Here is a 979,341-nt window from a genome sequence, read left to right on the forward strand (position 1 = left end):
CATCTAATCCCATCAGCATGGCAACATTTTGATTGTTTCAGATAGGACTGGAACCCATCTTGCACTTGGAGTAACATTTTTTGAAATCCCCCCAGCTCCAGCTTTTGCATAAGACCCTTCCCAAAGACCAACTTTTTGACCAAGCTTTTGGCTACGCATCCAGCTTACAATTTGCTTTCCCTTACACCTCTTGGAATATTTATCCAAGTTATAACCAGCATATACAACATTAGTAATAAGAAAAACTGGGTATTAAGAGACAAAGCTGAAGAGTGAAGAAAATAATTATTATTTTCCTTTACATGATTGGGGTGAAATTTCTCACATTGAAATATTTTTTGAAACGATCAACAGAAAAGGCTTTGTAAAGTCTCATAGATTTCTTAATTACCCAACAAGAAACAATTTAAACCTTAATTCTTCCACCAAATAGAACTGCCAGTTATATTTCCCAGTCTTAATTCCTTATTGTATTTTACCACAACATTAAGAATTTCATTTGCACCTGAATTTCAAGTTGTGCTATGAGCTGGCAAATGGGTTTTGGATTTACAAACCTTACCTTGCTAACAAGGATCTTTGAGCATGATCTATCAATGTTAAAATAATACTTTCATTTGATTACAAGACCTACTAAATGACACAAATTATTGTATATTCTGATTGATGAAAATGTCCTCTATAACTCAAGAGGTTAATGAATTCATAGAAAACCAATTTGAGACAGGCCATTCTAATGTAGACATTACTCACAAAGATTGGCATCTGTTCGGCACAACAGTTACAAAATGCATTTCTCTGTCACACAGCCTAATCCTATTGCAAAACTATGGTAAGCACTTTTCAGTCTTGCAATAATCCTTTCTCCCCACAGCCTAAGGCATGAGAGTGACATTAACATTCTCAGAGGGACAATCCTCTGAATGAAGTCAGCTGAAAGTGAAATCCACAAACCTGTGGTCTTGAGCCCAATGCTTAATCAATTGAACGATTCAGTTCCAATCATTTCCAGCAGGAATTACCAATTAAGGCCAATTAAAAAAATAGGGATCCCCCACTTATTCGATGAACTCCAACCTGAGGTAAAATTGCAGAGACAACAAAGTTCTGGTGAACATTTCTTCCATCAAAAGTAATGGAACTCGAGTCATCTGCACTGTCTAGGTCAACACCCCAACAGTTCCTTACCATTCAATGGCATCATAACAAAGAATAAACAGGTAGCAATCAACTCCAGCAGAAAGATAAAGTTTGCTTATCAACAGTTACATCCTGAACAGTTCCTGTTAACTTGGTTTTGAGGAACTGGAAGTAACAATTTTCTGTCCCTGCATATTATAATGCCTTTCAGACAATGACTGGAAACAGATTAAGGAGCAGAAAATACTATTTATAGCCTCGTATTTGCCAATCAATATTGGTGAGCACAAGATACAAACAAGTATAAGACAATCTAGATTTAGTTCACACAGCAAGAAACGGTGACAACTCTTTCATCATTTTCTGATATGTAATTTATTTAATTCAGTTTTATGTTGTTTCATGTCTCCTTTTTTTTAGCTTCATATCTTGTTCTGAAGCTCGCTCACTGACTCCTTATACTGAAGGTTGTGTTTCTAGTCACTTTTGTTTTACTCATTAACCCTTTGCTTGAAATACAAGTGGATACACATTCAGGCAACAGTCTACAGCCTATTCTTAGTTTGTTCTTGCAACGTTAGGGGAAAAAGACATTTCTGATGGCTGCTATGATCTGGAACATGGTGTTTGAGAGAGTTACAAAAGTTACAAAAGTTGATTCAATTGTATCTTCCAAAAGGGATTTGGACATACATCTGAAGAGGAAGAAGCATTATGGATATTAGAAAAGGGCAGGAGGACAAAACTAATTGGATGATTCTTTCAAAAAGCTAGCACAGGGAGAGTAGACAGAATGGCCTCTTTCAGTGTTGGAAAACTCTATGATTTGAAAGAAGGTTAGATGTTAAAGTGAGGCCCCCTTGCCCTCTGGGTGGAATTCAGATTCCAGTGAACTAATCTGTGCACAAATTAGCTGACTTGTTTTAGAATATTGTAAAACACTTCTAAAGATATACACTTAGCCATAAATCAGTTCCGGTTCCCCTGAAATTGAAGGGGAAAGAGCTGCCAGTAATAAATAGTAAAGGAAAAGAATTCCAGCCTGCATCAGATTATTTTTTCCACTCTGCAGAAAGCCAATTGGCTGAGTAAGTTAAAACTTTATCGAATTACTTCTGGTTTTATTTTCTTTATGCCGGTGAATACCAACAGAGGCCAGCAGTGTTTCTGTTCTACCACAGCTAAGGTATTAGCTGACTGCATGCTATCTATTGAATGCTTCATTGAATACTTCAAATATAACCTCCTTTAATATAAAATTGTTACAAAATAACCAAGTTTATGCTTCGTCAATCAACTCTATCATTTTTTGAGAGTTTACTATGCTGACCATTCGCTTTCGAAATCTGCTCAGAAATCCTGAGGAGAGGGCAGGAGTAAAGTGCTCAGTGCAGACTTGGTGGGGAAATGTTACCCCAAACTGACTGCCAGGAAATTGAAGGGATAGAACATAACAGCAAAAGAATTAGGAGCAGGAGTTGACCATTGACCCCCCCGCTGGCTTCAGTATTCAACATAATCTGTTCATTTACCTCAGCACCACCAATTTTCCAATATTACTGGATGACAAGCTCAATAGCCCTGAAGAGTGAATCAGATAAAGGCAGCATTGTGGAAAAAGGACATTAAAATATAAGCTTAGGCCAGAAAGCTTGAACAACATATCTCTGGCTATCCAATAAGAATGACAAGCTGAAACTGATAATCAGTGTGTGCAGATGTAGATCAAAATGCAAGGCAGGGAACAATCATGTAGCCTATAAATAATTCTGGCACATTTGCCATCAATTTAATGCCTTTTATCAAAGGCAAGGACTTCATTCCCTTCATAAACAGTTGTTTAGTGACGCCTGGAAATGATTTTCACGGTGAGTGCACAATACTTAGTGTCATTAGATACCTCTTTCATGATGCATGTGTCTGATTAATTTGAATAGGATGGCCAGATCCAAGGCTCAAATTCGGTTGAACAGGTGGGTGGGGGGTAATTGTGTTTGAGACCATGACTGAGCTTTAGAACTCTGTTGTCTAACACGTGACTGCAACAAGAATGAGTTAAATAATTCTTTTAAAGGTAAAGGAAAGCTATTGGAGATCTTCCAGAAAAGTCTATGGGGCTTGTGCCATTTCCACCATGTGCAAACTTTGCCCTTCCTGCTACTTCATAGGATCGTGCTGGTCATCTATCACTTCTTGTTCCGGAGGTTAATTAGCACCACTGACTGTGGCTCATAAAGGGGAAGTGAAGTGTTGCTTAAAACCTTGTTGAAGTAGATGTCACAGCAAATGCAAGGATGTATATAGAGCAACACGAAAGGTGCTGCAGGAACTCAGCGGGTCAGGCAGACAGAATGAAGGGAAATGGATAGTCCACATTTCCGGCTGAGATCCTTCATCAGGACTGGAAAGAGGGGAGATAGCCAGTATAAAAAGGTGGAGGGAAGGGGCGGACCAAGAGCTGGCGGGTGATAGGTGGATCCAGGTGAGGGGGTGATAGGCAGATGAGGGTGGGAATGGTGTCAGAAGCTGGGAGGTGATAGGTAGAAGTGACAAAGGGCTGAAGATGATGGAATTTGACAGGAGAGGATGGTGGAGCGTGGAATAAAGAGAGGAAGGTGGGGAGGGGCACTGTTGGGAGGAGTGTGTGGGTGATAGGGAGAGGGTGGGGGACGGGAAAGACATAGGGTGATGGGGGCCAGTTGGATCAGGAGGAGAGAGAAAAAAGAAAAAACAGAAAAATAGAGGGAAACAGGACAGAGCGGGAGCGGTTACCGCAAGTTTGAGAATTCAATATTCCTACCGCCAGGATGGAGACTGCCCAGGCTGAATATGAGGTGCTGTTCCTCTAATTTTTGTTTGGCCTCGACCTGGCAGTGGAGGAGGCTGAGGAAGACATGACAGTGTGAGAATGTCAAGTGGAATTGAAATAGCTGACCACCAGCTCCAACACCATTCCCACCCCCGCCTGGATCCACCTATCACATGTTAGTTCTTGCTCCACCCCTCCACCTTTTTGTACCCACTATCTCCCCTCTTTCTTTCCAGTCCAGATGGAGGGTCTCGACCCGAAATGTCGACTCCCTCCATAGATGCTGCCTGACCCGCTGAGTTCCTCCAGCACCTTTTGTGTTGTTCCAGATTCCAGCATGTTCATTCTTTTAGGTCTCCAATGTACATAGAGCCAGCTCTATAGTTTTAATGATATAATACAGAGAGGTTGGTCAGTGAGAAAGAGATGTGCAAACTAATGGTAGTTTATGCGCAAGATGTGAAGGCAGTGGGAAGCTGGATGATCAAGACCAAGCTCCTGGCTAAAACTTCAATGAACTCACACAGGTAGTCAAGGTCAGTGTGTGCATCCTCAGATGTTACAGCTCACTGAGTGCACCCCTTGCCTCTGGTGTAGTTCCATGTGCCACACTACTCTCACCCATCCATCAACGAGCTCTAGCAATCAATCATCCTGCCTAACAGTTAAATGCTCCAGGACACATTCTTGGCTTCCCACCTACCCCTCACAGCCTGGACACACTGACAACACATAACCAGGACAGGCATGCTGCCTGAACAGATTGAGCAATTCCTCTTTTGTAGTTAAAGGTGGCCAACTCAATGAGCTGGCAGGGGAGAGACAGGATGGGCGAGCTCTCCATCAGATCCCTATGGAGGAGAGAGTACTGCCTTCACTTCAAGGAACCATGACTACGACCTTGTTCAGTGGAACGTCCAAATCCATTGAAGGTGGTGATAACCTCAAACCTCTTGCAATCTATTCCTGCATTGAACCATCTCCATTGAACCATCTCTTCTGATTTGCAAAATACTGATGGTGGAAGCAGCTCCCTCTTCCCTCCCCACTCCACCTTTCTCCTTTCAGGAGTAATCAGCCTCAAGCCATTGGTAGCCAGGGTGGTGGGGGGAAAGGGTGGACCACATGTCAGGTCCCTAAACCTCTGGACTCGGAGGAGGACAGCGATGCATGAAACTCCGGGAAAAGTCAGACATTATCAAACACTGAGCAAGAATGACTGCTACACAGCATGTCAAAGAGCATGAAGTCCAGAAGCAACAGGATACATGGCCCTGTGCAAAACTCTGGGCCCATTCTTTACAACATGTGCTTACCTCCACTATCACACCCTTGAAATCCAGGAAGATGAGGTGTCCCCTGACAGAGTTTACAGTTCAATCTACAGTGCACACAGCTCTGATCAAACATCCAGCGGGGAGGAGGGTTAGAATGTGCAACCACATCCCTGGATATTACAGGCAAAAGATGCCACTTGGTCCATCCATCTGATCAGCAACAGATCATTAGGGTTGCTGAGGCAGTCCTCAGGGAAGTGGCAGTTGTTTAGTGCAGTACAAATCTGCTGTCCTCTGGTCAGGCTGACCACATTTTGCTTCTACTCCTGCCTCCCTATCAATACCCTTGCTCATCATACTATCAGCCCAGGCTGAAACAGTGCAGTTTGTTGCTGAATTACCTTTTCCCTCACAACGGCCAGGTTCCGCATCACGTACTATATTTCCTTAATCTATATGTACTGTCCTCTGCAATCATCATTGTGGGATTTCTGGGTTTCAGATATGGGTTCTGAGCCACATACTGAGAGGAGAACCAGTATCACTTAGTAGCCAGCCTTTGACTTTCCACAATGGGTCAACTGTAGAGGACATAGAGGACTACATAGAATGAAGTAACCATGACTACTGCCAGGCTAATGACCATGGTTGCACATCAGTTGCAGGTTGGAGAATTAAATCCCATTCTATTCTTGAAGGTTGGCTTGAACCATAGGCAAGGTATTGTGTGTGCACTGTCTAGATTCATGTTCAATGGATGGCTTGTCCTTCCAGTAAACTATCTGGCTACACATCAAACAATCATAACATGACATTGAGTAAAGTGTGAAGCTTATTCCTGGACCCAAGCTTATTTATGATGATATAATAAGAGTCAATACTTACAAACAAAAGGCTTCATTTTGAAACCCACTTTTATCCAGAGGTTTAAATGTATATCTGTACAGTATGTATTTATAATGGACAAAGGAGACGAGAATCCAGCTTAGAAATAAATATTTCCATCTCAGACTTTCCTAATGTGCTGAATCAAACTGTTGTCAGCAACACAGCCTGGCATAAAGGGATGCCCTTCCCCAATGATTGCAGAGAAGAGCTCACTATGACAGTGACTAATCTGCACTGGGGATTGTAAGCCTTGCAAGCATGAGGGAGCTTGGCTTTTACTGGCTGTAGATTTCTGAAATAAATATTTAAACAGACTCTTTTGCCAAACTCTTTCTGCTGTCAGAATTAATTGTCAGGTGCTGATATTCTTCTAATCCAACAGTTGACCATGTGCAAAGTGTGACTCATGGTCTCTTCACTGTTACTGATATTGTGATCCTTGAAAATGAGTAGCAACAGCAAAGGAGCAGGAATCATTGGCTGTCGATTTCTGGCAGGCAGCGAAATATGGGGCATGTTGAAATCGACAAAATGGCACATTAGGGGAAGAAACATTTTGAAGCATTGACAGTCAGCATTTCTGTCCTGAACATGGTAACCTGCCAGACGTCTCATCCAAGAATGAATATGTTAAAAACTGGTTTGAAAATTTGCTTCTGCAAACAAGTTTCTGTTTTTTCCATCACTGGAATTCACAGCATCAGTTTTTATAAGATAGCTTTATTAGTCACATGTACATCGAAACACACAGTGAAATGCATCTTTTTTGCATAGAGTGCTCTGGGGGCAGCCCACAGGTGTTGCCACGCTTCTGGCACCAACAAAGCATGCCCACAGCTTCCTAACCTGTATGTCTTTGGAATGTGGGAGGAAACCAGAGCACCCGGAGAAAACCCATGCAGACACGGGGAGAACGTACAAACTCCTTACAGACAGTGGCCAGAATTGAACCCGGGTCGCTGGCACTGTAAAGCTTTATGCTAACCGCTACACTACTGTGCCTGCCCTCATGTGTATATTTGCTTATGTGTATATTTGCTGATGTTTTATGTTTAATGAACTTACTGGAAAACAAAGAGTGGGAAATAAATGGGTCCTTTTCAGGCAGCTAGGTTGTGACTGATGGTGGGGAGGCTGCAGGGACCATGCGTGTTCACATACTCTATCAATAATTTGGTAGAGGGGTCCAGATAAGGATGCAAAGAGGCTTCAAGAAGATGGAAACAAGCTAAGTGAGTGAGCAGCGACATGGCAAATGGAGTACAATGTGGAAAAATGTGAGATCCACTTTGAACCATAGAATCATAGAACCATAGAACAATATGGCACAATACAGGCCCTTCGGCCCACCATGTTGTGCCGCCCTTCAAACCACACCTATGACTATCTAACCACTTCCTCCCACATATCCCTCTGACTTAAATTCCTCCATATGCTTATCTAACAATCTCTTGAACTTGTCCGATGTATCAGCCTCCACCACCACCCAAGACAGTGCATTTCATGCACCAACCACTCTCTGGGTGAAAAACCTCCCTCTGACATCATCCTTGAACTTCCCACCCAATACCTTAAAGCCATGTCCTCTTGTTTTGAGCATTGATGCCCCGGGAAAGAGGCGCTGGCTGTCCACTTTATCTATTCCTCTCAATATCTTGTATACCTCTATCATGTCTCCCCTCATCCTCCTTCTCTCCAATGAGAACAGCCTGGCTCCTTTAGTCTCTCCTCATAATCCATACTCTCTAATCCAGGCAGCATCCTAGTAAATCTTCTCTGCACCCTTTCCAATGCCTCCACATCCTTCCTATAATGAGGCGACCAGAACTGGACACAGTACTCTTAAGTGTGGCCGAACCAGAGTTGTGTAAAACTGCATCATCACTTCGCGGCTCTTAAACTTGATCCCCCGACTTATGAAAGCTAACATCCCATAAGCTTTCTTAACTACCCTATCCACTTGTGAGGAGACTTTCAGTGATCTGTGGATTTGAACCCCCAGATCCCTCTGCTCCCTACACTGCCCAGAATCCTGCCATTTACCTTGTACTCCGCCTTGGAGTTTGTCCTTCCAAAGTGTACGACCTCACACTTCTCTGGACTGAACTCCATCTGCCACTTGTCAGCCCAGTTCTGCATCCTATCAATATCCCTCTGCAAGCTTTGACAGCCCTCCACACTATCCACAACATCACCAATCTTTGTGTCATCTGCAAACTTGCTAACCCAGCCTTCCACCCCCTCATCTAAGTCGTTAATAAATATCACAAAAAGTAGAGGTCCCAGAGCTGATCCCTGCGGGACACCACTAGTCACAGGCCTCCAATCCAAATGCACTCCCTCCACCACAACCCTCTGCTTTCTACAGGCAAGCCAATTTTGAATCCACACGGCCAAGCTTCCCCGGATCCCTTGGCCTCTGACCTTCTGAAGAAGCCTACCATGCAGAACCTTGTCAAACGCCTTACTAAAATCCATGTAGACCACATCCACTGCACTACCCTCATCAATATTCCTGGTCACCTCCTCAAAGAACCCTATCAGGCTTGTGAGGCAAGATCTTCCCTTCACAAAGCCATGCTGGCTGTCCCTAATCAATCCATAATTTTCTAAATGCTCATAGATCCTATCTCTTAGAATCTTTTCCAACAGCTTACCCACCACAGACGTAAGGCTCACTGGTCTGTAATTCCCAGGACTATCCCTACTACCTTTTTTGAATAAGGGGACAACATTTGCCACCCTCCAATCCTCCGGTACCATCCCCATTGACAATGAGGACTCAAAGATCCTAACCAACCGTTCAGCAATCTCCTCCCTTGCCTCACGAAGCAGCCTGGGGAATATTCCGTCAGGCCCTGGGTACTTATCTGTCCTAATATTTTCTAACAACTCCAACACATCCTCTTTCTTAATATCTACATACTCTAGAATATTACCCTCACCTACACTGTCCTCAGCATCATCAAGACCCCTCTCCTTGGTGAATACTGAACAGAAGTATCCATTGAGAACCTCACCCACTTCCACAGCTTCCAGGCACATTTTCCCACCTTTGTCTTTAATCGGACCTACCTTTACTCTCGTCATCCTTCTGTTCTTTACATACGAGAAAAAAGCCTTGGGATTCTCCTTAACCCTACTCGCCAGAGCCTTTTCATGTCCCCTTCTCACTTTCCTCAGGCCTTTCTTATACTCTTTTCTTATGTTCTTCTGCACAAGTCCTGTCCGATCCTTGCTGCTTACACCTTATGTATGCTGCCTTCTTCTTCATAACTAGTTGTTCCACCTCTCTTGTCACCCACATTCCTTCTCTGCCTCACAGGGACAAATTTATCCCTAACATCCTGCAAAAGATCCCTGAACATTGACCGCATCTTCATAGTACATTTCCCTTCAAAAATGTCACCCCAATTTACACTCCCAAGTTCTCGCCCTATAGCCTCATAATTCGCCTTTCCCCAGTTAAATATCTTCCTCTCCTCTTTGCTCCTATCCCTGTCCATGACAATTCTAAAGGTTATGCAGCAATGGTCACTGTCCCCCAAATGCTCACTGACCGATAGATGTCACCTGACCAGGTTCATTACCTAAAACTAGATCTAATATGGCATTCCCTCTAGTCGGCCTGTCAACATACTGCGTCAGGAATCCGTCTTGGACACACTTAACAAACTGCACCCCATCTAAACCTTTGGCACTAAGTAGGTGCCAATGAATATTTGTGTGTTGAAGTCTCCCATTATAATAACCCTGTTAATTTTGCATCGCTCCAAAAACTGCCTCCCAATCTGCTCCTCAGTATCCCTACTGCTACCGGGGGGCCTATAGAATACTCGCAGGAGGGTAACTGCCCCTTTCTTATTCCTAACTTCCACCCATATTGACTATAGATAGGATCCTTCTACATTATCTACCCTTTCTGCAGCTCTAACTGTGTCCCTGACCAGTATCGCCACCCCTCCTCCTCTTCTGCACCCCTCCCTATCCCTTTTAAAACACTGAAAACCAGGAATATTCAATATCCATTCCTGACCTGATGTCAGCCATGTCTCTGTAATAGCCACAATATCATAGTCCCATGTACTTATCCTAGCTCTCAGTTCATCTCCCTTATTCCTGATGCTTCTTGCATTCAAGTAAATGCACTTTAGCCCATCCACCTTACCACTTTTGTCGCCTGTACTCTGCTTCTCCTTCCTCAAAGCCTCTCTACCTCTCAGATCTGACTTTTCCCCATCCCCTTCTTCCTCTGACCTACTCCTCCGGTTCCCTTCCCCCTCGCAATCTAGTTTAAACCCTCCTGAACCACCCAAGCAAACCTGGCCGCAAGGATATTGGACCCCCTCAAGTTCGGGTGTAACCCATCCTCTCTGTACAGGTCCCACCTTCCCCAGAAGAGATCCCAATGATCCAAAAATCTAAAACCCTCCCTCCTGCACCAACTTCTCAGCCACGTATTTATCTGTCATCTTCTCCTATTCCTACCTTCACTATCGCGTGGCACTGGCAGCAATCCCGAGATCGCTACCTTCGAGGTCCTGTCCTTCAGCCTTCTGCCTAGCTCGCTAAACTCACTTTTCAGGACCTCATCCCTCTTCCTACCTATGTCGTTGGTACCAACATGAACCATGACTTCTGGCTGTTCTCCCTCCCGCTCTAGAATCCTGTGGACTCGATCAGTGACATCCCGGACCCTGGCACCTGGGAGGCAACAAACCATCCGGTATTCATGCTCACTGCCACAGAACCTCCTATCTGTTTCCCTGACTATCGAGTCCCCTATCACTGCCGTCTTCATCTTCTCCTCCCTTCCTTTCTTAGCAGCAGGACCAGTCCCAATGCCATAGACCTGGCTACTGTTGCTAGGCCCTGGCAGGTCATCTCCCTCAACACCCTCCAAAGCGGAAAACCTGTTACTGAAGGGAACAGTCTCCGGGGTCCTCTGCTCTATCTGCCTGTTTGTTTTCTTTTTCCTTTTCCCTCCCCTGACAGTCACCCTTCTATCTACTTCCTGGACTCCAGAAGTACCTGCTCTAAGGGGAGTGACTGTCTCCTTATGTACAATATCTGCATAACTCTCTCCCTCCCTGATGCTGTGCAGTGTTTGAAGCTGCAACTCCACCTCATCCATTGTGAGCCGAAGTTCCTCCAGCCTCAAGCACTTACTGCAGATGTGGCCATCGTGGACTGCAGTTAGGTCCACGAGTTCCCAAATCAAGCAGCTGCCGCATATCACCATGTCCTCCATCTGAACTAATTCCTTTTCTTTCCCCCTAGTTTTTCCTACTTAAATATTTATCACAGATAACAGGTAAACCTTACCTTTACCTACCTACCAGCTACTCACCTGCCTTGCCCCTTTACGCTGAAGCCCCTTAAGCCAAATCCCGACCACTCTGCTCCCCCTCACTCAGCTGCCCGCTCCAACCCTGTCCGCTGGATATGGTGGTTTGCATTTTAAACTGCCCGTGCCTTACCTGCCGACAGCATGCGCCTGTGCAGTCCAGCCCCCACTCTTTGTTGAAAAAAATCAAAATACTAAATATTTTTTAATTGGTAAAGGATTGGGAAACATTGATACTCAAAGGGGACCTGTGTGTCCTTAAGGTCACTGGAAGCTTGCATACAGGGCAGCAACAATTTTACTAAGTGTTATACCAAGGCAAATGGTACGTTGACTTTTATTGTAAGAGGATTTGAGTACAAGAGTATAGGTGCCCTTACCTGAAAGAGGATATACATACTACGGAGGAAGCTCAGCAAAGGTTTCACCTGACCAGTTCCTGGGGAGGATGCTCTGCTGTCTGAGGAGAGATTAAGTAAGCTAGGCACTATTTTTTAGAGTTTAAGTGACCTCACTGAAAACATACGAAGTTTTTTTACAGGGCTCAGCAGGTTGTGCTCAGCAGGTTGATACAGGGAGGAATTTTCTCTAGCTAAAGAGTCTAGAACCAGGGGTCATAGTTTCAGAATATGAGAGACGTCATTTAGGACTGAAGTGAGGGGAATTTTTTTCATCCGGAGGGAAGTGAATCTTTGGAATTCTCTACCCTGGAGGACTGTAAAGGCTCAGACTCAGTCATTGATTGCATGCAAAACAGAGATTGATAGATTTCTGGATCTTCAAGGAATCAAGGGATATGGAGGACGGGGCAGAAAAATGGTGTTGAGGAAGAAGATCGGCTATGATATTGATCAGTGGTGAGGAGCACATGGCTGATTGCTGCTCCTCCTCCTCATGGACTAATGTTATGAATGTGCCAAAACCATAACTGACCCAAGAGTAAAGCCCACCTAAAATCACATATTTTATTAACAGGCAACCTTCTTGTCTGTCACAATCACTCAAGAGTCTAAGGCATGACTATTTGAAAGCATTACTTTTAAATGAGCAGCGAGAATGAAAGATGTAATGAGAAGGATCATTCTATCCATTAATTATTCCAACTTATCTCCATAATCATTTTCTCCTTTGGTTTAGCTATCATGAAGGTCCCTTGTACCAACTCACCATTTAGTTGTGAAGCTTCAGCTATGACTGCCAGTGGATTGAAGTAACAACTGGAGCTGTAAGCATTTGATCCAATGAGTTATCTGGTCCAGAGAAAATTAGGAAAAAAATTGGCATTTAAATTTAAACTCGGAATACGTAATGAAGATGATGACTTTGTATGATAGTGTAAGATGGGTGATAAGTGGCAGCTTGCTTTGCATCTCCCTCATTTTTCTATTGACATCATATAAAGAAACAGACTGCTGACTCCATCCCCCATTTTACAGCAATGGGCAAAGTGCTACCTTGAGTGTTATCCCCTAGCTGGCATGAATCATCTTTCAATCTTAATAAGATTGAAATTTTAAGGTGATTGGTGGAAGGTATAAGGGGGATGTCAGAGGTAAGTTTTTTTTACACAGAGAGTGGTAGGTACATGGAACGCACTGCTGGCAGAGGTTGTGGGGGTAGATACATTAGGAACATCTAAGAGACTCTTAGATAGACACATGAATGATAGAGAAATGGAGGGCTATGTGGGAGGGAAGGGTTAGATATTAGAACAGGATAAAATGTCGGCACAACATTGTGGGCCGAAGGGCCTGCACTGTGCTGTAGTGTTCTATGTTCTTACACCATATATCTACATTATTTAAGAGTTAGATGAGGTATTGCAATTGCATTTCAACACCCTCCCATATACAAATTCACTTGAAGGGAAACAACATTATCATTGTAACTCGCAAAGAATGGGAAAAAGCAATTTTGTCCATGTGGATTTGTTCTTTTTAGCAGATTGTGTGGAATTTCTGTTTGCCTCAGAATGCTGACTCAGGGTGGAGGGGTGGTGTGGTGTTTTGTGTACGTGCATGCATGCATACATATACTTAGCTCAGCCACATAAGTACTGTGGCTTAAAGAGCAGTAGCCAAGGAATGGAGTCTGGGTATCCTGCAGTTAGTGATTCACTTCTTAAACACTCCAGAACCTTTCCTTATCTACAAGGCATAAGTCAGGAGGCTAATGAAACACACCCCACTTGCCTATAGCCAAGAGTGTAGTTCCAACAACTCCTAAGAAACTGAGCACCACCTTTCATCAGCCATTCTTTCTCTCCAGCACTGGCACACAACCCAGACTGCTTCAATAGCATCTCCCAAACCCACAATCTCGACCATAAAGAATGACATGGGCAGCAGGTGCTTGGAAATGCCACCATCCGCACTTTTCCCTCCAAAGTCACACACTATCCTGACTTAGAAATATATTGCCAGTCCTTCATCATTGCTAGGTCTAAATCCTGAAACTCCCTACTCAACAGTACTGTGGGAGCACCTTTACCATAAGGATTGCGCAATTAGGGATGGGCAATAAATGCTGGTCTTGTTGGCAATCCTCAAACTGTGAAAAGTGAATAAATCAAAAAAAAGATTTACCAGAAGGTGCAGAATAAGTTCCCTCGTATCCATGAAATCATTTATCTCTCTGGCCAGGTTGCTGGGCAAAGATGGGGTAAAGGAGTGTTTCTTACAGGGATGGTTAGTTATTTTTCTATTTCATTAAGGATCCTGAAGGACTTTGGCAGAGGAAAGCAGAACTGGATCTGATGATGAAATTTTAACCAGATCTGGCAATGAATAGTTAAACCAATCACGCCCTTTCTATATTTACACTATTTTTACAAGGCACTGGGGAAAAAGCTGTACTTTTGTGTGACATATGCATTTAAGACGGTCAAGCGAGCATTTAATAAAAGCTGGACTTATTTCTGACAACCAGGGAAGTGATTACACTATTAAAAGTTAGGAGATGCAGCACGGCAAACACACAATAAGGAAAGAGCCACTGCTAAGCTCTAAGGTTTCAAACGTAAAAAGTAATTTTTTGGAAGAAGTTCATAGTCAAAGCTACATTCCTCCAGCTGAGTCAGTAGGTTGTAGGATCAAGTCCCATCCCATACTGAAACTTTCAGTGCAGTACTGAGGGAGTGCTGCAATATAAATCAAAGCTCTATTTACTCTCTCAGGTGACTACAAAAGAGCCCATAGCATGGTTTTGAAGAAGAGTATGTGAGTTATTCTCTAGTGCCCCGATGAAAAGTTATCCACCAATTTATAGGATTACAGCAGATTATTTTCTCATTAATGTTACTGAATGTGGGAGTTGGCTGGAAAAATATCTACTCTGTTTCCACCAGTACCACAGTGACCATCCCTCAGAAAGTGCTTCAGAGGCTGAAAGGTACTTTGGGAGATTCTGAAAGGAACAAGAAAGGCTCAATATAAATGCAAATCTTGTTGTTACAGGCAGAAGAAATTTAGCACCATTATCAGTATGAAAATTGGACTTTCATTAGGATCCTCAGACCACTGGGTCTGATCTGAGGAAATGGTGTAATGGTGTTGGCATTGAGCCCGATGAACACCAGATCTTAGAGATTGAGGAGAAACCATATAATATTGACAGAACTAAAGGCAACATTTTATCAAGCCAGACAGTGGACAGGAAACAATTGGGTTAGGGCAGCCCTAGATTATAATACATTTGATATTCTAATGGTTGATATATCCTACATGCAAATTTTAATATATATATAAAAATCTGAGGGTTTTAATAAATATAATTGATGGGGGCATTATCTGTGGTGGTAATGGCTGTTGTAATAACCAGAGCAAAATCACATACATTTATTTGCTGTCCATTATTCAACTGGATTGTATCTAAGTGCCACAATGTTTACTGGCAAGCTAATTAGGAGCTTAATTGAATCTCATTAGATTCAATGACAGGTTCTGGCATTGACCACTGATAGTATTTAATTGAAGTTATATGTACAACCATCAGCAATCCTAAAACCGGTGAGAAAATAACCTTCTGAGGATTCCAAAACAGCAGGGAACATAAAGATGATGACTGAAAGACAATCCACAAAACCTTTCTTGCACAACGTTAAGATTCTTTTGCCAAAATGCTGCTGAGAATAAAAAGTGAAGCTGAGAAGAAAGATTGACAAGGAAGATATGAGAACTGAGAAATTACAGCTATTGGGATTTTCTCGTCAGGAAAGAGAAAGCTTAAAAAAGGGCTAATAGAGGTCTTTAACATTATGAAAAGATTGAGAATGGTAGATATGGAGAAAATGTTTCCACACATGGGAGCATCCAAAATTAGTTGCCACAATACAACGTCATTGCTAATAAATCCAAGTGGGAAATCAAGAGAAATGTCTTTATCTGGAAAGGTTAGAAAAGGAAACTTGGTACCTCAGGAAATGGAAGAGGAAAATGGATTGGTTGGTTTTAAATGGAATCTAGGTGAGAGGTAAAAAGGTGAGGTGTGTAAGATATAAAAAGAAATAGAAACCAACAGAAATCTGCAGAAATCTAAGGACTTGCCAACCCTCTACATTGGAAGAAAGTAAATCTGGTGGGGAGGCACCAAAGGATGTGGGGCTGAGTGGGGGCTGGTCCAGTGAGAATATTTAAAAGTGATGCCAGGTGTGTTCATTGTTCTGTCTTTGTGCATAATTAAATTCCGTATGTTATCTAAATAGGAGGTACAGTCAGGCTTGTTTGCGTAGGGAGACAAAAGAGACTGCAGATGCTGGAATTCGAAGCAACAAACAATCTGCTGGAGGAACTCAGCAGGTTGAGCAGCATCTGTGAGGGGAAAGGAATTAGTCCTGATGCAGAGTTTCAACTTGAAACATTGGCATTTCCTTTCCCCCCACAGATAATGCTTGACCCACTGAGTCATCCAGCAGATTGTTCGTTGTTTGCATATTCAATGGCCTGGAAGTTCTATTGAATGTAATGATGTTTATGTGAGCTACATGTTTGAATTTAACCAGGAAATTGACTGCTCAAGGTTGTCAGATAGCCTTCAAACCGATCATGCTCATTGGCATTCAAAAATGTGGAGAGTGTCTCGTACATAGCACATATGGGTAGCAGTTCCACTGAATCCAATGGCACATACACACTTGTAAAATGCATGTGTGGAAGCTGGCTGCCATACTGAGTGTGACGCCTGCTTCAGCAGATCTTAAAGGAAACATGCCTGACTAGGTCTGAGGTTATAGGGTCTGATGCTTGGAGTCATCTCTAGGTAGGTAGGTCCTCTTTAAATTACTTCTGACACCTCTCTGCAGGTATCAATCAGAATGTCCATGACAGCTTACTGACATGGACTCCCCATCACCATTGGCTGATCACAACTCCCACCTTTCTCCGATTGTTCCCTTCACCTTGAGCTGCATTTTTCACATGTGACTTTAGTTCAGTGAATAATGATTACAAGTTGCTGAAGTAAGTAATTATGTCATTGTTTAGTAATAGCCTTCAAGCATTGTACCATGAAGACTTACATATATAGAATTATACAATTAGAAAACTGCCAAAAATTAAAACCTCATTTTCACAAAGAAGCCTTCATAAGAAAAATATGTTCATAAGTTTTTGACAGAAACTCTCAATACCTATTCACTTGAAGAACTGACCACTTCAATTTGCTTTTCCTTATTGCTGCAGATTACATTGAGTAGTTCAGCAGCATGTTTCACTCTACTGTAATAAGTCATAGAGTTATACAGCAAGGAAACAGGCCCTTTAGCCCAACTGGGCCATGCCAACCAAGATGCCCCAACCAAGTTAGTCCCATTTGCTAGCATTTGGCAATCTGTGTTTCGAATGCACTTGGTATCAACTTTGCTTTGTACTCTAACTACAGAGAACATTAAGGTACTTGGGCCTGAAAGATTGAATTGATTTGCCTGCAGCTTCCTAAAGTCTCTTTCTCTCCATCCATGGGCCTTGAAGAATTGAACAACCACAAAGGTTTCCTTATTGCAAAGTCCCCCTTCAATCAGTCATTTTGCCTCATATCCCACAGAGTCCCTCCGCACTACCTATTTGCTGCATCTGCCATTCTCTATCAATATTCCAATGTCAGACAGAAGTCAGTCATAGAGTTCTAAAGCACAGAAACAGGCCCTTCAGCCCATCACTTTCATGCTGGCTTTTTGTCCATCTACATTAATCCTATTTGCCCGCACTTGGTCCGTATCCTTCTGTGCCTTGATTACTTAGGTGCCTATTTAAATGCCTCAGCAACATAGTTTTTGTATCTGACTCCAGCACCTCCCCTGGCAGTGAGTTCCAGATAACAGTCACCTTTAATTACTTTCCTCTCACCTTAAAATTACATCCTCTTGTTTTTGATACCCTTACCATGGGAAAAAAGATTCTAACCATCCACCCTATAATTTTATATACCTCTATCAGGTCACTCCTCAGCCTCCTTTACTCAAGGGAAAACAAGTTCAGCTCATCCAATTTCTCCCCAAAACCTCCAATCCATGTAACACCCTGATGAATTTCCTCTGCACTTTCTCTGGTGCAACCATATCCTTCTGAAAGTGTGGTGACCAGAACTGCACACAATACTCCAAGTGTGGCCGAACCAGTATTTTGTGAAGTTGCAACACAGTGTCCCAACTTTTACATTCTATGCCCCAACCTCTGAAGGCAAGCATGCCCCATGCCTTATTCACCACCTTATCTACCTGTGTTCCCACTTTCAGGATAGAAATGGAGAATTAAAATTAACCCTGGTATCAGTGAGATGTATTTCCTCAATGTTAGCATGAAGAAGTGGTTTGGATTGCACAGATAGTATACAGGTAGTATTATGAGTATTGAGCCAGGATGTAAACCCTTAAGCATTGCTTTTCAGCATTAACTAGACATTGGTACAGGGCCTGGACTGTCACATCCACTAGCATGGAAGAAAGTATGCTCACTGCTTCTTGATTTATATTTTACACTGTAACTTCAATGACACATAGTGCTATTTTGACAATTTGTGAGAACAGTTAGCTGCAGCTTTACATATTCATAGTTAGGTCCTGAATTCTGTGAAGATCTCTTTATATGTCTCCTAACAGCACCTTTGAACTAATCAACATCTCTGTCCTAAAAATGAAAGGTGCAACTGAGAGGTGGGAAGTTGTTCGCATATTGGCAGAACATGTACTTTGTTTCTATCAAACCAGGGAACAGAACCAGGCAGAAATCCAAATGCTGAGTGAATCTGCCTCAGTTTGATTTGCCCAGGTTACCTTAATTGTAAACGTATTCTGCGGATATGCACATCTGTGCTTCAACTGTAACTGATATATAGAGCAATTCTCTCTGTTTCCCCTTTTCTCATAGATGTATTGCACTGGATAAGGTTCTCCTTGAGGAAACACTGGGAAAAGAAGCCCTCCAAAATAAATAGTTGTCTCTAGTGTTGAAAAAGATCCAAAGTGCATTACTCACAGATAGAATGCATTACACCTATATCTAAATATGCAAATTAATGTCAGTAGCAAGATAATTAATTCCATCACACAGGTCATTCAGTGTTCCCAGATATAATGGACATCAATAGCCAGTCACAATCTGGTCTTTCAGGACGTTTTCTTCAGGGGATTTAACCTGCTTTGGCTGCAACAGATATTCATTCCTTGCAAATTTGATTCTTTGCCAATCTATTACAGTTTCATAGATGAAAGAGGAGGATGAAAGAAGGAACTTCAGGGATATTCAATTGTACAAGAGGCAAAGTGATAGCCTTCACCTATGGAGACATGTTTACCGAACCAGGTGCATCTAAAATAAAAGAAAAAAAAAACAGAAAAAAATAGAAAATGTTGAAAATGCTCAGCAGTTCAGCCAGAATCTGTGGAGAAAGAAATAGAGTTAATGGTTTAGATCAATTATCTTTCGTTGCAACAAAACATGCATGCTTTAAGGCAGGGGGAAGCAGAAAGGTTGGAAAGACAAAGGGAATATCCGTGACATTCACTCACCACCTTCGATGAGATTCCACCTCCAGGCACATCTTCCCCTCCTCTTCTCTTTCACCAATTGAAAGCTTTGTTCCCTGGTTAATTTTTCCATCTCCAGCTATACCACTCCTCTTCTCACAGCACTTTTCCATACAAGGACAGAAGAGGCAATACCTGTCCTTTTACCTCTTGCTTTCCTGGGTCATTAAGAGTCCTTCACTTGCACTTCTTTCAATTTGGAACTCATGATGTGGTCTCCTCTGCATTGGAGAAACTAGTTGCTGATTGGGTGACTGCTTTGCACAGTATCTCAGTTCAGTCCACAAGGATGATCCTGAGCTTCCATTTGCCGGCCACTCTAATTTTCCATTCCATTCCCACTTTGACATATCTCTCTATGGCCTGCTGTATTACTTCAACCTTTCTGCACATGATCCATATCTCTCCATTCCCTGCATATTCATGTGCCTATCTAAAAGCCTCTTCAATGCCACTATTGTATCTGCTTCCACTACCATCCCTGGCAGCATGTTCCAGGCATCCATGACTCTCTGTGTAAAAAAACTTGCCCCGCACATCCCCTTTAAACTTTCCCCCTCTAACCTTAAAGCCATGCCCTCCAGTAAATTGGTAAATTGGTTTATTATTGTCATATGTACGAAGGTATTGTGAAAAACTTGCCTTGCCTACCATTCATACAGATCAATTCATTACAGTGCATTGAGGTAGTACAAGGTAAAACAATAACAGAATGCAGAATAAAGTGTTACAGTTACAGATAAAGTGCAGTGCAGGTAGACAATAAGGTGCAAGGTCAATACGAAGTCAAGAGTCCAGCTTATTGTCCTATGGAACCATTCAACAGTCCAATAACAGCGGAATAAGAAGCTGTCCTTGAGCCTGGTGGTACATGTTTTCAGGTTTTTTGCATCTTCTGCCTGACGGGAGAATGTCCGGGTGAGTGGGGTCTTTGATTATATGGTTCCTTTACCGAGGCAGCAAGAAATGTAGACACAGTCCATGGAGGGGAGGCTGGTTTCCATAGTGTGCTGAGCTGTGTCCACAACTCTCTGCAGTTTTTGCGGTCATGGGCAGAGCAGTTGCCATACCAAGCTGTGATGCATTGGGATAGGATACTTTCTATGGTGTATCAATAAAAATTGGTGAGGGTCAAAGAGGACATGCCAAATTTCTTTAGTATCCTGTATTTGACATTCCTACACTGGGAAAAAGACTCTGGTTGTCTTACCCTATCTATAATTTTATAAACTTCCATTCGGTCTCGCCTCATCCTCTGACACTCCAGAGAAAACAGTCCAAGTTTGTCCAACCTCTCCTTACAGCTAATACCCTCTAATCCAAGAAGCATCCTGGTAAACCTCTTCTGAACCCTATCTAAAGCCACCACATCCTTCCTTTGGTGGCTTCCTATCCTTCCACAAATCTGATTGAGATTTTTGAGGCGGTATCGAAAAAAATTAATGAAGGTGGGCAGTAGACGTAGTATATACTTTAGCAAGCTTTATGACAAAGTTATGCACCGTAGGCTGGTCCAGAAGGTTAAAGCACATGAGATCTGAGGTGTATTGGCAAACTGGATTCAAAATTGGCTTGGAGACAGAGGGTAGTGGTGGAGGGTTGTTTTTCTGACTGGAAATCTATAACCAGTAGTGTACTGCAAGGATTGGTGCTGGGGCCTTTGCTGTTTGTAATATGACTTAGATGAAAATGTAGATGGTCCTATTAGCAATTTTGCTGGTGACCTGAAAACTGATGAAGTCAGAGTTAGTGAAGAAGATTACCTGAGGATAAAGTGGGACACAGTTCAGCTGAAAAGTTGGGTGGAGCAGTGGCAAATGGAACTTAATTTAGAAAAGTGTGAGGTAATACATTGTATGACATCAAATACTGGCAGGACATTACAGTAAATGGCAGGGACCTTAGGGGTGTTGAAATACAGAGAGACTTTGTGCTGCAAGTTCATAGTTCCCTGAAAATGGCAACACAAGTGGATAGGGTAGTGAAACAACACACAAAACGCTAGACGGACTCAACCGGTCAGGCAAGCTCTACGGAGGGAAATAGTTGATGTTATGGGTCGAGACCCTTCATCTGGACTGAAAGGAAGAGAGGAGATAGCCAGAAGAAAGGGGTGGAGCAAGAGCTGGCAGGTGATAGGTGGATCCAGGTGAGGGGGTTGATAAGCAGATGAGGGAGGGGTGAGACTGGGAATGATGTCAGAAACTGGGAGGTGATGGGTGGAAGTGACAAAGGACTGAAGGTGATGGAATCTGATAGGAGAGGAAGGTGGAGCGTGGAACAAAGGGAGGGAGGTGGGGAGGGGAACCAGTGGGAGGTGTGTGTGGGTGATGGGCAGAGGGCGAGGGTGGGGGAGAGGGAAAATGGTGTTGGGGGCCAGTTGGATCAGGAGGAGAGACAGAAAAGAAAAAAAGGGATAAAGGGGCAGAGGGGGAGCAGTTACTGGAAGTGTGTGAATTCAATGTTCATGCTGCCAGGTTGGAGACTGCCCAGGTGTAATATGAGGTGCTGTTCCTCTAATTTGTGTTTAGCCTCAGCCTGGCAGTGGAGGAGGCCGTGGACAGACATGTCGGTGTGGGCTAGTGAAAAAGGCATTCGGCATGCTTACCTTCATTGGCTGAGGCACTGAGTCTAAGGGTTGGGATGTAATGTTGCAGTTGCACAAAACATTGGTTAGGCTGCGTTTGGAATGTTGTGTACAGTTCTGTTCGCCACACACTATGGTAGCATTAGAAAAGGGACAGAAGAGATTCACCAGGATGTTGCCTGGAACGGAGTTCTTTAAATACAAGGAGAGATTGGATAAACTGGGATTGTTCTCACTGGAACATAGGAGGCTGAGAGATGACCTTACAATGGATTATAACATCATGAGCCACAAAACAACAAATTTCATGGCGTATAAGTCAGTGATAATAAACCTGATTCTGATTCTGATAGGACAGATAGTCAGAATCTTTTTCCCAGGTCAGGGGAGTCAAAAGCTAGGAGGCAGAGGTTAAAGGTGAGAAGGGAGAAATTTAAAGGAGATCTGAGGGGAAAGTTTTTCAGACAGAAGGTGGTGTTTATATTGGAATGAGCTTCCAGAAGAGGTGGTAGAAGCACTCACAATTACAATATTTAAAAGGCATTTGGATGGGTACATGGATAGAAAAGGCATGGAGGAATACGAGCCTAATGCAGGCAAATTGGATTAGTGTGTAAGGCATTACGGTCCGCATGGACATGTTGAGGATAAGGGCTTGTTTCTGTGATGACTCCATGGCTCTATGACATCAATATCACTTGGATTCTCTTGGTCTCCACCCTATCACTTCTATTATCTCAACTCCTCCCCTTCTCTCCCGCTTAAGACACATTTGTTCTCTCACTTTTCCAGTTTTGTTGAAAGACTGTCAACCTGAAACCTTGACCCTGTTTCCCTCTCTAAAGATGCTGCCTGATTTGCTAAGTATCTCCAGCATTCAGTATTTTTACTTCATATGCACAGCATGTACAGATTCAGGATTTTACATCCACAAGAGAACTAATTTCACAAGCTTTGGCTTCGTCTCTGGGCGATCCCATCACATCATCTGCTGTATACTGACTGGCTGGCAGACAACCTCTGTCAAAAGGATTGCATTCTAACTGTCACATCCTGCCTCTCATCATAGCCCCAACAAAGATAGAAGCCCAGGGCTGACTGTAACCTTCAGACTTGTGACTCTCTCATGCCCAGGGACATCCCAGAACTAAGATCACATAGCTCTGTCAGAAGAGGCAGGAAAATGCAATTTATAGCTAGAATTACTGAATGAACTTCAATACTGAGGTGGGGATGAGATTATAACAGAATTCAGAGAGTCCCATCATAAAATGGATAACCACACCTGAGGGGGATTCTGAATCCTCCACTCATCCAGCATTTGGAGTTAAGCCAATGCACTTCTCTTCTGAGACACAGTGGTGTTGGATGGCCAGTAAGTCTTTCCACACACTCAGTTAGAACAACACTGACTATCCTTGGTGTAAATCAGATGCAGTGCCAGCCATCACACATAAACATCCAACATAAACGTTACATGAAAAAGAGCAGGAAACCAACAACCTGAATGCTCTGCCCAGCACAAATCACCAACAGCAACAGACAGACCCAGAGAACTGGGGGCTTTCCTCTCCTAACAAAGGTCCTAAACACTGGGCTTCCTCTGTTACTTTGCTCATGGCTTCTGTTAACCCAGGTAGTGCCAGGTTAATGCCAGATGGTGATGTTTGAAGTGAGATACTGAAGCTTTGATCCACAGGGCAAGTAGTTTCAAAAGTTTACCAAAGCCTGTTCCAGTGAAACGAGAATTAATGATGGCGTCGAGGTGCCCCAGTGTTTCCAAACAGAAAGAGAAAATATTAAAACAAATACGTTGATCACAAAATAATTGATAAAGCCATGGCGCACATCTTTAGATCATTATGTTACTGCAAATATAATTATTGCCCTTCTGTCCTATAGTGTCCACACTCCAAAGAAAGCCACAGGCATTTTAATGCAGCATATAATGAGAAGCTAATCAAAAAACTGCTCGAAATCTGAAATAAAAGAGAGTCAGAATCAGAATCAGGTCTATTATCACTGACATATGTCATGCAATTTGTTGTTTTGCGGCAACAGTACAGTGCAAGACATAAAGACGTAAAAAAGTACTATAAGTTACAAAAATAAATAAATAGTACTTAGTTTTGGACTCAGCATAGCTGCTCACTCCAGACCTCATTGCATGCTACATGCAGCAAGACCTACACAGAAAGAGGGAATCTAACCACCCACTCTTGACATTCAACAGCATTGGCATCATTGAGTCCCCTACCATCAACTTCCTGGGGATCATCAATTTATCAGAAACTCATCTGGACCAGCCACATAAACACCTCTCCCTGACACCCCAAAGCTTTTCCACAATTTACAAGGCACAAGTCAAAGTGTGATTAAATACTCTCTACTTGCCTGGATGAATGCAGCACCAGCAACACTCAAGAGGTTCAACACTATTCAGTATAAAGCAGCCCACTTATTTCCTCCCCTCCACCCCCAACAACCCCTCCTCCACACTACCCTAAGCATTCACAGAACTGTGGGAGCATCTTCTGCTTCAAGCTCAGGTTCCCACTTGTTTTAAGAAGACCACCATCATCCCGGTACCGAAGAAAAGCAAGGTAACATGCCTCGATGACTACCAACCAGTGGCTCTGACATCCACCACCATGAAGTGCTTTGAGAGGTTGGTCATGGCACGCATCAATTCCAGCCTCCCAGACAACCTGGACCCATTGCAATTTGCCTATCGCCAAAACAGGTCTACAGTGGATGCCATCTCCCTGGCCCTGCACTCAGCTCTGGAGCATCTGGACAGTAAAGGCACCTACGTTAGACTATTGTTTATTGACTACAGCTCTACCTTTAATACAATAATCCCAAGTAAGCTTGTCACCAAACTCCGAGACCTAGGACTCAACACCTCCCTCTGTAACTGGATCCTTGACTTTCTAACAAACAGACCATAATCAGTGAGGACAGGTAGCAATACCTCCAGCATGATTATTCTCAACACTGGTGCCCCACAAGACTGCATCCTCAGCCCTCTACTCTATTCCCTATACACTCATGACTGTGTGGCCAGATTCTGCTCTAACTCCATCTACAAGTTTGCAGATGATACCACCGTCATAGGCCATATCTTAAACAGTGATGAGTCGGAGTACAGGAAGGAGATAGAGAGCTTAGTGGAATGGTGTCATGACAACAACCTTGCCCTCAATGTCAACAAAACAAAACAGCTGGTCATTGACTTAGGAAAGGGGGCAGTGTACATGCACCTGTCTACATCAATGGTGCTGAGATCGAGAGGGTTGAGATCTTCGAGTTCCTGGGAGCGAATATCACCAACAGCCTGTCCTGGTCAAATCACGTAGAAGCCACGGCCAAGAAAGCTCACCAGCGCCTCTACTTCCTCGGGAGGCTAAAGAAATTTGGTTTGTCCCCTTTGACTCTCACCAACTTTTACAGAAGCATCATAGAAAGCATCCTATCTGGATGTATCACGGCTTGGTACGGCAACTGCTCTGCCCAGGACTGCAGGAAACTGCAGAGAGTTGTGGACATAGCCCAGCACATTACGGACACCAGCCTCCCCTCCTTGGACTCTGTCTTTACCTCTCGCTGTCTTGGTGTAGCAGCCAGCATAATCAAAGACCCCACCCACCCGGGACATTCTGTCTTCTCTCATCTTCCATCAGGTAGAAGATACAGGAGCCTGAAGGCACGTGCCACCAGACTTAAGGACAGCTTCTACTCCACTGTGATAAGACTATTGAACAGTTCCCTTATACAATGAGATGGACTATGACCTCATGATCTATCTTGTTGTGACCTTGCATCTTATTGCACTGCACTTTCTCCGTAGCTGTGACACTTTACTCTGTACTGTTATTGTTTTTACCTGTACTATATCAATGCACTCTGTACTGACTCAATGTAACTGCACTGTGTAATGAATTGACCTGTATCATCGGTTTGTAAGACAAGTTTTTCACTGTACCTCGGTACAAATGACAATAATAAACCAATACCAATACCAATACCAATACCACCAGAAGGACTGCAACAGTTCCAGAAGGTGGTTCACCACCACTTTCTCAGGGACAGTTAGGGACAGGCCATTAATGCTGGCCTTTCCAGCATTATCCATATTCCCTTAATAATGTTTTTTGTGGAAGGATAACAAGTTTGATAAAGTATTTCAATGAAAATTGTAGTTGTAAATGTATTTCTCAAAGGATAATTCAATTAAATTAGTTTGAAAGTTGACAGAAGTATAGCATTACAGGAACAGTTAGTTACAGTATGTGTAAAGCTAGCTAATACTGGGAAGAGAAGAAAACTGTTGAAAGTCAGCAATAACCTCAAGCGATAACACATCATAGATGTTCTCGAGAAATGTCCCAAGCACTCAAGGTGATAACCTACTTTTTAACAGAGAAGGTTCATATTCACATCACAAAGTGGCAGCATTTAATTTGGAAAATATTATATGGAATATAGACAATATACTTACTTGTGTGTTATGTAATCCATTATCTTTCAAAGCAGATGGAACTTTTGTCAATTAACTTTGCACCAAACCCATTAGTTTTCAAAGGAAGGGTTAGATTAAACCTTTTTTAATCATTGTGCATATGATAATGTGGGTTCTGGTGACGTGTTGAGTCAGAAGCCCATTTTACACCATGATTGTTCTGCTCAAGACCAATTTCACTCCAGTATGTCATGGTGCATGGAATCATGCATAGTGAGACAATGTTAATGTTGTGGTGATGTTTCTGGTGCTCTTACAAAGAAGAGGAGGGTCAACAAATGCTTCTCCTATGCCATGATTATGAAGCCCATCAGGGTTTGCTCACTCTGTCCGCATATTCAACCTAACTGGAGCTGGAACTGCATAGTGTGGGGTATTTTTCATTTATTTATTTTCAGGATCTGGATGCTGCCGGCAAGGTCAATATTTATTGTCCAATAATTGTCTCGTGAAGATGGTGATGAGCTGCCTCCAGAAGGTGCTTCCATAGTGATGCATTGGTCTGAGACTCAGGAGGTTTATCTTACCTCTCCAACCATGGTGCTGGTAGGGGCTCCTTCACGTTGTTTGATGAACAAGTGGGTGCAGACCTGGGTGCAGTCTTTCAGCAGGGTGAAACATGACTCCATCCTGTGAGCGATGGCCCCGAAACTTTTGTTGTCGACTTCTGAATGATCCATGAACTTATGAACACTACCTCATTATGCCTTTTATTTGCACTATTTATTTATTTTTGTAATTTATAGTTTTTTATGTCTTGCACTGTATTGCTGCGACAAAACAACAAATTTCACGTCATAAGTCTGTGATAATAAATCTGATTCTGATGACCTCACCTTACATTCTGTGACCTCGCCTCCCATTCCATGACCTCACCTCTCCTTCCATGACCTCGTCTCCTATTCCGTGACCTCATCTCCCGTTCCATGACCTCACCTCACATTCCAAGACCTTGCCTCACAGTACGTGACCTGAATGTACAGTATATTGTGTGTTGGACTGGTACCAAGGAACATTCCAACAGTGAGTCACCACATTTTACTGGATGGACTCCAGTTTACTTTACAGCTTGCTTGTACTCAAACAATATCTTTCACACCTGAGTGTGAGGAAGACCATGTACATTGCAGCTGGAAAAGGAAGTGACTGGGCCCTTCAACTAGGAGGTTCCTACTCCTCGTTTAATTCCTTTTAAAGTTTGTGGCACATTTCTGCATCAAACTATTTTTATTTGTTCACTGACAGGATGTGGATGTTGCTGGCAATGCCAGCATTTTTTGCCCATCCCTAACTACGACTCATTTAAGAAGCTGGTTAAAAGTTAACCACATTGGGGGTTCTGCAGTCACATTGCAGGCCAAACTGGGTAAGGAAAGCACGTTCCCCATTACCTCCCCTGAAGATCATTGGTTTCACCCTTCCCATCATGGAGACTAAATTTATTTTAAATTCCAGATTTACTTAAATTGTTTAATGGGATTTGAATTCATGGTTCTGGGTTAATGGCACAGACCTCTGATTGCTGATCCACTAACTCCACCATTCCACTACTGTGCTCACCATGACCTGCTATGGTTATTTGCTTGGTACAGCAGTCAAGGTGCAGAATGCCATCTGTTTCGTTTGACTGCTATTGGTGTTTTTACCTTTGCAGGTCAACAGGTACCTCCCACATCTTCTCATAAAGCCTTTGGTTGATCCAGCCTGAATTCATCAACTGCAACACATCCATTCTGCAGCCTTTCCACCTTCTTCCAGGAGTAATGACATCATGGGTACACCCATATATTGGGGTAGTTGGCAGAGCACTGCTCCAACAGTTCACAATACAAGCGATGCATAACTGTTCAGTATTTACAATTGTTACGGACTCAGTGAAAGTCCCTTTAAGATAGAGAGTGTGTGTGTATGTGTGTGTGGGGCATGTTTACATCAATAGAAGATAAAGGACGTAATGACGTTGTTGGAGAAGTCAGAAGAAGAAGAAGAGAGAGAGAGAGAAGGGAGAGAGACACCAGCCTGCTAGTTTTCTCTATCGATGGATGAGAAACAATAACTGTGTCTGCCACTGAAATCCATGTATGGAAGTTGGAAGTAATCCAGTGGAGTTCACTTTGTTGCTGACCTGTAGAAGGAAACAGGTATTTGTGTGTGGACGACCACGATTCAGATGCTTTTCGGGGTGAGGAAGTCACTACTGAGTAAATGCTTAAGTGTCGTTGGGGTTCCATCGTGGAACATTTGGATTTCGTATTTACTCTCCCTATGTTCTCTACATCTACGTCTTATCTTCTGACAACGGTGGTTGTTGAAGAAGCCCTTGCTCATGTTTCACCTTATGGCTTGTGGAACTGAACTTCAAGAACCATTCCGGAACTTGGAGTTTGGGACTTTGTCACACACACACGAAGAGTTTAGTTTTGGGGTTAACGTTTGAGGTTTAACATTTTTGAATTCTAACATACTAACATTTTTACTTTTATTTTACGTATTATCATCAGTAGTAATTAATAAAATAGTTTTTAACATTGAATCATGCTCAGTGTGTTTCTTTTGTTGCTGGTTCGTGACAAAATTGGGGGCTCGTCCGGGATAGTTCCCAAGGTTAACGAGATTTGTCCGGGATCCAATCCAAAGATTAACGAGTGTCGTCCGGGATCGTTCCCCAGATTGATGAGATTCGTTCGGGATTAAATCCAAAGATTTTTGAGGGAGGTCTGATAAATTCTTTTTAATTGGCTTGTGTGTGTGGAAACGAGCAGCAATGGATATTAAGGCATTTTTGGAGTCACCAACCCAAAAGGGATTGGAGGTGGCGAAAAAGGATGATCTGATAAAGATTGCTACAAGGCTAAACCTTACAGAAGTAAAGCAGTCTATGAGAAAGGCAGATATTCAGAGACTGATAGCTGGCCATTATGTGGAAAAGAAAGTGTTTGAGAAGGAAGTGTTAAAACAGTTTCCTGGCAGTGAAATAGCAATTTCTGAGGCACAGGTGCAGCTGGCAAAGATAGAGGCTGAACGAGAGCAAAATAAATTAGAAGCTGAACGAGAGCAAAAGAGATTAGTGGCCGAACAAAAGAAATTAGAGGCCGAACAAAAGATAACTCGGATGAAGTTAGAGGCTGAACGGGAACGAGAGATAACTCGGATGAAGTTAGAGGCTGAACAGGAACGGGAACTAGTTCGGTTAAAGTTTGAGGCAGAGGAGAAGGAAAAACAGAGGCAGCATGAGTTACAAATGAAGCGAAAGAGTTTGGAATCTGATTCTGATGATGGTTTTTCAGCCAGCAGGGAGGTTCGATTAGTCCCTCCTTTTGAAGAAGATCAGGTTGATCAGTATTTCCAACATTTTGAAAAGGTTGCTGTGAGTTCAAACTGGCCAAGGAAAGGATGGGCTCTTATGGTACAGAGTGTGATTAGAGGTAAAGCTCAAAAAGCTTATTCTGCTTTGTCTGCTGAGGATGCAGCTGATTATACCAAGGTAAAACAAGCTATATTGAAGGCCTATGAATTGGTACCTGAAGCTTATAGACAAAAATTTAGAGACTTGAGGAAATCTGCAGATCAGACTTATATGGAATTTGCCAATGGAAAGAGAATATGTTTTGAACGATGGTACATGGCTAAAAATGTAGATGGGGATTTTGATAAATTGAAAGAATTGATATTAGTGGAGGACTTTAAAAGATGTGTTCCAGCTGAATTAACAACATATTTAAATGAAAAGGCAGTGGAAACTTTACAAGAAACTGCTAGGTTGGCAGATGATTATGCTTTAACCCATAAATCCAAATGGGGACGACCTAAAACCTTTCAAAAGAGTTACAAAGACAATCCAGGTAAACCGGAGATTAAATTGGGAGGTAATAAAAAAGGGAAGGATGAAAAGAAGCCAGGGCTGGAGAAAACTGTTGAGCGTACTTGTTATTACTGTAAGAAACCTGGCCATGTGATATCTAATTGTGCCCTTTTAAAGAAAAGGAAGGAAGCTGTGCCCAATGCTTGCTTTCAGGCAATTAAAAATCAAAAAGGTTTAGGAGATGCTGTTAAAGATCAGTCCTTGCAAGAGGTAAAAGCGGAAAAGTTGGAGGAGGTGAGAAAGGAATTCCGTTCTTATGTATCAGAGGGTTTTGTTTCACTGAATGATGAGTCACCCCAGGTGCCAGTGAAAATTCTTAGAGATACTGGGGCTTGCCAATCTCTCTTGCTGGACAGTGTTTTAAATTTTGGTGAAGAAAGTGACACTGGTGAGGTAAATCTAATACGAGGCGTTACAGATGACACCATGTCTGTCCCTTTACACAGGGTGATTTTAAAGTCAAAGTTCGTAGAAGGACCAGTCGAGATAGGGATAAGACCTAGTTTGCCAGTGGAAGGAGTTTCTTTGTTATTGGGAAATGACCTTGCGGATGGAGAAATTGTTCCTGTGGTACGGTTAACAACCAAACCAAGGATTGATGAGTCTGAGAATGATCCAGATGTTTACCCATCATGTGCGGTGACTCGAGCTAGAGCTAGAGAATTAGCCAAGACAGACAGTCCGGTGCAGTCTGATGTGGTTCCTTGTGGCAGTCCTAAACAGGAAGAAAATTATGATGCCTTATCTGAGACTTTTCTGTCTTCACTGGAGGATCAACATCCTTATAGTGAGCCTGAATTTAAAGATTTGTCTTTGTCAAGGAAGGATTTTATGGTGGAACAGACAAAGGACCCTGAGTTGACAGATTTGAAAGAAAAAGCACTCTCATGTGAGGAGATTGAAAAAGTGCCAATTGGATATTATGTCAAAAATGGAGTGTTAATGAGGAAATGGAGACCTCCTCATGTTCCTGTTACTGAGGAATGGGAAATTATTCATCAGGTTGTTGTTCCAAAAGTTTATAGGGATGGGATTTTAAACCTGGCCCATAGTATGCCTTTGGGTGGTCATTTTGGTGTGAATAAAACTGTAGGGAAGATCTTGAAACAATTCTATTGGCCTGGTTTGAGAAAAGATGTGGTGATGTTTTGTCGAACCTGTCACACATGCCAGATGGTAGGTAAACCAAATCAAAAACCCCCTGTGGCTCCGTTGAAACCAATTCCTGCTTTTGGTGAACCATTTTCGAAGGTGATTGTGGACTGTGTTGGCCCATTACCAAAGTCTAAGACTGGAAATCAGTATGTGTTAACCATTATGTGTGCAACTTCTAGATTTCCAGAGGCAATACCCCTTAGAAATATTAAGGCCAAGACGGTGTCAAAGGCTCTTGTAAAATTTTTTACCTTGTTTGGTTTGCCAAAAGAAATCCAATCTGATCAAGGTAGTAATTTTATGTCAAATTTTTTTCAACAAATGGTCTATGAGCTGGGAGCAAAGCAGATTGTATCATCTGCATATCACCCAGAATCTCAAGGAGCTGTGGAGAGATTTCATTCTACTCTCAAAAATATGCTGAAGACTTATTGCTTTGAAAACACAAATGATTGGGACGAAGGTATCCATTTACTTTTGTTTGCCGTTAGAGAATCGATCCAGGAGTCAATAGGATTTAGTCCGTTTGAGCTTGTATTTGGACATAGGGTGAGAGGACCTTTGGAGTTGTTAAGAGAGCAATGGGTTAATGAAGAAGTGCACTTGAGTCTGTTGGACTATGTCCAAAAATTTAAAACACGGTTGGAGAGAGTCTGCCAGCTAGCGAGAGAGAATTCGAAAACTAGCCAGATAAGAATGAAGACATATTTTGATAGACGTGCTCGGCCTAGGACATTCGCAGTGGGGCAAAAGGTGTTGGTATTTTTCCCTAGCCAAAATAATCCCTTGCAATCTCGTTTTTCTGGACCCTATGTTATTGAATCTCGAGTGACTGATTTAACATATATAATCAAAACACCAGATAGACGCAAGAAAACACAACTCTGTCATGTAAACATGCTAAAGCCTTATTATGAGAGGGATTCAGTTGTGGCCTTGGTGGATGAGGTAAAGGTTGTTTCTAGAATGCCTGATGTTGATGTTGAGGAAGGCCAATTTAGACCAAATATTGTTCCATCAAAACTAAAAAAACCAAAATATCATGGAGAACCTTGAAACGAAGTTGGACCATTTACAAGTTTCACAAAAACAACAGATGAGATAATTAATTTTAAAATTTAAAAATCTGTTCCCAGGTGTTCCAAACAGAACATCGATAATTACCCATGATGTTGATGTTGGGGATGCAAAACCAATCAAACAACACCCATTTCGAATGAATGTGGAAAAAAGTAAACTTGTTGATCAGGAGATAAAATACATGTTGGAAAATGATATTATTAGACATTCTACTTCAAATTGGAGTTCGCCCTGTGTTATTGTACCTAAACCTGATGGAACTGTTAGATTTTGCACAGATTACAGGAAAGTGAATGCTGTAGCAATGTCAGATGCTTACCCTATTCCTAGGGTGGATGATTGCATAGATAGAGTGGGAAAGGCAAAATTTCTTACAAAGATTGACCTATTAAAAGGGTACTGGTGTGTTCCATTAACAGATAGAGGAAGGGAGATTTCAGCCTTTGTAACCCCTTCTGGATGGTATGAATACAATGTTTTGCCATTTGGAATGAAAAATGCTCCGGCAACATTTCAAAGAATGATTAATTCAGTGATTCATGGGTTAAAACATACAGATGCCTACATTGACGACTTAGTGACTGGGAATGATACTTGGGAAGATCACATCTCTGTGTTAGAAAGGTTGTTTGAAAGACTTTCCAAGGCTAACCTTAGAGTTAACTTGGCTAAAAGTGAATTTGGCCATGCCACTGTGACGTATCTTGGTTATGTTGTAGGTCAAGGCAAGCAAGCTCCTGTTCGGGCAAAAGTTCAAGCAATATCTGAGTTCCCTATTCCCACAGGTACGAGGACTGTTAGAAGATTTTTGGGAATGGTTGGATATTATCGAAAATTTTGTAAAAATTTTGCTGATATTGCTCTTCCCCTAACTAATCTTCTGAAGAAGGGAGTAAAGTTTGTTTGGACAGATTCTTGTCAAGAAGCATTTGAGAAGCTGAAAGCCATTTTATGCTACCATCCTGTGCTTAAAACACCTGACTTTGAAAAGCCATTTTCATTAGCAGTAGATGCCAGTGATGAAGCTGCAGGAGCTGTGTTGTTGCAGAAGGGTGACCTTGATGAAATTGACCATCCTGTAGCTTACTTTTCAAAGAAATTTAATGAACATCAAAAGAATTATTCCACCATAGAGAAAGAATTACTGTCGCTTGTTTTAGCCATGCAACATTTCAGTGTATATGTTTGCACTGCTCAGAAGCCATTGACTGTATATACAGATCATAACCCATTGGTGTTTCTGAGCCGAGTCAAAAACAAGAACAGAAGGCTGTTAAATTGGAGTTTAATTTTGCAAGAGTTTGATCTCATGATAACTCACATTAAAGGCAAAGATAATGTGATTGCTGATGGTCTTTCCTGATGTTAAATGGGAAACATGTATCTGTACTAATCTGATATTCTGTAGTTGTGTAGCATGATAATTATTAACATTACTAACTGTATGCGCGGTTAAATTTTTCTTGGGAAAAATTCTTTTTAGGTGGGAGGTGTTACGGACTCAGTGAAAGTCCCTTTAAGATAGAGAGTGTGTGTGTATGTGTGTGTGGGGCGTGTTTACATCAATAGAAGATAAAGGACGTAATGACGTTGTTGGAGAAGTCAGAAGAAGAAGAAGAGAGAGAAGGGAGAGAGACACCAGCCTGCTAGTTTTCTCTATCGATGGATGAGAAACAATAACTGTGTCTGCCACTGAAATCCATGTATGGAAGTTGGAAGTAATCCAGTGGAGTTCACCTTGTTGCTGACCTGTAGAAGGAAACAGGTACTTGTGTGTGGATGACCACGATTCGGATGCTTTTCGGGGTGAGGAAGTCACTACCGAGTAAACGCTGAAGTGTCGTTGGGGTTCCATCGTGGAACATTTGGATTTCGTATTTACTCTCCCTATGTTCTCTACATCTACGTCTTATCTTCTGACAACGGTGGTTGTTGAAGAAACCCTTGCTCATGTTTCACTTTATGGCTTGCGGAACTGAACTTTAAGAACCATTCCGGAACTTGGAGTTTGGGACTTTGTCACACACACACACACACAAAGAGTTTAGTTTTGGGGTTAACGTTCGAGGTTTAACATTTTTGAATTCTAACATACTAACATTTTTACTTTTATTTTACGTATTATCATAAGTAGTAATTAATAAAATAGTTTTTAACACTGAATCATGCTCAGTGTGTTTCTTTTGTTGCTGGTTCGTGACACAATGAAAGCTCACTGTTTTTTCTTAAAAAGAAACTCCATGTAAAATCCACCACAAATATTCATCTTTTGTGCAGATTGGTTCTGTTTGTTACAGGACTGTGTAGAGGCACCAGAGAAGGAGCAAATGTGATATGAAAGGATGATACCACAATGGAGAGGTGATCAAGTAAGACTGATCTGGCTGGGTTTCTTTGACCTAGACAATAAGAGATTTGACAGATTTAGATGGGGTTCAGCAGGGAAGCCTCAGATAATGCTTCCAACTCTGGGAGAACTCTAAACTGGATTATAAATATAAGCCAGCTACAATAAAGCCAATTAGAATCTCAAGGGAAACTTCTTTAACAACAAGTGGTAAGAATTCTGGGACCCACTTCCATGGGAGGTATTTATCGTGAATAGCATTCTCACATGTAGGGTCTGGATAACCATGAGGGAGATAGGAACAGAAGCAAATGTTAGCAAATCCAGATTTTTTAAAATCTGCTGGAAATCTGAAATAAATATCAAAAATGCTACAGATGCTCAGCTGATCAAGCAGCATCTATGGAAGGAGAAACAGAGTTAATATTTCAGGTCAAAGACCTTTTGCCAGTTCTGATTATAGGTCATTGACTTCTAATTTTAACTTTGTTTCACTTTCTATTGTTGCTGCCTGGTCTGCAGAGTGTTTCTAGTATTCACTGTTTCTTTATTTCTGATAACAAAATTAGAACAGTCTCCTCCTGAGCACAGACACTAACACAAACCAGTTGGGTTGAATGGCCTCTTTTGTGCCAAGCACTTGATGTACTTTGACACCTTTGAAGGTGGTGCATGGAATATATAGAGATTCCAAACAAGAATGTGAGCAGAGAACTGATACACGGCCATCACACAGCCAAATGGGTGAACCTTGGAAATGTACTTCTCTACCTGCTATTTCCTGAAACCCTGGAAGCAAGGGATGAAGATTGCAGGGGCTGTGACTCTAACTTTGTGCGGTAGTGCAGGCTGCATGCTGGTGAGTCAGCAACCCAGGTTCACTCTTTCCTGATGTTTGGTTCCATTGTCTTTGATGAGGAAAGATATAAAATTCCCTGAGGGGCTTGCTATTGTCCCCTTGATGCCATAACACAAAGTGATCTGCCCTTGCTACTTAGTGAACATTTTGAAGCTGATTGAGCCAGAATCAGCACTTAGTTGAATTAGTGTGACTGGCGTATACTTTGCAGAGAAGGAGAGTTTGCAAGTGTTCAGCAAATGATGGAAGCCTGCAGCAGTTCAGGCAGCATCTCTGAAGAGGGAAATAGGGTCAACATTTCAGACGAAAGCAAAAAGCAAAGTGCTGGAGGTACTCAGTGGGTCAAGCAACATCTGTGGAGGTAAAGGAATACTTGACGTTTCAGGTCGAGACCCTGCATCAGGACTGAATGTGTAGAGGGGAGGAAGCCAGTTTAAAGAGGTGAGAGGGAGGGGTGAGGCAGGAGCTGACAAGCAACGGGTGGATCCAGGTGAGGAGAGGTTGTTCGGCAAATGGAGCCAGGTGGGGGGGGAAGGTGGAGAGTGTGTGTGACAGGGGCTGGGAGGTGATGTGCAGATGAGAAAGGGCTGCTATCACCTCCCAGCCTCTGTCCCTATCTCCACCTCCACCCCCCCCCCCCCCCCACCCTCACCGCCACCCCACCTGGCTCCATCTGCCCATGAACCCCTCCTCTAGACCTGAAACGTCGACGATCCCTTTCCCTCCACAGGCGCTGCTTGACCCACTGAGTTCCTCCAGCAGCTTGTTTTCTGCTCCAGATTCCAGCACCTGCAGTCTCTTATGTCTCTATTTCAGGTCAAAGACCCTTCATCAGAACTGTTCAAAACTGTGAACGTTTAGAATAGTTTAAGAGAAAGCACTTTGCTTGCAAGATATTTTGCAAAGGTATCTACAGTATGTAATTCATGGCGTGGTACATTACACTTTCCTTTTGTTTTAGGAGCTTATAGGAATGAACCAAAATGGATGTATTCATGATTGATTGCTAAAATCTTACAACTACCCCAGTGCTAATATATCACTACCTGTGTGGAAATATGTCTGTAAATCGTGCTGTGAAAGTGACTATTATTATGTGAACCCATGTAATCTGATCCAAACATGGCATTAATTTGTAAATGAAGAATATGGATATAAGGAAGGTCCATGCCATTACTGTATCTCTCTGTGAATATCTAAAAAGCAAGGCCATGCTGACCTCAGCCTTCCCAAAATTGACCATCCTTGGCCAAGCATTGGCCAATCTTCATTTCACATATTTTTCTCGTGACACTCAGCCGGTCTATGTCAACTGTTGGAGCATTCCCAGCATTCCCATCCCCACACTAATTTCCCTCGTAGCAACATTCGACCGGTCAAGAAGCAGGGCTGGCCTGTCAGACATACAGCACGAACAGGCCAGTGATGGTGCATTCGCTTTGCTGCCCGGCATTCTGCTGGAGTGACCCTGGCAGGGAGATATTGGAGGGCTTCAGCAGGCTCTGGTGTCGATGGTCACTCTATGGGGAGCCTTGGTGGAGGAGGTGGCAGGAGAGACAAGCTGAATCCACAGGCACACATTAAGGCATTGGGAGCAGGTGGCCACGATGGTTTGGTTTTGCGGACCCAGAAATACTGGCAGAAGTTGTTCAGTGACCTCACTAAAGTAGTCAAGGTGAGTGAACACAACCCCAACTGCCTTATCCCATTAACCATACCACCAGTCCCAGGCACTGCCCAATCCCATTTTTCCCATTATTGAGCGATCCAATACCAGAGGGCATGCATTTACAGTGAGAGGAGGTAGGTTGAGAACAGACGTGGGAGGTACATTTTTTACTGAGAGAGTGGTGGATGCCTGGAATGCGTTGCCAGATAGGATGGTGGAGGCAAGTTCATTGGGGGCTTTTAAGAGGGGCTTGGATGGGCACATGAATGAGAGGAAAATGGAGGGATATGGGCATTCTGTTGGTAGGAGGGAATAGCTATGTCGGCACAACATTGTGGGCCAAAGGGCCTGTTCTGTGCTGTACTGTTCTATGTTCTATGTTCTAAAGGACAGTCAAAGGTTTTCAGGAACCATTTTACTCATTGTCTGGTAATCAGATAATCACCAGCTGATGGAGGAAACCATATGGTCCACTGTACATGTTCCACACATCTGTAATGTCTTATGCAATGCAATATATACACCTCCCATCCCTGCAGAAGCCATGTGATCTCCTGGCAGAAAGAAATCACCCTTGTAACCATAGTGCACTGGCACTATGAGTCCCATTTATTCACTCTTTGGGATCTGGCCATTGCTGGGAAGGCTCACATTTATTGCCCTTGAATTGAGAGCCCTGCCATGACATTTCAGAGTATGTAGACCACAATTGGGCCGAAGTGGGTAAGGTTGGCAGTTTTTGAACTCTGGAGGGAGGAAGCACTCTGGAGGGATTGGAAGGACCGTGAGGTAGGTTTCCTGATACTTTGCACACTAACATCTACCATTACAATTCCTGCCTTTTCCAAAGATGTTATCCATTGTGTTTAGGGCATGGTAAAGCTACCGCACATATCATCCAAGCTGATTTCTGTGCTTCCAACACACTTGTGCTCTGTGACTCTATGTGCAGAACTTTTATCTGCTTCCACTCTGTTCTTCTGTTCTCACATTTATCTAGTGTGGACTTCTTCCACCCATCCCCAGCCACATTCCCAGCACCCATCGCACCATAAGCCCAACGTGCCCATTTATCTCTCAGCTCCCATTTACCTCTGCTGCAAAAGGTGACCACAAAACTCTTCAAGTCTCTGTTAGTCGTAGGTGTGCCCTGGGCATCTGCACTGTTCCTTCTGCACAAATCTTTCAGAAACAAGTTGACAATCCTAATGTTTTCTGTTCTGTTTGGTTTGGCAGGATGACTAAGGTCACCTCAGAGGTTGCAATCCTTAAGATTCTGCTTCTTAACTTTGAACTTGGCTTCCTTAAATCAATGGCACTTGAGTAACAACATACATTCAAGATTCCAGATAAAGGCTGCAAGATAATCCATCATTTCCCAGTATTTTTGTCAGTCATGATTTCCCCATTAAACAATGTTGGACAATTCCCTGTGTGAGTGACGTGATAAATATCAGAGGAAAATTTTCTCTTGTATTCCTGTTAGTGACACTGTTAAACAGTGAACGTGGCTGTTCTCAACTCTCCGTTGGACAGACTGGAATGCACTGGGAGAATTTCCTGATCTCTGTGTTGCTGTCATAACAGAATGGCAAGGGTTCCTTTAATCCCTTGCACTCACATCTTCATGAGCACAGTGGAGGGATTTGCTCTGGTTTTAATTCATTACACTCTTCAGTACAGAGGGGAAATTTCCTCTCCTGTTTCCAACAAGATGGTAACATTATTTTCAGAAGAAATTTTTACTAAAAATAACGTTCGGAAAAAAATCTGCCAGGAAAGCTGTGAAGGATTTGTCCTCATTTGCATTTCAATATTTGAAGAATAATTTATTACTGATTAATATCATAGTTTGTTCTTCAACTTTCATTTTATAACATGTTAAATATCCTGATTTAATCTATATACATTTATTTGAGGGGATTATGAAGTATTAATTCCTTCAAGCTTTCTCATTGATAACTGAAATTGTCCAAATCTATTAAAGGTACCTGATCAGTTACATTGTATGTGCTATCACATGACATTAGATTGCATTTAGAACATAGAACACTATGGCACAGTACAGGCCCTTCAGCCCACAATGTTGTGCCAACATTTTACCCTGCTCTAAGATTTATCTAACCCTTCCCTCCCACATAGCCCCCTTTTTCTATTATTCATGTGTCTATGAGTCTCTTTAATGTCCCTAATGTATCTGCCCCCACATCTGCCAGCAGTGTGTTCCATGCAGCCACCAACCTCTGTGTAAAAAACCTTACCCCTGACACCCCCCTTATATCTTCCTCCAATCACCTTAAAATTAAGTCCCCTCATGTTAGCCATTGTCGCCCTGGGAAAGAGAAAAGCCCTAGCTCACTCAACCTATCCTCATAAGACATGCTCTCCAATCCAGGCAACATCCTGGTAAATCTCCTCTGCACTCTCTCTAAAGCTTCTACATTCTTCCTATAATGAGGCGAGCAGAACTGAACAGAATTCTCCAAGTGTGGTCTAACCAGAATACTATAGAGCTGCAACAACACCTCGCGGCTCTCTAACTCAATACCTAGATTAATGAAGGTCAACACAACATACACCTTCTTAACAACCCTATTGACCTGCGCAGCAACCTTGAGGGATCTGTGGACATGGACCCCAAGATCCCTCTGTTCCTCTACACTGCTAAGAGTCCTACCATTAACCTTGTATTCCGCCTTCGAATTCAATCGCCTGAAGTGTTGGCACCGGAAGCGTGATGACACTTTTGTGGGCTGCCCGCAGAACATTCTACGCAAAGATGCATTTCACTGTGTGTTTCGATGTGACTAATAAAGAAATCTTATCTCTTATGAAATTTATTTTATTTTAATATCTTAGATTTTGAAATATTTAGGAAAGAACTAAAACCTACATTCGTTATATGAGCTTTTTAGGGTCATGGCATATGGTTTGCACAACAGTAATTATAGCTTGGTACATGATTCAAAACTCACGGAATCATAGAAATGTACAGCACAGAAACAGGCCCTTTCAGCGCATCTTGTCCATGGGAACTGTGATGCCTATCCATGTTAATCCCATTTGCTCTCTTTAGACCCATAACCCTCTACTCCTTTCCTATCCAAGCACCTGTCCAAACACTTTCTAAACATTATAATAGAAGCTGCCTCCTCTGGCAGCTTACATGGCCCCTTTTGGCCCGACCAATTTCTCTCTTAAATTTTCTCTTATATCTCCTATAAACTTTAATTGTCTCGTTTGATAATAATTTCCTATAGCTGACATATGATTCCTTCTTCTCCCTGATCAAACCTGCAACAAAGTGCAATATTTCAGTGTATGTTATATCAATTCAATTTACTTCCTGGATATGGTTGGAGAAGTTACAACTAGTAATCCTGGATTAGCAACTCAGTGATTTCCATATTAAACTACTGTTAAATTACTGTAGTTTTACCACAAAATGATGGCGAATAGCAATGCATTTGACTCCTTCTGGAGGGAAGTGCCTCTGTGGGTAAAGCAAACACTCAGATAATGCAAAGGACAGCACAAAACACATTACAGGACAGAGTAAATAAGCTTCAATAAGGTTGAAAGGTTTAATCACTTTTAACGCAAATTATCGGGAGTGCACCCTTTCTGTAATTTTTATTTAGGCAAATTCTGGGGATTGACACAAGGGACTGCAGATGCTGGAATCTGGAGCAAAAATCAAATTGCTGGAGGAACTCAATGGGTCAGGCAGCATCTGTGGAGGAAACAGAATGGTGGATGTTTTAGGTCAAGAGCCTACATCACGACAGAACCCTGCATCGTGACCCAAAACATCGACCATTCCTTTCCCTCCACAGATGCTGCCTGACCCATTGAGTTCCTCCAGCAGTTTGTTGTTTGCCCTGTGGATTGATGATGGTTTGCTTTGTGAAGTCCCTAAATACCTAAACCTTTCTACTCCAGGGCTCAATGGTACTGATAAGACTAACATTTGAATTCACAGACTCTGCCACAGATGGCGTTGAAGGTGCTTGGCGGTGTGGGACAGGTGGTTAGTTTGGCAAGTGGTGCTCTGGGCTTCAGTGTACTCTTTATGAATGAACTCACAATTTTCAAAGCCAGCAAGAATGCTCCCTCTCCTGCAAGTCACTGGGAAAGTTACATTTTTTTGAGGAAGCTTTGTGAACATCCTTGAATCTGTTGCTGTGAAAGAGCTCAGAGAGACATTGTTGAAGCAAAGGTTCAGAAGAATGGTACTGGGAATACAAGGGTCAACCATGAGCAGAAGTTGCACATGTTAGGTTTGTCTCCCTGGAACAGAAAAGTTTAGGGAATGATTGATTTGAGGTGAATAGTATGATCAAAAAAATTTGATTCAGTACTTTGAGAACCACCATTTCCTATTTTAAGCAAGTCCTGAACAAGAAGGCACGGTGCAGAAATGTAAGTGGAAATGTGGAAGTCTCTTTCTCAAAATGCTACTGGGCTGAGCAACAGTTTATAATTTTGAATTGAGGTTGATAGATTTTTATAAGCAAGAGCATAAAAGGGTATTGAAGACTTGGACGGTTAAAAGGTTTCATAACAAAGCAAAAGCCTGCAGGTGTAGGAAATCTGAAATCAAAAGAGAATGCTGGAAATACTCAACAAGTCAAGCAGCATCCAATGACAAAGAAACAGAGTTAACCACTCAGCTCTAATGAAAAGCCATTGACTTGAAATGTTAACTCTGCTTTTCTTTGAGCAGATGCTGCCTGTCTTGCTGAATGAATCTAGCACTTTCGGCTGTTACTGTGTTAGAAATTGCTAATGGTCTTAAAGCCAGTGCCAGAGTCCTCTCCCTGAGTGTAACATAGAGAAAAAGGTCAAAAGATGAGGTGTTGGCTTCAAGCAGCGAGGCAAGAGGCCAGTTTGTGCAGTTGATAGTTACAGAAAACATAGATCCACAGGAAACAGGAACAAGAGTAGGGCATTCAGCTCTTCTAGCCTGCTCTGCCATTCAGTACAATCACAACTAATCATCTGTCTCAATGGTAGAAGGAAAGGTAACAACTTAAAACTCCTAAGCCAGGCCACTGAAGTTTCAAAGCATCCGGTTCAATAATGTTTATTTAAAATAAGTAAGAAAGACCAACTACTTTTTTCTTGACAGTGTAATCGTTCTTTGAAAGTATTACTTTACTTCAGCGAAGTGTTTCATATTTGATTAAAGCCCCTTCTTCAGGATCCTTCGTCATTGTCTGAGAACCTCCCAACAGAGTACTCCTTCCTCAACAGGTCCTCCTTCCTTGACAAAAGGCCTTCCCCCATGTGCCTCCCCTTCACTGGGAAGTACAAACAGGTTACATCCTCTCCCCTTCCTCAACAGAAGGGCTCCCTCTAGAGCGAGCTTCATGTGCCTCAGCTGGATTTACCTCTCCAACAGGAGGATTCTTTGTGTGTAGAGCTTTCCTTCAGTAAAACAACCCTTCCTTGGCAGCTTGAAGATTTCCATTCTTCATACCATCTGTAAGTTAAAAACTTTCCCAGCGATTTTGTCAAACATCGAATATCAATTCTTTGATCCATTTATTTACCAGTCAAAGATTTGGGAAAATGTGATTATATTACAACTTCAATCTTAATCTTAAGTGCATATTCAAATCATTATTTCATGCTTTTTAAAATGTTTCAAATATTAGTTGAATATTTTCCTTTTTCCTCTTGGTTTTCTGTCTCTGAGAACTCCTCAATGTAATTGGCTACTCAGCTAAGTGGATCTTTTGCTGCTGGGTGCCATGAATCCTTCTGAAATGAAACTTGGCTGCAACGGGAGTGATCATGTTGATTGCTGGATTATTCTGTATCCATTTTCAAGATCAACAGTAAACTCCATTGCTTCACTTCAGCTGCAGAGTTTCGGCCAATGATGTTCAAAAAGCCAAAGAAAAAGAATGCAGCTGGATAGATCTTATTTCTTCCATGTATAAAGACACAGAAGGAGGACATTCAGCCAGTGTGCCCATGCCGGCTCCCAAGAAGCAGTCCCATTAGTCTCATTCCCCTTCTCCTTATTTCCCTGCAACCCTGCAATTTATTGTCTGTCTCATTCATCCATCATATTTTTTGCCACTGATCCACATTAAGGGGCAACCAATTAATCTACCAGCACGACTTCGGCATGTGGGAGGAAACTGGGGCACCTGAGGGAAATCCACGCAGTCACAGAGAGAATGGGCAAACTCCACTCGGACAGCACTGGAGGTCACAATTGAACCTGTGCCCCTGAAGCTGTGAGGCAGCAGCAACAACTCTTTAAAATCTTTGGCGTTAGGTTTTTTTTTGTAATAAAGGAATGCAGCAGCAGTATGACCGTGCCACTTTAAATAGTGCAGTGAGTCATACAGAAGCTGGAAATATTGTTAGACTGCTTGCTACATGCTCCATGTCAATGTGCTTCACATTAAATGATTCACACCCAGAGTCCACACCTTGTCTCACAGCTCAAGTGAAAGCAGGTGTGGAAGAACAGTAGCCCATGTCTTCAAGTGACTGTAATGCATTACTTTGCCGTGGCTGCCTGTGTCAGAGAGTTCAATTACTGCTCCAGGTAACATGTAAGCATGCAACAGGTACATTTGCAAAGCAAAGCAGGCATCTGGTTATGGGGACGTTGGCCTGGTTAATATCAAATTATTTTCTACATCTTGGACTGAAAGTATTTAAACTCGAAACATACCAGATAACAATGGAGGTACTTTCTGGTGAGGTCTATGGCACCTCTTCAATTGTGATTTCTTTCTCTCCCATTGCCAATGAATGAGTGGGGGGGGGGGGGGGTGCTGAGACACAGTGAGTCATTCAAGTTTTACTCAATGCAAAGCCAGCCCACCCTTTCAGAAGCCAGCAAATTGCTTTTTCTCATTTATTTTCCTGCCTTTCTCAATACTTTTAATTTTTATTGACATATCGACTTCATTAAAGGCAAATTTGCAAGTAACGTTTTTGAAGGAATGAACGTGACAGCTGTCTTCAGTTAGTTCCTCCCATGTGAATACCAATTAAGCTGCAATTAATTCTAAGTTAAACCAAAGGAACTGGGTCCACAAACTGTTCACCTCAGTCTATGGGTGTTTTGCATACAAGAAGCGCACAGTAGGTTGAGTAGGTTGGTTGATGTTTTAGGTTTTTAATTTGAGGATTTTAACTATTTGCAGCCTTGAGTATCAGGACCCACCTCACTCTCCTTCTCTGTGAAATCAGATCAGTGTAAAACTGGAACTCACCCACCTTTGCTCATTTTCTGCATGATGTTAATAATTAAAGTTAGCTCAGATTCTTTTGCTCTGTATCTTCAATGAATTTTCTTCATGTTTTACAAATGATTTAAATCTTGTGCTGTTCATTGTGTTTCCTGCATTCCCAGTGCCCTGGTAACCAAATACCCATTTTACATAAAAGGCCATTCTCCAATTGTACAGTTAAAAAGTGCTGACAGGGAATGTTGTGAGGCAAATCAGTGCCTGGTGTAAATGGATAGAACTCCACTTCTGTGGCTCTGAGATGTACTCTGTTCTTCTGTCAAATCTCTTCCATTACAGGTTTTCACTTATAATGTTCCTGTCATACTTCCTGTTTCTATCACATGCCTGTTCCTAGGAAATAAAGAACAGGAGGAGTCTTTCAGTCCTGCTGCACCACCCACAGATGATCTGCTCCTCAGTTCAATCTACCTGCATCCGCTCCACCCAGAGAATGAAAATCTTTTTGTCTCAACTCTGACAGATATTCGTGGCATCTGGTGTCTTTGGGGTGGGGGGCTGAGGTAGTTGAGGCAAGAGGTGAACATCTCAGCTGACCTCTGTTGTACTCAGTAATTGTGGAGCTTTGTGATTCCTTCACCATTCACCTTTTAATACCTCAGCAGCTAATCTTTATGCCCTCACTCATCCTGCCTACCTGGTGACTCTGCCCAACTCTGTCAGTACCGCCAGCTTAGACCTTTGTTGGTCTACACTACAGCTTTAATACATCAGAAACACAAACCTTACTGACTCATATTACAGAATTTCTCCTAATTAGATAGCAATATAATTGAATCATATTTAGCAGGCAGGCAAATTAACTGCTCATTTTATTTCCACCAGGGCAAAATATGAATGAATTATGATACAGCACTAGGCTAGACCTGAACCCAAAGGCTCACAATGAGGGGTTGATAGCTCGTAGGTTAATCTAAAATCCTCAGTATCCTTAGTTATTTGTTTCACAATTACGATTATAACAATTAATTTTACATAACAAACTCTAATTAGCTATTATCCTGGAAAGCAATTAAGGTGACACACTTGTACAAAGCAAATGTGCCTATCATTCCTGTCAGCTAACACTTGAGAATTTTTGCAGGCACAATTGTCAATGGCAGCATTTACTACCAATCCTTCTTTTGGAGAATTACGTCCAGCAGTTTGTTTCCCTCATCTGGTATTAGATTCGTTGGTCTATAGTTACCCGATTCATCCTCCTGAGGTAAAGATGATCATTGGCTACTCTCCAGCCCTATGGAAAAGCTTGAATGTTTAAGGAGGATTTTGGCCAGATCCTTAGTCTTCTAGTCGATGACTCCTTTCAACAAATGTAGGGGACATTTTATGAGGGATTGGTAACCAATTCGTGTTACACCAAATATGTTTCTGAATCAGTAGTTTTTTCTAGTTTTCTCTACTAATTGTCCTGTGTGCTGCCCCAGTAAACATATATTCTCGATTCCAGAATTACTTGCAAAAAATAAAGAATGCAAAAAGCTTTCATAATTCCTCTGAAATGTTTAAATGTTTATGAATAGATAACAAATGGTTCTACATTATCTTTTTTTTTCCTTTTTATGAACTTATTATAAACCTTACCATTTCCTTTGGTATCATTCATCAGTTTTCTTTTCTTCTTGCCTTGCAATCACCCCTTTCACCCCTGCTTTACCTCAGGATTCTGTATTATATAACTCCCATTTTATCACAGGGCTTCCTTTGCAGCTTCATTTTCTTTGTGGACTCTTTCTGTAACGGTGAGGTTGTAACCTCTGATGCTGTTAGTTTTTAATACTGTTACTTTCTACTCCATATATCTCTTATTCTCACCTTTCCAATTTCTGATCTGAATACCTGTTTGATAAAAATGGTTTATATTGTTGTCTTGCCAATATCCACTTACATTTTCACATTCAACTTAATTATTATTGAGCAGTTCTCCGATTAAAACAACATTTGAAATGTGCAGCAAAGGTCCTTCTCTATGCATGTCATTGTCCTTGAAAGTAGACAGAGCTACAGATGTTTAAATGGTGAACTCAGGAACCAGAGCAAGAAGACGCACACCCACCAGACTCCCACTCACTCTTCAGTAAAGCCTTGCAGGCATTCAATGCATTTGATTCTTCCACGGTGAATTAATCAACAGAAATCATCAGTTAGTGGTCTGTCAAATGCATGTGGATCACAAAGGAGAACTGCAGCGATGTTCACAGGTACTATTAAACACAATATTGATCATCTTTACTGTAGTTAACTGCTGTTTGGGAGCTTGACTGCTGTTGGTAGTTTGAAATACTACCTCAATATGGCAAGATGATATACAATAACCATGGGAATTGCATCTGCGTGATACATGCATCCGAGTTTCAAAAGGGTAGACTTGTTCTCCAAGGGTTCATTGATCTCTTTTAAATAGTCCAGTACAATTGATTAGTGCAAAACCATTGAGCAGCAGTAGGTTCAAATGGAATATTGTATTGCTCCAAAGAATCTATCACATTGGTACTATCAATCATTCCCTTATGCATTCAGTGGTAAAATTGGTCACTCTATTCCTCTGTGATTGCTGCCTGGTGGGACTTAAGATGAAGTTTTTGACCTTGCTGAATGACACAACAGTCAATTCATCAATATCTCCATTGTGAGGAAACTGCCTGGTCCACTGAAACCCACTGTTATAGGCTGGAAGGAGCCATAACAAAAAGATAATAACAGTGGTTACCTTGGCTGCCATTTTGGTAATAGTGTCCTTTGGTTGAGGTGAACTGCAAGCCCCAGGAAGTAAGGGAACCATGTCCACAGTAAACCTGAGCCTCAAAGTCAGAACCGTCCAGTCCTTATTGGGTAGCTGGACTTGAGCCTGTCATAAAATGGTGCATTATCTTAAAAAGTGTAAGTCTGTTCCAATCTGGGCTACATACTATTCAGTCAGAACCTCAAAGACCAATAATGCCTGTTCTTTCTGTATGGTAGGGTAACTTTAACATTGTCCAGCTGGCGATATCAGTGCGACAGGGGTTGACAATGGCGGCTTGGCAGACGTCGTGGCATTCCTGCTTTTCTACGCCTGGATTCCAGGTTAAGTAGAGGAATGTCAGTAGTGACAAGTAGGGCCTAAATGAATGTGAAATTATGTCATTAACACAGGAGCATAATTTTAACTTTAAGAACTCTGGACACCTACATAAATCAAAACATCCAGTGAGAGGAGATGAAGTAGTAAAAGAGACTGGGATAAGATTTGTACTTAACTTCTATATCAAGATTTCTTCTGCACCTCCCCATCCACTTGACTAAACATTTACTCCCTGTACAGTAGGTGCCTCATAGCTACGATATGCACGATCCAGAAAATGCACTGCAGCAACTCACCAAAGATTCAATGGCACTATTTCCTAAACCTGTGCCTCTATTAACAAGGAAAGCAAAAACAGCAGATGCACAGGACCATTACTATTTCCAAGTTTGCCTCAAGGTTGCATTAAACCCAACTTTTAAATTCTTGCTGTCCGTAGAATCAGAATCAGAATAAGAATCAGAATCAGGTTTATTATCACTGACTTTTATGTTGTGAAATATGTTGTTTTGTGGCAGCAGTACAGTGCAAGGCATAAAAATCACTGTAAATTACAATGTAAGTAAATAATGAAATAAAAAGGAATAACAAAGTAGTGTTCATGGGTTCATGGACCAGTCAAAAGCCTGATGGCAGAGGGAAAGAAGCTGTTCCTAAATCGCTGAGTGTAGGTCTTCAGGCTCCTGTACCTCCTACCCAATGGTAGTAATGAGAAGAGGGCATATCCCAGATGGTGAGAGTCCTCAGTGATGGATGCCGCCTTCCTGAGCCACTGTCTCTTGAAGATGTCCTTGATGGTGGGGAGAGTTGCGCCCATGATGGAGCTGGCTGAGTCTACAACTCTCTGCAGCCTCTTGCGATCCTATACATTGGAGCCTCCATACCAGGCGGTGATGCAACCAGTCAGAATGCTCTCCACTGTACATCTGTAGAAAGTTACAAGAGTCTTTGGTGACATACCAAATCTCCTCAAACTCTTAATGAACTAAAGCCCCTGGCGTGCCTTCTTCGTGATTGCATCAATGTGTTGGGCCCAGGACAGATCCTCCGAGATGTTGACACTCAGGAACTTGAAGCTGTTCACCCTTTCCACCGCTGACTCCTCAATGAGGACTGATGTGTGTTCTCCCGACTTCCCCTTCCTGAAGTCCACAACCAATTCCTTAGTCTTGCTGACTTTGAGTGCAAGGTTGTTGTTGCGACACCACTAAACTAGCTGAAATAACTCACTCTTGTAAGCCTCCTCATCACCATCTGAGATTTTACCAACAACAGTGGTGTCATCTGCTAATTTACAGATGGGGTTTGAGCTGAACTTAGCCACACAGTCACGAGTGTAGAGAGAGCAGAGCAGTGGGCTAAGCATGCATCCTTTAGGTGCGCCTGTGTTGATTGTCAGCAAAGGGGAGATGTTATTACCGATCTGCACTGACTATGGTATCCCGATAAAGAAGTGGAGGATCCAGTTGAAGAGTGAGGTACAAAGGCCCAGGTTTTGAAGCTTGTTGATTAATACTGAGGGGTTGATAGTATTGAACGCTGAGCTGTTATTGATGAACAGCAGCCTGACATATGTTTTGCTGTTGTCTAGGTGTCTAAAGTAGAATGGAGAGCCAGTGAGATTACATCTGCTATAGACCTGTCCGTTCATCATTCAATGTTGCTGACTCCAGTCCCAGTGACACTGAGGGAGTGTGGCAGTTGGAGAAGGTTACTTCCTATCACCCTCGCACAGCCTCCCTTCCCAATCCCAGCCCAGTTTGACCCACAGAATCTGCAATTCCACTGATTCCAGGGATGACATTACAGGCAGGAGTTGAGAATTGTTCAAGAGGGAGAAGATGGAAACAATTAAAGGCAGGCATCACCATGAGGGGGCCAAAAATACTGGAAAACTGCTGAACTGCATTAAGCATCATTATGACCTTTCTATAATAGTTGCCATTAGAACCATAGAACCATAGAACAATACAGCACAATACAGGCCCTTCGGCCCACCATGTTGTGCCGCCCTTCAAACCACACCTAAGACTATCTAACCCCTTCCTCCCACATATCCCTCCATCTTAAATTCCTCCATATGCTTATCTAACAATCTCTTAAACTTGTCCAATGTATCAGCCTCCACCACCACCCCAGGCAGCGCATTCCATGCACCAACCACTCTCTGGGTGAAAAAACCTCCCTCTGACATTCTCCACCTGAACTTCCACCCATTACCTTAAAGCCATGTCCTCTCGTTTTGAGCACTGGTGCCCTGGGAAAGAGGCGCTGGCTGCCCACTTTATCTATTCCTCTCAATATCTTGTATACCTCTATCATGTCTCCCCTCATCCTCCTCCTCCTCCAATGAGAACAGCCCTCACTCCTTTAGTCTCTCCTCATAATACATACTCTCTAATCCAGGCAGCATCCTGGTAAATCTCCTCTGCACCCTTTCCAACACCTCCACATCCTTTCTATAATGAGGCGACCAGAACTGGATACAGTACTCTAAGTGTGGCCTAACCAGAGTTTTGTAAAGCTGCATCATCATTTCTCGGCTCTTAAACTTGATCCCCCGACTTACGAAAGCTAACATCCCATAAACTTTCTTAACTACCCTACCTACCTGTGAGGCGACTTTCAGTGATCTGTGGATATGAATCCCCAGATCCCTCTGCTCCTCCACACTGCCCAGAATCCTGCCATTCACCTTGTACTCTGCTTTGGAGTTTGTACTTCCAAAGTGTACGACCTCACACTTCTCTGGATTGAACTCCATCTGTCACTTGTCAGCCCAGCTCTGCATCCTATCAATATCCCTCTGCAAGCTTTGACAGCCCTCCACACTATCTACAACACCACCGATCTTTGTGTCATCTGCAAACTTGCTAACTCAGCCTTCCACCCCCTCATCTAAATCATTAATAAATATCACAAAAAGTAGAGATTCCAGAACTGATCCCTGTGGGACACCACTAGTCACAGGCCTCCAATCCAAATGCACTCCCTCCACCACAACCCTCTGCTTTCTACAGGCAAGTCAATTCTGAATCCACACAGCCAAGCCTCTCTGGATCCCTTGGCCTCTGACCTTCTGAAGAAGCTTACCATGCAGAACCTTGTCAAACGCTTTACTAAAATCCATGTAGACCACATCTACTGCACTACCCTCATCAATCTTCCTGGTCACCTCCTCAAAGAACCCTATCAGGCTTGTGAGGCAAGATCTTCCCTTCACAAAGCCATGCTGGCTGTCCCTAATCAGTCCTTCATTCTCTGAATTCTCATAGATCCTATCTCTTAGAATCTTTTCTAACAGCTTACCCACCACAGGCATAAGGCTCACCGGCCTGTAATTCCCTAGACTATCCCTACTACCTTTCTTGAATAAGGGGACAACATTTGCCACCCTCCAATCCTCCGGTACCATCCCCGTGGACAACAAGGACTCAAAGATCTTAACCAACGGTTCAGCAATCTCCTCCCTCACCTCACGAAGCAGCCTGGGGAATATTCCGTCAGGGCCCGGGGACTGATCTGTCCTAACATTTTCTAACAACTGCAACACATCCTCTCTCTTAATATCTACATACTCTAGAACATTACCCTCAACAACACTGTCCTCAGCATCATCAAGAGCCCTCACCTTGGTGAATACTGAAGAGAAGTTTTCATTGAGAACCTCACCCACTTCCACAGCTTCCAGGCACATCCTCCCACCTTTGTCTTTAATCGGACCTACTTTTACCCTAGCCATCCTTCTGCTCTTCACGTATGAGAAAAGAGCCTTGGGATCCTCCTTAACCCTACTCGCCAAAGCCTTTTCATGTCCCCTTCTCACTCTCCTCAGCCCTTTCTTAAGTTCCTTCCTTGCTACTCTATATTCCTCACAAGCCCTGTCTGATCCTTGCTGCTTACAACTTATGTATGCTGCCTTCTTCTTCCTAACTAGTTGTTCCACCTCTCTCGTCACCCACGGTTCCTTCACCCTACCATTCCTTCTCTGCCTCACAGGGACAAATTTATCCCTAACATTCTGCAAAAGATCCCTGAACATCGACCACATCTCCATAGTACATTTCCCTTCAAGAACTTCACCCCAATTTACACTCCCAAGTTCTTACCTTATAGCCTCATAATTCACCTTTCCCCAATTAAATATCTTTGCCCCCCCCTTTGCTCCTATCCCTGTCCATGACAATTCTAAAGGTTATGGAGCAGTGGTCACTGTCCCCCAAATGCTCACCCACTGATAGATCTGTCACCTGTCCCGGTTCGTTACCTAAAACTAGATCTAATATGGCATTCCCTTAAGTCTGCCTGTCAACATACTGTGTCAGGAATCCGTCCTGGACACACCTAACAAACTGAGCCCCGTCTAAACCCTTGGCACTAAGTAGGTGCCAATCAATATTTGGAAAGTTGACGTCTCCCATTATAATAACACTGTTATTTTCACATCTTTCCAAAAACTGCCTCCCAATCTGCTCCTCACTATCCCTACTGCTACCAGGGGGCCTATAGAATACTCCCAGGATGGTAACTGCTCCTTTTGTGTTCCTAACTTCCACCCATATTGACTCTAGAGAGGATCCTTCTACATTATCTACCCTTTCTGCAGCTCTGTTTCCCTGACCAGTATCGCCACCCCTCCTCCTCTTCTGCACCCCCCCATCCCTTTTAAAACACTGAAAACCAGGAATATTCAATATCCATTCCTGCCCTGATGTCAGCAATGTCTCTGTAATAGCCACAATATCATAGTCTCATGTACTTATCCAAGCTCTCAGTTCATCTCCCTTATTCCTGATGCTTCTTGCATTTAAGTAAATGCACTTTAGCCCATCTACCTTACTACTTTTATAGCCTGTACTCTGCTTCTCCTTCCTCAAAGCCTCTCTACCTGTCATTAAGGAATTATACTGCAAGCACTAAGTGACAACTTGGCCTGAGGGATACTTCTAGGTAGCTACCAGCCACTCTGCTAGTGAGGCAAGTTCTTGCATAATCATTTACCTTCAAATACCACTGAACAGAGTGAGTTAAGTGCACAGATAATAAGTGTAAGGTTAATTTATTCTTTCTCCTACTGACACACGTCACTGCCTAGCCTCCTCCCTTAAAGAACAAGCAAAAAAAAAGATTGCATTTGATCAAAGACTGAAGGACTTTGGTCAATCCTCCTGATTTTTTCCTTTTGTTTTGATCCTGATTTTTCAGCTCTCATAGTTGATCAGTTTACATCTGCAGGGATGATCATTTCTTTCTCTGGCTTGATATCATACTCTTTCAAATTCTTTGGAGAATAATAGACTTGGCTGCTGGAAATCTCAACTCTGTAAACTAAAGTCAGAGGAATACAAATGAGCGGTGTTTCCTCTGGGCTGTCTTATTTTGTCCTCAGGCCATGAAGCTTGCAACAAAAGTGTCTCGAAACATTAAGTATTTGAATACATCACCAATTTCTTCAGAATGCACTGGACTTTAAACGTTCTAAAGTACGAATGAACAAGGCTTCCTTCAAAATATTCTTGAATTTCAGGTAATGTGTGAAATAGACATTTGATAAACAGCAAAATAACTACTAAATTTAATAAACAGCAAGATCACTTTGAGTTGGAGTCACATTCTGATGCGACATTCTATTAAGCACCATTAAAATTATTGGATGCTCCCTGGTAACATCTGGCTGGGCTGGATGTGCACCCACTTCTTGGTTAAGAAGTACCTCCCCCTTCCAACATACCCTATCCCCCACACCCCCAAGATACTTGACCTTGCGTTCAGGCTGACATTACGTTCAGTTTGGACTAGGCACCCTTGGAAGGGACTTTAAACTGAGATCCCTGGTGATGTCCTGACAGGTGGACATCAAACACCACAGCAGAGGAAAGGGAAGATCCCCCTAGTGTCCTGGAAGTACTTATCTTTCAAACAGTATTATCAAAAATAGGTTATCTTGTCTTTGCAACTTCAGGGAGCTTGCTAAGCACACAGCTGCCATGTTTTCTGCAATGAAATGGTGATTTTATGTTTAACTTTCCATGATACCTTATGGGGTATCCTCAGTCAATGAAAGGTGCAGAATGAATGCGACCTGTTCTTTAATTGAAACCTTTGATGGGCTTTGATCAACATAAACTTGCCTTGCCATAGAAAGCATCCTATCCGTATGCATCACAGCTTGGAATGGCAACTGCTCTGCCCGGGACCGCAAGAAACTGCGGAGGGCTGTGGACACAGCTCAGCACATCACGGAAACCAGCCTCCCCTCCATAGACTCTGTCTATACTTCTCACTGCCTTGGTAAAGTAGCCAGCATAATCCAAGACCCCACCCACCTGGACATTTTCTCTTCTCACCTCTCCCATAAGGCAGAAGGTACAAAAGCCTGAAAGCACATATCACCAGGCTCAAGGACAGTTTCTATCCCACTGTTATAAGACTATTGAATGGTTCCCTAGTAAGATAAAATGGAGTCTTGACCTCACAATCTACCTCGTTATGACCTTGCACCTTATTGTCTACCTGCACTGCACTTTCTCTGTAGCTGTGACCCTTTACTCTGCATTCTGTATTTTTTTACCCTGTACTACCCCAATGAGTCATGTCATGAATTGATCTGTATGAACGGTTTACAAGACAAGTCTCTCACTGTTGAAAAACACTATGATATTGGAGGAACACAGCAGGCCAGGCAGCATCCGTGGAGAAAAACTTAACAAATCTTGTTAAGCTTTTCTGCACAGATGCTGCCTGGCCTGCTGAGTTCCTCCAGCATCATAGTGTTTTTCATCTAGATTCCAGCACCTTCAGTCCTTCATTTCTCAAGTTTTTCACTGTACATTGGTACAAGTGACAAATAATAAACCAATTCAATTAAATTCAATTCATTTACCTTTCATGAAAAAAATTTACCCAGTTGCGCATCAGCAGGAAGACAGCCAGTCCAGTGCATTCAAGAGAAATTGATGATGTATTCAAATACTTAAAATTTCTTGACACGTTCATTTATTAGCAGCTTGTTCACAGAATTTGTAGACCCACACAGTTGAGAGTGTGGCTATTCAGTTCATCAGGTGGCATGTGGGCCTTTGAAACAACTAAGAAGTTAGGGACACCTTTGAGGCTGGTTTTCTGTGTGAAAATTGTCTAATAGTTTTGCTTTTGTATCAGTGTAACAATTGAAAAAATGAATTTGTCCTGCCAACATGGTATGTTTCTCTATCACGTGACAAAGGATTATTTCAATCCAGTCTTGCTTTCCAACCTCACTGAACCATCCCACTGGTTTTCCACAATGCATGCATTTCCAGTAGTTTCTTCACATAGCTGTTCTCAGGCTATTCTATGACAGGCTCCCAGTCTCAGTCTGAAAGTCACAAGTTTGCTCCCAAAGCAGAAAAGCTGTAAATGATGAACAAAAATGATAAAAGGTAACAAATAAAATCAATTAAAACATATTAAAGCATTAAGAAATAATTTGAAAATCATTAAGATGATTAAAATATAAACAATTTTAACCGGGCCAAGGGGGCCCATTCCAATGATGGGGCACATTTCTAACACCAGGTCTCGCTGGCGTAGAATGAGAGACACAGATACCCCAGGGTAATCCCAGTGAATCCCAGTGAGATGGGAACTCTGTGCCCATCTCCATATGGAGTCCTGGAACGGAGCATAGCATCAGATGTGCTGCCAGCTACTGTTTAACTAGTGCTAGAGATCCACAGGTAGGACACCCAGAGACCAACTGAGAAATGAACATCTGAATCCGATGGTTCTGATGGGAACTACCAATCAACAACATCTGTCCCTCCATCCCAGTGATATATGAGTATCTCTGTTTCTTCCGCATCACTCCCTCCCTTGTTAGAATGACCTACTAGTCTGAAACATGACACTTTCCAACTAAGGGCGAACGGACTCAGCACGGTCTCACCATCATTTCAATAAGCCCACGAAGGGAGAAATACTCCTGAGGGCACATACCACCAGGCTCAAGGACAGCTTCTATCCCACAGTGATAAGACTATTGAACCCTTATATGATGAGATGGACTTCTGACCTATCTACCTTGTTTGACCTTGCACCTTATTGTCCACCTGCAGTGAACTTCCCTGTAGCTGCAACACTTTACTCTGCATCCTGTTATTGTTTTTACCCTGTACTACCTCAATGCACTCTGTACTACCTCAGTGCACTGTGTAATGAATTGATCTGTACGAACGGTATGCAAGACAAGTTTTTCACTGTACCTCGGTACAGGTGACAATAATAAACCAATACCAATATTGCAGCACTCTAGGAGATACATACTCTGGACAAAGAGGAGAAGGAGACAATGACCCTGAACGTAATGAATCAGGGGCTGATGTAGCTGTGAAAGGACATCCTGTGACATTGCACCTTTCCCTGCAGAGCACCAGGAGAGATATTGGTATCAGGATTGTACATGAGAACACCCGGCACTTGTAAGCTGCAGTCAGGGGGAAAGAAAGTCTTATGAAAAGCCTCACTGCAGGATGACAGTCCTGGAGGAATCAGAGGACGACCACCAGGGAAGGCGTACAGAGGATTAGTGAGTACGTACAAGGAGATGCTTGCCGCATGGTCCAGCCTATCAGCATGAATGCAGATGATGAGCAGCAGCAGGGAGCAGTCTGCCTCCAGTCACATGGAGCCAGAATTCCACCACTCCTCCTCTGGAGGTGATGCCCATGTCTGTGCCAGGCACCACTCATTCGGCAATGTGGGTCCTGACACTTTGGGTTTCTAATTTCACAAAGGCACAGGCCAAGGAGTGTCAGGATGAGTTCGCCAGAACTCTCCAAGCTGTGAGCCAGCATGAGGTTGGTCTTCAGGCTCCACCCCTCCCTCTCAGGTTTTCATACTGGCTACCTCCCCTCTTTCTTTTGGTCCAGATGAAGGGTCTTGACCTGAGACATCGACTGTCCATTTCCCATCACAGATGCTGGCTGACCCACTGAGTTCCTCCAGCGCTTTGTGTGTTGCTCCAGATTCCAACATCTGCACTCTTGTGTCTCTATTTTTATTGCAGTTGTCCTAACTGGAAGGCTTTTCTTATATTTAGCCATTTGTAAGTTTCATTTATGGTTTATGTGAAGTAAAGCAGTTATGCCTAAGCTTCAAATTCCCTGTGAAATTGTGCAGAACGGTGAGTGGCAATGTTTAATAACTAAACTATTGTGCAGCATTTCTTGACTGTGACATGCTTACATAAAGTAGAGTGATACCAATGATCTGAAACTCAGAAGCAAAGTCACTTACTTACCTCACAGTAAAATATAAGTCTGTACCTCAGCTTTGAAGGAAGCCTAGTGACATGGGTCTCCACAGTTCCCACTGATGGGAAGGCCACTCTGGCTTCAATTGTCCATGATCCCAAAGGTTACCTTCACTCACTGGCTTTAATACTTTGGGTCAAATTCCTAGCCTCTGTTTTTGATGGACATGAAGGCTTCTAACAGGTATGACTGCATGTAGTATGCCCATTAATCACAGTGTAATGTAACAGACTCAAACCTCAGTACAATAGGAGAAAGAGTTGCCCTTATCATCCCATTTAAGGAGAGTAAAGATTCCACATGGTCCATTTGCAGAAACCTCAGCACTGAAACACTGTAATTATGGGGATCAGCCCTTTGATTTGATGACCTATGCTTCACATAGTGGCTTCACTTCCAACCCTGTTTCAATATTACACCTCTCAGAAGTGAGGGATTGTGTACCTCCATACTAGGAGGCTCATTGAGGGATCACCTGTAAACTCAGCCTTTGGAACACAAAGTTTGACTGCCTCTCAGGTGCGACAGAAAAATTGAAACTCAAGAAGAAGGCCAATACTTCAGTACTGCTTAGACGTTGCCTCTCATATTAAATAATCTATATGCCATTATTCAAATTACTGAAAGGATCAGTATTTGCATATAATACTTCAGCATGTTATTAATTTAATAGCACATTACAAGACACTTTATTGGTTGCCCTCTTACCTGTGAAGTTGACCCTGCTGACACATCTATTGACTCAGTTGACTCCAAACTTCTAAGCAATATACTTAATTGAAACCATTGAGGATGATTAATAGGAGGAGCTTGAGCTGTTTGACAGGAGGGTTTTGACCCTGTCTGAGGTGTTATTTCAAAAAAGCTTAAGCGATGCGTCCGAGCTTTTGTGAACGTGGTCCAGTGTCATTTGCAACCATCACAGAGAGAATATGAAAATAAAAAGAAATCTGCAGCTGTTGGAAATCTGAAATAAAACCAGAAAATGCTGCAATTTCAGCAGGTAAGGCAGCATCTGTGGAAAGGGAAACAATTAATGTTTCAGATCCAGGGCCCTTCATCAGAACTAGGAAAATGTTTCCAGCAGGTCAGACCAGACCGAGTAATTTCCTTCCCTGAAGGACATTAGTGAACCAGATGGATTTTTAATGACAATCTGCTAGGTTCATGATTATCATTATTGACTAACTTTTTTTTTAAATTCCAGATTTATTTCATTACTTGATTAAATTAATACTTGCCAACGTGAGCTGTGAACTCATGTGTCTCAATAAATAGTCCAGAAGTCTGTTTCTGTTATTGTTTTACCTTGTACTATCTCAATGCACTGTTGTAATGAATTCATATGTATGAACAGTATGCAAGGAGAAGTTTTTCACTGTACCTCAGTACATGTGACAATAATAAACCAATTTACCAATTATTTTACCAATTCAGTCCAATAACTTAACCACTATGAAACACCTACTTTATTCTCCCTGCATTTCCATTAACTCCCCACAGACTCTACCACTCACCTTCAGACTGGGAGCATTTACAGTGGCCAATTAACCCACCGACCCACATGTTTTTGGGATGTGGGAGGAAACCCGGACAGAACACATGTGGTCAGAGGGAATATATGCAAACTCCGCACAAACAGCACCGAAGGTCAGGATTGAGCTTGGGCTGCTCGAGCTGTGAGGCAGCAGGTCTTCCAACTTCATCACTGTGAGCTCCTCAATAGTCTCCAACAGCTTGTTCAGACAGGGGCTCCCTTCTACAACATCTGCCATTCAATCCTTCCACTGGCATCTCCACTGTGCATTGTTGCTATCAGCTCCCCGGTCCTCCCACTCCCCTTCCTCTTACGGTTCCTGTTGTCCTTCCACTAGCTGGAGGCAGCTGCCAATGAAGAGGTAGGAGACCATGTCTGCTGAGCACTGGAGGACTCCCTCATTGTTGTGTAGCAGCAACATTTCAGTTGGAAGTAGTCAGTGTCAGTTTCTACCAAGCTCCTTGTGCAACTGTGCCTTCCATTTTACCAGCAGTCATATACAGTGGCTGGAGAACAAACAGGAGCAAGAAGCCAGATAAGGAGGGCTTAGCCCTTAGCTCTAAGGGAGTTTGGTCCCTGAATAATGTGAGGCAGCTGTGAGCTCCCAGAATATCTTGTGATGACCATGTAGAGTGACCTCTCACGCTCCACCATAACTTCAACATTGAGTAAGTGAAGCGCTCCAGGTTTGAAAGCATGACATGGGTGCAGCGTAAACAGTGTTAACCCGGGCAATCTCACCATTCTGCCAAGTCCTCATGAAGGCACTGTCTCATCTCCTGCACTTATCCAATGGGAGTGGAAGTCCAGTGAACCACCCCGATGTTGTGATGAGCAACAAATTGTGAGATATGGTCGAGGTCAACTGAGGATACTCAGAATGGTCGTAAATATAGGAAGAAGACACAAAGGACTGCAAATGTTGGAACCTGGAGCAACAAGCAACATGCGAGAGGAACTCAGTGAGTCAGGCAGCATCTGTGGAGGGAAATGGGCAGTTGACATTTTGAGTTGTGACCCTTCATCTGGACTCTCTATTTCCCTCCACAGATGCTGCCTGACCCACTGAGTTCCTCCAGCAGCTCATTCGTTACTCCTGAATATAGGAAATTGGACTTGAGTGGGAGAGTGAGTGGTGGAGGTGCAAGCCTGTGTGACAATGATCAGTAAACCTCAGCCCCCCATTGACACTGCTCCACAGAGAAATTGGTATTTGAGTGTGAGTCACTGTCCATGTTTGCTGGATGAGGGCTAAAGTTGTGAGATCTCCTGTGCCGCCTACCTCAGGGTATCTATTTGTTGTGACAGCTCTTCAGATGCAGCAGTTCTACATTTTCCAACCAGAACAATGGGAGCACCAAGTAAGTGCCTGTTGAAAGTCGCTTCTCAGTTATTTAGTAGCAGTGGATGTCAGCCGAAGTGTTAGTGTTTAGGATAAACAGGCAGCCTGCAGGGTGTTCTACAGCTGAGGGTAAAAGTTGAAAGGGACAGTGGGAATTGCCAGCACAGTGGCACAGCTGACAGAGCTGCTGTCACCATGCCGGGTTCTCACACTGCTTCAGTGTCATGGGTTTAATGACACGATTTCCCTGTAACCGAATGGATTTTTCCCTCGGTGCTCCAGTCTCCTCCCACATCCCAAAGATGTGAGGGTTGGTAGGTTAATTGGCATCTGTGGATTTCCCATAGTGTGCACATAAGTGGTAGAATCTGGGAAGTGTTGAAGGAAATATGAGAAGAATGGTTACAGAGAAAATTAGTGAGGAATGGAATGGAATAGCTCTGTGGAAATATGGATATATAGTAGCCCTTTAATTGAAGAGAATCTGGCTGGGTCAGGAGTAACCAATGGCAGGAGAGCTCCAGGAAAACATAACTGCATCTTCCTGGCAATGTTAAAGAATGGGTCTGTAGAGGAACTGGCATCATTGGGACTGTATCTAGTGAGACTCGGGAATGGTTGTTACTCCATTGCACTCCAGGAAAAGTCAATATTCAATCACATAGTGCTGACAAATGCAGTGCTCAGCAATTGAATCTCTTGGGCACTAAGAGCCGGCTGAGTAAATTGTGTCTGAACTGCACTCTACCCAGATCCATGGTTCAAAGGCCAATATTCTAAGTCCACTGCCTCGTGTACTTTATCAGCAGATCGGCAGTGTAAAAGTTCATGTAAATTAACAAAATGACTTGTGTGTCATTCACTCTCAAGCACTCTTGCACTATTTTCATGTGAACATAATGCTTCAAAACATGTCAATAAAGAGCATCAGAAATCACCTTTATCTGGTATTGTCATTTGATTTGGTTATTATTAAGTCAACAAAAATGTTATACTGATGTTTCAATATAATAACAATAAAGAAAAAAATAACAAAGCTGCCAAAAGGGGGCCATCATTTGCTGGCCTACCCCCCATTCTACAACTGTGACCCCTTAGCCACAAGAAACATGCACACTGCATCCAGCTTGTCAAGCTCTGTAAAAAATTTGTAACTTTCAGAGAAATCACCTCTCCTTCTTCTGAAATGTGGAGAATATAGTCCCAGAATACTCAATCTCTCTTCATCAGGAACAGCATATCCTTTTTCAGGTAAGGAGACCAACATTGTACACAATACTCCAGGTGTGGTCTCTTCAAGGCCCAATGCAAATGCAACAAGACATCTCTGCACCTGTACTCAAATCCTCTTAGAATATAAAGGCCAACACACCACTTGCCTTCCTGATTACAAGCTGCACCTGGATTTTAGCTTTCAGTAATTTGTTTACAAGGAGCTGTAACTCCCTTTGAACATCAACATTTGCTGAGCAGTCACCATTTGAAAAATTCTGTTTGTTTCGTGCACTTAAGTGAATGATGTCACGTTTTTCCATTTTACATTCTTTTTGCTGTGTTTTCACCCACTCATTCATCTTGTCCATATCCCTTCAAAGCCTCTTTACAATTCTGCTCCCTGGTCACAATCCCAACTGGTTTTGTATCAGCAGCAAACTTAAAAACATTAAGTACCTCTTTAGCTCAGGGACAATTAGGGAGTCTTGCAATGCTCACATTCTTTGAATGAATAACTAAATAGCACTTGGCCTTGGGGGTTTCAAAATGGCATCAGTCCTCTAATTAACTTATTCAAGGAGCCCACTGACTGTCGGAGGCAGACAATCCTGGGTGCTTAAGACTCACAAGCTGTCAATTTGGCAACTCCAGTCATAGCCGATTGGGAAAATTGTCCCAGGCTCTGCCTCACCATTCATTTCATTGTCAAAATAACAGGTGGGAAGAAGCAAATTTCACCCCTCTTCTGTCTCTCTCTCTTCCCCCCACCCCCTTCTCTCTCTATCCCTCACTATTTCTCCCGTTTTCACGCCCACTCTTGATATGAATCAAACCCTTCATCACATGCCATTTGTGAAGTGCTCCAGGCTTTTACTGCAAATGAGGTACCGTTTCCAAGCTCTGTATCTGATTCAAGGAATTTGGGGAAAATTAACATTTTTGCCAATAGATTGATGATGAACATTAATAAAACAACATGCCAAATTGTTTTTTTGTGGAATAACATACAAAGCTAATTTAGCTTTGGATTGAAGGTATATTTCTATCTACTGACAAGATAACAGGAGTCTTTTGTAGAATTTCTGGTTGTGGTTACTGACAAATAAAAGTAGAGCTGCCTGATGCCATGGACACCATCACGGACACCAGCCTCCCCTCCTTGGACTCTATCTTTACCTCTCGTTGTCTTGGTGTAGCAGCCAGCATAATCAAAGACCCCACCAACCTGGGACATTCTCTCTTCTCTCCTCTTCCATCGGGTAGAAGATACAGGAGCCTGAGGGCACGTACCACCAGACTTAAGGACAGCTTCTACTCCACTGTGATAAGACTATTGAATGGTTTCCTTATACAATAAGATGGACTATGACCTCACGATCTATCTTGTTGTGACCTTGCACCTTATTGCACTGCACTTTCTCTGAAGCTGTGACACTTTACTCTGTACTGTTATTGTTTTTACCTGTACTACTTCAATGCACTCTGTACTAACTCAATGTAACTGCACTGTGTAATGAATTGACCCGTACGATCGGTTTGTAAGACAAGCCTTTCACTGTACCTCGGTACAAGTGACAATAATAAACCAATACCAATACCAATACCAGGATCTTTGACTCCAGTCCCAGGATATTTGAGCCAATCAAAGAAGGGAGCTCCTCCCCTGGGAAGTATATGTGGAGCTCAGCTGCAAATTGCTCCCCATCATCCATGGCCTCCATGGACTTGATATCACACAAGTCTCTGATCCTTTATTCACTGGCCGTCCAACTGAAGAACACTGACTGAAGTGAAATTTAGTCCCCTTATCTCCAATGAAACAAGATCAAATACTGCAAGTAGGAGGCAAGGTTCTGCCTATGACCTTGGTTAAAGAAAGAATCGCATTAAAGCACAACCTTCTGATAAAATGATAGGTCCTTCTGGTATATTTTTGTTCCTGTGGAGGAGTGTTCGATCCCCACTTAGCATGATTGAGACCAGGGGAATCAAAACTGCATACTGCATTCCTGAAAGTGGTCTTCAAGCCAAATAAAGAGATAGCTTGTGGTCCCTGACAAAAAGTGTCCTCAAGTAATCCTTTACCATGAAAAGAAGGAAGGAGCAGACTTGTTTGAACAAGGTGAAACTTATTTAAATTATCCTGAGATATCTGGTTGGACTTAGAACATAGAACAGTACAGCAGAGCACAGGCCATTCAGCCCACAATGTTGTGCCAACCTACCAAATGCCCATATCCCTCCATTTTCCTCTCATTCATGTGCCTATCCAAGCCCTTCTTAAAATCCCCCAATGAGTTTGCCTCCACCACCCTATTAGGAAACACAGTCCAGGCATCCACCACTCTCTCAGTAAAAAACGTACCCTCCACGTCTATTCTGAACCTACCCCCTCTCACCTTAAATGCATGTCCTCTGGTAAAGGAAGAAAAGAAATTAGACTTGCATCAATTGCAGCATTCTACTTTATATAAAGAAATAAAAATATTAAAGTTGCTTTACAGAGTTGAGAACAGTACAAGACTTGAGATTTCTCGTTATGCTAAAGCCAAAAGAACACAAAGTGGAACAAATCACAAAGGTGTAATTTTTGAAACTATCTTTAAACACACTGATAAAAGAAAAATGCAGCAAATCACAGAGTGCAATCTTTATTGCTTCTCAAGCAACAGGCGACTACTATAAATGTTAAAACGTCTGGTAATTCATATCTTTGCAATTAATGGAGGGAAACTTGAGGTAGCTCTGATAAAACCATATTCTTCAAAGCTGCAAGTAATTGCAATTTTCGTATGCAGTAGAAAATCACAACTGATGCCAATCGATTGTCTCAATTTTCCTTTCTGTTTTGCTCAGTCAATTTATAAGGGTTACCTTGGCATAGTGGTTCTGTTACTAGACAAGTATAGCTTCATGGTAAAGGGTAAGAGGCTTAGAGGTGATCTGAGGAGGAATTTTTCACCCAGAGGGTGGTTGGAACCTGGAATACACAGCCTGAGGGGCTGGTGGAGGAGAGACTTCACAACAATTTAGAAGTACCTGGACAAGCACATGAATTGCCAAGGCATAGATGGCTATGAATTAAATGCTGGAAAATGGGATTTATTACAGATTTGTGCTTTATGGTTAGCATAGACATGGTCATCCAAGGGCCTGTTCTCAGCTGCATGACTCTCTGACTTTGACTCTCTATGACTCTGATCAAACGATTGGTCTAAAAACATGAGTTCAAATTCTACCACAGCCGCTGAGAATAAATAAATCTGTAATGTGAAGTCAGCCTCCAGTTATGGTGATAATGAAACCTCAGGGCTGTGACAAAACCCCAATTTGTTCATTAATACCCATCAAGTGAGTAAATCTGACCTCTTTACCTGGTCTGCCCTGAATGTGACTCCACATCCACCAATCTGCTTATTTTGCAGGCACAGTAGTGTAGCAGTTAGCGTAACACTATTACAGCGCCTGCGACCCAGGTTCAACTCTGGCCGCTGTCTGTAAGGAGTTTGTATGTTCTCCCCGTGACTGTGTGGGTTTTCTCCGGGTGCTCTGGTTTCCTCCCACATTCCAAAGGCGTATGGGTTAGGAAGTTGTGGGCATGCTATGTTGGCGCCAGAAGTGTGGCGACACTTGTGGGCTGCCCCCAGCACATTCTACGTAAAAGATGCATTTTGCTGTGTGTTTCGATGTACATGTGACTAATAAAGCTATCTTATCTTATTTTGTAATGCCCACTAAATTGTCCATCAATAATTTATAAACTCTAGATGCTGGAACTTTGAATTAAGTAATGGAGAATGCTGCAAACACTCAGCAGGTCAGGCTTCATCAGTTCTGAGGAAGCGGCTTTGACCTGAAGTATTAACACTGGTTCTCTCTCCGCGGCTGCTGCCTGGCCTGCTGAGTATCTCCAGCAATTTTGTTTTATTTACTCCAAATTGGTCAGTCCATTCAAAGATACTTGAGGATGGGAAATAAATACTGATCTTGCTGTTTGATCCCATGCTTTATGAATGAATGAATGAATGAATTGCTTTCTCCCTTAAGCTGAAGGGGCAAAAAAAAACCTGACTCAAAGCCAACAGCTGAGTTAAGAGCTGATCTGCAGAATAACATGTAAAACAGTTTCTTGGCAGTTGAAAACTAATCTAGGAATTGTGGAGGGGCCTATCACAACATACGTATGTGCTGCCATCTCCTACTTTTCTTTGGCATTGAGTGTGTGGTAAGACAATGGATTATCCTTCATGTGCATCGGCATGGTGACAACATCTCTCATTTCCACAGGCTAAAGTAGCCAATTTCAAGGGCATGATAGTGGGATTCCAAAAGGACTTAGGGGCCCACCGTTAAACGTACACAGAATGCTCACTAAGGACATGTGTCCTCTGCAGAGTGACAGTCTGAGGATGAGGAAATGAGAGATGGTGAAAATGTAAGGGAACTGAACAGTTTTGAAAGGACAGAAGGAGATGTCAAGGAAGTTCCACAGGGTTGGGGATGGAGATGGCCAGCATGTGGTGGCTGTGGGAACAACTTTCAACATTGACAAGGAAGAGGCAAGAAGGCAGCAGTAAGTGCGCTCCATGAACTTTTAATCGTCGGGGGTAAATGGCAGAGGAAATTACTGAGACAGGCAAAGTTACTGAAAGAATTTGAAAAGATTTGAAATTGAGAATGGGGATCTTGGAGCTATGTCACTGCAATGTGGTGTAATCAGGCACTTTCAGCAACTGCTTAACTCATGGTCAACCAAAACTGACTGAAAATTTTATCCCAGCTTGCTGTAGAGAATCCATGGGATACATGCTGAGCTTCTCAAATAGGCTGTAAGCTGAAAGGAAACCCTGAAGTACTTGCTTGCATAAATATGTTTCTCTTCTGGACCTCTGCTCTGTGGTAATGTAACCAGTAGAAGTATGTCAAATAGCAAGATAGCTCTGGTGCATCTGCTTCCATCCATAATAGGCTTTAGATGTGGTGAATGTCAGAATTATCACTGGGCTGAGACTCATTCATCAACCTTCCAGAATGCTGATAAGCTCAAACATTTTCCCCATCAAAACATCTTTGATGTACAAACATTAACACAACAAACGCTCCTTTAACAGTCAGTTCATGGTCCTGTGGCAGGCAAACAGGATAAAGGTGTTACAAAAGGGGGTGCTTGCATCAATCAAATTGTCATTCATGCAGTTGTTTGATTATAAGTAAGAAGAGTTCAGGACAAACTTTGATAACTTGTAAGGGAACTGTGGACAAAATTGATCACCTGTACAGAGTACGAGAGAGGTGTAGGAGTATATACCCTAAATTAAAATCACGGATTAACGCTATATATGATACAGAATACAGAGATTATATTGGTATACAAGCGTTTGTAATATTTTAACATTATACCTTCAGTAATCTCGTATAGCACCTTATGATTTACAACATATTATTTGTAGCATGTGTATGTATTATTTGCTCAGTCTTGGTCAACCTTTTACAAGATTTCTGGTGTGCCACTCTGTGAGTCTGAACTAATTTTGCCCATGCTCATGAAAGAGAAACCTGTCTACAGCCGCGGGACAATGGAACCTTGTGAGGAAAGAGGGAAGAAAATGTATAATTTTGAAAGTATAAGGATAAACCCACTCGGAATGAGCTGGAAGATAAAGAGGAAGGAGGCAGAGGTGACAGAGAGGACAATGCAAATTGGAGTGAGATGGATGACCACCATTAATAAGGTCTTTAAAATGGGCCTGATTTCCTTTCTCTTTGTAAACCTTTTGTAATTCTCCTTTTGAAAACTAGGAAATCTCAGCGCATTTAATAACAACCTTTTTTTCCTGATATTCTGCCACTCAAAACATGTTTAGTTTTTTGCTTCTGATTCCGAACAGTGTTATGTCAGCCACAAGATGGCTGGGTGGTTAAATATATCTGTCATGCTAATTATATTTAATTTGTGGGAGCCGACCTGAATAATTTCTTTGGTAAAAATGGAAATCAATTCTAATGCCTCTTTAACATGCAAAGCCATGATAATTAAATCACCCAGTACAATTTTTAAAACTGCTTTCTATATTGAATCACTTCATAGATTGAAACTTTACTAAAAAATATCACTGGTGTCGATACTGCATATCCGAATGTTAAAATCTGTTTTTCCTCAAATACCATGCAAACTAAAAGATTAATTTGTACTGAAAATCTGTTGGTTTGGACTGAAAATCTCATGACTAAGTTTGTATAGAAATAATACAAGGCAATTTTCCTGGAATACTCAACTGGTCTTCTGTCTCTCCCACCAGATTACTTGGTTTTGAATGGTGTAGAAAATGTTTATTGGATGACACCCGGTGTCACATCTCTGTGGGAAAGGCTGCGTGGACCAGAGGGTTCTTACCTAGCCATCATTACTTGCCTTTTCTGTGCGGGAAAGGAAATACTTGAGGTACACAGAATTATGAAGGACACAGACAGGATAAACAGTGAGACACTTTCCCTTTGGATAAGGTTTCTATACCCAGAGGACAAAAGTTTAAGGTAGCCATTGGAAGATTCAGAGAGAATTTGAGGAAGATGTTTTCTATTCAGAGGATGTTTAAAATCTGGAATGCACTTATCTGAGATGTTGCTGAAAGAAGAGTCTCTCACAACGTTTAAGAAGTATTTAAATGAACACTTCAAATGCCATGGCACAGAAAGCTATGGGTTGAGTACTGGGAAACAGGGTTAGTACATGACGACCAGCAGGGACATGACAGCTGTAGGTCCTGATTCTGTGCTGTATGACTTCCTTTCTTTTTTCCCAGGAGTTCAGAACCATTTCTGTTTACTTCAGATCTCCACAAGAGGCTGGACTTAGGAGTTGCACAGTTCAGAAGGAGGAAGGTTGCAGGGCTGGAGGTTTCAGAAACAGGGAGTGAATGAGCCCACGAAAGGATAAGATAAGACAAGATTTCCTCATTAGTCACATGTACATCAAAACACACAGTGAAATGCATCTTTTGTGTAGAGTGCTCTGGGGGCAGCCCACAAGTGTTGCCATGCTTCTGGCGCCAACATAGCATGCCCACAACTCCTAACCCGTACGTATTTGGAATGTGGGAGGAAACCGGAGCGCCCGGAGGAAACCCACGCAGACACGGGGAGAACGTACAAACTCCTTACAGACAGTGGCCGGAATTGAACCCAGGTCGTTGGCGCTGTAATGGTGTAACGCTAACCGCTACACCACCATGAACAGTGAAGTGAGTACTTTAACTTTTGGGCAATGGAGCAGCAGGAGTTAATCTGCATCAGCAAGAACAAAGGTAATGGCTGAGAGGAGATGTGGTGAAAGACAGGACTTTGCAGCTAACCTTTAGATGATCTGACTTTTCAGAGAGTGCAAGATGAATGGAAAATGGTAAAATGCTCAGCCAGAACTGGCAAAACCATAAATGATGGCATCATCAGTTGATGGGCTGTGCTGGGGCAGAGCATTGCAAGACCAATCTCATCTCATGTGTTTCCTAATAGAATCTCGAGATGTGGCTGCTACTGTTAAATGCCACCAATGGAAACAAATTCTCGAAGCAGAGTTCAATGTGGATATAATACAAAATGACACAGCTAGTGTATGGAGGACAGGATGAATTCTTAACCCATGATGTTTGTGAGTAAGGTGGTCAGTAACTAGGAGATATAGTTGGGTTAAGTGACAAAAGAACCAGAGGGAAAATACAGAGATACTTTTATTCAGAGAATTGTTGTGATACAGAATTCGGTAGTCAAGGTGCGAAGGAATCAGTAGTAATTTTCAAAAGAGAAGGGACTGAATACTTGAAAAGAAAAGATGTGTAAAGGGCAATTGAAAATGAGCTAGGGAATGGGGCCAAATCGGATCGTTCTTTCAAAGAACTAGCAAGGAAACAATAGGTCAAATGGTCTTCTTCTATGCTGCTGATCCAGGACACAAATTTCCGAGATCCTCTGCCAATGGACAGAAGACTGTGGGCTGTATTTCTCACTGTCTGGCCTTGATAATGAAAAGCTACAAGGTCTTTGATAGCCGAACAGAGGCAAAGGCCAATAATGGGTGTTGCAGACTGGGTCAAGACAGGAGCAGAAGAAACCAGAGGCGGGAAAGAGAAAGGATGCAAAAAAATTAAGAAGACCCGTACGACACAATGTCCAGGAGGCCACAGGCCTTTAGGAAGGAGGGAATGGCAAGTGAAAAAGATCTGCATGAATAGAGCAAAACAGATAAAAATAACATGTTTGTTCAGCATTGCAATTACAAAACATTAGTACCTCATTAATGCAAGTACTAAATGCACTTGTCCCATTATTATTTATTGCATATATTTTTAGACTGTCTTACATGGTGCCTTTTATATTCGCAACCTTGCATTTTATCATTGTTTGACTTACCATGTTGGACTAGCCTGCAGTTAAATTGGGTTAGAGGATAAGTATATTGAACAAATCTAAATATCAGTGTGCTGTTACCAGCTGAAATAAGTACTCTGAGGAATTATTTTACCAAGTTTACTTAAAGTGCAAAGGCAAGCAAAAATGTAGTCGAGCAATGTTTGCAAATTGGTGAAAATTTTTACACTGTCACTGTTAGGTCATTTGCATTCATTTAGAGAGGCTGTTTCAGAAATGGACCTGAATCCCAAATCAACAGAAGGCAAGAAAATTGACTTAAATTGTATATACAATATAAAACTGCAACACAGCACAAAGACCTATTAGCATTTAACTTTTAGAGATGGTTTGCCACTACTTAGGCTTCGAAGTGAAATAATATAAAAAAGCTTTGGCAAATTAATGAGAGCTATGCTTCAAAGTAGATCAAAAAAAACGTTGAACAGTATCCAGGAGGAACAGTGTGAGCCATAAGGGAAATACTTAACAGGCAAAGTGGGCTCTAATAAGCACTCTAAACTGTGGTGTTACTGGCAGAAGGCTAAGTAATAATGGCTCAGAATTTGCATTTGCAATGGGGTGAAACTATGCTTGCTATCATTACAGTATAAAGCTGACAACAATTTCTGGCTCTGTGCATGTAAATTTAAATGTGGAAATCTGAAAGTTGCTGTCTTAAATCCCAGTGTGTTGGTGTAGACAGAACACAGAATCATTGATTTGACATGAACTTCAAATTTTTATGCATTTTTTCACTGTAAAATCTACTGAAAACGTTGTACCTTATTGAACGAAGTATAATCACATTTTTAATGGTATGTTATAACTTTATTAATGTCGAGCAACCTCTCTACCCTGAAAGAAAGCTGTTTTTACACATTTGGTCAGTCATTTTCCCAGAATGACATTTAATAAATCTATGATTTTAGAAAATAATTAGAATTAATTTGTCCTTTTATAAAATCATAGAAGATACGTGGCACAGGTGGCAGCCATTTGGCTGACCATGTCTATACGTGTCAAAAAAGCTATCCAGCCTCATCCTACCTGTAGGATGGTTCTCCATTTTTAAGGTCTGTTTAAATTTCTGCCTTAATTCCATGTGTATGTCCAAATCTTTGCTTTTCAAAGGATGTTTTTTTTAAAAAATACAAGAAAAAGTGATGTTTACAGTCAGTTTTTCTGTAAATGGAAATAATTCAATCTGATTGTAGCATGGAATTCTTGATAATATCCCTGTTCATGGTCATTACAGGTCTAAGGTAGAAGCTGTCAGACTGGAAGTCACATCAGAAAAGAGGAAATCCAACCAATAGATTTCATACAATATAGAACAGTACAGCACTGGACAGACCATTCAGCCCATGATGTTGTATTGGTGTTGGTATTGGTTTATTATTGTCACTTGTACCGAGGTACAGTGAAAAACTTGTCTTGCATACCGATCGTACAGGTCAATTCATTACACAGTGCAGTTACATCAAGTTAGTACAGAGTGCATTCATGTAGTACAGGTAAAAACAATAACAGTACAGAGTAAAGTGTCTCAGCTACAGAGAAAGTGCAGTGCAATAAGGTGCAAGGTCACAACAAGGTAGATCGTGAGGTCAGAGTCCATCTCATCGTATAAGGGAACCGTTCAATAGTCTTATCACAGTGGGGTAGAAGCTGTCCTTAAGCCTGGTGGTACGTGCCCTCAGGCTCCTGTATCTTCAACATGATGGAAGAGGAGAGAAAAGAGAATGACTCGGGTGGGTGGGATGCTGATCTTGATGCCAATTTATACTAAATGTCCTCCTCCTGTGTATCATCCATATTCTTCCATTCCCTTCATAATCATGTGTCTATCTAAAAGCCTCTTAAACGCCACCAAACAGCCTGCTTCCACTTCTATCCTTGGTAACCCAATCCAGGCACCTACCACTGTCTGCATAAAAAACTTGCCCCTCACAATGCCGTTAAACTTCCCCCCTCTACCTTAAAAGCGTGTTCTCTGCTATTTTACATTTCCATCCTGGGGAAAAGATTCTGACTGTCTACCCTATCTATATCTTGATCAGGTCTCCCCTCAGCCTCTGACACTCTAGAGAGCACAACCCAAGTTTGTCTAGTCTTTCCTTATAGCTCATACCCTTTAATCGAGGCTGCATCCTGGTGAACCTCTTCTGCACCCTTCCGACAGTTTCCACGTCCTTCCTATAATGGGGTGACCAGAACTGCAGAACTCCAAGTGAGGTCTGACTAAAGTTTTATATAGCTGCAGCACGACTCCCTTACTCTTATACTCAACAACCCTACCAATGAAGGCAAGCATGCCATATGCCTTCTTTACTACCTTATCCACTTGTGTAGCCACTTTCAGTGTGGAACACCACTGGTCACAGACCTCCAGCCAGAAAATTTCTGTGTGGAACTTTCATTAAGTTTCCCTGTTAAACTTTCTTGGTAGTCAGCTGTCAGCCAGTTTTAAAAGAACCTCAGACAGTACCACCTACATGACAGCACAAGGAGTAGGTCATTCAACCCTTTCAGTCTGTTCCAACATTCAACGAGATCATGACAGATCTTCCACCTTAACCCCATCCCCCTGCCCTATCCCCATATCACTTGATTCCTTTAATATCTATAAATCAATCAATCTCAGTTTTAAAAGCAATCAATAAATGAGCCTTCACAGCACTCCAGGGTAGAGAATTCTAAAGATTCACTGTCCTTTGAATGAAGTCATTTCTCTTCATGTCAGTTCAAAATGGCCTCCCCTTTCTCCAGGAGAAATATCTATCATGTTGAGTCACCTGAAGATTCTGCACGTTTCAATGTGATTTCCCAACATCCTTCTGAACTCTACAAAATACAGGCTTGGCCTACTCAGTCTCTCCTCATACAAAAGACCTGTCATCCACCTGTTTTAAGAAGACCACTATCATCCCGGTACCGAAGAAAAGCAAAGTAACATGCCTCAATGACTACCGACCAGTGGCTCTGACATCCACCATCATGAAGTGCTTTGAGAGGTTGGTCATGGCACACATCAACTCCAGTCTACCAGACAATCTTGAAACACTGCAATTCGCCTATCGCCAAAACAGGTCCACAGCGGACGCCATCTCCCTGGCCCTACACTCAGCTCTGGAGCACCTGGAGAGTAAAGACACCTACATCAGACTATTGTTTATTGACTACAGCTCTGCCTTCAATACTATAATCCCAAGCAAACTTGTCACCAAACTCCGAGACCTAGGACTCAACACCTCGGTCTGTAACTGGATCCTTGACTTTCTAACCAACAGACCTCAATCAGTGAGGATAGGCAGCAATACCTCCGGCATGATTATTCTCAACACTGGTGCTCCACAAGGCTGTGTCCTCAGCCCTCTACTCTACTCCCTATACACTCATGACTGTGTGGCCAGATTCTGCTCTAACTCCATCTACAAGTTTGCAGATGATACCACCATTATAGGACATATCTCAAACAGCAATGAGTCGGAGTACAGGAAGGAGACAGAGAGCTTAGTGGAATGGTGTCATGACAACAACCTTTCCCCCAGTGTCAACAAAATGAAAGAGCTGGTCATTGACTTCAGGAAAGAGGGCGGTGTACATGCACCTATCTACATCAACGGTGCTGAGGTCGAGAGGGTTGAGAGCTTCAAGTTCCTGGGAATGAACATCACCAACAGCCTGTCCTGGTCAAATCACGTAGATGCCATGGCCAAGAAAGCTCACCAGCGCCTCTACTTCCTCAGGAGGCTAAAGAAATTTGGTTTGTTCCCTTTGACTCTCACCAACTTCTATAAGTGCATGATAAAAAGCATCCTATCTGGATGTATCACAGCTTGGTACGGCAACTGCAGAGAATTGTGGACACAGCCCAACGCATCATGGACATCAGTCTCCCCTCCTTGGACTCTGTCTTTACCTCTCACTGTCTTGGTGAAGCAGCCAGCATAATCAAAGACCCCACCCACCTGGCTCATTCTCTCTTCTCTCCTCTCCTATCGGGTAGAAAATACAGGAGCCTGAGGGCACGTACCACCAGACTTAAGGACAGCTTCTACCCCACTGTGATAAGACTATTGAACAGTTCCCTTATACGACAAGATGGACTCTGACCTCATGATCTACCTTGTTGTGACATTGCACCTTATTGCACTGCACTTTCTCTGTAGCTGTGACACTTTACTCTGTACTGTTACTGTTTTTACCTGTACTACATCAATGCACTCTGTACTATCTTAATGCATTGTGTACTAACTCAGTGTAACTACACTGTGTAATGAATTGACCTGTACGATCGGTATGCAAGACAAGTTTTTCACTGTACCTCGGTACAAGTGACAATAATAAACCAATACCAATCCCAATCCCAGAAACAAGTTTGTGGAATCTTCTCTGCACTCCCACTACAGCAAGTATATGAAAATTATAAAAAAAAATTGCAGATGCAGGAAATCTGAAATAAAAACAGAAAATGCTCGAAATACTTTGCAGGTCAGGCAGCATCTGTGGAAAAAGAAACAGATCTCCTTTTAGATCTGAGACTGGGAAAGAAAGATTAAAAAAAAGTCATTTTAAATTGTGGAGGAGGTGGTGGTAAGAATGGATAAGACTAAAGGAATATTTGTGACCCTGGTCATGGTTTAATGGAAGCAGTTAGAAGTTGATTATGACACAAAAGATTCTGCAGATGCTGGAATCTGGAGCAAAACACAAAAAATGCTGGAGGAACTCAGCAGGTCAGGCAGCATCTATGGAGGGAAATAAACAGTCGACTGTTTATTTCTCTCTATAGATGCTGCCTGCCTTGTGGAAGTTGATTATGCTTCTTTATCTGTCTTATATGTTGCCGATAGTAAGGCTATGGGGCAAACATGATTTCCCTTTCATAAATCCATGTTGACTCTGCTGAATCATATTATCATTTTCTAAGTATCTTGATACCATGGCCTTTTTCAAACTGCTGATACAGCATTTCCCTGTTTTTTCTCTCCTTCTTTTCTTTAATAAAGGAGTCTTATCTGACACCCTCAACCTATAGGTAATAATGATGAGTAGGGGTGTTCTGTGTTCTGTGTTCTGAAACTAATACAAACAGCACTGCTTGGAAAGGTTATGTTCAAGATAGTGGTAATGATCTTTTTATTCCTTTGGTAATTTCAAAGTTGCCACTTACAGCACTCTGAGGTTTCCCTTTATGCTGGGTAGAAACAGCTGTGATTGACAACTAATGACAATAATTCAGCTTCAGTTCTCAGCCTCCTGCATCAGAGTTGTTCAGATGATAATAGAAGCCACAGTTAGCATTAAATTGCCAGAGCTGCAAAGTTTGAACTGGGTGAAATCACTTGGGGCACAACTTCTGCCACACTGGAACCCTGGCACCAGACACCAAGGCTAAACACGGCAGCTTTGTGAAATTCATATGGAGTTTTGATCAACTTGTTCCACTTGCCAAAAGAATGGCGATATCAGAGAATAAAACTACACCTGAAAATCATAATCCTTGGGACCATTTCAAAACAATGCCATAATAAAACATGGTTCTGTTTTAATTCTCCTCTTTAGAAACAGATGAATTTTCAGGCCCTTGTGGGCGAAGTTCTAGGGAAAGCAGGCTGTGAATTGTTGCCAGCATTGGGTTTGTGCCACATCAGTCAATCCAGTCTACTGCTGGAGCATGTAAACAGTGGGCAACTGTTGAGTAATCTAATTATACTGAGAGATGGCTCAGGAGAAATGTCTTTATTGCTTTCTTTGGTATGACTCAAGGAGAATAATAAAGTTTAGAATCACTGGGGACAATTTGTTACAGCAGAGCCACAGCACACACTGCAAAAGCCAGCAATGCTTTGCAAAATATTGCGTCTCTCTGGGAAAAGAAGCAACACCTCACATCCAGCTTCTTCTTGTTCTTGCATAATTTAAAGGCATGGCTCCATTACTCCAGTCTGTCAAACAAAGTAATCCATGAACAGGAAGGCAATTCATGATTTTATGAATTTATTTCTACCATAAAAGAATCAAAAGTGTGACAGAAGTGGTCAAGTAATACATGACTAATATTTTCTTAGAGAAGCCCAACCTCTGGTGTATTCTGTGTTTATGAAGCACTACAGAACAGTGCTTTTAATGGAATATGATGACAGAGACAAGAGCAGGAACGTATGCAGACGAGTCAGATGAGAAAGGGTAAAAACTGTTCCTGTGTGTGTGTGTGTGTGTGTGTGTGTGTGTGTGTGTGTGTGTGTGTGTGTGTGTGTGTGTGTGTGTGTGTGTGTGTGTGTGTGTGGCATTAATACCACCACAGATCTGTGGGGCCAAAACAGCATGTTTCATCATTGACTATGGCAATGGCACACTCACTCAAGACCAAATTGCAAGGGCCCAAGCTGAAGAGCTTTCTGTTGATGCTGGCTGGGCCTCAACAGAATTCTTCCCAATACCTGCAAATGATTGTGGGTTCCATATTGCTGGCTCAGCCCCTGAAAATAAGGAGCCACATTAATTTTAAAGAAGGTGGCAGTAAGATTGCAAATGTTGTCCACCACTGGACATACTGTCCTCCTCGATCTTCCACAACTGTCTACCATTATTAATCTCCCATATCAACGAAATGGGCGGTATCACTTGCCAAAAAACAACTACCTCTTGCTCCTTTGCTGTATTAAAATGTCCCAATGTACTCTGAAGGAGCTTAATTGGATGGATTAACGCCGAACCAACAGCTTGGTCACAAACAGAAGATTATGGACAGTAATTTTACTGAGGAAAGGGAGGCAGAGGGTGGAAAAGTTTGGGTTGTCCAGTATTTAGAGGGGTGGTACCTGAAGACAGCAGTGGTGCGAGAAAAGAATTTTGGATGACAAGAGGCTGGAGATGCACAATGTGATCCTGGAGAAAATATAGGTTCATAGTCCTTCACTGTGCAAATTTGAAGATCAGCAATAACTGGTTGGCACATTTGAGGCACAAGTCATGCAGCATGCACCCAGGCTAAAGAGATTCACCTCCACAGACCCATTTAAAAAAAAACCTGAGATTTGCCATTATTTGATAGATAATGGAAATTATTACAAAGTGCAAGGATAATCATCTAAATAATCCAGATAATCGTTTGTCAAAGAATTCGACTGACTAAATGCAGTAAGATTGGGAAAAGCCAAGATACTACAGGGAAAAGATTTCAGCATTTGCACCTCACACACTGGAATAAGAAAGGACCAAAGTGGCATCTGAATCCTCAATGCTGAAACAAATCATGGCCAAAGATAGTTACAGCGGCAGCGGACAGCTGTGTTGGAACAAAGAAAATTGTCATTCACCAAACAATTAGGCTAACTCAGATTCAAATATGTCAATTAGCTGTTCACAAAACTGCACAGCAGGAGGTCCAGTGGTGAAATACATTGCTACTGTAATGAGGCATGAAGCTAGAAAACAAGGGCTCATCGACGGCCGCCAAAGCAAGCTCCCATCTGGTGAAGGAGTTGAGCAGGAACAAGTTGTTCCCCCACAGGAAATGTTGGGAGCACTGCAGTTGCCAATGTCCTGGGAGGTGGCATGAGCAGAGACCTGATACAAACCATTATTAAGCCATCTTGGGTTGATGAAACTTCAGGAATGAAGGAAAAGGCAAACCAAGCTGTGCACTAAAGTAACTGGAAATGTGAGAGAGCCTTAAAGGGAACTTACAGCACAAGTTTCAGCATAATCTCTTCAACAATGGAGAGAAAAAAATATTGCTTTAATGCAGACACAGTAGTGTAGTGGTTAGTGTAACGTTATTACAGAGCCAGCGACCTAGGTTCAATTCTGGCCACTGTCTGTAAGGAGTTTGTACGTTCTCCCTGTGTCTGCCTGGGTTTCATCTGGGTGCTCCAGTTTCCTCCCACATTCCAAAGACGTACTGGTTAGGAAGTTGTGGGCATGCTATGTTGGTGCCAGAAGCGTGGCAACACTTGCGGGCTGCCCCCAGAACACCCTACGCAAAAGATGTATTTCACTGTGTGTTTTGATGTACATGTGACTAATAAAGATATCTTATCTTATCTTAATTGTAGGACATCCCACATTCAATGAAGTATTTCTGAAATGTTGCAAGGTGAGAAACACTGCATCAAATCTGCATGCGGACGGGAGCCATAAACAGTTGGTGACAACGGTGAACATAGAACATAGAACAGTACAGCACAGGAACAGGCCCTTCAGCCCATGAAGTCTGTGCTGAACACGATGCCAAATTAAACTAATCCCTAGAGCAACAAACACTCTGCTGGAGGAACTCAGTGGGTGAAGCAGCATCTGTGGAAGGAAAGGAATTGTCAGGTCGAAACCCTGCATCAGGACTGAGAGTAGAGAGGCAAGATCTCTCCACTCTTAGTCCTGATGCAGGGTTTCGACCCGAAACGTCGACAATTTCTTTCTTCCCACAGATGGTGCTCAACCCGCTGAGTTCCTCCAGCAGAGTGTTTGTTGCTCCAGATTCCAGCATCTGCAGTCTCCTGTGTCTCCATTAAACTAATCCCTTCTGCCTGCACAAAATTTATATCTGTCCATTCTCTGCATATTTATGTGTCTACCTAAAAGCCTCTTAAACACTACTATAGTATCTGTTTCCACCACAAGCCCTGTTCCAGACACCTAACTTGATCTGTGTAAAAAAACTTGCCCTGTGCATTTAACTTTCCTCCTCTGATTTTAAATGCATGTCCCCTGGTATTTGACATTTCTACCCTGGGTAAAAGATTCTGACTGTCTACCCTATCTATGCCTCTCATAATTTTATAAACTTCTATCAGGTGTCCCCTCAGCCTCTGACAATCCAGAGAAAACAACCCAAATTTGTTCAGCTTCTCCTTATACCACATACCCTCTAATCCAGGCAGCATCCTGGTAAACCCCTTCTGCATCCTCTCCAAGGCCTCCATATCCTTCCCATAATGCGGCGACCAGAACTGTGCACAATACTCAAGTGCAACCTAACCAAAGTTTTGTAAAGCTCAACATGACTTCCTGACTCTTATACTCAATGATCCGACCAATGAATGCAAGCATGCCATACGCTTTCCTTACCACCCTATCAATAGCTGATTTTCACAGATTAGATGACTCTCACTGACACACTTTCTTCTCAAGGTGACACACAGCTGGATACAATAGGAACTAACCTGAAGGCTGCAGCATGAGGTGGGAGCAGCCACACTGGCATGCCCTAATGTCTCCTGGTGTTAATGCTGGCCATTTCTAAGACACTCTTTCTTATAGCCCTGGTCAGCTGCGGAGTTGAAGTGGGAATTGTTGTCCTCACATTTAATCCTCCATTTTGCCTTCCACCTCCTCATCAACCTCCAACCTATGGACAGCTTAACAAAGTATCTCTTTCACACCCTCAGCACTACCTTCCCCTTGTGCATTTTTCCTTTCAGAGTTCTAAGACTTGCCGGCTGGCCTGGCAGTGGTGGACAAAAAAACAGGAATGGCGAAGATGCAAAACTATGTAACTTCAGTAGGTGGGTGGGTGCCACTTGAGGGCAACATGACAGTGCTGCAGTTAGTGTTGCTGCCTTATGACTGCAGGGTTTGATCCTGACCTCAGGTGCTATCTTGTGTGGAGTTTTCACTCTCTCCCACTGGGTGCTTCCAAAGGGTGTGCTTATTGACTCCCCAAATTAGTCCTTGATGCAGATTAATGGCAGCAGAATCAGAGGGCTTTGATGGACATGTGAGAGAGAAAACATTTGCAGAGGCATAGGGAGATAAATGGAGGGGAAAGGGGACCAATGGGATTATCTTGCTGGGACCTACCATAGACATGAAAAACACAATGATGCTGGAGGAACTCAACAGGCCAGGCAGCATCCGTAGAGAAAAGCAGGCAGTCAATGTTTCAGGTCAGGACCCTTCTTCAGGATTCTGCTTTTCTCCACAGATGCTGCCTGCCCTGCTGAGTTCCTCCAGCATCATAGATTTTCATCTAGATTCCAGCATCTGCTGTCCTTTGTTTCTCCACTACCATAGACATGTTGGGAAACAACAAGTTTCAGCATAATCTCTTCAAAAATGGAGAGAAAAAAGTATTGCTTTAATGCAGACACAGTAGTGTAGTGGTTAGTGTAACGTTATTACAGAGTCAGCGACCTAGGTTCAATTCCAGCCACTGTCTGTAAGGAGTTTGTACGTTCTCCCCGTGTCTGCGTGGGTTTCCTCCGGGTGCTCCAGTTTCCTCCCACATTCCAAAGACATACAGGTTAGGAAGTTGTGGGCATGCTATGTTGGTGCTGGAAGCGTGGCAACACTTGTGGGCTGCCCAGAACACTCTATGCAACACTCTATGCTGGGTTCTTTCTGTGTTGCAATAACTAAAAAGTCAATTTCACATTCATAAAAGCAGCTCTGACACCAGATGCTTCTTTTGAGAATAGCACAGAGTTGGGATTTGAGCATGGCAAGGCACTGGGCACAAGTGGTCTACAAGTGTTTGCTCCCCAAAGAGCTAAAACTGACACAGATCCTGATGCAGATAAATCAGTTAATGATATTTTGGGGCTAGACGGGAGAAAAATGGTCCTTCTTTGTGCATTGGGAACTCTGCCAGAAAGGCTGCATGCAGGGACATTACAACACTGCTGGTCACGAATAACAAACAGGAACATGTAATGCATAAAATAGCACGTGTTATGCCATCAAATTTCTACTCCCTATTTTTCAAGAACTAAGTGACCTCCAATATCTTTCTGGCACAATATGCCTTGCACGTCTGTACATTGGAATTGATTTGCCAACAACATGCCCATTTGGCAAGTTTATTAATTCTTCATGTTTTGTACTGCATCCCTTCTCCGTATTAACTACAGTGACCTGGCATTGATCCTTGGGTATATAACTTACCAACATTTACCCCCCCTTCCCATGCACAATCACAACTTTTTTTGTTTTCTGTCTCTTGATTCTCTACTCTGAGACCTCTAACATGGAAAGAAAACCTGTTGGTTGGCCAGAGACTCCAAAACCAGCACAAACATCCCCTGGCAAAAGGCTTTTCGCAAAACCAAAAGGTCATTTTTGTTTCCATATCAATTCTGTTAATTCTTCGAAGAATTCAATTAGCTTGCTTAACTGTGAGCTTCCCTTTTAAAATTTTTGCTGATTATCTTTTTTCCAATTTCTACATGTTTTCTGTTACCTGTTATCAATGGTGCATTTGCCAACGGTAACATTAAACTCTTTGGTTTATGACTGCATGGATTTGTCCTTTCTCTCTTTTTATCTATGGAATCACTTTAACTATCTGCCAGTTCTCTGGAAATTCACCAACTTCTGTTCACTTTTAAGATGTGTGTAATAGTGCCCTGCTTTCTCATCCTGTCCTTTTCATTCCTGTTGAATTGAAAAAACATACATCCCTTGATGACCATATTTCTAGTCTGATTTTCCTTGAATTAATATGTCTATGAGCCGGTTTCCTACTTTTGAAAAAACATATATAAAAATAGGAGCAGTAGGAAGCCACGAGCCCAACACTGTTGTTCACTGCACACCTGTTGGTGTAGTGAACAACAGTCTTGGGCTGGTGGCCATCCAATTTTCATATCACTCGATTCCTTAGCGTCAATGACCCTATCCACCTCAGTCTATTGATTGACCACAAACATGCTCAAAAGAGAAATATAAAGATGCACAATCTTTTGAGCAAAGAAATTTCTCCTCCTCCATTTCACAGATAACAGCACCTAGCATTGAATATTACAAGGTGAAAAACAGGCAGCGTCCCTACCGATCTCCGGGAACCGCTGGTCCATGACCGCTCAAAGTGAGGAAGGGGCTTTCAGCTTGGTACTGAGAGCCTCGAGTCTTTGTACCAGGACCACACAGAGACTGCATAAACATCAAAAGGACTGCGCCGAAGGATCCAATACCCCCTACTACTTTTCAATTGTTCTCTCAAACTATATCATGTTTAAACTTGGGAAAAATTAGGAGTGGTACTGTTGATCCTTCGCTTAAATTTGAGGAAGTTTGGAGTCCATTTATTCAATATTTTCACATGATATAGATCCCCTTATAATAACCTTTCAAGTTAGAGGAACGGAGTTGATGACGTAATATGGCTCTGTTTCTACTAAGAAATTTTAATCCAGTTTTTTTTTCTGTTTTTTATAATTTTTTTTTTCTTTAGCTTAGTTTGGTTTGATATATTGTTTATAATTTTTCTTATTGTTTTGGGGATTTTTTTTCTTTTTTTTATATTTTATAATAAATCTTTTTCTTTTATATTATATTCATTCACTAACAGATCATTGGATCTACAGATTTTTTTATACTCTATTGTTCTTTATGATTATCCATGTCATGATTGTTCTCTTGATCTCTTTGTATTGCATGTATAAACATTGATATATTAATCTGTATTAATTTGAAAACTAATAAAAAGATTGAAAAAGAAAAGAAGGACTGCGCCACCTGATGAACTACCCACCACCAATGGCAGAGTGTGCAGGTCCCACACTGGCCTCATTGTTTACTTCAGAATGCACAAAAGCAGTGCGGAATTAAGTTATCCTCAACCACAGGGTGTGGCCGGGGATAACAACCACTCAACAGCTACTTGGTCAATCCCACTCAGAAGCTTGCTTGTCTCAGTGAGATCACCTCTTTAAGCCCCAGCAAACTCGATCTCTTTTCACGGGACAATTTACTGGTCCCAGTTTCAACCTACTGAATCAGTACTGCACTAAATCCATTGCTAGAAGTTGTTGTCTGAGGAACGGAGACCAAAACTGCACACATTACAGAAAATGATCCATTTATTCTTACTTTCTTTCCTGGATCCAACTTCTTTCCATGCTAATATATTACCCCAATTCCATTTACCCTTATTTTATGCATTTTCTTTAGCACCTTAATAAATGCCTTTTCGAAATCCAGATATATTGCTTCCTGGTTATGACATATGGTTAACAATATACTACATACTGGTTCCTTCTTATCTACACTGCATTTACAAGGTGAAAAAAACATCATCAGTTACATAAATGTGTTGCTCTTTCATAAAAACACACAGATTCTGCTAAATTATAGATGTTCTAAGCCCCCTATCACCATACCCTTATTCACACACTCCAAGATTTCTCCAACAACAGAAATCAAGCTAGCTGGCCAAGCATTCCCCATTTTCTCTCTCATCTTTATACAGGAAGTCCCCGAGTTATGAACGGGTTCCATTTTTGAGACTGTTCGTAACCCGATTTTGTGTGTAACTCGGAACAGTGTCCGCGCATGCGCACTTGGCCCGGGGATCGTGGCAGCGCATGTCCCCGGCCACACATGCGCACTTGGCCCGGGGTCCCCCAGTCGCGCATGCGCACTTGGCCCGGGGACCATGAAGGTCAGTTCGTAAGTACGGACATTCGTAAGTCGGGCGTTCGTAAGTCGGGGACTTCCTGTATTTTTTGATAATTTAATTTGGTGTTTTATTCCTTTTTTTAAAAAAACATCTTTCCTAACCTCTTCTTATTCCTTTTTGTCATTCCTGCCCATGTTATTTTTCCACAGTGTGCAGCTTTTACATTACCCTCAGCTTTTCCCTTATTTCTTTATTCATCCATCAGTTACAAAATGGACTTGCTGGACCCCACAGAGGCTTTGCCATCCCTTGGTTAAACTGCATTTAGAGTAACATCAACAGTTCTAGTCTCCATCTTATAATAAATTATTCAGGGATACTGGGTACTGTACCAATAGCATAATAGATAACTCCTCTGCACTATTTTGAAAAAGTGCTATGGAATCTTTTGCATCCACCTGGAGTATATAGACTGGGTGTCATTTGAACATCTCCTCCACAAGATGAGAGCTCCAACAGCAGAGTTCAGAGTGTCAGCATGGGAAACTTGTTCAAGTTATGAGGTGAGTCTTGAATCCATAACATTGAGATGTAGAAACAAGAGTGAGAGCACTAAGCCACAGTTGTCAAACACCAGAACTTGATGAGGCAATGAAAGAGTGCATCACCTTCGAAAGTGGTTTCCATTGTACTTCAGGATTAAAACATCCTGCAATTCCTTGATGTTTATTACTTGTGATTTCTGTGAAAGTTATTGTTTTTGGTTTGGATTTTAAGGCATTATGTAAAGTCTATAGGGGTTAAGAGAAAGAGACAGGCATTTTCTAAAAGCTATATAGTTTGTTTTACTTCAGTGAGCAGTCATTATTTGGAGCATGAAATTTGTAGAAGTGTAAATCATAAAAAGTCCTGATGATTAGATTATATAATGATAACTTTCAGGCCATCTCATGCTATTTATCAATACAGATATATATTGGCAATATTGATAATCTTACGTCAAGAATGGATCATTGAACCATATCAATGTGCAACTATTTCAAGATATAATAAAAGAGCAATAATTAACCATAAGGCCCATCAGGCCTGATATGGCAATCAGTAAGGTCACATCTGATCCATTCTTGGCCTCAGTCTGCTTTCTTGCCTGTTTTCTACAACCCTCAGCTCCTCCATGGATCAAAAATTTATCTCAGCCTTGATTCGTTCAGTGGCTCTGCCTGCACAGCTCTCTGGCTAGAGAATTCCAAGATGCAAATCCCTCCCTCATCCCCCATCTTCTAGAGATGAAAAGCACGATGACGCTGGAGGAACTCAGCAGGCCAGGCAGCACCTGTGGAGAAAAGCAGGCAGTCATCGTTTTGGGTCAGGACTCTTCTTCAGGACTGAAGACAGGAAAAAGGGAAACCCAATATATAGGAGGGAAAAGCAGAGCAGTGATAAGTGGACAAAAGAGGGGAGGTGGGGTGGGCACAAAGTGGTGATAGGTAGATGCAGGTAAGAGATAGTGATAGGCAGGTGTCGGGAAGGAGGGGAGAGCAGATACACTGGGGGAGGTAAGGAGGAAAAAAGGGTAGAAGACAAAGAGAGAGGCTAGGAAAAGGAAGAAAAGAAGAGGCATAGTTGGGAGAAGGTGTGGGGGTGGAAGGTTGAGGGGATTACTTGAAGTGGGAGAATTCAATGTTCATGCCGTTAGGCTACAAGGTTCCATGACAGAAAATGAGGTGCTGTTCCTCCAGTTTGTGCTTGGACTTCTCCTGGAAGTGGAGGAGGCCGAGGACTGACATATCTGTGATGGAGTGGGAAGGAGAATTGAAGTGACTGGCAACGGGGAGATGCAGATCGCGGTTATGGACAGAGCGCAGGTGTTCTGCGAAACGGTCACCTAGTCTGCGTTTGGTCTCACCAGTGTAGAGGAGGCCACACTTGGAGCACTGAATGCAGTAGATGATATTAAGGGAGGTGCAGGTGAATCTCTGTCTCACCTGGAAGGACTGTTTGGGTCCCTGCATGGAGGTGATGGAGGTGGTGCAGGGGCAGGTGTTGCACCTATGGCGGGGGCAGTGGAAAGTCCCCAGGGTGGGTGCAGGATGGGTGAGGAGGGAGGAGTGAACTAGGGAGTTGCCGAGAGGGCGGTCCCTGTGAAAGGCAGAAAGGGGATGGGAGGGCAGGGGAAGATATGCTTGGTGGTGGGGTCCCGTTGGAGATGGCAGAAGTGGCAGAAAATGATGTGTTGGATATGTAGGCTGGTGGGATGAAATGTAAGGACAAGGGGGACCCTATCCCTGTTGGGACTGGAAGGGGTGGGGGTGAGAGCAGAGGTGCAGGAAATGGCAGAGATGTGAGTGCGAGCTCTCTCGACCACAGTAAGGGGGAAGGCACGGTTCGGATTGAAGTTGGACATCTGGCCTCTTCTACATTGGCGAGACCAAACGCAGACCAGGTGACCATTTCACAGAACACCTGTGCTCTGTCCGTAACCGCGATCTGCATCTCCCCGTTGCCAGTCACTTCAGCTCCCCCTCCCACACTATCACAAATATGTCAGTCCTTGGCCTCCTCCACTGCCAGGAGAAGTCCAACACATACTGGAGGAACAGCACCTCATTTTCCATCATGGAAACTTGCAGCCCAATGGCATGAACATTTATTTCTCCCACTTTAAGTAATCCCCTCAACCACCCCTCCCCCAACCATGCTTCTTCTTTTATTCCCTTTCCTAGCCTCTCTCTCTTTTTTCTACCCTTTTTTCCTCCTTACCTTTGACCCATCCCCAGTGCATCTGTTCCCTCCTCCTCCCCCACACCTGCCTATCACTATCTTTTACCTGCATCTACCTATCACCACCTTGTGCCCACCCCACCTCCCCTCTTTTGTCCACCGATCACTGCTCTGCTTTGCCCTCCTATATACTGGGCTTCCCCTTTTCCCATCTCCAGTCCTGAAGAAGGGTCCTGACCCAAAACATTGACCGCCTGCTTTTCTCCACGGATGTTGCCTGGCCTGCTGAGTTCCTCCAGCTTCAAAGTGTTTCTCATCTCGATATTCCAGCAGCTGCAGTCCTTTGTTTTTATAGAGATTCTGTAATCTCTATTCTGAAATAGAATAATAACACTTGGAGGATTTGATGGATGTTTGTCAGCCAGGCAACTTCTAATACAGTAAACAGCAGATGTTCACTGGAGTTGAGAAAAAAATGAGTGGTCATCTTATTGAAATATACAAGATCTTGATATGAATTGACTGGATATTTTGTTGCTTCTTCCAGCTGGATATTCTAGGTCAATGAAATACAGCCTCAGAAGAAGGCATTGGCTATTTACGATTGAGAGGAAGAGCTGCAATTCATTGGAACTCTCTATCCCATGGACTCTGGATGTTCAGTTGTTGAGTATACTCAGGACTGAGATTGATTGGTTCCTAATGTCGGAAAATCTGAGGATGTAGGGAGCATGTGGCAAAGTAGATGAAGCACAGGATCAGCTATGACCTTACGGACTGATGGTGGGGTGAATGGTTACTTTTCTTTCATTCTTATTTCTTAAAGGTTCCAATGACCAGTGGGCCCAAATGGACTGGGACTCTTTACTCTGGAAAATAAAGAGAATCTGTGGGGTGACTTGATAGAGGGAATGGGTCTGCTAAGAAAGACATATTTCCACTTGCAGTGAAATCTGAAAGAAGGTCTATTGATAGAAGTATGAGATAGTCATCAATATATCTCATAGGGAATCTGGAGGAGTACTTTATCTCAAGTGGTGAGAGAATAGAACTCACCAACGAGGAGCCGTTGAGAGAAAAACTTGAAGATTTGCACTCCAGAACTAGACGTACTTCTAGGCAAGCTGTTCTAGTTCAGTTGTAACACTTGCCATTGAATTAACAAACGTGCAAAGTTGTCTGGCATGCCTGTCCAAAAGATGTAGCACAAATATAATCTGACTAATTACCATTCAATTGATCCAGTCTCAGCCATCAGCAAAGTGATGGAAGCCATCATCAACAGTGTAATCTAGCTCAGCAATAACCTACTCACCAATATCTACTTTGGCTTTTGTCAGGTCCTCTCAGCTCCGGACCTCATCACAGACTTGGTCCAGATATGGTCAAGAGATGAGTTCCAAAGATGAGGTTAGAATGACAACCCTTGACATCAAAACAACAGTTTATTGAGGAGCCCTGGTAAAACTGATATCAATGGGCTTCATGGGGAAAACACTCCAATGTTCAGAGCTATAACTCACACAGAAAAAATCCTTGCATCTTTTGGTGAGCAATTATCTCTCTCATAGGACACTGGCACAAAATTTCCTCAGGTCTGTGTCCCTCACCCGACTATCTTCAGCTGTTTATCATCGATCATAAGGTCAGTAGAAGGGAGGTCCACTAATGACATGGTAGCGTAGCGGTTAGAATAACGCTATTACAGTGCCAGCGACCCGGGTTCAACTCCCGCTGCTGTCTGTAAGGAGTTTGTACGTTCTCCCCGTGTCTGCGTGGGTTTCCTCCGGGTGCTCCGGTTTCCTCCCACATTCCAAGGATGTACGGGTTAGGAAGTCGTGGGCATGCTATGTTGGTACCGGAAGCGTGGCGACACTTGCGGGCTGCCCCCAGAACACTCAATGCAAAAAGATGCATTTCACTGTGTGTTTCGATGTACGTGACTAATAAAGATATCTTATCTTATGTTTAATTCCATTCCCAACTTCTCAGATAATGAAGCACCAGTGCCTTCACGTGGCAAAACTTGATTAGTGGATTTAAATAAGTGGCAAGTAACATTCACACCACACAGTTGCCAGGCAAATAGGTAATAACCACCTCTAACCAGAGAGAGGTTAACCACAACACCTTTTTTCTCCTTTTCCAAAGGTGGTTTATTTAGTGATTACTGAACACATTACTACAATATTACAACACTTCATGATACACATTATTTACAGTTTCAAATGATAACACTGTCATCAAGATCCAGAACGCACGCGAGCCCGAGGCACCCAGTGGTCCTGGGAATCCCCCATTGTACCCGTGGAACTGCAGCACCTTGACATTCAGTGACGTTACATTGCTGAATGTTCCACATTAGACCAGAAACACCTCTGGACCAGCAACATGAATACACTGGCTACAACAGAAGGTCAGGGATGGGAAAACTCCAGCAAGTGGCTCAATGTTTGAAACAATCCACGCCACACATTAGGACCAGAAGAGAATAATCTCCACTTGCCTGGATGATTGGAACTCCAATATCGCTCAAGAAGCTCAGCATCATTGAAGTTGAAGCAGCCAGCTTGAATGGCAAGCCCATCAAGCACCCTAATCATTCATCCCCTCCAAGAAAATCTACAAAATACACTGCAGTGACTTGCCCAGGCTACTCCAACCAGCCCCTCCCAAACACTCAGCCTCTCTCACCAAGGATCTTCATCATCTGATTCTAAATCCTGGAACCACCTGCCTGGTCCTCACTTCCTCTGGTGTTGGAGGCACTTCTTCCTGAGGCTTCCCAGTGAACAGGACCATGTATTCAGCTTCTCCCTAATGGGGACAGGACCTAGTGATATGGAATGGGAGCAGGGCTGAGCTTTGAGAGGCAGCTACAACACCTTGAAATCCTCCCAGTCTCAGCAGCTTCAGACAGAACAACAACGCAGCGCTGAAAGTAAAAGTGCAGCAGCAAATTGTCACCGGTACAAGTTGGGCATATAGGGTTTGAGAGGCCTCTGATTTGCAGAGATCATTAGGATGAGGGTTGCTATGGAGACAAGAGTGAATCTCAGCAAGGTACCCTCCTCCCACTCACCACCAACACCAAAGTGTATTTAAACCTCCCATAATGAGAACATGAGGAGGACACTTGGTTAATGCTTTTACATAGAAAGGTTATCTATGCTCTTTGTTATCCACATGAAGCCCATGCACCTATTCCTTGCAGATAACAAGGACAAAATGCACATAGACCTCCAAAACACAGTTGATAAGAGTGCCACATGATGTACATGATGAAGACTGAAGGCCAGAAAGTAGAGAAACAAAGGACTGCAGATGCTGGAATCTAGATTCACCTATCTAGAGATTCACCTGCACCTCCCTTAATATCATCCACTGCATTCGGTGCTCCAAGTGTGGCCTCCTCTACATGGGCAGACTAGGTGACCGTTTCGTAGAACACCTGCGCTCTGTCCATAACCGCGATCTACATCTCCCCGTTGCCAGTCACTTCAACTCTCCCTCCCACTCCATCACAGATATGTCAGTCCTCGGCCTCCTCCACTGCCAGGAGAATTCCAAGCGCAAACTGGAGGAACAGCACCTCATTTTCTGTCTTGGAACCTTGCAGCCTAACAGCATGAACATTGAATTCCTCCACTAAGTAATCCCCTCAACCACCCCCACCATGCCTCTTCTTTTCTTCCCTTTCCTAGCCTCTCTCTTTTTTTTCTACCCATTTTTCCTCCTTACCTTTGACCCATCCCCTGGTGCATCTGTTCTCTCCTCCTCCCCCACACCTGCCTATCATTAACTCTTACCTGCATCCACCTAATCAGCCTATGCTTCTCCAAATGCCCATAAACCCTGTCTCTAAGAATCTTCTCCAGTAATTTGCCCACCACTGAAGTAAGACTCACTGGTCTGTAATTCCCAGGGTTATCCTTACTCCCTTTCTGAAACAAAGGAACAACATTTGCCACCCTCCGATCATCCAGCACTACTCCTGTGGGCAGTAAGGATACAAAGATCTTACTTTTCAGCTTCCTACCTAGCTCCTTATATTCCCTCTTCAGCACATCATCTCTTTTCCTACCTATGTCATTGGTACCAATATTCGGAGTGGGAGCTTTGAAAAGAGGTGAGTCTCTATGCCTGGGCTTGTGAGTTTCACCTTGCAGAGTCTAAATGAGGTATATTTGCAAATTGTTAATAGCTGATTGGCTAATTAACAACAGCAAATAAAAGGAAGGTGGTTATAAGCAGAGCAGCCATTCTGTGATGGGTTCAGTGAGAGGTGCTTGAGGCTAAAGTAAGTCTCTGGTAAGTTTCTTTCTTGCTTTGGTGTTTCCTTCAGTGCCAGGACAGAGTATTAGAATGGCTCTAGGCTCAGTGGTGTGTTCATCGTGTGAGATGTGGGAGTTTTGGAAGACATCCAGTCTCCCTGATAATGACATCTGCATGAGGTGCCTCCAGCTGCAGCTCCTTTGAGGCACTGTTAGGGAACTGGATGTGCAGCTGGATGACCTTTTCCCTCCTGTGGGATAATGAGCTCATAGATAAGAGCTACAGGGAGGCAGTCACTCCTAAGCTGCAGGAGGCAGGTAGCTGGGTGACTGTCAGGAGAAGGATGGAGAATAGCCAGGGAGTGCAGAGTACCACTGTGGCTGTTCTCCTCAATAACAGGGATACTGCTTTGGATACTGTTTTGGGGGGATGATCTACCAGGGGAAAGCTGCAGTGACCAGGTCTCTGGCACTAGGTCTGGTTGTGTGGTAGGGAAGGGGGAGAAGAGGAGAAAGGTAGTGATAGGGGATTCCATAGTAAGGGGAGCAGACAGGAGATTCTGTGGGGATTGTGAAGGATATTGCAATTGTGAATGATCTTGATGAGACTACACCTGGAGTGCTGTATACAGTTTTGGCTATGGAGGGAGTAAAGTGCAGATTCATTGGATTTCAGGGATGGCAGGTTTGCTGTATGAGGGAAATTCTGGATGGTATGTTGCCTCTTGGGTGCTAGGGTCAGGGAAGAATCTGATCAGGTCCACAGCATTCTGAAGGGGGACAGTGAACAGGCAGGGGTTGTGGTATGTATTGGTACTAATGACATAAGTAGGAAAGGAGATGAGGTTCTGAAGAGGGAATATAGGGAACTAGGTAGGAAGCTGAAAAGCAAGACCTCCAGGGTAGTAATCTCTGGATTGCTGCCTGTACCATGTGCCAGTGAGGGTAAGAATAGGTTGACTTGGCAGATGAATGTGTGGGTCAGGATTTGGTGCAGGGGACAGGGCTTCAGATTTGTTGATCATTGGGATTCCTTCTGGGGAAGGTATGACCTATACAAAAGGGACGGGGTTTCTCCTGAACTGAAGAGGGATCAATATTCTTGCAGGCAGGTTTGCTGGAGCTGTCAGTGACCAGTTGGTCATGGTGAAATTTATAAAACACTGATTCAGCCACATTTGGGAGAACTTTCAATTCTGGGCACCACACTTCAGGAAAGACATGAAGGCTTGAGAGGGGTGCAGTAGATTCCAGGGATGAGGGACTTTAGTTATGTGAACTAGGAAAACTGGGGTTGTTCTCCTTGGAATGGTGGCAATTGCAAGAAATTCACGAAGGGTATAAAGAGAACTGTTCCCATTGACAGATAGTTCAAGAACAAGGGCATATAGAATGAAAGTGGTTGGCAAAGAAGCCAAAAAGTGACATGAGCATCTTTTCTACACTGAGTATAGCAGGTGGGAGGATGACATTAAGGAGAGTAATTGAGGCAAATCCATTTATAATTAAAAAAGAGCTGGATAGGTATGTGAAAGGAAAGAATTGGAGAGCTATGGGGAGAGGGCAGGGGAATGGGACTAGCCTAATTGGTTTTCCACAGACTGAGAGTGAGATGGTCAGCATGAAAGGTTAATGGTGTGTGATCACATGAAAATGTGCATCAGCAGAGGAATACAAGAGTGGGCTGGCTAAGGGAGTGGTCGCATGGAGAGAGAAACTGTTGGGTTCATGCCCCAGACTAAGGCACAATGTGATTCAGGGCAGCAATGTGTAAGAGGGAGTGCTGAACTGAGAGGGCATTCCCACAGTGGGCAAATGACCACCACCTGTGTTGCAATTATTCTGATTCTGTATAGGTGCTTCTTAACTTCTTGGGGTAATTAAGGATGGGCAATAAATACTGACCTTGCTACCTATGTCCACTTCTTAAATAGAAGAACAAGAGGGCTGCACTTAAGGGAAATCAGCACAAGTACAGGAAAGATAGAGGCCAATGATGAGAGTGTAATGTTAACAGATGTGGAGCATAAATATTGGCAAGTGCCAGTTGGAATAAATTTTATTCCATTAATTCCACATAAGAAAGGAAATGGTATTTTCAGTCCAGGAATAACAATATAATAAACATATTACACTTCACACCCACCAGAATAAATTTTGCCTTTTCATGACTTCAGCTTGGGACATGTTTTATTCACCTCTATTAATACAAGTAAAATAAAATGACACCTAATGAGTGATGCAAAACAAATAACTTTGACATTTGTGCAAAAATTCAACTACTTTTTTAAACTACATTTTCCCTTTCCACTGCAAGCAAATTAATTTTCTGTCAAGGGGAGCTTGTCCTCACCATCAGAGGAAAACCCTGAGAGGTGGTGGGGCTCACAGTGAGGGGACTGCTGGTGAAATTACACAGGAGTGTTTTCAGACAAATTCCTGGCAGAATTCCATGCCACTGTATCCTTGATGTGAGGAATACAACAAGTTACCCTGCTGTTGTTATAACCAGCAACTCTCTCAACAAACTAGATCAGAAAACAATAATTTGCTATATTAATAAAATGGGGGAAAATAATGATTTTTCTGAGTGACTTAAAATCACCATATTTTCATTAGCAGGCCACTAAATGTATGTAAACCTAAAAATGTGAAGCTGGAGTGGCCCATGCCTGCTCTACCATTTAATAAGATCTTTTATGATCCTTTACTTCAGACTACAACCTGCCATGCAGGTTGATAGGGTTAAGAAGGCATATGAGTGTTGGCCTTCATTAGTCGGGGTACTGCGAGGTGATGTTGCAGCTCTGTAGAACTCTGGTCAGACCACATTTGGAGTATTGTGTTCAGTTCTGGTAGCCTCATAATAGAAAGGATGTGGAAGCTTTAGAGAGGGTGCAGAGGAGATTTACCAGGATGTTGCCTGGATTGGCGAGCATGTCTTATGAGGATAGGTTGAGCAAGCTAGGGCTTTTCTCTTTGGAGAGAAGGAGGGTTAGAGGTGTACAAGATAAGAGGCATAGATCGAGTGGATAGTCAGACTTTTTCCCCAGGGTGACAATGGCTAACACGAGGGGACATAATTTTAAGGTGATTGGAGGAAGGTATAAGGGGGATGTCAGGGGTAAGTTTTTTTTTTACAGTGGTGGGTGTGTGGAATGCACTGCCGGCAGAGGTTGTGGGGGTAGATACATTAGGGACATTTAAGAGACTCTTAGACACATGAATGATAGACAAATAGAGGGTTATGTGGAAGGGTTAGATAGATCTAAGAGCAGGATAAAATGTCGGCACAACATTGTGGGCTGAAGGGCTTGTACTGTGCTGCAGTGTTCTATGTTCTATCCCCATCTATGTCCTAAACTTCACCTGCCTCAGCCTTTCTTGTACACAACCAGACGTTCTTAGTCCTCTGTGGCAGAGGATTTCAAAGATTTCACAGCAATCCGTGAAAGAAATTTCTCCTCATCTCAGTCTAAAAAGTCATGGTGCCTCATGCTTGTACTCTCTCCAACCAAAAGAACCAGCCTCTCATTTTCTTATTGGAAATAATTGCAATTCCGATCATGAAGAGGGTTCAATGGCACAGCCACTTTTGCCACAAAATTCCACACGGAATCGTTTCCAAAGGATCACCTCTCATTCTTTACAAATCCAATGACCAGAAACCCATCATACTTGATCTATCCTCATTTGCTAACTCCCTCACCCCAAGAATCAGTCCAGTAAATCCACGCTGCATCCTTCCCAAGGTCTGAACTTCCTACTCATCTTTCTGTAGATTTGGAGACCTAATTGGTACGCACTGTACTCCTGTTGTAGTTTCACCAAAGTTGTTTCATTGGTCATAAAGAATGTTAGTGACTGGAGAAGGAACATACTTCTGGCACATGAATAAAGATTCCTTTCACTTTAGAAAGGATGTCAAAATGTAGGAAAGAGTGAAACAAGAACAAAGTGCTGGAAACACTCAGCAAGTGAGGCAGCATCTGTGGAGAGAGAAACAGTTGATATTTCAGCATAATAACTGTCAGAAGTGAGTTTGATTAAGGATTTTTGATTTGAAATATTGATTTTCTTTGTACTGATGATACCTAACCTCTAGTGTTTCTTGCATACTGTTTTTATTTCAGATTTCCAGAATCTGCAGATTTTTGCTCTTTGATTGCTATGGGAAAGAATATATTAGCAATTTATGAGAATGTGATCAGAAATTAAGTTGTATGGAAAGGAAGGAGAAGCTGGAATTTCACTCCAAGCAAAAGGTTTTCCAGAGGGATTTAAGATCGTTAACATCATGAAGGGCTTTGGGAGAGAAGTTGGAGAGAAACTGTTAACACTGAAGAAAGGTCAGTAACCAAAGGATACAGAATGAAAATAATTGAGTAAAAGCAGGGGGAAAATAAGATTTTTTGAACTCAGTTATGATTGGTAAGACATTGTCTGAAAGGTTAGCAAAAGTAGATTCTATGGTAACCTTCCCACTGAACTCAGTCTGGGAATTGTTTACGTAGCAATGGTTTTATATCTACTTGAAGCGAAAGGTAATGTGCACAATCAAGCCTGTCTGTGTGCAGGTAATGTGCACAATTCGTGCCTAATTAAGGGCATTTTTTTATACCATGAATCCGGTGAAAGGGGTACAATAATGAAGTGGTAATGAAACTGGACTAAGCAATCCACACTTAATGATATTGAAACTTGCATCAGCACATTGTAATTATGAACTCTGGGTCATTGATAAGAGAATGTGGCAGGTGTCTCGAAGACTTGACTCTTTTTCAAATGTTTCCCCCTGAAATTGGAGCTTTTTCTGGATCCATCATTGTAAATTGGAAGACCATGGTAACTCCGAGGAACTGGTTGCAATACCCATTCACATTATTTTCACCAAGTACTCTGCTGATTTTCTGCCTCAATTACACTAGAAGCCCCCACAGAATTCCACTGAGCTCACTCAGCATATACTCCAGATAAAAACGCCCAAGGGTCGAACTCCAGAAAAGACAAGTGCCACTCTGAATTAAGCCCTAGGAAATGTGATATGCTAGTTTTGGAGTAACACTTCCATTGCTTTTGTATTCTCTTACCTTGCCCACTGGAAGTAATTGGGTGCTGTGGCATTGTGAACTGAATACTCTTCTTGGTACCAAAGCAGAGTAGGGAAGTTATGACTTGACTGTCACTCATGGCTGGCTGACAGTTTTCTTACCTCAGAATTGGATGGATTTGGGTTTGGTTGCAGTTCCAGAGACTTGAGTACAAAATCTATTCTCATCTTGGCTTAGGTAGTACTGTACTGTCATAGGTCCTGTCTTCCAAATGAAACTTTAAACCAAGACAGATTTGAAAAATCCCGAAGCACTATTAAAGAAAGCAGAAGACTCTTCAGTCTCCCAGTTGATATTTATCCAATAGCAACCAATATCAGATTATCTGAATGTTATTACATTGCTGTGGATATATTGACAGGTGCATTTCAACACAGACTACAGATTAAAAGTATTATAATATATTTGGGGATATCCTGAGTGTACATGATAAACTCAATGTCTGCTTTTAACTGTACACCACTCTGATCTGATCATTGTCAAATAACTGCATTCTGTACTCATTGATGCATGGCCCATTCCTTACAGATTTCTCTCCCTTGCAAAAATACTGGAACAGGAAAGAAATATATTGTAATTGGGCTTTTGAAGTGAAAAAGACAGTGCTTTATGCAGCAGATTAAAAAGGAGTAATATTCAGATGAAAATAAAAAATTAATAAACATTCCATTTGAGGAAAGTTGGGTTGTAAGCCTCAGTTCAGTGCATTCCAAGAGGTTACATCACATTACTGTTTCAAGTTGATAGGGTGGTAAAGAAGGCATATGGCATGCTTACCTTTATTAGTCGAAACATTGACTAGAACCAGAGGGTACAGCGTCAGAATAAAAGTGCATCCCTTCAGAACAGAGATAAGGAGGAATTTCCTCTGCCAGAAGGTGGTGAATCTGTGGAATTCATTTGCCACATACGGCTGTGGAGGCCAAGTCATTGGGTATATTTAAAGTGGAGGTTGATAGGGTCTTGATTAGTGGAGGGCAGTCAAAGGTTATGGGGAGAAGGCAGGAGAATGGGGTTGAGAGGGGAAAAATAAATCAGCCACTATCAAATGGTGGAGTAACTCAATGGGCCAAATGGCCTAATTCTGCTCCTATATCTTATGGTCATGAGTTCGAGTCAGGAAGTTACGTAACAGCTTTGTAAAACTCGGGTTAAGTCACATCTGGAGTATTGCATTCAGTTCTGGTTGGCCCATTTTAGGAAGGATGCAGAGGGTTCGGGGAAGATTTACCAGGATGCTGCCTGGATTAGAGAGTATGTGTTATAAGAAGAGGTTGGACTAACTAGGATTGTTTTCTCTGGAGCACCAGAGCCTGAGGGGAGACCTGATGGAATGTTATAAAATTGAGACACATAGATAAACAGCCTGTATCTTTTTCCCAGGGTTGAAATGCCTAATACTAGAGTACATGTATTTAAGGTGAGAGGGGAAAAGTTCAAAGGAGATGAGTGGGGCAAGTTTTTTTTTTGAGTGGTGGGTGCCTAGAATGTGATCCCAGGAGTGGCAGTTGAGGCAGATACAACAGATGCATTTATGAGGCTCTTGGAAAGGCACATGAATATGCGGAGAATGGAGGGATATGGATCACGTGCAGGCAAAAGGAATTAGGTGTCAGCTTAATTAGTTCCTGTGTTGTACTGTTCTATGTTCCATGTTACCTCCTAACTTCCATTATTCTAGCCCTACATCCACGCGTCTGGGCACGCACACCTGATCTTTCAGCCAGATAGAATTATCCAGCTGAATTATTTAGCAACCTCCAATATTTCCATTAGTGATTAAAAATGAAGTGCTCAAAAAAATTTAGGAAAACACAATTTTGTTTTATTCCCTGAAGATACAGCTTGTCACAATGTCCTGGAGATTAGTCTTTAGTTGAATAATCCAAGAGTGCTGTAAACCTTGTGTCTTTGCCAGGAGTTGCACTGTGTATGTCAGGCTTTTGGCCACACCAGCCCAGCAGTGGCTGCTGTATGCAGGAACAGATTACTCTTAACAGTCATTAAAGATGGTTTATACTTCAAATTTGTTTTGCCAATAATAATGACTAATTCAGTCTGTTTCTCTTGCTAAAATCCCTTGACAATATATTCCTCCATAAAACAATAAAACTAAATCTGATATGGTGACTTTATAGCTGGTGATGTCACCTTAATTACTAGCTGAGTTCTATTAAGTCTTTATATTGTATCTATTTCATATTCAACCTCAATTATTCCATTTAGAAATAATATTGTTCCTGGTAAATAGTCCTTACTGGCGATAGAGCCAAGGTTATGATTTGAGGCCCAGTTGAACTCCAACTGTACATCTCAAAGACTCTGGACTTGTTCATACTTTTAGCCCCTTGGTGTCGTTACATTCATTCCAATGAATTGTTTCTTTCATGGCAAGGAGCCTCAAGTTCTAATTGTTGGGAGCAAGGATAGACAGTCCACATGCCAGCAGCCCACAACTGCTGCTGGAACACTCATCTGTGCCTTTGACCTCTGGATTAATCGGTATGAATGTTCTGCATGGCTTCCCAGGTTGCATCCTTCACATTCTACCTGGTTCTGAATCTGATTCACCAATCCCCTCTATACCTGAGGATCTACCTTCCTGAACCAGCCATTCCTTGATACTGAAGTTGCCATCTGCTCTCGCTTGCTTGGTCCTTCTAAATCTCTCGGACACACAAGAGACTGCAGATGCTGCAGCAAACAACCTGCTGGAGGAACTCAGCAGGTTAAACAGTATCTGTCAGGGGAAAGAAATTCCCAACCTTTTGGGACAAAACCCTGCATCAGGGCTCAGCAGATGGTGCTCAACCAGATGAGTTCCTCCAGCAGATTATTTGTTGCTCTTTCTGAATCTCTCCTTCCTCTTTCAACCTCTTAATATACTTTGCCTTGTCTTTGGCAGCCAATGCGTCAACTGCATAGGGGCAGAGTTCAGGAGTTCTCCCTATAATGCTATTTCTCTTCCCTCCTGTAAAATGTTCTTTAAAACTTGCCATTTTGACCAAGTTTGGTTCTTCTGTCCTATCTGTCATGTTATTTTCTCAGATGACACTCTAAGCATTTTAAGATGTACGATGTTAAAGGTGCTATGTAAATGTAAGCTGCTGTACTTTTTTGGTAACCCTCTCCTTCAGACATTTCAAGTGTTCGGTGACAAAAGGTGAGGTGAGAAAGCAATTTCTCAGCAATCCCCTCCTTTAAACTGACAGGGACCTCAGCTGCTCAGTCATTGATCTGAAACATCAACTCTGTTTTTCTCTATAGCCAGGTATTGCCAGCACTTTGCATTTATTTTAGTTACTTCCACTGGCTGCCTCTATTGAACAGAGAATTGACATAGTTAAGATGCCTCAAGTGAACCTCCAACAACTAACACCAGTGCAGAGCCAGTGTTAAAGCTGTGTCGTGGAGGGGTCTTTACAGCAGTCCATTGCTGTTGTTTCTGGAACACTTCTTAGCTGCCAAGATTTGCTACATCTCTTTCCACACTAATCACCAGATTTTCTGCAGCCTGCCTTATCAACAATATGTTGGGACAAATTGACTAACGTCTGATGGGTTCAGGGCAGAGGAAACAGTGGCCCATGGGTTTGGGGTCAGCCTTAGTGATAACTGAACTCAATGTATTGCTGTTCTGATCAGTCAGAGTCAGTGATTAGGTGACACCAGGTAGCACTGGGTGGATGTTTTTTTTCCTGAGCTGAGTGGCAACATCTGAAAGTGGGTGGAGGCTGGGATGGTGAAAAGGCTGGTGAGGGGAAGGCAGAAGGGTGTAATGGGGTGAGTCAAGGTGCGGAGAGCTGAGAAAGAACAACAGCCAGTTCTCTCTCCATGGACTCATTCTTTCGCCTGACCAGTGGTGATACTTCCCCCATTCACCCCACCCTGTCACACCTTGACCCAAGGGACTTACTCCTTCCAGATGACACGGGACTCCAGCTAGCCGGGCAGATCTGCTGAGTGCCAGAAGAGTACTGAGGAAGTCTGACACTCCCATCCATCAACTTGGCCACTGGCTCTCCAGTCAGAGTGGGAGGTGAGGATGGTGCAGATGTCCATCAATCGTACATAAGCTCTCTCACACACAAAGCCTGGCAGGAAGCTTATCAGAAATGTCAAAATGCATTCAGGAGTCCAGCGCTTAACTTGGATGGGTCCAAAATCCAACTCTTGCAGTCCTAATCAACAGGCAAGTTCTGACTGAAATTTCACCTCTCAGCACAGCTGGTAATCACTCAACCCCTGAATGCACTGGAAGCTCAGAGTTCCAGCTGGCAATCTGAGACCACGGCAATCATGGCTATGAATATCGACATCTGAAGGGGCTTTGGGGAGTCACGATTCCCAGTAATCTGTCCTCCAATTATTCAGATTTGTTCGGTGTTTTCCAGAGTTGTGGCAGTAGCGCAGCAGGGCACAAGTCAGCTGACCTCTCAAAGGGAGGCACCGCTTTTGTCCCCAGTACTCCCAATTCACCAGACTGCTGCTGTTATGTACCAGCAACAAAAGAAACACACCAAGTAATGTACAAGTGTTAGAAACTATTTTATTAATAACTACTTATAATAAGAAATAAAAATAAAAATGTTAGATCTTAAACATTAACCCCAAAACTAAACTCGAAGTGTGTGTGTGTGGCAAATTCCCAAACTCCAATTCCAGGAATAGTTCTCAAAGTTCAGTTCAGCAAGCTATAAGGTGAAACGTGAGCAAAGGCTTTTGCAAAAACTGCCGTTGACTGAAGAGAAGATGTAGAGAAAAAATAGAGAAGTTATGAAATCCAAACATTCCACAATGGAACCCATATGACACCTCAGTCTCCAAAGGTCTCTACTGCTTTGTTCTGAAGTATCTGCCACCCTGAAAGGCACTCGAATCATGGCTGCTCACAGAAATACCTTCTTCCTTCTACAGGTTAACGACAAAGTGGACTCCACTGGATTATTCCAAAAATCCATACATGGATTGTAGTGACAGACACTGTTATTGTTTTTCATCCATCAGTACAGAGACCAGGCAGGGTGTCCCCCTCCCTTTCTCTTCTCTGAATGCCTGCTCCAAAATGTCAGCATGTCCTTATCTCCTGTTGTTGTCGTAATCACGCAGCGCACGTTATGACTTAAGGGACATTCACCAAATAGTAACCTAATCCGTAACACTGCTCATGTTGAGATGGTGCATTCCAGTACTGGGAGTCCTTGGATCAGAGCTGCTCAACAGTGTCCATGCCATCAATAGCCTTCTCTAGTGCAAATGGACATTCCTGCCCCAGTGCAGCTGCCGCCAGAATGGGAGCACTGTATAATAGCAATAAGAAAGTGTGTGGATGGCAGGTGCAAGTGTGCACAGGGATGACTAGTCAACAATTATAAAGCTTGTCTTAATTGCAAGTGTTAATATATAATGACCTTAAACATTCCTAAACATTGTTTAGGCCACAGCTAAAGTTGCAGAAAGGTTTTGGGGAGCCAAAGTTTAGTTAGAATATCCTGTCTCAGTTGTGCTTTTCCAGCAACAGCTGATCCAGTTAAGCTTCTGGGACCTTCAGAGTGTGGATGATGGCAAAGCTGGTGACAATAATGCAGTTCAGAAGTGGTTGAATGTTATTGGAGATCATCAATGCATGGGATTTCTGTGGTACAACATTTATCAGTCCTGCAACCTCAATGATGTTCAGATCTGGCTGCTTGTGGATATGAGCTGTTTCATCCCCTGAGCTCTGATGCTGTGCAGACTTAATTCTGGAAACAGTCCAACACAGCCCTGAAGCACGTGTAGAAATGGCCTCTTTGTCAGATCCTCCCCTTCAGCAGAACAACTGCAGCCATGGGTTGTGCTCATGTACAGCTGGGCAGCACATGGAGATTGGTCCTGCCTGGTGTGTATTGGAGTGTGCCTCCAGATCAGCCTTGCATGAGCAATAATGACCTACAGTACATGTCAGGTAGCTACCTGGTTCTCGTTGGACGTTCACTCCAGAGGAGTAAGCAGCAAGTTTTAGGTGAAAGTGGTCACCACTAACCATTGGTGTGAATGGATCATGTGTGATCCCTGGGTGTCTCATGTTGACTAGTAGGAACTTGAGAGTGTTGTCTCAGATCACATGGGATGAAGCCAATACGCACTACATGCTCCAACTAGGTATGACACAACCTTTGGATTCAGCAATGTCTTCTGCAACCTTAGTCAGCATTTCCAGCATCTTCAGCTTGTATTTCCAATTTATGCCCTTTGCAATATTTCCCTTTTGTAATTTCAAATATTAATTATGCTTCTCCAATCTTGACCTCCCCAGACTGATTGTTCAAACACTATCCTGATGGAAGGTCATTGAAATGAAAGGTTAACTCTGACTCCCTCAGCTGATGCTGCCTAACCTGCATTTGCTGGCTTATGTTTCAGCTTTCTAGCATCTACAATATTTTATACTTGATCAGATAATTCCCTCATTGTTCTCAGAAATATTGTCATGGGATCTTCTATGTGCATCTGATTCAAATAGCAATACTTCTGTCAGTTCACGAGTCACTTGGGGCTGCACTGGACTGATGGCCAAGGTTATCAGCAGATATAGGACAGCAGCTCTTCCAACATCTGCTAGCCATTCATCAAGATCATGGCTGATCTTTTTTATTGCCATCTACCAACATGATTACCTGAATGTTCAGAAATCTGCATGTCTGCAGTTTATGGCAAAACCAGCCTCCTCTCCATGGACTTTCTCTGTACTTCTCGCTGCCTGGGTAAAGCAGCCAGCATAATCAAAGACCCAATCCACCCCAGACAGTCTCTTCTCCCCCTCCCATCGAGCAGAAGATACACATACCACCAGGCTCAAGGACAGCTTCTATCCTGCTGTTATAAGACTATTAAATGGTTTCCTTGTACAGTAAGATGGACTCTTGACTGCACAATCTACCTCATTGTGACCTTGCACCTTACTGTCTACCTGCACTGCACTCCCTCTGCAGCTGTGGCACTTTATTCTACATTCCGTTATTGTTTTCCCTTGTACTACCTCAATGCACTGTTGTAATGAATTGATATGTATGGATGGTATGCAAGAAGTTTTTCACCATACATGTGACGATAATAAACCAATTTGCCCTCCCAGGGGAGAGAATTCCAAAGGTTCACCACTCCTTGAGTGAAGAAATTTCTCCTCAACTCAGTACTAAACTGCCTATCCCCTGTTCTCAAAATGTGCCACCTGACACAAGACTCCTCAGTCAGGGAAAAGCATCCTCCCTGTGCCTAACCGCAAACTTCTTGAGCAGGACACATCTTTTTCAAAAAAAAATTTTAGTTATGCAGCATAGTAACAGGCCCTTCCGGCCCAACGAGACCACACTGCCCAATTACATCGGATTGACAGGCTCTGCCTCTAAAATTCAACACTAGATTATTTCTAAAAGGCAGATACAAGACTTCCATATTACAACCTGTACAAGTGACATTCGGGGAGTATTCATGGATGATGGATTTGTCTAGGAGGGGGCTTGACTATTTTGGCTGTAACAGGCACTTTGTCATTTTATTGCTGGGGTCCTGGCACAGACTGCAGGTTACATGTTTAGACTCTGAAATTGTAGAGTACAAATCAAATGCCACTTTGTTCAACTGTGCTCCTCCATCTATCTCACAAAGACAGACACAATCAGTAATAGATGACACAAACAAACAACAACTTCTATCAGCACTGGGTGACAATAGACTGATGGCACAAGCCTTTAAGAACATAATCTTGCTGCTAAGTGAGATGGAGCAATTGGTACTTGCTCTTGATGTCTGCTTTACTCGTACCAGGTATGAGTTGGCAGGTCATTTAATATTGTCAGTGTGCAAAGTGTCGAGACTGACAAGGTTGGTAAAGTCAGACAACTGTGGATACCTACAATGAATGGAATGTGAAAAGACATTTGAGAACATGAGTTACATAGGTAAGCTAAAGGATGGATGGGTAAATGCAGAAGAGATGCATTAATAAGTAGTGCAAAATAGAAATAAGGCTCCAAATGTTTAATTCCCCAAAATTTGGAAAATTATGCACATGACATCAATTTTTATCAGTAAAAGCAGAAAGAAATATTGGAATTTTGTTTAGTACAATATCAAGAGATTTTTGAATATTAAGGGCATCAAGGGATACAGGGTTGGTACTGAAAAGTGACACAGAGGTCAAAGATCAGCTCCTACCAAAATGGTGGAGCAGGCACTGAATGGTCTACTCCTGCTCCTATTTCTTATGTTCTTGTGTACAAACACCCTCCTGGTAATTCTCAAGCAATTTCTGTTTCAGTGGTGCAGTGTTTTTCCTTCAGAAATTAGAAAAACAGGTGATCTTAAGGGGACATAAGGGGTAGATGCTGAGAGGGTTTCCCCAATGGGAGTGTCTCAAATGAAGGGAAATAGTTGCACGATATGAGAGCAGTCATTTAAAACTGAAATGAGGTGGAATTTCTTCTTGCAGAGGGTGGTGAACCTTTGGATTCTTAGCCCCAGAGGTATTTCAAGAGGGAGGTGGATACATTTTTGAAAGATTGGAGAACTGAGGACGATGTGGATCTGGCACAGGAGTTGAGGCCAGCATAGATCAGGCATGATTCTATTGAAATGTGGGGCTGGCTTGAGGGGTCAGATGGCCTACTCCTGCTCCTATTTTTTCTTGTGTTTCGGCAAAAGTACAAATAGAGCAGGATTAGAATCAGAGTTGTGTTGTACAGCACGGAAATGGGTCCTTTTGGCCCATTGTGTCTATACCAACCATATCTATAATAGTCCCACATCCTTCTATGCTCATTCAAGTACCTGTCAAGATGCCTCTTAAATGTTGTTACTGTTTCTGTCTTCTTCATTTCTTCTGGCGCCTCATTCCAGATTTCACTCTTTGAAAAATTTACCCCTCAGATCCTCTTAAATCTCCTCCTTCTCACCTTAAGCCTATGTCCTATAGTTCTAGACACCCCTACCATGGGGTAAATAGTTAGTGTTTATTTCCCATCTATGCCTCTCATAATGTTATATACCTCCATGTTACCTGTCTCCTTCCCTCCAGGGAAAACAGACCTGTCCAACCTCTTCTGATAACTGAAGCCCTCCAATCCAGGCAACATGCTTGTGAATCTTTTCTGCACCCTCTCTGGTTTAATCACATCCTTCCTATAGTGTGGTGACCAGATTAGTTGATTTGTTGAGTGAAAAAGATGGGTACAGGTATAATGACCTGACTATCATCCTGTTGTTCTGTAAGATCCTATGATACAATAAGTACATAACAAACTTAAAATATTTTCAACCAGAAATGCACACAGTTGGACAAATATTAAAGCACTGTTTTCAAACAGCTATTCAAACAAAATTCCATGAGGAAGAGTTTGCTGTGTGTAGATGTTAGGACATAGAACAGTATACACAGTACGGGCCCTTTGGCCCACGATGTTGTACCAACCTATATAAACCAACTCCATGATCAGTCTATCCCTTCCCTCCTACACAGCCCATAGCCCTCCATTTTTCTTACATCCATGTGCCTAAGAGTCTTTTAAATTTCCCTATTGTATCAGCCTCTGCCACCACTCTTGGCAGTGCATTCCAGGCACCCACCACCCTGTGTTTTTAATAAAAAAAAAACCTACCTCTGACATGTCCCTTAAACTTTCCTCCACTCACCTTAAACAGATGTCCTCTGGTATTGGCCATTGCTGCCCTGGGGAAAAAGGTGCTGGCTGTCCACTCTATCTATGCCTCTCATCATGTTATACGCCTCTATCAAGTTGCCTCTCAACTGCCTACGCTCCAAAGAGAAAAGGCCTAGCTCACTCAACCTTTCCTCATAAGACATGTTCTCTAATCCAGGCAGCATCCTGGTAAATCTCCTCTGCACCCTCTCTAAAGCTTCCACATCCTTCCTACAATGAGGCAACCAGAACTTGACGTAGTACTCCAAGTGTGGTCGAACCAGAGTTATAGAGCTGCAACATTACTTTGTGGCTCTTGAACTCAATCCCCCAACTAATGAAGGCCAGCACACCATACACCTTACCACCTTATCAACTTGCACGGCAACTTTGAGGGATCTATGGACTTGAACCCCAAGATCCCTCTGTTCCTCCACACTGATAAGAACCCTACCATTAACCTTGTACTCTGCCTTCAAATTTGTTCTTCCAAAGTGTATCACTTCACTTTTTTTTTGGATTGAACTCCATCTGCCACTTCTCTACATCCTGTATATATCCCATTGCAAAAGACGACAACCCTCTACACTATCCACAACACCAACCTTTGTGTCATCTGTATCTTTACTAACCCACCCTTCTACTTCCTCATCCAAGTCATTTATAAAAATCACAAAGAGCAGGGGTCCCAGAGCAGATCCCTGTGGAACACCACTAGTCACTGACCTCCAGGCAGAATACTCTCCATCTACTACCACCCTCTGCCTTCTATGGGCAAGCCAATTCCAAATCCATGCAGCCATGTTTCGATAGATCCCATGCCTCATGACTTTCTGGATGAGCCTACCATGGGGAACCTTGTCAAATGCCTTACTCAACTCCATATATACCACATCCACCACTCTACCTTCATCAATCTGTTTTGCCGCCACCTCAAAAAAAAAAACTCAAATAGGCTTGAGGCACAACCTGCCCCTCACAAAGCCATGTTGACCATCCCTAATAAGAGTATGCCTCTCCAAATGCTTGTAAATTTTGTCCCTAACAATCCTCTCCAATAGTTTGCCCACCACTGACATAAAACTCACTGGTCTATAATTCCCAGGATTATCCCTTTCATCTTTCTTGAAAAATGGAACAATAGTTGTCATCCTCCAATACTCTGGTACCACTCCTGTGGCCAAGGTGAACAGAAAGGTCATTGTCAACACCCCAACAATCTCTTCCCTCCCTTCCCGTGGTAACCTGGGGGCAGGCACGGTAGTGTAGCAGTTAGCATAACGCTATTACAGAGCCAGTGACCTGGGTTCAATTTCGGCCACTGTAAGAGTTTGTACATTCTCCCTGTGTCTGTGTGGGTTTCCTCCGGGTGCTCCGGTTTCTCCCCTCATTCCAAAGATGTATGGGTTAGGAAGTTGTGGGCATGTTATGTTAGCACTGGAAGCGTGGTGACACTTGCGGGCTGCCCCGAGAACACTACACAAAAATGCATTTCACTGTTTCGATGTACATGTGACTAATAAAGATATCTTATTTTCTGTCCGGCTCCAGTGACTTATCTATCCTAATGTTTTTCAGAAGATCCAACACTGCCTCTTTCTTAACCTTGACGTGCTCCTGCACATTAGCCTGTTCTACACTGACCTCACATTCACCAAAGTCCCTCTCCCTGGTGAACACTGAAGCAAAGTATTCATTAAGGACCTCCTCTACCTCTTCCACCTCCAGGCACGTATTTCCCCCTTTATTCCTGAGCAGTCCTACCCTCACCCTAGTCATCCTCCTGCTCTTCATCTACGTGTAGAATGCCTTAGGGTTTTTCTTAATTCTATTCGCCAAGACCTTCTCATGTCCCCTTCTAGCTCTCCTAAGTCCCTTTAAGCTCCTTCCTGGCTACCTTATTGTCAAGAGCCCTGCCTGATTTTTTGCTTCCTAAACCTTAAATATGCTTCCTTCCTCTTCTTGACTAAACCTTCCACCTCTCTTGTCAGCCATGGTTCGTTCACCCTACCATTCTTTCCCTACCTCAGTGAGACAAACCTATCCAGCAACCCATGCAAGTGGTCCCTAAACAACCTCCACATTTCTGCAGTACATTTTCCTGAGAACATCTGCTCCCAATTTACGTTCCCAAGTTCCTGCCTAATACCATCATTAAACTGATTCTGGCAGGGGGATGGAAACCAGGATGTTAGGTTACAAGATGCTAAGGTAAGGGAGGAAGCTTATAGAAACAAGTCCAATGAGGATGGCAAGAAGGACAGGCAGGTGAGAAGTCAGGATAATTTGCTGAATAATAGAAGTACAACAAATCAGGATGTTAGGATACAGAATGTTAGGATAGGGGATGAGGTATATAGGAATATGTCTAAGATAGTATGTAGTGACGATGGTAAGAAGGATAGACAGGTGGAAAGTCAGGATAATCTGCTGAACAATAGAAGTACAACAAAATCAATAGCAGATACTGGACTAAAATACTATATTTAAATGCATGTAGCATTGGGAATAAAGTAGATGACCTAGTGGCACAACTACAGGTTAATAAATACAACATTGTGGTAATCACCGAGTCATGGCTTTATGATGGATGTGATTGGGAACTGAATGTCCAGGGGTACACAGTGTATAGGAAGGATAGGCGGGTAGGCAGAGGGGGAGGTGTGGCCATGATGGTTAGTAATGATATAAAATCAGTAGAAAGGAAGGACATTGGGTCAGAGGAGGTGGAATCCTTATGGGTGGAGCTAAGAAATAGCAAGAGTAAAAGGACAATATTAGCGGTCATATATAGGCCCCCTAATAGCAGTCAGCAAGTGGACGATAAGTTGCAGTTTGAGATAGAAAAAGCATGCCAGAGTGACAATGTGAAGATAATTATGGGGGATTTTAACATGAAGGTGGACTGGGAAATCCAGCAAGGCAGTAGGACTCAGGAGAGTGAGTTTGTGGAATGTCTAAGGGACGTTTTTCTAGAGCAACTTGTTGAAGAGCCCACCAGGGGATCAGCTGTTTTGGATTGGGTGCTGTGTAATGAACCGCAGGTGATTAGGGAACTAAAAGTAAAGGAACCACTGGGAACCAGTGATCACAATATGATTGAGTTCAGTTTCAAGTTTGAGAAGGAGAAGCTGATAACTGGTGTATCAATATTTCAGTGGAACAAAGGAAATTACAATGGTATGAGAGAAGAGTTGGCCCAAATTGATTGGAAGAGTAAGCTGGCTGGAGGGACGGCGGAGGAGAAATGGAAGGAATTTCTACAGGAAATAAGGAAATTGCAGGATAGATATATTCCAAGAAAAAAAGTTTTTGAATGGAAAAAAAGGCACAAATGTGGATAACGAGAGAGGTGAAGGCTAAAATAAAAGCAAAAGGGGCAGCGTACAAAGAAGCAAAAATTAGTGGGAAAACAGAAGACTGGGAAGCTTTTTAAAAACCTGCAGAGAGAAACTAAGAAGGTCATTAGGAAAGAAAAGATGAATTATGAAAGGAAGTTGGCGGATAACATTCGAAAGGATACTAAGAGTTTTTTAAATACATGAGTAAAAGAGAGACACGGGTTGATATAGGACCAATTGATAACGGTGCAGGAGGTATTGTAATGGACGATAGAGAGATGGCAGTGGAATTGAATGAATATTTTGCATCGGTCTTCACCATGGAGGACATCAGCAGTGTGCCGGTTAGTCAGGAGTCTCACGAAATGGAACTGAGTTCAGTTAAGATTACTAGGGAGAAGGTGCTAGGAAAACTAAATGGGCTAAAGACTGATAAGTCTCCCGGACTGGATGAGGTGCATCCCCGGGTTCTGAAGGAGGTGGCTTTAGAGATAGCGGAGGCATTGGCGATAATTTTCCAGGAATTGATAGATTCCGGCATGGTTCCGGAGGACTGGAGGGTCGCAAATGTAGTTCCGTTGTATAAGAAAGGTGGGAGGCAGCATAAAGGAAATTACAGACCTATTAGTCTGACGTCAGTGGTGGGAAAATTATTGGAATCTATCCTCAAGGATGGGGTTACGGAATACCTAGAGGCGCAAGGCAAGATAGGTCCTAGCCAACATGGTTTTGTGATGGGAAGATCCTGCCTGACCAACCTATTGGAGTTTTTTTGAAGAAATCACAGGTAGGGTGGATAAGGGAGAGGTGGTGGATGTGTATTTAGACTTTCAAAAGGCCTTTGATAAGGTGCCTCAAGAGACTGATTAATAAGATGAGAGGTCATGGAATTACGGGTAGGATAGCAGAATGGGTGGAGCATTGGCTGGTTGGCAGGAAGCAAAGAGTGGAAATAAAAGGATCTCGTTCTGGTTGGTTACCGGTTACTAATGGTGTGCCGCAGGGGTCGGTGTTGGGACCGCTCTTTTTTAGCTTGTACACCAACGATTTGGATAATGGTTTTGTGGCTAAGTTTGCGGATGACGCCAAGATAGGTGGAGGAGTAGGAGGTATTGAGGAGATAGGGACCTAGACAGTTTAGGAGAATGGGCAAGGAAATGGCAGATGAGATTCAATGTTGAGAAATGTGCAGTTGTACACTTTGGAAGCAGAAATAAGCAGGCAGATTATTATCTAGAAGGAGAGAAAATTCAAAGTACGGAAGTAAAGGGACTTGGGGGTACTCGTGCAGGATACCTTAAAGGTTAACCACCAGGTCGGATCGGTGGTAAAGAAAGCGAATGCTATGTTGGCATTCATTTCGAGAGGTATAGTGTATAAAAGTAAGGAAGTGTTGATGAGGCTCTACAGGGCACTAGTGAGGCCTCATTTGGAATATTGTGCGCAGTTTTGGGCCCCACATCTTAGGAAGGATGTGCTGACGTTGGAGAGGGTTCAGAGGAGATTTACGAGGATGATTCCAGGAATGAAAGGGCTTGCGTATGATGAGCGTTTGTCGGCTCTTGGACTGTACTCACTGGAGTACAGAAGAATGAGAGGGAACCTCATAGCGATATTTAAAATATTGATAGGAAAGGACAGAGTAGATGTGGCTAGGTTGTTTCCCTTGGTGAGTGAGTCCAGGACAAGAGGGCACAATCTTAGAATTAGAGGGCACAGTTTCAAAACAGAGATGAGGAGAAATTTCTTTAGCCAGAGGGTGGTGAAAAGAGGAGATAGATATCTAAATAGTCAGGGTATCAAGGGATATGGGGATAAGGCTGGAAATTGGGATTAGAATAGTTTTTTTTCTCCCCATTCCCCATTTCTTTTTCCCTTTTCCTTGGAGCAGACTTGATGGGCCAAATGGCCTGCTTCTGCCCCCTTGTCTTGTGATCTTGTGATCATAATTTGCCCTCCCCCAATTAAGTACTTTCCATATTGTCTGCTCCAATCCCTGTCCATGGCTACGTTAAAGGTCAGGGAGTTGTGGTCACTATCTCCAAAATGCTCGCCCACCGAGAGGTCTGTCACCTGACCAGGTTCATTGTCCAGTACTGGATTCAGTATGGCCTCTCTTCTGGTTGGCCTATCCACATACTGTGTCAGGAATCCTTCCTAGACACGCTTAACAAATTCTGCCCCATCTAAACCTTTTACACTAAGGACGTGCCAATCAATATCAAGGAAGTTGAAGTCACCCATGACAACAACCCTGTTATCTTTGCACCTTTCCAAAATATGCTTGCTTTTCTGCTCCTCAGTGTCCCAGTTGCTATTGGGGGAGCCTATGGAAATGTTCCCAACAGAGTGATCGCTCCCTTCCTGTTTCTGACTTCCACCCACACTGACTCAGTGGACAATCCCTCCAGGACGTCCTCCCTTTCTGCAGCTGTGATACAATCCCTGATTAGCAATGCCACTCTTTTACCTCCTTCCCTATTCCTCTTGAAACATCTAAACCCTGGAACATCATGCAGCCAATCCAGCCCTTGTGACAGTCAAGCCTCTAATGGCCACGACATTGTAATTCCACGTACTGATCCATGCTAAGTTCATCACCCTTATTCTTAATATTACTCCCATTAAACAGATTTCAACCCATCCAACTGACTGCATTTATGCCCTATCCCCTGCCTATCCTTCCCAACAGCCTCTCTGAACAATGCATTTACCTTTATACCAACTGCTCCCTCATCTGACCTAATGCTCTGGTTCTCATCCGCCTGCCAACCTAGTTTAAACCTGCCCACAAGGACATTGGTCCCTCTCGAGTTCGGGTGTAACCTATCCCTTTTCTACAGGTCGTACCTTCTGCAGAAGAGATCCCAAATATGTATCCTTTATTATATAAAGATAAGATATCTTAGTCACATGTACATCGAAACACAGTGAAATACATCATTTTGCGTAGTGTTCTGGGGGCAGCCTGCAAGTGTTGCCACACTTCTGGTGCCAATGTAGCATGCCCACAACTTCCTAACCCGTACGTCTTTGAAATGTGAGAGGAAACCCACGCAGACACGGAAAACGTACAAACTCCTTACAGACAGCAGCCGGAATTGAACCCGGGTCGCTGGAGCTGTAATAGCATTACGCTAACCGCTACACTACCTAGTAGTGATCAAGTTGTGTCCTTTATTATCATATAAAATAATAACCAACAATCAGCACTTGTGTTTAATGCTGTCCAGGACGTAAGTATTAGTCACGTTTTGAAAAACACAAAAAATGAAAACACGCAATAGCTTTTGTAATGGTGAGGTTACCTAATTTTGTAGGTGGGTTGGGTAATTGAATAATTGTGAGGTTTCAACATATGCACAGCCAAAATTATTTAAAGATCACAAATGTAATTTGAAGATGTTTTCCATTCTGTGCATACTGTTTGTTTTAACAAACATGAACCATGATCATTTTAAGCCATTTGATTCTGAACACCGTTTAATGGCAGAACTGGGGCTTAATTGGCATTGAGATCAACGTAGTTGAAATCATCAGTGCTTTCCTCTGACTGAAGGAAGAAAATACTTCTGACCATCTCTGGCTGGATCACGTTATCCACCACCACCATTACTTCTCCGTAATCTACCTCAATATGGACTGTAATTTCACTTTTACCCCTCCCCAAAAATCAGTAGCTTTCTTCAAATGATGTCCTCTTCAGATGCTTGCCTCCAGAATTTCTGAAGGCTCCATCCTTGTTCCCTCACCAACACTCTGTGCTTTTCATAATTGCATCTTTTGGACAACAGATACATGAAAAGCCACAAGCCAACATATGCCGATGACCTCTATTCACTGATCCTCTCCACTGGATCTGTGCTCTCACACGGTCTCTAATTAAATACTGAAAAAATCCTGCACTGACATCATCGATCTTATCCACTTCCTTGGCTGCTCACTCATTTCCTTCTGCAGATCTCACGCACACCATAGTGCGGAGCTGCCACTTCCCAGACTCTAGAGCTTTCCTCTATATATTTAGTTGCAGAGATTTGTGTGGATCTTGCTTGTAGTTTGCAAACCCTCTGCCTATTCCCCTTAGCTCCTCAGCTTCAAAAGCTTTCTCAAAACCAGATCTCAAATGTGGGAAGGATGCACAGGGAAGAGAAGGGACATTGCCGCAAGAACCGCAGATAGAAAGTTGGAGAGAGATTTCTAGCTGGAAGAGAGGCTTGTGTTGCAGGGTGCTTTATATAACATGAGGGTAAACTAAATGAAAATGTTTTCAAATGTAGATACTGCTGCATTGTAGGAATTTTGAGTAGATAATCAGTTTTGGTGATAGTGTGGGATAAACGTTGGATCAACAATCACCCCCCCCCCCCCACACACTTTTGTGAGATCTCTTCAGCATACTTGAGAATAGAAGGAGTATTCTTGCAGGAAAATAGAATGCAAGTGCAGGGGAGGGGCTGGGAGGAGGGAAGCCTTGCAGCATGAACCGGACATGCAAGGGTGAAAAGCGAAGTGACCACATGGAGTTAATGGAGGAGGGAGAGGGAGAATGACAGCTAAAATCATGAGGTGAACTGTTCTAGCAGGAAAGAGGGGCGGCATAGTGGCACAGCTGCTTCCTCACAGCATCAGAGGCCTGATCTCCAGTGCTGTTTGTATGGAGTTTGCACATTCTCCCTGTGACAGTCTGGTCTCCGCCCAAGGATGTGCAGGTTGGTAGGTTAATCAGACACCATAAATTACCTCAAGTGTATGGGTGATGGTGGAGTCCAGGGGAGTTGATGAGGATGTGGAGGGAATAAAACAATAGGAATGATGCAGGATTAATGTAAATGGGTGGTTATTGGTCAGCATAGACTCGGTGGGCTGAAGGGCCTGTTTCCATGCTGTATCTCTCTATGACCCTTTGAATGTGATTGACAAATAGGATGCATCCTGGTTCATAGAGTGAGGATCGGAAACACTGGAATCACTTTAAGAAATACTTGGATGTGAAGTATGGAGGATGTCTTACAGCATTAAAGGAACTCTAAAGACAGCTTATTGTCAGTCGTACTGTGAAGATTTGCTCAACAGATGAGCTGAGATTTAAATGTCTTGTTGCATCTAAGTTTCTTTTCGAATCTCATGACTTAACCTTCAAAGCCGATACAGTTCCTTAGCATATTGTATTTTAGCAATTTTCCAGAAAGTTCACTTCAATATACTTCCCACAGCTATTTTGAATTGTAAATATAAAATCATTAATGCAATCAAACATCCTCAGGCAGCAGGGAATTTGAAATGTGGGTTGTAGTTCCTCCTCTGACTGGAAATGCACCTTCTTCCTGAAATGACTATCTTTTAAAAGATTGGGAACCCAGTGTGCTCCCGCTCCGTGCGAGGCCAGTGGGAACCCAGTGTGCTCCCGCTCCGTGCGAGGCCAGTGGGAACCCAGTGTGCTCCCGCTCCGTGCGAGGCCAGTGGGAACAGTGAAGAATATTCTTCCTGTTAAGGGATAGGTATTGATAGTTTTAGGCAATAGGTGTTCATTTTTGGGCAAGGAAAAGTCTTCTCTGGAAGCCAATAGTCATGGATGTACCTGCTGAGTTAAACTTGCTGAAGACAATAGTGAAGAATGAGAAAACATCTGAATAAGCTTAGATGCTTCTGCAGGAATGTCTATGTGATCTGCTCTTCAGGGGTCTACTACTTGTTCCTTCTTACTCTCCTTCCCACAGGGCTAGCACTAACTGTTTCACCTGCTTGTGATTTCTAGCCTTTATAGCAGGGTCTGGTGTGATTTGTTGGTGCACACATCTCCTCACATCATTACTCTGACCATCTTTGCAATACCCTTTTGAGTTGTCCAAAGGCCCTGCTTTGATGCCATAGGAACTTCATCGGCCAGAGCTCCAGGTGAGTCTTGGATCTTGATGCAGCCACACCAGTTTTCATTCAACTGTGCTGATGTGATTGCTTGTCAAAGTATTAATGAGTCATTGAAGTTTCCTGGGCTGCAAAGGTGTGTGGGTGGGATAATGAGCACAGACTGCATACTCATGTAAAGGTGGATGTTGGGGAGTGAGAAGTTCATTCTCATGTTTGAGCGCAGTTAATGGTGGCCACTCATGGAAGCTCCAAATATCTATGAAAGTTGACTACCCCCATTTGATTTGGAGCACTGGTTGATAAATTCCAGTGTTTAACTGAACAGACTATGCAATTCTTTATTCTATTAATACCTCCTTTCCTTTGACAACAACCCCTGACTCCTTCACTCATTAATCTCATGCCTACGATTCCCAAATCTGTCCCCAACTCTCCAGCTCCCCCATCACAGCCCAGTCTTGGCCCTGCCCCAACTTCCAAAGTCTCCACACAGTCTAACTGGCTCCAATGTCCTCCCTACCCCAACCCCTCATCACCAAGGTATAGAAGGTTCAGACCAAGTGCTGATACGTGGAATATATAGGTAGGTAATTGATGGACATGGTGGTTCAAAGGGCCTGTTTCTGTGCTGTATAACTCTATGCCTCTCTAATTAATGAAAATTTCAAATATGTGCAACCTGTTTTCATTGTGAGAAAACCTAAACTATTACACCAACTATTGCATATGGTCTGTACATGTTGCATTGCACTATTCAATACGACTGCTCAGCAAGCTCTCTGATGTTTTCTTAGTTTTAAGAAAGTAGTTTATGATTTTGCCTAAAAATTAGGTCACTCTGCACCCTATTTCATGCACCACAGACTTTTGTCAGCACTTTGACTGCTGTTTGCAATGACAACATTGATAAGGAGATGAAACCTGCTGCAATGTGAATTGAATGGTCTTATGCATGTTGCACAAGTGCAATAAAGTATACTGCAAGTGCAATCCTGGCCTGATATCTGCTCAGGAAAACTGAGCCATATAGATGCACTGAATACATGGTGTAACGTTGGGTCAGAACAACAGAGAACGACCAACCTGCTCCTCCTGCCCTCAATCTTTTCTCTTTAAGGGATCTTCGGTTATTCACAGACTCAGTGGGAAGAGGAGGGGCACAGAACTACAACGCATGGTGGAGGCAGCCACAGTGATCCACAAATAGAGATTTTGTGCCCAGACCAGACCTGAGCACCTAGCAGTACATGCGAGAGAAAGGTCGAGAGATCATTTCCAAACATATGCTTTACACTTTGGCCATTATGCAGGGTGGGGGCTCATCCATTGCCCAGCAATAGTTGGAGGCAGAAGGGGAGACGAGCGCCAGGCCAGGTGGGTAACAGGTGACTGCACTATTGCAGTGGTGGTGATGGGACAATGAATGTCTTCACCTCATTCATCTTCTCCCCCCTCCTCTTTCAGCAGTCTCAACTGATCAATCCTTCTGCAATATGCTGCCAGACAACCCCATTCTGCCCCATCTCCCCGCATAATATTACTCTAACTTCAGGAGCAATAACACTGCAATTTTACAGTTCACCGTATTCTGTCCACACGTGATGCTGAGATTCCAGTTCCTGAGACTGTAATTCTCTAACTTGCAATCCATCATCTGTGTTCAGCACCTGCTTTATAGGGATGAAGCTCATTATAGACTCAAAACTGATCTCTTGATTTCAACAATTTCAGTGGCTGAACTTATTACCAATGACATCTTATCTTGTTCCTTTGCCTGTCCCATTATCACTTCATTATTGACTTGAGGTGTTTCAATGCCCCTGGTTATGTTGTACCTCCACTCCTCAACCAAGAGTGGCGTCTGTGATTCAGAGGGATCTTTCCTCGGCTGCTTTTCTGTAACTTGAGTAAACTTTTTTCCCCAGGTTTGCAATCACTTCCAACAGAGGTTGCAGTCAATGAGCACTTACTATTAAGAAGTGCCAGTCAAGCTCTCTATTCCCTGTGAATGTTTGCCACTGATGCTGGTTGTGTGTGAATGTCAAGACATAGCATCATACAGATATACAGCATGGAAACAGGCCCTTTAGCCCAACTCATCCATACTGACCAAGGTGCCCAACTGAAACTGTCCCGTTTGTCTGCATTTGGCCCACATTGCTCTAATACTTTCCTGCACAACATTGTGGGCTGAAGGGTCTGTTCTGTGCTGTACTGTTCTATGTTTATCCACGTACCTGTCCAAATGTCTTCTAAACATTGTAATTGCACCCACCTCTGCCATTTCCTCTGGCAGCTTGTTCCATATGCCCAGCACCCTCTGGAAAAACTTGCCACTCTGATCCCCTTCAAATCTTTCCCCTCTCACACTAAACCTATGCCCTCTAGTTTGAGACTTCCCTATTCTGAGAAAAGGACTGTGACCATGCACCTTATCGCTGCCCCTCATGATTTTATAATCCTCTAAGCTCACACCTCAGCCTCCTTCGCTCCAGGGAAAACAGTCCCGGCCTATCCAGTCTCTCCTTATAACTCAAGCCTCCAGTCTTGGCAAGATCCTTGTGAATCTTTTCTGCACCCTCTCAGCTTAATCACATCCTCCCTATCGTATGGCGACCGGAACTGCACACAATACCCCAAGTGTGGTCTCAGCAACATCTTGTACAACTGTAATATGATGTCTCAACTCTTGTACTCAGTGCCCCAAGCATGTCATATGCTGCCTTTACCAGCCTGTCTACCTATATCGCCACTTTCAGGGAACTATGTACTTGGATCACTAGCTTTCTCTGTTCTACAACACTCCCTTGGGCCCTGCCATTTACTGTGAAAGAGCTGCCCTGGTTTAACTTCTCAAAATGCATCACTTCTCACTTGTCGGAGTTAAATGCCATCTGCCATTCTTTGCTCACTTTCCCAGTTGATCCAGATCTTATTGTAACTTTAGTCAGCCTTCTTCACAATCCACTCCCCCATCAATTTGGGGCTATCCATAAACTTACTAGTCATGCCACCTATATTCTCATTCAAATATAACAAACAACAGAGATCCCAGCACCAATCCCCATGCATACCACTGGTTACAGGTTTCCAATCTAAAAAAATAACCCTCCACTACCATCCTGACTCCTTCCAACAGGCCAATTTTGTATCCGATTGGCTAGATCACCTTGGATCCCATCTGTTCTAACCTTCTGGTCCAGCCTACCATGTGGGACCTTGTCAAAGGTCTTGCTAAAGTCCATGTAGATAATGTTCACCACCTTGCCCTCATCAATCCTCATGGTCACCTCTTCAAAAAAAAAAAACTCCATTTGAGTTTTTCCTGAGACACTATTTCCCCCACACTAAACTACAGTGACTATCCCTAATCAGTCCTTGCCTTTCCAAATTCAGATAGATCCTGTGTCTCAGAATCCCCTCCAGTAATTTTCCCATCACTGATGTAAGGCTCACCAGTCTGTAGTTCCCTGGCTTGCCCTTGCAGCCCTTCTTAAATAAAGGCACATTAGCCATCGTCCACTCACCCATGGCTAATGAAGATATAAAAATCGCTGCTAGGGCCCCAGCAATTTTTTTGCCTTGCTTTCCGCAACATCCTAGGATACACTTGGTCAGGCCCCAGGGATATATCCACCTCTATGTGCTTCAAGACTGCCAGCACTTTTTTCGTTATGTCGATACATTTCAGGATATCACTGTTCTCTTCCCTGAACTCATTAGCTACCATAACCTTCTTTGTGAACTGTGCTGGGTCAGTTGATGCAGATCCTTGCACATTGCAATTCTAAAGCACATTCACCAGTACAGTCAAAGTTCAACCTATCCTATCAAAGCATTCACTTAAAAGATTTCTGTAGACTCCATTTCTCTTGAGAAGCTCCTCGGTGTTCTATATTTTCTAAGTAGAGGCTCTCAGTTCTCTCATCTTTCAGTCTCTTATTTTGCATATTCCATAATGCCTCAACTTTTTTAACAGAGCAACTGCACAGCTATGCAAAAGGAGGTTCTTTGTACGTTTAACATAAATTAATTGCTTTTCAATTCTATCATTGAAGGAACAAACAACAATAATTAGTTGCACTATAGTTCAATTTAGACCATTACTCATTGAGACTGGATGCCATTGTTTGTCAAAGCTGTGAGACTAAGTGCATCTTGATATCTGGTGCCCACAAATATCTGGTGATAGACATCACATTGCTAAACAATACTAGAATGAGTAATCTAGAAACTATTTTTTCCAACTCAATAATTCAGCTGTTGGTAATATAAGCCATTGGTTCTTAACATTGTATGACCCTTACATACATACATTTACTATGAATGATAACCCTATGTATATCCAGCAGTAAAATTACTGCCTGGCAAACATACCCAACCTACTCTTGGTCAGATTTCACTTAGTAGCACTAATTAATTAATGCCAGATCAAATAAATGAATTGTAAGGCACAAAGATGATTGTTTATAATACTTCCAAGAAAAAACTTGCTGAAATCACACAACCCATATCATTGAAATCCAACATTGCTGAAATGTTGACATTGTTTCAATCCTGACAACCACCTCGTGACTTTATTCTCCAATCCAGGGCAGCAGTCAGATGCAGCCATTTAGGTTTCAATGACTGACTCAATTGAGATGACTATTCGAATGTAGTAATATCCATAGTATAAGAAGCCTAACATCACTGTGCTGTCACCCCACCAGCAGGGAGGAAAAGAAACTGAAGGCTAAATTGCAATGAATAGCCTTGATATAGTAGTTTGCTGGAGTGTCAATAACCAGAGGGGCCAGAGTTATCCTACAAAGACACTGGGGCATTATTGGAAAAGCCCCTTGAGAAAGTGGAGATGAGTCATTCAGATTGGCCACTTTATTCCAAAGGATGTGGAGTTTCCTCAGTGCTGTTGAGTTTGCTTTTATCAGGGCAGGTGAAGTGTATTCCATCATGCTCCGGGCTGAGGCTTGTAGACAATGGAAAGCTTTGGAGAATCGGGAAAGGAGCCACTCACTGCAGAATGTTCAGCCTCTGACTTGTTCCTGTAACCTCAGCACTTATGAGGCTGGCAGGATGCTGATGTGGAATTTGATACTGCAATGTAGTTGAACCATAGGAACAGGCAATTGGACACCTTTGTTGTTGATCATTCTTGCCTGTCACATTCAAAGTGCAATGTTACTTACCACTTATCAGCTGTCTGAACATTCTCTGTGCTTTGTTGCTGGGCGTAAAGTGATTGATTATCTGAAGTGTTTTGGACTGGAAATAAATACTTCATCTTCAGCAAAGTTTCCCACTTCTGACCTTATGACAGAAAGAAATTCATTCTTGAAGCAGCTGATTGTAACCAGGACATTGCCCCTAGAAGCTCCTGTGGTGATGGGCTAGAGCTGAGATGATTGGTTTCCACAGAATCTTTCTTTATTTTATGTTTGACTCCAGCCAATCAAGGGTCTACCCTCAATGCTCATTGAATTTGGTTTCATTGGTAGTCACTGTCATTGGCAGTCTCTTGTGTCTCCAAATTGTTTGTTACTGTCAAATGCTGCCTCATTATTGAGGGTGGGCCATCTCTCCTGACATCTAGAAATCAATTCTTTTGCCAATATTTGATCCAAAGCTGGATCCAAATGGAGAATCTAAACTAAAAGTGGAGGAGTGGGTTATTGTTGAATAAGTACCATTTGATTGCAGTGTTGAAAACCCCTTCCATGATTTTACTTATGATTGAGATTAGACTGCCTGGGATGTAATTAGCCAGATTAGAGTCATCCCGATTGTAGTGCATACCTTGGTAATTTTCCATGTTTGCAGATAGATGACAGGTGTTGATCTACAGGAACAGTCCAGCGAGAGGCAAAGTTAGTTCTATAAGTCTGCAGCGCTAAACCCAAGATGCTGTTGTGGCCCCTTGCTTTTTGCTCTGTCTGGTGCACTCAACCATTTCTTTACATCGCATGGATAGAATCTAACTGACTGAAGGCTATCTGTCCTGTGATGCAGTAAGGGCGAGCCAGGGATGTTGGGGGCGAGATGTCAAGATTAGCTGTATACCTTGTATTCCTACTTGAAGGTGGCTGCAAATGCTTTAGTCATCGTTTTAACCCAATTGGTAAAAGCAACAGAAGCTTGGAGGATACTGTTTCTCTTGTGCAGCAGGTTGTTATGATATGGAATGCAGTGACAAAAAGGTGAGTGAAAGCAAAATCATTGCTATGTTTTAAAACGGAATTGGATCTCCACTCAAATAGAAAACAGCTCCAGGGCTGTGGGGAAAGAAATGATTATTGGACAGCTATTTTAAAAAGTCATCATAAAGACAAGACCAAATGGCTTCAGCTTGTGTTGTATAATTCTGTGGTTCTATTCAGTCTCACTAACATAAGAGATTCTAAAAAGATACAAATGAATTTCTGCTGACGTTTGTCTTGCGTGTGTTTCCACAGCACCTTATTATGTTGTCAAAATATCACAACAAATTACTCCCACAAACAGCAGGAGATGACTAATCAGCTAATCACCTTTTTCTATGGGGGTGTTGGTAAAAGGAAAAATCATTGCTTTTGAAGTGCTGACAGGCCTCGGCTGCTCTGTAAATTCTACCATTGAATGTACTTTTCAGCAGAATAACACCTCATTTTAAGGATGGGTCCACTCTCCATCCTCCAATGGTGAGTTGTGCCTTTACATTTAGAATTATGCATCTCTCTCTCTCTCCACCTTAGAGTCATTCACATACAGAACCAAAACAGGCCCTTTGGCCCACAACACTAACCTCAAGCACCTATTTGTGCTAATCCCAGGTGTGTGGTTTTTTTTAAATTCTCCCACATTCCCATCAACTTCTACCACCAACCTACACAGTGGGGGCAACTGAGTGGCCAATTAACCTCATAACCTGCCCTTCTTTGGATTGTGTGATGAAATCTGGAGGAACCCCACATGGTCACAGGGAGAATTCCACACAGGTCAGGATTAAATCCAGGTCTCTGGAGCTAAGAGTTGTCCTCAATGCAGGGAATTTCCGTTTAGTTCCACTCCCATGGTTTTGCAAATGCTCCTATTTCAAGTATTTATTGGCTTCCCTTTTTGAAGCTATCATTTAATCTATTTCTGCCAGTCTTTCAGTCAGTGTGATCCAGATCGCAATGTTGCTAAGAATCAGTCAAAAGTAATTCAGGGCAGAAGAATCTTTCTTTGTTTTTCACTTCCTAAAATATGAATTGAGGGCAAAAGGCAGCACCTGTCCTTTTCTTCTCAGACTCTCCTTTGGAATCAAAACTGACTTGCTTCCCTCTATTTTAGTGGGTTTTACAGTAATCAATGAGGCTCATTTGCAATTCTTCCTCAAATGGGCTACAAAGTACCTAATGGTGCGTGCTAGTTATCAATAGTTCAGGAGGTGAGCATCTGTGTGTGCTAGCACATAGACATGTAATCCACCCAATCAACTCCCATCATTGTTCAATTAGGAGAGCCATTTGGTGAGAATGGAATGAGGTCTGGCTGCAGTGCATGTCTCCCATGTCCAATCAAATGTCTTAACCCATGGGACCAAGGTAGATGGATAGACAAAAGATGTAAATCAGCTTGATTGCATTAAATGATTGGTAGAGACAAGAGTCTGAATGACTGACTTCAATTTCTACATTCATATGATTTTCTTATATTTAAAAAAAAGATTAAAAATATTACCAGCTGCAGCAGCACAAAGCTGGGATCAAATTGTTCAATTCCATAATTTCTCTGGCTCACTCAACAAGCAGTTATAGAGTGACTGAGATAATCTGTCAGCAGTCAGGATTCATTTTGAATCTCATCAATGTATCCTGTACTTTCACATTGCAACCTTCAGAACCTGCACTGTATATATTCTTAATTAACCAGTATATTCCTGGCTGAATATTACAAGCTGAAATACATTATCCATATTCAAATTATGCCAAAATATGGAACTCCATAGAGCTTTCTATATCCATTTCTACAGCCCACATATTGACACGAGTCAAGTTTCCAAAGCCAGTTCTGAGATCACAGCAACTAAGCGGAACACAAGACTTACCACTTTCATAGCTTTGGCACACCCTGGAGGGTATTACCACCAATAAATGGAGTTTGATCCTCAATTCCCATTCTTTGCAGGTAATCATACCAGTCAACAGGAGGGTCACACAAACACTTCTGAACTAGACAACCAACAAATTAGGTTTTACAGTTCCTGAATCTGGAATAAAATCTGATGAGGTCAAGGGTACTTCTGCTCTCCCTTGAATAATGATGATAGGATCTTACATTCATCTAAAGACCATATGGGGGTCCCTACTGAGTATTGTGGCTTGGAGATTCTATTTGATAGTCCTGGATTCTCACTGAAATTACTCAGGTATCCATTTCATCAAGCAAAGGTTTACTGAATATTTGGCACAAATTGGATTCAGTGTAACCTGAATTTCTGCAGTCTTTGAAATACATTGCATTGGATTAAAGTCTTGATTGGTTTGACTAATCCACTAGTTTGACTCCTCAGAAGCCTTGGCCCATGACCACTCAAAGTGGACAAGGGGGTACTGGGGATGGTATTGAAAAGCAGAAAACATGCATCAGGAGCACACAGATGCCCTGCATGAACAGTGTGGGAGTGTCCCACCTCACAAAACACTCACCTACCCTTCCCATTGGCCACCTCCTGCCCTATCTGTGGAATGGTTTCCACATAGGCCTCGGCAGCCACATGAGAACTCTCAGAACTGAAGTGGAAACACGTCATCCCTCATCCTCAGGGAATTGCCTGAGCAGAAAAATCATAATAGTGAGTTTCCTCTGTCTGTAGCCATTGACAAACTTCAAGAAGCAGCTAAAAATTGAGGTATGATTTATGGGCACAAGGATGCTAAAAGATACTTCAATCTATCTGGAAAATAGTTCCATATATTTTTATAAAGAATTTTTTTTCTTTTGAATTCAGATTGGCATTGATACCATGATCTAAAATGCTCTTTTTTTTGCTATAAAGTCATTCCCTCTTTTTAATTAAACTGCCAAGTTACCACTCAAATATATCAAGCAATATTTTTTTAGTGTTTTGACACAATGCCCAATTGCACTTTTATCACAACAGATTCTGCATTTGCCAAAATCTACAAGACTTCCAGCATACTTTTTTTCATAACAGGTGTAGTTTGGACCAGAATGCGCAATTACTCCCAAAGCAGATTCTCTGACCCCTCATCTTCAAAGAGGCCACTTACAAAAACACAATGTTCCCTCAGTACCTCAAACCTGGGCTATTCAGAACTGAGACAGAGATCCACAATTTTCTGCTTAGGTCTACAGTTATTGACACTGAACCAAGCTATCACTGAAGTGTAGTTTTCACAAGTCTTCAAGTGTGACAAAGAAACTCACAATCAAAGTGCTTCTTTGTCTGGTCCATATCGATGCAGGGAGAAAAAGGTTGTGGTCCTGCAGGCAGATTTTAGGGAGTTAAGAATCAGGTTAGGGAAAGAGGTGTGTAGATTACCACCAGACACGTACACCAGTACCAAAATAGGAGGATAGTGTGGATGAATCAAGTGCTGGAAGAACTCAGCCACTCAGGTAGTACCTGTGTAGGCAAAAGGATGGTTGATGTTTTGGGTCAAGGCCCTGCATCAAGACTGAGAGTGTAGAGGGAAGATAGCCAGTAGATAGAAGTGATAAGAAGGGGTGATTTAGAGGCTGGTAGGCGACAGGTGGAACCTGTTAAGAAGGAATGATGAGAGATGGAACCAGGTGAGGAAGGTAATAAGTCCTGGTAACGAGGAGGAGGGGAAGGGGTGGAAAAGGTGAACAAAGGGGGAGAGACTGTGGCTGGACTGGTGGGAAAGGAACAAACGAGGCATGGATAACCTGGAAGTGGAAAATGTAATATTCTTATCATTGGGGTACCCAAGCAGAATATGAAGTGTTGCTCTTCTATTTTGTGTTTGGCCTTACTGTGGCAGTGGAGAAGGTCGAAAACAGACAGCCAGGTGGGGGAATAAGAAGGGAGTTGAGGTGATGTGCAACCAAAAGCTCAAGATGGCTGTTGTGAATTGCATAAAGGTGCTCTGCAAAAAAAAACTTACTTTGTCTACGTTTGGTCTCACCGATGCCGGGGAGTCCACACCAAGAGCACCAAATGCAGTAGACGGGACTGGAGGAGTGCACATGAATTTAGGACAACACTTCATATTCCACTTGGGTAGCCTGCAACCCAATGGTGTGTACACTGAATTTTCCAACTTCAGGTGACCCACACTTCCTGTGTCCCAATCCACCCAGGGGCTCTCTCCCTTTGTTCACCTTTTTCACCCCTCCACCCCCCCCCCTCCTTATTATCAAGACATTACCTACCCCCACCTGGTTCCATCTTCCCATCATCCCTCCCTAGTCTGGTTCCACCTAACACCTTTGTTTCAACACTTCCCCTCCCCATCACCCTCCTCCGCCTGGTTCAATCTGCCTATTAAACCCCCTCCCCCTCACCTGGATCCACCATTCACCCACCAGCCCCTGTCCCACCCCTCCACCTCTCCCTATCTTCCCTCTACACTCTCTGATGCACGGTCTCCACCCAAAACATTAACTATCCCTTTACCTCCACAGATGCTGCTTGACCGGTTGAGTTCTACCAGAAGTTCGCTTTTTTGCTCCAGGTTCCAGCATTTGCAGTCTCTTGTGTCTCCTGGTACGATTGAATGCTTGGTTTGAGAGAGTGAGCTGGAGGGAGGTTTCTAGGGCAGTGGGACTGGTTTTGGGAAAAGACTGGACCTGTTCAGACTGGAAAGTTTGTGCCTCAACAGGACTGGATTCACTATCCTTATGCATTGATTCGCTGGTGCTGTTGGAAAGCATCTAAACCAACTTGGCAGGAGTATGGGAAGCTGAGCACAAGTTCAGAAAGGAAAAAAAAGCAGAGATGGAACTGCAAAACAAAATTAATGAGAAAGTTTGGAAGCCTGAGAAGGCAAAGAATAGTAGGTATGTAAAAAGGAGTTCTTTGTGCTTATTGATAAGTATCAAAGTAAAGAGTATGGTGACTGAAGCAGGAGGTGCACATCGACAATTACTGTAACACAGCATACAGGACTGGTCTCTGAATGTTCCTGGTTGCAGGTTTTTCAGACAAAATAGAGTTAAAGAAGGAAGTATGGGGCACAATTGGGTAATGAAGCAATCGTAGCTGAGAGAAGGGATTATATGTTGGAAAGATCAGGCTCTGAGTTGAACTAAAGAAGGTGTAGTGTGAAGGGTCATGGCTGTCATGTGACAGTGACAACACTGACCCCTTTGGTCGGATGACAACATTACTCATCAGGTTGGAAGACACCACTGTCAATCAAGGTTTGTCTCCACCCCACCCCTCAAGTGCACACCTGAACAATTGGCTCATTTAAACACCTTTGTCTTTGCTGGGACCAAGCCATTGGCCCTTTTGAATGACCTGGGCTGGACTCCCCAGCCCTCCAGCAGTATAAAAAGTGCCGCATGCTTGGTTCTCTGTCTCTCCGAGGATGTTGAGGTAAGCTGTGCACTACTTAAGGGTAATTAGTTAAGGATTCCGGGGACCAAAGACCCGATACTTGCACTGAGTCAAGGAGAGTGACAGGGTTGTATTGTTTGTTCCTTGATTTGTTTGTACCCAGTTTGTTGCGTGTATGCGCATCTCACCTCGTTGCTATTTCCCCCACATTCGCGATCACCCATGTATGTGTGTGCAAGTGTGTATTGCCCCTGTTATCTTGTCCCGCATTTTTCTTTGTGAATAAACCATCTTTAAACTCCAAAGACTGTCCTGAGTCCTTGCCCTTTAAGACCTCAAAGAACCTTTACTCACAACAAATAGAGAAAGCTAGTAGCAGGTATGATAGGCAGGTGATAGAGAAGGGACATGCTCAGACAATTTGAGATGTGTCTATTTTAATGGAAGGAGTATTGTGAACAAGGCGGATGAGCTTAGAGCTTGGATCAATACTTGGAGCTATGATGTGCTGGCCATTACGGAGACTTGGATGGCTCAGGGACTGGAATGGTTGCTTCAAGTGCCGGGTGTTAGATGTTTCAGAAAGGACGAGGAGGGAGGCAAATGAGGTGGGGGAGTGGCACTGTTGATTTATAGATAGTGTCACGGCTGCAGAAAAGGTGGACGTCGTGAAGGGACTGTCTATGGAGTCTCTGTGGTTGGAGGTTAGGAATAGGAAGGGGTCAATAACTTTACTGGGTGTTTTTTATAGGCCGCCCAATAGTAACAGGGATATTGAGAAGCAGATAGGGAAGCAGATCCTAGAAAGGTGTGAGAATAACAGAGTTGTTGTGATGGGGGATTTTAATTTCCCAAATATCGATTGGCATCTCCAGACAGTGAGGGGTTTAGACGGGGTGGAGTTTGTGTGTTCAGGAAGGATTCTTGACATACGTAGATAGACCTACGAGAGGAGAGGCTGTGTTTGATTTGGTATTGGGAAATGAACCTGGTCAGGTGTCAGATCTCAATGGGTGAACATTTTGGTGATAGTGATCATCATTCTATCTCCTTTACGTTAGCACTAGAGAGAGATGGGAACAGACAGACTAGAAAGGTGTTTAGTTGGAGTAAAGGGAATTATGAGGATCTCAGGCAGGAAATTAGAAGATTAAATTGGGGACAGATTTTCTCAGGGAAAAGTACGGAAGAAATGTGGCAAATATTCAGGGGGTATTTGTGTGGCATTCTGCATAGGCATGCTCCAATGAGATGGGAGTCACAAGAGGATACAGGAACCATGGTGTACAAAGGCTATAATAAATCTAGTCAAAAGGGAAAGAAAAGCTTACAAAAGGTTCAGAGAGCGAGGTAATGTTAGAGATCTGGAAGAGTATAAGGCTAACAGGAAGGAGCTTAAGAAGGAGATTAGGAGAGCCAGAAGGGGGCATGAGAAGGCCTTGGTGGGCAGGATTAAGGAAAACCCCAAGGCATTCTACAAGTATGTGAAGAGCAAGAGGATAAGATGCGAATAGGGCCTATCAAGTGCAGCAGTGGGAAAGTGTGTATGGATCTGGAAGAAATAGCAGAGGTACTTAGTGAACACTGACGTGAAGTATTCATTACGGATAAAGATCTGGGGGATTGTAGTGGGGACTTGCAGTGGGCTGAAAAGCTTGAGCATGTAGATATTAGGAAAGAGGAGGTGCTGAAAGTTTTGGAAAGCATCAAGTTGGATAAGTCACCAGGACGGGATGAGATGTGCCCCAGGCTGCTGTGGGAGGCGAGGGAAGAGATTTCAGAGCCTCTGATGATGATCTTTGCATCGTCAATGGAGATGGGAGAGGTTCCAGAAGATTGGAGGGTTGTGGATGTTGTTCCCTTATTCAAGAAAGGGAGTAGGGATAGCCCAGGAAATTATAGACTGGTGAGTCTTACCTCAGTGGTTGGTAAGCTAATGGAGAAGATCCTGAGAGGCAGGATTTATGAACATTTGGAGAGGTATAATATGATTAGGAATAGCCAGCAGGCTTTGTCAAGGGCAGGTCCTGCCTTACGAGCCTGATTGAATTTTTTGAGGATGTGACTAAACACATCGATGAAGGGAGAGCAGTAGATGTAGTGTATATGGATTTCAGCAAGACGTTTGATAAGATACCCCATGCGAGGCTTATGGAGAAGGTGAGGAGACATGGAATCCAAGGGGACATTGCAGTGTGGATCCAGAACTGGTTGGCCTACAGAAGGCAAAGAGTGGTTGTTGAAGGGTCGTACTCTGAGTGGAGGTCGGTGACCAGTGGTGTACTTCTGGGATCTGTCCTGGGACCCTTGCTCTTTGTGATTTTTATAAACAACCTGGATGAGGAAGTGGAGGGGTGGGTTAGTAAGTTTGCGAATGACACAAAGGTTGGGGGTGTTGTGGATAGTTTGGAGGGCTGTCAGAAGTTACAGAGGGTCATAGATAGGATGCAGAGTTGGGCTGAGAAGTGGCAGATGCAGTTCAACCCAGATAAGTGTGAAGTGGTTCATTTTGGTAGGTCAAATATGATGGCAGAATATAGTCTTAATGGTAGGACTCTTGGCAGTGTGGAGGATCAGAGGGATCTTGGGGTCTGAGTCCATAGGACGCTCAAAGCGGCTGCGCAGGTTGACTCTGTGTTTAAGAAGGCATATGGTGTATTGTCCTTCAATCGGTGAATTGAATTTAGGAGCTGAGAGGTCTTGTTGCAGCTATGTAGGTTCCTGGTCAGGCCCCACTTGGAGTACTGTGCTCAATTCTAGTCACCTCACTACAGGAAGGATGTGGAAGCCATGGAAAGGTTGCAGAGGAGATTTACAAGGATGCTGCCTGGAATGCAGAGCATGCCTTATGAAAGCAGGTTGAGGGAACCCAGCCTTTTCTCCTTTTAGTGACGGAGGATGAGGGGGGACCTGATAAAGGTATCTAAGATGACGAGAGGTATTGATCAGGTAGATAGTCAGAGGCTTTTCCCCAGGGCTGAAATGGTGGCAACAAGAGGACGTAGGTTTAAGGTGCGGGGAGTAGGTATAGAAGACATGTCAGGGGTAAGTTTTTTTACTCAGAGTGGTGAGTGTGTGGAATGGGCTGCTGGCAGCGGTGGTGGAGGCGGATACGATAGGGTCTTTCAAGAGACTGTTGGATAGGTACACGGAGCTGAGAAATATAGAGGGCTATGGGTAAGCCTAGTAATTTTTAGGGTAGGGACACGTTCGGCACAGCTTTGTGGGCTGAAAGGCCTGAATTGTGCTGTAGTTTTTCTATGTTTCTAGAAGGAAAAGGGGTCACAAGGGGGAGGAAGAGCTAATTTGTTGGCACATTTCTGATGAGTACAAAAGCACCAGGGCAAAATAGTGGAGATTTCAAAGGAATAAAGGACACAATTCCAAACTGAACGTATTTGGACAGAATTCTCATATCGGGACTTTCTTTCAGCATAGAAGCTGGCCATTTGTCCATAGAGTTAACACTGACGCTCAGAACATTCCATCAGTCCCATTCCCCCTATTTATTTCTCTGTAACTTCTCCCATCAACTCCCTCCTGATATTCCCACCAACCAACTCCACTAGAAGTAATTTACCAACTAACTTACTTACAATTCTTTGGGAGGTGGGAAGAAACTGGAGTACCCAGAGGAAACCCATACAGTCACAGGGAGAACAGGAAAACTCCACACACAGAGCACCAGATGTCAGAGTCGAACCCAGGTGACTGGAGCTGTGAGGCAGATGCACAACCTTACAGTATGTAGCAGACACAATAACGGGGAGCAATTCTGGAATGAGTTTGGTTAATGAAACTGGGCAGGTGGAAGTCATGGAGGATTTAGTGGTGGAGGTCATAACACAGTTAGACTTAACACAACTATGAAAATGGCAAAAATAAAATAGTAAAGGTCCTAACTTGAGAGAGAACCAATTTTATAAGACTGAGATAATGCTTTAACAGAGGTGGATTAGAAACGGCTACTTGAAGTAAATTAGTTTCTGTACTATGGGGGCCATTCAAATAGGAGATTCAAGGGGTTCGGGGTAAACATGTTCCCACCAAGAGAGAGGATGGGATTTCCAAATCTAGAGCCTCCTGGATGACAAGATGCATAGAGGGTAGGATAAGACAAAAGAAGCTTATATCAGACCCTGAGAGCTTAATGCTGCTGAAATCCTGGAAGAATGTCGAAAGTGTAGGGCTGAAATTAGAAGAGAAATTAAGAAAGCAAAGAGAGGGCATGGAAAAAATACTGGTAAGTAAAATCAAATAAAATATAGCTATGTCTTATGATTACCTAATGAGCAAATGGATAACTATGGAAAGTGTAGGCCCTGTTAGGGACTAAGAGGTAGTCTGTGTGTGAGAGAAGATGCTGATAAAGTTCTTAATGAAGTTGATAAGTCACCAGGCCCAGACGAAATCTCTCGCAGGCTTAAAAGCAGCAAAGGAGGAAATTGCAGAGACTCCGTTCATCATCTTTCAATCCCTTCTGTCTATGGGAGTGATGCAGGAGGATTGCCAATAGCTAACATTGTACTAATGTTTAAAAGGGGAGGAAAGGCTAAATCAAGTCATAACAGGCCACTTGGTTTAATGACAGTGGTGGGAAAATGATCAGAATCAATTTCAAGGAACAGGATAAACCTTCATTTAGAAAGGCACAGATTATTCAAGGGCAGATTTATTAATAGCCTGATCAACGTCACGGAGTTTTTTTTTGAGGAACCAATAGGAGGCTCAGTGAAAAATTGTGTTTGATGTGGTCAACACAGACTTTACCAAGGTGTTTGGCAAGGTCACACATGGGTCATATGTACAGTTTAAAGACAAAAGAACCACCATTATTTATGACCACTTTTTAAGGGCATCTCAAAGTAGCTTATAGCCAATGAATACTTTGAAGTATAATAACTTATATGGTGGAAGTAACCAATTTCCACATAGCAAGATCCCACAAACAAATTGAGTCAATGACCAGACCACCTACTTCTAAGGTGATGCTGCTGGAGGTTAGAAGTTTGACTTCTCTTAGCATAAAGAATGCAATGAGATAAATATCTGAAACACAGGTTTCCTTGAGATAATTATTTCAGGAACAGATAGCCAATTAAACCTTTCAAATGAAAGATGATCCTTCCTTGGAATTCAACATTAGAAGCTTCACAGGCTTCAGACAGTGGATCAAAGTGTCCTTCTGAAAGATCAAAAATTCTCTGGTGATTATAAGGTTTTTCCAAAGTGGTAGAAAATAATAACGTCCAGTCTACAGATATCACACAAAAATCCATACATATCTGCTTATTTTTCAAAGGGCAGTGGAAGCAGAATCTCTGAATATTTTTCAGGCAGAGGTAGGTAGATCCTTGACAAGCAAGAGTGTGAAAGTGAACTGAGGTAGGTGAGTTGAGTTTACAATCACATAACCCATGATCTTATCAAATGGCAGGACAGGTTTCAGAGGCTGAGTGGACGACTACGGCTCCTAATTCATAGAAGGATTGGTAAATGGTTTTGATTACACTTCACAATTCAGGTTCGCCCATTAAGGAAGTGAATAACTCAGGGTTTATCCTGATGTTCAAAACTTTGTCTGAAGTTGCCAACCATCTAAAATTATTTGATTGTGATGTTATAAATGAAATAAAATTTAAATAAGCACACATATCATTCAGAGAAATTTTGCTAATTGATTTTGAATGAGAGAAATTCTCATGTGGCACTTAAATTTCAATCTGATAAGGAAGTGAACAGGAGAGCAAGAGGTGTAAGAACGTATATTTATAGCATATCATTCACAATCTCAGGGCATGGCAAAGAGTTTTGCAACTAATAAAGCACGTGGAAGTGTGGTCACCGTGTACTGTGAGAAAGGTCAGTGTTCCTGCTTCCTCACTTGTAGATCTGTGAGTAAAATCCCGTTTTGAAGTTGGGTTTTAGTAGCCTGTTAAATAAAAAATAATGAGCTTAGAATGACCGTCAGCAAAGAACCTGGGTTGTGTAATTGTGTGTGCAGAGATCACCTCCAACTCCGGTCACAGTGATCTGTTGCTGACTACATTTAAGCTCAATGTCTCAGAACCTGCGGCTCCCTTGTGTAATGCAGTGCAATGCTCCTTAATCACATTATGAAAGTTGGACATACATTATGGGTCACTTGTGAAAACGGTGAAACTCCAATGCACAAAGAGAACTGCAGTTCTGATTTGATTTGCATTTTAACATGGGATAAACATCACTCTGAAGCTGCAGCAGAAGTCTATTGATTTTAAGGAACACTGAGGTTATTAAAAGAAGCAAGGCAAGGACATTTAATAGTACATCCGTGGAAATCAATAACTAAATTGCCATACATCCAAAGTGACTATTTCTTCAAACTGAACTCAATGTTTGGTGCACTGCACTGTATATTTCTACCATATCATAAGGACCATATTTTGATGATTAGGCTTTACATTGTTAGTGCATTAGTTAACGTGAGTGCAAAATAAGAATTCACAGCTGCATTCAATTGCACATGAAGAATTTGATAGGAAATCTATTAACTGACATGTTCCCATGATACTTGAAGCACATAAAACTTTGAGTTATTGAAGTAATTGTTACAATTCAGCACTCCATCTGGAACCTTCACACAAGTTTCTAATACATGTCCCTGCAATGCAAAGCTCCTCTTGGGAGCACTAATTTGTTCCATTTACCTTGCAGTGCACACTTTGGGCCAATCTTCGAGGTTTCTGGATCATCACTTGGTAGAGACTTTGGCGGTGCCATCCGGAGGGCCAGTCCATTCTGGGGAACAATCAGTGGAAACAAATATAGTCACTACCTGACAAGCCTGGCCTGAAGAGCCCACAAAGAACTGGTGATACAAGAGTCTGCAGATGGTGGAATCTGGAGCAAAAAAAACAATCTGCTGGAGGAATTCAGCAGGTCGAGCGGCATCTGTGGGGGGGGGGGGGGGGGGAGGGGGAAGGAATTGTCTACGTTTTGGGTCAAAACCTTGCATCCGGATTAGCTGTTTGTTGCACAAAACCCAAGCTATGGGTGGCTTTTAGTAGACAAAATTCTTTATACATTGCAAGGGGGAAAGTTGTCTGTAATGTTTGATGCTTTGAGTCTTTAAGATTTGTGTGCTTTCTCTAAAAAGGGATGACTTAATATAGGGGCTTTTAGCTTATGAGAGGGTGTATGTAGAGAAGATGCTTCTACTTGCAAGATGGATCAAAGCCAAGGTCAGAAATGCTGTAAAATTCCGATAATTTGGCATTCGATTGGCAATCCTGATGTTTCAGCTCACTCACTGGTCCAGAGTGTGAGCCAGGGTCCAGAGTGTGTAAGGGGGGAGCAGCCAGAGCCGGTGGTCTGAAGTGGGGCAGGGTGCGGAGTTCTGTCTGCGGGTATATTGTCCGCTCCCTTAAACCCAGTAGGTTCACTGGAAATGTTACTGTACTGCTCTGTAAACGTGAAAAAACTGAACTAAAAGTGTCCAGGTATCATTAAGAGCAACATCCAGAAAACCTGCTGGAATGGTACTATCAAAGATAAGATATTTATTTGTTAGTCACTTGTACATCGAAACACACAGTGAAATGTGTCTTTTTGCGTTACTGAGAATGTGCTGGGGGCAGCCCGCAAGTCTCAATGGTGCTGGATTATCAGAGCTGTACTGTATAAAATAGTTGAAATGGGATTTCAGGAATAACTTTATCCAAAGCTTGATTAAACTGAGGTGAACGGCATGGATAGATTTAAAGGGAAGCTGGAGAGAAGAGGGAGAAGGGAACAGGAGGATATGCTGTGTGGATAAGAAGTAGAGTGCAAGGTGACTTGTGTGGAACAGGAGCACCACCATTGAATAAACAGTCTATTCCTGTGAAATAAATCTATGCAGCGATGCCACTAGAATAAAGCCCGTCTGGGAACAGTTTTAGCTACACATGCTTCACTACATACCTGCCATACCTGAGTAAGTACACACTCTGCACAATGGTTCAAAGGAAATCTCAAAACCATTGCAAAAGAAGTTATAAAATTCTGACAGTTTCACCAATCAAAGTAACATATTATTATTGCCAAAAAAATGGAGTGCAAGCTACTTTTTATGCTGCTTGCTGTTGAAATTATTCACATAGTTGAACCTTAAATTAAACAAGCAAATGAAAGACAATCTGGTTTAGAATGCATGCAGCCAGTTTAAATCCCAAATCTAGTTTTATAAAGCAAACAAAGTAAAAAGACTATAATATCAGAAACTACAAACACAGGGGGAGAGGGGAAGCATTTATAGTTGTCAACAGTTAGAGGAATCATGGTGCATCCAAGTCTGCACGTGGCTCAGGTTTCAGGTACAACATGGTGAGGATTTGATGCACTCAATGGCATTCTCCTCCAAGTGTCTGCTCTTCCCCAGCTGTTCCTTTAAACCAGTACACCAGCAACAATTTGCCAATAGCATTACATCAATTTATTTATGCTAATGATGTCATATTAGTCCCACAATGTGATTCCTCCAAAACTATGGAAAAGGTCATTGAAAACAATCTGCACACCTTGGAGGACTTTTTCCAAACATGATGCTTGAAACAAAAAGCAGCTAAAGCATCTGTTTCCTTTATTAGCCTTATAGGTTCTCAGGTCATGAAAACAAGAAATATAATGTTTTGTGGAACCAAAGTGAAACTGAATTATTGGCAGCTCCTCGAAACTGTTGTCAAATACACAGTGAAAACAGCAAACATGGAGAAGCTTGCTGGAATGTCCTGGGGAAGTGATGCTCCTGCCCTTTACTGATCCTTGTATTCTCGACAACTGCACTTCATTCTAGTGCCAAAGCCCCTCCCACCTGACACATTTATGGGAATGCCACCATAAAAGTGAGAAGAGATGTTTTAAAGTCACACTGCTTCTATGGCTGTAGTGTTATTGCCAATCATTGCCTACACACCGGGAAAGGATCCAACATTACTTCAAGAATCCAAGAAGATTGTGGATGTATAAAATCAAATGGGACCTAACTCAAGGAAACCCATCTGGTCACAAGCACTTGAAATTTCATTGAATTTGATGTCACAAACCAATGGTGTGAAATCTGCTCTGTAGCATCAGTGTCCACCAAACATTTGGTCAAAGATCTGAGCATCAACCTCTGGGTTTCCAATTGTGTGAATCATGTGCATTTGGGATATGCAGGATGATTTGAAAAATTGAAAAATTGGGCCATTGTGGATTTTCTGAACTGTATATATGGTGAGGTACAGTCAGAGGCATATTACAAGCTTCTGTCCTGAACTTGCAGGGACTGAACCAATCCACAGGGCTGACCATCAGATTTCAATGTGCAAGTTTAACATGCTCTTGCTTCATCTTGCATACAAAAGCAGAAGGTAGACTAAATTCTGGGTTCCTATGCTTAAAGTATGCCAAAGGCCTTGGAGAGGAGACAGAAGAGGTCTATGGAATGGTACTGGACCTTAGAAACTAGGATGGAGTTCTTCCAGTAAATATGGTGGGAAGAAGTGCAGATGAGGGATCTGTGGCTTGAAGTGGATACTGGTCCCTAGTTTGTCCTGTGAAATGGAGGAAGAGGAGGAGGAAGGGAAGGGAAGAGTCAGAGATGGAACATGTGAAGCTGAGGGTGGGGAGAAGCTGGCAGCAAGTTGATGAAATATTGTTGTTGTTCGGGGGAAGAGACTCTACAAACTCCCCACTTCTCCACCTCAAGAAGTCCACAACCCCGTCCCCACATTCTCCCACCCCCACCACATGTACAACCCACACCCTGTACCTCCAACCTTTCCCTGCTCTGATGAAAGACCTTTGGTCTGAAAAGTTAACTGTTTCTCTCTCCACAGATGCTGTCTGGCCTGCTGTGTGTTTCCAGCACGCCGTCATTACTTCAGATTTCTAGTAACTGCAACAATTTACTTTTGCATCCTTTTTCACAAACTTGCCTCTGAGCTCAATGCATTACATGGCTTGCCTGGATATTATCTATCTCCCAGCAACCTCTACCAGTAAGAAAGAGAACAGCAGTAATGCCACAATAAACTCCTTGTAACTGTCACACCATCCTGACTTGAAAATAAACTGCCAGTGTCGAATCAACGTCCTGGAATTCCCTGAATTGTAATGTCATGGGAGCAACAGCTCCACCAAGACAGAAGCATTTCAGCGAGACCCACTACCCGCTTCTCAATACTGTCAGGGATGGGTGATAAAACCTGGCCTGCAAAGTTGGGCTAATGTTACAAACTTCCCATGACAATGGAAAGCAGATTCTATTTCCTCAAATTTGACTTGCTGTCAACACACTTTGGCTGCTGTAAGCTCCCCCTGTGGGTGCATGGTAGGAGAATGGGGTTGGAGTGTCAATGTGAGAGACAAAAGGTTGCAGAGAAGTAAGTGGGGGAAGGGGAATGATGGAATTACTTTGGGAGCTGATGCAGACTCAATGGGCTGAATGGCTTCCTAAGGAAACAGGAGAAATATGAGAAAACAGTCCATGTCATTTGATTAGACTGTGATGTGTGGACAACCCTAGAATGTGGTGCCCAAGACTGTAATATCATATAAATGGTATTTGATCCTTCAGGTGATTGAAACAAACTGAGCAGAGCAAAGGGCCACTATCAGAAATGATGCATTTGCTTACTAGTTTGAAAATGATCATGGGATGTGAGATCTTTTACTTTTTTAAACCATATTAATGTCTCAGTCACCTGAACATCTTGATGTTAAGCCATTTTACAAGAAATCTCTGCCTGCATTCCACTTCCTCAAAAGCTTATGATGATTCAAGCTCTGAACATAGGAGGAGCAGCTGCTGGGTCTGTTTGATACTCAAGGGCATAATGCCTGTCTGCTGTTGATAGTCTGAGCTATGTCTCAGGTCTGTGCATTAATCCTGTCATACTTCAGTATAAGCGGTACACAACACAGGACCCACATCACAGCTGAAGGATTATGTCACCTGACCTCATGATGAAAACCAAGTCAACCCAGCAAAATGGCAGATACCTACTGGAAATACTGTGGAAAGGAACGGTGTCACAGCATAAAGAAACAGTGACCCAAGAAGGGATTTGTTTCTGGTTCTGAAAAACGTACCCAGTTGAAGATTACCAACAGAAAGCTTTAGGGTAAATGGTGAGGCAGCTTCTCCACATTGAAGAGAATCAGTTGGAAGGTGTGACAGCAAACAAGGCTGCGGACCAGACAGCTCAAATGTCTTCACCTGAGAGCACGCCACTGTTGTAAAGTGACAAATTTGTGGAAAGGTTCTGGAAGTGGATCACAAAGTGGAATTGTTCTCAATGCTCTGTGTCTGGATATCATTCTCACAGTACTCCCACACTGTTAAGGATGGAGGTTTAAATCCCACGTCCCACATTTAAATCCCACAAATGTCAAAGCCAGGAACTTTAAGCATCTTTTCCACCATGTCAGGCTGCCAGCTGCACACCGGAGTGCATGACAATGATTATCAGGGACTTGTTTGATCAAATTAGCCAAGTCTGAGCTCAGAAATCATTCTCTTTGGCTTCCCTTGAAATGACAAAGTTAAGTAGAGCTCACGCTGAAAGCCAGGAAGCTACAAGTAGTCTCCTGCTGGGGCTGACCTTTAGTTTGATAATAAAGTTAGGCAATTGGCGATGGAGGATTTAAGAACATAAGAAATAGGAGCAGGAGTAGGCCATCTGGCCCGTCGAGCCTGCTCCAGCATTCAATAAGATCATGGCTGATCTGATCATGGAATCAGTGGGGTAGAAGCTGTCCTTGAACCTAGTGGTATGTGTTCTCAAGCTTTTGTATCTGAGTGAATCTGCTTCTTTCACCCATCCAGGCAGTATGATATCTACATTTGTTTACTTGTTTAATAATTCATCCAACAGTGACCATAGCATTGTGGTGGGGTTATTAAAAACCCATTCAGCAAATTATTACATCAGCAAGCCAACTGAGGTTCAAAGACAACCCTGAGGAAGTTGGCAATCAGGATCTAAGCTGCCAGGAAACTCCTGTTGGGTATGAGGGAGAGAAGTGAATGTTTACATCGAGTGTACTCATGCACTAAAACAAAATACATTTGTTAGGGTATTTATCCATTATCACCAAAGCATATCAAAGCTATTGAGTGTGTTTTTTCAGAAGTTTGATATCAAGAAAATGTTCTCAGGCTGAGCAATCATACACTGCAAGATGATCACCCAGTGACATGCTACATTCATCACACTGGTAATTATGGACATAATGAAAGGAGATATTCTGAAAAAAAACAACCCACACAGATGATGGGTCTAGCATATTTTGGGGAGATGTTAGATTAATTGCCATATCTTCTGTGTTCAGTTGCGTTCATATTGTGTTCAGTTCTGGTCACCTCATTATAGGAAGGATGTTGAAGCTTTAGAGAGGGTGCAGAGGAGATTTACCAGCATGTTGCCTGGATTGGAGAGCATGTCTTATGAGGATAGGTTGAGTGAGCTAGGGCTTTTCTCTTTGGAGAGAAGGAGGATGTGAGGTGACTTGATAGAGGTGTACAAGATGATAAGAGGCATAGATCGAGTGGACAGTCAGAGACTTTTTCCCAGGGCAACAACAGCTAACACCAGGGGACGTAATTTTAAGGTGATTGGAGAAAGATATAAGGGCGATGTCAGGGGTAAGTTTTTTACACAGAGTGGTGGGTGCGTGGAATGCACTGCTGGCAGAGGTTGTGGGGGCAGATACATTAAGGACATTTAAGAGACTCTTAGATAGACACATGAATGATAGAAAAATGGAGACTATGTGGGAAGGAAGGGTTAGATAGATCCTAGAGCAGGATAAAATGTCGGCACAACATTGTGGGCCAAAGGGCCCGTACTGTGCTGTAATGTTCTATGTTCTATGTTCTCCTGAATATTGTCAGCAGTGAAATCCGATGCATTGATAATCAGGAGCGATGCATGAAAGGTGAATCCTCACAACATTTTGAAAGCCAATGCACTCAGTGAACCTTCCACAAGACCAGCAAGGAAATACACAAGGCTCAAAATAATATATGGAGAGCCATAGAGCATCTTTCAAGTTCTTGCCTATCTTAAGCAGGAGAACAATAAATCCTTGCAAAATAAACAGATCAGTAGATATTTTCACTCACTTACAACATTTTGACAATGGTTTTGCTGACCTCTGTAAAGGTTAAAGGAAGAGAAGGTTCAGGGCCATATTTTCTCTGTTTGTTTCCAACCCATGTAACAAACACTACATGGAAGTTTAGAATCACAGAAACAACTTAGAATGAATCCAATCAGCCACTTTAATTCTGCCATCCTACTGAAGAGCAATTTAAGTTGTCCCATTCTCCTGCTTTTTGCCGGTGGCCAATATATTCATTAATTTATAGTCATAGTGAGATACAGCACAGAAAGAGGCCCTTCAGCCCACCAAGTCCACACCAACCATCAACCACCCATTTACAATAATTCTGCATTAATCCAGATTCTAGCAGTCGACTACACACTAGGGGCAATTGACAGCGGCCAGTAAATCTACCAACCCGCAGGAAACCCACATGGTCACAGGGAAAACATGCAAACTCCAGAAAGACAGCACCAAGGGTCAGGATTGAACCCAGGCCACTGAAGCCATGAGGCAGCAGCTTCTGTGAGCTGTGCCACTGTGCCAACCAGCACTCAAAAAAATTAAAACAGAAAATGCTGGATATACTCAGCAGGTCAGGCCACATCTGTGGGAAGGGAAATAGAGTTAATGTTTTAAATTGGAGACCCTTTGTCAGAACTGGGAAGGAGACAAAAGAAGCTCACTAAGCTGCAGAGAGGGTAGGGTGGGGGATGTCTCTGGGTGACCATAGGGATAAGATGTAAGAGAAAAGAATGCAGGAGGTGTGAAATGCAGAGCAGGAAGACATGCCCACTAGGTTGGGCTGGGCATGTCCTCCACTTTCAGAGAAACAATAAAAATGGGGAAAAAGAAGCTGAGTTAATAACACAGAGGGATGACTGATGGAGACAGAAATCAAGGTACCGGAAGTTGTAGAATTCTATATTGAGTCCAGAAGGCTGCAACGTGCACAGACAGAAGATGAAGTACTAATCCTCAAGCTTGTGTTGAGCTTCATTGCAATAGTGCAGGAGGCCACAGACTGACAGGCGGCACAGTGGTGCAGCCAGTAGAGCCGCTGCCTCACTGCTCCAGAAACCAGGGTTCAATCCCGACCTCAGGTGCTGTCTGTGTGGAGCTTCCACGTCCTTCCTGTGACTAGGTGGAAGAAGATAGGGAGAATAAAAATTGGGATGAACGTGGGATGATCGTAAATGGGTAATTGACTGGTCGGCCTGCTTCCATGCTGTATCTCTCTGTGATAAGTCAGGGTGGGAGTAGGATGGGCAATTAAAGTAGCAGGTAACAGGAAGATCAGGTTCGGCCCTGCGGACTGAACCTAGGTGCTTCACAAAGCAGTCATCCGATCTGCATTTTGTTTCTCTCCACAGAATGCAGTAAATTGGAAGAAGTGCAATTGAATCTCTGCTTCACCTGGACTGACTGTTTGAGCCCCTGGGTGGAGGGAAGGGGAGCAGTGAAAGAACGGGTGTTGTATTGCCTGCTGTTGCAAGGGAAAGTGCCTTAAGAAGGGAGGGGTTGATTGGAATGGAAGAGTGAAGCAGGGAGTTGTGAAGGGAATGACCCCAGCAAAATGCTGAAAGGGAAGGAGAAGGGAAGGTGTCTGTGGTGCTGGAATCTCCTTGAAGGTGACAGAAATTGCGGACAATGATCCATTAAATGAGGTGGGGTGGAATGCAAGGGGAACACTATCCTTCTTCTGTCCCAAAGGAGAGCAGAGGCACAGGAAATGGATGAGATGTGATCAAGGGCTTTGCCAACAATTGTAGAAGAGAAGCAACAGTTTAGGAAGAAGGAAGACATTTCAGAGGCACCTGTACAGAAAGTCTCATCATCGGAGAAAATACAATGCAGATAGAGTCATAGAGTAATACAGCCCGGAAACAGGCCCTTCGACCCAACTCGTCTATGCCAACCAAGATGCCCATCCATGCTAGTCTCATTTGCTCGAAATTGGTCCATAACCCTCTAAACATTTCCTATCCAAGTACCTGTCCAAATGTCTTTTAAATATTGTTATTGTACCTGCCCCAACCATTTCTCTGGCAGCTCATTCCATACATACAACATCCTCTGTGTGAAAGTGTTGCACCTCAGGTTCCTATTAAATATTTCCCCTCACACCTGAAACCTATGCCCTCTCGTTCTTGATTTTCCAACCCTGGGAAAAGGACCGTGTGTATTCACCCTGTCTATGCCTCTCATGATTTTATACACTTCTTTTAGGTCACACCTCTGTCTCTGATGCTCTAAGGAATAAAGTCCTAGCCTGCCCAACCTCTCCCTATGACTCAGGCCCTCAATAGAGGAACTGAGAGGATGGAATAGTGTCCTTACAGGAAGAAGGTGGGACAAAGAGTAGTCAAAATAGATGTGTGAATCATGTAATGGATGTAATAGCTCACCTATCTCCTGAGCTGGAGACAGAGAGATCCAAGAAAGGAAGGGAAGAGTCAGAAATTGACCACGTGAAAGTGAGGGCAGGGTGGAAATTAGCAGAAAAACTAATGAATTGTCAAGTTCTATACAATTGCAGGAGGCAATACCAATGCAGTCAGTGATATACTGGACAAATAGCTCAGGAAGTGGGCCTGGTAGGACTTAAACAAAAACCCTTCCACGTATCCCACGAAAGGATAGACATAAGGTCACTCCAGCTTTACCCTATCAGAGATATCATCCTCCTCTACCCTCCCTGCAGCTTAACAAGCTTCTCTTGTCTCCTTGTCACCCTGAAGGGTGTTTGACCTGAAGCATTAACTCTATCTTTCCCCTGATGTAGACTGACCTGCTGAATATTTCTCGCATTTTATATTTTTATTTTAGATTTCCAGTTTCTGCACATTTTATATTCATTTATTCATATCTGCTTTCACCAATCTCCCTGGCACTACAATCAAGACCATAACAGCTTTCAACATGTGATAAATGTTTCCCTTTCCTTCCCATCCATTGGTCAATAATCTTAAATCTGTATCCTTTCCTACCAAGAGACACTGTTTCTCCCTGTCAAAATCCTTTATAATTTTGAACCCTTTTATTAAATTTCTCTTATATCTTGTGCTCTAGACCAAACTATTACAATTTCTCTTGTCTCCCCAACTCATGGTCCCTTATCTACGGTACCATTCAATAAATAACCTCTGTACCTTCTCTTGGGATTGATCTCTCGGACCAAATGTCCACAACATGTGATAGAGCAGCCCATTGATGTGCTGACACAACACATCTGCAGTCTTGTTCTCTCTGGAGGAGCCCTGTGATATGGTGCTAAGTCATTCTTCAGCAATACAATAGTCTGCTGTATACCATACAATTTCCTGATAGTCAGGCTTAACCCTTTCCACTCACTACACCAGAACAGAAGAGAGAGAGACAGGACGACATAAACATATCATTTCTGGCCAGATTATTTGTCAATAGCCCATCTGAATACAAAACTAGTAAGCACCACCTTGATGTCTATTTAACAAAGGTCCCAACCTTTCTCCACTTACATCACAATGTCTGCTTTGTCATAACACAAAACAAAACCCAACACACCACAATTTCCTCAAGCCTGATTTATAAATCCAGGGATGCCAAATTGCATCAAAATACCAAATAGCACTCTTTATGCATTCCCTGAATGTCTGATTTCCATGTTCCTTTATAGTTCCCAGTGCTCTGATTCAATGTGTCCTCAGAGGTTGCAACGTTGCTGATAAAATGATGTTGAGCTTCAGTAGTAGAGACTGCAGGTAGCATTTGGAGGACAACTATCAATAGCTCTTTCTCTGCGACGTTGACGATTGCATTGGTGCTGCTTCCCACACCCGTGCTGAGCTTGTCAATTTCATCAACTTTGCCTCCAACTTCCACCCAACCCTCAAATTTACTTGGTCCATCTCCGACACCTCTCTCCTCTTTCTGGATCTCTCTGTCTCCATCTCCGGAGACAGATGAACCCCAGACATCTTTTACAAACCCACTGACTCCCACAGTTACCTTGACTACACCCACCCAGTCACGAGCAAGAATGCCATCCCCTTCTCCCAGTTCCTCTGCCTCCGTTGAATTTGTTCCCATGATGAGGCTTTCCACTCCAGGGCACCTGAGCTGTCCTCCTTTTTCAGTAACCTGGGTTTCCCTTCCATCACCATGTCTGGCCTCACCCCATCCCCCCCAACATAACATGGTGGGCCAAAGGGCCTGTACTGTGCTGTAATGTTCTATAACAGGGACAGGTTCCCCTTGTCCTCACCTACCACCCCGTGAGCCTCCACATCCAATACATCATTCTCCCCAACTTTCGCCACATTCAATGGGATCCCACTAACAGGCACATCTTCCCCTCCCCCCTTCCACTTTCCACAGGGACTGCTCTGTTCACAACTCCTATGTCCACTTGCTCCTCTCCACTGATGACCCTCCAGGCACTTATCCCTGCAACCACACCAAGTGCTACACATGTCCCTACACCTCCTCCCTCACCACCATTCAGGGCCCTGGCCAGTCCTTCCAGGTGAGGCAGCACTTCACCTGTGAATCTGAGGGGGTCATTTATTGCAACCGGTGCTCCCTGTGTAGCCTCCTGTACAGGTGAGACCCAACGCAGATTGGGTGACTGCTTCATTGAGCACCTTCACTCCATCCGCCGCAAAAGCAAGGTTCTCCTGGTGGCCAGCCACTTCAATTCCATATCCCACTCCCATACTGACATGTCTATCCATGGCCTCCTCCACTGCCATGTTGAGGCCAGACGCAGGTTAGAGGAACAACACCTCATCTTCTGCCTTGGTAGTCTCCAATCTGACGACCTCAACATTGATTTCTCTAACTTCCAGTAACCCCTCCCCTCTTTTCCCCCACTTTTTCTTTCCCTTTCACCCCTTCTTTGTCTTCCCTCATTCCTGTGGCCCCCTCCCCCTTCTCTTTTCCCTTCCCCCACCCTCATGACCTGCCCATCTATTCCCCGCCTCCTTCCCTTTATTCCATGGTCCACTGCCCTCTCCTACCGGATTCCTTCTTCTTCAGCCTTTGCCTCTTCTACCTATCACCTCTCAGCTTCTTATATCTCCCCATCCCCCACCCACCTACCTCCGCCCCCTCACCTGGACTCACCTATCACCTGCCAGCCTGTGCTCCTCCCTTCCCCCAACCTTCTTATTCCTGCTTCTGCCCTCTTCTTTCTGGTCCTGATGGAGGATCTTGACCCGAAACATCAACTGTTCATTTCCCTCCGTAGATGCTGCCCGACCTGCTGAGTTCCTCCAGCACTTTTTGTGTGTGTTGCTCCAGATTCCAGCATCTGCACAATCTCTTGTGTATCGATAGCTCTGATTTAGAACATAGAACTTAGAACAGTACAGCCCTTCAGCCCACGATGTTGTGCCAACCTATATAAACCTTATCCACATTCAACCTATCCCCCTCTCTACCACCTCTTATAATATGAATAAGCCTATCATGGGGAACCTTGTCAAACGCCTTGCTAAAATCCATGTATACCACATCCACCACACCACCTTCATCAATGTGTCTTGTCACTTACTCCAAAAAACTCTATTAGGCTCATGAGTCACGACCTGTCCTTCACAAAGCCATGTTGACTATCTCAACTAAGGCTATGCTTCTCCAAATGCTCATAAATCCTGTCCCTAAGAATCCTCTCTAACAGTTTGCCCACCACTGATGTTAGACTCACTGGTCTATAATTCCTGGGAATATCCCTTTTACCATTGTTCTCTTGCTCCAACACTGCTTCTTTCTTAACCTCGACATGCTCTAACACATTTGTCTATTCTATGCTAACCTCACATTCATCTAAGTCCCTCTGCCTGGTGAACACCGAAGCAAAATGTTCATTTAGGACCTCCCCTACCTCCTTCACCTCCAGACACATTTTTCCCCTCTTATTCCTCGCCCTCACACACGCATAGAACACCTTAAGGTTTTCCTTTACCCGACTTACCAAGGCCTTCTCATGTCCCCTTCTAGTTCTCCTAAGTCCCCTCTTAAGCTCCTTCCTGGTTACCTTATAACTCTCAAGAACCCTATTTGATTTTTGCTTCCTAAACCTTAAATATGCTTCCTGCTTCCTCTTGATTAAACCTTCCACCTCTTTTGCTAACCATGGTTCCTTCACCCCACCATCCTTTCCTTGTCTCAGTGAGACAAACCTATCCAGAACCCCATGTGAGTGGTCCCTAAGCAACCTCCACATTTCTGCTGTGTATTTACCAGAGAACATCTGTTCCCAGTTTACGCTCCCAAGTTCTTGCCTAATACCATCGTAATTTTCCCTCCCCCAATTAAATACTTTCCCATAATGTCTTCTCCTATCTTTGTCCATGGCTATGCTAAAGGTCAGGGAGTTGTTGTCACTATCTCTGAAATGCTCACCCACTGAGAGGTCTGTCACCTGACCAGGTTCATTGCCGAGTACCAAATCCGGCATGGCCCCTCCTCTAGTTGGCCTGTCTACACACTATATCAGGAATCCTTCCTGTACACACCTAACAAATTCTTCCCCATCTAAACATTTTGCACTAAGAAGGCACCAATCAATATTAGGGAAGTTGAATTCACCCATGACAGCAACCCTGTTATCTTTGCACCTTTCCAAAATCTGCCTAGTTGTCTGCTCCTCAGTGTCCCAGTGGCTATTTGGGGCCTGTAGAATCCTCTCAATAGAGTGATCGCTCCCTTCCTGTTTCTGATTTCCATCCACACTGACTCAGTGGATGATCCTTCTATGTTGTCTTCCCTTCCTACGGATGTGATATTATCCCTGATTAGCAATGCCACCCACCCCCCCAACCAACCCTTCTACACCCTTCCCTGTCCCTGTTGAAACATCTAAACCCCAGAACCTCAAGCAGCTACTCCTGCCCTTGCGACAGCCAAGTCTCTGTAATGGCCTCAACATCATAGTTCCATGTACTGATCCATGCTCTAAGTTCATCACCTTTATTCTTAACACTTCTCTCAGTAGGGTAAACACATTTCAACCCATCTATGGATTTATGACTGAATATTCTCTTCAGCAGTTAGATTAGCCTAAACTGACCAGATGAGTGGAGCGCAGTTACAGGTACAGCCATTCAGCCCAGAGTACCATACTGTTTCTTTGAAAGAATAAATAATCCCACTTGACCCCACAGACTCACTGTGCTGAATATTCCTGGCCCAGACTGCCCAGAATTGTCACCTGGGGCTCCCTGTGTCAGTATTTACCTACTCCAGACCTGGAGGGTTTACCTTGCTAACTTTTCTTTTAAAACAGTTAAAAATAAAGTAGATAATCATTTTTTTATTTAAGTTTTTAGAAATGAAAATAATAAAATGTTGTGTTGAGATACCTAAACATATTAAAAATTAAAAACATTTAATAATTCATAAAGGAACTTACCTTCTCCATTGTTTGATATCCTCAGGCCTACTATCCCCAGCGGGGACCAGGTCAAACCTGATGCAGGATCCAAGAGGAGATTCTTCAGTGTTAACACTGGCAATCTCACCAAGATGAAGCTCCTTTGCTGGACTCCAGTTTCGGGGCACATTGATGGATGCATCATTGTTCAGTAAGTTCAGGACTTCTCTGTCTGACAACTCATGCATGGAAACCCTGGAACTTACTACCAGTTAAAGGGCTGATTGCCAGTTCACCTTGGGGCTACCTCCGGGATGTGGCCCATATATTTCTCCCCTTGAGTATTTATCCAAATCTCCCTCAAAAGTCATGATTGAATCTGCTTCTATCATGTTTTATGCATTTTAGATCTTGCTGTATGAAATCATTTTCCTTATCTCACTTCTGGCTTTTTTGCCAATTACTTTAAATCCATGTCCCTTGGTTATCAACTCCTTTGTCAGTGAAAACTATTCCTCTTTATATATTTTGTTGAACCTCGGGTAATTCTGATGCTTTTGTTAAATCCTCCAGTTATCTTCTGTGCTGTAAGAAGAACAACCCCAGCTTCCTCAGACCCTCTGCCTACCTCATCCCCAAATCCAACATTCCAGTTAATCTCCTCTGTGTTCCCTCCGCAACACTGAGATCCTTCAGAATCTGTGGTGCATAGAATTGGATGTTTAAAGATTCAAGCTCTCACAGTGCAAAATATAGTTGGTCAACCCGTTCCTCATTTATTTTTTTAGCTATTGTAGGCTTTCATACAACTCTACTACTCCTCCACATGAATCCATATGATGCTGCAGGCTCCACATAGAGGTGTGATTTGCACTGGAAAACTCCCCCACTGGTATATCCGTCAGAGGCTTCACGTGTCAATTCACTGTAATGCCACTTGTGTGGGTGCGGCAGTGGCACAGTTCGTCGAGCCGCATCCTCACAGGGCTAAGATGCAGGTTCAATCCTGATCTCGGGTGCTGTCTGTTTGGAGTTTTTACATTCTCCCTGTGACTGCATGGGTTTTCTTTGTGTGCTCCGGTTTCCTCCCACATCCCCAAAGATTTACTGGCTGGTAGGTTAATTGGCCACTGTAAATGACTCTTAGTGTGTAGATGAGTGGTAAAATCTGGGGAGTATTGACAAGAACGTAGGGAAAATAAACCTCACTCAGTGTAGGTTGACAGCCAGTGTGGACTCGGTGGGGCAAAAGACTTGTTTCCTTACTGTATCTTTCTATGACTCTATGACTCTAAAACCTTTCTTTGCAAAGTGCAGCCAACAGAAAAGTGGTCCCATGGGATCATGCATCAAAGTATTCCCCAGGTCTGCTTCTCTCATTGTCTTACAATACCTATTCTGTTGGCAGAACCACACCCAGTTGATGAGATAAATGCTTGGCTCAGAAACATCCATTCCAAAATGGATTCTTAAAAATGAGTTTGACTGAAAAGTTCTACTTTTTTTTAAGAAAAGCAACATAACCTCAACAATGAAAGATAGAAAGAGTTCCTATTTGATGAAATAAAAACTGAAATTGCTGGAAGCATTCAGCATGTCAGGCAGCAAATGTGGAAGGAAAAACAGATAACATATCTATTCATTTGAATCATGTCTATTGATTTGATTTATTTCATGTCCAGACAGCTCTGAACAGTTACTGCTCAGCAAAGACCTTGGGCTGAGGTGCTCCTTTATCTGATCCTGATCACTGTAGGGTTATCCAGGTTACAGGTCCATGCCAATTGAGGGATGAAAAAGAGTAGAATGGCTGCCTCTTTCATAGAGTAGAACTTGAGAGCAGTCAAACAACGAGCTGCAGGCACCTCATGTAGAACTCTTATGCATTAAATATAATTCAGTGCGAAGCCTGAGCTTGATGCAAAGGATCAACAAAATCGATCAACATCTTGGAACTGCGAACACAATGAAGTGTCCGAACAAGGTGGACTTTGCATAGCAATGCAAGGGAATTGTTGGTTAACAAATAGTGAAAAAACATGAAATGTGGCTCCATTCTCAGAAATTGGGGTTACTATCATTGGGGAGGAGGTACAGGAGCCTGAAGACCCACACTCAATGATTCAGAAACAGCTCCTTCCGCTCCGCCATCAGATTTCTGAATGGTCCATGAACCCACAAACACTATCTCGTTATCCCTTTTATTGGCACTATTTATTTATTTTTGTAATTTATAGTAATTTTATGTCCTTGCACTGTACTGCTGCCACAAAACAACAAATTTCACATCATCTGAGTCAGTAATAATAAATCTGATTCTGATAACACTTCATGTTCAGTTTAATCAAAGTGCTGCAGAAAAACATCCACTTTATGGTATGTCAGATTTGATGATTAATACACATAACTACATTGAAACAGGTCCATCTGATCTATGCCACCACTTATGCCTCTTTCCACCCTTCTTCAATAAAGCTTACCTGCATACTTCTCTATTCCCATTTTGTCCATGCACAGACCCGGCACTTAAGTGTAATTGCTTGGGAGTGCCACATTCTTGCCACTCTCTGAAATCCTCCCTGAATTCCCTGTTGGGACTTATTAGTGGTCAGCTTATATTTACAACTCCATCTTTGTACACATCTTATCTATGTCTTCCCTACAAAATTGCTTCATCATTTTAAAGACCACTCTTTTTCTCACATCAGGCTTCCATTTCCTGGAGAAATGAACTACAGCCTGTTTGGCATTTTCTGAGATGTGTTAATTCCCAATTTTGGGAGTATCCTTTTTGCACTTTGTTCACTGTTTCTAGATCCTTTTTGTAATAAGGAGACCAGACTGAGCACAGAACAATTGTGGATTTACCCAAGGATATGCATAAGTTTAGCATAATTCCTCTGCTTTTAAATTCAGTCCAATGGAATACGAATTTTAAACCTATTATTTACTTTAGGTTTTAAGACTGTCTTGATAGAACTGCTTTAACTTTCTGAAGTGACGCTTCCAAAGGTTAGACAAGATTGGAGTTCTCTGATAGTATTACCCACGGAAGTCACCGAGAACATCATTACCATCTATATGGCAAAGTCAACCTTGGGTCATGGGATACCACTCTCAATCTCACAACAGATATGTCACGGAAGCTGGACTTTATTAATGAAAGCTGGTAAGTGGAAGAGGAATGAATGCAGAATGGTGTAGTAGTGGTTGTTTGTGCTTTAGTCATGAATTTAGTTCTATTGTTGGAAACTGCATTGGATGTGTGGAACTACTGAGTGATCACAATGTTATAAATATTTTAAAATATTGAATAAGTTGAATAGGAAGATTAAAAATGGGCAGCACCTTTATCACCAAGTTGGAAAGTTATGGGTTCACTCCAGAAAACATGACAGCGTGGTGTCGGACCAGTTCAATGATAAGGTGGTGGATTCACACCCATTATGAAGTCTCAGTTTGACTAGGTGGAAGATGATATCTGGATTGCAGAAGTTAATTATAAGGGGAGGTTCGATAAGCAGAAGTTGTATTCCCTTCAGTGTAGATGTCAGGGCAATGATTTGATCAAAGTTTTCCAAACTTTCAGGAGAGCAGTTATGAAAAGTAGCCCTCCCCCCACCTCCAGTAGGGTATCCAGAAGTAAGGGACAAGCCTAAGTAGTGGTGAAAAAACACTTGTACACAAATGGTGTAGAAATTTGGCACCTTCTTCTGAAAACCGTAATTGATGCTAAGTTAATGGCTAATTTTAAATATGAGACAAATAGATTTTTTCTAAACAAAGGAATCCTGGGACATGGGAACAGCTGTTGCATGGAGTGAGGTCAGATCATATCAGCTATGATTTCAATTCATGGCAGAAATTTGCACTCCATTTCCAGCTCCAGCTCCAACCTCCAGAATGCAGCAGACTGAACACAGCTGCCAGCACACTGACTGCACACAGGTCCTCCTACACTCCTGGCCATCAGTCACCCAGTGCTTCTGACTCAAGGGCCTAAATAGTCCTAAATGCAGGAGTATGTCTGATAGCCCACTGATACAAAAGGAACATGCTGAAGAAGTGGACTTCTGAAATAAACACATAATGCTAGAAATGCTCAGCAAGACATGCTGTGTGGAGAGAGAGAGAGAGAGAGAGAGAGAGAGAGTGAGAGTGAGTGAGAGAGAGAGAGAGAGAGAGTGAGAGAGAGAGAGAGAGAGACTGACTCAATGTATCAGGTCAATGATAACCTGTCATCAGAACTGAGAGAAATTAACAGATGCAGAGAAAGGGAGGCCAAAATAGTGCAAGGGCAACAGGGTGAACAGAAGAAAAGATAGTACTGACAAAAAGGAGGATGTTGCAAGGCAAAGAAATTGATAATGGTTCAGGTACCCTATCTGGAGTACGCGTAAATGGCAGTGGAAGAATTATTACCTGTAAGGTGTGACTTTGTTAGGACCAATTGAAAGATGTGCTGTTTTTATTGGGTTCACATTGGGCTTCATTGGAACAGCAGACTGAAGACAGAGGGGTGGCAATGGGAGGAAGACGACTGGAAGTTCAGGATCACAGTTGTAATGTGAATAGAGGTGTTCTGCAAAACACCCGAAATCTGCATTTAATTCTTCAATATGGACAGCACCACATCCTGAGTATCCTGCACTAAATTAAAAAGTACATAAATTGCAATTTACCTGGGAGAGTTCGGATACCTGGACCATGGGAAGGTAGGAAGTAAAAGGGTTAATGTTACACCTCCTGCATTTGCAAAGGGCATCAAAAGAGAGAGAGAGAGAGAGAGAGAGTACAGTATTGAAGTAGAGGATCAGCCATGATTACACTGAATGGAAGAGCAAGCTTAAAAGGCCAAATAGTCCACTCCTACTCCTACTCTTCTGTGTTTCATAAACAAATACAGATAATGTTTCTTTAACCATAGAATTTGCACATACAGACCTATCATGCGCTGGGAGAGTCTTGATCTAATTAGATTTTATTCTTAACTTCTGACTTTCCACTTGATGAATTCTACTTTGTAGATGCCCCTAACAAGTAGAGTGATGAGCTTTTGTTCTTCCTCAGACACAAGCCTCTGGTGTGAGGTGTGTTATGGAACACATGTCACACAGAGTTTAACTGCACCATGTGAAGAACATCAGATGGAAACACCTACTGTATTCTGTGTGTAGAGACCTTTGCACTGCTGCGAGACTTCAGCAAGTGCCCCAGACAGCTGTCTCCCCCTGCATTACAAGCTGGTCAAAACTGGCCTTTATTGTATTTTAACTCTGTGGATCTCAAACTGGCACTGTCAGGGGGAAAACATTAAGTAATATTGTATCTGTACATGAGGCTTGTCTGCTTCAGTTGCACTTGATCTTGTATAATGCTTATTGGCAATGGTTGGAAATGCTTGCTGTGGAGCAGCTAACGGCATAGATCAAAATAGGTAATAATAGGTGAGAGAAAAGGATTTTCACAGCTTCAGGGTGTCCCAAAACACTTCGCAGCCAATTAAGTAGTTCTGAACTAAGTACTTCATATGTTCCACATTTTTCACTGTTTCCCATCTATTTTCATCATAGATCTAACAAAACTTATTTTCATGGCCATATCACTTTCTGTAGCTTCTTCCAGTATTTTCATACACATAGGAGCAGGGGTTGGCTGTACAACCCCTCCAGTATGTTCTACAACTCAATAAGATTTATTAATGATTTGATCTTGGTCTCAGCTCCACTTTCTTGTCTGTCCTTCAGTCTTTGACTTTCCCATGTCTGTCTATATCGGCCTTGAATAATATTCAATGACTCTGCCTTCGCAGCTCTCTGAAGTGGACAACTCAAAAAAGTTCATGAGGCTCTGGAAGAAGCAATGCCTCCTCCTCTCTATCTTAAATGGGTGACCCTATTCTGAAATAAAATCAGAAAATGTTGGAAATACTTAGCAGGTCAGGCTGCACCTGTAGGAAAGGAAACAGTCAACGTTTCAGGTTGGAGACCCTTCATCAGAATGCTAGGATTTTCAGGATCCTACTCTAACAGTGTTCCTCCTGGTTCGAGATTCCTCCACAAGAGGAAATCTCTCACCGCCCATCTCAGAGTCTTCTATGATTAAACAGAATCAGAAGCAGGTTTATTATCACTGTCTTATATGACGTGAAATTTGGTGTTTTGCGGCAGCGGTATAGTGCAAAGACATAAAAAAAACAATAAATTACAAAATAAATAAATAGTGGAAAAAAAGGAACAATGAGGTAGTGTTCATGGGTTCATGGACCGCTCAGAAATCTGATGGCGGAGGGGAAGAAGCTGCTCCTGAAGTACTGAGTTTGTGTCTTCAGGATCCTGTACCTCCTCCCTGATGGTAGTAATTGGAAGAGGGCATGTCCCAGATGGTGAGGATCCTTAATGATGGATGCCACCTTCTTGAAGATGTCCTCGATGGTGGGGAGGGTTGTGCCCGTGATGGAGCTGGCTGAGTCTACAAGCCTCTGCAGTCTCTTGCGATCCTGCACATTGGAGCCTCCATACCAGGCTGTGATACAACCAGAGTGCTCTCCACCGTACTACTGTAGAAATTTGCAAGAGTCTTTGGTGACTTACCAAATCTCCTCAAATTAATAATGAAGTAGAGCCGCTGGCATGCCTTCTTTGTGATTGCATCAAAGTTTTGGGCCCAGGACAGATTCTGAGAGATGTTGACACCCAGGAACTTAAAGCTGCTCACCCTTTCTACCACTGACCCTTCAATGAGCACTGGTGCATGTTCTCCCAACCCTGAAGTTCACAATCAATTCCTTGGTCTTGCTGATGTTGAGTGCGAGGTTGTTGTTGCGACACCACTCAACCAGCTGATCTATCTCATTCCTGTACGCCTCCTCATTGCCATCTGAGATTTTACCAACAACAGTGGTGTCATCTGCAAATTTATAAATGGTGCTTGAGCTGTGCCCAGCCACACATTTATGTGTAGAGACTGTAGAGCAGTGGGCTAAGCACACATCCTTGAAGTATGCCTGTGTTAATTGTCAGCAAGAAGGAGATGTTATTACCGATCCGCGCTGACTGTGGTCTCCCAACGAGGAAGTCAAGAATCCAGTTGCAGAGGGAGGTATAGAGGCCCAGGTTTAGAAGCCTGGTGATTAATACTGAAGGGATAATGATATTGAATGCTGAGCTGTAATCAATAAACAGCAGCTGACGTATGTTTTGCTGTAATCTGTGTGCTCCAAAGCAGAGTGGGAGAGTCAGTGAGATTGCGTCCACTATAGACCTGTTGTGGTGGTAGGCAAATTGCAACAGGTACAGGTCCTTGGCTCAGGCAGGAGTTTATTCTAGCCATGCGCAACCTCTCAAAGAACTTCATCACAGTAGATGTGAGTGCTACCAAGCGATAGTCATTGAGGCAGCTCACCCTGCTCTTCTTGGGCACCAGAATGATTGCTGCCTTTGAAGCAGGTGAGAACCTCAGACCACAGCAGTGAGAGGTTGAAGATGTCCTTGAACATTCCAGCCAGTTGGTCGGCACAGGTTTTCAGTACCAAGCCAGGTACACCGTTGGGGCCTGATGCCTTGTGAGAGTTCACCCTCTTGAAGGATGTTCTGACATCAGCCTCTGAGACAGAGATCACAGGGATTTACACAAGTGTAGTGTTATCCTTTCAAAGTGTGCATAAAAGGCATTGAGCTCATCAGGGAGTGAAGCATCACTGCCATTTATGCTGTAAGGTTTCACCTTGCAGGAAGTGATGGCATGCAAACCCTGCCACAGCTGTTGTATGTCGGATTGTGTCTCTAATTTCACATGGAATTGCCTTTTCGCTCTCACGATGGGCTGCTGTAGGTCATACCTGGACTTCTTGTAGGATTGAACGCCACAGACCTAGCCCTCAGCAGACTGTGAACCTCCTGGTTCATCCAGGGCTTCTGGTTTGGGAAAACCTGACATGTTGTCGAAGGCACACACTCATCCATGTGGGTCTTGATGAAGTCGGTGACAGCTGTGGTATATCCATTCAGATAAGAACATAGAACATAGAAAAAACTACAGCGCAATTCAGGCCCTTCGACCCACAAAGCTGTGCCGAACATGTCCCTACCTTAGAAATTACTAGGCTTACCCATAGCCCTCTATTTTTCTCAGTTTCATGTACCTATCCAACAGTCTCTTAAAAGACCCTACCGTATCCGCCTCCACCACCATTGCTGGCAGCCCATTCCACACACTCACCACTCTCTGAGTAAAAAACTTACCCCTGACATCTCCTCTATACCTACTCCCCTGCACCTTAAACCTATGTCCTCTTGTGGCCACCAATTCAGCCCTGGGGAAAAGCCTCTGACTATCTACTCGATCAATACATCTCATCATCTTAGATACCTCTATCAGGTCCCCCCTCATCCTCCGTCGCTCCAAGGAGAAAAGGCTGGGTTCCCTCGACCTGCTTTCATAAGGCATGCTCCGCATTCCAGGCAGCATCCTTGTAAATCTCCTCTGCACCCTTTCTATGTCTTCCACATCCTTCCTGTAGTGACCAGGGACATATATAGCTGCAACAATACCTCTCGGCTCCTAAATTCAATTCCCCGATTGATGAAGGACAATGTACCATATGCCTTCTTAAACACAGAGTCAACCTGCGCAGCCGCTTTGAGTGTCCTATGGACTCGGACCCCAAGATCCTTCTGATCCTCCACACTGCCAAGAGTCCTACCATTAAGACTATATTCTGCCATCATATTTGACCTACCAAAATGAACCACTTCACACTTATCTGGGTTGAACTGCATCTGCCACTTCTCAGCCCTACTTTGCATCCTATCTACATCCCTCTGTAACCTCTGACAGCCCTCCAAACTATCCACAACACCCCCAACCTTCGTGTCATCCGCAAACTTGCTAAGATGAATCAAAGATGAAGAAGAAGGTCAACTATCGTTCTTCTAAGCTCCAATGAATTCAGGTTCAATTGTTCCTTATAAGTCAACAAACTTAGTCAACCTTCTCTGAACTGCCCCCAGTGCATGTACATCCCATCATAAGTAAGGAGACCAAAACTGTACAGAATATTCCAGGTGTGGTGTTGCCAATAGTTTTAGCAGGACTTTCCTACTTCTGCACTTACTTTCACTTTCATTTTATAATTTCGGAAAGTGACTCTGCTTGTCTTGTCCTATTTACATCTCCTCTGGACTAATCTTTTGTTTTTTATTCCATTTCCACTTCTTTCATTTGCCATTTTATCATTTAATCTCTCCTGCCTTCCACCTTCCCGTCTGTGCACTCTTCCTCTTTCCTTTACCTTCTAATTTCCAACTGATTCATCTCTCATCGTCTCCCATGCTAATGAAGCATCATGGACCTTAAACATTGACTTGACAAATCTCTCTGGGAGGCACATCTTTATTTCAGCTTTCCAGCATCTAGAGTATTTTATTTTTGTATTTTTGAATAACTTGAAAATGTTGGTTTAGCAATCAATATTGACCTAATTACAGTCCTGCTCTTCTTCAGAAAGTGTCATGGAATTTTCTTTTTACATTCAGCTGATGCAGATAGAGAGGACCTTTGTTTAAATGTTCATCCAAACCCTGGCAGCCCCCAGCTGTGCAGCACTTCCTGGGTACTGCACTGGAGTGTAAACCTGGATTTTGTGCTTGAAACTCTGGAGTGGGCCTTGAGCCCAGAGGTGAGAGTGATTATCCACTGAGCCAAAGCTCCCAACAGTGTGAAATTTAATTAATTATGAAGCCACAGTATGAAGTACTTTTATCTGAAGGGACATATCCCATGTGTCATTTCTGTGTGGGAGTATTAAAACGACAGATGATTTTTTTTGCACACTTTAACATTCTGTAGCATTCCTAATCTAAATATGGCAATGGATTTTTCAAATTAGCAATCAGATGTTTGTTTCAATATACTAAGGGAAGCTTACACAGCTGCCAGCATCACTTAACAATAAGGGAATGATTTTGTTAGCTTGACTGGAGTGGAGCTGCTGGATTAATTCATGCCATATTGACAACAATAAACAAAAAATAAATTTGGTGCATTCTAACAATTAACTGTCACAAGAGGCTGTTTCTCATTCTTGTTACAGAAGATATAGACTTGATCAGTATCTGAATTTATTTATCAGGGGTAAATTGAGCCAAGCAATAATTGTTATAGAATCTTCAACTCCTATAGAACAGATGGAGGGCACTTGGCCCATCGTTCACAGGCTAACTCCCTGAAAGAGCTATCCAATGAGTTCAATGCCCTTGCTCTTTTTCCATAACCCTGCAAACACTAGTGATGTAAGTATATATTTATTTCCCTCAAAACATATTAATTAATCTGCTTCCATCACCCTCATTAGGACATCACACCCAGCTCAAAACAACAGGCATAAAACAGCTTACACCTGCTTCTTCGTCCTCAATGATTTTAAGCCTGCATCCTTTGGTTTCTGTCTCTCCTGCCAATGCAGTGCTGAAGAGGTGTTTTAATGTATTGGATGTTGTAAAGCTACTTTTGTCTATTAATAAGTACATTTTAGTTATACAAATATAATGAATGGGGAGGTGAGGTCCATGGCAACATTTCCCTAAAATGAAACAGTAAGAGCCCCATTCATGTGAAAGGAGAACATGGATTTAGTGGCAACCAGTAGCCAGCGCAGACCATTCAACCCCTTGTCTTTTGTGTCATTCAATATGCTCATGCCTGATCTGTGTCTCAACTCCTTCCCTCCATAGATGCTGCCTGACCTGCTGAGTTCCTCCAGCACTTTGTGTGTGTTGCTCCTTCTCCTCACCTTGGTTCTGTACCTCTCAAATATCTATCCTTCTCACTTGTGGAAGTTGCACGACCCCACACCACACCTTTATGGGGGACAGATTTCCAGTGATCAGGACTCAGAACTGGCATTTTCATTTATGTGTTTCATTGCATTTCTTGTCTGAGCTCATTTTACTTCACTGATACAGTATTTATGCTGCATTAACCGAGGGCATGTTATCCGCCTTCCATTATGTAAACCAGCCGATATCCATACAAATTGAAATAACCCAAAATGAAAATTGTGTGATATCTCTAACAGTTGTCGATTCACTGTCACCATTTTTCATTTCCTCACAAAGTCAAAATTCCAACCACACTAGGTTGCATCTTAGCTAAAATGTTTTATTTTTATCACATAGAGTACTGAGTGCCTCAGCATTTCAAAATGACAGGTAGAACATTTGCTATTCCTCTTGCACAGCTGCATTGATGTGACACAGGTGCAGAGATTTCACCATTCAAAAGAGCTTCTCTGGGCTTTATTCAAGAGTAATTTTCATTACGATTATGCCAGTAAAATAAAACAAGAAAATGCCTGTCTTATTTTCTTCCGTGTACATATGTGAAATGGAATGCTCTGTCTCTAGAATTATTATAAAGGACACTTCCCACACAACTCCAGTGTAGTATCATTCTCCTCCACAACATCACAGACCCCTCTGATTAATAGTAGCCAGCTTTCAGCAATGCAAGCATAATTTTCCCACCTGTAATGATTCATTACCCTTCCACTCAGCTTTACAATTGTATCTTCAGCAGAAGCAAATGTCACAACCAAGCCAAATATTAGATAACAAAATGGGGCCACAGAGCTCAACTGCCAGCAAGTTGCTTTCATGCCTGTTTAAAATTCACATCGTAGCATGTTAGAGGAATGCCCCACCATGGCACCGGGCCTTGGTCATGGCGACAGTGGTGGGAGGTGCAGGGCAAGTTGGTGAAGAGTTTGGATAGCAGGGGCAAATCACCTCCCTCCCACCAGTTGTTGAACTGCAGTTTCAGCTGCTCCATTTTACCGTAATTCTGAGTGGAGAATTGGAACAATTGGTATTCCTTGTTTTGTGAGAGAAGTGGCTCAGAAAGACTTTCCAACTTGGGTAGAGGATGAACACTTCCTAGCACCGGTAGAGTTGCCAACTTCGGCTAAATATTTCTTGGAGGTTGTGTCACATGATCATCCTCCTTCAATCACATCCACCCCAATCAAACAGTCTTTCTTTTCCCATTTATTGTTTTTTGAAAAACAAATCTATTTGAGTTACTAACAAAGAATCCCATAATAAAAGAAACAGGCAGATCTCCAAAATGATGAAGATGCAGCAATGTTACACATGATGGAATGATTTCATTACACTGCTGGTCACATCCGCCTTATACATTTTACATGTGATTAAGGCATTTGGTAAACAAAATGGCAAAATAAATAAGTGTTCTATCCAATCATACGAGCCCCTGTTAATGGGACATTAATGAGTTGTCAATTAATGCAAGTAACACATGTGACGCAGTGAATAAACAGAGCTGGCTGCGGTCCCTCTTAATTTAAAACAAATACTGATCCTGGCCTAAAAATGCAATGAACTTCAGATTCTGGAAATCTGCAATAACAACAAAAATGCTGGAAATGCTCAGCTGGTTAGGCAGCACTTGTAGGAAGAGAAATAAAGTTAACGTTTCAGATTGATGACTTTTCATCAGAACTAGGAAAAGTTAGAAACAAAATATACTCTTCACTTCAGAGGGGGAAGGGTGGAGAAGACAAAGGGAAGGTCTGCGACAGGGTGGGGATCGAGGGAGACTGAACAGCAGGTGATGGAGAAGGTGGTGAAGCCTTGTTATTTTCAGGGTTGTTCTCCCCAGGTTGTAGGAGGCTGAGGGGAGACCTGATAGAGGTTTTAAAATTACGAGAGGCATAGATAGGGTAATCTTTTCCCCATGGTAAAAACGTCAAATAGCAGAGGACATGCTTTTAAGGTTAGAGGGAGGGAAGTTTAAAGGTGATGAGAGGGGCAAGATTTTTATGCAGAGAGTGATCGGTGCCTGGAATGCAGTAGTGGAAGCAGGCAGTTTGGTAGAGTTTAAGAGACTTTTAGATAGACACATAAATATGAAGGGAATGGAGGGATATGGACGATAAATAGGAAGAGGACATTTAGTATAAATTGGCATCAAGATTGACACGATATCATGGGCCAAATGGCCTGTCCAGTGCTGTGCTGTTCTATGTTCTATGTAGGTGTTTCGTCTGCCAGAGATGTGGATAGGACATGAGCGAGGACAGGAGAGCAAAGAAACGAAAACCAATGCTGAAACGCTGAGATACAAAACATTACAGTTGTTGGAAATCTGAAATGAAGGAGAATACTGGAGATACCCAGCTAGTAAAGCAGCATCTGTGGGGAGAGAAAAACAGAAATAGCATTCATGATAAACTTTAAACAAAACTGAACAGTTCTGATACAAATTGGAAAGGTGGATTGTCTGAAATAGTTGAATTCAATCCTGAGTCTTGAAAGATGTAAAGTACCTAGTCAGAAGATGAGGGTCTGCTCCTTGAGCTTGCATTGGGCTTTGTGGAACACTGAAAGACCCTAAAAGCAGAGTCAGATGGGAGTGGGATGGAGCATTAAAGTGACAGGCAGTGGAAACTCAGGGTCAATTTTGCAGACTGAACAGACGAAGCAATGGCCCAATCTGCGTTTGCTTTTCCAATGTATAGGTGACCATAATTTGAGCACAATATGCAGCACACTAAATTGGAAGAAGTGCAAGCGAATCACTACTTCACCTGCAAGGATTTTTCGGGTCACTGGATAGTGGGAAGGGACATGGTAGAAGGCATTGACACCTGTCATCTACAGAAGATAAGATTTCTTTATTAGCCACATGTACATCGAAACACACAGTGAAATGCATCTTTTGCGTAGAATGTTCTGGGGGCAGCCCACAAGTGTTGCCACGCTTCTGGCGCCAACAGAGCATGCGCACAACTTCCTAACTCGTACGTCTTTGGAATGTGGGAAGAAACCAGAGTACCCGGAGGAGACCCACGCAGATACAGGGAGAATGTACAAACTCCGTACAGACAGCAGCCGGAATTGAACCCAGGTCGCTGGTGCCGTAATAGCGTTACACTAACCGCTACACATACATGATGCCACTGCCACTCACAGCTTCCACTCTGCAGCCTTTCGGCATTCCAAAGGAATTGTTCCCTCTGCGACTGTAACTCACTGTTTTACTCCACCTTACTGTTGCACCTCCACTGACACCTACTCCCCCTTCTCACAGATTTACATAGAAAGAGATTCCCAGAGCACTTTACAAGAAGAAGAAATGAAGAACAAAGGGCAATAAATAAAGGCATGGTTGAGAAGCTGAGTTTAGGGTTCTCTGAATGTGTCAAAGGAGATGGTTAAGATTAAATGGCAAATAGCAATGCTAGAAAGAATGGTTTCCAAACTTGGACAACAGGAGCAAGAATCAGGAAGTGGACCAGAATAACAGGAAGTTTTAGGTTGAGATTGATATGAGCAGTAGGTGTTCTGAACTTCAGTGAGCACAGAAAGCCTGGATTTATTGAATTTCATGCAAGTGTGCAGGCTGACACGGGAAGGAATCAATTAAGAAGGCAACAAGGGAATGACTAAAGTATTCAGTGTCAAGGGGAATGAAGCCTGAGCACAAACAGAGATTATTTGGGTGGAACAGGGGCAACTTAAACCAGTGTTTGAATTTCAGCTCACAATCAGGCTGAACTATAGGTGCAGTCACCGCTTCTACAAGGCAGAGAGAGAACGATGGCGATGGAACCAGAGGCAGATATGTTCTGGCAAGAGTTGAGCATGGTGACATCGGATGTGAACTGTTTTGATATTTGTTGGAAGGCAGATTACATAGCAACTGTATGCAGTAATGATAAAGAAGTGGAGCTTGATATTATCTGCAAGATTTTCAAAAGTAGACTCACGTTTGTGGATCTGGCTGTGGAGGAAGTGTGCAGAGCTCTTAGTTGTGGAAGCAGGCCTGGAGGAGTTGTGTTTGGACTGTCCTGGGCTGTGAGGTGCAGCTGTATTTAGGCAAGTGGCTGAGTTAATTTCACTCACTTCTCAGAAACCTCAAAGGTGTTTTCTTAGTAGTTATCCTTCAGCATTCCCATTCACCTGGGCACATTCTCATACTTTGGTCCATCACAAGGTTCAAACAGCAAGAAAGACTTTTACCTGGATACATTCATGCCCAAAGATCAGAAGCTTCCTTCCTTGAGCATACGTTCTGTCCTTTTGAGAGGAAAACAGCAGCACTGTCAAGCATTCATCGTCATGGTAGCATATACTCCTCAGCCATTGCTTATGCCTTTAACGAGCATGGAATATAACAATTTATCAGAGGATTGACCTGTGCCCAATTTCCACAGGAGTTGGTTTCCTCACGATAGTCACAGGTGCCTTTTTTAGGCATTCTAATCAGATAGGCCCCTGCGGTTCCTCATACTCGTGGAAGAATCCCAAACACTGCCTTAATCATAATGAGCTCAACAGGTGTCAGGCCTGAAAAATCTCAAGTAGACGCAGTATTCACTAATCAAAAGCAGGGAGGGAAGGTTATTTGGTTTGAAAAGAACACTCCTGTGGTGTCACTGTTACTTATCCCCCCCAACTCCTCCCTCACCCCCATCAAAAAAGCCACCGTCATCCCACAGGCTATTCTAACCCACTTCCAGAACTCTTCTCAGGGACACAAAGTCTTCACCCTGACAGTCCATGGCAGATACTCAACTTCCATCTGGTTAGGGAGCTCCTTTCCACCTGTTTCAGTCGAAGGCCCCTCTCCTGCTCTTGCATGTGAATATAAGAGATCCATGGCACAGCCCAGAGAAAATGCTGAGGGGTGTCCTGGTCAAGGTTTACCCCCCATTTGTGAAACCCATTGTGCATTCACGAGCTGTCAGATTTCCCTGCATCATGACAGTGACAGGTTTTAAATAGCTGCCTTGGAGTGGGCATGTGAATCTGATTCGATCTGATTTTAGTCGAGGGATCAGTCTTGACCAGAACACTCTAGACTGTGCCATGGATCTCTTACATTGCTCTGAAACGTAAGTGAAGTTCTTCCTTTTCTTTCTCTCGGTTGTAAAACTGGAATGACCAGACAATTTGCATGGCTGCTTTGCTCTTGAATAAAGCAGTGATGGATAGGATAAACAAGGTTAAAGTGAGTGGACAGGAAAATGAAACTGAGGTTACAGCCAGGTCTTATTAAATGCCGTCACAGGGTTGAAGGGCAGAGTGGTCTACTCCCAGCCCTAATTCATAATCATTATTTGCCTCTTCATCTGGGCATCTCATTCCCCACCTCAAGCAGTAGACTGAGCTCCTCTGCACCTTTAGATTTTTGCTCTTTCTTTCCTTCAAATAAGACCACGTCCACTAGAGTCTGGTGTCTTGGATTTTGCACATCATTGGATTTTGGCCAGTGTGAAGCTGTTCCTGAATCAGCTGCAGCACAGCAGCCAGAGAACTTGACCCGACACGTTACCATGGAGTGGGGAAGGATGGGAATCAGAATGTCCACAACCTGCTGTAAGGGTCTCACTGTTGCTGAAAGGCCTCTGACTGCCACAAACATTCTTGGCAGTGGAGACAGACAGTGGAGATGGTTTTTAGGCACTAACATTTGTGGTAAAGTAGGATCATTTCCACCGGTAGAGCCGATGCCAAGGAAAACAAAGCAAGGCTGTCTCATGGAGTACCCCTGGTTTGCAAACTCCTGGAGACAGAGCTGAGCTGCAGTGGCAGTGCCTGCTTTCCTCCTCGGTACAAGATCACAACTGAAGAAAGCCACACCAAGTCAAGAAAACTAAGAGTGTGTCCCAGAAATATCAGACCTTAAAAAAGAATGGGAACATCATCAGGCTTAATGCAAGCTGGAAGCCAACAGAGCTCTGAAAGGTATTAAGAATGGTGCTAAAAACTCTGTTAGCATCCTGGACCATTCCACATTCCACATTTCTGCCTCTGTTTCCCCAAGCTCAAGCTATGCACTGAGCCAAGCACCCTTTAGCCTTAACAAATTAAGGTTTTACTGAAACTAGTTTATAATGAGTAGTAGCGTGGGTAGAATGTACTGCCATAAGTGTTTGCTCCTTTTTAATATTGCTCAAAGATATTATTTAGGCAAGTCATAATTGTACTTTAGGATAATTATTTGTTCACAATTATCAAGAGAAATTACACTATTTGCACAGCATCAGTAGCCTTTTGTTTTGCTGCTTTCTAAGGCAATTAACAGCGGTAGAACAACAAACAAAATATTGTTTGTTGAAGGGAGTTTATTGAAGGGCAGAGCACGCAGTACAAATGGACAACATGGTCCACAGAGTTTTTCAGGGTACACTCACACTTACACACACAACAATTTGTGAACTACTTGTATTCAGCAAATAAAGATGCCAGTCTTTAAAGGAATGAACGTAAGTGCAGTTGGATGTTCCTAAAAGCCATAACCATCAATCAGGAAGGAATTTCAAACCTATTCAGAATAAAAAAATAAACACATATTTGAAAATGGAAACGGGTTTGCAAGAGCAGGATACTTACAAAAATATTCAGCACATTTACAGCAGCCATTAAAATAAGATTTACCAGGAGAGGGATCCATTAAGCTAGGTTTTACACTGGCCCAGTGAACCGAGAGGCTGGTGTACCAATGGAATTATCTTAATGGGAGTGAAAAGCATATCTTAATTGCAAAGCTATTCGTAGAATGGTAATTTGCTGAATTTTGAAAGGTCAATAATGGTGCAATAACTTCATTACTTGCTCATATACTTGAAAACAAATACTGTACATCAATGTCTGTGCAAACCGTGTGGATATCAGACTACCATCGAAACAGTGCCTTGTTGTTTGCTATCGATTAAGATACCTTAAGGATTAAACCTTGCATTCTAAAGCAAGGACTTTCTAAAATATTTTTGTGTCCTAAATTAACAGGTGTTCCACTCATCTTCTTAAGATTTCTTTATTAGTCACATGTACATCAAAATACACAGTGAAATGCATCTTTTCGCGTAGTGTCCTGGGGGCAGCCCGCAAGTGTTGCCACACTTCCGGCGCCAACATAGCATGCCCACAACTTCCTAACCCGTACATCTTTGGAATGTGGGAGGAAACCGGAGCACCCGGAGGAAACCCACACAGACACGGGGAGAACGTACAAACTCCTTACAGACAGCAGCGGGAATTGAACCCAGTTCGCTGGCGCTATAAAGCGTTACACTAATTGCTACACTACCGTACCTAAGGAAAATTTCTTGTTCTATTTTCTGGTCCCCAGATGTGGGTGAGACAGGAGAACCCGCATTCATTGTCCCCACCCAGCTGATTCTTGAGCAAAAATGGTTAAGAGACAATCAGATGAGGTGTCAACCCTGGCTACATGGTGGCAGTCCAGTCCTGGCTCGGAAGGACTGGACTGCCACTACATGTAGTGGCATCCTCTACATTGGTGAGACCAAACGCAGAGTAGGTGACTGTTTCGCAGAACACCTGCACTCCGTCCGTAACCACGATCTGCATCTGCCCGTTGCCAGTCACTTCAACTCCCCCTCCCACACTATCACTGATATGTCAGTCCTCGGCCTCCTCCACTGCCAGGAGAATTCCAAGCCCAAACTGGAGGAACAGCACCTCATTTTCCATCTTGGAACCTTGCAGTCTAGCAGGATGAATATTGACTTCTCCCACTTTAAGTAATCCCCACACCCCTTCCCCACAACTCCCCTCCCCCCACCATGCTTCTTCTCTTCTTCCCTTTCCTAGCCCATCTCTCTTTTTTCTATGCCCTTTTTTTCCCCTTTTCCTCTCTCTCCTTACCTTTAACCCATCCCCCAGTGGATCTGCTCTCCCCTCCTCCCCCACACCTGCCTATCACTATCTCTTACTTGCATCTACCTATAACCATCTTGTGCCCACCCCACCTCCCCTCTTTTGTCCACCTGTCTCTGCTCTGCTTTTTTCTCCTAGATATTAGGCTTCCCCTTTTCCTATCTTCAGTCCTGATGCAAGGTCCTGACCTGAAAAGTTGACTGCCTGCTTTTCTCCAGGGATGCTGCCTGGCCTGCTGAGTTCCTCCAGCATCATCGTGTTTTTCATTTGGAAGGACTTTACTTACCTCCCACTGTAAACACATAATCTAGACTGAAACTATGCAGCAGCAAGGGAACTGAGCATTGTCGTTGATTTTGTTATTTAAGCAACAGATCGAATGTATGCAAAAGGTCCCATGACACCATTAGAAGAATAGCAGGAGATTTCTTCCAGTGTACTGGTGAACACTTATCCCTGTGGCATCACTGAAACAGATTAACTGTTTATATTTTTCCATTATTTTTTTCAGTAGCGAGGCCAGTATTTATTGCTCAGCCCTAATTTCCCTAAAGAAGGTGATGACACCTTTTTCATCTGCTGCAGCCCTTCTGGTGAAGGTGTTCCCAGAATGCTATTGGGGAGAGAGTTCTAGAATGTAGACCCAGCAACGATGAAGGACTGCTGGTATACCTCAAAGTCAGGGCAGTGGACAAAGTTGGAAGGGAACCTGCAGGTGGTGGTGTTTCCATGCATCCACTGCCCTTGTCTTCCTTGTGCGAAAGATGCTGTTGGAATAGACACTGCAGTGGAAGGATGAATGTTTCAGCTGATTGATGGGTTGCAATGACTATCTCAGAAAAGAGTCAGATCACTTACCATCGATATTCAATGATATTATCATAACCAAGTTCCTCACCATCAACATCCTGAGAGTCACCATCAGCCAGGATCAGGTACCTTAATACTGTAGAGACAAGAGACCACAGATTCTGGAATCTAGAGCAACAAATAATCTGCTGGAGGAACTCAGCAGGTCAGGCAGCATCTGTTGGTGGGGGATGGAATTGTTGACATTTCGGGTCTAAACCCGGCATCAGGACTGATGCAATGGTACATTAATATTGTAGCTGCTAAAGTAAATCAATGGCTGGGTAACTTGCAGTGAGTGACTCATCTCCTGACATCCCAAGGCCTTTCAACCATCTAGAAGTCACAAGGCATAAGTGAAGGAATACTCTCCACTTGACTGCATGAGTCCAGCTCCAAAAACTCTCAATAAGCTCAACACCATCCAGGGCAAAGGAGCCCTTGTGATAGGCACCCCATACATCACCTTAAGCTTTCATTTCCTCTGTCAGTGGCACACAGTTGCTGTAGTGAGCACCATTTACTAGGCTATTCCAACAGTGTGATCTCCACCACAAAGAAGAACAAGACCAGCAGATGTATGAGAACTTCACTACCTGCAGGTTCCCCTCCAAGCTGCACACCCTCTTGATTTGGAAGTACCGGTCTGTCACTGGGTCTAAGTCCTGGAACTCCCTCCTCAAGAGCACTGTGGGAGTAACTTCACCAGTAGGAAAGACTGCCATGGTTCAAGAAAGTGGCTCTCCGCCACCTTCTCAAGAGAAGCTAGGGATCAGCAATAAATGCTGGCCTTGCCAGTAATTCCTACAAGTGATTTTTTTTTAAATTTAGCTTTCTTTGGTCAGCTCTGATATAGAATAACTGGTTGCCTGAAAACTGTAAGATCTGAATTTTATTTACATCATCTGCCACGAAAATTATCACACTTTCTGAGTCCTGAGTGGAGACAACCACTTCATTTGGTTGCTGAAGAACAATATAATTCTCGCAACTGTAGAACAAGGCTCAGAATTGTGGGCTGGTCAGTCATTGTTCTTGGGGAGCAGGAGTGTATACTTATGTTATTCTTCTCCTCTCCTTGTTTGCAGATCTCAACACTCAACTGAACTGTTGACTCTCTTTCTCAGTCCACATATACTGCCTGATGCGCTGAGTGCTTCCAGTGTATTCTGTTTTTGTTTCTACTCTACTTTGCACCTTCTGTATTCAATCCCACATTTTTTCCTCTTTTATTCTGTGGGAAACAAGCCTAAATAATCATTAAAAGGAGAAAATCCTTTGTCTTGCTCACTGTTTTCGAAATAACTTATAATGAGTTGCCTTTTCTCTCTCTGCCAACTCTGCAGATGTTGATTAACTTCCAAACATTGTCTTCTGTTTCCCTGCTTATCTTGAGTGGTTATTTATTTAATTATTGCAATTTGTTGCTGACTCATCAAAACTATGGGATTATCTTTTAGCCACAGTCATTATTGCTCAGTGGGAGTCACTTGGCCAGCTCTGAAAGATCCTGTGGCAAAAAACTCTAGGTCTCAAAAGATAGTCCCTTTCGTCCAGCCACAACGGCTATGTTGCAATTAACACAGTGAAACATTCCATTACACTTCACAGAAACATTATTGGATGGAATTTGACACTGACTCGTAAAAGGAGACACGAGAACAGATGTTAAGAATATAAGGCAGGCTTTACGGGGCATCTTGATAAAGGAGAGGAAGGTGGAGATGTTTCATGAGGGAGGTGCTTCATGTCTAGCAAAGGAATTTTCTAATTTGTGGATAACAATGGATTGCTTTATCTTGCACACTCAACTTGCAATCTTAAATCTGCACGAAATTTATTGACATAAGAAGAAGCCATTAGGAATGTCTTCCTGCATAAATCAACTGTCCTTGAAAATTCTAACATAAGTGGGCCTCATTAACGTCGATACTCAAGGAGGTCTAGTCATTCAATGTTTCTCTCCAATGCAAGTTCTTCTGATCTGGTATTGCTGACATTGGTTTGAATCTCAATGTGAACAATGTTATTTGAATTTCCAGAATGGAAAGGTAAAATTAAATTGAAATCAGTGAAAAGTGTGAAGTATTTCTCCATGTTTCAGATTCAACTTGCGGTCAGAAACCCAAATAAAGAGGCCATGAACAATGGTGGACATTGGAAACAGTGTAGCATGGCATGGCTCCCTTCAATCAGAACCAATAGGACCTGGATTAAATGGGCCTGATTTGCATTTGATGGAAAACCAAAAGATATCTGTGCCTGGAACTTTCATTTAGCACTGACTGTGTCCTGGCTGAATTCAATGATTACTGCATATTTCTATACAGCAACTGAGTTTTTACAGAAAGCAATGAACTTCAAAATACTCAGAAGACCAATCAAGCTATAGTACGGACAAGATAGAGAATCTATGATGTGAATTGTACTTATGTTGATTATTTATCCAAAAAAACAGGGAGTTCCATGGTAAGTCAATATTTAATTCTGATTTCAAGAGCAGATACCCAAGAAAAGAACTTGATGTAAATAATTTATTTATATTTATATCTGAACAACACAGTGCACAATGTGGGCAACTCATCCCTCTTTCTCTTTGGCTTTCCTTCAGGATTAAGAATGGCTTGCTTTCCCTCCACTACTATGGGTTCTGGGTGAGTGATGAGGGCTATGGGGTTTCCACAGGTTCTGTCATAAGTGAGACAGGAGGTACCTGATGTGGCAGGCAGGTGAGTAATTTGTGAGGTGGTACATTCCCTCTATTTATGTTGGGCTTCTGTGATGCATGAATTTAAGGTTCATGTCCTGATTTCAAATGCTCCTTCTCCACCTTGAGTGTTCATGGGTCTGGGATTCCAAGGAGTAAGTTGGAATGTTACAATTTTTCCAAAGTGATTTTCAAAAAAGTGCTTGTAACTTTTCCTCTGCCCAGCCGGTAATCTCTTTCCCTGACAGAGCTCAGAATAGAGCATTTGCTTCAAGTGTCTGGTGTCTAACATAGGGATGACGTGACCTGCACAATTAGACAAATCATCAGCAGCAACATTGCATCACATTGTGCCTTCAAACAGTAAAATGCCCCAAGGCACTCCCAAATATTAACACTGCTGTGAAATGTTGAATGATCAGATGCAATCAAAACTACAATAAAATATACACAAAGATAAAGCAGCTGTTATCTTAATGTCATTGATCTCCATCAAAGAGCCCTGATGTCATGAGACTTCTTTGACAGCTGAAGATTACGTGCCTCATTGATAGAGCACTGAGGCTTTCGATAAGTGACAAGAAGTAAAGGCCACAAATTTAAGATGATTTCCAAAAGGTGCAGAGGGAGGAGAAGAGAATTCTCTTCTCAGAGCAATTTGTTACAACCTAGGATGCTCCAGCCAGGATGTTAACTTCCAGAACAGAGTTTAGAAAATGGAGCAAGGTATTTAATTTCAACCCAGAGAGCAGATGAGACGGACAAATTGTCAAGCTTTTTCCTTGAGATGGGAGAGATGCAAGTGGTCCAACAGACTCAATCAGCATTGTACAATTCTATTATTCTATGAAAAGCTTCACAGAATTAATAATAAAGCATAAGTTCCAAATTAAAGATGTGCTTGCTTCATTGAGAGAAAAACAAGTACAATGGACTAAATACAACCTGCATTAGGGCATACAAGGGCTACCTTCAGTATGGACAAGGGAGTCAGCATGAAAGCAATCCCTCCAGTGTTAGAACTAAACTGGTCTCTCCAGTGTACCAACCAAACTGGTCCATCTAGGACAACTCGCACCAGAGTCAGCATCATCACTGGACTGGTCCCTCCAGCGTCAGTAATTGACTTGTCCCTAGAGTGTCAGGACTGGACTGGTCCCACCAAAGTTTGTACCAGACTGGTCCCTCCCCAGTGATAACAATTGACTAATCCCTCCAATGTAAGCGCAGACATGTCCCTCAAGTGTCAGAACTAGACAGGTCCCTCAAGTTTCAGAACCAGACTGGTCCCTCAAGGTTCAGTAATCGACTCAATCCTCCAGTGTTAGCAGTAGACTGAACCCTCCCATGTCAGTAAAAGACTTGTCCATCCCAAGTCAGTCCTAGACAAATTCCTCCAATGTAATGCAAGACTAGACCCTCCAGTGTAAGCACTGGATTAGTCCTGGCAATGTGAATGCTAGACTGGTCCCCCCAGTGGTAGTACTAGACAGGTACATTCAGTTTAGGAAAAGACTGGTCACTCTAATGATAGTGATTGACCTCTCCCATACGTATCAATACTAGACTAGTCCTCTCCACCCCCAGTTTCAATTTTAAATGTGTCTCTCCAGTTTAAGCTCTAGACTGGTTCTCCCTAGTATCATGACAGGACTGATCCCTCTAGTGTTGATGCTAGAGTGGTCACATTAGTGTCACAAAAAGATCAATGCCCCCAGTGTTACCATTAGACTGTCCCTCCTGACTCATTTCTAGATTAAACCCTCCAATCTCAGTGCTAGCCTGGACCCTCCAGTGTCAGTACTATTCTGGTTCCACCAGAGCCAGTAGTAAATGGATCATTCCACCACTCCTAGAGTAGTCTCTCCAGGGTCAGAACTAGATGGGTTCCTCTAGTGCTAGTCCTTCCAGTATTTCTATTAGATCAGTGTATGTACTAAACTACAATGTCGCACTGTATTGCTCTTTCCGGGGTAAGTACAAGACAGGTAGCCTTGGTATCATTACTCTACTGGTCACTCTAATGTCAGTACTAAAGTAAATCTTCCACTAACAACACAAGACTACTGCAGCATCAGAACTAGATTGGGAACTCTGCTACCATTAGTTCCTGGGTGTCAACATCTCCGAGAATCTATCTTGGGCCTAACACATTGATGCAATCACAACGAAGGCATGCCAGCAGCTCTACTTCATTTGGAGTTTGAGGAGATTTGGTATCTCATCAAAGACTCTTGCAAATTTCTACAGATGTACGGTGGAGACCATTCTGACTGGTTGCATCACTGCCTGGTATGGAGGCTCCAATGCGCAGGATTGAAAGAGGCTGCAGAGAGTTGTAGACTCAGCCAGCTCCATCATGGGTACAACCCTCCCCACCATCGAGGACATCTTCAAGAGGCGGTGCCTGAAGAAGGCGGCATTAAGGACCCTTATCATCAGAGACATGCCCTCTAATGTCAGTTCAAGATGGTCAACTCCAGTGTCCTGTTTCTTCTTCATGCAGATCTTGTACAAGAAACAGCAGGTTAGCAAACAGTTATAGGCAGTAAGTAGAAAGACAAATGCACAGTATAAGCCTTTATTGAGACCACAGATGAAGTACTATGTACAGTTTTGGTCTTCCTGTTTAAGGAAGGATTCAAGGTTATGCTTTGGAAGCCATGCAAAGGGGAGTCACTATTGTCACGAACCAGCAACAAAAGAAACACACTGAGCATGATTCAGTGTTAAAAACTATTTTATTAATCTCTACTTATAATAATGCGTAAAATAAAAGTAAAAATGTTAGTATGTTAGAATTCAAAAATGTTAAACCTTGAACGTTAACCCCTAAAACTAAACTCGTCGTGTGTGTGTGTGACAAAGTCCCAAACTCCAAGTTCCGGAATGGTTCTTAAAGTTCAGTTCCGCAAGCCATAAGGTGAAACATGAGCAAGGGCTTCTTCAATAACCACTGTTGTCTGAAGATAAGACGTAGACGTAGAGAAACATAGAGAGAGTAAATACGAAATCCAAATGTTCCACGATGGAACCCCAGCGACACTTCAGTGTTTACTCGGTAGTGATTTCCTCACCCCGAAAAGCATCCGAATCGTGGTCGTCCACACACAAATACCTGTTTCCTTCTACAGGTCAGCAACAAAGTGAACTCCACTGGATTACTTCCAACTTCCATACATGGATTTCAGTGGCAGACACAGTTATTGTTTCTCATCCATCGATAGAGAAAACTAGCAGGCTGGTGTCTCTCTCCCTTCTCTCTCTCTCTCCTTCTTCTTCTTCTTCTAACTTCTTCAGCAACGTCATTACGTCCTTTATCTTCTATTGATGTAAGCACGCCCCACACACACACACACACACACACACACACACACACACAAAACACACACACTCTATCTTAAAGGGACATTCACTGAGTCCGTAACACCATACTCATTCTTGGAATGGAGGATTGTCTTGTGAGGTAAAAAATTGAGTATATTGGACCTATACTCTCAGCAGAAAACTTTCCCACTGATGCCACTCCTGTGCTAGTACCATTACAGTGTACCCAAAAAAAGAGGGAGGCCATTTGGCCCATTGATCCTATAATGGCTTTTAGAGCAATCTCCACTAATTTTCCCTGTAACCTACACTCCACACATTCCCACAAACCCCCACCAGATTCTACCATTCATCTGACACTAGAGGCAACTTTACAGTGGCCAATTAGCCATGTTTTTGGGATGTAGGACGTCAGGATTGAACCCAGGTTGCTGGAGCTATAAGGCAGTAGCTCTAATAGCTGTGCCACTGTTCTGCCCAGAATTGGTCCAACAACCCAGTGGGTGAGGATTGCTGGATTGTTGAGGAGGGGTGTAAGTTAATTTGGCAGGACAATGGGGCACAGACAATAGCAGGGGGTGAGAAACAGACAAATGCAAATCAAAGAATCTGTTATTGCAGTAACGAGGGAGAAGGGGTAGGTTCAGAAGAGATATGAGTGCTAAATTTTTTACTCAAGAGAGTGGTGGATGCCCGGAATGCATCGCCTGATAGGGTGGTGGAGGCAAATTCATTGGGGGCTTTTAAGAGGGGCTTGGATGGGCACATGAATGCCCATGAGGAAATGGAGGGATATGGGCATTCTGTAGATACGAGGGATTAGCTATGTTGGCACAACATTGTGGGCTGAAGGGCCTGTTCTGTGTTGTACTATTCTATGTTCTATGAAAAGAGTCAGGAAGGTTCTTCATTTGAGGCCATATGGATGAAGATTAGAGATAAAAGGGGGTGATTACATTGTTGGCCACCAAACTGTCAGCAGGATAAAAAAGAGCAGATATGTAGGCAAATCACAGAGAAGTGTAAAAAATAATAGTTATGTTCAGCAGTTTCAACTTGCCTCAGTATTTACTTGGAATGAATTCGTGTCAAGGGCTTAGAGGGGAGCAGAAGCTTTAAAGTACCATCAGGAGAGCTTTTTGAGCCAATGCATAGATGGTCCCATGAGAGAAGGGGCAACAAGGACTTAATCTTACGGAAAGTATCTGAAGTGCCAGTTGCAGGAGCACTGCAGAGATAAGGACCTTAACTGTCGCAGTTGTTATGGAGAAGAAGGGTAGATCAGAAATTCAAGTCCTGAATTGGGGGGCCAAGGCCAGTTTCAATAATATAAGATAGGACCTGACAAAAAATGGACTGGGAGCAACTGCTTGCAACCAGTGGAGTCATTCAAAGATGTGGTAGTGAAAGTTCAGGGGCAAAATGTTTTAGTAATGGTGAAAAGTAAAGCCAAGGAACCCTCGATGTCAAGGGGTACTGAAGGTTGGACAAGAAGAAAGGCAACATATGGCATGTTTAGAGAAATAAAAGCAGGAGTGGCTTTCTAGGAGTACAGAATGTGCCTGTGGGAACTTAAAAAAAGTAATTAGGAAGGTGAAGAGGAAGCATGAAATAGCACTGGCAGGCGAGGTTAAGGAAAACCCCAAGGCATTTAATAAATATATTAAGAGCAAGAGGTTAACCAGGGAAAGAATAAGGATCATAAACAATCAGGAGGTGCAAGGAGCCAGAGGACAAAGGTAAGGTTTTGAACAAATACATCTTATCTGTATTCGGTGTGGAGAAGGATATTGTAGTTGGAGAATTTAGGGAGGTTGACTATAGAATTCTAGAATTCCATCAACAAGCTAACATCAAACAGGAGGTATTTGATGTCTTAGCAGGCTTAACGGTGGATTAATCTCAAGGGCCTGATGAGATGAATGCCAGGCTGCTATGGGAAGCAAGGGAAGAGATTTCTGGGGCTCTGACAGAAATCTTCAAATCTCCTCTGGCCACAGAAAAGGTGGCTGGAAAACAGCAACTTGTGGTACCATTGTTCAGAAAGCATAGAAGAATAAAGCAGGCAATTACAGGCCAATGAATCAATCAGTGATAGGGACATCACTGGATAAAGTTCTGGAGGACAGAAGGACAGGCACTTGGAGAGGAATAGTTTGATCAGCAATAGTCAGCATGGCTTTCTAAAGGGCATTCCTGTCTGACCACTTGCCCACCCTGTGTTAATCATAGACAGACCCACCCTGTGTCTGTCATAGACTGGCCCACCCTGTGTCAGTCCGGCATTGGCCGACCCTGTGTCAGTCTGGGACTGGCTCACCCTGCGTCAGTCCGGAACTGGCCCACCCTGTGTCTGTTGTCAACCTTAAGATATTATTTCAGGTTGGGAACCCTTTATCTGGACTGGAAAGAGAGAAAGCAAGTTAGTTTCAATTTGCTGGGAGTTGCAGGAGGACTGGATAGGACAGAGTAACTATCTCTGATAGTTTGAGGGCAGGTTTCTCATTGTTTGCAGAGTTCTTTGCTTCATGGACTAACGGGTCAGTTAAAGAGCAAGAAAACTAAAAATCTATCCTGACAAATGCTCTTCAATCTAAAATGTTTCCCTTTCCACAGTTGCTGCCTGACCTGCTGAATGTTGCAGTATTTTCTATTTTTATTTCAGATTTCCAGCATCTATAGTTTTTTTTAAATTCTCAAACAAAGGGACATGTTGAAACTGTAAATTGCAGGTCAGAGCTGTTACTGAAACCTGACATCAAAAAAGGAGAATGCTGGAAATGCCCAGGTGGTCAGGCAACATCTGTTGGCAGGGTCTAGGTTAATGGAAAAAGTCTGCCATTTTAAGATGTGGAAATCCATGCAGCCTTCTGAATGCAAACGACTTTGCAAAACAGCTGTGCTGTAATGTAATAAGTATTCTCCATTATGACTAAATTGTTCGTATCAGAAGTCAAAAGCAACATATTGATTACCATGTTCTTGTAGAATATATCATTGTCTGGATCCGCTGTGGTACGCTATTGAGAATTCTGATTCCGGCAACAGGATACCAACCTATTTCTGGCTGTTTTACCTCAGCATTTATAAAATGTGTTACAAATTCATTAAGATGAACTATATAAGGAATAGTAAAAGCTGCACAAGAACTTGCTTATAAAATATGTTCCTGTCCCCAAATTTAAGAAAAGGACAATGACAAACAATTTTTCACCCAGTGACACTGCCAGGTTATCCTTATTTTTAGACATCCTGCAGAAACCACATAGCCACAAATGTTATAAGGGCCCTAACCAATATTGTGCATCTGCCAGTTTGATTTAGATGATGGCTGACACAGGGCAGGCATCATAGGACTGCAGGTTGCACTTTCCAGTCTTTTGCCCTCTGCTTTGCTTTGCACTGTGAAGAATTATGAACCTGTTCAGACCACATCGAATTGTGACGGTAATCACTTCTAATGGACTATGCTTACATGATGCCACAGAAATATAGACATCATGCTGTTCAGGTAATACATCTTTCTTATTGTCTTGAAATAGTACCCCATTTAACAAGAATGCTCATATCCATCTAGATCTAGTTGACACTTCATACATCACCTAGGTGTGTTATTTCTCTGCCATTAGAAAACAACAGATCAGTAAAAAAGCCAATTGAAAAGAAAAATAATTGGGTTTTTTTACCTCTGCAGGGTATAGGTAGCAGAAATTGATTCAATCACTTTCAAAAGAGAATAAAATAACAACAAGAAGTGCTGGAAGAATCCAGCTAGTCAAGCAGCATTTGTGGAAACAGAAACCTGTTAATGTTTTGGGTAAGTGGCCCTTCCACAACACTTCCTCAGAACTGGGAGAACAGTTTTCAAAGCAGAGCTGGGGGGGGGTGGAGTGAGGTGTAAGACAAAAGACTACATGAAGACAGGTTGAGACAGATGAGGCGATAAGGAGCCTGACTGCTAGCGAGGTGTTTTAAAGAAAGGTGGTGAGAAAGTGTCATAAGCAGGATAATGGGAAATGATGAGAGAGCACAGTGAGAGAATTGGATAGATACTTGAAGAGAAAGAGCATTGCAATAGATCTGATGAAGGGTCTCGGCCCGAAACATTGACTGTTTATTTCCCTCCATAGGTGCTGCCTGACCCACTGAGTTCCTCCAGCGCTTTGTGTGTGTTGCTCCAGATTCCAGCATCTGCAGAATCTCTTGTGTCTCTGCAATAGATCTAATTGAATTGCCCTTTCAAAGAGCATGAACACAATGATGGGCTAAATGGCCTTATTCTGTACTGTATGATTCAATGGATATCATAATTTGTATTTCCTTGTGGGCTGGAATAATCAAACATTGGTGTCTGGCTCTTGAAAAATAATTGCTGTAGAATGATTTATGTTGTTCTGAGACATGGATGTAACCACCAGTTACAGAATTTTGTGAAGAACTTAACACATGTAATCAAACATTGTCAGACTGAGCAGGGATGAATTCAGCACTATCAAGTTGCAGGCACAGCCTTCAGTGATTTTAAAATCAGTTTATAAAACAGGCAGTTTGGATTTGTTTCCATTGATTCAACTAAGTGTAACAAGGGCTGCTAGTGTGACGATACGTTCAGCAATAATTACTCCAATATCTGAAGGAAACTCATCACATTGGAGAGTTGTGTAATCTTCCAAAATAATATTGTAATTTAGAACATCGAAATACATGCTGCAGCTCCTCCTGTTCATCTGCCATCGATGGGCAAACTGCACCCCATTCTGGATTTAGTTTAGAACCCAAAATAAAATTCAACAATACTCTCATTCAAAATCATTGAACTCAGCAAAAAAATAGGGATTGAATTATGGAAAACACCACATAGTCCTAGTATCATATCTGGAGCTATGTAATTACTTTGTGCCATCTGAGTGGAAGGTGAATGCATCTGCAGGGGAGCACCCATGGCCATGGTGTCATTATCACCATTCAAACCAACTGAGATAATCTGCCCAGCATTGAGTTTGGAGCACTTCACCATTTGTATGTAATCTTTACAAACCTCTTTATTCTTCAAATGTTTGCATTTGTATTCCCCAAGAATTTAGTTTGTCTCGAAATGTCTAATTCCAGACTTTCTATCTTTGTTGGCAGCAGACACATATCCAAAATATATTGTTGATAATACAAAGGCTTTAGAATAAGTTTTCATGAAGTTCATCATTCTGAAATATTTCCACTCTTACAGTGCAGTCTTTAAGTAGACATGACAGCTAAACAGGAGATATTAAGATATCACCATAAAGGTGCCTTGTAAACCAATATACTTTGTGACATAGAATTAACATCCAATTAGTAAAAGATCTGAAGAGGTCAATTGGTTGTCACTTAAAGGTGTAATTTATCCCTTTTCTAATTATCTTTGACTGCTGTGATGAAAGAAGTATGTTTCGAGAAGGATTAGATGTCAAGGATCCTAGTTTCAAGGAGATTAGTTGCAATGCTGTTAAGATTAGAGCTTCAGCAAGTGGTCAGAAAAGTCATTATACTCAGGGTTAAGAAGAAGGCAGTTACATAATATTGAATCCTAGCGAGAGTTGTTTAATAAAATAAAGTAGTGATTTATATGGAAAATTAGATTATTTTGATATGGACAGGATTAAATTAGACTAGCTAGAAAATTATGAGGATTGGATTCTTAGAGTGAAGTGATTTTCATGGTTAGTGAGATTAAAGGAATGATTTTAAAGGGGGCAAAATACTTTCATGTGTTTAATGTTTTTCACAGCCACAGGTTGTCTCAAGGTGATGCACAGCCACTGAGTATCTTTGAAATGCTATCACTGTGATAATATGGGAAACACGGCAGCCAATTTGCACTCAGCAGGCTCCCACAAACAGCAATGTGCTAACAACCAGATCATCTATTTTTGTGATGCTGATTGAAAGACAAATATTGGCCTGGAGACTGAGCATAGCTTCACTGCTCTTCTTCACAGTGTTACTGTGGAATCTGGAGAAAAAAACAAACTGCTAAAGGAACTCAGCAGATCAGACAGCATCTTTGGAGGGAAATGGACAGTTGACCCACAGTTGCCGTGGGAGCTTTTGCATTCACCTTGGAGGACAAACAGGGCTTTGGTTTGAAGTCTCATCAAGAAGATGGCAACACTAGCAGTTCACCACACACCCAGCACTACAAGGTGATGCTGGCCTTCATTGAGCTCAATCCTCTTAGGTGGATATTCAACCTACAGCTTTGCCTCTGAAGCACAAATGCTCCCATTGAACCCAACAAACATGAATAATTCTAGCTAAAAAAAATAAAAGTAATTCTGCCTAGCTGGTTATGGATAGCCTTCTGGCTCCACAATACAACTATGTAAAAATTTGAAACTTGCATTCTATTGGCATCCCTATATATCTCTTTAAGAACTGTTACTGTGCCTGAAAAACTAAATGCAGTATGCACCAAGTGTTTCAATGCAGAGCAACCACACATCATATGGTGCCTTGAGGAACCCCACTTTAAACATGTAAAATAGGTGCTCCATCATCCAATATCTGGAACTATTTGCCCAGTTGCACAGGAAGGACAGCAAAGCAGCTGAATAACAAGAGATGTCCCTGCATATAAAGTTTCTGAGAGCTCACTTGAATGCAGGGACCACCTAGTAAGATACTCAAAGGATATTCCTAGCATAGGCAGTGGCACATTGGGGATAATTAATCAGAAGGCCACCAGAATTGTTTTCGTACAAGGAGTATCTGCTAATTCGTCCTTCTTAAGTAGATGTCAGCAGACACACCATCCCTACATGGAAAATATAACTCTCACAATAAGCACTGGTAGTAAATCACATTGAACAGATACAACAATGCATTGAAAGCTTGGATGTACTTAGACATGACAGTACATGCAGGTGATATAAATAAAAGCACACCACTTTCACTTTGAACTGTTTCCAGACCAAACTGAAAATACAGTGACCTGGTTTATTTTCTAGTGCCACTATCATATGACACAGAATCAGATAAACATTACATGAAAAGACCATTTGTTCTACTGTTTGAGTTCCATGTGAATCTCTTCCCATTCCAGCTGTTCATTTTAACTTATTTGGAATTCCCTTCCTCAAAGGACAGTGGAAGGAGAGTTCTTGAATATATTTAAGACAGAGATAAATAGATTCTTGATAAGAAAAGGGTTGAAGATTTACCGCGGGCAGGCAGGAATGCAAAGTTGAGGTTACAATCAGATCTGCCATGACCTTACTGAATAGCCGAACAACTCAAGTTACCAAGTGATCTACACCTCTTCTTAATTCGGATGTTCACTTGTTCATATTCCTTTCTTCTTGTATGTTTAACCAGCTCCCCTTAAATGCTATTGCCTCAATACTTAAAAGCTTGAAAGCACGTACCACCAGACTCAAGGACAGCTTCTATTGTGCTGTTATCAGACTCTTGAACGGACCTCTCAGACACTAAAGGTAAATGCTTGATCTTCCACTCCACCTCATCGTAGCCCTTGCACTTTATTTGTTTACCTGCACTGCTCTTAGCTACAACATTATACTCTGCATTCTGCTTTCTTTTTACTACCTCAATGTACTTATCTGACTGCATGGTCTGACTGGATGGCATGCAAACAAAACTCTTTCTCTGTATCTCGGTACATGTGACAATAATAAACCAATACTAATACCAATAGCAAGCTCCACTCTCTAGGTCAGGAAGTTTCTCCTGATCTCCAATTTGGATTTATCAGCAACTATTAGACTTCTGAGACATGTTGATTGATGAATGCTTTTTCCCACTCTTAACCTGGTTCAGTCACGGCACTTTTCCATTGAGCTCCACTTACAGTGTTTGGAGGGCTATGGATACTCATTCCTAAAGCATTTTCACAACAGACAATGAAACCATTCTTCTTTTCATGGTGTCCCACACATCAGGGGTCCAAACTAGGTTAGTGTGGTAGGTTAGTGGCCTTACAGCCAACTGGTAGTCACATCATGTAATGCACTGTATTTATTACAATAGGTAATTATTTAGACTGCATGAAAATTACAGAACATCCCACCATTAAGGGAGCACTCACTCCCCATCTTAGGTGAGCTACTGTCATCATGGATTAGAACATAGAACGTAGAAAAGCTACAGCACAATTCAGGCCCTTTGGCCCACAAAGCTGTGCCGAACATGTCCCTACCCTAGAAATTACTAAGCTTACCCATAGCCCTGTATTTTACTCAGCTCCATGTACCTATCTAATAGTCTCTTGAAAGACCCTATCGTATCAGCCTCCACCACAATTTCCTGCAGCCCATTCCACACATTCACCACTCTCTGAGTAAAAAACTTACCCCTGACATCTCCTCTATATCTACTCCCCAGCACCTTAAACCTATGTCCTCTTGTGGCCACCATTTCAGCCCTGGGGAAAAGCCTCTGACTATCTACCCTATCAATACCTCTCATCATCTTATACACCTCTATCAGGTCCCCCCTCATCCTCCATCTCTCCAAGGAGAAAAGGCCGAGTTCCCTCAACCTGCTTTCATAAGGCATGCTCCGCATTCCAGGCAGCATCCTTGTAAATCTCCTCTGCACCCTCTCTATGGCTTCCACATCTTTCCTGTAGTGAGGCGACCAGAACTGAGCACAGTACTCCAAGTGGGGTCTGACCAGGGACCTATATAGCCGAAACAATACCTCACGGCTCCTAGTTTCAATTCCCCGATTGATGAAGGACAATACACCATATGCCTTCTTAACCACAGAGTCAACCTGCGCAGCTGCCTTGAGCATCCTATGGACTCAGACCCCAAGATCCCTCTGATCCTCCACACTGCCAAAAGTCCTACCATTAATACTATATTCCGCCAACATATTTGACCTACCAAAAAGAACCACTTCACACTTATTTGGGTTGAACTGCATCTGCCACTTCTCAGCCCAACTCTGCATCCTATCTATGACCCTCTGTAACTTCTGACAGCCCTCCAAACTATCCACAACACCCCCAACCTTTGTGTCATCCGCAAACTTACTAACCCACCCCTCCACTTCCTCATCCAGGTCGTTTATAAAAATCACAAATAGTAAGGGTCCCAGTACAGATCCCAGAGGTACACCACTGGTCACCGACCTCCACTCAGAATACGACCCTTCAGCAACCACTCTTTGCCTTCTGTGGGCCAGCCAGTTCTGGATCCACACTGCAATGTCCCCTTGGACCCTATGTCTCCTCACCTTCTCCATAAGCCTCGCATGGGGTACCTTATCAAACGCCTTGCTGAAATCCATATACACTACATCTACTGCTCTCCCTTCATCGATGTGCTTAGTCACATCCTCAAAAAATTCAATCAGGCTTATAAGGCAGGACTTGCCCTTAACAAAGCCATGCTGACTATTCCTAATCATATTATACCTCTCCAAATGTTCATAAATCCTGCCTCTCAGGATCTTCTTCATCAGCTTACCAACCACTGAGGTAAGGCTCACCGGTCTATAATTTCTTGGGCTATCCTTACTCCCTTTCTTGAATAAGAGAACAACATCCGCAACCCTCCAATCTTCTGGAACCTCTCCCGTCTCCATGGACGACACAAAGATCATCGTCAGAGGCTCCGCAATCTCCTCCCTCGCCTCCCACAGCAACCTCGGGTACATCTCATCCGGTCCCGGCAACTTACCTAACTTGATGCTTTCCAAAAGTTTCAGCACCACCTCTTTTCCAATATCTACATGTTCAAGCTTTTCAGGCCGCTGCAAGTCCCCACTACAATCTCCCAGATCTTTTGCCATGGTGAATACTGACGTAAAGTATTCATTAAATACCTCCACTATTACTTCCAGATCCATACACACTTTCCCACTGCTGTACTTGATAGGCCTTATTCTTTCGCATTTCATCCTCTTACTCTTCACATACTTGTAGAACGCCTTGGGGTTTTCCTTAATCCTGCCCGCCAAGGCCTTTTCATGTCCCCTTCTGGCTCTCCTAACCTCTTTCTTAAGTTCTTTCCTTTTAGCCTTGTACTCCTCCAGATCTCTAACATTACCTAGCTCTCTGTACCTTTTGTATGCTTTTCTTTTCCTTTTGACTAGATTTATTATAGCCTTCATACACCATGGTTCCTGTATCCTATCACGACTCCCCTGTCTCATCGGAACATCTCTATGCAGACCTCCACACAAATATCCCCTGAATATTTGCCACATATCTTCCGTACTTTTCCCAGAGAACAGCTATTCCCAATTTAATCTTCCAATTTCCTGCCTGAGAGCCTCATAATTCCCTTTACTCCAAGTAAACATCTTTCTAGCCTGTCTGTTCCTATCGCTCTCCAGTGCTAACATAAAGGAGATAGAATTATGATCACTATCACCAAAATGTTCACCCACTGAGAGATCTGACACCTGATCAGGTTCATTAGCCAGTATCAAATCAAGCACAGCCTCTCCTCTTGTAGGTCTATCTACATACTGTGTCAAGAAACTTTCCTGAACACACCTGACAAACTCCACCCCATCTAAACCCCTCACTGTCTGGAGATGCCAATCAATGTTTGGGAAATTAAAATCCCCTATCACAACAACTCTGTTATTCTCACACCTTTCTAGGATCTGCTTCCCTATCTGCTCCTCAGATAGGGAAGCAGATCCCTATTATACACTATCCCTCCTCAGATTATGACTCTCATTGCAATAATTTTGAAAACTTATAGAGTTATAGAGTTATATAGCACAGAAACAGGCCCTTCAGCCCAACTCATCCATGCCGACCAATGCGCCTGCCTAAGCTAGTACCATCTGCCTGCGTTTGGCTCATATCCCTCAAACCTTTCCTGTCCAAATGTTTTCTAAATGTCATAATTGAACCCACCTCTGCCACTTCCTCTGGCAGCTCATTCCATATACCCACCAGCCTCTGTGATGAAACCTTACCCCTCTCACCTTAAATCTATGCCCTCTAGTTTTAGAGCACTTAGACTTTTGCAGTCACTAGTCCAGACTGGTTCATGGACCCACAACCTATCGGTGCAACTGCAAGAACACTACTCACTGAGCCACAGCTGACTCCATGAAACACTAGCCTGCCAAGAGCTATCTTTCCACTTCATCCTTCTCTGGCAAATGTTGAATGAAGGGTGGGACCAGGTCTGCTCTTTGGAGATCCTGTGCTGACCTGGTCAGTGTGTGGTCGCATGTATCAGGGAGATGCATGAAGTTGTATCGGCATGCATCTCCATTTACTAATTTTCTTTGGCTTGGGAAAGGTAAATAGAGTGAGGGCCTCTCTCACTGCCAGCCACATGAGGTCTTTGTGCTTGTTTGTGACCTCACAGTGTCACCATTGAAAGCTTAGGATTGAAGGCAAAGCATCTACCACCTCCTTATTGCTATGGGACTGGAGTCTCTTCCTGCCCTCAATGGTTACAACAGTAATGCATTTACCCTGGCCATGCAGAGTACTGATGAGGGATTTTCAGAAAATGACAACAAAGTCCTCATTCTGCAGTGAATTGCCCTAATTTTAGGTTGCAAGATTAAAGCAATCTTAATGTAACTACTGACGCGTAGAGCCACTTTATTTTTTCTCTCCCTCTGATTCCTGTGTTAAGCTCACAACTGCTCCAGTAATCACTTCACAAACAATCCCACAAGAAATGACTTCATGTGAATGACCATTTCCCCTCTCCTGACTACAGTTAGAACAGCACAAGGGCAGGCCCTTCAGCCCACGATGTCTGCACTGATCATGATGCCAAATTAAACCAAGTGTCTTCTGCCTGTACATGATCCCTATTCCTCCATTCCCTGCATATTCACATGTCTACCTAAAGCCTCTTAAACGGCACTATTGTATCTGCTTCCACCACTACCCCGGCAGCCTGTTCCAGGCACCTACCACTCCCTGTGTAAAAAACCTGCCCCACACATCTCCTTTAAAGTTTTCTCCTCTCACCTTAAATGCATGTCCTCTAGTATTTGTCATTTCTACTTTGGGAAAAAGATTCTGACAATCTATCCTATCTATGCCTCTCATAATTTTGATAATTAACCCACAGTCTCCGACATTCCAGGAAAAACAATCCAAGTTTGTCCAACTTCTCCTTTTAGCTCATACCCTCTAATCCAGGCAGCATCCCGGTATAAACCTCTTCTGCACCCAATCCAAAACCTCCACATCCTTTCTATAATGGGGCGACACAATATTCCAAGTGCAGCTGAAGCAAAATGGATACACAAAAAATTCTGCAGATGCTGGAATCTGGAACAATACACAAAAAGCGCTGGAGAAACTCAGCAGGTCAGGCAGCATCTATGGAGGGAAATAAACAGTCAACGTTTCAGGCCGAGACCCTTCATCAGGACTGGGAAGAAAGAGGGCAGAAGCCAGAATAAGAAGGTGGGGGGAGGGGGAGGAGCACATGCAGGCAGGGGATAGGTGAGCCCAGGTGATCGGCGAGTCCAGGTGAGAGGGGGGTGGTAGGTGGGTGGAGGAGGGGGGAAGATGTAATATGCTGAAAGGTGATAGGTAGAAGAGGCAGAGCTGAAGAAGAAGGAATTCGATAGGATGGGCTCTGGACCATGGAATAAAGGATGGAGGAGGGGAGGAGAGGAGATGGGCAGGTCATCAACATGGGGGAAGGGAGCTACAGGAATAAGGGAAGACAAAGGAGTGGGGGGGTAAGTAAAAGAAGGAGTGGGGTTACTGGAAGTTAGAGAAGTCGATGCTGAGGCCATCAGGTTGCAGACTCCCAAGGCAGAATATGAGGTGTTGTTCCTCCAACCTGCGCCTGGCCTCAATGTGGCAGTAGAGGAGGCCATGGACAGACATGTCAGTATGGGAGTGGGATGTGGAATTGAAGTGGGTGGCCACCGGGAGGGTGGAGTGAAGGTGATCGGCGAAGCGGTCACCCAATCTGCACTGGATCTCACCAACGTACAGGAGGCCGCACTGGAAGCACAGGATGCAATAACTGACACCCTTGGACTCACAGGTGAAGCACTGTCTCACCTGGAAGGATGTGCCTGGAAGTTCTCCCCAACTTCCGCCACCTCCAATGGGATCCTACCACCAGGCACATCTTCCCCTCACCCCCTCTCTCCGCTTTCTGAAGGGACCGTTCTCTCCGAGACTCCCTTGTCCAATCATCCCTCTCCACTGATAACCCGGAGTGGAGGTTATCCTCCAGTCACTGGCGCTTATGCCTGCAACCGCACCAAGTGCTACACCTGTCCCTACACCTCCTCCCTCACCAGCATTTAGGGTCGCGGACAATTCTTCCAGGTGAGGCAGCGTTTTACCTGTGAGTCTGAGGGCGTCACTTATTGCATCTGGTGCTCCCGGTGCGGCCTCCTGTACATAGGTGAGACCCGACGCAGGTTGGGTGACCGCTTCGTCGGGCACCTTCGCTCTGTCTGCCGCAACAGCCAGGACCTCCTGGTGGCCACCCATTTCAATTCCACATCCCACTCCCATACTGACATGTCTATTCGTGGCCTCCTCTGCTGCCACGTTGAGGCCAGATACAGGTTGGAGGAACAATACCTCATATTCCATGTTGGGAGTCTTCAACCTGACTCTAACTTCTTGTAACCCCACCCCTTCTTTTACTTCTCACTCGCCCCCCCCCCCCACTCCTTTGTCTTCCCTTATTCCTGTGGCTCCATTCCCCCACCTTGATGACCTGCCCATCTCCTCCTCTCCCCTCCTCCATCCTTTATTCCATGGTCCACTGCCCTCTCCTACTGGATTCCTTCTTCTTCAGCTCTTTGCCTCTTCTACCTATCACCTCTCAGCTTATTACATCTCCTCCCCCTCCCCCACCCACCTACCTTCCCCCACTCACCTGGACTCGCCTATCCCCTGCCTGCGTGTGCTCTTCCCCCTCCCCCCACCTTCTTATTCTGGCTTCTGCCCTCTTCCTTTCCAGTCCTGATGTAAGGTCTCGGCCCAAAACATCGACGGCTTCTTTCCCTCCGTGGATGCTGCCTGACCTGCTGAGTTCCTCCAGCACTTTGTGTGTATTGCAGCCTAACCAAACTTTTATATAGCTCCTGGCCTTCCTTACTCAATGCCCCAGCCAATGAAGGCAAGCATGCCATACACCTTCTTTACCACCCTATCTACTTACGTGGCCACTTTCAGGGAGCTATGGATTTAGATCCCAAGATCCCTCTGTACATCATTGCTGTTAAGGTTCCTGCCATTAATGTATACTTTCCCCTTACATTTGTCCTACCAAAGCGCAACACCTCACACTTGCCTGGATTAAACTCCATCTGCTATTTCTCCACCCATATATATCTGTAACTAATCTATATCCTGCTGCATCCTTGACAACCCTCTTCACTGTCCATAAACTCCGCCAATCTTTGTGTCATCTGCAAACTTACTAACTCACCCATCTATATTTTCATCCAAGTCATTTACATATATATAAAAAACAAACAACAGAAGTCCCAGCACTGATCCCTGTGGAACACCACTGGTTACAGACCTCCAGAATAACACCCTTCCACTATGACCCTCCATCTTCTCTGGGCAAGCAGTTCTGAATCCAAACTACCAAGTCACCATGGATCCCATGCATCTTAATCTTCCGGATCAGTCACTGTCTCACTAACTTCTCTCGGAAAGTGATTATTTCTCTCCTTATTGCAATAACCAGCTGACAGGTCTTACATCTAACGTAAGACCCCACTGTCATTAACAATAGAACCTGCAGTTCCCCTTTCATCAAACACTGCTCTCCCATTTCCCCTCTCCTCTTGGCTTTAACTTTCAGTCCTTCCCCACCTTTTCTGTCTCAGCTGTTACTACTATTTAAACATGATAGTGTCATAATTTTAACTTACATTTCAGGCAATCAAGGATAATTCCAGAAGTTACAATGGGATTTATTTTAGATGAGGAAACAAGAACCTTTAAATCTCCCACCACCTGCTCTCTGCTGTTGATCCAAGTTAATCCCATGCCATGTTTACATAAACAAATCCTGTATGGGCATTTCAAAGAACTCAGAAATAAAGAGCATCTATTTAACAATAAAATTGTGAAGAGATGCTCCTTAGATAATCAAAAACTGCAGGAGGTCAGACACCTGACTCCACCTGCTTCCCCTTTCTCTCCGTCACGTCTCTGTTCTGTCACTTACAACCACTAGCCTGTATTCAAGACTTCTAAAGTTTACTTCTCTCGAAACATGGTGGGAAGAGCAAACACAATTTTCCAGCCAGTTACGAGAATACATCACAGTCAGCCTTCCAGGCCTGTTAAAATCGGTTCAATCAACCACTTTTCCTATCAGCCCTCCTCACCTATATCCACCCATCGCTTGCCAGCTCCTGCTCCACCCCTTCCCCTCACCTCCTTATACTGGCTATCTCCCCTCTATCTTTCAATCCAGATGAAGGGTCTCGACCCGAAGCATCAACTATCCATTGCCCTCCGCAGATGCTGCCTGACCCGTTGAGTTCCTCCAGCAATCCTCCGCATTCCAGCATCCGCAGTCTCTTGTGTAATCACATTTCCTGCAGGTATTGCTACATTGCAGAACAACAATCAAACTGCTGGAGGAACTCAGCGGGTGGAGCATCATCTATGAGAGGAAAGGAACTGTCAACCATTCAGGTCGAGACCCTGCATCAGGAGTGAGAGTGGAGAGGCGAGACAAAGAGAGAGAGGGAAAAAATATATATGGAGAGGCAGATGCCTCTCTTTGTCTCTCACTCTGCCTCCATCTATCATTCACCTGCCACTGTCTCCCAACTCCACCCCTTCTCCCTCCCCTACCTGGCACAACCTGCCCGTCATCTCACACCCCTCTTCAGTCCACCAATCATCTCAGAATTCTGTCTTACCACTCCCCTTCCCCTCTTTATACTGGCCATCTCCCCTCTCCACTCTTGGTCCTGATGCAGGGCTATGACCCAAAACATCAACTATTCCTTTCCTCCCATAGATGCTCCAGATTTCAGCATCTGCAGTCTCTTGTGGCTATATTGCAGAATTTCATAGCACAATGTTGGAAGGGTTAAATAGGGTGGGGGCAGGTCTGCTTTTCCCCGTCTATGCCAGCTAAAAGACAAATTAATTGAGACATTTGGAATAATCGAGGATTGTTTGCTCTTAGGTGGATGTACACAAGACCGTGACGCCAGGTTGAGGGAGAATAGGGGAGCTATCTTTCATGTCCGGATGAATAATCAACAACACTCAAACAGATTATTTGGTCAGTATCACAATCCTGCTTGTGGGAGCTTACTGTGTGCAAATTGGGTTCCATGTTTCCTTCACTTCAACCGTGACCACACTTCACAAAACACTTCCTTGGCTATAAGGATGTCCCTAGGTTATGAAAACCACCAAGTAAGCACAAATCTTTATTTTTGCTGAGGTTTCCTGCATGGTATTTGTGGAATGTATCGTCGGGGAAATGGTGTCTGTATGAAAAGTGCCACGTCAATGTAACGCAGTGACCAATGAGGTTACAGTCAGATCAGCCATAATTTTATGAAGTGGCAGAGCCAATTCAAGGTGCCAACTCCTGCTCCTGGATGAAAAACACAATGATGCTGGAGGAACTCAGCAGTCCAGGCAGCATCCCTGGAGGAAAGCAGGCAGTCAATGTTTCGGGTCAGGACCCTTCTTCAGGACTCAGGATAGGCAAAGGGGAAGCCTAATATATGGGAGGCAAAAGCAGAGCAGTGACAGGTGGACAAAAGAGGGGAGGCAGGGTGGGCGCAAGGTGGTGATAGGCAGATGCAGGTAAGAGATGGTGACAGGCAGGTGCAGGGGAGGAGGGGAGAGCAGGCCCACCAGGGGATGGGTCAAAGGTAAGGAGAGAAAAGGGGAAAAAAAAGGGGGTAGAAAAAAGAGAGATAGGCTGGGAAAGGGAAGAAGGTGAGGCAGAGATTCATTTGCACCTCCCTTAATATCATCTTTGCAGTCGGTGCTCTAAGTGTGGCCTCCTCTACATTGGTGAAACCAAACACTGACTGGGTGACCGTTTCACAGAACACCTGCGCTCCGTCCATATCCGCGATCTGCATCTCCCCGTTGCCAGTCACTTCAACTCCCCCTCCCACACTATCACAGATATGTCAGTCCTCGGCCTCCTCCACTGCCAGGAGAATTCCAAGCACAAACTGGAGGAACAGCACCTCCTTTTCCGTCTTGGAACCTTGCAGCTTAGCAGGATGAACATTGAATTCTCCCACTTGAGGTAATCCCCACCCCCTTCCCCACAACCACCCGCCCACCACGCTTCTTCTCTTCTTCCCTTTCCCTGCCTATCTCTCTTTTTTCTATCCCTTTTTTTGCCCCTTTCTCTCCTTACCTTTGACCCATTCCCCAGTGGATCTGCTCTCTCCTCCCCTGCACCTGCCTATCACTATCTCATACCTGCATCTACCTATCACCATCTTGTGGCCACCCCACCTCCCCTCTTTTGACCACCTATCACTGCTCTACTTTTCCCTCCTATATATTAGGCTTCCCCTTTTCGTATCTTCAGTCCTTCAGGGTCCTGACCCGACACGTCGACGGCCTGCTTTTCTCCAGGGATGCTGCCTGGCCTGCTGAGTTCCTCCAGCATCATCGTGTTTTTCACCTGGATTCCAGCATCAGCAGTCCTTTGTTTCTCTTGCTCCTGAATGATCGTCTGACCATATCCCCACTTAGTCCAAGCCCATTAAATGCTCATCTTCAATAGAGATAAGGTAGCTGTGCCTGAAGCAGAAGCACCTTGTGTCTAAGTTGCTGGCACAATGCTGAACTTTCTTTGCACTCATCTCTTCCATCTGCTGCTCCACAATCCAATGGCCCACATTGGCACTGCGCTCAGTTCTTGCTACTGCCAACTTTATGCAGTGCAAAACAAAATTTTAAAATGTCAGATCGATGGCGTCATTTGCACAGCTTGTCCTTCTGTTCACAAACTGATAGTAAATTGGTTGGGGGGGGAATGGAGAAGGCTGTTCAGAGTGAAGAGGATCACAATGCTGAGTGTAAATCTACAAAGACAATCATTAATCCTCACCAGTCACTCACAGTTGCCATTGTTCTATAAGCAGATGATACCTCTGAGCATCTAGAGTGTGCTCACATAACTCACTGCAAGTCAAATAATGTTATTCATTGAGAAGGCCAGCACTGAATGCAGGTTACAGGTCTAATCTACTAATGTGCATGCAAAAGCATGAGATGAAAAGGATGTCCCCTGACTTTTCAAGCCAAACACTTTGGCTCCTTGGAAAATATCAAAGAAAGAAACTTGCTTTATAACATTATAAAATCATTCACTAATAATGAATCATTTTATCATGAGAGGCCAGTTGATATATCAGTAAAGACAGTCATTTTGCACATAAAATTTTAAGATGTATCATTTGTAGAAAAAATAGTGAGTGATAGGTAAAGAATACCTGGACTATGGCCGGGAGTCCCAGGATTTGATCATCACAATACAGTAAATGGCAGGACACTTCAGAGTATTAATGCTCAGAGGGATGTTGGGGTGCAAGTCCATAGTTCCCTGGAAGTGGCAACACAAGTAGATAGGGTGATATGACATGCTTGCCTTTATTGGTTGGGGCACTGAGTATTAAAGTCGGGAAGTCATGTTGCAGCTGTATAAAATTTTGGTTAGGTCACGTTTGGAGTATTGTGTGCAGTTCTGATCACCACATTGCAGGAAGGATGTGGAGGCTTTGGAAAGGATGCAAAAGAAATTTATCAGGATGTTGCCTGGATTAGAGGGTATAAACTATCAGGAGAGGTTGGACGAACTTGGATTGTTTTCTCTGGAGCGTTGGAGGCTGAGGGGAGACCTGATAGATGTTTAGAAAATTATGAGAGGCATAGATAGGGTAAGTGGTCAAAGTCATTATCCCAGGGTGGAAATGTCATATATTAGAAGGCATAGTTTTAAGGTGAGAAGTGGAAAGTTTAAAGGAGATGTGCGAGGCAAGTTTTTCACAACAAAAGCCAATATGATGGCATTGTTTAAAAGGCATTTAGACAGACACATGAATATGCAGGACATGGACCATGTTCAGGCAGATAGGATCAACTTAAATTAGCATCATGGTCACCACAGACATTGTGCGTTGACGGGCCTGTTCCTGAGCTGTATTGTTCTATATTTTATCTGCACACCATTCCCCGAAAAGAGCAAACTTAGTCCTTCTAAGAATTTTGCTTTCTGTTTGCTCCCACAATCATCACACCCACACCATGCCACCCGCTCAATGCCCCCACAATTCCAGGAAAAATGTGGAGAGATTACCCTAGTATGGATTCATTAATTTGGCTTATTTCAAAATTCTCCAGATCCAATGTTTGTCCCACTGAGGCAGGATAAGGATGGTAGAGTGAAGGAACCATGGTTGACAAGAGATGTAGAATATTTTGTCAAAAGGAAGAAAGATGCTTACTTAAGGTTTAGAAAACAAGGATCAGACAGGGCTCTGGAGAGTTACAAGGTGGCCAGGAGGAAGCTTACGAATGGAATTAGGAGAGCTATAAAGGGGCATAAGAAGGCCTTGGCAAGTACGATTAAGGAAAACCCCAAGATGTTCTACATATATGTGAAAAATAAGAGGATGACTAGGGTGAGGGTAGGACCGATCAGGGATAAAAGAGGAAATGTGCCTGGAATCAGAAGAGGTAGCGGAGGTCCTTAATGAATACTTTGCTTCAGTATTCACCAGTGAGAGAGACTTCCATGTTTGTAAAGATGACGTACGACAGGCTGATAGGCTAGAGCATGTCGACATGAAGAAAGAGGATGTGCTGGAACCTTTGAAAAACATTATGATCGATAAGTCACCAGGGCTGGATGGGATATATCCAAGGTTATTACAGGAAGTGAGGGAAGAGATTGCTGCTCCTTTGATTGGAGGGTGGCAAATGTTGTTGCTTTGTTCAAGAAAGGGAGTAGGGATGATCCTGGGAATTACAGACCAGTGAGCCTTATTTCAGTGGTGGGCTTATTAATGGAGAAGATTCTTAGAGACAGGATTTATGAGCATTTGGAGAAGCATAGGGTGATTAGGGATAGTCAGCATGGCTTTGTGAGGGGCAGGTTGTGCCTCACGAGCCTGACTGAATTCTTTGAGGATGTGACAAAACACATTGATGAAAGTAGAGCAGTGGATATGATGTACATAGATTTTAGTAAGGCATTTGATAAGGTTTCTCATGGAAGGCTTATTCAGAAAGTTGGGAGGCATGGGATCCAGGGATGCTTAGCTGTGTAGATTCAGAAATGGCTTGCCCATAGAAGACAGAGGGTGGTTATAGGTGGAACGTATTCTGCCTGGAGGTCGGTGACCAGTGGTTTTGGGCAGGGATCTGTTCTGGGACCTTTGCTCTTTCATGATTTTTATTAATGACTTGGATGAGGATATGGAAGGGTGGGTTAGTAAGTTTGCTGATGACACGAAGGTTGGTGGTGTTGTGGATAGTGTAGAAGTTTGCTGTAGGTTACAATAGGACATTGATAGGATGCAGAGTTGGTCTGAGAAGTGGCAGATGGAGTTCAACCCGGAAAAGTGTGAAGTGATACACTTTGGAAGATCAAATCTGAAGGCAGAAAACAAGGTTAATGGCAGGACTCTTAGCAGTGTGGAGGAACAGAGGGATCTTGGGGTCCACGTCCATAGATCCCTCAAGGTTGCCATGCAGGTTGATAGGGTTGTTAAGAAGGTGTATGGTGTGTTGGCCTTCATTAGGGTATTGAGTTCAAGAGAGCAAGATAATGCTGTAGCTGTATAGAACTCTGGTCAGACCACACTTGGAATATTGTGTTCAGTTCTGGTCGCCTCATTATAGGAAGGATGTGGAAGCTTTAGAGAGGGTGCAGAGGAGATTTACCAGGATGCTGCCCAGATTGGAGAGCTTGTCTTATGAGGATTGGTTGAGCAATCTAGGAGAATGAGAGGTGACTTGATAGAGGTGTACGAGATGATAAGAGGCATAGATTGAGTGGACAGTCAGAGACATATTTCCAGGGCGAAGATAGCTAACACAAGAGGGCATAATTTTGAGGTGATTGAAGGAAGGTATAGGGGGATGTCAGAGGTAAGCTTTTTTACACAGAGTGTCGTGGGTGTGAGGAACACACTGCCAGCAGAGGTGGTGAAGGAAGCTACATTAGGAACATTTAAGAGATTCTTAGGCACATAAATGATAGAAAAATGGTGGGCTATGTGGGAGGGAAGGGTTAGATAGATCTTAAAGCAGGATAAAATGACGGCACGACATCGTGGGCCGAATGGTTGTACTGTGCTGTAATGTTCTATGTTCTATGTTCGAGAGTGGTTCCACTCAGTTCCCAGGTAGCAAATGTAACAAAGGGAAAGAGAAACTCCCCCTTCTGTATATGTTAGCATAAATAACTTGACTTCTGCTGTACTGTGTAGTTTGAGATGTGATCTTTAAAAAAAGCATATGATCTTTAAAGAAATGTCCATGAGTAAATAGAACACCCATTTTTGCTTCCAGACAAGAACTCTATGCACAATATTCTTTTGTTCAAGTCAAGTCAAGTTGACTTTATTGTCATGTGCACAAGTACAGTGAGGCACAGGTACCATGAAAAACTTGCTTGCAGCATCATTACAGGCACATAGATTCAGACAAAGTCAAAGTTGAGTTTATTGTCACATGCACAAGTACATGTATGCACAGGTACAAAGAAAAGCTTACCTGCAACACACAGAAAATAAGTTAAACATAAATTATATCAGACAGTGAATAAAAAAGACTGTGCAAAATAACATTAGTGCAAAATAAACACAATCAGAGACAAGTTCATGGTGGGGGAAGAGGTGATCCATAGTGTTCGTCTCTCTATTTCATTCTTCCATGTGAGATGCTGATTTTACAGTAAGTAGAAAGGCCAGTGGAAAATTGAGAATTTTAACTGAAAACTCCTCACATTGGATAAATAATCAACAGGGTTTGTTACTAATTGGGTGGTAGATGCAGCCAATCAGATAATTGAACTAAAGGTCTCTGATATTTATTTCAATGATATTAATCCTAATCAGTTAAAAAAATTATAGATCTTTCTGAATGTTGTTACAATTTGTCTCCAGAGCAGAAGGAATCAGTGGATTTGGAATTATATAATAACCTTCATGTTCCACAACTCTGTTCAAAGAGAATATGGTCTGCTTATGTTTTATGGACCAAGGATTAAAGGTAGTTTTTGAATATTCTGACTTGAAAAAGCTTGTAAATGACAAAGGCGATAGTGAATGAAAGTTGATGCACTGAGTTACGATTTCAGTACTTTTTCTTGGCAACGATTAAATGCAGTCTGATCTCTGAGACTCACTGGCAAAGGCCACACATTCCCAGGATGAAGACAACCTCCGCAATGCATTGCAAAGATCTGTACAATTAAATCATATGTTAATATGGTTTAAAGCAGACAGTTTTTTCAATTTTAAAGGTAAAACATTGCACAGGGTGTCAGTGCATTACCCACTTCTACTTTATTATTTAGGAGGAAGAGGCATTACCAAGCCTGATTTGCAAGTCTGGCACTGTGAGAAATAATTGCCTTTCTCAAGGCTTGATATTGTTGGAATTCTGGCCAATGCTGAGTAGCCTGTCATCTCGCCAGACTCATACTTAACTAACTGAAGTTGTGCCAAAGCTCACTGGCATAATTGCCATGAGTCAGAATAATGATCAAACTCCCGTTGAGTGAAATAAATATAAAATTCTAAATTTCTCAAGGCCCATTTCGATGTCTCACATTTTAAAATTTGGATAATGATCTTGACCTGTGGTTGCAAGCCACAGAGGTTTTCACTAGTGGTGGTATAGCATTGCAGCAGATCAGAGAGACCAGTTTCTGGTCACCTGGTTTTTGGTTCAATCTGGACCTCTCTAACACAAAGGGCACCTCAAGACAACAAGATCACTGATATTCTAAAATGGTGGCGTCCCCACTTCTTGCTTGCATAGTACTATCGCAGAGGCGTAGCTAATCCTTATCTTTACTGACCAGATAGAGTCAGCAAGTTCTTGATATTCACTTGTTGAAAAACTCCTCAGTGACTACCACCAACTATGCAAAGCAAGAGTAATGAAATCTTGTGCAATTAAACAGGACTTAGGTGTGATTAGACCTGCAATACTGGCTGCATTTTTAATCTCTGGGCAAAAGGGAGAATGATTGTCTTGGAGGCAATACAACAAAGTTCACTGGTTGATTCTAGGGAACATCAGGTTGTCCTAACTTCATTTGAAACATTACTCTGATTCTCTCTCCACAGAAGTTACTGAGCCTGATGAATATTTCCAGTATTTTCTGGTTTTGTTTCAGTTTTCTAGCACCTCTTACTTTTCTTTTGCTTTTTGACTGACAATGTGGGGACTGAAAGATTGTTTACCCTGCAGGAGAATTTAGAAACAGAGGGCATAGTTTCAGAATAAGGGATCAGGCTTGTTAAGACTAAGGTGAAGAGAAAGTTTGTTCCAAAAGGTTGAGAATCCTTGACAGTTTCTACCCTAGAGGGCTGTGGATGCTCAGTTATTAAGCTTATTCAAAGCTGGACTCTTAAAGGCATTAAGAGAGCGTGGATAAGGATCAGCCATGATTCTATTGAGCAGGAGAATAGAATTGAGGGGCTTTAAACCCCCTTCTGCTCATGTTCCTTTACATTCTTACATCTCTGACTCCTTTGCCTGTCACTGAAATCTGTGTTGTCCAGTTGCCAAGTCTTTTGCCACTGGAAATGATTTTTCCTCACTCACTCTATAAAAACAAATCATTATTTTGAACTCTTTTATCAAATGTTCTCCTGCCTCTGCTCCATAAAGAACAAACCCAGCTTCTCCAAGTACCTCATTCTTGGAGCCATTCCAGCTTACTTCTTGCACTCTCTCCAAGGCCTTGACATCCTTTAAGAGCAATACCCAGAATAGATACAAACTACCATCTGAGGGCTGTTTTCTAAAGATTTAGCATAACTCCCTTTCATGTTACTCTTTTCCTCAGTTAAAGCCAAGGGAGCACATTTCTGATGCCAAAAATGCTTCCCAGATCGTTCTGCCTAGTTCAAAGGTCTGTGTGTATGTCCTTCAAGGTCTCTTTGTTTTTGCGCCCCTATAAAACATACCATTTAAGTCATATTGTTTCTCCTCCTTCTTTGTGATTTCACTAGCGCTGGGTCTGCCCTGCCTGGCTGGCCTATGTTTACCTGGAATTGTGTTATGGCTTTCCCCACTCTTTACTGTATTTCTGCAATTTTGTATCATCTGCAAACTTTGACATTCTCCCATATATACCCAGGTCATTAATGTGTACCAAGAAGAATACCACTCAGTGCTCTGGGGAGCATTACTGCATACTTCACCACCACTCTCCCCCTTAACCAATTTTGCATCTGGACTGATGGTATTCATTGAATCTTAAGTGCTCTATTTTTACTAACTGTTCTATCAAGTGGTGCCTTTTGAAAGTCCATTTTATTTTATTCATTCAAGGGATGTAGGCTTTGCAAGCTGAACTGGCATTTAATTGCCCATCCCTAAATGCCCTTGAGATTTAAGATTTAAGATATCTTTATTAGTCACATGTACACTGAAACACACAGTGAAATGCATCTTTTTGCATTACTGAGGGTGTGTTGGGGGCAGCCCACAAGTGTCGCCACACTTCCGGCGCCAACATAGCATGCCCATGGCTGAGAAGGTGGTGGTGAGCTGCTTTCTTGAACTTCTGCAATCCTTGAGGTGTGAATAGACCCACAATGCTTAGGAAGGGAGTTCCAGGATTTTGGCCCAGAAACCATGAAAGAACAGCAATATATTTCCAAGTCAGGATGGTGTGAGGCTTCAAGCGCCAATTCCAGATGTTGATGTCCCTGTGCTTTTGCTGCCCTTGTCCTTCAAGCTAGTAGAGATCATGGGTTTGGAAGGTGCTGTCTGAGGTGAGTGAATGGTTGTGGATGGGGTGCCTATCAAGCAGGCTACTGTGTCCTGAATGGTGCTGAGCTTCTTGAGTGTTGTTGAAGCTTCACTCATCCAGGCAAGTGGAGAGTATTCCATCACACTCCTGGCTTGAGCCTTGTAGATGGAAGACAGGCTTTGGGGAATTAAGAGGCGAGTTACTCACCGCAGGATCCATAACATCTGACATGTTCTTGTAGCCATATTTTGTAAAGGTTACTCCAGTTCAGTTTCTGGTCAGTGGTAACCCCAGGATATTGTTAGTGGGGGATTTAGTGATGGTAATGCCATTGAAGGTTAGGGGGTGATAGCTGGATTTCCTCTTGTTGGATATTGTCATTACCTGGCATTTGTGTGGCGCAAATGTTACTTGCCACCTATCAGCCAAGGCCTGGATATTGTCCAGGTCTTGCTGCATTTGGTTGTAGACTGCTTCATTATCTGAGGAGTCACAAATTGTGTTGAAAATTGTGGAATCGTCAGCGAACATCCGTACTTCTGACCTTACGATTGAAGGAAGGTCATTGCTGAAGCAGCTGGGACACCAACCTGAGGAACTCCTACAGAGATGTTCGCTGGCTGAGATGATTGACCTCCAACTAGCATAACCATCTTCCTTTGTACAGGTATGATTCCAATCAATGGAAGGATTTCCCCCGATTCCCATTAACTCCAGTTTAGCCAAGTTTCTTTGATGCCATACTCAATCAAATGCTGTCTTAATGTCAGGGGCAGTTCCTCCCACTTCACCCCTTGTCCATGTTTGGACCAAGGCTGTAATAAGGTCAGGAGCTGAGTGACTTTGGTGGAACCCAATCTGAGCTTCTGTGAGCAGGTTGTTGCTGAGCAAGTGCCACTAGCTAGCACTGCCAATTAGCCCTTCCATCAGTTTGCTGATGATCGAGAGTAGACCAATGGGACAGTAATTAGCCAGGTTGGCTTTGTCGTGCTTCTTGCGACAGGACATACCTGGGCAATTTTCCACATTGTCACATAGGTGCCAGGTTTATACTGGAACAGTTAGGCCAAGGGCATGGCAAGTTCTGGAGCATGTCTTCAGTACAATTGCCAGAATGCTGTCAGGACTGACAGCTATTGCTGTATCCAATGTCTTTAGCCATTTCTTGATATCACGTGGAGTGAATTAAATTGGCTGAAGATTGGGGACCATGCTGGGGACCACTGCAGGAGGCTGAGATGGATCATCCACTCAGCACTTGAAGATTCTTGCAAATGCTGCAGCCTTCTCTTTTGTGCTGATATACTTCAATGAAGCTGCCCTCATCAACCACCTCCATTACTTGATGAAAAAGACTTGAACACTGGACAAACATGATTCATTTTCAATTGTTCTGTGATTTTCAATTGACTTTCAGCATCTCAAACCATTCTGAATGCCAATTCATTTTGACCCATATTATTATCCCTAAAAGCCTCCCTACAATAACCTCAGTAGTTTCAGATTTCTCCTTCTACCTTAGTAAAACAGGGGGGGGGGGGGGGGGGGGGGTAACACTAATAATGTTTGGAACATCTGAATTGCATCTGAACATTCTATACTTCATTCCTTCCGCAATTTAGGACATATCCCATCTGGACTGCTGAACTCTTCATTTCCTCTTTTGATTTGTATTTATCCAAAGCAGTATTAGTATTATGTTTTCCAGTACTGACTCATTGGCAGCAACTTTGTCTGCAGTGAAGACAAATGCAAGGTACTCGTTTCATACCTCAGGCTTCTGTCTCTACAGAAAATATTTCCTTTTCAGTCCCTTGTCAGCTTAGCCTTCGTTTAATACCCTTTTATTATTTATATGTTTATAACAGTCTTCCATTGTTTCTTACTAATCTATTCGCATATGTTCTCTTTGTCCTACTTATTCCGTGTTAGATTTCCTCTGTAGTTCCTTTATTCAGCATAGTTCTCTGCTTTATTATGCACCTTACATTTGTCATAAGCCTCCTTTCCCTGTCTGATTTATCCTCTATATACTAAATGCCCAGGGAGTTCTAGCTTTGGATGACCTTCCTTTCCTCCTCATGGGACTATGCCTACTTCACACCTGAACCATATCCTGTTTGAAAGACTCCACCTCGTTCATTTACTGCTTTGACTACCAAATTTTGATTCTTGTTCATTCAGGCCAGGTCCCTTTCTCAGCTCACTAACAACACTTCAATTGCCGCATCTCATTGTTGAATCTGTCAGCTTCATTAGTGAAGCTTCAGTAAAGGGATAAGGGACGTAGTCTAGTTTTTGCTTGCACCAGTGTTTCCTATCTTTCCGTTCTTATTAGTAAATCACATAAATCAACAGTCAAACTTCATTTCTGACCAGATATACCTCATCATTAAAATAACCCAATTAAATGATGGGATATTGCTTTGTAAAATTCTCTGAACATGAGGACTTTTTTTCTTTTAAAAATAAATAAGAAATTCATGAAAGCAACATGTGGTAATTAAGGAATTAACTCAAACAGATAGCCCTGAAGTGTTGCTGAGACCAAGAAATGTCATGAGAATGCAATGAATAGAAAACGGAGATGGTGATGCTAAGTAGAAGAGAGCCAGATGCCTAGAGGGATTATCGTTAAAAAGGTTTCCTTGGTAGGTGGTCCCATCCTATTATATTAAGTTGAAAATGGAAAGTTTAAACAGTAAATGTCACTTGCACCCCTGCAATGATGCATGGAGACATCTAATTGTATCAGCAATGGTTCATTTGTGTCATTCCCATCTCTGTGTCAGGAGGTTATAAGTTGACTTGAGTTCAGACTCAAGGCTGACACTCAATACCAAAATGGTACTGCAGTCATGGAGTCTTATGGCATGGAAGTAGGCCTCTTGATGCACCAACTCTACATCAACCACCAGGCACCCACTTACACTCATCCCATTTTATTCTCCCCACATTCCCACCAAGTTCCCCCAGATTCTATCACTTAACTTACCTTCACCTGGGGAAATGTTGAACAGTGGTCAATTAATCTACTTTGGCAGTCACTGGGAGAATGTGCAAACTCCACACAGAAAGTGCTGGAAGTCAGGATTGAACCGGGATCACTGGAGCTGTGAAATACCATTTCTATCAGCTGTGCCACTGTGCTGGGCTGTGTCTTAGATCAATGGTTTTCAACCTTTTTCATGCTGCGGCCCCCCAGAACATGTCCTTGTTAGATGGCGGACCCCCAAAGCCCACAAAATCAAACAATCGATACTCCTTGCATATGACACTTAAATTACTGTACATGGACCCTATTGAAATAGTGACTATTTCAATCACCGATAATTACCAGCGGTGTCTTTCAGAGTTCAGTTCAATGTGAAGGTTGTGCCTGTTTTGCCCTGCAGAGCTTGTCCAAACGTGGTGGTATGTGCGACAAATATACGTGTATGTCATCCTCAATATTCAGTCTTGATCTGTATTTGGTTTTCATGGCAGTGACTGTTTTGCACAAGTAAGTGGTTGCAAATGGTAACAGAACATTGACGGCTTTGTTGGATAGCAGTGGATACTCCTGGGAACATGCTATCCAGAATGACAACAGTGACATTCGGTTGAACTGCAAGCACAAAGTCCTGTCAGATGACAGTTCAGCCAATTCTTCTTGTTCACGTCCAGTTAAATCAGTAAGCATGCATTCAAATGGATTTTGAATCCAATCAAACATGCTTGTGTCATGCTCGCAGCCTGGCTTTGATAAAGTTAATGATTTTAATGCACATGGAAAACACATCCACAAGATTTTCATCCATATCCTTTGCAGCCAAAGCCTCACGGTGAATCATGCAGTGGGTTGCTGCTACATGTGGAGCTACTTCTTTCACTCATGCGACTAGACCCGACTTCGGTCCCGTCATTGCGGCAGCACCATCCATACATACTGCAATACACTGTGTCCACGCCAATACCAATTGTACAAAAAAAGTGTCGAGCACACAGAAAAGTTCTTCACCAGTTGTACGCCCTGGGAGCGCCTTGCAAAACAAAAAGTCTTCCAAAGCCTCTCCTTCCCAGCAATATCGAACATAAACCAACAACTGCGCAGCACTGGCAACATCAGTACTTTCATCGAGCTGAATCGCAAATCTGACTTGCTGAAGATGTGCTATCAGCTGGCTCTGTATATCTTCCGCCATATCGCCAATTCTTCTGCTTACTGTGTTATCAGACAGTGGAATGGCATTCAGTTTTTGTCTGGATTCTTTTCCCAGTACAACTTCGCACATATCTACTGCTGCAGGCAGTGTAAGCTCTTCTCCAATTGTGTGAGGCTTTCTGGAACATGCTATTCATAATGCTACCAAATATGATGCATGAACAGACTTCTCATTTACAGTGGTGCAGGCTGTCATTTTGCCTTTCTGCTTGAGGTACGGCTTCTTTTGCCGCTCAAAATATTCCTTCGGCTTACTGGCAATACCTGGATGCACAGTTGTTAAATGGCGCTTGAATTTCGCTGGTTTCATTGCATCGTTGGACAGTGTTTGCAAACACACAACACAGAGAGGTTGGTCCGCATTTATCCCCACTGTGATGAAGCCATATGAAATGTATTCTGGATCGTACTTGTGTTGTTTTCTCTTTTGGTCCCCCTTATCCCCTTTGTCATCAGAATCTTCTGGTTTCTGGTCAGCTTTTCTCTTCAGAAATTTCTCCATACTCAGCAATACACGCTGGACAGTTTAATTACTATTACTGATAAACAAAATTATCAGAACTAATCTAAATTTTACACGCTTGTGCACTTTTTGTTTAACAGTGACGTCACTGTGGCGTAAATGCACGGTAAGTAAGCAATATTATTAAGGCACACCAACAACGTCACTCAGTCTCGCTAACAATACAGTGTACAACAGAATAGTAGTGAGTAGTGAACACTACTGACTACTCTGACTACACAAATCGAATATTAAGCGGCAGCTTACCAGAAGGGGACGCTGTCTAAGTCTCTAAGATTGTCGCCTATAACAGATAGAATAGATATGGCCGATTTTCTGAATAGTGGAAAACTGGAGCAAGCAAATAAGCTATGTCTTTGTAACAGGTCCCTTTTCCATTTTTTTCTTGGCTTGCTTGCAGACCCCCGGCAACCCGCCGAGGACCCTCATGGGTCCACTGACCACAGGTTGAAAACCTCTGTTTTAGATGAAATACAACAGACAGCCCATGAGGCCTTCTCCAACATTTCTCGATTTCTTGATTTCCTGGGTGTCAATAAACTGCACACATTGACAGATGTGCCGGAGAACAAAGGAGTTTCTAGGACATTGGCAACCATTTTAATCATGAGGAGATCAACAGGGAAAAATCTGGATTCAACAACTGTACAAGGAGAGCAGCGGAAGGAAGAGCAGGAAGGGAAGGAGTAGTCAACATCTGAGGAGACGGACGCAGTTACTTCTAGCGAAGGCTCCCAAAATTTTGCTCAATTGAGCTGATTATGACAGTGAAAGTATTTCCAAAGGTAAATAGAATAAAGTTATTTCCTCTGGTGAGGGTATCCAGAACAAGAGATTTGAGCTGGATTGGCCACAGATGCTGCCTGGAAGGGCACTAGAACTCTGCAATCTTCTCTCCCAGAAAGCTGCCAAGACCAGAGGCCAACTGTCGGCAAGGATAGTGCATTGTGGAACCAAGACTCATTATTTATATCTAAGCACTGATCAACAATGATCTAATTTAGCCAGGTACTCCTATTCCTACATTGCGTCAATCTGTGGAGGAGCGTGCACTGAATGAGATGACCCCAGAAAACAGCTGCTTGGCAATTCTGCACGCAGGGTTCTTTACCAGTCAATAACTGGGCTACACTGCCAGCCAGATCTTCACCTATACTCATCTCCTTAGAACATTGACCGCCTGCTTTTCTCTATGGATTCTGCCTAGTCTGCTGAGTTCCTCCAGCATCGTAGTGTTTTTCATCTAGATTCCAGTGTCTGCAGTCCTTTGTTTCTTTAAATTCAAAAGGGAATTTAGGAAATATGTCGTACGTAGAGTGCAGAGAGATCATGGAGTTCTAGCACTATGTGGAGCAGGGATATGTTTAAAGTAGAAAGGCAAAGCAAAAGAAATAGTAAATTGTGCTGCTAAAGTGAGCTGAAGAGGGGCAAGAGGAGGCTGGCTCGAGAGCACTGACACCATCATAAATCGGGTGATCTACATGAGCAGCTTCACAGACAGCAAAAAACAGCAAAGGATTCACAGCACAGCAACACGTCAGTTGTCCCTTCTGTCCATGCTGACAGCCCATAATGGCTGCCCCGCCCCTCCATCTCATTCTATCCCATCTTCAATGACTTCCTCCCACCTACACTCAATGGAAAATATCATTGCTAAGCTTCTCAACAGCACCCTGCGGTAGTGACTACTACATTCTTACTACTTTCTGGGTGAAGAACTTGAATCTAAGCATCACAGCAGACCCTGAAGATGTAATCTGCACTAACCTTGAGAATAATAATATCAGGCAAGCAGATCTATACTCAAGTAGCCTTCTGTGACAGGGTCTATGTTTTTCTTTTCTACAATCCAGATGTCCAAAAGATGAATGAGTTAACTAGGTCCACCTAATTTTGTTATATTTTTCGGTGGATGGCTATGTCACACTATGATTGTCTCATATCATTGTGGGATGATCTGTCACAGAGTCATACAGTGGTACAGCACAGCAATGGGCCCTACCACTCACCCCATACATGTTGACCTTTTTACCCATCTGTACTAATCCCATTTGCCCACATTAGGACTGTATCCTTCTATGTTTTACCTACTTAAGTATCTGTCTAAATGCCTCTTAAATATAGTAATTGTATCTGATTCCACCATCTCCTCTGGCAGTGCATTCTAGATATCAACCAGTCTGTGTAAAACAAAACCCTCAGATCAACCCTCTAAGCTCCTTTCTCTCACCTTAAACCTAAGCCCTCTTGTTTTTGATCCCCTTTGGTGGGAGAAAGATTCTGATTATCTACCTTATCTATGTCTTTCATAATCTTATATACTTCTGTCAGGTCACCATTCAGCCTCCTTCTCTCTTGGGAAAACAAGCAGAGCCAATCCAATCTCTCCCCATAACTAAAGGCCTCCAATACAGGCAACATCACAGTGAATCTCCTCTGCACTCTTTCCAGTGCAGTTAGTAATATAACCAAAGTTATGCAGAAAAAGTTTCATTGGTTAGATTGGCCATTGGAGAATGACAGATTGTACAGCTGGGGAATTGGATGTTCACTGTTCTGCTTAATTGGAGGCCTCAATTAGCTTTGAATATCTGAAGGACTGAGACCAAAGCTCTGCAGTCCTGCCAGATTCAGTCATGAATGAAAGGAGAAGGCTCCAGAGACATCCCAACCTTAACGATAGAGGAGCCCAGCAAGTGAATGCCAAAGGCAAGGCTGAAACATTTTCAACAATCTTTAGCCAGAAGTGTTGAGTGCACAATCCACTGCAGCTTCCTCCTGAGATCCCCAGCATCACAGAAGATCATCTTTAGCCAACATAATTCATGTGATAACAAGAAACAGCTGTGAGCAGTGCATTCAGCAAAGGCTTTTGACCAGACAGCATCTCCATTGTGCTCCTGAATTAGCCATATATCTGGCCAATTTTCCTTCACTTCTGGAATTCAGCTCTTTGGTCCATTCCTGAGATGAGGTTTGGAGCTGAATGGTCCTATCAAAACTCAAACTGGACATGGGTAAGCAAGTTCCATCTCTTGCACTGTTGACGATAACTTCCATCACTTTGCTAATGACTGAGAGTTGACTGATTGGGTGGTAATTATCTGGATCTGCTTTGTCCTGCTATTTGTTATCAGGACAAACCTGGGCGATTTTCCGCATGTGTGAGGTGCAGAGTGATTACCCTTGACATCATTTGACTGGATATCTCACTAGGGCAGCAGATGTCAATGTCAAATTGTCCAAGTAAGATAAGATAAGATCTTTATTAGTCACATGTACATCAAAACACAGTGAAATGCATTTTTTGCGTGGTGTTCTGGGGGGGCAGCCCGCAAGTGTCGCCACACTTCCAGTGCCAACGTAGCATGCCCACAACTTCCTAACCTGTACGTCTTTGGAATGTGGGAGGAAACCGGAGCACCCGGAGGAAACCCACGCAGACACGGGGAGAACATACGGCCCCTCCATCTCTCCCTGCACCATGAGCCCCTCCCCTCTGGCTCTCTGCTTTCCATCCTCTCTACGTTCTGTCCTTCCACCTCACCTTGCTCCTTACCTAGGACTCGCCAGATATTTTGTGCCATCACTGAGCAGCCTGCCCTCAGTGGGTGGCTGGTGGTGGGAGAGCCTTGGGTCAGAGGTGAGCACAGTGCCAATCACAGGGACAGCAGGGCACAGGAGCAGGCCCACTGAGAGAGTGGACCGGCCTGGTGCAAACCCTTCCATCTCAGTTTTCTCCCCTTCACACATACTTTCCCATCCCTCATAGTTCCCTAGACCCTCCCCCACACTTCAGCTGCCATCCGTTCAGCCCAAGAACCATTCTGGCACCTTGCAGTAACCTGGACTGGGCCAGGAGACTGGATCACTACACCATTCCCAGCCCCAGTCCTGCCCTCATTCTCAACCCCTCCCACACGCCCCCCTCCAGCCCCTACTTTCCACCATGCCCCCAGTCCTGCCCCAGACATACTTCTGCCCTCAGTCATGAACCTATTCCTGCCCCCAACCCAGCTATCTCATATCCTTACTCTCTGCTCCACTCCCGGTCCCACTGCTGCCTCCTATACCAGTCCCAGTCCTGTTACTACTCCTGACCCTATTCCTGACTGATGCCTGTCCCTCGTTCCTAACTCCCACTCCTGCCCCCTTGGCTGCCCCACTCCCAGCTTCACGACACTGATCAGGAAACCAGTTTTCAACAATGTTGATGAAGGGGTAAATACTTATGGAACTGTTGGGAAGAACTCCCTGTCTCTATTAATGGCTGGCTGGTACTTTGACAACCGCCTTAGACAGCAGACAAAGCCGGAGCTTAGTTGCGCACCTAAAACACCAGTCAGTATCCCAAAGCAGGGTAAAGAGGAAGTGATGAAGCAGATCAGCTGAACCTTAACTGGTTCTCTCTACACAGATCCTGCTGAGGATTTCTAGCACTTCCTATTTTTTACTTAATATTTGTTACATTATTCCTGGTGCAGAACTGTCCAATGCTCACTCACAGATAAGGAACTTATTTTTTCAGCCATCTTGCAGAACAAACTATTACAGAACACTGGATGGGGACATCTTTAAAAGCTGCAGCTGTTCAGCAAAATATATGCAAAATCTACAGCCCTTGGCTGTGAAATAGAATATAAGCAAACAGCTTGACAGATCAGCAAGTGAGATGCTGAAATGTTTTGTGTTGCACAGGGTTTTTGGAGAATGGCTCAATGTGCTTGGAGTTTTGTCATCAAGCTGCTAAAATCCATCGTGATGGAGATTTTGCCAGTGACCTACCATGAAACTACCTCTGGGAGCAGTGGAAAACCATTGGCTCTGCCAGTTTGGCTACCTACTCACTAAATCCAAGACTGCATTTGTGCCCGTCCCAAATGATGCTGGGTGATTTTGCAAAACCAAAAAGGCTAATGTCCTTTCAACATGAATATTTTAAACTCTGCAGACTATGGCAATAGGCACACCTTTCAGTTCTGGCTCTACCATGTTCTGGGAAATAAGACTGGTCTTCCCAGCGATGCACAGAGCTTTGGTGTGCTCACGAATCTGAAGGTGAACCTTTCTACATATCAAACTTCAAGTATAAATTCCAGTAAGGTTACAAATAAAAATGATATTCCCTCTCTACAGATGCTGCCAGTCCTGTTGAGTATTTCCATCATTTTCCACTTTTATTTCATATTTCTATCATCTGCAGTTTTTTGGCTTTTGGATTCCAGTAAAATTATTCTTGGTTTATGTACCACTCAAAAATTCTCAGCAGAAAGCAACCTTAAAATTACGGAACAGTGATGCTGCATGGAACATGGACACTTAACATCATGCCTGGAATTCAATCAAGCCCAAAGCAATGGCATAGTCTTTCCTGGTGCAAAGACATCCTAGAAATACATAAAAACACAGGGTATACGATCCAACATTATGGCGGGCCTTGACTGAACCGGAGCATAAATCCTCATATACCCCAGGGGATATAGGTAAAAGAATGAATAACCATTGGAGATTTGTCTCCAACCAATAGGATTATGGTAGGTCCTCCACTGCGAGACACTTTCCTGTCCAGTCCCTGTATCTCCTGATTCCATTTGAGTCATTAAGTAATTTAGGTTTAAATACTATCAACAACTGAGGATTCTCCATCTTCTTGTAAAGGATATCTCAGATTCAAAACCCTTTGTAAAAATATTTTTCATGAGGTCAGTTCTAAATGGCCTCCAACTTACCTTGAGGCTAACCTCTTCAATTAGAGGAAACAGCTTCTCAGCAGTTACATTGTCATACCCTCCTGAACCTTAAATTTCTAAGAGATTATCTCTTTTTCTTCGAACCTCCAGTCAGGTCTCCAGTCAGCGTAGGTCCAGCCTATCCAATTCTCCGAGGATGGCTTCCACATGCTATGAATAAATTTGGTTTTCTGTTTGTGATGTTAATAAATGCCAAAGAATAATAATGGCTTATTAATAAGGCACCCTAACTATGTACATCTTACTCCAACAGATTCCTTGATGTTAATGTTACTGTTGTAAAGTTAGTACATGACATAACTCCCTTATTCAGTAAGCATATAACATGCTCATATACTTAAATGCACTATACTAGTGAACTTATATTGCACCAGCTTAAAAGCAGGTATATCTTTATTTATGTTTCAGTATGACATAGAAAGAAGCAATTTCAGCCCATTTAGTCTATGGCGGCTAACAGAGAAATCCTATTCCTCCACTAACTTTCCCATAACCAATTATTCTATCAACTCCCTTAGATTCTTCCATTCTGCTACATCTAGGGGTAACTCACAGTGGCCATTTAATCTACCAACCCCCAAGTCATTATGGTGTGAAGGAAACCAGAGCTCCTAGGAAAATCCATGTGGTCACAGGTTGAACGTGCAAACTCCACACAAACAGCACCAGAAGTCGGAACTGAACCTGAGTCATCGGAGCTGTGAATCAGCAGCTCTATGAACTGTGTTACTGTGCTGCCCATTGCCTATCCTTCATAAGATATGGAGACCAAAATTGATTACAGTTCTCTCTGTGCTCCCATCAAAGCTTCCTCGGTCTTATGTTCTAATACCCTTTATGAAAGCCCTTCTAATCTAATCTTTCTTTACGTCTCTTTACATACTCTTTACATAGCTAATTTTAGATTGACTTCACCCTCACTACATTGTTTCTCCTTCTCATAGAATTATGGCATGACAGGATAATCCAGCACAGAAATGCGGCATTTGACCCATAATGCCTGTGCTGGCTCTTTGAAAGAGCTACCAACTAAAGCCACTTTCCTGATCTTTTCTGGCAGACTAGCAAATTTTTCTCTCTGTATTTATCCAATTGCCTTTATAAAGTCAGCCATTAAATGAACTTACATCATCCTTTCAAATTTTGCATTCCAGAATTACCTGAAATTTGTTTTCAATGTTTACTGACACTTCTCTAGAAACAGCCCCATCTTATTCCTTCTATGCACTACTAACTAGTGATGTATAGACTTAGAATAATTGCTGTTTTTTTGTATTCAAAGCTATTTACAAAGGCAAGGATTCTGTATACATATTAAAAATCAACTAAACTTGTCCTGCTACATTCAAAGCTCAGTGCACATGCTCACTCAGGCGTCTTTGTTCTTGCAATCCCTTCAAAATTTCCCCTCCTCTTTCTTCCTACCAAAATAAATAACCTCACTCTCTTCTGGATTAAATTTGCTCAGCTATTCTCTTCATCTGTCCTTCTATGGCTTCCTGAAGAACCTTGCCATTCCTCTCATTGTTCATATTTCTGAGTTTCATATTTTCTGCAATGTCTGTGGTTATGCCCGGAAAGCGCAAATTCTATTTATCAAATATATCAAAAGAAGCAGTGGTCATGATGATGAAAACAGTTGCATTTTCAGTGAGCGGGAGCCGGGACGGAACGAATGGCAGGAGTTTTTAAAAGAGGTGAGTCACTGTGCTTGGTGTTCATTTTCAGTGAGTGTGATCCTTAAAGAGGCACATTTGCATATCATTAGTAATAATTGGCTAATTAGCAAATCGGCAGCAGCCAATAAAAAGAAGCTAGGGTTAAGCGGAGTGGCCATTGTGCGAGTGGCTCAGTGTTAGAGTGGGGAGTGAGACTTTGGTTCAAGAAGCTTGGGTGAGAAAAGGCTGAGTAAGTGACCTAGGTGGCGGAGTGAGAGCAGCTCTTTAAAAAGAAAGGTTTCAGTAAGAAGGCACAGGTAAGAACAGATAAGGTCTTCATTTTGTTGTCTGTAAATCCTTAGTCCTTGATTCAGTATAGGCAGGGGTGCAGTTAGGGCAGTGGAATGCTCCTCCTGTAAGATGTGTGATGTCAGGGAACCTCACAGTCTTCCTGATGAGATGAGATGATGAGATTTCTTTATTAGTCACATGTACATCAAAACACACAGTGAAATGCATCTTTTGTGTAGAGTGTTCTGGGGGCAGCCCGCAATTGTCACCACGCTTCTGGCGCCAACATAGCATGCCCACAACTTCCTAACCCATACATCTTTGGAATGTGGGAGGAAACCGGAGCACCCGGAGGAAACCCACGTAGACATGCTACATCTGCAGCGTGCACCCAGCTGCAGCTCCTGACTGACCAGGTTAAGGAAATGGAGCTGGAGCTGGATGTACTCAGGACCATCCGGAAAGCTGCAAACCTCACAGATGAGATTTTTACCAAGATGGTCACACCCAGGGTACAGGCTTCAGATAGATGGGTGACCACCAGGAGAAATAAGTGGTCAGTGCAGGGTTCCCCTGTGGCCATACCCCTCAGCAACAAGTATACACCTTTGGATACTGCTGGGGGGCTGACCTATCACGACACAGCAGCAGCAGCCAGGTCAGTGGCACTGTGGCCATCTCTGCGGCTCAGCAGGGAGGGGTAAAGTCAGGCAGGGCAATAGTGATTGGAGACTCGATAGTTAGGGGGACAGACAGGAGATTCTGTGGCCATGAAAGAGACAGCAGGATGGTGTGTTGCCTCCCAGGTGCGAGGGTCGAGGATGTCTCAGAGCAGCTGCAGAATATTCTCAACGGGAAGGGTGAGCAGCCAGAGGTCATGGTGCACGTTGGCACCAATGACATAGGTAGAAAAGGGGAAGAGGTCCTGCGCAGTGAGTATAGGGAGTTAGGAAAGGGGCTGAAGAGCAGGACCTCCAAGGTGGTAATCTCTGGATTACTCCTGATGCCAAGTGCTAGACAGGGCAGGAATAGAACAGATGAATGAGTGGCTGAGATACTGGTGCAGGGGACAGGATTTCAGGTTCTTGGGTCATTGGAACCTCTTCTGGGGCAGGGACGACCTGTACAAGAAGGACAAGTTGCACCTCAACTGGAGGGGAACCATTATCCTGGCCAGGAGGTTTCTGGTGTTACTCGGGAGGGTTTAAACTAGTTTGGTAGGGGGATGGGAATCAGAGCACCGGGTCAGAAAGTGGAGGGATTAAGAGGCAGGTAGATGTCAGGGCCAGTAAAAACAGGCAAGAGCAAAGTAATAGACATGTTGGGACAGACAGTTTGAAGTGTGTAAATTTGAATGCTAGGCGTATTATGGATAAGGGTGATGAATTTGGAGCATGGATCAGTACTGGGAACTATGATGTTGTGGCCATTACAGAGGCTTGGTTGAGAGAGGGACAGGAATGGGTGCTTAATGTTCCAGGGTTTTGATGTTTTAGAAAAGATAGAGAGGGAGATAAAAGGTGGGTGGGGGGGTGGGGGGAGCTGCACTACATAATCAGTTAATCAAGAAAGTTTGGATGCATGAGGTCAGTGGAGAATTGGCTGCGTGGATCCAGAACTGGCTTGCCCATAGAAGAAAAGAAGACAAAGGGTGGTGGTTGAAGAGACTTATTCAGGCTGGAGGCCTGTGAGTAGTGGTGTTCCACAGGGACCTGTGCTGGGACCTCTGCTGTTTGTAATGTACATAAATGACCTGGATGAGTATGTTGATGGGTGGGTTAGTAAGTTTGCAGACGATACCAAGATTGGTGGAATTGTGAATAGTGTAGAAGACTGGCGATGGATACAGCGTGATATAGATCAGTTGCAGATGTGGGCAGAGAAATGGCAGATGGTGTTTAACCCAGATAAATATGAGGTGTTGCACCTTGGTAGGACTCATGTCTAGAGGCAGTACACTCTTAAGGGCAAGAGTCTTAACAGTGTTGAAGAGCAGAGAGACCTTGGGGTGCAAGTCCATGACTCATTGAAAGTGGCTACACAGGTAGACAGGGTGGTTAAGAAGGCTTATGGAATGCTTGCATTTATTAATTGAGGTATTGAGTATAGGAGTCAAGAAGTTATGATGCATCTCTATAGAACTCTGGTTAGGCCGCATGTAGAGTATTGCGTGCAATTCTGGTCACCTCACTATAGGAAGGATGTCGAGGCTTTAGAGAAGGTGCAGAGGAGGTTTCCTAGGATGCTGCCTGGATTAGAGGGCATGTGCTATCAGGAGAGGCTGGACAAACTTGGGCTCTTTTCTCTGGAGCAGCGGAGGCTGAGGGGTGATCTGTTGGATAAAATTATGAGGGGCATAGATAGGGTGGACAAGCAATATTTTTCTCCCATTAATGAGTGATCCAATACCAGAGGGCATGCAATTAAGGTGAGAGGGGGTAGGTTCAGAACAGACATGAGGGGTACTTTTTTTTACTGAGAGAGTGGTGGATGCCTGGAATGCATTGCCTGATAGGGTGGTGTAGGCAAATTTATTGGGGCTTTTAAGAGGGGCTTGGATGGGACATGAATGCTAGGAAAATAGAGGGATATGGGCATTCTGTAGGTAGGAAGGAATAGCTATGTCGGCACAACACTGTGGGCCGAATGCCCTGTTCTGTGCTGTATTGTTCTACGTTCTATGTACTAATAAGGGACAATATCACAGCTGCAATCAAAGGGGACATAATGAAGAGCTCATCCACTGAGTATCTTCAGGTAGAACTCAAAAATAAGAAAGGTGGAACCACTCTGATGGGATTATACTACAGAAGACATTAAGGAACAGATATGCAGACAGATTAGGGAAAGCTAATAGGGTTGTTATTGTGGGGGACTTCAACTTCCCTAATATAAACTGGGACCTCCTTAGTGGAAGAGGTTTAGACGGGGCAGAATTTGCATCCAGAAGGGTTTCTTAAATCAATATGTCGATAGTCCAACAAGAGGAGGGATCGTGCTGGACCTGGTGTTGGATAACGAGCCTGGCCAGGTGACCGACATTTCAGTGGGAGAACAGTTAGGGAACAGTGACCACAACTCCTTAAGTTTTAAGATAGCTAAGGAGATGTGCGGGGCAAGTTTATTTACACAGAGAGTAATGGGTGCCTGGAACGCACTACCTGGGGTGATGGTGAGGGCAAATACGATAGGGGCATTCAAGAAGCTCTTAGATAGGCACATAAATGTGACAGAAATGGTAGGATGTGGACATTGTGTAAGCAGAAGGGATTAGTTTAGTTGGGCATTTCATTACTTATGTAATTGGTTTGCCACAACATCGTGGGCCGAAGGGCCTGTTCCTGTGCTGTACTGTCCTATATTCTATATTCCATGTTCTAATTCTCAAACTGATAAACAGCTGCTCATCTATTTTGTATCTGCTCTGCATCTGTCTCCTTAATACCCATGGCTTCAAATTTTTTTAGATACACAAGCGGCATTTTATCCAATGTCTTTTTTATGTCCACAACACACATCACCTACCCACATACCTCATCAGCCCTCTCTGTCACTTCATCAAAGTCCTTCTGATGTTTATTTAATCCTTCAATCTGACTGGTTACGAAGAAACGCCATTGTTTCTCTGCTCTCTCCGTCCTCCGTTGCTCATCTATCCCTTTCATTACTAGGTCACTTCCAGCAACTTGTAAAGGCAAAACAAAAATAAATGTGCACAAACGCATTTAATGAGAACACAAAACCGCAAGCCACTGATTTATTTGGAGGAGCATAAATTCTACCAACACCCCCTCCTGTTCCTGATATAATGTTTCAAGTTGATCAGAATCTGGAAAAGTTAGAAATACACAGAACTTAGAGATGCAGAGAGGGAAGGGAAAAGAGGAAAGAACAAAACAGAAGGTATATGATGAGGTGGAAGACAGGAAAGATTAAGAAAAAAAGGGTTGATAAAACAAGGTAACAAAAGCCTGGAGGAAGTGAAAATGCATAATGATAATCTGAAATTACCCAAAGAATGCTGAAGGAATGCTGGAAGTCTGAAATAAAATTGCTGGAAGTCCTCATTATCTGTAATTGTTGAACTTAATGTTGAGCCCAGAAGGTTATAATGGTGCCTGTTCAGAAGATGAGATGCTGTTTCCTGAGCTTATGTTGAGCTTTATTTGAACAATGTAAGAAGCCAAGGGCAGAAAGGTCAGAGAGTCAAATGAATAATTAAAGTGACAAACAACTGGAAGGTCATGGTAACGCTTACAGACTGGACAGTTCCCATAAAGCAGTCACTCAATCTGTGCTCAGTTTCCTTGATGCGGAGGAGACCACACCATGAGCACTAAATGCAGAACACCAAATTGGAAATAATTTAACCAAATAGCTTTTTCATGTAGAAAGAAAGTTTGGGTCCTGGAATGTTACAAAAGGAAGAGGTAAAGAGGCAGATATATCTCCTGTTGTTGCATGTGTAGGTGCCCTGAGAAGATTGGGTATGGATGGATGTGGAGGAATGAACTACACCATTACAGAGGGAACAATCCCTTTGGAATACTGAAAGGGGAGGAGAGGAGATTATGTGTCTGGCTGGAGGTGTTGGAAATTGTGATGGGCGATCTGCTGACTGTGGAGGGGTGGGCTGTAAGGACAAGCGGAATCCGTTCTTGGTTCCGTGAGTCGGGAGAAGCAGAAATGCTGGGAATGAGTCACCCTGATTTATTTGAGGAAAACATACCTTTAAACCATATGGACAACCTTTGAAAGTAAAACCAGAATGACATAACCTGGTTTATGCAAAGGTGGGGAGATCACAATGACCCACTCTGATCATACTAGGGCTATATAGACCTACTCTAATGTTTATCAGAATTATACAGACCCTAGTGGCCCATCCATTTAAGTATGAGAACATAGAACAGTAGCTTAGCTAATTTCAGCTGTCACGTCCCTTCTTTCCGATTATAAATATTTGCTCTCAAGTGTTTGCTCTGAAGGAATTTTGCCTTTGTAATTTTCACCATTGAAGATGATCTCTGCATTTTGTGTACTGAGAAATACTGATGTGGTAGAAAGAAATACTGAGCTGGCATTATTAATATAACTAATTAGAGCAAATATTTTGTCACATCTTTATGCCTCATGATATTGTTGTTGTCCCTCCTTTCAGGAGAGCACTCCTACAATTAAGATGCCTGTTCCCTATATATATGTATATATATAAAATATTCAACCTAGAGGCTGAATGAAGCTAAATGGAGATGAATAGCCTCAATCAAGAGGTGACAGAAACTCTAAAAGAGCCAAGAAGCAGATTAATGAAGAGCAAACAGTTAATCTTACAAATAGATCCTCCAGCTACAAAGCAAAAGCAAATTTCTTTCAAAATTAATCATGTTTGATTTTCCCTTTAGTTTCAGATATGCCGAAATGCAGGAATAAATTTTATCCAAGGTAAGGCCAGAGCTAAATGCAAATGCACTCCGCAGTGTTGTGCAATGTAGCACCAAAGTGACCCAATTAGAGATCAGTTTCCGTAATGGCCACTCAGTGAAGTTGATCATTCAGTATATGTAATGCAGTGCTTAGTGTGTCTGCCATTTTATTATTAATGGTGGGGAATTAACTTTCTTTACGTAAAAGATAGGTGACTTTCACATTTGGTGGTTAAAACAAATGTGTTACAGAAATCACATGATGAAATAACAACTTATTACACTGTCTCCATGATGCAATTCAGGTCAAAGGTATCACCTTCATCATCAAAAGCGATGGCATTCGTGACATGAAAATTATTGTGGGATGGAATCTTCAAAGGAGATGAATCTTCAAGAAGCTGACAAAACTCAGAACAGATAACTGCAACATCACTTCAAAGGTTTCATGTAATATACAAACTTAGGCAAAACGACACTCACCAATCATTACTGGCAGAAAATCAGCATTTTTTCAATTGGCACTGAGGCTGCAGGAATCACAAGCAAAACTGCATTTACTGCCCATTCCCTATCACCCAGGTTGTCAGTCATTTCCTTTGAACAGCCATGTTGAAGGTACTCCCACACCATGATAAGTTTGGTGTTCTGGGATTTTGATGCAGCACTGATGAAGGATTGGTGAGTTACTTCCAAGTCCCACTGGCGTTTGACTGGAAGTGGAACTTTGAGGTGGCCCCACGTGCTTAGTGCCCTTGATCCTTATGAGTGAGAGTTTGAGAGGTGCACCAAAGAACCTTTGGTGAGTTGCTGCAAAGCACCTTGTGGATGGCTCTCCCTGTTGCCCCTGTGTGCTGGTAGTATGGGGACTAAAGTTTAAGGTGGAGGATGGGCTGCTGGTCCAACGGGCTATTTTGTCCTGGGTAACATTAAGTCCCTTCAGTGTTGCTGAAGTTCTAATCATACAGGCAATTAGAATGATACAGCATGAAATGCTAATCACATGAATGATGTCATCAGTTAATAGCATTAAAGTATATTTTCAAAGCACTGCAGAGTGCTTTCTGTTGTTCTGCTATATATATTTACAGGTTAAATTAATAACAGATGGTAATGCTCCATTTTCATTATGCTCCTTCATCCTTAAATTCTGTTTTGTTCTCCTGCGCACGTCAATGCCTGCAAGTCCTTCTGGTCTACTTATTACTTTCTTGCCCCCTTCCTATCCTTTTCTGATTTCCTTACCTGAATAATATGTGCACTTTGTCTGCATGGAAATTGCTGTACTACTGAGCAATCTGTAATGCATTGTTCAGTGAGGGCCAGGACCAAAAGGCAAAGTATGCAAGAGACCCCTGAGTCGCCCACTTGGGTATAGTGAGAAATATCAAAAGCTGGGATAAAAGGGGGACTGAACTAATTCTGAAACATTGTTTACTGCATCCTTCGTTCACAGAATAAATACAGTTTATGATGATTGGTAGACAAAGAGCACCATAGAGGAACATAAAGTTCCTTTATTTGAAGAGGCTTAAAACTTTGAGCCCATTCCATCTTTCACACAGACATCATGGCACTGCAGGAGCCAGCAAAGCTTCTTGGAACTTTCAAGGACGTGGTGAAGGAGAATCAAATTATCATGTAACGTTATAGCTTGTAGTGTTCATATATTTACATTTATCTGGAAGGAAGGTGATTTATTTTGCGGACCAAAAGAGTCTCATATATCAAACTAATGCAGTAACTGTGAACAATTTGTCCTTCATGCTGTGACTGGACACTGTCAGCTGAGGTTTATCACCTTCATCCATTGAGAAATAAGGGAGAATTAGTCAGATGTCAGGCACTTTTCACTCCTTTTGATACACCGTGTCAGAAATCAACCTACATTTATTAGAGTATTATTGATTACAGCCAGGGAAATTACACAGAGAAAGATAACCTTTCGAAAAGCAGACAGATCAGCACTCGAAAGTCTCCAGGTGGAGATGCAACGAATTGGAACCTGAAAGCACCCAGAGGCAGTGAGCATGACTCTCCTGAGAATATTGAAGGGAAAAATGCCTACACTGTCATTACCCATGACATCGCTGGTTTCCCTAGATGTTGAGAATATATGAATCTGTCGGTGTGCTAGATTTCAAAGTCAAAAATACTGAAAAGATTTCCAAGTTGGGAAGAAAAAAAAGGGAGGAAAAAGTGAAAGAATTTGAGTTGAATTAGTTCTATTATTCCAGTTCCAAGTCTGCACTGTGTGTGCTGTCAAAGCTCTGCTGTGCTTTTTAATATTTACATTTTGCAGACCATTTATAATCACAATAAATCTGTATTTAATTTGATATAATGTGCAATGTACACAAAATACACATAGATAAGTGGGGTAGGTTGAAGTGCACACACTTGCAATATAGAGTCTTAGGTGAAAACAAATGGCATTGAGTTGAAGACCCTATTCATCTAGAGAGGCTATGTTTTATTTATTGGTTTCAGTGATATTTATACTTCAACCTTCTCACGTCTGTATCAAAGGGTGTTTCATCAAGCTTGTCTGTTTAAAGTGGTGTGAATGGGTTTTTAAATGGGAGTCAGCCAGTAAAATTATTTAATTTACAGATATATTATGAGACAAAGGGAATGTAGGGATAGTGCAGATGTGAGAACTGGTACAATACAAACCCAGCAGGGAATCATAATATTCGAAAATAATATTTCTAATCAAATGAGGGACATTATCATAAGCAATAGATATTCACCCTTGATTTAGTTCAGTGCTCAGTCTAGATAATGGAATGGTGACACTAAAAGCAAAGTATTAGCCTCTTACAGTTTCCTACTTAAAATCATTCAAATTAAGCATAATTCCTGGCTCTAAATGACTGAGGTTTCTGTTTTAACTCGATTATTTGTCAAAGATAAATTAGAGGCATTTACTAACTCAATTCTTTGCCACAAAATCAGATTGTTATGGCAAAGGTAAACACAAAAAAACAATGATGCGCTGCCGTACACCCTATGGTATGAATATAACTCCTTTTTCATCTTATTCCTTTTCACTCCTCTCTCACTTTCTTATGTTCTCTCCCATTCTTTCTATTTTGCCTATGTCGAAATCACAGCATTGAATTATTGGAAAGCAAAGACAGTGCCATGGTTATTACTGTTGAACTGTACAGCTAGGAAAATGCCCCAAAGGATGCCACAGGGGATCCTTTTACTCTGCCAAGACAACATATCCAATTGTTTATCGTGCCAGATGCCATGTCCAATCAATGTTAAAGAGACCACTGCTGACTGCACTAGAGATGCAGCTCTACAAAACTCTGATTAGACCACACTTAGAATACTGTGTCCAGTTCTGGTCATCTCATTATAGGAAGGATGTGGAAGTATTGGAAAGGGTACAGAGGAGATTTACCAGGATGCTGCCTGGTTTGGAGAGTATGCATTATGAGGAGAGACTAAGGGAGCTAGGGCTTTACTCTTTGGAGAGAAGGAGGATGAGAGGAGACATGATAGAGGTACACAAAATATTAAGAGGAATAGATAGAGTAGACAGCCAGTGCCTCTTTCCCAGGGCACCAATGCTCAATACAAGAGGGCATGGCTTTAAACTAATAGGTGGGAAGTTCAAGGGAGATATCAGAGGAAGGTTTTTTACCCAGAGAGTGGTTGGGGCATGGAATGCGCTGCCTGGGGCAGTGGTGGAGGCAGGCACATTGGTCAAATTCAAGAGATTGCTAGGTTTTATCGGTATTGGTATTGGTATTGGTTTATTATTGTCACTTGTACTGAGGTACAGTGAAAAACTTGTCTTACAAACGGATCTTACAGGTCAATTCATTACACAGTGTAGTTACATCAAGTTAGTACAGAGTGCATTGATGTAGTACAGGTAAAAAAAATAACAGTACAGAGTAAAGTGTCACAGCTACGGAGGAAGTTAAAGTGGAGGGATATGTGGGGGGAAGGGTTTAGATAGTTTTTAGGCGAGGTTTAATGGCCAGCACAACATTGTGGGCTGAAGGTCCTGTATTGTGCTGTACTTTCTATGACTCTATGATTCTAGAGAATGGAATGAGGGATTGCCCAGACCTTTGGTAGGAGAATGAATAATTCTGCACTGGAATTATTTGTCTTCAAACACTCTTTATCTCAAGTCATCTTTGGCTATGCTTCTGCTTTTTGTAGGTTTTTTAATGCAATGATTGCCATTAATTTTTAAACAACATGTGAATATTTGGCTGAAGTTCATGGCTGCATCAAATCCTGAATAGAAATCAACCAAAAAAAAGGTGCAATGAAAATTGGCTGTTGTTTGGGCAAAGGAGGTGAGATGAGTGAGTGTGATTGAAGTGTGATAGCACTCATGTTCTTAGTCCTCCAGAAGCAGTACCACCTTTTATTTGATTTTACATCTTTGGCTAGTCATAAATATGTGTATAATAATGATTTTGGATGGTCCCTTAGGAATATATAATGTCAAGCAACAATAAGTATAAATCTGGAATGTCTTGAAAGAACCATGTTTCATGTGAAAAGTCACTGAAGAATCACTTTGTCCTTTCTAATATATAACCACTAAAAATGCATTGTATATAATTTATATCTACCAGCAATAGCAAAGTTCTTCCAATAACATATGTTCCTATTCCTTTGTGAATATGTTTCATTGTTTCATTTTGTTCTCTGCTGTATGTACCTGACACAGGAGTCACTTTCAGTTACCTGGGGTCATTTTCATTCATTGGTATTTTAGAGATCTGTCATTCCAAACTACCTAGGGTATGTGTCCAGTCATCTCTACATTACACATAATAGCTTCAGTTGTTTTACTCTTGGCCATTGTGCTTTTTCATAGTTCTAGGACAGGAGATGTGAAAGTATACAGAGCCTATGAATATAATATTTCATTCCAACCTTGGAAAAGTCGACTGAATACTTTTTTTTTGCTGACAACAAGTATATAAATAGAGTCTTGATAAAACTTGGCTCAGTTTTGCAAAAATGTGATGAAAGTTTGGAAGGATAGAAATGTAGTGTGATTGTGAGAAGAATGTTCAGATTTCCAGCACCCTCAATGCCTTGCTTTTACAAAATGCTCACACATTTTGAACCAAATATTGACTCTGCCATCTGCATTTTACTTTGCACAAGTGTTACTCACTGACCAGCCACAAGCTTACTGACCAACTTTGGCTCCCAGTCCAGCAATGCTTTTGTTTTTAATATTCTCATCTATGTTTCCAAATCCCCACATGACTGCATCCCTCTAATGTTCTCCAGCCTCACAGCCCCTTGCAACTCACCTGTAAAAATACAGCATATCTTTTCTCCACTGTTCAACTTCTTGCATATCCTGGATTTCACTTCTCTGTAAGTGGTATTGCACTGATGACTTTAAAAAACCAAAACTCTAGAATTCCCCAATTAGACTTACATCTCTCTCCCTACAACTTCCTATTCTCTTTCTTTTTCTTAAAGTTCTTGGAGCAAATATCAGATTAATATAGCCTTGTATTTGGTCCTTGTCAAATTTTGTCTTAAGATGTTCCTTGAGACATTTTACCAAAAACAAAATCATCATCAAAGATCCCCACCATCCGGACCATGCCATCTTCTTGCAACTACCATCGGGCAGGAGGTACAGAAGCCTGAAGTCCCACACCACCAAATTCAAGAACAGCTACTTCCCTTCAGCTATTCACTTCTTGAACCAACCTGCACAACCCTAATCACTCCCTCAGTATTGCAATATTATGACCACATTGACCACTTTGCACCTCAATGGACTTTTTTTTGTTCTAATTGTGTTCTTTCTTGTAGAATTTTGTGTAATTTATGTTTGGATTAGGTTTTTCTAATGAATGTTGTGTCTCTAATGCTATGTGCCTGTGATGCTGCTGCAAGTAAGTTTTTCATTGCACCTGTGCATACACGTACTTGTGCATATGACAATAAACTCAACTTTGAATAATCCAGTCACTGCTAAAATAAAAGGCTTGACTTGATATTATTGTGAATTGAACCAGCTTTTGCTGGAGTATTTCAAATGAGAATGGGTATTATCCAGTTGTTTAAAGCATGCACAAATAATGTAGAAATAAATAATTTAATGCATTTTGATTTTGAGTTGAAATTGTGGAAGGCATTAATACAAAACACAAGAAGCATCAAGGCAGGCCAGGGTCTGGAAGAATTTGATTGCCCATGCAATGCTGAACATGTAATTGAATTCAGAGGAATGCCACATCCAACCATGTTATGACTGCCTATTTCCACATATCTAAGAGCATCAATTCCAGTCCTCCTCAACTCATCTGCTTCCGGACTCTGCAATGCCTGGATCTAGTTTTCAGCCCACACTCCCTTGATCAACAGAAACAGTTGCTTTGATCAACAGAAACAGTTCTTTTCCATAGACCCTATCATTTTCCTTTAATATCTTTAAACTAAATCTCCTTAATCTCCTAAATTCCCAAGAAAACAGTCCTGGTTTTGTGCAAATCTGTCCTCATAATTTAACACTTATGAGTTCTGGTATCAGTGCATCTTAACGAAGGTTTAAGGGATTAGAGGGTGATTCAGATAAAATTTTGGTTTTAGCAGACCCCCAACAGTAATTCAAAATGCTTTGCAAATACAATTGTTATATTATAAATCTGACTTCAAATATTTTTCTGTCTTCGCCTGGTTTCAGAACAGATTGTTTTATATTTCACTTTAAAGTGTCAGATTACTTGCAGTTTCCCACATTTGAAGCTTCCTGATAAAAAGGTGTTGCTATCTCTGTATTCATTGTTTAAAGAATTCTTGATACTCCATCATAGGGAGTATTTTTTCACAAAAAATTGCTGCTACATTCATCACTGGTCTCAGATTCTTTGGGAAGTAATAGAACACTATAAGGAAAGTGTGCAATGATTATAAACACTGAACAGATGTCTTGATAGCAATATTACTAAAAAGAGTGACCCAGGTCAAGAGAGCTGTTAAAAATAGCAAAGTACTCAGGACCATTTATAGAAGGAGAGAATTGAACATCAAGAGATTAAGTTAAGCCTCTTGGTTCATCAAAATTTGGAGAATAGTGTATAATTCTGGTCTCCATGTTAGACACACTGGAAAAGGCACAAAAAAAGATTAAAATCATTGAAAGATACAGTATGGAAACAGGCCCTTTGGCCTATTGGGTCCGCACCGACCATCGAGCACCCATTTTTACACGAATCTTACCCTAATCCATTTTATTCTTCCCCCAAATTCTACCATTCACCTACACGTGAGGAGCAAATTACAATGCCTTTATTAACCTACCAACCCGCACATTTATTAGAATGTGGGATGAAACCGGAATGCAGGGAGGGAGAGCATGCAAACTCCACACAGATAACAGGAGAGGTCAGGAGTGAACCCAGGTCACTCGAGCTGTGAGGCAACAGTTCTACTAGTTGTGTCACTAAGTTGCTGGATTAAATACAATGATTCCAAATCATGAAAGATTGAATGAGCTGGGACCCTTTCTCTTAAAAACAGATTGATGGGTGACCTGTTAGAGGTTTCCAACTCCATGAAAGACTTTGATAGGTTTAGATATAAAGACATTATTTTTACTTAAGAACAGGACCAGAACCAGAGCCAGGTAATCAGTAGTAAATGCAACAGGAGATATACCAGTAGGAATGTGAGAATTGATGTGTAGTTGAGGTGAGTAGCCTTAATGCATTGAAGCAGAAGGTAAATGTACATGGGGGAGAAAGGTTTCGGAATTTCTTTGTTGGGCTTAAATGAAAAGGAGTAGGAGGAAAAGTCACATGGAACATGAACTTCAACAGAAACCTGTTGGATTGAATGGTCTCTACTTTTTGTGCAAAGGCTTTATCCTGGATCAACTGAACTGCATTTTACCTGACTCTCAAAGGATCAATATTATGACTGTTGAGAGCAGGAAGGTTTCAGGTTTGATCTCTGATTTATCCCAAGTTAGCAAACCATTGACATACAGTAAAGCCTCTTGGATTGAAAAAAAGAAATGTTCCCATTGGTTAGGAGGGAAAACAGTGCAATTATATTAAGTTTCCTAATAGACAGCAGATTTAGACAACAGGCCCTGTCTCTGATTGAACATGTTCCATGTCTTCGAGGGTGCCTTGTGTCTGAGAAAGCTGTCGGCAATAATCAGGTGGTTCCATACTGGAGAGGAGGTGAGAGAGCTAATGAGTGACATCCCATTGGAAAGAAAACTACACACAGAAATCGAAAGGTGCAAAGGTAATTACTGCACTAACTCCAGCAGTGACCAAGTAATATCATTCTAATGTGTCAATGTGCCTTGCAAGGTTCCTGCTGAAGAGATTTTGAAACTTGCTCCACGACCGACCTGTCCCTCACACGACATTAGATTCATGAAAACCATAGCCACCTCTCCATACAAAATGACCCACACAAAATGCTTGGACACAAGAGTGGCATTGACAAGGTTCTGTTGAAGATTGATTCTCCCTATTTATAGAGGTCTATGAGTGAATGAAGGTGACCTTGCAGGATGGGGGTGAATATCTGGATTTAGCATTGAACCAGACATGAAAAACAACTGTGTCTCACTGGCCACAGCTTTGGCATCTTCTCCATACTTCTCAGCTGAGGATGGATGGCAGACAGTTCAACATCAGAAACTGTCGACACAAAAGGCACTTCATCCAGCTCACTGTCTTGGATCTTCTCTTTTCAGGTGATTCTGCAACCACTTCAAAATCAACTGATGAACTGCAGATCATGGTGAACAAATTTTCTGATGTATCCGCCAAGTCCAACCATAAAAATCCGAATCAAGAAAACAGTTGACAAATCACAAGATATCAACATCCCGTGCAAAATGTACATCAATAATAAAGCCCTAGATTACAAAGTCACTTCTGCTATTTTGGGCCAACTGTCACCAATTCAGTTAGGTTGACAGAAAACCTGCTTGGAAAATCGCTACTCTATAGGAAGGATGTGGTAGCAATAGAGAGAGTACAGATGAGATTCACCAGGATGTTGCCTGGAAAGGGGGGCTGGAGTAATAAGAAGTGATTGAATAGGCTGGGCTTATTCTCACTGGAATGTAGGAGGCTGAGAGTTGACTTCATAGAGGTTTATATAATTATGAGGAGTATGGATGGAGTAGATAGAGTATTTTCCCTAGGGTGGGGAGTCTAAAATGGAAAGGTATAGGTTTAAAGTGAGGGGCAAAATTTAAAGGGGATCTGAGAGGCAAGTTTTTCATGCAGAGAGTGGTGGTTATACAGAACAAGCTGCCAGAGGGATGGTGGAGGCAGATACAATTACAATGTTTAAAAGGCATTTGGACAGGTACTTGTTTAGAAAAAGAGTAGAGGGATCCAGGCCTAATGCAGGCAAATGGGAGTATTATAGATAGGAATCACAGTCGGCATGGACGAGTTAGGTCAAGGGGCACGTTTCTGTGCTGTACAATTCTATGGCTCAATTAATCAGCAAAGCCTCTTCCATACATGGTAAACTTGCCTCATATATCTGACCCTGAGTGCAGAGACGTCTGCCCATCAGACTGAGATCCTCAGCAACCTTCTTCATGAAAAACACACAGAGAATCTGCCAGAAATAGTAAACAACAAGAGGCCTCAAATGAATGAGGAGCTCAAAGAAATTGGCACTGGTAAAAATAATTAGCATTGGAGAGATTAACAAATCAGAAGATTAAGAACATATTAACCTGCATCTCAAGATTTTGAAAGAGCAAATGATGGAGATAATGGTACATCTTACAGTATTTCATAGATCCTAGAATAGTTCCCACAGACCGAAAGGTAGCAAATGCAACCCCACTAACTAAAAATGAGAGAGCGAGTAAAAGTAGGGGATTACAGATGAAGTAGCCTAATGTCAGTAGTAAGGAAAACGTTGGAAGTCTATAATTATGGAAGTGGTAAGAGGGCAGTTAGAAAATGTGAACACAATTTGCCAGCATCAACGTGGATTCAATTTCACAAATCTGTTGAATTTTTGTGACATCATATGTAATAGAATAAGATAAGGAGGAACCAGTGGATGTGATGTATGTGAACTCCAACCAGTGCCATGCAAGAGGTTATAAAACAAAATTATAGCACATGAGAATTGGGGCTAATATTTTGGCAAGAGTTGAGAACTGGCCAATGGACACAAAACAGATGTTTGGAATAAACAAATCACATTGTGCGAAGAAATTGTTACAAGTGGGTGTTGCAAGGATCAGTGCTGGGAGCTCAGTTACCCACAACTCATATCAGTGATTTGGATGAGGGCACCAAGAAAGATATATCCAAGGTTCCTGTGTGGCAGTTATGAGTCAGGCAGACGATGCAGAGAGACTAGAGGGAACCTCCCTCGGCTAAGTAAACTTTATGCCTTCTTGTTTAGAAGTCTGTGAAGTTATACCAACTGTCACAACCCTAATCACCACAGTTTAGCAACACTGTGACCACTTTGATCCCTTTGCACTAAAATGAACTTTGTTTGTTTTTATTCCAATTGTGTTCTTTCTTGTAGAAATTGTGTATAATATGTTTTTCTTGTGAATGCTGTTTATATGCTGCTATGTGCCTGTGATGCTGCTGCAAGTTTTTCATTGCACTTGTGCATAAATGTACTTGTGCATATGACAATAAACTAGACTTTGACTTTGAAATAATAACTGATATATTGATGGAAGGAAGAAAGAAAAGAGTGGAAGGAGGAAAAGACAAAGAAGGGAAAAAGAGAGGAAGGAAAGAAGAAAAGAAAGATACACCGTTTTTCATGATCTAAGGGTGCCCCAAAGTGTTTTACAAACTTAGCCAGTATTTTTGAAGTGGAGTTACTGCTGTATATAGGTATTGTAGCATTCTATTTGTGCGCAGGAAGCTTCCACAAACAGCCGTGTGGAAATAATTAATTGTAGGACATTGCGTTCTTGCAGGACATTGCTCAAGGGCAAATATTGTCGAGTGCAACAACAGGGATCCTAGATAGGAGAATAAAACTTTTATCAGGCTTGGTGAAATGGTAATACAAGCAAATTAAGAAAGTGAAAGATGGAACAAGTTAGTGTTGAATGGTTTTTCATACTTCTATTAGATTGATGTAATCACATGCCTTAAAGGCATTATTTGTGTACTTACAGAGAAGTGAACTGAGTATTTGAAATATGCAGTTAAAAATTTAGCAATTTATATTGAGTCACTGAACTAAAAACTCATAGCAGCTCTGTGATTTAACTACAGAACTCAATGCCATAGAGTTAGCCAGGCACATTTAAAATTGCTGCTTTATTATCACTCAAAGAGCATTGAAGAGAGCAGCCTGCAGGCTACTCATCACTGGAGAGACATTAGACACAGCTCAAACAATCTAACAAAAAATGGATGGCCTGAGAAGAGACCACTGAACCCTCCCGTCCCCAATTTTCCACAGATCATGCCTAATCTGTTCTGTCATGTAGACCACCCGATCAATCTCAGTCCCTGACGTAACCTTCTGCCAAGTTTCCACTTGCAATTTATTGATAAGGTGACTCGATGCCTTGTTTGGCTTTTTCGGCTGCATCTTTAAGTTGGAACATTGGCACAGGAGTAGCCCAGTTAGCCCATCAAGCTTGCTCTGCCAAATCTGAGCGATTGAATGGAGGTGGCTTCTCTGAAACATGGCTTAACAGAAGTATAACAACACCATTTTTATTTAGGTTGCATCTTTAAAGTAGCAAAATGAACCACAATGCTTCACCGAAACATTTACAAACAAGACCTGACCCAGCCACTGTTCTAGAACTGTGGGGGCACAGGGTTAAGATAAGGGGCAGGCCATTAAGGACTGAAATAAGAAGAATTTTTTTTCAAATGGTGCTAAATCTTTGGAATTCTCTTCCCTGAAGCGTTGTCGAGACTCAATCACTGATTTTATTCAATACTCAACATATTCAACATTACAGGAATTGAGGGATATGGAGATAGGGCAGGAAAATTATGCTGAGTTAGATTAGACATGAACTTATTGAATGGTAGGGCAGGCTCAAAAGGTCAAATGGTTGACCCCTGTCCTACTTCTCATGTTTTTATGTTGTTACCCTATTCATATTTCAACAATTCCTCTCCTTTTCAATGTTCCTATCCCAGTCTATATTAGAATATTTTAATTACCCTATCATCACAAATCTCTACCTCTTCTACCATTCTGTAACTTTCCTCCTTAATCTTTTTCCCACTGTTAACTACCTTTAATACACTCTCAGTAATGCAATTTCCCCTCTATTGTTCCTTAATTACAACCAAATAAAGTTCACTATATCAATCCCATCTATACCATAATAGATTCACTTCCCAATGTTGTCACATTGGGGTTTTTTGCCCTTTGATAATAACCAGCAGTCAAAAATATTGTCCTAATCTTCTGCTATTTTATTTTATGTTGGCAAATGCTATCTAATCAGGAACTAAACAGGGTAGAGGAATGCAGATGTATTATTTTTTGGGACCTTTTTGTGCTTAATTGACCGTGATAAACGGCACTTCAGCAGAACACATTCCCTGTACAGAGAGACGTGCATTTGCATAATGCCTCTCCCATCTGCAGGATGTTCAAAGTTGATTTGTAGTTAATAGAGCATTTTTTGTACTATTACGATAAAAAATACATGGCAAACAACTGGACACAGCAAGATGCCATGAACAACAATTTGGCAGTTATCTGGTGATTAAATAGTTGAGGAATAAGTATGGTCAGGATACCAGGGGAAACTCTCTGGTCTTCTTCAAAACATTGCCATGCAAAGTTTTTCATCAACTTTATAGGGCAGACAGATGCTTGGTTTAGGATTTGCTAAACCTGATAGCATTGACCTGGAGCAACAGCTTGGATTACATGCTCAAGTACCTGGATTGGGTCTGTGAGCTCAGAATCCAGCGACTGAGAGATGATGGTGTCACGCTGAGATGTACTGGTATCTTTAGTGTTAATCCTGTTCAGGTCTAATATGGTGATCTTCACACCTTGTGCAGGGGACGACACACAAATTTCACTCCACTAGTTCTTTTGGTAGGGGAGCCATTACCCTAATGCTTGGATGGTAAGAATCAGCTGGAACAGAAGACAAAAAGGAAAGTCTAGCAGAATCCCACACCCCTTTCAGAACCTACAGGAGTTTCCATGAAAACGAAAATCCAAAAAGTTCTGTTGGCTTCATGTCTACAGGCTGGAATTTGAAGGAGTGCAGGTTATGCTTCTATTGTATAGAAAGTGTGGTTACAACTCCTTTAATGAACTGCATTCAGTTCGAGGGCTGTCCACATAAGTAAAGGTATATATTCACCTTGGAAGTGATGCAGTATAAAACTAGCAGAATGATACAGTATGAAAAGGGTTAAATAACAAAGCCAGTTTGCAGAAACTAGGCTTTCACTACCTTGTGTATAGAAGATTTTGGAGTGACTTAATTGGAGTCTTGAAGGTGATTGAAAGATTTGATATGGTAGGCAAAGAGAAACTCATTTAGTGCTATTAACCAAAGACTAATCCCTTTTGTCCAGAACAAAAGAGCACTGTCCTAAAATTAGAGTTAGGCAGCTCACTGGCAACTCCAGCAATGTGTCTTACAAAAGTAGTGGAAACTGGGAACATTTCTGCCCACCCAAAAGCCATATCAGGTGGGGACAATAAATTGAAAATTTCAAAATTAGGGCTGTTGATTTTCCTAGTTGCAGAACCAAATTGGCAGTGGGAGTTATGGTAAGGATTAAATGCAGTCCAACTGATTATTGAAGTGGGTTTAATGTGCTGGTTGGCTTGCGCCTCCATTTCTGTGGTAATAGATGATAAGACTGAATAAAGGATTTCACAATCCACTTCTAAAGGCAAAAAAAAATCTCACAGGAAATTCCTGCGAGAAATCTGGGCTTCACACTGTTTACAAGGTTCCTTGCTCCAGGAGGTGGAATCCCACAATAGTCTCAGGATCATGGACGCCTAGGGAATGATTAGCTTTGGGCTACAGTGGGAAATGGGTTGATATTGATTTCAATGGGAAATAGATTAAAGAGAAGTGCGAAATGAGTGGCTGAATTGATGTTGCTTATTTTGTGCCATTGCCCAACATCAACACCAGGAGTGGAATAGTGGCGTCTGGTGCTCCCTGTGTGGAGTTTGCACATTCTCTCTGTAACTGCGTGGGTTTCCTTTGGGTGTTCTGGTTTATTTCCCACAAAAACATTGGTTGGTTAACTGGCCACTCTGAAATTGCCCGCAGTGTGTAGGTGGGTAAAGAGAATAAAATAGGATTAGTATAGGATTGGTGTAAAACTGAGTGCTTGATGGTCAGTGTGGACTCGATGGGACGAAGGACCTAATGCCGTGCTGTATAACTCTATGACTGTAAGAATCTTACAGCCTGCAAGGAAGCCATTCTGCCCATCATGTCTTCCTGTACCAGTTCTTCAAGCGATAAGATTAGACAAGATAAGATATCTTTATTAGTCACATGTACATCAAAACACACAGTGAAATGCATCTTTTGCGTTAAGGGTTCTGTGGGCAGCCCGCAAGTGTCGCCACACTTCCGGCGCCAACATAACATGCTCACAACTTCCAAACCCGTACATCTTTGGAATGTGGGAAGAAACTGGAGCACCTGAAGGAAACCCACGCAGCCATGGGGAGAACGTACAAACTCCTTACAGACAGCAGCCGGAATTGAACCCAGGTCGCTGGCACTGTAATAACATTATGCCAACTGCTACACTACCATGCCCAATCAAGCCCATGCTCCCCTCAAAAAAATTCGCACTTTTAATAACTAAGACTCTAAAATCTAGATAAGCAGCAGCTTTGGTCAAATTAAATGGCATTAAGCTTATCAGCAGTCCAAGGACCTGAGCATTTCTCCATCCCCCCCTTAATCAATTGTAGGATTTGCTGATTTCTTCAATAAAGTATTAATGATGAGCAACAGTCTGGAAAGCAGCAACAAGCAAATTCTATTAAGAATAAAATATAATTTTAAAATGATGAGGTTAATTGTAGACTAAATTATTCAAGATAACTTGTCATAAAATCATTGGAATCATTAAGTGAAATATGACTGAAATTAATCAATGTTAACTGAATACTTTGAAGAAAAATTCTGGTTCTCATCTCCTTCCTGCTTGTTTTCTGCCAGTGACTGCAATGAAGAGTGCAAAAGACTTCCGACGGATGGATGAATCAATAACAGCCGGACTACACAATCACCCAAAGTTAAAATTATGTCTGGTATTATTTTAAAGAAATACTAACATCGAGAGGATTTTCCTGCTGAGTTAGGCAGGTTCTCCAGCATTAAATGGGCAGGCCAGCATGAAGAAATGGGCTGGGACCCAGCCTCCTGCATCTTGCTCACTTTGCAGATGTGAAATACACTCAATGCCAAAATCTCCAGGCCAGTCAGGAAAGGGGGAGGGTTTCTAAAGACGTAAAATTTCGGAGAATGTATAGCATGGAAACAGATCATTAATCCCAGCTGGTTTAGATTGGTGTTTATACTCCATATTAGCCTTGTCCCTTTCCTTACTAAATCCCTTATTCTGTTCCCTTCCATGTGCTAATCGCTCTTCTTCATCACATCTATGTTTTACCCTTGCAATGCTTCTTGTGGTGCTGAATTCCAAATTCAAACATTGACATCCAGGCTACAACATTTAGCTCAATTTTTTTAACGCAACAGCAAAGATAGGGGATTGTGAGGGGAATCCAATGGAGGGAGACAGGTTTGTGGCATGACTTATGCCAGATGCCTTGTTGGTGTTGGGTGGGTGCTACCACAGGATTGCCTCCACCCTTGGAAATACCCAAAGTGGGGAGATTGTGAACCAATCACAAAGCAACGCGGATGATGCCAAAATTACCATTATGGAGCTCAGGGCTCCAGCTAACACTCTCCCTTAACCTTGCACAGTAGAATATGCACTTTGCACTGAGACGGCGATTTACTTATACTCAAGGGACTCACATCTCATTAAGTGAGAGCATTTTCCAGATTTTTACATGGATGAAAGATAGTGTCCATCTACACACACAGACCAAGGAAGTCCACAGGTATTTGATGTTAAGGCATGCTTGCAGATGCTGTTGAAACCAATGATATGCTTATTCTTCACTTACCAGCTAAACAAACTCAGAACCAATGAGGCAAAACAGGGCTATCATTTAAAATTAGCTGACACATTACCACATCATTTGGCAGTGGGTTATCAGTCTAAAAGTAACAAATTGAGAACTACAGAACTGCATCAGTTAGCCTTCTAAACTGAGACACCATATGTAGCATTTGCAGCTATGGCCTAATACCACAGTTTCAATCATTAGTAATACCGAGATACCGAATCTTGTGTCAGTAAATTCAACCAAAGAACACAGCTACTGAATGTGCATCCTTGTCCATATTCAACTTCTCCAACTCAAACCACCATCTCTGTGGTCATCCAAGTGCTACCCAAAGCCACAGAGATAGAATTTCAAGTTTTGAATAGCTCCTTGTTGGTTGCTTAAACGGGTCTTTCTCATCTAAGATGGTCATAATCATAGAGTCATAGAATCATACAGCACGCAAACAGGCCCTTCGGCCCAGCTGGTCCATGGCAACCAAGATTCCCATCTAAGCTAGTCCCATTTGCCCACGTTTGGCCCATATCCCTCTAAACCTTTCCTATCCATGTACCTGTCCAAGTACCCTTTAAATGTTGTTAATGTACCTGCCTCAACCACTTCCTCTGGCAGCTCATTCCATATACTGACCACTCTCTGGGCGAAAAAGTTACTCTCAGGTTCCTATTAAATCTCTCCCCTCTCACATTAAGCCCTCTAATTCTTGATTCCTCAACCCTGGGAAAAAGACTGTGTCCATTCACTCTATCTGTGCCCCTCATAATTTTATAGTCCTCTATAAGATCACCCCTTATTCTCCTGCACTGTAATGATAACAGTCCCAACCTGCTCAATCTCTCTCTGTAACTCATGCCCTCCAGTCCTGGCAACATCCTCATAAATCTCCTCTGCACTCTTTCCAGTTTAATGGCATCTTTCCTATAGCGGAGTAACCAAAATTAAACACAATATTCCAAATGCAGCCTCACCAACGTCTTGTACAACTGCAACATAACATCCTAACTTCTATACTCAAAGTGCCAACTGATGAAAGCCAGAGTGCCAAAAGCCTTCTTCACCACCCTGTCTACCTACGATGCCACTTTCAAGGAACCATGTACTTGTACTCCTGGGTCCCTCTGTTCTACAACTCTCCCCAGGGCCCTACCATTCACTGTGAAAGTCCTACCGTAATTTGTCTTCCCAAAATGCAACACCTCACACCTCACACTACATTTGCCAGTCCTCAGCCCACTTACCTAACTGATCGAGATCCCTCTGTAAATTCTAATAACCATCTTCACTGTCAACGACACCACCTAGTTTAGTGTCGGCTGCAAACTTACTAACCATGTCTTGTACATTTTCATCCAAATCATTGATATAGATGACAAATAGCAATGGGCCCAGCACCAACCCCTGGGGAACATCACTAGTCATGGGCCTCCAGTCTGAAAAACAACCTTCCACCATCTCCTCTGCTTCCTACAATCAAGTCAATTGTGTATCCAATTAGCTAGCTCTCCCCAGATTCCAAGAGATCTAACTTTCCATAGCAGCCTTCCATATGGAACCTTATCAAAGGCCTTATTGAAATCTATATAGACCACATCTACTACCCTGCCCTCATCGACCTTCTTGGCTACTTCTTCAAGACAACTCAATCAAATTCATGAGCCATGATCTCCCACACACAAAGCTGTGCTGACTATCCCTGATCAACCCCCGTCTTTCCAAATGCTTGTATATCTTATCCCTCAGAATCCCCTCCAATAACTTACCTACCACAGATGTTAGGGTTACTGGTCTTTAGCTTGCAGGTTTTTCTTTACAGCCCTTCTTAAATAAAGGCAGAGCATTAGCCACCCTCCAGTCTTCTGGCACTTCATCCATCGTTAATGATGATGCATGGATCTCAGCCAGGGTTCCCGCGATTTCTTCCCATAGTGTTCTTGGATATATCCGATCAAGCCCTGGAAATTTATCTATATATGTTTTAAGACATCCAATACCTGCTTTGCTGTAATGCAGACTATCCTCAAGACCTCCCCATTAACTATCTCAAGGTCCAAAGTTTTCATGTCCTTTTCCACAGTAAAAAGAGAGGAGAGATACTGATTGAGGACCTCGTCCATCTCCTGCAACTCCACACAGACATATCCAATTTGGTCTTCAAGGGGCCCTATTCTCTCTCTAGTTAATCTTCTTCTCTCAATATAAAATCTCTTCGGATTCTCCATAATCTTCTCTACCAAAATGATCTCATGCCCCCTTTTTGTCCTTCTGATTTCCTTCTTGAGTATACTCCTGCATCTCCTATACTCTTCCCAGTATTCACTTGATCCCAGCTGCCTGTACCTGACCTATGCCTCCTTCTTTTTCCTGACCATGATGTCCATGATCAATCCGCTAATCTTGACCTGGAGTCTCAGTGGATTTGCAAGTTGACTAGGAGTGCGACCAGCATGGAAGCCCTCATTCTCATCTGATTCGCACTAAAACCATTGGTTCAGATTCCGGATTCTACAAACCTCCCCCTGAAGTGGGTGACGTGATCATGTAGGCAAATCCTTGACTGAATTCTGTTGGCTGCTGTTACCAGTCTATTTTGCTTACTGGAGTGCATTCAAATTGTTACAGGCACTGGCTGGTGTGCCTGGTGCCAAATGACTGTCTGAACTTCAAAGCTCAGCACAAGCTAATTGCACTCAGACAAGTAGGCATTGCTTTAGGAACATTGTCTATCTGAGAGAGAGGGTGCGGAGTGGGGCAAGCATTTGGAAGGAACAGGAGGAGAAGGGATAAAGGGTTCTCACCAAGGATTTATAACACTTAGGAATCTCTGAAGCTTCCTTAGGCTACTAATTCCATAACAGTATTACCATTCCAGTAAATGGGGTGTGTTGATCCACCCCAGTGTAGCTTTTCAGACTTAATTCATTTGTTAAACCAAAGATATCACGGAGGGATGCAAAAGATCCCATGACACCTTTTACAAACAATAGCAACTTTGCCAGATTGTTTGCAGTGGGGTTTTAAATTTCTAATCGATTTATTAGTCAGTGTAAGCTTCATTAGTATTAGTGGATCCTCAGACAAAAGAAGTCAGTACAGCCAGTATCCATTAACTAACATCAAGGAAACAGATTATCACTATGTAGCGTGTTGGAGCTTGCTGTGTGTCCTAGATTGCAGCAACAACTGCACTTCAAATTTGCTTCATCAGCTGCAAAACACTTCTGGACATTTGTTGGTTATCAACCCTTTTCCTTTCAGTTCCTCCAGCAGTTTCTCTGTAACAGAGGTCAACTTCACACATAACTTAAAGAAAAACTTTCCAGTTTGACAATCTCATTGCATATTAGAGCCTTGACCAGATAATTGATCATCAGTCTGTGAGCTTGGGGGTGGGAGTTATTGGGGATGCAAGAGGAAAAATAGGATTAGCAGAGCCGTATGACTCTAATGGATGGAACATTATAGGCGGATATTGATTTCCTCGTGTGCAAGCCCAGGAAATGTCAAACCAGAACATTTTCCATAACATTCCTCCACAATGACAAGATGAGAATCAGTGGTGGTGATGGAAAGAAGAAAACTATATAAAGCCTGATACGTTAAACAAGATCTTCTTGTTCCAAAACCTTAGGCATTGTACAAAGTGGACCATGAACCTTTTTGTTTTTACTGTGGTTCATTAACCCCAGGACCAATTTAAATGAACACTACTGCTTGAATGGGTAAATGGGAAGTCGGACCAAGCCATTATTTCATTAAGAAAGCCAGCTCAGGCAGGATGGGCCAAATAAGTATCTCTCTGCTGTGAAGCTCTTCTAGACACCATTTGATTGGATGGATTAGTGTCATGGCCAGGAACAAAAACCGGCTGGTTCTGCAAAGGACGGAGGACCATCTTCTGCCAGTCTCTTTCAACACACTATCTCAGTTAAGCGCCTGTTTAAAAAACACACACATACACCATTTTCCCTTTGGATTATGAATGACGTGACAAGGTCATTAATCACTGCCTCAAACAAAGAGATAAATATAGTTTTATGTTTCTTGCCACAAATCGTAGATGAATTATGTTACTTTTCACTCCCAGTGCTTGAGGAGGTAATGTTGTTAAGTTATCAATGGTTTTGTCCATTAATTCTACACTGATGCCATGACAAAAGATCTCTCTGCCTTTTTTTCCGTCTCCCTTAAACTCCAGATATGTCACCTTACACCCTTTATAGCTGATTTCCTTTTCACTTCTAATATGGAAATACATCATTGCCAGATCCAAACTGGAGGCAATAATGGCAGGACTCATGAACCACTTTCCACTTGTTGCTCTCTACTTCAACTAGCAAAGATGAACTTCTGTGCCGTCTTCTGAAACTAAACTCTAGCTGAAACATCCTTCATTTTGAAAGCTTCAAGATTCTGGAAACACATTTATCAGTTCTTTTAAACCTATTATTCTGCTTTCCAATATGGGTTCAACTTACAACTGGAGGGTTTGAAACAGCTGTTACACAGAATACAAATGTACCATTGACATCTGATTTTCTGGGGCTAATTTATTATCATAATTTGGTGAAGATTTATTCATGCAGGGTATAGAGCAGAACTAATGACTTTAAAATAGCATGTAGGTGAAATTTAAAGGTTGCAGAATACTGAAGGGATGTTGCTCGGTTGTAAAGACCCTTTAAGGAAGAGTTTAGAAGATAATTTGATGCGTTGGCTGCTCTTACTAAAGCTGAAGGGAGGGAAGTAGTCAACAAAAAATTCAAAGAGGAGATACTTGCCCAACTGTTCCAATACTTCCACTCTGTTCCTGTCTCCTCCAATCTTTCATCATCTCACTGCATCATCAGAATCTCCTTTCCATGTTTATCCAGATTCTCTCAATAAAGTCAAGGAAAGGAGAGGGAATTTAAAGTGCGAGTGGGTGACAGATAGGAAAGGTGTTTAACAGGTAGATGTTGAGATGTCTTCACTAGTGGAAGAGTCATGAACTGGGATTATAGCTACAAAATAAGGGGCTGGTCATTTAAATTGAGGTATTTAGAATATCTTCTCTCAAAAGGTAGTGAATCTCTGGAATTCTCTGCCCCCGAGGGTGGTGGAGGCTAGATCATTGGGTATATTTAAGGGGGAGATAGACAATTGTTTCAAAGATCGAGGAATTGAGGGTTATGGGGAACTAGCACAGGAGTTGAGGCCAGCAGATATCAGACATGATCATATGGAATGATGGGGTAGGCTCACAGGGCCTGGTGCCCTACTCCTTCTCCTACTTTTTGGTACTCTTGTTCTTTGGACTTTATCCACCTTCTGACTTGAATATTTGAATCAAATTTATGTTATATTTTCAATTACCTTAACTTCATAAGGTGTAGTTTTGTCACGAAAAGAAGCTGATAGGCCTATCAAATTTATACCAGCGATCTGAAAATCTCATCCCATTAAATACATGCTCTGTTATTAAATACTGCACTTAATCGTGCCAATTTCCCCCCTTAAATATTTATATGATTCCCTTTTAAAGAATCCTCCTGAACATTCCTCCACCGCCTTGTTAAACACATTCCAGATTAATGTTACACTAGTAATCCAGAGGCCAGAATTAATAATCCAAAGACCTAATCTCAAATCCCATCACCACAAACGTGACGTTTAAACTCAGGTCATCATCTGGAATTTGTAATAAGTGGAAAACACCAATTTGTCTTAGTAATGATGACGAGTGGATTGTTGTGAAATCTCATCTGGTTCACTAATGTTCTTCAGGGGAGAAAGTCTGATATCCTTACCTCCTTGGGTCTATTTGTGACTTCAGACCCAGCCCATGTGGTTGTCTCATTAATGCTCTTTGAAATGGCCTGGTAAACCATTCAATTCAATGGCAATATCACTAGCCTTGTCAACAACCCCACAATTTAAAAAATGAATAACAGAAAGATAAAATAAATCCTTAAAAAAGAAAATACCCTCTTTTGACTGCATCCAAAACTCTGCTTCCTAATTAACACTGTCCCAGGCAACCATCACCTCTGTATTTGCTGACGCACACCGGCTCCTGGTTGATCTATGGGGATTGTGCCTTCCTTATCTCTGTAAATATCCCGTGGTCTTGCAGCTCTTTAAGTTCCCAACAGCTCTCCAGTCCAGGTTTCTTGCACACCTCTGATTTTCTTTGTTCACCACTGGCATCCATCACTTCATTTTCCTGAGTGCCATGCTCTAGAGATCTCTGATTTTCTTTGCACCACATTTGACAGTTCTGCTTTAAACATCTCTAAACTCTGGACATGCCATTCCTAAACCCTGCTGCATCTCTATTTCTCTTTCATCCTTTAAGATTCTTCATAAAATCTATAACTTTGAGCAAGGTTTCAATCATTTGCTCTAATAGCTCCTTTCATGGTTGACTGTCAAGTGTTGTTTGAGAACAATGCTGTGACACGCCTTGGAGGATTTTACTGCATTAAAGTTGCTGGATAGATGCAAGTTGTCCTTGCTACATCACCACACCCAGGTGTTCCTACTGCCCTGCACTGGATAACCTGGTCCGTATCCCCATCACAGCCTCCAGCATTGTTAATCTCTTGCTTTTTCTCTTTGAAGCTAAAGGGCTTTAAAGAATGGGTGGGGGGAATAAAAAGGCTGGATCCATAAATGTAATGCAGGATAAATCAATTTGAAAAAAGGTAATAAAGTAATCCCGTGTCATCTTTATTGTGGCAATACATTACAATGCATGATATGCAAATATGCACAGGGGAATAATACTTCCAAGGGAAGAAATAATCCCTAATGCCAGTTTTGAGTAAAAGAGTGAGTCACAATTGACTTTACATCCATTAGAAAACAAAAATCCACCTCCTAATTCTCCCTTGTTAAGTTGATTTTGGTCCCAGCTATCATTTTTATAACAAATTGTTTGTTATGGCTTTGAATACAAACACGCAGGACACAGAAACCAACCAATGGAGGGAGCACAGCCTCATTATTCAACTTGTGCTCTCCTCTTCAACCTCACACAGATGTAGCTACATTGAAAAGGTTATTAATTCAGTTAGTTCTGGCATCATCTTACAGAAAGCACTCCTAACTGGTTCTTACACAATGACGTGAATTAGGTTACGGTTTATATGGCTCATTTGATTCAGGAGGACTGATTAAATTTCTTCTCTTCTAAAGGGCTGCAGAAAGAGTTTAAGGGCATGTATTTTCTAACCAGATTCTTTTGAAATATTATATATTATAAAATTATAATATATAATATTTCAAAAAATTATATATTATAATTTTTATTCCGATGTTACAATAGAGAACATTATGGAAGGCTATCTAAAAATCAACAATGTAGTGATTTTTAAAGCATGAGTCTAAAAATTTTCAAAATAGTTTGAAATAATCCAAGTGAACCTTATTTGATCATTTCATTTTGTTTTTCACATTAAATGATATGGACATTTGCAGATGTATGTATCATACAAGAGAGAACATACAGCTTCGTAAGAATTTGAGAAATGAAGGCTTGAACTGCCAGAATATAATGAGTTTTGTTAATTCATATAACACATGGAGATATTGTGGGTTTAATGAGCATGATTGATAATGTGTCTATTAGACTCAGAGATTAGTGATAGCGGAAATCTCAGCTATCCTGGCAAGCAACGTCTGTGTGAAATGAGATTGTGAGAGTTTGCATCAATCAAATGGAGTCTGTAGAAGCCACTGGTAACAGTATTATATCAAATCTATGTTTCCTTTGCTTCTTATCATTAAGTTCATTTCAGTTGTGCCCCTCTAAAAAGGAGATAGTTTTGTTTCCTCATGGTCATGTTATGAGCTATTTCAGCAAAAGGTTTTACTTTTGGAGCATTTAAAAAATAGAAGCAGGAGTGGGCCATTCGGTCCCTTGTTCCTTCTCAACTGTTTTGTAAAATCATGGCTGTTCCTTTAGCTCAGCGCCACTTCCCTGCATTAACTCCATATTCCCTGATCCCCTAAATATCCAGAATCTGTTGACCTCTTTCAACTTCACTACATTTCTGTGAGCCAAAACACCCTAAATTCTTGCACTTAATTGAACATTTGCAGGAAAAATTGAAACCAAAGACCTTGCCTCCTGTATCGGGTGCAACACTTTGCTGACACTGGTTTGGCAGCAGTGGTGTGAGGAGACATTCAGTGTAGTTTCTGGAGCTCTGCAATCAACGCCCTCAAATCCCTAGTGGAGGGCGATACAAAGGTTCATATATGCAAGAGCTGGGCTTGGGAGAGGCATTCATCACTTCTGAAAGTAACAGTGTGATATCAAACTGGCCAACATGTCACATACAAAATAGTTGAGGTGCCTAGCAACCTCACAGCCACACTCTCCCCAGTCCCTCTTTTCACTCATTTAACTAATATAATACTCTGAAATTGTTAAAGGTACATGCAATCTGAAATCATGACCAAGGAATTGAAATTGCTGTTCAGTTCTGAGACTGAGTGTAGTAAGAATCCTGAAATTTCGGCCAGAGTGCAAGGAACAATTTCTGGGATCAAATGAGTGTGTGCGTGGGGGAAGGGTGACCTGGGTGCTAGGTAACTAAGGTATTGTCTCTGCAGACATGAGCCTGCAGTGCCCGAGGCAATGGCCACGTGATGGGTCGACCTGGACAAAGGATCAACCCCAGGAAGGGGCAGATAGAAGTGACCAGGGTATAAAAGAGTGACCACACCAGTGGTGAGGTCACTTGAATTTGGGCTCACCACAGCTTAGGTTGCGACTGACGCTGTGGACCGATTGGAACGGGGCGCTGCAGTTAAACAGGCTCAGGCGCGCTTCCAAGATAAGTACCACCTGTTGTAACTTAGCAATAAAGTGTGTTGTGTGCAGCATTGCATGTGCAAGGCTTATTTCTATTGAATCTGTGAACAATCCTGCTTAACTTTGGCACAACACTGAGGCTGTTAGATTTTGTAGGTATCAGTGGTGACGGGGTAAAGGCAACTAAATGGAGTTGAAGTACAGATCTGACAAGATCTAACTGAACAGTGAAGTGATCTGAAGGGCTGAACAGCTCAGTCCTGCTCCTAATTTTCATTATCTTTTCCTTCAGGCAGAGTCGGCTATTATCGAGCTGTTAAAAGTATTTTCAGATAAGCCTAATCTTAATTCACCCATTGTTCATTTGTGCTCCATTTCTGAGAAGTAACAGGATATCCATGTGTACTTGGGTGTTGATTCTTTTCCTCTTTCTATGGAGGCCATTTGTATCCTGACACAGGCACAACAGGGTAAGTAGCCTCCATCTGTGCTGTTAGTATCCATGATTAGTGGATGCTAACAGCACTGTTAGTGGACAATGAAGAAGGTTATCCAAAATTACAGGGGATCTTGATCAGCTGAGTAAGTGGGCCAAGGAATGGCAAATGGAGTTTAATTGGAGGAAGTGCAAGATGTTGCATTTTGGAAAGTCAAATCCAGATAGGACTTTCACAGTGAACAGCAGGGCCCTGGGGAGTGTTGCAGAACGGAGGGACCTTGGAGTACAAGTATATGGTTTCTTGAAAGTGGAGTCACAGGTAGACAGGGTGGTGAAGAAGGCATTTGACATGCTGGCCTTCATCAGTCAGGGCATTGAGTATAAAAGCTGGGAGGTCACCGTGCAGTTGTACAGGATGCTGGTGAGGCCGCACTTGGAGTATTGTGTTCAGTTTTGGTTGCCCTGCTATAGAAAAGATGTTATTAAACAGGAAAAAGTGCAGAAAAGATTTACAAGGATGTTGCCAGGACTTGAGGGATTGAGTTATAGGGAGAGGTTGGACAGGCTAGGACTTCATTCCTTGGAGCATAGGAGACTGAGAGGTGATCTCACAGAGGCGTATGAAATCATGAGGGGCATGGATAGGGTGAATGCACTCAGTCTTTTTCCTAGGGAGGGGGAATCAAGAACTAGAGGGCATAGGTTCAAGTTGAGAGGGGAAAGACTTATAGGAACTTGAGAGGCAACTTTTTTACACAAAGGGTGGTATCTATATGGAATGAGCTGCCAGAGGAAGTGGTTGAGGCAGGTACAATAACAACTTTTAAAGGGCAGTTGGACAGGTACATGGATTGGAAAGGTTTAAAAGGTTATGGGACAAACGCTGTCAAATGGGACTAGCTTGGATGGGGCATCTTGGTCGGCATGGACCAGTTGGGCCGAAGGGCCTGTTTCCATGCTATATAACACTATGAACTCTATGAACACCATTGCAAATGTTGTAATGTAATTGTATGGTAGAAAGGAAAGGGTTTATAGTACCTTTATGGTACTTAGATCCTAAATATTTGCTGGAATGCTTATCAGAAAATTAGTCAGGGAGGATCAAAAGTAATTCTCCAACTGCTTAAGACAGAAAACAGGCCAGGTTCCACTCCCATCCACTCCTGATTCCTATTACCAACTGCATATAGCAAATCACTTGGCACCCAAGCACGCAAGTGAAAACTAACCATAAGTATGTCAATGTAAAGAAACCAGAACAATTCTTCATTTCCTACCACAGCAGATATGGGAACAGGGAAATGCAACTTCCAAGTTGGGACAAAGGTGCCTTGTTAAGGTAAAGTTCAAGTTCAAGTTACTTTATTGTCATTCACCCATGCTATAAAAACACATGGCGGAACGAAATGTCGTTTCCCCCAGACTCTCACAACAGAGGACATACGTAGAACAGAAGACATACAATAAACACAAACAAAAATCAAAAAAACAAAAAAAAATAGTGCAAGTACAAATAGTGCAAAAAACAGTATATACAAAATACAAATTTAGTGCAGAGTTAGTGCAAAACCAAGTTGGACAAGAGAAATACAAGCTCAGTGTGTTGTACTCATTGTATAAACATGTTTAGCAGCAGCCAAAGTTCTTATATTCCATTGTGCAAACCAGAGCTTTTGACGCGGCATTTGTCTACCAGGGTATTCAGGAGCCTGACAGCCTGGGGGAAATATCTGTTGTGCAATCTAGTAGTTCTGGACCGGATGCTCCGGTACCGCTTGCCAGACGGCAGTGGGACTAATAGGTCATGGGAGGAATGAGAAGGGTCGTCTATAATTCTATAAACCTTACGTGTGCATCGTGTATTGTAAATATCCAAGATGGAGGGAAGAGGTACTCCAATGATCGTTTTCGCTGTACTAGCAATTCTCTGCAAAGACTTACGGTCAAGAGATGTTACAGTTACTGTACCAGGCAGAGATGCAGCTGGTCAGGACACTCTCAATGGTCCCTGTAGAATGTAGTGAGGGTGGGGGAGGGCAGGTTTGCTCTTTTCAGCCACCGTAAAAAGTGGAGACGCTGCTGTGCCTTCTTGTCAAGGGAAGAGATGTTAGTTGACCAGGACAGGTCGTCTGCTATATGTATTCCCAAGAACTTACAACAGCTGACTCTCTGTACAATGATTCTATTGATGCACAGGGGTAGGTGGTCAGCCTGAGCCTTTCTAAAATCCACAATCATCTCTCTTGTTTTGTCCACGTTCAAGGAGAGATTGTTGACTGAGCACCAATCCTCCAGCCTCGCCACCTCCTCTCTGTAAGCTGTTTCATCATTCCTGCTGATGAGGCCCACCACTGTTGTATCATCAGCAAACTTGATGATATGGTTGGAGCTTGAGTTGGCAGAACAGTCATGGGTCAGCAGTGTGAACAGCAGTGGACTGAGCACGCAGCCCTGGGGGGCTCCAGTGCTCAGCCTGGTGATTTTTGAGATGGTATTTCCAATACGAACTGACTGTGGCCTTTCAGAGAGGAAGTCCAGAATCCAATTGCAGGTGGAGGTGCTAAGGCCCAGTAGATGTAGCTTCCTTATGAGGTTCTGTGGGATGATAATGTTAAAGGCAGAACTGAAGTCTATAAAGAGCATTCTAACATAAGTGTCCTTTTGATCTAGGTGAGACAAAGCCAGGTGGAGGGCAAAGGACACTGTATCTTCAGTTGACCAATTGGGGCGGTATGCAAACTGAAAGGGGTCCAGTAAGGGAGGGAGAGTGGTTTGATGTGTTGCAAGACTAACCTCTCGAAGCACTTCATGATGACTGAAGTCAGTGCCATGGGGCGGTAGTCATTTAAACAGGTTACAGGCATCTTTTTAGGCACTGGTATAATGGTGGTAGATTTGAAACATGCGGGGACAACTGCTTGGCTCAAAGAAACATTAAAGATGTAGGTGAATACATCTGCCAGCTGGTCTGCACAGTCCCTGAGCACACAGCCAGGTATGCTATCAGGTCCCGCTGATTTCCGAGGGTCATAATATCTTCCTTACACTAGCTGAGGACAGACAAAGTACCTGGTCATTGAGCGGTGGAGGTGTCTTGCTTGCAGGTTCATTGTTAAGTACATCAAACCGAGCATAAAAGTCTTTCAGTGCATCTGGGAGGGAGGCGTCAAATCAAATAAGTTGAAACTCCACATGAACAGCACTGTATGTGTGTGAGAGAGAGAGAGAGAGAGAGAGAGAGAGAGAGAGAGAGAAACACACACACCCTAATCAATCATTCTCTTCAACAAACTACTTTCAAAATCTTCAATATTTTTATGGGTCATATGTATTTATTGGGAATAAGTGCTGCTTTTTGCCCCAAGTTAGTATGTCAACTTTTGTTTTCTGTTGGAAATGTTTCCCAAGGCATCTCTCAACCATGTTATCAAGCAAACAAAAATGCATATTCAGACAAGTGACCAAGAGTTTGTTCAAAGAGGGTGAATTTAAGAGGATACTTATAGGAGGAGAGAGAGGAGTAGAGAGATATAAGGTGTGGGGACCAAGGGGGAGGGGGAGGAATTCCAAAGTACGGGGACTAGGCAACTGAGCAGGTGGACTGGAGGAGATGACCAAGGGATAGAGCTGGAAGGCTTGGAACAAATCAGGACGAGAATTTTAAAACAGAGCTATTGCTGGATTGGGAGTTCATGTGGGTCAGTGAACACAGGAGTGTTGAATGAGCAAGCTTAGAAACACAGAAAATAGAACCAGGAATAGGCCATTCAGTCCTTGTAACCTGCTTCATCGTTCTATACTGTCATGGCTGACCCTTTGTCTCAATGCCATATCTGCACTCTCTCCCCAAAGTCTTTCCCAAAAGGCAGCTTGTTCCTTCTAAAGAATTCCTCTCAATTCATCTAGTTACAAAGTTGAATAAATATAAATATGCACTACAGCATCAGCAAAATTAACAGGTTACATTAAAAAAGTACAACCTGAAATCAGCAAGTCTATCAATTTTGCGACATTGCCTGTTTTAACTGACTATTTATTCAATTAAAACTTTTTCTTTGTTTAATGAGCATGATACTATTTTGGGATATTTACATTTTTATGAAAGAACTTACATCCCAGTACGAATCAACATTGACAGCTTTACAACAGAGACCTGTGCATAAATATTTGCTTTGACTGCAGCACATCACTGAGAACTGTATCAATCTTTATTTATGCCATGACGTTGTTCGTGCCTTGAGTCTGCTTGGGGTTTTAGCACAATAACTTGCTCGGTCATTAAAAACAATGTGCATGGCTCTTAATGAACTGTTTCCAATTCTTCCAGCAAGTGAAAAGATGCTCGATATAAAATATTCCCTTTGGCTGCCATTAGCTAATGAATCTCATAAACTCAGACCAAAGTATCTCAAGTTCTTTTTAAGTGTGTATCTGGAACTGGATGTTATTCGCTTTAATTTCAGTAAGTTTCCCATTTTAAGTGTGAAAGTCCCTCAGCCTACCACTCAAATCATCTGCTTTGCATTATTCATACACTAATAGCCTGCAGGCAACATAAGAATTGAAAGGAAAGAAAAGAGCAAGTAAGGTAGATAATTAAGGTAACGTCCCCTGCAGCACCAAACACGTCAAGAAATGAGGGTCTCCCTCTCCTTAGTTCACAAATGACCGATCAAGAATCCACATTCACACAGTAAAATGAATAGTTGACTATTTTTCAAAGTGTCGCTTTGTCTGCTCAAGATTGGCCATTTCCTAAATGATGAAAGATATAGTATCAACATCAATACTTCCAAATGAGGGGTAAGAAGATAGTTACTGTAATTGTAGTTAAAAAACAAAGAATGACCTTTCCATTGCCCAATTGATCAGCTTCTAATGTTCAATATCAACCTGTAAAATAGACTTCTTACTCAATTTAATGGAACTGCAGCTGCTACCATTTCAATCCACTCCTATGACAATGGATATTATTAAGGGAGATACAATTATGTCAAGGTAATGTCAGTTAATTTTTTTATAAATACAGACATTGTGCTGATGCAGACCCTATTCAATTCCTAAGCCTGTTGTTACAAATCCTGAGTTATTGAAGAAATACCATATATACAGATACTGCAGAAACTGTGTCTGTGCTAATATGTAACTGGTGTCACTGTACAGACTGTCATTTCTATACATTATTGTAGACCCAGTATCATTGTGTAATTGATAATTACACAGAGTCTGTGTCACTGCATAATATCCGACACTGTGTAACGTCACAGTACAGACCTGCTTTATTACAGAGCCTGTGTTACTGGGAAGTCTATCTTTACAGACCCTATTTAATAAGTGCCTGTGTCACTGTGTAATCTGTCATTACAGGGCCTGCTTTATTGCATAACCTGCGACACTGAATAACCTCACATTATAGACCCTGCTTTATTACAGAGCTAGTGTCACAGTGTGACCTGTCATTACAGATTATGTGTCCCCACAGGACATGTGTTTTTCCTCAACACAACCTTCAGGCACACAGCCTCTACCTTTTAGGGCAGCAGATATAGAGAAGGGCAGCAGATGTGGAGAAACCGGCATGTTTGCATTCAAGTCACACATGTCCTTGACTGGTCCTTCATTAGCACGGGTTTTAAATCCTGGAACCTCCTCCCCCACAGCACTACAGGAGCACCTTAATCCGGGGAACTGCATCAGTTCAAGAAGGCAGCTCACTACCACATTCTCAAGGGCACTTAGGGGACGGGCAAGCCCTGTTGCTGGGCATCTACTGGCTCTGGATCTTGTTCCCAGCAGGTTTGATGTGATTTCATGATGACATCATTGTTCTTCTCTGCATTGCCCTCATGTTAATCACTGAACCCCAATCAGTGCATTTACCACAGGCTCCACTGGTCTCAAGAAGTGTTTTTGCTGCTTATAGTTTAAAATATCAATTGGCCAGATCTGGACAGGGTAGGAGGCGGTAAAGCACAGCACCCAACACCTACCAGCACCCTGACCCCACCCCACATCACTCAAATTCACAAGTCTGATTTCTATCAGGGACACATTAAAATCAAGACCACTGCATGAGAGCAGTTATTACTTTTTTATATTAAAAATGGGTCCCCAGGCAACAAGAAGTAATCACAAACGAATGTCTGACGGTTTCAGACTTATTTTAGGAGAGGTGCCCATTTATCTCCTTGCTAACTTATTGCAGTTTATGTAAGCATTACACCAGACTAAGATTAGACATATATCATACAGGAAAATTGAATCAGAAAGGAATAAATTCTGTCAGACTGAAATAATTGCATTACTTGATAAAATAGGTGGCCAATATAGCCAAGGACTGAGGAGTGGAATGCAATCAGAAAGGGAAGCAAAACAAGAACAAACCACACTGCAGCAGCAATGGAGTAGCATGCAGAATGATAGACCACAAAGCAAATTCTGTCACAGCAAATTTGGACAGTAGTTTGTTTCATGATGTGAGCATTCGATATACATTGAGCATTGCAGAACCAATTACAGAACTCTGATGCATGACATTTTTAATGATAAGGAATCTGAAGTTAATTCTTATGTTAAAAGCCTTCGCATGCCCCAGTATCGTTTGATCAACTTTGTATGGAAAACTGAGTAAAAGAACTATAATGCACCAGATTTTGTAGGCACAGGGAATCTTACAATGTGCCCTTCTTAATTACATTTGTACCTGTAGAGTTAAGTTTTTTGTTTTATTGGAACGGTTTAAGTGTATCTGGTGATAAGGAGTATGGCGAAGGCAACAGAGCATCTGTGAACAACAGGGCCAAGATTCTATGTCCTCAAACAATGAAGTTTGAGAAATAAACAGAGCAAAAATTAACAAGCATGGATTAGAGTAGGCAAATTCAATAGCACATTAGGTATAGAAAGCAAAATAGAAAGCAGGAAAGAAAGATTGGATGATGAGGGAAAAAGAGAGAAGAATAAAAGGAAAGTTTTTTCCCTCAATTATCATTTATAAATCCATCAAGAATATTTAAAAAGCTGAATTGATATCTCATTTATTTGCTCACTTTCAGGGTGGGAGAGATGGTTTGAAAGTCATCAACAATTGTTACATAATTAGAATGGCATTAACACCATTGTTTACTAGACATAACATTCTTCAATGGATTTAATGGGTAAGTAATGTGCAAATATAGGAACGTCATCAAACCTATGGGGTAGCTAAGTGTCGGATGCTGTTATTATGAAGCTAATAGTGCAACAGTGTTAATTAGCCAGCAACCTGAGGAGATCCCTAGTTCACAGTATTTGTTGACATGTCTTTGACCTGAAATGTTAAATCCATAGATGTTGCCTGATCTGATGAGTGTTTCCAGGATATTCTGTTTGTATTTTTGGATTTCTGCAGTTATTTGGATTTTCAGTAGCTCTTTAAAAGAGCCAGCAAAGGCATTACCAGCTGGCCTCCACCTGTGCTGTATTACTGTATGGTTTCACAACTTAAATTCCGCAACAAAAATTTTCAATGAAAACGAAACTACAGACATAATTTTTTTAAAAGTCTGCTTGAAGTCACTGTACCAGAGTCTTATTCCAACAGTTTGACTTATTTCTTCTTTTTCCTACAAAGATTTACTCGAAATTAATGGAAAAGCTTGGACCTGAAGTTCCATGCCCTTTACAAGATATCCAAGTTCACAGCATTATTACCTGCTTTCCCTTAAAGTGGAGGACTGGATGCCGTGACATGCCAGCCATCATGATGTGGGACGCTCTTGAGGGGCAGGCTGATTTTCTCCTGCCTGCCACACCATTTGTCACTGAACATCCTTGGTTGTGGTTCAGTTGCTTTTTCATCAGATTATTATGGGTTTAAGCCCATTCCCAGAGCTGAGGACCAGATGCCATTCCAGTGCAGTACTAAGTGGAGGTTGTACTGTTAGTGATCTCACCTTCTGGATGAGATATTAAGGAAAGATCTTAGGACATTATTCTGGAGAGAAACCGAGAAATCCTTCCTGGTAACCAAGCAAATATTTATCCTTCAATTAAGAGGACAAAAAACAAATTATGTTCTCATTATCACTTTGCTGTTTATAGGGGCTTGATTTGCTCAAACCAACTGCCTCTTTGTCAAAGAGACTATTCTTCAGAAGTACTTGATTGACTTGCATGGTTTAGGGTCACCCTTGGTAATGATTGGTGCCAGAGAAATGCCAATCATTCCCTTCCTCTGTGAACAAGTCTTGCAGTGGTGAATCTGACCAGGAGGTGTGAGCGGTGATAGTTCGGACCTTCCACTGATTGGTAAGCTGCCCAAACTCACCAATACCTTTGAAGTCCACTCCTACCTGGTGCAGGCCTGAGTATACTCTGCCACTGGGAAATCAGCTCCCAGTTGTTCTGTGAATCTCAACCTAGTGCAGGGCCTCCCTGAGTGAAAGTGATAGCCTCTCCACCCAGAGGTTCCTGCACAGAATGATTAACCCTCATCCTCAGGATTTCTGGATGTCAAAACTGTCATGGACATTGAACATCTGTGAAGGTTTCTGATGTTGACATTCAAAACACTTAAGATCTATCAAAAATATAAATATGTGATTATTTCTAAAAATTTTAAATATTAATAAAGCAAGTAAAAATGCAAGGAAACAGTTAAAAAGAATTAAATGCATTCAAATCTACTTAACAAAGTGGAGAAGTGGAAATTACCCTACCCCTACAGATGCTTCTTCCAGTTGACTTCACTGGGACCACAGGACACTGAAGTTAATTTTGGACCAATTCAAAGGAGCACGCTTCCTAGCTTAAGTTTGTGCTCTCTCAGAGTGTACCACAAATACTCAAGGATGGATAATCAGCTGAAGCATAATCATAGAGTTACAGACACAGGCCCTTCAGCCCATCTCATCCATGGTAATAAAGGTGCCTTCCTGAGCTTGTCCCATTTGTCTTCATTTGGCCCATAACCCACTAAACATTTCCTATCCATGTACCTGTCCAAATATATTTTAAACATTCTAATTGTACCTGCCTCTACAACTTCCTCTGGCAACTCGTTCCATATACCCACCACCTTCTATGTGAGAGAGAAACAAAGGACTGCAGATGCTGAAATCTAGATGAAAAACATGATGATGCTGGAAGAACTCAGCAGGCCAGGCAGCATCTGTAGAGAAAAGCAGGTTGTCAACGTTTTGGGTCAGGACCCTTCTTCAGGACTGAAGATAGGAAAAGGGGAAGCCCAATATATAGGAGGGAAAAGCAGAGCAGTGATAGGTGGACAAAAGAGGAGAGGCGGGGTTTTTGTCCACCTATCACTGCTCTGCTTTTCCCTCCTATATATTGGGCTTCCCCTTTTTCTATCTTCAGTCCTGAAGAAGGGTCCTGACCAGAAATGTTGACCACCTGCTTTTCTCCACGGATGCTGCCTGGCCTGTTGAGTTCCTCCAGCGTCATCATGTTTTTTACCCTCTATGTGAAAAACTTGTTCCTCAGGTACCATTTAAACCTTTCACCTCTCACCTTAAATCTATGCCCTCCAGTTTTAGGTTCCCCTACCTTGGGAAAAAGACTGAGACCACCCATGTTGTCTAAGCTCTTCATGATTTTATAAACCATTCTCAGATCACTCCTCAGCCTCCTTCGCTTCAAGCCTATCCAGTCTCTCCTTATAACTCAAGCCCTCCAGTCCTGGCAACATCCTTGTGAATCTTTTCTGCACCCTCTCTAGCTTAATCACTTCCTTCCTATCAGATGGCAACTGGAATTGCACACAATATTCCAGTTGAGGTCTCGTCAATGTCCCGTACAGCTGTAACATGACGTCCTAACACTTTTACTCAAAGCCCCGGATGATGAAGGCATGTGTGTTATATGCTTTCTTCACCACCGCATCAACCTGTGTCACCACTTTCAGGTTACTATGTACTTGTACCCCTAGTTCTCTCTGTTCTACAACACTGCCCAGGCCCATGCTATTCACTGTGTGTGTCCTGATTTAACTTCTGAGGATGCGGTACGGTAGTGTAGCTGTTAGCGTAACACTATTACGGCACCAGCGACCCGGGTTCAATTCCCGCTGCTGTCTGTAAGGAGTTTGTACGTTCTCCCCCTGTGTCTGTGTGGGTATCCTCCAGGTGCTCTGGTTTCCTCCCACATTCCAAAGACGCACAGGTTAGGAGCTGTGGGCATGCTATGTTGGCGCCGGAAGAGTAGCGACACTTGCGGGCTGCCCCAGCACATTCTCAGAAACGCCTAAAGATGCATTTCACTGTGTGTTTCGATGTACATGTGACTAATAAATAAATACCTTATCCTCTATCTTACTTTACACATGTGAGCTAAATTCTATCAGTCATTCCCTTGCCCATTTTCCCAGTTGATCTACATCTTGTTGTAACCTTACTCAACACTGTCCACTACACCACCAATTTTTGTGTGATCCGCAAACTTACTAATCATGCCACCTGCATTTTCATTAAATCATTAATATATATGACAAACAACAGGGGAACATGCACCGATCCTCCAGTCTGAAAAACAACCCTCCACTCTCACCCCCTGCCTCAGTCCTGAGCTGATCCTTCATTTGGGAGTCCCAAACATCCACCCAGTTTCATAGATAAAAGATGCAGCTCCAAGTGGAACTTCCTGCTGCTAGTCAGAAGACCCAGGACAAACACAGTGCAGCATGGGACAGGCAGAAGATGTAATGAGCCGCAGCAAGGTGGGATGAATATCATTAGAAATGGAGGGACCAGATAAATGGCAAAAATGACAAGTACACTGTGCTCCATCTCTTGAGCTAATTTACAGATGGAAATATGTCACTTTTTTTTGTTGTGATACATTCAAATTTAGCCGGTTTTTAAATCCATTTAGTTTTACGATGTCTTTATCCTGAAAATGCTTTCAAGAGAACTTTATGAATCAGTAAAGATGAACAGGTGGAATAGGTGGCAGTGGAAATAGTTACCATTGTTAAACTAGATTATTAGACTTCTTCACACACTCTTTGGCTGGCTTTTGTGTCTTCTACATCAGCAAGAATGGGTAATAATAAAAAAATTCATTGGTGTCCCTGTTAGGGTTAGTGTGAAGATAATGCCTTTGTCCATTTGTGGAACAATAAAGACTGCAACGCCAGGAAATCTGCTGGTTAATGCTCACTTACCAGTTTCACCTTCAATACATTTATCTAAAGGTTTATAGCCAGAACGGTGCCTGATGGAGCTCCAGCCCTTCCATCTTTTGATCTTCATCTCAGGCAGTCCCTCAGAATTGAGGATGATTTGTCCCCATTGTTGTTCCTTGCATCCTGAGGTGGCAGCTGAGGCCAGTTTGGGAACTGCAGACTCTACCACAGATGGGGCAAAAAGTGTTTGTCAGAGTGGGAAGGTGGGTGGCTTGTTGGGTAGCATGCTCCCTCCACTGCTTACTCAGTGCTTCTGTGCACTCCTGATGCATGGCTGCATGGTTCTCAATCCCATCCAGACCCTTCCCTTTCCACTTTCAGCAGTCATGGGGACGTAATATTTCTTCAAGGAGGCTTTGAGCACATCCTGCATCTTTCTCTCTGTCCCAACTGGAAATCTCCTTCTGTAACAGAGCTTGGAATAGAGTATCCGTTTCAGGAGTCTGATGTCAGACGTATAAGCAGTGTGGCCTGCTCATTGTAGCTGACTGAGAAAAATTAGGGCCTTAATGTTGGGGATGTTGGTCTGGCAGTGGGCACTGATGTTTGATTGAAGGGAAGAGCAAACCAACACCATCTTCTGATATTTTGGACAGGTATGCTAGCAGAAGCAAAAGGAGAAAGACTCTTTGCCAGGCAGAACCCTAGTTGTGAAATATGTTGCCTATGTTGTCTCAGCGCCAAGTTGCTTTCTCACTCACTTCGGTATATGTTCTGTTGCAAGGGAAAGAAAGCCAAGCACTACTGTTAGCAGCATTCTCAATGCAAACTGAGAGGAACATTAACAAGACCAATAAGTCCAGCACAAGAGTCGGCATTGTAAAGGCAAACAGTCAATACATGTAGGGAGCAAACTGCCAAAAGCTTGAAGAATGCAAGAAAAATCAACAGCCCTACGGAAGTTAGTCAATGGCAAGGCACAAATAGTCTGCACTTTAAAAGCAGGTGCTGAGATATTTGGCTGCATTGTGCCAATGGTTTTGGAGCTACAGGTATTGATTTGGTTGCGGTTTTGTTTGTGAAACGTGAGTGCACCTTTTACACATTACTCACCTGATTCAGCAAATTGAGTCATGTAGAGCCCTAAGCTTCACATGCAGACTAGAAGTTTGTGAAACAGGCTTTTGGTGACATCAGTTCTTCTGCAATACTGACTTGAAAGCCACCACTATCAAATGGTCAAATAGGATGACAACAATCCAGCTAAAAAGATATCAAACACAATGATTTAACAGCATGAAAAACCTCTACTTCTTTGGCCCATCCCACTTGCGCCATTTAAAGTGGTCCGTAATGGGGTTTGATGAAGGGGTCACTAGATTTGAGTCAAAGAGTGATGCAACATCATAATGAGCCCTTTGGCCCACTAAGTCTGTGCCAACCATCAAGCTCCCTGATTATACAAATCAGTGTTTGATTTACAGAACACAAGATATCTGTGCTGGTGAGAAAAGAAGAAAGAGGAGGAGGAGAGCTCAGGACCTGAAGACTTCCAAGGATCTTCCATTGATATTCCAAAAGTACATCTTATATGCTGTTGATCGAGTAATAATGTGCCTGGAGCTAAGGTTCTGTCAGGGGGTGGACACTGAGGCATGCCATCTGCTATAGGGACAGCTGCAGCAATAAAGTTGCGGCAATTAAGGTCAAAATAGCCCTCAGTGCCTTCATTTCTGGTTCCTTCCAGACAGCTGCAGCAGATGTAAGTCGCAATCTCCAATTCGCATTGCACCATTGAATAAATGGGGTGATGGAGGCTATCTATTCAAGGTGCACTCAGTCATTCTGCTGGGATATAAAGAGCAGCAGACAGTGCCAGCACATGGCTTTGCTGAAGTGTGGGGTACTCCTTACTGCAGGTTGCCAGCCGTGCCCACCATGTTAGGCCAATGTGTTATCTGAATCCAGTTAAAGCATCAATAACATAGCAGCGCACTGTTACAATGAGAGATATGAAGCCATTGGAGACACAACAGAGATCACCACTGGAGATACCAAGCAGAGTGTGATACCTGAACCAATTTGGAGGCATGATCCAGAATACTCCACTCACCTTACCATCACTTGGTTTTACCCTCACTATTATGGGGATACACACTAATACTTCTCAATGACCTTGTCCATAGCTATGAAAGATCAAAGCAGGAAGAGGTGATCAGAAGCCCTCTCTAGATATGCAGTAATCTCCTTTCCATTCAACCAAGAAGCTTGGCACCAATGTAGCTCATATCTGCATGTGACAAAGCCTAGCGAACATTCCAGCATGGGCCGACAAGTGACAAGTACTATCAAGCCACCTAAGTTCTTCTGCAAGAGAGGGTTCATAAATTCCCTTCTGACATTCAATGTTGTTGCAACCAACAAATCACACACCATCCACAACTTGGCCAGAAACTTATTTGGTCTAGATATATATGAAGGTATTCCCACAGCGCCATCAGGTTCAGAGCTGCAGGATGGTACCTCAGGGTATAAGTATTCTGCAGTGCGGGACCCAGCACTTGCCTCACTAAAGCCTTTTGGCCAATTGACAAGACACACCAAGAGAGCAATGGAACATTTCACATATGCCTGGATAAGTGCAACTGCAAAATTACTGAAGAAGCTTGACAAAATTCTGGATGAAACACAGAATGTTAGCTCTGTCACTGCTAGCATATTGTGAGGGTGTACCCTACACAAAATGCCCAGTAGCAACTCACCAGAGGTTCTTCAAAAGCATCTGAAAGGTCTGTGGCCTATACTACCATAGAAGCAATTCCTACTGGCCAGTATGGCACCAAGTCACATACTCTCCTGACTTGGAAGTACAGTACCATTCCTCTTCATTCTTTCTGTGTCACCTCCGTGCTGCTCTGTACCTGGGAATACCTTCACCACCAGCACTCCAGCACACAGAACGGTGGCTCCTCACAACTCTCCAATGGGCAGCTAGGATCGGCATTACATGCCAATCTGTCAATGATGCAAAAATTAAAGAAACAAATGCTCTATTCCACAACAGTCCCCAGCTTGCTTGAACACAATTTGTGAATGCAGGGCCACATCCAATCAACGACCAAGTCCCATACCCATGTATATAATCACAACAAAAAAAAACAAACCTCGACATTTACACTGTGCTCTGCAAGTGATTGCAGCCACATTAGTAGAAGGCTGACCTTCTGTGTAACTCTGCATAACTCCATAACTTGCAGTACACTTAGTTCAAGTTATTGAACTTGAGTTTTATTCACCCTAACAGTAACTGTGCGGATATATTCACTATGGCAGGCACAGTAGTGTAGTGGTTAATGTAACGCTCTACAGCACCAGCGACCTGGGTTTAATTCCAGCTGCTGTCTTTAAAAAGTTTGTATGTTCTCCCTGTGTCTGCGTGGGGTTTCCTCTGGGTGCTCCGGTTTTCTTGCACATTCCAAAGATGTACAGGTTAGGAAGCTGTGAGCATGCTACATTGGCGCCGGAAGCATGGCGATACTTGCAGGCTGCCCCCAGAAGACTCCACGCAAAAGAAGATGCATTTCACTGTGTGTTTTGATGTATATGTGACTAATAAAGATATCTTATCTTATCTTATTTACCCCGGCAGTTTCCCCTTATGAATGTGTATAACATAGATTTTCTTCTTCCCAACTGAGAGTTTCCTTCTGGATGGGAGTATAAGCTGAAAAATTGCTGTAGTTCAGCACCTGCCTCCAGATATGGAGGTAATTGAATATGTTCTTATATCAGACCTGTGCATGAATTTGCAATGGCAATCACCACAGGTTTAGAAATGTTACTTGCTGCTGCTCTCTGCACTTAAATCTGTTTTGATCCCAGACTCCTTCTTATAACCGAGGTTACCTTGCCATAGATAGCATGAGTCAACTTGCTCTTCAAGACTTCCGCTGCTTCTCTACAGCCTTCACTTGCAAGAAGTTTCCCTGTCTGTATCTATATAGCGCCTACTGGATCTCATTGCCAACAAGTTTTTCCTCAATCATCAACTCTGCTACTCATCAACCTTTCACATTTCTTTCACCTAACGTTTCCCTTTGCTCCTTCATGGCTTCTAGTTTCTGATTATTTGGAAAATATTCCAATTTGCCGTTCGTGGATCCAATATCCATTACCTCACATTTGCTAAAAGTGACCTCCTGTGTAACATTCCTTATTGTATCTGAGCATTTAATCTGAGCCATCAGGAATGCAGCATGGTTCATGTTGGTTTTCATCAGATGTTAGACCAAAGATCAGGCCTACAGATTCTTTGGCTTAAATAGACAATTCTGAAAGAAATTCAAGGAGTTAATTTACCAGCCTGAATGTTTTGAATTCTTCAGCCATGTTTTCCCAGTCATTGAGACCTCATTGACTGCTACAGAGAAACTCCTGGGACAGCTGAAGTTCTTTTCGCGATGATTCTTTCTCACCAGAATACTGCTTCTGCTTTTTTTAATCAGACATATATACATATAGCACCTCAATGGTGCTTCAAGCTCTGACACCTGTTATCACACCACGTTATGTAAAATATTCACACACTCAGCTTCATTAACAAACAGTTGGACACTGGAAATATTTTAAGTGGTTTATTGGCTGCTTGTAAAGCATTAATGGATTATTATTACAGGTGGACTATGATTGACTGGATGGTTTCAGATCCAACTAATGATATCTCAGAAATCACAGCCTGGAAATTGGATCACATACTGCATATTTATCAGACAAAGGAAGTGTACAGAATAACAACGTGTTGCATTTCTATAGGATCTTGCTATTGTAAAGTGTCCCAGGATGCTTCAGAGGAGAGTAACCAATAAAGGCATGCATTCAAGACTCATCTCTTTGACCAAGTTTTTAATCATTTCTCCAAATATCTTGTGTGTCTTGATGTTAAATTTATTTGATAATTTCTCTTGTTAAGCACCATGGGGTGGTTTACAATGTTAAGGATGCTACAAAAATGCAGTTTCTTGTTGTATGTATTTCTCATTGTTGGAAGCTGGACTAGCATCTTTTGCCAGAACTGCTCAACAACATTGCAAGGTCATCACAGTTCAGCTCATCATCTGCCTTTAACCCTTACTATAAAAGAGTAACTATTTCTGCCAGTCATACAGATGGGAGAGCACATTCTTAGCAAAAGATCAGAAGCTAAAAATACACCTGAAGGAGAATTCTGAGTTGCAATTGGTGCAGTTGACATAACAAGTTATACTATGGCTTCTGTCTGATACTTGGATATAAGCATTGAAAGCTTTTAATAACTGAGGGAATGCACAGCAGGTCAATGCATTTTTTTTAAATCTGAATACTATTTCAATTTAACAAGCTCTGATATAAACATTTCTCACAATAAACATTGAAGATATGTCACAGATAGCTTCCAAATGTGATTTCCAGTGATAACTCACTTTCTCAATATGTAAGTTGTGATTAATACTATCAGCGACAGCACTTGCAGTATTAATCATGGATTTGTCCCCAAATGCAGGACAAATTCAATCCCACTAATTACCATCCCATCAGTCTACTTTCAATCATCAGCAAAGTGATAGAAAGTGAGAGAAAGTGTCAAGAGGCAATTACTCATCAATAAGTTGCTGGCTGGTTCTTAATCTGAATTCCTCAGAGACCATTTGGCTCCAGACCTCACAACTTAATCTAAATATGGAAAAAAAGAACTGAATTCTACAGTTGAATTGAGACTCACTATCTTTAATATTGATGTGATATTTGGCTGAGTGTGGCATCAAAGAGCCCAAGCAAAATTAAAGTCAATGTGCATCACTCAGAAAACACTCCAGTGGTTGCAGTCATACCTTGCACAAAGGAAGATGGTTGTGGCTGTTGATATATATTTAGCATCCTAGCTTCAGGACAGCATTCAAGTTCCTCTTCATCAATGACCACCCTATTATTCACTATGATTGTATTTTTCAGGCCCATTTGCAACTCTTCAGCTAACACAACAGTCCATGCCTTAATGCAGCAAGTCCTGGGAAACCATCCAGGCAGGGGCTGACAAGCAGCAAGTAATACTCATGCCACACAAATGTCAGGAAATGTCCATCCCAACCAGAGTCTAACTAACTTCTCTTGATGCCTTGAGGTGCACAGTTCTCACACTTGACAAGCACTCTATTCAGCATTAAATCATAACTTCCCTGCCAGCACAGTACTTCTGCAGTGCATAACATGTCCTGCGGAAACTCACCCAGTATTCTTCAGCAGCACTGCCCAAACCCATGACATCAACAACTGAAAAGAATCATAGCAGCAGGCACATGGGAACACCACCCACTCCAGTTTCTGCTCCATGCACCATCCTGGTATGGAAATATATCAATGGGTAATCATCATTGAGTCAAAATTCTGGACCTTGCTAAATTAAGATAAGATCAGATCAGATCAGATCTTTATTAGTCACATGTACATCAAAACACACAGTGAAATACATCTTTTGCGTAGTGATTTTGGGGGGCAGCCCACAAGTGTCGCCACGCTTCCGGCGCCAACATAGCATGCCCACAACTTACTAACCTGTACGTCTTTGGAATGTGGGAGGAAACCGGAGCACCCAGAGGAAACCCACACAGACACGGGCAGAACGTACAAACTCCTTACAGACAGTAGCCAGATTTGAACCTGGGTCTCTGGCACTGTAAAGCATTATGCTAACCGCTATTAGCATCATCCAGTAGGCCAGCATTTATTGTACATCCCCAAATACTTTTGAAATGAGTGGTTTTGGATGAGTCTAGAGTTACGTATAGGCAGTCTAGATGAGGGCAGCAGATTTCTTCTGCCAGAAAAAATATTAGTGAACTAAATGGATTTTTTTTTGCAATCCAGTAGGTCTGTGGTTTTAGTTACTAATGACTAAATTTTCTTTAATCTAGATTACTAATCTGAATGCATTTTCCACAGTTGCCATGGTGTGAGTGTTTCTGGATTGTTTGTCAAAGCCTCATATACTTAAACCTATAACTTAACCACTACATCATGAGCACAACCCTTCAAAGCAGCTCTTTGGAAGATCCTTCACCACATTTCCCTATAAGGTTCACTATTATCTTCCTGAAGACAATTAGAGATTGGCAATAAATGCAGATCGAGCTGGCAATGCCCCATGAATTAATTTTAAAAATGAGCTGACCATGGACTGACTGAAGAAACCAATTGTTGACGGGCATAGGAAAACAATAGCTTCAACCTGAGAGGGTAAAGAACATTATATTATCACAAGTAAGTGACCTCCACGTTAATTCAAAGATGAACCCAACTTGAAACAGCTTTGAGTTCTGATCAGAAGCCATCAACTTGAAATGTTAACTCTCCTGCCAGACCAGCTGAGTATCTCCAACGTTTTCAGTTTTTGTTTCAGATTTTCAGCATCTGCAGTCTTTTTCTCATCACCCGGAACAAGGTTGTTCAATAAGTTGGCCACTGATGACTAAATGGTAATTAAATGTGGCTGATTGAATTTCCAGAAGTGAACATGAATTATAGAGTGTATCATTGGACAAGTCATCACAATATTCATATTCAGATGGCAGCTACTTGCGAACATTAACTTTCTGTGAGATTATTAGTAAAGCAGTAAGATGAAAAGTAATGTGTGAGTGCTATTTGATCTCTTTGGAAGACCTTGCTCCTTGATTATGCAAAGATGTAGAAGCTTATTAACAAAATATGCACATATTAAGTATATTTACATGTAATGGGAGAGCAACTGCAAGGCATTTTCTACTGGATTTAATGCACCTGGCTGAAGCAATTTTGCCATGATCACATTTGTTTGTAAGTCAACAACTTCTATCAGTCACTCCTGTCCTCAAAGTCAGCTCAATGAAGTTAGGCTTAGGGAGTGAGCAACAAGATGGTCATTGTTGACTCTGTTCTGATTGTTACTCTGAATAAGGTGCCCCCATCATTCAGAAGAAATGGACACTTGCTTTACTAACGGAAGATTTCTTTCTTTATCTACTTTTCTAGTGTATGGGCCTTCCTTTGGCAAATAATTGAGGCAGGCCATTTGCATGCTCTGGCTGAAGTATGTATTGTCCACAAAATGTTTAGATTGGTAGATGAAGACCAACAGGTATGGAAGCTCAACATAGAAGATTTTGCTCTCAATCTTCTTTAGTAACTTATGTTCATTTCTTTTATGTAATGCTAATAGTCTAAATGCTTGCTTAGATTGTTAGGAGTAATGAGCACCATGAGACAGGGAAGCGGGGTGACCTTTGAAATGGATTAAAACAACCAGCAAGAGACAAGGAACACAGCAAGTGAGGTGAGGGGTGGAGGTGAGTTAGAGATGGCAGCAATGGCTTATAGCAGCCTTTGGGAGACAAACGACAGTAAGGGTGGCCTCAGGGAGAAAAACACACAAGAAGATCTGCTAATTGGGCATGTTGCACTGTGACTCAGTCTTCGGGGATTTAGCAGCATATTACAAGCCACCATTCTCAAGGACAACTGCAAGACACCATTTGGACAGAGTGCAGTGTTGCCCTGACAACCACCTCAAAGTGCGTTATTGTTGCTGTAGAACATAAAAACTATTTTGCATTCAGAGTATGGAATAACAGAGGAGAAGTTCTGACATATCCATCGATTCATAGCTCAAACAGATTTCTCTCTGCTATCATGGAAATTTTCTAGGATTTTGTTTCTGGATTCCTGAATTTTTTGCTTGTCATTATTTCCACAGTGGCTCAGTAACTTCCAAATATGCCCATGAAACATGAGCAGTTAGAATGCTGCACTGTCTTTCGCAGCCAGAAGCCACGCCAAGTCTTTGCCAAGAGCTTAAAAATTATCACTTTACTCCAGTCTGACTCACGTACAAAAAGAAAGGCTTTCTCTTCCAAATCTCCGAGCCAGGCTGTTTGAAAATTGTCTGCTGTGAATGCACCTGCTATCTGCCACAAAGAAACATCTGTTTTACAACTGTGCAGTCCCTTAGCGTGTCCGCAAGTAGGGTTAATTACAAGACACAGGCTGATAATTCCAAAGTTCTTGTTTCCACGGTAAAATTATTGTTAAGATGCTGCATATTTGAAATTTAAACAGAGAATGCTGGAAATACCCAGCAGGTCAGATAGTGTTGGTGGAGAGAAAAATAGAATAAAAGATCAATGACTTCCATAAAATAAAGCAAAAAGGGAAGATCTATGGTAGGATGGAAGGCAGGAAAGATTCAATGATCATAGGGAAGGTGGAGCAAGGCAAAAGTGGAGGAGAATGGATGTAAAGAAGAGAAACATGGGTCAAGAGACAGCGCAAGTCGCAACAGCAGAATCATTACCAATGATTGCTGTCTCAAAAATTGGGAGGAATTTAACACTGAGTCCAAAAGAACTCAGAATGACAAAAACCTCAGGTACTGTACAGTGAGGTTATAATGAACATCATGGGAGAGGTCAGAGTGAAAATGGGGAGGCGAATTCCCACAGGGGTCATAGTGAGAGTGGGGAGGTGAATGCACTCTACTGGTACATGATTGGAAGCTCAGGATCACACAGACTGCATGAATCTGATCAGAAGAATTGGTCAGCCAGTCTGCACTTGGTTTCCCCAATATATATAGGAAATTATATTGTAGACAGCAAATATGTGAATACACATTGTTATATCAAATGGAGAAGAATTGAATGACTGCTTCACCTGGAAAGAGGGTGTGAGGCTGATTGGCACAAGGGTATTGCTGAGCGTGATGGAAGGGTGGACTAGGACGTCACAGAGGGAATTGTGAAGGTGTGTATGGTGGTGGAAATGCGGAGGATGATCTTGGATGTGCATGTGGGATAGGTAGATACTTGATGGCCAACATGGAAATGTTGGGCCAAAGGGCTTGTTTCTGTGCTGTATGACTCCACAGCTCTATGACTGTTGGTTGATCAGTTTGATGGGATGGAGAATATGGATAATAAGATCCTTGTGTTGAAGGGATGAAGGGATAGGTGGAGAACATGGCATAGAGTCTAAGAAACTGATAGATGGGATAGAAACCTTACTAGAGAAAGAGTGGGGAGAAATATAGTTGAGGTCACTGTGGGAGTCAGTGGGATTAATGAAGACACAGAGCTAAGACCAATGTCCAGAAATTAATACAGAGATATTAGGGAAATGTAACCAAAACTCATAGGCAGAGAATTTGAGAGTATGGGTGCAGACAAAATTAGAAACTGAAGAAATGTTCCATTCTAAACAGCACTGCTACAATCTATTCTGTTTCTTTTTTCAAATCCTGGGTGTTATTGGTAAGGCCACCATTTATTGCCCATCCCTCAACACCCTCAAATAAATGGTGGTGAGCTTCCTTGAATGGCCACATTCATTCTAGTGAAGGTGTTCCTCCAGTGCTGTTGCTCGGGGTGTTCCAGGATTCAGAGCAGTGATGATAAGATAAGATAAGATAAGATAAGATAAGATAAGATAAGATAAGATAAGATAAGATTTGATAAGATTTCTTTATTAGTGACATGCACATCAAAACGCACAGTGAAATATATCTTTTGCATAGAGTGTTCTGGGGGCAGCCCACAAGTGTCTCCACACTTCCGGCACCAACATAGCATGCCCACAACTTCCTAAGGACTGAAGGACTGGTGGCAAACTTTCAGGTCAGGAATGTGTGCAATTTGGTGGGGAATTCGCAAAAGGCAGTGTTCTCATGTGAATGCTATTGGCACAGAAACAGGCCCTTTGGCCCATCATTTCCATGCTGACCATCAAGTATCTACCTATCCTGTATGCATATTCCAGATCATCCTCCATATTTCCACCACCATATACACCTTCACCCTTCCCTCTATAGGAACTTATTGTGTACATGGCACATGTTGCAGGGAATGTGAGGTAGGCATGGACAGTGTGCAAATTGGGCTGTTTTGACCAGGGTGGTCATAAAGCCATAAAGTCATACAACATAGTGGTGTCAGTCTCAGGATTTGCTGAATCATGGTGGCCAGTGGTAACAGCCGCTTCTTGTTTAATACCCCAGCCCACTGAGTCTACACTGACCATTTACATTAATTGCATTTTATTTTCCCCACATTCTCATCAACTCCCCCCAGATTCTACTGCTCAGCTACACACTACTGGCAGTTCACAGTGGTCAATTAACCTACGAAACCACAAATCTTTGGCACATGGAGGGAAGGGGGACAGCCATAGGAATCCCACGGGAGAATGTGCAAGCTGCACACAGGCAGCAAGGTCAGGATTGAACATGGGTCAATGGAACTGTGTGACAGCAGCTCTACTTGCAATGACACTGTCATTGGCTTCAGAGTTTTGAACGTTGTTGGATGTGCATTCATCTGGGTAAGTTGAGAGTATTACATCATGCTCCTAACTTGTGCTTTGTATATTGTGGAGAAGCACTGGGATGCCAGAAGGTGAGTCATTCATCGCAGGATACCTTGCCGCTGACCCACTCTTCTAGGGTTTTCCTGACTGGTCCAGTTGAGTTTCTGGTCAATGGTGATCCTCACCTGAGAAGGTTGATGGTGGGGGACTTGATGATGGTAATGCTATTGACTGTCAAGGGCGGTTAGACTCTCCCTTGTTGGAGATGATTATTATATGGCACTTCTGTGGTGTAAATGTTACTTGCCACTAATCAGCCCATGCCTGAAATTTGTCTATGTCTTGCTACATTCATGGCTTACTTGCTGAGGAAATGTGATTGGAATTGAACATTGTGCGATCATCGGTGAACATTTCTGACTGCACGATGGAAGGAAAGTCAGTGATGAAGCAACTTAAGATGGTTGGCCCTAGGATACAGACCTGCAGTGATGTCGTGAGTCTGGGATGATTGACCTTTATCAGCCATAAGCACCTTCCTTCGTGCCAGGTATGACACTGACCAATGGAGCATTTTCCCCTTGATGATCATTGGCCTCAGTCTCCCTCGGGCCCCTCGACTCCACAGTCAATTGCATACTGCCTTGTGCTCAAAGGCAACCACGTGCAACTCACCTCTAGAATTCAGCTCTTAGGTCCATGTTTGGACTCAGGCTGTGATGAGATCTCAAGCCTGATGTCCTGGAGAAACCAGTGAGCAGGTTATTGCTGACCAATTCCCACCTAATAGCACTGTCAATGGCACCTCCTGAGGAGGTGCAGGATTAATAAACTATAACTGTATTCATATCTTAAGACAGATGAGAATTATGGCTGCTCAAAATACTGATTCAAAAAGTGTCCTTCAGGCCAGAACAGCCATACCACTGCTTTCCTGGGCTGGGTGCTGTGTGGTAATTGCTGTGTTTGGAACTTAACTGGATTCCCATTATGTTTGACTATGGAGATGATGGTCAATCTTAACGGGAAATGGGAAGGCTGTCTCAAACAGTGAAGGTGATACCTGCCTTTGACTCACCCGATTGCAAAACGATTAGCTGAACCTGGGGTGTGAGGCTGCTCTTTGTCCATCTGCAGTAGCCCTTTGTCCGTTTCCTGATCAACCGAGAACTCCAGCGCCTGACCCATTAAAGTGTGCGTGACAATGTTTGTATAGATTACTGTCTGCCCCCCGTGTACCTCGGAGAACCCCGCCGCGGACTCTGCCTGAGAGTCAGGAGGTTTCTCCCTAGCGATATATTGCTAAATAAACGCGTTTGAATTAACCTGTGGTACTGTGTGATTTACAGCAGACGGAAGTGGGACTTCAAAATCAGGTTAACACTCCAGGCATGCTGCTGATGATTGAGAATAGAGTGCTTGGGCAGTGATTAGCTGGGTTGGATTGTCCTGCTTTTTGTGAAAAGGACAACTTGGGCAATCTTCCACAGGGTCAGATAGATCCCAGTTTTGCAAATGTGTTCTAGAACAGTTTGGTTAGAGGCACAGCTAATTCAGGAGCAAAGGGCTTCAGTGTGACTGCTGTGACATGGTATGATCCCATAGCCTTTGCTGTATCCATTGTTCCCAGCCATTTCATCATATCAGATTGGCTAGGTTAGCTTCTCTGGTGGTGGGGACCTCAGGAGAAGCTGAGGTGGATCACCCACTTGGTATTTCTAGCTGAAAGTGGTTGTGAATGTTCAACATTGTCTTTGGTATCCACATTCTGGGGTCCCCTATTGCTGAGGATTGGGATGTTGTTCTTCCTGTTAGCTTCAGTTGTCTATTAACATTCAAGGCCAGATGTGGCAAGATCGCAGAGCTTCGATCTGATCCATTGGTTGTGAGATGGCTTTGCCTATTGCATGCTGCTCTGATGTTTAGCACTGTGATGTGTACTCCTGAAATGCAGCTTCACCAGGCTGCCACCTTGTTTTTAGGTGTGCCCAGTGGTGCTCCTGACATGCCCTCCTGAGGCTCCATTGACCCTCTTGCTCAATAGTAACCGTAGAATGAGAGAGATGCCAGGCCATGAGATCACAGATTGTGGTGGTGTAAATTTCTGCTGCTGCTGCTGCTCTACTGTGCTACCTGGATACAATTTTGAGCTGCCAGATCTTGAACGACTCTGCTGTGGTCACCTCTACCAATGCCGTCATGGTCAGAAGCACATGCCACAAGTGGATTGGTGAAGATGCGGTCAAGTAGCGTTATTTCTCATGTGGTCACTCACTACCTGCCACATACCCAATGTGGTAGCTGCATCCTTCAGGACTCAGCCAGCTCAATCAGTGTTGGGTCTCGGACACTGAAGTCCCCCACCCAGAGCAGATTATGTGCCCTTGCTACTTTCAGGGTGTTTCGCAATTGTTGTTCAGTGTGGAGGAGCACTGATTCATCGGCTGAGGAAAGAAGGCAGGTGGTAATCAGGAGGTGGCTTCCTTGCCCATGTCTGACCTGATGTCATGAGACAATGCTGAGGAGTCCAAGGGACATTCCCTCCTTCCTGCATATCACAGTACCACCCCCCTAGTGGGTCTGTTCTGGGACAAGGTAAACCCGGGAGTCTGGCATATTGCCTGCAAAGTACAATTCTCTGAGGATGACTTCAGTTTGATGAGTCTGTGAGATGGATCTCCTAATTTAGAAACTAGACATTGTGAGAAGGACTTTACAAAATCAGTTTTGCCATGTTTGAATTCGGTGCTGGGATCAATGCCAGATGACCCATCTGGTCACATTGGAGCATCTGAGTGGCTTGGTGGGCCATTTTAGAAGGTATATATAAATCAACCACATTGGTGGGTCAGGGGTCAGTTACAGACCAGCCTAGATAAAGATTAGTGAAATAGATGAGATTTTCATAACAAGCTGATGGTTTATTGTTACTAGAATCAATATTAGATTCTTTTCTTTCACAATTTTCAGAATATTAATTGAACTCAAATTCCACGTCTGTTATGATGGGATTTGAAGACAGTCTTTGAATTGTTAGCCCAGGCATATAAATTATTGGACCAGTAACTTAACTGCTGCGTCAGCACAGATGAATTTCATAATATTAATATTTATGCTGGAAAAAGCTGAGTTAGGAGTTAAATAGGACCACAACTAAGAATAATCCACCTATTCCATCTGCTTCTAAATCCGCCCACCAAATTCATGTACCCTTCCACTGGTGGGCATAATCGGATTGGTTCATTCGGTGAATGGTGATTACTGACAAAATCTGCATCATATAACGTCATTTCAAACAGAGGTTTGCAATTCTCATTGGGAGCAAATCCTGTGCTCAACCACTTCAAAGTTCCTGAAGGTTCAACCCAAAAGCACATCAATGACCATCTAATGGTTTGGGACATCCTGAAGTCATGAAAGACAATGTAACCTCTACTATGTTTGTTACAGACCACAGAAGTAAATATATATACCCAATGTTGGTACAGCAGCTCCATTAGGTAATTAAAAGACCATAACTTGATTCCCTTAGTTGTTGTGTCATGTTATCCATTGATCAGTTTCCTATATGGACCACAATATCCTTGCATTGAATCAGCAGGACATACCAAGCTTGCTGATCTCGTCTGACTATTGGCCAGATATGCAGTTGGTCTTCACTCCCCTAGTTTAGAGAGAGTGGAGATTGGGAAGTAATTACCAAGCACTCTCCTGAGATACATGATGAACGATGTGGGTGATTTGGGTTCAGTTGTAGCACCACCAGTGTAGGAATCTGCCAAAGTGCACAGTTATGGATCTCACACCTATAATGGCCCATTGGATAGAGTATCAGCCGTTAATGAGTGAGACAATACCACAGCAAAATCTAACAATACTGAGAAAGAGAGAAGAGGGTAATAACAAGATAAGAGTAAGGATTTAAATGTATTGAATTCCATGGGCCTCTTAAGGTTGAATCTGGCCCACAGAATTAACATGTATCCATTCATTTATCTCAATGAGATAATTATTCATACTCGCAAAGGTAGCAAAGTTTTCTTGAGCCCCATTTCATGATTCCTGTCCCTAACCTACATCCTACTGGCACGTTGCCACTCTTCATAAACCGCAACCGTGGTATTGCCCTGGTGAATTAGCAAATTAAATGCTTCAGAAGAATCAGTGGATAGTCTATGCTGCATTCGTAAATAGTAGTCAAGATTGATTGGGAGGGAGTATAGAGCTATTCCCAGACCCCATAATCCCAGCAAAAAGTCACATTAAAAGAAAATGCAAGTTGGAAAAGCAGAGAAAATACTTGAGTTTGAGCTGCAAGATTAGAACCAAATGCATGTGCTCACATTCATAAAAGAACATTTTCAGCCGATAATAGGAAATTCATCTTCATATCAAAATGGTGAGTGTATTAATAAAATTACCACATGGAATAATGAAGGTAATATTTCTTGAATTGTTTATGAAATATTTGGATTCCATAACTGACATGAACATTGCATCTACAGGAGTGAATTAAGATAGGCCAAAATGGCTTTTCTCATCTTTAAGTGTGACATTCCACTTATTTTGTTCTGCCTCTTATACCTCAAAGTTACATGGTCCTATGTGATTAGGTTTACCCTTTCGAGCAATTATTGGCTCTAACTAGGTGGAGAGTTGCTGTTCCTTCTTACTCTCCAGTGACCCCTGGTGGGAAATGAATGTATGCATGTGGGCAGGTGAAAAGGCAATGTTTCGGTATTGATGCTTCCTAGAATGCATAAATGGGCTGCCACACAAAGAATAATTTCTTAGTTAATGTACTGAGAACTAATAGAATCCATGGGACTGGATGGCAACAATCAGATAAGGATGAGTACAAACAGAAACAAATGCACCAGAACAAAGAGAGACTTGGATATCTGTTCCAGTATAATAATTAACTGGTAACTATCCAAATGTTCCTTTGAAGCAATTGCCTTCATTGATCATACTGATTAATTATTTTGTACTATCCTGCTTAATAATATCCTTATTTTGTTCACAATGCAGAAAAGTTTGTTGCAGCATATGAAGAGTTAACACATAATGAGGGATATCTTGGGATCTATGCAAAGTGTTCTTCAAAAGCACTTGATTGTTAACCTATATGCTCATACACTGCACTCTTATTTATCATTTTGCTTTTAGTATCATTGCCCTTGAAAATGGATTCATAGCAGTGCTATTAATTACCCACAACAATAAATGACTCACAGGGCAACTCTTTCAAGATCCGGCACTGAGCACATTCTGTAAGATTTGGGTAATCTGAAGTCAAACCAATAGTGTGGCAAAAGATCGGACATGGCAGAAAGGAATAAGATGCATTGTAAACAAATTGCTGGATTAGCATTATCTCCAATTGCAAGCGTTGAAATTGCAGCCCACATCTTTCTCAATATTGCTGTCAGTGTGTAGGAGCAAATGCAATTGTTAATGCCTTGGCCCTTTCTGATGGAAGAGCCATCCTTGCTCCAAGTATTCTTCTTAAGAATAAATCTATGAAATACAAAAGCAAAATACTGCAGATGTTGGTAATCCAAAATAAAAGTCAAAAATGCTGGTAGTATTCTGCCGGTCAGGCAGTATTGAGGGAGAGAAAAGTGGTTACTGATTCGGGTCAATGACCTTACTTCAGAACTGGAGGGGACATGATGGATTTTAACCAAGTGCAGAGCAAGAGAGGAGGAAAACCATGTTCTGTTTCTTTTCTTGTCCTATTGCCATCACTTTCTGCCATGTACCGTCATTCCTTTTGTTAGTTAACCTCTCCTCTCTTCCCCGTCCCAGACTTCCCATTTCACTCTTTCATCTTCTCAGTTCCCTTGCCTCAAATCTTCCCTCAGTCATGTTGGACTTCTAACTTCTTCCAGTACTGGTGGAATATCAATGCCTTGAAATGTTGATTTCATTTCTCTCTCAACAGATGCTGCCTAATCTGCATTCTCAATTTTTATGTTGCTGGTAGGTTTATTTTGGGATGTATTCTATTAAGTTGCATCAGGATCCATATTTCCATATTTCCTAAAGACAAAGAAAGAGGCCATTTGGCTCATTGAGTATATGCCCACTCACAGAGCAATCTTAGCTCCCTATAAACGTTCATTTTAACTTATTCTCCCCACATTCCCATCAGTTCCCCCAGATTCCACCACCCACCCATTCTAGGGGCCATTCATAGTGGCTGATTAACTTACCCACCCACAGGTCTTTGGGAAGTGGGTGAAAGCTGGTCACCTGGAGGAAGCCCAAGTGATCATAAGATGATCATGCAAACTCTATACAGACAACACCCAAAGTCAGGATTAAATTCAGATCATTGGCAATGTGAGGCAGCAGTTGTATTAGCTACAACACTATGCTGTACCATGACCAGAAATGCAAATGATTCCATGCCATTTGGCCACTATAAGCGTCAGGAGGATTGGGTAGACCTTATGAAGTTACTGGCTGAGAACCATGCAATGACTCACAGCTGTCCAAACCTTTCCTATCCATGTACCTGTCACCATGTACTTATTGGATTCCCCCAAATAGTAAAACTCCGATAATATAGCTCCCAAATGTTCAGAAATCCTGATGGTCTGGCATCTGGCTCACTCATTAGTCTGGAATGTGAGTCAGGGGTCTACAGTGCAAGTAGGTTGTGTGGCCAAATTCGGAGATCCAGAGTGCAGCTGTGACTGGGCTCCAGACTGTGGCTGAGTATGCATGCAAAAAAAAAGTGAAACATAACTATATATAGATAGAAATAAGAGTAAAATATAATAGTCCAGAAAATCTGCTAGTCCAGCACTGCCAAAGTTCCAAGGGTGCTGGATTATTGGAGTTTTAAAGTAGTTGGACTGGGGAACCTCTCCACTGAACCCATGCCAGGGAAAATGAGTCCTTTATTTCAATGGAAAAGAGTGGCTCTGAGAAATAAGGGTAAATATAAAGCAATTTACATTTAACTACATTACATGAGTTTTCTTTACTGTTTTAATGTTTTAAAAGTATTTTTACATGCCTTGTTACAGACTCAGTGAAAGTCCCTTTAAGATAGAGAGTGTGTGTGTATGTGTGTGTGGGGCATGCTTACGTCAATAGAAGATAAAAGACGTAATGACGTTGTTGAAGAAGTTAGAAGAAGAAGGAGAGAGTGAGAGAGAGAGAGAGAGAGAAGGGAGAGAGATACCAGCCTGCTAGTTTTCTCTATCGATGGATGAGAAACAATAACTGTGTCTGCCACTGAAATCCATGTATGGAAGTTGGAAGTAATCCGGTGGAGTTCACTTTGTTGCTGACCTGTAGAAGGAAACAGGTATTTGTGTGTGGACGACCACGATTCGGATGCTTTTCGGGGTGAGGAAGTCACTACCGAGTAAACACTGAAGTGTCGTTTGGGTTCCATCGTGGAACATTTGGATTTCGTATTTACTCTCTCTATGTTTCTCTACGTCTACGTCTTATCTTCAGACAACGGTGGTTGTTGAAGAAGCCCTTGCTCATGTTTCACCTTATGGCTTGCGGAACTGAACTTTAAGAACCATTCCGGAACTGGGAGTTTGGGACTTTGCCACACACACACACAAAGAGTTTAGTTTTGGGGTTAACGTTCAAGGTTTAACATTTTTGAATTCTAACATACTAACATTTTTACTTTTATTTTACGTATTATCATAAGTAGTGATTAATAAAATAGTTTTTAACACTGAATCATGCTCAGTGTGTTTCTTTTGTTGCTGGTTCGTGACAGCCTTTAAATATTTTAATTGTTTTAATCTCTTTTTAATAAAATCACACTTTTAATTTTTCAACTACTTAATTGTTTTTTGGAAAACAGAGAGATGACAAAGCATTCAAAGCCCTTGGCAGGCTTTGCCAACTGTTGAAGATTTCATGGCTGGAGGTTGTTCCGGCTCTCTGAAAGCATTCGGGTGCACAAGGCTCTAATGCAATGCAGGGCCCTGTCCTTAGGTTCACAGTGGAATGAATAGAAATGACAGAAGCATGTTGGTATTCTGCCCAGGAGACTGTATACAAATATTAGACAGAGTAGGGGATTAACACACTGGACCATGTAGGTATTCAGAAGGTGGAGGTATTAAATGTCTTTGAACGCACAAGGATAGATAAACCTATAGGGCCAGATAATGTAATTGAGAATCTTAAGCTTGTGGACATTATTTTTTTTAACAAGACCTCCATTAAATATGGAATGTTCAGAGCCTGCCATTTGTAATTCAGGCTGAGATGAGGGTAATTTACATGTGCATCATTACCAACCCTCAGGATCTTTCATGACACTGGTAGTAAATCTCTTGGAACGATGGATTTCTGAACCCTTCTTTATTACCTTGATCTTGGTAAAAGGGAGCAATAGTAGTGTCTCAATCTGTGCCCGACAAAAAAAATTCTCTGGAGGAGAAACATCCAATAGGTCAGTGTGTCCCAATATAATGAGATTTTAATGTACAGTAATAGAGCCAAGTCCCTTCTACCTGTGTTTGAGATAAGATTCACAATAAGCAGCCAATCCAGTCTCCAAACCAGGCCAGTATCATCATTGGCTGAAAGACCTTATAATAAGGAAATGTAGTGGGTAAGAGAGAGGTGAAGGATGGAGGTGAGAATGCAGAGCGTTATGGATATAGAAATAATTTGTGATCTAGAAATGACGACAGTTCTTTTCAGCTATATATGACCTATTTCTCAACATGACATGCAACCTGGATACTCTTATCCCATAAAATTGGAAAAAAAAGAACATGAAGGAAAAGGAAATTCAATGAAAACGTGGACTGAAGTGGTACTCTACGGGTGACTTGTGCCAATCAGTTCCAATGTCGCGCAGAAGAAAGTTGTCTTACAAACCAATCGTACAGGTCAATTCATTACATAGTGCAGTTACGTTGAGTTAGTACAAAGTGAATTGATGTAGTACAGGTAAAAACAGTAACAGTACAGAGTAAAGTGTCACAGCTACAGAGAAAGTGCAGTGCAATAAGGTGCAAGGTCACAATAAGGTAGATGGTGAGGTCATAGTCCATCTCATTGTATAAAGGAACCGTTCAATGGTCTTATCACAGTGGGGTAAAAGTTGTCCTTGAGTCTGATGGTACATGCCCTCGGGCACCTGTACCTTCTACCCGATGGAAGAGTAGAGAGAATGTCCTGTGTGGGTGGGGTCTTTGATTATGCTGGCTGCTTAATTGATTAATTTGATTAATTGCCCACTGTAAATTACCCCCAGTGTGTTGGTGAGTGATAGAATCTGAGAGGTGTTGATGGGAATGTAAGAAGAGTAAAATGTGATGAGTGTTAGATTGCTGTAAATGGATGCTTGATGTTCAGATAGTGAGCTGAAGGGAAGTACCTCAGACATGATATCCTGTAGAAGAAAGGTCCTGCAGAAGAGAGAATCTGCAGAAGGGAGTCCTGCTGAAGATAAGTCCCACACCAGAGAAGAGCCCCTGTTGAAAAGAGCCCTTGCAAAAGAGAGGTCCGCGAGAAGAGAGATATAGCAGAAGAGAGATCATGCAGTGGGGAGCAGTCATGTTGAAGAGAGGTTCTATAGAAGACAGTCTTGAAGAAAAGAAAGCCTGTAAAAGAGAAATTATACAGAACATAGGTCCTGCAGACAAGAGGCACTACAGGTGCTTTGGAAGAGATATCCTGCAGAAGTGTGGTCCTTCACAAGAGAGAGCTTGCAGGAGACAGGTCTTACAGAAGAGACACGCCACAAAGGGGAGATATTGCAGAGTAAGGTCCTGCAGAATGTAGGTTCTATTGGAAAGATGTCATACAAATAAAAGGTCCCACATAAGATAGATTCAGAAGGTGAGCTGTGAAGAGGTCATACAGAAGGTAGAATGCTTGGAGGAGAATTCCTGCAGAAGGAGAACTCCTGCCAGTTCTCTCCATCTGGCCAGTGTTATGAAAGGGAGATCACGCAAAAGGGAGGTCCTGTAGACAAGAGGCACTGGATGAAAGGTCCTGTGGAAAAGAGTTACTAAAGAAGAGAAATCTTAGTAACTCAGTTATGCAGAAAAATATTCCAATGAAAGAGAGGTCCAGCAGACTCTGCAAAAGGAATATGCTGCCAGAATAGAGATATCTCAAAAGAGAGGTACTGCAGAAGAGACGACCAGCAGAAGAATGGTTCTGTAGAAAAGGGGAGCTGTGGAAGAAAGGTCCCAATGAGGAGAGATCATACAAAATGGAGATCTGCAGAACAGATCCTTAGAGATGGCATTTCAAAGAGATATCACGTAGTAGGGAGATTATGTAGAAGAAAGATCTTGTTGGAAAGAGATCAGATTTCATAGAAAAGTATTCCTATGGAATAGAGCCAGTCCTGAAGGACAATGATTCTGAGAGGACAACTCCTCATGAAGCATCATCCTACAGAGGAGAGAGTCTAGAGAAAAGAGATCAGTCCTATAGAAGTGACATTCTCCAGGAAAGCTCCTGCAAAAGGTAGGATCTGTGACAATGAGGTTAGTCAGAACAGTGATCCTTTAGAAAATCGGTCTGCCACAGGAAAGATCCTATTGGCGGGAGATCCTGTAGGAGAGCGGTCCTGTAGGAGCAAGAACCATTGGAGAAAGGTCTTTAAGGAAAGAGTCCTGTAAGAGAAAGGCCCTGCAAGAGAGAGACCCTGCCTCCAAACCTACAATCACACAACTGCATTCACTTGCTTACAAATTTACGGGGATTATTGCTTTTTTATCTGATTAATCAAATCACATACAGACATTAACCCCATAATTTTACCCAACTTTAATGGTAGACAAGTCTGCAAACTGCCCTTGACTGCAGCCGCAGACTCCCAATAGCCCCACTGGACCCATCAGTTGCATCGCCTGGAAGTGAAGGTACTTGGGATTGTGCATTCTGTTACCACAGATACCATAATGTTTGGAGGAGTGGAAACAATTCAAGAAGCTAGCACCATCAGATCTATTCCTCTTTCTTACATCCCACTTCCCTCTATCCCACAATTTCTTCAGAGTTACCCGATGCAGATAATTTAAACCTACAACTTTTCTACTTCCTCTCCTTACATCATGGCCAGACCCTTATATCTTTCTCGTGTCAGTTCTGTAGAACAATCAGGTGCCCAGGCTGATGTGTTTTTAGACTCAGTGGAAGACAGCGTCAGTTCTCTCCATCCGGCCAGTTCTTCTGTTTTGTGACTTGATCTCTAGCTGTTGCTGACATGATCAGTTGTGCAGGCACTATGTTGGCCAAGAGGTTTGCATTTCTCTTTATTCGAATACTCGCATGAGTGGACATTGCTGGGAGTTGAGTCTTTAAGCTGAATTTTTATTGAGAATGGTGACTTAAAACATCATGATCTTAGCCTGTGCTCAGAGTGGCAGTATAGAATCATCTGACAACCTCTCATAGGGAACGTTGAGTGCTGGCAAGGGGAAGTAGTAATGATGTCACTGAGAAGACAGCTTCCTAAGTTGTAGCAAAACTTATGGTGAAGGAGATTGCAGGGTGCTGAGAAAAGGGCTGGTCTTATTTTGTGGAACAGAAACCACAGAAAAACAATGACCTACTTCCATGGCAGAATAGTCTGTGTCTTGGAAGCCAAAATTTTGCAAGCACTTGAATACCCAAGAGATTACTCTTCATTCTTGATAACAGAGGAATTTCCATATAATGCCAATGAAGCCTTGATGAGTTGCTGACATCCATTTTGCAAATGGTACACAAGCAATTAATGGGTCGATGGCAGATAGCAATAAATCCTGGGGTAGCTAGAATTGACAGCTATGGGTCCTTCTTTGTCCTGAATGAATTCAAGCTTCATCAGTGCACTTATAGAGGCAAATATAACAGTCAAAACATTGCAGCTGTAGCAAACTCTTATCACAATCCTCATTTGTGCCTTGAAGAAGTTGGAAAGTCAAGGGTAGGGAAACAGTTATCAGTCAGAAAATTAATCAGGACTTGTGCTTGGAAATCTTGGCACAAGATGTGTGCTCTCTACCACTCCTTAAAGCTTTAAGGTGACAACCTGGCACATCCACATTGGCACCTGCTGGTCTCTATTTAAAGAAATGAAGATGAATCTCCCTCCTTGAGTGGAGCATCTCCATGAAGTTGTGAGTGTAGTAATGAGCTGAACACTGAGATAATGGGAATAGATCACTGTTTCCAGAAATAACTGGAGGCTAAGTTCAGGAGAACAACAACCTTCTGCTCTGCAAGAAGAGCCAACCAGAAACCAGGCAGAGTTGTGAGTCTGTGATTCTACCTGCAGAAGGTGGCAGATCTACGACCAGGAACTTTGAAAAGCATAGCCTCGGATACGTTGCCTGACAGATGAGTGTTGCCCCTGGAAGATTCTTGGGCTTTCCTGGTTCACCAGTGAAGAGATCTTCTCCCTCTTCTGAAAGGGAGCCTTATCTTTGGGAACAGTTTCCTTTCTCAAAGCTACAACTAAAGCCCCCATTTATTCACAGTATAAGTCTTCAGCACAACAATTAGCAGCAATCTTCTCAACCTTCTCAGCTCCAAAGTGTAGACCAGCTCTCCTCCAAACCCCAAAGAACTTGGTGCTTGCATAACATGTGAGGATCTTCAACCTACAGTACAGACTTGGCTTCCTGAGCAGCTGTTTGTATGTTTCTCACATATATGTATCCCTACTTCATGAAGCCAACATTGGATTCTCTGTGTAGCATGGAAACAAGCAATTCAGTTTCACTGGTAGCACAAAGTACACATTAATGTGCCAGCTGCCATCACAAAATTGAGACCCACAACACAAGAAACATGAGTCGTGCAGAAGAATTTCTACATTTTTGAAATCCTAAGTTCATACAACACTGAAGGAAGCTGACAACTATTGTACCTGTGTCAATTCTTTGAAAAGGTTTTCCAATCTTGGTCTTAACTATTGCCCTACAAAGGTTTCTTTTCAGGTATATCCAATTCCTTTTGTGAAGAAAGATTGAATCTGCTTCAGCTACCCTTTCAAGGCAGTACATTTCAGAGCACAACTCACTGAGTGAAACAATCTCTTTTCTCCCCTGGCATTTTGCCAATTGTCTTAAGTCTGTATCCTCTGGTTCTTGACCCTAATGCCACAGGAAACACTTCCTCTATTAAAATGCCTCGTAATTTTGAACACCCATAGTAAATCTCCCCTTAACCTTCTCTACTCCAAGGAGAACAATCCCAGTATCTCTGTCCTCCTAACTTAACTGAAGTCCCACACCCCCAAATAACATTCGACTAAATATTTTCTAAGCTTTCTCTGTAGTTTTGACATCCATTTGCACTCAACTTTCAAAACAATATCCCAAGCTTCTTATTTATAATGCTTCTATGTACTAATGAAGATATTGCTTTGGTCCCTTGTTATTGTTCGGCAATGCATCTGCATCATAACTTCAGCCTGGATTTAGCACAGGGTGCCCCCTTGATAAAAGAAGGTGAGGCTTACACCAGGGATGGGTTCCGGAGGTACTGCTGAAAGTGTTGATTAGCGTACATTAATGAGGGTGCATGGGATATGGTGGACAGCACTCAATCTTTCTCAATGGTATTCAGTTCTTTATGAGTAAAGATGGAGCCCTTGTCCATTTTGAGTCCTATCCCAATTTGCGCTTAACCTTGGTTGTGTACTGTGACGGTAAACTTGGGCAATTAATTAATTGTTGCCCACCATTTTCTATTTCTGCTTTCATAGAGCTAAGGTATTATATCCATGTTGTGTTGCTCTATGACTATTATTATTCTCACTTGAATCAATTGGCAATCGTGGCCAGCTCTATGAAAAAACACTAATTCCTTCTTTTCCCAGTGTGTACCCAAATTTCATAGAAGGGATAGTCTTCACAAGGATTCAATGGCTAAACAGTGGATTCTCCCCACCCTGACACGACGTTGAACTTGCCGCCACAAAAAAAGCTATTAATGGTGTTCAGCAATAGAAAAGGCCATGGCCTATGAGTGTATTATACAGATCTAACACAATCTCCTTACTCTTATATTCTATGGCTCAACCAATGAAGAAAAGTATCCCAAAAGCCTTCCTAACCACTTTGCTTATCTATATTGAAACAAGCACTCCAAGGTCCCTCTGTTCATCTGTACTGAAACAAAAATTAGCATGCACCAGAATGTGGTTAAGAGAGGAGCTGAAAAATTTTAAACAATCTTCCAACTTTTAAAAAGAAACCGTAAAAATCATAGAACTTTTAAAAGTTCTTCTGTGATAGAGACTCTCCACATTTGTAAAATCATTTTTTCAGCACCGAAGAGGTTGTTTAGCTACCATTGAAGGTAGTTATATCTTATTCAAAGAACATAATATTTTCTGCTTTTTGCAACTGGAATCGTGCTTAAAAGTCCTCATTACATCTCCTGTGCCGTATTGATTGCTCCCACAAAGAATGCATCAGCACACTCTGTAGAAGAGTGGATACCACTAATAGCAACTTCCCAATTTTTGCATTTAACTGTGCATCTACCAAGGTTACTGATTTTTGAAGGTGATTGGAGGAAGGTATAAGGGGGATGTCAGAGGTAAGTTTTTTACAGAGAGAGCGGTGGGTGCATGGAACACACTGCCGACAGAGTTTGTGAGGGCAGATACATTAGGGACATTTAAGAGACTCTTAGATAGCCACATGAATGATGGAGAAATGGAGGGCTATGTGGGAGGGAAGGGTTAGATTGATATTACAGCAGGATAAAATGTTGGTATAACATTGTGGGCTGAAGGGCCTGTACTGTGCCGTAATGTTCTATGTTCTAAGCACTAACAGTTTTGCAGTCATTACAATTGAAAATTCTGGCTCAATGGTTATCTGCCACACTTATTCTGGAAATATAATATCCATGACTTGATGAGGAAATGCACTGCTTCCTTTAGAATGCCACAACAAAGGCCTTGGAGGTCCCAGACTGCAGTGTTGGTCCTTAAAGGGTTAATTAAACTAGTCAGGACTGCACTGAAGCTACTGCACTACTGGGAAAATATGTATTATTTTAGCTATCTAAGCAGATACACATTTGTGCATTTGATTCTATTAAGGATATTATCAGTGCCAGAGGATGATGATATCTGCTCACATTTGTGCTTAGTGGTTATAAAGACTCCTTCATTTCATTTCAATGCTGAGTGAGAACATTTCACTCTGCCATGCAGCTTCTGACAGAAAGGTGGATCATGAGAGAAAGGGACACTACATTAATGATTCACAATAGCAACCTAAGGCTGAACTCATTAAAGTACTGCAGCCCTTTGATTTTGGTGTAGGTTCATATACAAGAAGGTAATCCGTTTTCTTTAATCTTTACTGGATAAGAAACATTTTTACGGGGCCAGAAAAGGGAGTCATCACATGGTGGTGTAAAAAGAATGACTTGTGCCTTCATTAACATGGTGAGAATTTTAAATCCTACATCTCCCATTGCTCACTGTGACAGATAATTGGTGTCTCATTCCTCATAACATATGTACTTGAGAGGTATAATAAATATTATAGGGGAACATTTAATATTATTCTGAATGTGGCCTTCGCATAGTGAATTTCCAATTACTAGGGAATGTTTAATGGAATAAGTGTAGCAAGGAAGGGATATCATAAAATTAAACATTTATAATTTTCCTGTACTTCAGAACTACACATATCTGCCCACCTGACCCATTGTTCCTCCAGCAACTCAGAATTAATCGGGCAAATTCAATCACATTGCATCTAATACACTCTCACTAATAAGAATCACTCTTTGCACAGACAGTCTTCATCTTTCTGCCTGAAAAGCAGACTCTAACCCTTACAGATGTAAGAGATGTTGCAGTGAAGTTATTGACTTTTTTTTGGAGAAGTTACTCTACCTAAAAGATGTTTTTTCAGGGATGGGAGTAAGAATGCCTTGGTTAAACAACCACAGCTCTGAATATAATGATTTAATGACTGAAAACTGTTAATTCTTAAGAAGTTTCCTGTATCTCTGAAAGACAAGTAAAATTTGCCACCTTTAATATTCACCCCCAGCTTAATGTAATGTCAGCCACTTTAGTTCTTTATGTAAATGAGTTTTCCTCTTAATCAAGAAGATCACAGGGTTTCCCAGTCATCACTTTCTCAATGTAGAACACAACAAATCATCTCCCCAACAAATCACCTGCCAGTTTTCATTTCAGCTTGGTAATTTATACTTTCTGTAATTAAAACAAAACTTTAAAATGTTTCCAAAGGTTGCAAATGGCTGCAAAAAGCATTACTTATCATCGGACTCAACTGCCAACTATTGTTAGCTAATAGTGTTGCCAATTCTTCATTGTCAGACCTGAAATCTCCTAATGAGATGGCTACATCATCATTGTTGGTGCTGATCACATGCTCTCATTCTTATCATTTCCATGTGGTACAACTGTCTGAACACTTAAAAACTAAACATAGGCACCCTGGAAGAAAGCCAATTAAAATGAAAGTGCAGGAAACTTAAAAATAAATAATATATTATTGACTAAAGAGCAAGGTCCAATGTTGGTGGCATCTGTAATTGGTGTTAATACTGTCATCCCACATTCATGATGGGCAACTCCAGAGCAGTGTTGCACCTTTGAAGGTCAAACAAATGCCTTGTTCCTCTCTCATGGGGATGGAAAACATCCCTCGCATTAAGAGGTCAGTGGCAGTTATCCCTGGTGTTCAGGCCAACATTCATCATAAGTTGCAGAACAGCATTTTATCTTGCAACTAGGCATGTTACAGCCTTCAAAGAATCAATACTGAATTCAACTATTTCAGATAACCTGCCTATCCATTTTGTGTCAGAATTGGCCAGTTCTCTTGGAGGATCATCTACCTACAAGATCTGATGAAAGTTCTCTGATCTGAAACATTAACTCTCCTTCTCTTCCCACAAATGCACCCTGACTTGCTGAGTACTTCCAGTATTTTCTGTTCTTGTTTTAGATTTCCAGCATTTGCATTTTTTTAAAAATTTCACTTACCTATAAGATTAACCGTAGAAACATAGAACCATAGAACCATAGAACAATACAGCACAATACAGGCCCTTCAGCCCACCATGTTGTGCCGACCTTTAAACCACGCCTAAGACTATCTAACCTCTTCCTCCCACATATCCCCCTATTTTAAATTCCTCCATATGTTTATCTAACAATCTCTTGAATTTTACCAATGTACCTGCCTCCACCACCACCCTAGGCAGCGCATTCCATGCACCAACCACTCCCTGGATAAAAAAACCTGGCTCTGATATCTTCCTTGAACTTCCCACCCATTACCTTAAAGCCATGCCCTCTTGTATTGAGCATTGGTGCCCTGGGAAAGAGGCACTGGCTGTCTACTCTATCTATTCTTAACTCAGTTTTTTTCCCATCCACAGCAGCTATCTGACCTGACCTTTTATTTCAGGTTCCAGAAACTGCAAAGTTCTGTTTCTCACAGCTCCAGCACTGACTTTTTTTTTCTCTCCCCTGTCCTCAATCGTCTCCTTCTATATACTTCCCTTCCAGGGATATCAGCTTTGATTAACAAGCCATCACCACTGTGTCTGAGCCGGCACCTACGTTATTTGCATCATTCAGTTTTTCTGTGCCAAAGTCACCATATTATTGTCTCAAATGGATGTGCTCTTTTTTCACACAAACACATCATCAACACTCATAAGTTTAGTTATTAGTTTGAAATATTCCTGCTGATTTTTTTCCAATTAATATTACCAGCTCAGCTAAACAGATGGGCCTTGATTTTATTCCCATTGTCCCTTTAGCCAATGGGAAGAAGAGAAATGGAATGGGTGTTAGTATTGGAATCAAGATACTCTATGATCTTATGCACTTTCCATCTTTCCACAGATACCAAAATCGTTGTAAAAACCATTTTGATTGTCATTGTAAGCTCATCTTTTGTGAGACTTCCATTGAACTCCTGCTGTGGAACTACACAAGCCAATACCAGGCATCATTACTGAGGGTAAATATTACACAAAGTCACTGAAATTTAAAAAAAAGCAACCAATGTTGAAAATCTGAAACAAAAATGAAACATGCAGGAAAAACTCAGTGGATAAAGCAGCATCTGTGACCTGAAACAGTGACTCTGTATCTCTCTCCACAGATGCTGCATGAGTTATTTCTGTCTTTGTTAGGAAATCATGGTTAGGCTGACTTAGGCTGGCATGATGCTGCAGCCAGTGGAGCTGCTGCCTCACAGCTCCAGTAATCCAGGTTCGATCCTGACTTCAGGTACTGTCTATGTGGAGTTTGTATGTTCTCCTTGTGACTGTGTGGGTTTCCCCAGTTGCTCCAGTTGCCTCCCGCATCCCAAAGACTCGGTAGCCCGAAGGCCTGTTTCTACGCTAGGTAACTCTATGACTCTATAACTGAGTTTTCCCATCCATAGCTTATGGAACAGTGTGGGGCAATTCGTTATGTATGTAAAACAGCACAGAAACAACTGTAAGCATTTCAGTGTCTGGAACCTGTTCCATTAGTCAATTAGAACATCGCTCATCTGTATCTCAATTCTATCTACTTGCCTTGCCTTCAAATTCTTCAGCCTTTTAAAAGACTATCCATCTCAGTTCTGAAATACTTAATGAATCCCCAACCGTAACAGTTTTTAGATGAATGTCCTTTATAGCCTGGGTCTAATTTTAAGGTTATTCTACCCCCACCCCCATGCCAGTTCTGGACCTGCCCATCACAGGAAGCAGCTTCCTCATGTTTTGTATAGAATTGGGCCAAGCATCTTATTTCTGGGAAATCTTAACTACAGTCTCCATAATTTGCAGGCACAGTAGTGTAGTGGTTAGCGTAACACTTTACAGCGCCAGTGACCCGGGTTCAATTCCCACCGCTGTCTGTAAGGAGTTTGTACGTTCTCCCTGTATCTGCGTGGGTTTCCTCCTGGTGTTTTAGTTTCCTGCCACATCCCAAAGATGTACGGATTAGGAAGTTGTGGGCATGCTATGTTGGTGCCAGAAATGTAGGGACACTTGTGGGCTGCCCCCAGAACACTCTACGCAAAAGATGCATTTCACTGTGTGTTTCGATGTACATGTGACTAATAAAGATACCTTATCTCATCTTATCTTAAATCTGTTACTCAACAGACAACAGTAAAATCAGACGGAGTGAAAACAATCTCAATTAAATATACAAAGGATGCAATTTTTTCCTTGGATTGGAAGCACTGAATGTGCAATACAGCAGTATGTGTGCATTGTGTTCCTCTTCGAAAGCAGAGGCTAATATATCATGGCTAGCAGAACTGATCTGAGGACATATTTCTGGAGGAACCTATGATAATCAATGTTGAGAGTCCAGAGACTCCAACAGCAGTTCCTGGCTCATACTTTCCTCTGTCTATTAATTGTACTGTAAAGATCAACTTCTGTGAAGAATACTGCAGTGTAAGTATAAAGTAATTGATTGTTTATGTTGCTCTGAGAATATTGGGGTCCAAGAAGAAAAAGTTTGTGAAAAGCAAAAGGAAGAGCTTCTTTGAACATTAATACAATTGCTAGTTTTTGTAAATTAATTGATTCATACTTGAGAATATTCACAGGACTGGAAGGAAAAAGCAGAGGAGTGGGATTAATTGTATAGATATTTCAAAGAGCAGGCACATGCATGGTGGGCTCTGGCACTGCTGCATTCTATGAATGCTCTTTTAAATGCCAGTTATGAGCAATTCATGAAGAATTACAGCGGGATTAATGGAGAGGAGGGAGGAATGGAGAGAATCAATGAGATTTGAGCCGGCATTAATGAATATAAACAACACAGAGATTTTGTAGTATTACCACAGGAGCACTCATGTACAGTGATAGTTCGAGTGACAGAAACAAATACACTGAAATAAAGCACCTGATTAACATGGTAATGCCAACGTATAGAAAAAAGCACCAGATTGGGGACCGCTAGCATTTCTATTTCCTTTTTAATCAGCGTTTGTATTCAATACAGAACAGCTGTAAATTCTGGCCAATTAGTTTTGCACATGTGTATTGGATCCTGCCAGCTGGGACTGAAGTAATCCAGGACAATATCTGCACAGCATTATTCAGGTTCTCAGATCGGGTCAGTACCTAAAGTGACACTATTTGAGAGAAACAAGGTGGAAGTGAGCTTTTTAAAACTGGTTGGTGTCAGGACTGAACAATGGATGCTCCTGTATAATGAGATCAGCCATCCTATAGACTGTCAATTATGATTCAACAGGTCATGGCAGAGTAGGATAGATATAGTCACTAAGGTTCAGATCTTCATTTTAGTCTTCATGACAATGTCATCTGTTCTTGAGGAAAATACAAATCACGACTAATGCACTGAAATGTTTAGAGGGATATGGGCCAAAAACGGGCAAATAGGACTAGGTTAGATGGGCAACTTGGTTGGCATGGACCAGTTGGGCCGAAGGGCTTGTTCCCATGCTATGTGACTCTATGGCACAAAGATGACTGGACAGCACAGTGGAAGAGCTGGTAGTGTTGATGCCCCACAGCTTGACTGACCTGGGTTCAATCCCGACCTCTGCTATTACATGCATGGAGTTTGCATGTTCTCCCAGTGACTATGTGATTTTCCCCTGGGTGCTCTGGTTTCCTCCCACATGCCAGAGTTCTGCAGGTTAATAGGTTAATGTACCACTGTCAATTGCCCCTAGTGTGTGGATGAGTGGTCAAATCTGGGGAGAGTTGATGGGAATGTGCGGAGAATATATTACAGGAAAAATTAGCTGGAGAATGAAATTGCTCAGTGAACTGGCATGGAATCAATGGACTGAATGGCTTCCTTCTTTGTCATTTGAAAGTAAGGAATAATATTGTAAATCTGCAAAATAAACAACCATAAACTTCAAACCTATATTTCTCTTTCATATCATCGACCTGTTTGCTGAATATTTTCAGCGTTTACTTCAGATTTTCTGCATTCATATTTTTATGACTTTTAATGTCAAATCAACTCTCTGAGCAAAATGAAAAGCAACACTATAAAATTAAAGTCAGTTTTCCGTAGCTGAATTTACTTTTATTCTTTTCATCGCAGGCCCTATTGACATGAATTTGGTCTGATTATGTTTGGTGTTGATGTAGTTTGCTGGAACTCCTCTGTTTGATGTTTACACCTCATCATAAGCTCTATTCACATCTGCAAGGATGAATAACTCTGTCAACTGCTCAGTCTAGTTTTCAGATGGAACTCAACAGGCTGAGGAGGGGATTTCTTTTCTAAGCTATGTTCTAGGGCATTCTAATCCATTCCTATAGGAATTTAGCTTTTCTATGGATTCACTTTAAAGAAGAAGACACTTTGGGGATGGATTAAATTAAAGGAGGAGGAAGCTGTTACAGATCTCACAGTACAATTTCAATACAATTGTATTTTCGACTGTGAATCTTTTGAATTTATAGTACATTCTTTTTAGTAGAATGCAGTACAATCCTCAGTCAATAACTTGTTTAACAGAACTTGATTCATGTTTTTGATCCTAGTTCGCCTGGTGAGAAAACACAGCAGGCCTGGAGGTTCAATACAAAATTCTTTGGAAATGGCAGGACAAGTTGATAATGTATAAGGCATCCTAATCTTTATAAGTCAAGGCTAAGGAACTTTGACCAAAGAGGAAAAGCAAGTACCAAATGTGTGCAATGCTTGTTAGAAAGCCCAGACTTAGCACACAATATTGGGTATCATTGATGATTATTACCATGAGGGAGGAATTCATCTTTGGTTACAATTGCTGGATGTGTGGGAAAGTATCATTCACTGGTCACACTCATGCTCCTATTTTCAGTTCTAATGATTTTACTGAACATTTTACAGATGGCGCACACTGCAGCAACTTGCCAAAGCTTCTTCGGCAGCACCTCTTATACCTGTGAGCTCTAATACCGAGAAGGGCAAGGGCAGCAGATGCACTGACAGATAACCTGAGTATTAAAGGTGGTGGATGGGATGCCAATCAAGTTGGCTGCTTTGCCTCAAAGGATGTTCAGCTTTCTAAGGGTTGTTGGTGCAAGTGGAAAGTGTTTGATCACATTCTTGACTTGTGCCTTGTAGATGATTGAAAGACTTTGGAGAATCAGGTGGTGAGTCGCTCTGCAGATTATCCAGCCCCTGGCCTCTCTTGTGGCCATGGTATTTATGTGGCTGATCATAAGAATCTGGTCAGCAGTGACCCTCTCAAGGATGTTGATGGTGAGGGGCTGAGCAATTGCAATGCCAAAGAGAAAATGTCAGGCTCTCCCTTGTTGGAGATGGTCATTGCTGAGTAATTGTGTGGCATGAACATTGTCTGCCACTTATCCACCAGTGCCAGGAATGTTGTCCAGAACTTGCTACATGTAGGCATGGGCTGCTTCATTTACCAAAAAACTGTAAATAAAATTCAACGTTGCACAATCATCAGTGAACATTCCCACTTCTGACCTGATGAAGAAGGAAAATCATTGATGAAGTAAGTGAAAATGACATTGTCCTGAGGCACTCATATAGGGCTGAGTGATTGACCTCCAACAACCAGAAGCATCTTCCATTGTGTGAGGTACGACCCCAGCCAGTGGGGAACTCACCCTTCAAAAATAAGATGAAGACCTGTTTTCCTAATAAATAATGATTTACATAATGTGAGCAGTTTTGCTTTAAATTATTTTCAGGATAAAGGTAATACTATCAGGGCCTGTTTGTTGTCCATCCTCATTGTCCTAGAGATGCAGGTCAGTCTGAGGAAGTAAAGGGTTAAGAAACTGTGACTGACTGTAACTATACATATAGCTGATGTAAAAATACCTCGCAAGCAAGAGCACGCAAGCTACTGATTCATGGAAAAGTGATAATTACTGTGTCCGGAACCTTGGTTGCAGACCAGTTATGCCAGACAATAAGGGTGGTGGGTGCAATAAACGAGTGGGAAGCTTGTTTTAAACAATGAGGGTGATACCTGTCTTTGAACCTCTTGATTGTAAATCAATTATATTGGACAATGGGTGCGATGTCTGCCTTTGGATCTCTGAGGCCTGAACGAAACTCGTGGAGCCAAATTCATTAAGTGTGCGTGACAATATCTGTATAAATTTCTGTCTCCTCCTCTGGACTGTGGAGACCTCCGATAAAGACTCTACATGAGAGTCTGAGGAGAATTCTCCTGCAGTATACTGCTAATAAATGCGTTTTAACAGAATTAATCTGTGGCACTGTGTTACTTTGCAGCAGACAGCAGTGGGAACTTAAAATCGGGACAACAAGTCCTCCACTTAAACTGCAGCAGTCCTTGTGGTGATGGTGCTCTCCCAAAAGAATAGTTCTGCAAGTGTGTATTCATCAATGGACTCTTTCTTAAGAACAAATATTCGAGTTCTGTATGTTATTTCTACCTTACAGAGGAGGTAACTGGAAAGACCATTGCTTTCCTTTTCTCAGGCAGTGTCACTCACCTTTCCCTGTCGCACATATGCAAGCACAAGCAAACACTCACTGAGGATAACTTCCCCCACTCTCCTTCATAATATAGTTGCGGGATCTTTTGCATCCAGCCAAGAGAGCAGGTAAGGCTTCAGTGTGATGGTTCATCTCAAAGCACCGCTGACGGTTCAGCACTCCCTCTAACACTTCCGTAGACAGTCAGCCAGGGTCTTTGTGCACCATTCTCTGAAAATGATCTATACTTTTCTGAACCATTGCTCATATTTCCATTTACAGAACCAAATAGATAAAATATCATGTTATTTTATCTTGGAGTTAGCCTGTACAATAATTTCTTTGACTCATTGGTGCAAAGTACCCAGTTGCTGAGGGCAGCAAAGATTGTGCTGCTACAACAAGGCAGAAACATTGTTGCACCCTGGCAGTGTTAAGTAAGCAATAAACCATTTCACATGTGTATTGCCCTCTGAAATTTGGCACTAATAAATGACCATCTGTCCTTCAGGTTTAGTTTTACCTTTAAAATATTGGTAGGGCACTTCCATTGTACATGGCAATAAGATAGCAGTGTAAATCAAAATAAGGGAATTATTATTTGCACCTATCATAATGGAAAACACACTTGTAAGTATCTGGTTTCCAATGGCAGGCAATAGGGTATTTACTGCATTAGTTATTATCGTCAGTTGCAGGTGCATTCTTATGCAGCAGATTGGGTTGAAAACACTGCTCAATCAATGAGAAGAAACAAACATGAATAAAATAGCCCAGGTCCTTTCTGGGTTAGCTGCCATAAATAAAAGACAAAGAATATAATCAAACCAAAGCCTTGCCAAATTCAACAATGCAGCCAAGGAACTAGCAAACAGCTAGAGCAGTGCAACATTGAAGAATATACCATACATGTTCAACTGCCATACCCATGCAAATATGAATATACATTTGGATGCAAAATGTCTGAATACTTACACTAAAAATATTTGCATTCACCATTACATGTAACTACATCAATAGTTTTGTTCTCCATTGCAGTGTTTTTTAAGGAATTGTTGTGAAGCAAACCACATGGATATTTTATGTTATTTACTTTTTTTTCTAATGAGGCAATCTCATAAATTGGGTAGAGTTATAATAATCTGATCATGTCATCTGTTATACAGGAGAATACCTGCAATATCAGCAACTACATTCTCCAGTGTAGCACTGAACTTAGAATAACATGCAAAGGTCAGTAGAAAACCTGACCCTATTGTGCAACTGATAATGCATGCGATCTTCTGATGTTAAATAACTTCAAACAACAGAATGAATGTCCTATTTATAGAGCTGTTTACTTACAAGGGTTCTTTGCTTCAGTGAAGCTACTGGCCATTTGAGTATACTGTCAGATCCATAAACATAACCTTCAGCTCAATATGTATTCACAATTTATGCTTCATATTATAAGAATGTTACATTATAAAATCAGATTGCATGTTTACTTACATCTGTTTAGATTTTAATAATCTCCATTCAGCCCTTAAAATCACGATTCACTATTATAAACTGTGTTAACTATAAGAAATTGGAATGCTTATATTTTCACATTCAAATGATTACAATGTCTTTGCAATCATATTTGTCTTGTGCTTTTTATCAGTCTGGCTAACCCTTGCAGCAGGTAGCTCTTTTGAATCCTTTGCAAGTGTCATTAGCAACTGGAAGATTATCATGCCGGCTTTCTTTCTTGCCATTGACATCATATGGCACTGATCCAAATTTATGTATGATCCTGATATCAGTAAAATCAGCATGATGCTAGAAGCACTTAAACATTGACCACACAGATTACAACAAGTATAAAAACACATAGGACTAGATTAATAATGTAAGTGCCAGAAAAAGAGGGATAAGCTGGAAATTTACTGCAAATCAGTTGTTGTCTGGAAAGACAGGCAGGTTAATGGCTTAACCCAAACCATTCAACTACTGATCAGTCTAAGGCACTCTGAACATTTCTTTATGTGATTTTTGTATGGTTTAGCATCACCTGTATATTTGACTGTGTATAAATGCTTGAACCAAATGCATACGTATTTATTTGTCAAAGTAGGTCACTTAATGAAATCAAAATAAAATGTATAAATTTAATGTTGGCCAGGGATGGTTTTCTAACACAAAGAAATGCAATTTCTTGCTCCACTTCAACTTCACCAGAAGTGCATTAGAAAATCCCAACCTTAGCATTGAGAGAGATAGTAGGTAAGGAGATGATAAACAAATTCACCTTGACAGTTGTTTGAGACATTGGATTCAAGAAAGGTCAATTGATTTCATGCAACAGTGTAAAATGCATGATTAGAAATCAAAGGGAATAAAATAGTCTGAGATTTAAGGCAGGCTGCCATCATACACAACTACACTGGATTTACTTAACCAGATGCTAAAAGTGGACAACACATATGGTACTGCAGTTGCCTCATGGATTCAGTGATCCGGGTTCAATCCTGACCTCCAGAGCTGCCTGTGTGGAGTCTGTACATTCTCCCTGTGACCATGCGGGCTCCCTGGAGTTTTCTGGTTTCCTCCCAAAAACATGTGTTTTGTTAGGTTAATTGGTTACTGAAAATTATCCTTTCTGTAGCTGGGAGGTAGGGAATCAGGCTGGAATTAATGTACAAGTGAGAAACAGTAGGTTACAGGGAAATAAATGGGGGAATATAATTGATGGGTTGCATAGAGTGCTGGCAGAATAAGTTCCTTTCATGTGGTGAGAAAATATGAAACAGATCAGCCAGTACCAGGTAACAGGATGACACATGTGAACTGCTGGGCCCGCAATGTCAAAAAAATAATTTCAGGAAAGCATGTGCTCCACTGTGACACCCAGTTGAGGCCTGAAAGTGGGTCCTAAGAGAAAGTGCTCAGGTGTCAACATTGATTACAAGGCATTCTATTGGCTCTTAGGCACTTATAGATGTACCAAGAATATGAAAAGAGCTGCGTAAACACAAATTGGTTCTTTCCATCATGGTAGGCTCCAACCTGCTCATTAAAGCTACATTAAAGAAGGTATAATATACCCATATTAAAACGATTCAAGGGTCATTCACAATTGTTGAGTTGAATAGGTAGACACAATTCCGGATTGCATAAAGAGAATTTCACAATGCATGCTTGTTTAAGGTGGTGTGTCATTATTTACATCAGTGCAGAGGGCATAATGGAACAATGAGTGCCTATAGTTACATATGTGCATATATTAAATATTATTGCTCATATTGATTAGGGATGAACAAGCACATACTCTTGGAAGACAATTTTAAAAATTTACCACACTTTACTGAAATCAACAGTCCTTATACTGAATTAATTCTCTATGAGCAGTAAGCAAAACTAAAGGAATTACCTTTGATGTAAAAATGTTTAAACATTGCTCCTTTGGAGTGTTGTTTGCATTGATGCAGTAACTCTAAGTAGCGCTAAGAGAGATCAGTTACACCATCCCAGAATCTCCCCGCATATACTAAGGCTATCCAGCCCATCCATCATGCCTGTGGCAGCTCTTTGAAGGAGTTATCCAATTGGCCGCAATTTCCTCATGTCCGTGCAGATTAATACTTCACAGATAGTTACCTAATTCACCATTGAAAGCTAATGCTCAATCTGCTTTGTCCACTTAAACCCTTAAACCAGTAAATGGGAACAAAGATCAATTGGCCATTCAGCCCTTCGAGCAGATTCTATCATTTGCTTAGATCACGGCCAATATGTATCTTAACTCCTAACACTTTGGTTCCCCAACTCTCAATACCCCTGACTGACTAAAAGCTGTCGATCTCAGTTTTGAGATTTTCAATTGAACCCCAGTTCTACAATTTATAGGGAAGAGAATTCCAGATTTGCGGTACTATGAGAAGGAGTGCTTCCTGTCATCACCACAAAAACCTTAGCTCTAACTTTAAGGTGTTGCCTCCTTCTTCTGGACCCTGTTACCAAAGGAAAGAATTTCTATCTGCCCTATCAACTCCCTTATTCTTCATACATGCCTTAATTGGGTACTTCCTACTCTTTTAAACACAAGAAAATAACTGCATTAATCTATGCAATCTAGCTTCATAATTTAATCCTTCTAGTCTAGTTTCAAACTGATACATCCCACTCCAAGATTAAATCTCCTTCTATGAGGAGTTAATTCAATTTTCCTGCCTTCCTTTACCATTTACTTGAACAGCTTAATTTTGGAAATAAACAACAACGTGGTGCAGTTGATATTAAACACAAATTTACTTACACTATTGATCTAATAACTTCATGCGAGGCATTGCCTGCTCAAAGACACATATCGGCTTGATGTGCAGTCATGGACAGCGAGGAAATGAGTTCCAGATGACTGAATCATCTCTGCCACACTGAAACTAACAATCATCCATATCTATATAAAAAAAGGTTTATTTATCTGACAATAGTGGCACTAAATGACATAGTAAAATAAAAATCGACTTAGAATCTCTCTTGTTAAAAAGAATGTTGCCAGTGATGAGAAACATGACGTTACTGATCAGAGGTTTAGAATTATGTCTGCTGTGTGCGATATAAGCATTTGCAAAGTCACATCTGGAACTTTGCAAGTTTCTCACCTTGCTGATACTGAAAAAAGGCAGCAATTTTGTTTGTGTTTGTTGGAGTATTTTCCTTCTTGCAATGATTGGTGGCTGTCAGTTTGAATTTTTAGCTATTAGAATTTATATTCAGTGTGGTATCACAGATGCATGATCAAATGCACACAAGTAAACATATGCATGAACTGTTTAAGAGGATGATTGAAGTCTGATCTGTCAGCCACAGGCTGAGTTATGCTTTGAGCCCAAGTGAGGGTATGACCCCTTTAAGAAACTCCCTTTTAAAAATGATAGCTCCAGAGATATGAGTAACCATAGCCTTTCTCTAGCAAAGTGTTCACAGAAAAGAGGAGACTGAAAGAAGCTGGGTGAGCAGAGAGAGAGGAGAAATATTTGGTTTTGGATTGTTTAAGGACCATTGCTCGGAAAGGAAAGGAGGCTCTGAGGAGCTGGAATTCCGTAACATCATTTAATGTGCACATCTTCATTAATGGACAATTTCAAGAATGATTCACCTGTTTTTTTTTAAATACACCATAAATCATTTTGTAACTCAGTAGTTCAAAATGACATTTCACCGCCACACAAGACATTTGGTCCTGATTAGATCCATTCATTATTTAACAAGCACTGCTCAGCAGAAACCTTGCATTGGGATTATGGTGTTCGCAATGCAGTTCAGTGAATTGTGTGCAACATCGGGACAGCTTATAATCAAAATTTCATTTGCTGAATGTTTGAAGGTTGGACACAACCTGTAACATTAGCAAACATCTATCATGTTCAACATTTATCAAACAAGTGCACAAATCTAATTTTTACAAGGAAGGCCAGTATGGTAAATAAAAACTCTTTTTATGTTTCAGACATGGTGCCCTTTAACCTTTGTATATGTGCTGACAGTGGCTCAGGGGCACCACTTTCCTCCCTGATTCAGAAGGTTGTGGGTTTAAGCCCCACACTGGAGACATAAGCACATCATCTAAGCAAGCACTCCTGAACTGAAGAAGTGCTGTAATGTCAAATGTGGTTTCATTCCAACGACATGTTAAACTGCAGCCTTGTCTGTCTTCTCGGGTAAATGTAGGAGCAGGAGATGTTTATGTAATCAATACTTATTCCTTCACCAACATCACTAAAAAAAATCTGGTCAATGGGAGCTTGCTATGCATAAACTGGCTGGTGTACTTCATACAACAGTAACAACTCATAAGATGTAATTCATTGATTGTGAAGTGTATTATACATCCTGAGCATGAGGAATGCTGTGTATAAATAATGAAAGCATTAATGATTCAGTATGGAGGAAAGCTATTCATACCATGGTGCCTTTTTGACAGCCATCTAATAATTCTCATTCCCCTGTTCTTTCCCCTGGTCTTTCCCCTTTCAAATTAAATTAAATTATTATTTTTTAAAATTTTATTTACAGCGTGGTAACAGCCCCTTCCGGCCCAACGAGTCCGCGCCGCCCATTTTAAACCCAATTGACCTACCCGTACGTCTTTGCAATGTGGGAGGAAACCAGAGTACCCGGAGGAAACCCACACAGACATGGGAGAATGTACAAACTCCTTACAGACAATGATGGGAATTGAACCCCGATCGCTGGTGCTGTAATAGCGTCACGCTAACTGCTACGCTACCGTGCTGTTCAGCTTTTCCCTCTAGTAGATCATTGTTAAATCTACTTCCACCAACTCTTCAGGCAGTGTATTTCTTCTCAGAATAACCCCCTGTATAAAAAAATTATCCTCATATCCCCTTTGATTCTGTTACCATTACAATAAATCAATGCCCTCTGGTTACCAATATCTGTCAGTACCAAGTGACTCTATCAAAACCCTTCCTGACTTTTGAACATCTTTATTAAATCTCCCCTTAACATTTTCTAATCTAATGAAAATAACCACAGCTTCTTTAGTCTTTTGACCTAAATGAAGTATTTCATCCTTGGTATCAGTCTCCTAGATTTCCTCAGCACCCACTCTAAAACCTCAGTGGTCTTCCAAAACCATAATGTATATGTATTTGTCGTGATATTTCAAATGGGTCTTAAACAGTATTTCATAAAGATCCAGCATAATTCAAGGCTTCTGTGCCCCGTGATAAAGAAAAGAGACCCAAATATGTTTTTAACAGCATTTTTCAACTTGTCCTTCAGCTACAAAGATTTGTGCCAAAATGCCACCCAGCTCCCTCTGTTCCTGAATCCCCTTTATCCCTTAGTACAACGTCAAAGTTATTGCAAGGATAATAGTAACTCAGTCATTGTCCTTCAGGCTTGATGTCAGCTATATCAGTTTCAGACTGTGATGCTCCTAGATAACTCTTTACAAATAGTTTCAAGTTGCAGTCTAAGACAGTATGGGTCTCCATGGAAAGAATGTTCTGCTTCACAGATAACAGAAGTGAATGTAATGCACTGCCAATTAAACATGATTTTTAAAATAGCTGCTTAACAGTTTTACATGAACACTGTATTGTATTACTGAACATGGCAGTTTTTGCAACAGAGAAAAGGTTGTCAGCTGCTGAGAAAGTGTTAAATGATGCTATTAGGGGCCAGGGCTGATAGCTTGCTTTTCTTCTCATCCCTTTTAACAAAATAATACTGTATAAAGGCCTACTCCAAACTAACATTTATAAAGAAATTGTGGGCATCTGATATTTTGTTTCAGTGAAAATCAATGAAAAATTCAACCCCTTTTTCATTAAAAATGAGGCAAATGTGTGATCATAAATTTCTGACAATGACAAATATGATCCAAAGGAGAGGTGAAGAATGAAACCTGACCCATAGGCTTTTGCTTGGGTTGACACTGCAGCATTTATCTCACTCCCATCAGAGCATTCACAAGAGACCACCAAAGTTAGAACAGAACTTGAAACTCAAAATTGGTTCAGTCAGCTTGAGCATGGTTTGATTGAAGGGGACAGGAATTTATATGTCTCTGATCATCTGATCTTTGCTCCAGCATTCTCCAAACATTTAGAAGTACAATTATTATACCTCCCTGCTATGAGTTTCCTTCTGTAGTATGTTGGTGATATTGTAGGTCATAGGAGATCAATGCAGGGATGAGTTTGTTCAGGTTCATGATGCTAGACCATACACCTTGATACCAACCTGGCAGGAGAGGGCAGTGAATCGATTATTCACCGAGGGCTTGATGAATTGGACAAAGAGTTAGAATGATTCGGAAACTTCAGGTTGAATCAGAAATCACCTTGAATTGGTTAGTCAAGGAGTTTCACTCTCCTGAAAGATTCAATATATTGGGGCAAGGGATGACTGTTAAAGGATCTGAAACTATTCGATTGGATGGATCTACAGGTGGGAAGTCCAAATGTTGGGGTCAGATAAAGAAGGAATCTAATGAAGAGGAGGAAGAATATGGTTATTCAGATTGCTGATCACTGAGATGCCTTTATGTGGATATAAACATGCAGGTGAGAGAGAAAGGAAGGTGAGGGTGGCCACACAGCTTGGATGAGATGAAATTCAAAACACATGCAGATGCTGGAAATCTGAAATAAAAACAGAAACTGCTAGAAACACTCTGCAGGTCAGGCAGCACTGATGGACAGAGAAACAGAGTTCAACGTTTCAGGTGCCAGACTGTGATGAAGGGTCCTCAGCCTGAAACATTCACTCTTTCTCTTTCTACAGATGCTCCCTACCTTGAATGGAATGAACTTGGACGGGAAGAGTACCATGGGAGCATAAATCTCTGGGCTGAATTCTAGACACTTCCTCGTAATATAGGTAGAACTGGCAAAGCTAAATGTTAACTACCAATCTACATGGAGAACTGTAATCCATTAATCCCGTTGAAATAAATGTTCTTGTCCACGAGGATCATATAAGCGGTGACGTGCAATAGGGAAGTCTCACAAAGAGGGGATATGAAGGGTACTATATGTCGAAGAAACCGAGGGAAAACAAGTTTGATATGAAAACTCACCTTGAGGAGATTTAGGTTAACCTAAGGAGGGTGAGGAGTGCGACACGCTGGGTACGAGCAGTGATCTGCGTTACCGTCTCACCCAACAGTTACAGCAATGTGACACCTGACACCGAGAAACAACTTGAACAAAGTTTAAAGCCAGATCCCAAGGGGCGATACCACCACCTCCCCTCCACACACACATATATATAGTGTCTGTGTGTGTGTTCTTTCCAGGCAGCGGTTTATTTGGAGATGTTTTCTCAAAGTGTGTCCTCTTTTGAATAATTTAAGAATTCACATGAAACCGAGTACAGGCTTGATGCTACATGACCAGAATGAAAACAGAAGTGACAAGATGCTGGTAAGGAGGGAGAAGGCGGGGGGTGGGGGTGGGGGAGACGGTGTTTGCCAGCCCTGAACTTGGTTCAGATGCAAGGGGAAGGCTGGAGACCAGGGTGACTGAGATTTAACAGTTGACCTCCCCAGATTACTGTCAGGGCTCGTACCCTGCGACGTCTGGGGAACTGACCCCAATGGCTGCTGCCGCCGCTGAATTTGCGGAAGGGCTGGAAGCTTCGCGCTGGCCACTGACAGCGGCGGCTCCCCAGCGGGCAAAGTACGCGGTGCCCGCGAACACAGCACACCACATCAGACAGCCCTCTCCTCCTCCCCGCCCGCCCGCCACCGCTCACAGTCAAAACCACTCCGTGAGCTCCTTCCTATTAATCCGATCCCCTGTGAGCCGATCAAAGATCCGTGTCAGTGCCGGTGTCACCCTCCATATTCACTGACATTTCGACGGACCATTCCGGAGGCTTTAATCGGTGACTGCAAAGAAATACCCGGCCGCGTTAGAGGGCCGTCAACGGGGCATCTCAGCAGAAACAGGGCAAGACCGCCCCTTACTCCTTATGGCTGTGTTCTCCTGCGCTAAAATATCTGTGTCACCGTGTTCCAGAAAATAACTAGCGGTGCCATCCGCCTTTGGAAGGGGGCGGTGAGCGCCTTCTAACCCTTCCCTTGGCATGAGAGTGCCCGTGTTCCGCTGCCTGCCCGCCGAGTGCCTTTGATCCCAGGGAGACGGTGGCACTGGCTGCCTGCGTGCCGTGTGGGCGCCCGCCCCATCTGCTACTTTGCCGGGGTGGGATTCTGTCGATGCCATCCACACCGAGGGGACGAGCATCTGAACCGCCCCCCCCCCACCCGCTCGAAAATTCTATCATAAACATCCCTCCATCCGCTCCAGCATCGCCGTCGTTATCGAAGGGTCCATCTCGTCACCCCTGTGCCGCCGATGCACAATGTTAAACTTCCTCAGCCGCGCAGATGGTGAGTTCCAGCGGGTCCACTCTCACTCATCGCTGCACCTCGTCACTCTTTCTTTCCTTAACCCTGGCAAGAGTGAGACCCCCCCCCCCCCCCCCCACACACACACACACACAACTCCCTTCTTGTGTCTTTTAGCGACAGACCTTCAGCTTCTGAATCCTTTCCAACCTTAGGCCGTCTGTCCGGCTCCTGAGAAGTTGTGGGTGAACACCTGCCACCACCACACATCCCCCCACCCCCCGCACAACCAACCACCCCCGTCCCCGGGGAGCCGGGCACCGGAGAACTGCCACTGCACCAACCTGACAGTCCCTCAAACAAAAACCCAACAAATTCAGCCCTGGGAGGGATTAACACATGGTAGAGCAGAGCGGGGGAGGGGGGGACGTTTATTTTGTGTGTGTATCTCCCCCTCCCGGAGCCCGCAGGCTCAGGCCCTGCTGCTGTCTGCGGGCTCCGAAGGCGGTGTGGAATTGCCCTCAGAGACGCGCTCGCACACGTTAATACGGGTCCGATCCGACCGAGTTGTGACGTGCGAACGCAGCCGCATCTTGGAGCCAGCTCTCCTCTCTCTGTACTGTACCAGACTCCGCCACTCTTAACATATTTCCACCCGCCACTCCCCCGCCCCCTCCTCTTCACCAGCCAAGGATTTTTTCCTCCATGTCATCTCGGGAGAGTCCGCCAGTGATCTGAATCTATTTCCGCAGCGAGCGAAGATCTCAGCCGCTTCCTCTCGCCTCTTTTTTTATTATTTCGCAATCTTGTGTTTTTCCCCCCTCAACATAATCCGCTTCACAAAACAAAAAAAAACCCCGCTACTCCATCGGACTGGTTTTTTTTAACGGTTCTACTTGCGGGAGAGCGAGAGGGAGAGACACATTCCCCGTACAAATGCATCCTGGAGTTTAATGGCTTTCAGAAGAACCGGTTCCAATTGTTGATTGTTTTTTTAGGGGTAAAATGGGAAGAGTTAGATTCGAGGAATGGAAATCTTCCCACTCCACACTGGGTATATGTGCTAGCATTGTGAAGAAGTAGGCACAGTTTTCGGATTGGAAGGTAAGAGGCAAGCTGCTTGCTCTTTCTCGCTCTTTAGCGTAAGACCTCACCGCGGGTCGTAGGCTTGTATGTACCATATATATCCGATATCCGCTTCAGTCGGTGACAGCAACCATTCTTAAATCTTTGCCAGTCAGTCGGGCCGGCCTCGGTAACCGTCCCTTTCAGATATTTTGCTTAAAAGTAAAACGCCTGGAGACAAATGATCCTGGCAGATTCAAAAACAATTAAGTTGTCCTGAGCGGGATGGCGGGTGGGAAATGTTAGATGAGAAACGTGTTTGTAGAGGAAGTTGAGATGGAAGTGAGCCAGTGCGAGAGTCTCAGCATCCAGAACAACTTGTGCAGACAGCGGGGCTCTGGCGCCGACTATGTCTTACACGGCTGCTGCTATTAAACTTGTGGGAACGGCTTCACTGGACACCTGCGCTGCTTTTTTTAAATTGTCCAAATACAGAAACCTCTCTTGAGCCTTTACTCGGCTGCACCTGAACACTGTGTGCACGTTAACCGAACGCGTTACAGGACAAAGTTTTCTCTCTTTTTTTTTGGGGGGGGGGGTAAAAGAACTGATTTTAGTTGGATACCCTGACTTCCCTGAACACGAGTAGAAGATTGCGGATGCTCCTCCGTTTCGGTCCCGCTTGCCAGCCTGTGTCGGGCTCCGCTGGATAATGCAGAGTGGAGATGTGTTTGCCACTCTGCTGTAACATCTTCTGTTCGACCGGCTGTGACTCACGGGGAGACTGCAGCTCTGCATCACGTCTACTTAGAATTTGGGCGCTAAACTACGAACCCTGAAAAGCTGCGTTTAAAGAGGTCTCCAATCGCACGGGGCCAGAGACGCATTTCTCGAGCCTGTTTTCTTTTTGTTAAACAAAAGTGTCATTTTAATCAGATGCATTTGAACTTTTGTCACAGAGCTAAAATGAACAAAGGCAGGACAAGGATTTGCAGCAATATTTGCAGCTCTGTAAAATCCTGAAGTGTATTATTATTGAATTCCTAACTGTAAGCTTTTAAACTCCAGCACCATTGACCCGTGCAATGTCCCTGTATCCAGCTCTTTCCACTTGCTTAAGTGAAGGCTACATTCACATCGCTGAGATTCAATCGATGTTAACAGGTTTAATAAAAATTAATATATGAACTGTTAATTTAGGCGAATAGCAAGGAATATTATGAGAACATTGTGACAATCTTGGAGTTTTTTAAGCGTCCTTGTAGTACGATGCGATTCTTATTCCAAGCTAAATGTTTTTTTTTCGCAATGACCAATTTAACCCCTGGACACGTCTTCAATTCAATCATCAGTTCAGGTAGAATGCTCCGGGCCTCCCAGCCTCATTTGATATTCAAGAAGATGCGCCTTGTTTACACATTATGGGTCCCACCGGATGACGTGAATTGGAATGTAAAGACTTATCACTAAGAGAATATAAAGTTCATTCTGACGCATTGCAAAGTACCTCACAGAACCGTGGGGTTAACCGTAAGGAAGAATTAAGTGGGGGGATGCACGCAGCAAGATGGACTGAGAAAGGTAAACCGCGTGAAAGGGTATCTTAACTACAAGTCGTCCTGCTAAGCATGACATTTAAGATGCTGACTAATTTGTCTAACTTTCAGGTGTGCAATCTGGTTCATACATCGGAGATTCTTTGATTCCCGCCTGGAAAGTAAGCACCCAGCACAGTTATCTCAGAAATAGCCGGCACAATATTATCATATCTTTATAATACCGTGGACGTGCTGGGAATATTAAAAAGTACATCACTGGTACTTGAGAAAAGGTGATTTTAAAAAAGACATTATGAAATGCATAAAACAGAAACGGGAGCATCTGGTTCAAACCAGCACAACCTTCCAGTTGAAGGCATCTTCTTGTCGTCAATTTTTTGGGTCTGGGGTGCCTTTTCTTTAGAACAACCCGTGCACCAATGCCTGCATGCTGACCCTTTTGCACTGCGCTTTCGGAGTTCAGTGCAGTGAGTAACCAGAGAAGTCCCACCACGGACACCCACGTGCACCGGCCGATCCGTGCAATGCTTAGGAGTTTTAGAATTTCCCTTAAGTTGCAGAAACAAAAGTTTAATTATATAGTGGAGCTGTCGTATCAATCTCAGTGCAGGGCAGACTTGGGAACAAGGGTTTGTGTGCAGATACAACGAATGCATGTAGATTGCTTCCGATAATCCCATCTCCAGCCTTAAAAGTAAATGCTAAACACTTAATCAGCGGCGTGTTTTAAATCCAGTCTACATGATGGCTATGTGGAAAAGAATCACTTCATTAGATGTGGCTATTGATCGGCGAGGGATGATTATAGTATTCCACGCATTATTTTAGAACAATATGTGCTTAACTTTCTGAGTTATCATTCTAATTTGCTTTATTTGGTGAACGACAAACTTGGTGACAGAGTGGTGGTGTTGCTTTAGATATCTGAAGGAGACGGGCTCTGGTGCTGTGTAATTACCGACCTCAGCTCCCTCACTTGGCACTGACACTGGGATAACATCCGCGTGGCGGCGATGTTTTCTCAGCCATCAAACAAAAACCTCAGTGTAAAATTCAAGCCGTTGTATCAGTGATAGCCCAACTCTTAATGGTGAAATGATCACGCGGGACCGTTGATCACCGGCCGCCAACGACGAGCCCGCGGTGGACTTGCCGAGCTGTTACTTGCATTCTAACCTTCTTCCCTTCCCCAGGCCAAATGACATAGGATGAGGGCCTTTGGTGACCTGGTGACTTATGTGTTTGCAACCCATCTCCTGGTTATGGTTGGATCTAACGTTGCCGAGGACCTGTGCTCCGCCTTCGTGAAAGGAGTCATTTACGGATCGTATTCGCTCAACGAATTATTTCCTCAAAACTCCACCAACTGCACCTGGACTTTGGAAAACCCAGATCCGACCAAATACACCATCTACCTGAAATTTTCTAAGCGGGATCACGACTGCTCTAGCTTTTCCCTATGGGCGTACCAATTCGACCACTACTCCCCTGAGAAGATCCGGGACCTATTGAGAAACGCCAAATCTGTCGTTCACCTGTGCCAGGCGAGGGGTATGTTTGTATTTTTGGAGTTTGACAAGAACTTCGTCCAGTTGCGCCGCCTGGTCTGGCCCGACGTGACGGCGGGGAACCCCCGCGGGAAAGGGCAGAGCGATAGGCCAGCTTTCGAGTTCCTGGTCTTGAACAAGGTGAGCCCCAGCGAGTTCGGCTGCCAGGTACTCTGCGGCTGGTTGGAGAGTTGCCTGAGAGCCGGGGGCCACGACAGAGGAGGAGGAGGAGACGGCAAGAAGGAGTCGGAGGCGGGCTCATGCGGGGTGATGGACGCCAAGTGCAATTGTCAGCAAGATGTGATGACGGGGGTGGACGGGCTCGATATGGTACTACCTCTCAATGCAGACACCGAGGGCTGTCTCTCCGCCCGCCTCCACACCTCTCACACATGCAACCTGACCGAGGGCAAGCGAGCGCCCAGAAAAGGTAGGCGTCCTTATTTTACCCCATTGCATTGGAACTTTCTGTCCCCAAACACTGGAGGTACCAGTTATTACACGCCCCAGTTAATTGGTGTTCTAATTCTTATAAATACTGCACATAATTATTAGGGTTACAACTATTGTGGATATGTTGAAGAGTATGAGTGTTTAGATTTAGAATCTCTCTCAAGCAATAAACTTGAGAAAAGGTTAAATATAGTTGTTAGATTTCTGAAATGAACAGGGCAAGTTTGTTTTTCTGAACTTACTTATTGTCTTTTTTTGTTTTTTTGTAAAGAGACTGTTTTATTCCCCAAATCTCTTCAAATTCATTTGTCTCTTGGAATGTGCAAGTTTATTTATTTTACATATCAGAACAAAGCCAGAAATCCCAGCAGGTCCCCGTGGGCTTCTAAGGATGTGTAAAAGAAAACCCGTAAAGAAAATAAAAACCACGGTGCTCATATTAAACGTGACAGGTAGGAGAAACACAGGGACTGGGAGATGATGCATGTTACCAGTGGGGTGGAAAGAATTTCAGATTGTGAATATGCCTATTAATGAGGGCGGACGAGGATCCAAGACATTCAATGTACTCTCACATCATCTCAACTTGGTGCCATGAATGCTGTCCTGTGTTGTCCTTATGGAGGGAGTTACTGAAATATAAGACGCATATATATGGGCAATAGATAAAATTATGCCTTTGGAAGTTATATTAATTGGTAATGTTGTCTCTATACTGCTTCCCTCCTTGTTCCAATGAATTTTTACTGTATCAGATACCAATGGGGAGCCCATTGCCCAGAATATCTAAAGTTGGGGTTAATCTGGGTACAAAATTTCTAACTCTCTATATCCAGCCTAGCATAGGTTGGCTTGACAGCTCAATGAAGAAGTTGTTACCTTACCGGGGTCCTGGTAAGCACTCAGCAACATTAATTAACTTGACACAAAAAATTCTTCTACATTGTATGTTACTTCTGGGATTTTCTCAATGCAAAAAGGCTGTCAGTTCGGAATAACCCACTGTCTTGCCATTGGTAAACAGCTACTGCTCAATTAAATAATTCATCACTGTTTTGCGAAGGAGCCTATTCCCATGTTTGCTGTTAGCTCATATATTATCACAGAAGACCCCCGATCATTCCTATTGAAAATTGAGAACTTATTATCTGGCTCGATTAATTATGTAACAGCCTGGGCAGCCGTGAAGGGGGAAAAAAATCCTTATTTTCCAACGTCGTAAAACCGACTGATGAACCTGTGAGCTGCCACTGTGAAAGAACAATGAGTTGCAAAGGCAGGACTGTAGTCGCTGGAGATTAACCTGTCCGCGTGCTTTATATAATGATTGGAGTTTGTAGCCCACGGGATGATCTTTGAGCAATCGCTCCGGCCTTGCTAAGTGCCTGTTCATCCAGCCGCCTTTCTCTACATGAAGAACAATTTCCATTAAAAAAAAGGGGGAAGTTAAAATGATAAAGTAGCACTTTTGGCATATGATAGAAAAGATAAAAAGGAAAAGCGAAATGATCCCTTGTATTTCTAGAAATGGGTGTTGATTCGATTTAACGGCGAAAACAGATAGCTGGGTGCTTGTCATAACCTGCTCTGCACGGAGAAGTAGGGTGCAGCCCACGGGAGGCCAGCCCAGAGCTTGCTGATGGTTTCTTAAATCAGGGTGTTTAACATTACCGTATTACTGTTAATAAGTTGCTGCAGTGAACGAGAGCGCAAACACTGGCGGGCGCCTGAACGTGAGCCAGCCTTTGCAAAGAAAGAAGAGGCGCAGTCGGCCGTGATACAAAAGGTTCTGCCCCTCCTGACCATCTCGCCGGAAACGTGGAGGCTCTTTCGGGTGTTTTGTGTTTGACGCTCGCTTGCTTCGTTAGCCACGCCACAGGCAGAGCATGCCGACTGAGAGAGAGCAAGTGGAGGGGAGGGAATAAATGAGCGGGCTGCCTCGTCTGTTGGAGGTGATAAACCTCCCCTCCACCACCAGTGGAACAGGAAATCAGGTCACCGGATAAAGAGCAAGGAATCGGGTTCCAAAGGGCTGACAGAGGGACAATGGCCCGAATGGCTTCCTTCAGTCCCGTTAAATTCTGAGCCCGCCAAAGTGCGCGGCGTCGCAAGAATAAGGGGAGCAGCAGAGTGTACGGCGCGGGCTCCTGTTGGGAATACAATGCTCTAGCCCCGTCACCGCTGCCGACTTCCGCAGCTGTGCGCGGCTCGAGATGCGGTGCACCTTATGCAGCGAATGAACCATCCCACTACTCCCGAAATGTCTGTAAATGTTACAGTGGTGTAGAAACAGGGTGATTTGTGATCACAACTCTTCTACCAGTTAAAAAAAAGGTCCTCGAGTTATTTTCACAAGGAAGGGCGATAAATAGTTGCCGAATAGATGTCCAGGGCCTTGGAGAAAGAGCAAAGGGTGGCACTAATTGGGCAGTTGTTGCAATGAGGCGGAACAGCTCAGCTGGCGGATGGTATTCGCCCGTGTCCACAGCAGACAAGCCGAGCTGCCTCCGTCCCACACACCGCGGACGGACGCATTCGTGTGACATTTGCGCCCTCTGCAGCACGTCCGCAGAACAAGCCTCCCTCCCTGGGCACAGCGGGGCAATGTTCCGCACTCGTACACCCAGCAGACCGGTTCCGTGACTCCGTGCTGACATGGTACCGAACCATCCTTGCAACGCATCTCGATTAGAGCAAAACATTCCCGACGCCAAAGGCCACGTCTAAAGTAAAATGACAGGCAGCGAATGGATAAAGTGTAGCGATGAATCGAGCGAAATTAACGCGCTCAGAAAATCCCAGACCGGCTTTTGGCATTTTATGTTGCTATTGCAATCTTGGCATTTACAGGTTATATAAACTGTAGTGGCAACAATTTAACATCTATGCAATTGTGCTGTGCTATGACAGAGAAACAGCCGTACTATCTGATGTTCAGCAGTTTCCTTTCCTTGACGTTTCGGTGTAACAGCTCAAGCGAGGGATGTGTTTGGTAATGTAGGTAGCGGTGAAAATAAATTACATTCAACACCGGTACACTGTTCCGCCTTGATATCACCCCTCAATGTAGGATCTGAACCGCGAACCACTCGCTTTACAGTGTGCCTAGCAATAAAAACTAAACTCTGTGTGTCCCCTCACCCAGCTTCACTCTCAAGGTCGCGCGTGTGTATGTGTGTGTGTGTGTGTTTGCTGTGTGGGCTGCACAGAACTCTTCTCCAAGGCCCTCCATCTGTGTGTGTGTGTGTGTGTGTGTGTGTGTGTGTGTGTGTGTGTGTGTGTGTTCAGCAGAGAACTCTTCTCCCAAGGATCTAAACGGTTAGCGTGTTAATAATCCGCGCAGCAGCACCGGAAAACCATATTGGAATTATTTGGAATTATACTGCACAATGTGTTTAGTCTACGGCGTGTGAGATGGCTTTTCCTGTTAACCGATTCTCAGTGCATCTAATGGCCAAATTGTGGCAGAGCTGCTTGTTGACACTACTCCACTGATATATGGATAGAATTAGAACATAGTAACCCAAGACCAGAGTACATTGGAATGTGGGTGCAATTAAAATAACGGGAAACATATACAAATTAATTTGTTATTTGTATGAAAAAACATTTGGCTCATAGGTTTCACCTTTATCAGATCCCAACACTAATCTTGTATGACTTGGATGCTGAGCAGAAATGGATTATGTCTATTGCACAGTGCAATAAATTATAGCCACATTGTTTAATCTCATTTACTCCAAATTTGGTGCAGCAGATGAGATTGAGAGCAGTACATCAGGTGTCTTGTCTCAAAGTACTGCCTCTGTTCCTCTTCCTAGCCAGCAATGTCATTCGTTTAACACCAGTACAATTTAATTTTGAATGCACCTTGCAACAAAGCATAATGCTCAGGTTAACAGTCTGACTGTGGACCACCCCTCCCCCCCCCCCCCCCCACCCCCCACCACACACCCACACACACAACACACTGACACACACACACACACACACACACACACACACAGAGAAACCACTCAAGGTCAAACACCAGTGGTACTTGAAATGGTTTTAGATTTGTTGCATGGAATAATGTAAGCTGATGCTAGTGATTCACCAAATACTTTCCTCGTTAGAGAGACAACCCTGCCCAAGAGGGTTATCTGAGTGAAGTGCACCTATCCATCATGGTCGACAATTTCCCACCTCGCAGAGAGCTATCATGGAGAAAGATGTGAACCCAGCTCCAGAAGGTAAATATTTGGGTAGGCAATGATTGAAAGAAAAACTAAGAGATTTATATTTCTTTAAACTTGTTCTTATTGGAGACGACCCACTTAAAAACATCAGAAATAGGAGCAGGAGCAGGCTGTTTGGACCCTCAAGTATGTGGTTCCATTGAACAAAATCATGGCTGATTGGTTATGTCACACACTACTTTCCTTCCCATATCCCTTGATTCCTGGAACTGTCCTGAAATCCATCTATCTCTGGTTTGAATGCAACTAATGACTGGGCTTCTGCAGCTCTCTGGGTTAGGGAATTGCGAAAATTCACCACCCTCTGAATGAAGAAGTTTCTCTTCATCTCTGATCCCTCTTTTGAGACTGTGCCCCCTGCATCTAGGCTCCCCAACCAGGGGAAACATCCTTCCCTTGTCTGCCCTGTCAAGCCCTTGAAGAATGTGGGTATATTTCAATGAGAGGGCAGCAGCACAATTTCACAGTGTAAGCTGTCACTGGCGATTTACCAAACACATTTTTTCCACTCCACGTTAGAGAGACAACCCTGCCCAAGAGGGTTGTTTAGGTGAAGTGCGCCTATCCAAAAATGGTCGACAATTTCCCACCTCACAGAGAGCTATCATGGAGAAAGATGTGAGACCAACTCCAGGAGATAAATATTTGGGTAAGCATCAATTGAAGTAAAAACTAAGATAATTATATTTTTTTAGGCTTGCTCTTATTAGACATGACACACTTAAAAACTCTTGAGACGAGGGGCCTAACCTGCTCATTCTCTCCTCATACAACAGATCCATCAACCTCAGCACTCCTCACATTACCCAAAATATTTGAAGATAGTTCTGTGTTTACATTTCAAGCACAGTGAAGGCTGGCAATATAACTTGAGCCTGCTGGTCCCATATTGCACACTACATGTTTATGACAGCAATATAACAAGGCCCTTAAACTTCTACATTACTTGGTCAAACTCACATGAGCACCATCTCATTACCAAAGTCAAACTACTCTTTATGGGTGTTTCTCCCAAAGTACAGTTAAGACAGAAAAGTTGTTGAAGGTAATTGCCACTAAAAAAAACAACAAATCATAGAGTTAATCTTATTTTACAAGTTAGAATCATTCTCCTTAAGGCACTTAAAGTGCTCTGCAGCTCAAAAAACCTTGCTGCAAAACAACTTGTCTTCACCTGGCTGATAGGAAGGAGGTTAACACTTCATTTTGAGGAGATATAAACGTTAGAGGAGATTTTAATACATTCTAACAACTGGACTTCTTGAGTTCACAGGCACCAGGTAGAAAATTCGAGCAGAAAATGCTGGAAAAACTCAGCAGATCAGGCAGCATCTGCGGAAAGAGAAACAGAAGGCTCACAGACCCCAAAACATTAACTGTTTTTCTTTCCAGCAATGGTGCCTGACTTACTGAGTTTTCCAGTATTTTCTGTTTTTATTTCAGATTTCCAGCATATGCAGTTTTTTTTTTGATTTTCGTGAGGCATTTGAGCTTGTTGTTGTAGTGGATCTATACTCCAATTCTCTTCCTCATGTGTGTTCCAAGTACTTGTCCATTACAAAATCTCTCTCAGTCTTGAAATTTTCAGTTAACTAAGTATCTGCCTCTAAGTCCTCCTTATTTATGTTTTAGTCACTAAAAGGCTTCCTAACGTTTGGAGCTGAAATGAGTTCTGGCCATGAGCATGTACAACTGATGCAACACTCATTTGCATTCCATTCTATTTGAGATAAAAACAAATACACATGTACAATAAGCACTCTGATTATCATTTGTGCTTAGATTTTAGTCTTTTGTGCAGCTGGATATTTAAATCTCCCCACAGCTGCTAGTCTTCCACCATAAAGAAAGTGATCAATTTGTCTTTCTTGGATCCAAGGACAATGACCTCACACTTCTCCCTGTTAAACAACACCTGGCATAGTTTTTCCCACTCAGTCTGTATCACTTTATAGCTTCTTGTTTGAACCTATTAAACTTACTAAGCCTTCCTACTTATTGTCATCAGAAAACTTGGATATAGAACTATTTAAATATCTATTTAATAGATAAGATAAGATATCTTTATTAGTCACATGTACATTGAAACACACAGTGAAGTGCATCTTTTTATGCTGAGTGTTCTGGGGGCAGCCTGCAAATGTCGCCACACTTCCGGTGCCAACATAGCATGCCCACAACTTCCTAACCCGTAAGGCTTTGGAATGTGGGAGGAAACCGGAGCACCCGGAGGAAACCCTCGCAGACACAGGGAGAACGTACAAACTCCTTACAGACAGCAGCCAGAATTGAATCTGGGTCGCTGGCGCTGTAATAGCGTTACGCTAACCACTAATCACACAGAAGTCTTGGGAATGACACTTCTCACATTCTGTCATAAAAGAATATAATTTTATCACTTCCCTCTAACTATGATTTCCAAATCACTGACTAATTTATGTCACAAAGTCACTTTCAATTCTGTGTGCATATGTTTTTTCCAATAATCTCATGTGAAACTTGAATGCATTTTGGGCATTCAGGTAAGCTCCATCTACAGAGACTTCCGAACCACCCTCCTTGTGATATCTGACAAAATCCAGGTCTGACCTACCTATCAGATCCATGCTGTCTTTTTTTTTGGTCAACTGATATGTGTTTGAGAACCTGTTCACTTTGCCTCTGATGGATTTGAGTAACTTCCTGATCTTAGATTAGCTGGACAACAAGTATATGGTATCTATTCTGTCCTTTTCTATATATTCGTCTGGCATCTGTAATGAATCTATTTTTTACTCATACAGGGTTGAAACTGCCTGGTCCTGGATATTATCCTACACTAAGCACCGTTTTTAAAATGTAGTAAATCTACTTGGTTCTTCCTCTTGACCTTTAGGATTTTTTTGTATATCTGGTATTTTGTTCTGTACCTCTTTCATGAAAACATATGGATCTGCACTTTCTCTATTGGCAATTCTCTTTTTCATCTGCAGTGGTCTTTAATGGACCTGCATTTCCACTCTTTATTTTAATTTACATTTAAAAACTTATGGTGTTATTTTTGAGAGCACATGCAGAATTTTGCACGTATTTATTTCACACAATGAATTACTTGTGCTTGGCTTCTTTTGCTTTTAACTGTTACCCAATTGACTGGATTTCCTCACATTTGTTTTTCAGTTTTCTTTTGGTGTGATACCATCTCAACAATGGCTGTGAGGGCATTGCCTCTTGGGAACAAATACTTGCTTTGTTTCATGCCAAAGAGCTCTTTGAAAACTTACCAACATCTGTCTATGGATTCACACAGTGGCTGCCTACTGTTGTCAATCAACTTCTCGTTCCTCTGAAGTTTGTTTTATTCTGAATTTAAAACCATGGTTTGAGACTCTCCCTTCTCCTTGCAAACATCATATCATCCTTAACCACCAGATTGTTAATTAATTCTGGCTCCATACTCATTACTAAATCAAGTATGGTTTGTTCAATTTGTTCATTTGTTTGTTTATCTGTTCTGGAAATTGTCCTGAAAACATCCCAGAAATTCATTGTCTTTGCCACTGGAGCTCTATTATTTCTCTTAGTCAATGTGAAAATTATAAACTCCCATTATGATTACATTATTTTTATCACACACCTTCCTCATTTCCATATTTGCTTATCTCCCATCAACATCAGTACTAACAGGAGAATTGCAATCTATCGAAGCAGAGACCTACATTCTTCTCTGTTTTTTAATGCCAACCTTAATATTTCCAGTGGAGACACAAGAGACTGCAGATGCTGGAAATCTGGAGCAACAAACAAAACACTGGAGGAGCTCAGTGGGTCAAGCAGCATCGATGGGGGGAAATGGACAGTCAACGTATCGGGTCGAGACCCTTCAACAGGAGCCCTGATGTGTCGACTGTCCATTTCCTTCCATAGATGCTTCCTGACCCGTTGAGTTCCTCCAGCGTTTTGTTTGTTGCTCTTAATATTTCCACTGTCAGTTCATCTTTACTGAAATCCCTACTTTCTACAGCTGTAAATATGTCTTTTCTCAATATTACTACACCCCCTCCTTTTTCAATTCTTTAGTCCTTTCTAAAGATCCTATTGCCTGGAATACTTACTTATTCATTAAACCCGGTATCATTAATTTTCTGTCTACTGGCTTCTTGATATAGTGCTTCTTCTGATACAGTGAATGTTTTATGTGGAAAACATGATTTCAATATAAAGTGGTTGCACAGTCATAACAATTTATCATTTAGTGGTTATATAAATGTGAATATTATTGATTTTAGACAAGGTCAATTCCTTTTGTGAGCAGCTAGGTTTTCCAGCTAAAAGCTTGCCTTAAAGAATGTGTTGCAATCAGAAATCCCTTGAGAAATCTAACTTACAAAACATTATGGCCACTGCTAAAATCTATCATATTTTACTACCTTTTTACAGATTGTGTTTTGAATGTTTCTTGTTGAACAGCAAGAGCCGATGATGTTAATGGGGTTACGGCTTAAAAGCATTGCTCAGTCCTCAAAGGCGAGGTAACTCAATCAGTGTGCATAATTAATACTGACGAGTTAATGAAAGCACATCTACTGGTCTTCATTTATCCTCTGCCAACTTTGGTCATTTCTTAGGTTGCCTCAATTCTCCAGGCTAATAGGGAATAGGTAGCTATGGTTACTCTTTCTGATTGCTACCCACCAAATCTTGTACGGTATGCATCTGTGAACATTAGGTGAGGCAGCCAAGGTATTCTTGTCAAGTATAACAAATAAAGAACTTGCATTTATGAAGGATTTTCCAGTGTTTCAGTTCAACTCAAGGTGTTTTGCATAAAATTAAGGACATCTTGAAATTTTGGTGCTATGTGGTCATCATGTAGGTCATTGGTTGATGTTCTGTTACTAAGGGACAATGAATTCATTAATTTCAATTGGGAAACCAGCCAACATACAGAATGAGCCATGTGGCATGACACTCCAAAGACAAGATTTGTCGGCTGGATGTAAATTCTCCCTTCTACCTCTTCTATTTCACTACTGAACTGAAAGAGCTATACTGCATTTACCCACTACACTTTTACATCTGAAGCACAAACCAGAACTGCTTTTATAACCTCAGTGCATTCCAAATACTTTGCAGCTAGTAAACTAACTGAATTATAGATCTTGTTGGAATGGCGGAAACTTAGGAGATAATTTGCATGCAATAAGCTTCCACAGACAGCACTGTGATAATGATAATGATATGGTGATCTGAATCTCTTTAGTAATGTCAGTTGAAGGATAAATTCCAGCCAAGGTACCAAGACAAATTTTCCTATCACCTCTTTTGATCTTTTATGTCCACCCAAGAGGACAGATAGGGCCTTGTTTAAACTTACCACCCAAAGCATGGTACCCCCATTAATGTAGCATTTCCTCACTACTCCATTGGCTTTTGTAGTATAACTTAAACCAACAACCTTCTGACATTCCCACTGACTCTACATTGGCTAATCAACTGGACTTGAAAAACAATCGCCATTTCTTGCATATCTGTCTTATCTGCATGCACACAAAGCAGGACCTGGTGGAAGAGTGCCCATTACTGTGATGTTCGTTATGATAGTTTAATCTTGTTATAGCTTTACTTGAAGAGTTTGAAAGTTCCAGGGAATGCTGGTGGGAGACCAAGGGGACCAAGATCGTGATTGACAATGAGATCACATGATCCAGCAACAAAGATACCAATTGAGATCTGCACCTCCACCAGGAAGTTAGTGGAAAGCACTACTGGCATCATCTGATCAGTTAAGTGGTTCACTATTGGGCTCCAAGCCTATGATGCATCTGACACAATTTTTGAGCCAGAAGATCGTTCAGCAATATCACCTGTATTCCTTTCCCTATTTTAAATTTTAAATTTTTATTTACAGCGTGGTAGCAGACCCTTCCGGCCCAACGAGTCCGCGCCGCCCATTTTAAACCCAAGTTAACCTACCCGTACATCTTTGCAATGTGGAAGGAAACCAGAGTACCCAGAGGAAACCCACGCAGACATGGGAGAACGTACAAACTCCTTACAGACAGCGACGGGAATCGAACCCCGATCGCTGGCGCTGTAATAGCGTCACGCTAACCGTCCAATTGCTTCCTCTTGCATCTTACCAATAGGGTGAATATCCCATTGGGTGTAACTGCAGGAATAGCATCGGCTGACAAAACACTGAGAGGTTCTGGGCCAAGTTTAAACATTAGGCTCTGCCACTTCCTCCTCATGCATCCAGACAAACAGAAGATGTTTTCCAGCATTTGCAGCAAACCACACTTAGAAAACATAGCTCCAGGTTGCAAGATGTTATAATGCGTTATAAAGAAGTCATCCTACTGCAGGATCATGTAATGCAGATGCACCCTTCATACTTGTGCTAATTCTGTGAAAGAGCTCACTAATTAGTTCCATTGCCTTGCACATTCCCTGAAGTCATGCAGCTTTTTTTCTCCATTACCCTTTCAGGCTGTGCATTCCAGATGCATAATATAAATTCACTGCATCTCACCCTAGAACCTTATGCCAATTAATTTAGGTCTATGTCCTCTAGTTACTGATTATCCTCCCAGTGGAAACAGTGTTTCCCTATCCATTCTATTAAAACCTTTTGCAGTGTTGTATTATTTGTCTAATGTGGAGGAATAAATACATGTATTAACAAGGAGCTGAAGATTCAGAAGTATACCGATGGAGGTAAACTCTGACCTCATCCTCACCCTCACCAAACGTCCAGAATCTCCATGATCTTTTTCTAATGAAGACAAAGGCTTAGCATTACTTCCCGTCATTGCCTCATGGAGACATATTGTCCTGTTAGACATCTTCACATGGAGATGTTGAAAAATGATATATGCCAAAACAGAAGAATAAGCCAAAAGCTAATTCCTTGAGTATATGCGGGTATCCATGTTTCTTGGTTTTGTGATATAAATTAAATGGGTCACATGGTCAGAAAGTTGACAAGTCATGTTTAAATGATGTCCAGGAGTTACAGGTAAAAAGATGAACAAATGGCAGAACTGGTGAAGCTCCTCCCTCACACCTGCAGTGACTCAGTTCAACCCTGACCACCAGTGCTGTTTGTGCGGAGGCTGAACACTTTTCCTGTGACCACATGGGTTTCCTTCTGGTACAGTGGTTTCCTCCCATATTCCAAAGGCATGTAGGTTGGTAAATTGTTTTGTTATTGTCACACTTAACGAGGTACAGTGAAAACCTTGTCTTGCATACCATCCATACAGATCATTTCATTACAACAGTGAATTGCGGTAGTACAAGGTAAACAATAACAGAATGCAGAATAAATTGTTACAGCTACAGAGAAAATGCAGTGCAGGCAGACAATAAGGTGCAAGGCCATAACGAGGTAGATTGTGGCATCAAGAATCCACTTTATTGTGCTAGGGGACTGATCAATAGTCTTATAACAGCGGGATAGAAGCTGTCCTTGAGCCTGCTGGTACGTGCTTTCAGGCTTTTGTATCTCCTGCTTGATAGGAGGGGGAGAAGAGAGAATGTCCAGGGTGGGTAGGGTCTTTGATTATGTTGGCTGCTTTACCGAGGCAGTGAGAAGTGTACATCGAGTCCATGGAGAGAAGGCTGGTTTCTGTCATTTGCTGAGCCATGTCAACAACTCTCTGCAGTTTCTTGCTGTCACAGGCAGAGCAGTTGCGGTACCAGGCCCTGATGCACCCGAATAGGATGCTTTCTACAGTGCATCAATAAAAATTGGTGAGCATCAAAGGGGACATGCCAAATTTCTTTAGCCTCCTGAGTAAGTAGAGGTGCTGGTGAGATTTCTTGGCCATGGCATCTACGTGATTTGACCAGGGCAGGCTATTGGTGATGTTCACTCCTAGGAAATTGAAGCTCTCAAACCTCTCGACCTCAGCACCGTTGATGTAAACAGGAGCATGTATACTGCCCCCCTTCCTGAAGTCAATGACCAACTCTTTTGTTTTGCTGACATTGAGGGAAAGGTTGTTGTCATGACACCATGTCACTAAGCTCTCTATCTCCTTTCTGTACTGCGACTCATCATTATTTGTGATACGGCAGTAGATAGGGGGCTGAGGACATAGCATTGTAGGGCATCAGTGTTGAGAATAATCGAGGTGGGGGTGTTGCTTCCTATTCTTACTGATTAGAGTCATAGAGTCTTAGAGTACTACAGCACAGAAACAGGCCCTTTAGCCCATCTAGTCCATGCCAACCTGACCTTCTGTCTTGTCCCATCTACCTGCACCCAGACCACAGCCCTCCAACCCCCGCCCCAACCCGTGTACCTACCCAAACTTCTCTTAAATGTTACAATTGAACCCGCATCTACCACTCCCACTGGCAGCTCATTCCACACTCACACCACCCTCTGAGTGAAGAAGTTTCCCCTTAGGTTCCCCTTAAATATTTACCCTTTCACACTAAACATATGGCCTCTAGTTCTAGTCTCACCCAACCTGAGGGGAAAAAGCCTGCATGCATTCATTCTATCCATACCCTTCATAATTTTGTAAACCTCTATAAGATCTCCCCTCATTCTCCTGCACTCCAGGAAATAAAGTCCTAACCTATTCAACCTTTCCTTGTAACTCAGGTCCTCAAGTCCTGGCAACATCCTTGCAAATTTTCTCTGTACTCTTTCAAGCTTATTGATATCTTTCTTGTAGGTGGGTGACCAGAACTGCACACAATATTCTAAATTTGGCTTTACCAACGTCTTGTACAACTTCAACATAACATCCCAATTCCTGTACTCAATGCCCTGATTTATGAAGGCCAAAGTGCCAAAAGCTCTCTTTACGACTCCATCTACCTGTGATGCCACTTTCAAGAAATATGGATCTGTACTCCCAGGTCCTTTTGTTCTACAGCACTCTTCAGAGCCCTACCATTTACCCTGGTTTGTCCTCCCAAAGTGCATCACCTCACACTTGTCTGCATTAAATGCCATCTGCCATTTTTCAGCCCATTTTCCTCGCTGGTCAAGATTATGTTACCAGCTTTGATAGCCTTTCTTGCTGTCCACTACGCCCCCAATCTTGGCGTCATCTGCAAATTTGCTGATCCAGTTTACCACATTTATCATCTATATTAATGATTTAGATGATAAACAACAACGGACACAGCACCGATCCCTGCGGCACACCACTAGTCACAGGCCTCCAGTCAGAGAGACAACCATCTACTACCACTCTCTGGCTTCTCCCACTAGGCCAATATTGAATCCAATTGACTACTTCATCCTGAATGCCAGGCGACTTCATCTTCTGGAGCAGCCTCCCATGCGGGACTTTATCAAAAGCCTTGCTAAAGTCCATGTAGACAACATCCACTGCCTTTCCCTTATCGACCTTCTTGGTAACCTCCTCGAAAAACTCTATAACTTTGGTTAGACATGACCTGCCACACACAAAGCCATGTTGACTATCCCTAATCAGACCCTGTCTATCCAAATACTTATATATCCTGTCCCTTAGATACCTTCCAATAATTTACCTATGACTGACATCAGGCTCACTGGCCTATAATTTCCTGGCTCATTCTTAGAGCCTTTCTTGAACAACAGTAGCTATCCTCCAGCCCTCCGGCACCTCACCTGTGACTAAAGATGTTTTAAATATCTCTGCCAGGGCCCCTGCAATTTCTGCACAAGCCTCCCACAAGGTCCGAGGGGACACTTTGTCAGGCCCTGGGGATTTATCCACCTTCATTCACCTCAAGACAGCCAGCACCACTCTCCGTAATCCAGATATGGTCCATCACCTCACTACCCTTTTGTCTAAATTCTATAGTCTCTGTGTCTGTCTCCAGAGTAAATACGGATGCAAAAAATTCACTTACGATCTCCCCCATCTCTTTTAGCTCCATGCATAGATGACCACGCTGATCTTCAAGAGGACCAATTTTGTCCCTTGCTACCCTTTTGCTCTTAGTATAGCTATAGAAACCCTTGGGATTGCGGTCTGTGGGTCAGGAAGTTAAGGATCCAATTACAAAGGGAGGTATTGAGTCCCAGGTCTAGGAGTTTGGAGATGAGTTTGCTTGGAATTATGGTATTGAAGACAGAACTGTAGTCAATGAACAATAGTCTAATGCAGGTGTCTTTACTGTCCAGATGCTCCAGAAATGAGTGTAGGACCAGGGGGATGGTATCTGCCATAGACCTGTTTCAGCAGTAGGCAAATTGCAGTGGGTCGAGGTCATCTGGAAGGCTGGTATTAATATGTTCTGTGACCAGCCTCTCGAAGCACTTCATGCTGGTTAATGTCAGAGCCACCGGGCGATAGTCATTAAGGCACGTTACCTTGTTCTTCTTTGGTACTGGGATGATAGTGGTCTTCTTAAAGCAAGTGGAAAGCTCAGATTGAAGCAGGGAGAGATTAAATATGTCTGCAAATACCCCCACCAGCTGATTTGCACAGGATCTGAGGACACAGCCAGGGACACCATCCAGGCCAGAAGCATTCTGTGGGTTCACCCTCTGGAAGACTGATCTTACGTCTGCAATGGTGACTGTGGGTTCAGGTGCATTGGAGGCTGTCAGGGCGCGTGGTGACATTCCAATCCCTTAGAATGCATTAAACTCATCAGGAAGGGATGTACTGTTGTTGGCGATGGTGCACGACTTCGTTTTGTAGCCCATTATCACATGTAAGCCTTGGTACATTACTTGGTCACTGTAAACTATGGATGAATAGTAGAACCCATTGGGACTTGATGGGAATATGGGGAGAATAAAATGGGATTAGTGTAAATTGGTGTTTCATGGCTGGCATGGACTTGGTGGACTGAAGGACACATTTTCAAGCTGTATGACTGTGACTCTAACATGTTCTGCCTCATTGATAGTTCAGAGTAAAATCAATTGCAGTGCAACATTGTGTAATGTGTAGATTGAAGTTATCAGCATCATTATCACAGTTCTTGTGAAGCTCAGCAATTTTCCTCTGAACCATCTCATGTCTGGGTTGGAGACAAGGCAATGATTATTTGCTCTTTCACCTGCATCCAAGCTGCTCTCCTTTTCTTCATTGTCCCTGACTTCCAGAAACACTTAACAACCATTAACAATAAAACAATTACAATTTTAAAATTATGAATATATTTGAAAACGCAAAAGCGGGATGACCAAACACACAACAATTTTATTTTAAAGAGTAACTTAATGGACTTGGATTTAATGGAAATCCAAAGCAGATTGTGCAGAGGAGTCCAATAAGCTCTTGTTCCATTGTGCAATGGCAGGGCGCAGATGGGAAATTGTCATCTGAACTTGCTGAAATCTGTGTCATAGCTTCTGTTGCTTAATAGGTAAACACAGTTGCCAATGTGTTCATGGAAATGTGACAAAAATAGCGATGAAACAAAGTGCCAGTTAATCATTGAGGAATAAATATTGGTCAGACAATTGCAATTACTTTCATCCTATAGGATTTTTTGGCATCTTTTAGATGAAGCCTTGTTTTAACATTTCATCCAAGAGACAACTGACTCCACATTGCAAAACATTGAAAAGCAGCTAATATTATGTATTCAGCTCTCTGGAATGGGATTTAAATCCATGAACTTCAGATCCAAAGCTCAGAGTGCTAAACTAAGAAAAGAAATCCATTCAGTCCCTTCATCAGTGAACATAATCATTTATTTCAAAAAATGAAGGTAGAAATCCAAAAATTATTCAGACACAAACTGAAGAAGAACAGCATTAAAAGTTGCACCCAGCGAGTTCCAAACTTCACTCTAACATTAGAGGGAGGCAATGAGCAAGATCAAGCACATCTCCACTCAGAAGGGGTTTTGCTTCTAAGTCCTGTCATAATTTTGATTTACTACTTTACAGATTTGTAGATATTAGTAGTGTTGTTAACCTCCTTATTTTGTGTGGGTTACTTCCTAAAGAAAACATCCACAATAAATTGATACAATTATGTATTAAATATAATGCACAGGAGTTTAATCTACTATGCATTATCTCGAATACTTCTCACAATTCAGTAAATGCTTTCAAATGAAGTTATGCATTTTTACCTTAGACATTACTTTGGAATGGCTCTCATGCACTGCATACATGAATTACAATTGGATAGCCCTGTGTACACAGCTGCATCTCAACAATAACATGCATTTAACATTGCAAAATTGACAACAGAAGATACCAGAACAGTTGTGAAATGGGTCTTAATGGAGGAGAGTACAGGTCAAGGAAACAGAGAAGCCATGAAAGGATTTGAAACCAAATAAAATTGAAACATCTTTGGACTGGAAGACAATTTGGAGTGCACAGAGTGGGAAAGCAGAATCTAGATAGGTACATATAATTCCAAGATGTTGAAACAAAGAAAGGGGGAAATCAACCCTTTTGCCTTTGTTTATTGTTTCCACCAGTGGTTTAATTTCTGCTTTTTGTCTATTTTTCTGTGCACACCCATCTAATATTCCTGAGAATACACAGATTTCCAGGAACACCATGATTAACTGTTTATCCTCGCAGCTGTAGCTGACGTTAGTCACTGGTTGCACAGTGATTAATAACGTGGACTCAAATGATGCCACTTCTGTAACATTTGTGTTAAAAATAAACTCTCCCTTTTGCCAGTGAGATGAAGTTTATCATATAAAGTCTATAGCTGATAATATTCTTTACAACTGGCATTTGCTCAAAGCAGATTTTACAACATTTTGTTTGGGTAATCTAAATAGATAGATATCGAGTGCAATTACAGTCTGGTTAAATTCATGCCCACATTGAGGTTCTTTTCCCCTAAGTTTCCATTAAAAACTTCCTAGTTTATAAGTGCCATAAACCAATTGAATCTGGCAACATTTTAAGAATTGTTTTTAAATCTTTTGCTTTAAAAGATAGTTTTTCCTTCATTTAAGCATAATTAGGTGCAGTTAAAAATATATTTATCACAAAAGGCTGAATGTACAGTCACTTCACCACCTGCAGGTAAACTGACCTTAGATTACTGACAATGAATCTTTAAGACTATGGAAAACCATTTGTTGCTTGCATTGGAGTAGAATGGTAAACAGAAGCCCATTAATGTTTTTGAACCCAAAAGGAATGTCTACATTTTTGTCTCTTCAAAAGCCTGGAAACTCAGTGGAGTTTGCCAATATTCCCAATGACAATATATGCAGTGAAGGAGCATGGCCAAATTTATGGGTTAAGCCAATTTCTAGCACATTTTTTTAACTAGCACAAAAATCGGGAAAACTGAAGTTGCACTGGTGCTCAAAATACAGTCCTGTTTTGTACAAGTCATTGCATCATTGCATCAATTTCAGGCACATTGTGCCCAAAAGCAGCTAGTTTACCTATCTGCACATCTTTGGAATGGAGAAAAAACTGGAGCGCTCAGGGGAAACCCATGCAGTCACAAGAGAATGTATAAACTCCACAGATAACACCCAAGGTCAGGATTGAACCAGGGTCCCTGGTGCTGTGAGACAGCAACAATAATTGCTGTGCCACTTTGACGTAGGATGGCTTATGAAACTAGAGGGTATTTTTACCACAGAATTGATAGTGTAGTCAAGTGAAGGTAGGAAACTGCTTTCTCTATCTTATGAATATGATAAGGGTTTGCATTAAAATGTATCAGTTTTAAATTCAAACTTATAGACAACATTGCTTTGCCCACTGTTGTGATACAGCCATCATCACATCCATTTTAAATAAGTGAAGATCTCTATCGAAATAATGAACAGAGAATTCTAAATAGGTGTCCATTAATACCACCATTTTGAAAGCAAGTGAACAGAAACTTGTCAAGTGACAAAGAGGCTGTGAAACAAATTCTCAGTATGGGGTCATTCAAGAGTGAATGACCTCCCATGTATCCCAAATACTCCCAATTATTCTTTATATATCTTATAACCTGTCAGCTGTTGCTCAGTGAAGAACACTCTTGCCTCTGCATTGGATTACTGTTGGTTCAGGTCCCAAATAAGATGCTGCAGTAATAATTTAGTGCTGAACTGTTGTGGGAATCATCTTCCTATTGTGATAATCCATCCTCCTTCTAAGGCAGATGGAAATTTCGAAGAAGAGCAGGGGAGTTAATCCTGTTATCCTGGCCAATATTGCTTCCTCAATCAACATTGATAAAAATGCTTTCATCAATTCATTTATTTTATTGGTTTTAGTGGGAGCATGTCAAATGTATGTGACTTAGCATCAAAAAGTACCTCAGTGGCATCAGGACAATGCAGTTTGCTTAATCCACAACTAAAACATTCATTTTCCACTGCCACCCGACCCCGCCCCCACCAATGCGCATTGGCTAGAATGTGAACCACCTACAAATTGCAGTGCTGCAACTTACCAAGGCTTCTATAGCAGCACCTCGAAAGCTAACTAGAAGGACAAGGGCAACAGGAGTACATGAAAACTCCATCGCCTGTAAAGTCACACGCTATGCTGACTTTAAAACATACTGATGCTGTTCCTTTATTGCTGTCCTTTATACTGGAACTCCCTGCCCAATAGCACCATGGGAATACCTTCACCACATACTGTATATAGCAGTTGTTCAAGGAGATGGCTCAACACCCTATTCTCAAAGATAGTTTGGAAAGCATGAATATATAAAAGTGTGACATTAACTGTAATATGTTTGTGCATCCTGCAGATTATGTATTTTCTATTCATTCACATTTCTACCTCAATAACCTCTCTCTGGACTAGATTGGATTGGACGTACAGATTTGGCTGTTAATTTTAACTACAATTTGTTTATGGCAGTTTTTCCCAGTTTGGGGATTCTTTGAGATTGCCTTGGCATTGTCTACTTCATAAGTCTGCTAATATCAGCAGTGTTCTTGTTTGTGCTTATTTATTTTCTTATGACAGACAAAAAAGACATTTGGCCCATTGTACCTATGCTGGCTCTCAGAGCATTCCCAATTTATTTCACTGTAATCTAATCTAACACATGCCCATTCACACACCCCTGATTCTCTCACCAGCCATCCATACAAGGAGCAATTTACAATCTACCAACCAGCATGTGTTTGAGATGTGGGAGGAAACTGGAGTGCCAAGGGGAACCCACATAGTCACAACGAGAACATGCAAACTCCACACAGGCAGCATGATATTACAGGACTGAACGCGGATCGCTGGAGCTGTGAGGCAGCTGCACTACCTGCAGTGCCACTGTATCTTTTTTCAAGAGCTGGTCTTATTCCGAGGACATCATAGAATAAGCATAACTCCAAACTGAATTACTACTCCAGAAAAGAGACTGAATTAGACCACCAGGGCTTTGCCTGTATTCCTTTGAGGGGGACCTACTCTCATTCATAGAATTGATTAGATAGATAGTGAGAGACTACTTACAAGACTGAGGAGTCATAATAAGGGGTTTACCCTGTGTTTGCATTAAAACATACTTTCTGATAAGAACCTTCTCTCTTCCCAAAAAAACTGTTCAAACCGAGGGTTAAACGAAAATTTAACAATTAAGAGTGATGGAATTTGGTTGGGTCATGTTATAAAGGGTGATAGAACCAAGCAATATGAAAACATTGAGGTTCAGGTCTGATGTGGTCTAAATTAATATCACTACTGATGCATGGGTTGAATTATTATGGGAAGGGGAAAAGGTAACAGTACCTCAACCCTATTCAGCCATTCATTAAGATCATGATCCATGTACCTACTTTTGCCCCATAGTACTTTGAGACATTTGATTAGTAAAAAGCTTTCAATCTCTGATTAAAAGTTTAAACTGAACTTGCCAATTATGGGAGAAAGTCCTGAATTTCACTAACCTGTGGCTATAGAAGTATTTTCTAACTTCAGTCCTGAGAGGCCTAGCTCAGTTTTTCGAATGCATCACAAGTGTCGAACCTGGAAGCATGGTAAATAATTAAAACAGAAACAGGATATGTTGGGAATGCTCAGCAGGACAGGCAACAACTGTGGAGAGAGAAACAGAGTCAATGTTTCATGTCAAGGACCTTTTATCAGAACCTGACGAGTATTCCCAGTATTTTCTGGTTTTATTTCAGATTTTCAGCATCTGCAGTTTTTTTTTGCTTTTCAATTTCTCCCAATCGTTGTCTTTATTTACCCTAATGGTCATTGATTAACATCTTGGAAACTTTGTTTAATCACCCCGTAACATCCTAATTTCCCTAGAGTACAGTCCTATTTTGTGTTGTTTCTCCTCATAGTTTAATGCTTGGAATCCAGTTGTCATCCTGGTAAATATATGCTGCACTCCCTCCAAGGCCAAATATCCTTTGGAAGATGCAGCATTCCAGATGTGATCCATTTAAGGACTTTGCTCTTTGGATCGCCACAGCTTCTACCTTTTCACCAACTAAAGGCGTACTTAGTTCTATCCTTTTGGATCTATTTACTTATAAGGAAATCCCTTTTCACAGTTTTTTTTTCCTTTTGCTTAATCTACTGAGTCTTTTTTAAAATATAAATTTATGCATCAATTTGCACTACTTCGTATGCTACCTGCCTTTGTGCCCCGCATCTCTCTCAAGCTTTGTTGTTAACTGTGAGAAAAGTTGAGGCTGTCTGGAATAAGGAAGTATTTTCCACTTCTTGTCCCTTTTTCTACTTCTCATGTTTTTTTCACTTATTTTAAGCCATCACATTTACAATCTCCACTAATTCTCTTAGGACATAGGTTTTGAGTGTCGGCTATAAATTAATAAAATAATGTAAATGAATTGTCTGACTATCCATTGCTCTGCTTACACTTCCAGTGTCTGCTGTCTGCTATTTCTGCTGCAGAGCAATGGGACTCCCACACTGGAAATTTGGATCTTACCAGCTTTCAAGCACTGGAAATGCATAGAGGTGATACGGATAGATAGGAGGCGCATGTTCTGAAACATTTTCAATAAAATTGATAAGCTTTTGATTATTTTTAAAAATATTTTTCAAGATATAGGAAACCTTGATAGGGCAAGGTCAGTTTTTATTTTGTAGTGTAACTGCTCTTGAGGAGGTAGTGGTGAGTCTAGCAACTAAAGGTCAAATTGGTGAATGGAGTCCCTCAGTTCTATTGACTATGGAGTCCAGGATTTTGATCCAGTGACAAACTAGGTGCTATGAAATCTGGTCAAGTTATAGGATGTCACTTGGAGACAGATCTGGAAATGGTAATGAGCTCTTACATTTTCTGTTCTCATTTCTCGAGATGATGGAGGTTGTGAGCTTGAGGGTTGCTGAGGAAGGCTTGATGAGTTGCAATGCATCTTATGGAGACAACCCACAGGAATCACAATGTACCTGTTGGTAGACAGAGTAAATGCTCAGCATTCCAAGTAGGCTGCTTCATCCCAGATGATGTTGAGCTCCTTGAGTGTTGTTAGAACTGGACTCATCCAGGGAAGTGCAGTGTATTCACCCAACAGATGATGACGAGTGTTTGCAAACTCAAGAGTTGAAGCATTTGTTGCAAATGTGTTGTGTCAAGCAATATTTTTCAAACAGGAGAATGCGTAAACTACTCATTTGATGCTGCAAGATTATGAAAAGGCAGTTTTAAATGGTGCAAAGTAATGATGAAAAATGCAGGTCAGAAAAGTAATTTATAAAAACAGCTCTACTGGATCAATTCCAATTTCTTTTTTATCTTATAACATTTTTAAGGCTCAATGTATTTTCCTTTCTGGCAGAATAATACAGTTCATTTTTGAGTTGTTTAAAGGATTGAATTGATAGCTATGATCTCATGACTTCTCTCTAGAGAGAAGCTATTGGATAGCCTTCATTATGGGAAGCACTGAACCATGCCAAGGTTTCTTCCCAAAGTAACACAGAGTCACTTTTATCAATTGCAGCAGTCTTGTGCTTGTACCAGCTGCATTACATTTAAGATCCAACATAAGCTCATTATCAACATTTTAATATTTTGTCAATTTAGACTTTATCATGAAGTAACCTCAAATTTTATGTAACATAGATATTTAATGTGCTCAGTTATATTTATGATTGGTCCTTTGTAATCGTTCACAGCATACCCCACAATTGCCACAGAGTCAGAAACAGCCTTATTTCAATTAGTTATGTTATTTCATTTGATAGTTAAAGTTTCACATTGAATCCTTCTACATTAACATCAATGAGACATCCCCAGCCCCATCATCCCTGCCACTTCTTTTGTCTCCTTTTCAGTTCTGATGAAGGGTCTCCAACCTAGAACGTTGACTCTGTTTCTCTTCTCACAGACGTGGCCTGACCAGCTGAGGGCTTCCAGCATTTTCTGTTTTTGCTTCAGATTTCCAGCACCTGCAGTTTCTTTTATGAGTTTCAACATTAATGTCTCCACTTGGTATGGAAAGGTTAATAGGAGCACTCCAAGGAAATTAATCAAATATTTTGACAATTAGAACTAAATTCAAGGAAACAAATTCAGTAATTGCTTCAGATATTGAAAAAACTTTTTGAATCATCAGTTTAAAGTACGTTTAAGAGTTTAGTTCCAATAGACACAAGGAAAATACTATTGAAATGTCAAGAATGTACCAACCCAGCATAAAATGTTAGGGAGATTGTTTTCATGCAGCCCATAATGGTACGTCTTCCCAATTGTGATCAATTATTTTGTCTAACCTGGTGCTGAAGTAGCTGTCAGCAGTGTTGCTATATCACTGACACATCATTATTATCTTTGTGCTTGAGTGTACTGGTAATGCTTGGCTGAGCTAAGAAGATTAGCATATGAAGAAGTATGATTGGATATGGTCCATGACTGCTCTTATCAAGAGATCTTGGTTATAAGTGGATGCCTTCTTAAAATTGATCATTCTTGTCATAGGTGTCCCAGATCATAACTATCTTTTTTGTGTACCAGTTGTCAGTTATTGGGCATTTTATAACCTAAGCTGTCACCACACAACTGCCTGAAAATAGGCTCAAATATGCTTTCTTATTCCCTGCTGTTTCCTTCAGTCTGAAAGTTCTGTGACAATCAAACACCACACCCCACCATCCAGATACCTTCTTCACCACTGTGGGCACTAGTTCACATCCACACACTCCATAACCGTATGCCTTTGCTTTACTCACAACATTTTTCTGACCTTGCTTTTTTCAAAAGCCTGAATGCACATACCTCCAGGCTCAAGGACAGCTTCTATCCTGCTGTTATAAGACTGTTGAACTGTCCCCTAGTACGATAAAATGGACTATTGACCTCACAATCTACCTCATTATGGCCTTGCAGCTTATTGTCTACCTGCACTGCACTTTCTATGTAACTGTAACATTTTATTCTGCATTCTGTAATTTTTTTCCCTTGTACTACCTCAATGCCCTGTTGTAATGAAATGGTCTGTATGGATGGCATGCAAAACAAAGTTTTTCACTGTACCTCGGTACATCTGACAATAATAAACCAATTACCAACTTTTCAAACAACAACCAACTCTCCAGCACTCTGATAACTTCATTGTGTTGTGTTCCTAGCCTCATTGTTGGGCAAAGAGAGCACAGGTGTAAAAAAATGATGTACAATTGTCCCCTTAAAGTGGAACTTGAGGTACATTAAAGAGTGTGAAATCATCGTTACGTTGGAACAAAGGAGTATAGTCACAAGGCATGGGGAGGGAGGGGGAAAACTTCAGAGCTTTTATCCAAGTTTAGGGACAGAAAAGCCCTTTTATTGATTTAAGGGCAGAACACCCATGTTACCCGACTTAGGGACAGAAAACCTGTGGTATTCCGAATTAGGGGCAGAAATTCTCTATACTCAACGAGGACAGAAAGCCAGTATTACCCAATTTAGAGCCTAAAATAATCCATTATTCTGATGTGAAGGCATGAGGGGCACATTATCCCAAATTGGAGCAGAAAGTCTATGTGTGTAATGCTGGAAACGCTCAGTAGGTGAGAATTATGTAGAAACTACAGGACTGAAGCAAATCATTTGACCCATCTAGATTTTGTCAGTTCAAAATCAAAAACCTGCAGATACTGAAAATTTACAGTAAATTGCAGACAGTATCCATGGAGAGAGACACAGAGTTAATGTTTCAAGTAAATGACCTTTCATTAGAACTGAGTGAAACCTGCTGAGAATGTCTTGTATTTTCTGTTGGCCTTCAGCCTTTATCCTGCCTGAGAGCTTCCTTTCAGCTTATGTCACCTCATATCAGTAAGCGTGTTGGTTTTAGTGGCAGAACTCCACAATCCTGGTTTACAGTGAACAAAAGCCACATTGGCCCAGTTTAGGGATTAGAGAACTCATTATTATGATTTAAGAGGCAGAGAACCCATGTTATTCCAGTTAGGGGGTCAGAGAGCCTCCATTATGCTGTTTCACAGGACAGTGAGTCCAGTTGAGAGGACAGGAAGCCTGTAATTCTGATTTAGGGGCTGAGAGGCTCATGTTATCCAGTTTGGGGGCACAAAGCCCATGGTATTGCAATGGAGAGATCAGAAGCCTTGTGTTACCCAATATAGGAATCAGGAGGTTTATTTTATTCCAATGTAAAGATCAGAAACCTCATGCTATCCCATTATAGAGTGCAGGAAGATTGTTTAATTCTGATATAGGGATTTGGAAGTTTGTGTTATCCTGAAACAGAGGACAGAAATCTCCTTGTTTGGGAAGAGAAAACCTCTATTCTGATTTAAGGGTAGAACACACGTTACCTGACTTAGGGACAGAAGACCTGTGGTGTTCCAAATTAGGGGCAGGAAGTTTGTATACCCAACAAGGGCAGAAAGCCATCTGATTTAGAGTATAAGATATCCATTCTTCTGATTTGGAGGCATAAAGGGCACATTATCCTGAATTAGGGCAGTAAGTCCACGTGCATAATGCTGGAAACACCAGGCAGGTGAGGCAGCACCTCTGGAAAGAGAAACAGTTAATTTTTTAGGTTCATTTCAGATTCCCAGCAACAGCAGTTTGTTTCATTTTCAAGCCCATTTTATACTAGTTGAGGGATAGAAAGACTGTGTTGTAATGACATAGAGGCATAAAGTCTGCCTTATCCTGTTTTAGGGGCAGAAAATCTGAATTTTTGCAATTTATGGACCAAAACCTTTTGGTATTCTGATGACTGTTCCTTTCACAAAATGTCTCATAAGTCTCTGAAGTAGCCAATGACCAAATTATATACCACTACTGTGTTCAAGAGGCACAGTAGTGTAGCGGTTAGCATTACACTTTACAGCGCCAGCGACCCAGGTTCAAATCTGGCCACTGTCTATAAGGAGTTTGTATGTTCTCCCCGTGTCTGCGTGGGTTTCCTCCGAGTGCTCTGGTTTCCTCCCACATTCCAAAGACGTACGGGTTAGGAAGTTGTGGGCATGCTATGTTGGCACTGGATGCATGGCAACACTTGCAGGCTGCTCCCAGAACATTATGCAAAAAGATGTATTTCACTCTGTGTTTCGATGTACATGTGACTAATAAAGATAAAGATATAAAATTAAATTTTGCAATACAGATGTTAACCCCTTCTTTCCTTCCTTGAATTTCATTGCATTTTTCTCACTCTCCCACTGATTGATTGTGGCAGCAGATTGGCAGGGGCTGGATGTGGGTGTGATGTTGGGGGTGGCAGAGATAATGGGGCAGAATGAAAACTGTTGTTACAAAGTTTAAGAATGCTGCTCGTGTTTCCCCATCTCCTGAACCACTGACCTAAGCTGTGCTTCAGTGAGGAACAGGCAAGGCAGTGCATAACATTGCACTTCTCATCGAAGGGAGGTAGAATTAATCATAGGACAGGGGTTCAGCACTTCCTGATATTCACTTACCAATAGGTATTGTTTATAACCGGTTAGAAAAATCTTCGTCTTCATGACACCAACACATTTGTAAAACATGAAAGAAAAAAGGATTTATTCAGAGTAAATAATTGTGTTGTTTCCCCAGAATATCCTGCATTAGGTTACAAAATACATTATTTCCAACACAGAAATAGGCCATTCAGCCCACCTATTCTGGTGTTTGAGCATCCTCCTATCCCTCTTCACATCACCCTATTGGTATATCATTCTATTCCTTTATCACCCGTGTGTTTAACAGTCTTTCCTCTGAAACAATTTATACAAGTCACGTCTACTATTCTGTTGTAGCAGCTTCTACAGAAGGTAGAGGACTGGATGCAACTAATAAAATAAAGTCTTTAAATTATTCAATAAGATTGATAATTTAAAGAGAAAAGCGAATCCCTTTTTTTTAAATAAGCATTTTAGTGGGTAATTGTTTATCCAGCCACTGACCACAGGTGATCATTTTCAATTCAAATTAAAGATAATTACTTTGGGCAAAACTCTCTCTGAAATAAACATGATTTGATGAAGGATAAACCAGGATAAAACAGTGGGAGCACCCACAGTAGGGCCATAGCTGGGAAACAAGTTACAGTTCCTGCTCCTGTGAACAGATGTGCATTTGAACCACTCTTCATAGTGTATTTGTAAAACATAATTATCTTTATGCTATTTAAAGTGAGCGCACCCCTCATTTCAATAATTCATGTGATAAATTGGTGAAAGAACTAATTGGAACTTGTACTGCAGGATCTTTCAAAGTCCTTGAAGGCTGTACTTTCCTCAAGCCAACTTGACCTACCAACATCACCCTGTACCTCATCCATCAAGGTATTGGGTGGGAAGTTCAAGGGTGATGTCAGAGGGAGGTTTTTCACCCAGAGGGTGGTTGGTGCATGGAATGAGCTGCCTGGGGTGGTGGTGGAGGCTGATACGTTGAACAAGTTCAAGAGATTGTTAGATAAGCATATGGTGGAATTTAAGTTAGAGGGATATGTGGGAGGAAGGGGTTAGATAGTCATAGGTGTGGTTTGAAGGTCGGCACAACATGGTGGGCCGAAGGCCCTGTATTGTGCTGTATTGTTCTATGGTTCTATGGTTGTACCCCCACAGTCCTCTATATATCTTGACTACAAGTGCCCAAAAGTCAGAATCAGGTTTATTATCACTGACATAAGTTGTGACATCTGTTGTTTTGCGGCAGCAGTACAGTGCAAGGCATAAAAATTACTAAGTTACCAACAAACAAATAAATAAATAGATATATAGATAGGTAGACAGTGCAAAAGAGGAATAACAACGTAAAGTTCATGGGTTCATAGATTGTTCAGAAGTCTGATGGCGGAGGGGAAGAAACTGTTCCTGAAATGTTGAGTGTGGGTCTTCAGGCCCCTGTACCTCCTCCCTAATGGTAGTAATGAGAAGAAGGCTTGTCCCAGATGGTGAGAGTGCTTAATGACGCCTTCTTGAGGCGCCGCCTCTTGAAAATATCCTCGATGGTGGGGAGGGTTATGTCTGTGATGGAGATGGCTGAGTCTACAACCCTCTGCAGACTTTTTCAATCCGGTGCATTGGAGACTCCATACCAGGCAGTGATGCAAGCAGTCAGAATGCTCTCCACCATACATCTATAGAAATTTGCAGGAGTCTTTAGTGACATTCCAAATCTCCTCAAACTTCTAATGAAGTAGAGCCACTGGTGGGCCTTCTTTGTGATTACATTGATGTGTTGGACCAGGATAGATCTTCTGAGATATTGATGCTCAGGAACTTGAAGCCGCTCATCCTTTCCACCGCTGATCCCTCAATGAGGTCTGGTGTGTGTTCTCCTGACTTCCCCTTCCTGAAGTCCACAATTTCTTGGTCTTGCTGGAGTCTCAGCCTTGAATGTATTCAGTTAGTGAGCATCCACACCCCACCAGGTAGAAAATTCCTAAGATTTGCATTTCTCTGATTAACAGAATTTCTGATGTCAGTCCTAAATAGCTGACCTCAGCTCTATGATCTCCATCCTGAGGAAAACAACTTCATACAGCATCTTAATTGGTTATGGTTCTCTTACCCTGATGTCAAGCTGTGGTATTCTCACTGCAGGTTTGGTGGGATCTCCACATCTGCTTCTGTCAAGCAAACCTCCTTCATGGTTTTCCTGAGATGGCAGAAGTTTGTCTGATGTGGGACATCCCCCTCTGTCATCACATGATATGATCACCACTGCCTTCTGCCACCTCTGACCATCCTTGCCATGTCCTCGACTCTGAATGGTCCAGGACATGGACAAAAGGCACATTACCATAGCAGGTCTTTGGCACCTCTGCCGTGGTAGTGTGCCTTTTTCCTGCTGGCCGCTTACAGTTGTCTTCTTACACATTTTTGAACTTCTGGTTCCTGCTTTAGGAATTATCTATGCAATCACCACAACTTCTCTATGTCAGTAATTCTCGACCTATTTATTCAATCTCTCCTCATTGGACAAAATAACAATCAATCAAATGAATCAATGCTGCACCACTTCCCAATATACCTTCATCAGTGCAAACCAAAACTGCACGCAATATCCTATGCGGTGCATCATTATCTTTGTTTCATTAACTTATTGAGATATTGCAGGATAAACAGTTATTCAAAATAACAATCAAAGGTACTTCTTTTATAAAATAATGTACATTGTGCAAAGGGGTATTTCTCTACTGTTTGCCAACCACCGGCAGGCAGCTTTTCCTCAGAGATCAACGGTTTCTGGAATGTTCCACCCTCTATAGCAAGTAGTTGGAAAACATGGCACAACTCTTAAAGTGGTGCCAAGAAAATACTATGAACCTGACATATTGAAAATGAAAAACAAAAGAAATAAAACAAATATCCAAATGACTCTCTGGCCTCTTATATGTTTTACTATAAGAACATAACATACGAAATAGGAGCAGGAGTCGACCATCTGGCCTGTCGAACCTGCTTCGCCATTCAATAAGATCGTGGCTGATCTGCTGTCCACCTACCTGCCTTTTCCTCATAACCCTTAATCCCTTACTATGCAAAAATCTATCTAATTGCGTCTTAAATATATTTCATGAGGTAGCCTCTACTGCTTCCCTGGGCCGAAAATTCCACAGATTCACTACTCTCTGGGAAAAGCAGTTTCTCCTCATCTCCATCCTAAATCTATCCCCCTGAATCGTGAGGCCATGTCCCCTAGTTCTAGTCTTACCTACAGTGAAAATGATCTTCCTGCTTCTACCTTATATATCTCTTTCATAATTTTATATGTTTCTATAAGAGTACCTCTCATTCCTCTATTCCTCTGAATTCAGCGGGGACTCAATCTCTCCTCATAGGATAACCCCCTCATCTCTGGAATCAACATGGTGAATCTCCTTTGCACCACCTCCAAAGCCAGTATATCTTTCCTCAAGTAAAGAGATCAGAATAGCATGCAGTACTCCAGGTGCGGCCTCACCAGTACCCTGAACAGTTCCAACATAACCTCCCTGCTCTTAAATTCAATCCCTCTAGCACTGAAGGCCAACATCCCATTTGCCTTCTTGATAACCTGTTGCATCTGCAAACCAATCTTTTGCGATTCATGCACAAGCTCTCCCAAGTCCCTCTGCACAACAGCATGCTGCAATCTTTCACCATTTAAATAATAATCTGAGCTTCTATTTTTCCTTCCAAAGTGGATGACCTCTCATTTACCAACATTGTAGTCCATCTGCTAGACCCTTGCCCACTTGCTTAACCTATCTATATCTCTCTGCAGACTCTCTGCATCCTCTGCACAATTTGCTTTTCCGCTCAATTTAGTGTCATCATTAGTGTCAAACCTTAGACATGCTACACTCAGTCCCCTCTCCCAATCGTGAACAGTTGTGTATCGTGAACAGTTGTGGGCCCAGCACGGACCCCTACGGCACCCTGCTCACTACTGATTGCCAACCAGAGAAACACCCATTTATCCCAACTCTCTGCCTTCTATTGATTAATCAATCCTCTATCCATGCTAATACATTACCCCCAACTCCATGCATCCTTATGGATAAGTCTTTTATGCAGCACCTTATTGAATGCCTTCTGGAAATCCAAGTATACAACATCCACCTGTTCCCCCCTGTCCACTGCGCTCATTATATCCTCAAAGAACTCCAATAAGTTTGTCGAACAGAACCTGTCCTTCCTGAATCCATGCTGTGTCTGCCTGATGGAACCACTTCTATCCAGATGTCTTGCTATTTCTTCCTTAATGATAGCTTCAAGCATTTTCCCAACTACAGACATTAAGCTAACTGACCTATAGTTACCTGCCTTTTGCCTACATCCTTTTCTAAACAGTGGCCTGCCATTTGCTATCTTCCAATCTGCCAGGACCTGCCCAGGGTCCAGAGAATTTTGGTAAATTATCACAAACACCTCTACTATAACTTCTGCCTTCTTGGGCATGGAGAAATGGCACAGAAGAGGAGTTTAGGCCAAGATAGATCAGCCATTATGATATTAAATAACAGGCAGGCTTGAAGGGCCCAATGGCCTATTCCTGTTCCTATTTTCAACTGTTCAGCACTGGTCGATACCCCTTCGCCTGCGCTATTGCGGAAGGCTCAGATGCTCAGTTGGGGTCTGATGTGATGAATTGGCCTTGTTCAGCAGTTCCCTGAACACTTTCACCACATTGTCTGTGTCTCCATTCCGAGGGAAAGTGGGATCGTGCAGTCCCATGATCAAACCTCCAGTCCTTTTGAGAATCTCAACTGTTGTCTGCAGAGAACTGCAGCCAGTATTCACGATCATGGGAAGTCATATCTGGAAAACTGTCCTTTGATTTTAAGTTTGACAATCAATGAATGGGTGTTTTGAAGAAGTCTCTCTCCCAGAAATTTGAAAAACAATCTACTATCACCATATACACTTTCCCATCCAGGTGAAACATCTGCCTGACATTTTGTTTCTTTTCTGGAGATCTGCTGGTCTGCCATTTCGAAATTCTGTCGCTGAATTCTTTGTTCATCTCCGCTCAGTAGATATGTCCTGTAGAGGCAATTATTTATGCCTGATATTTGATCATGTCTTTTTGTCATAGCTTGGGAACAATTATATATTTGTTTGTAAAGATCAGGTCACCTTGAGTGTCCAGTTCATCTCTCCTGTGGAAGTATGGTCTCAGAACACAATGTATTTCTTTCCATCATGTCTGAATCACTCACTTCAAGCACTGCAGTGCCTCATCTTGTCTGGCATCAATGGCTGAGAGATTGGAATGTGTCTGACTATATTAATCTTCCATCAGTATAAAAAAGGAAGAGAGAGGTCAAAGTTAATATACGTCCCATTGTGAATGAGGCTGAGGAAATAATTATCGGAACAAGGCAATGACAAAGTGATTAAACAGATATTTTCTATCAGTCATTATGGTTGAAGAAAACTGCTATTAATACTGAATAATGCTTGGGAGGAATTAAGCACCAACACCATCACTAGAGAATTAGTTATGGAAAAAATAATGGGGCTAAAGAGAGATGATTCCTAAGACCTGAATGTTTGCATCCAATGATCTTAAAAGAAATGGCTACAGAGATAATGGATGCAGTGGCTGTAATCTTTTGTAAAATCCTTAGATTCCTGAGAAGTACCAAATGAATGGAAAACTGCCAATATGATATCCTTATTCAAAAAGAGTGAGCTGGTTGGCTCACAATTATTGTAAAAATACCACAATCCACTATTAAAGAAGTAATAGTAGAACATTTGGAAAGTCATAACCTGGCCAAGCAGAGTCAAAATGGCTTCATGAAGGGGAAATTGTGTCTTACAAATCTACTATAGAGTCCTTCAAGGAAATATCAGCCAGAATGGATAGAGGGGAACCAGTAAGTGCCATATATTTGGATTTCCAAGAATATTTGACAAGGCACGGCACTAAAAGTTACTTTGCAAGATATGGGCTCGTGGTGTTATTCAGTTTGGAATAAAGAATGATAAAATTATTATTTAAATGAAGAAAGGTTGCAGAAAGCTGCAGCACAAAGGGTGTTGGGTTCCTGTACACGGAACACAGAAAGCTAACATACAGATAGTCAGGAAGGCGAATGGAATGCTGGTTTTTATTTTAAAAGGGTTGGAGTATAAAATTAGGGAACTGTACATAGCACTAGCAAGGCCACTTCCAGAGTATTGTGAACACTTTTGGTTCCCCTGCTTAAGGAAGGATATTATTTTATTGCAGGAGGTTCAGAAGAGGTTCACTAGGATAATCCCAGATATGCAGGGATTGTATTACATGGAAAGATTGAACAAGCTAGATCTGTCCTCATTGGAATTTAGAGAGGTGATCTTATTGAAACAACACAAGATTCCTGAGGCATCTGCTGGGAGGATGTTTCCTCTTCGCAGGAGAGTCTAGGACCAGAGGGCATAGTCTCAGAATAAGGGGAGCCACTATTTAAGATGAATGAAGAAGAATTTCTTCTCTCAAAAGATTGTAAGTCTTTGGAATTCCTTGCCCCAGAAACCTGTGGAGGCAGAATCTTTGAATATTCAAAGCTGAGATTGATTTTTAATTAAGAATGGAATCAAGAGTTATGAGGAGAAGAAAGGTCAGTGGATGTGAGAAAAGTTGGATCAGATATGATCTTATTGAATGATGGAGCAGACATTTATGATCTTATGGAATAGTGAATTCTTCTTATTGAGACCTTCTCACCTAAACCTATGCAGCACACTGAAAAATGTTACTCAGATCTGGCAAAACACCTTTCATAAAAATCAAATCCTTCTGATAAAGGACCTTTGACTTGAAATCTGAACTCTGTTTCTCTCTCCACAGATGTTGCTTTACCCACTGAGTATTTCCAACATGTTCTACTTTTAAAACATCTATCATCACTAGGATAATCCCAGATATGCAGGGATTGTATTATATGGAAAGGTTGAACAAACTAGATGTTATTTTTACCAGGATGTTGCCTGGATTGGAGAACATGTCTTATGAGGATAGGTTGAGCGAGCTATAGAGAGAAGGAGGATGAGAGGTGACGATAGAGGTGTACAAGATGATAAGAGGCATAGATCGAGTGGGCAGTCAGAGACTTTTTCCCAGAGCAACAATGGCTAACACAAGGGCACATAATTTTAAGGTGATTGGAGGAAGGTATAAGGGAGATGTCAGGGGTTTGTTCTTTTAAACAGAGAGTGGTGGGTGCGTGGAACGCACTGCCTGCAGAGGTTCTGGGGGCAGATACATTAAGGACATATAAGAAACTCTTAGATAGACACATGAATGATAGAAAAATGGGGAGCTATGTGGGAGGGAAGGGTTAGATAGATCTTAGAACAGGGTAAAATGTCGGCACAACATTGTGGGCCGAAGGGCCTGTACTGTGCTGCAGTGTTCTATGTTCTATCTTCATTGAGTTATGGCTTCTCTATAGAACTCCATTAATATTCCTTGGGTCGAGGCAGATTCTCAGTTTTCTCAGCACAAAACAAGCTAGATACCCCAAGGGTAGGTGTGGCTACTGAGACTATTATCTCTGCAGCTCAGCTTTGTTTCTGCATGAAAGCCACTGGAACATGCTTTGGTGGGCACAATACTGACTGCTTCCTCTCATCTAGGAACAGATGATTTTTACCCTGTATTTCCTTGCTCCGTAAAAGATATCTGCAAATTTCACGTTTCAATGTCAGGATTAATATCAGCAATCTTTATGATCCTGCCGTGGTATGCATTTTCCAGTCCTATCTCCTGTGCTGTTATATTTCCACGTAGAGATATGGTATCTTTCTAATCTACAACAATGAAATCACATCACATCCCTCTGGATTCATTAGGTTCAGAAAATTCATAGAACACCTCCCACTCAGCTTCACTGTAGCTTTCTTGCACATCAGCAGCACATAACTTGTTGGTTTCATTGCACCAACTCAAGATCAATGGTTTGTTGTAGGAGGACATTTCAACTCATCTCACGTAACAACACTGCACCACAGCTTATGTTCCTTCCACAGAACTGACCTCTTTCAGCATAAGCTACATTGCTTTCAAGTGGTATTCTGAATCTGACCCTGTCTGTGTATGGATCATCTCATCCCCTCCATTTACTTTCATTGTCTACTTGATCATGCAGTATCTGTGGAAATGATATCCCAATCCACTTCCTGCAAACTGTTTTGCACATTCAGGGCATCTGTTTGCAGCCGCTCATTTTACCATCCACCATACTTGCAATCACTAAATTCTTCTTTCCCTCCACTGCCCTTGGGTTGGGCTTCACTGCTTCTGTTGGTCAACCAGAAGTTCCAGCTTGGCCTTGGATGGTTCCACAGCTTTCCACATCCATGTCCTTCTCATGAATCAACCCCAGTAGGCCAGACTCTTGGATTCTACAAGCCTGCAGAGGTTGTGGGGGCAGATACATTAAGGACATTTTAGAGACTATTAGATAGACACATGAATGATAGAGAAATGGGGAGCTATCTGGGAGGCAAGGGTTAGATAGATCTTAGAGCAGGATAAAATGTTGGCACAACATTGTGGGCCAACGGTTCTGTACTGTGCTGTAGTATTCTATGTTCTATGTTCTATATTTCTGCCTCTGATGAGCAAGCCCTTTAAATCAACAAAACTGTGGTCATCTGCTTTAGCTCCATGAAGTATCAGGGAATTTTCCACGCCCTGGTTCAGAATAACAGTCAACTATTTCACTTCAAGTTAGGTTGCAATGTGCTTGTAATGCATTCAGTCTCCAAGGTCTCATTTCAGGCTATGTGTTAAGCTACAATTCTCTTCCCTTACAATCAATGAGATACAAGGACATCCTTCCTCATGTGCTCTGGTTTATCCACCATAGCCAACTCAATAGACAATGTAAACTCTTCCCTCTACGATCTCCAGTCTTAAGGAAAGTTACCTGTCTGAAAATCCAGTAATCAGGCATCATTAATTGTTCCATCATATACTACCTCTATAGAATCACACAGCCAACCATTTCTCAGCACACATCCATGTGATCTCTCCAATGGTACTGGTATTGGTTTACTATTGTCACTTGTACCGAGGTACAGTGAAAAACTTGTCTTGCATACCTATCATACAGGTCAATTCATTACACAGTGCAGTTAAGTGTATTGATGTCGTGCAGGTAAAAACAATAACAGTACAGAGTAAAGTGTCACAGCCACAGAGAAAGTGCAGTGCAATAAGGTGCAAGGTCACAACAAGGTAGATCGTGAGGTCAGAGTCCATCTCTTCGTATAAGGGAACCATTCAATAGTCTTATCACAGTGGGGTAGAAGTTATCCTTAAGTCTGGTGGTACGTGCCCTCAGGCTCCTGTATCTTCTACCTGATGGAAGAGGAGAGAAGAGAGAATGACCCGGGTGGGTGGGGTCTTTGATTATGCTGGCTGCTTCACCAAGACAGCGAGAGGTAAAGACAGAGTCCAAGGAGGGGAGGCTGGTGTCCGTGATGCACTGGGCTGTGTCCACAACTCTCTGCAGTTTCTTGCAGTCCTGCGCAGAGCAATTGGCATACTAGGCCATGATGCATCCAGATAGGATGCTTTCTATGGTGCATCGATAAAAGTTGGTGAGTGTCAAAGGGGACAAACCAAATTTCTTTAGCCTCCTGAGGAAGTAGAGGTGCTGGTGAGCTTTCTTGGCCGTGGCATCTACGTGATTTGACCAGGACAGGCTGTTGGTGATGTTCACTCCCAGGAACTTGAAGCTCTCAACCCTCTTGACCTCAGCACCGTTGATGTAGACAGATGCATGTACACCGCCCCCTTTCCTAAAGTCAATGACCAGCTCTTTTGTTTTGTTGACATGGAGGGAAAGGTTGTTGTCATGACACCATTCCACTAAGCTCTCTATCTCCTTCCTGTACTCCAACTTATCACTGTTCCTGCCTGGTATTTGATGGTCAGGCATGGCATTCACATTTTATAATTCCATCAATCAGCACTTCTGACATAAAACCAGAAATGCTGGAAGAATTGAGCCAGTCAAGCAGCATCAGTGGAAAGAGAAACCAAAAACAGAAACCAGAGCTCTGATGAAGGGTCTTTGACCTGAAACATCAACTGGTTTCTCTTTCCACAGATGCTGCTTGACCGGCTGAGTTCTTCCAGCAATTCTGATTTTGTTTTAGATTGCAACATCTTCAGTTTTATTTGTTTTCTAGCACTTCTGACACAATAGCTTGGTATTTCTCTCATTCATTCATGAGGATACTAGAAGATAGTTGTTCTTTCTTAAGTTAACAGAGAAAGGCACTTCACTTATAAAGAACATACAAGCAGCATTTTTTTCCAGTATTACCTTCTTGTATTGCACTGTGACCCAGCTCACACTGAAAAATGGGATGATAGCGAAGTGAAAATTAAAAGCAGTGGGGAACTCTTTCACCCAACAGGGTGCTATGATCAGGAATGTGGGGACTAGAAGCAGCATTTCTGTCTGTCTACTACCACACAGGCAGATAGCTTTGCCCAGAGATAGAGAAGGTGTTTCTGGAATAAGACTATAAGACATAGGAGCAGAATTAGGCCATTCAGCCCATCGAGTCTGCTCCACTATTTGATCATGGCTGATTTATTTTTCCCTCTCAACCCCATTCTCCTGCCTTCTCCCCATAACCTTTGACACCCTTACTAATCAAGAACCTATCAACCTCCGCTTTAAATATACTCAATGACTTGGCCTCCACAGCAATGTATTCCACAGATTCACCACCCTCTGGCTAAAGAAATTCCTCCTCATCACAGTTCTAAAGGGACGTCCTTTAGCCTAAACTTTGGTGCAGGATATATGCAGGGAATAATTGATCACATGGCACAATTCTTAAAGTGGTATCAACCCAATATTACATAAGCCTCTGACATTACAGGTATAAACTTACCAAAGCCTTATAACGTCATGTGAATATTTCCTCACTCTTATTCCCTAACCCTCTTGTATAAAGGCTTTCCTAATTTGTCTTGATAATTGCTTGCTTTACCTGCTTGTTTAATTTCATTTTCATAAACCAGTACACCAAAATCTTTCTGTAAGATTTTGCCAATCATGAAACCTGTTTTCAACCTTTTAGTATTACACCATGGCCCAGCTCACACTGAAGAATGGGATGATAGTGAGATGAAAATTAAAAGCAGCGGGGAATTCTTTCACCCAACGGGGCGCTATGATCAGGAATGCAGGGACTAGAAAAGAATTGAAGTCAGATTCACCAATAATTTTCCAAAGAGAATTGTATACTGAAGAGGAAAAAAGTTGCTGAGCTAAGATGTACTGTACACCAGGGGAGAGGACTAATCAGATTATTTTTTAATAAAACAAGTGAAATAGGATGAATGTTCTCCTCTTGCTCTGTTTCTTACTTCTATGAAAGTCGGAGGCTGTGGTTTAACAGGCTGACATCAAACGAAGTGTCTGGTAGAGACAAAACCCTTAAAATGTGCCATCCTTGCATTTTTGCCTCTCAATCACACAATTTTGAGAAACTAAATGTGAACCAGTCACACTGTCTTTAGCTGGGATAGAGTTCTGCTGTAATTTAGTCTATGTGGAAACCAAGTTCTTATTCTATGTTATTGATTTTCTGTCACTCACACCCGTTTTCTCAAATATATTTGGCTTGACTTAACTGGGACTGAGCCTGCTACCATGCAGCTGTTATTTGATTTGCTTTTGTTATTGCTATATCCAATAAAACTATGTTTTTAACTCAAAATGATTTACAGTGGAAATATGCTGAACTACCTTGACAGTAAACTGTTCAAGAATATTTGCTGTAAAAAAAACATGTAAATCTGAGAAACTAGCTACCATCAGGCAAAATTATGCTATTATTAATCGAAGTGGCCAATTTCATCCATACAGGGAAAAGATTTTACCAGTGGATATCTTTGCATAAATTAAACTGAAACAAAGAAGTATAGTTCAAAATTTTATACTTTACCATCTATTTTTGCTTTTTTGTGGCTATTTCACTGAGGATCTTGCTTCATGGAATCTAGAGCTTTGAAGAAACGATTTAAGTCACTACCCCACTCCCACTCTGACCTTTCCGTTTGTGGCCTCCTGCATTGTTACAACATGCCCAATGTAGGCTCAAGGAACAACACCTCATTTTTCATCTGGACACAATGCGGCCTGTAGTGTTCAATAATGAATCCTCCAACTTCAGATAACTTGCTCTTTCTTTCTGTTTGTATCAGGACTGGTCACTAGTGCTTGCCATTCCTCCCCACTATTTTTGCTGTCATTTGTATAGTCCAGCCTGCTCAGCACATCCCAGTAGGCCACACTGTACAAGATTGCCCAGACTTCACAACATTAGCAACACATTACAGAGACAAAGGAGCTTAACTGTTCATTCACTGGCTATATCATTTCACCGTGTTACACGTTCCTTTTGTTCCACCTCCCACCCCTCCACCCCACCATTTCTGATACTTGGAGTAATTTGCTTTCTTTCAATCTTGATTCTGATGAAGGGCCTTCAACCTGAAACATTAAATATTTATCTTTCCACAGGTGCTGTCTGACCAGCTGAATTTTTCCAGCATTTTGGTATTGGTATTGGTATTGGTTTATTATTGTCACTTGCACCGAGGTACAGTGAAAAACTTGTCTTGCATACCGTTCGTACGGATCAATTCATTACTAAGTGCACTGAAGTAGTATGGAGTGCATTGAGGCAGTACAGGGTAAAAACAATAACAGAATACAGAGTAAAGTGTCACAGCTACAGGGAAGTGCATTTTCTGTTTTTATTTCAGGTTTCCAGCATCTGCAGTTTTTTTTTGATTTTCGCAATGCTCTAGGAAGCATATGGAATATCAATCACCAAACATGCATTTAAAATGTTACTGCACATAGTAAAAAGGTTAATAACACCTCAGTATTGCCCTTTCCAATGAGTTTGCTTCACTAAGGCTCCTGGGTTGCTGGATTTCCTGATTCTGCCGATGTGAAAGAAAGAAATTAACATCAGTTCATAAACCAAATCCAGGGTTGACAGCTTTGCTCTTCACCACACATTTCCTTGGTGGTTTGCAGGTTAATTGGCCACTGTAAATTACCGCTAGTGTGTAGGTGAGTGTTGAACCTGGGGGGAGTTGAATGGAAAGTGGGGAGAACAGATTACAGTGAAAATTAATGAGGGAGTGGGAATGCTCTGACCAGAGTATATTGTTGCCAGTGCAAGCTTAAGCAGTAAGAGACTTCCTGATAGAAATAATGTCACTGCCTGGCTTCCACAAACTAAGAAATCAGATCAGGGACTGCCTCTCACTTTACAATGCCACTTAACCAAAAATGTACAACTGAATCTGGTATATTGGTAAAATATTAGAGAGAAAAGGAAGGATAGCAATTTCAGATGAATAGAATTGTAAGAAAGAGACATAAACAAATTTAAAGTAGGAATGGTAGATGGATGTTTGCAATGGCAACAGGACAATGGACAAAGGAAGAAGGAACATGCGTTGTTATCGCAACTTTTATAACCTCAGGATGACCTCAAAGTGATTTTTGACCAGACTGTAGGAAAGGAAACTGCAAACCTGCCACAGCAAGCATCTCTCCCTCCCCAAAATACAAAATGGAGATGGGCAGAGAATTTGTTTTCTTGATACTTACTTTGGGATAAATAATATCCAGGGCACAGTATAATGTCCTTGTTCTTTGATATAATGAGCTCTTTTACTTCCACATGAGAGACCATTTTATGTCATGTCCCAAAGGCAACGCCTCCAGTCATGAAGTGCTCTCTCACTGGAGTATCAGTCTGGATTTTTATGTTCACATCTCTGGTGTGGGATTTAAACCCACACATTATGATTCAGAGGTGAGAATACCCCCTCCTACTGAGACCTAGTGGAACTGAGCTGACCTTCCTTACATGCTCTATTGCACCATCACAGTCACATAGCAGCCAGTGCACCAATTTCCTCATTCGAGATTGGTGCAGTAAGTCATTCAGTGCATCCTAGAAGCCAAGTTGGAATATTATAATGAGTGACCTCTTATAATGGGATTAGGATGGATAGAAATATAAGAATGTATAAATCAGGTGCAGCAGTTTGCCACTCTCAGATTTAATAAGATCATAATTGATCCAATTGTAACCCCAGCTTGGCATTCCTCATTTTATCCTGATTCCTACACCCGTACAGTATGCCTACAGCCTAAAATTGCAGGTAATGGCAATCAAGTCTTCATTCCAAATCTTGTTCAGAAAGATAACTTTCACTTTAACCTAAGCGTTATCTCTCATGGATGAACATCTTTCTTGTCATATCTTATTAAATTACACAGACTGTCCCTGGGTTGCAAAGGCCCGAATTATGGGCACCCCCGCATATGAACGAGCTCCCAGAACATTATTAAATTCAAAAGCCTGAGGTATGTACGTACATTCATTCATACGAAAAGCAGAACTAGTTTTCACACTCTCTGCAGTTTTAGTGATTATCCTTTTTTATCCATCTTATGTGCTTTTGATGCCATTCATTACAACACTGTGGAGGTAGGGTTACCATACTGTGTGATTTTTGTGTATTTTATGACTTATGGACAAAGTTGAACTTTGTATGCCTGTAAAAATGTAACCTGGGGGATGGCCTGTATTTGCTGAGGCTGCTTTGACTAGTTCACAAATGCACAAGGGGGATGTTTCCACCCTGGTTCAACGATTGCTTACTTCTTGTGTTATAAGATGCAGATATCCAGGGACAAGAAGCAGGAGAGAAAAATACCTGTCTATCAATGAGTACAAGGCTGTGTGCTGAACTCCTGGCCCCCTCAGGCTTAATATAAGTTAGATGGTGCACATCGGAAAAGCTCCTGACTCACAGCACCTATTTAAATCAGACACCATAAAGAGGCTTTTATTAAAACATTTTGCATCACCATTTCTTGCCACTTAGGGCATGCCGTAATCAGTGCTCCACATATGATCTCTGACTTGTGCTGTATCATTCTATGATCAGTACCTCTCTCCTGCATGGCACAACGGTGCTGCACAGGAGCAGCGTCAATTGTTCAATTGCTTAGAGGGATCAGAATGGAATTTCCCAGATATTTTAACCCACAAAACAACCTTGACCTCAATGTCAACAAAACAAAAGAGCAGGTCATTGACTTCAGGAAAGGAGGTGGTGTACATGCACCTGTCTACATCAATGGTGCTGAGGTCGAGAGGGTTGACAGCTTCAAGTTCCTGGGAGTGAACATCACCAACAGCCTGTCATGGTCAAATCACGTAGATGCCACGGCCAAGAAAGCTCACCAGCGCCTCTACTTCCTCAGGAGGCTAAAGAAATTTGGTTTTTCCCCTTTGACTCTCATTAACTTTTACTGATGCGCCATAGAAAACATCCTATCTGGATGTATCACGGCTTGGTATGGCAACTGCTCTGCCCAGGACCGCAAGAAACTGCAGAGAGTTGTGGACACAGCCCAACGCATTACAGACACCAGCCTCCCCTCCTTGGACTCTGTCTTTACCTCTCGCCGTCTTGGTGAAGCAGCCAGCATAATCAAAGACCCCACCCACCCAGGACATTCTCTCTTCTCTCCTCTTCCATCAGGTAGAAGATACAGGAGACTGAAGGCACATACCACCAGGCTTAAGGACAGCTTCTACCCCACTGTGATAAGACCATATAATAAGATGGACTATGACCTCACGATCTACCTTTTTGTGACCTCGCACCCTATTGCACTGCACTTTCTCTGTAGCTGTGACACTTTACTCTGTACTGTTATTGTTTTTACCTGTACTACCTCAATGCACTCTGTACTGACTCAATGTAACTGCACTGTGTAATGAAATGACCTGTACGATCGGTATGCAAGACAAGGTTTTTCACTGTAACCTCAGTACAAGTGACAATAATAAATCAATACCAATACCAATACCTTTTGTGCTTTAACATACATAGGGCAAGTGACTGAGCATGCAGGCCACAACATTGTCTCATAAAATTATGATGGCCAATCTACCACTTGTGTGCCTCCCTTGGGATTTCTTCCCTCTTTAACCAAATATTTCCACATCATAGATTTTTTATAGATAAAATACCTTATGAAGATGGCTGGGCAGTTCCTAGGCCCAAACACCTTTAGCTGTTTCAACAATGACCTTCTATCATATGATAAGTGCGGGGATGTTTACTGATGATCGCACAATGTTCAATTCCACTCACAACTCTGTAAGTGAAGTAATTCATGCCTGCATGCAGCAAGACTTAGACCACAATCAGACATTGGCTGAAAAGTGGCAAGAAACGTTCACACCATGGAAGTGCCAAACAATAAACCATCTTCAACAAGAGAGAATTTAATTACCTACGCTTGACATTCAATGGTATTACCATCACTGAGTCCATCACCAATAACATTCTATGAGTTAATGTTATAGTCACTATTAACTATAAATTCAACTAAACCACTACATAAATACCATCGCTATGAAATCAGATCATAGGCTAGGTATCCTGGAATTAGTAGTGCACCTCTTGATACCTCAAGGCCTTTCCAGCATCTAGCAGGCATAAATCAGGAGGATGATGGAGTATTCTCCACTTGCCTGGATGTGTGCAGCTTCAGCAGGCAAGAAGCTCAACATCATCCAGAACAAAGAAGCATATTTGATTGGCAACCCATCAACCACCCTAAACATGCATCCCCTCTGCCATCAGGACATAGTAGCTGCAGTATGTAACATCTGCAAAATGATCTGCAGTTTCTCACCCAGACTACTCTGACAGCACTTCCCGAATGCACAATCATTACCACCAAGAAGGCAAGGGGGAAGCAGGTGCATGGGAACACCACTACCTGCAGGTTCCCCTCCAATTCATATACTATACTGATTTGGGAATGTATTGCAGGTCCTTCATTGTTACCAAGTCTAAATACTGGAATTCCCTGTCAAATATAATCGGGGAGTACTTTCACTCTTACGACTGCAGTAGTTTTAGAAGATGGCTCATCATTACCTTCTCATCTGTAATTTAGGGAGAGGCAATAGAGTAGAGACCATGATCGTGCAGGTGACACAATTGCTTTGGCACTGCATCACTGAAAAAACGAATGCTTGTTAATCATGCCTGATCTGTCTGGAGGAGAATAACTAGAGGGAGATAAATCAAGACAGCAGAGAGAATAAAAATCTGCTGGAACTGTGAGAGACAGAACACAGCAGTTACTGGAAATCTGAAGTTAAAGAAAACAGAATGCTTGAAATACTCAGCAGGTCAAATGGCATCTGTGGAAAGAGAAAACACAGAGCTAATAATGTCACAGGTGGATGATTTTACATCGAACATAGAACAGTACAGAATAGGAACAGGCCTTTCAACCCATCATATTGGTCCCAACTATGATACCAATCTAATTAATCCCATCTGCCTGTAAATAGTCTGTATCCCTCTCTTAAACGGCTTGTTCGCATGTCTGTCTAAACATCTCTTAAATGTTGCTGGTATATCTGCTTCTAACACCTCCCCTGGCAGTGCATTCCAGGCACCTAGCACTCTCTGTGTAAAAACAGTTGCCTCACAAATCTCACTTAAGCCTTCTCCCTCTCACCTTAAGCCTATACCCTCTAGTATTTGACATTTCTACCCCTGGTAAAAAAAAGACTGAGTATCAGCCCTGTCTATGCCTCTGATAATTTTATAAGCTTCTATCAGGTCACCCCTCAGCATCCGACGGTCCAGCAAAAGCAATCCAAGTTTGACCAACTTCTCCTTATAGCTAATACACTCCAATCCAGGCAAAATCACGGTGAACCACTTCTGCATCCTCTCCAAAGCCTCCACATCTTTTCTGTAGTGTGGTAACTAAAACTGGCCAGTTCTGACACAACAAAGGAAGACATATCTGAAATTGTTGCATTCAGTATTGAATCCCAAGGACTGCAACATGACCAGATGAAAGAGAAAGTTGGAACAGTGTAAGAGATCAAAGGCAGATAGCTCAGAGAAGGAGTGGGGTTAAAATGGCAGGCGACTAGAAGCTCAGGGTCAGTCCTTGTAGACTGAACAGAGATGTTCTGCAGAGGAGTCACCCTATCTGTGTGGACTGTTTGAATCTTTTGGTGGTGCGAAGGGACAAGGTTAGAAGGACAGGTATTACACCTCCTGCAATTTCCTGGGAATGTGCAATGAGAAGGGGAATGGTTGGTGGAAGAGTGGACCAGCGAGTTACAGAAGGAATGGTCCCTTCTTAATGCCAAAAGGGAAGGGGAGGGGGAAGATTTGTCCGATTTTATTCCAGGATTTTGTTAATCTTAATCTTGGAATCAAACCTTGAGGTTATAATGCAACTGTGTCTACAACAGATGACTGAAGGAAAAATGCCATGGAAGGTCTAATCATAACAATTGAATAATAAATTATTTGAGATGCAGGTTTAGGCTCCCTTTTGGTAAGAAACACACAGTGTATTGAAAAATCATTCTTGCATTATCTCAACTTAAATTTCCTTTTAATTTTTTTTTGTTTGCTGCTGTATTGAAAAATCAACATATTAATTCACTGGGCCATACCTATAATACTGCCTCATCAAAATATCCAAGTACAAGGCATGTTATCACAGTTTCTTAGGAACAGTTATCAAATGCAGTGAATATGCTTTTCACATCATCCCTATCTGATTAGCAGAATCCAAACTAATTAAATGCATCACACCTAAAGAAGTTTTTGTACAATCATTTCATTCTGGAGTACATTGAAAAGTCCAGGTGCATCATTATTAAAAGCTGAACTATTTATGAGGTGTCAACAGTTTCACCTGTGAATCAGAAAGGTGAGGGTTCAAAAATGAGAAAAATAGCAGCTTGTGCTGAAAATGTAGAATAAAAACAGAAAAGGGTTAGCTTGTATCTGTGGAGAGAGAAACAGAGTTAATGTTTCAGATCAATGATCTTTTGGCTAATGAGGATTTCAACCTGAAATATTAACTCTGCTTCTCTCCTCACAGATGCTGCCTGACCTGATGAATATTTCCAACCATTGTACAGTTTTTATTTAAGTCAGACAAAAGGGATTAGTGTGGATGGACAAAACAGTAGGCAGGGATGTGATAGGCTGAAGGGCCCATTTCTATGCCATACAACTGAGCGAATCATAGCATGGAAACACAGAGTCATACACCATTTAGCCCACTATGTCCACACCGACCAGTCGACACACATCCGTATTAATCCTATCTTCCAGTACTTGGCCCGTAGCCTTCCATGCCTAGGTGATTTAAGTACTCGTCTAGACACTTCTTAAACATTGTCAGTCCTCTAGTTTTATTCACATGTCTCCGAAATTAAGTGAGGGATCAAATTTCATGTGCACATTCAAGAAAAACAGTTCACAACAGGACTGAGGGAGTACTGCACTGTCAAAGGTGCACTCTTTCAGATGGGAACAAAAAGAAAACTTGCACTTCTGTCATATGTTTCATAACTTCAGAACATCTTAAATGTTTCATAGCCAATAAAGAACTTCCAAATGCAGTTATTGTTGAAATGTAGGAAGCCTAGAGCCACACTTCCACAAATAGAAATGTGAATGTGACCAATGTTTTAGCAGTTGGCAGTGGGATATATATTTTAAGCTGTTGGGGATAATGGCATTGCTTTTCACTGAAATAGTGCTGTGGGTTATTTACTTCTATCTGAGAGAGCACTTCAGCATCTCACCTGGAAGAAAGCTCCTCCAACTGTGCAGCTCACACTTGGTTGAAGGCTGGACCATCAGCTAAACCACTTGTGCTCAAGTCTCTGAAGTAAATTTCAATACAGATCAGAAGGAAGAGTTCTACTCAGTGATTCTAAAGATGCACCAGAACAATTAGCGTAACACTATTACAGCACCAGCGACCCGGGTTCAAATCTGACCACTGTCTGTAAGGAGTTTGTACGTTCTCACTGTGTGCCTGTGTGGGTTTCCTCCAGGTGCTCCAGTTTCTTCCCACATTCCAAAGACGTAAGGGGTTAGAAAGATGTGGGCATGCTATGTTGGTGCCGGAAGTGTGGTGACACTTGTGGGCTGCCCCCAGAACACTCGACACAAAAGACGCATGAAGATATCTTGTATCTTATAACCTGTACCTACATCTCCCAAAGCACTTTAGAAAAACAATATCAAACAAAACTTATGGAATTTAGCATGGATCTATCTAAAGACATTTTGAGGAGATGGCCAAATATTTGGTCAAGGTGGTGTACATTACACAAAGGAAGATTGGTGAGGGATTTTGGGAGTCTAGGACTTTGCCAGTTGAAGACTTGATCATTAATAGTAGAGTAAATAAATTCCAGAATAGGGGAAGCCACTAGAATTGGAGAAGGAAGATATTTTCAAGAGTTGTAGGACTTGACAAGACCACTAGCCTTTGGAGGGAGAAATCACGGAGGGTTTTGAAAATAAGGATGCGACTCAAGATGTTACTTAACTGGGAGACAGTATGGATCAGGAAACACTGGAGTTACTTGGTGCTTAGTTGGAAAGACATAGCAGAATTTTGGGTAACATCAAATTTAGAACAATACTGGGTGTCCCAAGAACGCATGGGAATAAGAGTGGAAGTAATGAAGGCCTGGACAAGTGTTTCAGCAGCAGATGAGTATAGGCAATGTTATGGAAGTGGAAGTTGGCAATCACAGTAGTAGTGCAGGTACTGTATGTGGTGAGATGCTCACCATAGGGTCTGTTTCAGTCTTCTAAATGCTTAGTTGAAGGAAATTTCTGCACATCCAACAGTGGACTGTAGGCAAGTATCTTATAATGAAAAGGCTAAAGTGGGGGTATGAATGATATGTAACAGGGTGTTTTTGGCATGCATATGGAAAATTAAGGTTTGGTTTTGGTACAACATTACTGAGGCACAGCATGGAGTTGAGAAATAGACATTAAATGGAGGCTGTGTTGAAGATGAACGTACCATGGCATTATTTAGCAAAGGAGTTCAATCCAAGTGGGGTGATTAACAGCCATTACCTTAAAATGGTCTTGGTCATTGACACTTTGCAGTTTGTGGAGTCAATGCTTTGTGCAGACCTTTGTGCTCACGTTATGTGTCCCTACTTCAAAATTATTAAAACGGCTGTAAAGCACTTCTCAATATTTTGAGATCATGAAAGACGTTACATAAATGCAAGTTCTCCTGATGTCAAAACAAGGTATTCTTACCTGTGTCAAGCATTGATTAAATATTATAGCACTCTACTCTCCTTGGAATGTTGGAATGTGTTCCAAAAGGGCAAAAATAATAATGCTATATTGTAGGGCTTTAGATATTCAAAGAGTGACAGGGAGAAATGATCAATGGCCTTTAACTGTTTTGGAATAACATCATACAGATATGATTAAGTTGTTTTGACTTGTAGTGCAAGGACAGAACTATAAGAGTCATTTAAAATTAAGCAGCCACAAAGAAGAATAGAGATTCCATTCTTTCTCAAGGTGGAAGAGGGTATAAGTAGAAAAAGACAAATACAAACTGAGCTGTATCAATGAAAACACAAATTGGAAATTGTTTTAGGCGTTAACTAAGAAAGATAGAATTTCATATATGTAAACCTATAGACAGGAGCACGAGTGGACCACTCAGCCCTTGAGATTGCTTTACCATTTAATAAGATCATGGCTGATTTGATTGTAACCTCAATTCCACATTCCCATCACACTGTGGCAACCTTCCATGCCCTTGCTTATCAAGATTCTATTTATTTCTGCTTTAAAAATATTCGAAGACTCTGCTTCCATTGCCTATTGCCATGGCCAAAGAGACACAACCCTCTGAAAGAAAAAAAATCACTTAATGTCTGTCTGAAGTGGGTAACCCCTTTTTCTAAACAGTGACTCCTGGTTCCAGTTCCTCACACAAGGTTAAGCATTCTCTCTGCATACATCCTGTCAAGACCCCTTGGGATCTTAAATATTTAAATCAAGTCCCCTCCCACTCTTCTGAACTAAGTCCAATCTTTTCTGACCATTCCAGTTGTCAGTCCAGTAAACCTTCTATGAACTGTTTCTAATGCATTACATTCTTTCTTAGATAAGAAGACCAATACAAGACAATAAATACAATACTGTACGCAGCACTCCAACTGTGGTCTCATCAATACCATATATAATTGAAGCTTAACCATTTAGTTCTGTCTTCAATTCTTCTTGCAATAAATGATGACATTCATTTTCCTACCCATTTGGAGTATTATCAAACCAGGCTTTAGCCCATTATGCCACCTCTGTTTCTCAAAGCTTTGGAATCTCTCACATTCTAGATAACATTAATTTTATTTTTCCTACCAAATTGGACAGTTTCCCATTTCCCACATTATGCTCCAATTGCTGGATTTTTGCCCACCAACTGAAGCTATCTAAATCCCTTTCTAGCCACCTTATATCCTCCTTACAACTTATTTTCCCACATATCTTTGCATGATGAGCAAGTAACACAACTGTGCCTTCAACCAAGTCATCTGTATAAATTGTAAAAGGCTGAACCATCACTGATTGTGCTTGCTAATCAGAAAAATACATATTTATGACAATTCACTTTCCTGCTAGCCAGTTAATCTTTCATCCAACATCCTACGCAATGCCAATATGTTACCTCCCACACCATGACTTTTATTTTCCACAATTACCCGTTATACAGCACCTTATCAAGTGGGTCTTTCATGAGGTCTTGTGCTTTGCCACAACTGATCTACTTTATGAAGTGAAGTTATGGCAGGATAGATGTCACCTGAAAAGTCTGAATTGTGGAACAAGATAATCATTCCGCTTTGGAGAAGACCATGCAGATCTTTGTTCCAATTAGATCTGTTCTTCATTGGTGAAGCTGGGATTAAATTGGAAAATACAAGAAGCCCGTCCCCTAACACTGTGAAAGAACTGATGCCTGATTTAGGTTCAGCAAATCTGGGATCTGGCGAGTCACCAGATCTGGAGAGAAAAATCAAAGATTTTGGAATTTAAATGAGAATATATTCAGTGGGTGTGGCTTTAGTTTCCCAAGGTTTGTGGAGCCCAGCAAGGAAAGGGAGGCAGGAGTTACAGTGTGAACCTACTTTCAATTCCATTCAGAAGATGGCTGAACTGATGAAGTGCCTTGCCAACTGCTCAGTTATCCACTTTCAGACCATCTCCCCATGCTGCTGGGACCAAGGAAGCTCCCAGCCTTTGCATTGATGGACAGTACACACCATTCAGTGATCCAGCTCCACTAACAGTGAGATGCTTTGAGCAAAACGAGACCATGGCTGTTTTCAGGGTATCTGACTCACCTGGGACAGTGGAGTGGATGTGGGAAGGCAGGGTAAGGAATTTTGTAAATATTTTGTGTCTGGAAGAATGAAGCTGGATCCATTGATGGCGATGCCATTGAAAATCAAGTGGAGATCATTAGATCTTTCTGGAGAAGGTCACTGGCTCACATATGTGTGGTGCAAATGTTGCCACATTCGCCACAGTCTGAATGTTGTCAAGATCTGAGGAAGGTTGCAAGTGCTTGTCTGGCCTTTTCTATACACATGCTTGGCTCTGATGGTATGATGGTAGAGGATGTTGATATAGGAAGCATGATCAGTAAATTCATAGATGACATGAAGATTGGTGGGGTTGTTGACAGTGTGCAGAGTAGTCTACAGGATGATACTGATGTGTTGGTGAAACGGCAGATGGAGCTTAATCCTGTTAAATGTGAGGTGATGAATTTTGGGAGTACTAATGAGGCTAGGACATACATCATGAACGGTATGGTCCTAGGGAGTATCAAGGAACAGGGTAACCTTGGTATACATGTCCAAAGGCCCTTGAAGGTGGCAGAGCAAGTAGATAACATGGTTACGAAGACCTATGTGATACTGGCCTTTATTAGTCAGGGCACTGAGTTCAAGGGTAGTGAGGTTATGCTCCAACTTTACGAAACATTGGTCAGACCTCAGCTGGAGTATTGTGTGCAGTTCTGGTCACCATGCTATAGAAAACATATGCTAGCACTGGAGAGGGTGCAGAGCAGATTCACTAGGATCTTGCTTGAGATAAAGCATTTCAGTTATGAGAGGAGACTGAAGAGGCGAGCCCTGTTGTCCCTGGAGGGGAGGAGGAGGTTAAGAGGGGACATGATTAGATACATAAAATTATGAAAGGTATAGATGGGGTGGACTACAGGAATCTTCTCCCCTTGTGGGAGGTGAATAAAACTAAAGGACGTAGATTTAGTCTAAGGGGTAAGAGATTTAGAGGGGATCTGAGGGGGATCTTTTCCCACCCAGAGAGTGGCCAGTACCTGGAATGCAATGTCCGAGAGAGTGGTGGAAGCAGAGTCACTGACAGCATTTAAGAGCACTTAAATCACCAAGGTGTAGAAGTCTACGGGTCAAATGCTGGAAGATGGGTTTAATATGGATGGGTGCTACTGGTCAGCATGGACGTGATAGGCCAAATGGTCTGTTTCCATGCCGTATGACTCAATGACCTTGGAGATGTCCCCAAGCTAATGATGGAACTTCATATCCAAAAGACATTGGGGTTGGTAACTCTAACTGACACTGTCACTGATAGATACATAGACGATGTATAGATCCAACAAAGAAGTAGCCATGTAGTTTTATCCTTCATGTTGGCACTCTCACTGCTCTCTGTCTCTGTCCAGTACTTGGCCAACTTGGTCAGAATTGGTTCTAGCAAGCCTTCTTCCAAGTAGTAAACATGAGAAATGCTGATTCATTAGCTGAGGAAGTTTTATTACCTCATTTCACCAGATACTGTGAGATTTCCTAGGGATGAGGGAAACTGTGGAGGACACCTGGAGTCATTCCTTCTCAAATGTATACCACTGAGTGTCAGGACACACCCAGAGGAGGAGTCTCAAGTAAGTAAAAGTATATAGATGGTAAATTTTATTGAGTCATATTGCTGCTTGACCAGTTACGGAAATATATTTGCTCTTATTTGTCCCGGATTAATTTATTTTCTAGTCTGTTCCTACAAAAGAACTATTCAATCCATTCTTTCAAACAGTCATGGTTTCAATCATATCTCCCAGAGCCATCCAGTTTTACAAATATTGTAACTTTATTGGAGTTTATTTGACTTCCTTGATCCAGCAACAACTTAACAATGGAAAAAGGGAAGACTACCTACCAATAAGTTTGATCCGATAAAAACAATTAGCTCGTCAACAATGAGCAATTGTGTATCATTATGATTAATAATGGATATCCTAATTTAGATTGTGGGTTACTCAAACATCACACACTGGAGTAAGGTAAACAGGTAATTGATTTATTTAAATCAAAATACAAAGCAAATTCAGTAAAATGTGTTAAAGTGCATGGCTATTGTTATTACACTCCTTTACTAATCGCTGTAAGAGCAGGTCAGGAACTGGGGTTTCATAAGATTAATAAACTGAAACTATATACTGAATGTCATCCACCAAAGAAGTGAACAGTCTCCAACATTAACCATTCCTCCACATTCTATTGCAGCCCACTCATTTTTCTAATAGTGGGAGAGAATTCCCTCAGGGTTCTCCTGATATTCCATTGTAATGTTGACAAAAGATCAATGCAACTATTGCCACTAAGATATAAATTGTGCTTGCAACATTTCTCCATGATATTTTAGAGTCATACTGCATGGAAAGAGGCCCTTGACCCACTTTATCTGTCATCGTCATTGAGTACTTATCTATGCTAATCCCATTTCCCAGCAACTGGCGCAGAGCTTTCTATGCCTTGGTGTTTCACTTGTTCATCTCAATATTCCTAAATCTTGTGAGAGTACTTGCCTCTATCTTCCTCTCAGGAAGTGGTTTCAATCACCCTTTGGGTGAAAAAATTCTTTATCAAATCCTCTCTAAATCTCCTACCCCTTACCTTGAACCTATGTCCCTTGGTCTAGAAACTGTTAATGGGAAAGGTTTTTCACTATTTATCCTATCAAGACCCCTCATTATTTTGTATACCTCAATCAAGTCCCCTCTCAGTCTTTTCCCTTTCAAGGAAGACAAACCCAGCCTATCCAGTCTCTGCTCATTGCTTAAAATGCACCATCCTAGACAATATCCTGGTGAATCGCTTCTGCAGCCTCTCCAGAGAAATCACATCCTTCTTATGATGAGGTGACAGTGCTGCAGCTGTGGTTTAATAAAATTGCACCGTAAGCTCCCTGCTAATGAAAACAAGCATCCTGTATGTCCTCTTCACCACCTTCTCTACCTGTGCTGCCGTCTTCAGTGATCCTTGGACTTCTACACCAAGGCCCCTCTGTTCCTCAGAACTCTCTGGGGTCCTTCAGGCAAAAGTACAGAATTGGGAAAACCCTGTAGAGATTACGGACAACTCCAAGCCTGTCCTTTCATGCACCTTAATTTCAATCAATCATTCCACCGTGGACAATATTGCTTTCAGCTGCAACCTGGTATTCTTTAAATCTCTCACCACCCTTCCCAGTGCATTCACATTCTCTCTCTGTTTCTTTCATATTAAAGCCGCTATATAAATACAAATTGTTATTGTTGAATGTATTAAGCAGTCTTTTATTTGACTCTATGCTTTTCTGTCTGTACCTTCTGTTACGATATTTAGCTATAATTTCCTTATCACTATATATTGCTGCCAATATTGGTCTCAGCACGTGCTGAATGAATGCTTTTGTCCCATGCTTATAAAGTAGCACTGCAGTCCAATAGCAGTTGCAGAATCGTAACTATATCCCCTAGTGTCAATGTCAATAGCTTTCAGTACCCTGTCTTTAATGGCACTGTGCTGAATATAGGCACTTCTTCATAATGAGAAATGAACAACTGCAGAGAGACCACCTTCTGGGTGCTCCCTTGTGGCATGGAGCCGACTGGAGGGAACATTGGCAGAGTCCTGTTATGTCCACCATCTGTTCATTGCAGACTAGAATATGAGGGGTGAGCAAGTCCAAAGGCTGCAAAGAAAAATAAATCAAGTATTAAGTGCAACGCTAAAGCAGAATTGTATCTACTTGAGATGAAGAAATAAATTACCTGGCTACCAGTCAGAATTCAATCATTGACCAGTTGAAATTATTAAGTATGACACTATCAGAGTCTCTTAAATTCAAGATGGTTTTTACTTCACTTGGCACCTTTTGAAAGCTTTTAAATATATACCGATTCAATCCCAGTACAGCTACCAAAAGGTTCTGAAAGTTATTTTTGGTGATTTAAAATCAGGCTTCTCACAGAGGCTAATTAGAAGTCCTTAATTTTGTGATAATCCAGCAGAAATGAATTTAACAAAATTGCACTATTAACATTTTAGAAGCTTGGCAATGTCTTTTTTAACAAAAGGATTTTTAAAAATAATTTTGTCTTCTGAAGCATTTGCTTATGGAAGGCTTTTCCTTCTGCTGTACAATTATTAGTTTGAGTGGACATTTGAAAGAAAAGCAGTTCTCAAAACATACACAATTTAGAGTGCAATTTGCTCCTGGATACCCAACTACACCCAATGTAAAAACATGAACCAATCTTCTTCAGAGACAGGGTGAGCACAAACTATCTTGAATTTGTAAAACACCTTTCATAACCTCTGGCATCCCATTGTGTGTTATCACCAGTGAAGTATGTTTTTGAAGTGTAGTTGTTTATATAATGCAGAAATGAAGCTATTAATTTGCACTCAGCAAGATTTTGCAAATAGCACCATGGTAAAAGCCAAGTAATCCATTTTAGTGATAGAAGCAATGGGATAAGCATTGGTCCATGCCATTGGGGAATTAGATCATAAGTTATAATGGCATGGAAACTGGGCTAACAAGGGGTATGTGGTTCTGGAAGGAGGTTGCTGGAGCTCTGAGAGTGGAGTGACTGACAGGCAAAGTGAGTGTGAGAGATGTGCGTGTCATGGTGATGAGTAACTGTAAGAATCAAACAATTCCAGATCCAGCAGTATTGCCGAGATGCGCAACCACTTGTTAGTAAATCTGTAATAATCTTATAATATCTTATGAGATTATCAACCTCCACATGAAATGGAGGACAGCTTTTCAGGAGCCATTGGGTGTTTAGGGAGATGCATGCTTCACTGGTGGACCCGTTGTTCCACAACAAAATTGTAAATGGAATTAAAAACATAAGATTGAAGCAATGACCGTGAAGAGAATCATGCTTAGACCTGGCAAGGCGTGTCAAATCCTCTCAGGCCTCAGAGCTGTGAAAAGCCAGAGCTGATGAGTGGGTAGCAAACAGCACTGCTCCTTCGAGGCAGGCAACCAGAAACAAAAGGAAGAAAGATCAGTGACGGTATATAATGTGACAAACAGCATGAATAGCAGAAGGAGAACCATGCAGCTTATGGGAAGGAATGTAACAAATGCAAGTCTTCGTAGTGCAGCAGAAGGCAGATGAGGAACAAGGAGTCTGGCAAAAGGACAAATGCAGTTCACAATGTCACATAAGCTGACTACAGTCCCTGTGATGTGAGGGAGAGTATGATGCAAAGTCATAAGGTTGAACCCAGCCAAAGAGGACATGGAACAAGTGAACAGAGCACTGGTGGCCCAACACTCAGCACAGACCTTTGCTACAATGGAAGTAGAAGGAAGGAGGAGAGCTACAGTTCCAAATAGAGAGTGTGCAACACGCAATATCATTTCCAAGAAGTTGTCAAGGAAGCATGAAGAGACAAGAAAAGTGCCATAAACATGTGTATGGGTGTTGTACTATTGGGAAAATGCAAACTGACAACGAGGAACCCATTGAATGGAAAGTACAAAGCAAATTTTATTGAACTTGAGCATAGCTGTGTGCTAATCCTTGGTCATCATGCAACCCAATAAGTGTAACTGATGATAGTACGGACAGGGAACAGCTATTTATCAACAGCCCACAAATCACTGTGCTGGCTAGGAATGACAACAGGTGAAAGACTTTGTATGAAAGTGTGTGGAGATCTAGAATATCTTTTTGAAAATGGAATGTCTCAGGAATGTTGTTTTCTAAGAGACACAAATGCATGGTAGTGTAGCGGTTAGTGTAACGCTTACAGCACCAGCGACCTGGGTTCAATTCCGGCTGCTGTCTGTAAGGAGTTTGTGCATTCTCCCCGTGTCTGCGTGGGTTTCCTCCGGGTTCTCCAGTTTCCTCCCACATTCCAAAGACGTACGGGTTAGGAAGTTGTGGGCATGCTATGTTGGCGCCGGAAACGTGTCGACACCTGCGGGCCGCCCGCCGAACACTCTACGCAAAAAGATGTATTTCACTGTGTGTTTCGATGTACATGTGACTAATAAAGAAATCTTATCTTAACTTGTGCTGAAATCTTATGCTGACTATTCAGCAGTTTATATTAAGAAGTTTAAATTGCACAGAAATTAATTCATATAAATTGTTGTTTACGGACAAACTCTGAAACAAAGATCAAAGGATGGGTGTAAGAGGTGGATGGCTTCTCATGGTATTACTGTCATTTCCAGGACAGAGAGTTGCCAGGATGGAGGGTAACCACATACAGATTTGTAAGTAGGTCAGAAATAATTTTGTAATACAAGTCACTAAGAACCCACAGAACGTGACGAGGATCACATTATTTAAAGTATGAACAATTACTGGAGACATTAAGGATAACAAATATATGCGCATAATAACAGAACAAAATAAAGCAAAGAAAGAGATTTCTTGACTGGAATCATTACAGTGAAATGGAGAGCTGGTCAACTGTTTTTTTCCAAGAATTCACACATACCTAATCATAAGGACACAAAAGGTGCAAGAGATAATTGTGGCAAAGCCACCTACAGAGGAGCTGTCATAGGTGAAAAAAGGCAGTTTTAATAATCAGCCCCAACAGAGGTTGCAAGCAGAGATAACACTGATTCGGATTGATCAGTACCCCAGGTGTCAGAACAAAAAATTATACAGGAGAGTGCAATACAGCACAGAAACATTAACTCTGTTTCTACCTCCAGAAATGTTGCCTGACCTCCTGAGTATACATAATGTTTTAACATCCGCTGTATTTTGGTCTTGTGACAAGCAGATTTGTGTTTGGAAAATTCACAAATGGCTGCTTATTGACTTGAAGGTCAAATTGGTTCACTCATTTAGTGATATCTGGAAATCTTATTTTAGACCATACAACACACACATTTGTCACCTCAGTACACAGAATTTAATTGTGTAAACAGGTGTAGATTCTTATACTGATGCAGACCTGGCATAAGTATTCACACTGTTGCAGAGCTGCATTACTATTCACATTGATGCATTGCTGGAGTAGATTCTCACTCTAAGTGCCAGTGAACTGAAACAGAACTAATGTAAATATTCATACCAAAATATTTGTGCTGGCATAGGGCTGGGCAATATTCACATTTGTACATTGCTGTGGAATATATCTGCAAAAAGTTAACATAATTCACATTGCTATGGTCCTAGTTTCAACATTCTGACTCATAAAGCATTAGAGTAAATATTTATACAGATGCAGCCCTGGTCTTTTTATTTATGCATTTTTTGAAATGCAGCTGTTGTTGACATGGCTAGTATTTATTGCTTATTTCTAATTGCTCTTGAGGTGACAACAAGCCACCAACTTGAACTACTGCAGTCCTTCCAGTGAAGATGTTCCCACAGTTCTGCTGGGGAGGGAGTTCCAGGATCTGGATCCAATGACAATGAAGGAATGGCGATATATTTCCGTGTCAGTATGGTGTGAGACTTGGAAGGGTACTATTGGTATCGCTATGTGCCTGAAGCCCTAGTCCTTCTTGGTTATGAAAGTCTTGGTTTTGGGAGGTGGTGTGTGGTTGCCTGGGTGAGCAGCACTGCATTATACTGTATCTGTATGCCAATATGCATAATGATACAGTGGTAACATAAATATTCCCAAAGTGCACATGAAATATTCATTGGTACAGTGCAAATGTAAATATTCATAGTATAATGTAGTATAAATACTCACACTGTTGCAGTGCTAGTGTAAATACTCACACCAATACAACACCAATGCATAACATCACATTTACATTATCCTCTCATAACAATATTTTCATGAATTTTGTTCAACTCTCCAGGAAGCTAGTACAGAACGTTTAGTACTTGCTCAAGTTTAGGTACAGAGTATAAATCATCTGAGTGGCATATTTCACACAATTACAAGTGTAACCACATTTCAAAGGTACTTAATTGGCAAAGCTTTTGGGAGATTCTGAAGCTGAGCCATAAAAGCAAATCTTTGTCTCCTCAAATATTTTTTTAAAGGAAAGGAATTGCAGCACTATGGGGAAAACGCAGGTGAATCGGGACTAATTGGGCAGCTTTTTCAATGAACTGGCACCTTTATGATGCTATAAGATTCTCTGAAGTACTACGGTTGCTTCTATTAACACTTTCACCCATCACACTTGATTGAGTTGAAATAAATCCCTTTTTTTCATTCATGCGAAGGATGTGGGCTTTACAGACTGAAATAGCAATTAATTGCCCATCACTAATTGCCTTGAAAAGGTGATGGTGAGCTGCCTTCTTGAGGTGTGGGTGTACCTACAATGCTGTTAAGGAGGGAGTTCTGGAATTTTGTCCCAGTGAAGGTGAAGGAACAGCGATATATTTCCAAGTCAAGATGGTTTGTGACTTGGATGGCAACTTCCAGGTGGTAGTATTCCCATGCTTTTTCTGCCCTCGCCCTTCTAGCTGGTAGACATCATGGGTTTGGAAGGTCCTGTCCAAGGAGTCTTGGTGAGTTACTGCAGTGCATCCTGTAGATGGTACAAACTGCTGCTACAGTGCCTTGGTGGTGGAGTGAGTGATTGTGGTTGTGTGGTTGTGGATGGGGTGCCTGCTATTGGTATTGGTTTATTATTGTCACTTGTACCAAGGTACAGTGAAAAGCTTGTCTTACAAACTGATCATACAGGTCAATTCATTACACAGTGCAGGTACATTGCGTTAGTACAGAGTGCATTGATGTAGTACAGGTAAATACAATAACTGTAGAGTAAAGTGTCACAGCTACAGAGAAAGTGCAGTGCAATAAGGTGCAAGGTCACAACAAAATAGGTCATGAGGTCATAGTCCATCTCATCATATAAGGGAACCATTCAATAGTCTTATCACAGTGGGGTAGAAACTGTCCTTAAGTCTGGTGGTACGTGCCCTCAGGCTCCTGTATCTTCTACCTGATGGAAGAGGAGAGAAGAGAGAATGTCCCAGGTGGGTGGGGTAATGTCCCGGGTAAGCAGGCTGTAATGTCCTGCATGGCGTTGAGCTTCTTGAGTGTTATTGAAGCTGTGCCTATCCAAGTAGAGAGTATTCCATCATGCTCCTGACTTGAGCCTTGTAGGTAGTGGACAAGCTTTGAGGAGTTAGGAAGTGAGTTACTTGCCACAGGATTCCAGCTTCTGATCTGCTCTTGTAGCCTCACTGTGTATATGGCTTCAGTAGCTCAGTTTCTGGTCAGTGGTAACCCCAAGATATTGATGGTGGGGGATTCAGTGATGGTAATGCCACTGAATGTCAGACAGTGATAGATGAGTTTTCTCTTGTTGGATATCATCATTGCCTGGCACTTGTGTGGCTCGAACGTTACTTGCCACCTATCTCTACCCATGCCTGGATATTGCCCAGGTCTTGCTGCATTTGGTTGTGGGCTGCTTCATTATCTGAGGAGTTGCGACTGGTGCTGAACATGGTGCAATCGTCAGCAAACATCCCTACTTCTGACCTTACAACTGAAAGAAGGTCACTGATGAAGCAGCTGAACATGATTGGGCCTGGGACACTACCCTGAGGAACTCCTGCAGAGATGTCCTGTAGCTTTTAGCCATTTCTTGATATCACGTGGAGTGAATTAAGTTGGCTAAAGACTGGCATCTATCATATTGGGGACCACTGAAGACAGCCAAGGTGGATCACCCGCTCTGCACTACTTGCTGAACGTTCGTGCAAATGCTTCAGCTTTCTCTTTTGCACTGATATAGTGAGCTCCCCTTCATTGAGAATGGGGATATTTGTGGAGCCTCTTCCTTTAGTGCGTTGTTTAACTGTTTGCCAACATTCACAACTGCATGTAGCAGAACGACAGAAAGATCTGGTCCATTGGTTGCAAGATTGTTTAGCTCTATCTATTGCATGCTGTTTGGCATGCAAGTAGTCCTGTCTTGTAGCTGCATCAGGTTGATTCCTCATTCTGAGGTATACCTGCTGCTGCTCCTGGCATGCCCTCATGCACTCTTCATCGAACTGGGTTTGATTCCCTGGTTTAGTGATGATGGTAGAGCGGGGGAATATGCCAGGCCATGAGGTTGCAGATTGTGTTTGAGTACAATTTTGCTGCTGATGGCCCTCAGTGCCTCATGGATACCCAGTCCTGAGTTGCTGGAGCTGTACAATATATCCTTTGGTCCATAGTGAGGAATACAAGGGAAGATTGCAAGAATTACTATGTCAGCACAAGCAGCAATGATATAATTGGTCTTGTTTTAATAATTGTGTTCAAAATGTAGAATGGCTGAGAGATTATAAATGGGTGAGAGCTCTCTTATCTAGCAGTGAGTAGGCAATGGGGTGAGCTTATGGTGTCTTTTAAATTATATATGTCTCTGTTAGTGTAGACTTGGAAGAGTTTCCTTGTGAGAGAGCCAAAACTATGGACTTTAAGTGAGAGATTTCACTCATAATTCCAGTATTCAAGGAAAACTTTACTCTCAGTGTGACAATGAGGAAATCGCTACCACAAGCAGTTGCTAAGGCAAATAGCCAAGGTACACTTAAGAGCCAGACAGGCAAATACATAAAGGAGAAAGAAGTAAAAAGTTATGTAGAGTGGGTGAGAGGAAACGAGGTACGAGAATGCTATTCCCGGTGTCTATATGGGTAGAGCAGAGTCTATATGAGTAGAACTCAGGAATAGGAAGGGTGCAATCACTCTCTTGGGGGTGTACTATAGACCTCCCAATAGCTACCAGGACACTGAGGAACGGATATGCAAACAGTTTAGGGAAATGTGTAAAAATTACAGTGTTGTGGTCATGGGAGACTTCAACTTCCCTGATATAAATTGGGACCTTTTTGGTGCAAGGGGGTTAGATGGGGCAGAATTTGTTAGGTGTATCCAAGAGGGGTTCCTAAATCAATATGTTGACAGTCCAACAAGGGGAGTGGCTATTCTGGACCTGGTGTTGGATAATGAGCCTGGCCAGGTGACTCACTGATCAGTGGGTGAGCAATTGGGGAACAGTGACCACAGCTCATTAACTTTCAGGATAGCTATAGATAAGGACAGGTATGGGGCTAGCAGGAGGGTTTTAAATTGGAGCAGGGTTAATTATGAAGGCATAAGGCAGGAACTAGGTAGAGTAAACAGGGAACACCTTTTTGCTGGCAAGTCCACGTCGAACATATGAAAAGTGTTTAAGGATTAAATACACAGGGTACAGGACAGGTATGTCCCGATTGGAAGGAAGGACATGAATGGGAAAATAAGGGAACCTTGGATGTGATGAACCAGAGAAGTGACGAACTTAGTCAAGAAGAAAAAGGACAAGTATGTAGAGCTTCGGAAGTTAGGATCAGACAGAGCACATGAGGACTATAAAGAAGCTAGAAATGAACTCAAGATAGGAATTAGGAAAGCCAGGAGGGTCCATGAAAAGTCCTTAGCAAGTAGGATTAAGGAGAATCCAAAAGCATTCTAAAACTACGTCAGGAATTAGAGGATAACAAGGGAAAGGGTAGGGTGAGGTTCTGAATGAGTATTTCTCTTCAGTATTTACCCAGTAAAGGGACATGCAGGACGCAGAAATTGGAACTGAGGGCGGAAACATGTTAGGCAATTAGAGGTCAAGGAGGACATCGTGTTAGGTCTCCTAAATGGTATTAAGGTGGATTAGTCCCCAGGGCTCGTTGGGATATACCTCAGGTTACTGAGGGAGGCGAGAGAGAAAATTGCCGGGACCTTGACCAGTATCTTTGACCACGGGTGAGGTCCCGGAGGACTGGCGAGTGGCTAATGTGGTTCCTCTATTTAAGAAAGGAACAAGGGAAAATCCAGGGAACTATAGACCGGTGAGTCTCACTTCAGTTGTAGGGAAATTGATGGAGAAAATTTTTAGAGATAGGATATACGAGCATCTGGAATCCAATGGCTTGATTAGGGAAAGCCAGCATGGCTTTGTGCGGGGCAAGTCATGTCTCACTAACCTGGTTGAGTTTTTTGACAAAGTGATGACAGAGGTTGATGAAGGTAGAGCTGTGGATGTCATCTAGATGGACTTCAGTAAGGCATTTGACAAGGTCCCACATCATCGGTTAATCAAGAAAGTTTGGATGGTCAGTGGAGAATTGGCTGTGTGGATCCAGAACTGGCTTGCTCGTAGAAGACAGAGGGTGGTGGTTGGAGGCACCCCAAGGTCTCTCTGCTCTTCAATACTGTTAAGGGTCTTGCCCTTAAGATTGCACTGCCAGGGAGACTCGGGCTGGAGGCCTATGAGTAGTGGTGTTCCGCAGGGATCTGTGCTGGGACCTCTGCTGTTTGTGATGTACATAAATGACCTGGATGAGTATGTTGATGGATGGGTTAGTAAATTTGCAGACGATACCAAGATTGGTGGAGTTGTGAATAGTGTAGAAAACTGGCAACGGGTACAGGATATAGACCAGTTGCAGATGTGGGCAGAGAAATGGCAGATGGAGTTTAACCTGGATAAATGTGAGGTGTTGCACCTTGGTAGGACTAATGTCAAGAGGCAGTACACTCTTAAGGGCAAGACCTTTAACAGTGTTGAAGAGCAGAGAAACCTTGGGGTGCAAGTCCATGACTCATTGAAAGTGGCTACACAGGTAGACAGGGTGGTTAAGAAGGCTTATGGAATGCTTGCATTTATTAATTGAGGTATTGAGTATAGGAGTCAAGAAGTTATGATGCATCTCTTTAGAACTCTGGTTAGGCCACATTTAAAGTATTGCGTGCAATTCTGGTCACCTCACTATAGGAAGGATATCGAGGCTTTAGAGAAGGTGCAGAGGAAGTTTTCTAGGATGCTGCCTGGGTTAGAGGGCATGTGCTATCAGGAGAGGCTGGACAAATTTGGGGTCTTTTCTCTGGAGCAGCAGAGGCTGAGGGGTGATCTGTTGGAAGTGTATAAAATTATGAGGGGCATAAACAGAGTGGACAAGCAATATCTTTTTCCCATTATTGAGCGATCCAATACCAGAGGGCATGCATTTAAGGTGAGAGGGGGTACGTACAGAACAGACGTGAGAGGTATGTTTTTTACTGAGAGAGTGGTGGATGCCTGGAATACATTGCCTGATAGGATGGTGGAGGAAAATTCATTGGGGGCTTTTAAGAGGGGCTTGGATGGGCACATGAATGAAAGGAAAATAGAGGGATATGGGCATTCTGTAGGTAGGAGGGAATAGCTATGTCGGCACAACACAGTGGGCCGAAGAACCTGTTCTGTGCTGTACTGTTCTATGTTCTATAGGTTCTAATGCTCTTGTGAAGCAGAGACACATTGTCTGAGTGGGCTGAATCACCTGTTTCCATGCTGTAAATCCAATGCAATTCACGAGCATTGAAGTTGCTGAGGAAATTACAAAACAATGATGTCCTGATTTTGTGAGATCTGGTCGTGTTCCATTTGCAGAGTACAAAATCTATCTGGAATACCACTTCTGTTGACAGGCTGAAGTTATCTTTACTTTTCAGAAGTGAATTTCAACCTGTGCATGCAATGAATATTATGTTCATTTTATACAACAAATTGAAAAAGAATGGAAATAAATGTAAGACATTTGTGAGTTGCAATATTGTGGAAATTACAGATTCCACAACATCAGGCCTCTGTTGCAAAGGCTGCATTGTCTGACTGCCCCCTGTTCCAGGTTCTCTGATCTCCCTCTTGGCAACTCCCAAAGCATGCCATTCTGACTCTAGATCCCAGACTCACCTGTTTCTGCAAAAGAGCCCACAAATCAAATCAATTACTTCTCTGGGTTAGGGAAGCGAGCTGTAATGCCCCAACTGATGTGTATTGAAGAAAAGGATTGGACACGACTTCACATGTTCTTAGAAAGTATGAAGGTGTTCAAGCAAGTTTTCACCCCAGAGCTGAATATATCAACAGATTTTTCGCAAATTGCTGCATTAAATAAATTAAACATTACTTTCTGTAATTGTATCTGTCTTCTCTGCAGCTCAGCCACAGTTACTTGAACTTCATTCCACCATTTGGGTAGTGCTTTAAATACCTTACAATTACATTTTGTTTTGTTCACCCTCAATTTATTACAAATGTACTCTACAACCATTTAAGTACTTCTGATGTATGGTCATTTTGTAATATAGGAAACACAGAAAGCCAAAAATAAAAGCATTGGGATTGATGACTAGATCATCTCTTTTAGGTGTTGCTTAATCTGGACTATTAACCTAGATAACCACAAGAAGTTCTCTGCTTTTCTTTAAATGTCTTCCAATGGGGCAAATGGAGCCTTCACTGAAAATGAATTTGAAAGTGTATACCTCTAGTACCTCCAATAGGGCAGCACCACCTTGTACTACACTGAACTATCAGTGCAGATTAATTACTCAACTCCCTGGGTGGTCCTCAAATCCCAGACCTGAGGCAGGATCACAACGACTGAGTTGACATGAATCATCACACGGTAGAGATGTTAATCCTTTTTAATGTCATATCTGGGTTGAATGTGGCTGCCAAGGTACTGGAGAACACAATTATTACCATTTTCTTTTAAGCAAAGTCTTAATTTCTTTTTATTGTACAAGGTAATAGTTCATTTTCCTTAAGAGCAATTAGACAAGAAAAGTCTGTTGATGATGGCTATGGCTTACATGTCATTATCAGAGTAAAATGGTATATTGTACTAAAATTGTTGTCCAATGTATCAAACAGTAAATATTTACTAACTCTTCACCTGTGTTTAGAGGTCCCTTTCATGATCAATACAAATAGTTAATCACTTCTTTGCAGCTCCATAATTTTATGTTACATGCCAGCATGTCCTATGAACCACTGTTCCACTTCCCTTCTCCATGTTTATGTGATCAGTCCACATAACAATGTAAACTATGTAAAGTGCAAGGGCAATACTAGTCATTTTTCATTTGAATACATTCATAAGAGGAACGGATTGCATTGGGCAAATGCCAAGAGTGAAGATCAGCATTCAGAGGAGATTAATGAAAGCCTGTGGCTTATTGACTCTGAAGGCTGCTATCTTCAGTGAGGATTCTCTTTAAGATCACATTTGGAGCTCACATGGATTACGAAGGTTGTTATCAAAAATGTTAAATATTTTGCTTGAAATTCTCAATCAAATCCCCTCCTAATTACCTAATGTATATTTCAAAAGATTCCTTCAAATCACCCAGAATGTGCCTCCTCACTGAACTTATTAAAAGAAAATGAACAGGAAGCCTTCAGATTGTAATAAAGGTGTAGATGGTTTAATCATATTGTCTAGGAAAGAAATTTGTCTTCCTGGGTCTGCCTTGTGACACTAACCTTGCTCCAACATGGTTGACTCTTAATTGTCATATGAAGTGGCCTAATAAATCACTCGGCTGGACCAACTAGGAAAGGACAATAGATCTCAGCCTTGCAAATGACATCCACTGTCCCTTGGATGATTAGTACATCACATCCCATGATTGTTCCAGACCTCTTCACTACCTATGCTTTTCCGCTGCTTTACTACTCCTTCATCTGGACTTCCCTCCAGAATTGCAGGCAAGTGGAATCTAAAGGATTCACTCTCTTCACATCTCAAGGCTGAGATGACTTGTCAACAATCCTCTTAGTACTGTTAATTTTTCCAGTCTCAATTAAAGGAAAATAACATATTCAAAAAGATAATAAGGAACAAAAAAACTGTTCATATGGAGTAAAAGTTGAAAGTCGAGGACTCTGAGTGATAGCCTCATGCCTTTGCATGACTGCACTAAGTAATAGTTATTTGGGCACTAAGTGGTAACCTGGGCACAATTTCCATTAGTTAGCTTGAACACATGAAAGATTGTGGTGAGCCATGAATCAGGCACGTGGAGCTAACATAGAATCCTGCAGAATAAAGGACTGTGCTCAGAGTTGTAATTTACCTCAGTGCCTGTGCACGCGTGTGTGTGTGTGGACGAGCACGCACGCACGTGTGTGTATGTTGCATATGCACATATTTGTGTGCAATTCATGTGGTGCAAACATGCGTCAGACTCACATTGGTGAAGTCTATGTAAAAAATGTGTTTCTATGAGAAAAACAGAGAGATTGGGTTTTGGGCAAATTAGGTAATTGAGATAAAGGGAAAGAATGGACCTAGTAAAACAAATTTAACATAATCCTCTACCTAGGTTCACATGCGGGAGATACAGAAAAGGTTAATCTTGATTTCCCTGCCTTGCCATTTTGAGTTGCCCTTCTCTGATGTTAGCAACAAGCATTATTAACAAAGGCCTCAGACTGTCCATGTTTCACGTATAGAGGTTGCAGCCCCTGCTTGCATATTTGAAAGGGCTGCTCCTCAAGTTCTGGTTGTACTTCAGCACAACACTCCTGATTTTTGTGCACTGGGTGCAGGGCGAGGGGTGAACCGGTTGGGAGAGCTCCTCATTGGTCTGCTCCTGGGCCCGACTAAGGTGGTTATTCACAGGTTCAAGCCGACTGCCTGCCCCTCTTCCAAGGATACGTTCATGCCCCAGTGTCACTGGAGTGAGAGTATGTGGTGTCCACTGGCTCCTTAGAGGCCTTCTCGGACCAATGGGTGCTGCAGGAGGATGATCACATTTTAATCTGATGTTTTATTTGCATTGCAAAGACTGAACTGAGAATAATGTAATAAATGTCTTCTTGAAAAAGAAAACACAAGGTAAATTGCCATGTCAGTTCTGGTTGGTGAGCAGAAGATGTCCTGCTTGTAAAAGGATCAATTTGTTTAATTCACAACACAAACAATGTTAATTACATGTTTAAATAAGAGGGCCACACTTCACCACCAAATGAAAGGCAGCAAAAACTACCAACTATAACCTTGTAGCCACCATTACCCAGATCTTGCTGGTCCAGTCTTCCACCTGTGAATCTACTGTTGCTTTTATTGTGAAATTTTACCTTTTTGTGTTGCCTTAGATGGTACTGTGCCATTAATGAAGGATTGAGGCAATGTTAGTGTGAATTTTCAGTGCCACATGGGCTGTCGTTATGGCAGTGAACCTTGGCAAGGAAAGCTTAGAGTGTGCAGAACACAGGGTGCCTTCAAGGAGTCAGCAGTCCAAAATGCTTTGCTTCCTTAAGAAGACATGTGGAAATTTGACATCCCATAACAATGATGTGGGTTTTATTCTGTGCATATTGTCTGGGCCTGAGGTGAATGACAGTCTCTTCTTGATGATCATCAGCATATTCTATTGGGCTACACTAGTTCTTGAATCAGTCGTGGGAGAGGATACTGGATAAGGGACTGCATCAGACATTCCTTCGGAATATGAGACCTTTTTTTGGTGAAAATGAATTGTTAAATAAGCTGACTCCGAAGGTTACAGAGAGGCTCTGCAGAACACCGACATCATTGCCATCAATTAATGTCTCAGTAGAGTCCTTCAACAGGCAATAGCCTCCTAGTCTGCATATTTAGGGAACTTATTGCCTCTTACAGATGAGCAAATGCAGTGTCTAAAATTGGTAGGTTTTGTTAAAACTAGCAATGGGACCTGCTAATTGATTGGCTACAGCCACCCCATTGCTATACTGCTATGTTTTATGCCCAATGAAATGTGCAAGGCACAGTAGTTTCTAATACATATCTACCATAGCACCCTGTATACATTCTGCCATGTTATTATCTAAATATGCCAGGATCCCAGTTGGAAACCCTTGTGAATACTTTTTCTTGAGACACAGAATGGTCCCTTTCCTGGACAAACTAAATGATTCAACATGGCATGAACAAACTAAAAGGAAATAAAACACAGCCCAATGGTTCTGCCTGTCAGCCATGCCAGAACATGGACTGGAATTTTAAGCCCTGGAGCAGCTGAATGGGGCTGCTTGTTCTACATTGAATTCAGCTCGGATCTGTTATATAAGCTCAGCTGAAAACTGGATCTTCTCCAGTATTCAAATCAGGGTTGGTGAAGGCACAGAGCAAGACACACAGTCTCAGTGCTCCACAGCTTGAATGGAGCCATTAATGCATAGAAGTGCAGTGAGCTCCAGACGAGTGCACAAAGGATCTAGTTCTGAATGAAAATCACTGCAACTCTCAGAATGATTCATTATTACGATGCATCACTTCTTTGAGCAAATTTTCTATTCTCAAACCATTTTAAGTATAGCATTGAAAACTCCGTTCAATTTTCCTTCCCATTCCCTCCTCATTGTACCTTCTGAAGGAGCCGACTCTGCCTCCGAAATGACCGTTCTTTATGTACGAGCACTGTGAGGAGGCTCATCGTTGTTGTCACACGCACTCCCTCTCTGCCCCCACCAAACCCCTCCCCGCGCCCCACCCCCACAACTTCCCCAGCTCAATATCTCAATAACCAGGCACAATTACATTGAAAAGGGAATTTTCAGGATGGCAGTCACAATGGTCTTCAGGCCCCTGTAATTTTTTCTGCACATATTTGTCAAATTCCCTTGTATCACTGAATCAATGCTCACTAGCCCATCAGACAGTGCTTCCCAAATAACAACTCCTCAATGTTTCAGAGAAATCATCTTCCCTCTGATGATTTGCTATTTATTGCAAGTGTTTTTCATCCTGCCAGTGGGAAACGTTTCTCTTTATTTACTCTGTTAAAGCCATTGATGGCTTTGAATATTGCTATTAAATCAATTCTTCAGCGAAGGTGAACAATTCCAGTTTCTCCATCTATTCACATAATTGAAATCCCTCATCTCAGGCACTAGCTTCAGAAATCTCCACTGACTCTCTATGAGGAGCCTAGAACTTAGTGAAGATGCCTCTATCTGGGGCCTAAACAATGATTCTTACAGGTTTAGAATAACTTCTTTGCACTTCTTCCATGTATTCCATGAAGGACACTTCAATGTGAAAGTGAGAAATTAGGATTTTGAGTTGTTTAAATTTGAAATCAAATTCAATTAATTGGCTGCAGGCTAGGATTTGTAAATGGAGAGTAGTGGATACTTGGCAGTGACTACAAGGCAGCAGTCCAAGAGACTTGGATAAATTCATCAAGCACAACAGCGAATCTATCCACCGCACTTCAAATCTAATTACAGATGTGGAGTCGTATGAATGTCATCAGCAGAGGGACCATGATTGTGTGGGGTGGGGTGGAGAGGTGTTTCTATAATTAGCTGGAACTTTTAAAGGAAAGAAAGGTGTTGCTTGAACAAGTTTATGTGTGATGATAACAATTATAAATCAGTCGGGTCTAAGGTTGGAAAGTAGGTGAGGAAAAGGTCAGAGGATGAGGGAAGAGGTCTGGGGAATGGATGTAGGGAAACAGCAATGCTTTGTTGCTGCCACTGAAATGCCCCATATTGCTTAGTACTTCACCAGAAGATAAGTAATGGGGAAAAGGAAACAATTCATCTAAAAAGTGAATTGCTATGTTGCTGCAACGTGGGAGGCAGGCTGCTGGCGATGAGTGGTGCTGAAGCATTCACCTCCAAAGGAATGCATTCAGTTCTTATCAGATTAAACCAAGGAGAAGAATGCCAATAAGGATCCTTTGGTGGACTGGATCACAGTTCTTCTGCCAAAGAGCTAATGAATCATCCAGGCACAAAATGGGGACAATCTTCCCTTATATCTTAAGCAAACAATGTCCCATTCATAACTCCATGACTTTCATGCCACATTTCCATCCCTGGTGCATACATTGCCTGAATATGACAGAGAAACTGGCCCGAGGTGCTTAAGAGCATCTCCTAAAGCTAGGTTCCTTTGAGGGTTATATTGAAGGAAAAATTTAGAACACACTGATGTGTTGTAGAACATAGCACAGTACAGCACAGGAACAGGCCCTTCGGTCCACAATGTTATGCCAAACTAATTAAACTAGTAATTAAACATCTAACTGAACTAGTTCCTTCTGCCACACAATGTCCATATCCCTCCATTCTTTGCATATTCATATGCTTATCTAAGTGCCTCTTAAAAGCCTCTATTGTATTTGCCTCCACTACCACCCCTGGCAGTGCATTCCAGGCACCCACCACACTCTGTGTAACCAAGAACTTGCCCCACACATGTCCTTTGAACTTATCCCTCTCACTTTAAATGCATGCTCTCTAGTATTAGGCATTTTGACCCTGGAAAAAGATATCACTGTCTATCTATGCCTCTCAATCTTATAAACTTCTATCAGGTCTCCCCCTCAGCCTCCAGAGAAAACAACCCAAGTTTGTCCAACCTCGCCTCACAGCACATGCCCTCTAATCCAGGCAGTATCCTGGTAAACCTCTTCTGCACCCTCTCCAAAACCTCCACATCCTTCCTGTAATGGGGTGTCTAGAATTAAATGCAATACTCCAGATGTGGTCTAACCAGGGTTTTATGAAGCTGCAACACAACTCCCTGACTCTTGAACTCAATCCCTTGACTAATGACAGCAAGCAAGCCATGTATAAATCAACTGTGGCCACATTCAACCAACCCAAAAGCAAAGTATTGCAGATGCTGGGAATCTGAAATAAAACATGAAATGCCATAAGTACTCAGCACGTCAGATAGCATCTGAGGAAGCAGATGTTTCCGTCTCCATAGGTGTTGCCTGACTTGCTGAGTATTAACAATATTTTCTGTTCTTGTTCTCCCTCTGTGAAATTCCAGATGTGGTTGGGTTAATAAGAGGAAGGCAGCCGATGATAATGTTATGTTACTGAATCCAGAGACCTTTCAAACCCTGCCACAGCAGTTGGGAAGTTTCTATTCAGTCCTTTAAATAACATCTCAAATAAAAGCTAGCATCAGCAAAAGTAACCATGAAACTCTCAGGCTGACATACAAATTCATTTGAGTGTCTAATATAGTTTCAGGAAGGCCCTCACCCGAGTTACCCAGTCCCACAGCCATGGTTGGACCCTACCACCCTCAAGAATGAATTGACAGGCCACCCAGTTGTATCAAATGAAAATGCCAAACGTAATCAGAATAAAACTTTGATAGACTACCCAGCCTCAACTTGGGCACTGGATTCAGACACTCTAAAGGCACTCCCAGCCCAGCCAATCCTGAAAGGTCCATAACATGGACATCTGTGGATAGTGTCCAGGTCAGGAGACAGACTAATTAAGCAGCAAAAACCGAGCTGTTGAAGGAACTCAGCGGGTCAGGCAGCATGGTGTCATAGAGCAATACAGCACAGCTACAGGCCTTTGGCCCAACTGACCACGGTGCCCACCCAACCAGTCCTAATTTCCTGCATTCGGCCCATGTCCTTCTAAGCCCCACCCTTCCACATACCTATCCAAATGCTTCTTAAATGATACCATTTTACCTGCCTCAACCACCTCATCTGGCAGCTCATTCCGTATACTCACCATCCTCTGCATGAAAAAGTTGCCCCTCACGTCTCTTTTAAATCTTTCCCCTCTTACCCTAAATTTATATCCACTAGTTTTGGACTCCCCTACCCTGGTAAAAAGACTGTTACCATCCACCTTAATCCACGAATAACAAGGGTCCCAACACCGACCCCTGTGGTACACCACTAGTTACAAGTCTCCATTCCAAGAAACAACTTTCAACCACCACCCTCTGCTTCTTACCTTCAAGCTGATTTTGAATTCACCTAACTAGCTCTCCCTGGACTCTATGGGATCGAAACTTCCAGACCAGCCTACCATGTAGGACCTTGTTGATGGCCTTGCTAAAGTCCAAATGGACAACATCGATTGCCCTCCCCTTTTGTCAAACACGACTTTCCATGCACAAAGTCATGCTAACTCCTCCAAGTCAGACTCTACCTATCCAAATCCTGGTAGATCCAGTCCCTCAGAACTCCCTCCAGTAGCTTCCCCACTACTGATGTCAGGCTGACTGGCTTGTCCTTGCTACCCTTCTTAAACAACAGAACAACATTAGCCACTTCCCAAAGACTGGAAGGTGGCTAACAGTGAAGCAAATATCTCCTCAAGGGCCTCCTCAATTTCCTCTCTAGCCTCCCATAAAGTCCGAGGATGCACCTGCTCTCTCCCTACCCACTCTTTTAATATGTCTATAGAACCTCTTGGGATTTTCGATAATATTACCTGACAGATCCATCTCATACCTTCTTTTTGCCCTCCTGATTTCCTCTTAAGTATATTCTTAATCTTTTTAGAGTCATCAAGGGATTCACTTGTCTCCAACCTCCTAAACCCAATGTGTACTTGCTTCTTTTTCTTGACCCAAGCTCCAATATCTCTCATCAGCCAGGGTTCCCTAAACTTGCCATATTTACCCTTCACCCTAACAGGAACATGCTGCCACTGGACTCTTGATATCACACTCTTAAATACCAAGCTTACTTGCCATTTGTTCCTTTCCCTTCAAATAATCTTACCCAATCAACCTCTGTTCGATCTTGCCTAATTCCCCCCAAAATTAGCCCTGCTCCAGTTCAGGATCCTAACCTGTGGACCTGTCCAATCCCTTTCCATCGCTATCTTATAACTGATAGAATTATGGCCACTCAAGCCAAAGTGCTCCCTGACTGCCACTTCTGTTACTTGTCCTGCCTCATTCCCTCAGAGGAGGTCCAGTATTGCACCCTCCTGATTAAGGCCCTCTCTGTATTGACTCAAGAAACTTTCCTGGACACATTTTACAAATTTCACCCCATCCAGGACCTTAACAAACTGAGTGGCCCAGTCAATACCAGGGAAATTAAAATCTCCCACTAATACAACCTGATTATTCTTAAACTATGAGCAATTTCTCTACACACCTGCTCCTAATGTTCCCACTGACTTTTGGAGGGTCTATTTGAGGTACCCTCCCCTTCTTGCTTCTAAGTTCTACTCATATGGCTTCACTGGATAATCACCCAAGAACATCATTTCTAAGCACTGCTGTTGTGCCCTCCCTTATCAAAAAGGCAACACCCTGTCCTCATTTACCTGTACCTCTATCATGCCTGTAGAACACTGAGCTGTCAGTCCTGCCCTTCTCTCAGCCATGTTTCTGTTATGGCTATAACATCCCAGTCCTCAGAACCAATCCACACTTTGAGCATCTGTGGACATTTTGGGTCAAGTCCAGATGAAGGGTCTCATCCTGAGATGTCTACTGTCCACTTCCCTCCACAGATGCTGCCTGATTCACTGAGTTCCTCCAACAGCTCATATTTTGCTCTAGATTCCAGCATCTGCAGTACCTTGTGTCTCAAATTAAGTGGCAACCTGTCTTAGACATACAGAATCATGCATTTCAGACAACACCACAAACCATCATCTCTGTTCCACCAGGAATGGCAGCACTGTGCTATACAGTCCAGAGGGAAAGTTTCTGGGAGTGCTCATCAATGCTTCTGAAAGTCATAGCATCAAAACATTGGCAAGGAAAGCTCCCTTATCACCTGCCACAGTCTTTAAACTGATGAGTCAGTGGTCTTGTATGTTGATCAACACTTAGAAGAAGCATCAAAGGAAGAAAATGCACAGAACATACTTTAGGTGGGGGCTTCAGTGTCCATCACCAAGACTGCCTGGTAGTGCCATCACTGATTGAGCTAGCCAAGTCCTGAAGGATATGTTTCCAGGGTGGTTCTGCGGCAAGTAGTGAGTTAACAGCATGAGTGATAAACCTCTTGACCTCGTCCTTACCGATTTACCTGCGGCAGATGCATCAATAAATGATCGGAAGTATAGAACTGACCATGACACAGTCCTTAGGGAGATAATGTCAAACCTTCACACCAAGGATACTCTCTGCCATGTTGTGCCAAGTGGGATAGACTTAGAATGGATCGGGCAGCTCAAAGCTGGGCCGGACTGCCAGGAGCAGCAGGAATGTACTCCACCAAAGTCTAGAAACCTCACAGCCTGGCATATTCCTCCCTCTACCATTGCCATCAAGTTGGGGATAATCCCTTGTTAAACAGTGTAAAAAGGAATGACACCAGGCACATCGAAAAATGACAGGCCAACCCAATGCTAAACAATGGAAGCAGCATGCAGTGCAAGTAGCTAAGTGATCCATAACCAACAGATTGAATCACAGTCCTGCCACATTTATGATTGAAGATGGACAACTATACAGTCAAAGTCAAATTTATTGTCATATGCACAAGTGCAATGAAAAACTTACTTGCAGCAGCATCAGATGCACATAGCATCAGATACCAAACATTCACAAGAAAAACATAAATTATGCTAAATTATACAATAAAGTACACAATCTGAACAAAAAAATGTCCATTGTAGTGCAAAGTGGTACAGCTAACAGAAGGAGGAAACTCCAAGAACCTCTCCATCCTCAATTATTGCAAAGGCCAGCACCTGAACACAAAAGGCAAAGCTAAAGTGTTTACAACCATACTCAGTGAAAAATGCCATCTTAGCATTGTCCTGAGGTTGTAATCATCACCAAAGCCAGTCAATTTGAATTATTCCAGGTGATTCTGGCTAATGGCTGATCACACCACACACAGCAAAGTTTGAGAGCCTCATAAGCATCTCAACTGCAACACTAAGGACATGTGCTCAGTTAACAATTGATTGAATTGATTGTACTCCAACTAACCACTTAGTTAGTTTATTCCAGATGATGACAACTTGCTTAAGTTTGTATATTTGGGTTACCAACCTTTTTACCAGTGGAAGCTATTTCTCCCTATATATACTTTCAAAGCACCCATCATTTTTATATAATCAGTCATTTTGCTTGTTATACTTCCTGCAGGGCCCAGCTGACCTGCCATTTTTTTCTGTGACAGACTTAAATGGATCAATTAAACTATATTCATTATAACTCTCCTGTGCAGACTCAACCCAGTAGACAATTCCCCAAACTTAAATGTGCCTTTGACCAGCTGCCAAGGCTATTGCATTGGAATAATTGACTCTTGGATTTAACAATAACTGATTGTCATACTTATAATTAAATCAATCACGCAGCATACATATATTACAAATGCATGATTTGGTACCTCCCTCAGGCCTATAATTCTTGGAAACCAACAAAATAAACCTTGCAGCATTTGGATCTATTAATGTTCAATTGTTAGAGCTGGCAGTCAAATGTGTTGTAAATTATGTGCGTGCAGAAAAGTCTCTGTATTTATTCAGCACTGATCATGATCTTTGGATATTATGAACTACTTTACAGTCAAAGCAGCATATTTGAACCCTATAATATAAAAATGGAGCAGCTAATTTGTAAATAGCAATTTCTCAAGGGAAAAAACAATCATGACCAGATTATTTTAAAATCTTTATTGTGGGATATATGTTGCTCAGTCTATTGGGAAAACTTTCCTATGCACCTAGACCTTGTGATTCTGCAATGGGATATAGATAGATTGAGTAACTGGGTGAAAGCCTGGCTAATGGAGTTTAATTTGAGGAAGTGTGAGGTCATGCACATTGGTAAGAGAAAGCAAAAGGTGGATTATTATCGAAATGGAGAAAAACTGCAAATTAGTGAAGTTCAAAGGAATCTAAGCTCTCCAGTACATGAATCACAAGAAGTTAGCAGGCAGGGTCAACCAGTAGTTAGGAAGGCAAATGCTATGTTGGCTTTGGAGTTTAAGAACAGGGAGGTTTTGTTAGAGTTATACAGATTGTTGGTGAGGCCACACTTGGAATAGTCTGCACTGTTTTGATCCCCTTACCCAAAAAAGAATTTAATAGCATTGGAAGCAATCCAAAGGAGATGCATCAATCAGGCTAGTTCCTGGGATGTAAGAGTTGTCCTGTCAGGCAAGGTCAGTCAGTTTAGGTCTGTATTCCTTGGGGTGACCTTCTTCAAACATATGAGATCCTAAGTGTAGATATTAAGATGTTTCTTATCATGAGAGTGACGAACAAGGGGTCATAGCCACAAAATAAGATCAGGTCATTTAAAACTGAGGGGCATAGAAATTTTTTCTCTCAGAGTGTAGTGAATCATTGGAATTCTCAGCCTTGGGATCAGATCATTAAAAATCTTTAAGGTGCAGACGGATAAATATTTGAAATTGAGGAATTGAGGGTTATGGGGAACTAGCACAGAAAAGGAGTTGAGGCTGGCATAGATCAGCCATCATCATACTGAATGGCAAGGCAGGCTTGAGGGACTCGATCTATTTCTACTCCTATTTTCTTGCGCTCTTGTTCTTCAAAATAATGAGATTTTTTAAGCATATTTGATAGGGGTAAACAGGATGTCAGCTTAACAGCTCATCTGGGACGGTAACACATCCTTAGTACCACAGTTAATTGATGTTCCAGGTTTTTGGGCTCAAATCTCTGGGGGTAATTTCTGGACCTGTAACCTTTTGACTCATTAGAAAGAGCGTTTCTGGTTGAATTGAGGCTGACACCTAAACTGCTTACTATTTCTGGGTATGGAGTGGCCTGGGCAGTGGCCCTTAAACTTTGGAGAATGCTTCCATAGTAAGTCAAAAGGCCAGAGCTACTGTTCTTGTCTGCAGGAAACTGTTGTCCGCAATCAATTCTTGGCCCATCACCATAGGTTTTGTCTCCTCCACCACCATGAATGCCAAAATTGGACAGGTCAATTCCCAAAATCCATCCATCATTCATGTGCATCTTTGGAAATGCACCTGTTTTTAGAAACCTACCAATTAAGAAACAGTTCTGTAGAGTTTCTGTCCCAATAATCGTGGAACAACCTCAAACCATGCAACAATGGCCCTTTGCTTTCCTGCCTTAACTTTGATCTGAAAGCATAACCAGGAGGAAAGCAAACCCTCGCTGACAACATTAACTGATAACATTGCAGGCTGGCCTGATATTTGCTTTTCTTCTTCTAGCACCCATTTCTGACTTGAAATGGCTTTCTGTTAGGCTTACAACAGTCTCCAAGACATTCCTTTCTGTGCCAGTGTTTAAGGCAGCAGTGGTTTTGTAGGGCAGGCACAATAGTGTAGCAGTTAGCGTAACGCTATTACAGCGCCAGCAACCCGGGTTCAATTCCAGCCGCTGTCTGTAAGGACTTTGTACGTTCTCCTTGTGTTTGCGTGGGTTTCCTCTGAGTGCTCCAGGCTCCAGTTTCCTCCCACATTCCAAAGACATACTGGTTAGGAAGTTGTGGACGTGCTATGTTGGCGCCAGAAGCGTGGTGACACTTGCGGGCTGCCCCCAGAACACTCTATGCAAAAGATGCATTTCACTGTGTGTTTCGATGTACATGTGACTAATAAATATATCTTATCTTACTTATTCATTTTTTGGGGACCTGGATGTCACTGGCATGGATTACATTTACTGCCCATCCTTAGCTGCCATTGAGAAGGCAGTGGGGAGCCACCTTATTCAGTTCTTCTGGTGAAGCTGCTCCCATTGTGGTGTTGAGGAGGGAGTTACAGGATGTGGACCCAGCAATGATGAAGAACCGACAGTATATTTTTATCAGGCCAATATGCAACCTGGAGGGGAACCACAGGTGATGCTGTTCCCATGCACATGCTGCCTTTATCATTTTTAAAGATAGAGGCTACAGGTTTGAGAGGTATTGTGGGAGTAGCCTGGGTGAGTAATTGCTGAGCATTGTGTAGATGGTACACACTGTGGTCACTATGCGCCAGTGTGGAGGGAATGAATGTTTTGAGTGATGGATGGGGTGCCAATCAAGTGGGCTGCTTTGTCTGGATGTTCAGATTCTTGAGAGGAGTTGGTGCTGCACTCATCCAGTACCTGTGAAGTGTCTTATTATTTCCATTGACCTCTTCACAAGGACAAAGCAACCGGAAATGACTTAAAGTGTGGTCCTTAAACTGATATCCAGAATGATTGGGAAAACCCACTTATATATGTGTTACACCTTTTCTGCCTTGAGGACGTTTATGCTGTTTCTCTCAATTACTCCATACTGCAGTGAATTCCACATTATCATCATTTCCTATTTAAATAGGTTTCTCCTGATTTTCTATTTGGATTTATCAGTGACCGGCTCATCTGTATGAACATTCAATGCTGGATTCCCCAAGAGTGGCAATGCCCTCTTTGCCCCTATTGTATTGAATCCCTTCATAATTTTATACATCTCTAAGTCACTCCTCAAACTTCTCAAGTTCCCATTTTCCTCACATTGAATCATTGCTGAAGGACTATTTTCCTCCATCAGAAAATTCTCTTTTGACAATTAGCTGTGTGTCAGATATTAATTTGCAAAAAATACAAGTCTTTGAAGCAGAGCAGGCTATTTGGCCCTTCAGTACAGTACTATCATTAGTGATTAATCCTGTATTACAAATCCACTTTCCAGCAGGATCCCCATTTCCCTTGATTCTATTTGTCCCCAGAAGCCTTATTAATCTCAGCTCTAAATAAACTCATCTACTGACCATCCACAGCACTGAGGTAGAGAATTCCAAAGATTTAGACCTGCTGTTCAAAGAAATTCTCACCTGTCCAAAATGGTTAGTTCCTTTTCCTGAGACAGTGTACCCTCAATTTGGAATCTCCACAAGACACATCCTCTCAATCCCCTTCATGGGTCTTCATGAAGTGACTTGTCGTTTTCTTAAACTCCAGTGACTACTGGCCAAATTTCTAATTCTATATTTTTTTGTTGATAATCTTTTATATATACTAGCTATTGGTTTGGAATATGAACTCACATAAGACATTCTCCAAAACATTTATATGTTAAACAAAACACTCATCTTTGGATATGTTGCCAAGATGCTAGTTTATAGATGAGTCCACATGATGAAATATGAGGGTATTGCCATCAAGGACAATCCTGGTCTGCCCATCAGGCAGACACTTTTTCTTTGAAGTAGCCTTCAGGGATGAAAATCCCACTACTTTAGAGGAACCACAGTCAATTTTAACATTTAATTGCCTCCCAAATGGCATTGGTTAACTCATGAGATTATAGGGATTAAATCTGTCAGGATCATATCAGCCAACAGGGCCATCCAAGGTAATGTAATGCAGTATTATACAGCTTATTACTCAATTGGAAAGAAGAGGAGGATAAAAAAAAACATGACTTCCTGAGACCAGGGGAGATTTTGAGCTTCATTTCCTAGCCATGTACATGCTTTTGATGATTAAATTTTATTTTTATGTACAAATAAAATCAACTATGTAATAATGTTACTTCTTCATGACTCATTACCAGCTATCATATAGAATTAAGGATATATCTTTAAAAGCCTACCATTCTCATCTAGTACATTCAGATGTAAGCCTTCATGACATTTAGAATTTGGGTAGATGAGTCTTACTCACAAGTTGACAAAGGGATGACTAATGGTTAAATTCTGTCATCCTGAACAGTGTCATAAGCACTACACCAAAGAAAACACTGTTTTTCTCCAGATGCATAATGATCTTAATAATTTATGCTCTGCCTGATAACAAGGAAAATAGCTTTTCTGTATCTTTAATATTGATGAATTTCTCCACCAAGCCAACCAGAAAATTAGCCTTGTTCATCATTCTAGTTAGCAGGGAGTAACAAAGTATGGAATAGTAAACCTATGCCAGTGATTTGGTTATGTTATCTTCTAAATATCAAAATGTATTATATTAATAAAAAATCAAATGCACATAATATAGTACATTCAAGTTAGCATGTTCATCACAAGCCATATTATTCCATTTGCTTAATACTAGTGTATACAACCCATGAGCAACACTTCATGGGGTTTCAACACAAATTCCAATGTGTTCAATGGTGGGAGGGCCTTGGACTGTGGCTGTTCCCCATAAGATATTTTGCAGTGACAGCCACCAGCTTTAACTCATCCCTCAGCACATGGTCTTGGATCTTACAAACATGCCATTTTGCAGCACTCAGTCATGGTCTACGCTTTGCTCTGGAAGACCAGTGACTTTTAGACAGACCAGCTTTAATGAACAATTTACTACTAGATTCCTTGTTATTTCTGAATTGATTGCATATTATTAGACCTGATTAGGGAGCAGCTTGTATGGTTTCACTGATAAAGGCAGGCACATCCAATTATCCAGCATTCTGAATACTACACCGAAGTATCAGATTGTGCTCAAGGCTTCAAGTTTTGTGTGAGGACAATATTTCCACTTTGTTGTTGATTAAGAATTTTGTTTACCTAACTTTAATGACCTGTCCACCAGCACATCAAAACCTCATTGATTTATCCCATTTAAAATCATACTTTTTAATGACTGTTCCTTTCCGTACACTTGTACCATTTCCCAGTCACTATCTCCCATGTCCTTGTTGAGCTACATTAGCTCCCAGACCAGAACCACATCCATTTCAAAATCCTCATTCTAAAGTTCAAGTCCTTCCTTCATTGCACTTCTCCAATTTCTGACAGTTCAATTCCACAACCTCTGCTTTTCTTTAAATTAGTCCCTCGTCATTGACAGATTTTCATTACTCCATCATTGGGATTAAACTCTGGAATACTTTCACTAAATTCCATGTTTTTACCAGCATTCACATCAAAAGTTTAAGTCACCAGCCCTAATATCTCATTATATGCAGGTGTCATATATTTTACGTAATTGTAAATGTGATGTCCCTTGTCCCAATAAAGATGGGATTTAATTACAATTTATTAATTCCAAACAGTATTATTTCAGCTTATTTGTCTTCAAATTGCATTTGCACATTGTGCTTCCCTGACCACATCTTCCTGCACTCTTTCATTACCCTAATCATGATTTGTCAAATCACCTGCATCAAATCATCAATAGTTTTATTGTCACTCATAAATCCAGAGCACCACATATGTTGTAAATTAGATCAGCTTCAACAGTGATCACAATGGGAAACTACCTCCTATATTTCCAGACCGAGGAATTCATCTTTAAATCTTTATCCTTGGCTCTCTGGTCTTTAACCATCTGTCTGTCTATATGCCCACATCGCCCTCAATTTCATGGGTCATTAACTTTGCCGTGAGCTTCATCATGTCGCAGCTGATCAATTGCCTTCTGAAAATCCACACAAACCACCATATCCATCTTTATCGTTGTTCTCCTCTTTGCTATACTCAGGAAATCTGACCAAATTGGTGAAGCATTATTGACCTTTTAGACATCCACTCCACACTGGTGGACTTGGATTACTATTCGTTTCTCCAGGTATTTTGTGCACCACTTTTCTATATTCCGAGCTCTTCAGGGGCAGGATTTGAATGGGAATGGTGCCCGGGAGTTGGGAATGGGTAGGAGGGTGTGGAGGAGGCCAACAACCTACTAATCTCTCACTGGAATCGCTACTGAAACTCTGCACAACTTCTACAAGATATTACAAACAGTGTTGCCATGGTGATTCTATCACTGCAGTTTATCAACAATTCAGGAGAGCATATAATTGCCAGCTTTATTGCCAGTCAAGAAATATTAAGACAGCTAAAATTCCCTCATTCCAGCTTTTTGCCCATCTGTCCCTAAATAAGTTCTTCAAATTCAGCCTCGTTGACCGAGTTTCTTTCCGAATATCTTGTCGTGCATTGCAGCGTCACTTCATTTGATTTTACTCCTGAGAATTATTGTTGATCACAGTAAAAGATGCTATGTATGTTTTTTTTTCCTGGTTGGAGTAGAAGGAGCAGACAGTTGGGGGCTGAAACATAGACCATTATAAAACTAGCACGTGAGGATTATCATTGTGGGTTTAGAGGGGAAAAAGAAGCCAATTGGGGATTGGAGCAAGGATCCACAATGTGGTGAAGTGAATCTAGTCAATGCGGATGCAATGAAAATTGAAAAGAATTGCAAAAACTGGAATCACACTAAAGGTGACAGGATGGAATTTTTGCCTTGTTTTTCATGTTTCCTTCTGACATAGGAGGAGACCATTGAGCCCTTTGAGCCTTTGCTGGCTCTCAAACCATTCCTATCAGTCTCATTTCCCCACTTCTCAGAATCAGTTTTATTATCACTGACTTATATGTCATGAAATTTGTTGTTTTGTGGCAGCAGTACAGTGCATGACATAAAATTACGATAAATTACTAAATAAATAAATAATGCAAAAATAAAGGAATAACGAGGTAGTGTTCATGGACCGTTCAGAAATTTGATGGTGCAGGGGAAGAAACTGTTCCTAAATCACTGAGTGTGGGTCTTCAGGCTCCTGTACCTCCTCTCTGATGTTAGTAATGAGAAAAGGGCATGTCCCAGATGGTGAGGGTCCTTAGTGACGGATGCCGCCTTCTTGAGGCACCACCTCTTGAAGATGTCCTCGATGGTGGGGAAAGTTGTGCCCATGTTGGAGCTGACTATGTCTACAACCCTCTGCAGCCTCTTTCAATCCAGTGCATTGGAGCCTTCATACCAGGCTATGATGCAGCCAGTCAGGATGTTCTCCACTATACATCTATAGAAATTTGCAAGAGTCTTTGGTGACATACCGAATCTCCTCAAATTCCTAACAAAGTAGAGCCACTGGCATGCCTTCCCCGTGATTGCATCAATGTGTTGAGCCCAGGATAGATCCTCCGAGATGTTGACACCCAGGAACTTGAAGCTGCTCACCCTTTCCACCACTGACCCCTCAATGAGGACTGGTGTGTGTTCTCCTGACTTCCCCTTCCTGAAGTCCACAATCAATTCTTTGGTCTTGATGACACTGAGTGCAAGATTGTTGTTGTGACACCACTCAACCAGTCAATGTATCATCACCATCTGAGATTCTATCAACAACAGTAGTGTCATTGGCGAATTTATAGATGGCGTTTGAGCTGTGCTTGGCCACACAGTCACATCAATTTTAACACATCATGGGCAGAAGGTCAGTGAATGCCCAAAGAAAAGGCTCTGTGTTTCTCTGGACTTATAGTTCATCACCTACTGAAGAAGTGATTTGAAATTGGGAGAACTTCTGTGCAAATTTTCCATTACAATGCACCATCCACCTATTGTATGTTCCAATCTAAAGCTATAAATGGAAGGCCATGCTTAGATCCTAAATGAAGCAGAAGCTGGTGAAGAAATGTATCTTATTTTAAAAAAGAGAATAAATGGGTAGTATTAAATGGGTCTTATTTCCACTTTCCCCAATATTCAGTTTCATTGGTGTCCAGATGAATTTCTAGCCCATTAAATATAAGGGTCTTTACTCCAAATTTTAAAGAGCCTGTTATAATTTATATGTAAAATGGTGTAAGACTTGATAAAAGATTAATATTACATGAACATTTAATAAAAATGAATGATAAATGCACTGCAGTATACAACTGTAAAATGCTGCCACTCCAATACAACTGGGTAAATTGACATAATGTAATGACACTGTGGGTGTTATGTCATTGAAGAAAACATTTTATAAAAAGGCCATTTCTTTTAATGGAAGGTCACCTACTGGTGGCTTTAAATGAAACCAATTAGGCAATTGCATAAATGAAATAATGCTTTTGGCAGGCATGCTTGTTATCATTTAATGATGCTTCTGGTAGCAGGAGAGGTGAAGAATCAAGATCATCCCTTTCCATTTCCTCAAATGTTTTTTTTTAATAAATCGAATTGGACTCAGGGTACCCACAGTTAATCATGATTTCTCAGTGACCACAGACACTGGCAACTCTAATAAGTGAGCAATTGAAATTTTAATCTTGATTGCAACAAGAATAGTAGTTAAGCAGAGAATTACCAAACCAATCCAATCGTTACGATGAATCTGACCGTCAGTCTTGAACAGTGTGCTGACATTATAAATGCTTAGGTGCGATTTATGAGGGAGGAAATTACTCCCAACAATGTGGATAAATTATAAATAAACCTTCAGTTTATAAATTAATATAATACTATGCCATTGCAATGCTGATGTCACCAGCTGTCAATTCCACCCATCACTCCACACCCCATTTGCAAAGAGTCATATTCCCAGGAGGCGGGAGGCTCCCGGAAGGCAAGTCATTTCCCATCCTAAATTAACCCAAACAACATGGTGCAATCAACTGGCCTTCAGGAACAACTTGGGGAACATCAAAATGATCCTCAAATTTCTCTTATTATGTGTAACTACACTAGTATTTCATGATAGACTTATAATCAATTTGAAGTAGTGGTGACCAATGGAAAAATCTGTGAAGTAATTCCCAGTGAGAGGTGTGTGAACGGGAAGGGGTGCTACATCTGCTTTATTGTTGGATAATAGTAAGACCAATTGAGTTTTTATGAAGACCAGCTTTTTTGATGACATTTTTGATGCATGCTACAAATTACTAAAGCTATAATTTTGACTCTTGGTCAGTGAGTAGCAAAGTGATTTAAGAATGAAGCAGGGGTATTTAAATCCCTGAGGCTCTTTTAACTTCCAATGGCCAACCAACTGCCCAAAATGGATGGGTAATTGAAGAAAAGTGACACACAATCTGGTAAATTTCTGCTTTCATCACCAGCTGTGTCTCACACGTTAGTTCTTTTGGAATTTTAAATCCATTTGTATGTTTTAAGTCATTCACCTGACAGTTCACAAACATTAAAAAGTCATGTGGTTTGGGATAAGATCTAGGGTCATCATATTCAACAAGTTATAGTTTAATATCTCTCTGGATAAGCTTTACTGTTTTAAACAGTTCCGTTCACTACATCCTCCCCCTTTGAAACTACTTATTGCTCCTTTCCTGCTCGTTCACAAACTTTTCCTTTTTAAACACAACGGTCTCTCTTTCCCTGAAGCCGAAGCCATCCTAATGCTTGGCTTCAGATAAGAATCTGACTGCAAGCACCTCCTACCATGACTATAAACATCTCCTACCATGACTGTATACATCACCATGCAACTCAGAGGCTAAACTACTAGAGTTTAGATTAAGGCACAGAGATTACGGTATAAAATATCTTGATTTGTGGCTAATAGTTTAACCAGCCCACCTCTGCATTGGTGAAGTATTTACTATAATAAATAGACTGAGTTATATTTAGTTAGTTAATGCTGTGTCCCTCATAGATGAATGTTTATTAATTATTTAATGAACAAATGAAGGTAGGCAGGGTAATTATCAAGTACATTTAATTTCCCATACACATTATTTTTGATGGATATTCAGAGGGCATTTGCTTAGCAAAACTGAGACTTACAGAATAAAAGGGACAAGAAATTGGCTTAAGAACAGAAATCAAATTCATAAGAAACACCTGCTTTCAGACTGGATGATGGTAGACAATGGGGATCTGCGTGGGTCAGTGCTGGGACCATTTTTTATTACATATGTTCATGACTGTGTGGGGTGGATTATTTTAATTTAAATAAATTAAATTTTGCAGTGTATTAAAGAGTTTACAAACATTATTGGTATTGGTATTGGTTTATTATTGATACTTGTACCGAGGTACAGTGAAAAACTTGTCTTACAAACTGACCGTACAGGTCAATTCATTACATAGTGCAGTTACATCAAGTTAGTACAGAGCACATTGATGTAGTACAGGTAAAAAAAAACAATAACAGTACAGAGTAAAGTGTCACAGCTACAGAGAAAGTGCAGTGCAATAAGGTGCAAGGTCACAACAAGGTAGATCGTGAGGTCATGAGGTCATAGGTCATAGTCCATCTCATTGTATAAGGGAACTGTTCAATAGTCTTATCACAGTGGGGTAGAAGCTGTCCTTAAGTCTGGTGGTACGTGCCCTCAGGCTCCTGTATCTTCTACCTGATGGAAGAGTAGAGAAGAGAGAATGTCCCGGTGGGTGGGGTCTTTGATTATGCTGGCTGCTTCACCAAGACAACGAGAGATAAAGACAGAGTCCAAGGAGGGGAGGCTGGTGTCCGTGATGCGCTGGGCTGTGTCCACAACTCTCTGCAGCTTCTTGCGGTCTTGGGCAGAGCAGTTGCCATACCAAGCCGTGATACATCCTGATAGGATGCTTTCTATGGTGCATCGGTAAAAGTTCGTGAACCATTAAACCCATATCTCAGCCCTGAATGACCAACCCAATATGATGAAATCTCTACTTTGTGACTTTTGATTCTGGAACTTCTAGCCAGCCTCAGAAGAATTCTGTATCTTTCAATGAGACCACTCCTTTGGGCACTGTTGAACTACTTACAGTAGGAAAAGCCTCTATTTCACATATTGTACTAAAGCAGAGCATGCAAGAGATATTCAGGTTCAGGATTGGGTCCAAAGTTGCAGGATTGCATGAGCATGGAGCATTTGGTGGAGAGGGGGGGAGCGCAGCTGGGTGGCTCATAGTTGAGAAGGGAGTGACGACTGGAGAAAGTTTAGCCATTGTTGATTAATGGCAATGGAGCCTGTGTGCTTGCCCAGTCAAGGTTTAGGGTGTGGAGGGTTGGTGAGGAGGGGCAGTTGGCAGTGGAAAGGAGTAAGTGGTGTATTAGTCAATTTGCAACTTCAGTTGGTAGTCAGGGATGATAAGATCAGTGGAGGGTGGGGGTGCAGTTGCTTATGTCAATTATTGAGTCCTAAGGCAGCCAGGGAGTTAGGGTTGGGTCAGGTGAAGGCCCAAGTGCTTGGGATTGGTGTGGATCAGTACCATTGTTGGAGGAGGGGGCTGGAGACAACAAGAAAATAATTTAAGCAGACCTAACTGAAAAAGGTTTTCAGCACTGACTGGAACTTATTCAGGAAAGACCCCACGAATTGTACAATCGCAGTGTTATCCAAGTGCTATGAAAACCAGGTTGGATTACAATGACATACTAACTGAATTAATCTCTTGTGGCAACACTAACGAAACATTCAACTGGACACAAAAACAGCTCACCTACACAAAAGCATGTCTCGTGATTGGAGGTGTTTTGTGAACTTCCACGGGTGCAGTAATTTGACCCGGAAAACTACATGATCTTATTGTTCTCAATGAAACATCAACATTTGTAAGCATAGGTCTGAAAAGGCAATTCAATTTCACTGAATTTTCAGGTAATTGAAAGTCATCACTTTTTTCACCGAAAAATAGATTTTCGGGGCTAGAGAGCAAATTCTGCAGTAATTGTGTCAATACATTATTAAAAACCTATTCACATTTCATTCAAAAAGCAGTATTTATAGTAAACTTTACATGTTGAAGAGTGCATAAAAATATTGAAGTATATGTCAATTCTAGTTATAGCAGCTGCACAGAGTGTAAAAGTACAACAAAAAATAACAACTTTGGGTTTTTTTGTGATAATTAGGCATGAGTAAAGACTGAAAGTTGCTGTCAGTTTTGCACAGTACTGACGACAATCACTCACAACATCACCCTTTGCACAAATCACATGACATTACCTTTATCTGTGCTCAAAATGACTGCAGTACTATCTAGGCTTCAACAGTGAATTCAATTCATAAGTAGTTAGTTGATTGCAGAGCACCTTGAGAACATCCTGATAAAAGGTAGAAATGCAATTTCCTTCTTTAGAATTTTCTTTAAGAGCGAACCTATTTGAAACCAGTGTGAGCAGAAAATTTGGTAATAATTAGGCCCTCTTCTTGAACTGCAGCAAAGTATTGTACCATAGTATTTAAATGTATTTAAACCAATAAACGTAGCTCCATGGAATTGGATAAGTGCTTCAGTGGTGTATTCTCTCATCAATACAAGAGAAACATCTTTTGCTGGATACATGCTAAAACAACATGGTCACTTATACTGCAAGCACTGGATCTCCAACTCTAATGGGAAATATCAAGTCTAAATTTAAATACTTTAAGTGCATAGGTCTCTGTGATAAGTGTCCTTTGTTGCTATGACTACTTGGTGGGTTTTGCCTATGTAGCATGTGATCTTTTTGCATTCTCAATCTGCTATTGGTTTCTTTATTTTCACACCTTTTGTAGCAAAATATACTGATTGATGAGACATGCTGAGAATGTGGAGGTAGCTGATTCATGGAGAGAGTAGAGAAATTGAACATTGAGCCTTTGGGGCAAATGGGAAAGGGAAGAAAGTACAGATGCAATAACAAATTCTCTACCACAAAATTCATGTCTCCTAATGGTATCATGCAAAAGTAAATTTCTCTTTAGCATCAATAATGGCTCAGTTGTTTATATTCTTATTCTAAATCAATACATTGTGGATACAAGTCCAATTTAGGCACTAGAAAGCAGACAGCCCTCTAGGGTAACCACAAAAGATCCATTGGCAACATTTTGAAGAAGCCCTTTTGACCTGGCCAAAACTTATCCTTTCTTCAATCACATTAAAATACAGATTATATATTCATTATCACATTACTGCTCCATTGGCTACAGCATGTTTAATATTCCAAAAGTTATCAACATTTATTTCAAAGATACTTCATTGGCTTAATGGTGTTTTGGGATATTATGAAAGGTGTTAAGTTATTCTGCTGGAATTTTCCTGGTGGATTTTTTTTCTACTCTTCACCCTCCAAGTTTTATAACTAATTGTGGAGTAGCAAGTTTACCTTTGCCAGTCTACAATAAATTCCCTAATTACACAATTAGTGTTATTTTTCTAGGAACCTAAACAGTCCTTCCAGCTGAAGCAGCAATTCAATTGCACTTCTCTCAGACCAGTGTACTGCATTTGGTGTTCACAATGTGAACGCCCCCACACAAGAGAAACCAACTACAGGCAGTCAGGCCCTATCCAAGTTATAAATGCCCGACTTATGGACACCCATACATATGAACACACTCCCATTATGTTATTAAATTCGTACATCCATACATTTGTTCCTACGAATGGCAGAACTAGTTTCCCCTTTCTCTCTCAACTTTCAGTAATTGCACTTTATCAGTCTTGTGTGCTTTTGATGCCATTCATGATAATACTGTGAAGATATGGTTATCTTATTGAATGGTTTTTGTGTATTATCCTACTTATGGACAAATTCAACATATTGACATCTATAAAATAAAACATTCATAACCCAGGGACAGTCTGTAACTGCATTAGGAAACACCTGCAATCAATCTACAAGAGTGATTCAGAGCAATCTTTTTCCTGACACCTTATTTCTCCATCCCACTCTGACCTCTGTCTATGAGTTCCTGCACTGTTATAATAATTCCAAAGTAAGCTTGACAAACAACAACTCATCCTCACTGGTCATTTTGCAGCATTCAAGACTCAAAATCTTGAATTCTACAATTTCAGTTAACTTGCTTTTTATGTCTGTACCTGAACTGGCCATTTCTGCTATTTATAATCCATCTGTGATATTGCTTCAGTCTTTCAATGTCCATTAGCACTCCTTGATCTGTTGGGCATGTCCTGCAGCCCTGCATTTCACACATTTCTATGTTTCTTTGTCTGTATTATCACTCTTTAACTGCCCTCATCTCATCGATTTTGTTATATGTTTTAGCTCTCTCAAAACTACCTGCATTAATTGATTGACTGGACAACCTTTACAACTTATCCACACAGCAACCCTGACCTCTCCCAATTATAGATACTCACTTTGTCATGTCCATCATCCCCACCCCCACGTTTTAAAACCAACTTGTTTTCCCTGTTTCCCAGTTCTGACAAAGGGTCTTTGACCTGAAATGTTAACTCTGTTTATTTTTCTACAGATGCTGCATAAACCACCAAATGTTCCCAGCATTTCTGTTTTTAATTCTTTCTTCTGTATGTTATCATGTCTCTATATTATGTCAGGGTCACCACAACTAAATCAAACAAAGCGTTGCCCTGGTTTCCCTGATGCACAGCGGCACAAAGCAATCACATACTTCAGTCAGTAATTGTTGCCGTCTCTCAGGCAGATACAATTTATCACTTGAAATCCTCTGTTAATATAATGTCCACGTTTTCAGATAAATTTATCCTTTCAAATTGTATTCTCTGCATTCTGTTTTGATATTGTGTAGATTTTTTCCATTTTCCTTTCGTTCAAATCTGTTAGTAGCCAAGTTCATTTTTACCATTAAATGTAGATAAGGAGAAACTGCTTCCACTGACAGGAGGGTCAGTGTCAAGGCCACAGATTTATGCTAATTAATAAATAAACTATAAGGACGTAAGGTTATTTTTTTTCCCTGAAATGGACTGTATTATAATCTGGGGGCAAAAGCAGATTCAAAAGTGAACTGAAGGACTTCTCAGTAAGGAAGGATTTGGAAGGTTGAAGGTACAAGCAGTGAGTTGGACTAAGGGATGGGATAAGGTGAAAGTCAAAGTCGAGTTTATTATCATATGCACTAGTATATGTACGCATAGGTGCAATTAAAAACTTACTTGCGTCAGCACCACAGGCACATAGCATCCATCATAGCATCATAGCAGGCTGCAAACTAGCGTGATCTCATGCCTTTATGGCATGGTGCCTACTACTTCAGGGCGGTATGGGCTGTGGGTGCTCCACTGGCACAGTGGGCGCTACACTGGCACAATGGGTACTACACTGACATAGTGGGTGCTGCACTGGCACGGTGGGTGCTACACTGGCACAGTGCGGACAGTGTTGTTATGTCAGCACAATGAGATCAGGGTGTGATTTAAACTTATTAAGGTGGTCACTGATTCGTTGTAGCTGACAAATGGTTCCAGGATGTCATTTGGAGGTGAATTTCTTCCACTACTTCTCTCAGTCTGCAGCTTCAACCTCAGCAGAAATACAAATTCACATGCCTAATTTGGACAGAGCCAAAGAAATCTCATTAGGGAGGGTGAGGTCTCTGAGGAGATTCCTTACCCACTCTTCACTGCCCTTTAGTTAAGCACCACATAAATCAAGCATTATTATTTCAGCAGTACACATTTGCTCATGGCAAAACTCAACCACTTTGGTAAATATTTCATTAAAAAACCTATAATTAATTATGCAGACAAAATATAACCTTGTCATATTATAGCAAAACATAGTCAAAATCTTTACACAAGTTATTGTCCAATCAAAAATTGATGAAGGAGAATGAAATTACAACTGATCAAAGTGGTAATGAATTGATCAAATTGATAGTTGTACCTCTGGTAACCATGTAGCAGAAACTACAGAGGAACTGTCGTACTGTAGAAACTGACAGAGAACTAATACAACGCTATCCCGTTGCCCAGAAAGGTTTCAGACTGGCAACAAATCAGTGACTGTATTCGTTTTGAAGAGGTTAGAGGACAGATGGGTTTTTAAATCAAAAAATTTGAAATTCAATGTCATTTGCTTCTCCTGGTAAGCAGGCATCCAGGATATCAATCGGGTAGAAGAAACTAGTCACTCAATACAAATAGAACTGGCTGTCGCTGCCAGATTCGTACAGGCAAAATAAAACGTCCATCTCAAAATCCCCACCTGGAAAAGATTTTTGGGATATTCCAAGCACAAATAAGGTAGTCACCTCCATATTACTGGTTTGCTTTGATATAGCCAATACCAACTGTATTGGCTAATATCACAGAACCAAGAAGCCTGACTGATAAGCCTTATGGTCATTGCCCAACACCAATGCTGAAAATGCTTACATGAACATGATGCCAGATGGTGCAAAATTGTTCTACACAATTCCACATTGATGGCGTGAGCCTTTCCCTGACACTGCTCAATACCACTCTCCCCTCCAATTGAAATCACAACCACCTGCCCTCTGTTATCATCACCTTCTTTTCCAGTCAGACTCTCACTCCTGGCCACCTCATTCCTGACCTCTCCTCACCATCTGATTTCCTCCTTTTGGTCAACAACATCTTCCAACCACCATCACCCTCAATCACTTTCCACCATTGTCCAGTTAACTCCTTTATCCACTTTCCATTTCTCCAGCCACCCAGGCTTTCTACCCTTCGTCCCCTCCACAAATATCAGGGCACCTGCTGGAGCCCTTTAAGGACCTGCCCAAAGACACCTCTACTGACCACGGAGGCCAGTAGTCCAGAAACAGACCTTAGGGCACAAGAGAGACACAAGAGACTTCAGATGCTGGAATCTGGACCAACAAACAAGACGCTGGAGGAATTCAGCAGGGCAGGCAGCATCTGTGGAGGGATTGGGCAGTCGACATTTTGGGTCAAGGCCCTTCATCTGGACTGAAAGATACAGGAGAGAAAGCCAGTATAAAAGGTGAAGGTAAGGGGAGGAGCAAGAGCTGGCAAGCGATATTGGATCCAGGTGAGGAGGGGTGATAGATGGAGGAGGGAAGAATGAGAGTAGTGCCAGAGGCTGGGAGGTGATAGGTGAAGGCAACAAAGGGCTGCAGATGGGCTACAGGGCACAGCACACCCATGCCAGTACCATTGCTCCAGAAAAAATTCCTCCCATTCAAACACTCTGTTTCTCACATGGCTATCTAGTTTTTCCTGAAAAGATTCTAAAACATAGAACATAGAACATTACACCACAGTGCAGACCCTTTGGCCCATGATGTCGTGCCAACATTTTATCCTGCTCTAAGATCTATCTAACCCTTCCCTCCCACATAGCCCCCCACTTCTCTATCATTCATGTGGCTATCAAAGAGTCTCTTAAATGTCCCTAATATGTCTGCCCCCACAGCCTCTGCCGGCAGTGCGTTCCATGCACCCACCACTCTCTGTGTGAAAAACTTACCTCTGACATCCCCTGGAAATTACAATTTTCACCCTGGGAAAAAGTCTCTGACTGTCCAAACAATCTATGCCTCTTATCATCTTGTACACCTCTATCAAGTCATCTCTAAAATTCCATATAATCCCCTCAACTATTTTTTTTATTTTCAGGACTTGCTGTTTGCTAACTTACTGTTCTGAAAAAAACCTGGTTGTTTCATAGTGACTGTCTCTCTGCCTTTTCTCCCATGTTCATCACAACCACAGAGAGAAATAAAAGATCAGGATAGCCAAAGCACAGTGTCAACCAAAAATCTTCCTCACTGCCCTTCAAAGCAATCCGCCTAGCCGGGAAAAATGACCCAAGGTATGGGGACTAACCCTGGGTCAGGGACATAAAGCAGCAGTTCTCTTTGGGATCAAACTGAACCGTGACGTTGGGCTCAGAAGGTTGAATGATTCAGCAGTCGGACCAATATACACTGAGAATTTTGAAGAGTGAGATGGTAACCTCACAGAAACAGAAGGGTGCTTATAAAGCTGATGATGAGGGGTTGTGCACTTTGTAAGACTACCTAGAGCAGGGGACAGAGTTTCAGAATAAATATTCACCCATTTAATTCAGAGTTGAGGAATCATAGAAATGTTCAGCACAGAAATAAGCCCTTTCGGCACACCTTGTCCATGCCAACTGTGATGCCCATCTGAACTAATCCCATTTGTCTGCCTCAGGCCCATGCCCCTCTATGCCTTTCCTATCCAAGTACCTGTCCAAATGCCTTTTAAATGTTGAAATTATATCTGCCTCTACCATCTCATTTGGCAGCTCATTCCAAATAACCACCACCTTCTGTGTAGAAAAACTTGCTATTCAGATCTCCCCCTCACCTAAACTTGCGCCCTCTAGTTCTCGACTCCCCTGCCCTGGGTAAAAGACTCTGACTCTCTATCCTATCTGTGCCCCTCATAACTTTACCAACCTCAACGAGGTCATCCTCCTACGTTCCAGTGAGAATAAAGCCTATTCTAAGCCTATCCAATCTCTCCTTAGAACTTCAGCCTTCCATTCCAGGAAACATCCTGGTGAATCTCTTCTGCACTCTCCCTATTGCTACCACAACCTTCCTGTGGTGTGACAACCAGATCTGTACACAGTATCCAAGTACAGTCTAACCAAGGTTTTGTACAGCTGCAAGATGATATCCCAACACTTACACTCAATACCTCTGCCTATGAAGGAAAGCATACCAAATGCCTTCTTCACCATCTTATCCTTTGGTGTCGCCACTTTCGTGGAGCTATGGCCTTGCATGCTAAGGTCCATATGTACATCAACGCTCCTAAAGTTCCTGCCATTTACTCTCTATGTCCTACCAGAATTTGGCTTCCCAATGTGCATCCTCTCACACTTGTCAGGATGAAATTCCATCTGCCATCATCCAGCCAAGCTTTCCAGCTGATCTATGTCCTGCTATAAGCTTCTTCCCTATCTAAAACTCCACCAATTTCTTTTCTCAGACCGCCATGAACTTTGCACCCTCTATCCCAGAGAGCTGTGGAGGCTGATAGATTTTTGAATTAGAGGATAGTTGAGAGCTATAGGGAACAAGCAGGAAGTGGAGTTGAGGCCAAGATCAGATCAGCCATGATCTTATTGAATGGTGGAATAGGTTCCTATCTTGTGGGTGCACCACTTGGCTCCATTGTAAGCCAAATTGTTTTTTGGACTGAATACCTATGACAAATGTAAATTTGGAAGAAACTTTATGAATGGTACAACCAATTTCCAACTGGGCAAGCTACCAGTTTTTATCTTTAATTGCAAAACTGCTGGAGTTAGTCAACAGGTCCAGCAGTATCTGTGGAGGGAAATGGACAGTTGATGTTTCAGGTTGAGACCAGCTGAGATTCCAGCATCTGCAGTCTCTTGTGTCTCCATTTGTCCTTAATTGCCCTTGTGATTTCTTGCTTATGAACTCACACCAATGAGAGGCTCTATGCAAAAAGCATAGAGGATGTCAGTTGTGGGTAAATTATTGGAAGGTATTGAGGGACAGGATGTATAAGTATTTGGATAGACAGGGCCCGATTAGGGATAGTCAACATGGCTTTGTGTGTGGCAGGTCAAGTCTAACCAATCTAATAGAGTTTTTCAAGGCGGTTACCAGGAAGGTTGTTGAAAGGAAGGTGGTGGACGTGGTCTACATGCACCTTAGCAAGGCCTTTGACAAAGGCCTGCATGGGAGGCTGCTCCAGAAGGTTAAGTTGCTTGGCATTCAGGATGAAGTAGTCGATTGGATTCAACATTGGCTCAGCAGAAAAAGCCAGAGTGGTAGTAGATGGTTATCTCTCTGATAGGAGGCCTGTGACTAGCGGTGTGCCACAGGGATCGGTGCTGGGTCTATTGTTGTTTATCATCTATATTAATGATTTAGATGATTTGCAGATGACACCAAGATTGGGGATGTAGTGGACAGTGAGGAAGACTATCAAAGCTTGCAAAGTGATCTGGATCAGCTGGGAAAATGGGCTGAAAAATGGCAGATGGAATTTAATGCAGACAAGTGTGAGGTGTTGCACTTTGGGAGGACAAACCATGTAAGACTTACACAGTGAATGGTAGGGCTCTGAGGTGTGCGGTAGAACAAAGGGACCTGGGAATACAGATCCATAGTTCCTTGAAAGTGGCATCACGGGTAGATAGGGTCGTAAAGAGAGTTTTTGGTACATTGGCCTTCATAAATCAGGGCATTGAGTACAGGAGTTGGGATGTTATGTTGAAGTTGTATAAGACAATGATGAGGCCAAATTTAGAGTATTGTGTGCAGCTGGTCACCTACATACAGGAAAAATATCAATAAGCTTGAAAGAGTGCAGAGAAAATTTACACAGATGTTGCTGGGACTTGAGGACCTGAGTTACAGGGATAGGTTGAATAGGTTAGTACTTTATTCCCTGGAGTGCAGGAGAATGGGGGGAGGTCTTATAGAAGTATAGAAAATTATGAGGGGTATAGATAGGGTGAATGCATGCAGGCCTTTTCCCCTCAGGTTGGGTGAGACTAGAACTAGAGGTCATAGATTTAGGGTGAAAGGTGAAATATTTAAGGGGAATCTGAGGAGGAACTACTTCACTCGGAGGATGGTGTGGGTGTGGAATGAGCTGCCAGCTGAAGTGGTGGATGTGGGTACAGTTGTAACATTTAAGAGAAGTTTGGAAAGGTACATGAATGAGAGAGGTATGGAGGGCTATGGTCCGGGTGCAGGTAGATGGGACTAGGCAGAAAACCAGGCTGGCATGGTCTAGATGGGCTGAAGAGCCTGTTTCTGTGCTGTAGTGCTCTATGACTTTGAGCAGGTTGTTGTAAATTGTACCCTCTGCTATTAGGCAGTGGGAAAGCATAGCAAAAAATAAAGTTTCAGGCAGACATTAGCAGTCTCTCCAGAATTCTATAGAACTTTGCTGCACTTTCTTTTTGCATCAGTGGTAAATGTGAAATACAACTGAGGCATAAAGTCATTGAACTGAGACAGCACTGGAAGTCATGGGAATAAGCCAGAAGCCACTTCACAGATATAATTTCACAGGCAATGGCATGATGCAAAGTTTAAAAGTCCCCAGTCAGTCTATGATTTTAAATCTTTTTCAGCTGGCTTGTTTGACAGTTATTCACCACTCAGACCAGCAATTGTAGCCTTGTTGACCCCTTGCAATGCAACACATTACTGGAACTATGGAAGAACAAAGAGGCCAACTTGAAGAGATCACTTGCATTCCTGCCTCATTGCTTGACAAAGGAAGAAAACAAAGAATAATGTGTAGCTGAAATACAACTAAATCTAATTTAGATCATCAGAAATGTTAAATGAGCTGAAATGGTCAAATTGCAACAAAACACAAGGGTGTAAATGAGCTAAATTACAAGATTTTTCAATTATTACACAACACAGGGAACAAAGGAAATTAGATGATTGGATATGTAAATTACAATCCAGCTGCTATTGATCCAAAGCAAGCTAAATATATAGGAAGCAAAAAATATAGATGAATGGTAAACAAGACACAAGTTAAATATTTAACTCCAGCCTACGTGGTTCAGCATGTTAAGGTCCAGCTGAGTGAGACAGCACTCACCTGATTCCATTCTTGTCTGCCCAATCATACCCAGTTAATGACATGCTGGCTTTTCTCTGGACACTTTCTCTGGTGTCCCAAAGCTTCCCATTTCTCTCATATGTCACACCAGATTGTATAACCACTTGTCTGACATGATGAACAGAAATTCCCTCCCCATATATATTGAAGTCTTTGGTTTCAGTCCTTGCCACAGAATTCATTCCCTAGGCATCATCTCCATCCGTGTCCCTGGCATATGCCCGAAATAGCCTGAATGCCCAAAGGGCATTGAGTATAGGAGCTGGGAAGTTATGTTGCAGTTATATAGGACAGTCAGGCCGCACTTGGAGTATTGTGTACAGTTTTGGTTGCCTTATTAAGCTAGAAAGAGTACAGAAAGGATTTACCAGGATGTTGCCTGGATTTGGGGACCTGAGTTATAAGGAGAGGTTGTGTAGACTAGGACTTTATTCCCTTGAATGTAGGAGATTGAGGGATGACCTGATAGAGGTATATAAGGTCACAAAGGGCAATAGACAGGGTGAAAGCACATAGTCTTTTTCCCAGGGAGGGGGTGCTAAAAACAAAAGAGGGCATGGGTTTAAGAGGCGAGAGATTTAAAAGGGACATCAGGGGCAGCTTCTTCATTCAAAGGGTGGTGTGTATTTGGAATGAGCTGCCAGAAATAGTGGTTGAGATAGGCGTATTAGCAACTTTAAAAGCCCATCTAGATAAGTACATGGATAGGAGAGGTTTAGAGGGCTATGGGCTAAATGCAGGCAGATGGGACTAGCTCGCTGGGCAATACAGTCAGATTGGACGCGTTGGGCCAAAGGGCCTGTTTCCATGCTGTAAGACTCTATGACTTTAAATGGAACAAGGATGTTTTGTGTCATTTGATTTAAGTGTCATTTCACACACAAGCTTGGGACCACATATCCAAGAATATGCTGTATTGCCTGACTCTGCTCTTGCTTTAGATAATATACTGCTAATATCTTTAGACTTAACTACTACAATACATTCCGGCCAGCATTTTTTCATTCTACCATGTTTAAATGAGCTCATTTGTAACTTTGCTGCCCATATACTAATTTAGACAAATTCACTGCACCCATCCTATGTACTTCTGCCCTTCAGCTTCTGATACTCCAAAGAAAACAATCCAAACAGTCCTTGTAAGATATTTATTAAGATATTTACTGTGTTTATTACTCACATGTACATCGAAACACAAGGTGAAATACATCTCTTTGCATTACTGAGAATGTGCTGGGGGGCAGCCCCCAAATGTCGCCACGCTTCCAGCACCACCGTAGCATGCCCACAGCGGTACGTCTTTGGAATATGGGAGGAAACCAGAGCACCCGGAGGAAACCCACGCAGACACGGGGAGAACGTACAAACTCCTAACAGACAGGGGCTGAATTAAACCCGGGTCGCTGGCGCTGTAATAGTGTTACGCTAACTGCTGCACTCCAGAAGTGAATTTCCTCTGCACCCTCTCCAAAGCCTTCACATCCTTCCTACAGTGTGGCAACCAGAACTGCATACAATAGAGTTGCAACATGACATCCTAACTTCCATGCTCAATTCCCCAATGGATGAAGGCAAACATGCTGTATGCCTTCTTACTGCCCTGTCCACTTTCAGGGAGCAATGGACTTACACCACAAGATCTCTCTGTACGTCAATGATTCTAAGAGTCTTGCCATTTACTGTATACTTTCCTCTTGCATTTGACCTCCCAAAATGCATCGCCTCCCAGATTAAATTCCACCTACTATTTCTCCACCCAAATGTCCAACTTATCTATATCCTACTGTATCCTGTGAGAAATGTCCTCGCTCTCCACAACTCCACCAATTTTCATGTCATCTGCAAACTTAGTAATCAGAACATAATGGCAGCATTCATTTCTGTAGTCATTGCCACAGTTCCACCAGCTTTGCCACGGCTTAGCAATTAGCCCACGAGATTGCAGCCACTCAGACCAAGGTGGTGCAACCTGAAGCCAGACATTCCAGGACTTGAGATGCTTGGCTTCTGTAGCTTCCTCCACTGCAAGTCAGCAGCCTTTTCCATCCACACTACAAGTACTGGCATTGGGGAACACTGAGTAAGTCAAGGCATGCAGAAAACAAGCCCTAAGGCAATGCCTTTTTGTGATCATTGTTATTTCTATCCAATTTTATGGTTTGATTCCTAAACCTGGTCTGGTATGCCTACTTGTATTTGCTTATACCTTGCTAAGTAGGTGCTGTGCTGGTCATTAATGGAGGGAGGATGAAGTATGAAGCAGCTGATGTGTTTACAGATGTCACAGTTGGATGAGTTGTTCACTACCAGCCTGGTCAGATGGATTGTCCAGGTTGTTTCTTCCATTCTTTTTCTTCCTCATCCTCCTATCCTGCAGCTGTTGACAAGATGGCTGGTGGCAAGGGCTGACTTCTTGCGATGCCAACGTTGTGCTGGAAACAGATCATAACTCTTGCATCCCTCTTTGCAGAGTACCGCAGTGCTCCTAAGAGCAGCCAAGGTAGTAGAAGCATCAGAAAACACTGCTCTATCAAATTTTGTGGGGAAGTCATTCATTACACATTTGCTGTCCACGTGTGTATTGGCTACTGATCAGAAACATAAGGCATTTGTTACAGTGGTGTAGATGGTACAGTGGAGTCCACAGCAGTTGCCAGTAGAATTCTGTTTAGGTGCAGTACATTGATTTATCCAATATCCACTGAGTAACATGCATCCTGCACCATGTCGGAAGTTTGCAATCCTCACAAAGCTTCGTGGTCATTCCATCTGCTGCCCTTGGTAATGGAACTGATTGCCTTTGTGAGGAAGGCAGACAACTGGATAGTACAAACATCTCCAGCAGCCTAGTTTAAGAACACACTCACCTTCACAAAACACTACAATATGGTCCTTGCCCTTCTGTGATGTTGCACTTGCAGCTATAGTTGATGGCCAATTTTAGTGAGGATGCTCTCATCAAACCATAGAACTATATAGCACAAAACAGGACGATTAAACATCTTGCATGATATTTCTCAGTGAGGTTCAGGTCAAAGGACTGTTCCCCAAATTCTGAGTGAATATAACTTCCTCCTGAGAGCCTTCTTTCTTCTCCCTTTAGCAGTACATCCTTTTTTTGGCTGATATCCTTGTCGTGCTGCACTCCAATGGGAATGTATACTCATGTACCCACATCTGGCAGCAACTTGGTTGTTAAGAAGCCTCAACAATCAGATCACAGTATTTATGCACCAGACACACCATTCCTTGAAGACCTCAGTAACTTTTAAGTGTCTAGAGAGCACCAAGTGCGTACAGAATTGAACGTAGCAGCAGCCAGTGAAAATCATTCAGCTAGAGATTGATGGCCCTCATCAACAGTACTGGTGAGGTTGCCCTCCAGGTTGTTGAACACATCGGGGTGGAAAGGGTGAGCAGTTTCAAGTTCCTGGGCATCAGCGTCTCAGAGGATCTATTCTGGGCCCAACAAATTAATGCAATCATGAAGAAGACACGCCAGCGGCACTGCTTGTTAGGAGTTTGAGGAGATTTAGTTTGTCACCAAAGACTCTTGCAAATTTCTATAGATGTATGGTGGAGAGCATTCTGACTGGTTGCATCACAGGATTGCAAGAGGCTGCATAGGGTTGTAGGCTAAGCCAGCTCCATCACAGGCACTCCCTGCCATCAAGGACATCTTTAAGAGGTGGTGCCTCAAGAAGGTGGCATCCATCACTAAGGACCCTCATCATCGGGGACATGCCCTCTTCTCGTTACTACCATCGGGGAGGAGGTGCAGGAGCCTGAAGACCCACACTCAGCGATTTAGGAGCAGCTTCTTCCCCTCCGCCATCAGATTTCTGAACGGTCCATGAACGCTACCTTGTTATTCCTTTCTTTTGCGCTATTCATTTACTTTGTAATTTATAATAATTTTATGTCTTTGCACTGGACTGTTGTGGCAAAACAACAAATTTCACAACATATAAGTCAGTGATAATGAACCTGATTCTGATTCTGTCTGTGGTTAAGAAGAGATAATATCTACAATGCAGAATTTCAAAATGGAAACATTCACTTCCAATCAGCCTGCATCTAACAAGTTCTATCTGGGCAAGCACCGATATCCTTACTTCTATGCTGGTTGGCATGACTTGCATCACAAATGTGGCTGTGCGCATCAGATACCATATTGGAACCAATTTGGCAACCTTGGTGTCCAAAGGACATGTACTGCAAAACCAGATTTTGGGACCAAAGTTTTTCTTAGGGAGTTGTGAGATTAAAATGCCATTGGTGAACACTGGGACTTCACCAGAATATTTCTGATGAATTACAAAAAGTTCTTTCAAAAGATTCAATCATCTGCACATTCAAGAGAAAGAGCCACCAGAACAGCTTGTGCTCTGAAACCACTTTGTTCCCAATTGTCTGCAGCAGTTCTCAGTTTAAAATGGATTTGCCTGGGGTCACCTTTCACAATGCAGTTATAACAATGAAACTACTTTTCAATCAATTTAAAAGAAAGCAAGCCTTATGTTTATATTGCACTTTTATAACCTCAGAATGCCCCAATGCATTTTACCACTAATGACCTGCTTTGAACTACAGTCACTATTGTAACATAGGAAAGTAGAAGGCAAATTGTGCATAGCAAGTTCCAAAAAACAGCAGTAAAATAAACACCAGAGCTCTCCTGATTATTTTAAAATCAACACCGTGGAATCTGTTAAATGGCGTCCTGGTTTTCCCTCTCTTGTTATTTCAAAAATAAACTCTTTTTCTAATATATATATATATATACACACACACATATATATGTACACATATATTTTAAAAAAACAAAGTGCAAAACTCTTTACTTTTTTAGTGTCATTTGGTTAATACATTCAGTAATTTTAACACTTTTCTTAAACCGCAGCACCATTGCCACTCATGTGGTCCCCTGGGGTGATACACCCTTTTCGTTGAGGGTTTTCCCTCTCATTCAAAGGACAGGAACTACCTTGCTCTAAAATGGACTTTGATTTTATTGTTCTAATTGTGTTCTTTCTTGCAAAAGTTGGCTATAATTTATGTTTAATTTTATCTTTTTTTGGAATGCTGCTTATATGATGCTATGTGCCTGTGATGCTGCAAATAAGTTTTTCATTGCACCTGCACATACGTGTACTTGTGCATATGACAGTGACAATAAATTCAACTTTGATAATATCAGGTTAGATCTAGAGTCCACAATAAAAGTAAACCGTAACACCTATGCCTTGTGGTGAATAAATGTGTCTAAACATGAATTTGTGGAAGAAAATCTTGCATCAATATTAAAACCTTTCAGTATCTCTGGATGTCCCAAGGGTTTCATGGCCACTTAAAAACATCTAAACTGTCTTCAAGTGTAGAGTGACATGAAGCATACCTTGCAACGTGACCCATTCAAAATGCTTTTCCTTAGAGTCAATTTTTGTTTGATGCACCTTGAAGTCCTTGGGAGTTTTTTTTTCTTACAAATGCTGCATAAATGGAAGTAGTTGTTTTCGAGCCAGTTGGTTCTTTTAATACAATAAATCTTAAGTAGCATTTGCTGTTCCTTGGTATTTTTTGAATTGCATTTGCACCTTTCAACATCACAGGATGGTCCAAAGGGCTTCACAATAACTCAAGTACTTTTCCAGTTTTTCCCTTAGCTATACTACATCTGTTTTGTCTGAGACTTTAGCAGTTTCCTCTTCTTTGGCAATACTGGTTCAGATGGGATACAAGTCGGATTGTTGAGGGAAATTATAGTGGAGATTGCAGATGAGCTTGCATAATCATCCAGTTCTCCCTCCCTAGATATGAATGGTGGTGAAAACTGGAAGGTGGAGAGGGGTGTGGTAGGCAAACTATTAGAAAATGGCAAATGTGACATTCTTGTTCAACAAGGGTTTAAGGACATGCCCAGTAACTATATACTGATCAGTTTCACCTCACTAGTGGAAACAATTTAGAAGCAAATATCAGAAAAAATATTAGTTAGTACTTGAGGAAAGTTTGAGTTGATAAAGGAGAGCCAGCACAGATTTATTAAGTGAATAGCCTGGTAATTTTTTTGAGGTAACACCATGGAAGGCTGATAAAAGGGAATTCATTAGATACCATCTACATGGATTTTTAAAGGACATTTGACAAAGTCCCTCATAAAAACAGATGATCAAATTGAGGCACATAGAATGAAAATTTCAAAGACTATATGGACTAGAAATTGACTTACAAGCAGAAAGCAGAGAATTGTGGTAAATAATGGTATTGGTATTGGTTTATTATTGTCACTTGTACTGAGGTACAGTGAAAAGCTTGTCTTACAAACCAATCGTACAGGTCAATTCATTACACAGTGCAGTTACATTGAGTTAGTACAGAGTGCATTGAAGTAGTACAGGTAAAAACAATAACAGTACAGAGTAAAGTGTCACAACTACAGACAAAGTGCAGTGCAATAAGGTGCAAGGTCACAACAAGATAGATCGTGAGGTCATAGTCCATCTCATTGTATAAGGGAGCCGTTCAATAGTCTTATCACAGTGGGGTAGAAGCTGTCCTTAAGTCTGGTGGTACGTGCCCTCAGGCTCCTGTATCTTCTACCTGATGGAAGAGGAGAGAAGAGAGAATGTCCGGGGTGGGTGGGATCTTTGATTATGCTGGCTGCTTCACCAAGACAACGAGAGGTAAAGACAGAGTCCAAGGAGGGGAAGCTGGTGTCCGTGATGCACTGGGCTGTGTCCACAACTCTCTGCAGCTTCTTGCGGTCCTGGGCAGAGCAGTTGCCGTACCAAGCTGTGATACATAGGATGCTTTCAATGGTGCATTGGTAAAAGCCGGTGAGAGTCAAAGGGAACAAACCAAATTTCTTTAGCCTCCTGAGGAAGTAAAGGCACTGGTGAGCTTTCTTGGCCATGGCATCTACGTGATTTGACCAGGACAGGCTGTTGGTGATTTTCACTCCCAGGAACTTGAAGCTCTCAACCCTCTTGACCTCGGCACCATTGATGTAAACAGGTTCATGTACACGGCCCCCTTTCCTGAAGTCAATGACCTGCTCTTTTGTTTTAATGACACTGAGGGAAAGGTTGTTGTCATAACACCATTCCACTAAGCTCTCTATCTCCTTCCTGTACTCCGACTCATCGCTGTTGGAGATACGGCCTACAACGGTGGTATCATCTGCAAACTTGTAGATGGAGTTAGAGCAGAATCTGGCCACACAGTCATGAGTGTATAGAGAGTAGAGTAAAGGGCTGAGGATGCAGCCTTGTGGGGCACCAATGTTGAGAATAATCGAGCCGGAGGTATTGCTGCCTATCCTCACTGTTTGCAGTCTGTTTGTTAGAAAGTCAAGGATCCAGTTACAGAGGGAGGTGTTGAGTCCTAGGTCTCGGAGTTTGCTGACAAGCTTGCTTGGGATTATTATATGGAAGGCAGAGCTGTAGTCAATAAACAATAGTCTAACGTATGTGTCTTTACTGTCCAGATGCTCCAGAGCTGAACATAGGGCCAGGGAGATGGCATCCTCTGTAGACCTGTTTCACCGATAGGCAAATTGCAATGGGTCCAGGTTGACTGGTAGGCTGGAGTTGATGCGTGCCATGACCAACCTCTCAAAGCACTTCACGATGGTGGATGTCAGAGCCACTGGTCGGTAGTCATTGAGGCATGTTACCTTGCTTTTCTTTGGTACCAGGATGATAGTGGTCTTCTTAAAACAGGAGGGAACCTGAGATTGAAGCAGGGAGAGGTTGAATATGTCCGCAAATACTTTTGCCAGCTGATCAGCACAAGATCTGAGCACACGGCCTGGGACACCATCTGGGCCAGGTGCTTTCCTCGTGTTCACTCTTCTGAAGACTGATCTTACATCCTCCACTGTGATCACAGGTTCAGCTGCATCGGTGGCTGTCAGGGTGGATGGTGACAATTCACTTCCCTTTTGTTCAAAACGCGCATAGAATGCGTTAAGTTCATCAGGAAGGGATGCGCTGCTGTTAGCTATGAAGCCCAACTTCGTCTTGTAGCCTGTTACGACATGTAAGCCCTGCCATAACTGGCGGCTGGTCAGGGACTCTATTTTGAGTTGGTATTGCCCCTTGGTGTTCCTCCAGGTGAATTGCCAAAACCATGATTTTTTTTTTACACAATAATGACTTGGATATGGTTGTGCTGGGAACTTTTCAAATTTATAAATGACAGAGATCTTGGAGATAGTGAAGAGGATGGTAATAGATTGCAAGAGGACACAGATGGGCTAACTAAATGAGCAGATAAATGTCAGATGAAATTTAATATCGATTGTGGAGTGATACATGTTTCAAGAAAAGCAAGGGAGAGACAATATAGGGTAAATGGCAGGTTTTAAACTGTGTGCAAGAACAGAGGGATCTGGGTACATATGTTTTCATCTTGAAAGTTAGCATGGGATCCTGGGTTTTATGAATGGAGGCAGAGTTCAAAAGCAGGGAGACTATATTGAACCAGTAATAAACATTGTGTGGATCACAATTGGAAATATTACATCCAATTTTGGTCATTATATTTTAGGACCTTCACATCTTTCCTACAGGGCAAAGAAAATGTTAACTGAAATGATTCCAGGGATATGAAAGTTCAGCTAAGGTTAGATTAGAGAAGATGGGATTGTTCTCCTTGGAAGGTTGAAAGGAGATTGGAAAGAGTAAGATGCTGTGTTTCCTTCAGTAGATGAATCGAGATCCAGAGAACACAGATTTAAAGTGAGAGGCACAAAGCACTGGCAGAACTGGAAATTTCACACACAGATTTGGTGTGATCTGGGATGCACCCTCTGCAAGGGTAATGGAAATAATCCGATCTTTCCAATGCAAGTTGGATAGCACCTGGGAGCTATGGGGAAGATGTGGGGGAAATGTAAGAAGAGGGATTTCTCCACAAAGAGTCAACATGGACTCCATGGACTGAACGGTATACAATCCCTTGACTGATTATCTCCCATGCCAATGGCCTACTGGCTGTGCATCATGGGCTGAATTTCTAGGGGAATACAATGCTAACAACAATTGCCCATCCATAATTGCCCTCAAAGGTGGTGGTGAGCTGCCTTGAACTGCTGCAATCCCTCTGGCTCTCAGCCTCTCAGCTAATGATTTAGATCCAGCAATGCTTCATTTTTGTGGAACAGGCAGAGTCACTCTTCAGACACAGCATCCAAAACCAGGCACTTACTGCTCTGTCCCTGTCACCCTCCCACCAGAGAACCTCCAACCCCAGCCCAGAGGCAGGACGTGTCTGCAGATCTTGCAGCCTCAGGGGTGTTTGGTCCTCAATTGATGTCAGATGAATTAATCCAGATTAAACCCAAACCAAAAACCAACAAATACTTCAGGCAAGGCAGACTGATATGTCCTGCTGGCTTGTCTTCCTTCAAGATTCCTCCATGATGAAAAGAGCCACCATTGTAGACCTGAAATTGATACTCTCCATGGAGCCATAGAAATGCACAGATTGATTTACCTTTGAGAGAATATTCTTGCTTTCAACTTGATGTTCTTCAGAAGTTATCCACAGCCTACATTTTCAACGCTCCTTTAATTGAGTAAAATATTCCAGGGCGATCAAGCATGGAACCATGCCACATTAGGACAAGTGACCAAAAGCTCACTCACAGGAGGTAGGTATTAAGGAGAGGAGAGATATAGAGTGTACGGCACCTGTATGCAGTAACATTATGTACTGCTAGATTCTGACAGTTCTATCCCTGGAAATAAATGTTTAAGAAATTTTGGGAGTATAGTTTCCAAGAATGGACAGAGGAGAATTTTTTTACTCATTCAAGGGATGTGGTCTTCGCAGGCTGAGCCAGCATTTAATTGCCCATCCCTAACTGCCCTAGAGAAGGTGATGATGAGCTGACTTCTTGAACTGCTGCAGTCCTTGAAGTGCTGTTAAGAAGAGAGTTACAGGATTTTGGCCCAGTGACAATGAATGAACTACGATTATATTCCAGGTCAGGGTGGGGTGTGGCTTGGAGGGCAACTTCTAGGTAATGGTGTTCTCATGCTTTTGCTGTCCTTGTCCTTCTAGCTGGTAGAGGTTTTGGGGTTGGAAAATGCTGCCTAAGGAATCTTAGTGAGTCTGCCACAGTGCATCCTGCAGCTGCTACAAACTGTTGCTACTGTGTGCTGGTGGTAGAGTGAATGAGTGGTTGCGAAGGGGGTGCCTATCAAGCAGGCCACTATGTCCTAAATAGTATCAAGATTCTTGAATGGTAACAGAGTTTTTGCCCAAGAAATTTGATAAAGAGTAAATCACTAAATGGTAATAGGACAGAAGGAGGCTGTTAGGTCTACTAAGCAGGAACCTAAACAGGTCAACTAGAGGTTCACATGCACCTCCTCCAACCTCGTCTACTGCATTCAGTGCTCTCAATGTAGCCTCCTCTACATTGGCAAGACCAAGCATAGACTAAGGAATCATTTTGTGGAGCACCTACCCTCTATCTGCAATGGACATTTTGAGCTCCCAGTGGTTTGCCATTTTAACTACCCTTCCCATTCCAACACCAACCTGTCTGTCCTCGGCCTTCTCCATTGTCAGGGTGAAGCCAAATGCAAAGTAGAGGAACAGCACCTCATATTTTGCCTGGAGAGTCTACAGCCCGATGATATGAACACGGAATTTTCCAATTTCAGATCACCTACCTCCATGTTCCTTTCACCTTCCTTCTGATCCACCCAGGTTCTCTCGTCCTCCTTTTCCAAACCCTCAGCCTCCCATTGCCAGGTTCCCCTCTCCCACTTCGTTCCATGTGCCTATCACCCACACACTTGATTTCCTGTGTCTCCTATCCCCTCCCTCAACTGCTTCCATCTGTCTATCACCCCTCCCTTATCTGGTTCCACTTATCAATTTCCTCACATGTCGGATTCCAGCATCTGCAGCTTTTTGTGTATCCACTTATCACCTTCCAGCCTCTGTCTCTCCCTCCCCTCTCCCCTCCCCTTCCCTTCCACCACCTGGCTCCATCCGCCCCCTTTTTTTCTCTCCTCATCTGTTTCTATCCATCACCCACCAACCGATGTCTCCAGACCCCACCACTCCCCATCCCCCACCTGGCTCCATCTACCCAACATCTCCCTCCTCACCTGGTTTCACCTATCCATGTTCATGCCATTAGGCTGCAAGGTTCCAAGATGGAGAATGAAGTGTTGTTCCTCCAGTTTGTTTTCAAGTGGGAGAATTCAATGTTCATGCCGTTTGGGAGAATCCAATGTTCATGCCGTTAGGCTACAAGTTTCCAAGAGTCCTGAAGAAGGGTCCTGACCCGAAACGTTGACCGCCTGCTTTTCTCCACGGATGCTGCCTGGCCTGCTGAGTTCCTCCAGCATCATAGTGCTTTTCATCCAGATTCCAACATCTGCAGTTCTTTGTTTCTCCTGTTCCATCTATCGCCTGCCAGCCCTGCCTCACCCCCCCCCCCCCCATCTCACCTCCTCATACTGGCTATCTCCCCTCTACATTCTCAGTCCTGATGAAGGGTCTCGACCTGAAACATCAACCATCCTTCTACCTCCACAGAAGCTGCCTGACCCACTAAGTTCCTCCAGCAGTTTGTTTTTTGCTCCAGATTACGACATCTGCTGTCCCTTGTGTTTCCTGTTAAATTCGTAGTAGATTTGTAAGAGTAACCTAGCTAGTTCCATCCCCCTTACCTGTCCTTCATTATCCTGCAGATACTTTCCTATCAGATACTAACTTCCCTCAATTGCTGCCTCTGTTCAGAAGAGCAGGAGGCACCAGCTTGGCAAGGAGAAGAAATTCTGGATCCTGCATCCCTGAATTTGGCAGATGGATTTCACCCACTGGGTATGGATGGATCACTCATTCACACAATTACTTTTCAAATACACACTTTTATTTGTTCTCTGAAGGACCTATGTACAAAATTTAACTAAAGGTGGCAGAACTGGATTGTAACTGGGATACAGTGGGTTCTCTGCAGTTTTGGTCATCATCTGTCCTTGGCCAACAGGAAGATGGGAAAATGGGAAAACGCCAGTGGCAATTTAGGGCTCCGATTTCAGCACCAGTGTCAACATTGCGGGAATATTTTGGGGTTCCACCTACAAGTTGGCAAAGCAGAATAATTCTCCTTATTATTTCTTTAGTATGTACATTACCACTGCATTCTCACAGGCAAGTAGCGATGGGTAATAAATGCTGGCCGGGTCAGTAATGCCAAGATCCCGTAAATGAATATTTAATAAGCCAAAAATATTTTAGAGTGTATTCCAAAAAAAACACTAGCTTCTTAAATGGTTAGTGTAGCTGTAGTACAAGTTGTTAAGGCCGACCTGTTTGTTTCAGTGTCTTCACAGATTTCTTATGCATAAATCTTCGAGGCAAAATTAGTGTTTGAAGTACAGAACATAATACCCATCACTTTGCTATAAAATGGATATAAATGTGAGAAGGTGCAAGAAAAACTCAAGGGTGAAAGCAGAACTGAAAGGTTATAACAATCAAGAAAGAGACTGCAGAATGGGGCTCTTACCTTCTGAAAGGGGAAGGCTTAGAAGTCACTCGATAGTGGTTTAAACGTCTTTAAAATTCTAAAATGGTCTTCATAGGATGGATGGAGAGATAACAATTCCATGTGGAAACTAGAGGTCACAATGATAGTCTCTCACAAACCCAAAAGGAATTTTGGAGAGATTTCTTTACCTAGAAAGTGATGACGATGTAGAAATCAGCACCACAGTGAGTGGCTGGGGCAATTAGCAGAGGTTCATTTAAGAGGAAGCCACATAAGCACATGGCAAAGAAAAACGTACAAGACTTTGTTCACAAGGTTAAAAGAAGAAACATGCATGGAGGATAAACACCACCAATGACTGGATAGACTAAATGTTGTAAAATTCCATTCAATCTTAAAGAATTATTGAGTGACTTCCAGCAACATAATCACAGTGAAATTTTAACACACCCAGCCCTGTAAGATCTGTGCTGCCAGAGGGTTAAGATGTCAAGGGTTCACACCAGGTTGCCAATATGTTCATGCTCTCCTGCCTTTAATAGTAGTCCTGAGCTGGCAGAAGCAATTGTAATCATTTTATGCCTTAGGAAAGAGTGAAGACGTGTTGAGAAAGGCCACTCCAGTGTGTAATTTAATCAATAATTTACACCCTTGGTATGTGTGTGTCATTTTAATCAAGGCACAACTGAGACCTCCATGGAGTTCGCTAAGATTTAAAATCAAGGCTAAGCTTGAATCAGCAAGGAGTGGTTGCCATCCATGAACGAACACAACACTTAAAATGAAATACAGCTACATCTTAACTGCAGTTAGATTAGGTAAGATTTTTTTTTAAAAGGCACAATGATTAAGGGACAGAGAATTGGTCATTGATCCTCATGTAACTGGTGAAATAAATTATAAGAACTGCAAGTCAAATCGAATGAGGGCAGCCTCATGAAAGCAGACATCAGCAGGATGATTCTCCAAGGAACAATCTATTTTAGCCAAGTCCTATTAAAGTTATACAGTTATCATATTAGGCTGGTGATCTAGAAGTTAGAAGTTCAAATCACTCTCTGCCAAGTTATTCAGAATTCAATAAATGTGCTGATTGTTCTGGATGGAGCTAGGATCAAGTAACTACTAAAATGTTAGTATAAATGTCATTGGTTTCTTTTTATGTAAGAATATGTATCACCCCCTTCCAAGTTTGTCTGTGGCTCAATTGAGCATTTTAGTCATAAGTTGACAAACACCATATCAAAAAAACTAAATGGAAGATTCTGAAATCTTACAAGGCTACAACAAAGAGGCAATTTTGGGAAGTCGCACGTCACAAAAAAACAAGTGGATATCTGAAGTTCCCTGGCTGCTGAGATAAGAGGTCAATTAGAAAATTCAGAAGTGGGACTGATGAAATTTTATTAAGATAACATAAGATATCTTTATGTACATCAAAACACACAGTGAAATGCACCTTTTGCATAGAGTGTTCTGGGGGCAGCCCACAAGTGTCGCCACGCTTCTGGTGCCAACATAGCATGCCCACAACTTCCTAACCCGTACGTCTTTGGAATGTGGAAGGAGAACGGAGCACCCGGAGGAAACCCATGCAGACACGGGGAGAACATACAGAGTCCTTACAGACTGCGACTGGAATTGAACCCAGGTCACTGACACTGTAATAGCGTTACGCTAACCGCTGCACTACCGCACAGGCAAGAGTATTGAGGGTTGAAGAATCATGATCTAATTAAATGGAAGAAAAGTCTTGAGAAACTAAATGGGCTATCCTTGCTCTGTACTTCATAGAAACCAATAGTGAAAAAAATGACGTTTTATTCCAAAAAAAATACTTTGGCTCCCATAAGCAACAGCAGCTGCAATTCATTTAGCACCTTTAAAAAGCCCCAAGGCACCTTTGGTGAATATTATCAAACTATTTTTAATCAAGCTATGCAAGGAGATATTAGAACAGGAAAAAAGTAGTGGATTTTAAGGATTTTTAAGGACACACAGCTTCACAAACAATTTCACAGAACTTCAGTGAATTGAATTAAAACACCAGTAGATGATCTCATCGCAAAATCTCGATGACATGATTAGCAGTAAACCAATTACCTAAACTTATAATTAAGTTTAAACTAGAGGCCAAAGCTAAATTGGTTTTATAGATCATAAGTTAATATTATCTGCTGCTAAATAAATAATTCATTAGCAATGTGAAATTATACAAAATTAAATGAGACTGAATTACTGCACTCACTTGATAACATTAGAAAGGAGCTATCTGAGAACAATATTATACCTCCCTGAAGCACCACAGCAAGGAGTAATTAGAAAGTAGTATGGAGCCCATACCCTCACTCTGTGGTTGAAGTATTTCACGGACTGTTACTGAATCAGATTGACAAGGTAGATCTTGAGGTTCACTTACTCCCCTGCCTTGCCAACTTTTGGGCTCTGGGTTTGGGTGTGGACCTTGCCTCAGTGCTCCACAGTATCTTCATTTCAATCGCTGCATTTTGTGAAATCTTGCCAGATCCTTTCCCACTGGGATTGCAATTAATCAGTTCTGTAACTTTCTCTTGCAGTGGAAGAGAATGATCCTGAGCTATTAGCTTTGCAACCCACATCTTATCCACTTCTACTGGCCTAGTACTGCCCACCTTCGCTCCTTTCTAAAGCGCATAGTGATGATACTCTCTTCTGCCCTGAAGGTTTTATGCAGGTTCCAGCTGGCCTACTCCCTATCCTCCATGTTCAAACTCCAAATGACCAAAAATTCTCCTGCAGGTATCCTATCCAACAGTACATTCCACATTTGTTCTCTCCATCCTTGTGACAACTTATTGATGAGAACATTACATTTAAAGCTTTTCTCTTTGACAATGAACTCCACCTTGTAATTGTCCCTCTTATCACAACAGTCACATTCATTTCCATTTCCCTTCTGTACAGTAAGTAGCCTCCTGAACAGGTCTCACCCTCTTGCAGCAAGTTGATGACCACCTTGGATGTACTCTTTGAAACTTGCTCCTTCATCTTCATGTTTATTTGCAGGTTTGTAGGGAAGGGATTTGAATGTAACATACCAGACCTGGAAAATAAATAATAGTGATTTTGTTTTAACTTCAAATTAAACATATAAAAAGCAAAGGCACAGTTATGCATAACAATTGTGTAAATAGATAGCAAGGATGGAGAATTCCTGGTGCAGAAAAGTGATGTTGAAGACCACAGTTAATTTACTGGAAATAAGCTGAACTGATGCAGAAATAGAGAGCAAAACTCATACATGAGTCAAAAGCAAATGTAGCATTGAAAGAATTTATAATTTTATGATGGTATTGGATATATAATTGGCAAAATAGTGTAAAAATGTTGCAGAATGGTGGAGAGAGTAAACCAATAACAAGTAGTATATAAAGCAATATATTACGATCAAATAACAGTAACAAAAAGTATTTCCAGTCAGGAGAAAGCAGAGGAGGCTAGCAGTGGAGAATAAAATGCAAAGATGTAACTGGTAAGATGTGACTGAAGCAGCAGACTATATAAATGCTTAAGGGTTCTTCACAGGTTGACAGCAAGAGAATATGTAATTACCTCACTGTCATCTCCTCACTTGGTTTCAGCAAACTTTTTCAGTTCCTTGTTAGAATACATCAAATTACTCCCGTCTCAACCAGAGTTTGATTTGTTTGGGTGTAAATAATTGCTAATCACATGGTTTCTTACATCACTTGAAGATGTGTTGCATTCTTACTTAACTTTCTAAAATCCCCAATATGATTTCACATAATTTTACATATCCTGGAACAAGTGAAATTAAAGAACTAATCGACTTATTTGGCATTTACCTTGAATCTTATATAATTGAGAACTGCCAATGAAGTATTTGTGGTGTTGTCAATATAATGAAGGAAATGTAACATCCTATTTACACAGGAAAATGCAACAAATGAGTGAGATAAATGACCATATAATCTGTTTTTGTGATGTTGGTTGAGAAATATCAGCTATGACATTGGAGAACCTTCATAAAACAACACCATGGGATATTCTATGTCTGCACAAGAGGGGAGGCAAGGTCTTAATTTAAACATCTCATCCAAATGATAGTCCAATACTCATTCAGCATTGAAGTGATGAGAAATTACAGAACTGTTGGGACAATGCAGCCCATCAGGACTCTGCCAGTGCTGGTTCTTCAACTGGATCTATCTGCACAAATCATATCTTATTGATCCATTTCCCCTTAAATTTGTTCATCTTTGCCTCATTTGAAGATCATGGCTGAGTTACAGATTACTTTGGATCCATATCCAAGCACATTACATGGGCTATGCATGTAAATGTCAGCAAATAGAGTAAAGGACCAGACTAATTTTCCTTTATTTACGCAAAGGGAAAGATGATTAGGGCAAGAACTATTGAATGCACACATTCTAACATGCTATGTTTTAGATATATGCTTTGCCTGCAACGAAGACTTGAGATAATTAGTCTTCTACTATCATTGATGAAAAATCTGTCTTCCCAATTGTGTTCCTCTTGCCTGTCTAAATAGAGGAAAGGTAAAGATTGGAGGCTTTCCGAGGCAAGCAAAGCCTATCCTGCTGCTGATATCACCTACAATTTTGCTGCTATCAAAGCTTTACAGAAAAAAAGGAGTGAACGTTCACAGATTCTTTAATTAAATGTGTGTTACATTCACAACAACACATCTTCATGTCTTCAAGAAGTTTTTCCAAGGACACTCCATTTTTGAAAGTGTTAAACTCGGCATTTAGTCATTTATTGTAAAGTGAAGTAACATGAATTTAAAGCATTACCACAAATAACTGCGATGTAGTTTGTATAGCAATCTCCAGAAAAAAAAACACATTAGGGAGGGCACCCCTCCTTACCTCCCCCTATCAATATACGTTATGATTTTCCTTGTCTAGGTCCTTGTCAGAAATATAAATAAAATAGTAAAAATCAGCTGATTTCACTGGAAACTGAACTGTGAGCAAAATGAATTTTGAAGTGCATGATTCCTTATCCATATTTTGTTGCTATTCTCATAAAAGCTTTAGTGAATCAAAATTGCATAATTATGTACACTAATTGCTGAATTAAGAAAACTTTCACATCTCTAATCTGTTCACATCTTATAAAATGAACCGAGTTCCTGCACATGAAGCACTGATGTTAAAAATGCAAGTGTGATATAGAAAGTGTGATTGATATAAACTTTGTAACTGTTATACTGTATCTCAGAAGTTCTCACTACATCTTTTAAATTTAAATGAAGCACAACTAAGGGTGCAGTACTGGAACAGCCTTATGCTTATTTATTCTCCAATTCCCACTCTGCCATATCCAGTCCCAGCTTACAAAGCAGCACCACTGACCCTGTATTGGTGTGTGACTGAAGGAATGGGTAGAAAGAGGAATGTGACTTGAAAGATGATCTCCTTTGCAAATAATCAGTGATGTTTTTTGTGCGTGGAAAAAAAAAAACAGGCTTGCAAAGTTAAACTCCAAACTACTCCTAAACCACCATCCCTCCACCACCACCGCTCCCCCCAAACCATTTTTGGAGGTATTCAGCAACTTCTGTCTTCTTGTCACTGACTCAGTAATCAATAGAAAGTTTTGGCTTTTTAACCGAGACTTCTCAAAACTTTCTAATGTTGCTCAGGCTGAGGGCAGTGAACAGAGACTAGAAGGATGCTCGAGAAATTGGATTTTCTTGCAGTTCTTTTATGGTGCCTCATTCCCAATATATTGGGAAGGACTTCTCACATCCAGCGTTCTTCCGGGAGAGTGTTGTCCCTGATAACTATCTCTTGTGTTCTTGCCCCTCCTGTATCCTCAATCTCCAACCTTGGGCATATTGGAGAAGAACAACCCTCTTACCTTCTCATTGCAGGTCATCAACACTATTCATTTAGCTGAATGTCCCAGCCATGGTTGGTGTAAAGCTGAGGCGCCAGATACACTTCACATCTGGCCCATCAGCTCAACATGACTGAACTCTGTCCCTGAAATTGTCTATGTGGAGTCTGCATGTTCTCCCTGTGACCACAGGTGTACTTATTCCATTTTTCTCATGATGTAGGAGGTCCATCGTCTGTGCCAGTTCTCAGACAATCCCATCAATCCCATTCCCCCACCCATTCTTTCTCACATGCCCATTAACTCTCCACTGATTCACTTACACTAGGGCAATTTACAGTAGTCCATTAACCTACCAGAATATCTTTGGGAAGTGGGAGGAAACTGGAGCAATGAGGGAAACTCACATGGTCATAGGGAGAACATGCAGACTCCACATAGACAGCACAGAATGTCAGGATTGAAGTCGGGTCACTGGAGCGGAGGCTGCAGTTCTACTGGCTGCAACACTTCTTGGCAGAAGAATAGGAGACAGCACGTTCCTGTCTAGTGTTGCAAAATACAGGTGTGCAAAGTCAGGAAAGCATTAACCTACTCAGTGCTGTGAGCAAGTTCTGTGGAACCCCTGGTTGAAGAGAGTGCAATCCAGATTGATGACTCATAATTACAGTTGATGAACAGATCAGTGATGGAGTGTCAGCCTTGCTTAGTTCCAGCACTCTCACTGCTGAGTCAGACCCATATATTTTTAAAGTCATGCTCCAGTGTGTTCTGCAACTGTTTGTACGTTGAATAAGATGTTAAAATGCAGTTGTTCTGCAAGGATGGGGAGATGTGAAAAGACCCAGCCCCATATTTGAAGAGAAAGGACTTTCTGATTCTTGACCAATATCCTTTCCTCAGATATACCAGATTAAAATGGTATTAGACTCATTTGCTGTTTATTCCATCTGGATTTGCAAAAAAAAACTGCCTGCTGTGCTTGCCTGGAATGATTAAAGTTCAAAAATAATTACTTGGCGGTGATGGGCCATGGGATACTATGTACATGCAAATTCTTTTCTTTATTTCATCCATTGTTATTAAATTCCTGTGTCGATTTTTATAGGAAGGGCGTTAATCCACTTAAAGCAAACTAGTTAACAGAGGTTTTAAAATATGAGAGCAGACTGAGAAATGTCACACAGTCACAAAGCATTTGCTTGCTCATGTCACTGCCAGTAATTTCCAAGCTCTAGTGCTGGATGCAGAACCAACTGTGGTTTCCTTTCATCTTTATGTTATAAAAAGCTGTACCACACTTTCTATTAATAATTATCTCCAAAATGTTGAATAACTTTGGGAACTTGCTCTATGTCAAATTGGCTGCTGCCTTCCTATCTCATCCCCCACCACACTGCAAAGCAACTGCCCTTCAAATGTTTGAGACTTCTTGAAGAATATAAACCATTTCTTAATGATTAGAGGTCTCCAAAATGTTGCCAGCTGATAATTTAGTCAAATGCATAGTGCCAAATTATTGAAAAGCAAAAAAATTGCAGATGCTGGTAATCAAATAAAAGCAGAACATGCTGGAAATACTCTGTAAATCAGGCAGCGTCTGTGAAGAGAGAAACGGATGATCTTCCATCAGAGGCATCTCCTGACATTAAGTTGCTGTTTATTCTTATTTTAATGTGCTGGTGAGAATTCTGATGTCAAAATTCATTGTGGGCTACATTATTATCTGGACAGAATGTCATTGGCTGCCTGTTGGGGCAGGCACAGTAGTGTAGCAGTTAGCATAACGCTAACACAGAGCCAGTGATGCGGGTTCAATTCCGGCCACTGTCTGCATGGGTTTCCTCCGGATGCTCCGGTTTCCTCCCACATTCTAAAGACGTACAGGTTAGGAAGTTGTGGGCATGCTATGTTGGCACCGGAAGCCTGGCAACACTTGCGGGCTGCCCCCAGAACATTCTACGCAAAGACGCATTTCACTGTTTGTTTTGATGTACATGTGACTAATAAAGAAATCTTATCTTATCTTGTACAACTTACTGGGAGTTCACTTCCATTGAAGCCAAATGAACTGAGCATCGGACAAAGAGCATAATAACAAAATAGCACGTTACCATTTGATTTGAGCAACTGACCAAGGAAATTTCAAATCCCGTAATTTTACTGGAAGATTGTATGCATTACAATTAACATAATGAGAAAACAATCTGAATTAACTTGCAATGATACAGAATCACATGTTAATCATTATGATAGTCACACAATTTGTGTAAATAGTGTTTTTCCATCCAATCCAGCTGTGAGGTATACAAGTGTGGGACTGCAATATGCATTCCTCTAATGAGGCTCCTCATGTAATTGTAGATTGTATGACTGTCCTCTCTGATTGGAAGGGCAACCATGAACTAAGCAGATTAAAAAAAGAAAACAGAAGCAAACTAGTTGTGATTACCTCCTTACATTTGTTTCCATTGACTTCAGTGAAAGTGAATGTGCAGGGGTATTGGTAGTGGCTTATTATTGTCATTTGTACCAAGGTACAGTGAAAAACTTGTCTTGCATACCATTCAGACAGATCAATTCATTACATAGTGCAGATACATTGAGGTAGTACAGGTAAAAACAATAACAGAGTACAGAGTAAAGTGTCATAGCTACAGGGAAGTGCATTGCAGGTAGACAATAAGGTGCAAGGTCCCATCAAGATAGATTGTGAGGTCAAGAGTCCATCTCATCGTATAAGGGAACCATTCAATAGTGTTATCACAGTAGGACAGAAGCTGTCCTTGAGCCTGGTGGTATGTGCCCTCAGGCTTCTGTATCTTCTGCCTGATGAGAGAAGAGAGAATGACCCGGCTGGGTGGAGTCTTTGATTATGTTGGGGTAGGCACAATTGGCACTGGAAACCATTGCATGTGCTTCATGTGAAGTACCAAAGATGAATCTTTACTCCACAACCCCCCACCCAAGGTATCTCATCCATCGCACATGGAATTCTCTGTACACACAGGTCCTTACTTTGAGAAAGTATCTGGGCAAGTAATTAAGAGGATTCTAAATTACACTTAAAATATCAAAACGTCATCAACCATGGAACCATAGAACAATACAGCACAATACAGGCCCTTTGGCCCACCATGTTGTGCCAAAAACCAAAATCAAAGATTGTTCATCAAATTTATTCAGTGATTGGAAAAATGGAAACATGAAGTTCGGTGACTGATGATCCTGTTCATTTGTTGGGTTGGAAGAACACCTCACCCTTATTAAAATGGGCATTGCTATTCTACCTGTGGATCATATAATGTGAAAAAAATTCTATTCCTATTAAAGATTCACTCAGAAAAGTACCTGTAGCATAATTCTGTGTGTATATGCTATGTGCTGCTGTATTACAACGGGGATTGCTTTACTGCAATAATGGCAATTATTTTCTCTCAACCACAGACTGAATCCCAATAATTGTGGAAATGTACAACACTGTACTTTGTTGAAACAGGCTGGCTGATCAAAAAGCCATGCCAATTTTATAATTGGTTAATAGGCAGACCCCTGTCTTTGTATGAGGATCACAAACCACTTGAGAATATAAAATCAAAGGGGAAATCAGCAAGTAAAACTCATTGGGAAAAAAAAACTACAGATACTGGAAGTTTAAAATAAAAGAAACAGAAAATGCTGGAAACACTCAGTAGGCCAGGAAGCATATGTGGAAGGAGAGACAGTTAACTTTTCAGGTCTTAGGGCCTTTGTCAGAACCGGGAAAGGGAGATAAAAAGAAAGTAATTTTAAGTTGTAGGGAAAGTGGATAGGACAAAGGGAATATCTCTGATTGGGGAAGGCCAGATCAAATTGGTTAATTAGACAGTGATCATTCTGTCTGTGTTATGTGTTGCTAATAATAGGGCTGTGAGACATGCACAGCAGGTCAGGCTGTATTCATGGAGAGAGAAAAATTGAGCCCAAAATCACAGATGAATGACTGACAGAAATGGCTAGTTCTGATACAGACAGACAGAAAGTGCTAGTTAGTAACAGTTGGAGAATTTGATATCGAGTCTAGAAGGCCCTGATGGAAGATGAAGTGTTATTTGTTTGTGTTTGTTCCATAAGGCAGTCAGATAACCTGCATTTGGTTTCCCCAGTACAGAGGAGAACACTGAATGTGGTAGACTAATGTTCATGGAAGCCCTTACCTACTGTGAGCAAGTCATAACAGACAATCTACTTATGCAATCTAACAAATACCTAAAGCTAGTAGGAAAGTTAATTATTGCTAACAATGTGAATTTTGACAAAGAATGGCTGCATCTCGTATTCCAGAAATGCATATTTATTGTATTGTAGACAAATTTCAAAAACAGGGCCACAATCATTAGAGGGTGCAAGTTTTAATTATTTTTGATTCTACTCAGGTTTTGCATTTTGCAAATTGAGATATCTTCCATCAATCAATGCGCATAGGCAGTTCTTTTAGCGTACTTTTAAGATCAATATTTAAAACATACTGATTGGTGCAAGAATCAGATTAATTAAAAGATTCTCCAAGAAAGGCAAAAATTGGGCTTAACTGGCAAAACTCGTAACAGTGATTTATATTGATTTTTGAGCATGGTTAGCTTTGGGGTGGGACGAGTTGCTATTGGGAAGATTTTTTCAAAATATGTGCAAAAGGTGGAGAAAACTTGGCTTGGACTTGCTGTAATTTGCCCTTGAAATGCTGAGACTTGTTTGTTTAGCTGTCTTTGTGCAAATTGAACCAAGGAAACTGTTGGGAACCTCAGAGCATGGTTTGTGATATGCTTAGATTTTAGAACAAAAATATGTAATTTTAAGAATTAGGCTAACAAAGGAAGTAGCATTAATAGTTTGAAATAGTCATTATTTTTTGCTGGAAGGCAATATCAATGGAATGGGAGCAAAGGTAAGTCAATGCGTTAGCTGTAAAATGGCAGAAGGAACTCCAATGTTCCCATTACAAAACTCTAATAATCCAGATGAATTAGCAAATTTTCCTGACTATTAGATGTTATCCCTATTAATACCCCAACACATTTTAATCCACATGTTTTTTCAGGTGTCACACAATATTATAATAAATTTCCCTGGGTAAGTTTAAAGGGAAAACTCTGGTTAGACCACACTTGAAGTACTGTGTCCAGTTCTGTTCGCTTCATTATAGGAAGGATGTGGAAGCGTTGGAAAGGATGCAGAGGAGATTTACCAGGATGCTGCCTGGTTAGGAGAATATGGATTACGAGGAGAGACTAAGGGAGCTAAGTAGGGCTTTACTCTTTGGAGAGGAGGAGGATGAGGGGAGACATGATAGACGTATACAAGATATTAAGAGGAATAGATAGAGTAGGCAGCCAGCACCTCTTTCCCAGGGCACCAATGCTCAATACAAGAGGGCTTGGCTTTAAAGTAATGGGTGGGAAGTTCAAGGGAGATTTCAGAGGGAGGTTTTTTACCCAGGAAGTTGTTGGCGCATGAAATGCGCTGCCTGGGATGGTGGTGGAGGCAGGTACGTTGGTCAAATTCAAGAGATTGTTAGATAAGCATATGGAGGAATTTAAAATAGGGGGATATGTGGGAGGAAGGGGTTAGATAGTCTTAGATGTGGTTTAAAGGTCAGCACAACATGGTGGCCGAAGGGCCTGTATTGTGCTGTACTGTTCTATGGTTCTATGGGAATGTGGGAGACTGGGTCAGTGGGAAGAGAGCATGGGAACCCAGGACCCTAGGGAGTGAAAAAGGAGTGCAGGAACCCGGAGCCCTGATGAGTGGAAGGGAGCGCAGGAAGACAGGGCTGTGATGAGTGGATGGGAATGCGGGAACCTGGACCCCATGAATCAGAAGGGAGCAAATGGGACTAGTTTGATGAGGGCACCATGGTCAGCATGGGTGAGTTGGGCTGAAGGGCCTGCTTCCATTCTGTATGATTCTGTGACAATATCCATTACATGCAATTAAAGTATTGTTGAAACTTGTGGTCATTATTATAATGTAGAAAACTCAGTGGCCAATATTATCACAGGAAGATCCCACAAAGCAAAATGGTAAGATCAGAGCCCCATCAGTGACTTTGGTAAAAGGAAAAACAATTCTCAAGACACTTGGAGGGAGACACCTGCTCTCTCCAACACACAAGGAGATGACCTACTCTTCTGGGGCAGGCAGTGGGGGGGGTTGTGGTTGGAGGGTGGGCGAAGGGAAACATCTGACTTTCCCTGTGGCACAAAGGGATGAAATGCCCTGCTTTCCCCGGAGCACCAGGGAGGGAATGCCTCACTCTTGCCCAAGCTATTTAAAATATCCAACTAAGAGGCTGGTGAGGCATTGCTTCATTGCCTCATCTAAAAGACAATATCTCTGACAACGTAGCACACTCTCATAACTGCAGTGAAATAGTAAGTCAAATTTTGCATCTCTGCATTGATAACCTTGAAACTGCTGACCTGGATACATGAGCACAAACAGTATGTTATGCACTATATGAAGATGTCCTTGATATCATATTAGACTTTCTAATTTACATCATTGATTGGCATTCAAATGTTGTTGAATTTAAGGGCAGGTGTCAAGTCTAATGAATTTGGCGAGGATTTAAAATCTGCAAATGTACTGTACAGTGCAAAATAAAGTTCAACCCCAATGCATACACATTATTGCACGCTGGAAGAACAAGTGAGCAGCATACATAATGCCTGTTGCTGAATTACATTAAGGATGAAACAAAGATCTGGGGGATTTTATTAGGTTTGGCACTTAATGCACCCTATAATTTTGGAGCAGTAATCAACATGGTAAATTATATAGTGTACTATATATTGCTACATCATGAAAGAATAAATTCGAGAATCCAATAATGGAACAGTGTTCCAAACAGACTTGGTCACAAGAGATACAATCAAGCACTGGAAGTAAGCCAAAGAATCAAAAATTTGGTCTCCTAATTCATAGGATGGAATTATATGGAAAGTTTCTCAAACCAAAGGTTTTATAAACCACAGATCTGGTATTATGTAATGAGAACAGGTTAATTGAAGGTCTGGGAGTTAAGGGGTCTTTCAGGACAGCAAGCATAATACAATTGAATTTTATATAAAGATCGAAAGCGGTTTAATCTGAAACCAGGGTCTTAAGTCGCACAAAGCAAACTATGAAGTCATGAGGCATGATGTATCTAAGGTAGATTGGGCAACTACTTTCAAAGTATGACAGTAAACAAGCAAACACTAACATTTAAAGAACTGATATTAGTTTACAAATCACATTATATCCCTTTAAGGCACAAAAACCCAACAGGAAAAGTTGACTATCAATAGCTATCAAATAAACATGTATATAAAGGCTGTAAAGATAGGGATAGACCAAAGGAAAAGGCATATAAAGATTCCCGACAATTCATTAAAAGTGCACCAGGACATTGCTCAGGAAAGGGAAAGTAGAATGAGTATAGTCTACCAAGAACCAAAAGCAGATAGTGAATGCTTCTTTAGAAATGTAGAAGGAAAGATAAGATATCTTTATTAGTCGCATGTACATCGAAACACACAGTGAAATGCATATTTTGCGTAGAGTATTCTGGAGGCAGCCTGCAAGTGTCACCACGCTTCCAGAGCCAACATAACATGCCCACAACTTCCTAACCCATACGTCTTTGGAATGTGGGAGGAAACCAGAGCACCCGGAAGAAATCCACGCAGTCATGGGGAGAACATACAAACTCCTTACAGACAGCGGCCAGAATTGAACCCGGGTCACTGGCATTACACTAACCACTACACTACCATGAGATTAGCAGGTAAAGGTAGATTCTATACAGTATCAGATAAGATAAATTATACCAGGAATAAAGAAATGACAGAGAAATCAAACAAATATTTTATGCCTGTCTTCACGGAAGACACAGAAACATCCTGGAAATAATGGAGAACTACAGATCTTGTGTCAATGAGGAGTCTGAAGAAATTAGCATGAGTAAAAATTATTATTGGAGTATTTAGAGGGACTGAAAAATGACAAATCTCCAGGATCTGATGACCTCCACCCTAGAGTTTTGAAGGAGATGGCTGTGGAGATAATGGATACATTAGCTGTCATCTTCCAGACTTCCAGAGATTCTCACTGTTTCCCACAGATTGTAAGGTAACAAGGAGAAAGAAAGAAAGCAGAGAACAATTGACCAATTAGACTGACATCAGTAGTAGGGAAAGTGTTAAAGTCTATTATTATGGAAGTGGTAACAAGGCCCTCAGAAAATAATAATAGGATTGGGCAGATTCAACATGCATTTATCAAAAGCATAGCCACTTTGACAACTCCTGTTTTAAATCAGAGAACAGGTAAGGGCAAATCAGGTCATGTGTATTTGGACTTTCAGAAGAACTTTCAGGTTGTTGAGGGGTCGTATTCTGAGGGGAGGTTGGTGACTCATGGTGTACATCAGGGATCTGTACTGGGACCCTTACTATTTGTGATTTTTATAAATGACCTGGATGAGGAAGTGGAGGGGTGGGTTAGTAAGTTTGCGGATGACACGAAGATTGGGGGTGTTGTGGATAGTTTGGAGGGCTGTCAGAGGTTACAGAGGGATATAGATAGGATGCAGAGTTGGGCTGAGAAGTGGCAGATGCAGTTCAACCCAGATAAGTGTGAAGTGGTTCATTTTGGTAGGTCAAATATGTCGGTGGAATATAGTATTAATGGTAGGACTCTTGGCAGTGTGGAGGATCAGAGGGATCTTGGGGTCCGAGTCCATAGGATGCTCAAAGTGGCGGCACAGGTTGACTCTGTGGTTAAGAAGGCATACGGTGTATTGTGGTTCATCAATCGGGGAATTGAACTTAGGAGCCGGGAGGTATTGTTGCAGCTATATAAGTCCCTGGTCAGACCCCACTTGGAGTATTGTGCTCAGTTCTGGTCACCTCACTACAGGAAAGATGTGGAAACCATAGAGAGGGTGCAGAGGAGATTTACAAGGATGCTGCCTGGGATGCAGAGCATGCCTTATGAAAGCAGGTTGAGGGAACTCGGCCTTTTCTCCTTGGAGAGATGGAGGATGAGGGGGGGACCTGATAGAGGTGTATAAGATGATGAGAGGTATTGATCGGGTAAATAGTCTGAGGCTTTTCCCCAGGGCTGAATTGGTGGCCACAAGAGGACATAGGTTTAAGGTGCTGGGGAGTAGATATAGAGGAGATGTTAGGGGTAAGTTTTTTACTCAGAGAGTGGTGAGTGCGTGGAATGGGCTGCCGGAAATGGTGGTGGAGGCTGATACGATAGGGTCTTTCAAGAGACTGTTAGATCGGTATATGGAGCTGAGTAAAATAGAGGGCTATGGGTAAGCCTAGTAATTTCTAGGGTAGGGACATGTTTGGCACAGCTTTGTGGGCCGAAGGGCCTGAATTGTGCTGTAATTGTTCTATGTTCTATGTTCTAAGATCTTCAATAAGGTGCCACACCACAAATTAGTAGACAAAATTGTAGCACATGGGATCAGTGTAAAATGGTTTGAGGATTAATTCATAGCAGAAAACTATGCAAGAATAAATGTTTTTTTTCTGGGCTGGGAGACTGTGACAAGTTGGGTGCTGCAAGGATTGGAATAGGGGCCTTAACATTTTCAATCTATGTCAATGATCTGGATGAGTGATCAAGTAAAAGATACTCAAATTTGCTTATGATACCAACCTGGGAGGCAGTTCAGGCTGTGAAGAGGATGCAGATCAGCTTCACAGAGATATGAACAGCTTAAATAAATGGGCAAGGACGTGGCAGGTGGAATATAATGTGGAAAAATGGAGGGTGATTCACCTTTACCACAAAAAAATAGAAAGTTGGACTATTCTTTTTTAAATGATGAGTCCTTGAAAGAAGTTGATATTCAGTTGTCACTCGATCTTTGTGAATAAGGAGGGATATACTTGTGCTAAAGCAAGTGCAGTTAAAGGTTCACCAGATTGATTCCTGGGACAGAGGCAAGGAGCAAATGAGGAGAGATTAAACTCACTAGGCCCAGTGTGCTCAAAGAAAGGGAGGTAATCTCATGGAAATAAAATTTCTTGCTGAACTTGACAGGGTAGATACAGGAATGATGTTTCCCCTGGCTGGGATATTTAGAACCAGGGAATCAAAGTCTCAAAATAAGTGGTCAACCATTCAGGACCGAGATAAAAAGTAAGTTCTTCAGCCAGAGGCTCATGAATTATCTTTCGCTGTCCAAGGGAGCTTGGAGACTTAGTCACCAAGTATACTCGAAACAGAGATGAGGAGATTTTTTTAGCTATTAAGGGAATTAAGGGATATGGGATTAATGCAAGAAAGTGGCGTTAAAGTAAAAGATCAGCCATGATCTCCTTGAATGGTGGAGCAGGTACAAGAGGCCAAATGGCCCGCTCCTGTTTCCATTTCTTATGTTATGAGATTAGCCTTGAAATGAGATATCTTGAAAGGATCTAAATGAGGTGTAAAGTATTAAATGCAGAAAAGATAAATCTAGAATATAATTCCACAAAAGTAGGAAGATACTAGAAATACATTATACTTACTGCATGAAAGCAAGCCATTTACACGTCAGGTCATCCCAGCATTTTGTACTGCATTCAAGCTCCTCCCATGTTACTCAATCTCACCTAACAACATGTTCATGTTCTCTATTTGGTCATATCTATGATTTCCTTAAAAACACTTGTGCTGTTCACATTAAGCAGCTTTGTGTTTGCAAGTTCCATAATTAACCCACTCTTTAAAGACAGAAATTTCTCACAAATTCCTTTTTGGAATTATCAAGAACTATTATTTTTTTGCCCCAAAGTATTGGATTCCACCCCATCTTCTGTACATTAACCCTGTGAAGCCACTTTATAATTTTATTAAGACGTTGAAAGAGTCATCGCAATTCCAGATATAAAGCTCCAGCCTGTTCAATCTTTTCTGAAAGCTGGAACCTTATAATTCTTTAAAAAAGAAATCACTTTTCCTCCAGTGCCTCTGAACTTTTTTGGAATATTGGAACCACAAATGAGCACAACATTCTCAAGTCTGGGTCTAAATATGATTTCATAAAAATCTTATTACAATTAATTTGAATTCTGGTCCTCTAAAAATGAACTGTTTTGTTTAGTTTGCATTTTTAATGTCTTTACCAACTGGTGTCGCTACCTTTTATGATTTGGACTGACTTTTGAGTGACACAGTCAAAAGTATTTTGTTGACTACCATTTACATTATTGCTCACTCACCACCTCCTCTCAGATTTTCATCCACCAAGTTCTTTCTCTTTCTGTTTTCATTTTCTGAAAGTTTGTTGAAGCCACACCACAAAGTGTGTACTTTGCCAACAACTTTGTTTTTCAGTGATCACCTTTTGAATGATAAGTATGGCAGGAAGCCTCACTACTGACATGGACTGTTGCCTTTCATTATAGAGTCATAGATTCATTCAGCAGGGAAACAGGCTATTCGACCCAACTCATCCATGCTGACCAGTGGACACACTTCTTTATAAATCCCATTTCCCAGCACTTGGTCTATAGCCTTCTATGCCTAAGCAATTCAAATCTTCATCTAGACACTTCTTAAGTGCCGTCAGCAGCCCAGTTTCAACCACTCTTTCAGTGTACTGTATACCAGGTACTTACCACTTTATGGGTGGAGAAATTCCCCCAGAAGTCTTTTCCCCCTTACCCTAATTATACATCCTCTCATTTTACCTCTCTCTAATATGGGGAAAGGTTTCCTGCAGATGATTCCCATCTTTACCCCTCAAAATTTTATATATCTCAATCTTGTCCCCACTTAACCTCCTCTACTCTAGGGAAAACAGACTTTTCTCCAGTCTTTCTTCATAACTGAACTGCTCCATCCCAGACAATATCTTGTTAAGTCTCCTCTGCACCCTTTCTAGCACCAATAAATTCTTCCCATAGCATGGTGATCAGAACTGCATGCTGTATCCAGCTGAGGTCTGACCGAGGTTTTATAAAGTTAGAGCATAACCTCTCTACTTTTGTATTCAGTGCCTTGACTAATGAAAGCCAGTAACCCATAAGCCTTCCTAACCATATTATCTACCTGTGTTGCTACCTTCAATGATCTATGGACCTATACTCCAAGGTCTTTCTGTTCCTCACTGCTCCCTAACAGTCCCTACCATTCATGATGCATGTCTTAGCCTAATTAGTACTCTCAAAATGCATCACCTCACATTAAACTCCATCTGCCAACTTTCAGCCCACTTCACCAACACATTGATATCACTTTGCAGCCTAAGACTACCCTCCACACTATCAACAACTCCACTAATCTTTGTGTCATCCCCAAACCTACTGATCATGTCTCCCACATCCAAGACGTACACGTATATTTTAATCAACAAGGATCCCAGCCCCAGTCCTTGTGGATACTACCCATCACAGGCATCCAATCCCAGAAACAACTCTCTACCATCACCATTTTTGGCAGGGTAGTTTTCATTACAACCGGTCTTGCTCTCCACAATCTGTATAGCTCTCGAAACCACCTCTGCAGCTTCTGAAAAATGAAACCCAGAGATACACTACAGTGGAGTACTCCAAGTACTATTCAGGCAAAGAAAACCCATCAGTCACTGTCAACTATTTTATCCAGCACTGAACAGCAATTGTATGTCATCTCGTCACAGGCACTGCAAATATTTTCACAGTTGTGGAATCCATTTACTGCTAATGAATATTTCATTATCCATCCAGTTAAAAACATCGATCCTGGACCTTTTATACCAGTGTTATTAATGTGGACATGACCATTCACCTACAAGAGGTTTGAGTACGGTGCTTCCAAGACTAGGACCTTCTGACTATCAGGATTCCAAGTATCCTCTGGGGAAAGTGATGGGAGGCTGAAAGGACAGAATAAAAGATCTCACCTCTCCATCTTCAGCCAAGCACCAGCAGGAATCAAGGATGCCAATGAAAATGTTGCTGATAATCTGATACAGAGCACAAAGAGGAAAGCCAGTCATGCTTCCCCAAGGTAAACAAAATGAGTGGAGGAGGAAAATGCTGGAAGCACCCCCTCTAATGTCATTAATACATCTGTTTCAGTCCAACCACCCAAAGCAGCTGTGGAAATCCCAGGGCAAAATATAGTGCAGTGACCTGACAAAACTAGTTTCCACAACTCTTAATCATCCAGAAGTGAAGTGCAGGGGCTTAGAATCCTGCCCAGGAGTCAAGAGCGTTGGTTTAGAGCCCTGTATGGTGTTTACAGATCAGATGAGTAGCCAGCCAATGCTAAAACCAACAGATTAAACTCTAGCTTGTGAAGTATATATTTTGTCAGAGTAGGGATTTGACTGAGCACCCAATGCAATTTCAGTTCGGTTATTACTTCAGAGCCATCTCTAAGCAATGGCTTTGGGACATTGTTCAGATGATGTACTGTTTCCGTGTGTACAGTGATCAAGCAGCATTGTGATACCTCTGTTCATACCCAGTCCATGTGTGGCAGTTTCAGTAGAGTTATCCAGAAGTGGTCAATACAAGTTGGTTTCTGATATCTATCGGCTGTCGAAGCAGCAGTCCCAATGGAAAGAGAAAGATTAACATTTGTATTGTACTTTAACATCTCAAAGCACTGTATAACCAATTTAAGAAATTTTGGAGGGTTGTCAGTATTTTAGTACAGGAAATATTGCAATTAATTTGCACATAGCAAATTCTCTCAAAAGCGAAGTAATAACGATGAGATACATGATAATGTCAAGACATTTGGCTTAGTGTTGTTGATTGAGGAAAAAATATTGGCCAGGACACTGGGGATAACTCTACTGCTCTTCAAAATGGTGCCATGAGATCTTTTACATCCAACTAAGGGAGCAGATAGCACCTCAGTTTAGCACCTCATCCAAAAGACAGAAGAGTGAAGCACTTGCTTGGTATTGAACAGTTGGCCTATGTCTTTAGATTTCTTTGTTCAAGTCTCTGGAGTGGAACATGAATCCCTATCTGTCTGACTCAGCAGCGAGTGTGCTGCCATATAAGCTTCAGCCGACACTAGTCCAGAACGGAATCAAACTTCAGGCACATTGAGAGTGGCTGCATTGGTTCATCCTGTTGCCTTCAACATTTTGTCTCTTGGTTTTATCAAGGAAGGACCACCCTTCACACTACTATAGCAAAATACATTCACAACAGTGAATTACCTCCAGTGGAGAGGTAATTCTTTGATGGGCATACAGCTATAATTTGAACCTATCATTACACCTGAGATTAAAACCAAACCAACCCATTGCCTTTCTAAAATAAAACAATATTGAAGAAAAATTAATTTCTATAAATGAAATTAAACCTCTCTCTTTTTATTAAATTAGTTAATGGATCCTTTATGACTGATCAGTTCAGAGCTTTGTGAACATTAAAACTCATTGATGATGGCTTTTTTATGATTGGCCACCAGAATCTGATTCTCCTCAGTGCTACACAGTTTCTGACCTTATTTAATTCATCAGTTCCTAGATTTCACTTTGATAAGAACAGGTTGTATATGATATGTGTTTATATGTAGCCTTTTAACCTACATGCTGGTACCACAAGTTCAAAAGCTATCATTGAATTCTTTCACTTCTGGGCGTCTCAATTCATTTTATTCCTTTTCACATCAAGAGAAAATTTGCAAAACAAGACCACCATCTCCTATGATCTGAAATCAGTGCCTTTGTATGACGGCAAACATTAGCCATGTACCATAGGATTAACCACTTTAAGCACACTGGAAATATCGACCATAACCATAACATTCTGGTTAAAACTATTACAGTAATGACAATTAAAATGAAACACTAAAAGTTAGCAATACAATTAGCTGTATAAGCAATTACAGAACACAGATTAATCTACAAGTTTCAGGTTTACATTTTCACCTATTTGGTTGGCTATTTTCAACGGATAGCCAGTAGACAAAATTCTAGCCACAAGGCATGATGCAATGACCGATTTGTATCATATAAATATCTGGAAGGATCTTTCTTGAACCCTACAGGAGTCAGAGATCCTTAATCAATGGACACCAAGCACACACAGTTCTGGGCAGGGCCACATTTCCTTCAACCACCCGTCAGTGGGTGCCAGCAGTGAACTCCTCAAAGATGAAGGAATGTTGTAAGTCTGCTTATGGCAGGACCCATCAGCTGAGGATAGAAGGAAACCTGCAACCAGAAGAGAAATTTTTGCTGGAATAAAACCAGAAAATGCCAGAGATACACAGCAGATCAGGCAGTAGCTGTGGACAGGAAAAATGGAGTCAATATTTCAGATGGATGACCATTTATCAGTTTTGGTCTCTGTATGCTTGAAAGGATATTTTGGAGGTTTGCTGGATTGATTTATGGAAAGGGAGTTATCCTATAAGGACAGGTTGGCAAAGAACACCCTCTTTTCACAGGAGTTCAAAAAAAAGATATGATTGCTTTGGGGCATACAAGATACCGAGAGGGATTCATAGGGTAGATGTCAAGACATCAGGGTAGATGCTCCCACTAGCTGGAGAGTCTAGAATTTGGAGGCTATGCTATCGGGATAAGGATCCAATCATTTTGAACTGAGATACAGAGGAATTTCTTTACTTGCATGATTGCATATCTTCAGAATCTTCTGTATCAAGGAGCTGAGTTTACTAGAATCCAGGCTGTGATCAATAGATTATTGGACAAAGGATTTGGAACCTAACAGCACCGTGGATTTAAGACATGGGTTCACTATGTTCTTATTGAATGATGAAGCAAACTTGAAGGTTCCTATGACCCTTTACTGATGTTATTTCTTAAGTTCTTATTAATCCATGTCTATTTGCCTATTTAACTTGACGCAGAACATTTGGGCTGGACTTAATTGATCAAATTACCATCCAAGACTGATATTCCTGCAATAGCAAACCTCTATTTCAGTTTAAAAACAGAGCAATTTATATAATTTTTCTACTCCTCTATCAGAGGCTGCCAGCAGACGGCAAGAATGATGTTTACATCTGACCACAAGCATACATGAAGGAAAATCAGACTGGATTTGAAGTATAACAATGGCAGTGTAAAGAACAATTCTGGTACACTTCAAGCAGTGAATGTTCCAATTAGCAAAATCCAACCTTCAATATTTGCTCCAAAATGTCACCTAAAATTCAAATATTTATCATACTTTTGTATGTAAATGCAGGTGAGGCAACTGCATGGATTTGCCAGGCTGTACTCGACACCCTGACACTAAAGCAACCGAACAGTTATGGCCATGGCTCACAGTGTAGTCTAGGATGTGGCAGAGGGAAGCACAGGAAAGCAATAGGCTCAAAACTCCAACCCTTTATAGCACCACAATTTACAGGAGTGGGTGGCAAAAGAATGGCTAGCAGTGATCCCCAAGCAACCAGAGAGATGACAGTTCACACTGGGACAACAAGCAGAACAAGTGCCCTTGTGTAATTTTATCTTCTAACCCATGTTTCGAGGATCACAGATGATTTCTTTCTATTTAGTTGCATAACCCATAAAACCCTGTCCAACAAACATGAACATTCCTCCACTGTTCTCCCAGAAATAAATACAAGTACAGCTGTCACAATCTCAAACAGAACATCAGTGTGCCCAACAGCATTGGGAAATGTCAGAGACATTTCAATATTTTCACCATTTTGCAGGTTAGCAATTGACCTGTATGCCAGCTCTGTGGACAGACCAACACAAACAAATTCAGCTGAGTTTAGAGATTAAAAGAATGAGTAGATTTGAACTACTTTGAACAAAAATATAGTTCCTGGCAGTTAGCCAAAGTTTGGAAGATGGGTCCTTTGTATTTATTGCAGTTCCACTGCAGCTCATATACTGCTGTCAGATTATTGCTTCAGGAATGAGAGCCCAGTACCATGCCTTATCCAAGCAGGCATTCCACATTCTGTGCCCTACAAAATCTGTTGCATAAAAGGCTGGATTTTACCTTTCCCAGTGGAAATACAATAGGGTAGGACTTCCATCTGCTCAACATTGCCAGAAGTGCACTCTGTTTATGTGGCAGTGTTTCTTTTTGTACAAAGGACACGTCTTCATCAGTTGATGTGCTTCCAAGATAAGGAAACTTTTGCTTTAGAACATAGAACAGTACACACTGTACAGGCCCTTCGGCCCACGATGTTGTACCGACCTATATAAACCAACTCTACGATCAATCTAACCCTTCCCTCCTATGCAGCGTCCATTTTTCTTACATCCACGTGTCTATCTAAGAGCCTTTTAAATTGCCATATTATATCAGCCCCTACCACCACCTCGGCAGTGTGTTCCAGGCACCTACCATTCTCTGTGTAAAAAACCTACCTCTGACATCTCCCCAAACTTTCCTCCACTCTCCTTAAATGGATATCCTCTGGTATTGACCATTGCCACCCTCGGAAAAAGACTGTCCACTCTGTCTATGCCTCTCATAATCTTATATGCCTCTCTCAAATCACCTCTCATCCTCCGTCACTCCAGAGAAAAAAGCCCTAGTCCTCTCAACCTTTCCTCAAAAAACATGTTCTCTAATCCAGGCAGCATCCTGGTAAATCTGCTCTGTACCCTCTCTAAACCTTCCACATCCTTCCTATAATGAGGTGATCAGAACTGAACACAATACTCTAAGTGTGGTCTAACCAGAGTTCTATAGAGCTGCAACATTACCTCACGGCTCTTGAACTAGATCCCCCAACTAATGAATGCCAGCACACCATATGTCTCTTAACTACCCTATCAAAGTGGCAACTTTGAGGGATCGATGGACTTGGACCCTAAGATCCCTCTGTTCCTCCACACTGCTAGGAATCCTGCCATTAACCTTGTACTACACCTTTGAATTCGTTCTTCTAAAGTATATAACTGCACACTTTTCTGGATTAAGCTCCATCTGCAACTTCTCTGCCCAACTCTGTATCCTGTCTATAACCCATTGTAACCTACGACAACCTTCTACACTATCCACAACACCCCCAACCTTCATATCATCTGCAAATTTCCTCATCCAAGTTATTTATAAAAATCACAAAGAACAGGGGTCCCAGAACAGATCCCTGCGGAACACCACTAGTCACCAACCTCCAGGCAAAATACACTCCACTTACTACCACCCTCTGCTTTCTGTGGGCAAGCCAATTCTGAATCCATGCAGCCAAGTCAATATGGATCCCATGCCTCATCACTTTCTGGATGAGCCTACCATGGGGAACCTTGTCAAGCACCTTACTAAAGTCCACATACACCACATCCACCACTCTACCTTCATCAATTTGTTTTGTCACCTCCTCAGAAAACTCAGTTAGGCTCGTGAGGCACAACCTGCCCCTTACAAACCATGCTGACTATCCGTAATAAGCCTACGGTCCTCCAACTGCTCATAAATCCTGTCCTTAAGAATCCTCTCCAATAGTTTTCCCACCACTGACATAAGACTCACTGGTCCATACTTTCCAGGATTATCCCCATTACCTTTCTTAAACAAGGGAACAACATTTGCCATCCTCTAATCCTCTGCTACCACTCCTGTGGCCAGGGAGGATGCAAATATCATCATCAATGCCCCCACCAATCTTATCTCTCACTTCCTCTAGTAACCTGGGGTATATCCCATCCGGCCCCAGTGACTTATCTATCCTAATGATTTTTCTTAAGAAGTTTCAACACTACCACTTTTTTAACCTTGATATGCTCCAGCACATTATCCTGTTCTACGCTGACCTCACATTCATCAAAGTCCCCCTCCCTGGTGAACAATGAAGCAAAGTATTCATTAAGGACCTTCCCTACCACCTCTGCCTCCAGGCACATGTTTCCCCCTTTATCGCTGAGCAGTCCTACCCTCACCCTTGTCATCCTCCTGTTCTTCACATATGTGTAGAATGTCGTGGGGTTTTCCTTAATCCTACTCACCAAGGCCTTCTCATGTCCCCTTCAAGCTGTCCTAAGTCCTTCCTTAAGCTCCTTCCTGGTTACCTTATAATTCTCAAGAGCCCTGTCTGAATTTTGCTTCCTAAATTATAAGTATGCTTCCTTCTTTCTCTTGACTAAATATTCCACCTCTCGTCAACCATGGTTCCTTCACTCTACCATCCTTTCCCTGTCTCAGTGGGAGAAACCTATCCAGAACTCCATGCAAGTGGTCCCTGAACAACCAACACATTTCTGTTGTGCATTTCCCTGAGAACATCTGTTTCCAATTTACGCTCCCAAATTCCTAATACAATCGTAATGAACCCTCCTCTAATTAAAAACTTTCCCATGTCATCTGCTCCGATCCTTGTCCATGGCTATGCTAAAGGTCGGGGAGTTGTGGTCACTATCTCCGAAATACTCGCCCACCGAGAGGTCTGTCACCTGACCAAGTTCATTGCATAGTACTAGATGCAGTATGGCATCTCCTCGAGTCGGCCAGTCCACATACTGTGTCAGGAATCCTTCCTGGACACACCTAACAAATTCTGCCCATCCAAACCTTTTGCACTAAGGAGATGCTGATTACAGTACAGCACAGAACAGGCCCTTCGGCCCGCAATGTTGTGCCGATCTAACTAAATTAGTAATCAAATGCGGAACTAAACTAATCCTTTCTGTCCAAATATCCAGATGCTTACATTTCCTGCACATTCATGTACCTGTCTAAGAGTGGAAATCACCCATGACAACAACCCTGTTATTTGTGCACCTTTCCAAAATCTGTCTACTTATCTGCTCCTCGGTGTCCTGGTGGCTATTGGGGAGCCCATAGAATACTCCCAACAAAGTGATTACTCCCTTCTGGTTTCTGACTTCCACCCACACTGACTCAGCAGATGATCCCTCCACGACATCCTCCCGTTCTGTAGCTGTGATATTTTCCCTGATTAGCACTTCCATTTCCTGCACCCCCCCCCCTTACCTCCTTCCCTATCCCTTTTCAAACATCTAAACCCTGTAACATCAAGCAGCCAATCCTGCCCTTGTGACAGCCAAATCTCTGTAAAGGCCACAACATCGTAATTCCACATGCTGATCCATGCTCTAAATTCATCGCCTTTATTCTTAATCTCACATTAAAATAAACACATTTTAACCCATCCAACTGACTATGTTTATACCCTATCCACTGCCTATCCTACCTCAGTCTCTCCGCACAAAACATCTACCTTTACACCGACTGATCCGTCATCTAACCTAACACTCTGGTTCCCATCCCCCTGCCAACCTAGTTTAAACCCTCCCCAACAGCTCTAGCAAACCTAGCCACAAGGACATTGGTCCCTCTCGAGTTCTCGTGCAACCAGTCCCTTTTGTATAGGTCGTACCTTCCCCAGAAGAGATCCCAATGATCCACAAATCTGAAACCCTGCCTCCTGCACCAACTTTTCAGCCATGCATTCATTCCATATCTTCCTATTCTTACCTTCCCTGGCACATGGCACAGGCAGCAATCCAGAAATTACTACCCTTGCTTCTTAGCTACCTTCCTTACTCCTTATATTCCCGCTTCAGGACCTCATCCCTTATCCTATCTATGTCATTGGTACCAATGTGTACCACGACTCCTGGCTGCTCCCCCGCCCCCTTAAGAATGTCGTGGACTCGATCCGAGATGTCTCTGACACTGGAACCTGGGAGGAAACATACAATCCAGGAGTCTTGTTCTCTTCCACAGAATCTCCTGTCTGTTCCACTAACCAATGAATCCCTTATGGCTATTGCTGCCTCCTTCTCCCCACTACCCATCTGAGCCACAGAGCCAAACTCAGTGCCAGAGACCTGGCTGCTGTGGCTTTCCTCTGGTAGGTCATCCAACAGTATCCAAAGCGGTATACTTGTTATTGAGGGGAATGGCCACAGGAATACCCTTCACTGACTGCCTTTTCCCTTTCCCTTTCCCTTTCTTGATGGTCAGTCAGCTACCTGCATCCTGCAACCTAGGCGTGACTGCCTCCCTGCAAGTCCTCTCTGCCAACCCCTCAGCCTCCCGAATGATCTGCTGTTCATCCAGCTCCAATTCTTTAATGCAGTCTGTAAGGAGCTGCAGCTGGATGCAGGTGTAGTCATCAGGGACACTGGAGGTCTCCCTGACTTCCCACTTTACTACTTTAACCTCTTTACTAGAGGTTAAATAGATGTACTGTAGGTGCTCTAAGGAACAGATACATGAGAGGGAGGGAAAGAGAGGAGCAATGGGGCAGTATATGAACAGGAGGGTGGGCCAAAAGTCTGCAAGTCTTCGGAAGCACCTGATTGTTTTGGCAGAAATGTAAGAGCAACCAGCTCTTAAAAAATACACAAGAGGACGCTTTGTACTGGGGAACTCGGGTACTGCTATCTCAGCTAACATCAGCAGCAGTACAAGGCTTGAAACCACCTAATGCTCCAAGTAGGTTGCCAAGCTCAGAGTCACGATGACACACACAAAATCTGAATAAAGTGCCTAAGTTATCAACACCTACCATTCCGAAAAGAGTACAGATAAAGAAATTCTTCCATGCTCAAGAGGAAGTCTATTCCATTCCATTGTACCCAGGACCAAGGATAGTGATGTTTGCTTGAAAAGGGAAAGAAGTTAATGCATGCATTTGGAAGTTTTACAAACTGCAGTATCTGGCTAAACTCGGGGACATAGCCTCAAGATTTGGAGGAGTAGATTTGGGATGGAGATGAGGAGGAACTGCTTTTCCTTGAGAGTAGTGAATCTGAGGGATTCTCTGCCCGAGGAAGCAGTAGGGGCTGCCTCATTAAATCTATTTAAGACACAGTTAGATAGATTTGTGCATAGTGGGGGAATTAAGGGTTATGGGGAAAAGGCAGGTAGGTGGATTTGAGTCCATGGCCAGATCAGCCATGATCTTGTTGAATGGTGGAGCAGGCTCGATGGGCCAGATGGCCTACATCTGCTCTTATTTTTTATGTTTAAAATGAATCAGCGTGCTAAATCAGGTACATTTCTCAATTGTATTTTCTTTGCAAAGGATAATACTGCTCATTTCTATCCAGGAGTAAAGTGCCTACAATTAAACCACTATGTGTACTCAAGGAGCAAGTCGTTTACAGACACTCTGAGGGAAGGAAAGTTGCTTATGAAGTCGAAGCAGAGCTTCTTTGAAGAGGAGAAACAGGCCTCCACATTGTGGTGGCAATCTCAGGAAGAATCCTCTCCATGAGGACGGTCTTGATAAAGTGATGGAGGGTAGTTTCAGGAGGCAATGAAGGAAGATTATGGGGAGACATTAATCTTATTCACCCATGTTCATTCGCATATGAAAAGGGGTGATATCATTGCCATATCATCCAGTGGAAAATACTTGAAACAGTTTCAGGTGGAAATAGAAGGATGAGTTAGTTGTAGATTGGGGCTGAATGCTACACTGCTTTATTTCTCTGCACAAACATCTTGCACTTACATAAGGCTTTGAATAGAGCCACATAACCCAAGGCACTTCAATGATCTGATACTGAACCCCTTGAGATATTAGGTCAGGTGATCAAAGAGATAAGGTACAAGGAGAATCTTGATTAGGTAGAGAGGTGGAGTAGTTTAAAGAGGGAACTCTACAGACTTAAGGGATAGGCATCAAACACTTCCCATTCAGTCTAACAGCCAATAGAGCTGCTTCCTCACAGCTCCTGTGAACCAGGTACAATCTTCCCTTTGGATACTGTCTGTGTGGAGTTTACACATTCTCCCTGTGACTGCATGGGTTTCTTCCAGGTGTTCCGGTTTCCTCCCTCATCCCAAAGATATGCGGGTTGGTAGGTTAACTAGATACTGCAAATTACTCCTTGCGTGTGTAGGTCAGTAGTAGAATGAGGGTCAGTTGATGGGAATATGGGGAGAATCAAGTGGGATTGGTGTAAATAAGTGCTTTAGGGTCAGTATGTAGTTTATGGGCCAAAGGACCTTTTTTTGTGCTTTTTGACTCTATGAACTAATTCTTGCAATGAAAATACATGGTTTTAGCAGAAAAAACAAGAAGCAAAATGTAGAATATGACCTAAGTAGATTAATTAATAGGGGTCTTAATTAAAAAAGATTGTGTGTGACTAACTGTGTAGTAGTATCTTACTGGTCACTCTCCAGGTATCTTGCTGATCTTTGACCAATGTGTTCAAAACAATCCCCTTTGGAAATCCTACTCCTGCTGCATAGCCGTCATTTTACATGTCATTGTCTAAAAAGGACAACAGAACCAATATGGACTGCCCTTGTGAAATTTGGTTGATTAATCAGATTCATAGGTTAATATCTATTACTCCTTGGTTCAAATTCACATCTTTTTCTTGATGTTCACTCATATAATTACACAAACTCCATTGATACAATGTTGTATATTGCTGCACTCATACTCTAAAATCAATAGCACATTACCCAGCCAGTCATAAGAATGCAATGAAATGAAGTAACACAAATAACATACAGCCATGTAGAGAAAATGACAGCATAAATTACAGGAACATTTTAAATGAATCACAAATCTTTTCCCATGGAGCAGCCCTTCAAGGTTAGACCACACATTTGTACATTAATACTTAATCATATCAGGGGCTCAGAAAGGATAGGTGATGTATTTTTCTCATTAGAGATATTAATTTGTTCACAGATTTTTTTTTTGCATACTGCTGGAAGAGAATGAACTGAGACACCAGGGGACAAACTCAAGTGTTGAAAAGAAAATTGATTGCAGAGGCTAAACAGGAAACAATGTGAATGTGGCATTATGTCAGAGCATGTGGTTATTAAGGATTCAGGGTTATGTATTACAAGTTAAAAAGATGAAAAGATAAAACCTTATGCCTACCAAATACCATAGGCATGGTAAGATTTTACCTTCCATCTCAAGACTCAAACTTGTCTTTCAGGTCCAAAGGTTTCAAAACATCCAAACAGCTGTGGCAGATACTTGCTCTGGGGGAGGAAACACAAGAGAAAATTGAGGCAATTGTAATTTGAACATTTGGTATAGGGGATTAGGCTATGCATAGCTTACTTTATACTTGAATGAAGCAAAAGATGGCAGGAAATCACAAATCTGGATGATCCCTTTTGCAAAAGTCACCATGCCAACCTCTCTAATTTCCTGTGTTGTCACAAGATACAGTTTGCAATGTATTAAGTAAAATTAAGTTCTTTTATGAAAATGTTGAACTTTTTTTAAAAAAACATAGTTCTCAAACCCTGCATTGATGCATTTGGTGACATGTATTATTCAGCACTTTCATCAAGTGAGGAAAGAAGTCAATTATAACACTAATCAGATACTGAGCCTATTTCAGGCATGTACAGTATAGGGCATCCAAAGATTAATAGAGGTTTTTTATTATTAATAGGAAGATTATCATAGACATTTTAAGTCACTGATTAAAATTATTAGATTATCAAAGATTCAATCTGGCTACATGATGATGCACTGCTGCATTTATTGTGCAAGTTTGAAAATTTGCGCTATCACTTGTCCATTCACTAACTGGTTAATACTTTGCAAGGCTTTGCATTACATTTGCTTTAAATATCCCTTGTGTTTGCAATATTGGAGTACTTGTCTGGGTTTTGGCCTTGCGGCAGGATCAACACCTTTGCCTCAAAACCACGTCTGTGTCGAAGGCCCACTCCAGAATCAAACCTGCAAATTCGGAGCATTTACCCTTTCAAGCTTGCCCAGCCATTTAATAAGATTGTGGTTCATCTGATTGTAATCTCAACTCCACATTCCCATCTACTTTTGGTAGCGTTTCTTCCCACAACCATCCTATGCTTATCAAGAATCTGTCTAGCTCTGCTTTAAAAATATTGAAGGACTCTGCTTCCACCACCCTTTGAGGAAGGGAGTTCCAAAGATTCTCAATCCTCCGAGTGGAAATATTTCTCTTCATCTCTGTCTTAAATGGATGACCCCTTTTTTTTAAACAATTATCTCTCGCTCTAGATTGTCCCACAAGAGGAAACATTGCACATCTGCCCTTAAGATTGAAACAGATACAATCTGGATTGGAGGACTTGAGTCCTAGGGAGACTGGATTGGAGGGCTTGAGTTGCAAGGAAAGATTGGATAAGCAGGGTCTGTTTTGCAAAGGAAAGCTGAGAAATGACCTGATAGAGGTATATAAAATTACGAGAGGCACGGATAGAGTAGATAGCCGCTGTTCCCCATGGTAGAGGTGTAGGTTTAAGGTGAGAAGGAAGAGGTTTAAAGGGGATCTGAGGGGTAAATTCATCACACAAAGAGTAGTTGGTATCTGGAATGAGCTGCCAGAGGAGGTGGTGGAGGCAGGAACAGTAATAACATTTAAGAGGCAGCTGAACAGGTACCTGAATAAGCAAGGCAGAGAAGGATATGGAATTAATGCAGGCAAGTGGGACTAGTATAAATAGACATGATAGCACAGACACCGTGGGCTGAAAGGCCCATTTCTATGCTGTACACCTCTATGAATCTATGATCTGAACATGGGATCTTAGCTGAGCTGAAACTTCAGTGGAATATTGAGGGAGCACTGTACTGTCAGAAATGCTGTTTATTAGGTGCAGGGTTTTGACCTGAAATGGCAACAATTCCTCCCCTCCCCCCCCCCCCCCCCCCCGAATGATGCTGCTCAAGACACCACCCCAAGTTCCTCCAATAGATTATTGCTCCAGATTCCAGCAACTGCAGTCTCTTGTGTCTCCATAATACTGTCCACTGAAGTGCAAGCAAATAACTCTGACGCCTGGTTGCCATTAGTCCCAATGTACCGACACCACTAAAAATCAGGTTATGGGAATGAAAATATTTGATCCCACTAATGAAATGGCAGCCCAGTTCACATTGCCACCTGTTTATACATTGCCCATACCTTCTGCCCCATGTTTACCACTGTGCCCAAACGATATCAATGGAAAGGAAAATTAAGTATTATTGAAGAGGATTGCTGCTTTTAATGGCCTGTGTCACTTTACTGGCAAGGACCAACATCATCACCCCAACCAATCTATCCCTATCTTACCCCCATTTATGCAAACTTGCTGTACAAAAACAGTGACATTTCAAGATGCCACACTATTCTGAAACAAGAAACTGGCGTAAGCCAGGCAACCCACCATTCAATTAGATGTATTCACTTTAAACACCATCCATTCATTCCATTACTACTCATGCCCTAGCACAATGAAATGCACTAACCAGTTTTGGAATTGTATCAGCCCAAGATTTCAGCAGCTTTCTATTACCTTTTGAAGAGATTCCATGAAGAACAAGTTCTAATATTATTATACCTTTATGTTCCGGATCTTCCTGAAAGAAACAATTTTTTCTCATTTATTTGATCAAATCCATTAATCTTAAATATTTTAATTAGACTATCCCTTGCTATGGAAGGAGTGCAGCAAAGGACTGATTCCTGGAGTAGCAGGACTGACAAATGAAGAGAGAATGGGGTGATGAGACTTTTATTTGCTGGAGTTTAGAAGAATGAGAGACAATCTCATAGAAAATTACAAAATTCTGATAGGACTGGACAGATTAGATGCAGGATGTTCCCTATAGCAGGGAGTCCAGAACCAGAGGCCTCAGTCTAAGAATAAGCGATAAGCCATTTAGGACTGAGTGAGGAGAATTTTTTCACCTAGAGTGTGTGAACCTGTTAAATTCTCTACCACAAAAAGGAGTTGAAGGCAAGATATATCTGACTCCTTCTTGAATGTAATTAATGACTTGACTTCAACTCCTTGAGCAACCAAGGGATATGGAGAGGAAGCAGGAACATGGAATTGAATTTTGATGATTAGTCATAATGATACTGAATGGTAGAGCAGACTCGAAGGGCTGAATTGCCTACTCCTGCTCCTAACTTCTGTATTTCTATGCTTAATCTTTCATACTGCGTGGAATTCAAGCTGAGTCTTTGCAATCCTACTACTATTCAAAATTATATGAATTCTTTTAAAGTGCTTTGGCATGTCCTATAGTTCTTAATGGCACTATTTATTTGCAATGTATTTCATGGAATATTTCTTGGATCATTTCATATGTATTTCTTCCCCATACAATTTTATAAACACAATTTATATGCAAAGAGAAAATGAAATAAAACTGTATTGAACTATGAAGCTAGAAAAATAATTAGTACCCCAATAAAAAATATCAAAGTAGGCTGATGTTCAGCCTCTGCCTGACCCTGGAAAAAACACAAGTACTCCTACCTGCAGACTAAAACAGCAACATCATAACCCCTCATTTTATAACTACCAGAGCAAACCACACGCAAGTAGAAGATGTCATCTGAGAAGGGAGTGTGCAAGGAGTCCAGTGCTTGCACTGCAGGATTATTACGAAAGCTGAAAATGTTCCCCCTTGAGCCATTTGACCAATGATTTGCCTGTGACTTGAATGAAATGGACTAATTCAAAATATGATCAAAATTACCATGATGCTTATCTAACATATACATATATTAGAAGAGAAATTGGAATGCTGTATTGTTTTTTTGAAATATGCTAAATTCCAACAGTCCCTTGCTCGATCTTCACAGAGATTTGTCCCCGTGTTCAATTAATGGGGAATTTTTCTTATTTTATGCCCCCAAATTGAATACTTAACGCAGACATTAGGTCCATGAATAATAAAGTGGGATCCTACTTTTGAGGTTATGGTTCAGCTATACAGGGCATTGGCGAGACCAGATCTGGAATTCTTCAGGTATACTACAGGTACTACAGCTACCTTTATTTAAAGAAGCAATTCAGAAAAGGCTTACTAGCTTACAATTCAGAAAAGGGCTCATGGAATTGGGGGGCGGGTATTAACATGGATAGAAAACTGGTTGGCGGATAGGAAACAAAGGGTAGGGGTGAATGGATGTTTCTCAGAATGGCAGGCCGTGACTAGTGGGGTGCCACAGGGCTCGGTGCTGGGACCGCAGCTGTTTACGATCTATGTCGATGATTTAGATGAAGGCATTGTGAATAACATTAGCAAGTTTGCTGATGATACAAAGTTGGGTGGCAGTGTGACATGATGAGATGAGGAAAAATTTCTTTAGCCAGAGGGTGGTGAATTTGTGGAACTCCTTGCCACATACAGCAGTGGAGGCCAGATCAGTGGGGGCGTTCAAAGAGGAGATAGATAGATATCTAAGTAGTCAGGATATCAAGGGATATGGGGACAAGGCCGGAAATTGGGATTAGAATAGTTTTTTTTCTTCTTCTTCTTCTTCCCCCATTCCCCATTTCTCATTTCTATTTCCCTTTCCTTGGAGCAGACTCGATGGGCCGAATGGCCTGCTTCTGCTCCCTTGTCTTGTGATCTTGTGATCTTGTGATGTGTAGAGGAAGTTAGGAGAATTCAAGGTGATTTGGATAGGTTGGGTAAGTGGGCAGATTCTTGGCAGATGAAGTTTAATGTGGATAAGTGTGAAGTTATCCACTTTGGGAGCAGGAACAGGAAGGCGGATTATTATCTGAATGGTGTGGAGTTAGGTAAAGGGGAAATACAAAGGGATCTAGGAGTCCTTGTTCATCAGTCACTGAAAGTGAATGAGCAAGTGCAGCAGGCAGTGATGAAGGCTAATGGAATGTTGGCCTGTATTACAAGAGGAATTGAGTATAAAAGCAAAGAGATTCTTTTGCATTTGTACAGAGCCCTGGTGAGACCACTCCTGGAGTATTGTGTACAGTTTTGGTCTCCAGGGTTAAGGAAGGATATCCTGGCTATAGAGGGCGTGCAGCGTAGGTTTACGAGGTTAATTCCGGGGATGTCGGGACTGTCTTATGCTGAGAGGTTGGAGAGACTGGGATTGTACACGCTGGAATTGAGAAGATTGAGAGGGGATCTGATTGAAACATACAGGATTATTAAGGGATTGGACAAGATAGAGACAGGAAATATGTTCCAGATGTTGAGGAAGTCCAGGACCTGGGGCATGATTTAAGAATATGGGCTAGGCCATTTAGGACAGAGGTGAGGAAAAACTTCTTCTCCCAGAGGGTTGTGAATTTGTGGAAGGCACTGCCTCAGAGGGCAGTGGAGGCCAATTCTCTGGGCACTTTCAAGAAGGAGCTAGATAGGTTTCTTATAGATAGGGGAATCAAGGGATATGGGGACAAGGCAGGAACAGGATATTGATTGTTGAGGATCAGCCATGATCTCAAAATGGTGGTGCAGACTCGAAGGGCCGAATGGTCTACTTCTGCTCCTATTGTCTATTGTTATAGACGAATACCTGGAATAGGCAGGTGTTATATAAAAAAAATTGGGCAAGCTAGGCTTTTATCCACTGGAGTTTAGGACAATGGGAGGTGACTTGATTCGAAACATACATGATCCTGAGTGGTCTTGATGGTGGTTGAGTGTGGAAGCCATGGAGAAGATATTTCTTCTTGTGCATGAACTTATAACTTGGGAACAATATTTAAAGATACAGGGATTCCCATGGAATAGATGAGATTAATTTTTTTAAGGTCATGAGCTTTTGGTACTCTCTTCCTCAAAGATTGTTGGAAAGATTTAAAAGCAGCCCGAGGGGCAACTTTCTCCACACAGAGGGTGGCCTGAAGATGGAACAAGCTGCCAGAGGAAGTAATAGAGCCAGGTACAATTACAAAATTTAAAAGACATTTGGACATGTATGTGGATAGAAAAGGTTTAGAGGGATATGGGCCAAACACAGGTAAATGGGACTAGCTCAGTGAGGCAACTTGGTTGGCATGGACGAGTTGGGCCAAAGGGCCTGTTTTCCGTGCTGTATAGCTCTATGACTCTAAGTGGTGGAAGCAGAGTCTTTGAGTATTTTGGGTGAGAGGAAGATAGATTCTTGATAAGCAAAGGAATAAAAGGTATGGAGGTAGCAGTGATGTGGAATTGAGGTTATAATCAGATTAGCCATAATCTTATTGAATGGCAGAGCAAGCCTGAGAAGCCAAGTAGCCTACTCCTGCTCCTAATTCACATCATTGTGTGTTCCCAACTGCTACTGGTTAGTGATTAGCCAGACAGGAACAGGGCCTCTAGGATAATTCAATGGTCCCATCTGTGGATATGAAGAACAGATAAATTCAAAAAAACTTCCTGAAATATAGTAGAACTCACCCAAGGATACACAGGTCACTCCGCCTGGTGCACCTTCAATCATGCAATCTGCCCTGGTTCAGAATCTTTAATACCCTTGTCAACAAAAATTCTTCCATCACAGTTTTGGGAACACACAACTGACTTTATCCCCGACAACTTTTGCCGAGAAAAGTTGTTGATTTCCCTTGCACTTTGCGTGCAGAATTCCCACCATCATACTCAAGCAGACTTGCTTTAATTTTAAGGTTATGCCCCCTTGCTTTGGGTTCTCCCATAAGAGCAAATGGTTTCTATCAACACCATCAAACTGTTTGATCACAAGTCGTTAATCATCCACTTTCAAGGCAGTAAAAGTTTCCTCTATGAAATTGGTCTTTGTAATTTACCTACTTATCTTATTTTAGCCATCAGGTAAAACTGCCATTGTACCTGCTCCAGACCACTATACGCTTCAGCTGCAGTGTTTCCTACTGGACCATACAAACTGAGGCACACAGCATTGAGATACACTTATGGGCAGCTGCTTGCTAAGTAGAGACTGCATTGATTTTTGAACCTGGCCGAAAATCTGCCAGTGGAGGTACACCAAGAATAGGTACCATTGATCTCCAAGCCTCTTGGTTTGGGTGCATGCTTGACACTCAAATTATCCCCAACTAATTACCAGGCTATAACATCAGCCTCAGCTGCCAGTAATGGGTAACCAGAATGTAAAAATTCTGCCCCTGCACATAAACCCATGTACAAATCTGAAAGAAATCAAAAGTAAATTTGAAAATACAACTTGCTGCCAAATGAGCAAATGAAGCTCATCAGATTGCCTTTAATTAGTCTATTTGTATGTAACATCTTCCATGGGATTAATAAATGTAGCACAAAACTGTTCACATAGAAGATGGATTTTGTGCAATTTGTGCTTTTCCATATTCATCAACTACATAAACTAACATTAAAGGGTAACTGCACCCATCTGAATAGATACATAATATTAAATGCTATAAAAATGATAGCTATGCTCTTCTATGCAAATCAATTAAAATGTATTCTGGGGAAAATCCAATGATTTACTCCCATTTATGACCATAAACCTGTCAAATTCTGTCTTTTTAAATAAACTAAGCCAAGATTTTCTTTAATGGGTTTCACTCAACACGAGAACACAAAATGTAGAGCTCCCATTGGAAAGAAGTGACAAAATAAAACACCGCTGGACTACTGGCTACCACTTACCTCAGTACATTAATTTGTTCTGTTTCACATTAATAGGAAAATGTGCAGTTGCATTTATGTCCTTAGAACATCACAATGGACTTTAGACTGTTTCAATGTCAGAATATGTAACAGATTTGCACACAGGATTATCTCATGAAAGTGGTACTAATTTCTTTTCAAAGTGTTGAGAATGAGGCAAATAATGACAGGCCTAGGGATAACTCCTCTGCTTCTTTAAAAGAGTGCTATGTGATTTTTTTTCCAGCCACCTGAGAGAACAGGCAGGTTCTGGGACTAGCATCTAAGACTTGTGAGACAGTGGCTATACTGCTTGAATTAAGGGCTAAAGGTCTGTCAAGTGAGAACTGAGGTTCATAACCTTTGGGTTTGGTAATGAACAAGCTGCGCATCAAGTTACGAATAACACCAATGGTGTTCTACAGATTTGCTCATCTTCATTTTGAGGTATTTTCAGTTCTTGGTTCTCCCTTGCAACCACATTAAAAGAATAATCCAAGGAAGCTCACACAACTCATGTCGCAATGCTTGCTGGTTTCTTAGATAAGAAATGAAAGAGTTCTGAGAGTTTGCAATTGTCTAGTCCATAAACATCAGTTCCATTTTAAGTCTTAATCTGCAAATTCTCATTCAAACATTCAGGATATTCTACCCCTACATTTTCTCAAACTATTATCAAATTGAAAGCCAAGACAAGACAGCAAGTTACTGGAGACACTGTTTCACTTCTACAATTCCAATCTGGAGCACAGTTTTTTTTTAATGAGTCACTGGAACATTATAATAACAGGTTAACTCGTTATCAGATTTGTCACTTTTGACAGACTGGAGACTCTGCCAAAGTTCACTTGAAAAAAATTCAACTCAGTATGGAAAGCGACCAATACTATACACAGTACCCCATTGAGATCTTCCCAATGCCCAATGTAACTGAAACATAACATCTCATTTTTGTATTCAATTACCCTGGCAATAAACAATACCATTTCCCAATTATTCGCAGTATCTGCATACAAGCCTTTTGTAAACCATGCACCAGGGCACCCAGACACCTGAAATCTCTCACCATTTAGATAATATGCTTTGTTTATATTTTTGTCTGTCAAAATGGGCAACTTCACTTTTTCACCCCATTATACTACATTTATCAGATCTTTGCCCACTCACTTAACCTATCTACATACCTCTTCAGCCTCATGTCCTCTTCACCACTTTCCTATCTATCTTTGTGTCATCAGCAAATTTAGCAACCGGTTTAATTGCTGTTTTACATAACAATATAGTATTCTGTTATTTTCATTGTTGAGACCAACTTTGCATTTTTTAAACCATTTAATTTTTGAATTTAATTGTAACTGGTTTAAAAAGCTCTGGTTTAATTGAGACTTTTCTCACACTGATCACACACACTCAGTGATAAGCACATGATCAAATATATGCTGCCATACATACTTACCTGTGAACTCCCCATTGTTCTATTTTCTAATACTGAAATGCTGCAAGTGAGATTCCACCCTAGCTCTGCTTTGTAATTCTTTGGTTATAACCACCATGAGACCCCATTTGATACAGCCCTGATTCTCAATGTCCATGATGGCTTTATATTCAAGGGGTATGGTGAGTCAATGGGTATTGCAGAAAGCAGGCCAAGACTGGATCAGCTATGATCTTGTGGAATGGCAGAGCAGGCTCAAGTGGGCAGCTGACCTGCCCCTGCTTTTATGTTCTCATCCAAACATATGTCCAAATCATTTCAGTCACTGAGTATATACCTACTTTAATCCCGCATTTTGCTGCGTCAATCTCACTATTTCCATCACTGTTACAGGAAAATCATTCTTAATGGTGTGTAGATTGTATATTGGATTCTCTATGTTGCATTTTTATAAGGCAACCCTTACAATGTAGCTGCTCTGGCATTTCTCATTTCCTTGGACACAGAAGGAGACCATTCAGCCCATTGAGTCTATGCTGGCTATTAGAGCATTTCCATCAATCACACTCTCCCATTTATTTTTCTGCAATCTATTCTGTTTGGCTGCTCGCCACTCGATGTCATAACCATATTGAAAGAGAAGGATGGCTCACCATCGCATTCTTGCGGCCATCCTTATGGGAATTGTGGACTGGGATCCAAGAATGTCCAACATGAGTTGACAGTCAGTGACTATCAGAGCATTTTAGCCCATAAGCAAGCAGTTAATAGCTGTATCCAAATTCATCTGAATATCCTGGTCATTAACTTTCACTTCAATTTTAAAATTGCTTCTTTTTCCAATACATCCATCAGTGGCATACATACTGTTAAACTGTGCTCTTCAGATTACATTGTAAATGAAGCCACTCCTTTATGGCTTTTTGTAGTCAATGTACCCTTTATTTTAAGAACCTACTTGGCTGACCTTCTCATTTCCCATCTGGACTCAGGCCTCACACACCTAAGCTACATGCCCCTTTTAGAGTTTAAGTATTTTGTTGCCCTGTATGGCTTGGTGACAGTGATCTATATCACAATGGGAGCAGCACTGATGACTGGGACTTAATGTTCGAACTCCTAGTGTCACTGCTGTGATATCATACACTGCTTTATCACTGACATTTTGCAGAGTTCACAACTCTTTGCAGTTTTTCAAAGCCATTTCCATGAATGTAGCTATTTTACAGGCACACTCAAACATTAAATCTTACAAATTAAATGATTTAGATCAAATTTTTTTATTAAACAGTACACAAACTTATCCTTCAGTAATCCATTTGAGAAGACCACCAAGTTACAATTTGGCTTCTGATACAGAGTCATTTTCTCTGATCTCTGAAAGTGCTAGATGAAAACACTTCAAAAAAAGCTATCAAAAAATGTATGTTCTCAGAATATATATGGCACTTGCTGTGGCAACATTTATCAATCCCGAATTGACCTTGAACTGAGACATTTGAGTCAACTATATTGGTGGGTCGGGAGTTATCTATAGGTCAGCGAAGGAAGGGACAGCAGATTTCCTTCCCTGAATGGATTTACACAACAATATAGTATTCTGTTATTTTCATTGTTGAGACGAACTTTGCATTTTTTAAACCATTTAATTTTTGAATTTAAATTCCCCAGCTGCCTTGTTGGGAATTGAATTTGTTTCTCTGGATCTCTGGTCCAGAACTCCAGCTGGTAAACCAAAAACTTAATCACGACATCACTATATCACATCACACAAAAAACATTTGGTCTTGCATCAGGAGATTTGCTTAAGTGGCATACGAATCCAAGTCTCTCCATTAGTAAAATCAGTTTTTAACTGGAATGGGTCCATATTGCCATCTTACATCATTGTTGTTTTAATAATTGCAAAGCTTAACTCAATGATCCTGGACACCAGCCTTCAGTTCTCCCATGCACAAGTCCAAATTCAAGTCTGGTCACTTCCTGTCTGAAGTTACTGTGACTCACTCAACCATTGTGAATGCACAGCTGTTCAAAGCATTTACTGCTTGAGCAATTTGGGGCCATTGTGTGTTCTTAATGCAGCAATGTGCAAAGTAATTGGCGAAAACATGGAGAACTGTAAATGGTGTACCTGGTTCATTCCAGGATCTTCTCAGGCTGGGGACATATGCATTACATACACATGATAAAATACATCATATTTACTTGCTAAGTGAAGGAGCAGACAGAAGTCTTATTCAAAAGGCAATCTCCAACAGTATGGTGTTCCCTCAGTATTTCACTGGATTCTTCAGTCAGAATGTTCATGCTTAGCTTTCCAGAGCAGTTCTCATCTCATGATCTTCTCTCAGAGGCAAGGGTGCTGAACCATAGCTTGGAATGAAATTGCCATTCCTTTGATGAGACCACCAATCATCTGCTTCACTTAAAATTAAATGTACTCTCACATAACTTTGCTAAAAATATATTGGTGGGTTGTGACGAAGAGCCAAGAATTACAGAAAAGAACGTGACCAGAGTGAAAATGAGGAGATTGTGCAAATTCAACAATGAAGCAAATCATGATCTCAGAAGAAAAGGAGATAAGAAGCTAAAGAGGTCTCTCGTCATTTCTAAATCAAAAGGAGAGAACAGACTGGAGCAGGATGTAATTACAAGGTTTAAAAAGCATTTGGACAGGTACTTAGATAGGAAAGGCATAGAGGGATATGAGCTAATGCAGGCAAATAGGATTAACATAGATAGGCATCACGGCTGGCATGGATGAGCTGGGCGAAAAGAGCCCATTTCTGTGCTATATGATTCTACAAGAATGCAAGATTTCGTGGAAGGTCAACGACCTGATGTATTAACTCTTTTTCACTCTCCACAGATGATGCTGGACTCCCAAGTACTTTCTAGCAATTGTTAACCATAGGGCAGAAAATCCTTTCTAAGACTAAACGGAATAAAGACTTGCATTCCTATTGTTTCTTTGATGACCTCAGAATATCAAAGGCTATAGAAGGACTTGGGGAGTGCAATGACTGTGGACTATTAAAATGTGGGACCAAATCAAAACACAGGACAATAAGAATATGAGAAATGGGAACAAGTGCAGGCTATCTGGCCCTTTGAACCTACTCTGCCAGCTATTTCACTGTTCTGTCCCCGTGTCTCTTTAATATGAAGAAATCCATTGTTGTTTGTTCATAAATGAGCCCAATGACAGAGTCTCCACAATTCCCAGGGCTACAGAATACCAAAGATTCACTGCCCTCTGATTGAAGAACTTCCTCCTCATCTCAGTCATAAATGGCCTCCCCCTTTTTTTATATATATATAAAAGACTGTGACTCCTGATTCTAGTCTCATCAGTCAAGGGAAGCTTCCTCCCTGCATCCAGCCTTTTGAGCCCTGTAAGAATTTTGTAGGTTTCAATAAGACCTCCCTTCTTTCATAGAGTCATAGAACAGCACAGCACAATACAGGCCCTTTGGCTCACAATGTTGTGCCGACCTTTAAACCTTGTCTAAGACTATATAACCCCTTCCTCCCACATATCCCCCTATTTTAAATTCCTCCAATATGCTTATCTAGTAATCTCCCGAATTTGACCAATGTACCTGCCTCAACCACCGCCCCAGGCAGTGCATTCCATGCCTGAACCACTCTCTGGGTAAAAAACCTTCCTCTGATATCTTCCTTGAACTTCCCACCTATTACTTTAAAGCCACGCCCTCTTGTATTGAGCATTGGTGCCCTGGGAAAGAGGCGATGGCTGTCCACTCTATCTATTCCTCTTAATATTTTGTACACCTCTATCATGTCTCCTTTCATCCTCCTTCTCTCCAAAGAGTCAAGATCCCTTAGTCTCTCCTCATAATGCATACTCTCTAAACCGGGCAGCATCCTGGTAAATCTCCTCTCCACCCTTTCCAACGCCTCCACATCCTTCCCATAATGAGGTGACTAGAACTGGACACAGTACTCCAAGTGTGGTCTAACCAGAGTTTTCTAGAGCTGCATCATTACCTCGCAGCTCTTAAACTCGATCCCACGACTTATGAAAGCTATCACCCCATTAGCTTTCTTAACTACCCGATCCACCTGTGAGGCAACTTTCAGGGATCTGTGGATATGAACCCCCAGATCCCTCTGCTCCTCCATACTACCCAGAATCCTGCCATTAACTTTGTACTTTGCCTTGGAGTTTGTCCTTCCAAAGTGTACCACCTCACACTTCTCTGGATTGAACTCCATCTGCCACTTGTCAGCCCAGCTCTGCATCCTATCAATATCCCTCTGTAATCTTTGCAAATCCTCCACACTATCCACAACACTACCGACCTTTGTGTCATCTTCAAACTTGCCAACCCACCCTTCTACCCCCTCATCCAAGTCATTAATAAAAATCACAAAAGTAGAGGTTCCAGAACCAATCCTTGTGGGACACCTCTAGGCACAGCCCTCCAATCTGAATGCACTCCCTCCACCACAACCCTCTGCTTTCTACAGGCAAGCCAATTCTGAATCTACACGGCCAAGCTTCCCTGGATCCCATGCCCTTCTGACCTTCTGAAGAAGCCTACCATGTGGAACCTTGTCAAATGCTTTACTAAAATCCATGTAGGCCACATCTACTGCACTACCCTCATCAATCTGTGTGGTCATCTCCTCAAAGAACTCTATCAGGCTTGTGAGACATGATTTGCCCTTCACAAAACCATGCTGGCTATCCCTGATCAGACCGTGATTCTCTAAATGCCCATAGATCCTATCTCTAAGAATCCTTTCCAACAGCTTGCCGACCACAGACGTAAGGCTCACTGGTCTATAATTCTCTGGACTATCCCTACTACCTTTTTTGAATAAGGGGACAACATTTGCCACCCTCCAGTCTTCCAGTACCATTCCTGTGGACGAGGACTCAAAGATCCTAGCCAAAGGCTCAGCAATCTCCTCCCTCACCTCACGGAGCAGCCTGGGGAATATTCCATTAGGCCCCAGGGACTTATTTGTTTAATATTTTCTAACAGCTCCAACGCATCCTCTCTCTTGATATCTACATGCTCTAGAACATTAACCTTACCAACACTGTCCTCAGCGTCATCAAGGCCCCTCTCCTTGGTGAATACTGAAGAGAAGTATTCATTGAGAACCTCACCCACTTCCACAGCTTCCAGGCACCATTTTCCCACCTTTATCCCTAATCCGTCCTACCTTTACTCCCATCATCCTTCTGCTCTTCACATAAGTGAAAAATGCCTTGGGGTTTTCCTTAACCCTACTCACCAAGGCTTTTTCATGTCCCCTTCTTGCTCTCCTCAGCCCCTTCTCAAGTTCCTTCCTTGCTACCCTGTATTCCTCAAGAGCCCTATCTGATCCTTGCTGCCTAAACCTTATGTATGCTGTCTTCTTCCTCCTAACTGGATGTTCCACCTCTCTTATCAACCATGGTTCCTTCACCCTGCCATTCTTTCTCTGCCTCACTGGGACAAATTTATCCCTAACTTCCTGCAAGAGATCCCTGAACAACGACCACATCTCCATATTACATTTCCCTTCAAAAATGTCATCCCAATTCGCATTCGCCTTATAGCCTTATAATTTGCCCTTCCCCAATTAAATATTTTCCTGTCCTCTTTGCTCCTATCCTTGTCCATGACAATGCTAAAGGTTAGGGAGCAGTGGTCACTTTCTCCCAAATGCTCACCCACCGAGAGATCTGTCACCTGACCCAGTTCATTACCTAATACTAAATCTAATATAGCATTCCCTCAAGTTGGCCCGTCAACGTACTGTGATAGGAATCTGTCCTGGGCATGCTTAACAAACTCTGCCCTGTCTAAACCTTTGGTACTAAGCAGGTGCCAATCAATACTTGGGAAGTTGAAGTCTCCCATGATAACAACCCTGTTATTTTTGCACCTTTCTAAAATCTGCCTCCCAATCTGCTCCTCAATATCCTTGCTGCTACCAGGGGGCCTATAGAATACTCCCTGTAGAGTAACTGCTCCTTTCTTGTTCCTAACTTCCACCCATACTGACCCTAGAGAGGATCCTACTACATTATCCACCATTTCTGCAGCATTTTGTTCCAGTCTACTGACTCTCTCTTCATATGCAAACTCACCACCTCTGGAACCAGTCGAATGAATCTTTGCTGCACTTTCTCCAAGGCAAGTATATTATTTCTTGGGTAGGGAGACAAACATAGTAAACAGTATTCCAGGTGCAGTCTCACCAAAGCTTTGTATCATTACAGTCCAACAATGACATCTCCCCCCTCCCCCAACTTGGTCTTCCCTCATTCCTGTAGCTCCCTCCTGCCTTCTCTTTCCCCTTCCCTGACCTCATGACCTGCCCATCTATTCCCCACCTCCTTCCCTTTATTCCATGGTCAATTGCCCTCTCCTTTCAGATTCCTTCTTCTTCAGCCCTTTGCCTCTTCTACCCATCACCTCTCAGCTTCTTACATCACTCCCTTTCATCCCCCTCCCCCACCCACCTACCTTCCCCCCTCACCTGAACTCATCTATCACCTGCCAGCCTGTGCTCCTCCTCCACCTCCCTGGACCTTCTTATTCTGGCTCCTTCCCTCTTCCTTTCCAATCCTGATGAAGGGTCTCGACCCGAAACGTCGACTGTTTATTTCCCTCCACAGATGCTGCCTGACCTGTTGAGTTCCCCCAGCACCTTGTGTGTATTGAACTATACACTACCATCAGTTAGCATCACAAAACTGTTCCACAGAAGTGATAGCAGTTAAAACAATTTTATCAAGACATGTAAAGAGATAAAATACTGAGACAAAATGAGACATTCACATGCCCAACATATTTTCAGTGTCCCACAGTAGTCAGCATTCCTCTGCTGCAGCCATTGTTTCCTTTGGGAATGGGAATTATAATTGAAAGTTGGGTCAAGGAAGTGATATTAAGGTTTTTAGTACAGCTATATTTAGGGAAAGGTAGCTTTCACGTGGCTAAGAACAAAAGTTTGTGCTGATGTGGATTGGATGAGGTTGAGTGGAATGCAGCCTACATGTGGCATAGGCATCTGATAAGTTAAATGGCCAGTGCCTGTGCTGTATATTCCATGTAATTTCATGTAAAGTTATAAGAAACATTCAATTTAAAAGGAGCTGAAGTTGCATCAAAAGCAACATTGGGTGAAATTTTGTCCTCTGTTTTATGCACTAAATGCACAATGTGGTAACATGCAGAGCAAAACTGCAAAATCTGGTAAAATGGGAGTTGTTACAGAAATCCCCAGAACTGAAGCCATTTCTGGTGCTGTCAAACAAATGTGGCATTCTGATACATTGTCTTCAGTAGCCCCACTATAAACATGAACCTCGGTTTGCACAGTGAACTCCTGTTCTGAATCTGAAACAAAAACAGAAAATGTTGGAAGCATTCAACAGGTCAGGTAGCATCTATGGAAAGAGAAACAGATTTAATAGTTCAGGTCAAAGACCCTTTGTTAGAACCGGGAAAGAGAGAAGAAAGTCTTCAATCTGAAACGTTATCACTGTGTCTCTTTCGACTCTGGTTGTTCCTAGCACTCTCCACTTTTATTTCAAAATATGTACCAATGTTAATAATTTAATTTTGCAATTTAACCAAAAAATGAATTTCAAAATCAAAAAGGGGCATGATGATTACTGAGCTTTAATATGCATCAGTTGCAATGATTGGAGGAGTTCTATCAATTAACACATGGAGGGAATCTCACAGTCAACACTATTTAAGAATTAGGATGACATCTATTCTTTTGCACTGAACTTTGGGCATCACTGGAGCATAAAAGTTTTGTGTGGATGTGGAGGTACATCTGCCTTTATGAAACTTTAGATAGCTAGGGTCTATAAAAAGAAGTCTCTGTCTTCACTAGAGAAATAAAATAGAAGGCATAAATCGGGCAAGCTACAAGAAGGATCCCTTTTCATCAGAAAGCCATTGAAACAAAGTTGTTTAGATGTTGAGGAAGAATGCTTAAAAATGTGAATGGACCCAGCTTTGATGAATGAATGAGTTATTCCTTTGTGGCCTGGGATGAAAAGCAATGGGGAATGAAGAAGGAAAAATGCAAACAAGTTGGCATTAAAGGCCATCGTCCTATTGTCTTGCAAAGCTTGAAGGCTGTGAATCTTTTCTTTCCTTGGCTATTCCTAAAAGCATAAAATTTATATCTCAAGACTCCTTCGTGTACTATTCCAGATCTAACTGCTAGTTTTTATTGCTAGCTTGGAAGCAATGGACTCTATCAATAGTGTGAAGTTTACATTGTCTTCCATATCTTATCTCAAAGATACATTTTAAAATTATACTCGTCAAAAGTTCTTAAATGAGTTATTAAGAGTAATTATAGAACTAAGCTGTTATATTTGGGATACTGTAAAATCAAATACTGAAAGAATCTATTCAGCTTTGATCAACTTTATTTTCTAAAACAACTAGTTTTTAAATATTTCACTTAAATTTATGCATAATTTAGGCTTTCTCCTAATTACAATTTTTTTAAACAAACAGTAATTTAGCATCTACAAAGGTGTCCAGTGGACAATATCTTCCATTTTCCAGGTTGCAAGGACATTTCAAATGTCCCAATGAACAACTAACAATGAGATAAAAACAGAAAATGCTGGAAACACTTATCACATCAGGCAGCATCTGTGGAGAGAAAAATAGAGTTAATGTTTCAAGTTGAAGACCCTTTGTTAGAACTCAGATGCTGATGCACTGAGTATACTGCACATGGTGCAAGTTTGCAGAACGTATGTTGGTAATTATGTGCAGTGCTGACGAGATGCCACACTGCCCTCAATGCACTTTTGTAATGAAATGGTCTGTATGGAGGGCATGCAAAACAAGTTTTTCACTGTACAGGTACACTGTATTGGTATTGGTATTGGTTTATTATTGTCACTTGTACCGAGGTACAGTGAAAAGCTTGTCTTACAAACCGATCGTACAGGTCAATTCATTACACGGTGCAGTTACATTGAGTTAGTATAAAGTGCGTTAACGTAGTACAGGTAAAAACAGTAAGAGTACAGAGTAAAGTCTCACAGCTACAGAGAAATTGCAGTGCAATAAGGTGCAAGGTCACAACAAGGTAGATCGTGAGGTCATAGTCCATCACATTGCGTAAGGGAACCGTTCAATAGTCTTATCACAGTGGGGTAGAAGCTGTCCTTAAGTCTGGTGGTACGTGCCCTCAGGCACCTGTATCTTCTACCTGATGGAAGAGGAGAGAAGAGAGAATGTCCCGGGTGGGTGGGGTCTTTGATTATGCTGACTGCTACACCAAGACAACGAGAGGTAAAGACAGTCCAAGGAGGGAAGGCTGGTGTCCGTGATACACTGGGCTGTGTCCACAACTCTCTGCAGCTTCTTTCAGTCCTGGGCAGAGCAGTTGCCATACCAAGCCGTGATACATCCAGGTAGGATGCTTTCTATGGTGCATTGGTAAAAGTTGGTGAGACTCAAAGGACAAACCAAATTTCTTTAGCCTCCTGAGGAAGTAGAGGTGCTGGTGAGCTTTCTTGGCCGTGGCATCTACGTGATTTGACCAGGACAGGCTGTTGGTGATGTTCACACCCAGGAACTTGAAGCTCTCAACCCTCTCGACCTCAGCACCATTGATGTAGACAGGTGTATGTACACCGCTCCCTTTCCTGAAGTCAATGACCTGCTCTTTTGTTTTGTTGACATTGAGGGAAAGGTTGTTGTCATGACACCATTCCACTAAGCTCTCTATCTTCTCCCTGTACTCCAACTCATTGCTGTTGGAGATACGGCCTACAACGGTGGTATCATCTGCAAACTTGTAGATGGAGTTAGAGCAGATTCTGGCCACACAGTCGTGAGTGTATAGGGAGTAGAGTAGAGGGCTGAGGATGCAGCCTCGTGGGGCACCAGTGTTGAGAATGATCGTACAGGTGGTATTGCTGCCTATCCTCACTGATTGAGGTCTGTTTGTTAGAAAGTCAAGGATCCAGTTACAGAGGGAGGTGTTGAGTCCTAGGTCTCGGAGTTTGCTGACAAGCTTGCTTGGGATTATTGTATGGAAGGCAGAGCTGTAGTCAATAAACAATAGTCTAACGTATGTGTCTTTACTGTCCAGATGCTCCAGAGCTGAACATAGGGCCAGGGAGATGGCATCTGCTGTAGACCTGTTTCAGTGATAGGCAAATTGCAATGGGTGCAGGTTGTCTGGTAGGCTGGAGTTGATGCGAGCCATGACCAACTTCTCAAAGCACTTCACGATGGTGGATGTCAGAGCCACTGGTCAGTAGTCATTGAGGCATGTTACCTTGCTTTTCTTTGGTATCGGGATGATAGTGGTCTTCTTAAAACAGGAGGGAACCTGAGATTGAAGCAGGGAGAGGTTGAATATGTCCGCAAATACTTCTGCCAGCTGGTCAGCACAAGATCTGAGCACGCGGCCCGGGACACCATCTGGGCCAGGTGCTTTCCTCGTGTTCACTCTCCGGAAGACTGATCTTACGTCCTCCACATGTGATAATAATAAATGAACTTACCAATTGGGCTCCATGACCAGTTCCTGTCCATTGGTGGACAATACCATGCCTTAGTGAAATGATTGACCAGGCAATCCTGACTGACCACATGAAGGTGCTAGAGTTGAAGCTGGACACACTCAGGATCATCTGAGATGCTGAGAGTATCATATATGGGAGTTTTAGCGAGATGGTCACACCTAAGGTACAGGCAAAAAGTAGTTGGGGTGACCACCAGGAAAGGAAAAAGGAGTAGGCAGAGAGTGCAGGATTCCTCTGTGGCCATTCCCCTTGAAAACAAGTATACTGTTTTGGATACTATTGAGGGGGATGACTGTTCAGGAGAAAGCAGCAGTAGCCAGCTCTGTGGCACCAGGACTGGCTCTGAGGTTCACAGGGAAGGGTGAAGGCAGACAGGACTCTAGTGATAGGGGAGTCAATAGTTAGTGGGGCAGACAGGAGATTCGGTAAGCTGCAAAGTGGACTCTGGAATGGTGTATTGCCTCCCTGGTGCCAGGGTCCAGGCTGCAGGGCATTCTCAAGGGGGAGAGTGAGCAGTCAGAAATCATTGTGCATGTTGGTAGAGAAAGGGATGAGGTCCTGTGGAGTGAATATAGGGAGCTTGGGAAGAAGTTAAAACGCAAGACCTCAAGGGCAGAAATCTCTAGGTTTACTTCCAGTGCTACATGCTAGTGAGGGTAAGAATGGGACGATATTGCAAATGAATGCATGGCTGAAAAATTGGTGTAGGGGGGCAGGGATTCAGATTTTTGGACCATTGGGATCTCTTCTGGGGCAGAGATGACTTGTACGATAAGAATGGGTTACACCTGAACTGGAGGGGGACCAATATCTGGCAGGCTGGTTTGTTGGTGGGTTTAAGCTAGATTAGTGTGGGGGAGGGGGGGATCCCAAGCATCAGGGAGGCAAATGAGAGGCTGGAAAGTGATGCAGAAGTCAGTGACAGCGAGTTGAATAGGCAATGACAGGTAGGAGAATGACAGGGAAAGCCTATTGGATCAAGTTGCGTTTATTTCAATGCAAGAGGTCTGACAGGTAAGACGGATGAACTAAGGACTTGGATAGCTACATGGGACTGGGACATATAGCCATTACAGAAACATGGCTAATTGACGGATAGGACTGGCAGCTTAATGTTTTGGGGTACAGGTGCTTTTGGCAAGATAGAGGTGAAGGAAAGAAAGGTGGGGGAAATTGCATTTTTGAAGGGGAGTATCACAGCAGTGATCACAGATGGAATTACTGAAGGATCATCCAGTGAGGCTTTATGGGCGGAGCTGAGAAATAAGAAGGGAATGATCACATTATTGGGATTGTACTACAGGCTCCTAAATAGTCAACAGAAATTAGAAGAACAAATTGACTAATTAACAGCAGCCAATAAGAAATAGTTAGGGTCAAGTAGTGGCCATTTTGGTGTAGGTCAGTGTTAGAGTGGAAAGCTGAGGCTTTGGCTCGGGATGGAACGAGTTCTGGTAAGCTTTCTTTCTTATTGCACAGTTAGAGCAGTAGGGAATGGCAGTCAGGGCAGTGGAATGCTCCTCTTGCAGGATATGGGAACTCCTGCAATGTGCATCTGGCTGCTGCTCCTTGCAAACCATGTTAGGGAACTCCAGCAGGAGCTGGAAGAACTCCAGATCATTCAGAAAGCTGAGGGATTGATTGAGAGGACAGACAGGGAGGCAGTCACACCTAGGATGCAGGTAGCTGGATGACTATCAGGAGAAGGAAAGGGAAGAGACAGTCAGTGCAGGGTATCCCTGTGGCTGTTCCCCTCAATAAAAAGTATACCACTTTGGATACTGTTGGGGGTATGAGCTACCAGCAACAGCAGAGACCTGAAAGCAACATCAGCCGGGTCTCTGGCACTTAGTCTGGCTCTGTGACTCAGAAAGGAAGTGGGAAGAAGAGGAGAGTGACAGTGATTCAGGATTCATTGGTTAGGAGAACAAATAGGAGATTCTGTGGAGGAGAACATGACTCCTGAATGGTACGTTGCCTCTCTAAATAATCTTAAGGTGATTGGAATTTTAAGGGGCATAATTTTAAGATGACTGGAGGAAGGTATGGGGGAGGGGGAATGTCAGGGGAAATTTTAGTTTATTTTTTACAGAGTGGTGGGTGTGTGGAATGGACTGCTGGCAGAGGTGATGGAGGCAGATACATTGGGAACATTTGAGACTCTTAGATAGCGCTTGTCATGAACCAGCAACAAAAGAAACACACTGAGCATGATTCAGTGATTAAAAACTATTTTAATCACTACTTATGATGATACGTAAAATAAAAGTAAAAATGTTAGAATTCAAAAATGTTAAACCTTGAACGTTAACCCCAAAAACTAAACTCTTCATGTGTGTGTGACAAAGTCCCAAACTCCAAGTTCCGGAATGGTTCTTAAAGTTCAGTTCCGCAAGCCATAAGGTGAAACATGAGCAAGGGCTTCTTCAACAACCACCGTTGTCTGAAGATAAGATGTAGACGTAGAGAAACATAGAGTAAATACGAAATCCAAATGTTCCACGATGGAACCCAAGCGACACTTCAGTGTTTACTCAGTAGTGACTTCCTCACCCCAAAAAGCATCCGAATCGTGGTCGTCCACACACAACTACCTGTTTCCTTCTACAGGTCAGCAACAAAGTGAACTCCACTGGATTACTTCCAACTTCCATACATGGATTTCAGTGGCAAACAGTTATTGTTTCTCATCCATCGATAGAGAAAACTAGCAGGCTGATTTCTCTCTCTCTCTCTCTCTCCTTCTTCTGACTTCTCCAACAATGTCATTACATCCTTTATCTTCTATTGATGTAAGCACGCCCCACACACACAAATACACACACTCTCTATCTTAAAGGGACTTTCACTGAGTCTGTAACACGCTCTATTTTTCTATCATTCATGTGGCTATGTTAGATAGTTAGATAGATCTTGGAGCAGGATAAAATGTTGACACAACATCGTGGGCTGAAGGGCCTGTACTGTGCTGTAATGTTGTTGTATTGTGTCAGCCTCTACCACCACCACTGGCAGTGCGTTCCAGGCACCCACCACTCTGTGTGCATATATTTAAAAAAAACACCTCTGACATCTACCCTAAACTTTCCTCCACTCACCTTAAACTGATGTCCTCTGGTATTGGCCATTGCTGCCCTGAGAAAAAGGTGCTGGCTGTCAACTCTAGGTATGCCTCTCATAATCTTGTACACATCTATCAAGTCACCTCTCATCCTCTGTCACTCCCAAAAGAAAAGCCCCAGCTCACTCGACCTTTTCTCATAAGATATATTCTTTAATCCAGGAAGCATCCTCTTAAATTTCCTTTGCACCCTCTAAAGCTTCCACATCCTTCTTATAATGAGGTAACCAGAACTGAATACAATACTCCAAGTGTGATCTAACCAGAGCTTGAGCTGCAATGTTACCTCGTGGCTCCTGAACTCAATCCCACGACTAACGAAAGTCAGCACACCATACACTTTCTTCTAACTCGTGTGGCAATTTTGAAGGATCTATGAACTCTGACCCCAAGATGCCTCTGTTCCTCCACATTGCTAAGAATCCTGCCATTAACCTTGTACTATGCCTTCAAGTTCTATCTTCTAAAGTGTATCACTTCATACTTCTCTGGACTGAACTTGATCTGCCACTTCTCCGCCCAGCCCTCCATCCTGTCTATATCTCATTGTAACCTACGACAACCTTCTACACTATCCACAACACCACCAACCTTTGTGTCATCTGCATAAGATAATAAGAGGCATAGATAGGGTGAATGCAGTCAGTCTTTTTCCCAGGGTTGGGGAATTGAGAACTAAAGGGCATACATTTAAGGTGAGAGGGGAAAGATTTAACAGGAACTTCTTTTTTGTTTTACACAGAGGAGGAGGTTGTGGTTTAAGAGAAAATACAGTGATGAGAGACTGCCTCTGGTCATTCAAGACCCTAGTTACTGTAGTCATTCACTTTCAGTAGAGAGCCTGTATGTACCTGCACACAACAAGGCTCAAAGTTGGGCAAAGGCTTAGATGGCATTCTCACCATACAAATGCCCAGCAATGATCATCTCCAACAAGAGAGTCAAACCAACTACCACTGAATGCCATACCATCAATAACCTGAGGCTGGTCATTGACCAGGCACTGACCTGGACCAGGTACACAATTAATGTGGTTGCTTGAACATGCCAAAGTCAATGGCAAGGGACTCTCCCCAAACTCCTCAAAGCCTTTCCACCATCTCGAAAGGTACAAGTCAGGAGTACTATAGCTGACTGTTCACTGGCCCAGGACAGTAAGCTCCAACAATAGTCAAGAAGTTGAATTTCATTAAAAAGGAATCAGCCCACTAGACTGGCACCCCATCTCCCACTGTAAACTTTCACTAACATGTTATGTTCTGTAACCTTCTGTTACAGATTATCTCTCTTTTGTTAAATCAAGACAACAAATCATCAATACAAAAAATATACAAAACCTGATTGGAAAATCATTCAGTTGGTATTTTACTCCCATTTTCAAAATCTTACCATAGCTGGCAAGCAGTGCAAGGTAGTGGTGAGCCACTTCCTGAACTGCTACAGTCCTTCTGGTACAAGTACTCTCATGTTGCTGTTAGCTAGTGAGTTCCAGGATCTAGACTCGGGGATGATGAAGAATGGCGATATATTTCCAGGATAAAATAGTGTGCAACTTGGAGGATAACCTACAGGTGTTCCTGTGTGTCTGTTGCCACCTTGTCTTTGGTGGTAGAAGTTGTGGGGTAGGAGATGCTGTCAGGGTGGGAAAAAACTGCAGTGCCCTTGATGGTCTAGCTGAGAAGCAAGTGATTGGGTGCCAGTCATTTGAGCTGTTTGGTCCTTGATGGTATTGAGCTTCTAGCATGTTGTTGGAGCTGCACTCAGCATCAGATTTATTATCACTGACATGTGTCGTGAAATTTGTTGTTTTGCAGCAGCAATACAGTGTAAGACATAAAAATTACTCTAAATTACCAAAAAAACAAAAAAAAAATAGTGCAAAAGAGGAAATAACAAGATTGAGTCCAAAGACAGTTCAGAAATCTGATGGCGGATGGGAAGAAACTGTTCCTAAAACTCTGATGCTGGAGGAACTCAAGAGGCCAGGCAGCATCTGTGGAGAAAAGTAGGCGGTCAATGTTTCGGGTCAGGACCCTTCTTCAGCACTGAAGGTAAGAAAAGGGGAAGCCCAATATATAGGAGACTAAACGCAGACTAGGTGACTGTTTTGCAAAACACCTGCACTCTGTCCGTAACCGCGATCTGCATCTCCCCATTGCCAGTCACTTCAACTCCCCCTCCCACACTATCACAGATATGTCAGTCCTCGGCCTCCTCCACTGCCAGGAGAATTCTAGGCACAAACTGGAGGAACAGCACCTCATTTTCTGCCTTGGAACCTTGCAACTTAACGGCATGAACACTGAATTCTCCCACTTTAAGTAATCCCCTCAACCCTGCCCCCCCCCCCCCAACCATGCTTCTTTTCTTCCCTTTTCTAGCGTTTCTCTTTTTTCTACCCCTCCTTTTTCTTACTCTCCTTAACTTTAACCCATCCTCCAGTGAATCTGTTCTCCCCTCCTCCCCCACACCTGCCTATCACTATCTTTTACCTACATCTACCTATCACCACCTTGTGCCCACCCCGCCTCCCCTCTTTTGTCCACCCATCACTGCTCTGCTTTTCCCTCCTATATATTGGGCTTCCCCTTTTCTTATCTTCAGTCCTGAAGAAGGGTCCTGACCCAAAACATTGACCGCCTGCTTTTCTCCATGGATGCTGCCTGGCCTGCTGAGTCCCTCCAGCATCATACTGTTTTTCATCTGCATATTCCAGCATCTGTTTCTCTACTGTTCCTGAAACATTGAGTGTGGGTCTTCAGGCTCCTATACCTCCTCCCTGATGGTAGCAATGAGGAGAGGGCATGTCCCGGATGGTGAGGGTCCTTAATGATGGATGCTGCCTTCTTGAGGCACATTCAGGCAAGCAGAGAATATTCCACGAGTCTTCTGACTTGTGCCCTGTAGATGTGGAAAGGTTTTGGGACTGCACCACAGTCTTTATTGGCATCTTTTGAGCATTGGCATATTGGCTACCCTTACCCCTGGGCTTGCTACAGGGGTAAGAGTAGCCGTATGCCAATGTCAGAAGATGCCAATACATGCCTGTTGACTCATCATTACAAAATCCTCTATCTCAATTATCCTGTACTCCAGATGAAATACATGTATCTGAGCTGCAACTGAATGAGTGTCCACTTGTGTCATGGAGTGTCTCCTTCTCTGCTCTTCGTGCTCAAGGCATGGAAAACTGCCTGGTAAAAGTTCTTGACTATTTGGTAGGAGAAAGGACAGGGTGATAGTGAGGTGAGCAAGATACAAACGTTACAAATTAATGTTGCAGAGTGAGGCAAAAGTGGGACATGAGAAGAGGGAATTTTTTTCCAATAATATCTAATTTCTCAGGTGCTTAAATTTGCTACAAATTGGCCAAAACAGCACAAAGCTCAGGTCTGGGGAAAATTAGAGTTAAGAATCCCATTGTTATTGTTCATAATAATTTAATGCCTGAAGCACTCAAATTCACACACCAGCAGGGAAGTTAATCCAAGGTCATTTCTGGTGTAAGAATAGATTTCCCCCTGCACTTTTAAATTAAGTACAATTTTAACCCAGGACAGAAAAATGAGGAACCATCCTGAACATATTAATCCAAATACCAAAACAAAAGCTAACTGATATTCAAGTAACCAGTATTGCAAATATGATTTGGCTGCATAAGTGCCCTATAATGTATAAACTAAATAAGGAATGGTAATATTTGCTGCAGATTTATACATTAGGTTTTCCATTACAGCTGTCAATTTGATTCATTAATGCACTTAGAGTGATCATACAGGACAATGCTTTCCCCCTTGTGTTACAATTTAAAGGAAAATGGTACCCAAGTGCACGTTGTGAAAGGCAATAATTCATGCACATCTAGCACATGTATCTCTTGTGTATTGCATTGTTAATACTTATTAATTATGCTACAGAGCATGAGAGTTATAAACGCATTGTGATGTAGGAGCTAATATGTTGCCACATCAGTGCTCCATTGAATTTAAAGGATCATAAAGTACAGTGTATAATGGTCTCTGACCTAAACCCACTACAACATTTAAGTATTTGGTTGTCTAGCAGAGCTTTAGCAATTTTGCAGTAGAGGCGGTCGAGATGTGGTTTGATAAAGTTGCACAAAATCATTACGGGTCCAGAATGGGCAAATGTTTCTCATTGGTAAGTGTCAGAAGACGCAGGTTTAAAATGATTGCTAAAATTCCTTCCTCTTATTTTAGACCTATACCCTCTTGTGTTTGACACCTCTACCATGAGAATAAGATTCTGACTATCTAGCCTCTCAAACTTTTATATCAGACCACCACATCATCAATTTAATGGGCTGAATGTCCTCTTTCTGTGCAGTAACAATTCAGATTCAGCAATATTTTCTCCAAGTTGTAGAATCTTTGAACTGAGCAAGACCAATCTTCTTCTGCTTGTACGTAAAGCAATTATCTAATAAGTCCTGCATCTCTTGCAATTTTTATTTAACTTCCTGTTGAAAAGTACTCTCAATTGTTTCCACCACCTTTTCACAAAGTCCTTTCCAGATTATAACAACATACTGCATAATAGCAAATGTTTTCCCCTCCAGGATATATTTAACAATTATCTTAACTACAGCAAGTCTGGTTGCTGGGACATCAACCGGATATGGAAAGAGGTGTTGTATAAAATCAATTGTGAACTTACTGAATTGAGAGGTGAACTCAAGGGGCCAAGTGGTCGACTCCTGCTTCTATTTCTAATGTTCTTTCTAACCTTCTAGTCAGTGACAGTAGTTTCTCCCTAATTATTCTAGACAAACCTTTCATAACTTTGAACTATTTTTTTAAAACTTCCCTGTTCTAAGAAGAGCCACATCCCTAGTAGGAACCTGACCAGTTTCCTTTACCTTTTTGTTTTCCTTCACAAGAAGAGTAATTATAGGATGTACTGCAGATGCGTCTCCCTCAAACTAATCTTCTGGATACACCTGTTTGCGATGTATAACTCAGTACACGTACAAGGTTATACCACAAAATTGAGCTGTCCTTCCTCTGAATTAACTAACATAATTCAACCTCCAGCTCATTCCCCACATCCTTTAAAATTCCTCCGCTTCAACCAACAGCCCAGTTTCTCTTTGCAACAATTGATGGAGTCTACTTCAATAGTAGCAGCACTCTAGGGTTAGAGTTCAGCTTTATTTTTCCTTCATTGATTGACAGGTTGACTACCAACATATCAAAAGTGTTCGGTTGGCAAATAATATCTATACATTCGACTCTCACAGTCACCCGTCAACCAATTTAGTCCCATATTTCTTCAGAGCTTTTCCTCCAAAGCCGGAAGCAATCTCCATATGACAGATTTAGCAGACACAAGCTTCTGTCAAGAGATGTTCATATCAACCTTGTAGAGCTGGTTGAAAAATTAGTCAATTAATCATGACAAGTTTAAATTATTTCTATGTTGTACTAGCATTTGTTTGGGATATCTTTAAAAAAAATCAAGTGCACCTGAAAAACAAAGTAGCTTACAAGGAGATTTCAGCCTCATTTTCAAACATATGAGAATTTCTCAACTTGTTTTGGTGCAGAAACTGTTTTCACTGGCAGAACGGTCAGTATCCAAAGGGCAGAAATTAAGATAATTGGCAAAAGAACCAGAGGGGAGAATATCTTTTAATACAGCATTGTTTTATTGGCACAACGTGTTGTGATAGCAAATTCAATCGTAATAATTAAAAGGAAAATAGATAAAGACTTAAAGTCTTGTGAGTCAGACCAATTAGTTGGTTCTTCCCGAGAGCTAGCACAGGCACAAGCAGCTGAATAGCCGCCTTCTATGCCATAACATTCTATAATAATATTTAGCACACCTCTTTTCCCTCCAAGAAATCATCTGGAAATCAAATTGTGAAATAAGTTCCTGATATTAATATCCGTCAAAGAGAATACCTACTTTCTTTCTAAAAAATTTATCTGAAGGCATTTGTTTTATTTTCCTGAAATGGCTATGACAAAGTATGCTGACGTGGAGGTCAGTTTTATCTAGGGGAATCTGCTGCAATGTCTGACCCCATTTCCTGAAACACGTGTGATACAGGGATACATTAAATAAATTCATTATCTTGTCACTCTCATTGGCATGGAAAGAGCCAGGACAAGCTAAGTGAGATGTGCATAAATGCAACTATTTATTGTAAAAAAAACTATTTATTTTAGAAAGAATTATATAGAAATTAAGGCACTGATACAAGTCTATGATGGTGATATTGCTTCACGCAAGCTTTCTCCCACCCATCTTCGTCTCACTGTTAGCACATCCTTCAATTCCATTCTTATCCAGCTTCCCTTCAGATTCATCCAAAGCTATCTACCTCAGCCGTATTTTGTAATTGAGAAGTCCCACATTCTCTCCACTCTCTGGATGAAGCCAGAGTTTGCTCTTTCATGATTAAGTAATCAAGGGCAAGTATTGCAAGATATCAACTTTATTTTAATAAATATAACTCTATGCATAAAATTTAGAAATACTAAAAGAATAGTTCTGATACCAATCATTAAAAAGATACACAAGGGAATGGCAAATGATAAACTCTTGGCTGCTACTTTGATGCTAATCTTCTGCTTTGGAACTTTTCAAATGTCAGGAAATGTTTTATATTACTCCACAACATTAATATTGTTGGTCGAATATTTGATCAGTTAGGTCTTCTTAAACAAAATTAATTATGGTGTGAACAGGCATATGCTTTGTACAAATAGCAGCGGTACCATCTAATCTCATTTTAAAATGCCAAGCAAAAACACATTGTTTTCAAGGTGCTTTTAATACAGTAGCATTTGGAAAGAATAATTCTGAATGAATTAGTGTAACTACACTGACTGAACTACCCGACCATGAACATATACGGAGATAATTACAAGGATGGCAGAATTCCAAAGAAAAGAGGAACAATAATTTCATTCCCACATATTTTTTAAAAAATCACCAGACTGTAAAAATATGATTAATTGGCAGTCTACCTTGCATGTCATATTTTGGTATATAGAGCTGCATTGAATTTGTAATAATACTGATAAGAAATTGTGAAAGGACTATCCATTAGTGTGCGTTCTGCAGAGGCTCCAGATGCAATATTGTGCTCCATTTAGCAAAATCAAACCAATCAGTGATCCAGTCTAAACATTTTAGTTTGAAGATAAGAATTGTTCAGTCATTTTGAGCTTCATGCATTCACATAACAAATACAGTATTGTATTTGAAGACTTGTTTTTCATTTTTGTATAGATCCATCCCAAGCAAGGATTTTTCTTATACATTATTGAAAATCCTCTGCAGGACACTCATTTACTCACAGCTAAACTTGCTGTTTGTTACAATTTCTGACTAGGATTTTCTGCCAAATCTTCAGTGTAAATAGCTCTGTTAACATTTCCCAAGGCACTTTGAGATGTAATATGTCATTCGAGGAACAAGTTCTTACATCCCTTCAACAACTCCAAGTCATAATTCATATAACAACCATTTGTCAGTGAACTTTTGTATCAAGTCAAATGTTCGTTCCAACACTTTTCAGATATGACATTACTTTGCATATTTATTTTCCTTATCAAAATAGTTATGTGTGCCATTCAAAACTGATCATTGAGTCCAAGGAGTCCACAGTAATTTTGATATTTCCATAAGAGTTGTTGCCAATTTTATTGCCATGCCCTTCCACTGCTTTCTACTTCTTGCTTATTGAGCTTCCTCTCAATGTATATCAGCCATTTCCTTCAATTTCCTCTTCTGATAGTACATTCCCCATCCTGTTTACTCTCTAGGGAAAGAAATTACTCCTGATTTCAACATTATTGTGACTATCATACATTTATGACTTCTATCTTTGGACATACTCTTCTCTACATCTACCCCATCAACCCTTTTTAAATCATAAAGACTTTGTTCAGGCTCTGTTTTCAAGAGCCTGTTCTACGTGATAAGACCCAAGTATTGTATGGAACAAGAACATTACAATCAACGTAGTTCAATACTATCAATGCAACAGCAGTCATTGGGATAAGAATGCATCACCATCATGCAATAAATCTACCAAATTGCTGTCAGTTTTCTGGAAAGAAACATCTTAGAGCCACCAAAATTAGGACCAAGATAAAACTCCAGTAACTTTGACATGAAAAATAATTAACAACTTTTCGTTCGTCAGTCAACATTGGCAACAAAGTCGGGCAGCAATGCCGACAACAGCGCATCCCTTCCCAATGAGCTTATCGCATTCTATGCACATTTTGAACAGAAGGGAATTGGAATTTCACCACCCACCTTGACAGCCTCCAATACACCTAAACCTGCAGTCACCGTTGCGGACTCAAGATCGGTCTTCCAGAGAGTGAACCCGTGGAAAACATCTGGCCCAGATGGTGTCCCTGACTGTATCCTTAGATCCTGTACAGATCAGCCTGCGGGGGTATTTGCAGACATTTTTAATCTCTCCCTGCTTCAATCTGAGGTACCTACCTGCTTTAAGAAGACCATTATCATCCAGGTACCTAAGAAAAACAATATAACGTGCCTTAATGACTGTCGCCTGGTGGCTCTGATATCCACCATCATGAAGCGCTTCGAGAGGCTGGTCATGGCACGCATTAACTCCAGCCTCCTAGACAACCTTGGCCCACTGCAATTTGCCTACCACTGAAACAGGCAGATGCCATCTCCCTCATTCTACACTATCTCTGGAGGTAGACAGCAAAGACATCAACATTAGACTATTGTTTATTGACTACAGCTCTGCCTTCAATACTGTAATTCCATGCAGACTCCGAGACTTGGGACTCAACACCTCCCTCTGTAACTGGATCTTTGACTTTCTGACCAATAGACGGCAAAGAGTAAGGATAGGCAGCAACACGTCCACTACAATTATCCTCAACACTGGTGCCCCACAAGGCTCTGTCCTCAGCCCCTACTCTACTTCCTATACACTCACGACTGTGTGGCCAGTTTCTGCTCTAATTCCATCTACAAGTTTATAGGTGATACCACCGTAGTAGGCCGCATCTCAAATAACAATGAGTCGGAGTACAGGAAGGAGATGGAGAGCCTAGTGACATGGTGTCATGACAATAACTTTTCCCTCAATGTCAGCAAAACAAAAGAGCTGGTCATTGACTTCAGGAAGGGGGGCAGTGCGCATGCTCCTGAGGTCAAGAGGGTTGAGAGCTTCAAGTTTCTAGGTGTGAACGTCACCAATAGCCTGTCCTGATCCAACCACGTTGACACCATGGCCAAGAAAGCTCACCAGCGCCTCTACTTCCTCAGGAGGCTAAAGATATTTGGCATGTCCCCAAACACCCTCACCAATTTTTAATCGATGCCCCATAGAAAGCATCCTATCCAGATGCATTGCATCACAGTTTGTTGTTTTTCAAAAACAAGTTTATTACAAGTACTACAACAAAACACTATAAATAACAACAATAATTAACAACAACTAAATTAAAATATTCCCATCTTCATCTAGGATGCAGTTTATACCCTGTGGTGTCCAACAGTCCCAGAACACCTCCATAGTGCCCATGGACACCGCATGCTCTTTTCCCAAGGATACCTGGGCATGGACGTAACCCCAGAAGATTGCCAGGCAATCAGCTCAGGTGGAGCCTTCAGCTGCCTGCTTCTAGGACCCACGGATAGCTAACTTGGCCAACCCCAGGAGCTAGTTTACCAGGACCACCTCCTCCTGCCCCCTTCCGCACGGGGAGACTGAATATGAAGAGGGTGGGGCTAAAATGCAACCAGAAGGAGAGGAGCAGCACCTTCAGATAGGCAAATAGGGGCTGCAGCCTTGCACATTCCATGTACATATGGTACACTGTCTCCTCCGGCCCACAGAAGTAATAAGCAGCTGGGAGATCCATGTACAGGCTTATAAGCTAGTTGCAGGGCACCGCTCTTTGCAGCACCCTCCACCCCAGGTCCCTGATGTGCAAGGGCAGTACCCCGGAATAGCGGGACCTCCACTGGGACTTCACAGCTTGGTATAGCAACTGCTCTGCTTGTGACTGCAAGAAACTGCAGAGAGTTGTGGACACAGCTCAGCACATCACGGAAACCAACCTTCCCTCCATGGACTCTCGTCTATACTTCCCGCCTCCTCGGTAAAGCAGCCATCATAATCAAAGACCCCACCCACCCTGGGCATTCTCTCTTCTCCCCCTTCCCATCAGGCAGAAGATACAAAAGCCTGAAGGCATGTACCAACATGCTCAAGGGCAGCTTCTATCTGCTGTAATAAGACTATTGAACGGTTCCCTAGTACGATAAGATGGACTCATGAACTCAGAATCTACCTTATGACCTTGCACCTTACTGTTTACCTGCACTGTACTCTCTCTGTAACTGTAACACTTTATTTTGCACTCTTATTGTTTTATCTTGTACTACTTCAATGCACTGTTGTAATGAATTGATCTGTGTGAACGGTATCCAATACAAATTTTTCACGGTACCTCCGTACATGTGATAATAATAAACCTATTTACCAAATTGGGGCTTAATTACTTAAACAACAATAGCATCATTGGAGCACATATTTAATTTGCAGATATAACCTTCTATTTTTCTACAAATTTGACAAGTTTTATTCTTTTTGCAGCTGTATTGAAAGTATAGTAAAGTAGGAAGGAGGACAAAGTAATTGGTAGACTGTTCCCAGTCTTTCTGTTCAGGCTGTACCAGAAAGTTAATGGATCAGGTTTGGAATACAGAGGGCATAAACCTGGCAATTCATCAACACTTCTAAAATGGCAGCAGCTTGGCCCCACTGAATTTGCCTTATAATCGGCAGTGTGATGCCAACGCTCTATTAGCTGTACAGATGAATTTCCAGACATGCGTACTACTTTTTCAGGAACAAGCCCATTAGCTTTCTGGTACAGCCCGAGCAGAAAGACCCTTTGCTCACCAAGTGCTTGGGGAGGTTCTAGGGAAAGTGGCTACGGACAAGAGAGGGTTACTGATCAGAAGGTGGTAACATGCAGGGCCAGCATAAGACATTAGTGGCTAGTAACGGAGGCTGGGCATGGATTATTAGCTTTTCAGGAGAGGTAGGGGAAGCAAATGGAGAGCAATACAGCACAATACAGGCCCTTCAGCCCACCGTAAACCAGGCCAGCAAGTCAGTAATTAACATTAAAAAAAGGTAGCAGAATCAGGTTTCCAGCACTCAGCTGGGCCTGTTGAGGAAGGCATCCTTTAACTTGCACAGCTGCACTCTTAGCAGTGCTATAAAAATCTGCTTAAGCTGCAACAGATATGTGATATGCACACATTAGAGCAACATGACCCAATTTTTCCAACAATGTTTCCAGCAAGCATTGCACAAGGAATAACTTAATTGCATGGATATCCAATGAAAGAAACAACTCATCTGTACAGAAGTGATTCATGATGGGAAGATTGCAGTCTAATTTCTGGAGTGGTGTGTTTCAACCAGATTCTAATTTGGTAAACTTCCACTCAGGAAGCTGAATTTCGTAGAGGCAATACTGAAGGAGACAGGGAAAATTAGTCAGGAATGGGATTGCACTGCAAGTTGGCAATAGAAACAATGGTCCAAAATGGCCTCCTTCTATGTCAGTAAGAAATATGGAGATGCATAATTCAGTTTTTAGGAAATTGTGTCTCAGACACCTGGGTTCACACTTGTTTATCCATAGCAAATTTTCTCCCACATTCTCACATCATATGCTCATATTTCATGTTGCTTAAAGAGATCCCTGACTGTCTGTAATTTACCAATTACATTTAACATTAACTGAATCAATCAAGTCATGTTTAAAAAAAAATTGCTTATACTCCTTCCAAACACAAGAGAGGAATAGCTACCAATTTAAAAGTCAGAATCTGAACTAATCAAGTGCTTCAAAAATTTCCTGATTATCACAATCCTAATAATGAGGTTTGGTTATGGAATAAAAACATCATAGTTCACAAGAACATAAACATACCATCATAAATCAGGTCTATAACAACACTGAGGCATTACTTTCAAAATAACATGATTAAATATTGCCATAAAACTGTAACTTTTTGTACCCTCACTAATACATTTAGTTTAAGGCCTTGGGTCTTTGTGAAGCCTAAAGTTTGATTTTCTTCCCTATACCAACTGAAGAGGATCAATAATTACAACTGTGAAGGCCAGCCTAACCTAACTTGATTTGAGCATGTGGAGAACGTGGGGTCTGAACGTGGGCGGTCTGAGCAGGTGCAAACTCTAAACAATCCCATCATTCTTCTGTGTGGCTCCTCCATTGGAACAATCTGAAAAGCTTTTAGGTGGTGTCATTTTGCAAGTAATTTGAAACAGGATGGATCCCAAATTGTTTTCTTTTTGAAGGAATGTCAACATATCATAGTAAAATTATGTTCAACCACTTCAGAAGGAGTGTGAGAGGTAAGGTGAGAGATTTGAAGACATGCAGATTCCTTGCTTGTACTGACAATGTAGGAATCACAATTGCCACTACAATTTAGTTTTCAGGGTAAAGAAGTATTTATAATTGTCAATGTTTCAAAATAAGCTGAAATGTAAACTTTAAAATATTTTCCTGACAAAAACTTCAAATCTACCTATGCTGCCACCTTCAGGGATCCTCGGACTTGTACATCAAGGTCCTTCTATTCCTTCATACCTCCTCAGGCCCAACCATTAATTGTATCTGTTCTGGTCTGATAAGTACTCCCAAAATGCATCACTTCATGCTTATCAGGATTAAATTTTATCTGGCGTCCCTTTGCCCATCTTATCAATTCTTCTATATCATCCTGTAGCCTAAATACTAGCCTCCTTTCTGTGGACAACACCTCCAATTTTGCATTTTCTGTAAAATAACTGATCATACTTTCTATATTTGCTATATTTGCATCTATATTGTTCCAGCACTGATCCCTGTGGTATATCATTGATCACAGGCTTCCAAATGCAAAAACATTCCTCCTTTATCACAGTCTCCTTCCTGAAACCAAGACAGTATTGGATTCCACTTGCCCTGGATCCCATGAGCTTTAATCTTTTGGACCAGCCACTGATGTGGTACCTTGTCAATGGCCTTACTGAAGCCCATGTTGATGATGTCAACTGCACTGCCTTCATTGACACCTGTTGTGAACACTTTAAAAAAATTCAATCAGATTGGTCAGCCAGAATCTTCCCATAGCAAACCCATGTAGACTATCTTTGATTAACCCCTGCTTTTCTGTGTGCAGATTAATTCTGTCCCTCTATTTTTTTTCCAATAATGTCCCTACTCATATGTCTGTAATTACATTGCTTATCCCTTCTGACCTTCTTGAATAAAGGTACCACAACTGCTGTCATCTAGTCATCTCGCACCTCACCCATGATCAGCAAAGATATAAACATCTTTGTCCAGGCCCCAGCAATGTATTCCCTTCTCATTAGGCCCAAGAAGTTTATCCATCTTTAACCCTACTGTAACATCTAATGCCTTTTCCCTTTTATTGGTAACAATGAGAGTTTAGGGAATTAGGTGCAAAGTTAAAGGACAGGACCTCCAAGGTTGCAATCTCAGGATGGCTACCAGTGCCATGTGCTAGTGAGGCTAGAAATAGGAGGATCATACAGCTAAATACGTGGCTAAGGAGTTGGTGCAGGAGGGAGGGCTTCAGGTTTCTGGATAATTGGGCTTTGTTCCAGGGAAGGTGGGATCTGTTCCGAAGGGACGGTTTACACCTGAACTGGAAGGGGACTAACATACTTGTGGGTAGGTTTGCTAGTGCTGCTCCGGTGGGTTTAAACTAGATTTGCAGGGGGAGGGGAACCAGAGTGTTAGAGAAGAAAGTGAGGAGGAAAATGATCATGCGAGTTCTGCAGGTATGGACAGAAATCAAAGGTTTGTACATGATAGTAATGTTCTCAGGTGCATCTATTTCAATGCAAGGATTATTGTAGGTAAGGCGGATGAGCTTAGGGCATGGATCGGCACGTGGGATTACGATGTTATTGCTATTAGTGAGACATGGTTGCAGGAGAGGCAGGACTGGCAGCTTAATGTTCCGGGCTTCTGTTGCTTCAGACGTGATAGAGGGGGAGGGATGAAAGGGGGAGGAGTGGCATTACTGGTCAGGGAACAGATCACAGCTGTGCATAGACAGGACAGCCCGGAGGGCTCGTCTACAGAGGCCATATGGGTGGAGCTGAGGAGCAGGAAAGGTGTGGCCACACTAATAGGGTTGTATTATAGACCGCCCAATAGTCAGAGAGAATTGAAGGAACATATCTGTAGGGAGATAGCAGACCGATGTAAGAAACAGAAAGTTGTAATAGTAGGGGATTTTAACTTTCCACATATTGACTGGGACTCCCACACTGCGAAAGGGTTGGATGGCTTGGAATTTGTCAAATGTGTTCAGGAAAGTTTTCTAAATCGATATATAGAGGTACCAACGAGAGAGAATGCAATACTTGATCTCCTATTAGGGAACCAGGCAGGTCAGGTGACAAAAGTATGTGTAGGTGAGCATTTTGGGTCCAGTGACCATAATGCAATTAGTTTCAAGATAATTATGGATAAGGATAGGTCTGGTCCTCGAGTGGAGGTTCTAAATTGGAGAAAGGCCAATTTTGTGGAAATGAGAAAGGATCTAGGTAGGGTGGATTGGGATAAGTTATTTTCTGGCAAGGATGTGCTCAGTGAATGGAAAGCCTTCAAAGACGAAATTTTGAGAGTGCAGATTTTGTATGTTCCTCTCAGGATTAAAAGCAAGGGTAACAAGCAGAGGGAACCTTGGTTTTCAAGGGATATTGGTGAGCTGGTTAAGAAAAAGAGAGAGGTGTATAACAGGTATAGGCAACCAGGAACGGATGAGGTACTTGAAGAGTATAGGAAATGTAAGAAAATACTAAAAAACGAAATCAGGAAGGCAAAAAGAAGACATGAGGCTGCTTTGGTAGATAATGTGAAGGTAAACCCAAAGGGTTTCAACAGGTATATTAAGAGCAAAAGGATAATAAGAGACAGAATTGGTCCCCTAGTAGATCAGTGTGGTTGTATATGCGTGGAGCCTCAGGAGATGGGGGAGGTCTTAAACAGTTTTTTTGCATCAGTATTTACTCAGGAAATTGGCATCGTGGATATGGAAGGAAGGGAAACAAGCACTAGTGTCATGGAACATATAGAGATTAAAAAGGAGGAGGTACTTGATGCTTTACAGTGAATAAAGGTAGATAAATCCCCAGGGCCTGACAAGATATTTCCTCGGACCTTAAGAGAGACTAGTGTAGAAATTGCAGGGTCCCTGGCAGATATATTTAAAATGTCCTTAGCCACGGGAGCAGTGCCAGAGGACTGGAGGATAGCTCATGTTGTTCCATTGTTTAAGAAAGGCTCGAAGAGTAAACCGGGTAAATACTGGCTAGTGAGCCTGACATCAGTAGTGGGTAAATTATTGGAAGGTGTTGTGAGAGATAGGACATATAAGTATTTGGACAGCCAAGGGTTGATTAAGGATAGTCAGCATGGCTTTGTGCGTGGTAGATCGTGTTTAACGAATCTTGTGGAGTTTTTTGAGGAGGTCACTAAGAAAGTAGATGAAGGTAAGGCTGTGGATGTTGTCTACATGGACTTTAGTAAGGCCTTTGACAAGGTCCCACATGGGACATTAGTTCAGAAAGTTCAGTCAATGGGTATCCATGGAAAGGTTGTAAACTGGATTCGAAATTGGCTGAGTGGGAGAAGACAGAGAGTGGTTGTGGATGGTTGTTTCTCAGATTGGAGGCCTGTGACTAGTGGTGTGCCTCAGGGATCTGTGTTGGGGCCATTGTTGTTTGTTGTATATATCAATGATCTAGACGATAATGTGGTAAATTGGATTAGTAAATTTGCGGATTACACTAAGATTGGAAGTGTAGTGGACAGTGAGGAAGGCTTTCAAAGCTTGCAGAGGGATCTGGACCAAATGGAACTTAATGCAGACAAGTGTGAGGTGTTGCATTTTGGAAGGACAAATCAAGGGAGGACATACACAGTAAATGGTAGGGCACTGAGGAATGCGGAGGAACAAAGGGATTTTGGGAGTTCAGATACATAATTCCTTGAAAGTAGAGTCACAGGTAGACAGGGTTGTAAAAAAGGCTTTTGACATCCTGGCATTTATAAATCAAAGTATTGTGTATAGGAGTTGGAATGTTTTGGTGAGGTTGTATAAGTCATTGGTGAGACCAAATTTAGAATATTGTGTGCAGTTCTGTTGGCCAAACTACAGGAAGGATGTCAGTAAGATTGAAAGAGTGCAGAGGAGATTTACAAGAATGTTGCCAGGTCTTCAGGAGTTGAGTTATAAGGAAAGATTGAGCATGTTAGGACTTTATTCCTTGGAGTGGAGAAGAATGAGGGGAGATATGATAGAGGTTTATAAAATGATGAGGGGCATAGACAGGGTTAATGCAAGTAGGCTCTTTCCACCTAGATTAGGAGAGATAAGTATGAGAGGACATGGCTTTAGGGTGAAAGGGGAAAGGTTTAGGGGGAACATTAGACAGAACTTCTTCACTCAAAGAGTGGTGGGAGTGTGGAACGGGCTGCCATCTGATGTGGTAAATGCGGGCTCGCTCTTAACTTTTAAGAGTAAATAGGATAGATACATGAACGAGAGAGGTCTGGAGGGTTATGGGCTGGGGGCAGGCAAATGGGACTAGCCGAATAATGTTTTGGCACAGACTAGAAGGGCCGAATGGCCTGTTTTCTGTGCTGTAGTTTTTCTATGGTTCTATGGTAACTTGTTCTGGACTTTTACCATCCTCTTTCCTGAATTCTCCAGCTGCAATATCCTTCTTCTTGGTGAATACAGATGAAAAGTATTCATTTAAGACCTCACTAAGGTCCTCCTGTTCCAAACACGCATTGCCTGTTTGGTCCCTAATGGAGCCTTCCCATTCCCTGGTTACCCTCTTGCTCTTAATGTACTTATAAAATGCTGTGTGATTTTTCTTAATCTTGTCTACATGTGATATTTCATGTCCCTCTTTGAGCTCCTAATTTATTTTTTATGTAATCCCTTACACTTTTTATATTTCCTGAAGGGCATCCCCTGTTTTCAGTTCCCTGTACCTACCATTTGTTTTTTTTTCCCTTTATCCAACCCATGATATCCCTCGACATCCAGGGTTCTTTGGACTTATTATCCTTGCCTTTCACAATTATGAGAACATATTGGCCCTGAGCTTTCATGATTTCACATTTGAATGTCAAGTACTAGACATTTAAGGTGAGAGGAGGAAAATTTAAAGGAGATGTGCGGGACAAGTTTTTTTTTACACAGGAATGGGCTGCCAGAGGTAGTGGTGGAAACAGATCCAATAGTGGTGTTTAAGAGGCTGTTGGACACATGAATTTGGTATTGGTATTGGTTTATTATAGTCACTTGTACCGAGGTACAGTGAAAACCTTGTCTTACAAACCGATCGTACAGGTCAATTCATTACATAGTGCAGTTACATTGAGTTAGTACAGAGTGCATTGATGTAGTACAGGTAAAAACAATAACAGTACAGAGTAAAGTGTCACAGATACAGAGAAAGTGCAGTGCAATAAGGTGCAAGGTCGCAACAAGGTAGATCGTGAGGTCATAGTCCATCTCATTGAATATGCAGGGAATGGAAGGATATGGACTATGTGCAGGCAGAAAAGATTTAGTTTAATTCAGCATCATGTTAGGCACAGACATTGTGAGTTGAAAGGCTTGTTTCTGTGCTGTACTGTTCTAAGTTCTGTGTTCAATGTTCTCTGAATGATTCCCACTTGTTGGATGTAAACTTCCCGTTGCACCCAGTCAACTTTTGCCAGGTCCTGTGTTACGATATTGAAATCAGCCTCCCCCCACTTCAGAATTTCCAGTCCATCCTTGCCTCTTTCCATATGTACATTGAAATTGAGTTTTGCATATTATCTCCAACATGGTCTTCCACTGATACTCGATTTGACTCAACTGACAGAAAGAGAAAGGTAGAAGTAAATCATTACAGCGAGAGTGAGCAATTTTTTTGGGTTAATCTGAGAACGTAACATCAGAAATACAAGAATAAGCCATTTGACTCCATGAGACTTGTCCACCACTTGATAAGATCAAGACCAATTTGGTCCTCAGATCTACTTTCCCACCTGATTTCCATATCCCTTGATTATCTTAGTGTCTAAAAATCTATTAATCTCAGTTTTAAATCCACTCAATAACTGAGCATCCACTGCCTTCTGTGATGGAGCATTCCAGAGATTTCTTCTGGGAGGAGTAATTTCTTATGGGAGAATTAATTTCTCCTCACCTTAGTCTAAAATTACCAGCCCCTTCTCCTGACATGCAGTCTGGACTCACCAACCCAAGGAAATGGTACCTGGGCAAATATGATGTCAGTCCCTTTCTGAACCTTATGTAGAACATAGAATGGTACAGCACAGTACAGGCCTTTCGGCCCACAACATTGCGCCGACATTTTATCCTACTCTAAGATCTATCCAACCCGTCCCTCCAGCATAGCCCTCCATATAGCTCATTCTTCTGAATCCCATGCGTATTGGCTGATTTTGCTCAAATCTCTCCTCTAGAAGAAAGCCATCTCTTCTCAGGAATTAATCTATGCTGCACCAGTTCCAAGTAAGGCATTAGGAATAGAAACTAGAACTGCAAGCTAGAACTATATATAATTTCAGCAAGACCTCATTGATTTTCTGCTCCAATCGCTCACAATAAAAACAATGCATCATTTGTCTAATTGCTTGTTTTACCTGCATGTTTACATTAGGCATTTCATGAACCAACAGACCCAAATCCCTCTTTATATCAACATTGAGTAGTTCTTCATTTTTTTTATATGTTCTATTTATTTATTCTTCCTACATGTGCACTGCCTTGCATTATTCTCTATTCTACCTTCTTTCCAACTCAATTGACAGGCTCTTCACACCATACCACACTTTCCCTCCTAGCTTTGTATCATCAGCAAACCTGGATGATTTGTACTCAAAAGTAAAAAAAATATTTGCTTAGACTAACAGTTATGCAATTACACAGTGCCCTTTACAGCCTTAGGATGTCTGAAAAAGCTTTACAGCAGTGAGGAGCTTATGAAATGCCGTCATTGTTATAATCCCTCAAAAACTGCAAGCAATATCCACACAGCAAGGATCTGCAAACAGCAATGAGATCATCAGATTATTTTTTTTGTGTGGCATTGGCTGGGAGAATAAATATTGTCCAGAACCCCAGCTGGAGCTCCCCAACCATGATATTATTTTACATCTACACAGTGCAGACAGCATCTCTGTTTAACATATCCTCTGAAAGACCATGCAGATGTTTGTGTAGCAGTGGTATCTCCCTGCAGTGTGTATTTGTTTGTATTTGGTGAACTAATCAATAAACACTGTCTCTGGGGACCTCTTAAGAACATGATTCCAGATTATCTTACTTCCACCACCAACATGCAGTCGTCTATTGGAGCCAAGAAACTCCTGTCTTGCTTTTCTCTCTTACTCAAATAGTCTAGCGTGGTCTGCTAATGCTGTTTCATGAAGTCCCACAATGATCATAATCTTCTCTTGCAAAGTTCCCAAATCATGTGCTGTGTCGTATTCAGGATGTGATATTGTTTCAAGTTATTGCAGGATCTCAGCCTGTGAACTTAAGAGGGGCCCCTTAAAGGGAGGTAAACACAACCCAAGCAGCAGAGTGCTGGAAGGACTCAGCAGGTCAAGCAGCGTTTGTGGAAGCAAAAGGTGTAAATCGACATATCAGTACTGGGAGGAACAGGAAAGATTGCCAGTAAAAGAAGAGCAGCACGAAGTGGGGTGGGATAAAGGCTGATAGATAGATCCAGATGGGAGGGGATGATGGGCAGAGGTAACCAGGTGGAGGAGGGGAACGGGATGGATGAAGAAAGGGAAGAGAAAACTACGTAAATGTAGAGAAATAAATGTAGAGACAGACATATCCCAGTTGTATTATTTGTATATATTATGAATAAGGAATATATTTGAAGTGAAAAAGTAAGAGCCTCAGGTTTGCATCTCATTTTGAGACACACTATTACTGGCCATAGAGGGTATATCCTTGTTTTATTTTATCATTTGCTTTTCCTTCACCCTCCCACTTTCAAATTTTTGCTCCTGTAAAGACACTGACTCTCATTGGGTTACTGTTCCATGTATCAGGTAGTCTACAAGGATGCCCTACCGTGGTGGATGAGCCAGTCTGCCGCCGAATTGGGAGAAGGGACATCGCACCTGATCCTCATCCTGCCCACACATGCCACTGAGAACAAGAGACGCTAGATGGAGGTCAAAGGCCGGGATACTCTGACTTTAGGTGATCAAGGCTGATCCAATCCTGTAAACAGATGAAGTGATTTGATAGCATAAACATAAATAAATTATTTTCTGCGATAGGAGAGTCTCGAAGATGGGGCATATTCTTTAAATCATATCACAGGAACAGTCCCTTCGGCCCACTGTGTCCACATCAACCATCCACCACTCATTTTACATTAATCCTTCACTAACCCAATGTTTTTTCTCATTTCCATCAACTCTTCCCAGATTCTATCACTAGATAGGTGTTTGTGGGAGCAGAGCACCATGGGTGTGGTTCTCTGAAAGTGGAAGATTCAATGTTCACGTCACTGGGCTGTATACATCTCATGTTCTGCTTGGGTAGCTTACAACCCAATGGTATGAACAGATTCCAGATTCAGACTCCAGCATCTGCAGTCTATTTTGTCATCACAATACAAGCAGCACTCTTCCGCCAACTGCAACATGCTGATACTTCTGGAATGGCTGCTGCAATGATGGGAAGAGAGTGTTCCTGGGGTCTCAGAGAGGGATCTGGACTAGTTTGAGGAGAACCGTTCCCTTCCCCACAACCCCCCCCCCCACTTCACCACTCCAACTGCAATAGTGAGCAACAAATTAAGATGGGGCAGAGATTAGCGGAAACCTGGTGTAATCCTGAGGCTAGGGAAATGGGATCTACCTTAACCTCGCCTTACATGGGCTAAGCATCCCAGGCATTCTTGTGAGCCTGTATTTGAGGTTGCAGGAGGTCACAGATCCGAGTGGGGACTTAGTGAATTGTAGCCTTTCCCCAGAGAAGTGTAGATTTGAGTATGCATTCCTGGGTGATTAAGGTATTGGGTCATGAATCCATCTATTCTCTTTTCGTGTGCCTTCCATATTGCCTGTGGTGCTTTTATCCCTATGATGATCCCTATGCTATCCAGTAAGGGAAATGTTTAGTGGAAGTCCATTTGGAGTGCAGCAAAGTCATTGAGGATACGAGGAAGGCTCAGTCTATGCATGAGCAGTGTGTAGATTAAGCAGTGAGGCTGCAGAATGCCATGGAGCAGCTTGGCAAAATATGTAGTCTGAACATTTGTCCTTTCTATTGGAGAAACAATTAGAAAAAGCAGGTTGTTTTGCCAATAAATAATAACTGTCATTTTTCAGGTGAGGGTGAACATCAATATTTTTGACATCATTTGGACGGAGTCTTGCACTTAGAACCCTGTTTCTTGCACCAACAAAATTCCCACTGGAAAGTATAGGGTCAAGTTACCCACTGTGCAGGAATCAATTTCCCCTACTCCAGGTTACATCAAATTTCAGCTGCATGGCTCAGATTTTTTCTTGTGAAAAGAAATCTACAAGTTAGGATTGGTTTATTATTGTCACATGTACTGAAGTACAGTGCAAAACTTGACTTGCTTACCATTCATACAGATTAATTCATTACAACAGTGCATTGAAGTAAGGTAAAACAATATCAGAGTGCAGAATAAAGTGTTACAGTTACAGAGAATGTGCAGTGCAGGTGGACAATAAGGTGCAAGATCATAACAAGGTCGATAGTGAGGTCCAGAGTCCATCTTAACATACTAGGGAACGGTTCAATGGTCTTATAACAGCAGGATAGAAACTGTCCTTGAGCCTGGTGGTACGTGCTTTCAGGCTTTTGTATCTTCTGCCCAATGGGAGGGGGGAGAAGAGAGAATGTCTGAGGTGGGTGGGGTCTTTGATTATGAGGCAATGAAAAGTGTAGACAGAGTCCATGGAGGGAAGGCAGGTTCCACGATGTGCTAAGCTGTGACCACAACTCTTTGTTGTCACAGGCAGAGCAGTTGCCATACCAACCCATGATGCATCCAGATAAGATGCTTTCTATGGTGCATTGATTAAAAATTGGTGAATGTCAAAGGGAACATGTCAAATTTCTTTAGCTTCCTGAGGAAGTAGAGGTGCTGGTGAGCTTTCTTGGCTATGGCGTCAACGTGGTTGGATCAGGACAGGCTACTGGTGATGTTCACTCCTGGGAACTTGAAGCTCTCAATGCTTTCAACTGCAGCACCATTGATGTAAACAGGAGCATGTGCACCGCCCCTTTTCCTGAAGTCAATGACCAGCTCTTTTGTTTTGCTGATATTGAGGGAAAGGCTGTTGTCATGACACCATGTCACTAGGCTCTCCATCTCCTTCCTGTACTTAGACTCATCATTATTTAAGATATGGCCCACTACAGTGGTATCATCTACAAACTTGCAGATGGAGTTAGAGCAGAATCTGGTCACACAGTCATAAGTATATAGGGAATAGAGTAGGGGGCTGAGGACTCAGCCTTGCGAGGCACCAGTGTTGTGGATAATCGTGCTGGAGGTGTTGCTGCCTATCCTTACTGATTGAGGTCTGTTGGTCAGGAAGTCAAGGACCTAGTAGCAAAGGGAGGTTTTGAGTCCCAGGTCTCGGAGTTTGGACATGATACCAACCTGGTACCTCAGATTGAAGAAGGGAGAGGTTAAAAATGTCTGCAAATACCCCCACCAGCTGATCTGCACAGGATCTAAGGACACGGCTAGGGACACCATCTGGGCCAGATGCTTTACGCAGGTTCACTCTCTGGAAGACTGACCTTGCATCCACAATAGTGACTGTGGGTTCAGGTGCATTCAGAGTGGTGACATTCCAATCCCCTTCTATTCAAAATGTGCATAGAATGCGTTAAGCTCATCAGTAAGGGATGTGCTGTTATCAGCGATGCTGCCTGACTTTGTTTTGTAGCCTGTAATAGCATGTAAGGAAACACTATTGAAGGACTGCCAGTATGTTTGTAAATTGCTGGGGTAGATTCTTTGTGTAAAAGGTGGAATTACAAGTCGCAACCTGTTATATATCTCCCTCCCTATTTTTATTTCCAGTGACTTTTTTGGGGAGGAGATTGAGGCAGCGAGATAAGGTGATGAGTCCAAGATGATCAGATACTTGCTTGCTTACTTATTACAATGTGGAAGAAATTCATTCAGCCCATCAGGATCCATGCTGGTATTGGCTGTTTTCCACTCTTGGACCTAGTCAACACCTTCTTCAAGAGAATTAATTCTGACTTCAAATACAGAATGCAAAGTAAACCCTTTGATGTCTTCATCCAAATTCTTGAAGCACACAAGTACTCTGAGCAATTATCATATAAAGAAATATACGGTATTATGCATTTCCCTTAAGACTTCTATAGAATTCCAGTCATGCACCATTGTTGATGTCATACCATGGCCTATCAAGTGATTGCTACTATGGGGACCCTAAAAGTGAGACCATTCTTTCAAAGTATGAGATGCCATATTGCTGCCTCCTGGTTCCAGGATCCTGGGGGACACCCTGACTTTGAGTGCTGTCTCTCTGGAGTTTGCACCTTCTCTCCGTGATTCCATGGGTACCCCCTGCAGTCTCCAGTTTTCTCCCACATCCCAAAGATGATCCCACATCCCTTGTGATCCCAAGGATGTGCTAGTAGGTTAATTGGCCACTGTAAATTACATCTTAATGCAGGTAAATGGCATAAGAATCAAAGGAGTGATGATGGTCATATGAGAGAGAATAAGTTGCAGGGCTATCGGGAAATAAAGAGGGAGCGAGGGATTGTTCTGTTGGGAGCTGGCATGAACCCAGTGGACTGAGTGACCTCCTTCTAGGTCACATTAAGAAAGTAAGCAGGCAAATGAGCACTTGTCAGTGAAAGTAGTCAATGAATCATACATTCTCCAGCACAACAGAAAACAAGGAGCATAATTAGTTAAAATTTACACTCTTAACCACCCCAAGAATAAACAATTTAACTATTGCATTATTTCTTGCTGAAGACAAATCCACAAGCCTTTAGTATGTAAAAATAAAGATAACAGTTCGAACACTCAAAGTTAAATTGGATCCTACGTACAACGAGGAAAAATATACTGTACTGTCCCATTATGTCTAGAATGTCTTCTTCAATAATGCAACATCATTCAGCATTTAGAATATTCTGAATGGTTCCTGGGAAATATTATAAATATTAAAAATACTTTAGTTCTTTTTAGTGCATCCCTCACACTTTATATAAAGTCCACTCACCAATCATTGTATCCTTCAAATGCTCCCTTTACAATGACTTAACTTCCAGCCTTCTCTGAGCAATGCCAGAGGAGAACTGTTAGTTTTACATCTATTTATATTCATCCTAATAGATTTCTTCAAAGGCATGTGGATCTATTTTTTTTCACCTAAACAAATGTCATCTGCATGAATCTTTGATACCACTGTTTCTACTTTGTTTGCATTTTAAAGTATTTTTTTGTTTAAGTATGCTAATAACTTCAGCTGGGAAAAGAGCCACTCAGTTCCTGGGCCCAGGCACTGTGAGGGGATTGAATTAACAGACAGTAGACCCTATAATGTTCCCAGCCTTACATTAATCACTTTGATTCAGCTCACATTAATTAAACTTTATCGAACTGTTGGTCTTAGACACTCCGCCAAATTAGCTCTTCAAACATTTCACCAGTGTTTACAATTCAAAGCAAATTATCTTTTTTTTCAAAAAAAAGTATATATAAACAGATGGTGTTACCCAAATAGCTTTTAATATCAATAATAATTCTGGTTAACAGTAATTTTTGAAAAAATGGTTGTTTTAATAAATAATCTTGATAGCGTTTTCTGCCAGTCCTCTTCACAATTAGTGTTCACAAGTCTACGTGAGAATAAAAATATTCATCTGAAATTATCCTGGAGGAGAAAAGCAGAGGGCCACAGCTGGCCGGGATAAGATTGGCAGGAATCCTCTTTGCAGATCTATCTGGATCGCACCAATCTTCAGATCAATCGATTGGATGGCCACCTCCCAAGGCATTTCCCATATACAAGACTGGAATTTGTTGAGGAAATTGCTGGATTTAATCATTTTTCAGGACTTGGGCATCAACAGCTAGGTCAGTGTTTGTTGCCCATCCCTGACTGCCAGCCAATAAGCTTGAGAGTCATCCACACTAATGAGGTTTTAGAACCAAATAGTAGTTTTGTGGTCATTATTATCTATGAATGTATTTTTATAAATTCTACACCTGTGATGGTGGGATTTGAACTTGGGTTTCTGGATTATTGGTGCAGTATCGTAACCACTACACCATGACTTTACCCTTGTCCTTGCTCTTATCAGTGCATAGAAAAGTCAGCAAGTTGGGGCAAGAAAGATGTCCTTCATAAGTTGCGACACCACAGGAGGTAGGAAGAATTGTTTTGCTCCTCTTTTGGTCTTGTAAAAACAAGAGTCTGTCTTCTTCTCTTCATGAGTTTCATGAAGTAGCAGCATTTCCAGCATTAAAATGAATTAAACCTGCTGCAGAAAGCAAGGGCTGATACTAATCGGGTCATTTTAAGGAGGAAAATTATGTTCCTCTACTCCACTCAAATTCTGTGGCCAGAAAATCTCTTTCTCAAGCAGCAGCTCCTTCAGCATCCCCCGGATGGTAAAGTGTCCCCTGAAAAGGGCAGAACAATTTAAACTTGATCTTGGCCCACTTATCACTGACACTGCTCCATGTCAGCTGCACAACCTTGCAAAATTACCAGTAGAATACAAAACAAGGAAATTGAATATGTATAACCAGAATGGGCCACATTTTGCTGAAGCAGCTCTTCAGGATCGGCAGAAAAGAGACAGATGACCAGATCATATCACAGAACCAATTCCCAAAGATCATCTGTCTTTAGTCGTTGAATGCAGGATAAATATTGGCAAGGGAAACTTTCTCAGCTTTTGTTTTGGCAGGATCTTTTACATTTATTTCGGAGAGTAAACAGAGCTTTGGTTTAACATCTCATCCTAGAGACTGAACCTTCAACATTGTTTTAGTGTCATCAGCCAAGTCAAAATAACGGAGTGAGAGATGATAACTTAGTTTCTTCTTTTCTTGTCAACTTATTCCTTCTCTTCTCTGCTGGAGGCATTGTGCTCCGAGATAACATTTAGGAGCCTTGTGCCTTCCATGCTTTGAGCAACCATTGTATGTGTGAGCCCCCATTGTACGTCTGAGCCCCAGCTGCCAGTGTTGCTGAATAGAATGACATCACGTCACGTATTGAATAGATATCCTCCTACTTTCTTTGAGACATTCTGTTCTCCAATTAAACATTCCACTGATAGGTTAATAAACTCTGACATTTATCCCAGTTGTAAATGGCTCATCGGCTGTTTCAGAAGCATTAAACAGTCATTATTGGAAACGCTTTTAAGTGAGCTGTTAGTTCCTGTTGCTATTAACCACTTCACATTCTCAGAAATCACTTTTCTCAATGGCTTGTATTTGTATGTTTTCATTATTGATTCCCTAATCTAGCAAAACACAAGCATTCTGCATATATTCCCCCAGAAAGATAAGAAATATAGCCCTGCAATTATGTGTGTAAATCTTCCTGAATGGTAGCATCCTTACAGCAATGGAAGGTTATTCCAATGTGCCGATAGTCTTAATTAATGATGCCAATATCTACAAAAAATGCTGGAAAAGCTTAACAGGTCAGGCAGCATCTATGGAAAGAGAAACAGTTAAAGTTTAGGATAAACTTATACAGACCTAATACACCCTATATTCACCCCAATACAGACATTGCCTTTTTTCCATACGTTGCCCTCCCCCAAATTCTCTACCACCCAGACCAACTTGCTTTTTCTCTTCCTTAGTTCTCATGAAGGGCCTTTGACCAGAAACATTAACTGTTTCTCTTACCACAGATGCTGAGTTTTTCCAGCATTTTCTGTTTGTATTTCAGATTTGCAGTATCTGTGCTTTTTTTTTGCCCAATTTTCATGTCAATAGCTACATGTTGGCCCACTGCTAGAATCAGAATCAGGTTTATTATCGTGAATAAACATATGTCGTGAAATTTGTTTTTTTGCGGCAGCAGTACAGTGCAAGACATAGAATTACTATAAGTTATGAAAATAAATAAATAGTGCAAAAGAAGAATAACGAGGTAGTGTTCATAGACCATACAGAAATCTGATGGAGGAGGGGAGAAAGTTGTTCCTGAATCATTGAGTGTGGGTCTTCAGGCTCTTGTACCTCCTCCCCAATGGTTGTAATGTGAAGAGGGCATGTCCCGGGTGGTGAGGTCCTTAATGATGTATGCCACCTTCTTGAGGCATCGCCTCTTGAAGATATCCTCGATGGCGGGGAGGGTTGTGCCCATCATGGAGCTGGCTGAGTCTACAGCCCTCTGCAATTTTTTTTTGATCCTGTACATTGGAGCCTCTATATCAGGTGGTGATGCAACCAGTCAGAATGCTCTCTACTGTACATCTGTAGAAATTGACATACCAAATCTCCTCAAACTAGTAGAGCCACTAGCATGCCGCCTTCATGATTTCATCAGTGTGCTTGGCCCGAGATAGATCCTCTGAGATGTTGATGCCCGGGAACTTGAAGCTGCTCACCCTTTCAACCGCTGACCCCTCGATGAAGACTGATGTGTGTTCTCCTGACTTCCCCTTCCTGAAGTCCACAATCAATTCCTTGGTCTTGCTGACACTGAGTGTGAGGTTGTTGTTGTGACACTACTCAATCAGCTGATCTATCTCATTCTTGTATGCCTCCTCATTGTCATCTGAGATTCTGCCAACAATAGTGGTGTCACCGATGAATTTATAGATGACGTTTGAGCTGTGCCTAGCCACACAGTCATTAGTGTAGAGAGAGTAGAGCAGTGGGCCAAGCACACATCCATGAGGTGCGCCTGTGTCGATTGTCAGCGACAAACAGATGTTACTACTAATCCGCACTGACTGTGGTCTCCCGATAAGGAAGTCGAGGATCCAGTTCCAGAGGGAGGTACAGAGGCCCAGGTTAGATCACTAGAAAAGTCTAGCAAGGATTTCCCTCATGGAAACTTGTGAAAATTTCAGGTGTGGTAACTCTAGGAATGAATTATGCTCAGGAATTTCTGAAAATGTATAATTTGTCATGAACTTATGCAATCAGAGTCCCGAGGAAGCTGTCTGGTCATGCCCTTGCCGGCTTTACGAAACAACATTCCAGATCTTTTCCTCTTAAACCTGTGTCTTCTGATAACCAAATCTTCTGTTACTTGAAATAGTTTCTCTAAATGTACTCCACTAAAACCTTTACTGATCTCGGAAATTTCCATCAAATTTCCTCCGAACTTCCTCATTTCCAGTGCTAGCTTTTCCACTGAAGCTGTCTTTTCCAGTCAGCTTTCTTTGTCCTTTTTACCATACATTTTATATTCTACATTTTAAAGTCTTATCCATTTTTAATTTGACACTGCTCTTGTTAGTTGACATGGTTTGTTTCAATATGATAGAAGTATGACATAAATATGGTGTCCAGCATTCATAGTTTCACTTCATAAGCAATATTTAGTATTATGATAAGCAATCAGTATGTTCTAAGGGAATTATTTCTATGTACAGCCCATGACACTCTTTCTGATCAATTCAGTATTAATTTTGGCACACTAACCATCAGGATAGCTACCTAGTCTACAGAACCTGATATATGTTCTAATAGGTTCTGATTTCTGGCCTAGCTCCTGCAGGAACTGCAGGTCTAATTTCCATGTTGACAGCAATGTTCTGTATAAGTGCAGAGAATGCTTAATGATTTGTCTAATGAGATCCTTAGGGTTGGAATGATGGCAGTAAAGCTTGTGTTAAGCATGAATGTGTTGCAGAATGATCATTGTAGCAAAAGTATTGATGGATTTGATGCTGCGATAAAATGAAATATGTGTCTGGTGCCCTTTCCTGAACAAGTGTCGAACGTGAAGACTGTGTGACTCATTCTTGATGTTAAGTACATCCATCAATCTCACATTTACCCTGTGCATGCTTCACATCCAGATCTCTCCAGATTTGGTGGCCTTTTAGATGAACAGCAACCAACTATCAAGGGGCTTAAGTTAATTGTACACTGAGAAATTACACCTTTACTTGAACTTGCCACATTTCCTTATACACTATGTAAGTGACCTTTTTATTTTGCCATACTCCACTCATTGTGTGGGTTTGTGAATAGTGTTTGGAACTAATGTAATCTGGAGTAATAAATGGCTAATCCCTGAATATTGATAAAGTTGACTAGTGGCACACTGTGGCTTAAAAGACCAATCCTGAAACTCAGTTAATAAGAGCCCAATAGATTCTACTACAAATGTTTCCTCTGTTCACAACTGCAATGTCAACCAGTCAGTCAAGCATTTGGATTATACTTCAGCCACTTAATATAATGGTAAAGATTACTTTCATAAGGGCAAATAGGACTAAAACAGAACTTTGGAAGAACTCAACAGACCACGCAGGCAAAAGGTGAAAGTCAACATTTTGGGTCAAGACCCTGCGTCAGGACTGAGAGGGAAGAGAAAACATAGACAATATGTAGCAGTACAAGGGGAGCTGGATAGAGCTTGACAAATGATAGGTGGAACCAGATGGGGAGGGGATTATAGGCAGATGGAACCAGGTGGGGAGAGGGAGATGGGAGACATGAACAAAGGGAGAAGAAAACAAAATGGATGGATGAATGTGTGGGGGAAGAGAATGCAAGGAGTCTGGATTACCTGAAATTGGAAAATTCAATGATCATACAATTGATTTGTAAACTGTGAATCCAAGCAGAATATAAGATGTTGAACTTTCAATTTGCTTTTGGCTTTTCTGTAGCAATAGAGAAGGCTGAGGACCGACAGGCCGGTGTGGTCTTCACATTCGACACTTGTCCATCTGCCCGTCAACCCCTCCCCTTTCATCTGGTTCCACTTATCACCAACCAGCCTCTATCCACCCCACCCCCACCCCTTGTACTTCGAACATAAACAGCATAGAACAGGCCCTTTGGCCCATGATGTCTGTGCCAAGCATGATGCCAAATTAAACTAATCCCTTCTGCCTGCACATGATCCATATCCCTTCATCTCTGCATATTCATGTGGCTATCTAAGAGCCTCTTGAACACCACTGTATATTGGCTCCCTTTCCTATTTCATCTCATTCCTTGTGCAGGGTCTTGACCCAAAACTTGCCTCCACAGATGCTGCTTAACTTGCTGAGTTCTTCTAGTGTTTTGCTTTTTGTTCCAGATTCCAGTATCTGCAGTCTCTTTTGCCCATTAGGACTAAGTTCTTTTTCCTTTCATGTCAGTGAGCTAATGAACCAGTTTCACTTTATGTGTACTTCACTGTTAAATGACCCTTTTCTTCAACTTGATTATGAAGCTAGTAGATCTGGTGTTTTTTAAACCAGTGAAGGATATTGTAAAAATAAATTTAATCGAAACATGCCTTTTTTATATATCCATGAATAAAATTCTTCCATTCTAATGATTCCATATATTCCAATCTCCAAACAGACAAGTTCCTATTAATTCAGGCTCTGACCCAACAATTGCTCACATTTGCTTCTCAATTAAAACTCCTCATGTAGCTGATTGTATGTCCATTCAGGTGAAGCATTATTGATGGTTCCTTTTGAAGAGTAATCATTAATGTGCAAGAAATTGTTATGTGTTGGAAAAAGTTTTCTTCAACTATGAGCTAATTTTTCCAAGAACTTTTGAAGGATTGGAATAATACCGCCCTACTTCAAAGAGGACCAACAATCTAATTATCAGTGGTAAAGATTATATGTTTGAGCCTCAATCCAGAGGCTTGTGTCCAGGGAATAAGGAAGTGCTGCACTATCCCAGTTGCACTGTCAGATGGGATGCTAATTGAGGCTCCATCTGCTCTCCCTCTTGGATGTAAAAAATACCATGGCAATATTTCAAAGAAGAGCATGAAGGCTATTCCTGGTAGTTCAACCAATAATTATTCCTTAATCAGTATCCTAGAGTTATACAGCATGCAAACAAGCCATTCAGTCCAACTTGTCCATTGCCGACCAAGATGCCCATCCAAGCTAGTACCATTTGCCAGTGTTTGGCCCCTAAGCTTCTAAATCTTTCCTATTGATGTACCTGTCCAACCGTCTTTTAAAAGTTGTTATTGTACCTGCCTCAACCACTTCATCTGGCAGCTGAAACAGATTATTTGGTTACTACATGTTGTTTATTGGAACTTGTATGCAGATTGATTGCATCTGTGCCTACAGAGATTCTCATTCATAAATATTGCAGTGGCTGTAAAGCACAGGGGTTGCCCTGAAATCATAAAAGGCACTATATAAATGTAAGTAATATTGTTCAAAGCTTTAGATATTTTTCAGAAATAATTAAAACGTTTAACAATGGCAGTCAACTAGAAATGTCGGCCCCTATATTGGCAGTGCAATGTTTTCTGAGAGGGGACAGAGTTTTGGAGGAATACCAGGACTTCAACTCCCAAATTTTGGTGATTTGCATTAAGTAAGAAGTTAAAACTTACATTTGGCAGGCTCCCCTTCCAAAAATCAGCCAGAATGATGGGTATGGTTTTCAGTTGGGCATGGAGCAGTTGAGAGCTGCCCCCAGAACCTCATACAAGGACCCTGCAGGTGCATTGGGGCAGGTGGATAGGGGTTTTCTCTGTTCCCATGGGGGTCTGACTGCAGAGTATTTCAGATCAGGGCAAAGGAATCATTGGATTGTGTGTGGGCTGGGTGGGGGTTCAGGTTGCATGATGGTCTGGTCTGATGGCAGTGAAGTGAAGGTGGATGGGGTTTAGGGGTGTCAGGGAATGCATCCCTCCTTCCCTGACCCATGACCTCTTCCTTGAAAGCATTCTTCTTTCCCCCACAGCTGTCCTTCCACTTCCTAAATCGATGGGCTTCCCAAGGATCAGGAAACCCATCCTATCTGGATCAGACCAGGAAGAGAAGTTAAATGTGAGCTTGCAATCTCATTATTCTTTTAATTGTCCATCTCCCCTTCTGAAAGCAAATTGGATGCCTGCTCCTTGACCCATTGCATCTCCCCAACTCCTCCATTCAATCCATAAATGGGTTGGCTGTTGGAAAAGCCAGTGTATGTGATATAAGTAGCAGAAGCACCGGTTAATGGCACACATGCAATCTATTACCACACTGCTGTTGACTTAAATGTTGAAAAATGTTAAATATTTTGGCATGTCTTCTTGTCTCCATGTACTTTTACAATCTCTCTTCGTCTTCATCTCTTACTGGAGAAATTGGTATGTACCTGATCTTCAGGAGCAGAAGTGGTACAGCACAATTTAACAGTGGGAAAGCTTCTGCACAGGTACTCACCCCACTGCTAAGCTGGTGTTAGACTTCTCAAGTGGTCAGGCTAAATCTGATTTAGTCCCTGTTACTACGTAAGTTATGGATGTCAAAAAAGCCACATCAAATTTCAGAATTTGGGCCACTCCTGTTCATTATTGCAGAGCATTGGGTTAACTTTTTCTTTACCTTTAAGTCAGTCATCATCTGGAGCCAGGAAGATTAGAAGTGCTCCTCCACCTCCACAGAATTCATAACCATCACCTCCCTCAGTAAAGTGGTTTCTGATAAGGCTCTTGGGCCAGTGTCCATCATTATCAGGCCTCTCAGCTCGGGCAGCATTCAAGATAGAAACTTGCCCAAAACAAAATCTATTCTAGAATCTCTTGACCTGGAGATGCTTGTGTTTTTGTTGTAAGCCAAGATTTATTTGGCTGCAATGTCTAAATGATTGAGATACTTGTGGTTGATTGAAATGATTCTTATTAACAAAACTGAGGCAACTAGTGTTTCCATTATACTTTGTTTGATTTTCTTGGCACATCTTCAGAAGTTATATGGTCAAAGTTCATCTTGGGACTTCACAAATTATAGAGCTTGCCCTATGTACATAGTCAATGGAGCTTTATCTTGTACAGGATGTAACATGGAGGAGGCATCAGATGAATATTCCTTTAACCAATCCTGAAAATGTGACATGGTTTATGTGACATAAGCATCAAAAGCACCAGCTGATGGCACATGTGTAATCTACTGCCATCTACTGTTGTGATAAATGCTCATGTTGGCATGAAGAGTTCTTACTTCAGGGACCTATACTTGAAGTTGGTTCAGCTGGTGGCAATAAGAAGGAAAGATCTGTATTTATGTTGTGTTTTTCACAACTGCAAGATGCCACAAAGAGCTTTACATCCAATTAAGTTATTTGTAAAGAACATGCACTGTTTTAATATGGGAGATATTGCAACCAATTTGAACTGAGCAAAATCCAACAAAAGCCAAAGGGACATGGGCCAGATAACTTGTTCTGCTGATGTTGGCCAAGGGGTAAATATTGATCAGTGTGGTGGAGAGAAATAGCCTCCTGTTCTTTGTATTAGTGTAATATGTAAGAAGAGGCAGAGCCTTGGTTAAAAGTGATGTGGAGAATACGGCACCTTTAACAGGCCAGCACTCCTTAAGTACTGACAGAAATGCCAACTGAGATTATGTCCTCAAGTTTCTAAATGAGGTGGGCTTCTTCTCAATATTACTGTAAGAAATCCTGATAATATATCCAATTCAAATTTCTTATGAATATATATCCACTGCAATAGGATCCAGAACTTAACTTGGTGTATCTTAAGAAATGTTGACAAGGAAAACAGAAATGTCCTGTGTTCATTCAACTGATGCAGTGGAGAATATTTTTCTAAATTGACCTTTAGACATATTGTTGGAAGAGAAGGGGCTTCATGCTACATGTTACCCTGCCATTATCCAGGAATGCATGTTAGAAAATACAGACACTCACTGTTATTGGTATTGGTTTATTATTGTCACTTGTACCAAGGTACAGTGAAAGACTTGTCTTGTACACCGTTTGTACAGATCAATTCATTACACAGTGCATTGAGGTAGTACAGAATGCATTGAGCTAATACAGGGTAAAAACAATAACAGAATACAGAGTAAAGTGTCACAGCTACAAGGAAGTGCATTGCAGGTAGACAATAATGTGCAAGGTCAAACAAGGTAAATTGTGAGGTCAAGAGTCCATCTCATCGTATAAGAGAACCATTCAGTAGTCTTATCACCGTGGGATAGAAGCTGTCCTTGAGCCTAGCGGTGTGTGTCCTCAGGCTCCTGTATCTTCTGCCTGATGGGAGAGAAGAGAGAATGACCCGGGTAGGTGAGGTCTTTGATTATGCTGGCTGCTTCACCAAGCAGCGAGAGGTATAGACAGAGTCCACGGAGGGGAGGCTGGTTTCCATGATGTGCTGGGCTGTGTCCACAGCTCTCTGCAGTTTCTTGCAATCCTGGGCAAAGCAGTTGCTGTACTAAGCTGTGATGCGTCCAGATAGGATGCTTTCTATGGTGCATCAATAAAAATAGGTGATTGTCAAATTTCTTTAGCCTCCTGAGGAAGTAGAGGCGCTGGTGAGCTTTCTTGGTCATGGCATCTATGTGGTTGCACCAAGACAGGCTATTGGTGATGTTCATTCCCGGGAACTTGAAGCTCTCAACCCTCTAGACCTCAGCACCATTAATGTACACAGGTGCATGTACACCACCCCCTTTCCTGAAGTCAATAACCAGCTCTTCTGTTTTGCTGTCATTGAGGGAAAGGTTGTTGTCATGACACCATGTCACTAAGCTCTTTATCTCCTTCCTGTACTCTGATTATCGTTATTTGAGATACGGCCTACTACGGTGGTATCATCTACAAACTTATAGATGGAGTTAGAGCAGAATCTGGCCATGCAGTCATGACTATATATGGAATAGAGTAGAGGGCTGAGGACACAGCCTTGTAGGGCACCAGTGTTGAGAATAATCATGGTGTGGGTGTTGCTGCCTATCCTCACTGATTGAGATCTGTTGGTAAGTCAAGGATCTAGCTGCAGAGAGAGGTGTTGAGTCCCAGGTCTTGAAGTTTGGTGATGAGTTTGCTTGTAATTATAGTATTGAAGGCAGAGCTGTAATTAATAAACAATTGTCTAACGTGGGTGTCTTTACTGTGCAGATGCTCCAGAGCTGAGTGTAGGGCCAGGGAGATGGTGTCCACTGTAGACCTGTTTCAGCAGTAGGCAAATTACTGATTTTCACCACTATAATTAATTTCTTCTGGAACAGTAGAAGAAAAAAACATCAAATTAAAATTATTTAAGCAAAACCTCGTTGATTACTAAAAATAGGTCAGGGAAGATAAGAATTGTCTCACATTTGGAAGGAGGGATCCAGTGACTGAAAGTGTAGGAAGGGGAGCTGATGTTAGGCAATATGGAGAAGTATACAGGGAATGAATATTGAATAAAGAAGACCAGCATCTGCTGAAACTAAACAGCAGCTGGGAAGAATTACCTCAGTAAATTATCACATTAGCTCGCCGTGCACAGCAAAAAAAAACATTAAAACAAAGAAAGAACTGGCAACAAATATTGGAGAAGCAGCTTTTTCTGGACTGGAACTAGAAAGCTCCAAGAAGACCCAACAAAATGTATCCGATTTTCTTGTGTTTGCAATAGTGAAATGATCAGAAGTGCTAAGTTTTCAGCAGTTGACCATTTTACCTGGACAGCACCAATTGGAGTGCAGGTAGATTTTCTTGCACTAATCCATGGATATTGATTGGATTTTTTTGCATTACAGTTCACAAAATGGGAGAATGCAGACTGAAAGCAATCTAGGCAGTTTGGCACTGTTTTCGGGTATCTCTCTGGAAAAATGTCACATTTTCCTCTTCTGCGAAAGGCTGCAATAAAGTGTGGTGCAGATTGTAGCTCAGCTCAGGCTAGAACACAAAATGGACAACTGGAAGCTGTCTCCAAAGGTTTCTGTGTGCCATTGTAGGCAATTCAGAGTTGCAGGAAATGCAGTCCTACTTGGAAATGAGCAAAAGTGGATCCAGAGCCTAAACTAAAAGGGAACCAAGGCAGGGTGTCTCATGAAAGTAAGGAAAAGGAGAGTCTATTGACAGGGGTTGTGAGGGGGTGGAATCCCAGCAAGTTTAGACTTGGCAGTCAGTCTTGAATTGCAATGGAAAGTCAATGAAGCTCAAGAGGGAAAGCAAATAAAACTGCAGATGCTGGAATCCAAAACAAAAACAGAAATGCGGGATGCACTCAGCCAGTCTCGCAGCATCTGTGGAAGTGTCAACATTCCAGGTCAGCGACCCTTCCTCAGGACTTCAGGGGAAGGGTTGGTGGGTGGGGGGGGAGGGGGGATGGAGTGGAGGGGTTAGAGATGTTAAAGCAGAGCTGGGGTTAGGACTGAGGTGTAAAACTCAAGACTATTTAGAGATAGGTTAAGATAGATCAGGTGATAAGAAGCATGAATACTGACCATTAGCAAGACATTTTAAAGAAAAGGGTGAGAAAGGAACATAAGTAAGATATTAGGAAATGATGAGAGAGTTCACCTGAAGCTGGAAAATTCAATGTTCATTCCAGAAGGTTGCAAAGTGCCCAGACAGAAGATAAGATGTTGTTTTTCTTTATATTATTGGGCCTCACTTTGGCCGTGGAGGAGTCTACAGACAGACAGGTTAGAAAAGAAGGGGGTTTGAGAATTAAAGTGCCACGCAACAGGAAGCTCAGATCACCCATGGGCTGAGTGCAGGTGCTTCACAAAGCAATCACCCAATCTGCCTTTCATTTCTCAGTGTTGCAGAGACCACATTGTGAACAACAAATGCAGTACACTAGATTGGAAGAAGTTCATTGAATGGCTGCTTTGCCTAGAATGATTATTTTGACCCCTGGATGGTGGGAAGGGAAGAGGTGAATGGATGGGGTATTGCATGTTCCCCAGCTGCATGGCATGGTTCTCTTGATGGGGAGTTAGGGATGAGGTTTGGAAGAGCAGACCAAGGATTCATGAAATGATCAGTCCCTGCAAAATGCAGAAAGAGGAGGAGAGGCGAAGATGTGACTGGTGGGATCACGTTTTAGCTGGCAGAAATCAAGAGCTAACTTTCTTGAGAATCCATAATGTCATAGTGTCTGGATGTGTGGAGCTGTCTGCTGGAGAGACCTACATGAAGGCAAAAAATGAAGTTTCAGGAAAGGGTAAAGATAATGAAGGGTGACAATAGAGAGAAGTGCTTCACTGAAAGGCTCCTCGTCCCCCAGGAGTTTGAACTCACAAAGTGCAGGACTGAGCAGGTCTTTGAGCTTTTTGTCTGCATCTGCTGCCCTTGTCCTTCTTTGTGATAGAGGTCATGGGTCTAGGAATAGCTGAGGTGATTAACTGCAGTGCACTTTGTAGTTGGTTCACACCGCAGCCATGGTGCACTGGTGATGGAGGGAATAAATATTTAGGATGTTGGTAGGGGTACCAGTCAACCAGAAGTTTTGTGTTGGATGGTGTCAAGCTTCTTATGTGGAAGCTGCACTCATTTAGCTTGTCTCTTTGCCTTCCTTAATGTCTTTATTTCTGGGATTTAACATTTTCCCCTCAAATTATTGGTCAGAATGACCTCAGAGCTATAGCTGCTGCAGGCCCCACTTCCAGCAGAGTTACACTGGTGAAGAGGGAGCAGCTCCACTGAAGTTCTCTGATGGTTGACAAAGTGGGATGGGATGGTGGCTGCTACACTAGTGCATGATGCAGTCAAATTGTGTGGCAGTGCATTGGTAACGAGACTTCATTGTCTTCGGATCAACGTCACTGTCTCCAGATCAGATGACGAACTTAGAAGAAGTGCAGAGGAACAAGAATTGGGAGTAGCACTGATGGCAGTACCACTGATAGCCGTATGCCACATCAGCCTATCCTGTTGACAAACTGCTGACAGTGATGTAAAGCATGGTGACAATGAATGGATGGTCCATGTAACATCTCTGGTCTTACCCCATCCTTATTTCTATCAAAGCCAGTGAAGATAAAGATGGTGAGAGGAGTAGACCAGGCTGACAATTCATTTACACCAGCTTTACGTTGGGACACAAAGCCAAAATTAGCCAAGAACAACAAAATCTGGAAAGATGCCTTGCACCTGTGGCATTTTGTGGCCACGATGTGTGATGTCTGCAAGGAAACATGGCTTTTTGAATAGGTGCTCTTAAACCTACAACCTCTGTCACCTTAAAAAGAATGAGGAAAGCAGGTGCCAAGGTGCACACCAATATTTTGTTGTTCCTTCATCATCGCTGGGTCAAAATCCTCATCTTTCTTGCCTCTCAGCACTGCAGGGATCCCTACCTGCCACTACACAAAAACTTGCTGCAAGGACAGTTCTCAAGCTTTATTTTCATCAATACTGACTTCCCTCTCGATGCCAAGCTGTCAGAGGCAGCAGAGATCAGTGTTTATAGAATGAAACAACATGACACTGTGCTGATTAGCTCCTTCCTGTTGTGGGACAGATTCTCCTGTACAAAGCGTGCAACTGTTGCCAAGTGTAAGACAACTTGCCTTAATGTGTCTGATGATCACACAAGGAAGCAGTAGGTTCATCATGGCTTTTGAGGGTGTGAGCGACTGGCCAAAGACGGTGGAACTGGAGAAAGAAATGAAGGATTGTACAGTGACAAAGCCAGGATCCTACTGGTAAAGCTGATGCAAGTATAATGGAGAATATTATCTCAGTGAATGCTGCTGTCATCAGTATAGATTATTCTATTGTTATATATGACTGCAGTCATATACTAGAGAAAATACTGCAAACACTTAACCCACTGAGCTACCTCTCACTAATCCAATCTAACAACATACTGTGCCTGAGCAGAACCTGCAAGGGCAAAACTCCTTTCACTAATTTCTTCCATCAACATCTCCACATTTGAATGTGAAAACCTCGGGGCCCTGTCAGACAATTACTTGCAACCAGTGACTAGAGGGTGAAAGCTATAATTTTTAAATTTGCAGATGACATAAAACTTGGCAGTATTGTGGATTGTGAGAATAGTGATAAATTGCAACAGGATATTAATGAGCTGTCATGTAGCAGATGAATAGGCAGTCACGTGGCAGATGAATTTTAATGCAGGGAAATGTGAGGTGATGCATTTTGAAAGGAAGAATGAAGAGATGCAACATAGAATAAAGGATACTGTTCTAAAAGGGGTGCAGGAGTAGAGGGACCTGAAGGTACAGGTGTTTACGTCATTGAAAATGGCAGGGGCAGGTCGAGAAAATGGTTAATAAAGCATGTGGAATTCTGGTTATATCAATAGAGGCATAGAGTTTAAAAGCAAGTAAGGTATTCTGCATTGTCATAAAACACTGGTCCCACCTCATCTGTAGTCATGTGTTCAGTTCTGGACACTGTGTTATAGGAAAGACACTTAGGCATCAAAGAAGGTCCAGAAAAGATGTTCAAGAATGGTTCCTGGAATGAGGAACTACAAGGGCAGATGAGAGAAGCTGGGACTGTTTTCTTTGGAGAAGAAAATGTTGAAGGGTGATTTAATAAACATATATAAAATGGTAGGGGTCTAGACAGTGTGGAAATGGGAGGTTGTTCCAGTTGGTGGAGGGGTAAAGGGCTAAAATAAAGGGGAAGAGAATTAACATAGCATTGATTGGAATCGGAAATGCACTGCCAGTAGATGTGGTGGAAGCAGCTTCCATTCTTGGCCTTCAAGAGGGAGTTAGATTAAGAAATGGTGAAGAAAAAATTGCAAGGTTACAGAGAAAGGCTGTGGTTTAGGGTAGAACTAATGAGTTTCTCTGGGAGAGATCCAGCATAGACACAATAGCCAAAGTGCCTCATTCCTATGCTGTATCCATTCTACGATTCAGTGCTACACCTGCAGCAGTCACATCAAACACTTTGGATCCTTTAGGGATATAGATTACATACCAACATCTGATCTCTGTAGCTGCCTCAGGAAAGCAGCCAACATAATCAATGACCCCTCTCAACCTGGATGTTTTCTTTTCTCCCCCTTTCCATTGGGCAGAAGATACAAAAGTTTGAAAACGCACACCACCAGGCTCAAGGACAGCTTTTACCCTCTTGAAAGGACCACTTGTATGATTAAGATGAACTCTAAACCTCAAAATCTACTTCGTCATGGCCCTTGCACCTTATTGTCTCCCTGTGATGCACTTTCTCTGTAACTGTAACACTATATTCTGCATTATTATTGCTTTTCCCTTGTACTACATTAATGTACTTGTGTTTTGGAATGATCTGTATGGATGACTTGCAAAACTTGAGATAGACTGGGGGACGGGGGCCAGAGGGAAAAGTGGGAGTAGTTACCGGAAGTTTGAGAATTCGATGTTCATGCCTATAACTGGCGGTTGAAAGCATGGATCCAGCAGAGGATGAAGTGGGGGAGAGATCCGTGGCAGGTCATGGCATGAACATTGAATTCTCAAACTTCTGGTAACCGCTCCCCATCTGTCCCCTTTTCTCCTTTCTCTCTCTCCCTGATCCACCTGGGCCCCCATCACCCTATCTTTTTTCCCTCTCCCCCACCCTCTCTCTCTGCCCATCACCCACACACACCTCCCACTAGTTCCCCTCCCCACCTCCCTCCCTTTGTTCCACGATCCACCTTCCTCTCCTATCAGATTCCATCATCTTCAGCCCTTTGTCACTTCCACCCATCACCTCCCAGCTTTTGACATAATTCCCACTCTCCCCCCTCCCTCATCTGCCTATCATCCCTCTCACCTCGATCCACCAATCATCTGCCAGCTCTTGTTCCACCCCTTCCCACCACCTTTTTATACCGGCTATCTCCCCTCTATCTTTCAGTTCAGATGAAGGGTCTCAACCCGAAACATCGACTATCCATTTCCCCCCCATAGATGCTGCCTGACCCACTGAGTTCCTCCAGCATCTCTTGTGGAGAGAGAAAAGTGTTGAGTTATCAAGAAAGATAATTTGTTGAGGATGGCTGAGAGATCTTCCTTGAGGATTAGGCTGAGGATGTATGTTGGGGATTAGGGCAATGGTCAAGTCAGTGGCTGGGTTGGGGAGGTGATTGTACCAAGGAATTGGAAATATTGCAAGGTCAGGACCTAGGCTTTAGCAGGACATGGCATTGGAGAGACTTTAGAGGCGTGAGGAGACTGTAGCATTGGGGATTGGAGATCTGGGGGATTGGAAATCTGAGGGATTGCAGGGAATATCAGGAATCAAAATGTCTAGGCCATGGAGCATTGGGACCTTGGAGGTTCAGAGAGCTGAAAGATTCGAGTCTGCGCTTCATGGGGATGGGAGTGAGATTAAGGAGGATGAGGTTCATACTCCAAAGGATCAAAGGAAAGTAAGGGATTTATATTGAGGGGTTCCAATCCAGCACTACATTACTAAAGCATAGCTGTCCAGATCAGAATCCCACACAACTTAATCCAAGTTCTCCTGTACTATTCCAAGGGAAGCATTAAATAGGAAACTGCTTGACCCTGAGTACAGCTGAGATGGAAAATAGGTCAGGAACACATGACTGACCTCTGCCAGAAGGTGCCCTGATGAAATTTCAGAGAGATACAAAACAACCTGGAAATGGTTGCTCTCACCTTTCACTTCTATTTCAGTTGTATAATAATGAAAGGTAACAACTCTGTGCATCTGAATCCTTACACTATCTTCTTTCTCCATTATAGTTCACTTTTAAAATCAAAGAATACTGTGAAGTTTTAATCAAACAAACTCCAAAACATTTTGACACAAGGGACTGCAGATGCTGGAATCTGGAGCAATAAACAAGCTGCCGGAGGAACTCAACATATCAGTTCGCATCTGTGGAGGGAAATGGATAGTGGATGTTTCAGGTCCAGATGAAGGAAACTTTGACTGTGTATTTCCCCCACAGATGCTGCCTGGCCCACTGAGTTCCTCCAGCAGCTCGTTTTTGGCTCCAAAACATGTTGGCTGTCAGGAAATGTTAGTGTTTAATAAGTAACATCAGACTAGCATCAGAGAGAGACTGAGCAAGTGGCATTGGATGGATAATGAGAAGATTGCTTTGCCTCACATTCCAAAATATCACAAACAAAATGCTGATTGGTTGCACTTCTGAAATCATCCTTCGTGTTGATGGTAATTGGAATGCTACATATTCTCACACCAGTATGAGAAAGGAACATTGAATATTGAAGGAAGCAGTCATAGTTGCCCAAGAACACTTCACAAAACACTAAAGTCCAGGATTACAGTGCTGCTGTAGAAAAATGGCAAACCAGTAATGCCAAATATGTGATCTATTGCCCAGTGCTGTCAGGCCTGACTGACCTGAACTTTTCCTTACTGCTGATAAACAACATTTGTCCTCTTTTCCTACTGCTTATAAAACAAAGGTGATGTACCTTTTGCACAGTGTTCATTTGCTGCCTTCTCATTGACATTTTATCACATATTTCTGATTAACATTCAACATTATCATCCACCGGAAAGTGGGTTTTAACAGCAATAATGTGCACACCTTCACTTTTTAAAGTGGTAGTCAACCACTTGTAGCTTTGTGGAGAGTCAAGCGCTGATGTACTTGACTTGTTCAATGAGCCAGAGGAAGTGGTGTACACAGTACTTTGCCTTTATCATCTCTCTGTCTTGGTGCATTAGTACTGGTTGCACTGGACTGCAGCACAATCAGGAGCAAGAGCAGAGGTTCTGGGATCAACAAGCATCATGGACACACAGATTGGCCAGGATTGTGAACTTGGAGTCATTAACTTAAATAGCATGGTGCCCTGGACTTCCACGTAGGTCCCAAACTCTTTTGGAATTGCAAGGTTTTTGCACTTTGAAATTTCAGCTCATCTTGACCACAAACGTGAAATTCCTCATGGTCGCTGTTGTGTATCCGAGAACTTTCATTGTCTTTTCCCCCTCGGGCAAACTGCTGCACCACTGGCAGGGGTAGAACTTGGGGTATTGATATCGGTTTATTATTGTCACTTGTACCAAGTACAGTGAAAAACTTGTCTTGCATACCGATCATACAGGTCAATACATTACACAGAGCAGTTACATTGAGTTAGTACAGAGTGCATTGAGGTAGTACAGGTAAAAAGCAATAACAGTGCAGAGTGAAATGTCACAGCTACAGAGAAAGTGCAGTGCAATAAGGTGCAAGGTCGCAATAAGGTGCAAGCTCACAACAAGGTAGATCGTGAGGTCAGTCCATCTCATCGTATAAGGGAACTGTTCAATCGTCTTATCACAGTGGGGTAGAAGCTGTCCTTTAGCCAGGTGATACGTGCCCTCAGGCTCCTGTATCTTCTACCTGATGGAAGAGGAGAAAAGAGAGAATGACCTGGGTGGGTGGGGTCTTTGATTATGCTGGCTGCTTTGCCAAGGCAGCGAAAGGTAGAGACAGAGTCCAAGGAGGGGAGGCTGGTTTCTGTGACGCCCTGGGCTGTGTCCACAACTCTCTGCAGTTTCTTGCGGTCCTGGGCAGAGCAGTTGCCATACCAAGCCATGATGCATCCAGATAGGATGCTTTCTGTGGTGCATCGGTAAAAGTTGGTGAGTGTCAAAGGGGACATACCAAATTTCTTTAGCCTCTTGAGGAAGTAAAGGCGCACAAGTGATAGCCATTCTTTCCTTGACTCTACATTCCTATCTGAGCTCCTTGTTGCATTGAAGATACATGGAGCCATTTGGAGTCAAGAAGAAATTCCATCAATGTTGGAATGTATCAGTACAAGTACAGTGAGGCTCTCGTGAGCATGGCTATGGTCTGCTCAGCAAGCTGGGCATCATGAGGGCAGTCTTTGTTAGTCGACCTGCAGCAGGTGCAGCAGCATCTGGAGGAGATTGAGGAAGGGGTTAACAGCACAAGACAATGAACTAAACTGTTCTCTGAATGTGCTGCAGAGATCCTTTAAAGCCTAGAAATTCTGCTGAGGATCATATTCTGCCAGCTTTGCTCCCAGGCAGAGAGGCACTTGTTCTGTCAATGGCCAGACTTTGGCACAATTAACCTTGAGTTTCAAATGGCGAGCTAACATGGTGACTTAGTATCAGGCCATGAGTGTCTGCATCAAAGTGGAAGCCATTCTAGTTCTATGTGATGGTCAACAGTATAACCTTTGCCTAGTGTATATCAGAACTTTTATAGGTCAGTCATGATTAGGGAATTACATCAATCAAGGCATTCAATTAATTAGTTGGGCCGTAACATGTAGAAGATTGCCAATGCAACTGTGACAGTGTTTCTTTCTGTGAGTTGAGGGATGAATACTGGCCCAGGCATCAGAATGCCCTTCAAAATAATGCCATTTACATCCAATAAGAGGACAGATGGTGGCCAGTTTATCCTCCCATCTGAAAGATAGCATCTTGTTTCTCCCTCATTGCTGGTCTCTCCACAACCTTTCAAGATGACAGAGTGGATGGAAGGCTTTAGAAAAAGGAGTGACCTGAAACATTGCTTGGTCCTAGCATCAGTGATAAGACATATTCCTTAATATCCTCAATTACTTTAAGTGGAAACAACTTGAAGAGGGCATATTAGCAGAAGCATTTGAAAAGCATATGAAGAAAACATTGCATTGCATCATCAGTGAGCAGCTCATGGGAAACACCTGTTGAATTATTGATTACCTGATGGACAGTCAGAGGAATATAAATATTTTAACAAAAGACAAAGAAAGGTACTTCCTGAAGACTGCAGTGATGTGGTAGCAAGCAGTGAGAAAAGCTGCCACATCCAGGACAAGGGAGGGTGCTTCACTGGTTTGCTCTGCAAGGGATTTCCATTTCATAAACACATCTGACTTTTTCAATTAAGTAAATACTGGGTTGGGCCAGTAACTGTACCAGAATTTGTTAGCAGCAATGCAGTTTGAAGCTTTCATCGCTCTGTTGTTAGCAAAATACTGAATTTATTAGACTTTTCTGTTTTAGATATAAATGGCTTTAAACAAATATAAGTTTGCTCTGCATAGCAATACCATTCAAAATAGACTCTAAAACCTCTTGAATCACTGCACAGGAACTTCAATCTGTGATCTTGGTAAATTCCACAAGGGGTCATGGTTACAAAATAAGGGGCTGGTCACTGAAAACTTAGGTGTGTAGAAATTACTTATCTCAGAGGATGGTGAATCTCTGGAATTCTCTGTCCACAAGGATGGTGGAGGCCAGATCATTAGGTATATTTAAGGAGGAGGTAGATACAGATTTGAAAGATTGAGGAATTAAGGTGGGGATCTGGCACAGAAGAGGAGCTGAGGCCAGCATAGATCATATTGAATAGCAAGGCAGGCTTGAGGGTCCTGGTGGCCTACTCCTGCTCCTAATTTTTTTGTCTTCTTGTGTCCAATGTGGTCAGTTTTTTATTGTTTGGAACATTGAAGTGTGACAGATCTTATCTTTCTATTATAGTTCTAGCATTAATGGATAGTTCCATGAAGGTTATATTTAACTAGGGACATCCATTATTCAGGTGGCTTCTAAGAACTCACCAGTACGATTCATTATTTTATTAATAGATATCACCAGGCATTCCTATAAATGACCTTCAACTTTTAAGATGCAGTCTGAAATACTTGAAATAACACAGAAGGAGGCCATTTATCCAGTGTCTACATTGGCTGCCAAGGGAACGATCCAATAAGTCCTATTCCCCCTCATTTCCCAATACTCCCACAGCTTTTTCTCTTTCACCCTTGCTCATCAACTCCTCTTTTACTCTTTTTGCCATGAACCTTCACTAATGGGTAATTTACACTAACTAACTAACTGAGCAAAATATCATTTTGATGTGGGTGGAGACGCGAGATTCTGCAGATGCTGGAATCTGGAGCAAAATGCTGGAGGAACTCAGCAGGTCAGGCAGCATCTATTGAGGGAAATAAACAGTCGCCATCTTGGGTCGAGAGCCTTCATCAGGACTCTCGGACACCTCCCCTTACTTATCCCTCAACCAGAACCCCACCAAGGAGCATTAGGCCATTGTCTCCTGCACTATCACTGACCTCATTACCTCTGGAAATCTTCCCTCTACAACCTCCAAACTCATAGTTCCCCCACCCCGAACTGCCTGTTTCTACCTCCTACAAACCTAACTGCCCCAGTAGGCCCATTGTTTCTGCCTGCTCCTACCCCACCAAACTTGTGTCCTCATATCTTGACTCCATTTTGTCCCCCTTGGTGCAATTCCTTCCCACCAACATCCATGGCACTTCGCATTTCAATTCCCCGGCCCTGCCTGCCTCATTTTCACCATGGACGTCTTTAAAACAAAGGTCCTGATGAAGGGTCTCAACCCGAAACGTCAACTGTTTATTACCCTCCACAGATGCTGCCTGACCTGCTGGGTTCCTCCAGCATTTTATGTGTGTTGGTGTGGGTGGAAACTGGAGTTTTCAGAGAAAACGCATTGGGTTATTGGGAGAAGTTGGCATCACCCAAGATCAGAATTGACCCCAGTCCTGGAGCTGTGAGGCAGCAGCACCAGTTGCCAATGTGGGTAGGCATAGCAACTAAATATTATGGTAAAATACATACTGTTGAATTGTTCTTGCCCATGCGTGACTCCAGATCCACCAATGTGGTTGACCCTTAATTGTTTCCTCAGTTTGATAGCAATTTGGGACAGACAAAAGTGTTGATGTTGTTCACACCCATAAACAAAAAAAAATTCAAACATGATGCAAAAGGAAGGGTGCATTCCAAGTTCTTCTGAGATGTGGCTCAATAAAATAACATCGGCTGCAAACCTCCTATTCCTGAGCTTCACACTTTGGAAGAGAATATGTACAGCATGGATATGGGAAAACAAGTAGATATTTGAGTGTCTAAAGCAACACCGCTCAATTAAGGAAGCCTTAGAGAAAGCAGAGGCTACAATGCTGCCACAATATTAGTATACACCTGAGAGGGAGGTCAACTATTGGTTATGGAAGGCATCGGACACAATGAATTGTAGCAAACAGAGGCAACAACCCTGCCACTGCAAGCAGTTTGATATTGTCACTTTCTTCCAGCAAACTTTGCAATTGAGCACTACTAACTTTGTTTGGGCACACTTACAATCACAGAACTGCTGTTTACCATTGTTGATTTTTCTAAATCAAAGCACTTCTTGTGTTTTATTTGCTTTTTGAACATAGGAAATGTCATTTTCTGCACAATGCATAGAGAACAATTGAGTAAAAGCACAGAGAGCTTTAAAATCTTCCACGAGATAAGCTGTGCAGAGCTAATGATGAATGTATTAAATGGGGTCAGACTTTGAGCTCACTGTTGTAATCTGTACATGATCGCACAATGACGTGAAACTGAGACTGGCAGCTGTTATTTCACAGATTGCTGGCCAAGAGAACAACTAACAATATCCAGTGATTTGTGAAAGCATGCATGATCAATTTTCATCAAGATCACATGCAACCATTCCCCAAGTGATCTCCACCTTAAATTTTTGACTGCATTGTTTTATCAGTATAGAATTTCTGAATGACATGTTGCATATCACCAGTTCTTTTGTCTATTCCCTTCTCTAAGTGACAAGCAAATTTACCCTCCAGAATACTTTGATCATCATGAATTCCAGCCAGTCTGCAGATCTGCCATTTCTTGCATGTTCTCCTTTGTAACATGTAATATTTTATTGGATGATCACAATGATTTAAACAATGGTATTTTTGTTGCATTTTTTTTACAAGATGAACTCTTGAACTCGCAATCTACCTCACTGTGACCTTTGCACTTTATTTGTCCAGCTGCACTGCACTTTCTCTGTAACTGGAACACTGTATTCTGCATTCTGTTTTCTTTTTACCACCTTGATGTAATTATGTATGGCATGATCTGTCTGGATGGCATGCAAAACTAAAGCTTTTCACTGTATCTCAGGATGTGACAATACTAAACCAATGTCAATTAACAATACCACTTCTATTTTATTGGTACAGCAAATACTCTGTGGTTAGATTTCCATTTTTGCCACCTGGTCACAGGGATGGCCCAACTTTACAGAACCCATCTGGTTACTCTCCTGAAGGTTTTGTGAAGAGTTTGTGATTTGCCACAGCAGAGCATCGTTCATGCAGAGTAGCCAAAAATCTAATCCCATCTCTTTTGCAAGAAAATCAGAACTCCAGAGTTTGCTGGAGCAGAGAACATGAAAATTAGGAGCAGGGGTAGACCGCTTGACCATTCAAGCCTGCACCATCATTTAATGATATCATGGATGGTCTGATTTTAATCTCAACCCTGCATTCCCTTTAACTTTCAATACTCTTCACCACCTTGCTTATCAAAAACCTACCTACCTCTGTCTTTAAAAAAAATTCAAGACACTGCTTCCACCATCCTTTGAGGAAGAGAGTTCTAAAGACTCACAACCCTCTTAGAGAGAAAAAAAATACTATTTCTTTGCCTTGAATGGGTGACCCATTATTTTTAAACAATGACCTCTAGTTTGAGATTCTACCATAAGGTGAAAAATGGACTCGGCATACACCCTGTCATATACTACGTTAGCTAAAAATGTTTCCACAACCCATACCTCAAAAATATTCTTCATCATTTCTTTCTTGAAATGCAAACACATGATTAGGGCATCTGGCCTTCTAGTGATCCACAATCGACCTTTTTAACCACTGAAATTTAAGGAACTGTAAGAAGAACAGTGAATTAAAGGAAAATTAGATATAACATGAGAAATAAAGGTAGAGAAGGAAAGAACCGGAAACATAAATATCTCAAAAACCTGAAAATAAAGAAAAAACTGCAGATGCTGAAAATCTGAAATAAAAACACAAAATGTTTGAAAGACTGCATCTGTGGGAAAAGTAACAGAGCTAATGTTTCAGGTCAAAAACTTCATTATAGCTGGGAAGGAGACAAAAGAAGTTTGTTAAGCTGTAGGGAGGGTGTCTCTGATGAGGTAAGACTGTGGTGACTTGATTTCTGTCTGTATCAGATGTCCACTTGTGATATTTGCTCAGCGTTGATTTTATTTTTCCCCTTTTTTTCCTCTGGGAGTGGAGGATATGCCCAGCCAGACCTGCCAGGCATGTCTTCCTGCTCTGCATTTTGCAACTCCTACATTATTTTTCTATGTTCCTACTCTCTAACTGCTCCCATTCGCTCCACTGACCAGATAATCTTGTTTATAGCTTATCTTCATGGTCACCCTGATTTCACTCTATCAGAGACATCTCCCCCCACCCACCCTCCCTGCAGTTTAACAAACTTGTCTCCTTCTGGCGAAGGGTCTTTGACCTGAAACGTTAATTCTGTTTCTCTTCCCACAGATTCTCTTCCAGCATTTTCTGTTTTTATCTTAAAAATCTGGTCTGTGAACTAAATACCCAACTGCAATTTTATGTGTATAATTCGGATTTTGGATTCCTCTGAATGCACAGTGGTGAAATTGTGTCCTTTATTTGTTGTTATTGTTCTGGTGTCATTAATGCACCATTGTCTTTTCAGAGTGATGCATGATCTTGGTTTTCTGCTGGCATTGTCAGAAAATGTTGTATTTTCCAACTTTTTTGACTGTTGGCTCCCAGGTGTTTAACACAGATGTCAGCCATATACTATGTATAAAACTGACAGACTGTAGCACCAGATGGTTAAATATGTTTGACGTCTTAACTTATTGCAACACTGAAATACAAAAGGAAAATGTGAGATCTTTATTTAATGGGCGAGTGTTGCGGCAGATTTAGGGTAGGTATGCGTAAAAAAAAGCAGCACTTTATTATAGAGATCATTAATAAAATGTATGAATATGGTATATATTATTTAACAATCACTGTAGGGAACACAATTATTTGGCTCCCTACAGCACAGTGTTATGTTTCAAAATTGGCTCTGGTGTTCCATATAAGTGTCCAGACAGTGTTAACTTTATCAACTAGGCAACAGTGGACATGTGCATGCCTTCACTTAACATTTGGGTCATTATCAGTATTTGATCCATGCAGAAAAAAATTAAAATACAGCAGATGCTGGAAATATGAAACTGAAATAGAAAATGCTACAAATATTCAACTAATTATGCAGCATCTGTGGAGAGAAGAAACAGGTCAACATTTCAGATTTTGAACTTGAGAGGAAAAGAAGTTTTAAGATGTGGAAGTTTTAAAAGGAGGGAAGATCTGTGATAGGGTGTAATGAAGAGGAGATTACTTTCATTCAAACAACTAGGGTTGTTTGCTCTGGAACAGCAGAGGCTGAGGGGAGACCTGATAGAAGTTTATAAAATTATGAGAGGTACAGATAAAGGAGACAGCCGGTATCTATTTCCCAGGGCTGAAATGTCTAACACTAGAGGGCATGCATTTAAGGTGAGAGGGAGAAAGTTTGAAGGAGATATGCAGGGCAAGTTTTTTTCACACAGAACATAGAACAGTACAGCACAGAACAGGCCCTCCAGCCCACAATGCTGTGCCAACATAGCTATTCCCTCCTACCTACAGAATGCCCATATCCCTCTATTTTCCTCTCATTCATGCGCCCATCCAAGCCCCTCTTAAAAGCCCCCAATGAATTTGTCTCCACACCCTATCAGGCAATGAATTCCAGGCATCCACCACTCTCTCAGTGAGAAATGTACCCCTCAGAGATTGGTGGAATGCGCTGCCAGGGTGGGGAGTGGAGGCAGATATGAAAAAGGTGTTTAAGAGGTTCTTAGATAGGCACATGAATATGCAGAGAATGGAGGGATATGGTCCATGTGCAGGCAGAAGGGATTAGTTGAATTAGGTGTCATTAGCTTAATTAGCCAGAAGGCCTGTTCCTGGGCTGTACTGTTCTATGTTCTAAAGTGACCTTGTCATTTACTCTCTCCTCCTTGTCATCTCTCTTCTTTCTTTCCTCCTTTCCTCTGCATCTTAAAACGTATTTATTTCTACTTTTTTTTAGCTGTGATGAAAGGTTATTGGCTTTAGGTGTTAATGGTTTTTCTCCCTCTTGCTGAGCATGTCCAGCAATTTTTTGTTGTTATTTTGATCAATGTGTATCCCATAATACTGAGAATTATATACTGATTAAGGAAAGGCTCTGCAGGGAATTGAATTGTTCTCTTTCCTGTTGTGAAATTTATGGTCTGTCATGCGAAGAATCCACCTTTTATGAGCATGTTATAAACAGCACGGTACTAAATTCCACAATGGAGGATTAACCCCTGACAGGTGTGTGGAGATGGTATTGATATTGGTTTATTATTGTCACTTGTACCGAGGTTGTCTTACAAAGCAATCGTACAGGTCAATTCATTACACAGTGCAGTTACATTGTGTTAGTACAGAGTGTATTGATGTAGTACAGGTAAAAACAATAGTAAAGTGTCACAGCTACAGAGAAAGTGCTCAATAAGGTGCAAGGTCACAACAAGATAGATCGTGAGGTCATAGGTCATAGTCCATAGTCAATAGTCTTATCACAGTGGGATAGAAGCTGTCCTTAAGTCTGGTGGTACGTGCCCTCAGACTCCTGTATCTTCTACCCAATGGAAGAGGAGAGAAGAGAGAATGTCCCGGGTGGGTGGGGTCTTTGATTATGCTGGCTGCTTCACCAAGACAACGAGAGGTAAAGACAGAGTCCAAGGATCCATGCAGAAAAAAAATTAAAATACAGCAGATGCTGGAAATATGAAACTGAAATAGAAAATGCTACAAATATTCAACTAATTATGCAGCATCTGTGGAGAGGAGAAACAGGTCAACATTTCAGATTTCGAATCTGAGAGGAAAAGAAGTTTTAAGATGTGGAAGTTTTAAAAGGAGGGAAGATCTGTAATAGGGTGTAATGAAGAGGAGATTACTTTTATTCAAACAACTAGGGTTGTTTGCTCTGGAACAGCAGAGGCTGAGGGGAGACCTGATAGAAGTTTATAAAATTATGAGAGGTACAGTTAGAGGAGACAGCCGGTATCTAATAGTGTATAATAGTTTATTTATATACACAAAAACATAAAAATTAGGAGCAGGAATAGACCACTCAGCTCCTCAATACTACTCACCATTGAATGAGATGCTTTCACATCGACCCTGGTAAACTTTCACCCATTTGCTTATCGAGGAGGTGCAATGTGGTGATGCAGCGGTTAGTGCTGCTGTCTCATAGCTCCAGAGACCCAGGTTCATTGCTGCTCTCTGGAGCTGACTTTATGAAGTTTGCACCTTCTCCCTGTGACCATGTGGATTTCCCTTGGGTGCTCTGGTTTCCTTCTACATTCCAAAGGGATCTTGATCAGTAAGTTGGCTACTTTTAAATTAGCCCTTACTGTAAGTTAGAGTTGATGGGCCTGTGAGAGAGAATAAGTTGCAGGGATACAGGGGAAAAGGGGAGGGAATGGGACTGATGGGATTGCCCTGCCGGAAGCCTGCATGAACCTGATGGGCTTAATGGCCTTCTTTTGCACAGAAATAAGTAAATATAAATTTCTATCTACCTACCTCCCTCCCTAAAATTATACAAATACTCTGCATCCTCTGCCTTTTGAGGAAGAGACTTCTAAAGGTACGTAATCCTCTAAGAGAAAAGATGGTTCCTCAAATCTGTGCTAAGTGGGTGATTTGTTTTTTTTAAACAATGACCCCTAGTTCTAGATTCACCCACTAGAGAAAACATGTTCTTTACATCCAACCTGTCAACACTCCTCAGGATCTTGTATGTTTCAATCAAATCTCCTCTCTCTCTCTTCTAAGCTCCAACAGATATAAGCCTAGCCTGTCCAACCTTTCCTTGTAAGATAACCTGCCCATTCCAGGTATCACTCCAGTAAACCTTCTCTGGACTGCTTCTCAGTGCATTAATATGTTCAATCATGAAGTTTGCTATGGTCTATTAAATGGCATTATGTTCATTTCGGACAGAACAAATGATGTGATATTACACATGTGGCCTCACCAATGCCCTATAGAGTTGAAGCATAACCTCCTTACTTTATCTTGGCAATAAATAATACATTTTGTTAGCTTCCCTTACTATTAGCCATACCTGCATAACAGCCTTTTGTAAATCATACACTTGGACACCCAGATCACTCTGCATCTCAGTTCTGCAAACTTTCACAGTTCTGCAATCTCTCACCATTTAGATAATATACTTTTTTTATTTCCCCTGCCAAAATGGACAATTTCATGTTTTTGCTTGATACACTCCATTTGTCAAATATTTCCCCACACTTAATTCATCTGTACCCTTTCATAGTCTCCTCATCTTCCCTTCACAAATTAGTTTCTTACCGCATCTTTGCATCATCGGCAAATTTAGCAATAATGCCTTTGGAGCCTTCATCCAAGTCATTTATATAAATTGTAAAAAATTGAGACCCTGCACTGATCCATGTGTCACATCATTTGTTACATCTTGCCAGCCAGACAAAGTCCCAATTATACATGCTCTTTCCATCCTATTAGCGAGCCAATCTTGCATCCACACCACTATCTTACCTTCTACATCGAGAGCCTTTTTTCTCCCCATAATAACCCTTGATACTTCTCACCAATATTTGTGAATGATTCACGCCAAATTATCTGTTTCATTGTGAAGCTTGCCATAGACTGTTAAATAGCAGTCTGTTCATTTCTGACAGAACAATTGAGCAAGCTTGCCTAAAAGCAGTTTAAATGGAATGAGTGTTAGAATAGAATAATGCCAAATACATCTAAATATCTTTCTCTTACCTAACAGTATTTCACACAATGTAAATAAGCCTGGCTTAATTTACTTATTCTAGCCTAATGGTGCATCATCCAAAACTTACTTGCTGCAAACTCCTTCTAAACTGCCTTGCCTCCTGAAGTGAAGCACATTTTTCTTGCTGGAAATCTTCAGGAGAACACAACATCCGTGGTGAGAGGAATAGAGTTCATCAGAACCTTTCGCTCTGCTTCTTTATTTCCACACTCTGAAAATGAGAAAAGCCTTAACGTTTCTATCTCTCCTTTGTACCATAATCAGACTGTCAACTCCACATGACCCTGCCTTGGATGACTATCTTTGATAACACCTTCAAGTATAAATAATCCTTTCATGGCCAAAACGTACCACCACATCAAAGGATTCATGTTTGACAGATAACTTTAATGAAAAATTTGTGCTCCATCCGGAGCTAATATTTTAATCACTCTGTCCTTGCCAAAAAAAAATAGCTGGAAGAATAAGGTAAAATTCAAGAGGAATGTTTTGAAGGCTCAAAATAATAAAATGTTCTCTGGTTGGACAAATATAGCTTTTTTTCAATTCGTTCATGGGATGTGGGCATCATGCATAGGCCAGCAATTATTGGACATTGTTAACTGTACCTGTGAAGCTGGTGATGTGCTCCTGTCTTTCTGCTGAAGGAGCTCCCACAGGAGTTAAGCAGAGATTTTGAACATTTGGACCAAGTGACCATGAATGAACAAACAGTAACGTATTTCAAAATCAACATGATACGTCACTTGGAGGTGTTGTTCCCACGTACCTGTTGCCCTTGCCCCTCATGATTTTAAGAGGTCACAGGTTTGGGAAGAGGTAATCTCGGTGAATTGCAACAGTGCACCCTGTAGAGGGTTCATACCGGAGCCATAGTACCCCAGAGGTTGCAGTAATATAGTTACCTCGATTATCAGATTAAGTGCTGTACTTGAACGTTAGCAGTTGCCTTGAAGTCTTGAGGGACTGCAGCATTGTCAGTAGCAGGAATGCCACTAACTGAAATAATATTTAATTAAATGTGTTCTACCGGGAAAATCAACTTTTCGCCACAAAATCAACAAAGCTTGCATTTGTTCAAATCCTTTCACTTTGGTGTTTCACTTAGAGAATGCTAAAAATAGATACCAAACCAAAGAAGCACTTTTTAGGACCAGTGATCAGAGAGTTAAGGAGATTGTTGAATGAGGCAGCAGAGATGAAGGTGGTGAGGGGGCAGGGGAGAGGAGTGGATTGTGACGATTCAGGGGAGAGGTTGGTGGCTCAAAGAGGAAATACCAAGGATTGGCAACACAGTCAATGTCTAAGAAGGAATTCCATGCTGTGCAGATACTTGCTACAATCTCAGAGCATGCCACGAATACATTTTTAAAAGTTGTAGTTTTGTATAATGCTGCCAATCTTTCTTGCATTATTGATATTGAAATTAATAGACTGAAAACCAGGTGACAAAGAACAGAAGAAACAGAGGAGAAGGCCATTTGTTCCTTAATCCCAGCACACCATTCCATAAGATCATGGCTGACCTTTATTACTTAGCCCCACTTTCCTGCACTAACCCCATACCCCTTGATTCTATTACTATTAAAAATTGATAAATTTTTGCATGTGGACAGTAATTGAGCCTCCACAGCCCTGCTGGGTAGAGATTTCCAAAGAATAGCTATCCTCTGGTGAAGACATTTCTTCTCATCTCAGTCCTGAATGGCCAAGCCCTTATGTTGAGACCGTGACCCATAATTTTTGACTCCCCAGGCAGGAGAAACACAGTCCTTGTATTTACCCTCTCTCGCCCTATAAGATTACCTAGCATTCTTCCAATGTTTAGGCCCAGTCTGCTCTATCTCCTCTCAAAAGACAATCTTGCCATGCCAGGAATCAACCTGGTGAATTTATGTTTTATTTCCTTCAAGCTAGGGTAGTCATTTGTCAATCAGATGTGTGTCCATTTATTTTTGTATCACCAGATCATGCTTTTAAGATTTGATTGAAAGGCAAATAATATGTATGTGAACAGAATGGAAAATTATCAGGTTTAAGTCGCACAATGACGCAGCTAGTGTAGTCCCTGCCTCGCCACACCAGAGACCCAGGTTTAATCCTGACCTTGCATGCTGTCTGTGTGGAGTTTGTTGTTCTCCCCGAAATCACATGGGTTTCCTCTAGGTGCTTCAGCTTCCTCCACGTCCCAAACATATGTAGGTTCATTAGCCTCTGTACGATGTCCTTCATGTTCTGGTGAGTGATAGAATGTGGCGGGAGTTAATGAGAATGTGGGGAGAATTAAAAATTTATGATTAATGTACAATTGGTGTAAATGGGTGGTTGATGGTTGGTATGGCAGGTGGACCAAAGAGCCTGTTTCCATGCTGTACCTCTCTATAATTCAGACATTGAGCTTTTTTTAACCAGACAGGACTTTGATTTCTGATCAATAACTGTACATACTAAAAAAAGGAAGTTGGCCCCTTGTCTTTTTTATTTAATCTTAGTTCTGTTTTACTAAGCCATATATTTAATGTTTTGATGTAAAATCTTCCCCCCATTTTTTGAGAGAACACAACAATCAATTTTAAATTGATAGAGTGCTACTGTTCCTGTTCTATGTATATAAAATCTATTTTGACCAATGCATTTCAGTTTAAAATGCTAAAGTTATAGTGAAAAAATAAATAATATTCATGCTTGAATCACAGTATGTACAATGTAGAGCAGAAGTAATGTAAGATGTATTCAATAAAATCTTACAACCTCACTGCAGGGTGCATGGTGCTAGACACCTTAAATAGATGAATCTTTGCAAAACATAATCCTTCTACAGAACAAGCTTTGCTTTTCCTTTAGAGAAGATTGCGTTTATTTTTATGATGCCCCTTTTAGATGACTTTAGTACTCTGCTGCAACTGGGTTTATGATTTTATTTTGACATTTTAATTGTCTTGCCTCTGGTGCAATTATGTTGGAATTAATTGTATGCGTATAATTAAAAGCACTTGGAATCTGAAGAGAAAGTACAGTGCTTCAAACCAAGCCAGTCCCTGAGAGAATGAGACTTTGCAGTGAAGTGCATGAGACACACCAAAGGTTGAGGCCAAATTTTTACAGGAATCTTCACCTCAAGGCTATAATATGATCTAGGTGCAGAGGCTGCAGTTTAACATAGCCTTACTGGAACACAAATTCCCCACAGAAGGAGATAAAAATGGTTGTAATTTTAACACCCCACAGCATTTACTGTTTTCTCTCAATCAACATCTTTCGATGCAAATTGATTGTGGATTGTAGAAGAATAATCACCTTAGGGAAAGGAAAAATAATGTCATAAGGGATTTTTTGTGTTTTCGTTTTTATCATTGTGAGGTTCTGATTATGTGGAAACTGCTTTAGAGTCGCTGAAAGGAAAGGATTATATGGAAACGGATCATTTGTCCTGTACAGAGCCAAAGAACATAAGTATAGAAGCAGCAAGCCTGGAGAAAGTTTGGAAATTGGAGGCAATTTTTTTCTCTCCCTCTGCACAGAAGAAGCCGGATAGACACACAGATACAGCAGTTTATACAGTGTTAATTAACACCCCTTGCCCGAAAACCTTGCATTACACCATTTGTTGTGGGGATTTGGGAGAGCCTGGAAAGCTACCATTTATCCTCTGTCCCTAGATAACTGAGGCACATGGATTTAATTACATAGAACAGTTGTACACTCACTTGTAAAACCCTGGCAAGTGTGGCACCAAATCAGCAAATCCCTAGTTTAAAGAAGCACTGGCAATAGGGGCAGTAACAAGTGGCTGCAGCTGAATCAGAGATGAGGTGAGGTGAATATTTTATGCCGTGAGTTATGGACTGGAATGTGTTGCCTGGAAGGATGCTGGAAGTAGATTCCACCTGAATATTGGAAAGGCAAAAAGAAAAAAAATACTTGAAGGATTGAAAATTTGCAGGGCAATGAGAAGATGAAGTTCCTACAAAGAGCTGGCATACGACAGCTGATTAAATAGCCTGCATTGCTGGTATAAAATTATGAACCATATGTCCAGGGAACTGGTTACTCTTCTTCGCTACCATTTCATCACTAAGCCCTTTCTCATCTTCTTGACACCAGGTGTTGCAAGGGTTGAACATATTGGTGGTAAAGCTGGTCATAAAATGGCAGTGATGGCAATCACATGATGCAGTAGAACTGCTCTACTCCCCACGTCTCAATTGTACATTTATCTCTCTTTGTAAGAGGAATCAGTCAGTGAGTGGGCCCTATCAAAAGAGACCATGCTCTTATTGCTTCTAGACTCAATGATCCTTGAAGGAGCTGCAGCAATTCACAGCAAGGATAATCAACTCATTTTCCACGCGTGTTGCGGTAATGGCTGGATCGTGCTGATGGCTCCCCAGCAGCTTTATGGAGAACTGCTGTTTAGTTGCATTGTACATTCTCGACTTACACGCCTGTGCATTGCAGTGCAGAACTAGGCAATGCAAGTATATTCCTCTGTAAAATAAGAGAAACTGCATCTGACCAACCACTTCACTGCTGGATGCACCAAAGTCAAGCAGATGAATACAGCTGACATCTGGTCCCTTAGCTTTACACCAGCTGGAGCTGACACATCTGGCACAGCCCCAATCATTTGAATGGAGTCACCAGCCTTCACTAATAAGATTAGTGAATTGAAAGGGTTTTTTTTAACTTTTAAGTAATTTGCATAAGTTCAATGTGGATTTAAATTAATTTATTTTAAATTACTTTACCAATATATGTTCTAATTTTGTTGAACATTTGTTAACTGTTGCTCAATATCTCTGATCACCAGCAGTATTTAGAAACAGTGCAAGGGTCTTTGTCAGCATAGTAGACCACTGTGGTGAGTAATGAGCTGGATGGTGAGGACGGCTAGTTGCATTGTGCATGGTGCGTTCTGGACCCGAGTGGCCATACGCTGCAGCATTAGGGAATGCAGGTATAACCCTCTGTAAATTAGGTGGCCCCACATCTGACCATCCACTCTGCTGCTGGTTGCGCCACTGAGTCCAGAAATTTAAAAGATAACTGGGAGCCATGAGGCCATAAAAGGTGTCTGATGACATTGCATCCCACCAGAAGTGAACACAAGGTGCCAGCCATGTCTAGTGCCATCTGGGCTACATGTACCCTTGTGGCTGTGGGCAATATGGTTCCACCATGTACTAGAGCTAATCATAGTACTTCTTGTCAGCTGCTTGAATAGGGAACTCGCTACTTCATGTACAAGTGGAAGGCCATAGGATATAGGAGCTGAATTGGGCCATTCAGTCCATCGAGTCTGCTCCATCATTCAATCATGGCTGATTTTTATTAACCCCATTCTCCTGCCTTCTCCCCATAGCCCCTAGCCCCTTTACAAATCAAAGCAAAAGGCAATGAGAAATTTAAAGGGAAGCTTAAGGAACACACAAAAGAGATAGCAATAATAGGATATGCTAGGAAGGCAGGAAGAGGAACATAAACAGGAATAGGCCAGAGAGTCTCTCGAGCCTGCTCCACCATAAATAAATCATGGCTGATCTGATCATGGCCACAACTCCATCCTCCACATTGTTCCCATAATCATAGAACATAGAACAGTACAGCACAGAACAGGCCCTTCGGCCCACAATGTTGTGCCGACATAGCTAATCCCTTCTACCTACAGAATGCCCATATCCCTCCATTTTCCTCTCATTCATGTGCCCATCCAAGCCCCTCTTAAATCCTTGACTTTCCTGCCATCCAAAAATCTGTCTATTCTCAGCTCTGAATATTTTCAAAGATTTGGTCTCCACAGCTCTCCTTGATGGAGAATTTCAAAGATTTATGACCCTCTGAGAGAACAATTCCTCCTCACCTCTTATCTCTTCATTCTGAAACTGTACCCCTGAGTTCTGGATTCTCAGAACACTTCAATATCTACCTTGTAAAACCCCTTCAACATTTTAAATATTTCAGTAATTTCCTTTCTCATTCTTCAAAATTTCAATGAGTTCAAAGTCACCCTAACTTACTCAACCTTTCTTTGTAAACCAATCTCTTCAACCCAGGAAATTCAACCCTCATTAAACTTCTCTGAATTGCCCTCAATGTAAGTATGTCCCTCCTTAAGTAATGACACCGAAACTGTATACAAAGCTTCAGGAATGATACAACTATATAAAACATTGATTGGATCACATCTGAAGTACCATGTGCACTTCTGATTGCCATGCATTAGGAGAGATTTGATTGCACTGGAGAGGGTGCAAAGATTTACCAGGATATTTCCCGGGACTAAATGCTTCAGTTATGCAGAGAGACTGCATAGGTTGGGTTTGTTTTCCTTGAAGGGGAGAAAGCTGAGGGGGGACCTGATAGAGGTGTACAAAATTATGAGGGGCATCGATAGGGTAAATAATAGGATAGATAAATAGTGGGAAACGTTTCCCCACAGCAGACATATCTAAAACTAGAGAGCATAGTATTAGGTAAGAAGTTTAGAGGAGATCTGAGGAGGAATATTTTCACTCAGAAAGTGTCATGGAGCTGTGCAGAAAAGAAGCAGGCTCAATTTATCCATGTTGAGCATGATGCCCAATCATATAATCCCATTTTCCTGCATTTGGCCTGTATCCCTCTACTCCTTTCCTATCTAAGTACCTGTCCAAATGCCTTTTAAGCATTGGGTAGTTGGAACCTGGAATGTACAGCCTGAGGGGATGGTGAAGGCAAGTATTCCCAAAACAATTAAGAAGAATGTAGAAGAGCACTTGAATCGTCAAGACATTAGAGGCTGTGAACCAAGTGCTGGTAAATGGGATTAGTATATATGGGTATTTGATAGTCGGCATGGTGGGCTGAAGGACTTGTTTATATGCTATATGACTATATAACATCCTGTACAATTTTATCAAGACTTACCTGCTTTTATATAGGATTCACTGTGCTGTAAAATGCTTGCTCAAGTTGTGATATACATTAATGACGTGGATGTGAATGTAGGAGGTACAATCAGTAATTTGGCAGATGATACAGAAATGGGTGGTGTCATAGATGGTGAAGAAGGTTGTCTAACGCTACAGCACAATATAGTCAGATGGAAAGTTGGGCAGAGCAATGGCAAATGGAGCTTAATCCTGACAAGTGTAAAGTGATGAATATCAGGACGTACAAACATACACAGTAAATGGGAGGGTCCGAGAGAGTGTTGATGAAATGATAGGGCCCGAGAGAGCGAGGGGAATTTTTTCACACAGTGGGTGGTTGAGGTCAAGAATGTGCTACCTGAAGAGGTGGTGGAGGCAGATTCTCCCACAACATTTAAGAAACATCTAGACAAGCAGTTGAATCACCAAGACATAGAAGGCTAAGGACCTAGTGCAGGTAAATGGGATTAATGTGGACATGGTCAGTAGAAGGGCTGGTTTCTGTGCTATGTGACTCTTCAACTCTATGACTATATCACTCATGAAACATAAGCACCAGCCTTAGTTGGTTGGCCAGTTATGCCTTGTTGCTCTACTGTAAATTCAATGAAATTATATGTAATCAAGAAAGCAAATGGTCACTGAACAGAGCATCTTCCCAATCATTTACTGGAGTAACACTCACTGGCAATGGCTCCCTGACAATAGTAGCAGTTTTACTTCCCTTTTCTAATTTAGATTAAAAGTAAAAAAGTTTGGAAGTAACAGCTGTAGCATTTGTTGGCACACTATCTCATGGTCCCCACTGATATTTCAGGAACAGCCTATACCTGACTGTTCCAGAAGCTTGCTTTGCCATAACAGTGTCCTGTACAAGCAGAGATACCATTCCAAGCATCAAGTCATTGACAAGTAATCAGAATAAAATACATTTCCACCAGAGGAATTATCTTTCATTTACTTCACTGGAACAGATGATGTCTGAGAGTTGGGCAATGTGTAGCACTTTTGCTCTGTCTTAGAATGTTGTGGGTTTGAAGCACTAGAGACTTATGGACATAATCTAGGCAGACACTATAATACAATATGGAGTAGAATATTTCACTATTTTAAAGGCTATTCTTCAGATGAGACATAAAAGTGAGGGCCTATCTGCTCTGGGTGGGTTTAAGAGTTCCAGTAGAAGAACAACAGGGGTGTTCTGGTGTCCTGAACCATAATCTTTTGTTTCCACTCTGTGAATTCTGTGCAATTACATACAATTAAGCAAAAGGAATGATGGAACATCATTCCAAACATGTAAACGCCTTATCAAGCAATTGCTCAGAAGTGGATGGTGGCTCCAAATTAATGCCAGCAGTTGAGATAAGAATGATAGCAGAAATGAATAAAAAACTAATACCTGAGGGGGTAAATCGCCATTACCAGATGGCTTCCAGCCCAGAATTATAAAGGGATTAAATAAGAAATGGAGACAAATAGAGGAAATTGTTGACAGGTACTCAAATTGGCAAGATGTGACAAATGGAGTTCTGGAAAGATCAGTGCTGGGATCACGAGTTACCACCATCCTTATGAACATCTAAGATGATGAGACAGAAAGCCATTTATTCATGTTTGCAAATGACAAAAAGAAAGGCAGCTTTGTAAGCAGCTTAGATAGAAGCATTAAATTATAAGAAGAGATTAAAGGATTGTGCTTGTGGGCAGAATAGCAGAAAATAATGTAGTCAAATAATAGATCATCCTCTTTAGAGCCCAACAGGATAGAACAGAGTCCTCTCTAAATGGTGAAAAACTGAAAGCAGTAATGATCCACAGAGACTCAGAGATCCATGTACATTGATTGTTATTAGCTTATGGACAAGTACAAACAGAGGCCCATTGAACACTGACCTTTACATCTAGATTAGAATTAAGAGGACAGAAGATGGGCTCCAAATGTGAAGTTCAACCAAAGCTTGGGTACTGGGCAGCCCCGGGGACACCACCTCCAGAAGATTATTGTCTTTGGAAGCAGCAAATACAGATTTAGCAGAATGATACCTGGACCCCAAGAGTTAAGTTACTGGGAAAGATTACCAAAACCAGGAATATATTCCCTGGAAATTAGAAAGTTAAAAGATGATTGAATCAAAATTTTCAGCACGTTATGGTGTTTTAACAGGATAGATAGAGACAGAGTTTTGGATAAGAAACATGATTTACAGATTAGAAATAAAAACTTAACATGTTGAATACTCAGTTGATCAGGCAACATTTATGGAGAGAGTAGCAAAATTAATGCTTGAGTTTGGTGAACTTTCATCAGAATTAGAAATAGTTAAATATAAAACAAGGTGCAGAACAAAGAAAAGGAGGCACGGGTGTGGAAACAAAGAGAACAGAAAGGTCCATGACACAGGTCAGAAAGCAGGATAGATCAAGTGACAATAAGGCTGGTAATTCAGGGTGGAAGGAGATGGTAAATTGGTTCACGTGTACCAAGCTACAGTGAAAAGTTTTGTCTTGCATGCCAGTCATAAAGATCATTTCATCGCAACAATACATCCAGGTAGTACAAGGGAAAAGCAAAAACAGAATGCAGAATATAGTGTTATAGTTACAGAGAAAGTGCAGTGCAGACAGACAATAAGATGCAAGGCCATGATGAGGTAGATGACGAGATAGATTGTGAGGTCAAGAGTCCATTTTATCGTACAAGAGGTTAGTTCAGTAGTCTTATAACAGTGAGATAAAAGCTGTCCTTGAGCCTGGTGGTACATGCTATCAGGCTTTTGTATCTTCTGCCTGATAGCAGAGGGCAGAAGAAAGAATGTCTGGGGTGGGAGGGGTTTTTGATTATGTTGGCTACCTTTCAGAGACAGCAAGAAGTGTAGACAGTGTCCCTGGAGCAGAGGCTGGTTTTCATGATATTTTGAGCTGTGTCCACAGCTCTCTGCAGTTTCTTGTGGTCTTGGGCAGAGCAATTACTGAGCCATGAAGCATCTGGATAGGATGCTTTCTATGGTATATCTATAAAAATTAGTGAGGGTTGAAGGGGACATACCGAATTTCTTTAGCCTTCTGAGGAAGTAGAGGTGCTGGTGCGCTTTCTTGTCCATGTTGCCTACGTGGTTGGACCAGGACAGGCTATTGGTGAAGTTTATTCCAAGGCACTTGAAGCTCACAACCCTCTCGACTTCAACACCATTGATGTAAACAGGAGCATGTGCACTGCCCCCCCTTCCTGAAGTCAATGACCAGCTCTTTTGTTTTGCTGACATTGAGGGAAAGGTTGTTGTCGTGACACTATGTCACGATGCTCTCTATTTCCTTCCTGTACTCTGACTCATCATTATTTGATATTCTCCCACTACTTTGTCATCTGCAAACTTGTAGATGAAGTTAGAGCAGAATCCAGCCACACAGTCATGAGTGTATAGGGATTAAAGTAGGGGCTGAGGACACAGGCTTGTGGGGCACCAGTGCTGAGAATAATCGTGGCAGAAGTGTTGCTGCCTATTCTTACTGATTTCAGTCTGTTGGTCAGGAAGTCAAGGATCCAGTTATAAAGGGAGGTGTTGCTTCCCAGGTCTCAAAGTTTGGAGATGAGTTTGCTTGGAATTATAGCACTGAAGGCGGAGCTGTAGTCAATAAACAGTGGTCTGAAAGTAGCTGTCTTTATTATCCAGATGTTCCAGAGATAAGTGTAAGACCAGGGAGATGACATACACTGTGGACCTGTTTCGGCAGTTGCAATGAGTCGGGTTTGCCTGGGAGGCTGGTATTGATGTGTGCCATGACCAGCCTCTCAAAGCCCTTCATGATGGTGGGCGTAGATAATTTTAAGTAATAAGGAGAAGAGGTATAACTATTTAAAATTGCCAGAGGAATGTGAATGACTGCTTAAAATCTGAAATAAAAATTCCAGAAATGCTAATTAACTGAGACTGATGAACTCATTGTTGAGACTTGAAGGCCTGGTGGAAGATGAGAAATGCTTCCTGGAGCTTACATTAAGTTTGGTGGAACAGTGGAACAGTTTGCCAGCACAGCAAACTGTTTATCTGTTGAGGAAAAGATTATTTGAGGATCAAGACCTCTGGCCTGGCACAAAACCAATAGTTTATCCATCCTCTTAGTGCTTCTGAGACTCGGATACCTAAAGCAGACACCTCAAGGCACTGGAAAGGTATCAGCAATGTTGCCTCCACAATTTCACTGGAAGGATGAGCAAACTACCCTTAGAGTCTTCTCCCAGGCCAACATTCCTAGCATTTGAGTCCATATTTAAACCCAGTGGCTTCATTGGGTTGGCCACATTCTTCCCATGCCCATCACCTGACTCCCGAAACAGTCTATCCATTCCAAATTCTGTCATGGCCTTATAGGAAGAGGAAAAGGTTCAAGGATGTACTCAAAGACTCTGAAGAAATGCAACATTCCCACTAACTCCTTGGAATCCCCAGCTCCTGACTGCTCAGATTGGAGAAGGACGATTTGAGGTGGTATTGAGAACTTCAAGTCCATGCATTGGGAGGACACAGAGGCTGTGCACTGCCTCACAAACTACTGACCCATCTTTTCCATCAGGCAACTGCTAACCCTTCTGTGGAAGGATTTGTGGTTCCTACATTGGCTTCATTAGCTATTTCAGAACCCACAAAACAAGTGGAAGCAAGTCATCCTTAATCTCATAGGATTGCTCAGAAGGAAAAGAAGTAGGAAGAGTGGGCAGGGAAATCAGGATGGAATGAGACAGAGTTGAAGTTGCAGTTGACTAGAAGCTCACAATCATCCTTGCAGATTGAGGAAAGCATTCTACAAAGTGGCTGCCTTAGGTTTCACTATTCATGGGAGACCACATTTTGAGCTGAAGTGGCAGTACACTAAACTGAAGAAACTTTTAAGATAGTTGATGTGGAAAGGCTGTTTGATGTCCTTGACAGTGGGAAGAGAGGGGATAAAAATGCAGAAGTTGTATCTCCAACACTTGAATGTAAAGGCCCCATGAGAAGGGGAGTACCTATGAATGGAGATGGAAGTGTGAACTAGTGTGCTCATAATGCAGAAAAAGGAGTGGAAAGCATGCATCTGAAGGTGGCATTGTGTTGGAGGTATTGAATCTTGCAGAGGATAATTTGTTGAAGGAGGTGACGTTGAAAGTGAGGATGAGGGGAATCCTTTGCTGGTTCTGGGAGTGGACATGCAGGAAGTGGACTTGCTCATAGGACTTGTCAAATATGGTGAAGGGGAACTCACAATTCAGGAACAAGGAAGATATGTTGAAGCAGTGGTATGGAAGGGAGCTCATCGAAACAGATAGTAATCTGGGATGTGACCAGCTGCAGCTTTCTGCACAGAACTGAAGTGGAAAGACAGGATTTTCACCCACATCACAACTGTCAACTAATTTGGAGCAATCCTTCAACATTTTTGACAGTGTGAACTTGCAGGACTATACATTTTTAAAAGCTCCTTGAGTCAATTGTGAAGGAAGGGTTTTGGAAACTGAGATGGCTTACTGAATTTAGAACCCAATCCATTCTTCAGGGAGAGATGGAGTAGTTGATAACTGGGTCTGGAAAGATACTGATGGTGATATGCAAAGCATGAGGGATCAGAAATGTCTTCTGTAGTTTTACTGATGCCCACCAATATCAACTTCAAATAAACAAAAATGCCCGCTCTGCCCTCAAAATATTTTCAGAGCTGCATAAGTTCTAGTTGTTCTAAAAAGATATACAAATGTTCTTCCATTTGTATGATCACATTTAATAAATTCATCAAATGATATACATTCGGGATGCTTGTTATTTAAAGAAAATTAATGATAATTTTGGAAGCTAGATTAGTACAGTTGAAAGAAGACATTCGTTGAGAAAGAGCTGAATTGTTTCATGAAGACTGGACTCCCCAATAGTTTTTGACCCCATCTAGCCTATCCTGTCACTGAATCTAACTAGTTACATCTATCTTTTGTGTAGAGGTTTTTGACAGGAATACTCCAGATTTTCCTACATTTTCACTATCCATTCAGTGTTGGTTGATTTCCACAAACAATGCTTGTGGAATTGTGAAACAAAGGCCGTTTAGAAATTATCACCATCGAGATAATATCTGATTATTCTTCCCTGTTATTTTGACTTGAAAAATCTTTGATGTTTTGATAAGCAATAAAATGAGCCTTCTGTTCATCCTATGTATCATCTGTATAGCGAACACCAGTATATCAGTTCACATTCATTTCAAAATGATTGAATGGTGTCCATTAAGTCATGGTGTCTTTTGGGTACCATCAACAGTATGTTATCGTCAGGAGAGCTCATCTATGTACAGCCTGGTCCTCTCTCACTCAATGATAAAGGAGCTGGTAAGCTCACTGCTAGGTCTATCACCACTGGCAAACATACTAGACAAATTGAAACATGCACAATGCAACAAAAGAAACTGAATAAAATTCATCTGGTTTACAAATCTCAGAGCTTGAGGGGAAAAAATCAGGTTTAAAATACTGTGATGAATTTGGCATAATATTAAATTAATACTACATTAAAATGCTGATAATTTGGCTTGATTGTTGGCTTAATTTGATTGTTCAGAAATCCTGTTGTTCCATATCTGCCTCATTCATCATTTACTGTGCCCCATTAAATCTCTGAGACTTAAATTTTTGAAATGTAAAATTTTCCTCTAATCATACAGGATTATGAATGGAATACGTTTGTTCATTCTCAACTTAGCCTCTGTTTGGTAGAATGACATAGCATTGAAATGCCCTCAAGTTGGCACCAATCTCGTCAGTTTGTACTGAGCTGGTTGGAAATTGTCTCTCTGAGAATGGAGTTAAGTAGCATCAAATTATTTGAGCTGATTTGAGAAAGTTCTAACCACACAACTCACACCTCCACCCCACCAAGACCATAACTGGCTGCCCTTTTCCCTCAGCCCTGACAGTACATGAAGCTGGACACACGAGCTACCTGCAGGGCAAACACCCAATCCCAGTATGACAATTATCTCTTCATTACCACTAACATTTACCAAGAGTACGATGAAATGACATATTTTGCTTAAAGCTGACTTAAGTTTTAATTTTTTCGTCCTAAGTTTTCAACATGGGCTTGAGCACCCGTATAGTTTGCAGACCATGAACATTAGAGAGTGGTTGGGAAAACAGAAAATGCTGAAAATGCAGCATATACGGAAAGAGACACTGTTAAAGTTTCAGGTCAAGGTCTCTTCATTAGAACTGGAACATGGAGAAACAAGATAGTATAGGTAGCAGGGAAGGTGTGGGTAAAACAAAGGGGAATATCTGTGATAGAGTGACGCCAGGTTACCTAACCTGGTAGGTATGGGGCAGTCAAGCTCTAGATTAAGCTTCTCTTTGTGAGTGATATGTTGTTAATGGTACAGCTGCAGGACATGACCACCAGGCCAGACAATGCGAAAAAAAAGGGAAAGCTGAGCCAAAATGATGGCAGACAAAAATGGCCAAATCTCACGGAAAGAGAAAGAGTGAACTATCTAAAGCTGGAGAATTCAATATCAAGTTCTGCAGGCTGAAGTCCCCTGGACCTGAAACATCAACTGTTTCTCATTCCACAGATGCTGCCTGATGTGCTAAGTGTTTCTAACATTTTCTGTTTTGATTTCAGATTTTCAGCATCTGCATTTCGATTTTCAGAAACTGGAAGTGTCCTATTGCATTTGTTGAAGTTCCTCCTTGTTCAGCAATGTCTAAACTTTAACATTCTCAATCTTGTTTTCACAATCCTCTGCGCTGTCATCTCTTGTCATTAGTAGATTTATGCATTCTACTAATTCAGGCACCTTGGGCATTTCCAATTTTAATTGTTCCACTTTTGAAGGCTGTGCCTTCAGCTGTCAAGGTCCTGCCCATTGGTTTGACAATGCTCCCAGGAAACTTTTGAGCCTCTTTACAAAATACTAGATAATAGAAATAATTGTTGTTTTTGAGAACATATCTCAAGGAATTTTATTTTAATTCATTTATAGGAGGGGAATCACAGGTAAGAACAGCATTTATTACCCATCCCTACATGCTTATTATCATCTTTACATATCATTATTCTCTCATAAAGTTTCCCTGAGAAAACATTACCTAATTAAACTCTGAAGCCTCATCCACCCCTACTGTATACTTACTACTGGAAGTGGATTATGATGTCATTTTACATGATTGCCTAGACTATTTGAGCACTTTTATTGACTGGCATTTCTTTGTGTGTCTGTCACAGTCCAACTCACTTCATTATGAATGGGAAATGTAATCTGACATCTCTTTCACCAGATAGATCTTTTATGAAGAGACCATTGAAAACGCACCAGTTCCTGTCACATAAGTGCGTATTAACACCTAATTAAATAACAGTCCTAATTGGATAACAGTCCATAGTACCGATTCATCTTCCAACATCTTTAGTTAGAAGCAAAGCAACAGGAAGAGATCCTTCAGCCCCTGGAGCCCATTCTGCCATTCAATTAGAAATGGCTAATTTAATTCTTAATTCTGTCCACCTACTAAAGAATTGCTTTGATGTGCCTTAATTCATTTGCATAATGAAAAACTAGCAAATGTGCTTTATACTGTTTATTGACCCTTTTTTTGGGGGGGAGAGAAAATTCCAGATTTTTTTTATCCGTTGTGTGGGAATGGTGTTTCATTTCAGAACAGGTGAACTCCAATTTTATGGTTATGCTTCTTCGTTCTGGACTCATCCACCAGAAGAAGTAGTTTACCTTTTGTATTAAATCCTTCATCATCTTGCACATTGTGGTTAGATCGCACCTTCATTTTATATATTTGATGGACACCAACCCTGATATTTTTTGTCAAATTAGCCTCAGTGTTGTAAATGCAAATGAAACCTATTCAAATGAACAACAAAGGAGGCATAAACTATACAAATACATAGTTTGCCTTTTCATTCCTTGTTAAGTACATTTCAGTCTCTGTCCATATGTCTCCCACCAAGATCTGTGCATATTTACACGTGACAGAAATCCCTAATTTAGATTAGGAACCAAAAGCAGAAGAATATTCTGCTGTAGCCAAGTTTATGCCAAGAACTTCTGATTTACTGTAATCCTACTCACATTTTTTAACAACCCTTCTATCTCAGGGCACATGTAGATTATCATGCTTAACATGGAAATATTTATCTACATTGTTATATTTTAATAAATAGTAAATCATACCGATATTTTAAAAAAATGGAAAGATGATAATTGTTTTAACTCTGTTCTAATTCTCCTAATTCTAACTCTTCCTTGAATAGAAAATAAAATGGAGATTGTTGTCAGGTTTAAAATAAGCATAGCTTGTAGTAACCACACAAAATGTTCATTTTAATAGATAAGCCTAGCAATGTTGCAAAATATCATTGCCTCGGAAATACCATTGTAGTTAATGCTAAGCTATTGCATTTTGCTATTGTTTTTGCTCAATGAGGGCCACTACTTGGAATGTTCCATAGTCACCTTCTCTGCTCCATCACTTCACAGTGCAAAGCAATAGCCAGCATTTCTTCCTGCCTCACTTTTTCTCTTTAACAAAGAGGTAAACTAAAACACAGCACTTAAAGACATGTTGAAGTAATCTGCTTTCTCACTGCAGTATAAATAAAAGGGGGAGTTAAATCTAGCGCACGTTATATGAAAAGTTGTGCCATGGTATTTTCATTAATTAGACATCCAATTCTATCTGTTTCTATACCATTACACACAAAAGAACATAAGAAAAGAGGCCCTTCAAGCCTGCTCTGCCATTCAGTATGATCATGGCTGATCTATGCTGGCCTCAACTCCTCTTCTGTGCCTATTCCCCATAGTCCTCAATTCCTAAATTTTTCAAATATTTGTCCATCTCCATCTTAAATATTTCTAATGATTCAACTTCCACCATCCTCTAGGACAGAGAATTCCAGAGATTCACTCTGAGAGAAGGTATTTCTTTTCACCTCAGTTTTAAATAACCAGCCCCTTATCTCGTAACAATGTTCCCTTGTTTGTGACTCATCCATTACTGAAAATATCTCATTATCTACCCCTTCATCTCAAAACCCCTTCAGAACTTATATGTTTGAATAAGGTCACCTCTAATTATTCTAAACTCCAAAGAATACAGACCCAAACTGTCTAGCCTCCCTTGTTACGTTTTCTTTCAGGGAGATAACCCACCTCAAGGCAACAACCACAAGTGAAAAAGAGCAAAAGGGAATGTGAGATAAAATAGTTCAGTTGCACTAAAGTCCTCTCTTTCTCCTTCATTTTGCCTCAAATGTAAAAATGCCATTTGTTTGCATTTAAAATATAGGCAGGAGATTTATGCATGGCCTTGATTTTAAGGTGGATTTATGGTGGGTGAGTGGTGGGAGGCAGTCTAGAATTGAATTGGAATAGCTATTGCGATTTTACAATCATTTGTGTATACAACAAATTCAGTATACTGCTTCCTGTGAATATATTTGTGGCTATTAAGATAAGATAAGATATCTTTATTAGTCACATATACATTGAAACACACAGTGAAATGCATCTTTTGCGTAGTGTTCTGGGGGCAGCCCACAAGTGTTGCCACGCTTCCAGCGCCAACATAGCATGCTCACAACTTCCTAACCTGTACATCTTAGGAATGCGGAAGGAAACTGGAGCACCCAGAGGAAACCTACGCAAACACGGGGAGAATGTACAAACTCCTTACAGACAGTGGCCGGAATTGAATTCGGGTCGCTGGCACTGCAAAGCGTTACGCTGACCACTACACTACCGTGCCTGCCATGGTTCTGGTTTTGTCCACAAGTCAAAACATTATCTCCCCTCTTAAAACCCTAACATGAGTTTAGGTTTTGAAAGCCTGTAAACAGGTGGAGTAGTGGAAAAGGTTTCAGAAGTTTGAGGAACTAAGAAAGAAAGATTTGATGTAGAAAAGGATGCAATTTGAACAGAGATAGATTTTGGAGCTTGAACTACAGAAAGTGATGGGATTGGAGTGGAAAGTTCAGTGAAATTAATTGCTCTCCTATCAGTTTGTTATATTTTGGCATTATTATTAGTCAAATGCCACATAAGGGTAAATCAGGGCAGATGATCAAACTCCTGGCCAAAGAGGTGAGAGGAAGAGAATGGAAGAGGCTTTGGAAAGGATTCTAGAGCTTACATCCCTAGGTAGTTAAAGCCATTGGCAAGGGTGAAGGAATAGATTTGAGAACAATGATAAGAGTTATAATATTTGGAGTTGCCAGTCTGAAAGTCAGTGCTAAGTCGAACTTGGTATTATTTAGGATATGGATGGGAGATTTATGCATGACCTTGAATTTAAGGTGGGTGAAAGGCAGGCTAGAATTGCACTGAAAAAGACTGTTGTAACTTTACAGCCATAACGTCAGCGCATATAAAAAGAATTCAGTATACTTCAGGGTGTTCATGATCCTGCCTCTACTGTGACATTGTTTACTATATGAATTATATCTCCTCAAAGCACTTGTGATTTCTATCTTAAACTAAGTTTAGCCATCATCCCCAAAACTATGATTTGGTTCTTGTCAAAATGTATTGATATATAAAAAATCTGAGTCCTAATTCCATTCCAGCACTTCCATATTTCATGAGAACAGGATAGGAAGCAGGACATCGACCCAATTCCAGAAGATGGGGTGGCAACTTGAATGTTTTATGTGATTGGGAACCACTGATTTAAACTGTTTTATAGATGTTGGGAAACCTATCAAGTGAAAGGAAAAGGTTTTGCCCTTAAAACAAGGCTTGGAAGCCAGAAGGAGCAGGATTGCATCTTACTAGCCCCAGGTACCTCTACAAACGAAATTCCTATTCACACAAAAGAGCTCTTTGGGCCTGGATTACAAAAAGTACCTGCTCCATCCTGGGGCCTGTCCCAGGTCCTCCCAGTACAGCTGGAAACCATTCTGTCACTCAGGCCACCCTCCTGTTGAAGATAAAGATGTTCAATGTAGAGTTAAAACTCTACAGTTTCAGGGAAAATCACTATACAAAGCTCCACAGCTGGCCTTCTTGTCCCACCACTGTACTGTCCAGGCCTGTATTTTTAAAGCTGTTCCAGTACTATAGTCAGCATAAGGGATTTGATATCAAGCATGCAGGATAGGAGAAGTGGTGGTTTAAATCTGCAAAGAGTTGTGGACACAGCTCAGCACATCACAGAAACCAACCTCCCTTTCAATGGACTCTTGTCTATACCTCTCACTGCCTCAGTAAAGCAGCCAGCATAATCAAAGACTCCCCCCTCCCATCATGCAGAAGATACAAAAGCCTGAAAGTACATACCAACAGGCCCAAGGACAGCTTCTATCCCCCTGTTATGACTATAGAATAGTCCCCTAGTATGACAAGGTGGACTCTTGACCTCATAACCTACCTCATTATGATCTTGCATCTTATTGTCTACCTGCACTGCACTTTCTCTGCAGTTGTTGCACTTTATTCTGCATTCTGTATTGTTTTCCCTTGTATTACCTCAATGCACTGTGTAATGAATTGATCTGTATGAACGGTATGCAAGACAAGTTTTTCACTCTACCTCGGTACAAGTGACAATAATAAACCAATTCCAATTCTAAATCTGGTGTACACTGGGCTAATCTTTGCTTGTTTGGTGTTTGGTTGTGGGTATGGATGTAAGGGGTAAGATGAAAGATTATTTCAAAGAAATGAGAAAACATGCTTTGGTATCTTTGCTCATTCCTTCTGAACTCAGGTAATATACCTGCTGCTGAAGGTAAAGCCAGGAGTGGAAAGGTGTTTTCAGCTGAGATGCTCCTTGTGAATCAGTTGGCCTTTGGGGGCTTACACTTGAGCCCCTTGTAAGTAAGGGCATGGGGTTGTTACAACACACAGCAGCTCGATAGAGTTAAGGTACAGGTCAACTGAACACAGGGGTTGAAAACCAGAAAAAAAAATTGCAAATGTTGGAATTCTGAAATAAAAACAGAAAATGCTAGAAACTCACAGCAAATCAGGCAGCATCTGTGGAAAAAGAAATAGAGTTAACGTTTCAGGCCGGAGATCCTGAAGAGGTGGTTTCCTCTGCACTGGACAAATCAAATGCAGATTAGTTGATCACTTTGTGAAACACCTGCCTTCAGTGTACAGGAGTAACCATGAGCTTCCTGCTGCCTGCCACTTTAATTCTTCATTGTGCTCCCACCCTGATCTGTGCATCTCTGGCCTTTTTGCATCATTACAACAAGCCCTAATGCAAGATTGAGGAAAAGCACCTCCTCTTCAATCTGGGCATGCTGTAGCCTTCCAGATTAAATGTTGAATACTCCAACTTCAGGTAACTTGATCTTTCTTTCTGACTATATCAGGAGTGACCATTTCTGCCGGTCATCCATCTGTGATTTTAGCTCATTTTTTTCTTTCTCTGTTAGTACAGCCTAACCTGCATGGCATGTACCATCACCCAACTGTTAACAACACATAACACAGACAAAGCAGCATAAACTGCCTCTAACTGCCTAATGAACCCATTTGGTCACACCCTATCAGAGATATTTCCTTTGTTTTGCCCATCTTCTTTGCACAGATGCTGCCTGACCTGCTGAGTATTTCCATTATTTACTGTTTTTAAGCCCAGGGGCTGACTGGCCTCCTATTCCTGTCCAACTTTCAGTTGCCTGAGTGAGAAGGTTGCTGCTGCAGTTCCACTAACCCAGCATAAATTGCTCAACTTCAGGAGAGGAGAGAAAACCAAGAAAATAAATCCTTCAACTTTCATTCCCTATTGATCACCCTGTGTACTCTACCCTGACTGGGTGGCAACTTAGTCCCAGGGGTCAGCTGGCACACAAGTGGAACTTGACTGCAATGCTTGCATTAAATTCTGCATTTAATACTCAGTGTGTATCTGCCTGCATGCACTTATTTTCTCAGAACCTCTGTTTCTGGAAGCAGCAGCAGTCAACAATGTTGTCAAGCAGACACCAAAATGAGATACTTAAGCAGCTCCTGACAGAAGCATTGTATTCAATGAACTGGCATTAACCAGAATACTTGGTGGGCACCAAATGGAGCACCTATTTTATTTGAGAGGGTCGGGATTAAATGATTACCTCCAGGACTGATTCAGTCTGCTTGTTTATGGCAGAGTGATCTCCAAACGACAAATACTAGCAGTTGATGGATCCACAATTTGCCACTTGTGAGGGTGGCTGTGTTCATGTGTAGTTGCTCTGAGTGCAACTGTCACTCATTCACATCTCAGCCTCTAGTTCTTTATAACTTGGGACTGTGGCCATTGGCAACAGACACCTCCTGAATCCACATGCAGGTTTTTCTCAATTATCCTTTGAAATGTTCTGATTCTGAAGAAAATGAGCATTGGTATTGGTATTGGTTTATTAATGTCACTTGTACCGAGGTACAGTGAAAACCTTGTCTTGCATACCGATCGTGCAGATCAATTCATTACACAGTGCAGTTACATTGAGTTAGTATAGAGTGCATTGAGGTAGTACAGGTAAAAACAATAACAGTACAGAGTAAAGTGTCACAGCTACAGAGGAAGTGCAGTGCAGGTAGACAATAAGGTGCAAGGTCATAAGGTAGATCGTGAGGTCATAGTCCATCTCATCGTATAAGGGAACTGTTCAATAGCCTTATCACAGTGGGATAGAAGCTGTCCTTAAGCCTGGTGGTATGTGCCCTCAGGCTCCTGTATCTTTTACCTGATGGAAGAGGTATTGTAATACATTGTAATACAGGTAGAATCTGAAAAGACGTGTAACTTGAAGTAAAGCAGAGGCAGATTTTGTGTGAGTATTAAATCAGGATTGCAAACCAATATACAGGTTTGTTAAAATAAAACTGAAAGTACTGAAAACACTTAGCAGTTCAGGTAGCATCTGTGGAAAGAGAAAGAGGGTTAGTGTTTCAGGTCAGAGACTTTATATCTGAACCAGGAAAGAGAGAAAGGAAGTTAGTTTGAAGTTACAGGAAGGGTGAGAGATGGATGCATAAGCCACGAGGAATATGTCTGGTAGGATAAAGTCTGGGTTGTTGTGGGATAAACTGTTAATGGATAAACTGTTAATGAAGCACTCTGATTGAAAGGTTAATGAGGGAAGTTAGAGAGAGAAAAAAAGAAATATGTAAAAGATGTGAAATGTAGATCAGAACTGTAGGAAATGCCCTGTATATATGGGAGTGGTAGTAGAGATAGAAAAAACTGAGTTAGTGTTACAGATAGATGGCTGACAGCAGAAATGGCTAATTCTGAAACAAACAGAAGAAACAAGTTACCCAAAATAGTTAAAATTGATATTGAATTGTAAGCTTACTGAATTAAGAAACAGAATTAATATACACCGCATGTTGGTCTTAAATACAAAACCATAATCCATATATTGCATTATTATTCTGCAGTGCAATACAAGGAATGCATTAGTACTCAAAATCATTTTTAGTTTAGGAAGTTTTGTGACACTTATTTGGTTTCCTCCCGGCTGCTGGGGTGATGCAGTGGCAAGGTTGGTAAAGCTGATGTCTCACAGGTCCAGTGATCCAGGTTCAATCTTGATGTCAGGCTGTCTGTGCAGAGTTTGAACCTCCCTGTAACTGCATGGGTTTCCCCTATAGATGCAGGAGCTTCCTCCCACATCCCAGAAACGTGCGGGTTGGTAGGTTAATTGGCAGATTTAAGTTACCCTACTGAGTAGGTGAGTGGTAACATCTTAGGGGGGTTGATAGGAATGTGGAGAGAATAAAATGGGATTAACGTAAGATTAGTCTAAATAGGTGCCTGATGGCTGCTATGGACTCAGTGGGCTGAAGGGCCTGTATCCCTGCTGTACGACTCCAATACTCCATGACTAATGTTGTCTGGCCTGTGGAGTACTTGCACCATTTTCTGCCTTTATTTCAAATTTCTAGCACTAGAGTATTTTGCTTTAGATAAATATACAGATGGATGTCAAAGCAAGACCTAATTACAGATTCTTGCAATTGCATGTGTCATTTTGCCTGTTGACAGTACGTTGTCATTATTGCTGAATAGCGTAACTGAGGCTATGTTTAAGCTTGCTGAAGAGGTAGTATGTTAAATACTGTGGGCAAAAGCAAAATACTGCCTGATGTTCAGAATTTGCAACAAAAATAGAAAAGAAAATGTTCAGCAGGGAGAAAGGAACAAAATTACATTTTAGGAATAACCCTCCTTCAAAATGCAAAGCATTCACTGTAACAGAAAGCTAAAATGTCTTCCCCACAATGACTGGGGCCTTCAAGACTAATCAATGGAATTTTATTCCTGGTGATATCAAGGGTATGAAGCAAATAAGTGGATATGGAGTTCAGGTGCACATCAACTGAATTCTAATTGAATGTGAAAGAGTCTTTAAGGGAGCTGAAAGGGCTCCTCCTGTTGCTATGTGCCTTTGCTCATAGTTGAAAGCTTGCCCACATGTGACTGAGGCAGTATTTTTGTTAATATTCTTGTTGTTAGCCTTTGAGGTTTCGTATTGCTTCTGAATTGAGGTCAAAGTCTCCTCCTGGACATGAATTTCATGTCCAGCAGTAACCAAGACATTCTTTTCTGCTGTTGAGACTATTTGTTAACTGAGGTGGATTAGATCCAGATGCCACCTGTGACTAGCATGTGGTACTGCAACCTGTATTGTGATCATGGAACTCAGTCAGACTTCAGATAATCACTGCTCTGAGAGTACTCTGAAGACTTTGCATATTGTTCCAGTTGTTCTACTTTGTAGTGTAACTATCTAATTGGGCTGTACTAACTAAATTTTGGAACACAGATCCAATACTAATCTGTCATGAAAAAAATCAAACCAAAGCACTCCCATATCTTCTTCACTGTTGTTATATAAGTTCAGGTTTGCTGTATGCTCCTTTAGTTCAGCAATGTTTCCACATATTTTCACAACAAAACCTAACTACAAAAACTACATAAAAGTAATAAATACACATTGCTACCTGACTTGAGTGGGTTATCTAGCTCGACAATACTAATTTCCAAAGTTTTCATATGTTTTCCATTTCCCACCTCTCACATCTGCTTCCCTTTTCCTCTACAACTTCCACAAATCTCTCAATAAACTCCTCCTTCCTTCCTTCCACTTCATCCCAGAACAGAGTCCATCAGCTTAATCAGACAGAATCCTTGTTGGATTCCGTTAAACAGTAGGCACTACACCACTGAGAGTGAATGATTGCTGGAATGCCAAACTAGCTTTTTTTGTCTAAAGAACACTCATCCAGATGTTCCACCTGAACTCCAAATTATAAACTACTTACAGCGTGGAAGGAGATTGTTCAGCCCAATTAATCCATGGTAGTGCTCACATCCCATACTAGCCTTCCTCCATTCTACATCATCTCACCTCTTTTTATTCCTTTTTCCCTCATCAACTTACTTCACTTCCCTGTGAATGTGTTTAAGCTGTCCACTGCAAATGGAAACTTGTTTGCTTCGATCATTTAATAATCCTGTAGAACTCTTTTCTTTTAAAAAAAAGAAGTCCCAGAAAACCCTTTTTTTTCTTGAAAGGCATAACCTCTCTTTTAGGGTATCATTATAGTCAATCTTTAGATTTTTGTGTTTTCTCGAACTCCCTTCCATAACCAGAGACCAGAAACATTCACACTGCTCCAAGTGCCTTCTAAAAAAGGTTCTCTGCTCTTAATTCTAATTTCTGTGGAAATTAATCTCAGCATGTGTTTTACTTCTACTTTTTTTGTGGTTTTATCAATCTGTTGAGTGACTTTGGTCCTCTAACCCTACTTAGTCCTGAAATCCTGCTGCTGTATGAATGTCAACTCTTGGGGGCCACATTTAAAACTTTTTAACACATGTTACCACAGAGTCCTCTGTGGAGGTAGAACCTCAAACTTCAAATCATGAAAACCATTGACTGTGAAAATGAAGCATACTATTTGGTGAGTTCTCATGCCCTCCTACAGACATTTTATACAACAAGAGAAGCAAAAAATCTTCAGAAAGCAGATATTAGGTATTATGGAATCCGCAGGCACCATTTAAACAAGCTTGAATCAAATTGTTGAAAATGTCCTGAAGTCTCAGAGACAACCAAACTATGGGGAAACTCCTTTCATCTTCCCAAAGGATATCAGCCAAAGTCCCAGAAGAGTACAGCAAATGGCACCAGTAACTTTAGCTCCTTACATCTTTGTTTTTGGACCACAATGTTTTCTTTATTCCTAAGCCTTGTTAATTTCCTACTGTTAGTTTCTTTCTCTGGGATCTTGAATAGTTTTCTACAGAACAGGTGAACATGAAAAGGTATGAAGAGCTTTTTAGGTCCAACTTTTTCTGGGGGCTTTTCACACAAAAGCAAAGGTGACAAGAAGGAGGCATAAACTCTATTCCTCTGACAATTGTCTGGTTACATTTTATTTTGGCTCAACCTACAACAAATTGGGAACAGCATTTGATCTGCCAATAAAATCAGGAGACAAACTAACTGAAGAGCAAACTAAGGCTTAAGGTGGGTCACTGTGGATTATGGATAGGATTTCTGGAGGGCAGAGGCATGTGTGCACAAGCAATTCAAACAAACCTTCTAATCTTTTAGATAAATCTGAAGTAGTGAGCTTCCCTGGTGCTCCAGTGGACTTTGCCTGCTAGGTCTGAGCCATGATCGTTGGAGCATGCTTAGGCTCCCAGCAACATTTCTGTAGCTGAGAGAGTAGAATATGTGCTGTAAGATGTAAATGAAAGCTTCAACCTTCTGCAACAAAAGGACCAAACAACATGAAATTGGATTAAGACTCCACATGAAAGCTTCTCCATGGCCCACTTTCTGATCAGGTAAACTTTTGGAACTAATTGAATGCAAAAGAGAACACTATAACTTTCTCTTCCTGCATTGGGCAGGAGTAAGCATTTACTATTGATTCCCAGAACTTACCACCATCATCCAAAGGATAGACCAGGAAGCAGTGTTATGTAGCATAGTCATGAGGAAAATCTACCAAGGGCCCAGATAGCATCTGTCAACCTATATTACTGGCTCAAGGACAGCTTCTATGATAAGACTATTGAATGGTTCCCTTATACGATGAGATGGACTCTGACCTCACAGTCTACCTTGTTGTGACCTTGCACCTTATTGTCTACCTGCACTGCACTTCCTCTGTAGCTGTGACACTCTGTACTGTTATTGTTTTTACCTGTACTACCTCAATGCACTCTGTACTAACTCAGTGTAACTGCACTGTGTAATGAATTAATCTGTACGATCAGTATGCAAGACAAGTTTTTCACTGTAACTCAGTACAAGTGACAGTAATGAACCAATACCAATGAAATTTGTCTGCATTTGATGTGAAGAATTGGTCTGTGGCAGTTCTGGAATAATGGGGCAATGGGAGAGAAATCCCAGTTGGAGTGGTAGATTTCCTCATCCAAACTTTCCCTTCTTTTGGATTGTGGATCTGTCTCATTTCAGGTAGGATCAATGTCACGAACCAGCAACAAAAGAAACACACTGAGCATGATTTAGTGTTAAAAACTATTTTATTAATCACTATTTATGATAATACGTAAAATAAAAGTAAAAATGTTAGTATGTTAGAATTCAAAAATGTTAAACCTCGAACGTTAACCCCAAAACTAAACTCGTCGTGTGTGTGTGTGTGACAAAGTCCCAAACTCCAAGTTCCGGAATGGTTCTTAAAGTTCAGTTCCGCAAGCCATAAGGTGAAACATGAGCAAGAGCTTCTTCAACAACCACCGTTGTCTGAAGATAAGACGTAGACGTAGAGAAACAGAGAGAGAGTACATACGAAATCCAAATGTTCCACGATGGAACTCAAACGACACTTCAGTGTTTACTCGGTAGTGACTTCCTCACCCCGAAAAGCATCCGAATCGTGGTCGTCCACACACAAATACCTGTTTCCTTCTACAGGTCAGCAACAAAGTGAACTCCACCGGATTACTTCCAATTTCCATACATGGATTTCAGTGGCAGACACAGTTATTGTTTCTCATCCACCGATAGAGAACACTAGCAGGCTGGTGTCTCTCTCCCTTCTCTCTCTCTCTCTCTCTCTCCTTCTTCTTCTTCTTCTAACTTCTTCAACAACGTCATTACGTCCTTTATCTTCTATTGACATAAGCACGCCCCACACACACATACACACACACACTCTCTCTCTTAAAGGGACTTTCACTGAGTCCGTAACATCAAGTATAGTAAATGAATTCTTTCCTTAAAGGACATTAATGTGACCTGAAGAGAGCACTCTGCAAATTTTATCATGGGGCACACCAGGCACAGAAGCTGCAATACAATTCAGGAATTCTGAACAGCTCATATATGACAGGATATTGTTGTGGAAAGCAAAACCAGGTGCTTTGATGCCTGCAACAGAAAGTGGCACAATGTTGGACCAGAAGTAACCAATTATAAACTTAGTTCCCAAAGGCTAGATGTATTCACACAATTACAGTAAGGATTTTAATATGGGTTAATGAAAATGTGAACTAATTGTACATGGTATTTTTAAGCTATTGTATCATGGAAATGATGAACTGGCCATGGGATAATGTCATCTGATGGTCTCTTTATAGACCAGCAATGGATTGTGAGCAGTGCTACCAATAGTGATGGAGTTACAAGGATGTTGATTACTCCATTGGTGACCTGTATAGGAGTGGAATCAGAGAAAAGTGCACCAAGTGAAGGGTTAGAAGTGAGCTTGACCAATGTGTGCACATTACAATCATGCTATCATTTATAAAGTGAATGAAATGTCTCCATGGTTTTTTCTGCTGTTTTATTGTTACTGCCCAATGAGGTAAAGGTTTGTGCGAAGTAGCTCAATGTGTGCTTCTGACCCATTCTTGCAGGTTGCAATGATGTGCAGGTTCAACCTAAGCCACCTCTTTGACCACTGCAGCCTCCCTCCCCCTTTCACAGTCACAGCAAACCACAGCCACTAGTATGAGTGCCTCAGAATGTAAAGGTTGTAAGGAGAATGGACAAGTGACAGGATTGCATAATAAAATGGGAGTGATGAGACAAAGGAACTGGTGGCATGTGATGGCAAAGCTTCTGCTGACTTCTGAGGTGCATTCATTCAATGTCTGGACAGTCAAATTTTCTGCAGACGAATTGAGAATGGCAACTACCTTGTCTTGTCTTCTATTAATAGTGGTGGTAAATTTTGTTGACTGTCCCCAGCAATTTTGGCAAAGTTTATCTGCACTTCTCAATCAAGCATTCTTTCCTTAGCCTTTCTGCTCTCTGTGGCTCCAATGGTACTTCCTCTGGACTGCTCTGTTGGATCTGCACTTTCTCTTCCCATTGGTTGGAGGAACTCCAACCACTACTGGTCATCAAAAGTCCTGTAATAATCCAGTTATTCCGCTACCACTCACGACGACAGTCCTTAAGTCAGCAAAGAGTAGCCTAGAAATTGGATTAGAGAAAATCTATTTGTGCTTGGTTTTTTGTACATGAGTAATAGCTAATATGTGATTTGGAGCATATTTTTGCAGTACTTGTGTACATTTCCTGGTGAAGTCCTGCCTGTCTCATGAAGAAATTGAACTGAGCTCTTCCAGAATTCACCTAATACAATGTCAATTCCCAGTCACGTCTTGTACATGTAATCAACATGTACATTGCTTAATAGTGGAAAACAGACCATTGTGCTGGAGAGGGTAGAGAGGAGATTCACTAGAATGTTGCCTGAGATGGAACAGTTCAGCTATAAGGAGGGACTGGATAGACAGTGTTTGTCTTCTTTGGAATGGAGGAGGTTGAAGGGTGAAGATGAGCAATTGAGTTGTTCAAAACACAATCCCAAGGTGGATATAAGAGATGGGGGTCAGTGTGGAAAGGAAGCAGAGAGGGAAGTTCTCTAGCACCTGGTCCTGATGGACTTGCTGCCTCTGGGCCAAGATGCACTGACTGAGATTAGGAAGAAAGATGTGAGGTGTACAGTCAGAATGTTGACCGAAAAGAAGAAGGGCAAGGAAGGCTGATGTACAGTCCCAAAAAATAATCATTGGAGTAAATCAAATGTAGATCTTTATTTCAAGGAAGGTGAAATGTGCTTCTACTGTATTAAAGCCTTGGTTGTGCCTCACTGGAGATTGGTTGTCAGTGCCCCTCCTCAGGAAGGATGCATTAGCCGCACAGAGACTCCAGCACAGGTTCATCTGAATGATATAGGAGCAGGTCACATAAACTTAGATTTTATTTACTTGAATATAGAAGGTGGAGGAGTGATTTAATTGAGGTATTTAAATAATAAAAGCATTTGATAGAATAGTTTTAGCAGAGCAATTTGCACCGATGACAATTGCAGAAGTGGATGTTATTTTACAGTTAAAACTAGGTCAACCAAGAGTAAAAACTATCAAGAAACTTCTTCATCCAAAGAGAAAGTGCAGATGTGGATTTCTCTCCCTTAAGTGAAATTCTGAGAGATTTTGCTTAAGGCGCAAGCATCCAGGGATATGGGACAGAAGTATGTAGATGGAGTTGAGGTTTTTATTGGTCATGATCTAACTGAATAATGGAAGAAGCTTCAAGGCCTGATTGATGTACTCCTGTTTCCATGTTTTATCACTGCCTTTACATGGCAGTTATATCACAAGATACATGCAATATAAGACAAAAAGACCTTAACACTCAAACCATAGTACATCTTGCATCAAGTTGGGAATAAATGGAATTAAGTTTCTGCGTTGGAACCTTATCTTTAAGTTATTTTAATAGATAATAAAATTAAATACCAATATCCAACCGGGAAGTATCTCAGTCCACTTCTATTGAAACACAAGCTAGCACTTCAGATCAAATAATCTATTTGTTCCAATTAGTTGATGATGCTCAAACTCAACCAGTTATAGGTTAGTGACTTGTGGGTTTGTTTCTCAGTTTTAGTGAAATACCGAATCCTTTAATAAACCCTAGCTGGGAAGTTTGGGATTTGTTTGCCTCAAAAAACACAGATGTCTGTGCGATTTGGTGTGGTAAAGAATCCATTGATACCATGACATCAGCCAATGAGTTTGCAGTGGGACAGTAGTCATGACACTCTACATGTAGTTTACACAGACTTCAGGAAGGCTTTTGACAAGGCGCCACATGGGAAGCTGGTCCAACAGGTTAGAGTGCATAAGATCCAAGGAAAGTTGGCAAATTGGACCCAAAATTGGCTTGGTCATAAGAGACAGGGTGTTGATATTGTGCTTGAAAGCCTGTTCACCACAGTGCTTAGTACTAGGACCCTAGCGGTTTGGTACACACATTAACAATTTGAATATGAATGTAGAAGGTATGATTATTAAGTTTGCAAATGAGAAAAAAATTGGTGTTTTTGATAGTGAAGAGTATAGTCTAAGGCTACAGATCAATATTGATCAGTTGGTAAGGTGGGTAGAATAATGGAAGGTGGAACTTAATCCTGATAAATGTGAAGTATGTACTTTCGGAGGACTAATAAGTGTATGACACATCCAATATCATAATATACAGTCATACAGCACTAAAACAGACCCTTCACCCACCATGTTCATGCACAGTACCTATGTATACTGATCCCATCTGCCAGCACTTGGTCCATGGTGTTTTTGACTGAGCATTTCAAGTACTTGTCAAAATACTTATTAAATGAGAGTATCTGCCTCCACTCTGCTCTCTTCCCCCACCTCTCAGGCAGAGTGTTCCAGATTCTGAAGCCCCTCTGGGTGAAACAGTTCTTCCTCAGATTCCCTCTAAACCTCTTATACCTTACCCTAAATCTACACCCTCTAGTTTTAGACACCTCTGCTGTGTGGAAGCATTTACTACTCTCTACCCGATCTATGCCCCTCATAATTTTTATACCTCGATCAGGTCCCCCCTCTCTCCTCATAACTGGAACGCTCCATCCCAGGCAACATTCTAGTCAATCTCCTCTGTACCCTCTCCAGTATAATCACATCCTTCCTGGAGTGTGGCAACCAAAAGCTGCACTTCAACCTAACCAAAGGTTTATAATATAACATAACCCCCCTGGCCTTGTATTCTGGGCCTTGTTAATGAAGGCAAATATCCCATATGCCTTCTTCACCATCTTATCGAGCCGTGCTGTCACCTTCAGGGATCTTTGGACTTGTATGTTAAGATCCCTCTGTTCCCCAAAACCCCATTGGGTACTACCCAGGACAAAGGAGGCTATGGACCAAATGCTGGCAAATGAGATTACTATACATGGGCACTTGATGGTCTACATGGACATGATAGGCCAAAGGGCCTGTTTCTGTGCTGTATGACCACATGTTATGATAATGAATCAAAGGACTGTAAGTTATGACCTGTGTCATGACACACATTTCAACAAAAGTTGAAATCAGTAAAATCTGCAGGATTTAAAGTGTTCCCTCCTACTACCTGCCCCTCCCTCCTACACAACCCCAGTTATCCAGTTAATTTTTATAAATTGAAAGTTGTCACTTGTAATTTTTCTTTCTGTTAAACTTAATTGCCAGCAGCTCTTGATGTAGATGGAGGCTTCTGTGAACTGATGATGGTACTTCACAGACCCCTGGATCAGTGGCCTGATGCTGCTGCTAATCATTAGGGCTGGATCACCTGCATCCATGGGGCAGCTCCAGGCTCAAGAGAGTCTCCCCCAGTAAACCCATGCAGTATTAACACTCTCCATCTACCCCCACTTTTTATATTCACTCCCTGTCAGATCTCACTGAGGTGTTGAAATCACTTCAACAATGAATGTCATTGTTGCTGCCTGAACAATGAATGGGTGTGTAAAATGCACAGGTCAGGTTGTAACATCTTAAATTTAGAAAATGATAATAACACTTTATCAAAACAAGAATTTCCCAAAAGCCTGATTTTTCAGGTGACGTTTGATTTACCATAATCATTATCATTAGACAACATATAATGCACCTAAAGTGAGTGAAATCCAATTTTAACGTAGAATATAGAACAGTACAGCACAATACAGGCCCTTCAGCCCACAATGTTGTGCCAACCTTTAAACCTCGCCTAATACTATCTAACCCCTTCCTCCCACATATCCCTCTGTTTTAAATTCCTCCATATGCTTATCTAGTAATCTCTTGAATTTGACCAATGTATCTGCCTCCACCACCACCCCAGACAGCGCATTCCATGCCCCAACCACTCTCTGAGTAAAAAAAAACCTTCCTCTGATATCTCCCTTGAACTTCCCACCCATTACTTTAAAGCCATGCCCTCTTATATTGAGCATTGGTGCCCTGGGAAAGAGGCGCTGGCTTTCCACTCTATCTATTCCTCTTAATATTTTGTACACCTCTATCATGTCTCCTCTCATCCTCTTTCTCTCCAATGAGTAAAGCCCTAGCTCCCTTAGTCTCTCCTCATAATACAGACTCTCTAAACCAGGCAGCATCCTGGTAAATCTCCTCTGCACCTTTTCCAACACTCCCACATCCTTCCTATAATAAGGTGACCAGAACGGGACACAGTACTCTAAGTGTGGTCTAACCAGAGTTTTGTAGAGCTGCATCATTACCTTGCAGCTCTTAAACTCAATCCCTCGACTTATGAAAGCTAACACCCCATAAGCTTCCTTAACTACCCTATCCACCTGTGAGGCAACTTTCAGGGATCTGTAGATATGGACTCCCAGATCCCTCTGCTCCTCCACACTACCAAGAATCCTGCAATTAACTTTGTATTCTGCCTTGGAGTTTGTCCTTCCAAAGTGTACCACCTCACACTTCTCTGGATTGAATTCCATCTGCCACTTCTCAGCCCAGCTCTGCATCCTATCAATGTCCCTCTGCAATCTTTGACAATCCTCTACACTATCCACATCACCACCAACCTTTGTGTCATCTGCAAACTTGCCAACCCACCCTTCTACCCCCTCATCCAAATCATTAATAAAAATCACAAAAAGCAGAGGTCCCAGAACCTATCCTTGTGCGACACCTCTAGTCACCTCCCTCCAATCTGAATGCACTCCCTCCACCACAACCCTCTGCTTTCTACAGGCAAGCCAATTCTGAATCCACACGGCCAAGCTTCCCTGGATCCCATGCCCTCTGACCTTCTGAAGAAGCCTACCATGTGGAACCTTGTCAAATGCCTTACTAAAATCCATGTAGACCACATCTACTACACTACCCTCATCAATCTGTCTGGTCACCTCCTCAAAGAACACTATCAGGCTTGTGAGACATGATTGCCCTTCACAAAGCCATGCTGGCTGTCCCTGATCAGATCATGATTCTATAAATGCCCATAGATCCTACCTCTAAGAATCCTTTCCAGCAGCTTGCCCACTACGCACGTAAGGCTCACTGGTCTATAATTCCCTGGACTATACCTACTACCTTTTTTGAATAAGGGGACAACATTTGCCACCGTCCAATCCTCCGGTACCATTCCTGTGGACAACGAGGACTCAAAGATCCTAGCCAAAGACTCAGCAATCTCCTCCCTCGCCTCACGGAGCAGCCTGGGGTATATTCCGTCAGGCCCTGGGGACTTATCTGTCCTGATATTTTCTAACAGCTTCAACACATCCTCTCTCTTGATATCAACATGCTCTAGAACATTAACCTTACCAACACTGTCCTCAGCGTCAGCAAGGCCCCTCTCCTTGGTGAACACTAAAGAGAAGTATTAATTGAGGACCTCACCCACTTCCACAGCTTCCAGGCACATCTTCCCACCTTTGTCTCTAATTGGCCCTACCTTTACTCCCGTCATCCTTCTGCTCTTCACATAAGTGAAAAATGTCTTGGGGTTTTCCTTAACCCTACTCGCCAAGGCTTTTTCATGTTTCGTTCTTGCTCTCCTCAGCCCCTTCTTAAGTTCCTTCCTTGCTACCCTATATTCCTCAAGAGCCCTATCTGATCCTTGCTGCCTACACCTTATGTATGCTGCTGCCTTCCTCCTAACTAGATGTCCCACCTCTCCTGTCAACCACGGTTCCTTCACCCTGCCATTCTTTCTCTGCCTCACCAGGACAAATTAATCCCTAACATTGTGCAAGAGATCCCTGAACAACGACCACATCTCCATAGTACATTTCCCTTCAAAAATGTCATCCCAGTTCACACTCGCAAGTTCTAGCCTTATAGCCTCATAACTTGCCCTTCCCCAATTAAATATCTTCCCGTCCTCTTTGCTCCTATCCTTGTCTATCACAATGCTAAATGTTAGGGAGCGGTGGTCACCGTCCCCCAAATGCTCACCCACTGAGAGATCTGTCACCTGACCTGGTTCATTACCTAATACTAGATCTAATATGGCATTCCCGATAGTTGGCCTGTCAACATACTGTGAAAGGTATTCGTCCTGGACACACTTAACAAACCCTGCCCCATCTAAACCTTTAGTACTGAGCAGGTGCCAATCAATATTTGGGAAGTTGAAGTCTCCCATGATAACAACCCTGTTATTTTTGCACCTTTCCAAAATCTGCCTCCCGATCTGCTCCTCAGTATTTTTGCTGCTATCAGGGGGCATATAGAATACTCCTAGTAGAGTAACTGCTCCTTTCTTGTTCCTAACTTCCACCCATACTGACTCTAGAGAAGATCCTGCTACAGGATCCACCCTTTCTGCTGCTGTAATAGTATCCCTGACCAGTAACGCCACCCGTCCTCCTCTTCTCCCCCCCTTCCTATCCCTTTTAAAACACTGAAATCCAGGAATGTTCAGTATCCATTCCTGCCCTGGTAACAGCCAAGTCTCTGCAAGAGCCACAATATCATAGTTCCATGTATTTATCCAAGCTCTCAGTTCATCACCCTTATTCCTGATGCTTCTTACATTTAAGTAAAGGCACATTAGTCCTTACTACTTTTATACCCTATACTCTGCTTCTCCTTCCTCAAAGCCTCTCTATATGCTAGATCTGGCTTTACTCCATGCACTTCTTCCACTGACCTATCCCTCCCATTCCCATCCCCCTTGCAAACTAGTTTAAACCCTCCCAAACCACACTAGCAAACCTGCCTGCAAGGATATTGGTCCCCCTCAAGTTCAGGTGTAACTCATCCAATCTGTACAGGTCCCACCTTCCCCAGAAGAGTTCCCAATGATCCAAAAACCTAAAACCTTGCCCCCTGCACCAACTCCTCAGCCACGCATTCATCTGCCATCTCCTCCTATTCTTACCTATCATGTGGCACTGGCAGCAATCCTGAGATTGCCACCCTTGAGGTTCTGCTCTTCAGCCTTCTGCCTAGCTTCCTAAACTCACTTTTCAGGACCTAGTCCCTCTTTCTACCTATGTTGTTGGCACCAACATGTACCTTGACTTCTGGCTGCTTTCCCTCCTGCACAAGAATGTTTTTCAGGCAAGAATCCTCTTGCAGTGGATATTCATGAGGAGAAATTCTTCACTCAGAGGATGGGGAATCTTTAGAATTCTCTACATTGTAGGAGTGTGGAGGCTCAGCCATTTATTACATTCAAACAGAGACTTATGGTTTTCTGGATATTATGGGAATCAAAAGAAATGGGGATAGGGCAAGAAGATAGTACTTTCTCCCTTATTTCACCATATGGATCATAGCAATTCAAGAACGTGGCTCTCCACCAGGGACATTTGGGGCAATAATTGTTGGCTTTGCCAACGATGTTCATATCCTATTAAAAAATTAAATACACAACTCATTGCAGAAATCCACTCGTATTTCTTGTGATTTCAGTTCAGACCAGAAACACACTGGAACCAACCATCATAACTAAGCATGGGTTTCCTCATTCAGCATTTCTATTTCTCTTTCATTGTTTTGAGAAGTGGATAAAGTTACATGTAAGAGGAATTTCTGTTTGCTTGTTGAGAGGATTTTACTCCTCAGCTCCCGCATACGAGAAATCTTCTTTCAACATCTAAGTCAAGAAACTACAGTCCAGCATACAGATACCAATTACATATATTTTTAGAAGAATGGATGGGATAGGCAATGTTCCCAACTGTCTCATGACATGGGGTGCAATTTTAACCTTGCCTACCCAGTGGGAAAATGACAAAATTGAGTGGAATGTTGGTTTTAAACTCCATTGAAATGAATATTGGACAAGGCATAGAGCTGTCTGATAAGATGGACTTTTTACCCAGCCAAAAACAAACTGCTGGAGGAACTCAACGGGTCAGGCAGCATCTGTGGAGGCAAAAGGACGGTCGACATTTTGGGTCAGGACCCTGCATCAGAGTTCTGCCAGCAGTTTTTTTTTGCTCCAGGTTACAACACCTGCCGTCTGTTGTGTTCCCACCCAGCAAGTACAGTTAAAATGACTTTCATTTGTTTGACTGTTCACCAGTAAGATGTTTATTCTAGGCTCCTGTGGGACATATTCAATTTACTTAGTCTCTTTGTGATTCTGTCACCTTCTATTTCACCCATGATTAAGCAGCATCTTATAATTATAAGCCAAACAACCTGTACCTGAGAGGTGTTCAGGTTCCAAGATCCTGTAGATCGTTTGACAAAAGAAAACATTGGCTCAGATACCCTTTAATTTCTTGGACACATATAGCAACAACTTAATTAGAGCAAGAGGAATTATTTTATTTACCATAGCCTATTGTATTTAGGGTGAGCTCTCAGTTAGTAATCCATTTTCAGTGGCTGACCCCAAATGTTAACAGACTTCATTGGATATAATTCTGCAAGTCGTTTAAGGGTTTAATATTACAAGAGGTTGCTTACTTTTCATGCCCTGCATGATTCATAAAGCAGTTTTAACTGCACACAAAGGCATCTTCTTCCATGCAGATAATAACTTCTCTCAGTGTGCTCCAACATACCAGAACTAATTGCATGACCTCTGCTCCCAATGAGAGGCCTCCCCACATATGCTTAAACACCAAGATCTTTATACTTAGCTTTCAAATTTAATTTTGAAAGCTCTGTATTGCATTTGAATGCATTCAAGCTATCTGTACAACAGGGAAGCACAATGAAAACAAGAATGAAAGCAAAGTTAGAATGAAAATGAGGTTACAGTCACTAAGGAACACAGAAATTATCCATATGGAAACAAACTTTTCACTGGGACAAAGAAGCTGGGAAAGAGTTCCGGTAGAGCTAGCCAAAGCTTTTGCAAAATAAAATGTGTAAATTTAAAGACATTTCCAATACAGCAATAGTGGATTTTTCTCTGCAGGAAGAAGAAAAGTGCTCAACCGGATACTGCGGATGCAGAATCCATCATAGCTTTTAGAATGGAAATGAGTAAATACTTGAAAGGGGATTAAAAAGGTATAGAATCCCTAAGATAAGATTTCTTTATTAGTCACATGTACATCGAAACACACAATGAAATGCATCTTTGCGTAGAATGTTCTGGGGCAGCCTGCAAGTGTTGCCATGCTTCCTAACCCATACATTTTTGGAATGTGGGAGGAAACCGAAGAACCCGGAGGAAACCCACGCAGTCACGGGGAGAACGTACAAACTCCTTACAGACAGCGGTCGGAATTGAACCTGGGTTGCTGGCTCTGTAATAGCGTTACGCTAAATGCTACGCTACTGTGCCTGAGAAAATGAGGCTAAGTGGCCTCCTCCATAGGAGTGATATTGCTTTTCAACGGTGGAGGTGTAAGACTGGAAGAGAGAGTTTGAGTGGGAATTCGGTGATAAGTTTTGAATGATATTTGGGTTACATATTCAGGTTTTTGAGAATCAGAAAGGGAACATCAGACTTAAACTTGTAGTGAGGTTGCTATACGCTGTATTGTTTAAATACAAGATGAAGCTATGTTGGTGGAGGGACATATAGGGATCAGGCATTTGCCAAAGCTTTACATAATTTATACTAAAAAAAACACAACCTACTGTGTACCACTTGAGCTGTGAGCAGCAACAGTTTGAGATTGACTCAAATCAGGAATTTGGTTCAGAACAGACTGACATTTTTACTGACCTTTCAAACTAAAGTCAAGGAGATGCTAACTGAGTGGAGAGAATGAGTTCGGCAGGACAAGTTATGACAGAAAAGTGCAGAATTTTCATTAATTCAGTATTTCATTAAGTCAGTAGACAGAATATTGGGGACATAATAATGTAGTGAAGAAGGGCAAATGTACATGGAAGGGGGATAAGTATAAGTGCAGCAAAGTGTTGTCAAATTTTAAGAACTAAGTGAGCAAGGTACAGGAGAGAGAAAGATGTAAACTTGTAGAAAATTGTAAATAGTATGAGGGGAAGAATGGTGCTGACTAAAGACAAAAAAAAACATATAAAGGGAAATAAAAAGAAATGGACTGCAGAGCTGATACACAAATGTGCAAAGTATTGGCAATGAAGCTGAGAGTCTGGAGGTATTACTAGGAATGAAGAGCCATGATGTTGCCTTGAAGGCAATGACCTAGAAATCCTATTGCTTTTGTGCACTCAGTTTTATCAAAATGTCAGTTTGGTTTAAGTTAAGCTTGAACTGTCTGTGAAGCTTTCTCCCACCTCCAAAATGTTCAAAGTCTGCTCTGTCATTCACAAAGCCTGCTCTATAATTTACAGTAGTTTGGACCTCACAGTATAATTCCACAGCTTGGGGAGTTTCCCTTAAAACCAACACTGGTTCTCGCTGTGGGCTCACTTTAACACACCTTTTCAGGCCTGCTTCACTTTCTAACCCAATTTCCCTGCAGCCAGGGAAAGACTGGGGATGGTATTCCTGTCTATTTTCTGTTCCAGAGAAAAAGGGGGAAAAGGAAGCATAGCATGCAATTAAAGCAATAAAAAAGTAAGTTTATTATTGATGATGCTATTCAGACAAACCTGCTGGGCTGAGCTAAAAATTGATAAGCAGATTATTAACGTATTCTAGCTGCCAAATACTGTGAAGAAAATTAGGGATGATATTTCTGCTCCAATTCCGATGGGACTGTGCTAATAATATTACAGTAATGATAGAGTTTAATCTCAAATTTACAGTGTTCACTTGTTTACATTCATCCCTACAGCAGAGAATGTGATCATGGATTTTAAACTGACAATTTGTCCAGTAATGAGGACGTTGTCTACATTGTTATGGGGCCCACTCTGTGTGGCAGTCTGCTATATAAGATGCTTTATTTGTGGAGAAATCTATGCAAATTCAAGCAGAGAGCGGCCTGTACTTGAGTACAGAAGGTGCTTGCCAGATTTTCAGATATCAATGTCAAGAATGCAGAATTATTGCTTAAGTCAAGAATGAAATGTACAACGTTAATATTGATTACCGTGAAAAGCATTAGCTGCTATTCTTCCTCTCCTTGTGAGCAATCTTTGAATCAATTCCAATCAAAATTAATTCATTCCATTTGGTTTCTGCCTCATTTAAGCTGTGAGGATGTAGAACCACAGCATATTGACATTGATGTGATCTTTGGTTCCCACACAGATGCCCTGGGAACTGTGCACCTATTTCTTGTGATTCATATGGCAGAGTTGTCATGATTATTTATATTACACTTCTCTTGGTCCTCTGTCCCAGCAACAGCAGCTCTTTTACTCGCCTGTCATACTGTTAATTCAGGGACTGCATTCAAACGGAACCTCATCTGAATTCAGTAATTGAGTTGGAGACAGCTTTCTGAACTTTTGCCCCATGGCTTAATATAAATACAAGAATTTATGTTTTCTGTGGAAATATACCACCCCGTGCTGCACGAAAGTCAAACCCACCACAGCTACTTCAATTTTCTGCAATGGGCACAAACTCCAGAATAGTTACATAGTTTCATATCTGTACTTCTACTTTTACAGTCTGCATCTATAGTTTTTAAGGTGGCAGAGGGAAATTTTATTTCCATACTTCAACTAGTGTTAAGCTGCTACATAAATTTTAATTGTCTTCATTCATATTGAGTCATAAGGTGTAAAACCAAATACCAGCTCTGATACACATTTGAATCACTATTAGGATTTCCTTTGAAGAGTGTTGTGCGTTTTTTAAAATTGCAATGAGTTCAGTTTTTCCGGGGGGGTAGGGTGGCATTTTTATAATAGCATATAGGTTAGGTGAACAAGGTGGCAAGACTATTTTTAAAAAAAAGTATACAGGATCCTTGGTTTTATAAAGGATCCTCAGTTTTATATAAACTCCTTGACCATGTTTATATAAACCCCATCAGATTCAGATTAGTTTATTGTCATATACACAAGGTTGCATTGAAATTCCTTACGTGTAGTTCACCGAGTAAATAGTACACATGGTAATAATAAATACAGCAACGAGTGGAAAACAATTGAATGGTGCAAAGATTGAGGTGCAAAAAAAATTGCAAAAGTGACAATAATGGAAGAGGTAGAATTAAGAGTCCGAGAATATGGCAGCATCACCGGGAAGGGGATGTGAAAGAGGTGATTGATTCAGAAGTCTGATAGCTGTGGGGAAGAAGCTGTTCTTTAGTCTGGTTGTCCAGGCTTTCAAGACCCTGTATCTTCTCCCAGAAGGTAGAAAAAGGAATGGCCAAGGTAGCAGGCATAACCATAACTAAAGGCATAGAGTACCACAGCAAGGCAATTATGCAAAGCAATTTTTTTTTAAAGAAAAAGGAATTGATTAGTCCAGAGATGCAATTCATGCATGAAAGCAACTGAACCTGGGGCAGATTGCTCTAGCAATCATTTCCAAGTGAAATTGCATTTGTTGGGGAATTGGACCAGGCACTAATCACGTTAACATGGCTGACAACTGTCTGGCATCAGGCACACACGTAATAGCTCTATCACTTACCCAATGCCCATTTCCGACTTCCTGATGCAAGTTAAAGCTCCAAGGTGTAACCTATGACTGTCGTTGAACAGCCACAGAGAACATCAAGCACATAGTGCTGAAGGGCCCAATGAGACCTCCATTCTGATTTTGATGTTTTGATTACAACATCTGCTTGATTCGTGCTCCAATGGTCAATACATTTTCCATTTTCCCTACTCCATCTTTGTTGTCCGCCTTTTCATTATAATGCCGTCATCGCATCATCCTGCAGACCCTGCCTCATCCTGCATCCTGCTGCATCCTGCATGCAGCTCCACTTGAACAGTGGATTGAGTGGGGAGACGCTGCATACCACAAAGGTCACATTGTCCCACCCTGCTCTATGTTTTTCCTTGATTCCCCAGCAGCCTCTGATGCAGCAGGTCAGTGGCAGCTGTGGAAATGGGACCTGTGCCTAAGGACACAAAACAATTATTATTAGGGCAGGCACGGTAGTGTAGTGGTTAGCATAACACTATTACAGCGCCAGCTACCCGGTTTCAGTTCCAGCTGCTATCTGTAAGGAGTTTGTACGTTCTCCCTGTATCTACTTGGGTTTCCTCCGGGTGCTCCGGTTTCCTCCCACATTCCAAAGACATACAGGTTAGGAAGTTGTGGGCTTGCTATGTTGGCACCAGAAGCATGGCGACACTTGTGGGCTGCCTGCAGAACACTCTATGCATAAGATGTATTTCACTGTGTGTTTTGATGTACATGTGACTAATAAAGATATCTTATCTTATATTTTATCATAAAAGTCTGACAATCTTCCTTGCTTTCAGCTGGGCAAAGATACAAAGGTGATGGTGGATCTCTGCAGGTCCCAAGCAGAATTGTTCAGGTCCCATCATTCTGGGTGTAGTGCTTTTCCAAACAAGCCATTTTCGTGAGTTTCTGTGGAAACATTGATCCATTAGCTTTGGGACACTGATGGCTTAGCACCCCCAAGAAAAAGGTAAAACCAAAATTCAAGGTTATTGTGTACAAATCAGGACAAAACAGCAAAGGAATGATGTCAAGGCCTTGGGGAAGGTAAAGAGGAGATTTACCAGCATGGCTCCGGCATCAAGCTATTTTACTGATTTGAACCTTGGAATGCTCTTTTTAGAGCAGATATGATGAAAGGAATATTTAATAGTGTCTAAAATTTCAAAGGTTTTGAGAGAGAAAATAACAATTTGTTTCAAATGGCAAAAAGCCAGCAAACTAAGGACACAACTTTACGGTAAGGTTAGGAAAATAAAAAGAATTTTCTTTTGATGTGGAATGCATAGTTTGGGAGAGTGGGGAAAGTACATTCAACAGAAACTTGCGAAAGGTTGTTAGAAAGGGAAACACTTGCAGAGAGCAACAGTGAAAGATTGTACTTTTTTTGGACTAGAGGGTTGGGTAGAGTGGAATTCTCCAGGGGTCAGTACTAGGACTATGTAGCAGCTAGCTACACACTATGAAATGAAGACACAGAGTCGCTGGTTTCAAAATCAGAGGTCGAATGCAGACCCGGGGCGCAGTGCGCCTTTAATAGCTGAAAACTTCCCACGCTACAGTTCCCGCGCTGACGTCACGCATGGGTCACCTGACCTTCCCGCGCGCGGGCTTTCCCAGCCCAACGCTGGGGAAGAAGGAGGGCCCCTCGCCATCTTGGATAGGGGCCTCCGACGACGTCACGATGTCGGGAGCCGGTTCGAATGCCGGTGCAGTGAGTCGCTACAACTACTGCTTTTTTTAAAAAGCAGTTGCAGACTGTCACAGACATCAGATCTGTCTTCCGGAGACCAAACCTGAGGAGAGCATCTGGCCCAGATTGAGTCTCTGGCCATGTCCTTGGATCCTGCACAGATTAGCTGGCATGGTTATTTGCTGACATTTTTAACCTCTCCCTACTTCAGTCTGAGGTTCCCACCTGCTTTAAGAAGGCCACTATCATCTCTGTACCAAAAAAAAGTAACGTGCCTTAATGACTATCGCCTGGTGGCTCTGCAATCCACCATCATGAAGTACTTTGAGAGGCTGGTCATGGCACACATCAACTCCAGCTCCCCAGGCAACCTTGACCCACTGCAAATTGTCCACTGCCAAAACAGGTCTATGGCAGATGCCATCTCCCTGGCCCTACACTCATCTCTGGAGCATCTGGATAATAAAGGCACCTATGTCAGATGACTATTTATTGACTACAGCTCCACCTTCTATACCATAATTCCAAGCAAACTCATCTCTAAACTCCTAGAACTGGGATCCTTTGCAACTGGATCCTTGACTTCCTGACCAACAGACTGCAATCAGTAAGGATAAGCAGCAAAACTTTCGCCACAATTATCCTCAACACTGGTACCCCACAAAGCTGCATCCGCAGCCCCTTACTTTGCTCCCTATATAGTCACAAGTGCGTGGTCAGATTCTGCTCTAATTCCATCTACAAGTTTGCAGATAACACCACCATAGTGGGACGAATCTCAGATAATGATGAGTCAGAGTACAAGAAGGAGATAGCGAGCCTAGTGGCATGGTGTCACAACAACCTTTCCCTCAATGTTAGCAAAACAAAAGAGCTGGTCATTGACCTCGGGAAGGGGGTGGTGGGGGGAGGGTGGTGCACATGCTCCTGTTTACATCAATGGTGTTGAGGTCGAGAGGGTTGTGAGCTTCAAGTTCCTTGGAGTAAACTTCACCAATAGCCTTTCCAGGTCCAACCACGTAGGCAGCATGGACAAGAAAGCACACCAGCACCTCTCCTTCCTCAGGAGGCTAAAGAAATTCAGCATGTCCCTGTTGACACTCACCAATTTTTGTAGGTGCACAATAGGAAGTATTCTATCCAGATGCATCATGGCTTGGTATAGCAACTGCTCTGCCCAAGGCCGTGAGAAACTTCAAAGAGTTGTAGACACAGCTCAGCACATCATGAAAAACAGCCTCCCCTCCATGGACTCTGCCTACACCTCTCGCAGTCTCAGTAAAGCAGCCAGCATAATCAAAGACCCACCCCCCCCCCACCACCACCCCAGATGCTCTCTCTTCTACGCCCTCCCATTGGGCAGAGGATACAAAAGCTTGAAAGCACGTACTACTCGGCTCAAGGACAGTTTCTATCCTGCTGTCACAAGACTATTCAACGGACCTCTTGTGTGATCAGATAAGATAAGATAAGATTTCTTTATTAGTCACATGTACATCAAAACACGCAGTGAAATGCATCTTTTTGCGTAGAGTGTTCTGAGGGCAGCCCGCAATTGTCACCACACTTCCGGCGCCAACATAGCATGCCCACAGCTCATAACCCATATGTCTTTGGAATGTGAGATGGACTTTTGACCTTACAATCTACCTCATTAAGGCCTTGCACCTTACTGTCTACCTGCACTGCACCTTTTCTGTAACTGTAACATTTTATTCTGCATTCTGTTATTGTTTTACCTTGTACTAGCTCAGTGCACTGTTGCAATGAATTGATCTGTATGAACAGTATGCAAGGCAAGTTTTTCACTGTACCTCAGTACATATGACAACAATAAACAAATTTACCTTAAGCTGGACTTATCAACTTGGCTGTAAAGCACCATTTCGAAACTTCCAAGCACAAAACATTTTGAGGTGTAATGAGATGAGAGGGAAATAGTAACAGATGTCAACGAGATATAAGCAGGCTGGTGAAATGGGCATTTAGGTGACAAATGAAGCATAATGCTGAGAAACAGAAGAGACAATATAAACCAAAGAACAAAATTCCAAAAAGGGTACAAGAACCAAGCGATCTGAGGCTACGTGCACATTGTTTGTTGAAAATGGCAAGGCAGGTTGAGAAAAAGAGCAAATAAGTATCCAGGATAGAACCATAGAACAGTACAGCACAATACAGGCCCTTCGGCCCACTGCGTTGTGCCGACCTTTAAACCACACCTAAGACTATCTAACCCCTTCCTCCCACATATCCCCCTATTTTAAATTCCTCCATATGCTTATCTAACAATCTCTTGAATTTGACCAATGTACCTGCCTCTACCACAACCCCAGGCAGCGCATTCCATGCGCCAACCACTCACAGGATCATGCACAATAAACTAAATAAAACATAATTGATTAGTCCAGATGAAGGGTCTCGACCTGAAACGCCGACTGTCCATTTCCCTATATAGATGCTGCCTGACCAGTTGAGCTCCTCTAGCTTTTTGTGTGTTGTTATATTAAACACAGGTTCAGCCACAACTGGAGTACTCTGGAATGCACTACCAGGGATAGTAATGGAAAAGATTCACATACAGTGTACAGAAGGGAACCTGGTAAGCATCTGAATTGGAAAAATATAGGGAACCGGCAGAAAGAGTGAGATTAGCTGGATTGCTCTTATTTAGAGCCAGTATGGACTGAGTGGGCTCTTCTCTGCTGTGTGACCATTCTGTGATTCCACGTGGTAAGAGCAGGACAAAAACTAACAGGATAATTCTTCACAGGCAGATGCCAGTGTACCATGGTGTAGGTTTCAGTAAGTGGCAGAGAGCATGTAAGGCAGACTAGAATTGTTGGCTGGCCATTGAGTTTTGTGGTCAGTTCAAGATTGCATGTGACACTATAAGAGTTGTCTTCCTATTGAATGTTTGGGTTTAATATTGAATTAAAATGCAGCTTTGAGCTGTGAGAAAGTTCTCAAGGCCGGGTTAATCATGAAATGAAACTTGGGAACAGAAACAGAAAAGCTATTTAATGTGGGAGGAAGGGGTTAGATAGTCATAGGTGTGGTTTGAAGGGGAGCACAACATGGTGGGCCGAAGGGCCTGTATTGTGCCATATTGTTCTATGGTTCTATGTGAGATAGGAATATAGAAAGTTGGTATGTTCTTTGAATCAGGGATACAAAATAGAAAATCTCTGACTAATGAATTGCATATGTTGTCCGGCGCAGTAACAAGCCAGATGGACCAAATGCATTACATTGGTGTTTACACTCCACCTCTCACACTATTCAACTTATTAATAGTTCCTTCTATTCATTGCACCCTACTGTAGATATCTGGATTTTCTTAAAATGTCTCTAAGCTACGTATGAATTTAAGAAATAGAGGCAGGGTAGGTCCTATTGTCTCCTTGTACCTGCTCCTTCATATATAGCTGATATTTTTCTTTGGCACCACTTACCTGCAAGGAATTACAGGCTCGTTAGTTCAACAGCTATTATTGGCAAGATGCTAGAGTCAATAAATCAAACAGAAAATAGCTGATCATTCAGGAAAGTTGAATATAATTAAACCTAGTCAACAAGGTTATATGAAAAGTAAATCCTGTTTGACAAATTTGCTTAAATTCTTTGAGGATTTAACAGAGTTGACAGAGGGGAGCCTGTAGATGTAGTGTATTTGGATTTCTAAAAGACATTTGACAAGGTGTCACATAGGAAGCTGATGCATAAATTATAAGTAAGAAATTTTCAGAGTAAGTGTGTTAGAATGGATTGAAAACTGGCTGTCTTATAGAAAACAAAGAGTCAGAATAAATGGGTCCTTTTCAAACTGGAAGGAGGTAACTAGTGGAGTACCCCAGGGATTGGTTCTTGGCCCACAATTGTTCACTGTTTACATTAATGACCTGGAGGAAGGAACAGTACATAATGTTTCCAATGGTATGAAAATAGGTAGAAGGGCATATTATGATAAGGAAACTATGATTCTTAAATAAGATGTAGATAAAGTGGGCAAAAGACTGGTAAATGGAGTTTAATGTGAGGAAGAGTGAGGTCATGCACTTTGATAAGAGAAATCAAAAGTGGGTGAAATTCAGAGGGATCCAGGTGTTCTACTGCATGAATCACAAAAAGCTGGCAGGCAGGTCCAACAGGAGGAGAAGGCAAATGGCAAAATAAGGAGGTTTTGCTGCAATTGTACGGGGTGTTGGTGGGTCTCATATGGGATACTGTGCACAGTTTTGATCCCCTGACCTTAAAAAGATATAGTAACATTGGAGGCCATACAAAGTAGATTCACCAGGCTAATTTCTGAGATGAGCAACCGATAGAGACTAAATAGTTTGGGCCTGTATTCCTTGGAGTTTAGAAGAAAGAGGTGTGACCTTATTCAAACACACAAAATTGGAAGGGCCTTTACAGTGTTGAGATGTTTTCACTAGTGGAAGAGTCTCAAACAAGGTGATGTAACTACAATATAAGGAGCTGATCATTTAAAACTGAGGTGCTTAGAAATTACTCCTCACAGAGGGAATGAATCTCTGGAATTTCCTGTCTTAGTGGGTGGTGGAAGATGGATTATCAGAAGTATTTAAAGTGGAGGTGGATAAATATTTGATAGATTGAGGAATAGAGGAGTATGAGAATGGCACAGGAGAGAAGTTGAGGCCAGCACATAGATCAGCCATGATCAAACCAAATGGTGGGGCAGACTTGAAGTGCCTGATGGCCTACTCCCACTCCTATTTTCTTGTGTTCTTACTATTTACAAAATACTCAATTTTTCTGTTTTTTTCTACTGAAGTAAATGACTTCCCATTTTCTGCATTATATTCTATCTGCCTTCTCCTTGCCTATTCACTAAACCTGTATATATTCCCTCCACCCCTACCCCCACCCAAAGTCATACTGCATCCTCCTCACAACGCACACTGCCGCCCAGCTTTGTATCATCACCAATCTTGGGTGTATTTCACCTGGTCCCCTCATCCAATTCTTTGATATAGATTGCAAGCAGCTAGTGTCCCAGAACTGATTGGTGTGGCACCCAATTCCAACTTAATAATTTATTCCTACCCTCTGTTTTAAGTCCTTTATTTGGTCTTCAACCAATGCCAGTATATTGCCCTAATACTGTGTACGCTAATTTTGTTTAACAATCTCTTGTGCAACACCTTACCAAAGGGAATCTGTAGGTGCAAATATATCAACTGATTCACTCTTATATATTCTGCTAGGTATCACGTTAAAAAAATCCAACAAGATTTTCTTTTAGAAGATCCAGATTGACTTTGTCCTACCTATTATCATTTTTCAAATGCCTTGTTACCACTTCCTTAATAGCATTTCTAGCACTTTCTCTGCTACTGATATCAGGCTTCTCTAACGTGAAAGAAAATCAAACAACTGCAGATGCTGGAAATCTGAAATAAAAACAGAAAATACTGGAAACACTCAGCAGATCAGGCAACATCTGTGGAGAGTCAAACAGAGTTAACGTTTTATGTCCAGGACACTTCATCAGGTCTATCGTTCTCTGTGTTCTCTCTCCTTCCTTTCTTAATTAATTGGTTACATTTACCACCTACCAATTCTAGAATCTGTGGAATTTTGGGTGATGACAGCCAATGGATCTAACATCTTCATGGACACCTTCTTCAAAACCCATGCATGCAGGTCATTAGTTCCTAAGGATTTATCAGCTTTCAAAACCTTCAAACCTCAAATTTCTTCAATACTAGTTTTTACTTTACTAATACCAGTTTAAAGCTTTACAGCCACTCAAAATAGAAAGAGGGCCTTTGGCCCACCCTGTCCACACTGACCATCAATCATCCATTTACACTAATCCCATCTTATTTTCCCCTCATTTCTATCATCTCTTCCTCCCAGATTCTAACACTCACCAACACACTATGGTAAATTTACAATGGCCAATTAACCTGGCAACCCACATGTCCTTAAGATGTGTGATGAATTTGGAGCATCTGGAGTACATCTATGGCATCACAGGAAGAACATGTAAACTCCACATATGCAGCACCTGAGGTTAAGATTGAACCTGGGTCTCTGGAACTGTGAGTCATCAGCTCTACTAGCTGAGCCACTGTGCTGCTCCCGTTTCTTCAAGCTCCTCTCTAACCCTAGACTTGTAGCCTTCTATTATTTTCAAGAGATTTTTGTGTCTTCTTCTGTGAAGAATGGCACAAAAGATTTGCTCAAAGCTCTGTATTCCTCAATATAATTTCTCCTGTCTCAGGTTGTAAGGAAGCTGCATTAACTATTGCTTGCTCTTTCCTAGAGAGGCTCTTATCAATAGAGTCTCTTATAATCTGCCTTTATGTTTCTGCTGGACCACTGTTGTATCCTTTTTTTTTCCTTATCAATGCCTTGGTCTCCCTTGGCCAAATTTTGACGTTTTCAGGCTTACTCCTGAATTCAGAGTTTCAGGCTTACTTCTTTTTGGCAATATTATCAGCCTTTTCCTTTGCTCTAACACTGTTTTATTTTTTCTTGATTTCTTCAGCTACCTGCTTGTGGTAGTGAATGCCACAATCTCACCCCTTTCTAGGTAAAATAGTTTTTCTTGAATCCCATATTGTATTCGTTAGTAGCTCTCTTATCTTTATGACTTCTAGGTTTTGGAAGAAATGAGATGTAAAACAATATAACAAACCAAGAATTATTAAATATAATGCAAGGAAAAAAAGTAGTGACAACTGTAAGGCAAGCAAGATTCAGCTATGCAGTTAAAAGCAGAGCCTGTTCACCATATATCTTCCATCACCTGGTTGATGATCTAGTGGCGCAGTTCACTTGCCTAGTATAGAAATCTGTACCAATGACATAGATGTGGGTCCAAGTGTACTGTATCCAAATTTGCATTGCAAAGGAAGAAAATGTTAGACCTGATTTCAGAGAGAGCCCACTTGCATCTGAGGTTTGTGGGTTCATTCCCCCTTCCAATCATGGCTGACACAAAGACAGTGTGTATAACAGAGGGGGTGATTCACTGTCAGGTGTATGGTCTTTTGGTTAAGACATTGAACCCTATTTTACCTCTCAGCTATATGTAAAAATTTATTAAAAAGTAGCAGGTAAGTCCTCCCAATATCAAAAGGTGCAGAAAGTTGGAGGAGGATAGGAAGGAAAGGGCACCAAGGTCAAGGACACAAGGTAAGTCATTTGTATTTCAGATTAGATGTTGTTCTAGGGGTGGAAACTGGATTGGAGACATGAAAACATGGAGTTGAAAGAAAAGTGGATATATATTTCCAACAAGATATTCAAGGTCCAGGGAGATGAAAAAGGAGTTGAAGGTGGGCCAAAGGAGTGAAGGGGTGACTTTTGAGGAGTTTGATGACACCAGACTTTAAGGGGAGGGGGGCAATAGGTGAGAAGAAAGAAACAATAACAACATTGACTACAATGGGGAACAGAAAGGGAAGTCAGATCCTTGACAATTTGGTGGGAATTGCTTCAAGGAAACGGGTGATGCATCTGTCTTCTGATTCTGCCCCCTTCCAGTCCTGATGAAGGGTCTCGACCTGAACCATCAACTGTTTATTTCCTTCTATAGATGCTGCCTGACCTGCTGAGTTCTTCCAGCATTTTGTGTGTGTTGCTCCAGATTCCAGCATCTACAGAGTCTCCAGGTGATGGATCTCATGGGCAAGATGGGCTCAGAGAGGGATGAGGGAATGAGAAGGTTTAAGGGGCAGGACAGTTTAAGCCTGGTGATGGGACACTTCGCTTGGTAGGAAGAGAGCTTACAGATTTTTTTAATCTTAATAAAGTTTGTGAGTACCCTTCCTGAAACTGCTGATAGAGTTGGTGGAGGTTTGCGAAGGGGAGATGCTTAAAAGGATATTTATCAATAGAGGATGTTTGCTAAAGGTTGTTCTTACCCTTTCAGATGGTGACAACAATAAGCAGTTTTGTCAGAGGAGAGCAGAGCTTTGTTGGACAGATTTGGTGATGGAAGTTGGATCATTTGGGGAATGCCTGTAATTTACCTCCTAAAACAAATGCAGTTTTGGTCAGTGCCAGACCCACTCATCTACAGTAGCTGTTCAGAAGTCAATGAATGGGGTGGGGGGTGGTTAGTGTAGGGGTAGTAGAAGTGGGATTTGGGAGACCACTATCTAAGATGGTTCAAGTCATAGAGTAAGGAAGAGGTTGGGGAAGGGTCTGGAGGTGACTATATCTGGGGGAGGCAGGTTCAAGGTTTTATGCTGAGGCAGAGAAGAAAAAAAATATTTTTAGTTGTGTGAGTTCCTTGCTGGGTCACTTCTGGCATGATCTTCTCACCAGGGACAAATGATCATGTTCAAAGGAGGGTCTGCAGTTATTACAATCAGCTCAGAAGATAATTGATTAAGTCTTCCAAATCAGTTCTAAATTCACTTCACCCTCTGGACTTGGGTGTACAAACAGGGGTCCATATATCAGAAATGAGAATTAGGACCAGAGAGCATACAATGACACTGAAGGCAGAGGAGAAGATTATTAGCAACAGCACTATTATGGCAGGATAACAGAGTTATTGCAAGTGATTTAGGGAGTTTTCCACCCCATTGTTCCATCTTAGGATGGAGTAAGGAAATGTGGGTGATAGGGAATAGAAGCAAATGATCAGAATTGGCCACAGCTGTGAATGAGAACATGGGTGTAGGGAAGTCCTGTGAGATGGCAACGTTTAGTGGATTAGTGTGAATATAGTTCAGAGAGCTAGTATGGAGGGAGAGGTGTAGAGAGGATGTAAAACCAATGAAATGAGAATAGATAAGGCAAAATGAGTTGATATTTCATATGATTCACAATGTGACCTAATACAGAAAACACTATATGAGAAAGTGCATCGAGGGTGGGCAGTGAATTGTTATAATGCTGACATGTATACTGGGAAAAAGTATATCAGAAGCTCTTCTATAGATGCACAAAAGACAGGCCATCTATCTCAGACTACAAATTATAAATTAGGGTTATTAAGAAATATAACCAGCAGAAATTGTGGGATAAATCATTGTGTTCCTTGTTTAATTTTCATTATCTGTTATGAACTGTGACAATGTTCCCATAGACCTCAAACCAGCTTGGTTTGGCCTGAGAACTGTGATATGCAGTCTGAATATTCAGTGTTGCATTAGTTCCTCACACATTTTGTCTGGTATAGTTCTGGAATTGACTTTCTCTATGTATATATGCAAATTTACATTTGTCACTTCCACTTGATTATCTTAAATTGCATACTCACAGAAGATCAACAAATCTCAACAGTAGAAATAGCACAACTTTATTTAGGTCAAACATAAAGAAAATGAATAAGACTAACTTCCATAACAATGTGAGCAGGCCATTCAATTCCTCAGGCCTATTCTGCCATTTTATAATTTTATGATCTCCAATTGTAAGATTTGGGAATGGTGATAAATGTGAAAAATAAACCAGGGGAAAGATTAGGGAACAGGTGACAAGATTGATGAGGGCAGAGTGCAAAACAAGTGATGGAAACAAAGAACATCATTGACTATACAGCCAGTGAAATAAAGCACACATTTCAAGAAGTGATTCTTGGAATCTACTGAACACTGGAGTTGTCCCTCCTGAGCTATCATGTACAGTTAAGATCAATGGAGACGCATTTTGGGTCGAAACCCTGCATCAGTTTTGACCCAAAATGTCAACAATTCCTTTCTCCCCACTGATGTTGCTGGAGCTGCTGAGTTCCTCCAACAGATTGATTGTCGCTCCAGTCAAGATCAATGTTGTGTAGGAATTTTGTCCATATGTTGGAAAGGGTTCCGCAATAGGTAACCTAACTTTTGGCTGCGATTAAGAATCAGAACTTTGACCAGAAACTGAGAAGATGCACTCTGTAGATGGCAGGGCTCAGAGTCAGTCTCATTAAAACATGCAATATAATAATAAATATATTTTTTTTAATATTATCAGTCTTTATAACAGGGCTTAACCAAAAAGATAGAAGATTAGGGGCGACCTAATTGGAGCCTAATTTGTATTGATATATTCAGGCTGAAGAACCGCAGAGAGTCTGGCTGTGGTGCATGAACTGCAACAGGAATGCAATAGGTTCCTGACCCTCATTAACCGTTGATAGTCCAGTGATCTACTCCAGTTCTGATTTTCCTTTATTCTTGTTCATTAACTCATTACAAACCTCATGATGAAAACTTGGATATTTGCAAGGGTAAAAAAATTCCTCCTTGAAATATAATTAGTATGAAGGGCATGAAGACAATGAGAAGAGATATAAATATTAGAACTTGCATCATCTAGTGCCTGTCAAACCATAAAATATCCAAAGCAGTTTTAGAGTTATGTAATTGCAGCAGCAAATTTGTGCACAGCCAGGTTCCACAAACAACCATTAAACTAGTCTGATTTCTGGTGTTAGTTGAGGTGTGTAAAAACCAGCGTGTCATCAGGACTCTGCTGCTTCTCTTTGAATAGGACCATGGCACTTTTTGATCATGAAATGGCAAATCAGGGCTTGGTTTAGTATCTCAGGCAGCTTCTCTAAGTTCAGCACTCTCTCAGAGCTGTGTCATAATCTTAGCCTATTTTATGTACTCGAGGCTTTGGAATGGAGAATGAGGAGGCAAAGTCCTGATTCAGATAGGAAACATGCTACTCTTGTTGGACGTAATAATATCTTTTTGGAGCTTTCTGTCTTTCTTGAATTAAGACAGAAAGCTCCAACAAGATATTATTACCCCTAACTTTTGCAAGCAATGTCAGTGTGTAATGCTTATAGTAATATTTTAGCACTGAATTTAATCCCACAAGCCCAGCAAGAAGGGGAGTAGGGTTATAAAATTTGTACCTAAGGACAATTTACAACCCATTTGAAGTTACACACTGTTGAGTTCAATGCAACGGAAAATTGAACATCATATGTCTGAAATGTGCACGTGTCCTATGCTGCAGCCGCAGAGAGAAAACAAAATAAGTAATTGACAAAATTAAATTCTCCCCTACCCTTGACATTCAATGGCATTACCTGCCAAATCCCCAATGATCAACACCCTGGGATTGCCATTGACCAGAAACTCAACCTCTGTCAGGAACAAAAATACCATGATTGCAAGAGAAGGTCAGAGGCTGGGTATCTTGTAATGAGTGACTCACCTCCTGACATGGCAAAGCCTTTCCACCATCTACAAGGCCTTCACTTGCCTGGAAGAGTCTAGCTCCAAAAAGAGTCAAGAAGCAAGACACCATCCAGGACAAAACAGCTCATCTGAATGAGGCCCCATCCAACATCCTAAATATTCATTCCCTCTCATAGCTATGCACCGTGGCCATAGTCATAGAGTCAAGCAGCACAGAAGTGGGCCCTTTAGCCCACCACATGCATGCTAACTATCAAATACCTATCCATACTACTCCCACTTACCAGCACTTGGTCCATAGACTACTATACTTTAATGACTTAAGTGTTCATCTAAATACTTCTTAAATGTTGTGAGTACCTACCTCCACCACCTTCTCAGGCAGAGCATTGCGGATTGCAGTCACCCTCTGGGTGAAAGAAACTGTTTCTCAGATCTCCTCTAAACTTCTGACTCCCCACCTTAAACCTATACCTTATTTACTCTCTACTCTACCTATGCTTCTCATAATTTTGTACATATCTATCAGATTCCCTCCTAAGTCCCCTCTGTTCCAAGAAAAACAAACCCAGCATATCCAATCTCTCCTCATAACAGGTGAATCTCCTCTGTATCCTCTCCAGTGCAATCACATCCTTCCTCTCATGTGGCAACCAGAACTGCACACAGTATACCAACTGTAGCCTAACCGATGTTTTAAAAAGTCATAACAAGACATTCCTGCTCTTATACACTATGTCCTGGCTAATATATGCCTTCTTCACCATCCTATCTACCTGTGCTACCAATGTCAGGAATCTTTAGACTTGTACCCCAAGGTCTCTTTGCCCCTCAATACTCTCTAGGGCCCTAACACTCATGGTATTTGTCCTTCCCTTATCAGATCGGCCCCCTGTCCTCTTCAAAATGCATCACCTCACACTTACCTACAAAATGCATTGCAAATATTTGCCTTAGTTACTCCAGCAACACTAACCCAACCTCTGACCTTTACCACCAAAGAGGAAAAGAGCTTGAGGAAATCCACCACCTGCAGGCTCCCCTCCAAGTCACACATCATTCTGACTTGGAAATACGTCACCATTTCTTCATTGCTGTTGGGTCTAAATCCTGTAACTCCCTGCCCAACGACTCTATGAGTGTAAATTTACCATAGGACAGCAGTGGTTTAAGAAGGCAGCTCACCACCACTTCCTCAAGAACAATTAGGGATGGGCAATAAATGCTGGTCTTACCATCAATGCCCACATCCCAAAAATGAGTAAAAAGATTACAGCATTAAACATCCATGGCAACATGAATACTTCTACTTCTATAGCATGGCCCAACTCCATCTCTGTCTCAGCTTACCTGCAGAAACCCTCATCCATGACTTTGCCAAATCTCTGCAAGCTTTGACTGTTTCTTTGCGCATCCAGCTGGTCTCCACCGCAAACCTTCAATAAATTTTACTCCTAATGCCTTAATTCAAACAAGACCAATTAATTCATCTCCTCTGCACTTGCTGAACAACACAGTCTCAATTTCAAAAAAACTCTCATCACTGTTGTCAAGTCCCTCTGTGGCCTCAATTTTTCTTATATCCACCAACCCTATGAAGCTTTGGGATATCTGTTCTCTTCCAGGGCATGTTTTGTATCCCCAGTTTTAATGGCTTGTCCATTGGTAGCCAAGGTTCAAGTGTCCTTCAACCTCTCTGCCTTTCCACCTCTCTCCCTTCCTTGAAGACATTCCTTAAAATGACTGCCCTATTATCTCCTGTTGCAAGTCAGTGTCAAATCTTGTCTGGCATTATTTTATTGCATTGAAGGTGTTATAAAAATACATATTGCTGTTGTACATTCCTCGAGGCTCTGTCATATTAATAAGGCAAGAATGCCAAATAACATAAAATCCAGTAACATATCGGACAGTAAAATAGGAGAAGACAGCAGAGTCTGCCATAAAAACACCTCTGGCTGCTGTTGTGGCTCTAGAAACCTTTGAATGGCTGAGGAGTTAAGCCGCAATAAGGGATCTCATATTTTCAGTTATTTTTCCATTATAAAAACCATATAGAAATTCCACACAAGCCATTAAAATCAAGCTCAGAATCCTTTCGACCACTCCACTCAGTGCAGTAAAACCATGATGTACTGCTGTTGTAAATTAGGCCCATAAATGAAAAAAGGGAAACTGTGAAGAGCCAGATTTAAAATGGATAATGAACTTAAATGGGCAGTAATTAATGTAAGAATTAGTTAATATTCAGTGTTATGATTATATATTTAAAATGAAGATACTCATGATTTAATTTTGAAATGTAGTTTATCATATTAAAATCTATCAGCAGGCTTCATTGTTGCAGCTTAAATTATGTTGAAGTCCTGTGCTATTTCATGAGAAAATTCATGTAAGGTATCAACATTCAACAATACCTTATTCAACCCAAGGGTGATGGGGTTTCTCCCCATTAAATGTCACATTTAATTAGCTAGGAAATAACAACCATGCAGCAAAGAATTAGCCATTGAAATTCTGGTGCATTGCAATGAAGAAATTATTAAACAAAATCCAAGCACTCAGTATTGGGGATGATATTATGCTATCAATTGGTCCTTTGACAATGGAGATTGGTTAATGTACAGAAAACGGAGAGTTGAAATCAAGAAGGTAGAGGTCTTTTGAAGAACACTAAGGTAGGTAAGTCTCGGGGACCTGATGGGATTTATCCCAGGTCATTGAAAGAGGCAAAAAGCAGGTTGCTGGCGCTTTGACAGAGATCTTTGTATCCTCTCTAGCCACAGGGGAGGTCCCAGAAAACTCAAAAACAGCCAACGTTGTTCCTTTGTTTAAGAAGGCAATAGGGACAAACCAGGAAATTATAGGCCTTACATCAGTGGTAGGGAAATTATTGGAGAAGATTCTTAAGGATAGGATTTGTGCATCTCTGGAAAAGCATGGGCTCATTAGGGATAGTCAACATGGATTTGTGTGGGGCAGGTCATGTCTTACATGGCTGATTTTGAGGAAGCGACAAAGGATCAGAGTGAAGGGCAGTGGATGTTGTATACGTGGACTTTAGCAAAGCATTTGACAAGATCCCTCATGGTATACTGATCCAGAAGGTTAAGGCATATGGGATGCACTGAGATTTGGTAAGTTCGATTCAAAATTAGCTTGGCCTTAGAAGACAAGATGATAATGGTGAAACGATGTTACTATGACTGGAGGTCTGTGACCAGTGATGTTCTGCAGGGGTCAGCGCTGAGACCTTAATGTTTTATATATATAAATTAAACAATTTGGATGAAAAGGTAGGTGGGCTGATTAGTAAGTTTGCAGTTGACACAAAAGTTGGTGGAGTTGTGGACAGTGAGGAAGATTGTCGAGGATACAATTAGATATAGATCAGTTGGAAATTTGGGCAGAGAAACGATGGATAGAGTTTAATCCAGACAAGCGTGAGAAGTTGAACTTTGGAAGGTCAAATGTAAAAGGAATGTATACAATAAATGACAGGGCCCTTGGGAGCATTGATGTGCAGAGGGATCTTGGGGTGCAAGTCTATAGCTGCCTGAAAGTGGTAACACAAGTAGAAAGGATGGTAAATAAGATGTATAATATACTTGCCTTTATCAGTTAGGGTATTGAGTATAAAAGTTGGGAAGTCATTTAGCAGCTGTATAAAACTTTGGTTAGGCCACATTTGGAGTATCGTGTGCAGTTCTGGTTACCACGTTACAGGAAAGATGTGGAGGATTTGGAGAGGGTGCAAAAGAGGTTCATCAGGATGTTGCCTGGATTAGAGAGTATTAGCTATAAGGAGAGGTTGGATAAACTTGAATTGTTTTCTCTGAAGTGTTGGAGGCTGAGGAGTGAAATTATGAGAGGCATAGATCAGGTCGATGGTCAGAGTCTTTATCCCAAACTGGAAATGTCAAATACTAGAGGGCGTAGATTTTAAGTGAGAGGGGAAAGTTCAAAGCAGATTTGCAAGGCAAGTCTTTTACAGAGGGTGCTACAGAGGTGCCTGGATTGTGCTGCCAGGAGAGGCGGGGGAAGCAGAAATAATAGCGACGTTTAAGTGGCAGTTAGACAGGCACATGAACAGGCAGGGAATTGAGGGATTATAGACCATGTGCAGGCAGGTGGCATTAGTTTAAATTGGCATCATAGTTGGCACAGATGTTGTGGGCTGAAGGGCCTGTTCCTGTGCTATACTGTTCTCTGTTCTATGTTCTGTGAAATAAATGTGTCATTTTGGGATTTGGAGGCCGTGATTATTGGTTGCCACAGGGATCATTGCTGTGATCCATGCCTGTTCACAATCTATATCAATGAATTAAACAAGAGGGTCAAGTGTATCTGCTGATGATACAAACCTGGGTGGCTGATCAGGAGAATATAAACAGGTTCATTGAATGGGTAAGACCAGGACAATTGGATAATAATGCAGGAAAATTTGAGGTCATCCACTTTGGTGCCAAATATAAAGAGTGGAGTACTTTTTAAATGGTGCAAGGTTGGAGTTCATAGAATGGTGTTGGAGTTCAAAGGATCTGGGAGCCCTTGTCCACGAACCAATGAAAATTAACATGCAGGTTGAGCATCTTAAAAGAAATGGCAACATACCACTTACCTTCTTAATTCAGGTTAAGAAGGCAAGTGGTATGTCGCCTTTTATTTTAAGAGATTTGAGTGCAAGAAGAGAGGAGTTTTGCTCCAATTATACGGGACCCTGGTGAGACCACACCTGGAATATTGTGTAATGGCCTGGTCTCCCTACCAAAGGAAGGTAATACCTGTGATACAGGGAGTGCAACAAAGATTTGCCAGAATTATTTCTGGGATACGGCCATTGTCCTACGAGTAGAGATTAAATAGACTGGAAGTTTGCCATCAAGAATTTCAAAGAATAAGAGGTAACCTCATTGAAATTCAGGGACTGACAGGGGAGATGTGGAGTTGATGTTTCCTTTGGCTGAGATATCCAGAACCAGGATCGTAGTTAGTAAATGAAGGGTCAGTCATGCAGGTCAGAGATGAGAAGTAATTTCTTCATCCAAACAATGGTGAATCTTTAAAACCATCTACCCGAGCAGCTCCGTCACCAAATATTTTCAAGACAGGGATCAATATATTTTTAGATATTAAGGGAATCAAGAGATTATGGGGTTAGTACAAGAAAATAATGTGGAGGAAAATGTTCAACCTTATTGAATAAGGGAACAGGCATGAGGGGCCAAATGGCCTGCTCCTGCTCTTATTCCTTATGTTCTTAAGCCGTGCTCGGACCAGCAAACCAATGAAAGTTTCAGTCTTCGGGCTGCAACTGCAGATTTCAGGGACTTTGTAGCTGAAAATCCCTGCCCAGGACTCAGAGCAGGTGTGGGCTGGGAAGCAGTGGTCGGGTGAGTAGAGAGGGCCAATGGCCGTAAGCAGAGGATCAGGAACTAGGGTTAGGTCAACAAGCAGATTAGTGGCTGAGGTGAGATATTAGGGCCAGATGAGTGGCAATTAGGTAAGAGGTAAGTGGATGCCAGAGAGGATATGTAGGGTGAGTTCAGTGAACGGTGTGTGGCCTCTAATGTAAACTTGGACATAGTGGATGGTGAGGCAGGGAGGTCTGAGAGCTGGAGACAAAATTGGGGGAACAGAAATGAGATCGATGGTCAGGAGGGACACCAGAAGTTTGAAACTGAGATTGGTTTGTGGGTGGTAGATCAGTGGGTTGGAAGGATTGTAGGTCAAGTGGGGTTGAAGGATGACAGGCAAGTCTGAGACGTACTTTCGTAGAGACCCAATCTAGTGCTTTGTTGTGAAGATCTAGCTCCCCTCCAATTGCCCAATGTTAGTCACTCCCAGGACATTTTCTGAGCAATGGTTCAAAAAGGAGCTTTGTGCATGGAATGGCATTATTGCATAATCACAGCAGATGGGCAAGCATATCTCTTAATTACAAATTATAACCAACACTGCCCAATTGAATTTCTGGAGCAGTGTGATTTGACCCATACATGGATGCAATTGCATTCCACTCTGGGGGAACAAAAATCCATTGTCTGATGCCTTCCATTGAGAAAAACAGCATTCAAATTTATGGGCCTAATTCTGTCCAAAGTGAGAGAGTGAACAGCTGAGCACATGCAATTGCATGGTCTGACCACTTAATGCTGCTGTTGAGCAGCCCAAGTTTATCTAACTTAGTGACCATGCTGGTGCACTTCAGAAGAGGGTCAAGTTCCATTGGGCTTGATACTGCTTGATACTTGTTCCCCCAACAGAATCACAGCCCACATTTCCAATACATACCTGGTCCAAATCCGGAGGGTCAATCCCAATGACCTGAAGTGAAACACATCTAATGAGCATTGATAAACCTCTACTGAGAGCAAGAAACTGTCTCAACTATGTCAACTGTACCTTGTTTTCTCAAAGTTTTCAAATCTATTGGACAATCAGAAACATTCTAAAAATGAATGAATTAATTTAAAAACATTAAAGGTCACTGAAATGTGCAAAAGAAAATTCACTAAAAGCACCTGAAAGCACATAAATAATTGAAAATTTTAAACCAGAGTGATATAATTAAACTCTCCACCCTTCATCTGAATCACTGCAATCCTCACTGGAAATAATGGGAGCCTCAACACTGTTCAGATTCAGATTCAGATTAGTTTGTTGTCATATCACCAGGGTGCAATGAAATTCCTCACTCGCGTGAAGCTCACAGAGTAAACAATATACATGGTAGTAATAATTACAACAAATACAGTGACGAGTGCAAAAAGAACAAATAATGCAAAGTAGTGTACTGCAAATTGAGGTGGTGCACAAATAAATAACAGAAGGAGCAGAATTAAGGGTTCAAGAATGTGGCAGCACCACTGGGAAGGGGATGTGAAAGAGAAGATTGGTTCAGAAATCTGATAGCGGGGGGAAGAAACTGTTCTTAAGTCTGGTCATTTGGGCTTTCAAGCTCCTGTATCTTCTCTACGAAGGTAGAAGAGATCCAATGTGGGGCAGGATTTGAGAGAGACTTCAGTGTAATGAAGTAGAATATGAGCTAAACAGAACTCTACTGCCAGATATCATGTTTAAATGTCTAGGCACCAGCAATTCTAACCAGCTAATATTTACGTAAAATTGCAATTTTTGATATTTTTTGTGGTCATGAAAGTTCTCTTGATCATGCCCATCTCAATGTTTTCTCCATGTGATATCCTTCTTCCTGAAAGTTTCTTCAGGCTTTGGCCTTCTGTAGGTCTTCAGCAGATACAACTAAGTAATTCACCTTTTGGCATCTCCCGGATAACGTGCCTGCTTTTAACTTCCGCCATCAGGTATATTCGGTCTACTTGACTTTCCTGATTGTTATCAGTATAAGACTTACTAAATGTGTGCCCAACTGTCCATTTTGTCCTTCAGAGGAAAAATGTATCATCCTTACCTGGTCAGATCTATATATGACCCAACGATGTGGTTGACTCTGGAATACCCTCTGAAATGGCCCAGCGAGCCACTCAGTTGTATCATTACCACCATATTCAAACAGAGAAGGAATAAAACCAAATGAACCATCTGGCATTGAACTATACCTCAAATTCAGACCAAACAAAGTCACTCCAAGCCCGCTTGACCTTTCAAAGTTCTCCTCACAAATATCTGGGGACTAGTGTCTAAATTGAGAGAATCATCCACACATATTGGTCAAGTAACAGCCTGGCAGGATCATACCCTGAAGACAATGTGCCATTGACTTCTCTATCACAATTCCTAAGTACATCCTGTCCCACCATTAGGACAGACCCACTAGAGTGGATGGCACAGTGGTATTCAGGTTGGAAGGAGTCGCCCTGAGAGTCCTCAGCATTGACTTTGACAAAGTCTCACAGCACCAGGTCAATGATGAAGAAGGAAAGCTCCTCCTGATTACCACCAACCATCCTCCCTCAGATGATGAATCAGTGCTCCTCCATGTTGAACACTTGGAAGAAGCACTGAAAGTAGCAAAGGCACAGAACGTACTCTGGGTGGGGGAACTGCAATGTCCCTCACCAAGAGTAGTTCGGCAGCATCATCACTAACCAGTCTGGTCAAGTTCTGAATGACAAAGCTGCCTGACTAGGTCTGTAGGAGGTGGTTAGTGAATCAACACAAGGAATGAGCCTTCTGGTCCTTATCCTTTCTAGTCTACCTGGCCATGACATCTTTTATGGAAGTAACCATCACACAGTCCTAGTGAAGTCCCATCTTCACAGTGAAGATACCCTCCATAATATTATGTTTCCTACAATTGTGCTAAATGAGATATAATCGGAACAGATCTGGAATTTCAAAACTAGGCATTCATGAGCAACAGCAGAACATCAGCCGCAATAGAAATGGGCACTATCGTAATGCGTGACATTGTAGTACAGTTTATCTCTCACTCTACCACAATTATCAAGCCAAGGGATCAACCTGGTTTAGTGAGGAGTGCAGAAAGGCATGCCAGGAGCAGCATCGAGCAAAGCTAAAAATGATGAGGTGCCAGTCCAATGAAGCTGCAGCAGAGGATGACCTATGTGCTAAGACAGCAGAAACAGCATGCAAAAAGCAGAACTAGATTTCACAACCCACAGATCAACTCAAAGCTCTACCACAATTGGTTGTGAATGGCAGTGGACAATTAAACTGCTCACAGGAGGTGGAAGTTCCAGTAACATCCATAAAGGTGGTGGGGCCCAATGTTAGTGCTGAAGCATTCACAGTCATGTTCAGCCAGAAGTGGGAAGTGGGTGATCCATCTTGGCTTCCTCCTGAGATAGCCACCATCATAGAAACCAGTCTCCAGTACTCTTAGCTGTTTCTTAAAATTACTACTGGGTACAGCAAAAACTATAGGACCAGATAACATCCCAGCTGTTGTACTGAAGGCCTGTGCTCCAGAACTAGCTGCACTTCTCATCAAGCTGCTCCAGTACAGTTACAACATTGGCATCTATCCAAAATGTGGAAAATTGCCCAGGTAGGATACATATGTCCAGCTAATTACCTCCTAATCTGTCTGCTCTTAACCATCGGCAAAGTGACAGAGGCTGTCATCAGTAGTGCATCAAGTGGCATTTATTCATCTGTTTAGCAAAGCCGAGTTTGGGTTTCGCCAGGATCACTTGGCTCCAGGCCTCATCACACCAAAGTTCTGAGCATGGACCGAAAAACTGGATTCCAGAGGTACAGTGAACTCAAAGGGAAATACTCCAATGGTTGGAGTCAGATTTCATACAAAGGAAGATGGTATGGTTGCAGGAAATCAATCATATCAGCCCCAATACATCACTGCAGGAATTCCTCAGGGCCAACCATCTTCAGCTGCTTCATTAATGACCTTCCTTCATTCATAAAGTTAGCATTAAAGAATATTGCATAATATTCAATTTCAATGACAACACCTCAGCAAATGAAGCAGCCTGTGCCTACATACAGCAAGATGAAGACAACTTTCAAGCTTTGGCTGATGAGTGGCAGATAGTGTTTGGGCTACAAAACTACAGGAAATAACCATCTCCAACAAGAGAGAGTCTAACAACCTACCCCTGATATTCAGTGGTGTAACCTTTGTTGCAATCCTCATCATCCACATCCTGAGGTCACTATTGACCAGAAACTCAACTGCACCAGTTACATAAATACAGTGGCAATAAGAACAGGTCAAAGGCTGGCTATCCTGCAATGAGTGACTCACCTCCTAACCACCCTAGGCCTTCCTATCATTTACAAGACACAAGTCAGGAGCATGGTAGAATATTCTTAACTTGCCTGAATAAATGCAGCTCCAGCAACACTCATGCAGCTTAACGCTATCCAGGACAAAGCAGCCTGCTTGATTGGCATCCATCCACTACCCTCCAACACTGGCGCATTATGTACCATCTCCAAAATGCACTACAGTTATTTATCCAGACTACTCCAACAACACCTCCCAAATCTATGTTCCCTCCCACGAAGAGCAGCAAGTGTATGGAAATACCACCATCTGCAGGTTTCCCTTCATGTTGCACACTATTCCAACTGAGAAACACAGCACCAGTCCTTTGTCACCACTGGGTCTAAATCCTGGGACTTGCTACCCAGCAGCGCTGTGGAAGTACCTTTACCAGGAGGACTGCAGTAGTTTAAGGCAGCAGCTCATCACTATCCTCTCAAGGGCAATTAGAAATGTGAAATAGATGTTGGCCTTGCAGTGGTGGGCAAGCTATTGGAGAGGATTTTTAAGGACAGGATTTACGAGCATTTGGAGAAGCACTGTCTTATTAGGGATAGTCAGAATGGCTTGTGAGGGGCAGGTTGTGCCTCACGAGCCTAATTGAGTTTTTTGAGGAGGTAACAAAACAAATTGATGAAGGTAGAGCAGTGAATGTGGTGTATATGGACTTTAGTAAGGTGTTTGACAAGGTTCCCCATAGTAGGCTCATCCAGAAAGTGATGAGGCATGGAATCCATGGAGACTTGGCTGCATGGATTCAGGATTGGCTTGCCCACAGAGGCAGAGGGTGGTAGTAGATGGAGACTATTCTACCTGGAGGTCAGTGACAAATGGTATTCCACAGGAATCTGTTCTGGGACCCCTGTTCTTTGTGATTTTTATAAATAATTTGGATGAGAAAGTGGAGGGATAGGTTAGTAAGTTTGCAGATGACATGAAGGTTGGTGGTGTTGTGGATAGTGTAGAAGGTTGTTGTAGGCTACAACAGGATATAGACAGGATGTAGAGCAGGGCGGAGAAATGGCAGATGGAGTTCAATCCGGAAAAGTGTGAAGTGATACATTTTGAAAGAACGAACTTGAAGGTGGAGTACAAGGTTAATGGCAGGACTCTTAGCAGTGTGGAGGAACAGAGGGATCTTGGGGTCTACATCCATAGATCCGTCAAAGTTGCCGCTCAAGTTGATAGGGCGGTTCAGAAGGCTTTTGGTGTGCTGGCCTTCATTAGTCGGGGGATTGAGTTCAAGAGCCACGAGGTAATGCTGCAGCTCTATAAAACTCTGGTCAGGCCACACTTGGAGTATTGTGTTCAGTTCTGGTCGCCTCATTATAGGAAGGATGTGGAAGCTTTAGAGAGGGTGCAGAGGAGATTTACCAGGATGCTGCCTGGATTAGAGAACATATCTTATGAGGAAAGGTTGAGCAAGCTAGGGGCGGTGCAGGATGAGAGGTGACTTGATAGAAGTGTAAAAGATTATGAGAGGCATAGATCGAGTGGACAGCCAGCACCTTTTTCCCAGGGTGACAATGGCCAATACCAGAGAACATCAGTTTAAGGTCAGAGGAGGAAAGTTTAGGGGAGATGTGAGTGGTAAGTTTTTTTACACAGAGAGTGGTGGGTGCCTGGAATGCACTGCCGGGGGTGGTGGTAGAGGCTGATAAAACAGGGACATTTAAAAGACTTGTAGATAGGCACATAGATGTATGAAAAATGGAGAGTTTTAGGCTGTGTAGGAGGGAAGGGTCAGATTGATCATGGAGTAGGTGTTTATATAGGTCGGCACAACATCATGCTGTACTGTTCTATGTTCTATGTTCTATTTGCCAACACCACTCACACCTTCTGAAGTCAGCTGGTGGCCTTCCTAATCCCCACACTGGGATTCATTTTGGAATCATGCTCACTTCACCTGAAAGCACGTGTTGGCCTCCTTCACCTTTCTTTGAGACTTTATGCTCATTTGTATAGCTTCTCCATTCCAGTTAATTCCACTTTACCCCCCCCCCCCCCCCCCCATTTATCTTGAGCCTGCTTCTGTGAGCTGGGCAGCACTCCTGACCCATAACCAACCTAACCCTGCTGTTGAAGGAGAATAAAATTGATTTGATTCATTCTAATAGCCCCTTTTCCTTCCACCTCCTCATTTCATGCCCATTTACCCACGAGTTCCCCTCCTCTCAACAGCGTGATCTTGCTTTCCTACTCCCTTCTTCCCCCACTCCACACCCTTCTGTTCCTTTCTGATCTCTCTTCCTGTCTTTACACTTGCCACAATTTTCCACCTCTCTCACCTTTCTCATCCCCTTTCCTCCTCTTCATTTATCTCCCTGTCCCTGTTCCCAATCCATCCACTTTTTTCTCTTAATCCTTCCTTCTTACTTTCATTCTCCCTGCTCCCCTTCCATTCAAACCTAATCCTTCTGCTCTCCATTTCCTTCCATTCCATTTCCTCCTGCATGTAACCTAATTGTCCCTCAGATTTCTGACCCAGATTGTCCTGAAGGTTGCTCTGGTTTTCACTGTCCATTCCCAATGTAATGGCTAGTAACATGTTAAAAAAAAGTGCAATTCAATTTTATGACAAAAATAATCAGGCATCAAGCTGATTATTAGTTCTGAATAAGTCATGAATCATTGCAGGCCTACGTAACATTTTTAGATTACAAGAAAAGGCATCAATTGATTTGTTAGCCCATTTATTTTTGGTTCTAATATTACTGATCTGAAGTATACAGAAATGACAGCAGTGGCATTTTCTTTGATTGGAAAACCAAGGTAAAATAGTTCAAGGTTCATTGTGTAGGAGGGCCACTCACGTGGCAAGATAGAAATGAGTGGAAGGGAAGATGTATTAAACTTCTCTCTGCAATTTAATAAGAGAAAGAGAGAGAAGTTCATAAAAATAATTGGCAAAAGAATGCAGGGGAGTAATGAGTTGGTTTTATTATGCAGCAGTTTCAATAATTTGCACTGCGTTATGTAAAAGGATGCTGAAATAGATTCAATAGTAACATTTAAAGTGACATTGGATGTGGGATTGGAAGGGAGAAATTGCTGGGCTTTGAGGAAAGATCAGCAGACACCAAAGCGTCAGTACAGACACGATGGACCGAATGGTCTCTTTCTGTGCTCTTCATTCTTAAAGCATTCTTAGTTGAAATGATAACACCAATTAAGTATGGGAATGGAATTGCTTTTTGAGGCATTATTTTCTTCTTCTATCCAGTCCCACTCATTCGGAAGAAAGAATGAGTGTTTATCTGGTTACTCTCACAACATAAGGATACACCAAAAGATCTTGTAGCCATGTCTGTGGGGAAAGCCACAACTGATTCACACACAGCTATGTCCCAGAAACATTGATGAAATAAATGACAGCTAATTTGTTGTTGCTGATGTTGGCAGAGATAAGTGTTAGATTATAGAATTGCTTATATCCACTTGAGAGGACTTAATTATTTTTCTGATTGTGATTTTTCCACAATAATGGTGCTATTAAAGTTGTTAATGATATTGTCTCTAAAAGGTAGTACCTCTAATAGTGTGATATTGCATTGGTACATTTCTGCATGATTTAGCCCAGTGCTTTTTTATTTGATTCTCCAAGACGGGTGAAAGGACTTCTTGGGACAACAGTTTAAAAGAACTGACTGACTGGCCTTTCCCTTTCTCTAATATTCCTACCTTCATACTCCAGTGGAGACAAAGGGATGTTCAACCTTTCAGGTCGAGACTCTGCATCAGGGTCTCGACTAAGAAACATCGGCCATCCCGTTGCCTCCACAGATGCTGCCTGACCCACTGAGTTCCTCCAGCAGTTTGTTTTTTGCTCCAGATTACATCATCTGCAGTCTCTTGTGTCTTCATACTCCAGTGATTTGTTAACTCAGATCAGGTCCTCAAGTCTCTGTAATGGAAATTCAACCCACAAGTATCTGATCTAGGGTCTAGAATGCTGCCACTGAGCCATGACTGCAAGTTATTCACAGTACTGCAGTCACGCATTGCTAAAGGGAAGAGTTTGGCAAAGATATAACAGAAACTAACATTCCCAGCGGCAGCTTTAACAATGTGAAAAGCCTGAGGAAATAGTGAAGCTAGTAATGCCAACAATTTGGATTTGAATAGCAAATTTCACGTAACAAGAGATTCTAAGTTGCTTCTAAGGAAGGAAAATGGGGTAGGTTTAGGAAGGGAATTCCAAAGTTTAGGGCCCAGGCAGCTGAAGACAAGGTTGCCAAAGATGAATTTGGAGATTAAATGTGGAGATGTCCAAGAAGAGACATTGAAGGACTAGGAAGTCAGGGCAGGTAGCTATTTGTTTCACTTGTGCTCTGGAGACTGCTTTTGAAAAATTGAAATCATCATTTTCATTGTCATGTTGAAGGACAAGGAGGAGTTCTGGCTGCAGTAATTTAGCTGTTCAGTTGTGATTGGAATAGAAGTTGTCCGCACTGAGGCATGCAATCTGAAGGAAGTTGATGAATGTTGGCCTGGAAATGGCTGTATCTGCACTATTTGAGAGCTAACAGTGCATTACTTGAAGCTTTTCAAGAGAATTCTCACTTGATTATTAACCCTGAACATTAGTTGTTTTTCCTGTGCATGTATCACTCCTCTAAGGTCAGAATGATCATTAACCAAAGTAGGCCCTTCAGATTCTCAAGCCCATTCTGTATCTCAATTAAATGCCAACTAATATGTATGTAAACTCCATCTTGGTTCTGTAACCCCTAATACTTTTTCCTTTATGCTGTATGGCCACTTTAAACTTTCAACACCATCAAACTTTTCTTCTATTTCCATTATGACAGGTAGAAAATAGCCAGCTTGACCAGTAGGCTTGCTGCAGACCATGCTAATTAGGGCAACATCATGACCACCAAATCCCTTCCACCCCTGCCTGAACCCTGACCCTCCCTTGTCCCACCTCCCCTCTTCCCCTCCCCACTCCCACCCCTCTACCTATATGATCTCCAGGCAGACAAAAAGAAGAATCAAACCGAGCTAATGAGAGAAAATTAACCTGGAATAATACTGTTTGGCCTCATCAAGCAAACAAGTCAGGACAAGGAGATCACACAGACCATAAGAGCACTTATCATCTATGTGATACAACAGCTGCCCTAGTCAGGAACCCACAGGAGGGTGTTATAGAGTCAGATGCACTGCACCACGGGCACAGCTTGGAGCAGAAGAACCAGGTAACATCTTGTCTATTCCTACACCTACACAGTTTATATACGTCAATCTGCAATCTGCATTCAGTACTAAGGAGTAGAAAATCTAATCAAAAATAAAGCAGTGTGAAGACCCACACTAGAAAGAGTTCCCAAAGCATGAGAAGTTCATAAAGAAGTTCATTGGATGATACAACTTCGGACTTTAGAGGGTCAAATGAGAGATGAAGGCAGAGAGCCTCGGATAATCTTGCTCTTGCCCTCTTCATTTACTGACACTTAGGTATATGCAAAAGTATTGCACACCGTCATTTCCAGTGCAAGTGCGAACTGGCAGAGACCTTCGAAGCAGCACTTGGAAGTGTTCTTCCTCTGTAGATAGGGCAAATGCAACCTGGACTGGTTGGTGACTCAGACAGTTCACACTTGGCAGCACCAACTCCAACTACTCTGGAACATCCATATGCCAGAAGATTGTGAGGAACGAGTAGGTTGCAGAGGGCATCACAGATTTTGGATATAGAGGAGTGATGCCAGAGAAGGGGCAGGACACCAGTCCAGAGGTGCAGCCTTTACCCATCCTCAGCTGCTTTACCTAGAATTTGGATCTCACTGGGTTTGCACGTAAACGAAGACGGCTCTCTGAACAGCAGGAATCCTTGCAAAATATTCTGTTGTTCCAAGCTAGTAGCTTGGTGGTGTTGCCAATTAAATGCAGCACATGATAAAATACACCAGACAATGACTTTGGCTAACAGTTATACTTCTTTATTAATCAAATAACTCAAAGATTTACGATGTAGTTTCAAACAATTACTTAACATCAGATACACAACTCTTCAGTCTACTTTCACAACTTCCAAAACCCAGTACTGGTATTTAGATACCAGCTGTTCGAGATGAACCTGGCCAGGGTTCAATGCGGCAAGTTCTTCCCTGAGCCCCTGACTCAGGATCTTCTCCTCCAAGCGTTGGTCTGAGTGATTTCTCCCGATGCCTTCAACAATCCTTTTATATGACTTTTCTTCCAATCTCCTAAAGGCTTTCTTTGTTCTTCCCATACAGTCCTGTTGTTCTTCACTTCTCCTTCCTTCACATCTGTTCTCTTCTGATAACATTTAATTACTCATCCTCCTATAGATCCTGAAAGTTTGTTGGTCATATATCCACTCCCTTATCCAGATATGTTTCTTCAGCCCCTTCAGATTCCTGTTGGTGCCAATCCACAATTACCTCAACCATTTGGTTCCTTAAGTGTCTGTTTATGCTTTGCAATTTATCAGACTGTTCATTCTACAAGTTATCCGTTTCCAAGACATTCCAATTTGCTTGTTCTGTCCTGCAGGTAGTCTACAGTGGGATAGTTTACAGGCTGTAAAGCTGTCTCAGCTATGTTCACACAATGATATTGAGCAGGTGTCGATTAATGACCTTCCTTTACTCTGCTTCGTTGTTCAGTAGTCCCAGCATCTCTTTCTAGTCAGCAGAGTGTCCTCCCAGAGCCTGATGGGATACTTGGCATCTCTCCCTGGCTGCCACAGAGGCAAGAATATTATTTGCCTGAACTACTCCTAGTAGTGGTGAATGACACATTCTAAATGGTCAAATATCATGGGATCCAACTTAAGGAGGTGAATTTATGGTGGATAGCCAGCACATGAAACCATTCACAGAGAAACACAATATACCAGCTCCAAGGAGTCACAAGCAATGTTTGAACACTGGCTAGGTTGAGATAAATTGTTTGCAATGTTATTTGAGCTTTGTCCAGTGAATTCATTCAGGAATGTATAAAAACATTTAACGGCACAGTGATCGATTTCTGCTATTGTTAGTTTCAGTGGAAAGACTGCAGGAAATGTTTTGAGTCAGTTGCTTAGTTACTTATGGAAATTAGGGGTTTTTACCGGAGCAATTTGATCCACCTGGCTCTGTTGTAATGGCTGCTTGATTGAGCCTTAATTCCAGGCTAGCAGCTAATTCAGCATTGGTAACAAACAGTACTTGAATATGGTTCATCTCTCAAATATGCCCCCCCACCCCTCCCCCATCTTCTCAAAACTGCATATATGAACTTAATCAGTTTTCCTCCTCTACAGAACTCAAAGGTCCCCAAATTCCTCTGTGACTGTGACCACACTGTACTATTCTTCCTTATTAACAATCTGCAGCCTTTGACAATCCCCCTCCTTCCTTGTCCTGCTCAGTGGGCTCTTCATGTACTTCCACCATATGATCAAGGGCCCTGGCATGTCAATATGTATTCCAGTACCTTAGCCATACACTTGAAATGGCAACTGTCTCTTTTCCATACAATACAACACCTTCATCCTGTTTCTAATGAATGCACTACAAGGAGCCTTAGAAGCCAATCAGTGCCTCGTGTGTAGAATTGTTTTTGTTAATTCGCCATTTTCCAGGCCTGAATCCAAGTCCAACGGGCATGAGTCACATTCCCCCCACCCCGCAACATTCCCACTGAAAACCTCTGGAGAACTCTGCACACATTTCTCTCACGCAGAAAGGATTCAAAAGACCAGGAACCATGGGAGCTAAAACATTAACCTGAGTGTTGATGCAGAAGGAACAGAGGAGAAGCAGCAATTTGGACTCAAAAACATGAGATGAAGTAAATTGTTGAAGGCCATTTGAGTATAATGAAGAAAGAGCACAGAGTGATGTAAAAATGAGAAAAATAGCTTTAAAAATATATATTAAAGAATATATTTGAAAAGGTGCCACATAAAGTAATTGTCCATTATCCTAAAGTGAGAGTGGAATGGAAATATAGTGAGCCATAGTAAGCAGAACAACCAGAGTAGGAAGCCCCTATACAAAGCAAGGTTCAGAGTAGGAAACGTCAATCCGGCAAGAGTTAGCATGCAAAAGTATACAAGGATCCACCACTCTATTCCAAAGGGGGTGGGCAATAAATCCTGTCACCTCAGTAACAACTAAATCCTGAAGAAAGATAAAAGTAAACGCTGTGGGGAAATAAAAAGCTAACTATTAGATACTATTAAATCTATAAATTATGATTGCGCTGTGCATGATCACATACTGGTGAGAATTAAGATTGGGGGTAGTGATTGATCAAGCCATGAATATGCGAGGCATTGGTCATCAACCCAGAAAAGTGTGAAGTGATACACTTTGGAAGATTGAATTTGAAGGCAGAATACAAGGTTAATGGCAGGACTCTTTGCAGTGCGGAGGAACAGAGGGATCTTGGGGTCCACGTCCATAGGTCCCTCAAGGTTTCCACGCAGGTCCATAGGGATGTTAAGAAGGCATATGGTGTGTTGGCCTTCATTAGTTGGGGTATTGACTTCAAGAGCCACAAGGTAATGTTGCAGCTCTATAGAACTCTGGTTAGACCACACATGGAGTATTGTGTTCAGTTCTGGTTACCTCATTAGAGGAGGGATGTGGAAGCTTTAGAGAGGGTGCAGAGGAGATTTACCAAGATGCTGCCTGGATTGGAGAGCATGTCTTATGAGGATAGGTTGAGTGAGTTAGGGCTTTTCTCTTTGGAGAGAAGGAGGATGAGAGGTGACTTGATAGAGGTGTACAAGGTGATAAGAGGCATTGATCAAGCGGGCAGTCAGAGACTTTTTCCCAGGGAGAAAATGGCTAACATGAGGGGGCATAATTTTAAGGGGATTGGAGGAAGGTATAAGGAGGATGTCAGAGGTAAGTTTTTTACACAGAGAGTGGTGGGTACGTGGAACGCACTGCCGGCAGAGGTTTTGGGGGCAGATACATTAGGGACACTTTAGAGACTGTTAGATAGCCACATGAATGATAGAGAAATGGCAGGGAAGGGTTAGTTAGATCTTAGATCAGGATAAAATGTCGGCACAACATTGTGGGCTGAAGGGCCTGTACTGTGCTGTAGTGTTCTATGTTCTGTGTTCTATTAAATATTTAGTTGTCCAGCCAAGGTGTTAAGTTAAAATATGAAGCATCTCTTGTAGACCTTACATGAAACTGTGCATCTGTTCTAGTCATTTTACATCAAAAAGAATGTTGATATAGTTGAACAGGTGCCACAGAGAATACCATGAATAATTCCTGAACTCAGCACATTTAGTATGCTGTAGATTGTTATTCAGATTGATTGACAGAATGTTGGGAATTCATACAAAACCACCAATAATTAGATAATGAGGAAAGTTGACAGGTTAGATTTGAGCAGGCTTAAAGCTTGGAAAAACATTGGTTGGAAATAAATTAAAAGAGGCCCACAAGATGGGCTGAAATCACTTTGCATCACCTGGCAATAACATTGCAGTAAACTCCAACCTTGGCATCTGCTCACACCAAATCATGGCTGGTGACTGTTTGGATTGAACTGCGTGTCCAAAGACCTGCTTGTCTCAGATGGATAGGGTTATTATTGTTTGGTCTGAGTCTGGTATCCTGCAGCTATGCCTGCTCAGTGTTAATGTAACCATGGTTCAAAATCACCACCTCTTCTCTCAATGAGGAATGGCAATGAGCCAGCTGGCACACTCTGTCAGTTGTTCACTCAAGATCAAAGTTCACCTCAAAGTGTGACTCTTGCTGTCATCACTTTGGAACAGAACCAATCCAGGTTATTTGCAAGCTGCAGAAGGAGATTCTCTGATCAGATGAACTTCAAAACAATAGTGATTTCAAGGGGCATGTGATGTACCATAAAATTGACAGCTCAGATGCTAGCTTTAAATAAGCACCCCCGCCCCCCCCCCCCACCACCACCATCATCATACTCTGTCTGCGTATCATTTTATTCCCTTCCCAATCACATGGCTTCTCCTGATGCCTCTCGCTTTGGAAAGCACTGTTCTGATGTTCAATAATAGAAACTGAAACCGTTGGAGATAAAAAGCAGAACTGAAAAGGGTACTTAGGTCAAATCCTTTAGTCAAAATGGATAAGACAGGGAGTTAGTGCCTGAAATGTTTAGCTGTCATCTCTCTCTTCAGATGCCAAAGCTGCTCTTTGTCTTCAACATTTTCCATTTTCACTTTTCTAGGTTTAGTCAGTATTTTTTAGTTAAGACCTTCTGTTATCTCCAGAGGTCCGATCCTAGAATGTCAGCACATTTAACATCATGAAATCCGTTTCTCTAGTTGACAAGAAAAGATAGAGGCTTAGAAATTCAGTTGCCCAGTACATGTTTGTTTGTGCTGTCCAGTGGATATTGAGTGTAAAATCGATTGTGAAATGCAATTGAGAGTTTAGAACTCTCAGAGATCTTCGATCCAAGTCCACCTCCATGTCCATGATGTGCCCATGCACAGAATGTGCAAGTGTGATGTTAATCTACAAGGAACATCCAAATAACACCTCCTGAAGTTGAATTACAGGCATGGAATTAACAATTGGGGTTGACCACACACTGAAAAGCAGCTCTTTAAACCCAGTGAGGAGCCCTGCTAAAGGGATTATCACTCAGTTGCAGCCTTACTGGGGAGTCAAAGGGGTGAAAGGTTACCATGGGAATATGGAGTTGACACTACTGATCATATGGGATCACAGAATCGGACCAGCCCACCATCCCTATCTATGCTTATCCCATTTGCCAGCATTAGGCCCATATCCCTCTACTCCTTTCCTATTTGAATACCTGTCCAAATGCCTTTTAAACATTGGACTTATATCTGCCTTTACTGCCTTCTCTGGCAGCTCGTTCCAGATAAACCCAGACCATCCAGATCTTTAAATTTCTCATATCTCACCTTAAATCTGTGCCCTCTAGTTCTAGACTCTCCTGCCCTGAGAAAAATATGCCCCTCATAATTTTATTAACCTTTATAAGGTCACCCCTCAGCCTCCTATGTTCCAGTGAGAATAAGCCCAGCCTCTCCAATCTCTCCTTATAATGACAGCCCTCCATTCCAGGCAACATCCTGGTGAATCCCTTCCATACTTTCTCCATTGCTACCACATCCTTCCTGTAGTGTAGTGACCAGAACCATACGTAATACTCCAAGTGCAGTCTAACCAATGTTTTGTGCAAGTGCAACATGACTTCCCAACTCTTATACTCAATACCTCAGCCTATGAAGGCAAGCATACCAAATGCCTTCTTCACTATCCTATCCACCTGTGACTCCACTTCCAGTGAGCTATGGACTCGCACCCCAAGATCCCTCTGTATATCAATGCTCCTGAGGTCCCTGGCATATACTTTGTATGACCTACCAGAATTTGACTTCCAAAAGTGCATTACCTCACACCTGTCTGGATTTAATCCTATCTACCACCACTCCACCCAACTTTCTAGTTGATCTATGTCACTCTTTATCTTTAGGCAAACTTCCTTGTTATCTACGACTCTGCCAATTCTTCTGTTGTCTGCAAACTTACCAATCAGACAACAGATCTCATTGAATGGCAGAGCACACACAAGAGGCTGCTGCTAATTTGTGTGATGGTTTCATTCCATGGGGCAGAGGGTTGCATGGAACATAGGGCAAACAGCACAGTGTAGGAACAGGCCCTTCGGCCCACCATATCTGTGCCAAAAACGACAGCAATCTATACTGGCCCCATGTGCCTATACATAGTCCATATCCTTCTATTCCCTGCGTGCTCATGTGTCTGTCTAAATTCCCCTCAAATGTTGCTATCATATCTGCTTCTACCACCTCCCCTGACAGTGTGTTTAGGCACCTACGATTCTCTGTATAAAAAAAGTTGCCTCGCGCATCTCCTTTAAAATTTTTCCCTCTCTCAAGTTGAAGTCAAAGTCAAGGTTGAGTTTATTGTCATATGCACCATTGTATGTATGCATAGGTACAATGAAAAGCTTCTCTGCAGCAGGATCACAGGCACATAGTATCATATAAGCAGCATTCACAAGAAAGACATAAATTAAATGTGAAACCCATGCCCACCGGTATTTGACATTTCCACCCTGGGAAAAAGACTCTGACCATCTACCCTGTGTCGATGCCTCTCATAATATTATATACTTTTGTCATGTCACCCCTCAGAGAAAGCAATCCAAGTTCGCCAACCTCCCCTTATATCTAATTCTTTACAATCCAGAGAGAAACTGTGTGGCAGGTCTGGATGCGCATCGAGGAGAAGGTTGTTTATGTTGCTACACATCTTGGGATCTTTAGTAGTGGTCTTGTAGGGCCTTGAGAAGCAGGAGGAGACCGGTAAAAGTCAAGTAACTTGCCCAAGGAGACCAGAAGATGAGGGGCAGAAGGACTCTGGCTTGGAGGGCCCATGCCCCAAGGTCTATCAGGATCCATGCTTCTCTCTTCATTTGCCTGAGGAGCAATACATCCAGAAGCTAAGGATTTCTAAGACAGCATGGACAGAGATCTGAACCTTCTGCAGGCAGTGGTCCTGAGCCAGATACTTCATTACTTGGACTATAGCAACATGTCAAAGATTCCCTGCCACAGTAGCAAAGCCATTAAGCCATTCCATCAGCTCAAAGGTTGAAGTCTAGATTGCAGGAAAATGTTCGCCAAAGCTTTGAAGATCCTGAAGAATTCCATCTATTTGCCTCTATATGTAGAGTCCCAAATACACCAGTCAATGCTCTACCTTGTTCAGCATGAAGCAGCAACTACACTGCCAAACCCTTGAATCATTCTGAACTTTCACTGTTTTCCAACACTGATGCAAGATGTTTAGTGTTTAGCAATTTTTATTTGAATGACAGCAACTTGAGAAAGCTTCCTCCATATCACAAAGAGAAGGCTTGACCTTCACTACCAATAAAGGCAAGAGCAGCTGTTACTTGTATTGTTTTGATCAAGGCAGACTCCAAGTCAAACAAATTTCTCATCTATAAATACATCTTTTCTCCCTGTGCACTTATTATGTTGGAACTGCTCTCAGAGTTCCCTCGCCTTATTGTTCCAGCAGCAGCTAAAGAACTTACTTATACTGAAGGCAGCATTTGCCCCATTGGTCCCTGCCAGCTCCCAGCAGAGCAATCCCATCCATTCCATTTCCTTTCTTCTTACTTCCCTGATGCCCTGCAACTTATTTTCTCTCACATGGCCATTAATTCCCTTTTGATTTTGTTTTTGCCAGTTACCTATACTAGGTCAAACCTATACTACCTAAACTATAGTCAATTAACATAACAGCACATTTTTGGGATGTGGGAGGAAGATGGGACACCTGGCAGAAATGCAGGGAGAACATGCAAATTCCACACAGACAGAACCCAAAGTCAGGATTGAACTCAATGGCAGAAGGATGAACACCAAATGCTCATCACACCTTGATGACCACAACTCATGAGTGATCACAAACAAAGAAGAGCTCAACTTGTCAGGTGGCATGGTTTCCATGTTGCCATCTCAGGGTCACCTGTACAAACCAAAATACCAAATGTTTTTGTCTATAAATCAATAGCAACTGGAACATGCACCTGGAATGTAGAGCTGAGGGTGTAGTCACAGTGTGGGGATAAGGCAAGAGCAGCACACTTGGAGGTTATATGCCGATGGAGGTGGGAGATGAGATGGTGGTGGTATCTGAGTAATTATGGTGGGTATGGGCTTACCATTATACCCTGAATGATCCTCAACTCACACCACTGGCCAATGGCTCCTTGACAGCTGATGAAATGATCGCCAGTGCTGCCTTCTCCAATGTGCAAAGGATCTGGGTGTGGTCAGGACCCCACAGGTTCACTGCAGTCAAGCTCCAACCTCCTGCAAGAGAAGGGAAGAGAGTTGGTCAGTGAGCTGGAGTGTGTGTGTGATGTGCCTGCTGACATTGTATGTGTAGGTTATCAGGTGTATGTGTGTGCGGTGAAAAGTGTGTGATTAGAGTCACAGTTGTGTTGATCAGACACGAGGGATCATTGAACTTCTCATGACAATGGGACAAAGACCTTCAGGTCTCACTGTGAGTGATAATCCTTTTGGCCGTCTCCTTCCACAGTGCTTCACTTTTGCTTTGGGGTTTCTTGATTCCCCTCTTCTACTGGAGTTGATGAAATAGGATCCTGCATCCAGTGCATGTACTGCCCTGACTTCTGTGGATGCTCTCCAAACTGCGCAGTGACTTCTAGTCCCGGCTGCTTCAACACTCACCTCCACATTAAGAGGTAGAGGCAGGACATCAGTTGGCACGGGTTGGCTTCAGCAAGTGTGCTGGACTCCTGAAATGGTTCACACTAATGGGGAAAACATGGCAATTGGTGCCTCCAAAGGAAGCAAAGCACTGAGGACACTGGGACAAACTGGCAGGAGTCTCCAATAGGATCTTTGTTTTAATTAGCTTGTCAGTTGTTAGTCCAGGGAATGTCATCTTTATCATGACTTAGTTTCTGGTAAGGATATCGATCAGTTGGAAATTTGGGTGGAAAAATAGCAGATGGAGTTTAATCTGAACATGTGTGAGGTGTTACACTTTGGGAGGTCAAATGCAAGAGGAGAGTATACAGTAAATGGCAGGGCACTTGGAGCATTCATGTACACAGGGATCTTGGGGTGCAAGTCCATGGCTCCCTGAAAATTGCAATACAAGTGGATAGGGTGGTAAAGAAGACATACAGCAGGCTTGCCTTCATTGGTTGAGGCATTTAAGGCAAATCTATACTAATATATGAGGGGAAAGGAATAATCATAAAGAGACCTATGTGCAATTCAGTGGAAACATTCTTCCAGAGAGTGATAAGTGCATGGACCTTGCCACCACAAAGCATAGCTCTGGGGAATGGTAGAGGTTCATTAACTTGGAAACAGGAATGAGAAAGGAATAGAAAGTTATGGGATTAGAATGAAATGAACAGTCGTAGCAGGAGGCCTGTGAAGTGTATAAACACTGGTATAGAACAGTCAAATGAGCAGTTTCAGTACTGTAAATTCTATGTAAGAGACCCATCACACTTAATGTTACGTAAATGTGTCTTTTTGAGGTATGTCCATGTTACGCATTGTTGAAATTTACAGCTTTACAATCTGCTGCAATAATCTGTCACTTTCCTGGTCAGGAATGTTCGATTAACATTTTCAGTTTTAGTTTTATTAAAAAGAAAAGGCTGACAATATTCAACAGGTCAGACAGCACCTGTGGAGAGAGAAACAGAGTTAATGTGTCAGATCAATGACCTTTAATCAGCTTTATTTTTCATTGATTTGTTTCTGTCAAGGGCAATGCTTGCAGAGCCGAATGGCAAATGCCCTTTTCTGTGTTCCTCAGTCAGAGATTTTGTAGGGGAATTGACTTCGAAAACACAAGGAGGAAGACCCCAACGCCATTTAAACCAGTGATAACATCATAACAAACGTGTAATTTGACTGGAATAAAAGTACAACATTCTGTACCTGTTTTATTCATACCTTGTCATTAATTTCAGTAAAAATGCATAAGATACAAATGTGAATGTGTGAATTGTGCAATCATGGAGCTTTCATAAACCTCTATTCTGTCCTTAGAATTTGGATTGATGGCAGAGCATACAATAAAAAGTCAGCGACCTCGATCAGTTCATGAGAGAAAGGTCCCTCAGGAACAAGCTGATGCTGGTAAAATTATGTCACATACTGGTAATTAATTCAATAGTCTATACCTGTCTTCATTTGATCAACTTAACAAACCCACTGCATGTCTCCATAAATCTTTTTTTTCTTTTAATTGTGCAGCTGATGTTTCTTGTATATTAACTGTTTTCTTTATGATCAGTCACCTCAAAGTGTCCAGAGATACCTTCAAATCAGTAGCTATGCAATAATTGGCAATGATATTTTGGAAGCATAGAATTAGTACTCAAAAAACTCCAAATCATTGCATGGAAATATTAAATTATTATTTACGTGTGTTTCCTCGAGTTTTGAACATACAATACCCCAAAATGATGCATGAACCTAGTTTGCTGAAATTTGAAACTAATGTTTGTATGAGAGTTTGTCATGGCTTGGAGTCACTGTTTGCAGAGCTCTTTTCTTGGCTCTAGACATCTAGGGAAACCCTTGCTCTTCACAGTGTGGGGAAATTTTAACCTAGCCTGTGTGTCAGGAAATACACAGGATCAGGTGCAACACTGGTGTTACTTGCACCCGATTTTACTTACACTGTAAAACCAATTTATCCCATGGGTTTCCTGCATGGGATTAGGTTAATATTAACCCCAAGATCTCTGTAGCCATTCATGTCGTCACTTTGTGTTTACTGTTACAGAACTAGAATGTGCATGCCACCAGAGCTTCCATAGGACTTGTAGAAGAACGTTTAAGATTTCAAGACAACATTCACGCCTGCTTCAATTGAAGCAATTGTAATTAACATAGATATTGTTCTTCATTTAAAAAGCTTTACAAACTCTCATATTTTCCACCTCTGATGAAAATACAAGTCTGTTCACAGTGCTAACATTTCACCTATCTCCTCTTATTAAACATGGTTTGGGGGTAAAACTGCCATCATTCCTTGACTGATGGAAATGAGCAGCTTCCCAAACTCTTACATGTTGGAGGCAAGAGAAAAGGCTGTTTTATTTTTATATTCTTAGACTGTACAAAAGGTTTTCTTCAGCCTATTTCCTCATCATTTACTAACATGGAATTTTATGTTCAATATTATTTTTAAAAAGAACACATTCAAACTATCACAAGCTCAAGCACATGGCAATGATTATGTCTGAACTGTGGAGATGTTTCAGTGTTTCAAGGTTAGCATTTAGTGGACTAATGGTAGGCAATGCCCTTCTTTCCCATTACGTTCAGGCTTCATGGGTAGCCTGGCACTTGAGATCCATTCTTAATTTGGAAGGTGTGCTTCTGAAAAAATTGTCAGGCCATTGGAGTTCAGAGTTAAGAGGAAGGATTGGGTTGGAAGAGAAAGAGCAGAAGAGGGGACTGATGAAGTTAGCTGACCAGAATGAAGGTGCACCCTTCCAGCCAATCAGTCAAGGAGTGACATACACAACTGTGCTGAAGAAGCCTTCAGTTCAGTTTGGCCATCACCCTACCTGTTGAAAGTCAGACTACGGTAAGTAGCTGCTCCAACGTACTGAGTATCAGGATATTCAAACGCAATTGAGTATTTTCATTTATCTTTACTTTTGCATGCTTTCTGCATTTAAACTCTCATTTCATCACGTTTGTGCTTCTAAATATGTTGGCAGAGGCCCGGAGTAAGTGGACAGTTTCGCTGCAAGGGGCCATTGCACTAGTTCAGTATCAGTGTGTAACTGCAGTTGGTGTTCATTGTAATTTTTGCTTTTTTTTGTCCAATGAATCTGATCAACAGCACCATTCATGTATATATAAAAGTATATCAAAATCACTGCTGCACTCTCTCTAATCTGTCTCAGCATTAAACTATAATTTAGAGCTATTGAAAAGCTAAAAACGCAGATGCTGGAAATCTGAAATAAAAACAGAAAATACAAGAGATGCTCAATAAGTCAGGCAACATCTGATGGGAGAGAAACTTGATTCATGTTTCAAGTTGATAACTTTGCATTACAACAGATGAAAGCTCATTGATTTCAAATGGTATCCATGTTTTTTGTTCTTTCCACAAATGTGGCCTGGCCTGAGTATCTCCAAAATTTCCTGTTTTTTTATTTTATAATTTTAAAAAGTGGCCTATTTTGGCTTTAATTATATAATGCAAAGTCATTTTTACAAACATTAAAAAATATTTTAGGTTTGCAATTACGACATGAGGGAACATTTTAAATTGAGTGGGAAGTTATATTCTGTCATTTCTGTCTGTATTAATGTGTGCTATCTTTTTGTTCTGTTTATTATAATAAAATAACTTAAGCATTTAGAAAAAAGGTTATTGAAGGCTTAGGTATAAGAAATTACTCTACTGAGGAGTAATTCAGACTGCATTTCATTACTAAGGATCTCTGGATGTGTCAGTATTTAAATAAAATTCAAAGCCCCAATCAAACCAGAAACAGATATGCAATTATTGGAATTGCCAATCTAGTAGATAACATTAGAAAAATGAAGTCATCGTCTTTATTTCTCGCAACATTACTCGTTACCTGTGTGTTGACTTCACTTAAGCACAAGCACAAAGTAAATGCTTTAGTGTGTCTTACAGACTGTACGTCAGTTGGAAGAGGGTTTCATTTCCTCTTTTCTGATAACTTCCCTGACTATTTCAGCAGGTTGTTTGCCATTTTGATTAAATTGCTGCAAGCACAGATATATGCAGGGGCGAGAGGCTTTAATTCAGCTGGATAATACAACAGCAGCACCAGAGTTTTATGAAAGACCGAAGAACCTTTTAAGAGGACCTGTGCTAAAGCAATCAGAGAGAGTGAGGGCTCTGGACACACTTAGATTGCTGATGGTAGTTTCCAGCTACCACTTCTATTTATTAAAAAAAGACTCCAGTTTGTTCAACTCCTTGCCGTTTGGTAGCACAACAGTAGAATGTTGAAGATAAGCTACTCCCCTTCCTCCTTTTTTCCCCACTCCACTCCAATTAAATTATGTTTCAGTATTGTTTGTTTGCTTCCATTTTTCTTAAAGGAAGAAATATCTTTGCTGCCTTTGATTAATTGTTTTTCCAAAAAAATAATTCTTTCTTTTCTGCTCATTAAATACATAAGAACTTAAAAACATAATAAAATTGGAGAAGGAGTAGGTCTCTCGGCCCCTCAAGCCTGCCGCTTTCCATCCAATATGATCATCTTATCTGCCCCAGGCCTCTCCTTTTCTTCTGTGCTAGTTCCCCAGAGCCCTCAATTCCTTGATCTTTCAAGACCTCCAATAATCTATTAGACCTCATATAACCACTGCCCCCCCCCCGATAGAGAATTCCAGAAACTCGCCGCCTTCTGCAGGACGAAGTTACAACCACATCAGTTTTAAATGACCTCCCCCTAATTTTGTATCCACATCCCCTTGTTCGAAATATGTTGAAACCCTTTGTCGAAACATATCATCTATCCTGTTATGCACCCTCAAGATCTGATAAGTTTCCATAAGATCACCCTTCATTTTCCTAAACTCTGAAAAATGTCCATCCAAATTCTTTAACTGCTAATGATAGGACAACCCCTTCACCTCAGGAATTTGCTGAGTGAATCTCTTTGGGAATGCTTTTCTTACGTGAGAGGACCAAAACTGTGCACAGTACTCCAGTACCTGTACAATTGTAACAATACTTCCCTATTTCTAAACTCCAACCCTCTTTCAATAAAGGCCAATATGCCATTTCACTTCTTAACCACTTAATCATGCATAAGAACACCCAGATCTTTCGGTATTCACTCATCTATAATTGTTCTCCATTTAGATAATAGTCTGACTTTAGAATCCTCTTACCCAAGTACATGACTCACTCTTGCCATTAACCAAGTTTTCGCCCACTCATTCAACCTATCTATTATCCTGCTGCAGAGTCCAAATATCCTCCCTCCTTTCTTCATGTTGTTGGCAACCTTACACTCAGTCCCCTCGTCCAGATCTTTTATATAACTCATAAATAATTGAGGATCAAGAATTGATCCTTGGGCTACTCCACTGGTTACGTCCTTCCAGCCTGAAGAAAGAACCATTTGTTCCAACTTCAATGCAATGACCAAGTATACTTAGTTATGATTTAACTAAGAATGTATTGTGGAGATCTAATGCATTGAAACAAAAATCTTCAAATTAAAATAGAAATGCAAAATGCTGGATATAACAGAGGATCCCTCAGCATCTGTGAAGAGAGAAGACTGCTGTCAGATCAGAGCCATACGTTTAGTGGCAATAGCAGTTCCAAGTGGAACAGGCAGCAATTACCCATTTGGATGCAAGGATTTTGAGGACTTCTGTAGATGTATAGCCAAAGGCAGAAATCCCTAACATTCAGCAATTGTTGGCCATACATTACAATATGCTCTACTGCTGGACCCACTGGGGAAACCATGGGCAGAGCTCTGTCTTCCTAAGGTTTCCCAGCTTTCATGCTGGGAATTAGCTCTTAGATCCAGCACTGGGTTAGACCTAACACAGGATGCAAACCCCCATGCATTTCAATGTGGATTGTAGGGATGTGGAAAATTATCCTTGCTAAATTATTGTTCTTTTTAATTCTTTGTGTTTTGTTTTATATTTTTAATGATTTAAAAATGTTATAGTTGATTTTATTTTTTAAATGTCACAGTAATTCAGAAGCATTTATGAGAAACCTAACAGCTTTGATAGGCTGCAAAGCTTGAAGGTTGTCAAAGTCTTTTGGGGCGGGGCTTCCCCAGTGCATTGCTTGGGGCCCAATCAGTGCTCAGGCCTCGTCACTGGAATCCAGGATGCTTCAGGCCAGCAAGGTAGTCTCTCCACATTTGGAGCAGGTGAATTCAAGCATCAGGTGATGCAGGCAATGATTATGGGTGGCAGGTCTCTCTTTCAGATGCTGACTGACTTGCTTTACATAGCAAGCATCTGGATCATAGAACCAGATGTTGGTCAATTAGACCCTTGAACTGATCAGTGACCTAACTCTATTTATCCATATTTTCCTCATTTCCTTAATATGGTTAATAAATAAATTTCTGATTTAAAATCAACAATTAATCCAGCATCAATTTCCATTTGGAGAAGAGAGTTCCAAATTAACTTTTGCATACAGAAGTGTTTCCTAATTTTACTCCTGATTTGCTTGGACCTAATTTTTAGACCTACACTGCAATAACAACAGAAGTAGTGTATCTCTATCCACCCTATTATTTCCCTGTGATACAGGTATATATTTAAAAAAACAAATCACATCACTTTTAAAGTTTCTAAACACCATAGCATACTACCATAGTCTCTGTGACCTATCCTCTCAATTTAACCCTTGCATTCTAGGTATCATTCTAGTTAATCTATACTACAATCCCCCTAAGACCAATATGTTCGTCCACATCTGTGTACACAGAGCAACTTTCTGGGTGTGAGGCACTGACCTAACTCAAGCCCCAGCTGTACCATTGTTTAGCTTGGGCTGTGAAACCATAGGGAGGTTGCTGCTAACTGGTCATTTGTGCTGCACAATCCATTCATACAAAAATTACACTTCCCTGTTTGAATAATACAACAGTGAAAGAGATTGGATATTAGAAACAGAAGCCTTGGAAATATGTTATCTTCAGTAAAAACACGTGTTTTCTTTTTATGGAGATCCTAGGCATAAAGTGATCTTATTGATGGAAGTGGCAGTCGTGGGGAGCATTCTATAGTTATTATTATGTCCCTCAGGTTTTGTTTCATCATTTTCAAAGATAACCACAGTACAAAATGTAAGACAATTTGTAATCTTGTAATTAATGTGTCAGTGCATTTGAAAACAATTTAGATTTTTATGATTCATAACACATACTCAGTGGATAGATAATAATGAACAACATAGATACAACTTTCATTAAATGTTAGTGAGACTCACCTTTTGTCCCTTGGAGATGTCATTGTCGCTTGTCTCCTGACCTCTGTTAATTTTGTCACAGCCTTACCTCTCAAGTGCAAATGGGCTTTCCAATCTAAAAGACTTGGGGTTCCAGACCTGGCATGGATGGTACTTTGGCACCGAAACAAGGAAAAGAATAAAGTGCAAGTCTGAAGTTAGGACCCCATCCGATTCAGAAATACAACGTTGGGAGATCCCATCAACTCCTCTCCCTACTCTTCCTCATGCTGCCCCCACTTGGACTTATCACAGTACACAGTGTGATTTCACAGCACAGAGAAAATGAGTTCAGTAAAGCAATTCCACTAAATTTCCAAGGGCAGCTTATAAGCTTACTAGAGAAGTTTGTTTCCATCTCGGAAATGTGGCTGATTTCTACCCAAGCCCCAAGACATTTCAAATTTATCTACAGGAGCTAAAAACAATCATTCCAGCAAGGAGCCATTGATCAGGAGCCACCTGTTACAGGGCTCAGGACTGAGACTCACAGCACGATATAGGCTGAACTTTACACATGATTATCATTCCAAACCAGTTTCTGAGATCGATAGGAATTCTTAACAGCTGTTGCTTTCAATTTCCTCTTGATTATGGTTTCTATTTGCGACACAAGATTGTAAATCATCTCTGTCTTGTTTATTCTTAGAACTATTGTATTATTTAATGGCCTGCTGCTATTTAATAATTGGTCTGTCACTCTTTGTATACAGGAGACCCTGTTACAGACGAATGGACCCAGTGGAGTATGTGTTCAGTAACATGTGGTCAAGGGTCGCAGGTGCGAACCAGAGCTTGTGTATCATCTTACGGGATACTGTGCACCGTGCCTTTAAGAGAATCAAGGGTTTGCAATAACACTGTCCTCTGTCCAGGTAGTGTTAGTAATGGATGAGTAAAAGTATGGATGTTTAATTCTATGACTAGCTATAGACAAGAAGACCAAAAATCATTCACACATTCTTGCATTTTGCTCCTGCTACCATTTGTTTTTATTCCGTATGATTAAATGTTTAGACATTTTACCTGTATAAGCTTAAAGCAGTGTGGAAATCGAAAACCTTTTAAATTGGTGTCACAATGACTTGCTTTTGACTGACATGATGTGGTACAACCCACACTCTGTGTGCGGCTAGGTCATATCAATTCTTTCAATTAGACCTGTCAGCAGATCACACTGTTTAGGCTAAAACATCAGGTAAATTGGAGTATGCCTTGTCATTATGCTGCCATCAGTTTGTACAGATGCCTGTTCAGCAGTATTTATTTATTTATTTATTTATTTATTTCTGCACCTTTCTGTAGAATCTGAACTGTTTACATTCTGATTTTTCTGAAAACTAGCTGGCATGCAAATAGGGCATTGTTGTTTGATAGAAATTGTTTGAATATTTTAAAATGACTTGGTGTTTTGTTCAAGATCGTCCATAATTACTCCAGCCACTTCATCACAGTGAAACTAACAGTGTTGAGGGAAAAAAAATGAAAAATCTGCACTGCAAGGATAATATATATTTAATGGCAATGGATCCTGTGAATTGCCAGAGCATGTTAGCATTTGATTAGGATTCTTAGCACTAGAATAGAATAAATCAAACCTAATTTGCATTCCTACCAAATGCAGGAAAGGTCTGTTATATAACTGCAAAACAATTCAATTCAGGTCTTCTTTCTCCTCCTCACACTCTGGCACTGTAATGTACCAGTCATGTAAGCTGACAAACATTCATTGACTTCAGGGTTGGGTTACAAAACACACAATATTAGGCAGATGAGGGTGAGGACTGGCAGGGGCTGCGGCTGTTCTTGGCAGATTTGGCCAGGTAAATGACTTCCATTCCAATGTCCTCACGGGCACGATAACACCACAAAAATATTGCACAATTGGATGTGCTCTGGCAGAAGGAGTGTTTGCTGGTGAGGCGTACAGCTCATCAGCCTCCTGTCCTCAAGGAAATGGCCAAACTCTCAGTTTCTGCATTGTTCTATATTACTGTTTGAGGCTACTAAGTGGTTCATTAAACTCCCTTTAGAGGACAGCTCAGAGCCGAACATGATGGGCATCTCACTTCTACTGTTGCACACAATACCAAGGAGTAAATGGCAGTAGTGTTGATAGGGTCTGTGGCCACTATTAAAAACTAATTCTCTGGCGTTTGCCACTGTCCTTGCTTTATATCACAGTTTATTTAAGCAATAAAAGGGCTGACTCTGGTTCCAGGGAACAGACTGTGGTGAGTCGGATTGAAAGATTTGACTGTCAGGTTAAGTCCTTCAAACTTAACCGCTTTGATTCAGTTCCTACTACAAGGCACAGGGATGTTCCTTGTTGCTAGTCCATTACTGCTTCAGCCATTCTTACCTGATAGATAAAGTTGAAAACTAACATCCAAATCAAACTCTCCTCTCCAGTAGCACAGTGCTCTAACTGTGGTTGACTTGGCTAGAGGCACTCAGTGCTGGTAAAGTGTAAGACGAATGGCAAGCTTACCCATGGGCTCAGCTGGGCCAAAGGTCAGAGGATCCAGGCTTCACCCTTGGTCTACCTCAGGTAGGACAACAGGGATGCTATGATTGTCATTCTCTGGGATTGAAGAGTAATGCAATGGGAAATTATCCAGTTTTTTGGCTGCCTCCAGTGATCCCTTCTGGAAAATCGATGGAAAACTGGATCAGACTCAGGTGTGCAACTCACTGTTGAATAACCTGCAAGCAATCAGCTTCCAGAAACACACCCCTTGAGTAAGATACACCTATGGTACACCAACACATTCAACACGGGAAAAGCCAGGTGATTCAAAGGCCTGGAACTCCTATTTAAACACCCCCAATGTTTTCTTATTTTTGATATTTGTGGCTTAATACCCTAAATTCCCCTGTATTTTACCACTATCATGTTTCCTTCAGGCAATAATAATGTTTGATCTCAGCAGAATGGAAATAAATAATGATTGACTAGCACTGAGTCACATGTTGGCACCCTGTGAGGATCTCAGCTAATGACGCAACCATGTCACCCAACCCTGGCACAACACTTTCCAGCAAATCTGAAGTACTAGTGCACTTAGGATTATGCCACTCAGCTGTCACATATCAAGCAGTGATTAATATTGTTTTGGTGGATCAGTGATACCACCAGGAACAGGGGCGGAGAGCTAAGTGCAGTGCCAGACTTTATCTTCTATCTCTGCCATGTCAGTCTGATGCAGCTACTGCAGGTTAAGATGCAGTCAGCTCTCTCCAGGCTGTTAGTTATTAACACATGAATTATTTTTTTTTCCATGGAGTTTCTCTCAAAAACCTCCAAGCAATACATCACTAATTTGGAATCCCCTTCAGAGATCCATCTCTTCTGATGACACAGAAGTGTGTGGGATTTACAGCATCATCTGCATCCTGCTCTAACGGTGCTTGATGCTGGCAGTGGTGCAGTATGAAATTTTTGAATCTACATGTTTATATAAAATATTACATTTTTTATCTATTGTTATCCTTCAGGAAGGCGTGAAATATGCAAAACTTGACCTGCTTCTCCATTTTTTTTAGCTGTTTCATATTAAGGAAAATTCCTTACTTTAATAACTATGTCAATTGCTATCCTGTCAGGAAATAAAAATAAATTTTAATTCAATTTTAATGCATAGAAAGTCTCTCAGAGCTCGCTCACCTTGTTAGATTCCCCAATTATGCACAGATGGGAATTCAAATCCCAACATGGCAGCATGTGAATTCAAATAATTATGTTATCTAAACAGAAAAGAAATGCTAGCCTCAGTTGTGATAACCATGGAATTACCAAATTGATATAAAAAAATCCCATTTGATTCACTGACGTCCTTCAGGAAATCTGGCATCCTTCTCCTATATTGCTGGTGTGGACTCCTGACCCACCAATGTCATTGACTCTTAAATCACAAGCAATTAAGGATGGCCAATAATGCTGGTGATGTCAGAAAATGTCCCTATGAACAAATAGATAAAAAGTTTAAAATTGCAAAATGTTTCATGTCATTACATAGTAATCATGAGCTTAATTTTTATTGAGATTCTGTTAACTTGTTTCTTCCTCGTTATCTCCTCAACCAATACACATTTCCTGTCTTACTCCTTGGCCTCCCCAAAACTGTTCCCCAACCAGGGAGGTAGATGAGGATCTGCTCTCCCATATGTTGCTCCGTCTTTCCCTGTGGGGAACTGCTTCATACCCTTATAGCTCGATGTAAGATTACCCTGTTGGGAAGTCATTCGTCAAGCCTGTGAGGTGGGACTGTTGTCAATCTCTAACACACGTTCACATGCGCTACCCCACTTCTTGCTAATGTCACCACTTACAATGTCATGTTACAAATTTCTGTCCCTTTTTTGATAAAAATCATTTTATCAGCTTCTGCAAAGCATTAATCATTGTGTAAGTAAATGACTGTATACTATTTTATATTCATTCTTTGTGTTTTTTGGATTGACAGTAAAATCACAGATTTTTTTGATAAAACTACCTACGCTAAGAATTTTGGTTTCCCACTCCCTGACTCTTCCAGGAGTACATCAGGGTGTGCCTGCCGAACTTCCCCAGCACTCCTCATCCTTCCTCCCTGCAATTGGGAGATTGCAGTCCCTCACCATTTCCCCTTTGGCAAAGAGCTGTTAACAGTGGTGTGTGGCATAAGGGAACAACATTCCCCGCACCCAGTGCCCACAGACACCACTCACAACTAATCCCTCCCCCTCCCGTGATCCCACCTCATCCCTCTCCTGCTTCCACTCATACCCTATAAGGTCTTGGGAAGCATAAGATATTCATCTCATCTTTCAAGCTAATTATGATTGTTGTGTCTAACCTCTGCTTTTACAAAACTGCCTTTACTCTTTTGCAGTGCATGGCGTCTGGGAAGACTGGTCACCCTGGAGTTTATGCTCATTTACTTGTGGCAGAGGCCAAAGGACAAGGTCTAGGTCGTGCATTTCTCCTCAGTACGGTGGGCGCTCATGTGATGGGCCAGAGTCGCAACAAAGATGTGCAACATTGCTTTGTGCCCAGGTTAGTACAACACATAGTCATAAAATAGCTTGTCAATGCTCTGTTATACCATAGACCCTGTCCACTCATCCCTCAAACCCATGCAGCCATTCAGGCAGGTCACAGTTGATCCATATCTTCACTCCATGCAAATGCCTTTGTTCCATTACCTTCTGTACCCTAGCCTAACTAAAATTTATCAAGTTTGAAGTGATCAGTTGAAATCCAAAGCATCAACTGCTTTTCAGTGAGAGGGTTTCTGATTCATGAACAGCTCCACCCTAATTTTAAAGTAATCCTTTCTTGCTTCCTGTAACAATAATTTTCTTTAGGTTATTGAAGAAGTTTGCGATTAATGTCGCAGTTAAAGACCCATAATTCATTGCCCTGTAAAGTTAGTGAGTAAAGCTTTGGCCTCACTCCTCAGGAGTGGAGTGGAGCTGGTGATAACTGGTGGAAACTGGCTGATGTTTGAGAGCTGGCATTTAATCAAGCTACTACAAAGTGAAGTGTTATAAAGATACCTAAAAGGACAATACCGAAAGTCACCTTCTGTAACAATGCAACTTGCCATCATTCAATAGCACTTTCTTCATAGGCCGAGACATTGAGTACGAGGGTTGGGACATCATCATATTGCAGCTGCACAAAGCATTGCTTGGACCACACTTGAAGTATTGTGTACAGTTCTGGTTGCCACACCACAGGAAGGAAGTGGTAGCAATCGAGAGAGTGCAGAGAAGATTCACCAGGATATAGCCTGCAATGGAGGGCTATAGTTATAAGGAGAGATTGGATTGGCTGGGTTTATTCTCACTGGAACAGAGGAGGCTGAGGGGTGACCCTCATGAGGGGCATAGATAAGGACAGATGGTCAGAGTCTACTTTTCCTAGGGGAGGGGAGTCTAGAACGAGAGGTACAGCTTTAAGATAAAGATATCTGAGGGGTAAGTTTTTCCACACAGAGGGTGATGGTTATATGGAACAAGTTGCCAGATATGGTAGAGGAAGCTACAATTACCGACATTTAAAAAGCATGTGGACAGGTACTTAGATAGGAAATGCATAGAGGGATGTGGGCCTAATGCAGGCAAATGGGATTGGCGTAGACAAGCATTACAGTCAGCATGGATGAGGTGGGCTGAAAGGGCCTGTTTCTGTGATTCATAAAATCCATCCCTGATTATACAGGTGTCACAGTTGGCGAGCATACACAACCCATAGTTGGCCGGGGCGGGGGTTACTTAACTATAGGTAAAAGTTTAATAAAATTCATTGGCTTACTAGTTCATTTTATCATTTTATAGGGCAATTTTTAAAAAATGGCTATTTATGTAGTGCTCGACATGGACCTTTCAGAGTGTCTCAAAGCACTTTAAAATCAACAAACCATATTTGAATTATTGCCAGCCTTGTAAGGAATGCAGCAGCCAATTTGGCAAACAGAAAGCTCCCTCAAACAGCAATGGGACAAAGACCAGATAGTCAGATTTTTTTGTAATGTTGATTGAGGGATCAGCATTGGCCTAAAGTATTTGGGATAATTTCCGTACTTTCTATAAAGTAGCACCATGAAATATTCTACATCCATCTGAGCAGGTGTCAAACAAGAACCTTCTTACATTGAACATCAGTTTCGTTGGGCTTGAATTGTATAAGGACTGAACTGTAAAGTGCTGGCCTGGTCCCTCCTCTAAATACCATTACTGAGCCAGTTGAATATTCACAACAGTACACAGCTTTGTAATCACCTTAACAGACATCAGCTGTTATAATTTCCAAGTTTTAAAATGTTAATAATTGCACTTCAACTGTCCATTAAATGGGCAACTGTTTATTTTTAAACATTAACTCTCTAGTTCTAGATACTCCTATAAAAGGAAACATCCCCTCCACATTTACCCTATCAAGGCCCTTTAAGATTTTATATATTTCAATCGTCACCTCTCATTCTTCTAAATACATAACTTTGCCAAATCCCAGTGAAACAAAGAACTGATGATTCTTTACATGGAGTAACCCAAAGCCACAGCATTGCATCTTTGATCATTGAAGTGCCATCCAGGTCTAAAGGAAAGATTCAGCAGGAATGGTCATTATCAGGATGGTACAATAGATTGGAATTTACCTCTCTTGCAGGGAGTCACTGCACAACAAACTTTACCAGAATATCAGGTCTTTTTAATGATCTATCTTGATAGACATTTATTTCCTCTGATGATACTCTCAAGGGCCCCAATTTGCTGAGTTTCACAGGAAAAAACAAACCACTGAAGGAACTCAGTGGGTCAGGCAGCATTTGTAGAGGGAAATGGACCCTTCATCTGGACTGCATCAGCTGAGTTTCACAGTTTGCTGTGTCAGTACTTAATACCATGGGTTGAATTTCCAAAGGTGAGGGGAGGCGTCAATAGCTATTTTGACCACTGCATCTTCAGCGCAAGATAGACAGGAACCCAAAATATGAGCTTTGAGGCGTCATCTCTATCTTAAATTGGTGACCCCTTATCTTTAAACAGTGACCTCTAGTTCTAGATTCTCCCGTAAGAGGAACCATCCCCCCTGGATCCACCCTGTCAAGGCCACTCCGGATTTCATATATTTCAATTGTCACCTCTCACTTTTCTAACTCTAGCGGATACAAGCCCAGCCAGTTCAATCTTTCCTTGTAAGATATCCAAGGCATACCAGGTATTAGTTTAGTTAACCTTCTCTGAACTGCTTCCGTTGCATTAACATCCTTCCTTAAATAGAGACCAATATGATACACAGTGATCCAGATGTTGTCTCACCAATGTCCGATATAACCGAGGTGTAACCTTTCTACTTTTGTATGTACAGCTGTGACTGTATTGTGCATTCATCATATGACTGTTAGAAAAATTTCCTAGCTCAGTGGTGTATGAGGCAGTCAGTTTGCTTTATGCCCATGCCAACGCTATATTTTACTCCCCCTCCCAGTGATTTACTCTCTTACTTTGTTAATAATTGTATGAGTTTCATTTATTTTGTTTCCTTCTGCTGTGATTGATTAATTAATCACACTTCCATTGGAATATATCAGGCCATTTCCCATTCTGTCCTTTGATTTGCAAAGTAGATTCCACTAGCACCCAATGTCAAACTTGCTGGAAGTGCTTGGGAAGTCAGCCAGCAAGTGAGTACCCAGCATGAGCCTCCCATTTTAGTTTCCCTGACTGCTACTGACTGGCCTGCTGTTCATTTCCTGCTGTTCTTCCAATATTCTCAGTTTCATTTTTTATCTGAGGCTGGTGCTAATTAACCATGCTCTTCTATACCACATGATGGCACTTGTGGCTTTAAATGTGATAAAATATCTCAAGATATCAAGGAGTTTCAGAAAGAATAAGAAGAAATAAGGGGGCCGATGATCCACCATTAAGATAGCTTTTAATGAGGGGTAAAGTGGTAGCAAGATTTAGGAATTTCAGAGGTTCATCTCAAAGGTGCTAGAATGATGAAAACTGAACCAGAAATGGAAGCTGGCAGAGATCTTGGAGGATAGTAGGGCTGGAGGATATGGGGAAAGGTGTGACCACAGATGGGATTTGTGAGCAGAAATATAAATTTTGAAAAAGGACGTGTTGCTGGTTTAGGAATCAGTGTACAACAAACTGCTGGGGTGAGTTACAATGTGCACAGCAGAGTTTTAGATGAGCTCACATTTACAGAAGGGTAAGAAAACCACATGCAAAATGCCACCTCTCCAACTGGTGCTTCAGAATCCACACTTTAAATGCATTTAATATTATGTTTCCAAGTCAGCAGCCAATAACCAGCTCAAAGAGCACTTGGTACACTTTGGAAATGGCTGTGCTTCTACTGTTTGTGAAGTGAACTGGCAGCATCAAGTGGTGGAACTGGGTTTTGCACCAAGTGTACTGAATCAGTGCAGAAGTGTACCAGAATCACACAGGACAAAAGGCGGCCACTCAGCCCATTGTGCCTGTGACAGCTGCCTGACAGAGCACTCCAAATCCATGACATTCCCCCAACAGACCTGCAATTTCTTCCTTTTAAAGTATTGATTCCATTCCTTGGAATATTACCGTCAGATCTGTTCCCACCATCTTTTGGGTTGTGCATCCAAAATCATTGCAACTTGCCACTTATCCTCCTGGATTTATATTTGCCAGTTAATTATCTTAAATTCATATAATTCAGTTACCAATCTCCAGCCTGTGGAAATGCCTTCTCCCTGTCTATTCATCCAAGGCCCATACAATTTTGAACAACTCAATTTCTCTGCAAGCTTTTACAAAACTGAAGTCCCATTATCATTCTAAGCTGAATCAGAAGTCTTGGGCTCTATGTGTTTCCAACGGTAGTAAAGAAACTCAGTCCTGGCTGGATGGATTTATGCAACAGGTATTGTTTAAAGGGAAGGATGGTTTCTTTTTCAACTGTTCATATGGCCACAGTAGATCAAAAACATTTAAATAGTGGTGCTGATGAGAGGATGAGTCAATTTGCTGACTGATTTTGTTGATTCTGTTTGCAAAGGAACAGATTTAACATCAGCAATGATGATCATTAACTGGATATGTTTATGCTGTTGAATCATCTGAGCATTTAGAAGAGATTCAGGCAAAGTTCAAAGATGTAGGATTTCAGTGGGGAGTTAAAGGAGGGGAACTCTGAGGCCCTGGGCCACAACAGCACTAGACATAGCACCCAATAAGGAAGGAGTGAAAACTGGGCATCAAGCAGTGGCCAGAACTGAGGAGTGCAGATACCTCAGGGATTTTATATCAAACAACACCAAAAAAAAATCAATTGTGGCAAATTGCAGCTTGTCTGTGGGGGGAGAAAAAGGTATTACATTACAAAATAAGTTATCGGAGGATTACATCTGTCAATTCTTTCAAAAATAGTCTGATCAAGTTTAAAAGCTCTCACTGTTTTCTTCATGCAATTAGTATTTTTGTTTGAGTGGTCAGATTTTCACACCTCTGAAATTATCTAAATGCATGAATATGCAGCAAAGGAGAATTAGGTGCCAGGTCAATGCTCCCAATTTGCAATGCTCCCAGTTCCCTGGTCATTAAAGTTAATCACCCTTTGATGTGATTTAACACTAGATAATTAGTGACAGTATGTGGCAGTCTCCTTGGAGACTGGCTCTCATGGATTAACTCCTTTAGCACCATAGCACAGAGGACAATACAAAAACAGGTCAGGTTTTTCTTTCCTGTGTATTTAATTTAGTTCAAACTGTAGGAAACACAACATCATTGCAAGGTTTCTGGACTGGGCCTTTTTCAAAGTTTTCAATCCACATAGATTGACCTATTTTTTAAAAATAGCATCCTAATCGTAACACTGCACTAAAATATTATTTTAAATATTGAAATGCAAATTAAAAGTTTCATAACACTTCTCTTTAAGTAAAGTCTATTAGTTATGTTTCCAATGAAAGTTCCTCTGCCTGCAACACTTTCCTTTTCTAAAACCGCCTCTGCCTGTGAGCTGAATCAGTTCCCAATTAGCTTAACAAGGTGTCCGAAAGCTGGCCCTTTACATCAATCATAACACCAAAGAGAAGATGCAGGGTCATCTTTTCCACTGCATGGCCAATAGATTGGCACACAGAATTCTGAACTCACGACTGATCCAAAGTTAGTGCAATGAAGATCATGAAATACTATGTCAGGGAAAGGGACATTTGGCTCTTCCTAAAAGAGCTCTTCCATTAGTTCCACTCCCTTCTCCTTCCCCACTGCCCTGCAGATTTCACCTTTATCCAATTCCATCTGCAGGTTCCCTTTGAATCTGCCTCCATTACCCTTTCTCGCACTGCATTCCACGTCACAGCAACTGAGGGACATATTTTGCTTTGTCCCTTGTCTGTTTCTTTCTGGTGGTTAGTTAAACCTGCTGTGCTTTTCATTTGTTTCTGGGGTGGTAAAACAAAGGCATTTATTGCCCTTTCCCAATTTCCTGTTTGGAGGTGGTGGTGAGTCACCTTTTTGAACTGCTGCCATCAGTGTGCTGAAGGCACTCCCACAGTTATTACAGAGGGAGTTCTAGGATTATGAACTAGCAACGACAAAAGATCCTTGAAGCCTGTGGATGGTAAAGTGGGCTTGAGGAGGATGCAGAGAGGCTTCAGGGGGATATAGACAGGCAAAGTGAATGGGCAAGTACATAGCAGATAGAATATAATGTTGAAAATTGTGATGTCATCTGCTTTAGTTAAAAAAATAGGAATGCAGTATTTTTTTAAATGGTGAGAAATTGAAAGGTGTTGATGTGTACAGGGACCTGAGTGATCTTGTATATAAAGTCATAGAGCAATACAGAATGGATACAGGCCCTTCGGCCCAACAAGTCCATGCCAGCCATGGTGCCACCCAGCTTGTCCCATTTTCCCACGTTTGGCCCATATCCCTCTAAGCCCTGCCCCTCCATGTACCTATCCAAGTGCTTCTTGAATGATACTGTTGTACCTGCTTCAAACACTTCCTCTGGCAGCTCATCCCATATACTCACCACCCTCTGCATGAAAACGTAGCCCCTCAGGTCCCTTTTAAATCTTTCCCCTCTCACCCTAGATCTATGCCCTGTAGTTTTGGACTTCCCGAACACTGGGGAAAAGACTGTTACACCCCACTGGTTTGGCAAGCTATTGGGAAGGTGATTGATATGTTGGCCTTCACTGCAGGAAGATTTGAAATTGATAGCAGACATTTCTTGCCCTGATTTAGACTTCCTGCAGAATACTCTGCACAGGTGCAGTCTTGCTATTTAAAGAATGATATACTTGTGATCACAGAATCATAGAACAGTACAGCACAAATACAGGCCCTTTGGCCTACCATGTTGTGTCGACCTTTAAACCTCGCCTAAGACTATCTAACCCCTTCCTCCCACATATCCCTCTGTTTTAAATTCCCCCATATGCTTATCTAGCAATCTCTTGAATTTGACCAATGTACCTGCCTCCACCACTGCCCCAAGCAGTGTATTCCATGCCCCAACCACTCTCTGGGTAAAAAACCTCCCTCTGATATCTCCCTTTAACTTCCTATCCATTACTTTAAAGCCATGCCCTCTTGTATTGAGCATTGGTTTCCTCTCAGAAAGAGGTGCTGGCTGTCCATTCTATCTATTCCTCTTAATATTTTGTAAACTTCTATCATGTCTCCTCTCATCCTCCTTCTCACCAAAGAGTAAAGCCCTAGCTCCCTCAGTCTCTCCTGATAATGCATACCCTCTAAACCAGGCAGCATCCTGGTAAATCTCCTCTGTACCCTTTCCAACACTTCCACATCCTTCCTATAATGAGGCGACCAGAACTGGACACAGTGATAGTGGGAGTGAAGCAAATGTTCACCAGATTGATTCCTGGGATGGCAGGTTTGTTGTGTAAACGGACATTAAGTAGACTGGGCCTATGCTCTCTTGAGTTTAGAAAACCTCAGAGAAATGAATGAAATTCATAAGGGGGTTGACAGGTTAATTACAGGGAGGTGGTTCCTGTGGCAGGGCTGTGTAGAACCAGTTTCATACTCGCAAGGGATCAGCCATTCAGGAGAAGAGATTTCTTTCATCCAGAGGGAGGTGAACCTTTGGAATTCTCTCCCCAGGAGAACTCGGCAGTCTCAGTGACTGAGTATATTCAAGACAGACAGAGATTGATAGATCTTTAAATATTAAGGGAATTGAGAGATACTGCATTGGCGTGGGAAATTAGTGCTGAGTTAAGAGATCATCCAGACATGAGGAGCCGGAGAAGCTTATTCCTGCTTCTATTTCTCTTTGTCTCAGGTTCTGGAGAACTACTGAGTAGGCTGCCTGACCTCAAGGCACATCAGTTCATTAGTTGGAGCTCCATTGTCTTTCAGACTTTATGTTACAGGTGTGGCTATTGCATGCCAATTTTTGGCCTTTACCTATGTTGTGGGTATCACATTCCTGGCACTGAGTTTGCTGTGGAGAACTTTCAGTATCCTAAAAGTGAGCGATGTACTTCTGAATATCCCAGTCAAAATTTCCCAGTCCTCCTGTGCTCAAGACTCTCACCCACCCATATGCCAATTCCACTTTCAGATACGATCATCGCCTTTGTATAAGCCAGGTGATAATATTCCCATCTCTGAGTGAGAAGGTCACAGGTTCTCATTTTGAGAGCTGAGTACAAAAATCTAGGCTGGTACAGTACTGCAGTCCTGAAGGAGTGCTGCACTGTCAGAGATGGGAGGGCTAGAAACTGCAGTGCACCTCAAGTGGCACATTAAAGCAACATTGGTGGGAATAGGGAAGGCCATGCCCCTTTCTTCCACCCTGCAACAGTAAAATTTTATCTCACGCAGTTCCCAGACATGGAAAAGAAATACTTGTGTTTTCTTTAAGTGCTGTGTTTGCTTTGGTAATTGCCTTGGGTTTTTCTTTGTCAACATAGTTGTCTTAATTAGCTTGTATATTTTTTTCATGTATTGTCTTTGACGTTATAATGTCTTAATTTGGAGCAGTTGCCTTGGAAATTTTCAACTGGTCTAGTCACTGCCGTGCTCTGTTTTGGAACGCATTTCCCATTTTCGACAGATGGCTGCCACTCTAGCAAATCCTCTGGAAAACTTTGATGTCTAAATTTCAGATTATTTAGCATGTGCCATGGCACTGCTGGATGATGGAGGAAGGGTGATATGTTTTCCTTTAACAAACAAAGGAGGTATAATTAAAGCTGCTAATGAGCTTTTTTGGGTCGATTATATTATGCCACAAACTAACAGAGCACAACATCAATCTACTACTTGTAAATGAATTCTCAAGTCAGATGAGTCATGGAAATATATGTTGGTTATTGACTCACAGGCAGGGAGAATATATATTGGATGCAAGACCTGGAGCACCTATTCCTGTGCCTCCAGGATTTCCAGTTCACAATGTTCCAGCCATTATCATGATGCAAACTGAAAATGTCACTTCCGGTCAATCTTTATTCTCTGTCTACCTTGGTTCCTGACTCCTTACTTGGTTCCTGACTTCTCTTTATTCACTCAATCTCAATGCCTCTTAAATATCTCTACTTTTAAATATCTCTGTCAGTTACCTTAGCAACTTCCTCTGTACCAAAGAACACCACCCCAGATTCTCCAGTCTGTCGACATAATTGAAGTCCCTCACCCCAATTACATGGCTCAGTGGTGGTGACCAGGAATATTGATGAGGGTAGTGTAGTGGAGGTGGTCTACATGGACTTTAGTAAGGCGTTTGACAAGGTTCCGCATGGTAGGCTTCTTCAGAAGGTCAGATGCCAAGGGATCCGGGCAAGCTTGGGCCATGTGGATTCAAAAATTGGCTAGCCTGTAGAAAGCAGAGGGTTGTGGTGAGGGAGTGCATTCAGATTGGAGGGCTGTGACTAGTGGTGTCCCGCAGGGATCGGTTTTGGGACCTCTGCTTTTTGTGATATTTATTAACAACTTAGATGAGGGGGTGGAAGGGTGGGTTAGCAAGTTTGCAGATGACAACGAAGATTGGTGGTGTTGTGGATAGTGTGGTGGGCTGTAGAAGCTTGCAGAGGGATATTGATAGGATGCAGAGCTGGGCTGACAAGTGGCAGATGGAGTTCAATCCAGAGAAATGTGAGGTGGTACACTTTGGAAGGACAAACTCCAAGGCGGAGTGCAAGGTAAATGGCAGGATTCTGGGCAGTGTAGAGCAGCAGAGGGATCTGGGGGTTCATATCCACAGATCACTGAAAGTTGCCTCGCAGGTGGATAGGGTACTTAAGAAAGCTTATGGGATGTTAGCTTTCATAAATCGTGGGATCGAGTTTAAGAGCCACAAAGTAACGATGCAGCTTTACAGAACTCTGGTTAGGCCACACTTGGAGTACTGTGTCCAATTCTGGTCGCCTCATTATAGGAAGGATGTGGAGGCGTTGGAAAGGGTGCAGAGGAGATTTAGCAGGATGCTGCCTGGATTGGAGAGTATGGATTATGGGGAGAGATTAAAGGAGCTAGGGCTGTTCTCATTGGAGAGAAGGAGGATGAGGGGAGACATGATGGAGGTATACAAGATATTGAGAGGAATCGATAGAGTGGACAGCCAGCGCCTCTTTCCCAGGGCATCAATGATCAAAACAAGAGGACATGGCTTAAGGTATTGGGTTGGAAGTTCAAGGTTGATGTCAGAGGGAGGTTTTTCACCCAGAGAGTGGTTGGTGCATAGAATGCGCTGCCTGGGGTGGTGGTGGAGGCCGATACATTGGACCAGTTCAAGAGATTGTTAGATAAGCATATGGAGGAATTTAAGTTAGAGGGATATGTGGGAGGAAGAGGGGTTAGATAGTCATAGGTGTGGTTTGAAGGGTGGCACAACATGGTGGGCCGAAGGACCTGTATTGTGCTGTATGGTTCTATGGTTCTAGTGCTCTTCAGAAGACTGTTAGTCATATAAAATTTGACAACTCAATGAAGTTCCTCTTAACCTTTCCTACCCTAAGGAAAAAAATTCCTAGCTGCTTTAATCTTTCCTCAAAACTTAAGTCTATCATTCCTGGTATCATTCAAATTAGAATAAGTGGTTCCAACAGAAGAAAAGTAATCAAATGTACCTGGATCATTTCAGTGACAGCATCTAGTTTAAAGTGAAGAATTCAATTTTCTTTTTAAAAATATGATAGATAAAATAACGCTTATACAATGACAGAATGAGTCAAACTTATTGACAGAGCCTGTTTGCTCAGAAGCAGTACAATGATTATTAAGTTGCAAAGCTTTTGTAACTAAACATTTGAGCTGTGTGTGATAATTCCACCCTCACACTCACAGGGTCACCAACTCAGAACCCAATGCACAAAACAGACCTTTCTTTAAAATAACTTAGCAAACCACCAAAGGGCACTTAACAGCCGGACACTAAAGCACGTATTGGGGCAGGTGACTAAGGGTTGGCCAGGGGTGTAGGTAGGTATAGGGAGGGTTGAGACGAGGCAAGGCTAGATGCTGTGGTCAGCAGGACTGAACCTGCTGGGGTCCTGGAAGATAGATTGCTGAAACCCACTACTGAAACTGGAGTAGAAGGATGAGGCATAAGGTATTGGCATGGTGCTGCAACTTCTTGGATTACTATCCTAAACATGAACCATCACCTCATCGCCTTTGGGAGTGGAAGCATAAGGGGAGAAAATTAGAGGAATAAATGACATGGCGTGTAACAGAATGAACCAAAAAATTAAGTTACTGTGCTGATGGGATTAATTGGCAGCAATTGGTTGGAAATGACTTCTTGTAACTCTGTGTTTTTACAGTTGATGGACAATGGAAGGAGTGGAGTCCTTGGACGGACTGTTCGGTGACCTGCTCCAATGGGACACAGCAGCGAACCCGACAGTGCACTGCTGCTGCTCATGGTGGCTCTGAGTGCAGGGGACACTGGGCTGAGAGCAGAGAATGCTTTAACTCCGACTGTACAGGTATGGGTGTTTGTCTCCTGCAGTAACAGATTTCCAGCCAAAATGTGAGAATTAATCAGGTGATTATTGGGTGTTTCTGTGGAGACACCCAATAAACGAGCAAAGCAGAATTTTCATGGTGAGCCTCCTGTATACAATTTCTGATTTGAAAATTGATGCAGTGTGGGCTAGGCATGTGAACTGCACTGAGACGCAATTATTCCACCTGAGGTGGTGACTATCCTGTGTAATTACAAACATTTCCAGCAGAGGGAGACCTGCAGCAATGTGCTAGTCTAAGAAGGGAAATCAATGACAATCCATAGAATGAGAGGATAAGGAAAGACATCCTGTAACCTCAGGTGAAGCAGAGCCATAAAATGAAGAATCTATTGGCATTGTTATTGTTTCCATAATTGATCTAGTAACTAGAAGGATTTTCTGTCATTTTGATTTAACTCACTTCCACACACACACACACACACACACACACTCAATCTAAAATTAGCTGTTAAAGCAATGATAAGACAAACCATTTTTAGGATTGAACATTTTAAAATCGAATTTGAGATCACCGGATGTATACTAATAAATCCCAGCAGGAATCAGATGTAGCAGTTCCTGATGGATCATCTGTCACCATATATTAATACTACACAGACTAATGATGTGATACACACATGGGAGACAAGAACATATCACCCTACAGCTCAGCACTGCTGAGAGACATAACCACATCAAAGGCAACCATTCAATGCCTTTCACCTTTACTTTGTATCATTGCTGTTTCACCCCTTTGACATTTCAATGCTCGTCTCTTCTTATGAATGAAATACTTTCAGGATAGTCTGAAACCCATGCACCCAATGAACTACTGTCAATAGCAAGGATTTGTTGAAATATGGCCACATTGCCATTTGAAGTATATTCACTTTTAAGGGCAGTAGAAGCAAGACTTCAAACATAGAAATCCAGCACAGTAGTGTAGTGGTTTAGCATAACACTATTACAGCGCCAGCGACCTGGGTTCTATTCCCACCGCTGTCTGTAAAGAGTTTGTACATTCTCCCCGTATCTGCATGGGTTTCCTCCGGGTGCTCCAGTTTCCTCTCACATTCCAAAGACATACAGGTTAGGAAGCTGTGGGCATGATATGTTGGCACTGGAAGCGTGGCAACACTTGTGGGCTGTCCCCAGAACACTCTGCGCAAAAAGATGCATTTTACTGTGTGTTTCGATGTACATGTGATTAAAAAAGATTATCTTATAAAAATTCAGAGGTACAGCAACTCAATTACTGCAGTGATAAAACCAACTGGAAGAGAGTGTCTTGGCCCTCCAATGACTTCATATCTGTGTTGACGGATGCTTGCTTAAACAGCTGAATTGTCTCTTCACTTGCAAAGGAAAAGGAACAGAGGCACAGACTGCAATGAACAAATAAAATCACATAGATTTTATTCTTATAATTACACAGTACAAAAATTACATGATGTGTGTTGCTCATCATCTGAACACCATTAGCCCCCATTGCATTGCAGCTTCCTTGCCTTCATAGGTTTTCTAGTCTATTTCAACAGTTGATGTTTACTCGACAGAGATACAGATCAAAGTCGAAGTAGAATCTATTATCAAATGCACAAGTACATGTATACACAGATGCAATGAAAAAACTTACTTGCAGCAGATTCACAGGCACATAGCATTAGATAAGCAGCATTCAGAAGAAAACATAAATTAAACATAAATTATACACAATTTTTACAAGAAAGAACACAATTAGAACAAAATAAGGTCCATTGTAGTGCAAAGTGTCAAAATGGTCATAGTTTTTGCTATACTGAGGTTGTGATTAGGGTTTGTGCGGATTGGTTCAAGAAACTGAATGGTTGAAGGGCAGTAGCTGTTCTTGAACCTGATGGTGTGAGACTTCAGGCTTCTGTACCTCCTGCCTGATGTTGTCTGGGAGAAGATGGCATGGCTCAGATGGTGGGGATCTTTGATGATAGATGCTGTCTTCTTGAGGCAGCCTGACTGACCTGGCCTGACGTGGAACAATCACAGTACAAGTTCTTTAGAAGCCTGCATTAGATGGAAATTATTAACTTTAGGTTTTAATTCAGCTTCCTTTTTCTCTTTTGTTTCACTTTAAAGAGAATGGGAAATGGAATCCCTGGGGTCACTGGAGTGGATGTTCAAAGTCATGTGATGGTGGCTGGCAGAGAAGGATCCGAGTGTGCCAGGGATTGGTTGTCACGGGACAGCCTTGTGAAGGACTGGGCGAAGAGATTCAGAAGTGCAGTGAGCAGAGGTGTCCGGGTAAGTCTACAGGTTCCGACACAAAGGATAATCAAGCACAGCTGTGGTGAATTTCAAGTTGACTGTGTCTCAGCAGTTGTATTCTTGCCTCTGTTTTCAAAACATTTTGGTTAAAGACCTATTCCAGCAATTGAACATGAAAGCTGGGCAGACTCCAGGGTTGAGAGAGTATTGGGGTGACAATGACCGTCAAACCAAGGCTCTTCTGCCCTGACAGGTGGATGTAAAAAAAATCCCATCAGGGTATTCAAAGAATAGAGGAGAAGACAGGCCTGGTGCCTTATCCCGTATTTATCCCTTGAGAAACATCACTAAAACACACATTATCCAGTCATCTACTCATGACCATTTGTGGGAAGAATCCCTTTAGATTTAACCAGGTCCTCTGTGATCCTGTCCTCCCTTATACTCAATACCATTGAAGGCATTGAGTCCACAGCACAAAAGCAAACGACTTAGAACTAACGGGTCTTTGCCACCCTTCATGTTCCATGATCCTGCTCCCACCCTGCACCATCAAGACTGATTAATATGGTTCTTTCTTCTTTCTCCCTCATGCTTATCGAAGTCCCCTTAAATTATTCAATACTGTTTGCCTCAACAACTCCCTTCTTTCGGTAGTGACTTCTTTTATCCAACCGCTTTCTGTGTGAAGTGTTTCCTCCAAAATTCCCTATCAAGATTACTGGTGACTCTTGGTCTGCCCCTCATATGGAAACTCTTCCTCCTTCATGTCTTCATGATTCTGGGGATCTAATAAACTGTCCGTCAGTCATTCCTTTCCAATGCCGTTCAAAGTATGTGTTGTTGAAAGTTGCTTAAATTCAGAATCATGAAGGAAATATTCGCTGCATTTACAGGAGGATTTCATGTTTGGGACAGATGTCTATGAACATGATGTTACTAGTCTGGTAAACTGGAAACCTGGACTAATAATCCAGAGAGTGTGAGTTCAAATCCCACCATGGCAGTTTGAGAGTACATACTAAATATTCAGAAAGGAATGAGTGGTTAATGGACAGGGAATCTAACAGATTACTTCTATATTCGATAGGAATGAGGACCTGTCATCCTTAGCCAACATGGCCCACATGTGACTGGAGCCCTGCAAAAATGTGGTTGACTCTGAACCACCCTCAAACCATTCAGGGGAGTGGTTCAGAGTCAACCACATTGTTGCAGGGCTCCACTCTGCTTGGAGGAAGCTGTAAGTGCTGGTCTCCCAATAGTCTCTAATCCGTGAGAACAAATGAAACAAAAAACAGCAAATAGGGGCAGATAACATACACTGGGGATTTTGCAATGTATGCTGACAGATGTTACAAGATGTTTCAGTGTTTACCAAGTTGATGAAAGCAATATATTATTAATTATTTAGGGCACTATGCATGGCAATGAACATCTCAGGAAAGATGGACTAGAGTGCAATGAAGGTTCACCAGAACGATATTAGGGCCATCAGGAGGACAAGTACCTTCAGTCATGTTCTTGTTCTCTTGCATTTGCTTTCTTCAGTGCCAAAAACTATGTTTTAATCTAACTGAGGAATTTAAGGTGATGCATGGATTTATTAGGGTAGGTACACCCTGACTGGCAGTGTTGAAACCTAGGGGATGTAACAAATTGGGAGGAAGCCCATTTGGGGTAAAGACAAGAAGAAATTTGTCTCACAGATGTTTGTGGAAATTTGGAACATTTTTCCCCAAAGTTGTTGAGGTTTAAGTGGGAATGAACATGTGACAGTAGGAGGGAGTTTAGCGAACATCAAAACTGAAATGTATGGATTCCTACTAGATCAGGATATTTAGAAGCATGTAACCAAATGGAGAAAATACAGATCAGCCATTTGTGTTTACATTTATGTAATGATGTATCAGTATTGTTCTCATGGAATAGTGGAACAGGCTCAAGGATGGAATTGTCTGCCTCTGTGCCGTGGTTCATGTTCTGTCCATTTTCTCTTTCCTGTATATGAAAGCTTTTGAAACGGGTGATTTTTCTTTTAATCGGCAAGCATTCAACTGTGTTGTATGCCACTGTAGAAATGATCGGTGCAGTGGGTTGGTGAAATTTATGCTGTGTTAGTGCTGTGCTGTGTGTCAGAGAGATGAGGTGTTGAGTAGCAAGAGGCCATCTGTCCACAATTACTGCCTTGCCCAATCATTTCCAATTGACATTGAACAATGACTGACCCTGTTTTTTCCTCTATTGATTTAACTGTATTCATGTACTCAATAAAATCTTTGAAGCTGGTAATTATAGGATGTCTGTTCTCTGCTTTAACCTTTTGGTTGCTGGTGATGTGGCTTTTTGACACACTACAGCTGCAGTGAATAAGACAATGGGATCAAAGAGCAGTTCAGTTATTAAACAAAGTTAATCAACATTTTATTTGACTTGTATTACACATTATGCTTTGTTTTAATTATGCCTTATACACAGCCCTGAAGGGTGGTGGAAGCAGATCTGGTTGTAATTTTTAAAAGAGAATCAGATACCTACTTAGACTATGGAAAGAAGCAAGGGAATAGGACTAATAGGATAACTCTTTCAGAGAAGTCACACAGACTTGATAGGGCAAATGGCCTCCTGTGCTGCAGAATTAAATATTTTAATGATTCGAGTGTTTACATTTTACAAGATCTCATATAGGTAGATTAATTATAAATAATTGGCTTGGCTGCTCTGAGGGTATCAAGTAATATTATTTTAATCAATTTCTTTAATAAGTAAACAATGGCAGGAAGTAAATTTAATTCCTGGGGCTGTAAAAAGGAAGGTTGAGATGGAGTTTCCTCTTCAACCACCCATTTTCTAAATTGTCAGAATAAACTACTTGCCTCTCCCACACTCACCAACCAATATTTTAGCCAGTCCAAGTGAGACAAAACAAGATCTCCTGCAGGGCTGCCATTTCGTCCCCCAAAGGGAAAGTACGCCACTGTAGGAGTGAATGATTAATCCACGCCAGTGAATGAACCATGGCCCTTGTTCCTTTTCTGAGGGATCTGAATGCATCGCCTGCTGCTCCTGAGCATCCTGTGTTCCAAAAAAGCCAATGCAGGGCTTTGGAAAACACATGTTAAAGGTTTGTCACTGACCACCTCTTTCTACTGTCATGCCTTCCATATCCTGGATATTTATTATTGGGGGAGTTTCTGTTGAACCCACTCAAAGGGTGCAAGAAGGTACTCCTTGGCCAGTGTGCCAAAGGTACAGGAGGGTAGCTTTCTCAGAGCTGTCTCTGGAAGTGGTCCACCAGGGAAGTCCTAGAACAGTCATGATTTAAGACTGGCGAGCTTTGGCTCTCCCTGCAGTTCCATGCCACCACGATATGATCTATTGGGTGGTGGCTGAGAGAGCTGGAGGAGTATTGACAGTGTTCGAAAGGGAATTAAATAAATAGTTTAAAGGGAAGAATTGTCAGGGAAAAAATATCAGGGCGTAGTTGTATTGATCTTTCAACAAAGATATGAGGGCCTCTTTCAATCCTGTATGATGCTCTGAATTGTAATGGTTTGACGCTGACCGTGGGTGACGATTTATCCTTAATTTCAGCACCTTATGAGATATGTCCTGAAGACTATCTGATGGCAATGGTATGGAGGAGAACAGCAGCTGGAGACTTTGCTTTCAATAGGTGCCCGCCAAATGCAACAGGTAAAGTGAAAGCACACGACATCCTGTTTAGTTGCATGAGAAATTCTCTCAGACATTCAGGATTCTTCTATGTCAATTCATTCATTCACTTTTAGAAAGTGAGGGGAAGTATTCTTTCATCAGATTAATGTTAGTCAGTCCCTTTGAGGAAAGGATTCCATTGATCACATGATTTATCCAAAATAAATCAATAATAATAGATTTGACTCACTGCCTGCCTTTAACATTTTATTGACATCCTTTACCTCCTGTGCATTACTCAATGCTGCCATTTATTTATTTTGTGACTTACAGGCACCACTAGTAGACGCTGCTCCCTTGATCGTACTGGAATTGCCTACTGGGAAACACCCAGCTTTGCAAGATGCATCTCCAACGAGTACAGACACTTACAGCATACAGTAGGTGCAAAGTCAGCAGCAGTATTTCTCGTTCATTGAAAGTAACAGGAAATGGAGCAATCCTTCTGTACCTTTAACTGATGCTAAATGTGTGTGGAAAATCTTCGCAAAATGTGGTAGCTTATTAATCTCTGAAAGAGCACATAACACAGTAGATTTGGCATATAGCTTGGCAGGTTTCAAAAGAGAATATTTGATAAAGACAGTATCCATTCTGTGTTGTTAAATCTCTGAACGAAGACAATACAAATCTGCTAAATGATTAAGATACTAAATTCACTTAGAAAAACAAAATAAAGGTAATGCTGAAAAATACTGAGCAAGCCAAGAAGCATCTGTGGTGAGAGAAAAGAGCTAAAGTTTCAATACGACTAAAAAAATGGACTCGTCCTCTGAAATTCAGTTTCCTTGACTTCAATGTGGACCACTACCACTCTATAACATACCTAACTATGCCAATCAGGGATGAACTTCTTGGCAGTCTGTTTTAAGATGCAGAGGAAGGGGAAGACAAGGAGAAAACAAATCAGAAGGTCTACGATGTGGTAGATTGCAGCATAAATGACAGAAAGTATGATGGTGAAAGATAGTAATTATGGGACAAATAAAGAATTAAAAGATGCTTAAAAGAGAAGTTAATGGGAAAACCAGAATTATTATCTGAAATTATGCCTCAGTATTATGCATAGATGACAACTTGATAGATGAAGTGCTGTTCCTTAAGCTTTGTTGCAGGGCAAGAACAGAGTACTCAGACTGGGAGTGAGCAGAATTAAAGTGACAAGCAACTGGATGATCAGGATTGTAGAGTGAATGAAGATGTTCCTATAAAGCAGCTAACTAATTTGCTTTTGGTCTCCCCAATGCAGAGAAGGTGCATCATTAACAATAAATACACCAGGCTGATTTTTTAAAAGTTCAAATAAATAACTGCTTCACTTGGAGAGTGTTTGAGGCCCTGGAAGAAAGATAAGGAAGTGCTAAGAGGTTGTATCTCCCGGGCCTTAAGAGAAGCTGTCACAGGAAGGGAAGGGTGTGTTGGTGGGGATGGAAGAGCAAACCTGATGTTGCAGCAGAAACAGACTTTTTGGAATGCCAGAAGGAATGGGGAATGGACGATCCATTTGGTGGTGGCACCATGTTAAAGGTGCCAAAAATAAACAGGATGATCCATGGGATATGGAGGCTGGTGGGGTGGAAGGTGAGGTCACTGTGATTCTAGAAGGCTGTGAAGGGATTAGCAGGGGTGAGAAATTGAACAGGTATGATCAGTGGCTCTGCCATCCATGTTGGGGAAGGAATGCTTGATTCAGGAATTTGGAAGATGTACCAGATATCAAAAGAACAGTTGTGTCAATGAAAGAGAAATTGGAGGAATGTAATGGAACCTTTACAGAAAGCAGGGTGAAACCAAGTGTATGCACATTTTAAATTACAGGCGGCAGTCCCCAGGTTACAACAGGGTTCCGTTCCTGAGAACTGTTTGTAACCCAAACGGTTCATAAGTTGGAAATGTACAAAAACAATGTCTGGGAGAGGATCACAGAAACAACTGTGATGGGGGAGCGAGCAGGCGCGGAAAGAGCAGCCGCCAGCCAGCCTCACTGACTCAGTGAGTGAGCGAGTGAGTGAATCTGCTCAGCCCCCCAGCTCTGCTCGGCTTGACTCAGCCCCCGATTATTTTGATTCGGGAGGGGGGCAATGTGGGGCACACAGAAATGCCCCATTTCCACCTGGCAGAAGATGCTTACAGCCCCAGTATTCCTCTTTCCATGTATTTCTCTTTCTCCGTCTCTAGATTTCTCTTTCTCCAGCAGCCCACAAATCCCCTGGTCTCCCAAACACTTGTTCATATGTGCAGGGTGTCCATTAGTTGGGCGATCGTAACCTGGGGAGGACCTGTACCAAGAAGACAGTGTGGTTGTAGGGGTTAAATTATAAGCAGAGGTTACATAGACTAAGTTTGTAAACCCATAAGTATAAAAGATTAACAGCTGATCTGAATGAGGTGTTTAGAATAATCGAAGAGCTTAAAGTGATTGGACAGATAGAATCTATTTCTATTGACAGGCTGCTCTCAGAACAAAGAGAAATAACCTTAAAAATTAACAGTGGCCCTCACAAGGCAACATTAGGGAGAAGTTGAAAGGCAAAAAGAATTGAGGACCTGGAAATCTTAAATAAAATCAGAAGATGCTGGAGATACTCAGCACATCAACCAGCATCTGTGGATGGAGGAGCGGAGTTGATGTTTCAGATTGATGGCCATTCATCAGGATGGAATGAACGGAAGAACTTCTTCATACAAAGTCAGGCAGGGTATGAGGCATTCTGTAACCAACACAGGTTGATGGAGCAAGAGATTGCTGCAAATTAAATGAATGGCAGGGGACTGTTGGAGCTTTTCTTATTCACAGGTTTCCATTATCTGAGAGACCATCTAGATCAAGTGCCATTTCTTACTTATTCACTATGATGCAGAAGCCATGCCGACTCCCAGCAGAGCAATCCCATCAGTCCAATTCCCTCTCTTATTTCCCTGGACCTCGGTAGCTTATCCCCTTGCACATGACCCCTTTGATTCCATTATGTTTTGCCACTTTCCCCACACAGCAGCCAATCAGTCTACCAGTTCTTGTAGACTGGGCTAATTCCCAGGTCAGGGAAGATGAGGATGGGAGCACAGAAATTCATGCAGACATGCTGGATTAAAGACGCTAGTGTTTCTGTGTCTGCAACCCTCAGAATTTCAGGTCATTACCTTTTCAGGGGTGATCAATCTCTCTGACAGTTTTAACCTGGGGGCATGGCTTAACCAGTGTCAAAGCAGGTCTGTGGGCAAAACTTGCCCTTTACAACCAAAGAGGCCCTGCGATGTACAGGCCTTAGCCAGTCAGCTGGAAGCTGATGTACCTGTGGAAATGCGCACCTGGGAAGTGGTCCAAGCGAGAGCAGGCTGAAGAGGCAGCAGGCCAGCAAACTCAGGCATCACTCCACTCAGCAGATGTTCTGAGCAAATGAGGTTATTTCATGTGAGTTATTGTTGCTGTTTAATGTGCTTGTTCACTGAGGAATACAATGAGAACATAAGAACTACAAGCAGGAGTCAGCCACTCGGCCCCTCGAACCTGCTCTGCCATTCAATACAATCATAGCAGATCTACCTCAGTAATACTGTATATTCCCGCATTAACCCCTTATCTTTGATTCCATAACATTTAAAATCTGTTGATGTCTGTTTTGAGTTTACTCAGTAACTGAGCCTCCACAGCCCTTGTGGGTACAGAATTCCAAAGATTCACTAACCTCTGGGTGAAGAACTGCGTTCTCAGTTCGGATGTGAATGGCCAAACCCTTATTTTAAAATTGTGACCCCTAGTTCTTGACACCCCACCTAGGGGAAACATCAACTCAAAGAGATCATCTTAATTTTTCTACACTCAAGGGAAAATAGGTCTACACTTTATGGTGGTTCCTTTGACAAAAGAATTGGTTTACCACATGGCAGAGACAAAATATTGAATCAATAGCCCACTTGATAGCAATTTTTCTTCTGAGTCATTCAGGTCCAGCTGTAGAGAGTTCTGATACAGGGTCTCGACCCAAAATTTACAGCATCCCTTTGCGTCCATAGATGCTGCTTGACCCGCTGAGTTCTTCCAGCGGTTTGTTTTTTGCTCCAGATTCCAGAATCTGCAGTTTCTTGTGTCTCCCCACTCCAGAGACGTGAGCACAATCTAGGCTGACATATTACTTCAGTGCTGAGTGAGTGCTGTGCTGTCAGTGGCTCTGTCATTCAGTTGGGATGTTAAACAGAGGTCCTGCCTATTCTCACAGTGATAGGTATTTTGAAAAAATCTGGGAAAGTTATGCCTGATGCCCTCACCAATCTTTTTCCCTCACTCAACAGAACTATAACAGGTTTTACTGCTCAGTATTACATTGCTGTTTGTGGGACAAAATAGCTACCCTGTATCTGGCATTTTAACAATGACCGTATTTCAGAAACGCTCCACTGCCTGTAAAGTGCTTTTGGACATTGTGAAAGCAAAATTGATGATAAAAAATAGGAACAAGAGTGGGTCATTCAAACCCTCGTGATGCTCCACAATTCAAAACATCATATCTGCTCTTTTACCACAAGCACGGCTTTCCAGCATTAATCCCATATCCCTTGATTCCCTTAATATCTAAAATCTATTGATCTCTGTCTTGACTATACTCAGTAACTCAGCCTCTACAGCTCTTTTTTTGTGGAGAATTAAAAAGATTTTGGGCGAAGAAGCTTCTTCTCAGCTCTGTCCTGAACATTCGTTTTGGGACTGAAGCCAGGTTCCAGACAAGGTGCTACATAAATGCAAGCTTTTCTTCTGCGTACCAGGGCTTCATGACTTGATTCAGAAAATTTGGAAGGCTAGAGTGCTTCTCTGAGGCCACCAAGCAGGATTTAGCTGGCTGCTAACCTGTATTCCCCCACCTTGCAACCGACAAAACACACCTTAAAGGAAGAGAGAACAAGGATAATTTAGTCAGACAATTCTGGACCTTAGGCCCAGGAAGCTGAAGACAAATCATCAATGTTGAAATGATTAAAATCAGGAAAGTACAAGGGGCCAGAACTGTAGGAGCACAGTGCAATTTAATTAAGTATAGGACCATAGGAACAAAAGTAGGTCATTCCAGCCTTCAAGCTTGTTCTGCGCTATTCAATTAGATTTTAAACCGATGTGTATCTTTAAATATGATCGCTTGAGGTCCTAATTGCTGCATTGTAAACTTCCAGTCAACTTGTACTAATGCTGTTTTTAAACTGAGAACCACCACTCTGAGCCATAAATTGCAGAATGGGAATTTCAGAAACACTAAAATATTGCCACTGCATGAACATTTCCTTTTATGTATTTGCATTCACTTAATCTGGTAGATGAAACTATTAAAGGCTCTTTGAATGGCTGAGTGTGTTTATTCTTTGAATTACTCAGCTACCTGGAGCCCAGATTCAGTCTCTGCTCATAAGTATCAGCCAGGCACGAGAGTTGAAGGAGTCACGTTGGCTAGTCAGGTCACATAAACTTGAGTAGTAATCCTTTCAGTTTAGAAGAGTGAGGGAGAATCTGTTTGAGATGTTTAAAATGTAGGGCAGTCATAAAGAAGGGGCATAACCTGAGAGCCAGACTGTTTCAGAGTGAAGTCAGGAAGCACTTGTTCACACAAAAGAGATTGCAGATTGGGATTTATTTCTACCCAGAAAGTCTGCTGATGCTTGGAGAACCAGGGCTGTCCAGACTGAAGCAGAGAGGCTTTTATTAGATGAGGTGTACAAGGGGTAAGAGGTAAAGGAAAAGCATGTGGTTATGAAAGAGATTAACCACGATCTCATTGAATATCAGCACCCACTCAAGGGCTTGAATGGCCAACTCTTGCTCCTAAACTTCCTTCATTCCAACGTGACTGCAGTTAGTACCCTTGTGTTGGAATGGACCTAATTGGAGAAGCTTTCAGTTCCCAGTTGTTAGCAGTTGCCCCATGTTGGAACGAGCATGAGATGAGGGTGGGTTCAAGTGATGGCCAAAGGTGTTAAATAACTAAACAATTCAAAACAAAAGATGGTTAATTACAAGTGCTGGAGTGTAACAAGCCCCTTGTAGAATTACATTCCAACAAGCACTCAATAACTTTGGGAGAGGAAGAAAGGGGCAAGAACGGTTCCAGACTACTTTTATCTTAACTCATTGTGCACATGTACTTCCTTTAGGTTAAGGAACATCTTGCAAAGGGACAGAGGACACTGGCAGGTGAAGGGATGTCTCAAGTAACCAAAACCCTCTTGGATTTAACCCAAAGAAGGAACTTCTATGGTGGGGATCTACTGGCCTGTGTTGAAATTCTTCGAAATGTCACTGACACATTTAAAAGAGCAAGTTATGTACCTTCATCTGACGATGTACAGGTAAATACCTCTGTCTATATGGCATACAAGTGTTGTTAGAAACTTTGCTTTTGCAAATTCCGGAGGTGAATTTTGTCTTTACCAGCAGAAAGTAATTGGTTGGAGCAGAGTCTACCTGGGGCAGCACAGGGTGCCTCTGGTAAAGCTGCTGCATCACTAGTTCCAATCCTAACTTCCGATGCAGTCTATGTGGAGTTTGCAAGTTCTCCCTGTGACCATGTGGATTTCCTCTGGGTGCTCTGGTGAACTGGCCACTGTAAATTACAGTATAGGTGAGTGGTAGAATCTAGGGGGAGCTGGTGGGAGTGAGGGGAGAGTAAAAAGTAACAAGAGTAAACGGGTGCTTTGTGTGGACTTGGTAAGCCAAAAGGGATGCTTCTGTGCTGTCTGACTCTATGACACTACAAGATGGTCTGTCCATGGTGTTTCTTACCCTCCAGGGTTGATCTGGAATCTCTAGGGATTTAAAATGAATTTCCACAACACTGTTGCTTGGAATGAGGGTGAAAGTTCAGGGGTTTGAATACTTCTGTTTTTCTTTTTTTTGAACTGTTTCCCTTGTAAGATAAAGAAATTTGGAAAAGAGAAGTTTACCTGATGGGGAAAAAATATCTAATTAGTTAGCGATTGGTGTTATGAGGCAGATGCTGTGAGGATAGTTATGTTGGATGATCAGTGATGTGTGTGTGTGGAGAAAGGCAGGGTAGTTAAGGAAGAAGGTCATCTGACCAGCTACCTGAGTGGACACAGTAGAGGGAATGGCCTCCTTGTCCCATGCATTTCTAAGATTCAGCAATTCTATGAAGCCAATAGTGATTTGTAACCTTCTGTGACTTGGCAATCCAATCTGCCTTTTGCAAGGGAAGATGAAAGTCTCCCCCATAATGGGGTACAGAAAACCTCACCAATCAGCGTAAGTGATAAGGAGAGGAAGTGAAAGATGAAGGAAGCTAACAATACAGGGGTCTGAACCATAAACCTGATCTGACTTTCCTCCCAACACTTTTCCCACAGGATTGCACCTAACAAAACATAGTTCCCATCAGCCAGCCATTCCCAGTGAACTTACTGGAGTAGGTTTTACATCTGCCAGTAATGTGGCAGTAGCTCCTCAGATAGGTGGAAGGTATCTAAATTCCTCCTTGTCCCAGTTGCTGCAGGTGTACCCCTCTCAACCTGATGAACAAACTTGTCTTGGGAGCAGTGTCAGTCATAAATCCAACTTCAAAACCAACTTATCTACAGTTATGCAAAACACCACAGACACCCAAGCCATGTCCACTCTTTCAACAGCTCATTATTCATGACAAGTTGTTCCAAAGTAAGTCACTTGCGGTAAGGTGAAATGGTAGATTCTTAGGGTCCAAATATATACAATTGCCATGAAGGGTGGGAAATGCAAGTTGATCCTTAGACGGGGCAAGAAACCGTAATTAGGACCCAAGCTTTGATTCAGCAGGTTTGCACCCCAATAATTGGCACTGGAAATTGAGTATATCTGAGGTGGTTTCTTAACCCATTCCTCCAGACTACCAAGAGCAAGGACGTGGCTCTTCTGAGTGAGATGAGGACTGCTGTTGTGCCCCCTAGCGCTGTGCACCATCACCACCACAAGTGTATTCGTGATCCCATTTTCAGAACTGGGAGAGGGATGGAGTGTGATGGGAATGGAATTAAGTTTTCAATCCCAATGATTCTGTGAATTTCCAGGCTCTGAATCTTTGGTGCATTTGGCCAATTTCCTGTCAAAGCCTAAAATAAAATATTTCTGCATATTTCAATAATATTACCTCTTGCAAAAGTATGTAGTTTATAATGCAGCTTATAAATTTGGATTTACTGAATGATTTGTCTTGACAGCCATGGCTCTGAAATGTCAGGCTTATAAAGTTTGATGCAGTGAGACGTTAGAAGGTGAAATATAAACTATGAGTTCACCTAGACTTTGACTTTTGATAAAGGCTATGCCTAATATCTAAACTAATCACATATTTGAGATTTGATCTTGCATATTAATTTTCCAAGTTCTAATTTATTTCAACAGTTATTCTGTGAATCATATTTTTCCACAGAATTTCTTTCAAATCATCAGTAACCTTCTTGAAGAGGAAAACAGAGAGAAGTGGGAAGATGCACAACAGGTAGAACTGATATTTATATGGTAACTTTAACATTTAAATGTTCTGCAAACATAGATCTGAGAGTCTCAAAATGGACATGATAGACATAAAGCAAGATTCTGAAGATGTATGACTGAGGGTCCATAGAGGGAACTCCAATGTTTTGGCCAAACCCTGTTGCTGAAGATGGGGTGGAGTCAGACAAAAGCCATACAGATATTTCTGCATGGATTTGACTTCCTACTACATGCATTTAAATTGTCTTTACACCAACAGAGCACGTCAAATATCATTAAGAGCAAAGGGCATTGGGATAGAGTTCAAACTTGCATGCTAGTTTTCATGTATCTGCTGACAACAATGGTCCCACTGAGACCTCACTAGAATCTGAGCTACACCACTGAGACAAATGAATTTACCTTTGGATGCATAAAAGACTTGCTGAGGGGCAATCTGAGCATTGGTTTGTTTGGAATGCACTTAGATTTATCAGACTAAAGCAAGGGGATCATTGATACCAAATGTCAGCTTTACACTTACCTGTGGAACTATTTCACAGAGAAAATAGAGCCTTGGATGTTTGAACTTAGATGCTGCTTTGACTGTCCAAGTTAAAGAAGCCTGCTGTTGGTTGCATGGACATCTATGGGTTTCTTGTTGACACACCTCTTCCATTTCCCATGCACAAAGATGGTATTGTTGACAGTTACCACTCAGGGCACAGCATTGGAATGGAGTCAGTTGAGCCCAGAGTGAGGATTAGATTAATAGGAATTCTATAAGTTGGTATAATGGTGGTTGGGGGTAGGGGGTAGTGCGGAGGTTAGAGATACTCAGTAAACTAACTGAGAGTCATGGTAACTTCACCCACACTAGCCATTGGAAGATCTGGTGGAACACTGGTTTAAGGTAGAGTGTAAAGCCAGCATTCAGTCTAATCCCAATGGATTCCCCACTTGGAAAATTAAGTAACAATAATTCTCCCACTCTTCAATTATTCTTCATTTAACTTGTAACTTTTTAGTAGATTAAGCAACTACTAAACTTTAAAAGTAAAAATGTCATGAAAAGCCAAAGGCAAAAATTTAATGGCAGTTTTACAACAGTAATAAAATTTAAATAGGTAAGAATTGGCATCAATAAGAGAAAGAAATAGGATAATTAAAGTTAATGATGAAAGGGAGAAAACTGCGTCTATCAGGTAATCAAAGTTTCTCATGAAATTTGACCCACTTACCTCTAGAAATAAATAAATAGATGTTGTAGTATTGATAAGAACAATATTGACACTGTCTCAGGACTGCAAAACTGCAGGGAGGCGTGAAATGAAATTGTCTGGATGATCATATCATTTCCAGAATCATTGCCCTTAAAGAGATGCTCCAAGATAAGCAAGATCTGAATAGTTTGGTTTAAAACACAATCCTAATACAGATGTAAGAGATGGTGTCAGCAAGGTAAGGAGGCAGAAAGGGAGGTTCTGCAGCACTTGGTCCCAATGGACTTTTGGCCTGTGCAGCAAGATGCACATAATGAGGTTTGGAAGAAGGCTGTGAGGTGTACAGTCAGGTTGTTGGCCAAGGTCGAAAAGGAGAAGGGCAGGGGAGGCTAATACAGAGTCCCAAATGCATGACTGTGAATTGAATATAGGTCTTTATTTCAAGAAAGGTGAAACATAAAGGAGTGACACCCATGCTTCAGTTGTCTGAAGCCTTGGCTGTGCCTCATTGGTCATTGGTTTTTGGGGCCCCTCTTCAGGAAGGATGCACGAGCGCTACAGGGACTCCAGAACAGGTTAATCTGAATGACACCAGAGCTCCAGGGTAACTTTATGGGGGCAGATTGCACACATTTCGATTTTATTTTCTTGACTGAGGGGTGATTTAATTGAGCTATTTAAAATAATAAAATTATTTGATCAATTATCTTCAGTACAACCATTGCGGTGGTGACAACTGCAGAAGTAGATGTTATCTTACAGCTAGAACAAGGCTGAGAGTAAACCTAACATGGAACTTTCTCTTCCAAAGAGTAGTGGGAATGTTAATTTCTCTCCCTCAAATGCAATTATGAGAGATTTTTATTCTGTATGAGAATCAAGGACTGTGGCACAAGGTATGTAAATGGAGTTGAGGTCCTTATTGGTTGTGATCTAACCAAATAATAGAACAATCTCCGGGCCTGATTGGCATACTTCTATTCCCATTTTCCTAACAATGTATCTGGGGTTACACCACTAAATACATTGAGTAAAAAACAAAAAGACCCTAACAAACACTAAAAACACATTACACCTTGCAACAAGTCAGGAATAAATGGAATTAAACTCCTACACTGGAATCTTATCTTTAAATTCTCTGAATAGATAATAACATTAAAATAAGTGCTAATATCCAACCAGGAAATACCCTTGTTCACTCTGTTAGCGCACAAGCGAGCACTTCAGATCATATAATATTTTGTTCAAATTACTTGATGACACTCAACTGAACTAGTTATAGGTTAATAACTTGAGAGTTTGTTTCTCAGGTTTAGTGAAATATCAAATCCTTTAATAAATCCCAGCTGGCAAGTTTGGGATTTGTTTGCCTAAGAAAACACAGATCACCCATGCCATTTGACTAGGTAAACAATCTATTGACACTATGATATGAGCCAACAAGTTGGCAATAGGACAATAGTCATAGTAGTCTACATAGACTTCAGTAAAGCCTTTGACAAGGTGCCGCATGGGAAACTAGTCCAAAAGATTAGAGCACATGGGATCCAAGGCAAGTTGATGATTTGGGTCCATAATTGGCTTGGTAATAGGAAGTGGAGGGTGATGGTGAAAGGTTGTTTCTATGATTGAAAGCTTGTGTCCAATGGTGTATCACAGGGATCTGTGCTGATACCCTTGCTGTTTGCTGTATAACTTAATAATCTGGAAAGAAATTTTGGGGGTCTGATTAGTAATTTTGAAAATAAGACAAAAATTGCTGTTTCTATTGAGAGTGAGGAGGGTAGTCTTAGGCTATAGAATGATGTTGATCAGTTGATAAGATGGGCAGAACAAAGGAAGATGGAATTTAATCCTGATAAGTGTGAGGTGACATACTTTGGGAGGACTAAAATGGGTAGGACATACACAATGAATGCAGAGCCCTAGGGAGTATTGAGGAACAGGGGTACTTTGCTGTACAGTTCCACAGATTCCTGAAGGTGGCAGCACAGGTGGGTAAGACAGTGAACAAGGCATATAGGATACTTGCCTTCATTAGGCAGGGCATAAAGTACAAGACAAGGGGGGGTGGGGGTTATGGTACAACTGAATAAAACATTGTTCAGACCACAGCTGGAATACTGTATATGCAGTTTTGATCATCACACTGGAATATGGTTGCACTGGAGAACTTTATCCCATAGCAGAGGAGTCTAAGACTAGTGGGAATAGATTTAGGTTAAGGAATAAGAGGTTCAGAGGGGATATGAAGAAGTTTTTTCACCCAGAGAATGGTTTGGAGTCCAGAATACACTGCCTGAGGGGGTGGTGGAGGCAGGTACACTCTCAACATTTAAGAAGTATCTAAATGAACATTTGAATCACCAAGGCATAGAAACAGACTACGTGCAAGCAAACAGGATTAGTGTGGATGGATACTTGATGGTCAGCATGTACATGGTGGGCAGAAGGGCCTGTTTCTGGGCTGAGTGACTCTATGACAAGACTCACAGCAAATGGTCGATTTACTTCAAAGAGTGTCTTGTTACTTAGTAGAGTCTATTAAATTACACACCCAGTAAAGAATCTATTTATGTCACAACTGTTTAAGAATTCTCTGCAAACTTTATCAGACAGTTTACGGAGTCTATTTTATAAAAGGATATCATATTGTAATTGAGCGAGGAATCATTTGATTCCTTACTCAATTTGGATGAAAATATAGTGGTGTCACTATTCATAACTGTGAGGGCAGACAAATTACGTGAAGTCAGCAAAAAAATAAAAAAAGCTGCTGGGAGCTAGCATTCTGCAGGTTGCGGTATACTTCAACAAATTTGGCTCAGGCAGTGTTGTTAAGTTTAATTACATTAACCAAATTAATCCTAGATCATCTTGTATCCTTCCTCTCTGTGATAGGTTCAGCTCAAAAAAATTGTTTACAATATTGGCAAAATCACAGCTGCTTCCTTTGAATGACAAATCATTGATTGAGAATTCGAGACACCAGTCTCAAAAGTTGTATTTTGTTTTCTTATTTGCCCAGGTCTACCCCGGTTCAGTGGAGTTAATGCAAGTAATTGAAGATTTCATCCATGTTGTGGGCATGGGGATGATGGATTTCCACAATTCCTACTTAATGACTGGAAACTTAGGTGGGTGAGATTACAAAGTTTTCTGATTCTCATTTGCTGGTGAATAGCTCTTCTCCAACACAAAGCACGTACATTATCACAACAAACAATTATGTATTTTTTTACAATCACTCCATTGAAGCATTTTTTGTGGATTTAGGCTGAAGGATTTGAGGGTTTCAAACATTATTAGTGCTGTCTGACTTCTTTTTGCCGGTCTGGTCTTACTTTCTGTCATGTTTCAGTTGTTCTTCTGTGCAGTTGGGAAATTAAATAATGTGAATCATGTGTTTGGACCATAAAAAGATTATATCATGTGATGGAAAGTCTGGAAGAGTTGTGTTCCCTCTCAAGTAGAGAAGGTGAACAGGTGTGTTCAAAAATATAAGAGGTGTTGATGCAATAAGAATGGAGAAACTGGTTCTGCTGGTAGAAGGATGGGCAACCAGAGGTCCTAGATTTAAGATACTCAACATGAAGAGCAGAGAGGAGATGACAGGAGTTTTTTTGAATTGTTACAAAATGGGAGGCAAAGATGCAGATTCCGTTGTAATATTCAATGGGTACTCGACATATATTTAAAAGGAAACAATCAGGGCCAATGAGGAAGGTACAGTTAAGGGACACTAATTAGATTGCTCTTTTAAAGAGGCATCATGGGTGTGATGGGCCAAGTCGCCTCCTGTGGTATATGAGCCAGATGGAGTATAGTATAGAAGTGAGTTTTGACTCCAAAACCTTGAGTATGGTCCACTGCAATGAATGTACTGGAGGAGAAAGCTTTCATGGGCCAGATGGCCCTTCATTCCTTTGACATATTTTTCTACTTGCCCTCCTGTGTAACTGTCTGGTCACTCTGGGTGAGATGATTGGTTTGTGTTGGGTTATAGGCATTGCTACACTGAATGATATACTCACATTTCCTACAGAGATGACTTTGAGCTTATTACTATGAATATAAGTTGGAAATGGAATTGGTTTATTATTGTCACTTGTACTGAGGTACAGTGAAAAAGTTGTCTTGTAAACGGTTCATACAGGTCAATTCATTACACAGTGCATTGAGGTAGTACAAGGTAAAATAATACAAACTGCAACGTAAAGTGTCACAGCTACAGAGAAAGTGCAGTGCAGGTAGACAATAAGGTGCAAGGTCATAATGAGGTAGATTGTGAGGTCAAGAGCCCATGTTATCGTACTAGGAAACTGTTTAATAGTCTTATAACAGTGGGATAGAATCCGTCCTTGAGCCTGGTGGTATGTGCTTTCAGGCTTTTGTATCTTCTGCCTGATGGGAGGGGAGAGAAGAGAGAATGTCTGGGGTGGGTGGGGTCCTTGATTATGCTGGCTGCTTTACCGAGGCAGCAACGTTTTCTGATAAGTTTTCTGACATCCTATTCCATATGCTAAACTTCCCACATTTGGAATGCCAATAGGGTGCAGAGATTAGTAGCTTCCAGTAGATCTTCCATGTAATGTATTAGATCTGGGGATTGGGAAATCTTTCTGGGCTCACTGACCTTCACGTCCACATTCCTGATCCACATGTGACACAATGTACCAAGAGCAAGGGTTCAGATCCTCATGAACTTGCACATGGTGGTTCTCTTCACTTCCTTCTCTGACTCAGGCAGAAGATTGGCAGATAAGATGCTGGCCACCCCATAGTGGAGACTGGGTGAATCCCTGCTGAATTTCAGATGCATTTCTCTGATCACAGTAAGATCATTGATCCAGAAACATGAGTTTATATTCCATCGTGGTAGATGGGGCAATGAGTAATGAAATAAATCTGGAATTTATCAAAAAGCAAGACTCAGTAATGGTAATGAAAATACAAGATTGTCATAAAAACCCTTCTGGTTCACTTTGGGCAAAGAAATCTGCCATCTTTACTTAGTCCGGACTATATGTGACTTAGTTTTTCACTATATCTCAGTACATGTAACAATAATAAACCGATTCCAATTCCTTCTGGTATTTCTACCCACCCATCAAGCCAAGAATTTACCATCTTGCGGACAATGCAAGATTCTTCCAGCAGGGTAAAGGAGTTGAAGAATGGGGAACAACATTGTGTAGACAGAAGGAGTTATGGACCATACACAGGTTCAGAAGCTGCGAGGAAATTGAAGAACAAGACTTCAGCAGTGACAATCTGTGAATTACTGTCAGTGCCACGTACTAATAAATACTATCAAGACAGGTTAATGTGTGGCTGGGACTGGCCTTAAGATCCAAGGAGCATTGGGACCAGTTCTTGCGTGGGGTAATCTGAACAAGATGGGGTACACCTCAACTGGGAATATGACCAATGATTTAGTAGTGAGGTTAATGAGTGTTGTGAGGAATAGCTTAAACTTAATTAAAAAGAAGCATCAAGACATATATTAAGATGCATGGAAGATTGTGAGAGGCAGTGAAGAAGGTAGGAGGAGAATGTAAAGCAGACTAATGTGGTTAGGGAGTGAAGGTGCAGAGATGCACTGAGCAAGGTAATAAAGATAACAAGCACAGATGTGAGTATCCACATGATGTAGAGGTAATGAAGGAAGTCCCACCTCACGTGAGAAATGCAGGGACTTCTACACTTAATATTCACCTCTCTGAAGCACTCAACCAAGTCAACAGGTGCAAAAGTGTCCCTGATAGAATGGTTCACAAGTGACTTGGGAATGAGAAGTTCAATAGACCACACAGCACTTTTCCATTTCACAGCTCCTGAGGTTTGGTGCATTTTGTGTACACCTGCCCCCGTCAGCACTAACTGTGTAGGAGGATGCTGGATCGTTCCGTGGTGATGTTATAAATTCAAGTGATGTAACTAATTGCTTTGTGGATTACTTGCTGATAGGACCATGACTCAGTGTATTCAAAACTGATGTGTTGGTGGCCTGGCAGTAAATGTATCATGTTATCTCAACAGAATTCACTAAATCCCTTTATGCTGCACACTCCCAAAATAAAGCCAGCATTATTTATTTGTCTGTTTTCACTTGTTGGAAGGGGATGATTGTTATCATTCTGCCAAATCTCAAAAAAAATGAAACCCATCCAATGAGATTCAGAATATATTTTCCATCTAATATGTATATTCACAGAAAAAAAGGATCACTTTTCATAACCACTTGCACTGATGTAATTGTCTTTAACCTAGTAAAATGCTGCAAGATGATTCACAGGAAGGGTTATCAAACAAAATTTGATACCTAGTATCACAGAAGGAAATGCTAATTTAGGTGGTCAAAACCTTGGTCAGAGAAATAGATTTTGAAAGATCTTCTCAAAGGAGAATAGAGAGGTGGATGAGTTTGGGCAGGGAGTGTCATTCAAGGCCTCAGCAATTGAAGCCATAACTACCAATGACAGAACAAGTAAAAATGGGAATGCATCAGAGGCGTGAAATTGAGGAGCTCAAAGCTCCCCGAGTGTTTTGGGGCTGGAGGAGATAACAGAGATAGAGGATTGATACTGTGAAAAGTTATCACCCCGAGCTCAGGGTATAGGGGCAGGCAATCTCCTTTGCCTGTAAGAGGACATTGAAATCTACCAAATTATGGACACATGTGTACTTGAGAAGCAGTTACAAACATTGCTGCTGGGTACCCCTTGGCAAGTAGCTAGAAACCGCAGCCACCATTCTCACACATGTGGCCCAGTTTTATGAAATCTCCAGCTCATTTGCAAGCCCCAACAAAACCAGTACTAAGAACCTCCTGGAACTGAGGAAAACCTTCTCCTCAATAGTGTGCCTCCAGAATATTGTTCAGAATATTCAGGCGAGCTTGCCTGCTCTTCTTTAAACTAGTATTGATCAACTGAAAGAGCAGATGGGGATTAGTTAACAACATGTACGTTAGACTATTGTTTATTGACTACAGCTCCGCCTTCAATACTATAATTCCAAGCAAACTCATCTTCAAACTCTGAGACCTCTGACTCAACACCTCCCTCTGCAACTGGATCCTTGACTTCCTGACCAACAGACACAATCAGTGAGGTTAGGCAGCAACATCTCCGCCAAGATTATTCTCAACACTGCTCCTCCACAAGGCTGTGTCCTCAGCCCCCTACTCTGTTCCCTATACACTCACGTCTGCATGGCCAGATTCTGCTCTAAAACCATCTACAAGTTTGCAGATCATACCATCGCTGTGGGCTATATCTCAAATAACAATGAGTCGGAGTACAGGAAGGAGATAGAGAGCCTTGTGACATGGTGTCATGACAACAACCTTTCCCGCAATGACAGGAAGACGAAAGAGCTGGTCATTGTCTTCAGGAAAGGCGGTGGTGCACATGCTCCTGTCTACATTAACAGTGCTCAGGTCAAGAGGGTTGAGACCTTCAAGTTCCTAGGAGTGAATATCACCAATAGCCTGTCCTGGTCTAACCACGTAGACACCACAGCCAAGAAAACTCGCCAGCACCTCTACTTCCTCTGGAGGCTAAAGGAATTTACAATGTCACCTTTGACCCTCATTAGTGTTTATTGATGCACCATAGAAAGCATCTGATCCGGATGTATCACAGCTTGGTATGGCAACTGCTCTGCCTGGGACCGCAAGAAACTGCAGACACTTGTGGACACAGCCCAGCACATCATGGAAACCAGCCTCTCCTCCATGGACTCTGTCTATACTTCTCGCTCCCTCATTAAAGCAGCCAGCATAATCAAAGACCCCACCCACCCCGGACATTCTCTCTTCTCTCCTCTTCCATCGGGCAGAAGATACAAAAGCCTGAAAGTACGTACCACCAGGCTCAAGGACGGATTCTATCCCACTGTTATAAGACTATTGAACAGTTCCCTAGTATGATAAGGTGGACTCTTGACCTCACAATCTACTTTTTATGACCTTGCACCTCATTATCTACTTGCACTGCACTTTCTCTGCTTTATTCTGTGTTCTGTATTGTTTTACCTTGTACCACCTCAATGCACTGTTGTAATGAATTGATCTGTATAAATGGTATGCAAGACAAGTCTTTTACTGTACCTCAGTATATGTGGCAATAATAAATCAATTTACCAATTTAATTTACCAATTTCCATCACCATGAATGGACGGATGGAATAATTATCCCTTAGCGTTATTATTAGCATCAGTTAACACTCTGATCAGCCTGAGTTTCTATGCTCAAGTTTCTGGAGTTGAATTTGAACTTGAGTGTTACCAACTGAGCCACAACTGATAACAGAATGCTGAGTTCTCATAATATTTTGTTTATCCTGGACTCTATGCCAAAGTTTGAATGTGGTGTGCAGGCCAGATGAGGGCATTTGCAAATAATGCTGACACAGAAGGACCCAGCCTCACAGAGACCTCAGCACTGATCTGCAGAAGAGTTATTCATCTCTGGCTCACCTATCCAATCTTTCTAGGTTGCTTAATGTCTATTGATCAGGTGTCCAGGAATCAGTGATTGGAAAGGTGTCTCATACAGCAGATTGATGAGTAGTTCAGAGCTTTGGGAGTGGAGGATGTATTATATTGCATATTACTCAGCTGTTCAAAGGCTAAGGGAATGGCGAGCCATTAAAGTTTACATTCTAGTGAAAACAGTACATTTTAAGCAGGGAATTGTACTCTATGTGCAAGTGTGCTGGTTAGAGAGCTTCTGACCCAGAACTTCCAATAAAAGCTCCTGTCACTGGTCCCGACAAGGCACGCTGAATTTACTCTGAAACCTCAGCTATAAATTTGTGTTCTGAAACAATGTCATTAAACTAAACAGGGTGATGCAACAGAATGTGCCACCTTGCAAGGGAATGCTGAAATTTTTCACCCTGATCCAGAGACTGACCTTCCAAGTCTCAAAAATGTGAACAGACAGCAGGTGTTGCTGTGCTGAATGAAGTGGAAAATGTCCATTTGGAGCTTTGCTCCTCGATTGTGGTGTCAAAACTGGAGAGATGCTTGGATGGTCAGAGATATGCTTCTGGGTGAGTCTTTAAATCGAGCAGCCCTCTGCTCTCTCTGATGGCTGCAAAAGATCCCATGGCACAATTTTGAAGAAGAATGTGGGAATTCTTTGCATTCTTGCCAGTATTTATCCCTGAGACAGCATCATTAATATAACAGCTTACTCAGTCATTTATCACAGAATATTTGTGGGAGCTTGCTATGCACACACTGGCTACAGAATTTCCTTGAATACAACAACAACTACAATTTACAAAGAAGTATATCCATTAGTCATAGAGGGCATGAATGTTATTTCTTTCTTTTCTTCCTTTCCTTGTATTGTGCACCCTTGGTCACAGATAGACCCAACCTCCCCCTTAATGCATTCCCTCTTGAAACAAAACTTTAGGATTCCGGTTTTCAGATGCAGCTGAATAAAATTGAATGTCAAATTATTTCATGTGCTATTTTGTTATTTTCACCAGGAACTGTCTATGCTGCAAGTAGGAGGTCTTGGCAATTCTGATGATTAATATTTGTCTTTGCGAGGAGTGGTGCCAAGCTTGAATCAATCACTTGATTTAGTTGGTGCCAGAATGCTTCAACCCACAGGAATCGCTCTAAATGGTGGGAATGCCACATGCTGATGGAGTGGAATGGTTCAAAATAGGCAGTACCCCAGACTAGTCCAGATATCAAATCTCATCCAGAATCAAGGCTTTTCTTAACAACAAGAGCTCTGATGATGGGAACAGTGGAAAGTGTGGTGTAATTAGTTCCCCCCCAGCACCCCGCCCCCCCCCCCCCCCCCCCCGGCCCTGTGTAATAGTTCACATCATTGATGCTGGTGTTCTATCAGTGCACTACAGCACTTACTTTTTGTCATAGGCTTAATTACCACACTTACACCTACCATCTTCGTTGACATCATTTCCAAACTGAGCTTATTTTGTCTGGTGTGCTGAATTGTCTGTTTTAGCCTAGTGAGCACTGCAGCATTTGGAGCTCTCTTGATTAGAAGCCAGCTAGAAAGAGAACAGCTTGCAATGCTGGCAGCCAGCTGGAAACTTTCACATTAACCACTGATGCACAATAAGTTATTGAACAGGGCCCTGTGTTAAACCTATAAAAACATTGACAAACTGCATTTCTTTAGCATCTATAATGCTGCAAAATGTCATAAGGCACTTCATGATTGCAATCAAACAAAAATGTGACACCAAACAACAAAGAACATAGAACAGTACAACACAGTACGGGCCCTTCGGCCCACGATGTGCTGACCTATATAAGCCTACTCCATGACCAATGTAACCCTTCCCTCCTGCACAGCCCATAACCCTCCATTTTTCTTATATCCATGTGCCTATCTAAGAGTCTTTTAAATGTCCCGATTGTATCAGCCTCTACCACCACCCCTGGCAGTGCATTCCAGGCACCCACCAATCTCTGTGTAAAAAAACCTACCTCTTACATCTCCCCTAAACTTTCTTCCTCTGACTTTAAACTGATGCCCTCTGGTATTGGCCATTGCCACCCTGGGGAAAAAGGTGCTGAGTGTCCACTCTATCTATGCCCCTTATAATCTTGTACACCTCTATCAAGTTGCCTCTCATCCTGCGTCGCTCTAAAGAGAAAACTTTGGAGCTCACTCAACCCTTCTACATCGTAAGTCCATATTGTGACTAAAGGATTTGCTTTAAGGAATATTTTAAAGGAGGATGGCAACAGGGCAGAGAGGGGAGGATTTCCACAGCTTGGAGTATGACAGCCAATGATGGAGTGATTGAAATGGGGGACATTTAAGAGGCCAGAATTAGAAGACCTCAGAGGATACAAGTGTATACAAACGTAGGAAAAATGGAACTGTAGATAATTCAGTGTCTTGCGACTGCTCTGCCATTGAATTAAATTAGATATAATCCTTAACTCCATTTTAAGTATGAAGTTCTGATTGCAGCATCTAACATACCAGTCAACAAGGTGTCTTTTTTTTGTCTATACTGACTAATGAATCTCCCTGGCATTAAAACAAACTAAAAATTTGAAGAGAATGAAAGAGTAATAAATAAAATGTTCCTTTGTAACTTGTGTTAGGCTGAAGTTTTTCACTTCCATTGCTCCTCACCAGCTCCTCCCTTACAATCTCTAAAACTTACCCTCATCCAAAAGCTTGTTGCCAACATTTTACATATTAAGTCCTGTTTGCATATCAGTCCTGACTTATGGAAGCACCTGAACCTCTCTTGAGTCCTGTGCTGGGTTGGAGCTGATGCAGGATCTGTGAATGGTGATTGCTCTCAGCAAGAAAGAATAAGTGAAGTTACATATTTGGATAATTTATCTTTGCTTTGCTATTCAAATTTTTTTTGTATTATAGGTGATTTTATTGTTTTTTTTATTTTAAAAGATGTTTAATTTTAAGATTGTTTATTTAGTTTTCTTCAGGTGTTTCTGAATGACTGGGACATTCAGAAGCATTGTGAACTCTTGACAGCTTTGTCAGAAGGCAATGCTGGAGCTGGGTTTTCACATGTCTGAAAGCTTTCCAGATGACTTTGTGGCAGAGCTTGTTCTGGCCCACCCATATCATCTAATTACATCATCACGTCTCTGTTCGGGTTCAGGACAGGCACAGCCACCAAGGTCAGGAACAGATAGACTCAGGGTAATGGGGGAACAGAAGGGGTTTAGTGAAAGAGCTGGTCCCAGTGAGCAAATTCCAGGCCAATGTGTCCACATGTGGCTTACTATCAAATCTAGTTTGGTAATTCCTCCTGTGAAACACCTAGTATTTGATGTTAGACAATGTTGTTGTTCACTTGCCGGGGCATACAGGTTTTATTGGTAGTGCATTAATTGTTGTCACATTGCTAAAAGAATAATTATAATTTAACTTACTAGTTGTAACTTCATGCAGTGAGTCTAAGGGAGACCAATGTGCCAAGATGGCAAGTTCGTAAAAGTAACTGAGAATCTTGCCGATAGATTAATGTATCAGCAAGTTTTGGAGATTCACAACTCAGAGATTATGTTTTAATTCCCTGAATGTGATGGCTGCTTTACACATGAACAAGTTCATGCTTCATTAATTTTGTGCTGCCCAAGTCAATATTAGGTAACTAAGTGTCTGGTCCTAAGAATTTGTGATTATGCAAACAACAAAATTTTAGAAGAATCCATGTGCATTATTTCTCAATGCGCAAATGCATGTGGATTCCTCAGGAATTTACAGTTTTTCTCTCAGAATCGGCTCCAAAAACATGGCCATTCTGAATAAGGAACTTATTTTAACCACACCTTTCAGCTTTTTGTGAATTGTCTCTCATCTGTTACATTGTTTGACATATTTTACAAAGATGGAAAGATGGTCAGCAAGCCGTGATAAAGTTACACGAGCTATTTGGAACCCTTGTTTTTGTATAAATTATCTTCTTACTGATTGAGTTGCTTTGAACATGAACAACAATGTTAGCAACCACTCGTGATCAACTAGCATTTATTAATCTTGATCATGACAACAAAATATTGTGTTTAATTGTCTTTTTATCGTGCCCCATGTTGTCATGCAAACATTTTATATGCAATTTAAATGAAAACAAGGTAGGACTTTGAAAATCAACTTTAAGGAGGCAACAGTGCTTCAGAGCAAATTATTTCTGCAGCATCAAATGTGTTTATCAGCTCAAAAGGAACAACTGTTAATTAACTAGCGCAATCGAGATATCCTATTTTTATTTTGAAATGATAATGAATCTTTTAAATCAAGGAAAATGCAAATCTTGTTTTTCTGACTATAACCTATTAAAGCCAAAATTTTATATTTTGAGTAGGTGTTGTTCTGGAAGACGTGGCTGATTGGGAGCTCACTCACCTCTGAGTCACACCCCAGTCCTGGGACATATACGAGATCCAATCTGATCCAGCCTCCCTCCATGCTGAGGAAGTAGATGTAAGCAGAACCATAGGTTGATGAAAAGCAGGAGACTCTTTTCTGGTGGCCTACCCAATGGTTATCTGTCAGCCAAGATCTCCAAAAGAGTTATATGTTCCTTCAAGACATTATAGAACCCTGCTGTACACAAATTCTTTTAATTCGTTTTTTGGGATGTGTCGCTAACCAGGTCGTTAATCACCTTTTTGAACCACTGTGGTCCTTCTGGTGGAAGGGACCCTAGAGTGCTATTGGGCAAGGTGTTCCAGGATTTAGATTCTGTTTCAGTGAAGGACCAGTGATATATTTCCAGGTCAGGATAGTGTAAGACTTGCAGAGGAACCTGCAAGTGATGGTGCTTCCATGCATGTGCTGCCCTTTGTGGTAGAGGCTGTGGGTATGAGAGGTGCTGCTGGAGTTCCCTGACTGAGTAATAGCAGTGTATTGTGCAGATGGCACATATTGTAGCTGCAGTACATTTGTAGTGGAGAGGGTAAATGTTTAGGGTGATTTATGTCAAGTGGCTTGTTTTGTCTTGGATGATTTTGAATTTCTTGAAAATTGTTGGATCTTGACCCACAATGTCAACCATCCTCTTCCCTTCACAGATGCTGCCTGACCCACTGAGTTCCTCCAGCAATTTGTTTTTTTTTGCTCCATATTTTAGTGCCTACAGTCACTCCTGACTTGTGCCTTGTAGATGGCAGAAGGACCTTCAGGTGTCAGGAGATGAGTCATTCGCCACAGGAAACACAACCTCTGACCTCCTCTTGTAGCCATGATATTTATGAGGCTGGTTCAATTAAGGTTGTGGACAATGATGTGATGAACCCCACATTGTTGATGGTGGAGAACTTGGTGATGGTATAGCTAGTGTATATCCAGGATAGGCATTTAGAGTCACTCTTGGTGACAATCATTGCCTGGCATTCTTGTAATGGTACAAATATTACTTGCCATATTATCCAATGCTTAAATATTGTTGTTATTGGCAATTGGTTTATTATTGTTCTATGTACTGAGATACTGTGAAAAGTGTATGTTTACATGCCATCCAGACAGATCATTCCATTCATAAGTACACAAAGATAACACAAAAGAAGAAAAAAGACAAAAAAAAAACAAAATGCAGAATATAGTGTTACAGTTACAGAGAAAGTGCAGTCCACTTAGGCAAATAAAGTGCAAGGGCCATGACAAGGTAGATTAAAAAATCAAGAGTTCATCTTTATCATATAAGAGTTCTGTTAAAGAGTCTTATAACAGCGGGTTAGAAGCTGTCCTTGAGGTACGTGTTCTCAAGCTTTTGTATCTTTAGCCCAATGGGAGGGGGGAGAAGAGAGACTGAGAGAGAGGGGTCCTTGATTACGTTGGCTGCTTTCCCAAGGTAGTGGGAAGTGTAGGCAGAGTCAGTGGAGGGGAGGCTGGTTTTCGTGATAGACTGGGCTGTGTTCACAACTCTCTGCAATTTCTTGCAGTCATGGGCGGTGCAGTTCCATACCAAGCTGTGATGTGTCCAGGTAGGAGGCTTTCTATGGTAGTTGCCGGTGTTGTAACTGTACTGGAACAGCTTGACTAGAGGGGCACAGCTAGTTCTGGAGCGCAGGTCTTCAGTGCTACAGCTGAGATTTCTGGTCCTATAGCCTTTGCTGTACCCAGTGCTCTCAGCTATTTCTTGTTATGTGGGGAGAACCAAATTGGCTGAGGACTGGCTTCTATAATGGTGGGTTGTCAGCAAGAAGCTGAGATGGGTTTTCTCTTTGGCATTTCTGAACATGGTTGCAATTGTTTCAGCCTTGTTTTTAACACTCACATGCTGAGCTTTGCCATCATTGAGGAAAGAGATGTTCTTTGGCACTCAACCTCCTGTCATCCATCACCATTCACAAATAGATATGATGGGACTGCAAAGCTTTGAACTTATCCGTTAGTTGTAGGATTACTTATCTATTGTCCGTTTCATGCTGTATTTCCTGTTTAACACACATGTAGTCCTGTGTTGGAAGTTTGTCAGGCTGCATCTCATTTTTAGGTACACCTGATGCTGCTTCCATTATGCACTTCTGCACTGTGTATTGGACCCTGGTTTGATCCCCTGACTTGACGTGTATTTTAGCAGTGATTGCATTAGTTTGGATATATGCTGATGTGGTGATGCAGCTGAAAGAATGTTCCTTCCTCAAACAGAAAGCAATTTTTAAAATTTTCCATCAAAATGCAAATGTTTGATGCTAATGTTAAGGGAAGCCTGCCTTGTACTTATACTCTAGACATTTCTTTGAATGATGATCCTGTCTTTTCATTTATATTCCTCATACTTATGACATAAAAGGAAGCCATTTGGCCCATCAAGTCTATGCCAACTTTCAGAGCATTGCCCTCAATCCCATTTCCCCACTTGTTTCCCCATAACCCATTCTCTTGTGCATGCCCATTAACTCCAGCCTGATTCTCTTGCCACCCATCTACAACTGGGGGCAATTTGCAGTAGCCAATTAACTTAAAAACCACCACACCTTTGGGATATTGCAGCCAAACACAGGAGAAATCCATGCAGTCGTAGAGAGAACCCAGGTCTTTGGAGCTGTGAGGCAGCAACACCACCCACTGCACCTTAGAGCTGTCTGTATAATTCTGTATACTGATCGAAGCTAACTAATGTACCAATCCATGTCAATGTAATTAATCAATGATTGTCTCCACCTGTTGTTTTCCAAATTAGTTACTGAAACTTTATTCATCTGGATGTAATAAATCCAACATGGTATTCAGGAGAAACATCTTCACCCAGAGAACAATAAGGATGTGGAAATCTTCTTTTAATGAGTTCTGTTATGCAGAAATATAGAAAACTCCATGGTCTTGGGAATCTGAAGGCTGGGATTGGCACAGCCCTTCACCAATCTGACTTGAAAAGAATGAATTCTCCCTTTAAACTATTCTATACAACAATGTCTATGTCTCAGTGAAGAAATGTATTTTTTTTTCTCTGCTGATTACAAATTCACTGTCAACAAGAGAGATGGATTCTAAGAATGCTACAATATGGCAAGAGCTTTGTTGACCATTCAAATCCTGGCCAGCTCTCTGGAAAAAACATTTAGTCCTACATCCCATCCCCTTCTTCCATATTTTTTTTCCAAAATCTGTCTATTTCCCTTTTAAAAGTTGCTCTGGATTCACTTCCTGATAGGAAGTGCAATGTCATGATAATCTGTTTTATTTATTTACCTTTTGTCCTAATAAAACCACTTGCTGTTTCTTTCATCCTTCCTAAAAGTTGATGCCTTTTTTCTGAGATTATTTTCTGCATTATTTCTCTGGTTTTGATGTCCTTCCTAATGCCAAGCATCCAAGATCCGTGGCCCATGCAGCACTCATTCCGATGTCACCAACTTTGAAAAGCAGTTTATGATTTCGTTATTTTAATATTAATATTTAAAATTTATACCAGTTAAATACATGTAAACACTTTTAATTTTAAGACGTTTCCATTTATTTAAGCTGTTTTTAAATTTCTCCAAGCTGAATGTATCAGAAACATTTAGAAATAGTTCGAAAGGCAATCTCTGCTCATGCACTGCTGCACTTTGCAGACACACTGAAGGTGCAAGGGCTCCAGCTCAATTGGACCCACAGCACTGCAAGAGGCTAAAAGGTCACGCAGATGACTGGGCAGAGCATGATCTGGCCTAGTGTGCATAATACATCACTGGAATACATTTTCAATGCAAAGGTCAACAGTACATGACTGAACTAGCCACAGTAAGTGCTATGTCTCATTATTGAACAGTCTAGAGCAGTATCAGTTTGCACGTCAATGAACCGGTTGTTTAATCAGCACCATTACTCATAAGTCTGTGTCTACAGCTCTTGATGGTTGTGCTGTAATACAGCACAATCCCAGTTCCTTATTGCCTGATTGAACATCAAACTATGAAGTCCTCCCTTCTTCCATCATTTCAAATTGCCACTGAAATAACTTCTGTTGCTTGCCTTGGCCTTGGATCTGCTGGCTGTTGAAATGTGACCTCTCTTTTGGCACCTGAAAACACCCAGCTGTTCTAAACTGGCAAGATTGTTGTGAGGCAACAACAGGCTGAAATGGTCCCACAAGTACCCTTCAGACTCGGTATTGGATGGTGGGCCATCCAGGGCCCTAAGTAGCCCTTCCAGGAGAGGCAGACGTTCACATGCATCTCCTGACCTTGCTTGTTGCATCTGGAGCTCTCAGTGTGTCCTCCTCTACATCAGTGAGACCAAGTGCAGACTAGGCAACCACTTTGCTGAGCACCTGTGCGACCCACTTCATGCCTTCTGGAGATCCTGGTTGCTAGACATTTTAATTCCCCTCCCCATTCCCACACCAACATGTCTCCTCCACTTCCAAGGTGAGGCTAAACCCAAACTACAGGAACAGCACCTCATTCTGCCTGGGTGGTCTATGACCTGATGGCATGAACATTGAATTCTCCAATTTCAGGTAAACTGCTCCCCCTCTGTCCCTTCTCTCTCCCCCGATCTACCTAGTTCTGCCTAAACCCACCCCAGCCCCACATCACCCTGTTTCTTGCCACTCCTCCGCCTATTTCATCTGCCCATCACCCATGCATTCTTTCCCACTGGGTCCCCTCCCCTACCCCACTATTCCCATCTGCCCATCCCACCTCCCTTATTTGAAACCTTGCTCCAACTTACTTTCCTTTCTACCATCTGCAGCCCTTCGTTGCCTCCACCTATCACCTTCCAGCCTTGGTCACTTTTTCCACTCTTCCCTCCTTCATCTGCCTATCACCCCTCCTCACCTGGATCCACCTCTTGCTTGCCAGCTCTTGCTCCACCCCTTCCTTTCACCTCGTTATACTGCCCATCTCCCCCTATCTTTCAATCCAGATGAAGGGTCTCAACTCAAAACGTTGACTGTCCATCTCCCTCCACAGATGCCTCTTAACCCACTGAGTTCCTCCAGTATCTTGTTTGTTGTTTCATTAATAATAAAGCCATTTTCTATTCTTTAACCCACATCCTTTCTCATTACTTCCTTGCAGATATGTTTAAGAAGTTTCCAGTGTGGTACTCTTGTAACCTTAATAATACTGTATTAATTTTATATAGTGCACATTAATAATCCCAGCTATTCTGATTTTTCTTGATGGTTTTGTTCAATGCGAACCCTTTGTTTAATCCATTGATAATCCATAAATTCGTAACATGTTTCACCCTCACAATAGATGTTCCTGTTTCTCTATTCAATTTCTATGTTATGATTGTAAAACTTGCTCTTTATAAATATGGGACAATGATTTTAGCATCTAAAGTTACTGCTTTTATTAGATGTTTGCTGGTGCTTGCCTCTTCTGAAACCTGAAGATCATCAGTTAACTTTGGTTCAATGCTAAACATTTGAAGCTAGGATGGCCTTTGCACCATTTCCTTCCTGAAAGTGGTGCATCAGAAAGACTGTCCATCTGTGACTTTAAAGAATGCTCCTCTTCCTACCTACTTTAATTTATGATGAGAAAGACTTATGTTAATCAAAGCCTTTGTAATTAGCTCCTCCAAAGCAATGGCAGTCTCAGCACTATCCCGTTATATTCTATTGCAGCTCATTATTAGTTCCAAATAAATAGACTCTGACAACCTTTAGTCTGCAGAAATGTACATTAACCTCTTTCTGCAACATTGACTCTTTCAGCAACATTGGTACTTCTTTTAATGCCACCCTCACTACAACATTGAACCATTCTTAACCACTGATTCTTCCTACCACATTCAAAATTGCAACAGCACCAATTTTTTGGTAACATTGACCCTTCATAAAATATTGACCCCTTCCCACAATAGGGGTGTATAGCAACATAATGGTTAAATAGCTGGACTAGCAATTGAAGCCCTGGACTGCTGAGTTGGAGACATTATGACAGCAGAGAAATTTAAACTCAAGTAACTGAATAAAGCTGGGATAAAAAGCTGGTATCATTTGACGGTGGCTGTGAAACAACTTGGTTTATTTAATGTCCTTCAGTAAAGGAAATTTGTCAGGCTATCCAATGTGTCATCCCACACGTATAAGATTACAGTTGACCTTAATTGCCCTCTGTAATGGGCACTCCAAGCCAGCAATACCCAAACCTGTGAACATATAATTTACAAAGTTCACTCATCCCATTGACTCATCCTACAGCTTTGATCCTTACATCAGATTTAAATTTTACTTGTGCAATTTCTGAGGCCAGTATTCTGAAAATAATATTTACTTTAATGTTCTAATGTTGCCTTTGTTCCTGTTGATTTTGTACCTTCATTTCATAAATAACTCTTCAATCATAGTGCAACGGTGTTGCAAATCTAACAATTTAATGAACCAGTGCTCTTATCTTTCCACCAAACTGCTCCCTTAGTGATTCCAAGTTTCCCACCTCACTAACCCGTTTATTCCATTCCATATATTGATAAGTCTTTTTGTGAAAAGTTTCTGTATGTTAGTTCCAACTGGAGTTTTACCAGTTGAAATCTTCCCCTTTATCCAAATGGATTTTCTCTCATGCACTCATTGCCCTTTTAACCTGCTAGCCTACTGTCAAGACTGTAAAGGCAAATTTCCCCAGACTTTCACTTGACTCAGCCCTATGATACAACTGGCAGTGCAAGCTGTGGTGATTGTGAGAGACAAGACTTGTACTGATACAGTACTTTGCATGACCTCAAGCAATTCTAAAATGCTTCCAAGGATGTACTTGTACTTGCTATTTTACTTATGTGGGTGTTCTGTTTGTTTAACAGACTGTAGATAAATTCCCTCCATGTATTCCAAGCAGATAATATGTATAACTGTCTAATTTATAATAACTTGTGATTTATGTCTGTTTCCTCATCTTAAAAATCTGTTCTCCATATCAACCCTCTCATTACAAGGTTTGAATGAATTTGCTTCAATTAAGGGAGCTGCAATCAATTAGCATGTTTCAAAACTAAGTTAATCACATGTATTCTGTGAATGCTGGAAATCTTAAACGTAAAAGCAGAAAATGATTTACTGATTAGGAAGCATCTATGAACATACAAAATAGGGGACAGAGTAAGCCATTCAGCCCTTCCAGCCTGCCTTGCCATTCATCAAGATCCTAGTTGATCTTCTATCTCAATGTCATTTTCCTGCCCTATCCTCATATCTTGATTCTCTTAATATTCAGAAACATATCAATCACTGTTTTGAATGCAATTAATGACTGACACCTCCAGGGCAGAGAATTCCAAAGATTCATCATACTTTGAGAGGAAGAGCGAAACAATTAACGATTCTGATCAATGAACTTTAATCAGAACTGGTGAAATGTTATTAAACTCATACAGTCATACGGCACAGAAACAGGCCCTTCGGCCCAACTGGCCCATGCCCACCAAGATTTTCATCTAAGTTCGCCCTATTTGCCCACATTTGGACCATGTCCCTCCAAACCTTTCCTATCCGTGTACCTGTTCAAGTATCTTTTAAATGTTGTTAATGTATCTGTCTCAACCATTTCCTCTGGCAGCTCATTCCATATATTGACCACTCTCTGGGTGAAAAAGTTGCCCCTCAAGATCCTATCAGATCTCTCCCCTCTCACCTTAAGCCCATGCCCTCTAGTTTTTGATTCCCCAACCCTGAGAAAAAGATTGTGCGCATTGACCCTATCTCTGTCCCTCATGATTTTGCACATCTCTGTAAGATTACTTCCCATGCTCCATTGAAAAAAGTCCCAACCTGCTCAACCTCTCTCCATAACTCAGTCTCTCAAATTCCAGCAACATCCTTGTAATCTCCTCTGCTTAATCTTTCCAGTTTAATGGCATCTTTCCTATAGCAGGGTAACCCAAACTGAACACAATATTCCGAAAGTGGCCTCACAAACGTCTTGTACAACTGCAACATAATATCCCAGCTTCTATACTCAGTGTCCTGACTGACGAAGGCCAGTGTTCCAAAAGCCTCCTTCACCATCCTACCTGTGACACCACATTCAGGGAACCATGCACTTGTACTCCCAGTTCCCTCTGTTCTACAACACTCCTCAGGGTCATACCATTTACTGTGAAAGTCCTACCTTCATTTGTCTTCTCAAAGTGTAACACCTCGCACTTATCCGAATTAAACTCAATTTGCCATTCCTCAGCCCACTTACCCAGCCGATCAAGATCCCTCTGTGAATTCATAAATTGGTTTATTATTATCACATGTACCGAGGTACAGTGAAAAACTTGTCCTGCATACCATTCATACAGATCAATTAATTACCCAGTGCATTGAGGTAGTACAAGGTAAAATAATAACAGAATGCAGAATAAAGTGTGACAATTACGGAAAAAGTGAGTGCAGTTTCATAGAATTTAGGTTTAAAAGAATAGAATGATTATAGTAGAAGTAATGAGTGGATCTGCAGAAAGCAGCTTATAATGAGTCACCACGCTCTGGCGCCATCTTGCAAAATACTGCCTGATAATCCTGATAACCATCCTCACTATCAATGACACCACCTATTTTAGTGGCATCTACAAACTTACTAACCATACCTGTTCCATGTTCTATCTTCTATGCCGTGTACATTCTCATCCAAATCATTGATATAGATGAGAAATAAGAATGGACTTAGCAACAAGCCCTGGGAATCACCACGAGTCACAAGCCTCCACTCTGATAAACAATCTTCTACCATCACCCTCTGCTTCCTACCATCAAGCTAATTCTGTGTCCAGTTAGCTAGTCCTCCTTGGATCACATGCGATCTAATTTTCCACAGGAGCCTATCATGCAGAACTTCATCAAGTCCATAGAGACGCTGCCCTCATTGACTTTCTTGGTTACTTCTTCAAAAAGCTCAATCAAATTTGTGAGACATGATCTCCTACACACTAAGCCATGCTGACTATCGCTAATTAACCCATCTTTCCAAATGCTTGTGCATCTTATCCCTCAAAATCCCCTCTAGTAACTTACCTCCCACAGATGCTAGGCTTACTGGTCTTTAGTTCCCAGGTTTTAAGTTGCAGCCCTTCTTAAATAAAGGCAGAGCATTAGCCACCCTCCAGTCTTCTGGCATTTCACCCATCGCTAATGATGATGCATGGTTCTCAGCCAGGGTGTCTGCAATTTCTTCTCTAGCTTCCCACAGTGTTCTTGGATATATCTGATCAGGACCTGGAGATTTATCAACCTTCATACATTTTAAGACATCCAACACCTCCTCTGCTGTAATGTGCACTATCCCCAAGACCTCCCCATTAACTATCTCAAGGTCCAAAGTCTTTATGTCTTTCTCCACAGTAAAAATAGAAGAGAAATACTCATTAAGGACCTCGCCCATCTCCTGTGGCTCCACACAGGGATGTCCAGTTTGGTCTTTGAAGGGCCTTTTACTCTCCCTAGTTACTCTTACCCTTAATATAAAATTTATTTGGATTCTCCTTAATCTTCTCTGCCAAAGCTATCTCATGCCCCCTTTTTGCTTTCTGATTTTGTTCTGAGTTATACAGCACAGAAGCAGGCTCTTCAGCCTATCTAGACCCTGCCAGCCTGTTTTTCTGCCTAGTTCCATCTACCTGCACCCAGACCATAGCCCTCCATGCCTCCCTCATTCATGTAGCTATCTAGACTTCTCTTAAATGTTACAATTGAACCTGCATCCACCACTTCCACTGGCAGCTCATTCCACACTCGCACCACCCTCTGAGTGAAGTGATTCCCCCTCACGTTCCCCTTAAATATTTCACCTTTCACCCTAAACCTATTACCTCTAGTTCTAGTCTCACCCAACCTGAAGGGAAAAAGCCTGCATGCACTCACCCTATCTATACTCCTCATAATTTTTTATACTTCTATAAAACCTCCCCTCATTCTCCTGCACTCCAGGGAATAAAGTCCTAACCAATTCAACCTTACCCTATAACTCAGGTCCTCAAGGCCCAGCAACATCTGTGTAAATTTTCTCTGCACTCTTTCAAGCTTATTGATATCTTTCCTGTAGGTAGGTGACCAGAACTGCACACAATACTCTAAATTTGGCCTCACCAACATCTTATACATCTTATACAACATAACATCCCAACTCCTGTACTCAATGCCCTGATCTATGAAGGCCAATGTGCCACAAGCTCTCTTTACGACCCTATCTACCTGCGATGCCACTTTCAAGAAATTATGGATCTGTATTCCCAGGTCCACTACGCCCCCAATCTTGGTGTCATCTGCAAATTTGCTGATCCAGTTTACCACATAATCATCTAAATCATTAATATAGGTGATAAATAACAACAGACCCAGCACCAATCCCTGCAACATACCACTAGTCACAGGCCTCCAGTCAGAGAGACTGGATGAGTCCAACCATCTACTACCACTCTCTGGCTTCTCCCGCTAAGCCAACATTGAATTCAATTGTCTCCTCCCCTCTGTTCCTCTGCCTGCTGGAACTGCAAAAAAAACACGTCCCAACTGAAAAACATGTATACTCCTTGAGTACACTCCTGCAACCCCTATACTCCTCCTGTGATTCACTTGATCCCAGCTGCCTGTATCTGACCCATGCCTCCTTTTTTCTGACCAGAACCCCAATATCCCTCATCATCCAGGGTTCCCTACTCCTGCCAGCCTTGCCCTTCACTCTAACAAGAACATGCAGATCTGAACTCTCAATATCTCACTTTTAAAAGCCTCCCACTTGCCAGATGTCCTTTTACCTGCAAACAACCTACTCCAATCAACTTTTGTAAGTTCCTGTCTAATACTGTCACAATTTGCCTTACCCCAATTTAGAAATTTAACTTGTGGGCTAGGTCTGTCCCTTTCTATGTCTAATTTAAAACTAATAGAACTATGGTCACTGGTCCCAAAGTGCTCCCCCACTGACACCTCAGTCACTTCTCCTGCCCCATTTCCCAAGAGTAGATCAAGCTTTACCCTCTCCCTGGTAAGGTCTTCAATATATTGCATGAGGAAACTTTCCTGAACACACCTAATACATTCCACCCCATCAAATCCCTTTGACCTATGGCAGTCCCAGTCTATATTAGGAAAGTTAAAATCCCCTACTATGATAACCCTATTATTCTTGCAACTTTCTGCAACCTTCCTGTGTATTTGTTCTTCTAATTCCCATTGACTATTACGGAGCCTGTAGTACAATCCCAATAAGGTGACCATCCACTTCTTATTTCTCAGCTCCACCCATAAAGCCTCATTTCATCTCGCACTACTGCCATGACGTTCTTAATCAGAAATGCAACACCCCGTCCTCTCTTTCCTCCACCTCTATCCCACCTATAGCACCTGTACCCCGGAGCATTTGGCTGTCAGTCCTGTCCCTCCCTTAGCTATGTTTCTGTAATGGCTATAATATCCCAGTCCCACTAGCTGTGGGGAATCACGAGACGAGGCACTCACCACAGTATTCCCAGCCTCTGACTTATTCCTGTAGACACAATATTTTAGCGATCGTGAGCCTCAGGATATTTCTAGTTAGAGATTCAATAATGGTAATGCAATTCAATGTCATGTAGCATTGTTAAACTCTCTTTTTTGAGATGGTCTTTGCCTGGATATGCTCCAGTGTATGATGTTAATGTTACTTTCTGTCTATGTATTCCTCTTTCTACCTATTACTGAATATGTCCTAGTTTTGCAGCATATTGACAAGAGCTATTTCATTGACTGAAACATTGCAAATGGAACAGAAAACAGTGCAACTGTGCAATCCCTGTTTCTAAAATTATGAAAAGGGAAAGATTATTGATGATGTAACTGAGACTTGGTCCTGGGACACTTCCCAAGGTATTGGTGCAGCACTGTCATGGCACTTAGATGATTGACTTCCTACCTACTTCCTTTGTGCAAGGTATAGCTCCAGCTATTGCAGAGATTTCTCCTTGATTCTCAGTGGCTTTAGTTTTACCAGGCTTCTTGATGCCGCACTTAAATAACTCCTGTCTTGATATCAAGGGCCGTCACTCTAATCTCACTACTGGAATTCACCTCTTCTGTTTATGTTTGGACCCAGTCTACGGAGAGGCATTAGGCTAAGTGGTTCTGGTGAAATCCAAGCATCAGTGAGCTGGAGGTTAATTTTGTTCTGTGCCTCTAGGGCAGGCACGGTAGTGTAGCAGTTAGCGTAACGCTATTACAGCACCAGTGACCCAGGTTCAATTCCTGCTGCTGTCTGTAAGGAGTTTGTATGTTCTCCCTGTTTCTGCATGGGTTTCCTCTGGGTGCTCCGGTTTCCTCCCACATTCCAAAGATGTACAGGTTAGGAAGTTGTGGGCATGCTATGTTGGCGCCGGAAGCGTGGCGACACTTGCAGGCTGCCCCCAGAACACCCTACGCAAAAGATGCATTTCACTGTGTGTTTCGGTGTACATGTGACTAATTAAGATATCTTGCAAAATTGAGAAGCCTCTGAAGGGATAGCATTCAGCTGTTTGACATTTTCCTTGCTCTTTATGATTTATACTTGTGGAACACTGCTGGTCTTGGAGCTTCTATCTTTAATGCCTTTTTTTTATGTATCAGCTGTAAGTGCTGCATTACTATTGTGACAGTGCTTCAACTAGTCATTTGCTGTGTCTGGAAAATGAAGAACATCATATTAGAGCAAGTTCCAATGTTTCTTTGTCTGTAGGGAGATGTGAGCAGTAGGAGTATCTGGCATTCTAGAAGGAGATTGAGTGTCTTCGGAAAATCAACCACTTACACATAATAGGACTAAAAACTCTCTGCTATGTGTGCAGTTCAGAAACCACACAGTTGTTCTACTTCTAAAGCACAACTCTTGGCAAAATGATTAATATTTTTCTTCTGGCAAAATGTTACTAAACATTTGGAGTTGAAAAATTGGAGATCCTATGATTCCTGGACCAAACTGTGCAATCAGCTAATTCATTTCCATGTAGACTTTACCAGCTAGCTTCTTTGTTTAAACAATAATCTTAAATCTGTTCACTCTTCATACTTGGATTTGCATTTCTGCCAAAGCATGACTTTAAGTTTCAAGATCAGCTGTCAGCTTCCTTTATCCTGCCTTACCCATCAAGCGTTTCTGTCGAACAAGTGGTCCTTTGGGAAGTGTGGTTTATAGCAGCAACGAATGCAGTGAACTCAAAGCATGGAATCATGGATCAATTATACCACAATTTACTCTTCTAGTACCACAGACAAACCCACTTCTCTAGTCAAGATCATGCCTCAATGTTCTTGTCAGTCCATTCTTCCATGTTTGCTGCTTTGTACCACTACTTGAATTAACTTGGTTGTTCCTTAGGGTAGGAAATCATTCAGGAAGCAGGAGAGGGTAATTCAATTAGGTAGGAGACTCAAGAAATTTTGCAGATGCTGGAATCTGGAGCAATAGACAAGAAGTGCTGGAGGAACTCAGCAGGTCAGGCAGCATCTAAGGAGGGAAATAAACAGTCAATGTTTCGGGCCAAGACCCTTCATTAGGACTGGAAAGGAAGAGGGCAGAAGCCAGAATAAGAAGGTGGGGGGGAGGGTGAGGAGCACAGGCAGGAAGGTGATAGGTGAGTTCAGGTGAGAGGGGTAAGGTAGGTAGGTGGGGGAGGGGGGGAAGATGTAATAAACTGAGAGGTGATAGGTAGAAGAGGCAAAGGGCTGAAGAAGAAGGAATCCAGTAGGAGAGGGCAGTGGACCATGGAATAAAGGATGGAGGGGAGGGGAGGTCATCAAGGCAGCATTTAGCAGGAATGTGATGAGGTGGCACATGTTATAATCAGCCTTAGAGATCCCTTTCACCTCAACTCATTGAAATGCAATGACAATGTCTGGAAAAGATCAGTTAATCCATCGAGTATGCCCCATACCATGATGGCCAGATCATCATGTTTAAACACTGCCATTCTCCCAGCCTCCAGAGCCACGTAATCCCTGGGAAAAGCAAAAAGAAAACAAAGAGAAAAGCCAAAGTTCAGTAAGGCAAAACCCACTCTGCTGATTTCTCCCTGACTTCCTCAAAAACAGACTGAGTGATCTTACATTAAACATAAAGCTTCTGTTCTTCTAGATAATGCTGTCATCAAAACTGATCCTGCTTCCTTTCCAAAGGGAGAATAACAGGTTCAAAAAACAGGTGCCTCATTTACTTTTGGGGCTTCTTTTTGAATTTGCTTCACGTTACTCAGGCACACTTCCCAGCCAGAGAGCTGGGAAACTTAAGGAAGTCTGCATTTCCCAGTGAACACCTGCAAGGAGTCCTTCAGTGTGGATCAGGTGCTGTGGGATTAGCTTGTAGCTGAAGCAGTAGGTTGGGCATCAGCCTATGCCTGGGTGTCCTGAGACTCTACCCAGTTAAGCAGTTAACAGCCAACAGATCCAAGTCAACATGTCAGCTTTTCAGCAGAAGGTTTGATCAGTTTTGACCAGTGCCCTAAAGCTTGGCCAAAGAAGTTAATTTTAGTGAGCATCTGAAAGGAGAAAGAGGTATTGGTGTATTATTGTCACGTATACCAAGATATAGTAAAAAGCTATTATTTTGCATGCCATCCAAACAGATCAAGCCATACATAATTACATCAAAGTAGTAAAAAGAAAACAGAATGCAGAATATAGTGTTGCAGTTACAGAGAAAGTGCAGTGCAGGTTGACAAATTAAGTGCAAGGGCCACGATGAGGAAGATTGGGATATCAACAGTTCAAGAGTTCATCTTTTAGCATATGAGAAGTCCATTCAAGAGTCTGATAACAGTGGGTTAGAAGCTGCCCATGAGTCTACTGGTTCGTGCTCTTGTGCTTTTGTATCTTCTGCCCAACGAGAGAGGGAAGAAGAGAGAATGACTGGGGTGGGAGAGATCCTTGATTATGTTAGCTGCTTTCCCGAAGCAGCAGGAAGTGTTGACGGAGTCAATGGTTTGCATGATGGACTGGGCCATGTTTATATCTCTCTGCATTTTCTAGCAGTCTTGGGCACAGCAGTTGCCATACCAAGGTGTGATACACCTGGATAGGATGCTTTCTATGGTGCATCTGTAAAAATTGGTAAGAGTCATTGGGGACATGCCAGATTTCCTTAGTCTTCTGAGGAAGTAGATGCATTGGTGTGCTTTTTTGACCATAGCATCCACGTAGCTGAACCAAGACAAATTGTTGGTTATAATTTCACCTATGAATTTGAAGCTCTCAACCATCTCCACCTCAGCACCATTGATATAGACAGTGAAAGCATGGGTGGAATATTGGAGAAAATACATAGAATTTATCATTGCTCTGCCTGACAGTGGTTTGGAACAAGTTTGGGGGTTCTAAGACAAACCCCTCCCTGTTGCTTGATATTGTTGGAGGTGAATGAAGCTTCTATCCCAACCAGGCACCAAGAAACTTGTGGAGAAGGTCAGGTGCTGAAAAACCTCAGCTGTGGTCTGACTGAAGTTATCAGGAAAATGTGCCAGAATTGCCGTGAATTTCGACTTATCCTATGTGTAACCCTGCTTGGATTTTTGGTAGGTTTCACATTGTTTTTAAATAACAAGGAGGCCTGGAATAGGAAGTAAAGGTAAGGATTTTAAAAAGGGGACCTAATCTAAGAGAGTGCGCATTAATGGAAACCTTTCAAATTTGAAAGGAGTTAAGAATGAGGTTCCACCATGGATCATCCTTGTCTTTTCCATAAATAATGTACATTAGCATGTGTCATGCATTGCCAAACACACTATTAGACCAAGACTGAACAATTCTTCCACTAAGGGACAATTCTATGAAACCTGATATATTGCTTTATGGCCGGGGGTTTCATTTCTATGCATTATTGAGGTCAATTAGAGATTAATGGATTTTAAGCACATCTTGAGGTTAATTAGAGATCAGAAGAAATGTCTGGTTTACTGTCATCAAATGTCATACTTCTTTTAACTGATGTGACGCAGAAATTTTAATGCCTGCTATCTGAGATGTGACATTTGTACTGGAATATGTATAAACATAATAACTTGGAATAAAAGCATCTCCCAAGAATTTTGGGCACTTGAACCATTAGCTGGTGATTGTGCTTTAGTGTTAACAAATGTAAAATAGTTGTTGGCAGCAACGAATGAAAGGGGCTGGGTATTTATTAAATGGAATATTGTATACAGGCTGACCTGGAAATTGGGGGTAACAATAGGTAAATCTCTGAACCCATTAGTGTTCCATTTAGAAAGAATAGTTTCCTTTTCAGAGGGATAGAGGAGAAAGGGAAGGCATTGTAATTTTGCTGCATCAGATCAGAAACCTGCTTGAACACAAGGACATCGAAAGGGAAGAGGCCATTCAGCTTCACAGGCCTGTTTAAACTTTCATTACGGTCAAGGCTGATCTGTGGACTGAATCTTTATAACCTGACCTCCACCTGTAAAATCAGTCATCTATCAGCCCCAGTCTTAAAATCAACAATTGACCTGACAAGTGTCAGTAGCACAGGAATGTTCTGATTTTTTTTACTCTGCATGTAGAAGCCTCCCTAACATCACTGCATAAATACCTGACTATACTTTCTATGCAAATCCCCAGTTTAGGACTCTTCAATGTGCAGAAATAGTTTATCATAACCTACTTTATCACAAAATATTTTGAAAATATTGATCAAATTAACCTAAATTCAGGGAAATAAAATATTACTTTCAATAATTTAACCCTTAGAAGGCATGTGCAATTCTAAATAACCATATACTGCACTCCCTCTAAGGTCTCCTTCCTCTGAAGTATTGCTTGTGTAGCATAACTACTGCCCTCTTGTGCCCCAGATATTCTCCAGGGAAAAATGCACTATCTATAGTAGTCTGGCCTATATCTGATGCCAACCCTACCAATGTGACTCTTTACTGAGCTCCACAATGGCAGAGTAAGCCATTCAACATAGAGGGCAACTAGAGTTGGGCAATGAATGCTGACTTTGCCCACATCCCATTAACAAATAAATTAAATGTAAGATTTATAGGTGTAAAAACAAGCTTTCATAACCCTGTTTGATTATTTTTATGTACAATATATGTAAATGAATTTGCACTGTTATGAAGTTCTAAATTGAAAATATCTTGTTTGCCAGTGTTGAAATCTATTTTCCACAGTCTTGCCCATTCCCAATCTATTGGCATGTCTTCGTGAAGTTCTACTTCCATCTACCCTGCATGTAGTGCCATTTATCATTGTGTTGTTGGCAGTCTTAGTATGTGCTCTCTATCCCTACATTGGTCATTAATAAATACAGTCCAAGCACAAATGCCTGTGGGACATCACTGGTCACAAATTGCCAACTCAAATACCTTCCCATTATCTCTACTACTTCCTGCTGCTCAGACAATTTCCTAACCAATAATTTGTCTTTAATTCTATAAGTTTCAGCTTTAGTTAATTGGCCCTTGGGAGGGAGGGTGTAAACTGGCTCTGCATCATGTTTATTTCTGTTTTTAACATCACCCATTGATCTGTTGTTTTAGTCATCAACAGGATCTGCAAATCATCTAGAAACTTTGTATAATTTTGGGTGTTACTCTCTGTCAAATGCAAGGTGGATCTTAATCATATTATGATTGCTATTAAGTCAATGTTCAATCATTATTAGAGTATTAACTAATTAACTTAGACAAATGATGTTATTGGTGTTGAGACAATTTGGAGTGGGGCAACTAAGATGATTCCAAGTATTGAGTTTAATCTATCATATCCCTTTCTGGACCTCTTATGTTCTCTCACAATTACCTTTTTTTTTTGTTATCAACAAATTTAGCAATCATATCTTTGGTGCCTTCACCCAAGTCTTTTATATCAATTGTAAAAAGCTGAGATCCCAGCATCAACTCTTTTGGCACACCACATGACTCATTACATCTTGCCAATTAGTAAAAGACCCTTTTATGCCTATTCTCTTATTTCCTGTTACCAGCAAAACTTCTATCTATACCAATATGTTACCTCCTACACAATCAGTTTTGTTTTCCTCAATGACCTTTAGAGTCACAGAGTTATTGGTATAGGTATTGTTTATTATTGTCACTTGTACCAAGGTACAGTGAAAAACTTGTCTTGCGTACCATTTGTACAGATCAATTCATTACACAGTGCATTGAGGGTAGTTCAGGGTAAAATCAATAACTATACAGAGTAAAGTGTCACAGCTACAGGGAAGTGCATTGCAGATAGACAGTGATGTGCAAGGTCAAACAAGGTAGATTGTGAGGTCAAGAGTCCATCTCATTGTATGAGGGAACTGTTCAATAGTCTTATCACCATGGGATAGAAGCTGTCCTTGTGCCTGGTGGTATGTGCCCTCAGGCTCCTGTATCTTCTACCTGATGGGAGAGGAGAGAAGAGAGAATGACCCAGGTGGGTGGGGTCTTTGATTAGGCTGACTGGTTCACCAAGGCAGTGCGAGGTATAGACAGAAGAGTAATGCAGCATGAAAACAGGTCCTTTGGCCCAATTCATCCATGCCGAACATGGTGCCCAATGAACTAGTCCCATTTGCCTGCATTTGGCCCATATCCCTCTAAACCATTCCTATACATGTACTTATCAAATGTCTTTCAAATGTTGTTATTGTACCTGCCTGAATCATGTTCTCTGACAACTCATTCCATATACGCACTGCCCTCTGTGTGAAGAAGTTGCCCCTCAGGTCCCTATTAAATCTTTCATCTCGTTTTTAGTTGCCCTTCACTGGGAAAAAGACTATCTGTGTTCACCCTACCTATACCCCTCATGATGTTATACACCTCTGTAAGGTCACCCCTCAATCTCCTACATTCCAAGGAGTCAAGTCCTAGCCTACCCAAACCTCTCCATATAATTCAGGCCCTTGAGCCATGGTAGTGTCTTATGACATGCCTTCTAGAAATTTGACTCATTTCCTCATTATCAACAACTCGCTTCTTCAAAGTACTCCACAAAATCAGTCAAAGTTGAGGATAGGTTGAGAGAGTTGAGCCTCTATCCTCCAGAGTTTAGAATATTGAGAGGTAATCTCTTTGAAATGTACAAAATTCTTAGAGGGCTCAACAAGGTAAACACGGAGAGAAGGTATCCCAGGCTAAGGAGTCTAAAACTAGGAAATATAGTCACAAAATAAGGTGTAGACTATTTAGGACTGAAATGAGGAGAATTTCTTCACTCAGAGAGTGGTAAATCTTTGGAATTCTCTACCCTGGGATGCAGATGCTGTGGAGGCTCATTCATTGAATTCATTCAAACAGAGGTCAATAGATTTCTGGATATTTAAGGAATCAGGGGATATGAAGAGAGGGCAGGCAAATAGTGTGTGAGGTAAAAGATCAGCCATGATCTTGCGGAATGGAAGAACTGGCTGAAGAGGCCAAATTGCTGACTCCTGCTCCTGTTTATTATGTTCTTTTGTTCTTTCTTTCATTGGAGAAGAGGAAACACAGAGGTGATCCTATTAAAATTTTCCACTTTTTTGAAAAATATAAATTGGTGGAGGAAAACAAGTTGTTCTGGTGAAGGATAAAAATTTGTTGAAGGCATATGAAAAGTGTTTTGAGTGGAATAATTGAGTAGGTCCTGCTCTTTTCAATCTGGCACATCAGGCTCCATTTACCATGTTTAGTGGCAGACATCACGACTCAGCACTTACCGGGAGCTTTTCTATGAAGAGCTACCAGATGTGACTACATTAAGAGAGGCTTGATTTAATAGGAGTCTTACCATGTGTCCATGTGCCCTCCATCAAGCCATTGAGGATACATCAATCAGACAAAAGGCCCGAAGTTTCAATCTCACCTGTTAATGGATCTAACCGCTCTCTCCGCTTTTGTGTAAGTGCACAGAAGCCTCTATTTTCTCTTCAAAAATTGGTCAAATAGGCAAATTACATTATCCAATGTTAGCTGGAACAGAGCTAGGGCATTTTTAATCTAGGCTTATCCACAAACTATTGCATTCTCTCCATTCCTCCCCATCATAATCTGCTCCTTCTCCAATATTGTCACCTCAAAAGAAATCAACCAAGTCAGACAGGTTCACTTCACTACCACTACTATAGAATTTGCAGAAGAATCAGAGTCAATCTGGTATATTATCACTGACATATTTCGTGAAATGTGTTGTTTTGTGGCAGTAACACAGTGCAAGACATAAAAATTACTATAAGCTACAAAAACAAATAAGTAGTGCAAAAATTGAATAACGAGGGTTCATGGACCATTCAGAAATCTGATGGCGGAGGGGAAGAAGCTGTTCCTGAAATGTTGGGTGTGGTTGCCTGTGCCATACATCATCAGCATTGTTCTTTATTTGACCTATAGTACAAATGGAGTGAAGCTCATCACAATTTTATACATTTCTGTTTGTATGCAATACAAATTAGGAGCAAGAGAAGACCATTTGGCCCCTCAAACCTGCTCAGCCATTCAATACAGCTTTGGCTGATCTAACCTTTGGTCTTTACTCCATTGTTCTGTCTGATCCTCACCGTTATTTGACTCTCTTTAGTCCACAGCATCTGCCCCTCAGGGTCCTCTAGGTCAATCAAGCTAACCAATAGCTGGCAGCCACTGCCTTTTAACTGTGGATGGCTCAGCATGTCTCAGACGTCCAAGGGTGTATAATGATAGATAGAAGTCTGAGCTAAGCTAGGGATGAGTTCCCGTCATGCTCGCCTTCCTGCTACGCCACTGGACTTATCACTGACCAGGGGTTAAAGCACTAATGTGCTGGAGAGATGGTCTGTATATAATCCACATCCAGCTATCAGCTTCACACACCAGAGAGGTCCGGTGTGTGAACAATGGCCCTGGGCTTTTTTTAATGATTTTTAATGACTTTTTCATAAATTTGTTTTTTTGGGTTTTTTTACATCGTTTTGAATAGTTTTTAAATGTTTCTGAATAGTTTTAAATCTCTTGACAATAGGAATCATTTTAAAACAGTTAAATAGCCTTTGGTAGCCAGTTGAAGTTGGGACCTTGGGATAGGCTTCCTAAGGCCTTCTCCTCCCTCTGCCTCTCCAGACCCCTGTCAGGTGAAGGTTAAATTAATTCGTCCCTCTCTGTCAGGAAAAGGTGAGTTTGGCAGCAGACTGGGCCCAAGAAGATTTGGCCTTCCCTGTTTCATTGAGATTGCTTCTTATCAACCCTGGCTTTAACTCAAGGCTGAGGTCATTTGTGGGTTGGTGGGGGACTGGTGGGTGAGGAGAAAACCATCCTAGCTCAGCGTTGTGGAACTCAGGAAGTTTTCATCCCAGAGCCTCATCTGCTGAGGTCTGGTTAGGTTTATGCCCTGAACCAGTGGCAGGCAGGATGCTGGAGGGAGTAGAATGTCAGGGCCTCCATCTATCCTTCAATGAAAAATGGGTAAAAACACCATGGTTTTGATGGGGAGGGCTCAATAAAGCAACTTAATGTAATAATAGTCCATGTTGTACAACGAAGGATCCCCAACTGCTGATAAAAATGGTGGTGCAGTAGTCTCCACTCATATCCCAAAGACATGCTGGTAAATTAATTAGTTACTGTCATCTTCTCCTGGCTTAGGTAAGTGGAATCAGAGGAATTTATGGGCGTCTGGAAATAACATAGAACAGTACAGCACAGGAACCGGCCCTTCAGCCCATGACATTGTGCTGAACTAATTAAGCTAATGATGCCTAATTACACTAATCCCGTTTGCCTGCACGTGATCCATCTCCCTCCATTCTCTGCATATTCATGTGCCTATCTCAGAGCCTCTTGAATGCCTTTATCATACCTGCCTCCACCGCTAGCCCTGGCAGTGTATTCCAGGCACCCACCACTCTCTGTGTAAAACAAAACTTGCCCCGGACACCTTTCCCCTCTCACTGAATAAGTTGCAGGGCTACAGAAGAATAAGGAGAGGGGAAGTGGGACTGCTGGGAACTGCCATGAACCAAATGGACCTCCTCATCATAGTATGTAAGTGCAAAACAGTTGTGGGTCACTGAAGAGGAAAGGAACAACATAAAAAGAAAACAGAGACCATAAAAAGACTAGCACAGATCCTAGTGAATAAGATACAAATAGTGAAGCAGATGATTAGAGCTACAAAGAGAGGAAATCTAAAAAGAAACTTTCAAGATAATTTTTTTTACCATCTTAGGAAAAAGATCACCAGGAGCAATATGGTTTCCTTAAAAATGTAATATTGATGTGTAATTAAAAATAGGGAAAGAACAGGCATTTTGAATTGTTGTTTCCATTCAAAGAAGATGATTATATTCCAGATATCCCAAGGAAATTAATGTTGTATCAGGGACAAAATAACAGTAATTAAGAAGACAATAGCACCAAGGGAGGAACAAATCCCCAAAACAAATTATTTCCATTCCAGGAATTTAGGAAAGGGAATTAAAAATATTGTAGATACTCTATCAAAAACTTGCAATTTTTTTGGATACACAAACCATCCCTTGGATTGGAATATTGCCCATGCTACATCAAACTTTAAGAATGCTGATACCAGCTAATCACTTAACTGTCTCAGCAGATTGAAAACCTGCTATTGTTCTAAGAGAGATGATGTGGATCTGTAAAGGATAGGTCACATCTAATGAGCATGGTTGAAATTTTCAGGAGGTGATTGACAAAATACACAAGAGATTATTAGTTAGCATTTATGGAATTGATTGAGCTAGTTCAGAAATTGGTTGAAGAGCAGGGGACAAAGCATAGGGATAATGGGAAAGTACTGAAATTAGCAGGATATCACACAATGATGTGCCACAAAGACCTAGATTGGGGCCATACCCTTTCACAGAATCTGTTAATGATGTAGATGATGGGAATTTATAAAAAAAGGGAGATGATAAGATAGAAAGCAACAAAGATAAGATAGTAAATAGTGTGGATGGAACCTTTAAATTATAGTGGTGTTCATTCATTATGCAAATGAGAATAACTGTAGCATATGGGTTTCAATGCAGGCAAATGTGGGACCATCTACTTTGGTGTAAAAAGACAGAAGTCTTTGCTGGAAGGTGAAATGCCAGAAAAGGTGAAGGTCCAAAGTGTCTTGGATATACAGAGGGACGGACACATAAAATAATCAAACTCAGCAGATGGCTATTAACAGACAAAGTAGTGTATTTAGCGGGTGAAGGGGAGGGAGTAGAAAGTTAAGATGATAAATTAAATTGAACAAAGATAAGATGAGGCTCTAGTGGAGCATAAAATCCAGCATGGACTGGGTATGCTATGAAAACTTTACTTATAGACAAGGCTCTCAGCTTCATTATAATATTTAAGTGAACATTAACTTTTCATGTGGTGGTTTGCTTCTGTTGAACCTGGATGTGACTGGGTTGCAGACATGTTGGGCTCCTGTTTGAGATCTCCAACAAGGCATTGATGTAAACACTAAGTTCAGACATGGCAAAGTTATTCCCACCCCAGTGATCCACACAAACATCTGGGGACTGGTGTCTAAATTGGGAGAGCAGTCCCAGAGACTAATCAAACTACAGCCTGACATAATCGCGCTCTCAAAATCAGAGCTTATGTGGCAGACTCATCCATCACAATCCCTAGTATGTCCTATCTCACAAGCAGGACAGACCCACCAGAGGGGGTAACACAGACCCATACAGAGGGGGTATGTAGACAGGAAGGAGCAACCCTGAAAGTCCTCAGTAACCACATGGAGTCTCATGGCATCAGGTCAAATATGGACAAGGATTGATTGGGGTCTTGATTAGTGCCACTGTCTTCCCTCTGTGCTCCTCTTTGTTGAACAACACTTGGAACAAGCACTGTAAGTAGCAAAGACACAGAATAAGCTCCCGATGGGAAATTTCAGTGTCCACCACCAAGAATGTCCGAAGGACAGCTACCAGACTGGGGCTGCAGCAAGTTCGACATAGACACATAGCATCAACAAATCTGAAAACACTTGATCATGTGCTGAAGTTATAAAAGTGATGCCAATGAATGTTAAATCTGTTACATCTACTGCCTCTCTTGCTGGAATCAATCTCCTTTATTCAGAAAGATACTCTTGTGACTCAATTAATTCTTCTTCAGACTCAAAGGGCTAGAAACTGCTTGACATGACACATTTATAACAGAAATAAAACAAGTGCTAAAATGTCCAATGTAGCATGGAGCATACAACTAAGCAGTCTGTACAGAAGAAGCAGCCTGTGACACTTCGAAAGAGAGGGGATAAGTGGGGCTCAGGCCCCAGGCTTGAAATAAGTATGAGAGTCAGCTACATTTAAGGAAGTGCTATTTCCTTGCAGTTTGGCCATCTATTGGCAGAGGCACCACTGGAAGTTTCACCAAATACTTCTTGTTTACAAAAAACAATCCAAATGTGAAGCTAGGAGAAATAGGATGACAAAGATAATTGATAACTCATGTTTGACCCTTCCCAGTGGCACATGGACCAGTTCTAGCTCTGTGCTAGCTGCACACCCATTGTAAGATCGCTCCCAGAGTCGGGTAATGCCTGACAGCAACTCTGGATCAATTTGGCAATTCAGGGACAGACCCCATACCTGTCTTCTGGGCCTCGGCAAGTCCGTGGGAAAACTGGGTATTGTAGAATTCCACAAGAGCACAACCAGTGACTTTCAGCGGGACCGTGGTGAAATCATGACATCATAAGTTTTATTTTTATTTCTCCTTCTGTGGAGCCAAAGGATGTAGAAATGGTTCCATTAGGTTCTCAGCAGCTAGTGTAACATAACTGATGTGGACTTTGAGTTATACTCACTGCACTAGTAAGTTCTAACCAAAATATCTACAGGATCTAGAGCTTCAAAGCAAGGGTGTGTACTTTATTCTGTTCTACCAGCCTGCTTTCATCATACATACTCATGACGATGTTGTTACGTTCTGTAGTGCATGACTGATTTACGTGTTATACACTGCCCCGATCTGGGTTGCCTTTGGACCCCCACCCCAGCTATTTTACCCTAACCATCCCTCTGTCACCAGCCTTTAGAGTTTACCTGAGCATCTCAGTCAGACAAACCCCTTTGGAGATGCCACATATGGAACATGATATAAACATTATTTCCTAAGGTTAAGTACATAGATGACATGAAAATTGGTGGTGTTGTTAGCAGTGATACTGATCATTTGGTAAAGGGGGCTGAGCAATGGTGGATTGAATTTGATCCTCATAACAGTGAGGTGATACACTTTAGAGGACGAATAAGGGGAGGTCATAACGGAGGGCCTTAGGGAATATTGAAGAACCCTGATGAAGGGTCTCAACCCGAAACATCGACTGTTTATTTCCCTCCATCGATGCTGCCTGACCCACTGAGTTCCTCCAGCATTTTGTGTGTGTTGCTCCAGATTCCAGCATCTGCAGAATCTCTTGTGTGGACCTTGGTGTACAAGTCCAAAGATCCCTGATAGTGGTAGCACAGGTAGATAAGGTGGCAGAGAAGACATGTTGGATACTTGCCTTCATTAGACAAAAGCATATAATATAAAAGCAGGGAATGCTTTATGAAACATTGTTTAGGACTGTACTGTGTACAGTTCTGGTCACCACACAGAAGGATGTGATGGCACTGGAGAGGGTGCACAGGAGATTCAATGGGATGTTGCCTGGGATGGAGTGTTTCTGTTATGAGGAGGGACTGGATAGGTTGAGTTTGTTTTCCTTGGAGCAGAGAAGGCTGAGGAGGGATCTCTTAGATGTATACAAAATTATGAGAGACAGAGATAGGGTAGAAAGTAGGAAACACTTCCCCAGGGTAGACAGGTACTTGATGGTCAGCATGGACATGATGGACCGAAGACCTGTTTCTGTGCTGTATTACTCTATGAATCTATGTGGTTTGCATTGATTATTAAAAGGCCCAGTTTTGGGAAGAGCCTGGGCCTGCCGCTTCTGGCACAGCTCCCACTCCCTCATTAGTTTTGGTCTCAAAGCAGGCCCAAACACATCTCCATTCCTGTATTTTTTTGTGGGGATAATCTGCTATCAAGTGACTTATTGTATCCTCGTCCCCACTTTCACTTTCCTCCTCAAAACACAAGCTGCATCTTTGGCAAAATAAAAGTGGTTCACAAGAAGATATAAATGATCAAAAGCTTGGTCAAGGAGGTAGGTTTTATGGAACACTTTAAAGGAGCAGCCAGAAAGGTTCATAGAACATAGAACACTACAGCACAGTACAGGCCCGTCAGCCCACAATGTTGTGCCAACATTTTATCCTGCTCTAAGATCTATCTAAACCCTTCCCTCCCACATAGCCCTCCATTTCTCTATCATTCATGTGGCTATCTAAGAGTCTCTTAAATGTCCCTAATGTATCTGCCTCCACAACCTCTGCTGGCAGTGCGTTCCATGCGCCCACCACTCTCTCTGTATAAAGACTTACCTCCGACATCCCCTTTATACCTTCCTCCAATCATCTTAAAATTATGCCCCCTTGTGTTAGTCATTTTCGCCCTGGGAAAAAGTCTCTGACTGTCCACTAGATCTATGCCTTTTATCTTCTTGTACACCTCTATCAAGTCACCTCTCATCCTCCTTCTCTCCAAAGAGAAAATCCCTAGCTCGCTCAACCTATCATCATAAGACATGCTCTCCAGCCCAGACAGCATCCTGGTAAATTTCCTCTGCACCTTCTCCAAAGCTTCCACATCCTTCCTATAATGAGTGACCAGAACTGAACATAAAACTCCAAGTGTGGTCTAACCAGAGTTCTATAGAGCTGCAACATTACCTCATGGTTCTTGAACTCATTACCCTGACTAATGAAGGCCAACACACCATATGCCTTCTTAACAACCCTATCGACCTGCACAGCAACCTTGAGGGATCTATGGATGTAGACCCCAAGATCCCTCTGATCCTCCACACTGTTAGGAGTCCTGCCATTAATCTTGTATTCTACCTTCAAATTTGATCTTCCAAAGTGTGTCACTTCACACTTTTCCGGGTTGAACTCCATCTGCCACATCTCAGCCCAGCTCTGCATCCTATCAATGTCCTGTTGTAATCTACAGCAACCTTCTACACCATCCACAACACCACCAACCTTCGTGTCATCAATAAACTTACTAACCCACCCTTCAAGGAGGCAATTTCAGACTTAAAATCACAGAATCAGAGCCTAAGGGTCAGTGTCTCAGATAATGAGTCAGCCATTTCAGACAGAGATGTGGAGGAATTCATTTACTTAGAATTCTCTTTCTCAGACACCTGTGTAACTTCACTTCTTGGAATTGGATGATTTTTGGATACCAATGAAATCAAGGGATCTGAGAATCACGTGGAAAACTAAAGGAAAGATTAGCCATGATTTGAACAGCAAAGGAGGTTCAGGGGCTGATGTTGCCTACTCCTGCTAATATTCTGATGTTTCCTGAATCTCCTGAGGATACAAGTAGTTTGCAGATCCACTCCTATCACTATGCATAATTAAGTGACAACAGTGGAAGTGATTATTGAATAACAAGCATGTGGATATTCAAAGAAAATGAAAAATACTCAGTTTTGAGTTTGCAGGTTTAATGAAAAACAAATCAATTATTTGTGGTTCTCTTTCAGTGGCTAGCATTCACAAGCTGCCTGCAGCATCCGTCCTGACTGATATCAACTTCCCCATGAAAGGCAGGAAGGGAATGGTTGACTGGGCAAGAAACTCTGAAGACAAAATTATAATTCCAAAAGATATATTTATACCCTCGTCACCAGGTGAAGTTGTCGTTTCTGGAATTGTTTGCACTTCTTTGCACATATAATTATCAATGTACCTTATAGGTATAGGTGAGCTTGATAAAATGGCATACTATGAAGAGGGATGGTGCGGGAGTGGTTTTCCACTGTTTTTAATGTCATTGTCTCCAGTATATGCAATTTTGTTCCATGATTTTTGTGAATCCTAAGAAAGGCATTGCAAGGCCCTTCAGCACAAACCCAAACCCTTGCTGATATGAAATAATATTTAACAAAGCTGACAAATTCTGAAAATATATTCTAAATGAAGTTAGATGAACATATCCAGGAGAAAAGTTCTAAGGGCTATGGGGACGTGAAAGGACAGTGGGATCTTTTAGAAAGCCATTGAAAGAGTATGATGGGCTGAATGGCCTACTTGAATATTGAATGATCCTATGATTTCTTTATTTTTCAGATTTGGACGAATCTTCTGTTTTTGTACTTGGCACGATATTTTACAAAAACTTGGGACTTATTTTGCCCTCCCCAAGGTAAGACTCAGACTTTTGTTGTTTATCATTCTGAGTTGCCATTGTTTATACAGGTTTCCTTTGTGTTGGTTTTCCCTGTTTCTGCTGACTTACACTGAAAATGTCTGGGATGTCCTTTGATTTTAAACGATTAAACAAGGCATCTTAAATTTTACTTTAAGTGAATTCTTGTTATGCATTTAACTTAGGACAAGGCCATTAACCCAGACCAATAATTTAAGTAGTCTGCTTGTACAAACATTTCCCACAGATGTTATGAATTCCGTTACAAATGCGTCTATCCTTCCGCACTGTGACTTATTTAATTTATAGTGACCTTTGTATGATATTCTTTTATCGAGAGAGGTAGGGGGAAAAAGACGTCAGTGCAGGGTCCCCCTGTGGCCATACCTCTCAACAACAAGTATACCCCTTTGGATACTGCTGAGGGGGATGACCTATCTGGGCAAGGCAACAGCAGCCAGGCCAGTAGCACTGTGGTCGGCTCTGAGGCTCATAAGGGAAGGGCGAAGTCAGGCAGAGTGATAGTCATAGGGGACTCCATAATTAGCGGGACAGACAGGAGATTCTGTGGCTGCTGAAGAGACGCCAGGATGGTGTGTTGCCCCCCAGGTGTTAGGGTCCTTGATGTCTCAGAACGGTCGCAGAATGTTCTTAAGGGGGAGGATGAGCAGCCAGAGGTCATGGTACTAATAACATAGGCAAGAGGGGTGCAGAGGCCCTGCAAAATGAGTATAGGGAGTTAGGAAGGAGGCTGAAGAGCAGGACCTCTAAGGTCGTAATCTCCGGATTACTTACGGTGCCAGGAGCTAGTGAAGGAAAGAACAGGATGATAGCATAGACAAATGAGTAGCTGGGGAGATGGTGCCGGGGGTAGGGTTTCAAGTTCTTGGATCATTGGAACCTTTTCTGGGGAAGGAGTGACTTGTACAAGAGGGACAGGTTGCACCTGAACTGGAGGGGAACCAATATCCTGGCAGGGAGATTTGTTAATGCTTCTGGGGAAGATTTAAACTAGCTTCTCAGGGGGATGGGAACCGGAAAAACTGGTCAGTAAGTGAGGGAACGGGCAGGAGGGCTAATGTGAGGGAATGTAGTATTAGGCAGATTCCTGATAACAGATGTGATGGGACGAATGGTTTGAGGTGTTTGTACTTTAATGCTTGGAGTATTATGGGCAAGAGTGATGAACTGAGAGCATGGATCAGTACATGGAACCATGATGTTGTGGCCATTACAGAGACTTGGTTGAGGGAGGGACAGGAATGGGTGATCAATGTACCAGGGTTTCAAAGTTTTAGGAAGAATAGAGAGTAAGAGGGGGAGGAGTTGCGATATTAATTAGAGATATCAGCTGCACTCCGGGGATACATAATGGAGGGCTCGGATCCAGAGTCTATATGGGTAGAATTCAGGAATCGGAAGGGTGCAATCACTCTCTTGGGGGTGTACTATAGACCTCCCAATAGCTACCAGGACATTGAGGAATGGATATGCAAACAGATTAGGGAAATGTATAAAACTTACAGCGTTGTGGTCATGGGAGACTTCAACTTCCCTGATATAAATGGGACCTTTTTAGTGCAAGGGGGTGAGATGGGGCAGAATTTGTTAGGTGTATCCAGGAGGGGTTCCTAAATCAATATGTTGACAGTCCAACAAGGGGAGTGGCTATTCTGGACCTGGTGTTGGGTAATGAGCTTGGCCAGGTGACTCACCTATCAGTGGGTGAGCAACTGGGGAATGGTGACCACAGCTCATTAACTTTCAGGATAGCTATAGATAAGGATAGGTATGGGGCTAGCGGGAGGGTTTTAAATTGGAGCAGGGCTAATTATGAAGGCATAGGGCAGGAACTAGGTAGAGTAAACAGGGAACACCTTTTTGCTGGCAAATCCACGTCAAGCATATGGAAAGTGTTTAAGGATTAAATACACAGGGTACAGGATAGGTACGTCCCGATAAGAAGGAAGGACATGAATAGGAAAATAAGGGAACCTTGGATGTCCAGAGAAGTAATGAACTTAGTCAAGAAGAAAAAGGACAGGTATGCAGAACTTCGGAGGTTAGGACTACAGAGAAGCTAGAAATGAACTCAGGAAAGGAATTAGGAAAGCCAGGAGGAGCCATGAAAAGTCCTTAGCAAGTAGGATTAAGGAGAATCCAAAGGCATTCTAAAACTACATCAGGAATAAGAGGATAACGAGGGAAAGGGTAGGACCACTTAAGGATAAGAAGGGAATTTATGTTTGGATGCAGAGGATGTGGGAGAGGTTCTGAATGAGTATTTCTCTTCAGTATTTACCCAGGAAAGGGACATGCAGGATGCAGAAATTGGAACTGAGAGCGGAAACATGTTAGGGCATTTAGAGGTCAAGGAAGAAGTAGTGTTAGGTCTCCTAAACAGTATTACGGTGGATTAGTCCCCAGGGCCTGGTGGGATATACCCCAGGTCACTGAGGGAGGCGAGAAAGGAAATTGCTGGGGCCTTGACCAGCATCTTTGTGTCCTCTTTGACCAAGGGTGAGTCCTGGATGACTGGCGAGTGGCTAATGTTGTTCCTCTATTTAAGAAAGGAACAAGGGAAGATCTAGGGAACTATAGACTGGTGAGTCTCACGTCAGTTGTAGAGAAATTGCTGGAGAAAATTCTTCGAGGTAGGATATACGAGCATCTGGAATCCAATGGCTTGATTAGGGAAAACCAACATGGCTTTATGCGGGGCATGTCGTCTCTTACTAACCTGACTGAGTTTTTTGACAGGGTGATGAGAGAGATTGATGAAGGTAGAGCTGTGGATGTCATCTATATGGACTTCAGTAAGGCATTCGACAAGGTCCCACATGATCGGTTAATCAAGAACGTTTGAATGCATGGGGTCAGTGGAGAATTGGTTGTGTGGATCCAGAACTGGCTTGCCCATAGAAGACCAAGGGTGGTGATTGAAGGGACTTATTCGGGCTAGAGGCCTGTGAGTAGTGGTGTTCCACAGGAATCTGTGCTGGGATCTCTGCTGTTTGTGATGTACATAAATGACCTGGATGAGTATGTTGTTGGATGGGTTAGTAAGTTTGCAGACGATACCAAGATTGGTGGAATTGTGAATAGTGTGGAAGACTGGCGACGGATACAGCGTGATATAGATCAGCTGCAGATGTGGGCAGAGAAATGGCAGATGGAGTTCAACCCAGATAAACGTGAGGTGTTGCACCTTGGTGGGACTAATGTCAAGAGGCTGTACACTCTTAAGGGCAAGACCCTTAACAGTGTTAAAGAGCAGAGAGACCTTGGGGTGCGAGCCCATGACTCATTGAAAGTGGCTACACAGGTAGACAGGGTGGTTAAGAAGGCTTATGGAATGCTTGCATTTATGAATCGTTTATTGAGTATAGGAGTCAAGAAGTTATGATGCATCTGTATAGAACTCTGATTAGGCCTCATTTAGAGTATTGCGTGCAATTCTGGTCACCTCACTATAGGAAGGATGTCGAAGCTTTAGAGAGGGTGCAGAGGAGGTTTACTAGGATGCTGCCTGCAATTAGAGGGCATGTGCTATCAGGAGAGGCTGGACAAACTTGGGCTCTTTTCTCTGGAGCGGCGGAGGCTGAGGGGTGATCTGTTGGAAGTGTATAAAATTATGAGGGGCATAGATAGGGTGGACAAGCAATATCTTTTTCCCATTATTAATCCAGTACCAGAGGGCATGCATTTAAGGTGAGAGGGGGTAGGTTCAGAACAGACATGAGGGGTATGTTTTTTACTGAGGGAGTGGTGGATCCCTGGAATGCATTGCCTGACAGGGTGCTGGAGGCAAATTCATTGTGGGCTTTTAAGAGGGGCTTTGATGGGCACATGAATGAGAGGAAAATAGAGGGATATGGACATTCTGTAGGTAGGAGGGAATAGCTATGTTGGCACAACATTGTGGGCTGAATGGCCTGTTTTGTGCTGTACAGTTCTATGTTCTGTGTTCTTAACATTGGGAATACACAGCACAGATGCTGCCTAACCTGCTGGGTATTTCCTGCATTTTCTGTTTGTACTTCAGATTTCCAGCATCTGCTGTTTTTTGCTTTTGAATAGGTAGCAGTTATTTTCTTTGGAACAGAAGAGGATGGGTGGAAATTTAACTGAGAACCATAAAATTGTATGAGGCCTGGATGGAGTAAATTAATGTGCTTCCCTGCCCTTAACTGGGGGGTCAAAATGAGCAGGGGTTGGGCATAAATTTAAGTAAATGGTGCAGAACGATTAGGGGGAAATTGAGGGAAATATTTTCACCCAGAGTGTGGGTGGGGATCTGAAACACACTGCCTGAAAGAGTGATAGAGACCCTCATCACTTTGAAACTGTATTTGGATGTGGATTTAGAGATTCATGACCTGAAGGGCTATGGACCTAGTGTTTGAAGGTAGGATTAGGTTAGGTGAATCTTTCTTTACCGGAACAGGTGAAATGTGCTGAATGGCCTCTATTTGTGTTGTATATAACATTAAGAGAATCAACATAATCAGCAGATTTCAGATTGATTCTCTATTTATTCATTTTATAAGTTGAATCTCTAATTTGTCCCTATTGCTAATGTAGTTACTGTAATTATACAATATTGTTTAGGCAGATGCTCATTACTCCACATTGTTCAATTTATTATTCTCAATATTCTCTTGGTGTGGAAGGCCCCCTAATTACTCTGTTGTTACTCTAGTTATCCCCTGTTGTTTAGCTAGCTTTTTTAATTAACACATAATGTCTAGCCGGGTATTTTCATAATCCTTTAAGTTTGCGACACCAATTACTCATTTGTCTTTATATGGGTTGTTTAATTACCTCACAATATTGTGCAGATTGTTTTGGTCAGCTATTCAATTTTCTTCCAATTTTGGAGTAAATTTTCCATTGTCCCAAAGTTCCCAAGTGTCTTCCAGTGTATTCCAGTGGGTCCTGGGTGCAGACTTCCCTGAGAGCCCACCTTTCAGACTTAGCTTTGCCATTGTGACCTTGGCATGGAAAATTTGTCTCATTAGCTTTGTACAGCCACCGAACAACTTTGACATCTGATGAAAGATCATGGATCTAAGGTGTTTCTCTTTCCATAGACCTGCTGAGTTTTTCCTGCATTTTCTGTTCTTTATTTTTAAAATTCATTACATTTTAAAAAGTATATTTAAATGGCTGAAAAGGCAGATCTACACACTAAAATCAACCAATATCAGTAAAATTAACTTTATAAATAATAAATAGATATTTTCTTCCCTTTCTCTCTGCCCCCAGCTGATATCTCAGTGAGTGCTTGGTTTAACAAAGCAGAGGCTCAAGGGTGGATGTTCCATCCTGAGAGATGGATCTTCTGAAAGTTCATGCTGCTCGATTGAACTCTCTCAGCAATCAATCAGCCAAGAGGCAAGTGGCAGCAAAGGTGGCAGAGCACACATGCCACTGCTGATTTAGACCAACACCAGCTCTGGAAGCTAGGACTTCTACTTGCTGATGTCAGCAGGGAAGATTTGCCCCACTACCATAAAGATTTTGTATTGCTCGGGTGACTGCTTGCATTATAGTACTCCACTTCTGGGTGTTTTAATTACTCCATATTATGCAGGAGATTTCCCAATCCTTCAATCAGTCCAATTCACCAATGTTTATACTGAATTAAGATAAGATTTCTTTATTAGTCACATGTACATCAAAACACACAGTGAAATGCATCTTTTGCGTAAAGTGTTCTGGGGGCAGCCCACAAGTGTCGCCGTACTTCCGGCGCCAACATAGCATGCCCACAACTTCCTAACCCATATGTCTTTGGAATGTGGGAGGAAACCGGAGCACCCGGAGGAAACCCACACAGTCATGGAGAGAACGTACAAACTCCTTACAGACAGTGGCCGGAATTGAACCCGGGTCGCTGGCACTGTAATAGCATTACACTAACCGCTATACTACCACACCTGTTCCAGGCTTAGACTGGAATGGGCTCCTTGGAGCAAGAAAGGTTGAGAGTAGATTTGATAGTGTTGTGCAGGTCATGAGTGTTCAGGGTCAGAGAATTGAGAGAAGCTGTTCCTGTCAGTGGATGGTACAGGGGGGACAGGTTGATAGTCATTGGCAAAAGATATGGGGGGGGGTGGAATCTAAGCAAAGCCTTTTCTGCATGAAGTGCTGAAGATCTGGAACCCATTGCCTGTAGGGTTTGGTGGAAACAGTCAATCAAGGCTTTCAATGGAGAATTGGATAGGCCCTTGAGAGAGAGTAACTTGGAGGAGTTTGACAAAAGTGAACAGGACTGAGGAGAGAGGTCTTCTAGGAGCCAGCATAAACTTGATGGGCCCAATGGAACCCTCCAGTGCTGTAATAATTATGATTTTACAAAGTATTAGTTCCATGAAGTCTTGCATAAAGTTAAGAAGGCATCCTAATTACTCAGTCAGGAGTACACTGCCTGCTCAGTACTCTTTAGAGAAAGGCACTTTGCTAGCTGGTGGTTCAGGTAGGTACTCTGATTACTTGTATTCTTCCCGGAGCCTTTACACAAATTTATTGACAGCCTCACATACATGCTTGGGTTTTTATGATATTCCTGGCTCATTTAATTAGAGGAGGTAGCAGCAGTTTGAAGCTATTTGTATTAATGTAAAATAATAAACAAACTAATCCTTAAGTGATGAATATAATTGAATTTTAAGTGGTGATCATTAAGCACTCTTTCTGATACAATTAGATGAAGTTTAACTGTTTTTTGTGCAATGATGTCTCTTTCCCTAATTATTGATCATCTTTCAATAATACTCTGCTCAGAAGGCATCATCAGCAAGAAATATATTGACCAATTCACATGCAAATCTCTTTATATTGACTAATGCCTTTGATAAAACAGTGGGCACATGAATTTCTTATGATTAAACAAATGCTTTCTTTATTTCGACTGCACTGTATAATTCTATCTCAGTGCTTTTCCACATTGCAGTCAAATATTTCAGACGACATACAGTTCCCCCTTCCTTCCCCCACCTTCATGGTTTTGCTGTATTGTTCCATTGATTCTCTGGGGCTTTGAACACAGCTGGGCCCATCCATTAGAAACGGAACAATCTGGAAATAAACTGTAGGTTCTATTTTGATTCTAGGTTGATAAGTTGATGTTGTGCTTGCAGTCAATTCCACCAGGAAGGTCTGAATTATTCCTGCAAGCCCTTTGTTGAGGCCATGGTCTAATGTAAGGCACGTATGGCCAAAATTTAAAAAAATATCTTTTGAGTATTCAATGACGATTCGTTTCTTACCTTTATTATCATCACCTGTAAAGCTAGTTAATGTCCTGCATTACCTACTGATCACAGAAAGATTCTAGCAAACTAATAGATAATGTGTCAAGCCATGTGTCTGTGCCTCGGATGGTGGCAGACGCTCCCTGGCAATGCACCTATAAACCAAGACGCTGATCCTCAAGCTTCAGACTCTGGTATCCCAGGTAAAAAGTTGGGCCACAACAAAGGACATGCAGCCAGTACCTAAAAGGAGTGATCCAGAAATAAGAGCTTTAGAAATAGAGGCAGGTGTGGACTATTCAGTCCCTCATGCCTGCTGCACCATTCCATAAGGTCTTACTGAGCTCTTATGTCAGTGTCACCTCCCTGCACTAGCCAAACATCTCTGATTCCCTTAATAACCTTGTATGGTAAGAGTAACCTTTGGTCCTCTTCACCTTTAGTCCCAAACATTGCCAGGGAGTGTCACTGTATTCAGGTCTTTCCACTAGGAAACTCTGAGTCCTTTGCAACCCATCCCAATCCTTGACTACAACCAATTCTCCCAAAGTTTGTTAGGACAGGAGGGAACAACTTGGCAGGTTACAGATTAGTTAGAATTTAAGAGGAGGGTTAGTGAATCATTGGAATGAGACCTTTTGTAGTACTGGTGAATGACTCTGGAGCAATGCACTAAAAGCTGGAGGAACTCAGTGGGTCAGGCAGCATCTGTGAAGGTAAATAGACAATCGACATTTCGGGTTGAGACCCTTCATCTGAACTCTGAATGACTGTCTGATATGGAGACCCATATTACTGTTTCAGATGGTAACTACCAGCTCTGCATTTTCAGCATATGTTTTGTTTTATTTTCATCTGCTCAGTGAAAATGGTTTGTTTGCTTTTGAATAATGGCTTGTGAAGATCCACAAAGCATGAACTGTTCTCAACACCAGTCTCAGTTCTGCAAGCCTTCCAGTTTGCTACAGGAGCACCATTTCTCTTTGTCATTCACCCCTCCCCTCCCCCATTGCAGTTTAAGGTCATTTGTAACTGAGAATGTGATAGCTAGTGGTTACTTTGGGCTAATGGGAATTGCTTGTTCAACCAACTCAAGAGCAGCAGCTCTGCTCTGCATTTCTCTTCCTGCACATTAAGCACAGCTCCAGGCAACAATACTTCCCAGAAAGACTTCAGCAGGAACCAAAAGTAGTTTGAGATGCTTTGTCATGGGTGTTCTCTGAATTTTGCATTCTTACAGTGAGGAAGTGCACAGCTGGATTTTTTATATTCGTCCCTTACGCATAGACATCTAACTTGAAAAAAACTTTCACTGATCCAGTGCTTTTCAAGTGTCCAAGGGTACATTTCAGGCAATGATGTAGTATGACTCTATCACCCTATAACTTGCCTCTAGTGTGTAGATGAGTTGTAGTATCTGCAGGGCATTGATGGGAATGTGGGACGAATAAAATGGGTTACTAGGATTAGTGTAAAGATAAGATATCTTTATTAGTCACATGTACATTGAAACACACAGTGAAATGCATCTTTTGCATTTAATGTTCTGGGGGCAGCCCACAAGTGTCGCCACATTTCCAGCGCCAACATAGTATGCCCACAACTTCCTAACCCGAACATCTTTGGAATGTGGGAGGAAACCGGAGCACCCAGAGGAAACCCATGCAGATACCGGATAAACATACAAACTCCTTACAGACAGTGGCTGGAATTGAACCCGGGTCTCTGGCGCTGTAATAGCGTTACGCTAACTGCTACACTATCGTGCCTGCCAGCGTAGACTTGGTGGAATGAAGGGCCTGTTTTGTGCTTTATCTCTCTATGATTCGATGATTCCATGTAATTGTGGTCTGATATATAAACTGAGAAAACTGGAAATGCTCAGTGGATTAGGCAACATGTGGTAATGATCAGATAATCTAGTTTAATGATGCTGGTTAGGGAAAATATTGAGGCAGGATATATCTGCTCTTATTCAGATTAGGGGCATTGGATCTTTTATTTTTATTTAGAGAGAGCAAGACAGAAACTCAGATTAACACCTCCTGTGAAAGCCAGCACCTCAGATGGTGCACTCCCTCAGATGTGCTGACCTGAATTAAGAGAGGGGCTTGAACCCATGAGTTTCTAATCCTGGAGGCAAAAGTGCTGTCACCAAGCTATGAAGCTGCTTCAATTGTTATCTTATCCAGGATTGACACTAAACTCACATTATTCCATTGTATATTAATTGTAATGTGTATGGGAATTCATATTATAACTCTCTGTGATGTCAGGAAAGTAAGAAGTACTTAAGGTCAAGTAAGTCTGAAAGGAAGGACAGACAGGGCCAGGTTAATGAACACAGTGAGGTTGAATGGCTGAAATGTATCTATTTCAATGTGAGGAGTACTATGGGTAAGGCAGATGAATTTAGAGGCTGGATTAGTGCATGGAACTGCGATGTTGTGACCATTGCAGAAACTTGGTTGAAAGAAAGGCAGGACTGGCAAGTCAGCATTCCAGGGTTTAGGTGGCAGACTCTTAGATGGGGCAGAATTTGTTTGGTGTATCCTGATGGGTTTCTTAAAACAGTATGTAGATAGTCCAACCAGGGAAGGGACCATACTTGTGTTCCAAGATGACCTTGTATTGGCCAAGTGATCAGAAATTCAATGGGAGAGCATTTTGGGAATGGTGATCATAACTCCGTAAGTTTTAAGAGTTATGGATAAGGATAAGCCTGGACCTTGGGGGAAAGTGTTAAACTGGGGGAAGGCTAATCACAACAGTATTTGGCAGGAGCTGGGGAAAGTAGATTGGGGGCAGCTATTACTGGATAAATCCACATCTGACATGTGGAAGCCATTTAAGGGCCAGCTGGTTAGAGTTCAGGACCAGCATGTTCCTGTGAGGAAGAAAGACAAGGATGGTAAGGTTCAGGAACCTTGGGTGACAATATTTAAATTTAGTCAAAAAGGAAAAGGAAGCATATGTAATGTTTCGAAGACTGAAATTGGACAGAACCCTTGAGAAATAAAAAGGAAGCAGGAAAGAACTTAAACAGGGAATCAAGAGGACTAAAGGTGGTCATGAAATGTCTTTGGCGAGTAGGATTATGGAGAATCACAAGGCATTTTATAGATACATTAAAAGCAAAAGGGTAACTAGGTAGAGGGTAGGATCACTGAAAGACAAAGGAGGGAATGTATGTCCGGAGCCAGAGGAAGTGGGTGAGATACTAAATGAGTACTTCACATCAGTATTTAGGAGAAGGATAGTGAGATCATTGAGGGGTATGCTGATATTCTAGGACATGTTGATATCAAGAAGGAGGAGGTGTTGGGTCCTTTGAATAATATTAAGGTGCTTAAGTCTCCAGGACCCACTGGGATCTATCCCAGGTTATTGAGAGAGGTAAGGAGAAGGTTTCTGGGACCTTGTCAGTGATCTTTGATTCCTCTTTAGTCACAGGCGAGGTCCCAGGTAACTGGAGAATTGCCAATGTTGTTCCTTTGTTTAAGAAGGGAAATAGAGACAGACCAGGAAGTTACAGTTCAGTGAGCCTTACATAGTGGTAGGGAAATTATTGGAGAAGATTCTTAGGTTTAGGATCTACTCATACCTGGAAAAGCATAGATTGATTAGTAATAGTCAGCATGGCTTTGTGTGGAGGAGGTCATATTTTACAAACTTGATTGTGTTTTTTGAGGAGGTGATGAAGGAGATTGATGAGGGTAGGGCAGTGGATGTTGTATTTAGTAAAGTTTACGGATGCTGCAATTAGTAAATCTTTCGACAAGGTATCTCATGATTTTGACTGATCCAGAAGACTAAGGTATATGGGATACACAGTGACTTGGTAGATTGGATTCCAAATTGCCCATAGAAGATGGAGGGTAGTGGTGGAGGGGTGTAACTCTGACTGGAGTTCTATGACTAGTGGTGTCATGCAGGGATCAGTGCTGGAACCCCTGATGTATGTAAATTATTTGGACAAAAATGTAGATGGGCTGGATTAGTAAGTTTGCATACAACACAAAAATTGGCAGCATTTGGAATAGTGAGGAAGGTTGTCCAAGGATACAGCAGGACATGGATCAGTTGGAAATATGGAAGGAGAAATGACAGGTGGAGATTAATCTAGACAAGTGTGAGGTGTTGCACTTTGGAAGATCAAATGTAAAAGGAAAGCATGCAGTAAGTGGCAGGAGCATTGATATACAGAGGGATCTTGGGGTGCTAGTCTATTGCTCCCTGACAGTGGCAACACAAGTAGACATTGTAGTAAAGAAGGCCTATAGCATGCTTTCCTTTATTGGTTGGGATATTTGAGTACAAAAGTCAGGAAGTCATGTTGCAGTTGTATAAGACTTTGGTTAGGCCACATCTGGAGTATTTTATGCAGCTCTGGTTGCCATGTTACAGGAAGGATGTGGAGGCTTTGGAGAGGGTGCAGAAGAACTTCACCGGGATATTGCCTGGATTAGAGGCTATTAGCTATAACGAGAGTTTAGGCAAACTGCGATTGTTTACTCTGACGCATCAGAGGCTGAGGGACGACCTGACAGAAGTATATAAAATTATGACTGGCATAGATAGGGTAGGTAGGTGCCTTTTTCCCAAAGTGGAAATGTCAAAAACAAGATGTGCAAGAGAGTGGTAGGTGCCTGAAACGTGCTGCCAGGGGAGGTGGTGGATGCGGATACGATATCAACATTTAAGGGGCATTTAGACAGGCAAGTGAACAGGAAGGGAATAGAGAGATGTAGGTCACGTGCAGGCAGACAGGATTAGTTTAACTTGGCATCATAATCAGCTGTGCTGATCTGTGCTGTATTGTTCTATGTTCTATATAAATGACATGGAGAGCTGTGAGAGCACATGTATCATCTATTCTACTTTCTCTATTTTGTGTATGTGTGCATATGTCATACATTTATGTCACATAATTACATACACCACCACTATGAATCTCAGATTGAAACAGGCTAGCTCGCCAAATTCTGGTCCACTCAAAACCTGCAGATCGGAAATAAAAACAGAAACTGCTGCAAATACTCAGCTGGCCAAGCAACTGGTCTGCACAGTTGTGGACTTTACAGAGTCTAGGAGCATTTTCTGTGTTCTTGCCAAACAGGGCAACAGTCTTCCTCTTCATATGTAGTCCCTTTGGATCAAGGAAGACTTACTCCCACTCCAGTTATGTCACAGTACATGGTCACTGGATGGACTGGGCTATGCAGAACAGTGACAGATGGCGGGATATTGAGGTTCCTGTACTGATAATGCAGAGCAAAGTTAGCATCAAGAAGCACTGATGAAAGCAGGTGTAGCAGGAAGAGAAGCTGGCTTCTTGGAGGCAGTGGAGAAGTTCCATTTAAGAATAGATAGAGAATTACCAAGTGAAAAGGCACCAAAGAAATGTCAGTGGTTGGTGAAACTGCACTTTTGAGACACTGAAAGGAATAGCCTTTTCATTGCCAGATTAAAGGCATGGTGGAGATTGAACTATGATGATTCAAACAATATTTTGAGAAAAAGGAAAGTAGTAACCACTGAGAAGATGTACTGAAGAAACAGTGTAAAGCACAATCATTTGAAGATTGGACAGCATTGGATGCTATGTGGAGAAAGATCCAAGTAGAATGGGAATGGATTCTGGGAACTGCCTGGGTTAATGGAAGTGGAGCCAGTGGCTGGGAGACCGACCATGACACGGGCCTTCATGCAAAAGCCATCTATTGGACCAACCTTTTGTTTATAATTTGATTGCAACTTTTTGCTTGGAATCTACCGAATGCATTAGTCACATTACTGGTTGTTTGTGTCCATCTTATTAACAACAGTTCAATGGACTAACTCTGATCAATGTCAGTCATATTTTTCTCACTGATTTTTCTTGCCAATTATACAGATGAAACATGTACACATTAGTGAATCTACTGTGTCCCTAAACTAGAAGGGATCTTCTTTCTGAACTCGAAATTTGTCTTTGGTTGTTGATGCTAAACGTGCTCCGGCAACCCGGATTCAATCCTGACCTCTGGCGCTGCCTGTGTGGAGTTTGCATGTTCTCCTTGTGTTCATGTGGGTTTCCTCAGGATAGTCTGGTTTCCTCCCACATCCCAAAGATGTGCATCTTGGGAGGTTAATTGCCCGTAGTGTATGGGTGAGTGGTAGGGAGACTCTGGGGGGAGTGGATGGGAATGTGGGGAAAGTCATGCAGTGGTTAACGTAACGCTATTACAGCACCAGCGACCCAGGTTCAATTCCTGCTGCTGTCTGTAAGGAGTTTGTACATTCTCCCCATGTCTGCGTGGGTTTCCTCTGGGTGCTCTGGTTTCCTCCCACATTCCAAAGACGTACAGGTTAGGAGCTGTGGGCATGCTATGTTGGCACTGGAAGAGTGGCGACACTTGCGGGCTGCCCCCAGCACATTCTCAGTAACGCAAAAAGATGCATTTCACTGTGTGTTTCGACGTACATGTGACTAATAAATAAATATCTATCTTATCTTAAAAAGCGGTTAATGTAGGGTTAGTATAAATGGGTGCTTGATGATTAGCTCACATTCAGTGTGCCGAAGGGCCTGTTTCCATGCTGTACAACTCTATGGCTCTAGTACTGAACCATCCTAGCAATTGCCAGTACACATTCAGTTCCCTTGAAATATGGAGCCAATTATTCACAGGTGTCTATAACTCATCCATAGCACTCTTGCACGCATTTAGTGCCAGTAACCAATGATGAATTTCCGCCCTGCCTCTGCCTCTTTTTCATTCTTTAGGATGCTACTTGAAGCTTAACCCTTTGATCCAGGATTTGGTCATCTGGTCTTCTAGCTGGACTGCGCTGTTCCCGGATCATACCTGGTGGTCATCAATCATGCGAGCCCTTGGCCATACTAGATTTTTGTGCCCATACAACTCTGAAGGCACTGCTGGTGTCACTGTGAGGTGGTTATTTGCTGGTTATCACTGGCTATCTGCGAGGCACATTAGGGCACAAATGATGACCAGACCACGGGCATTGGAACTCAGGCCCCACTCTTGAACCACCCCATCTAAGGATTTTTGTTAACAGTTTAAAAAAAAATTAAAATTATTGAAAAGTTTTTTTTTGAAAACGGCTAAATTCATTTGAAAAAACAAATGAAACTGCTCTTAGCTAAACAAAAGACTTCCCCAAGAGTACCTTTCATAGGAAAATCAGTGACCCCATTCAAGTAACTGGGTTGGCACTAAATGTGTGAGCTGTGGCTGATGTAATGTTGAGGGGCTGGGCTCGGTGGTAAGTCCAGGCACAGAGCAAGAGGTCAGGTGTGTGTTCATTTAACCTCCAACACATCCCCACTGCTCAGTCTGCTGCTGTGCTCAGTCGTGGAAGTCTGGAGAGTACTGATGCAGACTGCAGCTCATCGGCAGATCGCCACGGAAGCACCAGGCAGCTGCCAGCATAATCCAGACCAATATCTCCTTACACAGTTCAGTGGTAAATTTGTATTTTTACATTCCTAAGAAGCAGTTTGAAATGGTTTACAACATTAAACGTTTTTTTTCTGGTACCCTGTTCAAGAATAGATTGAGGGCAGGCTTACATTATCTGACTAGTGTTTTGATCAGTACTGTCACAAGGCATTAGAGGTTGAACCAATGATAGATTGGAGAGCTGCATACCTAAAGGAGCTTTCCAGGTAGCACAAAGCAATTCCTACACACTTACTGAGGGCCTGGGGCCATTCAGCCTTTGCTCTGACTGTCAGGTTACTCGGACTTGTCTGCTCTGTAAAAATGACTTTAGGTCAGGAGAGAGTGAGAGAAAGACAAGACAATAGTTGAAGCAGATTCAAGCTACTTGGGCTGATTCTTTTCAGCCTATGGTTCCTAAACTTCTTTATATTTTGATTGCTAGTCAAGGATCTCTATGATTCCCTTCACATTGTTGATCTTACTCACACTAATGTTGCTTCACTTCCATCATTTGACCTTTCTGCTATTTTCCCTTGTCATTGCTAAACTTGAAATGTTATGAATTCCAATAGTGCCATAGCATTGTTTCTTAAAACAGCAAAGTGCTTCCCATAACATTAAATAATTGAATACTTGAATAGTAAATAATACAACTGAGAATGTCTGATTGCTCCAAATATTTCCTTTACTCTGGGAATAATGTAGAAATAGTATGTAACGCACTTTGTCACCAGGCTATTTGAATGCCTGCACTTATAAGCAAAGCCTCCAGGTAGCTACATACTTTTTAAGTTGTGACAGATGATGACTTTTTTGTTAAATCCTGCTGTGGAAACACGGAATAACTGAACCAATTGTTCTTCCAGTCCACTTACCACATATATCGTTTTTTCACACCACCCTTTAAATCACTAACTTCTGTTCTGCACATGGTCTGATACCCCACGACTGTAGGAGTTTCTGCTTCTTTAACTCCTTCCTCTGATCTACAGAAGTTTTGGCACATGAGTTAGTTGTATGTTATTTGGAAGCAGCTGTGACCTTTTTTCTGACCTTTTAATTACATCTCCTTCACAAAAAGCAGTGTTCCAACTGGTGCTTGAATCAATCAGATTCTCACACACTCCCTGTGCCCCAGCTACATCCAGTTCTTATATAGCATAGACCATTTTTCCATTAGGCTTCTGCAGGAACAATAAAGATTGGATTTATTATGTAACTATTGGTCTTCCATTTTTGTGACTAGGAGGATCAGGAAGTAAATCAGTCTGGAAGAGATGCAGGATTACAGAGATATAATAAATTAGCAGATGTGGTTTATAAACTTTCCTGCAATATCTACACTGTTAGGTAGAGTAGTAATCAAGAAATAAAATGAGTTGTAATAATGATATGCACTACCCATGGGGGGTGGTAATCTTTTTGTAGACTGGATGTATCAAATTGGCAAAGCAGTTCGCAGAACAAATTGATCATTCAAAACAATTTCCTGGAGCAATTCATCTTGGGACAAACCATGGAATAGGGTATTTTTTTATATTTATTTAATGACACAGGGTTAATTATTAATTTTACGGGAGCGGATCTTGGTGAAAAAATATGAAAAATGTCATTTTGAGTTCAAGAAGGATATGCAAAATGCTGTATCTAAAACCTTATTTTAAATAAAACCAGGAGGAATGAGGAGCATGTTGGCTAAGGTAGAACATAGAATGGTACAGCATAGGAACAGGCCCTTCAGCCCATGATGTTGTGCGGAACTAATTAAACTAGTACTTAAATGCCTAACTAAACTAGTCCCTCCTGCCTACACAATGTCCATATCCCTCCATTCTCTGCATATTCATGTACTTATCTAAGAGCCTCTTAAATGCCTCTATTGTATTTGCCTCTACTACCACCCCGGAAACACATTCCAAACACCCACCACTCTCTGTGTAAAAAAAACTTGCCCCACACATCTCCTTTGAATTTACCCCTTCTCACCTTAAATGTATGCCCTCTAGGATTAGACATTTCAAACCTGGGAAAAAGATACCGGCTGTGTACTCCATCTATGCCTCTCATAATCTTATAAACTTCTATCAGGTCTCCCCTTAGCCTCCGCCTCTCCAGAGAAAACAACTCTCCTCATAGCACATGCCTTCTAATCCAGTCAGCATCCTGGTAAACCTCTTCTGCGTCCTCGCTGATGTAGATTCATTAGACCGATCCTGAGGGCAGGAAGATATTCCTGGGAGGAGAGCTTGGGCAAGATGGTCCCTGACTCACTGGTGACTGGAAGAATCAGAGTTCATCTTGTCGAAACATACAGGACTCAGAGGGAAGTGACAGAACAGGTATCGAGGGACTGGTTCCTCATATTGCAGAGACTGGATCTAGGCGGCAGTCTTGGGTTAAGGGTCCAGGAATTTTGGCCTAGCTAGAGGAAAATTTTCTTTATGTGGGATTATAAATATTTCAAATTTTTTATGTCAGAGGGCTTAATGATGCTCAGCCATTGAGAATGTTCAAAGTTGAAATCAATATATTTTTAGAATTTGATGAAATCATGGGGATTGGATGGAAAGTGCTGAGGCCCAGGCTCAGACTCTGAGTGGTGGAGCGGGGTTGAGCAGCTTGAGGCCCAGGATATCAAGACCAACAATCTGGCATGGAGTGGTAGAGCAGATATGAGGCCTGGGATCAGGCACAGAGTGCTGCAGTGGGCACGAGACACAGAATCTCTCAGCCCAGGATCGCCACGTCCCGCATAAGGAATAGAGTGGAGGAGCAGGCACAAGACTCAGGGTCAGGCACAGACCAAGCTCTTGATGCCCAGCATCAGGCATAGAAGACTGCACAGACATGAGCCCAGGAGCAGCAGGCCCAGGACTTGTTCACCTATCAGACATGTAATGGTGCAGCAGCTCAAGGGGTGTATAATCAACACCTGTTCCTTCTCTCCTGCCCAAAGATTGTAGCCAGCAGTAAGGCAATAGTCAGTGGAGAGGGAAATAGAGTTAGTTTCAGATCGATATCTATCATCAGAACCCACTGGCTCAGTTCTGATGAACATTTCCCTCTCCAGTGATGCTGCCTGATCTGCTGAGCACCACCAGATTTCCAGCATCTGCTTTATCAGCAAGCCAATAATGCTCTGTGCTGACCTTGAAGAAAGGTGTCCTGTTAGTCTAGTAATCCCTGTGGCATGGCAAGTCCATCGACAATGCCTGCCATTGTCTTGCATCAGGCTGCCCAGAAATCATCCTCGACAGAGCGTCCAGGAAAAAGAAATATAAATTTTGAAACATTAGACAGAGCACTACGTAAAGATTAGAGCATGCAGAAGCAATTTTTAGAACTGTTTAAATAATTAAATTAATTACAAACATTTTTAAAAATGATTGTAGTTATTGGCATTGTATGAAATAAAAAACTATTAATACTTTTGACTGGTCCAATTTAAATTTTGATGGACTACTAGAAAAGGCTTTGCCTTTATAACCTCTGGTGATGTCAGTTAATATTCTCATTATCATGTTCAAATCCCTCCAAGAGCTCCCCCATCAATAACCTCCTCCAGGCTTCCAACCCTCAGATTCCTGTGAGGAGGGGTTGATGGGCAGATGGAGTCAGGTTGGGGAGGACAGAGTGAATGCTGTGTTCACCCTTCCCTCCTCCACCCAACTCCATCTACCCATCAAACCACACCACCCCCCCCCCCCCCCCCAACCTGGATCCACCTATCACTTGCCAGCTCCTGCCACCTTCACCTCTTTACACTGGCTATCTCCCCTCTACTCTTTCAGTCTAGATGAAAGTTCTCGACCCAAAACGTCAACAGTCCATTTCCTTCCATAGATGCTGCCTGACCCGCAGAGTTCCTCCAGCACCTTGTTTTTTTTGCTCCAGACTCCAGCATCTGCAGTCACTTGTGTCTCCCAGGTTTCTGTGCTTCTCCCAGTCTGCCCTCATTCACCACCCCCATCACCAGGTGAAGCACCACTGCAGAAACAGGCCTGGTGGGAGCTGCACAATGACATGGGGAAATTGGGCTGCTGCTGAGCCAAGGACCAATCCTTATGCCTAAAGCAGAGTCTTCATTCCCGGACACCATCTTCTCCAGCAGTTTGGTGACAAGGTGGGAGGTGACTCACAACTGCCACTTTGGGCCCAGTGTCTCACCAGGAGTAGGGGCATGGCCCAGTCCATGTGACAGAGTTGCAATAGGAGGTCTGTTTTCTTCCATTAGCAAGAAACCACAGCTCAAGAGTCTATGTGATCCACCATTTCCTGGCAACCACTGGTTCCTGGCTACCACCTGCACATTTCTCCCAAGAGCTTCATCCCAGCAGATCAGTGCTCAAGGGGATTCTATTCCATTCAACCCCTTGCTGGTTGTAGATGCAATTAGCAATGTGGGTTAGTTAAAAACCTCATTAAGTGGTGATATTTACAGTATTTGTTAAGACATCATTTTTTTCATGCCATGATGCATCATCAATACATTGAAACATATGTTTAATCATGCCTGTTAATGCTGTAGGTATTTGTCTCTTTACACCTATCCTGACCAGGCAGGGTAAAACTAGACACAGCTCACAAAACAGACAACGCAGAATGTTTAAGACTGAGAAAACACCACAAATGAAATACTACAAATATGAACACTATAAATGATATATTACATGAAAATACCAAGGATTATGTGATGTAGAACACAACAAAGTGACAAACTGAAGTGACCTCTGTACTTTAATGACTTTGCACAGCTTTAATCCTGTTTGTTACTGTGACTTCGACTTGCATATACTCTTGCTCTTTGACTCAGAACACAACTCACTCAGGTGATCACTTGAAAGAGTCCTCCCCATTCATACGGGTGACCAGCCCTGTCTGCAGGTCCCTTGTAACTTGCCTTTTAGCTTTATATATTACTCACTCTTTAACTCATGATGAAGAGTGTGCTCCCATGTGTAGGTGGGGATCAGTCCAATGTACAGCTTCTTTCAGGTTGCTGAAGTTTTACCTGAACTCGCTTCATTCTGTAATACAAAGATCAAATCCCTGACAATTTGATTGACAGTACTCCCCTGTGTATGTTCTATCTTTATCCTGTTTGTTCCAAGTTTATGAACAGGTCATTTTAGAAATGTCATTCCATTTGATATTCAACCATTAGCACAATCTTTTTTTTGATGGGGCAAGATCTCAGTTTATAAGCATTCTGACAAATGACTCAATTTCGCTCTGGTGATGGTTCTGATGTTTACCACTTTTGAAGGCTTTTGCAGACAAATCCAGACTTAGTGGAACTATATTCATTAGTTGTGTGTTGACTTGTTGGTAGCCACTCCACAGGGGTTTGGAGAAGAACATAAATAGTTAAATTCCAGCTGCATCCTATGTGTTTGTAGGAACAGTTTCTTCAGCATTTCCTCTCAGCTCACAGCCTGTTTTAGAATTTCATCACAGAGAACCTCTGTTCTTCATGGCAGCTGGGTTAAAAACTTTGGTCAATTTTTCTTCTGTGTAGGTTTACCGTGAGCTGAAGCATGTGCTTAAAATTGACAATGATGTCGATCAATTGATAGCCTAAGTTTTTTTGTCTTAGATTCTTTATATTTGAAAATATTTGTGTGAGGAAATTACAATACTTATCAATAACAGTTTTTTAGCCAGATAATTTAGAATTATATAACAATGGCTTTAAAATCTCACATAGACTTTCCATAACAAAGCATAAAGCTTTCAGGGTGTTTTGCAGTGAGACTAGTCATAAACATCTGAAATTCACATGGATCCAAGTAATCCTTTGATTGCATCTAAGAAGGGTACAGGCAATACAGGCTGTAGAAGAGGGCTAAACCACTGGCAGCAACTTCAGGATTTTTACAATGAACCCTGGCTGTGTGAATATCTCAGAGCTAAGATTCAGGATGTACTTTTACCATTGTTACTGTTGCAAAATCTGGTATATTGGTATTGGTTTATTATTGTCACTTGTACCGAGGTACAGTGAAAAACTTGTCTTGCATACCGATCGTACAGGTCAGTTCATTGCACAGTGCAGTTACATTGAGTTAGTACATTTGACAGAAGTAAGAAAAAAACTATATATTGAAAGCTTTTTATGCTTTTGGCAATTTAAGGATGCCCCAAAAGAACTTAGAAATAATGAATCATTTTTGAAGTGTAATTATTGTTACACAGAAAGAGAGCAAATAGTAGCAGCAGTAGACCATTCGGGCCTTCAACCCTGCTCTGTCATCCAATACAATTGTGGCTAATTCCCTATTTCACTGCCATAGTCCACTCCCTCTCCATACCCTTTGATTCCTTTTATGTCTAGGAATTTATCTATCTCCTTAAATATAGTCAGCAAATGGGCCTCTACAATCCTCTGTAGTAGTGGATTCCATAGGTTCCCACCCTCATCTCAGTCCTAAATCTCTTACCATGCCCCCTGAGGCTGTAGACCCTTGTTCCGGACACTCAACAAGGGAAACATCCTCCCCACATCCTGTCTGCTTTGCATTGTTAGGATTCAGTTCAGTCCCCTCTCATTCTTCTAAACTCTACTGAATACAAATCTAGTCGACTTAACCCATCCTCATACAGTAGTCTGGCTATGCCTGGAATCCGTCTGGTGAATGTACCAGTTGCAATGGGAGAAGTTGGCAGCCAATTTCTTCTATCTCCCACAAAGAGGGATGAAATAATTGACCAAATAAGCTGAGTTTAGTTGAGGGATTTAAAGTTGGCTGGAGCATGGGAGGTGCTCCCTGTCTTCGAATTTCAGCTGCATAGTTTAGGTCCACTGTGAGGAGAGAGATGTTCTTAGTTTAACAGCTGATCTGAAAAGTGAAGGCTGCAACAGTACAGTACTTCCTCAGTGCTGCACTTCAAGGGCAGTGTGACTTATGCAATCAGATTCTGCATTTGGACGAACACATAACCTTCTCAGTCACAGGCTAACTACACACTCATAGCTGACACCAGACAGGGGATTTTCTTTGTGGGCACCCAGGGGAGCATAACTGGTTCAAGCATTTCAGCCACTTTACAGGAGGGAGCAATCCCCTATCAAATGATGCCAACAGTTAACCTTCCATAAACTCCAATTGGGAAAAACTTCTGACATTGTAGGCAAAATGTAGATGCAAGTATAAAGATGGGGAAATCCATTTTGTCGTTTCATGTGATTCACCGTGCCTGGTAAAATAAGTTCCCTGATACCAAACCAATCCCAAGGTATGTTATATTTGAATGTCACTTTAACATTCATGGTTACTTATTAAATGGGAACACAGCAGTTCCAAACCTCTGTCCACATTTGATTTATCACCTTTGGTTTTTTTGTCCTCTGGGCACAGTATCACAGCTTTGGATGTCTGTTGTGTGCAAGTCACATGACTCAACCAGAAGGGACACAAATTTGTTTTTATTAATGGCAGTAAGGAACACAGAATTAACGAATACACACACAGTGCCTGCAACACAGCAATTACTTATGCTAGTTAATGAAAAAAAGATTTATTTGTCCAGAAACCCAGGATGTTTATGCCGCTCCAAATAGATTCATTTGAGCAAGAATCAACCGTTATTCCAGGCTTGTTTTTTGATTGTCATGTATTTCTTCTATTGTTTGATGAGGCTTAAAATTACTGCACAAATGTAAGCATTGTAAACAAATTTGCAAATTTGCTAAGCAGGTGCATAATGGGTTTTAGATGACCAATATTTCCATTTAGAGCATCATGATTCTGATGTTTTGACAATCTTTTTATTATCACTAATATTATAACTGCATCACCTTATTGTTAAATTCACTGTTTGAAGCCATAAGTGACTATCAAGAGTATTATAGAATCATTGATTCAGTTTGAGACAACATAGGAGGCCATCTCATAAGTCTCACTCTCCTGCTAATTCCCCATATCTCTGCAAATGTTTCCCTTCAAGCACTTCTCCAGTTTCCTCTTAAAAGTGACTATTAAAATTGCTTGCAGCACCCTCTCAGACAGATCATTACAACTTGCTGCATATAAAGTAATCTCAACTCCCTTCTGGTTCTTTTGTCCATTAGCTTAAATCTTTCTCCTCAGACTACAGATCCTCCAACAAGCTCTTGCTCAATTAATTGATGACATTTCTTTGGCCACCATTACCACTATTTTAACTGATTACAACCCCAATAAAATTATAGTCAAAATGTACAAGTGCATTGCCAGCAATGACTGTTTTCAGACTTAGAGTTTGCTGTGTTCTGATCTTTCTACCAACAGTATAATTTAGCACGGTAAATTTAGCTGGGCGGCATGGTAGCGTAGCGGTTAGCACAACACTATTACAGTGCCAGCAATCGGGGTTTGATTCCCGTCGCTCTCTGTAAGGAGCTTGTACGTTCTCCGCGTGGGTTTCCTCCGGGTGCTCCAGTTTCCTCCCACATTGCAAAGATGTACGGGTAGGTTAATTTGGGTTTAAATTGGGCGGCGCGGACCCGTTGGGCCGAAAGGGCCTGTTACCACGCTGTAAATAAAATTTAGTATACTGCAAAAATTGTTGCCATCCAGAAATATGAATTGATCTTCTGGTTTCTGTGACTGAAGAGTTTAACATTTTCCAAGGTCTCTCAGACACAAGTTATTACTGAAACATTTATGCATGGTCTGAAACTGCAAAGTTTAGAGCTATTACTGGGAGACCACTCCAATATTGCCCCCATTTTCATTACAGTTAGTGGGAGTATCACATGCAGTTTGGAACACCATAGACAGAAACATAATGGGGAATGTTTCACATGATATTTAGATATAGGGTCTATAGATACAAAATATTTATTGACCCCTGATTTGAAAATTCACCTTAAGAGAAGAATTAGAATGCTCTGTGATGCTCCATAAAAGCTCAACTGATATTCACTTCTAGGCCACCTTTATGTGATATTTTGTCCTGGGCACAAGGTCATGGAAAATGTTTAAAGTGTCAGCTTTGCTCAGTTACTGGGCTTTGCACTCTTGGTTGGAAGCATATGGGTTCAAATCCTATCAAAGACTTGCAAACAAAATCTTGAGCAACATTCAGAAGGAATACACCGTGATGAGAGATGCCTTGTGATACGACTTATCTGCTTATTAAACGATCCAGCAAATTAATGGAGGAAGAACAGGCATGTGTAGCAATGTAGCCAATCTCAGTAAAGGCAGATTATCAACTCATTCAGTTAACTACTGCTTTTGGAATGAGCATTTCTTTTGCATCAGATTGCCTGTGCAGCACTTTGCGACTTCCTTATGACATGAAAAATACAACTGCAGATTCTCTCCGATTCTCTTTTCAAAAATACCTGTGTTTGATTGGCTGAAAATCAAGGTTCATTGAGCTGAAATCCAAAAGCAAAATACATCAGGTGCTGGATTGCCTACTGAGCATTCCCAGCTCTTCCTGTTTCATTTTATTGGTGGGACTGATGAGATCAAATGTATTCATAAGGTCAGGCATTGAGATGAGATTCCCACGATCTGGACTGCAGGTGGGGAGAATGATTCGCCAGCCACACTGCCATAGCAGTAAGGCTGTTTTTTCTTCCTTTAAATAAATGCTCAAAGGATTATCCCATTAGTTAGCAAATTTCACAAAGAGAGAATATGCAAGTCTTACAGCAAGAATTGTTGCCTTTCTCCACCCAAGAGGACATATATTGCTTTGAGGATCTACATTTCTATCTGTGCTGTGGGGAAGCTCGGCATTTATTTTCTGAAAACCCTGCCCATCTCCATAAATCAAATCAGTGATGGGAAAATGTGAAGAAGCTAACTTGGCATCAAGCTCATTAAGATTTTCACACCCTTTCTGACAACTGATAATTTATTTCAGGCTAAATTGACTTACATTGCGGTAGCTGCCAATCCTTAGCCAAGTGTTTCCTCTGGACCACATAATGATTTTCAGCAGCATGAATAATGAGAGTGATTGAACAGAAAATAACACAGCAACACATGGCTGATGGCTATAAATACTTTCCTTACCGTGGTTATCATCATGGGACTAATGTGCACAACAACATTTGCTGAAGAATGCAGCCACCTTTAAAAAAAACTTAACACAAATGCAGAACTACTGGCTTGCGATTCAGTTTCTAAATCTGGTTAACTCATTTTTTTATTATTAAAGCTCACAGCCAAAAAAATCACATTTCCCTTCTGCTTATTAAGCAAGTGAGCTGGCAGATGCAAGTCAAATAAATATAAAGCAAATGATTGGAATTCAACCAATAACAACAACAATAACTTATATTTATAGTGTACCTTTAATATAATAAAACATCCCCAAGCCCCACAATGAGCCACAGAAAGAGATATTAGCAGAGAAGGCTAAAGTTGCTTAGAAAGTTTAAAGGAGAGAAGTGAATTGGGGTAGTGGGAAATACCTGAGATCACAGCCTTGACAGCTGAGGCCAGAATTGAAGGACTAGGCAGATCACAGAGATGAGAAGGAGGGAGACCATACAAGGATTTGAAAACAAGATTTAAAAAATGATAATTAGTTTCTTAGCCTGAATCAAACATAGGTCAGGGAACAAAAGAGTGACGAAGATTAAGATACAGGTTACTAAGATGCAGATGGTACGTCTACTGAGGCTGGTAGATGGGAGCACGGCCAGGAGCACATGGGCAATGTCACGCAGAGGAGTAACAAAGGTATGGGTGAGAGTCTGAGCAGCAGATGAGCCACAGACAAAGCCAGGCAGTGATCTGAGTTGGAAGTTGTACACAAAGAGGGATAAGAGGGACATTTGATGGAGGTGACCAATTTCTTCCCAGATATTCTATCAAAGCCTTTATGATCTTGCTTCCATTAGTAAAGGTGTCAACAACTTGAGGACACGGATTCACAAGATAGAACCAAAGACGATGTGAGAAAACACCACCTGTTCGAACAACATTCGTGTGATTTCCATTGCGCTGAAATGGAAAGGCACTGTAGCAGTTTCAATAGTAACTTTCAATAGAGTACTCAAAGGGAAAGTATGACATGACTATGAGGAAAGCAGATGAGAATGGGAAGAACTGTATTTCTGGCCCAAAGCTCCAGCACAGGCATAATGAGCAGAACAATCTCCTTCTGTACTGTATCATTCCATGGTTGTAAATTACTTTAAACTAGAAAGCTGATCAGGAAACAAGAAGCTCCAAGACAATGACCTCCCTACCAGGAGCATACAATTTTATAATCTGTCCTGTAATTTTAAGCCACTGGAAATATCATTATTTTCATCTAATGTAAAGAAATCCTATTTATGAACACTTGAAGAAAGACTGGTCTTGTGAATTTAGGTTACCAATTTAATTCCTTAATGTCCCAGGAGAGCCCTCATCTGCAGTTACATTGTAATTTATTGGAGACAAAGTAATCTATCATGATAACTTTTAAATTCATTCCCAAATGGGCCATTATTTGCAAGGGCAGCATTTATTGTCCACCCCACATTGATCCAGAGATGTTGGTTGTGAGCCAGCATCTTGACCACTGCAGTCCACGCCATGAAGGCACTACCACAATGCTGTTATCGAGAGTGTTTTAGAATCTTGACCAGTGACTGTAGAGAAGGTTGACACGTTTTCAAGTCAACGGGATACGACTTGGAAGTAAACTTGGAAGTGATTGTGTTCCCATCACTTGTTGGGCCTTGATAGGACATCAATATTCCCTGAGTGAAATAAGTTCTTAAAAAATGCCTTTACTTTTCAAGAGGTATGACACATGATCCTGGCTTAGATATTGTGATGAAATCCACTTCCAGCAATGTGGCATGTAGACCTGACAAGACACCTTGTGCTAACTCAGTGCTGGGTCCACAGAAACTCCAGGGAAACTGGGTCTTTTTCTACTTCTTTGACTGTGATTCATTTGCAATTGAAAGAGGCTCCACTCCCAAATGCTCAGAGGGGGGAAATCCAGATCCTCAGCTAAATGGTGGCCCTTACATCTGCCAAAGTTATGATATGAGTGAACTGGAATGGCCAATGATTTGCGGAATCATTTCTTTAATAATGCATTGTTAACAAACATACAGATATGATTGAAAAACAGAAGTGATATTAAAGTATCAGAATCAGGTTTATTATCACTGACATATGAAATTTGTTATTTTGCAGCAGCAGTACAGTGCAAGACATAAAAATTACTATCATTTAAAAAAAAATAAATAGCGCAAAAGAAGAATAATGAGGTAGTGTTCAAGGGTTCATGGACCATTCAGAAATCTGATGGTGGAGGGGAAGAAGCTGTTGTTAAAACATTGAGTGTGGGTCTTCAGGCTCCTGTACCTCCTCCCTGATGGTAGTAACAAGAAGAGGGTGTGTCCTGGATGGTGAGCGTCCTTAATGATGGATGCTGCTTTCTTGAGGCACCGCCTCTTGAAAATGTCCTCGATGGTGGGGAGGGTTGTGTCCGTGGTGGAGCTGGCTGAGTCTACAACCCTCTGCAGCCTCTTGCAATCCTGCACATTGGAGTCTCCATACCAGGCAGTGATGCAAGCAGTCAGAATGTTCTCCACTGCACATCTGTAGAAATTTGCAAGAGTCCTTGGTGACATGCCAAATCTCCTCAAACTGCTAATGAAGTAGAGCCACTGGTGTGCCTTCTTGGTGATTGCATCAATGTGTTGGGCCCTCACTACCTGCAAGATGGACAGAAGATTAAATGGAAGAGATGATTAAAGATTAAATTAAACTAAAAATTCTTTCACCAACAAACGCAAGGCAAAAAGGGCATAACAAAACATAAGAAATAGGAGCAGGAGTAGGCCACTTGGCCCCTCAAGCCTGCTGCCCCATCTGTAAGATCATGGCTGATCTAATCTTGGTCTCAGTTTCATTTTCCTGCCAGTTCCCCATATCCCTTGGTTCCCTTTTGTCCAAAATCTATCAGTCTCAACCTTCATTTGTGATGGCATAGAAGGAGGCATTTAGCCCACTGAGTCTCTGCTGGTTCTGTTTTGAAAAATATCATCATTCCCATTCCCCTGCTCTTTCCCTCTACCCCAACAAGTTATTTACCTTGATGCCCATCCAATTTCCAATTTCCTGATTAAAGTCAAATTGACTGCCTCCATAACCCTTGCAGGTAGTGACTTCTATGCTTGTTGCCAGTTTCAGAAAGGGATTAGTTTTAGACTGTTTGTGGTGTGCCATGAGTTAAATATGAAGCAATCAGCATCGTTACCTTAATGGAATATTTATTTGAATCAGTCATGATTTCCTTTGTGCATACTCTACTAGAGAAAGGTGCTTTGCAATTTTGTTAACCAGACCAGCAACTTGCACTTAACTCAAGTTAAAAAATGTGGTAAGTGCATTTACCACCAGATATTGCATCCCATACTTTCTAAAATACAGATATGTTTTGTTCTGATTACTAGTCTATGTATTGAAGCAGGTAAATAATGCAGACATGAGTTTAAAAAATGGAATCCTAATGCAAAAAAAAATAATTATAAGGATTAAGAAAATCAAAAGCATCTTGAACTGTAACAACAACGCAAATTCCGTTGTTATTTCCGGTTCTGACAATGTAATCAGCTTTCATTCTTCATTTTAAACTAAATTTCCTTTTTAATCCAGTCTGTTTTACCATTGCCCTTATTAAACAAGTTGCAATTAAACAAGGGAATGCATTTAAGGTGAGAGGGTGGAAAGTTCAAAGGAGATATGCGGGGCAAGTATTTTACACAGTGTGGTGGGTGCCTGGAATGCACTGTCAGGGCTAGCGGTGGAGGCAGATATGATAGAGGCGTTCAAGAGGTTCTTAGATAGGCACATGAATATGCAGAGAATGGAGGAATATGGACCATGTGCAGGCAGAAGAGATTAGGTGTCATTAGCTTAATTATTTTGGCACAACATTGTGGGCTAAAGGGCCTGTTCCTGTGCTGTACTGTTCTATGTTCTATGAAAGATGTGCCTAATTTTATGCCTAGTTACAAAGAACAATTCCACCATGCCTTTTTCATTCTAGACCGACATTTAAAATAGAAGAAGCCATTTGCATTACACCAGTTTAAGCAAAGCTGGGAGTGTAATCAATTCAACAACCACATTAAAAAAAAAACACATTCAACCCAGTAATTGTTACTAAACAAAACATACCAGAATTAATAGGAAGATGGGTTGGAGGGGACAAGGGAAAAATGAGAAAACATGCATTTAAAGGATAAATCTGTTCCAGAACTAATAACATTGTATTTTAAGATCAAATTAATGCACTAATAGGTGATCTTAAGGAAAAGAGGGAGTGGATACTACAGAGAACTCTAGATAGCTGGAACTAAAAAGGAAAAAAACATGTTGGAACTACTCAGCAGGGACTGACCACAGATAAAAAAAAAGTTGATATTTCAGGTCAATGGCATTTAAGGCTCTGACTGATAACAGACAGGAACAAAATCTTCAGCTGCAGAGGTCAGGTTACATCGGCAAGAACAATGTAATACTCATTTCTCAGGAGAGTATCCTCAATGCACCCTGTCTCCCTTTCACGATCAACAATATTCATTATAAGAGTGCCTTTAATATACATATTTACACAGAAATGTGACAAAACAGAGATGCAAAATGAAAAAAAAAGATCAGGTGCAGGGATCTACAGACCAGCTGGATCTAGCCGTCTGCTTTGGTTATATTTAATGACTCAACAGAAACGTGAGTTTTATGCATAACATTGATGAGGCAAGTGAATATCATGCCACAGAAGTGCCAGGCAATGACTATTTCTGAGAATCTAATCACCCATAATTGACATTCAATGGCATTACCATCATCCCCACTAACATCCCAGGTGTCACTATGAACCAGAAACTCAACTGGACCGTTATATAACTACTATGGCTGCAAGAGCAGATCAGAGGATGAGTATCATGTGGTAAGTAACTCACCTCCTGACACACACATTACAGTGCCAGCGATTGGAGTTCGATTCCCGTCGCTGTCTGTAAGGAGTTTGTACGTTCTCCCGTGTCTGCGTGGGTTTCCTCTGGGTGCTCCGGTTTCCTCCCACATTGCAAAGACGTACGGGTAGGGTAATTGGGTTTAAAATGGGCAGCGCGGACTCGTTGGGCAGGAAGGGCCTGTTACCACGCTGTAAATAAAATTTAATTTTAAAAAAAATTTTTAATTTAATCATCTAAAATATAAAGGTTAGGACATTATGTTGCAGCTTTACAAAACACTGTTTCAGCCACACTTGGTATTCTGATCGCCACACTATTGGAGGCATGTGGTTGCACTGAAGAGAGTGCAGAGGAGGTTCATCAGGATGTTGCCTGAATTGGAGGACTTCAGTTATGACAAGAGATTGGATAGGCTGAGTTTGTTTCCTCTGGAGTGAAGGAGGCTGAAGGGTGACCAGATAGAGGTATATAAGGTAATAAGAGACATAGCAAGGGAAGGTAGTCAGAATCTTCTTCCCATGGTAGGGATAGCAAAAACAAGCAGGCATAGGTTCAAGGTTGGGGGGAAGGAGTTTCAAGGTGAATTTGAGGGGTGGTAGAGGCAGATAAAATCACTACATTTCAAAGACATTTAGATTGGCAGGCAAATGGGTGGGCAAAAAGACTGGCAAGAACATGGTGGGCCGAAGGGCCCATTTCTGTGCTGTACAACTGTACGACTTTATCCACAAGACACCAGTCAGCAGTATGATGGAATACCCTCCACTTTCCCATATGAGCGCCATTCCAACATCTCATAAGAAGCTCAGTGCCAACAAGGACAAAGCACCCTCTTCACTGGCCATCATCCATCCTAAACATTCATTCCCCCCACCACCAACACACAGTGTGTAGCCTAGAGTTATAGAGGAGACATGCCCTTCAGCCCAATTTGTCCATGCCGGCTAAGGTGCCTTCCTGAGCTAGTCCCATTAGCTTGTATTTGGTCCCAATCCCTCCAAACCTTTCCTATCCATGAACCTGTCCAAATGTCTTTCAAAGGTTTTAATTGTACCCGCCTCTGCCACTTCCTCTGGCAGCTGGTTCCAGACAGCCACTTCTCTCTATGTGAAAAACTTAGCCCTCAGGTCCACTTTAAATCTTTTCCTTGTCACCTTAAACATATGCCCTCTGGTTTTAAACTCCCCCAGCCTGGGTAAAAGTGGCCATCCACTTTATCTATGCGCCTCATGATATTATAATTGTCTATAAGGACACCCCTCAGCCTCCTTCACACCAGAGAATATAGTTCCAGTCTATCCAGTCTCTCCTTTGAGTCCCCACAACATACTTGTGAATCGTTTCTGCACCCTCTCTTGCTTGATCACATTCTTCCTATAGTATGGCAACCAGAACTACACATGATATTCCAGATGCGGTCTCACCAACATCTTGTACGGCTGTAACATGCCGTTCCAACTCTTATACTCAATATCTCATCTGATGAAGGCAAGCGTGCATGCCGTATGCCGCCTTCTCCACCTTTTCTACTTGCGTCACCACTTTGTGAATTATGTAATCGCACCCCTTGTCTCTGTTCTACAACACCCCGCAGGCGCAGTCATTTACTGTGTTAGCCCTGCCTTGGTTTAACTTCCCAAAATGCATTGCTTTGCATTTGTCTGAGTTAAATTCCATCTGCTCTTCCTTTGTCCACTTTCCCAGTTGATCTGGACCCTGCTGTAACCTGAGATAACCTTCTTTGTGCGAGGTATAATTCCAACCAGTGGAGGGTATTCCCCCGATTACCAGTGACTCCAGTTTAGCTGTCACTCCTTGATGCCATACTTAATCAATTGCTGCCTTGATACCAAGGGCACTTAGTCTCCCTTCACCTCTAGAGTTCAGTTCTTTTCGACCTAGGCTGTAGTGAGGTCAGGAGCTGAGTGACTTTGGTGGAACCCAAACTGAGGTTCTGTGAGCAGTTTGTTACTGAGCAAGTACCCCTTGATAGCACCATCGATTATCCCTTTTTTCACTTTGTTGATGACCGAGAGTAGACCAATGGGGCAGTAATTAGCCAGGTTGGATTTGTCCTGCTTCTAGTGGACAGAACATAATTGGGCAATTTTCCACATTGGGCACGGTAAGTTCTGGAACACAAGTCTTCAGTACCATTGTCGGAGTGTTGTCAGGGCCCACAGCCTTTGCTGTATCCAGCGCCTTGATATCATGTGGAGTGAATCAGATTGGCTGAAGACCATGCTGGGGACCACTGGGGGAGGCTGCACTTTGAGATGATCAATAAGGGTAGGACCTACGTAATGAATGGTAGGGCCTTGGGAAGTATTGAGGAACAGAAGGCCCTTGATGTGCAATCCCTGAAGGTAAACCCATAGTCACAAGAAGGTGATGAAGAAGGCACATGGAACACTTGCATGATCTGCCTTGATGGAACACAAACAGAAGTTTTTCACTGTATCTCAGTACATGTGACGATAATAAAGCAATAATAATAAAACAATAATAATAGCCTTCATTAGCCAGGGCATAAAATATAAGAGCAGGGAGGTTATGGTACAACTTTATAAAACATTGGTTAAGGCACAGTTGGAGTACTGTGTGAGTTCTGGCCATCACACTGTAGGAAGGACATAAATGTACCGAAGAGGGAGCAGAGGAGATTCACTGGGAAGTTGCCCGGGATGGACTGTTTCATTTATGAGAAGAGGCTGAAGGATTTATTTTCCTTGAAGTGGAGGAGGCCGAGGGTCAACCTGCTTGAGGTGTACAAAATCATGAGGGACAAAGACAGGGTAGATAGTAGGAAACATTTCCCTATATAAGAGGCATCAAAAACTAGAGGACAGATTTAAGGTCAGGGGTAAGGGTTTTAGAGGGGAACTGTGGAAGATTTTTTTCACCCAGACGATGGTTGGAATCTGTCTGAGTGGGTTGTGAAGGCAGGTACTCTCACAACATTTAAGAAGTATCTGGTCAAGCATTCGAATTGCTAAGGCATAGAAGGCTAAGTGCTGGTAAATGCAGTTAGTGTAGGTGGGTTATTGATGGTCAGCATGGTTGTGGTGGGCTGAAGGGCCTGTTTTTGTGGTGTATGACTCTATGACCCACCACTTGGTGGTTCCCCTCCAAGTTGCACACCATTCTGAGTTGGAAATACATCACTTATCCTTTATCATCACTTGGTCTGAATCCTGGAATTATCTCTGGAGCAGCACAATGGAACACTTTCACCAGGAGGACTGCAGTGGTTCAAGACGGTGATTCATAACCATCATGGCAATTCGGAACTACCCTTGCTAGTTATACCAAGATCCTGAAAAATGAATTTATAAGGTTCATGATAGTAGAGCCAGAGTTGTCCTTTCAAATAACATTACTTTCAATAATTGGAGCTGGACTTAAATACTTCAACAGTCTTTAATCAGTTCAACGTCCTCACCAAGATTCACTTCGTTCAGTGTCCTGAAAATTAGCAGTTACTTTAAAACCTAAAGTAAAATGCTCAACCCTCTCAAAGAGGAGTGGAATGTAGGACATCAAGCTTAAACAGTTTAATCCAGTTATAAATTGATGAGGAATCTGTGACTAATTAATTATTGTGTCGAAGGTGTACATTTGCTGAGAAGTATTTTATGATTTGCAGCTCGGTCTCAGTTTACATTGCTCATTGAGGTAAAAATGATTTTTCTACTTTGGGTGTTTTTCCAATTTATATACAAGAATTTAAATATCTTATTGAGTTATCTGCCTGCTTGAGGCAGGAATCTTGGCCATTAATTCCATAATTCTCACAGCAGTCAGCCAAGGCTCAGGCAAAGTTTCTTGTCCAAATTTTGGCAGTCAGCTACCAAGAAGCAGGGCAGTTGCCAACTAACAATCACACTATTTGTGAATACAATGCCTTTCCCATAGAAATGCACCTCAAGGCATTTCACTGGAATGATATAGAGCAAAATTGACACTGTTACTTGAGGAGATATCAGGTCAAATGGACAAAAACTTATCTAAAGAGGGAGGTTTTAAGGCAGATCTTCAAAGGTGAGGGATAGCCAGAGAAGTGATGAGGTTCAGGGAGAGAATTTGAAGCTGACAACCAAAACAAGTAAATGGTGGAGATTAAAATTAGGGCTGAGGAAACTCTAAGACTGGAAGTAGTTGTGGAGGATATTCGATGGATTCATAAAAAAGGGAAAGAATTTTAAAATAACAACACTGCCAATCTGTGGACCAGATTTTCTTTGGTAGAATTATTTTGTTGAATCTTTTCTCTTTCTGTTGCTTCCCTTCCAGAAATTACACCGTTGTGAATTCAAAAGTAATTGCCGTGACAGTTAGACCAGAACCGAAAATCACTGAATCTGTGCTAGAGATCGAACTGGCTCACTTGGCGAATGTAAGTATTTCCAAGTTCTTGACAGACTGCTCCAAGAATATTAACCTTGAGACCTCTAACACATGGACCAATCTATCAATTTTGTCTGGGATGACCTCGAGTTGCATAGCATCATACCAAGAGAGCATGTTTCGTAGGTCTGGTGCACAGAGCAAAGCACCTTGATGCTGCAGGGCCTGCCTATCTGCTTCAAAAATTACCCTGGTAACTTTTCAGCTCAGTCACCACTGCCACCAGGTCATTTATTTCCACCCCAGTCAAAAACATGCCTGCATGCCCCCACAGAAAATATATAACTCCACACCCCTGTCTGTATCAGTGATGCTGAGGTGGAGATGGTTGAAAGCTTCAAGTTCTTAGGTGTAAATATCAACAATAACATGTCCTAGTCCAACCACTTAGATGCTATGGCCAAAAAAGCTTACCAGCGTCTCTTCTTCCTCAGAAGGCTAAGGAAATTCAGCATGTCCCCGATGATCCTCACCAATTTTTATAGATGCACCATAAAGAACATCCTATCTTCCTGCTACCTCAGGAAAGCAGCCAACACAATCAAAGACCCCTCCCACCCTGGGCATTCTCTTTTCCACCCCCTTCCGTCGGGCACAAGCTACAAAAGCTTGAGAACACGTAACACCAGGGTCAAGGAAGCTTCTATCCTACTGTTATAAGACTCTTGAATGGACCTCTTGTATGATAAGGATGAACTCCTCACCTATCAACCTACCTCGTCATGGCCCTCGCATCTTATTTGTCTACCTGCACTGCACTTTCTCTGTAACTTTAACACTATATTCTGCATTCTGTTATTGCTTTTCCCTTTGTTTGGAATGATCTGTTTGAATGGCATATGAGACAAATCTTTTCACTGTGTCTCGGTACATGTGACAATAATAAACCAATTACCAATTACAATACTGTTGACAGGCTGGATGTATGGTACACCACAAGTAAAGCTCAAGATTCTTCTCCTCTCACCACTCCATTCAAAATCTAGAATCATTTAATACTTGGTGGGTGGTCTGTAGCCCAGCCTCTATAAAGCAACAGACTCGCATTGCCCCTCTCTTCACTAATCCCTCAACCTTCCCACTCTACTAGTCATCCAGCCCCATTCTTACCTATAATAAACTTGAACTTGAACAATAAACTTGAAGTTAATGATAAAATGTCATTCAGCCTTTGGCTTCTCCTCCCTGAGAAACTTTCTCCCTAAACCCCTCTTCCCTGCCACAGAACGTGTCCCTTCACAAAACCTCCCACTCTGACTATCTTTGACCTTGTTTCTGAACTTCTCTCAAGCTCCCTATTGGGTGTCCATTCCTGCTCCAGTGAAACATCCATGGTCAGTTGTGCAATCTATAAATGAAGAATTCTTTTATTACCCAGGGTCAAAAATAGAATGCCTTTGCAGTTGGTAAATTTGTTGGAATGAAGAGATTTTCATGCCTCAGTGCAGTTCACTAATTATAGGTTGTAATGATAATCACAAGAAAATTTCAGGAAATCAGTAATTTTAAAAACATGGGAATGAATATAAAAGGATAACTAAATTGCTCAGGGTCTTCAAAGGGTTAACATCATTTAAGAGTCCTATATAAGTCAACATCCGTGCTTTTTACGTTATCTTAACTGTAGCAAGGTACTGGTCTTTTTCCAATGTAATGTAATTGACAATTTTTTCCAGAGTGACAGATGATTATGATCATTTCCAAGTCATTTCACGTGATTCCGGAAATCTAACTAGGCACTTCTGGGCATTAGACATACTTGCGCTACTGATGTTATTTTCACACCAGGGACATATAGACTGACATAATTTCTGGTCCAGTGCTGCTTTTGAAACATGGTGGAGAGCTTGGACCATACTTTTAGAACATAGAACAGTACAGCACAGGAATAGGCCCTTCAGCCCACTATGTTGTGCCGAACTAATTGAGCTAATGACACCTAATCATTTCTGCCTGCACATAGTCCATATCCCTCCATTCTCTGCATATTCAAGTGCCTCTCTAAGAGCCTCTTGAATATCTCTATCATATCTGCCTCCACCACTAACCCTGGCAGCACATTCCAGGAACCCACCACTCCAAAAACTACTCCCACACATCTCCTTTGAACTTTCCCCACTCTCACCTTAAATGAATGCCCCATTCTCCCAGCCAAGTACTGGACCAGGACTGCTGTCAGGTGAGACCCCTCCTTATCGTTGAAATTCCTAGCAATCTGCACCTTCCAAATCTGTGGCCCACTCACTGGGCAGCTAACCCCATGATCTGCAGAGGCATCAGATAGGTGCCGTGAACTTTCCCTTCCACTTAACATATCAACACAGTAATTCCAGGCGTTGTTCTTGGGTGCTGATTCTCGACAGTAGTTCTATGCAGTGATCCGGGGACAGTATGCTTATCCATGGCAGAGGCCATGGGCATTGATCCTCCACAGTGGTCCTCTGCAGTGATCCTGGCTATTGATTTAGGGCAGTGGTCCTCTGTGATGATATCCACAGTGATTCCTCCCCTTCCTCCATAATTCTTGGCCAACCTGATTCTTCCTCTTCACAACCCCTGACTAAAGGCATAGGCTCCTACCTCTCTCGCCAACTCCTCCACTCTACGAATGCAACACACATTATAATTCCTCCCCCTGAACCCCAGGCACAGATTTCAATCTCTCCCTCAACCCAAGGCACAGGCTCTAATCCCTGTCCCATCCCTCTCTGACCCAAGGTACAGATTCAGATCCCACCCCCATTCCTCTCTGAGCCAAGGCACAAACTTCCATTACTTCCCCCATCCCCTCTCTGACCCATGGCACAAGCTCAACTGATCCATGGCCAATATTTATGCCAATGTTTCGATTCCAGCTTCATACCCAATGATAAGATAAGATAAGAAAAGGAATCTTTATTACTCACATGTACATCGAAACACACAGTGAAATGCATCTTTTGCGTAGAGTGTTCTGGGGGCAGCCCGCAAGTGTCACTACGCTTCCGGCACCAACATAGCAAGCCCACAACTTCCTAACCCATACATCTTTGGAATGTGGGAGGAAACCGGAGCACCCAGAGGAAACCCATGCAGGCATGGGGAGAACGTACAAACTCCTTACAGACAGCGGCCGGAATTGAACCCGGGTCGCTGGCACTGTAATTGCATTATGCTAACCGCTACACTACCATGACCAAACAGCAGAGAAATTTTCGTTCCAGACATTTTGGTTTAGTTGGAGCTGAGGCCTTGGGTTTGTAGCCGGGGCCATATGACTGAGAGGATCATGTAGCCCAACTGATCTTCTTATGCCCATCTAACACACCCTGTTGGAAGCTCTGCAATTTCCAGGTCATTATGTCCAGCTCAGTTATTTGTCAGTTACCATGAGAAATTATTGCTGTAAGGGCTATTGAGAACTTTTTGACCTTAAAGGGTGAATGACCAACTACCTTAACAGTCCAGATGAAGGGTCTTGACCTGAAATGTCCACCGTTGATTTCCCTCCACAGATGTTGCCTGTCCTGCTGAGTTCCTCCAGCATTTTGTTTTTTACCTTAACAGTAGTGTTCCTCTGCAGACTGGAATTCTGATTAGCTCAACAATCCAGCATTTGATCTGCCTGAGAAGGCTGGTGCCATTGGAGTACAAACTCCGGAAAACCTCTCACTCTGCAGACATGTAACTCCTTGATGCTGTAAAAGTAATGAATGGAGATGAATCTTAGGTTGTAGTGCACAATGGGCATAATTGTGTTAACCATTTGCTATCCCACCAGTCTCATTGCACTCTGTATTGAATATCTAGTGGTGAGTCAAGGAGGTTGCTGATGCAGTGTTGTCACTGCTACCCTACAGGTTTGAAGTAAGAGGCCACCATCTCGGGACAGCTGGGATGAATGGCACCACCAGCCTGGTCATGTCACACATAGTCCAAGAACACACAATCAAAACAAGGGGAAGAATTCCCTATCTGTGAAACCAAATGTAATAATTAATGGGAGACATAACATTATTGAGTCATACAGAGAGAAACAGGCCCTTCAGCCCACCATGTCCACGCTGACCATCAGGTAACCCATCTATACTAATCCCATTTACCAGCACTTGGTCCATAGCCTTCTCTGCCTTGGTAATTCAAGTCCTCATCCAGATACTTCTTAAATGTTGTGAGAGTACATACCTCCAGCACCTTCCAGACTGCAAACATCCTCTGTGTGAAAAAATCTTTAGTTAGATCCTTTCTAATGATCTTCCTCCTCACCTTAAACTTATGGGTTCTGGTTTCAGATCTCCGTTATCCAATTTCTCTATGCCCCTCATAATTTTGTAAATGTCTTTCAGGTTCCCCCTCAACCTCTCTGCTCCAGGGAAGCAATCCCATCCTATCCAGTTTCCCCTCTTAACTGAAATGCTCCATATCAGGCAACATTGTGGTAAACCTCCTCTGGACCTACTGCAGTATAATCCTTCCTACAGTGTGGTAACCACAAATGCACACAATTCTCCAGCTGTGGCCTAACTTATGTTTTATGATGTTATATTCTATGCCCTGGATAGTGAAGGCCAGCATCCCTTTTGCCTTATTCACCACTTTATCTACCTATGCTGCCACCTTTAGGGATGTATGGACTTGCACTCTGATTCTCGATACCCTCCAGAGTTTTACCATTCATGGTGCATGTCCTAATCATGGTGTATGTGTATTTGAAGTGTCGGCATTGGCGATATTGGCATCTTCTTATTTCATCACACAGAGAATTTACAATGAAAACAGACCATTTTTCTGGCCTATGTCATGGGCCAAAAAGAGAGTGTACTGAGGAGGTTTACTTACAACTGTTGTCTTTGATTTTTTTTAGGGAACTTATAATCCATACTGTGCACTGTGGGATTATGGCAGAACGTAAGTCACAATACCACTCTTAATTCTTTAGTACTTAAGGAAGTCATATTCTTTGGAATAGTTTTGATTGTCTAAAGAGGTGAAACATCTTCATTTCAACTTTTTTTTAATAGCATTTATTAACCTCTTCCAAGAAATTGCATGGATTTCAGGTGGTTTGTGGAGTGTGCTTGTTGTGATATAACAAGACGTGACAGTTCTGAGTCACAGGCTAGACTGACCAGGGATCTTTTCTGGAAACACAACTGTGTCTGTAATATGCAGAAGAGCCACATAGTGATAAATACTTCTGCAACATATAGTGTGGGGTAGAGTTCATAAAATTGCACTGTAGTACATTTCATGTATGTTGACCCAATATTAAGAATAGTGGATGGAAGATTATGCAAGTTATCCTGATTCCTAAGAGCGTTTGCATGTTGTTCATGTCTCCTCTTAAATGTGGATTCTGTGTTTTGTGCTCCAGTTGGATATTGCTTTAGTAGTGACATTCATTCATTAAGTTGCCCAGATATTTTGAAGCAAGGCACCAAGTTGACCCAGTCTGATGATATGGCACTGGTGTGCAATTCCTGCCATGAATTAGATAACCAGAGGGGTTATGTTTACCTATGGACAATGGCATAAAACAGATAATATTGCTAATGGTCCCATCATGCAACATGGCTAATTTTGACGCCCAGTCACTTGAATGCAAAGAAAATCCAGGCAGTATGTGTATTGGCTGCTAATTAAATATCACCAGTTTACACTCTTAGGTAAAATAAGGCAGTTTAACAGCACTTACTGCAACAGACAAATCTAAGTTCACTTTATGCCACTGTTGAGCATTGAATACCAAGTGCATGTCACAATAATAATTACCCAAGCTGGCAAAATAGCAACATAAAATTACCAATTAATTAGAATAAACCAAAAATAAAGTAACCATTATGAGATAATCTATTTGTTAAATATTTGAGCTTTACATAAAAAGAAAACTTCGCAAGTACAATGAATATTATGGTTTTAGCATATTTTATTATGTTTCTCTGAATCTTTCAATTCTTTTTGAATTCATTCCTTGGATGTTGCTGGCAAGGCAAGTGTTTAGTGTTGACTCCAATTGCCTTTGAGATGAGATGACTGCTTGAGCTGTTACAGTCCTGGTGAAGCTGTCCCTATAGTAAGGTAGACAGTTCGCAGATATTTATCCAGCAACAATGAATGGAGTGTGATATATTTTCAAGTCAGGAAGGAAAGCCTGCATCTACTGATATCATCCCGCATCTGCTGGCTTTGGAAGAGGCTACGGGTCTGGAGCTGTTGTCAAGGAAGCCTTGGCACCTCTGCATCTGTAAATGTCAGCTATGAAGCACCTGCGTAAGTGGGTGATGTTTAGGGTGATGGATTGAGTGGTAATTGTGGTCGCCTTATCCTGGACAGTGTTGAGCTTCTTGAATGTTCAACTGGAACTCTTCGAGACAAATGGGAAATGTTCAATCTTATTCTAGGCTGTGCCTTAAAGATGGTGAACTTTAGTTCTGTACTGAAGTTTCTAGAGTGGTACTTAAACCTATAAGAGACAAGACTCCTACCAAATGAACACTGGCTGCTGAAGTTAAGGAGCTGTGAAGGAAGTATAGAGTCACAGAGCAATACAGCACAGATACAGGCCTTTCAGCCCAACCAGTCCATTCCGACCACGTTGTCCACCTAGCTAATCCCAATGTCCTGCATTCGGTCCCTATACCTCCAGGCACGTGCCCTCCATGTACCTATCTATCCAAGCGCTTCTTAAATGATACTATTGTACCTGCCTCAACCACTTCCTCTGGCAGCTCATCCCATATACTCACCACTCTCTGCATGAAAAAGTTGCCCCTCAGGTCCCTTGTAAATCTTTCCCCTTGCACCCTAAATCTATGCCCCTAGTTTTGGCCTCCCATACCCCGGGGAAAAAGACTGTTAGCCTCCACCTTATCTATCCCTCTCATAATTTTATAAACCTCAAAAAAATCACCCCTCATTCTCCTACGCTCCAAGGAATACAGGCCTATCCTGGCCAATCTCTCCCTGTAACTCAGGCCCTCTAGTCCTGGCAACATCCTCGTAAATCTTTTTTGCACTCTTTCCAGTTTAACCACATCTTTCCTATAACAGGGTGACCAAAGCTGTATACAGTACTCCAAGTGTGGTCTCACCAACGACTTGCACAACTGTGACATAATGTCCCAATTCCTGAACTCATTTGCCCTGACTGATGAAAGCCAGCATGCTAAACACCTTTTTCACCACCCTGTCTACGTGTTATGCCACTTTTAATGAACTATGCAATTGTACTCCTAATTTCCTCTATTACATTACACTCCCTAATGCCCAACCATTCATAGTATAAGCCCTACTCTGGTTTGACTTTCCAGAATACATCGCCTCACGCTTATCTGTATTGAAATCCATTTGCCACTCCTCGGCCCACTTCCCTAACTGATCAAGATCCCCCTGTAATCTACGATAACCTTCTTCACTATCAACAACACTTCCTAATTTTGTGTCATCTGCAAACTTGCTGATCAAGCCTTGTGCATTCGCACCCAAATCATTTATATAAATAACAAATAACAAGGGTCCCAGCACCGATCCTTGTAGCACACCACTAGTCACTGGCCTCCATTCCGAGAAACAACCTTCAACCACCACCCTCTGCTTCCTACCTCTGAGCCAATTTTGAATCCACCTAACTAGATCTCCCTGGATTCCGTGGGACCTAACCTTCCAGACCAGCCTGCCATGCAGGACCTTGTTTAAGGTCCAGATAGACAACATCCACTGCCCAAACCTCATCTACCCTTTTGGTTACCTCTTCAAAGAACTCTAAAAGATTCATCAAACATGACTCCCCATGCACAAAGCCATGCTGACTCCTCCTAATCAGTCTATCCAAATGCTGGTAGATCTGTCCCTCAGAATTAACTCCAGTAACTTCCCCACTATTGATGTCAGGCTGACTGGCCTGCAGTTCCCTAGCTTATCCTTGCTACCCTTCTTAAAAAACGGAACAACATTAGCCACCTTCCAGTCTTTGGGAACTTCACCAGTGGTCAACGATGACACAAATATGTCCACAAGGGCTTCCGCAATTTCTTCTCTATCCTCCCACAAAGTCCAAGGATGCACTCGGTCAGGCCCTGGGGATTTATCCACCTAAATGCGCTGTAAGGCTGCAAGTACCTCCTCTTTGGTAATATGATTGTTCTCCAAAACATCTCCATTTGTTTCCCTTATCTCCTGAGCAACCATGATTTTCCTTAACCTTACCTACCAGATCCATCTCATACCCTCTCATTGCCCTCCTGATTTCCCTGTTCCAAGTCTATTGGAAGAATGATGAGTGAGAGGCAAATCTATTCAATGCATGTTATGTGATGCTTCCATCTTCAAAGTTCGTTTCCTTAGCTCCCCCAAGATTGGTAAAGTGGAACATTACCCCAAATGTACAAAGGATCTGTATCAATGTCAGCTTCCATCATAAGCTCTCAGATGGACTATCAATGTGAGAGCAGATATGGGGTTGCATCTACCACCCCATTCAATTAGCTGCTCTCTGTACTGGAACAAGTGCACTCCCTATCCCAGATACTGAATTTTAACTGTGATCTAGGGATAACAGTTACAGAACCATTTAGGACTGAGACGAGGGGAAAGCCCTTCCCAAAGGGGAGAATCTTTAAAATTCTCCAACTGGAAGGACTGTGGAAGCTCAGTCAATAAGTTAACTCAAAACAGAGATCTGGACATTATGGGGATCAAGCGGCATGGGGATAGTACACTGAGGTAAATCAGTCATGATTTCAATGAATGGTGGAGCAGGCTTGAATGGGTCTATTTCTTGTTTTTATGTATAGCCTGTATTCTTCAGAAGTAAAAAATGGATTATGCTTCAAGCATAATATTACCTTTACTCATTTAAAAATGTGGCCTTGACTGTTCATGTTTGTTATTTAATCTATATTACTCCACGTCATAAAAGAATTCCATATGGTCTCATACACATTGTCATTCACCATTATACAGGTGTGGAATGAGAGATTAGTCCGCAAATACTAACACATTCCTTCTACAAACCTCAAAATTGAATTAAATAGTTAAATAACTTGGAGGCTTTATTGAAGAATGTGGCTGACAAAGATGGCCAGAAATGGATGTCTTCCTTGTGCTCGCACGCAATGATCTAAAGATGATTTCTGGCAATGTTTTTCTTTCGGTGAATTGTCTCATGATACCATATTTCCTGCTGCCCTTCATTTTTGACCTTTACAAAATGGTGTCCCTGTTAGTGATTCTGCATTCTTCACAATTTGTGGTGGCAGACAATGAAGAGCTAATTCTGGCATGCCAGCAAACAGTCTGGCAAACAGTACACCTCCGTTCTTCTCAATGGTTCATGACATCCAATGTGTTATTTGCAAAGATTGGGAAGGACACCTGTTGAAAACTAGGACTGGCAGCCAGACAGTGAAGGTTAGGTGGGGTGGCACATGTGAGCATGTCTTCAATGAGGAAAAGGAAAACTAGCCTGGGTTGGTGACCCTGCTTGCTTTTTGTTCGCATAAAGAGAGAACATGTTCTTTCGGTCCTTTCACTTTCTGGGTGGTAATCAAGAGAGGAGAATTGTCTGCTTGTTGTAGAACATGCCTGACACGCAATTCACTGAAATCAATGGCATGACAAGCAAGCAGATTCTACAATGGGCAGGTTATACTCTCCTGCAGATAACCACAGATGGTAAACTGGAAACTAACTCCATTCTGTGCAGTCTGCTCTGACGTGCACTCTGACAAACGCAGCCATGGAAGAGTAGCAGTGCCGTGTTTGCAGTTTTCAAGACTTGGGTATTAATTCCGTATTAAGTACTCTGAGTTACCTGCCCTCATTCACACAACATACTGTAATTCAGGAACAGTTACAATCCACGGGCAGCCTCCCTCAAGATACTGTATTTCTCATTTCCCTACCCTCCACCTGAATTTCCATTCACCTCTCAAATGACATTCACACCCATCCCATTCAGAAAGGAGCACAGAGACAAACAGAAGCATGCAGATGGCCAGACAGCCGAGTCTCATCAGGGGTCCTCCCAACCTGTCACTTTACTGAGTGGAAGACTTGTTTGCAATCGCAGGAGGTTAGACGATAATCCTTGCCTGTTTCTACTTTGTTAATTGGGATTATGGAGGGGATGCACAATTGCAGATTTCAAATAGATAGTATGCCATTGTCCAGCCACACGTTTTTTGTTGGCACTGGGAGGTAATGTTCTTTTTCCCTTCTTTACATAGAAACATAGAAAACCCACAGCACAATTCAGGCCCTTCGGCCCACAAAGCTGTGCCGAACATGTCCCTACCCTAGAAATTACTAGGCTTACCCATAGCCCTCTATTTTTCTCAGCTCCATTTACCTATCCAACAGTCTCTTAAAAGACCCTATTGTGTCCGCTTCCACCACCGTTGCCGGCAGCCCATTCCACGCACTCACCACTCTCTGAGTAAAAAACTTACCCCTGACATCTCCTCTATACCTACTCCCCAGCACCTTAAACCTACGTCCTCTTGTGGCCACCATTTCAGCCCTGGGGAAAAGCCTCTGACTATCTACCCAATCAATGCCTCTCATCATCTTATATACCTCTATTAGGTCCCCCCTTGATGATTCACTTCTTATCACACAGTCGCTGAAAAGAACTGGAAAGTAATTATTGTATGGTTGGAATTAATGAATTGGATGAATAATTGGGCAACAGTTAATTTGTTAATGATTTATTTACAAACAATTAGACGTAGCTGCATGGGAGAATGTTGATTCAATTCCACTCTCCCATCACAGGTAAGCAGCCCAGCAAAGTGGTGAAAAATATGTTTCCCCGATGCAGGGTTTTGACCCGAAACATCAACAATTCCTTTCCCCACACAGATGCTGCTCAACCCACTGAGTTCCTTCAACAGATTGTTTGTTGCTCCAGATTCCAGCAGCTGCATTGTCCTGTATCTCCTAGCTAAGTGGTGATGGCACTTCAACCAACCTTTAGATCTGGCATTTAGATCTCAATCGTTATTTGATGATCAGGGCTGATGTTAACCAATAACTGTGCACCAGAAGGCTTTGTTTAAATTCAGTCCAGATCTTTGGGTCCCAGTGACCAGACCAGCACTTATTGCTCATCCCTGGTTGCCCATGGGGAGGCAGTACTGAGCTGTAACCTTGAACCACGTCTGTCTGTATGGTGAAGGTGCTCCCACAGCAATGTAGGGTAGGGAGATATGGGTATTAATACAGCAACAATGGAAGAAGCTTGATGTATGGCTAACAGCTGAAGTGGTGAAAGAGAGCTTGCAGTTAATGATGTTCATATATACCTAATCATCATTCTGCAATTGCAGGTTTGGGAGGCTTTGCCAAAGAACCTCTGATAAGTTAATACAATTCATCTTGTTGATAGTACTGCGACGTGGTCCAAGCACCTTGTTAATAGTACTGCTGCAGGCCCCTTGAATCTTGAAGCATCCTTTCCTTTGCAAGCACAGTCCTGGAGCAATCCGGGGTCCATGCACTATTATTTTTTAATAACTGCAGAATAAAGCAAGTTCACTTCCAGCCTCTTTCACCACCTTTCTACTTAATTTTCCCTTTTATGTTCACCTGAAAAGGGTAAGTCTCCTTGCACTCCAGCTGCTGGGAGACTTACTTAAAGGGGAAGACCTATTTTCAGGTATCTGAGCCCTCTTAAGCTTCCAGTCAATGTGTTGATCTCTCAGTCACCCAGTTCTAATAGATTTAAAGCATTTGGTAGAAGGATTGAAGGGGAGACAAAGCAAGAATTTTTTCACCCAGAGGGTAGTGGGGGTCTGGAACACATTGCCTGATCATCAGCACACTTACAGAACTGTGACCTGCAGTGCCGGGGACGCAGTGCTGGAAGGTGGGATTAGACTGGGAAGCTCTCATTCAACCATCACAGATGAAGGGCTAGATGGCCTTTGTCTATGATGTAAATTTTATATGATTCTTTGATCCACATGGCAGCTCATAGTTATTCCAGAGGTGGAGAGAGGCACTTTAGGGAGTGGAATTGGTAAGCTGAGTCAGTAAATTGGAAACAAAATTGACTTAGTCGTAGAAAACAGAGGGTAGAGGTGGAGGGGTATTTTTCTGACTGGAGGTCTGTGTCCACTGGTATTCCACAAGGATCAGTCCTGGGACCTCATATATATAAATTATTTGGATGAAAATGTAGGAGAGCTGGTTAGTAAGTTTGCAGCTGACACAAAAATTGGTGGAGTTGTGAATAGTGAGGATAGTTGTCAAAGGATACAGCAGGATACAGATCAGGTGGAAATTTGGGTGGAGCAATGGCAGATGGAGTTTAATCCAGACAAGTGTAAGGTGATGCATTTTTGGAGGTCAAATGCAAGAGGAAAGTATGCAGTAAATGGCAGAACCCTTAGAGCAATGATGTACAGAGGGATCATGGGGTGCAAGTCCATTGCTCCCTGAAACAGGCAACATAAGTGCATCGGGTGGTAAGGAAGGTGTACGGCATGTTTGCCTTCATCGGTTAGGGCATTAAATAAAAAGTTGGGAAGTCATGTTGCAGCTGTATAAACCTTGATTAGGTCACGTTTGGAATATTGTGTGCAGTTCTGGTCACCTCACTATCGGAAAGATGTGGAGGCTTTGGAGGAGATGCAGAAGAGGTTTACCAGGATGTTGCCTGGACAAGAGAGTATTAGCTATAAGGAGAGGTTGGACAAACTTGGATTGTTTTCTCTGGAGTGTTGGAGGCAGAGGCGAAACCTGATAGAAGTATATAAAATTATGAGAGGTACAGACAGGGTAGATAGTCTTTTTTCCCCAGAGTGGAAATGTCAATGCGGGCATAGATTTAAGGTGAAAGGGAGGTAGTTTAAAGGCGATATGGAAGGCAAGTTTGTTTACACAGAGAGTGGCAGGTGCCTGGAATGCACTGCTGGAGAGGTCATAGAAATACATACGATGGCAATATTTAAGGGGCATTTTGGTAGATACATAAAAAGGCAGGGAATAGAGGGCTATGGACACTGTGCAGGCAGAAGAGATTGGTAAAATTAGCATCATATCTGCCGCAGACATGGTGAGCCAAAGGGCCTGTTTCCTGAGCTGTACTGTTCCATGTTCCACATTCTGGACTGGGGAGTCAACCAATAGAATTGCATCATCCAGGACATCGTCAAGCTGTTGGATATTTTGTTTTGTAGCTGCAGCTATCCAATGGAGCCTCTCAATGAAACGCTGCACTTTCCAAGGAAAAGCACAGGATAGGGGGACATCTGAAGCAGTTCAGTCAACTAGAAGAAGAAGAAAGACAGAATTTTCTGGAGCCATGGTTTCTAACTTTTAAAGGAAAGCCCCATTAGTTCATGCTCGGGAAGGTACAGGAGCTCTTATAAATGCCCAATGGGCTGCTGCTTTATGGAGCTGGGCTCTCCCAGGGACACCTTGTGGCCCTACGTCCAGTCCCCTGGTGTGCCATGTTTACTTTTACTTACTTTTTGACTTTCTTCTGAATTTTCTAACTAAGTTACCTTGATACAATTAAAGAGTTATGGAACCCCCCTTTAATCTTTAAAGGAGATATACAAGGCAAGTTTTTTTTTACATAGAGAGTAGTAGGTGCCTGGACCCCTTTTAATCTTTCCCATAAACCAAACAACAGGCCCTTCTTCAGTCCACTGAGTCCTCACCAATTATCAAGCACCCATTTTCACACTAATCCTACACTAACCCATATAATTCTCCCCAAATTCCCGTCTTCTCACCTCAGATTCTACCACTCACCTGCACACTAGGGGCAATGAAACTATCAAGCTGCACATCACTGCAAGCTTGGAGGAAACCAGAGCACCCAGAGGAAACCAACAGTGTCACAGGGGAAACATGCAAACTCCATAAAGACTTCACACTAGAGGTTAGAATTGAACTCAGGTGGCTGGAGTTGTGAGGCAGCAGTTCTACTTAGCTGCACCACTGTGCCACCCTTGGATACTGCCTGATTCTCCTGCACATTCCCAAAATTCTCTTGCACTATCTCATTGGATTTCCAGTTAGCAGTTTGGCAATGAAAAGGCTTGTGAGACTTTGAAACACTGTTATGCTATAACTATGATATGCTAATCAGTATATAAAAAACGCATTATAACATGCATTAATGAATTTCCCCCTTTGTGGTCACGTTTGAATTCCCAGGTCCCTCTTTGTAAAAGAGTTTTTGTTCTCTTGTTATATGTTTCTTTTTGAATGTGGTGATTGGCCCGCCAGCTTCTGTTAAGTCAGCAGTTTTGGGTGCTCAAAGAGCTTCTGTGCTCAATGCCAAGGGAGGAGGGAACTTGCCTTCTTCTGGCTTTGAATTATAGAGGTGTACAGCACAGTAACAGGCCCTTCAGCCCACTGTGTCCATGCCTACTATTGTTACTATCTACACCAATCCTATTTGTGGGCATTAGGTCCATAGCCTTCTATGCCTTGGCTATTTAAATGCCAGTCTTGGTGCCTCTTAAATTTGCGATTATATCTGATTTCACCATCTTCTTTGGCAGCCCATTCCACTTTCTTTGTGGAAAAACTTTCCCCTCTAAATTTCCTCCTTCTCATCTTAAATCTATACCCTCTTTTTCAGACAACTCCATCACGGGAAAAAGATCTACCCTATCCATGCTTCTCATAATTTTATATCCCTCTATCAGGTCATCCCGTAACTCCTTCAGTCCAAGGAAAAGAAACCCAGCCTATCCAATCTCTCCCCATAACTCAAGTCCTCCAGTCCAAACAACATCCTTGTAAAATCTCCTCTGCACCATCTCCAGTGAAGTCACATCCTTCCTTTTAATGCAGTGACCAAAACTGCACACAATATTCCAAGTGGGGCCTAACCAATGTTTTGTAAAGTTATAACATGATAGAGTCATTGAGTCATACAACATGGAAACAGGCCCTTCAGCCTAACTGGTCCATGCCAACCAAGATGCCCCATCCACGTTAGTCCCCTTTTGCAGTGTTTGGCCCCAAACCTAAACCTTTCCAATCCATGTACCTGTGCAACTGTCTTTTAAAAGTTGTTATTGTACCTGCCTCAACCACTTCCTCTGGCAACTCATTCCACATGGATACCACCCTTTGTGTGAAACAGTTACCCTCATGTTCCTCTTAAATCTTTCCCCTCTCACCTTAAACTTATGCCCTCTTGATACCCCAACTCTGGGAAAAAGACCGAGTGTGTTCACCCTATCTCAGCCCCTCATGATTTTATACACCTCTATAAAATCACCTCTCAGTCTCCTATGCTCTAAGGAATAAAATCCTAGCCTGTCCAACCTCTCCCAATAACTCAGTCCTGGCAACATCCTTGTAAATCTTTTCTGCACTCTTTCCAGTTCAATAACATCTTTCCTATAGCAGGGCAACCAAAACTGAACACAATACTCCAAGTGTGGCCTCACCAGCATCCTGGACTACTACACAGTGACCTCCCAAATTTTATACTCAGTACTCTGTCTTATGAAGGCAGCATGCCAAAAGCCTTCTTCACCACCCTGTCTACCTGTGACTCCACTTTCAGTGAACCATGTACTTATACTCCTTCTGTTCTACAACACTCCCCAGGGCCCTGGCATTCACTGTGAAAGTCTTACCTGAATTTGATTTTCCAAAATGCAACACCTTGCACTTTTCTGAATTAAACTCCATCTGTCATTTCTCAGCCCACCTACTCAGCTGATCGTGGAGTCATAGAGTACTACAGCACAGAAGCAGGCTCTTCGGCCCATTTAGTCCATGCCACCTGATCTTTTGCCTGGTCCCATCTATCTGCACCTGGACCACATCCTTCCAACTCCCCCCCCCCCCATCCTGTACCTATCCAAACTTCTCTTAAATGTTACAGTTGAACCTGCATTTACCACTTCCGCTGGCAGCTCATTGCACGCTCGCACCACCCTCTGAATGAAGAAGTTTCCCCTCACATTCCCCTTATATATTTCGCCTTTGTCCTATGACCTCTAGTTCTAGTCTCACCCAACCTTAGGGGAAAAAGCCTGCATGCAACCTATCTATAGCCCTCATAATTTTGTATACCTCTATAAGATCTCCCCTCATTCTCCTGCGCTCCAGGGAATAAAGTCCTAACTTATTCAACCTTTCTCTATAACTCATGTCCTCAAGTCCTGGCAGCATACTTGTAAATTTTCTCTGCACTCTTTATCCCCCAATCCACCTGTAATTTTAGATAACCCTTGTCATTGTCCACTATACCACCTATTTTAGTCTCATCTGCAAACTAACAGTCTTATCCAAATTGTTGATGTAAATGACAAACAACAAAGGCCCCAGCACTGACCCCTGAGGCACACCACTAGTCACTGGCCTCCAGTCCAAGAAACAACCTTCCGCTATCACCCTCTGCTTTCTACCATCAAGCCAATTGTGTATCCATTAGCCAGCTCTCCCTGGATTCCATGTGATCCAACCTTCCAGAGCCGCCTACCATGTGGAACATTATCAAAGGCCTTACTGAAGTCTACATAAACCAGGTGTACCGCCCTGCCCTCATCAACTTTGTTATCCCAACTCTTATATTCTGTAACCCCTTCCATTGAAGGCAAGCATGCCATACACCTTCTTCAACCACCCCAATTGACCTATATTTCCACTTGCAAGGAACTAGTACCCTAAGATCTCTCTGTTTAACCCTCACAATCGACCTCATTATAGCCTTGCACCTTACTGTCTGTCTGCACTGCACTTTCTCTGTAACTGTAGCACTTTATTCTGCATTCTGTTATTGTTTTCCCTTGTACTACCTCAAAGCACTGCTCTAATGAGATGATCTGTATGGATGGCATGCAAAACAAAGTTTTTCACTGTAACTCATTACATGCGACAATATAAACCAATTTACCAATCCTCAGGTTCCTACCATTTACAGTGTATGTTCTACCCTTATTTGACTTACCAGAATGCATCATCTCAAATTTATTGGGATTAAATTCTATCTGTCATTGCTCCACCCAACTCTCTAGCTGATCTATCTCCTATGTAGCCTTGGACCAACCTTCTTTTCTGTCCCAAACACCACCAGTTTTTCATGTCATCCACAATCTTAGTAATCATACTTCCTATACTCACATTGTCACTATATATCACAATCATTGAAGCTCTTAGTATTTATCCTTGCAGTACACCACAGGTCACAGACTTCCAATCAGAAAGCATCCCTCCACCATCACCTTCTGTGTCCTATCACCAAGCCAAATTTGGATCCAACTTGCCAACCTGCTTTGGATCCCATGTACTCTAACTTTCTGGACCAGCCTACCAAGTTGGTCCTTGTCAAAAACATTAATAAAATTCATGTGGACAACATCTCAGAATGAAATGGGAAACAAGAGAGGAGATTGGTGGGGCCCTGATGGAGATTTTTATATCTTCATTAACTGCGGATGAGGTACCAGAAGACTGGAGGATAGCTAATATTGTTCCTTTAAGCCGGGTAACTACAGTCCAGGGAGCCTTATCTCAGTGGTTGGGAAAATTACTGGAGAAAATTCTCAAGGGTGGGGATTTATGTACATTCAGAAAGGCAGCGACTGATCAGAGAAAGTCAGCATGGCTTTGTGTGGAGAAAATCCTGTCTCACTAATTTGGTGAATTTTTAGAGGAGGTAACAAAGAAGATTGATGAAGGCAGGGTTATTGTTTATATGGACTTTAGTAAGATATTTGACAAGGTCCTGTATGAGAGTCTTGGTCCAGAAGGTTAAGGCTCACAGGATCCACAGTGAACTGGCCTAACTGGATCCAAATTGGCTTGGTGATAGGAAAAAGAGAGAGGTGATGGATGTTTTTTCTGATTTGGAAATCTGTGACTAATGATATGTCGCAGGGATTGGTGCTGGGATCCTTGCTGTTTATGATATATATTAACAACTTGGATCTGAATTTAAGAGGATTAATAAGTTTGCGGATGACACAAAAAATTGGTGGTGTTCTGCATAGCATCGAGGGTTGTCTACAGCTACAGCAGGGTATAGATCAGTTGGAAAGTTTGGGCAGAATGTTGGCAGATGGAATTTAATCCTGACAAGTGTGAGCTGATGCATTTTTGCAAGTCACATAGGGGTAGGACATATACAGTAAATGGTTGGTCACTAAGGAGTATTGATGAACAGAGAGACGTTGGATCAATAGGTCACTAGGGTGGTGAAGAAGGCATGCAACATGCATGCCTTCATAGGTCAGGGCATAGAACAGAAGAGTTGGAACGTCGTGTTGCAGTTCTCATCACCACATTAAAAGGAAGGATATGATTGCACTGAAATGGTGCAGAGGAGATTCATCAGGATATTGCCTGGATTGGAGGACTTTGGTTATGGAGGGAGATTGGAAAGGCTGGGTCTGTTGTCTCTGGAGCAAAGGAGGCTGAGGGGTGACCTGATGGAAGTATATAAAATCATGAGAGGCATAGACAGGGTTTATAGTCAAAATCTTTTTCCCAGATTAGGGGTATCAAAAACAAAAGGGCAGAGGTTTAAAGTGAGAGAAAGGAATTTCAAAGGGGACCTGAAGGATAAGGTTTTTTTTGATATCCGGAACACACTGGCAGAAGAGCTGGTGGGAATCAGATATAATTACCTATGTTTAAGAGGCATTTAGGCAGAGACGGTCCCAAAAGGCAAATAGGATTAATGTAGATGGGCAAAAAGGTCAGGATGGATATGGTGGGCCTGAAGGGCCCTGCTTCTGTGCTGTACAACTCTCTGACTCTATCTGCCATGCTGCCCTCATCAATCTTCTTAGTTATCTCTTCAAAAACTCAATGAAATTAATGAGACAGGATTTCTGTCTCACGCTGGCTATCCCTGTCAGACTCTGCCTTCCCAACTGTGAATTAATCCTGACCCTTTGAATTTTTCCTGTAATTTACCTACCACTGATGTAAGGCTCACCAGTCTACAGTTACCTGGTTTATCCCTGCTGCCTTTCTTAAATGAAAGAACAACATTAGCTACCCTCCAGTCTTCTGGTACCTCACCTGTGGCTAGCAAAGCTGTAAATATCTCCATCAAGGCCCCATCAATCTCCTCTCTTACCTCCCACAGCAGGCAGGTAGATCTTTTGAGGCTTGAGGGATTTATCTACCTTTACGTGCTCCATGACATATAACACTGACGTGCACCAGACTTTCAACATACTTCGCCCTGAGCTCAGTATCTTCTAAGCACTTCTCCTTGGTGAATATGGACAAGAAGTATTCATTTATTACCTCACCCACATCCCATAGCTCTGTACAAATATTACCCTTTGCTCCCTGAGGTGACCCATTCTTTCCCTCGTTAGTCTCTTGCTCATAATATATTTATAGTATGTCTTTGGATTCTCCTTAATCTTTCCTGCCAATGATTTTTCATTGCTCCTTTTTTTCCCTTCTAATTTCTTTCTTAATTTCTCATCTACACCCCATATAGTCCTCCTGGACTCGTTTTCAGTTGCCTATACCTGTCATAGTTGTCTTCTTTTCATCAGACCCTCAATATCCTTTGACAACCAGGGTATTCCCTTATCTTGCATTTCTGCCTCTCATCTTTACCAGGAACTTGTTGACCCTGAACCTTTTACTATTTCATGCTTAAAAGGCTTCCACCGGTTTCAAGTTACTTTACCCACAAGCTTTCGCCAGGTCTTGTATTATGCTATTAAATCAGGTTTCCCTCAAATTAGGACCTTAATTTGAGGACCAACCTTATCCCTTTCCATAATTACCCTGAAACTTACAGAATTATCACTACTACCCCCAAAATGCTCCCCCATTGACACTTCCACACTCTCCCAGTTTCATTCTCCAGGATAAAGTTGAGTGCAGCCCTATCTCTAGTACAACTATCTACATAATGTTTCAAAAAACTCTCCTGGATGCACTTTACAAATTCCACCCTATCTAAGCCCCTTTCACGAAGGCAATCCCAATCAACATTGGAAACGTTGATTGAGGAGGGCTGTATGCCACAGGAAAAATTATCTATTCAGAATTGTCCAACCATGATGATGTGTGAAATATTCAATTTTGGGTGTTGACATATAATTTTTGCCTTGAGATCTATTTATTGGCAAAGAAGGGGAACTGTCTTTCCAGAGTCTGTATCTCATTGTAATTGAGTGCAGAGCAACAGTTCTCAGAGAAGGATGGGATGCTCCTCAGAGCTGGCAGAAAGTTAGTCCATGGAGATACAGTTGTCATGAGTGTGACAGAGCTAATTTTCTGATTATAATGTCGATCCAGATACAGAATTAATTGGTTTACAACAGTGATATCTGATTATTCCATAAGATGCAATTGGAAGACCAACGCTGATCAAAATTAAGTAGACTTAAAAATTGTACCAGCACTATGATTATGAAAACTACTGTTCCCAGAGTGAGCACATTTATTTTCATTTATTTTATTTTTCAACACCTAGGCACCAGTGGCAAGGCCAGAGTTTGTGCACATGTCTAATTACCCTTAAACTGAATGGCTTACTGGACAATTTCAGAGGGCAGTTAAGAGTCAACTATGGTGGAGGCTCTGGAGTCATATACTGTATAGGCCACACTGAGCAGCAACAGCCTATTTCCCTCCCAATGGGTTTTTACTACAATATAGTTGTTCTGTAGTCATCATCCCTATTGTGCACTCTCACCTGATCACCAATCACAGCTAAAACTCAATGCCCACACCTTCCCAACCAGCAACTGCAGAGTCTGCTAACCAACAACACCACTTATTCACGTGCTTTAATCATTGACTCCCGGTCTCAGTCTCTTTCCCCCACTCACTCTGTAGGATACTGCACAATAGCTGGTAATTCAAACCATAAACAAAGCTCCGTTTGCTTTTAAATCAACTTACATTGTGTGAAGCAACATTACTTGCAGTGACTTGCTGTACAGAGGCAGGGAGATATCTGAAGGTTCACCAAAGCATTCTGACAATCGATAAGGCGCATGTTACATTCTTAAAGCAATACCAACTAATACAATATTTCTCACATGGCCAAGATCATCACTCACACTAAACACATCAGTCCTACTTCTCACCATTCCTGTCTCACTGCTTTAAACTCAACACATTCCCCAACTCCCCACTCCCCCAACTTGCCCTACCCCAGCTCATCTCTTCCCAACTCAACCCTCCCCTCAACTTCCCCTTCACCCAACTCACTTCATCCCAACTCCCCACTTTCCCCCAACTCACCTGTGCCACCGACTTACTGCTCCCTGATTGACCTCTCCCCACCAACTCATCCCCACTGCCAACTCACCCCTCCCTGACTCACCTCTTCCTGACTTACCCATCTCCCAGATGCTCCTGTCCTATTTCATCACTCCCCAAATCCACCTCTTCACCCAATCCACTATCTCACAATACATACATTTCCCTTTCTTGACTCACCCCCCCATTGACTCAACCCTTCCCTCCAGTTCATCCCTCCTCCCAACTAACCCATCTTGCCAACACACCTCCCCAATTCACCCCACACCCTGATACTCCTCTCTTCCTCAACACTCCCCAACTCCTCACCCCCACCCATTCCATTCCACAACCTTCCTCTTTCCTCCACATCATCCCACCTCTGACTCGACTCTCCATCTGAATTTCACCCCCTCCTATTCACCCCTCCCTCCAACTACCCCCAACAACCCTATCCCCAACTCACCATTACCCCATTCCCCTCACATCATTACCCCATTCACCTCTTAGCCCACCTGACACCTCTACTTAGTCATCCCCAAATGAACCCCTCCCACTATCCTCACCCCTCAACTCATCCCTGTTCCCACTCACCCTTCCCTGACAATTGTTCCCCCTAATTCACCCCGTTCTCCAGCTTACACTTCCCTGACCCACCCTTCCTGAAATTCACTGCCACCCCTCTGATTTAACTCACACACCAATTCACTCCCCCAACTTATCTTTCCCCTGACAACCCTTCCCCCAACTTCCTCTCCCCTTGCTTCACTTCTTTGTCAGACTCCCCCTTCCCCAATTCATCCCCTTTTCCCCAGCTCACCCCTCCCCTGACTCATCCTTCCCCCATTTCACCTTTCCCTCTGACTCAGCCTCATTCGAACTTACTCCTTGCTCAGTTCAGACCTCCCACTAACACACCCCTACCCCTGATTCACCGCTTTCCCCAACTTGCCCTGTCCCCAACTCACTCTCCCTGCCTCAAACCTATTCTCCAACTTGTCCTTCCCCTGACTCAATGCAGTCTCAAACATGCCTTTCCCCAGGCTCACCCCTCCCCCCATCACCCCCTCCCTGACATTCAACCTGCCCCCCTCCTTGACCCCCATTCTAAACCTCATCGCTCCTCACCACTCTCAGCCTCCTGCACTGTGACTCCCCTGGATCCAAACCACACTCCTGTTTTCCTCTGCATGCACAGGAAAGGCCCTACACAGTCTAAGGCTGAGTTCATAGCTCCTGATGCCTCACAGCACTCAATTTTTTGGATTGACTAGTTGTGTGGCCCAAAAAAAACATCTTTCAGACTTCAACACAGAGGAGAAGGAACAAGCCAAATGAACTGCAGAAAACAAACTCAGTTCAGAGAACGTGGCATGTCAGTCATCACTGGGACTTGGCTGGGGACCATGAGGATGAGGTAGTCAGTATACCAAGCTAAACCAATTTGGGAATGATGGGGGAAATAGTAGTGGGTTGGAGCAATTGTGTCATTACTTCAGAGCATTTAAAGAAAGGTTGGTAGATATATCTGAAGGGGTGGAGTACCAGATGATGCAAGTTCTACTACAGTTATACAAAGCCTGGTATGATCACACCTGGAGTACTGTGATCTGGTCCCGGCACTACAATATTATAAGGATATGGACTCACGTAAGAATGGACCTTGAATGATTGCTGCATTCCAAGGGTTAAATTAGAAAACAGTACAGAATTTAGTTTGTATTCTTTGGAATTTAGAAAAATAAAGTATGATTTGATCTAAATTAGGGGGGATCTGATAGGGTAGATAGGGAGAAAGAATTTCTGCCAATTTCTAGGATGGATGTATAATTTAAAAACTAGGGACAAACTTTTCAGGAGTGAAGTTATGACAGGGGTTAGGGGAAGAAGTTTGCAACTCTCTTTGTGTAACTTATGTTATTAATTTTAATTCTGTAATAGATACATTTTTGCTTACCAAGCATATTTTACAGGACAGCAAGGTAGTTAGGGAATAAGGTCAGTCTGGACCCGGTGGAATGTTGGTACAGGCTAACTTGTTACCCTACCCAGGCTCTGGAAAAAGAATAAAATTCCATTTGCAAGTTTCTCTCCATTGAAACCAGATTTATAAGACAATAAAGGGAATACATCTTGTTTCAGTTGGCAATTTATTGCAATTAAATAGATTACAGAGGACACAAGGTCACATTTTAAGCTGTATAATGCCATTTATCTCGGTTAGATGTCAAGAGGTGGTTCTTTTCCTGGAGAATAGTGGACCTCTGGGAACAGCTGCCGATACTCACAGTAGAGGGCAATTCACTGAGCTGGACCCGTTTCAGCTCATGCATTGGGTGGATACTGCAAAGACATATCAGGATTGTTAGGGGAGATGGTGTTTAATCTGTTTCCCAGAAATCACATGGCTTTGGGTGGGGTGAGGAACCATACCTGGTGACATTATCAACTTGTATTGGACAGGCTGAATGGAGCAGAGACTCCTTGCCAATCCATCATTTGCTTCTACGAATACTGTACATGTTAGCAAAGAAAAGGTGGTGCAGTGTGGATTCATGTCTCCAGCTGAGTAATCACAGGCCCACACCACCATTTAAAACACTTTGTGAATGCAATATTATCCTTAGAGTAAACTGGGAAAATTACTTTAGCTGAAGATGTTCAGGGTCAGTGTATATCTGATATCCCGTTGCAGTACACAAACAGAGAGTGAAGACCCCAGCAAACCCAAGAACCCCAAAAAGAAAATCAGCCCTGCTTTAAAAAATGTCAAGAATTTTAACAAGCATCTTGATAAATAAGGTTGTCATGCCACTACTAAGGGCAAGAAACATTTTAGGGTCAGAGTCATTGAGTTATACAGCACGGAAATAGGCCCTTCAGACCAGCTCATCCATACTAACCAAGATATCTGTCTGAGCTAGTCCCATTTAGCCTGTGTTTGGCCCATATCACTCTAAACCTTTTCTACCCATGTATCTGTCCAATTGTCTTTTAAACATTGCAATTGTACCCACCTCTCCAGCTTCCTCTGCAGTTCGTTTCCATATACCCACCACCCTCTGCATGAAAAAGTTGTCCCTCAGGTCTTTTTTAAACCTTTCCCCTCTCATCTTAAAATCTATGCCTCTAGTTTTAGACTCTTTAACCTGGAAAAAGACTGTGAACATCTACCTTATCTACACCCCTCATGATTTTATATATCTCTGTAAGGTCATACCTCAGCCTCCTATACCACAGGGAAAAAAGTCCAGCCTACCTCCCTATAATTTAAGCCCTCCAGTCCTGCTAATATTTTCATGAATCTTTTCTGCACCCTTTCTAGCTTAATGACATCTTTCCTAGGCTGGGTGACCAGAACTGCGCAGAGCACTCCAAGTGTGGTCTCACCAATGACAACGTACAGTTGCAACATGACATCCCAGCTCCTGTACTCAGTGCCCTGATCGATGAAGGCAAGGATGCCAAACACCATCTTCACCACCCTGTCTACCCGGGTCACCACTTTCAGGAAAACTACGTACCTGTATCCCTAGGTCCGCTACTTTCATGTTATATGTTAATAATCTGGATGATGGAATTGATGGCTTTGTGGCCAAGTCTAAGGATGATACAAAGATAGGTAGAGGGGCAGGTAGTGTTGAGAAAGCAGGGAGTCTGCTGAAGGACTTGGACAGGTTGGGAGAATGGGCAAAGAAGCAGCAGATGGAATACAGCATAGGGAAGTGTATGCTCATGCACTTTGGTCGAAGGAATAAAGGCATAGAATATTTTCTAAACGGGGAGTGAGTTCAGGAATCAGAGGTGCAAAGGGGACTTGGGAGTCCTAGAGCAGGATCCTTAAAGGCTAACTTGCAGGTTGAGTCAGTAGTAAGGAAGGCAAATGCAATGTTATCATTCATTTCGAGAGGACTAGAATATAAAAGCAAGAATATAATGCTGAGGCTTTCTAAAATGTTGTCAGACCACATTTGGAGTATTGTGAGCAGTTTTTGGGCCCCATTTCTAAGGAAGAATGTATTGGCTTTGGAGAGGGTCCAGGGAGGTCTACAAGACTGATCCTGGGAATGAAAGGGTTAAAGTATGAGAAGTGTTTGATGGCTCTGGGCCTGTACTTGCTGGAGTTCAGAAGGATGAGGGGGGATCTCATTGAAACCTACCAAATATTGAAAGGCCTGGATAGAGTGGATGTGGAGAGGATGTTTCCAGTAGTGGGAGAGTCTCAGACCAGAGGGCACAGCCCTAGAATAGAAGGACGTGCCTTTAGAACTGAGATGAGGAGGAATTTCTTTAGCCAGAGGGTGGTGAATCTGTGGAATTCATTGCCACAGATGGCTGTGGAGGCCAAGTCATTGAGTATATTTAAAGTGAAGGTTGATAGATTCTTGATTAGTAAGGTCATCAAAGGTTATGGGGAGAAGGCAGGAGAATGGGATTGAGAGGGGAAAATAAATTAGCCATGAGTGAATGGCTGAGCAGACTTGATGGGCCGAATGGCCTAATTCTTTCCCTATGTCTTAAGGCCTGTCTGTACTACAACACTCACAAGGCCTTACCATTTACTGTGCAAGTCCTGCCCTGGTTTAACTTACCAAGTACCTTTCAGTTTCATGATTTCACCATTAACTGCTCAGTGGTTCACTCCCTGAGCGAGAACCCCTGTAAACTCATAGCTCACTCTTATGGAATTTCTTAACCTCTCAGGGTCATAGGATGGAAACTTAATGAACCTAAAAGGAATTGGAAATGCTTTTGCAAAAGGAGGAATTTGCAGAGTGATTGGAAAAAAGTCAGGGGCTTTAGGATTCATTGGATTGTTTTGTCAGTAGCTAGTACAATACCTTGGGGCCAAATGACTACCTTTATTGCTGTATGATTGTGTGATGTATCCAATTCTATATGATGCATTAAATATAACTTCTGATGAAAGGTCTTTGACCTGAAACGTTAGCTCTGTTTCTCTTCCCACAGATGCGTCCTGACCTACTGAGTATTTCTAGCATTTTCTGTTTTTTATCTCAGATTTTCAGCATCAGCAGTTTTCTTTTTGATTTTCACTATATGATGCATCCTTGAGTAAAGTAACAACTTGGGAGTGTCTGGAGTATGATCTCAAAAAGAATATTGAAGACTTACACAGTTCACAACTTAAAGTAAAAGTCTGATGGAAGACAAGGTGTAAAAATCTCTGCAATTTTTCCATTTGTTTCAGTGCTGTTCAAGGTAAAGGAGGCCAGTGCTGGACTGAAGCATGGTCCCTGCATTGTTATGATTGTTTAACATTAATCACACACATTGTCAGATACCCAGACTCCCAGGGAATGGGGTTTGCATTTCATTTGTCAGAAATGCAGACTACAATGACTGGCTGACAACCAAACTCCTTAGCTATGTGTGAGCTCACGGGTCTGGCCATCCATCCCTCCAAGGGCAAGCAATGCCCATTCACTCTGACATTTCATATGAATTGATTTGTCTCACATGAATCTGCTGGGTCTAAAGGTTTTGAAGGAGCTGTTCTAAGGTTAAGCATCCCAGATAGCATCAACATCACATTGTGCACTAGGGTTGCCAACTTTCCAGAATTACCCTTTATTCTCTATCAATTGAAGATTAATGTAAAAAATCATCAAGGCAATCAAATCTTGTTTCATCTTTTTGTTTATTATTTATGTTTATCATTTCCCAAGTTCAATTGTTTGGCAAGAGTCAGCAATCAGGTAATGAAGAGGCTTTTAAATTGGCTGAGGAAAGGTAATTTGTCATGAGGATAGATGCACTGGTCAACCAACAGAAGAAATATAATAGTTGAGGCATTGGAGGGAGCAAGTCGCATGGTGACATGAATATAGAATATCGCTAAACAGCCTATTGTCACCTTTATGCAGTGCACAAAAAAGAACATACATAGCCCTCTTTAAATTGTGGAATATTCTGTTGCATGTGTATATTGCTGAATCTATTGGAAGGTTGGATTAGTTTAACTCAAGGAGCAATTGGAGTTATGTTGATGTAATAAATCACATTAGAAAATCTTCATGGCCTTTGAATTGTTTCTTTTTTGAAAATAGTTGAATTTTTAAAGTGTCAGTAATTTGATTGCCCACACTCAACCAAGCAGACTATGTTGCTAGAGGCGCTCCAGGCTCTCTACGCTTACATTAATATGACTCCAGATATTGCTTTAATACAGAAACGAACATTCAGCAGCAGTATCTTCAGCAGGGTTGGTTATCACTTGGTAGAACCTATTAACTTAAGTAACATTTTTTAATAGATGTACACTGTCAGTTCTATGCATACTATTTTATATACTTTCCTATGAAGTTAATCCAGTACCTTTCATTTATTGTGTTATACCTGGAAGAGCAATAAATTTCCAGTGACCTTGAACATGGTGGCTGAGGCTCATTGCAGCAGTAATATCCAAATGCCAATAAATGCACGAGTCCAACTTGATCTATTGTTTCTCAGGTCTAAATTTGAGAGTCTCGTTACAATATGTTGCTTGCTTTATTGGTACCTTCTACCCTTTGCCATCAGAAGCGCATGACATCACACTCATTTATTCATCACACTCATTTATGCAGGCCATATTCAATCACACTTCGAATCTCAGAACAATGCTTCACACTCAGGAGTCGTCTGGAACTTGGTGCCTGTGCTCAGTCTTTGATAAAGCTATCCAATTAGTACTCCTCCCTTGCTCATTCCCACAGCCCTGCAGTTTGCTTTTTCTTTTTAGGTATATATCCCTTTTGGAAGTTACTGCTGAATCTGATTCCACCGTCCTTTCAGACAGTACATTCCACTCCATCATTACTCACAGTGTAAAAATAATTCTCACCTCCAAGCTGTCTCTTTGCCAATTACCTTACATCTATATCCCCTGATTACTGGCCCACCTGCTTCTGGAAATTGCTTTTCCCCACTTACTATTTTAAAAACTATCATAAATTAGAACTCCTGCATTAAGCCTCTCCTTAACCTCCACTACTCTGCTTAATTTTGGCATCTGCTATATCTCTACATCACATTCATTTGCAGAAATGAATAACAGCATGTAAAACAGCCAAGCAATTTGCTATTGGTTGCTTCACATCACCACACAGTCAAAATGACCCCCTTTGTTCCTTTCACTGTGGCTTTCCCTGGTCCCCTCCCTCCATATCATGAATGTTAGAAATAAAAAAAACAGTTTCAGAAGTAAAAGTGATTAAATAATTTGCATCAGCTGTCTCAAGCTGTCCATATTGGTAACTATTAATTAGCTTCAAAATTCATGATTTTTAACTGAACTGATGTTATGTAAAAAATGCTCATGGGGTGAAATTCATATTCAGTGGCTTACATTAAACATGCAGTACTGTGTTGGTGATGCACTATGAGCCACATCTCTCTCAATATTATTGACCTTTCTTCACAGCTGACGACCTTTCAGTTCTGATAAAAGGTCACTGACCTGAAACACTTTTTCTCTTTCCATGGATGCTGCCTGACCTGTTAAATATTTCTGGTATTCTTCTGTTTTTATTGTAAACTTTTAGAGATCCAAAAGTCATGCAAGTGGAGAGCCAGGGAGAGAGAGAGGCTGATGGGTGGGTAGGTGATGAAGGGAGACTAATGGTGAACTTGTGAAAGGATGCAAGCGCAAATTGATTAACCTCTCTTACTCTCCTTTCAAGACTCCGCCTCCTGTCCAAACACACTTCCCATCTGACTCTCCAACCACTGTTTACCAAACCTGACCCTGACAGTATCGGTATTCTGATACTCTCTCTATATACGGTGTCTGACCTGTTGAGTAGTTCCAGCTGTTTCTGTTTTTTTATTATTTCAGTTTTCCAGTATCTGCAGTGTTTTAACAATAGAGAATACTGATTGATTTTTCTAAACATGAAAAGTTATCATTAAATTTCATAACAACATAATTCTCAATCAAGCCATTTTCACCAAATCCTGGTTTATAACATCCTGACCATCTGCTCAGGGCTGTTAATTGATTAGTGGATAGGCTCCAAATGCAACTAACCCCAGATGTGATGTACTGGATCAAGGAATACCATGTATGTGTTAGGGCTAATCAGGCTGCACATTCAGTACAAGAATGGCACAGAGAGCCCATTTCCATTTCCATTTCGTTAACCCAAGAGGTAACATGGAGGCTGAAATGACCCAGTGGGTAATGTGAGTGTGATAGGAAGGCCGGAAGTTGGGCCTGGGCCCAGCTAGTCCATGTTCCTACCTTCTTCGGGCTTCCCCCATAGGTTTTGGTAAATCATGTATAGCCTCCATCTCACCACGATTCTGTCTTCATAGTCAATGATTCTGGTGTAAGAGGGGCATGAGCAGGGTAAAGACCCTTGTATTTGGTCAGATTGTAAATTTATATGAAGGCAGAGCATGTTGTGAATGGTTAGTGGACAGGAGTGCAGAGAAACAGAAGGTGGAAGTGGGAGATTAAGAAATAAAGTTCCCAGGTACAGTATATCTCCAGCTTGAGGCACGAGTACATCAGGCGAGAGCAGATATGCAGATGAACCTAGAAATCCAACTACCATTTCTTGGTATTTTGTTTGTTTGTTCAAGGGGCTGTAGGTGGCCATTTTACGAGGGAGAAGAGAGAGAGAGTGGTTGGGTGCTGAGGATTAGCCTACTGGATTCTGCTTCAGATCATCAAAAGCTGGATCATACTAGATATTATTGGCACAAAGTCTCAGGACCAGAATCTTTACCTGAGAACAAGGTGGTCAATTACTGTATTAAAAATTAATGATAATACAATTATCATCTACTAGATGGGAAACCTAATAAATATTACAGTACTCATATGTGTATTGATTGTAAAATTAAACCCTCCACTTTTGTTATGAACTTCATAATAATATCTGGTTCAGTGATAGAATCTGTATTCGCAGTGCCATCTTGTTGAGTCACTCCCTGATGCCTGTGCCTTATTATATAAAAAAAATCTGAGTGACGCAGATTGTACTACAATGATGGGTGAATATACTTAATTGAAAATGCTTCACAGAAATGAATTGATAGACATTTAAAAATCAATGCACTTAAACTGGATGTAGGCTCAGCAGACTTACAAGACTCGAGTATAACAGAAAACAAAATCAAACAAAACAATTTATTGAACTGATGGAGCATTGTAGGCTTGTATAAGTACCTGGAGAAAGCTGGGATTCATTTCTAGAGGAACAGAATTGAAAAACAGATAGGGTGTGTTAGATGTGTGGAACTTGTTTATACCACACCTGGAGGAGTCTGCATACTCTTGGTTCCATTATGAAAAGGACATGGAGCGATTGAGAAGGGACAACTATTTACCAAAATTATGCCAGAACCAAGGGGTTATAACTGTAAGCAACCATTGAACAGATAGATTATCATTGCTGTAGAAATGGACAATTAAAATGTCTTCGAGATTATGTAAGCATCTGACAGGAAGACATAGTTAAGGTGCATTTACTTACGGGTGAAATCAGAAGAACCATACAAATACAACAGTGGAAGTGAGACCTATAGGAAATTAAGGAAAGACTTCTTTGCCCATATTAATTAGATTGTGGAACTTGGAGGCGCTAGATAGAAAGGGGTTGGAGAAGGTTTGTGTGAAGCAAACACACCAGTATGGACCCGTAAGTACATCAGTACTCTGTACGTTCTTCCTAGCAGATGGTGTAAAAGTGGTGTTGAATTTATCAGGTGGCAGCATTAGTTGCATCTCAGTTGGTAGAACCCTCATTTTTGAATCATAAAGGTGTGGGTTCAAATCACAATCCAGAAACATAAGCAGATAACATAGACTACATTGCAGTGCAGCACAAGTGAGTGCTGCACAGTCAGAAATATTGCACTGAGGTATCAACTAATTTCAGGTTATCTTCTTTGTCTTCTTCAAGCATAAGGCTCAAAAAGAAAGACTTGAACTTAAATAGAATCTCTTATGACTTAGCCACATCCTGAGCATTTTTACACCATTTTGAAGTGTAGGACTATTATCATTTAGGAAGCAGTCTGCATATGACAAGACCCCACAGTTGTCTTCTTAGGCCATCCTTGTGGGCCGGGGATATCCTGCCACTGGCTAATTTTGTGGGTTGTGAGGTGGCTGATGATGTCAACGTGGGACCTGCAGACACTGTCACAGTTGATGCAGGTGGAGCTTGACAAGGTGGGTGAATGGATTGAGTGAGTTCTTACACACTTCTTCTGCTGCTTAAGCTTGGCCACCCCGTGTTCACAACAGAGATTGGAGTCTGAGTTAATGTAGGATTAGTGTGCAAATGGATGCTTGATGGTTGGCTTGGACTCAATGGGCCTGTTTTCATACTGTATCTCTCTATACTCTATGACTGTGAGAAGCACAGTGCCAAATCTTTGCTGTGCAACAGCTCCAAGATAAGTAGCTGGATTGAGCCTTTTATCGTGAGGCCTTGACCTCATTCTAAGCATTTTGTCAGGTAGAGGAAGAATATAAGAGTTGGGAAGCCGTGTAGCAACTTTATCAAACACTGGTTAGACCACACTTGGAGAATTGTGTGCAGTTCTGGTCACCACACTATAGGAAGATGCAATTGCACTGGACAGAGTGCAGAAGGGATTCACCAGGATGTTGCCTGGGTTGGACGACTTTAATTATGGGAAGAGAAGAGGCTGGGTTTGTTTCCCCTGGAGTGAACGAGATTGAGGGGTGACCTGATAGAGGTATGTAAAATTATAAGAGACATATATAGAATAAATAGAATCTTTTTCTCATGGTAGGGGTATTAAAAACAAGAGAGCATAGGTGTAAGATGAGAGGCAGGAACTTTAAAGGGGATTTGGAGGGAAAGTTTTTTTTGTACACGGATAGTGGCACCTCACTGCCAGGGAAGGTGTTGGAATCAGTTACAATCACTACGTTTAAAAGACATTTAGTTTGGCACTTAAATAGGCAAAGCATAGAAGGATATGGACATAGAGCAGGCAAATGGGATTAGTGTAGATGGGTAAAAATGTTGGCGTGGATGTGATGGCTGAAGGGCCTGTTTCTGTGCTGTACAACTCTATGACTGTATGACTCTGTTGAGAGTGGCATCTCCAACTCCCATCCTGCCAGTCACACAAGTAGTAATGAAACCATGACCAGATAAGTTATCATGGTGCTTTTTGAAGGATGTATGTTGGAAGGGGCACCAGGGAAAACTCCTGTTTGTCTTCTAAGTAGCATCCTCCCAAGAGAATGGAGTGTCAGCCTGAGATATGTGTTCAACTCTTGAGAGCGATTGGAACCCAAACCTTTTGAAATAGTTATAGTTGCAATCAATACACTGAAGCTGCTGACCTCTTCAATCAGGTTTGGCTACCAACAGAGTTTGGGTTTGAATGTCACGATACGTATCTGTTGGATTTTCTTTTGCCTTGTCCCAAACCACAGTCATGTTAGACAATTTTAATTTTATAAGGCTCCTCTGGATCCAGAAGGGAATTGTTAATGTAGTTTAAGTGCGTAACTGCACTCTTTAAAAAGAGGCTCATTTCTGACTCAGTTTAACCATGTTGTGAATCATCTTTCTCTAGGATTTGGTATTACTTCAATAATTCAGTTGCGGCACATTAAGGATTAGATACAAATCACACACAAATCATAGCCCATTTTTAACATGCCACAATTGTAACAAACACCCTAAACATTTTGTTTCTGTCTCTGGCTAGTCATGCCTCTTCCCTCAACCCCTATAGCCCACCGTTGACACCTTCCCCTTCAATACTCCCCCTCTCCTTGCTGTTCATTCTCCAAGGCATTCCTAAAAACCATAAATCAAACTTATAGCCACCTACGCTAACATCCATTTTTTCAATGCAACATTCTGTGACTTATTACTCTATGGGACAGTTCTCTAATCTAAAGGCACTACCTCAACATATTGCTCTCATTGTAGTATCAACCTGTCTTGTTTAAATCAGTGTGGCTGTCCATTGTCTTTGAAGAATAAATGCCAGGCAGATAGCTTCTGTAACCATTGAGAAGTGCTATCGAAGAATATCATGAATCTCATCGTTTAGCACTGCTGTTGTGAAATATTAATTGGTTTCTCCTACATGAAGAGTTGGATATGTCTAACAATGATAGTAGTTTTATATATTGAATTATAGCTGCTATTTCCTTGTCCCTTTATTGTTTAATAATTTATTTCTGTCGTCAAAATTTACTGTGATGTTATTCTGCCAGCTCCTACAAATGAGGGGGAGGATGATCATACAAAAGCATGTGGTGAATCTAATAACTGATCTAAAATAAAAGCTTTCTCATCTCCTGGCTGTGCTACAACATTTACACAGGCCAGTGAAAATACTCTTTGGAATACAAGGGACCATCAAAATGACTTTCTCTCCCCCCCCCAAAAAAAATGGTCATGTTGTATTTCAATGAACAATGTGAAAATTCAGCCTGAAATTTCTGTCAAGTAAGGTACCAAAGTGAGTAAATGCAGCTGAGATACTCAGTTGCTGTTGGGCAGAATAATTTTGAGGGGCTGAATGGTCTATTCCTAGTTCTGTGTTCTGTCTGTAGACTAAACCTGAAAAGAGGATGCCAAATCAGTTTTAAAAAAAGAGCACCAAAAGCAGAAGAAGCAGATTTGAATGATGGTAGATACTTCCCTGGTGAATTGTTCCCAGGGAAAGGGGGAATCCAGATGTTTGGAGGATTGTGTGTCAAGTGCATATTGCAGCAGGTATGCATGATGCCTTAGGATATTGTAATTAATTCCAATGTGAATTTACTGCAGCGGTGCTGCTTTTGCTGAGACTTCATTTCTTAACCCAAGAAATTGCATTTCACTGCTACCATCTGCCTTACACATCCCAATTTCTTCCTCTAACTTAGGAAACGACCACTCTGGTGCTTTCATCTTCAGCTTATGACCTATTTATCACAATGCCTCTCACCACTAAGAAATCAATCAACACCAGTGTCATTAGCTCAGTGATGGAGAGGTCAGGATATTTCTGTGCACTGGGAGATTCTTTTATACGTTTCAAACCATGTTGATTCAGTCAGTTCTCTGTGGGGAGTTTGTTCAACTTATGTAAAAGCTTACATTTTTTGTTTTAAAGTTGTATTCCATTTGTCTTTGGAATACATTGAAACATATGAATGAGATGAGGACATTCAGATTGTTGATTCAGTTCTACCATTCATGACTGTTTTGTATCTTAACTCCTGCTTTAGTTCCAAAACCTGACCCAAGCAAAATCTAACACCCTCAGTTATGACACCTTCATCTGACTTAGCTTGGCAGCATTTTATGGGGTAAGGGGTTCAGATTCAGCTATTGTTATGTGCTTCCCAATGTTACCCAAAACAGCCCAACTATAATTTCAGGATTATTCCCACTTGCACTGTACTTCCTCACCAGAGGAATTATTTTATCTATCTACTATATTAAATGCTTTTATCATCCCTCATCATTTAGCTCTCTGAGCTTTGTGCACACATAATGAAACTCTTGAGACAAGGACAAATTGCCAGGTAAACAGCATGTTTTTTAATCTTCCCAAGGGTGAAGATGCACTCTAAAATGTCACTCAAAAATCAATCCATTTACAAGAATATAAGAAGTTGGAGCAGGAATAGACTCCACATCCTCTCAAACCTGTTCCAATTTTGAAATCAGCATTGTTTTTTTTCAATCGATCCCCAGTTTCTATGATGGATTTTTGCAATTTATGCAAACAATCTCCACCTTGAATATACTCATTCATTAATTAAAACTGCAGATGATGAAAATAGTTAGAAGGTATGGCAACATGAAAGCTAACATCATAGAGCTGACAACGTTTCATCAGAAATGGAAGATGCAGGTGGTTCAGGAAAGTTCCAGGCAGTTTCAGAGTCGGGGAAAGAGGGAGGGAAGGAAAGAACAAGAGGAAAGGTCCGTGATGGGGTAGGAGAGAAGAAAGGATAAATGATAAAAGGATATGGACAAACTTGGGTCGATTTCTCTGGAGTATCGGAGGCTGAGGGGAGACCTGATAAAGTTATGAGAGGCATAGATATAGGGTATATAATCAGAATCTTTTTCTCAGGGTAGAAATATCAAATTCTAGATGGCATGCATTTAAGGTGAGAGGGGAAAAGTTTAAAGGAGATGTGCAGGGCAAGTTTTTTTTTACACCACGGTAGGTGCTTGGAACAGGCTGCCAGGCGTAATGATGGAAGTAGGTATGATAGTGGAGTTTAAAGGCTTTAACATAGACACATGAATATGCAGGGAATGGAGGGATATGAATTATGTGCAGGCAGAAGAGACTTTAATTTGGCATCATGTTCAGCGCAGATATCAAAGGCTGAAGGGCCTGTTCCTCTGCTGTACTGATCTATGTTCTGTGATTGATGCCACAATGTAAAAGCGTATAACTTATGAAACCAAAGATGGGTCTTGGAGGTGAGAATAGCAAAAGCAGAAGCATTTCTAACAACTGCTGCCCAAAAAATGGGAGCAGTGGCCTTGATTGAAAATTGTTGAACTCAATGTGAAGTGGTTGAAGAGTGTCTAATTTAAAAATGAGGTGTTCTTTAAGCTCCATTAGAGCAGTGAAGGAATTCAAGGACAGAAAGGTCAGAGCAGAGTGAGACAGATTTTCTGAAGCTCAAGGTCATGCTCACTGACCAAACAAAACAGATTACTCAGTCTACTCAGTAAGAGGAGCCATAGCATAAGCTACAAATTACAGTATACTAAATTGGATGAAGTAAATCACTATTTCACCTGATAAAGATGAACATTCACAGCTGTCTTGGAATTTCAAAGTCTGGCAACTCTCTGAGTGAATGCATTTCTGCTCATCTCAGTCCGAAACAACTCATCTCTAGTGCTAGACTTTCCAGCTTCCCAGCATCTGCCTTCCTAAAACTTTGCATGCCTCATTGAGATAATATTTTTAATAATACCCTAAGGCTGCACTGAGAACATCACAGACATATTGGTGGATGGGTGACCTGCTTCCCATAAACCAAGGTCAGCCTAAATAGGTAAGGCCCAAAATAGTATTAACTGTCTGCTCTGCCAGGAAGAACAACAATATAGCTCAGGGCTCTAAATATCATGGCATTCTTTAGTAGCAAGGGCATATAATCTGGAATCAAATAGAGCATCATGCCAGCTGATGAAGCACCACAGTTAGTGAGGACATCAGAATGGCCATAAGATCCACTGGGATTTACTATGTTTGTGGTCTGATGATGGGAATTTAGTGAGCAGTAAGGTTAAACCTAATTGGACAGCAGATATTGGAGAAATTCAAGAGGTTATAATACTGAACTGCATTTCAACCAGAGCTGGCGGAAACAGCACATTTAACAAGGTAGACAGATAGACAACCAGATGTACTTCCTGTGAGCCATGTTTAAAACTAAACAAAAACTACAGATCAACACAGCATGTTGTAGATCAGTGACAGACTTTCCTTAGACAGTAAATTAACTCAGTGCAATGATGGGATATTATTGAGTCACCAGCAAATAGTATAAAGGGATATGGAGAATGAACTGCCTGGAAACAAATTGCATTTAAATCTGGATTATTAGTTAATTATCAAACCTGTGCAATGCAACCTGAGATGCAAATGGTAACATGGAAACAGATATCTACTTCACATTTGAATAAAAGGAAATCAAGAGATTTTAGCAGTTAACTGAAAGAGTTTGGTACCCTTATGCCCTGGCCAAATCCTTTGTGTACCATTAATCCCCAGGATACATCATTTCCAATGCTTTTCAATCCAAGACACATCTAGTTACCATAACTCTTTTGTTCCCATGCATCAACCAAGCTGTGCTGCTATATTTTCTCTTTAAGCATACATATGAATTTTTGTGACATCCTTCTTGCCAGCCAGTTGAAGTTCTATGTGCTTTATATCCACAACAATAATTGATGAGGCATATTTAATGTCATTTTGTTGATCATATTCTATTGCAGTATGGCAAGGTTCTCCTGATAACTATACTATCCCATTACTGATATCATTTTGGTGAACTTGCCTATACACCTTTCATGTTCATTCTATGGTACGGGGTGGCCAGAACTGTACACTGCGTACTAATACTCTCCTAACCAATGCTTTATACACTCTCATTATCACATTTTCTCCTGTCCTCTATTAAGCCCATAACTCTATTGGCCTATTCATGTCCTGAGCTACAGGGCAAGTTTTCAGTGTCCATTGTGGAAAGGAGTAACTGGTTCATTGAAACACAGTGCTGGTCCTTTGGCTGTCCAAGGCCCACCTGATTCAATTTTCAAGCAACTTGGAAACAAGAGGCCAGCACTTCCCCCAGAAATATTTTGGAGCCTCTTTGAACATTCAATTAATATTCAATCGTTTTAGTGGGATCTATTCAGTAAATTTACATAATCATGGGCCAGAGAGGAATTGGGGTAGAGGATGGTATGTGATGTGCATTCTTGGTTCACTCTGACAGTATCTCCCAAGCCCATCACCTCTGCCAGCAAGGACAAGGGCAGCGACTACATGCAGCTTCCCCTGCATTCTGACTGGGAAGTATATTGCTGGTCCTCTATTGCCGCTGGGTCCAAATCCTAGAACTCCCTTTCCAACCAACACCTTAACTAGAAGGGATGTAGCCATTCCTGAAGGCAGCTCACCGTGACCTTCTCAAGGGCAATTAGTGATGGGTTTGGCCTTGCAAGTGATGCCTGCGTCCCAAAACATGAATAAACAAAATAGTGCTAGGCCTTGAATATCCTGCCCAACAGTTCTTATAGGGATTGCTGGAACTGTTCACAAAGTAGGTAATAAATACAGTTCTGTGCTTTCTTGTGGGACCAGAGGAGAGAGTGATCTTGATTCCACACTCATCCTGTGACCCATTGTCAGCCACACCATTGACTAATATCAGACCTGTCTTTGAACATATTACCTGTAGTTCCACTACACTATGCAGCCTCGGGATTCCCACACTCACTATACTCATCAGTGGTCATTTTTGGTTGAAGATGACATCTTGGCTGGGATATAGGGGATACTCCTCCTGCCATTCTCCTAATAATACAACGGTACCAGTTATGTCCGCCCAAGGAGGTAGACTGAGCCTCGGATCTATAAGATCTCAACAGTGGTAAACTCAGTGCTCCCTTGGTCCTCCCTAATGTGCAGGTTTGCATCATTCCCTCACTAAAACAGAGTATCTGGACTCTTGGTGTGAGAGATTACTGGAAGCAAATTGACTGCAACCTATTTTACATAAAAGCAGTAACTATATTTCATAAAGTTCTTCATTATTCATTGGCTGTAAAGCGGATGAGAATCTCAGAAACGTGGCAGGAGGGCTGGGCTGCAGGCGAGGCTGAAACAACATGGTTACAAGACCCCCCTCCCCAGCTTACTTCTAGCTAACATCCAGTCTATTGAAAACAAAGTTGATGAACTAAGGGCAAGACTGACCTATCAAAGAGAACTGAGGGACTGTTGTGTACTATGTCTCACTGAAACATGGCTTACATCTGACTCTGCTATTCAACCTGACGGCTTCTTGATTCATCGAATGGACCGTACAGAGTCCTCAGGCAAAGTTAAAGGTGGAGGGATCTGCTTCTTAATCAATAACCTGTGGTGCTCGGACGTGACGATCCTGGGGAGCTCCTGCTCACCCAGCCTGGAATATCCAACGGTGAAGTGTCGACCATTCTATCTGCCAAGGGAGTTTGCTTCAGCTATCCTGATGGCAGCCTACATCCCACCACAGACGGACATGAAGCCTGCACTCAATGAGCTATACTCCGTGGTCAACAATCTTGAGACAGGATACCCTGAGGCCCTCTTCATCATCGCGGGGGACTTCAATCAGGCCAACCTCAGGAGTGTGTTACCAAAATGCTATCAGCACATCAAACCAGGGGCGCCAACACCCTTGACCACCGCTATACAACCGTCAAAGATGCCTTCCGAGCCACCCCTCGTCCTCACTTTGGGAAATCAGACCACCAGTCTGTGCTCCTTCTCCCTGCATACAAACGGAAACTGAAACGGGAGGATCCGGAACGGAGAGTCGTGCAATGCTGGTCTGAGGAAGCAGATGAGCTCCTACGTGACTGCTTTGAGACAGTGGACTGGACCATGTTCAAAGACTCAGCTGCCAGCCTTGATGAGTATGCCGCCACCATCACAGACTTTATCAGCAAGTGTGTGGAGGACTATGTACCAAAGAGGACAATACAGGTGTTCCCAAAGAGGAAGCCATGGATGAACCGGGAGATCCATTCCCTACTGAAGGAGAGGACTGCTGCACACAAATCTGGTAATCCTGATCTGTACAAGAAAGCAAGGTATGACCTTCGTAAAGCTATCAGGGATGCCAAGAGGCAAAACCAACTCAAAATAGAGTCCCTGACCAGCCGCCAGTTATGGCAGGGCTTACATGCCATAACAGGCTACAAGACGAAGTCAGGCTGCATAGCTAACAACAGCACATCCCTTCCTGATGAACTTAATGCATTCTATGCACGTTTTGAACAAAAAGGAAGTGGATTGTCACCATCCACCCAACAGCCACCAACGCAGCTGAACCAGTAATCACAGTGGAGGACGTAAGATCAGTCTTCCGAAGAGTGAACACGAGGAAAGCACCTGGCCCAGATGGTGTCCCGCATGCTCAGATCTTGTGCTGATCAGCTGGCAGAAGTATTTGCGGACATATTCAACCTCTCCCTGCTTCATTCTCAGGTTCCCTCCTGTTTTAAGAAGACCACTATCATCCTGGTACCAAAGAAAAGCAAGGTAACATGCCTCAATGACTACCAACCAGTGGCTCTGACATCCACCATCATGAAGTGCTTTGAAAGGTTGGTCATGGCACGCATCAAGTCCAGCCTACCAGACAACCTAGACCCATTGCAATTCGCCTATCGCCAAAACAGGTCTACAGCGGATGCCATCTCCCTGGCCCTTCACTCAGCTCTGGAGCATCTGGACAGTAACGGCACTTACGTTGGACTATTGTTTATTGACTACAGCTCTGCCTTCAATACAATAATACCAAGCAAGTTTGTCACCAAACTTCGAGACCTAGGACTCAACACCTCCCTCTGTAACTGGATCCTTGACTTTCTAACAAACAGACAGCAATCAGTGAGGATAGGCAGCAATTCCTCCGGCACGATTATTCTCAACACTGGTGCACCTCAAGGCTGCGTCCTCAGCCCTCTACTCTACTCCCTATACACTCATGACTGTGTGGCCAGATTCTGCTCTAACTCCATCTACAAGTTTGCAGATGATACCACTGTTGTAGGCTGTATCTCAAACAGTGATGAATCGGAGTACAAGAAGGAGATAGGGAGCTTAGTGGAATGGTGTCATGACAACAACCTTTCCCTCAATGTGAACAAAACTAAAGAGCTGGTCATTGACTTCAGGAAAGGGGGCGGTGTACATACACCTGTCTACATCAATGGTGCTGAGGTCGAGAGGGTTGACAGCTCCAAGTTCCTGGGAGTGAACATCACCAACAACCTGTCCTGGACAAACCACATGGATGCCATGGCCAAGAAAGCTCACCAGCACCTCTACTTCCTCAAGAGGCTAAAGAAATTTGGATTGTCCCCTTTGACTCTCACCAACTTTTACCGATGCACCTTAGAAAGCATCCTATCAGGATGTATCACGGCTTGGTATGGCAACTGCTCTGCACAAGATCGCAAGAAGCTGCAGAGAGTTGTGGACACAGCCCAGCGCATTACGGACACCAGTCTCCCCTCCTTGGACTCTGTCTTTACCTCTCGTTGTCTTGGTGTAGCAGCCAGCATAATCAAAGACCCCACCTACCCGGGCCATTCTCTCTTCTCTACTCTTCCATCGGGTAGAAGATACAGGAGCCTGAGGGCACATACCACCAGACTTAAGGACAGTTTCTACCCCACAGTGATAAGACTATTGAACAGTTCCCTTATACAATGAGATGGACTATGACCTATGACCTCATGACCTCACGATCTACCTTGTTGTGACCTTGCACCTTATTGCACTGCACTTTCTCTGTAGCTGTGACACTTTACTCTGTACTGTTATTGTTTTTTTTACCTGTACTACATCAATGCACTCTGTACTAACTTGATGTAACTGTACTGTGTAATGAATTGACCTGTAAGATCGGTTTGTAAGACAAGTTTTTCACTGTACCTTGGTACAAGTGACAATAATAAACCAATACCAATACCAACACAACTTGAAAGGCACTATTTTGTTGCAAGGCTTTCCATCTTTCATTTTCCTCATGCAAATATCACTTTGGTCATTTAACCACCTCCTTCATCAAAATCTTCTGTGGTTAATTTTGTGTCTTTCTTTCCCCTTTCTCTTCCTTTGCTCTGTTGTATATGCTGTTCATCTGTAATATCTTCCAGTGCCGAGGACCAGAATGTTGGCTTGTGTAACACCACAAGCATGTTTCACGTTGTGAAGGGCTGTTCTCTCTGAGCCTGGGACAGAGGGACATGGTTAGGACAAGGCAGAGGAACTTCTACTCTTAACTCGTAGCTGGTGAGAAGTACATAACACTGAAACTTGGCGAGCTGAAAATGGGGAAATCTTGCATTAGTCCAACAATATTATCCTTCATCTTAATGGGCACAAAATAGAGTGTAGAGAAAGTATGCTAGTGGCAAATAAACTGTTGCTGTAATTTATCCCACCGTATGGCAGACAATCTTTGGCTTGGCAGCCATTAGCTAAAAAAATCATGCAGTTTTCATATTCAGTATAAAATTTGTGTGACATCTTGCAACTCAGAACTGATTCACCCATTATTTACAGTGATGGCATTATAATGTGGCCACATTTACCATACGATTGACTTACGAGTTTATTTTTACAGCAATTTGTCCATGAATCACATTTGCCTTATTTAAATATCAACTCTGAAGACAGTGATTAAAAATAAATAGCTCATGTACTTAAGAGAAAGGGGACAAAATGGTAATTATAACATCACTGCGCCAAATAGATGTGGCACTTGTAGAGCAAATAGGCTGTTGGCTCCAATCTTAGCTTTAATTGTGTATTAACACTCTTAAGTTTGATCTTATATCACATTTATAGTCATATATAGTTTGGTTCTGCAGTATGATCTATGTTTTCACAAATATCACATGGAAGTATATTTGCAATGCATCTCTGGTTTTCACATTTTACAGTTTACACAGGCAAATGCACACAATATAGGTACTATAATTGATGTTTTGTATAAAAACTTCCAAAGACAATAATGCCATAAAGAAACATGATAACAACGTGGAAATCCATGTGATTAAAGAGGCAATGGATAAAAAACTGGCAACGGAACAGAAAACAGACAGTAGCAGTGTAGAGTTATCTTTCAGACTGGAAAGGGAGAGGTACAGCTGCATCCCCAAGATCAATATTAGGACCGCTGCTCTTTTTGTTACCTTGACTGGGACATTCCATTCAAAGCATTTTTCAAACTTCGCAGATGATATAAAACTCAAATGTAGTAAACATCAAGGAGGACATTAACATATCCCATGAGGACACACCAGAAGAAATTTATTGCAAAGAAGTGTGAAGTTATTAATTTTGGAAGGAAGAGTTATGAGAGGCAATATAAATGATTTTAAATGGGGCGTGGCAACAGGGAGCCCTGAGGCTCTGTATAAACCAGCCGTTAGAGGACAGGTTAATAAGGTTGTTAATTTGAAATTGCATACGAGGTCCTTGCTTTATTAATAAATAAACAGAGCATATAATCAAATGCATTAAAAATTGTGTCTGGAGTCAGAGTATTGTGTTCAGTTTTAGGCATTTAATGTTAGGAAAGATACCGAGGCCTTGAAGAAGATGCAAAAGATACTGACTAGAATGGTAGCAGGGATGAGGGGCTTTGGGTATGCAGAAAGATTGGAGAAGTCAGGCAAGTTTTCCTTAGAGCAGTGGAACAAGTGATTTGGTGGAGGTGTTTCAGACGATGACGGGTTTAGATAGAAAAAGGACAGCTCAAGGACAGCTTCTATCCCGCTGTGATAAGACTATTGAATGGTCTCCTAGTATGATAAGATGGACTCCTGACCTCACAACCCACCTCGTTATGACCTTGTACCTTATTGTCTACCTGCACTGCACTTTCTCTGTAACTGTTACACTTTATTCTGCATTCCGTTACTGTTTTACTTTGTACTACCTCAATGCACTGTGTGATGAATTGATCTGTATGAACGGTATGCAAGACAAGTTTTTCACCGTACCTCGGTACAAGTGACAATAATAAACCAATTCCAATTCCAAAAAATAAGTAGAGTAAGTTATGTTTCCAAAAGCAGGAAGACTAATAGATGCAGGATACTGATTTATGGTGACTGGCAACATGAGAAACCTTTATTTAAAGCAGAATATTACCAGGAAACTACCTGGAAATGGAAAGTAAAAAACTGCAGATGATGGAAGGCTGAAATAAAAACAGAAAATGTTGGAAGCACTCTGCAGGTCAGACAGAATCTGTGGAAAAATTTAATTTTTTCAAGAAGACCTTCCTCAAAATTTGGAACAAGAGAAAAATGCGTCAGTTTTAAGCTTCAGAGGGAATGGGGGAGTAATAAATAGGACAAAGGGGATTTCTGTGATAGGGCAAGGCCAGGGTTCCCACGGGAATAAGCCATTGATGAAGTAAGAGAGAGAAAACACAAAAATCAGAATGTGAAAGCTGTGAAATGCAGAGCTATGAAGAATGATTGACAGATCAGGCTAGGAAAGTTAAGAGAGGAAAACTCAACCAATATAACAGGAGGATGGCTGACACAGAACTGACTAGTTCTGATACAAAGAAAGCAATCTACCTGAAGCTGTAGAGTCCAAAAGGTGGCAATGTGCCAGACAGAAATGAAGAACTGTTCCTCAAGCTTGCTTTTGACCTTGTTACAACTGTGCAGGAAGCTGCAGAAGATAAGTCAGAGTGCAGGTGGGAGTGGGATGGAGAATTAACAGGGAGCTCAGAGTTGCCCCTTTGGATTGAACACAGGTATCCGCAAAGCATCCACACAATCTGCACATGATTTTTCCAGTGAAGAGGAGACCAGATTGTCAATATTGAATGCAGTATATTGGATTGGATTGGAAGAAGTTCAACTAATGTGGGCTAACTAAAGTGCAACTAATGTGGCTTTGTGGGCTAACTGAATCCCCTGACCTACCTGTAAAGAATTCCAAGGTTTCATTCCCATTCTAGTCTAAAAACTGAATCCAAACACCAGAATTGACCAAGAAACACAATGGGTTGTCATCTCTTTCAAAAAAAAAATGGCATTTTTAGCACAAATGAACAGCACATACAAATTCTTAAAGCTTTGGTTGCAATGCCAATGTTCTGAGTCCATACTAACAGATGGGGCGCCTCCCCTACCTCAATTTCCTCTCTGGACACTACAGGTCAGCATGTCTGAGATTTGGCAAGATTTGGTGCCAACTGTTGGTTGCCTACTACCATCCCCCTCTCTCTTTTTTCAAAACTTGCAGCTGAATTAAGAGTAGAAATAAGACTTCCAGATATCCCAAAATGTTCTTCAGTGGATGAAACATTTTTGTTTTGGAATGCACTCACTGTGACAATGCAGGTCAATTGTACACAAAGAACAAAATAACAGTGACCAGCTAACCTGATTTAGTTACAGTGACTGAGAGATGGCCAGGACACCTGCTCTACTTCCACCTGAGAGGGCAGATGGGATAATGGTTTAACTTCTGATCCAATAAACAAGTACAGGTCTATGACAGAATGCCCTAAGATAAACCCATGGAACTATCAGTGCGCCTTTCAAAATCTGGGACCAGCTGTGATGTTAACTAATCTACTTCAGGCACTGTTAGAATGGCATTCACAAAAACTGGGAAATATCTATCCACAACATTATTTGTAGTCCTTAAGATTTTAGTTTAATGAAGATCATAATTAAAGTTATTTAGTACTTTCATGCAAAATCTATTATCGATGATTTATTGAAATAGAGACACGAGAGACTGCAGATGCTGGGATCTGCGGCAAAAAAAACAAACTGCTGGAGGAACTCAGCAGGTCAAGCAGCATCTGTGGGGGGGGGGGGGGGCGGGAAGGAATTGTCAACATCTTGGGTCGAGACCCTGCATCAGGACTGAGAGAGGAGAGGGAAGATAGCCGGTATAAGGAGAGGGAGGAGGGTGAGACAGGGGCTGGTAGGTGATAGGCGGACTGAGGAGGGGTGAGGGATGGTGGGCAGATGGAGCCAGGTGGAGGGAGGGGAGGATGAAGGTGGAGACAGCTGCTGGAGGGTGAGAAGCATGGACGCAAAGGCTAGAAGTGCTGGAATCTGATATGTAAGGAAGGTGAGAATGGGAACCATTAGGGGAGAGATGAAGGGCAGGTGGAACCAGATATGGGAGGGGATCTGGTGGGTGAAGTGTGTGGGTAGTAGGTGGATGGAACCAGGAGGGGGAGAAGGATGAAAATGGGTGATGGGAATAAAGTTGATAGGAGGATTGAATTGAAAGGCTGTGAATTTCTGTTTGTGTTCTCGTGATCTCAATCATTTTCTCAAGGGTTACAGCAGCATGTGGAGGAAATTCAGGAGCAAGTGTTGTTTAATTTCAAACAGGAGAACCCAGCTGTTCTGGTGTTTTCCAGTAAAAGTGGGATATTAGGAGAGCACCAAAAATGTTTTACTCCCAATGGAGACCAAACTTCAGATTAGAACAGGTCTCACAGGTTCCCATCAAATAGGGGCATGGGAATAAAGGTGGGATGCAGAAGGTTGTGGGGCTCGGGGCTAATCAAACAAGCAGGGAACTTCAGGAGATGGGTTCTAACTGAGCTGATGAATAAAACACCTGGGGCTTTAGCAAGGTCTTAAATGGAATTCATGCAAAGTCTTGCCATGCTGAATGTCAGCTGTAGTTGTCTGGGTAGCACTTTCAGCTCCAGCGTAAAAGATCCTGTGAAACTAATTTCTTACAGGATTAGGCAGTTCCCCCCAGAGCCCTGGTCAACATTTACCTCACAGCAACATCACCAAACACAGACTGAAGAGAAGTTGAAATGGACTTGAGGAACTGGGAGGAGAACAGCAAGACAAAGATATCAAGGACAGTAGTTGAGAAGGCATCCATGGTCTGAAGCACATGGCATTGCAACAGGAAGAAACTAAAGATTGGAAGGCTAGACTTTGGACAAGTATGAAAGGACATGTGCCAGCACTGATTACCAGGGAATAGCTTGATGAGGCATCAGTCTGAACTGGAGGTTACATGATGAAGAGTTTCAGCTCAGGTGGGGATGGATTGTAGACTGTCAGATGGAACACTGAGTTGGTGTGGGAAAGGCATATCAGCTGAGCTTGGTTGGGGCCCAGTAGAAATAACAGGTCGGATTGAGATGGGAGAGAAGGTCAGGTTAAATTGGGAGAGTGGAAAAACAGGAGGAATTGAGAGTGATAGTTTGAATAATAACAAGAGGTTGTGTAAACTGGTTGCACAGCAGGACCTGATGGTTTTGGGGATGCCAAAGCTGGAAGTCCTCAAGACAAGACATCTGCTTATTATACAGATCATTTCATGAACTGTAAGCAATAAGAGATGAACAAGCATGTCAAGCCTTGCCTGTGCATATATGCAACTTCTCCATTCAGTCCCATATCTTCACCTCTCTTTCTTTCCCAAGGCTTCTATCAGCAAAAAGAATTTTGTCTGAGAAATGGATCTCAGAGGGTAGCATCCTGAGGAATCTACCCTAAGATTGATTCCTGAAGTCAGGTATAGAATGAGTAGAGATCCTGTACCTATGTGACCTTTGACAGTTCAAGGGTCAACTCACTGGAGGGGAACATTCTCATCGTATTCCCCAATATCAGTATGTTGAGGGGTTACAATTGCTCAGAAACCTCTCTGGACCAGGCATATACATAATTACTGTGCCACCAACAGCACATCAGAAGATGTCCCAAAGCATTTTCATCACCTGCCAGGCACATGTTTGGAGTGAGATGAAATATTAGTGGAGAAACAGACTTCCGATGAAAGCTGGAGCAAAAAACAAACTGCTGGAGGAACTCAGTGCTCAGGCAACATCTGTAGAGGGAATTGGACAGACAACATTTAGGGTCAAGACCCTTCACCAGCCCAGACCCAAAATGTCGACTGTCCATTTCCCTCTACGATGTTGCCTGACCCACTGAGTTCCTCCAGCAGTTTGTTTTTTGCTCAAGATTCCAGCATCTGCACTCTTTTGATTCTTCCGATGAAAGTTAATTAATATGAAACATTAACTGTGTCGGTCCCACAGTGTCTGCCTGACCTGCTGAGTATTTTCACTATTTCTGTCTTTTTGTCAGATTTCTAGGTATGTAGTGCTTTTCTTTGCTGTGATGAATTCCTTTCCAGTTGTCGAGATGAGTGCATCTCCAACCAAACAACAGAAGCTCAACGCTATCCGGGAGAAAGCAGTGTCCAATCCACCACCCTGCACATTTACATTGTCTAACGTAGAGGCATAGAGTAATACAGTGTGGAAACAGGCCCTTTGGCCCATCTCATCCATGCCCACCTAAGATAGTCCCATTTGCCCAAATGTCTCTGAAATGTCATTATTGTACCTGCCTCAACTACTTTCTCTGGCAGCTCATTCCATATATGCACCACTTACTGCATGAAGAAGTTGCCTCTCAGGGCCCTTGTAAATCTTTCCCCTCTCACCTTAAACCTATGCCCTCCAGTTTTTGATTCCCTTTCCCTGGGTAAAAGACTGTGTGTGAGATAAGATAAGATCTTTATTAGTCACATGTACATCAAAACACACAGTAAAATACATCTTTTGTGTCGTGATTTTTGGGGGGCAGCCCACAAGTGTCGCCACGCTTCCAGTGCCAACATAGCATGCACATAACTTCCTAACCTGTACGTCTTTTGGAATGTGGGAGGAAACCGGAGCACCTGGAGGAAACCCACACAGACACGGGGAGAACGTACAAACTCCTTACAGACAGTGGCCGGATTTGAACCCGGGTTGCTGGCGCTGTAAAGCATTATGCTAACCACTATGCTACCGTGCCTGCCTATTCACCCCATCTATGTCTTTTATGATTTTATACACCTCTATAAGGTCATCACTCAGTCTCTTACACTCCAAGGGATAAAGTCCTAGCCTACCCACCCTCTCCCTATAACTCAGGCCCTCAAGTCCTGGCAATGTTGCCATAAGTCTTCTTTGTACTCTTTCCAGCTTTATGATGTCCTTTCTATAATAGGGTGACCAAAACTGTACCTAATACTCCAAGTGTGGCCTCACAAACATTTTGTACGACTGCAACATAAAGTTCCGGCTCTTATTCTCAATGCCCTGACTGATGAAGGCCAACATACCAAACACCTTCTTTACCACCCTGTCTTCCTGAGTTACTACTTTCAGTGAACTACGTTCCTGTACTCCTATGTCCCTCTGTTCCACAACACCCGCCAGGGCCCTACCATTCACTGTATAAGTCCTACCCTGGTTTGACTTCTCAAAATGCAACACCTCACGCTTATCTGGATTGAATGTCATTTACCATTCCTCGGCTCACTTACCCAGCTAATCAAGATCCCTCTAATTTTTGATAACCTTCTTCACTGTCAATGATACCACCTATTTTAGTATCATCCTCAAACTTACTAACCATGCCTTGTATATTCTCATCCAAATCGTTTATTTAAATAATGAACAACAAAGGTCCCAGAACCAAATCATATAGCCCACTAATAGTCACAGACCTCCCAGTCCGAGAGACAATGTTCCACCATCTCCCTCTGCTTCCTACCATCAAGCCAATGATGAATCCAGTTAACTAGCTGTCTCTGGATCCCTTGCAATTTAACCTTCCAAAACTATATCTACACATGCAGTCCAAACAAAAAAATATAGAAATGTCAACCAATCATCCCTGTTCATGTGTGAGTGCCTTTGCTTCTCCTATACTGTCACCCAGGGGCTGCAGCAGGGTTAGTGGAAGAGTGCTGACATGTGATGGCAGAGGCTGAAGACAGCTTTTCACTGTTGAATAGCTGCAAGTTTCTGTAATCTGCAAGATGGAGATGTGAGAGTTGGGGAAATGATTGACAAGTGAGGATGTGGGGCGGGGTGTATGTTTGGTAAGATGTATGACTGCTGGGCATCATTGCTGGGAGAGAATTGGAGGTGGGGAGAAAGGTAGGAATGGTGTGTTTGCTGGAAATGAAAAGTTGATTCATTCTGTGACCTTGACCTTGACCTTGACCTTGTGGGAGATCATCAGTCTCTTGCTAGCTCTCACTCAGATCCTAGGGTCTTCACTCTGGGCAGTGACCTCCACTGTGTCCTGCTCCATCATGGTCTTGGAGGGTTTTCTGAGTTTAGGTGAACCTTCTCCTCTCCACCTTGCCTAAATGTCAGGAACATGATGTCCACTCTCTGCATTATTCAATGACAAGCAGCAAATTCCCTGAAGCTTTAGCAGGTCTTGATGTTGTGGTTGGCAGCCATGAATTTAATCAGCACTAGCCAGCTTCACTGGTACCAGTACAGGGTGTGAACAGACCAAAAATCAGCATGGTTGGTGCTAGATGAACATTACAATCATGGTGATGAGAAGGGAACATAAATATTCAGCCTTACCTGCATTGAATCAAACAGAACACCAGGTTAATCACATAACAGACTATTGAATAGCCCCTTGTACAATAAGATGGACTCTTGACCCGACCATCTACCTCGTCATGGCCTTATATCTTATTGTCTGCCTGTACTGCACTTTCTTTGTAACTGTAACACTTTATTCTGCATTCTGTTATTGTTTTCCCTTGTACTACCTCAATGTACTGATGTGATGAATTGATCTGTATGGATGGCATGCAAAACAAAGTTTTTTTTACTGTACCTCGGTACATGTGACAATAATAAACCAACTTACCAATTTAACATTATCCCAGCAAACATATTCCAGTGCTATCCACTTTCTCCCCCTCTTCCTTACAATTAAATATTATTGAAATAAATAATTCAAATCAGAAGTTTCTAGAAACAAGTTCTCATTTGTGCACATATCCTCTCTGTTGACCCTCTCCCTCTCAATTGATGCCTGAGCCCTTTTTTTGGCTTTTTATGACTATACTTCCCCTCTCCCATTCTCTGTACTAATCATTTTCTTGCCTATTTATGGTTATCCACGTTCCACATTCATCTAGTGGTGCACCATTTCATAGGAGACAGATGAAGTCTGCTGAATCAAGAACTTTTATTCATGCAGTTACTGTAATACATTAATGAAGTACCAAATATTATTGCAGCTAATGCAGTCAAAAACTATGAATTAGGGAGTTATGTTTCTAATTAAATTATTCTGTTGATCAGGTTACTGCCAGTAAGGACAACTACTACTGCTTGTCAGGGAGTAGAACATTTTTAAAAGAGGAATGCCACCCAATAGCTGTTGTGTATACCACAAATGTTCACTGAATTATTGTACTATTCCAAATTAATTGGTGTTATTTTATCCCAACCCAATGATAGGAACCCACCAGGTTTAGTGGAATGTAGACACAAGAGACTGCAGATGCTGGAATCTGGAGCAACAAACAAAATGCTGGAGGAACTCAGTGGGTCAAGCAGCATGTGTGGAGGGAAATGGACAGTCCAGATGAAGGGTCTTGACCCAAAATATCGACTGTTCACTTCCCTCTACAAATGCTGCCTGGCCCGCTGAGTTCCTCCAGGTTTAATGGAATGTTAGTTTGACAACTTCTCAGTAAATCTATCAATGGGTTGTAACATTAGATGGTATATAAAGATAGCCAATCCCTTTACTTTTCCAAAGAGGGGATCTATATTTATAATCACACACCTCCCAATGCCACAATATAACTATTTCAATTGGTTGACAACAATAATGTTGGAATAATGAGTAACTTGGTGGATGGTGCTTAATGTGGGGAAATGTGAAGTTATGCGCAAGAAGAGTGTTTAATTGGAGGGATACTAAAGAAGGTTATCATGCAGGTTAATCAAGTAATTAAGAAGGCAAATGGAATGGTTTGCCTTTATCGTAAAAGAAGTGAAGCATTGCTGAAACTTTATAGGTGAGACTGCACACGTAAATTTTGCTTATTTGTACTGGGGCAGTTCAGAGAAAGTTCTGTAAGTTGATTCCTGGGGTGAAAGGGTTGACAGATGAACAAAGGTTGAGTAAGCTGGGTCCATACTCATGGGAATTTAGAAGAATGAGAGGTGATCTATTGAACTGTACAAGACTCTGAGAATTTTCAGGGTGGCGCTGAGAAGATGTTTCGCCTCAGAGGAACCTAAAACCACTGAACATGGTTCTAGAGTAAGGAGTCACCCATTTAATACAGAGATGAGCAGGAATTTATGCTGTCAGAAGGTTGTGAATCTTTGGAAGTCTCTACCCCAGAGAGCTGTGGAGGATGATTCATTACATGAAGTCTAGCCCCAGACAGATTTTCGAAACCCTAGTGTGGAGTCAAGTATTAGATGGAACAGATGAGAAAAAGAAGCCAAAACCAAAATCTGATCACCCATGATCTTACTGGATATGCAGCAGACTCAAGGGGTTTTGTGGCAGCCTCTTGCTGCTGTTTCTTATGTTAAACAATAAATTTGCTTTATGGACCCATTGCTGGGAACTTGCTTGGAGCTGCCACCTTACTTCACGAGAAGTGTGAACATGCTCATAGCCCGCCAATTATTAATTCACTGCAAGAATTAATAACTTAAAGCAGAGTATCAGTCTGACATTTTTTTCACTTTTACAACCCAAGTTTATTAAATCAGATGCATTAACTTTTACAGGCTGTCTTATCACATCTGATGGAATGTCTATAAAACTAATAAAAATAAGCAACTCGTGGTAAGAAACAGAACAGAGATTTAGATTGGGTGAAGCTACTGGGCCTGGGAATATTAGATTTTGTAATCAGTGGGCCAGCAAATTTTAAAATAAGGAAAATTGCTTTTTGACTTCAACTGGAATACATCACTAAGTGCAGCTCTTCACAAGCAAGACAGAAGACAAAATAAAAATAATTACTTGTATTTCAGTTATGTCTTTCAGAAACTCAGAGTGTCCCACTGTGCTTCACAGCCAATAATTTTCTTCTGAAGCTTTGTCTATTCCAATATAGGAAATGTAGCAGCTATTTTGTGCACAGCAATTAAATAAACAACCATAAATAAAAACAGGGAAAGCTGGGGATATGCAGAAGTTCAAGCAGTAGCTGCAGAGAGTAAAACAGAGCTGACATTTCAGTTTGATGATTTTCATCAGATAATCTGTTCAAGGCATAAATGTTAACCAAAGCTTGACCTGTTCTTCCTGGAACATTGCCAAGGGATCACTTACATTCTCCTGAGAGAGCAAATGGGAGGCTACTTTAACACAAAGTTGCCAAAAGTCTATGTATTCGTCGGGAAATTTAGCTATCTCATAAACACTGGTCCTATTTTCCATATGGTTGTTCTTGAAGTCAACAGAAACTACAGCTGTTACCAAAGTAAATCAAAACATACCAAGTAAGAAACTCCAAAGAATAAATACAAGTAATCCTTCACTCCAAGTAACAGGCCCTGCTCACAGCAAGCTGATTCTTGACAAGCCCCACTCACGGCAAACCTGACTTTGACAAACCCCACCCATGATAAGTCCCGCCCACATCAAGCCCCACCCATGATAATCCATACCCATATCAAGCCCCATGCATGATCAGTCTTAACCCACCACAAGCCCCGCCCATGATAAGCCACACCAACCACAAGCCCCATCCATGGCAAACCTTTCATCTGATGAAATGTCATCAGTTAGAAATATTAACCCTGCTTCTCTCTGCACATATGCTGCTTGATCTTTTGAGGATCTCCACCATATGGTTTCATTTTAAATTTTCAGCTGCTACCATTTTTTGATACTGAGGAAGGAGTGGTGCATGTAAATTGATACTCTGAACAGGTGTAAAAGAAACCAAAAAATTCTTGAAATGTCACATCAGATATTATAATATACACCTTGTCAGAAGACAGTATACGCAGGTTCTCAAAAGTAACTAGGATATAGAAAGATAGCCAAGCATTTAGTGGAACTTTTAATGGTCTAGAATAGAGAAAAGTTCTTTGCCAATTGTTAAGAAGAAAAACATTTTACTGTGAACATTAACTGCTCACTGAAAGTTAATGTGAAGCTATTTTCAACAGGACTAATCAAGTAATGGAGTGCGTCTCAAGGGCATTTAATTATAAGTTGCTAAAGATGCATTTAGAAAACTACCCACCATTTCAGGCATTCCACCTTCAAAGTGACACTGATGCATTTTGGTCACTTCAAAACAGAGTGACAAGGATAAATACAAGACCTTGAGCTCCAAGATCTGAATAATAAATTCATGTAACTAGACTTGTTTTCACTTGTGCAAGGAAGGTTGAGAGGAGTTACTACAAATTCAGACCTATTGTAGATAAGATTTTGTACTCAGTACTGACAATCACTGCTGTAAGAAATCTGACCATTCTATGTTCCCTTTGCTTTTTATCTACTTGCAAGATGTCTTAACCTGGAAAAACAGAAGTGTCCCCTTGTAATCTCCATACTGAGGTCTTTCTCAAATGTACTTCTTTATTCCCAGGTTGAACAGGCATTTATTAAAATGAAATTCACTGCAAGTCGATCAACAACTAATTTGCAGATGTGTAGTTCCTTTCATACTGTAAGAGTCACCTGTGGCTCAGTCTCTGAAGGTTATGGATTCAAACACATATATCTTGAGTGATACTAGAGCATTGTATTGAATGAGTGCTGCACAGTCAGAGATTTCCAGGTGAGATGTAAAATCGAGGGCCTGTCTGCCAACTGAAAGATCCAAAGCCACATTTCAAAGTCAAGCAAGGAGAGTTATCTCCACTGCCCTTGTCAATGATTACATACTTGTCAAGCAATGTCACAGAAATACTGTCTGATTATAACCACACTGCTGTTTGGGTGCATTTGTACAAAGTGCTTGCCATGCTTGCTGCATTCCAACAGTTGCCATACTCAGGGTGGACTGGGACTGCTCTAGGATGCAAAAGGTGCTGCATAAGTCTTTCTTTTACAAGCACTGCTTATTTTTCAGTATAGTGAACACAGAAAGTGATGGTTATAATCTGGACTTACTTTAGTTCAAACAGCTCAATTTATATTTGTCTGCTTATCCAAAATTAGAATAGTGCCATGTTTTCCATTTCAATGCAATATCTTAATTCCTTAAAAGATGATCCTGACTGCCTCACTAATTCTGTTACATGACTGTGTGTGACTATATGCTTTATCTTGTTGTTCACAGCTAGAAAGGGGATCAAGAATTCCCCTTCATACAGTGTGTGAGCTGTTTCTCAATTGCTAGGTCTGTTGAACAAATTGGATGTTGGTAGTCAAGGAGCAAATATTAACAAAAACTCTTTAGCATTTTATTTAGTTATTTTGAACTTAGTTTATAGTAATATATTTTTTAAAAAAACAGTCAGTAAAGGTAAGCTTTTTATTTAAAGTTTTTTGGGCAAAGAATTACATTAAAAAAGTTCAAAATATAAGCCAAGTCATGGCCCAGAGTGAAATATATGCAGTGAATTATATACTTAATGTGCATGTAAGCAGATAACCAACTAAATCTACTGCTAAATTGAAAGATGTCAGTCCAAGATCAATGACCTCAAGTGAGAGTGGAGGTTAGAGGAAACTATTTCTACAGTAGACTGATAAACGTATTTAATGAAATCCCAATCCCCATCAAAAACACTGAACAGAGCAATAGGTTAAAAAAAAATTCCAAATGCTAAAAGTATGAAGCCTGATTGTTCATCATTTTATAAAACAATTGTTTTGATATTTCTTACCCAGATTTAGCAGTCAGTAAGTAATGAAGAAGGTCAACTGTACCTTCTTCTTCTGAGGCACCTCTCATGATCAAAGATAACTTGCCTCCACTCAGGTTCTATGGGTTCTGAAATTGTTGATGAGGCCAACGTGAGACCCACAGATGTGCAAGAAGGACAAGAGGTGCCTGCTGGGGTGGGCAGGTGGTGGTTTGGGAGATTGTTTCATCCCCAGGACCTCATACCCTGCATCTTAGGGTTCTGAAGGAGGTGACTATAAAGGTAGTGAATGCACTGGTTGTCATCTTCAAAGATTCTAGGATAGTTTCCACAGATTAAAAGATAGCAAATGTAACTCCAGATGTAAGACAGGACCAAGAAAAGAACAAGAGATCTATGGGCCATTTAGTCTGACATTAATAGCAGGTAAATGCTGGAATCTGTTACCAAGAATGTCATAACAGGGCACTTAGGAAAGAACAATAATATTTATATTTTAGCACAACTTCATAAATGGGGTCATCATTCTTTTGTTTTTCTTTCATGTTATTCATATTTAAAGAATTAAGAATCCATTTTTAATTAAATAAAGATGCTAGGTAAGTGTAACATTAATTGCCCAAAAATTGGATTTCACCTGTTTTGATGTGCTGGATCATTGCTGTGTGTAGCAATAGCTCCAAATCATGATGCAGAAAGAGTGCAAAAACTGTTGTATCAGCATGGTCATATCTGGAAAGGTACGAAGGATCAGTACCTGTGCAGGTATGACAGAAGCAGTGTCGTCGTAATGCAGTTTCTGCCACATTGCTGCGCAGCTCTCAGAAAAGGTTGTCAGTCCTTAAAGGCACTGTCCCCAAGGTAGTCAGACACCAACAGCATCTGCCATAGGGGGAAGGGAGGCTGCAGGAGAGAGGGCATTTCTGTGCTTCCTCCCCCAGTGTCAACTACCCTCTTGGAATCACCTGCCTCACCCAGCCCCAACCTCATGCTGGCCAAACATAACGCTATTTTTTTCATTAGTTCAATTCTCCAAAAAGCACATTGCCAGTTTGAGTACACGCGGCGTATGTTGGGAATATGTATGCACAGTCTCCAGTGCGATTTGGAGCTGCCCTGCAGAGGACCACAATATCAGAGTATTCCTTTAAAGGGCCCCTCAATGAAGAATGCAGCATGTTATGTTCCTCATTTCTTTGTAAATATTCTGTGACAGTTATTTTATGGATGGGAGCTCCAATTAATGTTGTTAGGGCTTGACACCATATTACATGATGATTGACCCTGGACATACTAACGTAGATCAGACGTGCCCAGTTCAGTTTTGCGATTGGCATGTGATTTCATGTGGAAATTATTGGTAATGTGATTTTCTCTGGTTCAAATGAATTTGGGATTGCATAGCAATGAGAAACAAAACATGCAACCAGTGCCCAGGCAACTATGTCAATATAGCAAATGGAGAAAAAGTGGCATCTTGTTTTACAATGAAGTTATTCCTGTTACATGAAAAAAAGACTTGCTTTAATAAAGTACTTTCACAATTTCAGGATGTCCCAAAGCACTTTACGGTCAATAATACTGAAGATTAGATACTGTTGTGATGTCAGAAACATGGCAGCCAATTTGCACAGCATTTCCACCAACAGCAATGTGGCTGTGTTTTAGTGATGTTGATTGAGGAACATATATTGGTCAAGCCTCTGGGGATAGTTCCTCTTCTTCAAAATTGTGACAAGAGCTATTTTCTGTCTACCTGATACCTCTGAGCATGCAGCAGTCCCTAAGAATGGCACTGGAATGTCATGCTTGATGTATAGGTTGTTAACAACTGCAGATTCCTGCTGGATTTTTAAAAAAATGAAACAGAGTGTCCATTGACAATGCTGCATCGGCCAAAGAAGTGGAGGAGGGGCCGGATACAATCAATCGTCCAGCAAATTAAGTTAATTTATTCAAAACAAAAGCCTATTTAAAGAGCAGTGGAAAAGACGAACACCACAACAAATTCTCCCATAAAGCATCTGTAATTTCTTCAGAAAAATGCAGTGATAGGGGTCACTGGCTTGATGGACATATCCACTCTCTTCTGGAATGCAGTCATCACAACATGCAACTTTTCAAACATTAAATTCAGTGGAGAACATAAGTAGATGTGATCTATATGGGTGAGTGATCTAACCCACTAATTTATCACCCAAGTGACAAAGCTGAAAATTTTACCTACTTTTATTCTACTATTCTGAAGACTGCCTACACCCAAGCAAGGAATAGATTGTAGATCTGCTCCCAGCTCTTCAAATAGTTTATGCTGTATCAGAAATAAAGAGCCATCATTTATTTAATTATGTTATAACATCATTTACAATGCAGAGCATTGTTTAATTTTGTAGCTGGGCGCATGATCTATTTTTTGCACAGTCCCATTCTCTGACTTCAGTCTCCAACTCTGATCCTCACTTCCCAGTGTCCCTCTCACCTCTTATCTGCAGTCTCTCTCATCCCTTTTCAGTCTACTTTCACTCTCTTCCCCAACTCACTATATATTCCCATCTTCCACAATCCCTGGTTAACCATTCTTCTCTCTCCACATGCTCCAGGTCTCTGTCCCCATTCTTCGTTCACCCTTGTCCTATCCAGCTTGGCACCCCTCTCTTTCCTGTCATTCTTGGTTACTTCCAATCACTCCTTAAGGGCTTGGGGAATGGGAGTTGGGGAGATGGTGACACACATGCTGTAGTGATGGAGGTTGTGCGAAGGGTTGGAGGGGAGGTCAGATCATTAAAATAGAGGCTTCTCTGGGATGGCAGTCAGTGACATCCCATAAGTGAGTAAAAAAGGCTGAAAGCTCCTGAATTGGGAAGAAATGTACAATGTGACATTCTCCAAGGCTGCTGGAATCAACATGTGGTACGTTCATGTCCTATACTTGGGACAGTCCAAGGAGTGGCAATTAACAATGTACATCTCCAAACACCTCGCTCCACCTCTGTGGTGTCAGACCATCTGTCCACTATGAAGTCTTGTTAGTGGCCATACTGCTGAATATAAACATTGTGAAGATCAAGCTCATCGTTCTCCGTCTATACCGTAAACCCCATGACCTCGACAACAACAATATTCATTGTATTGGCCAGAGTCTCAGACTCATCTTGAATCAGACTACTGTTCAAGAATGGTTTCAACACTGGCATCTACCTGACAATGTGGAAAATTGTTCAGTTTTGTCCTGTCCACAAAAAAACAGGACAAATGCAATCTGGCTAATTACTGTCCCAATCAGTGTACTCCCAATCATCAGCGAAACTGTTGTCGACAGTGCTTTCAAGGACACTTATTCAGCAATAAACTGTTCACCAATTTCCAGTTTGGGTTTTGTCAGGACCACTTAGCTCCTGACCTCATCAAAACCTTGATCCAAACAGGGACCAAAGAGCTGAATTCCATAAGTAAAGTGAGAGTAGCTGTCCTTGACATCAAGACAGCAGTTGACAGAGTGTGACATCAAGAGGCCCTGGTAAAACTGAAATCAACTAACCTTGAAAGGGAAGACACCCCACAGATTGGAATCATACATTGCTCGAAGGAAGAATGTTTTGGTTGCTGGAGGTTAATCATCCCAGCCCCAGGACACCATGACAGGAGTTCCTAAGGATGGTGTTCTAGGCCCAACTATCATAAGACCGAGGAGCAGAATTAGGCCATTTGGCCCATCTAGTCTGCTCCACCATGGCTAATTTATTTTTCCATCTTCAACCCCATTCTCTTGCCTATTCTCCATAACCTTTGAGGCCCTTACTAATCAAGAACCTATCAACCTCCGCTTTAAATATACCCAATGACTTGGCCTCCACAGCCATCTGTGGTAATGTATTGCACAGATTCACCACCCTCTGGCTAAAGAAATTCCTCCTCATCTGTGTTCTAAAGGGATGTCCTTTTATTCTGAGGCTGTGCCCTCTGGTTCTAGACTCTCCCACTACTGGAAACATCCTCTCCACTCCACTCTATCCAGGCCTTTCAATATTCAGTAGGTTTCAATGAGATCCCCCCTCATTCTTCTAAACTCCTGCGAGTACAGGCCCAGAGCCATCAAACACTCCTCATATGTTAACCCCTTCACTCCCAGGATAATTCTCATGAACCACCTCTGGACCCTCTCCAATGCCAGCACATCCTTCCTTAGATATGGGACCCAAAACTGCTCACAATATTCCAAATGTGGTTTGACCAGCACCTTATAAAGCCTCATCATTACATCCTTGCTTTTATATTCTAGTCCTCTCGAAGTGAATGCAAACATTGCATTTGCCTTCCTTACTATCATCAGCATAATGCTCTGCAGTTATTTGCCCAGGCTACTCCAATAGCAACTCCCATATTCATGTCCTCGCCCACCAAGAAGCACAAGGACAGCAGGTGCTCAGGGCCATCACCACTTGCAGGTTCCTTTCAGGTTGTGGACCATTCTAACTTGGAAATATGTTGCAGGTTCTTGTTATTGCTGGGTCTACATCCTGGAACTCCCCACCCAATAGCACTTTGGGATTCATTAGCATATTAAGGGTGCTATATAAATGATGCTGTTAATGGATATCTTAACAGCCTTTCCTCTGACCTGATGGAGTATTTGACGATGACTCTTTACCCCTCCACTTAGAATAGCAACTCAGCATTTACCATTCATTCACTAATATCTGGTATCCAACTTTCATGTTGGGGTTCTTCAACTAGAGGGCTGTGAGTCCATCGTAGATAGCACAATGTTTCTCCTGATCCTAACCCTGAGATTCCCAACACACAATGGTCTTCCTACAATTTACTTAGAACATTTCAGTTCCGCATTTGGAGCTGCCGGGTTTTCATTCGCTGCCTCCACCCTGCTCTCCACTCATTTACATGACTGTGAACCCAAAGGACTGTGCTCACCAATGGAACATTATTCTACCATCCTTCTATTTTACTTCATCCAAAAGTAAAGTACTCAACAGATATATAACAGCACATGTTACATCGTCAACAGGCAAAAAGAAGCAAACAGCACTCACTTCACCTGGAAATTGAAGAGGTAAATCCATACACTGGTTATAAATAGCAAGCTCATTAATGGGTGTGTCCAATGGCACTCAACTATAAATATTTATACCTCTGAATGTACTGCTGGCAAATTGAATGTCTTTAGCATATTTTTATTTTATCTTAAGTCTCCACTTGCCATCACCACTTTTCTATTCCCAAAAATAATTGTTGCCCACTGAGTCACTGGAATTTTGTACCACTTTGATTCTCAGTCTGTCCTGTGTTAGGTTTACACAATTTGGATTTCAATTGATCTCAACGAGTTTGACTAAAGGAGGGGAAGTGGAGGAGGAGGTATGAAGGGGACGTTATGGAAATCATTCAATATTTTGGTCTCTATTGGTTTTCACTGATCCCCCTTGGAGAATGTGAATTGCAAGAGAATTGCACAGGGTTGGGCTTCAATAGGATGTATCCAGAGATGCAGGGGTTGTTTATGCTCATGTATTCAGAATGCTCATCTGAAGGACACAACAAAGGGGCTGTTGAATTATTGGAACTGATGGCCATTATTTCATGTAGAAGAGTTAGAGATGGGGGACAACACTTTCTAAAATAAATAAACTACACTCTTCTAGCATTTACAAAATTCATGTAGATACTACATGATCTGGTGAAGGAGCATGTGTATCGCTCACTTTTGTTGTTTTTTGTTATATGTATCTCAAAATCCCCAAATATTTATTGTTGCTCGCTTACATATTTAACAAATACATACAGACCAGAACGACCATTGTTGTTGCACCTTCTTGCCTGATACTCCAACATGGCACAAGGTGTGAAAATCCAGTCAGCCCGTTGGATAGTTAAAATGTAATTATGCAAATGAATATGGAGAATGGTTGCCACGCTTAAAGGTTTTCCCAGTTTATTAATAATAATAATAATCATAATCATAACTTTATTTACAGCATGGTAACAGGCCCTTCCAGCCCAAGAAGTAGAAGTTCATTTATCTTATGTAAACATTAAATTATCCACTAATTTTACAATTACTATCATTTAAATGTGCAAAAAAAAATCCTTCTAAGTTTGGAATCCAAAGAATAAGAATGCCAACTCCATGGGTTGTGCTGGGGACTCAGCAGATTGGCCAAGTTTGGCAGTTCTAGTGTAGGTTTCATAACATTGTATTGCATGCTCACTTTAATTCTTAGATCCCTTCTGTACAATCCTGGCAATGTATAGATATCTCTTGATTTTAGACTTGCAGTTAAAGTTCAGATGTGCAAGAAAATTTTGAATTTCCTTTCAAGTTCCATTCAGAATCACTTAATCAAGCATTTCTCCAGAAGATCTAGAAGTGTCACTGGCAAGACAAGTGGCAGAATGGAAAGGCTTCATGTCTGGCCTCGGATCCTGCCAGACCTATTTGCAAAATTGGCCTTGGGCTGGATATTTATGGTGCAGTGTTTAAAAGGCTTCACAGTTTCCTTCCCTCTTCATTTAAGGTTTCCAGGCCATTACCTCCAACAAGGTAAAAATAACATGATGAAAGGCTGCTCAAGATCTGCATGGCCTCTTCAACATCTAGTGAAATATCAAAGAACAATTTCTGATGAGAGATATTTCCTTCACTGCTACAGAATCTCATTGATCCTGCAATCTAAGTTCTAGGAAAAAGCATTCATCTCCATCTTAGGATACTAGTTTGTTGTCTGATCAATCAGTTGCCTCTGTGTGTATTGAGCTTCACAGCTTTTCAAGCCACACCATTCCAAATAATTTTCTGCCCAAATCGGAATTCAGTCAAGAAGAACATACTTTTAATAAGAAATGATATGACCACCATGAATGGAAAATGTGTTTAACAAAGAATTTTAGCCAGAGAATGTTCCATTAAGTTCCAATAGTTTGTTCAAGACTTTTTAGATAAACTCTATAGACTGCACTGTTATCTAACCATTTAATATTCATTACTGGATTTGAAGCAAGTAGACTATCAGCATTCATTTGTCCATCATTATTCTGTGTAGTGGTAATTATACAATAATACCATATGTTAATTCTTCATGGTGAGCTGTGTCTAAAATTGGATAATTCAATAATGATATGACATTACCCTCCCTAACTCTGGAACCTCCTGCAGTTCTACAGCCTGTGAAATCTCTGCATTCTTATATTCTGGTCTCTTGTTAATCATTGTGTTACTGGTGGCCATGCTCTCAGCTGCCCAAGTTCTAAACTCTGTAAATTTCTCCCTAAATCTTTCTGTTTCTCTACCAAACAATCCTTGGTTACTGGTTCCTAAAAGCATAACTATTTGATTGCATGGCCTAGCCTCTCTTTTAGTGCATTAAAACCAGTGTGCACCTCGGAATGTTTTACTCCATTAAAGGTGTTATATAAATTGGAGGTGTTGTCATTGAACCATTGCCTAGTTTTGCCTCCTTGATCAGAAGAAACAAAGCAACATTATGCTTATATTGTCCCCACTGGAGTGTTTTCACGGCTTGAAAGGGCTTGTTTTCCTTTAGAAATCTGTGTCAAGGGAATTCACTACCTAGCATAAATCTAATTACACATTTTTTAAACATTAATTTGATTGTTTTTCCCAAAATAATTTACTGGTTCTGTTCCAATGTTTAATTTGATTAAGTTCAAATTAAATTTTATTTCTTTTTATTTCTTGAAACAAAACCTGTTATTGACTACAATCACCATGCATAAAAGTAAGTTTCCTTATCCCTCACTCATGCTTTTGGAGGCATACAATGAGTAAACGTTTTCTCTCCATAGAACAGAGTCTAGATCACAGAATGCTACATCAAATGGATATTAATAGGCAAACTATAAGTGAAGCACACTTGTGACAAAGAATAGAAAAAAGCACTGTATCATTCTGTGTAATGCAGAACATTTTAGGATCTGGGTAAAGCACACATTATTTCAGTGTGTCAAATTTTGGATATGATGTTCAAGTGTCAGCCCCCACAAATGGATGTAAAACCTCATGGCACTCTTCAAGGAAAAGCAGGGGCCAGCATCTGACCTCAACCGGCTACAACTAAGCGGTTTATCTCAATGCTGTTTGTGGCTCATGATAACTGGAAATTGGATGTCACGTTTGTCGACATTGTAATAGTGACAACAATTCAGAAGTATTTTGTTGACTGTGATGTATTTTTGGGTGAACTTAGAAAGTACAATCACAGTACATATTCTCAAATAGACTTCAAGTTCTTTCATTCATTTGGTCAATCCAAGATAGGTTTCATCCTGCAAAGAAGTAACCTCAGTAAAAAATTGCCTCAAGCTGCTTAGGCGACAGATTTTAATGACTAAAGAAATAAGCACATGTCATTCTGAACTGATAACAGAAGAAAAATAACAGAAGAGTTTTTCAAAAGATTATAAGTGACTTTTCTTCAATGAACTGATACGATACTCAGTTCTCCTGTAGTGAGTATGTTCAGTCCTCAGCAGGAATGAGTTTACACGAGTGAAGCTCAGCTCAGAATTGGCAGAACCAATCAACTGGAATCTGTTGTCCTGCCCTGAGACTGCCATTTATACACTTGGATTACAGAATGCCTGGTGATCCTCTTGCCAAGCCTCTGGACATGGCAGCACATGTTGCTTATTCAAATGTTTGGCTCCAAAATAACCTGTGCATTCTTCAGCTGAGGCAATATTTCTGTTAAAACACCTCACAAAAACAGCCAGCAGCAGACTGCAAACTCAGCCACATGCATCCACATAGACACAAACACTTTGCATAGAATTTACAGCTCAGATAAATGCCAGCCAATTCAACAGGTCAATGCTGGTGTTTATGCTCCACAGGAGCCTCTGCCCACTGGATTCATCAAATCTTATCAGCATAGCATTCTACCCTTTTCACTTATTTACTTATCTTCCCCCTAAATAAATGTATGTTATTCACTTCAAGTACTCCTTGTGGAGTGAGTTCCATTCTCATTGTCTGAGTAAAGTGTGTTGATAACAGACCTCTTATTTAAATAAATTAGAAACCTTAAAATGAAATGCTCTGCCTCCCTCAATTTCATGCCATTTTAGAGAAGAGGCTTATCATCAATATCACAACGTTTAGAAAATAATAATATGACTAAGTACATTCAGCAAGGATTTATGAAAGGAAAATCACGCTTGGCAAATCTATCAGAGTTCTTCAAGGATGGGTCTAGTAGAATAGATGAGGAGGAACCAATTGACATGGTATATTTGGATTATTAGAAGACTTTTGATATGATCCCACACAGGAGATTGCTGAACAACCTGCTAGATGCAATACTTACATGGTCATAATCAACAATGGAGATAATCAACTTAAAGAAAAAAAGCTGAGTATTTTTTTAAATGATGAGGGATTGGGAAACGTTTATGTTCAAAGAGACTCAGGTCTGTTTGTACACGAGTCTCTGAAAACAAACATACAGGTAAAACAAGCAATTAGGGTGGTAAATGGTATGTTGGCCTTCATTGTAAGAAGAGATGAGTAAAGATGTCTTACTACAATTATACTGTATAGCTTCTTGGTGAGAGCACACATGGAGTCTTGCATACAGTTTTGGTCCCCTTAAAAGCAGACACTGAGAGAGTGCAGCAAAGATTCATTGGACTTGTTCCTGGGATGGTGGGACTGTTATAAGAGGAGAATTGAATAGGCTATGACCCCATTTTCCGTAAGAATAAGAGGTGATATTAAAATACACAAATTTCTTACAGGGCCCAAATGGGTTGTTGCATGGAAGATGTTTCCCCTGACTGAGGAGTCTAGGACCAGGTGGGGCACAGTTTGAGAATTAGGATTAGACTGTTTAGGACTGAGATGAGGAGAAACATTTTCATTCAAAGGGTGGTGAACCTTTTGGAATTCTATACCTTGGGAGTGAGGGGATTTTGGAGGGTCAGTCAATGAGTTCATTCAAAACTGTGATCTGTAGATTTCTGGGCATTGAAGGAATCAGAGGTGTGATCTTGTTGGATGGCGGAGGCTGAATGAACAACTCCTAATCCTACTTACGTTATAGTGTCATACAGTCACTTCAGCCCACCAACAGGTACCCGGCTATACTAATCCCATTTACAAGCACTGGGTCTGCAGCCTTCAATGCCTTGCCAATTCAAGTGCTTATCCAGATACTGAGAGTACCTACCTCCACCAACTCGTCACTACTCCCGACACCAGGTGTTCTTATGCACCATTAAACCTGCTGGTCTGACTTGTTGCAAGAGCCATCATGAGAAACAAGTTTTTTTTAGTACAAATTGACACAGTGATTCATGGCTAGTGAGAAAAGTGGCGTAGCTATTCACTTTCCATATCATCAAAATGTTTTTGAATTTTCAATGACATTTACAAGCTGACATATTTTGTCAAAAAAGCTGAAAAAATCTTGTGCAAAAGTGGATGTTTGGATTGAGTTGGACTTGCAAGGGAAATGCAGGTCGCTGTATTGTCAGTTAAATTGAAAGAATTATCTTTCTGCTATAACATTGGAGAATTTACAAGGTTCATCCATATTACTGTGATGTGGTTAATTTGCAAGGTTCATCACACTCCGTTGGTTACTGTAAATTGAACGCAGATAAGGGACCCTTTCTCTCTTTCTTTTGTCCTGATCAGTTTCACTTTGGGAACTGATACAATCTGCTCCCGCAAAGAGATCGAAGGAGACTTGTTAATTGGGTAATTTTGCAATCCGGTATAATGTGAAGATTATAAATAGGAGAAAGATATAATCTATATTTCCCCCACCCAGACTGCTTTCAGTTGCTTTCTAGCGAATGCATTTGGAATATAAAACATACGATAAATAAACAGATTGTTCCCGTCTCCCTGATTAATATAATTTCTTTCCAATACGCAAGCTGCTTTATGTGTGCGGTTTGTACCATCTGCGAGCGGAGTCGGGGGAGTGGTGGGGATCGGAGTCGGGGAGGCTTGCGCGGATCGTGGCCGCCCCTCTGGCCCGACCGGCGTTTCGAAGCAAGCACCCGTGCCGACCACCTGAACCACCGCCCCCCCCCCCCCACTTCCTTCCCTCCCTCCTCCTCCTCCCCCCCCGGGAGCGGGACTGGGGACCCGGGACTCCACTTCCCCTCACGCTCACTCCATGAACGGCGAGGCACCTCATCGGCGTGTGTTTAGCAAAACAAAATCCTAAATCCCTCCCTCTCCCTCCTTCTCGCCCCTAAAGTAGTCATGCAGTAAAGACCACCCCCCCCCCCCCGGGCTGGTGGCGAGCGGATGCTGTCCGTCTCCACGATGCAAAATTCCCCCAGGGAAGCGGGCGGGCTCCTAATGAGCGTCCACCAGCTAACACTCCATTAGCACCACTCCAAATCGAACAGCACCAGGGTACAGCCTTTTTGTAACATATATAAAAAAATTGCAATAATGTTTCATTTTATTGAAGTCTCTGCTGAAGATGCGAACAGAGCGGAGGTGAAGTGAGTAGCGAGCGCCCGCGCCCTGCTCACACCCCTCACCAACTGTCCGTCACATCTAATGTATTCCTTTTGCAGGAACGAGTCTACCGGCGCCTGGTCCACTCTGGGATGTAAAACTGTGCTTACCGATGCATCCCACACCAAATGCCTGTGTGATCGCCTCTCGACATTCGCCATTTTGGCTCACCAACCCCGAGAAATAGTAAGTAATAAAAAAGAATAAGAATTAATAAATTCCATATTTTTTTTGAAAACAGAACTGCCAGATATGATAATTTTTCGCCCCCATCTCCTCCCCTCCCCGTGTGCTAAAGCAGCTGTAAGGACGGGCCCCGCTGCTTATCAATCCTCTTGTCATGTGGGGTTAAGTAAATAATTGATTACTGTGTTACACCGGGCAAAAATAATAATCTGTGACCCTACAGTGGGAATAAAAATATAATGATGGGATCACCTGCTCCAGATCACCCGATGAGCAGGGTGCTTTTTTTTAACTGTCTAGATTATTAGGGTGCTTTGGAGAATAAGTGGATTTATTGCTCTTGTGTATTTGATCCCCCCCCATCCCCAGATTTGTGACATTTTAAAATGCCTTTTAAAAAGTAATCGTGAAATTCCGACACATCACTGCAAAGAGCTGAGAGGTGTCCGTGTGTTGGGGTACCGTGCGCTTAGAAGGGTTATGTTTGCTATTTGTAATCCTCCACGTTTTCACTGTACTTGTAATTCTCAACCATTGCAAAGAGAGAACTCGCGCGTTTACAAGTGAGAGGAAAATATCATCTTGCTACTGATTAATCGCCCACCGAAAAGCCAAGGGTATCAGCAAAAATTAGCAGTTGTGGGGGTGGGGGGGGGGAGGAGGCAAGATTAGACCACCTTCTTGTATTTGCCCCATCAGATGTACTGCTTCTGTCTGCTGGGTGAGATGTGTAAAGGATTAAGGGGCCAGGCCCCAATGTCTGTTGCTGTTGTGATTTGAGTAAAAGGCACTGATGAATGTTCCCCTTGGAAAGAACTGTCCCAAAGGTGCGTGGGTCACCTTGTAAACTTGGTCTTTGCAGTGATGATACTTGGTGCTGCCACAATGTTTTAAACATGCCACAAGGTGTTGGTTTTGTGCTGATGCAAATTCTCCCATTAAGTGAAACCTTTGGGTAACAGCAAAAGACCAGAGACCTGCCGGACTGTGGGGCAGGAAAGTAAACTTTTAAAAATGATCTCAGACTATCTGACATCCATTTTCCAAAGACTCAAGTAGATCATAATTCACTGGCCCTGTTTTACTTTGGCAGCCGAGGTTTTATTTTAATGGCCACTCATGGGGCCACACTTGAGTGTCCAGGAGCAGAACCGTGCCTTCCCATTTTCCACGTCAGTAAGGGATGGCGACACAAGTGTCCTCCCACTTGCATCACTCTCTGCTATGGGTGTTGCATTGGCTGCTGGAGTTACAATCACCAGATGAACTGAGATTCAAGGAGTTAGTACAGGTTCTGGTTTGACTAACACCAGAATTTTGGAATAAATCTGATGAAAAGTTTACGGTCATCAAGCTGTGGTTGGTTTCAAGTGAGATTGTGCACCTAATTGATGACTGGGGTGAGACCTATTATAAATAACCATCAATCACCTGTCTTTTTTTTGCCGTAGTCATTAAAATCTGTGAGGATTTGCATGAACATTGTAAGAATACAATGGGATTGGTATAAATGGGTGCTGAATGGTTGGCAGGGACTAATGGACCAAAGAGCCTGTCTCCATATAACTCATCACTTGCATCTGGAGTTTACAAGTTTTCTGTGTGACCATGTGGGTATCCTCCAGGTGCTCTGGTTTCTTCCCACGTCCCAAAGAAGTGCTGGTTGTTAGGTTAATTGGCCGCTGTCTATTACCCCTAGTGTGTTGGTGAGTGGTTGGATAATCAACAGAATAGGTTACAGGGACCTAAATGGGGGGGATGGGATTTCTGTGAGTGCCAGCACAGTCTCTGGCTGACTGGCCTCCTACATTGTGAAAGTTATGAATAAATGCAAAAAATAAAATATTGCAGATATTGGAAACCTGAAATAAAAGCAAAGCGATGGGAATATTCAACAAAACACATTTTCTGCCGAGAGGGAAACACAGTTAAAGTTTCAGGTTAATGATTTTTTTTTATCAGGTCTGGAAAGTTGTTGCAGAGAAGAACTAAAAGGAAAGAGTGGAGGGTGGGAGAGATTAACAAACAAAAGTTCTTTTACAGAAGGTGCTTGGGAAGGGGAGGGGCTCTTGACAGTGATTATGAAGTGGATCATTATTGAGCAAGAACCGACCCTCCAGAATGCTGAAAGAGGAAGATGTGCTTGAGGTGACATCCTGTTGGAGGTGTGGGAACTGGTGAATGATGATCCATTGAATGTGTCGGCTTGTGGAATGGAAGGCAAGGAAAAAGTGAACCCTACTGTGCTTCTGGGAGGGAGGAGAAGTACTGAGAGCAGAAGTGTGGGAAATGGAGCGGACAGGGCCGAGAGCCCTGCAAGAGAATTCTCAGCTGAGGAGAAAGGAAACCACATCAGAAGCACTGGTGTGGAAGACAGCAGTGGTAGAAATGCGGTGATGGAGCTGGGGTAACTGTGAGAATGGAATGGTAGGAAGCAGGGTGGGAGGTAGCCAAAGTAGCTGCGGGAATCTCTGAACTTGTACTAGGGTACTGGTAACTAACCTATCCCCTGAAATGGAGAGATGAGTCAAAATGCAGGAGGAGTAAAAATTGTTAGCAAAATTGATGTTTTCTAATTCAAGGCGAGAGCAGGAAGCAGCATTGATATAGTTGTCAAAGTGCCAGGAAAAAGAAATGAGGAAGAAGAGTTAAGTAGGACGAAAACAAAGAATGTTCTACATACACCAAGGGGAGGCTGGTATATGTAACACTGGTGAAGTTTCCCATTGCAGCACCTTTCAGGGGAAATGGGTTGAGTCAAAAGAGAAGTTGTTAGTTGTAAAAAGGCAAATAAAACCCTGCAGATGCTGGAATTCTGAAATAAAAGCAGGAAATGTAGGTCAGGCAGTATCTGTGGGTTGATGCTTCAGGTTAATGATCTGATGAAGGGTCACCAACCTGAAACACTACCTCTGTTTCTCTCTCCACAGATGCTGCCTGACCTGCTGAGTATTTCCAGTATTTTCGGTGTTATTTCAATGTAAGAATAAGTTTGGCCACATGGAAGGCATTGCAGAGGGGACTGATTTGGCCTTCAATCCTGAAAGAAAGCAGAAGGCCTTTAGGTCATCCTAGTTGTGGGTGGCAGAAAAGAAGGATTGCTGAGACTGCATAGATATTGCTATCATAAATGCTGTAGGAGGAGATTAGCCGCCTTCTTCACAGAATGGAAGGCAAAGTCATCTGACTTTGAAATTTAAATACGTTATCAGTGTGGTGAATCAGCCTTGAGACTTTAATTTAGGCCACAAAACAAGTATACTGGTTTAATAAAATAGGAAACTTCCCATCTCAGTTAAAGGTTTTTTTCCCAACAAATGACCTATCCCAAACCCTGTTAGAACAGTTCGAATTTTGTTTCATAGAGAGATGCAACATGGGAAAAGGCCCCTTGCCGACCATCAAGCATCCATTCGTTTCCCTAATTCTACCCTAACCCAGTTTATTCTTCTCACATTCCCATCAACTACCCCAATTCTATCCCTCGCACACATCTGTAGTGACGAATTAATTTACCAATCAGCACATTTTTAGAATGTGAGAGGAAACTGGAACATCTGGATGATACCCATGTGGTCACAGGGAGAACATGCAAACTCCACACAGACAGCACCAGAGGTCAACATTGAACCCGGGTTGCTGGAGCCGTGAGGCAGCAGCTCTAATGACTGCAACACTGTGCAATCTGTTTGTATTTTTTTTGTTGGGCAGGCATGTATAACTGTTGCAGTTCCTTCCTTTGTTCCTCACAGTTAGTGGGAATTCCACTTTTTGGAGCTAGCAAGGCTGCTCACAACATTGAAGGAAAATACTATTTCTATTGAATATTGCCCACAAGCCTCTATTGGGTAACTCGTGAGCCCTATTGCTGCTTCTGTGACATTAGAAGTCCACTCTGAACCTCCACACTAAATTACTTTTTGGCTTCGTAGCTTCATTGTTCATAAGGTGTTGGTAAATTTAAAGCTTAGCATTTAATTTTTCAGTTTGCTGTTATCAGCCCTTGGCCCCCTCTTCCCATGACTCTTACGGAAGTGATGATACACTTGAATGTGTTGCTGAAGAGTGATCCTCTTGTCTGTTTGCAATACTTCCATCAAGTTTATCGTCATGGGTATACATACGCAATGTATAAGCGCAACAAAGCTTAGTTTTTTTCAGCACAGTGTATTATAAGCATAAATTACAAAAACAAATTAACATAATTTATACATAACTTGTTTTTAATTATTATAAATTATATTATTATACACAATAATAACTGGTTATTATTGTGATGCATTGATAGGATAAAATGCCAGAGATTTCATTCTTTCATGTCCACATTCTTGTTAGATGCTTATAAATATAATGTTAGAGCACTGCAGAAATGTTCAGATCAGCATAGAGGCTGATGCAAGTGGAGTTAAACTCCATTGGAGGAAGGGGATATTATGTTTTCCCTTGTCTTTCCTATGATGTCATGAAAGGATAATCCTGGGGAATGCAAGCTCAGCCTACTCGACCAATGGAGGTTGTGGCACCAAGCTCCATTCCAGGATTTTGGCCTTGAGTTTAGGCCAGTCAATGGCCAGAGGTTTTGAAATCCCTGAGTTCTGGTTAACCGGTGCTCAATCCCAGTGGCTCAGTTTCATTTCTCTCAAATGTGCCAAAATCCACATTGTGGAGATGTTGCACATTGGAACTCTAGGATCAGTTGCTACAAGCAGCTTGAGTGTTATGCTGATCGCAGGCTACTTATGTGTAACTAGAAGCTTACAGTGTGAAATTGTGATCAGTGAAAACGAAAGTTTGGATGACAGATGTGGCAATGATCCAGTGTAGCATTGAAAGAGTACTGCATAGCTGAAGGTGTTGTTCTTCTTCATAGATAATGACAATAACTTACATTTTTATTGCTTGTTTAATCATTCCAAGACATTTCATAAAGCTGAGTATCAAAGAAAATTTGACGGCTGTCACATAAGGAAATATTAGGGTAGATAACGCACAGTTTGAGGGCAAGTGGTTGATTTGGAGTATTTGAAAGGGGCAAGGAGGTGGAGAGTGAGAGAGGTTTCCTGAGAATATTCGAGAGCTTGGCACCTTACCATCTGAAGTGGGGGACCAATTAAACTTGACGCTGCTTAGCTCAAAACTGGAGGAGTGCAGGGACCACTTAGAATGAAGCGTGCATGAAGTTGCATAAAAAGGGATAGATGAGACCATCAATGGATTTAAAAGAGAATTAAACTGTGGTTCCACCTGTTACTTCTGATTGATGGTTTAAAAATTGCAGGAAATTATTTAGTAAAAGCACAGTGAGTTGTAATAATTTAAGAGTTTTGTGTGGCACATGATAAGTTGTTGTACAAATAGTAGTGTTCATCTAAAGTCTTTGCCACATTGAACACCCACTGTAATAAATGTTTAGTGTGGGAAGCAGCCTTCACTGTGCTTCTTGTCTTTGTACAAAACATCCCATACACAATCTATTCCAAAATTGGAACTAAAATACCAGTTTTAAATTGGATTGATTTTGGAAACAAAAAAGGTGCCAGGATTTGTTGCCACATCTTGTAAGAGAGTCAGACCATCTTCTTTTGGTTCGTTAATGTATCAGACATATTGTCTTGTGTAAAATGCTGGAAGCAGATAGTGGGTCAAGAGAAACAATATTTTGGGTCTGATATCTTTCTGATTTTATTTCAGATTTCTAAGATCTGCAGTCTTTTATTTTCATTGATATGTCTCATGCTGATTTAGTGCTGTGCTTTTTATCTTCTTTACCTCCATCACCCTACCCAATCTTGTTCCAGCTCTTTTGTATATATTAATAATCTATTTTGGGGCAAAATTGACAAGTGCTGGGTTGGTGGAATTGTCGTTTCTGAGTCAGGAGTTTGTATGTTCAACCCTGACTTGAACAGCTGATTTGGAAGAACAACTTAATGCTGACCTGAAGGAATGCTTCATTGTTGGAAGTGCCACTTCTTTAAACCAGATGTTAAACTGAGATTGTATCTGAAGAGGTGCCATTATTCAGAGGTGAATGATGTTCCAGTGTCATGGTCATCAAGACTGCTATTTCTTCACATCTGTGGAACTTTGCTGTGTGCACATTGCTGTTATGATGATATACAGTATATTCAGTCGGTGACTGCACTTCCAAAATAATTCATTCATAGCATCCTCTGAGTCACACACAGCAATGTTCCAAGATAACAGAAAATGAAAAGAATCTACCTGTTCTGACATTTAATGCTCAGCAAATATGGCTATGATGTTCACAAAGTTAAGGAAGATAACCTACAGCTTATGTAATGTCCTGTTTCTAGTGAGTGTGGCTCAGTGTCTTTACTTGCTGGTTGCATTCCCCATTCCCTCAAACTTACCACTTCGGACCTGAAGGCTGATCCCAATGGGGCCAAGTGGTGGCTGTGTCTTGAGCAACACAATGAGTTGATGTTGGCAGACCAGCTTTTCCATTTGTCAAAGTTATTCAAAGACATTCAGAAACATTTAGAAACTATTAAAAGTAAAAAAAAAATCAGTAAAATCAACTAAACCTAATTGAAAACATTGAAATAGTAAAGAACGTTGAAGAAAACAATTATAATTATATACTAAAAGATGAACCCTTGATCTCCCGGTCTATCTCCTTGTGGCCCTTGCACTTTACTTGTCTACCTGCATTGCACTTTCTATGTAACTAACATTTTATTCTGTTTTCTTTTTTACTACCTCAATGTACTTATGTATGGAATGATCTGTCTGGATGACACACAAACACAAACTTTTCACTGTATTTCAGTATGTGATAATAATAAACCAACACCAATTTATTCTACCATAGACCCCTATAATTTCCATTCAAATGAGTGGGTTCGTGGATCCCATTCTAGGGCTAAACTGACAGTTCATCCTGTGAGATTCTCCTGTACGGTCAAAAAATAGCCAGTGGCTCCAGCCAGTAAATTCAGGACATCTGCTCTTGTGCAGGAGTCCTGAAACCTATCAGCATTCATGGCTTAAAAAAATGCTTACAGGAGAACTGCTGGCAAACTCCAGCAAAATCTGGGCCAGAGGTTTTCTGTAGGCAAGGATGGAGGAAGTGTATGGATGAATATATAGATTTGTATAATGTGTCTTTTGTATCTTTGCTCTTGAAGCACAATTACCTCAAGATATTTTTGTCTAGAAAAATTAAGATATCAAGACCTGAAGGCGTTTGAGTAATCCTTATGCACTGACTTTTGAACTTCCTGCAATTGAAGGAGGACAGAGTGGTTTACAATATCCTAAGGTCTCTTAGGCGTCATTTATTAGCTGTGTACATTCCACCATCTATCCCCATATATATTACTGTTAACTAAGATAAATGTCCTCCAAACCGTCTTTATAATTTTTAAGTGTTTCCGGCTGCACTTACCAGTACATTTTTTCTGACATAGTTGTGAGAGTCAGTGTTAGCTTCGTTTGGAATAATAACCCAGAGCTAACTCTCCAGCAAGAGATGGAGCAATGGTTTTCCAAGTTTCAACTTTTAACAGTGAGCATTTCAGCCTTGGGTCTCCATATGGTGGGGATTACTTCTTGTATGAGGAGGTGAACTCTTTCCTATAGATTTTCAGAGTTTGCATTTTCTAGACAGACTCTGATCGAAACCATCTATGAAGTTCCAATTAACTGGGACTTGAAATAATTATTTCCAGCTATTTTTTTCTTTTGAAAGTCCACTCCCCTCTTCAACTCTTCATCCTAGACACAAGGTTTAGGAGGTGGCCAATCATCAGTCCTTGGAATCAATGAACCTCTGCTCGTTTGTGTAAATGCATTTACACAAAATTGATTTTCATCAGTGCTGGAAAATTCAGAATCCATAATCTTGTGCTAAAAATTTATATAAAAATTTACGTGACCATCACTATGTGGTAGGAAACAGCAGCTAATTTTCACCTCTCCAGCTCTGAGTCCACTGGAAATAGTGCCCCACTGGTCGGTGCTTGCCTTCAGCAGATTTCCCAGTGGCTGCTTTCTTAATGAGGGCATTTGCAAATGTGTTGCCAAGGCACAGCTCAGCACTGGGCTTCTGGATGTAAGTGCTCTCGTGTGATAGAGCAGAGCAAGCTTCAGCCCAAAAATAACACTGTAAGTACTATGAAAGTTGGCAAAACCATAACCCTTGGCTTAGCCAGCTGCAATAAACTGAGAATGTCAGTTGACATTCAAAATCTGAGGAAAATAAAATAATTAGAGACATTTTTACAAATGGAGTAAGTAATAATTTTTTAAAGAAACTTAAGTAAAACCAGTTTAAAAAAATAAATTGGCTGATCTTCTCTATTGAAATGAAAGAAGGTAATTTTACTGCACTAACATGCTTTACCTACTTTGCACAGAAACATAAAATAATGCTTTAATATTTTTTTTCAAATTTATGCCTTTCTGGCTGTTCCCACAACTCTGCCAATCCTAAGTAAGGTCTCCGAAGAATTCAAAATTTGAAAAATACAGCAATAAGTTGGTAATTACCTTCAAAAGCAAATTTTTCTCTTCACCCAGTACACGATTGAGAGTGTTGCATCCTAGAGGCACTGTCTTTCAAGTGAGAGTTTAAACGGGGAACAATATGCTCTCTCAGATTGTTTCAAACAAATCTCATGGTTATCCATCTTCAGTGCCGGGGAATTGCTGGATGTTGGAGCCCTGCCCATGAAATCCATGAGAAGTCTGTCACTGGTATCTAGTTGTAAAAGTTCCAACAAGCATTGAGTCGAGATGTCCAGAACTGAAATCAGAAAATGCTGGAAACATTCAGCAGGTTGGGCAGCATCTGTAGAAAGAAACAGGGTTAACGTTTCAAATCCAAGATCTTTTATCGTGTCACTGACCTGAAACATTAACTCAGTTTCCATTTCCACAGATGCTGTCTAACCTGCTGCGTGTTTCTAGCACTTTGTTTTTATTTCAGATTTCGAACATCTGCAGATTTTTGATTTTTCAGAACATTCAGGACTTACACTTTCCTGTATACTTTTATGGTTGTTCCAAACGTCCTGACACTTATGTAGGAAATTGCCAGCTGCTTTGCATGGGACAGCTAGCATTTCACAGGAAAGTCCCAGCCAATATAAAGACTAGATAATGCTGTGTTGATTGAAGGACAAATAGTGATCGTGACATTGGCTGTAACCCTCGCAGCTCAAAATATGCTAAAGGATCTTTCAAAGCAATCTGAGAGGGCAGATTGTTCCTTGGACTATTTTTTATGATTTTGTGAATAGGTTTAATTCCACTGTTTTAAAAAGAGAGGAAAATGATTAATAAGGTTGTCAATAGCAGTGCTTATTATTAACTCTATCAACCAATTTATTGGAATGTAAACACTTACAATTCATATATTTTAATTGCACCATCCATTGGAAAAACGTAATAAGCACAGAATCTGGAAACATCACAGAATTGGTAAGTTGAACGCCACTCATCACAATATGTATTGAAAGACATTAATAACACTCAAAACCTTGACCATGTGCAAGAGTGTGCATTGGGGATAATGATTTGCGAGCCCAATTGCATCTCTCGCAATTTTTGTTTTAAATTTCCATTTCTTTCAATAAAGAGAAATATCTGAAGCAATATAAAGCAGGCTGACTTGCTATCACTTGTTTTACACTACTGCACAAAGTGAAAATCTGTTCCAGTGACAAGTGGCGCCAGATCTCATGGGCTTTGCTGATAATGAGATTGCTTGAGCTGTCTTCCTGTGTTTAAACTGCATTACCTGAATCTCTTGAAGGGAAGGGACCTTATCTCCTTATACTTCTGAAAATTTTGTACAGAGTAATGGACAACAGGGAGTAGATTTCAGGGCCATAACCTAATTAAGAGGTTCATGTGTTATCATAAACCATGAATATCAAGCTTGAGTTTTTTATGAACAGTGCAGTTGGATTGTAGTAATAATATCATTCCCCATTGTCCATTATTTTATGCTATATACCTGACATCTTTTTGTGGGAAATTTCATTATTAAGGTTTGCTGTATTTAATTGAACTATGGCATTTTTTATTCTATTCCAAGTTCACAGAGTGAGATAGTGTTTGGCAGAAAAGCACAATAACATTGACCAGAGTAAATAAACCTGTTATCATGTCCAAGACAAATCCAAACCATCCTTTGTTGCTTTTCTCAACCTGTCTGAAGTTTTGGCTTACTTGACCACACAGTATTCCTACAGTGACCACCTACTGTCAGCCAGCTTGGTGAGACTGCACTCAAAGTTCTGTTCTTGTGTATCAAATCCTGGATATAAAATCCCATGCAATGGCTTCTCTTTCTGTACTATTATTTCTGGTAGCCCTAGAGATCTGTCCTGGACCTCTGCTGTTTCTCATCTGCATGCTGTACTTCAATGTCGCCTGAAAACACAACTGGTTCCAAATGTATGCTAGTCAACCTCGCTACCATCTGATTTAACTTCTGCATTGTTTCAAAATGGTTAGATTACCTGTCTGATTTCCAGTACTGCATAAACGGAGAATTACTCCAACTGTAAATTGGAAATAATGAAGCTTTGTCTTTGGTCCCTGTCATGAACTTCTGTCCCTTAGCTTCCAGCTCCATCCTTGTTGTTCGTGGCAGTCTGGAACTGAATCAGATTGTTTGCAGCCTTGGTGCCAGTTCACATTCTGGCTGCACCATAACTATGACTGTTGACTTCTCTCTGTGATGTGGTCTTACAGTGCCCTTACTGTGGCTAATCTGCCACTGAAAGTACATGGCTGATTATTCTAGCACCCTCCTGACTGGCATCCCAGGTAATCTCCAGGTCATCCAAAACCTTGCTTCCTTGTTCCAAGTCCCACTAATTCCTGGTTACCCATCATTGGATAATTTGCATTGGCTCCCAGTTATGCAACTTAGTTTTAAAATTCACATGCTTATTTTCAACCCCTCCCTAGTTCTCTGATCAATTCCAGTCCTGAAACTTTCTGTGATGTCTATGTCTTATGATTCTGCTTTTTTAATCTTTCCTCCTCTGCAGTGGACATGCCTTAAGCTACTAAGGCCTTAAGCTCTGTAGTTCCTTGCTAAACCACCCCTGTGAAATGCTACTTGAAACAACCCCACCAACTCTTAACTGTCCTTCCTAATAACTCCTCCTGTGGTTTGGTGTTGAATTTTGTTTGATAATACTCTTGTGAAGTGCCTTGGGGTGAATTGTTACATCAAAGGAGACATTTGTTATTTTTATAGTTATTGAACATTTATTCGTGATTTTTAATTGACTACTGGAATTATTGATGATAAGTACAGATGTTTACTTTTTTTTAAACTGCACCTTTTGATGTTTAATCATGGTAATTATATTCTGGAATCACAGGCCTGAATTATATATGTGCAAAGTGTCCCTGATGGATGGCCATTTTTGTGGACCAGACTTGTATTCCTTGCTCTCGTTTTGCTAATGTCAGATTGTGCCCATGTACCCTCCCAATCTTTGGTATAATATGGGGATAAATCAGGATAAACAAAGGGGGAAAAAAAAGCAGGTTTTTGCTGAGTTAAAAATCATTCAGTTGCAAGCCATGCCAGCAAAGAGAGAAGCTTATTTTTGCAAGGTCCTGAAAGTGCATCGACAGAGAACACAGGTCTGAGTGGGAGTAATTTTTAAAACCACAACATCATCAAATTGTGTTAAAAGAACAGAAAATGGCTTTGTTTCCAATTGCCTCTGATGCCCTAATCTGTGTTAAAACATCCACCACCACCTGCCCCTAGGCCCACTCAACCCAGGATAAATGCAACTGAAGGATGCTCACATTGAATCCAAGATTTGGCTAAGCACATGGTTGAGGACTCTTTTAGATTGAGAGTTTGATGGATGGATAGACAGGATGTAGAGGACACATTACATAGGTCACCTACTTTTGCCCCAGTGGCCTGGATCTTCAAAGGCACAAAATAACTTTGAGCCTTGTTTATGTGAATTTCTTGGTGCAAATGCCAGGAAGTAAGATGGGATATCATGTCTGTAGAATGTGACATCCATGGTGTGGCAATTAAATCTGTCTGGAGCAGAGCAAAAATCAAGCATCATGCTTTCTGGCCAGCAACATAAGTAATTTCTAATTTAGTGAAATACAAGTTTTGAAATGTCTCATGGCAACTTGTAGTAGAGAAGTACTTGATAAATTCCAATTCCTATCTGGAAATAATTCTTGAGCATGTTTCCATGCACTATTTTTTAATTGTGACTCCTCCAGTTCTCAGCCCATAACCATATAAACTTCCCTATATACAGATATTTTATTGCACGTTGAAAAGCAAAAATGCTAGAAAAAAGAACTAAGGTAGAAAATGCTTGAAATACTTAGCAAAGCTGGCAATATTAGTAGAAAGAGAGAGAAAGAGGATGCTTCAGAACCGGAAGGAAATCAAACATAGTTTAAGTAGCGGAGAAGGAGGAGGGGTAGAGAGAATAAAGGGAAGGCAAAAGATATAAAAGCCTGAAAGCATGTACCACCAGGCTCAAGGACAGCTTCTATCCCACTGTTATAAGAATATTGATAAAATATATTGAACCTTGTATGATAAGATGGACTCCTGCCTCATTGTGGCTTTGCACCTTACTGCCTGCTTGCACTGAACTTTCTCTGTAACTGTAACACTTTATTCTGCTATTGTTTTCCCTTGTGCTACCCCAATGTAGTGATGTGATGAAACAATCTGTATGGATGGCATGCAAAATAAAGCTTTTCACTGTACCTCGGTACATGTGACAATAATAAACCAAGTTACCAATCTATCAAGGTCTGTGATGGGGTAGAGACTGAGACTGCTGACGCAAGTGGCAGTGACGCTGGGTGAGAGAGTATGGGAAGGGCTTGTTAATCATGGCTGATCTGTCTGGTAGAGATATAAATGGAAGATAATTATAGAATTCTCCATCCCACTCCCACTTCAACCTGCTGTATTTGGCTTTGTAGCTCTTTCAACAAAGTGCACCATAAACTCAGGTTGCAGCATCAGCATATTCTGACTGGCAAGTTCTAATGAAAGACCATCAACCTATAACATTAACTTTTTTTTTGCTCCACACATGCTGCCTGACTAGTCCACTATTTCCAGCATTCTCTATTGTTTCTGCTTTCTGGCAACTGCATTGTTTGTGTCTCACAATTACAGGATTTTGTTTTCCCTCTCCTCTGTTCTCATTCGTATCTGTATCTACATCTCCAGTCATATCAGCCATGATTAACTAGCCTGCACCACCCTCTCTCAGTTGGCACCACCTCCATTTGTGTCATTCAGTATCTCTTGGTCTCCACCCAACACAGGCATGCATTCCCTCTCCTCTCTATCCCCCCCCCACCCCCCTTCTCTGGAATTTAAAACATGTTCGCTTTCTTGCTTTTCCTGGTTCTGATGAAGGGTCTAATTTCCCTTTCTGTAGGTGCTGCCTGACCTGCTGAATATTTTGAGCATTCTCAGTTTTTATTTCCTGTTATGTTCTTGTGCTGACTGCAAGTCTAACCACCTCAGGAGTGAGATTTGCTTCTTTCCTCCAACTCTGTTCCATAATCTGGAACTGGTTGCTCTTGCTTTGAGCTGCAGACCAGGCTCTTATTTATCTGTATATGTATGCTGATTGACAGAGCCATAAATTTTCCCTCAATTATTTTTCTTCCTTTCTCCATTGTGCTTCTTCAATCTGATTTCTTTATATTTCCTATTGGTTTACAGATAAAGAATCGTTAATAATGCACAAGTTGTGTGTATAAAATGTGTGCTCACCCAAGGAGGGATATCTTGCATTGACAAAGGGGATTATCAGATTGCTTCATTTCATCCTTCTAGACATTGGAAAAATATGCATTAGTGACACAGATGGCAACATACACATCACATGCGCATGCACAGAAAGATTTAGATTTTGATGATGAACACATCATTTAAAAGTGAGTTGCAACACACAACTGAAGAAACAGATGAGAACATAAGTGGAATGTATCAATAGGAAACACCCGCCATTTGCCATAGTCTATTGAATAGATCACAGAAAAGTACAGCACAGGAACAGGCCCTTCGGCCCATGATGTCTGTGCTGACTATGATGCCAATTTAAACTAATCCCATCTGCCTGCACGTGGTCTACGTCCCTCCAATCCTGCCTGTTCATGTCTCTGTCTAAATGCCTCCTAAATGTTACTGTTATATCTGCTTCTACCACCTCCCCTGGGCAATCCAGGCACCTGCCACTCTGTAGGAAAAAAAACTTGCCTCACAAATCTCCTTTAAACCTTCCCTCCTCTCCGATTAAATCTATGCCCTCTAGTATATAACATTTCTACCCTGGGAAAAAGACTCTGACTAAATACCCTATCTGTGCCTCTCATCAGTCTATATACTTCTATCAGGTCTCCTCTCAGCCTCTGACGCTCCATAGAAAACAATCCGAGTTTGTCCTACTTCTCCTTATAGCTAATACTCTCGAATCCAGGCAACATCCTGGTGGATCTCTTCTGCACCCTCTCCAGAGCTTCCACATCCTTCCTATAATGGGGCAACCAGAACTACACATAACACTCCAAATGTGACCTAACCAAAGTTTTAAACAGCTGCAACATGGCTTGCCAATTTTTATACTCAATGTCCCGACCGATAAAGGCAAACATACCATACACCTTCTTTCCCACCCTACCTACTTTCAGGGAGCCATGGACTTCATCTTGTGGAATACATGTTGTGTATATCCAGTCTTTCACTGTGAGCAAGACATTGGAGAATGAATTGGCTGGCTGCACATCTAATCACTTGCAGCAGAGAAACCCCGGTATGACTTGTATTCTGAGAACACTCAGCTGATGTGAGAAGGCATCTGCGAAGATCATTAGACAAATGCATCCTGCCTTCCTTATTGCTCTTATTTAGTGTGTGGTAGAGTTGCATTACTCATTAAAAAAAATACTGTCAGGTTAAGGAAAGGCATTTTTTTTTGCAGTAGATTTTGACATGTGTAACCTGCAGAGAAAATTGCTGTTAGATTTAAGTGTTTCAAATACTAACAGCCAGCTTTAGGAAGTTACTTTTGTGACAGATTGCAAAAAAGTAATGATCTATTTCAGATCACATCACATAACAGTTATTCTGCTAACCTTTCTACCTCCATCTGCTTTTGAATGGCTCCTCAGTACATAATATCTTGGTAGATGTGTCCTAATTCTGTCCGATAACATTCCTATAAAGCATGTTGGGGATTATACTGTATTAAAGGCACTATATATATGTTTTATTATGCAAATGTAAGCAAACTGATGTTCCCACAGCTGTACTTTTCAGTTGAAAAGTATCCATCTTGCTTTGCATTTCAATACTGATTGTGGACTGCCAGAACAGAGTAATACCACTTACTGGTCAGCTCTGTTTATACACAAATAATGGTATGGATTTGACTTTCTTGTCTACAAAATGTCATATGAATAGACCATGGTAACAGTCTTTTAACCACAGGTTCTTGATCCTGATACTCAACAACATTGGCATGTTATTATGAAATTTTGTCTGAATTGATTGCAGGTGATGTGTATGCAGATGTAGAATGAAGCTAAATATTTCAGCTTCCAGTGATGTTTTATCTTATCAAGGCATTAAAATTGAATTTCCATCTGTAAACAAAATTAACCAAAAATCAATAAAAAGAAAAATAAGTTACTGGTTTAAGAATTTGCAGGAATTAAATTTGAAGCATAGTAGAGAAATTTGATTTCTTCTGTATGAAGAAGATGCAGGATGACTTTAGGATATAAATCATCTTGTGAGCTACAACTTTAGCTTGCTCAATGCTTTTTTCTTTATTTTTGCTGCATATCCAATAATTCCCTAATTATATTACAGTTATAAAACACAAACAAAGTGAGGAATATACTGAAATACCTTTGTGTAATATTTTCTGAAGAAGCTGAAAATATTTTAATCTCCCTACTTTTCATGCTAACTTCATCACTTATAAAATTGTGTGGGTTTTGTCTTCATTCCGATCAGATTCAAGAAATCTTGATGTATAACAATGTAATTTATTACGAGGAGGGCAAGTTTTGTTGAATTATTTTTGGTTGTTTTCCACAGAACATGGAGAACGCTGATATGCCTTCGGTCACGCTAATCGTGGGCTGTGGTCTTTCCTGTCTGGCCCTCATCACTCTAGCAGTGGTCTATGCTGTGTTGTGGAGGTGTGTACTGAACATTATTCCGCTATTGCCCTGTTAGTGACATAAAAAGTGCAGCAACTCTAATTTCAGCTGCAAGCCATTACTGGTTTCATTTGTAAAGTTATTTTCATAATCTTAATTATTGCATGGTTCAAGGAGGGAGGTCTTGAAAGGTTTGACAGAAATTGCACATAAGTATTTTTAGGAGACTAACAGTTATTCTCATCATCGCTGATATCCAGGGACTGACAGAATTGGGTTTTTATCCTGCTGAGGTCTGGATTATCTCACTGACTATAATATGGAGTTTCTGTACTCTCAAGCCAAATTTTTATTAAACCTTTCTTCCCTTTGTTCTGTAGAAGCCAACCTGAAAGTCCTGAAAGCTCCTCTGTAATTGGTTAAACAGTTGTGTGTGGCAAATTATGTAATAATGGTGTTCTTTGTTTAGGATAATTAAGCAGAAACCTAGTGAAGTCAATTAGATAAGTAAAACATGGTTTGCCAGATGGAGTTATAATGCATCACTTACTGTTAAATAGTTTATTGTTGTGCACTCCAATTAGCTTTATGTAAAAAAAAGTATGACTAATAACTGCTATCACTTAAGGCTTGTTCCTTCGATGCTGCTGTTTACTTGCATCTCTTTTGGTGTACTGTATTCTCATGTACATTTTGCAAGCTGAGTTTAAATATAAAATTGATCCCTTTATAAATAGAACCCAGATAAGTTCTACTCTTTGGATGATTAACTTTCGAGGTCTGTATTTAATGTTTAACCTGCACCATCCCAGCTAAAATGCCGATCTGTGTTATGTTTTCTCAGGTACATCCAATCAGAAAGGTCGATTATTCTGATAAACTTCTGTCTTTCCATCATCTCATCTAATATCCTGATTGTGGTTGGACAAACACAGACTCATAATAAGGTACCAAATTCTACAATTTGCAGTCACCTCTTATTTTATAGTTTGAGAATGCCAGATGGAAATGAGAAAATGGTTTGATGAGTGAGGCTACCAGACTGATTCAGTGCTGTTTCCTACATTGCAATGAGCTGTGGGAGAGGCCGCTGCATCAGTGGCCAGTAGTGGGAAGTAGCCCAGGTTGTTTGATTAACTTATAACTTGAAGAAATGGGGTCAGGGTGTCCTTTTGTAACACAACTTTTGTCTGGAAGTATGTGTGGTTTTTCATTAAGAATGACTGAAGATATTGAATGTATTTGCATTGCCATGGGCATGGGTAACGTGTTTATCGTTGGTTAATGGCTGAAGTTCAGTTTCAGTATTGCTTTCCTTGGAATGACATGCAGAAAATGGAAAGCAAGATTTGGCTGTGTGAACCTGCAAGTTACTAACTAAATGGTGTAAGGAGCTCATGACCTTGATTCCCAATGTTTGTGGTTTGAGATTTGAATAAAGCCAGGAGACACTTTGCCCTTTCATCTTGGATAAAGGGTCATTTGGAAGTATCCACATGTTCATTATGCAAGGAATGATCAGCATGTGGAGTAATCTTGCTTGTCAAGTAGTGGACGTACAATGGTTTTTCAAAACAAAAGTGCAGTAGGGTGGAACAAATATTGGGATTTCTCTAGGCAAAAGAGCTGGTATAAGCCCAATAGATCTATATTTGTAGTGATCTTTCTGAATTTATCAGTATTTGTATTCTTAGAACCATTCAGTATGGCAGGAACTTTTATGTAGAATTGTGAGGCTGTGTTACTGGGACATCACAGAAGCTCTTTCACTGCATCAAGACCTAAGTTCCAACATCAGTGAAACTGCCCAGGGTTGTTTTCACCCATGATGTTTCATTTGTTGTGTAAACAGAAGAAATGGAAATTCAAAGCAAGTGTGACAGCATCTGAGAATGGATGGCTTCTCATGCAGCTTTTTGATAAAGGGTTCATGTCCAAACCTTTGACCTGTCTTTTGTCTCCAGCAAGCTGCCAGGATGCTCTGTCTTTGCAACATTTTTCACTTCCTGCTTTTGGTATTTGCAGATATAATGCTGTCAAGTTTTATTTCTGATCTATTTCTTTTTGAAAAATGACAAAATAAACACCTTGAATCAAAATTCCAGACAGTCTTCTATCCCTGTAGCTGAAGTTCTGTAAGGACGTTTTTTTTAGTTGTATGAAACTGGTCTGAAATAATGGCTGTACATACTGTTTAAGTTTTATTATTTTTAATTTTCATTTAGAAAAATGGCTGTGGACTTATCCACTGAACTGTGGCTTCAGGCAATCAGCCCTTTATACATAACTAAATATTTACATGCTGATCACCGTGTGAGCATAGTCTCACTTATTTTTACCTTTACTGCCTTGGAAGGAATGTGGGAGGATCAGATTAGCCACCTGTTATAGAGCTTTCCCCATTTTTGTCCATTGCTGTCAATAGGTGGAGAATAGGAGTGTTCTGTGACAGTTGGCAGTCCAGTCCATCCCTTGCACACCCTGTGATGTATGTTCTTTCACATTTTAAAGGTCATCATTTCGATTCCTGGATGTTAACACGTCACTGTCTATGTCACTATTATGTGCAAGTGTAATTGTGGGTGTGATTAGTTCCAGTAATATTCTATATTATGTGTTTTAAAATGTTATTAACAGTATTCATCAGTGAGGTCATTCTAAGATATTTCAACACAGTACAACATGCTTGTGAACACACACACACACACACACACACACACACACACACACACACACACACACACACACACACACACACACACACACACACACACACACACCCCAGTCTGAATTCAGTGTCAGGATCCAACACGGGACGACAGTGATTGCACCAACATGTAATCTGGCGACATTACATCAGCTTGGTAGAACAGCTGAAGGTGACAGAATGCAACGGTATTATTCTGCACACAGCCTTTGCCAATAGACCCAATGACAATGGGCTCCCCATCTTCCAAAGAAAATCTATGATTAATTAAGCTGCAGGCTAGCAGATTGGAGAAACAAATACACCCAAATTATTATGGGATTGTAGACCAGTGCTTATAAGTACTGAGCAGAAAGCTCATGGAGCACATGAGCCAATCACTTGGCTGGTCCTCATTTAAACCCTAGTCACTGGCCTCTTTTAAGATAAAGAAGAAATGGCTGTAAATAATATTAGCACCTCTGGGAGAAACAGAGTTAGCATTTCAGATTGATGACAATTTTTCAGTTCCAATGAGGGCATTGACACTGTTTCTCTCCAGGAAAAAGTTGCCTGGGCTGCTGATACTTCACATCATTGTCTACTGGTGTTTCAGATTTCAAAGGTCCACCTCCTGTAGCACTTGGCATTTATCATAGGGTCTTTGAGTCGCCAGCAAGGAAACGTGTCCTTTGGCCCACCTGGTCCATGCGGACCAAGTGGTCTAGCTGAGCCAGTCCCCTTTGGCCCATATCCCTCTAAGCCTTTTCTATTCATATACCTGTCTAAATGTCTTTCAAACCTTGTAATTGTACCCACCTCTACCACTTCCTCTGACGGCTCATTCCAAATACCCACCATCCTCTGTGTGTAAAAAAAAAGTTTTTTTTCTTCTCTCACCTTAAACCTATGCTCTCTAGTTTTAGACGCCCCTACCCTGGAAAAAGACTGACCATTCACCTTATGTTTGCCCCTCATGATTTTGTATATCTCTATAAGGTCATCCCTCAGCCTCCTACACTCCTGTGAAAAAAGTCCCAGCCTGTCCAGCCTCGCATGATTCAAGCGCTCCAGTCCTGGTAACACCCTCATGAATCTTTTCTGCACCCTTTTCAGCTTAATGACATCTTTCCTACAGCTGGGCATTCAGAACTGCACACAATACTCCAAGTGTGGTCTCAGTGAAGACTTGTACAGTTGTAACATGATGTCCCAATTCCTGTACTCCATGCATTGACCAATAAAGACAAGCGTGTCAAACACCACCTTCGCCACCATGTCTACCTGTGTCTCCACTTTCAGGGAGTTATGTACCTGTACCCCTGGGTCTCTTTGTTCTACTACATTCTCCAGGGCCTTTCCATTTAATGTGCAAGTCCTGAAATGCATCACTTTGCACTTGTCAGAGTTAAATTCCATTTGCCATTCTGTGGCCCACTTTCCCAGTTGATTTGATTTCCATTGAAATCTTAGATAACCTTCTTCATTGTGCACTATACCACCAATTTTGGTGCCATCCACAAATTTACAAACCACACCAACTACATTCTTATGCAAATCGCTAACATAGGGTACAAATAGCGTCAATCCCTGCAACATTCCCCTGATCGTGGGCCTACAATCTGAAAAGCAGCCCTCCACTACCACCCTCTGACTCCTTCCACCAAGCTAATTTTGTATCCATTTGGCTAGCTCACCCTGGATCCGATGTGATTTAACCTTCTGGAGTACCCACACCTGTCAAAGGCCTTGCTAAAGTCCATGTAGACAACGTCCACTGCCCTGCCCTTATCAATCCTCTTAGTTCTTCAAAAAACTCAATCAAATTTGTGAGACATGACTTCCCATGCACAAAGCCATGCTGATTATCCCTTATCAGTCCTTGCCTTTCTAAATGCATGTAGATCCTGTCTTTCAGAAATCCCTCCAGTAACTTTCCTACCATTGATGTAAAGCTCACTGACCTGTAGTTCCCTGGCTTGTCCTTGCAGCCCTTCTTAAATCAAGGTACATTAGCCACCTTCTAGTCTTCTGGTTCCTCATCCGTGGCTAAAGATGATGATGCAAATATCTCTGCCAGGGACCCTGCAATTTCTTCCCTAGCCACCCACAATACATTTAGTTAAGACCTTGCCCATCTTCTGTGGCTTCACACAAAGATGACCACTCTGATCCTTAAGGGGACCTCTTCTCACCCTAGTTACCCTTTTGCTCTTAATATACCTGTAGAATCCCTTGGGATTCTCCTTTACCTTGTCTGCCAGAGCGATCTTTTTGCCCTCCTGATTTCCCTCTTTATTAGTGATATGGTGTCCCTTTTGTATTAATTGTGTCATACGTTAGTAACGAGTTTGGAAAACAATATTTAATAACTGTGGGAATTCTACACTGTGAAGATGCAATTTGTTTCACAGGAAGCTAAGAAGTGAGGTTGCCCAACAGCTGGACAATGCAGAAGCTTGGCATGGGTTTTTACAGAATGGTGTTTGCTGCTTTGCACAGATGTAGAATGGTCTGACCCATGGCAGGGGTTGGGGATAGGTGTGGGCTGGGGTGTTGTGGTGGGCTGTTGCCTATTTTAATTTGGTCCTCTCAGGGAATATACATGGCTGAAGATTGTGCAAGCTTCCGAGTCCTGTGGGTTTAATTCCCATCATGCTGAACTCGTCGCCAACAGCCACTTGGATAGCTGTGCTTATCTATGCAATTGGTGTGAGGCAGCATCTTGGGAGTGACTGAGAACATAATTCAGAAAAGATATGTTTTTTTTGTGCAATAATCTTGTTTACTAGATTTTACATTCTTAGCAAGCATCAGTCTTTGAGTTATTTTTAAGAAAATTCATTATTCAAAGGTCTAGATGCAGTTCAAAAACATTTGAGTTAGTTATTGCTAGCAGATTCTGGCAATTTACAAATGAAAGTTATGGATGTCAAGCTGGCAGGGAGATGTGACAAATGCATCCAGCACTGAGAATGACCAGATAATTTACAAGTGGAGATATTCTTCATATCTGCACTGGCTTTGACATTTTTTTTTCTGATACTTGTATGGTCTCAGCTGAACAAAATGAATCTCTTAATAGCTTTTTTTTCCCCTCAAAATTCAAGGCAAACTGCTTTACAAAATCACATTTTCATTGTCTTCTCATGCCTTTGAAAGGGAAAAATATTTTCTTTGTACATTTGGCAATGCTTTGTAAGCTCTTTATCTTCTATCATTTCTTAATTAAATCTCCCTGTGAAATGCATGGTGTCAGGTGGCGACTGGCTCACCTATTTCCACGGCTTGATGGTTCTGCTCTGAACTGGGTCAGGGGAGCTGTGAGAGATGAACCTGATTATGAACAAAATTCTCCCTGGTTGCCCTCTTGTGTCAGTCTGGCTTCACAGGGCTAACTAGCTTACTGCAGTCATCTGTTGCACTGTGGTGGTGCTCATTGGCATCAGTGAAGCATGCTGACACCACGTCATCTTCTGGGCTGCATTCATTTCATGCAGGAGTAGCTAACTGGACTTTCAGGCTGCATGGAGGATTCATACAATCCTTGTGCATGCTGTTCAGCCCACAAAGCCCCTTTCTTTCCACACAGAATACATAATCTGCTCACCAAACTTCAAAAAACAAGCAAAGTTTGCAATGAATAACAGCAATGTGATTTTAAAGATGAGTAAACTGACAGAACAAAATGCAAAGTTTCTTCCTGAGACAGGAATTGGTCTTGGAACTGGAAGGTTTTTTTTCAGACTGGTTCTCTGCTGATCATGGAAAGCTACAGCCCAGAACGAGGCTGTTCACCGTATCAAACCCAGGGTAGCTCTCTATTCTGTTATCTATTACTGTAGTGTAGCGGTTAGCGTAACACTTTATAGTGCCAGCGACCCAGGTTCAATTCTGGCCACTGTTTGTAAGGAGTTTGTATGTTCTCCCCGTGTCTGCGTGGGTTTTCTCCGGGTGCTCCGGTTTCCTCCCACATTCCAAAGATGTACAGGTTAGGAAGTTGTGGGCATGCTATGTTGGTGCCGGAAGTGTGGCGACACTTGTGGGCTGCCCCCAGAATGCTCAATGCAAAAGATGCATTTCACTGTGTGTTTCGATGTACATGTGACTAATAAAGAAATCTTATCTATCTTATTCAGTCCCATTTCCCTGCTCTTTCCTAGTAGATCTGTAAATTATTATTTCTCGTACTTATTCAAATCCCTTCCCAAAACATTGCTTTCCAGTACTGTTGAGGAAGTGTGTTCTAACTTATCACCACTGTCCACATTAAAGGAAGTTTTTCCCTTATCCTCCCTGTATCTTTTGTATCATGTTGAATCTGTGTACTTGAACGTAGAACATAGAATGTTCTCCTTTGGTCCACCATGTCTGTGCTGACCATCTGCTTATACGTGGTCTATACCCCTCTGTTCCCTGCCTGTTCATGTGTCTAAGTGCCTCTTAAATATTGCTAACTTATTTGCTTCTACTACCACCCCTGACAATGTGTTTAAGACACCTACCACACTCTGTGTAAAACAAAACTTGCCTTGCACATCTCCTTTAAACTTTCCCCCTCTCACCTTCAACCTATGCCCTCTAGTATTTGACATTTCCACATTGGGAAAAAGGCACTGACTATTTACCCTATCTTTGGCTCTCGTAATTTTATATACTCCTATCAGGTCGCCTCTCAGTCTCTGATGCTCCAGAGAAAACAAGTCAAATTTGTCCAACCTCTTCTTAAAGCTATATACTCCAATCCTTGCAACATCTTGGTGAACCTCTTCTGTGCCCCCCAGAGCCTCTATATCATTCCTTTAATGCAGCAATCAGAACTGCACACAGTACTCCAAAAATGGCCTAACCAAAGTTTTATGCCGCTGCAATATGTCGGCACAACATTGTGGGCCAAAGGGCCTGTACTGTGCTGTAGTGTTCTATGTTCTATGACTTCCCTACTTTTATACTCAGTGCCCCAATCAATGAAGACAAGTATGCTGGACTCCTTCTTTAACTCTCTATCTACTGGTGTTGCCACTTTCAGGGAGCTAAGGGCTTCCTCTAAACATCAGTGATCCTAAGGCTCTTGCCATTTAGTGTATACTTTCCCCTTGCATTAGACCTCAAAATGCATCACCTCTCATTCATCCAGATTAAACACTGTCTGCCATTTCACCCCCAAATGTTCCAACTGATCTATATCCTGCTGTTTCCTTTGACAGCTCCACCAATTTACATGCTGTCTCCAACCTACTAATCAGACCACCTACATTTTCATCCAAATCATTTCCAGCACTGATCCTTGCGGAACATCACTGGTCACAGACCTCCAGTCAGTAAAACAGCCCCTCCACCACTATTCTCTGATTTCCATGACCAAGCCAATTTTGTATCCAACTTATCAACTCACCATGGTCCCCATTTGACTTGATCTTCAGACCAGCCTGCCATAGGATCTCATCAAATGCTTTACTAGTGTCCATGTAGATAACAACCACTGCCCTACCCTCATGAATCATCTTCATCACCTCAAAAAAAACTCAATCAAATTTTTGAGACGTGACCTCCCCCACACAAAGCTATGCTGACTGTCCCTAAGGCCATGTTTTGTAAAATGCAAACCTGGTTCCTAGGAATCTTCTCCAATAATTTCCAAACCACTAGCCTATAATTTCCTGGATTACCCCTGTTGCACGTCTTAAACAAAGGAACAACACTGGCTATTCTCCAGTATTCTGGGACCTCACCTCTGGCTGAAGAGGATACAAAGATCTTTGTCATGGCTCCAGCAACCTCCTCTCTTGCCTCTCTCAGTATCCTGAGATAGATTCCAACAGGCCTTGGGGACTTAGAAACACTAACACCTAACATCTCATCCTTCTTGATACCAACCTTCCCTGGAATATCAATGTACCCCTCCCTAGTCTAGAAACTTAAATGTTATGACAGTATCTGCCTCTGCCACACACTCAGGAGTGTGTTTCAGATTCCAATTGCCCTCTGGGTGAAAAAATTCTTCATTTGATCCCCTTTAAGCCTCTTAGTCCCTGCCTTTGCTCTCCATTTTTGGTTGCCTCTGTTATTAGGGAAGGTTGCCTACTACTTAGCAGATCTATACTACTAGCTATAATTTTATATACCTCTGTCAGGTCCTGCCCCCACCCAGCCGCCTTTGCTTCAATGAAAACAAACCCAGCCTATAGTCTCTCCACATATGTGGAGTGCTCCATCCCAGGCAATATCCTGGTGAGTCTTGATGCAGGATTCCGACATGAAATGTTAACAATTCTTCACCACTCACACCCCCCCCCCCCCCCCCCCCCCCCCCCCCCCCCCCCCCCCCCCCATACAGATGCTCCTTGACTTGCTGAATTCCTCCAGCAGATTGCAGATGCTGAAATCTGGAGCAACAAACAGTCTCTCGTGTCCCCTGGTGAATCTCTTCTGCACCCTCCCGAGTGCAATCACATCCTCTTCCATCGGGTAGAAGTTACAGGAGCCTGAGGGCACGTACCACCAGACTTAAGGACAGCTTCTACCCCACTGTGATAAGACTATTGAATGGTCCCCTTATACAATGAGATGGACTATGATTTCACAATCTACCTTGTGACCTCAAACCTTATTGCACTGCACTTTCTCTGTAGCTGTGACACTTTACTCTGTACTGTTATTGTTTTTACCTGTACTACGTCAATGCACTCTGTACTAACTCAGTGTAACTGCACTGTGTAATGAATTGACCTGTACGGTCGGTATGCAAGACATGTTTTTCACTGTACCTCAGTACAAGTGACAATAATAAACCAATGCCAATACCTTTCTGTAGTATGGTGACCAGAACTGTGCACAATATTCCAACTGTGGTGGAACCAATGTTTTACAAAGTTGTACTATAACCTTCCTGGTAGGCACATGAAAGCGAGCATTCCAAATGCCGCCTTCACACATAATGTACCTGTGCTGAGACCTTCAGGCAACCAATCATTGCTTATATCCTACACTTATTAGTCCTCCCAAAGTGCATCACCTCCCATGCATCAGGATTAAATTCCATCTGCCATTACTCTGCCCATTTTACCAACTGATCAATATCAGCCTGTAGCCCAGCACTACCCTCCTCACTATCAAAAATGGTACCAGTTTTCGTGTCATCTGCAAACTGTCTAATCGTAACTCCCATGTTCATATCCAAATTATTAATGTATATAACAAATCCCAGCACTGATCCCTGTGGTATGTTATTTGTCACAGGCTTCCAATCACAAAAACAATCCTCTGCCTTCATCCTCTGCCTCCTATTACCAAGCCAATTATGGATCCAAATTGCCTTTAATCCCATAGGCTCCAACCTTTTGGACCAGTCTCCCTTGTGGGACCTTACTAACATCCATGTAGACTACATCAACCGCACTGCCCTCATCAACAGACGTTGTCACCTCTTCATAAAATTCAATCAAATTGGTCGGACAGGATCTCCCCCCTCACAAAACCTTACTGACTTAATTATTCCCTGCTTTTCCAAGTGTAGATTAGGGTGGTCACTATTTTTCTGTTGCATTTTAGTCTTCCGGAGGAGAATAATTTTCTCTTTCAAGTGAGTCATGGAAGCTTTGTTCAGCACCAAGGTCAAGTGGAATGGTTGCTAAGGAATAGCCTGCCAATACATTGATATAACTATAAACTCGCTGCAGCAGTGCCATCTGAATGTTTCTCGCGTATACCATATTTAATATCGTGTATGTGAAAATACTGGTTTTATGTCAATAGTTTGGAATTGATGAAGATTGTTTGTACTGGGCAATCTTGATCAAAGATGTTGCTATTACAGACCTTACACGCATCCTCATGGGGGAGGAAGTCTTCATCCATTCGCCCACATTCCAGCTGAACTTTCGAGAGTTCCCTTCAAAGTGAAGCAATGGTATCATTTACATGTAATAGGGTGAAGTTTGTGACATAGATAAGACCTCTCAGAGTTGTTCTTATCACTGCAACCTCATCCTAAGCAATTTGTTGCGATTTTCTTAGTTTGTTCCAACTGGAGCTTCTTCCATGTACCCTAAAAACTTGCATAATTTTGGGATCTGCCCAGATCACTTGGTTCCAGATCTCCTATCACTTGGTCCAAATGTGGATGAAATAGCTGAATTCCAGAAGTGGTGAAGTTGCCTGCCCTTGAAATTAAGGCAGCATTTGAACAGTTAAAGAGGCCTCATAGAACTGAAGTCAATGAGAATCAGAGGGAAAACTTTGCAGTGGCTGGAGTTGTACATCACACAAAAGAAAATTCCTTATGGTTCTTTTAGTAAATTACCTTGATCCCTGGGCACTGCTGCAGCGTTTGTCAGGACAGCGTTCGAAGCACATCCATCTTCAACTGCTTCAGAAGTGGTGGTGTTCAATGCCATTTGCATCTCCTCAGATAAAGAAGCAGCTAATGCCTGAATCAGCAAGATCTGGACAATGTTTAGCATTAGCTGATCAATGAAAAGTGACATTCGTTTCTCCAACAAGTGAAAATCTAACCATATACACTCTGAATACAATAACCAAATCCCTTGCCATTCCCACATGCTGAGTATCAACAATTCTCCAGAGTACAGAATTTCAAAGGTTCACAATACTGAATGAAGCATTTCCATTCATAAGACCATAAGAAATAGGAACAAGAGCAAGCCATTCATCCCCTTGAGCTTGTTCTTCCATTCAATAGAATTATGTCTGATCCAACTTTTCTCGTCCAATTTCCTGTCCTTTACCCACAACCCTTGATTCCCTTACTGATTAGAAATCTATTCATCTCAGCCATAAATTAGCCCGACCTCTGGCCCCACAGCTCTGTCACAAAGTGTTCCAATGACTCACAATCCTCTGGGGGAAGAAATTCTTCCTCATCTCATTCTTAAGTGAATGCAACTTATTCTCAAATGATACACCCTAGCTCTGCTGCTCTTTTCCATGAGAGAAATCCTCTCAGCGTTTACCCTGTCTGCTACGTTTCAGTAAGATTGCCTCTTTTTCTTCCAAATTCCAATGAGCAGAGTCTGAACCTGTTTAACCTTTTCTTGTTGGACAATCCCTCTGTACCTGGGAATTTCCTGATGAACCTTCACTGAACCACCTCCAGTGAAATAATATTTTTCCTGAAATGAGTGGACAAAAACTCTTCACGGTACTCCAGATGTAGTGTCATTGGTGCTTGTACAGTTGCAGTAAAAATCCTCCACTTTTATCCTCCAACCCTCAATAAAGTAAGGACCAACCTTCAATTAAGCTCCCCTATTACCTGCTGCACATGTGTGCTAGCTTTTTGTTTTTAATACACAAATATCCCCTAAATGGTGACCTCGTTCTCCTTGTTCTCTATTCCTTTGTTCCCATCTCTCAGGCCCAGGGAAACGGAAGTTTGCCAAACATTTTTCATTTGGAGCATCAATGTTCACAGGTTCATTGACCTGAAGGTTAATTTGACTAATCTCATAAATATCGTGACAAGAGCAATTCAGTGCTTTTATATTCTATGATGAGTATTTCACTTATGTACTACTCAAAGCGTTTTCTTATCTATGAGGAATTTCAGGAGTGAACAGAAGACTCACAAAGTAATCCATCTGTTGCACCATCAGTCACTCTCTCACATGTGCCCATCAACTCCCCTTTGATACTCAGCTGCACACTAGGAGAAATTTACAGTGACATTTAATCTACCAACCAGCAGTTCTCTGAGATATGGGAAGAAAATGAAGCACCCATAAAAAAAACCACAAGGTCGCGGGGAGAACGTGCAAACTCCTCACAGACGAACCTGGCGCTACAAGGCAGAAAGATTAATTTCTGCACGACCATGCAAAAAGTCTCTGTGTATGCTGTTAACATGATGCACATTAGACCCTCCCAAACCCATAATTCAATTAGTTTTAAGATAGTGATGGAAAAGGATAGGACAGATCCACAGGTTAGGGTCCTAAGCTAGAGCAGGGCTAATTTTGGAGAAATTAGGCAGGATCTAGCAGAGGTCGATTGAGTGAGCCTATTTGAAGGGAAAGGAATGAATAGCAAGTGGGAGGCTTTTAAGAGTGAAATCAAGAGTCCAGGGACAGCATGTTCCTGTTAGGGTGAAGGGAAACCTGGCTGACGAGGGATACTGGGGCTCTGGGCAAGAAAAAGAAGGAAGTCTATATTGGGTTTAGGAGGTTGGGGATGAGTGAATCCCTTAATGACTATAAAAAGATTAAGAATATTCTTAATAGGATAATCAGGAGGGCAAAGAAGGGGTATGAGATGGATCTAGCACGTAAGGTTAAGGAAAATCCCAAGAGGTTCCATAGCTATATTAAGAGTAAAAGGGTGGCTTGGGCGAGACTAGGTCCCCTTCGAGATCAGCAGGGCCGCCTATGTCTCGAGCCCTAGGAGCTGGGTGGGATTTTTAATGAATATTTCGCCTCTTGTGTTTACTGAGGAGAAAATCATGGTTGCTCAAGAGGTACAGGAAACAAGTGGCGATGTTTTGGAGGACATTTGTATTACCAGGGAGGAGGTATTTGCAGCCTTATAGCACATTAAGTTGGATAAATCCCCAGGGCCTGACCGAGTGCATCCTCAGGCTTTGTGGGAGGCTAAAGAAGATATTTGCTGAGATATTTGCTTCATTGTTAGCCACTGGTGAAGTTCCAGAAGACTGGAAGGTGGCTAATGTTGTTCCTTTGTATAAGAAGGGTAGTAAGGACAAGCCAGGGAACTACAGGCCAGTCAGCCTGACATCAGTAGTGGGGAAGTTACTGACAGGAATTCTAGAGGGAATAGACAGAGTCTGATTAGGAGGAGTCAGCATGGCTTTGTGTGTGGAAAGTTGTGCTTGACGAATCCTTCAGAGTTTTTTTGAAAAGGTAACCAAAAAGGTAGATGAGGGTAGGGTAGTGGATGTTGTCTATTTGGACTTTAGCAAGACCTTTGACAAGGTCCCACATGGTAAGCTGGTCTGGAAGGTTAGGTCCCATGGAATCCAGGGAGAGCTAGTCAGGTTTTTTCAAAATTGGCTCAGAGGTAGGAAGCAGAGGGTGGTGGTTAAAGGTTGTTTCTCAGAATGGAGGCCAGTGATTAGTGGTGTGCCATAGGGGTCGGTGTTGGGACCCCTGTTACTCATTATTTATGTAAATGATTTGGATGTGAATACACAAGGCTTGATCAGCAAGTTTGCAGATGACATGAAATTTGGAGGTGTTGATAGTGAAGAAGGTTATCGTACAATACTGGGGAATCTTGATAAGTTAGGGAAGTGGGCCGAGGAGCGGCAAATGGATTTCAATAGAGATAAGGTGAGGTGATGCATTTTGGAAAGTCAAACCAGCATAGGACTTACACTATGAATGTTAGGACACTAGGGAGTGTAATGGAACAGAGGGACCTAGGAGTGCAAGTCCATAGTTCATTGAAAGCAGGGTCACAGGTAGACAGGGTGGTGAAAAAGGCATTTAGCACGCTGGCCTTCATCAGTCAGGGCATTGAGTTTCGGAGTTGGGACATTATGTTGCGGTTGTATAAGTCGTTGGTGAGGCCACACTTGGAGTACTGTATATAGTTTTAGTCACCTTGTTATAGGAAAGATGTTAAATTGGAAAGAGCGCAGAAAAGATTTATGAAGATGTCAGGACTAGAAGGCCTGAGTTATAGGGAGAGGTTGGCCAAGCTAAGTCTTTATTCCTTGGAACATAGGAGAATGAGAGACGACCTTATAGAAGTGGTTAAAATTATGAGAGGCAGAGATAAGGTGGATGGTAACAGTCTTTTCCCCAGGGTAGGGGGAGTCCAAAAACTAGGGGCATAGGTTTAGGGTGCAAGAGGAAATATTTAAAAGGGACACGAGGGGCAACTTTTCCACACAGAGGATGGTGAGTATATGGAACGAGCTGCCAGAGGAAATGATTGAGGCAGGTACAACAGTATCATTTAAGAAGCACTTGGATAGGTACATGCAGGGGCTGGGCTTAGAGGGATATGGGCTGAACGCAGGAAATTGGGATTAGCTGGATGGGCACCGTGGTCAGCATGGACTGGTTGCGCCGAAGGGCCTGTATCCGTGCTGTATTGCTCTGTGACTCTAAACCCACAGCCTCAGTAATCGAGAAGGACAAGAGCAATGAGTTCCCCCCCAGGCCATTATCCTGGATTGGAAATATGTCAGTGTTTCTTCTTTATCCCCATTCCTTTGTCACTGGTATGTCTAAACTATGGACAGCACTGTGGCAATGCCTTCTCTGGGACTGCATTGGTTCAAGAAGGATTCTTATTTCCACTAATTTAAGAGGCAATTTGGACTTGGCATGAGAAGCTGTCCTGAACAGCAATGAGGCGCAAGGCAAGATAGGTCCTAGCCAACATGGTTTTGTGAAGGGAAGATCCTGCCTGACCAACCTATTGGAGTTTTTTGAAGAAATCACAGGTAAGGTGGATAAGGGAGAGGCGGTAGATGTTGTGTATTTAGACTTTCAAAAGGCCTTTGATAAGGTGCCTCACAAGAGACTGATTAATAAGATGAGAGGTCATGGGATTACGGGTAGGATAACAGAATGGGTGGAGCTGGTTGACAGGAAGCAAAGAGTGGAAATAAAAGGATCTCGTTCTGGTTGGTTACCAGTTACTAGTGGTGTGCCGCAGGGGTCGGTGTTGGGACTGCTCCTTTTTACCTTGTACATTAACAATTTGGATGATGGAATAAATGGTTTCATGGCTAAATTTGTGGATAACACCAAGATAGGGGGAGGAGTAGGGAGTATTGAAGAGATAGGAAGGTTGCAGAGGGACCTAGACAGTTTAGGAGAACGGGTAAGGAAATGGCAGATGAGATTCAATGTAGAGAAATGTGCAGTTGTACACTTTGGAAGCAGAAATAAGCGGGCAGATTATTATCTAGGAGGAGAGAAAATCCAAAGCACGGAAGTACAAAGGGACTTGGGGGTACTCGTGCTGGATACCTTAAAGGTTAACCACCAGGTCGGATCGGTGGTAAAGAAAGCGAATGCTATGTTGGCATTCATTTTGAGAGGTATAGTGTGTAAAAGTAAGGAAGTGTTGATGAGGCTCTACGGGGCACTAGTGAGGCCTCATTTGGAATATTGTGCGCAGTTTTGGGCCCCACATCTTAGGAAGGATGTGTTGACGTTGGAGAGGGTTCAGAGGAGATTTACGAGGATGATTCCAGGAATGAAAGGGCTTACGTATGAGGAGCGTTTGTCGGCTCTTGGACTGTACTCACTGGAGTACAGAAGAATGAGAGGGGACCTCATAGCGACATTTAAAATATTGATAGGAAAGGACAGAGTAAATGTGGCTAGGCTGTTTCCCTTGGTGGGCACAATCTTAGAATTAGAGGGTACAGTTTCAAAACAGAGATGAGGAAAAATTTCTTTAGCCAGAGGGTGGTGAATTTGTGGAACTCCTTGCCACGTACAGCAGTGGAGGCCAGATCAGTGGGGGCGTTAAAGGAGGAGACAGATAGATATCTAAATAGTCAGGATATCAAGGGATATGGGGATAAGGCCAGAAATTGGGATTAGAATAGTTTTTTTTTCTTCTTCTTCTTCCCCCATTCCCCATTTCTCATTTCTATTTCCCTTCCCTTGGAGCAGACTCGATGGGCCGAATGGCCTGCTTCTGCTCCCTTGTCTTGTGATCTTGCATAGATGAATAATGGAGGCATTTTCAGGGAAGAACCAATATTTTGAACTTTTGTCCCTCCTCCTGATCTACCCAGTTCCTCCAATATCTTGCCTTGTCTCCTACGCCCACCCCAACTACTCAACATGCTGATTCTTTCCCCTCCTCCACCCACTCCATCTGTCCATCACCCACACACTCCTTCCACTGGGTCCCCTCACCCTCTGTTCCCATATACCCACCCTACCTCCCTTGTTTGGTTCCATGCTCCACCTTGCTTTCCCATCAGATTCCATCATCTGCAGCTTTCATCGCCTTCACCTCTCACTGTCGCTATTTCCTCTCTTCCCTCCTCCATCTGCCTACCACCCCTCCTCAACTGGATCCACCTATCACTTGCTAGCTCTTGCTCCACCCCTTCCCTTCACTTCTTTATACCGGCTGTCTCCCCTCTATGTTTCAGTCCAGATGAGAGGTCTTGACCTGAAACGTCAACTGTCCATTTCCATCGAGAGATGCTGCCTGACTCTGAGTTCCGCCGGAATCTTGTTTGTTGCTCCAGATTCCAGCATCTGCAGTCTCTTGTGTCATTATTGAACACCTTTATCTTTAAATGATGAATCTTTAACAGGATCTGAGACAAATTTGGTCTAATCTATCTGTGATTAGACTGACCTTGAAGAAGAGGCCTTTTTCATATTAATTACATTCCTTCCACTAGTTCTCTGCCCCTGAGCACTATAATTGAAGGCTCAGTAATCACAATAAGCTTTTCATGCTGTTCACCTTGCCTCATGGACATCCTTTCACAATGTGTTTCAGTGTACATAACCAGACAGCTATCTCTATCAAAATCTGTCTACCTTGCCTTAACTCATTTTCTTAACTGGCCTATTTCCTCCTTTATTAGATGTTTTCTTATTTAAACAAGTGTGAAAATTATGGACAGTGTAAATATTATACCACCTCAATCACGGATTTCAGAGCAAGCTATTTGACTTGACATTACTGTTGCATCATAATAAGAAATAAAACCATTGAGGATAATCGTGAGCTTGAGGTTGGGTCTCATTTCAGATTGATACAGTTCATGCATATAACAATCTCAAAGGTTGTGAGCATCATCAAATCCCTGTATGCAATACTTTGGTGCATGTTTAGACCTAATAAAAGACTCTTTCCCATCGTCAACACAGCCAGATGCCAGGTATTTCTTCTCTAAAAATTTACAAATGTCACCGATGTGCCACCTCCAGCACTTGTACTTTGTCACATAATAATTCTCTCCTACTCACAGGGGAGTTTATTAACCTTTGTAAACATTCTAAAGCTGTTGAATTTGAAAGCCCTGCTGTGGAATGCCTAAATGCTTGTTGCTGCAAACTTGTAATGACACGTATGCTAAGCAATTTTTACACCCCATCAAACTTTTACATGAATATTCCCAAAACGTCAGTGCTGCTGTGTTACCAGGCTTTGTACCAGAAGAGGATTCCAAATGTTTGCCCGCAAGCACTGTGAGCAATGTGTGGTGCTGTTGTATTCTGGGTAACTGAGAGTTTGCTGCAATCCTCCTATTCAAAACATAGCATAGCCTAAAGCAGCAACCTCAGTTACTAATTGGTAATTACAGCCTGTCTGTAAATAGTGTAAAGTTGCAGTTGTGCAATAATTTATTTTTGGGACATGTTTTTAACAATATGAGAAAATCTGCTCCTGCGCTCATTGGAAGTAGGAGTTAGCCAAGTTCATGCTGGTCTTCAGCAACAGCTTCACTTTTGTGCCTAATCCTTGATTTTTCTAATAGCTAGAAATGAATGATTTTGGCCTTGAATGATAGGCATGGTGGTAGAGCAATTAATCCTCCTGCCTTGCAACTCCACTGACCCAGGTTTGCCTGTGAGGAGTTTGCATGTTCTCTCTGTGACCATGTGGGTTTCTTATGGGTGCTACATTTACTTCCCATATCCCAGAGATCTGCTGGTGTGTAGGTTAACTGCCACTGTAAATTGTTCCTAGTGTCAAAAGGATCAAAGGGGAGTTGATGGGCACATGTAAGAGAAAATAATTTGTAGAGATAGGTAAATGAGGAGAGGGGGATGGGACTGATGGGATTGCTCTGCTGGGAGCTGTCATGAAACTGACGGGCCAAACAGCCACTTCCTGTACTTTAATGAGCAGTTCAGAATGTACTCACCAATTGAGCCTCCACAGTGCTCTGGTGAAGGGCTTTCCAAAGGTTTATATCTTGCTTGGTTAAAAAAAAATTCTTCTCCTCTCATAAATCATCAACCCCTTTGTCATGGGCTCTGATTCAAGACCACCTAGTGAGAGGAAACCACCTCTTGACTGTGTTCATTGAGATCACCTTTTAATTTTCTAAACTCCAGAGAGTGTCAGCCCAGCGCAGTGAGCCTATAATACAACTGCTGGTTTAACCATCCTTGGGTTAAGGACTGTTGTTCCTATTGACGGGTAATTGTTACGAGGTACATGGCTCAATGGCATGGCAGGTGGAATGACTCATTGCCAAATGGAATGACAGAATAGGCTGGAGCTAATGTTCCTGTTCACAGTTTGCAGTTGCCAGAGAAAAGTTCTTGTAGGAGGTCCTTTGCTCCTGAATATAAAAAGCATTAACTTTCCTGACACGTGTGTTAGGTCCAATCCTATCATGTGTTTGCAGAGAAGGCACCAGCACATCCTTGTTCCTGCTATCATATAATAGTCGCAGCACATCTCTTTTTCTTTAAATTCAACTGAAGGGACTTTCAGACCCCCATTCAGGCTGGAAAAGAGAGACACCACATAACCCATAGATAATGGGTTGAAATTGGACATGGTTGTGATATTCTGGACCTGGATGATCTTCAGGCAGCTGGGACAGCCACCTACAAGTCTACCTTCTTGTACACATTGCATAGAGGTGCCTAGTAGTTGGGAAATCGAGTTGCAAATGTTTCTTTAGTTTTGTTTTAAGTTCAAAAGGCACCTGCTGTTCCATAACGCTCACAGCAATTGCTCTACCACTGTCCCATACCCCCCGCCTTACCTGAGACTTCGTCAGTCTGAAATTCACCTGTTAGAATGGACAGGTTTCTGCTTGAGGGGCAACAACGACTACCAGGGACAAAGAATTATTGGAATTAGGCTCTGGGACTCCAGGTTGGGGCATGTGTTGTCTAAGTAGCACCATTCTGGGATTTTGTGATGATGCATAGTGCACAGCAACTTAGCGAGAACATGGTCATTCAATTATCATGGCACTTGAATATCACACACATTAAACAAAGATTACACACTGTGTAAGCAGATTAATATGCCAGATCAGACAGACGGCTGGAGGCCATGTCTCTGTGCTGGACCTTTCACTTCTGACTGCTTTGATTTTTTTTCAACCCAAGTCCGCATTCAGAAAGCCCTCCACCATTCAGCAGAGACGGTCTTTGGTTGAAGTATTCATATCCTTTAAAGACACACATATGTAGTACATGGCCGTTTCATCTCTGTGGTTCTTGTTTTTTTTTAATTATGCGGCCACAGACTGGCCAATCCTTTGAAATTCATTCAATCTGTGTAATAAGTCATTACTGTTCTTCCCATTTTAACAAATCTTTTAGTTTCATTCAGCTCAGATTGTAAAACTTCTCGACAATCTTCTTGTAAAGAGAATGACTTAGAAATATTCCCACTCTCCCCATGATCCTCAGCATTTTTATTTTCAGCAACCATTTCCATATTTGGCCCAACTTCCTGACTCTCATCAATCCTCTTCCATCTGGTTTCTGGTGGATTTATTTATTCTCTCTACCATGCATAATTACCTTATGGCAGGACAGAAAATTTACATTTTTTACGCCTTACTTATCTCTAATAAACAACAGAGCTGTTTCCTGATGCTGGGATATTTTGTAAGCAATCTCTTGTTAAAATTCTAGACCTTCATGTCTCTATTTTGAAAGCAAACTTGACTTGGTTTCATCCATTATTCATTTGACTTTTTAACACTGTTCAGTGGCATTAATTTAACGGAATATTTGTTCAATTATACTATTTCTTGAGCAGTGGATTGCTATCTTATTCAATCATTCTATGGCTGGGTATTTGCAGATGTTGATCAAATTAATTCTTTGCATTGGATAGACAGATATCTTTATTAGTCATATGTACATCAAAACACAGTGAAATGCATCTTTACGTAGAGTGTTCTGGGGGCAGCCTGCAAGTGTCGCCACGCTTCTGGTGCCAACATATCATGCCCACAACTTCCTAACCCGTACATCTTTGGAATATGGGAGGAACCGGAGCACCCGGAGGAAACCCACGCAGATGCGGGGAGAACTCTTTATGGACAGTGGCCGGAATTGAACCTGGGTTGCTGGTGCTGTAATAGCATTATACTAACCACTACACTACCGTGCCTGCCATTAAGACTAAACTCTCTTTACCTAATATCCTACAATAAGCAACACAGCACAAAAAGGTTTTCCTAACTAGTATCTCCCTAAAAACTCAGAGTAGCAGAGTCACAATCAGTGAGAAATTCCACAGGTGATGATTCTCCTGCATGAGTGTTATAGAGCATTTGGGGAGCGCTCGGGTTTGCTTTTATCTGGTGTAGTGAACCTGTTCTCATATGGTACATTTAAAACAAATTAGCCAGATTATTCCATTGGTCCAGAGTGGAAGGATTGAAGATTCAAATAAAGATTGAAAGAAAAATTATAAATTGTGAACGTATCTGGAACAAGATGCTAATCGATGGACTAAAGATTCTTACAATACTCATGAAAATAACCGTTTTTGCAGTTTACATGGTTGAATTTGGGAGAAAGATTTAACCAGCAAGCTTGAACAGAGCAGAAGAAAAGGAAAAGTAAAGCAGGAAATAATTATCTAGTGATGCTGCATTCAGATTAAAGAGTCTGTAAGGCACCAGATGAAGGGAGTGGGCTGAAGGAAGGACTATGACAATTTGGGATTTTGAGGAAGAATGAGTTAGAACACTAAGTGACACAGTGTGGAAAGGTCAGAACAGAGGTTTCTGAATGACTGCTTTTTCACTGAGAACACAAACGGTACAACAGCTATTCCAACACTTGTATAAAACTAAAATCCTTTTATAGATTTAAACAAGGTAGTTTTGATTTCTGTTTAAAGAATGGACAATAAAACAGGTCTCTGGACACAGGATAGCATATTTTTGCATTTAATTGTGAGCATAATATGCATAATTGCAAAACTGCAAAACCACTGTCTTGACAAGGGATCTTAAAACATGTAGATATCAACAATAACAGAGGGGTATAAGCTCACCAGTGCATACAGCCTAGCCCACACAATGGTGGAACTTTGTGTTTCAAGGTATACATCACTTGATTTCAAAATGTTGGGGACCCATAGATGGAGAAGTGGGGCAGTCAGTGAAAGTAACCTCACAGCAGCAAGGTTAACATTTTCACATTCAATTTGCAGTCAGCTGCGCAAGTCAGATATGGCATCAGTACGGATCACACTCAATGCAAAAGCAGCTGCAGTTTGCTCAGGCAGGACTTCTACTTAACACATCAATGAAACATTCTTTCCATTGCTATTTAATAGAAATAGCTTGCGCTTATGTAGTGCCTGTACCTAAGTAACATATAAAGTGGTACTTCACCGGAGTGATTATCAAACTCCATTGACACTGGACTGTATAAAGGAGATGCTTGGTCACAAGCAATAGGTTCAGAAGAGCATCCTTACATTAGGAAGAGGGATGAGATTTTTTAAAAAAATCTTTTTTTATACAGCACGGTAACAGGCCCACGCCGCCGAATTACACCCATGTTAACCTACTATCCCGTACATCTTTGGAATGTGGGAGGAAACCGGAGCACCCGGAGGAAACCCACGCAGACACCTGGGGAGAACGTACAAACTCCTTACAGACAGCAACAGGAATTGAACCTGGGTTGCTGGTGTTGTAATAGCGTTATGCTAACTGCTACAATACTGTGCCACCCTATAAAGGAATTTCTGCCCATCCCTGGGCAAGAGTCCAGGATCTAGAGCGTTGTAGTACTGCAGGAGAAATGAAGGGCTGAGGCTATGGGGGGAACTTGGAAACAAAGAAGTTAATGAAGAGGACTTCCTTCTCCAGTCTATTCTAAGCTGGTATTGGCATCATTCGTTGGGTAGAAAAAAAATTTATAGAAACATGTTAAGCTCATGGAGTTAAGCCCCTAATTCACTCTGATGCTCCTGCCATTTTAAAATTAATTGTTTTCACCTTGTACTTAGCACTTCTGTGCTTTTAGATCAGAACAACTGAACTCCAAAAGCAATGCTACAGCATTGATGCAGAAGTTGTGCCAAAATGTGATGCATGAAGCACAACAGCTACAGTGTGATGAGAGAAAGTGTGATGCCTGTAGCGAGTGAATGATATATGCTAGGCCTTTAATGCATTGTTGGTGGAAACATCGTTTAAAAAAAGTTAGCTTCTACCATGATGTGACAAATAAACATTTTGGCAATTTTAACTTTCCAAATTTTTCGAAGTTTTACCACTTAGTTTTTCATTGAGAGCATGGAGAGTATTGTTATCTAATGTAATCCTGATTCATTTCTGTGTGGAATTTAAGTGTTCTTGCAATCAAATACTGTAAAATATGTTGCCATGGCAACTCCATAGATCCCAGCGATTTTACCCTTGGACCCAAGAGGAGCAATTAGAAGCAGTTGTTTTTCTTTGTGTATGTCAAGTTTGAACGGTTGATTTTGCCAAGTGTTTCGGTTCTATAAATGTAACCTGAGGGAGTAAACAGAAGGTAAGTTTTTTTAATGCACTAGCTGGATGTAGGCATTGTTGGCAAGGCCAGCAGTTATTTTTTGTCCCAAGTTTATTGAGAGAAGGTGATGAGGAGCCACTTTGTTCAACTGCTGCAGTCCTTCTATACAATATGCCAGCACAGGCAGCAAGTTCCATCATTTAAATCTAGCACAATGAAGGACCAGTAATGTACGTTCAAGTCAGGATGGTGTGAGACTTGGAGGGAACCTGCAGGTGACAGTGTTCACAAGCCCTTTTGCCCATGTCCTTCTTGGTAGAGGTTGCATGTTTGGGAGGTGCTTTTAGAATAGCCTAGGAAAGAAACTGCAATGCAGTTTATGGATAACATACACTGTAGTCACAGTGGTCGAGGGAATGAATGTCTGTGGTAGTAGATAAGGGCCAAGAAGCAGACTGCTTTGTTCTCATTGGCGTTGATCTTCTTGAGAGTTGTCCTAGATACTGAGTCATACAGCACCTAAATGGGCCTTTGTACCCACCATGTCCATTCTAACCATGAATTAACTATGTACATAGAACATAGAAGATTACAGCACAATCCAGGCCCTTCAGTCCACAATGTTGTGCTGACCTTTTAACCTACTCTAAAATCAATCTAACCATTCCCTCCCACATACCCCTTCATTTTTCCATCATCCACGTGCCTAACTAAGAGTCTCTTAAATGTCCCTAATGTATCTGCCTCTACCAGCACCCCTGGTAGTGCATTCCACACACCCACCACTCTCTGTGTAAAAAAAAAATTACCTCTGATATACCCCCCTGTACTTTCCTCCAATTGCCTTAAAATTATGCCCCCTCGCGTTAGCCATTTCCACCCTGGTAAAAAGTCTCTGGCTGTCCATTCGATCTATGCCTCTTATCATCTTGTACACCTCTATCAGGTCACCTCTCATCCTCCTCCACTCCAAAGAGAAAAGCCCTTGCTAGCTCAACCTATCTTCAGAAGATGTACTCAACTCCTTTTTACTGGCATTTAGTTTGTAGCCTCCTATACCTTGGCATTTCAAGTACACATCTAGTAGATAATTGCTAAATATTGTGAGATTCCTTTCTCCACTACTCACTCAAAGGATGGCTAGAATCGTTCCAGATTCCAACCACCCTCAGGGTGAAAAAAATTCTTCCTCAGATCCCCTCTAAATCTCTTACTCCTTTAGATTAAAAGAGAGTAACTAATTACTCTGGTGGCTTTATTCCACTCTTAGGAAACCTGCAACAAACTGAAGTCCCAAACTTACTTTTACTTTGAGAATTAAAGCAGTAAAGAAAGACAGAAATATCCACATATTGGTGTTCACTGGTTACCCCCCTCACTCACCAGGGCCTGCACTCTGAGTCTGCTGATTTTTAAACAAGTTGTTGGAGCTGCACTTATCCAGGCAAGTGAGAATATTCCATCATGCACCATATGTGTCCTGGGGATGATGGAAAGGCTTTGAGATGTTACGAGATGAGTCACTTGCCAGTCTCTAATTAGCCTCTGACCTGTTCTTTTAACTACAGTATTTATCTCTGATCAATAGTGACTCCCAGGGTATAAATGTTGGGAGACTTGGCAATGATAATGCCAGTGATAGATGGTTAGATTCTCTCTTGTTGGAGTTATAGTAAAAGTCCAATAATCTGGCACCCTCTGGACTTTGGTGGTGTAAGACTGATAGATTTTCCGGACTATTGAACATTAATTCCATTAATATCTCTGTAAACTCTCAATTCACTTTTTTTCAAGATATTACATTTTGTAAGTAAGGAAACAGGACCCCAGTAAATTTAGATAGAGCGTAGGAAGCGGGGCCCCAGTGAGTTCACAAATAGCATGACAAATGAGGCCCGGGTTAGTTTCAAGGAAGTACAAGAAACAGGATCCCAGAGAAATTAAAGGGAGTGTGGGAAACTGGAGCCTGTGTGAGTCTACAGGGAGCATGGGAAACAGAGCCTCGGTGAGTTTAAAGGGAGCATGGGAAACAGGGGCCCAAGTGAGTTTAGAACAAACAGGAGAAACAGCACCCTTTGAGGCATGTACCAGACCACTGGGATTTCTGAACAATCAGATAACTGATTATTGGAGTTAGTCATTGCCTGGCACTGATGTAGTGTGAACTTTCCTTTCCACTTAACAGCACATGCCTGAATGTAATCCAAGTATTGCTTTATACAGGTTTGGGCTGCTTGATTTGCTAATGCAAATGGAATTGACCATTGAGCAGTCATCAGCGAACGCCTAGCTTCTGAACTTACACTGGAAGGAAGGCCAATGTAATGAGGCAGCTGAAGATGGTTGAGCTTAGGACACTGTCAACAATGCAGTGATTTCCTTGCGCTGGGATGATCAAACTCCAGCAACCACAACCAGCTTCAATGACTACAGCCATTGGAATGTTTGATTTTTTCCTTGATGTCCATTGAGTTCATTTTTACCAGTGCTTCTTGATACCAGTCAAACGCTGCCTTGATGTAATGGCAGTCACTCTCACCTCATCTGCAGAATTCAACTCCTTGGTCCATGTTTGGACAAAGGTAGTGATGAGGTGTGAAGCAGAGTGGTCTTGGCAGAATCAAAATTGGGCATCAATGAGCTGCTATTGGTGAGTAGGTGCCTTTGATAGCATTGTCAAAAATACTTTCTGTCACTTTGCTGTTCGTTGAGAGTAGACTGATTGGATGGGAGTTAGTTGGATTGAATTTATCCTCCATTTTGTTCTAGGCATACCTGGGCAATTTTCCATATGAATACAATTTTATGATCCTCCGGGACCATCTCAGAGTGTTTTCCCTGTTATGCTGACCAACATTTATCTCACAATCAACATTACTGAAGCAGGTTATCTGGTCAAAAATAGCACTGTTTTTGTCGGAGCTTGCTGTGCATAGGTTGGTTGCTGCATTTCCTGTTTTACAATAGTGCCTGGTGTTCTACAGTACATCCTTGCACTATGGGATATCCTGATACTGTGAAAGATACTAGATGGGAGTTTGTTGTTTCTTTGTTACCAATATATTTGTGCATGTTTTTGTCATCATCCTTCCTAGATTTGCAGCACAAACTATTACTCCCTCATGGTTCTCAATCGTATGCTGGGTTTCTCTTTTAAATAGGGAAAAATTATCTTTGTCCAAGTCGGGGTAGGATAACTGACATCACAGATCAGACTATTTATATAGTGCTAAATGACACAGTGAATGTCACTGAATTTAACATCCAGAATCCGTTATGTAATGCTCAGATGAAAAAAGAGGTCTTTGCTCTTTGCAAAGCAAGTTGAATCTTGCCTGGACTGACAGCTTTGGATCAGCCCTCTGCATGGCTAGCCTTTCCTTTTTATGAATTTATTACAGCACCATAGAGACTGGCCTTGAAAGCTTCAAATAATTGCAAGAATGGAATGGATCGTGGTGCTGGAGAATGTCGAGTTATCAATTCACCAGTATCTTTTCTTTAAAATAGCCATTATTTTTATGTCAAAGTGAAGCATGTCTCTCTTTAAATATTTATGTCAAGGTTCTGATAAATATGAAAAATAACAAGGTATCACTATGGTCCATAAGTTTAAAATTCTTCACATAGATGTGACCTAAGTTGCAGAATATTGGTTTAGATTTCCAGCATCTACAGTTTTTTTTCACTATACAGAATTAAATGCAGTTAGCTTTTATTTCCATTTATTGGCAATAGTTTTAAAAAAAATCTGCTGCATTTGCTGCTCCCATTAAATTTTGCCAGGTTCAAGGAGATGTAAGTGTTAAAGAGGAATTACATGAATGATCTCCCAGTCAGATAGTCCGTTGGTTGGATAGCCATCAGGTCTCATTTCCTGAGACTTGTTCCCTGTGAGTGTTGAATTGAGTTATTATTGTCATGTGTACCAAGCTACAGTGAAAACTTTATTTGCACTATATCAGGACAGGTCATGTCATATATAAGTACATTGAGGTAGTAAAAAGAAAACAGAATGCAGAATATAGTGTTGCAGTTACAGAGAAAGTAGTGGCAGTAAACAAATAAAGTGTGAGGGCCGCAATGAGACAGATTGGAAGATCAAGAATTGATCTTTAGCATATGAGCAGTCCATTCAAGAGTCTAGATTTTGGGATTGCCTCTTTGTGATGGGATGATTATTGTGCCACTAATTCAGCAGGGACAATGGTCCAGGACTGGTGGCTTCATTTCAAGGTATAGGTCTTTACATTTTCAACATGAACAAATTTGTGGTTGTTTCGTGTCATTTTAGATGTTTGAAGACTTTAAGAAATAGAAGTGGGAGTAGACTAATGAGTCCCCCGGGGCTTCTCCACCATTCAACGTTAATGGCTAATCCTTTACTTCAGCACAACCCTCCTGCACTATCCCCACATCTCTTGATCCTCTTGATATCTAAAAATCTATCATCTCTGTCCTGAACATATTCAGCACCTGAGCCTCCACAACCCTCTTGGGTAGAGAATTCCAAAGATTCACTGCCTTCTAGATGAAGAAATTTAACCTCCCCTCAGCCCTTTGAGTCTCTGATCCCTGACTTATAGATATTAGGGGTGTTAAGGAATATGGAGTTAGTGTAGGTAGGTGGTGCTGAGTAAAAATCAGCCATGATCTTATTGAATGGTGGAGCAAGCATGAAGATCCAAAGGTCTACTCCTATTTCTTACATTCTTCAAACATCTAAAGTAGGTATACCATTCAGAAAAAACATCATACTTAGGTCTATTCTGTCAAGGCTTTTTATGTTTCCATGAGATCACCTCTCATTCTTCTAAATATCAGAGAATTCTGGCTCAGTCTGCTTAATCATTGGCTAGTCCTTCCATCCTGGGAATCAACCTGGTGAACCTTAGCTCTGCTTCCTCTTCGACAAATATATCTTTCCTCAGGTAGAGGGACCAGACCTGTACACAATAGTCCAGGCGCAACCTCACAAGGGCTCTACATCATTGCAGTAAGGCATCTTTACTCTTGTATTCAAGTACTCTAGCACTGAAGGCCAACACACACCTGCCGTCCTAATTGTTTGCTGCACCTGTACATTAGCTTCCAGTGATTCCCTACCAGCACACCTATGTCCCTCTAAATATAAACTGCTTTTAGTCTCAGCATATAGGAGGTACTCCGCATTTCTATTTTTTCTATCAAAGCAGTTGACCTGGTAGTTTTCCACAGTATGTTTCATCTGCCAAGTTCTCACCCATTCACTTTGCCTGTCTGTATCCCCAAAGCCTCTCGACAACCTCTTTACAGCTAATTGCCATCTCTCTTTGTCTCGTCAGCAAACTTGGACATAGTGCAATGAGCCCTTCATTCCAAATCATTGATATAGATTGTGATTAACCTGGGCCACAGCATCTGATCCTGCCTCACCCAACTATTCATTGTCTCCCAGCCCAAAAATGATCTGAACCATTTTGTTTGTGAACTGATCCTCAATCCACACCAGTATATTACTCTAATACTGTGCACTCTAGTTTTGTTCAATAACCCATTAGGTGAGGCATTCACCTTAGTCTGGATGCACTCTCACTAGGGCTCTACATAGCTGTAAAAAGGCATCATTACTCTTGTACTTAAATCCGTTTCACTGTGAATGCAAAGATATATTAAAAATTAGGGTTTGCTGAGATGAGTGGCTCTACTGCAGTGCCTAAGTATTGGAGTAAGTTGTCTGTAAATTATTCATTTAAGTAGTTTTATGTACTCTTAGATTGAGCAAGGCAGCAACCAATATTAGACTGTGAATATTCCTGGGTCAGGTATCCCATGGATTAGATCTAGGTTAACGTTTAACAATTTGTGTTAGTCTAACTTAGTAACTTAACCCTCATCTCTAAAGGGCATCATGGTGGCAGTGGTAGATCTAGCATGCTGTCACCTTTGACTGAGCTTATAAATTTATACTGTTTTTGAATTTTGACCACTGATGACTGTATCTTTGTCTTAAGCCCTGGAACTCCCTCCCTGAATCCCTCTTCTTTCCACTTTTCCCCTCTTCTGTAAGGACCTGACTTAAAACCTATATTCACTTGAGCACCCGTGGTTCAGATGTTGGCAATTTTTATTTGATAATGCCCTGATCAATCAGCTTGAGACATTCACATCATTAGAGATGCTACACAAATAAAAGTTGTTATTATTTTCAACAGCGATTTAGAATAGTTGGCAAAGAAGCCAGAAGGTAAATAAGAATTTTTATTTTATGCAGTCGTAGGTGGTGATGCAGACTGTGCTGCTACAAGGGCAGTGGAACAGATTGAATGGGAATTGTTTAATTATTGGACAAATGGAAAAACTAGAGGGATATGGGCCAAACGCAGGCAGATAAGACTGACTTAGATGGGTATTTTGGGTTGGCATGGACAAGTTGGGCTGAAGGGCTTGTTTCGGTGCTATATTACTCTATGACTCTATTAATGGAAAGGAAACACTCTCTGTGGGGGGAGGAGTGGGACCAGGACTATTCAGTAAACACAAGATCAGGCACATGGGGCTAAATATTGACCTGTGTTAGATCCTACTGCCAGAGAGAATAGGATAAAAGAAAGCCAGTGGTAATGAGAGTTAAACATGCATTGCATGGAGAAGAGTCTTATTCATGCTGTATTGCAGGCTGACTTTATTAAATGATATATGAAACCCAGCAGAGATTTTATGAAGGATTATTATCTTGCAGAAGAGAAAATGCCTTTTATGGACCAGCTGCACAATCCTAAATGCTGCAGAGAGCAGATAACTCTATTTACTGATGTTTTCCAGTCATTCTTAGTTACACCTTTATGCTTTGAAGCTGCAATGTAAAGGAGACAGTGAGAACAGACATTTTGTGTCAAGCTCCCGACACAGTGAGGTTGTGAAGCCTTGCTCTATTGATCTGACTGGAGAACATGATCCACAGCCCACAGTTCCCTTCTCTGATGCTGCGGGATAACACATTGGAAAACAATAGGAAGCTTTACAGGAAAACCACTGTTTTTGTTTTTTAGAGCGTTGGTTTCATTTTTAAAACAAGGTGAAATAAGTCATGATGACAGTTGAAGAGCTTGCTCATATTGTAAATGTTGGGGTACATCACATCCATCATTAAAGCAGGCATGTTGGTATTAATTAGTGGGAATAGCCCTCCACAATTCAAGGTTCTATTCAGTTCCATTTTTCCCCCCAACTTGGATTATTGATCCTGATTAATGTCCTGATTATTTTTCTTGCCCAGTCTTCCACTCTCCCAACATTCGCCAATCTCCGAACTCTCACTCCCTCACAACGTACAGTTTCTGATCTTCCACTCCCCTACAGTCACCACAGTCTGATTCCCAGCTCCTCCATAATCCCCACTTTCTGCTGACCATCCCTCCCCCACTGCTCACATCTACAAAACAGTAACCCTTTCTCCCTCTACCCCAAGGGCTGGGCTCCAGGCCCTGCCCCCAGCCACCGATTCCATTGATGCTATGGCTGGTCTCCTGACTCTAGCTTTGGGAGAAGAGGAAAGTAGAACATAGACCAGTACAGCACAGAGCAGACCCTTCGGCCCATAAAGTCTGTGCCAAACACGATGCCGAATTAAACTAATTCTCGTCTGCCCGTACTTGTTCCGTATCCCTCTATTCCCTGCACATTCATGTGTCTAACAGCCTCTTAAATGTCACTATCATGGAGAGGGGTAAACCTTTATGTACAAGAAACACGAACTGTTGCGACCAAGGTGTTGGTTGCAACTGATGCTTGATGCAGTGGACCACTAATGAAAACCACTGTTGGCCCACCGCATCATTTTCTGTTCCAGTGCACTCTTGTGGAGGCACTATAATTTCTAGGATTGTACATTGAAATTCCCATTCTTGTTTTCCACTCCCACTCTATCCCCGATCTCCTCTACCCCTGAGATTTCTGCTCTGCCCTAACTCTATCTTCTTGCATAATCCAATTTTTACAGCTCCAACTGCCTGGGCCCAAAATTCTGGCACTTCCTCCCCAAACTGCTCTTCCCCTCCACTACTCCTACATGAAGATGCACCTTAAAAGCTGCCTCCTTGTCCAACCTTCTATTCTGATGTCTGAACTGGTATTTGCTGAGATGTTTATCTGCAGTCCCAGCAGCACAGAACACATACAGACTGTGTTTAGGGAAACACAAGGTGCTCAGCCCAGGAGTTTCCACTGAACGACTTTGAAGTTGCTTGTGATTTTTGATTGTACATTCAATGATCACAGAATCACCGGGATAAAATAGGAAGGTGTAAACGGGAAAGGCCATTCAGCCCTTCGAGCCAGTTTGGTCATTACTAATCTGTACCATATCTCCGTCTAAAACAAGTTGTTGGGGAAACTCAGCAGGTCAAGCAGCATCTGTGGAGGCAGAGAGACAAGACACATGGTCTCAGCCCAAAACATCGACTATCCCGTTGCCTGCACAGATGCTGCCAGCCCTACTGAGTTCTTCCAGCAGCTTCTTTTTTGCTCCAAATCCCAGCATTTGTAGTCTCTCTCTTATCTCCATCTAACTGCTTTTGCATACCCCATAATGCCCTAACCCCCGCCCCAACAAAATTCTGCCAGTCTTAAATTTTCATTTGTTGTTCAGCCTCCACACCTTTCTGAAGGTGAGAATCCTGGATTTCCATTGCAACCTTTATGAACTAAAATCACCCCTGAACAGGTTGGCTCTAATGTTAAGGCTTTGATCCCTTACTGTGTATTTCCCTGACAGAAGAAATAGTCTCTCTGCATTTTTCCTATCAACTCTATCTAAAAAATGATCTAACATATCAGTTAGATCTGCTTCTCTTCTCAAGGGAATACATCTATTGAAATCTATCCTCATTATCTAATCCTAATCTGGACCACACCCCCTCCAAAACCGATGCTGCACTACAGTAGTCAGAATCAGGTTTATTATCTCTAATTTGTATGTCATGAAATTTGTTGTTTTGTGGCAGCAGTACAGTGCAAAGACATAAAATTATTATGAAGTACAAAATAAATAAATAGTGCAAAAAAAGGAATTATGGAGTGGTGTTCATGGACCATTCAGAAATCTGATGGCGGAGGGGAAGAAGCTGTTCCTAAAACATTGAGTGTGGGTCTTCAGGCTCCCTTACTTCCTCCCTGATGGTAGTAATGAGAAGAGGACATGCCCTGGGTGGTGAGGGTCCTTAGTGATGGATGCCGCCTTCTTGAGGCGCCACCTCTTGAAGATGTCCTCGATGGTGCAGAGGCTTGTGCCCATGTGATAGAGCTGGCTGAGTCTACAATCCTCTGCAGCCTCTTGCAATCCTGTGCATTGGAACCTCCATACCAGGCTGTGATGCAACCGGTCAGAATGCTTTCCACTATACACCTATAGAAATTTGTAGCTCCACTTTCAAGGTATTGCATTGACTGCAAGGTGCTTTGGATACAAACTGTTTTTGTGAAAGGTGCTGAACAAATACAGTTCTTTAGCTCTCAGATAATCTGTATAAATATAACTGGCCAATAACTAGGAGGACAAGGTGCCCGTTGCTCTCCTGGATTCTGGTTGTGGTTGAATGAGCTTGTTTGTGGTTGAATGAGCTTTAGAACCATAGACCATAGAACCATAGAACAATACAGCACAATACAGGCCCTTCGGCCCACCATGTTGTGCTGCCCTTCAAACCACACCTAAGACCATCTAACCCCTTCCTTCCACATATCCCTCTAACTTAAATTCCTCCATATGCTTATCTAACAATCTCTCCCCTCTCCCTCCCCCCTTCATTTCCCTCCATTCCACTTCCCTCATTCTCCCTCCTACCTCCTCCCTCATTCTCCCCTCTCCTCATTCCCCCTCCCTCAGTCCTCCCCTCCTCCCTCATTCTCCCTCCCACCTCCTCCCTCATTCCCCCTGCCCCCTCCTCAATTCCCCACTTCATCAATCCCCGCTCCCCACCCCCTCAATCCCCCAACCCTCCACCTCCCCTGCTCCCCCTCCCCCTCATTCCCTCCCAACAGTTTCCCCTCCCTCATTCTCTCCCTCACTCATTGCCCCCTTCCGTCCATTCCCTCCCCCTCATTTCCCCCTCCCTTCACATTCCCCACTCCCTCCCCTCCCTCATTCCCCCCTCATTACTCCCTCCACCCACATTACCCCCTCCTCCCCCCTCCAACACCTCATTACTGCCCCCTCCCACTCCCCCTCGGTGCCCCCACCCCTGACCCTTCCCCCTCATCTCCACCCCCACCTCCCCCATTCCCCCGCCCCGACCACCGGGCCTCAGGTCACCGACACCGACCGCGCTGCTGCATTTCCAGTGCGCCTGTGCACACCCGCTCCCCGGCTGCAGCACCACGCCTGTGTCACAGACCCGGGCTTTATCCTAAAGCCTTCCAATGTACTTACACAGATTGGTAAGTAGAGATAAATAAACTATTTTTAAGTTTGGTTCCTGCAATCTGCAGGCTTCTGGCATTTTTAGCATTCCAAATGCAGTGTTTTGCATGTCCCTTGAAATGTTATTATTAATGTATGCTGTAAGTTTCTAAATGTTATTTCTGTCAAAAGCTCAAGATGTTCACTGTGGTCACTGAAGAGGTAGCAGAAGGCAGCATTACCTTGTTACACTTTCTGGTTTAACAGTGGGTGCAGAACAAAATTCCATAAATTATGAGGCGAGATCTCAAGATACAAAGAATCTGGTATTAAAATGTGTAAAACAAAACAAAATATACAAAATAGTTTAATTGCCCAGTTGATTTGAGACATCAATGCAGGATTTAATGTTTTTCTCAGCAATCCATCACTTGATTGTATTAAATGACCGTACTTAGAGTATCTAATTGACCAGCTAATTCATTTTAATTTACTTACTATCACAGGATTTTGTATTTTTATTCACCAAGAACAAAGAAAAGTCTTCGTGTGGTGTTATATTTTCTGGGAGATACTGTGGGAGGGAATTGATTGTGTTCATTAAGCCATGAATATCAGCTTTGGGCAATGAAATAGCCTCATACTTCAGCCATTCTGTGTCAGTATTGGACACCCTAGGCCAAGTTTAGCCTGGTTGGATGTGCCATGTTACTCCCTCAACTACAGTAATGTGACGAAGCACAAAAACCTCTAACTGCAAGAACTCCAGTCGCACCAGCATTTTAATTGGAAGTATGAAATGGTGTCAGTTAGTGATTCTGGTCTGAGAATTATCACTTGTATTTCATATAAAATGCTTACGACAATAGAACTTGCGTAAGTATGGTGCTATTTATGTATACGTCACACATATTCAGTGCCATTATATGCATATATTACTACATATGGTTCCATTATATATGCATACATTACATGTGGAGTTATACACATATGAAGTTATTCTCTTTTGGGCACTGCATCTCATGAAAGCCTTGGCGGGTAGACCAAGTAGATTCAGCGGAATGATGATCGTAGATCAATGATGAAAATAGGTAAACTTGGCCTTTGTTTCCTTGAGTACAGAGGGTCAAAGAGTGGATCAGCTATGGTATTTAAAAGGTAGGTATAGGGAAACAGTTTCCTCTGGTGGGAAGATCCAAAATAAAAGAGTGTAATGTTGCAATTGGCAACAGGCCATTTGGGAATCCAGTCGTGCAGCGTTTTTCACAAAAAGTAAATGTTAAGTTCCCTCCTGTAAAAGGCTTGTAGGCAGGCACGGTAGCATAGTGGTTAGCATAATGCTTTACAGTGCCAGCAACCTGGGTTCAAATCCAGCCACTGTCTAAGGAGTTTGTACGTTCTCCCCGTGTCTGCGTGGGTTTCCTCTGGGTGCTCCGGTTTCCTCCCACATTCCAAAGGTGTACAGGTTAGGAAGTTATGGGCATGCTATGTTGGCGCCGGAAGCGTGGCGACACTTGTGGGCTGCCCCCCAAAAATCACTATGCAAAGGATGTATTTCACTGTGTGTTTTGATGTACATGTGACTAATAAAGATCTTCTCTTACTGGATCAATTGAATTTTGAAAGACTGAGGGAGGTTGCTATGATTTTGTTGAATAAGAGTTTCAGTGGATATAGAACAAAGGCATGATTGAGTGGTGGAATGAACTTGATGCTGATGGTCTGGTTATGTTTTGGGGAGTCATTGCCATTGTGGCAGCTACTTTTACAAAAGAAATAATTTAATATCACCAAAAGGTCTCAGTTTTTCTTATTCTTTTTATGCAAATATTTTTTGCTGATTGAGTGAGCAGGAAAAAATTCTCAGAGGTATGATTCAGCTCTGATTTCAAGGAGCTAACATAAGGAGAGCATCAGTGAGTGGACGTTTTTTGGGTTCACACAGAGTTCCTTCTCAGGAGCAGCCACACTCATCTCTTCACACCATCTACACAAGATTCCTTGAAGAAAACGTCACACTTGCCATTCTTGGTGTAGGATATTTGTCATTATTCCCTTAACCCTTTGTAATACTCGGAGATGAAGTAAACCAACACTCAAAACTTTTCCAAGTAACACTTCCCAACTCTTGCATCGTCAAAGGCCATATTGTCTCTGTCCCATCTGATCAATAGGGGCAATTAGCAAGAAAAGTGAATGGAGCAAAAGCTCTGAGATAACGGCAGTTCCAGTGAGCATACAGAGAAAGGAACATGAAAAAAATGTTAAGAGCAGAGCTATAGGACATGCCCAGAGAGAAAAACTGAGCCAAAATGGATGACTTACGATAGAAATGAACATGTTGAACTATACAACGCAGGAACAGGCCCTTTGGCCCACGATGTCTGTGCCGACCATGAATGGCCAGTTCTGCAGCAGTGGGATGGAGTGGGAAAGATCAAATTGGGAGTGGGATGCTACACCACTCTGACCTCGCTGTCTGTGGCCTCCTGCACTAATGAGTCCCAATGTAAGCTTGAGGAATAGCACCTCATCTTCTGTCTGGGCACATTGTAGCCTTCTGGACTTAATATCAAATTGTACAGCTTCAGACAGTTTCTCTTCACCAGAACTGGCCAGTTCTGTTGTAGATCAGCCATCCGAGATATTACCTCAGTTTTCTCCCTCCATTATTACTGCATCAATCAGTGCAGGTTCACTTTGAATGTTGCTAGCTACTGACAAAATTGGTTCTGTTGAAGGATCAGCCAGTGAGGTGGCTGATGATGGCTATATGTTGCAGTTGGTATAATTGGTATGTATCTCATGCATTCCGCTGGTCGAGAGCTAATTGTGCAATGCGATTCCTTCTTTCATGTTTGAGGGGTATTAGATTTAGCCCCCAATATATTTTGTGTTTGAAGTAAATCTCAATATATGGATAAAAAATTGCAAATGTTAAAAGTTGAAATGCAAAAGGTAAAAGCACAACATTGAGACCTAGTTAGTCAGCACCTGAAAGGAAAACGAAGAAAAATCTGTCATCCAGAATTCTTCTGAGAGCTAATGCTTTCCAAACCGTGTCTGCTCAGCTCTGAGTATAAAATAAGCCCAAATGACAAAGAGATTTTATGTTGTCAAAGGTACTGTCTTTTAGATTGGATGTTGAATTGAGATATGGTACAGATGTTTTCATGGAAAGATCCCACAGCATTATTTGAAGAAGAGCCCGGCTGTTTCCCTCCATCCTGGTCAGTATTTCCCCTTTAACCAATTCTGGTCATTCATCTCATTTCCCAACTTGGACCTCATTGCTTTCTAGTCTTTGACATGTTAATCAAATGAATAAAACCACCTCCACTTCATGGCTCTAATCAAGGCAGCATCCTGGTAAACCTCTTCTGCACCCTTTCCACAGTCTCCACATCCTTCCTATAATGGGGTCACCAGAACTGCACACGATACTCCAAGTGCGGCGTGACTCAAATTTTATATAGCTGTGGCATGACTTCATTACCCTTATACTCAACACCCCTACCAATGAAGACAAACATTTCATACGCCTTCTTTACCACCTTATCCACTTGCATAGCCACTTTCGGTGAAAGGCTCTAAGTTCATCCTCCTTGCCCATTAATACTCCTACAAACACATTTCAGCCCATCAGTCCCGCCATGTTTACTAGCCTGCCCCTTCCTGTCCTTCTTCCTTTCAGTCTTGTCAGACCATCTTTCTTGCCCTCAACCCTACCACCTGTTGCCCTGCTGCTGTGGTTCCCATCCCCCTGCCACTCTAGTTTAAACCCTCCCAAGTTCACTAGCAAACCTCCCGGTGAGGATATTGGATGCAAACCATCTTGTTTGTTCAGGTCCCACCTGCCCTGGAAGAGAGCCCAATGATCCATAAATCTGAAGCCCTCCTTCCTGCACCAGTCCTTCAGCCATGTATTGAACTGCACTACATATCTATTTCTCACCTCACTAGCACATGGCATGGATAGTAATCCTAAGATTACAAGCCTGGAAGTCTTGCTTTTTAACTTTCTACCTAGCTCCTTAAACATCACTTTGCAGGACCTCATCCCTGCTCCTGCCTATGTCATTGGTACCTATATGGACCTTGGCCTCTGGCTGCTCATGCTCGTCTCTCAGAATGTCCTGTACCTACTGTGAGATATCCTTGACCCTGGCACCAGGGAGGCAACATACCATCCTAGAGTCTTGATTTCAGCTACAGAAACACCTATCTGCGCCCCTTACTATCAAGTCTCCTATCACTTTTGCTCTGCCTGACCTCACCCATCCCTTCTTTGCCTCAGAGCCAGGCACAGTGACACTGACCCGGGTACTGCTGCCGACCTCTGAAAGGCCACCCCCCAAAACAGTATCCAAGAGGGTATACCTGTTTTTGAGGGGAATGGCCACAGGGGAATCCTCACTGTCTGCCTCCTACCCTTACTTTTCCTAGTGATCACACATCTATCTGTAGCTTGCACCTGAAGTGTGGCCACCTCTACTAAAACTCTCATCCATGATATCCTCAGAATCCTGGATGATCCTTGAAAGTACTCAGTTACTGAGAGAACTTGAATCTGCAGCCTTCTGATTCAGGGGTGAGAATGTAGCCAACTGAGACACAGCTGACACTTATCGAGCGAGGAAGTTTTTAGAATGTCTTGAGCCCATCATGACGTTCCCTATGAATAAAATTTGCTTATTTTTTTCCTTAAGAGGTGGTTTAACACATTCATTGATATGCTGCTCCTTTACTTCTGACACAGAAGTGCAAATGAAATCTTCACTGCTTTAACTCTCTGAGAAGCTAATTAGCCTGTTGTGCATTGATGTTTTTATTTTGATAATATGAGTTTTCACTCTTTGACTAAATGCATTCCTGGAACATATCAACATTATGAAGGAGGAAGTATTGGAGGTTTTGAAACACATAAAGGTGGATAAACCCTTGGGCCTGAACAGGTGTATCTCAGGATGTTATGGGAAGCAGAAAAGGAAGATGTTGTGGCCTTGGCAGAGAAATTTGTATCTTCGTTAGCCACAGGTGAGGTACCAGAAGCTAATTGTGCCTTTAGTTAAGAAAGGCAGCAAGGATAAGCCAGGGAACTTTAGGCTGGTGAGCCTAACATCAGTGGTGAGAAAGTTACTGGAAAGGATTCTGAGGGACAGGATTTATTTGCATTTGGAGAAGCAAGGACTGATTAAGGATAGTCAGCATGGCCTTCTGCGTGGGAAATCACATCTCATGCATTTGATTGAGTTTTTTTGAAGAGGTAACCAAGAGAATTGGTGAGGGCAGGGTGGAAGACGTTGTCTAAATGGACTTTAGCAAGGCCTTTGATAAAGGTTCTGCATGGTAGGCTAGTCTGGAAGGTTAAAACAAATGCAATCCAGGGTGAGCTAGCCAATTGGATACAAAATTAGCATGGTGGTAGGAGGCAGAGGGTGGTAGTGGAGGGTTGTTTATCGAGATTGGAAGCCTATATTCAGTGGTGTGTGCAGGGATTGGTGCTGGGTCCTCTGCTTGTCATATATTTTTATTTGCCTTTGAGCCCAAAACTAGGGGGCATAGATTTAAGTGAGAGGGGAAAGATTTGAAAGGGACCTGAGGGACTGCTTTTTCATGCAGAAGGTGGTGAGTATATGAAACAAGCTGCCAGAGGAAGTGGTTGAGGCTGGTACAATAATATCATTTAAGAAGCACTTGGATAGGTACATTGAGAGGCAAGGCTTAGAGGGATATGGGCCGAATGCAGGAAATTGGGACTAGCTGGGTGGGCAGTGTGGTTGGCATAGACTCGTTGGCTGAAGGGCCTGTATCCGTGCTGTATTGCTCTATGACTTCATGACTCTATACATATTGATGTTCTGGATGAGAATGCAGGTGGCATGAAGACCCACACTCAACGTTTCAGGAATAGCTTTTTCGCCTCCACCATCAGATTTCTGAATGGTCTATGAGCCCATGAACACGACCTCATTATCCCTCTTTTGCATTATTTATTTATTTATTTTCATAATTTTTATGTCTTGCACTGTACTGCTGCCACATAACAAATTTCACGACATATGTCAGTGACAATAAACCTGATTTTGATAAATCAGTGGTATCATGGACAGTGAAGAAGGTTGAATAAGGTTACAGCAAAATATAGATCACTTGGGAAAGTTGAGCAAGGGAATGGCAGATGGAATTTAACTTGGGCAAGTGGGAAGTGATGCATTTTTGGATCTTAAACAGGGGAGGACCTTGGGGATTGTTGTTGAACAGAGAGACTTAGGGATACAAGAACATAGTTCTCTGAAAGCTGGAACACATATAGACAGGGTGGTGAAGAAGGCGTATGACATACTTGCCTTCATCAGCTGAGGCACTGAGTATAAGAGTGGGGATGTCATGTTAGAGCTGTACAAAATGTTAATTAGGCCCACTTGGAATATCGTCTGCAGTTCTAGTCGTCGTACTCTTGGAAAGAACTAATTTAGCTAGAGAGGGTGCAGAAAAGATTCACAAGAATGTTGAGTAACAAGCAATGTGCTGGAGGAACTCAGTGGGTCAAGGCGCATCTGTGGAAGGAGAGAAATTGTCCATGTGTCGGGTCGAAACCCTGCATCAGGACTGAGAGCTGGCAGGCAAGATGGTCAGCATAGAGGAGAAGGGGAGTGGCAGGAAAGGATTCCTTTGTGTTCCTGATATCTTCCTCAAGCAGCTGTCTCCTATCTTCACACTCCTGTCCCCCCTCCTAGCTCCATCTGTTCTTTTCTTCCTCTCCCTCTCCCTCTCCCCCCCCCTCCTCCAACTATCATTGACCTGCCACTGTCATGCAGGAACAGGATCACCATTTAAGAGGCATTTTGACATGTACTTGAATGAGCAGGGCACAGAGGGATATGGAATCAATGCAGGCAAGTGGGATTAGTATCAACAGGCATGATGGTGAGCACAGATGTGGTGGGTAGAAGGACCTGCTTCTATGCTGTACAACTCGATGACTTTATGAGATGGATAGCACTTGGTCTGAGAGTGAAGGCTTTGCTCTTCCCCACTTTTTATACATTCTGTTGTGATGATTTTCAGTGTGACCTCTTCAAAACTATCCAAAGGCTTGACGTTATCTATACCTCCTGCTATGTGTCTCTGCTTCCCACAGTGAGATGACATCTTTTCCTGCCAGCAACCAAGCAGTGCTTAGATGATGTATGTGCCAGAAGCACGTTTAGGCGTCTATCCTGCAACCCATTCTGTGTGTGTGAGCACATGTACTTGCATTATTCCACTGGTGAAGCTTCATTTAGTAGAAATTGTTTTTCTTTGAACAGAGGAAGTTAAGGGGAGAAGTGTTCAAAATGAGGAAGAGTTTTGATGAAGTAAGTAGAGGGAAACTGTTTCCACTGGGAGAAGTGATTGTAGTAGGAGGACATTTAGGAAGAGAATCATTGGGGCATAGTTATTATTTTTGTTGCTGCAGGTTTTTTTATAATCTGCCTTGTGCTGCCTGAAGCAGTGATGGAAATGAAGCTTTCCAAAAAGGAGTTGGAGAGATACCTGAAAGGGAAAAGTTTGCAGGGTCTGGAAAACAAATGGGACAGGATATTGCTGGCATTGACATGTGAGCACAAATGTCCCCTGACCGACATGTGCAAAGATTTTCAGGTAAAGTTACATCTCTGACAAATCACCAGCAGTAGTGATCATTCATGGTAATCATTCAGAGGTCAGAGGAAATCAAATTAGTTTGAGTGAATGGAAGCACTTCGGCACACACTCTTTGTCCACGTACTGGATAGAAGGTGATCCTTCCTGTACTTGCTTAGAGATGTCCCCAAATCTCCCTTTGCAAAATCCTCCAAATCCATTGGCAGGATAAGTAAACCGACCCGAGTGACTCTTCTGTTCTAATTACACTAGGCCAGCTCTGGTGGTTGGGCCACGTTGTTCACACACCCAACACGAGAGAACTGAAACAGGCACTCCACTCCTAGCTCTGTCACAGCTAGCAATCACCCAAATGGATGGAGCAATTGATTCAAGGATGTTCTCAAAGCTTCCTTGAAAAAGCCTATCCTCATACTGACTCGTGGGAATCCCCAACCCATGACCACTCAAAGTGGAGAATAGTCCCACGTTGGCCTCAACAGTGATCTCAGAATGTACAATGCTGGAATGGAAGAAAGTTATCCTTGACCCTGAGGTGTTGTCCAAGATGGGGAGGGAGAAGAACTAGATCAAATCTTTTGAAGGTCAGGCTCTCCAGCACCACTTCCTAAACATGCTTAACTTCTGGTGGGAAGATGTTTGAAAATAAACATTATTCCTGTGCATTTCCAGCTTTGCCAAACCTCAGCAGCATGGCACATCACTGCTGCGTTTACCTACCAAGTGCACATTGCCCTTTAAAGCATTAAGAAGAGTTGGATGATGACCCTTAATGACAAGACTCTCAGTCACATGGGAAGAACCTGCAATAGACAGCCAAGAATCTCACAACCAATGCTTCAGATCAGAGCTCTGCAGTCCTACTGCATCCAGTCAGAAGTGGTGGTGGACAATTAAGAACTCCAAGAAGATGCCCATACTCATTGATGGCAGGGCCCAGCACATGAGCAGGGACTAGCACTGTGGCACAGCTAGTAGACCTGCTGCCTTGTAGAACCAGAGACCTGGGTTCAATCTGACCTCATGTCCTGTCTGTCTGGAGTTTGCACTTGCTCCCTGTGACTGCATAGGTTTCCGCTGGGTGTTCCTGTTTCTTCCCACATCCCAAAGATGTGCAGGTTGGTAGCTTATTTGTCCCCTGCAAATTGCCCCTATTGTGTAGGTGAGTGGTAGGATCTGGAGGGAGTGGTTGAGAACCTGGGCAGAATAAAAAATGGGATTAAAATAGGGTGAGTGTAAATGGGGTGGTTGATAGTCAGTCTGCCTCAGTGGGCTGTAGGACCCGTTTCCACGCTATATCTCACTCTGACTGTATAACTCTTAAAAAGGCTGAAGCATTTGTAAATGTGTTCAGCCAGAAGAGCCAAATAGATGATTCACCTCAGCTTCCTTTCAAGAACCCAGACATCAATTGAAACCAGTCCTCGGCTAGTTCAGCGGCTAATTTAACGCAAAAAGATGCATTTCGCTGTGTGTTTCAATGTACATGTGACTAATAAATAAATATCTTAATATTTTAAATATCAAATTACTCTATATGATATCAAAAATAGCTGAGAGTACTGGATACAGCATAGGCTGTGGGAGCAGACAACCTCTCAGCTGTAGTACTGAAGACCTGTCTTCCAGAGCTAGCTGTGCCTCTGACCAAGCCATGTTTCAGTGCTGTTACAACACCGGCATCTGTCTAATAATGTAGAAAATTGCCCATTGTCACAAAAGCAGGACACTCCAATCTGACTAACTAAGGGCTAACCAGGCCACTCTCAGTCATTAGCAAAGTAATAAAAGCTGTCATTGACAGGGTTATCAAACGGCACTTACTCACAAATAATCCAGCTCACAGGTGCCCAGCTTGGGTTTTGCCAGGTTCACTGTGCTTAAGATCCCACCACAGCCTTGGTCCAAACGTGGACCAAAGAGCAGAATTCCAGAGGTGACATGAGACTGAATGTCTTGACATCAAGTCAGCATTTGACCCAGTACGGCATCAAAGAACTCCAGTAAAGCTGAAAGCATCAAAGAGAAACCATTCCAGTGGTTAGAGTCATATCTCACAGAAAGAAGGATGGTTGTGGTAGTTGGAGGTCAATCCGGCCCCAGCAAAACACTGCAGGAGTTCCTCAGGCCAGTGTTTGTGCCCAAGCAGCTGCTTCATCAGTGATCTTCGTTCCACCATGAGGTTAGAAGTGGGGATGTTCGCCAACGATTGCACATTATTCAGTTTCATTCACAACATAGCAAATGAAGCAGCCCATACCTGCATGCAGCAAGACCTTGAACACATTCAGGCATGGGCTGATAATTGGCATGTAACATTCACACCACAAAAGTGTCCGACAATGACCACCTCCAAGGGGAAGCCTAACTACCTATCCTTGACTGCAGTCAAGTCCCCTACTATTAATATCCTAACCATAAATTTAACTTGATCAGCCATATAAAGTACACGATTACAAGAGCAAGTCAGAGGCTGGGTATTTTGCACAAGTGACACTGTAAGGTCTGTCCACCATCTACAAGGAAAACTCACCTCTTGCATGGATGTTAGTACAGTGCTGAAAGCTCTCACAAACTCGATACCATCCAGATCAAAGCAGCCCACTTGATTGGCGCCAATCCACCACTATTTCCTCATCCATCAATCACTCACTCGGGCTACTCCAACTGCACTTCCCATCACACAATCCCTACCACTAAGGATGACAAGAGCAGCACGTGCATAGGAACACCAACACTGCAGGTTCCCTCTGAGTTAAACACCATTTATATCACCAACCCTTCACTGTTTCTGGGTGTAGATACTGGAATTTCCTCCCCAACAGTATTATGTGAGCTCCTTCGGCAGGGGGACTACAATGGTTCAAGAGGAAGCTCATCATCACATTTGCAAAAGATCCCAGAAATGAATGAAAAAATGTTTCAGAGTGAGTCATGTTCTTTGCCCCATCCCAGGCTACAATCACAGAGTCTTGACTGAGATTTCAGTGCATCACCCAGAAAAGGCTTTCTTGTTTGAAGCATGGAGTCTTTTCCTCAAGTAACAACATTAAAGTTGATCATCTATTCATTCATTCGCTTGTTTGTGTGTATGCTGTTTATCAATTATTGGCCACATTTGCTTGCAGTTCTCTGCTTGCAAGAGAACTCTGCTGTCAAGCACAAGTTGTGTAGAAATAAATATTTCTTTCTTATTGAGCAATTTCCATTGTATAATCTTGTTGAGGAATTACATGAATAATTCTTCACTTTTCTTCCTTTGCAGATATCCCAGTGTGACTTTTGTTCATGTAGAGGGCCTTTCTTTGTCTTCCGTTGGAAGGTCATTAGTTTCCTCCGTTGGTTCTGGTGTATCAGTTTCAAAATATGTGCATCAATTGTGCCAGATTTTAATAATATCAAAACTGGAATCTATAATACTGGTGTTCATTGATATAACACAGCTTTTGACATTTTTTTCCAATGATGTTCTTTACAGGTTTTTGTTTATTATTGGCATAACATGTTTTGATTACTTTTCAATCATAATATTAGAGTCAGAGAGCAATACAGCACGGATACATCTAACACCCAAGGGAATATTGGGATGTTATTGGGACTATTGGGACCACCCAGCTAGTCCCAACTTCCTGCCTTCAGCCCATATGCCTTTAAGCCCTGTCCCTCCATGTACCTATCTAAGTGCTCCTTAAATAATATTATTGTACCTGCCTCAACCATTTCCTCTGGCAGCACGTTCCCTATACTCACCACCCTCTGCATGAAAAAAGTTGCCCTTCAGGTCCCTTTTAAATATTTCCCCTCTCACCCTAAATCTATGTCTCCTAGTTTTGAGAATTTTAAACATTTCTATAAGGTCGCCCCTCCTTCTCCTATGTTCCAAAGAATAGAGACCACTAGTCAACGGCCTACATTCTGAGAAACAGCCTTCAACCACCACCCTCTGCTTCTTACCTTTGAACCAATTTTGAATGCACCTAACTAGTTCTCTCTGGATTCCATGGAACCTAATGTTCTAGACCAGCCTACCATGTGGGACCTTGTTGAAGGCCTGCTAAAGTCCAAATAGACAACATCCACTGCCCTAGCCTCATTTACCTTCTTGGTTACATCTTCAAAAAGACTCTAAAAGGTTCGTCATAATCATAATATTCTGAAAGTAAACTTTGACATTTTTTTTCAGATGCAACAAGTACTTGCCCTTAGTTTTCCTCCAAAGTTAGGACTGTTGACTGCGAGTCTGAAAGTCTGTGCTGTGCTCCTTTCAGGGGAATGTTAACCTAAAACTGTATCTGGGCATCCCAATAGTCCCTTGGGTGTTAGGTGAATAAACAAAATAATCTCTTAACTCGCACTGTCAAGAGTAAGATTAACCAATAATTTGTTTTGTTTTCTGTGAATGGGACCTTGCTGTATTCAGGGATATGGGAGCATAATGCTTAATTAAGTGAACTAATATTCAGTGGCTAGACTGTTTGTCAGAAGAACTTGAACACATCTTCATTTGCATATCTCTGATCAATCAACAGAATTTGGCGGAGGTGTCCCATTCTTGGAGTTGAGCTCAAAATCTTGATCGAAACTTCAGGGCTAGACAGCATCTATTCTACTGCCATAAAACCTCAACTGGTTCACTGTTTCTGAGAAAGGAAATCTGTCATCCTTCCTTGGGTCGGCCTATTCCAGACCCATCGATAGGTTCACTCTTAATTATCTCTGAAATGCCCTTGGGGGCAGATAGAAATGGACAATAAATGGCATGCTTATCAGCAACATCCACATCTCTGGGATATTAATATGACTGCTGCTCTTTAAAAATACTTCATTGCATTTGAAGCACTCTGGGATATTCTGAGTATGTGATCAGATGCTATAATAAATAGTCTTCTTTCATACTTTCAACTGAGCAAAACATCTAAGGTATATTATAATAGGGGATACTCATCCACTGGACAGGATTTGGGACAATTGTGAGGGGACAAAGATGAGGTTAAGTTAGGCTTTGAGAGGGCTTTTGGAAGAAGGAGGAAATGTAGCAACCTGCATAAAGAAGCACATTGCAGATGTCTGGGTGCATGTATTTAAGCTCAGAACAGTCAGTTTTGGGATTAGAATGCAAGGTTTGTACATCATTGAACTCTGAATTATTGCTCTGAGATAGCAATAAAACCATGCAGCCTTAAGTGTACAGCAATCAAGTGATTAAGCTATGGAACGAATAGTACAATGTAAGCAACAATCTAATTTGCTTTGATCCATGACTTATTTTTTTGTGTACTTTTAGGCAGCTTTACTCATTGTTTAGGCACCTGAACTGAAAAAAATACAATCACATAGCGTAGCACCTGTTCTAAAGACCATTTGTGCAGATTAAATAGATTACATTTTCAAATTTCCTGTATATTTTTCTTCGTTATTTTCAAAATGGCTAAGTTATTGATTGATAATGCAGAAAGTAACCAAAGTCATCAAAACTGGCAATTGAACTCAGAGTTCAAAGACTCAAAATAACTTTAGAATACAGATATTTTCTGAGGTTATGGAAGTGTTGTATGGTGTGTAAACATTAGAGAATGCACAATGTTCAATGACTTCACAAAATTCAGCCCAGTAGCTGCTTCTATTAGTCTATTTTGTCAAATTGATTCATGAAGCACAGGGAAAGTTGGAAACTTTTAAATATATACATTAATCATCTTATTCTGAATCAAGAAGGAGCGGAGGTTTTTTGCCCTAATTTGCCTTTTAGCAATAATATAATCAGCAACTACCATACAGATTGTCCTTAAAATAACATCAGTCATCTGATGTGTAGATTTCTGGATCACTTGGACCATTTCTGGGGAAAGTGGGGCCTGTACAAGTTAGATGGGTTACACCTGGATCTGAATGGGTGCAACATCCTTGCAGGGAGGTTTGCTGGTCTTGCTAGGGAGAGTTTGAACTGATTTGGCAGTGGCATGGGGCACAGAGTAGATTATAGTTCAGTTGGAGGTAGAGTCAAATATTGAAGGAAAATGAAGCCATTCCAGTAGGCGGAGCAGACGTGGGTGTAATAAGGCGCATGGGAGGAATGGAAGGCTAAAGTACATCTATTTTAATGTAAGGAATCTAACTAGAGAAAAATTTTGCACCCTTGGTCATACTGGACTAGCAGATTTTCTGTATTATTGGATGTTACTCCTATTATCTCACTTTACATAGAGTCATAGAGGCAAACAGCATGGAAACAGGCCCTTCGGCCCAATGGGTCCATGCCGACCAAGATGCCCATCCAAGCTAGTCCTGTTTGCCAGTGTTTGGTCCATAACCTTCTAAGTCTTTCCTATTCACGTAACTGTCCAACTGTCTTTTAAAAGTTGTTGTTGTACCTGCCTCAACCTCTGGCAGCTCATTTCACATACATACCTCCCCCTCTGTGTGTAAAAAAAAGTTGTCTCTTGAGTTCCTATTAAATCTTTCCCCTCTCACCCTAAACCTATGCCCTCTAGTTCTTGATTCTCCAACCCTGGGAAAAAGACTGAATGTATTCACCCTATCTATACTCCTCATGTCTACATGTTACACAATAGAATAATTTTTTTTGTGAACCCAGTGAGTTTAAAGGGAGCAGAACATAGAATCAAGTGAGTTTCAGCTTGTATATCAAAACAAGCTGAAACATATAATCACTCTGGACCCTGTCTCCAGCCACAGACCTACCCAAGTTCCTGACCCCTGATGTTCACGATCCTGACTCAGACTGCAGTCAGGATCCATGTGTGAGCCAAGTGCCAAATCATCAAGTTTATTGGAGTTTTACATAGTAAGGCAGATGAGCTTAGAATAGTGATCAGCCCATGGGAATATGATAATGCTGCTACAACAGAGACATGGGTGATGGAACGGCAGGACTAGCAACTCAACATTTCAGGGTATTGAATCTTAAGCATGGCAGGAAGTGTTAAAGAGAAGGTGCCATTACAGTATTAATGAGGGAGTTCTTACTGCAGTAATTAGGGAGGATATCCCAGATTGCTTTTCAAATGAGTCCATATGGGTAGAGTTTAGAAACAAAAAGGGGTCAGTGACTTTACTACAGGCCTCCTAACTGCAGGAGATATGTAGTGGATATGTAGACCATAATAATCGGTAATAGTACTATTGCCCTATTACTCTTAGATTAATAGATCTAATTCGTGTATTAGATTAATTAGATTTAATTAATCTAAGAGTAATATGGTAATAGTAACAAGGGATTTCAATTTCCCCAAGATTAACTGGGATTAAGCAAAGATAGTCAGCATGGTTTTGTTGGGGGTGGGGGGGATAATTCTGTCCAACCAATTTCGTTGAATTTTTTGAAAGGTAACAAAATATATTGATTCGGGCAGTGCAGTTGATGAAATCTAGGTGAACTTCAGTAAAGGCCTTTCACGTGGTCCCACATAGGAAACATTAGAACCCATGGAATCCAAGGCAAGTTGGCAGATCAGATCCAGAATTGGTATGTTGATAGGAGACTGAGGGAAACGGTGGAGGGATTTTTTTGTGATTGGAAGTATGTGCCTGGTGGTTCACCACAGAGATTGGTGCTGAGGCCCTCACTATTTATTATACAGTTTAACAATTTTTATATGAATATAGGAGGTGTGATTAGTAAGTTTACAGAGGGCAGGAAAATCAGCAGTGTTGTTGACAGTGAGGAGGATAGTGTCATGCTACAGGAGAATATTAATCAGTGGTAACTTGGGCAGAGCAATGGCAGGTAGGTTTGAGATGACGAACCTTTGGAGATCTAACACAGAGAAGACAAACACCATGAATGGGAGGACCCTAGGGAGTATTGACGAACAGAGAGACCTTGGTATACAAGTCCAAGGATCTCTGAAAATGGCAGCATGGGTGGATAAGGTGGTGAAGAAGACTTATGGGATATTTGCGTTCATTAGCCAGGACATAGAATATAAGAGCAGGGAGGTTTTGTTACAACTTTATAAAAATTGGTTTGGCCACAGCTGGAGTATTTTGTGCAGTTCTGGTCGCCACACTACATGAATGATGTGATTGCATTGGAGAGGATGCAGAGGAGATTCACCAGAATGTTGCTTGGGGGGGAGCATTTCAGTTATGAGGAGAGACTGATTTTAGTTGGAGCAGAGGAGGCTAAGGGGAAACCTGATAATGGTATGCAGAATTTTGACAGCAGAGATGGTATAGACACCAGCAATTTTTTCCCTAAAGGGAGGTGTCAAACACAAGAGGGAAAAGGAAGAAGGGGTAAGAGATTTAGTGGGGATCTGAGGATGTTTTTCATCCAGAGGGCAGTAGCATCAGGAACACCCTACCTGAATGGATGGTGGTGGCAGAAGCTCTTGCAACATATAAGAAATATCTGGAGGAGCACTTGAATCACTAAGAGATAGAGGCCAGGGACCAAGTGCCGGTAAATGGGTTTAGTATCGAGGGTAGTTGATGGTCAGCATAAACCTGATGAACCAAGGCATCTGTTTCTTTACTGTTTGACTCTATGACTTTAAGTAAATGGGCAGTTGCATGCCTCTTCTTATAGAACTGAAGAGAAGGATCGCACTGTTTATTTTGGATGAAGTGCTTTGGGAGTAACTAATGCACAGGTTTAAAATACGTTTTACCAGGAGACCTGATAGCTTAGTGGATAGTTTTATTTTCCACTCCTTGGTTCTCTGCTCCCAGAGGTGGAAATTTGATTTGGCTAAAGCTCTGTGGAGCCAGTAGTCCTTTAATGCCTGGTTCATGTCAGTTTTTTACGTGTGACCCATGCAGTAAATATTGATGAGCTGATTAGACCATGGTGACTGATGGATGCAAGACATCCAAGCTAAAACAATTATTTTGTTTGTTCTGTGTGCACAGGGTGTTTGCACAATGACTACTGCCTTTCTGCATTTCTTCTTTCTGGCTTCTTTCTGCTGGGTTTTGACTGAGGCTTGGCAATCTTACATGGCTGTCACAGGGAAGATTAGAACGAGGCTCATCCGCAAGCGCTTTCTATGCCTTGGCTGGGGTAAGCATTAATAACTGTATAAATGTTTCATTGTGGTGAATTATATTTATGTATTCTTTATGAAACATATTTTGCTTTAAAAATTGTTTTCTTTCCCCTTTATCAAAGATATCACAGATATAAGTACTATGAGAAATAATTGACCCATTTTTGATCTTACAGCAACAAAAGATTATATTTGTATTCCTCCTTATATGCAGTGATATAGTTTTTCTTATAAAATATAATTTATTTCTTCAGGATTGCCTGCATTGGTGGTGGCAATATCTATGGGATTTACAAAGGCTAAAGGATATGGTACATCAAATTAGTAAGTTGCTTCAAAGCTCTTTGGCTTCTTCTACAGCTGCTATTGTGAACATCTGCTGTTCTCAACAAATTAGAGGGCCAAAGGATAAGGCTTTCGGTATCAGACCTGGGGCAATTGGTTTTATCTACCCTGCCATCTATTTGCCCTGATCTCATCTCACTTTCTGTAGTAAGAAGCACTGCCCATTAGGGTTGTTCACTGAAGAAGTGTGTGTATGCCCAGCTCAGGGAGGAGGGAATTGCACGGTGATATTTCAAAATAATTTTTCTTTACTAAATCCCTTTGATATTATGTGTGTCTGTTCGACAGTCGGGCACTGAGCTATTGACTGCAATGGAAGAACCATCCCATCAGATTTTAAGTAGTTCTTCCCAGTCATCCCTGACTCACTGGTCCCTTTCAACACTTTACACCAAGGATGTCCGTTGTGCCCAAAAATGGAAGTATGCAACTGAAAGAACATCATGCACATATTTCCCTCAATTGTCTGGTGACTTATTCACCCCTCAGCTCACCCCATCCTTCCTGCCATCTCACCATTAATCTGATCCAACCCCTCACAGCCACTGCTCACCCAGAACACAATGGTGTCAGGAACTGGAAACCTTTATGCTGTATAGTTCAATGGAGCATTTGTGAGGTTTAATTATAGAGGAAGCATTTCAGAGTTCAAATAAAAGGACAATTTTGAAGTTAGGAGTAAGAATAGTTATGATTTTGCCCATAATTCACACATAGGCTGTCCCCATAAAAAGATTTTTTTAATTTTCAAAAATAAACTTTATTCATAATAAATATATACAAAGGAAGAAACAGTGCAAAAACAAAACCTTAACATTCATGGCTGTAACATTCAGTAGTATAAACTTTAAAGAGAAAAAAAACACAAACAAACATAGCACCATTGCCACTCACATGGCTCCCTGAGGTGATACCCCTTTCACTGTTTGAGGGGCTTCCCCACCCAACTCTGCCGATGATATTGCCGAATAAGTTAGTTCCTGAAGGTGATTGAGATACTGAGCCTAACTAGGAGTCTGTTGCATTTGCTACGCCTTTAAATTCAAAATTACTTTGCTTATAATATTTGCACTTACTTCGTTGATGTTCTGATTGGAATGGTTATTTTAAGGAATTAGATTTTGTTTATTATGAAAAGTTATTACAACTTACAGTGCATGTTGTAAATAGCTTTGTTTGCTAGCATATATGCACTGGAGCTGTAGTGGAAATCCTATTTACTTATGTAATCTCATGATGATAGCCTCACTACCCTTCCAGCTTCTAGCTGTCTTGAGCTGAGCTCCAATCAGTCAATGAACAGGTGAAGAATCAGTAGCAGTCCATGTGAGGTCTCACCCTAGGCTTCACTGAACTATTGACTTTACATCTCCTACTAACACAGCCAAATTTAAAATATCTCTGTGTTTTGACTACCTTTGCCATGTACTGAGTTTCCACTACCAGATTGACACTTGGTAAAACTCTGCCCTATGACTTCAGAGTAGGGAGTGGATTTGCATAATATGTTAATTGCAAGCACTTTAATATCTATCAAGTTCCATTCAGCTGAATTTGGGGATCTATTGCAGTCAAATGACTTATTTTCTGGGTAACTATGTTGGTTGATACGTTGGTATCTTATTTTCCTTGTTGCACTTTTCATTCTACCTAAGATCACACATCTCCAGACCTTAGCAAGGTCTTGATCCAAACATGGCAGCCAAGCAGAATCCCACAGTGAGTGAGAGGAAGTATTTGACTGAGTGTGACATCAAGGTGCCTTGGTAACATTGAAGTCTATGTGTATCAAATGGGTAAACATTCGACAGACTGGTGTCATATCTTGCAGGAAGGAAGATAGCTGTATTGGAATTGGTTTATTATTTCACATGTACCAGGATACAGTGAAACACTTCTGTTTGCATGCCATCCAGGCAGATCGTGCCTTACATAAGTACATCGAAGTAGTAAAATGAAAACAGAATGCAGAATATAGTGTAGTAGCTACAGAGAAAGTGCAGTGCAGGTAAACAAATAAAGTGCAAGGGCCACGCTGAGGTAGATTGGGAGATCAAGAATTCATCTTAGTAATGGAGGTCAATAATCCCAGCCCCAGGACATCATTGCAGAAGTTCCTCAGGCAGCATCCTAGGCCTAATCATTTTCAGCTACTTCATCAATGACCCGCCTTCCATTATAAGGTCAGAAGTGGGGATGTTCACTGACGATTGCACACAATGTTCATTTCCATTCAGCTCCTCAGTAACTGAAGCGGCCCATGCCTGCATAAGGCACAACCAAGGTAACGTTGGTTGGTAAGTGACCAGTAACATTCATGTCACATAAGTTCCAGACAATGACCATCTCCAAGAGAGTCAAGTCACCTGTTCCTGACATTCACTATGATTACTTTTGTCAAGTCTCTACATTGAATATTCTGGGAGTCACCACTGATTGGAAACTCAATGGTGGACAAGTGACATAGATACTGTCACTCCAAGAGCAATTCAGAGGCTGGGTATTCTATGACCAGTCATTAATTTCCTGACACTCCAAAACTTTTCAATTGTCTACATGGAGTGTGATGAAATACTTTACATTTGCCTGGAAGAGTGCAGCTTCAACAATTCTCAAGAAGCTCAGCATTATCCAGGACAAAGCAGCTCACTTGACTGGCATCCCATCCGCCGCCTTAAAAATTTACACCAGTGGCTCCCATATGTACCAACCACAAAATGCACTGCATCAACTTACCAAAATTGCTTCAATAGCACTTCCCAAACATGCATTTTCGATCACCTAGGATGAAGTGCCTGGAAACTTCATCGTATACAAGTTATCCAATGAGTCACACCACCCTGACTTGGAAATATATTGTTGTTCATTCATCATTGCTGAGTGCAAATCCTGGCACTTCCTCTCCAACAATAATGAGAGTTTCCTCAGTATACAAAATGCAACTGTTCAAGAGGGCTGCTCCTAATACCCTTTCAAGGGCTTTTTTAGATGGGCCATAAGTGCTAGCATTGCTAGTAATGCCTGTGACCCATCAAGGAATAAAATCCTGTTCACTTTGAAGGCAAGCTGATGATAGCAAGAGGTTCACCTCCTGGTGATTACCAAGAAAATAGAGATTACATTCCACAGCACTATTGGTCCGGAGGAGAAGCAGAAGTTAGGCAGGTCTCAGTCATTTCCAGATGTTCTTTGCAGGTCAGGTAAAGTAAAGAAATTTTTCCAGTTCAAACTGGAAAGATCAAGAATGGCTAAAGTTGAGATTCCCATGGTGGTTTCCATTGAACTCTCCCTGTGGCATGTTAGACATAGCAATGGTGACCATGCAAAGGAAGCAGGCATCACTAGACTGGTGAATCACTTAGAGATCCGCAGCTGGGCTCCCAACACTTTTTTTAAGTTTACCCCATCCCCTGTCTCCCTCGTCCAAAATAGTGTTAATATGGGGCAATCGTGCAGAGATTAATCTCTGATAATTAACTTGGATGACTCCTCCATGACCATACAAACTTCACTCCAGCTCAGAGGCAAACACACCCCCATAGATACAGACTCTGAAATTTTAACTATAATGTGACATTTTAAAATATATTTATAAATTTTGAAAAGGGACCTGGTTGTCAGGTAAAAGTGGAAATCTTGGGACTTTCCAGCATTTCACCTTTGTTCTGATTTTGAGCATTCCCTTTCCCTGACCCCTTTCATCACAGGGCTGTTCTGTTCTCTACCCTTAGCTTTGGAAATCTACAGCGGATCACTTGCATCATTCTTTTTACAACTTGTAAGATTTGTATATTTTATGTATATTTCAAGCACACTTGCATAGGAAAAGATTTAGCCGAAATTAGTGAATCATTAAAGAATTTATTTGTGTGAATCAATAATCAGATTTCCCTGAGTCAGCTACAGCGCTATTCAGTGCTGTTAATTACTTAGCTTTAAGCAAAATTAAATTTAAACTTGGAGCCTTCTGCATCTCAGCAGAAAGTCGACATCTCAGTCAGTCCCTCGGGATCAAGGATGACTTGCTTCCACTCCAGTTAAGTTGGTACTAAGGTAACTGATGAGGCCAATGTGTGGCCCATTTTCTCCCACAAATGGGGCAGGAGGTGCCCAAAAGGGTAGCAATAGGTAGATTGTGAGATGGAGCACTACCTCCACTGGTTACATTGGGCTTCTGTGTGCTCCTGATTCACGGACTCGAGGTTCTCAATGCAGTCCCAAATACTCCTTCTTCTCTTGAGCAGTCATAGGCCAAAGATTCTCAAAATTCAGTGGGGATGTTGCATTTTTCAAGGAGGCTAAGAGCATATCCTTGAATTCCTTCCTTTGTTCTCTTGGTACCCTTCCCATGACCAAGCTCAGAATAGTGTGTCTATTTTGGCAAACATAATAGTGAGCAACTCACAGCACTGAGACATTCTCCCCTCCCTATTAGGAATGCTGGATTGTGGAACTTCCCCAAAGTAACATGAACAAATTTGTCTTTACTAGCTTAAAACCTGCCATTTCACCACCATTTCCCTCCTGTGGTTGGCTCAGTAGCTCATTTCTGTTACATTGGCCTCTTATAACTAATTGTTCCATGACCCTTCACATGGAAAAGCTCTTCCTTCACACAGTCAAGCTACATAACAATGTGTTTCAGAGTAAGCTGGAGTGAAATACATAGAATGCTAATATCAACATCAGGAGATATTGGACTGGATTGTACATGATCAGAATTGAGAGGCAACTATCTTAGAAACTACAGATCCATAAGTTTGCAGTTGAACAATTGGTTTTAAAAAAGGTGTTTTTATGCATAGCAAATGTCAGTATGATGATAACTTAGAAAGGAAATACAGATGACATGGCATTGTATGATTTGTGGAAAAAAATTGATTACTCATGAAGAACTACAACAGTTCAAGAAGGTAGCATTTAGCACCATCTTCTCTCCAGCAATTAGGGATGGGCAACAAAAGCTGGTCATGCCCCCAATGCCCAGCTCCCGAAAATTAATATAAAAGACAGTGAGATTGTCCCTGAAACTGCTCTTAGTGGGAGTGCCACGTTAAAGCCCATGGGAAAAATTCATGTGCACACGTTAGGGTGGCGCAGCAGTAGGGCATCAATGACCTACCAGTGAAAACACCCATTGTGCCAGAGCCCTGAGTCAAGGAAAGTTGACACCTCAGTACCAGGAAAGCCCCATGGACAGGGAAGAGATATAAAGCTAGTCTGTCTGCCTTTGGTCATCTCATGGTTTTGTTTGAAGGATGAATGTTGGCTTGGCCATATATTCTCATGTTTTTGATTTCTGGTTTGAGAATTTTCCAGATTGGGAACAGTTAGTGACATTCTCAGGTTCATTTGTAGTTATTGCTGCCCATGGATGTTGAATGTTGGAACTCCATTGGCATTGAATTTTTATGCTCTGTTTGAGATTCTGTCTGCTCTTGAACTTGCCTGCTGATGATTAATTTAATGTATACTTCTAATTTTAATGTCTTGGTTATTATTTTTATGTTCACAGCTGCTGGCTGTCACTGGAGGGAGGCCTTTTATATGCATTTGTTGGACCTGCAGCAGCTGTTGTTCTGGTAAAACAAACATGCATGCGCTCCTGTCATTAAATCTTGCACATCCCACTTAAAAACCCATTGAAGCAATCTGATCATTGCATGTGTTGGTATTTCATAAAGTGACTAATGTGTCAGTGCAATGTGGTTTTGTTTCTGTTTATGTGATTAATATCTTGCTTTTTTTTAGCTCTTTCAAACCAAAGGAATCCATCCTAAAATTCCTGTATCTGTAGGTAAAGCATATTTAAGTGTCTGTCTGAGTTTACAGACCCCACTCTCGGTGGGGACATGCCTTCAGTTCCCACATTGCAATTGCAGCCAGCTCCATATAGCAGTGCAATCCAGGGTGCTTAAAATAAAACACTACAGATGCTAAAAATCTGCAACAAGAACAAAAAATGCCAGAAAAACTCAGCAGGTCAAGCAGCATCTGAGGGGAGAGAAACTGAGTCAATGTTTAAGTTGTAGATCTGATTGAAGGGGCATTGACTTGAAACGTTAACTCTATTTCTCTCTCCACAGGTGCTGACTGACCTGCCAAGTATTATCAGCATTTTCTGTTTGTATTGCAGAATCAGGGTGATTCCCACCAGAGAGCGCAACATGGAGGGAATCCACTGGGCATCTGCTCAGTTCCAGCCACGTCTGCAGTGACCTGCCATCTAAAGTCAGAGGAAACACACTTGCTACTAGCATTTATTTTCAACTAAGGAAAAGAAATATCAGTGGCTACTTAAGGTCATCAGAGGAGCTTTGATAGAGTAGTGAGAAAGATAGCATTTCCCTGGCAGCAGCCATCTGGAGGATGGGAATCCCTCCAATATCATGGCAGATACCCTGTATGTGACATACACTTGCATGGATATCGAGTGGAAGCAGCTGCTGCCGTCACCTAAGTCTGTTGGTGCTTAAACCAATACTTACTGCTTCAACCCTCGCTAGAAGTGTACATCAGAGCACTTTGTAATTTTTGCAAGTGTGGCATTTCTGGCTGGGCATCTCCCATAGTGAAGCAGGCAACCTGTGCCACATTGTCTACCTTGCCCATGAGGGCAATGCAATATTCTGAGTGCCCAAGGAAACCGAAGAAGTGGTTGGAGAAGGATGGGATTCCACATTTAAGAGTCTTGTGATACCATCCAGGTATTCAGAGATAATGTCTTGTCTTATGGAGACAGCATTACTGGAAGGGACGCTTTATCATATCCCTTGTTATATTGAGGAAAATGGCAAAAATGATGCACATTAAACAATGATGGCAATGGTTCTATCATTCACCTGCAAAGACATTATGGTTTCCTTGAGATTTGGTTTTGCTTTTGATACACAGGCACATGTGTGTTGGATTATGTAATGTGGGCACGGAATCCTTGTTTTATTCAGGTGGTTCCCAGCCACAATTCCAGCGGAAGCATACGCAAGTCATTAATTTGACTTTCACAATGAAGTGGTGACTGTCATTGATCTCTGAGGGTCCATACTGGCTCCAGGTGATTCACTGAAGTGATCGCAGTGGAAATATCATAAGCTAGAGAGGGATCCAGCTGCATTTTACAATCATTTACAATCTGAGCAGGAAGACCTGTGAACCAATGGTCTTACGAGTTTTCGGAGCACCTTAGCAGTGCTCCCAAATCTTGCAAACCAATCAAGAAATAACTGGTGCCCATGGAAGAGCAGGGTGGAAAAAAAAGAGGAAAAGGTTTGAAAACAAAACTTTAGAAATAGAACCGAATGCTCTTTCACAGCTGTGCAGCAAGTTTGGTGAAAGAAGCAGCTGCAATGGCTTAAGAGCTTAAAGGTCACGGATCTATGAAGAAACAGTGATGAGTGTTGTGGTCCACTCAGCATAAAGATGACAAAAAGCATTTCTTCTTTCGTAGGTCAACATGGTGATCGGCATTTTAGTTTTTAATAAACTCGTGTCAAGAGATGGAATCCTAGATAAAAAGCTAAAACATAGAGGAGGGTAGGTGGTGACTGCTGAAACATTCATTGTATTTTAAAAGCTCATGCCAAGTGCTTGCTTGTGATGCTGTAAATAATATGTACCTTATATTAAGTATGCCATAGTATTTCACCTCTTAATTTAAATGTGTTTGACATTGATCCAGATTCTGCATGGCTTTCTTACTAGTGTGGTGTAATGTAATTATCATATTTACCATGGAGAATTCTTACTCTTATATTATTTTCTTTTAATTCCTGAGGGTGCTGGATGCTTTTATTTTAAAGCTGCAATCTTTCTCTTTTTGTTGAATTTTTATTTGGTTCCAGTCAGATGAGTGAGCCCCATAGCGGCCTGACCCTCAAATGTTCCAAGTGCGGAGTTGTTTCAACGACAGCCTTGTCAGCCACCACTGCCAGTAATGCCATGTTAGTCTCAAGCATTTTAAATCTGTATCTATATATATATATATATATAAAATATATATATGTGTGTGTGTATATAAAAGACTTAAAACATTATAAATATAAACTGCCCAGAAAATTAAACTCGGTTACTTTGGTAATCATAGATTCTTTTTTATGAAAATATGTAAACATTTAATTTCAACTCACTTTTGAAAAGGTGATAGATGTAAAACAAGGTGTCTATAGACATGGATTGAATATAAGTACCTGTAAAGTACAGAATGAAATCTTAGGAAAAACACTAATATTTTATCTCTAAGTCTATAACTTACATCACACTAAACATCTGTCCAAATTGCATCCTGCCAGTTCTGATGGGCTTTCTGCTTGTGTGCAGGGCATCTCTGTGGAGTTCCTGCGTGGTGTTGCCCCTCCTCGCACTGACCTGGATGTCAGCAGTTCTGGCAATGACCGACAAACGATCCATCTTGTTTCAGATCCTGTTTGCCGTGTTTGACTCACTGCAAGGATTTGTCATTGTCATGGTGCACTGCGTCCTGAGGAGAGAGGTGAGCAGACAGCGAGAACTGACCTCCCTGCAACTGGCAAGGAGTGATAAAATGAACGTAGGAAAATGGCAGGCAGAGAAAGAACAGCAAGCATGTGAAGGCTGCCCATTGTGTTTGTATGGCTAAACACTACTTCTACACTCAGCCTCACCTCACAACTACCCGTTCAGCCACAATAAGATTGCTGGACTTGCCCCAGAATTGCAATGTTTGACATATCCCCTGAGGGATGGGATGCTGGTCAGTGAGTAGATTCAAAAATGAGATCAATTGGATATTTGGGAACAAAAGAAATCGAGGAATACAGGTACTGGAAGGGAAACTGCTGAGGTAGAGGATCCAACATGATCTTATGGAACGGTGGAGCAGGTATGAATGGGCATTTGTCCGACACCTGCTCCCATTGCTCGGGTTGCAGTGTGGTGTTGCTGATGCCTGTACGTTCACTCCTATTTGCTATGGAGATGCCCATTGAAATACACAACCCCATGAATGAGACTGGAAAAGGTTCCCTCTCTTGTATCCACATGTGTGGCACGTGAGGTAGGAAGGTGTTGTGCAGTGGCTGCTGCTTCTCCCTACATGGGCAACGAAAGTGAATGAAGCTGTCATCCATCTAGTCTCATAGCTAAGCAAAGCAGGGAATTGGAATGGAAACATTAGCAATGGACAGGCCATGGTATGGTTAACCAGGATCTGAAATGCAAAGGACAACTGTCAAACTATCAGAAACACAGCTCTGTCCTCCTGGGATAGACCAAAGGGGTTTGCAGCCAGTGATGTATAGTTACTGTTGTTACCTAGAAAACGCAGCATCAAATTCATTAGCGGCAAGGGTATGTTAACCACATGGAAGCAAAATCACTTTTTGGTCATATTAGTAAGGACATCATCCTGACTGTTGTAAAATAACACCATGGGATCTCTTATCTCCACCTAAGCTGAAAATCAGTTAAGAATTTCATTGGAATTCAATGACCTAGAAATCAGATTGCAAAGATTGCATACAAACATACAAATTAGGAACAGGAGTAGGCCTTTTGGCCCTTCAAGCCTGCTCCACAATCTAGCTTGTAGCTAAACTGTTTGTAACCTCAACTCTGCATTCCTGCCTATCTTGGTAACCCTTCATCCCCTTGTTTATCAAGCATCTATCTACCTCTGCCTTAAAAATATTCAAAAAAACTACTTCCACCACCTCTTGAGGATCCATAATTTGTAAGTCTCTGAGAAAAAAATTTGCCACATGTCTGTCTTAAATGGGGGACTATTTATTTGAAAACTGTAACCACACCACCCCCCCCCCCCCCCCAACACCACCACCACCACCAAAATTCTGGATTCTCCTACAGAGGGGATATTACTTTCCACCATTGCCCTGTCAAAACACCTCAGGATCTTTCATGTTTTAATCAAGTTCCTCTCACTGTTCTAAGCTCCAGTGGATACAAGCCTGCCTAATGATTCCTCATAAGGCAAGCCATCCATTTAAAGGATCACTTAGTAAACTTTCTCTGAGCTGCTTCCATTGCATTTATATCCTTCCTTAATGAGGGGACTGATATTGTATCAGTTCCCTAATTAATGAGGGGACTGATAAAATTGAGAGTCATACAGCACTCAGACACACCATGTCCATTGCCAACAACTATCTGTATTAATTTACCAGCATTTGGTCCATAGCTTTCCACACCTTGATGATTCAAATACTTGCCAAGATTCTTCTTAAATGTTATGAGAGCACCTGTTTCGGCCACCTCCTCAGACAGAGCATTCCAGATTTCAGCCACCTCCTCAGACAGAGCATTCCAGATTTCAGCCACCCTCTGGGTGAAAACAATTCTTCCTTAGATTCCCTCCAATGCTTTTACTCCTCACTTTAAAGCTATGCCTTCTGGTATATTGTATATAAGAAACAGTAAGGGTCCCAGTACTGATCCCTGTGGAACATCACTGGTCACTGGCTTTCAATCACAAAAGCAACCCTCCACTGTCATCCTCTGTCTCCTCTTACCAAGCCAATCTAATTTTCCAACTTGTTTGATAACCCATGAGCTCTAACCTTTTGGACTAGCCTTCTACGTGGGACCTTGTCAAAAGCCTTACTGAAGCCCATATGGACTACATCAGCCACAGTGTCCTCATTAATATATTTTTGTTACTTTTTCAAAAAAAACTCAGTCATATTGATCAGACCGGATCTCCTAATAACAAAGCCACACTGACTACCCTTGCCTTTCCATGTGCAGATTAATTCTGTCCTTCAAAAATTTTTCCAGTAACTTCCTTCCCACTGTCATTAGCACTGCAGCTTAGGCTCTCTACTTTTATATTCAATTCCCCCAGCAATAAACTTTCTGTTTGCTGTCCAAGTACTTGCAGTGCCTGGATACTAGCCTTCATGAATCACAAACTAGGATATCCCAATCCCTCTACACCTTGAAGTTTTACGATCTCTCACCATTTGGATAATATGCTTCTTTTTTAATTAATTTAATTATGGACCTTTGCAATGCAGAGTCTGTGCAGTGTAGAGTCATGAAAGGTTGGCTAAACCACCACAAACTTATCTGTTTGTTAGAGAAATTCATTCCTCTGGTAGGAAAGTCCAGAACAAGGTGACATGACCTTAAAATATGACCCAGACCTTTCAGGGTTGATGTTAGGAAGCTCCTCCACACACATTGAGTACTGAAAATCTAGTGTATGCTCCCCCAAAACCTGCTGAGCTTGAGGGCCAGATGAAAATTTCAAAACTAAGATTATTTCATTTTTTTAGGCTTGAGGTTTAAGAGTTCAGAATCCAGGGCAGGTAGATCAGATCTGCTTTGAAGTGATAAACTTTAAGTGAGGAAATCAATGGATGATATAAGCCATGCTATAACTTCATTTCCTTGCACTGTCAATAAAATGACACGTTGGTGCGACTTCTCACCCAGACTTGATACTGTCTATTACACTGAATGTAAATCAATTATAGTACACAGTAACCTCTCTGAACTTCCAGCATGCTTTCTGTGTACTCGTGGTTAATTATCAACTTATCTCTACTTTTCTGCTGACCAGGTTCAAGATGCCGTTAGATGTCGGCTGAGGAACTGCCAAGATCCGATAGCTGGAGATACAGCAGGCACTTTCCCAAATGGTCATGCTCGGATTATGGTTAGTATCAGTTTCTCTCCTTATTCTAGACCCAGGTTGGCAAAAAATTTAACCAGGCCCATAGATTAGTGCAGGTTAGGGTGGACTCTTTGCCCTGGCCCAGTTTTATGCTGTGCTGTCCTGTCCTCAGTGTAGCAGAAGATGGACTTCCAAATTCAAACCACCTCCTTTTTCATTGGTTGAAATGAGTTAAAATTGCACTAAGTTTACATTATTATTATTTGGCAGACAGTAGATGAAATAAATGGTTACACAAATTTTTCAAACTCTGAACTTTTGATGGCAAACAAGCTTAATGCAAGGGAGCAGTGGGTCTAAAGGTTGCCTCAGGCAAGATATATTTCATGTGATTTTGCATTTTCTTTACCTTCAGACACAGAGAAATTACTGACCTGAACCCCAATGGACACACCAACTCATAGGAGATCAGTCAATTATTTTGCTTCCAACATTTGTGTAAAAGCATATATTGGCCTAGGTGTTGCTGGATAGGGTATCTAATTATGTCTACCAATAAGCTAGACATGTCCCTGCACCCTTCAACTCAAACATTTTTGATGCACTGGGTTGTTGAGAGTGTGAGCTGATGATGGTGCAATGAGAAATACAGTATCTGGGTCAATCCCAAGCCCTTGAGAACAAGATATTGAATAAGATATTTGTGTTGAGAAATAACTAGTGCAAAGACTGGGGAGGAAGGCAAATTAAAGTAAATAAATTTAATGTCAGAAAGAGAGGAAAAGAATGATTAGAATCAGAAGATGCAGAATAAAAAAATAAGAAACGATAAAATTTAAAATCTGCTATTTTTAACATCTCCCTGAAAATTCAAAACCTAAAGAATTAAAACTATGTGATTGTAATAATTTCCATGCCAGAAGGTTGATTGGCAGTAATTGCTACCTACGCATTGCTTAAAGGCTAACCAGGCTTTGAGACCAAAATATGTGTTCTGGGTTTGGTTCATATCTACTGCTCGTGGGCTGAGCCAGACACTGAAACGTGACTAACTGCAAAGCTAAACATTGCATAGAGTAACTTAAACATTTTTACTTCAAGTTGAAGAAATAGTGACAAGCATCAAAATTTGGCCCAATATAGAAAGATGCCCTGTTTCCATATTTTCAGTCCCAAATTGATTAATTTCCATAGAGTCTAAAAATCTAGCAGTCTCACCACTGAATATTCTCAAGCATCAACACTCTGATATAGGGCATTTCAAAGATTGATAATCTCTGAATATCTCGGTCCTGAATGCCATTTATTTTGTTTCATCTGTTTAAATGCCTCAGTTAGGTCTTTTGAGGATCTCAATTAGGCTCTTGATCATATGGATTCAAGGGAATACAAGCTGAGATGAAGCAACTTCTCATCAGTTTTACACTCTGGTATAATTAGTCATAGAGTAATGCAGCACAGAAACAAGTCCTTCTGCCCACTGAGCCCATGTCAACAGTCAAACACCCATTTACACTAATCCTGTACCAATCCCATTTTCTTCTCCTCACATTCTCCTTCAACTTCCCCAGAATACCACAACTATTCTCTCTCTCTCTCTCTCTCTCTCTCTCTCTCTCTCTCTCTCTCTCTCACACACACACACACACACACACACACACACACACACACACACACACACACACACACACACACACACAAAAACCTGGCAATTTACAGTGGCTAATCCTGGTGACTTTGCGCTGTACTAGTTCCAGGGCTGATATATCCTTTGTGAGTTTTAATGCTCTTTAATGTTCTTGGATAGAGCTCAGTATTTTTAATACAGCGTAAATGCACTGAACAGCAAAGTCAATTAAAGAGCCAAGTGCTGTAGTCCTTCCCATTTCATAGCCTTGTGCCCCTTTGACATGCATCTTTGGAGCAGGACCAGAGGAGGTGCCTTGTTCACTCTCATTAGGAGAGAAAGGCAAAAGGAGAGGGAGTTGATGATAAATAAGGATCACTGCTAGGAAGGGAGTGTGTTCAAGGCAATACCATGCCAGGTAAGAAGGCTTATAGCTGGCATTTGTGTGTTCCCGTGCATGTTTCATCTGAGGCCATTGAGTGCTATGCACTCCAAAGTTAGTTTGTAGTATGTGTTGAGTGCTTTGTGACCTTGGCAGATTAAATTCAGATAACAGTTGGATCCTGAACCATTCCCAGAGTAGAATACAAAAGAATTTGTGTTTATTTGGCTTCTTCCAGGACTTCGGGACATTTCAAAGCACTTTACTACAGTGGAATTATGTGTGGCCGCTGGTGTAAAATTACTTTTTGGCTAATTTGAGCCCAAACAGTAATGAGATGAACAGCTGGATAATATGTCTTTTAGGTGTGGGTTGAGGGATTTGTATTAGCCAAGACGATCTCCAAGTGCTGTGCAGAGCAGTGATTCATTACTTGTTAACTTATAATAGTTAATGATAACAAATGTTACATTGTTAAACTTGTTATTTGCTGTGCAAAGTCCTTAATGTGAAATAAAGTTTGAATATTTGCAGTAAAATGACTGTCCGAAAGGAATTGCTGGAAGTGCATTTCATGCCACTTTAGAGCTGACACATAACACATTCAGAAAATATACATTCCTACTGCTGCTTAATACTTATTCACAGATCTATCTATGTTGGGTCATAGAGGATACTGTAGACTTAGTTCAGGACAGCTACACAACTTATTAAGTGAGTGAAACTGTGGGAGATGATAAAGCAGTGAAAGCCTGCATATGGTCTAAACGTTAAGCAGTTTGTCCTGCTCCCAGATGTCAGCTCTGCGCTTGCAGTAGAGATGCAACTCACCATCACAGAGTGACATGGGAATCAGAAAGCAAAATACTGCAGATGCTGGAAACTGGAAATCAGGTCACAAACTATGAAAATACTCAGCAGGTCAGGCAGTGTCTATGGGGAAAGAAACAGAGTTAACGTTTCAGGTCCTCGGATGAAAGTTCATCAACCCAAACCATTTATGCTCTTTCTCTTTCCACAGATACTCCCTGACCTGGTCAACATATCCAGCATTTTCTGTTTTTTAATACCCAAATTGAAGTGGCCTGATTCAGGTTGAGACAAGAATAGAAAATGTGCAGTGTGTGAAAGAGAAATAGAAAATCAGCACCTCAATGGAGAGAGACAGATACCCTTAAAGCTTAGTGACTTTCAATGCAGGTGAATTTCAATCTGTGATGTTATCTGCTCTTTCTCGTTCAAATGCTGATTAACCTCCGAGATTGCAAAGAGTTAGGTGGAAAGTCCAGAGCAGTTGGAGCTTTTCTCCTGAGAGCAGGGAGTTTTAAGGTAAAGATTGAAGTAAGGTAAAGATTTAAGAAAAGATTCAAAAGAGGAATTCAATTAAGCATTTGGACAGTGTAAATACAGTAAGGTTGTCTGGGCTATATTGCTTGCACAGCAGGTTGTTATATTCTGGAATGCACTGTCTGAGAGGATGGGAAAAGGAGATTTAGTAGTAACTTACAAAAATAAATTGGATAAAAATCCAAAGGGGAAATCCTTGAGCCTTCTGGGATAAAGCAAGAAAGCCAGGTAAATTGAATACCTGTTTCACAGATAGTCCCAGGTACAATGGACCAGATGACCAGTTCCTGCATTCAATCCTTCTCTGATTCTGTTTTTCTTCTCAAATATGAATGTATTGTCATATTCCTACCTATTCTGTATTACTGTACATTTCCTGTCCACAACTTCTTTATTCTTTTTGTTACTTTTCTCCCACTATCCACATCTGTGGTCTTCCTGGACCGTTCATTAATCTCAGCTCAGAGGTTAGGGAAGTAATCTGTTCCCACAACTTTTATCAGTGCTGCACAAAATACATAGCATCAGCTGAGAGTGTCTGTCTCTGTGAGAGAAGAAAGCACTGATAGCTGGACAAAGACAAAGGGAGATATGCATCGGGCATATCTACAAGCTCCAGATATCTCTTCTGTTCAATTGTGCTACATTTTGGCTCTCTTTATAAATCATCGATTTACTGACATTCCCAAGTGTCCTGATACTGAAGCAGATATCTGAACTGTGCACAATGAACTAGCATGCTTTCATTTGCTGAAAAAGCTCAACCCTGTCATAGTTTGATTTTGCAAGAAGGCAAGATAGCAGTAATATGTCTACTGTATATTACTTTAATGGCCAACTACAATCACTCTAAAAGAATTAAAAGGTGATAGTTAGAGACTGAATTTGGCTTGAATGCTTATGTTAGTTGATTGCAAGGGTTGCACTCATCCCCTTGATAGCAATAGACCCACACAACAAAGAGAATGCCCACTATATGATTTGTGGTGTATATTTTAAAAATTAATGCTTCAATACTGTGGTCTCTATTCAGGGATTAGAGTGAAGCAAGGAAGTACTTTAATTTCCAGCAGGGTTTTCGCTTCCCTAGAATACCCCAAGGTGTTTTTGATTGCTATTGGTTTATAGACAGATGTCGGTTAGCATACACACATACAAAGGTTTCACAAACAGCACTGACATAAATGGCTAGTTGATTTTTTTCCAATTGGTCTTGTTGATAGTTAAGTATTTGTTTGAACATTAGCCCTGCTGTCATTTTTGAATAGTGCCATGGAATTTTTGTATGTCTGGCTGGAACATATTTACTATTTCATCCAACAGCACAGCATTCCCTCAGTACTGCATTGAAGTGGCTCTATATGAACCTATTGCCTTGATATCATACCAATGTATTATGTACTAACCATATAGTATCATTCTTTCCTGAGATCTGGTGGCTATAAAGTTCCTCACCCACGTCATTGTCCCTTTTTCCAACAACAGTAGGCATTTGCATCCCTAACTAATTACTGGGAGTAAATCGGAAAAGGTGCTGGCAACACCCAGCAGGTCAGGCAGCGTCAACAAACAGAGAAAAACAGAGTTAACATAGTTGCTGGTCCATCATTTGAACCACCTGATCATAATATTAATATTTATATCATCTTAAATCCTTTTCAGCCAGGTCTATGCTGGATGTTAGTCATTGACCTCACTCATTCACAGTAAGAAACATCCAGAAATATTGCTCGATTATTTTCCTATTTATGACTCCCTGTATCAGGACTGGTTGGGAAGAAATATCCACAGTTGATAAACTTATAAACTCTGCAGAATTGTTTGCCACCTTGACAACGTGCTGTGAGTGGATCATTATACCAGCGGCCCTAACATGTGCCATCCCACTAAATTTTTCCTCTTGGTCATTGTTGTAGGTGCAAACAGGCAACTTGCCACTATAGGCTGTGATTCTGTCTGGATCTTCTGTAAATTCTCTTGTGAGCACTTGATCTCAGCTGAAAGGGCAGTAATTAGAAACCAACCTCTTCTCCAATAGGAGAGAGGTAGAATCGGAGACAACCTCAAGTGCTTTCACACACCACCAAGGGACCTCCTAATGCTGGTGTAAGTAGCAGCATTATCTAATCTCCTGCCCTGAGATTGAGATTTAATCTGATTTGTCCTATTGTCAACCAGCAAATTCTTCTTCAAGCGGACATGTAATTGTCACTTGAACCCTGGTTTATACTGTCTATAGTACGCCAATTCCTTAAACTTTTTACCATCTCTCTATTGTGTAACTACCCTGTCTACTCCTAAATGTTGCCTGACTCTTTTGGGATTTGGACTCTTCATATGGAATGTTTACTGCAAAAAAAGAGGGAATTCAGTGTAGCAAAAATAAATTTATCATTCTACTCGCCTGCAGCTCTAGGAGTGTGGAGACTCGTAGCAGTGCACTGTAAATTAACCAGCACATTCATTTTCACACCCTTATCACTAAATTAAGGGAAATCTATTTATCGCAAAGCCAGATCTTCTTGGTCTTGTTTCACTCCTTGGTTGGAAAATATAAGGGGTCATTTGCATTTATTTTTCTTCTCAACTAAAGGAAAGCAATTAAATAATACCCATAGGAAGACTAACTTGAAAAAAAGAGGCAATGGGACCATTGGATAAGACCTATTTCCCGGCACGAAACCTCACTAAATGTTAGTATAAACCAGGCTCGGAGCTCTAATAATCAGTCCAATCCTTGACCCAAGCTCGTAACAACAAAGACTCATAAAAATACTCCTAAAATGTCACAATAGAAATACAATAAATAATTTTTGAAAATCAGTCATTTAAGACAAATGTTGAGATTTCAAATACTTTGCATGCTATTTGAATTTAATTTCTCTTATTTGAACAAGGACCTATTGTTCCACGAGGTTTATGTTGAACTGTTTAATTGGTACTCTCATTTAAACAGTTCAGTCTCATTCATCCTTTGGATTGCTTTGTGCTGCCTCAGTTGTGAACTTGCCATGCATCAGACCTATGGAATAATCTAATTGAATAGTTCTCTTCATTTGATTAAAAAATGATTTTGTTCTTCCTCTGTTCTTCCACTGTTAGTTCCAGGCATACTATATCGTCTTTCAGATTGCAAGTTGAATGGATTTACTGGCTACTTTTTGTCTGTATCATATGACAATGATTGTAATGTGAAGAGCCATTCCATACAGAGCAGAACAATGAGCTATCATCTGAAATTATCCGTCATCTTCCATATTTCCATTTTACTTGCCTTCTTGTGTTCAAATCCATCAATAACCTACTTAAAATGCAAGTTGTAACATATTAAAAAGGATCTAAATAGTCTGAAACTACAAAAATTCAGGTTGTTCATTGTGAATTGAGTAAAGCTAAATCAAACTAATTATCTTTATATACAAATCAATGAATGTTCTTTGTCATTATTGTTTTAACAGATTTTTCTTCTTTATTTTAAACAGACAGACTTTGAAAAGGATGTGGACATAGCATGTCGGTCAGGTAAGAATTGGCAGGTTAATTATATCTGTTTATTAACCACGATAGGAAACATCCCACTTCAGTTGCCAGTACAAAGCTGACAGTATCTGCTCAACTTACCATTGTGCATCTCACCCACCAATTAGTCTTAACCATTTCCTTCCTCTTTGATCTCAGTGGAAAAGTTAGGTGTGCTGTAAAACATCAGGCAGATTCGACAACAGTTGTTATGATGTAGTGAAGCAATGTGGGAACATTGGACGAGACACTGCAGCCAGTGCAGAACCTTGGCATAGGTCAGAGTTCCAGCTTTGACACTTGGCCTGATCCTTGACCTACATTTAACATGACAGAGCTGAAAATTGCCCCCTGCATAGCATACACTGTCACAGTTTTCAGATCACTGTGATGCAAAAGGATCTTGCAAACATTTTGGATTAGGTGTAAAACTCTGTATGTTCAAGGAATTTTCAAGCAGGTGGTGTTGGCAGAGAGTTAAAATGGTTGGTATATCACGATGTAGTCAGGTATAGCGATCTGGGGAGAGGTGGGATGTGCTCATGTTCACCCCATGGTCTAATCATGGTTTAGATACCCCCATGGTCTAATCATAGTTAGATACCCTCATGGTCTAATCATAGTTTAGATACCCAGGGAAGTACAAAAGGGTTAGGGCCAATTGAGTGGATGTTTCTGTTGATGTTCTGTAGGGATTATTTTCTGAGGTAAAACCAATGATAGGGAGCTTCTGCTTGCTGCATGGACCTATAAGCACATACAGGGCTAGGGGAGAAAGACAATGATGACATCCCTGTCAGTTCCCATTACAACTGCTGACACCCACAGTGTAAACCCAGAAGAAGAGGCATGGTAAAGGACAGCAACACTCTGTGAGGCTGTAACAAGGTAAAGGCATCAAATATCCATGTTGTCATTTATGTCCTGGTGCTCCTCACTTCCTGAAACCTTGCTCAGTCCAACAGGTAGTAACTTCAAACCTGGATTTTGTTTCTGGACTCAAACCTCTTCATTGCGGTGGGGTTGCTGCTGTGCTGTTTAAGTAAAACAGATCTCACAGAAGTTCTTAATGCATCTTCTGAGGGAAAGACCCCCTGCAAGTACCACCCCCCCCCACACCCAAAAATAACCAAGAAATTTAAATGACAGTTTAAATCTCCTCATGGTGCTGTGAGTATTTATGTTGGAAAGTGCTCACATTTTAGGTTCAGGATTTTGCTCAATTTTTGGTGGATAGTGGGGGACAGAAATGGATGGGGACATCTAGTATGCAAGTACCCTTATCCAGTCATGACCTAGTCCCTTTATTTCCCTGCCTTCTGGGTTCTCCAGTGCCAGTGGCCTTGCTCAGGTCTCCCACTACTGCTCATTGATTCTCTGCTCTCAGGTTCCTGATCTCCTCCTCCATCTTTCCACCACCGTAATCTCTCATTCCTTGTCTGTGCCTAGTGGTGGTAGGAGTGAAAGAGTCGGTGTGCACACCATTCACCAGGTAGCAGTGGTGACAGGTGCTCTCATCCATGAGTCATGCTTCTTAGACCAAAATATGAGTGGTGCTTTGTAGGTGGAGCAGTTAAAAGATCCTGGTTGTACATTGAAGCCATACATGGCTAATTTCTTAACAGTCTGACGCAGGTGTCTGTTGAGATCCAGGAGAAGTGTTGGACTTTTACTGAGTGCATCTGTTGCTTGGCTTATGTGGAGTGCTGCGTTGTTGAGGATGTAATTGTGCCTGCCACTTTTGTCCTGGAATAGAAAAGGGGTTCCTGTCCCTCACTGGGGGGGGGGGGGGTGTACAGTTGCAGTCACGGTGCCTTCCATTCTGCCAGTACCATTGAATCCACCACTGCATGCCACTGTTGCAGTTAGTGGTGGTGCCATCTGAAGATTCACTGACCATGAAACCACCAGGTAGCAGTCAGGTCCATAAGACTTAACCCCCTGGTAATGAACACTCATAGCTGCCTCTCCCACCTCACACTGGGTTTGCAGTGAGTGCCTGGAGGGCGTCTTGACACTTGCTGGAAAAAGGACATCTCTCCTCTTCTGTACCTCCTCCACTGCCTCCAAAGAAGTGATGAAAAGCAAGGGGCCAACTCTCCTACATTGTGCCATTCCCCAAGATGAGAATGAGTTCAGGAACTCCTGTCAGCGTTTGCTGCAGTTATAATGCACCTGCCCCAGGTCTGGATTTCTGTGTTGACTGATGCTAACCAGTGAACACACCAACTCTCTGCTGAAGTGCACAGCCAGTGGTTGGCAGCATTAGCAGTATGTTCACAGAAGTCAATCAATAGCCAATGTGAAGAAGGTGTGAATACCTACACATAGTGTGGTCACATACAGCAGCGACGTGTGGAGGTAATTCCACATTACAATCCCCTTAGCAGTTTAGGGCTCTATCCAGTTAACATTGTTAAAATTCTGAGAGGTTGGATAGGGTAGACACTGAGAGATGGTTTTCCTAAGTGGAGGTCTAGAAGTAGGGAACATTAGGGATCAGCGATTTGGGACTGAGGTGAGCCAGGCTGTGGATGTCTGTCATTTTCTGGCCCCAAGGCCTGTCTTTGTGTTTATTGCAGCCTGTGATCAATGCAGATCAGATGTTAAAGGTAAGCAAGAGATACTGGAATAGAACAAGAAAGTGGACATTCAAAGATTCAGTCCCGATCGTGTTAGGGGAAGGCTTGAGGGGTTGAATGATCTACTTCTGTTCCTATTTCTTTAAGTCTTACCAGAGACCAGACAAATGAAAATAAGTTATCTAGAGCAGGAAGATTAAGGGGTTCACCAGCCAAGTAAAGCAAGAAGCAACTAAATTACCATTAAAAAAGCAGGAAAAGAAATAGAGATTTGATGACAATTCTAATTGTAGTCATACATCATACCTTTCCTGTCTCTGTACCTTGTCTGCTTTCCTGCTTTGTTTCACCATTAGCACAGGATAAGTGAACCTTGGTACCCATATTAATACATGCATGAGCAATATCTGCTGATGAACCTGAAAGACTGTGACCTTTCATGGTTTTCCACTTTCTGAGACATAAGCATTTATAAGACAGGGATTCCAAGTGGTAGAGATTGGGTATTATGTAATAGAGAATCAATGAAGTGATGATGACTTGGAGATTCTGCACACATTGTACTTATATCAGCTGTGTGGCTGAATTTCTGTAAACAAAAATATGTTTGTTGATGTGGGCAGGTAAGATTGGACGGCAAGCTCTGCTGGTTCCCTTCTTGGTTGTCAATATATATCCAAGGTGGTATCCAATAGCATGGAAGGAACAAACGTGCACACCACTTGCATGATTTTTCATTCACACGGGAAGATACATATTTCCCCTTCATATAGTTCTCCATTGAGCCCCCTAACCACCCTACTCTCAGTCCAAGCCTCACTCTCCACCCCCCACTCTGAGCACGTCCAACTCTGCCCCCAGCAGCAAGTCACTAGCCTGAGCCTTGTGACTCCACCCACCCTCCCATGCCCAAACTCCATCACTGACCGCAGGCTTGGTCCTTGGTCTGAGCAGGCGATTGCAGTTCCTATGCCCTGCAAGGGCAACTCAGTCATGCAGCAGGTAGACCTGCTGCCTTACAGCTCCAATGGCCTAGCTTCAATCCTCACCTCCAGTGCTGTCTGTGTGGAGTTTACGCATTCTCCTTGTGACCACATGGGTTTCCCTGGGTGATCCAGATTCCTGCCACATCCCAAAGGCATGCGGGTTGGAAGGTTAATTGTCCACTGTAAATTATGCCAAGTCTAGGTGGCTGTTGGAAGAATCGGTGGGGAGTTGATGGACATGTGAGACAGAATGGGTTACAGGAAATAAGTGGGGGAATGGTATTGATGCGATTGCTCCAGAATCCATAATAGACGATGGGCTGAATGGCCATATTTAATGCCATAATGACCCCTAAATTGATTGCCCCAAAACATGACCAGTGTTCATGGCACCTTGAGCCTCAAGCCCTGCAGAGACTTGAAGTGCAGGCTCGATTAGCAAGCCCTTCCAAGATCACTGGAACTCTCAAGTCAAGTCAAGTTTATTGTTGTATGCACAAGTACGGTGAGGTACAGGTATCAGCAGCATCACAGGCATGTAGAGTCAGACAACGCACAAAACATTATATATAAATTATACAAGACAGTGAAGAAAAAGACTCGGCAAAACAAGACATGAGTGGAAAAACCACAATTAGAAGCAAGTCCATGGTAGTGCAAGAAGTGATTTGTAGTGTTGCGTTGCTGAGGTAGGATTAGGGTTGTGCAGGTCTCTTTCAAGAACCTGATAGTTGTAGGATGGTAGCTGTTCCTGAACCTGGTGGTGTGGAACTTCAGGTTTCTGTACCCCTTGCCTGACAGTAGCTTTGCCCAGATGGTAGGGATCCTTGCTGATAGATGCTCAGACCATGTTACTGGAAAAGCTATTGAAGAAAACACTTCCTTCCTCACATCATTGTTGTAAACCAATCCAAACCTTCCACGTAATAAGGAAAGATTGAGCATGTTAGGACTTTATTCCTTGGAGCGGAGAAGAATGAGGGGAGATATGATAGAGGTTTATAAAATGATGAGGGGCATAGACAGGGTTAATGCAAGTAGGTTCTTTCCACCTAGATTAGGAGAGATAAGTACGAGAGGACATGGCTTTAGGGTGAAAGGGGAAAGGTTTAGGGGGAACATTAGAGGGAACTTCTTCACTCAAAGAGTGGTGGGAGTGTGGAATGGGCTGCCATCTGATGTGGTAAATGCGGGCTCGCTCTTAACTTTTAAGAGTAAATTGGATAGGTACATGGACGAGCGAGGTCTGGAGGGGTATAGGCTGGGACAGGTAAATGGGACTGGCCGAATAATGTTTCGGCACAGACTAGAAGGGCCAAATGGCCTGTTTTCTGTGCTGTAGTTTTTCTATGGTTCTATGGTAACATGGGCTTCCAATGGTAGTACTGGCAGAGCCACTATGGGCTGAAATGCCTCTCCCTGTGCTGTAAGTTTTAAAATCCAGACCAAATGTTGATTTGCAGAATTTTGCTTTTTTGTTTTTTCCCTCAACAGAAGTTGTTCCAAAATATTTGTGGTAAAGAAACTTCCCTGTTTAGGAAGCTTAACATCAGTCCCTTCCAAGGTTGTTCATTTGCCGTGTGTTGTCCATACCAGAACCAGGGCTCCCTTGTTCTCTCTTCTCGGGCAGAGATTCGACCCTTCCCACTACCACCACCTTTCCTGGCCCAACCATTGACGGAACAAACAGGTGATTCACTTCCTGATGTTTTGGTACTGTCGCAAGTGGGAATGTTTGGCTGAGGGGAAGCCTACTCCCTGCCCCCATGAATGACAATTGCTGACCTGTATTTAGGGATTAGATCTCTACAAGTGCTTCCTGATCTGCTTAAGTTTGATATAAAGCCAGAAAGATTTCACATGCTGTAATTGGTAGGACCCCTGTGGAAATTCTATCTGGGCAGGGCCAAGGCCAAGGCAAACCAGAAGAATGGGCTTTAGTATAAGTGATCAGAGCCCCTGAGTAACTGTAAGGTCCATAACATGAAGCAGAATGTTGAGAAATTCCAGACGGACAATTTGAGAATAGAAGCCAGGTATATGAGGTCATTAGACAGGATATTATTGTCTGAAGTGCCAGACAAATTGAATTTGTTTGTTTTAAATCTGCCCAAAAAAAAGAGCAAAGATGCAATATCTCTTAACAATTGTTTTTTAATGGGAATATGTCAGGGGATGGCTGCATTAGCCACATTAAATCAAAATTCATGATATAAATTCTCGTATTAGGGTTTACAAATGAAAGGTAACCTCAGAGGTGCACTTGAAAGTAATGTGTAAATGTCATGGCAAGAATCCAAAATGCAATACTGTGGCCTTTTGCAGAAGCTTAACAACATTGGGACAGCTCAGAGCATAGCAAAGGTCGGATGATACTTCAGTATGCACTCTCTGTAGCCTGAGCTGATCATTATATGGATGGTGGAGAATGCAAATGGGGTTGATTTTTCAACAAAATGTTTATTCATTTTAAGTACTTGATTGGAGTCAGGACTCTTCCACGTTCGCAGAATATTTTTAGCTGTTCAATGAAAATGTACCTTTCCTTTTTGCTGTTGTTTTGGCAAGAATACAAATACTCAGTCATTTTATACTTCTTGTGACACAGAGGAGGCCTTTTAGCCCATGCCAGCTCCTGGGGGTGCAAACCCATCACTCACATTCCCCTGTAACCCTACAACTTACACTCTCTCTCACATGTGCCCATCAATTCCCCTCTGATTCTTTTGCCACCAACCTGCTTTAGGAGTGATTTACGTAGCCAGTTAATCTACCAGTGCATCTTTGGGTTGTGGGAGGAAGCCAGAGCAACTGGAGGAAATCCCCATGGTCACAGGGAGAATGTGCAAGTTCCACACAGACAGCACCTGAGGCTCAGGATTGAACCCAGGTTGCTGGAGCTGTGAGACAGCAGCACAAAGTGCTGTGTCATCATGCCACCCCATTTATGAGTGTTTATGAGTGCTTTGCATTTTATCCTTAGATCCTGGTTTTTGTAATACATAATCTGTGTACTACAGGCTTAAAACCATTGATATGTGTCTTCCTTCTGAGGAAGTGGGACGATTTGTCCAAGGGAAAGGCCTGTCAAAGTGGAAGCACATCTCTTCACTCTCATGTCCACTGTCAGTAACGTTTCCTCTGTTCCATCCCTACAATGTGCCTCAGCTCCACCCTCAGAGGAACACACTCTGGAGCCTAGACTAATTTCTGATTCTCAGAGCAGGTCCAGCACCACCATGTAAGATCACTTAGCTCATTTCAGTCTTTGTTTTGAAATTGTTGACATCATCCAAACATGATTCAGAGTAAATCCCAAGAAGTTGGCTATGGGAAAAGATATGAATAAATGAATTAAATTTTGAAACATTGCCTTTGCTGAGCTCTATTCAAATAAATTTATCTTTAAGATTAAACTGAATCACCAGAAACGATGTTGAAAGCTCCAGCTGCAAAACTTTCATTCACAGTGGCCTCTCAGTCCTGAACCTGGTACAAAAGTGCATCTGCATCTCTTACGCTGTTAAGTCACATCAGTGTCCTCAATTAACAGCTGTTGAGAGCTGCTGAGGGTTCGTGAGCACTTTCCTCAACAAAGTTGTTCATGTCAACTTAACAAGGCTTTGATAGGTTTGATCCATCTCCCTTTCCATTGTCCCAGAGTTTGTAGTCCTCTTGAATGGTTGGTTTACTTACTGGAGGGTCGCTCGGATGAAATCATTTGGTATTGATGACAGTATTATTTCTTTTATTTTGGATGTGCCAAACCAAAGATCATCTTGAACAGCATCATCGATCATCCCAGATCAAGAGCTTATGTAGAACTGGCCATTCTAAAATGATGTCTAAGTATCCAAACACAGGTGATCTTGAGTTCTGTTTGGTTTGTGGATTTAGTGCTATTTATTTGTTTCCTGTCTCATTACTGTCTTGTTAGAAACCCAGAACAGCAGAAGTCATCTTGTAGAAGGGATCATATAAACGCACATTTAAGTTAAAATCTAATTAAATAGATTTAAGGTAATTAGATAAACAGTTAGAGGAGAGGTAAAGAGATTCTTATTTTACACAGGAAGTTGTCATGATCTTGAATACACTCCCAGGGAAGGTAGAGGAGGCAGGATTCAATAGGAACTTTCAGAAGGTATTGGATAAGTATTTGAATGAAAATTAGCAGGGGTATTGGGAAGGAGCAGGGAAGCAGGATTAATTGGATATCTCTCAAATAGCAGAAACAGGCACAATGGACTATGGAGGTATTTCCCTGTATATTATTTCCATGATTTTCTATGGTTCTGAACTCTCCTTTCTGCTATTTTAATGGAAACACAACAAAGGGAGGGATTTAGCACAGGCCCTTATAATTTGGAAGTTTGTAAAGGTAATTCCATGAAGTATGGTATTTTTGTGAATTTAGTAAAATAACTCGCAGCGCTGAAAAATAGCAATAATTCATCTGTTAAAAATGTAAAGAAACAAAACTATTAAATGTATATTTTTTTAGAAACCACAGTAAACAGGAGAACACAGGTCTGACATGGCAGGAAATGGAAGGGAAAGATGGTTGCTAAATTCCCTTGAAAGGAATACTATTCTCAATCCTACTGGAGCTTGTAGTTGGATTGTCTGCAATTTAGGTTATTCTGGAGGAGACTACCCCAGGAAATGATATTGGAATGTTATAATAAACCAAAACAATCCTATTTTGGGAATATGGAAGAATTTGGGTTTCCTCAAAACTATTTAGCTATTTCATGGAGTTAACATTCTACCAGCAAAGTGTATCCCAGAAAATTGCAGTCAAAACTGATATTTAAATTGTTTCTTTGTGTCAAATGTCTTAAAAGTGCAAAATCATCTTTGGGCTAATGTGCATGAAAGGGAATGTGCTTCATTACGTGCTGTGTGCTGTAGATGTGGACCGTTCAGTTGGAATGCAATAAAACAAGGCTTCCCCCACACTGTGATGACCAAAGCGGTTGCCCCCAAATGGGCTACGGACAGAGCCACAGAGCAATGCCTGTAAATTAATCCCTGCTCACTAGCACTAATTCCATTACATGTTAGCATCTGCATGTTGAACTGCCTCTAAATTCATTTCTATTGAACGCAAGGGAATTAATGTTAGAGGCGGAGTACAATTTGCTAACACAATACAACAGAGTACATTTGGGGCAACTGCCAGGGATGAATTTTTAAACACAAAATTTTTATCTGCCTCTCTAATGGGCCACTATCACATAGTGTATATTGAAAGAAATTGATTTCAATTTGAATCAGAATTGAATTATACTATCAGTGATAAAATATATGTAGTATATATATTGAGGTGAAGGTCATATAATATCAATTTAAAAGTGATGAGTTTTATTTAAATAATCTGCTGTGATTGTTTTTACAATATATTAGATCTGCAGCAGTGGGGTTAGTTAACACTGAATGATCTTGTCAGAGAAAATTGAAAAAATTAGTGATTCGTTCTGGAATAACCTATGCTCATTCCAGCTCAGAATTTGCAGAAAGTACCCTGGAGTATAACTACTTTTTGCTGAAAGCATAATACCTTCTGCATTTTTCAATCTATGTGGTGTTTACATGGATTCTTTATATTTTTATTCTTGCACTCAGATTATACTTTTTCAAATTACCTAGTTTTAAATATATTTTTTATACTTTATCCCTTCCAGCTCAGCTGCACAAGCAGGGACGAGCAATAGTCCAAGGGTATTATTAGCAGGAGACTCAACAGTGAGCTGAACAGGCAGTTGCTCTTCCAGATGTGAATCCAGAATAATGTGTTGCCTCCCTGGTATCAGGGTCAACAAAGTCACAAAATATTTGTAGGATGTTCCAAAGCAGGAGGTCCGTGGCCCATATTGGTATGAATGATTTGGGTAAAAAGAAGGATGAGATCCTGCAAAATGAATTTATAGAGTGAGGTAGCAGATGAAAAAGCAGGACCTCTAAGGCTGTAATCTCTAGGTTATTTCCAAAGTCATGTGCTAGTAAGTATAGGAAGAGGAGAATAGGTCAGATAAATGAGTGGCTTTATGTTATAGAAGGGAGGGCTCTAGATTTCTGGATCATTGAGACCATTTTTGGTGAAGGTAGAACCTGTAAAAACTGGACAGGTTGCACCTCAACTGTAAAAGGTCCAACAGCACTGCTGGAAGGTTTGCCAGTACTGTAAAGAAAGACCTAAAGTAATTTGACGGTGAAGTAGGACACAGATGAGGTGTAAAGTTGGGTGAAAGTGCAGTCAAATGTGGAAGGAAAAACTGAATCAGTCCAGTAGATCGTGGACAAGTGAGAGTCATTCAAAAGTGAAATAATGAGAGTTCATGGCCAATATGTTCCCATAAGAATGAAAGATACAGTACAGGCAGCAAGTCCAAGAAACCAGCACATCTAGGAATATTGAAGGCTGAATAAAGAAAAAAAGAATTGCATGGCAGGTATAGAGAACTGAAAACGGGAGGCCCTTCAGGAATATAGAAATTATAGAGGGAGGGCTTAAAAAAGAATTTAGGAGGGGAAAGAGGGGGCATGACATGTCACTGGTGGACAAGATTCGGGTAACTCCCAAAGCGTGTTATAAGTATATTAGAGGAAGAGGGTAATAAGTAAAAGAGTGGGGTTCATTAGGGATCAATATAGCAAACTCTGCGTGGAGCAAGAGGACTTGAGTGCGGTCTTACATGAATCTTCCTCATCTGTATTTACTACGAAGGACTTCGTAGTTGTAGAATTCAGAGAGGGGGCAGTGAAATTATCATTAAAAAGGAAGCGATGTTAGATGTTTTGGAGGGCTAAAAAAAGGGGAATAAATTGTGAGGGCTTGATGAGATATATTCTAACTGCTATGGGTGGCAAAGGAGGAGATTATTGGTGCCCTGACCGATTTCAGAAGTCTTTGCTGGCTACGTTATGAGATGGCTAGAGGACAGAAACGGGTCATTTCAACCCACCATGTCCATGCCAACCTTTTTGCTCATCTACACTAATCCCATTTGTCCACATTAGGACTGCATTCCTCAATGCCCTGCCTATTTAAGTGTCTTTCTACATGCCTCTTAAACATAGTAATTGTATCTGATTCCTCCTCCTCCTCTGGCAGCAGATTCTAGACATCAACCACTCTGTGTTAAAAAACTAACCTCTCATCTTAAAACTATGCCCTCTTGTTTTTGTTACCCCGCATATGGGGAAAAAAGACTTTGACTACACTATCTCTGCCTCTCATAATCTTATATACATTTATCAGCCTCCTTCACTCCAGTGAAAATAAGTCCAGCCTATCCAGTCTCTCCACATAACTAAAGTCCTCCAATCCAGGCAATGTCCTGGTTAATCTCCTCTGAACCCTCTCCAGTGCAATCATATCCTTCCTATAGTGTGGCTACCAGAAATGTGGTTCCTATATTCAAGAAAGGCAGCAGGAACAAGGCAGATAGTTACAGGCCAGTTGAGTTATTGAACAAAGTGCTGAGCGACAGTATTAATCTCCACTTGGCAAGGCAGGGATTAATCAAAGACAGTTAGCAGGATTTTGTTAGGATTTGATCCTGATTTTTTTTGAAAAGATAACAAAATGTGATGATGAGGGCAATGTAGTTAATGTAGTGTATATGGACTTCATTAAGGCCTACCACAGGGACCCACATGGGAGACTGATTCAGAAGATTAGAACCCATGGAATCCAAGGCAAGTTGGTAAATCAGATTCAAAATTGGTCTGTTAATAGGAGACTGAGGGTGATGATGGAGGGTTATTTTTTGTGATTGGAAGCATGTGACCATTGGTTTGCCACAGGAATTGGTGCAGGGGTGCTTACTATTTGTTTTATATACAGTGACAATTAGTAGGAGATATGATTAGTAAGTTTACAGATAGCAAGAAAATGAAGTGAAGAGGGTAGTCTTAGGCTACAGGACAATATTAATCAGTTGGTAAGATGGGCAGAGCAGTGGCAGATGGAATTTAATCTCGATAAGTATGGGATGATGCACTTTTGGAGGTCTGATAGGGGTAGGACACTCACCATGAATGGAGGGCACTCGGGACTATTGAGGAATAAAGTCCAAGGATCCCTGAAATTGGCAGCATGCACAAGGTGGTAAAGAAGACTTATAGGGTGCTTGCCTTCATTAGCCAAAGCATAGCACATAAGAGCAGTGAGTTATGGCACAACTTTATAAGACATTGGTTCGGCCACAGCTGGAGTACTATGTACAGTTCTAGTCACCACACTACAGGAAGGAGAGGCATAGAGAGGGTAGATAGCAAGAAATTTTTCCCCATAGCAGAGGTGTCTAAAGCTAGAGGACACATGCTTAGGTTAAGGGGTAAGAAGTTTAGTGGGGATTGGAATCTGGAATGCACTGCCTGAGGGTGTGGTGAAGGCAGGTACTTTCACAACATTTATGAAGTATCTGGACAGGCACTTGAATCACCAAGGCTACGGACCAAGTGCTGGTAAATTAATACCGATAATTGATGGTTGGCATGGACATGATGGGCAGAAAGGCCTGTTTATGTGCTGAATGACTCAATAGTAACTTCTTCCTAATGCTGGATATCACTAACCCTTTGCTCATTCCTGTTTATAAGAATGAGATGTGATGTTACACTGTGGGATTCTCAGTTCAGAAGATTAGAATCATTGGAGCCACAACAATGGAATAGAACCAAATGAATGACCAAACAAGCTTCATATATTTACTGAAGATGCCTTTGACCTGTTGGTTCTGACGGTTACCGCAGTGGGCCATGTGTGGGTAGATACATAACTTCATGCCACTGTGGCAACTTCTAGCTCCAATCCAATGGGTTCTTATCAGAATCAGGTTTAATTGTCATTGACATATGACATGAAATTTGTTGTTTTGCGGCAGCAGTACAGTGCAAAGACATAAAATTACTATAAATTACAAAAATAAATAAATAGTGAAAAAAAGGAATAATGAGGTAGTGTTCATGGATCATTCAGAAATCTGATGGCGGAGGGGAAGAAGCTATTCCTGTATCATTGAGTTTGGGTCTTCAGGCTCCTGTACCACCTCCTTGATGGGAGTAACGAGAAGAAGGCATGTCCCGGATGGTGAAGGTCCTTAATAATAGGTACTACCTTCTTGAGGCACCACCTCTTGAAGATGTCCTCAATGGTGGGGAGGGTTGTGTCCTTGATGGAGCTGGGTGAGTCTATAACCCTCTACAGCCTCTTGCAATCCTGTGCATTGGAGGCTCCATACCAGGCTGTGATACAGCCAGTCAGGATGCTCTCCACTGTACATCCGTAGAAATTTGTAAGAGTCTTTGGTGACATACCACATCTCCTCAAACTCTTAATGAAGTTGAGCCTTCTTTGTGATTGCATCAATGTGTTGGGCCCAGGATAGTTCGCCTGAGATGTTGATGCCCAGGAACTTGAAGCTGCTCATCCTTCCCACTGCTGACCCCTCAATGAGGACTGGTGTGTGTTCTCCCGACTTCCCTTGATTTCTTATTTTCACCTTTCCCCAAGGCCCATCCCTCTCTGCCTCTTGTGGTCTCCACTAGGACTACAACACTTTGATTTAACATTAATCCTCTAATTTTGGCCTCTTGATCATCTGGAGTTCTTTTCATTACCCCAGGTCCATATGTCTGAAAAACATTCCCGCAACATCTCCACCTAAATCTGCTCCTATTAGATGCTCCTTCAAACCTATTACTTTTAGCAAGTTATGGTGACCAGTCCTGATCTCACTTACCAGACGTTGACCCATTACATTTTCCAGGAAGTGCATTAGCATATTTTGCTCCTATAAAGGTGAGAAGGTTGTGGAGTGAAGATTACCCACTTGGTAGATTCTTTATTCTTAATATATAACATTATTTTTACATACTGCAACACACCACCCACCCATCCCTCAGAAGCTTCAGAGACACGGTCCTGTGAGTTAGTTTGCATAGTTTTGGATTATCTGCTGCTGGCTAATTAGCCAGATCCTGTGGTTTACACAATGTAGGAGAGAACACACAGTGCTGCCTATCCACAGAGGATGTTAACATTTTTATGTCCCCAGAGATGTTAAAATTAGATTATAAAATGTCACGATGCACCTAGAGACTATATCCTGGAACAATCTTAAAAGTAACATTCAAAAGTACAGTTTTTACTAAACAAAATAACTTGTAGTAAACAATTGCAGTAAACCTACAACTTAAACATTCAATAAATGCCTAAGGGATAAAATTGATTTGGTCCGATAATTTTATTCTTTAAAAATTTTAATACTTGCCAATGCTAACTGTTTGTTTAAAGTTATCAGCGGAAGCTTTACCCCTTGGAACCTCATGCAATGTTCCATTCCGTAGGTTTGTATTACTTCGTCTTTCCAAACAGTGCTTACTCCAGTGTGTAATCCGCCACATTAAAGGGATGTTGGAAATAGCAGTCTATTTGCAAGAGTCCAATGAGTCTGTTTAAGATGCTTTCTGCAAATTCTAGCAAACAGAACTCATGATTGAAAATAAAGCAGACTCTCCCAATATAAGTACAATTGTCTATTCAGCAAAATGCATTAGGGATAGGCAGTGAATGATGGGCTTGCCAGTGATGCCCACATTTGGCTACAAGTTTAACAAAAAAGGTGAAGCATAGTGAATTAATAACTTCAGAAAAATACAGTGAGTGGATAGTAAGTATTTACATAAAATCAATCCTACACATTCGCAGTGTTTTAGCTCCAGGTACAGAGAATGGGGTATTACCCAACCATCTCCATTCTGACCGGGAATAGTGGTATCATAGTAGGCAGTTTATTTTTCCTTGAACATTAGTGTCAGAATATCACATGTGAATAAATTATCTCACCTTGTCCCTTCCTTATGACATATCTATAATAGTAATTATTTCCCACTACCTGGAGTGTAGTTCCCACTACACTGATGGAGATCATAAGTGTTCCAGCCATTATAATGAGAATTATTAATGCATCCCTCAAGCTTCTAAGCAATCCCCAGGCTCTCACCTTTATTAAATTAGTTGGCGGATTCAACGTCCTTAAAATCTCAGAAGCATACAGTACAGAAGGAGGTGACCCTGCCCATCATGCCCCTGCTAGCTGCTGGAATCATACCATTAGCTTGATTTTTGTCTGCTTATCTGTGGTCAAGTGCAACTCCGTGTTAAAAAAAAATAATCTAAAGAATCAGCTTACCGCACCTTTTCCTGTTGGAGCATCCCTGATCCAGAAAATTCCCTGAACAAGAAGATATCCTTCTCCTGTACCATCTATCCATTTTGTCAGTGCTCTTATGACCATTTGTTGTTGACCCATTCCCTAGAGGGAGTAGTGTCAGCCGCTCTAACAAAACTTCTTATCATCTTTAAAACCTTTCTAAGGTTTACCAAAAAGAACAGTTCCAAGTCTCAACTCATTATTGAAGTCCCTCATCCTGGATAACATTTTGGAAGCTTGCACAGTATCTTTTTCAGTGGAATGTGATTATACAAACATACAGGCCACCCATGAAAGGAGCAGTGGTAAATAAAATTCAGTGCCCATTTGTAAGGTTTTTAGTAGAGTTCAAAACACGGCTCACTTGGCATTAGCTTTTGGCCCAGATTTTACTGGCACAGACAGCACCTACACTCATTTTCCCCACACAGCTGAGCCCAGAGTCAAACAGCACAAGACTGGCCCTTCACCCCACCAAGTCTGTGCTGTCCATCAAGAACCTATTTACATGAATTCTATTTAATCCCCATTTTATACTCCTCACGTTCCCGACAACCCTCTAGATTCTACCACTCACCTAGGGGTAATTTACAGTGGCTAATTAACCTACCAACTCACACACCTTTGGAATGTGGGAGGAAACCTGAGAACCCAGAAACCCATGCAGTCACAGTAAGAATGTGCAAACTCTACGTCGACAGCACCGGAGGTCGCAGTTGAACTCGGATCATTGGAGCCATGAGGCAGCCTCTCCCAAATCGCTCACTCTGGCATTGGAGGAGAAATCTTCCAGCCTTTGCATTGGCAGGAAGTCCCACTTCAGCGATCCAGCTGTGCTGAGACTTTTCAGTGCAGCTGAGCTCTTGGCAGGAAACCTCTGGCTGAAAAAGACCCTGGAAGAAATGAGATCTTGGACTTGGGTCAGGGACCAGAGTGGAACTGTCTTTAATTTTAATATTTTACTTTCTAGTTCCTCTTATGCCACAAAGTTTGCTCACCAGCATATTAGAATTGCACATGCACTGCCCATGGTCTATTAATTCTCAAATCCATGGTCAATGAATAAACCGTGGGGCTGGTGGCACATAATCAGTAAAAACAAAAGTCCTATCATCACTTGAGTTGAAAAAATTAAGATGATAGAAAGGTGACAAATCTCTGGAAATCTCTACCCCAGAGGGTTGTGGAGGCTAGATCATCAGAAATATTTAAAGAGGAGGTAGATACATTTTTGAAAGGACGAGGAGTTGAGGACTATGGGGAACCAGCACAGAGGAGAAGTTGAGACCTGGGGCAGATCAGCCGTGATCACGTTGAATGGCAGGACAGGCTTGAGGGGCCAGGTGGCCTACTTGGTCTGCTCCAATTCTTATCTTCTTGTGTCCTTGAACGACTCCTTTCATAAAAACATTTCCTGCCAATATAAAGTCCAGTTGATTAGAACACCGGGAGATACAGAACTATTCTGTATGTCTCCCTCTCTGGCAGCACACTTAATGTTGCTAAAATGTTTCAACTTGAAAAGAATGTGTGCTGTGTGAGGGTTACAGGATGACGGCTGTCCTGTTTGTAATGTATGATGGCGGGCAGGAAGGCAAGCAAGCAGATAATTGATAGGTAGATAGATAGATAACAGAAAGGAACGGCTATTCATCTAATAAAAGTGTTTGTAATGTGAACGTAAACTGGCACAGGGTATTGCACTGTAACAGTAAGGATGTGGTGGAAATGTTCAGTACAATGGGTAAACAAGGCTGTGTTCACCACCACAACCATACTGGTAACAATATAAATTACTTTCACCCATGGGTGCTTATGCTGTTGGGCCCTTAGGGGAATCCCTTTCATGTTGAATGGAGTATCAGAAGGGTTGTACATTTATGTCATATGTGGGGGTATAGTTATTATGATACTGTAAGCTCATAATGTCATCAAACATTATTTATATCCAGCCAGAGTTCTGGGCGTATAAGTAGAGGTCGGCCTCAAAAATCAGACTGAGTTACAACCAAGTAGAATGGTCCTCTGTCCATGCATTTTTAAATATATTTTAAAGTAGCCTTTCACTTGTTTCCATCTACATTCCCTACTTTCTTAGCATATTTTCAAATTGTGGGCATGGAATGTTGGGTGGTGGGTTGATGGACAAGGTGTCAAAGGTCAAACTTGGAGCAACTTTGCAGCCAACATAAATAGGTTGTCGTGGGAAGATGTTGTCAGCAATGGGGTGCCAACACCTTTCTGGCATTGGTGGTTTCACAAGCACACACCTTATGAGCACTTGCTGAATACAAACACGGGAGAGGGGAGTCAAGAATTCTGTCCTTGACTCCTCTCTCCTGGTTTCCTGTCCTTGCTAACAGCTCTTCTCAACACCTTCCTTGGGAATTAGTGACTATCAAGCTGAGAACATCCATGGCATTCTTGTAGATAGATCAGACTTGTAGTTCCATGGGATTTTGGTGTAACACGCTATATAAAGACTGATTGATGTAAATAGTGATTTACATGCAATTACTTTTCATGTAATTACTTTTTTTTAAACACATATAGCACACATCTTGCTTTGGGAAAAATAATAGAGAATTTGTGTGTGAGGCAATTGCCTGTGAAGTAGCCTGTTTCTGCTCAGGTATGAATTACCTCACGCAAGGGCAGGCCATTCTCTCAGAGGTTCAGCAAGATTGCAAAGGATGTGCTGAGTGCTGTGTATTGTGACAGATACTCTCAGATAGGCAGCTGGTGAATGGCTGGTGGGATGTTTGAGCCCCATGGGCTGGTGCAATCCCTGCCCACCAACTCAACTGGAAACCTTGGACACTTGGAAAAAATATATCTCTAGGCTTGCCAGCAATCAAAGCTGTCAAGGTTTCTCAAACATCTAAAAACTGTTAAAAATGAAGCAATTCATTAAAAGATTTTGGTTAATAAAACTAATAATTTTTTAAAAATAAATTTAAAACATTAAATTAAAAAATGTATCCTACCATATTTTTCTCTTCCTTCCCTGCAATTTTATGATCCCTGTCGACTTGGCACAGGATCCAAGAGCAGATCCCCAGCCGGGAAGTGCCAGCAGAGTTTGGCCAGGAAGTTCGGGGTTTCCACGTTTGTACAGGGATCCCGGCACTTCACTGAGCAATGCCCGTAGTTCCTTGTGGAACTGCTAACAACAACTGGGCCAACATCCACAGTGAGTTTCAAGCTAACCAATGAATCGAAGCCAGCATCCTATTTTAGGAGGGACTTTGGGTTAGAAAGGCCTTGTAATTCAATACATGAAATAGAGCGAGCTCAGAGTGGTAATAGGATAATAAAATATACCAGTTAATTAGTTCCTCTTTAAAGCATTCCAGTTTTTATATATACATATTCTCAAGCACAAATTGCATTTATTAAATTTTCCAAAAAGTTCAATTCTGATTTTTATCCCTCATAAGAACTGAGGAGCCCTCGTGTTAACTTTATTAATATTTTTAGATGAATTATTTTCCACTGACAATACATTTATTCATTCCTCATGACTCTACTGGAATGAATTCAGGTTTGGCTCCATTGATTCAGACAATACTTCCTTTTAATATTAACAATATGCTAATCTCAATTATCTGCTTTCTTACTGTCCTATATTGGTCTTGCCCAATACTTTTTAACTTGTATTGATATGCAGGTTCTCATTCATGAGACTCTGCCTGCTTGGAATGGAAACCTGCAACTCTACTCCAGAGGACTGTGGAAGCTGAGTTATTGCAAGTATTGAAGTCAAATTAGATTTTTGGACCATTGTTTTAGGACTTTTGTTGTAGAGGACAGGCAGGAGTGTGGAGCTGAGGGCAAAATCTGGTCAACCATGATCTTACTAAATGGTAAAGCAGGCTCGAGGGGTCATGTGGCCTGCCTGTGCTGTACATGAGATGGTGGGATCAACAGTTGCCTTTTAGTTACGCAGTTGCACACAGGAGAACAAGTAAGCACAAGCTTTTCTTCGCTCCAGGAGGAATTAAATATCGCACTTTCTGATTGTTACATTCAGGGTAAAGTTATTATCGAAATTCATTCACAACTAAGATTCATTTAAACAGGGCCTTCTTGTCACATGAAACAAAAATAATCCATACATATGGCTTTGATGTTGAAGCAGGCTCATTGATTAGTTGAACTTTTTTTTAAAAGGTCACCAGCTGAGATGATACCCGTTTTAACAGAATGCTAAACAACATATGAACAGAATATTTGTTTAAGTGATTGAAATCAGTTCTCATAGTTGATGATCTTTTTCAGTCCCCTTGATGGTTTAGACATTCAGCAAAAAACTCATATTTTGAAACACACAGCTTGGAAGGTTTACAAATAAAATGCCCATCGTCCTTCAAAGGATGAGTTAGCATCCACATTGAATCCTTTCCTTATCTAGAGATCAAACAAACTGCCAAATGTGCAGCTGGGCTCTCAAGACAATTTTGAAATTCAATAAGGATATAAAGCCTCCGTTGTTTAATATTAGGTTCACTGTTAACTACAGCTGTTTCAAAAACACATCTTATATAATCAGATATGGCCATGGTGATATGTACCAGAAATTTCACAGATGTTCATACTCTTTATAATCATTTGGTCTGGCAAGCCCAATAATTATTGCCCATCCTTAATTGTCCTTGAGACAGTAGCAGTGAACCATCTTCTTAATAGTGCAGTGAAAGTACTTCCACAATACTGAGCTCCAGGATTTAGATCTAGTGACAAGGAAGGAACTGTGATATATTTCCAAGTGTAAGAGAGGAGGATTTCCAAACTTTAGCTTTCCGATACTCTTGCTAATGTTCTTTTGGAAGTAGAGGATGCAAGCTTAACGTGTTCTCTCAGAGATGCCTTGGAGAGTTGCTGCAGTGCATTTGGGAGATGGCATATTCTGCAGCCACAGTAATGTTGACGCTGGAGGAGCCGAATATTTAGGTTAGTGGATGAGCTGCCTGTCAAGTGCACTGTTTTGTTTTGAGCAGTCTCAGGCTTCCTGACTTATTAAAGCTTATATTCACTTAGGAATGTGGAGACTGGTGTACTGTGTTCCTGATTTGTGCCCGGTAGATATTGGAAAGATTTTGGAGAGTTGAGTTGTGAATTATTCTGCAGGATGCTCAGCCTCTGATCTTCCCTTACAGTGATGGCATTTATGTGGCTGGTCCAGTTGAGTTTTGGTCAATGGAGACAGTCAGAATATTGATGGTGTGGAGCTCAGTGATGGTAACACCATTGAATGTCAAGATTAGATAGTTAAGCTCTCTCTTGTTAGAGATGATCCGTGTCAGACACTTGTGGGGTACAAATGTGACTTGCCACTTAGCAGCCCACAAGTTAGGCCTTGTTGCATTGCAGGAGTGGATGGAGTTGTTTTCTGAAGACTTGAAACTGGAACAAATAACTTTGAATTAATCAGTGAACGTTCACATTTCTGAAGGAGGGAGAATGAGTTGAAGATGTTCAGGCCTACGATACTACCCGAGGAACTCCTGCAGTGTTGTCCTGGGGCTGCGATGACTGACTTTGGACAACTATAACTACCTTAGGGTATAGCCAGAGAGGGAATGGGTGACCACTGGAAAAATGAGGAGGGCCAGGCAAGTTGTGCATCTGACTTAACAAATGATGTAAATACTAGTAAGGACAATAGCTCCATTTGCAAGAATATACACCACAGATAGCTGTATAGAGTGGAGAAAGAAGGACAAGAAAGCAATAGTGTTGGGAGATTCCATAGTTGGGAGGCAGATGGGAGTTTTTGTAATTCGCCAATGGATTCATGTCTCCTTGGTGTCAGGGTCACTAAAACTGTTGCAGAACACTCTGGAGGGTGAGGGTGAACAGTAAAAGCTCAAGGTCCTTATCGATAGGCAGATGAAGTCCTGAAGGTTCATTGTGGAGAGCTAGGAAAGCTCATAAAGCAAGATTACATCTGGCATTGCACAGAAAAGGGAGGATAGTGCAGAGGAAAGTCTTGCTGGAGAGGGAGCAGGAATGAGGGCTTTACATTCCTGGGGTATATGGTGATTCTGGAAGACCTGAATATGTGAAATGGGTTGCTGGGACCAGCATTCTTGCAGCTGGTGCTGTTGGAGTGAGTAAACTAGCTTGGCAAGGTCTAGCTTAAACAACAGAGGAAACAAAGGTTGAAAAAAACCAAAAAGGTTTGGCTCTGCTTAGCAGTAAACATTACCGTACAAGGAGTCTAGTGGAGAAGGTAAATACATGGAGGTATGTTATGGTCATTACCAAAACATGGTTTAAATAATGACAGGAATGGCAACAGCATTGGTGGTTGCACAGTTTTCAGGTGAGGAGAAAGGTGGATGAAAAAGGAATCAAAACAGAAAATGCTGGACATACTCAGGGAGGGATGGCAGACAAATGGGAGGGGATGGGGACCCAGTGTGGGGGTGACAGGTAGATGGAACCAGGTGAGGCAGGGAAAGAAAACATTTAAGGGGGGCTTGGGGGATGGTTTTGAAAACAACAGAGTATCTGAGAGGTCCTGGGTGGATCAGCTGGAGAGAGAAAGGAACAGAGGGGGTGCAAGTAACCTTAAATTGGAGAATTCAATGTTCATACCATTGGGTTGTAGACTACCTCGGAGGGATTTGAGGTGCTGTTCCACCAGTTTGCGTTTGGTCTCACCCTGGCAGTGGAGGAGGCAGAGGACATACAGGGCGAGGCCAAACACATCTGCAGTCTCTTGTGTCTCCACTTTATGGAATTAGTGTCAGACCTGTACCAACCCATTGTACCTGCACAGTTGAATTTTAACCATAAAAAACCTTGTAAAAGGGCTTTATGGAGAAGTAAGGTGTAGTGTGGCGGTATCAGTCTACGAACTTCACTTGCCTTTTATGTTCAACCTACAACACCCTTTCAGTTTCTTGTTTTGTCAACCTGTTCTGTGTTACTTGTGCTCTTGACTACTGGCTGTTAAACAATTAATTCTAGGAGAGTGGTACTTTAAATAAATGTGGTCCATCTTAATTCACCTCGAGCATTAACACATAAAGCATTATATCAAACATCATTGATTAATGTGACCACTAGGTAGATCTGGTCTTCTTTCCAGCCATCAATCCCCATTTTCCCATGTTGTAATTGCAAAAACAAGCCATGTAAATGGCACAGTTACATTCTAATTATGAGATTACAATAAAGTATTAACAATCATTAGGTTGAACACATTACCTTCAATGAAGGAAAATACCAAATGGTGAAATAAAATGAAACACAATGTGACAGAATGTTTAATTTATTTGACCAAAAGCACAAGGTCAATTAGAAAAATTTAGCAGCTGTTGAATTTTCAATTCTAACTAATGATTCTTCAACCCACAGTCCTTCACAAGGATATAGGGGGCTGCCGAGCTGCTACCATTACAGGCACGCTGTCAAGGATCTCTCTGAATGATGATGAAGAGGAGAAAGGGATCAACCCCAAAAGCGTGAATTTTTCAACTCTCCCAGGAAATATGATTTCCAAGGTTTTGATACAACAGCCACCAACTATGCATGTGCCAATCGGAATGAATGAGTTAACTGAGCAGTGTATAAAGAAGGACAACAGTGAACTGCGGCGGACAGTTTATTTATGCACTGATGACAATCTCAGAGCTGGGGACGCTGAGTTGGCTCAGGCCCAAGAGAGGATGATGGAGAGTGACTACATTGTAATGCCAAGAGGCTCAGCAAATGTCCAACCTATCATTAAAGATGAAAGCAAATTAAATATCAGCATGGAAGGCATGCCACATGATAGGTTAATGCATTTTAAGGTTAATCCTGAATTTAATACAAGTGCACCTGTGATGGATCACATCAGTTTCAATTTAGATCAACATCTCACCACACAAGAACACAAACAGAATATACCATATGAATCGCGGTCAACTGTGAAGAACTTCATTGTTTCAGAACTTGATGAAAATAGCACTGCATTATCAAGGAGTGAAACAGGTTCAACAGTGTCCATGAGTTCTTTAGAGGTTAGTAGGTCTGCATCGGAACAACATAGAAAAATGTACTTTGGTTAAGTCCGCGTGATGCACTTCTGTCGAGATGGATTGTTTGACTTGTTTGTTTGCAGCTGATGATGTGTTGTGTCATATCATGTAAGTTAAATTTCAATGCAATGCAAGCTCTATCATATTCGGTGGAGGTCTCAGGAGGAAAGAACCAACCAAGTAAACTGTAAACCTTTATATAACTTTTGCCAGAACTAACAAACAACATTTCCCCTATTCTAGAATGTTGTCTCTATTTATCCCCTTTATTTGTAATAGTATCACTTCAAAAATGGAGGGAAGGAATGTGATATGAATTCATTAACTATTACCAATTTAAATTGCCTATAGAAGTTCACAGGCTCTTCTAAAATAGGCAGTGGATTAAACAGATCGGGTGACAAGTGCTGGATTATTGTTGGAGTAGGTTATCACGGATTTTCTGAATGTAATTAAATTGATAAGGAGGATGAATTGAAGATGGCAGAAGACCCTGGGGGTAATAATTCTTTGCTTTTCAAGCACGGCCCTGTCATAGCTCAAGGAAGGCAGAAAATTCAAAAATTCAGGTCTGAGTCATGCCTGGTGGTTTCCTGTGGGCCAAATGAAGAGCCTCTAACTGTCTGCCGAGCTCAACGCAAACAAGAGCACCAGTGCAGTACAGTACAAGGAGTGGTGTGGTCAAAGGTGGGATTCTCAGCCCAGGCAAGTTCCTGGACTCCATCATGAATTACTTCTTTACGACCATGCCCAGTGTTGGTCCTTAGCATAGACCCTGAATGGGCCTGGCCCCCATTGCTCCCTCCTATCCCCAGAGAACAAGTTCTGGATTAAGACTGCGTCCTTGTAGGTTACTGGCCGCCTCGCATTTGAGCAGGCTTCTTCCCAGTCAAGAGAATATGTGGTGGGAAAAGGTTACAACCATATATGTTACAAATTATAGAGAACGGTTTAATGTTCTATGTTAACATTTGTACAAGACATTCAAACATCCAGTGCTACAATTTATACAAGATACTTATGTGATTTTAGCATGTACAAGCTACCTTTATATTGCCTGCCTATGGATTATGGGGATATTGTATGGAGCTGTCTGCAGTTCATTGCCGAACTGCTGGTGTTTACCTCTGTGAGTCTATGGATGTTTGGGAATCTTACACAAAGGTGCAGGTCTTGAACCTCTGCACAGCCAAGCACTGGGAGTTCCTGACTGCACTCCAGCATTGTCTCCTCATGGAATCCAGTGGTGGAGTGTGCACTTCCATAGGTTTTCAGCACCTAGATGGGGAATTGTGATTGTGATCCCTGCCTAAGTGAAGAGCAAATGCTGCAGTGAAGAAGGGTAAGTAGGTGGTAATGTACCTTCTTAAAATGTTAATTGAATTGATTTAAATGAATTTCATTGCTGCTGTGTTTTTCCTTGTTTCTGCTTTTACATATTTAAAGATTTTGATGGTATGTATATTTTAATTGCTTGTGAACGTCAGTCTGTTTGACTTTTTGACAGCGGGTAACTCTGGGCAGTGACCTGTGGGTAGGGCTTTCACTTAGCATCAGAAAGTCCCTGTGCAGTACGGGACCTTGTTCTGGGCTGGTCTGCGTTGAGCTGTGCTGGGCTGAACCCTGGTCTGTGCTAGGCCCTATGCAGGGCTGGACTGGGCTACATTGGTCCCATGGCTGAGCTGTGAGTGGCACTGGGATAGAATGTACTGACTTGGGCTTAGTGGAGGTCTGCTGGGCTGGGTGAAGCTGTGCTGGGCTGAACCCTGGGTTGTGCTGGGCTATATTGGCTGAGTCATGTTTAGAGCTGTGCTGGGCCTCACCAACTAACTAGGCTGAGGGAATTCACCCCAGTGGACCCACTCCATTTAAGAGCAGGATTAATGGTAGGCAGTCAACGAGCAGTGGGGAGGGCAGAAGACTTAGGCTATGTTTACACTCTATTAAATCATGTGCAAGTTTTTATAGTGCATAGGAAGTATTTGAATACTTAATTGCATCTTGTGCAAGAATTGTTAATAATACTTTCACAGTTTGTGGAAGATACCTAGATACTTAGCAATCTGCACAAAAATATTGCAACATTTTTGGATGAAATTACAGTTAATGTTTTAAATGAAAATTCAATTTTATGCCCACCTCTATAATCCACAGGAACATACGATTGTACTCCATATTTCCTGCAAACTCATGGGGATGCATGGGGTTTGAAGACAGTGAACTAGCGTAGCAGTCACCTGTTCAGTTTAACCGTGACGTGTAGAGATGCTGGAGGAACAAGACTTATAGAGAGATATTTATGACCAGCATTGGTAAACCACAGTATGAGATAATAAGGATACAGCAGAATGGAAGGACAGGCCATTAGAAATGTAATTGGTAATCAGTTAATTATTGTCATGTACTGAGATACAATGGAAAAAATTAGTTTTGCATGCCATCCATACAGATCATTCCTGAACATAAATACATTAAGGTAGTTCAAAGGGAAAAGCAATAAAAGAATGCAGAATATAGTGCAACAGTTACAGATAAAGTCCTTTAGCCTGGTGGTACGTGTTTACAAACTTTTGTCTCTTCTGCCCAATGGAAGGGGGGAGAAAAGAGATTGACCAGATAGGACAGATCTTTGATTATGTTGGCTGCTTTCCTGAGGCAAGCGGGAAATGTAGACAGATGTCAAGGCAGGAGAGTGAGGGGTCACACGCTGGAAATGTTGGAAGAATATCTAGAAGAATATATTAGCTTTGAAGAAGGAAAATTCAAGGGAGGAATGAAGTTAAGGATGAGGCCTGTGGTGGCTGACACAAATGGGCATTGGTGCTGCTGGGAATCAAAATAAATTACAGGTATTTGAACAATTCACTTGACTACATCACCCTACCTTGTCCAAAATCATTCAGCAACCTGCTGCATCTAAAATACAAGAAGATATAAAAATGAAGATATTTATTAACTAGGACCAAAGAAAGGAGAAATTAGAAAAATGCAGTGCAGAACCATTTAAGATCCCTGTATTCCATTTAAACAATTACAGCGCACTCTATCAGCTCTCATTCTACCGCACTTTATACAGATAAAGAGCCTCATGCTGTGGTAGGCTATCAATTTACAAAGCCATTGAAACTATCACTGTCTAAGATACTCAGCAGTCAGTAGTCATTTATTAATTGTATCACCTTTCTTTATCTTTCCTTAATGGAATCATAGATTCTTCACAGCAAAGAAGAGGCCTTCAGCCCACTGAGGGCCTGACAGTCATTGCGGAGGAAACTATCTGGGGTCCTCTTCACCCTCTTTTCCTCCATGGCCCTGGAGGAATTACTTTACTTTCCCACAAGTATCTGTCCAATTCCACTTTCAAAGCCCCAACTTGGTTTCCACCAGCTCTACAGACAGTGAGTTCCAGATCACAAATGTCTCTGTATTTTAAAAGAAATTTCTCGCAACCCTCTGTATCTTTTGCCACACTTCAAGTCTGTGTCCCCTTGTCCTGTAATCATCCAGTAAGGAGAACATCTATCCTCTCTAAACCAGTCATGTTCTTGTGCACGTTCATTACACCTCCTCTAACTTACCTTTGCTCCAAAGAGAACACCGCCAGTTAACATCACAACTGAAAGCCCTTGTTCCTGCCCCTCTATGACCATTGCATCCTTAGAGTTAGACGCAACATTCCAGCTTTGGCCTAACTAGTGGTGTTTACGGCTTCAGCATAGCTCCACTGTTTTTGTACTCTTTCATCACATCCTGCCTCTCTCATGGGTGTATCCAAGTATACACCCAGGTTCCTCTGTTCCAGCACACCCTCTAGAATTGTGACATTTAATCCATATTGCCTCTTTCTGCCAAGAGACAGCTATAGAGACAGGTAAAACAGATCCAAGGTTTAACACCTTGCCAGTTGCCAGCAGGTTCTAATGGAGCTGTAGCTAGTGTGAATGGAGTAGAGGAACATGCTGGAGGTTTGTATAGTTCTGATCTTTCTGCATGTTTTCTCATCAAATATAAACCAGTAAAGATGTTGACACATCTGATTATCAGCATTTTATGTCCTCTTTCTTGTCCCTTGTTATGGGTATTACAGGAGAAGGTCAAAGGTCTCCAAGTCTCCTCCACTGGACTCAGTGTTTCTACCCCAGAAGTAGGTGCCCTGTAGACTATGTCAGATTTGGGAGAGGAATTGTAGAGGAGTTTGTTTCTGTCCAATTTATGTGGCAGTGAACTGGGGAGAAGCATATCTGCCCAGTAAAGGATTCCATTTTTACACCAGTGCTTTCTGTGTAATGATAACTAGATGGCTTCTCTAATGGGCAGTCAAACATTTCACCAGATTGCTGTCACACATTGAAGATAAAGATTTAGCCCAGCATGTGCCGCAGAAGTGATCTGTGCTGCTCAACGATAGGATAATTCCATCTTGGGCATCTTGGTCCCGATGATGCTGTCCAGATGTTCCTTGTTTGCATCAAGAGGGCAGAGGGAAGTACATCGAAGCAACTCTCCACTGCTGAGCATTTAGTTCCGGGCGTAGCACTGTGGTAACAGGCTGCTTCAGTCTGAGGGAACTGCACGTGGGTGATTCAGAGGCCCAGGGGCACTCTGGTTCCACCAAAATTACACCATAGTCTTTGGGCTTCTTACAGCAAAGGAAACACACATCGCCATGAAAATAATCACAGCCTGTGTCTAGTTGTGTGCTGCAGGGATTGGTGCTCGGTCTGTTGTTGTTTATCGTCTTGTATTAATGATTTAGATGATAATGTGGTAAAATGGATCAGCAAATTTGCAGATGACACCAAGAATGGGGGCGTAGTGGACAGTGAGGAAGGCTATGAAAGCTTGTAGCGTGATCTTGACCAGCTAGGAAAATGGGCTGAAAAATGGCAGATGGAATTTAATGCAGACAAGTGTGAGGTGTTGCACTTTGGGAGAACAAACCAGGTTAGGACTTACACAGTGAATGGTAGGGCTCTGAGGTGTGTGGTAGAACAAAGGGACCAGGAAATACAGATCCATAGTTCCTTGAAAGTGGTGTCACAGGTAGATAGGGTCGTAAAGAGAGCTTTTGGCACTTTAACCTTCATAAATCAAGGCATTGAGTACAGGAGTTGGGATGTTATGTTGAAGTTGTTCAAGATGTTGGTGAGGCCAAATTTGGAGTATTGTGTGCAGTTCTGGTCACCTACCTACAGGAAAGATATCAATAAGCTTGAAAGAGTGCAGAGAAGATTTACAAAAATGTTGCCGGGACTTGAGGACCTGAGTTATAGGGAAAGGTTGAATAGATTAGGACTTTATTCCCTGGAGCACAGGAGAATGAGGGAAGATCTTAGAGGTATACAAAATTATGAGGGGTATAGATAGGGTGAATGCATGCAGGCTTTTTCCCCTCAGGTTGGGTGAGACTAGAACTAGAGGTCATAGGTTTAGGGTGAAATATATAAGGAGAATCTGTTGGGGGAACTTCTTCACTCAGAGGGTGATGCGAGTGTGGAGCGAGCTGCCAGTGGAACTGGTGGATGTGGGTTCAATTTTAACATTTAAGAGAGGTTTGGGTAGGTACATGGATGGGAGGGGTTTGGAGGGATATGGTCCCAGGTGTGATAGATGGGACTAGGCAGGAGGTCAGGTTGGCCTCGACTAGATGAGCCAAAGGGCTTGTTTCTGTGCTGTAGTACTGTAATGACTCTAGGTGGTTTTGAGGATGCTTTAGATTTCCTGTGTGGACACTTCATTATTGTATGGATTGTGGCTGATTGTAAGGTTACATCTTCCATCAGAGGCAAGGTAACATAACCATAGCAGCAATTGGGTAGTTTTCAAACCCTAGCCAGACCCTCGCCTACCACTCCAGGACAGCAGAAGGGAAGGAATGATGTCCTGCAACCTGCTCTCCATCTGGGGGTCTCCTACATTGAAGTTGGCGGTTCAGTCACCAAGGAAACTACTGACATCCCTCAGGAAATCTCCACATCTATTGCCATCTGCATGATCACACCAGCAGGTGTGTGAATTGCCTGCACCTATGTTGGCAGTGTTCTTGTATCTGAGTCAGAAGGCAGAGGGTTCAACAAGAGTGCAGAACCCATTGTCATCCTTAAGGGTGGTGTTAAGAAAGAGCTGCTTTTTATTTGCATGATGTGTATGTCACTGGCAAGGCCAGCAAGTATTGGCCATTACTTATTGTCCATGAGGAGGTGGTGCTGAGCTACAATTCTTTAACCACCACAGTCCAAAGATGCTTTTGGGAGGGGAGTTTGAGGATTTCGACCCAACAATATGTTTCCAAGTCAGGATGGTGTGTGGTTTGGAGGGGAGCCTGCAGATGGTCGTGTTCCATGTGGTCCTTCTCATTAGTAGAGGTCATGGGTTTGTGAGAGTGATGTTGAAGTAGGCTGGCTGAGTAACTACAGTGTATTTTGCAGGTGACAGACACTGTAGGCACTGTGCGCTGGAGGTGGAGGGAATGATTGCTTAGGGTGGGTGATGATATACCATTCATTTGGGCTGCTTTGTCTTACAAAGTAGCAGATTTCTTGTGAGGTTTTGGAGCTGCACTCGCCCAAGCAAGTGGAAAGTCTTCCCTCACACCCCTGACTTGTAACTGGTGGATAGGCTCTGGGGTACCAGAGGTGAGTCACTCACCACAGGATGCCCAGCCTTTAACAAGCTCTTGTCACCATGGCATTTATGCTGGCCTAGTTGTGTTTCTGGTGAATGGTGAGCCCTGGGATAGTAATGCCATTGATTCTCAGGGTTGGTTTGTTATAGTCTCTCTTATTGTAAATGATTATTGCCTAGCATTTGAGTGCCACAAATGTTCCTTGCCGCTTTCTAGCCCATGCCTGATTATTAAGTCTTGCTCCATACAGGTGTGGGCTGCTTCATTTGCTGAGGAGTTGTGAGTAGAATTGAACATTGTGCAATTATCAGTGAACATCCCTGCTTCTGACCTTGTGATGGAAGGAAAGTCATTGATGAAGCAGCTGATGATGTTTGGGTCCATGCCACTACCCTTGAGGGACTCCTGCAGGGATGACCTGGGACTGTAATGATCAATTTCTCATAACCACAGCCATCCAGATTTACTGGAGCCCTTTGATACTGCAGTCAGCTAAATGCCATTCAGAAGTGAAGGGCAGCCACTCTCACCTCGCCTCTGGCTTCAGCTCTTGCTTTTTGAAGTTTGGACAAAGTCTGTGAAGTCTGTGATGAGTTCTAAAGTCATGTGAGCTATTACCTTCCGGCTCTTGCTGTCTGTTTGGATGTATGTAATAATGTTTCTGGAATCACTTGTAGAGCTGAGAGCTCTGATGTCCCAGGTCAACATTAATTTATGAAGCAACAGGTTAATATATCATGTATTCATTCGTTGCTTGTGGAATCTTGCCTTGTATAAATTACCTGACACATTGCCTACATTCCAACAGTGAGCACATTACAAGGAGTAAAGCAATAGCAGTGATGCACTTTAGGAATAATATGTAAATAAAGCAGCACAACAATGGAGATCATACATTACATCGGCATGCACACATCACACCATCATTATGTTCAGTGAAGACACGACCTTTGCACTTTAATGCTTTTATTGGCTTGCAAATACGTTATACTGTTGAAGTTTTTTATATTTTTAAGATTTGCTCAAATATAAAGGCAAATTTTAATGGCTAGAATCTGACAGATGCACCCTGTGTCACGAACCAGCAACAAAAGAAACACACCGAGCATGATTCAGTGTTAAAAAATATTTTATTAATCACTACTTATGGTAATACGAAAAATAAAAGTAAAAAAATGTTAGTATGTTAGAATTCAAAAATGTTAAACCTTGAACGTTAACCCCGAAACTAAACTCTTCGTGTGTGTGTGTGTGTGTGTGTGTGTGTGTGTGTGTGTGTGACAAAGTCCCAACTCCAAGTTCAGGAATGGTTCTTAAAGTTCAGTTCCGCAAGCCATAAGGTGAAACATGAGCAAGGGCTTCTTCAACAACCACCGTTATCTGAAGATAAGACGTAGATGTAGAGAACATAGAGAGAGTAATTACGAAATCCAAATGTTCCACGATGGAACCCAAACGACACTTCAGTGTTTACTCGGTAGTGACTTCCTCACCCCGAAAAGCATCCGAATCGTGGTCGTCCACACAAATACCTGTTTCCTTCTACAGGTCAGCAACAAAGTGAACTCCACCGGATTACTTCCAACTTCCATACATGGATTTCAGTGGCAGACACAGTTATTGTTTCTCATCCATCGATAGAGAACACTAGCAGGCTGGTGTCTCTCTCCCTTCTCTCTCTCTCTTCTTCTTCTTCTACAACGTCATTACGTCCTTTATCTTCTATTGACATAAGCACTCCACACACACAAATACACACACACTCTCTATTTTAAAGGGACATTCACTGAGTCCGTAACACACACATCACACCATCATTATGTTCAGTGAAGACACAACCTTTGCACTTTAATGCTTTTATTGGCTTACAAATTCGTTATACTGTTGAAGTTCTTTATATCTTTAAGATTTGCTCAAATATAAAGGAAAATTTTAATGGCTAGAATCTGACAGATGCACCCTGTGACATTCCTCTGATGAAATGACGACCCTCTGCTGCCTCCTTGTCATGTCCCACCCTCTGCCCTCGTTGTCTTGTCCCACCCTCTGCCCTCTCCTTGTCTTGTACCAGCCTCTGCTGCTTCTGTTCGCTTGTATCAGACTCTGCTGTCTCCCTGCTGTTCTGTAGTCTGCCAAATTTTTCCTGAACATTTTACGAAATCCCCATTCCGATACTTTGCCCGGTAACTTTAACAGAGTTAAACAGGCTGCAGCATTAATGCTTCAGCATCAAAGGCTGCAAGCAAATCAGGAGAGTCAGAAATGTGAAAAGCTCTCACAACCCACTTGTTGAGAAATCACCAACACCCACTGGTTTGAGGACTCCACTGACTGCCAGTGCAGAATTTCTAGCCTCATCTTTACAAGAGTGTACACTTGCACCACTATGAGGGGTAAATTTCTCACACAAAGAATGTCTGGAATGAGCTGCTGGGGAGGTGATAGAGGCAGGATAGACAGTCCCAGCCAATCCAGTCTCTCCTTATAACTCAAGCTCTCCAGTTCTGGTACCACACTTGTGAATCTTTTCTGCACCCTCTCCAGCTTAATCACATCCTTCCTGCAGTATGGTGACCAGAACTGCGCACAGTACTCCAAATGCAGTCTCATCAATGTCTAGTACAGTTGTTGGAATGTCAATCAGAAATTTCCCGTTAAACACTCGATGCTCTCCTTTTCCTGTGTACAGCAAGAGAAAGTTCTTGTTAGATTGTACAGGTGCTCATATTGAACCTGCTGGAGTCATCTCTGCTAAAAATGTTCCATCACATGTAATGTCTTTTCCTAGTTCCCCGCGTGTCTGAGGTGGCAGCAATTGGCTCTCTCTGCCAATTTGACACTGAGGACTTTTGAGATTCTTTGTCTAATCTGCTTTCAGTGGTTTATTATATTAAATCCCCCATAAGACCTTTAATCCAGGTTTTCCTAAACTCTCATGGGCATCCTCTGAGCTTCTACCAACTATAGACTTAATAATTCCCTTATGATAGACAGCTGTGTTAGTAGAAGGTTATGTCATATAATTTTAGTGACCAGTTTTCCATTCCACATATAGCTCAGTTCAAACAGAAAATGTTGTTGACTTCATTACTGGTGGAAACAGAGAGCAGAATAGGCACAGCAGAAATTTAAGAGGCTGATCGAACCTTCCAGATCTCTGGCCATGCTTGTACTGTTGGACTTGAGGTCTAATTGAAAACTGCCAGAAACTTTATTTTCAGAATGAATGGCAATATTTATCCACATAATTATTGTGATAGTATTTTAGAATAAGCAACAACATTATTGTTCACAATTTTCTGCAACTGTCAAGAAGGTTCTCATGCTTTGAGTCAGCCTGCCTAAAATAGACATGGGGAAGAAGAGAGATCTGGACTTGGGGGTAGACATGAAGCCTTTTCAGTAACACTAAACAAGAACCATGGTGTTATCTACTCTTCTTCTTATATTCAGTTCTGTTAACTAAATCTCAGGAGGGAAAGTAGAGCTGGTGACCTGCCCTTCAGCAATGGTGACCAAAAACAAATTTCTGCCTCATGCTGTCTAAAGAAGTCAGTTGTATTATGTTGAAGCAAATTTGAAATTACAGTTTATCAAATGGGATTTCAGATCCCCTTATGTATGGCATTTTGACTTTGCCCAAAGGTTTAGGCTATGAGTATAAAGATGGGTATTGTAATGTCAAGTTCTGTCATTTCAGGAGAATGAAGTGGATGAAATAAAGGGTGCACAGCAGGTTAAACTCTATGTGTTGGAAAATTGGAACAGGGCAGATAATCACTAGAGAGCCATCAGTAACATCAATTAATCTCCAGTGCACAGAGGTGTCACCCCTCTGCCTCTACAGAGAGTCAGCTGAATTGGGGGACAAAGAAAACACTCAAACTAAAGTTTACCACATATCGATCTTTATTAATACTCAGATCACTTAAAGTATACAGGCATTCAACTAATCCTTATAACTCTCAATGACCTGTCATTTAACTTGCTCTCCTAGCTTGCTACTCAATACATAATAAATCACAAAACTCATGACTTGGACTCAGATACTGCCTGTGCAAGATGAATTGGCCAGGCTTCCTTCGATGGGTTATAGTCTTCTCTTAGTTCCAAACCCAGGGCCTTCCTTTGGTGATAGTTGTTCCTGGGTTATTACTGCTGAAGATCTCTATATTCCTTCTTTGTCACACAATCCTTAATAACGATGGGGTTCCTCAAACCCCAAATGAGCCAATCAGACTTGGAGAGCATGTAATCGATTGCTCCTGATAGTTTTCTCACATGGGTCTCATGACCAAACAAACTACTTGGAGTATTGTGTTCAGTTCTAAACCAATACCAATACCAATTATAGGAAGGATGTGGAAGCTTTAGAGAGGGTGCAGAGGAGATTTACCAGGATGTTGTCTGGATTGGAGAGCATGTCTTATGAGGATAGGTTGAGTGAGCTAGGGCTTTTCTTTTGGAGAGGAGGAGGATGAGAGGTGACTTGATAGAGGTCTTCAAGGTAATAAGAGGCATAGATCGAGTGGACAGTCAGAGACTTTTTCCCAGGGCAAAAATGGCTAACATGAGGGGACATAATTTTAAGGTGATTGGAGGAAGGTGTAAGGAGGATGTCAGAGGCAAGCTTTTTACAGAGAGAGTGGTGGATGCGTGGAACGCAGTGCCGGCAGAGGTTGTGGGGACAGATACATTGGGGACATTTAAGAGACTCTTAGATAGCCACATGAATGATAGATAAATGGAGGGCTATATTGGAGGGAAGGGTTAGATAGATCTTAGAGGAGGATAAAATGTCGGCACAACATTGTGGACCGAAGGGCCTGTGCTGTGCTGTAATGTTCTATGTTCTAACTCCTTTGCCTGCTGTTAATGGCTTGGATGCCATGGAGATGTTTCAGAGTGGGTCCTTTGTTTCTTATCTCACTGCAACCAATGGCTGCTGTCTTGTTTTCAAGTTATTGTGCCTCTGAGACCTTGCGTCCCAGTAAATCCAGGCAACTCCTTAATGTGAAAAATGAGACTGAAAGAACGTTACTTTACAACTTTGTTTCTTTATCTCATGAAGATCTGGTTTCAGTGTGTATTTCACAATTTAATTGCCACAAATGGCTTCTCAAAACATTTCCTGATTCGTAATTCTGTGGTTAATCGATCAATATCGTAGAGCACTCTTCCAATTAAGCTGTTATCAATTCTCATAGCATTCTCAGACAACTTCAGAGACCATTAACTATACTTGTATGTGGCTTGTTCAAACTGAAAACACTGTCCTGTCTTTTTTTCTGGGATTTTTTTTTAAACGGAGACACAAGAGACTGCAGCTGCTGGAATCTGGAGCAACAAACAATAAGCTGGAGGAACTCAGCGGGTCGAGCAGCATCTGTGGGAGGAAAAAAAAATGTTGACATTTCAGTTCCTGAGTCCTTTCCTTTCCTCAGTCCTACTGCAGGGTTTCAACCCGAAACGTCAAAAATCTCCTTCCTCCCACAGATGCTGCGTGACCTGCTGAGTTCCTCCAGCACATTGGTTATTGCTGGTTCTTTTTAACTCTTTGCAAACCACCTTTTATTGCTCTATTTCTCTTCTCACAACAATGTCGCTCATGTAAAGTTGGCTTCTTTTTCCATTGTGCTTTGTAGAGGTTTAGCTGCTAGCCACGTGGCTACAGCAGTATTGAGCAATCACTAATGCATTGCTCAACCAGGCAAAGAACTCCATCACTTTTTTCACAGATTGCCTTGGAGAATCAGAGGCTGATGTGCACTTGTTTCCCAGAGTAAGCTCTGTCCGTATCCAGGTAACTATCCCCTATACAGTTTGATGACTTTCACTATTGCCTTTAGCATCATTCAAACCTTGTACCCAAAGTGATTTTGAGGCCTGATGTGCATGCAGCCATGGGAACGCTTCACTGCAGCTTGAATTTATCGGCACTTGGGCAATTAATTGGCTCCCATACTGAACTGAGGGGTAGGCTTAAAGGGTTGGTAAAAGGGGGCTATTGGAAGCTAAAGTTTAATTTTAGACCCAGGGAAGCCTAGGCCTTTATCTGAGCAAACTCTTTTGAGGATGACTATTTAGATCACCCCAGAACACCAAGTGCCCATAGATGAAACTGTCCTCGAGATTATAATGGCAGTCTTACGTGCATTATTGGGCTCTGATTTGCATTCTACAAGTGGCCCTTCACCTGGAAGAGGCTGCCTCTCTGGCCACCCTCAGGACTCAATCAGCATGATGATATAAATAGGGTGGTGGGCGGCACCGACCTTTTAAAGGTCATTATCACTTCATGTATGCAGCTGCAGCAAGTTAAAATTGACCTTATGCCTGCATATTTAACCAATGCATACCCCAAGATTACTTGTGTTAAAAAAAAATAAAATAACAGGGAAGGCTATCTACTTCATTCCTCACTGATGACAGCAATGATATTACCACAAGCAGCTGCTGATCATAAACATCGCATAGCCACCAGGAGCATCCTCACACTTCACAAGCATAGAGAAAGCAATCAACATTTTAATACATATCCTATCCCTGATCATCACAGTGCGTCATACATCAGAGGTAGCTGGGAAAGGAGAACTCCTCCCATAGCCCAGAGCTGAGCGGAAGGCCTTCTTGGTGCCTCCTCTGTGAACTACGAGAGTTGTAAGACAAATTGTCACTGAACCAACCTTCACCTGTGCCCAGCAAATTCATGGACAGCATGCAGGATTCCATTTATTTCAGATAAAGGAGAATGTAATCTGCTTCTGTCTACAGGTCCTCCCTTTCTCTAGAGTTATGATGATAGTTGGATGCTAAAGGTACTCTCTTCAGTCTCAGGATTCTTGTGCTGGATCATAAGAGGTTCTTGCTTTTGTCATAGAAGTCACCATAGTGGCTGCTTTGGTCTGTATACTTTTTTGTTACGTGTAGACTGACCAGAGCTGGCTAGAGAGGCCAAAAGGGACACAAGTCACCAAGCAAGGAGTCAGTAACCAGTTTATAGGCCTAATGGGAGAGATTTATGAAAATTTGACCACAGCTTTATCTGCTCTGGTCCATGGCCATTACGGCAGCAGTTTTAAGACTTGGGTCTTCTGGCATTCAGTGCTCCGCCACAGCTGCCTTGGATCTGGCCCACTAGACTGTGGTTCCAGCACGTACTTATTGGCAGATATGTCTACATATCTGCTGGAGTCTTCATAAGAGCATTGAGTGAAAACGATAGCAAGCACGATGTTTAGAAAAAATCCTGCTTAAATCCTGCCATTATGAGTTAAGCTTCAATTAATGTTTAAAATTCCAGGGATACACACTGTGTACAACCTCCCCTTTCTGACCCTTGGAGTCCAGGTATCATTCTAGTAAATCAATGCTGCATTTTCTGAAGTGTTGTGCCCAGATCTGCCTACACATGTACTCCAGGTATTGTCTATCTAAGGCTCTGTTTCCTTTGATACAATTTCTGCACACACTTACATTCCTTCTCTGGCTTTAAGGGGCAGTAATTCATTACACTTTATGATGACCTTGTGTCCACTCATGGCATTTTCATGATCTATGTACATGGATTCCCTTTGGATCTACACACGTCTAGCTTTTCATCATCAGAATGTGCCTTATTAGGTCTAAAGTAAATGACCTCACATCTGCCTACATTGAAATCCTTTTGCAATAGCTTTGTTAATTTGCATAACCTATTAATGTCACCTTGTAAATATAATGCATCCATCTACACTGCTTGCAATAATGCATGTTTTGGATACATGATTTCTAACCATTCAAGTTGCATATGAATAGTTGCAGTCTAATGCACATTTCTTTAGCCTTATGCTTGCAGTCAGTTTCAGAGGAGTTAAGTGGATGATGCACTTCAGCCCCCTCCTGACAATATCCATCTTGGGTAATTCTATTTACTCCTTTATGATGTCAAGTAAAAATGAATGTCCTGAAGAAGGGTTCTGACCCGAAATGTTGACCACCTGCTTTTCTCCACTAATGCTGCCTGGCCTGTTGAGTTGCTCCAAGCATCACAGTGTTTTTCATCGAGATTCCAGCATCTGCAGTCCTTTGTTTCTCTAAGAGATGAACGTGCTGGATCTCAGTTGTAATGCTGAAAGTATCCTGCAAAAGTGGCTGCTTCTGAACTCAGTCTGTTTCAGCACAGCTACACACTGGAATCAACTGGAAAATTGCTCTGGTATTGCCTGCACATAAAAAGGACAAATCCAGACTGGTCATTAACACACCAGAACCCATCGACTGCTGTTCAATTAGAGGATTGGAACCCAGGGCTCATCACAGCCTTTGTCCAAACATGGATGAAAGAGCTAAATTGCAGAGGTGAGGTAAAAGTGATTGACCTTGACAGAGACCAGCACAAGAAACCTTAGTAAAAATGATGCCATTGGAAATCATGACATGATTCCCTGGCTGTAGTATGTCTAATACAAAGGCAGATCAATTATCTCAACCTCAGGATATTGCTCTGGGAGGTTTGTTGTAGGCACAACCATCTTCAGTGATTCATAGTGACCTTCTCTTCATCGAAAGGTCAGAATTGGGACTATTTGATGATTGCAACCTTCAGTTCCATTTAAAATGCCTCAGTTATAACATTAATACTTTGACTTGTATGGCATAACTTTGATTTTCCTACCACACAAATATCATCTAAAATCTGCACTCCAGCACATCATTGAGGCTTCTTAAACAGAGCCACCTAATCTTTCATCTCTATCCCCTGGAAGGATATGGGCAGTTGGCATAGGAACACAGGCCACCGAGTCAAGGCCAGTCCTCAGAGCAATCCCATCAATTCCACTTCCCCACTTCCTTCCCTGTAAGCTATTCGACCTTGCATGCCTATCAATCTCCCCCAATTTTCCATCACCCACCTACACTAAGGGTAATTCACAGTAGGCAATTAACTTAGCAAACCAGCGTGCCTCTGAGATATGGAAGGAGTTAGGCAGCATCTGTAGAATAAGACTTAAGATGTTTCAGGTCAAAGATCCTTCATTAGAACTGGGAAAGAGAGAAAACAAGTTAGTTTTCATTTGCAGGGAGGATGTGGAAGGGCAAGATAGGGCAGAGGGAGTATCTGTGACTTGGCAAGTCACAGGTGGCCTTGATGATAGCCTGTTTGTAGGGCCACTGAGAAGGCCAGGAAGTAGGTCCAATTTGGATAATTTCAATAAAGCAGTACAGCCATAATGGACAATGAGTTACCTCTGTGCTGCTTATTCTATGAAATTAGGGCCTTTATATTTGGATGATGAGACTACAATGTTTGGGCCATTAGTATGCCATATTTAGGATTACCATATTTCAGCCATGCCATATTATCTTGCCAAGACACCAACCAATTGGCCTGTGGGCACAGCACAGACCTAGAAATTTGAAACTATTATTTTCACTGTGTTCTCAGTTGAATCTCAGGATCATGGTGTCTTTTCTACTGCTTATTGTTTGACTTGTGCAGTTGTTTCAGTGGCAGAGTTTATGTCCTGGTCGGCCAATGGTGGGACAGATGGTTTGCAAGCACAAAGGTTGAGTGATGTATTATTTACATGTTGGTACCATGCAAATGTAGGTGCAGACTTGTGCCAGTTTAAAACATTGGCTGTGAACTTGCTGGGGTTCTACCTTACTGATGCAGGTAGAGCACAGAGCAATTGTACCTGGGTCAGGATTAGTTTATCCCCTCCGGAGATGTTGAAGCTCATTGTTAGTATCTTACAAAACCCCTATAGACTAGTGGGGGCAGGTTTATCCAAATAAATTCTCCTCTGTGTACAATAACCAGGATAATAAGGTAACGCACAAAAAGCTGGAGGAACTCGGTGGGTCAGGCAGCATCTATGGAGGGAAATGGACTGTTGATGTTTCGGGTTGAGACCCTTCATCAGAACCAGAAACGTCAACTGTCCGTTTCCCTCCGTAGGTGCTGCCTGACCTGCTGAGTTCCTCCAGCACTTTTTGTGTGTTGCTCCAGATCTCCAGCATCCGCAGTCTCTTGTGTCTCCAGGATAATAACGTAGCACTGATAGAATGAAAATTCATTTCAACCAAAATCTTAAGGGCGATGAGAAAGAGAGAGCATTTAAAATCGACATTGGAGTGAGTGCTGAAGAAAACTGAAATGACAAAAAGAGAAAATCTGCAGGAGCACAGCATGTCAGACTCATGCTTCAGTTGACAGTATATCTGAAAATTGTTAACTTTATTAAAAAGATCAATGATTTTTTCCTTGCATTCAGCACACCTTGGAGATGATAACTAGTGGGCATTTACAACTGTTCAGGGGAGAACTTGATGCTATAACCAAATGCTCTGAAACTGAGATTATTACTTCTTGGCTGTTAAAAGCAACTGATCATTTTATATATGGGCATTTTAAGTGATGGCAGTTGTGAGGTTGTCCCAGCTGAGAACTGCTGGTTCAACACATTAGGGACAGATCTAGGGCACTCAATCTTAGTGCTAGAGTGGGTATTTGTGTTTGTGCATCTTCACTCCAGGTTCAGATTTTCATTCAAAAGGATATCTGGTCCAGAATGGAGGCAGTTTGGCCAGGGAACAGGAAACTTTGCCCAGTTCTCTGATCTGCATTAACTCCGTAACTTGAATGTGGCTGATCTAGAAAACTGTTTTAACAATTCACAAGTGAAATGTAGCTCAAAACATGTTTTAACAAATAAGGAGAAAATTAGAAGGCCAAATTGTTTTATCAAAATCATGCGAGCCAAAACCCATCTAATGAATCCTTTGATGTTTTGCAGAGAAGAAAGTCACGTTATTCAGACCTGGATTTTGAAGTAAGTTTCGGGGTGTAAAAATAAAATTAACCTCTAGTGCCTGACACTTACATTTTTTCTACATGCAATTACCCAGACAATTTAACTAAGATTGATGTCAGTTTGAGAATTCAGCAATATTTGACAATGAGGAGAAAGAAAACAGCCTTGTCCCTAGCTCCCAGCACCTCCATAACAATTATTGTATGAATGAACACAACTTCAACAGCCTCTTAGTGAATTTTCAACTGGTTTTTGATTGGCAGGAAGCTTTCTTGTTGCTTATTCTTCAATTTTTATGAACTTTTTTTCCCACAAAGAGTATATCGTGGTTTTGAGTGGCTTGAGGACTACGAATTGGTCCACCATCCCTTGCACTAAACATGCAATATTGTAGTGGCTGAGCATCATACTCCAAAATCCAGTTCCACTGAAGTCAACCAAATTTCAAAGGCAAATTGCAATGCGCAGCATGACTATCCTGCACAATTTAATGCAGGGAAACAAACATCTTACCGTTGAGAGATAAATACAGAGTAATGCTTACACCAATTCATTTACAAAGTTTGTGCATTTGCAGTTTGCTTACGAAAAATCATTGTGCAACTATTGTTTTTTAATTAATGTTCCTGATACTAACTGTTATTTAAGACTATTTCTTTACTGGCTCTCTGAGAACCTTTTCTGAAAAATGAGCTGATTTCCTGGTTTTAGTTGCCAAGCTCATTCTTGTCATTGCAGGTTATTGATATGTACAATTCTTCATAAGTTAGTATGTGAATACCATGTAATCTATTGGTTTACAGAAAGTCATGCACACAAGAAAGCGGCACATGGAACTATTTCAGGAAACTCAATCAAAAATTCCAGACTTTGGATAGGTTCCGTGAGCCGCCAGGTACAGGGAGTGTGGTAAGTACAGATTCTGTTACATGCAGAACAAATGAAACAAGCTTTTGCAATGCCAGCATGGCTGGCATTGTGTTGCAACCAATAACCTAATGATGTATTTACCAGTTGTTTTGTTTGTTTCCAAAGACTGAGAAAACATGGGCCATCTCAGCAGCTGGGTATGAAAGGGGTAGTGGAAGTGTAAGTACCACAACTGGATTGGATGTGTCTGTTTGTATTGAATGTATCACAACTACATCTGCATGTACCCTATCTCACCATAACTACATCGTGGATCTTTAATAACACTTTCCTTCCCATCTTCAATACTTGAGCTATACTGAGTGCAGTTAGTTCCATAATCTAAAATAAAAGACGAGTTCCAGTAACAACAGTCACAAAGCTAACATGTTGGAAATACCTCTCTGGCTCACTAATGTCCTTTATGGATGGGAGTCTGTCACCCTTCCTTTGACTGGCCTGCATGGCTTTGACTCTTAATTTCTTTCTGAAATTCATAACTAGCCATGAAGGCAGCCATTGCCATCATCTCAAGGGCACTCAGACATGGCCACTTCCCACAATACTAGCTTCCAAAGTAACATCCCATCAATAATAAACCTTGGTAAGGGACAGCAGAGCAAGGAAGGAGAGGTGAGAGGTCAGGTGTCTGGGGGAAAGCAAGTAAATATAAAGAAGTGCCAACTTAAACAACAGTTTAAGTTTATAAAGACTTCTATGAGGTAAAACTGGAATTTCATTACAAAAAAAATTGTCAATGAGCCAGATTAAGCTGATGTCCAAAAGCATTGTCAAAGAGATGGGTTTAATGGGGCATCCCAAAGGAGAGGGTGCATTAGAGAGGCAAAGTGTTTTAACATAGTACAGGGAAGCAATGATCCTTCTATACACTTCTAAGACCTGGACTACCTACAACAGATTCCTCAAAGCGCTGGAAAGAGACACCAACAGAATCCTCCAAGTCTACTGCAAGGATAAGCAAACCAATGTCAGGGCCTTCTCCCCAGCCAACATTCCTAGTACTGAGAGCCTGATTACACTCAATTGGCTGCAGTGAGCTGGTCATATCTTCAACATGTCTGATACCAAACTCCTGAAACAGGCACTGTTCTGAGCTCTGTCATGGGAAGAGATTACCAGCAGACAAAGGAAAATACAAGAAATGTTCAAAGCCTTCTTGAAAAAGTGCAACGTCTACACTGACTCCTCTGAATCCCTGATTCCTGAACACTCAAAGTGGAGAGCATTCAGGATGGCACTAAGAACCTCAAGTCCTTCAAAGTACAGAAGACCAGCAGAGGACTGCACCACCTCTCAAACATCAGTCACCCGCTGACCCATCTGCAGAAAGGTGTAATTCCTATATTGGTCTCATCAGTCACCATAGAACCCACCGGACCGGACCATAGTGGAAGCAGGGCATCCTCAATCCCAATGAACTGTCTGAGAAGAAGACAATGATTTAGAGAGGGAATTCCGGAGCCTGGGCTTTAGCGGTTAATGGAGAAGCACAAGAGACCGCAGTTGATGAACAAGAAGATCTTAGACAGTTGTAGGGTTGGAGAGGGTTACAGAAATAGGGACGGTAAAGCTACGAAGGGATTTGAAAACTGGAATAAGAATTCTAAAATTTCAGGATACCAGAGCATTCTGACAGAGCATTAATAGGTTAAAAAGTACACTAGAATATTTGATTCGCCACATACTTTGCATCATTGTAAATGAGATATTAATATCACCTCAGACATTGCTGAGACTTCATGCTGCTTTGAAGTGAAATAGTTGACTCCTGGTTAGTCATTAACTCCTTCACCAAGCACATGGCTTGTTCAAGTTATAAAGCTTGCTTCACACACCACACAAATCTCAGTCTTCAAGATCTCCATTAGTAGTTGTAAATCCACTGAAGGAACTATTGAATGGCAGGTTCCAAAGGGGGAATCAATGTTCTTCAGCAGAGACACAAGAAAGTCTGCAGATGCTGGAATCTGGAGCAACACACACAAAATGCTGGAGGAACTCAACAAGTCAGGCAGCATCTATGGAGGGAAATAAACAGTCGACATTTCGGGTCAAGACCCTTCATCAGGACTGCTCTTCATCAGATTGTTCACATTTTGGAGACTGTTGTCAGAGAATAGGTATGGTTTTCCTCCTCTGTAGATTTGTAAGATTGCGACTGTAATTTTTGTCAGGTTAGAGGTATTAAGGTTTATGCAGGTGAATTGGAGTTAAGTTATGACCCATCTGAAAGTTGGAACATGCACAAAGGCTGGAGCAGCCTACTTCTGTTCCTGTATTGTGCCCTACACACCATTTAAGAAAGAAGAATTACACCTTGCACTGCTGGACACTGAGCAACCTACAATATCCATTGTGGTTGACTTTAGAGAAAGTGAACCTTTATCACTTCCCATTTAGAGGTTAAGATGTTGCCGCTCCATTCTATTATAGCAGGTGATTTTCTGCTAACATTGTTTCTCTTACATTCCGTGAAGAGCAATCCTTGTATCTCCCATGGAGACTTCCCATCAGGAGCTGGATTCTGTGCCTTATTGCTGAGGAGTGCTGTTGGCCAGCATCTGACACAAAGCTTGCAGAAATAAGCGTAACTTGATGCAGCAGCAGATTCAGTGATACACATTCTCTCAGTTCTATGGGTCTGTAAGTGGAGTTGATGGAATGAAACCAGCATCTCTGCAGATAATCACACTTCTATAAAGTAAAACAGGTATTGTTACGTGTCAAGGACTTGATGAGAAAACAACAACTGTGACTGATCTTCCAGATATCACCAACCAAATGCTTTATCAATGACAAAAATAACAAGACTATTTTTAATTGTATAGGTAGTTTATTTGAATGGGAATGAAGAGCGTGCAGGAAAGTGTTATTGAAGCCAAGATTGAATCAACATCGCTCTTATTAAATGGTGGAGCAACCTCAGGGGGTAGTTTGATCTATTGCTCCTGCTTCTTATATACTTGTACAACAACAAAGACACACACTTGTATTGCTGAATTAACACAGGCAAACATACCAGGATGCTCCACTGGTACGTCATAAATCAAATGAAAAGATGTGGAGCCACAAAACCTTGTCATCACACTCTCAATTTTATATAAGACATCAGAGCAGAATTAAGCCACTTGACCCTTCAAGTCTGCTCTGCTATTCGATCATGGCTGATTTATTTTTCACACTCAGCCCTATTCTCCTACCTTCTCCCCGTAACCTTTGACACCCTTACTAATCAAGAACCTATCAACCTCTGCTTTAAATATACCCAATGAATTGACCTCCACAGCTACCTGTGGCAATGAGGTCCACAGATTCACCACCCTCTGGCTAAAGAAGTTTCTCCTCATCTCAGTTCTAAAGGGACGTCCTTCTATTCTGAGGCTGTGCCCTCTGGTCCTGGACTCTCCCACTGCTGGAAACATCCTCTCCATGTCCACTCTATTCAGGCCTTTCAATATTCGGTAGGTTTCAATGAGATCCCCTCTCATCCTTCTAAACTACAGCAAGTACAGGCCCAGAATCATCAAAAGCTCCACATATGTTAACCCTTTCATTCTGGGATCATTCTTGTAAACCTCCTCTGGACCCTCCCCAATGCCAGCACATCCTTCCTTAGATACAGGGCCCAAAACTGCTCACGATACTCCAAATGCGGTCTGACCAATGCCTTATAAAGCCTCAGCATTACATCCTTTCTTTTATATTCTAGTCCTCTTGAAATGAATGCTAACACTGCCTTCCTTACTACTGACCCAACCTGCAAGTTAACCTTTAGGGAATCCTGCACTAGGACTCAAGTCCCTTTGCACCTCCAATTTCTGAATTCACTCCCTGTTTAAAAAATATTCTACACCTTTATTCCTTCTACCAAAGTGCATGACTGAACACTTCCCTATGTTGTATTTCATCTGCCACTTTGCCCATTCTCCCAACCTGTCCAAGTCTTCTGCAGACTCCCTGCTTCCTAAGCACTACCTGCCCCTCCACCTATCTTTGTATCATCCGCAAACTTGGCCACAAAGCCATCAATTCTGTCATCCAGATCATTAATGTATAACACGAAAAGTAGTGGACCCGACACTGACCCCTGTGGAACACCACTAGTCACCGGCAGCCAACCAGAAAAGGCTCCCTTTATTCCCACTCTTTGCCTTCTGCCAGTCAGCCAATCTTCTATCCATGCCAGTACCTTCCCTGTAATACCATGGGCTCCTATCTTGTTTCGCAGCCTCATGTGCGGTAACTTGTCAAAGGCCTTTTGAAATTCCAGGTAAACAACATCCACTGACTCTCCTTTGTCCATCCTGCCTGTTACTTCCTCAAAGCATTTCAACAGATTTGTCAGGCAAGATAATCTTAAGGAAACCATGCCTATTTTATCATGAGCTGAAAAGTACCCCGAAACCTCATCCTTAGTAATAGACTCTAACATCTTACCAACCACTAACTGGCCTATAATTTCATGTTTTTTGCCTTGTTCCCTTCTTAAAGAGTGGTGTGACATTTGCGATTTTCCAGTCCTCCAGAACCATTCCTGACTCTAGTGATTCTTGAAAGATCACTACTAATGCCTCCATAATCTCTTCAGCTACCTCCTTCAGAACCCTGGGGTGTAGTCCATCCAGTCCAGTCCATCTACTTTCAGACGTTTCAGTTTCAGTACCAACATGTTTAAAATATTCAAAAGGCTACATATTAGTTTCACCTGCTTCCTCTCAGGAGATTGATGTAGTATTTTTTTAGGAAGGCAATAAAAGTGGGAAGATGATGAGGGATTTGGGGGTAAAATTCAAGAGTTCAAGATCTTTGTAGCTAAAAGCACAGCCGCTATTAACAGAACAGTTAGACATGGTGCAGAGATCGTGGAGAGCTACAGTAGGTCATGGGCAGGAGGAGGACTGAGGCTACGGAGGAATATGACAAAGAAGAGTTTCTTTAGATTTACAGGCTACCTGTTTGAAATGGTATGTCTTTGGTAAAGTTTCAGCAGTGTGCATGGGTTCAGAGTGAAGGAAGAACTATTGCTAATGATGTGTCAATGTGTTTTCACAGGACAACCCAACACCCAGCAAGCATGAGTGGGATACTTACAAGAACCCTAGTGACTACCAACACTATTCACCAATGAATGTACTGGATACAGACACAAAAGAAGCATTAGAATTAAGACAAGCAGAATGGGAAAAGTGTCTCTCTATACCCTTAGATGTGCAGGAAGGGGATTTTCAAACTGAAGTTTAAATTCAAGTCAATTATAAATAAAATCTCTTGCACTTGCACTTCAGAAATTTTTACAAAAACCTGGTCTGTATGCCTGGACTCTCTTAGAGTAATTTAGGGACTTTATACACCAGGAATAAGATGTCCATGTCTTTAACATTTCTCACTACCTTATTTAGTGAGAATACAAGATGTACAATTATTACCATCATGTGTTGTACGTTAATGTGGAATGAATTTGTAAGGTAATCTTTATAGATAAACCTCAAGCAAAGATACATGTTGTAATAGCTTCATTTGGTTTAGTTTTAAAAAGAAAACTTCACCATGAAGCACAATGTATATATTTATGCAGTTTTTAAGATTTATAACAGTCTGTTTGGCCATTACTACACTTTTTACTTTATAATATAAAAGCAAACAATTTTCTGTCATTGAAATGAATGGTTGTTGAGCTGCGTTCTTCATTGCTTTCAATGCAATAAAGTAATACTCTCACTTTTATATGAATAATATATTTCACATCTTTATTATTGCAGATCTCACATGAAAGCACAGAAATAGCTTTCTTGGCTGCAAATGTGTATAAAATATTTAAAATGTTGTATGGTGTAAATAAATTTTTGTCTACATATTAGTTTCATCTACTTCCTACATTTTATAGCTTAGTCTACACTCGGTGCAGTTCCTGATGATTTCTCAGTTGTATATCTGCCCTAGGAACCTGATATTGCAGACCAATTCTTTTAAACTTCAAGTTCAAGGCAGGTTGAGGACCCCCAGTGTACACAGGTTCTAAATAATACATGAGCTTTCAAAAGCTTCCTCAGTTTCTTGAGGTACAAATTTGTTGCTGTGTTCACTTTATTACAAAACATGTATCATTGGCTGTACTACTCCTCATGAAGCGCTGAGCTATATAAATACACAGTTTCTTAATGAGGAGTGTAGTTCAAGTTTCATATAGACTTCACAAATCAGGACACTGTTTGATTTTTCCCTTTTGTATCTGGGCAGTGGATCCTACCTGGATTATTCTAGATTGTGCTAAAATGGGTATTGATGCTCCAGGGGAAGGTGGGAAGAAGTTCAGCAGGTTTACCCCTGGTTGAATGGTCGGCCAATGCATACCGTGTGGGCTGAGACACTGAAATGCTGGAGGGTGTGGCCACACCCAGTGAGGCTCAGCATCACACAGCATAGAAATAGGCCCTTCAGTCTGCCATATCTGTGCCAACCATCAAGCACCCCTTTATGCTATTCCTACACTAGTCCCATTTTATTCTAACCTTTCCTTGTGGAGACGGGGAAGCAGAATTTCAGTTTTTGCAGCCAGTAATGGTGGATATTCAATTTGACTTAAACTGTAGTTAAAGTTTATATCGTGCTACTCTCTCTGAAGGTGGATCTGCTTCGAGAACAACTCCCCCACTAACTCTGCCTCTGTCCTCTCCATCTCCAAGCTTTGGACATTGCTACCTGTCCTTATGTCATTAATGGTTCCCTTCGTTCAGAACTGTCATAATATTCTTTAATCACCATCTTTAAAATGCCCCTCTATCCCCCCCACTCCTCCCCTTGGTTGCTCTCATGTTCCAATATTTTTCTATCCAACAACAATATTCTAATACAGAACCTTTTATTCAATGAAAATCCCAAGATGCTTCACAGGACCACTACCAAAATTGATCAGTAAGCCACAAAAGGTTATATTAAAGCAGGTGACCATTAAGCAATTTTAACTGTACCAAAAATAACCGTAAAATGTAAGCCAATGGCTGCTTTCCTCTTTGCTGTTCCAACTGTTTTTGACTAAAACTATGAAAAATGTTTTAATTCACAGGTTAATGGTTGAGAATATATATAATACAGATGATATTGATAAATACAATGTATTTCTGCTATTGTCACAAACCCCATGACAAGCTTGCTTCCCTCACGCCTTGAAAACTTAACAAAGGATCATACATTGGCAACCAGCTTATATCTGAATCATCCCAGCCTAAACCAGGGGGCCAAATAACCCTATGCCTGTCCCCCTTGGTTTTGGGTAACAGAGGTAGTGGTTAGATTACAGGCTTCCTTGGCTCCAAATTCAGATCCTCATCTTTATAATGTTAAAAGCACATTGTTCTTCCACTTTAAAATCACTTGTCACTTGCTCTGGCCCTGCAGAAGGTACCCCACAGCAGTCACATCAGATAAGGTCAAAATTCAAGAACTTCAAGACACATGAATGATAGAGAAATGGAGGGCTATGTGGGAGGGAAGGGTTAAATAGATGTTACAGCAGGATGAAATGTCGGCACGACGTTGTGGGCCGAAGGGCCTGTACTGTGCTGTAATATTCTATGTTCTTTCTCAGGCATCTCCTCACTGTCTGCCACCTCTGGGGAGATTAGCATTCAGCATTGGATCATTCATGTCAACAAATCTCAGTGCAGGTGCCTTACCTCAGCAAATTGCATATGTAAAACAGAACAATGTAAATACAACATAGCCAAGAATATCAGCTAACCTACAGGCAACCTACTGAAGTAAAGGTGGCCACAACAAGTTAACAGGCTAGGATCTTCAGTAACTAAGCTTCATCAGCTTCAATCTGTCTCAGCATTCAGTTTTATCAGTGAGTCACTTCTTGTTCTCCCTCAGACAAATATCTGTACACTGTGTAATGGGAATATGAAACTCTCCCCACAAAAATGATAGGAGACATCTGAAAAGTTCAACACTAATTGGTAGTTTTTTCTCTGTTAGATGAGGGCATTAATGGAATTGTTACAGAACCAAGCTGGTTAAATTGAGTTAGATCAGCTTATAATTTAATTGAGTGATGGAACCAGCTATAGGCAGTGACAAACTAGGACTTAAAAACCAATCCTGACATTTAAAGCACACCAAGTTGAAGTTGCTAAAACAGGAAGCTTTGATTCAGCATTACAGCAATGTCATAAATAACACATACAAGTGAGAGCAAATAAAATAAAACAAGGAGTGGAGAGAGTTGTTATTTTGACATTGATTACATTTGCTGTCTAATTATTCAGGAAGACTTTCCCTCCAGCCCTTGCATTGATCCCTCTGGCCTTTGGCAGATGGCTAGTCTGGCAGTGGTCACAGGGCTTGAATGACCTGTTCGTGTTTCTGTTGTCCTTGTTCCAAGATCAAACTTCTCCCCATCAGGCTGTGTACATTCTGCTAACAAATGAAGGTTATTTTGTTTTAGTTCTATAAATTGGTGTTCCAAGTATTTCAATCTATTGCCAAGACTGAAGTTTCTCCCCGACACACATTCCTCAAAGACCTACGTCAAATGCCACAAAGTGGTTCTTCCTGTGCTTGACTCGTTAACACCATTGCTTCCAGGTGATTATGCTTTATATTCTCTGGAAAAAAGTGCAAATGCTCAGAATCTAAAAGAAAAACAATGGTGGATTCACTGAGATTTGAATGAATGAATTTTTCAGCTGTGGTTAAGGTCTAATTGATTTCACCTCTGTCAATTTATCATGTAAGTTCTTAAAAACCGATAATTAGTGCTGTTAGGATGAACAGTATTCATTTTTTCCTCTAGTTCAGAATCAGCTGAAATACATGCTCACTGTAACAAAGGCAAAATACTGTGGATATAGCTAAACTGAAATAAAAATGCTGGAAATACTCAACAAGTAGCAATGGAGGACAGAAACAGCGTTGAAGTTGAGGTCAATAATTTGTCTTCGTTTAAAATGTCTATTGTTGGTGAATCTCAAGTTCACACCCCCCAGTTATCTGTTTCCAGTGCCAAACAAAGAACTTCTGACTGTTGGTTTGGTGCCCTACTGGCTGTTAGTCTCCAAAGCATCTTAGCTCTGAGCATACCGCAGATCCTTACGTCAGGCACAAAGTAGTGTTGGCCTTAGGTGAATGGAAGGTGACAACCTGTGAACAGTGCAGGGAGCATCCACATTAATGACTGAGGGGACTCGTTATAAAAGTTCTGCTTTTGATTCTTTTCAGATTGTTGAACCTTGAACCCATCAAGTTGCCTGATAAATCATCCCCAATGTTTGTTTCTCTTTGGGTAAAGGGATATATGCTGATTTTTTTTCTATTCAAGCAAATAATAATTTGGGGTTCATCAGATCTATGTCCTTGCACTCTAATGCACGGGTGCTATGTAAAAACAATCCAGATAGTCCCACTCCCCAGCTCGGATATTTATCCAGCTCCCTTTTGAATACCACCATTGAATCACCTTGCGTCACCTGCCCCGACAGTGCAATCCAGATCCCAAACATTCATTGCACCAAATACAATTTGTCTTTTTATGACTCATGCCATCCATTTGGAGAAGAGTAGGGAATTCGCCTGGATGTCTTGACCAAGAGTTATGTTTTTGTCAATATCACTAGAACAGATTACTTAGATATTGATCCTTGTCTTGAAAGCAGAACTTTGCTATGAAAAAAAGGGATGAATGTTTCCAATCATTAGTGAGTGCACTTCAAAAGTATTTAAGAACCCATGAATGCTTTAGAACATTTTATGGCACCATAAAGGGCAAACTCCCTGGGATTCTCCATTCAAACGTTTCTGGGCTATAACACGTAATGGCCTGGAAATTCCTTCACACAATTCCAACAAAATAGTGGTGTGTAGTCAAAATTTGGCTTAACGCTAACCATTGCCGGGTGTCTTGGCACCCATTAAGAAATTCATTCCTTGCTTTTCAGGAGAATTTTCATTTGCTCCTGCAACATTTTTCTAGTGCACAAAGGATTTGAACTCACATTCAGACACTCAGTTGCTGTCTGATTGTATGGTCTGGAAAATGACAGTTCTTATCAGCTCCTAGAACAGCCAACTTCCACTAATCCTAGTTCCCTGAAAGGGTGTTAGTTGAAGTGGGTTGCTTAAAAAGTCAATATTCAACTGCATTCTTTGTCCTCACCGAGATCTCAAAGATCCTTCAGACACACATTGTGCCTGGATGGACTCTGTGGGTCACAGTCACTCTCAACTTCCCAGCCTCAGGATCATTCCATGCCACTGTTGCTGATCTCTGTGACACCAGGGAACTCACTCAAACTCCATACTCAAGGGAAGGAGACTTCATCCACTTTTCTTTCAACCCACTGGATTGAGAAGAACTTGCCTGCACTGCAGGCTTCCTTGAAGTGCAGGCACTCAGAGACTATACTCGTGCCTTTACAGGGACATCCCTGGCAACCCCCTGGCTGTAGTACTGGCAGGCTTTTGTGGCCCACTTGGCCAAAGAACAAACCTTCTGGGCACTGTTCTTCATCAGTATTTACAGGTCCCTCAAACCATTGGGAAAATTTCCCCATTTTCACCCTCACATTATCACTGTATCCATTCATTAAATAGCTCTGTAGCTGATACAGTACTTCTTGTATTGTGGTATGTGCCTTTAAGAACTGGATACCCAGATTGAAACTGTGAGGCTAAATGCTGGCAGCTGCGGGAATTTGTAATGAATAGCACCACATTGAAACTGCAATGTGATACATGGAAACCTGATTGTTTCTTTGAACCTCACAATTGAAGTTCTCAATTTTTGTAAGATTTTTACAAGCTGTATTAGAAATATAGAAAAATGAGAGCGGGAGTGGGCAATTCAGAGCCTACTCACCATGGCTGATCCTCTTGTCTCAAAACCATATTCCCACTCTCTCCCCACACCTTTGATGCCTTTGTATCTGGAAGTTTTTCCAATCTTAAATATATTCTGCGACTTGGCCTGTCCAGCCATGTGGTAGAGAATTGCATACATTCAACACCCTCTAAGTAAAGAAGTTTCTTCTCATTCCCCTCCTAATTGTCTTCCCCTGTATCCTGAGACTGTGACCCTTGTCGTAGATAAGGAAAACATTCTCCATGCATCCAAACTGTTGAGCTCTGTAAGAATCTTTGCATGATGCAATGAGATCCCTTCACATTCTTCTAAACTCCAGTGAATACAATCCTAGTCATCCCAAGTTTTCCTCATTTGGCAGTCCCAGGACTCTGGTGAATCTCCATCCCACTATCTCTATGGGAAGTATCTACTTTCTTAAGTAAGGAGATACAAAACCTTTCATTATAAATGCCAACATATCATTTGCCTTCTTCACTGTTAAAGCAATTTCTAGACCAATGTTTTCTAATCTTTCATCAAAGGTCATCGAGCTTATTAGCCATGTTTGTCTCCTCACATTCACATTGCATTTATATTTCATTTTAAAGCAGAATTACATTCGGCTTACAGCAGGGAAACTGGCCACTCACGCAAGTGGTCTATGCCTTTATATATGCTCTGCACTGATCTCTTGCCGCCCTGTACAACCAACCTCATCAGCACATCATTCCATTTCTTTCTGCCTCATCTACTTACCTCACTTCTCCTTCAATGTTGTTCACTTCAATTTCTCCCAGTGCTCATGAGTTGCAAATTCTCACCAATCTTTGGAAAAGTGGCTTCTCTTCACTATATTAAAATCGCACACTATTCCCAAGTGAGGCCTGATAAGTGCATTTAAGACCTCAGTTTAAACTTTGCAGGCATGGACTCTACAATTGAGGCCAACACTCTGCCAGCTTTAATTTCTTCTCAACTTTACAGCAACATTGAACACGACAAGTCAACTGACTTAAAGTCTCCCAATGCCGCAACTTTTCCTTTCAACAAATCCTTTTTGTATTTTCTCCAAGATGCAATGATTTACATTTAAAGACTTTTATGGACTTTCCCAAGTCATTCTTCACATCCGCTGGTCTCTAATGCATTCCTTTAGCAACTTACATTAATGGAGAGCTAATACTACTGTAGCCACTTTCTGATCACTGGTCTTGCAAGCAGGTCATTGTAGCTCAGGGGCTACACAGTCAGGTGTAGCTTCTGGTTGCAACCAGCTCCAGGAGGCTACAGGAATTCCACACCCTCCAAAACTGGTGGAAGCAAATCAAAGGAGAGCAAATCAATTACTGAGACTATGAAAAAAATATATAATCCTTTGTTATAAAAATCTTCTTTGGGAAAGGAAAGGATGTTTAACATTCAAGTGTCACCCAATAATATCATGAAGAACCTCTTTGTTTTCTAATTGGTGAGGGAGGCATTGGCATTGTAGAATTGAACATTTCAAGCAACCAGTGGGGATGGGTTAGTTAACAAGGGAGATCCGGTGATGAAATTTTCAACTGGGGAAGGAATCCAGATTAAAAGATGTATGATGGGAGGGAGGGAAATTATCAGAAGTGAGAAAGAAAATTCTCAAACTTTAAAAAAGTTTCAAGCCTCAAGAACATTCATCTTAACTCTATGATGCAGAAGATGAGCTGGAGATCAACAATGTCAATATTTGTTTTCTGAGTAACTGCAAGAGCATTGATATTTAACATTTATTGTATCAGTTATTTAGATATTTGCCATTTCCTTCAAATAAAGATTACACTGTAGTGACCATGACAAATGACAATGAGCGTTCCACCAAGGCCAGTGCTTCATCTTGCTCAGATGCAGTCAATTGTCCCATAAAAGCATAAGGTGACGAATTTATTGTTAAAGTCAATTACTTGTTTAGCACAAACCTTGAGCATTGCAACACAAGTTCATCAAAACTGCCTCCTATAATGCAGCCAAAACTGTACAACAATGTAGCAACACCCTGACTCACAAAAGTTAAAGAACTTTAAACAACAAAGATTGAGTTGGGAAGGCCCTTGACCTGATAAACAGATTTTAACTAACTGCTGCAAGAAGCTAAGATATTCAGTTGAAAATTAGAATAAATTACACCTATCAAAAATGTTTATCGAGCATAATTTTCCCTTTGTGAAGTTTCTGCTTAATTAGATTATGATTTTTCAAATGTTCTTCTATCCTTAATAATTGATTCCACCATTTTCCAACAACAGATGGTAAGCTATTAACCTATAGTTACCTGTTTTTTTGCCTCTCACCCTTTTTGTACAGGGGCATCACATTGACAGTTTTCCAATCCTCTGGTTTCCCAGATTATAAGGACTTTTAGAAGATTGTAGCTATGCTGTCGGGACAACCCCCGCAACAGTATCTTGGGTATCCCCACAATCCTAGTTGAAAAGAGAAGTCCACTCAATCAGTGGAAAATCTCCTTCGTTTGTATGTATGAACTTCCTGTAATGTGACAAATCAATACAGCAACCAGCGTTAATCAACCTTTTATCACATTCTTGGCACATTAGTCATTACCACACCAGTGGATTTTCATTGTTAGATCCTTATGTACTCAATGATTCACAAAAGTTTTAATTAACTACGCAGATTGCAGTATCATTATTCTAAACTGATTATAAAATTCTTGATCTCTTCCTCATCATACTAGATTGTGCCAAGTTAAAAGATCCTATTGAATGCCAGAGCAGGCATGAGGGGCTGAATGCCCTACTCCTGCTCCTTTAAAAAGTTCTATTTCTCCCTCCTTCTTCAAATTTCTCATGTTGTTTTTCATTTACCATGTTCTTGTCGGCACCATTAACTCATCTGTGTTCCCTTGTAGATTGTGGCTTCTGTACAGCTCACTGTCTTAACTCCCACATGGTCAGCAAGTTTGGGTACATCATGTTGGTTCTTCTTCCTTTAGTTATTGATGCATTTTGCAAATAGTTGACGCCTGTAGCAACCAACTTGTTATAATTCATCAACCACCAATGGTTAATGAGGCAGGTTTGATAAAGAGCCACTGAATAAAACATCCCCTAGAAATAGTGACCATAGCATGATAGAATTTTGTATTTGGTTTGGGAAAGAGAAACTTGGGTCAGAAACTTTCATTTGACTTAAATAGAGGGAAATATAATGGAATGAAGATGGAGTTGGCTGCAGTGTAACAGACAGATAGACTAGCAGGAAAGGCAGTAGACAAGTAGTGGCAGACTTTAAGCAGGTAATTTGTGGCCCTCAGGACAATGTATCCCAGTAAGGAGGAAAGACAGTGAGGGAGGAATGAAGAAACATGGCTGACCAAGGAAAACAAGGAAAATGTTAAGTTGCATGGGAAAATGTAAAAGGAGATGAAAAGTTAGTGGTCATCCTGAAGACTGGGTTAAATTCAGGATCCAGTAAAGGAGGATAAAAAAAAGGTAATGGAGAGAAAATAAACCAAGGGTAAACCAGTGAGGAATATAAAAACTGACAATGTATGTATTAATAAAGAAGAGTGAAGTCCAGGTGAACACTGCCCCCAGGAGGAATGTTCCTTTGTTTAAGAAGGGAAATGGGATTAATCCAGGAAATTATAGACCGGTGATTTTACATCAGTGGTAGGGAAGCTATTGGAGAGGATTCCAAGGGATAGGATTTATTCACATTTGGAAGAACATGGGCTAATTAAGGACAGTCAGCATAGCGTTGTGCGGGGCAGGTCATGTCTTACAAACTTGACTGAGTTTTTTTTGAGGAGGTGACCAAGGTGATTGATGAGGGTAGGGCAGTGGGTGTTGTCTGCATGGACTTTATTAAGGTATTTGACAAAGTCCCTCATGGCAGGTTGATCCAGAAGATTAAGATTCCATGGTGACTCGATAGTTTGATTTCAGAATTGGCTTGCCCAGAGAAGACAGAGGGTAGTGGTGAAAAGGTGTTATTCTGGCTGGAGGTCTGTGACCAGTGGTCTTGTGCAGGGAGCAATGCTGGGACCTCTGTTGTTTGTGATATATAAAAATGACTTGGATGAAAATGAAGATGTGTTGGTTAGGAAGTTTGCAGACGACACCAAAATTGGTGGAGTTGTGAACAATGAAGAAGGTCGTCAAAGGATACAGCAGGATATAGATCAGTTACAGATATGGGCAGAGAAATGGAGTTTAGAACATGGAACACTACAGCACAGTACAGGCCCTTCGGCCCACAATGTTGTGCCGACATTTTATCCTGCTTTAAGATCTACCTATCCCTTCCTTCCCACATAGCCCTCCATTTTTCTATCATTCACGTGCCTATCTAAGAGTCTCTTAAATGCCTCTAATGTATCTGCCTTCACCACCTCTGCCAGCAGTGCGTTCCATGCACCCACCACTCTCTGTGTAAAAAACTTACCTCTAGCATCCCCCCATACATTCCTCCAATCACCTTAAAATTATGCCCCCTCGTGTTAGCCATTTTCGCCCTGGAAAAATGTCTCTGACTGTCCACTCGTTCTATGCCTCCTATCATCTTGTACACCTCTATCAAGTCACCTCTCATTCTCCTTTGCTCCAAAGAGAAAAGCCCTAGCTTGCTCAACTTATCCTCATAAGACACGCTCTCCAATCCAGGAAACATCCTGGTAAATCTCCTCTGCACCTTCTCTAAATTTTTCACATCCTTCCTATAATGAGGTGACCAGAACTGAACACAATACTCCAAGTGTGGTCTGACCAGAGTTTTATAGAGCTGCAACATTACCTTGCGGCTCTTGAACTCAATACCCCAACTAATGAAGGCCAATACACTATCCGCCCTCTTAACAACCCTATCAACCTGTGTGGCAACCTTGAGGGATCTGTGGACGTGGACCCCAAGATCCCTCTGTACCTGCACACTGCTAAGTCAAGTGTGAGGCATTGCACTTTGGGAGGTCAAATGTAAGATGAAAGTATACAGTTAATGGCAGGACCCATAGCAGCATTGATGTACAGAGGGATCTTGGGGTCCAAGTCCATACCTCCTGAAAGTGGCAACACAAGTAGATAGAGTGGTAAAGAAGGCATATGGCATGCTTACCTTCATCTCTAGGGGCACAGAGTATAAGGGTCACGATGCAGTTGTATAAAACCTTGGTTGGGTCGCAATTGGAGTATTGCGTGCAGTTCTGGTTAAGAACATAAGAAATAAGAGTAGGAGTAGGCGACCTGGCCTGTCAAGCCTGCTCCACCATTCAATAAGATCATGGCTAACCTGGCGGTGGACTCAGATCCACCTACCTGCCTTATCCCCATAACTCTTAATTCCCCGACTATGCAAAAATCTATCTAACTGTGTCTCAAATATATTTAATGAGGTAGTCTCCACTGCTTCCCTGGGCAGAGAATTCCACAGATTCACAGCTCTCCAGGAAAAGCAGTTTTTCCTCATCTCTGTCCTAAATCTATTCCCCTGAATCTTGAGGCTATGTCCCCTAGTTCTATTCTCACCTACCAGTGGAAACAACCTTCCTGCCTCTATCTTATCCAGCCCTTTCATAATTTTGTATGTTTCCAATAAGATCCCCTCTCATTCTTCTGAATTCCAGCAAGTATAGTCCCAGGCTACTCAATCTCTCCTCATAGGCTAACTCCCTCATCTCCGGAATCAACTCGGTGAACCCCCTCTGCACTGCCTCCAAAGCCAGTATATCTGCCCCATTACAGGAAGGATGTGGAGGCTTAGGAGTGGATGCAGAAGAGGTTTACCAGGATGCTATCAGGATTAGAGGGTTTTTAGCTATAAGGAGAGGTTGGAAAAACTTAGATTGTTTTCACTGTAATTTCCTGGTTTATACTATGCCTTATATTATTATTACTTTTTGGGGGCCTTTCAATGACTCCCACCGATTTTTTTCTGCATCCTGATGCTTCTTAGCTCCACCTACTTTATTTCTTGATCTTGGGCCAAGATCCACTCTCTCCACTATGTTAGCTGGCTCTTTATTTTCACAGCCACATCTCCTTTTCCATTTTGCCTATCCATAGTAAAAGTTAATGCTACAGTGTTTCTTTTCTCCACAAAGGCTGCCTGATCCACTGGGTATTACCAGCATTCCCTCTTGTTTCAGATGTCTAGCACCTGCAATGTTCTGTACCTCACGGTACCAGCATGTTTTTACCTCTCTAGCTGCCATCATGAAACTATTAAATTGACAGCACCATAAGCTGGGTAACCCTAGTCTGCATCTTATAACCTTCATTCCCTTTGGCCACCCCATCCCTATCCCTCTCTGCAACATGCCCGTTTTCTCACTTCTCTAGTTGCAATGAAGGATCTTCAACCTGAAACGTTAATTCTGTTTTTCTCTCCACTAATGCTGTCAGAGCTTTTTGGTTTTACTTGTGTTTTTTTTTATTTTCAGTACCCTGCTTTATCACTTTGCCCCTCCTCTTAAACCTTTTCCCCTACCAGAAGCCAACTTCCTACTAGTTAGTTTAAAACTTTGTCTACATCCCTGGTTGTCCAATTTGTCCCAGCCCAATTCAAGCAAAGCATGTCCCAATAGAACAGCTCTCTCCCCCGTACTGATGTCAGTGCCCCATCAATTAAACACAGAAAAGAGCAGCACAGGAAGAGGCCCTTCAAAGATCATGATGCCAAATTATACTAATCCCATCTGCCTGCACAAAGTTTATATCCATCCATTACTTGTCTGTAGCTGTGACTGTCTAAATGCCTCTTAAACATTGCTAGCATATCTACTTCCACTACTTCCCCTGGCAGAATGTTCCAGGCACCTACCACTCTCTGTGTAAAAAACTTACCTCACAAATCTCCTTTAAACTTGCCCCCTCTCAATTTAAAGCTATGCCCTCTATTCTTTGACATTTTCACCCAGGGAAAAAGACTCCAACTGTATGCCTGTCTTAATTTTATATTATTCTATCAGCTCACCCCTCAGCCTTCATCGCTCCAAAGAAAATAATTCAAGTTTATCTAACCTCTCCCTATAGCTAGTACTCTCTAAACCAGGCAACATCCAGTGAACATCTTCTGCACCGCCTCCAAAGCCTCCACATTATCCAGTTATCCTGTATTGCAGCCAGAACTGTACACAGTATTCCAAATGTGGCCGCATTTCTCTCACACCAACTTTTGAACCTTATATTCAACTCTCAGATCTATTGACCCTCTGCCAGTTTGAACATGTTGGCAGTTGTCCAGAGATTATTATCTTAGCGATTCTGATTTTTAATTTGTACCCTAGCTGCTCATGCTCCTTCAGCAGAATCTCGAAACATCGACCATCTCTCTGTCTTCACAGATGCTGCCTGACCCACTGAGTTCCTCCAGCAGTTTGGTTTTGCTCCAGTTTACAACCACTGCAGTCTCTTGTGTCTCCTTCTTTGTCCTGTCTATTTTATTGGTTCCATGTAGACCAAGACCATTTGGTATTTCCCTTCCCACTCCAATTTCCTCTCAGGTTACCAGAAGATGTACTTAAACTCAGTACAAGGCAGACAAACAGCCTTCAGTCCTTACACTCACAGTCCCAGAGAACCGTATTTGCCTTACTAACTAGGAGATATCTTTATTAGTCACACGTACATCGAAACACACAGTGAAATACATTTTTTTGCGTAGAGTGTTCTGGGGGCAGCCCGCAAGTGTCGCCATGCTTCCAGCGCCAACATAGCATGCCTACAACCTCCTAACCCGTACGTCTTTGCAATGTGGGAGGAAACTGGAGCACCCGGAGGAAACCCACGCAGACACGGGGAGAACGTACAAACTCCTTACAGACAGTGGCCAGATTTGAACCCAGGTCGCTGGCGCTGTAAAGCGTTACGCTAACCGCTACACTACCATGCCTGCTGCTATTACCACAATGTTCCTACTAACTTGCCCATCTCCAGTGGCCCCTCTACCACAATGGTGTGGTCGGTTTGTTCATCCACCCTGTCATCTCTGCTCGAAGGAATTACATAACTGTTGGACAAGTTGGCTCCTCCAACTTGTTGGCTTATGGATCTCCATATCTGCTTCACTCAAACTCACATCCTTGTGTCTCTTTTGACTGACCAATTTCTAATCTTAGGGATGTGACTCCATTTTGAAATACAGTATCCAGGCAACTTTTGTCCTCTGATGTATCACAGTGTCCCAATCGTGGACTTCAGCTCATCGATTCTGAGCTGAATGAAGTTCCTTGACACTGCCTGCATGGATCACAATGGCTTCCATCAGCTCCACATACTAAGGTTACAATAAACTTTCTGTCCTGCCATGCCTGTCTTAATTTAATTATTTTATTTAATCCTTTAAACATAAATTCACAGTCTATACACACTGCACTAACTAGGCACTGCACAGAGCTCTAAAGGATTAAAACTGCACACAGCCTACACAGGACCCACAGACTTACAAGTTCTTCAATGATCACAAGTTCTGAGTCTGCTAACTAGAGTTAACCATTTCTCATCGATTACCTAATTATCTGGCAGACTACAAGTTAGTTATTTACCACTACATATTACTTCTTTACCACTGCAAGTGAAAACCTGAAAATTAAGAGAAATTGAACAACTAGATATTTGAAGTGAATTCACCCCCTTACTCCTAAAATCCACTCTCCATTGGCACTTCATTTAACGGGCTCTGCCCATGAGATTTAGTGTCCGATACAAACTAACGTCGACATACATTTAGAACAAGAAGTTGGAAAGATAAATAATATGTTTGCCTTATTGTAAGGAGGTTGGAGAATGGGAATAGGGAGATCTTACTGATGTTGTGCAGGCTTTGGTGAGACTTCACCTGGAATACTCTGTGCAGTCTTGTGGTACTTCCCCAAAGGAATGATTGTTTTTTTGGGGTGCATCAAAACTTCACTGGATTATCTCATAAGATGAAAGACCTGCCACAAAACCTGAGTTTGACTAGAATGAATTAATATTCTCGAGTTTAGAACAATGATCCTCTGGTGATGATCTTTGCATCATCAATGGGGACGGGAGAGTTTCCGGAGGATTGGAGGGTTGCGGATGTTGTTCCTTTATTCAAGAAATAATAGACCAGGAAATTATAGACCAGTGAGTCTTACTTCAGTGGTTGGTAAGTTGTTGGAGAAGATCCTGAGAGGCAGGATTTATGAACATTTGGAGAGGTATAATATGATTAGGAATAGTCAGCATGGCTTTGTCAAGGGCAGGTTCTGCCTTACGAGCCTGCATGAATTTTTTGAGGATGTGACTAAACACATTGATGAAGAAAGAACACTAGATGTAGTGTATATGGATTTCAGCAAAGTGTTTGATAAGGTACCCCGTGCAAGGCTTATTGAGAAAGTAAGGAGGCATGGGATCCAAGGGGACATTGCTTTGTGGATCCAGAACTGGCTTGCCCACAGAAGGCAAAGAGTGGTTGTTGAAGGATCATATTCTGCATGGAGGTTGGTGACCAGTGTTGTGCCTCAGGGATCTGTTCTGGGACCCTCACTCTTCGTGATTTTTATAAATGACCTGGATGAGGAAGTGGAGGGATGGGTTAGTAAGTTTGCTGATGACACAAAGGTTGGAGGTGTTGTGGATAGTGTGGAGGGCAGTGGGACATAGATAGGATGCAAAACTGGGCTGAGAAGTGGCAGATGGAGTTCAACCCAGATAAGTGTGAAGTGGTTCATTTTGGTAGGTCAAATATGATGGCAGAATATAGCATTAATGGTAAGACTCTTGGCAGTATGGAGGATCAGAGGGATCTTGGGGTCCAAGTCCATAGGATGTTCAAAGCAGCCGCACAGGTTGACTCAGTGGTTCAGAAGGCATACGGCGTATTGTCCTTCATCAATCGTGGAATTGAATTTAAGAGCCGAGAGGTAAAGTTGCAACTATATAAGACCCTGGTCAGACCCCACTTGGAATACTGTGCTCAGTTCTGGTCACCTCACTACAGGAAGGATGTGGAAGCCATAGAAAGGATGTAGAAGAGATTTACAAGGATGTTGCCTGGATTGGGGAGCATGCCTTATGAAAACAGGTTGAGTGAACTTGGCCTTTTCTCTTTGGAGCGATGAAGTATGAGAGGTGACCTGATAGAGGTGTATAAGATGATAAGAGGCATTGATCTTGTGGATAGTCAGAGGCTTTTCCCCAGGGCTGAAATGGTTGCCACAAGAGGACATAGGTTTAAGGTGTTGGGGAGTAGGTACAAAGGAGATGTCGGGGTAAGTTTTTTACTCAGAGAGTGGTGAGTGCATGGAACGGGCTGCCAGCAATGGTGGTGGAGGCAGATACGATAAGGTTGTTTAAAAGACTTTTGGATAGGTACATGGAGCTTAGAAAAATAGAGGGCTATGGGTAAGCCTAGTAATTTCTAGGGTAGGGACATGTTCGGCACAACTTTGTTGGCCGAAGGGCCTGTATTGTGCTGTTGATTTTCTATGTTTCTAATGAGAGAGAAGACGCAATTGAAACATTAGATTCTTACAAGGATGTACAAGGTAGGAGCCAAGAGACTATTTCCTTCGACCAGAGGCCTTTGGTGCAGTTTCAGATGAGGACTTAGACAAGGAGGTATCTCTTCACTCAGAGATTTGAGAACCCTTAGAATTCTCAACCACAATGAGCTTTGGACACTCAGTCAAAGAGTATATTCATGAATGAGGATGATAGGTTTTGGGTACAAAGGAAATGAAAGGATGTGTAAGGAGGCTGGAAATTCTAGGAATGTAGGAGCTAGGCAGACAACTGATCAGTTAACTATATCGAGATAAAGGGAGGCAGAATGTGTGAGTGACTGGAGTCAGAGGGGCAAAGTCGCTGGGAGGGTTAGGAGCACAAGAACTTACTGAGGTGAGAGAACCAAGCTCCTACAAAGATCAATGAATGTTGTGGACATTAATATGCACAGTGGTGACAGGCATCTCTCTATCTAGGAGTGGGAAATCTAGCACTTCCTTTCTGAAGCTGAGAAGAAAACTATGATTACGTGGACGAAGGCAGAGACAAAGAGAATTGTACAAAGCTGGAGTACAGAGGCATGATTTCTGTGGGCATAATGAGAGATTTTGTGCTCTGCTGAGCCCATTAAAATCTTTTAAATGGATGTATTTCTGCCATTCTAAGTACTTTTAGTACCTTAATATCACAGCAAGGTCCTTATGTATGTTACACCCCAATTTACATGATCTCTGCATGCCCGTCTCCAGGTCCCAGATAAAATAGTGTTGGAAAGATCAGGAATGGAAAATCATTGCTTCAATGAGTCTAGCACTGTCATAATTGATTACTATCCCAGAACCCTTCCTGCTAGTTAGTACCAGTGAAAATAGTTCCCAGTAGCTTAGCTTATTTAGAGCTGGTACCTCCAATTGTTGTGATTGACACATCAGTTTTATGGCACAACGGCACAGCAGTAAGTGTTGCTGCTCACAGCACCAGGGACCTGCGTTCAAATTTTTTTTTGAAAAAGGTCTATTAACACATTTACAATATTTACCTCATTCTCATTTCAGTATCTACAAAGAGTATTTCAAACTGAAGCACTGGTATCCTTGTCTGGAATGCACTCCAGCATCTGCGGAACCCACCAATCCTGGAAGGCCTCCAGAGAGCCAGTGGACACTGCATGCTCTCTCTCCAGGGACACCTGGGCACCAGGGATGGACATATCCTTGGAAGAGAAGCAGGCAATTGGGTTGGGTGGAACCCCCAAAAGCCCACTGCCTGAACTGTGAATGACCTCCTTGGCCAAGCCCAGGAGCCGACTGACTCACCCCTCTCCATCCCCACCCCATCCAGTGCTGTTTGTGTGGAGTTTGCAAATTCTGTCTGCAACATGCGTTTATCCCCAGTGCTCCAGTTCCCTGTCACATCCCAAAGGTGTGCAGGTTGGTTGGTTAAATGGCTACTGTAAATTACCCCTTAGAGTAAGTAGCAAGTGAATTGATGGGCATGTGAGCGAGAATAAGTTGTGATGCTAAGGGGAAAAAGGGAGAGGGGAATGGGTCTGCATGGATGGGCTAAATGACCTGTGTTTAAAAAAAGGAAGCAAGTGTTTCATTTTACTAGTCATATATGTTCTGATTTGTATTTAATTAACCAATTCATTTCTTTGCTCTTAGTGCCAGGCCTTCCCTGTGTAAATGGACACGGTTCTCAACTATCCGATTACAGAAGGAAAACACCAAGTATTTTAACGCCTTTCACAACCCCGAGAGCCCCAGATCTCCTCGCAGCCAATGGAGTACTCACAAATGATCATCAGGCCTTCCTCTCACATCCAGGGTCAGCGGTGAGCAGTCGAGAACTGAGGCCCCGGGACAGCAAATTCTGCATAGCAAGATCTCACCAAAAGCAACCAATGGGTATTTTCGGACAAACAGTGGCCTAGACACAAATAAGAAGTCCAGTTTAAGAAGGGTCTTGGTCCCTCTTCCACCGGTGGTCGCAGAAAGACCTTCCCCGTTTCCACAGCCAGAGGGGTTACAGGTGGGAAGGAGATTTGGCTTCTCGGACCCCAGGCTCTGTAATCGACTGGGTGCGAACATAAAGCTGTTCAAACGTACGCTGGACACAGCTGGTGAATCCAAAGCGGCCTGAGGTCAGTTCATTGGGGGTCACTAGTCTGCGTGGGAAAGTTCAGTGAAGGTATGTGGACTTTTTTTCCCTCCCTTTTGAATTAATATTAATGTTTTAAGTTGATTTACTTGAGATAAATGTGTCTCGACTACAATTCTTGTCTTTTAAATTTATCAGAGACGCGTAGTTAAAGCTATGTTGAGAGCAGAGGGCTGTTAGACGACATCAGGGCAGTCTAAGGTGGGACCCAGGTTCCATCACTGGGATCCTGGGACCCTGGTCACCGCCCTCCTCACTGGGACCCTGGTCACCGCCCTCCTCACTGCCAGTCCTCCAGTTTAGTTGGACCTGCGAAGGTTCATGAGGTTTGGGTCCTGTCACGTACAATCCAATCCATGCTCTCATCTAAAATATGGAACATCCAGTAGCGTGCCTCTACTTACTGTACTGCACTGGAGCCTTAATGTAAATTTGGTATTAAAATCTCTGGAGAAGAACCTCTACCCACAACAGGCAATAACACTACCATTTGAGCCAAAGTTAATAGCTTGTGAATCAGATCCATCTGCAAGATATCTCCTTCACACCCTTGCCCAGAATGTCATTGGGATTAGACAGGGTAACCTATAAACATAATGCAGTATATAGAGGTTATTGAATGTCATCTTGAGTCAAACTCAACTATGCTGTGATATTTTCATATATGTCACTGTGATTCACTTACCCAATTTGCCTGAGTAATCCTATCAAATGTTCACATCAATTTTCAAGAAATTTAACTCCGTAAACCAGCATGGATTAAAGAGGCATCGGTGAAAAGGAAAACAAGTTAATGGAAGGGATCGGGATGCTGTCTAGCCAGTGATTCTATTAGGAAGTTCCACCTGGCACTTGTTGGCAAAAGGTCTGGAGACCTGGTTGCCAGTTGCAGTCTGATCTGCTCAGGGGACAGATCACAGAACTGAGGCCACGAAGTCATTTTGAGTTGCCCTGCCACAAGAGCTTAATATAGCTCTGGGGTTGCACCAGGGAGTGAGAAAGGGGAGTGGGTTCAATCAAATATATTCCAACCCAACCTTTAAGATCAACAATCTTTTTGCCATCAATTCCATGGCAGATCATCAGTCTGAGACATTAACTCTTTTTCTTTCTCCACAACCTGAAGTAGTTTGATTTTATGGTGTAGTTTAACATTCTTACCAGGCTAGTTGAGTATATCACATGATCAGATTTACAATGTACTGTGTGAGAATCAGATCCACTTCAGTCCCTTCCCTCAGATTAATGATCTCAGCTGGCTACTCTAGTAAGCAGAATTGAGTATCTGATCTAGAGTAACATCACACAGCCAGATGTGGTTAAGTCACACAGGCCGTTGCAGGTTGAGACGGGCTTGGCTCCAGTTCAAGTTTATTGTCAGAGATATACATACCCAGGGTATAAATGCCATGAAAATTAGCTTTTTGCAGCAGCAGCACAGTACATTGCAAACATAACATACATAAGTTAACATAAACTTAAATTAACATAAATGACTTGGAGAAGTATTTAGGATTGGGAAAGAAAGAGAAGACATTGAGCCCAGATTGTTTTCAGGCAATCCCTGCTGGAATCTTCAGGAGTTATCTTCTCCTCAGATTAGCCCAAAAACCCACATCTCCACAGAAAACAGATAAAAATGAAAATAAAATAATTATTTTTATTTCTACATCATCATTACCAGATCAATTTATACAAATTTTACGGCTATGCCTGTAGAATTTTAATTAAAATAGAAAGCACTTATTTCTTTAGTAGTGTTTTATGGCCTATCGAGAGAGATCACTGACAAGAGCATCAGCTTTTGCACACTTACAGTTTAGCTATCTCAGGAAATAGGTGAGTTTTCATGTGCATTAATTTTAAGCATAGTTGTATTTGCGGGATTGGAAGTTTGGAATTCCCTTCCCTAAAATACTGTTTGTGGGTGGTGGTGGGGGGGGGGGGGGGGGGATGTGCGCGGGGAAGGCTATCAATTTAAAAATGTTGAAGCTGAGATTGATAAATTTTTAAGGGTAAGAGAAGCATAGAAACCGGGAGCAGATGTGGACCATTCAGCCCTTTCAGCCTACCTTCACCATTCAACATGATCCACTTCAGTATCCTGATTCTGCACGCAGAATCTGAGCTGATATCCCAAAGCAGTGCTGAGGAAGTGTTGTACTGTTAGGTTATTTGTGGCTAAGATGCAGAAGATGGCATCTCCCCAAATCTCTTGATCTTTTTGGCATGAAGAAATATATCTACTTCCCTGAATATAGTTAATGACTTGGTTCCACTGCCTTCAGTGATAGAGTTCCACAGCTGGCTGAAGAAATTTCTCCTCACCTTAGTTCTAAGTGGCATATCTGTATTCTGAGGCTGTGACCCCTGTTTCTGGGTTACTCAATGATCCTCCCTGCATCTAGCCTACCTAGTCTTGGGTTTCTATGACAACACCTCTCATTCTTCTGAACTCCAGGGCTAACTGATCCAATCTCTCCTCATACTGATTGAAGTATATAAAATTGAGAGGCATAGATAGGTTAGATTGTCAGTCTTTTTCCCAGGATGGAAATGTCAAATACTAGAGGGCATAGCTTTACAGTGAGAAGGGAAAAGTTTAAAGGAGATTAATGAGGCAATTTTTTTTTAAACAGAGTGGTAGGTGCCTGGAACACACTGCCAGGGCAGGTGGTCGAAGCAGATACAGTGGCAGTATTTAAGGGGCATTTAGACAGGCACATGACCAGGCAGGGATTGGAGGAATATAGACCATGTGCAGACAGCTGTAATTAGTTTAAATTGGCATCATGGTTGGTACAGACATTGTGGGCCACAAGGCCTATTCCTGTGCTGTACTGTTCTATTCCATGTCAATCCTGCCATCCTTGCAATCATCATAAGAAAATGAAGGTGGGTAGGTAGAGTTAATATACGAATGGTCTGTGACATTTTCATGGGGAATAAACTTGTGGGTCACCATTTTTTTCTCCTGTTCCTGAAGAACAGATTTATAAATAAACTACTAAATTTTTAAGATGGCTTCTCGGGTTCTATTTTGCCATACATTCAATTAACTGGCTGGAGTGTAAATTGCTGCCATTCGGCCCATCATCTTGTTGTCATATTCACCTGGATCTTCTTGAGAAACGCCAGCAGTTCTTCGTGCATCTGTCAGTGCTTGCCGAAGTGGCAGCTGGTTTGGATTTCTGTGTATGCCTGTGAAAGTACAGAATTTCCATATCTCCTGTCAGCTAATCACTTGTTTTACTGACAACATCCCCTCACTGTAATCCTCTTTAAGTACATTGGAGTACCAGCATCTCCATTCACACACATGGAGAGGAACAGCCACAAGGAACCAAGGTAGGTATTAGTTAATTTACATTGTTTTTAATTAGGTTCAATTAAGTGATTGTAATTTTTTTTAACTGGTCTTGTGTGTATTAATTTTTGTTTTTAATGATGTTTAAATCTTAATAGTTTGTTATATTTGAACGTGTTGAACGTATCTGACAGATTCGTAAGCCAGCCTAGCCTGTAGGGTGACACAGCTGCCTGTCAATGGTGTTCTTTTTCCTGTCAGGCATTTCATCCCCAAAATAATCATTTATTGCATCAAGGAGCCGTGCAGTGAAGCTTCAGATCAAGCAAGCATGCTTCAGCAGGCTAATGAGGTCCACCAACAACAGCAGAAAGGGAAGGTTCTTGCTTTTCATCCAATCGATTAAGAGGAACAGTTTGGGATGATTGACTGTAGCGCCTTGCCAAACCTGAACAGCACAGAACATAGGAATACACTTAATAAGCATTTGATATTTATATTAATCCTTTTCCGAGAAAGATCTTGCCTATTTATGCCAATGAAGGTACACCACAATATTTGTATTAACTGTTTTAGGAATAAGCTGTTTTGACTTTGACTGAAACCCAGGTGCCTTTCTCTGGCCAACGAGAGGAATCTTCATTTCTCTTGTGGGTTCAAATCCGAATCCGGAGGCATAACGTACAGAATCTGAGCTGATATCCCAAAGCAGTGCTGAGGAAGTGTTGCACTGTCAGGTTATTTGCAGATAAGATGCAGAAGATGGCATGTCACTGTTTCAAAGGAGATTAAGAAGTTCTCTGCGAATCCTGTGCCTGGAGATAGTGGTACTGAAGGCAGGACCCTGGAGACAGCAGCACTACCTGCTGTACGGCTGTGCCATCCTTATGGAGATCTGCAAGATCATGAGGGTGGGAAAGGGGTGCGAATATGAAGAGGGGTGGAGGGAGAGGAGTGGAATGTAAGGAAAGGAGGGAGTGGGATGCAAAGAGGAGAGAAACATGAGAATGTGAAGGAGAGCAATTGTATGGGAATGTGAGGGAGTGAAAGAGGCGAGGATGTGAAGGAAGGGGAGAGGCAGTCTGTGAAAGAGAAATGTAGGGCTGTGAGCAAAATGCATTTTTCTTTGGTGTAGGGATACCTGCATCCAGGAAATGAATGTGCACATGGACCCAGTGGTTGAGATCTCTCCACAATGATAATACGGGCATTTACCACAGGAAGTGATAGTCTCTCATGCTCTGGTCCCATTGGAGAATGCCACAGAGTGAAGCCCATAATCGGGCATTTGGTGCTGCCATCTGAGCATATCCATGATCCAGAGATGAGTGAGGACTGGGAATAGGGGTCTTAGTAACTGAAGCCCTAACATCTCTCTTCAAGTTGCCTGATCTGTGCCAGCTTTACTGCTTTAACTGGGCTGTAAATGTGGACCACTATAAGCCTTGCACTGACAACCACTATTGATTTAGAACAAAACAGCTGGAGCCTTTTTTATTTTAGTGGATTAGCAGGGCATGAAAAGAAAGTCTTTCAACTGCATCTTTCATGACCTTGATATGTTTCAAACTGTTTTACAGCCAATAAATGAAAATAAATTGAGTTAAGCTCCACCATTCTTAATCTCTACAATTTACTGTCAAATTCTAGGGTTGAGTGAAACTGAAGGTTACAAATCTTCATGGACAACAAGGAATCATGAGAAAAAATGTGCTTGTGTTGGTAGCTACAGTGAGGCTGGAGACTGTGGGGGAAGCAGAGCAGGCTTATTTTAAATTCCAGAAACAATCTTGAAAATCCAATGACATTGAACAAATTTTGGACTTGGGAGTGTCAATCTTAGCAATACTAATACATGTTTAGCAATTGGGAGTTTATATCTAATCCTGGAGCAATCAATCATGCTTCTAATTCTTACAGTCATAATTGCAATGTTGTGTACACTCGCTAAATGCAGGGGCAGAGCTGTGATAATAAACCTCTGTGTGGTCAGTGAGGATAAAGGCACCATACTAATAGCATATGTTTTTGCATCGTAATGTTCTCTTTATTTGGCATCATTCAAATGCCACTGCATTGTTCATGAGGAGTCCTTGTAAACAAAATATGGAAACTAAATATTTTAGATACAGCATGGAATTAGGAAGGCAAGAATGTGTTGGGTTTGGAATACAAGAATAAGTGTCTTAGAAATTCATGAGCGAAGCAGTGGTGTGCAGTTTTGCATGGAGCAGAGTGAATGTGATGTCATTTCCAGGCCTCTGGAACAAACGTAAAATTTGATCCTGACCTTATGATAGCACTAGAAATAAGGTTCTTGCTTAGAATTTGCCCCAACATTGGTAACCACAATACAAACTGTGCTTTTAACTTTAAAGTGCTCATTACAGTCAAACTCTATTCTTTATCAGGCTATTGTCGAACTTAATGCTCAGCCCTCCCTGCACCTATGACAACATTTCTGGACTCAAAAGCTTCTGTCCAACGGTATTTGTCTGCACCTCTTGCTGGGTGGCACGGAGATGCGACATAAGCCTCAGAGTCATTGCAGGCAGCTATAGGGGTCATGAGAGGAGGCACAGGAAGGTTCATCACCTAACACCATGATTTACAGGCTGTCACACTCAGACCCAGACTTCGGAGCAATGTCCACACTAGCCGATCTTCATCAAGACAATCCTCCCTGTGATCTTCTGCAATCTTCCATACATGTGCCTGGATTGCTTTATTAGTGGAGATCAGGGTCACAGTCACTCTGTTTTCCAGCCTTAGCATCAGTCCAGGCCACTGTTGCTGATCTCTGTCACAGCTCACATTTTGCTGGGCAGTCACCCAGCTCTATATTCAAGTCTTTGTTTACTTTTCCCTTCAGGACAGGCAAGTGGGCATGAGGTTTCTGAACCATTGCAGCATTCACTGATTTTTGCAGACATGGGAACTTCAGCCCCTTGTTAACTGGAATTAGCAGCCTTTTTTATTAGGTAATGTCAGAAAATGTTGGAAACACTCAGGCACATCTGAGGAGAGAAAAAGGAATTAATATTTCAGAAGGTAGAAAATAAACTGGTTTGGTGTTGCAGGAAGCAGGAGGGCTGGAAAGAATAAAGAGAATGACCATGCCAAGTTGAAACACGAGTGATGCCAGCTGAGAGAGCATGGTGAAAGCTTGTAATTCTGCTCTGGGGGAGATGTAAACAGAAGATGATTGAGGAGAGAGAAGAAAAATAACATCCAGCATATCCCAAGAAATTTTTGCCAGGATCATTTGTCTAACCCTGGGATGTCTGTGAGGCTGCTTTGCAAACAGTGCATCTCTCCGGTGGCTTATGTTCCACCAGCTTCTCTGGACCCCTTTCAGTGAATCCTGGAGTATCCCCTCCTCTGTCCTTGTACCACTGCAACCATTCTTCACAGAGCACCACTCTGTGATCTGTATGGTGGATGTTCCTCTTTGAGCATGCTCCTGAGGTTGTAGCAGTGCAGCTAAGTGCAGGCAGCTGTGAAACATAGAAACTGGTTTATTAACATGCACTGAAGCTGAAACAGCGTGCCTTTACACCAGGGATCTGAACGTGGCTATTGTGCAGGTGCCACATTTGATGATTGCAATCCCAAGAGTTTGTGTGCCATGAAATAATGTTTCAGAATACTTTAAGTGTTGAAAGGGAGCGTCTGGACCAGGAAATCTTGCTGCATTTGTACAGAGGTTTGAGACCACAGGTATAATATTACAAATTTTGTTCTCCATATCTAAGATAAACTTGTATCATAGGCAGTGTAGTGTAGATCACTGGGCCTTGTGGTGCAGCAAGAAATCGGTTGTGTTTCTGCTGACTCTTGGAAAAAGCCTTCCAATTTATCTCACACTCCAGCTTTCTCCACCCAGAACCTTAAGAGGGCCTGTACTTGGAGTACGAGCCCAGTTTTTAAAAGGTGCCCATGGAATTTGGCACTTTCACCTTCCTGGCTCAAGTGTTGCAATCCTCCGTCGGTACTTTTTTTCTCCATTTCAATCAAATTCCTTTTGCAGCTTGTTTTAGATCCAGAGTATTGACAACACTGGAGTGACCTATGATTTGGAGGTGGGGCAGGATAAATAATCCACAGCATCAGTTGTTGTGGTTGGCTATGTTGTTGTCACTAATGACAGCCTTAAATCTCAGAGCTCTAGTTACTGAGCCCTAGAGGTACTTCTCTCAAACTTCTCAGATGTGAGAACAACTTTGATAGAACCTCCATTTACACACAGTGACACAGCTAATAGATAAGATAAGATATCTTTATTAGTCACATGTACATTGAAACGCACAGTGAAATGCTTCTTTGTTGTGTAGTGTTCTGGGGGCAGCCCGCAAGTGTTGCCACGCTTCCGGTGCCAACATAGCATGCCCACAACTTCCTAACCTGTATGTCTTTGGAATGTGGGAGGAAACCAGAGCACCCGGGGAGAACGTGCAAACTCCTTACAGACAGTGGCCGGAATTGAACCCGGGTCACTGGCACTGTAAAGTGTTGTGCTAACCGCTGCACTACCGTGCCTGCCCGATTAGATTAGCTATCTCATAGCATTGGAGACCTGGGTTCCATTCTGGCCTTGTGCTGTCAGTGGAGTTTTGCACGTTCTCCCTGTGAACACACAAGTTTCCCCCAGGCGCTCTAGTTTCCTCTCAAGTCCCAAAGATGTGCAGGTTTGTAGGTTAATTGGCCACTGTAAATTGCCCCCTCTGTAGGTGAGTGGTAGAATCTGGGGGGAGTTGATGGGAATGTGGGGAGAATAAAAAATGGAATTAATGTAGGATAGATGTTTGAAGGGCAGCACAGTCTCCAATCTCCACCAAATAAGTATAGCTAAAAACGTTAGGTTATTTTCATGAAATGCTCCAATTTGGTTTTTTTGAAGGAATATTGAATTTGTGCTTCTTTATACTTGTGGATTCTCCAGTGTTGCCTCACCAGTTCCACTCTGTGCCACCACAACTCCTTGCTTCCATTTGCTTTGTCCTATCCAACCAGAGAATTTACTCCAACCAGAGAACTTACAACAGGCAAGACGTGGAAGGAATGATTTACCAGGGGATTCAGCCATGTGCCTACACATCCCTCCTCCCACAGAAAGCCATGGTTACACTGCAGTTCTCCACTTGTGATGTAATCTCCTCCATCATATGCAAAGTGTTCTGAAGTGTGATGATCTTCTGCATGTTTGCAAAGGACTGTCACCACCTCATTCAATTTCAGGACATGAAACCTTAGCTTAATATTAGATCCCCAGTCCTTTATGATAAGAAGATCATTTCCTTCCACTGCTGGACTATTACCTACCTACATTCCTACTTCTTCCTCAATCTTACTGGGATTCAAATCCATCACAAGATTTTATTTGTATAATTCTTTCTTAGTTCCCCACTTAACTCATCCACAATTTGGAAGTGTCATAGATCATGGAAACGGGCCCTTTAGCCCAACAAGTCTGCTTCAACCATCAAGTACCCATTTACTATAAAACTACATGAATTCCATTTGATTCTCCTTGCATTTCCATCAACATCCCCCAGGTTCTACCTCTCAGCTACACACCAGGGGTAACTTACAATGGCCAATTAATCTATCAACTTGCACATCCTTTGGATGTGGGAGGAAACTGGAACACCAAGGGAAGAAACCCACGTGGTCACAGGGAGAAAATGCAAAGTCCATGCAGACACCACTGGAGGTCAGAATTGAACCTGTTTTGCTGAAGCTGTGAGGCAGCAACTCTTCTGAATGTGCCACTGTGCCACCCATGGAGGTCCATCCACATGCTGCTGCTTCCAACCTTACCAAAGACCCATCAAATCCTGGCCAGGTTCATGCCGCCTTCTCCATTCCAGAGTCAATGTTAAAAGTCTTGTCCTCAGCTTTTCCTTCAATCACTTCCGTTGTCTTGTCTCCCACTGCCTCACTGGCTGTTCCATTTCCTTCTCCTTACTTGTTCATTAATCCTCTTTTGCCACCAGCCCCGTCCTGTGGAAACCAGAATCCCTCTCCCTTGCCTTCTCCCCATCTGTTTCTGAAAGCTCACTAAGTATCTTTTCCTTCAACAAAGTATGGGCCTTGCTCATTCCATATCTGATTTTTTTTCCCTTCTACTCGGGGCTCTCAACAAAAAATTATGATGTTGTTTAACATTAAAAGAACTTGTGCTTATGGAGTATTCCTAGAGTTGCAAAGAAATTTGCTGATTTTTGTTACTTCTACATGTAGTTCATTTTCTACACGAAGAAAATATTTTTCCTCTTGGTAGGTAAATTGTGAAAACATGTTGCACAGTATGAAATATCAAATTATGCTAATATTGTTGGTGAATGTTTAGCTTGTGTTGTATTTGTCATTTGTTATGAGAAACTTCTAAAGCAATTAGGAACAAGGAAACAAGACTACAAAGCAGAAAACAAAATGGGGGCTAGAGGTATTCTTTTGATTGGCATAGGTTGGACCACAACTTGTTCACCATCTTCAAGCATGATATAGATTCATGAATTAGAAGTACAATTTCAAAATTTAATATGGTGGAGGACTCAGGCAAAATGCTGTAAATCTTTAAGTGGTATAATTTGTGTGTTATTTTGGCAGGTGTCACAAACCAGCAACAAAAGAAACACACTGAGCATGATTTAGTGTTAAAAAACTATTTTATTAATCACTACTTATGATAATACGTAAAATAAAAGTAAAAATGTTAGTATGTTAGAATTCAAAAATGTTAAACCTCGAACGTTAACCCCAAAACTAAACTCTTCGTGTGTGTGTGTGACAAAGTCCAAAACTCCCAGTTCCGGAATGGTTCTTAAAGTTCAGTTCCGCAAGCCATAAGGTGAAACATGAGCAAGGGCTTCTTCAACAACCACCGTTGTCTGAAGATAAGATGTAGATGTAGAAAAACATAGAGAGAGTACATATGAAATCCAAATGTTCCACGATGGACCCCAAACGACACTCCAGTGTTTACTCGGTAGTGACTTCCTCACCCCGAAAAGCATCCGAACCGTGGTCGTCCACACACAAATACCTGTTTCCTTCTACAGGTCAGCAACAAAGTGAACTCCACTGGATTACTTCCAACTTCCATACATGGATTTCAGTGGCAAACACAGTTATTGTTTCTCATCCATCGACAGAGAAAACAAGCAGGCTGGTGTGTCTCTCCCTTCTCTCTCTCTCTCCTTCTTCTGACTTCTTCAACAACGTCATTACGTCCTTTATCTTCTATTGACGTAAGCACGCCCCACACACACATACACACACACTCTCTATCTTAAAGGGACTTTCACTGAGTCCGTAACACCTCCCACCTAAAAAAAATTTTCCCAAGAAAATTTTAACCGCGCATACAGTTAGTAATGTTAATAATTATCATGCTACACAACTACAGACTATCAGATTAGTACAGATACATGTTTCCCATTTAACATCGAGAAAGACAATCAGCAATCACATTATCTTTGCCTTTAATGTGAGTTATCATGAGATCAAACTCTTGCAAAATTAAACTCCAGTTTAACAGCCTTCTGTTCTTGTTTTTGACTCGGCTCAGAAACACCAATGGGTTATGATCTGTATACACAGTCAATGGTTTCTGAGTGGTGCAAACATATACACTGAAATGTTGCAAGGCTAAAACAAGCGACAGTAATTCTTTCTCTATGGTGTAATAATTCTTTTGATGCTCATTAAATTTCTTTGAAAAGTAAGCTACAGGATGGTCAATATCGTCAAGGTCACCCTTCTGCAACAACACAGCTCCTGCAGCTTCATCACTGGCATCTACTGCTAATGAAAATGGCTTTTCAAAGTCAGGTGTTTTGAGCACAGGATGGTAGCATAAAATGGCTTTCAGCTTCTCAAATGCTTCTTGACAAGAATCTGTCCAAACAAACTTTACTCCCTTCTTCAGAAGATTAGTTAGGGGAAGAGCAATATCAGCAACATTTTTACAAAATTTTCGATAATATCCAACCATTCCCAAAAATCTTCTAACAGTCCTCGTACCTGTGGGAATAGGGAACTCAGATATTGCTTGAACTTTTGCCTGAACAGGAGCTTGCTTGCCTTGACCTACAACATAACCAAGATACGTCACAGTGGCATGGCCAAATTCACTTTTAGCCAAGTTAACTGTAAGGTTAGCCTTGGAAAGTCTTTCAAACAACCTTTCTAACGCAGAGATGTGATCTTCCCAAGTATCATTCCCAGTCACTAAGTCGTCAATGTAGGCATCTGTATGTTTTAACCCATGAATCACTGAATTAATCATTCTTTGAAATGTTGCCGGAGCATTTTTCATTCCAAATGGCAAAACATTGTATTCATACAATCCAGAAGGGGTTACAAAGGCTGAAATTTCCCTTCCTCTATCTGTTAATGGAACACACCAGTACCCTTTTAATAGGTCAATCTTTGTAAGAAATTTTGCCTTTCCCACTCTGTCTATGCAATCATCCACCCTAGGAATAGGGTAAGCATCTGACTTTGTTACAGCATTCACTTTCCTGTAATCTGTGCAAAATCTAACAGTTCCGTCAGGTTTAGGTACAATAACACAGGGCGAACTCCAATTTGAAGTAGAATGTCTAATAATATCATTTTCCAACATGTATTTTATTTCCTGATCAACAAGTTTACTTTTTTCTACATTCATTCGATATGGGTGTTGTTTGATTGGTTTTGCATCCCCAACATCAACATCATGGGTAATTATCGATGTTCTGTTTGGAACATCTGGGAACAGATTTTTAAATTTTAAAATTAATTCTCTCATCTGTTGTTTTTGTGAAACTTGTAAATGGTCCAACTTCGTTTCAAGGTTCTCCAGGATATTTTGGTTTTTTAGTTTCGATGGAACAATATTTGGTCTAAATTGGCCTTCCTCAACATCAACATCAGGCATTCTAGAAACAACCTTTACACCATCCACCAAGGCCACAACTGAATCCCTCTCATAATAAGGTTTTAGCATGTTTACATGACAGAGTTGTGTTTTCTTGTGTCTATCTGGTGTTTTGATTACATATGTTAGATCAGTCACTCGAGATTCAATAACATAGGGTCCAGAAAAGCGAGATTGCAAGGGATTATTTTGGCTAGGGAAAAATATCAACACCTTTTGCCCCACTGCGAATGTCCTAGGCCGAGCATGTCTATCAAAATATGTCTTCATTCTTATCTGGCTTGTTTTCAAATTCTCTCTCGCTAGCTGGCAGACTCTCTCCAACCGAGTTTTAAATTTTTGGACATAGTCCAACAGACTCAAGTGCACTTCCTCATTAACCCATTGCTCTCTTAACAACTCCAAAGGTCCTCTCACTCTATGTCCAAATACAAGCTCAAACGGACTAAATCCTATTGACTCCTGGATTGATTCTCTAACGGCAAACAAAAGTAAATGGATACCTTCGTCCCAATCCTTGGTGTTTTCAAAGCAATAAGTCTTCAGCATATTTTTGAGAGTAGAATGAAATCTCTCCAGAGCTCCTTGAGATTCTGGGTGATATGCAGATGATACAATCTGCTTTGCTCCCAGCTCATAGACTATTTGTTGAAAAATTTTTGACATAAAATTACTACCTTGATCAGATTGGATTTCTTTTGGCAAACCAAACAAGGTAAAAAATTTTACAAGAGCCTTTGACACCGTCTTGGCCTTAATATTTCTAAGGGGTATTGCCTCTGGAAATCTAGAAGTGGCACACATGATGGTTAACAAATACTGATTTCCAGTCTTAGACTTTGGTAATGGACCAACACAGTCCACAATCACCTTCGAAAAGGGTTCACCAAAAGCAGGAATTGGTTTCAAAGGAGCCACAGGGGGTTTTTGATTTGGTTTACCTACCATCTGACATGTGTGGTAGGTTCGACAAAACATCACCACATCTTTTCTCAAACCAGGCCAATAGAATTGTTTCAAGATCTTCCCTACAGTTTTATTCACACCAAAATGACCACCCAAAGGCATACTGTGGGCCAGGTTTAAAATCTCATCCCTATAAACTTTTGGAACAACAACCTGATGAATAACTTCCCATTCCTCATTAACAGGAACATGAGGAGGTCTCCATTTCCTCATTAACACTCCATTTTTGACATAGTATCCAATTGGCACTTTTTCAATCTCCTCACATGAGAGAGCTTTTTCTTTCAATTCTGTCAACTCAGGGTCCTTTGTCTGTTCCACCATAAAATCCTTCCTCGACAAAGACAAATCTTTAAATTCAGGCTCACTATAAGGATGTTGATCCTCCAGTGAAGACAGAAAAGTCTCAGATAAGGCATCATAATTTTCTTCCTGTTTAGGACTGTCACAAGGAACTACATCAGACTGCACTGGACTGTCTGTCTTGGCTAATTCTCTAGCTCTAGCTCGAGTCACCGCACATGATGGGTAAACATCTGAATCATTCTCAGACTCATCAATCCTTGGTTTGGTCGTTAACCGTACCACAGGAACAATTTCTCCATCTGCAAGGTCATTTCCCAATAACAAAGAAACTCCTTCCACTGGCAAACTAGATCTTATCCCTATCTCGACTGGTCCTTCTACGAACTTTGACTTTAAAATCACCCTGTGAAAAGGGACAGACATGGTCTCACCTGTAATGCCTCGTACTAGATTTACTTCACCAGTGTCACTTTCTTCTCCAAAATTTAAAACACTGTCCAGCAAGAGAGATTGACTAGCCCCAGTATCTCTAAGAATTTTCACTGGCACCTGGGGTGACTCATCATTCAGTGAAACAAAACCCTCTGATACATACGAACGGAATTCTTTTGTCACCTCCTCCAACTTTTCCGCTTTTCCCTCTTGCAAGGACTGATCTTTAACAGCATCTCCTAAACCTTTTTGATTTTTAATTGCCTGAAAGCAAGCATTGGGCACAGCTTCCTTCTTTTTCTTCTAAAGGGCACAATTAGATATCACATGGCCAGGTTTCTTACAGTAATAACAAGTACGCTCAACAGGTTTCTCCAGCCCTGGCTTCTTTTCATCTTTTCCTTTTTGATTACCTTCCAATTTAATCTCCGGTTTACCTGGATTGTCCTTGTAACTCTTTTGAAAGGTTTTAGGTTGTCCCCATTTGGATTTATGGGTTAAAGCATAATCATCTGCCAACCTAGCAGTTTCTTGTAAAGTTTCCACTGCCTTTTCATTTAAATATGTTATTAATTCAGCTGGAACACATCTTTTAAAGTCTTCCACTAGTATCAATTCTTTCAATTTATCAAAATCCCCATCTACATTTTTAGCCATGTACCATCGTTCAAAACATATTCTCTTTCCATTGGCAAATTCCATATAAGTCTGATCTGCAGATTTCCTCAAGTCTCTAAATTTTTGTCTATAAGCTTCAGGGACCAATTCATAGGCCTTCAATATAGTTTGTTTTACCTTGGTATAATCAGCTGCATCCTCAGCAGACAAAGCAGAATAAGCTTTTTGAGCTTTACCTTTAATCACACTCTGTACCATAAGAGCCCATCCTTTCCTTGGCCAGTTTGAACTCACAGCAACCTTTTCAAAATGTTGGAAATACTGATCAACCCGATCTTCTTCAAAAGGAGGGACTAATCGAACCTCCCTGCTGGCTGAAAAACCATCATCAGAATCAGATTCCGAACTCCTACGCTTCATTTGTAACTCATGCTGCCTCTGTTTCTCCTTCTCCTCACTATCCAGCTCCATCCTCTTCAAATCCATCTGCTTCATTGCTAGATCAGCCTCTATCTTCATCTGAGTTATCTTTTGTTCAGTCTCTAATTTCTTTTGTTCGGCCTCTAATCTCTTTTCCTCTCGTTCAGCCTCTATCTTTAACTGGGTTTGCTCTCGTTCAGCCTCTATCTTTGCCAGCTGCACCTGTGCCTCAGAAATTGCTATTTCACTGCCAGGAAACTGTTTTAACACTTCCTTCTCAAAAACCTTCTTTTCCACATAATGGCCAGCTATCAGTCTCTGAATATCTGCCTTTCTCATAGACTGCTTTACTTCTGTAAGGTTTAGCCTTGTAGCAATCTTTATCAGATCATCCTTTTTCGCCACCTCCAATCCCTTTTGGGTTGGTGACTCCAAAAATGCCTTAATATCCATTGCTGCTGGTTTCCACACACACAAGCCAATTAAAAAGAATTTATCAGACCTCCCTCAAAAATCTTTGGATTGGATCCCGAACAAATCTTGTCAATCTGGGGAACGATCCCAGACGACACTCGTTAACCTTTGGGTTGGATCCCGGACGAATCTTGTTAACCTTGGGAACTATCCTGGACGAACCCCCAATTTTGTCACAAACCAGCAACAAAAGAAACACACTGAGCATGATTTAGTGTTAAAAAACTATTTTATTAATCACTACTTATGATAATACGTAAAATAAAAGTAAAAATGTTAGTATGTTAGAATTCAAAAATGTTAAACCTCGAACGTTAACCCCAAAACTAAACTCTTCGTGTGTGTGTGTGACAAAGTCCAAAACTCCCAGTTCAGGAATAGTTCTTAAAGTTCAGTTCCGCAAGCCATAAGGTGAAACATGAGCAAGGGCTTCTTCAACAACCACCGTTGTCTGAAGATAAGATGTAGATGTAGAAAAACATAGAGAGAGTACATACGAAATCCAAATGTTCCACGATGGACCCCAAACGACACTCCAGTGTTTACTCGGTAGTGACTTCCTCACCCCGAAAAGCATCCGAACCGTGGTCGTCCACACACAAATACCTGTTTCCTTCTACAGGTCAGCAACAAAGTGAACTCCACCGGATTACTTCCAACTTCCATACATGGATTTCAGTGGCAAACACAGTTATTGTTTCTCATCCATCGATAGAGAAAACAAGCAGGCTGGTGTGTCTCTCCCTTCTCTCTCTCTCTCCTTCTGACTTCTTCAACAACGTCATTACGTCCTTTATCTTCTATTGACGTAAGCACGCCCCACACACACATACACACACACTCTCTATCTTAAAGGGACTTTCACTGAGTCCGTAACACAGGAACATAGGCCTATCTAGTCCATGCCAAGCTGCCATCCCATCCATGTACCTATACAAAGTTCTCTTAAATGTTACAGTTGAACCTGCATCTACCACTTCTGCTAGCTGGTCGTTCCACACTCACACCACCCTCTGAGTGAAGAAGTTCCCCCTCAGATTCCCCTTATATATTTCACTTCTCCCCCTAAACTTATGTCCTAGGCTCACCCAGTCTTAAGGGAAAAAGCCTGCATGCATTCACCCTATCTATACCCCTCATAATTTTGTATACCTCTATAAGATTTCCCCCTCATTCTCCTGTGCTCCAGGGAATAAAGACCTAACCTATTTAACTTTCCAACTCTTGAACTCGGTGTCTCAACTAATAAAGGCAGGCTTGCCATACACCTTCTTTAACTCCCTATTAATCTGTGCAGCCACTTTCAGGGAGCTATGGACTTGGACCCCAAGATCCCTCTGCTCATCAACGCTGTTAAGGGTCTTGCCATTAACAGTGTACTGTCACTTTACATTTGATCTCCCAAGGTGCAACACTTCACTCTTGGCCAGGTTAAACACCATCTGCCATTTCTCTGACCATAGTTGCAACAGATCTATATCCCGCTGTATCCTTTGACAATCTTCTACACTACCTGTAATACCACCTATCTTTGTATTGTTTGCAAACTTGCTAACCCACCCATCCACATTTTCATCCAGGTCATTTATATCAGAAACAGCAGAGGTCCCAGTACATATCCCTGCAGAACACCACTAGTCACGGACCTCCAGTCAGAATAAGTCCCATCGACAGCTGCTCTCTGTCTTCTATGGGCAAACCAATTCTGAATCCAAATGGCCAATTCACCATGGACCCCATGCATCTTAATCTTCTGGATGAACCTCCCATGAGGGACCTTGTCAAACACCTTACAAGATCAATGTAGACAACATCCACAGCTCTACCTTCATCAATCACCTTTGTCACCTCCTCGAAACACTCAATCAAGTTAGTAAGACATGACTTGCCCTGCACAAAGCCACGCTGATTGTCCCTAATTTGGCTATAGTTTTCCAAATGCTCATAAATCCTATCCCTAAGGATTCTCTCCAATAGCTTCCCTACCACTGACGTGAGATTCACTGATCTGTAGTTTCCAGGATGATCCCTATTTTCTTTCTTGAAAAATGGAACAACATTAGCTACTCACCAGTCCTCTGGGACCTCGCCTGTGGATGGAGAGGACACGATGATTTTGGTCAAGGCCCCAGCAATCTCGCCTCTTGCCTCTCTCAATAACCTGGGGTATAACCCATCAGCTGCTGGGGACTTAGCCACCTTAATGTTCTTTAAGAGACCCAACATTACATCTTTTTTTTATGTTGTATGATCTCACTATTGTCCATGTCCTTCTCTTTGATAAATACCGACACACACTACTCATTTAGGACCTCGCCAATATCCTCCACCTCCAAGCATATGTTCCCTCCTTCATCCTTGAGTGTTCCTACCCTCTCCCTAGTTATCCTCTTGTTCTAGATATATGCATAGAATGCCTTGGGATTCTCTTTAATCCTACTTGCCATGGACTTCTCATAGCCCCACCTGCTCTCCTCATTGCCTTCTTGAGTTCTTTTCTAGCTTATTTATAATCCTCAAGGGTTCCATTTGATTTTAGCTTCCTAAACCTTAACTACACTTCCTTTTTTCTTCTTGACTAAATTCACCACCTCTCTCAACATCCAAGGTTAGATATTTATTAATTAGTCACATGTACATCAAAACACACAGTGAAATGCATCTTTTTGTGTTAATGTACTCTGGGGGGGGGGCAGCCCGCAAGTGTCGCCACACTTCTGGCGCCCACATAGCACGCCCTCAGCTCCTAACCTGTATGCCTTTGAAATGTGGGAGAAAACTGGAGCACCCGGAGGAAACCCACACAGACATGAGGAGAACGTACAAACTCCTTACAGACAGCAGTGGAATTGAACCCTGGTCGCTGGTGCTGTAATAGCCTTATGCTAACGGCTACACTGCCGTGCTGCCACTTTCCTTGCCATCCTTGTCCTTCCTTCTTACTGGAACATACCTGTCCTGTACTCTCTGCAGTTGGTCTTTAAACACCCTCCACATGTCAGATGTGGACTTGCCCAAAAACAGCTGTTCCCAATTAACTTTCCCTAGTTCCTGCCTAATACTCCTGTAATTTGCCCTGCTCCCACAAGGTGCATACTTGTACTTCTCTACAACCATCTTAAAACCTAAAGAGTTGTCACTGTTCCCTAACTGCTCTCCCACTGATAGGTCAGTCACCTGGCCAGACTCATTTCCCAACACCAGGTCCAGTATGGCCCCATCTCTTGTATATCCCCTGGACAATCTACATACTGATTTAAGAAACCCTCCTGGATGCACTAACAAATTCTTTATCACAACATAATAGCTGGGAAATTTAAATTCAAGTAATTAATCAATCTGGAATTAAAGCTAGTCTCAATAATTGTAATCAGGAAGCTTTTGTTTCATTCATATTTCATACAAAATACGATACCATTCAATTTCAAAGAGACTATGCTATCTCTCAGAGGATTCCCATTATTTCCCTGTAAACTATTCTCTCTGCCCATTATCTCCCCTGATTCTCCCACCACCCATCTACACGAGGGGGTTACTTACAATCACAAATTAACCTATCTATCCACACGTCTTTGGGATACGGGAGGAAACCAGAGCACCTGGATGAAACCCGTGCAATCACAGACAGAACATGCAAACCCCACGTGGACAGCACCAAAGGGCAGGATTGAACCTGAGTTGGTGGAGCTGTGAGGCAGCAGCACTACCTGCTACTCCACTGCTGCCCAAATTACTGTAAATGGTTGTAAAACCGATCTGGCTCACTGATAACCTTCAGGAAAGGAACTGTGCCATCCTTACCCAGTCTGCCTGATGCTTGTGATTCCAGACCCATGGGGGTGGTTGGCTTCAGTGGGGGCATTAGGAATGGAAAACAAAAGCCAGTGGTATTCACGTGCTATGAATAAACAAATCGAAAACAGCTATCAGGATGCATTCATTGGAGGTGCTCCCTGCAGAGGCAAAGTGATATTTTGTCTCAATCTTAATGTCTTCTTAAAACACTGCCAATAAAATGAATAAACTAGTCTTTTATTACACTACTGTATCAAACAGTGACATTAATCAAGCAACTTTTTTGTCTATCAATAGCTATGATGCATGGGTTACAGGAGTGTGTAATTCAGCAATAACTAAAGAAACTAGCTGAAGCCGAGTGCACATAAAAACTAACAATGTTTTTATAGCAGCAATGCCAGATGTCTTCTGTTTTTTTCCTGGTATTTCTCCTACTATGCTTATGTGTTTTTGTGTTAAATATTGTTGCAAAGTTCGTTAATTCAATAACTGTTGTTATTTTTGTAATGGTATGCTCTGATGAAGGATCTTCTTACATTACTCTTTCCACAAATGCTGCCTGACCTGCCAAGTGTTTCCAGCATTTTCTGTTTTCAAATTTCCAGCACTTGCACTTTACTGATTTTTTTTGGGCTGGAGACCAGTTTGACCAATAATTGGTGGAATGGCAGAGTATAGGCAGGGAGTTAAGTGTATCAGTGTGTATTTATTTCACACTTGATGAATAAGTCATTAAAATGATGAACAATACACAGTTTTCCTGAAGGACAAACTGTAAGAATTGGGGCAGTTTAAGGATTATTGAACATTGTTAAATGGAGGGGAAAAAAATAGTTGCCTGTGGATAAAAATATAAACCATGCTGGCAGGGTACGTAGACAGCTGATAATGTGGAAGTGAATACTCAATAAAAGGTTGGTGACCACTGTGGTGGGCAGGAGAAATCTCTTTTTGGGAGCGGTTAGGATATGGGAGAGGTGCCAACAGTGACAGGAGGGAAATCTTTCTTACATGGCAACTGGTTATGATCTGGGTGCACTATTGCAGGGGTAGATTCAGTTGTAGCATTCAAAAGGGACCTGGACAGGAAACTGAAAGGAAGTAATTTGCTGGGCCATGAAGAGAGGGTGGAGGACTGAGACCAGCTGGATTGCCCACCTGCCCGAAGGTAGAGCCAGTATGGACTAGATGGGTTGAATAGAGAAACAAAGGACTGCAGATGCTGGAATCTAGATGAAAAACACTATGATTCTGGAGGAACTCAGCAGGCCAGGCAGCATCCGTGGAGAAAAGCAGGCGGTCAACGTTTTGGGTCAGGACCCTTCCTCGGGACTGAAGGTAGGAAAAGGGGAAGCCCAATATATAGGGGGGAAAAGCAGAGCAGTGATAGGTGGACAAAAGAGGGGAGGTGGGGTGGGCACAAGGTGGTGACAGGTAGATGCAGGTGAGAGATAGTGATAGGCAGGTGCGGGGGAGGAGGGGAGAGTTGATGCACCGGGGGATGAGTCAAAGGTAAGGAGGAAAAAAGGAGGGTAGGTAAAAAAAAAAGAGAGGCTAGGAAAAGGAAGAAAACAAGAGGCATGGTGGGAGGTGGGGTTTGGAGATTACTTAAAGTGGGAAAATTCAATGTTCATGCCATTAGGTTGCAAGGTTCCAAGATGGAAAATGAGGTGCTGTTTCTCCAGTTTGTGCTTCGACTTCTCCTGACAGTGGAGAAGGCCGAGGACTGACATATCTGTGATGGAGGGGGAGTTGAAGTGACTGGCAACGGGGAGATGCAGATCGTGGTTGCTGACGGAGTGCAAATGTTGTGCAAACCTGTCAGCTAGTCTGCGTTTGGTCTCATCAATGTAGAGGAGGGTCTCCTGCTGTGATGTAATGAATCTGTGATTTTGTAAGAAAAATCAAGGGGTATGTTGATGAGGGAGATGAAGAGGAGTGGGAAGAGGTTTATAGGAAGGATGAATGAGCTGCTTCTGTATGTTAATACTTTGTCAGTAAACAACGAAATACTTTGCTGGATTGATTCAACTCTCAGTTGTAGTTATTCATTTGCCTAACTCAGTTTTCCTTGATTAGATAAACATACTTCCCAATGTCACAGCCCTAACATCAAGGATTGCCAGCTGAAACATAAGACCAAAGGAAAGCTGTCACATCAAAATTATGACACTGAAACAGGCTGCTTAATCCACCCAATCTGCAAGTGTTAGCCATCAAAATGAGTAATCATACTCGGTCCATATTCTCCCATTCAGTCAATCACTTGTTCCTAATGCCGATGCCTTCTGAACTTTAATCACTCCCTACCACTGATGCAAGGCTCATCAGCCTATAATTTCCTGCTTTGTCCCTTCTTAAACAAAGAAACAACGCTGGCTATTCTCAAATCTTCTGGCACTTCACCTGTGTGTAAAGAGGATACAAAGATCTCTGTCATAGCCCCAGCAATATCCTGGAATAGATTCCATCAGGCCCAGGGGACTTATCCACCTTAATGTTTTTCAACGTAGCCAATATCTCCTCCTCCTTAATATCAACGTGCCCTAGAATATCAATACAGCCCTCCCTAGTCTCACCATCATCCATGTCCTTCTCCTTGGTGAATACTGATGTAAGTTATTCATTAAGGACCTCACCCACTTCTTTTTGCTCCATGCATAAATTCCCTCCTTTATCTCTGAGTGGACCTACCCTTTCCCTAGCTATCCTCTTGCTCCCAATGTACATATAAAATGCCTTGGGATTCTTCTTATTCTTATTTGCCAGGGGCACTTCATGGCACCTCTTAGCCCTCCTAATTTCTTGTTTAAATTCTTTCTTGCTTCCTTGATATTCCTCAAGGGCCTTGTCTGATTTCAGCTTCCTAAACCTTACACATGCTTCCTTTTCTTTTTGACTGAACTTACAATATCTCTTATCATCCAAAGTTCCCGAACCTTGTCATCCTTATCTTTCATCCTTGCATGATGGTCCTGAACGAAAATCAACTGGCAAAGTCTTCTACATGTCAAATTGGATTTGCCCTCAAACAGCCACTCTCAATCTACTTTTTCAGTTCCTGCCTAATAGTTGAAATTAACCTCTCTCAGTTTAGCACTTTCACCCAAGAACCAGTCTTATCCTTATTCATAACTATCTTAAAACATTTGGAATTACAATCACTAACAAAAGGCTCTGCCACTGAAGCTTCAATCACCTGGCCAGGCTCATTCCCCAAGTTCAAGTATGGCCCCTTCCCCAGTTCAACTATCTGCATATTGTTTCAAGAAACCCTCCAGGATGCAAAGACAAATTCTGCCCCATCTAACCCCCTGGCACTGAGGGACTCCCAGTCAATATTGGGGAAATTAAAATCACCCACCACAATAACAATATTGTTTTTGCATCTTTCCATGGTCTGCTTGTATATCTGTTCCTCTGGCTTCTGCTGGCTATTGCGAGACCTTCAGTAATAACCCAAACATAGTGGTTGCATTTTTTTTATTCCTGAGTTCTATCTATCTGGCCTTGCAGGATGAACCCTGCAAGATGTCCTTTCTAAATGCAGCCAGGATACTATCCCTAATCAGTAATGCAATTCCCCTACCTCTTTTACATCCCTCTCTGTCATCTCTGAAAGATCTATACATTGGAATGTTCACTTGCCAGTCCTGCCCTTCTCTCAACCCATTATGGGACAGAATTCTTAAGGACAAAACTTAATGTTCACTTAGAAAGACAGGGATGCTTAGGGAGAGTCAGTGTGGTTTTTCGCAGGGGAAATCATGTCACATAAATCTGAATTTTTTGAGGAGGTAACAGAAAATTGATGAAGGCTGGGTGGTAGACGTGATATGCCTGGACTTCAGCAGGTTTTTGATAAGGTTCCACGGCATAGGCTGATCCAGAAGGTTAAAACACATGGTGTATTGACAAACTGGATCCAAAATTGGCTTGGTAATTCTGATGAAAGGTCATTAACTTGAAACACAAAATCAACTTCTCTCTCTATAGATGCTGCCTGACCTGCTGGGCAGCATCATAGCATAGATAATCATAAAGAACAATAAAATATAAAAAAATCTATAGATCCAATGATCTCTTAGTAAATAAATATAATATAAAAGAAAGGACAGAAAAAGATTTATTATATAAATTTAAAAAAAGAAAGAAAAAAAACCCAAATCAATAAGAAAAATTGTAAACAATATAAACTAAACTGAACAAAAAAATTTCAAAAAAAAAACAAACAACAAAAAAAGGAAAAAAAAACTGGGCTAAAATTTCTCAGTAGAAACAGAGTAATATTACGTCATCAACTCCGTTCCTCTGAGTTGGAAAGTTATTGAAAGGGGATCTACATCATGTGAAAATATTGAATAAATGGACTCCAAATATCTTCAAACTTAAGCCAAGGATCAACAGTACCACTCCTAATTTTTTCCAAGTTTAAACATGATATAGTTTGAGAGAACCATTGAAAAGTAGTAGGGGGTATTGGATCCTTCCATTTAAGCAAAATGGATCGTTTGACCATTAATGTAACAAAGGCAATCATATGGTTAGCGGAAGCAGATAAATGGCCAGACTCTATCCTTGGTAATCCAAAAATTGCAGTGATAGGGTGGGGTTGTAAATCAATCTTCAATACTTTTGAGATAATGTTAAAAATGTCTTTCCAATATTTTTCCAGAAGAGGACAGGACCAAAACATATGTGTCAAAGAAGCCACATTCAATTTACATCTATCACATATAGGATTTATATGGTTATAAAAACGAGCTAACTTATCTTTGGACATATGGGTCCTGTGGACTACCTTAAACTGTATCAACGAGTGTCTGGCACACATTGAAGATGTATTAACTAAATGAGGAATTTTCTTCCAAGTCTGTATAGGTATAGATGTCTGGAGTTCGCTTCCCCATTCATTCTTAATTTTGTCCAATGATTCTAGACGTATTTTCATAATTAAATCATAAATTATTGCTATCAAGCCCTTCTGATAAGAATTAAGACCTAAAATTTTTTCCGTAGTTTCAATTTTGTAAGGTGTCGCAAAAAAGGGTATAGTAGTTTTAAAAAAATTTCCAATCTGCAAATATTGAAAAAAGTGCGATCTAGGCAAATTATATTTATTAGACAATTGTTCAAAAGATGAAAAACAGTTATCAATGAATAGATCACAAAGATATACTATTCCCTCCCTTTTCCATATGGAAAAAGTTGAGTCAGCTCTGGATGGATGAAAGAAAAAATTAGATTGAATGGGACTTGACAAGTTAAATTTATTCAATCCAAAAAATTTACGAAATTGAAACCATATTCGTATTGTATGTTTAACAATTGGGTTAGTCGTATGTTTACTTAATTTGGTAAGTGCAAAAGGGAGTGAAGCTCCTAAAATAGAAACTAATGAAAATTCAAGTACTGATTGGTGCTCAAGGTATACCCATTTGGGGCATTGAATTACATCTAAATCTTGTATCCAAAAAATTAAATATCTGATATTAATTGCCCAATAATATAATCTAAAGTTAGGCAAGGCCAAACCACCATCCTTTTTTAGTTTTTGTAAATGTTTCTTACTTAACCTTGGGTTTTTATTCTGCCAAATATATGAAAGAATTTTAGAATCAATAGTGTCAAAAAAAGATTTCGGGACAAAAGTTGGAATTGCTTGAAATAAATTTAAAAATTTTGTTAAAATATTCATCTTAATCGCATTAATTCGGCCTACCAATGATAAAGACAGTGGAGACCACTTAGTAAATAATTGTTTAACATGGTCAATTGAAGGCAATAGATTAGCTTCAAATAAGTCCTTATGTTTCTTGGTAATTTTAACACCTAAATACATAAAATAGTCAGTTACCAATCTAAAAGGTAATTGGCTATAAATTGGTGTTTGCATATTCAATGGAAAAAGTTCGCTCTTATTAAGATTTAATCTATAGCCAGAAAAAACACTAAACTGATCTAGTAGTGATAGTACTGTGGGGATAGATGCGTCTGGATTAGAAATATAAAGTAACAGGTCATCTGTGTAAAGAGATATCTTATGAATCATCTGTCCGCAAGTAATGCCACATACATTTGAAGAGTCCCGAAGTGCAATAGCCAAGGGTTCTAAAACAATATCAAGTAATAAAGGGCTTAACGGGCAACCTTGTCTAGTACCTCGAAAAAGCCTAAACAAAAGAGATCTTTGATTATTAGTAAGTATTGAAGCCATAGGTGTATAGTAAATCATTTTAATCACAGATATAAATTTAGGGCTAAAATTAAATTTTTGAAGTGTAGTGAATAGATATTCCCATTCGGCTCTGTCAAACGCCTTTTCAGCATCTAGTGAAACAACACATTCTGGAATTTGGGATGAAGGGGTATATATAATATTCATTAATTTCCTGATATTAAAATGTAAATAACGACTCTGAATAAATCCTCTGGTCTTCAGAGACAACTTGTGGGAGAACCGTTTACAATCTAAAGGCCAATATTTTGGAAAATATTTTTGAATCTACGTTTAATAAAGAAATAGGTCTATAAGATGCACAATGAGTGGGATCTTTATCCTTTTTAAGAATTAAAGAAATAGTTGCTTCATAGAAAGATTATGGTAGTTTACCCACTGATAGGGCATCTTTAAAAATTTTGGCTAACCAGGGAACAAGAATATCAGAAAAGGATTTTAAAAATTCAGCTGTATATCCGTCAGGGCTGGGTGCTTTACCCGAATTCATTGAAAATATTACTTTCTTTATTTCTTCCTCTGAAATGGGAGCATCTAATGTAAAACATTCATTTAAAGATAGTTGGGGAATCTTCAGATCTCTTAAAAATTATGTTTTTACAAGTGATGCTTCAGTTGTACATGGCTCTGATTTTATTGCAAATATAAGCATTGTACTCAGATTTGGATCTCAGGATACATTGTTCTCGGATGTATAACTGTGCAAATTCAATGGAATAGTACTAGGGACTTGCATTGTCAGTATATGTTTATTACATGTACAATAAATAGTATGAATTCTATTGCATTTCAGAGAGAGAGTGGTGACATGATCAAAGGATTTGATAGGAGACATACAGAGAAACTGCTTCCTCTCTGTAGAAAACCAGAATGAAGGGACCTAATAAATTTCAAGCTAGTTCATTCAGCTGCCAGTCAGAAATCAACTTTTCAATGAAAGGATAATAAAAATGTAGCAATGTTCCTGCCTTAAAAGGGCTGTGGATGCTGGGAACAGTGAATCTTTCATAACTGAGGGAAATAGATTTTGGTTACATAAAGGTGTTGAGGGCTTTGGTGGGTAAATGGAGGTTAAGGTGCAGGTCAGCCACCGTCCATCTGAAGGGTAATTGGTTTATTATTGTCATGTGTGCTAAGATGCAGTGAAAAGCTTTTGTTTGCATGGCATCCAGGCAGATCATTCATGGAAACCAGCCTCCCCTCCTTGGACTCTGTCTCTACCTCTCGCTGCCTTGGTGAAGCAGCCAGCATAATCAAAGACCCCACCCACCCGGGTCATTCTCTCTTCTCTCCCATCAGGCAGAAGATACGGGAGCTTGAGCGCACATACCACCGGGCTCAAAGACAGCTTCTATCCCACTGTGATAAGACTATTGAATGGTTCCCTTGTGTGATGAGATGGACTCTTGACCTCACAATCTACCTTGAACCTGATTGTCTACCTGCAATGCACTTCCCTGTAGCTGTGACACTTTACTCTGTACTTTGTCATTGTTTTTACCTCTACTACCTCAATGCACTCTGTACTAACTCAATGTATCGGCACTGTGTAATGAATTGATCTGTATGAATGGTATACAAGACAAGTTTTTCACTGTACCTAGGTACAAGTGACAATAATAAACCAATACCAATACCAAATAAGATGCAAGGGCCACAACAAAGTAGACTGAGAGATCAAGAATTCATCTTTAGCATATGAGGTCCATTCAAGAGTCTTATAACAACAGGATAGAAGCTTTCCTTGAGCCTGGTGGTACGTGTTCTCAAGCTTTTATATCTTCTGCCCCATGGGAGGGAGGAGAAGAGAGAATGACTGGGCTGGGAGGGGTCCTTAACAGTCAACACCAGCTCTAAACTGGGGAGTGTCTTGAGCACAGTAAAATGAAGCAAGTAAGTTGTCTTGGTGTGCTGTAGTCTGTCTGTACTCATGGGTGTTTACAACCCAGCCAGAGAGATGGAAAACTGCTCTTTAGAGACCCGATGTAAAGTTAGCCAAATGGGAATCTAACCATTAGTTCTAATTAATAATTGGAGCTATGGAAATATATTCCTGGAGGGAATTCAGTTATTCTGCAGTAACTGGAGCAGCAGACTTAGAAACACAAGGACCACAGGGTGAAGCAAGTTTAAAATTAGAATTCTAAGTCATTGAAGTGATCTTGATGGTATGAGTCTGTGCCTAAAAATGGCACATAAAATGTCAGGGCATTACTGAAAAGTATTTGAGTTAGAACCAGAGAACAATACAGCAATGACATCTAAATGGCAAAATTAATCAGTGGAGAACTTTATTTTAAGCATTTCATCCCTCTAGGTTTGCCAGCACCTCTTGGATGTATTCCTGGAAGCACGTCACCTCATAACCCTCCTGCCTCCCACCACACCACACTCGCCCATCACACTGCTGCCTCCCCCCCTCCCCCAATGTCTTCGGTCACCCAGCTGTGCCCCACCTACCTGTACCAATTGAAGTGAAGAATCTATTACCTGAGTGCACAAGTTAAGGAATATTTAGATGAGCACTTGAAGCAGCGCTATGACACCGAAAACTACAGCTAGGAAACGGGATGAGCATAGATGGATACTTGATGGTTGGCACAGATACTGTAGGCCAAAGGGCCTATTCCTGTGCTGTATAAATCTATGAATAGTGACATTTGAGCTCCCTGGGTGTCTGGAAATGACTACTAACATCATTGCTAACCCATTAAATGTTGGAGGTGCAAAACCCACTTGCATTTGCAGAGAAATTCCCCAAATGATTCTTCATTGAACAGCTTTCCAGCTTTAATGTTTCTTGTAGATAAAAGACATGTCTTTGGTGCCCTTGTAAATTATTGCCAGAGTTGTTCACAACAGTGGTCAGAAGATTAATCTTTATTTCCTGAAGGCTCCCAGAAGATGCTGGAGAGTTGGTAAAACTGTTTCAAGCCCTGGATAATTTTAACGTACCAGAATATCACTTACTATCTAAAAAAGAAAGTATGGCTGAGCTCTCTTTGTTCTATGTACTTCGGCTGCAAAATGCTACAATGCCAATTGTGTCCAATTGTGCTCATGATTCATGAACAGATGTTCTGTCCTGCTCAAAAAAATATGGGGTTTTAGAGTGAGGGAGGCATAAGATAGAAACAGGCCAGCTGAGCCCACACTGACCATCAAGTGCCCATTTACACTAATCCTACCCGAACCCAGTTTATTCTCTTTACATTCCTGTCAACTCCATCTTCCTCCCCCACAAAAAAAAATCTACCACTCATCCACCTACTAGGGGAAATTTAGTGTGGCCAATTGTCCCACTGACTCGCACATTTTTGGGATCTGGGAGGAAACTGGAGCACCCGGAGGAAACACCTGTGGTTATGAGAGAATGCAAATTTCACACAGACAGCACTGGAGAGTTGGGATTGAATCCGGGCCACTGAAGCTATGAGGCAGCACCTCTGCTGCATTACTCTATGGTGGTAGCTTGGGAATCGCTCGCATCTGGCCGAAATATACCGAACAGGGAATTGGTGTTGTCCTCTCCTGTAACACACTGAGTTGCTCTTGCCTTTCTAAACTTGGCCAAGCTCACCCTGCCAATGCTGTATGTTAACCACACACAAATCTAGCATGTAGACGCAGGCAGAGTACACTCTTTCACTCCACATCACCACCAAATGTGCTCTTTAGTTTGTATTTGAGTTCTTTGGAGGGCACTTCAATTCTCATCTGCGGGAGGAAATTACAGATGGTGAATTTGATAAAGAGTGCTGTGGGCGCCCATTTAACCACTTCTGTTTCGTGCTTATCCACCGGAGCATGGAGGAAGAGGAGAGAGGCCGGCTTGTCGTGAAGGAGGAGGAGTAAGGCAGGGAGGAGGATTCCGGCCAGCTACGGGTAGCTATCCTCACATATGCACCTAACCAAGGAGCAATGACTGGGGAATCATTGCCTCGGGAAAGATCTGCTAGTACTACTCCTATAATTGCAGGCAGTGCTGTGCCTGGACTGCTTTAGCTGTGGCTGTGCTGATGACTTTGTGCCTGAATCTCTTCACTTGGGGTTCTTCCAGGCTGCTGCTGGCAACATCAGCAATGTTCACCTATTGGGTATCTAGTGCTGCATTTGGAAGGCTACAGAGACACCCGGACTCGAGAAGCAGCAAGTTCCCCTCTTCCTTTTGGGGCAGAGCTCAGCAAGCAATGTTCAGAAACATTGTGGGCTTCTCATGCACCACATTGCCTTAAGGTCTCCACCCAAATTTGGGAAACCTCTCTGCTACTGCATATAGGTTTCATTCCTTCAATATTCAATGGGTCTGCAGCCAAATGATCTAATGAGATTTGCAATCACTTTAGGGGGATATGGACAACTAAATGAATGGGTGAGGTCTTTTGTTGGAATGCAGTAGTGTAAATAATCCAAGAACTGTATTTGTTACTGTAGAGGCGGGGACATGGCACTGTTGTGATTACACAGACATGGTTGCAATAACCATAATTCTATTAGTTTTAAATTGGTATGGGAATGGACAGATCTGGTCTACCAGTTAAAGTGCTAAATTGGGGCAAAGCAAATTTTGATGGTATGAGACAGGAACTTGCAAAAGTTGGAGTAGGGAACCCTGGATGATGAGGGATATTGAGGCTCCAGTCAGCAAAAAGGAGGCATAGGTCAGGTACAGGCAGCTGGAATCAAGTGAATCCCTGGAGAAGTATAGGAGATGCAGGAGTATACTCAAGGAGGAAATCAGAAGGGCAAAAAGGGGATATGTGATAGCTTTGGCAGAGAAGATTAAGAAGAATCCAAAGAGATTTTAAAAGAATATTAGGGGATAAAGAGTAACTAGAGAGAGAATAGGGCCCCTCAAAGACCAAAGTGGACATCGTTATGTAGAGCCGCAGGAGATGAGTGAGGTCCTCAATCAGTATTTCCCCCTCTGTTTTTACTGTGGAGAAGGACATGAAGACTTTGGACCTTGAGATAGTTAATGGGTAGGTCTTGGGGTTAGTCTGCATTACAGCAGAGCAGGCATTGGATGTCTTAAAACATATAAAGGTAGACAAATCTCCAGGACCTTTCAGGTATATCCAAGAACATTATGGGAAGCTAGAGAAGAAATTGCAGGAGCCCTGGCTGAGGTTAGTAATGGGTGAAGTGGCAGAAGACTGGAGGGTGGCTAATGTTATGCCTTTAAGAAGGGCTGTAAAGAAAAACCTGGGAACTAAGGATCAGTAAGCCTAACATCTGTGGTAGGTAAGTTAGTAGAGGGATATCTGAGGGAGAAGATAAACAAACAAGCATTGGGAAAGGCACGGGTTGATGAGAGATAGTCAGCACAGCTTTGTGGGTGGGTGATCATGTCTCACGAATTTGAGTTTTTTGAAGAAGTAACCAAGAAGGTCAATGAGGGTAGGGCAGTAGATGTGGTCTATGTGGACTTCATAAGGTCTTTGATAAGGTTCTGCATGGTAGGCTGCTATGGAAAGTTAGATCTCATGGGATCCAGGGAGAGCTACCTAATTGGATACAGAATTGGCTTCATGGTGGGTAGCAGAGGGTGATGGTGGAAGGTTGTGTTACGAACCAGCAACAAAAGAAACACACTGAGTCATGATTCAGTGTTAAAAACTACTTTATTAATCACTACTTATGATACTAAGAAAAATAAAAGTAAAAGTAAAAATGTTAAACCTTGAACATTAACCCCCAAAACTAAATTCGCCGTGTGTGTGTGGCAAATTCCCAAACTCCAAGTCCATGAATGGTTCTTAAAGTTCAGCTCAGCAAGCCATAAGGTGAAACATAAGCAAAGGCTTCTTCAACAACCACCGTTGTCTGAAGATAAAATGTAGATGTAGAGAGAAAATAGAGTAATTACGAAATCCAAATGTTCCACGATGGAACCCAAACGACACCTCAGTGTTTACTCGGTAGTGACTTCCTCACCCCGAAAAGCATCCGAATCGTGGTCGTCCACACAAATACCTGTTTCCCTCCACAGGTTAACGACAAAGTGGACTCCACCGGATTACTCCAAATAATCCATATGTGGATTATAGTGACAGACACAGTTATTGTTTCTCATCCATCGATAGAGAAACTAGCAGGCTGGTATCTCTCTCTCCCTTCTCTCTCTCTCTCTCTTCTGACTGACTCCTTCGACAACATCCTTTATCTTCTGTTGACGTAAGCACGCCACACACACACACACACACACACAATGCCCTATCTTAAAGGGACATTCACCAATAGTAACCTAGTCCGTAACAGGTTGTTTTTCGGATTGGAGGTCCGTGACTAGTGGTGTGCCTCAGGGCTCAGTGCTGGGCCCATTATTATTTGTCATCTATATCAATGATTTGGATGAGAATGTACAAGGCATGGTTAGTAAGTTTTCAGCTGACACTAAAGTGGGTGGTGTCATTGACAGTGAAGATGGTTATCAGGATTTACAGAGGGATTTTGATCAGCTGGGTAAGTGGGCTGAGGAATGGCAAATAGAGTTTGATTCAGATAAATGCAAGGTGTTGCATTTTGGGAAGACAACTGAGGGTAGGACTTTCACGGTGAATGGTAGGGTCCTGGGGCGTGTTGTAGAACAGAGGGACCCAGGAGTACAAATACTGCACATGGTTCCCTGGAAGTGGCATCGCAGGTAGACAGAGTGGTGAAGAAGGCTTTTGACATGCTGGCCTTCAGTCAGGGCACTGAGTATAGAATGTGAGATGTTAAGTTGCAGTTGTACTAGATGTTGGTGAGGCTGCATTTGGAATATTGTGTTCAGTATTGGTCACTGTGCTATAGGAAAGATGTCATTAAGCTGGAAATAGTACAGAGAATGTCGCCAGGACTAAAGCGACTGAGTTATGGAGAGAGGTTGAGCAGGGACTTTTTTCATTGGAGCATAGGAGAAAGGGAGGTGATCTTGTAGAGGTGTGCAAAATCATGAGGGGCAGAGATAGGGTCAATGCGCACAATCTTTTTCCCAGGGTTGGGGAATCAAAAACGAGAGGGCATAGGTTTAAGGTGAGAGGGGAGAGATTTAATAGGAACCTTAGGGGCAACCTTTTCACCTAGAGAGTGGTCAGTTTATGTGGTTGAGGCAGATACATTAACATTTAAAAGGTACCTGGACTGGTACATGGATAGGAAAGGTTTAGAGGGATATGGGCCCAATGGTTCTAGCTTAGATGGGAATCTTCATTGGTGTGGATCAGTTGGGTTGATGGGCCTTTTTCCGTGCTGTATAACACTATGACTCTATGACTAACTGGTCAGCCAGTGGAAATAATGATTAACCTGGGACCAGATGAAGCATTAATGGTTTGCAACACATATGAACAGTTGTTCAATGTGATTCAATTGGGACACTGAGGTAGCATTCTGGGAGTGTTTTCCGAGGAAGACTTGGGGAAACGTCATGGACAATCCCATTCAAAAGCATGGAGAGAAAGCTGCCAATGTTTGTAGCGAATTGCGTGAGACAGTTGATACCAATGGGGAAAGACGACACTACACAGAGTAGTCAGTGATCCATGGTGTTGGCACAGCACCTATGGCTGCAGAAGCCTTTGGCACAGTGTGGATATCTCTCCAGTGATTCATTACTGGGTACAGAGCCCACATTTGCATTGGACTAGGAACCAAGTCCATATCTCCTTGGCCATGGCCAGTTCCTTGTGCCTTTAATTTGCAAGTGGAGGAAGAATTGTGTAAATTAGAACAGAATAGGTGTTGGTGAAGGTCCAACACAGCGAATGGAACCTAACTGGTGAAGGTCTGCAAGACGGATAAAATCATGTGATAAGGTGGGGACCAATAAGTTACCCCAAACAGAACCGATGAAGATTATGAGCAGTACCTGTTCCCCAGTGCACAATATTTATTTCTGCAGTTGATAGCTTCTCAACGCCTTGAGGACCTGCCTCGTGTTCATGCACAGTTTACCCAGACTTGGAGCTACATGACGTGTAAAATGCACAAGTGTGCATACACTAAGCCACTAGGGTTAAGTCAGTCCCAAAGGTCGATCGATCAGTTTGGGGATCCTGCAGTGACTTTATAACCAAAGCAATAAAGTAATTGCCATGGAGACTGAACACTCACCAATCACGTGGGCTGCTTTGACCTGAATGGTGTTGAGCCTGAGAGCTGTAAGAGTGGCACCAACCCAGGCAAGTGGAGGTCTCCATCTTGTTGAAAGGCACCTACTGCAGAACATCCAGTTTTAGACCTGTTCTCATATCCACAGTATTTATATGGCCAGTCCAGGGAAATTGTGATACTGAAGGATTCAGTGAAAGTAAAGCCATGGAATATTGTGTGAACCTGGTTAGACTCCATTTTATTGAGATGGTTATCGCTTGGCACTTGTGTGGATATTTAGGCACAAGGAACAGAATTTCAATGAGAATGTTCTAATGCATAATACTTTGAACTTAATTAAGAGTGAAACACAAGTGATTAGGTTGGCTGTAATAAGCAATTTCAGTAGGATGTGAATTTTAAGCATTCTGGAAATTAAGCTTTAGATGTCTACATTTAGGCATTCTCTTTACCTGTTATGTTTCTTGACAGAACTTTTTCATTTCTCTAATTCAAAACTGTGTTTGGCCTTCTTTCAAAGACATGTTGAACATAATTAATATACAGATCCAATTTTCTACAGAGATTTAGTCAACTTTCTTCCAGCCCTCCCTGATAATGGAACCCGCTACTGCTACTCTCCCTGACTTTTGTAAGTAACTGTAATATGTATTTTACAATTCTACTGGTAGAAAGTTTCAGTCATAATTTTTAACTTACCTTGAGTACCTCCATCCCCAGCTCACATACTCAGGCACCAGTGAAGAGTCCTTTTGCAGCCAGGTTTTTATCTTCCATCCCTCATCAACTTGGGATCATTGCAAAACTCTGTTATTTATACCTTAACTCATGCCAAGTACTGATCAGCTGTCACCCTGTTCTCCCTGCCCTGCATCTGCCTGGGTCCAGGAACGGCTATGATCTAAAGTTCTCATTTTGTTTTAAAACGTTTCCAATGCCTTCCCATCTGTATCAGTAAATGAATCCAGCCCCACAACTTGCTCTGCACCTCCAGCTGTGACCTCTTGCATGTCCCTGAGTTTAGTTCCAATATTAATGAATGTCTCTGTTGGGCACAGCTGTATGCACACTCAGTAGTTCAAATCTTCATAAGGCTGCCTGTCAAATCATCTGTTAAACTTTCTGTTAAAGCACCTTGAGCGTCACTTTGCTTCATTACAGGTTCCATATAAATGTAGCCTGTTACTTTTAAAATCTGGCAAATACTCCTCGGTTTCTTTGAAAGGTTAATGTCTAGGAGTTCATCTGCAGGTGTTGCTACTTTCACCAAATTGAGACAAAGAACAGCAATAAGGATTGGGTGGGAACTGGATAAGGGAAAGGATCTTATCGAATGGTGGAGCAGGGTCAAGGGTTAGTCCAGGCTTTTTTAATAGAGCCATACAACCCAGAAACAGGCCCATAGACCCACCAAGTCCACACCAATTGTCAATCACCCATTACTTCCATTGTCCTTTGAGGAAGAGGGTTCCAAGAACTCTCAATCCTCTGAAAGATAACATTTCACCATATCTTAACCAGATAACACTTTACGTTTAAACAGTGAACCCTAGTTCTAGAATTTCTCACAAGAAGAAACATCTTCGTATTGTCATAGAGCATGAAAACACACCCTTCAGCCCACCTAGTCAGTGTCAACTATCAAGCACCCATTTACCCTAATCTTGCCACATTCCCATCAATTTCCCCCAGATTCTAGCACCCACCTACACACTAGGCACAATTTACAGTGGCCATTTAATCTTCCAACCTGCGCACCTTAGGGCTGTGGGAGGAAACGAGTGCACCCAGTGAAGCCTGCACTTCTGATGCTATGTGCCTGTAATGCTGCCGCAAGCAAGTTTTTTTTATTGCACCTGTGGAATGGTGACCACAAATCATTATTTTTGGGATATTGACCACAACTCATTATGTTTTAAGATAGTTATGAGTCAGGATAAAATTGGATCTTGCAGGAAGGTACTAAATTGGGGGAGGGCAAATTATGACAGGATAAGACAGGAGCTGAGGGGCATTGACTGAGAGCAGTTGCTGGCAGACAAGTCCACGTCTGACATGCAGGAGTTGTTTAAAGACCAGCTGATCAGAGTTCAGGATCGGCATTTTCCAGTGAGGAGTAACGACAAGGACGGTAAGGTAAGGGAACTTTGGATGACCCGAGAGATCCTAAACTTAGTCAGGAAGAAAAAGGAAGCATATGTGAGGTTTAGGAAGATAAAATCAGACTGGGCCTTTGTAGAATATAAAGATAGCAGAAAAGTGCTCAAGCAGGCGATTAGGAAGGCCGAAAGAGGCCATGAAATGTCCTTGGTGAATAGGATCAAGGAGAATACCAACACATTTTATACTTGCATTAAGAAGAAGAGGATAACTAAGGAGAGGGTAGGTCCACTCAAGGATAAAGGAGGGAATTTGTGCTTGGAGTCAGAGCAAGTGGCTAAGGTATTAAATGAGTACTTTTTGCCGGTATTTACCGAGAAGAAATTGGTGGACAGTGAAAAAGGAGTGGGGCATGCTAATGTGCTGGGATATTTTGATATTAAGGAGGAGGTAGTGCTGGGTCTTCTGAAAAGCATTAAGGTGGATAAGTCCTCAGGGCCTGATGGCATATATCCCAGAATATTGAAAGAGCAAGTGAGGAGATTCACACACAAAATTCTGTAGGAACTCTGTGGGTCAGGCAGCATTTATGGAGGGAAATGAACAGTTGATGTTTCAGGCCGAGACCATTCATCAGACCCTTCACCAGTGAGGAGATTGCTGGGGCTTTGACAAGGATCTTTGCGTCCTCATTCGCAACAGGTGAGGTCCCGGAGGACTGGAGATTAGTAAATGTTGTGCCTTTGTTTAAGAAGGGAAATAGGGATAATCCAAGTAATTATAGGCCAGTGAGCCTCACGTCAGTGGTAGGGAAGCTGTTGGAGAAGATACTGAGGGGTAGGATTTATGCACATTTGGAAAGGCATGGCCTGCTTAGGGACACTCAGCTCTCTCCGTAACCATGATCTGCATCTCCCTGTTGCCAGTCACTTCAACTCCCCCTCCCACACTACCGCAGATATGACAGTCCTCAGCCTCCTCCACTGCCAGGAGAATTCCAAGTGCAAACTGGAGGAACAGCACCTCATTTTCCATCTTGGAACCTTGCAGCCTAATGGCATGAACATTGAATTCTCCCACTTTAGGTAATCCCCACCCCACTTCCCTACAAAACCACTACCCCCCACCATGTTTTTTTGCTTCTTCCCTTTCCTAGCTGCTTTTTTTTCCTTTCTCTCCTTACCTTTGACCCATCCCCTGGTGGATCTGCTCTCTCCTCCCCTGCACCTGCCTATCACTATCTCTACCTATCACCTCCCTGTGCCCACCCCGCCTCCCCTCTTTTGTCCACCTATCACTGTTCTGCTTTTCCCTCCTATATATTGGGCTTCCCCTTTTCCTATCTCTAGTCCTGAAGAAGGGTCCTGACCTGAAATGTTGACCGCCTGCTTTTCTCCACGGATACTGCCTGGCCTGCTGAGTTCCTCCAGCATCATTGTGTTTTTCGTCGAGATTCCAGCATCTGCAGTCCTTTGTTTCTCTAGTGACAGTCAGCATGACTTTGTGCAGGGCAGGTCATGCCTTACAAACTTGATTCAGGAGGTGACAGAGGTTCTTGATGAGGGTAAGGCAGTGGATGTTACCTACCTGGACTTTAGTAAGGTTGTTATTCTGGCTAGAGGTCTGTGACCACTGGTGTTCCACAAGGATTGGTGCTGGGGTACCTGTTCTTTGTGATATATATCAATGGTTTGGATGAAAATGTGGCTGGGTGGATTAGCAAGTTTGTGGATGACACCAAGATTGGTGGAGTTGTGGACAGTGTAAAGGACTATCAAAAAAATACAGTGGGATATAGATCAATACAGATATGGGTAGAGGAGTGGCAGATAGGGTTTAATCCAAGCAAGTGTGAGGTGTTGCACTTTAGGAGGTCAAGTGAAAGGAGAATGTATACAGTTAATGGTAGGCCCCTTAAAAGCATTGAGGTACAGAGGGATCTTGGGGTCCAGGTCCATCGTTCACTGAAAGTGGCTACACAACTGGATAAGGTGGTAAAGAAGCGTATGTAATGCTTGCCTTCATTGGTAGGGGTGTTGAGTATAAGGGTAAGGAAATCATGCTGCAGCTGTATAAAACTATAGTCAGACTGCCTCTCATAATTCTAAAAACCTCCATCAGGTCTCCCCTCAGTCTCTGACGCTCTGGGGAGAACAGCCCAAGTCATCCAACCTTTCCATATAGCTCATACTCTCTAACCCACGCAGTATCCTGGTAAACGTCTTCTGCACCCTTTCCACAGTCTCCTCATCCTTCCTATAATGGGGTGACCAGAACTGCACGCATTACTCCAAGTGCGGTCTGACTAAAGTTTTGCATAGCTGCAACGTGACTTCCTTACTCTGATACTCGACACTCCTTCTAATGAAGGCAAGCATGCCATACACCTTCTTTACCACCTTATCCACTTGCATGGCCACTTTCAATGATCCCTCTGTACATTTTTTTTGCAGTTCCAGCAGCCAGAGCAGCAGAGGGGAGGAGCCAGCAGCATTTTTAAAAATTGTTTCTGATTGGCTAAGTGCGTGGCAACTCAGCCAATAAAAGGCAGGTAGGGTAAAGCAGAATGGCCATTGTTAGAGTCGTGAAGCTGAAGTTTTGGCTCAAGAGGCTAAGGTGAGGTTCTGATAAGTTCTTTTTCTTACTTCATTATTGGGCAGGTAGAGCAGTGGGAATGACACCCAGTGCAGTGGTGTGCTCCTCTTGCATGATGTGGGAAGTCAGGGAGACCTCCAGTGTCCCTGATCTGTGAGAAATGCATCTGGCTGCAGCTCCTTACAGACCATGTTGGGGAACTGGAGCTGGATGACCTTCGGATCATATGGGAGACTGAGGGATTGATAGACGGGAGTTACAGAGAGGTAGTCACACCCAAGTTGCAGGAGGCAGGGAGCTGGGTGACTGTCAGGAGAGATAAATGGAATAGGCAGTCAGTGCAGGGTACCCCTATGGCTGTTCCCCTCAATAATGTGTATTGTCTTAGATACTGTTGGGGGGGGGGGGGGGATGACCTACCAGGGGAAAGCCACAGTGGTCAGGTCTCGGGCACAGAGTCTGGCTCTGTGGTTCAGAAGGGAAGGGGGAGAAGAGGCAAGTGGTAGTGAAAGGGGATTCATTGGTTAGGGGAGCAGACAGGAGGTTCTGTGGATGAGAATGAGACTCTTGGATGGTATGTGGCCTCCCAGGTGCCAGGGTGAGCAGCAATGACATGGGCAAAAAGGGTAATGAGGTCCTGCAAAGTGAGTTCAGGGAGTTAGGTGCTATGTTACAAGACAGGACCTCCAGGGTGGTGATCTCAGGCTTGCTACCCGTGCCATGTGCTAGTGAGGCAAGAAATAGGAAGGTAGTGCAGTTTAACATGTGGTTAAGCAGGAGAGAGGGCTTCAGATTTTTAGATCATTGGGCTCTCTTCCAGGGCAGGTAGCATCTGTACAAAAGGGATAATTTGCACCTGAACTGGAGGGGGATCAATATCCTTGCTGGAAGGTTTGCTAGTGCTGTTTGGGGGGTGGGGTGGGAACCAGAGTGGCAGGACAGCAAGTAGAGAGGCTGTGGGGAAAGTAGATGTTAAGACTACAAGCAGAGATGGAACTGAAAGGTTGAGTGTGATGGGACTAATGTTCTGAGTTGCATACAGTGAGGAAGTTTATCAAAGCTTGCAAAGTGATCCGGACCAGCTGGGAAAATGGGCTGAAAAATGGCAGAAGGAATTTAATGCAGACAAGTGTGAGGTGATGCACTTTGGGAGGACAAACAAGGGTATGACTTGCAATGTGAATGGCAGGGCTCTGAGGTGTGCGTTAGAACAAAGGGACCTGGAATACAGATCCATAATTCCTTGAAAGTGGCATCGCAGGTAGAGAGCTTTTGGCACATTGGCCTTCATAAATTAGGGCATTGAGTACAGGAGTTGGGATGTTATGTTGAAGTTGTATAAGATGTTGGTGAGGCCAAATTTGTAGTATTGTGTGCAGTTCTGGTCACCTACCTAAAGGAAAGATATCAATAAGCTTGAAAGAGTGCAGAGAAAATTTACACGGATGTTAAGTTAAATTTTATTTACAGCATGGTAACAGGCCCAACGAGTCCGTGCCACCCATTTTAAACCCCAAATTAACCTACCCGTACGTCTTTAGAATGTGGGAGGAAACCGGAGCATCCGGAGGAAACCCACGCAGACATGTGAGAACATACAAACTCCTTACAGACAGCGACGGGAATTGAACCCCGATGGCTGGTGCTGTAATAGTGTCGCGCTAACCGCTACGCTACCGTGCTGCCCCTGGGATTTGAGGACCTGAGTTATAGGGATAGGTTGAACTGCTTAGGATTTTATTCCCTGGAGTGTAGGAGAATGAGGGGAGATCTTACAGAGGTATACAAAATTATGAGGGGTATAGATAGGGTGAATGCATGCAGGCTTTTTCCCCTCAGGTTGGGTGAGACTAGAACTAGAGGTCATAGGTTTAGGGTGAAAGGTGAAATATTTAAGGGGAACTACTTCACTCAGAGGGCAGTGAGAGTGTGGAGCGAGCTGCCAGTGGAAGTGGTGGATGTGGGTTCAATTGTAACATTTAAGAGAAGTTTGGATAGCTATATGAATGAGAGAGGTATGGAGGGATATGGTCTGGGTGCAGGTAGATGGGACTAGGCAGAAAACCAGGCCAGCATAGACTAGATGAGCTGAAGGGCCTGTTTCTGTGCTGTAGTGCTCTGACTTTATGACTTCAGTGCTATTAAGGGGCCTAACATTAACTGTATACTTTCTCCTTTTATTTCACCTCCAAAAGTGCAATATCTTGCATTTGCCTGGATCCATCTGCTATGTCTCTGCTCATATCTGTAACTGATCTATATCCCACTGCATTCTTTGATAGTCCTTTACACTGTCCACAACTCCACCAATCTTGGTGCTATCCACAAATTTGCTAATCCACTCATCTACATTTTCATCCAAATTATTGATATATATCACAAACAACAGAGGTCCCAGCACCGATCCTTGAGAAACACTACTGGTCATGGGCCTCCACCCAGAATAACAACCTTCCACCCCTACTTTCTCTCTTCTATGGGCAAGCCAGTTCTGAATCCAAACTTGCAATTCACCCTGGATCCTATGCATCGTTATCATCTGAATCAACCTACCATGAGGGACCTTGTCAAATGCTTTCCCAAAGTCCAGGTAGATAGTGTCCACTGCCTTACCCTCATCAAGCACCTTTGTCGCCTCCTCAAAAAACTCAAACAAGTTTGTAAGGCATGACCTGAACTAAAGCTGGTTGAACCACGGACACTGCTTTAAGGAATTCCTGTCATGATGTCCTAGGGCTGGATGATTGACCTCTGACAATGACAACCACCTGTGAGTTACAGCCTTTGATTTTATTTTTGCCTGTGTTCCTTGATGCCACACTTGTCATCAAGGCAGTCACTCTCACCTCACCTCTGGAATTTAGCCCTTTGGGCAATGTTTTATGGCCATTTGGAGAAGCATAGGCTGATTAGGGACAGTCGGCATGGCTTTGTGAGGGGCAGGTCATGCCTCACGAGCCTGATTGAATTCTTTGAGGATTGACAAAGCATATTGAAGGGATAGCAGTGTACATGGATCTTAGTAAGGTGTTTGATGAAGTTCCTCATGGAAGGCTCCTTCAGAAAGTCAGGAGGCATGGGATCCAGGGAAACTTGGCTGTGTGGATTCATAATTGGCTCACCCATAGAAGACAGAGGGTGGTGGTAGATGGAGCGTATTCTGCCTGGAGGTCGGTGACCAGTGGTGGTCTGCAGGTATCTGTTCTGTGACCCCTGCTCTTAGTGATTTTTATAAATGACTTGGATGAGGATGTGGAAGGGTGGCTTAGTAAGTTTGCTGATGATACAAAGGTTGGTGGTGTTGTGGACAGTGCACAATGTTGCTGTAGATTACAACAGGATATTGATAGAATGCAAAGCTGGGCTGAGAAGTGGCAGATGGAGTTCAACCCGGCAAAGTGTGAAGTGATACAATTCAGGAGATCAAATCGGAGGGCAGAATACAAGGATAATGGCAGGACTCTTAGCAGTGTGGAGGAACAGAGGGATCTTGGGGTCCACATCCATAGATCCCTCAAGATAGCCATGCAGGTCGATAGGGTTCTTAAGAAGGTGTATGGAGTGTTGGCCTTCATTAGTTGGGGTATTGAGTTCAAGAGCCGCTCAGTAATGTTGCAGTTCTATAGAACTCTGGTTAGATGACCCTTGGAGAATTGTGATCAGTTCTGATTGTCTCATTATAGGAAGGATGTGGAAGCTTAAGAGAGGGTGCAGACGAGATTTACCAGGGTGCTGCCTCGAATGGAGAGCATGTCTTATGAGGATAGGATGAGTGAGCTTGGGCTTTTCTCTTTGGAAAGGAGGAGGATGAGAGGTGACTTGATAGAGGTGTACAAGATGATAAGAGGCATAGATTAAGTGGATAGTCAGAGACTTGTTCCCTGGGCAACAATGGCTAACATGAGGGGGCATAATTTTAAGATGATTGGAGGAAGATATAAGGAGGATATCAGAGGTAAGTTCTTTTACACAGAGAATGGTGGGTGCGTGGAACGCACTGCCGGCAGAGGTTGTGGGGGCAGATACATTAGGGACATTTAAGAGACTCTTGGATAGCCACATGAATGATAGAGAAATGGAGGGCTATGTGGGAGGGAAGGGTTAGATATTAGAGCAGGATAAAATGTCAGCACAACATTGTGGGCCAAGGGGCCTGTACTGTGCTGTAATGTTCTATGTTTGGGCCAAAGCAATGATGAGGCCTAGAGCACAGTAATGCTAGAGAAGCCCAAACTGATCATCAGTGAGTGGAGTTATCGGTTAATAAGTTCCACATGATACTGGGGTAGATAGTTCTGATGAAGGGTCTTTGACCAGAACTATTAACTTTGTGGTTCTTTCCACAGATGCTGCCTGACTGCATTTTCTGCTTTTATTTCTTTATCCAAAAGATATTGTTAGACTGTAGATCTTACAACCACAAAGAGCAGTTAAAGCAAATTTCTTAAATGTCAGGTAAGACAGGAAATTTCATATTTTGAAAGAACTAAATAAATTAGGATGGGAGAATTCTCAAGAGGAACATAGACCCAAATGTGGAGCAGTTGGGTTTGTTCTATGTTTTGAGTCTGCATATGTTTCTAAATTTCCATCCTACCTCATTGATTAGAAAGAATATTTTCAACCCAAGGGCTAGGTGGTGAATTATTAAGGAAAGCCACTGAAGCAGAAAGCAACAATTATACCAGTGACAATTAGATACATTGCTGGAAAGAAATGGACTTGAGTGATAAAGTGACAAGATTAAGTTGATTCTTCCAAAAGCTTGTAGGTCTTAATTTGGCCATTTACAGTTATCAGAAATTCCTGCTTTTTAAATACAATTACAGACTGCAAGTACAGCACAATTCTCCCCTGTGAATTATAGATAATTTTGCATATATTTTTGAAGTTAAATTCCTGTCCTCCTTAACTCATTTTGTATCATGATAATCAGTTTACAGCACCACAGTTGAGGTTGATAATTAAACAAACAGCTTCTCCATGCACAAACGTTTATTAACAGCAATCAGCTGCCTGCATCCAACGTGGTTATAAACAAACCACAACAGAATGCAAATTCCACTCCCTCACCCCACCTGCCAAGGTCATCAACCCTTTTGGTTAATTCGAATGAAAAATGCCACTTCAGCAGTGAGCAATTCTCAAGTGCATTTAGACAATTAGTTGTCAACTTTGATATTTTTCCAATGAAATTACCAATAACAATCTTACAACAACAGAGGAGACAGGTATTTGGCCTATCAGTCCATACCATCTGCCAAGGGTGCAATCCCATTACTCCCTTTCCCTCTCCTTATTTCCTTCTAGCCCTATAACTTAGCCCCTTTCACATATGCCCATCAACTCCCCCTTGATTCTTTTTGACGTTAACCTACACTAAGGGGTCATGTACCAGAGTCAAATAAACTACCGACATGTTGTTGGGATATGGGAGGAAACTGAAGCACTCAGGGGACACCCATGTGGTCACAGACAGATGTATAAATTCCACAAAGAGAGCACCCAAGAGCAGGATTGAACTCAGGTCTCTGGTGCTGTGAAGCAGCAGGATGAACTGCTGCACCACCCTGCCACTTGCTTCCAGCCACTGAGATATCAGCGACTCTTGGCGTTTCTTCCCATCAATGTTGCAGTTTCTGTTTTATTTTTAAAACTTAAGAACTCCTTACCACCTTTTTTTCCCCTTGGCAGTCAAAGCACCTCAGGTAAAATGTTCTGAACCTTACTAATGGCACACTGTTCACACAATAACACACATCGCGTAAATTAATACAAGGGAAAACTGGATTCCACACAGAGAAGGTGACTTTTTAAAAAATGTTAAGAATCTGTGGAAGTTTACTCAGTACAGTTCATTCCATGATGTATTTCAGATGTATCAATGTCCAGTACCTGGTCAGAACTTGCATCCAATGGACAATTTACCTTCTGTAAAGATGAAGCCAGTGATGTTTCAAGGATAAGTAAGTCTGAGGTACTCCAACTCCAAAATCCCTGGTATAATACAGAAAAAAAGTATCAGTCACTAAATTGGAAATGCTACATCAACATGTTTAAGAATCAGAATCAAGTTTATTATCACTGACATATGTTGTGAAACGTGTTGTTCTGCGGCAGCAGTACAGTTCAAGATACGAAGACATAAAAATTACTACAAGTTACAAATATAAATGGTGCAAAAGAGGAATAAAGAGATAGCGTTCACGGGGTCATGAACTGTTTAGAAATCTGATGGGAGGGGAAGAAGCTGTCCCTGAAATGTTGAGTGTGGGTCTTCAGGATCCTGTATCTTCTCCCCGATGGTAGTAACATGAGGAGGACATGTCCTGGATGGTGAGGGTCCTTAGTGATAGATGCTGCCGCCTTGAGGCACTGTCTCTTGAAGATGTCCTCGATGGCGCAGAGGGTTGTGACCGTGATGAAGCTGGCTGAGTCTATATCCCTCTTCAACCTCTTGTGATCATACCAGGCGGTGATGCAACCAGTCAGAATGCTCTCCACTGTACATCTGTAGAAATCGGCAAGAGTCTTTGGTGACACACCAAATCTCCTTAAACAACCTAATGAAGTAGAGCCGCTGGTATGCCTTCTTCGTGATTGTATCAATGTGTCGGGCCCAGTACAACAATTTGCATTTACATAGTGTCTTTAAAATAACTCTGCTCTAATCCACTTTATGAGAGCTTCATTTAAAAAAAACCTGAGTCAGCACCACACATTAGAACAAGAGGACACAGCTTGAGGTAAGTTTTAAAGAGTGCCTTAAAGGATAAGAAAGATAAGATCTTTATTAGTCACATGTACACTGAAACAAAGTGAAATGCATCTTTTGCGTAGAGTGTTCTGGGGACAGTCTGCAAGTGTTGCCACGCTTCCGGTGCCAACATAGCATGCCCACAACTTCCTAGCTCGTACATCTTTGGAATGTGGGAGGAAACCGGAGCACCCGGAGGAAACCCATGCAGACACGGGGAGAATGTACAAACTTTTTAGAGACAGTGGCCGGAATTGAACCTGGGTCACTGGCACTGTAAAGCATTATGCTAACTGCTACACTACCATGCAAAATGATCAACAATGGGAGAATGATCATTAACTGCAGGACACTGCACTGTAGAGGACTAACTCCTTGAATGATTTTTAAGTTCTATCAAAAGTTTAAAGATTCTTCCAGTTCAGTGAATAGGATTAGAAATTAAAATGTTACTTTTCTGATCCTTTTCAGCTGAGGCTGCCTAATTCACAAGGAGTTGCAAAATACACTTTACCAAGACATCCCAGAGATTAATTGGTTGGTTGTCAAAGCCTCTTGTTAGAAAGTCCAGGTTGGTTTCACTGTGGGAAGTAACACCTGACCAACCTGAAGGCTATATTTATTTGCAAATGCTAATTACATAGAACTCACTGCAGTGCATACATTTATCTCATGTTTAACTTTGTCTAGGTGAAGACAATTATTTATCGCAAAAATAATTAGTCGTCACCCACAGAACATGCAATTCTCCTGCAAGTGCACATAGAACAAAATTTAAAATTCAATTCAGTGAAAATGGAAAAAACACCTATTAGGTTAGAAAAGAATCATCCACTTCAATACTTGTACCTGCCTTCTCCCCATATCACTTGATCCATTTAGCACACTGCTGTCTGTGGTAGAGAATTCCACAGGTTCACCACCCTCTGGGTGAAGGTATTACTCCCGATCACAGTCCTCAACCGTGTATCCTGACTTCTATTAATCCTGTATCCTGATTTTTATTAATAACTTATTGATGAGGGGGTAGAAGGGTGGGTTGGCAAGTTTGCAGACAACAGAGGTTGGTGGTGTTGTGGATAGTGTGGAGGATTGACGAAGATTGCAGAGGGACATTGATAGGATACAGAGCTGGGTTGAGAAGTGGCAGATGGAGTTCAATCCAGAGAAGTGTGAGGTGGTACACTTTGGAAGGACAGACTCCAAGGTAGAATACAAAGTTAATGGCAGGATTCTGGGTAGTGTGGAGGAGCAGAGGGATCTGGGGGTCCTTATCCACAGATCCCTGAAAGTTGCCTCACAGGTGGATAGGGTAGGTAAGAAAGCTTATGGGATCGAGTTTAAGGGCCATGAGGTAATGATGCAGCTCTACAAAACTCTGGTTAGACCACACTTAAAGTACTGTGTCCAGTTCTGGTCGTCTCATTATAGGAAGAATGTAGAAGCGTTGGAAAGGGTCCAGAGGAGATTTGCCAGGACGCTGCCTGGTTTAGAGAGTATGCATTATGAGAGACTAAGGGAGCTAGGGCTTTACTCTTTGGAGAGGCGGAGGATGAGAGGAGACATGATAGATGTGTACAAAATTTTAAGAGGAATAGATAGAGTGGACAGCCAGCACTTCTTTCCCAGGGCACCAATGCTCAATACAAGAGGGCATGGCTTTAAAGTAATGGGTGGGAAGTTCAAGGGAGATATCAGAGGGAGGTTTTTTACCCAGAGAGTGGTTGGGGCATGGAATGCACTGCCTGGGGCGGTGGTGGAGGCAGGTACATTGGTCAAATTCAAGAAGTTGCTAGATAAGCATATGGAGGAATTTAAAATAGAGGGATATGTGAGAGGAAGGGGTTAGGTAGTCTTAGGCGAGGTTTAAAGGTCGGCACAACATTGTGGACCGAAGGGCCTGTATTATGCTATACTGTTCTATGATTCTGACAATCTGAACCCTGGTACTGGACTCTCTAACCTTCAAAAACATCTTCCCTCTATCTGGTCTGTCTAATTCTGCTAGAATTTTATAAGTTTCTATGAGATCCTTCCTCATTCTTCTAAGTTCCATTGAACAGAGACCTAACTGACCCAATTTCTCCTTATACACCCCAGGAATTGGTCGAGTAAATGGATTAACATTACAATATAATTTTGGATAACAAAAGCACATCCATCAACTACTGACAAATTCTTCCAGTGAGATGATAGAATTCATTAATTGAGAAAATTTTCAAAGCAAGCTTTTCTCCTAACAAGTGGGAGTGTTATTTTCTAACCCCCTCGAATTCATTTCATTTAATTATAATTGTTTATGACAGTGGAGACATCATATCCACAAAATTCAATTCCTTAAGTGAGAGATTAACTGTTATATTGGAAACCATGGCAAGTTGTTAAGAGGGCCTCCAAAGTGCACAGGTGATAGAGTGAATGCTCAAGGTGGCAGATAGAGCTGTGATTAAATAAATGCTTTGTTCTGGATAGTGTCAACTATGTTAAGTGTTACCAGAGCAGCACTTACCTAGGCAAGGGAAGAGCATTCCATCCCACTCCTGACTTGTATTCTGTATTTGGTGGAAAGGCTTTGGGGAGAGTGAAGGTAAGTCAGTCACTGTAGAATATCTAGCCTCTGACCTGCTCTTGTAGCTGCAACAATAGCATGACTGATTTAGTTTTTGAGTGGTGATAATGTCCAGGATGCTAATCACTGGGGATTTGAGTATGGTAATACAGTTAGACTCCCTCCTGTTGGAGATGGTCATTGTCCTGCAATATGGTGGCATTTGCCTCCTATCAGCTCATGCCAAAAAAAACTGAGACACAAGAGGTTGTAGGTGCTGGAACCTGGAGCAAATAACAAATTGCTGGAGGAACTCAGTGGGTCAGGTAACCCCTGTGGAGGGAAAGGGACAGTAGATCTCCACTTCCCTCCAATAGATGCTGTTAAAAAAAAATTGTTCAGATTTTGCTGCATGCAGACTCACATTGGTTTATTATCTAAGGAGTTGCAAGTCAAACTGATTATTGCACAATTGTGAAAAAATATCTTTGTTTCTGACCTCATCATTGATGCAACAGCTGATAATGCTTGGACCTAGGACACTACCCTGAGATTAAGACAATTAACTTCCAATAATCACCACCATCTTCTTTTGAGCGAGGTATGATTCCACCCAGTGAAGAGTTTACCCCTTGATGCCCATTGACTTCAGGTTTACCACAGCTCTGAGATTTGAAGCCGAGTAGCCCTGGCAAAACATAAATTGGTTATTTGTGAGTAAAAGCACTTTCGATGACTGCTGCAATTATTTTGCTGAAGATTGAGAGAAGGCAGATGGGTAGTGAAGGATTTCATTAGACTTGTTCTGCTTTTTGTGAACAGTGTATTTCTGGGCAACATTCCACTGGATGGATGGCGTATTGTAGCTGCATGGGAAGAGGCATGGTGAGACCTGGGATGCAGTTAGGTTCACAGTCTTGGTGCATCTGAGATTCTTGATCACATCTACCTGCTGAAGATGGTTGAAAACACTTCAGGCTCACCTTTTGTGTTCACCTTGCTGGGCTACTACAGCACAGAGCATGGGATGTTTCTGGTGCTTCCCCTCTGTTGGTTTTTTTAATGGTTCACTACTGTTCACAGCTGGATCTGGCTAGACTGCAGAACCGTGATGAGATCCACTGCTTGTGGGAGCTCTTAACTCTGTTAAAGCATGCTGTTTCTGTGTTTAGCATAAATTATGTGAAGAGAAATTAAGAGAATCTGATCATATCAGTGCAGTGTATGTTAAAACTGCTTAGTATTTCATAGTTGGTTTAGTCCTTTCAACATTGACCTGGATTTGGCAGCAGTATGATGCAAAGCCACTTATTTTGCCATCAATTCTCCACAGAACTGAGAGAAACTTTGATTTCGTAAGGATGTTTTAAAAGAAAGAGCAGGAGTAGGCGAATTGGTCTCTCATGCCTGCTTGACCATTCAGTAAGTTAACGACCGTTCTAATCTAGACCTCAACATCAACTTTCCTGCTCTCTCCCTATGCCCCTCAACTTCCTTGCAGTTCAAATATGTCTTTACATCATCAGCAAATTTTGCTACAGTACACTTGGTCCCTTCATCCAAGTTGTTAATAAAGATTGCATATAGTTGAGAACCCAGTACTGATCCCCATGGCACCCCACTAGTTACTGATTGCCAATCTGAAAATGACCTATTTATTCCAGTTCTCCATTTTCCACATGTTTTGACAATGGAATCCAGGAGTCTCTGTCAACAATTCACCATAAGCCTGTAAGTTGTTCTCCATTGCTGAAATCATAGGAGCTTAATGAGCAATTGAGACTGTGCCAATTGTTCACCACGAGAAGATAGAACTCAGAGTCTGTGCCAAGTTTGAAAAGGAGAAAGAAGCCTCACAGCATAGATGAAATGGCAGTGGTGAGGAGCTGCCAGCAAGTTCGGGTTATCTGTGATCATGCAGACTAACAGCTACGTGAGCAAATGCCAGGCCTTTCACATAGAACTGCCAGCAATTTCAGCCATGGTGTAAAGCAGTTCCACTAAGTCTGGGGTCTTGACTTTGCCTTGTGAGATTTTTTTCTTTGTGGACAGAGCTAGATTTGGGTAACCAACATAATCAGTTCAGGAACTATGTAGTTCCAGAAGGATTGCCTGGGCATACATTTCCCAGCCTTAAACACGGTGGGGAAAACTGATTTTACGGAGATGGTCTCCTACTGCTGAATTACAGGTACACACTGAATGGGTAGAGCTGGAGATGGCAGTTGAATAAGTTTCCTAAGTTTGCACAACTAGGAAGCAAGTGCAAACTTTAAGTGGCAGGTGACATCCCCATCTTTTCATACTTTATTAGTATTTGAGCACAGTAGCTAAAGCAGAAAATATCATTATCTTAGCTTTGTCTGAAACAACAGTTCAAACTTGTGGCCCCAGTGCTATACCACTAACAGCATGGACAGGAAAAGGTTTTTCAATAATGCTACTAACGCACACTTCTTTATATATAAAAAAGTTATGTTACATGCTCACTGTCATTAAATATTCCCCACACCAATCTGAAAATCTCTGCTTTAAGGATTGGAGAGGGCAGGCCAAACCAGAAAGGCAGCCATGTCCTCATCCAACCAAGTAACAGTAGGTGGAACTCATAAAAATACTTGATGTTTAGTAAAGGACAATACAAGACAAAGATTTAAGTTGTTTTGTTAAATGAAGTACTACATTAGATGTCTGGCAAAATAACTAAGGTGAATAGATCAAGTTATGATACAGGTCAACCATGAATGAACTGAATGTCAGAACAGACACAAGGGATGAATGGCCCATTTCTGCTTCTGTACGCCTATTTAATTTACATTTGTACTTAAGCAATGAACCCCAAAATATGACATGATAGAAAATGCTACTGAAGGTCACAGTCTCCCCAAGCAGTGCTGGTGGAGCCATGTTACTCCAGGTGTACCTTCACCCAACCCTCTCTACCTTTGTTCTTTGTAATCAATCCCTTCATAGACTGAAAACTATCCGACATTCTTGGAAAAGACTGGAAAATTTACTAAGTCTCCTTCCTCCAAAAAACACTGATTATGGCTGGATTTGACAAGTCCTACAATTTTAATCAGGTGAGATATCACAGTTAGTTCCTTATTTTCAATAGAGGTTAAGGGTCTAGTAACATCTTCTATTCTAGATATGGAAGAATAATCCACTACATTAGATGTCAGGCAACATAAAGAATACTAATGCATTGGACAGCAGAAACCAACATCATTAATATGGCTGCACAACAAAATAAAGGTCTTAAATAGCCAGTTTCCCATATTTTATTCTGTTGATTTACAGAACTTTGGTGTTCATTTGAATTTAAGTTCAAATGCACGCACTGCTATTAACTTAATTACAATTTTATATTTGTGTAAAATGAAAATTTGTTTGGATCTACTAAACCTTTGAAAAATCTCTTTCCAAGAGTCCAGCAAATTCACAACATATGCAGAAGTATTCCTACTCCACATCAAATTCTTTTAATTCTAAACCATTCAATATAATCATAATGCAAAATCTAAGTACCCTGATTGTTTTCCTCTACCGTCTAGAAGATGTCAAGTGAGATCCTTAATTATTTCAAATTATAAAGGATCACCTGGTGGAGTATAAGGAAGACAGCTTGACAAAGTCTTTTGTACAAATCTCATTTCACAAAGGGCTATTTTTCTCTTTTTTCCTCAGGAGGGTCTTAAGCACATCATAAATGTCAGTAAAATAACATGTAATTTTGAGCTTTCTCTTCAAAAATCACAGAGGTAACAAGGGCATACACCTACGATGCAAATCAGTGTATTCATTTTCTTGGTGCCATGAAGTACGAATTCAAACAATCTGCAAATACATCTTTTAATATTTAAAGCATCAACCTGCGAAAGTGATGCTGGAGAAGGAAGTTTAAAATTCAACATATTCTTAACTCATCCTCCTGCAGGTGGTTCATTTTCTCCAGTTTAATTCTGGAAGCAAACCAACAAATTATCAACCAGTTTTTAAAAAGGATCTTTTTGAAATCTAGTATTTTGTCGTCCAGTTTCTATAGAAGTTGTAAAGCAATTGCAGCTCAGGATAACAAACCGTGAAAAAAGCATGCACACACAGAACATCACAATAATAAAGTAGTAAAACGACACAGTTCAAATATATGATTAAAAAAACCCAACAAAATGAACTCCTTGAAGGCATGTATTTTACTGCGACCTATGTACAACCATTAAAGAAAGGCTGAGCTTTAATTCCTATGTTAAAGCCAAGATTACACTTCAAAGTACCTCATTGGTTGCAAAGCAGTTTGGGCATCCTGAAGGGGATTTAAAAGGTGCAATAGAAAAACAAGACTTTCTATTTGGAGGAATTTGGGTTTCATCTTGCTGTTACGTTCAGGTAGACTGATTTAAGCATTTGAAATAAAGATGTTCAATACTTTATTGGACCAATTTTAAGTGATATGGATAAGAATGAGATCTCTCAATATTTTTACACTGCTTTTGAAATTAACTGTTTTCTAAAGCTTCTGTGATGATTGTCTTAATTATGTTAGAAACATTTACACTAATACAGCATCTCACCATACTGAAGAGAGTTAGTGATGTGATAACTGATAGGGTAATATCCTAGTAATTCAGGTGGGTTTTAAATCGATCTTACAAATCAGGAAATAGATGAGCTTCCACGTGACTGCTTTGAGACAGTGGACTGGTCCATGTTCAAAGACTCAGCTGCCAGCCTTGGTGAGTATGTCACTACCATTACAGACTTTATCAGCAAGTGTGTTGAGGACTGTGTACCAAAGAGAACAATATGGGTGTTCCCAAACCGGAATTCATGGATGAACCGGGAGATCCACTCCTTACTGAAGTCGAGGACTGCTGCACACAAATCTGGTGATCCTGACCTTTACAAGAAATGACCTCCGGAAAGCTATCAGGAATGCCAAGAGACAATACTGGTTCAAAATAGAGTCTCAGACCAGCCGTCAGTTGTGGCAGGGCTTACATGCTATAATACGAAGTTGGGCAGCATAGTTAACAACAGCACATCCCTTCCTGATGAGCTTAATGCATTCTATGCACGTTTTGAACAGAAGGGGAGTGGATTGTAACCACCCACCCTGACAGCCTCCAATGCAACTGAACCCGTGGTCACTGTCGAGGACGTAAGATCAGTTTTCCGGAGAGTAAATATGAGGAAAACATCTGGCCCAGATGGTGTCCCTGGCCGAGTGCTCAGATCTTGTGCTGATCAGCTGGCGGGTGTTCCCACCTCTTTTAAGACCATTATCATCCTGGTACCGAAGAAAAACAAGGTAACATGCCTTAATGACCACCGACCAGTGGCTCTGACATCCACTATCATGAAGTGCTTCAAGAGGCCAGTCATGGCATGCATTAACTCCAGCCCCGCAGACAACCTCAACCCACTGCAATTCGCCTACTGCCATAACAGATCTACAGTGGACGCCATCTCCCTGGCCCTACACTCAGCTCTGGAGTATCTGGACAGTAAAGACACCTACATTAGACTATTGTTTATTGTCTACAGCTCTGCCTTCAATACTATAATTCCAAGCAAACTCATCACCAAACTCCGAGACCTGGGACTCAACACCTCCCTCTGTAACTGGATCCTTTCTGACCAACAGACCACAATCAGTGAGGATAGGCAGCAACACCTACAGCACGGTTATTCTCAACACTAGTGCCCCACAAGGCTGCGTCCTCAGCCCTCTACGCTCTAGATACTCATGACTGTGTGGCCAGATTCTGCTCTAACTTCATCTACAAGTTTGCAGATGATACCACTGTAGTGGGCCGTATCTCAAATAATGATGAGTTGGAGTACAGGAAGGAGATAGAGAGCTTAGTGACATGGTGTCAAGACAACAACCTTTCCCTCAATGTCAGCAAAACAAAAGAGCTGGTCATTGACTTCAGGAAAGGGGACGGTGTATTGCACCTGTCTACATCAATAGTGCTGAGGTCGAGAGGGTTGAGAGCTTCAAGTTCCTAGGTGTGAACATCACCAATAGCCTGTCCTGGTCCAACCACATAGACACCACAGCCAAGAAAGCTCACCAGCGCCTCTACTTCCTCAGGAGGCTAAAGAAATTTGGCATGTCCCCTTTGACATTCACCAATTTTTATCGATGCACCATAGAAAGCATCCTGTCTGGATGCATCATAGCTTGGTATGGCAACTGCTCTGTCCAGGACGACAAGAAACTGTAGAGAGTTGTGAACACAGCCCAGCGCATCATGGACACCAGCCTCCCCTCCATGGACTTCTGTCTATACCTCTTGCTGCCTTGGTGAAACAGCCATCATAATCAAAGACCCCACCCACCCAGGTCATTCTCTCTTCTCCCATCAGGCAGAAGATACAGGAGCCTGAGGGCACATACCACCAGGCTCAAGGACAGCTTCTATTCCCACTGTGATAAAACTATTGAATGGTTCCCTTATACGATGAGATGGACTCTTGACCTCAAAGTCTACCTTGTTTGACCTTGCACCTTATTGTGTACCTGCAATGCACTTCCCTGCAGTGACAATTTACTCTGTATTCTGTTATTGTTTTTACTCTGTACTAACTCAATGTAACTGCACTGTGTAATGAATTGATCTGTACGAACGGTATACAAGTTTATCACTGTACCTTGGTACAAGTGACAATAATAAACCAATACCAACATTTCCTTGGTGGGAGAAGAGAGTTTTACTGAATTCAGCTTCAAAGCTCACCAGGGTAGAGTTTTCCATCTTGGGCTCTGGGTCCCATTAATTTTATTACCTTGCGGTGGATAATGTCCAAGCTTAGAGGATCTGTGACTGACTACTGTTTTAACTTTAAATGTAACATAATGTAACATTTTTAACAGAATCTATTTATTCTGGGTAGAAACTGAATGGCCGAAATTCTTCTCTGTTCAAATTGTCCTCAGTTTGTGGTAGTTTGGATATTTGCTACTGGCAGTTGTTGGGAACCTATGACCTCAGATTCAGACTGTGCTGGGTGCTAATTCCACTCTAGAAACCAGAGCTCAAAAGGGGTGCTGAACTGTCAGAGATGCTGTCTTTCAGATGTCCTCCAGGCCATCCATAGCACCTTTCTGCAGTAAAACAAGGGAGTTTTCTTTGGTCTCAAGACTCAGACAGTGTAAACTCAAATATTGTAAAGCTATGAATTAGGAGGTCTGAAGAAATCGTATGCAGAGATAACTAAAGTGTAGTCAGCAATTATGAACTTTGATCATTGTAATTAGTAGGATAAAATATAGAGGGATGTTTTGTTGTAACCAAAGCACTGATTAGACTATCTTTGTATGAATGTATGCAGATGTGGACACTAAAACTTAGAGAACATTTTTTTAACAGATCTAAAATGGGTTAATTATGAGAAATTACACAGATTGGGTTTATATTTCTTGGATTATGAAAGAAACTGACTGGATAGATTATGAAAAGCTTTGGTGAGTGAGTCCAGCTTAAAGAATATAAACATCAAAATGAGAGCCACACCATTCAAGAAAAATCAGAGAGGGTGGAACTGCCTTTCACAAAGAACAGCGCCGGATAGATGAGTTATTAATTAAATCTGAAATAACATAAAAGGATATGGAGCCGAGGTAGGTCGGTGAAGCTAGGATATTGAACAGTAATGCCCTCTCAAAGGCAGAACAGCCTCAAGGGACTGAAGAGCTAATTCTTATCCCTTTTGGGTGAAGCAATTGAAACCACGAAGGAGAAATGAATAAAGCAAGTGTGTAAGCCATAACTGAGGGAGCAGTGGCTTCTTGGAGGTTGTAACTGGGACATAGAAGTGCTGATGATGATATCTTATGACCCAAAGGTCCAAATTCCCTCTCTGAAGCAAATGCAAGAAGGTGGAGAACAGTGTGACCTTGGATAATCATATCTGCAGAAGATGTAAATGGAGAAACTGCAGTCCAGAAATCACTGAAAATTTCACATGGGTACATCTAATGATTTCCTCAATCACAAAAAAATCCAACTAAATAATGGTAAAGTATACGAGCTTGGTCAATTTAAAATACAGTGAAGACATAATGTAACATTTTTGTTTCCTTGACTATTTTGAGATAAAGCATATCAAAAAATGTTATTATTCAGTTTTGTGGATCTTTGTTGCATTAAACAGCTTCCATTCTTTGGTATGGAAGCCACTAGCCATTCCTATTTTAATGAAAACTTTAGACAGCAATAAGCAAGATGCTAGAGGAACTCAGCAGGTCAAGCAGCATCTGTGGAGGCAAAGGGATAGTCGAGATTTCGGGTCAAGACCCTGTATCACAGCTATCCCTTTGCCTCCACAGATGCTGCTTGACCCACTGAGTTCCTTCAGTAGTTTCTTGCTCCAGATTACAGCATCTGCAGTCTCTTGTGTCTCCATTTATACAGTAATACTTTCAACAAAACTGCAAACTGCAATGGTATTTATAAAAAGCACAAGAAATTTTGATTGATGTGTTTAGCAGTTAAGCTAAACATTGCTTGTTATGGAAACAGTATCTCAATTATTTCAAAAGATGCATGGATTGCTTACATTAATATTCAAATGTATTACAATAGAGCTCAGTTGAAAATGTCAGCACAACACCCTGCTGTCCTCTAAGTTCAAATTGACTACACTGTATCAGTAGAGTACGTTATCAGCTGTAGATTGTTCCAGGTTGGAATTCC

General features: G+C 41.8%; 1 protein-coding gene across 1 annotated transcript; it reads left to right on the forward strand.

The window, feature by feature from the left end:
- Positions 1 to 296,097: 296,097 nt before the first annotated feature.
- LOC127575107 (adhesion G protein-coupled receptor B3-like) lies at positions 296,098 to 905,403 on the forward strand. Its single transcript, XM_052024767.1, is given in 33 exon segments — positions 296,098 to 296,675; positions 299,389 to 300,172; positions 593,233 to 593,343; positions 599,902 to 600,063; positions 604,063 to 604,194; positions 604,197 to 604,226; positions 615,484 to 615,648; positions 617,782 to 617,946; positions 621,505 to 621,606; positions 621,901 to 622,007; positions 627,763 to 627,957; positions 630,030 to 630,098; positions 634,325 to 634,433; positions 671,749 to 671,895; positions 672,335 to 672,410; positions 706,352 to 706,454; positions 711,309 to 711,352; positions 773,136 to 773,262; positions 789,377 to 789,480; positions 790,286 to 790,388; positions 839,444 to 839,594; positions 839,835 to 839,904; positions 845,441 to 845,507; positions 847,373 to 847,458; positions 847,767 to 847,865; positions 848,242 to 848,413; positions 851,480 to 851,575; positions 858,372 to 858,411; positions 880,570 to 881,216; positions 898,641 to 898,676; positions 899,462 to 899,506; positions 899,508 to 899,567; positions 904,641 to 905,403. Coding segments are annotated over 32 exon segments (4,578 nt in total). The 5' UTR covers positions 296,098 to 296,675; positions 299,389 to 299,403; the 3' UTR covers positions 904,830 to 905,403.
- Positions 905,404 to 979,341: the final 73,938 nt, after the last annotated feature.

The sequence above is a fragment of the Pristis pectinata genome, chromosome 10 (assembly GCF_009764475.1).
Source record: "Pristis pectinata isolate sPriPec2 chromosome 10, sPriPec2.1.pri, whole genome shotgun sequence".
Taxonomy (NCBI): Eukaryota; Metazoa; Chordata; class Chondrichthyes; order Rhinopristiformes; family Pristidae; genus Pristis; species Pristis pectinata.